This window comes from Ursus arctos, unplaced genomic scaffold, assembly GCF_023065955.2.
Source record: "Ursus arctos isolate Adak ecotype North America unplaced genomic scaffold, UrsArc2.0 scaffold_25, whole genome shotgun sequence".
Lineage (NCBI taxonomy): Eukaryota > Metazoa > Chordata > Mammalia > Carnivora > Ursidae > Ursus > Ursus arctos.
This window is the reverse complement of record NW_026622930.1, coordinates 27,859,222-28,750,583: the sequence shown is the minus strand read 5'-3', so window position 1 is coordinate 28,750,583 and position 891,362 is coordinate 27,859,222. Positions and strand designations below refer to the sequence as shown.

Sequence of the window (891,362 nt, the reverse complement as noted above, 5' to 3'; positions counted from 1 at the left end):
CCTAGGTTTAGGAAAACCCATAACTCCTGTTAATTCAGACCCAGGTCTGTACAATCTGTTGCCCCTAGCGCTGAGGAGGTGACACTGAGGTACCCATACCCAAGACATATTAAGACATACCCAAGATAACTCAGTAGCATCGTCATCCAGACCTTCAGGAATTACCTTTGGTTGCTGTTATGTTCCCAGTTTGCTGTGGAATAATCATGTTCCTTATAAATGAGGAGAGTTGTGATGTCAACAGCATGGGAAAGGTGAAGATGGAAGGAAAAGCCCCACACTGAAGCACGGTAGGGGGGAGGCTGATGAGGAGGGCTGATGGCTGAGTGTGCATGATGGAGTGGAGGTCTACTGCAGAGAACGAGGGAGGAAGTAAAGACTTACTCAGGAAAAGCGGTCAGAATGGAGAGAAATAGGAATAAGAAGGCATTTTGAGTTAATGGAAAAGAACCCAAAGACCTTTCTTATAATTCTTTCTTGCAAATGGAGAGAAGATCAACTTGGGGCACGCCCCTCCCTTAGAATAGCATTTCTGGTCAGGGTATTTTAGATGCTAACTACTTGCTTGTGTGTATATTAAATCTAATGGACACACTTATATCTTGCTGAGATGCAGGTTAAAATCCATTAGTTGCTGATGTTCCAGCTGGAAGCCTCATAAGAAGGACTGGAATAGTGATTTTCAGTGGGAGGGGATGGTCCATGGGCTTGTGCCAGGATATGTGTGTGCGTGTATGAGTATGTGTAATTAACACAAATTATATCCTTGAAGGAGTCTCCCGATTTTGAACCTGTTCTGCTGTCTGCAGACACTGTCACTGCTACAGAAAACTCTCTAAGTTCCATGGCTTTACTTCCACCTACTTCACGTCTCTAGCCCTGATACCCCAGAGTATTGCAGAAGCCCCCAGCATATTTTCCATCAAGTCTCATTGGTCGTAACTCTACAACATGGTCACAGAAACGAACTACCATGAGTAGTTCAGTCTAACGAAGATCCACTCTGGTGGGAGTGGGATTCAGTCCTCTTATGGCTGCCAGAAGTGGAGGAAGTCAGCAAAGAAGGAGAGAGTAGAGAAGGGTTGGGAACGGGGATGGCAGGGGGAATGGGTTTGGTAGACAATAAACAGTGTCTGTTACAGAGTCTATTTGTATGTTCTATAGACAGTAAATTTCAAATGGGTCATGGCCTCCTGGGAGAAGAGCATATCAGAAGTGTGATACTTATCAAAAGGCAGCCGGTATGGATAAACAAAATGTGGTATATCCATACAATGAAAACGCTAGTTGGCAGTAAAAATGAATGGACTGAGGATACATGTACCATTGTGGATGGATCTCAAAGGCATATGTCAAGAAGCCTGACATAAATGACTATGTACTATAAGCTTTTGTTTATATGACTTTATGGGAAAGGCAAACCGTAGGGACAGAAAACAGATCCGTGGCTGCCTAGTGGGGGTGAAGGGAGGTGGCCGGATGCAAAGGAGAAAGAAGGAAGTTTTGGGGGTCATGAAAATGTTCTACAGATTAAAGAGAAAACTGCTACTGGGTCTTGGGTGATGGTATGAAAAGGGACAAAAGGCACTGCAGGAAAGTTTGTTTTGAGCAGACGATACGGTTCTGTTGTCTTGAGAAACAGGGTTATCCACCCAGGCTTTCGTTCGGGCAAATGGCACAAATTTCATTTCTGTGTTCTTCAGAATATCAACAAGGAGTTGGCAAGCACAAGATTCTGAAGAGGGCTGAGTATACCCTGTGAGCTGAGCTCTAGCCTCTAATGGATTAAAATATGGTTCTCTTTAAGAAGAAAGATTTGCTCTGTTTTACAGAGGGTGTTATGTGTTCAACTTCAATGTTTTTGTTTTTTGGGGCTACCTGTGGCCTTTGGGGCTACTTGTGGCCTTAGGTGGCTTTTTATAGAGTTTGTAACTGACAGATTTTGCCTCAACAAAGGATCCTTCTTGTTGAAGTACCTCCCTGACCATTTACCACGGTCCTAAACAAACATGTCTATAACTGAATTTGATAAACTGTGGGAATCCCGGCACCCAGCAGGAGGGTGTTGGGGGGAGGGTGAAGAAAAGATATTTTTGGTTGAGGGGACCTGTCAAACATTTCAAGTCACATCACACAAGCAGCAGCCTATACTGTGACAATTCTGACCACAACATCTAGATGGTGGTATCCGAAATAGTGTCTCTGAGGTGATCTGATGAAGAAGCTTGGCCCAAGCAATTGGTGTCATGGTGATTTTGGGGTTGGTGTAGGTTTTTTAAAATGTTGTTGATGTAAATTTTCTCCCATGTGTATTGGGAGAATACATTCTGCATCCTGATTATGGTATTGGAAGAATACATCCTGTATCCTGAAAATTAAGCACGGGGCTTTGTAAATATGCATTCCATTCTGACCTAACACTACTTCTGAGTTTCAGACATTACCATTCCAGCATCAAGACATAAACACATCCATCCCCAGACACATGATTTTCAAAAACCACAGATTAAGTGCTAAACTATCATCGTGAAATCCACTTCATGTTGTAATCAGCTTGCTTGCCACGGCCCTCTCCTGAGAAAGAGATTATGCAATTAGTAGTAATAAAAATGCGGAGCATTCTAGGAAGGACACATCCCTCAGGTTGTGGGTCAGTCACAAACGGTCAGAGGCAGGTAATTGAGAAGACATGACCCCTGGTTGACCCTCGAGCTGGACGTAGGCATCTAGAGACTTCTTGCCCCCTTCCCTGTCCTCGGAATGTATGTTTTGTCCACTGTTCTGGCACTCAGAGCCATCTCAAGGATGCAGCCTTGTGAGAATAATGTGTTGTTGAGACCATCTGGACTGGATACGTGGGCTGTACCCTGCTGAGGCCTCTACAGAAACGTTAAGATTCTGGCAGGCAGGTGCAGAGATCTACTCATCTTGTGGCTTCTCAAAAACAAACCTCATATGTAAGTTCCCCTGCTTATTAAAATTGTTACCTACCAATCTGGAGTGGCCTGTCTCCTTTCTCAGTCTTGCCCTCCATTTACAGAGGCCAGTTTGCAAACCAATGCAAATTTTTGTTCAAAAGCAGATTCCCTGGTCCCATCACTAGAAATTTCAACTGAGGTCTGATGTGGGGTTCTAGAATCTCTATCGCTAAGTTTTCATAAGTGACCCAGGTGATACAGATACTGTGGCCTTCAAGCCATCCCTTGAGAAAGACCCTTTTCTAAAATACCTAACCAGGAAATGAGTTTTCTCTCAGGACCGAACAGGAGACAACATTTTCCTAGAATCTTTTTTCCTTTTATTGTCGAAGTGCAAAGAAAATAGCCCTTAACTCTCAGGAAAAGAAAAAGACTACACTACAGAGTGAGGAAAAGCAAATGTGGGGGTCTTAAGAAAAGCAGCACCAGCTGTCAATTGTCACAAATTCACCATCCTGGGAAATAGGCCATGTGGTGCCAAAGCCCTTATCCTCCCCAAGGCCATTGCCACGCACACATGCACCAAATGCACTGACACTAACCGTATTTTCCCACCTTTGCCTGCCAATGCAGTCATTGCAACTAAATTGCCAACTTGTTTTCATTCTGTTCAATTTGTCACCCAGTTTGAGAGCTACACCATGATCAATTCTATTACGTACTTCCTTGCAACTCCTCACTTGGTAATGAGGTAATCAAAAGATTTAGGAGTTTATCTATAAATGTATTTCATTTTATACCTTAGAGGAGTTTTGGGAAAGATCCTGTACACAGCATGCCCTTAATAATTTCTGAGTGAATGAATGACATGTCAGGCTAAATCACATTATCGTGTATAGTCACAAAATAATAGATCAAATCATATTTGCAGTACAGCTAACAGTGAGCTGATTCTTAAAACCCATGGCAAACACTTTTGAAAGTGAAGGCAATTGTTGTTGTTGTTGTTATGTTTCTTTGTTTTTGTTTTTTGGTAAGGAGAACAATTATACCTTGATATGTTTTTTTGAACTTTTATTTTGAAATCATTTTAAATTACAAAAAAGTGCAAAAAATAGTTCAAAGAGCTCCCTCATATTCTTCAAGTTGTTAACATTTCTGAATCATCTGAGAGTAAGTTACGGATGTGCTGCCTCTTTACCTTGCTGTACATCAGTGTGTATTTTCTAAAAACAAGGAAACTCCTAAATAACCACAGTACAATCTCACATCAGGAAAATAACATCGATCCAATTTAATCTAATGAAGTCCACTAAAATTTCAATTATGCCATTATTGTCATTTATAGGTCTTGGATCCCATTAAAGATCACCTGTTGCATTTGTCTTGTCTCTGTAGTGACTTTTAACCTGGAACAATCTTTACTTTCATAGCCTTGGCATTTTTGAAGAGTACATGCCAGTTACTTGAATTTCTCTGTTTGTATTTGTCTGATGTTTCGTCATGACATATATTTATGTAGAAGTGCTGCTGTGTTCTTCTCACTGTATTATATCAGGAGGTAACATGAGGTTGTTTTTTTCCATTACGAGTTTTTATTTATGTGAACTTTTGCTGGTTGATTAAGACGGTATCTCCCAAGTATTATAGCTGTCATGTTAATTGGTAAATATGCTGTGCTTATCGATTAATAATTATGGATATGCTGATGAGAATTAGTGAGTATTTTTAGGGATATACATTGAGACTCTGTAAATATCTTGTTCCTCATCAAACTTTTACTCACAAATTTTAACATCCATTCATGGTTCTGGCTTGAATCAATTATAATGGTGGTTGCAAAATGGTGATTTTGTAATTCTATCTTTCTTTCTTCATCTATTAGTTGTATTCTACTAGTAGAGATTTCCTCTCTCCTTTTTCTCTTTCTACCAGCGTGGACTCATTGATTTCTATTTAACTCGAAGGTTACAACAGGTTGCTGTCATTATTTATTTTGATACTTAAATTGTCCTAGATTTGGCCAGTGGAGACACTTTCAGGCTTCTATGTTCTTTGAACATATCTCCATAATTCTTTAAGTACTTCTTATTTTCTTGCACAACAAATTATCCCAGTTTCACCCACTATATCATGGAGCCATAGTTCCTTTTGGTGGAGAATGGTATTTAAAAAACAAAGTCTGAGTGTTAGGTGTGTTCATAGCTACTGGGGTACTGCTGCATTTAGACTCTCTCAGTGGACAGAACCAGGAAACATATCAACATATACACACACATATATACCTATACTTATATTTTTCTTTTTATCTATTTAAATTAAAAATCATTTCATACCATCTCCTCTAATTTCAAGCCACATCACTGGGTTTACTCTAATCTTTCTTCTTTTTATACTTGTAATTCCCTTCTCCAACAGTGAGAAAACTGCCTACCTATATCCTTGATATATTTATTTGTTTGCTCAATTCCTGGTATGTAAACCAATCTGTTGGACATGGTAGCAGAAAGTATGGTCTTCTCTATGACATTAGTTATTTTTATCATTATATATAAAAATTATATTTATAATATAAATTATGTTATATTAAAATTATATATAAATTATATACATTATAAAAATATATAGTATATATGTCTATGTGTATGTTTATATATACATATATGTATATATGTATAATTAAATATTTCTTATGAAATCAAATATAATGAAATAAAATATTTTCCATATGTATATAAGAAATTATATATCACACATTAGAAAACTCATACATAAAATATATCAACATAAGTAAAAACATATAAGATATCTGATCTTATATATATGTCTTTCCCCTAGCTTTACTGAGATATTACAGATATATAACATGATGTTCAAGGTGTACTATGTGATTATTTGATACATGCATATATTGCAAAATGATTACCATAATGTTAGTTAACACTTCCATCCCCTCACATAACTGTGGTAACAGAAAGTTACCACTTTCTGTGTGGATAACAATTAAAATTTACTCTGTTAACAACTTTCAAGTATAATAATACAGTATTGTTAATTGTAGTCACCATGCTGTCCATTAGATCCCTAGAACTTATGCATCTAATAACTAGGTTTGTACCCTTTGATCAACATCTCCTCATTTCTCCCATCCCCTGGCAACTACCATTCTAGTCTGTATGTTTGTGAGTCTGTGAGTTTGTGAGTTTGTTAGATTCCACAGTGAGTTCATACAGTATGTGTGTTTCTTTGATTTATCTTACTTAGAATAGTGCCCTGAAGGTTCATCCACGTTGTTGCAAGTAGCAGGGTTTCCTCCTTTTTTGTATGGCTAATAATGGCTATTTCTGTTAAAAATGCCATTGGAATTTTGATAATAATAATGTGTGTGTGTGCATGTATGCGTGTGTGCACGCACGTGTGTGTGTGTGTGTGTGTGTGTGTTTGTGTGATTCATTCATGTGTCCATGGACACTCAGGTTGTTTCCATGTCTTGGCTATTGTAGATAATGTTGCAATGAACATGGGGATGCACATATCTTTTGAGTTAGTATTTTCACTTTTTGGGGATATATATCCAGAAGTGGAATTACTGGATTATGTGATGGTTCTATTTTTAATTTTTTGAGGAAACTCCATACTGTTTTCCATAGTGGCTGTACCAATTTACATTCCCATCAACAGTGTACAAAGGTTCCCTTTTCTCTACTTCCTTGCTAATACTTGTCATTTGCCTCTTTGAAAATACCATTCTAACAGGTGTGAAGTGATATCTCATTGTGGTTTTAATTTGTGATTAGTGATGTTGAAATTTTTTCATGTATCTGTTGTCCGTCTGTATGCCCTTTTTGGAAAAATGTCTATTCAAGTCCTTTGCCCATTTTTAACTGTTTTATATTGAGTTATATGAGTTCTTGTACATTTTGGATATTAACTCCTTATCAGTTAGATGGCTTGAAAATATTTTCTCCCCATTCTGTACGTTGCCTTTTCATTTTGCTGTTTCTTTTGCCATGCAGAAGCTATTTAGTTTGATGTAATCCCACTTGTTTATTTTTACTTTTATTACTTGTGTTTTTGGAGTCATATCCAAAAAATTATTGCCCAGACAAATGTGAAAGAGATTTTCTTCTGTTTTCTTCTAGTAGCTTTACCATATTGTGTCTCACATTTAAGTTTTTAATCCATTTGGAATTAATTTTTGTGAGTTGTATATGATAGGGTCCATTTTCATTCTTTTGCATGTGACTATCCAGCTTTCCTAATATACATTATCGAAGAGACTATCCTTTCCCCACTGAATATTCTTGTCTCCCTTGTCAAATATTCATTGACTGTATATGAGTGGGCTTATTTCTGGGATCTGCATTGGTCTACCTGTTTTTATGCTAATACCATGCTTTTAGTGATGCCTTTAGCTTTACACTTCTTGCTCTATACTGTTTTGGGGTCTTTTATGGTACCATATACATTTTAGGATTCTTTTCTTCTGTGAAAGATGCCATCGGAATTTTGACAGAAATTGTGTTGAATCTATAAATGCCTTTGGGTAGCACGAATATTTTTTACAATATTAATTCTTTCAATCCATGAACGTGGGACATCTTTTCATTTATTTGTGTCTTCAATTTCCTTCATCAATGCCTTGCAATTGTCAGTGTGTGAATCTTTCACCTCCTTGGTTTATTCCAAAGTATTTTATTATACATATCAAGGGAAATACACAGTAAGGTCTTTCTTCAGATGCACTGGAGCTCACTGCTCATACTTCCACATGGTTGTTCCCTCATGTCTGACCCTCAAGAAGCTGCTGGTCTCAGAAATGCAGAGCTCCCCAAAGAGGAAGAGCCCTAATCACCACCCAACTCCTACACACAGCTGCCACCAGCTCCACAAAGATGCTTAAGCTAAATGCTAAACCTGGGGAAGAAAAAAAATTTATATTTCAATTTTAATTAATGAAGTAACTGGGACATCTATTGAAATTATATTTTACTCACTAGTTTAAGTGGGTTTCCTTAGGTTGCAGGTTTTCTTCCAGGTTTCGGTGGCACCACGTTGGTGACTTAGCTCAAGGTAATACACATATCTGCTTGTGTTACTGTCCCCATTAGGCAGAAGGTTCTGAGGGCAAGGACTTTTTCATCAATTTCTAGTGCTTAGCGGAGGGTCTAACACAGGGCAGATGCTAACTGCTGTTTATTGGATAAAGAATGAATATATCCATTAATCAGTATAGAATGGTGGGAAAGGAGCTGTATTTTAGGAAGGAGACTTTAAATTTCAACCTCTGGACCCACGGTGGATGAAGACAGTCCAGGTCATCCATCCTTAGAAACCTTTTACTTCAAGTTTTTGTTTTCCTGGTAACACAATTCAAGAATAAATCTTGAATTTATTTTTGACATTGGTTTCATTGATATTGCACACCAATCCCACGGTTACCATCCAGCACCAACAATCTTGTTCTGTTTTCACCTGCATCTTCCTGAGTTTTTAGCTAAATATCCAATTTCAAAGATCCCACCTTAAAAGGATGTCTTCAGTTCAAATTACCCTTTCTCATTTTCTGCCTTCAACTTCTTTTTTTTCCCCAAGAATATTTGCAGAGTTAATTTTTCTTAAAAATTCTTTTGTGGTGTTCTAGATACGCATGATCACAACATTCCATATACAGCATTATGTGTAAATACTGGATCGATAAAAATGACGAGGTTAGTAACAATATCCCTGACGATCTCGGTGGCCCGTTTTAATTTAGAGGGCGCCAGCCACACGTCAGCGAGTCAAAGCTACCGGGCAAACCACTCCGGACCTGGAATCCCTTAGACAACCCTGACGCCACTGAAGTTTCCAGACGCGGCCAGCCAGCTCTCGGGACTGACAAAGGAGACTCCGCATCGCAGAGCCATTCTACCAGTTTTCTCGGCGGCAGCTAAAGTGCCCGGAATTTCCAGGCTTTCCCTTCCTCGGGCAGGTCACAATCACAGTCGGCACCCTCCGCGGCACTGGGAACAGGTGAGCGCGGCGGCGGCGCCCCGGGGACGCGCGCAGGTGCTTCGGCCTCTCCCGGCCCCGCCCCGGCCCCGCCCCGGCCCCGCCTCGCGCCGTGCGGCTTGGGGCCCAGGTGCCGGCGCCCAGGTGCGCGCGGCGCGGGGCTGCAGCTCTGCTCCATACCCGACAGCGGGCGCCGCTGCGGCGGTTCGCGAGCGGCGGAGCTAAGCGGCTTCGCGAGTTGGGGTAGCTCCTGCGCCCGGCCCTGCTCGCGGCGAGAGCTCCGCCCGGCTGCGGCTTCCCCCAGCTGCGGGAACCCGCGGGCGCCGAGGGGGCGGACCGACCTCCGCGGACCCCGGCGGCCTGGGGCGGGCGAGGCGGGCGAGGGGCGAGCGCCGGAGATCCCGAGCGCCCCGCGCCCAGGCACCATGCGACTCGCCGCGCCTCCTCGCCGGCCCCCGGGTTCGCTCTGCGCTCGCTGAGCCCCGCGCTCGCCACCGCGGCAAGTCGCGAAGACGAGGCGGGTCGCTGGAGAGCAGCGGGGAGACCGCCTTGGACGTCCCCTCCGCCCCACAGAGGCTGCGGGTCCCTCGTTCCCTGGGCTTCTCTAGCTTTACCATGAACCTGGCGCAAGCTTGGCTTTAAGAGAAATTCAGAAGCCGGAGGGGGAGTCAGTGCAATTCTTTGGTTGCTAAGGTAATTGTAGTTGTGACAAAAACGGGCAAGAAACAAATGGGGGAAAAGATGTTTTAAAACGGTAGCCCCCCACCCCCCAAATCATATGTGTTGATTTCATTTCATCTCCTGAGTGTGGATGCTGTCCATTTCAGATGCGTGACAGGTGTCGGGGTGTGTGTGTGTGTGTGTGTGTGTGCAGTTTGGGACTGTAGAGGCACGAGCTTACATAAGTGGTTAGGCAAGCTGGCGTGCGGACTTGTGTGGGATGGGTGCAGGTCTGCATATAAATCATGTTCCTGGGTTTGGGATGTGAAGCGTTCACTGAGTGGGTCCGGCGAGCAGAGGGTACGTGCTCTTCTTAGGTACTTCCAGTCTTCCGATTCTGTGATCGCAGGTGGGGCACCTTTACCCCAGAAGCAGACGTTCATTAACTTTTTCCATGTAGAAGCTTGTCCTTTTGCGGTTTGGAGGAAAAGAAAGCGAGTGGTGAGGTGTGGAGGGCAGGGTGGGTGGGAGGTCTGTTCTTTGGGAACTGCTGCAGGAAACGGACCGGTAAGATACTCGCTCTCAGAGGCGACAACTAAACTGGCTGCGTGAAGAGACCGACACTGTCAGGCTGTAAACGTGGCCGGGTGAGACAGAAAAAAGTGACCCAGAAAATTTAATTTTGTTCAGAATGAAAGCTGTTGTATTTTACTTAATTTTTTTTTTAATTTGATGAAGTTGGAATGTTATTTGTTGATGAGAGGAGTGGTATTTCTGTGTTACAAATTGAAGATATTTTGGGGCTCATTGGCTTGGGATTGTTCCCCTCAGCATTTATCAATGGTTAGAAGCTGGATTGCAGGTAGTTTCTAATCAATACCTTTTAGCAGCCCCAACGTAAAACTGCAAAAATAGGCAATATTAGGCAAAACCCAACACTGGACCCTTTTCTCACCAGAGGGGGATGAGAGATGGAAGAGTAAGAACGAGGCTTCTAAGTGTCTGTAGGGAGTTACAGACTGAGCCACAAGTTTGTGTGTGTTCTGTCAAAAACTGTTTGAAAGGGGACTAGTTTGTAGGGTTAGCTTCATATATTCCCAGCAAGACTTCTGTAGATCAATTTTCATAGGCAGATGGGTAATTATATGGAATGGGAACTGGGGGTTGGAGAAACTTTCTGTGAGTTGTACATTCTTTATATTCTTTATTATTATTTATTAATTTTGCAATGGGTGAGACTGCTCTGTGAAAGAAAGTGAGCAGAGGACTGAGGGAAATTTGAGGCTCTTTGGAGGTGAATGTCTGTAAGTGAAAGCTTGCATGCTAAACAGCCAAACCCAAGATAATAAGTTCTTTCTGAGTTCTCTGATACTACTGTCAAGCCAAATTGTTGCATAAGTCTGGTGATCTTAGATACTATAAATGTTGGAGTATAATATATACCCCCCCATAACTCATTCTTTCCTGAAAGCTTCCATAGATTGTAGAAATGTCAGCTGTTGTGGGGTATCTTGGTAAACAGGTAGCCACTAGAATTTCCTTTTCCGTAGTCATCACCTTGGTTAACTTTACTTCCCTGCCTCATTTAAGAGACTTGAATTAACACTCACTGCATTTATTTTGCTCAGAGTTTCAGTAAAACAATGCTAGCTTTACTTCAAGCAATGAATTTGTCTTATAAAGTGAAACATTACAGCAGTGCTTTTGCGGCAGAAAAGTCTCTTTAAATGAGACGGTCCTTATTTGTTTATCTATTTGTTTATGACTCATTGAATAAGGTAACCAATGTAGATTTTTTTAAAATGAGCAAACATTCTTGAGAAAGAAAAACATTTTTTAAAGGATATTGAGGACAATGAAATTTGCCAGTAATTTTGGATGTCTTTTTGTCCACAGGGACAGAATTTTATGTGAAAGTAGGATCATTCTGTTTCTTGTTTCTCTGATATTCTCCCATGCATTTTATCCCCTGAACTCCTAAGACTTTGCCAGGAAGGGCTGAACATTTTGTTTTGTGCCAGGGGTTAAACATCAGGGTGGTATTGAGTAAGGAGCTATGTGTCACATCAACGGTTTTCAAAAGGGATGCTTTCAGAGATTTCAATAAATGTTTCCTTTAGCTTCACAGTTAGCTTATCTTAATTCATAGTGCTTTGAACCTAGGAAAGCATTTAACCTCTTCATTTTTAGTGCCAGCTGAAAGGACTATATTTACTGAATTTCATCTTCATCGTAACATATGGCATGATATAAATAATTACTACACACACAGTATCCTGCTGTATGGAGAGAAATGGAATTACAAAATAAACCTTCATGTTGAGTGATTTGGAGGTAACATTTCAAAAAACACTTTTACTTTTTTTCTCGATTACCGAAGTAATATATAACCATTGGGAAAAATTCGGAAAAATACAAAGAAAAAAGATCGTTTGTATTTCTCCCATGGAAGGTGAACCACAGTTGACATTTCTGCATACTGTACATTTTTCCAGATTTTATTCTGATCACGTTACTCATTGTATTTTTATACTTCTGTCCCCAAGCCTTCCAAATTTTCAAATCTTGTAAATGGAACTTGAACGTGTTAAAGGTTTGGGAAATTACTGCTAGTTTACTGGATGGTTTTGGTAGATCACATTTAAATTTTTGTTAGTGGTCCTTATTTTCAAAGAGAGTAGTTTCTCTGTTTTCTTTGAAAAATGAAGGTTTTCACTTTGGGTTGGTAAAATCACTTAAGCTTTAGGGATTAAAGCATCAGAAAAGAGAAAGGACACAGGCTGTGTGTAGGGTTGGGTGTGTGTGTGTGGGGAGTGAATACCTGAGTTCTGGGTTTAATTTCTCTACCTCATGTGGCCTTTACCCTCTGGGCCTCTGTTTCCTCAAAAGATAAATGAAACTTTGAGATTTAGTTAATAAACTAACGTATTTGTTGTTTTGACATTTGACGATGATGCTAGTTGTTTGAAGTGGACTTTTTCAAACACGGATGGCTGGGGGTCTACCCCACAATGCACCTGCCAGTAGGACCTCAGTAAGCATTGGCTGAATCGATATTAGTTTTATCTGTGGGGGAAAACTTTCTGAAGTAGTCAAGAAAAAAAAAGACAATCATCCAGAATTTAGAACCATTTAAGTCTATAGTAAGAGTAATATTCAGTCATGAAACCCAGTTCTTCGAACTGCAAGTAAAGCAAAAGTGCTTACAAGTAGGCAGTTAAAATGAGCATTAAACCTAATGAGTTATCTTAAATAACAGTTCAGAGTACCTGCTTGAAATGTTACAAGCTTATGTTTGCTTCACTGTTGCCTTCCTGAGACCTATAAGAGGCAATTCACATTCTACCACATGTACATTCCCAAAAGGGTGTGTGTGTGTGTGTGTGTAAATTCACTATTAATTATCCCAACTACCAAAGCAGAAGGTCAGGGAAGAAATGGCCTAGACTCTAACCCCCAACCCCGTCCAAAAGGTAGAACAATGCTCATTAGAACATCACAAAATGGGGACCTAAGACATTGAGAAAACATTAACCTGCATAGTCCGCAAAACTGATCAGTGGCCACACCAGAAATCAGACCCAGGCTGCTTTCTTTCTGACACCCAAGGTGTTCTTCATTATTTCCCTCTATGGATGACGAGTGAATGCATTTGATGGGCAGGAGATCCCAGCTGGCTGAAATACCCCAGTTACAACTTTTGATCATCCTTGTGTGGCTACTTTGTGACTAGAGAATTAATCCTTTTACCTAGGTGTTAGAAACATAGGGTGCAGACAATCCCCGTTTTTATGGATGGAGACTTAAAAAAACGTGTAAATGTTTGAATAGGAACAAAGTCGATGTTCAAGTAACCAGGCTGTCCAAATGGGTTGTGGAGACCTGCTGTCTTGGGTTATGTCAATCCTTAGTAAAACCATAAAAGGAAAAAGCCACCTTTAAGTTTTTGCATAGTGGAGTTCTCTTCTTCCCTGGCGTTGGCTCTACTCTTGCCTGGGGGGTTGCACACATCAAGCAAAGCCCTCTCGGAGGAGCGCTGCATGAACGGGAACTAGCCGTGGCCACCCTGACAAGTACCCGAGGCATCTGTCCTGCGCTGCGTGACACCTGGCCAGCCCTGAGCCCAGACAGAGAACTGACACTGGTGGCTCTTAAAGTAATACAACAGGCAATTTAAAACCCTGTTGATTATGTTTCTGAACCTCATTTTCCTCATCTGTAAATTAGGAACAACAAAATGCCCCTGGAGTATGAGTGGCTGGGAGGAAAAAAGAACTCAGCATCGTGTGCCGCACGGAGGAGGCACAGTGGTGCCAGGAGGTGGGACCCTGTCACACCAATTGCCTATTTTGTAATAATTTTGATTAGAATTGTTGGTCTGCAGCCCTGGGAGTTTCCCGAGTGTAATCTGAAACCCAGCTGGGTACAGAAGGGCAAGGAGACCCAGGAAGCAGGTCACTCCTGATTGGTAGATGCAGGTTTAATTGGCAAGGAAATTTACATAGGAGCTTTGTCTTGAGCAGCTGCAAGCTAAATCTCCATACTGCCGGAATCTTTAGGTTTTTATAGCGGCCTTAATGGGGTTCAGGTATGTATTCAGTCCAGAGGGAGCTCAACAACCCTCATTCTCCCTGGGCTGCGTCCTTGCAGATGGCTCCCATTGTGGGAATGGTGGGCAGAGGGGAGATTCCAAGGACGGGGGGGGGGGAGCCTCTGAGTGCCCAGGTCCAGCTCCTGGGTCACCTGGTGGTCATGTCCTCTCGATGACCTCTTCCAAAGTGAGTCTGCTGGGATGTAAGTATTTCAGGGTAATGGTTCCCCCTTCTTCTGTTCCTGAGGACTTGCTTGTATCAGCCTAGCACCTGAGGCACTCCCAAGTTCCTTGGAGAATCCTTCTCCATAGTTCTAAGAGTGGATTTGAGAAGGCTCACGGAAAACAAGCGGGCCAGACACTAGGTGGAGAGGACGGAGGGGTAAAGATCTGCCTTTGCAGTAGGCAAGGATGTGTCTGTTTCCTTGAGCCTAAAGGCCATTAATCCCCAGCAGGAAGAGACGTGAAAATGAGGGAGTGCTGCTACCTGGCTGTCTTTTGTGTCAGATCGTGAACCACACTCGAAGCAAGACCGAGTGGTACTTTCCCTCTCTGCCCTTGGTATCTCTTACAGTGTTTGGCTGTAGGAGTTTGGTGAATGTTTGCGGTTATTGACTTGTAGGGTGGCAGCTCTGGGTGGGTGAATGTGGGAGGGAGGATGAACGAGTATGGGTAGAGATGCATAGACCGGTCTGGGTGCGGGTTCATGGGCTGGTACAAGTGTAGATGCAAGGTGCAAATGGTTATTACACCCATTCTTATTGTTTACTTGATTTTTGCCTGGCTAGATCACCTGGATTGTTGATATACTGAGGCCCTCGTCCTTGCTTGTAATTACACACTAATACTTGTCTCTCCCACTGGCTGTGGTCTGTTTTTTGCTTTTTTTAAACCATAATTTTATCCTGCACCCAGCACAAGGCATAGTCAACGCTTGAGAAAGCACTTGTTGGTTTCCTAAAGAAAAAGTTGTCAGGCCTACAAAGCTATGGATCTGTAATAAAGCAGCAGACTGATAATACTCAGCACTTGTAAAGCTTTTTGTAGATCACAGCCTCTTAACAAGAATTAGGTGTTATTATTCCCATTTCATAGATGAGAAGACTGAGGCTGGAGAAGAGGTTCAGCCACGTGCCCTATGTCAGATAGTTATTGAGTAGAGAGAAACTAAGACATTTAAACTCAAATCTTACCTGACCACATAGTCCCGAGTCTCTCTGATACATCACAAAGCAAGGGATAGACAGAGACCCTACCCTTGAGATCACGTCAGTTATCTTGGAGAGATATTAAAAATAAATAGAAAAGTAACAATGATGGATGTTAAATGACAGTTTAGGAAAAAATAGATGGGATTTTAAAAGTCAGTTAAGTAGCAAATAGATAACAACATTATATAATCAGAACTGGTAGAGACAGGCTTTGAGAAATAGGTGGAAATTTCATAGGTGTAGAGAAGGATAACAGCAAGCTTTGCAGGTGGAGGTGTTGATAATTGGTGAGTAAAGCAATTATTGTTTGCTTTCATAGTTAAGAGCCCATTTTTCTGGAAACCTGGGGCCCTCTGACCCATTTTTGATAGAAACAGGGGTACCAAACAACACTTTCCTTTTTTTCTAAAAGCAAAACAGGCCACCTGTGTATGATGAGGAATGGCGTGTGACCCTGAACCCCAGGGCTGGGAAGGCAGTAGGGACAGGTGAGGATTGTGTGAAAGCAAAGGGTATGTGCTGCTCAGAAAGCCCTGTTGTTGTTGTTGTTCATTTTTAATCATTAGCAACTAATTTCAATTAGAAAAATGCTATATAGATGCACATTGCCCAGTCCCAAGCTGAACACTTGTTTGAGCTGGCTTTGTTTTTCATGTTTGTGACCTCTCTAAAAGAAAGACAACAACTTAAAAAAATGTCCGATGTATTTTTCCCTTAAGCTGCTATGTAAGTGCTACTGTGTTGAGATTCCAAACCAAGCAGGAAGATGCCATTATATCATTTTGCTGACCATACATCCTAAAACAAAGACTGATTCAGCAGCTGGTCAAAATAGAAAGGACGCATTCACAAAGAATAAATTTATTGATTATATTTAAATTTTTTTTTTTTTTTTTTTTTAGGGGAAGGCAGATAGAATGGCAGATAGTTCAGGGGCTTGGCTGCTGGCTGGCTTCTGCTGGAACCCTGGGGTCTGTGACATTGGGCAAAGTAACTCAACACTATTGATCCGCATTCTCCCCAAATGCAGAGTAGGGCTGAGAAATTGTGACTGCTCCGAGGGCATTACTGAAAGAGGGATTGTTCCTGGAAATCTCTGGTTTAGGCAGCTCTTAGTTGGGGTGGGGATGGGGTGGGGTTCTTACCCCAGGGCATAGTTTGTCTAAGGTCGCTGCTGTTCTTCCCTGGTTTTTGCCTGGCTTGTCCTCATTGGCAGTAAGTACCTACCAGTACAGAACACCCTTTGCTAGATGGTGATTAATCAGGTATGGCTCCTGTTTTCGAGAAGTTTAAAATTCTGTGGGGGAAGAAAAGAGACACAGAATATGTAAGACAGGCATATATAAATGGGATGGGGAGGGATTACTGGGAGATTTCATTGAAGACACTGGGTGGATGAATTGGGCATTTGATAACCAATGGTTTTGGGGCCTGCAGAGATGGGGGCAGGGGACAGAGGTGGCAAGGATGTACCTGAGGCATTTCAGCGTAAGTAAAAGGACAGAGCTGACCAAGTGTGCAAAGACTATCCCCCTGTTGAGAATCAGGTCTTTAAAAACCTTTCAGGCAGGAGAAGTCCATGTTGGTGAGCTGAAAATTTAAGGGGAAACAGGGACAGGGGAAATCTAGGCGGTAAGCAAAACTGTTTAATAAATATTTATGTTTACCAAAAGTGAAAAGAGAAAAAAAGGAGATTGTGACATTTTCCTCACCCTTTGCTGGTAATAGAGGTCGTGCCACAGTGAATTTCTATTTCTTGCTATATTCCGGGAGATCACTCCTCTGCTGAAATGCTCATAAGTGGTTTTGCTTTATTAGTGTTAGTGCACGATTCCCATGCAAATAAGTGGGTATTTCCCTGCATGGTGTCTGGCTGTCTGTCCAGACATTCAATGCCATTTAGACTCTGACTGAGAGCTTCACCGCTGACTCCCGGATCTTCCTGTGGTTCAAGGGTAAAGTGGATGAATCTGGGATAAACCTTACTTAACTTGCTTGGCAGAACTGATTAGGAAGTTCTCAGATGTCTCACCCCCATGCGTAGGGTATTTAGCTTTGTGCCAAAGCATATGTTGTCAATTCCAGGTTTTCATTTCTTTGGCTTCCTGTAGCTTTCAAAAGCTTCTCTGCAAAAACCGCTTCCCCTGCCTGCCATCTGCCTTACAACCTCCCTCCCCCACTAAAAAATCTGTGTCTAAGCCCCAGTTTCTTGTATTTTCTAATTATCCATAACAGGAATGACCTGTTGGCTATCAAATGTGTATTTGGAAGTAGATTGGCTTAAGCTGAACTTTGCTTAATGGGAATTCTTGGTTGAGATTTAGATATGCTGTTGGTCATAGGAAGATGGACAGTGATTGACAAGACTACAAATTGAAATTGGGTCCAGTCTATTAGGGACTTGAATGCCACATATATATAGTGGTGGGGGGTGAAAATGGATATTCAAGGTTTTCTGGCATATAGAAAGAAAACTAAAAGAACTGAATTAAAGCAAAATTTAAACCAACTCAAGAAAAGGAATTTATGTGACTCCTACAGTTGGGAATTCAGGCATGGCTGGATCCAGCATTCTTAACTTGATACCTGTCCAGCATTCTTAACTTGATTCCTCATTGTCTTCACTTCCTCCTATGGTGACCCTAGAGAAAAAGAAGATGATCACTAATTTCCCTCTCCTCATATCCTTTTCACACTATCCCTCACACAGGAGGGGTCTTCTTTCTTCCAGTGTCCTTATCTCAGTCTCGGGGAAGGACCCTGATTGGTCCTGACTGTCTAAGTTGATCCAATCAGTATGTCCAATGATACAGAATACTCTGGCCAGGACAGTTCCCTATCCGAAGAAGCAAATTTGAGAGCAAAAAATATACTGGGCAATGAGAAACAGTAACCGCTTCAGTCTTCTAACCTGGATGAAGGACTTTGGGTTTCATTTGCTGGACAGTAGAATGAATGCAGAGTATTTCAGGCACTGTTTGAGAATTCTGAGATACTTTATATAAGAATTGGAAAATGTCATTATCCAAAATAAAGCTTTGGGTAATGTGAAACATTCCCTCCATTGTGTGTTTCTATTCTTGCTTCACTTCTATACCAGCTTTTTCATTCAGGGATTACCACTTCTGATTGACAGCTGCTGCACAGATGCCGGGGCGAGTGTGTACAGTGGTGACAGTCATGACCTCGGGCTCCTCCACCATCCCTACAGCCCTGCAGTTCTCTCACTTTTTGCATTGCCATACCTGAGACGGTTCAGGTGCCACCTTGAGAACAAGAGACACTGTATCCTTCTCCCAGAATACTTGCACTATTCTTTTTTAAACATACAGTTTTAGAGGATTAGACATTCACAGAAAAGTACATAAATCATTGCTCAATAAATTTTCAAACAGTAAACTCATCCATATGATCACTCCCAGATCAAGAGATAGAATATTACCATTCCCTTGGAAACTGCCTCATGTACCCTCCTAGTAACTACACCCTCTCTTTCCCCAGTGGTAACTACTAATCTGATTTCTAATACCATGGTGTTCCAATTTATTGGAAAGATTCCAAATATATATGGAACTATATAATACATGTATATACACCCTTTTTGTGGCTTCTTACGCACATTGTTTGAGAGTCCTCCATGTTAAGTGCAGTTTATTTGTTTTTGTTGCTATATAGCAATGCACTTCGTAACGTTTTACAGATTGTTTATTCACCTGCTGTTTGTTGATGGGCATTTAGGACATTTCCTGTTTAGGGCTACTATGAATAACGCTGCTCTAAACTTTTTGTGTATATTTTTCGGTGTACATCCGAATGCATTTCTGTTCGGTATACACCTAACACTGGATTACTGGGACATGGGGTATGTATGTCCAACTTAGTAAGTCCTTACAAAGAGTTTTCCTAAGTGGTTGTACCAGTTTATACTCCTGCTATCAGTTTATGAGTGCTTCAGTTTCTCGACATACTTGTCAATATTTGGGATTGTCAAACTTTTTAATTTTAGACCTTATGGTGGGTGTGTAGTGTCTCATTGTGGTTTCAATGTGCTCTGTTGACTAATGGTGTTGTGTCTTTCTAATATTTTGGGGTTCACTTTTATTTAATCTTTAGTAGTCTCTGTTCAACTTTATTGCTTATTTTTAAATTGGATTGTCTTTTTCTTATTTGTAGGAGTTTTTTTTAAGCAAATCTGAATAAAAGTATTTTCCCCAGTTATATGTATTTAAAATATCTTTTAGTATTCTGTGGCTTCCTTTTGACTCTCTTTGACGAATAGGCGATCTTGCTTTAAGTGTAATTCAACTTGTTAACCTCTTCCTTAATGGTTATTGTTTTCTGTGACTGCTGAGGACATGTTTGCCTACCCTAAGATCATGAAGTTATTTTCCCATTTTGATTTATTTTCCCTATGTTTTGCCTTTTATCTGTAGGTAAAAGATCCACCTGTGGTTGATTTTTTACTTATGACATAAAAAAGAGATCCATATTTATTTTGTTTTCCTTATGTGTATTCAATTAACCTCTATACTACTTACTGAAAAGTCTCTTCCACAGCTCTGAAATGTCACTTGCATTCAAAGTCAGGTGGTCGCTTATATGTAGATCTCTATCTGCTTTCTAGTCCTTTCTACTGTTCTATTTGGCATTCTTATTCTGATACCACACTGTCTTACTATAGCTTAATAATAAGTCCATATCTGATAGCGTATGTCCAGTTTTGTTCTTATTTAAGAATAGCTTGGTTATTCTTAGACATTTGCATTACTGTATAAATTTTAAAATCCTCTTTTGATGGGATTTTGATTGGGACGGCATTAAATTGCTACCTCAATTTAGGAGTAAACTAATGTCTTTAAAATATTGACTCTCAATTCATTAATATGGTGTAGTCCTTCATTTTTTTAAATCTTTCATCTCTGTTAGTGTTTTGTATCTCCCCATGTGGTGAAGGTATGGCACATCTTTCTTCAGATATATTCCTAGTATTTGAAGTCAGTTGATGTTATTATAAATGATAGCATTTTTAAACATATTTTCTGGCTGTTAGTCTGTGGGTATACAGAAGTACAGTTGATTTTTGTTTGTTGACATTGAATCCAGTGACTTTCCTAAATTCACTTATTAATTCAAATTGTTCTATGTTGATTATTATGGAATTTCCATGTACACAATCAAACTACCTTCTTCCTTTGCAGTCTTCCTTTTCTTCCTTTCCTTTCTTTTTCTTGCCTGTTGCTCTGGCTTAGACCTCTACCATAATAGAGAATAGAAGTGGTCATAGCAGGCAGCCTTGTCTCATTCCTAATCTCGGTGGGAAAGTTTTCAAAGTGTGACTATTAAATATTATGGTTGCTATATTTCATAAACACCCTTTATCAGGCTAAGCCAGTTCCTTTATGTTTAAAATTGGCTAAGAGTATTTTCCTGAATAAATGCTGAATTTGACTAGATGTTTACAGAATAGTTGTGTGGAATGTCTGGCCCACCTCTGCACTTCCCTTTTTTTTTTTTTGGTGGGGGGGATCTTGGTCTCACATGTCCTCATTGCCTTGGGAGCTCTCCTTTTTCAAATGTTAGCTGGCTTTTCTAGTCCTTGAGGGTTGTTGGTAACAGGGTAGACCCTCCTTGTAGGAAGTGGTACATGCTAATTGTACCGTTTTTGTCTTCCATCAAGTACAAGTAAAAGTGTAAGAAACCCTCAGAAACCTATTCAGTTGTTGTTTCTTTGACCTATATTGCTTCTGCCCGATGAGCTTCCTGAATAGATCTTTTTGTTTGTTTGTTAAATCTTGCTCTCTCCAGAAGAGGAAAAGCGTATTACTGCTGCTCCAAATGTACGCATAGTATGGAGTCATAGAAGAGAGGCACCTGATGTGTAAATGCCTAGTTTCAGGGTAAAAAGATACTGACTTTACCTGTTCTAAAAAAAAAAAAAAAAAAAAAAAAAGATGAAGAAAGAAAACAAAATCTCAAGGAATATAACTGACGTTCTTAAAAAAAAAAAAAAAAGCCAATGGGAGTGCCTTTCTTCTTGGGTCCCCCGGGAACACGCCCTCCTCTTTATTTCTTAGTCATCCTCTTCTTGTGTATAAAAATTGGCAAAGCTTCTGTGTCACTCCTACTTCTTCCCTGGCAGTGATACAATCTTTATCATGTGAAATCAGAGAATAACAAGAGTTGCTTCTGCAGTCCCTACCGTCAGTAGTATTAGACGCTACGATCTTAGATCTCATACTAATAAAATATAAGTCCTCTCACGTGGGAGGAAAGACATTTGGAACCTGAAGACCTACATTTTCATGCTGGCCCTATTACGAACCAGCAAGATGAGGTTAGAATATAATTTGATCTCTCAGACTTTGGGTTCATCCTCTGAAAAATTAAATGGTTGGGCTTGTTCGCGGAACAGGAGAATTTTTTTATGAAGAGGATCAAATAGTAAATACTTTGAGGTTGGTGGGCCATATGGTCTCTCTTGCAGCTCCTCAACTCTGCTGTTGTAGTGCAAAAGCAGCACAGACGATAAGTAAACACAAGTGTTTATTTATAAAACTTTATTTATGGGCACAGGAATTTGATTTTTGTACAATTTTCATGTGTCATAAAGTATTCTTCTTCTTTTAACTTTTTGCAACCTTCTAAAAATGTAAAAACTAGTTTCAGCCCACAGACCATACAAAAACAGGCAGCAGACCAGATTTGTCCCCTTAGCCTCAGTTTGCCAACCTTTGAACTAGTTGGTTGCAAAGGACGATTCCAGAGCTCCGTGTTAGGTCTTGATATGCTAATTTTTTAAAGATTTGTTTACTTATTTTGAAAGAGAGAAGTGGGAGGAGGGGCAGAGGGAGAGGGAAACTTAAACAGACTCCTTGCTGAGTGAGGAGCCCAATGTGGGGCTTGATCTCACCACCCTGAGATCGTGACCTGGAGCTGAAATCAAGAGCCAGACACTCAACTGACTGTACCACCCAGTTGCCCCAGATATGCTGATCTTTAAGAAAAAAAGTTTTTTTTTTTCTGTCCCATGAACATTGTTCAAGAGAGTCTATTCCTTTCTCCTAAATCAATTAAGAATAAAAAAAATAAAAGATTTTATTTTCCCTTTATTTCTTCCCTGATGTTTGCTCTTTATTTTTGTAGACCCAGGTTTCTGACCTATATAATTTCCTCTGCCTGAAGAACTTCTAACATTTCCTGAAGGGCAAATCTGCTAGTGATAAACTTACTCATTATTAATTTGTCTGAGAAAGTTTATCTTTTCCTTCATTTTGAAGAAGAATCTCACTAGATGCAGAATTCTAATTTGGTGTTTTTTCTTTGAATATTTTGGCTATTTCACTCCACTCTCTTGCTCTTGCATGGTTTCTGATCAGAAACCATCTGTGATTCTTAGGCTTGTTTCTTTTAAGGTAAGGGTTTTGCCTTGTGGTGTCTTTCAAGATCTTCCCTCTGTCTTTGATTTTCTGAAATTTAAATATGATATACCTAGGTGGTGGTGGTGTTTTTTCTCAGCTGGGCCTAAGGTCTGCTACTTTTTAATGTTTTTAATGCACAGTGTTATATTAGTTTCAGGTGTACAATATAGTGATTCAACAATTCTATACATTACACAGTGCTCACCGTAAGTGTACTTTTCTTTCCTTTCACGTATTTCACCCACCCTCCCACCCACTTCCCCTCTGGGTAACCACCAGTTTGTTTTCTGTATTTAAGATTTTTTTGTCTTGTTTTTTTTTTAAATTCTTTTTTTTTTTTTTTTTAAATGATTTTTTATTATATTATGTTAGTCACCATACAGTACATCCCCGGTTTCCGATGTAAGGCTTGATGATTCATTAGTTGTGTATAACACCCAGTGCACCATGCAATACGTGCCCTCCTTACTACCCATCACCGGTCTATCCCATTCCCCCACCCCCCTCCCCTCTGAAGTCCTCAGTTTGTTTCTCATAGTCCATAGTCTCTCATGTTTCATTCCCCCTTCTGATTACCCCCCCTTTCTTTATCCCTTTCTTCCCCTACCGATCAACCTAGTTCTTATGTTCCATAGATGAGAGAAATCATATGATAGTTGTCTTTCTCTGCTTGACTTATTTCACTTAGCATTATCTCCTCCAGTGCTGTCCATGTTGTAGCAAATGTTGAGAACTCGTTCTTTCTGATAGCTGAGTAATATTCCATTGTATATATGGACCACAACTTCTTAATCCAGTCATCTGTTGAAGGGCATCTCGGCTCCTTCCACGATTTAGCTATTGTGGACATTGCTGCTATGAACATTGGGGTGCATATGGCCCTTCTCTTCACTACGTCTGTATCTTTGGGGTATGTCTTGTTTTTTTTTTTAAATCTTGTTTAATAAATTCCAAATATAAGTGAAATCACATGGTATTTGTCTTTCTCTGTCTTATTTCACCTAGCATTAACTTTCTAGATCCATCCATGATGTTGCAAAATGGCAAAATTTCATTCTTTTTCATGGCTGAGTAATATTCCATTGTATATACATATATATCACATCTTCTTTTGGGTGTTGTATTTTTAAAAAAATTTATAGTGAATTTCTAGATTTGTGGTTTGGTTTATATCATTAACTTTGGAATGTTCTCAGTTATTATTCCTTCAGATATTTCTACTCTTTTCTCTTTCTTCTCCTGGTATTCCAATTACACCTATGTTATACCTTTGGATATTGTGCCATAGTTCTTGGATGTTCTGTCTCCATTCTTAAAAATTTCTTTTTTTCTCTTTTTTTCAGTTTGAGAAATTTCTGTTGACCTTCAGGCTCACTGATTTGTTCCTTGACCATTTTGAGTCTGCCAATGAGCCCCTGGAAGGCATTCTTCATTTGTTACAGTGCTTTTGACTTCTAGCATTTACTTTTTTGAGGGTTTTTTTTTTAAGAGTTTCTATTTCTCTGCTTTCATTACTATCTACTTTTTCTATTAGAGCCTATAATATATGTAATCATAGTTATTTAAATTTTCTTGTCTGATAATTTCAACATCTCTGTCCTGAGTCTGGTTCTGATGATTGCTTGTCCTTTCAGACTGTTTTTTCTTGCCTTATATATGCCTTGTAATTTTTTGTCAAAAGCCAAATATGGTACATCCAGTAATGGGATTTAAGGTAACTAGGCCTTTAGTGTGAGGTTTTATTTACCTTGGCCAAGAGTTGAATGTTTGCTATAGCTGTAGGTGCTAGAAAATTCGAATTCCCCTTGTGTTCTTATTTGTGTCTCCTCTCTTGACTTTAGGTTTCCCTAAGAAGTCCTCAGAGAGTTTGCGTCTTGCAGATGTTTGAGCTGTAATCCGCTATTATCATACTGGAGCCCCGTTAGTGTGGTGGTGGGAGTTAAGCAAGGGGGAATGTTCTATCATCTTCCAATTAAGAGCGAAAGTGGAGTGACTTCCTTTTAGTAAATATGGCAGCACTTCCTCTCTTGCAAGAGGAGGGAAGTCAGAGAACACGGTGGTTTAGGTGAGGGTGCCTCAAGATGAGAGACTTGCCTTCTGCTGACTTCCATTTCTTCAGTGAATTTTGAAGTGAGCCTCTCAACTGAGACTGTGTGTGAAGCTTGAGCAAAAAAGAAGATATGAGGTAGCCAGTTCAGATAGGGAGACAGCAAACTGGGTGGGAAAACATCTTAGATTTGATAGGCAGTGTTGACTAAATTAAAGCTTGTGCTCATGCATTTAAAATGCAGCTGGTCAGTCTGGTTGTGGGATTTCTTCCTCGTTCCCACCACAAAGAGCACACCTGCTTGGGCGTGAGCTTGGATATTGAGATATGTGGATATTGTGTGTGGATGTTCTGGTTCCATAGTGTCAGAGTTTTGCCTGGAAATCTGCTGCAGAAAGGGTATATTGAGGCAGCTGAGGATATTTGCAAGGGTATGACTGAATGGCTAAGACGATGGGCCCAGGGACAGAAGGATGTGAAGGCAGAGTGAGGAGTAGGTAGTAATGGAGGGTAAAAAACTTGTGAGTTCCATGGATTGAATGTCTAAGTAAGTTTGAAAAATGTGTGCAGTGAGTGTAGAATAAGTGGACTGGAAAGAACTGGCAAGTGAACTGGAATTTGAGGTGGTACAGTCACCATTGATGATGGGGTTCAGCATGTGGCCATGTGAGACAGTGGCTGAGGAAGAGGGGTGGAGGAAAAGGTTTCAGGTGGGAAAATAAAAGGATGGAGGGACCAGCCTTCGAGATAGGTCTTTGACTCTGATGTTCAAGTCATGGAGAGTGATGAAGGAGTGAGGGATGGAGAAGAAAACCTCGGAGAACTGGAAGCGGGGGTCCTCAGGAAATGAAAAGGCTTCGTAGGAGGGAGGCAGGAAACAGTAGTGAGGATGGGTAGAAAGTGGCATAGCTAGATGGCCTGAGTGTCACAAGAGCAGGGATTTGTGTAGGAAGACAGGAGAGAAATTGTTTGAAGCAGCAACGGGGAGCCAGGAGGATGCTTATCTTACTTTCTGGTTTGAGATATGTGGGGTGAGAACAGCTGGGCTCCAGGGGAGGGGCATGTTTTGGGGGGAAACCAGGTTTCCATGAAGGTCACTGAAGGTCAAAGTTCAGAGAGAAGGTGGAAGGCCATAGCAGGCATGCTGTTTATAGAAGAAGAGTTCAAAAGGCAGGAAGAATGGATGGGGAGTTGGTGGGGTTTGGGGGTGTTCAGAGCAGTGAGGGGTGAAGAGCAATGGTGAGAGAGGATGCCTGGGTGGACCTGAACTTTGAGTGGTAATTGCAGTAATAGAACTGGTAGTCACACCACATGGCTAAGAACACCCCGTTATGTGAAAAACTTTCTGCTTCTCCCAGTTTAATTTTTTAGGACTTTTGTTTCATATGAAGAATGTAAAAATATTTATCTTTATAAGAGCTTTTAACAAAAACTATATTGTTTAGGCTGTAAGGCAGCCGTGGCAACTTAAAAAGAATTGTATTTATGTATATGTCTTAAGGATGGGTTGGTATGGGGAAGTCAGCTTCACCAATACACTAGGAAGTGGAAGGCAGGAATCACACATCTGTTGAGGACCTACTATGTGCCAGTTGTACTATGTACCAGAAGTACCTACTGCTAAGTGCTTTACATGTAGTTTAGAGGTGCTAACTACTTTATATTTAGGCATATACTTAAATTTTGTATATTTACACAATTTTGTTTTGAATACTTCATATAGGTGATGTCACTGGAGACCAAGACTGACAAGTTGGAAAGTATGTGGGCATTGCAGTCAGTCCTGGGTTTGGAGTTTAGTTTCTTGGTTGACAAGCTGCCTTACTTTTGGCAAATTACATATATTCTTTGGCCTCAGTTTTCTCATCTGTAAAGTGGGAATAGTAACAGCCACCTGTTAGGGTCACTGTGGTACCTTCCCCAGGCAATTCTGAGAAGCAGACAAGGCTGAGAACCCCTGATACCAGTGGTCAGTATTTGTTCCATTTTATAGATGAGGAAACCAAGGCTCACAGAGGATAAGTTAGTATAATGCTAAGTTATTCGTGATCACACGGCATGCCAGGATTGAGAGCCTGTTTTTTGAGTCCAGGACCCTTGCTTTTTTCAGTACGGAGAGTCTCTGCCTGAATACAAGGGAAGCTGAAGGAGCTTCACCTCCACATGGTTGCCCAGACAGTAGGCAGCGTGGCCGGGGTGGAGGGGTTAGGCAAAGAGAAGGTGGGCTCATGGAATCTAGGTCAGTGGTTCCCAGACCTGACTGGGCTTCTACATCACCTGGGGACTGTTTAAATTATAAATCTTCAGGGGACACCCTAGCCCTACCAGATCAGAATTTCTGGAGCAGGGGACCCAGGATCATGTATCTTTAGAGTCAAGCCCAGGTGATTCTGCAGCTATTAGTCTGGTTCAGGTACTTGGACCAGCTTCTGGGAACCACCGAATGCTAACCGATGTCCTAAAATGATCAAGCGATTATATCCCAGTAGAATCCTGGGTGCCTGGCATGGGCACCGAAATTGACCCCTAGAACTTGTGCTCTGGCACCTTGCTTTAAGATCTTTGGTGTAGGACCTGAAGCCGACTCTCACTCTGTCACTGAGCATCTGGACTTTGAGGTCATCTCTATAGGAAATGTCACGTTGGCAGACCGCTAAACAGAAAGGCTTATTTGTTCCTCAGAGCTGTTGTTCTTCCTTCTTCCCCCTGGAGGTTCCTGCCCACTCAGTCAGATTAGAGCTATATAAACAAGCTTGTACTACTAAGCTAGCACACGTCTTGTAAATCTTTTTTCCTGAAGTGCTTAACATTGCTGATGTCAGAAAAAAAAAAATCCATTGGGTTTTAATGGGCTGAGGCAAACAATGTGAAGTTGATACAATATGGAGGAGAGGAGATAACATCAACAGAAATTCTTATTTGGCAGCACAAATATTCAGACTATTTTACAGTCAGGCTTTGATTACCTCTCCTGCTAGATATTTCCCTGAATTGGGTTTTGAGAGCTAGACACAACGAGGGGCAGGCATGATGTTTAAGGCTGCATGTGACGGTGATCTCAGTGGCACTGGAGTGTCACTGCAGCGGTCTGCCTCTTAGTTGTGAGTCCGGATCACCAGAGAAACTTGTTAAATCCCTCAGTAGGGGAAGGGTTTCTCCAAAGATTTTGATGCTGGTGGCCTGGGATTTCATGAAACCAGACGGCTGGTCAGTTGCTACATTCATTCTGCACTAGGGAATTTGCATGCTTTATTTTATCTCCTCTTCAAAAGCAACTTTGCAAACTAGAGAGTTCTCATCTTAGGTGAAGAGCTGGAAGTTGGGGGAGTGTGGGGAGGTAGTTAGTTGCCAAAGGCATAGCCAGAGCTGAGATGCTATTTCCTATCTGACTTCAAAGCCCCTTCCTTTTCCACATTATTGAGGTCCTTCCACCTGCTGGGCTCAGCATTGTTATCTGCTGGACCCTAGGCTCTGCTTGCCCCAGAGAGGCTGACATTACAAAGGAAAATAGCTGGCAGTTGTTGTAACCGCAAGCTACAAATGCAACACAAGTTTGGAGTAAATTGCAGTCCTGATTTGCAGGAGCTTTACTAATCAGAGTTTGAGTCATAGGCGCTCAATTGTTCTGTTATTCACAGGGTCTCTCCTCACTCTACTTTCCATCCTCCCACATATTCCTTCTTATCTAAATTGCTCATGGATAGAGCGCCTGGGTGGCTCAGTCGGTTAAGTGTCCGACTCTTTGATTTCAGCCCAGGTCAAGATCTCAGGGTTGTGAGATTGAGCGCCATGTCAGGTTCCATGCTGGGTGTGCAGCCTGCTTAAGATTCTTTCTCTCCCTCTCCCTCTGCCCCCTCCCTGCCGGCTTGTGCTAGCACGCTCTCTCTCTCAAATAAACAGCTCATGGATTTCTGAATTCAGGGTTTACCCATACCGATAAACCCTGCGAAAAAGTGTGATTCTGTACATAGGTCTTTGTCAATAAAGAGGCTTCTTTGTGGAGCAGTTTTAATGGCTTGTTATCCAGATGAATGTTCCAGAAGGAGTACACTGCATCTTGGTAGAATCTTATCAGTTTCATCATTCATTCAAAAATATCTGAGTGTCTACTATGTGCCATGCCCTGTTCTAGGTACTGGGGATAGAGGGGTGAACCCCACCAACAAAGACTCCACCCAAGCAGAACTGCCTTTAGTAGAGATCCCTGATAAATGAGTAAACAGAGACAGGTTCTGTTGTTTCTCACCCCACATTTGACTGTTCCACTTAATCTTCTTGAGATCAGATTGGCTTTATGGCTTTTTGCTCTTGGGTACCTGCCACTTCTGGGGCTTCAGATGGCCATGCCTGTGTTGTCCCCTAGGCTGGAATGGCCTTTCTGCCTCCCCCAGACTCCTATTCATCCTTCCGCTCTGATCTCAGTTGCCAGGTTCTGCCCTGTGCCAGCATAACGAAACACCCGCAGATTACAATGTCCTGCTTCTGTGGACATGTCTGTCCCCACCTTCTGGACTCTGAACACTTTAATGAGAGCATCTGTGTCTGATTTATCTTTATATCTCCAGGGCCTAGCATGCAGCCTTGTGCGTGGATGCTCCGTGTGTTTGCTCCAAGAAATGTTGAGTCCCACCGCCCCTGGTGGTGGGAGTGGTATTACAGAAATTGCTTCAAGGGGAGGGATGCTGAGTCTGGGAGGGGATGGTTTGCTCCAGCAGTTCTGTGATTCTCTGACGAGTTCAGCATGAGCCCTGCCATGACTGGAGGACACGGGCTAGGATAGGGGCAGTGATGATTAAGGAGAGGTGCTATGGAACATTCTGATGAGCATTTGAGGGAAAGTTAGAAATGTGAAGTTCTGAGGTTCTAGGGCAGAGCTGGAAGGAATAGTTGAAGATGTAGGCTTTTACAGCTGTCGTCCAGCTGGGGTCCAGAGAGGCGGTGGCTTGACCTGGTTGTGATGGCTACCTAATTGCAAATCAGGTGGGGGGACCAGGCCACCCGGTTCAGAAGACTTTCCACTACGCTGGGAAGCTAAGGATAGGGAAGCAAAAGCACAGAGAGGGGAAGTAACTTGCCCCAGATCACACTGCTTGTAAGTGGGGGAGCCTAAATTCGGCTGTGGATCTGCCTGATGACAGACGCCAGCTTGTAACCACTGAGCTACCTGTCTCTTCTTGGGGACTTCAAATCTCAAGCTCGTAACACGTTTTCAGTTCTCCCCTTTGTTAGCTGTAAGCCATGATAGGAAAAGAATATCATTCATGTGTTTTCTTTCTGTTGAAGTGTAGCTGTGTGTTTTCAGGAAAACATTTACATTCTTCAAATATTAAAATAAAAGGCTCTGAATTATTTACTCTGTGCATATATATGCAGTACATATAAATAACATGAGGAAGTTTTTGGGTTTTCGCTACTGTGAAATTTAAAACACTCTTATTTCATTTCTATCGTACTTCATTTAAAAATAAATATTTCATCCTGTATTGTAATGAATGAGAATCTAGCCCTTTAATGTCACGAACCCTAGCTTCATAGTCAATGAGTGTAATTATAATCTCCTTACCTGTGTAGGTTTTGCATCCCGTTTCTCTAACATCTGTTGACACATGGGCTGGAAAGTGGTTATATCACTATTTTAGAACTGATTCTTTCTAGACACAGAAAAGTTAAATGACATTGAGTTTCAAAATGAGCTGCTAGAGGAACCAAAAATAGAAGCTTTTCTACTACATACTCGACTCACTGAGATTCCTAACATGGAGACTGTCTGCCAGCCCTTGGTAGTCTGAAGTCCCTGTCCTGGACCATCAGCCTCTTGTAACACCAGAAATATTTCTGTAGGGGACGGCGCGGGGGGTGGGGGGGGCGGGGAGAGGGGAGCCGTCTGGGAAAGACGAAAACAGGGCTGACAGGATTGTTTCTAGGTCATTCCCAACCTTGCTGTTATAACACAGTTTTCTAGGTGGGAGATAATACGCTCATTAAAGTCCGAGTGTTCATTTACAAGTAAAGCCAGAAACCCCAAATGGCTCTATTACATAGATAAATGAGCAGACATAAAATGGACTTAATTTTTGTTTTTCGGGCTCTGCCATATTCTGTATTCAGGCAAAGGAGTAGGCAAATAAGTAGCTATTTAAAAATAAAACAGCATGTTGTTCATTTAACTTTAAAAGCCATTGATTGGAATTAATAATCAGCATTGCCATGTAGCACTATATTCATGGAAACACTGACGTTACAGTGTGTGGAGATAAGAGAATGATGTTCATTATCTCTTCATGTAATCTTACTTTTAAAATGCATCTTAATTCACAAATGATGAAGAAAGCAAGCAACATTCAAAGGGTATACTGTGGGCATTTAAATTCTTAGCACAAATGACAAATTCCTGTCTCTTGCCCATCTTCCACCCAAATTTGTTTTTATGGAATGACCTTTGGTACTAACTTATTTTACAATAAAATATTTCCTGAGTTTTTATTTTGAATTGAAATGGCCTTTTCTGTCAAGTATGGTATTTATAAAAGTTTCTTTGATGAAAAGCCTATGAATTTTGTGCAAATAACCCAGGCAGGCTCTTGGCTTAGGGATAACATTTGTATAGGACTTTTATGGCTTTAGACGATGCGTTTGCCCACTCGGTTTATTGGACCCTTACCTGTGAGTACGCTGTGGAATTCACATTTTACTGATGAGAACCATGTAGAAAGAGGCGCCTTGGCGTGGATCTGGGTCCACAGCAGGCATTCAGCGTTTTGTTTTAAAAGGAAGTTAACAAAGAGAACCCAATAGGTTATTCAACTTGCGCAAAGTAGCGCAGCAAATACAGTGTGATACCAAGAACTGACCTTCTTGTCTCAGAAATTCCATACGCTGTCATTGTTTCCCTGATATCTTTTCAGGCTTTTTAAAAAGGTCAAATTAAAAATATTTGTTTTACTTAATTGAGGTAAAATTCACATAACATAAAATTAACTACTTTAAAGCCTACATTTCAGTGGCATTTAACACATTCACAGTGTTCTGCATCTATTACCCCAATCTCGTTCAAAAATGTTTTCCTTGTCCCAGAGGAGACCCCATACCCATTCAGCAGTAACCCCATTCCATCCTCTGCCCAGCTGTTGGTAGCTACCAGTTTGCTTCCTGTCTCTCTACATTTACCTATTCTAGATAGTTCATGGAAATGGAATCATACAATATGTGACTGTCTTAGTCTGTTTGGGCTGCTATAACAGAATGCCATAGATCGGCTGGCTTATAAACAACAGAAATTTGTTTCTCATATTTCTGGAGGCTGGGAAGTCCAAGATCAAGGCCTGAGCCAATCTGGTGTCTGGTTCATGGTGGCTTTATTCTCACTGTGTCTTCACATGATGGAAGGGAGCTCTCTGGGGTTTCTTTTATAAGGGCACTAATCACCTCCCAAAGGCTGTGCCTCCTCTTGCCATCCCACTGGGGCTTAGAATTTCAACATGTGCATTTTGGTGGGGACATAAACATTGAGTCCATTGCAGTGACCTTTGTGTCTGGCTTCTTTCATTAAGCGTAACGTTTTCAGGATAAATCTATGTTATAGCATGTATCAATACTTTATGACTTTCATGGGTGAATTTTATTCCATTGTAAGGATAGACTATATTTGGTTTATCCATCCATCAGTTGATGGACTTAGAGTTTTTTCCATGGTTTGGCCATTTTGAATAGTGCTGCTGTGAATGTTTGTGTTCAAGTATTTGTTTGAATACTTGTTTTCAGTTCTTTGGGGTATAGTTGAATTTTCAGTTTATATGGTAATTCTATGTTTAACTTTTGAGGCGTTACCAAACTGTTTTTCGTAGTGGTTGAACCATTTTACATTCCTACCAACAAGTTATAGATGTTCCTTGCCAACACTTGTTGTTTGAGGTTTTTCTTTTTTACTATGACCATCCTAGTGGGTATGAAGTGGTATTTCCTTGTGGTTTTTTTTTTTTTTTTTAAGATTTTATTTATTCATTTGACAGAGATAGAGACAGCCAGCGAGAGAGGGAACACAAGCAGGGGGAGTGGGAGAGGAAGAAGCAGGCTCATAGCAGAGGAGCCTGATGTGGGGCTCGATCCCACAACGCCGGGATCACGCCCTGAGCCGAAGGCAGACGCTTAACCGCTGTGCCACCCAGGCGCCCCTCCTTGTGGTTTTGATTTGCATTTCCCTGATAAAATATTCAGATTTTAATGCATAGAATTAATGTGATTAATAGAGTGAGCTTTGGTAAGACAAAATCAACATCAAAATGATTGGCTTCATCTGTCTTCAGAAGATTTTGTAGGACTGGCATAAGCTCACCCCTAAGGTGCATGATTCTGGGCTGAAAATAAAGAACATGTTGCTTTGGGATTAGAATAATATATGTGGATAACAAGACCCCAATTATCCCCTAAACATTTTTTAAAATACTGCTTAAATTAATGAGGAAAAATAAATTCGTCATGTTTTATTTTTGTATCACCTGCCAAAAGATACTTACTTTTTTGCATTGTAGAGCTTTCTTCGTATAATTTTTTCATGTCTTAATGGTCTGTTCATTTATTTTTGCAGCTGAGTGAAGACATCCGGGATGGCTCAGGGATCTGGGGATCAAAGAGCAGTGGGGATTGCTGACCCAGAGGAGAGTTCTCCAAATATGATAGTCTACCGCAAAGTAAGGCCTCTCATTAAATGTTGGGGGTGCTGCCTCTGTGTGTGTGTGTGTGTGTGTGTGTGTGTGTGTGCGCGCGCGTGTGTGTAGGGTTGACTGATGGTTGACAGCTTGACAAATGTTTTCTGCCTAAACTGCCTTGACGGATAAATGAATATCGTTTTCTTCTCATATGCTCTGATTTTCCAATTCTAAAATTCAAGGAACTTAGGTTTGTCATACTTGAAAAATATGATTTGGTTTTCTTTAAAGATTTTATTTTTAAGTAATCTCTACACCTATTGTGGGGCTTGAACTTACAACCCTGAGGTCAAGAGTTGCGCGGTCTACAAACTGAGCCAGCCAGGTGCCCCTGAATTGGTTTTCTTTAAATGCAAAGATTGCCTAAGCAATGCAGGGGGAGCTATATTCTCCTTCGACGTAAAAGCCTTTGTGTAACATTTATCAAGTGATTGTTTTTGAACCCATAGTCGGTACAAGATCTGGTCTAGATGATGTGGGAGATACAGAGGTATGCATGTATTAGATGGTTACAGTGGGTAGGAGACGTAAGATGGACACAAATAACTGTAATAATCTAAGTGTTAATTTCCATAAGAGAAGTGCAAATAGAGTGTTATATGAAATCAGAGGAACAGGTGATTACTTCCAGGCTCAGAGGCCAGGTGTGGACTGGTGGAGGAGTGGTCTTTGAACTCCGTTATAAAGGATGGGTAGGACTGCTTTCTGTGGAAAGCAGAAAGGAAGAACAACATTCCAGGTAGTGAGATGCGTTCAGCAAAGGGAAGGAGCTGAAGAAAGTGAACAGCAACCAGAACCAGTGAGCTTGGGGGCGTAGCAGACTTACATGGAGTAATGGAGGTAAGATTTTGGGAAGAGTTGGGTGGAGCCATATTTTAGAATGTTGAATCATAGGCAATTTCATTATGAAAAACTTTTGTGCTAGGAGTTGTAAAATTAATATCTCTTTGGGATTATGAGTCTTGCCTGTGTGCCACGTGCACTGTTATGGAGGCAGATTCGAGACTCTGGGGGTGTGGGGGGGATTGGTATTTCTGTCTCTGTGAGAAAGGTAAGGAGGACACTAATCTAGCAAGGGAAATGCCTCTCAGAATTGAGTGGAACTGAGCAAAGGGATTAAAGAGTCTGAATTAAAAATGACTAGGAAACTGAATGCATATAGAATTAGGAAGGGAATAGAGAATCAAAGATGACTGTGTTTTGACCTTGGGTTATAGAAAGACATTGATGGTATTAATTCAAATAGGGATATTTGGAAGAATGTCTTAAAGGAAGGAACTACGACACATAAGTTTTATTTGTGCACATGTTGAATTTGAGGGAATAACTGCTTCTTATTAATATACCTTTTTAAGGCTTGCATATTTGTGAAAATTTAACCTAACTATATAACATATTAATAAGGAAAATGAGTTACTGTGCATTCATTTTACAAATATTCGAGTTGTCTGCTGGGTTCTGTGTATTCTGCAAGACTTTGTGTTTGATCTCTGCTAATCACATGAGCAAGGTTGAGCTAGATATTCCTGGATGACTGATATGGTGAATTTTTCTCTTTCCTTATAAAGATAGAACTCAAACTAATCTTGCTTTGAGTATCAAATTCCTTAATCCTTTGCTTTGTAAGAGAATGCTTAGATAACCCTTCTCTAACAGAGATGCCTGTTAAGTTGTAGTAAAGAAAAAAAAGAGATTAACAGGGCGAGCCAATTAGTGAAGCATACAGAATAGAAAGATATTTATTCATCATTACCTTCTTAACCCACCCCATGCTGGGAAACCCTATGCCCAGCTCCTAGGAGCGTGAGCTTTGAAATCAGACCTAGGTTAAAATGATTGCAACTCTACTACTTCCTACTGGTGTGATCTTGAGTTTTTTTTAACTTCTGTGAGCTTCAGTTTCTTCATTTTCAAAAAGAAAAATAAAAGGTGGGAGGAAGGATAGTACCTGGTGGGGTCATTATGAAGATTCATTTAGATAAAGTAAATGAGGCATTTCACATCTTACTTTGCACGGAGTGGTCCATAATGAACGTGTCTTTTCTTTTATCTTAAGGCCTCATAAAGACAGTGTGTCATTTGGAGAGGAAATAAAAATGTATAAATGTTGGTGGCATTAATAAGTTGGCTAAAGTATATTCATACAGTGAGTTGTATTTTAAGACACAGGTAAACAATACAGTTATTCTTTTTTAATTTAAATTCAATTATTTTTATTTTGTTCAGGAGATCGTAAACCCATGGGTTATTAAAGGTTCATAGGAAATGTAAAGGTCATGCAACCCAAACACCTTTCTGGTATTATAAATGTTTGGTATTATGTTGAAAGGAAAACTCCCTTCAGGTTTGCGGGAACTTGATTTTTACTTTTTAGGTGGTAGGAGAGGACTCTTTTTTGGTTTAATTTAGGTACAAAGTTGTCGATTGCTGTAGTTCTTCAGAGATATGACTACTGGCCATTTGGTTTCTATATTGGAAATATATCTTGCTTACTTATGACAAATTTGTGTGTGGGGCATGCATGTGTTCATGTTATTTGCTGTATTAGTTAATTGCTATAAAAGGGATATTGCATCTGTTCGATCTATTAGAAAGAAGGCATTGCTTAGTATGGATCTAGGACCTGGAATCATTTAAACCTAGTTAATTTGACTAAATCATGGTTGTGTTTCAACTGTGGGTTATTTACCTAGTTCTCTACTCGCAGTGCTGTAGACCAGCCATTGGCTACAACCAATACAACCATTATTGCGGGACACTATCCTCAAGGTGTCAGTAAAGATTAAACCTTGAAACCAAGGTCAATTCAAAACATTTACTATGGAAGTCCTCTTCCATAATGGTTTTTTCAAGGTTGTGAACTCTAAAACCAAAACTTTTTTTAGAGGTCTACAATAGAAATTTACATTAAAAATTATGCAAATAGTGTTTTCCTTTTTGTTTTCTTTCTCTTGTTTGTTGTTTCTTACTCATGTAGGATGTTTTTAGCGTGAAGTTTTTGCTTGGATTGTGTTGTGTTGATTCAGATGCTGACATTTAAAAAGCCAAATCTAGGGAAATGGAGCTTTCGGGTAAACCTCCGAGCAGTAAGTGGGATGATCATGTCCGTGATGTTGTTGTGACTTTTAAATGCCATTTAGGATGGTAACCTCCTGACATATGAGTAATGATGGGTGGGTTTCTTAAGCCTACACTCTCAGGATCCTTCTCATTTTCTTTTCATGTTTTCTGTGTCATTAGCTGTGAGAAGTTGTACTTTCCCGAGGCATGATTTATTTATTGAGTTGAATAGACTTTCTAATTTAGTTTTTCATCCTTCACATTCACAGTTTGGATTGGAGGTGTGTATGAAAAATGTATTGGTCACATTAAAAATCTATTTAAGAGAAAACCTTAATTATTCATTAAGTCACCCAGACCCTGTTAACCTTTTTTATATTCTTGGATCCAAAGGATCCTGGGTCACTGAATTGTCCAATGTAGGGATGATATTTGAACGTGGCTGAACATCAGATCATTTACGGCTGTTTTATAAAAATATTGATCCTCAAAGGATCCCCTTCACCAAATTATTTTTGTTTCATAGGTCTGAACTGGGTCCTAGGAATCTGAGTCTTATTTTGTTTTTTAATATTTTAAAAGATTTTATTTCTTTGAGAGAGAGGGAGGGAGGCATGCGCAGGGAGGGGGTGGGGCAGAGGGAGAGGGAGAAGCAGAGTTCCCACTGAACAGGAAGCCTGACACTGGCCAATCCCAGGACCCTGAGATCAGGACCTGAGCCGAAGGCAGACACTTAACCAACTGAGCCACCCAGGCACCCCCTGGGAATATGAGTTTTAAACTCTTCTCAGGAGAATCTGAGTTTGAAACACGCTTATTTAGTATCTTGTACAATATCCAGGTAGAGTACACATGACAAAGTAAAGGGAAAGTTGATGTTTTGAAGTGAGTTTTTGATTTTATAATTATTCATAGATCTTTCAGATGTAGAAGAACCAGTCTCCTGTCATGCAATTACAAGTAAGGGATTTTAGTAACATCCTCATTTTTTAAAAATTTTATTTCTATTTATTTATTCATTTATTTTATTATAATAATATTTTTTTATTATATAATGTTAGTCACCATACAGTACATCCCTTGTTTTTTATGTAAAGTTCCATGATTCATTAGTTGCGTATAACACCCAGTGCACCATGCAATACGTGCCCTCCTTACTACCCATCACCAGTCTATCCCATTCCCCCACCCCCTCCCCTCTGAAGCCCTCAGTTTGTTTCTCAGAGTCCATAGTCTCTCATGCTTCATTCCCCCTTCTGATTACCCCCCTTTCTTTATCCCTTTCTTCTCCTACCAATCTTCCTAGTTCTTACGTTCCATAGATGAGAGAAACCATATGATAATTGTCTTTCTCTGTTTGACTTATTTCACTTAGCATTATCTCCTCCAGTGCCGTCCATGTTGCAGCAAATGTCGAGAAATCGTTCTTTTTGATAGCTGAGTAATATTCCATTGTATATATGGACCACATCTTCTTAATCCAGTCATCTGTTGAAGGGCATCTCGGCTCCTTCCATGATTTAGCTATTGTGGACAGAGCTGCTATGAACATTGGGGTGCATATGGCCCTTCTCTTCACTACGTCTGTATCTTTGGGGTAAATACCCAGTAGTGCAATTGCTGGATCATAGGGTACATCCTCATTTAGATGAGCAAACTGAAGGATGGAGAGAGTGTGTAACTTGCATAGGTAACTCAGCAGTTTCCCCATGAGGCCATGATTATGTCCAGGTAGCCTGACTACCCCTGTTGATGTCCCTTCCACCGCCATGTTATCGACCACAGACTATCACTGCCACATTGTTGGGGCTCAACAGACATTGGATGAATTAAATAAATGAAAATACTGTGCAGCTGATCTTTGCTTTTCATGCTTATTCTCAGAGACTTGACTTGGTTAACTTTGAACATTTGTAATGCCAAAGCTTCCTTCTGCTTGTTGGTGCTCTTGTTTCTTGGGTAAAGATTTTCTAAAATGTTTACTTTCTTTTATAAACTTAGAATTCTTTTGAGTACAAGTAGGTTGCTTTCCAATTTTGTTTAATTCTCTGAGTGGTGTTAATAATGTCTCTTGAGAAATTTCCAACTGGACTGGTAATTTGATTTGGTAGAATTCTGGGCAATTAGATGGTAGTTGGACAGAGTAAATTGTAGCTTAACTTGACCCAGACTTGGGTCATGAGGCAGTACAGTGTGATGGAAGATGCCAGACAGGGAGCAGAGAGTTCGGGATATCTGACCCCAACTCCCACGCTTACTGATTTGGTTCTCTAGATGGGCAACTTCATTTTCCTAGCTCTGCTTCTTATTTTGATTTCCTCCGCTCTCTTTTCTTTTCCTCCTTCCTTGCCAACCACAGAATACTTCTTACACAAAAAGAATATATTCCATGTCCACATAAAGTAGAAAGAAGCATGATAAAATGAACCCTGTGTACCTAGCAACCACTCAGCATAATAAATAAAATATTACTTTGGCTTCATTTCCTTTTCTGTAAAATGAGGGGACTGGACTAAATATTGTAAACATACTTTTCTGCAATAATTTACAAGTTTCATTCTGTAAGTTTTTAATCATTTAGAAGTTAATTAACTTTCCTGATGTCAGAACAATGTTGTGAGACTGTAGACATGCCTAAGGGTCTTTTGAACTTTTCTGGAAATATTTTAAACAGTCCTACATAACCTAAAGTGGATTGAGATAAAACCTAATGTAGTTAGGCATCAAAAGAAAAATTGTACTTGTAATGATTTAACATTCAACAGTTAAAGTATTTTCTTGGTGGCGATGTGTTTCTTTGGCTCACTAGTAACATATAAGACTTTTGTACAGGTATCATTTAGTGGTACTGATTGTAGGTTAGACAGATAGCAGGAACAGTGTTTCAGTAGTAGCACTGGATTCTGTCAGTAATACATAGTGTTAGGGATGAATTAGAAGTCTTAGAGAAAGAAGAGAAAGCCAATGTTCTTGTAAGTCATTGCTGGCTTCCTTCACTTGTTAATTTCCAGTTATTTATTCCTTCTCTGTTGGAATTTGGGTCTTGCCTCTGTGTTGCCCTGATACTCCAAGGTCACTTTCCCTAATGTTCTAGGACCCTTGCAGTTCTGGGTAGAAGTTGCTTTAGGCATATTTCCAAAAAGGAAATGTAGCACTATTTTAGTTACACAAGCAGTGGTATGCAGCAAGAAGGGGAAGAAATCTAGCCTGGAAGAGGCAAGCCTGATGAGCAAGCTGGGAATAGGACATTATTTTGGAATTCATGGAAGGCAGTGGTAGTGGCCAGCACAACTGAGAGTCAGGGAACCTATAGATACTGGTGACCAAGGCACAATGAGGCTTAGCAATAATTTAATCAGCAAATATGCATTGAGTGTCATTTGCATGCCAGATGCTAGGAATCCAAGATGAAGTCTGTGCCCTGATGACACCTGTAGGCTGATGGGCAGAGATGGGTAACTAGGCAACTGCAAGAGGCAGTTGGTAGAGGGGAGCTGAGGAACGTGGAAGGAGGTAGAAGGGTCACGAAGTCCATATCAAGAGAGAGGATGATGATGTCATAGAAGACCAGAGGATTTGGCACCTGCCTTAATTCGTGAAAGATGAATAGGAATTAACCTGGCAGAGAGGGGGGAAAAAGAAGTGTAGGAGGTAGAAGGACTACGACATGGAAAGGGACAGAGTTGTGATGTTATAAACTTTCTGGGAACTTCAAGTGGCTGTTTTCTTGGAGCTATGTATATGTGACGGAGGTGGAGAAATAAAGTTGGCTGGGGAGATTAGCGTTGGATCACAAAAGACCTGACATATCATGCCAAAGATTTAGGACATCATGCAGGTATCTTCTCTTTGCACCTGCACATCCACATTCTACCCACCCCCCACCCCCCATGCTGCTCCCTGCCCCCAGGAGGTAGACTCATTGGCAGGGCTCTTGGGATCTCTGGCTTTGAATCAAGTTTGGTCAGTAGAAGCCTGGGGAGAGATGGGAGGGAGGAAGAAGAGCAAAGCCAGGGCGTTCCTTCCTGTGGCTCCCTCTCTGTAGAGTCTTGCACTGCCTGTGTCCCTTGACTGAGGGTCATTGTTCCTTCCAGGGCAGACTGTTCTCCTCTGGGTCCTGATACCCTTTTCTTCTCCTCATCTTTTTTGGGCATTTGGGTGGCTCCAGTTTGTATAGTCCTCTATTGCTGTATAACCAATTACCCCAAAATGTAATGGGGTTAATTGGCTTAAGCACATTTATTATGTCATAGTTTCCATGGGTCAGTAATCTTAGGTGGGTCCTCTGGGTCAGTGCCGCTCACAAAGACCACAGTCAGGATGTTGGCGGGGATTGCAGTTTAATCTGAAGGCTCACCTGAGGAAAGGCCCACTTAAGCTTACTCATGTGGTTGTTGGCTGGATTCAGTTCGAGTGCTGTGGGAGTGATGGCCTCAGTTCCTCACTAACTATTGACTGGAGCCACTCTGAGTTTCTTGACAGGGTAGCTTACAACAAGGCAGCTTGTCTCATCAGAATGAGCAAGGAAGAAGAGGCAGGAAGGGGGGTGGTAGTGGAGTTTTACTCCTTTGTAACCTAATCTTGGACATAACATTCCATATCCTTTCTGTTAGGAGCAGGTGATCAGGTGAGGGGTTTACGTATAAGTTAGGGGTTCCTGAGCGTTCCTTGTGGTTCTCCTATACTCTGCCACTTCTTTTTACTTTGTCTTTTTTGAAATAAATCTTTCTTCAATTGTCTTACGGGTGCCATCTGTTTCCTGACCAGTCTCTGACTCATGTAGACATTAACCCCAAAGCAAAGGAAAGCTACCGAAACCTTGTTTTTCTTCATAAGGAAAGTCACCACAAAAGAGAACCCGAAGCTGGGAAGTCATATGGTCGGCGTGGCGAATGCACTTGTGCAGAGAGGGTGTGAGAGAAATGGTAAGATTAGTGGGCAGAGTGGTTTGGTGATTTTGCAGGGATTCAGGTGAGGACAAAATGATGTCCCTGTTAATGGCAGTGGTAACGCAGGTGAAGGGATGTGCCTGAGAGCTGTTTAGGAGGTACAACCAACTGGATTTGGTGTCTGATAAGATGTGGGTGGATCTGAGGGGAATAAGGAGATATCTTTTCACCAGGTTACACCTGGGAAATGTCAGAAAGTCTCCTGGAACCAACAAAATTTTGAACCAAATAACTGTAGAGCTGGATTGCCTGCCCTTCTCCTCCTTGTGTGCAGAGAAGTCAAGTGTCGTGGAAGGAGAGTGTAACTAGGCCAGGGTGTCTCTCAATCAACTGTGGCTGCACCACTAGCTGACTTAGGGCCGTGCCCAAGTTGTTTTTGTTTTGAGTCTAGTTCTGCCATTTGTGAAGTGAGGAGTTAGCTAGTCTAGGTGATCTCGAAAGTGCTTTCAGCTCTGACATGCCAGGGCTTTCATAATCTAAAATAAAGACATCCACATTTCTTTGCCTGTTTACTCTTTTTATAGCCGCCTTTGTTTTCTTTAAAATTTTCTTTTTGTTATTATTAGTATTATTATGTTATGTTAGTCACCGTACAGTACATCATTAATTCTTGATGTAGTGTTCCATGATTCATTGTTTGTTAACCCAAGCAAAACTTTAAAAAGTCATGTAAGTCATTATGTTTCAAACAAACGCTTTTTGGTCTTGAACATTTAGGGCTTCTTTTCTTTTTTCCCAAGGACTAACTTCAGAGAGTATTCTGGGTAACTAATTTAATTGTTCAATCTGCATTTTGAATTCCTTTCATTAAGTATTTTGAAGGTTTTTTATTGCCTTGGGAAAAAACTGTTCTGTTTCCCTTTTCCCCTAGGATTGGAATTGCCACAGGAAAAGCTCCCCATCACATTATCTTGGTTGGCAGGAGACAGGAGTGTAGGCAAGTCCCCAACCAGTGGTATCAGTGTCCGCAGATGAAAGGCATGGTATTTTTAGTGTCGAGAACAGCTCAGTGTGGTTTAATATGATGTGTTTCCACGAGTATAGCTTTCTAATTTAGAAAGCCTTTGGTGTGTTCAAGGCTTCATTTCATTTTTTTCCCATTTCTCCCCCCTCATTTCATTTCCAAGAGTCTAAGATTTTACATTTTGACAATTTATTACTCTCACGATTGCCACTCCTTTGCAATATTCCTACATATGGAGAACTTGAATGGCCATAGAGTGAAGTCCTCATTCTCAAGATTTTGAACAAGAAAAACTAAAAGCCTACAGATACCTGTGAAGGGAAAATAAATGTTTCAGTTGTTGTAGGATAGGAGCATTATTTTTAAAAAACACAATTGCCAATAGAAATCAAAACTGAAAATGGACAAGTCTTTTGATCTGCATTCTCATTTCTAAAAATGTATTAGAATAAGGGAATGGAAAAAATATACAAAGATAGACATATAGATATAGACACACATTCATGCCAAAAGAATATTCATACCTCTGTGGTAAATAACATCAAAAGATAGAAATCAATCAAATATTTGTTGAAAAGGAATTAAATAATCATAGGGGGATAGGATTTATATTTGGAATGACCCCCGGGTTAGGTTACTGGGTCCCTGTTCTGGTAGACCTACTAATTGCCTTGAAAGGAAGTTGGTTCTTGACATCCTAGGATATGGTCCAATTGAATATTCTTTACTTTTAAAACCCTACAGGACTTCACCATTTTTGTAAAAGTTTTGTCTTATTTGCTAAATACAATGGTTGTGTAGATTTACTAAAAAATTATTGTTTTTATTGCTTTATTATTTTCTACATCTCTGTGCTTACTTCTGGGATCATTTTTCTTTTGTCTGGAGAACTACCTTTAGTATTTTCTTTAGTGCAGATCTGCTGATGCAAGATTAAGGAAGATAATAGGGATTTATTGCTACCCCCTCTACACTGGATACTGTGCTGGGTACCGCACATACACTGACTCATGTAATCACCAGAATGGCTTGTTAGGCAACTGGCGGATGTCCTATATTACACACAAGGAAACAGGATCAGAAGGAGTAAATGACTGGTATTGAGATTTGAATCTGGGTTTGCTTTATTCTAAGTTTGTAATTTTTTTAAAAGAAATTAAATTACATAGAAAAAACAAAGAAGATCTCAAAGTTGTAGTTAATTATAGGAAGGTTGGTGTTGACAAGATGGGCTTACACAGGGGAAAGGAATTTCAAGAGAAATGACTTGAATTGCGTCTTTAAGAAAGGGGAGGATTTTCTGTAGGAAAAGCCAAGAAATGATTCTAGGTGATGGGAGTTGTGGAAGCAAAGGTATGGTGATAAGAAAACATAGATGTACATAGGAGGTAGTGTATTTTATTACACTAAATCTAGGCGATGTGTCTGGTGTAATAATAGCCTTATATTTCATATGGAGAACCTGAAGCAAGAAAACACTAAGCATTTTTAGTTCTGAAACTCACATGGTAAAATACTGGTAAAGCTGAGCTTTCTGCTGACTGATTTTCTTTCTTTCCTTTTAAAAATTAACTGTTTTCCATTTTAAAAGTAATAGTTCGTTTTTGAAAGAATATATGAACTATAGAAAAAAATATCTCACATATTCCTACCATACAAACATGACCACAGTTAACATTTTGGTCTACTTCCTTCCAGGCTTTTATTTTATATAAGCAGTGTATATATATTATATTAGTGCACATATAATATATAATATTCAGGGCTACCCTGAATAGCCAAAGCAATCTTGAAAAAGAAGAATAAAGCTGGAGGTATCCTAATCCCAGATTTCAAGATACACTATAAAGCCGTAGTAATCGAAACAGTAAGGTACTGGCACAAAAACAGACATGTAGATCAATAGAACAGAATGCAGAACTGAGAAATAAATGCACACGTACGTGGCCAATTAATCTATGACAAAGGAGGCAAGAATATACAACAGGAAAGATGGTGTCTTCAGTAAATGGTGCTGGAAAATGGACAGCTACACGCAGAAGGATGAAACTGGACCACTTTCTTCCACCATACACAAAAATAAACAAAGCGGATTAAAGACCTCAATGTGAGACCTGAAACCATAAAACTCCTAGAAGAAAGCATAGGCAATAATTTCTTTGACAGTTGTAGAAACATTTTTCTAGATATGTCTCCTCAGGCAAGGGAAACAAAAGTAAAACTAAACTATTGGGACTATACCCAAATAAAAAGTTTTTGCACAATGAAGGAAACCATCAACAAAACAAAAAGGCAACTGACTGAATGGAAGAAGATATTTGTAAATGATATATTAGATAAGGGGTTGTTATCCAAAATATATTAGAAGTCATACAACACAACAAAAAAAACCCCCAAATAATCTGATTAAAAAATGGGCAGAAGGCCTAAATAGACATTTTCCAGAGACATACAGATGGCGAACAGACGCATGAAAAGATGATTAACATCACTAATCATCAGGAAAATGCAAATTAAAACCACAATGAGGTATCATTTTACACTTGACAGAATGGCTAGGCTCATAACCAATAAATAACAAGTGTTGACAAGGATGTGGAGAAAAAGGAACCTTCGTGCGCTATTGGTAGGAATACAAATTGGTGCAGCCACCGTGGAAAACAGTATGGAGTTTCCTCAAAAAATTAAAAATAGAATTACCATATGAGGGGCGCCTGGGTGGCACAGCGGTTAAGCGTCTGCCTTCGGCTCAGGGCGTGATCCCGGCGTTATGGGATCGAGCCTCACATCAGGCTCCTCTGCTATGAGCCCGCTTCTTCCTCTCCCACTCCCCCTGCTTGTGTTCCCTCTCTCGCTGGCTGTCTCTATCTCCGTCAAATAAATAAATAAAATATTAAAAAAAAAAGAATTACCATATGATCTGGTAATTCCTCTACTGGGTATTTACCCAAAGAAAATGAAAACACTAGTTTGAAAAGATATATGCACCCCTATGTTTATTGCAGCATTATTTACAATAGCCCAGATATGGAAGCAATCCAAGTGTCCATCCATGGATGAATGGATAAAGAAGGTGTGGTATATGTATCTGTCAATCATATATCTATGATATATCTATGTATCTATCATATGTCTATCATATATGATAGATATATGACAGAATATATCATATATATATATATGACAGAATATATCATATATATATATATGATAGAATATTACTCAGCCATAAAAAGGAATAAAATCTTGCTATTTGCAACATGGATGGACCTAGAAGGTATAATGCTAAGAAAAGAGGTCAGACAAATACCATATGATTTCACTCATACGTGGAATTCAAGGAAAAAACAACAAAGAAAAAAGAGACAGACAAAACAGACTCAAATATAGAGAACAAACTGGTGGTTATCAGAGGGGAAGTGAGAGGATGGGTAAAATAGATAAAGGGGATTAAGAGTACACTTATCTTGTTGAGCATTGAGAAGTGTATAGACTTGTTGAATAACTATATTGTATGGCTGAAACTAATATGCATGTTAATTATACTTCAATTAAAAATTTAAAAATTAAAATATATATTAGCCTAGTGGGTAATCATAGAGTATATACTATTTTATGTTTTCCTACCATATCCTGAGCACTAGTCTGTGCTACAATGTGTTGTCATAATCATAAGTTTTAAAGATTGTATTATATTCCAAGTAGATAATGCACTGTAATTTAGTTATTCAGTTCCTTGTTATTAATAGCAAAATTTAGAATTTCTAGGTCAGAGGGCATGACCTGTGTCATGACTCCTGGTACGTATTGTTTTCTGGAAGGTCAGTATTAGTTTCTGCATGTATAGGCTGGCCTTCCTTGGGTTGCTGTTAGTGTTCATTGTACTTAAATAAGAGGATGAGAGGGATGCCCGGGTGGCTCAGTCGGTTACGCATCTGCCTTCAGCTCAGATCGTTCTCCCAGGGTCCTGGGATCGAGCCCTGCGTCAGGCTCCCTGCTCAGTGCAGAGTCTCCTTCTTCCTCTCTCTCTGCCCTTCCCCCCAACTCATGCTCGCTCTCTTTCCCTAATAAATAAATAAAATAAAAAAAAAGAAAGAAAGAGGGTGAGGGGATCTCTAATAATTAGGGCTAGAGTATTCTTTCCTCTCTACCTCGAAACCAGATTGCCATCCTAATGTCTGACTGGCTTTGCAGCACCACCCTTCTCTGGAGAGCCTCAACGCCTGGGTATTGAGAAATTTTCAACTTGGAACCTTTCCAAGCCTTTTGCTATTTTATTCTCTATTTGTTTTTCTTAAGCAACTAACTAAATAAGAATAACATTTCAACCTCTTTCCACTCCCCACCCCCTGCATTTTTCCTGCCCATACCACCTCTGCCTCCAGTTTAACCATGGGGTTGCTTCTTATATTTTAAAGCTAAATACAAAAGCACAGTTCTGAGATGCAGCCAAGTTCTGCAGCCAAGTTTGAAGAATAAAACTTTAAAACAGCTCTTCTGTCACACACTTGCGAGGGGAGGCAGGCTTTGCTATAAATAAGGCACATTCCATTTCTATCTCATCCTTTGCAGCCCTCTTGGATAATGCTTTTTGTATATGACTGCAGTGTTCTCTTGCTGCCCACTCACCCTTTCAACCTTCCCTTTTATATCGCATTTTATTTAAGCGTTCAGTACTTCTGGAGTTTAGGGACCCGCTTGAGAGAGGAGTAGAAGTTTCCTTTCATTCTCCAGGGTTAAGTGTACTGAGATAAAGTGGCTGACTTGTGAGAAACTACATTTTATCTGGGACACTTTTAGCAGCTGCTGTATTAGTTTCCTATGGCTGCTGTAACAAATTACCATAAAATTAGGGGCTTAAAACAAAACAGATTTATTCTCTTACAGTCCCAGAGGTCAGAAGTCTAAAATGATTTGGCAGGGCTGTGTTCCTTCTGGAGGCTCCGGGGGAAAACCCATTTCCTTCCTTTTTCTAGAGGCTGCCCAGTTTTCTCAACTCACGACTCTGCATCCCTCTGACTTTCTTCGGCCATCGTGTCTCCTTCTCTGACTCTGCCCCTCTTGCATGCCTCTTCTAGGAACCCGTGGTCACATGGAGCCCACCCAGATCATCCAGGGTAACCTCCCCATCTCAAAATCCTTAACTTACTCATACCTGCAAAGTCCTTTTTGCTGCGTGAGGCATCATATTCACAGGTTTTGGGAGTTAAGATGTGGACTTCTTGGGGGGGAGGAGGGCATTATTCTGGCTACTACACTATCTTAGAAAAGGGAAGGAAAAATAATTTTGGAATTTCATCTGTTTTTCATAGCTACAGAGAGGGTGTGCCGAAGGCTTGGTTTTCCTTTCAGTGTTTGGCATGGTAGATGTAGGGCGACCTAAATTAAGTCTAGGATATCTCTTTGTATTTGCTAATGCCCCTTTGAAGACCGCCAAGCAGAGCCGTTCAGTGACTAACAGCAAGGATGGGGGTGGGTGTCTTAGTTAAAGACCTTCCTTCCCTCCTTACTGGGTGCTTATCTTAGGCTCTTCGTAGGGCATCGAGGGGAAATGACCAAGCAGATGCATTTTTTTTTTTTTAAGTAGGCTTCATGCCCAGCATAGAACCCCACATGGGACTCAAACTCACAACTGTGAGATCAAGACCAGAGTGGAGATCACGAGTCAGGCGCTCAACTGGCTGAGTCACCGAGGTGCCCCTGAGCAGATGCATTCTAAATAAATGAAGGAAAACCTCCTTTACTATAGCTTCCTACAGTGTAGCTTTGCGACGAGACTGTTCATCTCTAGTTATTTTATATTTTAGAATATATAAAAACTGTGGTGCTGAACAATGCAGTCAATAGACACTTTCCTCATGGCTGCCCGGAGAGCACAGTAGACCGTGACCTCACATTCTTTTTTCAAGCAGTAAGAGAGCATTGACCAAATTCAATCTGCTTAACTTAGGAATGTGCCAGTCTGCTTTTTGACCCTCCTGAGGCCTCTCTTTTCACCATTTTTCATGTTCTGGTGAGTCACGACACATAACGGCAGCCAAAAGGAGCACAGGTGATAGCGTTGGTTCTAGAGCCACAAAGCAACAGTAGGATCCTGGATGCTAAAAAGACTCAAGGCAAATGAGCCCCTCCAAGGAGCTAGTCAAGGAAACAGACGATAACGCCTAATTGTCAGCAAGGGTTTGGAGTGAGCTTTTTCTTTCTAAAATAAATGATTAATATCACTAACTTCACTGCGTTCTGGGGAAGGAGAGGTCAGTAGTTGAAAACAACATCTACCGTGGCTGATGACACGGTACAATTTTAGGGCAGAGTTCAGCAAACTACTTGTGCTTGGACCTAACTCATCCCCGTATCAGTTCTTATATAGCACTTGAGCTAAGGATGGTTTTTACATTTTGAAGTGGTTGGAAAAAATAAAAAAAGAAGCAATATTCCATGATGTGTGAAAATTATGTAAAATTCAGACTTCAGTGTTCATAAATCATGATTTACAGAAACACAACCATGCTATTCATTTATTAGTTGTCCGTGGCAACCACGGAGGAGTTGAATGGCTGTGGCAGATATTGACCATGTGACTGACAAAGACTAAAAGCCTAAAATATTTACTAACTGGACTTTTACAGAGAATTTTACAGCTTCAGCTTTCGGGGACTTGGGGGGGACTGAAAAAGCCTCCGCAAATGTCCTTCCTGGGACAGTATTTCCATAGGAACCGAGACCCAGTGATTCTGCCCAGTGGGAACTCATTTCTAGGAACTCATAGGGAGTCTAGCTGGAGAACGGGTATGCAAGTTAACCCGGAAACCAGGTATATTCATATGATGCTATAAATAATACACAGATCCTGCTATTCACTCCTCCAAGAGTGTCTCCTTTACTGAGGGGTCACAGAGTTTATTCCAGTACTTTATTGAAGAGATTTTATTTGGTTGGTTGTTTGTTGGTTTTTTTTTTTTTTTTAAATGAAGAAGAGCATATTGAGCTGCTGGAAGTGTTGGGCTGTGTGTCCTGAAATATCCCAGTAGGATAAGCGCCAGCTACCTACGTTTCAGATGCAATGTCCAAATGGCTCTCATTTCTCCAGGACCCACTTCTTCCAGGCATTGGGCCAGTGCTTTGGCACATGATGGCTCACACCGACAGCATCTCTGCAAGATCACTGGTGTTATTCCCGCTCCGCCTGGGCGGAAAGGGGCTCGCAGTGGGAAAGCCTGTGCCTACGGTGCTGCTCTAAGTGTGAGGCCACTTCTTCACAGCCCGTGCTCTCTTCTCAAGACCTGGAAGGAGCAGACCACCACTTGGGGAGCCGCTTCATTCTGGTCTTTTCTCTGTGATAGCAGAGCTGTCACAACCTCATAGCAAAATGCTCTAATCACTGAGTTATCGTACTCAGTGATAACATCAACTTCCATCACTTTGTGCGTTGTGATATCTTGACTACTGGGAATAGCGCCACACCAAAGATGGTGCAGAGATCTTTTTGAGATACTGACTTTGTTTCCTTTGGCTCTACACCCAGAAGTGGGATTGCTGGATCATATGGTAATCCTGTTTTAATTTTCTGAAGCTCCTTACTGTTTTCCGCAGTGGCTGCACCAAGCTACTTCACCACAGTGAATAAGGATTCCCTTTTCTCCTCACCCTCGCCAGCACTTGTTATTTTTTGTCTTTTTGATAAAGGCCATTCTAACAGATGGCATCTCATAGTGGCCTCGATTTACATTCACAGTAGCCAAGATATGGAAACAACCTAAACGTTTGTCAGTGGATGAATGGATAATGAAACTGTGGTATGTATATATAGTGGAATATGACTCAGGCATAAAAAAGAAGAAAACCCTGTCTTCTTAGGGATGACACAGATAAACCTGGAGGACATTACACTGAGTGAAGTAAGCCTGACAGAGAAAGACACGTAGTGTATGAGTTCACTTATATGTGGAACCTATAAAAAAAAGTAAAAATGAACTCATAGAACCAGAGAGGAGATGGTGGTTGCCAGGGGCTAGGGAATGGGGAATTGGGGAGATGTTGGTCAAAGGGTACAAACTTTCTGTTATAAGTTGAGTAAGTTCGGAGGATCTAGTGTACAGCATGGGGACGATAGTCAATAATACTGTATTATGTACTTGAAATTTGCCAAAAGAGCACATCTGAAGTGTTCTCACCACACACACACACACACACACACACACACACACACACGAAGGTAGCTATGCGAGGTGATGGTTGTGTTAATTAACTTTGTGGTGGGAAATATTTTGTAAAGTTATATGTATATCAAATCATGACTTTGTGCACTTTATATATGGACAATTTAATTTGTCAGCTATACCTCAATACATTTGGGAAAAAAAGTTACTTTTCATTTTATATTTCCTTCCAGCACCCCATACCCTTCATATGATGCTTGTGAAAGTCATGAGATATTATTTATCTAAACTTCGTAAATAAGGAAACTGAGGCTTGCGTCGGGTCAACCAGCCCTTAGTGGCAGAGCCAGACCTTCTGACCTTGGGGTCTGGTGTCCTATACACTACTTCCCAGGCCTTCAGCCATAGAGTCATGTCACTTAAACCAATTCTGGCAGAGGACTGTGCTACAGTCTAGGCATATGGTTCTTGGGTTCATCCTCATGGTGGTCACCAACTCATCTCCAAAGACCAGTTTTATATCCTAGGTGTTTTTTTGCCTTACCCTAAAATTGGGACTCTGGTGAGTACGGTGTTCTGCTCAAGCTCTTCTCTTCCTCATTGCCACATCTGTTGTTTGTGTCCAGCCCCAAACCAAACCAAACCAAACCAATAATGGATTCCCATTCATGTTCCTCTTACCACATGGCTCCGCCTGAGGAAAGGTATAATGCATGTGTTCTGCTCAGAAGAAGGCTGAAAAATTGTGGGAAAACACACTTTCAAAGAAGGTTTGTGTTATTTGGGACATAGGAATATAGCATTAATCACAACTGCTGCTTACAGCTGCACAAGTTATTAAAAGAGCTCATTTTCAGCAAATTTTAAATAGTGGAGATGGTTCTTGAGTGCATTTAACAAGCACTCTGTCCTGGTTTTGCCCCAATCCCTACACGTTCCTTCTGTCTTCACCACTGGAGTCGCCCCCTCCGTCCATCGTATGGATCCTTGGCCCCCTTCTCTTCTGCGTGCCGTCCAGGGGCAACGTTGGGCTCTGCATACACTGATTTGGGGATTCCTCAAAATGCTGTCTCCTCTCCAAACTCCAAATGCCTATCTCTAGCTGCGAAAGGACATCTCTGTTTGAATCCCCCTTACCTACCGCAGATTCAGCAGCTAGAACATAACAAAGTGCTCTCCCTCTGGAGTTCAGTGGGTGGTGTCACATCATTCATCCGGTTAGCGTCTGAGTAAAAACCCAAACATGATTCTCCTTGACAGGTTTCACCACTCACCCCTCTTTGCCATGTAAATGTGTTTATTTTTGTATGTGTTGCCTTTTGTGTTCGCCTCCCTATGGTACTGTAAATGCTTACCACCAGATAGGCAATAAAAAAATGTTTGGTGGGCAGACCTATTGATAAGCGTTCCTGAAACATATCCTGTTATCTTTCCCAGATGAGATTTGCTACCACATGACTTCTCCTTATACTGGCTGGATTGTGTAATTCAATCTTTGGTACAAAGATTGGTAGCATCTCTCTGAGCTTTGCAGACTTATTTATCTTAGGAATTATTGAGCTTGGCGGCTGTCCACATCGTGTAACAACTCTGCTGTCACATTTCCCTGCTTGCTTGCTTTCTTTGCTCTCTCCCCACTTTTCACATTCCTATCAGTGAGAGAGAAGGAGAAGAAATGAAGAACACAAACCCATATTTCTCTTACCGATTAAAAATATCTTTCCATCTTGTTTTACTATTAAATGAGTTCCTTGTTTTTTCTCTTTCTTTCTTTCTTTTTCTTTCTTTCTTTCTTTCTTTCTTTTTCTTTCTTTCTTTCTTTCTTTCTTTCTTTCTTTCTTTCTTTCTTTCTTTCTTTCTTTCTTTCTTTCTTTCTTTCCTTCCTTCCTTCCTTCCTTCCTTCCTTCCTTCCTTCCTTCCTTCCTTCCTTTTTTTTAATTAATTTATTTGACAGAGAGAGAGAGAGCGGCAGTGAGAGAGGGAACACAAGCAGGGAGAGTGGGAGAGGAAGAAGCAGGCCTCCCAGCGGAGCAGGGAGCCCAATGCGGGGCTCGGTCCCAGGACCCCGGGACCAGGCCCTGAGCCGAAGGCAGACGCCTAATGACTGAGCCACCCAGGAGCGCCCCTTGTTCTCTTTCTATATCACAATTAAAATAGCTTCTTTCCCTCTTAGTGTCTTTAACATTTTTTATTGCAGAAATGATTCATGTTTGCTATACAAACTTAGAAATTATAGGTAAACTACAAAGAAGGAAATAAACTGTATAACCCCCCTCTCTCAGAGAGCTATAACAACTTTTAATATAATACCTACTTCCATACTTCTTTTTCCTCTACACATTTTTCAACAAAAATTTAGACTTATCATACTTGCTGTTGGAAAACTTCTTTTCACTTAATAGGTTGAGAACATGTTCCCATGATAGCAAATACTCCTCTAAGTCAGATGTCAACCAACTTTCTCTGTAAAGGGCCACAGAGTAAATAGTTGAGGCTACGTGGAACATACAGTTTCTGTTTCAACTACTTAACTCTGCTGTTGTAGTACGATATGTAAATAAATGAGTGTGGCTATGTTGCAATAAAACTTTATTTTCAAAAACAGGCAGTTGGCCAAGTTTGGCTCATGGCTGGGCCATGGTTTGCTTATGTTTGCTCTAGAATGCCATTTGTAATGGCTGAACAGTATTCTACTTTATCAATATATCATGATTTACTTAGCCAATCCAAATAATAGCTGATGTTCTTTGAGAGCTTACACTGTGCTTCGCACATTGAAAAGTTTGTTCTATTTCCTTTTTTACTCTTATCATGATTTACTTAACCAATCCAAATAATAGCTGATGTTCTTTGAGGGCTTACACTGTGCTTTGCACATTGAAAAGTTTGTTCTATTTCCTTTTTTACTCTTCCCACCCATAACTCTGTGAAATATAGGTATCATTCTTTCTGTTTAACAGAGGAGGAAACTTAGATAATGACCACGTAGGTAATTTGCCTGAGGTTAGATGGCTATTAAGTAGAAAAGACAAACTTAATTTGTTTGATGTTTAGAAGCCACGTTTTTAATTACTCATATTTTTATGCACTTTGGTGGTTATTTCCTTGATATAAATCCCTAGAGTTAGAATAACAAGTGTATCTTAAGGCTTTTGATATGTGTTTCCAGGTTGACATGTATAGTCAAGTCCTATTTCTTGGGTGGTATAATCCTTACCAGTAATACTTCATTGTTTTAAATCATATTAAAAATTATAAATACAAAAAAAATAAATGCAAGTGAACATTTATTTTATGCATATTTCTCATCTGTGTTTCTTCTTAGGTAAACTTCTCATTCACGAAGGAAAGGTCATCATTATTCTATAAGAGCAGTTGTCTTTCCTATTGATTTATTGGAGCCTTGATACGGAACTCCTTTGGTGTTTTATTTGATGTTACATGGCTTGTTATGAAAAGGGGCCATCTACTTTAAAAAGCTATTGTCTTTACAGCTAAAGGGAATTAAACAGAAAAGTGTTTGGTTTTAATGTAATAGCACTAATTAAACTTCTGGAATTAAACAAACAAACAAACAAAACAAAACCCTGTCAGGCAAGAGAGATCTTCTGCTGAGGAACTTGTCCCTTTAGTGCCCATCTCTTAAGTCACTGGGATTTGGGTTCTTTAATTGGAACTACTGCTTTGCTGTGGCCATGGCAACGTGTCTTAGCTGCCATGAACAGCATATACCTTGACAAAATATTTTTTAGAGAGTGGGTTTTAGATGAAATTCATTTTCCAGTGTATTCGTGGAGAGTCTAGATGAATTAATGGGTGGTAGGCCAATAATTGTATAATAATAACCGTCATAAAAATAGTGAAATTAACAGTTACTGTCTACTTATCACCTATGGTATTCCAGGCACAATGCTAAATGCTTTGTATTACTTAATTTGATCTTCACCATAATTCTAGGTCATAGATATTGTTATTATCCCTGTTTTATACATGAAGAAACAGACCAAAAACCTAAGTGGCTTACCTGAACTCTACAACTGCTGAGTAGTAGTGGAGCTTGACTTTGACCCTGATGCTCTACTGTCTGAGACTTATAGGCTTATCACAGAAAGCCGTTGGGGTATATGCTTACTTGTATGTACACGTATGGCGGATGTCTTGATTGTCAAATGTGGAGTCAGCACTACTAGACTCTAATAACACTACGATCAATGGGCCAAGAATCTGACCCAGGATTTAGAACCTATGCTTTTATAAAGATCAGAGTTAGGATGCTTTATGAGATTCAAAGAGCCCAAAGGATAGCTCACCCGATATAGTCTATCTTGGGTTTCTCTTGAGGACCATCAAATTGGAAGAGGATATCTGATGGGGAAAGGTAGAGTTGTAAGAAATCCTAGAAAGTAAGACAGAAGAACCTTTTTTCCTTCCAGCTTATTGACAAAATTATGTATGTGTGTGTATGTATGTATGTGTACACACACATACACATAGGGACATAATCATTTGAGAATGCCTGTATTATGAAATATCAGCCATGGTAAAGTTAATGAACACATCTGTCACCTCACATAGTTACTTTTTGTGTGTGATAAGAATGCTTAAAATATACTTTTTTAGCAAATTTTATATACACAACACAATATTATTAACTATAGTCACCATGCTATACAATAGATCCCCAGAACTTATTCATCTTATAACCAAAAGTTTGTACCTTTTGACCAATGTCTCCTCATTTTACCTACTTCCCAAGCCCTGGCAACCACTCTGGTTCTGAGTTCAACTTAAAAAAAAAAAATTTCACATGTGAGTGATATTGTACCGTATTCGTCTTTCTCTGTCTGTCTTATTTCACTTAACATAATGTCCTCCAGGTTCATCCATGCTGTCAATATGGCAGGATTTTCTTCTTTTTATGGCTGAATAATATTCTGGTGTGTGTGTATCACATTTTCTTTATCCATTCTTCCATTGATGGACACTTAGGTTGTTTCCATTCTTCTTTATTGTGAATAGTGCTGCAGTGAACATGGAACTGCGAGTATTTCTTCAAGATACTGATTTCATTTCCTTCAGATATATTCCCAGAAGTGGGATTGCTGGATCATATAGTAGTTCCATTTTAATTTTTTTGAGGAACCTCCTTACTGTTTTCCATAGTGGCTGTACCAATTTACATTCTCACTAACAGTATACAAGGGCTCTCTTTTTTTCCACATCCTCACCAATTCTTGTTATTTCTTGTCTTGTTAATAGCCATTCTAACAGGTGTGCGGGGGCATCTCATTGTGGTTTTGATTTGCATTTCCCTGATGGTTAGTGATGTTGAGCATCTTTTCATGTACCTGTTGGCCATTTGGATGTCTTCTTTGGAAAAATGTTTACTTAGGTCAGTTGCCTATTTTTAGATTGGATTATTATTATTTTTGCTATTGAGTTGTGTAAGTTCCTTATATATTTTAGATATAACCCCTTATGAGATATAGTTTATGAATGAGTTCTCCTATTCTGTAGGTTGCCTTTTCATTTTGTTGATCGTTTCCCTTGCTATGCAGGTTTTTTGGCTTGTTGTAGTCCCACTTGTTTATTTTTGATTTTGTTGATTGTGCTTTGGTGTCATGTCAAAAAATCATTGTCCAGACCAATGTCAAGGAGTTTTTTTCCTATGTTTTCTTTTAGAAGTTTTACAGTTTCATGTTTTACATTTAAGTCTTTAATCCATTTCCAGTTAATTTCTGTGAGAGGTGTAAGATAGGGATCTAGTCTCATTCTTTGGATATAGATTACAGGTTTTCTAACACTGTTTATTGAAGAGATTATCCTTTCTCCATTGTGTGTTCTTGTTTCCCTTATCAAAGATTACTTAACCATATAAGTGTGAGTTTATTTCTGGGCTCTCTATTCGGTTCTATTGGTCTCTGTTTTTAGGACAGTACCATATTGTTTTGATTACTATAGATTTGTAATATAGCTTGAAATCAGGAGTTGTGATGTGCCAGCTTTATTCTTTCTCAAAATTACTTTGAATATTCTGGATCTTTTGTGGTTCCATATGAATTTTAGGATTATTTTTCCTATTTCTGTGAAAAATGCCATTGGACTTTTGCTAGGGATTGAATTGAATCTGTATATTGTTTTGTGTAGTACGGATATTTTAATAATATTAATTCTCCCAATCCATAAACATGGGATATCTTTTCATTTGCGTCTTCTTCAGTTTACTTCATCAGCGTCTTATAATGTTCAGTGTATTGGTCTTTCATGTCCTTGGTTAAATTTATTCCTGAGTATTTTATGTTTTTCATTCTATTGTAAGTGGAATTTTTTTCTTAATTTCTCTTTCAAATAGTTGATTTATAGTGTATAGAAATGGAACTGATTTTTGTATGTTGATTTTATGTTCTGCAACTTTATTGAATTCATTTCTTTTAAGTTTTTTTTGGTGGAGTCTAGAGTTTTCTATATATTAGGATCATGTCATTTGCAAACAGAGACAATTTTATTTCTTTATTTCTAATATGAATGCCTTTATTTCTTTTTCTTGCCTAACTGTTCTGGCAAGGACCACCAGTATTGTGTTGAATAGAAGTGGTAAGATTGGGCATTCTTGTCTTGTTCCTGATCTTAGAAGGAATGCTTTTAGCTTTTCACTATTGAGTATGATGTTAGCTGTGCACTTGTCATATATAGCTTTTCTTATATTGAGGTGAATTCCTTTAATACCTAAATTGTTGTAATTTTTTTTATCACGAATGGATGTTGAATTTTGTCAAGTGTCTTTTTCTGCAGCCAAAGAAATGATCATATGATTTTTATCCTTCATTTTGTTGATGTGTTGTAACATATTTATTGATTTGCATATGTTGAACCTCCTTGCATCCCAGGGATAAATCCCTCTTTATCATGGCCTATGATACTTATAATGTGCTGTTAAATTTGGTTTGCTAGTATTTTGTTAAGGACTTTTGCATCTATATTCAACAGTTATTGGCTTGCAATTTTTCTTTTCTTACAGTATCTTTGTCTGCCTTTGATATCAGAATAATGCTGGCCCCTAAAATGAGTTTGGGAGTGTCCCCTCTTTTTCAACCTTTTGAAAGAGTTTGAGAAGAATTGGTGTTAATTCTTTAAATGTTTGGTTGAATTCACCAGTGAAACCATGTGGTCCTGTGATTTTCTTTGTTGTGAGATTTTTGATTACTGATTTAATCTCTTGACTCAGTGCTGGCCTGTTCAGATTTTCGATTTCTTCATGATTTTGTCTTGGTAGGTTGTATGTGTATATAAATTTACCCATTACTTCTAGGTTATCCAGCTTATTGGTGTATAATTGCTCGTAGTAGTCTTTCATGATCTTTTTATTTTTGTGGTATCAGTTGCTATGTCTCCTATTTCATTGCTTGAGTTCTCTCTTTTTTCTTAGTCTAGCTAAAGCTTTGTCAATTTTGTTTGTCTTTTCAAGAAATCAGCTTTTCATTTTGTTTGTTTTCTATTATTTTTCTAGTCTCTGTTTCATTTATCTCCACCCTAATCTTTATTTCCTTCCTTCTCCCCATTTTGGGCTTAGTTCTTCTTTTTCTATTTCCTTGAGCTGTAAACATAGGTTGTTTGAAATCTTTCTTGTTTTTTTCTATGTGGGTGTTTATTGCTATAAACTTTCCTCTTACAACTGCTTTTGCTGTATCCCTTAGGTTTTTATATGCTGTGTTTCCATTTTTTGTGTGTTTCAAGATATTTTTTGATTTTCCTATTATTTCTTTAGTGATCCATTGGCCATTCAGGAGTGTGTTGTTAATTTTTACATTTATGAATTTTCCAGCTTTCCTCCTGTTATTGATTTCTAGTTTCATACCATTGTGGTTGTAATAGATACTTGATATGATTTTAATCTTACTAAATTTTTAAAAGACTTGTTTGTAGCCTAGCATATGATCTGTCCTGGAGAGAGTTCTATGTACACTTGAGAAGAATGTGTATTCTGCTCTTCGATGGAATGTTCTGTGTATCTGTTAGGTCTGTTTGGTCTAAAGTGTAGTTTAAATCCAATGTTTCCTTATTGATTTTCTCTTTGGGTGATCTATCCATTGTTGAAAGTGGGATATGAAGTCCCTTGCTATTTTGGTATTGTTGTCTGTTACTCCCTTCAGTATTTGCTTAATATATTCATGTGCTCAATGTTGGGTGCATATATATTTATAATTGTTATATCCTCTTGATGAATTAATTGGCCCCTTTGTCATTATATAATAACTTTCTCTTACTATAGTTTTTGACTTAAAATCTATTTTGTCTGATATAAAGGCAGCTACCCCTGCTCCTCTTTGGTTTCCTTTGGCATGGAATATCTTTTCTCATCTCTTCACTTTCAGCAATAGGTGTCCTTAAAGCTGAAGTGAGTCTCTGGTAGGCAGTATATAGTTGGGTCTTAAAAAAAATTTTTTTTTTTAAATCCATTCAGCTGGTCTATGACTTTTGATTAGAGAATTTAATCCATTTACACCCAATATAACTATTGTTAAAGATTTACTTTGCCATCTTGTAATTGTGTCCTAGTTATTATGTAGTTCGTTTGTTCCATTTTTCCTCTCTTGCTATCTTCCTTTGTGATTTGATTATTTTCTATAGTGTAAGCTTAGGTTTCTTTTTCTCTGTTGCATATGTTATATAGTTTTTTGCCTTGAGGTTATTATAAGACTTATGTAAAATATAACAGTCTATTGCAAGAGGATAACTTTGATTGCATACAGAAACTCTTTTTTTTCTGTCCCCTTTTGTGTTTTTGATAGTACAATTTATCTTTTTATATCATGTATCCATTAACAAATTATTATACCTAAGTTATTTTTTAAAGAATTTTTATTTTTTTAAGTACTCTACACCCAGCATGAGGGTTGAACTTACAACCTGAGATCAAGAGTCACATGCTCTATTGACTGAGACAGCCAGATATCCCATACCTGTAGTTATTTTAAGTCTTTTTCTCTTTTAAATTCTTTTTTCTTTATACCACAGTTAAGTGATTTACACACTACCTTTACACTATTAGAGTATTCTGAATTTGACTATATAACTACTTTTACCACTGAATAATATATTTTCATATGTTTTTATGCTATTAATTCATATCCTTTCATTTCTGCTTGAGAACTTTCTTTAATGTTTCTTGTAAGGTATGCTTAGTGGTGATAAACTCCCTCGGCTTTTGTTTGTCTGGAAAAGTCTTTATCCTTTATTTTCAAAGGGTGTCTTTGATGGGTAAAGCATTCTTGGTTGGCAGTTTTTTCTTCCAAGACCTTGAATATATTATCCTATTCTCTCAGAGCCTGCAAGGTTTCTGCCAAGAAATCAGCTGATAGCTTTATGAGGGTTCTCTTGTATGTAACAAATTTCTTTTTCTTGCTTCTTTCAAAATTCTCTCCTTGCCTATGACTTTTGACAGTATTATTATAGTGTGTTTCAGTGAAGTCATCTTTGGGTTGATCTGACTGCGGACCCATGAACTTCATATACCTGGATGTCTATCTCTCCCAAGATTTGGAAAGTGTTCAGCCATTATCAGAGGAACTACTTCTATTGGCTATCCAAACTATGCCCAGGTGCCTACCAATTTACATACAAAACTCCTTTTCCTGCCAATAAAGTGTTCTCCAACTAATTCCAAAGTATAATTTTAGTCTTCTATCACATGACTCCAAAATACATACCCAGTTCTCTGGGCAAACAGACCTGATCCAAACAGCTTGTGCTTTCTCTCTCCTTTGTTTAACCTTCTTTATCTAATTGAAATGTCCTCAGCCTCAAACCCAAGTCTTCATCTGTCAGAATTCTGTGCCTTTCTCAATACTGAGATAAAATTCTACCTAAAGATCCATTCCTGATTTTTATAGACAAAAATGACTACCCCATCCCATTTGATTCTAATGGCCTTTATATTACTTTCAAGTCAACTATAACCTACATATTTGTAAGATAGCTTTTGTGTATGTCTTCTCCCTCTAGCTTCATTGGAAGGCCCTTGAGAATTAGGATCTAATTCATTTTTCTATTCTCTGTAGGACTTGCATGGATCCTTGAACACAGTGATTTTCTAAGAGAACTGTTCTTATGGATCCTGATTCTGTAAGAAAGGAAACCTCCATTTAGAGTTTTGATGTAGATTGAATTGTGTCTGCTCCCCCAACTATACTGAAGTCCCAACTGCCTTTACCTCAAATTGTGACCTAGAAATAGAGTCATTGCAGATATAATTAGCTAAGATGAGATCATACTGGAATAAGGTGGGCCCCTAATCCAATATGACTAATGTCCTTATAAAGAGGGAAATTTGGAAGCGCACACACACACACACACACACACACACACAGAACACCATGTGAAGATTGGAGTTCTGTTACCACAAGCTAAGGACCTACCAGAAACTGGGAGGATAGACTGGAATAGATTTTTTTCCTGGAGCATTAAGAGAGAGCAAGACCCTACTGGCACCTTCATCTCACACTTCTAGCCTTCAGAACTATGAGACAGTACATTTCTGTTGTTTAAGCCACTCAGTTTGTGGCACTTTGTTACAGCAGCCCCAGGAAGCTAATACCAGCTTATATTTTCACCATCCCCAGAACAAACAAAAACAGGGCGTTTAAAATGATCCTTTTCTTGGTAGAACTGAGGGCTTAGGTGAGGTAACCTGATAGCAAAGTAGCCAGACCATTCTCTATTATTTGTACCGCTGGTCCTCTGCTCCAGTGTGAGTTCTTATGGCCCTCAGAGCATCTTTCGCACTGGCAGCTCAGCATGTCAGAACTGGACAATCTTGTATCTTTAACCCTCTTCCTCCCTCATAAGCCTCTCTCAGTTGTTATTACCATATTCCTGTCAGTCCCTCTGGTGAAAACCTTCTGCAATCCTTCCCTTTTCTTATCCCTAATTTTTAAAAAATCTAGATTTCGGGGCACCTGGGTGGCTCAGTTGGTTAAACATCTGATTCTTGGTTTTGGCTGAGGTCATGATCTTAGGGTCATGAGATCGAGCCCCACGTCCATGGTGGGCATGGAGCCTGCTTAGGATTCTCTCTCTTCCTCTTCTTCTGCCCTCCCCACCTCTCCCCCTGGCCTAAGTGTATGCTCTCTCTCTAAAAAAAAAAAAAAAAAAAAAAAAAAAATCAGATCCTCTTTACTGATGGCAGTAATTGGCCAGACTGAGGGGCAGGCCCTTAACACAGAGAATGTGTTCTCAGTCCTGCCTGATGCATGCCCAGGACCTGATGGCACTGGGGACTGGGACTCTGGCAGGATGATGTGAGAACACTGCCCCTCCCTCCCAGGGATGTAAGTGTAGACTTTCTGATCCTGGGTTGAGTCAGACTGAAGGTTTTCATCCTGCTGTGTTACTTACTAGCTGAAGGGCAGCTGTGGAGAGGTTCCTTAAATCCCACTGGGGCTCTGTTTACTAATCTGTAAATGAGATAATAATGGAGCTCACGTCATAGGGGCATTGAGAAAATTAAAGGATTTAGTGCACATCAAGAGGTGAGAACCTGGCACATGGCAGGTGCTTCATAAATGTTACTTGTATTGTTATATATGCGAGAAAACCTCATTGGCATTTATTCAAACAGCCTTATTATTTTTCATAAAGAAGGGCATAGTTAATCCTCAGTTTTTCTTTGCCTTCCCTCCTCCCCCACCAGTTTCACACATGTAAGAAATGCGGTGGTAGTTTATACACGTAGACTCAGGGCTGGCTTAGCAGGGAGTTTGGAGCAAAGCTTCTGAGATCTAACTTGGCCGAGCTCCTGGGCCTCTCCTGGCTGCCGAGTCCCCTGTGCTTACCTGTCTTCTATGTTGTTTAGGTTCCAGTGACACAAGGGCACAGCTTGGTGACTGGCCTCCCGAGGCCTCCGGAGTCACCAGGGGGTGCCTCTAATTAGGTACACTGTTGAACACGCAGGTATTTATCCTGGAGGCAAGAAGGGCTGCGGGGAATAGCTGCTTAACATGAAATGCAGGCAGCAAGTCCAGTGTTAGTTAGAAGTATGTTACTTATGATATGAGGCATTGGGAAAGCCCAGACAAGCAAACAGTGATGACCCCAAACCCAGTTGTTTGCATCGTATTCCCCTTATAGGGCCACTCCTAAGCTGAGCTGATTCATTCAGCTGATATTTACCACTGAATTTTCATAATCAATAGGGATTTATGAGGCAATTCCTGAGTGCCAGATACAGTACTAGGTGTTGAGGATAAATGAAATGATGAGTTAGACACAGTCCTGCCTGTAACGAGTTTATAATCTGGTCATTGGGACAAATGGTGGATTGGACAAATGCCAATAGTGGTGTTGAGATTGGAGCATCACAGATGTGGGTTATGGTATCCCAGAGTGGGGGATCCTGACTCAGCCTGGGGGCCGCTAGGGGACCGTCATACTCGTCATTTTTTTATTTAATGCCCCTGTAAGATTGACTTTGGACAGGACAAAGATTGTGACTGTCCTTTTATTGCTCTATCTCCTGTGCTATCTCAGTGGTCAGCATATGGTAGAGGCTCAATAAACATTTGGTAAATAAGGTAATTAAATGGTATCTAAGCTGAGAACTGAAGAATGGGGTGTTAGCGAGGAGGAAATTGTCTGGGGGGGTTGAAGAGTGGCAGTAGGAAATAAAATGGTGAGGAAGGACATCATGGGGAAGGAGTGGCATGTAGTCCCTGGAAAGGACAAAGACTGGTTCTGGAAACTGCACATACGGTAGGGTGGCATGGAGGCAATTCAGGAGGCATGGTGAAGGCCGATGGTGAGAATAACATGGAATTATTAAAGATTTTAAATAAGAAAGACTGGTTGGATTTGACATGCATGTTTTAAGGTACAGGAAACGGATTAGATTGGAGAGGGTAGAGTTGAAGCAGAGAGGCGAATTTGGGGGCTTCTGTAGCAATCTTGATTGGAGGTGGGGGTGGCTGCACAGATTACTGACGATGGAGATGGGGATGTGGATAGTTTCAAAAGCAGCGAGGGATGTAGAATGACTAAGACCTGGCAACTGTCTCTAGAGAAGGAAGGCAGGGCACTGAATCTTTAAGGGATGCTAGCATCATTTGCTTACTTGATAAACAACAGAGGAAGAGGTGCAGCGGGGAGATAAAACCACATGTGGACACACTGCGCTTGAGTTGCCCACGGGAGGTTTAGTGGGCAGGTGCACACATCAGGCTTAACCTCAGGAGAACAATCTGGTTCTCATTATACAGGTTTTGATGCTCATTAGCATAGAAGCTCAAGATTATATAACCTAGAGATCCACTGATAAAATTCAGAAGGCCCATGAACCTCAGAAATTACACTGAAATTTTAACAATGTGCGTTGTTCTGGAGAGTTAGCTTTGTGTCAGCCTTTTAAAATAAGTGGACCCTTGATCCTTTGGGCTGTTGGAGCTAGAAGAAGAGATGAGATTGCTCAAGTAGATAGAGGAGGAAGAGAGCTGTGGGAGCATCAGCATTTTGGGGATGAGGGCACTGTGCTGAGTTGAGCTAGCGGTGGGGGTCAGTGTATGGGGGATAAGATGAAGATTTGCAGAAAACATTAGCTTTACTGTTTATAAAGTGCATTCGCAGACACTGTCATTTCATATCTCAGTAACTCAACTAGATGTTTATCATTTGGGTCTGTGTCAGAGTTCAGTACAAGACACAGAAACTTGGCTATAAATTTTAAACAAGAAGGGATTTAATACAGAGAATTGGGTGCTTACAAAATCACTGGAAGGGTGAGCCTGAGGGAAAAGATTTCCAGAACAATGTGGAGCCGAGGTCAAAATGCACCCCTGCAGTTTCCATCCTGGCATTGGGAAGCTGGAATCAGAAAGTCCCTGTGGCTGCTACCATTGCTGCAACTGCTTGGGTTCAAAAGTCTCATGTTTCCATGACATTCCTTGACTACAGTGAACAGTCAAGGAACTAGAGGATGGCCACCATCTTATCTACGTTCTACAACTCCTTGCATGAACGCATCTAATTAGTGGAACCTAATTAACGCCTAGATTCAGTGAGGTCTGGAAAATACCTTTATTCTACCTCTCCACCTAAAAAAGAGAGTGAAATGGAGGTAAAGAGGAGGAGGTTTTTTTCCCCCCATGGGACCAGAGAGTAAATATTTTAGTCTTCGTGGGCCATGCAGTCTCTATCATACCTACTCAGCTTTACTATTACAGTGCAAAAACAACCACAGAAAGTACCTAAAAGGATAAGCATGGTTGTGTTCTAATAAAACTTTATTTATAAAAATAGGCAGTGGACTGGATTTGGCCTGTGGGCCATAGTTTGCCCACCCCTGAGGTAAGCAGGTTAATTCACAATAATTACAATGGGTTCATTTTATGAATGAGGGAATTAATCCAGAGAGATTTAGGACCATTTAGCCAATGTAAGTGAAAACGTATCCTCATTATTTTGGTCTCAAAGTTAATGGTCTTTTCAGCAAACCCTGATGCTGAGCCCATCCTTTGGGAGACTTGTGATCTAAAGAGGAGAGAAAATGTGCACCTCGCTGTTACAGACCATGGTAAAAGCCCCGAGAATGGTGCAAAGTGCTCTTGCATACAAGGGCAGAAGAAATCAGAGTAACTTTCACTGGGGAAGTTGTTTGAGCTAGGTGTTAGAGAAATGTATAACTTTAATAGGTGGAGATGGTAGGGGAGAAGGTGGAACGCAAAAGAGCATTTAAAGTGGAGCGGGAAACTTCAAGGCAAGTTTATGGAAACAGCTAGGAATCCAAACTCATCTGAACATTGTGACCTTCTAGGGTTTTAAGAGAGGCAGGCTGGATTATGGAGAACCTTGGATGTTATGATGAAAAATCTGAATTTAGAAAGCAGAAGCCCTGGCAATTTTTGAACTAGGCTGTGATATACATGTTACTATAGGGAGAATTATCTGGTATTGTGGTACAGAATTTTTTGACTCAGAAGCTACGGTCAACAAGAATTCACATAGGAAGTGATTGCAATATTTTTTCATGCAAAGGAAGCAGTAGATCTAAGGGATGTCTTGAGCCATTCATGGCACTTGGAAACTTGTAAATGTAGGTGGGATAGAAGGATGGCTTCGGTAGTGAGAAATGAGAATAACAAAACTTGGAAAGCCACGAGCAGGAGGTTGTTTTTGTGGAAAGATGGTGGGTGGGAGAAATGGACATATGGGGGAGGCAAATGGAAATATGGGCTTGATTTTCAAGAGAGAGAGAGAGGTGGTTGGGGGTTGTTGCATACAGCTGGACAGAGAGCCGCAGAAAAGCTCCTGTCTCTGATGGGTGTGGGTAGTAGAGGAGTCCCAAAACAGAAGCCAGGAGACTTAGTTCATCAAGAAGGAGGAGACGCACAGGGAAAGGGAAATGGAGTAGGGAGGGTAGGTAGGGCGCCAGGGTGAGTGTTATCAGAGAAGTCAGGGGAGGAGCTGTTTCCAGAAAAAGGAATGGCCAATGGCCAGTAGCATTGCATGCCACTGGGAGGACAGTAAGTATTCATGAAAGGCAATGAGACAGTTGTGGTAGGTGAACCCTGAGAGAGCCTTTTAGTGTATGGAGAGTAAGTGGAGGCAGAAGTTGTGGCCTGTTCACTTGAGGAATTTGATATGGAAAGGAAAGAGGAGAGAAGATGGGAGATTGAAATTTGTTTGTTTTAAAGTTGATTACTTCTGTAGTACCTAAAAACCATCAATGGCTTCCCTGGTCAGAATGTGTCCCGATGTCTCCCCCTCCCCCACCAGGCCTTCTTAAAGAAAAGGAGGTTGAAGGAAGAGCTTCATCCCTTTTCTCTTGATTTCAGGATCCTTGTTTTTGGTCAGTTGTTTGTGTCTGACTTGACTTTGCTTTTTGGCTCTGCGGTGGCCTCTCCTGGCAACCTGTGAGGTAATACACAAACGCGTGCAGTTGTTAAGCAACTGCTTCCAGCCGTGGAGGCTCTGCTAAATTTGGAACATGCATGAGTCCCAATCTAAGTCTTCATTCAGCGGCGAGAAAATAAGTCCCTGACTTTGAAATTTCAGAGGTTATACATTTGCGGAATATAAAATCAGTGCGCTGATGATTTTTGTCTTACCTCACAGGATTCCTTTAAAATCCATTAGAGAATTGCTGTGCAGGGAAAATTGCTGTGAAAATTTTGTTCTCTCCCGGGTCTTTTCTAGAAAGAAAGTAGGTATGCCCAAGCTCCAGAAGGAATGGAGTATCTTACACCAGTGCTTTCTCTGCTAATAAACAAAAACAGAACAGACAACAACAACAAAGCAAACCAACTCTAGAGTCTCATTGGAAATGATTTTATCAGTCTAAATTAAGGCTCTTTATTTATTCTAACTCTTGTTTCCTTTCACACCTTGGTCAGTAGCTTCCACCACATCATCAGCTGGGTCTCAAGTGGGTTATGAAATGGATGCACAAAGAGGTAACTTGGATTCATAATTTTCTCTCTGTCAAATTCACTTCCTTACGCTCATGTTTAAACCGCTGTGTTAGTCTCCAAGGCCCTCAGCTGTGTTGCTCTGGAGCTATTTAGAGAGTGGAAGTTTTCTAGGACTCCTTCGCATTTGTATAGAACTTCAGTTTTTGAATGTTTAGACGTCCATTAGTTTCATTGGACCACACAATAATCGGTGGGATATAGGCAATATGATCATTAAGCCCATCTGACAGATAAAGGAACTGAGGTTCAGAGTGGTTAATTCATTAGATCAGGGTCATGTAGGATACCAACCACAGATCCCCCAGCTCCAAATTTATCCCGTTTTTTCCCCATTGGGCTCTGGGTGGCATTTTTTTAAAAATATTTTTTTATTATATTATGTTAGTCACCATACAGTACATCCCTGGTTTTTGATGTAAAGTTCGATGATTCATTAGTTGTGTATAACACCCAGTGCACCATGCAATACGTGCCCTCCTTACTACCCATCACCAGCCTATCCCATTCCCCCACCCCCCTCCCCTCTGAACCCTGCAGTTTGTTTCTCAGAGTCCATAGTTTCTCATGCTTCATTCCCCCTTCTGATTACCCCCCCCTTTCTTTATCCCTTTCTTCTCCTACCGATCTTCCTAGTTCTTACGTTCCATAGATGAGAGAAACCATATGATAATTGTCTTTCTCTGTTTGACTTATTTCACTTAGCATTATCTCCTCCAGTGCTGTCCATGTTGCAGCAAATGTTGAGAAATCGTTCTTTTTGATAGCTGAATAATATTCCATTGTCTATATGGACCACAACTTCTTAATCCAGTCATCTGTTGAAGGGCATCTTGGCTCCTTCCACGATTTAGCTATTGTGGACAGAGCTGCTATGAACATTGGGGTGCATATGGCCCTTCTCTTCACTATGTCTGTATCTTTGGGGTAAATACCCAGTAGTGCAACGGCTGGATCATAGGGTAGCTCAATTTTTAACTTTTTAAGGGACCTCCACACTGTTTTCCAGAGTGGCTGTACCAACTTGCATTCCCACCAACAATGTAGGAGGGATTCCCTCTCTCCACATCCTCTCCAACAATTGCTGTTTCTTGCTTTGTCAATTTTTGCCATTCTGACTGGCGTAAGGTGGTATCTTAGTGTGGTTTTGATTTGAATTTCCCTGATGGCTAATGATTTTGAACATCTGGGTGGCATTTTTGATGTGAGTGTTTTCTTTCCTTCTTAAGCACTTGAGTGAATAAGTTTGCACACCATCAGGTTGGTTTCTGGGAGGACATTGATTGTGGAGGGCCAGGAGCCGAAACCACAGGTTGTAAATGACAGTTACCCTTACTGGAGGTTTGGCCTTTATTGAACGGAGGGCTCTTGTTAGGGAAAGGTATGCGCTGAGATACGAGGCTTGCCAATCTTTCAAAAAAAATGGAAATTTCTGGGCTCCTTGGGGCTGGCTAATGATAGTGATTATGGAGGCGTTTGCAGATGTGAAGTACTTTATAAATCCCGGAGGAGTGTCAGTAGGACTGCGTTTCTGGGGAGATGGATATTTGCGTTTGTTATCTTCTGGACACTGCTGCCTTTGGCACATTCTTGTTTTTATAAACAGGCCTGTTTTGCTTCTCTTTAGAAATGGGACTGTTATCTAGCTTCATGGTGGCTTTCTGTGCACGTGAGCAGGCTCTCCAGTAAAATGGAACATTTGTACTGCTACAAAACTGAATTTAGTGACGTTGCCAATATCTTCGCCCTCAAGTAGTCTTTAAATATTCTTAGCCCTGGGAGCTGGCCCAAGAAATTGCTTATTCTTTTCCCCATACCACTCAGCATATAAATCCTGAATCACTGCTGACCAAAGATACGTAAAGAACAAATCAATAAGCATTTTGTTTCTGTGTTTTAGGGGATGAGAGGATGAGTGAGAGAAAACCCTTTGATGAGGGCTTCAAATCGTTGTCATTGTTCTGTGGATTAACAGAGCTGAGACTATTCATGTACTCATTTGTTGACTTCCGTGTCATTACACTGCACTAAAAGGATTTTTTTAGTAGCATTTTGAAATAGAATTCACACACCAACGATTCACACATTTAAGGTATACCATTCAATGGTTTTTGGTATGTTACAGTATTAATTTTTTACAGTCATGGTCAAAGACATAAAACAAAATTTGCCCTTTTAACCATATTTAATGTACAATTCAGTGGCATTAGCTAGACTCCCAGTGTTGTGCAACCATCACGACTGCTTCCAAAGTTTTTTTATCACCTCCAACAGAAACTCTGTATTCATTGGACAATACCTGCCCCTGAAAGGATGTTTGATTGCTACCTTCAGGTGTACGTAAGGCCTTTGAGGAAGATTTTCTTTATTCTTTTAGGGGAAGTTCCATATGGTACATGACACAGGTTGGGGGCCCTCAGCCTCAGAGATGAGATGGCAGGGTGTTATGGGATCATCCCTCCGGGTCCACACTTGGCGGGGGGGGGGGTAGGAAGAGAAGAGGACAGGCTTAGCGGAAGAAGGTACGCTGCACTGCAGTCAGAAGGCCCCAGCCTCCCCAATGGGGCTCGGGAACTGGGGACTCTGGAGCTGGGCGACAAGGGTGGGTCTTCAGACCTTTCTGCCTCCAGGCATCAGATGCCGGCAGGCTCTGGGAAGTACCTGAGCCCAGGCTAAATAAGTTACCCCTTCAACCAGAGTCAACTGGGGAGGGAGTTGACAGCTGAGGGCTACGAGCCATAAGCATGCCTGGCAGCTGCGGGACGGAATCTTCAGCCAGTGCTTCCCAAATGTTGTTGCCCTTTGGAATCACCTGGGCATCATAAAAAATACTCCGCCTGGTTTAATTGATATGGGCTGAGAAGCAGGCGGCAGGAGTTTTAAGAGCTTCCCAGGTGACTCTAAAGGGCAGCAGTTTGGGAGCACCTGCATCCTGAGGAGGCGGCAGGAAGAACCTGCGTTTTGGAGTCAGGAAGATTTGCATGTGGCTCAGCCATTTACTAGCTCTGTGAATTCTCGTTGATGTCCTGCTGATAAGACTTTGCCGCTGGGCTTAAAAAAAATATGAATGGAGGTGCATTTAGGTGGGTGGGAGGGGACTTACAAATCAATCAAAAACAGTGAACACTTCCAAGAAAATTTGGCAAAAAACAAGAATGCATAATTTACAATGAAGTTCAAATAACTTAAACATTTGAAGATATATTGTCTTAATGTATTAATTGCCTTTCATGTGTGAAGCAATGAAAGTTAAAATTATTTGCTTACAGCACTCAGTAATGGTGAAGGTGGTGGCTGGAGACATTTTGACACTCCTGGTGTGTGTGCACTGGTGTAGCATTTACAGTGAGGTGTGCATGCACATTCTTAAAGGTGAATCAGATCTAATGCCAGGGTTTTATCCTGTGGAAATAACGGATTGGTGGGTCAAGATGTGTGCCTGAAGGTTTAATTACTGAGCCTTGTTGGCAATGGCGGGAAACTGGGAGCAGGACAATGCTCAATAATAGGGTATGGTACATACATATTCTGGAACTATGCAGTCATTTAAAAAAATAATGTAGCATGCACGTATTAACAGAGGAAGATAGCCACCATGTATTTTTAAATGAGAGAAGCAGTAAACAAAACAGCATGAGCCTATTTTTGCACTAAAATCATATTTGCATTGAAAATGCCTGTAAGAAAAATACCAGATGTTAAGAGTAAATAGTGTTCTTCCCGTATCTCTCCATAATGCTTAAGACTTAAAGAAATCATTACCCATATATTAATTTTTGTGTTGATTTTATATTCAGGAAAAACAGAGCCATTTCCAAAAATGACATGGTTCTCAAATTACACACACACATCTCCATCTATACATGCTTGTGTATGTGGGTCCATCCCCGTTTCTCCCCAGCGATCTGAAAGGGAAGAGTCTGTAATCTAATTAGCGGCTATCCCTAGAATTGGGGGTCATGAGTGATTTTTGTTTTCTTCCTTATGCTGATTTATACTTCACAAATTTTTATATGATTGTAATACTCTCTTAATGAGAAATAAAAAGAGGGAGGTTTTAATATTTCAGCGTGCTTGCCTGGCCTAGTTTTCTAGCCACCCTTTAAATAGTGCTTACATCTATTCCTTTGGTTCACATTTCTTTCTCCCTGCCTTCTTATCTAAATAATCACTATTATGTGTTGCATACTTGTGTGCTTTACAAAATTAGGGGCATTTACTCTGACTTGCATATTTGTTATCAAGTGGTACATTTTCACTTTATTCATCTTTTTTTCCCCTAAAGTAAATTTGACCTTTAGATGAGGCATTTCCAAGCGTAGCATCCATCATCTACCATTATACTTCTGCTTCATCTGTTAAATGGTAATGTGTCCTCTAAAAATATTGATATTAAATTAAGTCATTCCATATTTGCTCTTAGGAAGAGCTTTGAGGTTATCAAATTTACCATGCAGGTAAGATATGCAAAAAGAGAAATGCATGGAAAGCATCCTGCAGGCCAGTGCTCTGCCATGTGTCTGACAAATCTCATTCATCCCTCTAGGCCCTAAATTAAACATCAGCTCCCCTGTCCTATTTTCTTGGCTCCCCCAGGGTAAACTGTTGCTGACTTCTCCATATGTTTATTATGGCCCTCATTAAATTTTATTGTAACTAGTTGTTGACGGCTGTCATCCCATTAAGACCTCCAGATAGGAAATGTGGTAGCCACCCACCAAGATGGTCCCCAGTGATCCTTACCTCTTGGTATTCATGTCTTTGACAAATTATAATAGAAGTGATGATATGTCATTTCCCAGATTAAGTTATAAAAGACTGAGGTTTTAGAGTGCCCAGGTGCCTCAGTCAGTTGAGCACCCAACTCTTGATTTTGGCTCAGGTCATGATCTCAGGGTCAGGAGATTGAGCCCCTCAGTGGGCTCCCTGCTCAGCCGGGAGTCTGCTTCTCTCCCTTTCCCTTCCCCCTCCCCCCACTAGCGCTCTCTCCATCTCTTTCTCTCAAATAGGTAAAATAAGTCTTTAAAAAAAAAGACTGAGATTTCTCTCCTGGGTTCTTTCTTTTAAATCACTCACTGTATGGAAATCTAGCCACCATGTTGTGAAGACAGGCAATGTATGGGGAGAAGCTCGTGTGGCCCAGTTAGTAGGAAACAGAGGCTGGCCGACAACCATGTGAGTGAGTTTAGAAGCAGGTCCTCCCCTTGTTGAGCCTTCAGATGCTATGGGCCCTTCCGTCAGCTTGATTGCAACCTCATGAGAGACCCTGAGCCAGAACCATCTAAATGTCTCTCAATTTCTAACCCTCAGAAAATACTGTGAGACAATACTTTTGTTTTAAGTGCTAAGTTTGAGGTAACTTATTATGCAGCAGTAGATAAATAGTAAGAATTTGGTACTAGAAGTGGGGTAGTGAGATAACTAGAGATGAAAATATGGTAGGGGCTTTGAAACTAGGCAGTGCACGGTAGAAAAGCCATAAGGATTTTGAGGAACATGTTAGCAAAGCTTTAAGTGCCATGAGTACACTGTTCACAAAGTTTGGACTCTGAGGAGGCTACCAGTGAAGGGTTAAAAGAAAATGAGAATCATATGGGAAACTGGAAAAGGCAGATTCTTTATTAAGAAGTGGCCAAAAATTTAGTAATACTGTCATCTGCAGTAATGTGAAAAGTAGAAAACGCACCTAATGAACTGGGTGACGCAGTTGAGAGTTTGAAACAATGTTGTGCCTTCCATTTTTTCCCTGTTGCTTATAGTAAAACTGCAAGGACAGAGAAACTGAAGGCAGGACTAGTGAACAAAAAGAGCCAGGACTTGCTGTTTTTGAAGATTCCAGTTTCTGCAGATGACACATGATACTAAAATTAAGAAATGGCTTTTGAGCAAAGATCAAATTTGGGGGCACTTTTAGGAAAACAAGTTCCAAACATGAAGCCAAGGTTGTGACTGGAAAATCTTTTCAAGATCTCAGAAATTAAAGATGGTGTCTCAGAGAACTGTACAGTCAGCCAAAAGTCCCTTTCAAGAGATAAGGGTTTGCCTTCCAGACCCTCTTGGTCAATGGTAGGCCTTCTTGGAAGCTCAAGGACATTGTACCTCAGCAAAAGCCCAAGGTGAGGAAGGACCCATTGCAAAGAGATTTGTGGGTATGGCTTCTATCTAATGGAATGAAGCCTAAAAGGAATCACAGAAGACCTTCAAAGTTTTTAAGACAGTTACACCTGAACAGACACCATCAGGTTAAATGAAAGGGACGTAGCACAAATGAAAAGAGGACTTTGACCCCCAAGTATCACGATTAGGAAGTAGGCAGAAAAAACTACTCAGCTGCAAACACTTGTTACAATTCATGAAAATGGGAGGACCACTGGCAGGCCCAAACCAAGAGTCCAGAGGTTGGAGTTAAGAGCCATAGAGAATTATTACCAGACCTCAGGAAAGAACTCTCATGTGCTTGACAGGATTTCAGAATTGCTAGCCCATACTTCCTATTTCCCCCTCTGTGAGTGGGAGTGTTTATAGTGGTTATCCTCTGCTTGTCCCACTGTTGATTATTGTGTGTGGGGACAGATAACCAGTTGCTTTGGTTGCACATGTCTTAGACATTGAGAGGAACCATAGTTAGTGAGCTGTGTGTCAGGGACTATACCCAATGAACCTCATCCATGCTTGACCTGATTTAGACAATAAGAATCTGGACTGGGAGCTGATGCTGGGGTTTGATGAGACTTTTAGGGACTGTGGGGAAGGTTAGTGTATATTGCATGTAGGACAGATGGGAATCATTGGGAGCCTGAAGGTGACTGTGGTAGCCAGCCTCTAAGATAGCCCCCATTAATCCATGACTCTTGGCATTCAGAGTTGTTAATTCCCTCCCAGACTCACATTGTGCTAAGGTTGGTCTTTGTGACCAATAGCAGAAGCCATGGTGTGTCACTTTGAGATAAATTTATTAGAGATGGTAGCTTCCATTTGGGGGATGCTCTTATTCTCTCGCTGTCTTGGATTGCTCACTGTGGGATATGCTGCATGTTGAGGACATTCAGGCATCCTTGTGGAGAGAACCACCTCGTGAAGAACTTCCAGCCTCTAGCCATGTAAGTGAACTTTTAGGTGTACCCTCCAGCTCCAGGCAAGGCTTCAAATGATGGAGCCTCAGCCAACAGCTTGACTGCAACTTCATGAGACACCGTGTAGAAAGGTATTAACATAGCAGACCCAAGACTGCTATCCTTATGAAGGCCTCCTGGCAAGACTGCTCTCGGCTGGCATCTGGGAACTTGGATTTAGGGAAGGTTCCCACCATCCTCTAATGAGTGGTTGTATTGCCTAAAGTGCGCAAACAATATTATTTATGGTGAACACCTGCTGTTATCTGTGAGTTTGGAATTTTGGTATGTGCTAGGCAGAGGGTGCATGCCTGAGCAGCCCCCAACAAAAGCCCTGGACATTGTGTCTCTAATGAGCTTCCCTGGTAGACAACATTTCACAAATTGTTGTCACACTATGATGCTAGAGGAATTAAGCTTGTCCTGTGTGATTCCATGGGGAGAGGACTCTTGGAAGCTTGTGCCTGGTTTCCTGTGGACTTCATTCCATGCACCTTTTCCCTTTGTTGATTTTTGCTTTATATCCTTTTGCTGTCATTGGAGCCACGAGTAATACCATATGTATGTGAATTCTCCCAGCGATCACTGAACCTGGAGGTGTTCTTGGGGAAGCTCAACACAAAGACCCAGGGCAAGAACCACCTACTCAGAAACTGAGATAACAATCGTTTACTATTTTAAGGCACTGAGTTTTAGAGCAACAGATAACTAATACATGAAGCCAATTATTTCTCTCTCGCCAGCATTTAGCTTAGTGTCTAGAACATAGGTGTTAAATATTTGTTGAGTAAGTTGACATTTCTGCCTTTGAAGAATTTTACAGTCCATCTGGTGCCTTTGCAGGAGAAATCTAAATCCTTGCCTAATATTACGAAGCTGGCTTACCTTCCCTTTTTTGTGTCTGGAAGAACCAGCCCCAGTGTAAGCAGCCTGCCTTGCCATTATCAGAGTCTGCTATCTTCCTTTTTGGATGTGGTTCATGTGTATGAGAATTAGTGTATGACTATGCTTCTCTGTTTCTTCTTAGTTTCCTTGTTTTTCATTTTTTTCTCTTCTAGGCTTGGTGATGACAGCTATTCTTACCATTGGAATAAAACCTTCTTCCTGCTAAAAAATTAATTGCCAAATGTTTCAGGGCCTTATAAGATATTAATATTTGTCTCTTGAGTCTTGCCTCTTATTCTGTCATATGATTGCCTTGACAAATGAACGGTTTTGTTTTACATTGTCCCCTCCTCTGCACACTGTCTTGAAATAGACTTATATACAAAGATAGCAACCATTCAGGCTAAGATAACTTTAATGTGGGAGAAAAACCCAAAATATATACTAGAAGTAGACTTCCTGGAGTTATCTACAGTTTCTGAAAGAAGTATTTTAATCCAAAGGTCTGTGTCTATGCTTGGTACAGATGTGTACACGTGCACACACACACACACACACACACACACACACACTCATCCCAAGTTGATTTCTGTGACCTAGCTTTTGGTACTTCAGCAGAATATTTTCCCTCCCTTCAAGTGTATTCCAGTCATAGCAGATGACCTTGATTCCTATTTTCCTGATAATCTCAAGGTGTTCTAAAGGAGTTCCCTGATTTGATCTCCTTTTCCTTAATTAAAAAAATATTTTCCCTCTTTTATTAAAAGGTCTATCATTCTTTTAAAGGGTCCTATCTATAGTCTTTCCTCCTTTTTCTTGAACATTATTTTATCTTTGATTCTGCCTTATATTTTTGCATTTTCTTTTTTCTTCTTCTTACCAATTTCAATAAGGTTGCTCAGGTTTCTCTAACTCTAAATAGAACAGCCACCCTTTTCTTTGCCTTGCTTTCTCTTGGAACTGTAATTCTATGTACTTCCTTTATTTTGTTGCCAAGCTTCTGAAGATTAGTCATTTCTGCTGGATGCCTCACTTCCTCATCATTCACTCACTGCTTAACACTTAAAACCCACTATGTTACCCTCTCCACTCTGAAATTCTCCTCCAAGGTATTTTTATGACTGTGTCTATTAACCCTCTGCCCCCCACATCCCGAAAACACATTGTTTACCTTACTGAAGCATTTATTTCTGTTTTTGTCACCTTCTTTGAAACTACTCTTCCTTCTTTATTGACGTATGACATTTTTGCTTTGGTTCCCATCCTATGTTTTATAGCTGTATTTCTGTTTATTGACTAATGGACCAATCAATCAAGACTTATCCAAGCTGGAAGAAATTGGTTTATGGAATGAATGGTCCATTTACAAAAGGTCTGTTCCCTCCCCAGAATTTTTAATTCCCAGGGGTTCAGTTGCTTACATAGAGTATGAGACCATTGCATCTGAATGTGCCATCTAGGTACTGTTTTTGGCAGTCTTGTTTATTCCATTCGGATATGACTCCAAAATTCTACATTTTAAGCCTCAGATTTCAACCAGAAGGTACACTAACTGTACCTTGATCTCATCAAATTCTAACTAAAATCCAAGTTTTCATTTTCTTTCCCCTCCAAATAGCTCCTTCTGACCTCTCTATTTTTATCTGATTGTAGGATAGGGATCACCTTAGGTCCTTCTCTTTGGCCCTATGTCCAAACAATCCTCAAGTCCTGTCAGAACCACTTATATAATATTTCCTCTGTTTGATATCTTTCTATTCCCAGTCCCATTATGGCTGTCTCTTAGTTCCTGCCTTTGTCTCCAGTCCTACTTTCAGTCCCATATACCTGGAATCGATGGCCCTTTTGAAAGTGAAATCCTCACCCCATCATGGCACCATCTGGAAACTGTCTGTTTCTGACAGATTAAGGGTAAATGCCTCTCTTTTCTTCCTCCCCTATGCACACTGTGCCCTTATAGCTTCCCAGCCTCTATTTTGCTCATGACGCTCCCTTGAATTAGGTTATGTGAGTAGAATCCGGTTGGCAAGCAATTCTGGAGATCAAACAAAAAAACAGGAGTTTGGAGGAAATGTCTATTTGCTAAGAAACATGGATATGCATGTCATTTTTGCCTGTTGAAGTCATTTTCACCTTTAAGCTTCATCTCAGGTTTGCAGTTTTTCTCATGAAGGCTTTCATGCTTTCCCAGTGATGGCTCCTGCCTTCTTCTGCATCACGTTGTGCTTTATTTCCGGCGCTCCAATGCCACAAAGTGCTTATGCTTTGTTGGCACTCAGGGTTTATGAATGATAATCCATTAGGGTATGAAAAAAAGGATAGTAGAATTGCTATTTATTTTTAATTTTTTTACTACTAATTTTTTTTATCGTGGTAAAATATACATAACATAAAATTTGCCTTTTTAACCGTTTTTAAGTATACATTTCTGTAGCGTTACATACCTATTCACATTGCTGTGTGACCATCACCACCACTCATCTCCAGAACTTTCTCATCTTCTCTGACTGGAACTCTTATCCATTAGATGCTACATTTAAGATTTCTGTTTTGATGGACATTTAAAAACTAAGGCAGCCCACGGAATGGGAGAAGATATTTGCAAATGACACTACAGATGAAAGACTGGTAACCAAGATCTACAAAGAACTTCTCAAACTCAATACACAAGAAACAAATAAACAAATCAAAAAATGGGCAGAAGATATGAAAAGACACTTTTCCAATGAAGACATACAGATGGCTAACAGACACATGAAAAAATGTTCAAAATCATTAGCCATCAGGGAAATTCAAATCAAAACCACATTGAGATACCACCTTACACCAGTTAGAATGGCAAAAATTGACAAGGCAGGAAACAACAAGTGTTGGAGAGGTTGTGGAGAAAGGGGATCCCTCTTACACCGTTGGTGGGAATACAAGTTGGTATAGCCGCTTTGGAAAACAGTGTGGAGGTCCCTTTAAAAGTTAAAAATTGAGCTACCCTATGATCCAGCCATTGCACTACTGGGTATTTACCCCAAAGATACAGACGTAGTGAAGAGAAGGGCCATATGCACCCCAGTGTTCATAGCAGCATTGTCCACAATAGCTAAATCGTGGAAGGAGCCGAGATGCCCTTCAACAGATGACTGGATTAAGAAGTTGTGGTCCATATATACAATGGAATATTACTCAGCCATCAGAAAGAACGATTACCCAACATTTGCTGCAACATGGACTGGACTGGAGAAGATAATGCTAAGTGAAATAAGTCAAGCAGAGAAAGACAATTATCATATGGTTTCACTCATTTATGGAACATAAGAAGTAGGAAGATCAGGAGGAGAAGAAAGGGAAGAAGAAAGCAGGCGGGGGGGGTGGGTACACAGAAGGGGGAATGAACCATGAAAGACTATGGACTCTGGGAAACAAACTGAGGGCTTCAGAGGGGAGGGGGCTGAGGGAATGGGATAGGCTGGTGATGGGTAGTAAGGAGGGCACGTATTGCATGGTGCACTGGGTGTTATACGCAACTAATGAATCATGGAACTTTACATCAAAAACTAGGGATGTACTGTATGGTGAGTAACATAATAAAAAATATTATTTAAAAAAAACCTATATAATGTTAGGGAGTCTGTGTATTTCCAGAATAATGAAATTTTGATGTATTGGAAGTACATGCTCAAATTTTTAAGTGACTGGGGAACACAATCAAAAGATTTAGAAGTCAATAACAGTTATGTGTCACTAGGCATTTTATAAATATTCTCTGATATTAATTTTGGTTGTAAGTTACTGACTGACACCTGTCATTTAATTATTAGATGGGTTTCTGCTTTGTAGAGAAAAAATTTTAAACAGACAAGCAAAAATTAATAAACTAAAATCAACTATAAGAAGACAACTCCTATATAAAATTCTATCGTATATTCCTTTCAGCTGGTTTTCTATGCATACAGATATGATTTTCTTTTAAAAAGGAAGGGTCATATTCTATTATTTTTATAAATTGAGTATACTGCTCTCTACACTTTGAAGATTGTCATGAGTGTTTCTTTTGATATGAAATATTCATTTTCCATATATTTTAATGGCTTTATTTTATGAAAGTATAAAAATAATTTAAATACCCTAATTCCTGTGCTGTTGGATTTTATGCTCTCCTGGTTTTTTTACTCCTCTTTTTGCTATTTAAACAGTTCTATAAAACAGATGGTATTAGCCATGTCTTATATACCTGTGAGATTTTTTTAAGAGAAACCCCTGACATTTGCATGTTTCTTTAGGAGTTGAGGTTGCTTGCTATCTTTTCTGTCTGTGTCTGAGGCAATTTTGTGTAGTGGTGAAGAGCTTGGATGAGAATTTTAATGGTACCTCAGCCACTTACTAGCTGTATGACTTTGGGCAAGTTGTCTTTGCAGTCCTCGTTTTCCCTCATCTGTAAATTGGGGATAAAAATAATACCATATCACTGGGTTGCAGTGAGGATTAAAGGAGTTAATAAGTGGAAAATACTTAATAGTGCTTGGCATAGAGTAAGCAAACAATAAATTTTGGCAATTTTTTCCTAGTGTATGTCCCTTGTCAAGTAAGCCCAGTTACTCATCAAGAAGCTCCTGTAAAATAGAGCGTGGCTGTATTCTTCAGTAAGATGAATTACATATTAATGACTTCATTTTATCAGTTCTACTAAGTAGGGACCATGAATACAGCAATCTCAATGTGTCATAGTTTGTAGGGACAGAGTATAATCTTACAGATTTGAAAGCTTAATAGGAGCCCTTTTGTAGGTAGATTTATATGGAGACAAATGAAGGGGAAATTAAAGTCTTGTTAGAAGAAATTTTTCATTTGTGGGGGGAGCAATGTGGTTAATTTCCAGACACTTGACGAGGGTGGGGGCGTGGCCTCTTTCGGTTCACCATTTGTATACCAGTCTAGCTTGGCCATAGTAGACACTCAATAAATATTTGTGAAACAAATAAATACTTATAAATAAACACGTCCTTGCTTCATCGAACGTATTGCCATGTATGTTGTAAACATAACGCAGTCTTCGTATAATGCACTGACATTTGGCAATGAAACTCTTGTCTGCAGAATGGGCTGGAGGCTCTCAGGCTTTTCTCTTGATTCTTACAGGATTCGAGAGTGAGCAAATTCAGGAATGATGCAGCTGGCTGTTGCTGCTGGTGAATGCCTCACTCTATGCCGGTCAGGTTCTCTGATTCCCGCACTGGTCCCGCGTGGGTGCGCTGTCCTCACTGCCGCTGCTGGATCTGATCGCCCTGTGAAAATAGTGTTTCCTATCTGCCGACCCATGGGGTTCAGTGTTTGATTAACATGTTTCCCATTTTCTGAGCAAAATACATAGGTAAATCCCCCTTGGATGAGGTGTGGATCTGCAATCATTTACAACCACCGTGCAAGCCTTGTGTCGAATCACACGTTTTTTGTAGGGACGTGGTGTCATTTGTAATGTTGTCACCAGCTTCCACGCCGAGGGCATTCTCCGTGCAGAGTGTTGACTCCCACACTGGAGAGCATTGACAGTCATCAGAGGAATGACTTCGTTGCTGCTGAATTAAAAAAAAAAAATCAGACTTACAGTATAAATGGATTTTACTCTCTTCAAAGTAGTGACCTTGGGATAGATGTAATCCTTTGATGCTTCTATTGAGTTTGCTATTGCCCCAAACATTTCTGGAATCCTTTTTAAGTTGCCTTCAGAGCTATGAATATGAAATATTCACATTCTTGTGAATATTTCTGAGTTGGACAAATATTCATTCTTTGTAGGAAGATTTGATTTTTGGAAAAAGGAAAGCACCAGTGGCATTGAGTCCAGCTTCTGAAGTGAAGGCTGAGGGCCAAGAATACTGGTTTTAGATGCCTTGTAATCATGTCATGAGACTTACAGGTGTGTTCTGACATGTCTTCTTTTGTAAAATAGTGTTTGAAATTATAAAATACATCAAGCCTAGAGAACACTATCGGACACCCTATGACAGGCATGCTCCCAGCACTGATGTTAAACAGAGGCTAACGTTTTGCTGTACTTGTTGGCCTGTGTTCTTTCATCTTTGTCCCTTCCACTGTTCTTTCTTTGACAGAAGATATTGCAGGTACTCCTGAAACACTGTCCTTCCCCATGCCCATTGCCCACCCTCCTTCCCTCTACAGTCACCCCCCCTCCCCCGCCGAGTTGCTGTGCTTCATTCCCATGTATGTTCATGCCTTTTGGAGGGAGTGCCTTAAAATTTACACGAATTGTATTTTTCTGCATGTATCCCTCCGACATCATTTTTGAGATGTATCCATGTTGATTTGTTTGAATTGCTTTATATGAATAAGTCAGTTTATTCGTCCACTCACCTCAGAGAAGGTTAAGACGATTCCACCCCTTTGTTGTTGCAGATCGTGCTGCAGTGAACATCTGTGTGCATATCTGCTTAGGAATACGTGCTAGGGATTGTCTAAAGCAAGTACCTGGAGGAGAAATCGCTCGTTCTGGATTATGCACATCTTCAATTCAGGGGATGTTTCCAAGCTGCTCTCCAAAGCAGTTGTAATTATGTTCCCATTTGCAGTTACTGTTTCCCTGAATCCTCTTCCTTTATTAGATTTTGAATTTTTGCCTATTTGATTGTCATGCAATTGTATCTCCTCCTTTTAGCTTGCATTTCTCTGTTCACTGGTGTCGTAGAGCATCTTGTCATCTGTTTGGTGGCCACCTGAGTTTCCTCTTTTGTGAATTGCCCGTTCATACTGTCATTGGCCTTTTTATTAATGATTTATAAGAATCATTTATATTCTAGATATTAATTGTCAGTTTGATGGGCTACAGATATCTTTGCCTAGCCTGTGGTTTATGTTTTCATTTTTAATGATGTCGTTTATTCAACAGCAGTGCTAAATTTTAATAGAGTATATTAATTTCTTCATTATGGTCCATGCTTTTTTGTGTCTTGTTCATGAAATCCTCCTCTACCCTAATCTTATAAAAATATTTCTTATACCTTCTTTTAAAAGTTTTGAAATGTAGTGTTTTACAGTGTTTTAGAATTAATTTTTGGGTATTAGTATGACACTGTACTCTACTTTACTCTTTTTCCATATGGGTGACCAGTTGTCTCAGTTCCATATGCTGCATCTTTCCAAAGTGCTGTCAGATACCACATTCCCATATGTATGTGGATGTGTTCTGTGGCTCTGTGTTCTTTGCGAAGGGTGTGTTTGTCCACTGTGCTCCAGCTTCTCTTTTACGTACTTTGGGCTTAAGTTCCACCTTCAGAATTGCTTTGACTATGCCAGATTCTTTACACCTTCAAATATATTTTCAGACTGTAAAGGCCTCATTTTGCTTTTGTTAGAGTTACTCAGATGTTTTACAGATATATGCTGAGAATTTGTCCTCTTATGATACTAAGTGTTCTCATCCACAAACATGGACTAGTTGTGTTTATTTAGTTCTTTTTTTTTATGTCTTTCAATAGAATTTCATAACTTTTGCCATACTTCTTATGTATCTTTGTTAATGTATTCCCAAGTATCCCATAGTCTGTATTGCTCTTGTTAATGGCATCATTTTATTATCCCTTCTTATTGTTGCTGGTGTACAGGAATGTTGTTTTTGTATACCTTCTGAATTCTCATGAATTTTCATGATTTACTATAGACACTCTTGCATGCCTATATAGACAGATATATAATCTTTTGATAATGACAGACCTTTTCTCCCCCCCTAAGTTGCATGACTAAAGGAAAACTGTCTCTCTACTTGGAACATTTCTGACACCAAATGTGTGGGTTTTCCCATTACATTTTCTAATTTGTTGCAGACACAAACTGGGTGTCCTAAATTTAGTTCAATTCTGGCATTAACTACCTGGAGTTAGCACAGACCGCACATGTTAAAGGACTCAGTCCCATAAGACCACTCCCCACTTTAGACACCAATCACAACTCTGGGTCTCTCATACTTCTAACTGACTGGTGATAAATTGGAGCACCTATTGATGTAGGAAAGATGTTAGGGTTTGAAGCCAATGGCCGAGGAAGCATTCTTGAGACATCTTTGGTGCAAAAAGGTGGTTTTCTTAGAGCATGGGTCAAGGACCCCCCGTAGGCAGAAAGAGCTGCGCTGGGCTTGTGAGGAGTGGCTGATTATATACTTTCAAGTTGGGAGGGGGTTAGAGAGAACTAAAGTCTCTAAGGACTTTGGGAAGCAAGATTTCCAGGAGCTTGAGGGGGCTAGCTCTTGTTAGGAAAAAGTCATTTCTTACTGTCTAGTAAACCCTTCAGTGAGACCTTCCAGGTGTATATCACCGGGTCATATGCTTGGGGTATGATTGCCAACATATATCTTGGGAGCAAGTTTCCAAAGGAATTTTTATGTGTTAAAGTAGATTTGCAGGATCCTGAGGGTCAGACTAAGATTGCCTTTTGCCCTTAGCAGAGTATTAACATCAAGGCAGCTGAGTTCCTAGAGGAATGTCACTCTGCCTATTTCAAGGATTTGCCAATGGGCTGTAAGTAGTAAGGAAATTTAATTTTTCTTTTGCCTTTGTTTCCCACATCACCTATGACCCCTTCCTTAGGTTTGATAATGTGCTAGAATGGCTCACAGAACTCAGGAAAGTGTTTTACTTACTATTACTGGCTTATTTTAAAGGATACAACTCAGGAACAGCCAAATGGAAGAGATGCATAGGGCAAGGTTTGGCGGTGGGGGTGAATGGAGCTTCCATGCCCTGCCCAGATGCACCAACCTCCTGGCACCTCCATGTATTTGCCAACCCAGAAGCTCTTCAAACTCCATCATTTTGGTTTTTTCTGGAGGTTCCATTACATGGGCATGATTGGTTAAATCACTGGCAATTGCTGATTGAACTCGATCTCCAGCCCCTCTCCCCTGCCCACTGGTAACCAGTATCACTCCTCAGGAGTCATTTCATTAGCATAAATTTAGGTATGATTCAAAGGGGCTGGTTATGAATAACAAAAGATACTCCTCTTACAAATTCCAAGGGTTTTAGGAGCTCTGTGCCAGGAACCAAAAACAGTCAAATGCAAATTTTTTTATTACATCACAATATCACGGTGACTTTCACTTATTTTTCTTGTATTAAGGTGCTGGCCTGGATTTTTACTATACCGCTTTTATAAATAAAGTTTTATTGAAACACAGCCACACTCATACTGTCCATGGCTCATTTTGCATTATTGTGGCAGAACTGACGAGTTTGGACAGCAAATTTCCAGTTCGCAAAGTGTAAAGTATTTGCTATCAGACCCTTTACGTAACATTTCCCAAGGAGTGATAGAACCTTCTTATCTTATTCCTGACTTTAAAAGGAGATTGGTTGATGTGTGCCCCTTTTTGGGTTAAGAACATGTCCTTCTGGTCTTAGATTTGTAAGAAGTGTTTTCTTGTTTATTTTGTTTTGTTATTTTAAAAAATCGTGAATGAATGTTGAATTTTATCAAATGTTCTTTTAGCATCTGAGATTAGTTTTTCTCTCCTCTTAAACATACTTAGGTATATTCTCTTTTAGATTATTCTATTTCCAGTTCTTGGAGCTAGAATCCTCTTGTTTAATGTGCTTTTGTAACTTGTAAGCTTAGTGAGCCTGATTTTTCTGTGGGAATTGTCTGGGGCACGGGGCATGGGGCATTTGCTCTAGATTTTCCATGCCTCTCTTGGCCCAGGACCAACTGTTAACATTAATTTCTCAGGTTGGGCATTTCTGGACCATGAAGATAGCCTAAAATTGTACCCCAGAAGCAGAAGGCTGGGGTTTAAATTTTGCAGGGAGCTTTTTGTCTTCCTTTCCTCAAAACGAGATTTACGGGCCATCTGAGTTGGGGGAGAATGCTTTTCAGCCCATTTTCCCTGTAGTTGGAACTCTTTGCGGGGCCTCCTTAGGGCAGCAGCTCGAATTCTACCTTCGGCAGGCCCTTTGGGCTTTGCTTCTGGTCCCTATGTGCTAGTTGATATCTACACTGTTACTTTTCCTGGATCAATACTTGTTCTACTCCATCCTTTTCCCCATGACCTCCCTGACCCCTGGGGGCAGCTGCCCAGTTGATTCTTCTGCTTACTTCTGATTTTCAGTTGCTGCTTCATTTCTGGCACCTGCTAATTTCTCCTTCATTATTGCAGGTTCAATTATGCATTTAAAAAGAAACTGGTATTTCCAAGTGTTTGTTGCAGGAATATGTGACTGTGTCGTCTTAGCTTACCGTCTTGCTGAAATAAGAGACTGCCCTCTAAATGCAATTTCAGCACTCAAAGAACAAAAGCAAAGCAAAATCCAATAAAACAAAAAACGAAACTCAAAAATTGGATCCCTAAAGGAAGTAACTGTGAGCCAGGCAGCATGCAAAGTCCTTTGCCATCAGCTCATGTAATTCTTACAAAGCCCTCATGACTCTTTTTAAATGGAAAAGTTAAGTAACTGGCCCAGCAGTTGGTCAGAGGCAGAGCCAAGCAAGGAGCTCAGCTTTGTCAGACATTCCTTCCTCTTAAATGGCCTGAACAGTGGTAGCACTGGGTATTAAGTGTGCCCCTTCTCAAAGCCAGTACTGTGAAGGGTCAACACTATTTTCTCTCTAACGTTCCTAATACATTGACACAATCGTCTCACCTGGTAATTCTAGAATAGAATCATGACTACCTTTGTGAGAATTTGCAATTCTGGGTAGATTTAAATTAATCTGAAAAGCAGGGGTTTTTTTTAGGGGTTTTCAACAGTTGAAGAGGAACATGGGTACACTTCCTTTTCGGCATAACAGAGCCTCAGGGAATTAATGGTGACCTGTCGTTTCCCATGTTGGTAAGATTTTGGAGAAATGTATCTTACTCCCAGGTCTACTAATACATGTTTTAAGGATATGCTGTCACGTCTGTGGTTTCTGGAAGGCTACAGGGGGTTAGATTTTTATATTCCCTTTCGGTTTGTTTATTCACATTCTGAAATCAAGACTTCTATAAAGATGGAGTCTGTGGTCATTATATTTTGTGATTAGGGGATTGCAGGTGGCTAACACTGTAATCTCACTTAATGGCTTGAGGATGGGCTCCAGAGCACTCCGCCAGCACTTACCCTTGTTCACCATCTAATTTAGTAGCCTCTTAACTTGAATCAAAAGACGACCTTAGAAATTTTTCCTCAGTGCATGTAAGAGCATTCTGGAATATTACATGTTATCTGATACTTCCTGAGAGGAGGTGCTTGAGCGGTCGTGGCTTCTCTGAGCCCTGATCTGTTATGTAGGAGAGGTTGAGAGTGGTGGAACTTCTCTTCCACCAGCAGCATAGACCTGGTTCACTGTGAAGTTGTGTTAATGACTTTGCCAAAAATTTTCTCAATGCATAACAGGCATATTTGCTGGAGGAGCCGATCTTGCAATCTTGTATATCTGGGGCAGTCAATTATGAATCTGCTAATTAGCTTGATGTTTGGTCTCCCAGCTAAGTGAGCTCTTGTGAACTCTGCCAGAATCTGGATTTCCAAATGATTTGACAAGAGAAAAGGGAAAGATTGGGCCAAAGAGGCCATCGCAGGTCAATTTCATACAGTCAGAAATTTGCTCAGCCCACGCTCCTTGCTTTTCTGTCGCCAGAAAATACCCTCTTCCCGTTTCGTAGCTGTTAACCTGTCCCAGGGAAAACTAGTTTTGCCTCCCTTTTCTGTTTTCAGCAGTAGCGTGTGGAAAAGCCTCTGGCTACATGGTCTGTGATGTGGCCTCCCTGGGGCACATCTCACCTCTCTTCCCTACCCTAAAAAAGTCCAACCCTTCTAATCTACAACCCTAGCAGCTCTATTAATTCTTCTTCCTCTTCCTGGTAAGTGTGATTTCTCCAAGGTATAGTAGTTCCCATCTGTCTTTCCTCTTATAATTTTTTTTGAGTTATGCACCAATAAATGCTAATCTTATTGAATGTGTTTTATATGCCAGGCACTTTTGAAAACATGTTAAGAGCAACAACAAATCTATATTGAGCATCTACTGTGTGCCAGGCACTGCTTTAGCCACAAGGGACGTGGAGTAAAAGAAAACAAAGGCCGTCCCTCTTGGAGCGTCTGTTTTATTGAGCAGGCAGCCAGACAGTACAACCCGCCAGGAAACAAGCATACACTGCGTCAGGTAGTTCCAGCTGCTCTGAAGAAGTGGGGGTGGAGAGTGACAGTGCGTGTAGGGGCTGGTTGGGGAAGCTTCCGTGATGGAGGGTTATTTGGGAAGAGCAGAGTCTTCAAGGGATTGAAGGAGCAAACCCAGTTTGCTTCACACCTCTTCCTCCCTACATCTTGCTGACTCAGAACTTATCCCATGTGGAACCCCACTCTCCCCTCCCTGTCTCTGCTGGTGGCACCACTTTCTCCCAGAGCCCAGGTTCTAGGCCTGAACCTGACCCTTCCCTCCTCTTTCCTTATCTAAGTCACTCAGCCTCTTTGACTTTCTTTGAAATATGTGCGGCCACAAACTCTTCATTTCCACTGCCTTTAGGGGAAGGACGCCATTGCTTGGTTGAGCACGCTGCCATTCCTTCTCAGGATTATGGTAACAGCCTCTTAAGTGATCCCTCTGGGCTGCTAAGCTCTTTCCCCCGATCTACTACCACCAATGTGCTCAACACAAGAGCCATTGTTTGAGTGCTGACTCGGTGCCAGTCATGGGATCTTCGCAAGGACTTGATGATGCTGGCATTATTCCCATTCTGCAGATGAGGAAACAGACTCTCTCATAGTCACTCACTGATCCAGTAAGTGGTGAAACCAGGATTTGGACTTCCATCTGACTAAATCCACAGGCCTTTCCCAATCTCGAGCCATGGCTGCCTCTACCCTGCCATTATGTGTGATCAAGACCCCACTTTGATCTCTTACCTCCTTTGGTCAGAATTCTTTCATGCTTCTCAGCATCCATGGGGAAGTGTCCAAATGTTTTGGAATAGTATTCAAAGACTCTCATAACTGGGCCGTACTCTACCTGTCTTCCAGTTTTGCATCTGACTTCCCTCCAGTGACAACCTTTGCTGGGCATACACAACTGTGTCATGTAGGTAAATATACCTGGGCTCACAAACTGAGTATGTTTTCATTCCCTCTGTGTAAACTCACTCTCTCTTCATGCCCCAGCTCGCACTTGCCTCCCGTCAACCTGTATCCATCTTTACCTCCAGCCTCCACTCAGTTAGAAGGAGTGTCCTGCCTGTTGTAGGCCAATCCCAACTTCAGAAGATGTGCTGGGCCATCCCCTGAGCACCTGTAGCTCTCCCAGCCCAGATCACCAACCTGCCATCCCTATTGATTTCCTTAGTACTTTTTCACATGTGATCCTAAAATACTGAGAAAACTTATGCATCCAAAATGAGTATAACTTTTCTAAGTAAGGGCCTCGGGAGAGATATACTTATTTCACTGAAGCTTCTCAGAGCTCAAAATACATTTGGAGGAGCTCCCTTTCTAAATTGCCTTCCAGCTACCCAAGAAAGTCAATTTCCTTCTTTAATAGCTACGACTCATTTTTGGACTCATGATGACATGAACCCAGTTCAGTCACCTGAGTCATCAGTAGGGACTCCATTTAAAATTTGACTATTTCCCTAAATCAAATTTATCCTCAAGGGATTGAAACTCGATATTTACTAGAACGTGCCACAGGAAATTCTGAAATAAGGGTTCTGAAAATGTCTGCTTAAAATGTCAGGGAATGAAACTGGGAGAAAGGCAGGACTGGAATGTTCCTTTTATTTCTTAATCCATTGTCTTTCACTTGTCTGTTTCTTAGCAGAAGGAGAGAGAGAAAGGGATGCGTGGGGATGAAAAGGGAAACATTCCCAGGCAGATTGAGTCATGGGAAGCAGTTAAACCATACAAAAAAGAAAATGAACAACACCCCCCCCCCCAACTCCTTCCTCAGGGGAGGATTGGAACAAGAAATTTCATTTTGAACATGGAATGAGACCTGTTCCTGGTGTAGTTGTAAGGATGGATAACAGAGGCAGGAGGAATGAGGTGGGAAGGCATTGGAGCACCCAAGCAAGGGAGTGCCATTTATTTGCAAATAATTCTCCTGCGGTGGAGGGAGGTTGGGGGGTCAGAGCAAGTTAGAGTGGGATCGTGATCTCTACTGTGCTGGCTACATGCAGCTGCATTACTCAACAGTTGTCTTGACCATGTGCTCATTGAAGGCTGCCACTGAATCTTTTTTTTTTTTTATTTAAATTCAATTAGCCGTATATAATACATCATTAGTTTCAGATGTAGAGTGCAACAATTCATCAGTTGCATGTAACACCCAGTGCTCATCACATCATGTGCCCTCCTTAATGCCCTTCACCCAATTACCCTATCCTACCACCCACCTCCCCTCCAGCAAACCTTAGTTTGTTTTTTATAGTTAAGAGTCTCTTAAGATTTTTCTCCCTCTCTGACAACTTCCCATTCAGTTTCCCCACCTTCCCCTATGATTCTCTGTGCTGTTTCTTATATTCCACATATGAATGAAACCATATGATAATAGTCTTTCTCTGAATGACTTATTTTGCTCAGCATAATGCCTTTCAATTCCATCCATGTTGATGTAAATGGTTAAGTATTAATTCTTTCTGATGGCTGAGTAATATTCCATTGTGTGTGTGTGTGTGTGTGTGTGTGTGTGTACACATATATCTTCTTTATCCATTCATCTATCAAGGGACATCTCAGCTCTTTCTGCAGTTTGGCTATTGTGGACATTGCTGCTATAAACATTGGGGTGCAGGTGCCCCTTCAGATCACTACATTTGTATGTTTGGGGTAAATACCCAGTAGTACAATTGCTGGGTTGTAGGGTAGCTCTATTTTTAACTTCTTGAGGAAACTCCATACTGTTTTCCAGAGTGGCTGTACCAGCTTACATTCCCTCCAACTGTGTAAGAGGGTTCCCCTTTCTCCGCATCCTCGCCAACATGTGTTGTTTCCTGGCTTGTTAATTTTAGCCATTCTGACTGGTGTGAGATGGTATCTCATTGTGGTTTTGATTTGTATTTCCCTGATGCCTAGTGGTGTTCAACATTTTTTCATGTGTCTGTTGGCCATTTGGGTGTCTTCTTTGGAGATATGTCTGTTAATGTCTTCTGCCCATTTCTTGACTGGATTATTTCTTTTTGAGTGTTGAGTTTAAGTTCTTTATAGATCTTGGATACTAGCCCTTTATCTGATATGTCATTTGCAAATATCTTCTCCCATTCCATGGGTTGCCTTTTAGTTTTGTTGACTGTTTTCTTTGCTGTGCAGAAGCTTTTTATCTTGATGAAGACCCAATGGTTCATTTTTGCCTTTGTTTCCCTTGCCTTTAGAGACATGTCTTGCAAGAAGTTGCTGCGGCTGAGGTCACAGAGTTGCTGACTGTGTTCTCCTCTAGGATTTTGATGGATTCCTGTCTCACATTTAGGTCTTTCATCCATTTTGAGTTTATCTTTGTATGGTGTAAGAAAATGGTCTAGTTTCATTCTTCTACATGTGGCTGTCCAACTTTCCCAAAACCATTTGTTGAAGAGACTGTCTTTTTTCCATTGAATATTTTTTCCTGCTTTGTCAAAGATCAGTTGACCATAGAGTTGAGGGTCCATTTCTGGGGTCTCCATTCTGTTCCATTGTTCTACGTGTCTGTTTTTGTGCCAGTAACCATGCTGTCTTGATGATTACAGCTTTGTAATAGAGCTTGAAGTCTGGAAATCCTCCACTGAATCTTATTCTGCTTTGTGCATCCAGCACATAGCACTTGTCTGGTATATAATAAGGACTCAGTAAATATTTTCTGAATGAATAAATAAAAAATAATGAATGGGTTGCTAGAAGAGATCTGGAGGCTAATTTTGCACTGTCATTTCTGGTAGCAGCCACTAGGTGATGCCTTCCTGAAAGCAGGAGTGAATGAAGCCTTCTTTTTTTCTTTTGGAAGGAAAAACCTTATTTTTTTCAACTAACATCTTTCCTTTTTTTAAAAAAAAACTTATTTAAATTCAATTAACCAACATATAGTACATCATTTGTTTTTGATGTAGTGTTCAATGATTCATTAGTTGCGTATAACACCCAGTACTCATCAGATCACGTGCCCTCCTCAATGCCCATCACCCTGTTACCCCATCCACCCACCCACCTCCCTACCACAACCCTCAGTTTGTTTCCCAGAGTCAAGAGTAGGAGTCAATGAAGTCTTGACTTTCAGTGGATAGCTTGAGAGAAGCCTTAGGTCTTTCCCAGAAACCTCACTGGAATGCATGCCCTCCGGCAATTCAATTCACTACACTTTCTTATACCGGATGTTGAACGTGCATACAGAATTCATATATGCGGCTCGCACTGGCGTTCTTTACTCAGGTCAGTTTCACAGGAGACCCATAAGAATCCTTCGGAAGGTTTTAATTTATGGCTCAACTTTGGGAGTTAAGTGGGTTCCCATTGTTCCTGATTATCTCCTGTTCTCCAACAGAACATATACTCCTTTGATCCCGTACTTTCTCTGAAACTCTTTTCCAGAGTCACTGATAGCCTTATAGCAAGCTTTGGCAGCCGGTGGATTGAAGTGTTGGGTACCCCTGTGTATTTTAAGCTGCTACCTGATGAGTACCTGCTCTGTGCCTATGGTTTATATGTTGAAATTCTCAGAACAGTTCCACAAGGTGGGCGTAAATCAGCTCAGCGGGCTTAGGCAGCTTTCCCAGAGTGACACAGCTAGTAAGCGGGAGAGAGAAGATTCAAACCCAGGGCCATCTCCCCACAGGCCTTACTGTGATCTTTATTACATTTCACATAGAGCATGGTTTAATGTATCTGTATTAATGAGATCCAGGGACAATAATGCTATAATACAATTCAGATAATGTGAAACAATGTCTTGTAGAGGGAGTATAGTTCACTATCAGTGTGAGCAGATACATTGGGCTCTTGTCAGTTTTCAGACAGTTACAAAGGAATAGATACTCAGCCTGAGGCTCCTTTGTCACCATAAACATAATTAAAGGGACTAGAGATTCTGATTGGTAAGAGCTGGGGACAATGCTGCTGAGTGAAATGTGTGTGTGTGTGTGTGTGTGTGTGTGTGAGCGGGCGAGCGAGAGAGAATGTTAAGTCTTATGAAGACCTAGAAAACTATCATTTTTGCTGGGACTGGACTTGGGCAAAGTGACAGCATAGATGGACTATACCTTGAACTCAAGACCTGTAGAGTCCTCTGCCCCAACAGGTCCAGTTCAGTGTTTGAGAGTCACTTTAAAACTTACCCTTTGCCTCACTGTGTCAGTTTTCTGTTCCATGACAAGCTGCAGTGAGTTGGACAGGGTTAGTCAAAAAGTAGATCGACATAGTGACTTGCTAAATCGTGTTTCTTTTGGGAGAAAATGATTTAACTCAGTTAACGTATCTGCAGGCTTGGGAGATGTTAATGCTGGGAACATCGGGAGCAGTTGGCCTGTGTGGGGAAGATAAAGGGCGGTGAAACTCCAGGGGGTAATGACTGTGGTTACGGGGGTTAGAGGAGAGGGGATGAGAGGATTTGGGGTCAGGAGGACCTCGTGGAGTCTCTTATTTCAGGCCTTGCTTCGTCCCTTTCTATAGGGCCAGGCCAGAACATCCTAGGCTTTATGATATGAAATGTTTTCTTTGAACCTTTCAGAGACTTTCCAAGAAGTAATATACATGATTCAAATTTTTTTAAAGATTTTTTTTATTTATTTGACAGAGAGAGAGACAGGCAGTGAGAGAGGGAGCACAAGCAGGGGGAGTGGGAGAGGAAGAAGCAGGATCCCAGCAGAGGAGCCTGACGCAGGGCTCGATCCCAGAACGCCGGGATCACGCCCTGAGCCGAAGGCAGACGCTTAACGACTGAGCCACCCAGGCGCCCCCATGATTCATATTTTTGAACACTTAACATGCTAGAAACTAGGCTTTATTTCTATAATCTGCAGAGACCTTGGGAAGTAGATACTGGTGTTCTTTCCTCCCACCCTTCTTTCAAATAATGAAATGGAGTTTCAAGAAGGCCATAAGCTAAGCCAATGGCAGTCCAAGTTTAAAGCCAGGACTGTATGATTACAAAACTATGCTCTTCACTTCTATAGTATGTTCTGAAAATAAAGAGGCGAATCTTAAAAGTGCTTATTATCAGTTATCCTGCCAAAAAAACATTAATTTATTCATTCAACAGCAAAGGTGCCAGGTGCTGTAGTAGGTACTGGGGATATCGGATAAATAAAACAGATAAACCTGACCACATGGAGTGTATTTACTTTTATAGAATAATAAAGTAAGATTTCCCACAAACTGAGGAGAAGCCTGATTGTTCTGTAGCTATGGTGACAGGTAGCCATCAGAACCAATTTTAAATCCATTCATTAGGTCCGTACCAACCTGTCTTGGTGAAAGCTGGTTTTAAAACCAACCAGTGTCAGCTCTTCACTTCTGAAAGTAAGCCAGTCAGGGATGGATATTCTCCAGAAAACCTGCTTCTGAGCTCCAGCCAATGGACAATAGCCCTACCTGGACACCCACCTGATGTTAGCCCACAATTTGCCTCTGAACGTCTGCCAATCACAGAATCCCATGCTTTCCAAAGCCTTCTATGAGACCAACCATCTGTTTTGGTTGGAGGGACCTTTTGGCCAGCATTGCTCATCTGTATTAGAGTGAACAATAAATTCAGTCTTGTAGTTCTATTTCAGATACTGAGAGGTGTTCTCATTGTCCTTCGATAAAACAAACAAGTGTGCCACACCAGGGAGTGTCCGGCTACAGAGAAACAGCACAGGCAAAAGGCTGGAGCATGGCAGGGAGGGAGCCGTTCTAGATAGGAGCTCAGAAGAGCCCGTCTGGTGGCAGAATATTTGTAGAGAGATTACGGAATGACTGGAGAAGAGTCCAGACATATGCAGACCTAGACCCAGAGCTTTCAGAAAGTGGAAAGAGGTCTCGAGGTAGGAGAGGATGCCTGTGCGTGTGGGGACGGATTAGAAGACGAGGCTGCAGGGGAAATGGGTGGAAGCTGATTCTTCGGGGCTGGGGTGGGGTGGGGGTTTGGACTGTCCTCCAGGTGTCCTGGGAAGGCAAGAAACTACCCAGGAATGGACCACGTTCCCTGCTTTAAAAACGATGAGCCCAAGCTTACGTATGTAGATGTGTGTACACGAGCATAGGTGCAAACACATTTTGAAGTCCTGTTCAAAGATCCTTTCAGTCTCTAACAGTGTTTATTGTGCCATCGATCGTGTGAGCTGTGTGCCTTCCACAGCACGCTCCTGAGCCTGCCTACCCTCTCCAGTCGGGAGTCCCATAAACAAGGTGCTTTTACTACCACAGGTGTCGCCCAGTGATGGGCCATCAGTGATGTTAAAAACTGTAGGTCTGAGAGGTTGTTCACTTCATTATAAAGCCGCCGTTTTGTCTTGGGAACAGAGGTGACCTAGGGTTCCAGAATACTATGAAACCTGCCTAAGAATTAGGGTTGGTCTACTCCTAGATATATTAGCCCATTGTTTTCCTGAGTCATTACTTGTAAAGCCCAATGTCTGTATTTTGCCATCATGATTTACTCTGATCACTGTTCTTACGGAAGGGGATAGAGGCCAAAGACTGAAATATGCTCCGTTTTTATTCTTTTCACGCAGTTGTTTCTTCAGCAGGTTCACCTGACCATCTTCTGTGGGGAATGTTTTCGTTAGTTAATTCATGAAACATGGTTGAAACTGCTTTAGGATATAAATCCCGTACGTGCTCGTTGTTCTGGTTTGGGGGTGATGCCGCACTGGGCCACTGCCTGTTTGCGCTGCTGGCTCTTGCTGACATTGACATTGGATTTACACTGTGCGATGGCGAGGCCAACCTTGCAGTTTTGTGTGTGTAGGAAGGCTAATTTCTGATTCCTGGCTGTTTTGCTCTTCCAAAAGGATGAACTCAGATTTGGCTGGAAATCAATCTCCTTTTCATCAGTCACAACTGCTGAACCCATCCCTTCAGCCACACCTCCAAACTACCTTGGACACTTGAGTATGTGTTTTGCTTATTCATATTTGCATTGCAGCCTTGTTTGTGGACACTGCCTCCCCAGATTGGCCGTTGTTTGCTGAATTCCTGAGTACCAATTACACTGAGTAGCAGCAAATAAAAAGACAGGCAAGGAACTAGTAGATGTTCAGAGGGGAGCCGTGTACCATTCTCCCTGCTTAGCTAGTACTGCTTATTGTTATTTCTGAAAAGAGAATTTATTTAAACATATTAAATGCTGTGGATAGTGACTTTTATGTTTGTCATAAAATTATCACTGCTATTGCTTCCCTTCAAAATGCAATGAATAAATCTCTAAAGGAATATCTACATAGTATAGTTCCAAAGGACATGCATCCTTCTGTTATATGTTGCTAATATAGTATTGTTATTGTTTTATTTTTTTAAATTTTTATTAAAAATTTTTTTTTAAGATTTTATTTATTCATTTGACAGACAGCACAAGCAGAGGGAGTGGCAGGCAGAGGAAGAGAGAGAAGCAGGCTCCCCAGCTGAGCAGGGAGCCTGATGTGGGGCTCAATTCCAGGACCCCAGGATCATGACCTGAGCCAAAGGCAGACACTTAACTGACTCTGTTATTGTTTTAATTAGCACAGAGAGATCCCGTTCTGTTATGTCTGTGCTCCACTGTAATGTGTCTGTAATGGGTACAGAAGTCTCAGGGGATTCAGTGCAGGTAGCTGAAGGATCTAGAGAAGGCTTACTTAGTGCTTGTTTGGTTTTGTGGCTCTGGTGAAATTCTCAGAAGATATAGTTGAAAAAGAAGCATGGGCTGACTCTTTGCTTTGTTGCCTTTGGTTGTTTAGTGAATCAAAAAACTGTGGAGTCTTCTTGAAGTCTTTCTGACAGTTCCTCATCTATAGGTCCAGTTGTAATTGAAATATGACCTAAATGGTTAGAATCAAGAAACACAGAATCTCTATGATCCACTAGCTGGTTTCTAGCACAATATGGACTCTTATTATTTGGGTTCCATTGATAAATTAGGCAGGGTTACATTTTATTAAGAATCTCCTATCATTAGGTGTAGTCAACAGTGGGTGGATAACATGTATCAGATGTGGACATCAGTTGAAGTCACAGTGCCACCTGTAGCAGGACCCAGTTTCTCATAACCCCCCTAGCAGTGACCACTAGCTGGGTCTCTGTTATGGAGGCCTCTAGTTTCAAATGCAGCAGCAACTGCATAATCCGTGTCAGCCGAAGACTGAAAGTCTTGCCGGAAGTTGTCTCACAGTAGCCTTGCTGATTATTGACACACATTTATCTTGTCACTTGGCCATGTAAGAAAATTGGAACCATCACTGTATTTTAATGTATCAGGCTCTGCATTCTTTGCATGTGATTCAAGTCCTGGATTTCTTGGTCATGGAGGTATTGAGACCACCTGATGCTCAGTGATGTGGACTACTGTGAAAGTTCTGGGTTCTAAAGTTGTATCCTTACAGAGAGGCTCTTCAGTGGCACAGTCTGCATCCAGCACGCAGAATGCTCTCCTTTGCTGCAGGAGCAGGAACTGAAGCAAACTGCAGATATGGTGGGAACTGTGTTTCCTGGTTCCTTCTCTCTAGTGGCATGATGTGATAAGCTCCAGTGCAATGCCTCATGGAAATGTCCTCTATCTTTATGTGATGACAAGCATCTCTCTCCTTTTCCTTAGAGGGAGGGACATTGGACGAGAAAAGAATGTTCTTAGGTCTTGAGATGGGGAGAAGAAGGTTATACATTTTATTCTTTCAGTGATGAGAACCAGCTCATTATAGAACTGAGAGTGAATGCTGGGTATCATATTTAGACTAGGGGTTTGTGTTGAAGTCTAAGTAGTGATGGAATTTGTTTGTTTTTTTCCTCGAGGAGGCCAGCATTCTGCTCTCAAAGGTTGAAGAGAGTCTGAGTTCCAGGCAAGATGGTCAGCCTTTTCTCTTCCTTTAATTCTTCATCTTGTCTGTTGCTATCTTTTAACCTCTAAGGGAGGTTAAAAGATAAGAAGTCCTAAGGTCTTTGCATTTTCTGGGACAAAGTAGAAGTATCAGTCAATATTAGTCTTTGATAAGCTAATGACACATGTTGTAGTTGTTAGAATGACCCTAAAAGAATAGTAAAAGAGTGTACAATTTCCATGCTAACAGGTTAAAATAAAATAATTAAAAATAAGCCAATGCTAATGAAAGAAGAGGAAAATTTGAACATTGGGACAAAAGCCCTGCACACAATGGTAGATATAAATCCAAATACTTCAGTCATTACATTACATATAAATGGGCTAAATGTTGCAATGAAAAAACAAAGACCATCAGGTGGATTTTAAAAAACTTTCAGGGGACATATTCAGAAGATAAGGAAATAAAAGTTTAAAAAATAAAAAGATGGCAAAATATGTCATGCAAATACCAAAGAGAAGCAGATATCACTTGATATCATTTTTGATCATATGATGGATATGGTTGACTATGGTATGGGTTTATACTTTGTCATATGTTTTCATAATGTGTTTCTTATAGTTAGGAAAAAATTATCAAATTTTATGATTACTAGAAAATATTTCATAATATTAGCTTATTCTTTCATTTGTTCGTTCGTTCGTTCAATAAAAATGTAGGCTTTTTGCTGAATCTGAAGGGGACTTTCAACCATGATGTAAACTACTATACATCATTGTGGAAAATAAGTGAACCATAAATACTTTAAGTCATTGTAAGTTAATTGGAAGTACCTTGTGTTAGCAATATCATTATCTTCATGGTAAAATGGGTGGGGAGATTTCAGTAGAAATCAAGTGCCCTGGGGAATATGCTCTACAGCAAAAAGTAAAGTCATTTTTTTCCTGACCAGTGATGTAGCTTATTTCTGAGTAAAACAGGTCAATGATATTCTTTAAATAAAGCAACATTTAATTGGATTGGTTTGTACCTGATATGGATTCTGAGGCCTGAATAGAACTAGGTATTGAACTGGGAATCTGGAAAGGAGAAGAAATTAGACCTTTAGCAACAAAAAATTTCTAGTGTTTGAGCTTAGTTAACACAGGATACAAGATACACTGTGTTAGGTTGCAAGATTGTGGATAATGATAAATATATAATTAGATGAAAACATTGGCCAAGTAGCTCCCATTTTTGAGGGGAGCATGTTTATATGAAAGGATAATCCCTTCTTTCAGGAAAACTTTTAGTTTGCAAATATTAAATGATAGAGTTCCCTTCTGAACTTTTTTATTGTGAGCTCCATGCTTGATAAGAATTGTTATTTTACCCATTAGGACAATGTATGAATGCATGCGGTAAAGAGATAGAAAAAATCCCCCACATGTTCCTCAAAAGACAATCTTTATTAATATTTGTATGTGTACTTTTAGTTTTTCTAGGAATAGGATGTCTATAAAGTAGAGGTACTCTCATAGAGTAGACAATTTTTATTGTATTCCTTTGTACTATTTAATGTAATCAGCATTTTTTCCCATGGGGTAGACACAATATCAGTCTAGATATGTGGTAATATAACTCCTCAAATCTGAGTGACTTTACACAACAAAGGTTTATTTTTTTGCTCCTGTTCCATATCTAATGTAGACTGACAGGGAAACTGCTCATTCTAATTCAGGGATCCCCAGGCGGACACTGATGAAGGCTTCATTTACACACAAACATTCACAGTCATCAAAGCAGAAGAAACTATGGCCACACTGCACTGGCTTTTAAAAGTCTTCCTAGAAGGGAAACATCATTTGCTTACATTTCTTCGATCAAAGTAAGTCACATGGCCAAGCTAAATTCAAAGAAGGTGGGCAAGTGCAATCTTATTATGTGTCCAGAAGGAAAAGAATTGGAATATTTGGGAAGAGTTCTAATGACTACCCCAGATAGCCATTGAAAATATTTTTTTAAACAATTGGGATAATTTCCCAATGAATATCTATGCTGTAGTTTACAGAATTAGCTCTTCTGTTTATGTTTCCAATTCTAGTACTTTATTAATAATGCTGAAATGAAGATTTTGGTTATAGTCACCATGCCCCCACCCTGCCCCTTCTTTTGGGCACTTCACTAATCCTTATAAATTATCGACTAGATTAAGTTCCCCTCTATATAATTTGTAGCATTTAATTTCTGCCACCACACTCTGAGTTTCATATAGGGACCATGCCTCTTTTTTTTTTTTTAGAGCTGTGTCCTCTAAATGGAACATAATAAATGCTAAGTATACATTGATGAAGGAATGAACAAATTATAAAAGAATGGTAAAGCAATTATTAAGGCTTTTTCTGTGTATTACCAAATTACTTCCCCAAAGATCAATTCACTACCTGTTGCTATCACTGGTTACTTTTTTTCTTTGCTAAAGTGAAAGGCAGAATAAATAGTATCTCACCATTTTTTTTCTCAATTAAATTGGCATGTCTTTGATTACTATTAAAATTAGGTATTTTTCATACATTAAAAAAATTATGGTAAAAAAACACATAAAATTTACCATCTTAATGATTTTAAAGTATACTGTACAGTAGTGTTAACTATATGCACATTATTATGCAACAGACCTCTAGACTTTTTCATTTCAAAAAATTAAAACTCTATACTCATTGAACCCTTATTCCCCTCCCCCAAACCCCTGACAACTCCCATTCTATTTTGTTTCTCAGAGTTGGACTACTTTTGTTACCTCATATAAGTAGAATTATTTGTCTTTTTGTGATTGGCATATTTCACTTAGCATGATGTCCTCAAGACTCATCCATATTGTAGCACATGACAGTTTTTTCTTCCTTCTTAAGGCTGAATACTTTTCCATTCCTATGTAGATCACATTTTATTTATCCATTTATCCATTGATAGACTTTTTTTTTTTTTTTGGGCTTTTACCTCTCATCTATTGTGAATGATTTGTAATGAATATGGGTGTGCAGATCATCTTTAAGATCTTGTTTTCAATTCTTTTGGATACATATCCAAAATATATGGAAGTATGGTTGCTAGATCACATGGTAATTCTATTTTTAAGTTTTTGAGGCACGCCCATACTGTTTTCCAAAGCAGCTGCACCATTTTACATTCCCACTAACAGTGAGCAAGGGTTCCCATTTCTCCACATCTTTGCCAATGCTTGTTCTTCCCTTCCTCCCTCTCCCTCTCTTTTTTTCTCCCTCCTTCCCTCCCTCCCTTCCTTCCTTCTTTCCTTCCTTCCTCCCTCCCTCCCTCTCTCTCTCTCTCTGATAGCTGCCATCCTACTGGGCATGAGGTAATATCTCGTTGCGATTTTGATTTGCATTTCCCTGATATTAGTGATGCAGAGGATCTTTTCATGTTTTTTGGCTGTTTGTATATTTTCTTTGGAGAAATGTCTGTTCAAGTTCCTTGCCCATTTTTAATTAAGTCTATTCGTTTCTTTATTGTTGAGTTTTAGGAGTTCTTTATGTATTGCGGATATTAACCTCTTATCAGATACATAGTTTGCTAATATTTTCTCCCATTTGGTAGGTTACCTTTTGAATCTGTTGATTGTTTTCTTTGCTGCACACTTTTTATCAATGTAAGTTTGGTGTTATATCCAAGAAAGCATTGCCAAATCCAATGGCATGAGGCTTTCCTCTATATTTTCTTCTTGGATTTTTATCGTCTCAGGCTTTACATTTAGATCTTTAATCCACTCTGAGTTAATTATTGTATATGGTGTAAGATAAGGGTCCAACTTCATTCTTTTGTATGCGGATATACAGTTTTTCCCAGTACCATGTGTTGAAGAGACTGTTCTTTCCCGTTTGTGTAGTCATGGAACCCTTGTTTAAAATCATTTGATCATGTACCTGAGGGTTTGTTTCTGGCCTCTCAATTCTGTTATATTGGTCTATATGTCTATCTTTATGCAGTACCATATTGTTTTGATTGTTGTAGCTTTGTAATATCCTTTGAAATCAGGATGTATGAGGCTTCCAGCTTTGTGTTTCTTTCTCAAGATTTTTTTGGCTATTTCAGGTCCTTTGCAATTCCATATGAATTTTAAGATTTTTTTTTAACCTGCAAAAATTGCCATTGGGATTTTGATGGGGATCCCTGTGAATCTATAGATTACTTTGGGTAGTATAGACATTTCAGTAATATTAAGTCTTCCAATCCATGAACATGAGATGTCTTCTTATTTGCATTGCCTTTAATTTGTTTTGGCAATGTTTTATAGATTTCAATGTATAAATTTTCTGCCTCCTTTGTTAAGTTTATTCCTAAGTAGTTTATTGTTTTCTATGCTATTGTAAATGGGATTGTTTTCTTAATTTTATTTTCAGATTGTTTATATATAGAAGCACAACTAATTTTTGCATGTTGATTTTTGTACTCTGCAGCTTTGTTACTTTGTTTATCAGGACAGGGGTTTTTTTTTCATGATATTTTTAGTTTTCTGTATTGTGACATCTGCAGAGAGATCATTTTACTTTTTCCTTACAATTTGGTGTCATAGATTTCGTTTTCTTGCCTAATTGCTCTGGCTAAGACTTCCAGTAATGTGTTAAATAGAAGTTGTGAGAGTGGTCATCCTTGACTTGTTCTTGTACTTAGAGGAAAAGCTTTTACTTTTCACCACTGAGTATGATGTTTGCTGTGAGCTTTTAATATATGACCTTTATTATGTTGAGGTAATTTCCTTCTATTCCTAGTTTGTTGTGTGTGTTTAACATGAAAGTGTGTTGAATTTTGTCAAAAGCTTTCTCTGCTTCAGCTGAGATGACCATGTGGTTTTTATCCTTTATTCTGTTAATGTGGAAATGTTAAACCATCCTTGCATTCCAGGAATAAATCCCACTGTCATGGTGTATAATCCTTTTAACATGGTGTTGGATTCTGTTTGCTAGCATTTTGTTGAGGATTTTTCATCAATATTCATCAGGGATATTGGTCTATAGTTCTTTTTTTCTTGTAGTGTCCTTATCTGGTTTTTGGTATCTGGATAATGGGCCTCATAAAGTGAGTTTGGAATGTTCCCTCTTCAAGTTTGTGGAGGACTTTGGGAAGGATTGGCATAAATTCTTTAAACTTCGGTAGAATCCTTAAGTGAAACCATCCGGACCTGGGCTTTTCTTTGCTGGGAAGTTTTTGATTGCTGATTCAACCTCCTTACTAGTTACATAGGTCTATTCATATTTTTATTTCTTCATGATTCTGTCTTGGCAAGTTGTATTTTTCTAGAAATTTATACATTTCTTCTAGGTTATCCAACTTGTTTGTGTATAATTGTTCACAGTGGTCCCTTATGATTCTTTTTATTTCTGTGGTATCAGTTGTAACATCTTCTCTTTCATTTCTAATTTTTTTGTTGTTTTCTCTTTTTTTCTTATTCTAGCTAGAATTTTGTCAATTTTCTTCAAAAAACCAACTTGTAGTTTTGTCAATTTATTCTATTGGTTTTCTATTCTTTATTTATTTCTGCACTAATCTTTATTTTCTTCCTTTGCTAGCTTTGGGTTTAGTTTGTTCTTTTTCTTGTTCCTTGAAGTATAAAGTTCAGTTGTTGATTTGAGATCTTTCTTCCTTTTTAATGTAGACATTTACTACTATAAAATTCTCTTTTACTACCACTACTATCACTACTACTACTACTACTGCAGCATCCTGTAAGGTTTGGAACATTGTGTTTTCATTTTCATTTGTATCAAGATCTAATTTTTCTTGTGGTTTCTTCTTTGACTCCTTGCTCTTCAAGAGTGTGTTGTTTAATTTCTACATATTTGTTAATTTTCCAGTTTTCCTTTTGCTATTAATTTCCAGCTTCATACTGTTGTGGTCAGAAAAGATACTTGATATGATATCAACCTTCTTAAATTTGAGACTTGTTTCTGACCTAACATGTGATCTATCCTGGAGAATGTTCTGTGTGTGCTTGAGAAGAATGTATATTCTACCATTGTTGGATAGAGTGTTCTGTATATGTTTGATTATGTCCTTTTGGTGTATAGTGTTTTTTGAGTCCTCTATTTCCTTATTTATTTTATGTTTGGGTTCTATATATTACTGAAAGCAGGATACTGCAATCTGCTATTATTGTATTACTGTCTTTTTCCCTTCTAATTCTGTCAACGTTTGCTTCTGTATTTGGGTCCTCTGATGTTAAGTACACATATATAACTATTATACATCCTGGTGAATGGACACTTTTATCATTATATAATATCCTTCTTTGTCTCATGTGACAATTTTTGACTTTTTATTTGATATAAACATGACTACTCCTCTCTTTTGGTTACCCTTTGCACAAAATATCTTTTTGTATCTTTTCACTTTTCAGCCTATGTGTGTCCTTATATCTAAAGTGAATCTCTTATAGAGAGCATATAGTTGGATCTTGTTTTTTAATCCATTCAACCACTCTATGAACTTGAAGGACTCCCTTTAGCATTTCTTGTAAGGCAGGTCTAGTGGTGATGAATTTCCTCAGCTTCTGTTATCTGGGAAAAATCTTTATTTCTCCTTCGTTTAAAAAAAAGGTTTATTTATTTATTTTTGGTGGGGAGGGGGAGGGAGAGAGAGAGAGAGAGAGAATCCTCAAGCAGACTCCTTACAGAGCGTGGAGCCTGACATGAGGCTCGATCCCAGGACCCAGAGATCATGACCTGAGCCAAAATCAAGAGTTGGCCGCCCAACAAACTGAGTCACCAGGCGCCCCTATTTCTCCTTTATTTTTTAAACAACAGTTCTACCAGATACAGTATTCTTGGTTGACATTTTATTTTTTTCCACAGTGCTTTGATTATCCCACTGTCTTTTGTCCTATAATGTTTCTGCAGAGAAATCCACCGACAATCTTATAGGAGCTTCCTTGTATGTGATGTGTTACCTTTCACTATTTTCAAGATTCTCTTTTTGTCTCTGGTGTCTCAGCACAGATTTTTTAGGCCCATCTTAGTAGGAATTCATTGAGCTTCTCAATTTGGTTGTCTGTTTCCTTTCAGTTTAGGAATCTTATGGCCATTATTTCTTCAAATAAGTTATTTTCTCATCTCCTTCTGTGACTCCCATAATGTTGTATCTTGGTTCATTGATAGTGCCCCATAAAGCTCTTAAGCTATCTTCATTTTTCTTTATTTTGTTCTTTTTTACTGGCCTGACTGGATAATTGCAAATGATCTGTCTTCAAATTTACTGATTTTTTAATGCTTTATCAAGTCTGTTGTTGAACTTTCCTAGTGAATTTTTCAATTCAGTTTTATTCTTCAGCTCCAGAATTTGGGTTTTTTTTTTATATAGTTTTTGTCTCTTTGTTGATATTCTCATTATGTTCATTCATCGATTTTCTGATTTTCTTTGGTTAGCTGTGTTCCTTTAGTTTATTGAACTTCTTCAATAAGATAATTTTGAATTCTTTTTTCGGGTAATTAATAGATTTCTATTTCTTTAAGTTCAGTTCTGAAGATTTGTTTTGTCCCTTTGATTGAGCCGTGTTTCCCTTTTTCTTTTTATGCCTTGTTATTTTTGCTGGAATTTGGCCACTTAAAAAAAACAGCCACCTCTCTTAGTCTTTATGGGCTGGCTTCATATAAAAGAAGACCACTGGTCAGCCTGGTGAGAGAATCTGGAGACCTCTCCAGCCTTTTCTGGGAATCATCTTCTCTGGGCTTGTGTGTATAATTTCCCAATCAGAGAGGTTTGCTGATTTCTTTCTTTTTCCGGAGCTCATTATCACGTGCTCTGTCTGGTATCTCTGCAGTACTGTAGGTTCTTTGATGCAGCACAAGCCACAAACCTCTCCTTTTTTCTCAGTGGCCCTCAGGCATCCTAATTATGCCAGTCCCCAACCAGTGCTCTGAATCAGGCCCTCTATGTCAGGGTTCTGTCAGGCAGTCAGAGCGTTGGACATACATTTCACTCTTCTTTTTCCTTCCTAAGGGAGAAGCTGCAAGTTGGGTGTTTTTTCCTGATTTCACTAAGCTATGCCAGGGAAAGCCAGTCAAAGGTGAACTGCAATAGCTCTGTCTTACCCATTTCAATGAGATTGCTCTTGGCTCTGTGCTTGCCTGGGATGCGGTGACTTCTTAAACTGGTTTCTGGGGTTCTCATAAAGGCTTTTTGGACCACTGAAAAATCAGTATCTCTGAGGAGGAACAATATCTGGGGCTTCCTATTCTGCTGTGTTGCTGATGTCAATCTCAGGAAGATCAAATTTTATACCTAATCAGCATAGGGGAGTGAAATGACCATTGTATTGGGAGTCAGGAGATAAGGTTCCATGTCTATTTCTGTAACTAATAGAACTATTGCTATCTTATGAAAAATTAAATGGTGCTAGAATAGAGATTATAACAGCATATTGTTGAAACTGTAAAATTTGAAGGACTTTATTACTTATTTCCTGCCTACTCTCAGAGTTTCAATAGTGAAGAAATTTCCTTTGGTAATTTGGGTATTTTAAAAATTCTGAGCCTAATGAGCGCTTGCATATATGTGCATTCATTAATGTAATATGTATTATATTAATATAAGCATTCATTCCGTTCATAATTTAAAAACTACTCTGTTAAAATCATCTGTAACCCATTTAACTTGAGTAATGACTGTTAAACATTTTGGAATATTTCTTTTACATTTTATATGTACCTGCATAATGTGTTCAAAATTACATGTATTTATTGTACACAGTTCTGTTGCCTCTCTGATCACCAGCCTTTATTTAATGAACTTTTTTCCCATGTTAAGCATTTGGTGATTTTTCAATAGCCACATATTCTAAAATATGACTATATTTTCATTTATAATAAGCATATCTCATATCTATTTGGGGATCTTATTATAAATATGGTCATCTTGGTAGAAATATTTTATAAGCTTTATTTTTTAAATTTTATTTTATTTAAATTCAGTTAAAATGTAGTGTATTATTAATTTCAGAGGTGGAGTTCAGTGATTCATCAGTCTTATATAACACCCCGTGCTCATTACATCACATACATGCCTTAATGCCCATCACCAAGTTACCCCATCCTTCCACCCACCTTCCCTCCAACGACCCTCAGTTCGTTTCCTATAGCTAAGAGTCTCTTATGGTTTGTCTCCCTCTCTGATTTCATTTCATTTTATTTTTCCCTCCCTTTCCCCTCTGTTTTGTTTCTTAAATTCCACATATGAGTCAAATCATATGATAATTATCTTTCTCTGATAGACTCATTTCCACTTAGCAAAATACCCTCTAGTTTCATCCACATCACTGCAAATGTTAAGATTTCATTTTTTGGTGGCTGAGTAATATTCCATTGTATATATATGCCACATCCTCTTTATCCATTCGTCTATCGATGGACTCTGGGTATATGCTTTTTAAAATATGCTATTTCATTCAAGTAGATTGTTGGAAATGAGATTCCTAGGTCAAGGAAGGGTGTAGGCATGAGTGATTTTACACCACTTGCCAACTGCTGTTGAACAAAGTGGACAGTGTTTGTTACATTGCTCTTTTTCCTCATGAGTATTTAAACATTTTTAGGCTAATTTGATAATGAAATTATACTGCATTTTATTTATATTCTTTGATTATTAGCAAGCTTTGATTATTTCTTAATTTTTATGCTTTTGTGGCTGGTTCATTCTTACCCCTTTTTGCCCCTGTTTTTCTACTGAAATATTAGGAATTTGTCTTTCAGTTAGCTTTAGCTCTTTATATGCTAGGGCATTAATATTTTCTTAGCTTTGTGGTAAATATTTTTCCTTGATTTATGGCATATATAGCTTTTCATTTTATCTCATGTTCTGGCATGTTGAACCTTTTATTTAGTCACATTTATACAACTTTTCTTTAGTGACTTTCTTCCTTTGTGATTGTGCCGGCAGTATATCCCAACCAGATGTTAGATAAATCTCCATGTAGATTTTCTTTTAATTTTTAAATATGTACACACATTGCTGACCTTATTCTTGAAGAACTTCTTTTCGAGCAACTTCTTTTGACATTTCTTGCAGGACAGGTCTGCTGGGAATGAGTTCCCTCAATTTCTTTTTGAGAAAGTCTTTATTTTTTCTTCATTTTGAAGGAAACTTTTGTTGGATATAGAATTCTTAGTTGGTAAGGGTTTTTTCCTCCCCTAACACTTTAAAGATTTTACTCCACTCTCTTCTTGCATGGTTTCTGACAAGAAGTCTACTGGAACTCTTACTCTTGTTTTTTTATAGGTAAGATGATTCCTTTTCCCCCGTGGTTTCTTTCTGTTTAACTTTGGTTTTTGGTAGTTTGAAGATGATAGCCTAGATATAGACTTTATGGTATTTATCCTGTTCAGTGTTTTCTAAGCTTCTGAAATAAATGTTTCAGTGTCTGTGATTAATTTTGGAAAATTCCCAGTCATTAATATCTCAAATATTTCTTTATCCTTTCTTCCCTTTCTGGTTTCCCGGTTAAACATATTATACCTTTGAAATTTCTCCACAGCTCTTATATGATTTCCTCTTCTTTCTTCTCCTCTATTCTTCTCATCTACTCCATCCCTTTGTCTTTCTTTTTCCATCTCTGCATTTCCATTTGGGAAATGGCTGTTGATCATTTTGAAGCTCTGATTTCTTCCTCAGCTGTGACTAGTCTCCTTATGAGCCCATCAATGGCATTCTTCATTTCTGTTATAGTGTGTTTGATTTTTCTCATTTCCTTTTGATCTTTCTTAGTTTCCATCTCTCCGCTGATATTACCTATTTGTCCTCGTATATAGTCTACTTTTCCCATTAGTGCCCTTAGCATATTAATCATAGTTATTTTTAAATTCCCTGTTTGAATATTGCAACATCTGTGTTATATTTCAGTCTGGTTCTGATGATTGCTTCATTTTTTTTTCAGACTGTTTTTTCCTTGCCTTTTAGCAGCCATGTAATTTTTATTGAAAACTGAACATAATGCATTGGGTAGTAAGCGTTTAGTGTGATGTTTTATGTCAATCTGGCCAGGAATTGGGCTGTGATTAGTGTTTGCTATAGCTGTGGGTGCTAGTGGCTTAAAATTCCTCTATGGTCCTTGTTCTTGTCTCTCCTTTTGTCTTTAGATTCTCTAAAAAGGCCTCAGATACAGTCTGTATTTGGCAGCTTTTTCAGCTGTAATCTACTGTTACTATGCTGGTAAAGTTTGATGTTAACTTGAAGTTTGTGGGGAAAGGGAAGCATTCTGTGACCTTCACAGGTATGTCTTTTTCCTTGGAGAATATGCCTTTGTTGTTGAGAATGCTTTGGGCATACTTCACAATAGTTACTGTTATGGACTGAATATTGTATCTCTCAAAATTCATGCTTTTTGGTTTGTCTCTTTTTTTCCCCTTTGTTCATTTGTTTCTTAAATTCCAAATACGAGCGAAATCATACAGTGTTTGTCTTTCTCTGACTGGCTTACTTTGCTTAGCATTATAACACTGTATGTTAACTACACTGGAATTAAAATTAAAAAATTCATGTGTTGAAGCCCTACACCCCAATGTCATATTATTTGGAGATGAGGCCTTGGGAACATGATTAAGGTTAAATAAGGTTATGAGGATGGGGCTCTGCTTGGCTAGGATTAGTGCCCTTCCAGGAAGAGACACCAGAGAGCTTGTCCCTGCTCTCTTTCCCTCTCTCTGTCTGTGTTTCTTTCTAAGGGTATACACTGAGGAAAGGCCATGTAAGCACACAACAAGATGGCAGTTATCTGCAAGCCAAGAGGGCCTTATTAGAACCTGACCATGCCAGCATCTGATTTTGAAATTCCAGCCTCCAGAACTGTGAGAAAATAAATTTCTGTTGTTTAAGCCACCCAGTCTATAATGCAGTTCCTCTTCTCTCTCTCTGCTAGAGCCATGAGGGGATCTTTGGAGTTCTTGGAGGGAGGTAAAAACCATGAAAGTGTGAGGGTCCCCTCAGTACTGCAGCCTTTAGGAATTTCTCATTGCCATGTTAGTTCACATTCAGTTTCCAACAACTTTGGAGAACTACCATTTAAGCATTCTTTCCAGTTTATGGCTCTCACAGCTTCTGTTTCAGGTAAGCATATCTTGGATGTGATGCACTGAATTCACCTGTCTCTCCAGATCTGGAGTTGGCAGTTTGCCCGGCAACCTCAGTTCTTTGACAGGTTCAAGAAATGTTGAACACTTCTTGTTGTAACGCTGGGAGTGATGATTCCAGGTTCCTTGTATATCAGAGCTGAGAATGGAAGTCTTTATATTTTAGAGTTTTACTTTTTTCCTTTGAATTTCATAAAATATTTAGTATGTGAGGCAAAGAATTTTTTTGTATTTTCCCACAAATTACCAATTAAGTAATCCATCTCTTTCTCAGTGATTTATGATGCTTTCTTTATCATGTTAAATATGCATACATTTTCTTTCACTTCAGTATGTTTTTCAGTACTATCCAACTTGTGTAGTTTAGTCTTCTTTTACTTTTGTACTTGAGCCATACTATTTTAATCTTTTATTCTTTATGATACATTTTATTATGATGCAGGGCAAATATTCTCTTGTTAACTTTTTTTAAAATCTTCCATTCTCCACTAAATATTAGTCCAGATGAATGTGGTTATTTTTGTCATCTCCCTAAACCCATCTCTCCCCAGAACAATCCCAGTGGGGTTTTGGTCAGAGCTATACTAACTATGCCTATAAATTAATACAGGAATAATTATCATGGCATTAATAAGTCAAGTTATAAAAATCCCTAATGCATTTTTTTAAAAATAAACTTTATTTTAGAACATTTTTAGATATAAAGAAAAATTTTAAAGATAGGACAAAGAATTTTAACATACCCGACACCCAATCTTCTTTATTATTGATATATTAGTATGGTACATTTGTCCCAACTAATGAACCAGTATTGATAAATATTGTTATTAACCAAAGCCCACACTTTATTCAGATTTTCTTAGTTTTTACCTAATACCTTTTTAAGCTCTAGGATCCCATCCAGGATAACACGTTACATTTAGTAAGTTATGTCTCCTTAGGCTCCTCTTGGCTATAAGAGCTTCTCAGAGTTTTTTTCTGAGGAATATTACTCAGATATTTTGTGGAATGCCCCTCACTTGGGCTTTGTCCAATGATTTTCTCATGAGTAGCCTGGAGCTATGGGTTTTTGGAAAGAGGACCACAGAGGTTGAATGTCATTTTCATCACATTATATCAAGTGTACATTCTGTTAACATGATTTATCACTGTTGATGTTAACCTTGATCACCAGGCTGTGATAGCGTGTGTCAGGTTCTCCACTATGAAGTTACTCTTTATCCCCCTTTTCCATATGATCTTGTTTGGATGGAAGTCACTATGTGCAGCCCACGCTTAAGTGAGGAGTTATATTTCCTCTCCTCGAGGGCAGAGTAGCTACATAAGTTAATTGGAATTCTTCTGCATGGAAAATTTGTCTCTTCTCCCCAATTTATTTATTTATTTACTTAATCACTTATTTATGTCAATATGGACTCGTGAATATTTATTTTATACCTTGAGCTTTAATCCTCCACTACTTTATTTTGCTCCAATTATTCCAGCTTTGGTCATTTTTGTAGTTGGCTTCTGTATCCTTTTGATAAACCACTATCGTGTGTGTGTGTGTTGAGTGCTTTCTTACTTTCCTGCATCAGAAGATGCTTATGCTCATCTCATGTATTTTCTGCCCAGCTATAGAGTCTGCCATTTCTCCAAGGAACTGTGGCTCTTTTTATTGGAGAAGAGTATTAGAAACTACCAGCTGGGCACAGGTATCTTATTATCTTTTAAAATCTAAATTTAACAGAAACTTGAATTTTTGGAGAAATTTTCTTTACCAGATGAGTTTATTGCAAATTTGACATATTTATCCAACTTCTCAGGAGGCATGAGAGTCCAGTAGTGGTTTGATATTTATCCTGGTCCAGTCATTATGCCAGCTGCTTGGGAGAGATTGGGAAGTGATACATTGTAGTAGATTTCTGAAGCACGTGTTCTAGTTTGTGTTTGGCTTGGGGGGGGGGGCATGGGTGGGTGGAAGAAATAAACAAATACATGATTTTGATTAAAGATAAGGAGCAAATAAAAAGGTAATGTGATAGGGAATGACTTGGGATTGGTGCTACTTAAGCAATGGTCACTGGGGAAGATCACCCAAAGGAGCTGCTCTGAGTCACTTGGATAATGCAGAGAGTCAACTCAAGATCAGGGGGATGATTGTTCCCAGCAGGAACCAAAAGCAAAGGAAAGAATTTGACATGTTGGAGGGACAGAAAAAAGACCAGGGGAGGATCATTTGGAACATAGTGATTGAACAGGAGGATGGAAGGAGAGGAAGTCAGAGATATAAATAGGACCAGGGTGGTGGTGGTAGTCATTGCCATCCTTGGTGTAGAAAATGGGTAGAGCAAGATATCATGGGAAACCATGCCTGGGATTCTGACCACCTTAATTTCTCTCCAGACTTTGCCTCCCTTCCCCCAAACTCTGATTGTAGTGACTCTCAGGTTCATTGGGGGAATTTTGGCCCTTGTCTGTTACTTTAGTCTTGAACCAAAAGACTTGCTTTGGGAAGTAGCTCAGTGTCAGAGAAAGATTATAGTTTTGGGTTCAGAAAGTTCTGAATTTTAATTTTGTGTTATCTTGAGGAATTTGCTTAACTTCTGGCAACCCCATTTTTTGTTAGAACCTTAGAGGAATGTTGTTTGGATTAGAGATGATATATGTAAAGAGTCTTAGAGGTACACAATGGATGTGGCTTATTATTTGTCATTCAAGTTTAATCATACACCATGAGAAGAAGTCTCTGGTACAAACTGAACAGTTGAATTATAACTAATTAAAACTAACTCAGAGTTATATACACTCACAAACTGTTAAGCAGATAGAGTGATTTGGTTTAGATTTAGGAATTATGCTTTTAGAAGCTGCTGAGCAGTGGTGACTTTCCACGGACCCTCCTCCCCGCTTCCACTGCTCTTTTCTGGTCTTCTGTATAGTGTCTAGACCTGCTTCTAGGTTGTCAGTGTTACACCTGCCTGCCTTCTCTGACCTGCTGCCCACCAGCTGGCACTGAGTCTCAGGCAGGGGCTGCCTGACTCTGGGGCTCTTACAACCACGTGTGCTGTTTGAGATTCTCCATGTGCCCACCAAGCATTTCATGGGTTCCAAGACTTCAGTGGAAGCTGGCAGTGGAGGTCACCCAGGGGGTCATAGTCCTTGCTTCTGGGCTTCCCTCCTTTCCCCTTGTCTCTCTTCTTCCCCCTATGCTTCAGAAGCAAATCAGTTCCTTTCCATCTGAGTCAGTCCTTTGGAGGCTCCATCTGCTACTTCAGACTAGGCTACCACGACATTTCTTCTCAAAAAATAGGTCACATCTCCCTAAGAAGAGATCCTGTGATTAACACTTTTCTCCATATTTTTTTTTTAATTTGTCTCTCCTATTTCTTGAGTGACTGCTCAAATGTCATCTCCTAAGAGAGACCTTTTCTGATCATCCTATCCAAAAGCTTTCTTTCTCCCTATTAACCACCTCTCCCCCATCACTGTCAATCTCCTTGCTTTATTTTGCTGTTTATCACTATTTGATGCTATTTTATGGGTGTGTTTATTGCCCCATAAGGTAAGAAGTTTATTCACACTGCCTCTTCAGGGTGTAGAACAGTGCCAGAACACTGTAGGTTTCAATAAATTGTCAAATACCTATCATTTGATAGTCCATTGTACTGGGCTCATGGCACATAGAGATGAATTAGATGATCAGATAGTTCATGATTTTGTGTAGAGAGACAGACCTACATGTGCAGTAGATGCTGTAGTGAAAGTCTGTACCATGGGCACCCAAAGAATGGCATATTAGTTTGGTATGGGTGAAGGAGATAAGGATGGTCTTACTATAGGAGAAAACTTAGGGACGGAATTGAAAGAAATCCAGGATCAGTAGAGAAAATTCAGTCTATATGGGGAGTGCTACCCGCACAAAGATATGGAAGTGCGGCACCACCTGCATGCTGGGGAAGCTGCAAGTGGAGGAAACAGGGAATGTGCAGGAAGACCAGAGATAAAACTTCTCAGGCTGGTATACTCCGCCCTCTGACTCTAGGAAATTTGGTCTCATTAGGTTTTATCTGGCTGGATGCGTATATTTTAGCCTCTTGATTTTATCTTAAAACACACTGAGATTCTGTTCTTTCACTCTTATGGATTCCATTCAAGGCTGCCATATTGCCTAAGTCTCAGGGGCACTGCTCATGGTAGTTCGGATTCACTTCTATTATTTCTCTCAAATGCAGAACCCCTCCCAGCTTTAGATCGTCTTTTTCTCTTATTTTGTTTTATATTGTGCTTATTTGTGGGATCTTTGCCTTCCCCTTCCACTATTTCATGGTTTCTTTGGTTCCTGCTCTACTATCTCTGGTTGACTTCTGATAACTTTGCACTATCACAGAGCTGAGGGCTATTATATATCATAGTTTCTTGGCATCACCCATGTTTACATATTAACAGGGTCATAGAGATTGAGTTGAGGGAGACTAGATGAACAGAAACCAAGTAAGAAGCAAGTTGGCAGGGGAGGCTCACCTCAGAGTTGAGTAGTACCTCGATGTGTTCTCAGAGGTCTTGCTGCTCTAAGAACTAAAGCAAATGCTGTTGTCTTAACCTATGGTGACTGCAGTTCTAGGGCGTATCCTAGAATGTGTGATGTGTGTGTGTCTGTCTGTGTGTTGGAGGGGTATCAGGGAATTCACACTCTTCCTCAAAGAGTTTGGTAGTCATGAAGCTCTTGGAGGTCTCTCCTTTTGTGCTCTGAAGTCTCACTGAGATTATCCATTCTTGGTTATGGAGGTCAAATGTAACAGTATTTTTCCCTGGATGTATCTTTTTGATTTTTTCTTTTCAAATTGCCAGGCTGGTATTAGGAACAGATTCATTCCTTGAATTTTGTTTTTCATACCTGACCATGGCTGTAGTGTTGAAATTTCAGTTTCAGGCTTTTGGGCATGACACATGTACACATCTCTCATTTTATTTTATTTTAATTGCTTTTAAAATTCCCATGTCCAGTACCTATTTTTAACCTTATATTTGGCAATCTGAAGCATTTATTTCTAAAGGTCATCATCTAATTATATAGCATTTGCATTACTGTGATGAAGAGATCAATTAGGTAGCCTAGGTTCCAAAGCTTAGTGTTTTGTCTTATTTTTAAGAGTAAGTAACTTATTTTCGTCAATGTAGAAGAGGAGATTGAAAGGTTCCAATGTGTGGTGTGGTGTGTGTGTTTGTGTGTGTGTGAGAGAGAGAGAGAGAGAGAGAGAGAGAAATAGTAACTCCTTTCTCCTTCATCCTTCTCTTCTCCCGACCTCTTTTTCTCATCTCATCCCCCACTCAAAGGAGTTATGATGGCATTAGAAATATCCCTTAATGACTATACTTTTCAGATATTATCATCGTTTCAGAATTTGCTGGCTGGTTAGAGGGAAATTTGAGACAAATATCACATGAGAAAGGGCTCTTTGAGTTTGGACGTGGCAAGAAATTTATCTCCCTCAGTTGAAGTCATACTCATTTTCAGCCATACCGAGCAACTCCTGGTCTAATAGTAACAAGTAATTTTTTATAAATGGACTTTACATAATAACACCTATATTCACCTAGTCTTATGGTCCTCTGATTTTGTTAGATAATTCAGAGGCTGAAATATGCACCAGCACTAATGCTCAAACAGTCAGTCCCCATTTTCTTTACAGTGGATGCCTTCCACACAGAATGTCATCTCTAGCAGTGATCTGAGTAGGCAGCTGTCCACACGTGCATAACGTGATGCACACCAAGACCTGGGGCTGCTCCAGATAATACGCTATGCTGGCGAAATGTGGTATCTAGACTTTCTTCCTGGCTGCTTTAGATGGTTAAACCATAGAAGTCCCCGATTAAACTGCGTTGTTTCTGGAAAGAGTAGTGGAATCAACAGAAATGGCTGTTATTTAGTGAGTGCCAGGCCCTGTGCCAGGGGCTTTATGTGCCTTATTTTGTTGAGTACAACAAACTTGGGAGGTATTATCCCCCGTTTTGCACAGGAAGGCACTGAAGGTCAAGCAGCTAATAAGTGGAGCCGGTCACAAGTCCTATTCTAGCCACGAGCACCCATTAGCTCCACCACACAGACAGACGTTATCAGGTTAGTTGGCCAGTCAAGTGGCCACTGGGAACCGGGCAGAGGAGAGGTAGGCACTGACTGAGGTACAGAGTGGGGACAGATTCACCTGCTGCAGGAGCATGAGTCTGGGGTCGCTGGAGATAATGCCGAACAGATGGGGCAGCCACAATGATTAATAGGCTTATTCCAAATGTGACACTTGGCCTTTGCCTTCCCGTCACGTCTGAGTGTGCAAGCTTGAGATAGGGATGTCAGCTTCTGCGGAGGAAGCCCACTGGTGAGTTCCACTGACACGTGGCGCCTGGACAAGGACCTCCTCCAGGCAGAGCAAACCCAACTGAAGAGAATGTTGACTCGGGTGTTTTGGAACAGATCGTACCTGTGTCCAAGGGTGAATGAGAGCAACGTTATCATTACCCATCTTTCCATGTTTTCACTTTAACAGAATTACCAAATGGCGCTTTAACCCCGATTTTCAATCGAGCTTCGGAACTACAGAATTTTTTTTTTTAGTCCATCCCAGGAATATCTGAATCGGTGAGGCCCTTAACCCACTGCATCAGGTGGCACAATTTTGCCAAAGGTGATTGTATAGGACTCCGTGCGCTTTTAGTGGAGAGCACCTATCTTCCTGGGCACCCCGCTGCCTGTCTCCCCTTACAGTGCAACGGACAGAGAAATCATGCAGCAGTAAGAAATGGGGGCCTTTTCTGGGCTGATTGGCCTTTTGAATCAGAATGGAGATTTATGGTCATACCACTTTCCATCAAGTATTTGCAAGTTTTTAGGCAATCAGTGCTCTTCTGAGTGGCTCTCACTGGTAGCACTAGGTTAGCCGGCTCTCAATATAGACTGCCCTTTGTTACACTTCTCCTTTTAGCAGACTTTTTTTTTTCCTTTAAGGCAGAAAAATCGAGATATTGTTTATACCATCTCTTAAATAACAGATGAAACCATCAACATTCCTGTTTTGTTAAACTTTTTAATTTCACCAATACATGGCAATTGTAGAATTTTTTAAAGAAAAACAGAGAAGAGCAAAAGAAAAGAAAAACAACCAAACCCAATTAACTAAAAACCTATAATCCCACCCAGCCAGAGATAAGGTCCAATTCCATCGGTCTCACAAGTTCTGTGCAATGACTGCGTTCTCTGTTGCTGATTCACTGAATATTAAGAGAGAAATATTACTTTTATTATGATGGTGATTTGTGAATAATTGCCTGGAGTTAATTCACAGAGATTTGAAATTATGGCCATAATAGAAAGCCAGGATTTTATTTTCTCAATTGGAAAGTAGAGAGTAAAAAAAAAAAAAAAATTAAGAGTGAAAAATGTTTTTCTAAGTGTTATTTGTTGGTGGTGGTTCTAATTTCAAGACAGAGAAAAAGTTTTAACTCCTGCCTTCCTGATTCATTCTTACAAATAAGTCAAATCATTTTCCCAGCAAAACCTTGGACAACCCCCAAGGAAAGAGGCACATTCAGGGGAATATGGAAATGGGACATGGCAAGGTGAAGGATTTTAATTTGGAAACTGCCACTTTTTGGAACGCAGAAGAGCTGCCTGTGGCATTGGCCCTGGCTTTACTCTTCTTTAATAAGGACATTAGGTTCCAAATGAAAGAGGGGCTTCTAACCACAGGTCAGGGTATTGGGAAAGCTCAGTGAACCATTAAGTCTCTTACGATGTCTACCTTTATGCTTACAGCTTCTCTGTAACAGTAAAAACAGAGCTCATCTTTTGAAAAATGCCCTAAGATCCCACCAGTAGGAAGCAAAGGAGTGGGTGAGTCAGGAGCAGTGAGCCGGAAGCAAACAGATGGGCTTGGACCCGGCACCCCCGCAGCCCACACAGAGTGGCTGGCTACAACACGGGTCCCTGGGATCCCCTTGGTGATCACAAAGAAACAGAATTGGAGCTTTGCCTCTGAGCTTTGTCCTCTTGCAGTCACCTGCCCCATTTGCTAATGTGTTCCTGCTCTTGAAATCCTGAGAGGAAAACCTTCTGTTGACCCATCCCTACTTTTCAGACAGTAAAGGGCTACTGATTTTACCTGCCATCTAGTCTTTCCAGTTGTTTTTTGAAGATTTTCTGTAGCAAAAAAGCAATAAAAAAAAAAGGAATTTAAGAAAATGGAATAAACAAAAATAAACACACAAAAGAGTGACACACACACACGAGAGAGAGAGAGAGAGAGAGAGAATCCAAACATTAGGCCTATGGAAAACTGACCATCATCTGACTTTGGAGTAAAGGGGCATTTATTCTGTCAACAAGAGGAAAGAAATAATTAGAAATTCTTGGAAAAACAAAAATTTGCAAAAGACATCCTAATTCAACAACAAAGTAAACTAGAATATGGCAGAATTCTGAGTAATTGATGTATAAGAACAAAGAATACATCTGAACTTGATACTTGAAACTGGTGTCAGGACAAAGGATTACATCTCCTTCAACTGGTCTGGTCTCACTGTCTGGATCCTCACTGAATACAAATATTTCCCTAATTGTAATATTAGAACGATTCTGTTAGTTTTCAGTTTTCAGAATTAAACTGAACTCATGAAGGATAAGTTACATTTACTGAACAAAATGGAAACACTGTAAAGCTTTGACATTGTGAAATAATGATATGGGTGAAAAAGTATAAGAAATTAGAAGGGGCTGGAAGGTGGAGTGGAACAGAGGGCATACGTTTTCTCCTACTTCATAATGGTGGTTGAATGGTACTCTTTACTCCTGATAAAAAGAGAAACAGAGATTTAGGTATATAACTATGTGATTAACCAATAAAAGGTTTTATATATGGAGACAAAAGGGAAAGGAGACAGTGTATCCTTAAATCTATTTCTCTCAAAATAGGGAATCAATATAAATTACTTAAAGTTTTAGAGGCATATAGGAGCAAGGCAAGTTCATACTTTTCAATTTGTGTTTTTGTTTAATTTCTTTTTTTTAAATATCCATGTGCATCTTTTGAAATTAAAAAAGGTGAACACATCTATAAGAAACTGTGATAAACAGTTACACTGCAAAACTTCCTTATATTTCTCTATTAGAAGACAGAGTCTCAAATGCAACAAAAAAAGCACAATCTGCCTCCACGTTGTTTACAAGAGAAGTACCTGAACAGAATGGCACCAGGTCTGACAATGAATGGATAGGCACAGAGTCTAGACAAGTACAAGCAAAGAGAAAGCAGAGCTGGCAATATTAACCCGGGACAATTTCAAGGAAAAAAGCATTATGTGGACAAGAGGGGATATTTTGTAATGGTGAAAGTTACAGCCCACCGTTAAATTACTACCATGGATCTTTACACATGGAAAACCAGCACTTCGGTTGGTAAAGCAGAAACTATTAGGAGAGGAAAGAGTTAAAGAATAAAGTAAAGAGCACCTGGGTGGCTCAGTCGGTTAAGCATCTGCCTTCAGCTCAGGTCATGCTCACAGGGTCCTGGGATGGAGCCCCACATCAGGCTCCCTGCTCAGCGGGGAGTCTGCTTCTCCCTCTCCCTCTGCCCCACTCTCTCGTTTGCTTTGTCTCTCTCAAGTAAATAAATAAAATCTTTAAAAAAAAACGGTAAGAGAATGTTCGCACATAGAAAATTAGAATAACAATTAAATGGCTTAGTTTAATACACAAAAACAGAATATACTTAAGATAAAGTCTGCATCTCCAAAGAAGTCTTGTAAGGCAGGCCTCTTGGGTGGGGTAAATGGAAAGGCACCGTTTATTCCCATCATAGGTTTTAGGCACTTTCTAGTAGAAGGAATGAAAAGTTTTATTTTTGTGACATTTCCTCATGGTAAAATTCCATAAAATTGAAAACTTAGAGATAAAGGTATTCTCAGGAGATATGGTCATGATTTTTAGTATGTGAGCTGTAAATTCTGTCCTTATCACTAAGTCACTGGGAAGACTGCTGATTTTCCCAACTCAGTAAAAGAGTGACCCGACCAGAAACGATTCTATTGACCTTCATTCTTCTGCATCCAACCCTAATGCCCTTCCTGCTTATATAGAGTCTTAGTCGATACAGAAATTTTAGTGGCATGGCTTATTTCCTCTGATGGAAGCTAAGGTTGAAAGCAAAAGGAGGTCTGCTCGGTACCTGTCAGGCGGAGGGGAAGGAGGAGGGGACAGCCAGGGGACTGAGAAAGACATGCTTTGAGCATCAGGAGAAGATTTTCTAGCATCAGAGACTTGGAAGAGAAATCGACCTCTAGACCAGAAGAGCACATTTTGTTTAAAAAAAAAAAAAAAAGGCTTCCTGGTGTATATATACCTTTTAATCAAACAGCATTATGATCTTATTACGTATTTTGGACAACAGATATTTTTAGTACATTTTGTGCTTAACATGGAACATGTTCATGTGCTGTTGTTTCAAAAATCTTGGGAGGGAGTTATTCATGCACAGCCAGAATGAACATACATGGTGGCATTTCCTTACCTCAATACCCACCCCTTTCATAATGTACTGAATTGAAACACTCATGAAATCAATACAGATGAATTAATTTAGTGAATGACTCCTCCCCAGTGTCTGGCTATCGTGATGAGGAGGCTCGTTCTGGGTGGACTTGGTATCAGGTATATGCACGGCTTATCGGTGTTCTGAGCTTTACCTGTTTAGCTGTCTTCATCTGTTATGATCTCAAGGACCTGGATTCCCTCACACGAGGAATTTTTCTTACAGGACTTTTACATGCCATTATTTGGCAATTATTTATTTGAACGAACACCTCAGGAGAGCCCAGGAAAGTAGCATTTTCAAGTGATTAAAGCCACTTCAACATTGTTGCTTTTGTTTAGTCCTTTAAAAATTGTTGTCAGGCTTTATGGGTAAGAGAGTGGAGACGTTTTTTGAAAGTACATTAATTCTCAAAGCCCACAGGGCGCCTGGGTGGCTCAGCCAGTTAAGCGTCTGCCTTCGGCTCAGGTCATGATCCCAGGGTCTGAGCAGGGAGCCTGCTTTTCCCTCTCCCTCTCCCTCTGCTACTCTCTCTCTCTCTCTCTCTCGTGCTCTCTCTCAACTAAATAAGAAAAATCTTTAAAAAAATTTCTCAAAGGCCAGAAGAGTATCTTTTAAAAACTTACTGTTAGTGTTGAATGGATACAATTTCAGAACCCCAGAGGTTCTTTTCCTGTGCCTGGTGTCCAGGACAGAGCGTCTGTTTGCTCAGATTTTCATTGTCATTATAAAACAGCATTTTCTACAAAGTGTGGTTCAGGGGTCTCTTACATCAGAATGGCCCAGAGGGCTTGTGAAGAATGCAGCTTCCTGGTCTTATCCCTCAGTTTCTGATTCAGTAGCTCTGGGGGGATGCTTAGGAATCTGCTTTTTACCATGGTCTCCAGGAAGTTTGTAGACATCCCCAAATTTGAGAACCACTGCTAAGGGCCACTGAAGAGTCTGCAAACAGACTTCGTTTTCTGTTTTCATTTTATGTCATACAAAGTAGGAGTTTAAGAATTTATTTTTGGTAAAACTGGAACACTGTCTTCAAATTAATAAGACCCTTGTGTAGGAGAAATATGCTCTGCAAAATTCCTCTATGAAATCCATCTGAAAAAGCCCTGCTGACTCAGATGTTAAGCAAATCTGTCCTCTCTCCGACTGCTGCCTGTCAGGATTGCTGACCTTACGCTTAGGTATTCAAGTGCGTCCTGAAGGTCAAAACATATTTTCTGTAGTTTCTAATGGAAAAGAACTGAGCCTGTCATTTGGTTTTAAAAGGAGAAATTGAGATAAGACAAAATGGTTCAGATAGGTTTTACATTACAAGAGTAGGGGGAAGAAGAGAATAAAAATTTCCATAACTGTTGTCAATTATCTTTTGGGTGAGAGTATCATGAAATAAATAATTCCTCCCTCCCTGAATAAAAGTAAATATTAGATATTAGACATCACACCTAATGATTCCTGCTGTGGCAGAGATTAAATTACAGTTAACTTCATATTGAATTATGAGGAGTGTAACCCTTAAGAAACTGATAATTGTTACATTAGAAATTGGATTTTTGCGGGGTTTTTTTTCTTTTCTTTTCTTTTCTTTTCTTTTCTTTCTTTCTTTCTTTCTTTCTTTCTTTCTTTCTTTCTTTCTTTCTCTCTCTCTCTCTCTCTCTCTCTCTCTCTTTCTTTCTTTCTTTCTTTCTTTTGCTATTTGGGAGATTTTTTCCCCTTCTTCCTTCCTAACAGTTTTCAGTTAATTTCACCAGAGCCGCCTCTGGCTGGCAAGGTGCCGGAGCCACTTTGCTCTGAGATGACAGTTCTGTACTTTGGCTGGACAACTTTGAGATTCTTGCTTCTAAAAGGAGATAGAACTAGGAGATGGAATGATCCTAGCTTATTAGTATTTGACTTTAATTAGAATCATCCTAAATCCCTTGAATTTCTCTCTCACTGGTATTGGGTTCTATTGTCTTTATTCAAAGAATTTTCTTTTCCTTCCATTCTTTGGAACTTTAGTGCATGGAATTAGAATAATAATTCTTGGTTTGTGACATACCACCAACTGTCCATGCATGGCCTTCTTTTATTTTACTTATTTTTATTTATTTTAATATTTTACTTATTTATTTGGCAGAGAGAGAGACAGAGAGTACGCACAAGTAAGGGGAGTGGGAGAAGGAGAAGCAGGCTCCCCACCGAGCAGGGAGCCTGATGTGGGGCTCAATCCAGCACTCTGGGATCATGACCTGAGTCGAAGGCAGACGCTTAACCGACTGAGCCACCCAGGTGCCCCTATTTTACTTATTTTTAAACTGAAGACCGGTGAACACATTGTCTAACCCAAGAATCAGAACATTATTTTTTTGTCACATCAATCTCTGTAATTCTTTTATCCCTTAGCCTTTCCACCTCTCTGCCACGGTAGGAAACCACTATTCTGAACATTATTTGTCCTTCTCTTGCTTTAGCCATATTTATCTACATGAATGTTTAAGTGATGCATTATTTCATTTTGCCTGTCTTTGAACTTTATGAAGAGGCATCATCCCTGGTTTACACAATCTCCTAGAACTTGCTTTTCACTCAACCTTCTGTTACTGAGATTCATCGATGCGATAACTGCTGTGTAATATTTTGTTCCGTGATTATAATGCAATTCCTCCGAAAGTTATAGTATAATTTATATTTATATTTAATTTATATTTATTTATATGTGATTTGTCCATGCTCCTGTCATTGGTCATTTAAGATGTCTCCAGTTGGGGCTTTTATGACCAGCCCTGCTATCTGGGAATGTGTGCCGGGGTTTCTCTTGTGTGTATATCTAAAGGTAGGACATTATCCACTGCTGTGCTGCAGGCCATGAGATTGTTCAGCTTTACAAGATAATGTGAAAGCACTTTCCGAAGTGGTTCTATCAGCATACGCTCCCACCAGCAGTGCAAGAAATACCCTGTTAATCTACATCTTCATGAAGCCTTTGTATTTTCAGACTTAAACTTGTTTTTGCCAATTTAGTATAAATCTACTGATACACTTGTAAGTATTTTGTCTATCACTTAAAAAAAAAAAAAGATGGGGAGTAAGATTTGGCTCCCTTCATGTATATCAGCTAGAAAACAAATTATTATGCCTGCTTCATTTAACGGCACCCAACTTTTTCTCCCCATTGTCTCACTGTATGCCGTTGACATTCTTTTCTCATCCTTGCTAAAAATATTAAAACCTTGCTCGTACGATGAAAGCACTTGGGAAATTTTTAAAAATGCTAATGCCTAGACCCTCACCTCCAGAGACTGATTTATTCGTCTGGGGTACAGCTTTGAGCGTGGGGAGTTTGTGAAAGCTTCCCAGGTGATTCTACTGTGCAATCAAGATTGAGACTCACTGTTAAATTAGAGAGATCTTGATAAGCAAGTATTAGCTTGGGGTAGCCTGATACTGTTAATTATTTTTTTCTCTTTTCTAAAGTATATATTTTGTGGTGTTTTGCAGAATTCTCCTGCCTCTAATTAACCTTTGAGGGATTGTGTGTGTGTGTGTGTGTGTGTGTTATTGGTAGAAGTAAATAGGAGGCATCCAGTGAACATTATTATGGGTTCACATTGTGCTTGGCACTTATTTTATGCTTACAACTATGGATCTCAAAGTGTAGTGCACATAATAATCACCTGGGCTCTGTTTTGTTTTTTATAGTGCAGACTTTGATCCAAAAGCCCAGGAATCGACATTCTAACAAAGCATGTCAGGTGATTATGAAGCAGGGGGTTCCAGGGGCATACTTGGAGAAAAACTGCCTGATCGTTGTCTTGCAGCATAGACCGTATTCTCATTTACAGATGAGGGAATGTGAAGCTCAGAGAAGTTAAGAAAACTGCATCAGGTCGCACAGCTATCTAGTGATCAAGCCTTTGCTCTGTCTTCTTAGCCCTTTTCATGGTGAGCTTCCAGCAAGGCCCCCAGAATGGAGGGGAAGTCCACCAGTTCCACATGTGTACTCTCTTCTCTACATTTACGTTCTTTCCTCATCTGGGGACGACTGTCTCTACCAATCCAACAAAAACAACACAAAAGCCTTTCATTCCCACCCACATCCACCTCATTCCTGTGGACCTTTAGGTGGGCTGCATTCTAGACATGGTCCTGGGCTGCCCTGTGTGACTCATTCCAGAGCTTTATAACCAAGAGCAAATGTTTTCCTTTAGACTTGCGTGTGTACGTTTTATTGACTCCTGGGTTTTGATTACTTGGGACACTTTGAGTTGCAAGGGAGAGAATACGAAGGCGAGCAAGCAGAAGGGCATTTAGTGGTTTATGTAACAAAGAGCAGGGCAGGGGCATAGCTGGAGTTCAGGGACCTCTTGGTACTCAGGATCCCAAACCCCTAACCCTCCCTGCTATGGTGTCTTTCTGTACCTGGCTTTTCCACTTAGTAAGTTTTGGTAAGACTACTGCCTTACCCTTCACAGCTTCTCTGGAAAGGGAGTGCTCCAGAATGTACGCCCCGGGAAGGCTCTGGCTTGGTTTTGGTTACACGCCAGACCAAGATCAGTTATCTGTACATAGAAGGTGGTGGAAATGATTGTCAATCTTGTGGTGGGAAAGGAGAAGGGAGAAGTTTTCCTGTAGAAGGAGGGAATGTGTTCCAGATAATGGGCAAGGCGGTTGCTGGGCAGTCAAAGCAATCCATATCTAATTTGGTGTGTCGGTGTCTAATTTTGGAGGGGTGTAAATGACTTTATGTATTTGGCTCTTTGTAGAGTAAAAGTGTTGAGCTTTATTGATGTATAAATAACTTTGTCTAGGACATCCATATCCATAGATAACCAAAGATAAGACTAAAAATGTTTACTTGCCTGCCATTGGCTCAGAACTCTTGATTTTGATTTTGAGGTGAGTAATTTTTCTGAGAAAACTTCATGTAGAGGATTTTTTTAACTAAAACTGACCTTGCAAATAAATCAAATATGCTATACTTTTGTTCTTAATTGGCCCTAAAACAATGGCTTTAGTTGACGATGACTTCTAGACAACTTTAAGAATTATTTCTAAACTCATGTGCAAATGGATGGACGTATTTCTGAGCACATTTTAAAACTTATATTCCGTGCATATTCTCCCCATCTCCCCCAGATTAGGACTTTTACCATGAAATCTGGGCCTCTGGCCTGTGTATTTTAAATTAGGTTCATATTGTACTACACCTGCAACCACCTATAAGACCTGTGTATGTCGGCATGAAACACAATATGCCTTTAAATTTCTGTTCCATTTGTGAGCAGATGGTAGCTTGTCAAGGAAACAACATGAGGATGCTGGTGTCCATATTTTGGCATGAAAACCTCATAGTCACTCTCGAGAATTACGCATCCTTCTTATGTTACCTGCAATAAATACAACGCCAACATGTGTGTTGGAGTTGTGATAGATCTCTTTCATATAGGAAGACAATCCTCTTAAGAATGTTTGCTGCCATGGACCCATCTCTGTCCGCACTGTGCGACATGTCAAAGGTGTATTGCAGTTTGTATCTGCAGCTGCTTCAAGAAGGGTGTGTAGGGTCTGTGGTCACGTTCTTGCTAGTTTCTCATGTGGGTATTTCCCAGTGCATTTGCTCCAGAAGAGCCACGGGGTTTCTTGGCAACGTGCCAAGTGAGTTGGTCCATCCATGCCTTTGCCTGTCACAATAGTTACTGCTGAGTTGCTTTAGAAGTTTTGCTTCACTATCACCCCCTCCTCCCTATGCGTTCTCGTTTTAACTCATAATCAAACTAGCGACTCGCATTGCAATGACTTCTTGAATGACATTCAGAATGCTTCCTTCCAAGGGCCTTTTGAGGGTCATCTTATGCTTCTTAATGCTCAGAGATGGTACAAGGTCAGCTGTTCAAGAAACAGCCCTGTCACCCATGATCTCCAGGTTCTCGGTATGTTCAGAGAGTTTGAATTTTATTCCTTATAGAATTTCCATCTGGATTGGCAATGAAGACTGACCTAGCTCCACACGCTCTCACCAAGTCTCTTGAAGGGTATGCTGACCTCTTCATTGAGTTCTTCTTCAGGATCAGACCTCCTCTGGAAGCCATGAGGCAAGAATGACATCAATGAGTGATGCCATTAAATCCGCCATGATGAAAATGTTTGTTTATCCTGGGATATGATGCTGGTTATCATATTGTCAGTTCATGACTTTTATTTTCGCTTGTGATCTTCCATATGAGTATATCCAGAGCACAGACATTGACTTGCAGAAGGCGTGGCTGTAATCAATCCAGTTTTCTGAGATGTGCTGAGGCTTCAACAAGGGTCTTAAACACTCATGTTAGAATACCCATGATCAGAAAATTTCCTCTGAAGTTGGTGCAATGACACAGCTGCCAGCCGAGCACACATTTTGAGGTAGTTTTCTTTCCATGGGAGTATGCACTCATCCTCATTCTCTTTCTCTCTCTTTTTTTTTTTTAATGATTTTTTATTATATTATGTTAGTCACCATACAGTACATCCCCGGTTTCCGATATAAAGTTCGATGATTCATTAGTTGCGTATAACACCCAGTGCACCATGCAATACGTGCCCTCCTTACTACCCATCACCAGTCTATCCCATTCCCCCACCCGCCTCCCCTCTGAGGCCCTCAGTTTGTTTCTCATAGTCCATAGCATTCATGGCAGCATTGTCCACAATAGCTCATTCTCTTTCTGGTAGTCTTGGTGTTAAATATTTTAAGAGAGCTGGTTAGAATTGGGGAGTGCTTATTTGGTCATGAAACGATGATGAAGAAACTCTAAAAGCACATGGTTATTCATCAAAAGCATTTTTGTTTATCCAGCAACTCATTCATTTTAATAGCCTTTGTGAGGTAGGTTTTTGTAAAAAGATTTTGTTTTTGTTTTTAGTCAAGTGTTCTTTAAAAGTAAACATAACATTTGAGAAAGGAAAACCTAATTAGTGATCACACAGTCTCATTCTTTCCTTGACAGATGAAGAAACGGAATTCCAAAGAGGTTGAAGTCGCTTGCTTGTGGTCCCATAGCTAGTTAGTGGTCCAACAAATTATTTCTCCAAAGATGGTTTCATGGATAAAAGCACAGTCTTTTTTAGACTTGATTTTCATATTTTTGACCGGGTGATGTTTTACAAACTATCTAACATTTCTGGGCCTTAGTTTCTTTATCTGTAAAATGGATTATTGTCCCTATTACATTACACTGCATCTAAAAAAGCAATTACTCCAGTGCCTAGCATCAAGTAAGTACCTAATTATGTTAGCAGTTCACAACTGGATTTATTCTCAATATTCTTTTCTCAGGGACCTTGAGAACCAGAGCCGGATGGCAATTTTTCAGCTTTTATAATGCCTTTGTCTGGAAGCTTTATACGTACGCATCTGTTCCATCATTTAAAATTCTTCTAATGCAATTAGAAGGGCTTACCCTGGAAGAAGAGCAGGGACGTTGTTTGGGAGAGTCTGTTAGAACATGTCATATATTCACTCAAAAACTGAATGAGGTCTTTTTTTCTTACTTGTGTATACTCATTTAACTCGAGGTACCTTGGCACTTAAAACAAGGTGCCATATTGTTTGGTACCTGGAACTGTGTTTTGAACCCATGCTTCCGAAAAGAGCCCATGTTTCATTATCATCCAGTCATGGTGTGTGTTACCTCTTGTTATAGCCTGAATATTTGTGTGTGCCCCTGACCCCACCCCAGTTGATAAGTTGAAACTCTAATCCTCAATGTGATGATATTTGGAAGTAGGGTCTTTGGGAGGTGATTAGGGTTAGATCGGGTCATGAGGGTAGCACCCTACTGGTGGAATCAGTGGCCTCAATAAGAGGAGAGAGAGAAGGAGAAAGAGAGATTGATCTCTGTCTGAGTCCAGAGGAAGGGCCATGTGAGGACTTAGCAAGAAGGTAGCCATCTGCAAGCCAGGAAGAGGGCTTTCACCAGAAACTGAACCGTGTCAGACCTTGACCTTTCCAACCTCCAGAACTGTGAGAAAATAAATTTCTGTTGTTAAGCTGCCCAGGCTGTGGAATTTTGTTATGGCTGCCAGAGCAGACTAAGACACCTCTGCCGGAGTGTGTGTTGTTCAACTGCCTACTTCCTTGGTTGCCTAAATGACACACTTTGGGCAGGTCTCTGTGACGGAAGAGGCACAGAGTTCAGATGCATTGAGAATTTTCTCTTTTCTATCCACCAGCATCCTATGTTGTGAGACAGTACTGGGTCAGGTTCACAAGCGGCATCAGTCAGCAAACCCCTTTTCACTAGGTTTTGAATGATTTAAAATCTCCTCTTGTATGAATCAAGAAGTTGGGCAGGTATTGATGTCATTAGATCTGTGTAGAACATGGAAGCTTTATAATAGTTATTTGGTAAATAAATAATTATTTCCTTAATTGCTTATCATCTTTATATTTAGCATTTCTGCCTCCTCCTACCAAACCTTTTTACCTCGGTGTATGCTTTTACATAACGTAAACTATAGTAGACTGAAATATTGCGGCTATGTCTCCACTTTCATCCATCTCTCATATCTGTCATTGTTTTACAAAGCGTATATAGTCTGTCATATACAAATCTCAGCAGAGACACCAACACTTTTTAGCTATTCATTAATCTTATCTTGTTTCTTTGGCTTCTGGACCATCTTTAGCTGAATTTGAAATCATCTGAGGTCAGAGCTCATTTTTATCCAAATAGATAGGGTGCAGTAAACCTGGATTATAGCCAAGAAAGATCTTAAATCAAGTGCCTACAAAATTAGAAACATCACCAGGGAAGCATCAGCAGAGTTTTGTTTACTGGTGTCTTATTCTCAAATAAAGTTTATGCATTGGTGATGGAAGCTTTTGGTTGCTATTGTGAAATGCCTAGGGAGTATTTAATTTTGCTTTTGTTTAAAGTTAATTAATTTAATTTAATTAAACAGTGTTCAGTATTGTTTAATTTTGCTTTTTATTTTGGAAACATGAGTTCTTTCCTTTCTTCCTTTCTTCTTTCTAGGGGTTTTGCCACCAGGGGTTGGGGCTATCCATCGAGGGCCATTTGTGTGTTCACATGTGTGACCAGGGGGAATGTATGAGGTCAACAGGAATGTCTTTACCTGCTATAATATAAGGTGTTATTCGGGGCTTTGTAAGGGCAAAGTGGCAGTCATGATGTCTGCAAATATTCTAGCAAAATTGTAAGATCTCACCTCCCCTCTTCCTTTGAAGGTAGGGAAGAGCCATGTGACTTGCTTTGGCCACTGAAATCTGAGTAAAGTGTTGGAGGCTTTCAGAACTGGTACATGATCCACCACGTTCCATCCCATTGTCCTAATGATTATGAAAGCAAGCATTGAGATAGAGACTCTATCTTTCTGGGTCCTTAATTGACGATGATAAACTAAATTGTGCCCAACCTGTATTAGATATGTATCTTAAACAATATTCTTTTGTTGCCATTTTTGGGGAGGATAACAAAATATGATTTGGATTACCCAGTGTAACCTAACCTATTCTGGTTATTACAGGGAGTTCCTTATACTCAGGGAGCTTGAGATCTAATTGGGCAGAGAACATGCATTTGTGTGATGAAGAAAGAACTGGGCACTTGACTGTATTCCTTAGGTAGCCATATTTATTACTGAACAATAAAGAAGCCGATTATAATATAAGATTGAGACTTTGAGCATATTTCTGAGACCCTAATTTCAGCTGGGAAAATAAATTTCTTTTTTAATGAGACTTTCAGATCATAATTGATCAAAACACCTATGCAGGGGATTAAAATTTGCTGTTATTACCCAGTGGACCCATGATATCTTTAATCTGAAACTGGGGGTAAGAAGACCAATTATGAGTTAACTCTCCATTGTTCTTTCTACCTTATTATCTACTTAGGAAATGGAATGAAATTCCTTAAAACAATACATATTTGCTCTGATGGCATCTATTAATCAAAATTTTACTTTCTCTTTTTGGTATGTGGGGACAGCCTGCCTGACTACACATAGTCAAGCTAATATTGGTTAAATTGGTAATTCATTCATTGCTTAAATTGGTAATTCACTGAGCAAACATTTATCGGGCATCTGGTATGAACCAGGTTCAGCTCTAGATGCTGTGGGTACAATGAAGAACAAGACAGAGTCTCTAACTTCATGAATCTTACATTTTAGTGAGGGAGTTGGGTAATAAGTAAACAAAGGTGCAACATGACATTAGCGAATGACTGCTGTGAGGACAAAGCAGGGAGATGGGATAGAGAATGGCAAGGTGCACGGTTTTAGATAGGGTGGTCAAGAAAGGCCTTTCTGAGAAGGACGCACTTGAACAAGAATTTGAAGGAAGTGAGGGAAAATAAACCCCTGTGAATACCCTGGAGAAGAATAGTTCAGGCAATAGGAATAGCAATTGTGAAGGCCCCGAGGCAGGAACATCGTGGGGTGTTTGGAGAACAATTAGGAGGCCAGTGTTGCTGGAGAGGAGTGAGCACAGGAGAAACTGGGAGGAGAAAAAGCCAAAGAAGTGGTCAGCAGCCAGATAACGGGGCCTTCTGGATCTTTACCACAACTGATGGGAAGCCATCAGGGTTTTGAATGTGGGAGAGCCATGATCTGCTTTGTTTTAAATGGATGATGACCCCAGAATTGTCTGTAGAGGGCATGAGAACAGACAGGAAGATGGGTTAGGAGTTTTATGCATGAGTCCAGGTGGGAGATGATGTGGTTTGTACGCAGTTGGTAAGTGATGATTTTAAGAAGTGGTTGGATTCAGAATATATTTTGAAAGTATTGCTGTTAGAATTTTCTAACTGGATGTGGACTTTGGCCAGGCCATCTGGCTGAATGATGATACCATTTTCTTAGATGAGAAAAACATTTGAGGGGCTATTAGCTATTCAAGAGCAGGTGGGCCATTGCATGTATGAGCCTGGAGTCCAGGGGAGAGGTTATGCCTGGAGGGGTAAGATTGGGTGTTCAATTGGTAGGTGAGTTTAGATCTATAAGATTGGGTAAGATCCCTAAGGGAGTTAGTATAGTGGGCCAAGAGAGGTTGCCTGAGGATTGAATCCTGGGGTGCTCCCAACATTTAGTGGTTGAGGAGCTGAAGAGGAACCAGTAAAGGGGACTGAGAAGAAACAGCCATTGAGGATAGAAGGACACTCAGGTAAGTGAAATGTCTCAAAGCTTCAAGAAGAGAGTGCGAAGAACGAAGGAGGAATGAAGAACCATGGGAATGAAGAACCATGGGAATACTGCTGAGAGACTGAAAACCTTACCCATGGATGTGAATGTTGGATGTAGCAGCATGAGATCTTGTTGCTATTGCCAATATCAGTGTCACTAGCTGGGTAGAGGCAGTGTTGGATTGGAATTGGTTCAGGTGAGATTGAATGATGGGGAATGGAGACAGATATGTAGTTCTTGAGAGATTCTTGCTATGGGGGGGGAGTGTGAGGAGAAGAGCTATATAGGATGTGAAGTCAGAAATATTTACCTTATTTTTTTAAGTGGGAATGATTATAATATGTTTGAAAACTGATGGGACTTATTAGAGATAAAGGAACTGACAGAGAGTCTCTGTAAGTAGGTAAGAAGGGATGAGATCTCATGTATCAAGTGGTGGCTTGGCCACTTTATCTGGAGCTAAGGCACTCCATGTTCTAGATGGCTACAGACACCGGTAGGTGAGTATACATAGTTATTGGAAGGGGCTCTGTTGTCTTTTGCCTGTTCCTATTTTCTAAGAAAAAATAAGAACCAAGATCATCCAATGAGTATGAAGAAGTATAAAATAGTTTTCTAACAGAGTATAAGTTGGCCAGGGAAGTGTGTGGTAAGATTGTTGAGCAGAGCTGAAAGCCTTGGAGATTAGAGTCCTATCTTTAAAGCAAAGCCAGCCAGGACAGTTGTTTATTTTCTCTAGATTGGGTCAGTTTCTCTGGCATAGGGAGAGAATCCAAGGATAATTATATTTAACCAGGGCTATAGATTTGCCAACTGAATAATATGGAACAGACGAAGACAGGGTGCACTGAGGACAAATGGAAGGGAGTGATTCCTGTGAAGCTCAGTGGGTCAGGCTGGATGACCAGGATGGTGAAACCATGAGGCGGGTGATTGACCATGAAGAGGTGGTCCCGTCAATGGATTCACAAGCCACAGATGTCAAATTGTTGAAGTTGGGGCACTGGGGGGAATGAGCTGGAAATACCTCTGAAAATAAAACTTGGCAGCTTTCCTCGAGGTTAATCTCAAAAAGAGACAGTTGAAAAATCCCTTACTTTGCTGCATGGCTGGGGAAAAAAGGTATTTTTCAAATATGACTTCAACTCATTTTGTACCAGGATGTTCACCCTGATATTCTTGGGCAAGTCATTAAAATTAGGCAACTATTTCTGTGTCTTCACCCATAAAAGGAGATGAGCGAGAACGCAGAACTGAATACTTCGTGATTGTTCGATTCCCCGGGATTTCACTGCTTTGTTGCAGTTTAACTGACAGGCTAGAATTGCAGAGATGTCAGCTCAGCTGGGCTACTGAGCCTCGCATAAGGAGATAAAATTGGAAGATAAGGTCTCGGTTGGCGCAACAAAAGAAGCTTCGGTGCGTCACAAGTGAGAGATCATTGGATAGATGTCATCTATTTGGTTGTTAAATAATAGCACACGAAGAGATCTCCCTCCCATAGATTTGTCCTGTATATTTATCTTGGGAAGCGTCAGTGAGTAAAAAACTTGCTTTGGAAACATAATAATGTCCCCATCAATGATATGGCAATTGTAAAGTATAGTGTATATATATATATGTATACTTAATATCACAGGTGAATCTTGTCATTTCTCTTTACAGTATCTCGGGCGTTATTGGCTATAATATTGCAGTAGTCAGAATTATTTTATATTTACCGAAAATCTACTGTAAGCATTCTCATATATATTGTGTTTTAAGGGGAGGTTTTACCAGTACTTAACATATGTTGTCTGGGAGGAGAGCCTTCTGAATTGAAACTGAAATAGGATAATTGCCACTTTTATTAAATATCCAGCTGGCACACTTTGAAAAATGTTATCTCAGCATCTCGCATTGGTTTTATTTTGGCTTCCAACTTCCTATTTATTTTATTCTACTTTTTTTGGGGGGGGGAGGGGGATTAGAGTCACAGATTTTATTTTTTCCCTGCAGGGCTCGATCCCAGGACCCTGGGATCATGACTCAAGCTGAAGGCAGACGCTTACCGACTGAGCCACCCAGGCACCCTGGCAATAACTATTTTTTGAAGTAATCTCAGAATGATGCTTAACGGTCATATATGTTTGGGGTGAACTGATGGTGCACAAGGTTTTAAGTCTTATTATGAGTGTTGGTTAATTTGGTCGAGTTAGGGTGAGGTTCACTCATTGTTTAACTTACCCATCCTTGACTTCCCAATACAACCTTTCCCTTCTAAAGTGATCTTTCTATTGCCATATTCTTCTTGTCCCTAAGACAACAAACCATCAAAGGTCACTGAGATCCTCAGGATGTCTATTTTCAGACCTTTGACAGAGCCTCTCCACTACGCTGAGGGTTATCAAATGACTACTTGGGAAAGAGCAGAGAGGGCAAGGCATTTGTGCCTCATATGGCTTTTGAAAGCAGCCCCATCATTAAATCATGCCCCTGCCTGTTGACGGATATGGTAACTGGTTACTTTATGGACTGAGGTCAGCACCTACTGTAAATGACTGTGAGTATGTTGTCTTTCTGTGCAGGTGAAGTTTAAAAGTCCTCCATAAAGTGCATAGGGATCTCAAAAGGAACAAATGCAGCAATGCCTGATGTGACCACTTTGTTGCTGCCTTCGAAGTGCTTTTAATCTCCAAAGATGTGTGGCTTGACTGTGGGAGGGGACAAGTCACTGCAGATTTTACCTTTGCTGCCTTTCCAGGTTTTGTGCTTTGAGAATCAAAGGTCGATAACAGTGGGGCAAAATCCTGTATGGGGCCAAAGATTTCTCTAAAGGTTTTTAGGTCTATATACAGACCCATATGTTACTACTTCAAGCTCTGCACTTGGCAGTTTGGATTTCACTGAGATTGTGTTTTCATAAGATAAGACCACTTTCATAGGAATCACATTTTATACAGATATTTTTTATTTAGTCTCATTATAGGGTTTTTTTTTTTTTTCTGCTGCTAATTTGGCATCTATCTCAAAGAGTGGCATATCCAAGGAGATAGCTCTGCCTCTAAAGTACTCAGTGGCCAACCACTGAGAGCTGAAATTAGGTCAGTGTTATTTTGTCTTCAGGTAACAAAAATAAAAATCCTTGTGAGTACTGACTTGGGATTTTTACTTAAGTACTTAACTTCCTGAAAAAAACAGTTTTTGAGACTGAATAATTGTTATATTGCTGAATAACTATATCTTTTTCTGTCCCAGTGTTCTAACTTAGACTTTAGAGACAAATGTTTTGAAAAGACCGCAAAATCTCCAATTAGCTTAAGAATGAAAGGAATGCCCTGTGGACCCCCAGTGGCTTACCCAAAACCTCAAGGACAGATATATTTTGGAATCCAAGATTTTTTTGGGTTTTAGCAGGGTCCAATGTGGCACTTGTTAATTGAACACGCTGGGGACTTCCCCGGCGAAATATGGATATTCGCACAAAGTGGAATAAAGACTAACCTCCCATCAGTTCAGGTAAGGTTTTGCCTCCTATTGAGTCTTGGCAATCAAACTTTAAACATCAACCAACCAAACAAAACTTTGTTTTCAAGCTTTTGAAAGTTGGTTTTGAAGTTAGATTGTGGGCCTATCCTTGCTTTTCTCTGGATTATATCTACCTTATGTATTGTTAGTTTATTTGTAAAGAAATGAAGCCTGTGTTTATCGTCTACTCTAATATTTGGCTACTCAAAATGTGGTCCAGGGCGCCTGGGTGGCTCAGTCGTTAAGCGTCTGCCTTCGGCTCAGGGTGTGATCCCGGCATTCTGGGATCGAGCCCCATGTCGGGCTCCTCTGCTGGGAGCCTGCTTCTTCCTCTCCCACTCCCCCTATTTGTGTTCCCTCTCTTGCTGGCTTTCTCTCTCTCTCTGTGTCGAATGAACAAATAAAATCTTTAAAAAAAAATTAAATAAAATACAGCTAAAAAAAAAAAAAAACGTGGTCCAGAGCCAACAGCTTCCACATCACCTGGGGGCTTGCTGGAAATGCAGAGTCACGGGCCCCTCCCCAGGACGGCTGAATCAGAAGCTGCGTTTTAATAAGCCCTCAGGGGACTTGTGTGTACAGTAAAGATCAAGAAGCGCTGATCTAGTGTTGTATTGAGTTTAGAGTTCAACTTGGCAGGACAGAGGCTCATGTGAGAATATTTTAGCTTTTCAAACCCTGGACAGTAGTTCTCTATGTCTCCCTTCCCTGTCCCATGGCATCCCCTTTCTCTGCTAGCCCCATCCAGAAGACTCTAGCATGACTGGCTTCTTTTCTAAGTATTTCCTCTGTCTTTTATTATTATTTTTTAATCAGCCTGACAACATTTGTCTTTTAATTGGACCATCTAGTTCATCTATTTACGTTTATTGTAATTCTCGACGCATTGGAATTTATTTCTTTCATTTTGTACTTTCTCTTTATTCTGCCTGGTTTTTTCTTTCTTGTATTTTTCTGGATTGATACATTTTTTTTTCCTCTCAATTCCTTCCTCTGCTAGTTTGTTACATATTGCATTTCCGTATTGTAACAGTAACCCTAGGAATTTGACCATACATACTTATAAAAGTCTAAATTTAGCCAGTCTCTTTCCTCCTCCCAAATAATACCTTAGACCATTTAGTTCCTATTACTGTTATGCTGCATGCTGTTGTTATGGTGTACGTGGTCTATTTAAAACATTATTAATCCCATAAGAGTTTGTTATTGTTTTAAGTAGGATGTTTATTTACATTTATCCACATATTTGCCACATTCTCTGCTGACTTATTTTGGCATTTTAGGTCTTCTGACTGGGTTCATTTTTTTTCACCTAAATTCCATACTACTTTCTTCCAATGAAGATCTCTTGATGGAAAGCTCTCAATTTTTGCTTGAAAATGTCTTTATTTTGCCCTTAGTCTAATCTGTTGTTAAATGTATCTAGTTTCTTATTTCAATTTTAATATTTTTCTTTCTAGAATCTATTTAGTTTCTACTTCTTAATATTTGTTCAGTTTTCTAATAACAGTATTTTTTCTGACCATATTTTCAAATTTCCTTTCTTACTGCTTAAACATACGAAAGGGTATTTTGTTCTGAATTTCATAATTCCAGTATTTGAAATCTTTGAGTCTGATTCTGTTGGTTGTTACTTATTGTGTCTTGTTTCCTGACTCTGTACATGTGTATGTGTGGTGTGTGAATTAATTAACCAATTAGTTGATTAAAGTGTGAGCTACTCATTTTTCTCATAACTTGGTGAGGATTTTTCCAGGTCTAGGTTACAGATGAATTCTGCTATGTGCCCGAGGTATTACCAGCTATGACCCTTAAGATTAAATGTTCTGTTTCAGGGTGTTTTGGGACTCTGCTTGTTGTGTGGATTTGTGTGGTAGACTTGCATGAGTTTTGGTTGGTTGCAATGAATCCTTAGGGCTGATTTTCCCTCTTCTTCCATCCAAGATTAGGGATAGGCAAGTTCCCTTGTACTCTTCCAGGAACACAGTTTAATGGGTTTGTTTGTGGTGGTTATGCTGGGGAGGATCTCCTCTATGTGTAGTCATACCATTTGTTAAAGAGAGCATAGGCTCAACTTGGGCAGTTTCCCTGTTTCCTGTGGTCATTCCTGCTGGGCCTTAAGCCAGAGCTCACGTACTTGAGTTAGACAAGTGACCTCAGTGCAAAAGCCAGCTTCAGGGCTTAGCTTACTTTATAGGAATCACACTCAATCTGATCTCTATATATGACTGTATGTGCATATAGGTATATATGTGAGACTGCATGTGCATATAGGTATATATGGAACCATATGTGCACATATATACATATCCGGGTACATATATGTAAAGAGCAGGAGATGTAAGAAGGGTTTTAAAGAGAGAATCACCATTCTTTTTTCCTCTCAATTTCCTCTCAATATCAGGGTGATGGGCAGTGTAACTGGCTCCTTCTAGTGCTATTGGAACCCATCAGCCCCTATTCACACATCTGCTCCTTTAACCCCCAGTTCCCTTTTTTGGGGGAAGTAAACATAGGTCTGGGAAGCTTGATGTGTTTTAAATGAGGAAATGTTCATGAGAAAGCAGTGGTTTGTAGCCCTTTTAGGTAGTAACTAGTCCTCCACTTAATCAGCAACTTAATCTGTGTTTTACAGGTGAAGCTAATGGATGTTAATTTTCATGTCAAAGAGATGAGGCAGCATCCCCTTAGACGTCAAGTTAGCCCGGTACCCATGAGAGCCACGTGGCATCCTGCTGCGGAGCTCCTGTTGGGCTGCACGTCAGCCCTCCCTGGAGAACTTGAAAAATGATGCAGCCTGGAAGTCACCCCAGGAACTGATGCCTCTGGTCTGGGTGCAGCCTGGGACATCAGGAGTTCTTAAAGCTCCCCAAGTGCTTCTACTATGCAGATGAGGTTGAGGTTTACTTGATGGTAGTTAATTTATACCAGTGCCACGTTCAGACTAACTGGGTTCAAATCCTGGCCCTGCCACTCAGTAGATGTATGACCTTAGGCAAATCTCATAATGTGGCTCAATTTCTTCATCTGTAAAATGGGGACGATGATAGCAAGACCTACGTCTCAAAGTGGTGTTGTGAGGATAAAACTAGTACGTAAACGCAAAATGTATAGACTAGTGGCTGCCACAAAGTAAACAGTTATGCTTGCTATTTTATAGATGCTAGTGATACAAAATTATTACTATAATTGGATATTTTCAGTCTCAAAAGCATTTTGGGAAGTTAAAAATTTAATTCCTGTTTTGAATAATACCAGCCTAACTTTGATGTTAGATTGGTTTTGCTTCATTTTTTAATTTAAAAGTCAGTCCTAATCACCCTTTAAATTTAGGCAGTATCTGCTGGAATTATTTAAGATGTTTGTTTCCAAAAGACTGTAAAAATTAAATCAAGGTATTTGCGGAGAAAAGGTTGACAGCTTGTCGGTAGCCTAGAGAAAGTGCCCCCCTCCCTAACAGAGAAGAATGTGCAACAGGGAGCTTTTCCTTAAGCTGGAAATTAGTGCCTTCATATTGATTTAACATATGCCATTACTGGTGAAAGTATTCAGAATTTTAGAATTCAGAAAGCTTAACATAAATATCTGATTTTTCTGAAGTTTTACCAGGGTAGAGCCTGTTTTTCTGAGGATCTGCATGCCCTCTGCGTTTTCTCATTTTCCAGTGTCACCTCAGTGGTTTCTCTGTCATATGGAAGGTGGTTTAAATGTTTTATGCTCTTGGTTTTATATTTTTTACTCTCCCTCAAGTGAATAGTAAGAGAGTCATCAGCAGATATTGCATGTGTAAGTCATATTATTTTCCCATTAAATTACTGGATAATTTCAGAGAAACTTTATTCCTATTTTTGATTCATTTTCAACTGGCAATGCCCCTAATTTCAGGTCCTATATTTAGCTTCTCTTCTTACTGATGTGGAAACAAACTTTTATTTTTTATTTTTTTTTTAAGATTTATTTATTTGAGAGAGAGAGAGACAGAGAGAGAAAGAGGGCACAGGGAGAGGGAGAGAGAGAATCTCATGCAGACTCCACATTGAGTGCGGAGCCTGACGTGGGGCTTGATCTCATGACCCTGAGATCAGACTTGAGCCAAAACCAACAGTTGGATGCTTAACTGGACTTTACCACCCAGGCGCCCCTGGAAACAAACTTTTAAATAAACTACCTTTCTAAAGAAATACTTTAGTAAAGATCTTTTGTAATATAAATCATGTTTTGTTCAGGATTTTCTGGAAAAACCCGCCACGTTCCTTTAAGCCTTTACACTCTAGACTGGATGTGCTTTCATTTATTTTTTTTGGGTAAAGGCATGTGCAGGTATAATTTCTGATTACTTATCTCAGTCTGACCTCTCCAGTTAGGTATCATGATCATTAAGAAAATTAACTGCTTTTCCTACCAAATTTGTTTTTTGTTTTGTGTGTGTGTGTGTGTGTGTGTGTGTGTGTGTGTGTTTGGTTTTTTTTTTTTTTAAATGTCATGTTAGTCACCGTACAGTACATCATTTAAAAGTAGACCAGGACTTGTGACATCATACTAGTCAGAGCATTTATGAAATATTATTTAATTTCTTTGTTCTCATTGTGCGCCCAACAGAATAATATGATTCAATCTTGTACTTCAGGATTTTATAGTCTAGGAAAAAAATATACACACACACACTATGTCTGAAGATATGAACAGACAAAAGCTGAAGGTGGAATCCAAATAAAGCTCTTTTACATTTTGTTTTTCCCATGATCTAGCTGGTCTTTTCTTTCCCACAAAGTAGAATAAATTGCTTTTTATTATAAACATAATACATGTTCACTGTAAAAGGGAGATAAAGGTATCTAAAAGACAGAGCCAATTACCTGTGATCCCCCCACCTAGAAGGAATAACTATTGTTAACATTTTGTTATTTACTCTTACAAATTTTTCGGTGTCTTCACAGGCAGACTTTCCTCTTTCAGGCATTACCGTGTGCATTCCTAGGCCGCTACAATCGTTGCAGTCCCGCACGAATTTATGCAGGTCTCCAGACAGCAGTGCAAGCGGGCTGAAACCTAATTGATTGACTTCATTGGTCTAACCAAAGTCAATGGAAGGAATAGAAGTCAGGAATACACAGGAGGTCTTCCCAACACAGGACTCAAGTTAATTTTGGTGCATTCTTCAAATTTCTTTCTTCGAATTCTAAGTCTTTCTCCTTTCTGAAGGAAAACAGATTCCCAGACTCCTGCCTAGGCCTCTCCAAGAGATCCTGGCCAGAGCATGTGTGAATTTACTTCTGTCTTCACAGCATTGGCATTTTGCTCCTTCCTTTTATAATGCCCTTACTAGAAGGAAAGTAGGCCAGTGCCGGAGCAAGCTGGGGGGTGAAGGTTCGCTGTGCAACCAACCATGGGCACCTTACCCCTGTATGGCTATCTTCCCGTTCTGTTTTTCACTCCTCAGGGTAAAAATGATGAAATATTCTACAGCCATACCTTTCTTCTGTTCTTGTTTTATTGTCCTCACTCTAGACTTTTGCTGATCTTACTAGGTTTTTTTTTTTTTTTTTCTATTTATTAATCTAAGTCCTTTTCATTTCTCCTCTTCTGTATAGTTTTAGTTTGAATTTCTCCACTGATTGGTACTGACCATTCAACAACAGTGGGTCAATTATACTTGATGCTTTGGTCTGTTTACCTCTTCTCCTTTTATGGATACCTTTTTTTTCCCCTACGTCATTGTAACTACGTCAAAATAGTTTTTAATAGTTATGTAACATTCCATTGTATGGACATCCCATTACTTATATAATCAACTGCGTGGCATTAAAATTATTTTCAATTTTTTAATATTCTGATTAACACTGTAATGAATATCCTTTTACTTGGAACTTGTTTCTAGGTGTGGGATTGCTGGATTAAAAAATGTCTAATGTAAAAGATACCCCTGTGTGTGTGTGTGTGTGTGTGTGTGTGTGTGTGTGTATACATATGTGTATCCAGATTATCCTACAGAAGAATTGTACCAATTTACATTCCTGCAAACAAGGCATTACAATTTCCCAGAGCCTTGCCAATACTGGTTATTCACAATCCTTTTAAGCTTTGTAATTAAGATAAAAATATATTGATTTATAATTATTTACTGGTAAAATTGAGGATCTTTCCATATCTTTCTTAGACTTTTGTATATGAATTTCCTCTTTATATTTTTACTTGCTTTTCTGTTGAATTGGTTTTTTTTATTGGTATGTAATGGTTCTGTATATGGTAAGAACCTTAGTCTTTGCCTATATTATGTAGTACAAATTTTCTCCCTAGTTTCCTATTAGTTGTTTAACCTTAGTTTCGTGTTTTTCTTCCTTCTACAGTGTTAAATCTTATGTAATCATTTCTTTCAGTCTTTTTCTTTATTGTTTCTGGCTTTGACGGCATGGATAGAAAGCCCCTTCCCACCCCAAAGTCGTAAAACTATTGGTAAGTGATGCTGAAATGCCATGTTTAGTATTTACCAAGCGCTCCTGCATAATTTGGGCTACCTAGAAGCCCTCTAATTCTTGCTTTATCTGCTCATCTGTTCCTCTGTCTGTTCCTAACTATTGTGGCTACAGCAGGATACATATTTATATCTACACAGAAAGCCATGTAACTATATATGAAGCAAACACACCTGTTATTCTTCCTTAAAATTTTTTCTAGTCTATTCTTGAACACATATTCTCTTAAATGAGTGTTAAACATTTTGTGATGTTCCAAGAAAGATTCCATCGGTGCTTGTGCTTCAGTTATACCAAATTTTTAGCTAATTCATGAGAGAATAGTATCTTTGTAGTATTGTCCTCAGGCATGTGTAAGCTGGCACGTAGGCATTGGCTGTCTTTATCTCCTTCAGCTTTTTCAACTTTTCAGTAATGGTATAAAAATTCTCAAATCCCTCTGCACTGGGATTCTTTCCCCCAGCACCCCCCGATGGCTCGCAGGCGCCCAGTGCCCAGGCTGATGCTATGCTGAGACTTCCCTTCGTTACCCTTCTGGATCCACACTGCCAACTTCCTCTGCTCATCATGGTTGTAGCTTATGTCTTTGATTTTATTTCTTCCATCTTCTACTTCTTATTTTAAATTTTGTTTTCTCTGTTCTCCTTTTATAGTTTTACTGTATTTATGAGAATTTGTAAACCTCCTTTACCTCTAATAATTTGTTAATTCAATATATCTGTTTTGCCAATTCTCTTCTTTCTATTTTTAACAGCCAGATATCAAACTGTATTTCTGCACCAATATACCAAAATTAAAGAGCCCTTTCGATGCTCTCCCTCAACTCAAGTGTTTATTACCATGCTCCAAACCCACACATTCTCTCACCGTTGAAGTAGAGCATTGAGAAGCCTTCTGTGTCCTTATTTTTCTTCTTTTCTCCTTCCTTGGAAATTCTGAGGCTGGTTGAATACATTTAGAATTTTAGTTTTAAGATACTGTAAACATTTGGGGGTAACTGGCTGGCTTAGTGGAGTATGTGACTCTTGATCTTGAGGTTGTGAGTTCAAGCCCCACATGGGGTGTGGAGCCTACTTAAAAAAAAAGATACTGTTAACTTTTTAATTTTTTTTACAGCATGCCTCTGTGGCTTAAAGAATCAGAGCTTTTAAAACACATCACTAGTCACATTTACATTCTCCACTTAACTACATTATCATACATTTAACCTCTTTTTTGCACTCATTCTTCTTCTCCATCTAAATCTTGAGATCTCTTGCTTTTGTGTAATTTTTATTTGATTGGGGTGCTTTCTTTAGAGCCCACTGTTGGTATGCTTTTTTGAGTTTGTTTCTAAAAGTATCTTTTTTCCCTCAGCTGTGTGGCCTTGGATTGCCCTTCTTTTCCCTCCACTCCTGTGTGAACACTGCTTCATTGTTGTCTGCCAGTCACTGTTGCTGACGAGAAGTCTGATGTTCAATGAATTATTTTTCCTTTTCAAGTTATTTGCTCTGTCTTCAGGAAGATTGCAGAATTTTCTCCTTTATCTTTGAAGAAATTTCTCCAGAATATGTCCAGATGTTTTTTTTTTTTATTAAGCCGCACTAGGATTTCTAAGCTTTTTTTTTTTTTTTTTTTCTGAAAAATGCAAGTCTGTCTTCTACTCAGTAAAACTTTTCAATCTGAAAGCTGAAGTTTTAAAATCAGGGAAGCTTTTAGGGTGGCACAGATGGTTGGACATCTGCCTTTGGCTCAGGTCCTGATCTCAGGGTCCTGGGATCGAGTCCCACATCCACGTTGGGCTCCTTGCTCAACGCGGAATCTGCGTCTCCCTCTGCCCCTCCTCCACTGCTCCTGGTCTCTCTCTCTCTCTCTCTCTCTGTCAAATAAACTCTAAAAAAAGAAATAGCTTTAAAAAAATAAAATCAGGGAAGCTTTCTTCTAATTTAAAAAATTACTACCACACCTGCTTTTTTTCCTTATATTTGTTTACATGTTTTTCCAAAACAACAACAACCAAAAATAACCTCCCCCCTCCAAATCAACCTACAACAGTACACAAAATAATGTGGTAAGTTTTCATTTAGCCCAGAACTGTTAACCTTTTGTCATATTTTTTCAAATATTTTTTTAAGTATTTTTTTAAAGTATAGTACATATTTAAATACTATCTAGAAGAGTTAGAGCCATTCGATCATTTCTTTGTTGTACTTAGACTGTTGCTTGTGAATGAGAAGAGATGAGATAGAAGGAATGTCAGAAACAGCAGAAAGAAGTCTTGCGGGGGTCAGGGAAGCATATTTTACAGTTTCAATGAAATGAATCCTGAACTCAGTATTGTTTTGTCAATACTTCTAGTGCACAACATAATAGGGACATTGCATCAGGATGCTTGGGCTGCAGGTTACAGAGAACCCCAATTCCAGTTGGCATAAAGGGAATTGAAACAGTTCTCCAACAACAAGGTTCCTCAGCATTTTTTTTAAGTTCCTGTGTAGTTAACATACAGTGTGTGTGTGTGTGTGTGTGTGTGTGTGTGTGTGTATACCAGATCAACATGGGACTCGATCTCATGACCCTGAGATCATGTTCTGAGCCTAAATCGAGTCAGGTGCTTAACCAACTGAGCCACCCAGGTGCCCCTACAGTGCTATATTAGTTTCAGGTGTACACCATAGGGATCCGACAACTCTCTACATTACTCAGTGCTCGGCACAGTAAGTGTACTCCAGACCCACTCAGCTTTCCCCCAGACCAGGCCCTCATGCGGTCACATTGCGGGTACAACAATTCCAGGTGTACTCACACCTGGGTCCTCAGCTCTGGATGTAACAGTGTCCTCAAGAATGAGAAATGCCATCTGCCTCTTGTTCCTTATTTCAGAGTGAGGAAGTCTACTTGGGGCTGGAGGTAGTCTGGAAAACAGAGGGGAAGTCTTCACACAAGTGAGCAGAGATGTTCGCTAGTACCCATACAAACAAGCGTCAGGATTGAGAATTGGTGGAAATTCTCATTGCCAAAAGTAGCCGTAGTCATGGGATGAAATCTCACGTTGCACAGACCTTTGAGGGTTTTTATTCCTCCTCAAAACAGTGTTTTTGGAATTAGTAATATTATCAGAACTTTCCAGATTAAGCAGTGAAGGGTCTTCTGCAAGACCTAGCTCGTCCTAGCTTGACCTAGGTCTTGTAGAAGACCTAGAGGTTGTTTGACTGCTTTCAGCTTTGGGTCCCTTATCTGTAAAGTTAAAAAGTTGAATTATAAGATCACACAGGTCCTGTAATTCCCCTTGCCTCAGATTAAAAAAAAAAAAAAGATCGTTTTCTCAATTCTCTCAATTTGAGAGAATGCACAATTGTGATGGTAGCTACAGTGAGCATCTGCTTGTGTTTTTATTGTTTTTAGAAATCAATGAGAAGTGTATCAGTTGAAATCAAGCCTGCGTATATCCGGTCAAAGCTCACTTATTGATTTTTCTGCTGAAACTAGCACATATATAAAAAACAGAGACTGAAGTTAATTTTCACCAGCTCAGTGTATAATATTGTGGCTGCTTGACTCCCTGAAGCCTAAGTTGTTCTCAAATAATAAGCGAAGTGGTAAAATATTTAAATATTTGAGCAGGTGGACAGCTTTTCTGGAAGGATCATACATGTGCGCACAAAATGTTTACCTTCAAATATCCCGGCCACCCCCCTGATTTGTTTCTAGGGGATCTGATACGTCAGGAGCCCCCTCCCCTCCTTGGGCCGCATTACCTTCACTGTCAGCATGGATGTGTGCAGATTACCTATAATGTGCTTTATTGTGAGTAACCTTCTTGTTCACAGAACATGGTGGAGACTCCAGATATGTAGAAGGACTTAGAGTAATTCCTGTTGCAAGAGTAGGGCATGAGGCGAGGCTGTCAAGAACGCAGATGGGAAAGGAGTTAACGCTATTTTATTTTAATCCCATGAGGTCACTAGCATTACCTTAATTTGTGTGTGAGGAAATCGTTGGCCAGAGAGATGGAGTAGCTGGCCCAATGTCTGCAGTATCAATTGGTAGAGCAGTGATTCCAACCCAGGGCTCTCTGGCTCTGCACAACTTGGCTTCTGTCTGGAAGCACTGAGCACCGGGCCCACATGTGAGACAGGGTTCCTATCAGGGGGCTCTCCTGGTCCATCATTACTTGAGCAAAGAGGTTGTTTACAAGAGTGCAGACACTGGGGCAATGCTTAATAGGAAGAGAACAAGCATCAGAGGGGTTAAAATGATCCTTGTGAGAAGGAACTTTCCTCACTCAAAGCATGTTATCTTTGCTTCACGGCACAATAAATGAGAAAAGTTTGTCTTCCTTGGGCTCTTAGAAGTTGCCTTTTGTCCCTCCTTGTCTTGCAGAGAATGCCACGACCATGGTGTTTATTTCTGTTCTTTCCTCTTAGAGACATACTGAAGTCATTTTTAGAAAAATCTCAGAAATCAAATACAACGGATGATTACTATCTTAGAAAAGACGCCAGTCTAGCTGTGTGCACCTCCAGAAACGCAGCGGGGCTTTCAGGTTTCTGCCTCCTGCGCTTACTGCTAAGATATGATGGGGGACAAGGCAGTTTTCCCAGAGTGTTCCAGATCTCAGACATGTTGGCAGGACACCTGTGCCCTCCCTTGGCCTAATGGCATCGGAGTTTTTCTCCCCCAGTGTTTGGCTTTCTGATTTTTAACTGATGACAGCCTGGCTGTTGGGCTGCTTCTCTTTGCATTCAGGCCTAGTTCCTGCCCTTCCAAAGGAAGCCGTACGGACGTTTCACTTGAGTCTGGATATTCCCACTCAGTAACTCTGACGGTGACCCAGCAATATTTTGCTTGCTCTTAGGGGCTTCTCCCTTTCTTCTGTGCTCCTACAACTTCTCTCTTCGCCCTACTGCACTTTATCAGTATTAGCATTTAATTCTTCTTCCCCTCAAAAAAAAAAAAAAAAATCCATATCTGAACGTTGACCGGGAGATTTATGGGGCTCGTTTCAGGCATGCTCTGACGTATCTGGAGTTGACCTGTTCCTCTGCAATTAAATGACAGAATGAATTCTTGAAAAACTGCTTCTTAAAAGCATGCAATAATAAATACAAGTTTTCTAACTGGAAGTTAAAAGTTTTCCTCTTGATTCAGTTTCTAGTCAGCTCAATAGTGCCTAGACATTTGTAGCTAATGAGCAAGGCCCCCCAAACGGCTAATGGTCCTGACCAGGGAATCCCTAAACCCCATGTGCCCTGAAGTATTTATTACCATGTATTCTTAGGGCCATACTTATAAAATACTGAATTAGGGAGACTTGGAATATTTTACTGTGAGTATGTTTGCCTCCTTCATCAGGTCAGATGAAATGCATTTTTAAGAAACGGAACTCAACAGAATATCTGTAGTAAAACTCGCATCAGGTATAGGTACACTCAACACAGATAAGTCTTAGTCATGACTGCGTGAAAAAGGAAGTTCCAGAAGAGTACAATGTGTGGGATACCTTTTTCATAAAATTTCAAAATGTGAAAACTTCAACAATACCTCTCCCCCATTTTTTTAAGAAGGAAAGGAACGTGCAAGTCAGGAGAGTGGTTACAGCAGGGGTCGGGTAAGCACCTGAGTAACTCTCGGTTTGTTCTAATTTTTGGATTAAATCATAGGTTCGTGGCTCTTCGTTCTGTTATTAAAACTGATTTTTTTGAAGGCCCCATGTGGACCAAGGAGAATCATTTCTCCTGATTGTAAACAACCAGTTCTGATCATGCGAGATCTTTCCAACTAAGTCACATGGGTGAGTTCATCCCTTTGAGATTTGGGATTTTTTAAAGTTTCTGCTATTCTCTATTTATATTTATGACTCCAGTCCTCAGGGAGCCGTTAAAGAAAAGATTATTGAGTCACTTGTTAAAGATGGTAAGGAGAACTTCATTCAGGGCGGCTCCTATGGCCTCATTCTGCTATAGGGGAGAGCGATCGGGCCCAGCTCTGAATATGGCAAGGCCACGTGGCGATTTATAGCCAAAGAGCAGTGTAGGGTCAGTGGACACAGAATTGGTAAGGGGACGCATCGGGGGTAAGGCGGGTTTTGCTGAAGGCAGGCCGGCACGCTCTGGAAGGTGGGAGATAAAGAATTGGGTCAGATATCAAGGGTGATCAGATGCCAGGCTGGGGGATTGTCCCTAAATGGTCTCCAAAGGATTCTTGCTAAAACTGGAATAAGCAGGCCAAGAACAGAGACCGAGGGCCGGGCCTGGTCCGAAAGAGGGCTCAGAGGAATCGGCCTAAGGTTTGTAAGGAGGGAGTCTCCGTCAGAGCCAACAGGCTGCTAATTACGCATGGCAGAAATAAAGGTCGGAGAAATCTTAGAACCAGGGGCCAGGTGGGAGTGGGCCATCCACGAGGTAATGACCAAGGAGCAAGAGTTAGTGCTGGGGGCTAAGCAAAGAGAAGACCAGAGTCTTTTTGAAGCATCTCTTTCTCTGCCTTGAAGATAACACTTTTTTTTTAAGTTTTATTTTATTTATTTATCTATTTATTTATTTTTATTTAATAATATTTTTTATTATATTATGTTAGACACCATACAGTACATCCCTAGTTTTTGATGTAAAGTTCCATGAATCATTACTTGCGTATAACACCCAGTGCACCATGCAATACGTGCCCATCTTACTACCCATCACCAGCCTATCCCATTCCCCAACCCCCCTCCCCTCTGAAGCCCTCAGTTTGTTTCCCAGAGTCCAGTCTCTCATGGTTCATTCCCCCTTCTGTCTACCCCCCCTTTCCTCTTCCCTTTCTTCTCCCACCGATCTTCCTACTTCTTATATGGTTTCACTCATTTATGGAACACTTTGTTTTTAAAAAGAAAGGCCATTGCCCCCATGCCCCTGTGTTGCCAACTGTGGGGGCGGGGTGTTGATTTGGGGGCATCCTCTGCTCATCAGTGATCTCTGGGACACAGTATGTTCCTAACGTGGGTGCCATTCACCCGAAGCCAGGATGAAGCTTCCAGCTGTGAGGCATTCCTGTTGCCCATTGTCACAGAAACGTGTTACTGAGTGGCGGGCTCCTTGGCCGGCTCCGGGGCTGGCAGATGTCAGCTTAGCATTCACCGCCTAGCCCCATGTTCCCATTAAGGCTTCTGCTGTCTTTGGGGAAACAGAAGCGGGATTTCATTTGAAACAATTCATTAAAATAATTTCACTTACAGTTACTGACACTCTCACCATTATCTTTTGTCTGGATGACGGTGTGGTCTCTCTGCTCCCTTCAGGCCCTCTCCCCCCACCTCCCTGTGCCTTCCTAGCCCATTCTGTCCTCTGCCTGAGTGATCTGTTGAAGGCAGATTAGACCAGATCATTCTCTTGCTTAAAAAAAATTCTCCAGTTTCTCATTTTCCTTAGATTAACGTCTGCATTTTCATCACGTCCCTTGGGCTCACTGCCATCGGCCTCACTGCCGTCAAGCCCCTGCCTGCATCCCTTACCTCGTCTGCTGCCACTTTCCCCTTGTTCTGTGTTCTCAGCACCCTGGCCTCCCTTTCATTCTGCAGTTGCCCCAAGCCCATTCTCTCCTCAGGGCCTTTGCACATGCTGTTCCCTCTGCTAAAATGTTCCTGCTCCAGATCTTTGCACAACTGTCGGATTCTCATCATCTCCAGGTGGGACATCCCTGGCCACCCTGCCTAAAGCAGCCCCAGTCCCACCTCGAAGGATACTATCTCTTTGTACCATTATGTTCTCTGCATGGCATTCGTGGCTCTCTGATATCATTCTGGTCATGTGTGCCCCAGTGAGAATTAATTTCCACGAGGAGAATTGGAATTTTGACAGGTTCACCATTGGGTTCCTGGTGCCTCGAGCACTGCCTGATGCTTAGTAAGCATTCAGGAAATGAAAGCAAGGACTGAAGGTGGAAACCCACTGCTCTGAGTGTCTACCGCGTACATAACCAAATCAGACTGCTCCCAGGGTGAGCAGGGGGAAGCCTTCCCATTTTTCTGGAATAATATTACAAATGATGGAAAATAAGTGCACACAGCTGGAACGACACTAAATAATGCTGTGATCCGTGATATACATTTAGATATTGCGAAAAGAATTAGGCCAGCATCAGATGACCGGAATTTATATTCCTGCACATTGTACATTAGTTTCCTGGTGATCAAAACTGGGTTAATTAGTCTATGCTATGTCTTTCCTGTTAGGGATACGAAGATTATCTGCTCTATCCAATTTGTTTTTTCTTAGAAGAGGAATCACTGTTGAATTTAAAAAGCAACTTGCCTGGCCCTGTTTCCTGATCTTTTGATGGAAATGTTTTAGTGGGGAAAAAAATATTTACTAGAACCAGATAATTAAATCGTTTCATGTGGTTTTTTTTTTTATGCTAATGCTTCTTCATTCCTTTGAGGGACAACTCCATGGCATAAGGCAGCAATGAAGAGGATGATTTTCATCTTTTCTCCTAGCTTCCTCCCTGGTCAGGTCAGGAACCTCCGCCCCCTTTTTTTTTCAAATCAACTCACAGTTCAGCGTGGGTGGGAGCTCCTCCTCGGATATGCATGGGACAGTGCTTCCTTCTCTGCTCACACAACTGAGCTCCAAGTCCCCCGAGGGTCTGATAGAAAGGAGATTGGAAATAGCCTTAGAGTTAACTGGTATTTTGGGAGGCATGCTGTAAGATGTTAGGTAAATGGAACACATCAAATTTTATTAACAACAAAAATGCTTTAAGGAATTTAATTTCTACACCACAACTCTTGGATTCTCATTAAACCAGAGCTGACATAGATTTGAAAATAAGTGAATGAGTAGATGTCCACAGCAGTCCTCTCATTTCTAACTATCGACCTGGGGTCAGATAATCTGAATATAAGTTCTGGGTGGAGAAGAGACGGAAAGAGAGTTTACATATTAGGCTCTGTTATAGATGTTTGTACATCTCAGTCCATCCTCACGTCTGTGTGAGGCAGATCTCATGTGTTCCATTTAACAGTCGTGCAAACAGAGGCTCCTAAGTGACCATGCTGGGGCCGGCAGGTGAATTTGCAGGCAAGAACCATCCTTGGTCCGTTATAGCACACTCCCTGGCTCCGTCACTTAACATGGAATGTGTAATATGTTTGTTTTCTCGTGTGTGGAAGGGAGATGAGAAGCCTGCTTTACCTATATCCCAAGGTGATTTAGAAGTCCAATACCATGTGAAAATAGCTCTGTGGAAACTATCTGGAGCTCTGCAAGAATTAACAGAGTAAACAACTAAGTTTTATTAGCAATTGAAGCCAGATCCATATTCCATCACACTCCCTTCTCCCCTTCTACTCTTTCCTTTTGTTTTTCTAACCCCTCTCCTTGAATTCATCTCTTTCCTGCATAGTGACAATCCTTCTTTCTGTCGGGTTGAAGTTGCCCAAGAAGAGGACTTGGGCTTTGACCCTAGAATGTACCTGCTTTCTCTTTTCCTGTTCAGTCTTCATTTCACTCTGCCAGGGCTTTATCCTCTCCACTCTGCTGAAACATCAGTTATTTTATAAGCACATGTGGTATCTGTGCCCCCAGTTAGGAAAGATGCATCCCTTTCCATGATGTTCTTGTTCAGTCAACAACTTGTGCAACTATATTTTGCCGGTGAACACTGCTTTGGCAAGGTCATCAATGCCTTCCTACTGGAAAAATCTAATAGACGCTTCTCATACTTCATCTTAAGTTCTTTTTTTTTTTTAATATAAGATTTTATTTATTTATTTGACAGAGAGACAGCCAGCCAGAGAGGGAACACAAGCAGGGGGAGTGGGAGAGGAAGAAGCAGGCTCCCAGCGGAGGAGCCTGACGCGGGCCTCAATCCCAGAACACCGGGATCACGCCCTGAGCCGAAGGCAGATGCTTAATGACTGAGCCACCCAGGCGCCCCCATCTTAAGTTCTTTTTGACATTGGCCATGGTTAAGAATTCCCTTCTAGAACCAACCTCCTTTTCTCAGTGAGGCTGATACTAGTGTCTCATGATTCTCCTCCTAAAGACCTGGCAGTTTCTCTTAGTCTCCTTCACAGGCTTTTCTTTCTCTAACTATTCTAGGTTCTGTCTTGAGTCCTCCTTTTCCTCCATTACCACCACACAACAAGAATTCTTTAAAAGCCTTCAGTAGTGGGGGGCCTGGGTGGCTCAGTCGGTTAAACATCTGCCTTTGGCTCAGGTTATGATCCTGGGATCCTGGGATTGATCCTGGGATCGAGCCTGCTTCATGCTCCCTGCTCAGGGGGGAGCCTACTTCTCCCTCTCCATCTGCTCCTCTCCCCGTCTCCCCTGCTTGTGCTCTCTCTCTCTCCTTCTCTCAAATAAAAAAAATAAAATCTGTAAAACAATGCCTTCAGTGGTGGCTAGACATAAAACCTGAATCCCTTTAGATTTACGGTGCCTTCATAGTTCCCGTGTTGGCAAAGTTAAATGATTTTTATAGGCCGCTCTCCTTTCAAATGCTTAGATCTACACGTGGACCAGCAAAAACCTTCCTGGAGAAGGTTAATGGGAAGGTAGGGCAGTTTCCACGAAGTTCTCTTTCTAGAGACTTCCAGGCTAGTGTACTTGGCATGGAGCATTAGCCAGGCCCAGCTCGGCCTTGCTGATGTCCATGCCCTTGAAATCTACGTAGGACTGACCCATGCCTCCGGTGCCGCACTTCATGAGAGTCCTCCATCCTCCCCGGTATTTCTCATTTCCAGGGCCTTATCTCCTCTCCAGCATCTGGGCACACAAGTCGTGCTTCAGTGCTCTCCACAAAGCAGACCCCTCCAAATGAGCGTTTGTGAGTGTGGTGGGCTTCGCTGAGGCCCGAGGAGAGGAGTGACATAAGCGTGTAAATACAATAGGGCAGAAGCATCAAGAGCAGTGTGAACAGGCCACACTGCACAAGAAGGGGACTTTCCACTGGCCGCTTCCCCAGAGACCGGCTCTGCCAGCCCTCACTGTCCTTCGGGCTCCCGGGCTTCTCACCCTGGCTATTCTCACTCAAAGCCTGTGGGCCTTTCCCGTGTCGTATTGGCCTTCCCCTAGCCTGTACCCTCCACTGCTGAGGTCCCATGTTCCCATGTGCTCACAGGAGTAGAGCATTCAGTGCACCCAGCTTCTGAAGGGGCCCAGTGGAGCGAGGGGCCCTTGACCCAGTCACATCAACTCCCCAGACCCTGCTTAACTCATCCTTAAACAAAGAGGCCACAGGCACTAAGCTCCAAGCTTCTTTGTGGGTCTCCATTCCTGTGACTTTCATCTATTCTGAGCTTGGCTTTGTCAATGCAATTCCTTTTCAATGTACTGGAGTCCGGGTGGTGTGCCCGTATCTCCCGCGCAATCTTTTTTACTCTCTTTTCCTTTAAAGAGGATGTGAATAGTTTGGCCTCACTTGACTGTGAAAATGGCCTATACAAGCAGGACAGACACGCTGCCGGGAGAGACGTTGAGAGTGGGAAGTGGCCACGCCAGGTAGGAAGCTGTTTGCCCTGGGCCCCTGTTCTCAGATGGACTTACTTCCTGGGAGCAAGCCCGTGTTTGACAGTTAGCCAGCTCTTACAAAAGGCGGGCTTGAGCCATCTGATATTTGAGGGAAATAACAGCTGTCTAGGGAATGTATTACCCTACTCTTCTTTGCATTCTCTTCTGCAAGTCGGATGATCAAAACCTAGCGCACTGGGACTATGGGAAGGCCGTTGCTAAGCAGAGTGCTTTGTTACAGCGTATGGGGGTTTTTGTTTTTTGTTTTTTTCTGAAGGATTGCTATAAGAAAGGTCCACTTGAATATTTCTGTGGTATTTACTTTTTAAAAAATGTACTTTCTTTGAAAGAGTTTTAGCTTTACAGAAAATTGTAATGGTAGTTCAGAGAGTTCTTACAATACCGGCGTATCCAGTTTTTCCTCTTAATATCTTATATTTGGATAATGAATTTGTTACAGGTAATGAACCTATATTGATATATTTTTATCAACTAAAGTCTATGCTTTTCTCATAGTTTCTCAGTTTTTACCTAACATCCTTTTTCTGTCCCAGGATCCCACCCAAATTACCGTGTTACACTTAGCTGGCATGACTCCGAGTCTCCTTGGAGTCCTCTTGTCTGTGACAGCTTCTCAGACTTCTCTTGTTTTTTTATTTTGAAATACTCCAGGCATTCAGAAAAGTGTGTGTGTGTGTGTGTGTGTGTGTGTCTGTGCGTGTGCACACGGTGCATGTGTATACACATGTATCTGTGGGGAGAGAGGGAAAGAATAGCCATTTAACCACCATTCAGCCTCAGAAGCAGAACAGCACAGATATGATTGAAGCCCCATGTGTAACCCTCTTGATCCCATTCTCCTTCCCTTTCTAAAAACAAACCAACATCTTAAATTTGGTGTGTTTGTCCCATGTATACTTCAAAACAACTATATATAGTGTTCTGTTGCATATTTGAAAACGATATGAATGTTACTCTGTAAGCCTTATTCTCTGTAAGCCTCTTTTACATATAACTTTTTTTTTAATCTACATTGCTCCAATTTATTTAAATTTTTAAATCAGGTTCCATTATATGAAACTACTCCCTTGTTGGAGGACATTTAGGTTTTCTCCTTTTGGTGGTTGCCATGGTTATTGTAGACAGTGCTGGGCAGACAGGCTTTACGTATCACCTTATGCACGTGTACAAGTGTTGTACCTTGTGGTTTGGGAAAGGGATTTCTGAGTTTCATATTTTTGAAAAACAAATTTTTGGTTTTTTTGACAAAGCAATTTATTCATTCATTCAATAAATATTGATTGAAAGTCGAAAATGGGTCAGAAACAGAGCCAGGCTCTGGAAGGAAACAAAGAATCCCTCCCTCCTCATGGGTTTACAGTCTACTTGGGACAAAGGACATTAAAGAAGTCACTAAAGGTATGTATGTACTACACAGACGTACTACATAGATGTTTCCATAAAAATATGGAACGTTAAATTGTGTTGTGTGCCATGAAAAAAGATACAGGTGATTGAGAGGTGATGAACCTTAATATTTCTTGTATCCTAAATGACAAAAGAATTCCCTACCAAGACAAAGCTACTCTGCTATTGAATAGATATTCTTCTTTTTATCTTATAATGGAAACAATGTAAAGCAAAAGCTTTCCCTTTTTGCCTTAGCTACCAGGAATCTCACATCTAAATGTGGTGCCCAGCTGCAGTGCCTGGCTCATCCCAGTTACTTGTACTGTATTTACATTTTGGCTTTATGGATAAAAGGTTCTCTTCTATTTCTATGTGCCATCTTTTGCACATCAAATCACTTTAGAGATAACTAAGGTATAAATCATGGAGACAAGACACACTCTTGATAAGGGGTTAGTCATCCTCACTTTAGCTTTTCAGAGATGAGCAGCCTTCCTTTTCTTGGGGTTTGGGTGTTGGTGTAGGGGTCTTGCTGTACTGACATGCTTATTTGATTTCAATATGAATTCTTCAGATTAATTTATTATCCATCAAGAGGCAATTTGTTCCCTAAATACTTCACTTGGATGATGATTCTTTTTAATCACCACCAACACACACACACACACAGAGCTCCTTAGCAATTCTACTCGGCTCTGCTGCTATCTTTAGGAACATTTGTCTTGCCTTAACTATTCTCCTTTTAAAGACATCTAGTTTTCTGTGACACTGTTTACTTTCATTATGCCTTAATTATGGGATTCTGATAACCATGGAGGAGTAGAGAGACAATAAATAGGGTTTTGTGGGTGATTAAATGCTAAAGCAAAGCTGAGATGTTTGATAACCACAACAGTTGTTTCTGTAAGTATATTCCAAAGGCAGGAATATTATCGCTATTACACAACAATCAAGGGGAGGGGGGGAAGAGGCCTCCTACAAATCACTCCACTCATTACACTGTGCCTTTGAAAGTCTAATGCTCTTTTATCTGATGTTTTTTTTGATTGTCAGTCTGAGTAGTTGGCTCTTCATGGCAAGCTCTTCATAAAGGACAAGTTCTCAGTGCTGAAATGTCATTTATCTAAATGAGTGGTTGAAGTGGGCAAAAGGTACCTCATCAACCATGGGGACCATAGTAGAGTCTGAAGAAAAATTATATTTGAGCAGGTGTAATTGAACTCAATCTTACTTGTTAGGTTTCAATGAATAATCTAGCACTATCAAGCAGAAATGCATTTGGCTGCAGGCAATAAAAACAATCAGTGGTGGTTTTAATAACCACGGTATATTTCTCACATGACAAATCTTGAGATAGGCAGTGTTTAGGCTTTGTTCAGCTGTTTGGCAGTTCTATCAGAAATCCTGATTATTTTGTGTTTTCTGCCTTGCTCTTCCTAACGTTAGCATTCATCCTATGCTTATTGCCTCATGGTGGCAAAATGGCTGCTACTGTGACTGCTGGCATCATGTCCACATTTTAAAGATTTATTTGTTTAATAGAGAGAGGGAGAGAGAGGGCATGAGCGGGGGAAGGGGCAGAGGGACAGGGAGAGAGAGAATCTCCAGCAAACTCCCCATTGAGCATGGAGCTCGATGCAGGGCTTGATCACATGACCCTGAGATCATGACCTGAGCTGAAATCAAGAATCAGATCTTAACCGACTGAGCCACCCAGGTGCCCCACATCATGTTCATACTTTAGAAGGGAGATATGAAGTGGTGGTGCTAGCCATAGCTCTCTCCTTTTATCAGGATAGCAAAAGTTTCATCAGAACTTCCCACAGTCTTGCTCTTAATTCTAAATGGCTGTAATAGTGTCCAGTTTCAAGGATAGCTCTGTATTTTGCTGACCCATAAGGTTTCCAACAAAGGGGAAGTCACTAACAAGGAACACACAGGGAATGGATGCTGATGGGGCAACTAATCGCCAATCACCAGCCTGTCATATATGGCACACAAGAGTTCTGCTACTAAGCATCAAAAATAAATGCCATCACCATGAAAATGGAAAACTGTTACATTTCTAATGTCATGCCAATTTCATAGTTAAAACAGAAAGATAGGAAATGCTGGTACCCTGACCACATCAATGTAATTTGTTGACTTTAATACATGAAGCATGTTGGTGGAGACTAACTAATCTTGCTTTGTTTCTGAAGATTCCGCTTTTGTTTTTCTAGGCTAAAAAGTAAACTTTGAAGATAATTAAGAAAAATACATAGACATGTGAAATGAGGCTTGTTAATTCTGCATCTCTTCCTAGAAAATGCATGCTCTTATGCCTCGATTATCCTCAGGTGATCACTAGGGAAACGGGGTGAGGAATAATAAATAACTACACTCAAATTTAAAAAGCTCAATTAGGCCACAAATCTCAATCTCATTTACCGTGTTGCCACAGGTAGAAAAGCCTGGTTTAATTTCAGGTTTTCTGTTCTCTTCTGGTTCTATCTTGCTGTGTAATAAGTCGCTGTTGTGGGAGTTGGCTGCACTCAGCTCGGTTGTCCTTGCTGGCAGGGGGAGGGGTCTCATGCTCTTGCTCTCAAACAGCAACTAGGGCTGGAGTCATCTGAACACTCGCTGAGCTGAACATGGCCAAGATGGCTCTTCACGTGGCTGGCCGTTGATCTCAACTTGGGTTCTGTCATGTGGCCTCTCCATGTGGCATGGGCTTCTCCTAGTCTAGTGGTTGGGTTCTGAAGCTGAAAGTCCCAGGAGATCAAGGCAGATACTACAAGGCTTCTTCTGTTTTAGCCTTGGAAGTACTGCAGCATTAACCTTCCATTGGTTATGCGGGACAGCCCAAGAAAGTGGGGCAGGAGGCATGGTCCACTGGGGAACATCTTTGGAACAAGCTACCACAGTCTCCTTCCTTTCCCCCCCTGGGGATTCAAGCGCCATCGGAAGCCAGTCAGAAAGAGAAGAAAAGGGTGAAAATACTGTTCCATGAAGCAGGTAATGGAGCCAGGATGCTAAAAGTTATTCCCCTAGTACCCCTAGAGTATCCTTTTCATGGCATTTTGCAACATGACAATGGTGGTCCTAAGTCGAAATCTTTAGCTTTATACCTTTTTAACTTTCCTTTTCTGAGCAAAAATAAGTACTAACTTTTAAAAAAATTCTTTTTAACACTTAGAGTTGTAAACAAAACACAAAACCTACAACAACCCTAAGCTCAAATCAAAACCAACTCTGAGCTTTGTTGTGCAATTTCTATTCTTGATATGTGAACCTCTCCTCATGTATTAGAGGCTAAGCAGAGGATACTCTATCCCCAAATAAACGAGATCAAAGTTGATTTTATAGACAGCATCGTCTTTGCGCCCAGACTGCACAGACACAGTTCAATACATCTGCACGGAACACAGGCACCGTACGACATTCTCTTTACGTTGGTCTTTGGTGGTTTTTCATCTTTGCTGCCTTTTCATGTGAATGAACAGCACACTAGAGCACGTTTTAAGAGTCTTTAAGGATCTTCAGAGATTCCTGTCTTGCTGAGACACAGGAAGGCCGTAATTAGCAAACAGACCAAGAATGAAGAGGTGGAAAAGAGGGCGGGTATCTTTGCCGCTATAAACTACTAGCTTTCACCATTCTACGCCTTGGCCTGTGTTGCTGCCGCTACCTGGAACACCCCTTCTCCCCCTTGTCTGCCGGGCAGACTCCTACTCACCCCCAGATGCAGCCCAGCTGGCGGCTTCTGTATGAAGGCACCTCCACTCCCTGGACACAGCACTCCACAGCCATGGTCCCCGTGCTGGCACCCTGGCTCTGTGTCGTCAGCTCCCTCCCTGGACTGTGGCTTCTTATGGGCAGGGGCCTCCTCACGGCCTGGTGCCACCAGCCAAGCAACGCATAGTGTTCAGAGGCTCGGACATGTTTGGATTTATAGTCAGCTATACCAACATACGGGTTTTTATCGTAACTGGCAGCAGTTGTGTTAGGGGTGGCCTAGACTTTTCCCTGACCAAAACAAAACAAAACAAACACTAAAAACGAACTGGACCATACAGACTTTTCCAATGGTAATAACCTGAGACAGCATGTCACCTCTGTTACCTGGAGCATACCCCTCTGTCTTCTCCAGAGGCTCCCCTGTCCTCGTGGTCTGGTTGGGGCCCGTGTCCCAAATCCCTCTGGTGCCTCAAATGGGCACCACACAATAGGACATGTGATGGGAACATAGTGGGAATTGGTTCTTGGGGAGGTATGGGGCTGGGGGACACTGGTTGAGGGACGTGGTTTTTCTCCAAGCTTCAAGAAGACACACCGTCAGAGTTCAGGCCAAATTTGTCTCATGGATATATTTTGAGAGACCTGCACAGAGTTTTTAGAAACAATTGAAATAGTTGCCAACATCTAATGATCCAGAAACTACATAAGAATACAGGGTTCTAGTTTCTCTTGAAAATTTGGAAGATTTGGTAAAATTGGGCCTTAATTCCTCTTTAGCAGTCATTGCTTTGGACTAACTGGTGACTGCTCCGTTCAGGCAGAAGATGAGCTTCCCTTCCCTTGTCCCCTATAAAATTGTCCCCCACACTCTCCTTTCATTTGTGTTACCTTCTTGCTTCTTAGGTGAATTATTCTAGAAAACGCCTATTATATGTGCTTGTACTGCTACATGCATAGAGCTCTCGTACACACAGGGCTGCCAAAAAAACCTTATATACAAGCCGTTTATATGTGGACCTCTTTCTCATTGTACACACTTGAAAAGAAATAGGACCTCTGCCCATCCCTCAGAATCATGTGTTCTTTCATCAGTTGGCTTATTTAACAATGACCGTAACCACTCCCTTTTATTGGGCACTTGCTGTATACTAGTGACTGTTTTGAGCACGTATTAACTCATAATCTCACAACAACCCTGCCTGTGAGATCAGAGCGCTATTATCCCCATCTTACAGATCCTCCTTCTATCCTCATGTTTTTCAGATGAGAAGCTGAGAGTTTAAGGACCAGATTCACACAGTGAGGAGACCGTCTTGCCAGGCTTTGAACTCAGGCACAGGCGAAGGGAGTTATACACCTTTAAGATTTATTTCCAGGGCAGTAACATAATCTTTATATGGCTGCTTTGTGGGCATTTAAATGCGCTTTCAGATATAGATACCTAGTTTGGGGGGAGGGGATGTTCCTGTTGCTTTCCTGCAGGGCTAGTTCACGACATACATAGAAAAACTTTCTGCTATGAAGAAAGTTCCACGGGTGGTGGGGGCGAGGGGAGGTCCTGATAGTTTTAAAGTATTCAGTATAATTGGCTCTCAGAAGCCACTATCTTTTTTTTGCATGAATATAAAGGAAGATTTCGAGGTGAAATACGTGTAGAGGAGCAGATTTAGTTAAGTCTTTAGTCCTGATCATGTCCTTGAATCTTGTCTCTGAAGCCACCTACTCGTAGTGCAGAGTCCCCAAATGCTCACGACCCTAGTTCTTCATTGTTCTTCCCTTCCCTCTCCTCCCGCTTCTCCTACTTCCTTTGCTCCTTTCTCTTGTCCTTCTTCTCCCCTCTTTTCTTTTCTCTTTTGCCTCCCTTTCGTATCTCTACCAAGATCTTTGAGTGTGAATGCTACAGAGAAAAATATGGTAGTTTCTTCTCTCAGAAGACTAAGTGTAGTGGAGACAGGTAGACTTGTAAAAAAAAAATCACTTTTTAAAAACTTCACATTATAGTGCATATCAGTTTTCATCAATCATATGCTCAAAAATACACACAGAATAAATGATTCCCAGTGTGGGCAGAACTGTACTGAAATGGGTCCTCTTGTACATTATTAGTATTAAAAATATTTCAGCATTAAGGAAATATATGATTTTTACATTATCCAATGTACAAATCGAACTGTTGTGAACTTCAAATATGTTTGCACTTAAAACACATTAGTCTGTTGAGTTATAGGCATATTTTAATATCCCATCTGTGAGAAAGTTCCCTGAAGAGAATAGGGGACCCCCCAAGGAACACGTGAGGGATGACTTTTTTAGGGAGCCCTCGACCAAGGCAGGACATTCAGGGTGTCTGTGGAAATTGGTGTTCCTACAGGATAGATCGTCCACAGGTGGGGCTGCAGACAGCAGGGAGACAAGAGTGGGAAGAGTGAGTGAGGAGGTGTGTAAGTGAGAGTAGACAGAAAGAGTTGCTTGGAAAATGGCTGAGATGCAAATAGGTACTTATGCGTAAGAAGCATCTATATTTTTGTCAAAAACGATCTGACAATATATCTCTAAAGCCATCCCGATGCCCATTTCTTTTGAGCCAGTAATGCAATTTCCGGCCATCTTATTTTAGGAAATATTTCAGAATATGGAAAAATCCATATGCATGGGAATTACTCGTTTTAGTTCTATCTATAATAGCCCAAAACGGGGATGCCCCGCATGTCTCTCAGGAGAGGCGTGCTTCAGCGAATTAAAATCATTCCTTTGGTGGAGTGTTACACAGCAGTTCAGTGATGATCTTGGAAGACTGTGAAGTAATTTGAAAAAATGCTCAGATAATCAAAAAGTACAGCAGCAATTGCACACCTGAAACTACGTAAACCAGGTAACCATGCCTAAGGGGGAGATAGAGATGGGCGGGAAATACAGCTGAATGTTTGTGGTGTGTTGGCTGTGAGGGTGTGGATGCAAAATGATGATTATTATACTCAGCCTGATTGTATGATGGATCTGTAATCTCCTTAACTCTGAACATGCCACAAATTCAAACATGTAACAATAGCTCTGTGGTTAAGTGCACGACAGATGCTGACGCAGGAGCCCCCGCGTGTTATGTGAGCAGAGTTAATGGACATTTTATCTGGAAGACAATGTCATCGTTGAGTTAGTGAGGCGTGTGTCTTGAACCGAGGGCCCGAGAGATGAGCCCAAAGAGCTGCAGAGGTGGGTAAAGGACAGTGGCGGCTGCACTGAGTTGGGAGTATGGGCTTTGATGTGTTATTTGTATCCTACACTTCCGAATCCCATCCGGTCACAGCTGGTGTGCCAAGGGAAACACTGATTTTTTTTTTTTTTTTTCCTTTGGAGGCCCTTTCTTCCAGTTGATTAAGGCTTAGTAGGCTTGGGGTTACTCTCCTTAGGAGCTTTTGAGGCCCTAGTGAAAGGCTGGGCCAGATGTATTAAGACAGCTCTTCCACGGGTCTTGTGAGGACCCTCCACTCTTCCCTTGGGCTCTGGCTAGGATTAATTGGCATTGGATTCATTACTTTTTCTGGAAGCGAGGACAGCGATCATGATTGTAGGAGGCCCGGATGACTGTGTTGAGCACTTAGAGTGTCGGATGTCAGCGTCCGCACTCTCTTCCCGTTTTATGGATGAATGCATGGAGGCTTAGAGAGGTCGAATAATTTACTCAAGATTAGACAACCAAGTCAGTGGCAGAAATACCATTACCTTTTAAAAACAAGCTTATTATTTAAAAAATAACTTCATTGGCTGAAAGTTGGCAATCTCGTGTCCGTCCCTCCGTCACGATTTTCTCCCCCGAAAAGTTTACTTGTTCATGAAGCCACGAAGTCTAGGAAGCCCTCAGCCAAAATCGCAGTGGAGATTGGACAGTGGAACAGAATAGTTAAAATTGGAAATGTTCTAGAAGACCCAGACTACAAGATTGCCGTAAGGTTCAGAAGAACCAAAGATTTGGCTTGCTGCCAGAGTTGTGCGCTGTGTACAAAATACCTTTAGAAATTGGTAGAGCCATTATTTAAGACCTAGAAAATAGCCTGAACGGTCTTACTAGGCTCTCTGTAAATGAGGCCCCCTCACAGCTGCATCCCAGTGGTCCCAGCGCTGTCCGTGGCCTCTAGGAATCATCTTTAAACATGTCTCCAAACTGCAGTATGAGGACATGTGAGTGTCAGATGTGGCATGCGCTGTGTTTAAGTAGGACTTAGGAAAAAAAGCAAAAACCTTAACACTTTGACATGATTTTTAAACTAATGGTTTTCCCGTCTTATCTATGCAACTAAATACCTTTTGTGCAATTTTAGTCAAGTTCTTGAAAACACAGGAGGAAAGCAATACCTTTTCATCGTATTTCCTTTTTCCCCAGCAGCAGCCATTATCACACTAGCTTCCAGCTCCTTCTTGCTTTCTTGAATTTATATATTTCTGTATATGCAACAATTTAGGGAAAGTCATAATAGTAGAAAACAACTTTTCCCTTAAGTAAAAAATTACAGAAGATCATAATTACATTGTGCCCATCAAGGAAAGAAAACCAAACTGTGCATTTTTTTTTCTTAGATTGAATGAATAGGCCTGGGTTTATATGCATAACGGACACAGGGTTCTTAAGAATGTGCTAGAAGCATGCAAGGTCACTTGAAGCCTAGACTCAGAAATGGTACATCATCACTTCTACCACCTTCCATTGGTCAAAGCAAGTCGTTAAGACCAGTCAATTCAAAAGTGTAGAAACAGATTCTAACTGTGAGTGAAAGAGTATGGCCTTTTTTATAATCTACCAAAGGAATGACTTTGTCATAGGTAATTAATAGAGATAAATGAGTTAATGTAAGTAAAGTGCTCAGAAGAGTGCCTGGTAGTAATTGCTATTTTGTTGTTGTTATTATTATTATTATTTCTAGATGTTTCTCCAGGAGAGTATTGAATATCATTTAATCCTACTTTTGTTTAGTTTTTTAAAATGATGTGGGAGGAACATCATTGACTTTTCAGGCCCTGAGAATGCCATTTATGGGCTGATGTCCTCTGCCATCCAAAACAAAGTATGTGGGGTGGGAGAGATGTTTCTTTGGCCTCTCAGAGGCTTCTCTAGATGGTGCTGCTGGGGATTCCCAGATATCCTGTGTTTTCATGGTTTTTCCTTCTGTCAAAACTAATGCCCATTCTTTATTTTTACCATTGCAGTGTTTACTAAATATGAGAGGTATTTCCCTTTAAAGGAAAGCAGTCTTATGAATATAGGTGTGGTGTTCTATTTTTATTATAATGTTATTTAACTATGTGCAAACATAAAGCATTGTATAAATTAATTATAGGCTTGCTTATAACCTTCATGCATCTATGAAGCAAAAAATTGAAAATGAAATTTTAACAGAGCAGACTTAAAAATTAAAGGCAAAAAACCTTCAGAATTTCAAACCAACAGCATTAACCTAATATGACAGATGATGTTATTTTTACTAACATGACATCCTGACTCAAAACCACCATGGCCTTTGACGCCTTCATTTTCCCACAGTTTTTTCTGTTAAGATGACTGTAAACCCTTCCACGTCACAGTGCACTGCGGCTTATTCACCCTTTGTTGGGTATGAAAGCACCATGTGGACATCAATTCCACCTCTGTCCACTTCTCTCTGTGGCCTACAGTAATTAGCGTGGCACTATTTGGTGTCGGCCTGATTATAAACACAAATACGAACACCGAAGTCCCCTGGCACTGCTCGATTATGAGATGGTTACATAACTTGGTGCCTTTTACATTTTAATGTGCAGATGATTCACCTGAGGATCTTGTAAAACGCACCCCAGGGTGGGGCCCAAGGTTCTGCATTTCTAACAAATGTTCAGGTTTATGCTCATGCTGGTGGCCCAGGGACCACTGTGAGTGCCAGGATCTGATTATGCCTCTATGCATGTTTTTTAGATTATTATTTAAACTAAATACATAAACATTTGTCAGTGGAAAATTCCCATGTCTATGGATATGTTCGTGGTCCCCAGTCTAAGAATAACTGTACTAAACCATAAAAGGCAGCTAGGTTATTAGAGGGTTATATGGGCCCTGTAGGGATCAGACCCTGACACTAGGTACAAAGCTGAACACACTGAACGTCAGGCATCAGACAGTAATAGACGAGGAATAAGGATCGTAGGAAGCCCTCTCTGGACATTCCAGATATAACTCATAGATGACTCTTCTGTCAGCGGGACAGGCCGGCTATGGTTTTGCCTCTAATAAGTCAAATCTCTCCCTTTCTGCCCAAGCAAAAACTTTTTGTACCTTACATCACCATACACATTTTTTCCTGATCTTAGAGTTAAAAATGTGTAGAGCTTCCTTTTTCAATTTTAATGTCCGGAGGGCAAGGATTATGTTCTATTCATTTTTGTACTTTCACGCAGCAGGCATATAAACAGTTGTGGAATTGAATTTATTAGCTAGATAAATCTTGTGAGTGCCCTTTGCTATTTGCATAACTAAGGTTTGATTTTCTTAAAATTGTAGGAATTTTGCTCTCTTTTATATCTCAGGACACTTATTACTTTATTTACTACTTCTGCTTTTTTTTTTTTCTTTCTAGGAAATATTCCCCCAACTTAAATGACTGAAGCCCAGTCTCTGATGTTGGAACTCATACCACATTTTTATTCTTGGCTCTGAAGGGCAGCTTTGCTTTTTATTTTGGTCTGAGGGTAAATGTTGAGAAGATAAGAAATAGCTTGTAGATATTCAATTGATAATTTGTAGTGACCAGGATTAATCTTTTCTAAATAGTCCCACAGCTGTCTTCTGGAGAGAAGTCTGTAAGAAAATCCAGTAGAGTGAATTTGTCTTTAATAAGAAAATTCAAGATTGTAGAGAGATACTGAGGTGTTGGCTTTGTGCATAAAATATCTTTCCTACAGGGATAAAACAAAACAGTGCCCAACCTTATCAATAAACCATTAGTAGTTGTCTTTGACCTGGACCCCGAGTACATTCCAGTGTCTCTTTTGGATTGAGAAACTCTCGGATAATGACTGGGAGAGAAAGCTCCAGAGGCTACAGAGGGATACCGAGCAAATGTATGAATATGTTGCATAGCACATCATTGAGCAAGGAGAGACCAGGTATATAACATATGAGTGGTAAAGCAATCTTCCCATGGTTTGATATGATTTTTTCCCCTAGTTGTGTCAGTCTGCCTGTCTTTCCACTCACCCACCAAGCCCACCTGCCCGTCGTCTGCCCGTCCACCCATCCATCCACCCATCCATCTGTCCATTTAACCCTCTTATTGAAAAATAAGACACAGACTCAAAAAAAAAAAAAAAAACCAACCCAAAAAACAGACCAAACAAGGATAGCTTACTGCGAAGTTTCCTGAGGTGTGGTCTTCAGATGAGCAGCACCAGCATTGTCTTAGAACTTGCTAGAAATACACAGGTTTGAGCTTCCGTGTAGACTTTTAACTCATAAACCGTGGTGATGGGGCCTCTGTTTTAACAGACCCTTCAAAGGATTCCCAGGCATGCTGGAGTTTGGGAACCGCTAGCTTAGTGAACTATGGTAAGGTGGACATTTCTGTAACTACCACCTAGGTCAAGAACTAGAACTTTGCCAGTCAAGTCAGAAACCCCATCTGTGTCCCTCTTCCCAAACACAGCTCCTTCCTCCTTCTGAAGAAGCCACCATCTTGAGTTTCACAGTAATTGCTTCCTTGTCTCTTTATAGTTTTATTACTGAATCGCACATCCCCAGATACTTTAGTTCAGTCTTTCCCGTTGGTAGTAACTTTTTGTCTCTCAGTCTACAGCCCCCTCTTCACTGTTGCTTTCTTTTTCACGCAACGTGTCTGTTAAAGAACCTAGATGTTTGACTCGTTGAACTTCCCAGAGTGTAGATTTTGCGATTGCATACTCACGGTGCCGTTCCATGTGACCGTGACCCTTCCTGTATATTGGCAGCTGGATTTGGAGGCTTTATCAAACCCAAGCTCGATCCTTTTGCCACGACTATAGGTGGTATTGGGTTCTTTCATCAGGAGGCATAGGATATCTAGTTTTACAGGTTTTCGATGTTATCAAGCATAGTTGTTCAATACCCGGATCTGTTGGGAGGTGTACGTTGGCAATATTCTGTCATTTCATTTCCACTTCTACTTATTAGCTGGAATAGTTTATGTAGACTAGATGTTTATCAGTACACGGCTCCCCAGTGGTAGGGTCATCGGTGAAAAGCGGATCAAGTGCTCATCTTTCCTCTTACTTACCTGGTTTTCAAGATGGTGAATTATTTCCTTGTCGTGTTCAGAAGATGACCAATTTTTCTTTTTAAATGTCCTTATGAGCCACTAGACTTAAACATACCGGAAGGCTATCAAACATTGGCAAACCTTACACTTATTAAAGCTCACGCTGTCTGATCCTCTGGCCAATGGGAGCTTCTTCGGCTTCCTCCTGATTCCTCTTGCTCTGACTCTGGTTCTCTGACTTCTTCCTTCTTGTTTCATGCTCCTCTGGTACATTCCTTACCCTTGACCAGTAATCAGCCATTTCTCCAAGAAACCTCCCTTTTAATGGGAAAATAATAAGACCACAAACTAGGCACTCATGGCTACTGGCTTTGTCTTTTTTCCGGCATCTTTTCCATGATGGAGCTAGGAAACATTTATATCTACATGTCTTTTTCTATGCCTACGTATAGATGTAGTGATTATATATATATATTATAATTAAATATGTATTTAAATATAAATAAAATTAAAATGCTTCACAAATTTATCCTAATGTTTACAACTCAGGACTACAGAGTTTTTACTTCATCTCCTTTCTTCCACCTTAAGAATCTTGGTTCTCAAGGGCACAGAGGATGCTAGATTTGAATATTTCATAATTACTCATTTGCTCTATTCCACATTATGCACACCCTATTCTTACTACCACCACCAATTATGATCACTAAAAAGATGTTAAAATTTTTCGTGCACATGTTAATTCAGTTTTCCCTTCTTTATGGTTACACCAAATCTGTGTTATCAGATAATAGTTATTTACATGCTATTCTTTCGCTCATTTAGCCCTCATTTAATGTGAACTCTTAGTTTTATATATGTAATGCTCACCACCATCTCTATGTCAGTGATTCTCTAGTTTCTTTGTTGTCTGAAACTCACTCTCTAGTAGATTCCTTAGGGAGGGGTTACGGTTCATTTTTGATGGATAGAAAATGCTTGGCTTTTATTTTCTTTCCTTTGGGTACCTACATGTGTTCCTCAGTTGTTTTCTCGCACGAAACACTGCCATACAGTCTAGTCTCATAATCCAGTGTTCTTTCCCTTGTAAGTCACATTCTCTTTTTGCCTAGAAGCCCAGAGGACGTGTTGTTGTTGTTGTTGTTGTTGTTTTTCTTTCTTTAAAGTCTTCGAATTTTGGTAGTGGAAGTCGTGGTGTTCATAGTTCTGGGTCATTATTCTCTCATGTGTAGTTTCTTTTTTAACTCCATGTTAACACGCAGTTTCTAAATTTTCGTATTTTAGGAAAGTTCCCTTTATCAAAGTATTTTTTCTTTGTATCCATTATGTTCCCTTGTTCTAGGTTTTCTTTCCTGTTTCAGAATCTCCTGTTATTTTATTATGTTACATCTTATTTGCTTGTCTTCAAAGATTTGTCACTTTTCCTTGTAACATTTTCTTCATCATCTCAAGGTATTATTATTATCATTTAAAGTCACTCTTAAGGTCCTTCTAGTTAAGACTTTATTTCGAGAATTTCAAACTCAGGTTCTGTCACCTCATTTCTGAATTTCCTTTAGTTCTTATTTATCCTTGTTTCTTTATGGCTAGTATATTTTTTTCTGTGTCTTTTGGCACATTTAGAAATTGCATATTACTGTTGTGATCTGATTTTTGAGGCTGTTTTCCTCCGTGTGCTTTTATTATCTGTGGAGATGTTATTTTATCCCCTTTCTCTTGTTCTTATGGTAATGTTGGGTAGAATTTGATCTCAGTGCTTTTCGGTTGCTTATTTTCCCAAAGTTTTCCCAAGAGACTTGGTTCAGATAGTTTTTTCAACTTCACAGGACTCTCTCTTCTATTCATGTAGTGTTAACAAACAAAACTTACTGTCTGAAATTTCCTACTATTCTTTTCCTTCCCCACTGTTACCTGGATCTTCTGCTTTTTCATCTTTGTTATTCCTGCTTTGCTCAATTTTGGTTTTTCTCTCAGGAGTTTCTCTCCAGTGGGAGGCTCTGTCCTGGGAGCAGGAGTCGGCTAGTCATGTAGCTGTTGGTAGTTTATCCTTACCCGCTTGGATTTTGCTGTTTGAGTGGGGGAGGGTATCTTATCTCCTAGTTTTGCTGTAAATATTATTTATGTATTTTTTTATCTTCCTATTTAATTACATATGCTTATATGTGGGGATTCCAGGAGACCCCAAAAAACTATGTAGCTACCACCACCACCACCACCATCTCAGACCTTCTCAGTGTTTAAAATGATGATTATAGAACTTTGGATTTTAATCCAGTCATCTGTTGAAGGGCATCTCGGCTCCTTCCACGATTTAGCTATTGTGGACAATGCTGCTATGAACATTGGGGTCATATGGCCCTTCTCTTCACTACGTCTGTATCTTTAGGGAAGATCCCCAATATGCAACTAATGAATCATCGAACTTTACATCAAAAACCAGGGATGTACTGTATGGTGACTAACATAATATAATAAAAAAAAATATTATAAAAAAAAGAACTTTGGATTTTAGAATTTGAGCATTTTTGGAGCTGGAGCAAAATGTTTTTAAATGCAGTTGTGAGAGGGAATGAAAAGAATTGGCTTTTCAGATGTCATGGATTATAATTCAGAGATGGGTAAGCGTGCTCTCTCTGTCTTGCCCAATTACAGGGCAGACTAGGGATAAGGAAGACAGGACAGAAGGGGAAGGTGTGGTCAGGAGCAGCACTAACGTAACCCACAGTTTAGTCCTCCCGTCGGAACATCCACTTTATTTATCTCTTCATAAAGTGAAGGAATTTATATAGTTCCTTGCAATAGACAGATACTGTTAGGTGCTTTAAGACCGTGTTGGCCCTTGCTCATCCGGCCCACCTCACCGTGCTGTTGTCTACTGGCATTGCTCGCAGGGGACCTGAGGTGATGCGGTGAAGGGAAGTGACTGGCCCAATACCACACAGGTGCTTTGTGAGTTAGACCTCTAGCCTGTGTTTGCTTGACTCCGATCCGAGATGCCTTCCGCCACCACATTTTACCTTGTCACCAACTAGTAAGAAGATGGATGTATTAGCCAAAAATAAAACTTGCTGATGTGGAATGAATGCTATTTTTTGAAGAAGATTGTGAATTCTCCTTCCTTAAAGATCAGCGTTACAGCTATCCCTGTGACATTCTTTTGTTCAGGCTCGCACACGCACCTGGCTGTGGCCGTTCAGTGAGTGGCTTGCTGTATTGCAGACCCCACTGGCTGCTCGGAACACATGTTCTTATTTAATGCTCACCACCTGGCCAAGTATTATCATCATCCCTAGTTGACACATGAGGAGTCTTAAAGCAACTTAGAGCACGTTGCCCCAAATTACCCCGCTAATAAACTGTGGCTCTGTGGAAATAGACCCTCTCTTATTCTTGGTGTTCTGGGCAGCAGAGAATAGCCTTTCTTCTGTCGCAGTGGTCACCGTGGTCTGTGTGCCCCAGTACCCTCCCCTCTCTGCCCCACTGCATGCAGACGCATGCAAAGAGGAGGTGAGAGGGTATCCCGACTATCTTGGGAGTGAGTCTGTCCTGTCTAACGGGCTCGTAGGAGCCACCGTTTGTTTTTTTGCCTCTCCCCTCTCCATCTCCCACCGTCCTCAGCAGTCAGTTCATCGGCGACCAGCGTGTGGATCCGGCATATCTTCTCTACTCCTGCCAACCCGTACGTCCCTGTGCCGTTTTCTGTGTAGCATTTCTACCTAAGCTCTTTATAACCTGCTGCTTTGGCTATCTAGGGCTGCAGAATAAGTAACTAAAACCTGAAATGCTGAAGACAAAAGAGCTTTTCACTGATTCTTCATCTCCATTGGCCCAGATCATTGTCACAAGGACTGTGTGAGACTTGGGGGGCAGGAGGCACGGCCCACACTTGGCCAGGCCTTCATCTTTTCAGGGGCTCGTCAAGTCCACTAGCTTCCTCACTTGTCTCCCTGTCTTGACCTTTATCTTTCTCAAATCCACTGAACACACTAACCAACCCAGGCCCGAAGACTCTTCTTTCACCAGGTCACCCTCCCACCTAGCACCATTGATGCCTTTTCATATTTCCCCAAATCCAACCCAAACTCCTGCCTGACTTTGAAGACACTCTAATCTTGCCTTACTAAGCTCTTTGAGAGGGAAGGCTCGGTTGGTAATGGTCTGTGATCCTTGTCTTCCTTCTACCCTGCCTCTCTCTGCCCCCTTTGCTTTTAGTGAATAACATTTTCTTTTCCACAGTTACTGTAAAAAGAAATCAATTCTTTTTAGCTAAAGTAAATTACATCCAACTCTTCTTATGTGGAAAAAAGGTACGGAAATGCTGACAGATACCATCTCGGAAGTGGAGGGATGTTCTTGCTATTATCCTTCCAGGATGACCAGAGACAAATTTAACTGGTGAATGGCTGTGCCATGTGGAAGGAAAGTGGTAATTAACACTAAATTAGTAGACCTCCCGGTAGACTTCACAGTGTTTCTGTATACTTTGCCACTTACACACTACAAATCAAGTAGAATCTGAGCTGGGAAGACGGGGTGGGTCGGCTGCTCTACCCACATTTATCTCTTTAAAATATCGCTTGGGTAACAGAGCCGCATAAACGTGCTAAAATTTCTAGAGCACTGCCATTATATATTATGCATGACACCCCCAACAGGGTTTTGATAAAATGCCTTTTCCTGAGAGACGGTACCACCTCTGCAGATCAAGAGACCTGAGGAGGACCCCATTTGTATGTGTGTGGCCAGCAGCATCCATGAGGGGTATGGAGCTCAAGGGAGTTTCAAATAGCCATTCAGCATGGACTCAAAACGGGAGCCTCAAAGGAGCCCACAGACCATTTGCCTAAATCATTGTATGCCCATGAAAATTGGCAGACTTCAACTGGTGATCTGGTAGGTTGAAATCCACGTCCAGGATGTTTCTTAACTGCAAACGTCGAAGGAGCTGGATGGGTCGCTGTCTATGGGCAGTTTCTCAGTTTTGCCTTCCTCCTTGGCTACGATGCTGTTTGTCCCTTTGGTATAATCACTCTGGGAGGCCAGAATCCACTGGCAGGGCTCTGAGTCTTAGAGAAATATGGCTGTAAAATGCATGAGGTTTATTCTGACGGTACTTGTCACGCTGGGCAGATGGTGGCATTTACCATGTTGATTGGCAAGGAGTGTTTGCGCTCCCAGCCACAGATGGGCCGAGAGGCCACCCCGGCACTGTCACATCCACCCTCTCCAACACGCATCATGGCTGCTCGTTAGCAGTTCCCTCTTTTTGTTCCTATGGCACCTGTGCTTGCATTTCTTTCATGTTGCCTGTTGGTGGTGGTTTTGATCGTCTGTCTTGATGCATAGCCCCCTACAAGGCTGGCTGTCAAGTCTTCCAGGGCAAGGACCTGGCTTCTACTCCAGGGGCTACGAGTTCTGCGCTATGTGCAAGGTCACCAAGCCGCTGAGTGGCAGCAATGCAGGATGCTCAGCTTCATCCATCAATCTCCAAAGCCCAGGCTCTTAATTAGAAGGCCTGTCATGTCATAGCACATCATAATGGCCCTCTGAGGGCAGAATAATGGGTGTCAAATAGTCCCTCACTATTGATAATTACAACGGTCATTGTTTATTGGGTTCTTGGAAACTGCACCAATCATTTTATAGACATTATTTCAGTTAATCCTTCCAATAATCTGAGGCATAGATAATATAATCACCATTTCAGATAAACTGAGGTTGACAGAAATTAAAAGACTTGCCAGCCAGGTTGCACGACTAGTAAGCAGCTCCAGGCCTCACCCAGACTGGTCTGTTTCCAAAGCCCTGGTCTTTGGACCAGGCATCTGCTATGCTTTAGTGCCTGTTAGCACAAATGAGCCCTTGACATCCGAGAACAACTCCAGACAGAGAGTCCCTCATCTGTGTGTGTTTCTCTTGCTTCACCAAAGCCCAAACTCCGTAGATCATTTCTCGTTGCCTTGAGTGTAAGAAAACACACAAAGGGATAGAACACTTTATATCTATAATTTGTCATACACTTGAAACAAATTGTAGAAAATAATTATACGTTGTTCCACTTTTCATCTGAGGTTTGTGGGGTCTTGGGAGGGACTGTTGAAAACTACCAGCCGTATCCTCTGTCAACCCCCAAACACACCCGCTTCTTGCTTCCATCCTGGTGAAGGGCATGGCTCTGGCAAGTCTACCCTACCATGTGGATGATTACGGTGGGACGGGGTGGTGATGACGACAACGATCTTTCTATCAGCGTACCCTGTATTTTACACATGTCCTTATCTAATCAACTTCAGAGATGGTTGATCAAGCATCCTACATTATTATTCCCTTTTTCCTCACAGAGGTAGGAACTGAATCTCAGAGGTGGTTGAGTGACATAGAGTGGACTCAAACTCAGGACTTCTATTTCCTGATCCAGTGCTTTCTGTGAGAGAAATTGCTTTCCAACTATGCCTTAGGTGCTGGCATGATGAGGGGGGCCGAGGGGGCTCAAGGACCTACGTCCTGCCTCAAATAGAGCAGATCCACTTTATCTGATTGATTTATAGGTTTTGTCTATAAAAGGGTTCTGGCATTCTCACAGTTTGCTATTTCTGTGTGACCACTCCCACTCTTGGTGCAGGGACAGGTTGGTGGGGGTCTGGCCAGGCTCTGCCAGGCTGCTGTACTTCCGGCGGCGGCAGCAGTGGGGCACTCCGCATCTTATTGCAGGGGTGTGGTTCGGCTGCGGTGGCTGTCTTCCATTGGCCTCTCCTCCTCCTTGGACCCAAGGACCAGCCAGGGCACGCTCTTCACATCTCCTGGGCTTCAGCTCGCAACTCGCATGCTGTCACTTCCAAAGTCAGTCCCATAGCCAAGCCCAAAGTCAGGGGGTGGGGCGGTTCACTGCTCATTTACAGGGCTGTGGCAAGGTGCGGATGCAGAGAGGTGTGAGAAGTTGGGGCCAATAATACAGTCTATCACAGCTACTTTTAAAAGTTGTCATATCGCTGCACTGTCTGAATTTGAAGGCTGTTAAATTTCTTCAAGCCGCATGTACCCATAAGCCCTGTGGACCGTGGTGGTACAATAAAAGGAGCTTTGAGCGCAGATATGACCAGGTCCAAGGAATGTTGCTTGTGAGTGGTGGCCTGTGTCCTCATCTTTTCATTGCTTGCTCGGGTAGGTTGATGTTTAAGTGTGTGTACGTGTGCACGTGTGTGTGTATAGAAGAGAGCTACAAGATACAGACATGCCCCTCCCTACCAACCTCATCAGCTTCCATCCCCCTTGTAGCTGAAAGCTTGCCTCTGTGCTTCACCTGGCCCTCCGATCGCTGCTGTCCCCAGCATTCCTATTAGATGGCTCTATAGATCCGGCTGTCGTCCACCACCAGCTCCTGGGCTGTTAGTGTCAGCCACACATCTGAGCTCCAAGCCTTTACCTGCTGAAAGCCATTGCTAGGTGGTTTGTACCTTCTGACCCTGGGCTGGCTAATTTGCCTTCATAAACTGTCAGAGTCTGCTAAGGTCATTTAAGTCCGTCATCTTGGTACTGCGGTTCAAGAAAAATGGGTAAGAGGCCAAATGAGGAGAGATCTGTCCTGGAACACATCACACCAGCAGTGTTCTATTTCATCATCGAGAAAATGGTGCAGGAGTTCCCGAGCAGAATGTTTATTAAAAAGGACTCCATGAGGAGGTTATAAAGACGAAGGCAAAAGATTTAAACGCACAGAGCTACAGGCACAGAATAAAGACTGTTTCTGGAGGATTGGGGCACACAGAGCCTCCATCTTACCTCCTGCTCTTGTTTTCAGTGAGTCTAATCACGCGGATGACAGTCATTAACCATTGCAAGCCATGGGTGCCGGTTGATCCGAGGGCTCCTCACCAAACATCTGGGTGGGAGGGCGATTATGTTGTGGCACAAGTGATTTTGATAAAGGGAAATGAAATCATCAGATGCTACAAAAACATGCACCCAGTCTGTTTCATCAAAATTGATTCCGACGACATTTAAAAAGATGGAAAGAATCATAACCATAGGCACTATATAAGTATGACTACTTTATCTGATTTAGTAAGTCATTTTCTAATTATCTGGAGTCAAAGCTGACTATATCCACATGCTAAAATCCGTTTCCTTCTAATAAGATCCCATCTACCTGGACCTCAACTATGTGGCAATCTTGTCAACACAGGGCATGTCTCAGAATACAGAAGATGTGGAAAGGCCACTAAAGCATCATCCCAAGTGTCTCAGTCAGGATTGAATCAGAAACGCAGAGCCACTGGGATTTATTGTCTGGATTTCCCTTATATAGTTGTGGGATCTGGTTAAACTGTCAGTGGAAGGTTGTTGCATCTGTGACTGATCCTGGGGCCTGCGGTTGGAGGGGCAGGCAGTGGGGAGGAAAGATGGATGTGAAGTCGAGAAGGCAAAAATGAAGTGGAACCCCTGAGGATAAGCTGGGGTCCATGTGCATGGACTGGAAGCCATGTTGGTCTCTTGCTGGTGTCAAACATCGTCCATGATGGGGCCGACCTCCCGGAGCAGCTGCCTGACCTTCATCACAGACGTGAGCGTGCACCTGGCCAGGAGTCCGAGGAGGTGAAGGAGGTGTTCCAGAAAGGGCTGGACAGGCCCATTTGCTGACTCTTGACAACGAGGTGGCCAGCCGTAAACAATGACACACAAGCCATTGCTCCACTTGCTTCTTCCTGCCTCACCCAGAACGCCTCCTGGGGTCCCTGCTGCCCCAGAGCATCGCAGTGGGGGCAAGTGTGGGAAACAGAGTTCCCACTTAGCCACATCAGCACGACGTAGACCTACCCCCTTGATCTCACTAAGCCCGTTTTTCACACGTGGCCCACCCAGCCTGGAATAATCCTTGTTGGCTCACCATTTTATAAGGGCCACCATTTACCTTGTTTGCCCAATTCCGGCACTAGGTGCTCAGATACAAACATCAGTTCTGGACATCCTCTTAAGGAGCTGTCTGCCTGATAGGAATCTTTTAACTCTCCAATTTGTAATGACATCAAAAGGATTATTTGAGAACAACCAGTAACCGAGTGTGGCATGCTGTACTTGTATCTGCTGTGGAGATACGTAAACATGAATGGATATGAATATTACACACACATACGTGCTACAAATAATATACAGCTGTTGATAGCATACGGTCCAGCAATGACACACACAGTCCTCATTAGTGAATCCCAGGAAAAGGAGTAGCTTAGTAGGCTCACAAATGTTGATCGAGCACCTACTGTGTGTCAGCAAGTGCTAAAGCCACAGGGATACAATAGTTTATGGAACGGTATGAGCCCTGAAGAGCTTACATTCCATTCCAGGGTCACTCAGCCAAGGCACTGTTGACACTCCTGGCTGGACACTTCTTGGCTGTGGGATTGTTCTGTGCATTGTACAACATCTGACAGCATTGCTGGCCTCTTTCCTCCCTCCTCTCCCAGTGGAGACAACTGAAAATGTCTTTAGACATTGTCGAATGTCTCCCGGAGGGCAAAATACCCCTGGTTGAGAACTACTGTTTTAGAGCAAAGGACAGATAATATGTCCCACTGTGATCCTTTCAGGTGCTAATAGGTGTTACTACCCATGTTCTGGGTAGTTAAGAAAGGCCTTATGGGGGCGCCTGGGTGGCTCAGTCATTAAGCGTCTGCCTTCAGCTCAGGGCGTGATCCCAGAGTCCTGGGATCGAGCCCCGCATCGGACTCCCTGCTCCACTGGGAAGCCTGCTTCTCCCTCTCCCACTCCCCCTGCTTGTGTTCCCTCTCTCACTGGCTGTCTCTCTCTCTTTCAAATAAATAAATAAAATCTTTAAAAAAAGAGAAAGAAAGAAAGAAAGAAAGAAAGAAAGAAAGAAAGAAAGAAAGAAAGAAAGAAAGAAAAAGAAAGAAAGAAAGAAAGAAAGAAAAAGAGAAAGAAAGAAAGGCCTTATGGAGGATTGGCATTTGAGATGCAGGTAATTGAGATCTGAGGTCAACATACTTGTAGCAGTCCCTGGGTGAGGGCAAACTTGGGATGTTGGAGAGCAGAAATGCCACAGGACTTGGAGCACATGGGGCCTTGACTTGGGGGGCTCTGTTACAGGGGTCTTGGTGCAGAGTCTGCATTGAACCCTGGTTACTCTGGGAAGTCGTGGGAGAGATTCGATCAGGAGCATGATAAGAACGATCCCTTAGAAGGACCACGCTGGCTGCTGTATGGTGGGTGGACGGATGCCTTGTCCTGCAGTGCTGGGCACCCTGCTCTCTCTGCCCAGTGAGCTGTAGGGACCCGTAATAACCCCCTGCAGCTGGCTGTCTCCGTCCAGCGGACTGATCAGTTAATGGTAGAGGGTTTTGAATCTCTGTGCCTGCCGGTGATGGAAATTGGACTTGAAAATATGGCCATTTTGATCATCAGCATTTCTTAAATGCTGGTGACTTCTGTTTCTACAAGTGCCAGGCCCCATCCTCAACCCCCTTTTAAAAACATGCCTTCTGCAGCCTTTGGTGAACATCAGCTTCTGACTAAGGCTCTAGTGGAGGGACCTCCGTAGATTTCAGGGTTGGGTGAAATATGAGAGTCTCCTGCCTGATGACTGCCCATAGTATTATTTTCATTTTGATCAGAAAGCCTTTACTCTCTGGGTCATTTCTCTCCCTCTACTCCTGTCCCCTCCCACACACACCCTGTACCTTCATGAGGTTTTACTCTTTACTGGTTTTATGTCCCCATTTATATTTGAATTACATAAGCATGAGTATTCAGGCTCCTTACTCATCGAAGAGACATTCTGTTTTTCCTGGAAAAATGACTTACTTTCGTTTTGGACACCATTTGAATACACCTGGTTGTCTGAGCGGAAGCAGAGAAGTAGAAAGCAAGAAGAGCCTGGCTACGGGCCATGGTGAGATGTGGCATCCGACAGCCCATGATCAGGACGACAGAGCCAGGATTGACAAACATCTTCCTGTGGTCAGCACAGGGCCAATAGCTCCAGAAACTGCCATACCCAAGTCCTCCCCAGGCATTCTTTGTGTGACCAGCCAGCATGCCAATGGATTGCCTAATGAAGATTGTGAGACCCCGAGATAAAATTGATTTCTTTTTAGCACAGCTTACTCAGCAATGCAGGAAGTTGTTATACTTTTTAACTACTCTTTAAGATGATTGGGGGGGGATGGAGTGGTTTTGGTACTTAAAGAGTTACTTGGGAAAAAAATTAATCCTCCAGAATGCTTCTCTACAGCTTAGTCCTTTTCCAAATTTTATTATTTGGCATAGGTTTCCGTTGAATCTTCCAAAAGACATTAATCCATTCTTTTGCTTCGATGCATAGTTTTCTTGATGGATATTATCTATTTTTCTGTTATGTTGTAAGGTTTCCAGGACACATAAAAGTTGGAGGATTTATGGTCGATGCAAACTAATTCTAAAGAGTAATGAGATTGATTTTGAGGGGTAGTTTAAGGAATACAAATGGCTTTCTTTCAGTTTTCCTGAGTAGATGTAAAACGGAAGGGACGCAACAGCATCTGAAGCTAAGGAAGGAAACATTTGAGGTGAAGAATCACTAAATAGGAGTCAGACTGAGCTTTTTAACACAGTGCCAGGTAGCAGTTGCCTTAGACCATGGGGCAGAAATGAGCACTGTAAGCACTTGGGAAGCATTTTTCTTTTTTTTTTTAAGATATTACTGGGCATTGACAGGAAATCACACCCCAGTTTTCCTGAAAGAAAATCAGCAGTAGTTTTCTATGGGCCATTTGTGCCAGTGGTACTTTTGTGGGAGGCAAGATTTACAAAATTGACCATGCATTTGAAAGGTCATTGAGCAAGGTAAGCTTGTGAGTGAAGGTTCCGTGGATGTCCTTTAGGTTTTGCTCTTTCTGTGAACGGCCTGCATTTTCACTTGGCTTAAAGATTTAGGAAAATAACAGTCATACATACTCACAAATCACATTCAGCCGGTATTGATTTTAGCCTTGTATGAAAAAGGACTATTCTTGGTGTTATACGTGAGTCAAAGGAGAGAGGCAGGGAAGGAGATGGTCTCTGGGTCTTGTGATTTAGAAGTGAGCATCCAGGTACATGCACCTGTTGCTATGATAACATATGTGTTCTCGTGGACTCAGAAAAATATCCCAGGTTTGTAGAAAAGTGTAGATTTCAATCTGGTTTAAAAGCAAAGGATGGGGGGCACCTGGGTGGCACTGCGGTTAAGCTCAGGGCGTGATCCCGGCGTTATGAGATCGAGCCCCACATCAGGCTCCTCTGCTATGAGCCTGCTTCTTCCTCTCCCACTCCCCCTGCTTGTGTTCCCTCTCTCGCTGGCTATCTCTATCTCTGTCAAATAAATAAATAAAATCTTAAAAAAAAAAAAAAAAAAAGCAAAGGATGGGACCTTGACAGGTGAGGTCAACAAGAATATTCTGGTAGCCCACATAGCTGGGTGTTATCAGCTCTGCTTTGTGAGGACAACAGAGTCCTGTGATTGGAGCAGTGAGGAAAGTGAAGCATTGGAGATAGTCCTTGAAAAATATCCAAACTGACCGGGAGAGCGATTAGAAAGTTCCTGCTGATGAATTTGCATTGTATTTTGCATGCAAGGCAGGATCCGTCGCGGGAATTTGAATAGGAGATTGTCATGGAAAATTTAGAGGACATAATTTAAGTAAGTTAAACTGTGAAATATTTTCCTTGAAACCATTAAAGAATCATAAATTCTTAGAGCTAGAAGGAACATGAGCAAGTACCTACTGAGGTGGCTTTCAGATATTGTGTGAAACCCTCCCTTCAAATGGCAGCTCGACAAATGCCTTGTCTATGAAGTGATGGAAGGGCGGTTCTGGTGGAAACATGATGGGAAGAGTCTTGCACTTGTTCCATTCTCTTCCCTTTACCCTTGCAGCAATCCCCAGGTACCTGCAGAGAAACCTGTCCCACAATCAGGGTTCGACCTGCTGTTTTAAAGATGAAGTTATTCAAAAGAAATTAAAACATGTTTACAAAAAGACATGTATGACCACCTTACTAGCAGCCTTATTTATAATAGCTGAAAACTGGACCCAACCCAAATGTCTATCGGCAGGAGAATGATAGATAAGCCAACGGTGGTGTACTCACACAATAGGGACTACGACGCAACAGTGAAAGGAGCGCCCTCCGATACACGTAACAACTGAATTGCAGAAACATTAAGTGACATCAAAGAACACACATCCTCTAATTCCATGTATGTGACATCCAAGACCTTGTAAAACTAACCTACGGGCAAAGACTTTAGAAAGTGGTTGCCTGGGTGGCAGGGAGGAGGGTGGATTCAAAAGGGGCACAAGGGAACCTTCTGGAGGGTTGGAAATGTTCTGCAGCTTGTTTTGTGTGATGGTTACATTTGTATGTTCAATTGTCAAAACTCACCAAACAAAACACCAAAGATGTAGGCATTTTGCTGCGTACATTATAGCTTAACTAACAGAAGCTGAGTTACCAAAGTCCGTAGAGGGCAAGTTGCCCAGTCCCCATTGCCAGTTATGAGGAAGACGAGGGGCTGGAGCTTGAGTTTCCTGAATCCGCAGTCCACTACTTTTCACCATATCCCCCTCCCTCAGACCCATGTATGCTCTTGACCAACACAGCATCAACGCTGACTCACTACCACCCCCAACTCCCCACTAGCTCAAAAACTTCACTGTTGCTGAGAAACATTAACTTGACAGCACTGAAGAGCTTCTGACTCAGCTTTGTAAATTTTCCTACAGCGAGACCAGACCTGGCAAACACATTTCACATACCATGCTTCATCTGTTCGTATTGCCAACCAGTTGATAACCGATTGGATTGCTCCAATCCACAGCCATGGGGGGCTTGCGTCACTTAGCCACTTTAACGCTAGATGGAAGTAGGGCAGAGGAGAAGGCTCTGGAGGCTTCCATTGTAAATCTGTCTACGCTGGTAGAATGTCAGCTGTCAAGGCACACGTGTTGTTGGATAGCCTAGAGGCTCACATACACAGATGTGTAGAGTTCCACTCTGTAGTGGTCACCAGTGGAGTGCCACACATGGCTCCCTTAAGAGTGTAATTCCAGGAGAAGCTGGGAGGTAGTGGGAGTTTATTACTACCTTCTTGCTCATGGAAGCATGGGCAGCGGAGCAGCCCCCTTGAGTCGCTGACTGATCTTCAGGAGAATCGAGCTCTTTTATCCTCCTGAGGCTTTGCTCGTGGTCTGTCTGCCTGGAGTGTGCTGGGGACATTGCTCGCCTATAATGTCACATGTATTCATGTCAGGCTTTCTCACACTACCGGAGCTTTTCAAGGACTGGGACTGTATCTTTGTCTTTGTGTTCCCGGTACCCACAACAGTGCCTTAATCTGGAAATATGGATCTTAACTGGGAGCTATTTTTGCCCCCATTACCTCAGGGGACATTTTGCAATGCCTGAACCTGTTTTTCAGTGTCAAAACCTGGGGGCAGGGTGTTACTGACATTTAGTGGGGTAGAAGCCAAGGATGCCACGAATCCTGTAATGCACAGGGTAGCTCTCCACAATAAAAAATTACCCAGCCCAAGATATCAATAGTGCCAAGGTTGAGAAACCCTAATCTAGAATATACTTTATTGTATGGAAGATAAGTGGTCAACAACATCATGAAATCATTGCTTGCTCAGGGCTGGGACCAATACTTTCCAGTATTATGATGGGTCTCTCGGCTTCTGTTAGCCTCTTGATTCTCTAGGCATTGAAGTCGAGCTGCTTGAGTTGGTGGGGGAGGCATCTTGACTGAGTCAGGCAGTCACTAGCCAAATTGGAATAACCTTTGGCTGAGTCTGAACCAGTCCATCTTTTAAGCCAATGTTGCCTTCACTTAGCTTTGGATGTCTCATCCCTTAATCTGTAGCCAAAAACAACAGGGGCCCTTGGCACAAATCGTGGAGATCTGCCTGCTTTGCTCAAGAGAGGTCTGTGGGGGTGGAAAATGAGCTCAGATTCAATTTACTTGTCCAAGGCCACACGGCCACATTCAAATCCAGGATGCTTCCTTTCTAGCTTTCTTGGATTTCATTAAATGTTCCTACCTCTCCCTGGTGAAATTGACTTCCCCTTGTTAGCAATTCTCTAGGAATCTTGGTCCAGGGCTGAGGTTCTTCAATCAGTACAGAGACATCACTGTGTTTGTTATGAACCATAGTTTCACTTTCTCTGTCCTGAAGTTGAATCAGGCCGACACTCTGGATTCTGGTTTATCTTTTTGTTCAACCTGTACACTTCATAAGACTCTTTCTTCAGTTATGGTAGAAATTGACCTGTAGGAAAAAGAAAAGGGGGGGGGGATGGAATGAAAGACCAAACATTTTCTAGTTAGGTGACTATGTGACTGAGGGCACGCCACTTGTAAATCGCTCATCTTTAAAATGATAAACAAGACTTCATTCTAAATCTCAAAATTTATAATCATAGGGCTAGAGTTTTTTTTAATTATAACATATCCATTTTTCTTAGTTTAAATCTGCAGTATTCAACAGCTTAACCTGTAGGAATTAAGAAAGAAATGTTCTAACATAGAAGAGACAAGATTTGATGTAATTCGTAGAAATTGTGAATACAGTTTTAAACTCTGAGTATGGATTGGGAAGCTCTTTCTTATTTCTCTAGGAGGACTCAGTTTCTCAGGTAGTCTCTGCCTCAGTTTCCACAGGTTTTAATGAGTGGACTAAACACAGAGCATAGTCACAAATGACAGGATCATAATGCAAGCTATGACCAGTACTTTGGAAAGCTGCGGCCAAAATCAAACTTAGAATCAGGTAAATTAGGAGCTGCCTGTTGTTCCTGTGATGGAAAGGTATTCATAATGCTAGAAGACTAATGAGAGGGTTCCTTAAAATAACAGACCCAATTTTGAATTTTAAGCAGTGTGATTTTCAAAAATTTGACCTGCACAAAACCTTTCACACAAAATCTTATGTAGAGCAAGGATGGTATAACCTTACTGAGGAATGAATAATCCTCTTTGAACAACATTCAGAAAATGTTAGATGAAAAACATAGAAATGCCTTCTTCTTGACTCCATAACAGATGCCCCCTGTCCCTGGTCTACTCCAGGACTGACTTTATCCCCAACTGGCCAGAGCTTGACTACTCTGGGTAATGACTGAAATGACCCCAAAATATCAGTAAGCAACAATATACAGAGTCACAGTATACAGCAGGCACTTAAAACTTGCCTAAAACTGCTGGCTGAAGCCCCAATTAAGGTGGGACATGGAAGTGAAGTCACACATGCTTTGCAGTGTCCTGTAGCGTGAGTGTGGAACTGGGTTCTTTCACCTCCTACTGTATCATAATAAAACAAACACTTCATGTCTCTACTGATACAGTCTCCTTTGCTTTATTACGTTGTTTATTCCATGAGAGTTCTCAATATGAGTTATAAAAATGTCTCTGTGTCTGCAGCTGCATTTTTCATCTCATAAACTCCCAGGGATCTCATCAATTCAACCTGCTTTGTAAGGTTTGGAGCAAACCATACAGGCAAGGAGAGGCTTCATCAAAGTTTCTTCTTCATAATGAACATGGCACACAGAAAAAGCATAGCAACGAATGAGCCTGTGATTGTAGGTAAAGACTTATTATATGAAAATCTATATTTAAATTAAGAGCTTTGCAACAGGATTCTTCCGTGTACAAGAAAAATCACCACAGGGTGCCTCCAAATAGCAAGTGTGTCCGAGGCATTTGAATAGAATTTAATCTATAAACAGTTTCCCCTAGGTTTTAAGCAATTCGTTGCTGGTGAAAAAACAAATCTGGATTCTTTAAAATAGAAAAGCATTTGCAGTAACTGGGCATTATTATAGCTACAGAAATCCAAAGATAATTTTCTTTTGTATAATTTTTGAATTATAAATTGTTTATCTTTCCTTAATAACTTTCACTATAGAAAAAGCTCTTTTTTTGTTCAGTTTACATAGAAGTGTCTGGAACAGTTCAGTGACACAGATGTTGGAAATTAAGGACTGAATTCAGACTGAAGCTTTTTATCCCCAACCCTCTCCCCCCAATGCTTTTATCCAGTACTAATTAATGTAAAGGCCAAAAGTCAGACAAAATGATGTGAGAAGAGAAGGTGACAGCCCTGGGGACGAGAATGAGGCTGTTTTATATAATGGAGAGACACCAGTTGACATTTTGCAAAGATTTTTAATGGTAATCATTTTCAAAGCTCTTTTACTAGTCAACAAATACAAAATATGTCGACTCCCTCCAGACTTCCAAAAGCTCATAACATAGTTAAGAAGTGTCCCACCTTTTCCTTCCAGATGGCCAGAGAGGACAGTCCTTGCTGGCAGCCTAACGCCCAGTCACTCATAATGCCCAGGGAAGGCTAGCGTCACCTGGCTCCAAAGGGAGGCATCAAAGGGGTTGGTATCACCCATCAGCTACTGAACGGAGCTTTTCCGGAACGCAGTAACCTGGGAGAGCAATAATTGTGCACCTTATGTCTCCTCGGTTGTGCTGTAAAAATGTCAGCTCACCAGTATGATGTATTAGGCTGGGGTTTCCCGAATGGTGAGGATGTGTGCCAAGCCTGTGCTGGTGAGTGGCCTCCTTCCCTTTCCCAGCTCCTCAGGTCCCCTTCCACCAATCTCTAGTTGCCCCAGAGGAAGGCCTATTCTCCTCATGTGTTCATTTGTCTGCTGTTAGTAAAGATTTGTGGCCGGTGGGCCACAGAAGGGCTGCTGGTGGGGTTGGCTGACCTCCTAGCAGGGACCACTGTGCGGTGAAGGGGTCGCCCCCTGGCAACCTGCCAGCAGAGGGAGAAGGCCCCTGTGTGGGTGTGTGGGTGTGTGGGTGGAAGCTACACGGGAGCGTTCCTGTCTCCAGAACAGGGAAGGTTTGCAATCAGATGTGCCAGGTCCAGTCATCGCCGTCTGGTGCCTTCTTCTCGGGGGTGCCCCTGCTCACACAGTGTCTTTGATAAAGGGGTGCTGTTCGTTTTCCACGAAGGAGGCAGGAGGACGGCTGTGTGTCCTACTGGTTAGTCCTCGGGCATCAGGAGCATTTTTGTCTCATTGTGCATCTGGTCAGCTGATACCTTTGAATTCCTTCGGGCCTTTTGGTGGGTGTTGTTTAGGTGATTCTTGCTAAGGAAATAGAAACACCTGAATTCTGTTTTGCATGTGGAGATGTTTTAATCAGGGTGTTGGAAGTGGCTGACTCTATGTAGCCAATTCCATGAAGCTGTTTTGATGAGGACGACCTTTGACTTGGCTGGACTGATGGGGCTGAAATCAGTAAGGAAACCGGTTTCTGCTTGCTTGTCTTTTGAATGACTAAGTAATGCACATGGTGAATTCCCCCATTACTCCATTTAAGCCCCCCACCCCTGTCTCCACACCCCAATTTTTCTCATCCTGTCTCTCGGCTTCAGCCCACCCCCCAGTGGGTGGAGGGGAGTCACGAGGTAGGAATACATATGCGGATTATGCATGACTCAGGAGAGAAAAAGGTGATGCTTGAATTTTTTTTTTTTTTTTTTTTAGGTTTTATTAAAAAGTTCCCAAGTCAAAAGAACAGTGTTAAAATAAAGTCCTATGCTTTTGCATTTTCCTATTTAAGGAGACTGCCACTCATGAACTCTGGGGCCTGCCTAGGTGAGGTCTTGAGAACGTGATGAGAAATTAAAAGTGATAGGGAAAGTAAAAAAAACAGAAAAAAAATACTTTGGATATAAAGTCATCAACCTATTAAGCCACCTTCAGAATGGTGGGTGAAAATAACAGTATTACTACAAAAAGTTATTACCTTTACTTTGAAATCAGCATGTAAAGGAACATTTTGTTTATTACCCTAAAGCTTCATCTTTAATTTTTAAAATTATGAGATTTATTACATCTAAGTATAGCCTGGGTACATTTTAATATTTAATTGTTAATTTTTTTCTTAAACTGCGATTTAAAAGCAAGTCGTAATTTTTTTTAAAAAAGATTTTATTTATTTATTTGAGAGAGAGAGAGAGACGGCACAAGCAGGGGGAGCAGCAGAGGGAGAGCCTGACCCGGGGGTCCCGGACCACAACCAAGTCCAAGGCAGACGCCCAACTGACTGAGCTACCCAGGCACCCCATAAAACAAGTCATAATTTTTTTTAAAGATTTTATTTATTTATTTGAGAGAGTGAGCGAGTGAGAGAGCACAAGCAGTGGGGAGGGGCAGAGGGAGTGGAAGAAGCAGACTCCCCACTGAGCAGGGAGCCACTCAGGGCTTGATCCCAGGACCCCAGGATCATGACCCAAGCCGAAGGCAGACTCTTAACGGACTGAGCCACCCAGGCGCCCCCAAAAATCGTAATTTTTAAGCTGGGTTTCATTACTTGGGGAAACAACGTTTTCTAGTAAAACACATTAATGGTTTAAAAACGTAAGGTAAATAAAAAATAGTATCCACCTGAAAGTTTTAGCAGAGTTCTAGCACAGGATATAATTAGCCAGAACTTTAGAACAACATCTGAATTCTGAGGTCATTATAGATTCACATGCAATTGTAAGAAATAATATAAAGAGATCCTGCATTTCCCTTTACCCTGTTCTTCCCCCCCCCCATAACATTTTACAAAACTAAAGCACAATATCACAACTAGGTTATTGACGTTGATACCGTCAAGATACAGAACAGTTGCGTTAACACGAAGCTCCTGTGAGCTGCTCTTTTGTAGCTTAAATAGGAAAGACTTCAGCTCTCTACCGGTGTTGGGAAAAATCTAGTTTTTCCCTACGATCTGTCTATTCCCTGTGAGTCTCCGTCACTACTCACACAGAACACTTGTGACACTTCTGGTCACCGAATGTTGTGAAGTTTCCCCACACTGGGCATTCTCTGTGACACCAGCTCACTGTCCTAAAACTCAATCTTGGCACTATCTACGTGGAGGCAGTATCAGATTCCACAGGTTAAGGGTTCAATTCTACAAGACTGCTCCCTACCCTCCATGTCAGAAGCCAGTTGCAAGCCCCAGGCTGTTAGTTGTGCTTCTGACCAACCAACCAGCTCCAGATCCGAGGGTCCAGTGACCTCCTCGGGTCTGATCAATTTGCTAGAGTGGCTCACAGAACTCAGGGAAACACTTACCTTCACCAGTTTATTTAAAGGATACAATAAAGAATATGAGTGAATAGCCAGATGAAGAGATGTGTAGGGTGAAGTCCCCAACAAAGGAGCTTCTGTCCTCACGGCGCTGGAAGCCAGGCTCTGTGGCACCGGAACGCATTCTAGTTCCCCAGGCGTGGAACTTCTGAAAAAGGCCGAAAACCTTTCCTCTTGGGTTTTTACGGAGGCTTCACTACATAGTTCTGATTGACTAAGTCACTGATCATTGGCTGATTCAACCTGTAGCCCTTTTCCCCTCCCTGGAGGTTGGGGGAGGGTGGTGATCACATGGTTGGCTTTCCTGGCAGGCAGCCCCTGCCCTGGGGTGGGGTCCAGAAGTCACCTTCATAAATAACAGGACACTCATTCCACCTTTCTGGCTCTGAAGCATTTTCAGGAACTGTGGGCAAAGACCACATATATCTGAGAAATATATTTTAGTCATCTGAATGACTATATATTTCTTCTAAATCATATCACATAGCTACACTCCTTTCTCCTGACCTCTGGCAACTACTAATCTGTTTTCCGTTTCTAGAAGTTGTCATTTCAAGAATGAAATCATACAGTGTATAACCTTGTAAGAGCGTCGTTTTTCCTTGAGCAGTTACCTCACTATTCATCCAGGTTGTACGGATCGATGATTCATTCCTCGTTTATTGCTGAGCTGCATTCCATGGTGTGGATGGACTGTTCAGCCACTGAAGGACATCTGGGCTGTTTCCAGCTTTTGCCTATTATAAAAAAGCAAGGACGACTTTTCAAAGACATAGAGATGCTTATGACACCGTCTTATTACAGAGTATTTATTGGACTGAGGAGAGTAAGATTAAAGGCTTAGCATATGTAGGACTAAAACAAATGTTATGAACTATGACAGTCTAGCTCAGAGTAGCTTGATTTCATTAATGTAGTTTATTTTTGATGTTCAGTCAAACTTAAGTTTATTATTGGCCAATGTCCATCAATAGGATTTACAAATAGTTGTGTTGTGCCCATGTTTTCCACCTAAAGGGCTGCTCAACATATGCTATAAACAATTTGCTTTCATTAAGTGTTGCTCACATGTCTCATTGTGTTTCTGGCACTGTGATAACACATGATTGTGTTTATTTTTTTGCTGCCAACCCCAATTGTTGGATGTTTTAAAAACATTAAATACCGTCATGCACTTGGAGGTCTCCGATGAAGAGGCTTAATTAAACATTCCATTATGAACAGAAGTGTCCGCGCAGGCATAGTCTGCGAAGTGTCCAGCTTTATTGATGGGTGGTGGGCTATCAGCGGTGGGACAGCGAGAAACATGTGGTTATATTGGGAGGGAGTAGAAAGAGCCTATCTGCTTCCCTTTGGACCCCACAAAGTGTATGCATGTATCTGTTCATGCTGCACGTTAGCCCTGGCAGAGATGGAGAAACAGGGTAACTGACATCTCATCTACCCGGCAGGTGCTTCTAGTAATGGTCATTTGTTGATGTTGCTTTTAATATAATTCACAGAATTTCTCTAGGCAAAGCATGTTCGCATTGACAATAAAATGTCATCTGCTTAGTAATTTTTCCTAAAAGGCTGAAGGTTTTAAAAAATGTTCTGCTTTGATCTCATAACAATCTTTTGGAAATACTGTTAGCCTCCTTTGTGGCCTTGTTTTACAGTTACAGAAGCTGAAATATAGAGACCGGGTTGGTCTGGGAAAACTTCACAGAGATAAGGGAATGAGTTGACTCTAAGATTCCCCCGGAAAATGGGGAATCTAAAGAGGGAGATAGTTCTGGAGGATGAAAGTTGACAGCTTTGTTAAAGAAAGACGAAAGGGAATGAGATGATTAGTCTGGACACTCACTGAAGGCAAGGATCCTCTTTCATCTGTGCTCCCAGTACCTCATTCTAGTCGCCCCCAATGGACGAGTTCAATAAATATGTGTTTAATGCATAAACAAACATATGATTGAAGAAACTACAATGATTCCTTTCCAGACTGTTCCCACTCACCTTATCTTGGTGGTGGTGTTTGTATATGGCATCTATGGATGCCTAACAAACTAACCCAAAACTTAGTGGCTTTGGACAGCATTTCTGGAGGTTCACTGGCTGCTTCTGGACAGTTCTTCTGGTTGTCCTTGGCACGTCTCTTGCAGTTGGATAGCAGCTGGGATGGAGTTTCTGGAAGCTCCACCTGGCTACGGGGATGTCAGGGCCGCTCTCTCTCCAGGTGGTCTCAGGGCCTTTCCTCTCTATATGGCCTTTCCAGCCAAGTAGCTGAACTTCTCACTTGATGGCTCAGGGCTCTCAAAGCACAAGGTGGAGGCTTTCAGGTCTTTCAAGGGCTCAGGCCTCAAACTGTCAGTATGCCTCTTCCTCCACCTTCTTGTAGCTAAGCATCACGGGGACCAGCTCAGATTTAAAGGGAGGGGTAATAAACCCCCCCTTTCGATGGGGCTCCTCTGTGGTTTTCCAACAATTCTCTACACCAACTGGGGGTTTTACAGTTCCATTCAATTCCGACACTACCTAGAGTTAGCACAGACCCCACAGGTTAAGGGTTCAGTCCTGTAAAAGTGCCCCCACTTCAGACACCAGCCACAAGTGAGAGTATTTCCAAGGTATCCACATTTCTGCCCAGCCAACTGCAGATTAGGGGGCTCCCCAACCCTACTTCCGGTTTAGTAATTCACCAGAACGACTCAAAGAGCTCAGGAAAATGCTCTATTTAGGATTACAGTTTATTATAAAGGATACAAATGAACAACCAGATGAAGAGGGGGAGGAGGAGGGCCAGAAGGATCCTGAGTGCAGGAGCCTCTATCCCCTTGGAGTCAGGGTGTGCCCCCTTCCTGGTACATAGTATATTCACCCATCAGGAAGCTCCCCAGACCTCATTGTTCAAGAGTGTTTATGGAGGTTTTGGTGACTAGGAACAGTTGATTAAATCATTGGCCATTGGTGCTTGAACTCAATCTCCATCCCTTCTCCCCTCCCCAGAGGTAGGGGGATGGGGTTAAAAGTTCTAACCCTATAATCACATGTGTGGCCAGCCCCTCTTTTGAAACTATCTAATGGCCCACCTTGAGTGACCATGATAGCATAAACTCAGGGATAGTCCAAAGGGGTTCATTATGAATAACAAAAGACACTCCGATTATTCAGGAAATTTCAAGGGTTTTGGAAGCTCTGTGGCAGGAACTGGAAATGTGGACAAAGGTAAAATGTATTTTCTGTTATATGACAGGGTAATGACAAAGAATTTGTGGCGACCTTTAGTTCACCATGCTGGTTCGCCACAGGCCCAAGCTGGCCTGTTACTTTACACAAAATAGACGGCATTTTAAAAGTGACTATTTCCTATCGTTTACTTTATTAAATAACAAAAATTCAACCCATCCATTTTAAAGATCCAAGTGATTTTATTAGGCATGATTCACAGGTTGGCAGCATCCCATCTATCGAGTAGAGGAGAGCTCCCAGGAGGTGTACAAAATTTCTAGGAAGGAGGGTGGGACAAGAAGTTATTAACAAAAATGATTGTTTCAGGCAGGGTCACCTTCCCTTAGGGGGAAGAGCAGGAGTCTTATTAGGTGGGGGGATGGAGAGGGCCCAGGTGACAGATTCCTCATTGATGATGCTCATGAAATTCCTGACTGTCCAGTTAAGACTGCATTTCTGAGGGAGGTTGAACTGCAGTTAAGTTAGATAGTGAGTCCTGGTTTGGTGACCTGGCCTAAGTGACACCATTTTGGGCCTGCGGTTTTCTTTTTAGCAATTGCTTCCTTTTCACAGACTCTCAGCTTAGTTGAGAGATGTGATCAAAATTGAAGGCATTAGCGCCACTCTCAGCTACTGCTCTGAAGTTCTCATAGTTTTTGTTCTTTCTTTGGTATCCAGAGGTCATGATGTTTTTGCTTAACCTCTGGGATCTTCATAGGTCATGGCTTTGGGTTCACATTCTTTAGATTGGTCATTTTCCTTGTTCCTTTCTTGACATTCCAATCTAAGGGAGATCATTTTCTTGGTGGTTGGTGGCTACAAAGATGCATTTAAAGCTTTTGAGAGAATGCAGTGCCCCAGGGAGATTATTAAGATTACTTTAAACAGGATAATTCCCAGTGTTTGGAGTGCACTTTGGAGCCACGGTCCCTAAGACCCAAACCAAAGACAGAAAACTCCTGTCGAAGGAGTCACCCTTTTGTGCTAAGTGGCTTGCTCTATGATTTTATGTAACTGAGTTTCAGCTTCCCCAGATGTGTTGATCCAGGTACAGCAGGTGGTGGTAACCACAGCACAGATAGACACCTCCTCGCTCAGCTAAAAGATACTCAAGGGCTCTCCTGTTACCAAGAACAATTTTTGCCAGAGAATCTAAGGATCTTTGTTGGGCTGCTTTCCCTTTGGCAGTGGACTCTGCAACTATTTCAAGAATTAAGAAGTTCCCAATCATGCCTCATTTACATTTATCCCTAAATAGAGAGATAGAGATATACCAAAAGGGGTGAATGCTGAATTGTGAAAGCCTCCTGGTAGGTGCTTCCTAATTCAACAAAGTAAATTCAGAGGAATTGACCAATGAGATGTCTTGTTTTCCTTGTGAAAAGTTAGAGGCACAATTAGGTTTTCTTCTAGGCTGAAATAAAAGGTTGTTCTAAATTCTAGAGGTGGCCTGGGAGGTACAGATGAGGGTGTTCTCTTTCCAGGCTAATGCCAGAATAAAGGAAAGGAAAAGAAGGAGAAAGGGTTTCATGTTCAGTTAAAGTATGAAGTCTTTCCCCATCATCTTTGGCGGAAGCAATCAACCTTGCCATCAGCTCCTTCCCTTCCTCATCAACTTGATTCAAAGGTCTCCAGCATCTTCTAGTTTTGCGGCAGTGTCAGTGATTAAGAGCACTTGATAAGGTCCTTCCAATGGGCCTCGAACCCTGTCTTCCTCTGATAACATTTCCAGTATACCCAGTCATCAGGCTCTAGATTGTGACCAACAGGAACCTCTGAATTGGGATCTAGAAACGCTTCTTTAACCTGTTGATGACAGGTTTGAGAATAAGACCTTAGAGACTTATAGAGTAGCTGGTCATAATAGCATGAGATAACAAAGGACAAGCAGAAGGTCGTATAACTAATAGACATTGGTCTGCTGATAACTATCTCATGTAGAGTGAGTTTGTTTATCAAAGGCGGAACTGCAAACAGTCAGCAAGACCAAAGGCATTACCTTAGCCCAGGGAAGTCCAGTAGTCCCAGCACATTTAGTAGAAGTTTCACATGGGAGGATCTTATTTATTCTCTCCACCATGTCTGATGATTGAAGTGATAAGGACAGTGATAATCCCAAGAAGTTTGCAAGATTTTCATTAAGGCTTCTGATCTGTTCAGTGAGGTGGTTTTCTCAGTGATTGGAAATCGTGGAAAGTTCCCAGTGGGAAACACATTCTCTAACCACTAGGAGGCATCATCTTTGTGGCAGTGGAAAGCCTCAGACCACCCAGAAAACGTACTATAGATAACAAGAGCACAGTGATAACCCATACCAAGTGGCAGTTGAATGAAGTCCAGTTGCAGGTATGCCAAGGCTCCAGGGGGAGAAGGTCTGAGGCCTCTGGGGACAAAAGTAGTTTTTCCAGAATTATGGACTTGACCGGTCAGACATTGCTAGTAGATTATTTTTGCAATTTTATACAAGTCTCTCCACCAATGTCTGTTCATAATTTGAGCCATCTTAAATGCCCTATGGTGGGTAAAGGAAAATAAAAATCGAAACGTGGGGTTTGTTTGTCTGGGAGCCGGGAAGAACCAAGGGGCCATCTTGGGTTTCCCATAACTATGACTGTTCATTGAATTTGCCATCAGTATTTGTCCATCTTGATTCTTCTCATCTGAGCTGACTGTTGCCATGTTGGAAGGACGTCAGGATAGCAAAAGTCTGGCAACAAGAGGTCATTTCTGTAGAAGCAGAATGAACTTCATCGACATGCGCCATAACTACAGGTTCTGTTGCCACTGCCTTTGCATCAGTCAGCTAATCACATATTACATTTTTTTTCTGGAGATTCCTTTTCCACAATCCTTAGTGGCTTTAATTACACGTATTAGAATTTTTTTAAACCCTTAGAAACCTTACTTTCTAGTGAAAACCAAGTAGTGAGCAATCGTGCACTGTTACACCAGCATTCTGTAGATTGGCAAATTTATGAATATGTTTCACAAAATTTAGAGGCATATTTCTTTTCAATTTTCCAGTGTAACACAAACACAACCAAATATCTTTTACTTTCTCTCTAATAAGAAGCCCAAAGTAGGTAAACCTGTGTTCAGTAATTCATGTTTTAGTATTTTATCTTATTTGGAAATGATCTGGGTGTTAAATGAATTTAATTTATCACTTCACCTAACTCAGCAAAACTTTAAGGTTTTAGGTTACCAGAAAGATTTGGGAGGCTATTTAAAAGTCTGCCTCAAATTTTTAATTTTATTTACGTCTATTCAATTTACTAGTTCTTAACAATTATGCTTGAATTACCCATAAAAATTTAAAGACGCATCAAAGTCAGTCATTCTCCCAAGCTATTTTTAAAAAACATTTTGTAATGGATAACATCAACGTGTTTGACTTCAAATAAACCCAGGCAGAATAAAAGTTTTAATTTTAACGCTGATAACTCTAAAGACATGTCTCTTTTAATTAAACCAACAACCGAATATTTTTCCAGATCACATGAGCTTGAAAAAAATATTTGTGTTAGTTTCTATCTTTCTGAGAGTTCTAGAATGCCCAGTCCTTACAAGTGCTTGCCTTCAACCTAACTAGATAGAGCCCTTTTACAAATTAATTTTAGCAGTACCATCCAGAGGTAGAAAAATATCTCACTCATATACACATATGGGCACATACACAGAGACAGAGGCAAAGAGCCTGTAGTTACCAGTGCTTGTGGAGAAGATTTTTAAGATTTGCATTGGTCCCTGGAATTAATCTTAAGGAGGCTGTGCTATAGAATTCTTCTAGCAGTTTGTACTGTATTTTGTTATTTAAGATTTTTTATTTTTCAGTAATCCCCATAGCCACCGCGGGGCTCAGACTCACAACTCGAGATCAAGAGCCACGTGCTCCACTGACTGAGCCAGCCGGGTGCCCCTAGCAGTTTGTATTTTATAAACACCTCCTTTTTTTTTATAATAATTTTTTATTATGTTATGTTAGTCACCATACAGTACATTCCTAGTTTTTGATGTATAGTTCCATGATTCATTACTTGCATATAACACCCAGTGAACCATGCAATACGTGCCCTCCTTAATACCCATCACCGGCTTATCCCCATTCCCCCACCTCCCTCATCTCTGAAGCCCTCAGTTTGTTTCCCAGAGTCCATAGTCTCTCATGGTTCATTCCCCCTTCTGTTTACCCCCCCCTTCCTTCTTCCCTTTCTTCTCCTACTGATCTTCCTACTTCTTTATGTTCCATAAATGAGTGAAACCATGTGATAATTGTCTTTCTCTGCTTGACTTATCTCGCTTAGCATTATCTCCTCCACGTTGATGCAAATGTTGTGAAATCGTTCTTTTTGACGGCTGAGTAATATTCCATTGTATATATGGGCCACATCTTCTTACTCCATTCATCTGTTGAAGGACATCTTGGCTCCTTCCACAATTTAGCTATTGTGGACAATGCTGCTATGAACATTGGGGTGCATATGGCCCTTCCCTTCACTACGTTTGTATCTTTGGGGTAAATACCCAGTAGTGCAATTGATGGATCATAGGGTAGCTCACTTTTTAACTTTTTAAGGGACCTCCACACTGTTTTCCAAAGTGGCTATACCAACTTGCATTCTCACCAACAGTGTAAGAAGGATCCCCTTTCTCCACATCCTCTCCAACATTTGTTGTTTCCTGCCTTGTCAATTTTTTTTTCTTTCTCCTTCAGTCTCAGGTGACTATGGGCCTACAACATTTCAAAGACGTAAGATTTACAGCTTTAAGGACAAAGAAAGAATGCAAGTTCTGCCCAAAAAGGACTTTGGTTTCCCAGAGCCAATAGTTGATAAGCTTTTCAAGATAAACAACAAGTTTTGGGATCAGTAAAGGAGTAGGTGAATTTTGAATTGCCTCTAGAGCTGTATTTCCAGTTTTGTAAAGATTTGTAAGATAAGGACAGTTATTTTGATTCCTCGAAGAATTGAGTTGTAACATAAATGGTATCATATGTTGGTCCACCCATTCAACTACCTTATCCTCAGTGTGTTTCTTTCCCTCTGGATACATAGTTCTAATTTTAAACATTGCTGACAGTACTGAATAACCTGCCTTGGGTGTAATGGGGGTCCCCAAAGAGGGTTTAAATGATACTCCCTTCCCAAGATCCAGAGTCGTTCCTGAAGATAGATAGCCAAAAGAAAGAACCAACAACGCACTTGTCCCAGGCAGGCAGAAAGTCAAGCCTAGTTATGCACATTGAGAGAAGCAAGAAGGCCATAGGTATCCCTGGGAGAGAGACGATCAGTGACCTTGGGCCTAGACTTGAAAAGGAAGGAACAATGTGAAATTTCATTTTCCTTTCTTGACTGGGCACAACAGACAGAGATATAGAAGAACTGAATCTTCACCCTTCACTGGCTTCTGCCAGTTTTTCCAGGATCCCCTCTGCAGGCCGCTATCCACCCGAGTTTTCCCCCGTGCTGTTTAAAGGAATAGCATAGCACTTTACCAGCGCACTCCTCAGTTTCATCAACTTTGGGAGGGGTCCAGAAGGGGGCCCTCCTCTCAAGGTAGGTGTAGGGGTGTCTGTATGGCCATTAACTTAGCAGACTTTTGTTTAGGGTTATGTTGTCTTTTCAGAGTGGAAAACGGACCCAGACTAGAGGGAGGTCTCAGAGGAGGAAGCGGACACAGTGGGAGTTACGTCAGTCTCACCGTCTGTTGTTTTAGGTATCTCTTACATCTTTCACGTGTCATCGGCCTTCTGCAGTGACTCTTTCAATGAAACTACTTAGAATTTTGAAACCTCTTGCAGGCTGCTGCTTGCCCATTAAAACAGGTATCCCATCCTGTTTAACTCGGGGACCCTCACTTTTAAGCGCACTTCCTAAATGAACAATCTTGCCTGTTTGGAACATTGCCCATACTGGCCATTGTCCTTCTGAGTTGAAATCCCCCTGAGGGCAGCAGTTTGGTAGGACCCTAGCTGCAAATGGAATTAACCCATATTTCTTTACGGCCATAGCTAGCCACAGAGGGGGTGCAACTCACATTTCTGTCTGGCCTTATTTTGGGGCCCCCAACCTGACAGTTACCAAGCCAAATTCTTCAGGACACAAACTAAGCTTAGTAAGATTTGGGTTTTTCTGTTTTTTGTTTTTTGAGATACTTGCGATTACCAGGACTGTAGGCATAAAATACGCAGGTGTGCCTGAAGGTACTGCGCTTGGCTCTTCAGAATTTAAGGATCCCAGGAGCTAAGCCTTTGGGTTTCTCTGAGCCAAACTAAGACCTGGGAGGGATATGCTGCTGGGTTGCGAATTGTTCATGTGTACCTCATCACATGGAAGCTTTCCTGAGGTTGGTGAGTGGCCTAGGATCAATTTAACCTGTTCCATGACCAATGTATCCTATCACGAGAATCGTTTTGAGGTGGTGAGTGCTCTAACAGCCTGTCAATGCTTGGCTTGTGCCCACTGCATTTTGCAGCTTTCTGGCTTCTGAGATTCCCTTAGAAATCACGTTAATTTTATTTAATTTTTAAAAAAGATTTATTTATTTGAGAGAGAGAGGGGAGAGAAGGAGCAGAGGGAGGGACAGAGGCAGAAGGAGAGAGAGAATCTCAAGCAGACTCTCCACTGAGGACAGAGCCCAACGTGGGGCTCGACCTCACGACTCTGAGATCATGGACCTGAGCAGAAACCAAGAGTCCATCGCTTAAGCGACTGAGCCACCTAGGCGCCCCAGCGATAACTTTTACCTGCACAAAACAAGACAGACAAACATGTGCACCTTAATGTATCAGCAGTCGTCAAGAGATGTTACTGAGTCCTGGCCACGAAAAGGCATTGTGGCTACCGCCACCAATTCCTGTGGAACCTTGGACTGGGCAAGGGCTGAAAGCAGCAAACCCCAAGGAATGGGGACTGCGGACCGACTGCAAACAGAATGGAGCACTCCAGTGGCCGCCAGCAGTTCCCAGTGTGGAATCCAGGGGTAGAACCAACGGCTGCAGTTTTTACCTTGGGGAATTGTGATCTGAGAGGCTAGAGGCTTGAGCTCTGGGAACACCCTTCTGCCAGCTCAGTTGGGGCTCCAGGCAAAACTACCAGCTCAACTGGGTTCCTGAGCAGAATTGCCTGCTCAGCTGGGCTCCAGGTGTAACTCTGCCAGTTCAAGCTCATGTGCCCCGTAAAGGAAAGCCAATTCCATGGAGACCTTGAAAACAAAAAGGATGGAGCTCAGAGCTGAGGGGGGCTCACTCAGCCCTCAGGACAGGAGAGACAGGAAATGCAGAGGGTTCACGGGGTATTATACTTGTGTTTCTTGTCCCTGGATGCCACTGAAGTTCGCTTCAGGTCCCAGCACTGCCACCAAATCTGTTAAATAATAAAAATTCAATTAGGTACATTTTACAGGTCTAATTGCTTTATTAATCAATTTACAAAGTGGGCAGCATCCTGTCTAGCAAGTGGAAGGGAGCTCTAAGGAGGGTGTTTACAGGAAGGAGGGTGGGACAATAAGTTGTTAGCAAAAGAAAAGAAAGGATTGTTTCACCTTTGCTTAGAAGGGCAGAGGTCTTATTAAGTGGATTATCTTATCTTCTTTTGGGGGGTGGAGAGGACCAGGATGACCTCACTGATGTCAATCAGAAAATTCCCGACTAGGCAGTTAACACTACATTTCCGGGAGAGGTTGAACTGCAGTTAGGTTGCATATTGAATCCCAGTTTGGTGACTTGGCCTAGGTGGCAACATTTTGGGCCTGCGGTTTTCTTTCTAACAGTTTGGAAAATGACCCCGTGTTTTATCCCCACTGCCACTAGAGCAGACTCCCAGACAGCTGACGCGATGCCTTATGGCACATGCCAGACACATCCATGGATTTACCAGAAAAAGCTACTGAATTGATGTGTGTGGGGGAAGAGGACGGTGAGGGGAAAGCCCCGCCAACAGGCCGCAGTGTTGGATTCTGGTCCTCAGTCCTGGCTTCTTTGGTGACTACTCCCTGACCCCCTCAGCTCTCATGCCTTCTAGGCTCTGCCTGCAGGAGAGCTCAGACTGTGCTGGTTCCCCTAACGGTGACTGTCTCCATCACTTACTTCCCTCCTCACCCTCCTGTTCCTTCCTCCCAAGCCTGACTCAGACCGAGTTTCTGCCTGTTTGTTTTCTTTTGCTCAGAGGCTATTCTCTTGGGCCAGATTCCTCCTCCCGCCCCCCCCCCCCCAATCATCTTACTCTGGCTCCTCAAATGTTTTTTTTCAATCCAATCTTGCTAAAAGCTATATTAGGGTTTGACCGTGGCTTTTTGGCATCATTATCTCACAGGGTCTAGTTTGAAGGTTCCAGTGGGATGTCTTGCTGGGGTCTTTTCTTTTTAGGATTTCCTAGTCTGCATCAGAAACATAAAGAAAATCATCACTTTGTCCTGGGGAGAACTTTATTTTCTCCATTCAGATGTTTAAAAATGTTAATGCGCCACATCTAGAGTTTTCTTTTGTAAGGAACATTTTCTGGTAAGCTGCCAATGACATCCTATAATATGAAGTTCCTTCTGCCCCTTCGGGTTCCACTGTAATCTTTATGCGATAATTTTATCCCCTTCTCTCTTGCTGTGTGACTGAAATCCTCAAGTGCAGAGAAACTTTTGCATCCCTCCCACATGCCAGAGCCAGCTTGGAGTTTGGCCTCAGGCAACTACCAACTAACAGTGCCTTGAAGATAATTCTCTGGGGAGTTAATTAGGCTCGACTGAATAATTTAAGGGGCAGTTTTGGTGAGCGAAATAGAGAAGAGCATTTTGCGTATCAAGGGTTGACGCATCCCCTTTTTCATTATTTCAGCTCTTACCTCTACTTTCTTAGTGAGCATTAAAGAAAAGTAAACCTGTTTTATAGATTTGATACTGTTAATTAATTTTGGTGCTTACTATGGGCTCACCATCGGGCTGGACTCTGTGAAGTTTGAGTTGTGGTTATAAAGTAAGTTTTGAAATTGCGCAATAAAATCTTAGGCGGTCTGCAAGATCCTTCCCAGAGGCCGCCGCCATCTCCTAGAAACCTGATGAAACTCTTCTTTGGGCTTGCTCACTCCCTCATCCATACCCCAGGTAACTTTCTATACAGCTATCTTACAGCTCTTCAGATATTATCTTGTAGCCATTTTTTCACCCACCTTACCTATTGGACACGAGCAACTGGGTGGTGGGAACTGTTGGCTTCATTTGTTTATTCAGTTATTTTTTTAAGATTATTATTTATTTGTTTGTTTGACAGAGAGAGGGGGAGGGAGCACAAACGGGGGGAGCAGGAGAGGGAGAAGCAGTCTCCCCGCTGAGCAAGGAGCCCGATGTGGGACTCGATCCCAGGACCCTGGGATCATGACCCGAGCCAAAGGCAGACGCTTAACTGACTGAGCCACCAGGCATCCCTGTTTATTCAGGTATTTTAATTATGCCTTGGATATGTATTAGTCACTGTATTTGGTCCTAGTGTTTCAGAGAATGAAGACAGTCCTCATTTTGTGTATATTCTCCGTGTTTGTGGCGGGCATCATTCTGGGGCTGCATTTCTGCTTCACACTCTCTTTTTCCTATGGACAATTAAGACATTCAGCCATTTTGAAGAATTATTTGACTATGACTGTGGTTATGTGTTCTCTAAGCTTTGTTAACACATCAGTAGTCAGAGGTATAGAAGCTGGACATATTTTGTTTGTAGTCTTTTCTCTGTGAGACACAATCTGTACCATCAGCTTCTGATGGACTCTTGTAGGCCAGTGACTTGGCTTCATTGATCTTGGTATCTTCGGCAGTGTTTTGCTCATATTTGGTCGAAAGGTGTTTGGCATTGAACTAAAGGAAAGGTGCTCTGCTCGGCATTTATATACCTGTGGTTTATTTTTAATGTCATGTTTACTTTAAAATGAGACTGACTTTAAATGCACTGGGATGGCTTCTTCTTAGAAGGAACCTGGAAGACCAAGGAGATATGCAGAAGGAGAAACAATGTGTTTTTTTTCTTATTGAGTCATGATTGCATCCATTTATCTGTTGCTACATCATGCTGAAGATCCCTTTTCGGCTCCAACACTGGCTGCATTTCTTTTACCTGAATGTCAAGATCTCCATACCCTTTACTTACCTTACTTAGCTTTTCTGTATTTCCAATACTTGCAATTTTTTGTCCTCTCTCGTCTGTTTTATGTTTCACGGATTTAGAGATGTACTCTTCTCAGCTCCAATCCTAGAACTGAATTGCTGAAGGAGTCCAGAATTTCCCACTAGGTACCCTGTGCTGTATGTGGACAGGGGACCCTAAGGCTTCAGCAGGAAGATCAGTGAATGCTGACCATGCTGGACAGTGAAGTCTGTTAATACTTTCTGCTTCTCTCCTTCAGAGAATTTACTAGGCTTCCCCTCTCCCAGGCTCGCAATAACCTCCTTCTCTTTAAAAGCCCATGCCTTGTACATATGCCTTTTCCAGTGTTTCCTCCATTCAGAGCGTGGGAAGATACTATATACTAGGGTACCCCAGTGTGAGAAGTAATAGACATAACCGATACTGCTTATTCTTCCACCATCAAGTAAGTCCCTAAATTTGTGGGCTCCTCTACTCTCTCCGACCACCTTCTGCCATGACCCAAGCTTGCCTATTATGGTAAGCAGTCTACTCATCTCTTAAAGCAAAGGACATACTCTTACATGATGGGTGGACACATCATTTTCTGCTTTAGAGACAACACCATTCATACTCAGTCTGTCTTTCTACACTTACCAGTCATGTTATGGTGTAGACTTCATGGAAGTGGGTTTCTCTCTGACACATCATAATGCTCTTTCTTGGCATAGACTTCTCAATTTCTCAACACAGAACTCTAAGCGATCACTTTCAGCTGGCTGGAGTTGTTACTCAAAATACAGTCCATTTGGTGTCCCTAGCAGCTAGTCTTCTCTTGCCTAGATATCCTTCTACACTGGTTTCCTGACAACTTGCATCAACCTCCTTAAGTATACTGCTGCCATAATCTTTCTTCCATTTCAGCTTTGACTAGATAACTTACTTTTTAAAAAATATTTCATTTATTTATTTGAGAGAAAGAGAGAGAGAGAGAGAAAGCACAGAGGAAGAGTGAGAAGGAGAGGGAGAAGAAGACTCCCTGCTGAGCAAAGAGCCGGGCATGGGGCTTCATCCCAGGACCCTGAGATAATGACCTGAGCCGAAGGTAGACACTTAACTGACTGAGCCACCCAGCTGCCCCGGATTACTTATTTATTGATGCTCTCTGGTGATTTCCTGCTGCACCCAGTTACGTCTGAATGTGTTGGCCATCTTTAGAAAGATGGGTATCACCTGTTTCTACACCCTCCCTTCCACATGCACTCAGGTTTTTGTCTCTACTTGGTCCCTAAGTCTCTCTTCATAGGTGGTGGCCAGTGCCCCATCCATTAGGAATGGTATTAACTCCTTTCCATTAAGACCGCACATAGCTGTTCTAGGATCGCCTGGAATGATATGCTAATATTTCAGTGCTGGAGCTTCAGAGTTAACCCAACAGAGACATTTCAATTTTCTCTGGTTCTTTGTGCATAAACTTAGTCATTAATTAGATCTCTGGGGCCAGAAATTGAAGCAGGACTGTGCCATTTAATATGCTTCCCACATGTTTTTAAAATAGTTTAACTTTTTTGCCTGTGTTTCTTGTACATGGGCAGTAGTTGCGTTACTATCTTATCCCTTGACTTCCAGCCACTAGGATGGGATCGATGTCTTGTAATTCTCTTTATGGCATTTAACACAATGTCACAAAAACCTTGGCCTTCAGTATTTCTTCTTATGGTAAACTTCATGGGATTTTGGTATCTTGGAGAACTTCCTGGCCTGTGGGGCAGGAGATTTGCTTGGTTCTAGACCTGGCACAGACTCCCATTTGATGCTACTGTGTGGTTCACCTAAGGACGTAGGCCTCAGTTTTCTCAGCTGTGAGGTGTGAGGACGGGATTATCAGCAAGCTCCCTTCTGGTTCTAAACTTATCTGAGTCCTCCTTTTCCCCTGTTCTGTATGTACCGCTTTCTGAAATGTCTTTGTATTTAATATAATAAATTTGTCCCCACTTTCAAAGCTGTTTATGACATGAGAAAGAGGTGGGAAATAGTTAACATAAATGCATTTTGAGCAGCCTAATACTTTTTTTTTTTTCCTGCCAAACTTCTCTTTCTTCCTCTTCCCCCGATATTTTTTGGGGGGGTGGGTGGATGGGTAGGTGGCTTTTGCGATATTGATATTCAGAGAAGTGTGGAGAATGCAGGACTGCAAGGGTTCATAACAGATGGTTACATGGTGCCATTTTAGGAGGGTTATTAAAATAACACATCTATTTTCCTGAATAGTAGGATGTCTTAAGGGTTTAGGCTTCACCCTACTGTTGAAATAGAAAGAGGAGGAGGAGGAATCAAGGGAACACCTAGCTAGAACATTTTTGCATGATCTCAACTTTCCTATTGTTCCTGAGTGTCTTAATTTGGGCAGTGGTGTGTGTTTGAGCCTGAATGCAAGGAAATTCATTGCCATTTTTCTGGCATGTATTTCCCTTCCCCAAATCCTGCTGTGCTGGTGCTGCCTCCTTCCCTGCCCCAGTGGGCCTGTCTGCCCATATCACAGCTGCAGTGGAGCGACACAGCCTTTCTCCCGAGGAATTATATTGCACTCTGGGTGGATGTAATTCATGCACCCACTGTCCCCAAAATGAGAGGCAGTCTCTGTACTGAGAACTACAAAGGAGGAACTGACCTCGTATTCCCAATGTAGAGCAAGTATGTGGTTTATGTTAGGTGTTCAATAAAATATTTTTTAACTCTAAGAGAGCTGAGATATGAGGAAGTAGAGACTGGCCAAGCTTCTTTAGGATAGCAGTCTTTGAACAGTTTTTTGCTCTGTTCATTGGGATAGACTGCCCATGAGATTGTCGTTTTAGTGGGTTATCGTGCATTCAGTGACATTAATGTAATTGCTTTCCTTACATGCTGACTTGAGAACCAAGTTCCTTGAAAGACGTTATCCTATGTAATTTCTAAGTGAAATACAAAGAGGTTGCCTTAGACTGTTATGTTTCTTATTTTTACATTCCAACCTTGCTTTAAGACCCTTTCTTTATCCACTCCCGACCCTGCATGCTTTTCAATAAAATAAAAGCCATTTGGATTGCCATAGCTCATGGACATTAGTGAGGGGCATCCTGAAACTTGAGAGGAGCCCCAGATTCACAAGTATTACAAACTGGGTGCAACCACTGGGAGTCAATCCGGATTTCCTCAGTGGTTTTATTCCCATTTGTGCCTGGAGCCTTTCATATTTGTTTTGTATAATCCTTTCTACAGCCCTATATGGTAGGTTTTTGTTGTTGTTTTGTTTTGTTTTTTATTATTATGTTCAATTAGCCAATATGTAGTACATCATTAGTTTTTGATGCAGTGTTCAACGATTCATTAGGTGTGTATAACACCCAGTGCTCAACACCACCCGTGCCCTCCTTAATGCCCATCGCCCGGTTACCCCATCCCCCACCCCCCTCCCTTCTGAAACCCTCAGTTTGGTTCCCAGAGTCCAGAGTCTCTCATGATTTGTCTCCCTCTCTGATTTCTTCCCATTCAGTTTTCCCTCCCTTCCCCTGTGGTCCTCCATGCTATTCCTTATCTTCCACATATGAGTGAAACCTATATGGTAGGTATTTACACTGTTATAAACTTTATACTCTAAGAAGACTGAGATATGGGGGCACCTGGCTGACCAGTCCATTTAAGTGTTTGGCTCAGGTCGTGATCTCAGGGTTGTGAGATGGAGCCCCGTGTCAGGCTCCATGCTCAGCGTGGAGTCTGCTTGAGATTCTCTCCCTCTGCCTCTGCCTCTCCCCCTGCTTGCTCACTACCCCCCATCTCTCAAATAAATAAATTAATTACATATTTTTAAAAAAGAAAACACGTATATGGAATCCTCAGATGCCAGGCCTAGATGCCCTAGATGCCCTGAATGAGAAGACGATCTGTCACCTGTTACGGAAGGACCAGAATGCAATTGCAAAAGGCGTGAAAACCTCCATGGGGTGAAGAACTCTGATGCCTTCTCACACTTCTATCATTTCGCTTCTTCAGTGTTCTTCCAGCACATTCCTTTTCTGCTTAAGGTAGCCAGACAACTTCTGTTGCTCACAACCAATGACCCTGTACAATTCAGTCGCATAGTACAGTGTGGCTTCGCTTAGTCACCTGGCATAACCGATCTTCTGCACGGGCCGCTGACAGACATCCATAGTCCATACGAATCACTGCTAATTTAACTTTTGCAGTGAAAGCTTGTTCCACGTGGGAAAGCATGATTATTTTGGTTTGCGTTTAATAAGCAGAAAACTAAGAAAAAGAAGTACTATGTTGGCCCTGAGCATTAAAATATAAGGAAGTAGGGCTCTTGATAGGTAGAGTTTTAACGAAGGCCAAAGCTTGATTTGTTTATGTTTTCTGCCTATTCATTCAACAAGAGGAACTAGGAAAATTCATGGCAAGGAGAAAAATAAAGCATCAAAGAGGATAAAAATATTGAATAAAGTATTGGAAGCCCAAACACTTAAATCTTTAACATTCATCATGAGAGTATTTCAGATTTCTCAGGCAGATTTGTTTTCTACCACTTGGTATTCTGTGCCTACACTTGCATATTTAAATAATAAATTGAAAAATCACACAAAAAATGGTCAGACTTTTTCTCCCCCCCATTTGACTCTCAGTTATTTCACTTGCACGAGACTTGTTGAGAAACCATTTAGAGCTGTAAATGCCACCAAGTCATTCCAAAGTAAAGATTAGAAATTCTCTTGTCGATTGCTAGTTAAAAAGGTCCTGACATTTCTCGATGGATTTGGCTCATGTGATCATTTACCAGTGACCATTTGACCTCCAGGGTAAGCTGCTCCCCCTGGAACGGGCATGGTCTTCGCACAAGGCAGAGCGACACGTCATGGGTACCAACAGCCATAACAGCTTCTTGAAAAGCAAATCAGGTTCACATTTAGCTTGACTGCTGGGCAAGATCTTTCGTAGGCAGAAAGAGAATTATACCCCTATTACCATTTCAGCTTTTATACTATAGGCTAATCTTTATAGTTGAAAAAGACTTTATAATCATTTTAATTAGTGCTTTCTCACCAAAGCTCTGGGTATGACATGACTGGCACCCTTTTCCAAGAAAACTGTAGTTAATGACATGGAATTGACACAAGATGCTAATTGGTGGTGAGCTGGTGATAGCATCAGAGTGATGGCAGAGGGCTTCGTCCACAGCCTGGTGAGCCAGGCTGTTTCCCCCATTTTTAGAGGCTTAAGGAGGGGGCAGGGAAGGAGCTGATGACTATGGAATTGTTATAGCAGAAAGGGCAGACATGATTTCCAAAAGCATCTTTAGAAATCTTAACAGAAGTCTGTTTCAAAATTAAAACAGGGTTTCTCAAAACTCACACCTGCTGTAAAGCATCCTTGATACATTAGCCAGCATGAACAGCATCTGAGATCACATTTGGATTTGACCCTTTCCAGAATGGCCATTTGTGCTGGCTTCTTGTCTTCACCAGAGAGTTTTCAGCTGGGCTTCTGAGCAGGCTGGACCTTGAGTCTGGGGAGAGGGGTGAGCCAGGCACAGGGTTTTGAGGCTCTTTGCAGTGCGCTGCTGGCAGACTTGCCTTAATCTTTGATTCATAGGCATGGACCAGGCCCCAGCTGCCTTTCCTTTGACTTGAGAGAGGTTATTTGACCATTCTAACCCTCGCTGTGTAAAATGTGCACGTATTCTTGCCAAGACATAACAAACTCTATTTGGACATTGCTTTACCACTTACTGTAACGTGCAGATGGTAAGTACTGTGAGGTCGAGACCTGTCCTTCTCCTTTCACATCATAAGCAAGCATCAGTGTATTCTGAGCCTGTATGATGGATCACTAGCCTCACCCAAAGTTTCCGTAGCCATTCCCTCAGTAGACCATGACATGGCACAGGAAGGGAACGACCCCCAGCTAAAGAGTGTTAACACAGGTCGTTAGTGCTCTGATCCCCGTTTTGATGCCTCACCTGTGACTCAGCAACTCCAGTCTTCAGGAAGAGTCCATCACCCTGAGGACTGGTTTTAGGAACATGGCTCCTCCGCTGCCCCGCGGTTATCTCAGTCCTTGGCATGCAGCACTAAACTGCTGCATCACTCAGCCTCTGATGGCTCTCAACCCTCTCCCTGGTCAGTGGCCAGGCACAGTGCCCCAGTGGGCCTGTTGGGACAAGTCTGAGCTCCCGCCGCTCTTTGCAGGAGTGGATTCTCTAGGCGGTATCTTCAGCTCTCAAAAGCTGCAGAGAGACATACACCTCTCCTGAGTCTCAGCTGTCATCCTTGTGACTTTCCTCGAGCTTGTCCTCCGCTGGGCAGTAAGGAAGGGCACAGGGCCAAAGTTCTGGACTCCAGGTGACTTCTCCCACTCTCCAAAGATGTCCTAAGGTGTACTTCTAGGAGCCCATCATTTCTTCTTGGCTGTGTCCTCACTTGGGTTCCTCCGGCATGTGGCATCAACCCCGAACACATCTTTGTATGCCCTGCAGAGGACCTTGGGATTCAGGGTAAACTTTAGTTCCAGTACTGTGTTCCATAGGATTCCTTATCAAATTACATTCCTAGATTATGTATTTTACACTAACAAAATCCCCCCAAGTATCTCGGACCACACTGGATCCCAAATATAGTTGCTCGTCAACGGTGCGGCACCCATTAAGTACACATCGAGGTAACTTTTTCTCCTCCAGTGTTCCCCTCGTGATCCCCACTATTACCTTCCCTACTTTGAGGAGCCACTCAGCCAGGACCTTCTGAGAGAGAAGAATTGGTATATTTAGCAGTCATCAGAGAGTTACTGTTATGGTGCTGAGTTTTTAAGAACCTGTTAATTGTACTAGCTTAAACCTAAATTGCATGTTCCTCTCTTCACATGGTGATGATGGTGATTTTATAAATGCTGGTTGGATAGCACTGTAATTAGTGGGCACCAGCTTCTATTTCGGTAACAATTTATTCTTATACCACATCTGAGAGGTTTCTCTTTCCTGTGGTCACAAAGAGGTAAAAAAAAAAAAAGGACATCCTTTTTAATAAGGCATCCCAAGCAGGCTGAGTACCTATGAATTATAAATGAAAACTTTTCAGTGATTAAAATAAATATACAGATGCAGTCCCCTTTTCTGCGTCATTGCTTCACTAGGGCCGGTATGAAAACCACTCAGAGGAAGTCCCAGGAGTCTCTGAGATCACCTCCATCTGTTTCATGCATTTCTCTGATGCGAATCAGAGGGAATTAAGGACAATGGCATTTTGGCTGGTTTGAGGAGAGGGGCTCTTTCTTCCAGGGGAGTTATCAGCCAATTGCTGATGGCCAGGTAGGGCCCTGCGGTCCAGCTCTCTATAGACTACTCTTTGTAGCTATGGTCTCATAATGCAACCTGGTCCACATTTTGTTCCCTCAAGAATCAACTTCCATTTAATGTTCAAGGATGATTCCATTCCTTTTTTTCCACACAGGTGAGACTTTATTTAGTAGTGACAGTTGAGAGCAGGTGGTGGGGCAGATGATTTAAGGGGTCCTTTAACTTATGAGCAAGAGAGGCTCATAAACTGAGGAACCTTGAACCCTGTCACTCTAAAATAACAGCCAAATACGATATCAGATGGATACTAATCAACATAAATTAATATCATTTGCAGGAATCCTTCTTTCCCACCTCTCAGAGCAAAGCTCCTGCTGTCATCAGTGGCCATTGGGTAAGAAGTGGGTAGTAGGGAAAGAGCTCTTAAAGACCATAATGAGGTACGGGAGGAAAGAGAGGGAGAATCCTGAATAAAGGAGAAACCTTTCTTTACCTTTGTTTATTCCTCCCTGCCCTCCGTTTGCCTTTTATTTGATCAGTTGTTGATTAAATAACATTAATGTCTGTTACAGAATTGGGCATAAGAGACTACTGGCCTTTTGCTGTTCAAGTTGGAAATGAAGGGTTATGAGCATCGCAGGTCATCAGTCCTGAAATGGCCTATTTGCCAACAATTAATGACTTTTGGGGAGCAATTAATGTCAAGGTGAAAGCAATGAAGCCTTCAGCAAAATGGACAGTGGTTTCTGAGCTAAGAGAAAATTCAGCCTTTCATGGACTTTTCTCTTGTCAAAACATGTCTTTAAGGTCCAATATCTGATATTTTTGACTTTGTATCTCAAATATCTAACTTACTTAGAGTTATTTTGATGGTTTGTTTAGGTTATCAAGTCACACTTTTCTCTCAGCAACATATACATCAAAAAGTAACACAGGAAAGATAATGCTTAATAAAATCTTTGTTTAATGTCAGTAATATTTATTGCCATCAGATTAGAACCAAGCTAATATCAGATTAGTAAGTGGCATCTCAGTCACAGGATTTTTTTTTTTTTTTAAGTAGACTCCATGCCCAGCATGGAACCCAATGTGGGGCTTGAACTCATGACCCTAAAATCAAGACCTGAGCTAAAATCAGGAGTCAGGCACTTAACCAAGTGAGCTACCCAGGGTGCCCCTCAATCACAGGACTTTTAGGGATGTGAGGTAAAGAAGACAAAAGAAATGGAAGAAACACCTGGATTCATCTTTGGAGAATCTCAAAATCATTAGTGAGAGACTGGCAAAACTGAGAAATTACTTCTGAATCTTGAGCCAACGATGCCCCATGACCAGAGCATTTGGCTATTACGTGTTTAGAAAGCCATCATGCTTCTTGGTGTATTTAGTCTAGAAAACCTTTATCCACAAAAATTAGAGTGAAATTACTGATGCCAGTTGGAGAGGGGGGTGATTGGGTGAAATGGGTGAAGAAGAGAGGGAGACCCAGGCTTTCAGTTATGGAATGAAGAGGTCATGAGAATAAAAGGCATAGCATAAGGAATATAGTCAGTGATATTGAAATAGTGATGTGTGCTGACAGATGGCAGCTACACTTGCAGGGAATAAAGCGTAGTGTATAAACTGATCAAATCACTATGTTGTAAACCTGAAACTAATGTAACTTTGTGTGTCAACTACACTCAAATAAAAAAAAATTAGAGAAAAGTTAGAACCATAATAAATTGGTCTCAGTTGCATGGATCATGAGACTACTTTCTTTCCATTTCTTTCTCTTTGGTGTTAGTTTCAATTACTGCCCACTCAGCAAGGCTTGGGAGTCATAACTGACAAAAAACTAAAGCTATTAGGCCCTGAAGGAAAGTTTACAGAGTTACATCTTCTCTTTTTAAGCCCCTTTCTTCCAATGGGCTTTGCCACACCCACAGAACATTCTCTTTCTTGAACTCACAGATTAACAGAAGATGGTTGTATTTTTGAGCCTCGAAGCCTTTTATGATGCAAGAGCCCTTTGGAATGACTTGAAATAGCACTCTTCATTCATTCATAATTTATTGAAAATCTATTTGGAGCAAGGTATTGTGCTGGATTTAAAGATAGAGGAGAAGTGGTTCATTCAGTCACACAGTGAGCTACCCAGGGCGCCCACACTGTGTGGGTAAGAACGAGGAGTGGTGGAGAGCGAAAGAAGACATCGTTCCTGCCCTCTTGGAGTGGAGTTTAGTAGAGGAGACACCTATAAATCAAAAATAACACATGTATGTGCACATACATCTACAGTGTGTGATATGGGATGTAAAATGGAGGAATCACATCGTCTGGGAGCAACGGGCTTCTATGAAGAAGTGATTTCTAAGGGAAGATAACTTGGTAAGGAGTGGGGTGCAGAACCATATTGCAGGTAGAGGCCGCAGCTGCTGCTGAGGCTCGGTGGTGAGGGCGAGCACAGCACAGTTGAAAGAGTGTGTAAGTGTCATGGCAGTGGAACCCAAAGAACAAGGAGGAACTCAGAGGGAGGTGAGTCTGGAGTGGGAGGTGGCGGCCAGACCATGCAGGACCTGATAGCTTTCTTAAGAATTGGGGGTTTTAGCCTAAGAACAGTGGGAGATTATTGAAGGGTTTTAAGCATGAAAAATGGAGGGAACACATCTGTTGTTTGCAAAGATCACTCTAGTACCATTAGAGTGGAGTGGTAGCAAGATCCGTTAGAACACTACTGGGTCCAAGTGAAAGGTGACAGTAACTCAGGTGGACATCATGGAGAAGGGAGCCATGAATGGGTTCTAGAGATGTGGAAGAGGCAGAAAGAATAGAACTTGGTAGTTATTGAATATGGTCTGGGAGAGGGGTGTTGGCATGATCCCTTTGTTTCTAGCTTGCTTAGTAAGGTGAGTGGTGGTACCATTAACTTAGGTAGAAAACTAGAATAAAATAAGATTTGAGGGGCAAGCTGAGTTTTACTTTGGACACGTGGAGTTTGAACTGTTATATTCAGTGGCGTTGTAAACTAAGTTCTTGTTACATAGTCTAAAAAAAGATTTTTTTAGATGTGGAGGAGGGGCAGAAGAAGAGGGAGAAAGAGAATCTTAAGCAAGCTCCATGCCCAGCACAGAGCCTAACCCAGAGATCAATCACACGACCCTGAGAACATGACCTGAGCCAAAACCAAGAGTCGGACACTTAACTGACTGAGCCACCTAGGCACCTCATGAATAGATTTTTTAAAATTCAGGATGGCTAGAGGCAGAATGTTCTAGTTATCTAGTATTGCATAACAAACACCCATCAGTTATGGCTGAAAACAACATTTACTTTGCTCACAAATCTGTAAGTTTGGTAGGCATTGGTGTAAATAGCTGGTCTCTGCTTCACTTGGTGTCAACAGGGGTAGCCTGAATGCGGGAGGCTGGAATCATCAGAAAGCTGGCTCACTTCTATGTATGGCAGTTGGTGCTGGCTGCTGGCTGGAACCTTAGCTGGGGCTGTGGCCAGAACACTTACACATGACCTTTCCACGTGGGTGTTGGGCTTCTTGGCTGAGGTGGGTTGTCTGGGTTCCAACGTGATTGTCACATGAGTAGAGCGAGAGCCAAGCAGAGGTTCCATCATCTTCCATGACCTAGCCTCAGAGGTCGTGCAGTATCACTTCCGCTTTCCATTGCATGCTGTTCGTTAGAACTGCCTCACTACACCAGACCATATTCCAGAGGAGAGGAATTCGTCTACCTTTTGATGGGAGGAGGATTGAAGAGTTTGCAAATACGTTTTAAAACCACCCCATAGGGTAAGAAGTTGAGAGAAGAAAGCCAAGAGCATTCCAGAAGGAGGGAACGGGTTGAAGCAAAAAGTAGAAGTTGTATTCAATAACAGTGCTGCCAACGGAATTAGTGCATGGAGAGTCACAAGTAGTGGGAAATGCAGGTTGAAAGAAAGTTTGGGACCAAATTATGGTACAGCCTACATTTCTGGAAATCCATTGTGTTAAATCCTGAAACAAATTGTCAGAGAAGAATACAAGTTCGTGTTTATAAAGATCAAAAGTAGAGGTAACAGTTCAGTGGCTGACTGGCGTAGGTTACGAATAATTATACTTGATGATAAAATGATTCATGCCAATTAGTTCTAGTCTACAAATTTTGGATCCTGTGTCTCCAAAGTTAAACTGCTTACATCTTCAAATCTTTTTATTTGGGCTTCGTTGTTTGCCTTATGCCAGTTGGAAATGCGAGTCAAACAAAAGCACGGCTGGGGGTTTTATTAGGAGGTGTTTCTCCTTCATCCTTTAGTGGATTCGCTGCAGGAATCTTGGTCTTTCTGTTCCTGGTTGTGGCTTCAAATTTCTCCATGTCACTATCGGACTACCCCAAAAGGCGTGGATCAGGATGGGTAAAATGGGTTGAATCATGTCCCCCCCAAATTCATTTCTACACAGAACATCCACTGAGGATATCACCTTATTTGGAAATAGGATCTTTGTTGATGTAATTAGTTCAGGACCTCAAGGTGAAATCATCATGGGTTTAAAGTGGGCCCTAAGTCCAATGACTGCTGTCCCTCTATGAAGAAGAGAGCACCCAGAGACAGAGGGAAGAAGGCCATGTGAAGATGGAGAGGCAGAGGTGTGAGTTATACTTCTGTAAACCAAGGGTTACCAGCAGCCACCAGACGCTAGAGGAGACAAGGAAGGATTCTCCTCTCAGGCCTATGAATAGCTTGACTTCAGACTTCTGACTTCCAGAACTGAGAGAATCAACTGGGGGGGGGGGGGGGGTGTTGGTGGGGCTTGTGTGTGTGTGTGTGTGTGTGTGTGTGTAGTTTTTGGTTTGCTTTTTTCTTTTTCTTTCTTTTTTCCCCCTTTTTTCTTTTTGTTTTTATTTGTGGGTATGGGTATTTTCTTTTTCTTTTCTTTCTTCCTTCCTTTCTTTTCTTTTCTCTTCTTTTCTTTTCTTTTTTTTGCATTTTCATTTTCTCTTTCTCTTTTTCTTCAGCCACCCAGTTTGTGTGGCAATTTGTAACGGCAGCACTAGGAAACCAACATAAGGCGTTTGAGCTGGGCATAAAAAATATGGGTGTTGGTTTGCCAGATGCCCAACAGAAACAGTTTTGAGTGTGTTGATACTTGGGTATTATTTTTATCGTGTCTACCCTCAGGAAATCAGAGAGTCTAGCACATTTCTTTTCTTAATGTAATGGGTAAGTGTATCAGACTGGGAAAGGGGTAAGAGGAATAAGTAATGGGCTCCACCGACGGGTGCGCACGTGACTCCGGGCTGGCGCGTGCTCTGCCCTGGTGATGGTCACAACAAAGGGAAATGGAGAATGAACACTCGGTTGTGTAACCTGATGGCTAAGGGGGCTCATTCAAGGCCAGAGGTGTCGCTGCTGTGTGCCTAAGGAGGGAGCCTGCTTCCTTATCTCTATTATGGTAAATAGGGAAGAAAGCAAGCCTTCCTATGGCAACAGGGGATTTTTAATGAAGTAAAGGAGACAGAAGAAATGTCCCAATGGAGAATGAAGTGTGTCAAAAACAGATTGTGCACGTAATTACTTTCTCAGACCTTCCTGACATTATCAGCAGGACTGGTGTTTTGATGAAAAAAACTTAATTAAAATTTAATTTTTTTTAAGTGGAAAATATTCAGCATGGTTACAGGAGGATTGAAATCAGGGCACTGTGTAATTTTAATTGCCTTCAAGAGATGCGCTCCACGGAGACTAGCATGGGGGAAAAAGCCACGGGGGCAAAATCAGAAGTGAGTGGCCATGTTGAATCTCCAACATTGGCAGGATAGGTGGGGACTGTGTGCTTGGGTGGGGTTTTTCCCACTCTCACGGGTGATAGGATGTGAACTCAGTTTCCATTGTCGGGCACAACAGCCCAGAGTAAGAAAGGTAGTGGATCGATTTTGGACACACTTGAATAACACATTGTAATCACATGTTGATTTGTAAAAAATTAAGTTTCTTCTCCCAAAAAGGGAAACCAGAAGTTGAGGAGGTTAAATATTACACAAGGCAGAGGTTTTTAAATGCTGATTTCTGAATTCATTCTATCAGAATCATCTAGTTCTGGCTCATTACATCTTTTAGAATCTCTGTGTTTCTATTTTTTTTAAAAAAAGAAGCCTTCCCAGGGTGCTCTGGGGGTCAGGTGTGGGAACCGCAGGTTTGTAGTAAAAGGAGCGTGGCCTTGAAAACAAGTCAATACGGGCTCTGCCCTTTACTCTTGTGTAGATTGGAGCTGACCACTTAGCTTCTTCCATCACATTGGCATAATAAGCTTACCTGATGGGGTTTTGTGATGATCAAAGATCACATCAGGAAAGTGACTGAGACACAGTAAGCGATCTGAAAATGATAAGACTGTCTGAGAAGAGTTGAATCAGGCTGCTTGCTAAATCGGGAGAGATACGGCAGCTTTCTTCAAATATTTAAAGGGCAGCTGTGGGGAAGAGGTAACAAATTCACATTTTGTGGCCTTTCGAGGTCAGACTCAGACCCAGCAGGCAGAAGTCACAGAGAGATGAATTTCAATGCAATATTCAGTGGAACTTCCTTATGAATGGTCTGGGGCTGACATCGCTCATTCCTGAGGGCAGTACATTCCAAAGCACTGGAACGATTGCAGCCGCTGCCATATTGGGGCAGCTGCCGGTGACCACCTGGAATCAGCTCTCTGAGGGGTTTCTGGCTTCCTGTGGAGCGGTGGCCGGCATGCAATCATTTTGTAAACCACCCACACTTGTTTGAAGGAAGCTTTAGCAGAAAGCATAGACAGGTAAGACCTCTAAGAGCAGGGATGTCCTTTCAGGGGTTCTCTATGAGGGACTGGTCACCCTTTCCCCAGGCCTTTCAGAAAAGAATGGGGCATAGTTAGGTATCTCTACTATAACTGGGGAGCTCTACGGGCATTTTAGGGGTGAGGGCTAGAGCTGTAAAATATGCTGACCTGATCAGGACAGTCCCAGATGGTGAGAAATTACCCCAGCCCACCGCCAATAGCGCTCTGTTGAGAAACCTTGAATCTTGTTGAAGGTCAGATGGTCCTCCTGAATCAGCCCCCCGAGGGTTCTTTTTGCAGCCTAGTGGGGAGACCTCAGGTGTGGGATGGGTTACAGGGCTGCTTGGCCTTCCCTCCTGGCCTCTCTGATGACCACGAATTCAAAGCAGAGCCTCAGGAGGGAGGTGGCCTGGGCCAGTCGCGGAAGGCAGAGTGTAAAGACAGGGGCAGAAAGGGAGGAAGTTTCCCTTGTTTTCACAGGGGATCATATTTGGATGACTGCTGACTCAATTTTGAGAAGCATAGTTTACCGTTTTCCCGTTCTACCCATCTTGTTATCAATGGGACTTCGGAGGACCTCCTGATGGGGGTTAGGGGAAGAGTTTGTGTTCACAGAGTTTGATCTCCCTGCATGGTGCTAACCAGGCTGTATGGGGATGAGATGTCTGACTTTGGCCTTGGCATCGGGCTCCAGCCAACTGACACAAAAGTGATTTTTAATTAATTTACTGTTAGTCCCAGCTAATTCAAGTTTCCAGACTTTCCCTTTCTAAATAGGGAAATGATACTAAGTGTTCCTTCTGACTACTCTCTCTCTCTCTCTCTTTTTATTTGTAAGTGCCTCTCTCCAACTGTTACATTGTTTGCTCTGATTTCCTAGTGAGTGGGAAGATCCCACATCCCTTATCTGTGGCTGTTCCCCAGGGAGGCTGGCTGTCACAGGACACCTTGATGAGTTACAAGGCCATGACCATGTTACCAAGCAGCATGTGAAGAAAAACACTTCTTGGCGCTCTGCAAGCCTAGGAGAGGCAATGTACCATCAGGGAGTGGGAAATAACAAAAGCTCTGAGAATGAGGCCCTCTCTATGAAGGTGACCAGAGCGAAGTAACTATTTCTAGTGCTACATGGTTCACTCTTCAGGTTTCATTGTTGGCTTTCTGGGAAGCCAGTAAACAAGGCAGAGAAACGAATTATTCCCTCCAGAGTGCAGGGGCCCCTCTAACCCACACAGTCCTCCTGGCTGTCACTTTGAGTCACACCCCCGGCTTTCTGGAACTGAAATGATTGTCTCTCGTTAGCTCAGGTCTTGCAGCAATGACAAATCCAACCTCTGACATTGTCTGACCAGCAGGACATTCTTTTCCTCCCAGCTTGGTTTAGCTCTGAGGAGCAGATCAGTGGCCCAGGCAAGCAACAGGTCACTTCCTCCCTACCCTTCTCTAGAACCCTCAGGGCTTGTCACCTGGAATCAAAGACTTGCCAGCAGGAAAGAGGATCTTAAAGGTCAGCTAATTCAGCCTCCCACCCAGGATATGCCTTCCAGAACAAACCACCCACGTTGCTGATTAATAATATTCTATGTGGTTACTCAATGCCGCTGTGTCATTTCAGGAGAAAGGGCCCATCCACAGGGGGTCAGGAAACCCGTGGCAGTGGGCCGGGCTCTGGTTACCACCCTGAATTCTTAGTGGTTTGGATTCCTTACATTTATATTTTTAAAGATTTTATTTATTTGAGAGAGAGAATGAGTGACAGAGTACAAGCATAGGGGAAGGGGCAGAGGGAGAAGAAGAAGCAGGCTCCCCGCTGAGCAGGGAGCCTGATGTGGGGCTTGATTCCAGGACCCTGGGATCATGACCTGAGCCAAAGGAGATGCTTAACTGGCTGAGCCACCCACGTGCCCCTGGATGCCTTAAATTTATGATGGGCTTTTTGGTTACCAATTATGATTCACTACAGGCCATTTTTTTGATTGTAACGTGAAGCTCTGACCCATTTTCTACAGCGCAGTGGCAAATGCCTAACAATTGGCCATATCCCCTTCTAGTATCAGCTGTTTGAATCATCCCATCTACTGAGCTGGCTGAAGACCCCTTTGTCTTCATTCTGTCAGTTGGGCACTATGTTGTGGGGCTTTCGTTACCTATTCAGGGGCAGCCCCTGCTCTGTGCCTGTGAGGAAGTGAGATTCAACCAGGGAAGGGGCTGAGGGTAGTTGTTCTCAGACTTGACTGCACAGAGAATCACCTGGGGCCTTTAAAAAATCCTGACGCTTGGATCCCATTTCTGGAAGTTCTGATGTAATTGGTCTGGGATGCAGCCTGGGCTTCCGGAGTTTTATAATCCCCACGATTAATCCCAGTGTGCGGGCAGGGCTGTGAACCAGCGGCTGGGGGGACTGAGCATCAAGAAGAGCGTCCAAAGTGTGGCAGCCATGACAGGGTTAGAAAAGGAGTTGTGATAAGTGATGGCACTTTAAGCCTCAAGATCTAACTTGACCGTAGCAGGAACTTCAGCGGGAATGTTTATTCATTAGGTCGAGGAGTATGCAGGCACAGGATGTGGCTGCACGAACTGGACGGGTGGCAAGGACTGCGCAGATGGACAGTTCCCTAGCAGATAAGATGGGACCTACAGTTCCAGCAGGAGGGAGTCAAATAAGGAATCGGATAAAGGGCCGGCAGTCTGGGCTGTGTCCACAAGCTGTGGTTCAAAGAAAAGGCGGCAGCCAATTGTCATGCTCACACTGGGCTTGCCACTCGCAGCGACAGCAGGACAGCAAGGCTGACTACAGAGCTTGCCTCCTGGCTGGGTGATGGGGCTCCTCATTTATCTCCAGGCTCAAGGCTGAGCATGCAGGAAAACAAAGGCTGGAGTTCTTACGTCAAGAGGCCGTCGGAGGCTGACGGACTCAAACGGGAGGTTCGGATAGAAAGGCTGGCTCTGAGTCTGTTGTAATTACCAGAGCAGTCATTAGGACTGACTGGAAAAGTAAAGATACTCTGCCGTGTCTTCTCGTGAAAAGTAACTTCATCTCCCAACCCACGCTGATAACACCTGTCTCCAAAGATCTCTCTGGGTTCCTCAGAAAGAAAGACCATTTGGGCACTGTGCGCAGGTGGGCAGAAAGGGCAGGTGGACTAAACATTGCACTAGGACATTCAGGATTCACCTCCAAGTGGGCTCCGGGCAGCTGGAGGCAAAGGAGTTGATGTGGGAGAGCTGAGTATCTGGCCACTGGAAATATGCAGCTCAGGACTGGCAGGGCTAGAAGTTCAAGAATGTTTGGATTCCCAGCTACATATGTCTGTTACTCACTTGAAACTGGAGGAAGTCTCTCCTGTAGGAAATCTGGCTTCTTGTCCCTTCGTAGCCCAGGTGGTACGTGTAGGTGCAGACTGTCCCGCTTGCGCTGGGAGGGGAGTCCCAGCTTTCTCTTACCACCGTGCTGTGGATGCATGCTTCTGCACGGGGGTGTTTTCTGTCCTACGGCTTATACATGACAGATATTTCTAGGACTGCTGCGGAAGGATTTGAACTTTCCCCTTGAGGCACCGGGGAGCTACTGGACATGTGTGGACAGGTGGGCAAGATGCTGCAAAGGCTTTAGGAATGTAACTTGGCTGTCGCATGTAGGTGGGGGATAATAATACTTCACTGCTGGCTTGTTGTGAAGAGTAAACGAAACAGGTAAGTGAATGTGAAGATGCCGGACCACCATGCCTTCATCCATTCTCGTGCTTCCTCTGACACCTTGTGCCCCCAAGGACACACTTTTTCCTTGACCGGTGCATTAGTTTCCTAGAGCTGCCATAGCAAAGCACCAAAGACTGGGTGTCTTAAACGACAGAAATTTATCTTCTCACGGTTCTGGAGGCTAGGAGTCCGGATCAAGGAGTTGGCAGTGCTGGTTTCTTCTGAGGGCCATGAGGGAGGATCTGTTCCAGATCTTTCTCCTTGGCATGTGGATGGCTGTCTTTTCATTGTCTTCCCTCTGTGTGTTTCTGTGTCCAAATTTCCTCTTGCTATAAGGACATCAGTCCTATTAGGTTGAGGTCCATCCTAATGACCTCTTTTTAATTTAATTACCTCTATAAATCCCTTATCTCCAAATATGGTCACATCTCGAGGCTCTGGGGATTAGAACCTCAACATATGAATTTCGGAGGAACATGATTCACCCTATAACAACCAGTCTTCTGGGAGGCTTTCTCTTTTAGGGCCTTACACATAGGTAATTACAGGCTATTTTAAGGGGTAATTAAAGACCCAATAACTCTCCCCCCTCAACCTACCATCTGCCCAAAATTATGTTCATTATCTCTTGGTGTTTTGCATGCCATCACTTGAATTGCTCGATTGAATAAAGAAGTTTGCTAAGATAATGTCTGTATGCATACACTCCTTTTGTGTAAGAGTAGTAATATCAGCCAATTTACTGGATGAATTTGTTTACCAAATCGTGGACAAATGCTGATGTCTGAGCACTAGTTAGGGAGTCTAAGAGCCTGCAGTACAGACTACGTAGTCTATCCCTACAGCACTGTGGGACATAGCAAGGACTCAGGACCCGTCTGCCTGGGTCTGAATCCCAGCTCTGCCATTTTCTCTGTGCAACGTTAGGCAAATTATTATTCTCTCTGTGACTTTTGTCTTCATCTGAGCCATGGGCATAATAGTAGCACCAGCCTCATATGGTTGTTTAGAAGAAACGAACAATATATATAAAGCACCTTGTCTCTAGTCAGCTCTTAATTAAAGTTAGCTGCTAGTATGATTGTTGTTGTTGTTATAATGTTTTATGCATTATGAAGCACAGCCCTCTCTGTTTTCTTCTTTGCTCTTGAAACAACGCTGTGGAGTAAGAGTTATTAGTCCCACTTTACAGATGAAGAGACTGAGGCTGTAAGCCATCAAGTGAGCCATCCCAGGGCAGATGGCAGTGTTTCCAAATTCTATCCCACCATTCATGATGCCTTTTGGAAAAGAAGTAGAACTCCAAAATGACAAGCTTTTTCCCAGGAAGGTGAGGCCAGAGTGTGGGCTCCTGCAGGACAATCTTGGGGCAGAGCAGGGGTGTAAGCTCCTCGGGGAGAGACCTCATGAGGAGAAAAGGGATGGAAGGAGCAAACGTCAGGTGAGAAAGAACTCACTTCCCAAGAACCTTGCCTCTTGGCCAGTGCCTCACCGGCTGTGACGCTGGGCAGGTGGTCGTGCTTTGAATCCTTCTTGCCTGTTCGCTGCTAAAGGCAACCTCTGGATGTGATGGTTTCCTTTCTCAGATTTGTGGAACTCAGTGGCCTCAGATTTCCCAGTCCTGTGCCTCTCTGCTAGGTGACGCCCCTGTGTGACTTTTATCGTGCTTCTAAGTGCTCAGCGTACGGCCTGTGATTTTCCCCCCAGGACTCCCAGTGGCATACTCGGTTCCCTGAGCCAAAAAAAGTTCCTCCCTATTCTCTGAAGTGTGGTCCTCACCAGGGTCCATTGCATCCTCAAGCATGGGTACCAGAAATTAATGGGGAGAAGTCACTATTCTCTTGGAGGAGGACACCATTAACATGTCTATGTATTGCCAACTTGAAACTTTGCAGACATTTGCAAAGTTGACCAATCTAATTTAAAAATTTTTAAATTGACATAAAGTGTTCTATGAAATTATTTTTTTTAACGCATTGTAGCTCTTTATGCATGTGTCTTTTATCCTTTAGGTGATGAGCCAACTCATGGGTGAGCGCTAGGACCTAATTAACTTTGCACCAGAGAGCTCAGTAATGCCTGGGAAATAGTACGTTTCAGTAAATGATAAATGTTGTCCAAAGCTTAGAGATCATCTAAACCACCTCCCTGGGCAATGGCAATGTGTATATTGTGCGTTGAAGCACATTGAATTCAGGTGCAAAAATATAAGTGATTTTAACAAACCCAGTGTGCTTTGATAAAGGCAGAATTATCGCTATTTCTTTTTCCCCTCACCATCGAAGCAACATATAAAATTGGAAGCTAATAAATATATAAAACAGTGATCAAATGCCATAGGAGTGAACTACTGTTTGGTTTGCAGATGACTCCTCTTGTTGGATTGCACGTGGCAGGAAGTGGACAGACAGAGGGGGTGTCACGTAGAGAGAGACTCCATTCTGTTGATGAATGATTTACCTAGACCACTATTATGAGCTGGTTTGTGTTCCCCTCCAAATTCATATGTTGAAGCCCTAACTGCCTCCCCCTTAGTACCTTAGAATGTGACTGTATTTGGAGATAGGGCCTTTAAAGAGCTGATTAAATTAGGTTGGGCCCTAATCCAATCTGACTGGTATCCCTCTAAGAGGAAATTTGAGCACATGGAATGACACCAGAGATGTGTGCCCACCAAGGTGAGGCCAAGTGAAGACACAGGGAGAAGGGAGCCATCTGTAAGCCAAGCAGAGGCCTTGGCTTCAAAAGAAACCAAACCTGCCAATGCTCTGATCTTGGATTTCCAGCCTCCAGAACTGAGAAATAAATGTTTATTGTTGAAGCCAGCCAGTCTGTGTAAATTGTCATAGCCGCCCTAGCAAACTAATACAACCACCTACTTTTCAGCATCTGAAGGATCCAAGGAGTAGGGAACGTCAACAATGAAAGGGGAGGTGGTAGGAATGGACACAGACCCTTTCTTGTTTCATGGAATTATTATCTCCGAGCAGACTATGAAAGAATCCACGAGTCTTACAGCTTCTCTCCTTGGCTTACACATGGCTCCCTTCTCACTGTGTCCTCACGTGGCCTTACCTTTGTGCACACACATCCCTAGTGTCATTCTGTGTGCCCAGATTTGCTTGTACCTCTCAATTCTGACACCAGAGCCAGTCTTGGAGGAGGCCAAGTGGGATCTTCCATACAGGTGCTATGATTTAGGGGGTTCAACACGGGCACTATGGTGAAGTCATTAGTGAAACAGTCTATGTCCCCGAAGTTTCTGAACATCTCTGAACATGGGTGCTTCTCCTTCAACCTCAGCAATTAACAAAACTATAGGAATGCCCAGTAATGGTGCCTTCGATGTAGAATTTTGTTTATGGCCAGACGTGCTTGAATTAAACTATTTGACCATATCTACCAACTAGAGTGTTGGATAATAAATGAGAAAATCAAAATGTGAGTCCTTCCTTATACTGTATGATGGTGCTTCTGCTTTCTTTGTTTTCCTCCTGTTCTTTAAGTTCCGTGGGAAACCCATGGGAAGGGAGAGATGCTAGTCAGGGTGTTTGACTTCAAATCCCTTCATCTCCTTTGTTCTTTCTCTCATCTATTCCACTGTGTTTTTATAATATACTCAAGGGCAAGATTAATAGCAGAGCAGAATGCTCCTATGAAAATTTGAGTGACGTGAATTCTTTATCAAGATTTCAAGAATCAAAACTTTGAAAGAGTCCATAATTGGCACTTGCACATACTTGACATTGTTAATGTACATTAACTAGCATAAAATGCCTAATGAGTAGTGGAAAGGGGGGGAACTGCTATATGGGAAAAAAGAAATGATTTCTGTTTCCCATTCGAGGGAATGGTTGGATTTATTCTCAACTCTTTACAGAGGAAAATACCTTTGATGGTCTTTTCAGAGCGGGAGAGCAGTGGAGCCCAGCCTGCCTCCGTTTCCCACAGAACTGTCTGGAGGGAACGCTTCTGAGTAGAGATGATGCAGAATTACTCCCCAAAGTGTAATTGGGGGAAGTTTATGAGTTGTGGGGAGTGGAGAGAAGAGGGGTGAGGTGTGATGGGAATGAGGGTCTGGAGAGGGGGTTACTGAGGAGCTCAGCCCAGCCGGGAGACGGTCACCAAGGTGGGGGCCGGGGCAGCGGGGACTGTGGGACTTGGCTAGGGTGTGACCTCTGCCCGTCAAGGTCCCCAAAACCTTCATAAAAGACTGCTGTGTGACTAGAGACTCATCCCTGGGAAGTGGAAACTCTTATCAGAGTTAGTACGAGGGCAAAAGAGCATCACGACAGGCGGTATAATGCAAACGACACTCAGTGGGGCCAGCAGAGCAAAGTCAACGGGTGACAGAGACTGTACGCCCTCCGGGAGCATACAGAAATTTCGAGGAGGGCATTGGACTCCCAAAAGAACGTGTAATTAGTGAGGGTTTGCTTTGAACCATTATAAATAAATACCTTCGGAGTAACACCTAGAAAGCTGGAGATCTTGGGAGAAGGCTAGGCCCCAGAAGTTGGGTTCTGCCGTTGTAGAAGCTTTGTGATCTCTACGGGAGAGAATGTTTCTGTTCAAATGCCTTTGGATGCAGGGACTCTTCGCCTTTCCCAAGGTGGGGACAGGAGGCAGGTGGGTAACGGGGGAGGTGAATAAGATGGAAATGTCCCATGTGGTGATTCATCACCTAAGAAGGTTTTGGGAAAGAAAAAAAAATGACCTATTCTAGGCAGCACACTGTTCAACTCCTCCTCTCCCAGGGTCCACCACCCGCCCTGTCTACAGCCTGCCTTTCAGTTTGTAGTGTTTTGTATTTTTTTATGCAAGGAGATTTTCTGAGGCAAGTAAACGAGAGCCCAGGAGGGGGATGGGGGGAAGGCGGTGTCCGGTGATCTGTCTTCAGGGCACAGGGTTTCGGAGCCGTGCTGCTCTGGGGAAGTGAAAAGAAACCGGTGTCTGATCTGCAGCTGGCTGGCTTTGCTCTCTGTACCAGGACCACTCAGAGGGACTGTTGCATCTGGCTGCTCCGTGAGGGCGCTCCCGCCCCTGCCTGACCTGCGCGGGGCGGGGGTGCGGGGACCCTGGCACGCGGGGCTGGAGAGCATCTCGGTGTCAGCTACCTCAGGTGGATCCTCTTCCCCAGTCCTCAGCACAAGCCTTTGATACGGGGATGATTTTGTATTTTAGAGATGAGGGGACCGAACCGCAGAAAGCCTGAGCAAGTAGCTCGTGGTTATGTACACGGTGACGTGGTGCAGTGACGTGCTGGGCATCCTTTCCTCAAGACTTAGCCCTCCCTTCCCTCCCCTCCTTTTTGTCTATCTTTTTTTTTTTTTTTTTTAAAGATTTTATTTATTTATTTGACAGAGAGAGACACAGCCAGCAAGAGAGGGAACACAAGCAGGGGGAGTGGGAGAGGAAGAAGCAGGCTCCCAGCGGAGGAGCCTGATGCCGGGATCAATCCCAGAACGCCGGGATCACGCCCTGAGCCGGAGGCAGATGCTTAACGACTGAGCCCCCCAGGCACCCCTCTTTTTTGTCTATCCTGAGATGAAGGGTGATAAATCTTGAGTAGTGCAGGTACATTTTGAATAAATAATGACACATTTTTTTAAAGATTTTATTTATATATTTGAGAGACAGAGAGAGGGCGTGCATAAAAGCACAAGCGGCGGGGGGGGGGGGGGAACAGGCAGAGGGAGAGGGAGAAGCAGGCTCCTCGCTGAGCAGGGAGCCGGATGTGGGGCTTGATCCCAGGACCCTGGGATCACAACCTGAGCCGAAGGCAGACACTTAACCGACTGAGCCACCCAGGCTCCCCATGACACTTAAATTTGTAACCATATTTTATTCTACAATTTTAACAGAGGTAACATGTTTCAGGTTATTTTTCAACAGGCCCGACAAGGTGGTGTTTGACTGTGACTGTTGTCATTTATTTTCTGCTCCGAAATTCCGGGTCAATTTGCAAACCTCTAATCATGACATGGCACCAGCAACCAACTAGGGCTGGGGTGGGACCGGGAAGCGGGGGTACGTTTTAGGTCCATGTCTTTTGTCCAAGGGGCGCTGCTTCAGTGGTCACTCGACTACGACTTTGTGAGTTCCAACAGGGAGCCAAGAACTGTGCCAGGGATAGAAAAGCCAAGAAGCCAGGGCTCAATTTGGGTTGTTCACCAAGCCTAGAGCATGAGTCAGACCCAGGCAAGGAATCACAGCGTGTACGTGTGTCAGCCGGGAGATGTAAGGAAGACTTTCTGGGGGGCGTGGACCAGCAGGTGGATTCACTTGTGGGCAAGGGAGTGTGAAGGAGGACTAAAGCAGTCCGGTGGCTTTGTCATCAGGAGGAAAGGCGGTGGGTGGCAGCAGGGGGTTAATCCCGCCTTACCTGGCATGAGCGGTGTGGTCCCCACCACCCCAGCTGCAGGTAGCTATGCTTTCCATCCGATAGCTTCGCTCAGCTCAAATGTAAAAAAGTACGGCTGGGCTTCCTTTGGGGCCCTGCTTTTGTTTGTTGTGGTCTGGCAAAATGTGCCGCACGGGCTTTTACAGCTTGCTTGGTGCACGGGCATCTTTCCACCCAAGCAGCATGTTTACAAATGCCAGCCCTTCGTTTCTGAAAATACCGCTGAGAAGAGCAACTGTGCTGGGATGTGCCGTGAGCGTGAGGAGACCGGGCAGCCAGCCGCTCCTGGTGAGGTTTTCACTCAGACTCTCTCTTTACAGGGCCTGTGCGCTGTGTGGTTCCCCAGCACCAGCCCAAACAGGGCCTGTTCTCTGTGGACATGCTGTTAGTTTGGAAGTCAAAACCCTTCCGGGAAATCCCTGCTATGCTTCGTGTAAGAATGCACTGATAAAAATTTGTCACAAGTTCTAGAAAACCCCTTTTTATAAAATCCCTGTATTACTGAATATAGCAAAACTATATAGGGAACGTACGTGAAGAGACCCTAGGGTTTCTTTGCAATAACTAATCTGAATGTTGGAAAATTTGCCTTCCCTCTGCAAGTCCCTTTCAACCGCCCCTCCTTTTATCCGCATTTGTGAAAGAGAGAGGGACAGATGGAGAAAGACAGGGACAGACCCCACCATACCTTACTGGTTTTTAACTGATTCATTAGGTAAGTCCCTCTTCTCTGCCACTTGCATTCTCTTCCTGCCATCAAAGTCAGCCCTTCTGTTGTAATTCTGTGTTTCTTTTACTATGTTTCTTACTTTCAAAGATGTGCAGGGAAGTGGAAATTAAAGGGCATTTGTTATATTTGCAAACTTCTCTCTCTATGTACTTATTTTCCCACTGGTAATCCTGAATACAGACCAGCAGATTTTTAGTGTAAGAACAGGGGGTTACGCTGCTTCACGCACTCAGGAATTTCCCATGGGAGGACTTTCCGGGGTGGGAAAGAGCTCATGTCATGGTGACGCTAGCTAGCCGGGTGTCTCCCTGGAGCCCGTCTGTGATAGGTCCCAGAAACAGACCAAAGTTGGAGGGAGGTTTGAAAAACCTAAGGAAGGAAGCAGGGGAGCCATTCTTAAGGCTCGAGGTAAAAAATGATCTGTAAGAGGGGTTCCATCTCATGACTAGAAAAGCTACAGGGCAAGAGTGCTCTTCCTTACAGACCCACTGATTTCGGCGGACAGAGCACAGTGGGGCGAGGGCGGCGGTCATGCCCCAAGCTCCACTTTTCTATTTTCTTCCTTCGCAGATGTTTTCAATTTATTCTGAATGTTTTCTCTACCTAATGTTTGGTGGCAATCTTTGAGGGATGATAGCTGGACTCATTTAATTCTTTTTTTTTTTTTAAAGATTTTATTTATTTGACAGAGAGACAGCCAGCGAGAGAGGGAACACAAGCAGGGGGAGTGGGAGAGGAAGAAGCAGGCTCATAGCGGAGGAGCCTGATGTGGGGCTCGATCCCACAACGCCGGGATCACGCCCTGAGCCGAAGGTAGACGCTTAACCGCTGAGCCACCCAGGCGCCCCGAGTAAGTCATTTTTAAAGGGAGAATATTTTGAAGGGAGGTTTGCTATTTTCTGTTTGTTTGCTTTGTTTTGTTTTTAGTGAGCTCTACGCCCAGTGTAGGGCTTGAACTCAAGATCAAGAGTCACATGCTCTCCAGATGGAGCCAGCCAGGCACCTCCCACCCCTTTTTTATCTTTTTAAAGGGAGAGTTTGTTTATTGGGTATAGTGGCCTAAAGGAGAAGACAGCAATGGACCTACCTGCCCCACTTCGAGTTCCCAGTCCTCAGCTGTCTGCATCCAGCCAGGTGGGCTGGTGACAGGTGCCGTGTCGGTGCCGCCTCTCGGTCTAAGGCTTGATCTGGGGGCACCCAGTTTCTGCTCCTTGTTCTTAAAGGGGAAGTTCAGACGGAGGGGTCAAGTGGGATTAAAAGCATCCTCTGAAAAAGCAAGAGGTGAACCACAGCACCCCTCTCCCCAACACAGTTTGAGATCTTCAATAAGGCACACCCCTGCCCTGCACACCTGAGGTCCCACCTGTGAGGTCAGCAAGGCAAGCCCTTTGACGGTCCCTGTCTTGCAAAGCTAGTGCATCAGAACTAGTGGGCTCATGGTTTATTGACTGAATAATCTTATTCTAGGTAGAAATACAAGATTGAAGTTCTAAAAATAAAAATATTTTCTTGGATAGATTTTTATTATTTGAAACAAAAGGGTTTCAAATCTATTGTACATTTAAGCTAGATTTTTTAAAAATTTATAAACATGTGAACACAGCGACAAAACTAAAATAATACAAAAGGTTATACAAGGAAAGTAAAATCTTCCTTCTGTCCCCTGAATCTGAGTGTAACTGAGCAGGTAACACCGGTTAAGGGTTTATTAGTCCAAGAATTTTGTATTTGTGCACAAATTTATACGTGTATGTATGTGTATATGTGCATATTTGTACATTTCAACCCAAACACATTTGCCAGCTGTGTTAACGATCTATTTCTGTGTAATAAGTAATAAATTACCACAAACATAGATGCTTAACACAACGCATACATGTTATCTGACAGTAGAGGGAGGTCAGGAATCTGGGCCCTGCTTCACTGGATCTTCTGCCTTAGGGGCTCTAATGAGGTAGTTGCAGGACTGGGTCCTATCTGTAAGTTCACTAAGGAAGGGTCCATACTGAAGCTCATTTATGTAGCTGTTAGCAGGATCCTGTTCCCACTGGGCTGTAGGACTGAGGTCCCTCAGGTCCCACCTGGCTGCAGGCCAGAGACCCCCTCAGTTCCTTGCCAAGTGTGCCTCGCCATCACGGCAGCTTGCTTTGTCAAAGCCAGCGAGGAAGGGAGTTTGCCAGCAAGATGGGAGTTACAGTTCTGCATAAAGTAATCACAGAGTGACATTCCCATCACCTTTGTCATGTTCCATTGGCTAGAAGCCAATCACAGGTCCTACCTACACACAAGGGGAGGGGATTACACAAGCACATGAATATTAAGATGTGGGGACCATCAGGGGCCATCCTAGACTCTGTCCTCTACACTATTTGAACAGTGAATATTAATATTGTCTGTACTCCTGCATCACAGTACTCTCCAGAGGAAAATTCACTGTATACCAGATGATAACTTTGATCTTCTTGCTTTAACTCCTTACCTCATCCATGATTATCACTAACGAAACTTTAGGGCATATCAGTGGTAAAACAGAATCCTTATTCTAGAAATTTCATTAATAGCCAACATGAGATAGGACCATTTGTGTATTGTAGGTAAACCAACACGTTATCACCAGGAGAAATGGGTCAGAAGCTAATATTAACCCACTAGGGGTGGTAGCGTAATGAACAGCTCATACAGGGAGGGTGTTGATCAGTGACTCTGACCCTGTTGGAACCCTGCTTGGAAGATCCTGGCTGTGCCTGGTATTAAGCCATCAGCTGCTCAATAGTAGGGAGATATCTGGTGGGAATTCTGGGAAGGAGTCTGAGTGGTAGAGATAGAAGACTCTGGGGGAGCTCAGGGTAATTACATTTACTAACCATTAGAGACATATTTTAATAATAATTGGTGTAACTGCAAGCAATACTGTCTGAATATCAGCTCTTATTAATAGCTAATATATAGTATTGGTAATACATAGAGAAAGAATGCAACCAATATTGCCTATGCCACTGTCTAAGCTCTATCAGAGGGACTAGCAGTCTATGTGATTTGATCTATAGCTTTTCATAGAAAGGCCCAAGTCGAAAGGACAATTTATTCAAAAAAAGTTCACTGAGCACCTGCTATGTGCCAGGTCCTGTTCTAGTTTCTGGGGATGTAGGAGTAAACAAAACAAGGGAAGAAAGGCGTAGTTTGAATTGCAGTGCTTTATTTCCATAATACAAACATGCCCAGCAATCTTCAGGCCTAAACACGGACTCGTCTGAAACCTCAGGGCGTTTACCCGTTGGGGCCTATTACAAACAGTAAAGCACAGGGGCCCGGTTCCGACCGGGACAGTAGGGAGCTGTCCGTCATCACACAGGGATCTAGCTCTCCGGAGCTTCGCAGATCGTCTTAGGGTATCTACTGCCTTGTTCTGAAATTAGAGTAGGAGGTTCTCTTCCTCTGCCCTGGGTGATGGCAGATTTTGTTAGTAGTCCAAGCTGCTACTTCTCCTGTTTTATCAGATTTATAAAAAAATATTTTATTTATTTATTTGAGAGAGAGAGACAGAGATAGAGATAGAGCATGAGTAGGGAGGAGAGGGAGAAGCAGACTCTCCACTGAGCAGGGAGCCCGACGTGGGGCTCGATCCAAGGACCCTGGGACCATGATATGAGCTGAAGGCAGATGCTTAAACAACTGAGCCACCCAGGCGCCCCAAGTTTTATCAATTTTTAAAGCAACTCCTGCTCCCTTAATATTTTGGGGCTGGATCAAAATACAAACAGATGAGCAAATACCAAATGGCTCCGTATTTAAAAGATATAAATCAAGCCAACAAAATAAATGTTTTCTATCTTCCACCCTTGACAAATGTGCCTTTATACGGATCTGCAGGCCAGTTTTGAATTTAGAATTCTTGGACACTTTCAGGGCTTGTGCCCCCCCGCATGGTGGGGTCGGGGGAGAGCAGGCTTCTGACCTGCGTGCTGCTCCCTTCCATTTTCCATCCCTGCCATATCCTTCATTGTGCAGTGCCCAACATACACTCAGGGGACCCAGTGTGTCTGGCGAGGTTCCACCCACATGCCCCTCAAACAGCTGCTCTTTGGTTCCCCTCATCCCCTGGAGCATGGGGCTCAGCCGAGGCTTTCGCAGGCCCTGGGAGTGGACATAGGATCCTGCTGGCAGGGAATTCCAGGATCAGGAGCCCAGAGCATGGTCTAGAACTGTGCTCTGAGACACAGCAGCCACTTTGTGGCCACCGAACACTGGTTGAGATGTGCCGTAGGTGTAAAGCATGTGCTGGACTTTGAAGACTTAATATGAAAGGGGAAGTGAATATTTTATATTCATGATTATATATTGAAATGCTAACATTTTGGATATATTGAGTTAAATAAAATATAGTATTAAAATCAATTTCACTGGTCTCCTTTTTACTTTCTAATGGGACTACTAACAACTTTAAAATTACGTATGGAGCTCCCATTTGTGGCTCCGCTAATATTTCTCTTGGGCTTTGCTGGTCTAGGAGGAGGAAATAGGGGTCTGCGAGGGCACATCCGCTTGGCACCTTGGGCTTCTTGCTTGTGAAGAGGAAGAGCCTCAGCAGAGCCCTCTAAAGCATGGGGTCCCAGGCAGAAGCCCCCTGTGGTTTTGCTTTAAGCTGATGTTCAAAATGAATTTGCTTTTCCATCTCTCCTGGCTAAATGATCTCCAAATCCCGCTTCCCTTTGCTCACAGGTGGTTTTACCTGAGGTGAAAAGATCATCTTCACACCCCCACTCCCCCATCACAACTACTTCTGAATAACCTGTACCAGGCACTGGAAGTAAAATTGTTGTATTTTGACAGTGATCTTTGAGAAGCTGTCATTCTTTGGATAAGACAGGATTCAATCACTGAACAATTTTTTCTGTAGTCCCAGAGCTTCCTCCCTCCCTCCCTTTTTAGTCTGGAGAACACATTTATCTTTCTGAATTGATTCTTCTAGTAGAATGATGACATAAGGATCAGGAATACCTTTTTGGATTCAAGAGGCAAACATTTTACTGTATTTTAGGAGTTAACATAAACTGTTAAATTACAACACAGATACTGTCTAAGAAGAAAATTTACTTATCTAATCTCTAGAGAAAGAAAACTGTAGCTAGTCCCTTATGACTTGCTTAAGAAATTCAAGCTTATGGTATATTGCTTTATGACAGCTTTAAGAATTTACAATGAAGGGGTGCCCGGGTGGCTCAGTGGTTAAGCGCCTGCCTTCGGCTCAGGTCATGATCCCAGCGTTTTGGGATCGAGCCCCGCATTGGGCTCCCTGCTCAGCGGGAAGCCTGCTTCTCCCTCTCCCACTCCCCCTGCTTGTGTTCCCTCTCTCACTGCCTCTGTCAAATAAATAAATAAAATCTTAAAAAAAAAAAAAAGAATTTACAATGAATGCTCTAGACTATGGCTTTAGGGTTTCAACAGAAGCAATGGCTTAGTTAGGAGGGTTGTGCCTTCTGTTCCTGAATAAATCTGATTCAAGTTCACAAGTAGGAAGGATTAATAATTTAGATGTTTGAAATCTCTTTAGTTCATTACCTCTTTTCTTATTGTGGCAGCGGGTGACTAACTCTTAATAAAACTGTTTTTTCCTCCTGAACACATAGCTGGAGCACACTACCCAGCCTCCCTTGCAATTAGGTGTGGCCCTGCAACTGAGACCAGCTCTGAGATGTTAGCCCATGTGATGTATTCCTGCCCACATTGTCACGGACTCTATCCTTTTCTTCCTCTGCGTTCTGGATGCTGGATGCCCAGTATTCAGGGGAGAGATTCAGAATCTGCATTTTAACAAGATCTTCTGGCCAATACCTATGCACATTAACATTTGAAAAACACCGCCCTAGGAGATCACAGAACCACCTACATGGAGAAAGCAAAGGTCCCTTCCTTGTGGTGGAAAGTAGAGCCGCCCAGGAGAGCTGCCCCTCCACATGCTAGAAATAAAAGTTTATTCGTAGTGAGTCGCTGCGATTTGAGGTTAGTTTGTTAACAACAGTTAGCCTTCCCCAGCTAATAAAATCACAAAGTATTTGAAGAACTGTGCACCTGTAACGTATTCCTTTCTTACCAGTACGCTCTGCCCACCAGAATGATCTTATTGTATACCTCCATTATCCAAATTATTTAATAAAGATGAAAGTAGACGTTGTAAGTGATGTTTGTGAAACCTGGTAGATAATTTTTAGAAATCACCAAAATTACAAAACGTTGGCGAATTTGCATTTGCCCTATATATATTTTATAAATTCCCCTCTATCCCCCATCTTTCCACCCTTTTATTTTTTCAGCTGCTTCCTTCACTTCCCAGTAGCACCAAAGGGGTGAAAATTGTCTTTGCTTCCATGATGGGCGAGGAGATCACTCATTTACAAAATCCCCATGGAAGCTCGAGTATAGGGAGATGCGGAGGCAAGCGTATAAATTTTCATTTCTCTTATTTTCACTTGACTATCTTTAATTTCCTTAGGCCACGTTGATTTCTATAACTTCATTATACAAGTTGAAATAAGGTCAATCTTTATTATCACAAGGGATACAATTATTTGTATATTCATCTGTTCATTCGTTCTAGGTATAGAGAATCATCCAATCAAAGATAATCTGTTATACCTATGTCAGGCATAGGACAGCCCTCAAAAATCCGCCTGTAAGGCGTTAATAAGACTTACTGATTTTTTTTCCCCCGTAGATTTGGAGATGCAAGGTATTCACAAGATGGACGAGTTCCTTGGATGTGTATGTGTGTGTCTGGATGACTCCGAGCAGCTGTCTGTGTTGGATTAGGCAGAAACCATATTTTAAAACCTTCTCCCCTGGGGCGCCTGGGTGGCACAGCGGTTAAGCGTCTGCCTTTGGCTCAGGGCGTGATCCCGGCGTTATGGGATCGAGCCCCACATCGGGCTCCTCCGCTAGGAGCCTGCTTCTTCCTCTCCCACTCCCCCTGCTTGTGTTCCCTCTCTCACTGGCTGTCTCTCTCTGTCGAATAAATAAATAAAATCTTTAAAATAAAATAAAACCTTCTCCCTATAGTTATACATCTTAAATTAAGAAATCCAGGTAATTTTTCCTTACTGGCTTACATTATACGTATAACTAAATTATTAAAGCACCAGCATGTCTACATCTCATCATTTTCCTTAGACACATATATGCACGCTGCACTTACATGCATGTATACATGAACACACAGTCCCATGCACACGCACACACCTGCTAAAAAGGAAAGAAAAAGGAGAAGCTGTAAGGATGTGTACACACACGCAGGCACACGGGCTCAAGCACACGTGCCTGCACAAATCCCTTCAGCCTCTCCTTTTTTTGCCAGTCATTGTAGGGAGGAAGAACCACTTCCATTTATTGCAAAAATTCAAGCAGAAAGGTGTAATAATACACAAGAACCAGCAGCCTAGCCGTAGAGAAAAGATTCCTTGAAGCTTTTTGCAACTGGGCTCTACCTGCAGTAGGCACATGTTTCCCAAGACGGGAGCCATCAAGGTGTTGAAGAGATTAAGTGCCACTGCGGTGGGGTTTTACCAAATTTTAGCCTTCCGTCACTTCTCACCTAAAATATTGTGGGGGTTATATGTGCTGAGGTGTTTTTGTGAGTTTTTTTTTTTTTTCTTAAAGATTTATTTATTTATTTAAGAGAGTGAGAGAAAGAGAATGTGAGCAGGGGGAGGAGGTGAGGGGAGAATCTCAAGCAGATTCCCCACAGAGCGCAGAGCCAGATGCGGGGCTGATCCCAGGACCCTGAGATCATGACCTGAGCCAAAATCAAGAGTTGGCTGCCCAACTGACCAAGCCACCCAGATGCCTCCCACCCTTTTTTAAAAGAGGAAGCTGGTTTTTTTGTTTTGTTTTGTTTTGTTTTGTTTTCTGAAGCAGGAGGAGGAAACAACACACGTCCTCTGGTTTATAAGACTTCACAGCCTGATTGTTACTAGTCTTCATGGGCTGATTGTTACTATCCTGATTGGCAAAGAGGGAAACGGTAGCAATCACAAAATGTGAGCCCAATTAGCCTGACTTTTCATACTGAAATCTGAATTATTAACAAGTGCTTTGTGGGCCTTTTTTCATGTAATCCTTACAACAGCCCCGTGAGATCGGTACTGTTTTTCATGTAATCCTTACAACAGCCCCATGAGATGAGTCATATGCTGCAGAGGAGGAAATAGAAACAAGGGAGTTAAGTTACCTGCCCAGCGTCTCCTAGGCTTCCAACCCAGGTCATCCGGCTCCAGGGGCGGGCTTCTTAATCAGCCTTCCGATGCTGTGCAGTCGACCTGCTTGCCCACGCCTCGAGGTCATTCCCTGAGGCTTTGCACCCTGTGATTCTGGCTAACTCACTTAAACTTGGGAGTTTCACAAAGATTCAGATTGCTCAGGGATATGAAAATGGCTCATGGGCAGGGTGGGGCTTCCAAGGAAATCCATTTCATTCCCTTCTTAATGGGCTCTGCTAGTTTGCAAAAATCAAGAACTGTGATGATTTAAGATGTGTTTGAACTCTTTCAGATTTCCATAGAACCTCGCTCAGCAGTCCTTTTGAGATGATGTCATAGTTCTTCTGTGTAAGCCAGCATTGCCTTCCAGGGGAGGAAGCCAATGTATTTCACAAATGTTATCTTATCCTTACAGCACCCTGGAGGCTCAGTGAGTGGTATTTAGTTACCGTTTAGGGGACTATAAAAATTAGTGGTTTTTAAAGTTTATTTTTATACAACTGAGAACTCATACACTTATATGTATAGGCTGTCTATATAATATTGTATATCCTGTATCACATATTATGTATCTACACACGCATATATCTAAAAGTTTCATGAAACACTCTTAGTATATGTGATATGTCTTGATGTGTTGCATTCTGTTCCTTTCTTCTCCACTGAGAATGCTGCTTGTGACCCGCAAAGCTGACTGTATTACCTACAAGTGGGGTCTAACCTACTGTCTGAAAAGCATGGACTCCCCAGCATTTGTGGACATAACTCAGGCAGTGCCCCGCCCACCCCCTTCGGGTATTTTGTAACGACCACCAATTGTGACTTTAAAACTTGAGTTTCAAGTACATGGAAGGTTAGCCGTTTGGTGTTGGAGTAGCACCATGTCCCACAATCCCTTCTACGTGCTCGCTGGATACTTATGAGGGCCACCTGCGGGGTAGGCCCTGGCATGACAGCAGGGACTCACGCTGAGTCAGTCCACTTGAGGACCTGGCCATCTCGTAGGGGGAGCCAGAGAGAAAATAAATGTGTCCTCTATCCGGTGGCAGGAAGTGCTTCTGAAGAACGATGAAATCAGCTAAACCACAGCAACGTTTGGGCAGAGGGCTACTTCCCTTGCTTTTCCCGGATCTCACTTCATCTGAGGCTTTTCTTGCTGTCAAGCACTGGCTCCCAACCAGGGGCAATGTGGGCCTCCGAGAGGCATTTGGCCATTTGTGTTGTCACATCTGGGGGAGGCAGTGCTGCTGATTTCTAGTGGGTAGGGACTGAACATTCTGCTAACATCCTACAATGGGTGCAACAGCCCGTCCCCCAACAAAGAATTATTGACCTCAGAACGTCACTGGTGCCAGAGCAGAGAAATCTTGCTCGAGAATCGCACTCAGGGGTCCAACAGCCTTCCTGCAGTAGGCATGGAAAGGTAAATCCTTTTGTCGGGGATCCCTTTTCCTGGCCCAGGAGAGCCTATGCCAGAGCCTGTCTCGGGGGGCGGAACTGTTTTCTGTTGAGCCCCAGAGTGACTGGTACCAGGATGTGGCCATCATGCTTACACTTGCCAAGAGTATATCCTGATAAAATGCACGTTCAGGAAGAGAGCCATCATGATGAGACGCCTTGCTCTGTTCTTCTCCAGGAAACTCCCACCTCAACCGGGTGCTGGAGGTTCCAGCAGGAGCTGGCCATCAGGGCTTTGGGCCTGTCTCGTGGATTTTATTTAAAAATACTCCATGAACCCAGGTTCTTGGGATTAAAATAACTGAATGGCACCCTCCTGCCCCTTCCCCTCAATAGACAAGTTAGACAGAAGTGTCCGCTTTGTTATGGCTGTGGTTCCAAAGGAAGATGAGAGAGTCACTTCCTTTTCAAAAACATGTCAGACTGCTGTCTTTCGTGTCCTCTTGATCACGGGCCCTCAGCTGCTGGGATTCCCCATCCACGAAGTAGTTTGAGAGGATGCTCAGGCCCCCTGTGCGAGAGACACCCTTCCAGACTTCTAGGGCCGCAGCCTCCTGCTCTGGGTGGAGAACACAGCAGGTGCGTGTCCCGCCTGGGTGTGCAGGAGAGAGGCCCGCACGGTGGCTTCTCCCTGGAGACCGGCTTCAGCCCCGGGCGCCCCTGGCGGAGGCAGCACGTGCAGGACTGCTGAGCCACCCCGTCCGGAGCTGGGTGCCCGGGTCTCCCGTGATGCCTGGGAACAGTGTTTTGAGCCTCCCAGCCACAGGGCCTGGAAATTCCAGGCTGGTTTTAGGAGTAAGCTTGAGAAGAGGGGAGCTCAGAAAAAAACTCCCTAGAAAACCCTTATCATCCAGCTCTTGGGGGTCCCGGGAAATACCACTTTTGGACTCAATATGTGGCCAAGCCTTAAGTGGACTTGGTCGGGGTATACGGACTGCTTGCTAATTACCCTTACGTCTGGGTCCTCACCCCTTCTGAGGGCCAGGAGCCTCTCTGTTTACCCCCAGGTCAGGAGGGACTTGGTGCCCTGTTCTATCTTTGGATAACCCACTGGTGCATGAGAACTGATCAAACACGCAGTGGCACGGCTGTGAGTTTGAGGGTCACAATCATGTCGGGAGGCGGCAGTTTGGGTGGCTGGTAGCCCACACTGAGGTCCTCGTGCAGAATGAACCCATCAAGCATTTTCCTCCCTGGTTATACAATAGAAAAGGAAGCAGGACATACGGTTGTCGCATGGAAAGGAAAGGAGTCAGGTTGGTTTTCTGGGCCTTCAGAGCCCAGGCATGTCTGTTGTCTGGGGCATCCATTAACAGATTGATTGGCCTTGCTTGGGAGCTGTTCCACACGCAGGAGAGGCACTATGCTGTGTGTCATGGAATGGCCATTCGGGAAGCAGGACCTTCTTGTTACTGGAGGCTGGTGTGTACAATTATTCAGTGGTTTTCTGGCAACTTCTCTGTTTTGACCAGGAGTCTTCCCCACCTCAAATCACCTTCTCTACCCTCTCAGAAGCCTGGATGATTCTCTCATTCTCTTTACCATTTTCATACCATGCACCTGGAACTCATATTCTGGTTAAATATTCTAGCACAAGAAAGAGGAAGCAAGAGAAAACAGGAGAGGGTGTGTCTAAACACACTATTACTGCTAGAATTTTCAGTTAGTCATGCCTCATGACCTCTGTGCCATTAATCAACACTCTTTTCCCACTAGAGGCCAAATAGCGTGGTCATAACATCCCGTCTGTATAGTGACTTGCTTCGTTCATGCATACGTGTATTCATTCATTCAACTAAACTTTACCGAGTACATATGGTCTAGGCATGGAGCTGGGCTGGTCCTGGGGGAAATGCAAAGATGAAGACACATTCCCTCTCTCAAGCAAGTTTGAGTGGCATGGAGAAGACTAGATACTGGCTTAGCAAACTGTAAATTCTCCTGGATGACAGTGGTTTGGGATGAAACAGGGCACCGCACGAATGTCAGATGAGTGCACCAGTCAGTAAGGCCGGGTCACAGGTTCCTCAAGGGTGGGGACTGTGCTGAAGGGTCACTGGTTGCCACTGCAGTGCCTGGCGGGTGTGTGCTTCTTATGCATCAACTGAACTGCTGTGGTAGTGCCAAGGGGGAAGCAGAGGAGATGCTTTCTGGAATGATCCATGAAAGATAAGGAGTTGAGGCGACTGGCCTGGAATATGGGCAATGCTGGTCCCCACTCTTCCTTAATCTTGTCATGAATGAGCTCTCAGTGCATGAGGTTTGGATGAATGTGTCTTTATCTCGCTGCCATGAAGCGTCACTAAGAAATGCCCTTCTTTGCTCCCAGGTTACCACTAAGGTGGGTCCTCTTCCCCACCTCAGGAGTAATTGGAAGGATGTGGAATCCTGTGGAGGGAGCTTTCAGTTGCCAACAAAGGCAGTAAATTCCAAGGGACAAATCTCATGTCGAGCCCAAAGTCACCAGGCAGATTCTTCCAGTCCACACCTTAGTTAGAACAAGGTAGAGTTTGTTTGGTCTCACGTATCAGCAAGATAAGTCAGTTGTTTTCAAGCAATTTGGTTTCAAGCAATTTAGAGTGAGGAAACATGCATTATGGAGAACCATAACTGCATAACCCAAGAATGAGATGCACTGTCCCTTCTCCTTGCCCTCACTCCCCCCATGGGGAGAGATGACTTAGGGCATGCCTCCCCATGCACTTTGGATGATTCTGGAAGAAGGGGAGAATGGCCTTCTGCTCCTACACTTAGGTCTGCTGAGGATAGGGCCTGCAGACCTGCTCTTGTGCCCTCAGAGCAAGGGAGGAGAGACCACAGAAACAGATGCCACCAGGAGGGTTGAGGATTCTAGTCAGCACACAGAGCTGGTCGAGGAAGTGGCCGGGAACCAGCTGCTCTGTGTCCTGTTTCCACTGACGTGCCTTTACCCACATAGCAGCCTCTTCTCAGTCTTTGGTGCCAAGGAAGAGCAAAGAGCAAGCCTGAAGCTTTCTGGGAAAGCAGGTGCTAGGAAGTAGGGGAGGAGGCTGGGGAAGAGCCATCTTAGGGCTGTGAACGGTGATGAGTTCAACTGTTTGAATCTGCCTAAAACTTTACTAAGAAAGGGTGTTTTAAAGAGGCTGAAAATATAAGGTGCATTAATTTTATCTGTCTCCATGAACTATGTATATAACCTTCACTTGGGTCAAATATAGAGCATTCCACTGCCCCGGATGGACCTCTGTGCTCCTTTGCAGTCACTGTCTCCCCAGGATAACCATTATTCTAACTTCTATCACCAGTGCTTAATTTTACCTGTTCTTATTTTTTAACTCCACATAAATGAAGTCATATAATACGCCCTCTTGTGTGTCTGGCTTCTTTCCTTCAACATAGTGTTTATGAGATTTTTCCATGTTGTACCTATCGGTAACTTTTTTCCTCATTTTTAAATACCGTGTATCATTTCATAGTATAAATTAACCACATTTTTTTTATTCATTCACTTGTTGGAAATTTGAATTGTTTCTAATTTGGGGTACTTTTCAACGAAACTGCCATGAGCCTGCCTGTATGCACGCCTTTTGGTGGACAAAGGCACTCATTCTCTTAGACACATGTTTGAGATTGGAATTTTGTGTTGCCAGGTAGCTCTAGGGGAAGCTTTACACCTGGTTTGTTCAATTCTTCTGCCCGGGACAAAGGTAGCAAACAGGGTGTCTGAAAGCAGGGAGGTTGAAAAGGCTCTTGGGAGCAGGGTACAGGGATGGCTTGTGTGGGCCGGGGAGCAGGTAGTGGGAAGACCCTAGAGGAAGACTGAGGCCAGTCCAGCCAGAGACTCAGGAAGATCCATTAGGAATCACTTTTCACTATGTCTGGGTTCAGGGAAATCTGAGTAAAGGGCCAGAGGGGTAGATTTAAGAAACGGGAGATTTTTCGTCTTTCTAGCTTTGTCTACTAGCACAACGTAAAGTAATTGACCTGGGACATACCACAGGATCTTTCAGTTCTACTTTCTCATTTATAAAATAAAAAGGCTGTTCAGGGTGATTCCTAAATGATCATTGAGGTCTTGTCATCTCATTTTTTTTTTTTTTAAAGTATTTACTTATTTATTTGAGAGAGAGAGAGAAGAGAGAGAGCACACAAGCAGGGGGAGTAGCAAAGGGAGAAGGAGAAGCAAGCTCCCTGCTGGGCAAGGAGCCAGATTCAGGGCTCGATGCCAGGACCCTGGGATCATGACCTGAGCTGAAGGCAGACGCTTCACCGACTGAGCCACCCAGGTGCCCCTCATCATCTCATTATATGAATAGTAGCTTTGTTATGAATTATCAATTCAAGTATAAGAGAACAATCACATGGAGATTACTAAGAAAAGCCTGAAGTTGCTTCCTTCTGTTGTCTTAACATCCACCACTGGATGGTAAAAGAACATGAGAATCTGTCCTTCCTAGGGTTAGATCAGTCCAGCTGTGTGCCCTTGGTCCTTCACAGGCAGTGCCCGGGCCTCTTCTCGCCCCCCGCCCCACGACTCCATGCCTCGCATCTCACCAGGCAGCACTGTACCCCACAGGGGCCAGTCGTTTCCTCCCCATCTCACATGATTCAGCCACTGCTCCTGGCTAGAGGCTGGCTGTTCTGATGCGCTCACTAAAAACCACGTGTGAGGGTGGACACAGGTAGGCGGACCATTTTCTTTCCACTCATTTATCCATTCGTGAAGTAACTCCAGTTAGGGCCGCTGTAGCCATTTCCGAGCCACGCTGAGCTATGATACCTTTCTTAACATTTGTCTATGGCTATGGCTGCCAGCGCTGGCCTACCCCCAGACATGGCCTAGACCTCACTCTCCTTTCTTTCTACATATATATATATATATAGAGAGAGAGAGAGAGAGAGAGAGGGAGAAATATATATATATTACTCTCCTTTCTATATATAGATATATATGTTATTATATATTATATATATATTATATATTATAATATATATTATTATTGTTATGTTACTCACCACACAGCACATCATTAGTTCTTCGTGTAGTGTTCCACGATTCATTGTTTGGCCATAACACCCAGTGCTCCATTCACTCACCGTTCTTGACTTGGGCCAAATCACCCCCAAAATCAGCAGTCCCCAGAGGATACTTCTGATTCCTACTGCTTCTCCCCCAGCCTTCCAGCTCAGGAACTGGAAAAAACAGTTCAGTCCCTGCTCATCAGGGGCTGTGAAATGACCCTCCCACCAAGACGGGAGGGGGCCCTGGAGAAATAAGATGGGGCTCTTGGGGGCTGCTAATTCACAGCCTACCCACACTGTGATATCTCAGGATGCTTCCACCTAAAGAGCCCAACCTCCTGCAGGAGGGAAACCCCTTTTCTTCTAAAACCACCCTGGTCCTTGGAATGGATGTATCACCGGAGACAATTTATTCCCCTCCCACCCGAGAAGTTCTAGACCTCATCAAGTTCTAGTTTCTTCTTTAAGAGCTGCATTAAAATATCTTTACAACTTGTGTTTATTGTTTGCTGAAGTTTAGCTATTTTTTAAAAAAATAATTATATTTATAGTAAAGTAAGGGCCATATCAATCCATCTTTCCTATTATTGGTTCCTAGTTTGATATCCAGTATATATATACAAACTCTTCACACGGAATGAAGTTTTGTCAAGAGTCCGCCTCAAGGCTGAGAGGGGCTGATGTGTTACTGCCACCTGGTGGCATATTACCTAAATTGCAGGAATATGCAACGAGACAGGACATTGATCATGAACATCTCAGGTAATACCACAGAATATTTTGAAGGGGAAAGGTCTTCATAATTACTATAAATAGTTCCACATGTAAGACTTAGAATATTCTGCACTTGTGGCAGTGCTGTGATAGCTCAAGAAAGAATTGATATCATCTGATCCGGGTGAAAGTCTCTCTCTTAAGTGTAAATATCAGTAAGCATAGTCTCTGAACATTCATAGAGGACATTTTGTCATGTGGAATCCAGCACGTAGTTCTGATCTGGTGAAAGCTCAGGGAAGCTCAGTCATAAAAATAATTAGAAAATTATAAAATAGAAATCTGGCTCAAGACGGTTTCTTGGAAAAATAAGATACTGCTTTGAGAAATGAAAAAAAGACAAATGAGTCCTAGCATTGGAACAGATTTTTCCAAAAACTGCAGGCAAAGATCTTTTTCCCCTGTGATGCAAGTTATCTGCTTTGCAATTCTCCAAGGGCTAAAATATATGCTTAACCGGCATCTGAGGCACATGGTGGGTCCAGTGCTGATTAAACTAGTAGATATTCCCACCGGTATAGGCCGCAGCGCTGGCAATTAGCTGTAACATAGTGCCCTGGAGGGGACAGGAAAGGCAAGCCTTCTCTGAGCCCCTGCTGCACACAAAGCATGTCTCTGGTCATAAAAGGAGCGATTATTCCACCAAGTTATTTGCACCGGCCCCTGCCAGCACCAACTCTGCATGACCTAGATGTCCCCTTCCTCCACTGTTCTGTTAACTGCATCCTTGAAGAGGCTGTTCTTTGTGAATGGAATCCTCTAGTATAACAGCGATTCTTAAAGTTTGGTCCCTGAGCCAGAAGGATGACATCACCTGGGAATTTGTTAGAAATGCAAATTCTCAGGCCCCACCCCAGACGTACTGAATCAAAAATTCTCAGGTCCCACCCCAGACGAACTGAATCAAAAGAGGCAGGCATAGGTGGCAGCCTTTAAGAGGCCCACTATCATTAAAGTTCACGAACCACTGCTATCTAAGGGTGGGTACCAATCCAGCATCATGGTCAGAAGAACACAACTATTTACCTGTTTGTTCTGGTGGGTCAAGAGTTCTCTATGTTGGTACAGCAGATCATCTCTTAATAATTCCTTGGATTTTCAGAGGTGGGAAATGAATGGGAGGTTAAGAAGGAAGTTTAAGCTTTTACTGGTGGGAGAACTGTAAGACAAGTTCATTTCTTCTCCATTATTTATGTGATGACTTAACGTGGCAAGAACTGCTGGAGTCTGTTGAAACCTCAGTGCATTGTACCTATGTGTTACATTTGAGCCACCATGTTGGTTGTAGCTCTGAAGTAACACATGTGTCCCCCAGAATCTTAGCACCAAAACTCTTGAGTTGGACTAGACAAAGGGACTTCCCATATGGCAGCTCTTCTAATGACTGAGTGTGAAAGACGCTCAATGCTTAATTGCATAGAGTGGATGCAGTTGTTGACTGGCTCTCTCCAACCTTTACAAAAGACAGCAGCAACTCAATCTCAGCCTTTATGATACATAACTTCTTCTCTTAAGACAATCTCAACCTTCGGTCATTATGGACTCAGTTGGCTCTCATGGGTGACTGTCTGAGAAATGCCCCAAAGTCTGTTCTTCTGAGGCACATTGAGGTTCATCATCAATTTTAAGAATTGAAAATTCACCCCATGTGTCTTGACAGCCAGACTGTCTTATAATTCTCTACATGTATTTGTATTCAGATGCTCTCCTGATCCTGGAAAGTCTGGTCGGGGGATGGAAACTTGACATTGTAATGCATGTCTTTGGTGTCTCTACAGTGTTGATAGTAAAAATACTCTGCTTTATTTGTCTCCATTTAATAATAATTCACATATTAAAAAGTCATTGTTGGACATTTTGGTTAGTTCAGAAAATGGGGAGTGGGATTTCCCATCCTTGACCTTCGTGACTAGGTGATTCGCAGATGAAGTAACTTGCTTTGCTGGGTAGTTGTTATGCCATCGGGATAGGTAAGACTCTGTTACGAGGCGTTTTGATCCAGGCCTTTGTAATTGCTGTACAGACAGTGTTCAAAGCCAGGTCTCTAACGACCATAAGGTGCTGACAGGACACTCATTTTTGCCATCATTCAGAGCTTTGCGAGAGAGCAAATTGCTTGTTACTTAAATGTGTCTGCCTTTGAAGAATAAAAGCTGAATTGACACCACTGGGATTTGAGCCTCCCCGGTGTAGGAATTCAGGAAATATGCCACAGAACGTGGCTTAGCAGGAGGACCAAGCAGGTTCCCTCAGCGTAATATACTATATACAGTCCGCATTGCGTGGAGGAAGACCTCTTCAACCAGATTTGGAAGATGGGTATTTGCTTGGATATATCTCAACAATGTGGTAAAAGCATCAGGTTCTTGCTAACCTTGAATACAAGAAAGCTGCGTCTTTGATAGTCCTACCAACAGTATGAGGCTCTTTTTTTCTAACCGGCAGTTGAGTGCCTTTTGTGTACCTAATACAAGGTGCAAGAGTAGCTCACGTTACAATTAATTTGAGTTACCAACAATTTGTCTTTATTATGCAAATATTCAGTGACAGCAATAGGAATGATTGTTACTGATGAATGTGTATATACCGGCAGATTACTAAGTGACCAATTTACTACAAAAAAGGGAAAGGAAAATTACTGAGATTTGCTGCTTTCTGCTCCTTGTTTTGCATTATGGTTCAGTTTGGATTTTTGCAACAATTCAGAAATGAAAATTGTTCTTTCCATAATGTTATCAGGGTTGATTTTTTTCCTAATTTTTTTTCTTTTGAAAATGTACAGCTTAATAACTGAAAAAAAAAACAAAAAAAAAACCCCAAGTTTTAAAATGCAAGGTCGGTGCTAGGGGTGCAACCCAGCAGCACTGTGGGCTTTTTAATTCAGTGAGCGAGAGATGGTGGGTGGGCTATTCTGGGAAAATGCTGACAGGAACATCCATCCACACTGAAAGTCGAGTGGAAACCTGGTCCAGATGAGAGCAAATTAAAATATGGATGATGTTTTCAAAGAAGCAGAGAATAAATCGCGGAAGTGCACACACTGTTTTAGATAAGGTCAGCAGCAATTTTGGAGTGTGCAAGAAGGAAAATCCATCCTGGGGAAATCTGCCAATGACTGTTCTTAGTTAAATGTTGGAATGGACAATATTGAGCGGTACTTTACAAAATGCATTCTGAAGCTCTTAGAAAGACATCTAGTGTTGTTGTCATGGATGACTTCCTTTTCATACTGTCTCTTGTATATGGTATATGTGAGAGAAAGAAAGAATAATGTGGGTCGGTCCACTTCCCGTGGCCCACCCTAAGCTAGTACTTTCTTGGACCACATAATAGAGTCCCTACAACATTTGATGGAGACCACGTCGGGCAAAGGTAGACGCTTCTGTGGCTGTGGTTTTGGAAATGTGCTCTTCCTAGCCTTCAGATATGCTATTAATTACAAGTTTAAAAATCCTCTTCTATTTGATCTGATAGGCTAGCCTTACTTTATGTTACTTTAAAATGAGAAGCTAAGTACTACAGGATACCAAATATTCAGTGGCAGTGCTCCGTTTCTGCTGGGACAAAGCAAGCCTGGCTTAGGTAATTGTGCTGTAACGTTTAAACCTGGGTGAATCGCTTCTGTCCCCGCAAACTGCTCTCGTACATTCCACATTCACAACGATCCATCTCTGTTGCAAGTACACCCAAAACCCAGCGTAGCCTCTGGTATAACTTGTGTGATTAATGGACTCTGGGTCCAGCCAATTCCTTATATTGTAGGTCTATGAATTACTGTAATAATATAGGCATAATTGCAGGTACATTTTTACATCTGCCTGGTTCTAAAGCAGTTTGATCATTCATTCACTGAGAACAATTATTAACCTTCAACCCGAAAGCAGTTCCAATTTGGTACATAAATAGTATGTCAATTTACAATAGGGTGAGGGGTGGGGAGACAGTGTAGTTTAAAGGACATAAATAACACACTAACCTAGAAACAGGGAGGGGGGCCTGCAGCAAGAAGAAAAAGAGATTGCAGAAAAGTTTGAAAACAAAGAAGAGAAGAAATACCAGAGCAAAAGTGCTCACATCTCAAATTAGATGTGGAGAGTGCTTTCTCCTTCCTCTGTGAAACTGAGCTGCCTCTGTGTGACCGAGTCTACCTTGGAGACCGGGGGTCTGGGAAGTGTCGGGAGTGAGGGTCTTCATCTCGGAAGGTGTATTTACTTGCGCTGGCTCAGCTCTGGGTAAGCATTGTAGATGAGCAATGTACCAAAACCCAGGAACGTACCGTTTAGGGGACTGTTCATTAGCAGTCCACACAGTTAAAGAATTTCCTGCCAGTTGATACCCTCTGTAGTTTCTGTAACATTAGAGTCAGAGGTTTGCTTCTGATAGGAATTTTCTAATTAAAAGCAAATTTATCGTCCCTACATCTTGTCTCTGTGTATCCCCATCTCACACATTCTTTGAGTCACTGGTCAGATGTTGTTTCATTCTCAAGAAGCTTTCCTTATGGGCAGGAATTAGACCTCACCGATCTTTTTTTTTTTTTTAAAAGATTTTATTTATTTATTTGACAGAGATAGAGACAGCCAGCGAGAGAGGGAACACAATCAGGGGGAGCGGGAGAGGAAGAAGCAGGCTCATAGCAGAGGAGCCTGATGTGGGGCTCGATCCCATAACGCCGGGATCACGCCCTGAGCCGAAGGCAGACGCTTAACTGCTGTGCCACCCAGGCGCCCCTGATCTTTTTATTTATTTATTTTTTAAAGATTTATTTATTTATTTATTTGACAGAGAGACAGCCAGCGAGAGAGGGAACACAAGCAGGGGGAGCGGGAGAGGAAGAAGCAGGCTCATAGCGGAGGAGCCTGATGCGGGGCTCGATCCCACAATGCCGGGATCACGCCCTGAGCCGAAGGCAGATGCTTAACTGCTGTGCCACCCAGGCGCCCCTGATCTTTTTATTCTTTACAGTGCTCTCCACAAATATTTACTGACTAAATAAATGATATAATTTACAAGAAGAGTCTGGGAGGCTTATAAACACCTTTCTTTAATATATTCAAGAAAGCAATAAAAAATACTGGCATTTAGCAATGACCTGTTCATACAACAAAAGTATTTTATATGCATACAAATAGAACAGCCAATCCAACAAACCATTTAAGGGAAACCATTAAAATGGTATCATTGTTGCTAGTTACTGAGTTTATAGTTCATTTATGCTTTCCCTGAATATATTTTGTACACATTATGTAATAGCTTCAAACAAAATCTGACCGTTTCCATGGCTGTCACGCATAGTCCAGGCCCAGAAGTGCTTAGTTTGAAACAGCAGGCAGGAGAGGAGAACTTGCATACATTCCTTTACATGGTTAGTCTTGGAGTGGATGCAAAAATGTCCAATTTGTTTTTCTGTCACTTGGCAAAGCTTATCATTTGCCTAAGCGCAAGAAGATACATACTTCTCTCCTACTGGCACAAAGTATTGTTTGCACAAATGTAAATTTTCTTAAACGTATATATTCCTTTCTGAGTGTTTCTGTAAATGACATGCTTCATTCTGGGCCAGGTCCAATCTTATTAAAATACCCCCATAGAAAATTCTTGATGACCATGATGATTACACCCAAGTCCTCTCAATCACATATTTATTTCAGTCCGTATTTGATGCCACAAAATGACAGTACTACACATAAGGGACAGGACGTAGCTAACTGGCGTACAGTGTGAGTTATTTGGGTGGGATTATAGAGTAGAGATAAATGCTTTATATGAGAGAGATTGCGGTAATTAAAAATCGTGAAAATTAGCATCTGTACCCAATGTTCTGATGTACTGATTACGTTCCAAACATTATGCGGTTGAGCTTCAAAACAATCCTGTCAGTGTCGTTATTATGTCTTCTATCCATGGCAAAAATGAGTCTCTAAGAGGGGACTGGCCTTTAGGCAGCTGGTTAGGTGGGGCCTCATCTGGTGATCTGAGTCTGGTGCTTTGGCCTCCAGAGCCTGTGGCTGGAGATGTTGACCAACCCCCCTGCCCTGTTCTTTCATGGACCAAAGCAGATGCCACTGTCTGATCCCATTTCTCTCTTGCTGAGCCACATGAAGCCCAAGAATTGGCGATTCTGTCCGCTGTCCTGCCCTGTGTTCCCCCAGAGTGCATTTTGCTGGGTGTTCGTGCAGATGAAACACAGCCAGAGTTTGCACAAGAACCATGTGGCACGTCACCAGCGCCTTGATGTGAGCCCGCACATCGCCTGGGTTGAAGGAGGTAGATTGCCTGGAACAGATGTTCATTGGTTTATCTTCTCCAGGACTTTGGCCTCCTTTGGGAGGGTGAGAGGTCTTCCCCTAAACGTCTACTCCCCTTAGGTCTTACTTCCCAAGAACTTTAACTGGGCAGCTTTGCATGTGCTAAGGTGACCTGTTTCTGTCCGGGATAACAAAAACATTCCAGATGACTGACGCCTTTTACTGGGGACAGTTTGACCTGAATCTAACCCTCCTGCTTTACTTGCCAAGGCAGATGATCACTGCTAGGCCTTAGCGCCGACCTCTTTTATTTCTACACTGTTTTTCTATTTTCTTGCAAAAATAGCAAACTTGTCCAAGTGCCTAGCTACTATGGCAATAAGTAATATTTAAATAGACGCTGAATACGTGTGTCCCAGCTTCAGTGAGTCAGTGGAAGCAGTTGTGGGACCTGATTGCATAAATGCATGGGAATAATGTTTGTCTCTAGGGCAACAGAATTCCTTTGAGCCCTAGAGAGGACTGTGTTCAGATGCAGAAAGGCTGATGTAATGATCATACACGTTTCAGGTGGAAGGGTCAGTTTCTCCCTGAATGGAAAATGTCAAGAAATGGCCATTTGGATTTTTCTGCTTTGTAACCACAGCAAATGCCTCAAATAAAAAGAAAATGAATAGAAAAGCCCTCAAAAAGCTCTTAATGGGCCTGGAAAATATAAAGCCATCATGATTGGTTGATGGTCTTTATGTGTCTAAGCAAATGTCCTGGCTTAGTCAAATATGTTGATTTTTTTTTTTTTAACTGTGCGATTGATATTAAGAAACTTGGTCCTAGATAAATGAACTTTGCCTGGCAGAATACTGCTGGACATATCTTGAATACTTTGGGAAACCCTACCACTGCACACCCTTAAGAACACAAACCTTGGGGGGCGCCTGGGTGACACAGCGGTTAAGCGTCTGCCTTCAGCTCAGGGCATGATCCCGGCGTTATGGGATCGAGCCCCACATCAGGCTCCTCTGCTATGAGCCTGTTTCTTCCTCTCCCACTCCCCCTGCTTGTGTTCCCTCTCTCGCTGGCTGTCTCTATCTCTGTCGAATAAATAAAAAATAAAATCTTTAAAAAAAAAAAAACACAAACCTTGGTGGACACAATGATGACATTTCTCAGAGATGTCTCTGTCATTGTGGCTACAAGTGTGTTGTGCTGAGTCTGCCACCCTAAAAAGCTTAGGGCACATGGGTGGTCTATTAGTGCCGGTTCATTATTAATTCTGCCATAAAAATCTAGCTTGGTTCCTTAGACCAGATTCCTTCAAAACTGGCAGTGGACTTGCGAGCCTGTATATGCACAGAGATTAGCAGCCTTTTTCTGTCTTGACAGTAGGCAAAACAAGGAACAGGTTTGAAATTTCAAAGACAAGTTCAATATTAGAAAGGCCTTCCTGATTTTAAACACCCATTAATGTTCCCTCAAAAAAAAAATGGGAATCTTACAAGCCTTCCTTCTCCTTTGCTCCCCTCCCCCACCATCTACTCCTGCTAGCTTTCCTTTCTTTTCTTTCTTCAGAGAGTTCCCATCTATAAGATGGAGAAAATAATAATACATTTGAACCAAATCCTCAGGCTCCTTGCTTCACCCCTTATGCTGTAAACAAGTGTCCTCTTCTCCCTCTATTTGGTGCCACATTTTTTGCATTCTTTGTGCTTTTTGTCAGTGATTTCACTGTTCAAGGTGGCCCCCAATCACAGAGCTGATGTGCTCTCTCTTGCGTTCCTAAGTGCAAGAAGACTGTGACATGACTCAGAGAGAAAACGTGTATGTTAGGTAAACTTTGTCAAGGCACGAGTTACCGTGCTGCTGCCTGCGAGTTCAATGTTAGCAAATCAACAAAATATATTAAATAAGGTGTCCTGAAATAGAACCACGCAAGCCAACTTTTTGGGTTGATTCATTGATGAAAATGTGGCAGGAACCTGTGTTTCTCCTAGGAGCAGTGGTTCAGTATTAACAGGTACTTTGTAGAAAATAATTATCACAAGTAACAAAAGTAGACTGTAGCCTTGCTCTGGGGTTGCTGTGAGGACCATATGAGGTAATGCCTGTCGTTGGCAGGGTGCCTGGCATGGCGGCCATTGGCATCATCGTCCGTGGAGGCTAACGCATGGGAAAAGGAAAAGAAAATGACTGATAATTCCATTATTTTATCCCAACACCTGGTTGCATTTCGAGTCTTTCTTTCAGTCTCTGCTTCTCTGTATTCACATTTTTACACAACTCATTACAATGCATACAATTTCAAATAATTCTTTTAACTTACTGTCCTGTCATGTCTTTTAACTTACTGCCTTCATTTCCCTGGTCTTATTGAAAACGTGGTTCCGGGTTGACTCCAGAGCAGTCTTTTTCTGGTTTGAGGCTGATTAATCCCTCACAATCCCAACAAACCTTAAAATTCTGTTACTAATTATTAAAAAAAAAAAAAAAAAAGAGGTCAGCAATAGAGAGAAGACTCTTACTGAGCAGAGAAATTTACTATGCAATCTTTTTTTTAAAATTTATTTATTTTAGAGAAAAAGAGAGTGAGCACAAATGGGGGGAAGGGCAGAGGGAGGGAATCTCCAGCGACTCCCTGCTGAGTGTGGAGCCAATGTAGGGCTTGATCCCACAACCCTGTGAATCTCCAAGAGTAGGACGCTCAACCGACTGAGCCACCCAGGTGCCCCAACTATGCAATCTTTTTACCTCTAGTGAAAAACTATTTTTTAAGCCCAAGGATCTGGGGCATTATTCAGTAGAAAAAAAGGTGCTGGGAGTTCAAAGGAAGAGTAATTGTAACCTTAGTGAAAGCCATGGTGTAATACAGGGGGTGGCAGACTTTTTCTGTAAATGACCAGATAGTAACCACATCAGATGTTGTGGGCCATATGGTCTCTGTCACAACTATTCAACTCTGCACTGTGGCTAGAAAATAGCTGTGGATGATGCCTCAACAGAAGAGGGTGGCTGCATTCCAACAAAACTCCATTTACAATTAAGGTACAACAGAATGTCTGAAGGCTCAAGCGGGCAGTGCTTTTGTTTCTCTATTACACGCACTTCTAGTATGTGTCAGACCTCACACTGGCTGGCAGAACACCAGCAAGAGTAGCAGAACACGATTGTCCATGTCTTGTGAAGTGTACAGTCTAGAGGGGAAGAGAGAGATCTTAATGAAAAATCATACAAATTAATGTTTAATTACTTATGCTGATGAATGCCGTGAAGGACAGGTTAGTGGCGGTTAGTGGCAGTAAGACGATCGATAAGAGATTCGGGCATTAAGAGAAGGAGCTACACTTTGAGGGTCCCAGCAGAAGCTCACTGAGAAGGTAGGGCTTTGATTATCGTGGAATAAGTGGTTTTCATTACCAAGCACTTGATGTGTGGGCCCAGCAGTAAGGAGTAAGCTCTTCGTCGATGTACAATGCTCAGTTGGTCATTGAACAGGGCAAAATAGGAACTTTCTACCTTGAACTGATAATCCCTCTGATGACCCCTCGACTTTTACCCGTGGTTATAACAACCATGCCATTTGGATTCTTATTCTAAAACGCGGATTTTTTTTTTTGCCCTTTTTATAGAACATCCTTTTTTTCTTATGGTTTTTCTTGCCAGCTCCCCATTTGCTGACCTAGGGCTGGATTTATTAGTGTTGACCACTCCCTTAGTAGTATTTTATGTACGTATATACGTATTATTGTCTTTTCTAGGAAGGAATGAATAGTGTATGGTTGGGACACGCACAAGATTCAGAGTTATCTTTAGCCTTGGTCAACTTTCAGTTAAGTCACACCTCTGTCCCCCTTAGCTAACCAACCTGTGTCTCCTTTCCCTGGTGGCGGGGCACCCAGGAGTCCCTGCGTCTGCCCCTGCCCTCCCATCACCTGGAGTCTATCGAGGCTGCCTGAGCCTAGTAGCCTTGTGGCTCCTCATTGATTGTCTGTCCCAGGGGAGAGCAGCGCATGGAACTCTCTGGGCAGAGCAGTTGTTCTCTCACTCTGGTAAATAAGATACTCTACTCCATTACCCCCTACTGACAATTTCAGTGTTCAATCCCTCTTATTTCTATGTGGGAAAGGACCATCTTTCCATGGTTTGATTCAAGTGGGGAATAAGGAGAGAGACATCTTGGAACTCGTATGTGTGGCCGAGAGCGGGAGACAGCTGTTGCTTGGGCATTACAGCCGCTCACAGGGTTATCCGGGGTGACGGTGGCAGGGGAAGAGGCCCCCAGAACAATTGCTCAACAGCTGCTCAGCCACTAATGCTTCAGGAGCAGTGGAGAGTGACTGGGCTCACGCTCCAGAACCCAACTCTCCACTGGCTGCACTGCGGCAGCGTCCGGGCACCCATAAGGGGTGTCCTGGGATGAGATGTGTTGGTGCGCATACATGGGAAAAACCCAGAGACTTCTAGAAGTATGTGGAGCAGATTCTAGGGGATGAAGTGTGGTCAGCTGAGAATTTGAATTAAACAGTTTTACTGTTTTAAGTTTTTATTCTAGTTTATTCCTGTTAATGTGATCCCAGCTTTCCACCGGGCTATGCAGCCCAGCAAAGCATGGATTACATTGTTAATGAGCAGGAACTCCTGATCGTGTCTGTCTTTTAGCTGTTCAATCCTAAGATTAGTCCTTTTGAAATCTCTGTAAGTCCCTGAGATTAGAAGTGTAGGTTGTCCCAGGCAGTGAACTTGTCGAAGCACTACTGGGTATCAGGTAGAAAGAGATTTCTCCCTCCTCCTTAGCAATATGTTTATTTTCATAATGGGTTTGTTATCCTTTGTTCATTTTCCATGGAAAGGCTTCTTGCTACTCTACTTTTTTTTTTTTTTTTAAGTAGGCTCCAAGCCTAGCTTAGAGCCCAATGCGGGGCTTGACTTGTGACCCTGAGATCAAGACGTGAGCTGAGATTGAGTTGGACACCTAACCAACTGAGCCACCCAGGCACCCCCTTGCTACTCTATTTTATTGTGTTTTATTTTTATTTTTTAAAAAGATTTATTAGAGAGAACACACGCGTGTGTGCGTGAGAGTGGGGAGGGGCAGAGAGAGAGAGGAAGAAAATCCTCAAGCAGACTCCTTGCTGAGCATGGAACCAGACACAGGCTCAGTCCCATGACCCTGAGATCATGACCTAAACCAAAACCATGAGTCCAATGCTTAACCGACTGAGCCACCCAGGTGCTCCTGCTACTCTATTTAAGAAATTATCTCATCACTATTATTCTAAGTGAATTCTGCAGTATCTTTTAAAGGGGGAAGCTAATCATGTGACTCCTTTTCTTAAAACCCTTCATGGTTCTCCAAGGTTGTTAGGGTTAAGGGATGGAGACATGTTGCAAATGAAAGGGAGTGCCAAAGTCAGTAATCAAGATAAAAAATATTTAATGTACTATTTTCTAAAAATCTAATAAGCAAACTATGGCCCACATCTGTATTTATAAGTGAGGTCTTGACCCACACTCTTCATGTCTTTGGACGGCCACCATAAGCCTCATCACACCTCTCTACCTCTCGTGTTAAACTCCATCCACACTGACCTCTGTGGCCACTTTCCTTTCTGGAACCCATAGTGCTTCCTCCTCTCTAACCGCTTGCGTGAGTTGTTCCCTTTCTGCGTCCCTGCCTGGGATGGCCCCTGCTCATCCTTTAGAACTCACTCAGTGTCCCTTCTCAGGGTCAGGTGCCTCTAGTCTATGTCCTCATGGAGGTGAGCGCCCTTCCTTGAGAGCATTGGGGAGGTAGACATGCACTGGGGCATTTTGCTTCTTGACATCTAACTCCTCCGGCTGACCATAAGTCCTCTGAGAGTAAAACTGATTCCTTTCTCCCTCTCTTAGCACAGCAGCTCCCACCTCGACGATTAATAAACAATTCATGGGTGTTTGTCTAATGCGCTTCTGGTGTATCCCCCATGATATCAGATCTGGAGACTTCAAGTGGTTGTTTTCCTGTAGTCGGAGTAACAGCACACTTGTCCACGATTCGTGGAGTTGTTTCTCATCTTCACAGCTGGTGGCAGGTAGGTTAGGAGCCACCCTTATCTCTGCTTATCTCTGTCTCAACTCCTTAGGAGGAGGGAGTCCAATGGTAAAAAGAAGTATGAAGCCATCACTCTATGGATGAGGAGAGTGAATCTCAGAGAAGTTAATCGACTTGCCCGGGAGTTGGTAGTGCAGCCCAGACCTCGCACCTGGGTGTTACGACCCTGGGTGTCCATCCTCGTTCTGCTCTCCTCTGCTTGCTCTGTCAAGAGAAGGTCCTGAAGGAGACTGTCCTTTCACTTTCCAGCAAAAGGACAAAGGAGATTAGGAACATTTTCTTACCATTAATGCCTTACCAATTTCTAGACCTCCTTTTCCTGTTAATCCCTTAAAACATCTAATTTGCACATCTCTGTGCTTAGAGGCTGAGTGTTTGGTATAAGCTCCAGAGCAAATAAAAGGCAATAAAACAAATACATAAAAAGCAATGAAAGATGTCTCCTGGTAGAAGATAATTTGCTTTCTCTTGTCCACTCTCTCAGGTTGGCTTTATCCTCTTCACCGTGAGGGACTTAATTGGATCTGTCTCTCTTATTAGCCCTCAGGTTAAATTGGCTTCCAGAGAGATACTGTCTCCTATTAGACTTGTAAACTTGACAAACCTTCACGGACTGAAGTATTCATCAGTGTAGGGACAGAACACTAGTTCTGAATGGCTCCTTGTGGTCATGGCAGAAGCCATTGGCTGCTGTTTGCACTTCGGCCTGAACCCCACTGCAGTGAAGGGTCAGGCCTGGGACATACTCCGTCAATAGCGACTGCTCCCTCTAACGTGAGGCCACATCCTTTCCCCCATAAACAGTGCACGTCTCAGCGGGGATTGGGTGCTACCTCATGGTTTTCTATTCACTCATTCAGCAAATATTTACAAAGCCTCTGCTATGTACTAGGCATTTCTAGGCTCTGGGCATATGCAGTGAACAACTTAAAGCCCCTGTCCTCTTGACATTCTCATGAAGGAAACAGTCAACGGACAAGTAATCAAATAAGTTTTATTTCCAGTACAAGTGCTATGGAGAAAATTTGATTAGGGATAATAGGGGTAATGTTTGATGATGCTGGAAGGTGGCAGATGGGGTGGTCAAGGAAGGCCTCCCCTGAGAGGGAACATTTGAACAGAAGCCTGAGTCATGGGAAAAAGGAGCCATGTGAAGGTCTGGGCAAAGTTTACCAGGCAAGGTGAGTCCAGAGTAAGGTCGATTGTCCAACAATGGGCAAAAGACCACTGTGGCTGGAGAGCGTGGAGAGAGGGGCAGAGTGGCAGGAAGCAAGACCAGAGATGTGGGCAGGGCCAAAGCAGGAGGAACTTCACGCAGATCGCAATCTGTAATGGAAGGCACGTGATCTCATATATGCTTTAAAGAGACCATTCTGGATGCTCTGTGCACTGAAGAATGGACTCTAGTTGGGCAAGGAGATCCAGTGAGAGTCTACTGGAACAATCCAAGTAAAAGAAGAAGGGGACTTGGAGTGGAGTGTTAGTGGAGGTGGTGAGAAGAGCTCAGGGGCTGGTATGTTTTGAAGGTGGTGCTCATTCACCATTGGAGCTGGACCAGAGGTGGGCTATGAAGGAAAGAGATGAGTCCAGCATCACTCAAGAGTTCATTTGTGTATATTTATTGAACATCTATTATGGACCCTCCGTTGTTCTAGGTGTTTGGATATACCAGTGAGTGAAATAGTCAAAGATTCCTGCCCTTATAGAACCTGCCTTCTAGCAGGAGAAAGCCAGAAACAGCAAATAAAGTAAAAAACACTACATTGTATTGCATATTCAGAAGATGATATATGTTGTGGCAAAAAGAAAAAATAGAGCAGAGGAAGGACACTTGGGAGAAGGATCGTTAAAATTTTTGTTAGAGTGATCCGAGCAGGTCTGCTTAAGAAGTCACCCAAATGTTCGGTCTGAGTAGTTAAATCGATAATGCTGCTCCCTAATGAGGTGTCTAAAAAGATAAGATAAAACTGGAGGAAGGAACAGATTGAAAGGGTGGTGAACAAGCTAGTTAAGTAGTGAGCTTCCTCTTAGTGAAGATATTAAGTAGGTAATTGGATATTCAAGTCTGGGCCTTAGGAAGAGGTCAGAGCTACACATTTCAGTCATCAGAGTCTAGAAGGTCTTTTAAAATGCTACAGCACCAGGGGCGCCTGGCTGGCACCGTTGGTTGAGCATCTGACTCTTGGTTTCAGCTCAGGTCATGATCTCAGCGTGGTGAGGTTGAGCCCCGCATTGGGCTCCATGCTCAGTGTGGAGTCTGCTTAAAGTTCTCTCTCCCTTTACCCCTCCCATTTGTACGCACTCCCTCAATCTCGCTCCCTCTCTGAAATAAATAAATAAATTTTTAAAAAGAAAAAAAAGCTACAGCACTGGATGACATCTCCAAGGGCATGAGTGTAGAGACTGAAAAGAGGGCCAAGGGCTCTTGGGTCCTCCAAGGGGAGGAAAGAAAAGAGGAATTAGCAAAGGAAACCCAGAAGGAGCAGTCAGGAAGGCAGGGGCAAGACAGGGAGCATGGAAGAAGAGAAGTGGAAGGTGGGGTGAAGAGGGAGAGAACAATCAACTACGTCCAAAGCATCGCCAATAAGATGGCGATGAGTCGGGGAAATGAACAAGATCTTTCTTACAGGCTCCTTCTTGGGTGGTGAGTAATCACGTTACCCCACGGTCACCATTTCACTGCAGTGTGTAGAGTCACAGAAGGGTGTGCACTCACTGTGCGCCCACCAGGGCTGAGCCCTTTGTGTCGGCCAGTGTTGATGTGGTTCACTTCAGAGTAAGTGCTTGTTCTCCAAGGCAGCACCACGGGGTTCAGATCACGGAAGACTGAATGCCACACACAAGATCGTGGACTTAATTTTATAGGTAGTGGGGGGGTTAGGCTAAGGTTTTTAAGCAGGGAAGTGACATGTCTTAGCCTGTGTCATGTGGATCTTTTGGGGAACGGAAGGGAGGATGGGGTGGAGTGGGGAGTGGTGGGGGCTAGGAAGGGAGACTTGTTTTCATTGGTGGAGGCAAGAGATGGGAGGTCCCATGCCAGAGGAGAAGCAGGGACAATGCAAAGGGGTGGAGAGGCGAGAGACTTCGAGAAGGCAGATTTGACAGCATTTGGTGGGTGATAGGGGTGAATATTGAGAGAGGGAAGACTGAAGACAACTCTTGGGTTTCTTTCTTGTGTGACTCAGGGATAGGGCCTACTGTGGATTTCTGCCAGGAGATCAAGGGAAGGGGCTGCCAGATTAACCAGTTTATGGATTAATTATTAAGACACAGCAGGGACCTGGGAGCTCCTCTCCTCACGAATTAGTTAGCTGGTAATTAGGCTGTGGCTGATTAATGCTATCGCCTGCCCCCTGTGGGGTGGGAGGAGAGGCTCTGAGCCACCCCCAGAGTTGCTGTGGTGCTGGAAGGAGGGGGACCCAGAGTCCCCACCATTACATGACAGCTCCTCCTCTCCTCCCAGAAACCCAGCTCTGAAGGGGCATCCTGGACATCAGATTCTGTCTCCCCATAATTCTTCACATGTTCTTTGCCTAAAGGCAAAAACAAAACAAAACAAAACACCAGGGAAAGGGGACAATATGTATGCCACGGAATTATTTTTCTCAGTAGCAATGTTTTACAAAAACACCATGGCAACTTTCCTTCTCAAATAATTGGGGTCCGACCTTCACGCATTTGTCAAGTGCATATCAAAGTTCATTTTTCCACTTTGGAACTACGACCTGGGTCCCTCCCCGCTCCGCGGCCCTGCCCCCCACCGGGCTCTGTCCTCCTGAAAACTGCCTATTCTCATATGAAATGAAAATCCCCCAAGGTTGACGCAGCAGCTCAACACTGAGCGTTGGGGAGGAACCCGGAGGTGAATTCAGTAAATGATTTTGAAATTCATAAATTCCCCCAGAGACCTAAGTTGCTTTAATTCATGAAGTTAAGTACATTCCGACCTCCTGTTGGAGCCGCGTGAGAACTAAAGAAAGGGTGGTTGAATTGGAAGGAATGTTCAGGATCCCTCCTCTCTAGTCCTCTAAATTCCAAACATTCTCTAATGGCTGAGTGCAAATACCATGCCAGAGTGCCTACCTCAGACCTCATTAAAGGTATCGAACCCAGGCAAGAGTCTTGCGTCTGCCAGTTTCCCCATCCTGCAATGGATACAGGCACAGAACACTGCAAATGCAGAAGAGCTTAGCAGAACGGTGGGCAAAGAGCAGGAAGTACAGGGGGCAGCGGAAGGGCTGGGCGAGGGCTTTCTTTAACAGTATTTTTTAAAATTAACATTAAGTGCCAAATTTTTTAAATTGGTAATTTTTATTTAACCCAAATAATCCTGCTTCTCTTAAAAAAGTCAGAAGATATGGCACATAAGGGCCCCAATTTCCACTCTGGTTGTAATTTTCTGTACTTGTGTTTTCTTCAAATGAACAGGCATTCATGAGATTCCTTCTACAAGGAAAGTATTCTGTTTGTCTCTTGAGTAAGATGCTCTTCTTTGATTTAGTTCTCTCCCTTTTAGCTCATAGCAGTAGAAGATGTGAGGGATGGAAAGGACCGTAGGGTGTAGCCCCCTACTCCACAGATGGGAAAGCGAGGCTTGGGGAAGAGAAGTGACTTTCTTGAAGTCGTGGAGTCATAACTCAGGTTAGAACCTGAGCTTCCAGAAAATAATAGTCCACCTGCCTAAGGCTCTCGTCTGAAGCAGCCAGTGATCAATGCAGAAGGAAAGAACGAAGTAAATGCCCGGTGGCTCCTGAATGGTAAAAATAGTAAACACTAGAGGGGTTTATAGGAGGACAGAAATGCCTTCTGACACATGACTAGGCTTCAGTAACCCGGTGTCCATAGCAATTGGCTTCAAACTGGGGTGTTCGGGTGCATTCTCAGGGGACTTGGGGTTCCCTGTGAACATGGTGAGTATGGGTATATTTGGATCACCGGCTGCTGAATTTCAGGGCTTTGTTTGTTTCTCTGAGAGGATATGGCACTGTCCTGGCCACGGAGGGGGAGAAGGAGGGAAATGGGTGTAAATGCTGGCATGCGCTAAGTGAAGGCCCAGCGATGGCATATGGTGCTGTTTCACCTGGTGGTTCGGGACGGTCGTGGTTAGTGACGCTTCCTTCTGCAAGCAACAGTTTCATTGCTGCAGGACACCCTTGTCCATTGCATTATTTCAATGTCATTGACCATTACTAGCTTTGTATTTCATTTTTGTATTTGTTTTGGTTTTGGAATTACATGAGAACGACACGCAAAAGCACTTTTGTGTCGAGTTGTGTTAGTTTTATACATATTTAAGCAAGGTTGCCATGAAAGTAATCTAAAACAATGCTGAAGGTAGGGGAGATTTTATCTTGCCTTTAAAAGGAGTCTATACATTATTCAAAGTTGTTGCATACACTGACTTCCTGTCACATTTGTATTGAAGTTATGAGAAACTGTTGGCATGAGAGAGAATTCCAGTGGCATGAGCTCTTCTGCTGTCAGAGTGAATTACTGAGAAGGAACTTGGTGTGGGAGACCTGATAGGCTCTTCCCTCAGTAGGTGGCTGTTCCCACAGGGGATTCTAAAATCTAAGAGGTAATTCTGACTATTGTTTTGCTAGCTTTAGAACCTAATCCATTGTAAGATGTTATATACAAGGTCTGAGTGGTGAAAAGGTGTACCTGCCATTGAACGCGATGTAATGTTTAGCATGAGGTCAGCAGACTGTGTAGCCTGTGGACCAAATTTGGCTCCCAGACTATTTTTGTCAATAACGTTTTATTGAAACTTAACCACACCCATTGTTTACAGATTGCCTGTGGCTGCGTTCGCACTATAATAACACAGTCTGTTAGTTGCGATGGAGACTGATGGTCCCCCAAAGCCTAAACCTTTCTATCTGGCAGAGCCCTGGCATATGCATTCTAGACACAATCATTTCCGCACTGTGCTTTCCGCTTACATACATCTCAGTTGTTTGATTCTCTGAAGGATCTACTCTGTTCGAACAATTAGGAGATTCTAGCTTTGCGTAAGATTCTTTGATTTTTCTATGAGGGAATCTAGTCTGTTCTCAACCTCGATTGTTACTGTCTTAAAATAGTTAGGAAATTGGAGGCTGGTGCAATGCTGCTGTGATCCTGGACCCCTACCTCGTAGAGCTAGCCTGAGCTGAGCTGTGAGTAAGATGCTTGTGTTTTCATCTGTCCGCCCTCCCCCTCCCACCCGTACCCTGACTCTCTCTCACCACCTCTGGGACACAGGGTTCTGACTCCTTCTTGTCTTTCAGCCACATCACTGAAGGCTCTGCTCCCTCATTCCCGGCTCCATTCAAATTCATTTTGTCCACTTCTCATTTCCTCTGAGGGTATTTGCACTTGAAGCTTTTACCCCTACTGGGGAGTAAGCGGCTTTGTCCTCTCTTAATGATTTGACCAACCCAGAGGTGTTGGGGGAGATTGGTAGGATGGGAGTGGCCCAAGGAGAAAGGATGGGGGAGGGATGTCCCTGGGAATGGCACGAGTCCCCCTCCGTGGCTGTGTGGTTCAGTGTGCCTAATCCTGAGTTGTTGGGAACATCACGTCTGTGCCTCTCTTACCTCAAAAGCCCCAAATCCTCAGGAGGATACAAGACTGAAAAAAAATTCCCTCAATGAGGTTGGCATTTTTGTAGAATCACTTAAGGCTAACACAAAAAGCCGAAGACTCTAATGCTATTTGGAACACTTGACTGGGGATGACTTCCTACTTGGACGTGGCTAGAGAAATCTTCAAAGGACTAGCGGAGTATGGTATCGCGTAGGGACAGTTCCTAAAAGGAGATATTTACTGCTAAATTTACACTGCTTAAAAAAATAAACTTTTGTGGGAGTAACCAAAATAATGTAAGACACCAGAGCTATCTTAGCCAAATCGGGTCATTCCTGATCCCACTGGCGTTGCTCGCCCTCTGAGGATTAGGTCAGCTATAGTGAACACCCCTGACTGGTAAGCATCTTAGGAACTGGCACGTTGGTACATTTGAACACTGGTTACAAATCTAGGCAGATTTGGGTTTAAATCAAAATCAAATGTCCACTTCTTCTATGGCAAGCGTTAACACGGATAGCTCCAAGGACCGCTGAGCACATACTTACTCAAGTCTCTATTGTTTCCATGCGTGTGTCTCTTTGTATAAATTAGGGACTACTCCATACTTTATGAAACAAGCCATCTTCACCAGCTGGAGAATACTACCCAAATCTGGTGATGAGCTGAGGAGAGAGACCAGGCAGCGCCCCCACCACACAATTAGAGGAAAAGCCAAATCACTGAGCTGCGGGTACAAAATCTCTTTGGGAAGAGCTGTCTCAGCAGAGTAAGAGCCCATGTAGCCTGTTTCAGCAAAGTTTCCCTTGCCCTCCAGACTCTCCAGCAGGCCTGCACAGAGTCCATCCTGCACGAGGGCCTCTCTCTAGATCTGAGAAGTTCAAGTCTTACCCATTCTACAGTCCTTTATTTCAGAGGCTTTGGGAAGAACTCACACAACGAGTCTGGGCCCTGCTTTTCACAGAACATTTTAATACAATGGACTCTTCCAATTTGTAGCCAAACTCAGGAGGAGCAAGTCTCCTCCCCTGGGAGCAGAAGCAAGACCAGTGCCCAGGTCCCTGCACAGTGTCTTTGCCTCCAGGTTTGCTGCAGGCTGGAGATGCCCGTTCTCCACAGGAACTAGAGAGGCAGAGCCCCGGAAGGAAGGAAGGAAGGAAGGAAGGAAGGAAGGAAGGAAGGGAGGAAGGAATGAGAGAGGGAGGGAGGGAGGGAGGGAGGGGAGCTGGCATGGGGTAACAGGGGTGGTAGATGGAAACAGGCATGGCTGCAACTGCCCACCTCTACTTAGCTGGCAAGTTGGTCCCATGACATGCCGTCAGAGCTTATGCAGAATGGATCCTGTTTGTTTAGAAAAAGTAGACTCTTAGTGCATTACTCCAGGTATTTATTGTCTCTTGCATGGCAGATACCAGGTACATAAGGCACACAAACATATTTGAGTGAATGCGTACATTAATGAATTAATTAAGATCTCAGACTGTGGAGGCAGGCAGAATTGGGTGGAAATGCAGCTTTGTCTGTTCATAGCTGTTAGTTCTCTATGGCCACATAACAAATTACCTTCAAATTGAGCAGCTTCAGTTCTCTCACAGTTTCTGTGGGCAAGCAAGCTGGTAATGGCTTTGCTGGGTCCCTCTGCTTCAGGTCTCTCCCAAGGCCACAGTCATCTAAGGCTTGACTGAAGGAGGACCCATTTCCATCTTGACTTACATGGCTGTTGGCAGGCCTCAGATCCTTAATGGCTGTTGGCCAGAGGCATCCCTCCCTTGCCACCTGGGCCTCTCCAAAGGGCTGCTCACAACATGGCAGCCAGTTCCCCCCAGAGAGACGAATCTCAGAGGGAGTCCTGAAGAGAAGCTATGTGTTTCTGTTTTGTTTTATTTTTTGAAAAGTCGTTTATTGTGGCTACACACACATATTGGACATAAAATTTTCTATTGTAGCCATTTTTAAACATACAATTCAGCAGCACTTAGTACATTCACAATGCTGTGCTGTCACCACCACTAGTTCCAAAACTTTTCCTTCACCCCAAGCAGAATTTGAAGCTGCAGTGTTTTTACAACCTAATCTCTAAAGTGACATACTGGCACTTCTGTTCTCTTTCTTGGAGGCAACGCACTAAATCCAGCCCATACTCATGGGAAGAGGATTGCACAGGGTGAGAATACCAGGGGGTGGGCGTCCTGGAGGTGACTACCATAGAAGCCAGGTGATCTCAGGTGGGTAACTTACCTCGCTGAGCCTCGGTTACATCCTTCGTAAAACAGGAGTGGTATCTACCTGCAGAGCTATGCTCATATCCAAGCGGAGCACCACCTGACCTTCTGCTCACCAGCAGGAGATAAAAGGCATGGTCCTGAGCTGCGAGGGTCAAGCACCTTGGACCCTAGACCATATCTTCCTGCACAGCCTCTTGGGTTCTCCATGATGGTTCAGTAACCATCACATCTTTGGAGCCCCTGACAGCATGAACGGATAGGGCAGAAGAAGAGGCAGAACCACGCAGATCCAGACTACAATCCCTAAATACTCACTGTGTCATCTTTATATGAAGCGGAGTTCCCTCTAACAAAGAAGCCCGTATTGGACGATGCTTAGCTCCTATGGTCTCATCATACCACCTCTAGGGATCCATCTCCAACCCCTCCCTCAGTTGCTCATACTCACCACCACGGTGCCATTCTCGTTCCATCATGGTTTACTCTCTTCTTCCATGAGAATTTCCAAACATTGCTTTAATGCATCTCCTCTCTTCCCTGACGAGCTGTCCTATGCAATGAATAAGAAACAGTTCCCCGGGAGCTCTGTACATGGGATTATGTAAGGAACAAGCAGACTGCTTTTAAAACCATTCTTTAAAAATTTCCGAAATGGCAATACATGTATCTGTTCTTGTCCCGTCTCACAGGTCAGTCCTACCCAGGTCAGGGTTTCTTTCCAAACCCAAGCATACAGATGTGTTCCGGGGTCCCCAAACATTCCAGCCGTGTCTTTATACTTCCCCTTCCATAGTCCTATAAGGGACTACCAGTTTGGATCCATAACTAATCAGCTGAAAATTAATTCAGACTTTAAGTCAAAGAAGTGAATTAATATTCTGTACAAACGTTGCCAGTGATGAGTATTTTGGAAAGATTATTGATGACATTTGAAATAAAAATAGTTTCCTGGCTAATGCTCAAAAACCAAAAATAATTACTGAACAGTGTTTCCCGAAGTGTTTCTGTGGAATGAAATGCTATTTGTTTGCCCACTGACCAAACTGAAATTGGTAATCTCTAGGGTTGATGAGAATATGGTGAAACGGTCATAGATGGTTTGCTGCTGGGGGTATAAATTGGACTCTTCTCTGGGGAGGAAACCTGTAATTTCAGGATTTAAAATATATGTACTCTTAGAACCACAAATTCTACTTTTAGAAATTAAATCATCCTTGCACACCTACAAAAAGGGACATACACAAGGAGTTTCACTGCAGTATTGTTTATGATAAGAAAAAATTAGAAACAACTCAAATGGTCATCAGTAATAGACTAGGTAATCAGTCCCGTGTGCCTCTCTGTTTTGGAGCACCATGCAACAGTTAAGGTAGTGAGGCAGATTGATATGCCCGCACCTGGGAAGAAGGGCATAGTATTTTGTTACGTGGATGAAGCAAGTTATAGAATGGTATTTCAGTATGACCCCTTCTGTAAGAAATTTTATGCATACATATAATATATATGAAATATATACAATATTAATTATATATATCTCATATGTTTTTATATATATGTATAATATTACATGTACACTCACATAGATTTATTTGGAAGGATACACACCAAACTGTTGATAGTGGTTACTCTTCTTCTTGGGAAAAGAATAGAATTTTCTAAGGGATGGAGTGTTGCTTTCCACTCTATTACACTTGCATAGCATTTGAATTGTTTACAATTACATACATTGCCTTTTAAACTAACTGTGGAAGTAACATGTGTTTATTTTTAAGCAATGGAAGCAAAAAACCCTACAATCCTTCACTCAGATGCAATTATCATAAATTAATCATCCATACCTTTTTCTACACATGAATTGTTTTTTAATGTAATTATTTCATATAGACTATTTTTAAGCTATTTATTTTTAGTTTAAAAATATATGATAGAAAATGTGATAAATGCAATTATTCCCTAAAGAGTTACATAATAAATATATTTATATGTTAGTGGGTACTCAGTTATGTCTAATGGTTATTATATTGTGGTTTTTAGGTACATGAGATTGCTGGAAACTTGGAATTAGAAATGGGGCAAGGTAAACTTTTAATGCAAAAGCCTGTTACCTGGTTCCTTGCAGTCAGTCTTGTCCATCCCTAAGTCCACACTGTCCAACCTCAGCTCTGTCAGTGTCTTAACTAAAGTCCTCCATGGCCACCGATCACCCTTGAGATCAAATTCTACCTTCCTCATATGGATTACAAGGTCTATCATTTTCTGGCTCATGTTTATGCTCCAGCATATCTCCGGTCAACACCTTTATCTCCAATTCCTGTCGACCTCCCACCTCACCCTGGCTTCCTCTCACTTCTTCATGCTTCTGCTTCCTTTCCTCTGTTGCAGATTCAACCGCTTCTCTGACTCCCAGAGTATCCTGGAGCTTTACCCTGAGCCCTGGGTGGCTCTTACTTTTCCAACTCAACAGGCACTCTGCCTTTTCCTGACAAAATCGTTCATTGTGTGTAGAGACCCAGAGCAAGGTTATTAAGCAGTCTCTGCTTCAAGCTCATCTGTGAACAGGATGATAATAGTATCACCTCCTGAGATTGCGGATTGGACCAAGTGAATGAGTGCATCTTGGTAGCTTGAAAGTGCCGGTGCATAGTAAGTGTTCTGCATGCTTGTGGCTGCAGTGGCTATTTTACTTATTTGGTTTGGTTGAGATTGATTTTGCCTTCTGCTCTAGAGGTAGTCTATGGATTAGCTAAAGTGATCAGTTCATCTCCTTTTACATTGTACGATTGGTCCAGAAAAGAACATGCAACCCAATCTGAGCCCATGAGAGTCACTATGAAAACTTTGAATTTCGAGGGAGAGAAACTCTCTTCTTTCTCTAGACTTGAGCAGAAGTATGCCAGGCTCATTGCTGCTACAGCCAAGAAACTACAAGCAGGAGCCCCTCTGAGCATGGGGCCAACCCAGAAGCAAATGGAGCAGACCAAAGAGAAGGAAAGAATGTCCTGGTGACTCTGTGTGGGGCCTTTTCATGAAGCTGTGCTTGACCAGCTCTTCCCTCCACTCTTCATTCATTCGAGCCAGAATGTTCCTTTTTTTGCTAAATCACTTAGGATTGTGTTTTCTATCACTTGTGAACCAGAGTTTCAAGACATGTATCCCATGTCTAACCAACATCGTCCCTTAGTTTAATACTCTGTCTTTTGGTCTTTCCTCCTCATTGGGTTTAAGCTCTGTGAGGAAAGGACCTGGGTCATTATTACCTTTGTACCTCCAGTTCCCAAGACAGTACTAGAGCATATTAGATGCTATTTCTTCAGTGAATAAAATACACTAGAGGCTATTTCAACACATCGTTTGAGTGTTTCAACATAGCCTGTTCAGAGCTGCTGATTTATCCAGGCCTGAAATTCCACTGGAAGACATAATAGGATAGGGGGAAGGAATTAACATTATTGAATGCCGGTTAGGAGCTAGGTAATGTATACAGTGGTCCCCTCTTATCCATGGGGGATACCTTCTAAGACCCTTAGTGGATGCCTGAAACCACAGATAGTACTGAACAACCCTATACAGACTATGATTTTTCTTATATATAAATACTTATGATAAAGTTTAATTTATAAATTAGGCACAGTAAGAGATTAGCAACAATAACATAAAATAGAAGAATTATAACAATATACTGTAATAGAAGTTACATGAAGTAGTCTCTCTCTCTCAAAATATCTTACTGTACTATACTTACCCTACTTCTTCTCGTGATGATGTGAGATGATAGATGCCTCCGTGATGAAGAGAGGGGACGGGAATGACACAGCCTTAGACTACTATTCCCTTCTGACAGTACATCAGAAGGAGGATCATCTGCTTCTGGACCATAGTTGACCACGGGTAAGCGAAGCCACAGAAAGTGGAACTGGGGGTACGGGGAGAGTATTGTATAATACTTTATATTACATTATATCATTTAGCCAAGAAGCCGAATTGCTCTTCTTCCCTACCTGCTCTCCCGTGATAGGAGAGTGATTTTATTTATCAATGAAATAATATGAAATAATAAACTAAGCACTGTGCAAGTGAATGATGAAATTAGAACAAAATAGGAGCTATCTTCAGGCATCTAACGAGAAAAATGAAAAGCAGATAAAAAAGCCCCCAAGTGCAGTACTTTAAAAGGAAGCAATCATTTGAGTCTTTTGAGTTTAAGATGCTAAGTTTTATAAATTATTACCATTGTTTTTGAAAGGAGTAATTTCATTAAAGTGTGTCGTTTCAATTATGAAACATTTCAATTCAGAAGTCCCTTAAGATACAGAAAATGAGGGGCTTGTACTCAACTCCTTAATTAGCTAAGGGATGTGATGTGGTTGCCTACGTACAGGTGCCTAATTTGCAAGTTACAGGAAACCCTCTTCCCTCTCCATGCTGCCAGTTTGTTGTCCTCTACTTGGTGACATTCAGTTTGGGGACAGGTGACCAGGAGAGAAATACTGAACAGCATCACGCCAGGTTTTTTTGTGTTGACTTTGTCCCTAATGTCTTCTGTTCAAGGAGCAGGCAGTAATAAGAACACCTAAATTATAATGCTTGTCTTCCATCTATAGGCCACGTGTGTGTATTGGCATACAATATCCTGTTGGTTTCAGGTGTACATCGTAGTGATCCGATATTTTTTTACATTATGAAATGATCCCCATGATAAAAATAGTTACCATCTGTAATCATATGAAGTTATTACAATATTATTGACTATATTCCTTATGCTGTACATTATATATTGTTTTGGGTTAGTTTTTCAGAGTATAAGAAAGAAGATTGTAGTATGGCCCAGCTCTTTCTTGTGTATTTACTCTTTATAAAGCAATCTATAGAAGTATATTGATGAAGTAAATAGAGTTATTAGTCATCCAGTTATCTGTAAAATGTTACTTAAGATTATTGCTGTATTTATTCAGTAAATGACTTACAGAGCATCCCTCTGTGGACCAGATTCTGTGGAATGCAATGACACCTAGGATACAGTGGGTCTCTTATCTACAAGGAGCTGATCATCAGGCTGAGCTGTCCTTGAATCACTTTATTTGCTTTGTGATGCGAATTTTGTGGATGGAGAAATTCATTTAGAAAAGTGTTGAAGAATGTGGTTGGCCTGCATGAGGGTTAAAGGATTTCTATGTTAGTGAGACCCATAGGCAGACCAAGCACACTGTTCTTAGGCCAAAAGAAGCAACTTATTCAGAAAAGAATGGGAAAAGGCAAACAGCATCTAGTGCCTTTTTGCTCATTGTCAGAAAGGTGAGAGTCTAGAGTCTAGATCAGGTTGCTGTACCTTTCTCACATAGTTTTGGGTCCCACAAATCTTCATTTTATCCTCAAATTTGTCCTAAGTTTAATATCTATTTGTGCCTAATCAGGGAAGAACATGATACCATGTTATGTGTACTTTGACGTGGAAAATCTTTGAGGAAATAATTTTTATGTCATTAGAAGGAAAGAAGAATTTGAGTTTTGTGTCCTTGACAATTCAGGTCTTTGTCCTAAGAATAGATTCAATGTTATTTAAACTCTGCCTCAGTGAGAATAATCTTGGGGGGAAAAGCACTTTCAAGTCATTGCATCCTATAGTCTAGAAAATGCTGCTGACATTAGCAGTAAAATACCCCTTTAGGATTGATCTACTTGGTCGTCTTCTTTTTCCTTTCTCCATCTTGTCTTGAATCCCCAAGTACCCCATCTTAGAACTTTCCTAAAGCTGCTGACTCGCCTTCCCTACTGTCCTTTCCCTGACAGTTTGTTTTATAATTTTTCACCATCTTATAAAAGGATAGCTTCCAAACAAGTCTTTAAGTGAGTGATAAAGGATAAAGAATAATAAACCTTTATGTGTATGTATTCATATTACCAATCAATGTTTTTAATAACAAAATACCAATCAAAAAGTGACCAATGTCACATTTTTCATCCTTGGTCAAAATCAGAGCTCTATCTTTTATTTTTTGCTTTTGAATATGGGAGAGCCTAAATTCCTAAGAAAATGCCTAACATAGCCAAGAAATTGAAATAGCTGGATGTGAGCAGAGGAGGCCACTGACACTAATCTTGGCCACAGCCTGGAGTTATTCAGAGAGGATATCAAGAGACAAATCTTGCAGGTTTTCAAGGGCTAGAAAGATAAGAGGAAACCCTGGATTGAGATGCCACAAAAGCTAAGGGTAGTGTTTCAAGGAGGAAGAAATGGACAAAAATGTCAAGTGCTACTAAAATATCAAGAATAAAAAGGACGGAAAAGTATAGTTTGGATTTATGACTTGAACATTATTAGTGACCTTTATAAGCATTGTTTTAGAGAAGTTCTGGGTCTTGAAGTCAAATTGGAAGGTGGAGAGGTGAGTGGAAGAGAAGGAAATTCGGATGTAAATATAGACACATCGTTCAAATGAACTGTGAAGGGAGTAATAAAACAGTAGCTAGAGGAATACGGAGATATGAGAACTAGAAAGTATTTATTTTAGATGGGAGGTATTTGAACAGGTTAAAAGCTGATGGGAAGAATTCAGCTAAAAGGGAGAGGCTGAATAGCCAAGAGAGATAATACGGTATAATAGATGATGTTAAGTTCCTGAGATCCACAATGACCCTGATCCCAAGAATCATCTTAGAATAGACTTGATATACCAGGTTAACCTGGAAAAGACCCTATTTGAAGATGGCCTCTGGATTTAGAAAACCCAAGGTTCACCAAATTAGCCTGAGTTTGAAAGGAAGAGAGGGGTGAGTTTCCATTTGCTCCTTCTTTAAGGAATTCAAAGTTATATTAGACATTTCATCAAGCCTTGACAAATAAGGAAAGGGGCAGGTGGTGAGGATGTCTAAGACTAAAATGAAAAACTAGACATGGCCACGAAATTTGTTACTGGTGAATCTAGCTAGCTTTGCCATAAGTTGAGAGAGGTGAGTGGTCAGGCAGCTAGGTTCTACTTCAAGCTGGACTCTCAAACATTGAAAGCTGTCACCAACAAAATTAATATAGAACACGTTAGCTGGGGAAGAATACCTAGAGCCATAGATCTTGGTGTGCCTGGAAAAAGCCAGAATTTTAATAATAAAATAAAAATAGCTGTGACCAATGAACAGCACCTTCCTGACACCTCAAGTGCACACCCCTCCTTTTATGTCCATTTTGAGGGCTCTCCACCAAGACGTCTAAGACATGACTCCCTGGGCAATGCTTTGGGAAGATGACGAGGCTAATTATGCCGAGTACCCATGATTAGCTGTCTGGTCTGATTCATATCAATAACTTAATCAAAGACTCAGTTCAGCCAAGCTGACCTCACTGATGGCATGTGTTGGCTGCCAACAATTTCATCAGCCAGGAGGGAAATGGGGAAACGGGAGGCAGATTGTGTTGTGATTTATATGGAGCCGTGAAGGTAGTGTTTTTGTCAGTGGGAGCTGTGAATAGATGCTGTGGGTAGCTGGATATGGTTGAGATTTTTCAAAAATTGGCAGGCACGTTACATTTGGAAATTCTCCAGGGAAACATCGGAGATTTAATAAATTATTACAGTTTTGTGTTCTTGCTTTCTGCGACATCTCTTCTCTTTATGCTTTATCAATGTTTGTTTCTCAGTATGTGTTTGTCACTGTTCTTAATTTTGGGAAAGACAAGAAAAACCTCCAAATTAGTACATGGCATCTACAAGTGATTCTCTAGTCCTTTTGTTGGACACAAACCCACAGTATAACCCCTTTGTAGGCTTGTGCAAAGGTACTCGTGCATCATAGGTACTTGACCATTTATTTCTTTTGAAAGCCCCCCCCCAAGTCAGGTGTATAACTTCATTGTATTCCATTACCTGGGTAAAGGAGTAAAGTGGGTGGCGGTGGACAGGAAGCCAGAGCTAGTGAGACCAGGATTCGCCTGGGTTATTTTAAAATTTCTTGTGTTAACATTAAGGACTTACTTGTTAGCTCTGTAGTTAAGTAGGCTTCTTCCTAGGGGAGGAATAGTCTTACAGGCATCTTTCCCTATTCTTACCACTACTCCTGTATATCTTCCTTTGGAAGTTATGAAATAGGCAGGATGGCTACTTGAGACTTTCTGTGAGGGCCTCTTTGAGGTTACTCCCAGGAGCTTCTGGAATAGGTCAAGAGGGGTGCCCTAAAAAGCCACACTATTCGTGAGAGTAAGTCACATACTCTTCTCTCTCCCATCTCAGATTTGCGCTCTGTTGTGCCATCCACCCAAGCTGGCTGGAGGGTCCTGTGAGACCCCCCAGGAAACAGCACCATCTAAGGGAAACGTACGCTCTTCTTCCCAAAGACATTTGCATCATCATCAAATTCTCACTAACAGCATCTTGAGTCACAGTGTGTGAGGGCAGACTTGAGATTAGTATCAGAACCATAATACCTTGGCAGCCGCCATTGTCTCGAATATAGAAAGCAAATGGTTCCAGGTTAAACATTAGCAATTTGGGGGTTAAATGGAAATTTTTCTTTAACGATTGACAGTGTTGAATTTCACCTGAGTCCTATGCTTCTGGAAAACAGCGATGATTAAGAAATGTCCTACATCCATTTGTGTACCAGGAAACAGCCTATTGCAGAGTCACCTCCCCCGTTTGACTCATGTAAGACTCATGAATGACCTCGGTGTTTACCTACGACAAGGTCAGATGCAGACACTCCAAAATCCCCTTCTTTGTCTCATAAATGATGAGTGAATGTGCCCCACTGATCAGTCTGGACAAAATGCCTGCTAATTTGACTTGAGCAATTTTAATTAAGCCCAGAGGCCTCTGCTCATCCCTGAGAGTCAGCAAGCATTGGCATAAGGAACAATCCCTTCTTAATGGTGCTTCCTGAGAATCTGCTGGCTGCAAAGAAAACCTTTGCTGCTCAACTGTTAGGTCATGCCCCTGCTTACCCCCCTACACCCGCTCCTCCTAGCCTTATTTATTCCTCCCTATTAGAAGAGAAGCCCTTTCTGCCTCACCTTTGATGAGGCAGAGGCCTAGAGATCTTATGATCAGAGCATTGCCCCTATTGCACTAATGCCCCTCCCCTTCTGAAATAATCTTTTTAAATAAAGTCTGAGACTGGAATGATTAACTCGGCAGGCATGTGAGCAATATTGCTCCCTCTGGTTCAGAGGCTAGCTGAGTGGTGGGGAGACCCCGAAGAAGCAAGATAGAGCTTGGCCAGCAAGGAGCTCCGCCTGGACTTACCACCAGCAGTGAGGGAACCACATGCCGAACCCTCGTCACAACGGCACAGGCTCCCCCATGCAGCAGCTGGGCCCATCTCGGGCGGAACACTGGACCAGTGCCACCTGGGTGGGGATCCTGGTCACCAGCCCCTGGAGCAGCACCACCTGTAGGGAAGGTGCCTTCCTGACCACACTGGCTCCGGCCCAGCAGCTGGGATGACTTTGCACTGTTTGCTGCAGTCACTACCTCCATGAATTTCTTCACTATTCAAAAGTCACACAGCCAAACCACAGCTAGGCCACGCAGAAATGCAATTATGGGAGGCAAAAAGTACTCAACTCCAGCAACACATCTATAAAACTCTACCTTAAAATATCTGTATATGAAACTACCAAGGACAGTTAAGCTTTCAAAGGGAGAAGATCAAAGTGCTGCCATCTTGTAATTCAATCCTTTCGTTGCATCAATGGTCTTAAGAGGGACGAGAAAGATCAAGATAAAAATGGAAACAAACTATAAAAAATAAAGTCTCTCCTTATCTAAGTCTGAATTTGTTTTAATTTGACACTATTTTATTATTTAACACTGAGGATATTGAACATGACTTTTTACTGGTGACTTGGCTTCCTCCTTGAGACTGTAAGTCATGGTGTTGTGCTTAAGAGGTGGCTGCTGATGGTAAAGTGAATTCTGGGTGGAATATTGGCTCATCTGGCACTAATACTGGAGCCAGTTTATTGGGGGGGATGGAGCAGCTACTTTCCTTTCATGTGTTTTTGAGTTAACACTGAGGTCCTTTGGGTAGGGTATAAGGGAGACCTTTCACTTAGCTGGAAACAAAACAAAACACTGTTTAAAAAACAATCATAGAGGGGCACCTGGGTGGCTCAGTTGGTTGAGCGTCTGCCTTCGGCTCGGGTCATGATCCCGGGGCATAGGATCAAGCCGCGTGTAGGGCTCCTTGCTCAGCGGGAGCTCTCCCTCTGCCATTCCCCTCCTTGGGCTCTCTGGCTCTCTCTATCACTCTGTCAAATTAATAAATAAATAAAATTCTTTAAAAAAATGATAAGAGTTCACATATACATATACACGTATATATCTATATCTATCTTGTGGCTACTTTCTAAATAGGTGTTTGTATTTTATATATACACACACCTATAAATAAATATGTGTATGTGTTTATATATATTATATACATATATCAAACTGTTATATTTAGAAATTAGCCATAAGAATCAGATGTGAGCTAACTTTCTAAAAGGCTGCTGAGATATAACACAGGCATCTGGCTGCCATCTCATTATTACGCCTGACACATGCAAATGTTAGCAGAAAAAAAAAATTAAGTAGCAACTGATAGCATAATCATTTAATTATACCTATAGTATCCAGAAACCATGTAGGTGCGGTCCTTTTTCAGAAAGCAGGTAGGGAAAGAAACAGGTAAGGGTAGAAGGAAACCATCCTGCTGTGAGGCATGAAGAGCATATGATCATGTGATATCAAAATTATTCCCATTTTACAGAAAGGAAAAAATGAGGTTTGAGAAATGATGATTTGCGAGGTGTCACCTGACTCGTAAGAGGTAGAGCCACAACTGAGCTAAGTTATTCTATCTTCTAGTCTGGGGCTCTCACCACTAGACCATGAAGCCCTCCCTCTAATGAGTTCCAGGTCACAATGACCAGAGGAGAGTTCCAGGTTTACTCTTTGTTACTTATTTCACCGTCAGACTCTCTGTAACTTGTCACCTCCATTGCTGCTCTTAGCTCCAGAGGCCGCTAAACTTCTCTTCTTCCTTCTCTAACCAGCCTTCTTATTCAAGCTGTATGAGCGTGTTCCTGACATGCAGCCAATCAGAGGCATCGTCTCTGTTCTGTCCATTGTCTCTTTGGGGTACTTCTGAGTACCTGAGGGGCTACCGCTTCCCTGACAGAAATGGGGATAGAAAGAGCGGGAATGCTGTGTTCCTCTCTCAACTTCCGAGCTCTTCTGGAGTTCTTCCTTAGCTTCTGAAGGTCAGAAAGCATCTTAGATATTGAAATAGTATTGTATTCCACTCACTATCCATTCTATCTTCAAAAGATCTTATGATAAACAGTGTGGATAAGCATGCATTTTACCTTATGCAGTGTAGCCAAATTCTCTTTTGAGAATTACATGGACTACAAATCTGGTGTGTTCCGTGGAGGTGGCATTTTCATTTCAGAGAGATTGAGCGATGACCTCAGAGCCTCACTTGGTAAGGCGCATGCCTGACTCAGAGCAAACCACGTTTAGTTTAGCTAACCTCGCTGGGTGCTGTCCAGTATTTTAGTTGTCAGATCATGCTCTCTGTAAATGCAAAGATGTCATGTATATTGTGAGGAGACCACAGATGTATTCAAAGCATGCAGGCTTTGCCATTTATCCTAACTCCTCCTAATAGCTACTGCGGGGACAACAAAACAAATGCAAGACATAGCCCCAACACAAGGAGTTATCAATCTCGTCATTGAGGGGAGAGCAGAATTCTTCCATATAGGGTAAATTTCTTCCCAAGCTCTTTAAATGTGAAATGTAATAAGATATTTAAAGATCATTTCACTAACACATAAAGGAAAATACGAACACATGCACATTAAATTGCAGGTCTCACAATTTTGTACTCAGGAAACAGTAATTAAAGTAAGTTCAAAATGATACTTGCTGACTGGGAACAGATGAATTGAAACAGTGAACTTGTAAAAATAATATTGAAGAGCTAATCAGCCTTAAACACCCCCTCCTCTCTCTCCCTTTCTGGTTGTTGCTCATCTCTTGCTGTTTCTCTTTACTTCCTTCTTTCCATGCCTTTCATGAAACACACAATTTTTATATTGGGCAACAAGGTCACAATTCCCTTTAGTAATTACACAGACTGAGAATATATTTGTTTTTGGAGGGAAGAAACATTCACTTGGCAAATGTAGAAAAGAAAGAAAGAACTTTGACTTTGTGGCAAAGATAGCCAAGTCCTTCCTTCAGCAAAGGAAAATAGGCACACAGGGGATATGGGTTTCACTGTATAGAGATGGCTTCTCCTAATAAGGATCTTGTGAGAAAAATGACAAAGTTATTGGTTCAGGGGCTGGTAGCAGACCCCTCCCCTAACATCTTGAAGATAAGGAAAATCAGGGTGCTCCTTGAGGGTTAAATGAGGTAAGCGTACACCCAACAGATGCCTTTAGCCATCTGTGGTGGGAAAGAAACAGAGTTTCCGGCAATGCGTGGTTGAAGAGCTTGAGAACACACAAAGCCCCCATCAAGGTGGTGTGGCAGCTACCTCACGAAATGGGATGGTGCTTGTAACAAACTCATCAGTGGTCTTCCCTTGGGAAGACTGGATGGAAAGGGCAGAGTTAGCCAGAGCTGGGTTTCTCAGTGTGGCAAGAAGACCACCAGCCCATCTAGGAATCTTCTGAGGTGCCTGTGAAAACGCAGATTCTGGAGCTTCATTGCACAAACACTGGAAATTTGGGGGCAGGGTCAAAGAATCTGCACTTTGTTTATTCATACCCAAGTGAATTTTTTTTTATATTTTCTCTTCAGATTTTTTAAAAATAAAAATGTGTGGGGCACCTAGGTGGCTCGGTTGGTTGAGTATCCAACTCTTGGTTTCAGCTCAGGTCATGATCTGAGGGTCAAGGGGGTATCGAGCCCCAGGTCAGGCTTTGCACTTAGTGGGGAGTCTGCTTGGGGATTCTCTCTCTCCCTTTCTCTCTGCCCTTCCCCCCACTCACGGACATGTATGCCCTCTCTCTCTCTCAAGTAAATAAATAAATTCTAAAAAATGTGTTAATTATAACCAAGAATGCAAATATGATTGAAAAAAGTAAACCTTACCTGACTCCTCTGTTTCTTCTGCCCTGAGGTAACAATGTTAGTTGCTGGGCGAGCACCCTTCTACCCCATTCTCCACATTACCCATTGAAACATATATATAGTCATTAGAGGGTTTTTATTTTTGCTTCTGTTGTTTATTTTTATGAACTGGGTCCTATTACACATATTGTTTTGAAATTTATATTTCTCAAGTCATAATAGAAAACTCTCCAGGTTTTAAAAAAAGTATGTATCTATATGTTTGTATGTCTACACACACACATAGACACAAATATATATGCGTCAGTTTGCTTGAAAATGCAGCTCAATGCAGCTCAAATGCAGCTCCATCTAAGGCCAAATACTGCTACAATAGTTAATCAGTACCATAAGGAAAGTAGAAAAAAAAAAACTCTGAAGATAGATATAGACACAGATATAGATATAGATTTATAGATTTTTTAAAAACATTGTTTTTATTTTGGGGGAATAGATTTGCAGAATTGGTATTTCTGGGTCAAAAGCTATATTCATCATTAATATTATTAGTATTATAATATTAATTTCTTAAAACTTGAGGCAAATTACAGTTGATTAGGATTCCACTTAATTATATCCTATAAAGTCATCGTGAACACTACAGTAGTGAACGCTAAATCATTAGAGGAAATACAAGGTTAGGTTCCTGTGAGCTTCTGGTTCCAACCTTTTTATCAACCAATCAATACATAACCTTGTTTTATGTGTGTTTCTGTTTAAAGACAGCATATTTTTTATATGTTATCCATTCATTGACATTGAACTCACAACCAACAGCACTCTAATTCAAGCCTGGACAAAGTTTATCTAACAAACATTTTTTCCCTGAAAGCACATCACATCCTTCTTGTGCTTAAGAACATTGGACAACACTTCAGCATAATGCTTGGAGGCCATTTAAAACAAATAAATCACTAAAAAAAAATGCAGAAAACATGCACTAAATAGATGGCGAAAAGGACACTTGTTTACGGTATGAGAGCTGAAACGAGAAAGTGGAAGATTACCTTGTTTGACCTCAGCTGGAAATGTGCACAGCGAATGACTCAAATTTTTCACCATTCTGCGCATATCCATGAATGACCACAAATGACTGAAAAATCACTGCAAGTATTGATTTTGAGGTTACAAATAAACTTCAGGGAGTAGGTGAATTTGTAAATACAAAATCCACAAATAATGATTGACTGTATTCCCACCAGTAGTGTGTTTGGCTTGCTCATTATCTTTCATCTTCACTGAATATTCTCATTTTTTAAATATTTGTGAAATTTTGGTGAAAAATAATTTCTTGTTGCTAACTGCTAGTGAGGTTGAGAGTGTTCTCTTGCATTTATGGTACATTTGAGTGCAGTCTTTGACATGTACTTTGCCTTTTTTACTAGTAAGCAGCTTATTTATTTTATTTTAATCAGTTTGTAGAAACATTGCATCTTAGGGATGTCAACCCTTTGTCATATGTTATGCAGATGTTTTTTCACTCTATTGCTTGTCTTATTTTTGGTTTGAGGATCTTTGTCATGCTTTAATAACCAAGTATGTCTCTCCGTGTTGCGATTTAAGGTCTTTTATCTTCTTATATTTCCAAGATCATCTAGACTTCAAATTTTCATTTCATATTTTTAGGATATAATTTATATTTAAATCTGGAATTAACATTGCATCATTGAGATCAGCCAGCCCATGGAAGAGAAAATAGAAACCTGGTAAGCTACAAGTTAGAAGTGTCCATTCAATCACTAAGCAGGAAAAAGAACACCCTAGCTCAAAGACATGCTCTTTGTCTCTGCATGGTAAGCGTACCTCTTAAATCAATTAGGACCCCATGTTAGACAGCCAAGTTAAAATGGCATAACTAATAACAAATCCACTCACTCACCTCCCTGGAAAATCCAAGGGTTTTCAGGTTTCTTTGATCTAATAGCTCCATGATATTTCAAAGACCCAATTTCTTTCTGTTTGTCCTCAGCCTTCTTCAGTATCAGCTTTAACCTAACGTTGGCTTTTTTCATGTTCAGAAGGTGTTTACCAACAGCAATAATGAGGGCTATATGTTCTTTCTCATGCATCGTGGCTAGGGTGGACATACTTCTACATGGGTATGACTCTTCTATGGTGGTTGACAGAGTTCCGAGGATCTAGAACCAAGTCGTGTTTAATGAGGATTATTGTCAGTCTGTGATGTGGTCAAGTGTTTTTTCCTAGCTGGGATGTTTCTGGATCTGCAGCATTCAAGCCTAATTCCAGGCTCTCAAGCAATTCTGTGAGCTACTATATCTTTTATTAATTTCTTTCTACTTCACTTGGTTACAGTAGATTCTGTTTTTGCAACTAAGTGTAGTAATTGCTGCCTGAAATGTTTTCATATAACAGACTGTCAAGGAAATAGGAATCTGGGATTACTTATTTAATCTAGTTGGGTCTGAAGGCACAGGCAGTAAAATATTTTCTTAAACATTGGCTATGGTTAACTGAAGTGAAGTGCCTTTCGAAGGCAAGACTGGTGGGCTCAAGTGGCTGCTTCTATATAATATTTCAAAGAAATGTGGTTGCACTAGCTATGTGTAATTGTGCTAGGAACTTAAAGAAATAAAAAGAAAACAGGCTCAAGGTTTTCAATTCTTGCTTCAATGTAGCTTCAGAAGACAAGGGAATTTTTTTTTTCTTTTTTAAAGATTTTATTTATTTTTTTATTTGAGAGAGAGAGAGAGAGCATGAGCAGGGTGGGGGGCAGAGGGAGAGGGAGAAACAGACTCCCTGCTGAGCAGGGATCCCGATGTGGGACTTGATCCCCGGACCCTGGGATCATGACCTAAGCCGAAGGCAGACACTTAACTGACTGAGCCACCGAGGTGCCCAATAAGGGAATTTGTTATGCCTGGCCTAAAAGAATATCATCTCTTATAAGCACAGAATTGATGAAGCTTAGCATTAAACATGTGTTCTGATCCTATGCCTTGTTGAGTTACAGTATAGGATGAATTCACAGACTTGCTAGGTCCCATGAGTGAAAGTTAGGGCATTGAGAGGAGAAGATGGAAACTTGAGAATTGAAATGGAGACATTTGGGAGGATTCAGATGACTCATAGCTCACTCATACCTGAAGATCTTGTAAGAGGATGCTGATTCTTCATTACGCACTCCTATGACCCCCCACATTGCTTCCATTCCTCTATCTGAAATCAGATCCCAGTGTATCACACAAAGCTAATCATAATGTCTTATTGGAAGAAAAATATTTCTTCTATTATTATTCCTATTGTAATTTTTTACATGTCAAAAGAATTTACAAGATTTTTCAATCTTTATTCACAAAGATATGCATGATGTTATCCATTACACCCTTTAATTAACTTCCTAACATGAACATCTGTTTTTGCAATGACTCAACTACAATCCTACATTTTCCAAACTTCATAGCGTCTATGGATGGCTATGTGACATAGCCAATGAGACACAAGTGTAAATCTACTGATTATTTCTTTAAAAGTTTTGCTGCTTTCCAAAGTGCTGTTCTTCCTTCTTTTACCTTCTTCCATCCTACTGAGAATGGTCATAATTTCTAAAACTATAGAAGTCATCTTGTGCTCATAAGGAAAGACCAGGACAACTGATAAGACCTTAGTTCTGACTTTTTTAAGACTCTGAACAAATGACAGTGGTTATCTACTACTACTTTTCTTTTTATTACTTAATGGAGGGACAAAGACAGGAAGAAGAAACCTTATTTATCTAAATCATTGTTTAGTTGAATTTACTTTTATATTCAACCACACACCATCATGAACAGGTGACATGGCAGATGGAGAGCATCTATTTCCCCCATAAAAAAGTAAAAAATTCCTGAGCTTCACTGATTGGGTCAGTTTTGATTCCATACCAAACTCATGTCCAATTACATTAGCAAGAGGAATGCTGTCTGCTAATTGGTTTAAGCCAGTAAGAACCCTCCCTTGGAGCTGGGGTCAGTCCCATTAAACATATTTGTGTGCAGCTCCACAGGGTAGAAGTGCTGACAAGAAGAAGAGAGGGAGGTTGAATGTGAAGTAGGCAGGTAGCATGTCCACTCCATCTCTATTGTGGACATGCCATTAAAGTGTATTGCTAATTACTCTTACTCTGCTTTCATGATCACTGAGCAATGTGCTGGTTAGATTTGACTCCCATAGAATTTATAATAGAGTGATAGGCACTACTGATACAAGCCTTGTAGTCTGATTGCCATTTCAGTTAAAATATTTATACACAAGATTTCATGACTCAGCAGCTCTGAACTTAGTTAATAGAAGTCCTTTATCCCCACCTTCAAGATATGGATCTGGTCAGCCTGTAATAAACCAGGTTTTGAGTCTGGGTGGCTGAGGACCACATTCCAGACCAGGGAATACTCCAGATAAATGGCACCTTATGAGCCATCCTGGCATCCAGCCCACTTGCCTTCTGGGGAATGCCCTTTGCTACACTTCTTTTTTTTTTTTTTTTTTTTTTTTAAGATTTTATTTATTTATGTGACAGAGAGACAGCCAGCGAGAGAGGGAAAACAGCAGGGGAGTGGGAGAGGAAGAAGCAGGCTCCCAGCGGAGGAGCCCAATGTGGGACTCGATCCTGGAACGCCGGGATCACGCCCTGAGCCGAAGGCAGACGCTTAACGACTGCGCTACCCAGGTGCCCCCCTCTGCTACACTTCTTTTTTTTTTTTTTTTTAGCATTGTAATTTGTGATTTTATTTTTTATTTTTTTGTTGTTATGTTAGTCACTCTACAGAACATCATTAGTTTTTGATGTAGTGTTCCATGGTTCATTATTTGCATATAACACCCAGTGCTCATCACAACACGTGTCTTCCTTAATACCCACCACTGGGCTAACCCATCCCCCCACCCCCCTCCCCTCTGAAATCCTCAGTTTGTTTCCAGGAGTCCATAGTCTCTCGTGGTTCGTCTCCCTCTCTGATCCCCCCCTTCAGTTTTCCCTTCCTTCCCCTAATGTCCTCTGTGCTGTTCCTCTGGGGCACTTCTTCGCATCTCCTTGAACCCTTGAAACTGTCGTGAGTGCCACGAGTGTTACATTTTCCTTATGAAAGACTTCAGCAGTAACATTTACAGAAGAACCCAAGATACGGTGCAGGGTGTGACACATCCAATTCTTATCTTCATAGAGTCAGCATGATTCAAGAACCTTCACTACTATAAAATGGAACTGCTTTGATGAGCTGCAGCTAAGTTGAGGGTTGTATGATCAACGAGACCAGGATTATTTCCTGTATTGTAGACAGGGAGGAGGAATGTGCAAAAAAGAAAAGTCAGATTGATTCTGTCACCCTTAGGCCACCAGTTACTCCAGGAAAGAAATCTGGGTTCTAGGTAATCTGGCTAATATTTATTCAGTATAACAAGATATACATCTAATAGAAATATTATCAATAATAATCACGAAGATGACGAGACTGCTGGGCTGCAAGAGAGGAGCCCTAAGTGCTGATTTTGTTTTCTGTGGGTGCAACTGAGAATCAGTCACCTCGGTTGGAGGATCTTCAAGTTTTCTCTCAGCTCCAAAACAGTAATCGTGCTGATTAAATGTTTCCTGAGCAGTTATATTTATCTCACTAATTTACTTAAAAAGGCCTCTCTTCATATCACAAAGACCAACTTTATTGTGGGTTTTTTGAACAAATTATAACAAATGTTGTGTTTGTGGAATCCAAATTAATGAGGTTTAACTGCATGCTAATTAAAACTCCTTAGAATTCTATACAGACTTTCCCTTCAAGAGTTCATATTTGTTGATGACATTTTCTCATTAGTCTTCACTGTGGGCCTGGGAAACAAATGATCAGACTATCAACCACAGAAAGAAACATTCTGAGCTATTCTTCCCAGTTTTCACTAGGGAAGGCAGTAATAGAACAAGAGAGAAACCTAACCTTCTGGTTTTTACATCTTACACATAACTCACTCTCTTCAGGAGATTCTTGTAATGATTTAAAACCAAACTGAAATGTAGCAGTGAAGCTCCAGGCGTAGATTCATTAGTCGGGTCTTGATCACGCCTCTGATCGTCACCTCTATTAGACTGAATTAAAGTGTTCGTTAGAGTCATCAGTCCCTGTCCCTGATAAGAAGAAATCTGTGTTCAACTTCTAATGAGTGTGTGAAGTAACGTCTCGGATGAGAGCACATATTGGCTGTGGTTCAGGTGGTGTAGCCCGTTGAAAAATCGTTTGCGCGGATACAGCCTGCGAAGTCTAGAATGTCTGGGACAGGTGACAGCACCCAGTCTAGTAATGGAAAAGGACAGTTTAGAAGGCCAAACCTTCCAGAGTCAGGGTGGAAGGTGGTTTACACCTGAGGGAAAGGGTAATTGCTTCAGCCCATCCAGAAGGAACTTTTGCAGTGGAAGGAAGGTTTTCATTAGGCGGGTTCTATGCCACCTACGGTGGGAAGACCTCCTGCATCAGAATCATTTAGGAAGCTTGTAACAACAACAACAACAACAACAACAAAATGTCACTCCTTGGGCCACACTCCAGACCTCTGTGAGGATAGGGCCCAGGAATCTGTGTGGTTAATAAGCCTTGTAGATTATTCTGGGCAAACTAAAGTTTGAGAAATACCCCAGAATATGTCTGCAAGAAGAGATGGAAAAGCAAATTAGCTGTGGCAGAGACATCAGAGCACTTTGTAACAAAGTTTTGAGGAGCTGTTCGACTTGTCTTTATTATTGAGAGTTTTGCCCTGAACAACTGAGGTAAGTTACTGAGAGGGCAGGTGTCCAATTTGCAATAGATAGCAAGAGAATGGATTTTTTGTCCTTTAAAGATTTTGGTTTTTCTTTTCCTGTTCTATGTTCTCTTGTTTAGTTATGTGTGTTTGACTTGGTGACATAAGATAATTTTTGTGTTTCTTATTATTCATATCAGAAACATGGATGTGCTGAAACTTTGTTTTCCTGCTTGTGAAAAGTTGCACATCCGTAATTCATGATACTTTTTAAGGTACTTTATACTTCAGGAATGTGATGAAGAACATGGATTCTGATTTCTACAAATCATAAGTGTATATAGATGTATAAAGTTGTATATTTAATTTCTGATGCAATTCATAGACCCCCCCCCCACACCTGATCCATGGAGCCCAGATTAAGAACCTCTGACCTATAAATCACCCATCAGCTGCTCTATAAACCCCGGTAATCACACCTAACACACCACTAGCGTTAGGAGGAAAAGAGTGTGGTTTGTGTGGAACAAATGGGTGATAGCAAGCCTGAGGAATTCAGTATCCCTTGACCCAGACCTTCAAATCTGTCAGAATTGTCACAAAAGTATTTGCTTCCCCATAACATTAGAGGTTTGCCTAGCTCAGGTGGCAAGTCTCAGATTTCCCCCTACTTGCTCATGAGGACCTGACAAGAATCATAATTAAAGACAGGTTCAATATTGGGGTGTCTGAGTGGCTCAGTCGGTTAAGCAACCAGCTCTTGATTTTGGCTCAGGTCATGATCTCAGGGTCCTGGGATTGAGCCCCGCATCTGGCTCCCTGCTCATCAGGAAGTCTGCTTGAGGATTCCCTCTCTCCCTCTGCCCTGCCCCCCCAAATAAATAAATAAAATCTTTGAAAATTTTTATTTAAATTCAATTAATTAACGTCTAGTGTATTATTAATTGCAGAGGTAGAGTTCAGTGAATCATCAGTCGTACACCCAGTGCTGGTTACATCCCGTGCCCTCCTTAATGCCCATCACCCAGTTACCATCTCCCCAGCCACCTCCCCTCCAGCAACCCTCAGTTTGTTTCCTATAGTTAAGAGTCTTTTATGGTTTGTCTCCCTCTCTGATTTTGTCTTATTTTATTTTTCCCTCCCTTCCCCATGATCCTCTATTTTGTTTCTTAAATTCCACATATGAGTGAAATCATATGATAATTGTATTTCTCTGATGGACTTATTTCACTTAGCATAATACCCTCTAGTATTGCAAATGGTAAGATTTCAATTTTTGATTGCTGAGTAATATTTCATTGTATATATATATATACCACACCTTCTTTATCCATTCATCATGTGTTGATGGACATCTGGGCTCTTTCCATATTTGGGCTATTGTGGACATTGCTGCTATAAACATTGGGGTGCAGGTGCCCCTTAGAATCACTGTTTGTATCCTTTGGGTAAATAATTAATAGTGCAATTGCTAAGTTGTAGGGTGGCTCTATTTTTAATTTTTTGAGGAACCCCCCCCATACTGTTTTCCAGAGCGGCTGCACCAGCTTGCATTCCCACCAACAGCGTAAGAAGGTTCCCCTTTCTCCACGTCCTCGCCAACATGTGTTGTTTCCTGAGCTGTTGATTTCAGCCAGTCTGACTGGTGGGAGGTGGTGTCTCATTGTGGTTTTGATCTGTATTCCCTGATGCCGAGTGATGTCGAGCGTTTACTACTCTCCACTAACACATTGAACCCCTGGTCAGCTTTAGGGTCTATATTTATATTTTTCCACAATAAACAAAGATGCTGTTTTCTAGCATCTGAACTTTGCATTCTTGTTTGGTCTAGGGATATGTGAAAGTAGGCTCATTATAAATTAGATTTTTTTTTAAAAAACCTGTTGACTTTGGAAAAAAGAAACATATTCTATAATACCATTACCAAAAATACCTAATATCATAATTTAGGGTGTTACTCTAGCATACATTTTATACTTTTTCCCAGAAATAGGATCATAGTAAATGTAATCAAATCTGATTTCTTCATTTAATATATCTTCAATATCTATATCAGTAAATACATCTAGTTGTCATATTTACTGGTGGCTGGTATGTGTTTACTTTATTGAACTAAGTGCCCATGAATGGATGCTTAGGCTCCTTCGTAACTTTGATTTTCTAATATCTTTCTGTGCTTGCAGCCGTTAACATTTCGGATTCTTGCCGCTGTTAGGACTAATGTTAAAGTCTCTGAAAAAAACAAGTGCTTTGTAGAGTTCCGCTTTCTTGATTAAAAGCAAATTCCTCAGAGTCAAGGGTGTTTAGATGTAATTTTCACTTCATTCTGGAAAACTCAGAATAAATAAAAATCCAAATCTATAGCTGATGCCCACCCACCTCGAGAAAGTAATCAACCTCAGTCTCTGAAATTTCAAAGAGAAACAGCTGAAAATGCCACTCAAATCATTGTTAATTAGGCATTTAGCAGTTCCTAAAGCAAGTTATAAGCTGGCCTTCAGAACCAGTATTTTTTTTAATAATAACTTTTTATTATGTTAGTCACCATAAAGTACATCCTTAGTTTTTGATGTAAAGTTCCATGATTCATTATTTGCGTATAACACACAGTGCACCATGCAATACATGCCCTCCTTACTACCCATCACCGGCCCAGCCCAATCCCCCACCCCACTCCCCTCTGAAGCCCTCAGTTTGTTTCCCAGAGTCCATAGTCTCTCGTGGTTCATTCCCCCTTCTGTTTACCCCCCCTTCATTCTTCCCTTCCTTCTCCTACTGATCTCCCTGCTATTTCTTATGTTCCATAAATGAGTGAAACCATATGATAATTGTCTTTCTCTGTTTGACTTATTTCACTTAGCATAATCTCTTCCAGTCCCATCCATGTTGCTGCAAATGTTGGGTAATCGTTCTTTCTGATGGCTGAGTATATTCCACTGTATATATGGACCACATCTTCTTAATCCATTCATCTGTTGAAGGGCATCTTGACTCCTTCCACAATTAAGCTATTGTGGACAATGCTGCTATGAACATTGGGTGCATATGGCCCTTCTCTTCACTATGTCTATATCTTTGGGGTAAATACCCAGTAGTGCAATTGCTGGGTCATAGTGTAGCTCTATTTTTAACTTTTTAAGGGACCTCCACACTTTTTTCCAAAGTGGCTGTACCAACTTGCATTCCCACCAATGGTGTAAGAGGGATCCCCTTTGTCCACATCCTCTCCAACATTTGTTGTTTCTTGCCTTGTCCATTTTTGCCATTCTAACTGGTGTAAGGTGGTATCTCAGTGTGGTTTTGATTTGGATTTCCTGATGGCTAATGATTTTGAACATTTTTTCATGTGTCTGTTAGCCATTTGTATGTTTTCATTGGAAAAATGTCTGTTCGTATCTTCTGCCCATTTTTTGATTTGATTATTTGTTTCTCGTGTATTGAGTTTGAGAAGTTCTTTGTAGATCTTGGATACTAGTCTTTTATCTGTAGTGTCATTTGAAAATATCTTCTTCCATTCTGTGGGCTGCTTCTTAGTTTTTTTGACTGTTTCCTTGGTTGTGCAGAAGCTTTTTATCTTGTTGAAGTCCCACAAGTTCATTTTTTCTTTTGTTTCTCTTGCCTTTGGAGATGTGTCATGAAAAAAGTTGCTGTGGCTGATGTCAAAGAGGTTACAGCCTATGTTCTCCTCTATGATTTTGATGGATTCCTGTCTCACATCGAGGTCTTTCATCCATTTGGAGTTTATCTTTGTGTATGATGTGAGAGAGTGGTCAAGTTTCATTCTTTTGCATGTAGCTGTCCAATTTTCCCAGCACCATTTATTGAAGAGACTTTTTTCCACCAGATGTTTTTTCCTGCTTTGTCAAAGATTAGTTGCCCAAAGAGCTGAGGGTCCATTTCTGCATTCTCTATTCTGTTCCATTGGTCTATGTGTCTGTTTTTGTGCCAGTACCATGCTGTCTTTGTGATCACAGCTTTGTAGTACAGCTTAAAATCAGGCAACGTGATGCCCCCAGCTTTGTTTTTCCTTTTCAACAATTCCTTGACGATTTGGCGCCTTTTCTGGTTCCACACAAATTTAAGGGCTGTTTGTTCCAGCTCTTTGAAAAATATCATTGGTATTTTGATCGGGATGGCATTGAAAGTGTAGATTGCTCTGGGCAGCATAGACATTTTAACTATGTTTATTCTTCCGATCCATGAGCATGGAATGTTTTTCCATCTTTTTGTGTCTTTTTCAGTGTCTTTCAAGAGTGATTTGTAGTTTCTAGAATATAGATCCTTTACCTCTCTGGTTAAGTTAATTCCGAGATAACGTTTGATTTTTGGTGCTATTGTAAATGGAATGGATTCCCTAATTTCTCTTTTTTCAGTCTTATTGTTCGTGTATAGAAATGCAACTGATTTCTGAGCATTGATTTTGTATCCCACCACATTACTGAATTGCTCTATAAGTTCTAGTAATTTGGGGGTGGAGTCTATATGGGTTTTCCATATAGAGTATCATGTCGTCTGAGAAGAGAGACAGTTTGACTTCTTCTTTGCAGAACCAGTATTTTTAAAGAAAGGGCCCTTTTAATTGGTATATTCTTGTTTAGCATTTTATATCAGCTGCTGAAGTTTTAGAATTTAGAGCATATCAAAGTGTACCAGACTAAGAATATGATCTCTTCTGTCTTCTAACTAGCTAAATGATGGCATATAACTGGATATAGCTGTGTGGGTCTCTGGGCGAACAGAGAAACTTTTCTACGAGCTATGGCTTGATATCATGTATGGGGGTCCTGGAGCTGCCACTTTTATCATTTATGCCCCTGTAAAGCTTCACTACTCACAAGCATGGTTCATGGGCCCATGGTATCTGCATCACTTGGGAGCTGGTTAGATGAGTAGAACCATGGGGTTCTACCCCATACCTCCTGAATCAGAATCATCCTATTAGCAAGATTTCCTAGTTAATTTTTATACACTTTAATGTTTGAGAAGCACTGCTGGACAGGACACCCAATAAATCAGACCAACTAAATATATACGCACCCTCCATCACTCTCCATCTATGGCTCCCCACTAGATGCACAGCATTTCTTTTAAAGGAATTGACTCTTGCAGTAGTGTTTATAAAGGGACTTAAAGTATGAAGATGTTGCCTGTGCCTTAATGTTAAAATGCATGTGTTCAATCAAATCGACATAAAAGAAAATTTATAAATAGTGAATCTTATTTCTCATTTTTTATAATAAAATTAAATGCTTGAAGATTAGAAAGCTATCCCAGTGTGTAATATTAGAATTTAAAAACAAAACAAAACAAAACAAAACAAAAAAACAAGTGAAGGTGCTCAGCAAACCCTTGGTATTTTGGTTGGCGCTTCTTCCCAACACCAGCCATTCAACAAACTATTCATGAGCACCTTCTGTGTTCCAGGTACTTCACTGGGGACAGGGGGGAAAGCAATTCATGCACCAATAATCATAAAAACATAAGCGTCCAGACATTAGTGAGGTCAACTAATTTTGCGTGAGGGTGCCAGGAAGGCTTAACAGTGCGAGGGGTGTTTAAACTGACTCTTGCTGGATAATCTTTCCCAGGAGGAAAGAACACATCAAACACCAGTAAGAATAAACATAAATATACAAAGCTAGGCTGCCGTGTTAGTAAATGTGTTGGTCATCTTGGTAGTAGAGAGCCACTATTGCAACAATGTGAATGGTAGAAGATGAGCTTGAAGGAAGGCGATGAATGCGGCAGTAGCGGCCAGAGGACTGAGTTCGGAGAGATGTTAGAAGTGGAATTGACAGGATAAGGGACAGACTGAAGATTCTAACTAACTGTGCCATTAAATGAAGATAGAAATAGAAGATGTTTTCCTGCTTTTCCACTACTGTTCTATTATAATTAGTTCTTGTTTGTATGTCCCCTTCTACGTGAGATCATCGTAGATACATTGCTAGGAAATAATATAGAGATCTATATACTCCTAACCTGATATCCCCCAGTGATAACATCTTGCAAAACTATAGTAAAACATACTTTTCTAAAAATTGTATGATCTGGGGGTGCCTGGGTGGCTCAGTCCAGTAGGCATCTGACTCTTGGTTTCAGCTCAGGTCCTGATCTCATTGGTCACTCGCGCGCTCTCTCTCTCTCTCAAATAAATAAGTAAATCTTTAAAAAATAAACAAAAATAAGAATTGTATGATCTATCAACAATTTTGAGTTAAAATATCCATATACTTTAAGGCTGATTTTTATTTTTTATTTTATTTTTTTAATATTTTATTTATTTAGAGAGAGCATGTGTACACATGCCCAAGTGAGTCAGGGGGGAGCTGGGCAGAGGGGGAGAGAGAATCTCAAGCAGGCTCCATGACTGGCATGGAGCCCAACGCAGGGCTCAATCCCATGACCCTGAGATCATGACCTGAGCCAAAATCAAGAGTCCGATGCTTAACTGACTGAGCCACCCAGCTGCCCCAAATGCTGATTTTTAAATAATTAGTTCCCTGATCCATCACTCCCATTCCCATCCCATCCAATGGCCCTAAGTAGCATCTCCTGTTCTCTTTCTCCCCTGGTAGCGCAAATCTTGACTTTGGTGTGGAAAATCATGTCCCTGGTGGTCAGTAGATACCTGGTGTCCATCTGACCCCCTCAGAGCTGGAGTTGTTCACTGCGTGCTGGTGGTCCCACAGAGCCAGCCTCCAGGGTCTGCTTATAGGGACTGCAGACTCAGCAAGTGCTCTTTACCATAAACATGTGACGTGTCATTGATTCTGGCTCCAGCTCTCCCCAGATGACTGAGAGAGTCTTTCAGGGTTCTTGTTCCACATTTCTGAAAAGTCTGTTCCTATAGTATTCAAGACTTTGGTATGCAAGCGACAGATGCACAGATTAAATTAAGAATCGTAAGTGTATTGGCTCACTGAACTGGGAAGCCCAGGGATAGAGCTCCCCTTAGGGATTTCTGAGACTCAGCCAATATGGTCAAGACTCTCTTTCCTTCCTCCCTTTTGCCCATCTGTTTACCTTATGCTCTTCATGGTGTGGTTTGTATAGCCACTGGTAGATCTAAACTCATGTCCTTAGAGCTCAGAGTGATGCCCGAGGAATGAGACTTGCGGCCCCTCCACCGTTCAGTATAAAAGCCTACTGAGAAGGGCTCTGTTTGGCCCAGTTTACATCCTATACCAATGTCATAGACCACTCACTTGCTCGGGGGCATGTAGTCCATTATGAAGGACTCAACCTGAGCTGCTTTTCATCTGATGGTCCTGGGATTGAGGTTATCAAGTTAGCAACCGCGACAGACCCAAATAGAAAGGGAGAAGCGATTCTTCCAGAGGAGGGAAAATGCTGTGCTGGGAAAAACAACTCACGTCTAGTTTAGTTTCACTTGGATTGGGCATTCCTTCCCGTGGGGAGGAGAGAAGTAATGTCACACAGGACCTGTGGATGTGCCTTCTGGGAACTATGGTCAGTGTTGGGAGAAAAAGGCAAGGGTAACCAGAGGTGAGACTTTTATAAGTGTGCGGTTGGAATTTGAAGTTCAGACCTCATAGCCTTCATTGTCTTCACAAAGTAAAAAATAAAGTGGCCTGCTAAAAAAGAGTAGGGCAGAGTGGGGAGCTTGAGGAAATAGTTGAGGGTTTGAAGAATGAGAGGTGTAGGTGACTAGGGATGATAAAAAGAACTGCTAAAAGATATTGGAGGCCCAACTAAGATTGGAAACTCTATCAGCCAGGGTTCTCCGGAGAAACAGAACCAATAGGGTGGATGTGTGCGTGTGTGTGTGTGTGTGTGTGTGTGTATGTGTGTATATGTACACACACGGATTTAGTTCAAGGAGCTGGCTTACGCAGCTGTGGAGAGGGGCACGTCTGAAATCTGGAGGGTGGGCCTGTGGAAGGAAAACTCTCAGACAGGAATAGATGCTATCTTGAGGCGGAATTTCTTCTTCCTCAGGGAAACCTCAGTTTTGCTTTTAAAGCCTTCCCCCTGTTTGGATGAGGCTCACCCACATTACTGATAAAAACCTCCTTTACTTAAAGTCAACTGATTACAGATGTTAAACACGTCTGCAAAATACCTTTATAGCTACACCTAGGTTAGTATTCGATTACGTACCTAGTTACCTGTAGCCTAACCAAGCCGCCACGTAAAATTATATGTCACACAGAGAACATAAGCTCTAGGGACCAATCTGCGTTTTTCTCCCCTCTTCAGCTTAGCAGAGCTCAGTAGACAAATGAGCTGTTAAACTGGTACAAGATTGAGGCAATGTTCAGGGTGGGGACCCTGGAGGCTGAGGGAAATGATAGGAAGTCGCTGCTAAAGAATGGGTAAGTGTAGGGGCGCATGGGTGGTACAGTCGGTCAAGCATCAGACTCTTGGTTTCAGCTCAGGTCCTGATCTCAGAGTCGTGGGATCGAGCCCCACATCAGGCTCTGTGCTCAGGGTGGAGTCTGCCTAGGGACTCTCTCTCTTTCTCCATCTGCCCTTCCCCCCCGACTCTCCCTCACGAGTGTGCTCTCTCTCCCTTTCTTTCTCTCAAATAAATAAATCTTTTTTTTTTAAGATTTTATTTATTTATTTGACAGAGAGAGAGAGAGACAGCCAGCGAGAGAGGGAACACAAGCAGGGGGAGTGGGAGAGGAAGAAGCAGGCTCCCAGCGGAGGAGCCTGATGTGGGGCTCGATCCCAGAACGCCGGGATCACACCCTGAGCCGAAGGCAGAGGCTTAATGACTGAGCCTCCCAGGCACCCCAATAAATAAATCTTAAAAAAAAAAAAAAAGAAAAGAATAGGTAAGTATTGTCCCTCAGGTGGAGACTGGACTGAGAAGCTAATTCCCAAACTGTACAGTGGAAGTAATGAGAATATCAACCACATAGGTTGAAATAAATAATGCATGAAGAAGACTTCTGTTGAGCACCGAACTAAGCACCACATTAATTTTCCCTTGTTATCATTGTTGTGGTTTCATTTAACTTCCAAGGAAGGGACACTGCCCATAAAGCCAAAGAGTAGGTTTAGTGGAAGTAAGAGTAGGAGGCAGGTGTGGTACATTGGAGTTTATTTACTTCTCCAACAATTCGTGAGGGAGTGTTGTTCATGAGCCAGGCACTGTCTGAGGTGCTATTGATGGAGCGGTGGATAGAACAGAAGTCCGTGCCCTCATGTGGCTTATGTTCTATTGGTGGCAGGAGGCATCAGCTAACGAGCAAGTAACTTCAACAAACCAGGCAACAATCGATCCCATGGTAAAAGTACTGGGAAGAAAACTAAAGTTGAGTTAAGCAATAAAGATGATGTGGCCAGGGGGTCTGGGGCAGGATGATAGAGTTGCAAGAAAAACCTTCCTGACAAAGTGGCATTTACATAGGAACCTGAAAGAATGAAGGGAGAGAGTGTTCCAGGGAAAGAGAGTGGTACATGCAAAGGGCCTGAGGCAGGAGCCTGTTCCTTCCTGTAAGGAGGGGAGAGGTAGGAGGTGAACTCAGGTTGGCAGCAAGAGGCCAGATGAGGTTGGGTGTGATCAGTCATTATAAATTCTCCGGAGTTTATTCTCAGCAATCCAATGAAGAGTTTTGAGCAGAGTAGTGACACAATCTGAGTTACTTCTCATAAGAGTCATTTTGGAGGCTGTGTAAGGAATGCATAAAAGGAGGACAAGAGTAGAAAAAGAAGATCAGTTAGAAAGATCCTCCCATAATCTAGTCAAGAATTTGTGATTTGAAAGCTTTACTAGGCATTAACAAGGCCAGGATATGGCCAGGGGAATGCATCACTAGAGTGGCCTGTTGACAAAGATCAAGGTGGTCCAGGACCTACGAACAGCATTTCTGAAGACATCTTCTGCATTGCCATAGAACCTGTTCAAGATGGGGCAGGACAGGTAGGGCTAGAAAGATGGACGGTGATCTAGGCTCTGACGTCCTTCATGAGTGAGGGGATGTGACTAAGAAGGTGGTGCAGACAGCTGTAAAAGGGTATAAAAAGGATTTAGATTGATGTCAGGCTCCTGCCTCAGGTCCTTTGCACTCACTGCAATCTTTCCCTGGGAAAGGAACATTCTCTTCCTTTCTCAATTCAGATTTCTATCTAAATAGACTGGAAGACTGCTGGTCAGGAAGTAGTAGACTAAGAATTAAGACAAGAACTAAGAACTAAGGCTCTGCCCCTACATCACCTGGAATGCAAGAGAATGGTCAGCTCCCACCTGACAGGTCTGATGTGGAAGTGGTGTCCACAGGGAAGAGGCAGGTCTGGGCTGAGGGCCGAAGGTGGATGGACTGTTCTGTGAAAAGGGTAAGAATGCCGGGGACTTGACTGACCATGAACCCAGAGTCTGGGCAGGCACAGTGGGATTAATTGTGTCTGAGGGAGGTCAGGAGAGGAGGAGAGAACCAAATGGGGAGGAAGTGCTGAGAGGCCTGGAGGGAACGAGAGTGGAGATGACCAGACAGTGGTAAGTGAAGTTAGGAGGTCCTGGCAAGCCTAAAGCCAGACACTTCCTGGGGCACCGAACAGAGCATAAGTATCCACGACGTGTGAGTGGCTGGTGTGAGGAAGAACTGGGTAGCTCGCACAATGCTTAACTCTGGAATGGGCTGTAGCCTGGAAGGGGGTGAAAGTTCGAATCCAAACCAGATAGAACAGGCAGAGAGAGATCATCTCGAAGAGATCTCTGTCCACAGATGTCAAATTCTTCAGACCGTCACACTTTGGGGGCCAGACCGCTCCACTTTCAATGTAGGCATCTTTGCCCTGGTTTTGTACAGGGATGAGTTCCCTCTCATTGACGATGTCTAAGCAATCCCACGGACAACTACTTGGAAGAAATGTAGGGAATGGGGGCTCCAGCATTTCTTGGGGGCTTAACTGGATAACCTTTATTTTCCACTTGACCTTGAGCATATGGGATTCTCTGGCTCTCAAATGCCACCTTGGTATGTTCTTCCTATGGAATAGAGCATGATCATTTCACAGGTGGGTACATTGTTTATGGAGTGCTGGGCTTGTAAGCCTTTCACACCTGTTTATAAACGTGGAAACTATTAAAAATAAATTGAGATCAGCAACGTTCACAACTTCTGCATATGACACATCATTTAAATTTACACCCACATCAAAGGATCCAAGTTGACTCTTGTGCACTTGCAATGAGCACAATGCTTCTAAGACCATTTTCTGTAAGTCGGCTTTTTTCTAGTGCGTGTTTGGCAGAGCTGGTTATATGTGAACCTTCAGCGGAAGTGGAGGAACAGCATGGCGTCTGCCTCTGTGGTTTCAGTTAGCTAAGAGTAGAAGGTTTGCATGAGACAGACCAGAGCTAAAGGCATAGACATCCAAGCGGTGGGGCTGAGTCCTTGTAGTGCTAAATGGCTTGTGTCTTTTATCGAGGATCTACTGTGCTCCATATTCTGATAAGCACCCAGCACACCTTGCCTTTAGTTTTGCCAGTCATTCCCTTCCAGTCCTTCCACTTTAAGGAAGGCAAACAGTTGAGACAGGCTGGCTCCCGACAAGACCCCACACAGTGATTGGATTTCAGAAGCGTAACCATTTTCCAAGGTCTGGATCTCAGCTGTATAGATTCAAATTCTGATTTGTATAACCAGGATGAATGGGTGCTTAGGAGACACACTATCCTGACTCACAAGGGACCGATGTATAAAAACAGGAATGCCAGCTGTTATTTTGCAGTTATCATCCTGTGGACCAGATACATGTGTTCTTCGATCAGGGCACTCTTTTTGAGCGCACGTTCATATGAGAAGATACTTTAGGACCCTCAGTTTACTTATGTGTTGAAGCAGAGCAGGCTGGATCGGTCACGGATCCTACTGGCTGGGTCACAGGCCTGAGAGAGTCTAGCCTGCAGTGGCCCTGCCTGCCGCAAGCCTGGATGCCACAGGCAGAGAGACACCATCCATCCCCGCCTCTCTCTGTCTCTGCTTGCAGTGACTCCAGCACTGACAGTCACCTGATTGGGCTGATATGTTCTTTCTTTAGAGGTTTTAATGCTAGGCCTTCAGTGAAGTTGTAGTCTTACTTTGAGAGTAAGCTTCCTCTTTGTAGGGTTTTTGCATATCACTGTTTCAATCCATGATTTCCGTCTTATGGCTGTAAGTCTTCAGGGAAATCTTATCATTCCATTTCCAAATTTGGGGAGAAGGGTAGGAAAAGATGGGAAAAGTGGGGAGACGCTGTATTGTCAACCCCATCTCCCAGCAAGGGAGGATATTAATGTCCCCATTTTACAGATGAGTAAATAAGGTTACACTGCTGTTTTTTGTTTTGTTTTACTTGCTTTTTCCGAGCTCCCATTGCCACCCAGCACAGTAGTCACTTAGGTGTTTGTTGTTGACTTCTCCATTAGGATGTCAGCTTTGGGAGAGCAGGGTCTTTATTTTATTCACTACCATATCCCCAGGCCCTGGACCAGTACGTGGCACCACGTAGGAGCAGGAAGAATGTATATACATCTGGTGGACGGGTGATCAGACACTAGGTCTGTCTGGCTGTAAAGACGCTATGCCACACCCCAGACTCAGTTTGGTGAGGCAAGAGAAGGACCAGAACTCTGACAGCATCTGAGCCTGCATGAAAATCAAGTGAAGATCCAGGGCGTGTTCTGGGGAGACTTGCATCCCTCCCTCTTCCTTTTTTTTTTTAATAAAATTTTTTTATTATGTTATGTTAGTCACCATACAGTACATCCTAAGTTTTTGATGTAAAGTTCCATGATTCATTACTTGTGTATAACACCCAGTGCACCATGCAATACGTGCCCTCCTTAATACCCATCACCAGCCTATCCCATCCCCCCACTCCCCTCCCCTCTGAAGCCCTCAGTTTGTTTCCCAGAGTCCATAGTCTCTCATGGTTCATTCCCCCTTCTGTTTACACCGCCCCCTTTCTTCTTCCCTTTCTTCTCCTACCGATCTTCCTACTTCTTATGTTCCATAAATGAGTGAAACGATATGATAGTTGTCTTTCTCTGCTTGACTTATTTCGCTTAGCATAATCTCCTCCAGTCCCTTCCATGTTGCCTGGCCTAGTCGGGGGACCGGAGCTGGTGACGTAGTGACACAAGAATGTCAAAGGCCTTTCTCCCCCTAATTGAAATAATCTTGATGCTAAAGAAGGAAGCAATTTGTCCTGCTTTTAATATTTTTATAAATGGTACCTGAATCCAGATGAATCATCTATAATTTTTCCTTTATCAATTTTATTTCATATATTTTTATCTATTGTGTCACGGCCAAAGGAGACACTGTTTACCTGGTAGCAGCCTCCAGCATGTCAGACATTAATATCTAAGACAAAATGAATTGGCTTGGCGTTGCCTTTTTGCAACCCCAAACCCAAAATGTGATTATATGGCCCCACTATAGTCTGCTGATTTCTTCACGGTTAATAGATGGTTGATGGATACGCATATTATTCCGCATATTTTAATCTGTAAATAACCAACAAATTTTAACTTATGTGTCCAGTATTGCATATCAGATGCACCTTTGGTACAGAGATACATAAATTCTAGAAACTGTCCTATATTTATCGTGTTAGAAAGTGGAGTTTATTTCTCTGAGTTTTCTAAAAGGCCATTAAAAAAATATCTTGTTCCAAATCAAATGGAGCTACTTATGTGAGAGAGTTCTGTACCTTCTTCAATAATTAAAGAAAGCAAGCAAGATTTATTGACAATGCAATTTACATGATGCATTGAAAAATGTGTTCTCACAGCAACTGTGTTTATCACACACTTTCATTTTCTTAATATCTTAAAATTACATGGCAAAATGAAAGGGAGGGGAGAGTGGTCAGGGGACTTTCCAACATTTTATTAGTATAATTTTCAAACAAATAGAAAATCTGAAGGAATGATACAGGAGGTACCCACATCCCTGCCAACTATACCTTACAATTAACATTTTGCTATATTTACTTTATCACTGTCTATATATCTATCCCTCTCTCCATCTTATTTTTGATGCTTTTTTTTAAAGATGTTATTTATTTTTAGAGAGAGAGAGAATGCAAGCAGGGGTGGAGCAGAGGGGGTGAGTGAGGGAAGGGAAAGACTCTCGGGCAAACTCTGAGCTGAGCACAGAGCCTGACACAGGGCTCAATCTCACGACCCTGAGATCATGACCTGAGCCGAAACCAAGAATTGGACGTTTAACCAACTGAGCCGCCCAGGTGCCCCTGTTTTTGTTGTCCTTAAAAGTAAGTTGCAGAAATCAGTACACTTTACCACTAAATAATAAATACCACTAAATACTAAATACAATACTGCTTATGGGCTTTTCAAGATAAAATTTTTTTTAATTTTATTTCATTAGTTTATAAAATTTATTTGGTGACATACACAAAGTTTAAATTTTCTATTCAGTGAGTTTTGACAAGTGCATATAGCTATGTAATGCCAATTGCACAGAGGTAACCACTGTTTTGATTTTTCTCTTCTAGATTAAGTTAGCCTCTTCTAGAACTTCATACAGTTCTAGAATTCTGTAGTACATATTACTGTTTGGGGTAAGTAGATACATAGATACTATTTTGCATAAGCTTTTCATTCAGCCTATTTTTGAGATTCATCTTTTTTTTTTTTCCAATATATCAGTAATCAGTGCCTTTTTCAGTACTGACTGGTATTCCTTTGCATGGACATGGCAAAATCTGTTTATCCATTTCCCGGTTGAAGTTCCCCTAGGCTGTTTCTAGTTTGGGGGCTATTATGAACAAAGTTGCTATGAACATTCTTATCCAGGTCTTTTTGTAGGTATATGACTTTTGTTTACTTTTGAAACCCTGGACGCTGTTAGCTTGGCACAGGATCTATACACAGTTGATAATTAATTAACATTTATTGACCTGGCACAAAACTTACATGACATATTGGGTTTTACAGTGTAACCAAAATTTTCTTCCTCTTCTGTTCTCGTATAAGTTTCCCAACTACCTGGTAAAGAGGCAAAGGAGGTCCACAAAAAGGCGTCTGAGAAGTTAAGGTGCTTGCTAACTGTCATGGTAACCTAGAACCAAGATTCCTGACTCCTAATCCAGTGCTTTTTGACAACTATCATGGTGCCAAATTGGAGGTGTTCCCACCTCACATCCTACCCTTCCTTCTCCGAAGCATTTGCCGCACCATGGTTACAACCTTAAACAGTTCTGGTTTATACTTTGGCAAAACAGAAGATTAATGGCTATTGCCACTTAAGCTTCTGCTCACCAGAATTTATGGAATTTTTTCTCTTCTCCATCATCTTGTTTACCTACTGCTAGGTCTTCACTATGCGAGGAGGGCGGGCGTTGCTGTGGAGGCAGGGTGTGGAGAAGTGGCCTAAGCCAGTCTGGTGGCTCACGTTGGGGACGGTCAGTTACCTCCAGTGAGAGAATTCAGCCGCGAGTACCCAGTCTCTCTCTACCATCTCTCTGTGACCACGAAAACCAGCCTCAGACCTGATTCGACAAAACACAGCAAACATTTATTAGCAAGCAGATTCAAAAGCGCTCATACACCCTGTTCTGGAACCTCAAGGATTCTTCCATCTGTCCTTTTAGGCACCCCCGTGAGCATCTCTCTCGGGCAATGATCCGACTGCGGGGTCAGGCAGCTTCTTATTCAGGACAGAGGACCGGCTGTACTTCTAGTCTGCCCTCCTCTGAAAGCGGGAGGTTGTGAGGGTAGCCAGGCTTGACACCCTCTTCATGCAAACCTCGAAGTTTCTAGCCAATTCACACATCACTCATATCCCTCATTGGAACTTTCTGGTGCAGCATCAGAGGGGTGTTGGAAGCTTTTGTGAAAGCTGCCTCGAGGGGCATGAACTCCAGCTGGGATCTTTCTAACACTTGCTAACACCACTGTCTGTCTATTCCTACTTAGGATACTTCACATGTTCACTAATAAACTCTCAGGCGTGGCTTAAACATGAATCCTCACACACAAAGCTCAATATTGATGTTAAAGTATTTCAATACAAAATACAGATCATGCTGGGAGATCTGAGAGTCCATGCATACCCCCTAACCCTCGACCTCTCTCTCCTCCAACCTCACTGGACACCTGTAATACCAGTGTTTCTGTAGGATCTTGATTTTTTTTTTTTTTCCATTTGAAGTGTTGAAAAATAAAATTCAACTGTGTAAATTAAAAAAAAAACTTCTTGGCTTTATTCAGTGATTCATAAACAGGGCAGCATCCTGTCTAGCAGATAGAAAGGAGCTGTATAAAATGGAAGACTTTCATAGACAGAAGGCAGCAGGACAGGGAAGTTATCAGCAAAAAGTGAATTGCTCAGGCAAGGGAATGACAGGGGGTCTACCAGGCAAATAACCTCTCTAGTGCTGACCAGGTAATTCCAGACTAACTAGTTAAGATTACATCCCTGGAAGAGGCTGAAACTGCAATTAGGTTAGGTAGTAAATCTCAGGTTTGGTGACATAGGCTTAGCACAGGTGACTCCATTTTGGGTCTGTTGTCTTCTTTTCAAACAGAGGGAATCCTTCATATTAGCATGAGTTTCTGCCTCTAGACTTATTGTGATTTTAGAGCTCCAGCCCTGAGGCCGACTCCCTCATCCCCTCCCACCCCCATTGACGGCAAACCCGTGTGAGTTAAGGATTTACTGAAATTCATTCCTGGGGGATTTTTAGATGCAAGTCTAATGTTTAAATGCAGCTCTGATTATGGCTCTTGGCTATCGGAAGTGACTTTCATTTGGATAGAGAGCTGTTTCACTCAGGGCAAACGGCACAGAAACCGAGCAGCAGAGCAATGCTTTCAAGTCACTCTTCAGGCTATTACAGTACCCACGTTTGGTAACTATTGCTGTTAATTAAATTTACAGCCTCGTTATTAGTTCCTGGCTCTGCTATTGTTATTAATTATGTCACTATCAATTTATAGTGGAAGGCATTTCCTCAGGGGATTTTTTTTAAGTTGTAGGTTAATATTAAAAATAAATATGTAAGTTTCCTTATCAAGATATTAAGAGTTTGGGGATTTTATTTCCAGAACTTTCTACATTTGAGAGATTGTGGGATGGCCTGAGAGTTATGTTTTGAATGTTATCTTTGTGGTTTGTAGCAGAAATTTCTACAACATTTAACTGTGTGATTTAGCATTGCAGTGCTCACCCATTCAATGATACCTTGTAGCTAATTCCAACAATTAAAATTATGCCTTTTTAAGGAAGGAAAAGAAAGCGTCTGGTATGGGATTTTGTGTACTGTAGGAACTCAAATCAGGTTGGACAAATGGAAACAAGTCTGTGTGTATGTTGACAAGGACCACCCTCCTCCCTTTAGTTAACAGTACTATGTGCAATTATTGTTTTATTTTTGAAAGCTTTAATCCTTCCCTCTCCCTTGATCCAACTCTCCAGACCCGTAGGTAATCATGGTCCATATTGGTTCCTTTACCTACAGCTTGGTTTTGATTTTTGTTTTTTGCTCTTATATCAAGAAAAAAAAATCACACATAGTTCTCTAGATAATAGAAAACAACTATTGGCGTTTTGATCTATTTCCTTCTAAGATATCTTTCTAAGCATATTCACCAAGCGTACTTTAGATCACACAGTTTTATGACTTTATCTTACCCCCTTTGTTTAACTGTTCTTTGTTACTGAGCATTTAAGTTGTTTGTAATTTTTGCTCTTAGGAAAATAAATATATATTATGTTGAGCAGCCCTTTAAATAGATATTTGAGAGAATCTCCAATTATTTCCTTAGATGCCTAGAAATGAAATTTTTTCCTAAAGATATGAGCATTAATGATACATATTTATATTTTTTTAAAGATTTTGTTTATTTATTTGAGAGACAGAGAGTGAGCGAGTGAGAGAGCATGAGGAAGCCGACTCCCTGTTGAGTAGGGAGCCCGATGCAGGGCTCGATCCAGGGACTCCACCATCATGACCTGAGCCAGGGACTCCATGATCATGACCTGAGCCAAAGGTAGATGCTTAACCAACTGAGCCACCCAGGTGCCCCTAACGATACATATTTAAAAATTGCTTTCCAAGGAACTATACCAATTTCAAGTCCACTAGAAGCATTTCAGAGTGCCTGGCCCACTGTAGCCATGCCACTTACTATATCTAAAAAGCTAATAATAATATTCACTTGCTCATTTAATAATTTTTGATTTTAGAAACTTGATGAAGGAAATATGCTGGAATATCAAATAATGACCTGTTTCTTTTCAAAGCTTCATTTTGTTATTGTTGGGGAAAAAGAAAATCTTTTCTTTTTCAAATTGAATCCGTTGGCTGGCATCCTGCAAATTAACAATACAAAGATTGACAAGAGAAAATACAAAGATTATTTCCACAAGCATGTGAGAACTGCTCAGTAATTAGTTACTTTAGCCAGAGGTAAAGTTGTATATATCAATTTAACTACGGGCAGGGGAGTGGGGGTGGCGGGTGTTAGGGCTTCCTGGGAAAATATGGAAGATTCTGTCGGTGTTTTGATGCTAATGGCAGTGGACAGTCAGTCTCCATAAGAATTGAATTTACAGCGAACCTTGGAGGGAGGTCAATGGCAGTTCTATGTTTGGAAGGCTCTGCTTTAGTCAGATAAAGGAAGTTCAGATAAGATTTCTTTCTGTATCTCTGTACCTCAAAAGTTTTCACTTCAAAATAATCTTTATACCAACACTGAGGGGTCTGAGTGAATCCCTACACTCCATTTTTTTTAATATCATAAATAAACGTGCTGAATGATAAATACATTTTCTATCATGAATTATGCTGAGGATTAGTAGTAATGGTGTTTTCTGCCATTTTTAACTGGTAAAAATTGCCAGTGAGGGATGATACAGGAGAATAAAAGAGGACAAGAAAGAGGTTCCAAGGATAGTTGTCATCACAGATATGAAGATATTTGCTTGGAACTGACCATTACTTTTAGAAGAAAATCAGGCAGAAATTGACTTTAGTGTGTTGGAGGAGGGGAAGAGATAGTAGTTGTGGCTTTCAAAGAATTTTTAACATACTCTTTGATATAGTGTTATCTGGAGTTCATTTATTTTAGGTTATAGTCATGGGATATGTTTAAAACTTCTGAACTATCCTCTGGCATAGTCACAAATATCAGAAATGGAAAATTAGATTAATTTCTCCTCGTGTTGCTATTCCCTTAGGAAATAGTTTGTTCTACAGATATTGTTCAAGCAAATCTCAGTTCCTTGAATCTTGACTTTCGCAGCCACCGTTGATTTGAATATCCCCTAGCAGCTTTGTGGATAATGCAGTGTGAGAGACATAATTAAAAGGCATGAGAAGTAACAAAATGGGTTATATACACCTCAAAACAAAGGCTCATTATACACGACAATGCGATTCATTTCGGACTCCCCATTGCATACTTGTCATCTCTATTCATTGCCTTCCAATTCTTCCCAGATCCTTTGGCACATCCTACAAGGCATAAATCACATGAGTTGAAGCATGTTTCCATTCCAACCAGATAGACCCCTTCCCCTTCTTTTAGATTTAATATGAAAGTTAAATGTGTTGTTTACACTGAACCACCTTGCTTCCTTTGATTTTTTCTGGGGAGGGGGCATTTAAACATTTCCTCTAGGAAATGTACAATTTTTTCTCTACCTTCATAACCCTGGCATCTGGTGTGACTGACTCAGCTCTTCAGTCTGGGACAAAGAGACTTTTAAGTTTCTAGAGCTATGGGGAAGCTATAAAAGGAATGCAATTCACTCTGTTAGAGAAATAACAGCCTGGGAGTTCAGGGACTGGAAATGTGGCTCTCCAAAGGTTTGTTAGAGCTTTACTTTGAATTTTATTCCTCAATATTTTTTTTGGCCTGAATCAGGGACTCTAATTATATATAGAAGATAGAAATAGCAGATATATTTAGCAAGTTGGAAAAGTCCCTGCAGTCTACCCTAGGAGCAGCTAAACATATGGAGCCAACCTGAGACTCTGAAGACCTTGTGTATTCCCTAAGAGAGATTGATGACTTAACAGCCAGAGCCCAGAGAGCACAGCAGAGCTAGAACACTGGGCAGGGAAGGTTATCAGTAAGACCTCCCGGAGAATTCTCAGTCCCCACTCCATGCTTTTGTTTACTATTTGTCTAAATTTTTTTTAATTTTGGAGATTTTCTTTTTCAGACTTTTATTACTTTCCTCAAGTGTCAATCCTACCTACCTCTCTCTAAGCAAACAACCCACACTTACTACTTCACTGAGAAAACTGCTACCAGGGGGATAATAGCTCCTACTGCTTTGGGGTCCTGTCTGTTCTTTAGCCTGTGCTTCCACATTTCCCTTTCTCCCAGGGAGAAGTGACTGGCTCTATGTGATCTCATAGTGTCATCCCTTGAACCTCCACCGGGAAGTTGCTCCAAGAATAGTCAAACTCCCTCCACCAGCCACTGGCTCCCTCTGAAGGGAAAAAAAAATGATGTCTACCCAGGCCCATGGGTGCCAGAGCACCTGGCTCTGAGGTCCCAAACACATCAGGCTTGGCCACTCGCCCTTGACAAAATCCAAAGGCAGAGAGATGAGTGGTGGTAAAAGAAGACAGGGATTTTTTTTTTTCAGTGAGGTTGACACAGGGAAGATGGCGGACTAGCATCTCAAAGATGGTCCCCGAAGTGCTGAAGATGCTTCTGGGTTTATAGAAGGAAAATGTGGGACAAAGGATGATGGGTACGTCCAGATGGGCAGTAAAGGTCAGGTCAGTCATTGTCTTGGAGTCAGTTATACAGGATCTTGCTGGTGTCAGGGCAGTCCTTATTACTCAAGGGAGTAGTTTTGATTCCCATCATAGGGTGCTTTGCCCACCAGATCTTTTGCCTGAGTTAAAAACGTAAGCTGGGAAGAACTTAATCAGCATGAAAGTATAGACTGAGGTCAAAATGGAGGTAGATGAAGTCCTGTGTTCAGATGGAGGGAGAGTTAGTGTGGAGCCTAAAGCAAGCTCCCCCATCCCTGCCTCCCACACTGCTACACCACCCTCCCCTGCCCAGGGTGAACCAAGGCGAGGCCATGAGTGCCATCAGCCCCAGGTACAGGCAATAAGGGGTGCGTTGTCTGTGGAAAATGCTCAAACAATACTAAAACGGACTAAAAGTAGGTCTGCTTTTTATTATTACTAGGTTCTAGCAATTCTACATTATGTCAGTGATACAGTAGTCCTCCCCAGAAGATTCTTTTGTTGGTCTAAGTTCTAAACAATTGGTACAATGATTGTTTAGTCTTAATAATAATAATAATAATAATAATGTATCAATGTATGCTAACTGGAATTTAAATGAAAAGTTAAAAGAAAAAAGAAAAAATAACCAAGAAGCATCTTTGTAATTTATTCTTTAAGAAATATTGTATTCTATTTGGAAGTTAATTTAGAGAACTCTTAGATATGCATTTTGACTTCCTATACACATGGACTTAGTTACACACAATCAAATGTGTGATGGTTAGTTTTATGAGGCAACTTGACTGGCCATGGGGTGCCCAGTTTAAACATTATTTCTGAAAAATAAAATTAAAAAAAAATAAAACAAATATTATTTCTGGGTATACCTGTGTGTGTGTTTCCAGGTATGAGTAGCATTTGAATCAGTAGACTCAATAAAGGAGTTTGCCCTTCCAAAATGTGGGTAGGCATCATCCAGTTCATTGAGGGCCTGAATAGAAAAAGAGGCAGAGGAAGAAGGAATTCACTCTTTTTCCTGCCTTGCTGCCCTAGCTGGGACATCTCATCTCATCCCCTGCCCTCAGATTGGCATTTACATCACTGGCTCCCCTATTTCTCAGGCCTTCAGACTTGGACTCAACTACACCTCTGGTTTTTCTGGGCCTCCAGCTTATAGATGGCAGATCAGAGGACTTCTTAGCCCCTGTAATTCCTCTATCTATCCATCAACCCATCCATCCTTCCATCCATCCATCAATCCATCCATCATGTCTCCAATTGGCTCTGTTTCTCTAGAGAACCCTGATTAATACAAAGTGTAAATTCATGAGGAATTATTTGAGGTTGCTTCCAGCACGGTTTCTGTCTCTAAGCCTTGGGATACTATATATTCCTGCGTTTAAAAGTAGATTCAAAATAAACACTGACAGCACAAGGATTGTAAGGCTAAAAAAGCAAGGCTTGTCTGACGGCAGTGTTATGTATACATCTTTCTCTGAACCTTACCAAGTTGACTCCTTTGGAAGTGCTTCTTTTATGTGCCTTCAAAAAATACGTCATTAGAATTAAAAATTATTAATCCATTACTTTCCCCCTCTTTTTTGTATTACAATCATTAATTACTGGCCTAATTATATATACACAAAATTTAATAGAAGACAATTTTTTTGTATTTTCTTTTCTGCCTTTATTATTATTTGTTTTACTTTAAGATCATTTCTGAAGACAATTTTGTTGTACAGAGGAGGAAGGTCTTTAATGAACCACTCTGCTCTCCCACTCTTTGCTTCCCCATTCCTGTGCCTCTGGAAACACCTAGAAGAACTTTACTTCTGTATAGACTTGTCCTGATTAATCCACCTCCTTCCTTTCTTCTCTGAATTTCTCTAACATGTTATAGTATCCCACAGGATGTCGCATGTGGCTGTATGCTAGCTTAGATTTCTTTCTAATATATTCTTTTCTGAAATAGAATGTGAGCTGCCTGAAAGCCTGGGTTATGCCTGAGGTCTACTCGTTTGTGTCCCCCAAGCACACTTACTAGAAGTATTTGATTGATGGAGATATGCACTCTGTAGCCCCAACAGATCCTTCCAGAGTAACTCCTCCATCCTTGAGAACGTCATTGTAAGAGCTCTTACAACTTTATATGATCATTGTCTGTCATCTTTTTCTGAAACTTTGATCTGGGCAACCAAAGGCAACTGCTTATCTTCAAGGAAACAGAGCTTGCTTCAGACATTCGTTCTAAAGTCACGTGCCCCAGAAAGGGGAATCAATAGCGGGAGTTAATTTCTGGCTTTACCCCCCAAGTAGGTACTTCTACAGCACTGAAGGGGAACTGATTGAAGAGATGCTAGCAGGCTCTCAGCTAGGTCAATGAAAACCATCTTATTTGCATCCCCTATCTTGGGCCAGCAGTTCTCAAAGTATGATCCAGGGATCCTAGGAGTCCCAGAGACCTTTACAGGGGTTGCATGAGGTCAAATGCTTTTCAGAACATCACCTGGACATCATTTGCCTCTTTCATTCCCTGCCCACAAGGACATACTGGAGTTTTCCAGATGCCCCATGACATACAATAGCTTAATAGATTCAGTGTGGAAGCAGATATGAAAATCTAGTGTGGTCCATTAAAGCAGGTAGTAAAGAGATTTGCAAAGAAGTAAAACAGTGCCAGTCTTCTCACTAAATTGTTTGGGGAAACATTATTCATGAAAATATTCTACTTGTTAATATCTAATGGTTTGTTGTTAACTTTTTAGTATACTTTTAAGTAAGTATACTTTTAATTCTTTGAATTGAATCTAGCAAGTAGCACTAAATGTAACCCACACAAACAAAAGCAATTTGGGGTCCTCAATAAGAATATGAAGACCAAAAAGCTTGAGAATTGCTGTTTTAGGCCAGCTGTGCTCAACTATGCCTTCCTGAACTTGCGAGGCCCTTCTTCTACCTTCTACCCATCATGCTGATCAATCTCTCTTTCTTTCCCTCCTAAGCCAGGTTTTCAGCTCTAACTTGGAAATTTTATCCTCATAAAACTTATCTCCTAATGAAACCTGATGAGGGGCTGACCTGTCTGACATTTATATTCACTCCGCAACATGAATGGAACGAAGGATCAGTTTGCAGTTGCTTTTGATGGCCTTTTGGATTTATGGAGCACGGAAGGCTGGGGCTCTCATGTTACATCAAGTGCAAGGGATAAGCAACTGCCAAAAACAACTGTGTTTTCTTGTTTCAACATCCTTGCAACTTCTCCCATAAATTCTCCTTGTGGATATTCTCCTGGAATCCCCCTACCCTGAATTTATAGGGAAGTGGACTTTGTAAATTGGGTGACCAAAAAATCCCAAGCAATATGAAAACATTGACAAGATTCTCCAAAGAAAAAATAGCCTCATTTGTCTGATGTAACTATGATAATAAGAGAAATTCCCAGGGTCTAAGAAGGTACGGGAAAATATTCTGGCACTCAAAATTAAGCTCATTTCTTTAATCTTGGTGAAGTAATAATTGTGTATGTAAGGTTTTGAACACGGACACACATTAGAATCACCTACTAGCTTGTGAAACAAAATGTTCATGTCTGGTCAGTTGAATCAGAATTTTGTAGGGGTCAGGTACCTCTCCTATATTTTTAAAATTTTGATGAGGTGATTCTGATGCATAAGGAGGATTAAGAATTGATGACACAGCCCAATGTGTCAGCAGACACCAAACAAAGACCATAATTTTCCAGTGCGTGGATTCAATCATTCATTCATTTAACCTTTATTTAGGGCTAGGACGTACCTGGAAATTTGAACTGAAGTCCTGTTTAACATGTATTTTCTGACCTCATAGGCCCATTGTTAGCCCCAATGGGAAACGTGTTGAGGGTAGAGAGAATTTGGCTCAATGAGTCCATTGTAGTTTACACCCTGGCTAAGCCATGCCATTGGAATGAAGACCCTGAATTAAACTGGAACGAATGTGTTAGGCTAGTTTTTACACTACAGGATGAACTTACCTGTGTTTCTTTGGTCCAGTGATCCCGGCTCATGGGGCAGAGACCCCTGGAGGGCTAAGGAGGTATTGCAAGGAATGCAAATCTAAATAAACATCAAGCATTATCTGTAAACTAAACATGGACTATGATTTATTCGCACATATGTCAGACATTCTTTTCCTAATGGATGCATGCGCTTGAGTGACAGAAAGGATAAAAATTATTAGAAAGCATATGGAACACATGCTTCTTTTTATCAATTAGTTCAAAAATACTTAAAGAGTACAACTATGTACTAGGTCCCGGGTTTTGAACAAGATAGCCCCAAGCCCCAGAGACCCACAGATTAAGCGATAATTGTCATCTAGTGAATTGAGTACCAGTCCTATTGTATTTATCCATGGGATAAATTTAGGTGTCTGTAATTCTAGAATAATTGCCTTTAAAGCCAGCATGTCTGCTGTCATCTCCCTGTTAGCCTGTACAGATCCACTCAAGTGGTAATTAGCCATCCAGGAGAGAAGTACTGTCATTCACAATTGTCTCAACGTTACCTTTAGATATAGTAAGCAATGGTGGTGATTGATGAATATGATGGCTTTAGCCAAATTCATTTTCTCAGTCTATAGTTACTCAAAGTAGAGCAATAGTCATGCGGAGTGGGGGGAGGGGGTGTGCCCGGGGTTGATCCTCAAAATGTGTTGACATGAAAAGGTTTGAAGACGCCGATGCCCTCTGATCACCTCCTTTTACAGAGGAGGACTCTGAGGTTCAGAGAAAGACAATGACTTATTCTAGATAAACAGCTCATTAATCTTGGTCCTGGGTTTGTTCACAGTACTGAGCTGACTGTAGCACACCAGGGTGACTCCTTACTGTCTTGTGCCAGCTGTTGCTGCTTTCTCCCCAAACTCTCACCCGTAGGGATGGTCAATTGTGTTATTACTCCTAATTATCGTTCCTTCTTTGTTAGTACTACATACCCCTGTAAGTCGTCAGGTAACTGACAGTGCCTCCTTGTGGTGAGTACACTTCTCCGTCCAGTGAAGTCAGGCTGTATCATGTGACTTTCTTTGGCCAATAAAATGTGAGCCAAACTGATACACCATGCACATTGCGCTTAAGCTTTAAGTGCCATCGTGGGATTAAGCCATGCTGTTTTATCTCTGTCATGAAAATGGCATATTGTAGTAGGGAATACTCTACCAGCTTGTGAGGAAGACCCAGATCAGAGCCACAGCCTGCCCATAACTGACATGTAATGTGAATGACAGATAAATCTTTGTTTTGGTAAAGCCCTGTGATTGGTTTGTAGTTTGTTACTATAACATAACCTAGTGAAAGCTAACTACTACAGTGGGCCAAAGAGCCACAACTTTGTTCTGAAAGGACCAGATAGTAACTATTTTAGGCTGTGGAGCACATCCAGTTTCTGTCATAGCTACTTAACTCTATGGCAAAAGTAGCCATAGACATATGTAAACAAATGGGTGTGGCTGTGTTCTAATAAAACTTTATTTACAAACATGGGTGGCTATAGTTTCCCTGCCTCCTTGAAGTTGGATATGGCCAGTGGAGTTGGATGCGACACTGGCTTTGGCTAGTAGAACAAAAGCCATTTTAAGAACTACCGCAAGTGGTCGCTTCTCTGTCAGCCTGAATCTTGAGAAAGAATATTAGAAAGCTGAGCGCCAGCCAACCCAGGGTAGATACATAGCATGACTAAGAAACAAACCTCATTGTTTTAAACCACTAAGATTTGTGGGCTGTTTGTTACCACAGCATAACCTAGCCTGTATTTACAGATATAGGTCTATCTGACATTATGTTTTAGAGGACCTCTGCTAGTCCCATCCCAGTGGATCCTATGTGGCATTCTACGTTACTGACTTCTTTATAGTGTTTGGGTTGTTGATCATAATGACAGAATTTACTTAGATGATGTTTCAATTGTGGTAGCACTGTGTGGGGAGGATTGTTCTATTGAACCAACACAACCACACATATTTTACTAATAGTCCAACGGCCTTAATGAGCTCTTGAATTTTTTTAAAGTATGAATTCATCTGAAATAATTTTTAAGTCGTATTTGCGGTAGATAAAATCTGCCAGCAGTTTGATTCACAAGGCTGGTCTGTGGAAAACACAAATCAGAGACTGTCAAATTAGCCATATTTTCCCTGGCGTGTAAAGGTTAATTATCAAACTTGGTGCTTGGTGACAAAAACATGAGTTCACAGAAGTCATCACATTATATAACCAGAAGCATCTTCCTTCAACACTGTCAAGTCTAGGCTGGTTGTGTGATGGTCTGCTCGGACCCGTGGCTTCCTTTGTATTATGCCTTCCCTTGTAGAGCTGTGTCTGCTTCTTGGCGGTGAATAGAGGACAGCTGTCCTTTCCACAGTCTCCCAGGTCTGGTTCATTGCTTCTCTGTGTAACATGTCAACCAGCAGCCTTAAATTGTTACCCAATTTGAGCTTGCCAGAAACCCCTTTGCACCTACGCTGTGATCTCCACTGTTACTTCTGGAAAACTCCCGATTCACAAGGGGCTCTTTGCTTCCCTTCATTATGCCTAGGGGAGAACAAATCAGAGAGAAGCAGCCAATCTCTGTGTGTCTCAAACTGCAAGCCCTGGATGGAGGAACAGAATGGAAGGTAGAATCCCTTTGTTGCCCAGAGAACACTCAGTCCCTGTGCAGCACTCACTCCCAGTGGGTGTGGGCTCGTGGGCACCATGGCAGTGGTTCATGCTTTTCAGACATTCCCGATGGCGTCACCTACAATTAGTCTTAGAGTTTTTGCTTTTAGTGAAAGGTGACAGTGTTTTAATCATGTTAACTTGGGTGAGGTATGATGAGGCCAGATGCAGGTCAAGAGAGAGAAACAGGAGATTTACAGTTTTGTTACAGCTCCCTGGGGAGAACACAGTGTGCCACACAGGGCCACTCAGGGGAAGCTCCGGGGTCCGTTGCCAAGCACAGTGGGGTGGGGAAGAGTGGGCAGGTGTGTTTCCTGTGGTTTCCACAGGAAGGAAAGGATGAAGCAGAGCAAACAGGTTTAGGATACGCCAATTTAAATAATTTCAGCAGACTCTGGGACACAGGGGCTAGTCCTGTTGTCTGGTACCTGGCCCAGGGTGATTAGGGTGGGTGCACAGTGGCCCATGGTATGAGAGCCCCATAGAAGAAGTGACTGGGGGTGTGAACTTCATTGGCCGCTCAAGAAGGGGAACTGACTGGTTGTTAGCTAGGGCCTCCAAACTGGGTCAAATCAGCACACACACAAAAACTAATACAAGTAGGAGAGACACCATAATGCTGGGGTCCTGGTACCTGCCAGTTATTCTATAAACTGTGTTTTGTTGTGTCCAGGAAGAGAGCCATTAGTGGCTGTTGGACTGAAGTCTGTGTTTGCTTAGATAGAGGTTCTGAACTGATTTCCTCATTGGTTCCCGGAGATGGACCAAGACATGTGGACACCTTAGCAGGTGAGGAAGGGGGCACTCATGTTCTTTATCGAGCTGATAATTTTTGGGGAAGCCTCGAAGAAGCTGATTTGCTATCACTTAAAATTCCATACTTCTTTCTTTATGTTCAGAATAACTATTTACCATATCCACTATATAAAAAAGAGAATTTTTGCTTATTTGTAAAACTTTTATTCCCATTTCACATTTTCTGCCATTCCTTATTAAATAGAATTAGTTGCTCACATTTACTAGGGATAGAAATAAGTAATCATTTACAAGGAGCATCTCACTCAAACATGTATCTTCATTCCTGGTTTTTATGTCAGTAAAATGTTTCCCCTTTTTGGTAGCTTTTCTCTGCAATTTCTTTTATGATTTTGGAAACATACATCTTTTGACCCATATTAAATGTTCTCAAATTTAAATAGTAAGCCACTTGTTCGTTGTAAACAATGTTATACTATGCTTTGTTCAGTTTTAGAATCTCATTTGAACATCACTAATAACTCCAGGAAGCCATCAACTTACTTGTCTTGGGATTGGGCGAGGTCTGTAATAATACTCTGTAATATAAACGTGCACCCCCAAAACATGTCATAGAGATGAGTTGACACCAGCAGAGAGGAGGACTTTTTAAAAATGTTCATAGGATGATTCTTCCTATTTCAGTGGGAGTTTTGCCAGTGTTGTTAGAAGTTGCTGTGGAAACCAGAATTCGCTGGCACCATATTTTTGATTTGTTCTAGTGATGTCGTCGTGCCCCTCGTGGATTATCACCCAGGCAATTGCTAGATTGACAATATGTCCTGAAAAGGTGTGGTTTTCGAACTAGGTTCTGTGGAGCCCTAGGATTTTTCGAAATTACTTTAGAGGTTCCACTAAGCATCTGGATCACATTAAAGCAGGCTCATTAATAAGACTATAGCTCAGGAACCCTGAGGGTGGGCCACCCTGGAGGAGAGAGTGGAGAGGTCAGGCTGTCCTTACAACAGCTCTGGTCCAAAAAGGGCAGCCCACCCAGGGCCAGCCCACAAGCCTCGCTCCCAGTAATCATGCAGCTGCAATGTATTAGAGGTGCATGGGGGTATTTGGAAAAAAGAGGTTTGCTGCTTAAGAGGTTGAAAAACCACTGCTCCCGCATTGTTTATGAGGAAAGAAACAAGAGTAAGAACAATACTGAATTTGAACAACTAATGTCTTAAGACCTGGGAACATCCTGTGCTCTTATATAGTTATAATTTAATCGAAATACATTGGAACCACACTATAATTCAATTCTAGGCAAAGAACAAAGTTTTGTACACAGCTGATTCATTTTGGAACACACTCTGGGGATTTGGTTACGGAGGACTGCAAAGGACTCCTTTGTGTGCTTTCACCCATAAAGCTGCCCCATGGCCCCGATTTTAGAGGCAGCCTTGCCCCAAGGGCACTGGGTGGACATGCCACTTTATTTCCACAAGGCTATTTGAGCGATGTATCCACATGTTATATTTGGCCAGATTCTACAGCCTGGTTCTCAAACTGGGGTTCCATATCAGCTCATTAATTTAGTGTGGTCATTAGCACAGTGGGTTTTAACGCCTTCCAAAGGGGCCTGCTGCATACACTGTGCAACTTCAGAGAGCACCATTGGTATCGTGATCACATGGTGTTCTAGGGAACTGTTTCCCTTCACGATGTAGTGGCTCTGGGCGAGGCCTTCTCCAGCTCCCACGGTATCCAAGTGTGGGTTCCATCTGAGTTTGAGCCCCTTCCTATGTGACTACCTTGTTTTGAATAGTCGTTTGACCCGGAGCCAGAACAGATGGGTGGGGTCTTCACGCTTCACACTTCCTGACTGAAGGGTCGATGATCAAGTCAGTTAACCTTGGGCAGGCTCAGTTTACGCACTTGTCAAATGGGACCGGTGATGTCTATTTCACAGAAATAATGTCTATTTCATTGAATGTCTATTTCAATGTTGTGAAGTTCATTTATACCCTGCTTTGTTCCAAAGAGGATTTAAAATAGACCTACACATTTTATATGAAATACAGCAAGGTGACAAATTAAAATAGATGAGGAAGAAAAGGGGGGGAAAGTGTGTAAAATGGGGCCAAGGCGTTCTACCTTCTGTCTGGATCTATACGCTTGCTAGGATTGGGCCACAAATTTGCTTCTGTGCTCTCTGGCAGTCAAGGAGAAAGTGGGAGCTTGGTCATTTTCTTTCATCACAGTGTCCACAAGATCCACAACAAACTAGGAACTTAGGAGAAATAGTCCTCTTCCAAATACCTTAACTGAAGGAGACTGGTCTCAAGGATCTGCATTGAGAAGATACTCCCTAATGGAACCGACAATATTCGCTACAAAGAAAGGTCACAAACTAGCAACCTGCAGATATCAGCACTTGTGGAGTTTTGTTTTGTTTTGGCTTGATATTTAAAAATTTTGATTCAGTATCAGTTTGATTCAATAAAATATCAGTAGATTTCACAACTCACATTTTAAATTGTCTCTAAAAAAAAAAATTAAACAATCATATAACATCTGAACTGCACATCCAAGTTCCTTGGCCCTGAATAGCAGCTACTTATTTTTATAAAGATTTTATGTATGTATGTATGTATGTATGTATGTATGTATGTATGTATTTAGAGATCAGGGGGAGGTGCAGAGGCAGAGGGAGAGACAGAATCTCAAGAAGACTCCATGCTGAGTGTGGAGCCCTATTCGGGGCTTGATCTCACGACCCTGAGATCATGACATTAGCCAAAATCAAGAGTTGGACGCTCAACCGACTGAGCCACCCAGGTGCCCCTAGAAGCTATGATTTCAAGTTTGCCACAGTCCCCACTCTTCCCTACTCTTGCTTTCTGCTTTATATTATCTGTTTGGTAACTTAGGCATCTGATTTAGGGACTCTTATTTTATAATGTCTTTATTGTAGGTGCAGCAGTTATGTTTTATCCCTGAGAGGACTGGTTAAGAAAAGATATGGGGAGATGCCGCATACCGTGCGACACTGTGCTACCATACAAGTGTACTCTATTGTCATTGTTGTCCTCTGAGATCAGGCCACTGAGGGCTAAAGAAAAACACCTAGTGAACAAGAATTTGAAATACCTAATTAAAACAACTTCAACAAAGTCATAAATTCCCCCAAAGTACTTTGCTTCTAGCAAGGAGCTCACGCCGGGCATCTGCTCCATTTGTTTTCAAACAAAAATGTAAGACTATTTCATTTAAATATTTCCATAGCTGTATATTTTAATCAGAAAACAGTATTATAGCAAAGGCATGGTTTATGTAGGCCTCCACACGTATGCAGTATGATTATTGTGCTCTATTACATGGTTATAATGGTCCTCTCTGTTAGAGCGGAATCCCGGTGAGGTTGGTGTTTCTGTCAAGGTGCGCTTCTGGCTCACTGAATTTGGTAAGATGTTTTCAGCACTGATTTGCTAATTTTCCAGCAACATAATTTGAAGTGAGGATGTTGAATGGGGCATATTTAATTATCAGAAGGAATTAATACTCCAAAGTTGAAAATGAGTGATAATTATCTCATGTTCTAAAATGGGGTGCCAGACATGGCTATGGAGTGTTTAATAAAAGATGTCAAAACCAGTCTAGTGACCACCAGCCCCATCACAGCTCTAGCCTACATTAGAGATGACTAGTGACTCATAAGGAGATTGGAGGCAGTCATCTCTGTAAGGAGCTGTGGAGTCCCTAAAGAGGGCTGGGGCACTTCCCTCCCAATGCCGTGGAAAGAGGAGTGGAGTGCTAGGGGGAGGTTCTCTAATCTGAAGACTAGGACGACAGTTCTACTCCCCAGGCAGCTGCAGGCTGAGCTGCCTCCAGCCAGTCAGAGTGGACACAGTGAAGACACAGTGGCCGGGGAGGGGGGGTTGTAAAAATATAGGCAAGTGTCTGTTGTGGCAAGCTCAGCTTCTACCATTTGGCGCAGAAAAATGTATACGTTCTCCTTGAGTTAAGCAACACTGGAAAGGTAGAGAGATTGAGCAGTTATTGCTAGTTCCTAGGCAGGGAGGTAGAACTTTTGGGGTGAGTTAGCCCAGGCAGTGACCCAGACTGTAATGTGCATGCTGAGGTAGGAGAGGGTGTGTGTGTGTGTGTGTGTGTGTGTGTGTGCACGCCCGCACGCGCACTCGAGTGCGTGTATGCTTGTGCACAAACAGGGGTGGGGAGGTGGATCATAGAAGACGAGTCAAATGGTTGTTCAACCACAACGGGGAACTAGCCATGGGCAGTTCCATATGGGGCCCTGAAGAACCTACAAATGAAAGTTTCCCAGGAAAGTTCCAACATGTGACTGCTTGCTTCACACAGCTGACTTTAATAGCCAAGAGAGAATTGCCAGCAGCACAAACTGATGATGTACAGAGACAGTCGGGCCCCACTCCACCCATGTCTCTCTTCTTGTGTTGACCCTAGAGGAGCTACAAGCAGCCAGGTGATGGTGGGGAGCAGTGAGCAAAAGGAAAGGTCACTGCAGGGTCACAGAAGATGGGGTGGGAGGAGAGAAACATTGCATTGGCTGAGATGGAAGTTTTGATATGAGACCACTAGAACTTTAACAAATGAATGAATCTCAGTTTCCACAAATAAGACTGTTCCTACAAGGGAAAGTGATTCAAAATCTGTAAGGTCTTTCTGAGATGCTGTCTGGCCACAGACAAGGGAGAGCCAACAAAATATGCCACAGGTAGTGATGAGAGAAAAATGAAACCATACCCTCAACTCCCTACCATTCAATAAACCAGCTACCAACCCCCTAGAACCCTGACGAGAACACCCCATAGAAAACTTGATGACATTCTAATATGAATCTTTCCAAATAAGGGGGCCTCTTCTCTTACCATCTTATATATCTTGTAACAAGTTTTGGGGGAATTCTCTTGTCTAAAACTCAAGTCTTCTAGCCAAAAAAATCAAAATCATCCTCTTCTAAGCGTTACTTGAAAATATTTTCTCTTACAGTTGAATTAGAGCAAATTATCTTCATTAATTAGTGTCAAAGGTGAATTTATTCTAGAGATTTTTTTGAGTCATGATACATAATAAATGTAAAACAATATTTTGATTTCGATCTTCAGTCATGGTGATTTCAAGTGAGATTATTAAATTACTGTAACTTTTGAAGAAAATATGAAAAAATTAACCCAAAGCCTCTTGGATTTCTTCCTTTATTATGTTAGAGTCACTAGTGCCTTCTAGCATTTCCAAATTTTGGAAGGCAGGTTCTAGTTTCCTGCTTATCCTCAACATGACTTTTCCTTTTGAGGGGTGTTGGTGGCGGAGAACGTGGGACTGAGGGTGACCCTCACAATGGGACAAGCTGTCAGTTGCCTCCCTCGGAAACTTCACAGGGAGTGTGTAGCAGGGAGCCTGCTCAGGTGGCCGTAACAAAATACCACGGACCAGATGGCTTGAACAACAGACATTTGTTTTCTCACAGTTCTGCAGGCTGCAAGTCCAAGATCAAGGTGTCATCAGGGTTGGTGTCTGGTGAGGTATCCCTTCTTGGCTTGTGTATGGCCACCTTCTTGCTGTGTCCTCACATGGCCTCTTATCTGTGCAAGGAGAGAGTGAGAGTGCATGAGAGCTCTGGTCTCTCTTCCTCTTCTTCTAAGGACACAGGTATTACTGGACCAGGGCTCCACCCTGTGACCTCAAATAACCTTCATTACCTCCCTAAAGGACCTGTCACCAAATACAGTCACATTGAGGATTAGGACTTCAACATATGAATTTGGGGGAAGATATAATTCATCCCTAAAGGGGAGGAAGAAAGAAATTCTTTTAAAGTTTTCTCAAAGTCGACACTTCTGAAAAAAAAAATATATTTAATCTCCAAATTTAGAAGACTTTTAGAGCCAATTGCTTGTGGAATTTTCTTCACAAGTGACTGAAACCCAGCTCGAATTAGCCGAAGCAAAACTGGACATTTTTTGGCTCACATAGCAGATGGCAGAGGGTCCAATATGTTAGCCACAGCTGGATCCGGGGGTTCAGGTCATCAGGGCTCTGTCCACTCCCCCAACCCTATTTTCCACAGTGTTGGCTTCTTCTTCAGGTGGGTCCTCTCCCACGGTGGCGTTGATGACTTGGGGCTCTAGGTTGGCCCAGTCCTTAGCATTTACAACTCTAACAGGAGAGACACTCTCTCCCAAGGGTCAACTAACTCTGACTGCCCCTGCGTGGGATGGGATACTTGCTGGCAGCCTGGACCCCTGCAATTATGAGCTGGCAGACTCAGCAGGTGGGAAAGGACCAGCTCTCATACAGAGAAGATTCTGAGCAGATTAAACTATAAAATATGCCATAATCTTACTCTTCCTGAGATAAGACTATTGATTTGTACTTTGTAACTTCTATAATTTTATAATTAATAGTTCAGAGAAGGTTCAAGTTCATCTTTATCCTACTCTAAGAGATTCCATTTTAAGGTCATTAGACTCTTTTGGAAAGCCAATTGGTATCATGTTGACCTTGGCAAGTGTCTCTCCCTGTAGAACCCTCAGACTGCCTAGCTTTGTCAGCGTTGGCAGATTTGGCTTTGGCTTCTTTGCTATTTGTGGGCTCTCTACAGACAGCCTTCATCTCTGGCCTGCTCCTTAACCTTTCCTCTCTCTGCAGCCTTCCACATACCCAGTTAACCCCTCTCATGTGGGTTCAGGTGTCTGATGCCTTGCCTGAAATTCTTGGACTGAGATATATTTCTAATTTTAGAAAGGTCACACTGTACATATACTGTATACTGACACCCCTAGCAGGGTCTGGGGCAGCAGCCAGTAATCCAGCTCATTAACACTTCCACAGGCAACATACGAACGTTTACACTCGCTGGGAACAAAGGAAGGCTATCGTAGCCTTACATCATTCAGTTCAGGTCAGGCATGGCCACCAAAAACGTTATAAGAGATTTGTTTTTAGGGCTCTTTGTGTTTCAGATTTGTAAACAAGGGACCCCGGACCTGTATTTGCTCGCCGATGGTAGCTGCTCATGAATGCTTTGTCGGAGTCTTACTCACTCTGACTAGTATCTGTCAGATTTAAAACTTAAGAAACGTTTTAACTTAAAGCACTCAAAGCAGCATTTTCCAGCGTTTAAAGTCTGTAAGTGTATCTGTGTGGGTAGAGAAGTATAAAGAAGAACAGACTTTATGCCAGGGTCTTCACTTTGAGAGGTTCCTGGTGGGCAAAGAGTTAGAAAGCCACAAAACCTGCAATTAAAAGTTTTTACTTATTCATTTCTTTAAAGTTCAGCCTGCTATCCAGAAGAGAGGAAAGCACTCTCACCAAAAATGTTATTACCAAGTGAAATGAGGTCAACATGAAATGAGTTCCTAACTCTCTCTTTCAACCCTTCTGGGGTTTTCACAAAAAGATTTTCCAAATCTTTTGTCTTGGAGCAGAGAAATTAGAGAGCACTCTTACCAAGAGTGAAAGCAATTCAAGCATCCAAAAATAAATTAGTTTACCACTTAGAACCATGAAGTTCAAGAGAATTTTCAAGTTTACAACATTTGGTCTCTACCAGGGAGATGCAAAGGGCAGAATCAATTCTACTTTTGCTAGTGTTCCTGCCAGCTTGTGTCAACCATTTACCATCACGATATCTCAGTTGTCCCATCTGTCAGCGCAAAGAGCCTTCGATGTATTTCAACATATCATGTTTTTAAGAACTCTCTACACTACATTCTGGTTCTTGGCAACTGTCATGGATGGATTTGACGCACCTCTCCTTGATGCCTGCCAGGAGGGAGCTGGAGGAAGGGCTTAGAGAATCTTCTCATAAATCTGCATAATGATCACATACATGTTGCCATCAATGTGGGAGAATGGAATTAGGGGTGGCTGTCTTACTAGAATTGTGGGAATTTACTTTTCAAGTACTCCATGTGAGGACTTTGGGGTTGGCCAAGAGCATGTGAAATGTCCTTATCTGGAAAACACTCTGGGGTTGGTAAAATTGGTGGTGTTTTAAAAACATGCCTGGTTAGGATGGTGATGTAAGAGTTGGCATCCTTGCATAAATGAGGGCATCATCAGAAACCTGGCAAGCCAAGGAACTCTCAGTGGAGCAGCATTTCTGGTCCGAGTGCACTGGCCCTGTGTCTTGGTCCCCACTTCATGGGGAACCTGCCCCCTGGTTCAGCCACAGGCCTGGTGGTACAAATGAAGCATTGCCAGCTGGGTGCTGGTCCGGCACTAGTGGGCAGAGAAGACCTCTTGGGAATTACCTGCCTATACAAAGCCTCTCTTTTCCGTTTGATCCAGCCTCCAGTTTCTTTCCTTCCTATACCTATCCTTAATGAGTCAAGCCTACATTGACCTTTTGCTTAACTGAATTTTAGTCATACTGCTTTTTTGGGGGTTGAGAGGAGTACATCTCTTATACTTACCCTTCTGCTTATCTATGCTATGCAACAAACTAGCCCCACATTTAATGGCTCGAAACAGTTAACATTTCATCATATCCTATCTCATGGTTTTGTGGATGAGGGATTCTTGCAGAGCGCATCTAGAAGATTGTTTTGTACCTTGTGGCAGCAATTGAGGTCAATCAGTGGTTTCAGTTGGCAGTGGGTGATCTGAAGTGTTCTAAACAACTTCACACATATGCCTCGTGCCCTGGTGGGGGTGGCTGGAAGGTGAGCTCAGGAGGAATATCCATTCGAACAACTACACCTACACTTGCCAGTCTCAGACTATTTGCATGGCAACTGGCTTTCCCAAGAGTGACCATTTCAAGAGAAAGGAAGTGGACATTACAGGTCTCCTAAGCCTAGGCCCAGAGTCGCTACTGCCATATTCTAATGGTCAAGCAGTTACAACGTCCTCCAGTTATAAGAGAAGAGCACCTAGACCCCACCTCTTACTGGCGGATATAGCAGAGGTGGCCGCCATCTTTAATCTACCACACTTGCCTTCCATGTTATCCAACCTGCTTCAGTATTATGCTGCTTTCTCCAAATCAGATTGCCTCATAAGCTTTTGGTATGTAGGGCAGGACTCAAGAAATATTAATTGAAATGAAAAGAGTTAGAGGAGAGAAAACTTCTGCCTCTAACCACTTTCTCAAAGAGATATCAGGGCTTTTTGGAGCAATTTAAGCATACTTCTTTTAATCTCATAGCTTAGGGCTCAGAACAAAGCTGACAGTCACTTCTGGATTTCTTCCCAGGTATAGCCGGTTGGGGATATGAAGCATTACTCTTTCTACCCAAGACTTAACCACGTCCAGGCTGAGCCAGAGTGCAGTTCTCACTGTCTGGCTGCATGAAGGCTCATTTACCACCACCTCCACCACGTCCACCTCCCGTCCATCACAGTACTTTCGATCAGGGGCCAGCAACCTGTGGCCCACAGGCCAGATCCAGTGTGCTTCCTATTTTTAGGAATAGGAATAGTCAGCCCACCCATGAGCTGACTAGGTGATGATGTGACAAGGGAGAAAGATGCAAACTGTGGTGACAAATATATTTTTTGTCATTCTAACTGCCTGGTAAAATGATGAACTAAAAGTCAGAGAAGAAACTAATTACTTGGACTGGGAGAAGAATGGAAGCCTTCTGTTGTTAGAATATTCCTAACACTTGAATCTCTTCTTTCAGCCCACTTAGATTAGTGATTCTTAATATAAGGGAAAAAAAAGTGTTTTTCTCCCCATAGCCAATTAATTTCTACCCTGAAGCATAGAATATGATTATTTCTGTCGTTGTCTTAGTTTCCAGAGCCACTGATGATTCAGTGACATACATGTCCACACGCTCACATACACACACACAACCATTTATCAGAAGGATCTGACTTAACTTTCAGGGGTGATAATTTCCCCCTGATTATTTTACAGATGGTTATTAAAGCATTTATGTGGTATATACTGAAAGTTGCTAGCATTTAGGCTTGCCTTGTAGACTGTTTTTCTTGGACCCAAGACATCGAGACACTCACCGGAAATTGCCCACCCCAGTTCCCAGTGAGCACACCTTTCTGGAACTCTACCAGTCCCTAGGGAGGCCCTCTCTTGCTAACACAAGAATGACAAGCTGGTACCTGAAAGTGAGTTTTTTTCCAAAGGTATGGTATTGGGAGTTCTCTGTGCTCCTCTTTCCTTTTATATGCTATTTTTTTTCTTTTAAATTCCATAGCAATCTTTAACAACCTCCCCGCCGGTTTGATAGGCAATGAGCTTTCTCTCATGGGTGGTTTCCACCTGAGGGAAATGGGATAGCATCCCCCATGATATTGTTCTTACTTCCTCCCACTCTCCATTACAAATCAAGGAGAACGAGGCTGCATCCGCGTGCTCAGCGCGGGCTCTGCAGCACATGATTTTTCAGTCACCCTCACCTGAAATAGGATTTCATTCACCAGTTCCTGTAAGTTACTTGCGACTTCTAATAGACTTTGCAACAGTTATTCGTTTACCCTTGGCTCAGAAAGAGAAAGATTTGGGGTGAGGAAAGATGGTAGGGGGAGGGGCGACGGGGAGGCAGCACAGCTGTGGTAAAATCCCTCCCCACAGGCTGTAACTGCCTTTGGTGTTACATGCTTTATGCCAAGAAAGATGGCACCTTGCATGTTTCCTGGTGGACTCTTACAATTCTGAAAAGTAAATGGACATTACTGAATACAGAGGGGAAATTGAGGTTCAGAGAGGTTAAGTGACTTGCCCGGTGATATTCAGCTGGGAAGTAGACCAGTCTTCCTGCCAAAATAGGCTTCTTCAGAGCCTTCTCCTTTTCAGTGAATGGCAGTGCCATCTTTCCAGATGCTCACGTTAAACACCTTGCTGTGATTCTGTCCTGTATTTCTCTTGCATCCTTCTTTTCGTGCAGTACTGAATCTCTGTGGACCCAGCATCTATCACCTCTGCCGGGCCTGCCCTCTTCTAAGCCACTGAGACCAATGCCTTTCCATCTGGTCTCCCTGCTTCTGCCTGGGCTTCCCTAGAGTCAGTTCCCAACACACAGGCAGATAAATCAGACCGAACTCTTAACTGGAAATTCCATTTCATTCCTAATAAAAGCAGAAGTGTGTACAGGGGCTACAAGCTGGCCCTAACCCCCATTATTCCTCTGGCCTTCTCTGCCGTTATTGCCCACACTTGCTCCCTCTGCTTCAGTTACACTGGTTTCCTTGCTGTCTCTTGAATAGTCAGGGCCTTTGCACTTGCTATGCCCTCGGCCTGGAACACTCTTATCCTGGGGAACTGCATGATTTATTCTCTAACCTTCTTTGTGTCCTTGCTGAAATGATACCGTTTCAAAGCCTATCCCATGAAAAACCTTTCCCACTTCCTCCCCACACAGGATTCCTGGTTTCTGTACCTGCTTGCATTTTCTTCATAGCACTATTCACAATCTGACATGCTGCATATTTTACTCATGTATTTGTTTATTGTCTGTCTCCTACTAGAATGTAAGCTGCATGAGGATATGACTTCTGTCTGTGTCATTCAGTACTGGGTCCCTAGTAACTCTCCCAGCACCTGCCACATAGTAGATGGTCAATAAACCTCAGTGAGTGAATGAAGGGATTATTCAGTCTTAGGACTTGAAATCCACGCACGTCTGCTCTTTCCAGAGGCCCACCATGCTGCCGGTTAATATGTCTATGATTATATTGATAGAAAACACCTCACTTCAGGAAATAGCTGAAGAATGCATGTACAGGAGAGGACATTGGCCCTGATTTCTGAAATCCACTGGATTTGGATAGCCTATGATGACAAAGCTAATTTTGTGATATAAAATTTTATCTGAATTCTAGAGGATGGGTTTCCCAGACATAGGGTGTCCTTGGGCTCTGGATGGCATATCTTTGGTCCTCAGCTTTCCTGTCTATAAAACATGCGAGTTGAGTAGACAATCATTACTCCTTTCACATCAAAAATGATATCCTTTGATCCGTTGAGTTAAATAAAACAACCTGATGCTTGTTTGTGTTGCCTGTTTCTGAATGTGTACCAAAGGCTCAAACTCTAGTAACCAGAACTAAGTTTTCTTTCTCTGGATTTTTTTATTTCCTCATATTCCTAGAAGTCATGTCCTGTACTCAGTTGCATTCAATATCCTTTGTTGACACAACTGAAGACAAAACTGCACTGAGTGCTAAGCTCTCCCTCAGTTTGAGTTCTGTTGTTTGATAAATTAGTTCTAAGAGAATAGTCCCTGTTGCCAATATTGGAGGTCACTACGCTTCTGTGCACAGATGGTCACATCCACAGTCACCCTAACCAACAGACATTCCTGTTTGGCCGAGTTAATTTCACACAGAGGTCAATATTACAGGCTATCGAGAAATATCAGAAATCTACTGAAAATCTTCAGGCCGGAAATCTTAGGATCTGTGGGTTGCGTGAGGTTCTAAGTTCAAAACTACCTGAAATGAAGGGATGAGTGTTAAGATACCAGTGTGGCTTGATCAACATTGGTGGGCTATTGCTTGTGATAGGAGATCAGAGGAAAGTGTATATGGGAAAAGAAATAGCTTTCAGCGTCCCACGTCTGCAGCCGCAAAGAGATTAAGGTATTTGAAATACTGAAAAATGTTTTAAATCTTGATGGACCTCTAATGGCTGTGATCCTGCTGCTTAAGATTTTTAATGATAAGAAACTCAGGTGTGTTTTAATGTCACAGTCACCACATTTTAGTAAGAACTGGTTGATTTCCCTTTATGTATGAGATGTGAAATTACTGTATGTTATTTTAATATGATTTTATAGATGGTCTTATAGGATAGGACAGAATACCGAGAAGAGCTTATGCTTGAGCACCAACTCTCTTTCCCTCTCCACCCCCCCCAACATTTTATCTCAATGAAGTGCTACATACTTTTCATTTTATGCATTGATATGGGCTTAGTCTCTACTGAGTAAACTATCCTATAGGGATAGTAAAGGGTAAAAAAATGAAACACATATATGTCCTGTCCTCAGGAAGTTTACATTTTGTAGGCAGGAGAAAACAAAAAGCTAGAATTTATAGCAGCATGACACATATGCCAAAAACGTTGCAAGGGAGGTGCTGTGCACGGGGAACATTCTGGAGAGATTTCCTGGAGGAGGGGCTAGAAGAGGAGACAGAGGAATGCAGACGATTTAGATCAGGTCCCCTTATGCTGCGTGCTCCTCATTCCAAATGCACTTATGTGCAAGATGTCAGCTCACATGCAACTTTTCTGCACTCAGCCATCCTCTGTAACCAGGTTCATGCCCACAGTGTTAGTCCGTGGAAAAGAATGAGACTGGGTGACAGCCAGAACAAATGGAATCCTCTCGGGCAGGAAGCAAAATAGAGAGAGGAAATGAAGTGGCATAATCCCAGGAACTGCCAATGGGAAGGGGTGGGAGAGGACAACTGGCAGAGACGATGACGCGGTGTTCATTGTCAACTGGCCAGCCTTTCAGATGTCACCAGAGGACACCGCCACAATTAGCATGCAGCCAGACGCGCAGAGTGACTACACATTTTGGCTTGGTTGGCGGCAATAGTTGAGGCTTCAACAAAAGCAGTTTCAGTTGCAGATCTTGTGCCAGGCTTTCAGAGAAAGAATAAATTAGGCTGCTGTGACAAGCTGTTCCACTGCAGCGACAATAGTTTGGACTTCCAACACTGCCTGTCAACCAGGCCTCGAAATACATCTTCATTTGTTGCCGGGCAGTTGGGGAAGATGAGTCATTCCAGAACTTTATGACAGAGCAGAGGCCATGATTTTCGCCTTTCATGCAGGCACACCTGACCCCCAGCCCGCGTGCACCACAAGAAACTATTAGGTTACCTAAGGTGTGGTAGAATCCTTTCGTTCATGTGCTGTGTGCATATTGTTTTGAGAACTGCAAAAAGACACAGGGCGTCCCCTTCAGACACGCATGTCCGTCCTACAAGTGTTTACCGACCACCTCCTGGATGCCACACATTATGCCAGGTGATGGCTGAAAATGAGTGGCCAGGAGACCTGTGACTTTCATTCGGGTTGTTAACAGTGCAAGAGAAGGAGCATCAGCGATGCGTTCAGAAGGTCAGGAAAAGGAGGGGTGGTGCTTCTGAGAGAGTGAGAAACTACTGTGCCCATCCCCCTTGTTTCCATTGTAGGCACCGCCAGGTTCACAGCTGGTCAACAGTCAAGGAGCTGGTGGGAGACAGACGCCACTCCTTCCACATAAGAGCACAGCATTTTACCAGGTGATGGATTTGGGTGGTGTCATTCCAGCTTTGTACTGGGTTTTCAGGGCGGCTATAACCAATTACCACATCAGCTGTCTGGCGCGGGTCTCATTGGGTTAAGATCCACGTGTTGCTGACAAGGTGTGTTCCTTCTGGAGGCTCTCGGGGGAATCTGTTTTCTTGCCTTTTCCAGATTCTAGAGGCTGCCCACATTCCTTGCTTCATGGTCCCCTTCCCTCTTCAAAGCCGAGAGCAGCGAGTTGAGTTCTCATCACATGACATCACTCTGACCTTTTTCTGCCTCCTTCCACGTTTAAGGACTCTTGTAATTGCACTGGGCTCACCTGGATAATCCAGGCTAATCTTCCTAATTTAAAGACAGCTGATTAGCAATCTTAATTCCATCTGCAACCTTAATTCCCTTTTGCCATGTGACCTAACATAGTCACAGGTTCTAGAGATTAGGATGTGGACCTTTGGCAGGCGTGGGGCATTATTCTGTCTACCACAAAAAAACTCATTCAGCTTCCAAAACCAATTGTGATCAGTTGGATAACAGCTAGGCATATGCACTCTGGGCTCAGGAGAGAGGAGAGTTAGCTGGTCTTTGCCAAGAGTGGCCTCATCTCACCATACCCAATGCATTTGAGGTTATTCCTTCAAGGAAAAAAGGATGAACAGCACGTTATAAGGGAGCAGTGCTTGCCTTATCATCAAAAGACTTGGAATTTGGTTTCTCTTCTGAAAACAAACTGCCTAGTCCTGTAGGCAAGTCATTGGACTTCTCTGGGCTTCCATTTTGTCCTCTATAAAACGAAGGTAGTGGATCAGCTGTTCTCAAGTCCTCTTTCAGTTTCTCACTCTCCATAGCTCTTCATTAGGAAATGTCCTGAAAACGAGAAAGGCTGGCCTGTTGGAAATGCCCTGCCATCATGACAGCATCAAAATGCTAGAACAGTGTGCAAAAGGTTGTCTATATGGAACCCGGTGTCCGTACCCCTCCTGGGCCCAGCCCATCATCCTGCCCCTGATGACTGTAATGCATGGTAGCCACCCACAGTCTTTTTTCCCTAAACTGGGAATTATGCCGAAAGAGTAATGCCAGCAAATTAGGTGAGTTAGAGATAAAATCATGGCTCTACAGTTGAGACACGGCATTAAGAAAATCGACTTGGAGATATATGAGGTCACATATAATTGAAAGTGAGCATTCTAGAGTGACTTGAGAAGGTTGAGTCAGCCTTTCAAAGTCTGTATTATGGGCAAGAAACCTGAGCCTAAAGAAATAATATGTATGTGGGTCATTAGACAGCCTCCTCCCTCAGACAAACTCCTCCCTCACTACCTTTTTTCCTTTAATCAAAGAGCCATGCATATGCAAGTAACCAGATCACCTCTTCTTCTCTCCTTTTTTCCCTTTAATCACAACAGAGAGGAAAGTTTCCAGCCTAGCATTAAATTAGGTCAACAGCTAACACAGCATGAGAAGAGACAGCAAGGACAGCAAGGGGTCTAGACACAGGAAGTAAACGACCCTGTGCAGGCAGCATCGATAAGCTGTTGAAGAGTGCACGGGCCCTATTAGGATTTAAAGTAATAAAAGACGAGAGGAACTACGGTTACCAGCAACTGATCCACATTCCTGCCTTAGAAAGGCGTTCGCTTCATTACTGGCTTCTAGTGCCTCGGTTGCTAGTGCCTCAAGTGAAATCCCTCGCGGTGACCTTTATCCCCCAGGGCTGCCCTAAAGAACACCTAGAATGTCACCTCTGTAGTTGCTCAAAGAGTACCTGTGGGTGGCCGCAGGCAGACCTGAGAGCATCACGTGTGACAGGTGCACGCAGCTGCATCCATTTGTGGAAAGCTATCGTTGATTCAGCTTGCAGAGAACCTTGAAAGGATTTTAGAAAAGGATCCTAGGAGAGCTGCCTTGGCCCCGGTATGTGCAGATAGATGTGGGATTTCATCAGGAGGGTGTATGGAAATGTGCCTGGCTGCAAAAGTGCAGGCATTCTCTGCTCAAGTATGGAGACGATTTGGAAACATTTACTGCTGCCGAACAGTGGCGTTTCCTCAGAATGAAACAGTGCTAATACTGGACTCGGACCATCCACATAGTTGCTGGCAATGTCTGGATTGTTCCTGGACATCTGGGGGAGGGGGTCATGGCTTCCCATGCCACACCCAGTTAGGAGTGTATCATAGAGTCATTTCCCTCAGGCAAACCTGCAGTAGTCAAGACGATGGGGTAGGAGTGGTTCCAGCACCAGTCCACGCTGGGTCCAGAAACATCTTTACCCATTGACCTAGGAAGTAGGATCATGCTCTGCTTGAGTCTATTAGTCTCACTTATCTCACCACCCACCAGTGTGATTGGAACTCAGGTGGGTGTCCGTGAACCCTCAAACCAAGACCTCCTCAGTGTTGCATTCAATGCTTGGGGGTTCTGCTCCCTGCATTGGTGACCATGTGATTAGGGCAGCTCAGCCTCCACCACTGGTACCACTCCACACTTCCACTGCCTCCAAGACTGAACCCAAAGGCCACCATCTGGTCTCTTCAGGCCCGAGGCTTACCTGATGTGATGGGCAAAATAATGGTCCTCCACCATGTCCGTGTCTGAATGCCCAGAACCTGTGTATATGTTACCTTACATGGCAAAAAGGCCCTTGCACATGTAAGTTCAGCTCTTCAGGTAGGAAAATTACCCCAGATATCTGCCTGGGCCTCATGTCATCAATGGGGGGATAACAGGGGGTCAGAGGTCAGAGCAATGCTACCGCTGGCTTTGAAGAAGGAAGGAAGGAGTCACAAGCCAAGGAATGCAGACAGCCTTTAGAAGCTTAGAGAAGGAAGGAAATGAATTTTTGTCTAGAACCTCCAGAACGGACACAGTCTTGCCACCCATGTTAGACTTCTGACCTCCAGACCTGAACGAGAATAAACTTAGGCAACTTGAAGCCACTGAGTTTGTGCGGATTTATTACAGCAGCAAGAGAAGACTGTCTGCCTTGTTCTCTGTCTCAGAATTAACCACTTTATGGGTTCATTAAGGGAGCACATTCATTTCCTTCAGCAGAAGACTTACCCTCACCCACCACCATGGTTCCAACCATGGGCAGGTCAGCTTCTCTGCTATAGTATTTTGCTTTCATAATACAATTAACAAAATGTTTGTTTCTCTTGTGTGATGGTCAGATTTAGAGGGTCAGATTACTATTTCTACTATTCTAATTTTCTAAGTGTGTCTGTAGTGAGCATACATTTAATTTTCTGATGAAATGATGTAAAATTAAAAATGCTGAAGGAAAAGAGAAAGCCTTCCTTTCTATAGTGCCTTCATCTGTGTTACCTCATCACGAATGAGAATGTGAGAGTCATCTGCCCAGATAGAAGGTAGAAGAAGGATGGGAGATCAATCTTCTAAGTGAAAGCAGTTAATTACCTCCTAGACCAGGAACAATGCACAAGAGGGAGTGTAGCCTGTAGATGTCCAGATTCTTATGAGTTTAATAAGGGCCCTGTGGTCGGCAGAATTCTAAGGGGCCCCCAAGGGCGTACCTGCCCTGCATAATCTCTGGGTCTATGAATATGATGGGTTGTACTTCTAAGATTAAGTATGTCATATGGCACAGACTTTATGACGGGGAGATTCCCTGGGTGGGCCTGATTTAATCACACGGAGCTTTAAAGGAGGAGAGTTTTCTCTGGCTAATAGCAAAAGAGGAAATCAGCCTAGAAGCACGAGGAAGAATTTTACTCCCATTGATGGATACATAGCGTATATTCGTGAAGTGCTGCTTCACTTCTTCTCTCTAAATTCCACACATGAAGGTCTCTTGTACGTGTGTGTGTGTGTGTGTGTGTGTGTGTGTGTAGACAGAGTGAGAATGAGAGGCAGAGAGAGAGGGAGGGAGAGGTTATAAGGAATTGGCTCATGCAGTTACGGAGTCTGACAGGGCCCAAGATCTGCAGTATGAGTCAGCAAGCAAGAGACTCAGGAGAGCCAATGGTGTAGTTTCAGGCCAATGACTGGCAGGCCTAGGACCCAGGAAGAGCCAATGTTTCAGTTCAAGTCTGAAGGCAGGAAAAAAAAAAAAGAAAAAAAGAAAGAAAAAAAATGTCCTATTTCAAAGGCAGTCAGGCAGGAGGAACTACTTCTCATTTAGGGGACCATCGGCCTTTTTGTGCTAGTCAAGCCTTCAACTGTTTAAACAAGGCCCACCCACATTAGAGAGAGTGAAGGACTCTACTAGATCTGGCAATTTAAATATTAATCTCATCCAAAAATACCCTCACAGAAATACCCAAGTAACGTTTGACCAAACGTCTGGGTACCCCATAGCCCAGTCAACTTGATCCATAGAATAAACTGTCACGTCACGGTACCAAGAATGTGCACATGGGAGTCAAGTCTCAGCTTTGCCACACAGGCCAGCCATTTGTAACCTCAGGCTTCCCACATGTGAAGTGGGGATGATATATTTATCTCCCAGGACAGTTGTGAAAGCCAGCCGCTAATGCGGTTACTCCACAGATGCAGTGAGCACCAGCTTTAGGCCAGGTGCCGTTCCCCACACTGCAGTCAGAGTAATGGAGAGAGAGACCATGGCCTTGTGCTCATGGAGCTCACAGTGTAGTGAGAAGAGACAGATAAAAGCAAATCAATAATAATTGATTTAATCACTCAATGCCCATTATCAGATTATACATTCACTTGCATCCTGGGAAGGAGTTCTTATTTTCCTTTTAGAGATGCTGACACAGAAGTCACTTGCCTGAGACTTCTCTAGGACCAGGTGAGACTCAGCCCAGGTCTTCCGACTCTACGTCCTGTGCTCTTCATATAGTCAAATCCCCCCTCCGACAGAAAGCATAAGCCTGCAGTTCTCACATGCTTGCAAAACTCAAGTCAAGTACGTTATCTCGTGTGGACAAACAGTTATGGCTTTATATACTAAGAGTGTCTACTTGGGCAGATGTTTAGTTGATGACAATAAGTATGAGCATGACCCTAGTGGATTTGCTGAAAGTGATTGGTTACTATGAATACAGAGATAGTCCATTGGTGTATTAATGCAGAGAGTAAGTTATAGGTAGCAAGCTAGAAGTGGGAAGTTAAACAGGAGTCTTAGGACAAGAGAAACCACTGGGAACTAGTCACATTTCTTTTATGAGTTCCAATGATATTGAGATTCTACAACTAGAGTGATCAATGCAATAAAGAAAATAAGAGGAAGAGGTAGGATCAAGTGACTGAGGGAGGGGGCCTCTTTGTACAGGTTGGTCAGGCAGAGCTCCTGCCAAGAGGCAGATATGCACAAATCCGCAGGAAGCCCGTTGTAGGAGAGAGAATGCGAGGGGGGGGGGGGGGGGGCGAAGGCCCTGAGGCGGAGAGTGGGCTTGGTGTGCTTGAGAAACAGGATGAAGAAGGCCTGGAGGCTGACGAGCAAGAGGACCGTGGTAACCCATGTGTCTAGAAAGGTAGAGAAGAGCCAGATCCTGCAGGGCCTTGTAGCCCACACTGAAGGACTTGAATTTTATGCGGAGCATGGGGGAGGCCATTGGAAAAAAATTTTTTTTATTATGATATGTTAGTCACCATATAATATATCATTAGCTTTTGAAAATTTTAAGCAGGACTGAAATGATCTCGTTTGTGTGGTTTGGATTTTTTTTTTTTTTAATCACTGTGGCTGCTATAAAGGTATCATGACTATAGGGCACTTCTAGACCTTGAACTCTTCAGACATTACTGTGTGCGGGTTCATTCACGTATTCCAGACTTGAGATGGACAAGGAAGGGAACATCAGTAAGAGGAAAAAACTTCTAGGATCCTGGCTACAGTGTAGATCTTTGTGTTGTGGCATCCACAGAGGAGACTGTGATGACAGTACAGTCCCCTGATTGTCACTTCTCCCTGTCAAGCATATTTGACCTTCATATGACCCTTTCCACCGCTTGATGACAGGGTAGCAGTAGGTTGGCACTGATTACTTTTCAGGTCACTGTGACAGATAGTCAATGTGCTACCCTTTTCAGGTAACAGGGTTCCTTAAACCATTGGAAATGCCCAAATTTCCAAAAAGCCCTTAATATGTGGGATTTCTAAGTCTGCAGCACATTTCTAGGAGAAGAGGCTGGAAGACAGGATGGTAAAAATGGGCCTTGATGGCTACCTGCTCTGCAAGTGCCTCTGCTCCCCTCGGTTTAAGACATGAGCCAAAATCCCCCTTTAGCTTGTAGAATAACAGGTATATTATATATGTGTAATTTTATAAGTCAAAAATTGTCCTTCAAAAGACACTAGAGGACTCAGTTCTTGCAAGACTCTTCTTTTATTCTCGTGTCTTTGCTTCTTAAGTTTGCCATATACTGAGAGTTATTCTATAATACTACGGGACGAAAGGAATCTACTGCCAAAAATAGACTTTATAGTCACCCAGGTGCAGCCTCTAATACTAGGAGAAGTTGGCGAGGGGGCTGCCTCCCCCCCCCGGGGGTGATAAGCAGGGAAGAAGGTCGTAGTGGTCTGGTTGGCGTGGAAGTGGAATCACCCCAGAGGTCTGCCAGAGTCTGCCAAGTCAACGCACATAGGTGACATTGCAAGCTGGGGAGACGTCAGAGTCATAATCCGGGGAGACTGGCTCGTGTGGGGAGCTGAAGGCACAAGGCCAGTATGTAATGGTGGATGGCGGTAGGGTTGCTGGCCGAGGAGATTTCGAGAATGGAGTGAGGCTTGAGGGAAAGAAGTCCAGGCACTCTTGAAGGCTGGGGGTTTGAAGAAGTGTGGGCAAGAGAGTTTGGCAGGAGGACAGCTCCTTGAAGGGGCTGCATCAGTCATAGTGTCTGACCCTGCCAACAATGTCTGGAGAAGACAGCATTTTAAAGGGAGATGGTTTCCCTGGTTTTTCTTACTCTGGGCACCTGAATCTTGATTCTAAAACTAAGCTAAGGTCCAGTTGGCCTAAGTATTTATAAATGCCAATATCTAGGGGAGCCCTTGAAATGGCAATTACTATGAAGATGGCAAAGGGCTTGGATGAGCCACTGAACCCACGTTTGACACGAGGATTATAACCAATGTATACACAACAAATTAGAAAGGATTATACAGCGGGGTTTTCTGATATCAGTCTTTAAACTCTCCCTACCAGGGAATTGGTATGGTACCGCATAACCCTCAATCAGCAGCTCTGGGAATCAAGTGTGGATCTCCATGTTTGTCTCTCCTTCACTGTCTGGTGATTGCTTTCCACCGGCTTGATCTGGAAAGTGATGGCTGATTCCAGATCTCTTAACCTGTATGCTCTCCCTCTGTATTTTCTTTGGCTCCCACATTCTCCCTGTGGGCTTAGCATTTTTCTGTTTTGTCGCTGTGGTGTTGAAAGGCTGTTGTCAGGAGGAGTGCTTTCCTGCTTAGGACCCAATCTGTTGATGAACTGCCCATTTCACAGAAGCATGAATGCTGTGCGGCTTCCCGGGCAACCCAGCTAAGTAGTATCCCCGTCCCCCCGCTGCCTTCCCCCTCTTGGCAAAAACTCCTCAGGACACCATGGTTTAATTGCTCAGTGCCCAATACATAGAAGTTATACACTTACTTGCAACCTGGGAAGTAGTTACTACTCCCCTTTTACAAATGCTAAAGCAGAGGTCACTTGCCCGAGACCTCGCTGCTACTAAGGGTCAAAGGTGAGACTCAGTCCAGGTGGTCTGACTCCATGTCCAGCATCCTTCATGCAGCCAGGGCCCCCTCCCGACAGAAGACATAAGCCCGCCGTTGTCACATACTTACAAAACTGAAGGAGAGTGCACTCTCTCCCGTGGACAGATGGCTGTGACTTTATATACTAAGCAAACCTATTCAGGCAGATGTTTAGGTGATGACAGGAAGTGTAAACATGACCCTCATTAATGGATCTGCTGAAAGTTTTTGGTTACTCCTTGTCAGAACTGTTGTTTTGCCTGTCACTCCTCAGATTGGAGACAAAAAGAGAAAAATAAGCATGAAGAAAACTGGCGTTTAAAATGTGTTCGTTCTTCACCATTCAGCCCAATGGAAACTTTTCATTCAAAAAAGAACGAACTTTTCATTTTGGTGTGGGGAACCACGAATAAGGAAGAAGGAATAGAGACATGCGAGGAAGGTCAAGCTCTCGTGAAAGCAAAAGGACAAAGAGGAAGTGACTCCTTGCTAGGACTTGGGCTGCCGTGTGAAGGCTGCTTGGACTGACCTCGGGGTAGTCACACCCAGTCTGCCAGAGGCACCCCCCCTCCCCTGTTTGGGCTCGTTCTCACAAAGACAGCATCACCGCCCCCCCCCCCCATGCACCCACAAGGGGTTCAGGCCGCTCTCAGGCTGCCCTCTGCCTTCCCAGAGCCTCCCTGTGCCTTTCTTCCTGCCAGGGCGGCTGGTGGTCAGGTTTCCTTCCGACCTTCCGCAGACCGGCTTCCTCCCCAGCTCCAGGCCTTTCTACAGCTTCCGTGTGAGGTGTTTCAGAAGCCCCTTTAAACTGATCCTTGATCAAGTCTCAGACTTCAAAAAGTTCTAGGACTGGCAGGACCCCCTCTTCTAGCTGGCAGCTGGATGGGGGTTGATTTGCAGATTGCCACATCAGTGTCGCTTATGTAGCTGCCGGAGCCAGGGGGACACCAGGCGGGTAGTGGGAGAAAATCTGCCTGGTTAGAAACGGGGCTTCATCGGGGTCTCACGGGAACCTTCAGTTTGCCCCGATCTCAGCAGGTCCTCCCACTAGTTAATGAAAGCAACTACTCCCACCAGCGAAACCTTCAGGGCTGGGTTCAACCATTGGCAGCTGCCAAAGGGGAGGAAGGTTTAAATCTGGGTTCTTTCAAATTCAGACTCTGGGGAGCAGGCACCCTCAAGGCGGAAGACAGAGAAAAGCAGTTGGGGTGAATTTTGCTCCCTATTTTTCCTCTCCCCGGATGGCCACCACCCTGCCTGTCGGCTCTACCCCTCTGCTCTCCTGCGGGCGCTCCAGCTCTCACTCTCCCTGTCCTGGTCTGCCCTGGCCAGGCTGCAGCCAGATCCTTCTCACTCATCTCCCAGCCTCCAATTTTCAATTCCTCATTCCCTGCATCCCTAAATCCAAGCCCTTTGCGTGGTGCTCTCCCTGACCCCTCGGTGTCACTCTCCACTCTGTGTCCTTCCACGAGCCTGGTAGGTGAGCCACAGCGGACAGATGCCTGTCTCTCATGTACTCTGTCAACTTGGCTCAAGTCCGCCTCCGACAGGCCTTGGTAAGAGTTCATTGTTCTCTTCCAATGCCACTGAAGCACTGTATGGCTTTTCTTTCCGCCCGATTTAAAGTTCTTAAGATCTGCATTGTGTCCTAGCTCCTCTCTGAAACCTCACAGTACCTGACGGAATTCTCGGAATACACTGAGAAAAGTGTTTGTTGAATTGAGAACGGCAGAGCAACCTTCCTGATGAGCTAGAGAGAGAGAGCTAGAAAGGAGGAGCAGATGCTCTGTCCTACAGATGTGACGGGCAAGGCTGACCGAAACCCTGCTGTAAGCAATACCCTTTTAGGACTCATCCCTTCTGCGTGGCAGGTGTGTGGCCGAGGGGAGTCCTCGCCGAGTCCTCGCTGAGTTCATCAGCAGTACTGACTGAGTGCCGTGTGTAGGGGCCGGGCATGCGCACCATAGAAAGCTGCCAAAGGAAGAGTAGGTGCTTTTTGTTTATTTAACCCTCGGAGCTGGTCCTTTTTTCAATGATTTTCATCTAAGGCCCCAAAGTGCCTTCTATTGTTAACTCTGAACTAGTTGTACATGAATGTCCAGCCGTGTAACACACACACACACACACACACACACACGCTGGTATATGTGCATATATGTATGCATGTGTGTGCACATATTATGCCCCAGTGTGTGTTTCGAAATCCAGCGCAAAGTAGTGCATTCCAGAGGAAGCCGGGTCTAAGAGACGTGAGCACAGGAACGTGATCGAACCCACTGCTTCGGAGCAGCAGGAGTCAGTCTTGGGCCAAAGAGGCGATGGCTGGAGATCCTCCCACCCGATGTGGGGCCTGCTCTCCCCAGTTTATTGGTTCTTCCTGACAGTGTGGAATAAAGTTAATCCCTACCAGGGCCTCAAGCGTTGGAGTTAGTGAATTTATATTCGAGTCGCAAGCACAGATTTGACCTCTGCTCCTCCCTCTTCTGGCACAGTGGCTGCAACCTGCATCTCAGCTGTCACCTCGGCTGTCACAACACTTCACTTTCCCTGACCACAGGCACAGAGGAGGAGGGACACCTGCATCGTCCGCAGCCAGGGAAAGGGGAGAAGTGGAGACTCTAGGCCCACAGAAGGAAGGCTGACACAGGGCAAGTAGGACGGTGGAATTAAAAATGACTGAGGAATCCCATGTACTTAGAATTATCCATATCTATGGACCAGACAGGAAGGAGCTGGCCCTGGTCATGGAACAAACCGTTCTTTTCCTGTGTTGGGTTTACTTACATTTCCTATCAGACTGTTTTAACAGTGCCCTCTACAGGCTATTTCTAAAACTACAGTGCCCTGCTGGCCTGCCTTCCCTCCATCCTCCCCTTGTTTAGGATTTCCCGGGCAGGATGGGCAATATGTTACGGATTTGTAGCTTCTTAAAAGCTTAGGAGTGAGCCCTCCCATTCCACTGGACGGAGGGACTATCACCCTCACAAGAGATATCTTTGTAAAGATCTCACTTCAAATCCTGACTTGGGAAGAGAGGCCCAGACCTGTCCTGGAAGACATCATTCAGGAACCTTGACATGGGCTGTTGAACTGAGAACAGTGTAGCGTTTTCTGAACACGTTCTTTTGCTGACAGCTTTCAGTCTTCTATGAAATGCTCTCTCTCGTATCCTTAGAGCACACTGGTTTTTCTCCGGTGATATTTTTATTGTGGTTATTCTGCATCTGTCAGAATTTCATCCCTTTTAAACTCATCTTTTGCAGAAGAAAAAAAAAATCATTCTGGGCTTGTGAGTTTCTTTTACTCCTCTTAAAGGGACCCTAAACAAAGACCTGCATAGAGTTACACTAAACAGGTGTTTTCTTACTAGATATTTCCATCAGAACCCCCATCCTCCCATTCATCTATTTTGGTTCATTCTGAGCCACGATCATGTAACAAGTTTGAGAAAATTGTGTTTTTACCCCCTATTATTATTCCCGATCCCTCTGCATGTTGCAGATTACTGAGGCAGCACAGAAAAGCAGTCAAGCGACAGATGAGGCCTATTTACAGAAACTCTGGAGCTGGTGTATGCGTTCCTCACATTGTGATTGGGGGAAGGCTTTGAACGTTTCTTCTGATGGGCTAGAGTTTGGCTTTTATTCTCTCTCCCTGCCCCTTCCATAGAAACAGAATCACATGGATTCTCGTAATCAACAGACCTGATTTACCCTGCCAGAGAACGCACTGCTCAATCTTTTGGGGTGTAAATGAACTCCTCGGGGATCCCAGCATTGCGCTGCGTGGATAAGCCAATGTGAACCAAGTGGTCCAAGTCCTCATTCAATTCCAACAGTTGAGGTGTATATGCTGTACCCAGTAGTGGGTTCATTTCATTATTTGGGAGTACAGACCCAAAGAAAATGAAGATCAGACACGCACTAATTAGCCAAGGGTCTGTGAACTTCTTCTGTAAAGGGCCAGGCAAGGATTTTCAGCTCGTGACCCATATGCCGTCTCTGCCGCAACCACTCAGCTCTGGTGTTGTGCGGCAAAAGCAGCCACAGACAATAGCAAACACATGGGCACGGCTGAATGCCACTAAACCTACTGGTGAAAACAGGGGGCAGCCTGGATTTGACCTGGAAGCCCTTGTTTGCCAGCCACCTGCTCAGCAGGGCCCCTAGTGGCAGATAGGCAGGGGGGCCCCCCAGCGTGACAGTGCCCGGCTGAGGGAGCCAGTGGGACCTGAAATCCAACCCAAGCCCTGCCTCTCCCTACCTCCTACCGCAAGGGGCACTTGTAATTCGCACGACGGTCCTGTCTGCTTCTAGGCTGCGTCCAACCAGGAGCACCTTCCCTAATGTATTAGTCAGGACTACAGAAAAACAAAACTGATAAAACGTGTATACGCAGAAAGAGATCTACTGTAAGGAATTGGCTTGCACAATTATAGAGGTAGGCAAGTCCCAGGATCTGCAATGTGAGGCAGCAAGCTAGAGACCCAGGATAGTTGATGTGTAGCTCCCATCCAAGTCCAAAAGCCCAAGAACCAGGAGAGCTGATGTTTCCATTCCAGTCTGAAGGCTGGCAGACTTGAGACCCAGGAGGAGCCGGTGTTTTGTTTTGAGTTTGAAAGGAGGAAAAATCCCCTCTTACTCGCAGGGGTAATTCTCGTAATCAACAGACCTGATTTACCCTGCCAGAGAACGCACTGCTCAATCTTTTGGGGTGTAAATGAACTCCTCTGGGATATCAGTCTTTCTGTTCTATCAGGCCTTCAGCCGATTGGAAGAGGCCCACCTACCTTGGGGAGGGCAATCTGCTTTGCTCAATTTACTGAGTCAAGTGTTAATCTCATCCAGAAACACCCTCCCAGAATAACGTTTCTCCAGATTTCTAGGCACTTCAGGGCCTTGTCAAGTTGACCCATAAAATTACCCATCATACCTAATTAGCAAAAAAGATGCCAAAGGCACTAACAGTGGTGCTGAGTACTTTGCATTCTTTGGCGGGCTTTATTCTCAGAAGTAGGATCTTACTACATCTGTTTTAGTATCCACGTTACTCTTTGTAGACACAAATACTGTCCAAAGAGTAAAGGAACAGGTGCCATTGTTAAACCCATTCATTCCCTCACCCTGATGGAGGGTCTAAAGAGAATGGAGGGACAGAAGATTAAGCACAGCAGACTCTGGGCTCAGGAAGCAGGAGCTGTTCCCTCTCATAGTACCACACATGGTCCCCCTTATCCTTGCCTCTGTTTCTTCATTTTCTCACCCATTTCTTTTCTTTTTTTTTTAAGATTTTATTTATTTGTCAGAGAGAGCGAGAGGGTGCAGAAGCAGAGGGAGCGGCAGGCAGAGCAAGAAGCAGGCTCCCTGCTGAGCTCAGGGAGCCCGATGCGGGGATTGATCCCAGGACCCCAGGATCATGACCCGAGCCAAAGGCAGACGCTGAACCAACTGAGACACCCAAGCTCCCCTTATCACCCATTTCTGTGTAGACACGGTCTGTCTCAGCCCTGGTTCCATGGTTCCTTTCATTTTAGGCATTTGCATTGTGCCTCCAGCCATCCAACTGGTCTCTTGCCTGTTGTCCCAACCCCAGACTGGAGGGAGAGGACTTCATTCTCCTGGATTAGGATTGGAGTCAACCTTTGATCTAGTTGACCTACTGAAATGAACAGAGTCATGTGGTTCAAACATGGCTTCCTTGGCCCAGACCTCAGGCCTGGCAGGAGGTGATGTGAGTAATTCCAAAGGAGCTGCAGACTGGGCAGGTTCCCCAGGCAAGGGAAACTCAGATGGTGATTCATTTGGTTAGGGAGTGCTATGATCTGAATATTTGTCTCCCCCCCTCTCCAGATTTGTATGTTGAAACCTTAGGGGGTGGACCCTTTGGGAGATGATTAGGTCAGGAGAGTGGATCCCTCATCAGTGGGACTAGCTCCCTCGCCCGTTCTGCCACGTGAGATCATAGTGAAAAGATGGCCATCAGTGAACCAGGAAGTGAGCTCTTACCTGACACCAAGTCTGCCAGCACCTCGATCCTGGACTTCCAGCCTCTAGAATGGTGCAAAATAAATGTCTCCTGTTTATGAGCCACCCAGTTTATGGCATTTGGTTATGGCAGCCTGAACGGACGAAGACAGGGATCTTGTAAAGGGGGCATGGTCAAAAACACAGTCCCTTTAAAAAGTTTGTTCTTGTTCAAAAATGATGTTCCAGGCCACCAATCTCCATCTTAGAATAGTAGAATTTTTAAAGTAGGAGAAAACAAGGCAGGGTTTTTTGAATTTTAGTGCCAGAATTCTTTTCTCAAATAAGCTATCTCTTTTATGGAACTCTAGTACACACGACTGAGAAGGGAGAGAGCGAGAGCCTCGGTGCAATTGGAGAAGAAAGACAAACAGCCCCTCGCTGTTCATTTCCCTGCTCGGCCTCCTGCCTGCCCCGGGGCAGCTGCTGAAGCTCGTCCAGTGTGCAAGCTGCTGCTGTCACAAAGAAACGAAATAATTTGGGTTAAAAACGTGTTCTCCCAGCTTCTATTTGTAGAAAACACCTTTTCCTTTCAGACTCCCCCTCTGTAAACTTCTGTGTTGCATAGATATTTAGAATATTTTATGGAGATTCATATATAATTGTAGGGCTTAATACTGGCATTTGACATTCTGTTGGGTCTGAGCAGCCACTGAGGAGGGAGTTAGTAAAAGTAACTGCCTTACTGTTAGAAACTGCCGTCAGTGTTAGTTCACACGTGAATGGAACCGTGCATCAGCTGTGCGTATAAACATCTGGAGAGAAATGTTTTCAGTTATTTGTATTGAAGTATATTTACATACAGTGAAATGCGTAGCTTTCAAGTGCGTGGTTCGAGCTGTGGCGACAAATGCATATACTGGGGTAACCCACAGCTCTGTCAAAATCTACAAAATGTCTATCACCCAAGAAAGTTCTCTCATCCGCTTCCCCCTCCCCAAATCCCTCCCCACTTAGAAGCAACCACAAATGTGATTTCTATCATTATAATCCATTTTTCTATTCTAGAACTTCATGTAAATGAAATCACACTGTATGTTCTCTTTTGTGTCTGGCTTCTTTCTCTTAGCATAACATTTTTGAGATTTGGGGCACCTGGCAGGCTCAGTCAGTAGAGCATGCGACTCTTGATCTCGGGGTCGTGAGTTCAAGCCCCATATTGGGTGTAGAGATTTCTTTAAAATAAAATCTTTGAAAGAAAACATTTTTGAGTCATTCATGTTGTGGAATATGTCCATATTCATTCCTTTTTATATTGGAGCAGTGTTCCATCTTATGATTGAATATGCCATAGTTTATCCGTTCTCCTGTTGATGGATGCCTGGAATGTTCCTGGTATTTGGTTAGTACGCAAAAGCTACTGTAAAAATTCTTGTTCAAGGCCTTTTGCAGGCATATGTTTTCATTTCTGTTGGATAATACCTAGGAGTAGAATTGCTGAGTCACAAAAGAAATGTATGTTCTCTTTTGTAAAAAACTGTCCAAGAAGATGGTAGCTACACTCACAGTGAGCATAGCGTGACCTACAGAGAAGGTGAAGTCAGCTACGCGGTACACCTGAAGCTGAGGTAACACTGTGTGTCAACTATACTCAAATTGAAAAAATTAATTAAAAAATCGAAATAAAAACCTAACAGTTTTCCAAAATGGTTGTCTATTTTACACACTCCGTGGCAATATGTGGGTACTCGGATTGCTACACATCCTTGTCCATGCTTGATACTATCTGCCTTTTCAATTGTAGCCATTTTAATGGGTAGATAGTAGTTGCTCATTATACTTTTCATTTGTATTTCTCTGTAACTCATGATGTTGATTGCCTTTTCAAGTATATTGATTGGCTATTTATTTGTCTTTTGTGAAATTCCTGTCCAATTTCTTGGTCTTCAAAAAATTGTGTTGTCTTTTTATTATTAAACTGTAGGGATTCTGGATACAAGTTCTTTGTCAGATGTATATGTGGCAAATATTTCTCCCAATCTGTGGTTTGCCTATTTTATTGAGGGTGCCTTTTGGTGAGCAGTTTTACATTTTGAAGTTCAGTTTATAAATATTTTTTCTTTTATGGTTATTGCTCTCTCTGTGTTTTAAGAAATCTTGCCTTTCCCAAAGTCACAAAGATATTCTCTCATATCTTCCTCTAGAAGATTTACAGTTTTAACTTACACGCTTAGGTCTATAATCCATCTTGAGTTAATTTTTATGTATGATATGAGGTAAGATTCAAAGGTCTTTATTTTGCTTTCCTTACGCCAGTTTCTTTCTTTTTTTTTTTTAAGATTTTATTTCTTTATTAGAGAGAGAGGTAAGCGTGTGTGCGCACATGAGTGGGGGAAGGGGCAGAGGGAGAGAGAGGAGCAGACTCCCTGCTGAGCAGGGAGCCCAATGCGGGACTCGAGCCCAGAACCCTATGATCATGACCTGAGCCAAAGGCAGGCACTTAACCAACTGAGCCACCCAGGTGTCCCTCCTTATACCAGTTTCATACTCTTGATTTCTGTAGCTTTCATAGTAAATTTTGGAATCCAGTAGAGTAAGTCCTCCATTTCTACAATGTTTTGTCTATTCTGGGTCCTTTTCTGTATAAGTTCCAGAATAAGCTTATCAAGCCAATCACATCCTTCCCCTAGAAACAAGAGGATACCTCATCCTTTTGCTACTACAGAGTCTGTCTCCTATAGCCTACTGGTTCACTCCACTCTACAGTGTGGCCCCTATGTGGCCCAGCGTGACATGCAGTATCTTCCTCCCCCAGGCTGAGAGTATATATGACTAATAAATTGCCATCTATCTCATTTGTCTGGTGTCAGGCATTGTGTCTTTCAGCCATCTCCTACCATTTAGGCCAGGAGATCCCTCCCTCACCGACTGGGTGAATAAGAGACAATTAGAACAATCCCATATTAGCATGCATAGCAGTAACTTATTCTTTTGGACAGCTGTAAAGAATTTCCAGTACAAATACAAACTAATTTACTGATGCTGTTCTCTACTGGTGGACATTTAGTTTCCACTCTCTGGTCTCACAGCAATACTATAGTAAATTTTCTTAAACGAAGGTCATCTCACATCTAAAGGAGTAAATTCTAAGAAGTTGAAGTATGGATCAAAGACTATGCATATTTAAATTTTTTATAAACATTGCCAAATTGCTGTCCATAGAATATATACTGATTTAGACTCCCATAGGCCATGTCTGAGAACCTAGTCCCCACAACCTTGTCAACCTGGGGGGTTAAACTTGCTGATCTTGGCCAAGGTCACCCATCAAGATGATGGGTGAAAAATGTCAAGTCTCTGTGCTTTAGTTACCTTCTCCTATTAGAAGTGAGGGTGTCTTTTCATGTATTAAAGAGTCATTTGTATTTCTGGTCTTTTTCTTATTGACTTGAGGAAGTTTTCCTATTTAAGTAATTAAGAGTAGAAAACTTGTCATTTATCATTTGACTTAATTTATAGTAGGTTTTGCTGTGCAGATTTTTATTTCATTTTACATTGTCAACATTATCTTCTTTTGTGGATTCTGGTTTTGGGGTCATACACATAGAAGTTTTCCGATTCTGTAGTTATATAAGAAATTCTCTGGATATTTTTGTCTGGATTGTAATGGTTTGGTGATTACATTTAAATCTTTGATTCATCTAGAATCTATACTGATGTAAGGTGTAAGATAAAGATCCAAAACTCCTCTTTTTTCAGTTGACTACCTATTTGAGAATAATTTGTCTTTTCTCCACTAACATGCAATGTCACCTTTATCAAATAATAAGAGATTGCTTTTGGTATGTGATCTGTTCCATGGATCTATTTCTTCCTATAATAATAGAAGAAAGTTTTAATTATTATGTATCTAAAATATATTTTAATATCTGTTATAATTTGCATTTTCCTTCTTTTTCTTATTCTTAATTTTGTTTTCCATATGAACTTTAGAATCATCTTGTCTACAACTCCATAAAAAATTCTGTTGCTATTTTTGTTGGGATTATTTGAAATTTATATACTAAATTAAAGAGAATTAAATCTTTAAGTTGTTGAGTGTTCCAGCCAAAAGATGTGATATGCCTTTTATTTCTTTAATGGTCTTTATGTCCCTGAACAGTGTTTTAAAAGTTTATACAGATCTTGCCCATTTCTCATACATTTATTTCTAGGTATTTATATAGTAGTCTTTACTTCCTTTGAGATTTTCTTTTTTTTTTTTAAGATTTTATTTATTTATTTGACAGAGATAGAGCCAGCCAGCAAGAGAGGGAACACAAGCAGGGGGAGTGGGAGAGGAAGAAGCAGGCTCATAGCAGAGGAGCCTGATGTGGGGCTCGATCCTGTAACGCCGGGATCACGCCCTGAGCCAAAGGCAGACGCTTAACCGCTGTGCCACCCAGGCGCCCCCCTTTGAGATTTTCTAAGTAGTTACAATTTATAAATATTAAGGCTGCTGACTTCTAGATATAAACCTCCCCCATCTAATTGAATTTTTTAGTATTTATAATAGTTTATAATAGTCATATCTCTAAACAGTTTAGTTTAAATAGTTTAAATAATTTAAAATAGTCATATCTCTAAACAATAATGATTTTAGTTCTTCATGCTGTTTTTATAGTTCTTATTTCTTTCTCTTGTCTGCTTTGGGTTGGCCTTCAGAACAGCACTGAATAAAAGAAAAAGGGTGTCTTTATCTTATTTTTGTCTTCAACTTCTGTGGTTTTTCCCGCAGCAGATATGAGCCAAGTACCCTCTATAGTCCAGACCCCAGGACGTAGCGAATCCAGCTGTCATTCAAGACTCAACTCAAACCCTCCTTCTTCCAAAGCCCCTGCCGATCAATTCAAGCAGAAATTGTCTTTTCCTCCTCTAAACTTCCTCTTTTCCTCCCTCGTGGCCTTCCTACTTTTTATCCGGTTTTAGAGTTTCTTGTGTCTTTGTTATTTTAGTCCCCTAAAATTCCATACGCTCAGGGAAGGCAGGGTCTTTGACGGACCATCCAGTCGCGCCCAGAATTCTGCCTTGCATACAGCAAATGTTCAACGCCATGCTGCTCAGTTAATTCTTAACTCATTAGTGCGACGCTCCAGTACACTTTAGGTAAACATCTGCTCAAATTAAATGCAGGATTCTCATACAGAGCACTTAGCCATGAGTAAGAAATAGCAAGCCAGCTGACAAAATACACACATATGCACATTCATAGTCAGCACTAGCTAAAAAGGGGGTACAATATTTCCCTTTCAATTGTTAGAGAGGGAACAGAACAGAAAGAACTAGAACTAGCCGCTTGCAGCCAGAACGCTTGGAACCTTTGGACGTTGGTCAGTTTTCTAAATCTAGACAAAATGATACAAATCATCGAGTTACTTCATGCCTTTTAGGTTTATCCTCAGAATCTTTTCCTCTAAAAGCCTCTCTCGATAGGGATGATAGAGTGAGTGACCTTGCTATCAGTGCCTGGATGTTCTGTGATGTGCAGTTGGTTTTATCTGGTATGGAATGTCCTCTGGATTTTAAATTCCTATTTTTAGCTTCTCCATATATTACGTTGTGTTCACTTCCCTGTTTCTCTCACACCAGTGATCTACCCACACAGCCCTTGCAAGTCTACGTAAAAACCTTTAATGCAGAGCCGAAACTGTTTTTGGGGGGACCTGTTACCAGCCCACTGGCACCTCCCTACCAATGTGCTCAGAGGCCTGAGGGAGGGGGAGCCCAGGGAAGTGGCTGTGGGAGCCCGAATTTCCTGACTCCTCAGGCTAGAACCCATAATAGGAAGAAAGTGTATGTCATCTAAGAACCTGTGATTAGGCCCTAAAGTCTAGCATACTGCTGGCACACAGCAGCTCAATGTCTGTTCCATGAATGACTGGCGGAACGGGTAAGTGAATGTGTGAACACACTTGAGTCTGCACAGGAGCTAGACCGTGGACTGACTTTCACTAGACGCTCTTCTGATTTTCCAGTATGGTCGAAGCCGGCAGCTGGTATGTTCGCACTTGGTTTAGAAGAGTTCCTGTATACTGGTCCTCACGCGTTACTGTGAAGTTCAGGTTGCTTACTTGATAAATACGGTTTTATTATTAATTCATGCATTGAAAGAACACATGCCTTGAAAGCAGCAGCACATCTTCCTAAGCTCTGTGCTCTGTGGAAGAGGTTCTTCTTTTCAAGCTCAGGGGAAAGCACCGTGGTAGCGGCGACCTGCCCGGTCCGCCCGTCTGGGCAGAGCCCGCGGAGGAGAGCGCCCACAGCTACGCGCCGCCCGCATCGTCATTTCTGCGCCTGACCGAATTGCATGATCAGGATTTAATTCAAAGAATGGCTTGTGATTGGAGACATGTTTTGGGTCCTGTGACCTGTAGTTGGTTCCAACCTTTATTCTAAGGACTCTCATCATTTCTTTCTCCCCCTCCCACCATTGGTAGAAACTGAGTTTTGGGGGTGCACACTGCCTGTGTGGGTGCTTTCAGAAGACAGCTTCTCTCCTGCTTCTGCCTCCCCATCCTTCCCTCTCCGCCAACTCTTCCCGGCACGGCGGCCATGCATTATTGATGACCTTCGGCCCCTTCTCCTCCCCAGTGTTCCCGAAGCCCTTGTGCACCGCTGAGTGGAGGCAGGTGCAAGCCCTATGGGGGGCCAGGCCTGCTGCTCCAAGGCTGCTGGGGCTCTTTTCTCTTCCTGGCCTCCGGAGCGGACCCCTGGCCCTGGAGACAGGGCAGCGGCCAGGGCCCAGCCAGTATTAGGGAGGGTTTGTTTCTCTCCCCTGTTCTCTAGGAAGTAAAAGGCTAAACTCATTTTAAGAGACCCCCCGGTATAAAGTACTGACCTTTGTCTTTCTGGAATGGGCTGATTCCTAGCCTCTTGACCTTTACTCCAACACATCAGCTGCCCATTCCTTATAGTGGTTCTTTTACTTCCGGTTTGGTCAAGACGAAGGAGGCTAGTGTGTGTCGTTAGCTTAGTTACCGGGGACAAGCACTGCAGGAAAGGAAACATTCTCTTTGCTCCCCACTTCCTAGTCAACCAAGTTTTGACAAGAGACACCTGGGTGAATAATTTCCACAGAGTGCCCTTTCTGAAGATTCTGCTTGAGGGTTCGGCACAGGAACCTGGAGCCCCACCGCTGGGACCTGTCCTCCTTCACATATGCACGCATAATTTACACACACTGAGCTCCGTCCACAGGTCCACAGCCAGCCGCTCCCGAGGCTTCACCTGACACAGGCTACGGCTTCAGGGAATATTAGCAAGCCAGACCCTTCCAGGGACTCCTCTGACTTTGGCTTTTTCCATGATGGTCAGATTTCATATTTGAGCATTCAGAATTCACAGGGACCAGGGGAATGTTGGCCAGAGACAGTCAGAGGTCTACTTCCCAGTTCCAAAAAGTTAAACCAAGTATTCTTCTTGAGAGAAGCTCTGCTTTGTCCCAGGCACTGGGCAACCTTATTTTAGGATTATTCTAGAAAGTAAGGGAGTGATTTGTGTGATCACTCTAGCTAAGGAGTGAGGAGAGAAGGGGAGACCATCTTTTGAGTCTTAAACTCCTACAAGGGACAATGGACATAAAGCTTTCCGAGCCTTGCTCAGAAAAAGAACAGTCCTTTGCTCCATGAAATATTTTAATGAAAGCCAAACAGAGATTAAGAGCCTCATGTATTACTCATCCTGCCTAGTTCACATCTTCAAAGGCCTTTAATAATCTCCATTATGTGGCTATGTGATTTTTATCACACAACCTCGACTCTTACAATTTTTAAATAATTCACCACCAAGAACCAATGTCAGAACTAAATGCTAATAAGATTTGGTCTGGAAGACTAGCATGGTGAGATCATTAATGTTTAATGCACTCACATCAAAGTGGGATAATCCTGCTACTGAAGGTCAAGAAAGCCTTTAAAAAAAAAATAGAAGGGGCGCCTGGGTGGCACAGCGGTTAAGCGTCTGCCTTCGGCTCAGGGCGTGATCCCAGCGTTGTGGGATCGAGCCCCACATCAGGCTCCTCCGCTATGAGCCTGCTTCTTCCTCTCCCACTCCCCCTGCTTGTGTTCCCTCTCTCGCTGGCTGTCTCTATCTCTGTCAAATAAATAAATAAAATCTTTTAAAAAAAAATAGAAGAGAAAACACTGTAGATGTTCCTTTTATTTCCCTACCCAAATGAATGTGGCATAAACTTATTACAGCCAAACCCAGAATAGACATTTCCTGGGGAACTGGCAATTCCCCTTGTATCGTTCATGTGGTCTGTCTCTTTCCTCTTCCTCTTTGTTTCTAATGATGATGATGAAAAGCATCTCTGGGATATACCACATCTTCCAAGTGCTCTGTCATTGTCCCTCCGAAAGACCGCTGTTGAGTTTTATAACAATCACTGATATACGCAGCCAATTTGCATACCGAACTGTGGTTTGGTTTTAGAGCCGTGGTAATAGACGTTATCACTTCTGACGGGAAAGGGAAGAATGACCTTCAGCAATGCAGTAGGAATTGCAAAGAGTTGTGCTCCCAGTTCCCTTGCTAAATCAAAAGATTACAAGGGTCAAGATCAATTTCTTCATTTTCTTCAGGCAGAATTCTGAAGAGGCCCCAACAGAAAACTCCAGCCCTAGGATTTCTGGTAGTTGAAAAAAGAAGCAACTGTTCTTGGGTACCATGTGATGCCCGTAAAAGGGCCCCAGCTGCTGGGGGCAGCCTGGAGTTTTGGGTTCGGTTGGCTCGTGCTGTGCAAGGATGGCCCCTGCGACTCTGCAGGCGGTGTGTGCTCCAGTGTTCATTACTAAGCGTTTACACAAGCTTATGGAGTTGCCTAGTTGCCTGGCGGGTTGGTTTTTTGTTGTTTTTGTTGTTGTTTTTGTACCCACCCTCAATTTTCCTTGGCAAATTGTTCCACAGCTTTGAGATCAATACACCCATTGAAAACTCTGGAATAAATTTCTCTGTGGTTCTACTATCACTCATCATTTTGCCAAGAAACATTAGGGAAGAAAGCTTTGAAGTGGCCAATGGAGTTTTTGTGGGTTTCGTTTGCTTTCCGTTGTTCCTGCCTTTTCATCTTACTGTGTTTTAGTAGGAAAAGAATCCATCAGAGATGAGAGGGGCAGGTTCAGTTCTGCCCACCGACAATGTGTTTCTTCATTCAAAGGTCTGAATCTTCCCAGGAATTGATTTCTTTATTTGTCAAGTGATGCTAATAATACTTGTCCCAGCCATCCTATACCATGATGGTAAGGGTAAAGTGAAATCACAGATGGGAAAGTGTTTGCAAAATTCTAAAATGTTTAGATAGTGTTTCCTCGTGTGTCAAGGGAGTAATGAATTACACCCCTGCTGCAAAAAAGCAGTTAGGATTGAGCGTCAAAGGGCTTAGCAGAGACCCTGGCACATAAATAGCGCCCTATAGATGGCAGCTGAGGACCAAGCAGCGGGGAGTTACCCGCAAATCTCTTCTGTAACCCTTCTCCCATATGAAGCAAAGGAACTAACTACCCCCAAAGGCCACTTCAGTGCTAATATTTTTTGGCTTTGGAGACTCTGCTCTTCTGGAGGCTCACATTCCTGCTTCCCAGACATTTGCAGAGTTTAGCTGTTCTTTGGAAGGGAATGAGGCATTGAAAAGGAATGACCTTGGAGCTGGAATGACCTTGGAGCGATAGCAACTTGAGTTAGAGTTCTAGCTCTGCTTCTTGCTTGCTGGGTGTAATTTGTGCTTCTCTTTCTTTATCTGGGGAGGGTGCTATCCTGTCTACCTCCCAGGGAAGCTATGAGTTAAAATGACACAGTACCAGAGTCAGGAGACACCACTTTTCTTGCAGGGTGCAGTACAAAATGAAAATGCAGGGTTCCTTGTTCAAACATTATTAAGAATGTCAAGGTGGCAACAGCAGAGCATTAAAACCAGCACAAGGCCCTTCCAAGGTCAAGGTCCTGGGCAAGTGTGCAGGGCGCACCATGAAGCCAGACGTGGCCACCGTTCCTGCCACCTACTAGGCACTCTGTAAAGACTGGCTGCTTTTCTTTCTTTTCCTCTCTCTTTTTCTCGCTTTTCTTTCCTTCATAGCTTTATATCCCTAGTTTATATCCTACTGTAGCTTCTCTTACAAGTCTCTTAGGATGAGGCTCTCTCTGATAATTAAACTGCTTCTTCCCTTTTGCCCTGAAATCAGGGAGCCACATGGTAAGATCAAGAGAGGACAGTTTATCTCTAGAACCCTCCCATCTCTGTGTCTATATTTCCCAAGCTCCTTCAAAGACAGTCCAAGAAAACGAGGAACTAACAGCATCATGATGCAGAACATGGTGTTCTTTAAAGATTTTTTTATTTATTTATTTATTCAACAGAAATAGAGACAGCCAGCGAGAGAGGGAACAGAAGCAGGGGGAGCGGGAGAGGAAGAAGCAGGCTCATAGCAGAGGAGCCTGATGTGGGGCTCGATCCCATGACGCCGGGATCACGCCCTGAGCCAAAGGCAGACGCTTAACCACTGTGCCACCCAGGCGCCCCAGAACATGGTGTTCTTTTTTTTTTTTTTTTTTTTTTTATTCGACAGAGATAGAGACAGCCAGCGAGAGAGGGAACACAAGCAGGGGGAGTGGGAGAGGAAGAAGCAGGCTCATAGCGGAAGAGCCTGATGTGGGGCTCGATCCCGGATCGCCGGGATCACGCCCTGAGCCGAAGGCAGACGCTTAACCGCTGTGCCACCCAGGCGCCCCAGAACATGGTGTTCTTAACTCTAGAAAAAAGGGCAGATTGCTGGAGGGGCGGTGGGTGGGGGAGGGGCGAGATGGGTGATGGGCACTAAGGAGGGCACTTGTGATGATCCCTGGTGTATGATGCACAGGTGATGAATCCCTAATTTCTACTCCTGCAACCAATATTACATTGTATGTTAACGAACTAAAACAACAAAAAAACCAAAGAACGGGCTAGACTGTATGTATATGGGACAGGGGGAGGGGAGAAAGGATGGAGAAGGCAAACTAAGGCAAGGAAAACAGAACACAGAAAAATGAAGGTCTTAGAAGAAGGTAAAACCTGCATTTACCAAGGGATATCTCATTTTGCTACCATACATCCAAACACAACTAAGGCCGATTATACAATAGCCTTCTATGCTTTCTTCCCCAGCTCTCAGCCATTCCATTAAGTCAAAACAACCAAACATTTTCTGAGGTCTTGGCACTCTTGTCTCTGAACTTGATCATTACAGTATTTTGTTAGGCATTACTCTACAGAATTCACAGTACCTGTGAGTTTGGGTGTGCTACTTGTATCTTCATGTTATAGAAGAAGAGAGAAAGTAACTTTCCATAGTTACTGTGTCTGTTGGGAATGCTTGGCTCCAAGTAGCAGAAAACCTGAATTACTGTGTCTGTGTTTGGGGAGGAGAGGTCCTCCTAAAAAAGAGGCTTGGAGGCAAGCTGCTGCCTCAGGGGTGGAGCAGCACACAGACATCATGGTTCCTTTCTGCTGTTCTCTTGACCTTTCCTTCAAGGTCACAAGATGGCTGCTTTGGCTCCTGGCATCACGTCACAAACCTGGTCAAGAGAAGATATGTGAGAAGGAGTACTATCAGCCACACTGATGTCTTTCTCATGAACGTTAAACTTTCTTGGGCAACCCCTGGCTTGCAGACTTTGCTCAGGTCTCATTGGCCAGAACCATGTCCCATGGAAGTCTTGGCTGCATAAAAAGCCTGAGAGAGTGTTTAGCTTTTGCAGCTTTTATACTGATGGTGAAGAAAAGGGTGTTGAGACACCTCTTGGGTGAAGCACACAACAGCGTAGGCCACAGTGACACAGATCCTGTGTGTCAGGAACAGGGACTGAACCCAAATTCTCCATCCCTGAGTTTCGTGATTTTACCATTGCCACATGGCTCTTCTTTTGAAAATGTATTCAGCACCATCCAGCTTGGCCACTTCCTGCTGAGATAAGCAGACAGAAGTCACTCCCTCCACATTATGGAAATTTGAAAACAGGGAATACATTTACTATGCCCTGCCTTAAGGCTCCTCAGAGAACGTCTTCCAAATTATGTAAAAGTGAGAGATAGATGGTTTATAGAGAATTTTTTCCTTACGTGAGAAATTCTGTACATTTGAAGTTTCACAAAACTAGTTGTAGTATATTTGGAACACATAACAGAAATCGTGTGAAACGTTACTTTAGGCTCTGTGCCCTGGAATTCCCAGGCTTAAGCTGCCCCTCCTCCCACTGTGCTTCAAATCACAACTAACTTGTTTTTTGGTAGGAACTATTTACATATGAAGATGATATTTAGATGCCCTTGGTAAATTGTTAGACTCACTTTCCTAAACAAGACCAGAGTCATGAACATACATAAATTTCAGCTTGAGAGATTAGAAACAAGAGCCAAGATGGAATTTCTCCGCTGTCATCACCACATGCAGTTACCACAGCAGAAAAGCTGAGCTGAGTGATTCAGTCCAAGGTAGAGAAATAACAGAGTCTGGAGATGTAAATATGTTCCTGTTGGAGATATTTGAAATAGCATTATCAACAGCTTCTTCCTTTCTGGCTGGGGAATGTTGTTTGAGGGATTTTTGTTGTGTTTTCTTTAAATGCTTCCAGCAGTAAATTGGAAATATAGCACCTGCTAAATGTTTAGCTGTCGCTGAAGCATTGAATAAACCGTGAAATCTGTGTAGGGTGAACTGAATGATAGCTGCCCTGGAGAGAACTGTAATTCAATGTTGACAAAATAAATCACCTTGTATTTTCCAGAGAATCTTTTCCTTTTAGCAAGAGTGTTTGATACTCCTAAGTTAATGAAGAGTTTTGACAGATTAGAATGTTTCAGACCTAGCGGTAATGTTTAAAAACTACCATTTATGTGCTAGGCACCAGGTCAGGCAGTTTTATAAGCGTTAGGTCATTATATTCTCACCCAGCCCTGTCCAGTTCTTAGCCATGTTTTTCCAGATGAACAAGGAAGACTCTGAGAGGCCATGTATGTAGTCCAAGACCGCAGCTAGGAAGGAGTCAAGTTCTTCCACCACTGATTCATAAAAGTAAGTTTTTCCCGGGCAGTGTAGCAGACCCAACAGACTGGCCTGTTTAACCCTTGTTACAACTCCTTCTATCTTGTCTACTTCTGCCACCGAGGTGAGAAGCCTCAAACTCTCAGCCTTCCTATGGCTTGGCTTGGGGTAGTCAGTAGACGTAATTCTGTCCGATGATGTGCAAGCAGAATGCCCTGGGGGAAAGCATTCCTTCGCTCAGATTGATAAAGTTTCTTTCAGCCGCTCCTGACCATGAGAAGGAAAGTTGCACAGTTAAGGTTAGCATAGCAGGAAGTCCAGTTCCTTGATGGTACTGACCAGTTGCACTAGCCCTAGGCTGCCTGATAGAAGATTCCTCGCTAAACAAGAAAAGCAATAATCTTGTATTCAAGAGGCCATGTATTGGTATTCTGTCTCCCTGCTTGCCTCCTCATTCCCCTTAGCCAGATCAGTCAACCTGCTTCCTCCAAGTGGCCATCTGGTAGCTCCTAGTATATAAGTTATTCCCTAGGTATTGATAATTGAGATATGTGATTACACACACACACATACACACACACACACATACACACACACACAAAAAATGTTGCTCTAAGAATTCGAATGCAATTCCATTAAAATGATAGTATGAATTAGATGACTGATGACTTATGCCGTTTCGAGTAAAAGATGTAATAGCACTTACTGATTATGTGGTCTTGAGCTAGTTAGTTAAGCTTGTCAGTCCCTGTTGTCTCATGAATGATTGGGGCTAATAGTAGTTCTGCCTCATAGGGATTTGGGGGGCATTTGACACTGTAATAAGCACTTAGTAGGTGGTATTATTGTTACTATTATTACTACTAGAATTATTCAAGACTTGCAGATTGAGGGGCGCCTGGGTGGCACAGCGGTTAAGCATCTGCCTTCGGCTCAGGGCGTGATCCCGGCGTTCTGGGATCGAGCCCCACATCAGGCTCTTACGCTATGAGCCTGCTTCTTCCTCTCCCACTCCCCCTGCTTGTGTTCCCTCTCTCGCTGGCTGTCTCTATCTCTGTTGAATAAATAAATAAAATCTTAAAAAAAAAAAAAGACTTGCAGATTGAGGGAACATTTATAACATATACAATCAAAGTAAAACTGCTCTAATTCTCTCTCTCTCTGGATTCATCTGTATGGTTCCTTTTTAAATTAATCTAACATTGCTATCCTTCTAGAATTAAATCAATTATTTCTTAAAGGTCAATGATTTCTCATCCTAGAGAAGCTTCTTTGAGGCCTTTTGAATGGTGATAATGTGTGCGTTTGCCCCTTCTCTCTATTTCCATTGTCATAGGCCATAGTTGCTTTACCTAATTATCCTAGCCAACTGCTTCCTGACACACCTAGGGCCTCAAGGTTCAATAATTGATTTGGTTTCTTTTGACTGCAGTGACCTGTGTTGTGTTGATTTGTAACACGCTATTGTAAACGCTAACCTGAAAAGAAGACCTATATGAGTCTGCTATAAACTTTGGAGTAGTAAAAACAGCATGGTAACACTTTAAATTTTAATGTGTCGTTAGAAGGAAAGCTCTTCCCATTTTCCTATTGAAAATCATAAAACAGAAAAACAAGATGGGGCGCCTGGGTGGCTCAGTCGGTTAAGCATCTGCCTTCAGCTCAGGTCATGATCCTAGGGTCCTGGGATTGAGCCCTGCATTGAGCTCCCTACTCAGCGGGGAGTCTGCTGCTTCCTCTCCCTGCTGCCCCTCCCCCTGATTCGTATTCTCTCTCTCTCCCTCCCTCTCAAACAAATAAATAAAATCTTTAAAAAGAAAAAGAAAAACAAGAGTGAAAAGTGTAAATTCCATTTTCAAAAAAGCTGGGAGATTCCGTACCCATGAAACACAATATATGACATGGGCTTAGCCAAATGCAGTGGAACAGAAATTCAGGAAGAGCTAAGAGATGACTGTGACCAGGCTGTAGCTTTTGACAAACCAAACAGAAAATACATCCCCGAAACTGGCACTCCAGAGTAGACATAGCCTAAATAATCAAACCAGCAACCTTTTGACAAATGGCAAGAGTATTACAAACCTGGAAGCACAAGCATTTTTGGACTTTACCTGCCACCATGTGGGAGCCAACGAAGCTGAAAAGGGAAATGCAGTTATGCTATGTATCGAGAAAAGAGTCTGTTGGTAAGGCATTGCTGCACCCTGTTGGCTGAGAAGAAGCAATGGCAAAAATAACTCATACACAAGTGTTTGTAATAAGATTTAATAGTGAATCAAGGCAAATTTTTACCAACTCACAACATCCTGCCTCCGCCTCACATTAACTTTTTCCAAATATCTGGATCAAGAAGAATTCTCTACATTCAAGGCAATAAAAAAACAAACTGTAACATCCTACATGCTGATACAAAGATACTGCAATAGAAGAGGAGAAAAAGAAGGGGAAAACAAATGGTAGCTACAGAACGCTCTGTAGTGATTCTAACAGCCAAATGAAAAAAATAAGATGACCATGAGCTTAAAAATTTGAAGAAACCATCAAAGAGCTCAAAACAGAGATGAAGTGGTCAGCAATGATACAGCGAAATGAAAGGAAAAGAAGCATAAATGATACAGCTCACCAAAGAAGCGAAGATGATTTTAAAGCCGCAGAAAGTAAAATAGACACTACTGAAAATAGAATAGGGGATCTGAAGGATGGCATTTTCAAAGCAAATAAAATAAAAGGGAAATAACAGATTAACAAAGGGGGTTAGAGATAAAATGGTAGATCTGGGTGACACAGACGACCCCACAGAGACATAGTGAAATATCTCTGAGGAAGAGGACGAAACAAATAGAACACAAACAATCAGATATAATGTGACCCAACTGTCAAAAAATAAAAGACGATTTGAATTTATAGATTGAAAGGATCTACCATGTTCCAGAAAATTTTGCCAAAGAGCCATTAACACTGTGCTATATTTTAGATTTAGGAGCATTAATAAACTTTAGAGATGAGGCGCCTGGGTGGCACAGCGGTTGGGCATCTGCCTTCGGCTCAGGGCGTGATCCCGGCGTTCTGGGATTGAGCCCCACATCAGGCTCTTCCGCTATGAGCCTGCTTCTTCCTCTCCCACTCCCCCTGCTTGTGTTCCCTCTCTCGCTGGCTGTCTCTCTCTCTGTCGAATAAATAAATAAAATAAAAAAAATTATAAAAAAATAAACTTTAGAGATAAGAATAATCATTTAGTCAACCCGGCAGAAATATCAAGGAGCCTATATAAAACCACAAATTTTTAAAAGTCAGTTTAGCCCAAGGGTTCCTTATAGAAACATCAACAGATAACAGAGATAATACCTATGAAGCCCTCAATGAAAGGGGAAAAAATAGCACGTAGCCTAATAAGAGTTCCATGCACAGCCAAACTGTCATTAAAAATAAAGGCAACAGATAAAACTTGTCCAACATTTAAGAGCCCAGAGTAGATAGCTCCCATTGAATCATGCTTTAAAAAACTATGAAAAGGAAGCTATTAAAGGAAAGACTTCAACCAAGAGATGACTGGAGACTTCCTGGCAAAAGAACTGGTGAACACTGAACCCATTTAGCATTTAGACTCAGTAAAAAATAAATATGGAAATTTTTTTTACAGAAAAAAGTATAAGCTCTGAATGCATATAAATATTAGGACTAATGTAATATTAAGAATAGGGCAGAAGATAGTGTATATTAATTTTTTTCATCGTTTTTAGCCAAAGATCAAAGGATCTCATTTAAATGTGATAAATCAAGGACTTGGTATGTAAGTAGAGTTAAATATACAAAGGTAAAAATTGTAAGAGTATATATGTACATTAGTTTCATGTGTATATATAATTACACATGCACTACATATTTATGTTTTTAAATGAAATTCAGGTGATCGAAGGAAGAGAAAATGCAGAACAGTTTTTATTATTCATAGCGAATGTCATCAGTGTTTCAAGAAATAGAGGATTTAAATAAAGTTTAGTTATAAAAGAAAATCAGTGAAAGAATTACTCACAATACAAACCTTCCCAAATAGTACAAGGACCACTCGCAAAAACAAAGAAACTATAGACCGAAGAGTATAAGATTTAAAAAAATAAAGCAATAGAAATGTGAAACATGACAAAATATTGTGAATTAAGAACAAACATGTCTGTCATAGCAATAAATATAAGTAGACTAAACCCCCATATTAGAAGGAAAAGATTCTAAAATTGAGTAATAAAGTAAAACTTAATGCTGTGCTATATTCCAGATATAAACCTAAAGCCAAGTGACTCAGAAACTTGAAGCCAGAGGATTAACAAAGGAATAACACAAATGCCAACAAAAAGAAAAGCAGAGGCCATGATCTTAAGTATAAAACAAGATTGAATTTAGAGCAAAAAGCATTAAGCAAGAAAAACAAAGACACTTTGTATGATGAAGTGTGTCTTCCACAGCGATCTAATAATTTTTTTAAAGATTTTATTTATTCATTTGAGAGAGAGAGAGAGAGCACAAGCAGGGGGGGAGGCAGAGGGAGAGGGAGAAGCAGGCTCCCTGCTGAGCTGGGAGCCCAACACGGGGCTCAATCCCAGGACCTGGAGATCATAACCTAAGCAAAAGGAAGACACGTAATCATCTGAGCCACCCAGGCACCCCCACAATAATCTAATAGTTATAGGTGTTTCTGTACTGTACCAACTAATATAGCGTGAAAAGCCATTAAGCAAGAACGATAGAAAATACAAGGAGAAATAGAAATACTTTAGTTATAGGAGGCTTAACGGATAAAGTGGACCAGAGAATGTAATGATATTGATAGCCTAAATAACATAGTGAAGCCATATATATAGAGAGATATATATAACTTTGATATATATGTATATATCAAACTCTATCCCTAAAAACTGAGAGTAGATCTTTTTTTTTAGGTGTCCATAACACATTTCCAAAACTGACTGTACTTTTAGACCACACAGAAAACCCAAATGAACTTTCCAAATAAGAAGTGGTAGAGATATTATCCTTTAATCACTATGAGTCAAAAAGAATCAATCTGAAATTACATACTGTTTAAAATGACTAATAGTAGACTGGGTATTTACCCAAAGACAATGAAAACACTCACTTGAAAAGGTGTATGCACCCCTATGTTGATTGCAGCCTCAGTTACAGTAGCCAAGGTATGGAAGCAGCCTAAGTGTTCATTGACAGATGAATGTGTAAAGAAGATGTGGTATATAGCTACAGTGGAATATTACTCAGCCATACAAAAGAAAGAGATTTTTACTATTTGCAAAAGCATGGATGGACCTAGAAGGTATTATACTAAGTGAAATAAGTCAAAAAGAAAGACAAATACCATATGATTGCACTTATATGTGAAATCTAAAAAAACAAAACAAATGAACAAAAACTTAAAAAAAAAAAAAAGCAGAAACAGACCCATAAATACAGAGAACAAACTGATGAGGGGGCAGGGAGGATGCATAAAATAGGCGATGAGGAGTGGGACGTACAGGCTTCCAGTCAGGGAATGACTAATTCGCATGGATGAAAGGTACAGCATAGGGAATGCAGTCAGTGGTATTGTAATAGTGTTGTATGATGACAGGTGGTAGCTGCAATTCTGGTAAGCACAGCATAGTGTATAGGCTTGTCAAATCACAATGCTGGGGATGCCTGGATGGCTCAGTCAGTTAAGCATCTGCCTTCAGCTCAGGTCATGATCCCAGGGTCCTGGGGTCGAGTCCCGCATCAGGCTCCTTGCTCAGCGGGGAGCCTGCTTCTCCCTCCACCGGCCACTCTCCCTGCTTGTGCTCTCTCTCTCTCTCTGATGAATAAATAAATAAAATCTTTTAAAAAATCACAATGCTGTATACCTGAAACTAATGTAAACATTATGTGTCAACTACACTCCAACTAAAAAAAGGACTGGATAATGGTTATAACCACATTGCGTATCCTCTGGGATTAGCTAAAGCAGTTGCTCAAAGAAAAATTCATAGACAGAAGTACTTAAATTAATGAACAAAAAGGAAGGGAAGTGAATGCATTGTCTTATATTCATGAAGCTAAAAATAAGAAAAAATTAAACTAAGAAAAATATAAAGAAAGATAGTAATATTAATAAAGTCAGAAAACAGTAACAGTAAAAAAAGAACAAATAACTGGTTGGTTTATTAATCAACAAGTAAGTGGGTTCTTTAGGAAAAAAAACGATCATTAGTAGGGGCACCTGGGTGGCACAGCGGTTAAGCGTCTGCCTTCGGCTCAGGGCATGATCCCAGCGTTCTGGGATCGAGCCCCACATCAGGCTCCTCTGCTATGAGCCTGCTTCTTCCTCTCCCACTCCCCCTGCTTGTGTTCCCTCTCTCGCTGGCTGTCTCTCTCTCTGTCGAATAAATAAATAAAATCTTAAAAAAAAAAAAAAACAATCATTAGTAAACTAACCAAGATGGATACAAGTAAATCATTTACTAGGAAAATATAAATACCAACCATGACCCCAAAAGAAAAAAAAAAACCTAAACTAATTAACATAGAAAAAACACAAAACATGGACAAAAAACAAAAACAAACCTCTCCAAAGAAAGCACTAGGCCCAGAATGTTTCACAGGTTAGTTCTACCAAACTTCTAAGGAAAAGGTAGGCCCAAAATTAAACTCTTTCAGAGCACATAGAAAAATAAGACTTTTTTCTTTTTTCTAAAGCTAGCAAATATCAACCACATCCTGATAAAAAGAGTACAAAAAAGCAAAATAAAAAACCAATATTGTTTATGAATATGAATGTAAGAAGTCCTAATTAAAATATTACCAAATAAATCCAAGCATTCACAAAGACAGAATTCACTACAACCAAGTGGATTTATTCTTTTAAAGTGTAAGAATGTTTCAAAATCCAGAACCATATTAATTTAATTCATATCATATGTCAAAATTAAGAATCATTTTTATCATCTCTATAGATAACTGAAGAGGCATTTGATAAAATTTATGCTTCATTCTTGATGAAAAACTCATAATAAAATACTTCATTACACACACACACACACACACGCACGCACACACACACACACACACACACACACACGCACTTAGTAGCATATGTTCCCCAGAGCTACTCATATACTTACAGGAGAAAGAGTAGAAGCAATTCTGTTAATGTCAGCTACAAGAACGTATACCTTAGTTAACAGTATTTGTTAACGTTACTCCAGAGATCCTAGCCAGCCCAAGTAGAAGAAAAATAGAAATAAGCACAGATATTAGAACGAATAATTAAATTATTGTGATATGCAGGTTATATTATTATATGTTGTAAAGCACAAAAAAATCAAATGGAAATAGATAGATATACAGACATAGATATGTAGATAATAGATACATAGATAGAGAGATACACGATACCTTATCTGAACAGCCAGGAAGCTCAATGGAAGAGTGTTTAGAAGTAGACTAGACTACGTATGATAAATATAGTGTTACGTATCAGTGGGAAAAAGGTGTATTCAAAATGCTATTGAAATAATTGGATACGTCTTTGGGAAGAAAAAGGATTCCATCCTCAAAAGAACCCTGGATTTCATCCTCAAAACTTACACCAAAATAAATGCCACTCAAAGATTTAAATACAAAAAATAAAACCACAAAGGCGCTGGGGGAAAAAAATGGAAAATTTTTATGAGCCTGATGTGAGGAAGACCTTTCTATTTTTTATTCAAAATGCAAAAACTATAAATTAAAATAGTAACAAATTCCATTTGCTATAAATAATACATCTACATTGCAAAAAAGCACCATAAACAAAATAAAAAGAAAAATAACATGCTGATTAAAATAATTTGCAAACAAAGGACTTCTTAGCATATTCAAAATGATAGTTAACTATTCAGTATTATAGGCTTAAACACTTGTAAAGAGATCTCACATTAGGGGCTCCTGGCTGGCTCAGTTGGTAGAGCATGTAACTCTGAATCTCTGGTTTATGAGATTGAGCCCCACATTGGGCGCGAGATTACCTAAATAAATAAATATCTTTTAAAAACAAGATCTCACATTAAAGTGTTCTTACAACACACACACACAAAAGACAAAGTGGAGCAGGAGGAAAATTTTGGATGTTTTACCTTGATTATGATCATGATGATGATTTCACGGATGTATGCATATCTCCAAAATCCACCAAGTTGTATACGTTAAATATGTCTAGTTTTTTGTATGTCCATTATACCTCAATAAAACTGCTTTTTAAAAATAATGGAAATTAAAAAGGACAATGAACGCAAGTAGGTAGTTCCTGAAAGAAATACTCATGATGTAAACAATGGGAAAAATGCCTATTCTCACTCAAAATGAGAATTGTACATTAAGACTACTGAGAATTACTGATTTTCAAAAACTTACCAGATTTCACATTGAAGGGATCAAAAAGTTTATTTATGGCTGGCAACATTTTAGGGAGATCAAGCATTCTCATAGGTTTTTGGTGAGACCATGAATTTTTACAATATTTATTCAGAACAAATAGCCAATATTTATCAAAATATAACTTGCTGAGTCTTCTGACTCAGAAATACTGTAGAAATTTATCCTACATTGTGTTTGTGTGCAATTGTGTGGATGTGCAATTGTGTGAAATAATGTATGTATAGGCATATTCGTTGCCACGTCGTTTGTAAGAACAAAAGATTATAAACTGAATGGTGGTCCATATAGACTCATAATTGCAAAAGATCTGGTCAATTTATATGAAGGAATACTGTGTCCTTTAAAGATATGACCTCTGAGAAAACAAAGTGCTGAGAGTACTGTAGGGTATGCTACCATAACTGTAAAGTGATGGTGACTGTAATCATGACTGTTATATGTAAAGTGCATGCTTACATGAATAGAATATCACTGACAGTATACTCACGAACTGATAACAGCAGATGCCTCTTGAGAGGGGAGTCAAGAGCCTGGGGTGAGCATTGAGAGGTAGACCTACTTTCAATGAGCCCCTTTACTAGCTGTTAAATTTTTTATCATGTGTATGTGTTACCCAAGCAAAAATTTAATCAGTCTTAAATTAATTTAGATCCCAGTTCAAATCCTACATCTGCTCTTTCCAGCTTTGTGACCTTGAGCAAACTGCACCCCCGTCTCCCTCCCTGTGAAACGGGGACGATCATAATGGCCCCTCACAGGCTGTGATCAGGGCTACAGGAGGTAATCACGAAAAAGCACCCTGCCCAGCACCCAGCGGTGACATGTAATTGCTTAGTAAATGCCATCCACCTCTTTTACCCAAGAATTAAATAAGTTTCATCTAACTATCACAGCTTAGTAAGGTGCATAATTGTGCTTTGCTGTGTTTTTAATTTTCTTTGTGATACACGAATGACTTAAACATCTGGCTTCCTTAGGCATAATTAAGCAAGAGCGGGAGCAGTCTACATCATCAGTCAGCCATACCTCTTTCCCCGGTGGAAAATAGCACTTTTTATTTCAAGAGCCAGATCTAGGTGTTAACTAGTCCTTGGCACAACTAGAATAAGATGAAAAGGACTAAAGCTGCCAAAGCAGTATTATGTCCTGGCCTTGGATCTCAGATACCTGGGTTCAAACCCGGCTTCCGTCACTCCTGACTGCCACTCAACGGTCCCGTGTTGTACTTCTCTGCCCTCCCGTAGCATCACTTTAAAAGAGAAGACCCTACAGAGGTGCTATCCGGCTTAAATAAAGTCAGTGTAGACAAGCATGCAATCCATGCCAGGCACTCCACACGTATTTTTGGAAGAGTATTCCACATTTACTTGTGCAAGGAGCAAGAGACGGTCCCTACGTTCAAAGTCCTTACGAATTGATAGATGAAACACTGACTGATAACTCAGGCAGAAGCCCCTTAGTGGTAGGAAGTGAAACGAGGAAGGTAAGCATGATTAATACGGAGTAATCACCAGTGAACGGGTAGCTACGCTGACTGCCTGTGGCCGGAATACCAAAGAGGAGAAAAAGCAGCCTTGTTAGGGCCATTCCCCTGCACTTCAAACCAGCGGAGTGCTCAGGAAGGCTGAGAGGCTGCTGGGAGCAAGACAATGGGTGAGATGTAAGAAGTCACAAAACGCAGAGACACTTGAAACTTTTCTACTTGCCCGCAACACATGAAAATCTGACTTGACAGAGGAAAATGTGAGCTATCCACCCCACTCACCCACAAACACGTCTTCGTTATTTTAGGTGTCAGAAGGCTTTAGTGAAAATTCTCTTGCTCACTCACTCTCTTATATACACACACAGGTGTGCACAGGCATGCACAAACACATACAGTCACATGGGCACGTGCACGCACGCACACACACTGCAAGGTGCTTCCTACCACTCGTGGGAATTTGGTGAGGAGTAGTAAGCCAGGTGAGACCTGCAACCCCTCCCCCACGCCCGTGTCCCGAGGCTGTGGCCGTGGCACTGCAGATACTCAAGGCCATACGCCCGCGGACACAGCACTGCCTGCTCAGAGGAAGTGTTTGTGGGCACACGGGACCAAGCCCCAAGCAGATGCTCTCCTGAGTAGGCTTAAACGGGTGTTAGAAAGTTCTCGTTGGAATCCTTTTATAAGGAAGGCAAATATCCGCTAATTAGCAACACACGATTTTTTCCATTTAAGGACAAAGAAGGCAGTCCTGGAATTATGAAGCCAGGACAGGTTCATTTAAATGTCACTAGCAGGTTGGCAAAATCTGTGGGGTGCAAGTGCCTTTTTGGAAAGTGGAGGCCAAGTGGGGCATCTGAGTGAGGAATCTTATGGGGCAGGTAGGGACGACCGTGAGGGGGAGGGGCACCTGTAGTACAAAGGAGGAGGGAACTTGCCAAGCTGAGGAGGAAGGGGCATGCAGGACCGTCCTTGAAATGGGGTCTTAAGAACTGTTCTGGGAGGACACCACGGGGCAGCCTTTCTCCTCACCACTTCTGACCACAACTTACTGCCCATCTCTATGTGATGAATTTTGAGGTCAGATGTCACCACTTGAAACTTCTAAGTGAAGTAAAGTCTCCCGTGTGGGGGCACCTGGGTGGCTCAGTCGGTTAAGCAGCGGCCTTTAGCTCAGGGTCCTGGCACCCAGCCCCGTGTCCGCCAGGCTCTCGTGGGCTCAGCAGAGGGTCTGCCTCTCCCTTTGCCCTTCCCCCTGCTCCTGCTGTCTATCTCTCAAATAAATAAAATCTTAAAAAAAAAAAAAAAAGACTCCCACGTGGTGAACTATGAACTCCTCGACGGTGCGTGCACATTTTGTGTTCTCCGTGGTGCTGGGCTCAGCAGGTGCGGTGTCAGTGAGGGACTGACGTTGTAGGTACAAATGTTTCTTCAACATCAGGAGCCTTGCTAGGATCTGCTACTAGAACTCCAGCCTGGGATGATGGCTTTAAACTTTCCGTCCACTTCTCCCCCTACTTACGGGGCTTTGTCCATGACAATGAATACATTACACGCATGTATTAAAACCCACCATGTGTGTGTGACACACAGCCAGTGGGTGTTAGGGAGGCCCCAGGGAAGGAGCAACACTTCTACAAAGGAGATTTTCCTGGCTCTTGCTGTCTTTCATTGGCATGTCTGTGATTTGGGTGGACCCGGCTGCACCCCTCCGCTGTGGAGGGTGGACTGTCACTAAGGGAGGAGTGCTTGAGAACCTGCGTGAGTGCCTTAGGGCCGCAGCACCCTGAACACTCACGAATGGGGGAAATGGGGCGCTCAACAAGGATGAATGTCCCCTCTGTGTGTTCTCCCCCACCCATGCCAAGGGAGGTTGTTGGCAGGTTGAAAAATCAAGGCTCTTGCCTTGTCTGTCCCTGAGTTTGACTCATCTGCAAGGGCAATACCTTTCCCATATCTCTGCTAAGCAGGATTTTTCTGTGCTAGTGAATGTCTATTTCATTTCAAATCCACTGGGCCCACATCTAAGCTTAATATTGCATGCTCGTCAGAACGAATTCCAAACCCTCTCGCGACAGCCTTGTGTGGGACCTAGAGACTCCTGGCCAGATGGAGGTGACATTTGAAAAGTTTTTGGTGTGTCCCATCTTCCCAGACAAGATGTGAGCCTCTGTCAGTCTGCCGTCTTTCCAGAGCCCAGTGGTCTGCAGGGTGCCTTGGAGCAGAGATCCGCCTGCCCCCAATTAATCCGTTTATCAGAGATGATGCAGACAGTGCCGCCAGCCCAGGCAAGCAAGGGCTTTCAACAGAGCCCATCTGGAGGGGTCAGTCTGCAGAGAGACGTGATCAAGGCAAGCGGCAGGCCTGGGATTGTGCTAGGCACAGAAGGCTCCCTGGCTGGAAGCCGTGGTCAGGAAGACTCAGGAAGCTTCTCCCACGGCACCTGCACTGGCTCACTGCCGTGAAGCACTCCCACACCTAAAATCGCCCTGTTGTTCAGGAAGATGGAGCTGTTTGCCCACAGAGTTTGAAAACTTTCCTTCCCATGGGTAGCAGTTTGTCAGAGAGGTGGCCAGGCATTCTGATTATATTTGCAATCTGGGAATCGATATGAGGCTGTATGTTCTTGCCAGATTTGTGCACGTGTTCTGCTCTGCAAGAGGGGACTGCCCAGCTAACTTGTCATTTTAGAGGGTTGACTAGGATGAAATATTGTTGGAGATGATTGTCCAGAGCTGCATTTCCACTTGGTGTCAGGCAAGGGCTGCCTGGCTTAGGGCTGCAGTGTTCCTTTAGACCAAAGCTCCAAGGTCAAGGATGTATTGCCTTTTTCTCTTGTTCCTATTCTTTCTCTGTCTCTGTCTCTCTCTCTCTCTTTCTGTCTCTCTCTCTGTCTTGCTCTTCCCCCCTCCCCCACTACCCTTCCCTCCCTCCCTCTCTCCTTCTCTCTTTTCCACTCTCTCTTTTCTTTCACTGCACTTTCTTTAGAACCAAGCGCAAGCAGTATCTCCCTCTGCCCTTGAGAACCTCTCTTCCAGACTCCTCTTGATAGAGGAGAGAAAGGGGTTTGTCCAATTTATTATTGTAACAAACACCCAATTTTGTTTTTCTCCATGGCTTCTCCAGATGGATGCTTCTTTCACAGTTCATGTTTGCAGTATTTTGTCCCTTGGAGAAAAAAGCTGTTTACAAAGGTGAAATTATTCCGGTGATCTAATCTGTTGCATTCCTCTGCAATGCAAAGAGCTAAATGATGCATGAAATCACCTGTCGGCCCACATTAGACAGGGCTGTGGTTACAGACCCAGGGGTGGCTTGTGAATTATTTAACCAAGAGGACTCCTGGCTCAGTGTCCGGCTAGACACGGTTCAGCCCCGAGTTACTTTGGAGGTGCCGTTTGCAGTGCCTGAGCTTCCACTTGGCTGCGGAAACTGTCTGCCAGACACCGTGGGCCCTTGCCAACACCAGGTCTCCTTGAGAACAACTTGAACTTAGCTCCTACAGGCTCCAGATGGCTCATAAACTAGAGTGGAGTTTTGCAAAACCCTTAAAAGCTTTGCCAAAAAAGAGAGAGTCGGCAGTGTTTCCACCCCGGTGGTAGGTTTGCCCTCACACTGTGAACCTGAGGGTTATTGCTGGGGTGTGGAGAATCCGTTTAATAACACCCCCCCCTCCCCAGCCCCATCCAAGTTTGGATGCAATGAGAGCGAGGGAAGAATGGGGCATAGGAAGATCAAAATATCACCTTTACTACTGATTGGTCTACTGGAGAACGTGGGGGGTGTCCTGATTTGGGATCCCGAATGGAGGCATGCTTCCTCGCCCAGTGCTGGAAACCAGCCTCTCCTGTGGAGGAAGGGGAGAGGCTGCCGCAAGAGCCAGGGGGAGAGGGGGTCAGGGGCCTTCCTCAGGGAAAGCAGCATCTCCTGTCTGTCCTGAGAAGCCACGGGGAGTTATATCTCCAGCTGACAGAATCGCAGACAGAGCTGGTGCAGATTTTAGGGGCCACTGAAACCCTTCTGTTTGCTAACGGAAACTGAGGCACAGAGGTTGGGGAATCGCCCATAGTAATGCGGCTTGTTAGAGGCAAGGCCGAGCTCTGTGTGCCTCTTGGTCCACAGCGGGCACCACCCCATTGCGGGTCTCAGGCTCCAGTCCAACCCCCACCTCCTCTGTCCCCTTTGGGAACGGGACAAGCTTAGAGGACACACAGGAATCTGACTGCTGTTTGCAGCAAATGGTAATTTAGGAAAAAAATGACTATTATGAAATCAAGTCAAGTCAAGGTCTTTGTTGACGTTTTGTCTGAGCTTTTTCAACTCTGAACACGCACTTGGGAATGCAGTCAGCTCCTGCCTGAGCCATAGGGCAGGACAGCCCGCGTGGGGAGAGACAAGGGAGGGGAGGGGACCGAATTGGTATGTCACTGGGAGGATGCTGTTGCCTGCCGGTCAGATGGTGATCACTGTCACGCCTGCTTCTGCAAATGCTCAGAACCCTAGGCAGCTTCTTGGCTTCTTTCTGTCCTTTGGACACAGTCCCCACTGCTGTATTTTGGCCTGTCCACAATTTACACTGTCAAAATCCTGTTTCTCCCAGAAACTCACCATGGTGCTAGATTTGTGCAGTATTTCCAGCAGCTGGTGTTTGGGGCTCAAACCCCAAGTGCTTTGGTCTGGGCCCCAGTGGAGCACCGACCCTGGGAAAGGGCCCTTCCCGACGCACCCAGAGATGTGGGGAAGGCGTGCACCTTAGCCACTGCCTTCCCCAAGGGCTCTCCTTCCCTCACTGCCTGCAGAGCCACTGGACCCTAAATGCCCACTGGCTAAGTTTTATTTCCAGCCCTGCAAGGTAACAAGTTCACACACACACTCACGTGTACGTGCGCGCGCGCGCACACACACACACACACACACACACACACACATCAAATTTCTATTCCCATCAAATCTCTGCATCCCAAAATGACCTACATGTTGGCAAAGGCTTTTTATTTGTCAGAAGTTATTATCCAATGGAAGTTTCCTCTCTCCATGACACACACATTATCGCAAATGCAGGTTGTGCTGTTTCCCTCCATCTCACCAATCCCCCCGCCACCCCGTCCTGAACCCTCTGCCTCCCAACTCCCCAGGCTCCTGAACACCAAGGAGAATGTCTGAGCCAGCAAGTAATTGGTCCGAAAGGAGGCCCCTTGGGGACAAAAAGGACATTTTGAGGGAGCCCACTTAAATTTTGGATGGTGCTGTCCTTCCCCCTAAGGCTCAGTGCTGGAAAGCCCCCAACTATACCAGAGCCCAACCCCCACTCCCTCCATTCCCCCCTCCACACCCCCACCCCACTCCAGGCTCCTGCCAAGCCCCACCTCTCTCCAGGGGCAGTTGGGCCTGGGGGTGGGCCAAGTGGGCCCCCCCCCCAGCTCCTGAAGGAGCTTCCATGTGTATCTCATTTGAACCCTACACTGACCTGGGGAAGAGGCAGGGCAGGTGGCTCAGAGGTTAAGTCCCCAGGGTAGGCAAGTCAGGGAGCACTTCTTTTTCACTTCTCCATCATTACCTTGAAGGCTGGAGGGTCTAGGCAAGTTGGTCTGGATGGGCCTGGAAATACAGAAACCCAAATAACACCCACACCGGCACTGGGATTTCAGGGAAATGAGGGAACTTATCTGTCTTAAAACATTTTCTACAAAAACGTGTTCCATGATGCCACTGGTCCAGTTCATTCACGAGGAGACTGAGACCCTCAGAGGGGAAGTGATTCCCTCGTGACAAAGCAAGGGTAAGGCCCACATGCAGAAAAGCCACTCTGAGGGTTTATGGAGATGAGACTCACCCCATTCAGCATCTCCCCTCCCCCCAGGACATTTTGCCCATCTCCCCACCACCAATCAGGGCTCTAGAAGGCCCTTCTGTCCCACCTCTTCCCACACCCCTTCTGCCTGCAGCCCTTCACCTGGGCCTTCCCCACCTTAGAATTCAAGTCTCAGACTCCCCTCTCCTCCCACCTTCCCACTTCCCACTGTCCCCTGCCTCTCCCTGGTCCTCTTCTCTGAGCTCCCTGGTGAGCGTTAGCTCATTGGACGGACTGACTCACCCCAGGGAGGACTGAGCTAGTGGGCTAGCAAGTTTCTCATCCAAGCTGACTAGGTGCATTTTAAGTTGCAAAAGTGACTCCTCGGGGCCAGGTCTTGGTTCAAGAAGTGCTTCGAGAGCTGGGCAGTGGCAGGTCCGGAGTCTCTACATAGAAGGGGCTTCGGTTCTTGCTTGGAAGCTGCATTTGCAGAGCAAGCACACGTTTTATTTGGACTACGGTTTTATCTACGTTGATAAATATTTGGGATAAGGGAGGAACCGCTGCCCTGACAACTGCTCTCCCTGCCGTTGAGTGTTTCATGAAGATCTAGTCACTTGCCTTTATGTTCACTGCAGCTCATGGCTGTCCTCTTAAGTCGGGGCCGGAAGGGAACTCGGCATTTTGAAGTGTAGCCTCATCAGTGCGGACGAGGGCCCCATCGCCCTCCTCGTTAAGGGCAGTATGTCTCTGTGCGTGCATCCTAAGATCCAATTAACCTTTTGGCTTCTGTTTGTTTGTTTGCTGCCACATTGTATTTTAAGTTTTCGGTCGATTCAGTGGCAGAATATCTCCCACTTGGGCTGCTAAGTCATGTATCTCTCATACTGTTTGTGTGGTGTTTTATCTATCAGTGTCCTAAGTGTAGAAGTTTCTATATATTCCTTATCATGGATAGTTTTAGAACAAACCAAAGACCGACTCTAATCATGATACTTCTCACTCCTGACTCTGGGAAAGTGTCTTCCTGACCTCCTAGTTGTGAATCTGGTCTGTGAATCTGGCATTCATTCCCAGCCCGAACGTTAGACGTAGTCTTGCCTTTCAGAAACCAGTGCTTCCAAGTAGTATGCCGTGGGGCTTCCTGAGGACCAGACAATGCACGAGATGTCAAATTAGTTAACTTCGCACATGGAGCAGTGGCTAATCTGAAAATAATTAATCACCATCTCCTGGGAGAATGTGTGTGTGTGTGTGTCTGTGTTTGGTAAGGGGAGCCTGGGAAGGGAAGGGAGGGGAGAGGAAAAGAGCATTAGAGGAAATCATTTTCATTGCATGCTGAACAGAAATAGCTGGAAAACACTAAGGTCTGTGGTCTGTAGGCAGGAGGAGTGTATCCGTTTGCTGGGGTCGCTGTAACCAAGTATTGCAGGCTGAGCGGCCTAAACTACATGGATCGTTGTTTTGTTTTGTTTTTTTTTTAATCTCCACGTCTGGGAATAAGGTGCCTGACAGGACCGGTTCCTTCCAAGGGCTGTGAGGGACGGATGTGTCCCAGGGCTCTCCTCGGCTTGCGGATGCTGTCTTCTCCCTGTGTCTTCACATCTTGCCTTTGCAAGATCTCGGGGTCCAAATATCCCCTTTTTATAAGTCATATTGGATTAGGACCCAGCTTAATGACCTCATTTTAATGTGATTAGCTCTACAAAGACCCTATCGCCAAACAAGGTCCCATTCCGAGGCACTGGGGGACTCCGTGAACCTGGGGCAGACACCATTCAGCCATAACCAGGGGTCCACAATGAGGCGTACTAGGAATGTCACCGACGCAGCAGGGAGCTCCTGCGAAGTAAGATCCATCCTGTGGAAATCACACCTGAGACTTGGTCTTTCTGCTCTCAGTCTGCGCTGACATTGGCCCCTCCCCCACCGGCCCTTTACCTAGTCGACACCCCTCCGCAGGTATTTTTTCTTAAAGATTTTATTTATTTATTTGACAGAGAGAGAGGGAGAAAGCACAAGCATCGGGCTCCCTGCTCAGAGGGGAGCCTGCTTCTCCCTCTCCCTCTGCCGCCTGCTCCCCTGCAGGGATTTTAGTCCCTATGAAAGCCCTCCTCCTCAGGTGGGGGACAAAACCCACTGCATCCCAAATTGTTGTGGGCAATGTGTCAAATCCAGTAGTTTCTTGATAGGTGTTCCTCCTCTCCACCTCTCGGATCCCCACACCTCCTTAACCCAAGAGTACAGGAAGGAGTTCCTTTTCATTCTACGTATGATCTTTTTCTCCACCGTCCCTCATGGTGACTGTGAGGGGGAGGCGGGGTGGCCTAATGACGGGCAAGCAGCAGGACCACGTTCACCCCAGCCCGCCTGTCTCCCCCATAGGAGGGGGCTGGGCACCCAGGGCTCCTAGGGCCTGCCTCCAGCTGACACCTGCCCTCCTGTTGCAGAAGAGATGCAGGGAGACTGAAAAAAAAAAAAAGTGACTGTGAAAGCCACTTCATCTGGGCGTTGAACAGAAGTCACTGGCAAAGGACCCTGCCATTCTCCCAAGGGGGCTTGCCCAGTTTATTTTCAGATATGGGTATTTGTCTCCAGGTTTTCAGTGTGCAGCTAACCGTCCATCAGCTGCTTCCCAAAGTTGCTCCGGCTCCTGAGAATAAAATCACAATTAAATCAGAGAGATACATACTGTCTTAAATCTCCTTTTCTTGGAGATGAAAAAAAGTTTTCCTTTCGGTCTGTGCTTTCAGGAGCAGTAGGCAAAGGACTTGGAAATTAAAAAGAACACCCTCTCCTGGGTTTGCAAAGCTTGTCCTTCCTCTAGGCGGGTGTGGGCCTCCCTTGCGTAAGTTCTGCTGTTCATCTTGCCTTGTGGTGGGACTTAGGAACTGAGGCCAAGATAAGGCTGCCCTGGCGAGCTCGGGCTAACGCAGAGTTGGGTGATGAAATCGTGATTTTCTCTGGAGTTGGAAACCTGTGCACAGTGGGTCCCATTCAGTGAGAAGTGACTTCGGTGACACCTGTTTGGAAAGCGTGGCTCTCTGGGAGCAACTGCCGGCCTCGGAGGCAACAACACAAAAGAGGGGCCCGTCCCTTGCACTCTGAAGGGAGCAGCAGAATCTTCTGTGGTTACTCCCTTGCCTCCGATGAAAGAAGAAATTAAAATCTGTTATGAAGGGGAACTGATGGACATTTCTCGGGAGCAGCTCTCTGTGTGCCCGGCGCTGTGCTGGGAGCTTTTGCCGGCATACGCAGCTACATTTTAGAAATAAATTGCTGTTCTTTGAAATAAAGTTAATTCCTGGATTTTAAAGAAAGTTGGGGAAATAATCAAGCCTAAGAAGGAGATAAAATGACCCATCATTCCTGATCTATTCTGTTTCATCCCTTGGTAGCTGGAATGAAAGGGAGAGACCAGCCAGTTCAGAAAGACCAGGGGCGCCGCGTTCTGCCTCTGTGTAAGGAGTGGGAAGAGGCGGGACATTCTGTGGCACAGGAATGTGATGAGGGAAAAGACCCAAACTCTGCAAGGGGGACCACACCTTTTGGGCCGTCAGTTACAGCCCAGGAAGGGGAGTCCGGCATCACTATGTATGTGTTCCAGAAAACATCAGTCCCCCAGGGCTGCATGTTCAGAAATAGCATTCAATAGCAGCAGGAGAGGCTGGAGACATGAAACCCCAAATGGAAGCCTTGCCACTGTCCCACCGGCGACACCAGTCAGGCTTGTCCAGGGCCCGGCCCCACAGCAGCCCGACAAGACTCCAGGGTGACACGCGCATTGGCTCAGGGGCTTCCTCGGCCAAAGAGGCGGGAATCGCCTGAAGGCAGTGGTGTCACTGCACCGTCTTCTTCTGCACGGCCCCCTGCAGGACTGTACCCCTTCTTCCTGAGGCTCATGAAACATTCCAGAGGGGCTACCGCCCTAAAAGGTGAGCCAAAGGAAGGACCTGCCTGTCTGGTTTCCCAGTGAGTGTTCAAATATATTTGGAACAAGGAATGATTGACCTCCTGTTTCTCCTTTAGGACTGCTTTGCCTGATTTCGCCCCTATGGAAGGGAGGGTCCCCCACACTGTAATTTGTCTCAGTCTCCTCCCTCAGGGGTGACTCTTGCACTCACTGGAGCAGTTCAGGGCATCAGACATGAAGAATGGTGTAATCAAAGAAAATGCCCTGGGAAGGGAAAATGACACAATTGGGTGCAATGGGGCTGTGATCTGGGGAAATGAAGAGCCAGCCCCTCGGGACAGGTCGGGGTGGTGTGGGGGGATACAGATGAAACCACAACACAAAATCACAGTCACTGAGCTGAGGAGAGGTGGGCAGGACCAGCCCCCAAAGGCCAGGGTGGTACCATGGCCAACTTCCATGAGATGTTTAGCGCCAAGAAGTGGTGTCCCCTCGGGTTCTTCTGAGCATGAGCAACAGATGGTCCTGAGCTAAGCAGACAGGCTCTGGTTCTTGCTTCACATCCTTGGAATAGAAAAAGGGAGCAAAAAATATGCACAATTTATAATACGTATGTGTGCCTGGACTGGCAATGTCAGGGCCATTTCCTGGAGGAGGGGCTTTTGAGCAGGGCCTGGAAGCACGACTGGCGTCCAGGGGGCTTGCAGGGAGTGGATGAAGCATGGTGTGAGCCAGGAGAGAGTGCTGGGAGTTGTTTGCCGATGGGTGTGTCCAGAAACAATAAGCATTCTGGGAGCTGGTGCTGGAAAGGTCACTGGACACTACATACTAGAGGACCCTGAACTCCCCAGTAGGAAACCAGCATTTATTCTGTAGCAGGAGGGAGGCAAAACAGGTTTTTGAGGAGGGGGATAATTTGCATAAATTATTTCAAGCCCTAAAATTTGCTCGAGTTACCATTTCAGTTGTTCAGTTTGGAGAAGGGCAGAGTGCTGAGGTAGAATCAGAAAGGAAGTGAGCCAGAAAGAACGAGTGGTTTCAGAGTCCAGGATGTCCTTGGGGTCAGAGGGATGGGTCTTAGGTTCCTTGCTTCTTTCCAGGAAGAAAAAAATTGTAGCAATGTTCCAGGACACCGGATGGACTGGTTTTTCTTTGGAAACAAAGATATTGTTAGGCTCTCTCAAGCAGTGAAGGGAAGGTGATATACATGTTAAAACTAGAATTTTCCAACTTAGTATGAAAAGATGCATATTCAAACTTAGAGCATTTTATCCTGCTTACCTAATTATTTGGGCTGTGTTGTCATGTGAGCCAGTTCTCCCTTGGTAGGCCAGGTTGAAGAATGTGGCAAGATAAAATTTGAGATGGAAATAAAAAAGGATATTTGTTTTTCCATGTATAGAATGTGGTGTTGGCATTAATTAATGGGCTACTGTGACCCACTTAAGAGGCCCTTGGAAGTAACCTCTGAGCCACCCACCTAATTGGTCCCAGGTAGACCAGAAACTGAAGCGTTTAAAATGTCATGGAAGCAATTACTTCAAGTTATAGACAGATGTTTTCACTGTCCTCAGTCCTGACATCTTCCCCCAAGCAGACTACCACAATTCCTTGGTTTGACTGTGAAGCCGTTCAAGAGGAACAGAGAGCAGTGGAATGTGGGGAAATTCAACCACTTCCCCTCCAGGAGGACAAAATTCTAACCCGGTTTGGAAACAATGCAGAATACTGATTTTCCAAACATTTATTCAGGAGTAAGGGTCACTGTATGTATTAGTCTTCTATTGCTGCTGTAACAAATTACCCCAAGTTTAATGGTTTAACACAAGATAAATTTGGTATTGCACAGTTCTGATTGTCGGAAGTCTGAAATGGGTGTCTCTGGGCGAAAATCAAGATTTTGGCGGGACTGCACACCTTTGGAAGGCTCTAGGGGACAATCTGTTTCCTTGCTTTTTCTAGCTTCTAGAGGTCACTGTATTCCTTACCTTGTAGTCACTCCCTTCATCTTTAAGGTCAGCAGAGTCTCATCTCTCTGACATTTTTTCTATGGTCACGCCTCTCTCTAAGTGACTATAGCTGGGAAGAGTCCTCATCTTTCAAGGACACGTGTCATTAGACTGGGCCCACCTTCATAACCCAGGAAAATCATGCACCCATTTCAAGGTCCTTAACTTGAATCACACCTGCAAAGTCTCTTTTGCCATAAAGTAACAGATTCATAGGTTTCCAGCAAGTAGGATGTGGACAACTTTTGAGGGGATCATTTCTTCTGCCTTCCACACTGTGTACTAAACTTTCAAGCTTAGAATGTGGCCCCATCTTCTGCCTTTTCTTCCACTCTGCTAAAGCCTTAGGTGAACTGGGTTCTGCTCGGGAGCTGCCCTGGCAGCTGGTATAGGGATCCAGAGAGCCAGATCTGGGGCAAGACTGCCTAGGTTCGGTACCAGTAATCTCATTATTCAACAGCCTTATTTGGCCTTGGACAAGTTCCTTGCCCTAAGTATCAGTGTGTTTCTCTATAAAGGGAGGAGAATAAGAAGCAGATGGCACATAAATTTGGGCAATTTGAGATTATAATAGAGATTTTAGGTCCTCTCACATTGCTAGAATGTTTTATTGATCAGTGTCCATTTTCCTCATTTTCATTGTAGCTGGCCTTCTGCAGTCTGAGATTCCTTATTCCATTGCTCACCCAAAGGACCTGCTCCACTCATATTTCCAAGCAAGCAATAGATTCTTATACAAGAGACACTATGCCTTCTAAAGCTTTGCTGTTCCAGCCAAGCTGAGGGGAAAGTCATTTGCCTTAAAATATCATCAACAAGCCATTTGTTCACTGACCTAGAACGTCGTTCTTGTCTGTCTATCTCTTCAATTAAGTGGGGGGGAATGTTTTCCATAAAAGTAATTTATGAAGCACTACATATAGTAATATTAAGACCATAAAACTGAGCCTCCAGGAGACAAAACAAGTAACACTACTTTACCCTTCTACCCTGGCATTGCCCCTGGGTGACGTCAGGCATGGTACACTGGGGAGCTGCTCTAAGCTTACCTGATTCTTGGGTCCCAATGGAGCAATTCTTTGAACATTGTTGCTAAGGTTCATGGAATCTCAAGATTTCTGTTTATTTAATCCATTTCCAAAGCAGAATGATCTTTAAAAATGTAAATACCAAGTCCACTTTAAAGTGCAGCTATCATCACCCCTAAGACCCTAATATATTAAGCATCCCATTTATTCTGGACTCCAAGATAAAGTTCTTTAAGAATATAATACTCATGAGGGTGCCTGGGTGGCTCAGTCATTAAGTGTCCGACTCTTGATTTCAGCTCAAGTCATGATCTCAGGGTCCTGAGATCAAGTCCCACATCAGGCTCTGCGCTGGGCATGAAAGCTGCTTAAGATTGTCTTTCTCCCTCTCCCTCTGCCCCTCCCCCATACCCTCTCTCTCTAAAAAAAAAAAAAAATAGTACTCATGATATGTAAGCAATTTCAATGTCCATCAAGAGGTGAATGGATAAAGATGAGATCTATATCTATATATATCTGTATATATCACAATGGAATATTACTCAGCCATAAAAACAGAATGAAATCTTGCCATCTGCAACAACATGGGTAGACCTTGAGGCTATTGTGAAGTGAAATAAGACAGAGAAAGACATATGACTTCACTTATATGTGGAAAACAAAGCCAATGAACAAACAAGACAAATGGAAACAAACTCATTGATACAGAGAACAAACTGGAGGTTGCCAGAGGGGAGGGAGGGAGGGGAATGAGCAAAATAGATGAAGGGAATTAAGAGGTACAATCTTCCAGTTAAAAAATAAATAAAACAAGGGGATATAGTGTACAGCATAGGGAATATAGTCAATAATATTTTAACAACTTGGTCAGGTGACAGATGGTAGCTAGGCTTACACTGGTGACCATTTTGTAATGTATATAAATATTGAATCACTATGTTGTACACCTGAAACTAGTGTAATATTGTATGTCGATTATTCTTCAATTAAAAAAGAATATAGCACTCATGTCATTCATTCAATTATTCATCAATAAATATTTACTGGTCACCTAATATTAAGATTAATAAAATGATGAGAAAAATAATCTAATGGGAAATGCAAGTATAAGTTAAAGTAATAATTGATATAGAGAAAAGATAGAGGGTCCTATTAGAGCTTATAACAGAATAAACACTGAGAACCACAGACAGATTTTAAGCAGGGGAATTAAATGATGAATTTTTTCCTTCAAGGGTATCATACAGGTTGTCGATCAGAAAGGAATCAGGTCTGCCCAACCATCTTTTCTGACTGTTCTTTCCTACAGGATGTAGTAATGTTATTTGGTTAACACAACCCCATTTCCAGTCCCCTCTTTCCAAGCTTCCACGTGGTATGGAGGTTGATAAGCAGACTACCCTTTGCCCATCCCCCTTTCCCACGTGAGCCCGCTCTGGCCAATGCGACTAGAGCAGCGATCTGTTGGCATCTTCTGGGAAGGCATGTGCTTTCTGGATAAAAGGAACAAGTATGAGTGTACCAACACTCGCCCTTCCTCCCGCCTTCTTCGTACTGTTTCATGTAGGTGTGATGCCTAGAGCTGGGGCCGCTGTCTGGCAAGCGTGAGGGAAAGGCCACGACGGTGATTCACATAGAACTGTCTAACTGCAGTAATGCTATCAGTCACCCAGGTACACATGGCTTGTTATGTAGGAAAAATAACCCCCCATGTTTAGAGGTTGATTTTTTTTTTCTTTTCTTTTTTTTTCTTACTTTCTATCAAAAGCATTTCAGACTGATACAATGATTCAAAAGTAAGTTTAACTGAAAACAAATGAACAAGCATTTCAATCATTGTCATAGCTGGCACAAGGACTCTCAGAATTCCCCTCCTGCCTTTGAAATAATCGTCTTTTGAACGGAATGGTGAAAAAGAGAGGGGGGGTTCCCCTTGTGATGACCCCTGAAAGCAGTGTTCCTTAGTGTTTCACTGTCAAGCTTCTTTAGAGCCCTTACTTGGCTCTGCTGCCACGTCCTCAACTTTGAGCCTCAATGCCTGAGTCTTTCTGAAATGTATTAGTCCGTGATGAAAGGAAACAGACTGTCTTTTACCCACTTCTGTAAGAGTAGAAACTAAAACTATGCCTGGCACTTCATAGGCGCTCAATAAATGTCCACTAACCCAGTAAGTGAAGATGAGTACATTTATAAGTTGAGAATAGCAGTGTGCTATGTTTTTAAAACTAGAAATGAGAAATAGCCTGATCTTACGGAACACATATGGGACAGAGCATGCTCAGTGAGGCGTACACATTTTGGATTAAGAAATATGATTATCATTTGCCAACTCTGATTCCTGCCTCTGGGCTGATAAGATGTGTCCAAAGAGTCATTTTCACTCATTCACAGACACCAAAACAGAAGGGGTCTTTAATGAAATGCAGGAGCTGGGGTGACAGGCATTAGTAGCGAGAAATAGGCAATTGATTGCAAAGTCAAGATGAAACGCTTCAATAAAAAAGACCTTCATGCCTGAGGCATACTTTTCTCCCTAATGTGGGGGTGGATATATATATATTTTTTAATAATGGCAATATAGTTTGCCTATTCTTGAAGTTTTTTCATCTTCCACTGAGGAAAAATTGGACAAGCTAAATAAATTAGTTCACTGGATAATTAATTTACGCAAACAAAACTAATATTGGCCCTTTGTCATTTCTGTTAGGAGTGCCATCTGTATCCGCAGAGATGAGTAGGCATGGACTGGTCAATAAGGAACAGTGTCAGGGCCTCTTTGGATCATGTCTCTGTCTGGCTTCTAAGGCCATTCGTCCAAAATGATTTCTGAAAACATCCGAACCCCTCGGTCCTGCTCAACACACCACCTTGCACCTCGGCCCAGGGAAGGGTTCTGCGTGGAGCCACCTGGCAGATGGGCAGTGTGGAGAATGAGACCCAAAGAACTGATTGCCTGTCCTGTCCTTTCCTTGCAGACACGGCTTTGCATTAGTCAAGTCAGAGAAGCCTCTCATGTTCTAGAACTAGAAATCTTAGTTTAGCGACAGGCCTCTCACTCTAGAGATGAGGGCAGTAAAGTCTGGGGAGGTGAATTCACTTGTCCAGGGTCGACACAGCAAATCAGGGAAGCTGAGACTAGCATTTCTCCTGGGCCTCAGACCAGTGTTCTTCCTGCGGTCCTGCTGCGGCCTCACTTTGTGGAGAGAGGGTTGCTTCTCCTCGCTCCTCTCTTACACCCCACAGCTATATCAATGAATTCGGTCTACTGTCCCATGACATTCCTCAGTTCAGAGGAAACCCACCCTATGGTGTAATGGTTTCCATTTTTTCTGCTGTTTGGAAGAATGTGCTACCTGCATGTCAGTGCTGAGTTTTGAGCTCCTTTGTAGGAAGGTGTCCTGGTTGTTGGAAGCAGGCAGAACCTTCTGAGCTGGCCAAGGAGGTTTTCTGCATCACTCACTGTCAAATAAGGGCCACCTCCTATTGACTGGCCCAGGGAAACTTAGGTCCAACATTCTCCCTAACAACACAGAGCTTCATATTAGAGGGTGTCGGGGAATTGATGTTGCTCTTCTCCAGAAACAAAAGGCGTCAGAAGTTGGATGGGACTGAATAGCCAAGAAAATATAAGTAGAGACCTTCCCATCTCCCCAGCCCCCACCCAGGAGCTATGACCTACCAGTAGAAGATAAATCTCGCCAAGTCTCCAGGACAAAGGGAGAAAAAACACAGAGCAGCTAGGCATCAGTAGTCATCGGACCAAAATAAATCCTGAGATGGTTGATTATCTGATTATTTGGATCGATTTCTCGGTTTCCCTCTCCACCCCCGTAGGACTGAGCTGAACTTCCGCTTCAGTGCAAACGGTATTAAGTGCCTTATATCTGCAGAGCACGTCAGCGGACACTGGTTGAAAATAAGGTGAATCTTGTGTTTGGTGGAGCCTGGGCGTTAGAGTCAGGAAGACCTGGACAAGAATTTGGGCTTTGCCTTTTATGAGCCGTTTGTCCGTGGATAAATCTAACCTTTCGCAGCCTAAATGTCAATATCTTCACTAAGTAACTTTTAAGACTGAGAAATAAATTAGATCAATTATTTAAAACAATACTAAGGACAGCATTGATTATAGGTAAGTGTTCTGAAAATGTTTGCCATTATAATTTATATAAGCCCCTAGGAGCCCACGTTGGATTTTTTGGTAGGTCTGGACTCTTAGCATTTCACCAGAAACCATGACCAAAAAAAAATCCAGAAGTAGTATTAGCTGATGTCGCAGAGGACCATGCTCCAGAATCGAACTCGGCTATCACAAATTTTCCTAACATGACAACAGAATGGGCTGCAGAAGAGTATAGGTCCTAAGAATTTTTAAGTGAATGGTGGGTGATATAATTGCAATTTCTGTATTCTTAAAAAGCATTGGATTTTAGGATGCCCCACCTCTAGGACTAATTGATTCTTATTACTAAGAATTTGTGTGGCTTCAGCAATTTCTAATAGGTGCATTTATTTTAGAGCCCTGTTGTATCAGTAAGCTATAACCACAGTTTTTCTGCATAGCAAACCACCCAAACTCAGGGGCATACAATAATAAGCTCCTGAGTGTGCAGGTCAACTGAGGTTTGACCTATCTAGCTGCAGGTTGGGCCCCTTCTGCTCCAGATGTCTCTCACCCTCCTTGGAACAACAACTATCTGATACAGGAGGGCAAGAGAAGGGGGTGAGCATGACCATGCAGGTACATTGAAAGCCTCTGCTCGCGTCATGGTCAGTACCCTCCCATTACCCAGGCAGGTCACAAGGCCACGCCCAAAAGTCAAGGGGCAGACTCTCTGCCCACCGTGAGGCCAGGGCATGGAATTGGGTAAATATTAATACTATGGAGGAGTCAAGAGCTGGGGACCAATGAACATTCTTCAACACCTCTGGCGTTGTAAACTATTGCTGCAATGTAATTCCCTTTCTGGTAAGGGGGTTGTCCTTCTGATCTGGCTATAACCTCTGATTAATAAAATACCTCTTGGCACATTGTGACCCCACATGAGAAAATAGGTCTTCCTTAATAAATATGTCCTTATAAGATTCAGTGGTGTGATGAAATGACTACACAGATCATGGAAGGAAAGAACTGTGGAACATTCCTCTGCACAGCCAGTCCTTAAATCCAGCCCACATCAGCAGAGACTGGAAATTATTATCATCTAATGGCAAGTCAGGAGTCTAACAGAATTGAAATTGGCTTCCCTCCAATTCCCAGTGGTTTTTAGTCCATTCTATAAAAAGCATCAATGTAATTGATATATGTGGTTTCAGATAGCACACCAGATCAAAAGTATAGATTACTTTGAATATATGACCATTTTTTCTAGGAATAACTCTCCTTGACTATCAGAAAGGAATACTTGCGCTACTCCGAATCATTGGGTTAAGTTTAGGGGCAGTAGGCAGGCCACTAGCTGAGACAACTAACATGAATGTGGATGAAAAGTCTTCTTATCCTGTCTTTTAACGGAATGCAGGTCTTTGGAGAATAACCTTTATTCTTAGCATGATATATTCATCCACTCCCTAAAGGGCCAGGAACTTAAGATTCTTTCTCATTATCACTACTTCTCAGGAAAACCTAGAAATAACCAGAGGAAAGTGGTCTTCCTGCTTGGCTGCTTCTCTGGGAATCTTATTGAGTGGTAGGACAGCCCAGCGGTTAGAAACCTGAGCTCTGAGGTCTGTGACTGTGTTTAAACTCAACTGGGTAACTGTGTGACTATGAGAAGGTTATTTAACTTCTGTGGTGGTCATTGGTGCTGCTCACAGATGGTCAGTTCCCCTTTCCTCCTGGCATCCAGAAGACTGGACCCCCAGCTCCTTTGTGGTTGGGTGGTGCCATGTAACTAGTTCTGGCTAAAGAATTGTGAGCAAAGGTGTTATGTATAACTTCTTGGCTATAACATTTAATAATCAATGCAAGATTCTCCAGAATTCTCCATTGTTCCTCTAGCACAATGATGAGCAACATTCAAGATGGTGGCTGTTCCCAGAGTAACTGCAATGAGCAGAGTCCCCCCTGGTATGACTTGGAGCATGAGAGAGAAATAAACTTGGTTGTACTCAGCCATTGTGATTTTGAGGGTTATTTGTTAGAATAACTTGACCTGATCTATCCTGGTCTGATATCTGAAAAATGAGGATAACAATGGAATCTAGCTCATGAAGTAATCACGAAGATTAAATAGGGTAATATGTGTATATACTATAATAATACCTAGCACATAGTAAATTCTTAATATATTTTAGCTATTGTATCTTATTATTAAGTTATTCTTTCTCCTAACCTAGTCTCTCTCGAGTTATTCATATCTATCAAACAGGTTGCCATGCGACTTTGAGAAATTCAACTTCAAATTGCAATACTAATATGTTAGACTAGATGGGCTAGAGTTTTAAATCTCTAGACTTAAAGGTTTGTGCATCTTTTATGGAAGTACTCGGAGGATCATCCTGGTGTTTCACAGATATTCTGTTGCTTAGGGGGACAAGATGTGTGATAAAACCAAACATCATCTTCTCCCCTTTTCCAGTTGCTCCCTACACCCAACTCCCCAAACAACAAGATCTATGTCCTTTTCACAGATTGTTCTATATCCTATTCTGAAGCTTTCTGCCCAGGACGTTACATCTGGCTTGTAAATTCTGAGCTACACATTGGTTTCCCAATTTATGCACCCACGTCTTTAGTAGTCCATCTTCTCTCTTAGTTCTGTGTTCACCATATATACAAAATGTCTTGTTTTATTAATAAAATCTCACTGGCTTCAAGCCACAGCCCACCATGGTCTTTCTTTTAGCAGTGTGGTCTTCTTTAGTCCAAAAGGAGAAGATTCTGTCCTTGTTCCACTTTAATCCTGGCGTAAGGTGACCACCCGCACATCACCACAACCAACCACTGAAATCTGTCTTCCAATTTCTCTGGATCAGAACTTTCCATGTCTTAATTTACAGTATTTATTTTTCTCCTGTGTGACTCTGCCTGGATCCTGCACTGGTCCCAAAGGCCAGATGGTTCCTATTGTTCAGTCTAGATATAAACCAAATTTGGGGAAAAAGAGGAATTTCATTGCATACATGTTGAATTACAAGTTGGATTTCATTAGGAATCCTAATATTTCTCCCTCCTTATCTTCTTGATCTAGGAGTCTGTTCTTATAGACTATGTTTTATGCTCTTGTTTATAACCTCATGGCCTCCCCATCCACCCCCAGTGCTTGGTTTATTGCAGATCCTGCTGCTATGTTTATTGGCTCTCTAGTTAGAGGCTTTTTTTTATATCTATTGTTCATACATGTTCATTTTGGCTATTAATAAACTATTACTTTATGGAAGGAAGTGACACGTCTTTATCCTCTTTCAGATTGAAGACATCATTACAAAGATGCAAGATGACAAGACAGGTGGTGTGCCCATCAGAACAGTCAAGAGCTTTCTCTCCAAAATTCCCAGTGTTGTCACAGGTAAACATTCTCCTTACAACTGTTGGTGGCAAGAGGAAAAGGCTGCTGAAGAGTTGTATAGCCTTGATTGTGCCTTGGGGGTGTATCTAAGACTTTGTGAAGAGTAAAGATGATACATTCAATGTGCTTCTTAAACAAAGTCGAGTTCTGTTCATGGTTTCCGGAAGCTACCCTTTGCCAGTGATTCAGAATTGTCTTACTGTGACCAGCCCTTCTATATGCAGGTTGAGGTTTCTGGAAAGAAACAAGCTCATTAATGAACTGGATAGCCCATCAGCATTTGGCCTATGAGATGTACACAAGCACAGATATATTAAAGAAAGAATTTCAGTTTTAAAACAAGCTTTAAGAAAGTCTTATGTTCAGGGGCACCTGGGTGGCGCAGTCGTTAAAGCGTCTGCCTTCGGCTCAGGGCGTGAACCCGGCGTGCCGGGATCGAGTCCCACATCGGGCTCCTCCGCTGGGAGCCTGCTTCTTCCTCTCCCACTTCCCCTGCTGTGTTCCCTCTCTCGCTGGCTGTCTCTCTGTCACATAAATAAATAAATAAAATCTTTAAAAAAAAAAAAAAAAGAAAGAAAGTCTTATGTTCAAGTTCTACAAAATGCTTTCAAGTTTTTAACTCACTGTACTTGAACTCTTGAAAGAAGTGGTTTTAGAATATTTTTCTGCATTACTTTGAGGATTTTATGTGTTTCATATGCTCAGACATTTTTTAAAAAATTAATTATGGGGCGCCTGGGTGGCACAGCGGTTAAGCGTCTGCCTCCGGCTCAGGGCGTGATCCCGGCGTTCTGGGATCGAGCCCCACATCAGGCTCCTCCACTATGAGCCTGCTTCTTCCTCTCCCACTCCCCCTGCTTGTGTTCCCTCTCTCGCTGGCTGTCTCTATCTCTGTCGAATACATAAATAAAATCTTTAAAAAAAATTAAAAAATTAATTATGAAGTGTATCAAACACATAGGCATAGTTTCAGATATAATACTAAAACAAACCACCCATGCCCACTGCCCTGCTTCCTAAATAACACGTCATCAGTATCTTAGAGCCCGTTGTGAGCCTAATGGATATCATCTGCCTCTCTTTCCCCCACAAGTAACCACTATCTACTTTTATCCTAATCAGTATGTTGCTTTTTGTCATGAGTTTACCACATAGGCATGTGTCCCTTATATCTAAACAAATAATGAAATGAAGATAAAATTTAGGTAGTTCTGTCATTATCAAAATATAGCCATTTGCTTTCCAAATTATAGGTAATAAAAATAAAAATAAAAAAAGATAAAATAAAAAATACTGACAATACCAAGTGCTGGTGATTCTATGGAGCAACTGGAACTCTCATACTCTGCTGGTGGGAAGGTAAAAATGCAGCTACTCTGGAACGTTTCATATAACGTTAGACAAATGCTTACCATATAACCCAGAAATCCCACCCCTTGGTATTTACCCAAGAGACATGAAACTGTGCATTCAGACAAAAACTTGTGAGTATTTATAACAACTTTATTTATAATCTCAAATCCTGTACGCAACCCCAGTGCCCTTCAGTGGGTGAATGAATAAACGAACTGTGGTAGACGCATACTCATCAATCAAAAGGAGTGAACTACTGATACGAGTACCAACTTAGAGGAACCTCAAAGTTATTTTTCTGAGTGAAAGAAGCCAGTTTCAAAAGATTGCATGCTATGTGATTCCATTTATATGACATTCTAAGCAAACCCAATACTATAGTGATGGAGAACTGATCGGTGTTTGCCAAAGATTGAGAGCTGGGGGGGCGTATGACTATAAAGGGATCACACGGAGGAATTTTATAAGGTTACAGTGGAACTATTCTGTATCCTGATTGTGGTGGTGGTGGTGACATTAATCTACACGTAGGGCAAAATTCATAGAAAAGCACACACACACACACACACACACACACACACACACACAAAAGAGTCAATATTAGTATGTCACATTAAAAAATAAATACATTCAACTGAGTATCCTAACTCATTATTTAGACTGTCACTGTTTGAACTCAGATACCAAATAGATCTGGATAATGAAGGATGATTGTATTGTTAGTATGCTCTAATTTTGAAATTTATATAAATGGAATTATAATATTGGCTATGCTATATTTTTCTTACATTTCTGGATGTTGCTTGCTAAAATGTTGTTTAGGATTTTTAAATCTATTTTCGTGGGAAGATTAGTTTGTTGTTTCTCGTACTTATCCTCCTTGCTGGTTTGGGTATCAAATTTATGCAAGACTTCTAAGGTGAATCGTGGAGTATATTTCTTTTGTTGATATTGTGTTGTTCTCTGAAAAATGTTTTTCTCTTTAATCTAGATTCTAGGTATTTCGTTTCAATTGTTATATTTTTTTTAATTCTAGAAGGTCCATCTGGTCTTTTTCCAGTATACTTGGTCATCCATTCAACACATATTTATTGGGTGTTTACTATTTTCTAAACATTGCTGGGCAGTGGGGATTCAGAAATGAATGAAACAAATCAAAATTTCTGTTCATGGAATTTTAGATTCTAATGGAGGAGACAACAAAATAAACAAGGAAAAATTGCATAATTTGTGGTAGTGATAAAAGCCAAAGAGAAAAATAAAGTGTGAAAGGGGGATAGTAGTGTTGCAACTTTGGAATGGGTGGCCAAAAAATTCTCTGAGAAGGTCATTTGAGTAAAGATGGAAGGGAGATAAAAGATTGAGTCATGTGGATATTGAGGGAAAGAGCATTCCAGAAAGCAAGTGCTAAGTCTCCAAGGCAGGCGTGTTCTGGCGAACAAAAGTCAGCAAAAGAAACAGAAGGAGCTGCTGGAGATGAAGAGGAAAATCAGGAGAACATGGTTTCTTGGAAGCCAAATTCTCTAGAAAGGGTTTCAAGGAAGAATGGAGTAATTTACTGTGTCAAAAGCTGCTGATAATCAAGTGGAATAAGCACTGAGCATCAGCCATTGAACTTAGCAACAATTGAACTCAGCTGCTGACCTTGATAAGTGCACATTTCATGTAGCATTTGGGAAAAGGAATGGCAAAATCCTTATTGGAGTGGGTTCAAGTCAGAATGGGAGGAGAGTGATTCGAGGTAGTGAGTATAATTAATCTTTGAAGGAATTTTCCTTAAAAGGAAGAAATGCAGTAGAATCTAGAGGGGTATATGGAGTCAGGACATGTAGGTTTCTAAGTAATATGAAAGTGACAATATGCTTGTATGATGATGGCAATGACTCACTAGGGAGGGGGAAATGCTGCAGGAGGAAAAATTTAAGAAGTGGTATCAATGAGTAGGTAAGAGATCGAATCTAATGCATATGAGTTGGGTGGTTCTAGCTAGAAACATGTACAGTTGATTCATAGGAAGAGGAGTAGAGGCACAGCAGATGCACACCATTGCAAATAAGCATGGTGGGGTGGTAGGAACTTGTAAGGGTCTCCTAATTGTTTATGTTTTCTTAGTAATATGGAATGGAAAGAAGGTGGAAATGTTAGGCTTGAGAAGAGATTAGAAGCTGTGAAATAGTCATCTAGGGGTGTAAAGAGGTTGTCTGGACTAAGGAAATAGAGTTTGACTGTGAGGTAGCATTAAGGACCCTCTTGAGATTATTAATATTTATGAATTTAAAGAGAAGCAATTCTTTCTCCAGCCACATTTAGCTCTCTGGATTTGGACATGTATCAGGTAGAGAGCCGGACTTAATTAAGGCTATAGCAAGTTTGAGAGCATAATAAATCAAGAGAGAGGCGAGAGAGTAACTGAAATGATTGACCATTAAATTTTAACTGAGTAAGGATGGAAGTAAAACATGAGATGGGTGAGAAATCGTGAAGAGTAGTGATGACCATAAACTTTACCATCTGGTGGAAAAGAAGTTTTGGAGTTGGAGGCCAAAGTAAGAGCTAGAAATGTAGGGAGTGGTGATTGGATCGTGGAATATTTGAAATTGGGATTATGGAGGGATTGCAATGTATTGGTGGTCACAAGATATGAGGTATGACCATGGGAATAAATGACTGAGATAGGATGGAGGGCAAGACCATTAGAAGAGAGGAGCTAAGGGGTCATGATTTGGGAAGACTGAGCTATGTGGATGTTGAAATCACTACTGGGGGATAGTTAGAGAGGGTGATTTTGAGTCTGTGGTTAAAATCTTCGGGGAATGAGAGACAGAGGCCTAGGCATCAGTAGGTGACTTTCACAACAAGAGGTATAGGTGCTTTAATCTGATGTTATGAAAGTCAGAGCTAATTGTTTTTGGGAGAAGAGGCAGGGAATGAAGACAGTCTAAAAGAAGACATGAGGATCTAGGGTGTCACTTCAAACCTATGGTGTGTAAGGCATGGGAGGGAGAATAGGCATCGCCTCAGAGAGCTGCCGGAAACCACTGAGGAAGAACTAGAAGATGAAGGGAATATTAACTGAAAAGGATGAGGATATGAACAATCTTACTTACGATTGAGCATGAGTTCCAGAAGGCAAGTGAAAGTATTTCAGAAAATGGTGTGTATAGAACCTGGGTAATAAATGTCCATGGCCGTTATGTACCGGTCACTTGAGTAGTCACAGGTGATGTAAAGATAAATAAAAACCTGATCCCTGCTTTTAAAAAACTGTTAATCTAATGACAGAAACAGGCACAGGTAGACCAATAATTATATGAGCTATGTGTTATGATAGAAAAAATGAACAAAGCCCAGAAAAAAGAATCCTGAGTATTTCTTGAGTAGATCTAGAACATTTCTCTGAGGTTGTGTATCAGTTTTCTATTGCTGCATACCCAGCCACCATAAATCATAACGATTTTTGATTTCTCGTGATCATGATTCCCTGAATTGGTAATCCAGGCAGTTCTTCTATTGGCCTTATCCCTGAGGCCCTAGTCATCTGATGGTTCAGTGGAGACTAGAGGTCTATGATGGCCCTACTCATTTGATTGGCAATGATGCTTAATCTTAGTTGGAGCTTCAGTTCTCCTCCGTGTCACCTTGTATCACCCAGCATGTTAGACTGGGCTTCCTCACAGCCTGATGATCTCAGAGTTCTAAGGGGGAAAGAGAGAAACCTGCAAGGCTTCTCAAGGCCTAACCTACAGAACTCATGCAGTGTTAAGTACATGCAGTCTGTTCTTCAAAGCAAATCCCAGGACCAGCCTAGATTGAAGAGGATGGAGAAACTAACTCTACCTTCTGATGTACGAATAGAATGTCACATTGACATGGGGAGACATGATTCTTTAGAGGCCATTATTACAATGATCTACCCACATGAAATAATTTTAGAACTGGATCCTAAACATAAGTTGAAAACTGGTGAAGGTCATTCCAGGCAGAGAAAATAGAATTTTCATGGGTCCAAATGCATGAAAAGTATGACAAGTTGCAGCAGAGGTGAGCTCGTTTATATGGTTATAATTTAAACACCTGTATGTGTGTATGTATTTGAAAAGAGGAGCACATTGGCAGAACACCCAGAGGAATTAAAAGGCTATGAGTCTTAACCTTAATAACAGATTATAGGGGCACCTGGGTGGCTCAGTCAGTTAAGCAACTGCCTTCTGCTCAGGTCATGATCTTAGAGTCCTGGGATTGAGCCCCGCATCAGGCTCCCTGTTCAGTGAGGAGCCTGCTTCTCCCTCTCCCTCTGCTGCTCCTTCTGCTTGTGCTCCCTCATGCTCTCTCTGTCAAATAATAAACAAAATAAATAAAATCTTTTTAAAAATAGCAGATTATACAGGAACTTGACTTACAGACTTTATCCCAAAGGTAATGGTTTTAAATAGGAGGGACATCATATCCATGTGTTAGAAGCACCCCAATGTTCATAGCAGCAATGTCCACAATAGCCGAACTGTGGAAGGAGCTGAGATGCCCTTCAACAGATGAGTGAACAAAGAAGATGTGGTTTATATATGCAGTGGAATATTACTCAGCCATCAGAAAGGATGAATACCTACCATTTACATTGACATGGATGGAACTGGAGGGTATGACGCTAAGTGAAACAAGTCAGTCAGAGAAAGACAATTATCATATGGTTTCACTCATATGTGGACTATAAGAAATAGTGCAGAGGATCATGGGGAAGGGAGCGAAAATTGAATGGGAAGTCATCAGAGAGGGAGACAAACCATGAGAGACTCTTGACTCTGGGAAACAAGATGAGGATTGCTGAAGGGGAGGTGGGTGGGGGACGGGGTAACAGGGTGATGCATATTAAGGAGGGCACATGCTGTGATGAGCACTGGGTGTTATACACAACTGATGAATCATTGAACACTAAATCTGAAACTAATGATGTACTATATGTTGTCTAATTGAATTTAAATTGTTTTAAAAAGTAGCAGGAAGAGACAGGGAGCATGAAAACTGGTTAAGAAATCTTTAGATGAGGACGTCTAAGCAGGAAATAAGGAGTCATGGTATCAACAGGACCCACAGTTTTAGAGCGGTTCCTCATTTAATCTTCACAAAAATCCTGTAAGGTAAGACGTGTTCTTATCTCCATTGTACAGGTGAGGAACCCACTAATTCAAGAGCATAAGTTACTTTTCCAAGGTCACAGAGTTAGTCAATCCCAGGACCTCTGCCTCCAGTGCCCCCGCCCCGTGAAAGAATAGTGACTGTAAGATTTGGAGGGCAAGATAGAATAAAAGATAAAATAAAAGATAGGACTTGGTGACTAGCTGTGGGGCTAAGGGGGAGTCATTCAAAATAGGATCCCAGTTAACATAATGGATTGAATACGTTCATCTTTTTCTCTTTTGACACCCCACAAAAATGATAATAAGGGATTTTTTAAAGATGTAATCCCAAAGTTGGAGGCCATTACTATAACAATACAATGTAAAAAGTAAACATCCTTAGATTAAATATCCTTGAAAAGATAGTCCAATACAAAAGACAATCAACGCCTCACTCTCACGATGTGCAGATATGTAAGATACTCACGCAGAAATATTTCCCAACACAGGAGACAGTAACAACAAAATTTAGAGATCCAAAAAGCAAATGGACACATGGTAACTGGCACAGTTCTCAGGCAACCTAACCATCACTAGTCAGTGGAAAAGGTAAAAAACAACTCTATCTTATATGATAGTCCTCAAAAGGCTCAGATAGCAGCAGTTCTATCTAGTTAGAATGCATTTTGCCAACATTCTCACCATCTACTTAACCACCACTGCATGGACCGATCACTAACTCAGTGTCTACGGTTGAGTGCTGTCAGGTCCCACACTGCCAGCACAGCTCAGGCTGGAGTTGAGATTGCCCCTAACACCAATCAACAAAAGATAAATCTCATGCTCAACCTGTTCAAGGGAGGCAGCAAACATGACCTTCAGCCAGAACCTGCTGTGACACAGGGAAGAGTTAGCAATTGGAATACAGGAACCTCACTTGGCTATGCCAACAAGCACAGAAGGACTGAAGTCTGCACCAGTGGGTACTCAGCAGCCACAGACTGAAACAGAATTTAGCTGTAATGTTGTTGGATGGAGCCACAGTTGTAGCCAATCCCATGAGCATTATGTTTAAACCTATAGCCAGAATACTAGCACCAACCCAGCAGCCCCAAGCTCTTCACCTCCACCAACCTCCTCTAGAGAAAAATCTGGGGTGATATTTCAGGAAAACATTATACCTCTTCAATCTCCTAAAGTTGCTGATACGAGAGTAGAGAGCTAGAGCCAGGGAAAATCTAGATCGCTGAGACCTTCTGATACCACACCCTAGGTGGAAATCCATGAATATATGGCCACTCTGTTACTGTGCCAATGGAGATTGTGTGTACAGAATGGTCATCAGCCCACATTGAAGCCTTTTCTCCCACTCAGCGCCTCCATCCATCTTTCTAACCTTTCGTGAAAAGGCCAATCACCCATCACAAACCAGCAGATACCCTCTCACACATTTTGGGAGTCTTGTCACCAATATTGGAGTTTCCCCTCCATGGACAACAGCTAGGAGTAGCTTTCTCTTTTCTGTATCAGGACTCCATTTCCTCAGTAAAGATTAAAAGGTAAAGATTAAAAATAATGGGTGAAACGAGGCTGGTGTGACCAACACAGTGTTTCTATTGCTTGTATTGGTGGATAACAAACTGTCCATACCTACATGTGACAGACCACCTGAATAAAACAGAAAGTGACTTCCATGGTAAAAGGGGATGGAGACAGCACAATGAGTGTCTTGTGGTGAAAGCTGAGAAGTATGAGATTCTTCCCAAAGATCGTATTGATGAGGGCCATGTAAGGTGTGTCCCAGTGCATCCAAGACACCATCACTAAGATATGCTCTAGAAAGTTACTGATCACCACTTTTTCAGAATGGTAAAAACCAAAGATGAGAATAACATTAATCTGAATGTATCCCTGCTGGAATGCCCATCTGTGTGCTGTCCAGCAACTACCCTGAGTTGAGAATCTTACCAATTTATCCAAATCATCCCAAATATAAAGAAGAAACAGCTGTTAGTGACCTACACCAAATAAATAAACTAATACATGGGAATATGCAGATCTATATGTTTTTAATAGATTGAATGAGTGTGTCTGGGTCAGAGACTCCAAAGTGAAGGTTCTAATGTATAAGGAAAAGGTCCCATACAAAGAACACATTTGCAAAAAAAAAAAAAAAAAAAATCAACATTGAAATAAAGAAAAATATATAGATCTAGTAAATAGACTGAAAAAAAAAAGAATTTGTGAGGAATAAGGGTATAGGTGACGGGAAGAGCTGAACATTGAAATAAAGAAAGCTTTCTAGAATTCACAGGTGACATTAAAAGGATCTATGACACCCAGTGACACAAAAAGATCATAGTTGAGTGGATGTTATTTCTTTCAGATGAGTCCCTTTGAAGCAGGCTTTATGGTACATTTGTTTATAACTTTACTAATGTTTTGGTGCCTATCAGTTGGAATTAATGACACAAGAGGTGGTAGGCATTTCTTGGCCTTCCATCTCACAAATTAAATTTATCTTGTTAATTCATGCAGGACCCATAGAGAGCCTGGACAGAAAGTACCTTTATGCTGAAAATAAAACTTTTTCCTATCATGTTATTCTGTCCTTTTTCTTCTGGCCTTTAAATATCTGACCTAACCTTATTGGTCAGATCTTTATTAATAATAATTATTTAATAAAAATAAATATAATAATTTTTAAAATTTAATTCCAATACAGTTAACATACTGTGTTATATTAATTTCAGGTATACAACAGTGATTCAACAACTCTATGCATTAAGATAAGTGTACTCTTAATCCCCTTCATCTATTTCACCCATTCTCCTCCCTCCTCCCCCTGGTAATCATCTGTTTGTCCTCTACAGTTAAGAGTCTGTTTTGGGGTTTGTCTCTTTTTTTTCCCTTGTTCATTTGTTTCTTAAATTCCACGTGTGAGTGAAATCATATGGGATTTGTCTTACTCTGACTTATTTTGCTTAGCATTATACTCTTTAGATCTGCATCCATGTCATTGCAAATGGCAAGGTTTCATTCTCTTTTATGGCTGAGTAACATTCCATTATGTATGTATGTACGCGTGTGTATACACACACATATATATTTATATACATACCACCTCTTCTTTACCCATTTATCTATCAATGAGCTACTTCTTTAATTTGGCTATTGTAAATAATGTTGCAATAAACATGGGACTGCATATATCCTTTTAAATTAGTGTTTTTGTATTCTTTGGGTAAATACCCAGTAGTGTGATTACTGGATCATATTTTAATTCTATTTTTAATTTTTTGAGGAACTTCCATGCTGTTTTCCACAGTGGCTGTACTAGTTTTCATTCCCACCAAGAGTGCAAGAGGGTTCTTTTTTCTCCACATCCTTGCCAGCATTGGTTGTTTCTCGTGTATTTTTATTTTAACCATCCTGACAAGAGTGAGGTGCTGTCTCATTGTGGTTTTAATTTGCATCTCGATGATTAATGATGTTAAGCATCTTTTCATGTGTCATGTCTTCTTTGGGGAAATGTCTGTTCACATCTTCTGCCTACTTTTAATTGGATTATTTGTTGTTTTGGTGTTGAGTCGTATCAGTTCTTGGTGTACTTTGGATATTAACCCTTTATTGGATATGTCATTTGCAAATATCTCCTCCCTTTCAGTAGGTTGTCTTTTAGTTTTGTTGATTTTTTTTCTGTGAAGAAGCTTTTTATTTTGATGTAGTCCCAATAGTTTATTTTTGCTTTTGTTTCCCTCACCTCAGGAGACCTATCTAGAAAAATGTTGTTATGGCTGATGTCAAAGACCTTACTGCCTGTGCTCTCTTCTAGGATTTTTACAGTTTTGGGTTCACATTTAGGTCTTTAATCCATTCTGAGTTTATTTTTATGTATGGTGTAAGAAAGTGGTCCAGTTTCATTCTTTTGCTGTCCACAGTTTTCCCAATACCATTTGTTGAAGGGACTGTCTTTCTCCCATTGCATATTCTTGCCTCCTTTATTGAAGATTAATTGACCATATAATTGTGGGTTTATTTCTGGGCTCTCTATTCTGTTCTATTTATCTATGAGTCTATTGTTGTGCCAGTACCATACTGTTTTTATTACTACAGCTTTGTAGTATAACTTGAAATCTGGTATTGTTCTACCTCCAGCTTTTTCTTTTTCTTTTCCCTTTTTTTGAAAGATTTTATTTATTTATTTGACAGAGAGAAAGACAGCCAGCGAGAGAGGGAACACAGCAGGGGGAGTGGGAGAGGAAGAAGCAGGCTCCCAGCGGAGGAGCCTGATGTGGGGCTCGATCCCAGGACTCTGGGATCACGCCCTGAGCCGAAGGCAGACACTTAACGACTGAGCCACCCAGGCGCCCCATCCAGCTTTTTCTTTTTCAAGATTGCTTTGACTATTCAGGGTCTCTTGTGCTTCCATAGGCATTTTAGGATTGTTTGTTCCAGTTCTGTGAAAAATGCTGTTGGTATTTTGATAGTGATTGCATTAAATCTGTAGATTGCTATGGGTAGTATGGACATTTTAACAATATTTGTTCTTCCAATCCATGAGCATGGAATATCTTTCCATTTGTTTGTGTCATCTTCACTTCTTTCATCAATGTTTTATAGTTTTCAGAGTACAGGTTTTTCACCTCCTTGATTAACTTTATTTCTAGGTATTTTATTATTTTTGGTGCAATTGTAAGTGGGATTGTTTTTCTTAATCACTCTTTCTGCTGCTTCATTATTAGTGTATAGAAATGCAAAGGACTTCTGTATATTGATTTTGTATCCTGAGACCTTACATAATTCATTTATCCGTTCTAATAGTTTTTTGGCAGAGCCTTTAGGGTTCTCTATATGCAGTATCATGTCATCTGCAAATAGTGAAAGTTTTACTTCTTCCTTATATTTGGATGCCTTTTATTCCTTTTTCTTGTCCAATTGCTGTGGCGAGGACTTCCAGTACTATGTTGAATAAAAATGTTGAGAGTGGACATCCTTGCTTTGTTCCTGCTCTTAGGGGAAAAGCTCTCAGTTTTTCACCATTGAGCATGATGTTAGCTATGGGTTTTCCATTTATGGCTTTTATTATGTTGAGATGTGCTCCCTCTAAAATAAATAAATTTAATAAAAATAAAAGACTTTTATTGCTCTAACCCTATTAGACTTTACCCAGTATAAAGACTTGAGGAGGTTTCGGGTTTGGAAGAGAAGACACAGGATCAGTCTTAGTCATGTTGAGTTAGAAGTTTTGAAGGGATATTTAGGTGGTGTTATCCAGGAGAGAGTTGGAAATGAGGAACTGAGGTTCTGGGGAACATTATTTATAAGAGATATGGATTTAGAAATCATCAGATCCTAAGTGGCAGGGGATTTTAGGGACATGATGGGGCCCTAAAATTTGTATATCTTCATGTATAAGCTATATACCAGTCTATCCCCTATCTAGCCTGAGATAACCCACCACCATATTCTATGATTTTGAGTTTGAAATTTTCCTGCTGATGTGAGAAAATTATCTTCACCTCTCAGATAAAAACTCATGGGCAAATTCATAGATGTTGCTAGGATGAAGAGAGTGAAGGGATGACCATTGGTTCACCTGTGGATTAGACATCTTTTTTTTTTTTTTAAGAGAAAGAGAGTGTGAGCATGGAAGGGCAGAGGGAGAGAGAGAATCTTAAGCAGCCTCCACGCCCAGTGCACAGAGCACGATGTGGGCTTGATCTCACTACCCCAAGATCATGACCTGAGCTGAAATCAAGAGTTGGACGCTTAACCAACTGAGTTACCCAGGTGCCTCTGTGAGTTAGATATCTTGGGTTTGGGACAGTCAGCCCAGAGAGTAAATGTCCTGAGAAAGGGAATGAATATGTTTAGGAGCAAAAGAGTAAGCATAAGATATAGCCATTAGAATACAACCCCCCACAAAGTGAAAAAATGAAGAGCTATAAGAGATGAGCCTTAGAAATAAATGACCCTCAGGGAACACAGATAGAGAAGTAGTGAAGAAAGGAGAAAAGAGAACTGAAGATCAAAAGCCAAGGCTCGTTGGCTTTTGGGGGCTAGGTTCATTCATAAGAAACGAAAATCAATGCCAACCTATCTCACCTTCCAGGGCTTGGTATTTCTAAGTAAGGTGCACACAGAAAGGGCACCTCGTGGTCAGTTTAACCACTCCCTCTTCAGGACAGCAGATCAGCCTCCTTGGGTCCTCCTTTTTGAATAATAAGTGGGTAATAAAGATGGTTGGAGCTAACATGGTAAGGTTTCTGAGTTTCCAACTTCTAGCCTGCCAGTCCTATCTATTCCCCACTTGCCCTGCATGTGACAGACACATCCTGGGCCGAATGCCTGCCAACTCCAGGAAACCAGCCAGATTGCACGGCCTTGCCCAGCTGTCATAGACAGTCATTCCAGGATAATTCTCTGTCACCTAAATGTCATGAGGAATTTTCCAGGGACTTTGAAGATTAGTTTCTCCTAGTCCACCCTCAGAAACACAATTTCCTAGCATGTAAGAGCCATAAGATTCATCTAATCTCACTTATTCTTGCAGACAGGAAAATTGAGTCCCAGAGACATGATGTAATGTGCCCAGAAATCACATAGCTTGTTAGGGACTGAACCAAGATAGGACCTGGATTTCATGCTACCTTTGCGATGCTGTTTCCATTACTTCCTGCAAAAAATTATAGACTCTTGAATTGGAATAGTTCGGATGAATGATGCATTCCCCCTGAATATGAGAATCACTTGGGTAACTTATTAAAAATAACATATCCCAGGGCTCCCCAGGGGCCTGGGGTCTATTTTTACCATCTGCCCAGATTATCTAATACAACCTGTCCGAATTTGGAAATCAGTACAACCACCGCATTCCTACCAAGTGCTCTCCAGCCTCTGCTTTAATAACTGCCAGTGATGAATGTTATCATCTCTCATTCCATCTTTGGACAACTTCGACCTTTAGAAACTTCTTTCTTATAATGGATGGAAACTTACCCACTTCCCTATAGCTTCAATCCATTAGCCCTAATTTTTACCCCTTTATCACAATCAAAGAATAGAGGGATAAATTTGATTAAAAGTACGTCCACCTAGCTCTTCCTTATGAATTTTCATTACACAAATAATTTTCAGATTATATGCTAGGTATATACATGTAATTTTATTCTGCTTATCTCAACACATTTCTTCATGTGTACCTTTCTGTCTCTTTTTGTAGTCCACAAATTTGTTTTTAATGTCTTAATGTTGACATAAACATTTTAAAGTGTTTTTCTTATGGCTTCTTGGCAGTACAGTTTGTGAAGGATGAAAGAGTGTGGGGCTATAAACTGCTTCAGTGACTTCAGCTGGTAAATGTGTGACCTTTGACCCTCTTCGGGGCTCAGTTTCCTCATCTGTTAATTGATAAATTTGGATTAAGCAGCATCTGTGGTCCATGTTGGCTCTACCCTTCTGTGATTCTTCACTGGATGCATATGAAGGCCTGTCTGAAGTTACTGCTTTCCACTTAGTGCTTTTGATGTTCTGACTGAGTCTACCCCTGGGTTAATCTAGGCCATCAGTTTTCTTTTAAACTGATACTTCCAGATGAGAAAGTAAGAGAATCTGGTTAGGAAGCCTGAGAGTTACTCCAAAATTAATCAACATTCCTGGTCTTTGTTACTGTCCTTCTGCTCCTATATCATTGAGAGGAAGAGGGACTAAAAAAATGACTCAAGATAGAGATAATTTGTTGGGTGCCCTAGCAGGCTGAATAGTAGCTTCCAAAGATATCAGGCCCTACCTAATTCTTGAAACCTGTAAATGTTATCTTATGATGATAAAGAGTCTTTACATATGTGATTACGGTAAGGACCCTGAGATGGGGAGATTATCTCAGATTATGTGCGTGAGCCCTGAATACACTCAGAGGTATCCTTGCAGAAGAGTCAGAGAAAGACTTGACAAAGACAAAAAAGAAGGTCACATGACCACAGAGTCAGAGGTAGGAGTGATGTGACCACAAGCCAAGGAATGAGCCAGTCACCAGAAGCCCCCCTAGAGCCTCCAGAGGTGGTGTGACTCTACCAACGGTGGTTTTGGCCCAGTAAAACTAGTTTCACACTTTTGACCTCCAGATGTGATAGAATACATCTGGGCAGAATTGGTGGTGAGTTGTTACAGCAGCCATAAAAACTAACACAGTGCCAACATTGCACTAACACACTGTAGCATGAAGGAAGTGACAGAGTAGGTGATGTCTTAGAAGACTAGGATGTTATTAACTGGAAAAAAGTCACAAGTTTATAAATAATTTTCTTTATATAAATTAGTACAGTTTGTGAAAGATGAAAGAGTGTGGGGCTATAAACTGCTTCAGTGACTTCAGCTGGTAAATGTGTGACCTTTGACCCTCTTCGGGGCTCAGTTTCCTCATCTGTTAATTGATAAATTTGGATTAAGCAGCATCTGTGGTCCGTGTTGGCTCTACCCTTCTGTGATTCTTCACTGGATGCATATGAAGGCCTGTCTGAAGTATAAATTATAATATTAATCCTGAAAGCAAATTGCACTGACATGTACATATATTGTATAATAACTCAATAAGTAGTTAGCTTAAATTACTTCATAATGTTATAATACAAATTTTGTTTGCTCAAGTCTCAATCTAGATACCTTTTATATATCCTAAGTATTCCTATTATTCCTGCATTTGTGATTAATTGTATTAAATCAATTAGTAGTATATACATATAATTTACTTTTAATTAACATGCCAGAATTTATACATATGCATGTATTATTCCCTTTAAATCGTCATCTTGAGAAGTGGCATACTTATTTTAAGAATGCTGCCATTGCTTTATTTCCAGAATTTCTTTCTGATAAGAGGTTTTAAAGCTTCTAGAATTTGTTGAAATCTCCTCAACAGAAGCAAAGCCATAAATCCATATCCATATACATACGAACACATGTACATATATATTTTCAAAATAGATTTTCAGTTTTCTGCTTTGGGGAATGGGGAACTAGTCTACTCAGACCAACTGGCTGAGAGCAACTCTAAAATCTGAGGGAAAAAAATAAACTTGATGTTATTAGAAAGTTAATGAGAGAATGAAAAAATTACTGGGCCAAGATTCATGATAATATGAAAATATGTAGATGTAATCCTGGCTTGGGGGACTATTTTTGCCAGGGGAAATTTGACAATCCAAAGAGGCAATGGCAAAGCTGAGCAGTGCTTTTAAGAATGTAATGGGATGAAGATAACTAAAATTAGAGCCTAAAGACCACTGAAGATGGGCATCCCGGTAAATTCACCACTCTTTGGATCGAGACTCTGGAAGGCTAAAAGTGTATTCACTCTCCACACAGACCCAAGGCCAGCTCCCAGTAATTGACACAGACCACAAAAATCTAACCTCTTGATGAAAAGTGGTTCCAGGTTGTTTGTGCCCCTTGGCACTTGGAAGAAGCAGATAACTTTATTCTAGTCCTCCAATTATTTCTACCAGTGACTTTCCAAATATAAAGTTGGTATGCAATCAAAGATAACCAGGCACATAAGGAGACAAGTTAACATGAATGAGAGCTAGTAGAAACAACAGATGACGGAAACAAACTCGAAGGAGCTCCAGACTGAAATTATCAGGCACTAACTTTAAAATAATTGTCATGACTATGTTCAAGGAGATGGAGAGCAAAAAGGAAAATTTCAGCAAAGAACTGCAAACCATGAAAAACAAACAAAAAAATTCATAGAACATTTTTTAACGGAAATTCTAGGACTAGATAAACTTCATAACCAGGATTAAGAATAGAATGTGTGGGTTTAGTAGCCTATTAAATGTGGCTGAAAAGAGAATCATTGGACTAGAAAGTCATTCAGAAAGAAGAAGAAGAAGGAGATAGAGGAGAAGGAGGAGGAGGAGAGGAAGGAGAAGAATGAGAAGAAGGAGAAGAAGGAGAAGAAGGCGACAACAGAACGTGAACAGGATTAAAAATTGAGAAGAAAAATGATTATCTTCACTCTAACTCAATTTACTCTTTACTTGAAATGCATTGTTGTATTCATACCTACACCATCTTACTATATATATCCATTTGCAATAAAAAACAATTTATTAAAAATTCCACTGTGAACATAAAAAACACCTAGCACATATCAAATCAAGAATCAAAATGCTGATGGTCAGTAGTAAGAATCATTTTTCCATTGTGATTTAAAACTCCTAGTCTTCTGGAACTTGTCCAGATAGGAATATTTTTAAATGGCTTTTTTTTTTTTTCATTTTTCATTTTCATATATTCTCCTTATCTTACTTACAGTGAGGACCAAAACCAAAGCTTTTATTAACCATAAGGTAACTGTATTTTCCATCACCTTGTCATGGGATTATATTTTAGTTTTGTAATTGTATTATTTAAGTTTAGTCCATTTTAGTGAGAATATTGTTGTCTAAGAGAGGAAGCTCATAAAGATCTATGTATGGCAATTTCTCTGACGTTTGCCATCTAAAGCAGAAGTTGGTGAACTTTGGGGCGCCTGGGTGGCGCAGTCGTTAAGCGTCTGCCTTCGGCTCAGGGCGCCATCCCAGCATTCTGGGATCGAGCCCCACATCAGGCTCCTCCGCTAAGAGCCTGCTTCTTCCTCTCCCACTCCCCCTGCTTGTGTTCCCTCTCTCGCTGGCTGTCTCTCTCTGTCAAATAAATAAATAAAATCTTTAAAAAAAAATTGAGAAGAAAGGGTAAAAGGTATAAAATATGTGAGAAAGTGAAACATGTTTAATGAAGTCTTATGTATAGAAGAGGGAATGAGGCAGAAGCAATATTTGAAGAGAAATTAACTGAGAATCTTTCCAAAACTAAAAAAAAATAAAATAAAAACCAGTCCACAAATTCAGAAAGCCAAATAATCCTAAAAAAATAAATAACTAAAATCTAGACCTAGATAAATTATAGGAAAATTACAGAAAACCAAAGACAAAGATACAAATTGTAAAGACAGCAAGAGGAAAAAAAAGACATGTCTAACTTCAAAAAAGCAACAATTGGAACAACAGCTAGTTTTTCTTGAGAAATAGTAGATGCTGAAAGACAATAAACTGAAAGCAAATAATTGTCAATCTAAAATGCTGTATATAGCAAAATTACCTTTATGCCAACAAATTTAACAGCTTAGAAAAAAGGTAAAAATTCCTTGACACACAAATTACCAAAACTGACAAATGGAGAATCTTAAAATTGTATAGACCATTACCCGTTTAGAGGAATTGAATTCATAGTTGAAAATGTCCCCACAAACAAAACTATCAGGCTAATTGACTTCCTAGGGAAATTGAATTAAAGATTTAAAGGAAGAAATGCCAATTCTACATTGAGAAGGTGAGAGCACTTCCCAGCTCATTTCCTGAAGCCAAGATTATCCTGGTACCAAAAATAGACCAAGACATTGCAAGAAAACTACAGTCCAATGTCTCTCATGAAAATAAATGCAAGATCTTAAAACAAAATATTAGCAAATTTGAATCAAGCAAAATATCTAAGTCAGGGGTTGGCAAACTTTTCCTGTAAATACCAGGTGGCAAATACTTCAGGCTTTGTGAGCCATACAGTCTTTGTTGAAATTATTCCACTCTGCCATTGTGATGCAAAAGCAGCCATAGATAATATGCAAATTAGTAGGCATGACTGAATTCCTATGCAACTGTATTTACAAAAATAGATGGCAGGCTACAGTTTGCCTATGCTTGCCTTAGGTGTATCTCATAAGCAAGATATTGAGCGAAAGAAGGCAGTTGCAAAAGGATATATGCTGTACAATTTCACTCACATAAAATTTAAGAAACAAATCATGGAATGATAGTATTGAGGGATATAGAATAGGTAGTAAAAGTGCCAAGAAAAGTATGGAAGTGACCACCATTTACCTCGAAGGGGAAGGGAATGTATTGTGATTGAGACAATACATCTGGAGTGTTAGAAATTTTTTTAAACCTCTGTTATGATAACAGGAATGTTTTCTTTACATGTAAACTGCTGTGTGTGTGTAGCGTTTCACAATAAAAAAATAGTTTCTTTTTTCTTTTTTTTATTATAAGAAGTAATTTGAAGTCAGTTTGGTGACGAAGGTCTGGGAAATTCTAATTGCCAATGTAATTTTGGCTTAAATAAGGTGTGACTCTGAATAAATGAAGCCGGTTTTCTTGTTGTCCTTATAAACTTGTTCATGAGTTTATTTCCAAAGGGGATTTCAAAAAACATTTGTAGCACAGTCAATACTGATTGAAATAAGGGTGTAGCCTCTGAGGGGCCAACTCTGAAAAGGACAATGCTTAATTAAATATTGACTAGGCTGTGTTTGCCTTAACAAATATAACTCTACTAACACATTTTCTTTAAATGTGTGCATTTTAACTTTCTTCTGATGAAGTTCATTTTAGTAACAACATCCTGAAATCCTGTCAAGTTATAATTGCGAAAGCAAAAGGCATAACTCTGGTATTCTTGGCTTTTGTGCCATTAAAATCTTACTCTAAATGTCACATTAATTCATCTTTTTCACATTTTTCCTTGTTTGATTTTTTTTCCTTTGAGAAGAAATGCTAAGTGAAATGAAAGCAGAAAAAGACAGCTCATTTATTAGAAGTGAAACTATACCACACAACCCTCTAATTTGTTCACGAAAAAGATTTTTTAAACACTTCTATTAAAAAGTCTATTTCAGAATGAGATAGAACTCAAGAAGAGAATAAGTCCAGATTTATTGTAACTGATCCAGGATCACTGGTTTCTTTTTTAAAGAAAGAATCGTGAAGACTGTGCCAAGTAACTAAGGGTGTTAGGTTAGCTACAACGACTGTTGATTTCATTGAATCAACTGTCCTAGCACAGAATTCTAGACACTGAGCTGGCTAGATGTGTTGCTGGTAGGAAGAGTAGCAAAATCATGTTACTGGTAAGACATCTATGCAAAGATGATGAACGTGGAAACCATTAGTTTTCAGCTTAGCAACTTATGTAATTGATTTTGTCATTCTGTTCTATGGAGAATAATGGCAGCAAATAAAGCTTTAATTTATGGACACACAGAACATTTTTAAAGGCATATTAAAATAATTATGGCATGTGTTATATATAAAAAATTTTAAAGCCAAATTTAGAAGTTGTCATTGTGTCATCTATGAAGGCTATTTTCCCGCCTTAACCATATTGACTTTAATATGTTCTGCACAGATAAAGTCTAATTCTTCCCTCCGTTGCAGCCAGAGGAAATTTGAAGTTATTTTTATATAAAATTGGATTATAATACTTTACCTAGTTTATGGTTCAAAGACATCATTTTCTAGATCTAAGAACAGTATCATTGGCTCAGAATCTTCTACAGAGTTCTACCTTATATATTCTTCAGGTAATATGCCACTAGAGCATTATTTTCCTGAGAATTAATAATGACAGCAATATTTATTGAGCTCACCATAGCTAACTAACATTGTTGACTATCAGTATTGTCTAAAACACTCCCACCTTTATCCTGATACATATGAGTAAACTGCTGTGGTGGAGGGTGAGTTGAGAAGTCTCAAGAGGGGACTCTCCAGAGTCACCATTTATAGATTTTTCCTAAACAACACTTCCTAAATCCATGTATCCAAGAATTCAACACTTCTCTAAATCAAGAGAGGAGACCTCCAAAAAAATCACTGGTGATGTTAAGAGGCACCACAAGAAGGGACACATTGAATTCTCTCCCTAACTAGATTCTTGCTGAGCTGTTCAACCCCTAGTTCTTTCCTGCTTCTGCCACCAAGAAGAAAAATATGGAAAACTTCATGGCTTTGTGGCTGTATGTGAACCAAGAGTGTCTGCTTCTTGAAGCTGAGAGGCTGCCTGGGGCAGCCCATCACACCAATAGGCAAGTGAGGACCGTAGTGTGGTATGATGCTCAAGGAGAAAAATATGGAACTCTGACCTCCAGGATCCCTGTGACCCTTGGAGCCTCAAGGAAGGATCTCCATGGAAACTGAAGAAGGATAAAGAGAGAAGAAACAGAGGAGCAGAACTTACCCTGTTTCACTACAAGACCCTCTGGGTGGGGCTTGTAGAAAAGAAAGAAGTGAGAGTCAGTTGGGATTTAAATTTTAAATAGAACTGATTGCAAGTAGCCAGAAAGCTAAAAACTCGACCAAGAAGTTATTAAACAAAAGCAGTGGAGATTTAACTTTTCATGTTCCGGGACAGTGATCAGGGAAAAGCAAAATCATTTCATGTTTGTACCTCATTTAGTTCATATTGTTCAATAAACTGGATATATAATACTAGTGACAAAAGGAATCTGGAACTTCTGTCTCTGGTCATACAGCCAATCCGATGTCAGAAGAATACTCTTTGGTGCAGAACACAGACCTGGTAAGAACATAAAGGAAATCTTTAAAGACCATAAACTAGAAAGTGGGAATCCAGACAAGTTAATGAGTATTAGATTAGCCTTTTCTTTAGAGGACATCTGTTAATACCAGGTAGTCCAGAGCCTAGATTTTAAGAGCCATGCTTGTGAGTGTCAAGAAGCAAAACTGAGTAGGGAGACAGGCTCTTCATAGATTCCTGAGGGGCCATGCTATCATTGGGTGAACCAGGAGGAAAAGAGCTTCAGAAAGGGACATGATGGGAATAATCATTTTAGCCTGAGTTATTATTAGAGTGAAAGAAGGGGGAAAAATATCTTCCTAGATAATTCCTAATTCCAGATTCTAAGTTTCCTCTTGCTGGTGTGTTTCACCAAACTCCATGTGACCAAAAAGAGCCAAGCAAAAAATATGCAGTTTCTCCTTTTCGGTACTTCCCCCAGTCACTGGGCAAACACATCTCCTCTCTGGAGGAACATACTTCAAATATGGACCTCAAAAATTCCCTGGGGGTTGGGGGCACAGAAACCCACAAAGATCACTAGAAATATGAGAAAACAAACCAACATGAGTGAAGGTCAGCAGAAAAGACCAAGCAGCAGAATAAATATCATGGTTGCTGGAATTATTATATACAAATATAGAATAATTTTTAGGTCAGACCACATGAAATTGCCATTTTTGTAGCTCGAAACTGGTTGATATCTGCAATCTCATATGTTTAACCTAATATTTTTAAAGAAATAAGATGGTATTGGAAGTATTTTGAAGGACCGAGGATCATGTACTCTCAAAAAATACTAGAAGCTTTGATAAAGAGCCAAGTAGAATCTCTAGAAACAAAATATTTAATAGTTGAAATTAGTAACTTAATAGAAGTGTTAAGCAGCAGATTTCACAAGGCTAAAAAGAAAAATGGCAAGCTAGAAGGTAGAGCGAGCGGATGGAGGTGTTCAGAACGCAGTACAGGAAGACAAAAACATAAATAATATGAAAGAGAAGTTTGAAGACTTATCAAAAAGAGTGAGAAATTCTAACATATCAAATTTTGAGCAGGAAATAATAGAGCAACTGGAAAGAGTAATTCATCCCCGTTTTCTTTATTACTTCCTTTTTCATTTAAAGGTATAATGGCTAACAGTTTACCAGAGTTGATTAAAAGCATCAGCCCTCAGATTCCAAAAGTCAAACAAATTCCAAGCAAAATAAATGAAAACAAATCTGTATCAAGCTACATTGACATCAAGTTGCAGAAACACACACCAAAAAAACGGATCTTCAAAACAACTAGAGAGAAAGGACAGATTGCTTTATCTAAAAGATGACTTCTCATACAGTGACTTCTCATGTGTCAAAATAGGAACTTCAGGGCAATGAAAGAAAAATCTTCAAAATGCTTAGGGAAAGTAATAGTCAACTTAAAGTTCTGCATGCAGTAAAACTATTTTTCAATAAGAACAGAACTAACATATAAAACTAAAGGGAATGTATTATTAACATACATTTACCAAAGGAATTTCTATAGAACATATCTCAGGAAGAAGGAAAATTACCCCAAGGAAAGTCTGAGGATGGTAAGGAACATGATATGTATGGGTTAATCTAAGCTAACATGGACTACATAAAGCAAAACCAATAATCTCTAGTGTAAAGAGTGAATAAAAAATACTTCTAAATACTGAAAAATAAAAGCACGCAAATTGGGAAGGAGTTGATCAGGTAACATGTACAACGGTCCTGTATTGCTTGGGAGCAGGATAAAGATACTTAGTAGTTCTAGACTGGCACTGTCCAGTGTGTTAGCCACGAGCCACATCGGTCTTTTCAAATCAAAATTAAAGTTAAACAAAATATAAAAATTCAGTTCCTTAGTTGTACTAGTTTCATTCTAAGGACTCAATAGCCACCTGTGGCCAGTGGCTACCATATTGGTTAGGACAAAAATAGAACATTCCCATAATTGCAGAAATGTCTATTAGATAGCTCTGCTCTAGACTTTAAGATTTATGTATGTATGTATTAGTTTCCGATTGCTGCTATAACAGATTATCTACCACTAAGAGTGGCTAACCAACACAAATTTATTATCTTGCAGTTCCAAGTGTCAGAAGTCTGAAATGGGTCTTATGGGGCTAAAATTAAGATATTGGCGTGGCTGTGTTCCTTCTAGAGGCTCTAAGGGAGAATGTGTTTCTTGTCTTTTCCAGCTTCTAGAGACTGCCCACATTCCTTGCCTCATGACCAACACTGCCTAGCTGAGCCTTTCTTAGGCTGTATGTCTCTAGCACTGAGTCTTCTGCCTTTCTCCTATACATTAAAGAACCCCTGTTCTTTAATTACGTTGGGCCCACCCAGATAATCCAAGATAATCTCACCCATCTCAAGCTCCCTAATTACATGTACCAAGTCACTTTTGTCACATAAAGTAATATATTCACAGTTTCCAGGAAAAGTATGTAGATATCTTCGGGGGCCATTATTCTACCTAGCACAACGTGTACTAAAATTTCTAGGGACTATAAAGCCACTCTCAACAAATTTTAAAGATTTGGTGTCATATAGACCATATTCTCTTACAGCAATGCAATTAACCTGGTAATAATAATAATAATAATAATAATAATAGAGTAATAATAATATAAGTAACAAATAAGACTAGAAAGTTAAAGCATACTTCTCAGTGCTTCAGATCAGAGAAAATTATGATAGAACTAAAGAAAGACTCAAAACTAAACAAAAATGAAAACACTTCATTTCAAAACTTGTAGAATCTGGATAAAGTGGTACTTAGAGGGAAATTAATTGCTGAAAACAAAGGAAATATGATTCTAATTTCAGAAGTATAAAAACAAGAGAAAAAACCATAGAAAATAGACACAGAAATTAAATATAATACATTGGTAGAACAGAAAAATCTATCTAAAAGGCCCAAATCATCTTTGAACAGATTGACCAAGTTGACAAACTTTAGGCAAGATCAATCTGAGAAAGACAGAAAGATGTATATCAAAACAAATAAATATCAGAATGAAAAGCACATATAACCACAGATATAAAAGATATCAAAAGATGTTCAGAGTATATATTAAACAACTTTATGCCCCAAACTGAGAATTTACGTGAAATGGGCAAATTTTTAGAAAAATATAAATTACCATTTTTTGAAACAGCTTCAGGAGAATAGGTATTATTTCTTCTTTGAATGTTTGGTAGAATTCCCTGGGGAATCCATCAGGCCCTGGACTCTTGTATTTTAGGAGGTTTTTGATCACTGCTTCAATCTCTTCATAATTAATCGGTCTCTTTAAAAAAATCAATTTCTTCCTGTTTCCGTCTTGGTAGTTTATAGGTTTTCAGGAAGGCATCCATTTCTTCCAGGTTGTTTAATTTATTGGCATATAGTTGTTGATAAAAGTTTCTAATTATCCTTCCTATTTCATTGGTGTTGGTTGTGACCTCTCCCTTTTCATTCATAATTTTCTTAATTTGGGTCCTTCCTCTATTCTTTTGAATAAGTCTTGCCAGTGGCTTATCGATCTTATTTATTCTTTCAAAGAACCAGCTTCTAGTTCTGTTGATCTGCTCTGCTGTGCTCCTGGTTTCTAATTCATTGATCTCTGCTCTAATCTTGATCAACTGCTTTCTCGTGCGTGGGTTAGGCCTGTTCTTCTTTTCCAGCTCCAGCTTCTTGAGGTGAGAATATAAAAACTGCATTTTAGATTTTTCTATTCTTTTGAGTGAGGCTTGGATGGCTATGTATTTTCCGCTTAGGACCACCTTTGCAGTGTCCCATAGGTTTTGGACCGATGTGTTTTCATTCTCATTGGTCTCCATAAATTGTTTAAATTGATTTTTAATTTCCTGGTTTATCTAATCATTCTTGAGCAGGATGGTTCTTAGTTTCCAAGTGTTTGAGTTTCTTCCAAATTATTCCTTGTGACTGAGTTCCAATTTCAAAGCATTGTGGTCTGAGAATATGCAGGGAATAATTTAAGTCTTTTGGTATCGGTTGAGACCTGTTTTGTGACCCAGTATATGGTCTATTCTGGAGAAGGTTCCCTGTGCATTCAAAAAGAATGAGTATTCTGTTGTTCTGGGGTGTAGTGTTCTATATATATCTATGAGGTCCATCTGGTCTAGTATATCATTCAAAGCTCTTGTTTCTTTGTTGATTTTCTACTTAGGTGATCTGTCTATTGCTGATAGTGGAGTGTTAAGATCCCCTACTATTAACATATTTTTATCTATATGTCTCTTTATTCTGGTTAAGAGTTGGCTTGTGTATCTTGCTGCTCCCCCGTTGGGGGCATAGATATTTATAATTGTCATATCCACTTGTTGGATACATCCTTTAAGAATAATATAGTGTCCTTCTGTATCTCTAACTACAGTCTTTAGTTTAAAATCTAACCTGTCTGATATGATAATTGCTACCCCAGCTTTCTTTTGAGGTCCATTGGCATGAAAAATGGTTTTCCATCCTTTTACTTTCAGTCTGGATGTATCTTTAGTTTCGAGATGAGTCTCTTTTAGACAAAAATGACTCAAAGATTTTTTATGATTATTTCTATAGTTTTTAAGGAATGTTTTAAAATATCCCTACAAATATAATACTAGTTCTTACATATAGGTTCTGCAGACATTCAAGAAACACGTAAGTTCAATCATACACAGCTCATAGAAACAATAGAAAAAAGATAGATCATTCCTCACCTCGTTATATAACATTATTCAACCTTGATATCCAAACTAGACAGGGCCAGTATAGGAAAGGGAAATTACAACCCAATTTCTTTCATGAACATAGAGGGGGAAAATCATAAATAAAATAATAGACACTAAATCTAGAAAACTGAAAAAGGAAAAAGTGATTCTAGCTTTTGTGCAGTAAAGAAAATAGAACTCGAAGAGAGAGAGAGTAGCTCTTGTAGAAAGCGTGAAATACTGGGGATGGAGGTACGTGGGATCACAAAGGGACTGCTTGCTTTTACTGGGTTGTGGGTACATAAGTGGTTGTTTTATTATCATCATGTATTTAACCCCAGCATTGTTTAGAATTGAATGGTGAAATCTGTAATTATATCTATACTTTATACCGTGTGTGTGTGTGTGTGTGTGTGTGTGCATGAGTTGTGATATATAACATTATATTAGTTTCAGGTGGACAACATAATGATTTGATTTTTGCACATATTGTGAAATGATCACCACAATAAGTCTAGTTAATATCTATTGCCACACATCATTACAAATGCTTTTTTTCTTGTGATGAGAGCTTTGAAGACCTATTCTCTCAACAACTTTTCAAATATATAATGCAGTATTATTAATTATAATCACTTTGCTATACATGATATCCCATGACTTATTTATTTATGACTGGAAATTTGTACCTTTTGACCCCCTTCACCCATTTTCCCAACCCCCTACCCACCACCTCTGGCAACCATACCAATCAGTTGTCTGCATCTATGAGTTCAGTTTTGTTTGTTTTTTTTATTGTTTGCTTTTCAGAATCCACCTGTAAGAGAGATCGTATGGTATTTGTCATCTCTGTTTTACTTTTTGACTTAGTATAATGCCTTGTAGGCCCACCCATGTGGTTACAAATGACAAGATTTCCTTCTTTTTTATGGCCAAATAATATTCCATTGTGTATATCTACCGTATCTTTATTCATTTTATCCACCAATTGACACTCCCTTTATGTATATATTGGTGATGTATTTTTCAGGAGTTTACAACTGTTTATATGTATACACTACAATTACAACCATGTAAAAATCATGTATACATATGCACTGGTATGTGTGGATGGGTGAGAAAGAGAGATTGAGGTTGAGATTTTAAAGAAATATAAAATAAAAGCATATCATAAGATGGAAATAAACCAACACATTAGCTTTTAGAAGATGAACTTGACCCTGTGTGCTTTGGATTATATCCAGCCTCATAATCTAACTTCGGGCTGTTAGCAGACAGGAAACCATTGAAAACCATTCAAGCTTGCGTATATTCAAACAGGCTGTTTTACTTTGGGTGTTGTATGTTTAACCCACACTGTCAAGTTTCTGTAAACAAGTCTGCAACATGATCCATCTGACTGCTCCCTGGTTATTATCCAATTATCACCTATTCTGCTCATTAACAGCCTTAAGCAGGCGATATTCCTACATGAAACTGACACCCTCCCTTGATGGGTCACATGCCCAGCTCTATTCAAAATTGTGAAGGGAAAAAGCAGAGAACTTCATCTTCAGTACAGAGTTCTGTCTCCTAATTCCTTCTGGTTTACCCTTTCCCAAGGATGGTCACCTGTCCTCCAGGGCAGAACCCAGAGCAGGGCTGTGAGGGCCTCCACTCCAAATGCAGACATTAAGGACTAGGAGTAGGGGAGACATTATCTGTAGAGAATTTTAAAATAATAATTAAAGGGAATGAAAGTCATTCTTTATGTTATCACCATACGAGTCTAAATAATGTTGGTATTAAAATATTCCTCTCCCTGGGACACCTGGGTGGCTCAGTTGGGTGAGTGTCTAACTCTTGGTTTCAGCTCAGGTGGTGATCTCAGGGTCATGAGATCAAGCCCCATGTCAGGCTCTATGCTAAGTGTAGAGTCTGCTTCAAATTCTCTCTCCCTCTCCCTCTCCCCCCACTTGCACTCTCTCTCTAAAATAAATAAATAAATAAATAAATAAATAAATAAATAAATAAAATCTTTTAAAAAATACTCCTCCCCCTAAAATTATTTTGTTGGTCTAAGAGTTCTTAATTGCTGCAGTTACTATTGAGATGTAATGTTATATATGTATGCTTCAAATTAGCCCAGTGTAATTACCTGTCCTTAATAACCTCCTATTCTACACGGAAGCTAACTCAGAGAACCAATAGGTATCGGGGACTCCCAATGCAATTAGCAGGGCATGCACTCATTTTGAGACCAAGTGCATAACAATTTGGCATTAGGCACAGTTCATGTCTCAAACCTCGATGGCACTATTTAAATAGTCTTAATTGATTAAAATAAACACCGATAGCACAATGAAACAGATATGAGCTATTTCGATTCTGTCATTCTGTGTGACTACTTGGAGTTTATACTTGACTTTAAATTTTGTATTTGAAATTGAAAACAGTGAAAAATGCAAGGGGTAATATTTTTGTTTGGTAAACATGAGTTTCGGTGTGCATGAAACATTTAGTGAATTTTAGAAATAGCTTTAAAAGTGAAACTTATTCTTTTTAGTCATTTTGGGGATTTAAAAGTAAAAAAAAGTCAAGAAGGTGACATATTATGTTAATGAGTGGTATGGTTTAGTAGCTACCGAAATTGTGCTTTTTGCAAATATTTCTGTTTTATTAAAACTCACTTGTTGGTTATTGTCAGTAAGGAGAGGGTGTCCCAGGTGTCAGACACATAGGTGCACCCTGGAATCCTCTTTTCCTTTTAGTTCCCTAGAGTGTCAGTGGGAAATCTAGAGCTAAGGGCAAGTGGAAGAGGAGTCTTCTAACTGGAGGGGACACGGTTTGGATGTTTCTAAGGGAATCTTCCACTTCCACATATTTTCCTGAACTTGGTCTGCCCAAGAACAAGCCAGGCTTGCCATTTTGGTTATATGGGAGTCCTTTCTCATAAACTGAATGATTCGAGTCTCTGAGGTTTTGTCAAAAATATATTTAGAGCTTGGGTGTCATGGACATTGCACCTGAAATTACATCCTTGCAGCCATTTTAACATCCTTTTAAGTGTTTAGACGTTATGTTAAAATATGTAAGAGGGTTCCTAGTTTTTCAGTATTCTTTTGGGGATAACATGAGGAAGAAAAGTGTCTGAGGACTGCGATTGTACAATAGTGTTAGCAGGCAGTTAGCTCATGTAGGGGGATTTCAACAGCCAGCAGCCAAGGGTCCTCAGTGTTGCTTCCAGAGAATTCTTAAGACAGAAGGTTCAGGCAATTGGGATGTATTCCTTAAGTCACGTAGCAAGGAGCTGTGCTATTGGACGTTTGTTTGCTACTGGTTAACCAGTATTTAAGATATGTTTTCTTATTAAATACTCCAAACAATGAAGTGAGGCACCGCTACATAGGGCTCTTGTGATGAATGTGAAGCTGACTCACCCTGCTGGGGGACCCTGGGGTTGGTTAGCAATGGGGCTGGGATTTTCACCCAGCTCACCATGGGCGTCCCCCCACCTTCTCTGTCTTGTGTTTAGAGCTGGCTTTGATCTTCAGTGTAATGCCGAACTAAGAATTCCAAAGGGACAAGTGGGGAAGGTGGCATGTTTCCTGAGCTGTGCTTTAATTGGTAAACATGGCCAAAATCTGTTTTCAGTCTGGAACACTTTTAGTCATGAATGAGGGTAGAGAAAAGCTCTCCCACGTTGACTTTTCATTTTGCCTCTGAGGAGCTCCCCTTGAATGTTGTCAGAGAGAATTCGCTCTTGCCGGGGGCCTTGGCAAAGCTGAGGAACTTCATGCTGTTGGGTTGGCATTTCTCCTTCTCAGAGAGTGGCCTGGGGCTTTCTTACTCAGGCAAGTGCAGGATGTGGACCAAAGGGAGAGGACTGGCATCTTGGGCAGCACAGCTTTCCTGCCTTCTCTCCCTAGTCCTGGCACTTACGGCATCCCTCATCTTTTTTCTCCCACTTCTTCCCATCTAAATATGCTTGCAGAATCCTATCTGATGGTAGCCTACCTTTATCGTAAGTAGTATCTGGGGGATTTTCTCAGAGTGTTGGGAAGCATTTGTACCTGAGTGAAATCAGTGAGCAGAGAGCCGACACCGTATAAATCAGAACAGGAGCTCAGATTCCAGCTGCACTGATGCAGTTCTGCCTGCCATTGACTATCTCACTACGTGCCCTATTTCCTCTCCCGCAAAAGGGAGGCAGGGGAACCTACTGTGTAGTATTGTTACAAAGAGTGAATGAGAAAATGTCCACAGGTGTTTACTGAGGGCTGCTTCCTTGGTCATTGACATCAAGATCACCATCATTATGGGGGCACCTGGGTGGCTCAGTCGGATAAGTGTCTGCCTTCTGCTCAGGTCATGATCTCGGGGTCCTGGGATTGAGCCCCACATTGGGCTCCCTGCTCCGTGGCGAGCCTGCTTCTCCCTCTCCTCCCTGCTTGTGCTCTCTATCTCTGTCTTTGTCTCTTGCTCTCAAATAAATAAATAAAATTAAAAAAAAAAAGATCGCCGTCATTATGAAAGGAGCTGGAGCCAATTTCTCTTTACAGGAAATGGAATGACCCCCACCAGGGTCTACCTCTAGGACAGAGTCATGAGAAGCCGCCCTCACAGCCCAGAAACCCAACATCTGGGTCACTCCTGACCCAAACTAAGACATTTTTCCAACACTGAGCTCTTCCCCTGCTGCCCCCCTCCCCCTAAAGTGTCTAATGAGAAAAAAAAAAAAAACCTTCATTTTTGTCTCATAATTGGCCGACTTTAAAATCCTAAACTGTAGAGCAACTCTTCATTTGTGACATCACTTTCGAATCCCAGTATGTCCTGGCCTCTCGAGGCCATGTCTTTGTGAACAGCAAAAACTAGGCACCGTTCGCGACGTCCAACAAAGTCAGAGGAAAAGGAACCGGTTTCAGTCCCTGGGGCATCATGAATGTGAAGAGGAGCGACCTACCGTTTACTGAGCCAACTGCGGATGCACGTCAAGTAGTACCTACTCCCGGGGGGCGGGGGGAGGATTACATGAGCTCATACATAAAAATATTAAAATACTCTCTGCCCTACAGCAAGAGCTATAGTCCATGTAGGTTTCTCAATATCATAAAAGCCAGCTACGAAAAGCCCACAATGAATATCATTCTCAATGGGGAGAAACTGAGAGCTTTTCCCTTAAGGTCAGGAACACAACAGGGATGCCCACTCTCACCACTGTTGTTCAACATGGTACTAGAAGTCCTAGCCTCAGCAAACAAACAACAAAAAGAAATCAAAGGCACTCAGACTGGCAAAGAAGAAGTCAAACTCTCTTCGCAGATACTTTATGTGAAAAACCCAAAAGACTCCATCCCCAAATTACTAGAACTCATACAGCAATTCAGCAACATGGCAGGATACAAAAATCAACGCACAGAAATCATTGCATTTCTATAAACTGACAATGTAACTGAAGAAAGAAATTAAGGAATCGATTCCATTTACAATAGCACCAAAACCCCTAAGATACCTAGGAGTAAACCTAACCAAAGAGGTAATATAACTCTAAAAACTACAGAACACTTATGAAAGAAATCGAGGAAGACACAAAGAGATGGAAAACATTCCGTGCTCATGGATTAGAAGAATAAACATTGTTAAAATGTCTATGCTGCCAGAGAAATCTACACTTTTGATGCCATCCCGATCAAAATACCAATGGCGTTTTTTACAGAGCTGGAACAAACAATCCTAAAATTTGTATGGATCCAGAAAAGACCCCGAATCACCAGGAGAATGTTGAAAAAGAAAACCAAAGCTGGAGGCATCATGATGTCTCACTTCAAGCCATATCACAAAGCTGTGATCATCAAGACAGCATGGTACTGGCACAAAAACAGACACATAGATCAATGGAACAGAATGGAGACCCCAGAAATGGACCCTCAATTCTATGGTCAACCAATCTTTGACAAAGCAGGAAAAAATATCCAATGGAAAAAAGACAGTCTCTTCCATAAATGGTGCTGGGAAAACTGGACAGCTACATACAGAAGAATGAAACTGGACCACTCTCTTACACCATATACAAAGATAAACTCAAAATGGATGAAAGACCTAAATGTGAGACAGGAATCCATCAATATCCTCTAGGAGAACATAGGCAGTAACCTCTTCAACGTTGGTCACAGCAATTTATTTCAAGACACGTCTTGAAGGGAAACAAAAGCAAAAATGAACTTTTGGGACTTCATCAAGATAAAAAGCTTCTGCACAGCAACAAAACTAAGATGCGATCCAGAGAATGGGAGAAGATATTTGCAATGACGTTACAGGTAAAGGGCTGGCATGTTTCTTATTAGTAGTATTAGTTGTAGTTTCTTCTCTTTCATGTGCTTCATCAGTGCTTTTTTTGGAAGCACATAAAATACTCAACTTACCCCTCTTAGCTGTGGGAAATTCTGCTGGGCATCTCAGGCCCATCTGCTAGACACGTTATTTCTGCTCCTACATCATACTGGGAATATCAGGTACCAAATGTGGGGCTGACGTGCAGAGATGTAGGACCTTGCAAACTCCCTCTATTTCCCTTGGGAAATGGAGGGGTGCAGATCGTCTGTATCCCAGGTGCCCAAATCTTTGTTCTATCAACTGTGCGACTGAGTAGCCAGGCCCCTCAGGGGTGCCTAGCCCCTGAACTTCCTTTCCTTCTCTCCTTTGCCACATTCAACCCATAGACTGCTTTTTCTGGAAGGCCCTAAAAGCTTAGGTGGGCTTTCTGGACTCAGATACAGAGGACTGACTCCTGGTCTGCCTGGTCACTCCCTCCCAAGACAGGGAGATCTCCCTGGCTGCTGCCTAGGACAAAAAGCAGGACACAAGTGGCTGATGAAAGTGTGGTGGAGGGAAATCATTTGAATTAACTTATTGAAGTATACCCCAACAATGCCAGAGAAACTTTAGAAAGGCCCCTCCAACATCCAAGAGTGAGACTATGTCACCCGTTTCATCACTGGTCCCCAGGACCTGACGCATGGTCTAGGAAATATTTGGAAACTAATTGTCATGAGAAAGAACATCCTCAGTAGTATAATTATTTACTTCCCAAAATCCACCAATAATTATGGCTGGTTAGTTTGTTTTTTCATCATTTAGACACAAGCTGTTTTTGAAAACTCAGAGGAAGAAAAAAATCACACAATAAAATTGTTGGGATAGCTTATATTCAAGTTTGAATACTTTGTGTAAATTAACAAAGTTGAAGTCTATCCTATGTGAATAAATATCTTGGAATCACATTAATTAAATGAGTCTATTGAATTAATTTTCATAGATTTTTCTGATTCCATTGCACATCCTCAAATTAGCAATAAAAGTCAAACTAGAATTTAAAGTTGAGGTCCAAGGAGAGCACATGTTAAATAAACAGACTTGTATAGTTAAAGATTCAACAACAGATGGTAGGAACAGCAAAGTGGAGGAAAACTGCAAAAAAAAATCTTCAAAAAAATAAATGGGTCCTTAAAATAGATGAATGCCAAATAAAACAGAAGGGTGTAAAGAGCCATGGTTTTAGTTGAAAGTGAAGCCTTTCACATCAGCTATTGTGGTGGCCTGGAAAATTCCTAAGTATGGATGCTAGAGAAGGTCTAATGGGGGGGGGGGGGGAGGAAAACATTGGGACAGTTATGCAAGATTTTAATTATAAACCGTAATTTTCATGTGAAATAAAATTATGGGATACTTTTCATGCAAAAAAAATGTTATACTTAGATTTAAAATGTTTATGTGAGAAGCATTCAGAGGTAAAATGTTTTAACAGAAAAACAGAGCAAAGTTTGTGGTTAAGTAATTTCATAAATTTAGCCAGTACACCGTCTCCCCAAAAGTCATTGTACCTGTCTAATAAGAGCCATTTACCATGATTGCTGCCAGAAAGGGTAAACCTTAGAATTATAATATACCAGAGTTTAAAGGTCCTTTGTGATCCTCTGGTCCGACTACTCATTTTACAGGCAAGGAAGTAGAGAGTCAGAGATGCTGTTAAATGAGCTCTCTCATGGCTAGTTAGTGGTGGAATCAAAAACTAAAACCAGGTTTCCTGACTGTTATTCCAGGTCTGAGATCTAGAGACATGACCCTCCCAGATTGCTGGCTACTTCCTTTTGGGGCCACAGATAAGCACCGATCTTCTAGAACCTTCCATTCAGACTTCATGCTCCAGGGTTGTGTCCAGAGTTAAGGAGGATGTTGTGCTTGGCTGGAAGCAGAAATTGTGAAATTCAAACATGTTGGCAAGTGCAAGCATGTGGCTAAATCCACTGAAATCGGGGCAGAAAGCTTTTCTTATATAAATTACTGTTGGAAAGAATGGTAAAAACTTACCCATAATCCATGAGTGTGTTAATTGTTTTCTTTCTTCCGCAGACACTCACTAATTTATTCTGAAGGGAATGATACATTTCCAAATTCTACTTTTACTTTAAAGAAATTCAAACTTCAAGAAAAAAAAGAGTTGAACACTGTATTGTGATTGCTTCAATAGTTAAGAATATCAGCTGTCATGACTTTGAAAAATCATTAGCAAAAATTGGCCATGGAAAAGGGTAATCTGTCTAGTTCACAACAAGCATTCATCTTATACGAGTAAGTAATTCCTAATCTCTTGTTGGAGAGAAACGCAGCACTTAACTGTGGGCTGTCAGGATCGGCTCCCCCCAACCCCCCCAGTGGCTGGCCCCGACAGACCCCCAAGCCTGGCTGGGCTCCAAGCCTTGGCTGCCTTCACACCTCATTCCCTTGGTGTTTTCCTTCTGCTCCTCCTCCGTCTCCTTCATCTGTCTAGCATCTTTTATTTATTCATTTATTCCACTGATACTTCTTGTGCCAAGAAGAAAAGCTAATTGTGTGCCAAGCAAGGTACTGGGTATGTAGGGAAAATACAATGGAAGGCAAAAATAGCCAGCCCTCTCTGCCCTCCCGGAGCTTAGAAACCAAGGGAGGACAGAAACGTTAGGCAAGACATCCCTAGAATAAATGAACAAGCATAAGTGAGGACCCTCAGAGGAGAGGTACACAGCAACGTAGGAGATGGGCACAGAATTTGAGGAGGCTGATGTCAAGCTGCAGTATGACAGATAGGTTGGTGTGAGCCAGGTAGAGATGGCTAGAAAGAGAGCAGTGGGCAGAGGCAACAGTGTGTGCAAAGCCCCTGTCATGGTGAGAGCACATCAAGTGCAGGAAAGACGATCAGGTGGCAGGAGCACAGAGAGGGCCGAGGGGCATGGCGCGGAGTGAGGCTGGAAGGCCAGACAGGGACTTGGTCTCCAGAGCAGTGGGAGCCTCTAAAGGTTTCAAATAGAGGTAGCATTGGCTATGAAGACTGAGAAGGTCACTTGGTTCAATCAGAGAAGCAGAACCACTAAGAAAAAGTAGCACTGAATGTCATTACAAGGATAGATATGAATGCATGTATTTGTTACAGCGGTTGGACGTTATACAGTTGTGGTTGTTTGTACAGTCTCTGTAAGGCTGCTGTCTTCACCTCGGGTCCACTGATGTTGGAGCTCAGAGTCCAAAGGACAGGCAGTCAGCAAGGGAAGATGGATGTAAAGCAGGGACCCATACTGGCACACATAAAGACTGAGACCCATGTCGGTTCTCATTGCCTCCCTTGATGACGTCGTTGTCCTGCAACACATGCTGGCTCCCGGCATCACAGAGATAAACAGGCACCTGGCCCAGGAGTCAGAGAAGCTAAAGGAAAAATCCAGGGGAAGGCAGGGCAGTTGCAGGGCTGGCTGCTGCCCCACCCCAAGGAGGTGAGCCCGCTGATAAGGGACAAGGTGTGAGTTGTGCTCCCTTCCGCTCTCCATTCCCACAAGAAATGTCCCTTGTGGCCCACCCTAACTGGAAACACTGGGGAAAGAGAACCTGGGGAAGGTGGTTGCGCCTAGCCGAGTTGATGCTTTACAAAGCTACCCAGGCAGCCTGGACACAATGGGCGTGCAAACCCTTCCACATTCCTCTCTGGCCGCTCCCACCCTGGTCTCCTGGGTCAATGTGCGTGTTCAGGGACATAGCCACTCCACTCTGCAGGAAGTCGTACTGGGGAAAGATTTGGAATTCCCGGATGAGCCACCAACAGACGAAGGTAGGGAAGCAGCAGCTAATCACAGTATACGTCCACTCGGCAGTGATGCAAACCTCCACCCTCCCAAGCAGGATGAGTCGAGGGAAAAGAGGCTCTCTTAATGGCCAAATCAAACAGAGAGTGGCAGGCTTCTGGAGATAATGCTGAACCCTGCATGATGTGTCAGTGGAACGAAGTGTCTGATGTCATTACATCTTTGGTATGTCTACTTAGACTGAGGGTGTTTTTCTGTCTCCTCCTACCTGAGGATCTCTAAGCCATACACAAGAGGGTCCGATACAATTTGGCCACCACTTTTCTCCGCGTTGGGGAACCAGAACCATGCCTGTAATAAGACATTCTGTGATGTAAGATCAGATTTGAGAAAAAGGGTATTTGGTGCTCAGTAGTCCTTCAGATTGGCCGTACCTTAGAATCACCTGCAGAACTTTATAGTCTGTCCAAATCCAAGTCCCCCACAGCTTGGGGTGAGGATGAGGCATCACTAGTTCCTAAAGGTCCCAAGGTGACTCTGATGCGGAGCCAGTGTTGAGAACCAGGGATCCCGTCTAAGCGTCTTGTTTCTAGGTAATGAAGCTAAGCCATAGAGAAGTTAGGTGTGTTGCCCAGCAGTGCCTACAAGGAATGGGATCCCAGTGTCCTCACTCTTAAACTGGGGCACTTTCCCCTGTGTATCCTACAATATCCCCTGTTGAAACGAAGAAACATAAATTAAAACTGCATTCTCTACTGTGTTCTGAGTAGAAAATATGTTATTTATAGAAGACAGCAAGGCTGACAACTCGGTCATTCACTCAAACTCCTGAAGCCCGTAGACAAACACATGCGACCCTACAGTTTTCACGCTTCCCAGCAGTCTGCCGTAGGTTACCTTGTCCATAGCATGAGAAAGAGAAAGGAAAGTAGGTGAGTCTAGGAATGTATTGTTCCATGGAATACATTTTAGAATGAAATGACGGGAGAGCTTAATAGCCAATAACTAGGTCTCCTAAAAATGGAACCCCTCTTAGCTAGCATCCAGTCACATGCTCAGTCTAGAATAGAGCCAGGAGCCTCTGAGACAGTCTGCTTTAAAAAGAAAAACAATAGAGAGAAGGAAATGGTGAATTGGATTAAAAAAACTTTTGTAAATAAGTAAAGCAACATTCAACCTATAGTCTGTCCTCAAAATTACCATTAATTATTTTTTAATAGAAACAAAATTGAATGATCAGACATTTTCAATCTGGTGATCACATAACATACCAATATCTACTTTTGCTATCTTCTTCCTTTATTTTTTTAAGTATATTTTTAAGTATCAATTACATTTTAATGTCATAGCAAAATATCTAGTGGTAGGGAATATTTATGACATTCACATTTATGATGTAAATATCTGCAGGGTTTTTTTGATTCAAGTATAATTGACATGCCATTGTTGTATCAGTTTCAGGTGTACAACATGGTGATTTGACAAGTCTATATATTACTCAGTGCTCACCACCAGATGTTTATGGTGACAGATGGTGACTTTTTATAAAATTATAAACACAAAATTGCAACATTATTTCTATTAAAATCATACATTCTCATTTCAAAGAACTCAAGAGTTGAGGACAAGTGCAAAGAAAAAAAAGGAAAATAATCTTCCAGATTGCACCATCCAAAATAACAATGTTGACTATCAGGTAGACATCAGTTTAGATTCTTTCAAAGAATATGTGTCTGAGAGAGAGTCTGGCTGGCTAGATAGACCAACTGTAAAATGGGGATCATACCCCAATGCCTTTTTTTTTTTATTAAAACACGTATATTTAGGTCAGTTTTACTTATATACAGAAGTAAGAGAAATTGAGGTAACAGTGGAGGAATTCTGAACCTCATGTAAATGTTTCCTGTGCGACATATTGTTTCTTTAAAGATGCCTCAACAGTTTAGAAAGAGATTGGAAAAGGGATTGGAGTCGTAATATTTGTGTTGACCACGTGGTTCAGTTTTGTGTCCTACCAATCCACTCCCTGCTGTGAAAAACACGTATTAAAACTTCTTCCCATTGCTCTTTTCTCCACCTCCCCATGTTAGCAGTTCATTCTGATTCTTTCCCTCAACAAGTGTTAACTGAAGGTCAGCTTTGTGCAAAGCACGTTCAGGGTGCCGGGCCCACTGCTACGGGCTGTAGACAGAGCACAAAGTTCTCACCTGTCATGGGTCTTGCATTTTAACAGAGAGGAAACGTAAACGACAACATGGCCATTGTGCTGATTCTGTTCACTAAGGCTGACAACTCCTCAGTGTTGTCTTTTAATTAAATTCGTTCCGTGCATATATCGAAGTCGAGGTCTAGGCAGACTAGAGAGAGAGCCAGACACCCTTTATGAAAACAGGAGGATGCTTGAAATTCCCCTCCATCATTGAAAGTCAGCCCGTCCTTGACTTACCTTCTTACCTTCCTTTGTCCCCACACCCCTCGCCATTCTGCCTCTTTAAAAGAAGGGAAAGCTCTCTCCTGCCAGACTCACAGGCCAAGTTTCCCTATCCTGCTTCCTCCTGTGTTTGCTTTTGAGGAGCAAGGACCAGGACGAGGGCTGCAGTTACAGGCTGAGCCTTTCTCCCCTGCTTCTCTGCAGAATTTCTGTGACTACAGCTTTGCACATGAGTGGTGTTAGGTTATGAGGTCTCTCTCCCTTTTTGGTTGCTGCTCATAATATTTTGATTTGGTTTTCACTATTTTGATGTTGTCATTGTTCATTTGATTATGTATCGCTAAGTTAGAAAAATGTTACGATCAGAATTTGCTATCTTATTTTCTTTTTGAAAATACCATTATGAACACGAATCCCTGATAGAAAATCAAGCCATCATGTGCTCCCTGGAGTAGGGGGTAGAGATGTATGTGAACTAGATTTTCCTTGTCTGCCTCCTTGTATGGGATCGTTTTCTAAAGAATAATGTCTACTCTGTCTCTTTTAAGCCTTCCCAGCCCTGGCTTGTTCTCCTAAAGGGCTTCAAAGCTGATGGGAGAATCTTTGATAATTGGCTGGGTTCACAAGACTCATTGTTGCAACACATTCCATCACTTGTGAGGGTACCACAACTATGTTGTTACTGGAAATAAAGAGCAAAATTCACAAATGATTTTATATCTATGAGATGTTGCTCAAGTGAGGGGATGCTCGATGGGTAGAGTTGGACGACATGACCTCCCGGGTCCCTTGCAACCTGGCAATGCTGTGGCAGTTTGGGATTTCCAAGTGATTCCAATGAGAAAGAAAAGGGAATTGTCTAAATAAATTTTAAAAAGCTACATGGGAAAGCTTTCTGTAGGGCTTAAATTATAAAAGGTTGCATGTGACAAAGCAAGGAAACTAAGTAGAAAAACATAAAGTATCCAAAGCTGAAAGAATAATATTCGGATAGGCTAACAGGGAGAAAGGTCGGAGTCTTGTGAAAGATCTGGAAGTCAACAACAACAACAAGACAGATTTGGAGACACAAGAAGGATGAGGGGAGATCTCAGAGGAAATAGATGGCTCAGTGATCATATTTGAGGGTATTTTAATAAAAAGACTTTGAAAGGTATGGGTAGAGTACAGAAAGTAACAAGAGATGAAGCAAATCAGACGCTGAGGAGAGTAATTATTTGGGAAGGCTGACAAGACAGAAGCAGTGGCTCTCAGTGATGGACCCCAGCCAACCCAAGAAATCACACAGGAGTGAACTGACCCCACTGTCTTTCTCTTCTCCCCTGCCTGCTGCTACCTTCCATTGACTGAACCCAACAGAAACCAGAGGGCAAGGGGAGCCATCTATATGGTCCATCCAGGGCCCAGAGCACAATGGAGAAAGGTGGTGTTTCTTAAGGGACAAACAGGACATGTCCAGCAAGAAGGACAAAGAGGGGCCAGAACTACTTAGTATTTAAAGAGGTTGAGTTGTTACAGTACTTGACGATTAGAAAGCAGATGAATTCAGTATCAACTCCATGTTTATCCTTCCTATCAAAAGTTGTGAGGGAAATAAGCAAACAGGATTGGAGTCCAAATAGTCCGGACCGTAAACCAATACTTAATGACTTTAAACCAGTTCAGTCTGTGGGCCTATATGACTCTTATCTGAGAGTGCTGAAAAAAAATAATGTTCAAGTTCCAGAAAGGGTCAAAATAGTACATTATTGAATCTGTAATAAAACTACTGAAATTAAAAGGAATGGGAAAGGTCTCAGGTATCTTAACGTCAGGAAGATAGTGATGGCACCCCTCACAGTTGGGGATATTGCTGGAGCAATGCTGGTATAGAATAAGGTTGCCTTTACCCCAGCCAAGCAGTTCCACACAGTGAGGGTTAATCAGCAGTGACGCTTCCATGGCATGGAGGAGAGAGAGCACAGGACCCTCTGTGACCCACTCCTGTTCAAGTTTTTGTGAAGGACTTGAATGGAGACAGGAGGTATATTCATATCAAAGTTATGACTGATTCAAACCTGGGAAGGAAAAGCTATTCTGAGGCACTCTCTCAAGACGCCTCAGGGCACAAGGCCACGGGAGGGGTGGAAATTCCAGAGGACTGGAATCGTAGGGACGGAAGGTGGAGCGGAGGTGTTTGAGGAAGTCTGTCTGATAGGCTCTGGATGGAACCAGAGCTGGGTGGTCCATCTATCTTGGACTAGCGCTGCCTCTGAACTTCAGACTTCAGCTCCTACGAATGCCCCTCACCCCTCAAGGAAACCGCTGTCGCCAGCCCCCTGCTGCCAACCAGCATGCTGTGTGAGCTGTCCCCAGGCACACGGAGACACCGCATGCCTCAGGACGCTGTGTGGCCCCATGGAGCCAGCATGACCAATAGGCTAAACAACAGTGTTTTAAAAGATCTCAACTGATGGACCAAATGAAATGAAATGTTATGTAAGGGGGGAAAAATTCCTTGACAATTAGAAGTGTTTCAAACAGAATCAGCCACATTTTGAGAAGTGGTCCCTGGAGCAAGAATGTGAGGAGAGGGCTTGGGAGGCACCTGTCAGAGAGGCTGGACTTTATCCCGGCAAGCTCTTTCCTGCCATCCCAATCTCTCGTTCATGAGACTGAACGTCAGGCAGGACGGTGGAAGGCAGCGTGGAAAGGAGGGGGAAGAGGACCTTTTCACAATATTTTGTATGGAGGCTGAGTGACAGGACCACCACAGCAGTCATTGCCACAGCTGGAATTGTAGGGTCTGAATTAGGAGACGTGACACAGCGAGAGCACATCGGAGGTGCTATCTACACAGTGAAACACGCATTTTAAGAGAACGATGACAAATCTCAGCTTCTCATTAGGAGAGCGACCCGCACGGTGTTGTGGCTGGGAAATTCATCAGCAGGAAGGACGGTGCAAGTGGGGATCCTGGAGAACCGAAACACACAAAGGGATTCACAAGAAGTTGAAGAAGACAATCTCTCCCCCTTGCTCTCTCTGACAAAGAAATAAATAAAATCTTAAAAAAAGAGTCAACACCTATTTTGTACGTCATATGTATCACACACTGTGTGCTTACAATAAAGTAAGCTAGAGAAAAGAAGATGTTGAGAAAATACCTGTACAATACTGAATTGTGTTTATTGAAAAAAATCTGCATATAGGTGGACCAGTGCAGTACAGACCCGTGTTATTCAAGGGCCAACTGTACGATTTTCCTTAGTTACCTTGACACTGTTACATACCATTCATAATTAATTATATTGACTTGTATTGTATCATGTCATATTGGTTTTTTTTTTTTTTAAAGATTTTTATTTATTTATTTGACAGAGATAGAGACAGCCAGCGAGAGAGGGAACACAAGTAGGGGGAGTGGGAGAGGAAGAAGCAGGCTCATAGAGGAGGAGCCTGACGTGGGGCTCGATCCCGGAACGCCGGGATCACGCCCTGAGCCGAAGGCAGACGCTTTAACCGCTGTGCCACCCAGGCGCCCCATGTCATATTGGTTTTTTAAAAGATTTTATTTGTTTGTCAGAGAGAGAGAGAGAACAAGCAGGGGAAGCAGCAGGCAGAGGGAGAAGCAGGCTTCCAGCTGAGCAAGGAGCCTGTTAAGGGACTCGATCCCAGGACCCTGAGATCATGACCTGAGCTGAAGGCAGACGCTTACCTGACTGAGCCACCAGGCGCCCCTGTATCATGTCATACTGTATTGTATGATCTAATACCAAGTCCCAAGGTCGTCTTCTTTTAAAAACTGCTAACTATCATGGGGCACCTGGCTGGCTCAGTTGGTAGAGCATGTGACCCTCGATCTCTGGTTTGTGAGTTCAAGCCCCACCTTGGGTGTAGAGATTACTTAAAAATAAAGTCTTAAAAAAAAAAAAAACTGGTAACCATCCATAACCCCTGTGGCAGAGCATAGATCATTCTGGAAGGCTCTGGGTTCTCTCCTGTATATCCCATGCAGCATCACCCCAAGCTTCCTGTGTTGGGGTGTCTACTTTTTTTTCCTTCAAAACCCTTAGTCTTTGCTTGTGTGCTTGTTCAGAGAACCATCTTGCAGTAATGAGTCTGTACTGGCTAATTCCACGGAAAGCTTTGCTTCCCTCCAGGACTCTGGTACTGCTCTTCCCTGTCCCTCAGATACGTGCTGTCCTCCTTCGCTGTCACTTTCACCCCGGCAAGGTCAGTGTTAGTCCAGGCAGTGAGCTGGAACAGCCCCCTTTTAAAGCCCCTTGGTCAGGAAACATTTCCTCCTTCTGGAATCCAACCTTGGATGAAACACAGATGCCATGACCTTTCCGATGCATTGACATTAAAACCCCTCCTCCTCCCATCATGGAAGCTCTGGGGAAATGGCTCATTGCTGTGATGGAGGGACCATCCCATGGCCCCCCAACAGATCAAGAGCCACCATCACCATCTTGTTTTCTTAACTCATGCTTTATTCTTTTTTTTTTTAAGATTTCATTTATTTATTTATTTAGAGAGCTAGCACGGGAGCAAGCAGAGGGAGGGGCAGAGGGAGAGGGAGAATTTGGGGGAGACTCCCTGCTGAGCACCAGCAAGACAGGGGCCTGGATCCCATGACCCTGAGCTTATGACCTGAGCTGAAACCAAGAGTCGGGCACTTAACCAACTGAGCCACCCAGGCGCCCCTCGTGCTCTACTTTTATCACTTTTGTTGTGATCTGCGTGACATGGGGAAGGTGACCAGCGTAGTAGGAGAAGCAGCCCTACACTTGAAACAGCGCGGCCAGAGATTAAACCTCAGGGTTTGCTTTGCCTTCTGTTCGCAGGCAGTCTTCCTCTCTACTCCGCTGGAGTGGAGTCACTGGAATACTTGGCTCCTGCTTTCTGCCTAAGATGCGCTCCCCAAAAAGTTGTATTTCAATCAAGTTGCATACTAAAGCTGACTCTGCTCATTAATGCACGGATGACTCTTACTCTTTAAAGGAAATGTTGAGGGTCCTTCTCGTTGTGCAAGACAGACTTGCACCAAGATCTGTACTCCTAATGAATCTCAGATGACTTGAGGATTTGCAAATTCTGACATTATCTATAATTTTGTCATTTGATTTTTAAATGATCATTGCTTTCAATGTTTATGGTAATCTTTTCAATGCTGATGATAGTTATTACGTATATACCATGTAAACAATCACCTTATGACTAAACACTGCCAAGAGGTATCAGTGCCTATCACCTGGGCATTATCTCAAATAACATCATTTAACTTTAAATGTTTGCAAAGCATAGCTGGCTGTCATTTGGTTGACAACATCTGTCTTGTACTCATTTTGTCCTGTGTTGAAATCTATCACCAGGTGCAAAATCAAAACTTCTCTTTTGCCATGAGAGTTCACAGTGGAATGACATTTTTCTAGACCGGGAATTTAGTTTCTTGGAGTAGTTAATAAATCAACCTGGCATCATACAATTGGCATAGTACGTCAAAGGCACACACTACTTGAAGTGTCACGGTCTAATGATAAAGGACAGAAAAGGGCATATTAGGTAGTTGATATGTTTCTGCTAAATGAAGTTGTGGCCGTCTGTACAAACTGAAGTTTCACAGTAATTTGGAAAAATTAAAATGATGGAGGAATAGATCATCACAGGGGGCCTGCCCCGTTGCACCATACCTGGTTTACTGTGGTAGCAGATTATTCTTTGTGTTCCATTTTGTTATAAGCAACTCAGCGGAAAATATAAAATGACTCTTATTTTGATGAAACAAAGTGTTTTTATTATTTTTTAAGTTTTTAAGTCATGTATCTCAAGGTACAGTTGGATTGGTTCTGTAAAAGCAAGTACAGTATTTTAAAAATAGTGATGATAACAAGAATAATAATAGAGACTCCAGTGAGGGGGTCCACTTTGTTCATTGTCCAAGGCTGAAGTTAACAAAACACGCAACATGTAAATTACTCTTTTTGCCGCCGGTATTCCCAGCCTACAGCAATGGCAAGTGCATATTATTTGCCCTAAGAAGCACAAGAGTGGTAATTTAGGGTCAGTAAAGCGACATCCATCACAAGGATTAACGCTTCTGAATTAATGCTTCTGTCCCTCTATATTTATTTGTGCATTCATTGGCCGTATGACTTATGTAAGAACTAAAAGCATAAAAAGTTTATTCCTCGTTTTATGTTTATAACACTGAAATCAAAAGAATGTAAATACTGGAGCACCACGAAAACGTGCTCTTTACAGAGCTCTGTATCATCACTCACTTTTGAGAAACGTTGATCTGAATATTCCTACCCCTGGCAGACGCCAAGCCCTGGCCACAAACGTTCAGGCTGATTTTCTTTTCTTTTTTTTTCTTTTTTTTTTTTAATGATTTTTTATTATATTATGTTAGTCACCATACAGTACATCCCCGGTTTCCGATGTAAGGCTCGATGATTCATTAGTTGTGTATAACACCCAGTGCACCATGCAATACGTGCCCTCCTTACTACCCATCACCGGTCTATCCCATTCCCCCACCCCCCTCCCCTCTGAAGTCCTCAGTTTGTTTCTCATAGTCCATAGTCTCCCATGGTTCATTCCCCCTTCTGATTACCCCCCCTTTCTTTATCCCTTTCTTCCCCTACCGATCATCCTAGTTCTTATGTTCCATAGATGAGAGAAATCATATGATAGTTGTCTTTCTCTGCTTGACTTATGTCACTTAGCATTATCTCCTCCAGTGCCGTCCATGTTGTAGCAAATGTTGAGAACTCGTTCTTTCTGATAGCTGAGTAATATTCCATTGTATATATGGACCACAACTTCTTAATCCAGTCATCTGTTGAAGGGCATCTCGGCTCCTTCCACGATTTAGCTATTGTGGACATTGCTGCTATGAACATTGGGGTGCATATGGCCCTTCTTTTCACTACGTCTGTATCTTTGGGGTAAACACCCAGTAGTGCAATGGCTGGATCATAGGGTAGCTCAATTTTTAACTTTTTAAGGGACCTCCACACTGTTTTCCAGAGTGGCTGTACCAACTTGCATTCCCACCAACAATGTAGGAGGGATCCCCTTTCTCCACATCCTCTCCAACAATTGTTGTTTCTTGCCTTGTCTATTTTTGCTATTCTAACTGGCGTAAGGTGGTATCTCAGTGTGGTTTTGATTTGAATTTCCTTGATGGCTAATGATTTTGAACATTTTTTCATGTGTCTGTTAGCCATTTGTATGTCTTCATTGGAAAAGTGTCTGTTCATATCTTCTGCCCATTTTTTGATTTGTTTATTTGTTTCTCGTGTATTGAGTTTGAGACGTTCTTTGTAGATCTTGGATACCAGTCCTTTATCTGTAGTGTCATTTGCAAATATCTTCTCCCATTCCGTGGGCTGCCTCTTAGTTTTTCTGACTGTTTCCTTGGATGTGCAGAAACTTTTAATCTTGATGAAGTCCCATAAATTCATTTTATCTTTTGTTTCTCTTGCCTTTGGGGATGTGTCATGAAAAAGGTTGCTTTGGCCGATGTCGTAGAGGTTGTTCAGGCTGATTTTCTTTTCTTTTTGTTACCCACTCTGAGCTCTGAATGGGAATATTTTGCAAATATTCCAGAACTGCCTATTAAGCCTCAAATTCATAAAGTACCATATTTATAACTGAGGTTGATTTTCTTAATTTAAATTCCTCAACGTGTTTCCAGTTCAAGTTAGCCCCGATACATAAAGGGACAACCCCCCCCCCCCAAAAAAAAAAAGTCAAGCGAAGTCATTCTGTTTAGGCCTTTTAGTGGACCTCCGTGAGTGCTGGAAGGAAGTAGCATTTGACGCCTGACCTTCGGCTCTGCGCCAACATAACCAGAGTCAGTAGCTGCCCACCACTCACAGGGAGCTGATCCTCCCGAATCAGGCTCAGGATGAAGCAAGCATTTCTCTCCTTGAGCTTTCTGAGCCAGCGAGAGAGTATGGTTTGACAGCGGACTGCCTGGATTCACATCCCACCTCTTTCACCAGCTCTGTGGATGTTTAATTTCTCAGTGCTTCCACCACAAAATGGGTCTGATACTAGTGTCAGGACCCCCGTGGTGGTGGTGTGAGGGTCAGACAGCTGAAAGGGTACATAGGAAATGCCTAGAACAGTGCCTGGCCCATGGTAAGCATGTAATGAATGTTAGCCGCCAGCATCATTCCTTTTACAGTTACTGTTGTTACTACTGCGGCCGCCTGGGAGGGCCCAGGGACCTTACCCTTGAGGGATGACAGTGTTGCACCCTGATTGCGACATCTGCATAAAGACAAGACACAGACTGTGGGCAGCCAGTGTTCTGGTCTCAGGAATGCTCCTGGCCAGCCGAACTGCAGGATCAGCACCAGGCTCCGAAAGAACTGGAAACATCTACTGAGAGGCTGATGATGTCGTTGTCAAACATTCGCAGTCTCCTGGGAGGGTTTGGTGCTTCATTTATCCTCTCTCATCCATGCCTTCCCCTGGCCAGCAGTTGACAGGAGCTGACACACTGGGGAAAAGGTGGCAGGGGCGCCTGGGTGGCACAGCGGTTAAGCGTCTGCCTTCGGCTCAGGGAGTGATCCCGGCGTTATGGGATCGAGCCCCACGTCAGGGTCCTCCGCTAGGAGCCTGCTTCTTCCTCTCCCACTCCCCCTGCTTGTGTTCCGTCTCTTGCTGGCTGTCTCTCTCTCTGTCAAATAAATAAATTAAATCTTTAAAAAAAAAAAAAAAAGAAAAGAAAAGGTGGCAGCTAAGTGGAAAAGGTGCTTTGGCAGTAAGCCGGCAAGGGGCAGAAAGCCAGGCTGAAGATCTTGGGTGTGGTGGTGTGGTTTCTTCCCCAGACAATAGGGAACCTGGATGTGGAGACAAGAAGTGCTTCTAGACCCTGTGGCACTCTACATGGGCAATGATAACTATTAATCTGTAAATCACAATGATCCTGCTGGGGAGGCGGGATCATTGGACACGTGAAGAACATGGACGTTGGGGCTGGTCCTGGGTGTGATCTCGGTGCTGTCATGCACTGGCTGGATGATCTTGGATAAATTACTTAGCAAATCTGTACCTCCGTTTGCTCACCCACAAAACAGACATGAAATACACATAAAACAGTAAACCGCAGAGAGGCAAAGCACTTGGAACAGCCCCTGGCACATCCTCAGACCAAATGCGTGCTCATCATTGCTTCCTGCCTCTTTGGGCCGTAGTTTCTGCATCTGAGACAAGAAGCAATTGGACCGCATGACATCACATCCCTCCCTCCATACTCAGGGTTTTGATGGGCAGGTCGAGGGCTGTGCTTTTGGCCTCGCGTGGCAGTGGTTTATAGTGTAGCGCAGGGGACGTGCGGGATCTTGGAGACGGGAAGACAGGTTAGGCTATGCCTGTTTCCACTAACCTCCCTCCTTCCCTCCCCCCTCCACGCCCCACCCCAGCCGCACATTCAAGCAGGAGCCACGGCCCTAGTTCACTGAGTCCAGGCAGTGTGAGAGAAGTCAAGGGAGCAGCTATAACCTCGTCTTTTGCTGCCAGGGTCTACATTCAAAATAATCTTCTTTGCCAGGAAATGGAATTGGAAGTAGGTAGAAAAAAATTAGAACAGTATCAGGAAGATAGGAAAATGTGTTTGGGTCTTTTCAGATGTTGTTGTTGTTGTTGTTGTTTCAGTCTTTGGTTTTTGCTTTTGTCTTTCTCTGAAATCATGGTGCAGCCGGGATATAGACCGAGCGGGCCCACAGATAGGAAGGCACACCCATGGCTGAGTTCTAAGCCCAAGAGAATGTTCCAGACCTCCCTTCATGGAAGGTGACTCGAAGCACACGTATTCTGCTGGGTTGTCCTTTCTCACCTCTCTTATCCCCTTTCCTGTCTTCCTCTATCCTCGAATCCCAGCAGATAAAAGCTCAATTCTGCTGAGAGGATGCAAGTCACAAGTGGTCAGGTGAATTACAACCAGAGCACCGCGGAGATAAGAAACAAGACTGGCGCCCGGGCAGGCCTGGGAGGGGGACGCGGGACACTCACCATTATCAAATTGTGCAATTTAGCAAGTGGCCGGTGGTAGGCTGGGATGATAGCCAGTTAATCTGTTTTGCATGCACTCTGAAGATGTGAAGCTGGAGCCCACCCAGGGAGCAGACTGTCTTAGATGGCTTTTCCCAGCTCGCTGCAGAGGACACCAGTAAAATTAACCAGAGACGTGAGCGGGCATCAGGATAAACACAAGAACCTGGGGGGGCGGGGGGCTGTAAACCATGAAAGAAAGTACTGCTAACTGGCAAGAAGTCCTAGATGTTAGTATTATAATCAGTAATAATAAAAACCTAGCATTTATGGAGAGCTTGCTTTGGGTACTTTTTCAAGTGCACTTTTTTTCCCTCCTTGCTGCCCAGGTAGGTGACCCTGGTAGGGACAAGGGGATCAGCCAGTTTTGGTTACTGGGTGAGGGATAGGGTGGGAGGCCAGGGCTGGGGGTCACTAAAGTGTTATCTTGCAAAGGGCAGCCCATGAACTGTAACTAGGGGCTCCGTTATCTGGTGGGTTTGGGAAGCTGGAAATGAGGTTCCCACACGTTAAATACCTTCTCACATTAGAACACAGAAGTGTGCCATGGATTTTCCCTGACCTGGATTTAAGTCACTCTGAAAGGCATTTTTATCCTCCCAGCACCCATGGGAAGTGGCTGCTCTCGTGACCTTCACTGTCTAGGTGAGGCAGCAGAGGCACAGAGAAACTCCAGAGCTTGCCCCTGTTGACCCAGTCTGCAAGTGGCAGAGCCAGGCTAGGGACTTGGGCGGTCTGGCTCCGGAGTCCCAGCACGGACCTCCTCCAAGCTGCCTATGCTGCAGGAGTGAGACAGTGTGAGGACACCAGGGACCGCATCCCGTCAGGTGAACATCAGAGTGTTTAAGTCAAACTCAGATCCATTACCCAAAATACCGTGTGTGTGCACGTGACTGTTAATTCCTTCAGCCATCCCCGAGGTCCCCGTGTGTGCCAGCCCCTGGGCTGGATCCTGTGGGGTAGACGAATCATGCAAAATACGGCACTCAACCCCCAGTGGGTACAAAAAGTTTCCAGAAAGCATTATAACACAAGAGGAAAATGGTAGATGCTAAAAGCGAAGTATGGACAAAGTGCAGCAAATTCATAAAGGACAGGGATACTCTCTGTACCTGTGGAGTCCAGGAAGACTTCTCAGAGGAGGTGGCCTTTGTGCTAGGACTTGAAATAGGAGTAAAACTTGAGAATGGAGCAGAGGGTAGGAAGGACAAATAGGTAAGGGGGGTTGGTTCGGGGTACGGTAAAAGGGGCGATTTGGCCACCTGAAGGTATGAGAGAGAGAGAGATGGCCTGAAGGACCAGGAGGGCTGTCACCGGTGAGCAGGGTCGGGGAGAAGTCAGAACAGACTCAGAAGGCAGCTCGGCCAACCCCCTCAATTTACAGATGACAGACCCAAAACTTAGGATTAAGTGGCTGGCACAGGGCAATCATTAGTTCATGGCAACAGCATGTCTCAGACCTGGGCTTTCCCCCAGTTTCCGTGGTACTCCTCCCCAGGTGCAAACAGGTGAGTGTCAAGGATGTCAAAATGCCAGGAAAGCTTCACTTTTTAGCCTGCATGTAGAGTTAGTATCAGCTCAAGACTGCCCCTGTCTGCGGGCAAGGCTAAGCACCCTCTGTATGCCAGGAGAAACTGAGGATTTGAGGAATCAAAGCGGCAGCAGACACTTGGGAGAAGAGAGGCCTCCAATTCACCATCTCCTAAATTCTGGAACTGCTGGCTTAATGACACTTCTGTCCTAAGCAGCCATCCCTGCAGCATAATTTACAAGGCTAACTCCACGCCACTCTGCTTCCCCCCTACCATCCTTAGATTAATCTAAAACTCTTCTTGCCCCACCTACTCATTTGTTCCCCTTGTTATCTCTTGGACCGCAGCAATTCACAAGGTCATCTGATCCGTACAACCCGAGGGTCCGGAACACTTTTCAAACTCGTAAACAACCTTCAAAGTAACTTCAGCTAGAAGCACGTTTCCCCTGGCCTTCATTATTTGCCTCTGGAAAACGCTGCGGCATCACAGACTTCACATACCACCTCTAGAACTAAGAAATTAAGCAATCATTCCGAGTACCCATGATTATCAATTTAGAAGAAATAAGAAATCAATATCGCGATCATGGATCCTGGCATTTTTTCCCCTAACCGGAGACGCTGCCGGTGGAAGCGTCGCGGCTTTCAAGAGCAACAGCGCTCCCGTGTGGTGATCATGCGCATTGCACCGCTGGAAGGAATCCCGGCCTCCGGCAAGGACATCTATTCACCCCAAAATAATATCCGTCTTAAACCGACAGGCTGTCTCTGCCAAAAAAAGGAGCACAGTTACGTTTTATTGTACTGATTTCTGTCTTATAATTTAGCGAGGATCTCTTTTTCCCTGTGAAACGAGGAAAAGGGCAGCAAGCAGCATGGGTTGGTTGAATCATTTCCAGGGTTTGCAAGTGTGGGGTGAGTGGAAGGCATGGCATTGGAGAGATGGAGAGAATATCAGGCGCGAGGAAGAGTGGCAGAATGGCTGGGAGCCAGGGAGTAGAGGGAAGTGGGCTAAGACTTGTCTGGTAATAAAAATGATGGCAAATGTAATAGCTTGTATTTTCAGCGAAACCAAAGGCTGCATAGAAGGGTCTTGCATACAGAACAGAGAAGTAAATTGGTGTCACCAAAATTCAGAATTTCTAGCTATGATATCATGCCTTCAGTGGTTGCCTCCTACCTCAAGCTGACCCTCCATGCTCTCTTGAGAAAGAGGAATCTAGTTTCTCCTGTGAGCCAAGTGTCTGGGATACTCCCTCTCCAGGAGCCTCGGAAACCACCACGCCCTGACCTCTGAAGAGCCATGCTAGAGGGCAAGCACTGGACTCAAAACCCCGAGACTGGATTCTTTTCCCAGCGTCAGGGGCTGCTGGGGTGGGACGGTATTCATCACTGATGCCTTGATTGTTCTTAAGTTCTCTGTGGACTCCCCACCCCTGACACCCACACCCTGCCTGCAGCTCCCACCTCCTCCTCTCTTGGAGGCCGCTGCACCCTTGACCTGTGGTGTGCGGCCCGCGCTCCCAGTGTCCTCATCTGAGAAGTGGGAATAATGCCACCTGCCGACCTCACAGACTTGTCTCAGGGGTTAAACTGGATTTGAGGATGGAATTCTTGAATCATCATAACTATAACGTGCAGCTTTATATCTGCAATATAATATAAATCAATATATAATAACATATGTAAATTTACATAGTATCTTTATTATTTATTATAATAAAGGGGTGGGATAACCTAGTAATTCTTGTTAGTGTCTACATCCTTGGGGAAACCAAATCTAGAACGATGAGATGGAGAGGTGGCCCTGGCTGGAATTGAATGGAAGGAGAAAGGAGTCTTCTCAGTGAGCCAGCCCAAGAGACAGGGAGTGGGTGCCCGTATAGGGTGGGGCGGGGTCAAATCTGAGGAGTATCAAAGGAACAAGTACACTGGTGTCACAGGTGGAGGGAATCGCCAGGTAAGCAGATATAGGACTGACACGCCTACCAGCCAAGGGAAGCCAGGAACCACCAGAAGCTGGGAGAGAGGTACCAAGCAGTTTCTCCCTCGAAGCCTCCAGGAAGAACCATCTCTGCTGACACGTTGATTTTGAATTTCTGGCCCTCAGAAGATGGTCCTTCAGCAATGTTTTGAATGAGGAACACAACTTTGGGTAGATTCATTTAGGAATCATCAGTGTCAGAGCTGGCTTTAGACAAGATCATGAAATAGCCAGAAAGGGTCTGATAGGGCCCTTTCTTCTCCCACCCATATTTCCTCCATGTAATCTCCATCTGTCCCTCCTGCATGTGCTGGACGGCCTCAGGCTGGCTTTCTCCCCTCAAAGCCAAACGGCTGGTGCCTAATTCCAAGATATAAGATGAGATAGAAATAACTATTAGCAATGTACTCATTACAAAATCATTTATCACAATCAAGTCATAAGTCAGGGCACCCGCCCACCCTCCCATCATTCCTTCAGTGCTGGGTTAGAGTTATGATCAACAAAAGCAGACTTATTCCTCTCCTCATGTGGCTTCCAGTCTCCTGGGGACATTTACTCAGGTGGTGAAGCCGTACAGGTGGCATTTCGGGCCTGAGTTGGTTCCAGTAAATGTAGGGGGCAGGGTCTCCTAGGGCGGCCACCAGCTTGGGGGTTTTCTTGGTAAGGCCTGGTGCTCTGCCTAGACCTAGACAAACCCACGTCTCCTCTCCCAGGGTAAGGAGAACTGGCCAAGTAGCCTGTCCTGTTCCAGTCTTTGCTAGAATGTCCTCTGTGTTATGGCCTGAGCCTTTGTGCCTCTTGCAGAACACTTCATTTGAGGGTGAGTTTTCTGGGGATTTATTGTTTCACCTCAAAAGAAAAATGTGGGATAAAAAGTGTAACAAATGAATAAGCAGGGGTTTGTTCAGGTTGGGGTTGGCAACCTGAGGACATTGTGACTTCCCCTGAGTTGACGAGGTCCAGCCAAGGGACAGTAACCCCGAGATGCTCTTTCCTCGCTCACTGGGCCTTTCTCAGTGAAAACCCACAAAGGCGAGGTAGTTCTTCCCTTACTGGAATTCTGTGATTCAGGAAGATTCTAAAAGGAGTCTTGGGGGATGGATAATATCTGCATTTAGCTAATGAAATGAAACATGTCATTGATGACAGTTCCTTTGGGGCTGATGTGGAACAAAGTCTATTCAACTTCTTTCTCCAGCATCATTTCAGGCCTTCCCATCCATGGCCGTTCTGCCGCCCTTTCCTGAGCATCATCATGACCATATAGATTTTAGTCATTGTAAAATGCCCCGAGAGCCCAGAACTCACTATAATGTCCACAAGGGGCCGAAGGCTTCTGTGCAGCTGGTCCCTCAATAGACTGGAATGTTTGGGGGTTTGTGCTCATTTCAGTTTTGTTTTGTTTTTAAGATTTTATTTATTTATTCGACAGAGAGAGAGAGACAGCCAGCAAGAGAGGGAACACAAGCAGGGGGAGTGGGAGAGGAAGAAGCAGGCTCATAGCGGAGGAGCCCGATGCGGGGCTCGATCCCATAACGCCGGGATCACGCCCTGAGCCGAAGGCAGACGCCCAACCGCTGTGCCACCCAGGCGCCCCTCATTTCAGTTTTTAAACCCTTCAGGGATAAATGTTCTCATTCTGAGCTCAGCTCTATGCTTTAGATAATACCCCAGTGCTAAGAATAGGACCCGGCACACAGGAAGCGGGCAGTAAGTATTTGTCGAATGAATGAATACATGAATTCAACAAAAACTCGTAAGAGCCTGTCCCTTAAAGAGCCTTGACAATATTGCAGGCACAGCGACAAAGGCAGAAGCCATAGAAGAAAGAGTTGGATTAGAACATAAAATATTTAAAAACTCTACCTCTGACGGCATCTTCCGTGTGAATCACAAATTGAAAGGGGGACCTTCTTTAGCACAAATTTCAGACGAAGGGTTATACCCTTAATCTTCGTAAGTCCCTATTAGCCAGTATACAAAGATGGATACTCCAGTAGAAGTAAATACAAATATGCAATAAATGTATCAGAAACACTGACATCTCCCTGATGAAAACAGAGTTCTTTTCCGAAGTGGCTGCCATTTTCTCCCGGTCGAATTGACAAGATAAGCAAGGTATCCAGCGCCGTATCGGACGCAGGGAGACAAGCGTGAGCCTGCACTTCCGGACGAAGGAGAATTTGGTGTAGCGGGTTCTGAAGCCTTGAAAGTCAGCCAGGAATTTCACTTACAGAGACTTATCTTAAGGAAATCAGAAGAGATACAAAAAAAGTGTCGATTGCTGTGGTATCCTTGCAAACACAAAGTGGAAAACTGCTTTTTAACCACAGGGAGCTACATATAAAAATATAAACATTTGTGTTTATTAAAAGAGGAGAAAGAGAGAGGGAGAATCTCAGGGGGAAATTATGTGTTTTTTTTAAAATTCAAGTTAGGTAACATATAGTGTATTATTAGTTTCAGAGCTAGAATTTAGTGATTCATCCGCTGCATACAACACCCAGTGCTCATTCCATCAAGTGCCCTCCTCACTGCCCACCACCCACTTCCCCCATCTCCCCACCCACCTCCCCTCCAGCAACCCTGTTTGTTTCCTAGAGTTAAAAATCTCTTATAGTTTGCTTCCCTCTGTTTTCATCTTATTTTATTTTTCCTTCCCTTCCCCTATGTTCATCTGTTTTGTTTCTTAAATTCCACATATGAATGAAATTATATGATATTTGTCTTTCTCTGACTGACTTATTTTGCTTAGCCTAATACCCTCTAGTTCCATCCATGTTGTTGAAAATGGCAAGATTTTATTCTTTTGATGGCTGAGTAATATTCCATCGTGTGTGTGTGTGTGTCTGTGTGTGTGTGTGTGTGTGTCTGTGTGTCTGTGTGTGTGTATGCCACATCTTCTTTATCCATTCATCTGTCGATGAAAGTTTGGGCTCTTTCCATAGTTTGGCTATTGTGGACATTGCTGGACAATAAACATTGGGGGGGCAGGTGCCCCTTCGGATCACTATTTTTGTATCCTTAGATAAATACCTAGTAGTGCAATTGCTGGGTCATAGGGTAGTTCTACTTTTAGCTTTTTGAGGACCTTCCATACTGTTTTCAGAGTGGCTACACCAGACGTGATTTTTAATGTCTTCTTTTCGCTTTGCTGTATTTTCTCAAGTTTGTATGAAAATAAAAAATTTGGTATTGACAAAAAATTAATTCTTCAGGAATAGAAAATCATGGGTGCTGAGGTAATAATATAATTATTATCAAGTGACCTATCCCATATTATTAAGTCTTTACTATATGCCTCTGAGTTCATCTATATTAAATCCTCACCGTAATTCTGAGTTAAGCAGGGAGGTGGCATTCTCCCTCCACGTCGTGACAAAACTGAAGCTCAGAGAACGTGATGACTTGTTCGGTATCTCACAGTTAATCGCTAGCAAGCCTGGTCATAAAGTCGGGGGCACCGCCCCCGCGGCTCAGGAGCTGCTCCTTCTCCTGTGGCCTGCTGCTTCAGAATAATACTCCTAATGCCTGTTAGACCATGACTGGCCTGCAAAGGTATAGAGCAAACTGCTCTGTGGTTTGGGGAACGCTTACCCAGGCATAATCCTATTAGACTATTAGTGTCAAGCAGGCAAGAGAACTTTATTATTCCCATTTTACAGGCGGGGAAGCTGAGGCTCAGAGACGTTAAGTGACTTTTTCAAGGTTGTACACAGTAAGTGAAGTTGGGGTTTGTTTAAACACACTGCTTCTCCCTCTGCCTGCTGCTCCCCTGCTTGTGCGCTCTCTCTCTCTGACAAATAAATAATCTTAAAAAATAAGGTGTCTAGTATGTGAAAGGAGATAAGTGCCTTTGAAATTTTAACAAGTAGAACAGGGAAAGGAGTCGGGAGCGCAGTGTGGGGCAGTTTGCTGGGCTGCTGGTGGGGTCAGAGCAGCCCCTGCGAGGGGGTGACTGGGAATTTGCCCTGTGGGCTCTGGGGAAGAAGCTGAGTGGGGCGTGTGCTCGGAGGCTGGAGAAGCTGGGGGACTTGTGAGGCCTTGGGGCACTTCGGGGTTCTGAGCAGATCTGACCCGACTGGCACGTGTAGCGGCTCTTTCTGCCACGTGGGGAGGCAGCCACGGGAAGGAAGGGCGGCTGCAGGGAGACCCGTGAGAGACCCAGGCAGAGGACAGTGGTTGGTCCTGGACAGAACGTGGTCAGAAGCACTGTGTTCTGAGACACACTCCACGTTTGGCAGGTGAAGCCGAACGGATTCCGTGAGACATTGGCTATGAGGTGTGGGAGAAAGAGAGGACTCTGGGGTCACGGTGCAGGGTGGGGCTGAGCTGCCATCAGCCTCGATGAGGAGGACAGGAGCGGGGTGGCTGCTGTCGGGCAGTTGGACTCATGGGTTGTAAAGGACCATTGTTCCACAGGAACAAGTGAGTGGCTATTGAATAGTGGGCATGGGCCCGTCTCTAAATCCTCTAAATGGGGACTTAGAGACGGAGGAGATGCCATGCGTTTCTGCAGGTGGCTTACATACAGTGAGAGGAACAGATCCCTGGACCCCAGCAACGCAGTGTGGCCGGCAGTTTGATGGAAATGCGTGGGTGTGGGCTGTGGGAGCCCACGGAGTATGGAGTGGGGGAGGCCGCAGCCTCTGAGTGGGGCCCCGAAGAGGACCTGGTGATAGGCCAGGTGTGGTGAGCAAAGGAACATACAAAAGACCCCGGAGTGCGCAGGGAGAGGCTGGGGGATGGGCTCAATTGGCCTTTTATACGTCCTGCTGAGAGGCCTGAACTTTACCATTCAAAATAGGACTCGGCTGGAGAGCTGCAATGTGTTTGGAGAACTGAAACGTTTAAGTATTTGCATAACCTTTGAAAATCATCCTGTGGTGCTTTCTAAATTCTGGTGCCCTGGAGCAGAGCCCTGGTCACTCTTACTGAGCCCTGACTCCAGAATCTCACAGGGTTTATAGACAGGGAGAGGGATACGGTTTGAATTTGAAGGTCATTGGAGTGAAGAGCAGGGAACTGCGAAGCCAACATAGTAAATGGGTCCCCCACGTGCATAACGTGATCACCGAGGATAACAGCAGGATTTGGGGTGGAGAATAAAATCGTGTCACGGTCTTTCACGAATGAGGAGGAATGACCAAAAATAGAGATGACAGGCTAGAGGAGGAGTTGAGAGGGACCCCGTGGCATTTATGCAAGCCTCAAATCATCAGGAATTTTTACACAAGAAAGAGAAGAAATGTCATAAAGGGCATCAGAGAGCAAGGAAGATGCCTACTTTCCCTCCTCACCCCAAATGAGGTGGTGGGGCGGGGGAAGGGGGCCCAAGAACGAAGACACTGAAGGGGCGCTTGGGGGGCTCAGTCAGTGAAGCATTAAGCCTCTGACTCCTGGTTTCAGCTCAGGTCATGATCTCAGGGTGGTGGGATCGAGCCCTGTGTCAGGCTCCGAACTCAGCGGGGAATCTGCCTGAGATTCTCTCCTTCTCCCCCTCCCCCTCCCCACTGTTCTCTCTCTCTCTTTCCCTCCAAGAAAAGAAAGAAAGAAGAAAGAAAAAAAGAAAGAAAGAAAGAAAAGGAAAGGAAGGAAGAAGGGAGGGAGGGAGGGAGGAAGGAAGAAGAGAAGGAGAGAAGGAAAAGAACAAAGGCCCTGAAAACAACTGCAGGGGAGTGAGCCTTGAAGACTAGGGGGTCGGGGGTCCTTCTGTGCTAGGTGAAGGCTTTGCCGCCAATGGAGCTAGAGAACAGAGGTTCCAGATGTGTGCATGGGGGAGGGGGAGCAGCTGATTCAGGGAAGAAGAAGCTCAAAGCAGTAAGAAATGAGACAGAAATAATGCGGCACCAGAGGCGCTTGGGTTTTCCTCACTGACTAAGGATGAGGGAGAATAAACTGGTCCCAACATTTCTTCTAGCTCAGGTTACAGGTCATCTAATACGTATCTGAGGGTTATTTGGATAAAAGGATGGATGGATGGATGGATGGATGGATGGATGGATGGATGGACGGACAGATGGGAGGATTTACTTCTCTCTGGAAGATTCAGCCTCTGTTGGAGTGGTGCTGTTTCTGAGAGAACCCTAGCAGGATTTGTGAGCTCCCAGCCCTCACCTCATGTTGAAAGCAACGGATGGCAAAGGGGAGGCCCCCTAAGCATTCTTGGCTCTCTCTGGACCAGTCTCTTACTGAAGCCTGCAGGCATTCCCTGCAGAATTCCCTCTGTCACTGGCCAGATACCTCCCATTGCCCACCTGCGATGGCTCCTGGAGCCACTTATTAAAAGCCATGTGACAGTTGAAGAGCCCTCTTGCTGCAGCAAGATCTCATCTCCGACTCAAAAGTGGAAAACCCAGTGGGCACAACATGTATCACTTTCAACCCTTTAGAAATAGGATAGTCATGGTGTTGGTAAAAAGAGTCCACTCTTTTTACTCTTGCCAAACTTCTTCCAAGATCAGTGGTTGTCAGCTTACTGAGGGCTTATTCAAATACACATGGTTGGAGTTCGTGACTCCATGAGACAGCTGTGGTCCCAAGAATATGCATGTCTAGCAAACTCCCAGGCAAGACTCATTCTGGGACCACATGTTGAGAAACACCGTCCATGGTTAGGTCGAAGGTGTGATTCCTGTGTGTGCAGGGCGACACTGAATGGGGCCGGGTAAGGGGACGTAGAAGGTGCCAGATGTATGCTTGGGAAACCAAAGGGAGTCAGTGATGACTTAACCAATCCCTGCCTTCTGTGGCGGCTGTTGTCTGGCTTTGGAGAGCCAGGCTATTCGCCAGCTGGGGGGTTTGGAGAAGTCTATGAAGGAGAGCACTGGAAAGACTTGGGTCGACAGGTTGAAGCTGGCCCTGAAAGAGAAATTGGGGGATGGGCAGGGATGGGAGTTGGAGGGGAAACATCGCCAATCACACATCAGAACTTAGGTATGTGTTTTTAGGGAAGGCAGGACAATGCGCTCGTCTGGCCCCAGGCGTGCACCAGGGCACAAGGCAGAGGTAGCCCCGGGGGACGCCCTGTCACATTAGGCTAACACAACCCGTGATACAAAATAAAAAAGATCAGAGCAGTGTTGAAAGGCAATCATCGACGTAACCTAAAGGAAATGCAAAGCACGGGTCATTCCCAAACTTCGTGAAGGCGATCCATGGACCCAGACAACATCTCTCAGAGCCCTTTCTTTTCTCCCTTTGCTTCTCTCACCCGAGGGAGCCTTTCCAAGCTCTCTCTTCTCCATCACCTCCACCCTAAACAGAGCCAAACAGGAAAGCCTTCCAGTAGGTACTTAACCTGGCCTCCTTGTGTTTCCCTCCCACTTTCCTCCCCCTGCATAGTGGCCAAAGCCCACCTTTTCAAGGACCCTCCTCTGAGGGTCAAGGTCGGGGGGAAGGACAGAGGGGCCAAGCTGGAATCCTCCTCGGCAGGCAGGCTAGGCAGAGACAGGAAAGGCACACTCTCACTTGGGTTTTCGGCACAGATCTTGGCTTGTGCCCCCCCCCCCCCCCAAAACCAAGATCTCCAGCTGAGATGCCCTCAACCTTACTCAGCAAAATTGCCACCTTCTCTGAATCACTTGGTCCTCTCTGAGAGCCCCAGCCTGTGTCTGGCACCTGCAAAACCTCCCTCACTACTTTCTCAAATTACTCTGAAGGCTAGCAGCTTTTTTTTTTTTTTCTTTCCCGGACCAGGGATCGGCGTGCAGTTAGGCATATTATATATAGTCACTTACTTTGTGGTCTTGTTGTTGTTGTTGTTGTTATTCATTTTTTAAATTATAATAATATTTTTTTATTATATTATGTTAGTCACCATACAGTACTTCCCTGGTTTTTGATGTAAAGTTCAATGATTCATTAGTTGCGTATAACACCCAGTGCACCATGCAACACGTGCCCTCCTTACTATCCATCACGGGCCTATCCCATTCCCCCACCCCCCTCCCCTCTGAAGCCCGCAGTTTGTTTCCCAGAGTCCATAGTCTCTCGTGCTTCATTCCCCCTTCTGTGTACCCCTCCGCCCGCTTTCTTCTTCCCTTTCTTCTCCTACTGATCTTCCTACTTCTTATGTTCCATAAATGAGTGAAACCATATGATAATTGTCTTTCTCTGCTTGACTTATTTCACTTAGCATTATCTCCTCCAGTGCCGTCCATGTTGCAGCAAATGTTGAGAAATCGTTCTTTCTGATAGCTGAGTAATATTCCATTGTATATATGGACCACAGCTTCTTAATCCAGTCACCTGTTGAAGGGCATCTCGGCTCCTTCCACGATTTAGCTATTGTGGACAATGCTGCTATGAACACTGGGGTGCATATGGCCCTTCTCTTCACTACGTCTGTATCTTTGGGGTAAATACCCAGTAGTGCAATGGCTGGATCATAGTGTAACTCAATTTTTAACTTTTTAAGGGACCTCCACACTGTTTTCCAGAGTGGCTGTATCAACTTGCATTCCCACCAACAATGTAGGAGGGATCCCCTTTCTCCACATCCGCTCCAACAATTGTTTCTTGCCTTGTCAATTTTTGCCATTCTAACTGGCATAAGGTGGTATCTTAGTGTGGTTTTGATTTGAATTTCCCTGATGGCTAATGATGTTGAACATTTTTTCATGTGTCTGTTAGCCATTTGTATGTCTTCATTGGAAAAGTGTCTGTTCATATCTTCTGCCCATTTTATGATTTATTTGTTTCTTGTGTATTGAGTTTGAGAAGTTCTTTGTAGATCTTGGATACCAGTCTTTTATCTGTAGTGTCATTTGCAAATATATTCTCCCATTCCGTGGGCTGCCTCTTAGTTTTTTAGACTGTTTCCTTGGCTGTGCAGAAGCTTTTTATCTTGATGAAGCCCACAAGTTCATTTTATCTTTTGTTTCTCTTGCCTTTGGAGATGTGTCATGAAAAAGGTTGCTGTGGCCGATGTAGAGGTTGCTGCCTATGCTCTCCTCTAGGATTTTGATGGATTCCTGTCTCACATCGAGGTCTTTCATCCATTTAGAGTCTATCTTTGTGTATGGTGTGAGAGAGTGGTCAAGTTTCATTCTTTTGCATGTAGCTGACCAATTTTCCCAGCACCATTTATTGAAGAGACTGTCTTTTTTCCACTGGATATTTTTTCCTGCTTTATCAAAGATTAGTTGCCCAAAGAGCCGAGGGTCCGTTTCTGGGTTCTCTATTCTGTTCCATTGGTCTTATGTGTCTGTTTTCGTGCCAGTACCATGCTGTCTTTGTGATCACAGCTTTGTAGTACAGCTTGAAATCCGTCATTGTGATGCCCCCAACTTTGTTTTTCCTTTCCAACAGTTCCTTGGCGATTCGGGGCCTTTTCTGGTTCCACACAAATTTAAGGGATGTTTGTTCTGGTTCTTTGAAAAATGTTATTGGTATTTTGATCGGGATGGCATTGAAAGTATAGATTGCTCTGGGTAGCATGGACATTTTAACTATGTTAATTCTTCCGATCCATGAGCATGGAATATTTTTCCATCTTTTTGTGTCTTCTTCAATGTCTTTCAAGGGTGATTTGTAGTTTCTAGAATATAGATCCTTTACGTCTCTGGTTAAGTTAATTCCAAGGTAACGTATGGTTTTTGGTGCTATTGTAAATGGGATGGATTCCTTAATTTCTCTTTCTTCAGTCTCATTGTTCGTGTGTAGAAATGCAACTGATTTCTGAGCATTGAGTTTGCATCCCGCCACATTACTGAATTGCTCTATAACTTCTAGTAATTTGGGAGTGGATTCTTTTGGATTTTCCATATAGAGTATCATGTCATCTGCGAAGAGAGACAGTTTGACTTCTTCTTTGCCGATTTGAATACCTTTTATTCCTTTTTGTTGTCTGATTGCTGTTGCAAGGACTTCTAGTACTATGTTGAATAATAGTGGCGAGAGTGGGCATCCTTGTCGTGTTCCTGATCTTAAGGGAAAGGCTTCCAGCTTTTCCCCATTGAGAATGATATTTGCTGTAGGCTTTTCATAGATGGTTTTTATGAGATTGAGGAATGTACCCTCTTTTAATCACTGTTTCAATCTCTTCATAATTAATTGGTCTGTTTAAAAAATCAATTTCTTCCTGTTTCAGTCTTGGTAGTTTATAGGTTTCCAGGAAGGCCTCCATGTCTTCCAGGTTGCTTAATTTATTGGCATAAAGCTGTTGATCAAAGTTTCTAATAATCCTTCCTATTTCATTGGTGTTGGTTGTGACCTCTCCCTTTTCATTCATAATTTTCTTAATTTGGGTCCTTTCTCTATTCTTTTGGATAAGTCTTGCCAGTGGTTTGTCTATTTTATTTATTCTTTCAAAGAACCATCTTCTGTTCTGTCGATATGCTCTACTGTGCTCCTGGTTTCTAATTCATTGATCTCTGCTCTAATCTTGATCAACTGCTTTCTTGTGCATGGATTAGGCCTGTTCTTCTGTTGCTATTCTAGCTTCTTGAGGTGAGAATATAAAAACTGCATTTTAGATTTTTCTTTTTTTTTTTTAAAGAATTTATTTATTTATTTGACAGAGAGAGAGAGACAGCCAGCGAGAGAGGGAACACAAGCAGGGGGAGTGGGAGAGGAAGAAGCAGGCTCATAGTGGAGGAGCCTGATGTGGGGCTCGATCCCATAACGCCAGGATCACGCCCTGAGCTGAAGGCAGAAGCTTAACCACTGTGCCACCCAGGCGCCCCTGCATTTTAGATTTTTCTATTATTTTGAGTGAGGCTTGGATGGCTATGTATTTTCCCCTTAGGACTGCCTTTGCTGTGTCCCATAGGTTTTGGACCGTTGTGTTTTCATTCTCGTTGGTCTCCATAAATTGTTTAAATTGATTTTTGATTCTTCTGCATCTTTCGTTTTGTCTCCCCAGGTGCTGGTTACCCCTGGGTATGCTTCTTAAGGGAACCATGGCTTTAGGGGCACCTGGGTGGCTCAGTCGTTAAGCGTCTGCCTTCGGCTCAGGGCGTTCTGGGATCGAGCCCCACATCAGGCTCCTCCACTGGGAGCCTGCTTCTTCCTCTCCCACTCCCCCTGCCTGTGTTCCCTCTCTCACTGGCTGTCTCTCTCTCTCTGTCAAATGAATAAATAAATTCTTTTAAAAAAAAGGGGGGGGAAACCATGGCTTTAAACCCCTACAACACTTAGTGTCAGTGGTCTGCAGTTCCCAGAAAATAGTATTTAATCAAAAGACACATTCCTTTGTACTGCTCCACTTAATTCTTGCCCTGCTGGCTGTCCTGTTTCATCTGATTGGAGGCGAGATGTTCAGAAGGCCCGGTAACAGCCTGAGTGATGTATATGCAAGTGTTGCATCATGCGTGCAGCAAACATTTATTAAGCACTTACACGATACATTGCTCCTGGGTACTGTAGACGGGAATTAGAGGGAAAAGTCCCTATGTGTTAGGATCTTGCAATCTAGTTGGAAAACATGGAAACAAGGATCTTTCATGTAGAGAAGTTGCCTGATTTTTTCAACAGCCAGAGTCCTCAGAGTGGACCCTCTGTTCCCCAATCACCTCAGGGAATTTTTAAAATGCAGATTTCAGGGTTCACCACATGCTTTTTTGGGGATAGGCCCCCCCAAATCTGCAATGTTAATAATCGCCCAGTTGTTTCTGCTCTTTATAAGCGAGGCTATTGCTTCTCTAGTGGGAGAGGGGGTACAGGGAGGGGGTAGGCTTGGAAGGATTCTTGTTGCCGTGCTTCTGAATTTTTAATTCACATCTTCAGCACCCTCTGCTGTGTCTCTGGCATCTCTGCTCCCCTGAATCCTTGCTGGACTTCCCGCTGTATCTGGGCCCCCCATTTCTCTGTGATCCTTGACTCCCTAATGCTGGCTTGTCTACAACATCCACTTGGTTTTTATCACTGTTTTCTGTGTTTCCCCATTTGCTATGGTTTCACATTATCTGTTCTTTCTGCCTCTGGTTCGCTCTTGAACTTGGCCTTGGTAATCCTGGTGGACGTTATCCACTGGCCTTGTCTCAAGTCTGGTTTCCTAGTTCATCAATGGCAGGTTCTGTTCTGGCAACTACATGGTCCAAGGGAGTGACAGGTGTCATTTCAAGAGAGAAGGAGAGCCTCTGCCCTCATCTCTCACCTTCTGGGGGTAAAGACATGTCATAAGCAATGGGCCCTGTGAGCTGGCTTCCTGGCTACAACATAGAAGAGAAAAGGTCATGAGGAAGGTAAGACATCCAAGAGTAAAGATCCTGGGAGAGACCTGGCATCATTGCCTTAACCAGATCTATTTATAATCTCCAGTCTGCATCAGAAAACACCATTCCTCCCTCAAGACTGTAGCCTCAGCACACATCCCTGAGGATCCCACCTGGTCCTTGCTCCTGTCCACCCCTCCTTCTCTAGGTGGGCAGAACAGAAGAATTCATCTCACCCTGGTTAAAGTAAAGGGATAAAGAAAGGGGGGGGTAATCAGAAGGGGGAATGAAGCATGAGAGACTATGGACTCTGAGAAACAAACTGAGGGCTTCAGAGGGGAGGGGGGTGGGGGAATGGGATAGGCTGGTGATGGGTAGTAAGGAGGGCACGTATTGCATGGTGCACTGGGTGTTACACACAACTAACGAATCATCGAACTTTACATCAGAAACCAGGGATGTACTGTATGGTGACTAACATAATATAATAAAAAAAATTTTTTTTAATAAAAAAAAATAAAGTACTTCTGCTTCTGAAGTAGGATTTAGAAGGAGCTCATCCTTAATGGTGTCTGTAGCTTTCTGAGGTCTGGGTTTGCTTGCTTCCTTATTCACACCCTCCACTACTCTTCGACCCTTCTCTGGAGCCATACAAATGATTGACTTGAGCATGGGTCCTAGAGCCAACGTGCCTAGATTCAAATCCCAACTTCACAGACCATGTGACCTCAGGCAAGGTACCTAACCTCTCTGCCTCACTTTCTCCACCTGTAAAATGGGAATAATGACAGGACCTGCTTCATCAGGTTTCTGTGCATATAAATGAGTTAATTTGTGTAGTGTTTGGAACAGGGCCTGACATAGAGTAAGCACTTTATCAGTGTTTGCTGATTCTGCGGCTTTGCACACGTTGCTCTCTCTGCTGGAATGCCATCCCCCTACTAGCTAATTCCAATTTGTCCTTTAAGATTCAACTCAAGCATCACCTCCTCCAGCAAAGTGCTCCTGGCAACTAGGGCTGATGTAGGTGTCCTTTCCATGTTCTTAGTGTCCTGCAAATAGAGCTATCAACGCATTCAATGCATTGAAGAACAATCATCTGTTTACTTGCCCATCATCCTCCTGGAATTATGAGCCCCTGAGCATAGGAACAGCATCTTATCAGGCTTTGAACCCAGCAGTTCACTTAATCCTAAGACATAGGAGGCTCTCCTGTTGACTGAGAGGATGAAACCATCCTGAAATCCATTAAGTGTATATGTTTGTTCACCTGCTCACCTACTCCTTCATCCATTCAAGAAAGAAATCTACTGAGCATCTGTGATGTACCAACTATATTTTCCATGTACTTTTTGCTGACCTACCTATAATTTTTGTGTCAGCCCTTGCAACTAGCTGGAACAAGAGAGAAAGTAGATTTCGAGCTATAGTTACTCATGGCCTGACTTTAACAAGAGAAATTTTGGAGACCAAAAGTCTTACTGATAACCGAATGAGCTATTTCTCTCAAATTCAAAGCCCAGTTGTCGGCTACAGACTTCGCAGCTGGGCTCAGACAATCCTATAGGCCACGGTGTATCTGATTATTTCAGCTAAAATAGGCATGATAGAAAATATTCTGCCAAAAGAATTACTTAAAACCCTTTTTTAAGTCAGTTGCCACAATACTTCTCAAGTTTTTATGCTACCTTTTTAGGTATATTTCCTCACTATAGATTCAAAGTGTGGCCAGTTCTGTTTTGAGAAGAATGCTTTTCTTCCTTCCTAAATATAGAGACCCTTCTGTTTGCGTAACAGCCCCACCTGGAAGTCTGACCCCAGCACTTATTTCTCCTTCCCTCTTTGGTAAGAAAGCCCCATTTTTGGCTGAGCACAGTGTTGCCCAGAGTAAAAGACTATTTCCCGGCTTCCCTTAAAGGGAGATGTGGTCAGTAACTGAGTTCTGGCCAAAGACGTGTATGGTTTGCTATCGCAGCTGCAACAAATTACAGCAAATTCAGGGGCTTAATACAATACATATGTATTATCTTGCCGTCCTGGAGGTTAGAAGTCTGACATGGGTCTTCGAGGGCTAAAACCTAGCTGTTGGCAGAACAACGTTCCTTCTGGAAGTTCTGGGGGTAAGTGTGTTTCCTTGCCTTTCCCAGCTTCCAGGGGCTGCCTGCATTCCTTCATCCATAGGCTTCCGCTATCCTCAAAGCCGGCAGCTAGCTAGCATTTCTCTCTCTCCCTCTCTCTCTCTCTCTCTCTCTTTCTCTCTTTCTCTCTCTCGCTCTCTCATGCACACCCCCCCCCCGGCTCTGTCATCATATATCCTCTCTCTGACACCCCTACCTCTCTTATAAAGATCCTTGTGATTACATTGGTCCCACCTGGAGAGTCCAGGAATCTCTCCATCTTGAGTGCCTTAATCATATCTGCAAAGTCCTTTTTGCCATGTAAGGTAGATAGTCACAAGGATTAGGACATGGGCATCTTTGGGGAGCCATTGTTCTGTGTTTCACAATGCGTAAATAGAGTAAGGGACTCTAGGAAAATGTGCTTGCAGGGAGGTATGTTCACTGGGAAAGGCACTCTGTAGCTCTTGTGCCTTTCCTTCTTCCTCCTGCCTGAAGCTGGGAGGTGATGCCTGGTGCTTTGGCAGACTTTCTGAACCATCAAGTGACCTTGGGGATGGACGCCAAGCACCAGGAGGGTAGAAGAGAAACATCAAGGCATAGATTCCTGAGGACCTATGGAACCACCACCTCTAGACTTCTTTTACCAAATACAGTTCTGTCTTGGTTAAGTCACTGTCATTTTGTTTGGTTGGTTTTTTGCTTGTTTGTTTGTTTGTTTTTTGTTCTTCTGGAATGTGCAGCTGAACCTAGTCTCAATCCCTCAAAATGATACACAATCCTCTACTTAATAAACCCCAAGTCTGGCTCTCTCAGTTCATGACCGTCCCATCAGCATGGGTATGACCACCGCTGAGAAAATGTAGAAAAATGGACAGGGTTTTTATCACATATTGATCAGACACCAGCCTTTAGTTCTGCCCATAGGCTGAGCTGCACAACCTCAGTATTAATCTCGGCTTTAACAATTCTTTCAGAGCTTCGACCATATTTTACTCTAATAGCACCAGGAGAATTCAGGGTGGGCAAGAATGGGCTAGTCCTAAATAACTGAAAAATAAGACCTTGGGCTGGCCCCTCATCTTTAACACACACACAAATCATCTGCAATAGTAAACAGCAAAGTGTAACTTTCCATACGAAGATCTATCTGGCCTGCCTTACTATCGAGATGCAGTAGTGGCCCTAAGAAGTAACCAACCATATCAAAACCAACATCTGGAAGAAAAAATGGCGTCGTTATTAGCTACACCACAAGCAAATCATCGATTTTGGGCAACACTCTGTAATATATTCATCAGATATCTATTGAAAACCTATGATGTGCTCTGTGCAATGAGTCAGGGAGGCAGGGCTGGGGAGACAGGGATCTCTCTCCTTTGGGATTGTCATATGCCCCAATGGAGAAGACAGACCAAGAAATGAGTGCGTTGACTTTATCATTTTCTTATTTCCAGGAATCATAAACTAAATTCTTTGATCATTTATAGCAGCTCTCCTTGGCTCGGGTTCCTCATGCAGATCTCCCTGTTCACCCTGTTGTATTCTCTTTATTAATTCTAGCAATATCTTTAATTATTGACCACCTCAAACCTATTCCATTTTGGCAATATCCAGCATGTGGGGCAGGGGCGGTGATGAGTCAATGGGGCCAGAAAGAAGAAACTCATGTTGGGTTTTATACTTATTCTTTCCTAGTTATCGCAGGGTTTCTTCATTTGGGAATTTTCTCAGCATCTTCCCTAGACAAAAGCCAGCTTCTGTCTGGAGTTGATTGGTATGAAATGAAGCTTCACATCAGAAAGACACCTGGCTCTTGACCCCTTTCCACCCCAAAGTCTTCTAATATGGGTGGGATCTGGACCTTGAAGTCACCTCCCAGGCTGAGTGACTGTGGCCGCTCAGAAGCAGCGTTCACACAGCAGTGCTTGGCCACAGGCCGCCTCCAGAGTCAGATGCTTTCAGGGAGTCAGCTATAATTTAGTGTTAGAAAAGCCAGAAAACATGGTTCAACTTGTCATAAATCAGAGGAGAACACCCGAATCCTAACTGTCTCTTTGGCTTGGTCACTGGACAGAGCTGTCAGGGGCCGTAAATGGGGGTAGTATGGATTCCCTCCGGATGGAGACCTGGGCAGGAGTTCTAACACCTCTCACGGCAGGTTCCGGTGGAGCCCGGCAGAGAGGATCCAGTGTGGGAGCTCCTTTTCCTGCTGTCTCCCGAGGAAGGCAGTGAAGTGCCATGATCACAGGAGAAGTCGCAGAAGAGAGAGGCCCGGGCATTCAGAGTAATGGAAGGCATTTCAGATTGAGGAAGGACAGCCTTGTGTCCCCTGTCGGCTGCACCATTTACGAGCCAAGGGCTTCACTCCAATGTGCTTCTCTTCTCGTCTACATTTTCTCCATGGTTGACCTTATCCAGCACCCCTGCTAGAGGTGCATTCCTACACACCAATCACTCCTAAATGGCATCCCCAGCCTGTTCTCCCCCCTAAAAAATCCAGACTCATTTGTCCAATGGCCAACATGACATCTCCACGCAGATGGCCACTCTGTATCAATCTCAGACAAGACATGGCCAACAAAGGATCAGTCAGGCTTCCTCCCCAGCCTGCTGCTGTATCTCAGGCAGTCTGAGTTCCACTGGGCATGCAATTAGTTAAGCTAGAAACCTGGGAGTCAATCTTGACTCCTCTTGTTCTGAGACTCCATGTTCCATCCATTAGAGAGGACCAGGAGCCCTGCCTCCAAGGTAGACTGGACTCCACTTGCTTCTCTCAACCCACTGCCACCACGGAGCCCAGCCAGCACCAGATTCCCCCAGCCCGCTGAAAACGACTGCTAGCCCATCTCCCAGCTTCTGCTCCTGTCCTTTTATTATAATCCCTCCTCCCAGCAGCCAAAACCATCTTTGAAAAACATGCCCCATGGCAAGAGCTCATCCCTTTTTACAGCTGTGTAACAGTCCGTTGTGTAGACATACCACATCTTCCTTACCTGTTTGTTTATGGACAGGCACCTCCATATCTTGGCTGTTGTAAATAACACTGCAGGAAACATAGGGGTGCAGATAACTTTTCAAATTAATGTTTTCATTTTCTTTGGGTAAATACCCAGTAGTAGAATTATCGGATCATATGGTATTTCTATTTTTAATTTTTTGAGGAAGCTCCGTCCTGTTCGTGGGAGATGCAGGCTTATGGTTATGGATGAGGAGGTCACAGGGACATAGGGCACAGCTCAGGGAATGTAGTCGATGGTATTGTCACAGTGCTGTATGACGGCAGCAGCTGTCACGCTTGTCATGAGCACAGCGTCAAGATAGACTTGTGGAATCACCACGTTATACACCTGCAACTAATGTAACATGCTGTAGCAACTTCACTCAAATAAAAAACTTTAAAATTAATACATAAATACCTAAAAGAAATGAAAACCCACCTCAGATCCCTCCCCTTCTCAGAGCCCTCCAGAGGCTTCCCTGGGTGCTGTGGCCCATCCCTCTTCGGTCTCAGCTCCAGCCTGCCCTCTGCTCCGTCCCACTCGGGGGCTTGGCATCCCTGCTGCTCCTCCAAACACTCACACCACCCGTCCTTCCTGCTGCTCAGGCCCGCGGGCAAACGGCATCCGCTCACCTCCCAGCCTCCACAGCCCACAGTCTGCCTCTCTCCCGTCACCCGCTTTCGTCTTCACTATTGCACTGGTTGGTAGTGGTTGCTGTCTTTGCCTGGCTTGCTCCTTAACTGTCTGACTTCTCCGTGAAGGTGTGAGCTTGGAGAGGCAGTCACACCGCCAGATGAGAACAGCAGGGGGCAGAGCAGGAGCTCAACAGAATGAAAAAACAAAGAAGCCATGAGGCTCTGAGCCTCCATTTCCCCAGCTGTAAAATGGGAGCATCTGAGTGAAGGCTCAGGTGTCTTGTGGCGGTGACTTAGGGCTGGTGTGTGTGCAGCCCCTTTGTGCCTTCTGGCTACGACGGATTCAACCCCTGGGTGGCACCCACGGGACATCAGTGTAGGGAAGGAGAGGTCACAGCATGTGTTCCTCGTAGACCTCGGTCCAATCTTGACTGTGTTCTCCCAGACGCCGCGGCTCCCGTCCAGCCACCCTCTCCTACAGTAGCCTCTCGTCCGGGTTTCCATAACTGCTCTATCTTCCTGTCCTGCTGGACCTAGTGGTAGAAACTTCTCCAGCTGACGCTCTGGCTCCAGACTGCTTCACCATCCCTTAACCTGACCACCCCTTTGTCTACAGCGCCGTCGTTGCATGCTCCCCAACTCTGGTGTTTACGAGGGTCCCCCGCTCCCGTCCAGGACCTCACTGACACAGCGTCCGCATGACCATACTTTCTACTCTCAGCCTGCCTGCTTGCGGTCGTGGCTCTTATGCTTTTCTTTCTGGCCTTCCTTTTCCCATCTAATACCCCAACCCCTGCCCCCAGCGCCAAGACCACCCCTTAACCAAAATCATCTAGAAGCTTAAAAGAGAAAATGTGTTCGACATCTTGGAGAGGAATGCAGTGATTTCTCCCTTCTGCAGGCTGGGTTCGGCCCCTCTGTTTTCCTCTGCAGCCGCTGCACGGGGACAGTCAGGATGACTCCCAGCAAGGGGGCTCACGGCACCTGTGACCATATGAGGCCTACTGACCTTGGCCTATACTCCGTATTACTTAGGTTTCTATAGATAAAAACTGCTCTTTCTTCAAAATTTGTTCTGAACCTAAACTTCTTTTTGTCATTTGTCAGGATTTTAGGGATGGGGACGTATTACAGGAGCAATGAGAGGACTATGAAATATGAGAGTGTGTGTGTGAGCATGTGAGCGTGTGTGAGCGTGTGTGAGTGTGTGAGCATGTGAGTGTATGAGCGTGTGTGTGACAGTGTGTGACCATGTGTGAGTGTGTGAGCATGTGAGTCTATGAGCGTATGTGTGACAGTGCGTGAGCGTGTGTGAGCGTGTGTGAGTGTGTGAGCATGTGAGTGTATGAGCGTGTGTGTGACAGTGTGTGACCATGTGTGAGTGTGTGAGCATGTGAGTCTATGAGCGTATGTGTGACAGTGCGTGAGCGTGTGTGAACGTGTGTGAGTGTGTGAGCATGTGAGTGTATGAGCATGAGTGTGTGTGACGGTGTGTGACCATGTGTGAGTGTGTGAGATGTGAATGTATGAGCATGAGTGTGTGACAGTGTATGAGCGTGTGAGTGTGTGTGAGCATGAGGGCATGTGTGACTGAGTGCGTGTCAGCTCTGTGAGTGGGGACAGTGTGGGTGGGTGTGCATGGGCGTGCACGTACAGCGTAAGTGCTAATGGGGCATGTGCAATCACTGGGAGGGGATGGGGGCAGGGAAAGCTGGAATGGGACTCTGACGGAGCCCTGCAAGCCTCAGGGACCTCCGTCCCCTCCCTCGGTGTCCTTCCCTGTCCCCACATGTGGGTGTGTGACTGATCTAAGAACCCGGCCTGCTGAAACCAGAAAAGGCGGGGAAGACATGTCTGAATGATAGACTTTCAAAACTCCCCTTCATTCAGTGGCCACTTCACTTTTCCCTCAAATCCTCCAAAGCCAGGCCCAGCCCCTTGCGTCTCTGGCTGAAGAAGAACAGGAGTGAGGGATGTCAGGAGCCAGAGTGGGGTGGCAAAGGCGGGGGGTGTGGCTTGGCTGCTGCCTGCTCCCCTCGGGGCCCAGCCATTGTGTCTTACTAATGACCACGCGGAGAGTGCCATCCCGCCTCCTGGTTACCCAGGGCCCAGGCCTGTCCCCAGCAAGGGCAGGACACACAGGCCTGACCAGCTCCTGTCGCTCCGGCCCCTGCTTGTGTTTGGTACCAACACCTCCCCACCGTCAGATAGCCCAGCTCTCTGCCTTCGGCACTCAAGGCCATCAGTCTTGGTGGAGTCGAGGGAGAGGGCTCCTGGGGAGGCAAGATGGCAGCAGACCCCAGAGAAGCCAGAGCCTCCCGCCCCCCCTGAAAGGTGGGGAGGCAGGGAAACAATGGGGGGTGCCGCTCTCCTTCTGGGTTCCGGGGGGCCTCTCTGGCAGCGGAGGTATAGGGGCTGTGGGCTGGCCCAGCAGGGCTCACGGCAATGCTGGCAGAGGCCATGAGGCTCAGGTTGAGAGCAGAACGGAGGGCAAGGCCAGCATCCTTATGCTGGGAAAACATGAGCTCATTCCTCAACAACTCTGAGATCATTTCCCTTTAGCTCTTAAGCCTGCTGCTTGCTCGTATCCACACTTGACTGTCAGCCTTTGGTGTCGAGCTACAGTGCTCTGCGCGCGAGTGAGACCAGCACATGCTGCTGCCTCCTGGCCCTCCTGGGACTCTTCCCTTTCGCGGAGACTTGCTGTTAATCCACCTTGACCTCGATATAAATGTTAGGTGTCCCAGATGGCATCCGTGTGCTTGCTTCAGGCTGCTCGCATAGAGCCCTTGGCTCCGCGTCCTCCACTCCCCCTCAGCCAGTCTTTTCTCAGCATTTCCCACTGATCCCAAGCACCTGCTTCCTGACACTGGGTCCGCTGGACCGACACGCTCCCTGCCTGTGGCCCCAGAGCACCCCACAGACACTCCAGGCAGAGTCTCTGCGGCCCACTGTGCACCTTTGTTTAAGGACAGCAATGTAATATTCATCACTGCAGGTGGACGAATGGAACGTGCCCGTCGAAGCAACAGCAACAACAATCATAAAGTCGGCACGTACGCATCATTTGCTGTGTACTGAAGGACACATCGGCGCATGTCTACCCTCTTAGACTGTGCTTTTTTCATATCTTATAGGAACTGAAGCTTTCAAAGGGCAAGACACATCCCCAAGGTCACAGAGCAGATGGAAGGGGGCACCTGGATTCGCACCCCGACCACTGGCCTCCGAGCCGCTCCTGTGGGAGAAGCCAGTCTAGGGCTGGGCTGTAGCTGGGGTAGGGGTCTTGGAGGGCTTCTCCTGGTGTTTTGCCTCAAGAACTGGAAGTGGATCTGGGAGTAAATCTCTCGCTGATAGAGAAGACCCCAGACCAAGTTTGAAAGGATGGGCTCGGGGCGCCTGGGTGGCTCAGTCGGTTAAGCATCTTGCCTTCAGTTCGGGTCATGATCCCAGGGTCCTGGGATCGAGTCAGCTCATCCCTCTCCCTCTGCCTCTCCTCCCTTCCCCTGCTGTGCTCTCCCGCTCTCATGCTCTCTCTATCTCAAATAAATAAATAAATAATATTAAAAATAAAAAACAAAGGCGGGCTCATCCATCTGAATGAAAGGAGACAGAGAAGCTCAGAAGAGCCACATTAGAACCAGTGGCGAGCTCCCCGGAGGGCCTGTAACATGGGCCTGGGGAGAAGCGGTGAAAGAGGCTTGATTCCAGATTGGGGATCTTTCCCTGGGAGATCAGCTCCAGATTCCAGTCTGCGCAGATGGAGGGGTCCACACTGGTTGTAGGTGAAAAGTAGACTTGGGTCGTATCTGTTCTATTACCTCATTTTAAGAGCCATAACAGAATGTGAGGTCAGTTCTGTGGTTGACCCCATTTTGCAGGTGGGTAAACTGGGGCTCCGTATGGTAGGGTAACTCATCCAAGGTGATGCTCTAAAAAGGGGCGGAGCCAGGCCTTGAACCCAGGTCTGTCTGATTGCAAAAATTTGCTCCACTACACGGGAGCTGTTCTCTGACAAAGCTCAGGAGCCAGCTCCCGGGGACTGGGGTAGAATTAGTGCAAAACCGATAAAATCTTTGCTCACGAGCCTGTGTGTCCCAGACTCTGCTTGAAGTCAGGCTTGCTCACACGCCCTGCTGTGCACACCTCGCCAATCCCACGGTGGTGGCAGATGTCCAGTGCACTTTGCAGACTTGAAACTTCAAAGCCTGCAGTGGAACTGGATCAGGGTAATTGCTGAAATAATGCAGACGGCTGGCTCACATTCTGGAGAAGTGACAGCAGCCTGCAGACCTGGGCATCATAAAGGCTCTTCCTTCCTGCTCCCCTCAAGAGAGACTTAGCCCCACAGATCAGCTTAAATATAAATTCATGTGTTCATGAACCACATTTCAGATCCAGAATTTGCACAAAGGAGACAACCATTACACAATGCTGGGAAGCCATGCAGCCTGCCAGTCCCCTCCGGCCCTCCCCGGATCCTCCCCGCAACACTCGGCCGCCCTCGGAACATTCGTAATGCTCTCTGATGGGTGCTGCTGGAGGGCCTGGCATTAGCTCACGGCTCCCCAGGAGCCCCCAGTCTGCTTGCCCATCACTCCTGCCTTTGGATTGAGCGGAAGGCGGGCCTCCGCGGCCACCACCCTCAGGGAACAGAGCCTACAACTCCCAGTGGCCGGGTCCTCCCTCTCCCCGCACTGAGGCCCAATCAGTGTAACTATGTTCAGCCTTCTCTTTAATAAGCTGATTGTGAAGCTAAATCCTGAGTGCTCCCCAACCTCCCCTGGATGCTTTTGATTGACAAAACTAATCTCTCCTCCACCCCCACGCCTGCCTCCACCGCTTCCTCTTGCAAATCATGTACTCGGCTGCTGACAATTAGAAATAAGGCCTGGGATTGGGACGCAGGAGGGTTATGAGGTTATGAATCAATCGTGGGGGCTTGGGTGAGATAACAAACCGGGGGGCCCATCTCAGACACCTCGCCACAACCCTCAGAGCCTCCTGGTTGATTTATGAGTTGGTAATAACCTCGCCTGGTCTCCTGCCCCCTATTATTTTTCATAATGCACAGGGAAGCTTTAAATTTCAGAGAACGGGGAAACACAGAATCTGAGCAGGGAGGCTGGGCTTGGGGGGAGACTCACCAGGGGGTTCCCAGCTGCTGGTCCTCCCTCCTGCTGTGTGGGCCCTGGGTCACTGAGGGGTGCAGTGGCCACACGCCCAATGAGGTCAGCAAGCTGATTGGCCTGGCCTGGAAGAAAACCTCAGGGAGGTGGCCCTGCCAGGCCCTGGTTTAGGAGTGGATACGGTGGCAATGCATGGGTCCCACTGGGTTCAAAATTATATTTGGCGTGTCTGGATTTCATTCCTCCAACCTGTTCAAAACCAAGTCAGTCTCTGCGGAAGCCTGTGAAGAAGGGAGAAACACGCAGTGGATCAAAGCCAGTCAAAGGCAGTTTGAACTCTGGGGTGGGGAAGCCAGTGGAGTGAGCAGAGGGACAGGCAGAGAGCTGGGAGGGGGACGGTGGCCGTCAGTCCCAAGGTAGAGAGTCAAAGACTGCCTTTCCTGTGCTCACCGTCCTCCTCAGCTGACAGCCAGGGTTGCATAAAGAAAAGAAGGAGGCCTGGATTGCTGCCTAATATTTTTTCAAGCGTTCATTTGTTAAGCTTTCTTTATACAAGGAAAGAGGTGACTTTTGAAACAGAACCCTATCAATGGGTGAGAACCCCCGACACTGTCCTTGAAAGCAGTGGTTGCAAAATGCCCGCCCACATCGGTGCTGGTTTGTGATGAGGTTTTCGGGGGTCACAAAAATTGAGAGGAATTGTTTAAATATAGTGAATATGTGCATATGGATGGATACATGTTATATGATGTCTATTTGAATATAACTGCTGCTCAGTGAGCATTTATGAAACCCCAACTCCATGCCCGCTTTTCGCACGGTGCCAGAGAGAGGACAGTGTGACAGAGTCCTGCTGTCCCAGAGTGATAGTTCAGCGAGTGCTGGCATTGAATTATGTCTTCCCAAAAGTTCATATGTTGAAGTCCTAACCTCCAATATCTCAGAGTGTGACCTCGTTTGCACAGAGGTGATGAGTTAATATGAACTAGTGAGGGTGGGCCCTGATCCCTTACTCTGGTGCCCCCCTGAAAAGGACAAGTTGGACGCCGAGGCACCCGTGCAGGGAGAGGGCCATGCGAAGATGAAGGGAGAGATCAGGTGATGCGTGTGCAAGGCAGCAAACGCCAAGGCTGCCGGCAACCTGCAGAAGCAAGGAGAGAGGCCTGGAACAGGATAGATTCTCCCTCCCCGCCCTCAGATGAACCAACCCAGCCAACACCCTGATTGCAGGGGCTGGCCTCCAGAGCGGTGAACCAATCCATTTCTGCCCTTTGAGCCCCTCCCTTGGTGGTACTTTGTTACAGAAGCCCCAGGAAGCTAGTACAGAGGGGAAGGCAGACGTTGATCAAATACTCACATTGCCGATGTCAAATTCCAGATGGAGAAGGAACCCCATTCTCTGCGAGTGAAAGCCAAAGGACTGGACCTGGTTTGGAGAGTGAAGGCTTTCCTCAGGCAGTCAGGGCCAAAGGACATGCAGGAGTCAGCTCGAGGCAGAAGTGGAGAAAGGGAAGAGTGTCACTGGCCCAGGGAATCGCTGATGCAAAGGCCCTGCAGCTGGATGGACCGTGGTGCCTTCTGGGAGTGGAAAGGTGGTCCATGAGGCAGAAAAGGAGAGAAGGGAGAGGAAGCGGGTGTGGGGATGTCTGGGACCAGCACACACAGAACAAGAATGAGGTTCAGTACATTATATTGGACTGAATTGCAGCGGGGTGAGGGCACCTGCCCCGCCTTCTGCCCTCAGAAGTTCCTAGTTGCTGCTGCTTCCTGGGGGCCTGCAGATGACTTGATTAGACACTTGGCTCCAATACGAGGTCCCTAACACACAGCTGCTCCCCGTAGCGAACGTGTGCTAACCCTCCGTCCCCGGCGCTGCGCTGGCATGGCACATAGGGCACTTCCTTGGATATGCAATCTTACTTTACCCCCTGAGTAGCCAGTATTTCCCCCATCGACCCACGAAGGAATGCAGGTTGGGGTGGAGGGTGGTTCAGAGACCTGCCCAGGGTCACACAGTTTGTGACACAGCATGAATTGAACTCCAGTCTGCCTTTATAAACACTGTGCTTTCCTGCTTCGTATGCTTGGTAAACAAGCATGTATCTGTGAAATTTGTCGTGCTTTTCCTTGGAAAAACTCAAGCCCCTTGACCAAATACTAGTCTTCAAAATGCCACTAGACTTGTCAGGGCACACAGTTCTGCCTCCTGACTCTCCCGTCTCCCTGCCAGATATTCACTGTGCCCACCCTCCCAAGTCCTAAAGTTTAACATCTCTTAAGTAAGTTCAACTTTCCCTGCTAGCTAATTGTTGCATTGTGTGTGTGTGTGTGTGTATGTGTGTGTGTGTGTGTGTGTTAAAGATTTGTTTATTTATTTGAGGGGGGAGGGACAGAGGGAGAGGGAAAGGGAGATTCTCAAGCAGACTCCCTGCTGAGCATGGAGCCCGACATGAGGCTCGATCCCAGGAACCTGAGATCGTGACCTGAGCTGAAATCAAGAGTCGGACTCTTAACTGACTGAGCCACCCAGGCGCCCCTGTGTGTGTGTGTTTTAACTAAGGTATAAAAAGAAAGGTCTAAAACTATAAAGGCTGCCTTACTTAGAGTGTGCTTCCACTCATCTGCAAAATGGAGATGGTAATAATCTATTTACACCATGCGATTATTATAGTAAGGTCATGCCAAAGCCTGGAATATAGAAAGTGCTCAATGAATTATTAGCTCAATAGCTAACATTAGTAGTAATCATTATTACCCCTAAATGAATGTCTCTGCTTCAGGAAAGAAAATGAGTACAGAGTATCCCTTTTCCAGTTACTCTTCTGAGTACTGTTTGGAAAGTTATTCAGAAGTAAGAGAGGCAGAATGTGTAGCGGACATGGTATCTGACATGAGTGTTTCCTGGATTCCAGACTTGACTCTTATAGGTATGTGGCCTTGGACCTCTCTGGGCCTCGTCTGTGAAATGGGTACGGTAGTTATTCTATTTTGCACAATTATTGTCCAGATGATATGTGATTACAGCGTCAGGTGCCCGGCTCTGGCCTGGAACACAATGGGCACTCGGGAATGTCTCCTTCCTTTGTGAGTGTTGGCCTGCACGTGGCACTTACACAATAAGGTGGCACAAAGCTGCCCTCTTCACTCACAGGTACAGCAGAGATCTTGACCAGTATGTGAGAATCCCAGGGTGAACTGACTCATAACCTTGACTGAGAAGTACTGGGAGGTCACTCACGGCAGGACCTTATTATCTTCAGTTGGCCTCCAGAAAGTTTACTCAAGTGAAGGTGTCTTTCCCCAATGATGAGAATTGATAAGTAAGTTCTTGATTGCTTCAGTTATCAGGACTATGATTTATAAGCTACCAAGATTCAGATGACTTGACATTTGCAGGTGCCTGGAACCAGTCTTTTCTCAAGCTTGCAGAATCGAATCTGGGCTCCGGTTGATACAATACTTTGGGGAGAATGGGGGAAGTGTTCAGAGGTTTTGACTTATTCGGGAGGCAGTTCCAGGTATCCCTTAATCTTTGGGGGTGCTTAAAACACCTGAGGACAAAGTTCAGTGAAGAACCTTTTTATAGTAAGGATCTCCACCAAACCAGAAAGAGAACTCCCTAAAATATTGGAAGATCTTACCGGCTTACTCAAATCCAGTTTATATTGAGGGGTACAGACGGTCACCCTTAGTCCAGGACTACAGTGAGCAGCCCCTTTAGCGTCTACACGAGGCTCCGGAGTTGGCCTAATGGCCAGAGAGCGTGACAACTTGAGGGTTAGGAGTGAGCCTCCCATTCTCTACTCCTCAGGCAAAAGACAGCTTTGCGAGTCACGCCTTCGTTCCTCTCTGCCCTATCCCCGGGGAGCAGGACATGCTCAGGGCCCACGGGCAACAGCTCAGAGTTCCCCTCACCCTCTCCACATTGTGTCTGCAGCCTGATTCCCACAGCCTGTCCACGGCGGTGTCAGAGGCCGGCACCTCCCTCTCTGCTCTTGAGAGTGGAAAGTATTTTTCTTGGTGTGCAAGCAATATGAGCTCCAAATAAAAAGGACATGTGAAGCATAGAAATTTCCCATAATTTGACCCTCCCCTCTCTCCAGGATCACCTAAACACTTTAAATATTCTTCCAGACCTTTTCCTCTCAGTACCTGTATATATCTATACATACGTAATTAATAGGTCACAAATGTAAATATGTATTTTCTGTCGTAAAAATGTCATTTAAAAAAATTTTAAATGTCATCTTACCATACGCACTGTTCTTGATCTGCTCTTTCATTTAATACAACAGGTGTTCAATAAATATGTATTGTACGGATGAGCCATAATTTATTATTCAATCTCTTACTTGAGAACTTTTGAGTTGTGTCCAAACACCCTTCCAATACACATATGTAAAAGACATAATTGAGATACGTACATACAACACATATAGAGACAGGAAGCGTACCTGCATATCAATGTACACTTAAATGTACTAACAAACCATATTAGCCTCAAAAAGAAAACTTTCAGCCAAGTGTTTTAGAACCTTCGTGGATAAAGGGTAGCTATTCTGCATTTGTCCCTAATGTTTCTATAGTGGTTTTAAGTCTTTGATAGGACAGCTTGACTAAGATAGGAACCCAAGCCAACAGCGGTAACAAAGGGCAACAATTCATTTGAGAGAGAATAGAAAAATAATCTGCTTCAAATTGTTTTTAGAATAGGAGGGAAAGAATGATTGGGGGCCAGAGGGAAAAAAAGAAAGGAAAGAGAAAAAAGAAGAAAAATGCTTTCTCCTGACGGTTGTTTGCACTATTCTCGTCAGATTCTGCAGGGTAATAATTGTAGGTCTTTTAAAGGACATAATATTATGACAGATTTCCCTCCCTTACTTGTTCCCCGGGGCTGAACACGCAACATTTACTTCCTGCCATGAGGCCGGAGGCTGGCCCCTCCTGGGTTAGTCCGAGAAAGCCTAACACACCTCACACCCAAGAGAACGACAATGTCCCCCACTCGAGGCATTGCTGTGTTCGCTGAAGTCCACCGCGCAGGCCGGCAGTGGGTGAGGGACAGCGGGGAGGTGGCTCCTGCTGCAGACTGGGGGCAGGGACCCAGGACAGCCAGGGGGCCCAGCTCACCCCTCACTAGGGCTCGAGACATTCACACCAGTCCCCAGATGAAGACCCTGACTGTTACGGTGGCCGCATCAGGGACAAGAGATCCAGGTCTGTGGTCCCCACATGGCTAGGTTAAAAGGAGAGAGGCTTTTGTGACTTTCCCTTCTTGACCAAAAAAAAAAAAAAAAAAAGGGCTTAAATGTGATCCTTCAGCTCTGTGAATGCAAACCAGGGCCTGGTGGACTGGGGAGCACAATTAGGCCAGACACGGAGTGCAGAAAACCAAAAAGGGGTAGAAATCTAGACAATGGTGCTGAAGTCTCGGGTGGGGTGGAGGGGGGAACGGATATGATAGCAAGGAAGGAGTTTCAATGTGAATGAATACTAATTAGTGACATGGATATTAATGATGACAGTAATTAACAGGGGAAAGGAAGGGCTGTCATTGTCCCAGGGTGAGTAATCAATCTTGGCAGGTGATAAATAATGGTTCAGCAAGCTCAGCAGAAAGATAATCCGGCTGCCCGGGGGAGAGCTGTTGCTGATGCTGGAAACCTATCCGTTTCCAGGCAACCCACAAAAAAGAACTATTTTTCTTTTGAGGAAAAAACAGGTTAGAGTCTCTCCCCCACCCCCAACTTGGGATTACAGTTCTTATTTGATTTCTGCTTTGTTCTTCATTTCCTAGGACAAATGTTGAACTTGTATAATTTGGAGGAGATGCACACACACACACACACACACACACACACACACACAAGCACACATAGACATACTCTCCTTTCGCTCAAAGAATGTGAATGAACAGGAGGGGTTTTGATCCAAAGTTTAGCTCATACATGCCATCCGGGAGCGAGAGTGGGGGAAAGCTTAGAAGTTCCGCTTTGGAGGTTGACATGGGGGGAACTTGCAGGGCTGTGTCAATGGAGGCTGGGCCTGGGGGAGCACAGAAATAGTAGGATGGGGCCCTGGTTGTCTACTACACAGGGTTCATTCTCCCTCCAGAGAGCCAGACAGAAACGGGCCTGTGCTGCTCTCACCTCTGGACACCAGTCATATGTCTGGGAAACTTTATTTTGGGGAAAAGGACAATGCTCGCTAAAGACTTCTGCTAGCTCTTCCAGTTTTCAGCTAGGACTCTGTTCCAGGAGAGCTATGGGCAGATCCTCTCTCTCACACCAAGCCTCAGACCCACGCATGACAGGACTCAGACATCTAGAAATGTTGCCCTTTTCAGGCTGCTTTCCATCAAACATCCCATCCTGAGGTGACAAAGCCACCTTTGAAGATCTGCATTGGTTTCAAGTGACGTGGTTGAGGGACAAAGGTGAATTGACAGGAAGTTCAGAACCTTCCAGAAATTTGGACTCCTCTACTCCTACATTGGCTCTAGGTGCGACGTCTTCAAAGGGAGGCAAAAAAAAAGGAAACATATTCAGAGAATTGTGACCAAAATAGAAAAGAGCTCTAGGTCATGTCATGGGAGGAAATAGCTGAGGGAAGCAGGTATGTTTCACCTTGAGGGGAGAAAACTCAGGAAGAATGTTGATAGTATATCAGACAGACTCTCTCCAGAGCAAGAAGGTCTGGGTTTGTTTTTCTATCAACAGAGGGCGAAATTAAGTCCAAAGACAGGAATTTAGAAGGGGTCAAATTTCTGTTCAGAGAAATCAAAGATGATTTCACTAGGACAGGCTGCCTAGGGGGGAATCTGTGATTCCCAGGTACTAGGGTTTTTCCCAGTGGAGATTATGGCACCTCCTGTCCAAGGTATTATAGATGCGGGTCCTATATTGGCTAGGGTTGGAGTAGAAAAGCCTTAAAAGTCCCTCTGACTCTTACAATTTTATATTAGTTAAGGTAGTACTCAATGTCAAAACAGATAAATCCCAACTTCTGGGACTTAACACAACAAAGTTTATTTTTTAATCAAGTCAGAGCCCAAGATGGGCATCAATTTTTATGGTTGTTCAGGAGCCCAGGCTCCTTCCACATTGTGGCTCTGTCCTCCCTGGGTTCTTGGGGTTCTCTCCATTCAGCCAGCAGATAGGGAATGAAGGGTGTGTAGGGTCACATGGGAGTTTTTATGGTCCAGGCCTAGAAGTGGTATATGTCATTTCCAGCCATATTCCATTGTAAGAACTCAATCTATACCCAACTGCAGAAGAGTCTAGAAATATAATCTAGTGACCCAAGGAATGGAGGAAAGAGGTTCTGGTAAACACATAGAAGTTTCTCCCCAGAAACAGGGGTATTTTCATTTAAAATAGGTCCATACCAGAAAAAATTGGAGTTTTTTTTTTTTTTTTAAGGTTTTGTTGGTTGTTGTTGTTGTTGTTGTTGTTTAGGGAACTTAAGGTTACCTGTGTTGGTCAGGCCTTGTCAGTTACGGTAGGGAGCTAAAGAGGCCTCCTCCCTCAGGAAATATCCTGGGGGCCAGGTGTGGTAAAATTTCACCTAGCCTGTTTTGGGGAAGTCATCAAAATCTGTATTTGCAGGGAGTCTCCTGTAGATACTCCCTAGAGGTGTGGACGCAAGATCATCCTGAGTCATCAGAAGTGGGTTTTTTGGAAACAAATAGAACCATGACTACAGAAGTGTCCCAATGGATAGATGTGGTTAGTTAGGATGGAAAATCGTCAATATTACCCAGCTCTCTGGGCATATGCTAGTTGGAATTAGGACTTTCTTAAGTAAACATGTTTCTTCTGCCACAGGGTAAGCATCCATGACGTCTTCAGTTTAACTGGCTTTATCATTTCAGGTACTGACATTGTGCAGTGGCTTATGAAGAACCTTTCCATCGAGGACCCAGGTACTTGACCCTGACTTTATCCTCCATGGTATTGAGAAACATCCCATAAACAAGTTCCAGACTAGATTCTCCTATTCTCCTGAGAACTGGACTTATAAATGTGAATCCCAGGATGTGGAATCGCTCTATTTACAAATAAAATTAATTTATTTTCTCGACTGAATATCTATCTTTAAGTCTAAATCACCCTTTGAGGAAATGAGCAATTATTTAGAGTGCCAAAGAGCCCGATACAATAACGTGTGAAATGAGGTGAATTCTTGTTAGCCACAGCAATTAAAGATAAGTTGTAGAACTATCATGGAACAGCCTTCTAGAGCCAGCTCTTAAAATTAGATTGCCTGATCCACAATTAAGATGTTTAATTATTTGCTAAGACTCCTTCTGTTTTCTGCTTCTGCAAGAAGTGAATGATTTTTTTTTCCAACCTTAATTGTGCATTCCAATTAGGAAAACCTTACCAGAAAAACAACAACAAAACTCTGGCCAATAAAACAGTTTCCAAATCTGTCCTCCCACCAGAAAATAAGTAGTAAAATTTATTTTCACAGCATAATTTGAAAATGAGGAGTTTCAGAAAAATAAAAATTGCAGCTAAGTAAAGCTTACTATTATGTGTTAGTTAATACTTTTCAGGGTTTCTTATATACTTCCTGTTTTAACTGAGTATCTCGATGCCTGAAGGTCATATTTATAAATATCCATTAATGTGGATATTTATGTCCTTGGGGATTAGACCTATCTGCCCCAAATTAAATGGCTTCCAATGGCTGCTTTCTAAAGATTTTTTTAAAATTCCCTTTCTAGGTGTCTGTGATTCCTTGCTGGGGGTCACTATGGCAGCTCAGGAATTCCTCCATTTTAATCTGATGCTCCCAATATGCTATTGACTATGAAACAGTACAATTTACATGGCATTCAATGAAATATAGTTGCCAGAAATCTGAATGCCACAAAAGCAGGGCATTCGTGGAAGTGACACTAGCCTTGTTCACCATCATGATTAATGGCCACTTCCATGACTAGTGAAAATTCTTAATTCTAGTCAAGCTCTTCTTAATCCACAGGGGGAAACTGTGAATTCACATCCTCTTAAGGAAAGAATCCAAATTAACCACGCCGCATGTTTCCCTCATGCAGCCTGGACTTGCCATTGTCCACTTGTAAAAACGGGACCGAATACATTTCTACCGGTTTAGTTCCATGTATTTAAAGTCAATGTTCCTTTGGTTACAATGCTACGCCTAAGGAGTACCTTTCTTCATGGCGGTCTTTTCTCTTCCAGTAGCACTATGTTCTTTGCCCTTCTACAATAATCCTTGTATTTCTGTCACACATTTATTACGGTCGTTAGTCGCACGAGCAGTATTGTGAGAGCCCTGAGCCAGCCGGTGGCAGGGGAAGAGGCTTCAGGAAGCCTCCGACCCTCATGTGAGAAGTTTCCCTGAAAGGTCATATCTATGAAGGTCTCTTAGACTCGAATGGCCTTGGGAGGACATCCAAGTATTGGGAACTGTTTGGGCTTCCGAGAAATGGATGAGGAGGAGTTTAGAACAGTTCGCCAGCTGGGGCTAGAAGGGTGGAAATGAGGCACATCAAGGCCCCAGGAAGCCAGGCTCTTCCAGCGTCTGCCACTCCCTCCCACCTCACCCCCCATCTGCCTACAGCTAAGCAAAACCACAGAGGGTGAAGTGAGAGTTCTAGCTCCTACGTGGGTGACGTGAAAGTCACCTTCTTACTGGATGTTGTTCATTCACTCTTCCCTGGGGAAGGAGAAGCTGCCAGTGATGAAACTCTTCTTTTTTTTTGCTGGACCCATGATTCTTGAAGCATATAGACACGGATCATCACTAAGTAAATAAGCTACAACTTCATTCATTCTGATTGCACCGGTTATTCCCGAAGGATAGGTGATTCTAAATAAGCAAAATGCTTGGATTATATACGACCTCTTGAGAAGTTTGCAAGTAAAGACAAAGCAAGTTGCTTTAAAAAAGTCAGAGCTTATGAAATTAATAATTCCTGGAGACTCCTTAAGCATATCAATAATTTCCGCATCCCAAAATTCATTTTTTACCAGTAAGAGTACTTTCATATTTGTGAAAGATTATCATGCATGGTAGAACCATGTAGATTTGTTCCTTTTTTTCTTAGCTCTGCTCAGAATAAATATAAATTCTTAACTACATGAATCTATTTATGGCTGGTACTAAGTCACAAAACAATGGGTTGAGTGTGGCAAAAATGTACATATTTCTGTCAGGCCGGTCTCCCTTTGCCACTCCCCACTGCAGTGCCCTTCCTCCAATTTTGTAAGAAAGGGAGGTTTTACTCTGTGTGCGTAAGAGAAGGGAAATGCTCTCCTCATCTCCGGTGGGACTGTCATATAGGGGAATGCCATGGGAGTCCAGAGCCTCTCTGGGCAGTGAAGCTGCATGCTCATTGCTGGGGATGATAAATGGGTGAAACTAGCAACATGAATCAGGGCTGCCCGCACCTACTGAGCACCGGCACTGTAAGCACTTACATGAAACATCCAACTTGATTCGGTACAGGTGGGTATGTGCCAGAGCCCTTGCTCTTAACCATGAAGCCACTTTCTTCTGGAAGTCTTGGGGAAGTTAAGCAATGTCACGCTCTCAGAGCTGGGGCCCTGGTGAGTCCCAGACACATGCTGGCCCTTCCCAACCCCTGACACCTGCCCCCTCCAGCCCAGTGCATTGATATCAAAGGGTATCAATCAATCAGTCAATCAATCATGCAGTTATCTGAGAGTGAGGACAATCGGCTTCTGGATGCCTTTCTGCCCTTCTGCCTTACAGGTAAGGAGCCCTGCACTCTGACAGCCTGCTAAATACTCCTCTCTCTCTCCTGCCCTGTCCATGCAGTTGAAGCAATACACTTGGGAAGCCTTATAGCTGCCCAGGGCTACATCTTTCCCATCTCAGACCACGTTCTCACCATGAAGGATGATGGCACCTTTTACCGTTTCCAGGTAGGCCCGCCAGCTCCTCCCCCTGAAGAACCTTCTCTTATCATCTGATCGCAGATTGGAACTTCCTACAAAACCGAGGGTATTTAAGGAGCAACACTTACCTCTCACCAGCCCTGGGAAGGCTAAACAAGCTTTTATTTGGGCCATTTATTGTTGGGGGCAGAGGGGGGATTTTCCACGTATTTCCTCATTCATTCTGAAGAACAAACTTTTGGGAGATAACTATCACCCATTTGACAGATGAGAACACTGAGGTGCTCTGAGCATAGGTGAGCCCAATGGCAAAGTCCTTGATCTTTCTTCCTCTATCATGCTGCCTTCCTGGTGTGAAGTTTCTATCCACTGCCTCACCCCTCCCACCCATTGTCCTCTCCTTTTCACAGATCCTGTCCTAGGGGGAAATGGGGCAGAGGATAAGGGGCTGTGCCAAAGTCAACACCAAGGGATTTGGAGTGGAGTTTTTCAGACAGTGTCAAAGGGTATCTCAGTCTGTTCTGGCTACCATAGCAAAATACCACAGACTGAGGGGCTTAAACCACAGACATTTATTTCTCACCGTTCCGCAGGCTAGAAGTCCAGGATCCAGGTTCCAGTGGGTTAGGTTTCTGGTGAGAGCTCTCATCTGGGCTTCCCGACAGCCACTTCTCACTGTATCCTCCTCATATGCAGAGACAGAGATAAAGCGAGCTCTCTGGCGGCTCCTCTTCTAAGGACACTAATCCTATGGGCTCAGGGCCCCACCCTTGTGACCTCATTTAACCTTAACTACTCCCTTACTCTAACGACAGCCAGACTGCAGGCTAGGGCTTCCATGAGTCAGTTTTAGGGGGACACAGTTCAAAGGGAGAAAAGGGATTTGGAGCTTGTGTGCCCAGTACATTGTGCCAGTCTGAATTCTATTGTCTTGGGATAAGAAATGTTTGCCCTATAAACTGAGTTTCTCATTTTTGCATTTATTTTGCTCACCTTGGATTTCATTTCTCAATACCTAGGTTAAACTGTTGACAGCTTCAGCTGCATTAAGGATGGGAGAAGGTTGGGGGGGAGTGTCAGCACGAAAGAGACGGGACAGAGCCTCCCGTCACCAGGAGGGGTCCTCACTGGGTGCTGGAGAGGGTGGACCCTGGCTCCGGGCAGAGGGGGGCAGGTGCCGGCCTTCCTCTGAGTCCTGACACCTGTGCTCTTTTGCAGGCCCCATACTTTTGGCCTTCGAACTGCTGGGAGCCTGAAAACACCGATTACGGTGAGCAGTGAAGAAGTGTCACTCCCGGGAGTGGGGAAGACAGATGCCAGTGTCTGGGTGACTGCCGCGCAGGGAGGAGGGGTCGTTCTCCTGCTTAATGCTTCTCATTCTGTTGACATGTAATAAGCTCCCTGTTCCACATAATGAAGAAAGGCAGAGCACACTGAAAGATGCAGCCTTTGGAAGGGACTGGGGGAAGGGAAGAAGGCTCCATCAAGCTGGCCAATGTGCTCATTCCGTGGAGCCATGGAGAGCCAAGACAGTGGTTGCTGACCAGTCCTTTCTGGGGCAGGGTTTCGGGGAGGGCCAGATCCAGGGGCCACCTCCCCCTAGTTCTTTCTATTCTCACAGCCTTGTTAAGACTTATTAATAATTCATTGGTGGTTTTGATAGTTAGAAGTTAGGGGGGAAGGGAGACAGACCAGGGAGGAGTGTACAGAAGTTACCCTGGAGGAGGAAAATTAAGAGTGGGTGAAGTTGGGGGCTTGGCAAAAAGGGAGTTAGCTCTGTCCAGGCAGGGATCTATTAGACTCTGGCCATATACCCTCCATGACACCGTTCAATACTTCCACGTGCCAATCCTCTAGAGAAGTTATATGGTCCCCATACTCCAGATAAAGAAGCTGAGGCTCAGAGAGGCCACATCCTCACACTTCTCACCTTGCTTTCTGTGTATCTGGATGCCCAGGCAGTCGCAGGTTCCAGGAGGGCCGGGACTGGTCCTACCTGCTCACTCTCGTGTTCCCCAGTGCACTGTGCACGGCCCAGGCACAGCTGGCACGCAGTAAATAGTTACTGACAGTTCTGATTTTTTATTAAAGGTGATTAACAGACACTCAGTAGAAACATCAGAATTGGAACTCAGATCTAAGTGCCTTCCAGGCCCATGCTTCTTTCACGGTCTGGCCCTTTGCATAGCATCCTTGTCACTGACTTGGCTGCTAAGGCAGTCCACAGTGGCTCTCCTTGGGACTGGGGCGCTCGGGGAGACCCACAGCTTCTCCCTAGGCTCTTTGCAGGATTGCTGCTCAGGGAGGCAGAGGCAGCTGCAGAGAATGGAGGGAGAAGTGCAGCCGGGTAGCGTTCAGGGAAGCCTGTCCTGCAGACCTTGCGATGAGCTAGCTTGGCTCACTCCCAGAGCCAGCAGGTGGGAGCGATGCCGAGAGTGGGGCGCGGACAAGCCATTGCCTACTAAGGCTACAGTTGTTCTGTTTTCGGGTCTGAAGACGGCCCTTAGGCAAGGGGCAGGCCTTCTGATGGTCTCCGCAGCTGTCTGCAGGCATCACGGGGGGTCCCTCTGGAGCTGGGCTGTGCTCTACACGGTGTGATAAGTGGATAAGCAGGCTTCCAACTCAAAATCAGAGCTACATTGGCCGTTCTCAAAACAAGTTCTTCTGGGGCTGAAATACTGCTCACGAAAGCCCAACTGGAAATTTGAGTAATTGTAGCTCGGATCCATGTAGCAGCCATGTGCCCTTGTGAGTGTGAAAACTGATATTCTTACAGGCAGCGAAGGGGCGGGGGCGGGGGTGGCAGGGCCAGGTAACTAGACCCTCGTCAGATGAAAATACCTACCTGACTATGAACCCATAAAGCTTCCGCAGTCGGGCACTGTGTACACCAGAGCCTTAGTTCCCTTTCTCTGCAGAGCAACTCCACATCGTGATTTTACGTGCAGCGTGAACAAGGACAGAAGTAACTATTTATATCAGGCTCTCGTTAAAACAAGATTATTTTCGAATTCCTGTGCCACGACTTTGGCAAATCAGGTGGCAAAGTCAAGGTATGGGACGCAGAAGTACTCACCAGCATTTACAAAGCAGTTCAGCTGAAAAATCAAAGTATTTACCGAGAGAGAATTTAGCACAGCAGCTCCAAGATCAACGGGCTCCACGGGCTGTGTGATCTTGGCAAGCTGTTTAGCCTCTCTGTGCCTCAGAAACTTCATGTGCAAATTAGAACAATAGTAGTACTCCTATTAGTGTTGCTGTGTTAGATGAAATGCAGTGGCTGTAAGGCTTGGTGTGTGACCCATAGTAAGGATTCAGTAGAAACCGTGGTGGTGGTTAGTCTTAGTACGACTAAGGTAATGTTGGACAGTATTAGGGCTGTGGTGGCCCTCTTACAGACAGGATGTGAAAGCAAAGCTAGGAACTCAGAATAGGTATGATTTGGAATGATGAAGAACCAAAAACTTTCATTCATTCATTCAACAAACCTGTACTGATCACCTACTCTGTGTCAGTTGCTAGGGCACAGCTTTAAATAAATCACAGTCTTACCATCCAAGCATTCCAGGCCGGGGGAGGCAGCGTGATGGGGAGCAAGAGGGTGGTGAGGGGTCTGATCTGAGTATTCAGAGGTTTCATGTTGATGAAGAATGACTGAGAAGGTTGAATCGTTTGGGAGGGACAGGTTTATCAAAAAGCCATCGGAGTCAAGGAGAGACATTTAGAAAGGATGGAGCAGCTGTAGGGCATCTCAACAATGGGAATGACCTGAAAAAGTTTCCTCACCTGTAAAATGAGGATAATCACAGAACCCACCTCAGAGGGTTACTGTGCGGATGGAGTAGGTGAAATCTGGAAAGTCTCTAGAATGGTGCCTGACAGTCAATGAGCTTCGTGCAAGGGGTAGGGGCTGTTATGGTGATGCCTCAACACGCAAAAAGTGCTTGGCACAGAAGAGGCCCTCAGTAAATGTTTAAATGGATGAACGAATGAATAAATGAAAGAGTATATGGGGCAGAGGATGTCATTATGGAAAAAGCTCTGAACTAGGTACCCATTCTAAGTCCACCTCCACCACTAACGGGCCTGTGGGTAAATCACTTCACCTCCCTGGGCCTTTGTTTTTGCCATCTGGCAATGAGGGGCCTGAGCTTGATGGTGACCAAGGTTACTTCCAATGCTAAAATCCCATTATACTAAAACATAATTCGAAGGTATGAGGAGGACAGAGAAATACACATTATACAGGTTCCCTGGTTTAGGAGATTGAGGTGAATGATGTCACTCATGAAGACAAAGTTTGAGAAGGGAGTCAGTCCTTTCAGTACATCGAAATAAGACGGGGTCAGTATTTTCTTTTTTTTTTTTTTAAGATTTTATTTGTTTATTTGAGAGAGAGAGAGAGCACAAGCCAAGGGGGAGGGAGAAGCAGACTCCCCACCGAGCAGGGAGCCCAATGTGGGACACGATCCCAGGACCCTGGGATCATGACCTGAGCTGAAGGCAGATGCTTAACTGACTGAGCCACCCAGGCGCCCCTCAATATTTTCTTATTGTTTAATTGCACATGTAATATATGAATCCATTCATTTCATAAAATTGTGAATGTTTTCTATTTTTATCACAGTAAGATGCAGTGAGCTTGAGATGCCAGGAGGTAGGATTGCCAGGCGTGAGGGTGAGGAGACAAAGATTTTCCAATGAGAAATAAAATATCTAAGAAAAACTAGCATCTGAGCTTAAAGCAGGTGCCCCAGATGCCCTGTAATAGGACTGGCTGTCACTGCCAATGGTCACTTGATTGGTTAGCACTGGTGAAGGCTACAGTAGAACAGACGAGCCCCAAGTTCCATACCAAGGAAAGGTCGGCTCAGCAGCTACATCCTACCTCCCTAGTAGTGGCGAACAGACTCCCTAACATGGGACCTTCGCCACAGGGGAAGCAAGCTGAAAGCACGTGACCATGAAGCTCACGGTCGTCAGGAATGGTACCAGCTTTGCTTTACAACCCAGCTGGCCCATTCTGACCCAGATGGGTTAGAAATTTCTCAGGATGATTCTACTTAAATAAAGCCCACAGCCCAACCTGGGTTGGACTTTCCTGCATCCTGTGTTTATCCAGTACAAAACACTGCTTGGGATAGCATTGTCAAAGCAGCTTTCACCTCCACTGAGCTGCTCGGCCCCTGGGTCAACGAGACGAGCGTGGTGGGGCTGGTGACAGCTTCCTCTTTAGGTAGCTCCCAATTCCACAGGCTGCCAAGACAGTGGTCCAAGAGAGTGAAGGACGTACCTTGTAATAGAGCAGATGCCCCTTTGTCAGACGTTATGGAGAGCTATGGCTGCCTGGTTCTCTGGAAAAGCTGGTAGGTGGAGGATTATGAAAAAAAGATGCATACATACCGTCATCACTTCATATCAACATAAACTATACAAAGAAACAATCGTTTGACAGCTTTTTGAGATAGGACCAAAGACTCTCTTTGATTATGGGCCCCAATAATTTGACTTTCTTTCTTAACTAAACCACACTCAAGATAAACCATCCAGTTTTGGCATCATTAAAGTGCATTAAGAATTTAAAAACAGGGAGCCTGGGTGGCTCGGTTGGTTAGGCATCTGCCTTCAGCTCAGGTCATGATCCCGGGGTCCTGGGATCAAGTCCCACATCGGGCTCCCTGCTCGGCGGGGAGTCTTCTTCCCCCTCTGCCTCTGCTGCTTCCCCTGCTTGTGCTCTCTCACTCTCTTTCTCTCTCTGTCAAATAAATAAATAAAATCTTTTTTAAAAAGAGAATTTAAAAACACTTCATTTTTAGGGGCGCCTGGGTGGCTCAGTCATTAAGTGTCTGCCTTCGGCTCAGGGCCTGATCCCAGGGTCCTGGGATCAAGCCCTGCATCAGGCTCCCTGCTCTGCTGGGAGCCTGCTTCTTCCTCTCCCACTCCCTCTGCTTGTGTTCCCTCTCTCGCTGGCTGTCTCTCTCTCTGTCAAATAAATAAATAAATAAAATCTAAAAACAAAACAAAACAAAAAAAACCTTCATTTTTTTTAAAGATTTTATTTATTTATTTGACAGAAAGAGGCAGCGAGAGAGGGAACACAAGCAAGGGGAGTATGAGAAGGAGAAGCAGACTTCCTGCTGAGCAAGGAGCCCGATGTGGGGCTCGATCCCAGGACCCTGGGATCATGACCTGAGCTGAAGGCAGACGCTTAATGGCTGAGACACCCAGGCACCCCATAAAAACACTTTAGAAACAACCTGTATGTGGACCCCTTTCAGATATTTGTTATTTTTTTCCTCCATTTTCAGTTATTTCACCTCTACCAAACTCATGAGCAATTGTCTTAGCCAACTCTTCTATCAAGTTGTTCTGAACCATTCACCTGGGTCTTCATAGAAACAACAATTCTCTCTTTTCACATTAATTTCATTTGTGAAATGCAATATTTAGGGAACATACATTATTAAAATACGAGGTATGAGGGACATAAACAGATTTGAGAACAAACACAACTGACTCTGACTCTCACGTATGACTTGACGGGCATGAGCGGAAGCGTGAGCACACCAGAGCAGGCTGCCCGCCACGAGGTTGCAGCATACTGTAAGCTGCCAGGAGCACATCGTTCAGACCACATGGAGGAGCTTGATTGATCCAGCAAGGAGATGACTAGATCTCCTAGTATAACTAAGTCGTCAAACCACGGGTCAGCCACAGGTCCTCTCTGCCCTTCTCTCCTGGTCATCCTATTGGTCATTCATACAGCTCATCTGTTGTCTTCCCTGGATCGTTCTTCTTGGCACTGGAGAAGGAGGGAGATACTGAAGAAGCAGAAGTAGGGAGAGGAAGTGATGAAGGCAGGTCTCAGAAAGAATCCTCTGGCAACAGAGGGCCAAGAACTCTTCTTTAGCTTGGGAGGAGGGACCCAAATTGTCCACGCTTTCTTTCCACTGTCCATACACTCCACCTGGCAGGCTGGCACTGGTGGGAGGTGCAGGAATTCAAGCTGAGTAGGACGCAGCCTCTGTCCTTGAAGAGCCCTCAGCCTAGAGCAAGTAAACCTATGATTACAGTGCACTGGAATTAAGTTTCTTGGGTTCGGCAGATGCTCTGGAACACAGAGCTGGGTCTTCCAAGATTAGGAGGAGGTTGCCAGAGAGAGGAAAAGAAGAGGGAAATGGAAAGACCTTCCGTACGGGCAGAAGCATGGAACTGAGAAGGATTTGGTAGCCTGACATGCCCGAGGGAGACTAAGAAGGAAGAGGTTGACAAGGTAAGCAGACTGGATCTTAAAGAACCAAGTATTCCACCTTAAAGAGCCCAACCATTCTTCTGAGGTCGCTGAGGAAGCAGCGCAGGGGGTGTAGGCAGGAAGGTAACATGATCATACTTGTAAAAGCTGCCCCTGGTGGGGGATGCTTGGGGTGAAACAGAGTGAGGAGGATGAAAGGGAGCAGTCAAGACTTGGGAGATGAAGTCCTCATCCGATTCTGACCTTCAGGAAGATTCCGGCAGGTTAGGTGCCATGGCTTCCACACAGAAGCATATTCTGCACAGCGCAGGGCTGGGCATGCAGGGAAGGCTGGATGGATGGCTGGACAAGTGCATGGACAGACAGATGGATGGATTTGTGACACCACCACACTGCTGGTTTTGCACATGTCATTTCTCTTCTTCCCCCAGCCATCTATCTCTGTAAGAGGACAATGCAGAATAAAGCAAGGCTGGAACTGGCGGATTATGAAGCAGTAAGTACGGTTATTTTTCAGCTCAGGTGTGGGAGGAGAGTTGAACTGTGACTGCGGCTCTGTTTCTCCTTCTATTTTCCCTTTTTTCTCTCCCTAGTCCCTTTCAGACAATGGAAAAGAAGTCCCTTGTATTTCCCCTCCTTTGTTCTCACCTCTTCTTACCATCCAATAAAATTACATCTTTATACAAAGAGCTCTCAAAACTCAGCAATAAGAAAACAAACAGCTCAAAAATGGCCAAAAGACTTGAACAGATACTTCACCAAAGAGGACATTAAGGACGACAAATAAACACCTTAAGAGATGTTCAACATCAGCAGCCGTTAGGGGAGTAAAGATTATATGCATGTGGAGATGCCACTACAGACCTGTTAGAGTGGCCAAAATAAAAAGTCCTGGGAGTGCCAAGTGGGAGCGCAAAATGGCACAGCCAGTCCGGAAACTGGTTTGGCAGCTTCTTATGAAGTTAAGCATACACTTCCTATATAACCAAGCAGTCCCGCTCCTAGGCACATACCCCAGAGAAATCAGAACTTCTGTTCACACAAAAACCTGGGTATAGCAGCTCTGTTTGTGATAAACAGAAGCTGAAAGCAACCCAAATGTGCTTTAGGAGGTAAAGGGTGAAATGAACGTTGGTATGTCCATTCAGAGGAATACTCCTCTGTGGTGAAAAGGAGTAAACTATTGGTCCACACGACCCCTTGGATGAGTATTCAAGACATTATGTGGAATGAAAGAAGCCAGTCTCAGAAGATTACAAACTGTCTGATTCCATTTATATGACATCCTTGTAAATACAGAACTATCATGAGGGAGAACAGATCCCTGGTTGCTGGGAGTTACAGATGGGGGTATAATGTGGCTATAAAGAGACAGCACGGGGCATTTTTTGGAGGTGATGGAACTATTCTGTATCCTGATTGTGGTGTATGTATGTATGGATGGATTCATACATGTGTTAAAATGCATACAGGGGGCAATATGAGAATTTTTAAAACTTAATATTTGATCATTTTTAACGGCATCTTTAAATCCAACTCCCCCATTCTTGGCAGTAGGTTCTAAGGACCAAATCCAATCCAGAAGATCAGATATGTGTCAGACAAAGTATATACATTCCCAGTTCTGCTCCTGCACCACCTTCTTTCACAAAATGTGATTCCTGCAAAAATCGGAGGCCCGGCCACACTCACACTCATTCCCATTTAACAGAACCAAGGCACAGAGGATTTGAAGACTCAGATCATTTTTTAAATATTTCAAATTTATGGTTGCAAACTCTTTCCCCCAAACCAAACTTTATATGGGTCACAGAGAATCTGGGAAACTGACCCGATTTTCTCGTACCCTCCAGAAGGCACGGAAGCTGCTGAGCCATGAAATGACTGAAGAGCTGGCAGTGAGGGGGAGGGGCGGCTCTGGGCGCAGTGAGGAGTCCTTCCCCGGTAATCCAACATTCACAGGACTTACAGCTCCTTCCTTCCAGACATCCCTCTCGTGCTGCCTCAGTTTCCCACGATAAGTGTGAGGCCCACTGCATCAGACTTTGTCGTTCTCGGGGACCTGTCACAAGCTAGTGGGGAAACGTGGTGCAGTTGACCCAGGGCCTCAGGACCTGGCCGAAGTGTGCTTATCAGTGCGAGCCATTACATATAAAGATGTTGGAACATGATGACCTTCCCAAGCAAACCCTAGCATGGTCGTTCTGTGGACCTGAGCATCCTGGGCACCCAGTTCCTATCCCCATCAGCCCTCCTGTGCCAGCTGTCACCGCTCCTTCAGAATCCACTCTCCTACTTCTGCACACCCAGTGCGAGGTGCCACATCCCCTCCTAACGTGACCTGTCAGAAAGACCCGGCCTGCAGAAGCATGTGCCCATCCCCGCTGTGTCTCTCTTCCCCATATTTTCCATGTTTTCGAAAAGGTCCTAAACAGAAACAAGATAGCATCAACTCCAGATATATTTTATTCAGTTGTCTCCTCTCTTGCCATATAATGTTCTGCTTTGGTATTTGTAAAGAATATGGCATTAAGATGTTCTTTCAGGTTGAAGTTCTGCCTAAAAGTGGGTTAGAAAATGTAAAAAGTATTTTGTTTTCAAAATTCAGTAATTTTATTAATTTTTTTCTGATGACATAGTCTCTTTGTAAAACCAAAAATTCAAACAGCAAAGAAAGAACCTGCAATCCTTCTCCCCTACCCTTTCTTCTGTACATACATTTTTTCCTCTGCAAAAAGAGAAAAAAAAAAAAACCTTGACTCATACCCGGAACATTATTCTGTAAGCTGCTTCTTTCCCCAGTCTTATGCTGTAAGTATATTGAGAATCTTTCCACATCAATAATAATAATCTACATTATTGGTTTTGATGGCTGCCTAGTATTCCATGGTATGACTGTTCATAATTTATATAACTGCCCCCTAATTGACTGATGTGTAGGCATCACTGGCTTTGCTTCCTATGAACAGTGGAAGAATCGAAAGAACAGGGTTTTTTTGAGGTGCTCGTACACTGAGCCTTGGTAATGACTGAGTTTACGTGGGTTGATCTTGAACTGAAGCTCCTTTTATATTAATAACCCACTAATGAGAGTAATCAATTAGTGTTGGCATGAGCTCTATGAAAATCCATAGCATAATGTGGGATCTGTGCTTGCATTCCATCAGAATTAGGTGGATCATTAGGGGACCTGTCAAACACCCCCCTCACTGTCCTATCATGCCACCAGGGAAGCCTACAGACTTAGAGAAAAGGCATCTCCCCTCTTCCTCTAAATACAGCCCTGGACACCTTTTCTTTCTTTCTGTTTTTGGGTTTCCCTTTTCATGAACATCACAAATATAGACACTCCTTTTTCTCCTGCTTTTGAATCCAAACTTTCAAAGGCATGGTTGCCAGGTCATCAGCATTTCCCTTTCCTGCCACCTTCCTGGGTCCCTGCTTGCTGGAAGATGAGTCTTGAGAAATCCCTTCTTGCTTTTGCTCTCGGAGATGTCTGATAGACTTCAAAGAGCCCCCTCGTCCCTTCCCCAAATCCGGCATGAATAGCCACAAACCCTTCTCCCAATCTTCGGTGGCGGTGATGACAAGGGCTATGTGAGTTGTGTTTGTACAAAACACACAAGAGAAGAGGAATCAGGTGAACCACAAAGACTTCCGATTTAATGGGTGTGTAAATGAATATTAATCGTTCTACTCTGTATAGCAGGGTCTGGTGCAGAATCACATTGGGTTCACATACAGTGGATTTAAAGTGGGGCGCTGCTATTCTGTGGGGAGTAACCAAAATAGATGACTGCCTTGTAATAAAGCATAGGTGTCGATGTGCAAACTTACAAAGATTAATGTCTTCTCGTTGGTTTTCATTTCTCATTAGGAAAACTTAGCAAGACTCCAGAGGGCCTTTGCAAGGAAGTGGGAGTTCATCTTTATGCAAGCAGAAGCACAAGTGAAGTAGGTGAACTTAACGGAGACCCTGGAAAAGAGAGAAAGACTCTCTGGAATGTGGAGGTGGTGTGAGAGTGGTTTCCTTCCACAGCCGGCCAGCCATAGATGGTCAAATGCTATCATCTTGCATGAGAGCCGCAGAGTAGAAATCAAGGTCAAGATGGAGAAGTTTCATCTTTGTAATCAGTGGCACTCTGAAATAACTTCAAAACATGGGTTCTAGCAGGAAATGGGCTTGTTCCCCAATGTAGAAATCTGGTTAGAAGATGTTCCTATTTCCTAAAGAGATTTCCAAGAATTCTTCAGTGCTTGGGGGCTGAAAAACATCAGACCCACTTTTCTGGAGAGTCTCTCTTCATAGGAAAACATGTTGGGGCTTTCGGGAAGCCAGCCCTTCTCCCTTTCCCCCCAGGGTAGGGGTTCAGAACCAATCAAAAATAAGGCACAGAAGTCAGACGTTGGAGTCCAGTGTGTTAAGATTATTACTGATAAAAGCCAAGTTCTAGGTCATGACTTTGGATCTGTGACCACAGATCCTTACCCTGGAATTCAACTCGCCCATGCTGAGCAGAGCCCCTCACCCCAGGGCAGAGTTGACCCCTGTGAGTTCACTGCATGAAGACGACAGGCATCCTGAGAACAGGCTGGCCCACACGGGGCCCAGAGAGCGCCGACCTGAGCTTTCTCAATTTCATCTTTCAGATCCACCAACAAAGTGAAGGCCCTCTTTCTCCCCTGGATACAGTAGACGAAAGACTAGCTGGAGTGTTTCTCCCATACTTTTCCCTCCCAGGGAGTAGAGTGGAAATTCCTACCTCCCTAAGGAAACATGAGAAGTGGCCAATACATAGCCCCCCACCCACAAGCATGGTTGTCAACGAGGTCCTTTCAATTCTGGGAAATGAACTTGCTTGGGTTGGGTTCTGTCTTGCCCTCTCCAGCAAGGATCTCTGATTTAGCTGGGAGTGTTAATAGAAAAAGTGGGATAGAGGAAGGAATGAGAAAGGGACGCTGAGCTAGGCAAAGGCAAGAACCTTTTCTCTGGACACCACTTGTCCCTGAGCCGTGCCCCTCTGCACTCCGTGGGCAGCATTGCAGCCCATCACCCAGGGCTGGGTCTCAGGCTGTGTGCTGAGCATCGATCACAGGTGTGGTCGTAGTTGGAAATGACCCAAGGACTTTGGGTACGGTGGCTGGCATGGTGCCATGGCTCTCCCCCTCCCTCTGCAGTCTCTGCCTTTCCCCCTCTGCCCACAATTCCACATGCCTGCAGACCACCCCCAGTGCTGCCAGCAGCCCGGGAGGGAGGTGGGCACTGGGCACTGGATGCTGAGCTGAGCTGGAGGAGCCATGGCCCCTGAGGAGAGAGAAAGTGGGAGGGGGGCTGAGAGGAGAGAAGGAGGCAGAATGGAGCCTGTGTACTCAGAGGCCACTGCGAAGCAAAGAGGAGAGATAATTTGCACTTCCAGGATCTCCCAGCATCGCACGTTGAAAAAGGAGGGGAAATTGTCACTTTGTACATATATGGTATTTCTCGATTAACTTTTATGATTAACTCCGTGATTACATTATAATTGTGGGCCGTTGAAGTACACAGTAATTATCACAAAAATCACAGGATGATTATGTTTTATTTCAGGCCAGTAAACTAAAGTGTTCCCAAGAGAGCCAAGAACCAGAAGTTACACAATTACTCTGTTACTTTTTACTTAGGTAATATGAAGTAATACAGGCTTTAAAAAAAAAACAAAAAACAAAAAACCAACAACCTCTTATCTATTTACTGATCAGAACATGAAGAATTTGTCTTTGTCACCTGTAATTTCCCTCCTGCAATTTGTGCCTTCCCCAGCTGAGGCCAGTAATATTTGCCTTCTGGATCTTGTCCATGCTAGGGCTGTTTCTCTGCGTTTAGAAAGCCAGATGCTTTAAGTGACTTTTAGATGCAATTGCAGTATTTTGAAGACATTTCTGTGGATTCTGAATCTAAAGCAAACTTTCGAATTGGAGGCTGAAACACTGCAAGCCTATGGTTATTTTCTTTCCTATAATTTGAATACGTAGAATCCACTTTGATGGGGGGCGCGCCCATGGATAATTCAGTTCTGAATAATCTCAATCGTAATTGTTCACATGGACAGTTGGATTCTGGTTCTCTCCTTAGGCCCACCACGTTCAGTCCACATCTCTGATGACTTGCAGTCCAGCCTAAACCAAGAACTCTTCCCACATGTGGACTTGCTGAGATTTCCCTGGGGGAATGGCCCGCCCCTGTGTTACAGCTCTGCAGAGAGCAGGGACCACACAGCTGCCAATAGCCCTGTGTGCTCTAAGCTCCTAGGAGGAGGGGCCTCTCATTTCCCTTTTTTGCTCTTTCAGGATAGATCGGAAGAAGGACAAGACAGAAAGGAAAATTTTGGATAGTCAAGAACGGGCCTTTTGGGATGTGCACAGGCCAGTGGTGAGAAAGCACTGCTTGCTTCTCTGTGTTTTTGTTTTGTTTTTTCTTTCCCTCTTGCTTCACTTGAAAGAAAAGACTATCTTTAGCCACCAGGTGTCTCATTCTTAAAATTAAAGAGCATTGCTAAACTTTGTGAAATCGGTTTTGCTGTCCCAGATTGTCTGGAATGTATGTCAGTTTCAGCGTTTAAGAATTATTCATCCATGAAAATATGGACTTGGAAAAGGAGAACCGTGGGAATTCCCCCTGGGATCTCTGGGCCCTGGAAGTTTACAGCCCCCAAATAAGCAGTTTCTGGGTTTTCTTTTGTTTTGTTTTTTTAATATATTTGGATGTTCCCAAATTGGGTGCATGAATATTTACAGTTGTTAGAACTGCTTGTTGGATTGTCCCCTTTATTATGACATAGTGCCCTTCTTCACCTCTCGTTTGTCTTTGGTTTTAAGTCTAGTTGTCTGATAGAAGTATGGCTAACTCCAGCTTTCTTTTGACATCCATTTGCATGATAGATGTTTCTCCATCCCCTCACTTTCAATAAGCAATTTCCGTTTATACCATCATTTGACTCTAAATCGTAGAATAATCTTCCTCAAATGCGGCCCGTTGTCAGTATCCACAGTAGTTATTCTGCAAAGTAGCCATGCACACGGAATTAGCCAATGCTGAGCCATTATCCTGGGGACATACAGGGTTAGGTTCCCGTGAGCCCCTGGTCACAATCTTTTCTTCATCTGATCGATAGGTAACCATGTCTAAAGCCTGTTTCTGTTTAAAGACATCTTATTTAAAGTATGCTGTTGATTCATGGCCACCATGCCTGACACACCTGTGTTCTCTGTCACGCGCCCCACGGCCCTCTTGCACGTAGGAACACTGGACGGCACATCACACTATGCTTGGGGGCCATGTTAAACAGCAAAAGCACAACAAAAAGCACAGAAATGTGGAAACGGTGGTCCTAAATAGACCGTCACAAGGATGTTTGTTTACAGTACGAGATGAAACAAGAAGGCAGAGCCTCGACTTAGTCAGCCTCCCTGGGAACACACACATCAGGCCGCTCATAGTCTTTGCTGCTCTGCACGCGTCCACGAATGATCACGAATGCACCACTAATAGGGACTTGGAGGTTATGAATAAAGTTTAGCTCGTAGGTGAATTCACAAATACAAACCCATGCATAATGACGTTCGACTGTATTTCTAATTTCCTATGTGTAAAACAAATCTTGCCTTTTCCTCATGGAATGGAACTAGAATGAGGAAACTGTCAGCCCTTCCTAAAAGCTGGTTAAAAGCAAAACCCAAAAACTAATTCCCCATCATAATATTGGATTGTTGTTAGATGGTCAGATAATGTGTAGTAACAAAGGCTGGGGCTGAACCTATCTGGCCATTCTGAATAAGAAGTTTACTCTAGGGGCGCCTGGGTGGCTCAGTCAGTTAAGCGTCTGCCTTTGGCTCAGGTCGTGATCCTAGGGTCCTGGGATCGAGTCCCACATTGTGGTCTTTGCTTAGCACGGATCCTGCTTCTCCTTCTGCTCCTTCCCCCCACTTGTGCTCACTCTCTCACTCTCTCTCTCTGACAAATAAATAAAAATCTTAAAAAAAAAAAAAGAAGCTTGCCTTATAAACTGTACACTCTACCCTCTACATGTCACCCCTGGATAGTGGGAGGTAGGCTTTGATATTTCATGTGGGGACTCTATGCAGGAACACATACTGAAGACGAAACTCTTTGTAAAAGGAATTGTAAATGGCCAAGTGGAGATAATCATGTAATATCTGTAATGGGAAAGACAAAGACTGGGTCTGATGGTGTCACTTGGGTTACAGTCGAAGGTGTGATTTTCATTTAGTAATTTATATGATGATTTTTTTTTTTCTCAGCCAGGCTGTGTGAACACAACAGAAATGGATATCAGAAAATGCCGGCGCCTGAAGAACCCACAAAAGGTTAAAAAGGTTCGCTAGTTTAGCTGAATTAAAAATTCTTGATGCAAATAGCCCTTCTGTTTCTGGTACTGTTCAAACAGTCATTTGCTATTTGTTAATTCTACCCCGTTTTGTCCTTTGAAACCATTTCATTCATTCATTCTACAAATATTTGTGGAGGGGCTGATGTGTACTTGGCACCGTTCTTGCTGCTGAAATACAGTGAGGAGTCATCACAAAGCCCACAGGTTGAGGGGGCGGTGGAGGGGTTGAACCCCCAGGCAGTCAGGAGGGCTGTGTCAGGAAAGTGCTGGATGGTACTGGGGGGGGGGGCAAGGGACCCCGGACGGGGGCTTCCTGAGAGCTTCCAAAGCAGGCTCAGGTGTGCTGAGGTGTGCGGGGTAGGTAGCAGTTGGCTCTGGGGAGGAAAAGAAACTAAAAGAACAAAAACTTTCCAGGTCCCACAGGGGAAGGTGAGCTTAGTACTTTGAAAGTCTTTTATGTAGCTAGATCATCCAAATTCGAATCACCACGGTACCCAGCTGTCAGTGGGCCAACAATCATTGATTTGTGTTTCACTCTCTTGCAAGGGGCCATGGTCATGGCATACTCAAGGGTGCCACACTCAGCCTGCCCCACGGCTGGTATATCCCAACTTCACCGCGGCACCAAGGACCATATTGTGGGAGAATACGTCTGTCCCCATAATATTAATTTCAAAAGGTTAGAGATGTGCCCCCCCCAGACATTCCTATTTCTTGTAATGACCAATGCTCTCATTTTCTCAAACACACACACACATACACACACACAATATGACATAAATATCAACTTCTTGAATCTTATTCTTTACTGAGATAGCTATGCCCTAGTGGGTATTAGCCTTTATGACGTTAGTCTTAAAACATCCTCATTTAATCTTTAAGGGCCCCCTAATTCTAATACTCCAGAATTTCGTGGACCTCACACCCACTCTATCTGAGCTCTTCTTGATTTTATAGATCTCAGCTACACATTGCATAGTTGTCAGGGTTTCATTTCATTCCCAAAGCAAAGATTGTCTTTCATCTGTCTCCAGCACAAGGGAATGCTTAAGAAGCAGCCATAACATGGGGAGAAACTGAGGCCAGAAAGCTGTTTGGCTGAAAAAGAAAGAATCCGAAACCCTGCCATCTCAAATCTGTACCAGATGAGCATGTCATCTGCCAGGGAACAGAAAATCTAGAGAGGATCTTTCATGCATAACTTTTAACAGTTGTTCTTGAACTTTCTTGTGCCTCAGAATCACCTGGGCCATTTGATAAAAGTACGGGTCCCCAAGCCCCACCCACAAAGACTCTGATTCGGTAGGTCCGAGGTGGGGCTCAGCAATGTGCACCTTTACCGAGTACCCCCAGATGATTCTTTGCAGATGGTCTATGGACCATATTTGGAGACACACTGATATTCAAGGGACTGTTGCTGCTTAGTGAGAGGAAAGATCTTCTAACAGTGGTGGCCCAAAGACGGGCCAAGCTGCCTCGAGAGGAAGAGGTCCCCTCACTGTAGAAGTTTGCACAGAGGCTGATCCTTTATTGTCAGGATGTCACAGAGGGGACTGGAAGCATCAAAAGAGCTCTTGCAGTACCTGCCCCTAAGGCTCCCTGCAACTCTGAGGGTGCGTGATTCTATCTTCTTGCTTCTCCTCTAGTCAGTGTATGGCGTGACTGAAGAGTCCCAGTCGCAAAGCCCCGTGCACATACCCAGTCAGCCAATCAGGAAAACTACAAAAGAGGACATCCGGAAACAGGTGAATGAATTGACTACTACACTCCTGGGAGGAGACATGACCAGTTTGAAAACCCTTTGAATGCTCACCTCTGAAGGCTGAGTGAGCTTTGAGTTCCTGGAAACCACAGTGGAACCCAGCTGTGGATGACTTGAACCTCTGAGTGCTGTGTGCGAACAACCCACGGAAGCTTGAGAGGAAAAAATCTCCACCGAGTTCCCCCCGCAGTTAGTAGAGAAGGACGTAAAGGAGTTATCCCAATGGCTCGGGGTGCCCACAGAATGCTGTGGGGGCTGAAGGGGGGAGGGACAGATGTCATGGAGTCCTTAAAATTGTAATGCACTTACAGAGTAAGCCAGCCCAGAACCAACGACTTTATTGCTGTGATTCAAAAGGCAAGTTTACAAATAAAGAAAGCCCCACTCTCAGTGCCACGTCAGCATTATCTGGTTCAATGTTGTCTTCCTTCATGATGAGAAGCTAACTGGTCAACCCAGGTCAGCAGACAATGGCGAATTACATTACTCCTTTCTAGGGTTCACTGGCAATGAAGTAACTTTAGGGTCTTTCCATTATGTTTCACTGGCTTCTAGAGGGAAACCCAAAGGTGCCTGCCCTTGACACGTTTATTTGGGGCGGGGAAGAGGAAAGAAATGTATGTGAAGTCGCTATTTGAGGATCTAGTTGCGTCCACCAAGCGCATGGTGGGTGAGACGTAGGTGTGCAGCGGGAAATCACTGGAAATTAGTACAACCAGTTATTTACGGTGCCTGTAAAGTGTTGCTAGTCTTTGTAGGATATACACCACTGCCTTTAAGTTTGCAATCACTTTTGGGAGTCGAGACTCGGGCTACAGCACAGTACAGGAGAATATTAGCACAGGCTAAATTGTGGAGTGTGATTCCTGAGTGTGGTGGGAATTTCCAAAAGGGCCAGTGATTGTTGGAATGCAAAGCTGGAGGGTTGGCAAAGCCTGGCCAGAGATGCTGTTTGAATATTGATGGAAATACAAGGTTTGGGTTCATGGGGTAAAAGGGGGGGGGGGAGTCAAGTTTGGTCTTAACACTTCTGTTCTCTCTTTCCCCAGATAACATTTTTGAATGCACAGATTGACAGACATTGTTTAAAAATGTCCAAAGTGGCTGAAAGGTATGTTTCCCCCTCAATAATATTGCTGCTTTCTTCTAATTGAACGGAGGAGAAATGTTACGGGGTCATGGCTAACAAGTACGCACCCCACCGAGAGGCAGACCAGAGTCATTTCTTAAACTGATGAGTGAAAAAACCACAGGCCCCATGTGAGTACAGCTAAGACAGCAGACCTCCCTTGAGTGATGTCAAGAAATGTTTTGCTGCTGAAGGTTTTCAGGGGGTGGCCACGGGGCCTTGTCAATCCAGGAAGAATGTCCTTAAAAGCTACATAATGCACTTTTGCCTTCAGCCTCTTGATTAATTCAAATGGAATTGCTCCCTTTTCAGCTATAAAACGCCCAGATTCACTTTATAGGGGGGTGGAAATGATGTGTGCCCTTCGAGGTGCTGGCCGCACACATAGGAGGGGGCCGGGCCATCAGGAGGCATTCCACCTCCACACGCCATCAACCACAGAACTGCAGCAAATCAACTGTAAAGAAAATATTTGGCACCTCCAGTCTGGCTTCCTCGGGAGCGTTTGTGCGACAGTCTGCACCCGTAGCTGCTTCCCTCCCACCCCGTTAATGCAGGGGAAACTCCATTTTGTCAACTAAATGGTCTGCTTTTTGAATCCTCAGTGAAAGGAAGAGACCACCTGGGGAATCCGTGATGGAATACATCTGATCGGACAGTCCCACGCTGAACGTTTGTTCATCCATATGCTACTGTTTAAGCGACGACCAATATCGGAGGGATCAAGGGCTTAAGCTGGGTCTTAGCATCTGCTGGATATCAGTGTAAAGTGGGTCCTTTAAACCCAGCTCACACAGAGGGCCTTTCCCTGCCGGCCCCCAGGTTGATCTGTAAACTCTTTCTAGATAAATAACAACAAATCGAGGCAAAGAAAATCCCACTCCCAAACCCAAAGTCCTAAATGAACACCCTGTGTTCAGGGGGGCCAAGGACAGCCCTGGATGTGGGCTGGCATCTCTGTCTATTCCGGGACTCGCTGGTAATGTCCCTATTGACATTCTGGGCAGTCCTGTGCATTTTAGCAGCATTCCCGACTTCTACCTACCAGATGCCAAAACTCACCTCACAATCATGACAGTCAAAAATGTCTTCAGACATCATCAAACATTTCCGGGCAGGGCCATGAGGGAGGCAAAATCGCCCCAAGTAAGAATCACCGAGATTCCCATTTTCCCCAACACCAGCGCTCCGGAAGGTGGCCGGTGGCTGGAGCTCAGCTCACACTTTGACACAAATTACTGTGGAGTCGGGGCCACCGCTCACTCTGCCAGCCCCGGGGCTGCCTCCCCCGACTGTCATGATGTGGGGCTTCCCAAGTACCAGGCTCTAAAGTTGCTTTTCCGATCTCGCTGTGGTTGCCTTTGTCCCAGAGAATGCCCATAAGTGAGGTAGCAGGATGACCTTGCCTGCGTTGGTACCGTAGCCTGTAAGGGACTCCGGGCTTCTTTGTCTGCGCAAGGGGGCCAGGAATGGCTGTCCTCGTGTGCTGGGAGAATCAGTGCTCGTGACACCTTGCCTTCGAAGGGCACGTGAGAGTTTGCAGTCCTAGGAGAGCATGTGGGGGGAGAGGGGAGAGGGACGGGAGCATCTTTCCTTGGGTCAAGTCGTTCAGGTCCAGTGGTTTTGAGCAGACAGTCCAGGCAGGGATGGCTTCAGAGTGGGGTTTCCCAAACCCTAGCTCTGGGGGTTTGGATCCGGTGACTCCACATGATCCAGAGGAGCCGGCATTTTGCAAGTGGACTGAGCAGGGCTCCGAGGATTCGGGGAAACCACTGACCTGAGAGCTCACAGGAGAAGGGGCACCCAGCTTGGTCTGACCTCTGCGGCTATGGGGCAAGAGCCTGAACCAGTCAGCCCAAGGAAGCCCACTGACCCCTGGCTGGTGTGCTGGGGCCTGAGGCCAGGCAGGGAGACAGTCCAGTGGGGTGGGGAGCCTGGCAGGGCCTGGTGTGTGTTTGTTTGTTTTCCGCTGTCAGGGAGGGTCCCCCCCCCCCCCCCCCCCCGGCACCATCTCATTATGCCCGAGAGGCTGCTCCACTGGCACCGGAGGGACTATTCCAGCCCGCCACTCCTCACTCCCAGCTCGAAGCTTCGGGAGTCTCCGCCCAGCAGAGACTGGATTTTATTCCCAGCAGCAGTAACTGGCAACTTTTCAATGTGACACAAGGGTTTTTCATTAGAAGCGCAAGGAAACTCCCAGATAGAGAGCAGGAGGGAGAGGAGACGGGTGTGAGCTGGAGATAAAGCCGCCTGGAGCCTCTGCCTGTCAGCGGCTCGGCGTGGGCGGGGACGGGGAGGTGGTGCTGGCAGCCGGCCTTGGGTGCACTGCTCTGCTCACCGGAGCTGAAAGCTGCGCTGTCTCAGGTGGGCGCACACACCCCCGTGCCGGGGCTGCTGTCCCTGGGCCCGCGGCAGGTGACGGGTGTAATTAGCCGTCAGATGAAGGACCTCATCCCCCTGAGAACAGGCACCTGTCATTCAGTTCCCCACGAGCTGATGCTGGGAAGAGGCGTCAGGACTGGTGATGGGCTCAGGGTTGTGGTCAAAGGTTGTGGCCACACCCAGCCAGCAAGGGAATAAGGACACTTGCCTACGGAAGGAGCAGAGCAGAACGATTTAGGGGATGGGTGTGGAGCCATCCCTCCGGGCTGGGATCCTGCCTCTGCTATTGTCTAACTGTGTGACCTTGGGCAGGTAGCTTTATCTCTCTGTGCCTCTGTTCTACTCCTTTAAAGGAGAGAGTGCAGTACAGTTAATGAGTTCATCCAGGACCCGAGCTTCACCCAGTCCTTGGCACTTACTACATATGCAGTGAATATGAACCATTATTTTTATCACTTTCCCCTGTGGTGCTTAATGGTGTCTTGGAAAGGAGCAGACTTCAGGTACATGGAACAGAATGAACGGGATGTACGGTGTTCAGAGGAAGCAGCAAAGGGCAAGCCTAGGAGTGAAGCTGGTCCTGAAGAAGGCAGCTTTGTGCGGTTGCAGTTCCCCCGCCCTGTCTCTTTTCAGTCCGCTGCAGAGAGCCCTGCGGGCCACCCACGAAGGCTGGCCCTGCCGTCCACGTCTGTGTGTCTGCCCCTGGCTGCCTCCCGTGGCACCACTAGTCTGGCACCTCTGAGGAAGGAAGGGCCAGATGGGAAGAGTTTGGTTATTCTGTGCAGATCTTCTCCGGTCATCCCGGTTTCAATCTCACTGTCCCATTGTCACCATGAGTGGCTGAAGGCCAACATCATGGCCACAAAACTCCATTTCCCAGCATACGCTGCCTTTTGGCCCTGGAAGAGTCCTATCAAAGATGTTGCCCGATTTTTGCTTCAGATAGTGGGGTCCCTGCACACACAAGTGAATTTCCCAGATAAATAACGTTTCACACCTTAAGCTTTTTATGTTAACTATTTTAAATAAGAATATTTTTCTTTTTTTTTTTTTAAGGTTGATTTATTTAGTAGAGAGAGACAGAAAGGGGGGTAGTGAGAAAGGGGGAGAGAAACTCCAAGCAGACTCTGTGCTAAGCACGGAGCCTGACGCAGGGCTCGATCCCATGACCCTGAGATCATGACCTGAGCCAAAACCAAGAATCACGTGCCCAAGTGACTGCACCACCCAGGTGTCCCCAAACGAGAATCTTTCTTAAGTACGGCTCATGCGCTTGCCTTCTTAAAGAAAGGACACTGTTTATTTCAGTTAATTATACTGCGCTTCGAAACCACCAGTGATCAGGGTCTTACGAAGGCCACAGACTGCTTCCCTTTCCCCAAACAGCCCCAGACCATTCCAACCTTGGAGTCTCTGTTTCTGCGTTTTTCGTTGTTTGGTTGGTGGCTTGTTTTCTTGTTCCCCGTCAACAAGCTGTAGCAGACCAGGTGTTTCAGTTAGATATCGCTGAGTAATAACCGACCTCAAAACCTAGTGGCTTCCAACAGTGGGCCTTTGCTCACGATTGGGTGCCAACCGGCTCCGCTGGGCTCGGGCTTGTGTCTGTGTGCAGCCAGGGACTGGGGAGGCAGCTCTGTGACCTTGGCCGGGCTCTCTCACACGCTTGGCTCCAGCCGGGGTCCGGTGCTCTCCCTCACACAGTCTCTCTTCCTCCGGCGTGTTTGACCTCGCTCACGTGGGAATCGCAGAATTCCAGGAGAGAGAGTAGAAGCAGGCAAAGCCTCTTAAGGACTTGGAACGGACTCTCTGTCACTTCTGCTGTATTTTATTGGCTAACACATGTACAAGCCCAGACCATATTCAAGGGCTGGAGAAATAGACTCGTTTCTAAATTGATCTACCATACCAGGAGATCAAATGACCAAGTCCCTTAGCCTTGGTCCTAAAGCAAGAGTCAAGAGTCTTTTCCAAGGGGTGTGCTCTTCTGAATGCCTCAAGGCAGAGGGTTTATGTCATCGTAGCCTCGGCTCAGAGGCCCTTTAAGTCATATATCTCACCTGTGTTCCCGCAATAGTGGAGATTGCCAAATAATTGAGGTCTTACCGTCCTTGGCCAGGGTCCTCAACAGAGCCCCTTTTTTATTCACTCAAGCCGTACAGCACTTGACAAACCAATTTGGGAATGCAAAACTGTATACATTTTAGTTCCAAGTGGTCTGAAAAGTCTCTACGTTTTGCAGGGTTTCTGCAGAGATTTCCCCCCACTCCCAGTGCACTGAGCTATGCCCAGTCACTGCAGGAGTCACACCGCACTGCCCCACCCAGAGAGATCGAGTTGTCTCAGTCCCTATCCGCCTGTGTACTTGGCTGTCCTTACCCTCTCCCTGGGAGCCATTTGTGCCTCACAGCTGACTGCTGAATTGATTTTTTACGTCGTCTGGCTTGCCCATCTCGGGATCACGGCTGCTCTCTGAAATTGGATGCTGGTTCCTTCTCTGCCTCCCAACCCTGCATGATGGTGAAATGTAATTAACGAAATGAGATAAGACAGCAAGGGGCTGGATACCCTAAGGGTTATTAAAAACCTGCAAGGGTGATGGAAGTCCATGAACTTAATGTTTAATGATAGTTTCAGGGAAGGAAAAAAGGGGCCAAAGAGATCATTACAATTTTGCTTTTACACCGTGGGATCCTTGCTTCTTTCTCCCGGCCTACCTTAGATGCCAGAGAAGGAAAGATCAGAGGCAATGGGACAGCCAGGGCGATTGTATCCAGACCCAAACCTAGAAGGGCTGAGATACCTGGCCTGTCATATACTCTTCTTTCAGAGGGGGCTAAATTCACCCTCACATCCCTTCACTCATCCCGCGTTTCTCCATGGAATGTATTTTCTCTTGGTGACCCACAGTTTAGGAGTTCTTTATATTCTCTTTTCCTCACCTTCTCCAACGTGAAAAAATTGGATCAATGAATGAACAAACAAACGAACGAATGGGAGCCAAAAGTTCCTCTTCCCTCCCCGCAGTCTGCTTGCTTTTCCTTTCCCTCTCTCACCAGAGCCTCTTCCTGTCCTGGTTCCCTTTAGGCATCGATTCTAGAAAACCACACCTACAGAGAAAGGGGCTGCAAATACACTCTCCTAGTAACCTTTCCCACACTCCGTTTCCAGGTTCCCTCCCCATTCAAAGGCCCCGATTTCCTGAGCGCTGTAGCGCATTTGCATTCTATCTCTAAAGTGGGAATGACGGTCACTGTCACACTTTACACTCCATGCTTTGCTGTCCCACAGCTGTGAGCCATCCCTCACTGTCCATCTCCCTGGACTCTGTGTCTCCATCTTCTCCCACACCTGCTCTGTGGACCACACTCCATATGTGTGTGTCGCTCTAGGGGTCCCCTCCAGGACCCCTTGACCCATCACTTTTTCCTCCAACGCACCTGTCTTGCTTTTTTTTGTCATATTCTGTACAATTTATAGGAAAACTGTGTCTTTATTTTTTGTTAAGGGAGAGGGGATGAATTCTAAAACTTTTCTCTCAGATTTTTTTAAGTGCTTGGACTAAAAGTTTTCTAAATTCACTTTTTTTTTATTACGTTATGTTAATCACCATACAGTAATTCGTTAGTTTTTGATGTAGTGTTCCACGATTCATTATTTGCATATAATACCCAGTGCTCATTGCTATTAATACGTGCCCTCCTTCATACCCATTACCAGGCTAACGCATCCCGCCCTCCCCTCTGAAACCCTCAGTTTGTTTTCTGGAGTTGATGGTTTCTCATGGTTCGTCTCCTCCTCTGATTCCCCCGCCATTATTTTCCCTTCCTTCTCCTAATGTCCTCCATGCTATTCCTTATGTTCCACATATGAGTGAAACCATATGGTAATTGTCTTTCTCTGCTCGACTTACTTCACTTAGCATAATTCCCTCCAGTTCTGTCCATGTTGATTCACATGGTGGGTATTCATCTTTCTGATGGCTGAGTAATATTCCATTGTATATATGGACCACATCTTCTTTATCCATTCATCTGTTGAAGGGCATCTGGCTCCTTCCGTAGTTTGGCTATTGTGGACAATGCTGCTATGAACACTGGGGTACATGTGCCCCTTCTTTTCACTACATCTGTATCTTTGGGGTAAATACCCAGTAGTGCAATTGCTGGGTCATAGGGTAACTCTATTTTTAATGTTTTAAGGAACCTTATACCAGTTAGAATGGCAAAAATTAACAAGGCAGGAAACAACAAATGTTGGAGAGGATGTGGAGAAAGGGGATCCCTCTTACACTGTTGGTGGGAATGCAAGTTGGTAAATACACTTTTGTTATTTCTCTCCTCTCTAGGTTTATCAAAGGTAGAACCTAATTAACAATCTATATTAATAACCCCCTATTATATATATCCAGTTAGTTGACCCTTGAACAACATGAGTTTGAACTCCATTATACACGGATTTTTTTCAATAAATATAATATAGTACTACAAGTGTTTTTTCTCTTATGATTTTCTTAATAACATTTTCTTTTCTCTGCTTACCTTATTGTAAGAATACAACACATCAGACATATAACATACAAAATATGCATTGTTTATATTATCAGTAAGGCTTTGGTCAACAGTAGGCTATTGGCAGTTAAGTTTTGGGGGAGTCAAAAATTGCACGGATTTTTGACTGCACGGGGGTTCAGTGCCCCAACCCCCATGTTGTTTGTGTTGTTCAAGGGTCAACTGTAATATATATAACATATATATGTCATATATATGAGCTTCCATATATAAAATGTGTGTGTGTGCGTGTGTGTGAGTGAGTGTGTGTGTATAATAACTCACGACTACTGGTCGAAGTTGTCAGAAGCCCTGGCTTTGCTATTACCTCCATGTGAGCCTCGTCTGGTGATCCAGAGAGCTGTTCACTATTTCATGGCACAAGTAGGTACTGAATAATGTTGACTGAATGACTGACCATGGGCTCTACCCTTGGCAGCCAGGTGGTGAATTTCTGCCCCTTTCTGCAAGGAAATGCAAAGGACTATGGGGATAGATTGGCCAGCTCCATACTCACCCAAGAACCAGCTCAAAGCACCTGATGATGGTGGGTAGAGCATTTGTTAATGGTTGGTGTGTCAACATCTTCTAATGATGTGAGAATTTGGCCTTTGATAATAACAACACCATATACTAATCAGAAGGAGGCAGAGATAAGGGAACAAGGAATGTTCAATCTGCTCAATGAGAGATCATGCTCCTAATGGACTTCCTCCAGATTTCCTGTATTTATTTTATCTTTTCCACTTCCTCCTGTGTTAGTCAGCTCAGGTGGTCGTAACAAAATACCACAGACTGGGTGACCTAAACAACAGACATTTATTTTCTCACAGTTCCCGAGGTTGGAAGTCTATGATTGAAGTGCCGGCAGGGCTGGTTTCTGGTGGGGCCTCTCTTCCTGGCTTGCAGATGACCTCCTGCTTGCTGTGTCCTCACATGGCCTTTCCCCTGTGCACACGCGCACACACACACACACACACACACACACACACACACACACACAGATCTGGTGTCTCTTCCTCTCTTTATGACTGAAGTCCTATCCAATCAGAGCCCCATCCCATGACCTCGCTTAACCTTAAGGACCTCCTTAAAGGCCCTATTTTCAAAACAGTCACATTGCAAGGTTAGAGCTTCAACATATGAAATTGGGGGGGGGCACAATTCAGTCTGTCACACCTCCCAACTCTGCTTTGGTGCCACCCACACCCAGCGATCTGTGGACATTGTTGCTTGTGTGCTGTTATGTGCCATCTGTCTGCAAAGCTCTTGCCATGCCTCTCTGCCTCTCTGTTTTCTCTGTGCTTTTCCTGTCCTCTCTCAAGTCTTCCTGCAGTCATTGATGTTGACTTTGGACTCCAGCGGTACTGCTACCTCCCTCATTGCCTGCTGGCCCGTTTCTTTGTCTTTGTATGTCTCCAGGAGACTCTGATATCTTGTCTGTGCACTGCAAGGAAGTGCATGCTCTGGGGGAGAGGAAACCTCTCTGGCTAGTGCTACAAAGGGCTGCCTCCATGAAATCCCCTTCACATTCCCACCACTGTCATTCTTTTTTCAATTCTATTGCTTTGTGGCCAGGCAATAGAACCCCAGTTTGAACCTAGTTCTGCAAAAAGGGGCATCTGCAGACCCACAGAATGCAAGGAGAAGCTGCAGAGTTAAGCTCAGGGAAGGCCAGCAATACCACTAGGCTCAAGAACAGCTGAAGCCAGGGGGGTGCCTGGGTGGCTCAGTCGGTTGAGTGTCCATCTGACTCTTGATCTGGGCTCGGGTCTTGATCTCAGAGTCATGAGTTTGAGCCCCACATTGGGCTCCGCACTGGGTATGGAGCCTACTTAAAAAAAAAAAAATCGCTGGAGCCAGGGCCCCAAACACTTCCGAGGCTCCTTCTTCACCTCTTGTCCTGCTCCACTTTCCACATTGGCCTCATCCTCTTTCATCACAAACAGATGTTAGGAAACAGGACTGCCTCCAGCCCCTGAACTCTGTAACCGCAGTTTCTACACTTGAAGCTAGAGAAAAAGGGTAGTAACCCAGCTTGGGTCAGTAAGGTATCTGTTCCTGGACAGATCAACTGTGGCCAGGTGCAGGGCTTATAAGCACTTGGCCACCCTTAAAGTAGCCCTGGGTACATGTTGGGGTGCAATTTCCAGGAGACGGGTAAGATTGAGCAAGAGCCAGAGACATCTTCTGGGCTAGTTCACCCATTCTGGAGGGCTTCTCCCCACCCAAGAACCTAGCTGCTTCACTCGGACCCCAAGAGACACAGCACGAAGGTCAACCCAACCAAGTACACTCACTGTATTCATCAATGACATTTCTGTCTCCATTTGTACCTCTTTTCACACGTAAGAAATGGCATTGCACAGCCCAGATTCAGACCCAAAGGCCTTGTACTCTCTCTGCATGAAGCTTAGGTCTTATCCCAGGTAACCAACCCTGTGTTCCTTTCCTCTATATGGGGAAGTGTTTGCAAGTGTTAGCTCCTAAGCATAAGACACCTTCAGCCCAGATGAGCAGGGGCAAGGTGAGCCATGCTTGCTCTCACTCCATGCCTTGTGCTGTTTCTGGCCAGGCGCATGGTGTTGAGAAGATTAGGGAAGAGGAGATCTTCTTCCATCTCTTCCTGGGGTGGGGTCTTCTTTCACCTTCTCTCAGTCCTCTGCCACCCCAACTATGGAGTTAACCTTCTCTGCCCTCTCTCTGAGAAGGATCAACCCCGCAAAGCTAGGACAGGATTAAGGCAACAGACTACTAAGAGCCAAAGCCACTCATAGGAAGCTCCAGAAGAAGGCACTTTGCTGTTCCCTGTCTTTTCCATGCAGTGATGGCAAACAGGACACAGGCGAGCATAGCTTCACGAGCACTGAGTTTATTTGATAGGTTGTAACAATGACAATGCAATAAAACATGTTGGTGCCATTCTCAAAAGTCCACGCAGGCCTGGTATAGACATTTTACCTACCACCACACCCTCCGGCAAGTGACTTCACTCCCTACCTTCTGCACAAATGCCTCTCAAATTACCTGTGGAAGACAGAATCATAGTCGCTCAAAGCCCAGATCCTAATCCCCACAATCTGTAAATGTGTTAGGCATTTGGGGGGATTAGGCAAAGGGGGGTTTGCAGATGGAACTAAGGTTGCTAGTTAGTTAACCTAACATAGGGGATTACCCTGGATTATCCAGTGGGCCCAGTGTAACCAGGAGAGTCCTTGTGTAGACAAGGGAGGCAGAAGGATCAGTGTCAGAGTGACGCAGTGTAGGCCAGCCTTGGCCAGGCATTGCTGGATTTGAAGAGGGAAGAGGGCCAGGAGCCAAGGAATGTGGGACACCACTACCAGGGGGAAAAGGCAAGGAAATGGATTCTCCTCTTGAGCCTCCAGAAGGAACTCGGTCCTGCTGACACCTTGATTTTAGCCCCACAAGGTCCATTTCAGACTTCTGACCCTTAGAACTATAAGGTCATACATTTAACACTTTTTTAAGCCACTAAGTATGTAGCAGTTAGTTATAGCGGCTGTAAAAAACTAATACACCATTCAATCTCTCTCTTCCTCTTGGAAACTCAAGATCTTCCTTTCTAAATTACCTTTAAAATTTTCCCAGTTTCAGGGCCTCTGGGTGGCTCAGTTGGTTAAGCATCCAACTCTTGATTTCGGCTCAGGTCATGATCTCAGGGTCGTGAGATCGAGCCCTCCATCGGGCTCTTTGCTCAGTGGGGAGTCTGCTTGAGATTCTCTCTCTCCCTTCCCCTCTGCACCTGCCTCCCTCCCTGTCTTAAAAAAAAAATTCCAAGTCTCTTGCTTGATCAGAAGGTCCTGGTGTAAGCCCTGTCTAATTCTGATGGTTCAGTCAGTACATCCCACTTCTACCACTAAAATATTACATTCACAATGCACATGCCCATACAATTTTACTGTTTTCTTTACAAAGCCTCTAACCAACTTGATTTATGTAGCTGTACCTCTTCCAATACAACAAATTCCCCTGCTGACCAAGGCTGCCCATCACTGGCGCTGGGTGACTGATTAGTGATCATTCTGATTTGAGCTCTGTTGCTTCGGTACAGATTGTCGTGCATTTCTGTAGGGAGTTCTTGCCCCTCTCTTCACATGTTCTTCCACGCATATCTAGGGTTCTGTCTGAACGCTGCACTGAGAAGGCATGATGTGGGGCGAAGCCATAGCAACAACTTCAGTCACACTTAATGCCGGTTGCATAGTCCTATCTTGGGCTCTTAACTTCAATGGTTACAAAATCTGTCCTTGGGCTCTCGACCACTTCTCTTGAACCAACATTACCGTTAATCTCACCACCTCTCCTCCACCCTCTGAAGGCATCCCCAAATTTCTCTAAAAGAGACCTGGCTGTGAGCCCGTGTTTCATTACAGCTTACATCCTCCTAGCTGCTCCCTGGCCCTGTAAGGTGCTGCTGCCTCGGGCTGGTCAGCACGGCCGCTATCTTCACTGGCAATGAATAACAGGCCACCAACCGGCAGGCTCCCCGAGTGCCCAAGTACTCAGAATTCTCACCCAGCCTTTCCTGAGCCTCCCCTGCCTCCTCTCATCCCAGGCACTCCTGATGGGCTCCATCCAGGAACCTAGGTGTGGCATGGCCGGTCAGACCTGCCTTCACCAGATAAGGTGTGGCCACGTGGCAGATCTCATAAAACAACCTGGGGAGGCAGCTGGTAAAACCTCCAGCCTGTCTCGTGGAAATCTGAGGAGGGGTAAGGAAGGCAGGGGAGGAAGTTTTGTTTTTCCATCCCTATGTATTATTTGTGGGAAATCCATTTCTGGTTGAAAAAAAAAATCCCCCATAGCTTGAAATTAACTAGTTAGAAGACCACCCCCCTCACAGACACACACACCCTTTGCCTGGGGCTGCTCCGGTAGAAGTCTTTGATTGGAGATTGGGGCCACTGGAGGCTGAGGTCATTGGAATGGCCAGGGGCAGACATTCTGGGAGACAAAGGTGTCACCGCTAAGGAGAGCCCCATGGACTACACCCACCATCTGAAATTCTGAGAATTACGTGGATGCCCAAGTACAGCATAATCAGGAAAGCCCCAGCACCTCATCAGGACTCAGACACCTCGCACGTGGCCCATCGTCCCGGAAACAGGATTGAGGTTACCAGTGGCTGGTTAGTTTTTGTGCCGATCTGAGTGAAGGAGTCCGGGGGTCAAGTGTGCCCTCTCCGGCCTCATGCCTGGATTGTTCCACATTTCCTATAGGGGGTTGAATAGTGGCCCCCAAAAGGGTATGTGCAAGTCCTAATCCACGGGACCCACGAATGTGACTTTATCTGGGAAAAGAGTCTTTGCAAATGTAAATTCGAACAGTAAAAATGAACTCATCCTGGATTATCCCAGTGGACCCTAAATCCAATAACAAGCAAGAGAGAGATGGGAAGAAGGCCCAGATCCAGAGGAGAAGTCCTGTGAGGACAGAGGCGGAGACTGGAGTTACACATCCACGAGCCAAGGACCTCCTGGAGCCACGAGAAGCTGGAGAAGGTGAGGAGGGATTCTTCCCCTCAAGTCCCCAGAGGGAGCAGAGGCCTGCTGACACCTTGATTTCAGAAATTCTAGCCTTCAGAAGTAAGAGAGAGTAGACTTCCGTCATTTAAAGTCACCAAATTAGTGGTCATGTGTTACAGCAGCCCTGAGAAACTATTACGTACCTTAATGCACGACCCATTTCCTTCAGAAAGAATGGAAGTATCCCAAGCGGCAAAGGCACAGCTCCCTGTGGCGCTGTCACAGCGCCCTTCTTGCCATGGTGCTGCCCCAGAGCCTGAAGAGGTTCCAAAGCTCTTAGGGACAAAGGCCCATCTGGGCACACTGCCTGCCTTGTGCTCCTACAAGGACAACGTGCCTCCACTACACGTGGTGGTTGCAATCGCATATCTTGCATGTATAGAAGATTTGGAAGATTCTTCCAAAATACTTTTCCATTTTTTCACAAATGGTCCCGAGTGGTCAACGAGGCCATTATGTAACATGGCGAACTTGACAAAGATCACTTAAATGGTTCACCCAAGAACAAGAACCAAGGTTTTCCAACTTGGGCCAGTGCTCCTTCTACACTCCCTCTGGGCAACAGCCCACACCCGGGACAGCGAGGAGGCTGTGAGGGGTTGGGAAGTCTGCAGCCATGTTGAAAACTGAAAGTATCCCAGGCTCCTTCATTTTGATTGTGTGTCCTGAGCCCCTCAGAAACTCGAAGAAGAAGATGCGGTGCTTCTCAAACTTCGCTGTGCCTATGAGTCCCCTGGGGAATCTGGTTGAAATGCAGTTCTGAGCCTGGAGGTCTGGGGTGGGACTGGGCTTCTGCATTTCTTAGCAGTGCTCAGGTGCTGACTGCGCTGCGGGTTTGTGGACCACACTTCTGGAGTGGCAGCGAGGTGTAGCTGCTGGCTAACTTCTTCACACTTTCAGCAGTAGTTGACCATGCTTGCCCTCTGCAATTCAGTAGTAAGAACTGTGGCTCTGGATTTCTCATTTCAGGAGAGACTGGTGACAGTCAAGTTGGCCGCGCTTAGAGAAAAGTTTTATTGTGGATCAATAAGCATACAAATATTCATACCTTTTGGCCCAATAATTCCACATTGGGTGTTAATTCTAAATAAATAACCCGAAAGATGGAAAAACCTATGTGAACAACAGTGTTCTACAGCACTATGTATACTAAAAAATGTGAAATCTGTATCTACTACAAAGGAAATGATGACATTAATCATAATAAATTCACTCATGATAGTATTGTGGACTGACGCATATCTTCTCTCCCACCTCAAAAGCCACATGTAAGTAAAGGAATAAAAATGATATGAATGACACGGTCAACAAATTAATGGTTTAACAGTTTCAACAAAGTTCTCCAAGATTGAGAGTCTATGGAATTAGGGCATAACCGTGGGCCCTTGTCTCTACTGTATTTTTTTAAATTGGGTGGTGAGTACAAAGGTGATGTCCTTACAATTCTTATGCCTTTCTGTATTCCTGAAATATTTCAAAATTTAATTAAAAAAGAAAAAGACAAGATGGTTGGGGACAGAATGAAGAACTTTATAACCTACATGTTCAGAGTGTCAGTATTCTAACAAAGTGAGCCAGATTGCCCCAAAATTTGGTCTTGGCTCTTGAAGGTACCAGAGACCATGGAGAGCAAGAATAAAGTGTGGGGCCAACTCAGAGGAATGGGTAAAGTCTGTCTCTGGATCTTTGGATCCCTAGATACCTGCCCCACTAGGAAACTATCTCTCCCCAGTTTCTACCACCATAGAAGATGGGCAGTTTATTCTCCAGAGAAATTGAGTCACATCAGTTCAGAATTCGGGCACCTCACATCATAAACGGCCAGGTAAAAACAGCGAACTAATGGAAGATCTACATACTGAACCGTGGGACCCTCCATCCCGTCTCTGCCTGGCTCTCAGCCCTCCAGGAGCTAGTTGTACATGCCCACGGGCAAGACACTAGGAAACTACAACCTGTGGGCCAAGTCTACTCCACCCTATTTGTTTTTGCAAATAAAGTTTTATTGGAACCCAGTCACACACATTCATTCATGAATTATCTATGACTGCTTTTTGCTGCAACAGAAGAGCCGAGTAGTTGCAGCAGACAGCATCTGGCCTGTAAACCCTGAAATATTTACTGAGTCTTGCAGAAAATGTTTACTTACACTTGCTCTAGAGAAAAACAAATGTCCCATGAGGAAAGTCCCCAGATCCTTCATTTGGAGCTCTAGTGAAAATCTGGTGAGCTATCCCTGACCTGACAACGAAGCACTGTCCACATACACACTGAGTCTCCAAGCAGGTTTTAGTATTTTACTCTTAGGCACAAGTGGATGTCCAGAGATTTTCCAGACACTCAAGGGAAACCCCAATGTGATGGAGTATGATGCAAACAAGAGCAAAAGGGACTTGGAGGAACCAAAACCTATTAAAAAAAAACAGAAAATAGAAATATGGAATTAATATCCTCAGAAATATTAATTTCAGGGGTACCTGGGTGGTTCAGCCTGTTGAGTGTCCAACTCTTGATTTCAACTCAGGTCATGATCTCAGGGTCGTGGGACTGAGCCCCACCTTGGGCTCTGTCCTCAACAAGGAGTCTGCTTGAGATTCTCTCTCCCTCTCCCTCTGCCCCTCCCCCTCCCCTCGCACTCTCTGTCTCCAAAATAAATAAATAAATAAATCTTTTTTTAAAAAAGAAGAAATATAATATCAGGTGTCAGAAGATATTTCATCCATGCATCAGGAACTAGATCCTATGATAAGCAAGAGTGAGCGCTGGAAACTTAAGAAAGTGATAGCCCAAATTTTAAAAAAAAAGAAAGAAAAATAACAAGATGGAAAGGACTGTCAAGCAAAAAGACAAAAAGATGAAAAATGGCAGAGCGAATTTGAGAAAATTAGATTACCATTCCAGAATGTCCAACGTTCAACTAGAAAGAATTATAGCAAGAGAACACCAAGGAAACGAAGGGTATGAAATGAGCAAAGAAATAATACTTCTGGGAAATTTTTTTTTTAATCTCTTGCACCTTATACCCAGCACAGTAAATAGAAACAACCAGCAAGGGCCAGCGTGAAATCTCAGGGCACTGCAACAATAAAGAGAAGGCTCTGTTTCCAGAGAGGAAAGACACCAAGGAAAAGAACAAGAATCAAACTGGATCCAGACTTCTCAGCAGTAACTGGATGCTAAAAAGCACAGCAGAACGTCGCCCTCAGAACTCTGAAGGTTTTTTAACCTGGGGTTCTGTGTCCAGCACTGTCAGCCAAGTATAAAGATAAAATAACAACATGTTGAGACCCGCAAGGACTTGAAATAGTTAGCCTTTATGCTTCCTTTCTTAGGGAACTACTCAAGGAGTATTTCAACACAACCAGGGAGTAAAACCAGTAAACAGACTCAAAGTCCAGAAAAGCCAGGGCTCCACACGGAAGGGAAGGACGTCCCATTGCGGGGATTTTACATCAAGCGTGTAGAGCCAATAGTCCAGACCGAAGCAAGAGGACTCAAGACTTTGAGGAGAGGGTCTCTGGGAGACAGGGAGACAGAACTGACCAACGATTATGTAATGTGTTTAAGATGTGGAAAAATTATTGCTAGATGCTTTACAGATTTGTTAGAACAAAGAGGCTAGTGTGCTACTTAGCGCAGCAGAAAGCAATTTGAAATCAACTTGTATCTAGTTTAATAATGTGGACAATAATACTGATTGAACAAAAATTTTTATATGTCTCTTAGGAGGATCGTGGGAGGAGGTGGGGGGTGGGGGAGTTGGGGACCGGTGAAGGGAAAGTTAAATCCTCATCTAAAATTGATAATCAACAACTAAAAAACCAAAATTTAGAAATACACAGGTAAGTGGTAAAGGAAGCAGACAGGTAGAAAGTATAAGTCTGTGAAAAGGGATAAGAGAAAAAAAATCCGTATTTTTTTTTCTAAAATTGCTCTTTTTGTGTGTGTGAAATCATTTAGTACTATTTTATTGTTTTAAAAAGATTATGTGGCCGTTTAAATTATAACTGGAAAAATTAAGTCGTTCTGTGGAATAATGCTTATAATACATTACCTCCCTTTGTTCTATCAGGATTTTAGTCTTTGTAATAAGGAAGTCTCCCAGCTGGGAACACTTGGCTGGCCGCCTGGTGTGACCCAGATGCCCTGAGACCCGCAGTCTCTGTGAGAGAGTGGTACACAAGCAGGTTTGGACCTGTGTATCAGTCAGGCTAGTGCAGCCAGGGAGGGATGCACCAGGGTCCAGGTAAAGAGTCAAGTGCGGAAAAGATGTAAAACACCTACGTACGCTATGACTGCATCCTGCAAAGATGATACATTCAGCATGAGAAGGGAACAAAGACAAATGGAAACAGTTCGATTTGTCAGAAGTAGGAGTAAAGGTGTTTCCCTTTAACTTAGAATTACACAAAGACAGTTACAATGTTTGTGTAAAAGAGAATACGGTTTTTTACAGGAAATCAGTGGCCTTCTTTGCTTCCCTCCTGCAGCTTAATTGCTTACACGGAACAGTACGTGGAGTATGATCCTTTGATCATGCCGGCTGAGCCGTCCAACCCCTGGATCAGCGACGATATCACTTTATGGGACATAGAGATGAGGTAAAAAAGAAAAAAAAAAGTTTTAATGTTTGGGAGGAAAGAGAGGTGGGGAAAAAATCATGAGATAGTGAGATTATATTATTTCCTATCTTGATTTGACTATTTTTATGGCTAGAACAGAAACCCCTCATGTTACCTCCTAACTAAGTTCTGCTCACACGTGGTCTACCTCCCCATAGCTTCGGTTTGTACATGGATCCTTAGTGGCTTCCTCTGACCCCTTGATATCGTGACAATAGGGACAGTCCTTCACATTTCCTAGTTCTTTTTTTTTTTTAAGATTTTATTTATTTATTTTGGGGGGCGGTGCAGAAGCAGAGGGACAGAATCAGACTTTTTGCTGACTGCAGAGCCTGACAGATGCGGGGCTCTATCCCACGACCCTGAGATCGGGACCCCAGCCGAAACTAAGAGTCGTGCGCTCAGCCGACCACCACCCAGGCGCCCCCACACCTCCCCGTTCTGACTGCTGGAGGGAGCAAAATCTGTAGGCCAATTGGTTTGTGTGTAACAGCACAGACTTGGCACCAGCCACATGGTATAAGTGTCTTGCCTCGAGTCCCCACGACAGGTAAACCGTGTTCTCGTCATTGAACCAATGAGGAAACTGAGGCACAGAGGAGTTCATGAACTTCTGCGAGGTCACACAGTGAGTGGGTAGCAGAGTTAGGGTCAGAACCCAGACGGCAGGCTCCCGAGCTGCGGTTCTCATCAATCTGCTGATGGAGAGTAACTGCCACTGGCTCTTTGCCTGTGAGGGAAGGTAATGCGTTCACTTATCAGCCGAGGAGCCAAAGCCCAGAGGGACGTGGGCCAGAGTCACAGTCACAGAGGGAAGCCCACAGATACAGCTGATGTGGTGTGTCTTGGGACCCTCGGCCCCGCGGCTAGAAGACTTTTTATTTCATTTTTCATTTCTTTATATCTCCCTCGTTCACTTTCACTCTTGCTCTTTTTCTGCTTTCTTTTCTGGAAATGAAGAAAACCTTATAAAAACTAATAAAAGCCTGGAGCGCCTGGGTGGCTCAGTCAGTTAAGCATCTGCCTTTGGCTCAGGTCATGATCCCAGGGTCCTGGGATGGAGCCTCGGGAGTCAGGAGCAGGGAGCCTGCTTCTCCCTCTTCCTCTGCCCCTCTCCCCCACTTGTACTCTTGCATGCTCTCTCTCTCTCCCACCCTCAAATAAATAAATTGAATCTTTAAAAAAAATTAAAAATCTTTGTAAAAAAGTAATGAAAGTCTTTTATTACTTTTATATTTTGCTTATTATAAAGTTCAAACTATTCAGACGTGCGTACCAAAGAAAAGTCTCTCTCCCTCCCATCCAATCTCACTTTCCAGAAAGGATCTTTGTTTATAGTCAAATGCCGTGGTCCCCACCCTGAGCCCGGGCACCCTGGGCCGCTGCAGGGAAGTCACAGTGTCACCCCAGGATATCCCGCATCCTTGAGGGAAGCACCGCGACATCTGACGTGTGACCAATACTGCATAAAGTACGAGCTTAACGTACTTCCCCACGTTCAGTGTTTCACATTATATTCGTTTCTTTGCAAATCTGGGTTTTCAGGGCAGTTGCTATGATAAAAGGCAGTATTGTGCAAAAATCAAAATGGAATGGAAAATGAGTATGTTGGGGTCCAGTCCGATTCCAAAGTTTGGGAAGATGTAGAGTGCTCGGCAGGCACACACTGTGGTTATTTAGGAATGCAGTAAACATTGTTTTTTCTTTCAGTTTATATGTACTTTATAGCTACTAAGTTTTTAGGGCATAGATATATATTAAGTCCTTTGGACCTGACTATTTAAAAAACAAAGCCGTTACGTGGTTTCTTTGGCCCAGGGGCACCATGAAAAAGTTACTGAGACGCTAAGGGTGCCGTGAACTCAGGAAGTTTGGGAACCTTTGATTTTTATGTATATACAGTATCATATTCTTTTGCATAAATGGTTTCATTATATATACATGGTCCCATAATTTTTTAATTAACATATCATGGGAATCTTTGTCTGTAAACACATATAAATCCACCTAATCTTTTCCAATAACTACGTAGTGTCCCCTTGCATGAGGGTAGTATAATGTATTTAACCAGTCCCCAGCTCATCAATATTGAAGTTATATCCTTTTTTTTTTTTTTTTTTTTGCTAGTATAAACAATGATGCAAAGAACATCCTTATACACAAGTCCAGTTATCACTTTAGGATAAACTTCCGGGAGTGGAATTGCAAGGACTGGCATGTTTATTCCGATTTTAGTTCATATGGCCGGATTCCTGTTAAGCAAAATTATGTATTTTTTTCATGCCTACAACTTAAAAGTGTCCATTTCCGCACATTCCTCACCAACTCAAGCATTATCCTCAAGCGTTACCAACCTTTGTCGTCTTTGCGTGTGTGATAAGTTAAAATAAAAAATCTCATTTTTTTCACTTTGTTAAAAGACTTGAGGATCTTTTCTCATGGTTGGCATTCACTTTTCTCTTGTGACCGTCACTGTTTTGTGTTCTTCACACACTTTTCTAGTGGCGTGTTTTGCTTTGGACATTGGGATAGAAGACAGTTACATCTGCTTGGGTTATATGTTTTATCTTTTTCCTGATATTTCATGTTTTCCAGATCTTGTTCTTTTTGTTTCTTTTCCTCTTTCCTGATTTTTGCTTTATTAATCAAGTTTTGTTTTGGCTTTCCTTACTCTAGTTTCTATTCTAGTCATATTTACTATTAAATGTTTTAATTTTTAATTCATGTCATCAATTCATACAGATAATAATAAAGTATGTAAAATAAAAAATAGAAATTTCCCTTTGCCTCCTCCAAATCCCGTTTTTCTTGATAGGTATGTTAACCTGATATATTTTAAACCAACATTTTGGGACTTAAACTTCTCCGTCAACATTAAAAGAAAAATTGTTTGTAGATGAGTGTCTTCTTTCTAATAGTTCTGACGTGCCCTACATCAGCCCTTCTAATCTGATCCAAGAATGTAAATCTTTCGTTAGCTCAAGGTATTTTCTCTCTCTCTCTTTTTTTAACCACTAATACTCTTTTCTGTTTTATCCTCTCTTTTCAGGAAATCCTTTTGTAGAAACCACGGGCCTCTGGGATGGAGCAGCCATATCTCTTTACCTTTTCTCTTTTATAATTCCCATCTCTTAGTCTTTTTATTCCATATTCAAGGATAGAATTCCTCGAATTACTCTTCAGAGCCTCCGGCTTGGTGTTCAGTAACGCCCATTCTGTGATTTTATACTTTATGAGTTTTCCTTTTCCTACCGAGTTTTGGGAGGGCTGGTTGACAATTATGCTTTTCATTTCTGAGAATTCTTAATATTTCTTGGACTCCTTTTTCTTAGTAGCCTGCTCCGTTCTTTTGTTATTTATCCTCTTAATCCCCCTGAGGGTGTGATTCAGTTTTTGTTTTGTTTTGTCTTCATACTCCCCTCTATTTCTGACATAGTCTGTTTCATTGGCGGTCATCTATCACAGACTCTATCACTGTGACTAATCACCATTCGGAGCAGATCAGTCCATCTTTTCGGATACCCAGCAATTTGAGGGACTGTTGGTTTTCGTAAGTGAAGCTCTTGGCTATCAACTCCGGCCATATATTAGAACCCTCTAGAGAGTTTATTAAAAAACAAACAACAACAACAAAACCAATGCCCAGTCCCCTCCCTAGGTTAATTAAATCAGAATTTCTGGCAGTGGGATATTGGTCTGTCTGTTTGTCTGTTTTTCATCTGTCCAGGTGATTCTAAAGGGCAGCCCTGATCCAGACAGACTAGATTGTAGCTGGTGAGGACTCGCTCGGTAACTGGGGGGGTCCGTGATTCTCAAAGCACAGGGTGTATCAGAATCACCTGGGATGCGCATTAGGAAGAGAGATGCCCCAGGGTGGTTCTGGGTGGCTGTATTTTAGCAAGAGTTCTACGTGAGTCTGAAGCACGGCAGTATGAGAAGTCCTTGTGTGGTTCTCAGACGCCCCACCATCCACGCCAACGCAAGCTCTCCTCTGAGCAGTCCACGTGGCTGTAGGGCCTCACCTGGGAGTGTTATGGGGAGCCATAGGTCAGTCAGCAGGGTTCCCCTCTGGGTCCTGGCCATGTGGTCCAAGAGCAGACTGAAAGACTGGGTCCCCTCTCAGACAGGAAGAGCCCGAGTACTGCGGGGTCCAAGGACTTTGCAAAAGCAGGAAGGTCAAGTATGTGATTTTTCAAATGTCTGTTGCTGGCTCATGCACTAGGTACCCCCTTCTCAAGACCTTTGAGTCCCAGTAAAGTCTTCCACCCCTCAAATACTTCATGGGAAGGAGAATTGGGGGGAAGATGGGTAGAGGCTTGGGGGAGGCTTATGAAAGAGTGGAGGCAGCAGGTAAGAAAGCAGGACTCCCCTTGAGAACTCATGTTAGTCAGAGGTGTGCTTTGCTTTCTACTGGGCCTGGGCAAAGGGCTCCAGGCAGACTCACAACGATGTCCAGCGTGGGGCCTCACACACCATGTCTGCATTCTACAGAGCTCATCATACTGTCTCTGCCACGTGAAGGTTGCAGCCAGCCAGGTGTGAGACAGCAGCAGCACTTAACGGGATAACTGGCCAAATGATACAGGATACAGCATAAATAATAGAAAATTGTGCTTTCATTCTTTCTCCTTCCCAGATAAACTATGAGATCTAGAAATCCAAGGATGAGAAAGCATCCGTTCAGAGAGCAATAAAAGGCTACCCTTTTAAGGATGGGCAAACTACAGCTCAAGTCTATCTGATGAAAATTCTGAGAAATACAGTTTTAAAAACAAGAGTGATAGCCAGGTCTCACCGTGGAGGAAAAATCAGCCAAAAGTTGCCAGGTTGCAGGTGGAGAGAACTCTGTAGTCTAAATACCACCAGGAGAGTATCTCAGGGAGGTCTCTGGGACGTATTCCTGATCGTGCCACTAACCAGATAGTGGATCTAACAAAAATGTGGCATTGCCAGAATTGTGGTTCATAATTTGCTCTCTCCATAATGTGCTCTGATTTAGGTTTAGCTTTCTTTCCCCACTGGATATCAGGTGCATGAGCCAAGAGCCACAAGGAATCTGGTTTATCCTATTTGGCCCTATGTATCCACTACCAGCCAGTCTGACCTGCTAAGAGGCAGGAACTGTCCCCAGACTGCCTGTGCCCAGCAAGTCTGATAGAACTATTAGTCCAGCATATTAGTCAAGCTCCTTCCCTGTGGCGGTCAGTCTCCAAATATGGCCCCACCTGTGACTTCCCTCTTTGTACGCACGGGCTACTTCTTACATCAGGAGAGGACACCTCCCTACCTTTTCACCTGGGCTGGCCGAGGTACCTAATTTGACCAATAGAGTGTGGCAGAACTACCATTCTGAGAACAGGTCATAAAGCAGCTCTATGTCTTCAACCTCAGTCATTTAAAAACGTTTGCTCCTGAGCTATTCCTTCTTGGAACCCACTGACCATGCTGTGAGAATCCCAGGCCATTGATGTGGCCATGTCATCAACAGTCCCAGCTGAACTCCTGGCAAACAACCAGTATCAAGTGCCATGTGGGGAGCCATCTTGGGTGTGCAACCCAGTTGACCCTTCCGATGATCCCACCCCCAGCTTCTAGCTACAACTATTTGAGACCCCACATGAGAACCACCCAGCTGAGTCCAATCAACCCAGGGGACAGTGAGAGAGGATAATAAATAACCCTTTTAAACCAGAGTTTGGGGATGATTTGTTACAGAGCAATACATACCTGGGCCACATCCCGTTGGAGGAGTAAGGACCCTCAGGCTGTTCTTGGGACATCAAATAAAATTTCCATTGTTCCTTCAATAGCCTTGACCCTAAAAAGGGCATGATTGGATATTTCCTGTTTAAGAAATTGTCTCTTGTTTCATAATTTTTCTAAAGACTGAAAGGTCTTTTCAAGATGAATTACGTCTTTCTCCAAATCCTAGTTTGGACATCAAATGAGGGAAATGTAATGGAAGACAAGGTCATGGGAAAAAAAGAAAAGGCTTTAGAGACAGGCACACCCAGGTACCAATTCCAGACTGCCTTTTATCAACTGTGTGGCTTTGGGCAATCTGACCTGTCTTGAGCTCTGGACATCTGAATACAAATCGCTGGCTTCTATTGAGATTCAAAAGGACTACTGTAAGAAAAGCTCCTTGCACCAAGCCTAGCACTACACTGGCCCTGCAGAAATGAATGTTTCATAGAGACCCCATAGATGGTTGCTTCCTCTGAATCTGGCTTTCTTATTCCCAATGTGAGAGATTTCTACCATGCTTTTAGGTTGGGAGATCAGGTGGAATGAAAGCTGGACTCCCTTGGAGAGCCACCTGTCTTTGCTTTGTGTTAGTTGGGGCTGCCCAGTGGTGCATAGGAATTTGGTAAGAATCAGTGGACACAGAAGACAAATTAGAGTAAAGGAAAGGCATCCAGCTAGCAATTAGAAAATCCTGTCAAGATAAGGACATATCACCCACATCACTATACCCATTTTCTTAGTGATTTCCTCTCAGTGCTGAACACTCGCTGTGTGAAAACGCTAAGGTGAATACAAAGATGCATGGGACATGGTCTCTGCCTTCAAAGAGCTCAGAAGATAGCTGGAGAGACAGTGACACACCTTTGAAAGGCTAAATGATGGTGCAAACTGTAAGCAAATATACGTCATAAGGAAGCATTTCTATGCAATGGTTGGAAACAAAGGGGCTGTGAGTTCCATGAATTATGTGTTTCAGTTAGGCCAAGGGAAATTTATTGCACCAGTCACCTGGTGATGAATTTCCAGAGATGTTTCAATTTGGGGAATTGTTTTATAACCACACAGACCAGTCAGCGGTTGCGGCATGTTCAAATCTGATCTTGAAGCTTAAAGAGAACGAGGCTTGAAATACCCAAGTGATGCAGGAAACACACGTCTAGAGAAATTGTGTCCAAGGAGCCTTTCATAGAATAGATTCCAATGGCCAAGTGCACTAGGGGAAAAGGAACAACGTGGAGCCCCCACGTGCAGAAGTAGGATTGTGAATAATGAATAGTTGAGGGACTCAGATGTACTAGGTTGAATAGTGTCACCCAAAAATTCATATCCTTCCCAGAACCTCTGAATATGATTTTCTTTGGAAATAAGACTGTTTCAGATACAGTCGGTTAAGATGAGGTCAAACTGGAGTAAGCGGGCTCCTAACCCAATATGACTGGTATCTTTACAGAAAGAGACAACAGACACACGCACGTGCAGAGCGCACGCGAGTTGAAGATAGACACACAGGGAGAACAGCATGTGAAGATGGAGGTAGAGACTGTTATGATGTATTGTAGGCCAAGAAGTATCGCTGACATCAGAAACTAAGAGAAAGGCATGAAACAATTTCTCCTCTAGAGCTTTCAGAGAGAGCATGGCCCTGCCAACACCCTGATTTTAGATTTCTAGCCTCCCAAATTATGAGATTAATTTCTGCTATTTTAAGCCACCCAGTTGGTTGGCACTTTATTATGGCCACCTTAAGAAACTGCTGCATCTGGGGTCCTGTCTCTCCAGAAGCACCTCATTTCTGCTGAAGGCCAACCTTGCAGCTTTCTGGATGTCCTGATCTCTGTCCTACACCTCTGATTCTGCAGCTAACATGATACCCCAAGCTTTCTGGCCTGCCCCCAAAATGAGCTTTCTCCCACCCATGACACCACCAAGTAAGCTGGGAGGATGAGTGTGGACCCACCACTTGAGGAGCAGAAAGTGGTGGCGCTAGTGGTGAGCGTGCATCCATGAGGCAGTCCCGACAAAAATGGAGCAACTGCCCACTCCTGGCTCACGGAGCACAGCTTTTAATCAGGGTGCACCTGCCACCAGCACCATCCGTGCAGAGCCCTTCAGGCTTTGCTTGGCTGGCAAAGAACAAGTGGTGGAGCCCGTTCCAGGCCACAGCGTGACTGTCAGAAAGAGACAGTTTCCTGCCGTTCTCTGGGATTTACATTTGCTGCTATCCTCAACCCCAGGGGGACTTCTCCATACACAACACTTTCCATCCCCTGGAAAGCTATCAAGTGTGACGGGTGCTGTGGCTTGAGTTTGAGAGAATCCAGGATCTGTCTTTCTGCCTTGTTCTAAAAGGCCCAGCCTGGAACTTTGGAAGAGATCTTTCACAGAAGTCCCCAGGTTTGACCTGATGGGCTTGGTCTTCCACGGTGGCCCTGCTGGGCTAACCCTGGAGATGCAGAGTTGTGCGCAGGATTCTCCTGAGCCCCACGCACACGATCTCAGAACCAGAAGATTCTGCCTCACAGTGCAGAAGTAGAAGGGTTGGGTTTGAGTCTCTTAAATCCAGAGCTATGCCTTCCAACAGAGCAGACAGAGCTACATGGGCCACTTCCGTGTCAACCTTAATGATTAAAAATGAAATAAAATTTAAAATTCAGCTCCTCAGTCACACTAGCCATAGTTCTTGTGCTCAAGAGCCACATGGGTCTAGTGGCTTCCATAGAGAGGGAGCAGATACAGAATACTCTTATCATAGCAGAAACTTCTATTGGGCAACGCTCGGCGGGAGCTATTTGTTTTTCCAAACCTTCGAACACATACATCCTCTTCCCCCTTCTCACTAAGTGTTATTTTCTAAGATAAATATTGAGAAATATCAATGCCATGATTTTATTCACTGAATGCCTGGTAGAGATCATAAGAAATGCGTGTCAGTTTTTAAAAAGAGGGAAAATAAGTATTGCCAGACCAATGCCCCTCAAAGTTTAATGAGCACTTAACTCACCCCGGGATCTCGCTGGGCTGTGGATTCTGATTCCCCATGTCTGAGGTGGAGTCTAAGAATTCCCCGCCGGGCCCCAGACCACTTCCTTGCATATGGCGGTAATGGCGTGTGGCTTGTGACCTAGGACCCTGTTGCTACTTGAACGGTCAGGGGAATAAACACGCAAGTGAACTGCAAATGGAAAGACAGAGCTGAAGGAACTAGTCTCATCTTCCCACAGCCAAAGCATAAGACCAACGCATGCTTAGGTCTGAGGAGGGTCACGTGGCTGTGGGACAGCACAGCCGGGCTAAGAGCTGTACTCTGGAGCCACATTTGTCTGGACTTGCCTTGTATCCATCACTTCCTAGTGTGTCTCTGGACACACAAATGATCACAAGGCCTCAGTTTCCCTATCTGTAAAATAAGGCCAATGCTAGTACATTTTTTAAAGAACGGTTGTGAAGACCTAGTGAGTTAGCTGAGTTAAGATGCTCAGAAACAACGCCCGGAACGTGGGAAACGCTGACCAGGTTGTTGTTCAATGAACACAACGTTGTGCCTCTAAGCAAGCGGTAGGACTCATCCTGGATGAGCCGATGCGTTCTGACCACTCGTATGTCACTTGGACCTGGATAAGACGAGGGGTGGTAGAGTCGAGAGTTGGGCTCTAACGGACAGACAGGGTCCAGGGAAGCCAAAGAAATGGGATTGTTTCATTTCCTGTAGACGGCGGCCACTTGGTGGGTCTCCTGGCGACCCTCACCTAAATGTGACCGCTTTGCACTGCCTTCTCTAAAGAGATGTTTTCCTGTTGCCTGGTGTTGTGCCAAGTCTGCCTCTGGAGTCGTGCAGGTTTTATACAATCTATCACTTAATTTGAGACGTTGCCCTTCGGCGTCTGGCAGCAAACAGATTTGAATTGGTGGAGGGAATAGGACACACGTTTTTGCCCGGCATTGACAATGTTTTAAATCTTTGTTCCCCCCAAAAGCAAAGAGCCCAGCCAGCAGCGAGTCAAGAGATGGGGCTTCTCTTTCGACGAGGTATTAAAGGACCAGGTGGGGCGGGACCAGTTCCGGAGATTTCTGGAGTCCGAGTTCAGCTCCGAAAACCTCAGGTAACTCTCTCGAAGGCTGCAGCCACGGGCAGCATGTGTGGGGGGGGGTTTGCATATCCAGTCTCCCTTTCCGCCTCCCTTTCTCAACTCCACGTGATGGTGCGGACTCACATCCCCGGTCTTCTGGCTAAGGGGGAAGCGGAGAAGGACAAACCTGCTGGGCAGCTCTCACATCCCCGTGTCGGCCCTTCCCCAGACCAGCATTTTCTGTTCTGTAAACGTCCAGATGACATTTTGTTCAAGTTGTTGGAAACATGTCTCCCATGATAAGTAAATGATCAAATGGGTCTGATGACTGAGCATTAACTAAAACCAGAGAGCCATGGAGCTGCGGAGTGGAAAGGCAGCTCAGAGACCCTCTCCTTCAAAACTTCTCAGTCGGGGGTCCTGAATACTTGACAAGCTAACCAGAAAAAAAGAGGGATCCCTGAGCTCATTTCAGAATTTCAAAAAGCCGAAGTATATACGGTTCAATACCTGGAGACATATCTGTAAAAGCTAATTAAAACATGCTTTTCCTTTTGGGGGGGATTCCATCAGCTCCGCGTAACGGTCGCTCTGGTCACCTGCTACCAGTGAGAACACCTGATCGTTGATGTCGGTCTCCAGCTAATCAGGATGAGGGGAAATGTAGTGATGCATTAATAATTACTGTTCGGTAAGAGGGAAAAAACAAAACTTTCAAAACATGAGGTCCGCTGAGAGAGAGAGGAAAGGGAGAGGATTCAGAAGGAAAGGATCCGTTGTCGTGAAAAGTTGGGGAACTTGTGGTTTATTCAGGTTTCCATTGTATTAGAATCAACGTGAGACCTATGGACCTGAGCCCCCTTAGTGATCTTAGAAAAATGGCGGCTTCACAGATGGAAAGCTCAGAGGTTTTCTTGGCACCAGGTTCTTTTTTTTGCATGCTAGATTAATTCCCATCTTCCAATGGTACTTTTTTCAGAAAGGGTGGTTTCTTCATTTTTCAAATGTTTTTTAACTTTAAAAAGTCAGAGCAGGTACTGTGGGTGAAGGACCGTCCTCTCCGATGTTAATGTGCAAAGGCCATGTTATTTATTTGGCAGTAGAGACCATATCGGTCCCATACATCAATCAAGCGCTATTTATCACACACCTATGCTGTATCAAGCCCCCAAGAGTCTGCTGAGGGATGCAGAAAAGTCAAGATGCATGATCTTTGCCTACAGTGATCTTGCAGGCCCTTGAGGAAAAAACACAAGAAACTATTAAATCATTAAATGAATATAAATGAGTATAAACTGTAAGAACGGTTTGGGAAACGCTTTTAAAAGGAAGGGATGAATGTAAGCCAGAAGAGGCAAAGCATAAGCTGGACTTTGAAGAACACACGGGATACCCATGGACAAGCAAGAAGGAGGGAGAGTATTCTAAGCGAGAAGGCCCTGTGAGCGAAGGTGTGGCTGTGGGGCTCTCCCTCATCCCCCAGCGCCAGGAGGACGTGCAGATGCAGGTTCACGATACGTATCGATGCCTCTCTAGGCAACCCCGTGTCTACTGTACAACAGATAAGGCTGCATGTCTGACGCCAGGTCAGGACACAAGAGTTCTTTCCTTATGCGGAGGCATGGAAAGCTTCACTTCAGTTCCTAGGCAAGCATTTGTAACAGAAGGCTTGACGTCTAGAAGTCTTCATGAGGGTGGTGTTCAGACCAGCCTCACGGGCTGTGCATGGAGCAGGTGGGTCCTGGTCAGGAAGCTACGCCCTCTGCGGCCAGCGTGATGCGCTCAGAGAGCCTCTCTGTGCGCTGGCTCAGCCCCAGGACCCAGCCGGAGCTCAGTCTCCGTGAGCCGCCCCTGGGGAGTCGTTCCCATTTCTCCTTCTCATCTCTGTCCCCTGCAGGACCCCAAAATAAAGTGGTATAGACGCATCCTTTACCTGTCTCTCAGCCCACGCATGGCCTTACGACCCTCTGCCACCTGCACCATTACAGTGACTTGGAAAACCAACCTCGGGGTCCTGGTCATCTGGAGGGTCATTTGGAGCGGAAGCGTCTGCTGGCTCAGCACCTCCGTGCCCAGTCTGAGCACAGCCAGAGCCGCACATCGGTTCCGACTAGTGCAAGGAAAATGCATCGCATTGAAGTCTCCGAGGGCAGGGAGAGTTGTGTCCCTGGCAGGTGCGCAGCTCCTCGTCCTGCCATTACTTCCTGTGCCTCCGCAGCTCCTTCCTCCTGTGGCAGGAGGCTACACTCAGTCTGCGGTGAAGGGGGGGCACTTGTGAATGTGCCAGTGACTAATCGACACCCCCAGCATGAATGCATAAATCCACACTTAAAGAGGGACCCCTCTGATCCATGACAGGAAAGAGGATAAAGAAAATAGAGCAGCTGCAGATAAAAAGTACAGCCCAAGAGCTTATAAAATCCTCTCTGGAGGCCCAAGTTCCACTTTTATGATATTCAGCATAATTGGATATATGCGGGAAAGTTCGGTTTGAAATCACACAACTACTTAGGACTTTTCAGGTGGTTCCTCCCCTCCCCTTTGCACTCACTCCTCCAACCACAGAGAGTGGCTTAGTGGCCACCCTGACCCAGGGCCCAAGGACTCAGCTGTGCAGGGCAGCCGTGGGCGCCCCGGAGATGCGCCTCCACCACGGTCCCTGTGAATGGTGCCCCTGGAGCTGTAGACTGTGGCATTACCCAGGGATCCCGCCCGTCTGTTGCGTCGGCCACGCTGGGGATCATCTCTTCTCCCCAGGATTGATCAACAGCCCAGGCAACCGGCATCAGGGGATGGGAGAAAAAAGAGACCGACCAGAACTCAACTGGATCCATTGCAAAGGGTATCTCCATTTCCGGACGCCCTCGCACCTCTCTGGCAAAAGGCGTACTTACATGGTAACATTTTTGCATGGCCCCGGTGACGTAGCCAAGCGGTTGAATCTGTACCAGAGCTTTAGAGGGCTGCACAGAGGAGCTCCAAAGAGACATAGAAATCACTCTCACAACAGCAAAGTGTCACCCTAGATCCTTTAAGGAAAGATGTCTGTGGTAATACGACGTGAGTTGAAGTCCCCCTTTCATGGTGAGGTGAGATGAGGGAGGGGCGGAGTCTTCTGGGCCCAGAGGGGGCGTGGCCAGTGCATTTTGCTACGGCCCCGCACAGCGTGAGAATGTGCACTCTCTGTGGCACCCTGAGCTGAGCCCAGGGCTCCGTTCAGATGGACTGGGCCCCTGAGACAGCTGTTTGCTGGGGGCCTGTAAAGTGCACGCGGGCTGTCATCCATAAGGCGAGAAGCAGGACGTCGAGTGCATTATCTGACTTGGTCCTCCTTTCTCTGTGCGTCTTCCCAGAACGGTGATGGGAGTCCCTTGTCCACCTTTGCCCCCTCCCCATCGCTCCTCTACCCATCTTGGACTCTCCCCGGCTCGAGACCCCCTGCTGCCCGGCAGGGCACGAGTTAACATCAGAACCCACAGCCAAGAGTGTTGCCCGTACGTTTTTTATGAGCTGTAACGTCTCCTGAGAGAACGTGGTTGTTCTTCTAACCTGCAGATTGATTATCCCGGTTCCACACAGTGTCAGCTGAAGGGAGAGGCAATTAAAGAGAGCACGGGGGAGTTGCCAGGTTTGCCTGGAGAGCTCCCGGCATCGAGAGTTGCCCCCGGTCCTGGGAGGACCTGGAAGGTTCACGAGGCCCAGCGGGACTCACCACTAACCAAACACATGATTAATCGGCACAGAGGTGGCTCACGCGTGGCACTTCAGCCAGTGCCCGGGGGGAGCGTAACTCAGCGGCCGCGGGGCTGGTGCTGGTGGCCGCTGGAGGCCGGGGAGGATTTCTGCCCAACTGGGGACCCAGTCAGGTTGCCTCCGTCCTTCCTGAGTCTCTGTTGACCAGCAGAGGGCACAGAAAGCCTTCCTTTAGCATCGAGTTTGCTTTTTCTCTGGGAATGAACTAAAAGCTAGATTTTTCTAAGCCATGAAAATCCTAGTTTATGAAAAAAATAGGGAAACTAAGAACTGAGGGGCTGCCCAGAACCCCCGGCAAGAGGGAGAGGGACAACGGCTGCGTGGTTTTCCTGCTTCCAGCCAGCCTCCAGGAGAAAAATCCCACTCCCCGTCAGCACCACAGTCCTGGGGACAGAGAAGGCCACCTGGGGCAGCCCTGGGACTACCCCCCAGGGTCCCACCACCAAGGGCCCTGGGGTGTCGGAGCCCTCGCGGCCTGCCCGCCCGGGGCCAGTGCCTGCCTGCATTCCTGAGCCATCACCACACATCACATGCCTGCGCACGGGCTGCCTCCCCACGCTCTGACGACTGCAGCGAAGCAGGACAGATGGTCTCCCTGATACCAGCAAGTCCTCATGGCCTGCCAGTCATGACAGCCCTTCTGCTGCAAGCCATGGAGGCTCCGTGCAGGATGGGCGGATCTGACGGCCACTGCTGGCATCTTCCCCCCTGCCGGCATCCTCAAGGAAGAGCCATACCTGCAGGCTTTCGATAAGGCAGAAACTGTCCAAGCCTCATCGGGCCTCGCCTCCGCCCTGGGTGTGTGGCCGGGAGCTCCGCGGCCCCGGTGAGGGGAGTGTGGCCAGGCCACCGTGGCCCAGGGGGCTCCGGGCTCCCTGCTCCCGCCTCGGGCCTGTGCGCTCACAGATGGCAAACGCAAACCAGAGCCTGTTCTGAATTTCAAATTGACACAAAGGTTCTTCGAAGCCGGTGATGGTAAACACATATGGGATGTCAGGATGCTGTTGTGACAGCATTTTTGCTGTCACCTGAGAAGGATAAGGCAGGTCACCTCCAAGGCAGACAGAAGGCTGAGAGGGTCCCTTTGAGGGCAGGGAGGAAAGACGGCTGTCTCAGGAATGTCATCTCCTCCTCGTCTTCTAACAGGCCTGTGGTTTCTTCTTGTACTTTTATTTTTAAAAATTCTTGGTTTGTGACAAAGGGAACCTTTTGATTTTTATGTAGAAGTTTGTTACACTTGATTCTGAACTCTCCATTTACATCCACTCGAGACCTTCTCTGTACCCTGCTGAGCGATGTGCATTACTGGGGCTCCCAATCATTCCGCCAAGGGACTCTGCAGCCTCGGAAACCATAGGAGCCAGCCGAACTCCAGGGCTGCTGGGTCCTCAGGGCCCTCCCGGAGCTTGAGAGCTCCTTCTCGGAGCAGCCTGGGACAAGGGACAGAAAGGGACGCCCCACATGACATTGATTGAGGGAGCAGGAAATTGCCCGGGAACCACCCCTGTGTGTGAGAACCTGCAGGGTCTGGAAGGCCTGGGAAGGATGCTGGCCCAGAGAAGCTCCTTCCAGCCAGGAGACCCAGCCCAGAGGCGACTCCCTGAGGGAGGACCCTTCTCCCGTCAGCCCCAGCACGTGGCTGCAGAAGACCCAGCACGTGGCTGCAGAAGACTCACCGACTCAGTCTTTGCTGAGCTGCCCACTAGCACTCCTTCCAGTCCTTTGAAAAACCCACACCAGCTTCCTTCTTTACAGCCGGGTTTCCTAAATCTCACCTGCCCGTCAAACCCTGCCATCCTGACAAAGAAAGCCTACAGGCACTGTCATCGCTAGATGACCATTCTCATCTTTGCGTTCCGGCCACCTTCTTCATTCCACGGCAGGCCTTGAGGGTGGACGGAGAGATCTAAGGACCCCGAGACACAGGGTTGGGAGGTGGAAGAGCCCCACTCCCCAGCTGAATCTCAGGGGCCCCCTGAACAACCATGAAAGCTCACAGTTCCTTTCGAACTCTCCCTCCACCCCTTTGCACTTTGCTCAGAGAACCCTTGCTGTACCCTCCCCAGTAGCAGAGGACAGACCAGACCTGCGGAAGCAAGAAAGCAGGCTGATGTTGAGGGGCAGGTGACGACAGACGGCAGCAGCAAGAGCCACTGGCAGCTTCTGCCCAGCCACCCGAGGAGAAATCCCGGCACTGAACCTGTGACCGTCACCTTGACCCCTCCACGGCTCCCACCCACGGGACCGAAAGCATTTCCGTTACACCTGGATGGGAGCTTCTTCAGACCCATGTCACATATCCCACCACCCACTTCATACCCGTTTTACAGATGAGGAAAGAGATGCCCAAAAAGGCACCATTCCAAGATAGCAGCATAGTCAAGATGAGGACAGAACTGTGTTTCCTGATCTTGTCAAGTGAGGTCATTAAATCTCCTTCCCTGCCTCTCGCTTTTCAGGACCAACAAGGGAACCATGAAGATTTTCTTTAAAGAGAGTATTAGAATCCCAGATGGCAAAGCGTGGGAAGAGTTGGGAGTCCAGAAGCCCCTGCACGCGCCCCTCTCTCCCTTGTAGAAATGGAGCTGTAGTACCGCAGTTGTCCACTGAGTGGCGCCTTTGGGCCACACACTTGGCTCCAAAGACAATTCTAAGAACAGCAACAGAAAAACATGCTTAACCTTTCAAAAAAAAAAAAAAAAAAGGAAAAGGGAAAAGGAAAAACAAGTACATCTTACTTTGGGTGCAATTCGATGACAGATTGAATGCACTTTCCACTGTGTCGTAGTCCAGCTTCTCTTGTCCCTGCCCTTTCATTGACTTGAGTATGTGTGAACCCTATGGCTGCAGGAACCGCATAGCCTGGGGCCTGTCCTCATGTCTCATTGATGGGGACACTGGCCTGTCTTGTTCACGAGGCACAAAGTGTGCTACTCAGATCTGGGTCCTGCTGCAAGCCCTCCCCAGGGCTGCCTCACGACCAGGGAGCTGTTGTCCAAGCTTAGCCCTGTTTGCACTGCTCTCAGCAGAAAAGAGCTCACACCCAGCTCTGCCAGCAGCCGCTGCCATGCTGATGCTGAGGAATTCGTGAAAGGCACATATGGAAGTGAGCAAGAGGTTTTCCTCTGCAGTGCTTCCTGGAGTATCTTTGGGCCTGGAGGTTCCCCATGTGCGCTTCTTCAGCTTTGCTCCTCCTCGGTCCATCTTCGTGCCAATAGTCATTTATTGAGCACCTACCACATGGCTAAGCATCGTGCTGGACACCGACCTAGCAAACTGGCTGCTTTTCCATCTGCAACAAGAATAGCTGGGTCCTTCCAGCTCAGATATTCTCTACGATCCCGAGATTCTACTGCCTCTGTGATTTCCTTAATTTTAATGCTGCAAACTGATCCGACCAGATAGGACAGAGGAATTCATATTGTCTGCGTCAGGGCACCTGTAGAGAACACTAGCTCTCAACCGGGGGGGGGGGTGTCAACCTCCTAGGGGACATTTGGTAATATCTGGAAATGTTTTTGGTTGTCACAACTTGGGGAGGGGTCGCCAGCTGGCATCCGGTGGGTAGAGGTCGAGGCTGCGGCTCTACATTCTACAATGCACAGTGCAGCCCTCACAACAGAGAATTATTGAGCCCCAAATGGAGATAGTGCTGAGGTGGAGAAACCTTGATGTAAGGGAAAGAAACCTCTTGTTGGTAACCAGAAGCACAATGATTTCCCTACCGGGCACTTCCTTTCGGTTCTCCACAATAGTGGAGCACGCTATGAATTTCCAGCAGTCCCTACCGCCTTTGCCACGTAGGTAGTGGCAGCAGGGAAGGCTGGGGGATGCGGCAGAATGAGTTTCGTGGGAGTGTGTTCTGGAACCACATCCAGCAGAGTCCAGAGGCTGAGCCCCTGGAACTGACTTTCCTCATGCCTTCCACTTCAGGTTTTGGTTGGCTGTCCAAGACCTCAAGAAACAGCCCCTCCAGGATGTGGCCAAGAGGGTAGAAGAAATCTGGCAAGAGTTTCTGGCTCCGGGGGCCCCAAGTGCAATCAACCTGGATTCTCACAGCTACGAGATAACCAGTCAAAATGTCAAAGACGGAGGGAGATACACGTTCGAAGATGCCCAGGTTTGCTTATCTACTTGAGCCATTCTTACCTACTCAAAAGGTGTTCACTCGTCCACCCCACCACCCCTCATGCTTTCATACAGGTCCAAGGCCTTGTGCGTAGCTAGAATTTCAGGGGTTACTATTCGTAAGGCCATGAGGGGAAACCATCCCAGGTAGGTGCGTAGTGAAAGTCTTCCCAGGATTGTCTTCCTAGATTAGTCACATTGTTACAGAGAGATAGACATTTAGTGATATGTGTTACCTTTTCCAGGAGAATCTCAAAGTGTTTTACAAATCTGAAGTCCTGTAATAAGTCAGTAGTAGAATCCGGAAACCATAACACCGTGTCGGCAAAGTGGGTACAGCGAGCAGGCAGGGCTGTGAGTCAAGCCCACATCGCACCGTGAAGCCCACGCTTGTTGTCACCCCCTACACTGTTTCCACAGTGATCTCCAACTCTGCAGTTACTGTTTGGGGAGCACCTCTATATCCCAGGCCCTGGGCTCTGTGATGAGATACCACCAAGACGGACAGAGCCCCTGCCCTCAAGGAGGTGAAGGGCTACTTGGGGAGAGAGACAAGAACATGGGCAATGTTACCAGTGGGAGAACTAGGGTGAGTCCCAGGTTTAAGGTTTAAGGAGGCCCACGGGAGGGACTCCTAAGCCTGGATGGCATAACTGGGCACAGATGCTGGAGAAGCTGGCAAAAGAAACAGAAGCCACGGAAGCCGCTCTAAACAGCACACTTTACCTTGAGGGCTGCGAGGTACCATTTCTAAAGATAAACATCCGGTCAGTTGTCCACTTCCTGGCCCCTGACCGTGATTTCCCCTCACCCATCCTACACCTGGTGATGGGACTCAAAGGGCTCCTTCTTGTCTCCTCAGCCCTCTTCATTTCTCTCACCTGTGGGGTCCCCAAATAGAGACTTTGTGTAGTTTTCTTTCCTATAGACATTATTATCCAATTTTGGAAAATCAGTGGCACTGAGGCAAATAATAGCATGGGAAGAGAACCAGTGTCCCTTGTCACCCGGATCTGCCTGGTTATTTGCTCAGAACTTCAGAATGGAAGCACCTCCCAAGCTCAACACCATAACTGTCTTTCCCTTCCCCTGGCCGTGAGCTCCACTGCATGCCGGTGCCAGACAGATCTGGTTCTATAGAGTTCCGTGTTGCCGCTTTATGGAAGCTCAACTCTCTCACACCCTTCGCAGCTTCAAAGCAAAATATTTAAGTCATGAGAAATCTTTTTTTGTATGTGTCTGTGTCTATGCTCCCAAGCACATATTGTTGTATCCTGGTGAGGAAAGTGATAGAGGAGCTCCTTGGGTGATGGAGAAGCTCCTTGGGTGATGGAGAAGCTCCTTGGGTGATGGAGAAGCTCCCTGGATGATGGAGGAGCTCTTTGGGTGATAGGCCCCTCAGATGACTGATCTGAAACACACAGCTCAACTCTCCATTATTCATAAAATATAAGACCAGGGATACTGGTCAGAACCATGACACACTCCATCTACTAGTATCACTCTGAGCCTGATGTTAGGAAGGATTTATTTTCATCTTTTATTATGGAAACATGTAAACATGTGGCACAGTGGAAAGAGCACATCAACAGAAGGTTATGGGCCCTCCTCCAGCCTGAGCAATCATCAATACAGGACTGATCTCATTTTATCGGTGTCCGCACCTACTTTTTAAAGCAAATCTGAGACATTACATCATTTCATCTCTGAATACCTAGTAGGTAGCATTACTAACACCACTATTACACCTTAAAAATTAGCAATATTCTCTTTATATCATCAGATGTCACGCAAGTGTTCAAATGTATGGCGGTGGTATAAATGCCATTTTTTAACCTTTAATTTAAAATCAGAATCCAGGGGCACCTGGGTGGCTCAGTTGGTTAAGTGTCTGCCTTTGGGTCCTGGGATCAAGTCCCACATCAGGTTCCCTGCTCAGTGGGGAGTCTGCTTCTCCCTCTCCCTCTGTCTGCTGCTACCCCTGCTTGTGCTTGCTCTCTCTCTCTCTCTCTCAAACAAACAAATAAAATCTTTAAATAAATGAATAAAATAAAATCAGAATCCAAATCAGGCCCACACATTGCAATATGTTGACATGTCTTTCACATGCCTTTTAATCTATAGATTTCTTTTATATGCCTCTACTCCCCTCCCTGCCCCCTTGCAGTATATTTCATGAAGAAATTATATTCCTTGTCCTGTAGAGATTCCCACAGCCTGGATTTTTTTTTCTTTTATTGCAGCCCTATGGTGCTATTTAACATGTTCTTCTACCCTCTGTATTTCCTACAAATTAGTGGTTTGATTTAGATATTTAATTGGATTTACATTTGATGTCTGTGGGCAAAACTACTTCATAAATCATGTTGTGCTCTCTTGTCAGAAGGCACATAAGGTCTAGTTTTCTCTGTTTTTGTGATTTTAGCGTCTATTGATGTTTATTACTTAGATCCATTAGTTAATTACTTCATTTATTAGCTGAAATATGAATAATCAAATATATATCCTATTAGATCATCTAATAATACCATTTATATAGAAAAGATAGGTTAAGTGTTTGTTTCTTTCCCTTTATTTTTTAGTTTTCAAAATAATGAGTGGTTTACTATCATCTTCTAATGGTGGCCAATTAGGGTTTTCTGTTTTGTTTTTAGTGTCTTTGAAAACTCATAGGTTTGGACATTTTTGATGTGTTTCAGTCCATTTTGTTTGTTATTTTTATTGTTGCTTGGATTGTGCCATCTCTGTCTGTGGCTTCTTTTTACATGATCCTGGTAGTCTTTGATGTCATCCAAATAGCAAGAAAGCTAAGATTTTCCAGGCCTCGCCCCAGGCCTGGAATCAGCCATTTCTCCAAGGATCCCTGTTTCTCTTAGTGGGAAGTGGTTCTTAGAGACCACAATCTAGACCCTTGGAGGTGCTCATTGTCCCTGGGTTGGTCATCCTTTCTAGACCTTTTCAATAGACAGAGCTAAGAAATGAGTGGTTGTTGGTGGTGATTAAAAAGACATCATAAGTTCATATTGATACTTTCTGTTCAAATTGAAAACTACAGGGGATTTTATGTAACCTCTTTTTTTTTTTTAAATATTTGTGCCTCCTTTGTCTATGCTGAGAATCTTGGTTCTCAAGGATGCCACAGGCGATGGCACTAGTACTTCACACCGTTACTCATTCACTTTCTCCTGCCTCACCACAGCCTCGGAGCCACAGGGCCCACACTAGCAGCAGTGATATGATTATAAGCTGGCTCTCGAATTGCTGTGTAGTAATGCTTCCATTGTGAGGAAGCATCATAGTTTAGCTAACCAGTCCTCTCTTCTTGACATTTACGGTGTTTCTAATTTGAGAAAGACTGGACAGGAAATCTTAGGAAGTCAGCAGGTTGTGCCTTGACAAGTTTCTGGATACACAGCCTTCGTTGGCACAGTGCTTTGCCGTTTTTCAGGTACCTCCACAAGTAAGATGCCTCATCGTTGAGGCAGGGTGGACTCTTAGGCTACTCAGAGCCTCTCTAAGTTCCTCATTACCTGTTAGGATTGGTCTCCTGTGAATTCAAATAAAACACTCTTCCTAAACGTACTTGTTTCAGCCTGTTCCCTTTTGTTTCTTAAGTGTGTTTCCACTGTAAACATACCATGTGCTTCTAACTAGCAGTGTGACCTTGGGCAAGTCACTTAAACTCCCTGAGTCTGCCTTTGCTCATCTGTATGACAGAGGTACAGGGGTCGTACGCATGGGGGCAGAAAGGGGACCAGGTGAAATGAAGCCCATCAACAACTCAAATGATCTGGCCCAGAGTAAGATAGGATAAATGCTTACTATTTTATTCTCCTAATGTGATTAATATTTTTATACCTTTATGTTTAACATGTTTGGTGAAAAAATTCGAATAATTGCATGTAATTTTAGCACCCAGAGATAATCCCCATTTTAGTGGGGGATTTATGTATACAAGGTGATTATGCAAATAGGGTGACTCCGTAGCCTGCCTTTTACACTAAACCAGGGTTCGATTAAAAAAAACTAAACTTTTTCTGTAAAGAGCCAGACAGTATAAATTTGAGGCTTTGTGGGTCATATGGTCTGTGTCACCACTACTCAATTCTGCGATGCGAAAACAGCTACACTGTAACAACATTACAGTGTAAACAGCATAGAAGAGTGGATATGGCTGTGTTCCAAAAAATCTGTATTTATGGATACTGAAAGCTCAATTTCTTATAATTTTTCATGAACTATTCTTTTTATTTTTTCCAGCCATTTAAAAATGTAAAAACCATTCTTAGCTCACAGCACATAAAGAAATAAACAGGAGGCCAGATGTGAGTTTGAGGCTTGTCGTTTGAGACCCCGTGCGAAACAGTATAGCATGAAAATCACTGAAATGCTTCAAGAAACCCAGAAAGGTAGAAGGTAGCAGGTTGGGAGGGTTAATTTTCCGTTTCTTTGAGAGAGGAGGTCCGAGGGGGTCTGTCTTGGTGCGGTAGCATGACAAACTCAATCTGCAAATGCGTCCGAGTGGGGGTCAATATCACAGAGCAGCCTGAGGAGCAGTCAGCCAGTCGCACGGTGCTCACCCTGGTTACCAGGCCTGGTTAGCACTGCCTCTTGCAACAGCTACAAGGTGTGATTCAGAAGCTGCCAGGTAAGGAGAAAAGAGCTTCAAATCCTTAGCAGCCCATGACCAGCCTAGATTTGCACTCAGATCTCCTGACCTGCTGGCCAAGCGTCTACTGCTCAGATCACACTGCCCCCGGATTGTTAGTTGTTGAGGGCTCGGTTGTCGTGCTGAGACCTGGGGAAACTCCTCTCTCTGCAGAAGGGCCCGGCCGGGAAGCAGGCTCTGATAGTGCCTCTGCCATCTGCTTTGTCGAGGACTGCACAGTTAAGTCTTCAGCTTGTTTTCCTCATCTTGCCCATCTGCAAAGTGGGAATGATGACACCCAAGCCCTTTGGAATCCTTCCCCATGGAATCAGGAGCTGTGAGTGGCTTCTTCAGCTGGTCACAAGGGTTCTCAGAAGCCCCCCACAGGGGTCAGAGTGCCATCGAGCTGTGAGTCTATGCCCTACTATTAGGGTCAGTAGCCAGAATGGATCAGCCAGATTTATGGGTTCCTTTGAAATGGGGAATGGGGGGTGAGGTGCCAGCTGTCTCCGAGGATTTTGTTTTTTATCTGACCGCATGCATTGTTATAGCAAAGTTAATTGCCTGTGTTTGCTTCCTGTGGAAATATTTCACAAGACACCCCGTCAGCATGGGACCCCACGTTTGCAGCTTGTGCTTTGCTGATCCATTTGGCTTTTTTGAAAATTTGGGCCAAGACCAAATCTTCCATAAAGGTCTGTGGGCTGTGACCATAGCCCTCAGCTGTTTGCTGTGTTGTTCCAATTTCATAGATTTAGCTTTGTAAGGGGAGTAAAAAAGAAAATGGGCCATGATTTTTTTTTTTAAAGGACTCAGCTCTTTACGCTAGGGATTGAATTCTGTTCTCAACCATGGGGCATCAGAGGACCCACACTGGCACTTACTTGCTGTGTAGTCCCTGGCAAGAATCTTGACCTTTCATGCCTTAGTCTTCTTATCTAGAGAATGGGGATGATGTCTTCTCTATAGCCCTCTAAAGATTTTTGTGAAACCAATGAGCAAATGGCCCTGAACATTTTTTTGAATACACAAGAAGTGCTGCGTATTTCTGTGTGAACTCACAAAAAGGCAGGGCTCTAGTACTCCCGAGGTCTTCTAATTCCAAGCTAGACCAAAAGAATTCTCCCAAGATGTCTGCTCATCTAAGGAGCTCTGAGGGGAAATACGCAGAAAAAGTACGTAGGAGCCAAACGCTGGGTCCTCACGTGTCATCCTGAGGAATTCAAACTTTCTCCCCCTGAAGATAGTAGGAAAGAGTGGAAGGCTTTGGGCCAAGAGAGGGTATCAGAGGGTGGCGGGCAGGGTGAGCTGGAGCAAGAGAGGTCTGAATCTTGGAGCATGTAATCTGAAGCTCTGCTGGTGGTTTTTGGAGGAGAGAATGAACCCACAGGAATTGTTGAAAACCTAAGGCTTCCTCTTGGGGCGTTCACCTCTTTCCAGAGCCTCCGCAGGCTGCAGGAGGGAGACGGAAGTCAGCTGGCGGTCACAGTGGCTGCCTGGCTTCAATTTAAAGTCTTGGAGGTTCCCAGGATTGTGTCACTGGACCCGTTCAATCATTCGTCCATCTCCCCATCCATCCATTTCCCGAACAGTCATGCTCCCATTCCAGTTGGGAGACCTTGAGCTGTGAGCTGTGAAGTTCTATAGTGAGGGCCATGGCAAGGGAAGCAGGGGGCCTGGATGACTCTTTGCCCCATCAGGCAGAGCTTGTCTAAGAGCGCACCGTTCTTTACAAATGAAACAAAAGGGGCCTGAGAAAACACTTCACTGAGATTGGATTGGATTGGAAATCCGTCCATCAAATGGACTGACGGTTGAACTGCGCAAACCAACCCAGCCTTTGGCTCCAGTTCCTGCGGGACCCTGTGTTGGTTTCCCAGCTCTCTGCGCCCTGCTGTTTTCCTGCCCTGCAGGAGCTGTTGAAACGCCCCCACTGAGGCCTCTCTGGACCTTCCAGCACCTCTGGACTTGAAAGTCCTTTGATGAGAATTTGGTCTTCTTTACCTTTCCTAAGTCCCCACAGTACTAAAGTAAAGCTCTGCCTGCAGTTGAAGTTTTAAAAAAATTTCCTTGACTACTCAGTCCAGAATTGTAATACTCTCAGCTGCACCTGTCATTAGAAAAAAGACGGACAATTTGTCCCTTGGCTTTCCAATTTAAAAAATCTTGCAACAACCTTGGGGAACACATATAGTAGGTGATCAATAAATACCAGTTAAATTAAATTTCTACAATATGCCAATTCAGCAAAACTTGGAATACCCACTAAGCGTCAGGTGCTCTACGCTCTGGGAATATACAGATACATAGGCGGGCCCCTTCCCTTAAGTAGACCTGAATCCAAGTTCCTGAAACTCTACTCGGCCATCATTCATGCATGGCATGATCAAAGGGCCACCTCAAGGCCAAAATGAGGGTGGGTGATGAAAGAGATAAGAAATAGACCAGCCAGTCTACACCGACTTTAAACAGACAAGAAGCCTCCAGTCAAAAGTTTCTATTATTATTTCAACTAAGATGTTTAAAAGCAGCTTGATTAAGGAACGCAAGGCTTCTAACATATGCCTTGTTTAAAAGGCAAAGCTTTTAGTGGAGTATACATTTATGTGTGTCCCAGATTACTCAGAAGAAGTCTTCACAGCCTGCTGAAGGTTGGTCACCTTTGCTCTGGCGGTGGAAGTGGTGGCACTGTGTGCCCGTATCACAAGACGGCACCAAGTTTCCTGATATGAATCCTCGACTGGAGGGCCTTTCCTGGTAGACGTCCCATGCCAGACATAGTTTAATAAAGAACGCCATAGCCCGGCTTGCTCCAGGAGTTACTCATTTCATTCTGTGGGTGGCTTTATTTTAGGGAGACGAACAGCAGAGGGAGGGATGCATTCTCCAAAAGAACAGATCCGTTGTTTGTGATCGGGTTCTGTTTATTACCACACAGACTAGCAGTTCCTAGAGAGAAGGCGCCAGAGAGCTGAATTCCAAAATTTCTTTGTTGATGCAGCTTGCCTGCACCAAACCCCATGACCTTGAAGAGGACAAGGAAAACACTAGTCTGAGTTAATGCCCATGGCATTTGGGTAGGTAAAAGGCAATACACAAAGCTGTCTTCAAAGCTACTGTTATCTACAGAATAGGGATTGAACAGCATCAAATGACTGCACCTTTGGGCAGTTAAATTGAACATGTTGAGACGCTTCACAGGGTAAAGGCAAAGGAGAACATATTCTTACACTCTTATGATTTGAATGCTGCATTACATGGAAACAAGGGTCCCCGTGTTCTGCTTAGAAGGACAAAGAGATCCAAATGGGGTTTCTCATTTAAGATCCACGTGATCCTGGGAGGGTCATCCAAAGCTGCTCCATGAGGACAAGCTACCATCTTTCCCGCAAGTGGGTGTCCATACTGCCGGACATCTTTTCTGTTGCCTCGCCTACATCTAGTCGGCAGATAGTGATTTAGGACCCACATCAATCCTTACCACTGTGCAATCCCATCTTGTGTCCTCCTGCAGGACCCATGTTGAAACACATGCTAACTTTCCCCATGTCTAGGGTCTAAAGACCTTTGGTTTACGGTATTCAAGATTCTCTTGAAAGGGATCTCCTGAGTGACTTGCTTTGATACAGACCTGCTGCTTATGGCTTCCCAAGAGCCCAGTCAGCCCCCCGAGCTTTGCCAGGTCAGGACATTCCTTCTGGTATGGGAGGCAAGTTGTACACGGCCTGTGAGGTAAGGAACCCGACCCTGTTGCCCTGAGTGACCCAGCCATCACCATCACCGATGGCAAAAGTAGTAAATGGCTCCCAAAGGGCAGCTCGTCTACTAGCAGGATGACTCAGATCAGGACTTGAGAGGAGACCCTCACATTTCTACCAACCACACGTTGAGGACCTCTCTTGTCCCAGTCACGCAACACTGACTCCCCTCAAAGCTCCAACTCAATGACAATGAAAAGTAACATGCTGCCAGGGAAGAGCATGAGCTTTGGGGTCACACAGTTCTGGGTTCAAATCCTACCTCCGTACTTGGACCAGTCACGACCTTTTCGAGTTTCAGAATCCTCATCTATAAAGTGGGGTTGTTTAAACCTACACACTGATTCAGAGCAAACAAGGACAATGAAAATAATGTAGCTGGGCTCTGCTTCACCTTTCCTCCCACCCCAGGGATCTTGCAGTCTTGGGGCTCACCCCCATGTCATCCCTAGCAAGGACAGTCGCAGCGTGAAGGCCAATGATTATTATTACTTTACATGTATATGGTTTTTATAGTGCTTTCGCTTCTATTCCCTCACTTAATTGTGTGATAGGCAGGGCCAGAGAGAGGCCGGGTCAGGACCTGAATCCAAGCCTTTGGCTCCCAGCCCAGTCTTGCTTCTGCCTCCCTGCCCAGCAACACCACACTCTACCCCACAACCTCATCTTCTTCCAAGGGATTGCAATGCACCCAGCAGCCCCCAAAGTCTGGATGTTGTTCCAGGAAGTCTGGGTGTGGAGGGCAGAGATGAGGCCCATATCTCTGCAAAAAGAAAAATAGGACACTTAAAAATCACAAGAAGGGCTCTTGGCAGCTGTGCAATGCTCCAGCTGAGTGGTTTCCCACTCCAGGAGGATGTTCGAAAGCTGGGAAATTAGATCGTAGCTGTTTTAGGGACCCACAGCAAAGAGAAGGACATGAGGGTGCTCTTAAGTAATTCAGCTGCTCCGGCATGCTTGCGGCCCAAGGCCCCAGGCATTTGTCTGATAACCTTTCCCAGAGCTTGTGAGGGTCACTGTGTTTTGCCTAAAAATAAAAGAGATTTCCGAATGAGGATTATCATCGCAAAACAGTGATTTGAAGCAGGTGTGGTTTTGAGACAGCTCACACTCCTTGCTCCTTCCAGCGCCCACATGTGTCTCGCACCCTCCTGGTTCCAGTTGTTGTTGCTTCCACCTTAGCACCATCCCAGGCGAGCAGAGTTCCCCGTTCCAGGCCCGGCCCAGAAAGGGAGATGCGGGAGGAGTGTCTCGTCAGGGTGACATCCCTGTGCTGTAACTGTGGCCGCTATAGCGGTGTGATTCCTTCCCCACGCTGAGAATCGTGGCTAAGATGTTCAGTAGGCGTTAGGGCCCGAGAGCCTCAGGTGCTCGGCCTACGGAGAGCCGTCCTCACCTTTCCCACGTGGCCCGTGCTAGGGCTGCTCGTTCATAGTCAACTCAGCTATCTTTTTTGGAGGGGGAGAAGGAATAAGAAGGAGGAGGGAGGGAGGGAGGAAAGAAAGAAATGAATAAGGAGAGAAGGGAAGAAAGGAGAGGAAAAGGACGGAGAGGATGGGAAGGGAAGAAAAGACAAGAAAAGAGAAGACCAAACTTCTTTTTCTCTAGCCCCTGAGGAATTCTGTCAGTGGGGGCTTTCTAGTTTTGCCAGTGGCTCTTTGATGATTCTGGATATACATTTCCCTTAGACTGGTTGTCTTCAGAGCAGGGGAAACAAACCAGAACCTCCCATAAATCAGTAGAGGTCACTGCCAAGAGCTTTGTACACTTGCTGTCCCTGGCAGTGATAAACTCGTTGCATTTGGGAACTGGCCAAAGACCCTGAGTCCCATCCTAATTCTCATTCCCAGAAAAACCTCAGCGCTCTGTTCACCCACCCCCTGTTTACTGTCTTTGTGCTTCTTAGACAAAGCTGGCAAGGAGGAAGGAACAGAGTTCCATAACTGGGTATATCAAAGGCCCCATTTCTTGGCTTGGGGGAGCAGAGGAGGGTGGGGGGCAGTCATGGATCTCTAGACAGTGGGAAAGGGAGGCCCCGAGGGGGCGGGGGGACATAGCCTACTCTGGCAGAGTGGGTCATCCCATATACACCCACCCCAGCCTCCTGTGCTTACACTTTGTCTTTGGAGCCCTAAGCTCAAATACACCCCCAAATCTACAAAAGTTACTGATGGGAGTGAGCAAGGAGTCATGCGAAATTCCCTAGCGGCTGGAAGCTGAGACTGCTTTGGGAGTTGTAGTCTCACTTTGTGCATCAATCTGGCCTCAGCATCTGAGCTTTGTGACAGCAGGGACTTCGCCTGTCTCGGTCAGGCTATCACCTCAATGCCGGACAGAGCCCTCGTACCTAGTAGATGCTCATTAAATATCTGCTGACTATTTCTGTGCCTAAATGTTAGACACCTGCTGTATCCTGCTCTTTTTAAACTGACAAGTTCATTCTTTTAATGGACCAGGCTTTTCTGTCCTACAGTGGGACCAGAGGAGTTAGCTAGATCGAGGGCAAAATTTGTCGCCAGGGCCAGAAGTGCTAGATGAGGAGAGATCTCCTTACTTCTCTTGGGGCAGCAGGGGGCTATTTTGTGAAATATTCCTGGGATTTAGAGTCCTCTGAGAAGCCAGGATAAGAAGCAGGGACCTGTTACCTTGGGAAGGGTTTGGAGAGGGTCCAGGCATGAGTGGCCGGTCTCTCCAGATGACTCAGGAGTCACCTAACTCTGTCAGCCAGACCCAAGCGATGCCTGAGACAAGAAGAAAGAGACAGTGAGTCATTCACATTTGTACCTATGATTTAAATGGTGAAACAATTTAAGGAGACAACGCATGAAAACAAAGACCAGAGCAGCGCCTCAGCCTGGGCTCCGAGGCCATTGGAGTTGACCCAGGATGCTCACATGTGGAATCCCTTCGAGCTATGAGCCCCACTGCCCTTCCACAGAGAGGGCAGGAGGTGATGTGAGCAGAAACCCCAAGGATGGCACCTGTAAAATCGCTGGGTGTGACTCACACAAGCACTTCCCTGAACCTGGAAACAATGTCACGAGCATTGAACCCTGTGCTGGATACTGTACATACATAAGAGATAAAGACATACTGTTCCTACGCTCAAGGAACTTACACTAAAAGCGGACGGGATTTTTGTCTGGAAATTGCAGGAAAACGCTCGGTGTTTTCACTAAGCTTATGAAACGCACCACATCTGGGTTATCAAAGGCAGTTCAGACCCAAGCCGCTGTTGAATTTTGCTTGGCTTCTTGCAGCGGGCCATCCCGTTAGCCAGCTTGCACCCTGCTTTTGTAAATACGGGGGCGTCACGGGAAGAATGACGCTGGTGCCCAGACTGAAGATGAGTTGGAGAAGGATCCACACGAGGCCAAGAACTTGCTTGCTTTCTGTTCTCACTTTCTTTTGAGGTGGGACAGGAGAGGCTCCCGGCAAGCCCTCGCCATTGCCCCAGGTTCCTCTGTCCCAGCCTGGCCAGGCACCTCTAACATGTGCCCCTAGCCGAGGGGAGGCCGCCCTTCCTCTACCCTCCCCTGGAAGGCAAGTACCCGAGGAAGAGGTCCTTAATGACCAGTCCTGCCTCTCAACTGAGCTCTCTCTCCTCACTGACCAGCTCTTCATTCCCCCGAGCCCTGGCGCCCTTGTCCATCAGGGGACGCACAATGTGTGTGTATAAGAGAAGAGGCTTTCTCTACCAGGCCAGCCTCTGCCAGCAATCCCGCCCTCCCTAGGGAAAGCCCACCATTCCTCTTAGCAGGTCCTCTCTTGGGACAGCCAGGCTTTCTTGGACAGCTGAGCTGCATTCATTCCATCACGACTGATAAATACCATTTTTCAATTAACAAACGCCTCTTTTAAGGTGCCAGGCTTTCCCTGCCCCGGGTGAGGACAGATCTGTGAGGAAGGGCCCGTAGACTATAGGAATTAGCTGGAAGTCGAGGGTGAAATTCATCCCCAAGGCCAGAATGCAAATACTTCTAGATGCCCGGGCGAAGAGAGGGCACCACGCCACTGCATCTGCCCCTCCTGGATGTAAGCCTTAGGCCTGGCGTATTTGCTCACATGCCCCGTAAACGGTTGCCCAGGGCACCCTTCCAGGACAGGGTGGTGGCCCTACCATGCACAACTGACCTAATTGCACCATTGCCTATGGAGCTGCTTTTTTTTAAATTAAGCTTTTTAATTTGAGATACCTCTAAATTCACGTGCAGCTGTAAGACATAATACAGAAACTTACCAGTTACCCTGTTTCCCATAATGGCAACATGTGCAAAACCGTAGTATGATATCACAACCATGATGTTACTATTGCCACATCCACCAAGTATCGGATTTCCCAATTTTGCTTGTACGTCTGTGTGTGTATGTGTGTGTGTGTGTGTTTAGCTCTGCACAACTCCATCACCCCAAGAATCCTTCCTGTTGTCTTTTGTAACCACACCCTTCCCTACCCCTCCCATCCTTAGCCCCTGGCAACCACTCATCTGTTGTCTATTCTTATAATTTGTCATTTTAAGAATGTTATACAAATGGAATCATACAGTATGGAACCTTCTGGGGATTAGCTCTTTCACTCACCATGATTCCCTCGAGATTCATCCGAGTGGTTGGGTGTATCAGTAGTCTGTTCCTTCTCACTGCTGTGCCTGTGGTTTTTTGTTTGTTTGTTTTTTTGTTTTTTAGATTTTATTTATTTATTTATTTGACAGAAAGAGAGAGAGAGACAGCCAGCGAGAGAGGGAACACAAGCAGGGGGAGTGGGAGAGGAAGAAGCAGGCTCCCAGCGGAGGACCCTGATGTGGGGCTCGATCCCAGGACTCCGGGATCACGCCCTGAGCCGAAGGCAGACGCTTAACGACTGCGCCACCCCGGCGCCCCTGAGCCTGTGGTTTTAATCATTGAGCAATATTGCCTCTCAGCGTGGCACCAAGGCCCAATTACAAAGCCTTTGTGATACGATCCTCCAGGAGATTTTATTCTAAGGAGAAAATATATTTTGTTTGGTGTTCCTGAGTGGGAAAAAAACCAAAACAAACATATCACAAGTGTTTCTAGATACATGCAAGCATACCCCAGTTTGTTTCTTTCTTAAAACAGTGGCCAGGTGGGTTGTGAGTCCCCTTCCTTAGCAGTGGCTGACAGTTCTCTCTTGTGTCTTCCCGCCCCCTCCTTCCCAGGAACACATCTACAAGTTGATGAAGAGTGACAGCTATGCCCGCTTCCTCCGGTCAAACGCTTACCAGGACTTGCTGCTGGCCAAGAAGAAGGTATCTTTGGGAAGGGCAGGCCTGCCTTTCTTAGCACTGTTGACCCTTGCCTGCTGCTTGCTGCTGGAGTCAAATGAGAATATCATCCCTTGGGTTTTATTTATTTTCTCTTTTCTTCCTTCCCTTCTCTATCTGCTTCCACTCCACGGGAAGACAAGTAGAATCGTCACCACCCCAGCGCACCCCCAAGGTCCAGGGTGTAGCATCCTGTCTCCATGTCCCCATAACCTTGATCTACGCGTTCTGCCCACAGCAGGGAGTGTGACCAAATACTAAGGCCACAGTGGCTCAGCACAAGGGTTCAGGACTGGTGGTGAAGCCCGCGAATCCCTTAGGAAACCAGAAAGAGCCCCCCACTGCGAAGTCCAGCCCCCTTACACAGACTTTAGATAAAGTCTGACCGGCTCAGTGAAGAGGATGAGGCAAGGATCAGGGCAGCCCCCTCACTGGGTAGAAAACCTTACAGGTTTCAAGCCCTCCCCCCAAACCCCAATCTGGACCCAGAAGTCACTTCTGGGATTGTCCCCTCCCTAATGCCCCACAGTGTTTGCCTTTTCTTTCAGCCCTGAAGAAACTGCACACCCTAGCTTCGTATTCCTCCTCCCCTTGGAATCAAGTCATGGTTCCCTGCAGCCCTTGGTTTCTGGGTTGGGGGGCCCAGGGATTCTCAGCATGTAGATGACAAGGGGCGACTAAAGCAGGAAGAACTCAGCTGGATTTCTGGGAGGAGGGAAGGAAGAGCCGGGAGGCGCCTGGGGTCTGGGAAAGGGGAGGCAGGAGAGATGGCTCGGGATTCCTGTATGCCTGCAAACCCTCTGTGCTTTGCAGCTCTGCTCCGAGGCCCACGTGTGGTTGAGTGTGGCTCTCCTTGCACCCAAATCCACAACTTCCATGCCACGCCACTTAGGAATATGGGCATCCCCTCTGCTCCCGTCGCAGCCTGCCAACCCCAGTCCCTAAGCTTGCGGTTGTCCCCCCACACGCCCTCTGTCAGGCTGCCTCTCCCGGCCACACGACCCTCCTCTCTGTGTACTGTCTGTCTCTCTTGTGTGCCAGGATCCTGTCTGCGTATCTCGTTGGTACCGTTCAACTCCAGAGTCTAGAAGAGTGTTTGTATCCCATTCTCCTGCCCTTAAGTAGCCCTGAGAATATCCCTGATAGTCTGAGGAAGGACAAGGGACTTCTGGAATGCCCGGACTGTCAGAAACCCAGCTTTCCTGGTTGCCTTCACCCCTTCTGTCAAGTGTCACTACTTGATGGAAAATGTGAAGCCTGGCCCCTTGCCAGGTCCCTGGCAGGAGGGTGCAGGTAGAGGAGCGCTGAGGGAGGGGACCAGCAGATGCCCATTTCTGCAAGAAAAGTTATGGACACTTCTGGTATCTCCAGCCCAGTTCTCATGGGAGAAGGTCAAAATGAATGTTCCTATTTCTCGTGGCTCAAGACCCCGAACTGACCACAGTTGGGAGAAATTCTAAGGTCCTAGCTGTCTGGCTCACCTGGGTCATGTACATGCCCAGGAGAAGCCAGAGGCCACTCAGTCCTCTGCGGGTCTGAACACAAAGGGGAAACCCACTCCAGCTCAGGGAGCAGAGCTGATAGCCTGCCCCCGCAGGTCCTCCCATAAAAGGAGAACTTCTCAAAGGAGATCCATCACGTGAGAACGGGACCCACGGCTTGCCTGTGAAATGTTACACGTGAAACGGATTAGAATGACCCTCCCAGGCCCCAAAGGAAGGGATGTTCTTTGGCAGAAAAGCTCTTGCAGATGCCAACACCCTTGCAACATCCGGGGGTTGTTTCCAAAAACAGTGACGAAACCTACTTTTTCTTCCATTTCTCCCTGAGAGTCTCCAGGTGTGGATTGGAGTTGTAACTCGGCATTTTCAGGTAGGCCTAGACGTACCCTGATGTCAGAGATGGGCCTTACCGTGTGACATAAATGCCCAGGTCATAAAGGTATGTGGGAGTCCCGCTCTCCAGCTACGAGAGGGGCCCTGGATCCGACCTCACTTTTCTGCTTTTCCATCTCGAGATGGAGTCTGCAGCCACAGCCTCCTGAGCCCTCATCCCTAGTTCGTCTTCTATCCTAATATTGTCAAAGATAAGGTTAGCCGCTCTGGCAAACCAGGCTCTCGAGGGGCAGGTGAGCTGGGTTTCGAGCGCTCCTCCAGGACATGCAAGGCAGGAACCTGAATGAGTCAGGCCGATGGCGACCCTCTGTGAGCAGCAACCCAGTAGCCAGAGGACAGAAATGACAGGCACACCATGCTAGCTGCAGGGCCCAGGACCAGCGTGACCCCGGCCGAGTGCGTGCTGCCCGGGCCGTGCACGGGATTAAAGCTGAGTCCCGCCGTCCCCAGAGCCGAGACTTGGCGCAGTACCATTCGTCTCCTGGTGTGAGGAGAAAGACCAGACTGGCTCTGCCGTGGTGTGTCGTGTGTGTGTGTGCGTGTGCGTGTGTTTTCCTTCTGCGACGTCCTGTCTCCTGGCAGCCAGCGGAGGGGACAGGGGCGTGACAGCCACTAAAGAAGCCCTCTGACCTTGACCGCACAGACAGAGGGCTGCCCTTTGCCTGCCCCTCTGCTTTCAGCACCTGCAGACCCACAGGCACCTGGCTGCTTCTTCAGCTCTCCGGTTTCCAGTTTTGCTGTGTGTGTGTGTGTGTGTGTGTGTGTGTCCATGTGAATGACTGTACTCTCCAAATTTCCCAGGCTCAGGCTCAGCACCCTGGAACAGGGCTCTAAGATCAACTAGCCAGTATTGGGGATGTAATTCTCTCCCAAACCTCTTGGCAAAGCAGGAAACTTAGGGAGAGGGTCAGGTGCCACACCACATCCTCCTCTCCTCCCGCGGTAGTGTGTGGTAGTGAGCGACTAGGCCTGGGGAGAGGATTCAAGGGCTTTGCCTCTTCTTGCCCCCCTGGCAGGAGCTCCTTAGCTAAGAGTTCTCCATAGAGGCCTCTGACGCTCCTGTAGCCTGGTCTGCATAAACCTCGGAAGGGGACATCTGCCTACATACCTAGAGAGCACTTTCTGTCCGAAACATTCCCAAGACACTTTGTCAACAGAGACGATGTGGGTAGACCCTCCCTGGTCTAAGGACACAGAATGAAAGTCAACAGGGGGGGCCACTAGGGGAGCCACTAGGGGACCACTAGGAAGTCCCTGAAGTTAGCAAACTTCTGGCTACTTCTGGGTGGGGAAAAATCTCAGAGCCCTAAGCCAGACTCCCGGAGGTGTTGACGACCTCACCTTGCCCACGGCCACTTCCTGATGTCCCATCAGGATCTCCTGCCTACACCCAGCCATCAGAGGTAGTCTGTTCTGGGTCCCCACTTGGGGCCCCCAGGTGTCTGCCTGCAGCCTCAGGGACACAAACCGGGGGCGCCAGCCCGCGAGCACAGCCAGTGGGACGCAGGGAGCAGGCGGCTCCCAATGGCGGTGGGTGGCCTGTGGCCCGTGCAAAGGCACCGAGGCTCCGACTCCGAGCCCTGCAGCACCACCGACGGCCCCCTTAGAAGCAAACACCCCTCTCTCCTAGCTGTGCCATCGAGGCAGCCCTGTTTCTGGCGGGCTTCTGTTTGCTGTCTCTCCCGCTGAGCCACCTGCAGTGCTGGCTGCTTCTCTTCTCCCATTTTTTCGCCCTGTTTTGCTGTTGTTTCTGTTCATTAGCTGCCACTGCTGCTGTTTGGAAACCACATGTAAGCTGAAGAGTTTTTTTTTTCTGTATTTTTCTCCCTACCTTTTTTTTTTTTCCCCTAAAGCCAGAAAGTGAGCAAGGTCGTAGAACTTCCTTAGAAAAGTTCACTCGCAGTGTGGTAAGTTCAGCTGGTTTTCTTCCCTCAACGTTTCTTCTGGTTTTTCTTTGTTTCTTCAATTTTTTGTTGTCGGTTGTCGTTTCCTTCGGCGGGGGGAGGGAGTCCAGGGCTTTCCGCACTCGATACACCCTTTTTCTTTTGCGAGCGTCTGCAGCTTCTCTTCTAGGGATGGGTTTGCAAACCCCAAGCAGCTCCCCTGTGCACACACAGCCGCCCAGCCTCGGGCCTGGCGTTCGATCTTCCGTTCGGGGCTTTGAGGAGGAAGGACCCTGCTGCCCTTGGGGCTGCACGGCGTGTGTGTCTTCTGCAGCAGCCCAGGGAGAAGGCCATCGAACTGCACCATGACATAAATTGGCTCAGAACCAAGTCATCTAAAAAAATTAAAAATAAAAAACAAATTCCAAATTCCCGTCTGTGAGCTCTAGCAGCCCCGCAGGTGCAGGCCGTGAGCTGACGCTGCTCCGGAGCGGCTCGGGCGGGTGCAGAAGGTGGCCGTGCTGCATGGGTCCTGGCGATGCGGTCTAGCTGGCGTGCGTGTTAGTGGCCTCTGCATGAGTCCCGACGTCCCTTACAGTCCCTGTCAGCCCCGTCCGCAGAGCGGGACAGGGAGCAGAGGGCAGTAGCCATGGGGTGGAGGAAGGAACAAGTCCCTGCGCTGCCCCTGTGCTCCCAGGGGCAAGGCCTTATCAAGCTCCCCAGGCCTTGACTGTGATCGAGGGAGTAAAGGTGGGCAACAGGTTCACTCTTGTTGTAGGGAAGTGGCCTGCTTCTCATGCACGTCCAGCTTCAAGGGGGTAGAGAGCAACACAGTGGCAGATAGGAGACCCTGTGGTAAGAGGCGGGAGCGCTGAATGAGTAGGGCTTCCCCGTGGTGCGTGGCGGAGGCTCTGTCCTGTGGTCTGTAGAACAGCACAGACCCATGTCTCCTCTTCATGCCATTCTCTCCCAGATTGGAGCATAGGGCTTAGTGTACAGGAAGGACTCAGTCTCACTCATTCACTCACTCATCAAAAACCAATTGCTGAGTTCATGGGGCCCAACCTGCACCGTTAATACGAACCAGAGGGAACCAAAATGGCAGCCAGGGAACAGGACTCCCATGCGTGGAACTGGCCGCATTTCCCTTCCCGAAGGACAGCAACCCACTAATGCTGACTTGCCTTTTTCTTCCCCCTCTGTTGAAGAGGACAGTCCTTATAAACCTGACTACTGTGTGATCCATATCTTTATTTCATCTTTTTAACTTAAATTCTAAGAATTCTGGGTTGAAAGCAACCGGTCATAGCTAGATTCATTTTAAAGGAATTTAAACATGACTTTGAATTTGCTAGGTGTAAACATCACAATAGCTGTAGTAGGGGGCGATTAAAATATGAGTGCTCGTCCCTTCTCTTCTTTGGTCCTCTCTCTCTATGGCCTTTCCTCATGAGAAATCAGAACTTGCAGAATGGAAGGCCTTCTGGTCCCTGGTGTGTGTTCGTGGCTGGTTTGCCATGGCTATGTGGCTTCACACACCAAGAAGATGTCACAGGCCGTCAGAGGCAAGGCCTGCGGGCGTTTCTCCACCCCTGAGGCCCTATAGAGAGGAGTGGGAACCCATCCTTCCCTATTGCTTTTGAGGTGCTCCTGTGGGTAGAGGACGTGTAAGGATTTTGTTGACAAACCCAGAGTGTACTGTGAGGCAAAGTGGACCACTGAGTGCAAACTGCAGGGGAGGAGAACTCCCGCAGCCCTGTGGAGGCCCTTCATGTTGACCGCGTAGGCAGAGGGAGTGAGAGAGGAAGGCTGGTACCCAGACACGATGTTCAAACATCTCCAGGCTCCCGATACCCACAAGAAGTGGGTATCGGGAAAGGCATGAATGGTCTCAGTGAAGCTCTGTGAAGCGTTTTTAATGATGTCTCTTCATCCCAGAAGTAGTGTTGGGTCAGTGGTTCGGCAGTCTGTTAACAAAGCATTTGGAACGAGAAAATAGCAGACACTTCTAAGCGTCTCAAGTGTGCCTGTGGGACAAATTACAGAGATATTTTCAGGGCTAGCTGAAGGAGAAAAACCTTCCAAGCTCCTGAGATTTTTAGCATCTATGTGATAAAAGGTCCAAACTTCAAAAAAAGTTTATAAAGTCCCTACTGTTCTTTTGTGAAGACTCTAATAGGTGCTGCATTCCAATCTTTTGGTTGCAGTGGTGGAAACAGGTTTTCATTGATGCGGCCATGCTCCCTCTGCTCTGGGGGCAACACCACATACCCACAAGATGTGACCATGTCTGAGGAACCGTTCTATGACTATAGAATAGTGGCAACTCTCAGGGTCCTTGAGGCTGGAACCCAAGAACTTGGTCTAAAACAGCCCAGTGTTCTAATCAAATGAAATTAACCAACCAACCAATATGCTTTGCAATCTGGTAGCCATTTTCTGGATATGCTATCCATAAAGTGCCAGATCTCTCTAAAGGCATAGCTATATGAATATGTCATCTGCTACCTCCTGCAAACTATAAAACTCAACAAAAGACTAGTTGAATAGCATTCCCATGTTGCTGGGAAAGATGTATAAAAAAACCATCCATGTCATGGGACTAACAATGGAAAAATTAAGGAGTGAAGCTATGCAGTTCATGGACCAAGGCTGTAGGCGAGCTGCCATTTAGGACTAATTGGTGGCAAGAGGCCTGGATCCAGGTGGTTGGATAGCTCAGTTGGCTATTCTCCCATGCCAATGTCTTTTCTTTTCTTAGTAAAAGAGAACCTTTGGCGAAAGCAAATTGTTCTTTCCAAGTCTTAAGATGTATTATGACATAGAGGGATTATCTGTTAAAGGCCAGAGATGGCCCCTTTTACAGGAGATGCGAAGGAGTAGTTTAATATGGTTCACTGAAGGTGCTGGGGCCATGCTGGTGTGGGTGCAGAAGGAGCCTTGCAATCCCCAGGAAGGGCAGTGCTGTGTGAGCTTCTCCTTCCAATGGAAACTGCATTCGGAGTCACCCAGAACTTGAGTGTCATTGGGGGTGCTGGACCCCGGGGCCTGCAAAAAGCCCTGCTGAATTGACAGGAAGGCTCAGGTCTAAGACCAAAGGTCACTGAAACTCTACGGCATGGGGCAACTAGTCCGTGTTGTACCTTCATTCAAAACAGAAGACAAGACTCCTCTGCTGGGCCCAAGCCCCACAGATGGCCAGCTGGCCAAGCATGGTGCAGGCTAGATATCAGCCCCTACTTGACCTTCAGCTGCCCTTGGGCAGTGAATGACCTGCACCACTGCATGTGGCGGGGGCCTGGTCCGAGGAGGCCCAGTCCAAGAACCCTAACCTACAGCAGCCTCACAGGGGGACAGGGGGGACACAGGGTTTCAGGTTACATGAACCCAGCCTATCTCCCCCTAGTCCTGTGCGCTGGGATGCTTCCTTCACCACGGCTGTAAAACCTGAAAGCCACCTTTGCATCCTCCCCCTCCTCCTCCGATTCCTCGGTGGGGGTCCTGGTGTGACCACCTGGTGGAGCAGGGAACTTCTCGAACTCAAGACCCCTCCCTACCATTCAGCGCCCAGCAGCCTGCCGTTCTCTGCCACCCTCCTGGCTCTGCTGTGGACAGTGATGAGGCGGGTGCGAGGGTGGCCAGAGGGGAAAGGCTTGCTGCCCCCTTGCTCTCTCTTAGGCACACTCATTCCCTCGGGGCCTCCCAAGAGCAGGGAGGGCCCCGCTGTGGGCTGACTCTGACACAGAGGACCCGGGAGGCAGAGGAGGAGGGCGAGAGGAAGCAAAGGTCCTTCGCCCAAGGCTCAGCAGTGGCCATTTGGTCGTCCCTTTCTGGCTGGTGGCCGAAGCTACCTGGGGAGGAGAAGCTAGAGAATGTCCTCCTGCTTGTGTACAGTTCTGTGGAGGGGGCCGCAGGGGGCAATGCACTCGAGGGGGGCAGCAGCTGGCAGCAGCCTCCCGTGGCCCCCTTGAGAGCGTCATCAGCGTCAGGCTGCAGAGGTGGCAAATGGGGTTGCTGGTGCTAGGTGCCCCAGAGGAGAGTGGAGAGGAGGACCAGTATTCACCCACCTAAGAGAACTCGGCCGTGGAGCTTCGTCAAGGGGCTCCTTGGAATTGACACCACAGGGCCGGAAGCTGAGGGTGCCTGGCATGCTCCCAGGGGCATCTCCACAACAGGCGTTTCCATCCTGCCTGCCAAGGAATGCAGCGGGAAAGTCAGGCAGACCAGGAAGCTCTGGGAGCCAGCTGTCACCCACCCTCCCGCAGCCGGCCCTCCCTCCCTCTCCCTTTCCTCCCTCCCTGGCCAAAAGAAAAGCTAATGAGGGAGGAAAAGTCAGCAGCTCACCTCCCCTCCTTTCCAGGCAGCTCTGCAGGAAGAAAGCCCAGCTCCAGGCCCAGACAGCACAGGAAGTGGAAGGCTGGGGCTCCAGGCAAGGGAGGCAGGAGGGCGCTCCATCCCCCCACCCTACCCCCCATCCCCAGTAGCAGCTCCTTCCCCCAGGAGGCTGTTTCCCCTCCCCCTCCACGTGTCATGGCCAACAACCACCCACTCTGGTGGAATGAGTTCTCAAATGCTTAGACTTAGCAGAGCCCCCAAAAGGCTTTGACCTCAGTTCAAAAAAAAAAAAAAAAAAAGTCCTTTTGGGTCTCCAGCAGAGGACTCTTGGCTAAAATCTTTATATAGGGTTGGTTTTGATTGCAAACCGTCCTTGGGCCCCTCTGGAACCACTGGATCAGACTGTCGTTCTTGGCTCTCCCCTGTCAGAGCCCTGAGGCCCAGCAATAGTGAATCCGTGGCCTGCCTGGAGACGGAGGTGAATTTCCGTGGTAGTATTTGGGAAGGAAAGCATAGAATCCTGCCTCTCTTGAGCAGTGAGGACTTCCGGGACCCTGTGGACCTTGTCAGCAGCCCCATGGGGAGTGGCTTCTGCTTCCAACCGCAGCTTGCTAGCTGTGCAACTTCAGGCAAATCGATAGCCCTCTCTGAGCCCTGGTTTCCTCCTCAGTACAATGGCTTGGACTAAATAATCTCTACAGACTTTTCCAGCTGGGAGTGTCCATAGGGCTGTGCTTCTTTCTAGGCTAAGATTCCTGAATTGTGCTAATCATCTCTCAGAATGAGCAAAGAGCTAGCTGCCTTCCTGATTGGAAAGTGGCTGCCAGCCTTGCAGATGGGGACAGAAAGCAGAGATAGTGCTGAGTTGGAACTGTATTTAAAAGCCCTGGGCAAGGCTGTGAGGATAAAGCACCAGCAGAACTAAGAGCGCCATGGGCTCCCTAAGCCGTAGGCCTGCTCGGATCCCCAGGACTGACTCACACTCTGTGACCGCTGGAAGGCAGGGAGGGAGGGGTCACCAAAGCGGGGTAAGCAACACACGCCGGTCACCCCTGCCAGTTCTGCAGCCCTTGCCCTTCCGGCTGGATGCCCAGCTGGGTGTGTGGTGGGAGCTGAGGAGTGAGGTCCGCTGGGCAGAAGGGTAGGCTCCAGAGTGGGCGCCGTGGCATCACCCGTGCCTTGTGGGGCTCGGGAAAGAATGCAAGGTGAGCATCTGGGGACCTCAGTCTCTCTCTGCTGCTCACTTGCTCCCACACTTTCTGGTTCCCCGGAGAACTCTGGGCCAGCTTGCCGCGGTCCTCTCTCAGAGATGGGCAAGAGGAAGTTACCAGAGTCTGTGCTATCCTGGTTACAGTCAGTGGTCAGTGAAGCCTCCTCTGTCCCTCTCTCTCCATCGTGGCTCCAAGTAAAGCTTCACCAAGCATACGTAATAGTACAGTGGGCAGCTGGCAAATGCCAGTGTAAAAGTCTATTTTTTATCCACTATCTACAACATGTAAGACAACCAAATCGGCTTGGCTGCCGGGATGCAGACAAGGAAAAGTGATCAAGTGATTCCTGATGGCAGGGGACCGGCTTGAGTCCTCCGAAACCCGGGGAGGAGTGAGATTTTTGTGTATGACAAAGGGTCAGACGTTGCCAGTTTGCAGAAACTCAGCCCTGCATCCTGCCACTCCTTTCAGAAGGAGGAACCCCCAGCTGTTGCAGCTGATGACTCAACCTGTCAACCCACAGCAGCCAAAACCCCCTCCCCACGGAGTGCCCCCCCCAGCGGAGAGAAAACCCCGCGGTGACTCCGCCCCGCCACACAGGGAGCACGTGGGGCGCACGGAGCCAGGCTCCCCGAAGCAGCTCCGCTTCCTCTCGCCAGCCCTCCCCCCCCCACGCAGGCCCTCTTTCGCCTTGCCCAGACCCCAGTGTGACGAGCAGTCAAGTGAAAATCGAACTCCTCTGAGGCAGAAAGGCACAGCTGTGTGTTTACAGCCACTGATTCCGATCCAAATCGCATTCCCTGCCAGTCTCCCGCAAGGCAGGCTGGGGGCAAACTGTGTCTGTATGGGCAAGGCAGGAGTCTATTTCAGGAAGTGACCTGCAGCCCTTTGCCATAACAGAGCCTTCCTCTCACCCCCCACTCAGGAAAGACGTCCTTCTAGAAGGAGCTCTCACTTGAACAGTGGCTGATGGGGTTGTGGGATTTCAGCCTGTTCCTTGTCACTTATACAGTCCGACTTCTGGCACCTGTCCCCAGGCAGCCGCATGGGAACAGCCGTGGGCTCCCATCTGTCCAGTGAGAAGGCAGAGGGCGAAGGTGACCGCAGGGCCCTCAGTGGGATGCAGAGAGGGGAGTGCAGACCGCTCAGCAGGACAGAACATCCACTTCTGCAAAGGATGGAACCCAGCTCTGTCCTGCCAGGGGGGCCCAGGGGCCAAAGAGAGAAGCCCCCAGATGTTAGTCAGGCTTTGGAATAGCGGAACCTAGGAAGGGGACAAAGCTGCCAATGTCAAGGTCAAGGAGAAGAGACCCAAGTCAACCTGTGTCCAAACTGGAAAGCTAGAAGTCAGAGAGCTCAAGGTCTAAGGACCTTGAAGGCTAAGAAGTAAAACCAGCAATGGAGTTCCCCCTAAATGAGCTCCTGGTGAAAATGACTCGGGGGTCTCCCCTTTTGTACAGCAGAAAGTGAGTGTCTTTGGTTCGAGTCAAGTTTGGGAATCTCAGCATTCTGGAAGGAGGGCAGGATGTCGAATCTTACACAGGACCGATCTGTGAACGGTTGCCGTGTAGCAGAATGCTAACTGGAACACTGTTGGGTGGGGGTGGGGTGCTGAGAAGGGCTCAGAGCGGGGGGAGTGTCAGTTGGGCGATGTTACCTGAAGGCCCACAAGAGAAGGACCCTTCGGTGGGTCCCCAACAGATAGAAGGCGAGGCAGGGTTGGGAGCGTGGACTCTCCCCAGGAGTGGCAGGGCCTTGCTGCCGGTGATCCTTCCGCTCTCCCTAATCACGGCCGAATCCTTTTGACCTGAGCACCGCGGCCCCCACGGGAATGGTTCCTATTGGCATTATATTTGGCAGGAACTTTCCACAACCCCCTTGTCAGCCTGGCTGATGGTAGAAGGATGAGTGTCGGCACTACATCCCCCTGCTCCAGAGAATATTTATTCGTGAGCTGCTGTTAGTGCAGGAAGGTTGAAACCAATAGCCATTCCTCCCCCGCCCCCCACTCTCCCTGTGTTTGCCCAGAACTGGGGAAAGCACGTGTATTCGTGGCATCTCAAGGGCTGGTAAGAGGGCGAGTTCATAGATCCGTGTCAACCAGAGAGGCAGTTTCGGGTGGTAGGCCACGTGGCCCTGTCCTGTCAACATCCTTTATGAGGACTCAGCTGAAGAGAAAACACATCCGTCATAGTCACAGATCCGCACCTGCAAGGTGTAGACAATGGAATTCTATTTGAAGAGTATCTCCTTCAGGTGGGAGGGTGGGTCAAAAACAACTGCAGAAAAGTTAACAAGATATAACTGATGTTGAAGAAATCCAGCCTCCTAACTATAGGATGGCATTCATAGCCTTTGCTGTAATTCAAGTACAAAAATTCTGGGGTTGTAGCTGGCTACAAGCTTCATATCAGCATAAACAAAAAGAAATTGCCTTAAAAAAAAAAGGCTACTTTAGTCTAATACCCAAAGTGGAGTGACCAAAAGAGATTAAGTGTCTCACTGCTTTCGTGCTGTTCTAGGCTGTGTTGAGTCTTGGTCTAAGCCCCCACAATTTGTCAGAACCTTGAACAATCTAGGGAAAATTCAGAAGAGAGTAACTGGGGAAGCCATGCCAGGAGGAATAGAGATGTCTAGCCCCTCAGGAGACTAGATAACCATCGTGAGATATATTTGTGTTTGTCTTCCACAGTGACCGGACCTTTCTGGGTAGTTTCAGACAAAGCTAGAAGAAACGGGTAGAAGATACAGGGAGGGCCACCCTACTGGAGGTCAACAGTAGCAACTTCCCAACAGTGGGGTGTGTCACCTTGAGGACCACTGAGCTCCCTGGAAATGTGCAGAAGCTGAATGGCCAAGGGTATTGTAGAGCAGGCTTCAGCATCGGATTCTCTCTCTCTCTCTCTCTCTTTTTTTTTTAGAGAGAGAGAGAGGGAGAAATGTGGGGGAGGAGCAGAAGGAGAGGGAGAGAGAGAATCTTAAACAGCCTCCACGCCCAGTGCGGCGGAGCCCAACGCGGGGCTCGATCTCACGACCCTGGGATCACGACCTGAGCCTCAATCAACAGTCAGCTTCAGCCAACTGAGCCACCCAGGTACCCCATCATCTCTTTCACCTGGGATCCTTGGATGCATTAAATATTTGTTAAGTGGATCCTCCTGTATTTTATTCTATGGTTTATAAATAAGCCTTAGAAAAGGGGAGTGGATCATAGGGAGGGAGTTTGCTGAGATTGGAGGAGAGGAATCCAAGAGTCAGATTAGCCTCTGCCTTGAGGGAGAAAAAGCCAGATGATGACACAGGCCAAGCAAGGGAAACTGTCAAGGAGTGGAATTACTGCCCTTCACATGTCATCCTCGCCTTTTGTTTTGTTGGGTTGGTTTTTTTAAGCCAGTCACTGCTGCCGCAGCCGAGCTCCAGCAAGAGGGCTCTCTCCGCTGAATGCCTGAAAGGAGGTCAGTGAGCAGAGGACACAGGCGCCCGCTGGCACAGGGCAGCCGAGCGGCGGTCGTGCAGTCCAGTCGAGTGCAGCCAGGGTGGGCTTGTGCGTGGGGCACCCTGGCTCTGAGTTGGAGAAAGCTTGGCCTGTCCTCCTTCCCATGCAGAAAGGGTGCTTTTTGGAAAGCAGCACAGATGAGAAAGCCGGTTGCCTTTTACCCAACACTGGTGGCAGATTTCAGGTGGGCAAGCTGACGCCAGCACCATCGCCACGTGGCCAGGAGCAGAACGCGCTCCCAGAGGCCTTAGACCGGGGGAAGCTGCCCTTCTGGGGCCCCCTTCTCCTGGGCTCTGCCCTGAGGACTTATCTTCAGCCCAACTCAGGGGAAGGAAGGGCTCTCATGTCACATTCTTTCCAGCTGTCCTGAAGACCAGCACGATTGCAAATGACACTCCCTCTTCTCTCAGGCTTTACCAGGGCTGCTTTCAACTCATCATGGGATTGTATAATTATGGTGATTACAGCTTATGGCTTTTTTCCTCTCCTCATCTCTTGCTTTCAGATTCTTTGAGGCCTCTCATTAAACATGGCGATCCCCGTAAAGTCAGCAAAGTTTTAATAAGACATTTTTTAAAGCTAAAGAAAACCCAGTTAGAGTTGATTGGTACTATGTTCCCTCAGACAGTCCTTTAAAACTCTGTCAGGCACCATTGCGGCCTGGATATAGGAAGTGGGGAGGGAAAGAAATGGGGATACGGAAGGCACCCACGCTTTTTCACAGGGGTGGAGAACCCTTCCATGCCACACCCCTGGCCTTTCTCATTTGCCAAGAGCAGGGTGCATTTGAACCCCCACGCCTAATGAGAAAAGACAGACCATCAAGCAAGGTTAGAGGGCCTGGCCTTTACATCATAACAGATTAAGTTGGAACATGAAGATAGGGCAGCCAATACAAAACTCAATCCAACCTTGTAATCTACAGCAAAAGTAGAGAGGAAATTCTGATGCATTTTCTGTCCTGGATGATACTGGAAGGTTCTGGGGCATCCATTTTTCTAAATATGTAAAGGAGTCAACCATTAGCATTTGTGAGTGATCGCAAAGCAGCGATTGTATTCTTGATGGTGGTTTCCTTGGTAATGACCCAGCTCCAGAGCCCGTCATTTGCTAGCTCTCAATGATAGCTTTCCTGAATTTTTCTAGATCTGGAGGATGGTATGGGAAGGATCACCAGGAAGGAGCGCAGGCGGGGTGGTGGCCACCGGAACCCCCAACCTGCCCTTCAGCAGCTTTGGTCAGGTTTAGTGTCAGGGTCCTCTTCCTCCCCCCCTCCCCCAGGACCGCGTGCATAAGCACAGTGAGGTGCACCTTGCCCCCGCGGGACCGCACTCTGAGAAGCTCCTCGTGGCTGACTGCCCAGAGCTGTCTGGGGTGTGCTGAGCAGGACCAGCCACCAGAGCCAAATGTTGTTGAAACTTGGCAGTGACATTTCCAACTGCATTCTTATCCCTTACTAAAGACCACCTGCTCACTTTGCCCTGAGAACAATGTCCCCTTGGTGCCCCCCAGAATGCACAGGAGCAGGCTAGGTTAGAGATGGACAGCCCCGGCTGACTCCTGTCTGTCCGCTGGAGATTGGCACGAGACCCCAGGGGAGCCGCTCACTTGGCCGACGGGTATAACGCAGCCCCAGCCTCCTGCTCAGGGTGGACGCTGGCACTGAATGGGGCATAAAAATAGTTACTGCCATTCTTGGGGGCTCACAGTGTTATACTGTGGGGGTCTGCACCATGCTGAGCTTGGCCAGCAAGGGACTTTGGTTCTACTTCCTCTCTACCGCTTAGCAGGTCCCCTAAGCCTTGGTTTCCTCCTCTGCAAAGGGGAGATAAGAGTAAATGGTTAAGTGGGGAAAAAAATATACCAGGTGCTTAGCAGAGTGTAGCCCATGTGCTCAAGTGGAACTCTTTGTATTTCTATTTTCATTATTACATTGTTGTTTGCCCCCCATGCTTAGCTCATAGTACCTTAATTTCCAAGAATATTCTCTGAGGTAGGTATCGTTATGTTTATTTTGCAGTCAAGGATGGCTACGTGCGTATCTCATACATGACAATGTGTGCAAGGCGCATCCAATTATCACAGTGACCAGCTTGTAGAACGACTTGATATATGTAGCTATTATTATTGGCTTATTTTTAAAGTCCAGAGCCAGTTTCTCTGATTTTTCTGGGAACGGAGGGACCGAGGTGACTGGCAGGCCAGCTTCTGCCCTGTGGTCAGGTTCTTGGGGCCCCAAGCATGTCCCAGGAGGCCGTGAGAGCTGCGTGGTGCTGGGAGTGGGGAGAGCCACCTAGAAAAAGTTGCATACGTTGTCAGGATCTGGCATTTGCCGCCCCCCTCCCCCACCACCAAGGTGCACAACCCTGAGACACCGCCTGCTTCCAGACACAGATCAGAAGTGGTTCTCCCCATGATAAGAGCGTGAAATGCAGTCCTTCAGAGGCAACACTCTGCTCGACAGAAGCCTCTTTCCCAGAAACCCTCACCTCTCAGCTGTCTGCCTGCCTGCAGCCACCCGGAGCGATACAACCTCACCGAGTCTGGCTGCTCCATCTGCCAGATAAACAAAGGCTTGTATTTTTTTTAGCCACACACTACAAAGTGGGGTTGTCGGAGGAGTCAGAAGCAAGTGGCAGGGGATGCTTGGAAATCCCTCCTAAAGCAGATCCCTGGGGTACATGCTTCTCTTGCTTGTAGCATTGACGGAAACAGAAGCAGGGAGGCCATTTCCACTGACACGAATGGCTTCTTCTGGAGGAGAATTCAGGTTTTCTATACGTATCTTAAAGTAAATGCTTTAAGTTTGCAGTATTGGTCAACGATTGGCATTTGAGGGGCCTGATATAAAGCTCTGCAGCCAATCACATGGTTGCTCGTGCAGCTTGCATGAGATGCTTCTGTGAGCTCCTGCGCCGCAAACGCGCACACGGACGCGTGCACGGCTGTCCGGACAGGTGCATGCGCTGCCGGCCTGGCCTGCGCCTCTGTGTTCGGTGCATGGGACGTGAGTAACATACGCTGCAGACTTGCATGGGCCTCTGCGCATGCGTTGCATACCCGCGGCAGCTGGGCGCATGTTTGGGCAGGGGCACCCCGAAAGCCGCAGGTATTCATGGTTTCAGCTGGATAAGTTATTCTTCACTTCCCTTCCTAAAAACACAATTGCCTAGTGCTGCTGGCGCAGAGTCAGAATGGCCGCTGCGTTTCACCCCCGAGGTGGCTTCCTTCCAGCAGTGGGTGAGTGATCCCGGCGTCCGCACTCTCTAACCTTTTTTGGGATCCTTCTGCACAGAAGGTGCTCCAAAATCCGGAAGAGGTGATCTGTTTGTCCGTGGCCTTGTCTCTGCCTATCACTCTCATTCCCACAGCCTCGTTCCAGGAACAGTCAGCAGCACCTAGTTTTTGGTGTCTCCATTTTTCTGCCCATTTTTTGTACCCGTAGTTTTTTTCTTCCTAAGAGGCAAGGAGCCAGGGGTCCAGAAACGATGCTAAGATACAAGTCCCTTGTCCCAGAGGCAATGTGCAAATAATGTCTTTAGGTACCGATCGCTTCTCCTGGGGCCCTAGGAGAACAGGACAGAAATGCTCACTACATTTGGTGATTCTTTTAAATCCAAAAGCAGCATCCTTAGGCTTATAGTTCTATAACCCTTCCTCTGTGGCCCAGGGCCAAGTCCTGCAGGAAACTTGGAAATCTCACATTTCTATGTACCAGACCATCAGGGGAGAAGAAGGCTGGGCAAGCACATATCCTCTGTTCCCTGGGCACCAAAAGCATTGCAGCAACATGTAAAAAGGGTCTGTAGGGAAGAAATTTCCAGTGGATGGGAGTTCCATCAACCCAAGTTTCTATTGAGAGATCTTTGAAAATGCTGCTTGACCCGTCCCCTGCTGCACTGTTTCAGGTAGAAATACACATGTGACGAATGCCCACTGCAGTGTGTTCCTGGTGGTAGGAAAGAAAGAGAAATAAGCCGGCTTCCTTCGCATTTGTGTCCAAATGGACATGGACATTGATGGAAAAATTACGCTTTGGGGCGGTGGGGGGCAGTCCCCATGTTGACTGCCTGTGCCTTCTAGGCTCTGCTTTGGCAGCTGGCTTAACCACGGACCCCAACTTATGGATGAGTTTTGGGTAAACGTGTGTAGGAGATGAGAGGTGCCCTTGGGAGGCGGAGTTAGTGTCCCCATGTTTGTGCAGGAGTGTCACACACTGCCAAGCAAATGATTCCTCCTGCTGTGTCTTCCACTAAACTTCAGTGGCACTCTCCTCTGGAGCCATGGCCAAGGGTCACTTGAACATCCTACTTGGAGAAAAGCATCACGTTGTTGCTAGTAGCAACCCAGCCATGTCCCTGTTTCCTTGAGTCTTTTGACCTTTGCCAATTTAGAGTGACCCAGAGCTAAGATTCTAAAGTACACCTGGGGAGGAGAAGGAGGAACAGGGGAAGAGGAAGGCATTGCATGGGCTACAGGAAGGCCTGCTACCGACGGGCCTCGCGAGTGAAAGGCCCACCTCCACTCCACTCCTGAACCCACCAAGAGCTTCCCTGCAAGCTGAGTATACAGAGAGCACCGGGTTGTTCGGTCAGAACCAGAGGAAGGAGAGATGGAGATCCGATATGAAAGGGGGACCATTTCCCCCGCACAGGAAGAACACAGGCAAGGTGGAAAGGCACAGCTTGGGAAGGAAGCTGGGGACTCTGTGCCTGGGCATCGTGCCACCAGCATAGGGCACAGCTGCTCTCCCCTTGTCACTCCTAGCATGCCTGCCTGGTTCCAGATTTGTCCTTGCATAGCTGGGGGACCATGGAGGAAGCTCTCCCCCCACCCACCAAAATGAACAGGCAGAGGCTGGCCGTTGCAAAGAGCCCCATAAGTGATGAGCCTGATGGAAGGCAGGAGTCAGAAGGCCAGGAACACCGCCACAGAGGCCACAGAGGGCTTCCCCAGCCTGGCTGGGACACCCTGATTTAAGCACTTGGTTCTAATTGGAATTGGTTCTAGTTAGAGTAAGGCAGCTCTGCCTGCCCCTCCTTAGAAAGGTAAACATTACACCTGCTTCTCTCCTCCCTGGGACAGTTGCTATGGAGACCCTAGAGGCATCAGCACCAATAACATGAGAGCACAAACAGAAGTGGTAGCTTCACCTGGCCTGTCCAGCAGGTGCAACTTAAAGCCCTGTGCCCCAAGCCGTGGTGACAGGTGCCCCGGTTCGGTGCAGTAGCCAGTCTCACTTTGCCAGGCTTGCCAGCCAGAAGGTGGTGCCTTCTCTCTCAAGAGAACAAAATGTGTGGAGGGGAAGAACGTCAGGCAGAGCAGAAATGCTCGAGATGGTCTCAGGCACATCCAGGGGTGGAAGCTTCCTTCTCAGTGAGGTTGAGAAGATCTCCCTGGGATACCCAAAGAGGTTGCCTAGTGGAGATGGGCATGGAGGAGTCATTAGTCTCTGAGCATCTCCTCTGCCTCCTTCCTTGAGAGTGACGGCCACATACAAAGTAGAAAGCGTATGGCTCATGAAGGCTGACCCACTTAGCTCTGCCATTGACTAGCTGTGTGCTCACAGGCAAGGGACTCACGCTTTATTTGAGCCTGTTTCTTCATCTATCCTGACATAATATATCCTAAGACTTTAACCTAAGATGTCCTAAGATTTTAAACTGGCAAGGAGGGTGTGGACATTAACACAAGTGTCTGTAAAATGCCTGGTGTGTTTGACACACGAGAGTTGTTCAATGTTCAATTGACAGGTGGCTATTAGGAACTGTCCTCAGTAGCTAACCTGCACGTCTGATAATGGGCCCATCCCCACCCTGTCACCATCAAGGTCTGTGCTAACTGAAGAGGAAGGCACTTGAGAAGGGATAAGAAATTCAAAGAGAAAGTCCCTTGGAGATAGATCATGAGGTAGGTTGGTCCTTTCACATTTAGTATAGTTAGGAGTGCTGGCAACTCACCTTTTCTAAATTTAAAAAAAAAAAAAAATTTTTTTTTTTAAGAAAAAAACAAAAGCACTGGTAGCTGCTAATATAAGCTAGAGTAAGGTTTCTGAAACTGGTAAGAGTCCCAGTGACCATTTATGGGAATTGCTTTCAGAAAATATGACTACTGGTAGATTCCATAGACCCACCATTTACATGGCAAAATCCAGTTGTTTAAACCTGTTTCAAAAGAATCCATTATTTTTATTATCATATTCCTTATTTTTAACAAATTTAAATGTACATGAATGAATATTAATTCTTCGGCCAGTGAATTTTTTTTACTATTAATTCAATTTTCACCAATTTCTTGATTTTTTTTTTTTTTACTTGAGCGTTGTTTTATGTTCGTGGCATCTTATTTTTAAAAGTCAAATAGAATATTTTAAAGCCAAATAAAATGGCCTTCAGCTCCTGAGAGAGATAAGAAAGCTCTGTAAGGACCCAGGAATAATACAGACCCCAGGAATGGGTCTCGCCCCAGGCTCCAGCCCCAGACTGCGGAGGAGTGAGGAAGCTGGAAGCCCCCTCCCCTCCTCCCTTTGCAGCTCCGGCCTAGCCCTGCTGTGGATTCGCAACGTGTGATCTTTGGCTAGTCCCAAGACCGGATTTTCCCCTTTCATCTGCCCCACCTTGCCATGAAGTTCAACAGAAGGCGAGCTGATGAGAGATGGAGAGTTGAGAAGTTTTTTGAAACTCTTCTGTATTAAGTATGGACATGCCTGCCAATCCTCGGCCGACTTCGGAAACCCCTACACCACCCCAAGCAAGTGGCACTCTCTCCCCAGTTTGAAACATCATTGAGAAAGGAGATGTCACAGAATCCCTTATACGCCCTTTTGAAATCATTCCTTTTGTTGTGCTCAGTGGAGAAGGGGCGCCAGGGGGCACCAACCTCCAGAGAAGTCACCGATGAAGTCAGGCAGGTTCTTGACTTCTCCCCTCCTGCCAAACCAAAGCCACGACCCTTACCTTTCCACCTGGCTCTTAGGCTCCCGAGTGCTGTCCTCAGCAAGGCCCCCCAGGCCTGTGATCGCATGCCCACTCATCATTTATGAACCTGAGCATCGCCTACCCATGGGTGACCTTCAGTCTCCTTGAGAGGACAGCTCGTCTCTGGAGCCTCCCACTTCTTGCCTCCTGAGATCATTTGGTGAGCCGCATTCAGCAGAACATTATGCTCATTAGCAAGGATGAAAACACCTGTATCATGACGAGGTGGTCAGTTTGGATCAGAGCACTAGACACAGTGCTCCAAATTGGGGCCACGGCAAGCTCCCGTTCCTCTAGCAGAGGAACCGGGTCTCTCCTACACTGAAGTAGGAAGCACCAGATTGAGCCAAAAGGCAGAGTCATGGACCGGCAACTGAAAAAGGGTATGGAGTGGCAAATTTCAAAGCAGAGATGTGATAGCTGGATTTTTTCCCCCAATCTTCTTTTTTTCTTTTGAGGTGTAATTACGCATAGCAAAATGAACAGATCTAAAATGTGTGGTTCGATGAATTTAACAAATCTATGCACCAGTGTCCCCTACACCCCATGATCCTGGAAAGTTCCCTCATGCCACTTTCCAATCAAGTCCATCCTTCTCCTCCAGAGGCAACCACAGTTGATTTCTATCCCCATAGTAACATGGATTTAGACTTGATGGACCTGAGATCTGTAACTTTGGTCTTAGGTGATCTGGGCAAATCAGCTTGAGAGTCTCATCAACAGGTCAGATGTCTTTACTCCCTAAGCAGTGAAAAGGGTCCTGCCTGACTCCCTAGTGCTTGGCTCTGCTGCCCCCAATATGCCACCTAACCCCCAGGGTTACTTTCTGAGAAACAGCCCTCCTCCCTGCCAAAGAGTGTAGCACCAGTGTCCCAGGTAAGTAAGTGGTGAAAGCTCTTGGTAACCCGGATTGTGCATGCTTTGTTGATTAATATCTGAAAGTGCAATGCACAGGGCCACAGCATGTCAAGCAGCATGTTGATTTTTCTTAAAGCACTGCACAAAAGGGAGCCATTCCTTTTGTGCATTTCCTTTTAGAAACAAAGGATTCCATGACCACCTTCTTCCAGGCTTCTAGCCATCAAGATGGCCACAGAGCTGAAATGATTAGTCAGGGTGGAGGGTGGACGTTTGTGAACCCAGTCCATGAAATAGAAGGATCCCGATTCTCTTGGATTAAGTTTGCCAAATGTCTCAAAGGTGAAAAGCACTTTGTCTGTATGCAAAGCTTTGGTGTCTCTGGAATGTACCTTCTGCAGTTCAGTTCTTAATCACTGTGTGTTTTTTCACTTGGACAAAGGCTGCCTGCTAATAGCATTTTCAACCACCTTCAGCTGCTTTGCTCAGCTACGCCAAGGCCTCAGGCTGAGCTGGCTGCAGTTTCCTGGCACCATGATCCATTCCCAACTGACCGGCACTGGGGAACATCACACATTCACACCCGGACAAAATGGCTTCCCCTGTAACTATGTAAGATGCCGGGCAGAAGTAGAATTACCACTCCCCTATAAGTGTTTCCTACAGGATCGTCCGATTGAGGCAGGGAAGGGGGTGAAGAAGAGGGAGGAAAGAGCCCGAGAGGGTGCCGGGCAGGAGCTCTCCTCTCTCTGGACAGAGCAGATAGCTCAGGGGCTCCCAGCAAGCCCCTAGCAGCATAGACCTTGGGGCAGCTCATCTCTGAACACAGGTAGCCTCTGCTGTCAGATTTCACTTTGATCCCTGAAAATTACAGGAGCCTCAGCTCTTCAGAAGAGAGGCAGCTGCTGAGCCAGTGTGATTGCAGGATTTCTTCCCCAAAGCCCGAGGCCAGGCATCTCGCCATGCCTGTGTCCCGCATGAATAACCGCCTTCCAACCCCACCCGGGAGGTCACTGAGTAGCGGACAGATTGCAGTTGGACTGAGCTGCCCCCTAAGCGGACCTGAAACCTCACGACCTCCTTTAGCAGCAGAACTGGCATTTGAAAAATGTGTGTGTGCAGGGGTGGGGGGAGGGAGAGAAAAATGCCAAGGAACACCACCTGGATTGCTGAGAGACTGGGAACAATCTCAGGGCAAGTTCTCTAGGCTGGCCTCTGAAGTCCTGAGACATGCAAGCGGCTGGGGGGGAAGGGGAGGGGAAGGCATTGACGGCTGGCCACAGGTCCTTGGAGTCAGAGCTATGAGGCGAGCTCCAGGACTCATGAAGGAAAAGATTAATTAGCGCCTCCAAGCCCAGCCCAGCCCCTTTTACAGAACAGGGAGGGGTGGAGGGTGGGGGACCTCGGGGCGAAAGGCACCTAAAACAGATAGACAGTCCCATAATAATCCAGATATAGAATCTTCAACCTCCCTCAACCTACAGCCTCCTCTCCAGCCAAAATGACCTCACTAATGAGGAAGAAGCCATAATGAGGGTTTGGATGCCTGGTAAACCTCACCTTCTTTGTTTCTGGGCTCTTAACATAGACTATTATTCAGGAGCTTTAGTGATTTTTTTTCACATCTGCCAGCTCAGTCAGAGCCCGAATACCACGTATGGCAAAACCAAAACATATATATTTGGTGACACAAGATGTAATTTGTTGCCTTGGTGGAAAAGAGACAGAAGGAGAAGGGGAGGAGCCAGTATTTTTTGTGTGGTTACTGCAACAATAAGGGGCACCGAGAGGCAAGCAAAATCCCACAGTGCCTTTCGCATGAGCAGGGATGGACATGGATGAAGGAGCTGGGGGAGGTTTGTTAGAACTCTTGGACCAGGAGGCCCCTAGACTCATCAGCTCCACATTTCCCCCGAGAGGGCCTCACACACATCCCCATGCTTCCTGCCTTCAGGCCTGCATCAAGAAGGCATGATCCCAGGTGAACCGACAGGATGACAAATGCCTCAAGCTCCATCTAAGAAAGGGCAGTCAAGGAGAGCACCAGCCATGTGTGTGCCTTAGAATCCAGGGCTGGAGAAAGTCCTTGAAGGGCAGCCTCTGCCAGCTGCGAGCTTTTGTCCTACCTAACCCACTCTCACAGAGGAGTAGCCACCTTGCTTTTAGTGATTTGCAAAGACTGGCACTGTAACCCCCTAGGATTAAAAAAATTCTGATTAAAAAATCCTTACCCTGGTATAAATGTATCCTGCGGCAGGCTAAGCTTAGTGGATGTGAAGATTCAGATAAGGTTGCTGATGGGGAGATTGTGTGTGTGTGTGTGTGTGTGTGTGTGTGTGTGTGTGTAAAACGGGAGAAAAAATGAAGTTTTGTCTCGCTAGTGAAATGAGGAGTGAAATAAAAGGGAAAAAGAGCAGGGGGATGTCAGATGCAGACTTTCCAATAGCTCCCGAGGGCAGTTCCGTTTCTGGACAAGCTCCCATGCATGCCACTGGAATTCTCAAAGTCAAGCTGGCATGTCCCTCTACGGAGAGCTAAGGCAGATGACACATTGTCTTTCATCCAGCAAACTCACAGCCCTTGTTCATTTACTAGATCTACCCATTATCCATCAATTCATCTATCAGCCGGTTTATTGAGTACTCTACCAGGCTTCACAAACCTGATCAATTTTTTTTAATTACATCCAGCTTGCACGCAGCCAAGCCCAGTAAACAAGATGAGCCCCCACACCTGTGCTACTTGGAAATGAACATGAGGGGCCGCTGGCCCTCGCCGTCCCTCACTCCCAAACACCGCAGCCCATGCCGATGAGGACCACGTGCTCCCCTTTGCAGATGGCGATGGTGGTGTTGACCGGCTGTCAACAATAGCATGGGTTTTGAGTATTTTCTCAGACACAATGATCAATCTGCTCAGGTCCAGCCACACTCTCCTCTAGACCCCTGTCCGATGCTCTGGATTTCTTTAGAGGGTGAGCAGAGAATGGGCACAGACTGCGTCAAGGGAAATCAGCAAAACAACGGCGCCTCGGTCATCCTCCTCCTCCCCCCTTGAGGTGCCCGATCCCACATCGGAGGCTCTTCAGCCACCTCCTCCCAGGCTCAGGAGTCACTGGCCTCTCCCGGGATCTCGGTGCCTCATGCGCCAGGCCTCACGGTCCAGTTCAGTTCTTTTCATTCTCAAGACCTGCTTCACGGGTGGCAAGTGAAGGGTTTGTTCATGTCCCGATGTGGAGTCATCAGACTCAGCCCCTGGGTACCACACGCGGGGAGCCAGGAACACAGGACGGGATGTGACAGGAGCGCCCTGCCCTGGGGCCTGCGGTGGCACCCGCTCACCAGCCCAGGCTCCGAGCCTTGACGCAGGTCCCTGTATTTCCACTGTCTCAGGCCCGCTCATCGACACTTCGCCAAGCCTGTGTGTCTCTCCCAAGGAGGGTTCAATCCTGCCTTTCAGACAGGATCCTAGTCTTCTGCATGCCCACATCTCCTGCCCTCTTAGGGCTAGTTCATCCATTCGCTTCTAGTCACCCAGATCTTCAGCCGTCACCTGTGCGGGTCAACCCACCCTCCCTGATCTTACTACTCCCCAGTCCACCTTTTCCTTCCTCGCTTGAATAAAATCAAGCTCAGGGGCAGCCCACAAGCAGTAAGAGACATTCTACCTAAGAGTGAAAATGCCTGGCTTGGGGGTAAGTAAAATTCCCACACCCCAAAGAGAGGACCAGCCACACACCTTCACTCCCCCCACCCCCTGCCCCAGAGCCCTGGTTGTTCCAACCGTCTGCAGTCAAGGCTCCCGAACCCAGGGATCAGCAGGGTCAGCTAGCGAAGTCGTTTGGCCTCTGTGGTTCATGCAGCAGTGATTCACCTGTCTGGCTCTGGCTCTGTCTCTGTCGCTGTGTGTGTGTGTGTGTGCGCGCACCCCCGTGTGCGCACCTGTGCGTGCCAACTCTGTCGCCTGTCTCTGCAGGGAAAGTCGCTGGCGGGCAAGCGCCTCACCGGCCTGATGCAGTCCTCCTGACGGTTCCCCCCGCAGGGCCCGAGCCCGACGACCCCACGGGCAGGCGGCGGCGTTCCACCTCCACGGACAGAGTCTCCCTACGGGGAGACCTGGTCACTGTGAAAGAGAAGGAGTGAGGGCGAGGACGGGCAGCAGAGGGGAGACTCGGTGGGTGACCGGGGACACCATAGAGAGCAAGTCCACAGCGCCTGGGGTCGGCCCTGCAGAGGCCCTGTTTACAGCCCTCTCTTCCTTGTACAGTCGTGCGTCGACACCCTGTTCTCGAGGAGGCCCCAGGCCCTAGCTCGTTCGGGGCACACCACCTCGTGGAGCTCCTGTCGTGACCATCACTTGAGATTATAATCTGATTCCCGCCACTCTTCCCTCTGTCTGGGGGATCACGCGAGAGGGACCGCCTGGCCCTGAGCACATCCAGTATTATACCCCGCCTCCCCACCGGCTCTGGTGCACCCACCGCACCCCCCATAGTGACAGCCACTGTGTCCCGACGGCCCCCTGCCTCGCCCGTGTCTGTGTAAGGCACGACATGTCCCTGTCGTGGCGACAGTGCTGAGCAACCTCGCCAATTGCGAGACCACCCGTTCTTTTAGCCTGCTGGAGGCCAGCTTTCCAAGAGGTCCCCATGGGCGTGGGGCTGCCCTGGGGTCCTGTCACATGCCTCAAGGGTCCCCCACCAGAGGAAGCACCGGTGTCCATGAACGAGCTTATAGCTTGACAGCCGTGGAGGTTCTGACCATCTTTTTAAACATATATTATTTCCTAACTTACTCTGTTTTTGCCCCTTCTCCTTGGCTTGTTCCCTCGTGTTTTACTCAAAATAAACATGGCCATGAACTCAGGGGCCACTGGGATCCTCCCCTCCGGCAGCCCCCGTGGAAGCTGGGAGCACTCCCGGCCCCCGGGGTGGGGGGAGGTGGCTGGGTCACACAGCTGGTGGCTGTGGCCCACATTGTGCATCCTGACGGGCTTGGCCGGGCCCCTGCTGGGCCAGGTCTCAGGTGCGTCTGAAGTGGGGGCTGACCCTGCTACAGAGGGCCTAGGCCAGGGCCAGATGCTTCTCTGACAGCCCAGCAAAGGCACCCGCTAAACAGAGTTGGTCCAAAGGGAAAAAGCAGACACAAAGCAAAACCTGCAAAAAATCCGCTTGTGCTCCATGTGTGAGTCAAAATGACTATCTGCCAATCGGCCGTGAGGTAATGTATGTAAAGCACCGAGTCAGGTGCCTGGCGCGTAGTAGGGGCTCTGCAAACGGTAGCTGTTACTCTCCTCATTGTCACTGTCACCATCGTGACCCCCGTGAGCCCACAGGCGGAGCGGTATTAAGCAACATGCTTTTGAATTCAGACACTCACTCCACCTGCTAGAACTAGCCTCCTTCGATCTATTTTTGGCCATAGGTGAAAATTTTCCCTGGGGAGTGTATAAACAGCAAACATAGAAGCAAAAAAAAAAAAAAAGTGATCACTGGTATTTCTTTACTCATGTAGGCAAATTCACCAGCTGGTGACCAAAGGCTCATAAGCTTGTTTGCAGACCCTGCCTCCTGGGTGCCTCTGTGACCATCTTTGCAGCCCCACGTCCGTGCCGTCGTAGGTCTGATTCCCCAGGGCCCTGTTCCCAGGGCACCAGCCTTCTATCCCTCACAGCAGGGCCACCGGGGGCATTAGGAGACTTGGCTACAGTAGTACCCCTGTGGGCTCTTGACCACTATGCCTCAGTTTCCCCCACTGGCGGTAGCTGCTCCGTCTGCCAGGTACAGTAGAGAGTAGAGAGATGACATGCACTGGGTCCTCAGGTTGTCTCCAGCAGTGGCAATATAGACCCGAATTCTCATCAGGCACTTCCACACCCCGGTTCCACACCCCGGTTCCACACCACCTCAGCACGGGTCCTGGCCCTTGTAGATACTTGGTGACTACTTGATGATTAAGTGAATGAAAAGAAGCCCTATCCCATGTTTATGGGGTCTTTGGTTTCCTTTCCTTGTTTCACCCATTTTTATCTCCTTGCTTTCAGAACCAAAACACAGCCCAAGTTTTTCTGCACCCAACATTCACCCCAAAGAAGCTCCTCCCTGTCAAGGGTCCCTAAGCTGTGTTGACATCGAGGCACAGGGTATGTGGGCAGAGGAAGTTCTAGAACCGCAGGTGCCTCGGTGCCCTCAGTTACCCAGGGCAAAGGCCTGGCTGCCTCCTGCCCCTCCCCATGGGCTGTGGACAGGGCAGGGTTGGCTTCCCCAGTCCTCCTGGCTGCTGCTCCTTGGCCAGCCTCTGGAGGTCCCCAGAGGGCCCACCCAGAGCCAAGTGGGCTGTACCCCTGAGACGGCATAGGCTGAAGGTTTCCAAACAGGCCTGGGGACATCCAGAGGGAAGGGTGGGCCAGCAGGCTCAATAGAGGTAAGGGTGCTCCAGATTCATTCAGACTCAGAGCAATAAACCCCATCATCACCCCGTCTCCCAACCAGGTATGCTTGGTCTTGTGACCACCATGCGCTCCCCAGTAGATCAAGCCAAGTAATGCGAGGGGTGGGGGGTGGCATTGGTCTGCCCAGCTGGCCGGTCCAAGGTCAGTGTACTGTGCAGACCTGAGAATGCAAGCACACGTGGAAAATATGGTCTTGGCCAGTTCCCCATCGGCCTGGTCTACACCGCCAAAACTTCAAACCAGATTAGACTTTTGAAGGCAGTTTCATAGCAAAGCAGTTTTCCCTGTCTCTGGAAGCTTCCTTAGCTCTCCTGACTGGGCACAGTCTCTGGACCCGGGACTCTTCCCACTGAGAGCTCCCAGGACACAGATCATGTTGGCAGCCCCACAGCCAAAGCTTCAGGGCAGCCGCAGAAGCGACCACCCAGCCAGCAAGTCAGATGCGCGGGGGCCAGGCACTGGACATTGGACTGAGATCACCTGTGCCTCAGGGGAAGAAGAAAACTTGGAGGCCGGCAACAGCCAGAGGGCTCCGCCCAAGCAACAGGCACTCCCTCGCTGGGGAGAGGGCTCCATCCCTTCCAGAAAGTGATACTTTGTTCTACCGTCAGGTGTGGCTGTCCCCCAGGAGCACAGCGGGGCCCAGCCCACAAACGCAGTCAGCTGAGCGGTGCCCCGGGCCCACCAAGGCCAAGGGGTCAGGTACAGGCCAGAACCCCAGGGCCCCGCTCACCACTCCGAGTTGTTGCTGAGACCAGTGAACGTGTGGGGACGTGCTCCAGGCGCGCTTTTCCTGGCAGGATTGCCGGTGTGATCAAACTACCTCACCAACACGACCCTGAACCCGGAGCCTGCCACCCAGCCGGCCTTTCGGCTATTGGTGGAAGTTGATGTTTCTCCTAAAATGCACCCTTCCCATTGTGCTCCAAACGCATGGGCTTCAAAAGCCACCAGTAAGAAGCCTTGCCCCACGCTGGAAAGAATAACAGGCTGTTGGTCTTTGGACCTTGCAGAATATGTTGGAGGGAGGTGTTCCCACAAGGTCCAGAAGCTGGAAAGCCCTGGGGTTGGGGGGACATAACGGGCCACCGGCCTCCAGCTGTGTTGGCCAAGCTGAGTATGTAGCAAGGACCCTATGTGGCATAGTTAAATAGTAGCCAAATGAATCCCCCGTAACTCATCCCGAGACCCTCTGAAAAGAGTTCTGTGCTATAGTCACAGTGGCAAGGACAAATGCCAGCAGCCTCCTCATTAGTACCACCCAGTGATAAGTCCTCCCCTGGGCACGACCCAGGGGCCATCAAGTAGCAAAGTAGCAAATGTAGCAATAAGGGGCTCCGGGCCTTAAAGGGACAGGGTCCAAATGATCCAGTCTTGGCCCTCTCCCCAGTCCCAAGGAGGGCTCAGAGCCAGCTGCTGTCAGCTGTCCAGGGAGGGCTCCTGGTCTATATACTATGCCCACTCACAGCATGATCACGGACAAGTCGGAATGGCCTTCTCATAGTGCATGTGGTTCTCATTAGTTTATTTTTCTGGAATTTGGGGATTGGACCCCAGAACCAAACATGCTGGTACAGTCTAAAAATAAATGACTTGAACCCACTCTAATCCAGCTAACTCTGTGTGGCTCCTTGGTTTGGGGGTTTATTGGGCAGGATTTATTGCTAGAAAAAAAAGATGTACCACCTCTCTTCCTTCCCCACTCCCCACCCAGCCCCGTTAATCTCACACACACACACACACACACACACACACACACACACACACACAGTCTGTTTCCCCCCTCACTCCCTAGTAGAAAGCTGAGGAAAGCCAGATCTCTGGGGTGTGGGACTCATCCTGGTAGGTTGGGACAATTGTGTCACTGGTAGGCTAGAGCCCCCAACTCTCAAGTTCTCCTTGGCTGCATGGCCTCTCTGCCCCCTTGTTTGTGCTCAGCCACAAAATCCAGTGGCCTGATGAACACCAGCAGTGACCAGACACCACTCTGATGCCCTTACATAAAGTCCCAAGATTGAAGTCTGCTACATACAGATGGTGCTCCTTACAGGGAGCCTCGGTTTCCTAAGCGACAGACAATCCCATCTCCCACTAATACTGAAGCAGCAGGGTTCTGAGAGCCTGGAAGTCAGGTTGACAAGAGCAGGACAAGAATGAGGGGAAAAGGAGCCACACACTGCTGCGATCTCTCCATTAATAACAAGGCTGGTACCTAGCAGCTCGCTCCAGTGGCAGAAACTTCGCTCCTGAAAATAGCAGTGATCTTAGAGGCATGGGAATGGGTCCTCAGTCACACCTGCATAGGAACCAACTCATCTCCCACCGCCTGGGCCACCTCCCAGAGCAGGGCTTCCTGCCCCACACAGTCAAGACCAAGTCCACACCAGCCACAGCACCTGAATTGTCAAGTCTGTAGTGTATCCCACTGTTAGGTCTTGGCCCACCCCAAAAAAGCCTTGCTTCCCTGTCCTCCTGGATCAAGTCCACCACCTCCAGGGAACCCAGAACTCCTCCTACCCAGCAGAGCCAGCTGGCTTATTTCCAGAATCTTCCTTTAACCATCTGTGTATCCTGCTGACCACCAAGAGCAGAGATCTGCTCAGGGCCAGGGTGGAGGGGGACTTGGGCTGCCAGTTTTAACACTAAGAGCTGTGCCCACCTAGGAATGTCTGTGATCCACACTGCAATCCTCTCCTCTCCGCCCCCTTTTGGGGACTTCTGACGCAAAGGGCATGTGGCTATCCCTTCCCTTGGTGCCAATTGCTCATTAGTCCCAGCTTCCAGGGGACCAACAGGCCATCTCTTAGGACCTTTTCTGGAATGTGGCAGCCTCCAAACTCTGTGGCTTGAAGAAGCAACCAGGAGGCCCTCTGAGGGGCATATCCCCCACTGGGCCACAGAGTTCTGATGGCGTGCTTTCCCTCAGTCTGTCGTCCTGAGCAGAAGTGCCCACATGATCTCCTGGCTTCCCTTTCTGGGACTTCCAGCGCATGCGGCTGGACCCCTTTCCCTGTAGCCAGCCCTTCAGCATCGCAGTGGGGTTACACGGTCTGTCTCTGACCCCGTACACCGAGGGGCAGGACTCCCTGGCCAAGGAGAAGCTACAGGGTGTGGCTTGTTCTAAAGGGGCTCAGAGTGGGGGATGTAGCTGGCATGAGCCCCCTCGGGAACAGAGCTCTCTGTTATGCTCCCGCCCCCTTTAAGCGTGGGCTCTGTCCCCCCAGGGCCCTGGAGCTAGCCTGGCCAGGTCTGGTGTATTTCAGCAGACAAAAGAGAGAAACAGCCCCTGATTGCAGAGGCCGAGCCACACATCCTCGGTTCGAGTGTTAGTTCCCTCATTTGTAAAACAGGGATAAGAATTTTAAAATCTTATGGCTGCCGTGAATGAGATGTGCCTGGCACGTAGGAAGCGCCCATGAAATGGGAGCTGGTATTAGCGATTGCTGCAACTGAGAGAGGGGCTGAGAGGCGGTGAAGGGGGAACACGGTTGCAAATCCCTTCTGGGCAGCTTTCCCTGCAGCCTGGCCCTGGACAGACAGACAGATGGTTGGCTCTTCCTGCCAGCGGGGAGGCTGTGGCTTATTGGCCAGTGCAGGTAGCAGGGAAGTCCTACCTGTATCAGGCCCCTTGCCCTCCTCTTCCTAGCTAGGACCTGGTTCCCTCGCCGTGTGTCACTGGATGGTCTCAGCGATCCCGTTAGGCCTCAGTAAGTAGCAGAGCAGAGGGCTGGGGGGGCTCTTCCTTCAGATCTTGCATGGAAAATGGAAGCGGAAGCCCACCTCCTCCATCTAGATTCCCACCTGCCTGACAGGCCTCCGTGGCTGCTTCATTGGGATTTAGATTCTGAGCTCTTGTTCGTAAATATTCCATTTCAGGCCAATGATTCAGACCTCAGACCTAGGACGCGCAGCTGGGCAAGACCTGTCCTCCGAGAATGTTCGGCATGCACACAGACACACATGTGTCTGTGGAGGGACAGGCCTTGTTCCTAAATGGCCAACCGAATGAATGAAGCCGTGTTTCCTCTTTTGCCCATTACATCACAGAAAGACTGTTTGGTGTTGGGGAAGGGTAGGAGTTGAGGCCCGGGGCATCTCTTCCTGCTTCCCTGTCCGGGACCACCCTGCCCATGAGAGTGCCTTCAGTGCAGAACCAGTGAATCATGGCACCGAGAGGGACCTTAGAGATTTTCAAGTTCCATAGTGTCTGTGTGTGTGTATGTGTTTGTGTGTGGGTGTGCACGGTTCACATTTTTGCGGGGTTTTTTTAAGATTATTATTTGAGAGAAAGAGAGAGAATGCACAAGAGGGAACGGGAACGGGGGCAGAGGGAGAAGGAGAAGCCGACTCCCCACTGAGCAGGGAGACTGACGCCAGGCTCCATCCCAGGACCCTGCGATCACGACCTGAGCCGAAGGCAGACGCTTAACCGACTGAGCCACCCAGGCGCCCCGCATTTTTGTGTTTATTGAAGTATAATTTACCTACAGTAAAATTCACTTTTTAGATACAGCATTATAAATTTTGACCAACTTACACAGTGATGTAACCACCATCAAAAATCAAGATAGAGAGTAATTCTATCACCCTCAAAAGTTCCCTTGTGACTCTTTATAATTAATCCCGTCTCCTCACTCACCTGCTCCTGGCCACTATTGATCTGTTTTCTGACCCCATAGTTCTGCCTTTTTCAGAAAGCCACATAATGGGAATCATACAGTATGTGGCCTTTTGAGTCTAGCTTCTCACTTAGCACAATGCACATTGTTGCATGTATCTGCAGAACATTCCTTGATGTTCTGTTTTTAAACGTAAGGAAACAGGCACAGAGGGGGAAGGCGGAGAGGTCAGGTAGCGGAGCAGGGCCTGGAGTCCAGGCCCCCACTCCCAGCCACCCCAAGGCTCGTTGGCCACAACTTCTTGAGTAAAAAGTCCTTTTTAAGCCCCCCAAATCCATGAGCTCCTGTCTGAGAAAGCAGATGAGGGCAGAACCTACACGCTGAGAATGCATGATTATTCATCTTCCAGAAGCTACTTCTTTGAAAGCAAAGGGAAGCAATGGTGCATATCAGAGTGAATCTTTTTTTATTCAGTTAGCAAGTAGTGCTTTGTAAACCACTACCAATAACTCTGGGGCTTTCCCAGTCCTTTTCCAAATAGATTAACACAGAATAATGAAGTGGTAAGCTATACCTGGAAGCAAAGTGCGTACACTGACCCCAGGGACATAGGGATCTAGGGTAGAGTGGTACAGCCATGAAACCCAGGCCACAAGGAAGAGATGACCTGGGGTTCTCGTGGTGAGAGACCTCAAAATCCAAAAGTTCCAAATAGTTGAAGGTTTATAAACATCATTATGAATTCATGAATTTAAATATATTTGATGTATTTCAGTCTATCACATTTATTATCTTTATTGATATCCAAAGTGTCCCATTTGGGGCAAGTAAGAGCCTCTTCAAGTTGGCTCCTGAGTCCTTTAGACATGACCTTGGAGGTCTTTGATAGCTTTGTTAACTATCTGATATGGCAAGATAATCCAGAATCATCTTGTACATTTCCTGTCTCATACCTAAGTTCCACGAGAATGAATGTCTAATGAATGCTTGGTCATAACGTCAGGGGGTCCTGTGATAGACTTTGCCTAGGGAAACTGAGTCCCGTGCCTCAAGACTATTAGAATTAAAAATTCCTTTAATAATTAACTGGCCCAGAGTCTTCATTCTACAGAAAAGGAAACAGAGGCCCAGAAATATGAGATGATTTACATAAGGTTACATGGGGCTATGGATTAAAAAACCAGGCCTCCAGAATCTTGATCCCTTATGCTTCCCACAGACCTACCTCTCCTTACATGTCCTCAACCCATCAACTCAGGCCCTTCCACTTTGCTGTGCGTGCTGGAAAGTAGACATAGAAAGTCAATGTGCCCAATTTCAAAATTTACTCTAAAGCTACAGTAATCAATACACTGTGGTACTAGTATAAGGGTAGACATATAGGTCAATGGAATAGAATTAAGAGTCTAAAAATAGATCCATACAATTATGGTCAATTGATCCTGAACAAGAGCACCAAAACAGTTTGGTGGGACAAAGAATTGTCTCTTCAACAAATGGTGCTGGAACAACTAAATAAAGTTGAAGAATGAAGTTGGACCCTGCATCACACCATATAAAAATGAATTCAAAATGGATCAAAGATACTAATACTGCAAAAGTCTTAGAGGAAAATATAGAGACAAATCTTCACGACCTTGGAACAGGCAATAGTTTCTTATATATAACACCAAAAATACAAACAATAACAACTAGGAAATTGGGCTTCATCAAAATAAAAACTTTTGTGCATCAAAGTAAGTGAAAAGATAATCCCTAGATCGGGAGAAAATATATGAGAATTACACAACTGATAGGTACTTATATCTATAGTATATATCTCTTAAAACTCAATAATAAGAAGACAACACAATTAAAAGATGGGCAAAGGATTTATATAGACATTTCTTTAAAGAAAATATGCTCAACAAACACATGAAAAGACGCTCAACACCGTAAGTCGTCAGGGAAACGCGAATCAAAACCACAATGAGATACCACTTCACACGCGCTAGGTAGGCCGTAACCAAAGACACAGATAATAGCAAGTGTTGGGGAGGATGCGAGGAAACTAGAGTTCTCATACACTGCTGGTGGGGGCGTAAAATGGTGCAGCCACTTTGGAAAGCAGTTTGGCATTTCTTCGAAAGGTCAAACATGGGATTGCCATATGACCCAGCTATTCTACTCCTGAGTATACACCCAGAAAAAATAAGAACATATGGCCATACAAAAACTTGGACATTAATACTTATAGCGCTATTCATAATAACCAAAAATGGAAATAATCCAAATGTCTGTCAACTGATAAATGCGTAAGCAAAATACGATACATCCATACAATGGACTATTATCTAGCCATAAAGAGGAATGAAGCACGGATACATAGAACAACACAGATGAGCCTTGAAAACATACTAAGCGAAAGAAGCCAGTTACAAAACACCATATATTGTATGATTCCATTTATTAGCAATGTGCAGAAAAAGCCAATCTATAGATACAGGAAGTGGGTTAGTGATTGCCTAGGGCTGGGTGGGGTAGGCCAGAAGAGGGGGCAGAAAAGTCATTGCTAATGGCTATGAGATTTCTTTCAGGGGTGATGAAAATGTTCTAAAACTGATTGTGGTGATGTTGCACTAGTCTATGAAAATACTAAAACACATTGACTTGTATACTTTAAATGAGTAAATTGTATAGTATCTGAATCACGTTACAGTAGAGGAGAGAGGGAGAATGGGAGAGGAGGAGGAGGGAGGGGAGGAGGGATGGGAGAAGGAGGCCAAAGAGGAGGAGGAAAGGAAGGAGAGAGGGTGGAAGGGAGGGAGATGAGACAGCTACAGACCAGAAAGAAATCCAAGCCTGTTTTTCTCGGTCACCAAGAGAGCAGGGCTGGTCCCCAGGGAGCGTGGGTGGAGGTAGACACAGAGGACTTTGAAATCCTACCTAGTTGCAAAGACAGGGTCAGCAGTTACCAGGTCATCCCAGAGCAAGTGGTCTGTTTCAACTGTCTCTGCCTGCTCTGGGGATTCAAGCCCTTGAGCCCCGCCTTGTAAGGAGCTAATTAAATTAGATGGATTAGTGGTCCGTGGGATAAGAGATCCACTCAATGCACTCTCCTGCTTCTAATATGAGCCTTGTTTCCCAAAGCGTTAAGCCCTAGGGACATTCAAGCTGTAAGAGAAAATGCCCTTGATGGGGTCAGAAGACTCGGGTTCTAGTCTTGGATGTGCCACCATTAGCTGTGTGGCCTTAGGCAGCTCATGGTACCTCAGGCCCCCTGAGGCAAATGTTGAAAATAAAGAATGCCAAGCCCTATGTCCAGAGGCTCCAAATCAGGAGGTTTGAGGAGGACCCCAGGAATCTCCATTTTTAGTAAGTAATCCTATCTGCACAGCAATGGAAACCATCAACAAAATAAAAAGGCAACCTACTGGGGCGCCTGGGTGGCACAGTCGTTAAGCGTCTGCCTTCGGCTCAGGGCGTGATCCCGGCGTTCTGGGATCGAGCCCCACATCAGGCTCCTCCGCTGGGAGCCTGCTTCTTCCTCTCCCACTCCCCCTGCTTGTGTTCCCTCTCTCGCTGGCTGTCTCTATCTCTGTCAAATAAATAAATAAGATCTTTAAAAAAAAAAAGCAACCTACTAAATGGGAGAAGATATTTGCAAACCATAACAGGTTAGTATCCAAAATATATGAAGAACTCACACAACTCAATAACAAAAAAAACAAACAATTTAAAAATGGACAGAGGAGCTGAACAGACATTTTTCCAATGAAGATGCACAAATGGCCAAAAGGTACGTGAAAAAGTGCTCGACATCACTCATCATAGGGCAATGCAAATCAAAACCACAATGAGATGTCCGCTCACACCTGCTAGAATGGCTATTATCCAAAAGATAAGAGATAACAAATGTTGATGAGGAGGTAGAGAAAAAGGCACCCCTGTGCACTGTTGGTGGGAATGTAAATTGGTGCAGCCACCACGAAAAACAGTATAGGTCTACCTCAAGAAATTGAAGCTAGAACTCCAAGATGATCCAGGACTTCCATGTCAGGGTGTATAGCCAAAGGAAATGAAATCATGGTCTTGAAGAGACATCTGCACGCCCATGCTCACTGCAGCATTATTCACAATAGCCAAGACATGGAAACAACTTATGTGTTCATTAATGGATGAACAGATGAAGAAAATGTGGGAGAAAAGGAGATATATAAAATAAATAATAATATAATAAAGAAAATATATATAAAATATTATTCAGCCATAAAAAAGAAGAAAATCTTGCCATTTGAGACAACATGGATGGACCTTGAGGATATTATGATAAGAGGAATAAGTTGACCAAAAAGACAAATACTGTGTGATCTCACTTATACGTGGAATCTATAAAAACCAAACTCACAGAAACAGAGAACAGATTGGTGATTGCCAGAGGCAGGGATGGGAGACGGGGGAAATGGATAAAGGTGGTCAAAAGGTACAAACTTCCAGTTATAGGAAAAATAAATTCTGGGGATTTACTGTACAGCATGGAGACTATAGTTAACAATATTGTACTGTATATTTGAAATTTGCTAAGACAGCAACTAAACTTACTGTGGTGGTCATTTTACAATATATACGTATATCAAATCATTCTGTTGTACACCTAAAGCTAATACAAGGTGATATGTTAATTAAATCTTAATAAAACTGGAGAAAATGTAATCTTAGGTGATTCTGATAACACAGTCAGATGTGATCCCTGGACTAGAGCTTCCTATGGGTCTTTCAGCCTGAGAACTGTATGGGAAGAGAGTTTGATTGAAGTTCAGAAAAGACATGTAACTCCTATCTACTTCTCTAACCAAAGATGGAGGGTAAAAGCCTGTGTGTTGCAGTCTGGCTACACCCAGAATTTCTTTAAACCAATTCCAATCCCCTCCACTGGTTCTCTGCTTGTCACCCTCACAAAACAACCAGTCCTGGGTTCCCCTTCTGGAAGACAGGTCCCTGACTTAGGGCTTAAGGATGCTTCATGTATGTGCACACACACACACACACACACACACACACACACACACACACACAGACACACACACGCAGATGTGTGTGTATGAGCCAATCTATTGTTTTTTGTTTTTTAAAGATGTTATTTATTTATTCGACAGAGATAGAGACAGCCAGCGAGAGAGGGAACACAAGCAGGGGGAGTGGGAGAGGAAGAAGCAGGCTCATAACGGAGGAGCCTGATGTGGGGCTTGATCCCATAACGCCGGGATCACGCTCCGAGCCGAAGGCAGGCGCTTAACCGCTGTGCCACCCAGGCACCCCGAGCCAATCTATTGTTAAATGCTTCTATGCATGCACGACTTTGCCAACAGGAACCCACTGAGCCTGCAGAGGAATCCATCAGGTCAGAAACGAGGGGAAGACATTGGGGTCAAACCAAACAATAAATTACAAACTGGATCAGTGGCTCTTCCTCTAGTTCCACTGTGGAAGCATATTATTAGCTCTCTGGACATGCCCAGTGGCTGGCAACATCCACACACATGAACACACACACAACATTCACAAGGCCCCTCTGCGGTCAGCCATTAAGCAGAGGTGACCTTGATACTTCTCACTCCTAAGCCTTTAGCACTAAGGCTCGTGACTGCGCTCGGGAGTCTGAGCTTTGGGCTGGAGAAAACCAACTTTCCCTTTGGCTCTCCTACATGGTGCCAGCTGGCAAGCCCACAGAACTTATGCCAGTTCACTCGCGCAGTGTTCCGGGCCATTCCCCAGTTCCCTGCTGCCCCTCCCACCCCCTCCACAACCCAGCCTCATGTTATCAGAACAGGAAAGACCACCCAGCAGCTGGCCCCCCAGAGGAAGGAGGAACTGGCAGAAGGCAGGAGTGCCTCTCCCCCAAAGAAGCTAGATCGAATGAGGCAGGATTTGGTAGCTGACCTGACAAATGACCCAGGGGGGCAGTTCTAATGGAAGGCACATCCGGGGACAATTATGTCTATAAATATTTATTGACATTGGTCATGTGACAGGCATTGTGCTAGCTGCTTAGATTATGGGTAAAAGTGGTCCTTGTCCTCAAAGACCACACCTTCTAGAAGATAAAGACATGTAACCAACCACCTGGGACACAGGGCAGAGAGGCACAACTACACATAAAATGCAACTATTCCTACGTAGGAGGAAGACAGGACGAGGGTGGCATGAAAACTTCTGGCCTGTTTAGGGAGCAGTGAGTGGAGCCCATGACTGGAGCGTGCAGAATATGGAGGCCTGCAATGAGGGTGAAGGAAGAAGAAATGTCAGAGCTACAGACCAAAGAGAGGCATCACGATGACTCAAACCAGGGCGAGGCCTGGCAGTGAAGGAGAGAGGGGACAGACTCACGAGATGCTGGGGGAGAGTATAAAGCCCCACGGTAACCCAATGAATATGGGGGTTGGACAGGGCGAGATGAGTGAAGGATGTTTCAGAGGACTCAGGTCAGGATGGAAGAAGGCTGTGGGGTCAGTAGACCTCAAACCTGGTCCAAGGGGGCATGTGGAAAAGGCTGGCAGGCTGGGAGCAGGCCTCCTGAGAACAAAGGCAGTGAGGGAGAGGAGGTGGTGTTTGAAAGGGCGTTTCAGACTGTATTATTTCAGAGGTGGAGCAATTTGGGGTCTGGCCATGGGGGTAGTGGAACTGGAGAGGAGGAGGCCGGCCAAAGTGGAGGAGGTGAAGGTCGTCCCAGTGGATGTTGAGGCCATTGGGATGACAGCAGGAGGCGGAACGGGGGAACAGCATAGAAGGTGGGGACTAGAGTCCTATCCTAGGGGACTATGGAGAGGTGACCTGGAGGTGCATAGATGGGGCACTGAGGATGAGGAGAGGACAGACTACCAGCTGATGTTCCTCCCGATGGAGAAGGGCTCCTGAGCAGAGTTCACCGGTCAGTGGTCTAGAGACAGCAGTGAGAGGAGATGGGCCTGTGTGCCTCCAGCTTCATCCAGATTGCCCTCAGAAGTGCAGCTGGGATGAAACATCCTCCCCCGTCCCCATCACTTCTAGAAAGAAAAGCCAATCCCATTTGGAAGCCGATGCTGCGTGCGGTGCTCTGCATAGAGTGAACCCCAGGCTGGATGACTTCTGCTCTCACACCTCATTTCCATCTGCCCTGTATCACTGTGGGAAGGGGTGTAGAATGGCTGGGAGCTCCCCGTCCTGGTCTTCAAGGGCCATCTGGTGGGACTGCCTCTCCAGAAAGCAGTCTGATAACAGTATTCCTTTAATTTTTTAATCATCAGAGCCCTCTGTGGGGCTCAAGGTAAACTGGCTCTTACCAAATTCCAGTCTCCATTGAATATGGCTAAGGAAAGACTCTCCTTTGTTTGTGGCTCTCCTGTCACCTTTTTGCTTTCCTTTTCACAGAAGCAATAGATTTTATTCTCCCAGTTTTCCTATTTAGGGCATTTCCTCCAAGTCCTATAAAACCAGTTTAGATATGTCTCTGTTTGGCCACATAAAGGTGGGCGCCTACACACACAGGCCTGTCACATACGGAGTTCCCAAGAACAAAGAGAGATCCTGTTGTTCTCTTCCCCCAAAAGTGCATACAGAGTCTTCATCCAACAGCATCATCCTGGAACCCATAATAGAAATAAAATAAAAGATAATGATTTATAGCAGAAGGATCCAGGTCTCCAACACAGTAAGGCCATTCCTTTAGTGCACCATTAAAGCGCCAGATGGGTTAGGATAGATCTGTAATTTCATAGAATGTTTTCTGCACCTTGAAGCATAAGCCCTTTTGTTGGTTTTAACCATTTGGAACAGAACTGTTTGCAGAAATGTCATCAAAACAAGTATCCGTGATGACACAGCTCTGTGAGACGGCACAGCCACGAGAGCCGTGCTGTGGTCCCAGGACACACACAGCCTTGCAGAGTAGGAATCTGTCAATCTGGGGTTCTCAGCATGATGCATCCAAGGCTGCCCTCTTCCGGGCCCTCAGCGCTCCTAACCTGCTCCACTGTCCCTTGGGAAGAATGAGTGATCTTCAGAGGAACTCTGAAATCATGCAACTTTCATTAGTAATATTAATTTACACCAAATTCTACATCCACGGCCTGGTTTGAGAGCCCAAGGCCCTGAAATGCCTTCTGTATGTCTTTCAGGTGAATAAATACAAAGGCTTGTGACAGCATTGACCTCTGTTGCAGAGACCTCTTCCCTCTTCTTTCTGGAACTTTTAGTGCCATCTGAAGAGTCAGGCTGCTGGTGGAGGGCGCCCAGGCTCACGAGGCTGAACCCCTCATTTTGTTTATTAAAGTCATCTTCATGCACACCTGCACTGATGTCCCCAAAGGGGGGCTGTAACAGGCAGGGGTATTATTGATACCAACGACGGGGGCCCTACGCTGTCTCTAACTCGGGGTGATACCAAAGCTATGAATAATTTTCTCTTGCCCAGAATTCTAAATTCAGATCCATATGAAATTCATACCTCTATGGAATATTTCTGAACAAATACATTGAAAATTTGCAATGTTATCTGTTAAGGGTGGTCTACGGTGCCTCGATGCTGGATATCTGAGCAAATCTCTCAAAGAAGAAACAGTTCTCTACGAGGAAACATGGCCCGGGTTCTACATTCCTGTAGCATTCACCAGCTCTCAGCACTTACTTCTTCCCTCGCTCTCCCACCTCTCCTACCTCCACCGTTGACCGCTTTTGACCCTGCCTCTGAAAAGCACACACATTTACCACAGCTCCGTTTCTTATCATGTCAAGGCAATCGTTGAAATGTCACCAGGAAACATCATTATAATTTGAAGAAAGCTGAGTTAGTTTGCCCACGAACGTAATAACAACACACCCAAGGAGATGTGTTTCCATGCCACACACCTGTCTGAACCGTGACACTAGATCTCCAGGTACACAGGCCAACCCCAAGCACCGCCTCCCACTCAAGTCTGAAAGGTGACTTAAGTCTCCCAGTGTCCTTGGAAGAAGCCCAGTGCAGCCCCCAGCGCAGAAAGCCGCTTCCTCTTGTCACTGCTATTTCCAGATCTGAGGGACAGGGGAACAGCTCAGATTAGTGGCTATCTAACCCAGGCCATCAGCCCCAGGAATAGATAGGCATTGCTTTCAAAACCTGAATCACGTCTCACTTGAAATAGAGGAAGAAGTTGGAGTGTGTCACCTTCAAGGCACGCACGGAGGCTTTCTGAGCGGTCTGGGCGTTGGCACGGGCTGGACGCCTCTCCTGTCCCTCCAGGGGTTGGAGCCCTTGCACTCCGCACTGCCTCGGCTCTCACAGCAAGCAGCTGAAATGAGCTACACCTTACACCTGGAAGCTGACTCAGGGCTTGTGTACGTCTCCCTTCGACCCTGGAAGCCAATAGCCAAGCTACCTGCTCTAACCATTACAGCTTCATTCTGCTCATTTGAGAGATCCTCATTTTACTTATTTGGGAAAAAAAAAAAAACCACTCTGAGTGTTTCTTTGGCTTGGGAAGACCTTCACGGGCTTCTGACAGCCCTGTCCTCCTCTTCCCAGATGACTGCCTCTCTTAGTGATACTCCGCCACCCCACCTCCCAACAGCCCGCAGCCAACCTTGACTGCCCCTCCTGCAGCCTCCAGCCCCACTGGACATCGAGTCCTGCCAGTTCTGCTGCGCTCCATCCTTACCGCCTCTGCCTGAGCTGAGGGGCAGAGCTTGACCTTGACTGTTTGCGGGAACATCCTGGTCTCCGGTCAATAGCCAGCAGCACTATCAACATACACCCATTTCCTGCTTAAAACATCTCAGTGTCTCCATTGCCATCAGAGTTCACTGAGCCCCATCGCGTGGTGCGTATTACGCGCTCATGACATGTCAGGCTAGTGTCAAGGATGGAAAGGTGTCCAAGGCGGAGTCTGTGCCCTTGAAGAGTTCCCAGGAGTCTGCCGGGGGGCACAGGCACATAAATGAATACGGCTTCATGTGAAAAACACTAAAGTGAAAGGAAGTATAAAATATTTTGGAATACTGGGGGCCAGAGGTTGGAAGAAACTACAGAAGATGGGTGATACTTGGCCTGAGGCATAAGGGGTAAGTAGGCATCTGCCAAGGGGGACCCTGATGAAAGGGTTGCTGAGGGATCTTTCAGGAAAGGAAATGACGTGGCCAAAAGTGCCGGATTACAGAAACCCCTGAGTGGGCTTCTGAACAGGTAATCACTGTCCCTGGCTATCACTGTCATGTGCCATATATACCGTGTCTAGCAGACCATCAATATTAGGCCAGAGGGCAGCACTCTGGTTGGCCGCTACACCAGGCAGGGAGCCCGTCATCCAAGTAACAAACCCAATTCAGAATGCACCCTACAGACGTACTGAGAGGCTGAGGACTTGTCTAGCCCCGATGCCCAGAGACACTACGGGGAAGCATATGGACCCGCCTTCAGTGACATCTCTTGGGTAGGCTTTCCTATAGCCCCAGGATAACGACAGCCAGTGACAATGACCAGCCCCACTGATGTCCTAGAGACTCATCCCTTAGAATGCTGGTTGCTCGGCCCTAACCGAGGGCCACCCGAGACCAACAATGTACAGTCAGGACCGCTGTCTCTGACTACAGAGCGCTCATGGTCTCAGGGCCAGATGAGACCCATCAGAGCCAGGAGCCAGCAAGCAGGCTGCAGTGGCGTGCCCAGCTGCAGCTCGGAGCAGTGATGCAGCCCCTCAGAGAGCAAGTCAGCTCGTGTGGACCAGAGTCACCAGAGACGGGTTCAAGGAGCCGGTGGGTGGGGCATGAGCTGCACCACGGAGCTTGGGGGGGATCTGGACTAGAAGAGAAGGGGCAAAGAGCAAGCTGGGGGAACACTATCAGCCACCCCCCGAACCTGGACACCTAGGTCCTTAGAACAGGAAAATGACAACTTGCCACTCCTGCGTCCAGATTCTTAACCATCACAAAAACCCTCTCACGACCGCAGCCATCCGGGCTCACCGCTAACTGGGTGCTGTCAGGGCAAGAGAAAAGCGCTGAATGGAAAGACTGTCCGGCAGACACAAATCCCTCTCTGTGCTGCCTCTGGCAGTAACACCTTTCTCTGAGAGGCCAGTATCCTAAATCTTAAAACATTTTGTCTTTGGGACTCAGGAGACAACCCTTCCCCTGACCCTGTATCTCAGCAAAAATGTCATCCCCACCCAGGGTGACGGTTTTGCCCTGCAGGACAGAAGCAATCAGTCTCCATCGTCGGCATCCATATTCATGGCCATGGTTCACGTTCTGACCTGTAGCCCTGTGTGGGATGTCAGCCTGGGAGCCGGCACTGATGGTCCCCAGAAGTGTACTTCAGGAATTAGCCCACAGCCATCTGCCTCTCCTCCCAGTAACTCGGGCCCTGGGAGAAATAAACAGCTGTTGTCACTGCGGTCCCAGAGAAGCATGAAATAGGGCAAGGAGGAAGGGAGGCGGGAACTTGCAGAGCCAAGGCCGCTCCTGAGAGTGTTTGAAGGTTATTAGTGTGGCTATAATCAGGCCATTAGCCAAATGCAGGTGGAAAATGAAGTGGTTTTGAAATTGCTTTCCAGAGAAAGAAGGGTCTGTGTTCGTATAATCTATGCATGCGATCTCTTTCAAGTAGCTCTTCTGCTGCCTACATGACCAAGGAGCTAGGACTCGGGTCTCCAGCTAACCACAGGCAGAACTAGCCACCCCTCTGGCCCTCAGAAGAGATCCCGGCATGTCAGGGCGTGCCCGCTAACACCCTGCCCTCGACCTCTTCCACCTGCCCCATGTGAGTGAGTGCAAGCTGTGAGTCCCCTCCTCAGACTCCCAGTGCAGGTCCAGAGCAGAAATACTTCCTCTGAGTTCGCAGGCAGCGGCCTCCTTCTGCCTCCCCCAGGGCAGGCAGTGTCTAGTGGCCAGTGCCCAGTGTGGCCATCCCATCCCCTTCGGGCTTCCCAAGGAGAAGCAGCCTCATTTCTAAGAGCGGCTTCTTGATGACAGAAGGGTCCTCCGAGTCCCTGTAGCTGAAGCCTCTTGCCCAGATCCTTCTTCGACACTGAGCAGACCCAGGCCTCCTTCCGAGGCTGAAGAAGAGGAAAGGGTGTTCCCACCTGCTCCTCCCTGAGGTGCCTTGGCAATGTTCGTGACATCCCCAGCCATCCATTTCCTCGAGCCTAAAGCAGGAGTCCTATTCTTTCCTTCTGCCCTGTACAACCCATCGGCGACAAAGTCTGTTTTTGGATCTCGTCAGCCACCATCCTCCTTCCCATTCCATTCCAGTTGTTTCCCACCGCCACAGCCTAACCAGGCCCTCTGCATGCAATTCAGCTGCAATCATGTCCCACGGATTTCAGGTCTGACCCTCTGACGCCTCCAATCCATCCTTTCAGAGCTCTCCGTGTGCTTCGGGTGGTGTCCCAAAGCCTCATCTGCGCCTGTGCGGCGGCCAGACGGAGACCGCTCCCGGCAGGCTGGGAGTTCTGCTTTCTCTCACCAGCAGGCTTCACACACGCTGCCGCCTGTGCCTGGAATGCTTTCCCTTCTCCTCCCTCCTCACTAAATCGGATTTCTCTCTCGGAGCTTGGCTCAGGTTCCACCCCACTCCAGAAGCCTCCTCTGATCCCCCTTTCCCCCAAGTTTGGGATAAGGGCCCCCTTTTTATGAGTGCAGTATATTATCCGTACATCTATCTCCCTTGCCCATCTGGGCTCCTTCCAGGCAAGGATGCTGTTGTAGTCAACTTTGGACCCCCTACGCCTCTACAGCATGTAACAGTTAAAAAGCATTTCAAAAGCATCAAATGGTTGAATTCATGAAAGAACAAATAAAATAATGGAGGAGGTTGCAAAGCGCCCAATGACCCAATGGGACACTATCTTGTTGAGTATGTGGGGGGGTTGCGATAGCAGAACCACGTGTGCAAATCCCACACGCGGAACTAAGGAATGTTTTCAAATGGAGTCCCTTCAGCTTCACCTGGAGACTTCCCTGCACTTTGGACCGGTGTAATCCCCCAGCCCCATCCAATGAAACGTGCTGGCTCTTGGTTCTGTGAGTCTTATCACTGACCCAAGGAACAACGTTTGTGATTGTCCCATAGCATAGCCTGACCAGGTGTTGGATGAATGACTTGGCTACAATGCAAGCACTAGGAGCCTACCATGGGAAAGTTCCCCTACCATGGGAAATCTGATGCACCAGGATGTGCTTTTTCACCCCAGGTTAGGTAAAATAACCTTGACCTTGACCTTAGCTGCTCTCTTCAGAGTGGGTTGATGGGAGCAATGAAAGAACACAACCTTCTGGGCTGACGTTTGTTGGTTTCATGAATAAGGGAGAGGAGGCCAATTGAATCACAGTCTGATTCACAAAGTGGAAACTGCTCTGTCTGGCTCAGCCTTCTTCTTGGGCCAGTTTTTCTGTCAATCCTCCTTGGTGCCCCAGCCCTCCTCTGGTCTCTTTCACAAGCCGGCAGATGTATTTGATGCAATGCTGGCAAAATGACATACAGATGGTTACCCATATGGTGCCAGTTTGGACCTGACTCCTGGAGAAAATTCTGGAAGCCCACTCAGCTATGAAGGACACCCACCAGCTTCCTGCCCTAGGTCCAAAGCTGACTGCTCACGGGGACACAGGTGGGAAGCAGGTGTTTCACATAAATGGACTACCCTCTGCTCATCACCACCAATCAAGCCAGTGGTGCAGGGGAAAGCAAAATGAGAAAGAATCATCATCCAAGAGGTGAAATGACTGGTGGCCAATGAAGAGATGGTCTGGATTCACACAGCATAAATGGCCATATTTCAGGCAGGCTTTGTTTCAGAGAATGCCAGAAACTTGGAGACAAAGGCTTCGAGGACTTCAGATTTAATTCCAGCTGATACAATATCTGGGGGTGCTCGGTCTAACAAATTCCATCTAAGAAATGTCCACAGCAGACAAAGAACAGATTCATTCAGTCAATTGTTCGGAGTTACCTACCATGTGCCAGGCACTGTTCTGGATGCTAGGGACAGAAAGGCGAGCAATTTCCATAAGGACCCTCCATTTTAGAGACTTACATTCCCTTTGGGGGAGGACAGAGATACAAATAAGAATATGTCAGATCGCACTAAGTGCTGTGCAGAAAGGCAAATAGAGTGATGTGATAACAAAGAAGTGGGTGGTACTTTAGACTGGGTGACTAAGAGGTCCTTTTGGAAAAGCTGACATTTGAAGGTACAGTCTGAATGACAAGGAGGAACCAGCTACCACACAGGCATCAAGGGAATGACAAATGCAGAAGCCCAAGGTGAGACAGACATGCTCAGCTAACCCCAGAGCACTAATGACTCCCAAATTTACACTTGCAGCCTACACACTGATTTTGAAATTGAGTCTCAGCCCCTGAAGTCTCAGGAGGTTCAAGCTCAACTTTTCCAAAGGTGAACTCATGGTCTCCCTCCCGAACCACCTCCACTTTCTGTAGTCTACATATCAGTGAATGATGTCACCATCCACGCTGCTCACAAGCCAAGGGGTTGGATGTCATCCGCTGCAGGTTTGGGTTTCCCATGAAACAGCCTCTTAGATGAAGATTAGCATAAGGAAATGTGCTATAAAGTGCTTTTGGGATGCCCACCTGTGGAAAGGAAGGGAGGAAAGCAGGATTGGAAAAAGAAGATGTTGAGCTGCAGTGAAGTGTAAACCTAGGCTTCAGCCAACCCCAAGGGGGCTCTGAATCTGTGACGGCCCTCAGAGTTGTGTCAGGGTGGGACAAAGGGCCTCAGAGTTGTGTCAGGGTGGGACAAAGGGCCTCAGAGTTGTGTCAGGGTGGGACAAAGGGCCTCAGAGTTGTGTCAGGGTGGGACAAAGGGCCTCAGAGTTGTGTCAGGGTGGGACAAAGGGCCTCAGAGTTGTGTCAAGGTGGGACAAAGGACCTGGGATGTGGATTTTGTACCCTGATGTCAACCCAGCACTTAATGTAGGCTGTCCATGTGGCCCTGGACAAGATAACTGTCCACAGCTGAGGGCAATTCTTCCAGGGGCTGGAGGTGTAAGTCCATCAGTCTTGAGAGATTCAGGTAACACCTCAAAACATCTACTTCTCAAAACATCTACTTCTCCCTTTGCTTCATTCCCACCATCCTATAGAGATGAGACCTGTCCTGGGTCTGGGGGGGTGGAGTCTAAATTGTATACATCTCTCCCACCTAGCCCATCCTCCCTTTCCGCCTTGCACTAGTTCAAGTCTCAAAATTTCTTATCTGGACTAGCTCTTCAACCTGCTCTCCTTGGCCGCCTCCAGTCTAAGTCCACATGGTTTCCATGTGGCCATCTTATTTTTCTAAGACATAAATCTAAGCCCACTATTCTACCATTTAAAACTCTTCAAAAGCAATCTTCAGAATAAAATCTGAATTCTCTTCAGGATGAAATCCAAATTTCAGATCACAGATTTTCAGATCCTTCATGATCTGACCCTACTGACGCCTCTGTCCTTATCTCTCCCCACCCCCACCCCAGACTCTATGCTTCAGCCTTTCTGCATGAGTCTTGTATTCTCCAAGTTTTCCTTTGCACATGTGGCTCTTTGGCCAGGAAGGTCTTTCCAATCTCCACCCTCTCTGACTTTTGGGACTCACTGCAGTGCTCAATCCTAAAACAATAACCACCATGATCCATCCCACTACCCCAACACTGCCAGGTCATCTTAGCCTTCCCTCTATCCCAGGATTCACAGCTCTCTCATAATAACCTGATGCCTTGTCCCCCTTCCCTGTGATTCAGCAAGATCCCTAAGAATAGAGACTATATCATGTTGTTTATAGTATCCCAAATACTATCACAGTGCATGGCACATAATAGACACTCAGTAATCAATTAGTCAATCAATGAGAATAAGAGAAGTTAGTAAAGTTGTCTGGGTTTTTTTTTAAGATTTTATTTATTCATTTGAGAGAGACAGACAGAGATAGCGAGAGAGAGCATGAGCGAGGAGAAGAGGGAGAAGCAAGCTCCCCCCCTGAGTGGGGAACCTGACTTGGGACCCAATCCCAGGACCCCGGGATCATGGCCTGATCTGAAGGCAGATGCTTAACCTACTGAGCCACCCAGGCGCCCTGTCTAACTATTTAATACCAAAACGAGGTACGCTAAGGAGTTCATCTACCCAAGAGGGATGTAATAGCTACAAGGATGGAGAGAGTGAATCCTCACACCCCGGCAACAGCCTCCACAGAGCGTAAGGATGGTGTGCAGCCATGAGAGCCCTTTATCCCTGAGCATGGTTCTCACATAAGCTGAGGGTCAGCCATGTCTATGTATTTCTGGTAAGCTGGTGGACATGTCCATAAGAAGCCCACCATGACTCACCTCATAGTCATGCCAAACCCCTTCTCACATGCCTTCCTGCACTACAGAGACTGAGAACAGAAAACCACATCCATTTCCAGACTTCATGTGACCTACTTTCTACCAAGCAGACACACCCATCAGATAGTCAGAAAGTGGAAATGAGTAACATGAGGTGACAGCCACGTGCCGCAAGACCAGAACTGGGGACACAGGTGTTTGGTTCTTTGTAGAAGCTGTGGTAGAAATTCTGCTGCTGGGGCCCTGTCTCAGAACTAATGAAATGGATGCAGTTGGGCCCAGCAGTGGGCTTCTGCTCCAACAGTCAGGCATTTCTCCTGGCTGGTCTCCTGACCTTTGGCAACCTCAACCCCATACCTTATAATAAATCCATTTATCCTTGAGCTAGGACATGAACAATACATTCATTTACAAGGAGGCCTGTGGATTCTCCTTGGAAACGGTTCATTCTAGGGGGAGAAGCAGCCAGATGTGATGAACTTAACTCAGCAGCAGAGTCTCTGTCATCAGAAGGATAATTCTGTCATTCACATGCCTCTCCTGGCCCAGTGCATAAAGACTTCTATCGGAATTCCCTTAAGTACAGGAGAACTGTCAGCAAAAATAGAACCGTGGACTAATAATATGGAAAACACTGAGTCACAGCCAGCCCTGCTTGGCCACTCCCTCTCTAACAGAGTAAAAAGATGGATTCTGCTCCGCTTGCCTTCAAATTATTTTGCAACTAAGGCATCCCGAAGGCTTCAATGAGAGGGGGACATCATCACCACCAAGGGCTAGTAGTGCCTGGTCAGATGACCAGTGGGAGGCCCCCAGCTGGAGCAGTGGTTATGCTAGAAAGGGGAGGCCTTGTTTGTGAACTCCAATACAACTCTCCCTGGGTTCTCCCAGAATATCTGGGCAGAGGAACATGTTGAGGTGCAGGCGTAAGACGCTATTTTGGACCCCGATAATACTGGAGGAGCTCTCATCTGTGAGCCCCTGGGAGTTCCCAGAGATACGTGGGGAGGACTCGTTGGTGGGCTTATGTACGGGGCTTCTCAGGGACTCCCGTGAGTGTTGTCAGGAACACATGGGGGACCTGTCCTTGGAACTCCCAGAAGGACCAGGCAAGGACGATGGTTGGTGAACACATAAGAGACACCTCAGTGTCTCCCACCTCTATACTGGAATACTTATCGAGAGAATGAATGAGACACTCCTGGGCTCAAAATATTCCTGGGAGCATTCTGCATGACCAGATTGACGCAAAACCCAGTGAAATTTAAGGATTACAACTCATGTGATGTTCTTTTTCCCCACAGGCCTGGGGGCATTTTCACATTCATTTTGGTTACTGAGCATTGCACCCCATCCCCCCTCCTGAGAGACAAACTTATTATTTAGGTCTGGCAAATCTTTTGTTGTGGTCACTATCAAAACTTGTGGGCCTGGGAGCCATTTTGACCCTGTCTGGTGACCTTGCAGAGTACTGCTGTGCTCCATCAGGCAACAAAGTTACAATTTAACTCCCAGAAAGCTTTTGTCCCTCCTTCTTGGGACCCCCTCAGTGTTGCCCTCTTGCTATTCACAGAAAGAAATGGGAGCTTTCCGGAACCAGTTGGCCTGTGTGAAGAAAAGAGCGTGCAGGGTCTCTGGATTTCCCAGGGTGCCCCACTTAGTCAGCTGCCAGCCCAATTCCCTCCTTCCCTACCTCCAACACTGAACACTTCCGCCCACTGCAACTTCTTTGCAGAGTTGGGAAACGTGCCCCGAAAGGCATCTGAGAACGAAAGATATGAATAAACAGTTCGCAGAGGAGGAGAAACAAATGACTACTGAACACTTGGAAAGGTGTCCAACCACACTAATAATTTAAGAAATGTTGCTTAAAACCAGCTACCATTTCCACCCATTAAATTAGCAGACTTTTTTTTTTTTTCAAATAAGGATACCTAGAGCTGGCAACAGTGGTGTAAAGTGGGGGTTTTATCTTCTCCTGGTGACACTTGAAATTGGCACAAACTTTTGGGGAAGCCATCTGGCAGTACATATCAAAAGCCCTTCATATGTTCTACGCTTTGACCTTGTTACTCTGCTCCTATAAATCTATCTTCAGGAACAAACCAGATTTCTGCAAGAGGACACGCACTGAGCAATCACAAAACAAAAGTGGAAACATAAATGTTCAACAGCAAAAACTGTTAAATAAATAATGGTACGTGTGGTGGCAGAATCTTAAGAAATATTAAATATCATGTTTTCAAACAAAGTAATCACATGAAGAACTTCTTATGATACAATAATAAGTGGGGGAAACACAGCGTTTAAAGACACATAGGGACTGTCTGACCAAAGACCAGACTCTAAAACATAAAACAACTTCCCAACAAAATAAGATGATCACCCAGTTAAAACGTGAGCTTAAGGTTTAAAGACATGTCACCAAAAAAAGGCATGCAGATGACCAAAGCACATGAAGAACTGACCCCCATCAGTAGTCATCAGAGAAATCCAAATAGAACCAATAAGCTAACACTACGCACTCACCAGAATGTCTACAATCAAAAGGGGGAGTAAGCACTAGGTATTGCAAAGACTTGGAGCAAATGGAACTCTTGCGCACTGCTGGTGAGAGTTGAAAATAGTTCAACGACTTCAGAGAATGGTTTGGCAGGTTCTCATAAAGTTAAACATGCTCTTACCCCATCATCCGGCAACCCCACTCCTAGGTATGGAACCAAGAAAAATAAAAATATATGTGCACAAAACTTGGATATGAACATTCATCATCACTTCATCAACATGGGCAACGATCCAAACGCTCTCCTACGGGAGGATGAGTAAGCAAACCGTGGCTCCTGTAAATAACAGAATATTACTTAGCAACAAAAAGAACAAACTGGTGATTTGTACAACAATCTGGAAGAATCTCAAAAACATGATTCCAGGAAAAAGAAGCCAGACACAAAGTGAACATACTGTGTGCTCCATGTATATAAAATCCCAGAACAGACAAAACTAGTAGTTTCTTGGGACTGGGTGAGGAAGGGGACGCAGGGATTGACAGGAGACGAACAAAGGAACATTTCGGGGATGGAAATGTACTACATCTTAACTGTGCTGCGCTTTTTCAAACTCTGTGAGCTATACACGTAAAAGGGGGGCATTTTATTTTATTTTGTCTCAATAAAATTTCTTTTGTTTAAAAATATGTTATAGAGACTTCTGGTATAAAACAGCACATTAACTATATGCATCTCTTTGAGACCCCACTACATGAGAGTAAAGAAAAAAAGAGCAAGTAGGGGGCTCCACTTCAAAAGACTTGGCCAGGTTGGAAATTGGCTGGACAGGTGGTAACTGACCCAGTGGGGTGATGAGTCCCTCAGCCTAGAGCACATTCACTGGGTGATTTGGCCAAAGGAAGAAGGCTGGCACTCAGAAATGTCCATGTGAATCAGGGCAGGAGCGAGACCAGGGAGGGACTGCGGAAGGTATCACTGAATATCTGTAGATGGGACAGTCTTCCTATACTGTGCTGTGGCACAGAAAGCAGTCAAGTGCCCCTACACCACCTGCAATAAGACACCAGTATGTTCCATTCTTAAACACACACACACACACACACACACACACACAGATGTATCAGTATAGAAGACCCAGATTATAGGAACCCTCCAAGAAAGTAAATCAAAATTATAGAGGACAGAAAAAATAAGGAAATCAAGACTCAATCCGGAAACTCCAGGTAGTAGTATTCCAGGGAGAACAGAGAAAATACAGGGAAGACATTATCAAAGAAATAATACAACAAAACTTCCCAGAGCTGAAGGACATGAGCCTCTGGAATAAAAAGACCCCTCAAATGCCTAGCACAATGACTGGAAAACCACCTGTACTTGGTACATGATTGAAAATTTTGGAATCCTAGGGATGAGGAGAAAATCCTGAAAGTTTCCAGGGTGTAAAAAAAAAAAAATACATCTGTAAGGGACTCAGAACCAGGCTGGCCTTAGGTTTCTCATAAGCAATGAGGGTGATGATTTCAAAGTTCTGAGAGCACATTGTCTTGAATCTAGAATCCCATACCCAACAAAAGCACCAATCAAGTGTTACAGTGGAATACTGGAGGACTCAAAAAATTTACCTGCTTCACACCAAATTTCTGAAAGTTACCTAATGGACTGCTACCAAACAGAAACCTAGAAGATACTGATCCACAGACAGTGTCAATCACAGCAAGACAGAGAACCCGGGAGCAGAGCCTCTGGAGAGCAACATACTTACTGGCTTACCTGATTGGATGAAAAATTGGGGGTAAAATGGCAAATTCAATAAAGATAAAGCAAAGGGACAAGGAAAACCTAGGCAAAAACAGCTGTTCAAACAGCAAATGCACCGTCAGGGTACTGCTCGGCCCTGCAGGAGCCACGGTGACACAGCCACAGTGACATAAACACTTTTTATCGATTCTTAGCTTTCCAGAAGAATCTTTAGAAAAGATGGAAAACTTAATGGTTGCATGTGGAACACTATGGAAAAGCTAACATACTGCAGACCATGCAGTCGATCCTTGGGTTCCGGGAAAGGGACCTGAGAAAGGGCGGGCTGCTGGGGAGTGTTACTATCCTCCCTGTAGAACATGAAGGGTCAAAGTAACTGTAGAGTTGATAGAACAAGATTAAAAAGATGTGAGTTTGTTGCTTGTAATGAAAAGTAACCAGTAGGGGAATTATCACCATGGAGGAGATGGGGACAGAGAAGCCACATCATGAGAGCAGGAAGTCTAGGGGATAATGTCTAACACTGATAAGCAGGAAACCGTGGTAGACCCATGTCAACTGGAGACACAGGCTGACATAACCACCAGAAGAAAATACCAGAAGGGCTCAAAGCAGCTGCCTCTGAGGATCGGGACTAGGGATGGAAGGAGGTCAACAGCAGGACTGCTCTCCATCCTAAATTCTTCTTTTCTTGCCATTTTTATTTAATCCTGTGTACATATTACTTCCCTGATTTTAAAAAAACACATAAAAGACCTGTAAACAGCATACAGTTGCCAATATTCTAAAACATGCACAAATAAGTTCATAGAAAAAAGACTTGAAGGAAATACAGTAGCTGTGTCTGGGCGGAAGCTGTGTTACGCTATTTAGCTGCTTCTTTCTACTCTTCCACTTTCCCAAATTTCCTATAATGAGCATCCATTGTATTTTTAGAAACAGAAAAAAAGTTATATAAAAAATCGTAACAATGTTTAGAAACCAGTTTTACATGATACTGGAAACGAAGTGAAGGAAACAAAATTGAATATAAAAATAAATTTAATTATTTAAAACAATGAAAGTAGAGAGATTTAAGAAAATATTGACAGTAATTACCTTGGTAGTAGTGCTATGGGTGATTTTTCTCATCTTATCTTTCCTTTTTGTCCCCAGTATATATTTTTCGTAATAGCGTATTAAACCAGGTTTGGCTGGAGAACTAAATTTCATCTTTCCATTGCCTTCAGACCAAATTAATTATGTAACGCCTCTGTGTGGCGCTAACACCCAGAAGGCCCCGGATGAGCACCTGCGGCATTAACGGAACTAAATGTAGAGGAGGTTCTCTGGTTTCTGCTTCTAACTAAGCCAGTGGGCCTCAGCAACTCAGCATTTACCTGGTGCCTGCTGTGTCCAGTGACCTGAGGGAGAGGCTGCGTGGGTGCGGGATGTGAAGAGTGCTGGCCATGTGGCAGACCAGTCTGCAGAAGAGAAGAAACACTCACATGTAAAACAGATGGAAAGCTTGCCCATAGCTACAGCGAATGGTACATCGAGGCTGAAGGGGTGGGTATCCTTGGAAATCCTCGGTGGTGGCATCGTCAATGGCAGCCTCTCCTCTCCCCTCCTGCTTCTCCTCCCCCCTCCTGCTTCTCCTCCCAATGCCCGCTTCCCCTTCTGCCACCTAAAACCAACACAGGCCCTGGGAAGCCAGTTCTCCCCCTCCTCCACAGCCCCAGGAGGTTAAGAGTCCTCCAAATGTCTGAGACAAGAATGGAAAGCAACAAAAACACCTGGGCAGCTAGGTGTTGACTCCAGGGGAGCTAGGCTTAATCCGTCTTCCTATGGAGAAGCGAAGAAGCCAATAAGAAGAATAAGTAATAAAGAGTACACCGAGCTGTCTCTGAAAATGGTCCACAAGGGAAGGCTGAGAAGTACCGAGTGTGTTCTCTGGCCGAGTGCATCCACAAGACTCTCGGGTGATCCCAGCCAGATTTGCTGGTTCCCAAGAGACTGTCAACAACAAGACGACAAGAAACGCATGGCATGGGCGTGGACGCACAGTGATCGCTATTTCGAGCAGGAGAACTTCCTTGGCTGCCCCATCTTCACCTGCAATGGCATCAAGACCAAAGTAAATATAACAAGATGTCAAATTGAAAGTTTTGCTCGAGGCATCATGACAGACATAACATTCTAATGTGGTGCCGGAAGAAGATGCAAATCTTTGAGGTAAGATGGAAAAATGGGTTACCGAACTCAAACTTCTCACTGACATTCACACTGAGGGCATGAAATGATCTGGCTTGTAGAGATTAAGGGAGAGGATCTGTAGAGAAGATTTATTTGGAAAAAACGTATTGATGTGTTGTAAGCCTTAACCCTTCCAAGAGGGAGGGTGCGACTATTTCTCTTCTCAAATCTCAAGAAAGGGACTTCAGAAAGCTTGGTACATGTCCCCTGGGACTGGAGGGACACCGTGAACCCATGATGGATTCCAGGCTATGAATCTAAAAGGCAGGAAGAGACGGGCTGGCTGGCTTCTCCTATCATGGATGCATGGAGATACTTCTGCAGCCTGGAGACTGACCTACAAATCCCAGTGTCTGTCTGGGCAGGGACACCTGGGTGTTTCACCTGAACGGGATGTGAGCCAATGATGCGAGAGGGAACAGTTGTGGTCAGGTTGGGCACTGTCCAACAATCCTATAAGGAGAAGCTGAAATGATCTCCAGTTCCTAGGAGCGTGGGAAGTGTTGTAATGAGCTCGAGGAGAATAACTGCCCAGGAGGAGGAACTGAGAGAGAAAAAAGAAACCTACTGTCCCCACCCCTTCACCAACCACAGGCTTCCTGCCTGCAAGTAGCCATTCTGATGAGTTGTAGAGCTGGTATTGCACGGGCCTGGGCATTCTGATTTCTGGGTTGAGACAGTGTCTGGTGACTTAGCATGACTGAAGGACTTTTATTATCTAAGAGGGAGCTGAAAAGGCATGAAATGGCATGTTTCCAACCAATGGAAAGGAAGAACTTGCCTCCATGAATACATTTGAAAAAGACAATGGAAATGAAAATAGCATTGCTGGGGCACCTGGGCGGCTCAGTGTGTTGAGCAGCTGAATCTTGGTTTTGGCTCAGGTCATGATCTCATGGGTTGTGAGAGAAGCCCCACAGTGGGCCCCAGGCTCAGCGGGGAGTCTGCTCCAAGATTCTCTCCCTCTGCCCCTACCCCCTACTCCTGTGCATGTGTTCACTCACTCTCTCTCTCTAAAATAAATAAATAAATCTTTAAAAAATAAAAGGAAGAAAAGAAGACCGCATTGTTTTATACTTACCTCTCAAGGGTTCTGATTGCTCAAAGTCCACACCATTCCCTCTGCCATGGAATTCACTGCTCCCCAAAACCAAAGACTGCTCTCTCCCCACAGCTGAACTCGGTTCCAGTCCTTTAGATGGAGCCATAGGTTGGCTAATGAAAATATTCAAAAAGATGGAAGAGGCGATGTTAAGTAAAGCGAGGAGCTTCGTGAATGCAGGAAACCCTACAGAGGAAGGGGTAAGGCTGCTCAAGCCACCATTACTGCTCTCGGAACCTGGATATTCTGCAGTACCAAAACAGGAGGTCCAGAAAGTTCTACCACCAGCATCACCGAAAGGAAATAACCATGGATAGAATTATGATTCAGGGCGGGGGGTTGGGGAGGAGAAGTAAAAAAGGAAACTAACATCTTGGTGAGCGCTTCACACGTGCCAGTAACTTTCACACATGTCATGTCATTTAATTTTTGCCACTGCCATGCAAGGAAACACCATTATCCCCATTGTGCAGAGGAAACATAGGACTTGTGGAAGTTAAGCTAATTGCTCTTGGTCGTAGTCTGTAGAGCCCATCCGCCTTCCACTGTACCAGGCTGCCTCTCCATATTGTACATATTAGGTTGGGACTCTAAGGGGCAATGTAATGCCAAGAGCTATGGGGTGCCTGGCTGATAGCTCTATGAGTGACACCAAAAAAACCAGTACAGGAAGACAGTGTGGTAGGTAGGCCAAGCCCCAGAGTTCAGGCCCTTCCAAGGGACAGCCTCCCATAGCGTTTTGCTAAGAGAAGCAGATCCTAGACACCTAGGGCCTCATCCCCAACCACTGTGCTGACTGACCCAAGGCCTCCAGCCTGTATACGGCCACAGACCAGGAAGGGGTCTTGTTCAGTCACAATTCCCCCAGAGACAGAACCAATAGGAGATTTTATATATATGTATGGAGAGAGAGAGAGATTTATTTAAGAAATTGACTCACACAATTATGAAGGGACTCACAGGAACTAGAGAGCCTCCTGGCTCCTGAACTCTATTCTAATGTCTAGGAGGCCGGGTGATTTAGCTGTTCTTGCCTACCTATCTTCCTTTAACACAAGCATCAACAAAGTATGGCCCATGGGGCAATCTAGCCTGCCACTAGTTATTGTAAATAAAGTTTCATTGCAACACAGCCACGCCCATTCCTTACAATATTATCTCTGGCTGCTTTCACATCGCAGAGACAACGTTGAGTAGTTGTGACAGAGACCACATAACCCATTAGGCCTAGAATATTTACTGTCTGGCTCTTTACAGGACAAGATTGCCTTCAGGTAACGTTTATTATTGAGCTCTTTCTATATGCGGGACGCCGTTCTCAACGCTTTGCTTGCAAAATCTCCCTTAGCTCTCACAAAGCCCCTGTAAGATTAATCCAGGCCTCTCATTACTCAAATTTTACAGATGAGGAAACAGACGCCTAGAAAGGCTAAGTAACAATTTGCTCCAGGTCCTAAGTGCTAAAGGAGGATTCAAACCCGGCAGCCTGACTCTTGGAGTCTGTTTTTTAACGTCTGAAGCTCTCCGGCCATCCTGCCATCATGTACTCCATGCACCCTCACGATAAACCCCTCGTTAGAATACAAGCATTTTTATGCCCGAGACTTTTTTTTATTTAAGATAGTTCTAAAAGGATTTTTGTTAACATTTTTACCCAGAGTAACATCCAAGAAGCATTTGCGGTGGGGCGGCATGCATGTGATGTGCCGGACCTCCAGGCTGTGACTGCAGTGACACTCCAGTCCCCAAGACGTGGGCAGAGCCAAGCAGAGGGCAGTCGATAGTCCCGAGGACTTCTCAGAGGCTGGGGTCACTGGCAGGAATATCATTGCCAGTAAGCGATCTTCTGCCATATTGAGATGAGCTGAGGAGGGCCGCTCCTGCCATCAAGGGTCTACCACAGACATTCCCGGAAGGAGAAAGAAGCACCACCACCAGAAGAAGGGCTAGCTACTAAAGCCAAACCAAAGCTGGAAGAAAGGTAGGAAACCCATGAGTTGTTCTTGGTTTCTGCCTCCTCCCACAACGTTCAGCAGCCTGGGATTGATGACCGCCTTAACGAGGGTAAGCAGGAGGGACACTGAAATATTTCACAGCTGTTGCAGCCCAGGGAGCCATCGGGAGAAGGGATGCCGGCCCCCAGCAATGAGACCCACCCTGTGTCCGGTGTTTACCCGTTAGTGACTCGGTTGTGCGGAGGTGGGAGAGGGTCCTCCGAGAAGAGGGTCCTGGGTCAGGACATGAGGGAGAGGTGGGGGCAGCGGCCATTTACCAACTGGAAGGAAGAACTCCCCGTTTTGACACACAATATGGCCAGACCTGTGCACCTTGCTGACCATCGGCTCAGAGCGAACAGTCACAGACTTCGACCCTAAAGATCGTTTCCATTCGCTTCGCCAAATATTCCTGTTCATATGAGTCACCTGACATGCTGGTTAAAAAGGCAACTTTCTGGGGTGCCTGGGTGGTGCCGTCAGTTAAGTAGCCGGCTCTTGGTTTCTGCTCAGGTCATGATCTCAGGGTCCTCGGATCGAGCCCTGCGTTGGGCTCCATGCTTAGCACAAAGTCTGCTTTAGGATTTTCTCTCTCCTTCTACCCCTTCCCCAGCTCGCTTGTGCACGTGCTCTCTCTCTCTGTCTCTAAAACCAGTCAATCAAAAAAAAAAAAAAAAAAGGCAACTTTCCAGGGGAGCCTGGGTGGCTCAGTCAGTTGGCTGTCCAACTCTTGGTTTTGACTCTGGTCATGATCTCAGGGTCATGAGATGGAGCCCTGCATCTGGCTCCGCACTCAGAGAGGAGTCTACAAGGGATTCTTTCCCCCTCCCTCTCCCTCTGCTCTTCCTCTCCTCCTCATGATCGCTCTTGTGTGCTCTCGCTCTCTCAAATAAATAAATAAATAAAATATTTTTAAAACCAAAAATGCAACTTTCTAGCCCTCCTTGCTAGAGATGCTGGCAGTCTGCATTTTCACCTCTACCCTATAACGCTTACGGTCTGAGATGCTCACAGAAGAAAATAATCCAATCCAGGTTTCTCAAATATCTCCAGTGCTGAGAAACAAATTCCTAGGCCCAACCTACCTCTTCTGACCCAGAACTTCCAGGAGAGGGGCCAGGGAGGTTAAGTCACCCAGAGAGTCCCAAGGCACCTGGCGTGCCCCCTTGTTCTATGAGAAGGGAACTGGCTGGTGGTGGAGGTTAGAAGAACCAAAATCGGGGCACCTGGGTGGCACAGCAGTTGGGCTTCTGCCTTCGGCTCAGGGCGTGATCCCAGCGTTATGGGATCGAGCCCCACATCAGGCTCTTCAGCTATGAGCCTGCTTCTTCCTCTCCCACTCCCCCTGCTTGTGTTCCCTCTCTCGCTGGCTGTCTCTATCTCTGTCAAATAAATAAATAAAATCTTTAAAAAAAAAAAAAAAAAGAAGAACTAAAATCTCCTAACCACCTGGTCAGTAGTCTGTCTCCCTGCAGGCCTAGAAAGTGCTGCATGTTTATTAACCATCAATTAATCCTCATAACAGGGCAGGATTCTGTAAGGTGAGCATTTTGACCCCGGCTTTACAGAGGAGTCCAGCACAGGTTCAGTGACTTACTGAGGGTCCAACAACTCAAACACGGTGGAGCCAAGATTCAAAGCCGGGTCCTCCTGCCCCCACGTGCAGCCTCCACTTCCTCTCCAGCAGGAGGCCTGCTGTGATTCAGACACACCTGCAAGAAGCAAAGACATTTCCCCTCACTTACCGACTGTAAAGGAAACAAAAAGCCTAGGTCAAACTGCACCCTTGGGCAAACTCCTGCACAGTTCTTTAGTTAGCTGATTGCTTCCCCCAGCCTTCTAGAAAGATCTTAAGTTCTATTTATAGTTGACCCACAGAGCCCCGATTCTTTCCTTCTTCGGTTCCTGAGGCCCCCATCAGTTAGGCTATCATGGCTCTGATATTCTGAGTGTGGGCAGAGTGGGGATTAAAACACTTCTGCTGGTTACCCAAAAGCCTTGATAACATCACACCATCTTTCACCAGCTGTGCTAGGAGGAAACCACTTCCTCCCTCTCCCAAACTGCTTGCATATTTAAAAGTTAATTGCCCAAACCTCAGTCCTGTTGAATTAATTGCCTCATCAGTTGACCACTCCTCCTCTGGCCTATAGTGGGAACAGGAAGGAGAGTAAGGCCAGGGGCACTTTCTCCTGCGAGGGACCCCTCGCAGGATGGGTATCACCATGTGGTGGCTCTTGAAGGCCGCCCCCTTGAGCTCACCTCTGTCTGCACATCTTCCCTTCCACCTGAAAGCTTAGATCTTTCCAGTGTGTCCAGGCCCATTTCTCTGGTCCGTAGTCACACTTGAAAGCCAGCCAGAAATAGTGACTGAGTTGCCCTTAACAGCCATATTTTCATGGTCTATGGAAGCATGGTATCTTCCATAAATGATTCATTGGGAGACTCTAAGTGCATTTTATTTTCTAATAACCATCTCTCTCTGCCAGTCCATTACAGATGAACTAAGATACCGAAGAGTGGTGAACCCTCATAAAAGATTACCCACCGTGTGCCCAAAATGACCACACTGACCTTAGCAATATTAATCCCTGGCCCAATTTTGCTGAATATGTCATACACATCCTCAGGTCACCAGAACTATGGTTCAGTGTGTTTTTCCAGCTATATTAAGTAACCTGTGTGTATGGTTTAATCATGAGTGTGAACGTGCAGGCACAAATCACAATCTCTGGATGCTGGAATTAAAAGGCGGTATGAACCATCCAAAAGTCATCTCCACCACCCTCCTGCATCTCCAAAGGCATCTCCTGAATCGTTCCAGACAAACTCATATGCAACCCCTTGTTTTAAAAAAAAAATCTTAACCCCAAGAAGAAGACGTCAAAGCTTTCTCTGTAATCTGTTTTGTTGGTTAGCGGGTCTCATGAAGGTCCTTGCCCTGGTCTGATGGATTTCCTCCTTTTTCTTTCATGCGGATGGAGAACAGCCCACCGAGAGAAGAAGGCTGATTTACCATCAGTAAATTATGAAATGGTGCCTGTGTTTACACTTCTATTCTCCATCAAGGCATCTGTTTATTTAATTGATGGTCTCTGCCTTCTTTAAAGGTTACTCTGATATTTAGCAGGGTGTTGAGAGGGGCCGAGACGTGATAAATTATGCCTGCATTCACTCTTCTCCATCACCAGGGCCATCGCCGCAAAGCCTGGTGGCCTACACTCCACCCGTTCTGTGCCACCTGGCGGCTCGGATCTATGCAAAGTCATCAGCGAGCCGATAACTGCTAAACGTAAGACACTCTTCTTGGTTCTGATATGGTTTGCCCACTTTGAAACATGCATGTGAGGAACACTCGAAGGACCAGGGTTTACAGTCTGGAGGAGAAGACACTCAAACAAAGAGGATTCTGGTTTGAAGGATCTGGTTTGCTTGGAATGCCCCTGCATTCGTTTTGTTCTTTGTTTTGTTTTGTTTTGTTTTATCATTGCTCTCATAAGCATAGTGCCTTAAAATAACACAAATGGATTATCTTTTGGTTCTGAGATTCAGAGGTCCTAAAATCAAGGTGTCAGCAAGGCTGGATTCTTTCTGGAAGCTTTAGGGGAGGAGCCGCTGTCTCACTTTTTCCAGTTTCTAGAAGCCGCCCACATTCCTTGACTCAAGGCCCATTTGTCCATCCTGAAAGCCGGCAATGGCCGGTCTAGTCTTTCTTACGTTGCCTGACTCTGAAGCTGACTCTTCTGTCTCCTTCCTCTATCTTTAAAAGCCCCTTTTATGCTGGACCCATCTGTATAATCCAGATGAATCTCCCTAGTTTAAGGTCAGCTGATGAGCAAACTTGATTCCACCTGCAACCTTAATGCCCCCTTGTGCAACATGACATATGCTGAGGACAAGGACGTGGACATCTTGGAGACGCCATGGTTCTGCCTACTGCAGCCCCTACCTGGCAGGGTTAGGATCAGTAGATAGAAGTTATCGAGAGTCCAATTTCGGTCCAGTCTAAAAGTTCAGGAAATAAAGACCTTTTCAAAAGTCAGAAGTGCCTAGAAGTCGAACTATCTTCCACTGAATTCCCAGTTCCTACAGGGCTTTAAGTATAGGCCAAAGGGCCCCTTCATCTTATGTAAGTGGTTCCTACATACCAGGCACTCTGCTAAACCCTAGTCATACTTTACATAGCTTATTCCTTACAAGAGTCCTACCAAATAGAAGTTACTAGTTTAGAGAAGATAAATCTGATGCCTGGTATTAGCTGCTTGACCTTAAGCAAGTAACTTGACCTCATCAATCCTCAGGTTCCCCGTCTATAAAGTGGGTAGAATAACCCACCTCAAGGGATAGTGATAAGGATTAAATGGGATAATAGTAGCATCTCATTCATTGGTTTGTTGAATCTTGTATGAAATATGGTTAGCCCAGTGTCTGCGTCATTGTGAAGGCTCAGTACTTCACACCATAATTCAGCAGCTTACGCTACACCGGATATAGTAGACACTCCTTGGGTGTCTGCCCAGCACCTAGAAACCTTCTCCCAGCATCCGCCCACGGCCCTCAGGCAGTCCTGTTTCTCCTCTGTGTCCCTGACCTCCTGGCCACGGCTGATTGGTCCAGTGGTGATCACCTGACTCAAGCCAAGCCAATAGGTGTTCTCTGTGGGGAATCAGCCATCAGACCACCACCAGACATTTGACTCGGTCTCTGGGGGTCACTTACCCTGGACCTGGTTTTGGAGGACATTCATTTTTGACCATGTGCACTGAAGAACAGGGATATGTCAGTCTTGAGAGAGGAAGGGGATTAGAGGGGCCTGGGTGGCTCGGTTGGTTAGGTGTGGACTCTTGATTTCCGCTCAGGTCGTGATCTCAGTGAGACTGAGATCTGCGTGGGCTCCATGCTGGTGTGGAGCCAGCTTAGGGCTCTCTCTCTCCCTCACCCTCTGCCCCAACCCTGCCTTCTCTCTCTCTCTCTCTCTCTCTCGCTCGCTCTCTCTCTCGCTAAGGGAGAGAGAAAGGGGATTAAAGTAGTTGCCAAGAAAGGAGCTGAGAAAAGAGATGGACGGGCCAGACAGCTCTCCCCTTCTGAATCCACCTCATTGCCCCTCTTGAGATACCCTTGTGTCCTCCTCTCTCTGCTTCAACTTGGTGGCCTTGAATTGGTATCTGTCATTTACCACCACAGGGCTTCCACGCACAGGTGTTCACAAACATTTGCAGACTGCTGGAGCTGGAAGGGACCTTCAGCCCCTCTCTTTGTTTACCCATCGGGGCCATTGTGGTGCACAGAGCTGAGGCGGTTCACCGCGGGTAACACCGACACAGTGGCAGAGCCAGGACCAGCACCCAGAACCTCTTGACTGCCCTGCCCTCTGCCCCGTCTGTCTCCAAATCTTTTTCTTCGGCTCGAATTCCTAGGGCTTGAGGAGCTAATGTGACTGGAAGGCAGGCAGAGTTGGGGACTGGGAAGGTTCCCAGAGTTTGGGAAGGAGTTCAAAGGAAATTTCACATTGGGAGACCAAAAACCCATTCGAGAGGCTAATTTTGATGCAGGATCTGGGACTCTTCCAACAGCACCTGGGTCTGCCTGGATGATGCTGGGAAAGAAAGGAGCCAGGCACTCATTTGCATATATGCAAATGAGGCCTTCCACAGCTGTCCAGAAGCCACCTCTGCTTGGAGCACCCCCCGCTCAGCGGCTGGGGCCTGCTTTCATCTGTCTACTCAGCCTTGGAAGAAAGAGAGAGACGGGCTTGCCAGTGCTTCCCACCAAGCTGACAGACACAGAGTCATCCCAACACCCCTGCACTGGAGGCGTAAACAGCTTAAGCCTCTGGAGTATGAAATTGGGGTCTCTCTCCCCCTCCCACGGCCCACCCCTCACCCCCACCCTGCAGCTGTTTCCCTCCTGGGCAGGAACAGAAGGCCCGGCCCAAGATCCAGGACTCTAGCCAGGGCACTGCGGGGAAGACTTCCCTATGCATTAGCGGCAGGAGAGCTGCACCTTTCTGGGGTTCCCACATCCCCTTTCCCTGGCCTCAACACCACTCAGGACCCCCTCTCTGCAAGGCCTTCCCCTCCCTTGCTGAGCCCAGGGAGAAAGAAGAGACCAGGCAATTGGCCTGGGGGTGGGGAGGCCTGACCTGAAACCCAGCTCGTCTACTGTCACCCCCGGCAAGTCTTAGCCTCAATTTCCCCTTCCATAAATTTGAGGGTGGGGCAGGGAGCTTGGAATCATGTTTTTAACTAAGGGACTCCTTCCCCCAACAAAATCTTAGAGGGACCACCAATCAGTAGAGCTGTGCTGCCTGGTTGCCCCAGGCTGGGAGAGAAAGGAGGTCAGTCGGCCTCTCCCCCACCCGTTCAGCTCATGGAGCCCCTGAGGCCCATCAGAGCACATTGTGGAAACCACTGGGCTCGCTGGTCCCTCAGATCGCTTCCTGCTGCCAGAGTCTGTGATTTCAACGCCAGTAACGGTGGCCTGAGAAGTGGGTAAAGTGGCGCTGAGGAGGAATGAAAAAGGATTTTAAACTAATGGCAAGACTTAAGCACAACCGGCAAACCGTGGGTTGATACACATTGAGCTCTTAAATTCGTGTTTGTGGAACTGCCCTCCAGAACACGTCCAGCCTGGCCCCAAGGCCTTGGGGAGGACCGCCGGAGCCTAGTGAACTCCCCTCTGAGGGCAGCTGAGGAGGGCTTGCCTACCTTCTAAGTCCTCAAGCATGTGCTCCCTTTCTCTCTTCCTCTCTCTCACTCTCTCCCGCCTCAGCTTGCTACTGCCTTCAATCTCTCCCTCTGCCCTCCCCCTTCTGCCCCACCCCCACTTGCCAGCCCAGCCCAGTCCATCCCTGGGAAAGTATTTGAACAATACCTGGAGAAGGGGATCAGATATCCTAGGGGGACTGGTCCCTACAAAACACACAGATGGTTAATCCCTGGGCAATTCTGGGCGTTCCTTCCCCCCCTCCCCCAGTCCCTCTCTCCTCTCTGTTTCCACTGCTGGTCCAGCTCCCAGCACCCCTGCTCTCCTGACAGACATCCTTTCCGGAAGAAAAGATAGTTTGCCCTGGATGTCGGTTCACTGGCTGTGGGACTCAGGGAGTCACTCTTCTTCTCCGGGCCTTAGTTTCTTCATTTGGAAAAAGAAGGGATTTACACTGACAGGGGGTGTTTCAACTTTGGGGATGTCACAGACCCCTTTGAGAATCTGAGGAAAACCAGGCACACACACACACACACAAACAAACCCCACATAAAATTTTACAGACAACTTGGAAGCCCATCCACAAACTAGAGAACGGCTATCCAGGGGTCTTGTCCACACTCGAGTTCTGAGTCTAGGACCCTGGGCCCAGCTCCTCCACACCATGCTCACTGGACCTTCCCGTGCCCTGGACCGGAAATGCCCGAGGACTCCCAGGAGGGCGGGGCCCCTGCACAGCTTCCCCCTCCCAGCTTTAGCCCACCTCCAGACCCCTGGGAAAGAGGTGGAGAGGGGAGTGGGCCCCTCGGTGGACAGGGCAGAGAGCAAAGGCGCTGCAGCCTCTGGTCCCTCCTTCTCAGCCCCCAGAACCCTGGCCTGGGAACTACAGTCCGCAGCACACCTGCCCCCACTTGGCATCTGGCCTTGGCCCTGCCCGTCTGTCCTCCTGCAATCATCGGCAGGCTCTGCATGACAGGGCCCTGGTCCTCAAATCGGCCTGCTCTGCACGGTTCACCACACCTCCCCTACTCAGGAACTGTTAGCAGCTCTCCATTGGAAGCTCCCAACTCCATTCCCTCGTTGAAGGCTTTCCAGGTCAGACCCCATCCCCAGGCATTCCTGCCCCAGCTCCGGAAACTCTGTCCACACTGACCAGCCCGAACTACTTGCCACATTTTCTTGCCTCCACACATGTGTCTGGAGTAATCTCTCTCTCTCTCTGCTCCTCCCATCACCTAATGTCCAAATGAGCTAAAGTGCCACCTCCTCTCTGAAGCCTTCCTAGCTTTCTCTCTAGTTGGAACTCCCCTCCCTGCTGAACTCTCATTATCCGACAGCTCTTGTGACCTTTGCCATGTTCCCCCCATTTCTAAGGGTAAACTCCACAATCTAAGACCATATAACAATTTAGTGGGCACCTATCGTGTGCCAGGTACAGGGCCGAGAACTTTACCTGAGTTGTCCCATTTCGTCTTCCGACAAATGCAAGATAGAAGGTAGATGCGATTATCTCTATTAAGAGACAAAGAGGCAAAGCCACCCCTCTCTGATTCCAAACTCATGCACGTTCCTTGGCCCTTTTGTGCCCATGTCCTGAGGAAACACCTCCTGTCTTGAGGGCAAGATCTTATTCGCCTTTTCTTCTAGATCGAAGCTGTTGCCACATCTGTCATTAAATGGTGGGAGAGAGGGTGGAAGAAGAGCGAGGGATGACCATGTGTGCCAGGCCCTATACGCGTGTGACTGTCTTTCATCTTTACGGCTACTCTACGAAATGGGCGTCCTTATCCCCGTGTGACAGATGAGACAGCTGAGGCTCCTGGACGGCTGGTAACACTGCTCACCAGTGGTCACCACGAGGGGCAGCACTGGCCTTCCCTCCGAGCCTTCTCGGGCCCCCAAGCCCCGTCCACCGGCAGCTTCTCAGGGTGCACTGAAGCAGGGATGTGCTTTCCCGGTGCCTCCTTCCAGTCAACAAATGGGTCCCCAAGTGTGAGAGTCCAGTGACTTTTGTAATGGAAATGTATTTTTTTGCTGCCTTCCATGATTGGAACTGTATTCCCAGGGGCAATAATTTTGGCCTCAAGACATAATTAAAAGCATCCAGGAGTACAGTGTATATTCTTTAAATGGTGTAACTAGAGGAAAGCTAATGATTTGATGGCACGACAACCACTAAAAGATCACCCCAGAGGCTGCATTTCACCCCCTCCAGAGTTAGATCCTGGTTGGAGGAGGTTGGGCTCCAGATAGTTATAAACCCCCGGTTTTAAACCCTGTGCTCTTTACGAATGGTTTTAGCCTCTGGTTGTCCGTTTAGGGACTAATCTAATAATGTATTTTTTCAGGGTCCTTTCTGAGCCCTTTAAGGAGAACACTGGTCTTTTTACCCCTGGAGAGGCATAGAAATCATTTTCATTTCCTCTGACTTGCTCGCTCATTTACTCACTCATTCATGAATCCATCCATCCAATCATCCATCCATCCATCCATCCATCCATCCATCCATCCATTTACTGAACATGTGTCAAGGAAGCTGGGATTCAACAGTAAACAAGATACAGTCTGTGCCCCCGAAGAGCTCAGTCTGATGGGAGATGCCAGCAAGAAAGCTGACAAGTAGATCAGGGAGTGCCAGGTGCTATAAAAAGAGGTATGTACCAAACCTAGTGGGGACTCCACAGAAGGAGCAGCTCCTCCCTGGGCAAGTCAGAAAAGCTCCATGAGGAGAGAGGGCTGAGTTGAGCCTTAAAGGTATATATAGGTGGAGAGAGTAGAAGTGCAAAATGGTGGGGGCCTAGAGCACAGTCTTCTAGACAGAACACAACTCAGACACATTGACAAAAGACAGAATGGAAGGTTGGAGAAGTTCTGAGTAGTTGTGGGAAATGAGTATTGTGAAAACCCACCTAAAAGGGATCCAGACAAAGGTTCAAGAACTGAGAATAGCTGAAGGAGCTATCCTTGGGGAGGATGTGCAGAGGGCGGGGAGAGGGAGTAAGAGATGCAAGGATCCAAGCCCATACATCAAACAAAATGGCAGGAGAATTGCTCATCTCCCGGAGATTAAGGGCTCCGAGAGCCTCCAGCACCAGCTCTCAGCTTCAGAAAACGCCCTCTGTGCAGTCCTGTTGGCAACTAGGCCTCCATGGAAGAATTTCCCCCAGATCTGGGAGGCAGCCTGGGTCCCGGGGCCTAAGACACAGGTCCCAGGCTAGCCCATTGCCCCTAGGTAAAAGGAGGCCTTTGTTCTCATTTCCGTCTTCACTTGGAAAGCCCACTTCCAAGTTCCAAGTCTCTGCTACGGAAGTCCCACATGTCCCTCAGTGTCCAGCTCCAAGATGCCTGGCCCTTCTGAGTATGTTCATTCAGGACCCCCCCGCCATGTCCATTCAGGACCATACCTCTGTCGTCTCATCCTGAATTCAAGTCACTTGTGTGTTAGTCCCCGCGGTTGAGGGGTTGTTCCCACTGAAAGGTTCTCATGTTGAGACGGAGCTCTGTGTCCTCCAAGTCTGTAGCTCATAGAAAAGTCAAGTTATGCTCATGAAAAATGTCTGAGCATCTCTGTGGACACGGAGGACCCAGGGCTGTAAGGCGAGCAGAGAGGGGGAGACCACTGGGCCCTCCTCAGCACCCCCAGACTCCAGGGAGGCTCTCTGGAATTGTGTTTTCCTCTGTTTGGGGTTCAGCCTGTCTGTATTCCCTGGTGGGTCGCCATTATTTTCCTCAAGGTTTCAAGGGGGTTGAAGAGCGTTTCATATTTCTCTGTTTGGCAAATAGTCTGTCCCCTCCCTCCCTTCCCAGGCATCAGGAATCCCAGAAATTAAAACCAGAGGGACTCTGGTTTCTTTCTGAGGAGGGGCCTCAGCAGCAGATGCGAGTCGAGCAGGGAAATCCAGCCAGGAGTTGGGGTGGGGGCACCAGGCCCTGGGTTTTCTCTGCGGAGGGGGCGGGAAGAGAAGGAGGGAACAGCCCCAGATAAAAAGCCCCAGTGCTCCGAGGACAGGCTCCATTCCCTGCCAGGGCGAGAACCCTTTCTCTCAAAGCTGAGTTGGGGCTTCAGGGACAGCAGCAGCCCTCCTGGTGGAAGGGAGAGGCCTTTCTGCAGGAGAGAGGCGGGAGGAGCCAGGCCCAGCTGAGAGAGGCGGGGGGCCCAGATGCCAGCAGACAGGGAGCGGGAGCCCAGGCGGGCTGGGAATGAAGGGCCTCGGAACAGAGGCTTGGAGATGGCAGGCGGGCGCTGTGCGAAGAGCAGAGCTGACACCCGAATGTCGGCTCGCCTCCCCCTGGAGAGCACTTTAATGAGGCTCACAGCTGTGATATCACAGAACGAGCATTAACAATGCTAATTACCTCAAGTTTAGCCCGAACGTTCTCAACCCACCGCCTCGGGAGCACACTGTTGTTCCAGCCCTGCGAGAGCTCTGATGGGCTGGGGCTTAGGACAGGGAGGTGACAGCAGACGGCAAGAGCACCAGGTAGGCCAGAGCAGGGTGGGAAGTGGCGTGGGGGAGGGAGGGTAAAGCGAGGGCTGCAGGCTACAGGGGCCCCAAGAGAGGAGGAAGGGAAGCCTCTGAGTCATGACACCCACGATCCTCTGCTCTGCTTAAGAGGAACCCAAGGGAGAAGCCCCTGGTGGAGGTCAGGCCCCCTTTGGAGAAAGCTGGGAGCAGAGACCGTATCTATTTGTACTCGGCAAAGGGTCACCGGCCCATGATGGCCTCCCGTCATTACACTGCCTTCTGCAGCCTCAGGGGACAAACACTCGGACCCCTACCATGTAGCCCCAAAAACGCTTTCCAACTGTAGGGTTTTTTAAGCAGCGGAACCAGCAACATAGGAACTAGATGACATCAGAGTGGTGCTGGTCAGTGGCTTGAGTGGAAGGTTAGGGCTCAGGAACGTTTTTCCCACCCCTGCCCTCCAAGGGCCCTGGACACCCCCCAGAGACCCTTCCAGAAGCCCAGGCCTCTGCAGAATTCACGTGGAAGTCCAGTGTCGTAGAACAGGCTAAATCCCTGGCTTCGTTGTGTCTGGCCTTCACCCTGCCCCTCCGTGGGCCTGCGTGGAGACAGGCTGTGTCAGCCGCCCCAGAGGGCCTGTGACGCAGGCGGGGGAGCTGGGCTTCCCGGCTGCGGGATGAATATGGGTGCCTGTGTCGTATCTCCCTGATCCGCTAGCTCCTTACCCAAACCTGCTGAGCTGATGGAAGTCCGTGCCTATGGCCACAAAAGTTAAACATCACCCGGCTAGATAACACAGGACCTAGAGCTTCTGACTCCTCTCCCGGTGTCTCCTCTGCTCCAAGACGGGGCAACCACACTGTATCTCTCTCACAAGTCTGCAGCCTTGGGCTCTAACATGGGGTGCTATCCCCTTAGTCCCTTCTTCTTAGTCCCCTGCCCCTCCCCCACCCTGTGCTTTTTCCTCTCTCCAAGGAAAGAACAAAGGAGATCCATTCTGCTCTGACTTTGCTTGAACAATAACGTGGGTCCCTCCAGTTTCCCCCTCCCTCCACCATCCCTGCGACTCCCGAGAGCAACGTCGGTTTCTGGCCTGTGTCAGAGAGCTTTCCCAGGCCGGGCTGACCACATGCATCTCTCAGCAATAGGTGGAATGAGCCTGGGATTCGAAGCTGGGTTCCCTGGGGTCCGAGTGGAAACCTCACCACCGTCCGCGCAGACGAGAGGCCTGTGCGTGGATGTCTGGGCCTTCTCTTGCTGCCTGGACTCTGCCCTGAGCCGTAGGCCCCCACGGCCAGCATCAGTGGCTCCTGAGATCACTCTGGGTGGAGGCCCTGCTTTCTGCTCCCACCCCTGGGTGGGGAGGAACATCAGTCCCTCTGTAGAGCTCCGCAAGCTGCTGGACGGCACATGTCTGCAGCAACAGCCCTGGCTCCTGTGTTCGGAAGATGCAGCTTGGAAAGGAAGGGCTGAAGGCACGCCGGGGCTTCTCAAAGAGCAGGAGAGCGCCCCCAGCAGAGGGACTAAGAGTGACCTGCTAGTCCCCACTGCCACATCCACCCGTGTCTTTCTGGAAAGCCCACGCAGACTCCAACCAAAAGCCCACAGATGGGCTGAGACAGAAGTCCCTGCTCGGGTTCTAGCTCCCCCATTTCCCACTTGACCCCAGTCGTCCTCTGTCGTATTATGACCTGTGAGGGGTAGGGCCTGGTCTTCTCTGCTGGAGCCCCAGTGCCTGCTACACGGGAGAGGCTTTATTTGCTGATTTATCTTAAATGTGGTTTTGGAAGACTGACTCCTAGCTCGCGGCCCCAGGACCCCCTGGCCACGCGGTCCCCGAGTCCCACTCTTTCTTTAAGGCGGTTGTTCAGCAGGCTCGGGGAACCTCAGGGCAGTGGTGTCTTCTGCAAAGCCTCATGCTCCTTGCTCAGGGCAGCCATCCCACTGCCTTTTATGGAAGGCGGTTTCTGACCTGCGAGGGGAGGAGCAATGACTCAGCTGGCTTCTAGATGGGTCCTGAGCCTGAGGTCTCTCTTTCCCCCACCACGTTCCCCCACCTCAGCCGTGAGTCATCCCTGAATCATCCACCTCCCCTCCCCCAGAAGTTCTAGGGGGTCCTCTTCAGAATGCCCTGGCCTCTCACAGGGGTCTCCTCCTCCGTGACGCTCTAAGTGGGGCCGCCTGCTGTGCCCACGGAAGGCTCAGGGATGGAGGCTTCCCCAGAGCTTGTGGCGGCCAGAAGTCCAGCACCAGCAGCAACTGAGACCTGGACCGGGAGTCTCCTTGCAAACATGAAAGCACCAGGGTGTCTCTGGAGCCTGACACACACCACACATGCATGTGCAACATGGAGTCCCACTGTATACCCCAATGTGAAAGGGCCCTACTCCCACAGGATCTGTATGTTTCCAGTTGATTTTTTGAAGACGGGGGTGGGGTGGGAGGGAAATAACCAAAAGTTCCCAAGCGTTTTAAAGCCTTTTATTTGTTTACACATTCTCTAAATTGCAGACAAAAAAGATTTGCTACATAGGTCATCAACACTGCTAACCAACCACAGAACAAGATACTAACCACAGCAAACAAGGGACGGGGCCTGTGACTCAGTCTTCGTGAGCGTGCAAGGGCTCCACAGAGGGGCTGGGACGTCCAGGGGTCCCCAAGATAAAGACTGCTTGATGCCCACGTTATGTCAGCTCCAGGTCTTGACCTCTCCAAGGCCCTCCTCCCAGAACCCGGTCAGGACGGGAGCCAAGGCAGGGAGAGAGGAAGGGGTCCTGGGTCCTGGGCAGCCCCTCCAGGCAGCCTTCCTGAACAATGCAGTTGCCTCGGCCTCTGGGTGAGCCTGAGTCAGGATGTGGGCTGTTTCCAACCTGGAGATCCTCCTGGAGACTTTCACAGCACACCAGCTCTCTGGGAAGTCACAGAACCTGCGTGGCCCCTTGGACAGTGGGAGATGTGGCACGGCCTCACCTCCAATACTGAAACACGAGAGCGCGTGAAACATCCCTTAGAGAGGGCAGAAACATCACATCACTCTCCACTTCGGGAGCCACGGAAGAGGGGGGACTTGACACAGGAGAAAGGAGCACCCCAGAAGACGGGAGCAGAGCGGCGCGCACACACCTACACGCTGAGACTACATCACATCACACCTGGAAGAGTCAGGGGGAGGGCTGGGGGCTTCCGTTTGGTCGCCTGTTGTTATGGTTGCTTTTGGGAGGAGCCAATAGGGATCTCTTCTTCAGACCATTCAGTACCACTTCCTAAGCCTGGAGCCGTTCTCTCTAGTCTCATGAAAACTGTGCCAGCCTCCGTCCTGGACACTGTCCAATGTCCTCGAGCAGCTCAAGGCAAAAACCCGAAGTTGTCCAGTCAGCAGGAGGTAATGTGGTGTTGGAACCCAAGGTCCAATGGGGAGGGAGTCCGAGGGGGCATCAAAGGAAGACCCTCAGTGGCAGGCATGTCGATCGTCGAGGCCAGCTCTCTCAGCCATTCCTTCATGACTTAGAGTTTCAGAAAGAGCTGGGGCGGGGTGGGGGTGGGGGGTGAGAGAGCACAAGAGACAAGAAAGCACTTTGGAAAGATGGGGGTGTACTGTTGAACGGCTTCCCTCTCTTGTGCCCACCCCTGGAAGAAAGTGACCCCGAGCTTGCATCGCGTCTGCAGGTCTAGATATGATGGACCGAGCAGTAGGAGGTCACTGGAACATCTCCAGGGCTACCCTTTCCAAACACAGCCAAAGCCATCAGGGGGCAGTAAATTCCTGAGGCTGCAAGGTACCCAGGGTCTATCACCAGCTGAGACAGAGCCGTGAAGCCTAAGCCCTTCCCAGACTTCTCCAACCCTGAGCCGGCCCGAGGGCTTCCATGCCCTTCCCGGAACTTACACAGCCATGAGCTTCCTCACACGGCACCTGGGTAGGTACCTCCTTCTAAAGGACCCCTTCGTCCTTTCTACTCTAGCCCACCGACAACTCCGGGCTTCACATGCGGTGGCAGCCCTCACCGAAGCCCCCAGAACCAGCCTCCTCCTGAGGAGAAACACAGTGGGGCATCAGGCAGCTAGAAGAAGAAAAGCAATTTCTTTCAGCTTCTGGGCAGAGATGCTCCATTTCTTGGCTCTCAAAAGGGAATGTTCTCCAAACCAGGCTTTAAAATTGCCTTCAGCCTAAACAAAGGGGGGTGGGGAGCAGACCTACCTGAGGACCGGCTTTTGCCCCAATCCACTGGGTCACATGAACAGGCCAGTCTCTCCTTCCGGTGTGGCTTTCCTGATTGGTCTAGTGGGTCAGCATCAGGCTGGGAGGGGGTCTGAGCAGGCTGTGCTCTCAGCCGGAGAGTCTACTCAGGTGGTGGTGGGAGGGAGACTGTCTCAGGGCTCAGAGCTGTCTTGCTCCCGGGTCCACCCCTCATGGAGCTTAGGGAACCAGTGGGCTCAGAGTCTGCAGCCGGCTGCTGGGCATGGTGCTGCCAGTCTGGTCTGGACGGCATCCAAGTCAGATGACTCTCCCCTCTGCCCTGCCACCAGCACAAGAGACCGGGTGAATCGGGGTCATTCAAAGGAGGCTCAGTTCAAAAGAACCGAAGGCTTTCATATGGGTGGTGGGTCAAACCCCAGAATGCATTTCAGGTTCTCAGGCCCTGAGAACCAGCCTGGCAGCCAAGCATCATGAAAGCCTTATGTCCCCGAGTCTCTCACAGAGATCACCACAATTCTGCCTTGCTCAGAGCCATGTGCTGTCCAGGGACCCCAAAGAGCCTTCTTGGCGCCTCCCAGCAGAGAAACCAAAGGCTGCTTTAGGCCAGCTCTGCACTAACACCCACACCGGGGCAGAGCCGCGCCTTCCCCCGAGCCCCGGCATCAAGCTTGAAAGCAAGCTCCGTCTGGCCGCTTCAGGGAGTAGTGAGAGGCGGAAATCTGGCTGTCACATGTGCAGAGAAAAGATGGAACAAATGGCTTATCCCTGATGCTGTCAATTCAGATAACAGGACATCTACTGAAGCATGAAGTCAGGATCCGATGAGCACCTGGCCAAAGGTGGGCATAGGAGGGTTACTGGAAACACCTCCAGCGTTGAGCCTCTCCCCCACGCCTGCCTCCCAAGGCCGTTGCCAGAACCACACAGGAGGCCAAGACAGGCTGGTGGGGTCTCCATGGGAGTCCACCCAGTCTGGGCATGAGGCCCCTGTCCCACCATTCCCCTCTGCTCTTTCTAGTGGGGATGGGACAAGACTGTTGGATGAGTCACTTTCCAGCTCTGGTCAGGCCCTGCCAATTGCACCTCCCCACCCACCACCCCAGGAGCCCAAACCAGCATTTGGAGGCACAGCCTCTGTTCTCTTCGGCCCCGTGGTGCCCTCCAACCCAGGTGCCTTCATGATTGCTGAAGTTCGTGGTAAAGACGGTCACCTTCCAAGGGCAGCCAGTGCTCGGGCAGATGGTTACAAGCAACTAGGCTGAGGTCAACTGTGTTCTTCCCCCGACCTCCAGAGGGTGGAAACCACCAGACTCTTGAGCCTGCCTGTCTTCTATCCGTGAGCATGCATGAACACAAAAGGAGAGGCCTGGCTACACATGCACCTTCCCTGACGGTGTGCCTCCTGCCACGTGGTCAGAATGCCATGGGAGAGTAGGATTTTGGAACTGCAAAGCAGGTCAAAGCCTGGGCCAGGATATGGTTTCTTTTTCCAGCCCCAGAGGACCTAGTGTGTTGCCCTACACATAGTGGGTGCCCTGCCAAGCGTTCTAGCCAGTACCAGCCTGCCCAGCCCCCCTCATGGTATGCAAGAAATATGCTCATTTTCCTTCAGGGCAAAAGTGCCCCGTGGGCAAACATGGCAGATAAACGGTGAGCAACTCAGATGGACGTCTCTCGTTTTCCCAGCCAAAGGCACAAATGCTCCCTAAGCATCTGACCGTTTCCTGCCACAGCATGATTCCTCTGCTTTCCCAAATGTCACAGGGACCAGATGCATCTGGAAGCTAGGGCTCTCTGCCTCCCTAGCCCCGTCTCCAGCCACCTGCTCCCACCTCCTCTGCTCTGAGCTAACCATTCTACAGTTTCATTCTCTCATTCACGTATTATCTAGCAATGTTTCCTTCCTTTTTTTCTAGTACCTAATTTAGGCCTCTTCAACTACATGTTGAAAATGTTGCAGGGGGTATATTTTCTTTTTCTTTTGTGCCTCTGCATGTTCCCACCAGCACCCCACCCTTCGGCGTCTAGCGTGGCAGGAGGGAAGGGAGGGGCGGGCAAGAAAGAAGGAGACGGGTCCTCGGACCAAGCAGAGGAGAACCAAGGTCTCGGGTGGGGAGTAAACACGAAAGGGCGAAGTCAATAAGAACCACAATCCCGATTCCAGCCATAAAATCTGCGTGTCCCTTTGACAGCAGAATTGAGACTTTTGTTTCCAAGTCCACAACGATTGCCAAACACATGCCCCCAAAGAAGCAGAAGTGAGGGAAGAGGGGAGGGAGTCCGTGTGCCAGTGGTCCTCCAAGCATAAGGCTCCCCGTACAAGTCCCCGAGGTGTGCAGGGGCTGGAACCTGGGGTGGGCCTGGCTGGACCGCAGGGAAAGACCCCCTGTGACAAGCAGGTTCTCCCTCTCAGCCTGGAGCAATACAGAAGGTTCACTCTTGTTTGTTAAGCGAGGGGCGCGTGTGTAATTCCCTGTTTTCATCATCAGTATCGATAACATTGATAGAAATAATAGAGATGCAAAGAGGCAGGCAAACAGGATGCGGTGGGCGTAAATTCAACCTGGAGAGGTTTCTGAGGGGCAATATCAGGGCTCAGGGGCCTCCCCCAAGTTCTGAAAGGACCGCTTCCCCACCCTCCGTTTCCCACCACGGAAGCGTGTGTGTGCCAGACTGGGTCGGTGCCGCCCTGAATGGCCACTTTGCTCACTGCCTGGGCTAGAGGTCATTATTAGTATTTATATCTCTGTCGAAGAGGGTTCTGGCTGCCCGCCAGTCCCGGTTCCTGCCTTCCTCTGGCCTGCCCTGGGAAATGTCACCATCAGCACAAATGCTTCCTTCTCTTGGTGGGGCCAAAGAGGGGGAAACTCTGGAGTGACCCCCTTTCAAGGCACTGGAGCAAAGAAAGGAAGGGAGTTGGGAACAAAGAGACTGACCAAGGGGCATTCCTGTACCCTCTGACCCCTGTTATCATGCCCCCGCCCCAACAGCCGCATAGGATCCTGGGGAGTTACCTCAGGTCTCAGCCATCTGTGGGGACACAGCCAAGCCTCACTCAGAGCCCAGACAGAGCCTTCGCTGGAAATCCACCCACTTCCAGATCTTTCCCCTCACACAGGGAGCCCCCTGTTCATTCTAAGAAACCAACTGGAGGAGGACCGGGCAAGGCCCACACCCCTCCCTATCACCATTTCCTGGAGGTGCTTCCTTTGGGCCTCTCTTCCCAGCAGCCCGGGCTGGAAGCATGGAGAGGGGGCCACGCAGCCAGGCCTTCCTAGGAGCAGCTGCTGAGATGCTCAAAGGAAGCCCCAGTCCGTCTGTCTGGGGGCTCTGTTCGTCCTCCCACATTCAAGACACCCGAGCAGTTGGCAGCGCTCTCCCTCCCCACCCCACACCCTCTAGTTATTTAGCTCTAGGACTTCTAAGTGCAAGTCAGGTTTCTGGGCCCTCCTCAAGTGCCCTCCCCTCCCTTCTCTTCATTTTGCTTTGCCTGACATGAAAGACCTTTGACCCTCCCCATCTCCTTCCTTTGGACCCCCCTTCATCCCTTCCTCTTGCAAAATAATGAACCCGCTACAGGTGACACCAGGGCACAGCTCGGAAAAGGAGACAGCTGCGGCCTGTTGGGCGTCTCCGCTGGGAGTGTGAGCGCGGCTCTGGTGCAAGGAGCCAGCATCTCCTAGGGGTGGGACATAGACACGTCCTGAGGAAGACCCTGCACTGGGGGGTGAGGGAGTGAGAGAGGAAGGGCGGCTGCTGTACCCCCACTTGTAGCAGGCTGAGAACCAGCCTAGAGACAGGGAAGGTGGTCCAGGGGGCTCCCGGCCCTCCCCCCCGCCCACAGACTCAGTGAGCAAACCAGGGGCCCCTCTTCTCTGAGTCCGAAGCCTGAAGTTGCCAGTAATCTGTCTTCAAGAGCACAGGTCTGTCTCCTAAACTTGCCCCAATAGGAAAAGTAATAATAATCTTCTCATTTTTCTTCCTTAAAATATCTGAACTCTTCAAGGGGAGGGCCAAAAGAAATCGTGCTGTGTTCAAAGCACAAAGCCCAAAACGCATCACAAGTGTAGCTCTCTGGGGTATCATGAAACCATCACTGTGAAATCCAAACCCTCCCCCAACCTTAAAACCTGTTATCTTCTCCAGCTCTAGAGGAATCTGGCCTCCCTCCCACCCACCCACGGCTCACCACCCTCGTTCCAGTCTCACGTCTGAGTAGGGCCCCGGGAAGCAGCCGCTCTTCGCGGCCTGCCTGGACTTCCCACCGGCCCGGGGGTGATGACAGAAGCAGGGACGCCGTGGGACCCACGGGCTCCTGCTCCAGGTGCTCTGCACCAGTGGGGGTTGAGAAGGAAATCAGAATGCCAGTCTCCTAGCAGAGGCCTGTCTGGATAGCCTCACAGTGTTGCCTGCCCTGGATTTGCTGCAGGCCCAAAAAGCAGGGTTTCGAAAACAGAGGGTTTCCACTTCCGGCGTGGATCCTGCATCCTTGCCTCCTCTCTGGCCAGGTGGAGACACAATATCGGGGTGAAGTGGAGCAAAGGCACTCTGGCTGCTCCAGCGATTCGAGCTGGCAGGCGAGAGCATCATTATCTCCACTTGGTGGCCTCTATACCCAGTGACAAGAGGTACCCCAGTGTGGGGGGGCCTCCATCAGGCCAGGCCCCATGCCAGGACCTTCACCAGCACTAGCGCTCATCCCTGCAACAACCCCGCTCGATAGGCCACACGTCCCTACCCCACAGATGTGGAAAATGAGCCCCAGAGGGGTTAAGTCATTTGCCCAAGGTCAACCAGCTAAAAAGTAGCAGAGCTGGGCTTTACACCAACGTTTCTAAGTGAATGTTACACTGAACTGAATTACAGGCCTTTTCAGAAGTTGGCTCCCCAATCTAGGTGGCGATGATCTTGTAGAAGGGAGTATCCCAAGTGTCTTCATTCTGAAATCCCTAACCCCAAGGTAAATCCCTCACCTCCCACCAACAGGAAACCCATGCATGGGTCGTCACAGGTTTGGCCTACTGGCTCTGACCATAGGCAGCCTAGCCCCTAAAACATAAACCCATTTAGGTCAAAAGGGAGATTCTGAGAAGGCATCTAACATTGACTAATTCACACATGAACTGGGCATAGAAATCATTGAGGATCCCTCCCCGGAAAGCCCTGCTTTCCAGTAGTTACTTATATAACATGCTTTTTCCATCTCCCAATGTCACTGTGGAATAGGCAGAGCAAGTATTTTTAGCTCTATATCATAGGTGGGCAAACTGAGGTTCAGGGATGTTAAGTGACTTGCCCAAGGTCACACAGCTACTGAACAGCAAAGGCAAAAACCAAAACCCTGATCACCCACTGCACCCCATGATTCTAGCTCATTCTCTGGGGCTCAGAGAAAGACCAATTTGAAGTTTACCATCACTTTCTTTGGTTCAATACAGAAAGTGATCAATGTGGCTCTAGAGATTTTGTCTGCTTGCAGTACCCTGACAGGGCTGTCCCGTAAGCTGGCTTTGCTAGCCCCACTTTCCAGATGGGGAAACTGAGATCTCCAAAGAGGAAGAGGTTGGACCCATCCTACAGGGAATGAAACTGGAACGGGAACTCTGGACCTGCTTAACATCCATTCTAGAGCCCTGGGTACCCCTCCCCGCCCCCACTGCAGGATTACAGCACCCTCCCTTGCAAGACTCAATCCCTCCTCACAGCTTCCGCAGGCAGCAGGTGTGATGGAGGCAGAACAGGGCCACCCCATCATCTGTGCTGAGGTGGGGAATGAATTTGCACATACTCCAAAGAGGCTTTGTCAAGTAGGAGGGCCCCGGTTTGGGGTTTCAGACTTCCTTTTTTAACCTTTAAGTCATTGTGGCATTTGGGAACATTTTGGTAACTTTTTCTCTAAAATTAAGTCAAAGTGATTTTCAAAACCAATAATCAGTCTTGAGGACACCCCACTTTGGGTTTAGTGGGAGGACAGAGAGACAGAGAAGTGAGGAGAGGAAATCTCCTCTGATGTGACACTTCTGGGTAACAGATGACAAGATGGCACAGCAGCTTTCCACACCCTCCCTGGACCTCCAGAATCCAAAACAGGCTCCCCAACCAGCAGGGGGGAGGAAGTTATCGTATGAGGAAGACGAAAATCCCATCTGGACCCGGCTCTTTAGACCAGATCGTTACGTATGCACGCAGCTCACTCGGAGGCCACAGGCCCCTACAGGAGAGTGACCCCCGTCTCTTGCCACAGGTCACTCTGCGAGGGCCTGGGGGAGACCAGCACAGCTCGGCTCCACGCCAGGCTGCCCTGGGTCCACCGGCCAAGAGCAATTAGCCCAGGAGGGAGGCTCTTGCCAAGTCGTGGTGCTAACACTGCAGCTCGGCAGAAGTGGCCCAACTAGCCCGAGTCTCCAGGGGCTTCTTCAAGAGCTGAAGGACTAAAAATAACCTCGGCCTTTGTTGTAAGCAGGCGGACCACAGAGATGGAGCTGATTTCAGGGAAGCCGAGCATGCGCGAGGGTCCCGCTCACCGAGACCTGCCCTTCGGGCAAATGATTTTTCCAGAAATGTGTCAGTTATTGTGTGCTGCTGCCGTGGCCACCGCCACCAAGATTCAAAGACAGCCCGAGCGGCTCCGGCCCTCAGGGCTGACTTCCGACACAGACTTCTCGGAAGCTCAGACTCCCACCTCTTTCTTCTCAAAACATTTTTTTGGAAAACAAGAGTCCAGCACGTACTGGGGAGCTTAGGAGACAAGAGCAGCCCTCAAGCTGCGGTTTCTGCATCGTTACCACGATGATCATAAGTAATCCCTTCACCCGGTTATTTGTTGAGAGACAATCATCTCTTCCCCATCCTAGAATCTCCAGAGTCGGGTGTCAGCAGACAGTGGCAAACACACGCCGTGTAGAAGGAAGAAATTACTCGGGGAAAGGAATCTGTGGTGTCACATCAACACTGAAGGGTTTCGCAGAGCTGCAGTCCTTTGTACCAGCGTCTGAATTCTGGACTGGGCAGCCTTCACCCGCTCCCCTGGTTCTTGAGTGCCACCAGGGAAAGCTCCAGACCCAGGCTGGTGGGGAGGCAGAGCCTTAGTTAGCATCTTGCCTGGCCATAGGCTGTGGCTTGTCTCACCTCAAGGACATCCCAGCTTTGAAGGTCAAGGAACCACAAAGCCTGATCCCTTGCAAAGCCACTCCCGATGGATAACAAATACTGATTGGCTGTGGCAGGGCCTCCGAATTTTCTTCCCAACACTTCTGCCCACCCCTCAGCGCTTCTACTTCCCTCTCCCGCCCCATCAAGAGACCACCTTGACCATACACACCACTAGGTATCCGTGGGGGTGTCGGGGGTGGGGGCAGAAAACCGCTTTTCTTCTTCACAAGGACCAAGGAACAAAGAGGGATTTTCATCATCAAGATGGCCTCCCGACTCCAAGTCTAGAAGTTTCCAGGGAGGCTTGTAATAAATAACAACTTCTCCACAGCCTTTTGTTCCTCTGCTGAGTTCAGGATAAAGAGCCGAAGCAGGAGGCGGGAGGCTGTGTGAAGATTTCTTGGAACACAATAGATAGAAAACACCAAACTACACATGAGCGACTGATCGGTGGTCACGAAACAGCTTCCCTTAAAATGGGAACCAGTGAGAGGGCTGCGGGGCCGGGGTCAATGTGAGGGGTTCCACAGGGCTGGGGCTAGGGGTGTTCTTCGAAAGTGCGAGATCCTTCTGGTGGAAACGAGGAGGGGCTGGCCGCAGTGCTGGAACCTGTGTGTGGGAGGTAAGCAGACACCTCACCCTCTCGGTTTCACGTGTCCAGGCCCTCTGGGACCGCAGCTTTTCCTTACAGTTGGTCTGTCTGGATATATGGGGGTGGGGGCTTGATCGGGTTGGAAATGGGCTCCGCCTCCACCTCTCCAGCAGCAGGTCACGCTCTGTGACCTGGGGCCCTAGGCTTGGCAGCCAAAGGCTGAGGCTTTTTCTTTGAGCAGTTCCCAGCACAGGTGGCAACTCCAGCTTCCTACGAGAAACAAGATGCCCTGGTGACCAGCAGCCCCTTCCCCACCCTCAAGCCCCGCCCCTTGGCCCTAACTCCTACAGGCCAGACCCCGGCCCATCCGAGCATGGGCTGTGGTCTGTAACTCGGCAGAGGGTCAGTGCTGCTCAGAAAACAAGTGCTCCGAGGCTATCAGCTGAACTGTTGTAAAGACCCTCGTTCCTGGACGGTGTGTCACCAGTAGCACCACCAGGCCTGGGCCGGTTCCCCTGGCAGCTTACACCTCCCCACCACTTTAGCCACACACCCGGGGAAACATCTCCTTGGGCCCCCCAGGCTGAAGTTTCAGGGGGTTGAACCGTGCCTCCGTTTCCTCATCTGTAAAATGGTAGCGGTCTTACCTACCTCATAGGATTGGGATGATTGAATGAGACAAGACATGTAAAGGCCTTCGCACAAGGCCTGCACCATAGTGGGGGCTCCCTAAGTGGCAGGAGTAGCTGTTGTTGCTACTGTCGGCCTCATCATCATTACCTTCTGGGGGCTCAGCCACTGGGGGATTTAAACAGTACATGTGATAGCCACGGTCACAGTCGTCACAGAAGAGTAGCTGGTCCTGGTGGAAGACAGAGTAGGTGGAGAGGAGGAGAGACAGAGTGAATTGTTTAGGGCCAGTGTCCGGCCCCACCTACTCCTCCAGCCTATTCTGTGCAGACCCACCTCTCTGAATGCCCCTTTCCAGGACCCATTTGAAGTCTTCACTGTGCCCTGAATATGCTTGGTTCTTCTCCTACACCTGGAAATTCCCCCTCTGCTTCCCCAACTATGCCAACTCTACCCCCATTTTAGGGTTCTGCTCAAATCATACCTCCTCCAAGAAGCCTTCCTTGACTACCACCTCACATTCAAGTTTAAAGAGATTCCTTATTCTTTGGAACTCCTGTAGCCAATAACTCTGTTTCCATAAGAAGGAGAACCACTTTTATGCATTTCTGTGTTCCCCATAATGATTGCCTAGTGCACAGAAAGTACTTTAAATGTTTGCAAATTTTAAGTGAATTCCTCTTAACCTCACCCTTTCCATGTGTAAAAAGGGCAACAGTCATACTTGATGGTAACATCTAGGACACCTCAGAGCCTTCTCAGGGTTTCATTACACGAATACAGAGAAACGCATGTGATGCGATGCCACCTTTTCAGATCCCCAAAGCCACCTCAGGGGCTGGAGCCTGGAGCCCAGGTAAGAACAGGACCATTTAGCATGGTGTTTAACTTCAAAGCATGCAGTCTGCCCCTTCGCTCCCCCAGTTCCCTCTGCCTGGATGCTCTCCCAGCCCCTGACCCCTGCTCTTCTAGACCATTCCCTACCCACACTTCAAGTCTTCCAGCTCTTCCATCCCACAGAGATGTCACTAATCTAGCTCAAATGGAAGTTCCCTCTCCCCTCCTGCATCACCATAGTCCCCTCTCTTTCTTATGACTCTTAATAGTATTTTCCTTCATGCCACAAAGCCTGGCATGTGGTAGACATCTACGCACAATTGTTTTCTTGACTAGTTCCTTTGGAATATGCCTCCTTTGTCTCCTCCTTTACAGACTGTAAGGCCCTTGGGGCAGAACCTTTTCTTAACTCATCTCCACATCTCCTTCAGAACTTGCTACGCATCTGTGATCTGCTCCCCATTATCCAGGTTCAGCTCTGCTCCATTCTTTGCACCTGCTTGGATGGCTTATAAGACATTTGCAAAACTAAGTATTTTGCATCACATCTCACCCTGGCTCCCCTCAGCACAGAGATCCTGGAAAAAGTAGATATTGAAGTTGGAAACCCCAGCAAGCAAGCAATAAGGCAGGAGATATCATGAAAGACTTTTTTTTTTTTAATCACACTAATACCTTTCAACAGGGCAATGGAAAGCTTTTGAAGAGTTAGCAACAGAGGAGTGACGGGTCGCACAGGGAATTTAGAAAGATCTCCCTAGCTGCTGCGTAAGAATAGATACCTGGGCAGGGGAAGGTTGGTTCTAGAGGCTGGAAGACCACTTAGGATGCTACTACCACCATCCAGGTGAGAGGTGATAGTGGCCTGAACTAGGGTTGTGGCATGGGGGAAAGGCAAGGGTCTTGTTCTCATTTCAAAGTTATTGATTAGATGTGGAAATGATAGCGAAGAAATCACGAATGTCTCCCAGGTTGTGGCTTGGTCAGCAAGCCAGATGATACAGCTATCCCTTGAGACATGGGCAGAAGAGTAGATCCACGGCTCAGCTGGAGACGTGTTCTACACACCTACAGATCACGCAGTGGGGGTGCAAGGCCCTGGGGCAGCTGGACATCAGGAGAGGTGCCTATCATGAGATACGCATTTGTGAGTCATTGGGGATTAGATGGTAATGGAGGTCCTAAGAGAGAAAGCCCAGAGTATGTCACAGATGTCCTTTAACTGGAGCTCACGGAGGGATGTCCATGACCTTTGTGAAATTATATGCACAACTTTGTGTGTAGGTACAAACGTACATTTTTCTGAGAAAAGAGTAAGTCCACAGCTTCCACTGAATTTTCTGAAAAATCAAGGACTCAAAAAACGTTACTGAGATAAAGACCAGACAGAGAAAAAAGAGACTAAGACACACAGAGAGGTAGGATGAAAACCAGGACAGTGTGGTTAACTCCAAAAAGAGTTACACCATTGTCTTGGAGCTGAAGTAAGCTATATTACTATATGACTTAGGAATAATACAGGGAGGAACGAGTTAGGATGGGAACAGAAAATAGGGAGAGACTTTTCAGAAAGAGTATTACTAAAGTCTTAAAGACACATAACTCCTGCTATAATGCTGACACAAGAAATACAAGAAGGGAGAATACCCTGGATTAGACTTTCCCAAAGGGAAACCAGGCATCTGTGGATTTAAATACATTTTTCACAGGCTGATTGTTATCCAGCTCCACATTCTCTTCCTTCTCGTGTACTTTTCAGGATAACTGCCTGTCAAAACCACCCAGATCGGCCAGCTCATGCTAAGCCCAGTGAAAAATAGAATTTATGTACCTCTTACTCCTAAGTACCCAAGAACCAGTTTCAGTAGAATGGGAACCTCATTGTGAGATGTGCAGGTTAAATCTCTGTGTGAGAGGAACCCTACTGCCCACGCAGGCTCACTCCTCGATTCCTCCCCTACAGCTCTGCCAAGTCGATGAGAAACCTCTGGATTAACACTGTTTGTAAAGCCAAAGACCAGAACTAACCCAAATGACCATCGATAAGACACTAGTTAAATAAACTAATGAGGAACTATGCAGCTGAAGGAAGAAGTTAAGATTATGTCTATATATTGTGGTGGAGTGAGTAATCTCAAGGATATCCAATGAAAAAGCAAGGTGAGGAAAACAGGCGTGTCTGTTGCTATTGTTTAAGAAAATGCATTCCTTGTTTTGGATTCAAACACATGATTTCTTATGAATTCATATACTTATACATGTAATATGTTATATTTAAATGGAATGAAAAGATAAGCCATAATTTTTTTAAATGGTCACCTATGAGCAGAGTGAGGGAATCGTGTGAAAGGGTAGGGGTAGAAGCCAGATTTCTTTGAATATCTGTTTGTTTTAATAGACTCGATTCTGGAACCAGTAAATATTTTTCATAGTAATAAACAAAATTCACACTATTGCCCCCCCCAAAAGACAAATGAAACAAGTGAATCTAATTATGTATTGGTTGATGGATGACCACGTAGAAAGTAACTATTCCAAGTGACTTTAAAACAAGTAGTTTGACTATACATCCTGAGTCAAACACACCTTAAGAACAAAAATGTGTGTGTGTGTGTGTGTGTGTGTGTGTGTGTGTGTGTGTTTCCAGCAACCAAATTGTTGGCAGTAATAGTGGAATTAATATTCTGAGACAGGTATGTATCAAATGAGAGATTATATTGTTACTGAGAAGAATTTTGACATACTTGAAAGAAAATACAGATGTAAGATCAATGAAGTTAAGTAAAAACCCTCCAGTTAGTCCTGGGTATGAATTAGAAGTACCAGTATAAATTCAAGTATCCATACAAATTCAGTATTTTATCTTCAAAACGAACAAAACATATTTTCTAGTTCTGTCCATTTAAAATGCCCCAAAACAATGACTAATTCAGTAAAAATTAGCACCCCTAGCACTCCTATTATGTTCTCTAAAGATCATTGCCCACTAAAAGGAACCAGGAGTCCTTGAAGAAATGGCTGTTCCAGGTCCAGGGCATGAAATGTATAAATATTTTCACATATTGGAAAGCATAGAGACCATCAAATACTATTGGGGTCATGTCAAAAGGACTCAGGATCCAAACTGATTACATTCTTACTGGCCAAATATGGGACAATTTTAACTGTAATGGATTGAAACAAATCAAATATATTTAAATCCTTGAGTTCATAAAGATACTATTTTTAAAAAATGTTGTCACCTTTGGAAGATGCTAGGGAAACATCCCATTATTCTTTTATTTATTATCTTGATATAATTTTTATCTCAGAGAAAGTTGTGAAATGGTACAGAGAGCTTCTGTACACACACTTTACTCAGCTTCTCTTAATGTTACCATCTTACATTACAATAGTACAATCATGAAAAGCGGAATATTACATTATATTACTGACTAATCTGCAGACCTCATTTGAAATTCACCAGTTTTCCCACTTCTGTCTCTTTTCCCAGCATCCAATCCAGGATCTCACACTGTATTTAGTCATCATGTTTTCTTAGTGTCCTTGACTCTATGACAGTTTTTCAGTTTCTTTATCTTTCACGACCTTGATGCTTTTGAAGAATCTAGGCCAGTGATTTTTGTAGAATGTCACTCACTTTGAGTTTGTCTGATCTTTTCTCATGAAAAGATTGAGGTTATGCACTTTTGGCAAGAATGCTACAAAAGAGATGTGCCCTTCTCAGTGCATCATATGGGGACATATTGATACCAATATGTCTTGTTGCAAGTCATGTTACTCTGATCATATAATTAAGGTAGCGTCTGTCGGTTTTTCCGCTATAATGTTATAATTATTCCCTTTGTAATGTATTAAAAAGTAATCTGGTGAGGGAGATACTTTGAGATTATGCAAATATTCTGTTTCTGACCATACTTTTGCTCACTAATTTTGGCATCAACTGATTGTCTTGCTTACAACAACCAGAACGGTGATGCTTGCCTATTGGTGATTTCCTTCTTCCCTCTACATTTATTAATTGTAATTCTGCTCTGAGGAAGAGTTTTATTTATTTATTCAAAATTTTAAAATATCAGTATGGATTTTGTTCTTTGAGTTATAATTCAATACTATCATTATTTATTTTGTTGTTCAACTTGTCCCAGACTTGCCATTAGGAGTTCCTTCAAGTTAGTTCCTGGGTCCTTTAGACATGCCTTATCAATTTTTGAGCATTTCTGTACTTTCTAGTACCACAGGATGCTCCAGGCTCCTCTTGTATTTTCCAGCCCTAGCATCAGCCATTTATCCAAGGGTTCCTAGTTCTTTTTACTGGAGAATGGTATTTAGAAACCAATATCTGGGTACCATGGATCCTCATTGCCTCTGGGTTGTCATTGCTTCTAGGGTCTCCCAGCCAATAGAATTAGGAAGTAAGTGTATGTGCAGTACACATGCTCACACCTGTATTTATTTCTGTGTCTAGCCATATGTATGCATGCATGTATATAGCTATAGATATATATAAGCATGTATATGTATACATACATGTATGTATGTATATATATACAATATGTTATATCAAAAAATCCCCTGATACCCCCATTCCACCCCAACACCATAGGATTCAGCCTAGCCTTCCCTCTATTTGATTATTCTTTCTCTGACATTGAGAAACCTGGCTCTCATCACCACAATGTATAGTTATTAGTTCAGACCTGGACACACATAAAGTAGTTGCAGAATGACTAATTTACATGTCTGTAAGAAACACATTTACTAACTAAAGTATAATATGTATGTAGTCCTTTCTGCCTTTAGCCTTAAAATACACAGTCATATACTTCTTTCTTAAAGTTACGAAAGTTAGTTCTTTCCTTCCCCACCCCTCAGCGTGGTTGCTCTATCTGTTTACATTATGTTAGGTTCATTTGCGACTGTTCATATTCCAGTTTCGGCCCCCAGCCCCCACATCCTGGTTGATTTGGGTATTTAACTGTAATAGAAAATGTGCAACAATACCTTGGTCCTAAGCACCAGAACGGTACAAAAAGGCATTCTCAGAGAAGTGCCATCTCCCCTTATCCCTACTATCCCACACCTGTTTCCCCATTCTTTCTACCCCATTCCCACCCACTGCTGTAGGTAATCAGTCTCTTTAGTTTCTTGTTTATCCTTCCTGTATTTCTTTAACACAAGTAACAGATACATGTATATTTTCTTACGCTTTTCCTACAAGAATGGCAGCATACTATATAGATACTGTCTTTACTTAGCTTTCTTCATTTAACAATATTAAATTTAGAAATACCTGGAAATTATCCTATATCAATGTATGGAATCTGCCTCATGTTTTTTTATGTTGCAAGCATTCCATTGTGTGGCTGTGCCATCATTTATCCAACCTCTGCATGACATTTAAGTCATTTCCAATATTTTACAACTATAAAGAGTTGCACCCATGAATAACCTTATGCACATGTATTTTTATAGTGTTACATCTTTATGGTAGATTCCTATAGATGAGATTGCTAAGTCAAGAGGTAAATGCATAGTAGTTGTGCTAGGTATTGCTAAATGTCCCCACAGAAGAGGGGTACCTCTTTGTATTCCCACTGACAGTGTATGAGGATGCCAGTTTTCCCACAGCTTCATCAATAGAATGTATTCTCATCCTTTTTTTTCCCCCAGTATTATGGGTAAGAAATAGTATCCCACTTTTGTTTCAGTTTGAGATCTTTAATTATGAGTGTGTTCAAACTATTTTTTCCCCAAATGTTTAGGAGCTATTTTTATAACTTTTGTGAATTATCTTTCATGTCTTTTCCCCATTTTCTATCAGGTTTCTGGGTCCCTTGTCCCTCAAATTTTAAGAGTTCTTTATATATTAGGGATATTAGCTCTTCATCTCCGGTATATGCTGTAAATATTTTCTCCCAGTTTGTTAGTTGTCTTTTTACTTTATCTGTTTTTTACTATGCAAATTTTTATGTGGCCAAAGTTGTCAATAGTTTCTTTTATTGCTTCTGAATTCTGAGTCATGGAAAATCTTTCCTTATATATTTTTTAAAGACTTACTTATTTTGAGAGGGAGAGAGAGCGCGTGCACACGTGCGTGAACAGGAGGGGCAGAGAGAGAGGGAGAGAGAATCTCACGCAGACTCCCTGCTGAGTGCAGAGCCTGACAGGGCTCAATCCCATGACCCTGAGATCATGACCTGTGCCGAAACCAACAGTCGGACACTTAACCGACTGCACCACCCAGGCGCCCCAATCTTCCCTTATACTTGAAGAAGAATTCACCCATGTTTTCTTTTAACACTAATATGGTTTTATTTTTTATATTTAGATCCCCAGTTCATTTGGAGACTATTCTTATGTATTATGTGAGATAGGGACCTAATTTTATCTTTTTCCAATGGTTACCCTATTATCTCAGCACCATTCATGAAAATGTAATTTTAGAGGCAACCTTTAACCTAATACTAAAGGTCCATCTATAGCTGGGTCAATTTATGGGTTTCTTTTCTATTCCATTGTTCTATTTGTCTATACTGTTTTAATTAGAGGCTTTATAGTATGTTTTAATATCTGGTAGGGCTAGTCTCCCCTCATAATCTGTTGTTTTCAGTGTTTTCTTGACTATTCTCGCATGTTTATTTTTCCATATGAACTTTACTATCAATTTGTCTAATTGTTTGGTGTTTTTATTGGGTTTGAATTAAATTTGTAAATTAACTCAGGAAGAACTGACATCTTTATAATGTTGAATTATTCTATCCAAGATCACACGATGTCTTTCCATTTGCTCAGGTCTACCTCTGTGTTTTTTTCAAGTGCTTTAAAATTTTCGTCAAATTTTTTTCATATACGTTTTACACATTATTGTTAAACTTATTTCTAAGTATTTCTTTTTGTTGCTATTATGAGTGGGATTTCTCTACTATTGTATCTTCTGACTGGTTGCTATTTGTACACATGAAGCCTATTAATTTTTGTATGATAATTTTATATCCTGCTACCTTTAATGTTTGAGTTGGCTCTATGATTGATTCTCTAGGGTTTCCCAGATCTACTATTATAGTTTGTGAAATAGAGTTTTGCTACTTTGTTACTATTCTTGTACCTCTAGTTGATTTCTCTTTTCTAATCACATTAGCTAATATCTCTATAATAATGATAAATAATAATGAAAATAGCGGGCATCCTTATTTGGTTCCTGGTCTTAGTAGAAATGCTTCTAGTGTTTCCTCATTAAATAAAATCACCGCTTTAGTTCTAACATATAAAAAGTTTATCATATTAAGAAAGTTTCCCACAATTCCTATTTTCTTGAGTGTTTTTTTTTTTTCATGAATAGGTGTTGAAACTACCTTGTGATTTTGAAAACTGATAAAGGGAAAGAATCAAGCATTTAGCCTATCTTTTCTATATAATCTAAACCTGACAGTAACCAAATATGAGATTGGAAAAGTTTCACTTTGCAGAATTACTCCAGCTAGTAAACAAAGAAGAAATTATAAAATAAGAATATCACTATTTTGCAACCTCTAATGATATAGTCTATCTGCTACCTTCACAAAAAAGAGACATACCAGGCATTACATACTTCCTGATAAAGAAAAATATACCACGATGAAGTAGTCTTGATATATATACATATATATAATTTTATATATGTATATATATAAAATCAAATCAAGGCCCATATATAATATATTATAATACATATTGTTTTTATATTGGAAACAGAGAGAGAGAGAGAGAGAAAGAGCCTGAATTTGATCAGGATTCTAATTCTAAACGCCAATGTACAAGAAATATAAGAGACGGAGGGAAATGTCAAACACCACTACAGGCATGCAGTCAGTAAAAACAGTCCTGGGAAACTCTATTGAACAAATTAACTGATTTTTTTTAAGATTTTATTTTTTATTTGAAAGAGAGAGTGGCAGAGGGAGACGGAGAAGCAGTCTCCCCGCTGAGCAGGGAGCCTGATGGGGGGCTTACTCCCAGGACCCCGGGACCAGGACCCAAGCTGAAGGCAGACGCCTAACCAGCTGAGCCACCCAGGAGCCCCTAACTTATTTCTTCAACAAAAATTCAAAGGGAAAAAAAGAGAGCAAAATGGAAGGGAAACTACATATTAAAAGAAACTTTAAAATAGGGGTGCCCTCATGGCTCAGCCGGTTAAGCATCTGCCTTCTGCTCAGGTCATGATCCTGGAGTCCCAGGATCGAGCCCTGCATCGGGCTCCCTGCTCAGCTGGGAGACTGCTTCTCCCTCTGACCCTCCCCCTACCTCATGCTCTCTCTCTCTCTCTCTCTCAAAAACATAAATAAAATCTTAAAAAAAATAAAAATCGGGGCACCTGGGTGGCTCAGTTGGTTAAGCATCTAACTCTTGATTTTGGCTCAGGTCACGAGCTCAGGGTTGTGAGATGGAGCCCGGCTTCAGGCTCCGTGCTGGGTGTGCAGCCTGCTTAAGATTCTCTCTCTCTCTTTGCCCCACTGTCCCCCCCCCCAAAAAAAAAAAAACACCAACTAGTCACAATGTATGGGCCTTATGAGGATCCCAATTCAAATACATAAGCTATAATAAAAAGTATTTAAGATAAGGCAACATTTAAGACAATTGCAGCAATTAGAATGTTAACTGGATGTTTGATTATATTTAGGAATTTTTTTTAGCTGCGTTAACATTTTCATCATTTTTGTTAAAAAGTAAGTCCTTTTCTTTTTGATAAACCAGTGAAATATTTGCAGGTAAAGTGATATTATGACCGGAATCATGTGGGAGGAGGTAGGAGTATTTATAAAACAAGACTGGACATGTATTGATCAGAGCTGAAGCTGATGTTAGGCTACATCGGTTTCATTACTCCTGCACCTTTGCATAAGTTTGAAATTGTCTATAACGAAAGTATTTTTTTAATTCTGCATTTATTATGGTTAATATTTAGACCCAGTAAGATCACATGCTCTGAAACATGGTATAAATGGTCAAGCACATCCCAACCAGAAGCAGCAGGCACCACTGTCTATCACTGAACCCTCGAGGGCAAAAGTCCAGTGAGGCAGCCTCAGGCCATCACCTCCTGCACCCCTCTCCGCAGGCACAAAGAGTACCCAGGGTCCCTGTTGTGCAAGGATCCCAAAGGTCCTGGAGGCAAAGGGGCAGGGGGAGCTTCCAACTGACATTTCCCCCAGGAGCCCATTGACAAGAGTCCTGCCCTCCTCTCCACCCCTCAAAGGACTCGTAAATCCTTGGATTGCTCCCTCCTGCCAGGGAAGTCCCAAACTCACGTCATTCTCCGACGTTCCACAGAGAATGCAGGATTTGCACTCTATGCACTGCCACTTGTAGGTCTTGACGGCCTCGGTCATGTTCAGGGTGAACTGCAGGCAGGTCGGGTGACCTGCAAGAAGCAGAAATGGCGGCATGAGGGGCAGTGGACCTGACCTGTCACCCCTTGACACCGCTTTAACCAAAAACACACTGATGCCCAACTTGGAGGGAGGGCAGGGTAGCACAGGCCGGGGAAAAAACGGTGGCCCTACCCACGCCCCTCCCAACCACCTGCAGTTACATCAGATCGAGGCCCAAGAGAGAAATGGCATTAACACTTTTACCAGGGCTAGATGCCATCCAAGTCCTCTTGCCCTAAGAGACACGTCCCCCTGAAGGTGTAACCAGTTGATGAGGACAGAGAGTGGGGATCGGAGAGGAAGAGAAACTGAGTGGTGCACTGCGCCCGGCAGCACTGTGAAAGGCACCAGCATTTCTTCCCAAGCCCCAGCACCAACCATGGCAGGAGCAACCATCAGAGCTGTTCGGAGCTGGCCCTGCCCACCTGCACAGCTGTTCACACTGCCTCCGGGCACAGGGGAGGAGGTCAGAGGGAGCATGTGAGGTTTCCCAGGGCAGAGCTCAGGGGCACTGGGAGGCACTACGCTGCCATCTAAAGAATCCATGCCCGTGCCCAGGAGACTCGCACAAGTCCACGCCCTGCACAGTAACAGGAACTACAGGGGAGAGTGGCCTGGCAGGCAGGGCAAAGAAGTACGGCACCATAGCACCACTGGCCCTTACTCTTCTCCATCCCAAGTATCATGGTAGCCGAACCAACAGCAAATCAGGGAAGGACATTAAGCTGTGACCTTAGAGCCCACAGCCCCGGTGGCCCATCACCCAAGGGTTGGCCTGAAGGGCTGGACTCTGTTTGCAGCCACAGCCCACCCAAAAGAGAGATGCCAGCACTGAGACGACAGCTATGAGCCAGAGAATGTGAAGACCCTTGACCTTCTATTTGGCAGGGAAGAGAAACTTGATGATGTTCCCAGGTTTTGCAGGAATCTGCCCAGAGCTCCCGGGGCAAAGCCCATAACTGAGTCTGTCACAAAAGAACCGAGAGCTTTGCCTACTGCTGGGGGCTCACCCTTCTCCGGAGCTCCCAGCTCTGCCCAACCAACCACATAGCGCACTGCATTGTTTTTTGCACGTAAGGAAACACGCTTCTAAAGAAGGATGGTACAGAGAGGGGACACCAGTTAGGGTTAGTCCCACCCACCACTACCCTCCACAGGGACCCCACATGGTACGGGACCCCACATGGTACGGGACCCCACATGGTACGACCCCACATGGTACGACCCCACATGGTATGACCATCGTTTGGCAAAGCCACATCCCAGCAAGAGGCCCCCCTTTCCTCCCTTCCAAATATTCAGACCTCTGGTTACATTGTGGTCATTTGGGGACATACTGTCTATTCAGCCAACATAAGGATCCTTCTGCTTTGAGGCTTCACAAATGCAAACCCCACTGACTTGCCTCTGAGAGTTAAGAGTGGGGGTGCACATGACTCATCAGTGGGGAGCAGGGGGGACACTTAGCAAGGAACACATGGAAGCATCGAGAGAGGGCAGATCTAAAAGCCTGTCAAGGACCCACCAGGTGCCATCCAACTTAGGAACTCCCATAGCTCTGAACTAATAACCCTCTCAAAGTGGCACCGAGGCAATGACCCCAAGAGAAACGAACCTAGATAAATAACCAGCTGATATCCTTGAAAGCATCTCAAAGATCTGTCTAAGAAGAACACTGGCCAGGGCTGTTCTCTATTCCAATCTCTCAGAGACAATACTGGGGTGGGATTAAGAGAGAAAACACCAGCTTGAGGTTCTGAGTGGTGTGGGCCCTGATGCCCAGGTTCTCACACGGGGCACCCTTGGGAAGGCTGAAGGTGAATCCACAGAACAGATACCCATACATGCAAGTCGACTTTGTCCAGGTCTGTGGCCTCAGGCCACATCCCAGCCACAGCCAGCTGGCTTGCGAGAATTGTTCATGAACTTAACAGGCATCCACGGAGCACCTGCTAGCCCAGCCAATTCAGTAGACAGAAAGGATACAGTGGTGAGCAAGGCACCCAAGCTCTTCCAGTCCAGCCAGAGAGAACTCAAATTAATAAGCCACATGCGTATCTATTTACTTACAAACACATCATAGGTTCCATGAAGGAAAATCATAATGAAAACAAACCACAGGGGAACCTCACCTAGTCGGAGATGTCAAGGAAACCTTCGGAGAAAGATCTTGAAAGCTGATACCTGACAGATGAAGAGGGCTTAGCCGGGCTGGTGGGGGTGGGTGGGGGAGGTGCAGCCGCAGAGGTAGCTGGGGCCAGATTACAAGGCATCTATAGCACTTCTTTAAGGATTTGGGACTTTCAAACCATTAAAGGGTGTTTTGTGTGTTTTTTTAAGATTTTATTTATTTGAGAGAGCAAGAGCGAGAGCACAAGCAGGGGGAGCAGCAGAGGGAGAGGGAGAAGCAGACTCCCCGCCGAGCAGGGAGCCCTACACAGGGCTCAATCCCAGGCCTCCGGGATCATGACCTGAGCAGAAGGCAGATGCTTAACCGACCGAGCCACCCAGGCACCCCTCATTAGAGGGTTTTAAGCAAGGCAATGACTGGATCACACTGTGCTTTAAAGGAGCATTCTTTAGCACGAGAGATATTTGGGGTGATGAAGCAGTCTGTCCCTTGATGGTGGTGGTGGCTACATATGTGGTAAGATTGCACAGAGCCATACATACACACACACAAGCACCATGTACGTGTGCTGGATATAAAACTGGTAAACTATGAATAATTGCATCAATGTCAATTGCCTGGTTTTGAGCGCGTACCACAGTTACATAAGCTGTTACCATTGGGGGAAACTGAGTGAAGGGCCCATGGGACCTGTCTATAATATATTTTTGTAATTTTCTTTTTTTTTTATTTTATTTATTTTTTTTTAAAGATTTTATTTATTTATGTGACAGAGAGACAGCCAGCGAGAGAGGGAACACAAGCAGGGGGAGTGGGAGAGGAAGAAGCAGGCTCCCAGTGGAGGAGCCCGATGTGGGACTCGATCCCGGGACGCCGGGATCACGCCCTGAGCCGAAGGCAGACGCTTAACGACTGCGCTACCCAGGCGCCCCTTTTTTTTTTTTTTTAAAGATTTTATTTATTTATGTGACAGAGAGACAGCCAGCGAGAGAGGGAACACAAGCAGGGGGAGTGGGAGAGGAAGAAGCAGGCTCCCAGTGGAGGAGCCCGATGTGGGACTCGATCCTGGAACGCCGGGATCACGCCCTTAAAGATTTTATTTATTTATTCGACAGAGATAGAGACAGCCAGTGAGAGAGGGAACACAGCAGGGGGAGTGGGAGAGGAAGAAGCAGGCTCATAGCGGAGGAGCCTGATGTGGGGCTCGATCCCGCAACGCCGGGATCACGCCCTGAGCCGAAGGCAGACGCTTAACCGCTGTGCCACCCAGGCGCCCCTATTTTTGTAATTTTCTATGAAGCTATCATCATTTCAAAATAGAAAGTTGAAAAGATATTTTTAAATAAGGAAAGCACAAATAAAGATTTAAATCATCAAAAAGGAAGGTAAGAAGGAAGGAAGAAGTTTCTGTCTAAGAAAAGAATTTGCGGGGGGCAGAGGAAAGGAGAGGTGCAGGAATTGCTGCCAGGAAGCCAGTTAGGCTGGTGCAGCTACCGGGAGAGAGACAAGGATCATTAGGCCAAGGTGGAAATTTCAGACTGGTAAAGAAATTATTGATAGGACTTGACCACTGTTTGAAGGTTGAGAGTGCAGGGATAACGAGACATAATCTCAAGTTTCTGACCTAAGAAACTGGGTGGGTTACAGAGAAACTTCCTCAGTTGAGAAGGAGTATAAAACGCATAGAGGAAGCAGATGTGGTGGGGGAGAGGGGGTCACTCTGTTTGGGGCATATTGAACTTGTGGAGTTTGGGAGACAGCTGGTGGAAATGTCAAGTGGAGAGTCAAACACAGGGATTTCTAACTCAAAAGAGAAATGTGGGTTGGCCATATAAATTTAGGAGCCGTTGCTAAATAGGTGGTCATCGAAACCATGAGAACGAATGAAGTTATCTAAGAAAAGGGAAAAGAGAAGAGAAGGACGAGGAGAGAAGAAAAGAGAGAGAAAGAGATCTAGGACTGCGCGTAGAGGAGTTCTAGACTCAACTACCTAACAATGAAAGGAAAGAACCAAGAGAGGAAACTGGGAAGGACGGCCAGAGAGGGAGACACAGACTGTGCAAGCATGGGGTCACAGCACCAAAAGAAGAGATTTCAAGGAAGGGTGGTCAGTTGTGTTGACTGCCACAGGTTCTTGAGTTTGTCATTGCTTAATCAAGACCCGGAGTGAGGGAGTGTTGACAGATCAGAGCACAAGCTGCCCTACTAATAATAACACTCCAGAGTGTCATCTTCCCTAGGAAGGAAGGTCAGCACATTCCAGAGCATGACATGGAATTCAGTAGTCAACTGTGCCTGTGGAGCTGCCTCTGTGGGTAGGGATGAAGAGTGGTATGTGTGCTTTGTGCCAACAACATTCCACAAATATTTATTAAGAGCTAATTCTATGTTCAAGTTCTCTTAGACCACTGTGCCAAGTTCTGAAGACATTTTCTGGGATAGCTTTAGACCAATGAACAGTAGCAAATGGATTCTGGAAACTCCTGTTGGAAGTCTCTGAAAAAAAATCCCATGGGCTTTTTCTGTGTTCCCATCTTGAGAAAGTCATCGGCCTCCGGGAAAGACCTTCAAACCCAAAGGAAGGGAACAAAGTTCACACAGCCTCCTCCCAACACCCCCACGTAGAAATAAGATCCGCCTCAGTGCTGGCTGTAGAGCTCCTTCAGCTCAGAACTCAGGCATCACTGAAGTTCAAGAGCAAAGTAGGGGACGCAACTTCTTAGCTGGGGAGGATGAGGCACAAGAAGTTAAGTCACCCAGGCAGCCATTAGCAGGTGCAAAAATTATGTCCAGAACTATACCCTCTGTGTTGCCATGACAGGTTGGCTGCCTATTGCCCATCTCCAATAGCTGGAAAGGTCATTTGACAGATAAAACTGTAAGAATACAAATTCTTATCTACCATGGAAATGACTGAAATAATGCACACTGTGGGACAAAGGGAAAAGTTTCTAAGGAAAGTGCTAGTAGCCCATTTCTAAGTTTGACTGCTAGAACACCTTATTTTTGCCCAGAACTACTTCCTAAAATCCTTGGAAGTAAGACAGTAGGTATAGTCTTCCCAATTCGAGGGTAGAAAAAAAGAGACACACTGCTGTAAAACAATTTATTTATAGTCACTCACTACTTAAAGATTCCTAGCTTAACTCTTTTGTAAAGTTAACTATCAGTCTCTAATGCGGATTTTTTTTCTTATCTCCAGTTTTCTTGAAGCAAGGCATACCTGTATTGCTATTCAACTAGCCCAGTAGAGTGAGGGGGAAACAACCCTTCCCAGGTCCCCCTGGGTGAGATGATTCAACAGGACATTTATAAGATTCCAATTACCAAAATGAATTTAGAAAGTGGTGCAGTGTGCATGATTCATCCCAGCCAGATCATTAGAAACCAAGTCCTTCCTGAGTGTTCCGCCAAATTCGTTCTATCAGGAGGCTTCAGTAAATCTTCTGCCTGCTTGTTTAGTCGGCCCTATAGAGACTTGGTGTGAAGATGCATTCCTAATCCAATGCTAACTCCTTCCAAAATTGACCTCAGTCCTCCGTAAACGTTGGGGGGGAAAAATTGAACTCACGGCCACCATGTACAGGAAATGTAACTTCTGAATAAGACAATAGGAATTTGGCTTCAGGGTGCTCTTTCCAAAGATGGGAAGAAAGAGGAAGCCAGCAGGTGTAAGAAGCCTCTCAGAAAGAAGCCCATCCATGAGGCTGGGGTGAATGATGCTAGAGTCTGCTGAGCTCGGTGAAAGAGAGAAGGCCAGCATCTGAAAGCAGCGACTACTCCCTCGCCACCCAAAGAACACATCTCCTATCTTTTCAGAACCCCTGGACCAGAGATGGAGAAGTGCCAGGGACAGCAAACAGGATTTCATGGTATTTGACTGAGAAGGCACATGGATAAATACCCAGGCAAAAACCAGTTTCACACTCAGAGCTGCCTATTCTTACACATGCTCGTGTACAACTGCCCACACACGTGGATATTTCCAACCTTTCGGGGACAAAAATATCTAAACAGGCCTTGTTGATTAAGCTCATGTTACAGTTGTGACTTAGAAGCTAACAGAAGTCATTAACCGGTCAATGTCACTCTATAGATACTCAGCACAGTGAGAAAAACACAGTTCATTGTCAACAACCCCTGGGCAAAACTGGACACGCTGCTGTGACATGCGTCTCCTAGATTACGGTCCTTATTAAAAGAGTTTTTTATTTCATCATCACCAATATTTAATTTGGACTAGGCTAAGCCACGTTGCTGATTAAATTACAGCTCCAGGAAAAAAAAAAACCCACAACATTATCTTGCTAGGTATGCGCTGAAAATATAAATAAAACAGATACAAATAACTGTGGAGCTAGCAGTCTATTATTTATTCATTGTGAAATTATAAACACCTAATTATGTTTTATTACCTTACTTATCAATGTTGATCTCTTAAAAACTAATTTCTCAGGAAAGAAAAACCTAAATATCCATGATTCCCAGGCAAGTAAGTGCAAAACTCAAATTGTGCTCCTTGGTCTGTTGCTTGGTTTATAGAAATTACATTATATAAAATACATAGGATCAATTCCAGTTCAAAATAGCACCAAAAACAAGTCTCCATGGGCATTCATTAAAAAATAATTTGGTTCAAATTTCTAACAGTTCTCTAGATTCATACGCACATAAAATTTCTAATATTTACATATTGCAAAACTATATAAGAAACTTTAGCTGAAGAATTATGCCAAGTGCAGTCAAATTGGAGTCATCCATGCCGAAGAGTAATTTGAGGAGAAAAAAATATTAGTTGCTCACTTCGGGAAGCCTCTCATTCCATCAGATCCATTCGTTCTCATTTATTCTCTCTCTCCCTCACTCCTCTCTCTCTGTGTCTCTGTCTCTCCCTCCCTCTATCCCTCTCCCTCAGTCCTTCTTTCCACCCCTCTCCACTTTGAGACCCAGCTTGTCAGGTGGAGGGAATGGGGCTCTGAGTCATTATACTTCATCTGTAAAGGCGTGAACCAATTCTGAGCAATCAAGAATTCAACCTCTGCACACATATATTATGGCAAGTGTGTTAACCAGGCACTGCTTCTTCACATAGACTCGTTCCCAAGCCCTGCTTTGTAAACCTTCTGCAGTGGTCTGCAGATTCAACTCTCATCTGCCCCAGCGTTACTTCTAACGCTAAGACATCCACAAATCGATGATCACAATAGCATCCAGAGGCCCCTGCGTGGCTCCCTTTCTTCCTTAACATTTTTAATGTACTTCAAAGAGGACAGAGAAGAGAAAGAGAGTAGAAAGGGTAAAGACCAAACAAACAAAAATGCATTAAAAATAAATGATGGTGTGAGCCCTCGCTGCCTTCTCCTTGAGCAAACACTTCACTGTGCAGCAAATTCAACTCGTCTTCAAGGTCTGCTTATCCTCCTCAAAGCTGCCACACTCTAGGGCACCCAAGTGCCACGTGGGAGGCAAACCACAGAGACTGTTGCGCTGGTCATTATTATCAATAACTATAGGAAGCACATTTGTGCAAAAGCATTAGGGACACATTTAATGGGCTAAACAGCTAAGGGCTCATGACACCATTCTCAAAGGGTCCTAGAAATCCACCTCCCCCCACTCCCCAAAGTTATCATGGTCAAGAATGGTCCAAGATAGGGTCTCATCTATAAACTTGAAGGCACGTGGTTGATCCTCTTAAAGTGAAATAATGGAATGAGGCAGACTTGACCTGGATTTATATAACTTACCTGACTGGCCCAGCTTAAGGCCGAGGCACAGCACTATAAAGATGTCAAGAACCACAGTAATAATACCAGCATCCCTAATTCATCACGGCAGCTGAGGACCAACGATAATTTATCCATTTACTCATTCCCTTAATAGTATTTGTTGAATAGATAAATGTGGTATGCACTTTTCTGGGCATTGGGGATACAACAATGAGAAAAACCAAACCCTATCCTCATAAGGTAAGTACCACAATTTGAGATCTGCAGTATCTGAGTCCCTTGGACAAGTCATTTTGCCTCTTTGAACATTAGTTTTCCAATATATTAAATGAAAGGAAAAGAATCTGCTATCCACAAAACTGTCGCCCTGCCTATGCCACTCATAAACAGTATTTTTAGAGATACCATTAATCCCAAATTGCCCATCTGGTTGGTGGGATAAACAAATCTTCTAAAGTTTGCCAGCTAAAATTTAAAGTGAAAAAAAACTAAGAAGGAAATTAAAATAAGCAGTTAGTACTGCTAGAATTCATGTCAACTTTTCTACTGGACTAGTCCAGTACTAGTCCAATACCATGAAAGAAGGCAAAAGAAATCTAGAAGCCTAAAGCACTTCTCATCAAATTCACCATCTACACCCTTGCAATAGGTTGGACCTATTCAGATGTGTTGTCAATGAATCTGCAAGCAGAGGCCTTGGGAAAGTTTTCATCTGTGAAGAATATTCGATCTGGGTTGAGCAGGTCACGTAGTGGGCAGGTATTGCCTGGCAGGCAGTGGAAGAAGAGGGTCACCAACATATATTTGGGAGACAGGACAGGTTGGAGATGTAGATTCAGAAATCATCAGGCGTGGGCGGTAGATGAAGCCTTGGCACTTGGTGAGATACTCAGGGAAAGACCCAGAGTAAAAAATAAAAAGGACCTCGTTGGGAGGAGGGGAAAGGGTAACCACTGGAATGAAGCAACTCAGGTTGACTCGCCTTTCAAGTCTTTAACTGGAATTGAGATTGTAGGCAACCATCTGCTGGTGATGCTTGCTCCACAAGTGTGTGGAGACCAGACTGAATCACTGTCCAGAGCCCAACATCAATATCAGATATGAATCCCTGACATTGGCTGTGCATTTCAGTCCTCTCTGGACATCAGGAACATCCAGGCATGGGCCTTGGCTAAAGGCTCTGAGTTTTCCTTGGAAAAGTGTGCCTGAAGAAGAACCTGTTGCTCAGATTGGAGACCCCGTAATCCCTGTGCTTCCTTCTTGAGGGTTTTGTGGTGTAACTGATGGATAGCTGGTGGAAAAGAGCAGTGATTCATCAACACGTGATTACCTGTATCTTCCAGCTGCCAATCTTCCATGAATTGGAAGATGGACTCGTGAGTAGTCTAAGTTCTTGAGTTCTCTGATGACCTTTGAGATGGTATTCTAATTTATTTCTTTCAGAAATATTTCAGAGTTGTACCAAGCCAAAAGGAAAAAGATACTTTCTTGCTTTTTTGTCTTTTCCATGTGAAACTGGGAAGCAATCAGAGAAGTGCCTAGAAGCAGAGGACTGACATTATACCTGTGACCCTTTCTTTTACATTTAATTTTAAAATCATTTTTAGTCTATTTTTTAGGGTTCTTCTGGCTGCAGTTTACTTGACTGTGATCAGGTTCTTACCAAAAAATAATTCTATTTAATTTAACCAAACTCACTGAGCACCTAGTAACTGCTAGGAACTGTACTAAATGATGAAGTTTCAAAGACAAATGAGACATGGATTCTGCCTTGAGGAGCTCAAGTTTAGGAGGTGTGATAGGCAGCCTATAAAATAGCCACCAAAATTTCCCTTCTCCTGGTATTTATAAGCTTGTATAATTCTCTCTCCTTGAGGGTGGGCCGGACTTATGGACTCACCTCTATCAAGTAGAATATGAGAAGTGATGGGATTCCCTCCTAATATGGAGTAATAACAAAACTGTGGCTTGCATCATTGACATCCTCTCATCTTTTCTCACAAACTGCTCTAAGGGAAGCCAGCTGCTGTGTTGTGAGATGCTCTATGAGAGGTCCATATGGCGACAAATAAATGGCGTTCTCAGTCCAATAGCCTGGGAGGAAATGAATCCTGCCACAACCATGTGAGTGAGCTTGGAATTGGATCCCCTCCCATCAAGTCTTCAGATGAGACCATGGCCCTAAATGACAAGCTGACTGCCACTTCGTGGGAGACCTTGATCCAGAGGCACTCAGCTAAACCACCTAGATTCCTGCCCACAGGAACTATGAGAAAATAAATGTTTATTGTTTTAAGCTGTTAGGTTTTGGGGTAATTTGTTATACAGCAACAGATAAATATTATAGGTCATATTTTTTTAAATGACTATAATACAATATACTAAGTGTTATAATGGGGAAAAAATAAAGTGCTTACAGATGGAGAAGCAATAAATAATGGGGGGGCTTGGGGAAAACCATAGAGAGAAGGTAACATTTGATCCAGGCCTTGGAGGATGAAGATGAGTTTTCTAAGTGGAAAAAAAGAGAGAAAAGAACATTACAAGGAGAAGAAATATCAGGAAATTTAAGGTGCATAGTCCACTTAAGCAAAACAGAGTGGCTCAAGGAGAGCAGGAGAAAAGGCAAGTGCAAAAGATGATGCTAAAAAGGTTAGGAGAAAGACCATCACAGGTCCCTTATGCAGGCATGAAGATCTGAATTTGATTCTGTAGGCACTGAGGAAACTTCAGAGATTTTTTTAAAAAAGATTTTATTTATTTATTTGACAGAGAAAGGGAGAGATAGCGAGAGAGGGAACACAAGCAAGGGGAGTGGGAGAGGGAGAAGCAGTCTTCCCGCTAAGCAGGGAGCCCAAAGCAGGGCTCAACCCCAGGACCCTGGGATCATGACCTGAGCAGAAGGCAGATGCTTAACGACTGAGCTACCCAGGTGCCCCAAATCCTCGGAGATTTTTAAACAAGGACCTGATTTGCTTGTACACATGCTTTGGAGAGAGGACTGGTGGTAGGGCAGAGGGTAGATGTAGTAGAGATGGCTAGGGCAGGATGACCAGTTACGATATCCATTTATTCTACAAATTTTAATTGAGCACTTATGATGTGCCAGGCACTATGGGAAGTGCTAAGCAATGAGTTACACAAACAAAAGCTCCTATTAATGTGGAGCTTAGGTTCCAGAGTGGGGACACTAGTCCAGAACCAGTCCTATAACTGTGGGGATAGATGTGGGAAACATTGAGAGGTAGAATTGGTCAACAGGACATGATGCCTGCTAGACACAGGCATGAGCAAGAGGGAGGAGTCAAAGATGACACCAAGATTCTCAGATTGGGCCACAGAGTTGGTGAGCCACATCATTAGCTGAGATGGGGATGGTGGGCTTGCAGAGAGTAATATAGATTCAGTTTCAGCACATGGCGTCTGTTGTGCAGATGAAATGTTTGGTGAAGATGTCCAGGTGACAGTAAGAAAATATGGGTCGATGTTCAGGAGAGAGGACAGGCTGGAGATGTCATTTAGATATCATCAGGTGTGGGTAGTAGACAGAGCCTTGGTACTTGGTGAGATACTTTGGGAGACAGCACAGAGGGAAAAGTAAAAAGGATCTCTTTGGGAGGAGGGGGGAGGGTAACCACTGGAACTGAAGGCATCACAGGGTGTCAAGAAGAGAACCCAGTGAGAAAGACAGAGACAATGTGGTCACTAAAGGGCCAGGAGAGCCTGGAGAGAGCCCTTCATGGCATCCAACAAAAGGGAAGGTAGGGCCGCACCATCAAGTGAGAGACAAAGTCACATAAGACCTGAAGAGAACATGTTGCCTCGAGCAAGCCATTGGTCATTGAAACTGGATAAAGTGGTCTCTGAGAATAGTGCACCCTGGCGCCTCTCTGGGTGACTGGATGGTTTCAGCATTACAGAGGGAAGAATTCACAAGAAGATTCTCTCGAACATGCTTCTCCTTCTACAGGCTTTGTCCTTCACTCTCAAGCTTGGAAACACCATATGAAGTAGTCTCAGGAATATCTGATTCCATTCACTGATAGCAGGAGTCATTTTTTGATGGAGGTTCCATGGCCAAAGCTAGGCCCTACCAAGATCAGTTTCCATCTTTGTCCCAGGAGACACATCAAGTCTCTGGAAGTCGGTTCTTTCTCTCTGACCTTGGATTGAAGCTCTTCAGTCCCTGGTTTCAGAGCCCTGCCTGCAAGGCTGGGTCATGTCCTGATGGAGGCTTCTCTCACAGCCCAGAGTCTGGTCAAGTGCACCTTTATATTCTCTGGAAATGCCCAGATCCAGGAGGGAAGTTGGTGTCACCGGCAGGAGAGAAGCACTGAGTCAGAATGAATGGTGAGGAGAGAGGAGGATGGAAATGATCACCAGGCAGCAATGTTGGTGACTGTGGTGCTTTTTTAAATTACCCACAAATTCTTTGATCCTCCTCTTCTCAAGAGGTGGAGGCTATTCCACAACCATTGAACGTGGGCCGGACTTGACTTATTTTAACAAATAACAGTAAAAGAGGAAGTAACAATATGCTACTTTGGAGTTATAAAAAGACAACTCAGGTTTCCGTTTTGGTCCCTCCCTCCATCTCCCCAACCTTCCCTACCTCCCTCCCCCCACCTCACTCTGGATAAAGTCAGCAGCTGCATTAAAGGTGCCCAATGGAAAGGCCCACGTGGCAAAGAACTGAGAGTGGCCTCTGGCCAACAACCAGCAGAGAACTGAGGCCCTCAGTCTAACAGCCTGAGATGAATGGAGATGAATGGGGGCCTATCAACGACACATGAGCAAGCCTAGAAGTGACTCTTTCAGCCCCAGTCAAGCCTCGAAATGACTGCAGCCCCATCCAACATCTTGACTCCCACATCATGAAGGAACATGTGCCAAAACCACCCGCTAAGCCATTCCCATATTCCTGACCCTCAGAAACTATGAGCTAATGTTTGTTGCTCTAAGCTGCTGAGTTTAGGAGTAATTTGTTAAACAGCAAGAGATAAGAAATACACTGGCAAAGGAGGAACAGTGAGGGGTCGGGTAGAAAGGCTCTAGAAAGCCAGACATTTGATTGAACTACTGCTTAGGCAGAATCCCAGGCACTGTGAGGCCCAGCACTGAATAATGAAGGCAGAAGTGGGGTTTGGGATTTTATCTCATTTCCTCTCCTCCATGGAGGGCTGTTATTTTTTAAATAAATCTTCTTTAAAAGAGCTAAGAGCGGGAACGAAGATAATTTAGAGGATGATGTAGGGATGACTAAAAAAAGAAGTGAATAGGTGTGAAAACTCACAATGCAATGGGAGCACATCCACAGCTTCCTGGGCCCAACCTGTTGGCACAATGCGGGGCCAGAGACCCCTTCTCCACCATACAAGCTGCTGCCTTTGGCCTCTTACCTTGTCCTCTACTCCCTTGTCTCCCCCTCACCCTGCTCCACCCTCCTTCCACCTTCCTGAGTCTACCTCTCACCTCCAACAACCTTTCTATTTAGGTTCTCTGGAACAAGTCCCCCATTTTAGAAAGTCAGGGACTTCCTGGAAGTTCAACAAACTGATATGACCAAAGCAACAACCTACAGCCAGCATTTTGGCCTAAAGAAAGCAGTGCTTGCATAGCTAAATGATCATTATTCCTAATGTTTTCAAGTCATGGTTTCATTTGATGAAATTATTGATTTCATTGTTGTGGGGACAGCCATCCTGTGAGGTAGACAGGATAGATATAAATATTTCTGACTTACAGGTGAGGAAACTGCAGCTCAGAATGGCTTGGGCAGGCAGCAACCAGTGGAGACCAGGGCTAGTCTAGCATCCACGTCTTCACACGCTAGTCCTCTGGACCCTTTACTTCACCCCAAGGTGTCTCACTATGTGGTGTTCCAAGATGGCTGACCCAAATGCAGCTGACCAACTCCACTTCAGCTTCTTACTTTGAGCTGTTACATGTAACAGCATTTTCCCTTTTTATTCACAAGAAGCTTGCTAAGGCACAGTCATGTCGGTTACTGAATTTCTCTGCACCTTGGTTTCCTCCGTTTGTACCACCCAAGGGTGGACTAGCTCTCCCCTAAGGCCTTTTTGGGCCTCAGCGTTCCATATCTCGAGCAAAATCTCTCAGAAAGCCAGGCTTGCTCGCATGAGGCAGTGTCAAGTCCTTACCATCTCGCAGTGACAAATCCCGGAAATCCCTGGGGAAGAATGGCCCAGGAGTAAGCCAGTCCAGCCCACACAAAGGGGCCCTCCAGGCTGCCAGAAGTAGGCCAGCAGCCTCTGGTGGCATTACTGGGCTTTGGCTCCTAAGAATCTCAACAGAGGTCCCTGACCTCACTAGCTACAGCTCCTCTGCCAGAGGCTAGAGAGGGAAGGAATCATTGCCCTCTTCCGTCCTCCCCATCCCACTCAGTCCTGCTGGCCGGTTATTTCCACATGGAGCCGGTTGTCCAAGTCCTCCCTAGAGCTACCCTGAGTGGACTGCCCATCATCAGCTCTCCCAGTGGAGCCTCTGAGAGAAGCACAAAAAGACATCTGGCAACTCGAGCCAATTTCACAACAGGCCCAGACACCTCCATTACACTGTCAAGTCCAGAAAGGACAGGAGTGTTCCTTTTTCACTTTATTTAGGAGAGGCACAAAAGAGCAGACAGAAAGGGCCCCCCTTCTTGCATTCGCCTGACTCTATGGCAGTCACGACGCCTCTAGCCTTTATCCTCCACCCTGAAGCCCCAAAAGAGACTCACCGACTCCTCCCAATCCTCTTCCCTCTTCACCCTCCAATTTCCCTGAGTCACTAGTTCACTTTCCAAATCGAGATGGCAGGAGAATGGAAAGTGAAGATGGTGATGGTGACAGCCAGCCTCCCCTGAAGCCTCCTACCCAAGCCCCTGGAGCCCCCAAGTCCCCTTCAACACTCTAAGCAAGGGGGAAACAAAAATCACACTGAACCAACACTGCTCAAAGGAGAAATATCATTGGGTTCCATGGGATTACATTAAAACCCAGCACAGTCTGGCCTTGTATTAACTCCACATTTGCTTCCAGGCTCCAGCACAAAGGCACCACCAGCTCCGCACTGATCCTGCATCTTGGGTCACTCAGTCCAGCTCACAGATCATTTTCCACCAGCCAAATTCTCATTCAAGATTAATCTGCCTTTCCTTATATTCAAACAAACATTTATCCAACAAATTCATAAATAAGATTGATCTTGCTGTTTACTTAGAAAGCTGGAAGAGTTGATTTTACATGGGCTTTATTTTTTCCTCCGGATAAATTAGGGAGTTGAGATAGTACATGAGAAAGCAAATCAATGGCTATTTCCAGTTACCAGCATCTGTCTTCAGATTTAATAGGAATGATGCCCTAAGACAAGTAGTTTATCCAGTACAGTAACACCCATCGCCGTTAGCGCACCGCAGGAGAGCTTTGCCTGGTTTGTAAATGTAGACCAGAGCCTCACAACTGTTTGAAGACTCACAAAGCCCTTCTGGGTAAGCGGTGGTCAATTCCATTCCATAACCAGGGCAATGAAATGAGTATCTCTGAAATGGCCCTGGTTCACCTGCAGGATAGGTATGAGAGAATTAGGAATACATCAACCAGAAACCTAACCTCCCTTCACAGATAGCTAAATATGTGGCGATGCCACTTTTCCAACCCATACTCACGGCAGACATCACTAATTAATTCAACATTCTCTTCCAGTCCTCACAGCTGAGACCTTCGGATCCTTCTTAACCCAGCACTCCAAGCAACCGTTACCAGTCTGAGTTTTCATATAAAAAGAAAAGAGTTGCTACCTCTGAGCTGGAGGCTGATAAGCTTAATAGGTTAGAAGCCTCCTGTGAGAATTAAGGACTCAAGCCTTAAGAAGTTCACCAGTCAAATATTTAACTCCTGTTTCCCTTTCTATGAGTCAGAGACCCTATCCAAACAACTAGGACCACTAACCCAGCAGTGGCCTTGTCTTGTGGTTGGACTAACAGGCGATATTCCCACAGTCACATACCTGTTTTCACAGAAAATGTTCTGAAAGACCCTTTCTAAGAGATTTTTTTTTAAATAGTGGTTAATATATTTTTTAAAACTACTCCAGCAGTTATGAGGCATCAACCCACCCCTCCTTAAGTAATTCCTCTGTCTCTCATTGCCTGCGGCGAGAACTAAGCTCCTTAGCATTACAAGCCTCTTTGCTGTCTGGTCACAACCGCCTTTTTTAGATTCATCTTCTTTCATGACCACTGACCCAACTACCCCTACGCCCCATGCAACAGCCACACAGAAAAGCACTTGCTGAATTCCTCCCTCTCCCCGACCCTCCCCCCCAAAACCTGCTCTTTTTACACTTCACCCTTTTGCACACAAAGGTCTCTCTGTCCTATCCCTCAGGTCCCATTCACAGCCAAACCTGTCAAGCAGATGGTCTACACTCCAGCTACATGAAGCGTGGTGCATGAGCCAGCAGCCTGCGCGTCACCTGGGAGCTTGTTAGAAACGCCCACTCCTGACCTATGAACCGAAATCTGCATGTTAACAAGATCCCCAGGTGACTCCTGTGCACAGTGAATTTTGAGATACACTGCCCTAAATCTACTGCTTCTCCTTCCGGGATACCCACTCAGTCTTCATTCTCTCTAATCTGACTTCCCTCCCCCGCTCTCCACCAAAACAACCCTCATCAAATGAGGGAAACTGTCAATTCATCTATGAATAAAAGCATCAATGAAATGCCACTTCCACCTTTTGCCTGCCCTTAGAACTTCTATTCATCCTTCAAGGCCAGCCTCACTTCTGTAAAGACCAACGCAGACAAGGAAACCCAAGTGCCAAGAGGCCGGGGGCACCGCCGGACCACAGTCAGTGCATCCTCTCAGCAAACACACTGCCACCTCTGAGTGACATCAGGAAGGATGCCCATGATCTCCCTCAGAAGGCCCTTGCAGCCACGGTCAGAGGCAGAGCCCCAAGGCTACAACAGGAATGGCAAGTCTAACGTTCCTTTGTGGCCGAGGCCCCACGTGGGCTGATCAAATCAGGTTCCCTTGTTCCGGTTCCTATTTACTGCCGTGTAAGCTACCCAACCTCCCAACCCCTTCCCAAGCAGCCCCACCTCCCTCACTCTCCTTGCCTTGAGGAGGGAAGCTCTCCCTTTCCTTTGGAGCACAAGGACCTCAGAGAGTAAATAGTCGCTGGTCTCCCCAGTTCCCCACGCCAAAGCAATGCCACTGGGGTGATCCTGCAGCGTTCCCACTTTAGAGCCCATAAGAAGCACCAGGGGAGATGCAGATCCTGATGGGGGGGAGTCCCGGGGCCGCACTTGGGGACCCCCTGCCTCCTAGACTCTCCTCAAGGCTCCTGTGCATGAGCAAACTGTGCCTCGATGCTGGTATGTGGGACCACGGGCAAGTCCACCAGCTACTCCGATCCTGATCAAATGAGGCTCCAGAACCTTTCCTGCCCACCTCATCCTTCTATTGTGAGGATCACAGCAATACGGTATGTGCTTCTGCTTTGTTAAACTGGAACACACTTAAAAAAAAAAAAAAAGCAAGGTTTTACCACTCTTCTGCTTTGTTTTGGCAGCAACCAACAGCCTCTATTCTCATTCCCAGAAATTCTGCATTTCTCTCAACCTCATAGCCTACTGTCGACATACTCTTAAGTGTTTCAGACAGTCCTGTGATTGTTGGATGCAAAAGACATCAATTCATACTGGCCAGTGTCCAGACGTAAGCTACATCTTCCTGATAGCAGTTCTGTGTGCCAGAGACCCATGGGTCCCGCACATAAACAGGAGGCCTTCGCTTCCTCTCGGGGGCCTCAGACAGGCAACATACACTCTCTTCCCAGGATAAAGCCCTTTAGACAACAAAGCCCTCAGAATATTTCCTTTGTGTCAATAAGAACAAACCCAAGTGGCCACCCTAGTGTTAGGAAAGAGTTAAGGCGGTATTTCCATTGTGTTGTTACGAACCACTGAATATCTTTGCAGCCTAATTAAATTGCCCTCTTGCAATGATGAATGAATTAGCCCCAGAACAAGCATCACTTTCCACCATTTTCTAGTTTAGTGTCTATTTAACCAACTTAAGAGGAGAACATGGGACCCCATGTCAGAAGGGGACAGCCCGTGAGAGCCAGGTTGGCCATTACTGACTGAGTGTGCCAGCGCTTCTCCCCCCTCGTCGGGAGCTCCGACCGCTCCTCCTTACCACGCACCACCCTCCCGCACTGCTTCTCGCACGCCCATCCTTGAAGTCACACCTCTGCACATACCCACGGACCCCCTCTCTCTTTCCTACTCCCCCCAACCCCAGTGAAGCCCAACCCTTGCTTGCTCGGTGCCTGTACCCCAGCTACGGTGCTGACCAGCCTCCGTTGAAATAGTGACCACAAATCTTGGCAGTACCCCCCTGTCTCCCTGGGCAAACCACTCTCCCACACCTCTCCATTTTCTCCAGTCTCCCATAGCTTGTATCCCTTCCTCACACCCTCCTTATTTCATTGAAAAAAATATTTCGTGATCAGAATAAAACGATCTCATCTTCTCCATACACATCCCCCCAGGCCCTGCACCTGTGCCCCTCCTATTACCAGAAACAAACTCTCCCAGCTCCTCCACAAGGCTAATCCCCCAACGGTTTCTGGATCCCAACCTCTCACACCTCCCTGAGAACTCTGTTCCTGCTGTTCTTTCCTTGGACAGCAATTTCTCTCTGCTGGCATACAAACACGTTGTAAGAGCTCCCATCTTTCAAAGAGACCTTTCCTGACTGAGCAACCCCTCCATCAAGGCCCCAATTTCTGCTCCTCTTTTCAGCCCGATTCCTTGAAAGGGCCAGCACCCTCCCTTCCCTTTCTGCACTCTCCTGTCCTCCTTCCACTTCCCCAGCTGCCCCTTGTCAAACTCCTTTGCTGGAATCCCCTCTTCTCTCTAACTCTAGACCCTTCTTTTTAACTACTTAAACTCACTTCCCCCAAATATCATCCATACACTTGTAACTCCCAAACTGATCTCTCCAGCACGGACCTGTGCCCTGAGTACCAGACTCGTATATCCACCTGCCATGGTGGCTGGGAACTCAGACTAAGATCCAAGATGCTGAAGGATCACTGGAAAAATCCACCACATCTCAAGGAGTGGTAGGGACCCTGAAGCCAGGAGGGGAGCCTGCAATTGGGGGACCACGGTATCTTCATGGAGCTGGGAGGTAGAACTCATAGCAAGCAGAAAAACTGATGGCACCAGCTTTCAGAACTCCCAGGATGCACTGGGGATCATGAATAAGTAAAGAGGTGATCACAGGTTCCAGAAATCGTGAGAACAGAGAGGAGAGATGAAGAGAGAAGAGGAGGAATTAGTAAATCTGGGGGAAGGACATGGGGTAGAGAGGGAGATGGGAGACAAAGAAGGAAGCTGGAAGGAATGGGTAAGAGAATGAAAATAAGAACCCAGAAAAGAGGTTTGGGTTCTTACGTATTCAGGAGACACAACCAGAATTCTGGCTGAATTCTTAAACAGGTGTGGAAAGTCAGTTCTCTGAGTCTGCCCTCGAAGAGCATTCAGCACTACTACTACGAACAGTTCCCATTTATCGAGGTGCTTCCTGAGTGCTAGACACTATGAACACACGTCCTCATTGAATGCTTGAAACAACCTGTGACCCAGGTGTCCCTGTCCCCATTTTATAGAAGCTGAAGCTCAGAGTAGGGAAGCATCTACTCCAGACGCCCTAGCAAAGGGTTGGCAGAGGCGCAATGCACGGCCACATCTTATCCCAACATCCGGGCAGGCAACTGCCATACCGCTGAGCCACAGGAGACAGACCGCGGAGAGACCCTTCTCCTGACACAAGGAGGCCAACCGGCCAATGGGCCACCCTCCAGGGAGCACTGGGCCTTCTGGCCATCCAGTGGCTTCCCCAGTCGGAGGGCTGCCCTCCTGCGCTAAGGTCCTGCTTTCCTCTCCACGCCCCATCCCCTGCTCACACTGCAGGCTGGGGAGTGTGAGGGGAATCCGAGGAGGCAGCATGGTGGTATGAGGATTTGGTCACCCGAGCCCCCACAGCTAATCCAGGATCCTGGATTAAAGGCGCTCCTGAATTGTCCCGGAGCACAATCAGGTCAAGGCCTCCTCCAAACCTGACCCTCACAGAGTTCAAGGTGAGGAACTGGGAGAGCTTCGAGGCAAAGAAGCTAATCAGCTCCCTAAAACCAAAAGGGGAAAGAACAGAGCCTGGATAGAGGGGGTAGCCGGAGGAGGAAGCCCAAGGAAGAGAGCACTCAATTGGGAGTCCAGAACCTCAGGCCTACATGGCCCCGAGGGAGCTCTGAAATCTCAACAGTGACCCTGCTATGTCTGTTCCCTCCTCTGTTGGATCTGCTCTGAGGCCTCTTCTCTGCACCCAACAGCCGTGGCCGTCGGGGCCAATGCAGCCTCATATGAAACAGGCCCAGCGTGTGGGACAATGGAGCCTGACCTCTGGAAAGCCAGAGCTTCTCCGCAGGGGCCCAGGAGCCACAGGAAGATGCCCGGTCTAACCCAACCCAGTCGGTTCTCCATCTGCCTCTCCAAGCAGGGGAAGAGGTGGATGGATCTGGGCGGGCGGAGATTCAGAGAGGACAGGGGAGGCCTCGGCTCCCACAACGGAACCAGTAATGGGGGACAGGGTAAGATACAGACTGCCATCTCTCTTTCACAAACCCCTGGAACGCTGCCTGGAACTTCCACCACTGAAATGACCCCCGTGGCTCAAAAACTTAACTTCCAAAAGGCCGCAGTTAAAATGCAAAGCGGTTTCTAAGACAAGCTAGCTCTATCATAGGTTCCTTACTCAGTCTCCTCAGAGCCTCTGATGGTCAGCACCACAGCGAGCCTGGGACCACCTGGTCCAACCCCTTATCTAAATACCTGAGGACACTGAGACCCCAAAAGGTGAAGTTACCAGCCCAGGGCTACAGGGCAAGGTGGCAGCAAGGCTGGAAGGTCGACCCAGGTCTCCTAGGTCTTTCTACGGCATGGACTGGCTCCTGGGAGTGTAACTCAGGTGGTCTGGAATGGCCCTGCTCCTGGGGCTGCCCCTGCTCCTGTTCCGCTACCACAGCAAAAAAAGAGCCCCTGGGGCCTCACCGGCCAACTCCTCCCCGACCCTGCCTTCCGAAAGGATGAATGCACATCAAAACCCTGGGACCAAAATATTCCTGGTTACTGTCCATTCTGCACCCAGCTCCCTTTTCCACGGCCTCCTGGGTAAGAGAAGCTTCCAGAAGGGGATAACTTTAAAGGCTTTCACAGAAAAAGGACCCTTCTAAGAAACTTTCCTCTGGACAATAGGAATAAAGGCAAGCAAACAGGGAGATGGAAGAAAAAGGTAGGTTTGTTCATTTGGTTAATGTCACATTCTTGCCAAAATGATATCCTGGAACTTGGGAGTTCATCTGACTAATATACCAGGTTGGATTCCTTATTTACAAAAATGGAGAATGAATTTCTTTCAAAGCAGATCAACCAAATAATGCCTGGAGCCTTAAAAATGAGGTAATGAGAGGCAAAGAAGTCCGAGGAGAGGAAAAGTACCATGTCTGGGATTGAGGGGAAGCTCTTTGCTCCCCTCCCGACAGGCTCACAGACACCTAAAGCGGTCCCACAGAGCTGCCTGGCACAGGGGAGCCTGGCCAGGGCAGCTGGCTCTTTGCAATGACCCAGTCAGCCCTTGCTGGGAAACGTAGATTCATTAGCATACTGGCTAAACCTACAATGCTGACCGGACAGTGGGTAACAGGACTCCCGGCCAGGACGGATTCTCCCAGGAGCCAGCAGGACTCTTGTCACCACAAAAAAAGTAAAGTTTCACAGACGACGTTGGGGGAGAGGACACAAGAATGAACAGAAGCCCAGAGCTCTTGGTGTAAGAAATGAGGGGAGAGAAGGCAGAAGGGTCCCCCTCCCTGGCCAATGGTTAGAAAGGAAGGAAAGAGCACCGGCTTTTGAAGTCAAATAGACACGTGCATTTGCCTGGTTTCAGGCAGTTCACTACTTGCCATTTCTCCTCCTCTTTCCCTCAGCTGTAAAATGGGCCCAATATTTCCCGGGGTTGTTAGAGGAGGTGATGAGACTAGAGAACATGTGATGGCGTGTGACTGCTCAGGGAGCCTGGCGCCCGTTCTCTCCCTTACAATACAAAACCCCATCTGGTCCAGAGGAAAAGCCCCAGGGAAACTCTCTCCCAGTAAACCCGGGAACGAGGCACAGGGACCTTCCTGGGGAGGGGGAGGGCCGTCCCAGTGCGGAGGGGCTGACTCATTTGGCCAACCGTCCTTAATTTCCCTCTTCACATTTTGGGAGCCCTGGAGTGCTCTTCCCCCAAATGAGGCATGCAGCAGAAATGAGCTGTGATTAGCACAGCACAGAGACCAGAGGATGGGGGCAGGGGAGAGCGAGCTGCAGACTTTCCTGGAATTAATGGAGAGGGAGCAGGAAGGGCAAGTTGCTGTCTCGGAAGATCTCTCTCTGCGCCAATCACCAGGCAGGGACTTCTTTTTTAAAGCCAACCTTCTCAACCTCTGTAGGGCAAAATCAACTCTGAGAGCTGCCTGTGATAGACCTAATGTGCCATTAGAGGCAGGCCTGGGGTGTTTTCTGCAGGGCACACGGGGAAATCGCAAGCCAGTGTGGGGGTGACGTAGGTGGATGCATGAAACAGACACAGAACATTGCACCGCCGCAGTTAACACTCGGCCCCAGCGCGTCGGCTGTATCCGATCCGCACCGACGTTACAGTCAAAAGGCAGATGAAGCAAAGAGAGAATCCGAGAGGGTTTGGTGAGACGGCGCCGGTGCCGTACGAGACCCAGGTGCTGCATAAATGTCAGCGGGGGCGGAGTGTGGAGGTGGCAGGGGGAAAGAGGAGAGGATCCAGAAGCTGGCATCCGAGTGTTTTTGCTTTTCTCAGAGGGAAGATGGATAGTCCTCTATCGTGGGTTTCAATTCTGTGCTGGCAGACGACCTTTTCAGTCCAGGGCTCTGCCACTTCGGGGCACGCCCACACCAACACAAGTGCCATTGAGTATTACAGGCAAAAAATAAGCAAAGACAAATGCACTAAAAACCTAGAGTCTAGCCCAGACCCTGCCCCTTCCATGCAGCTCTGACCACGTCACCTAACCCTGCTGAGTTTTGGCCCACGCCTCTGCTCAGTGGGACAGGAACCCGACCATGCTGCTAGGAAACTAACCCGGAGAGCCCGGTGGAAGTGCCAACCATTCTTGGCCACCTAGAGAAAATGGCCCTCCTCTTCAGACTCACAATCCATGTTCCCCACACATGGTTACACCTCTTTCAGCCCTGGGGGTCAGCGAAGAACCCACCGACGAGATGAAGTGGGGAGACGTGAGCACAGGAGGTAGAAATGGAAGGGAGGACTCAGGAACCGCAATCTCGGGACTTGACTCCTTCACATGGAAGGCGGCTAAGCGCAAACAGGCAGTGGGGCCAGGAGGAGCTTTGCACACCCAAACCAAGGCAATGGCCAGAATCTGAGGCTCCTCTCCTTGATTTTCCTCAACTACATTCAGTGACCTGTAGGTCTAAAGGGCACTTTTTCAAATAAACTCTCTCCAACTTGACGAAAAAGACAATCATCGGTTTGATCCCAAACTTTAATGGATCTCAGAGACAAAGCTCTCTGGGGCCACCAGCCTCTCAGGATATCCCATACTCCTCCTCAAACGTGTTACAAACCAGAAGATACTAGAAGATGGTTTCAGAATAATACTTGGTAGAAAAAGCCCACAGAATCATTTGATACTCAGAAGACAAACATTTCATCAGTTGGCCACGCACCACACAGAAGACAGGACACACTGAGGTTCTGTCACAGGTCATTTAGAAGGAATCCTGACTGCTTCTTTCCCCCATAAGGGCTAGGATCCCATAGTCAAGACAGAGTCAGAGGCCACCTGGTAGGGAAGAGAATATAAACCCAAACTTCTTGACATGTGTAGTTTGGCTGTCCTCACACAGCCGTCCCAAACATCCCATTCATCCTGCTCAGGAACCCAGGATGCACTCACTTCCTCCCGTTCCTGTTTCCTGCATTGTGGTTCAGGCCCCACCATGACGTGGATGGTGTGGACATTCCTCCGACTTCTCTCCACAGCCTAGGACCTTCCCCCACTCCATTCAGGCTCATCTCACTCTGGCTGCAACCCCACCGTGCTGCCCACGCCTCTGTCCTTTTGCTCAGGTAGTTCCCACTTTCAGTGGCCTGTCTTCTCTTTGCTCACCCCAATGGTACTCATCACCCCATGAAGACCTCCCTCGCTACTTCCGCCTGCTCTGGAAACTCCCTTTGCTCAGCCCACGTGGCACTCACATTTTGTACCAACTTGGCACTTAATTATAAACGGTCTTGTCTTGAATAATATGCTAACCGCCTGTCTCCTCTCTTTGTGAACAGAAAAGATGACTTACACAGTGGAGAGGGTCAGAGCCAGAAAACCCTCGACTGGAAAAACCAGACACCACCAGCCATGACTACTACCGTTGTCAACTCAATCTCCCTGAGCCTCAACTTCCGCATCTGTGAAATAGGAGTAGTAATCCGAACCTGAAAAGACTGATAGACAGCGTTAACAAGCTAACATCTATAAGGAGCCTATCGGTGACTAGCACAGAGAAAGTACCCCCAGAAGTTTGTTTCGACTTCCCTTTGCTTCTCTTTTATGCCCTGCAAAACTGAACACAGTATTGCAACATAGAAGACATTCAATAAATGTTTGATTAATTGACCAGGAGCATAAAGCAAGCCAATAACTAGAGGGTCATTATACAAAGTAACAGCATGCGGTCAAAACGTATGGATCTATTTTTCAATTACGGACAAAAGGTTGGTCTCTACAGAGCGAAAACAATCTATTTCAACTAAAGAACTTTTCAGGACTACAAACTGCCAGTTTCTTTGAACCCATAACTCAGCCAAAGAGAAATTTCAGCATAAGCGTTCGTGCCAGCAACTCATGACGCCCCTCCTTCACCCATTCTTACACAAGCTCTCCCCGTTCCCAACCTCTGTTGTATTTCGGGTCCTCAGAAAGTTGACTTCCCACACCAAAAAATACAGTAAATCCCTCCTACTTCAAATCAAACACAAAGCGAAAGGATAGGAGTTCTATGTTAATGTAGAAAGAAGCCTGACCGCAGCCTTTCCCAAGCAGAATTTTTGTTTTCTACGGATAAATATAAAATTAACTTAATATTTTAATAAGATCTTTCTTCCCCTACCTACTAAGCTGGGGAGAGGCGAGTAGACAACCATGAATATTAGTGAAGTTGTTCAACCAAAATCAAGGTGAGAATCATATCCGGGTCCTAGCACCAAGGACGAACTCTGTGCCCCGAGGATGATGCTCGACATGGTGGGGCCCAATGAGATGAGGACCAGCGTGGAACTCTGAACTCACATGGAGTAGTCAGCAGAACTATTTTCCCTTGTGGCCTTTTGGCCTTATGGTCTTTTCCAGTTGCTTCTCACTGTTCGTTTTTTACATATTTAACATTTCTCTGGAGGAAAATGTCTCTTGCCACTGCGTTCACTTTCCAGCTGGTGTCTCACATTACCCAAACAATGCAAGTCCCCACACAGCCTTGGGACATTGCTTCAGTATGAATAGGAACAAGCCTAGAAATGTAATTTTGGTTAATGATCATAATATACATTCACAAGACCAGTTCTCCCCATGCCTCCCCACTCCCTGGTGGTGAGTCAGACACTGACTCTTGCAGGTTCCCCAGCTACAATTCAAAGCACCGCCAAACTTGACAAGACCCTGAGAGGTCATCTAGCCCATACCCCTAACTCCTATTCAGACTCCTATCAGTGAGGTCCTCTCAGCTTCCAAAGTCAAAAATTCTTGATGTCAAAAGAACTGTTTATCAGTGCGTTCTAAGCCCCTACTTCTCTTGCTCTCTCCAGAGACCAAAAAAATCGGTGTCTTTTTTCTCAATGATGCACATAATGATAGTTGTTAAGAGACCCCAATCCTCTTCCCCAAGTTAACCCCAAATCCTTTCCCCTTTTCTTTAAGGGTTTTATTGTTCATCCCTTTAATTATTGCTAATATTCTTTTCTGCACTTTTTGGTTTTCCCGGTTATTTTCAGCTAATTCAAACACAGTGGTGTCAAATATTAAACGGAAGTGGAGAAATACTTGCCAGCCCTTGCACATTATACCCAATATAACACAGCCTGGCAGCATGCTTACTTAAAAATAAACAGCACGCTACTTCTTCAGCTAGTTCCACTAGAACTTCCAGGTCCACCTCAGTGATGACAGTGTCTTGCCAGGCGATCCCTAACAGCACAGTCACTAGAATCCCATCAGTCAAGTGGGTACTAAACCACTGATGCCCACTGTTACCACCTCACACCGAAGTAGTTCCTATCCTGGTGGAAGGAAAGATCAGGTAACCAAGGGGTTGTGCTACTGACAATATTTACGTAAAATACAAAACATACTGCTTTCTAACTAGAATCTTCCTCCTTCTAGCCAATGCCTAAAAGCGAACATCTGGGTGACCTCACGTATGATCTCAGGGTGGAGCCTGGAGCAAATGGAACGACATACAACATACTGATTCCAAAGCTGAATCCTATTAAGAAAACTTGGAGGTAACTCAGGGAACTTAGCTATAAGCACCACTGACACACACCCTGAAATCTGAAAAGTTCCTCATTCTCTCAAAACAATGGAGTAACCTCTCACACCATCTCAAGAGCCTCTCTTTGACAAATGTGGCAAGGCAGCTGCCACCTCGCATGACTAGCTCACAGGCCTCCCGTCAGGATCACCCCACACTAACTTGTAAGAGGGTTTGAAGTCAGTAGTCGGTCTGGTATCAGGAATCTTCATTACCATCTCAGGAAGACAATCACTCGTCGGTTCTTTGCGGATGTAAAGTACTGAGTGGGAGAAGTGTTCTGATTCTGAACATGACCACAAGCATCTGAGCTCTCAAGAAGAAACACACCTCAGCAACACGCACAGCACCTCGTCACGGACAATTTCAGGGAGCCACAGCCATGGGAGAATCAGAGAGACGCCATTTCTTTACATGCGGCAGCCCCACGCGTCCCACCCTGGGCTTTACTAAATGTCCTTTATCATTTACCTCATACACAAACCACGGTCTATGTGCACTTAGCTCCTAGGAGCCATTTGCCTGAATTCAGCTATTTTAAATTTGGCCTTTTTTCCTACTGAATTTGGTAGAGATGAATGGCATTAGTCATCATGCCTCCAAGAGCCGCCATTATGTATGGCTAGCATGTCTACTGGCTGGATTATTTATAAGTACTTTCGGTAAGCACTGTACTATTGTAGTTTGGACACGGCACCCAAACTAGAAGACCTAATGGCTTTCTAACATCTTGCGATGGAATTTTTTTGGCTCAAAAACATTTTCGGGTATAGGCCTCCACAACGGCTTACATTACTGATCATGAAATGCACCTCTTGCCCTTCACCTGGTGATGTGAAATCCTTCTCTTAGTCCTGACGCTTAGAAAAGGCCTTAAATATCACCACCATCACCCCCCAATTTAACAGTATAATACTCTCTATTTCTGAGTCCGGATCAGCAAACAGGCCCACGGGCCAAATCTGACCAGCAAGCTGCCTATTTCTGTAAGTAAAGTTTTATAGGAACATGGCCATGCCCATTCTTTGACGTAGTGTCTGTGACTGCTTTCACGCTGCAAGCGCGGAGCTGACTAGGAGAGGCAGACATCTGGCCTGCAAAGCCTGAACTATTTACTATCTGGACCTTTACAAGGAAAGTTTACAGAGCCCCTGTTAGAAAGCGTAAGGAAAACAAGCTGCTTCTTCAGAATAGCCTTCTCCTCATCTGGACCAAAGGAAATAAAGCAAGAAAACAACCCTGACCCAGGCAACTAGTTTTTGCATATATTACTTCACATGAAATCTGTTCTCCGTCGTAGTGTCTTCTGGAATAAGATGCATATAAGATGTGAAATACTTAAGACAAAATAACAAAAATTCAGGAGTGACATATATATTTTTATATACAATATAAATTTACCTAGGGGCACCTGGGTGGCTCAGTCCATCTCTTGGTTTGGGCTCAGCTCATGATCTCAGGATCCTGGGGTCAAGACCCGTGTTGGGCTCTGTGCTCTGTGTAGAGTCTGCTTGTCCCTCTCCCTCCCCCTCTGCCCCTCCCCATGCTCCCTCCCTCTCTCCCTCTCTCTCAAGTAAACAAATAAAATCTTTAAAATACATATAAATATATATATATAATATATAAATGTCTATTCCTCCAGAATTTTTATTTAAATTTCTTTTCAGTATTTTACATCTTCTATGTATCTCATTTCAGAGAACATTTTGTAAAATATATATTTATTTAGAGGTGCCTGAGTGGCTCAGTCAGTTAAGTGTCTGACACTTGATTTCGACTCAAGGTCATAAGATCAATTCCATGTCAGGCTATGCACTGGTCATGGAGCCTGCTTAAGATTCTCTCTCTCGGGGCTACTGGGTGGCACAGCGGTTAAGCGTCTGCCTTCGGCTCAGGGCGTGATCCCGGCGTTGTGGGATCGAGCCCCACATCAGGCTCCTCCGCTATGAGCCTGCTTCTTCCTCTCCCACTCCCCCTGCCTATGTTCCCTCTCTCGCTGGCTGTCTCTATCCCTGTCAAATAAATAAATAAAGAAAGAAAGATTCTCTCTCTCCCTCTCCCTTTGCCCCTCCCCACCCTCTCTTTCTCTCTCTCAAAAAAAAAAAAATATATATATACTTTTTAAATATACTTTTAAATATATATATATTTCTTTTAATCAAAGGAAGTTCTAAATTTGCTCTTTTGGGGATATAATAAAACTTGAATTGAGTTCTGGTCACGTGGAGTAATTTGGAAATCTTAGAAAAGAAGGGTAAAAGGAATGTGATATAACAGATGACTGGTCAGCAATAAGAATAAAGTGAAATAAAGAATAAAAAAATTTTCTTTAGGGCGCCTGGGTGGCTCAGTCAGTTAAGCATCTGCCTTCAGCTCAGGTCATGATCCCGGGGTCCTGGGATGGAGCCCTGAGTTGGACTCCCTGCTCATTGGGGGTCTGCTTCTCCCTCTGCCCCCCTTCCATGCTTACATGCTCTCTCTTGCACAAGCTCTCTCTCTCTGAAGTAAATATATAAAATCTTAAAAAAAAATCATATCTTTAAGCTGTATAGCCCCACCCAGGGTTTTAAAGAGAAACTCTTTCATTTACATGCAGAGGGAAGGGGACTGGATGGGGTAATGTCTTCCACTAGAATTTCATTCTGAATCCCTAACGTGCTCAATAAAGACGTAGCTCCATCCAGAGACCAACCCAGGGGCCCATTCCCAGCACATAACACTTCTAAATCAAGCTACCATTAGACACATCCGTAGGTGAAGTGAAGGAGTTTGGTCAAGGCATTCCATCCTCAACTTCAACCTTACCTAGACTGGAGCCCTTGGGGAAGGCTGCCCAAAGTCATCAAAGGGCGTCTGGTACACACTCATATTTGGTTTAGTCCACACGAAATTGATTTCTGTGTTCTCAATGTACTACCAACATTTTGGGGAGATCTCACCAAAATTTCTGAATTTGGGGCCCCTCTTGAAAAACCTGGGACCTGAGAACCCTAAGCCCACATGCCTGCAGGTAGCATCCCTTGAGCTGGTCCCATTCAGAGCACAGGTGCTGCCTGGCTCTACACACTCCCTACCACTGCCCGGTGTCTCCCCGCATCCCAAGGTTGAGTACGAAGAGCTGTCCCCCTCCCTGGCACTGCTAATCTTCTCACGCCTGGCCTGCTTCACTCACTGAAGATACCTGCTCTGTAGGCATCTGAATTTTACCCCCAGAGCTAACCTTTGATATGAGCTAATATATTTCCAAATGGATGCGGAAAGTGATTGTTCTCTTCCTCATTCTTTGGCTCACATCTATACGTCCCCCTCCCTCTTGATAGTGACCACCTCCAGACACAGAGCACGTGCATGCTTTGCCAGCAACTCACTTTCGTTTGAATAAGGCCCTCCCTACCCTCATGGGCCAGCATTAAAGACAATTGAATCTGCTGGGTCCCCTCTAATCCTTAGTTATTTACGCTAATACTACAGCTGCATGCTAGATATCTTATCCCTATAAGCAGTCCAAAGACCATACCTACAAAGAAAGTCTTAATCATGAATTAAGACACACTTTACATAGAGAATCTATGCCCATCAGAATCAAGGTACCCTTTTCTAGGGCATAAATTAGAAGGAAGACTTCAACTGCAACACTTCCCTCCTAAGAATATATTTAATCCCCTTGGTGACCTCCGAATTGGGTCTAGTGTTTCAAATTCAGGTCACTATAGAAAGTGGGTGATATGTAATAAATGTGCAAAACCGTCTATTTACAGCAAGTATCTACCAACAGATGAATGGATAAATAAAATGTGGTATATGCATACAATGGAATATCAGCCTCAAGGAAGGAAATTCTGACACCTGCTACAATAGAGATAAACCTTGAAGATATTCTGCTAAGAGAAATAAGGCAGTCGCAAAAGGACGAATACTGTATGATTCCACTTATATGAGATACCTAGAGTAGTCTAATTCACAGAGACAAAAAGTAGAATAGTAGTAGCCAGGGACTAAGGAGAGGAGAGAATGAGGAGTTGTGTTGAATAGGCACAGAGTTTCAATTGGAGATGAAAAGTTCTGGAGGTGGATGGACGTGATGGTTGTACAACAGTCCTGAACGTACTTAATGCCACTGAACATTAAAATGGTACATTTTATGTAATGCATATTTTATGACAATAAAAAGAAAACGAAAGCTTAAGGAGGGTATAGCAGAGGGGAACTCTTTACTGCTAGGGAAGCTTATAAGCCCATAATAACTGTCACAATGTAACAAGGCTCAGAGGGCAAGACATGGCCTGAAAGGCTGGTCTGCTTCCACCTGACCTAGAAAAGAGTATTCACTTCCAGAAGAAACTTCATCATAGGGTCTGGTTGACAGCTGTACCAGCTGGCAGCTTGGGGACACATACCAAGAGCACCTCTCAGGCAATGAAAACATTAACTTCCCAGGTTTTTCCAAGCACACACTAAATCTTGCGCTCTTATGCCAAACTATTCTTGGCACAGAAATAACGGCAACATTCGACAGGTGTATCAAGTCTGGACACGTAAAGAGGCTCTCCATGGAGAGGGTGACAATGGCTGTGATGATAATGGGCGGATGACAGCAACTCTGGACTCAGAGAGCAGGTACTGGCACCAACGCTGGGCACCGTTCCCTTTCCAAGCCAACCACCTGTCAGCCGAGCCCGCGGCAACCGCGGGTCTGCACTGCGCTTCTAAATAAAACAATAAGGTTCAACACACCTTGGGCACACAAGTGGGCAGAGTCCTTTCAAGACGGCATGAAAGTCAAACTCAAGGAGAATGAGGTCGGTAAAGCAAAATTTACAGAGATGCTATGGGAGCATTGGAAATAGGATTTTATTTAATAGAAACTTACACAAATTTGATACAAACCCTACATTTTGCAAAGCTTTATCACAATTCTACACATTATAACTTGCCGGAGTTGGTAGGAGAGTGGGTTATGATTATAATTATTAGCATTTTGAAAAAGGACCTTTTCTATCAGAAAATGTCACCGAAAAGGGCTACAGAAGGATACAAAGACACTCTCGGTGAGCTCCCCCGGGACTGGCCTTGAGTGAGAAGGCTGAAGGGGCTAGCAGACATCTGTGCCATCCAATCTCCCCTTTCGAAGGCAAGAGAGATTCTCAAGCTCAGACCCATTTCAGTAACACTGACACTCAAGGACTCACTGAGGAGAATATCTGGCATTAGGCTGTACGTTCCTGATCATGACTCTGCTTGCAAGTGAGGGAAGGTCAAGAGCATGGACACACAGAAGACCTGGAATAGAACAGGTGGCCCGGCCGGTCAACCCAGCTCCGTTGCTAGGCCACAGACACAGAGCTGAATTACATTTCATAGGCCATCAAGTTCACTGCCACCCTCATGGCCACAAAGGAACATGTTAAAACACGCGCCTTTCTCCTTTACCGCCATGAGCAACTGATTTTGAGGCTTCTGTCGTTCACGTTGGCCTTCCTCGCCCTTGGGGACACTCTAGAACCTTAGGCCCCCAAAGCCAGCTCAGCAGAATGCTCCCTTTCAAGTCTCCTCTGGAAGTTGTTAGGTGACCAAATGAATGTCATCTCAGCTGATGCATATTTTGTCGTCCTTTTTTTTCTTCTCTTTCTTCACTGCATTATTTTAAACAAAGCTGTGTTCGAAAATGTTGCACTCGCAGAGATACGGTTAATCACTAGATGGGATTCCTTTCTGAACTAGGCCTCCTCAGACGTGACGACCAGAAGGCGAGCTGCTTCTTGACATCCAGATAAATGGGGATTGCCTACGGGGAGTGGGGGGAGAGGGATTTTTTTTGGGGGGGGGCGGGGGTGGAGAGACTGCTGATAGCCTTTGTGCCTAATTTATTTCGGTCACGTCTTAACACATAACCATGTAACATCACCAACACTTTCAATAGAATTTTGAAGAAGAAAAATAAAAAACCAATCACTCCTCACTTACCACATCCAGCTCGCGGAAATAAAAATACCTAAAGCACATACATGAATGGCTTTTTTAAAAGCCTGAGAGAGCAGAGTTGATCTTTATTTTCTTATTAAAAATGTGGGGTATTTTTCCTTAGAGTTAATATGCAGTCTTTATTTTACATTAAGTACTCTTTCGATTTCGTGTCTTCACAAAATTGCTTTTAACTTTCGAAGTAGAAGGTACTTTAAACAAAAATACTGTGCCACGTCAGCACTTTTTTCTTTTAAATATTGAAATAAATAAAATAGTTAATCTTTTTTTTTTTCATCAGTTTGTTCGTGTTCAGTTATTTCTACTGTAGAGCAATTCCAGTCTGACCTGGGTACTTTCTCACAGACACTTAAAGAAAATGTAATGAAGAATTTGAAAAAGGAAAAAAAAATCTTCTTATTGCACAAACTTAGGCCATTCCCGAGACTTGTCTGAGCTGAGCTGAGTCATGCTGGAGGCTTTTCCACAATCCAGGCTCCTGTGTTGGCTGAAACACACGCGCAGGAGGGGGCCAGGCAAGGGAAGAGGAAGAGGAGGAGGAGGAGAAGGAGGAGGCGCAAATCGACGTGGCTTCTTGTCACCTTCTTCGGAAATGGCTTGCTTGGAGGATGCCGGAGTCCCCAGGTCATAGAGTTGACTGCAGAGGGAAAGGCAAGGAAAGATAAAACAAAAAGAACAGTACAGGACAACTACCTACAAAAGGAAAGATTAAAATCAAGGGGGTGGTGGAAATGAAATGAATTGAAAAGAAAAACAAAAGAAGGAAGGAAGTGAACGTACTACCTACAGCCATGCTAATGAGACCACGGCTATGTGCATGGAGAGCCAGGCTGGTGCCTCCTGCGCCGTGAACGCCAGCAGCACGAGATCAGCCAGCAATCGGGCAGGTCAGCTGCGCCTGGGCAACCGATGACACAAGAAACACCGAGGACGCAGCTGGAGTTGCAGTCCCTAGGTGGTGGAGTGGGCAAAACTGGGTGCTGGCAAAATCTATTGTTCTTTCTCCTCTACTTGGAAGCTGAAGCTTTCCACTATTAAAACACCCCAGAAGGACCATTACGATGTAATCTGTCTGCCTGTCACCTAAGTGGAAATGTGTAGTTCTAGGGGGTAGGACCAGTGGCGGTTACAAAAACCCTAACGGATGCCCCACTGGGCCCTAAGGCTCCATGCACACACCCTCAGCCCCAACCCCAAGTGATTCCAGGCTGTCAGAATTACTCAGGGAGAGAACCAAGCCCAAGGAGCCATTCGAGTCCTCAACTAGCCCAGTGATCCCAACTGTCAGCCTTGGAACCTGGTGGCAGTTCAAGCGCGATGGGTCTTTTAGCCAGGAGGACCAAAACAGGAGTGGATCTTACTTCTAGCCGAAATGAAATCTGCTAAGTTATTTCAGTCTTTGGAATGGAGTGTTTCGCACAAAGGAGGAAGCAATACAACCAAGTACTAACCCATTTTGCCCCAGGAGCAGTTCCTGAGGGCAGAGATGGACAACCATAAGCAGTGCTCAGGCCATGTTGGGCTGGGTGATGAGGGAGGGAGGAAAGGAAGGAGGTGCCCAACTTGGAAACGGCCAAGGCAGCAGAGACCAAAATTCAAAACCAAATGAGCAGCTCAATTGAATCCCTCCATCTTCCATCTTTCTTTCTAATACCCAAGGCATTACTCACTGCCCAGGTACAGGACTGGTATAGATGCTTCCAAAACTTAGACTCTATCTGTCTACTTAATGTTTTCAAAGGGAGGCTGAGAAAAGCCTCGCTTTTACCCACCACCAAGCCCTCTCCCTCCATCTGCTCCTATTTCCTTCCCCTCCAGCCCATCCCGCACCCTCCCGCTGTCTCACCTCTCAGCTCTGCTTTCCTGGTGCCCTTCCCCAGACTCTGGTCCTCTTCCCCAGTGCTCATCTCTTCACTCTCCCTCCTGCCTTTAGCCCCTTCACTCCACGGATGAAACTGGCTGGCGTTCAGACCTCCCACAGGTGCCTGCCAAGTGTTCCCTTAATGGGCACCCAAACTTTCACTCCCTTCCGGAGTCTTTCTGTGCCTCTCCCAGTGACCCTGACCCCTCCAGTCAGATATCATCTGCTGCTCTTTTAGTGAGTCTGTCTCATACCATAACTTCGTGCCTTTTCAATTTCCTCAAATTTCCATCCTTGACCCCCCAACACACACACACACACACACACACACACACACACACACACACACATATTCTTCTTTTGTCCCATTTAAGCCACCTAGAAAATAGCTGGTTAGTTCCCAACCTTGTGCTCCTAACATTCATTTTCTCCTTCATTTCCTCTGGCTGGGCCAAATGCAGGCCATTGAAAATGTCCCACTGCCTCTCAGTCTTCTGCTTTCAGTCCCTTTCCAGGAGGCTACCTTTCCTTCCCTACATACATCTTCAACTTTCCCCTTACCCCTGTCCTCACACCCTCATTCTCCCTCCTGACCCGCCATCACTACTCCACTGGCTCCTGGAGAACCAGCCCCCCTCTGACTTGACCAATGGATGCTGTGTCCAGCTATGTCCTCTCCAACCTCTCTGTCCACAGTAGTTATTGAGCGCCCACGATGTAAGGAACGAGACACTAAATCCTGCCACTAATTAGCTCAGAAACATTGCTCAGTTCTCAGTTTATTTCAACAAAGAATTATGGCACAATGGTGTCAGGCACTGTCCAAGGGACATGAATGACATCATCTTTGCCCTCAAGGAACACACCATCTGTTTGATGAGAAAGACTACAGTCATGTTATAATAAGCACCAAACTAGTGGCATGAACAAAACATGACAGAACAATACTTAAGCATGTTTTTGACTTGTGATTTTTGCCATTTTACATGGTTCAGGTTGTGATCCCCAGTGCCGCCTTTTGTTCAGCTCCATCTCCATCCTCTCTGACAACAGACATTCTTGCCTACAGATTAAACAGCAATAGCCAGTCTAGAGCTCTTAGTTGATCTGCATGGCTTCCTCTAAGAAAATCTCCCTGACAACTGTGATCCCCAGCAAAAACAATCACATACCACCCCATGACGCTCTCACACATTTTTAACTACTTGTGAATATCTGGTCTGCCCACCTAGATTGCCAAAAATCCAGTGGACACCAAATCCATTGCTCCCATGTTCAATTTCATCCTATCCTTCACAGGGCTGAGCAGTCATATGCCTACCGCTGTTACTCAGCCTCTAGTCGCCGAATAAACAAAGGCATATCGGAATGAAAATATTATCATCCAAAGTGTATAAACATACTAGCCTGAACCTGAGCTGAAAGGACAAATGTCTGAGTCACCAATCATGGGATAAATCAATCATGCGCCCCCTGATATGAGGCCCTGAGAAGGATGCAACATCATTTCTCTGGTACTCTTACCCAAATTCGTAACCTGACTGTAGCCCTTAGGAAACGGTACACAAATCCAAAGAGAAGGGCTTTCTAGGAATCGACTAGCATCAAGGCATGAAAGACAAAGACAACGGAACTAACTACTCCAGATTAAAGGGGTTTAAGAGGACGTGACAGCTAACTACAACTGTGATCCTACATGAATCCTGGACCAGGAAAAGGACATATTAGTGACACGCTTGGCACAATGTGAATAAGGTCTGTAGAGTGGAAAGTATGCATCAATATTAATTTCCTGATTGTGATCATTTTATTGAGATTATTTGAAGATTCTAAGTGAAGAATACATAGGAATTCTTTGTATTATTTGTGTGAGTTTTTTGTAAATCTGAAATTATTTCAAAATTAACAATTTTTAAGCCTTAGTCATTGGTTGAGAGCCAGTATGGAGATACTTTGAAAACCTAACTTCCAATGCTTTTTAGCTAATAATTCCATTCTGACAGCGTTCTTCCATCATTCTCAGCTATTTTGTAAATCAATCAAACAGAATGGTTTTTCCTCTACTGTTATTTTGAGAAAATGGTCAGAAATCACTTTTATTGAGCACAAGAGTATCACATAATTCAATTCTTCAGTGTTAGAAGCACTTGGGCATGTGAAGTGTTCCTTCCCTGCCACCTCTCCCCTCCCACCGCCACCCCCGCCCTGATGTCACCGCCAAAACACTGCCCTTGTAAGAAGCTCAACCTTAGCTCCTCGGGAAAGTTCACGGGACTTCGCCATCGCGGCTTCTCAGCAGGATTCGAATGTGATTTTGTTTTTGTTTTGTTTTGACAGCGTCAAATACCGCCTCTCAATCCAATGAGGTCTTGAATGAAAGACCTCAAAAACTTTACTCGTTTTACTCAATAAATCTCAAAATATGATCGATGAAGTCAGTATAGACTGAGGAAAGAGTATTAGAAGACCTAAACACCACTTACGGCGCCTGGAACTTCAGTCACCTAATGTGATCAATCAGTTTCCTCATCAGTAAAATGGGAATGAATGGCATCTATCCTACCCCACACGGCTGCTTTAAGAATCATCATGAGATCATCTTGGTTACATATTATGATAGGGTAAGAACCGTCCACATGCTAAGGATAGAGAAACTGAGGCAGAGGTTCATGGCAACAAATTCGCACGGGGACTGAGTCCAGAACCCAGAACTTTTTATTTCTACTCTAGGTTTCTACTCACTAGATCAAAAATGCCTCACTCCAAAAATTTACAGCACAATTAACTTCACTTCCAAAGGCTAAACCAAACCTCCTGCGGAAAAATCCCTAATACGTGAGGCCGCTCAGACTTTGAGTACAAGTTTAAGATCATATCCATCAGATGTAACGGGAGGCATATTGGGATAATATTAATTAATTCTATTCCACCATGAAGGGAGTACCTCCAAACGGCTTTCAGTTCTCTCCCCGAGTAACGATCTTGTGTTCCCTCAAGGGCTATCTAAAGGCAACAGCACGCTGCAGCCCATTAGGTGCATAGAGAGACGCGAAGTAAGAAGGAAGGTTTAAGGGGTACAACTGATGTGAACATCATATTTTCATTAAATCCTTCTCTCTAAAATACCAGTAGCAAATTGCGTTAGTGACTTGAAAGTACCTTTAAAAAATGAAATGCGTATTTCTCATTCCCAGTGTTACAGAATAGAGGACCTGATCTCAACACAGTCTCAACAGAAATAAAGGATTAGATTGTTCTAGGTGGGAAAAAACATCAGAGAGACAACAACGGTCATCACTTTTACATCAACAGTTCTCCCCAGGGGATTGGAAGGTTGTAACAAATTTAGAAAGTTCTGTATCTTTGGTTGTCCTATCTTTGGGCTAAGACTCAGAAAATTTGGTGACACGTTTGAGGCATTTTGGAGGGTGCTTTCCTGAGCTGAGGACAAAGGAGACTAGTCAGATCTTTTTCATCTTGATGACTCTAATTTCTTTTCTATTGAATTTGAGTAGTGATACTTAGAGCAACAACAAAATGACAGATGCGTTGACTGCTGGCACAGCTCTTACAACTCCTGAGGTCACAAAAAAAAAAAAAAAAAGACTTCATTCCTAATAGACGTTAAGTCGGGAGGGAATGTCTAGAAATGATGGTTTAGAAGATGAGCTCTCTGCAATAATCTGCACAGAATTTTAATCGGAATTGTCTTTTTGGGGATCTAGTTGTTTACTCGTCAGTTTTAAAATTGCTCTCTTTTAAAGCTATATTCATTACAACACCCCTTTCTTTGATTGGACTTGAGAAAAAGCGAGAGATATCTATCTACCTATCTTTATCTTCCCCTCTTTGACCAAGTATTAGTTGGAAAAGGAGTATTAGTTGCAAGAAGTGCATCTGAAACCATAACCAAAGGAGGCATTATGATTCCAGAAAAATCTCAAGGAAAAGTATTACAAACAACTGTAGTAGTTTGTTGGATCTAAAGGAAAGGGTGCAGAGATTCAACCAGTTAGCATGAAAGTTGGAAATAAAAGTTCTTCTCCCAGAATACAAAGGCACCAAAGTAGTTCTAGATGACAAGGATGACTGTTTATTTAGAGACGATGGGTGACATTGTGGGGAAGTACGTAGATTGAAAAAAAACCACTATTAAAATGACATCACGGGAAGCTGCCCATTCCACTGAAGTTCTGAAAGCTTTCATCATGTAGGAATTTCCATGTCTCTCTTTTATAATAAATTAATGATATCCAATCCTTAAAAAAATTATAAATAAAAAAAAATATATATATATATATATTCCACATACAGGACCATGCAAGTGGCAGCACAGAACAAGAGTAAAGGAATACAGGTCCTGGAGTCAGGTTGCCAGGGATCAAAATCTGGCTCCTTACTAACTGTGGGGCCTTAGGTACATCCCTTAACCTTATTACTAAGCCTCAGATTCCGTATCTGTAAACTGGGGCTGATACAAGCACAGCCTCCCGGGGTAATCATGAGGATTAAACGAACTGTCCTAGGGAAAGCACTCAGGACAACGCCTGCTCCATAAACGTTGGTGGCTGCTACAGAGAGAAAGGGGGATAAAGGCATAACATCAGCCACGCAGGCACCTGGAAACCCATGACAGCCACCTTTCTCCTCCTGCACCTCCCGCGTCTCCTTCCTTCACCTGAGACGTTTGTCTTCAAAGCCACGTTCATTGCACTCCCTCAAACCTCACTCAACTTCTCTGGATTGATCTTTCTCCACTGAAAAGTGGAAAATTTGAACTTGATCATCTTCAAAGTCCCCTCCAGTTCGTTTTTGCTTTTTTAAAGGATGTAAATTCTGACCGAGTCTGTTGGAGGATACTATGAGCAAGGTGAGACGAGGTGCTCAGGCCATGCTAGGATACAGTACTACGCTTGGTTGGCTACACCAACTGAGAGAGATGAGGACACCTGTTACCCCCAAAAGGAGAAACTGAGATCAAGCTCTGCTCGTAAAATTAAAATAGAGAAGCAACAGCCACCCTAGGATAAATCTCTCCATGGGAGGCTGCCTTGTTTACACAGGTCTTCATTTTGGTTCTCCTTCAGAACCCCCTGCTAGACTCTGAAATTAGGTGGCTTTTTATAATTTAAATTAAGTAGATTTTGCTTAAGTTCAAGTTCAAAGGCAAGCTGTCATTGAAAAATGTTAGGACTACGAACAACTACACAGATGTCGAATGATCCTACGGATTGGTTGGACATATTTTTATTACATAGAAGCTCACACTTCATCAAGGAGGGCAAGTCACAATGCTATGAATCCAGCATCTAAGCCCAAGCAACAGACAAGTGACGAGGAGGAGAAGGACAGCAAGAGCAGGTTGTATCCCCTTAGCAGAAATCAACCGGAACCAACTCTAGGGGCTTTTCCACACGTGTGAGCATGCAGGACTGGTACCACATGGCAGGGTTATTCCGTATGTGGCCAGGAGCAGGGCCCACGTACAGATTAGGAAGAACATCCCATTCTCTCACAACCGAGAGTAAATGCCCAGGCCGGCACTTACACATTTCAAGCCGGAGAAAAGTAGAAGTTCTTTCTGTCTCAGGCTACCAGGGAGGCACAAAGAGTCCATTTGTGGGTTTCTTTGCTTAGTCTTTGCTTTTGTTCGGTGGGCTTGTTATTTTAATGAGAGGTCTCATTCATGAAGATTTGCAAAGCCTGGATTGTCCAAGTAGATCTTCCCAGACCCTTACAAGTGGCCTGTTGCCTGGGTGGCTACTTGGCTCTCCCAACCCAAGCCAAATGGCAGTGCCCTTGTCTCTGGACCTGTGCTCTCATGGAGGCCAGAGACCCTGATCACACTTAGTGGAAGTTTAGAATCTTCAGATCAGCGCAGTTGAGTGTTTTCCTAATCAGAGATCCTCTTTAATTTGGACTCATCCCCTTGGCAGTTAAGTTGGCCCGTGGAGCACGGAATACCACCCTAGACATGCAGACCCCCGTGTGGCCGCACTCTCTCATTCTGCCGAGTACAGCAGCCAGCTCCGACCTCAGATCCCTGGACTCCACCCACCAGGGGCAGCCAAGGGACGCAGAGTGAGCCAAGCACTTTCCCAGCCATTTTCTCGTATGGTTGAAGCCAGAAGCCAGAAGCCCACCATTCTCTGCACAGGGCCCCTCCCACAGTCCAAGCAAGCCTCGGCTGCCACACGAGCCCCAGGCCCATGTGGGGAAGCATGCACACACAGAAAGCAGAGGGCCGGGGAGAAGACACTCCACGCCGGTAGCCAGGCCCACACTAATAAGGTGGTGTGAACCCAGGAAAACAAAAGACAAGCTGGGGGAGGAAAAGGAAAGAAAGAAAGAAAGAAAAAACAAACAAACAAATAAAAACAACAATAACAAAAAATAACTATGATGGTTTTGCCCTCACTGTAAGACAGGCCAGCCAACACATACCTTTTGACTAGGGCTGCACGGCTGTTCATTCTTGGGACTGCCAACAAGGTGGATGGTCTTCTCCATCGCCCCAGGGACCTTGAGCAAGTGTTGCTTTGGTTTATTTCAGGAAGTGCTATTGGAAACATAAAACAAAGTGCCTGGAGGGCACTATAAAAAAAAAATAGAAGAAGAAACACGGGAGACTTGATCATCCAATGGGAATTTATGTTTGTAAACAGGGGCCAGGGGAGAGGGGCATATACTGTGAGGTATCATTCTTCCTTCCGTGAGCGCGGCCTCAGGTTGCTTTGTCACTGCTGAGTCCATGACTTTCTGTTTATATTCCGTTCCTGCATTTGGAAATTGCTCTTCGCCAGGAGGAAAGTGAGGAGAAACCCAGTGACACCACCACAGCGGCTATGCTGGCGGAGGGGAGGAGCCCAGGAGGTGCCCGGCAGCCAGGGCCCAGGCGCTGGAGGGGGGCCACACGCGGAGGCCCAGACTTCCCAGGAGCTGCTGACATTTTCTCGCAAGCAGGGAGGAAGTTGGAAAGGTCAGGGAGCAGAAATGGGGAGGGGGTCTGCCGTAGGGAGCCACACACTCCGTGGGGTACAGAAAGTGCCATCATCTCCCAGCGAGGAAATCCTCCCGACTAGGTGTCCTTGAATCAATCCCTCCCCCAGCGGCTCTCTCCCAAGCAGGATATCACTTCAATTGCTTTGATTTCCCTTCTCTCTCTCTCTCTCTCAAAAAAAGGTCCATTTCTAATAATAGCTAGAATACATAAATAATCATTTTTAATGTTATTCGTTCTTTGTTTCCAAACCCAATGTTCCTCCTCTCTTCATTTTGCCAATAAATAGGAAAACTGAGGAAATCGACTCTGCTCATGTCAAAAAGACCCCCGCCACCCCCCCAAAGAGAGACAATCCGCCTAACTTCCCATTTCTACAGAAAATAAACAGTACATCACGATGCCATCTCTCTGAAGGACCGTCATCCTCCTCTTGTGTTCTGCTTTGTTTCAGTAGTTTGTGCTTCTGTTGTACAAACCCAGAACAGGGGGGGGGGGATGCGTGTGGAAGGAGAGAGGAAAAAGCAAGGATGAAGGGAAAACCTCAAGTTGACTTTCATTTAAAAAAAAAAATATATCAGACCCAGAATAATGACCAAAGTCAGAGGGTGACGGCTAGTCGCCCGGAGAGTCTGTTCCGTGGGTTTAGCAACTGCCCTTTTTATCTGCTGTGGGCGAACCCCGGCCACTGCGGCGTCCTCGGCAGGAGCGAGGCTCTTCCAAATCGTCCTCATCAAAGCCGTGGAAAGTTGACGTGTCACTTTCTGACGTGGAACCGAATAAGTCCTCCGTGGTGCGTGCTGCGGCCGCCGCCTCCTCCTTCCTGCCTTCTCCTCCCAAATGAGCTGACATGTATGATGAATATATCAGCACATGGGTTAAGCAACAGACAGCATTATTAATATTCTTATTACATTCTTACAACGTTACTTTTAATAGCAAGACCAAAAACCGTTTCACACCAAAAGGGATTAGCTGGGTGCATCACCTGGCGACAGGGATTCAGGGTAACGGGACAAAGCCAATATTTCCAGGGAAAAGGATTCCTCCCTCCCCAGAAAGACATCATCTCTACCACAGTGCGTATGTCCACAGCTCTGACAGCGACAGAGTCAACCATGGTCTGTCTTTCTCCTCTTCCATCTGCACGCACACGCATGCACGCCCGCTCACCCCCGCCCCAGACAATGAGTTGCCTTGGTGGTTTTTAAGCCCAGTTGGTATTTCTCTGGTGTTTTCGGTTGGTGTTTCTTTGAACACTGTCTGTCCTTCACTTTGACAGTCAGCTTTACAAAGGTATTACTGTCAGATAACCCATTCAAGGTGGTTAAGCCTCCACCATTTTATTTTTATTTTTACCCGTTTCTAATCCCACTCTCATGGTACCCTTTCAATTCTGCCCTTACGCCATGTAGTTCATTTGTACTGAAAGCGAGAAGTTGGAAAGTCTGATAAGCGGTAGGCAGTAAAAGAGTCTCTTGTTTTCTTTAAAGACTGGAGGAAATTTCGGTGATCTGCACCCGCATATATGGGCGCGCACACACACACACACTCCAGCCACTAAACACGCCCAGGTCTCAGTTACTCCAGAAAGTCCAGAGTTGTCAGATCTAACTCAGAGCACTAAAAAAGCAGGATTTAGGGGTTTCAAAAGCCTAATAAAATACAGTATCCTGAAATCTAGAAAACTCAGGTTTAAACTTATTCACACTGTAAATGGGCCCCAGGACCGCCCCCGAATGAGGTCACAATGTTTCACATATAGTGTCAATTTCAGGAATCTCATTTTCTCCCCAGGAAACAGAGGTAGCAGGGAAGACGGGAAGGGAAAGACAGTTTTTCTGAGCTTCGCATTCTTCCTTGGAAGGACTCCAAGGAGGCCCTAGAGAAGTATTCGCCCACCTGCCTTGGCAAGCATGTCTCATGGGCTAATGCCACCTGCTTATTCCCAAGGTAGTGACTATTTCAGGAGCATTCGAGTCAGACCTTGACTAAACCATCCACCAAAATTGGCAAATGCAATGAGAACACCTAGGCTGGTATCAAATAGCCCCTGGGTCACATAGCAGACAGATCCTCGGGTGGGGGAAGAATGCTGAAGCTTTTATAGACAACACCAACTTCCCATTTCTGGTCCCCCGTGGATCAGATCCAAGTACCCCACCTTTGTAGGGAACGAAAGGGGAAGATTCAAGCAGCTTGCAGGGAGCATTCTGAAGCTGCCCTCTCTAATGCACCCCAAACCCATAACAGTCCATCACGTTCTGCCTAGAAAATCACTCCACCAGGTGACTTTGCTTCTGGCAATAGAGATTTTGTCTGATCGTTTGCTTTTTAAAAAAACACTGAATTGAATTTCATTTGTTTCGTTTTCTCTAATTATTTCTAAAACTATTCATTTTCTTTTAAGTATTTAAAACACAGAGTGCACGCTCACGTGAGCCCTCTCCTCTAAGCTAGCACCAGCAGGGTGAAGAGGCCAACGTGAGGTATCATGTTTGGAAAACAAATGAACATGGACGGGCCACCCGGTCAGGTCCTTAAGAGCTCACTGCTGAGGGTATGTGCGCTGGAGACCACAGTCGTTTTCCAATTACTGATATGTTACTCAAGTCAGTCTGGAACCCTGAACAACCCCAAAACCAAATATAAAAGGACTGAAGTTCAGTTTTGCAAGCAAAGCAAGGGAAGAACTGAGTTGTTACAGTAAACCCAGGTGCAGTCACCTCGGTCCGTCTCCTGGGCCTCGGAGCAGAAAAGACCCTGGAGAGAAATAGAGGAAGGAGCAATGGCTTCCCACTGCTACACCAACCCCCCAGCTGAACAGCATCTTGCCCACTAGCAGCGCTGGGTCAGACTAGAGATGAAGCTGAGATCTTTGCTCCTCCCTGCCTGTGCTTTGGCTTCGCAGGCACATCAAACAGTATGAAAAACAGGTCGCACCAACCAACCACGACCAACCAAAGATAATGGTTTGGTTAGAATTGCAAAATGAAACATCTTGAACAAAACTTGAAGGCCTGAATTCCGTTTAAGAAAGAGATAAAAAGACCCAAATCTGTTTTTGTCATTTTAGTCTTTGGAGAGGTCAAAGATGAAAATTTCAAAGCATGCTAAGTCGACTTCAGATCAGCCCTGAGAACACCTGCCCTTTGGCCCCCTTGATCTATCAGGGTCTCTTTTGTCTGTTTTATATGAGACAATGGGATGAGCGGCCAATGGAGGTGGTCTTTATGCAGCTGCCCATGAGCCCGGGGTCTCAGACTCCCACAGTTCAAGATGTGGCTACTCTCCCTATATTCATGTTTCCATACTCTTCCAGTATGCCCCAGGCACTTCCATACAACACACATCTCTTTGGTAGGTGCACACCATCTGATACAAGGAAGCATGTTGTCCGTGTCTCCAGGTGTTTCTTAAGACACTACCTCACTACTGTCCGCAACAATACACACAAAGAAATAGCCACCTCATGGAGACGCCAGACAGGAGCCAAAAGCTCCTTTCCCTCTTCCTACATCCCAGGGCACAACTTCTTGTTCTTAAGACTCAGAGAAGAAAAATATCAAAATGACCTGAAAACTCCTCTCCACTCAAAATCACCACCATGTCTTCTCCACTCCACCCTTCAGCCCCCATACAAGATGGCGGAGGAATGCAAGTGGAACAGCTCCTGGTCTATGGGCACAGATGCAAGAAGGGGCCACACTCACCAGAGCGTCCACAGTCTGCACAGGACACCAGCTCTTCAGGTCGCCCACTCTTCTTGTTCATGTTAGAGCCCCCCAAGCAGAAGTCACAGTAGTTGTTGGGAATGACTGTCCCATCCGGTCCTTTCTGAGCTATAGAAACAGTAAAAAAAAAAAAAATCTGATTTTAGGCTAACGTGAGTTTCTACTAGCCCCTTTTCTCCCATGGTGTGGCAGAATCTGTTCTGGAAAAAATATCAAGTTAGAATGCAAGGTTTCATTACAATCAAGTTGCTACATTGGGCTAAGTTTTCTTTTTGATCCTCTTCAGCTCAATAGCTCTAATCCCTTGCAAGCCGTCCAGAGTTTAGTTTAATTTCTGCAATATTTGCAAAACCCATCTCTGTGTTTTTACAGAAACTACCTTGCTCCTCGGGTTGCGTTCCTGAATGAGCCAAGCATCCAGAAGGCCTACCAGTCAAGTAAACTTCCCTCATCCCTGAACAACCAGCCCTCAAGCCTTAGGCCTCAAACAACAGGTGGCAACCATAACCAGTGGTGGGATGAGAGGAAGAAAGAACGGGGAAGACGCTCTTGTTCGGGAGATAGTCCTTTGTCCCTGAAAATGAAACAAAGAAGCACTGATGGGAGTCATTTCCAGGAAGGACACTGAAGACGCTTCTGGGGACGCTGATGAACATCTCGGCAGGTCAACAAGTGTCCACTCTTGTTCAGCCTTATATCCCTAAAGTCCATACTCATTTGCATGGAGAGAACCCAGGATGAGTTAATCAGCAGACCTCAAGGGCACTCAGCTCAGCCTCAGGCCAAACATAAGTTGAATGGTGAGTTAGTGAGCATGCCTTGAGGCTTAAGACCTTCATAAGTCACCCCCGCTGAAGGTCCTTATCCAAAGGCAAAGAAAAATCTTGGGACATGATCTCAAAAACAAAGCTTATGAGAACGGCACATATTCTCAAGCACTGAAATCATTCGCCATTCCTCGGGGAGCTGGAAAAGCTTGGACAGGTTTCTCTGCATGGGGAGAAATGCCTCCATTCTCTTGTTTTTCGGTCCCTATTGTGGAGACTTCTTCACGTGAACACTCCCTGTTTGCAACTAAGAAGGAAAGTCTGTCTGTTTACGGGATCAGCCTAAACCACAGGGGTATCTTCCTCCTCGCTATACCCAATGTCTGCTGCTATCTTTCATTATTTACCGGCTAACATTAATCAGGGTCCCGTAGGGTACAAATCTGTAAAAGGAAGCAGATATGTGAGCAGAAATACCATCCAGACAGTAAGTGATAAACGGATTCACCCACTTTAATATGATTCCCTCTGGCCTTCACTTCCTCCATGCCTCTGCTTTGCCTCCAGGAATAGAAAAACTTACCTGGGGAAGGCAGAAGACAAAAGCTGGCAGAATTACATTATAGAGAGTTAATCCATTTATCAGTTGCTATTTGGATTGTTTAATCAGTTTCTAAGTCATTGATTTTCATCTTCAGGGAGGCAGACAATTCTCTGCAAAAAAGGTGTTGGCTGTTGGGGGCGGACGGAGGAGCTGGTCACACCCTGTGGCCTCTTGAGTGTGGGCTTTTTCTTCACCACTCACTGCCTCTCAAAGACTTCACAGGTCATAAAGAACGGTTTTGCAAATCATCCCCAAAATCAGTATGCCTGCAAAAATCGTACTCTGAAATTTTCATTGCCCAAATCCAGAAGAAAACTCCTTTCGTCCTTCTCTCTCAGTTGCCATCTTCAACATTTCCAGAACTCTCTTAAGAAAATCCAAGCATGTCTATGAAGCAAATAAACTCAAGGTTTTCTTGTTAACAGACTATTCTAGAAATCAATCAAAAGGTGAACAGGAAGAAGTGGGGTATATGAAATTTCGGGGCTGAGTGTAAACCAGAGCTAACTTTCATGAGTGATAGGAACTAGAAAGAAAATATGGAGATACCAATCACAACTCAGGTAGCTTCCCGCATGGAAAGCGATCAAAGACGTCCACGTATATAATCCCACTAAGAGTCTCAGGAGCCCCAGCCTACACCATCTGTCTCTCCTGTTCTTTTAGGGACTTCCTATTATGTCATATTTTTCTCTCTTTTCACAAACTCTTTAAGCAACCAAAGAATCTGGTTTTCTCCAACACGGTGTATGCGTTGTGATTTATGAGGATGAAAGAGAATAGAGTATAAGAACTCCCAGGTAATTCTTTACAGTCTTTCCCACCAATGGATCGTTGGTAGAATGCCCTCATTGAATCGGGACGCCAATACTACAAGAAGTTAAAAATTCAGAAATGATCTAGTAGGGCAAAGCAGATAGTGATAGAGAGATTGGTCTTGTGTAAAAAGACCGAAGGAACAGAATTTAATTCATCTAATAGAGAGAAGTTTCTGAGAAGACTGAATTAGAGCAGGATCCCCACATGTATCTGTGTTGGTTGCTGGCCATACAAAGTGCCTGGCCAAGGAGGTGAAGAAGGTGCTAAGACCCTAGTTGTAGGCCCTGCTCTGTGGAGCTGTGACATGTCAGGGCTGGGGAGAGGAGAGGGGTACCATTTTAGTCTAGCAAGGACCCAGTAGAGAAAGTGACAGTGAACAGTTACGGTTCATTTTTGGCAAAATCCTACACCCTTCTAATAATAGTGAGCTCAGAGCTTCCTTTCATCTTGTTCAAATGGTGTGGGATAGACTAATCAAAAGTTTCTTCATCTGGTTCTCTTATACTTTTTGGTATTTAGGGTTGGTTTCCGGGTGAGAGTTTTCCCATAGAGCTCTCCCAATTCCCCAGGTGAAAGGACCAGTCAGGCCTTGGGGAGGGCACTCTGTTGACATCACTTTCATGACTCTTCTCCTGTTAACGCATGTGTACACCTGCCTCAAATGCCTGTACTGAATGATCTCCTCCTTCAGGTCGGGCACCTCGTCTAACTCATCACCTGTATGCCCTGCACACAGGAAATTGTTAACCACAATGTGGAGGATGAATGGCTTAGAAAAGGATGGCGGAGATGAGAGTAGACAGCCCAGTGACACCCCTGGGACATCCTCCTAGTGGGGACAGAGCACTGTGTTTGCTTTCCCTGCGGTAGAGTTAGCTGTCGCTCTGAATATCATTCACTACATGGTTTCCTTCCCAAGTCCTCAGAGAGAAGTGCTGGTCCGTGTCCAGAGGGACCGGTCAGTGATCTGGCCTGGTGTCATGTCTAGCTCCCAGAGTAAATAAGAGTGGATGGCTGAGGGCCCTGTGTTTCTGGAAGAATAAGGCCGCACCCCTACTGCGGTAGGAGAAACATCATCTTGTACACAAACATACAAGAAAGCATAAGACTATGATTCACTGTCCTTGAGAAGGGGACGCCAGGTGGCTCCTACCCATTCAGCCTCCCTCTTGTTCAACAGTTTCTCGAAACGAAAAAGAAGTGGACATTTATTACACTACAAAACTGTGATAGATATTCCGCTGGGTGTTTTACATACATTGTTTCATTGATTCTCACAAAAACTTCGTAAAGTGAGGATTATCTGAAGATGACGTAACTGAAACCCAAAGAGATTATGGGGCTGGCTTCACCCCTGGGTCATCTATGTCCCCAGAGACTCTCTGCCTCCTGGACAGTCCAGGGGCACACACTTCCTGGCCGTATCTTGCATATAAAATATTTCATAAATCTCTTTAGAGTCAACTTGATTCATCCAATACGTCATTTAGGAAGCCCAAAGGGATAAAAATGATTGAGATTGGCCTGATAAAAGCAGAAATTCCCTTTGAACTTAAATTTCATGTCCCTACCACAGTAATCCATACTGGGTGATCCTGTTTATCGTCACATACTCTGTGAAAATACTTCTCCAAAGAATTCCGGAGGCTCTGGAAGGAATTTTTTTTTAAGTAAAGCTTACACCACAGCTATACTGGCCTATGGCCTGACCCAGCCATGAGCAATTTCCTGGTACCGTGTATGAGGTCATTATAAAAAGGATTTTACTATAAATAGGAGGCTCACACAGACCTTGCAAGAGGGATTTAAATAGAGATTCTGCTTCTGCTTATGGGAAATTGAGTCCCACTTTATAGAATAAGACAACAGGAGGGCAAAGACCCGAGTGGTATCTCGATGGCGGCGTCCATAATGATGGATTTGGTTTTCTGTTGATTAATGTTCATAGGCTGGGATCATATAAGAGATACAAGGAAGCTGCCGAGAAAATAAAGTGAGCCTTAAGAGTTTAGGAATTTACCCGGGGAGATAACTCTACAAAGCGCAAAGTGGGAGGAGGAGAACGGAAATCAAGAACAAAGTTCATGAGGAAACACACACACACACACACACACACACACACACACACAAATAAACAGAAGATGGGAGGGAGCATTCAAATCAAACCAGAGAAAGGAAAAGCCAAGGCCCAAACAGTCCCACCACCACACTCAGTAAAAGGTGAGCGGTCATTCTGGAAAGGTATTACTGTACACTTCAATCAGGCCACGTGTCTTTGGCAAACAAGGCCCCAAATCTTCCATAACACTACCACCCAGACAGGGCTGTCTTTCCCCCTTTCCGTCTGATCTCCGCGGCGATATGCCTGCCACTCGGGAAACGAAGGAGTGGCGAGGACAGTGTGGCCACCAGCAGCAGCCCCTCATCTGGTCCTGCCAAGACCGAAGCTGTGTCCCAAGTGTCCTCGGGAAATCGGAAACAAGCCAGAAGGGGAGGCCCCCCCCCCCCCATGGCACATCCACAAAAGCATGACTTCACATCCTGAGCAGACGCTCAGCCCGCCTGCCAGGGCCCGGGGCGCACAAGCACGCGGCCATGCTCCGTGCCTACCACCCAGCCGCGCGGCCCAGCAGCTCTTTCTTCCCGGGCCTGCGAGTTGGGGTGTGTGGCCCTTGGGGAACTGGAGGGCAGTGAGAAGAGCCCTCCAGGAGGAGCCGTGCCTCTCCTCACCCCTCTCACTGGCTCCCCCACCACCCTCCACGGCTGACAGTTCCCATCCCTCCACAGGGCTGACCTGTTTCCATGGCAACCGGAATCCTGGGCTCCGGCAGCCTCTGGTCTTGCCACCTGTTATTACTTCATCTCTCAAGTGTAAAGCATCCTAGCCGTTGCCACTTGGCTGTGCAGAGCGCATCTTCAGAGGATGGAGGAAAGGAAAGGGGAGAGGAAAGAGGGAACGCAGAAAGGCAGCCCCAGGCTGACCACACAGGACACACACACACACAGGCCAGGCCGGGCGAGAGGAGAGAGGGTGGAAGCCAACGTGCCTTCCCTTCAGAATCAGCGAGCAGGCCTCAGCTGGAGGCCACCACCACAGCCCGCTACCTTGTACCCAGGCTTTAATGAGGGCCGTGGGAGGGGCGGGGAGCAGGAGGCCGCTGGGGCAGCCGCACAGAGCTCTGCGTGGGCCCACGAGGAGCAGGGCAAGGAGAGGGTTAAAGGAGCAAGATAAAGACTGTGGGGAAGGCTGGACCAGAGGGCAAACAGAGCCTCAAAGCCTGGATAAATGGCCTTAATTCTCATGCTCTTGCTCACCCTCCTCCTTACGTGTTTACTCATATAAATTATCCCCAAGGCCCGACACCTTTTTTCACTGCTTCCCTAGAACTGATGAAAAAACAAATCCTACAGATCCAAGGAATAAAAACGTTGGGATTCCATTCAGGCCCGTTCCACTTGGCCACTAACAGCAGCTCAGGCCCCACCCCAGGGTTCCAGAAAGAAGACAAATGATGCCTACCTCCCCGCATGTGGAGAGGCCAGGGGACCGCGGAGCCCAGCAGGGAAACAGATGTCTGGGGCCACTCCTGCACCCCGCCCATTGGGCCCCCAGAGTCCTCAGAGGCAGAGAACTCGCTCAGGCTCACCAGCCATCATGCCATCGTGCCACCCAGCACTGGGGACAAAGAGAATGTAGACGAGGAGGAAGGAGGCCGGGCTGCTCATGCAGGGTGATTCCAGGCCCTGAGATGAGTCTCCCGGGAGAAACAAAGGCCAAGGGCTGACTCAATAAGTCTTCAAGTTTATGGATGGGCCTAAATTCACCACAGCCCGTGGTGTTTAGGACAACACGAGAAAGAATGAGCTGAAATGGCAGGGCATGCTGCGGGAAAGCGGGGAGCCGAGCCGGTCAAACAAAGGCACGGTAGGAGGAGTGGGCTTCTCTGAAGAGGCCTTGGGCCCCGGGGAGGATCACGTGCCTAGCTAGAGGCAAGAGAATACACTAGATGACATCGCAAGGTCCCTTTCCGGCCTATGATCTGATGATTACAATAGGGTGAAAGGAGAATCAGAAAGGTGAGGTCTTCCAAAGCCAGAAGACCTCGGCCTCTCATCGCTGTGTCGTGTGCGCAGTCGGTCTCTCTGCCTGGCCGCCGCAAGCTCCCTAAGGGCGGGAGCAGTGTCTTGAAGGGTGGGCTCCCAGCATCCGGCACCGTGACTGACCCAGTGCTGGCAATAAATACTTCATGAAAGGATGGACGATCTTCACAGACGCTTCTTTAGAGAAAGAAAAAAAGTCAGGCAAAGGGAAGTCAAAGGCTAGGAGTCGAGTGGGTGTGAAGCGTCCCCGAGGACGAAGTGACCATTCTAAGGCACTGAGCATCAGTCCTGTTCATAGCAAGGACAGAAAGAGGGAGCCGCTGAAGTAACTGGGGACCCGCTGGAGAGAATAAGCCTGCAGTGGAGAAAGCCAATGGGCCTTCCCTCCCTCTGGAATCCTCTCCCTGAGGCATTTCTTGGAAAACCGGGATGGAAGGAGCTAAGAACGCCCAGACTCAGTTGACTCCAGAGCCCCTTGAACCCCATGTTCAAGGGCCTCTCGCCAGGGGCCCCACAGCAGCTGAACAGAAAACAGGCTTACTATGTGTTTGAGTGACTGCGGAATCTTTATAAAAGTTTGAAATGTGGTGTCGGTCACCCCACCCTTCCTTGCATCTATTTTCTTTTCCTCCATCTTTAGGGAGTACAAAACTCACACTGTTAGACACACACCTTGAGAATATTTACTCCTAAACACAGTGCCATAAAAACAGAAGACACGTCTGCTCACATCGATGTCTCCATCCTGATGGACGTATTTGGTTAGAGTTGCAATTTGCCTGGAGTTTGGATAGCACATCCCCGATGCTGGGGCTGGGTGGTCACGTGACCCATCAGTAATGTCCTTTGTGCTCCAGACTCAGGCTGGCAACTTCGGGTCTGTCATTGATGTTGGAAAAGCAAGGTAAAGACCAAGCAAAGCTGATGACTTTTCACAGGGCTGATTAGGGAAAGCACAAGAAGATATTTCAATTTTCCAGTGGAAGGTCATGTGGGTCAGTCCATGCCCTGGCATAGCAACTCGCTCTTGCCACCAAATGAGTCAGTGGAAGGGAAAAACATTTAATCTGAGAGTAACTATGTCAACAGGGCTCCGAATGAAGTGGTGTCATTCCCCTTAGAGAATTGCAGGACATCGCTGTGCTTTAGAGAGGGATAAGCTTCGTCTGTTTAAGTTGTCAGGATATTATTATTGTGATATGAGAATTCAACAAGCCCCCTTCGTCTCTTGTTCAGCCTTGCCTCTCCCCACCCCTCCTCACCACCACCTCCAGGGGACCCGGCTATGTCAACCCCAGCAGCCCACAATGGACCAGCATTTTCTAGGTCCTTCAGACTGAAAAGCAGTACTCAAGAAAGGGAAAAGGAAGTGTCTCTAGCGACAGACCTGAGGATTAGGACAGAGTCAGGAGATCACAGAGCAGAAGGATAGCCGGCCCAGGGATGAGGGCCCAGATGGGAGGCACCCCCAGAAAGCAAGCCAGGGAGCAGGTGCTGAGAGCCACAGACACATTTGCCACAGTAGGACAGAGCCGGAGGAAAAGAGTGAAAACCAAGTCCAACCCCCTGGATTTAATAGCGCGACCTGGTTCCTGGCCAGTCGTCTTAAGTCGGTGAATCCAAAAGAAAAAAGAAAAACTGAACGTCAGTCTCCAAAAGAGTGGATTTCTCTGAGGTAGTGGTTCACTTGGGAACTTGTAAAAAATGCAAATTCTAGGCCCCTACGCCAGACCTCCTGAATCTAAACTTCTGCGGTAGGACCCAGCAGGCTCTGTTTTAAGGAACAGCTGATTCTGCGGCGCGCAAGCCGGAGAATCACCGCTCTACGGCCACACGTGTGTCACACACATTTTCCGTTAATGCTGTGCTTTCTAAGAACTGACTTGTTGAATCTCTACATAACCCTAGGAGAGAGATGCATTCATGTTCTGACTTTACATAGATGATATGGCACAGTGCAGCAAGGTAGACGTCTCAGGTCATATGCCAGTAAGCGGCTACACGGGCCCTCAGGCCCACCAGCTAGTACCCTACCACGGGCACAGAAGCCACACGCCTGAGGGAAGTCAAGTCAGAGTGGGTGGCAGGCCCCAGGGCTTCTCAAATTTGAGTGCTGCGCAAACGAACCATTTAGGCCTCTCACCAAAATTCAGATTAGGATTCACAGGTCTGGCTTAGAGCCTAAGATTTCACATTTCTTACAAGCTCCCCCACTGGGTGGCCAACCATCTGGATTTGCCTGGCGCTGAGGGGTTCCCAGGGCACAGGATTTTCCGTCTACAACAGGAATCCTAGGCAAACCTGGATGAGTTGGTCACCCAGTCTCAGCTGATGGTGAGGCTGTTGATCACACCTTGAGAAGAAAAAAATGCAGGCCCTTAAGGTGAGAAGTGTGGACCGCATTCACGTGCGATGGAAGGTTTGGGAGTGGAATATGGCATAATCTATTTTCTACTTTAAAAAGACCTGAGAAACAAACTGAGGGCTTCAGAGGGGAGGGGGGTGGGGGACTGGGATAGGCTGGTGTTGGGTAGTAAGGAGGGCACGTATTGCATGGTGCACTGGGTGCTATACGCAAGTAATGAATCATCGAACTTTACATCAGAAACCAGGGATGTGCTGTATGGTGACTAACATAATATAATAAAAAAATATTATTATAAAAAAAAAGAAAATCATAAGAAAGGGACGCCTGGGTGGTGCAGTCATTAAGCGTCTGCCTTCAGCTCAGGGCGTGATCCCGGCGTTATGGGATCGAGCCCCACATCAGGCTCCTCCGCTATGGGCCTGCTTCTTCCTCTCCCACTCCCCCTGCTTGTGTTCCCTCTCTCGCTGGCTGTCTCTCTCTCTGTCAAATAAATAAATAAATAAATAAAATCTTTAAAAAAAAAAAAAAAAGAAGTTGCAGTGATCAAGCAGGAGCTGGTGGAGGCCAGGAGATGAAGAAAAGAAGACAGATTTGAAGTATATTTGGGAGGGGAAGCTGATACCGGTGGTGACAGAAAACAAAGCCCAGGATGAATCCTAGGGTTTTCGCTCTTGGCACAGCATTATCATTTTTAAAGAACAAGGTCAGAAAGAGATGTATATAAGAGCTAGGACAGGAAAGACAGTGAAACACAAATGAGGGAAAGATACAGGAAAATTATTGAACTAAGTGATGTGTGATATTGTTTTCAAGAGTAAGACTCACTTACGAATTAAAATCTTGGGCAGAATTTGTAATGGGGAGTTCATATAACACCACAAACAGCTAAAGTTAGTTTTGAAGATTAAATGTGCCTACTAGGGATTTGATTGTGTCTCCCCCAAAATGTATATGTTGAAACCCTGCCCCTCAATGTGATGGCATTTGGAGGTGGGGCCTCGGGGCGGGGTGGGGGGATTAGGTTTAGATGGAGTCAGGAGGATGGCAGGATTAGTGCCCTTATATGAAGAGACACCAGAGAGCTTGCTTCTCTCTACCACCATGTATCAAGGAAAAGCCATGTGAGGACACAGCAAGAAGACGGCCATCTCCAACCCAAAAGGAGAGTCCTCATCAAACACCAACATGGCCGCACTTTTATATTGGACTTCCAGTCTCCAAGACTGTGAGAAATAAATCCTTATTGTTTAAGCCCCCTAGTCTATGGTATTTTGTTAGGCAGTCCAAGATAAGTGCCCATTAATATGTTAGTTTCTTTTGAAAAGTCACTGTGCACTATGATGCAATTCACAATTGGCCTACAGGTGAAAATTGAGAGATACCACTTGGGCAAAGATCCCGATGTTGAAATAAGGATCCATCACTTGGGGTTCCAATGTCCCGACTTAACTGAATGGTGTCTAACTCAAGCACATTCACATCTCAGCTTCCCATTTTGCTAACCAGGTGACTTTCCAAGCCTCAGTCTCCTCCTCTGCAAAATGAGAGTCCCAGCATGTGCCTCACGGTCTATGAACTTAAATGAAACAATATCTGCGAAGTGCCTGGCACCTAGTAGGCCTTCTGTCATTTCTTCCCCTCTTGATTCTCCTATGTAAAATAATTTCATTTCTGATAAAGGCGGGGGGGGAATCTAAGGCCTAAATAAGCTTCCCAAGAAGTGACACATGATGGGAGAATTCACATTCACGCTCCATGTCTGTGAGCACATGGGTCGGAGTCAGTGTGCCTTGGTGTCCTCTAGGGGACACAGCACCACCCTACTTAAGGGCTGCTGTGAGGAGTGAATGAGAGAAATGAATGAATGAGAGAAATGAAGCCCGCCTAGCACAGTGTCTGTCTGACACATTCAAGGGATGTCAGCAAGTATTACTGTCATTGTCATTACACAGGACGTGGAACTCTTCAATCCAGAACCTTCTAGGTAATTAGGCCCAAAATGTGAGAGAAATGAAAGAGGCTCACAGAAAGGCAAGGGGTGGGTGGATGTCCCATCCTGGGGAAATGGGACGGTAAATACAGGGATGCTACACTGGTTCGACTCTGCTCCACAGCTTTCTCCTGTTGGGTTTCCTGCATCCATCTTATTTCCCCAATTAAACCAGAAATTGTCAGGGCTAAGACCACATGGCATGCTTTTTTAGAGGCCCAATTATACTTAGTCCCACAAGTGGGACATGCACAGTAAGTGCTCAATAAATACTCAGGTTTAGCCTGTACAGAAGGATTGCTGTCCTATATCTAAGGTTTAGCAAAGGATGCACCAGGGCCAGGCCAGGCTCTGATAGCTACGCCTGATGCCAGTGAGACCCCCATAGGCAGTTAGCTTCCCGGTATCACACAGCCACAGATGGGCCCTGACTCAGATTAGCCATCTGTGGTCATAGACATGCTCTGTTGGTCCGAATGGCACGGAGATGGGATATCAGCACTTGCAATGTGCAGGCACGGTGCCAAACACCCACATCGTCTCGCTGACGACTGGCAGCAACCCCAGGAGGTCAGTACCGTTACCCTCTCCATTTTACAGATGAGGCAACAAAGGAGGAAAGAGTACAAGTGACTGACCCACGGTCACACAGGCACAAGATGGCCGAGTGACAGGGTCATGACTCACACTCTAGCCTGGCCAATTCCATTGCCATTCGCCCAGCCAAAAGGTCTGAAAAATTAACTCCAACTCTATCCTCAAGGCCAGAGGGACCCCTCAGGTTTCTCTTCACTTGTTTCATAATCTGTAAACTGTTTAGTTAAATAATAATTCACCTGAAGAACACCTGTTGTTAGTTTCCAAATTTCCTCTTTAGGAAGTGAGAAGCAGCACACTTTTCCAGACAGAGCCCTGTATCTGAATTTTCCTCTCTCTCCCCTGGAACAAAGCCTGAATTTCCTGCGTCAAGGTTGGTAAGTGGTGGATGGTGTGCACTTTATGGTTTTTCAGGCACCTTCAGAGTGATCCAGAATCCTTAAGCTTGTGTCAAAGGCAATTTTCACTCTCTCTGCTAAGGCTCTAGCCGTTGCCCCCGGGCCGTATGCTAGAGGACAGGGATGTCAGGAGACTAACGTCTGTTAGATCTTTCCCATCAGTGTAGCAATGACATCATATGCTTCTTTTAGGTAATTTGCACATTATCAGACTAATTTTCAGATTATCTAATCAGCCGACATTACCCTTAATCAACTCAGCTCTCCTCTTCCCGTTCTGCAGAGTACAACGTGCCCTCCAAAGGCGCGCTAGGGTGCGGCCTTTCTTTCTCTCGGCAGATACCGAAACCTAGCTGTGTGCCAGGCACACTATCATTACGCAGAAGACGGCGACCTCCCGGGACCCAGGACAACCCAACTTCCATTCCATGGACCTGAGAAACTGGCTTGAAATAAATTTTATAGATCCATATTTTAGAAAGCACTTCCCTCTTAGGAGCTCGGAGTGTGTTATAGAGAACATTTTATACTCATTTATGCTATTAGGTAAAAGAGATACACCATGTGACAATTAATAATACGTCAAGCAACTTTCTTTGTAAATCATTTGTCCTTGCCTTCTAGCATTGCTATTGTGGCTGTCCTTTTCATACAGGACACCAGCTGCACAGCCTGGCATAGACGATGCTTCCAGCGGTGGCTCCCACTCCCTTTCCCACCGTTCTTCCAAAGCTACCGTCAGACCCAACTACAATCACTTGTCTGGGGCATTGTGCTATGTCATACCTCCCTGCCTTTGCCTCCACCTGGGAAGCCTTCTCCCTCCTGGGAAGCTCCTCTTTGTTCTTCCAGAGCTAACTCGAATGGCCCCTCCTCAGCGAAGTCTTTGCAAATCCCCTAAGGTAGTGGTTCTCCAGCTTTCGTGCACCAAAATGCCCTGTAAAATACAGATTGCCATCCCCACCCTCACGGTCTCTGTTTCAGGTCTGGTGGAGTCAAGAATCTGCGTTTCCAACAAGTTCCCAGGTGATTCTGACGCCACGCTGGGAGCACCACTGCCCTAAGGGGTACAAAGTGTGTTGTGCCCTTGAGCCCTTTGCCCTTCACTAGTCTATACATACACCCTTACACACTCCCTCTCAGGACAGGGATCGAGACAGTATTTAGCACACGGATACTAAACCAATGGATGGATGGACAGGCTGATGGACGGACAGATGAATAGTATTAGACTGAATCTATTTACACTGCTCTTCCACTCAGGTCCAGGACCTCACCAACGCCCACACCCAGCCCACCTCCCAGAAAAGTACCTGTAAAACATCATCTTTAGTAGATTGGCACTCTGCATAGAAGATAAAAGGAAATTCAAGAAGAGTTTGGCACGGCGAGCATGGGTCAGTTCTTTCTGCTACCCTGGCCCCACCAGGACTGTTTACCGAGGTGGCATTTCAGAAGTCACAAGAGAATGCTCCTGCGTGGGGCACCTGGGTGACTCAGCCAGTCTGACTCTTGATTTCAGCTCAGGTCATGATCTCAGGGTCGTGCCACTGAGCCCCATAACAGGCTCTGTGCTCAGTGGGGAGTCTGCTTGAGATTCTCTCCCTTCCCTTCTTCCTCACCCCCTGCCCCTCCCCCTGCTCGCTTGTGCTCTCTCTCTCTCTCTAAAATAAATAAATAGGGGCGCCTGGGTGGTTCAGTTGGCTGTTGGTTAAACATCTGCCTTAGGCTCAGGTCATGATCCCAGGGTCCTGGGATCAAGCCCCACGGTCCCTGCTTAGCAGGGAGTCTGCTTCTCCCTCTCCCTCTGCCCCTCCCCCCACTGGTGCACGCCCCTGCTCTCTCTCTCCCTCAAATAAATAAATAAATAAAATCTTTTACAGGTAAATAAATAAATCTTTATCAAAAAAAGAGAAAGAGAGAGAATGCTTCTGCGTGGCACCACACAGAGTTCTAACCTGCCCAGGCCTCCCTCCATTTATTCATATACAGGTAGTCTGTGTGTGTGTGAACCCGTATGTACACGCATACACAGGCACACACACACACACACACACACACACACACACACGGCAATTTCACTTGTAGAAAGCAGACAGAGGTGGTCAGAGAAACGCAAGGAGGAAGAGGAAGCCAGCTTCGTGCGGGGAGGGAGGGGGAGGGTGGCGGCTTAGGTGGAGAAGACCCCATCAGAAAAGGACCACCCCCCAAGGTGCATGCCCGAGCGCCAAGCCTCCCCGGGCTGCCTATAGTTCAGGCGGACAGGCAAGGGCCTGAAGGAAAGGGGATGAACCCACGGAAGAGACAAGAAGTGTATATTCAGGAGAAAATGAGCGGCGAGGAGAGGAACAAAGGCGAGAGAGCCCGGGGTTGGAGGGGCCGCGGACTGCTGAGCTGGCGCCCAGGGTGGCCTGGGGCTGGGGGGCGCGGGGAGGGCAGCGCTGGCTCCAGCACTCCGCTCTGCGCGAAGGCAGCAGCAGCAGGCGCAGGCGTGAGCAGCGGCTTGGCTGGAGACCCAGTCGTCGGGGGGGGTGCGGCAAGGGACAGCAGGCGGACCAAAGTCAAAAGGTCTCCACTGCGGCGGGCGGTGCGAGCGCAGATGCCCACGCCACAGAAAACGCCTGAGTCTGTAGGGCTGTTTCTCCCCCAGGCCTGCGTGTGCGCACCAGCAGCTGGGCCACCCTGCAGCTCTGCTGAAGAGGGAAAAGTCAGCATCCCCACTTTGCTGGCGTCCAGAACTTTTCCTGGGGGAACTGCAGATTAGCCTCTCGGATGAAGCTCTCCTGCCTCCCTCCCCCAGTCCAAAAGCCTTGCCAAGGAAGGATCACAAAGCTGGGACCTTCGATGCTGCAGAGCTGTCACGTTCAATTCGCCACACAGCCCCAGTGGCATTTAGGGGCAGGATGGATGGGAGCCCACCCCCACCCCAAACAGTGGGAGCAGCTAATGACTGGGTATTAACGATGCTGGCAATTAGCACTCACGAGAAAATGGTTGGGGGGCTGCTCACCAGGGGAATGTGGGAGGGAACAGAGCAGACATTCGGAGCAGCAGACAGATTGGTGGCATGCGTGGTGCAGAGAACCTGGGAAGAGCTGCTGTCTCTCCGATTTGTTCAGAGAAATTGGGGAAGAGGGAAGGAATGGCTTCTGTGGACCCGGGGGCCTTCCTGCCACACCCTCCTCGCTAGCAAAATTAGAGTTAATCACAGAGTTCTCAGAGGCATTGTGAGCAGATGTTGTTAAAAAGGTGTTTGGGAAGGTTCTGGAACTTTCCTCTTGTAAGGAGGCCCCAGATGAACCCAGGGACAGCTATTCTTTTCTGTGCAGCTTAAAATCCTTGGGTAGCCAGAGGAGGCTTTTTGAAGAACTCGGTTTGTCCTCAGCAGGTGAGAGGGGAAGGGGAGAGGCCTCGCCGCCAATTGGGGACATATCTCCATCCAGGAGGAGGAGAGACACCGCTTCCTGACTAAGCAAGGCCATCTGGCCTCACGGTGAAGACATGAGGAGACAGAAGATGCTGACTCACGAGAGTACATGAGGAGATCCTGGCAGACAGAGGGAAATAGGCCAGTACGCACCCCAGAAGTCAACAGCCAGCAGGTGCGGGGGTGGGGGAGCTGGCAGGGATGCCTATGGAGGAGATCTCCTTGATCCACTTCGGGCCTGCAGTGTACCTGGGGGACCACGAAGAACCTTCCTCTGCTGTGGCCATCACCGTGCACACACACAAAAGAGACACAGACAAAAGAGAAGCATTCCAAACCCTATTGCGTGAGTAAAGCACCGCAACACAGGGACCAAATGGCTTGACATTTGAGAAGAGATGTAAAGAAGATAAGCCAGCACTGGGGGGAGTGGGAAATAATACCAAGTTAACAAATACTTCAGAGACAGCAACCGTGGCTAATAAATACTTTCCAGATAGCAACCCAAATCAAAAGAGATCATTCTCGGCCTCCTTTGCCGGAAAAAACAATAGGTACGCCTAGGCCACTTAGATCAGAGAAGGGATAAGAGGAGAAACAAGGAGACGCAAATGTCGGCTACCCCGTACATTTTCCTTTCTGAAAGACTGGACCAAGGGAACCTCTCCCCAGGGAGGAGAGAGAGAGAGTGAGCTTGGTATGACTCAGAAGCTGGCAAGGGGAGGCGGGCTAGCTCTGTCAGATACTCCTGCCCTGCTTCTCAGGTTCTGTCCGCATGACAAGAGCAGGTAAGGAAATAAGGGCCTGTCACATGAAAGGCTTGAACCCTGCAAGTGAGTAGGAATTAAAGAAGGTATATGGGATGACTTGGGTCCCCCCAAAAATGTGTTTTCTGAGGCCCCAACCCCCAGTGCCTCCGAACGTGACTCTCCGGGGACAGGGCCTTGAAAGAGGTGATTAAGTTACGGTGGGCCTAATTCAATCTGACTGGTATCCTTCTAAGAGGAAACCTGGACACACAGAGAGCCAGCAGGGGTACGTGATCACAGGGGGACCACCATGTGAAGAGGCAGCGAGAGGGGACACCGGCAAGTCAACGACAGAGGCCTCTGAGGGAACCCACCCGATGACACATTGGTCTGGGACTTGTGGCCTCCAGAAGAGCGAGAAAAGTAACTTCTGTCCTTGAAGCCACCCAGTCTGTGGCATTTTGTTACGGCAGTCTGAGCAGACCAGTACAGAAGGCAATGTTACAAGCAGAAAGGAGGGTGGGGTTAGGCAACACTGACACTAATCCCAAGGAAGGTCGGGGCCAAAGTATGTTAATTATTTCAAATATTTGATGAGTAGCCGATGGACATCTGTGGACTAAGCTGATGGGCTAAAATGCACAGGAGTCACCCTCAGATCCGAGAGTCTGGAAACTTCGAAAGGTCTGACCCCTTTAATTACATTGCATTGTTCACCTTCAGAACTCCTACCACAAAATCTTGTAACAAAATAAAAAATACATGGCCAGTCCACAATTATTCTTCACCTAATGATCTTAGAATGACCCACATCTTGAAACAAGCTCTGAAGACTCCATCATGCACCCAGATCATGCTTGCTGATGGAGTGTTCAAGTGAAAAGCATGGAGGCTCAAGGGCAGTATTTCTAAGGCAGGAGAGCCCTGAACCAAAATTGTGATCCCTGTAAGAGCCAAGGCAATAGCTCAAGAATATTCTACATCTCTTGGTGGCCACAGCGACATGTGAAATGTCCATGTGAATTGACATGCGCAAGGGCTATGCCCAAGTCAGGTTAGTACCTGTGAATGGAACTTCTGGAGCTGAGGGAAAAGAGGAACAGGTCCGGGCATTTGACAATAGCCAGGTAAGCATGTTTCCCTTCTGCCTTAACACTCACCTCCCTTCCTCTGGAAACAGAACTGGGGATGCCACCTGGCCCAGCTCACTCTAAGCCTGGGGTTCAGATGAGCCATGGGGCAGCTGGGACTGCGTTAAAAGTCCCAAGTCACCACGGGATGCTGAAACCAATCAGTGGGTTCCACCAAAGATGCCAGAGGTGAAAAGATCACTCTATCGCCCTGCCCACCCACTTCATCACTGCCCCAACCCAACAACTGGGAACTCACGTCTGTGGTTCTCATTTCTGTGGTTAGGCGGGGACCGGGTCTCCTGGTCTTGAGCCTCATCCCCCTCCTCGCTGGCCAGGTGAGTGTGAGCGTAGTGGTAGCTAAGTCCGGGCCGGTTCTTGTAGCGCTTGCCGCAGACTAGACAGGAACAGAGAAGAGGGGGAAAGGCAAAGATTAGCAACCTCTGCAGTCACTGCCCCCATTCTCCCGGGCAGTGACTCCCGTCCATCTGCCCCGGAGCTGTGTCTCCCACCCTCAGCACCCTTTACTCCACTGGACAGAACCAACACCACAGTAACAACACGGGCCCAGGTAAAGAAAAACCAGAAGAGTAAAGGATGGAAGTTGAACTATGTAAGAGCGCCATCATTTCCTATCTGTGAGACCATGGGCAAGTCATTTACCCTCTCTGTGCCTCAGTTTCTTCAGAGGGAAAATGGGAATGATGATAGTACTTAACTCATAGAGTTGCTGGGATGAGTTCATCGCTATGCAGAATACTTATAACAGTGCCGGGCACATGGTAAGGGTGCTGATTATTACAACTCTGAGGTCGAACAGCACTGCTGGTGCATCCAGTCCATCATCCCATGGCAGAGATGAGGCAAGTGAGGCCCCGCAAGCCTAAGTGATTCGCCTAGGAGCACACAGCTAGTTGAGGCAGAGCCCCTGGAACCCAGACCCCCTGGATTCCCATGCAATGCTCCCTCCACCACGCAGTGGGTAACTCTGCATAAGCTGCACAAGCTTGATGCAGATAATATTTTTTGGATCACGCAGTGATTTCGTGCCAGAAAAACACATCCCACGTCTGCCATGAAAACCATGAAGCCAAGCCATCATTGGTAGATGTGGCAACCAAGAGCTTGTGCCTTGATGCCCCAAGAAGCCTCTGATACCTGAAATCTAGGAAGGTGTCCTCTCAAGCACGACCTCTCACACGGACAGTGTAAGACAAGGGCACCCAGTAACATAAATACGGCTTTGTTGGGGCACAGAAGAAGAAAGGGGCAGTTCCATTGGTTGCCTAGTACCTCAGAAGCAGAAGCCCAGCTAAATGGCTTAAGACTAGATCACTCCCACTTTTAATGAAGTTGGATTTAGTGGTTCACTGTTCAGAATGATACATGTGGCTAATTTTTCATCTTTATCAAACTTCCCTGTGTTAGAGTTTTATTACAGGAAAATCTGATCAGCCTTTCAGCATCTACTCGTATATGACTCCCCTTCAGTTTGTTGATATGGTGAATTATGTTGATTTCCTAATGTTTCTCCTTATTGAGCCATTCTTATATTCCCAGAATGCTCTCCGTTCGGTGAGAGCGCGTTATCCACTTGATAAACTTCTGCGTTCTATTTTCTAATCTTGCATTTTGGATCTATACCCAGACCTGAGATAGATCTAGAGTTTTTTACCTGTCTTTCACCATGTTTCGATTTTATGGTTATGCTGACTTCCAAAAATGAATTCAGGCGTTTTGCTGTGTGTAACTGGACAAGATACATAGTCTCTCTGTGCCTGTTTTCTTATCCGGAAATGATGATAGTACTACTCACCTTGAAGGATTCTAGATAATATTTGTAAAGTATCTCACTCAGTACCCCCACGTAACAGATACTCAATAAACAACAGCGAGGGGCGAGGGCCTTCAGCTTCGCCTGCCACATCTTAAGTGCTGGGCCCTCCTGAAAGAGGGACTTTGACCCTGGCCTCAAACAATGAAATTTAGCAATTGGTTGGACTTTCTTAATAAGGTGAGAGTCTGAAATTCAAGCTGGTGACCTAGTGACTATAAATTCAAGTCCTGCAATTGGCTACTTACATTCTCTCTCTTTCTCTCTGTTGTAAATATTTCAAAAAACAAAACGGCACTACACATCTCAATTCCATTTGACTCGGGAAATGGGACCTAAAGAGGCCCCAGAGGCGCACTCTGGGCCTGCTTGTGGCTTCTTCTATTTAACCTTTTCAATGATCTGAGGTCAAAAAACAGCAAATTGTGGGGTCATCGGCTATAAATCCACTTAGTAACCAAGTGTACTGTTGGTGAGGAATAAATGTTTATTAAAAATAAGGACAATAATATCAGCATTTCCATGAGGACGCCTCGGATGACTCTGGAGACTTCCCTACTACCAACTTCACAGTATTCCACTCGTGCCATTTTGTTGTGTCAATTACCACTGTCTTCCTTAATCACAGAATTTCAGGATCTTAATAGTCATGTGGTCTCACTTATCAAATTCTTTTATTCCTGTTCATGGGACATTTCTGTGAATCGGGGAATCCCGACCCATCCGAGCAGGCATTTCTTTGATCTCCTTGCATCATGTTACATCCATACTGGAGGACTTCTCTTAAGGACAGTTTCATACCAACTTCATCTTAATAACAACAATTCCACCCCTTCTGTTGTCGTGCACACATTACACCTTCAAAACATATTCATTGAAAAGCTGATGAATGAACACGGAAACACTTTGTGGGAAAGCCAGGAGACAGGGGAGGAGGGAAGCGTGGAGAATCTGATCCATCTATCCACATTAATCTCATACCAATAGGTCTTTAAACCTACAAAACCAAACCCAAGCAAAAAGCTTCCCGTATCTCCCTCCCCAACACCATAGAAAGTAATTATTTTTAGAGCAAATCCTTTTGCTAGAAAAGAGATTCTCGAAGAGTGGTCCCCAGACCAGCACCATCAGCATCGCCCGGGAAGTTGTTAGAGATGCACATTCTTGGTCTCCATCTCAGCTCTACTGAATCGGAAACTCTGGAGGTGGGGCCAGAACCCTCTGTTTTAACAAACCCTCCAGGTGATTCTCCTGCACACTACGGTCTAAGAACCATTCTGCCAGAAGAATGAATATATTTAGGCTTGACTCGGCCCACCCTGGTGCACCTGCTCTTTGGGATGGATGGAAGTGGCAGGTGGGGACAGCAAGACTTGTGATTGGTCATTAGAGGAAACAGACCAGACAGTACATGGAGGTCATGGAAACCAGACCTCTTAACCATCATCCCTATACACAGAACTACAGAGCTCTCCTGATGGAGCTGCATTTTTCACCACCTGTTTATACCATGTTACTCCTTCATCACCAGGTCTTCAAGAAAACACGTATTAAGCACCTCATATGTGCCCAGCCCTGTGGCATCGGAAGGACAAAGACAAGGGAGCCCCGTGCCCTCCCTCCAGGATCTCACATTCTGGCAGAGAAGACGTATGAGTCAACAAGCAAAGGGAGAGATGGAACAAACACACCAGTGCTCACATGCACCCAGGAAAGAGGAAGGGCTGACACACCCGCTTGAATGTGGAGGGAGGGCTTCCTGGAGGAGGTGGGTGAGCTGTGGCTTGCAGGGTAGCAGAACATCACCAAACAGACAAAGGAGGCAAAGGCATTCAGGCAGCAAAGCACATTGCGCCCAACTTTGGGGAACTGTAGGTGGGGGTGTGGCGCGAGGGAGCTAACAAGCAAGGAAGCCAGGCAGGACTTTGTCCTGGAAATGGGGAGCCGGGCGAGGACTGTAGCCTGAGGACCGACTTCATCAGATTTACATTTTAGAAAGCCCATTTAAGACTACAGCAAAGAAGATGGATTTGAAGGTGGCAAGTGGCTATTTTAATTTTCTATGTGTGAACAATGAGGATTTCAGGATGGGAAGGGGGTTACAGGAATCCGGTGGAAAGGGGCGTGTATAAGCAGCAAAGCGGAGCCTAGGAGGACAGTAACTTGACTCTCCTGGCCGTGCACCATCCAGCCCCTGTCTAGCTCCCCAGCCGCACCTGACACCACATTCTAGCACCTTCTCTGCCCTTCCGCCCCATGGCCTTTCCACTCCATAAACATTTTTTTTTCTACCACAGAGACTTTGCACAAGCTCTTCCCTTGGCCTACAATTGTCCCCAGCCCCAGTTTGCCTAATTAATGCTTCATCATTCTTCATATGTCAGTTCAAATGTCCTTCCCCAGGGAAGTCTCTCCAATCAAAATTAGGACCCCAGTTTGCTACCTTCCTACAACAAATCATGGATCACTACACGTGCCCCCCACCAGCAGCAAGCTCGGCAGGCCCTGTATGTTTGCACACTGCTGCATCCCCAGTGACCAGCACGGAGCAGATCACGGCCGGCGCTCAATGTCAGTTAAGGGAAGCAACAAAAACACCCAGGTTCCTACGGGGCAATAGGTCAAAGGATGAGGAAGAAAACCAGATTTAAAGAAGGAAGAGAATGATCGGTCTGGGGCTGCCCAGCACACCCCGAGCTTAGGAAAGAGATGTGGATATGGGAGGTAGGCAGGGTGGCAGGGGGAGTTAGGGATATGGAGAGGAGGAGAGATTATGAAGAGAGAGAAGAAAGATGGACAGAGGATAGAACTCAGAGAACACCAGTATCTCAAGAATCTGGTGAAAAAAGAGAAACTGGTCTGTTTTTTTAAAGTTTTTCAAGAAAGACTCATCTGGGAATGAGCAACATAAGCCAAAGAGGTAGGGTTTCCAAGTGTCCATCCCTAGATGAATGGATAAAGAAGATGTGGCATATATGAACAACAGACTATTACTCAGATATAAAAAAAAGAATGAAATCTTATCATTTGCAACAACATGGATGGATTTAGAGGGCATAATAAATGAAATAAGTCAGTCAGAGAAAGACAAATACCATACAATTTCACTCATATGTGGAATTTAAGAAACAAAACAGAAAGAACAAATTTAAAAAGAGACCAAAAAAACAAAAAAAAACAAAAAAAAAAACAAAAACAAAAAACCAAACCAGACTCAAACACAGAGAACAACCTGATGGTTACCAGAGGGGAGGTGGATGGGGGGAATGGAGATCAAGAGGACACATCGTGATGAGCACTGCGTAACATATAGAATTGTGAAATCACTACATTGTACACCTGAAACTAATATTAAAGATATGTAAATTATGCTGGGATGTGACCGATACTGGAATTTTTTTTTTTTTGAAGAGGTAGGGTTTCCAGATGACAGGACCAAGGATACCGCCACTCACGGCCACTGTGAACAGTTATTGACCGTACCGAGTGCCAGACCTGTTCTCGTGCTTCAGGTCAATTTGCTCACAGCAACCCAAGTCCCCGTTTCACAGATGAGAGGCCGGCAGAGCCAGGAGAATGTCAGATGCCTAAGAAGGGTCGAGAAAGATGGGGATGGGAAAGAGATCACTGGATTTGACAACCAGGAGACCACCTTCGTCAGAAGGCATCCACAACCTCATGGAGGACGAGACAAGACTTCAGAGGCCTAGGGTGCTCCCGGAAATGAGGAAGTGGTGAGGGGGCTGACAGACCACTCCTTCCTCCAGTGAGGCTGGGGGGCGGGTGGGAGTGGGGGTCAGGCGGGCCGAGTGGGGCTGGTTCTTTAACGAGGTACATCCCAGAGCAGGCTCACAGGCGAAAGGGAAGGAGGCGGGAGGGAGGGGAGTTTAAAAGGCACGGTTAGGAGGGATTGAAGATAATACAGCAAGATGCCTGACCCCAAAACGAAGCTTCTAACCCAAGTACCAGGCCTTTGAATGACTTCATCCCAGGGACAAAAGATTTCTAAGATTTATCTTGGTGGAATTGTATCTGGATCAGACTGCTACATTTTGATGGAAAGAAATGCCTTGGAAATCCTACTTGGACTGGATTGGAAGAAAAGGAAAACCCAGCACTACTTAATGATATCTCCCTGCCACGCCGAACGCCGACGGACCAGCTTCATGGGCATGGGAGCCGTGCATTCAGACAGGGTCTGTGCTCAGAAGGGCCCCACACTTGGCTTAACGCTGTGCTGTCACCATCCTGAAATTCCTAATACATATTGAACAAAGGGCCCCTCGTTTTCATTTTGCACTGGGCCCCATAAATTGTGAATCTGGTCCTGGAGACCTGTTGGGGCTGGGGTCAGAGATCAGGGACTAAGTTACTCCACACAAACCACCTGACAGCCCCGACGGGACACGAACACAGGACCCAAGAAGCCCCGAGCTGGGGGTAAAATGGTGCTCTGCGGTAACCCTGGACGCCTGGCCAGGGCATTTCAGTGCCACGCTTCCGAGAGACAGTTTCTCTGCAGCAGGCGAGTGGGTAGCTGGATCTGAACCGCTTGGACTCAATTCCCTGCCTAGTCTGCTACCGACTGCCTATGTGATCTGGGCTGAGTTGCTAAACCTCTCTGTGCCTCCACATCCCCTGTGGCAAATGGGGATAATCACAACAGCACATCTGCCTCTCGGTGTTGTGAAGACTCCTTGAAAGCAACATATTTTAAAAAGTGCCTGGCTGGTCGGAGGGGCAGCCATTGTCGGCCCCTATCAGCACCACAGCCATCAAAGCTCTTGGCAAAGGGAATACACCCAAAAGGGCAGGGGGGTAGCTTGTCACTTCTCCTCTGCAGTCGGGGGTGATGGAGTTGCAAGAAAGAGAGGGTGGGGAAAGTACACTCTGAAAATAAAGTCTTAGAACCATCTGCTATCCCTTTATCACGTCAGCAACCTCACTCTGGAATTATCTGTCGTGCAGAATCAGACCGAGCCCCAAGACTGCTGAAGCATTCAGAGAGGGCTGTGCCCCCATCCTGCCACCCCGGTCTCCGTCCCCGGGGGCCCGCTCCTCTGCGTCCCGGCCCTGGGAAGCCATCACCCCGGGGACCGGTCAGCCCTGCCTCGGCATAGCCCGAGGCCCTTCTTTTCACCTTGGCCAGCATGCACCTGGATCTGTGTTGCTGGCACGGCGCTCGGAGGGGACCGGCTGTGACAGTGAGGAAGGTCCAGCTTGCCTTCCTCTCGCTCCTTCCCTGGGGCGGATCCATCTGTCAAGCTGCAGAAACCGTGCTTGCCCACTTCCCAACCCGGAGCAGGAGGCTCCAGGTAGCACCTCCTGCCTGGAGCTACGAATACCTTCAGTGTGGCCCCAGAGTATTGACAGCACCCCCTCCCCGCTCCAACCCTACCCCACTCGCTCCTTATCTGGGGGAGCAGGGGGGGCGGCGGAGGAGGGCGGAGAATCCGGGGCAGTTTGTGTGAACAAAAGCGCCTGGAGCAGACAGCAGAATCCTTCCTGCAGGGGAGAAGCAGCCGCCTTCCCCACTGATAACTTAATGACTCTGGCACATTTTCATCAGCCCAACTTGGAGCACGCAGTGGGTATCCGAGCCAGTGGTTTCCGAGAGACTGAAAGCAATTACGGGATGAACGTCCAACGACAAAGCCTGGGCCTTGGGAGTCACCGGGCCGCATCTCATTCCCAGTTCTGCCCTGTGGCACTTTCATACAACCCGAGGACGCTACTTCCCTCTCTCTGCAGCCCCACTTCCTCATCTGTAAAATCGACCCAGCAGTGCCTGTCGTCTACCGAGGCCTCCAAAGCATCACACGTACAGACCGTGAGGCAGGCACACAGTCCTATGCTGATTTTCACAGCAGCTCGTGAGATAAGGACTGTCATCCCCACTTGACAGATGAGGAAACTGAGTCTGAGGGCATTGAAGCGACTCCCTCCATGGCAGAGCCAGGATCTGAACTCAGGTCTGCCTGACTTTGAAGCACGGGACTGAAAGATGCATTATTCTCCACCTGACGCCCCTCCCAGTACCTGGGGCTGACCTCTATGGCCCCTCACCCTCTGCCTCTGGTGGCGTTGGGCCAGTGGGAGGCACGGACAAGAGAATGGAGGGTGAGAAGAGGAGGATGGGGATTTGTGCCCTGCCCTCCCTGCTTGGGCAGCATGCTGGTGCAGGTACCACCCCACCCCCCGTCCTGGGCACCATGTATCCTACCCCTGCCCCTTGGCACTCGAGACAGAAGGACTCCCCCTCTCCCTATCAGCACTTCTATCCTGCCCACATCTCCTTACTCATCCTGTCATCCAATTCTCTTCCCTTCAGCCCTTCTCAGTAGAATCCTCTGTCCCAGTGGGCCCAGGGCAGATACAAAAGGAGGCCATTTTGACAAGGGAATCATACCCTACCAGACTGGGTCATAGACGTTTGGGGCTCCCACACCTTCCTGACTTCTCTCTGCAGAACCATGTGGGGGATGGAGGAACACCTACAACGAGTCGCCCAGGTAGGGAGAAGCCCCAAGTGAGAAAAGCCCTGCGTGACTCAGCATGGGATAAAACTCAGGGGATACCTCAAAAAGCCACCAGGTCAGACTTGCAAATTCATGGTGCAGTATTAATCCCTACAACTATTTTAAATGCCAAGGCCTTACTCAAAGAACCAATGATGGCTCCACTGAGCTCCAATGATGAGAGAAGTCCAGGTCCTACACTATATAGGCACCAAGAAGCTCCTCTCAGGTAAGTCTAGGTGGGCTCCTCCCCCCGGCCTGGAAGTCCAGAAGCCAAACACGTGGGTGGCCTTTGGGAGACCTGGGGTCTGGCCCTGGCTCTCCTACTAACCGGCTATGCACCCTTGGACAAATCCCATAATTTTGGGGGCCTTGGTTTCCACATCTGTAAAATAGGACAGTTGAATCAGATGATCTCGAAGTCCTTTGATTCTAGCACTTCGTCATTCTCTGTTTCCTCTGGGCTTTCTGAGGCCCATATGCCTCTTGAAACAGTTAGTCCCTGGACTCTGACAGAAAACCAGTGTAGGCTCCCAGCGTTAGGATCCACCCAGGGCTGCCTACGTCCCTCTCCCCTCCCCCCCACCAAGCCAGGTCTGCAGCTGCCTTCCTGTGGCTTCATTTCTTCTCCCAGGACACACTTGGTGCTTATTTTAAACTGAATTCCTCCGGATAGAAGGACAGGGGGATGGAATAAGGGTGGGATGTAACATCCTGATTTTTCAAAGCCACATTCCTTGGGGCCTGGCACTGACCCATGTATTAGGAATGAGCCCAGAGACAGGATCTATCAAATGCCAGCAATCCACAAGTCCTGTGTCTTCATTGAGGGAGGGCATTCTGCTTATTTTAGGAATTTGCTGTATATGAATATGACTCCGGTTTTTAAAAAAACAGGAAGAACAGAGATAAGCAACAAGCCTTTCATTTCTAAATACTATATAACCCGATTTCGGATCCCCAGCAGAGAATGCAGAAACTCCGAAAACCAAAGCATTAAATGTGTTAGTGGGACTCTTTCTTGCCCTGCTGAGAAGCAGGGTAGCAGAACTCTGTTCAACTCTGGGATCTGCCTTCTTGGGTCAGCTCATTGGCTGTGTGACCTTGGGCAAGTTACTTAGTCGCTCCAAACCTCGGTTTCCTGGTCTGGAAAATGGGGCTGATAATAGTTCACAGCTCACACGGGTGTTAGGAGAACTGAATGAGCTCGTCCTTGTCCAGTGCTCAGCACAGTGACAGGCACACAGCAGACACTCAACATCGGCTGTGCTTGCCAGCTTCTCTGCTTCCTGACGACTCCAGCAGCCCACGCACAGAATAGAACCAGGGACCCAACTCAGGTGCGAAATACATACTTTCCTGACTTGGCATAGAAAAAAATAAATATTTATTGAGCGCAACTATGAACCCAGACAGTGAGCTAATTGTTCTGCACATGGTCTCATTTAACCCTCTTGGAAACCCTCTAAGGTTAATCTTATTGTCCTCACTTGACACAAAAAGAAAGCAAAGCTCAGAAAGGTTTGGGGATCTGCCCAAGGTCACAGCCAGGAAGTGATGTAGCAAAGATTCAAATCCTGGACTTCTGACTTGAGAACCGTCTTCTGGAGTCCCCTTGCAGAGACCGTTATCTTCATCTGGTGTGTCCTACGCTAACAAACACGGCCTTAATCTACTTCAGGGGCAAAACAGAATTCTTTTTTTAATCATACATTAAAAATTATTTAAATAATAAATATAGATGTCAATATTTCTGGGGAAAATGAACCAAAAAAAGGTAAAAAAAAAAAAAAATTAGACATATTACCGTAAAGTATGGCAGCCCCCAGACCTGGAAATCCGGCTAGAGTGCTCTCCCTCAGGATCTCCGGGCGAGTATCTGCCATAAATGCTGCCTCAGATGCAGACCGGGCTTTATTCCTGAGTCCCGACCGACCCGGGAAGTCTCACTGGCCTTTCCCTGAGGTAAACCCCCATCTACCTACAGCATCCGCGTAAGTGCCTCACTTCCTTTGGGAAACCAGATGTCCATTAGTAGGTGGTAAACATTCCTGCTTGGATGTCCTGCTAGTTGCACACACTCCTATGTCAAAGTTTCATCATTCTCCAAAATTACCTCCTCCTCTAGAATATTCCAGTTAAGCCTCCCTCATGTCTCCACAACCCAAGCTCAAGACTTCAAGAGTCATCGCCGCTCCTCCCTCTCGCTTGGACCCCATATCCTGTTCTGCAGGGTTTTCACTCATAAAGTCTCTCCTGTCGGCCCCGTCTACTTTGTCCTTGCTGTCATCACCATCCAGACTTCACGTCTTCTCCTACCTCCTTCTCAGCCTTTGGGCTGCAGGCTCTCTGCCCTGAACACACCTTTCCAGAATGTGTCTGAGATCATCATTTCACCACTGACGTTGCGGGCCAACCGCTAAGCAAATCAGCCCGGCATTCCCAGTACCCTTGTCCAACTCTGTACCCCCCAATCTTCCTACCTCAATGCTCTTCTCTGGCCGAGCTGGTCTCTCTCTTGTCCTGCTACGTGCAGCCCACACTCATCCACATTTTGGGAGCAAGCTCTGTGCTGGGGCTGGGATGCAGGGTGAATGTAGCATACTTCCTGCCCTCACAGTCCGGCCTGATGAACAGACAGACTGCTGTCTTCCAATGTGACAGGTGGTGGCCTACACAAAGGTATATGCAAGGTAAGGCAGATTCCAGGTAAAGGTGAGTGACAGGAGAGGTGGTGCAGGGGAGGGAGGGGGGCACTGCTGACTGGGATCAAATCCTGGCTCCGCCATTTTTTTTGCTGTGTGACTTCAGGAAAGCTAATTAACCCCTCTTCTCCCAGTTTCTTTATCTGTAGGATGGAGATGATCATACCATCTGTCTTATGGCACTTCTGTGAGGGTTAAAGAATTAATATAGATAAAGCCCATAGAACATTCCAAGCCCATAAGATAAGTGAATGAACTTCTGCTATTACTACTATTACCCCACTTACCCGCCACCACCAACTCCCTCACATACCCCTCCACCCCTGGAGAATGAAGTCAATTCAATACATACTGAAGGTCTGCTTGGCCTCCTAGGGAAGCACCCTCTGACCCACCAGCTCCTACCCCCCCTGACCACTCCCTCCCCTGAATCAGGACCGTGCTCTCTATCTACTCAATGAAATATGCCTGGCGGGGTGTTATCTCTGTGATATTGGCCTTATCTTTCCAACTCTATTGGAGATAGAGGAAATCCGGGACAGGTGAAGGAGGAAGAAACATTCATTAAGCACGTCCCAGGTGCACATGTTTTTATATACATTATCGCACGCGCCTTTCCCAACCATGCATCATCCCTGCTCCATACCTGAGGACATGGAGCAACCCAGCAGCAAAATGATTTTTTCAAAAATGGCCGAGATAACAAGCTAACAAGCGGCAGAACCACAATCTGACCTCAGCTTTTTCTCACTCCAAAGTCAGCACACGTCCCTCTTCACCCAGCTGGCTCTCTCACCTGGGCGGCACTGACCTTGCTGCCTACTTCCCTTACCCCCCACGGCGACTTGAAGTAAGAGACATCAAAGGCTGTGCACCAGGCCCTTTGACCTCGCAATTCCACTCCTAGGAAATCATGCACGCAGTATGCAAAGATACAGCCGCAATATTGTTTGCAATAGTGAACAAACTTTAAACTGCCAAAACGTCCAACAAGTGGAACACAGCTTGAGCAAACTGGGGCGTGCCCACGTGATGGAACACCACAGAGCCCTCAAATGTCAGAAACATGTCTTTACTGACCTGGAATGATGCTTCCCATGTGCTGCTGAGGGGGGGGGTTAAAATGGTCTATGCCATGGTATGCATACGTGCGTGTCTCTCTGTGTGTGTGTGTGTGTGTGTGTGTGCGCGTGTGCGTGTGTGTGTAGAGAGAGAGACAGAGACAGAGCAGAGACAGAATCCTCAAATGCTATTCAAAACCAAAACGGAAGCTATCTCTCAGGAGTAAGACTATGGGTGATTTTTCTTTTTTCCTTTATGCTTATCTGTAATTTCTGATTTTTCTGCAATGAATATGTTACTATTTCCATAGAAATTAAAAAAAAAAAAAAACCGCTACACATGTTCATATCTACCCTGTTATCGGTCATCCACATCTTGGGAGGAATTATTTGCCACGAAGTTTACGTTAAGGAACAGCTAGCTGAGAACCAGCTCTGACTGGAGGACAAAATAAGTCAAGAGGGCACGGGTTACAGCTCAGAAAAGGCAAACCAAGTCCTTGAGAGCACCAGAGGTGAGGGCCAGCCAGGGGAGAGGGGAGGGCAGGCAGCAGGAGCAGAGGAAGGAGAGAGATGGAGGTGTGAGGGGAGCAGGGAGAGACTGCAGCTTCTCTTCAGCCCTGCCTGTGGCCAGCCCTGCTGGGATGCTGTGCAACCTGTGTCCGCGACAGGATGGCATTTAAATATTTAAACAGACCCAGCTTTGCCGTAACAAATGCACTCAATCTCCAGGGATCAATCCCATGCCACAGGCCCTGCTCCACAAATCAAGTTTCTGGGGCATGGAGCCTTTCCCACCCTCCCCCGCCGCACCCCATGCAAGGACCTGCAAGATAATAGCGCGGACAACTGAGTGATGAGCCCGGCTTCCCTTCAGTGACAAGGGCAGCCAGCCTGAAGGCCGCGTTATTGGCTTTTCCACTGCAGCTCGAAGCTAAAGGCACATGAGCCTTAGAGAATGCGGGGCCTTAATGCCCTCAAAAAAAAATATTTTTTAATAAGACCGCAATAGTCATCTGATTCTCCCTGTACACTCAGGTATGGGGGAATCCAGAGTAATTTTAGGAAGTTGAGGTAAAGCAGATTTTCTGAGACTAGCTTGGGTGCGAGCAGTGTCTGTCCCGTACGCCAGTCTGCCCACGGCCCCCCTCGGCCTGCAACAAGGCTGTCCGACATCTTGTCTCCACAGAGAAGAGCCTCATTGTTAAGCCACTGCCCAGGAAGAAAGGAGCCCATGGTGTGAGGAAGGGGTGCTGACGGGGGAGGTCGAGACACTCAAGAAAGGAGCCCCCTCCTTGACGAATCAGGAAAGTGACATCATAGCCCCTGAAGGGTAGAGCCAGGACCAGACCCCCAGACTCTTTGCGTTTCGTGCCGTGCCCTTCCCCCTCCAGGACTCCACCATCAAGAAGAGCAGGAAGGAGCCCCAAACCCTATTCTGACACTGCCCCAATCGGACATAGTTATACCCCCCACTGAATTTCTAGAAGGGAGGCAACAATGAAGTGGCCGGGTTTTCAGTCACGGGCTACACAAAAATACATGCCTGTGGGGTGAGGGTGGGGGAGAACAGAGTCTTACTGATGTGGAGGCTGAGTTGAGAGCACCCACTCCTGATGTGTGAATACCCGACATGACTCAGAGGTGAGTCATGCTCCCGGGAGGGCTTTGATCATGTCTATTTGCCTTTTGTCACTAATCCACCCTAATGCCCCAGTTTGGGGGGGGGGAGGTAATTTTAATAGATTTAAATTTAAAAGGCTTAAAAGTATATAATCTATTCCATCCCACTGACTCCAGCTTGGCAGCCTGACGCCTAGAAGCCATCTGTTAACAGTGGACATGGCTTCAGCTCATAAATGAGATGTATGTGATCGTTAATTCTCTTCTGGTTTTTTTAGAGACAGGGAGAGGGGTTGGGTGGAGGGGCAGAGGGACAGGAGAGAGAGAATCCTAAGCAGGCTCCATGCCCAGCACAGGGCCGACTCGGGGCTCGATCTCATGATCCTGAGATCATGACCTGAGCCAAAATCAAGAGTCGGACACTCAACCAACTGAGTCGTTCAGGCACCCCATTAATTCACTTTTAAAGATTTATTTATATATTTGGGGCGGGGGACGGGCAAGGGAGAGAGAGAGAATCTTAAGCAGGCCCCATGCTGAGTGCAGAGCCCGACGCGGGGCTCCATCTCATGACCCTGAGATCATGACCTGAGCCAAAACTAAGAGTCAGACGCTCAACCAGCTGCGCCACCCAGGTGCCCCTAATTCACTTTAAAAACATGTTTTTTCTTCAACTCGCAGGTGAGCCAACTCCAGGGTAGGAGGGCATATTTCACCTGCAGAATGTGTGGACAAGTCCCTTCACCTCTCTGCACCTCAGTTTCTTCATATTAAAGAGAGGTCAATCGTCCCTGCCTCTCAAGGTGGTTGTGAGGAGTTAGAGAGACGACGTGCGTAACGGGCTGAGCACTGGGCTCTGCACACTGGAGGCACCACGAGCAGCATCATCACCGTGATCAGAAAACACTGGGAACAAAAGACAAGCGTTGGCAAGGCTGTGGAGAAGCACAACCCTTGTATACCGCTGGTGAGAATGCAAAACGGTGCAGCTGCTCTGCAAAATAGTATGAAGGTTCCTCAAAAAACCAAACATAGAACTACCACAGGATCCAGCCATCTCACTTCTGGGTATTTGTCCAAAAGAATCGAAGTCAGGATCTCAAAGAAACATTAGCACTCCCATGTTCATTGCAGCACTATTCACAATCGCCAAGATGGGGAAACAACCTAACTGTCCGTTAACAGATGAACTGATAACCCAAATTTGGTAGATACATACAATGGAATATTCTGAAACTTTTAAAAAGGAATCCTTCAACATGCAACAACACGAATGAATCTCAAGGACGTTATGCTGGGTGAAATAAGCCAGTCCCAGCAAAACAAACACTGCCTGATTCCACTTCCATGAGGTATCCCAAATAGTCTACTTCATGGCATCGGAGAGTGGAATGGTGGTTGCCGGAGGCTGGTGGAGAAGGGGAGTGAGGAAATCGTTAGCCAGTGGGCATAAAGTTTCAGTCGAGCGAGATGAATAAGCCTTACAGACCTTCTGCACAACACTGTGCCTATATTCAGCAATACGGATCGTACACTAAAACATTTATTAAGAAGGTGGATGTTATATATTCTTTCCAGAGCAAAATAAACTTAAAGTTAATTTTTTTTTTTTTAAATTTTAAAGAAAACACTGGGAATGGGCACCTGGGTGGCTCCATCGGTTAAATGTCTGCCCTCGGCTCAGGTCATGATCCTGGGGTCCCTGGATTGAGCCCTACTCAGCGGGGAGCCTGCTTCTCCCTCTCCCTCTGCCCCTCTCCCCTGTTCGCACTCTCTCACTCTCTGTCTCAATTAAATTTTTAAAAAATCTTTAAAAAAAAAAAAAAAAAGAAAAGGAAAAAACTGGGAAGGGAAAAAAAAACTTCACGACTCACTTTCATTGTGCTCAGCGAAGGGGTACGTGGGGGCTTTGCTTCTCCCTGAATGGCTGCTGCTTAGAGACACAATGTTCTCCCTTTCTCCCCCCTGAATATCACCCCATCACCACCATCTTCTCTCCTATGACACTTCTTGAGCAAAGACAAAGGCAAAGTGGGTCTCATCCAGAGTCAGTCCCAGGGACGCTAATAGACAATTCAGGGTTGGAAACAGTTGGAAAGAGAAGAGATAAACATTTAGAATGATTTTTGAAACATCCCAGTAGCCCGACCCAAGGACTGCTTTCATATGTCTGTCTCCAGTTATCATCGCACCTCTACAAGGGGGCTAATGATACTGTTAGGATTTAAAGCTATCAAGTAAATTAAGGCCAAGTGCTGGATTGCTGAGCTTTATACGGGACTCCTGAGTTTTAGAACAATCCTGGAAAAAAAAAAAAACAGAAAAGGAAAGACTCTAAAGAGACCAACTAAAACAGTGAAGCAAGCCTATGGCAGTTGGCGTGGAGAATTCCTGAAGACTCTAGAACTTCCAGATGCCAAGGCAAGGAATAATAAAATAAAACAGTCAGAGGCCAGAAGCCTTCGAATTTGAATGTAGACCAGTCACTCTCAAAAGTATTCAGAAGTGTTCCCTGAGGAGCTCTCAAAAAATGCAGGCTCCTGGGCCTGCTCCTCATGGTTCTGATGCAGGAGGTCTGGTGTGAGGTCCAGGAATCACATTTTCATAAGCACCTCAGCTCCCTCTGTGCACACAGCCCAGGTCCACATTTTGACAAACACTGACGAACTTCCGCACAAAGTCATACTCAGTTGCTCTGTTTGTGGGTAACGAACACTTTTCTTTGGCAAAAGATTGAAACGGAAGAAACAGAACTTTTATCCTTAAGTTTGGTAAATGTTCAGGACAGTTAATAGGGATTGGTTCCTTGCTGGAAAATGAAGTATTCATGTACACACCCACCACAGATTGGGTAAAAAAATAATGTTCAGATGATTGAGTATTTCTCTGAGATGGAATAAATTCGGTGGCTGAGTGAAACTATCTATCACCTGAAGTTAGCAGCTAAGATAATATTTCAACCACCCATCTTGAAAGGGATGCTTGGACCAAGAACACAATAGGACTACTACAACAGGAACATAAACCTCTGAAAGATAGCTGTTACTACTCCACATATAAACCCAGAAAGGGGGGGGGGGCGTACAAGGTGGCCTAACATTTTCATCGATAACTCGAAAGATGGAGTGGGGATTATGCAAATCAAACCACAGACAACACAAAAACGGCCGGGATTGCAAATCTGCAGAGGATGAAATTCAACTACGGGGTACTGTCTTTAAATTTGCCTTTATTGAATCTTGTATATTGAAGTCACATATTATTGTATCTCTTTATTGAGACTCAATAGGGCTAAATGCAGAGTGATTTATGGAAGAAGGAATAATCAAATGCATTAAGTAGAAAAGAGCACGCACCTGGCGAGGCATGGGGTCAGGACAGGCACTGCATGGGAAGTCGTGGGCATGGGGCACAGTGCAATGGGCGGGCCAAGTACTTCTGTTCTCTACAGATACAGGCTGTTATTAAGAGCCAATGTGTAAAATAAACAAGGAAATGTGTCTGTTACTCTCAGAGCTACTTGGCCTTGGTGTTACTTCCAGTGGGAGTGCTGAGCTGAAATGTAAACCTGGAAGGGAATTTAGAGGTTATGGGATGTGGCCCTAGATAAACCAAGAATACAAGGGGATGTGACAAGGGCTTCCAGAATAGACAAAATGCTCAATGTGCCTATTTGTTGGGAAAAGATATGCAAAAGATAAGGGGGCCTGTAGGAGAAAAAAAAATTTAGCTCCTATTAAGGAAAAACAATCATTCAGAGCACAGTTGGAATCATGGAAGAAAGGGTAGCTTATGGTAACACCATCCCTGGGGACACTCAAGGAGGTGACCAGACACCTCCCTACTTAGGATACATTAGAGATTATTAAAAGCATTCCTTGCTCAGTTCGAGGGTGGAGGGTGGGCCTCATGACCTCTCCAAAGGTCATCCCTATCCCAAAGGATCACATGTCTGAAGGGCACCAGATAAAAATAAAATCTATTAATCACCAAGCTGCCACACAATTTCTTTCGAGAGCCAGAAGACAGAAGGGCAATCTATGGTGGACCTTGGTCCCCTGAGGGAGGAGAAGGGAGGCAGCGGTTGCGTGGGCAGAGCCAAGGAATCAGCCGCCGAGACTTCCAGAAAGCCAACATCAGACCTTCGTGCAGGCCTCCCGAGCATCACAGGATAAACAGAAGGAGGAAGAGACCATGGGGACAGGAACAGGAAAAGAGCGAATGGTCTTGAGAGCCCCTAATCACAGCCACAGGAGCGGAGGGAGGGGGGGCAAGCGTGATGCAAGCACTTGGCACAGAAAGAGGGCAGCCAGGCAAGAGAGGGACACCCACAGAGGATGCTCCATGGAGGTGACGGGTGAGGAGGCAGACGGCAGACAAAGGAGTGAAGAGAGGAACTGAGAGGTGGGTGAAGATGGGCACGTGGGGTGTGTCTGGGAATATATGGGATTATTGGCTGCGAATCCCATGAAAACTGAAGAGATGGTGCAAAAAGTAATCCTACTAGCTATGGGAGCAGAAAACCACATCACAAAAATAAAGCTTTTTAAAAGAGGAATCGAATGGCAATGCCCTAGTCCCAAAGCAGCTATTGGCATTCTTGAGGGGTGGGCTTTTCCAGCCCAACACAGCTGGAAAGTCTGCTCCTTGGGGGTCATAAGGACCCTTCCCAGCCCAGAACCAGTCCCCAGAGGGCTCGCATGCTAGGGCTTCTGTGCCTCCAAACAAAACAGACACCCTTCCGGGACGCAAGACCCAGGCCAAAGCAGGCAAGGCCTGACGTCACCAGGAGACACCGGACCCCATGCCCTGCTCCCTCCTCATCCTGGGACAGAACCACTGTGGGATGGAGATGTTACCTGCAAGAGTTGTCTCAGGAATGCCGTCTGCACGGTGTATTAAACAGCCAAATGGGGGTCATGGAGTTTGAGTTCTTCTAGCAAAATGTTCTCCAACCAGCTGTCACCCCACGGGGCACAGAACAACTTTTTGAAATCAAAAGAGGCCAGTGAAGAGGGAGGAAAAGGGCACCACCCCGATGTGCTCCCTGAACCCCATCTCCCCCACTTGCCCTCTACTTCCACAGACACTGCAGACACTGCCAGATGCTAGTGGAAGGAACCACCGTGCCAGGGCCCTGCCTGAGCCACCTCGAGGCCCTCCTGCCTGGCCCAGCTCTGCGTCCTCGGAGGGGAGAAGACACAAGGGGAAGACGGTCGGGGAGTGTGGTTTCTCAGGTGGTCCCTGCTGTGGAATGAGCAGATGGCGCCCCACACAGTGAGAGGTCACTAGGGCAAGGATTTTAAACCCACCACCCAACACTCTGGTAGGTGAGAAAGACAACAGTGTTTGAGAGCTGATAGCAATCCTCTGAAAGCTGAAGGTTTCGGGAGGCACACCCCTTGGCCCTGCTCCCTGCCCCACTCTCCAGCTCCTCCCCTCCCCAGCTCTGTCTGCACCCCCTACACCCAGGAGCCAGGCAGTCCTTGTCAAGAGAGGCCTGTGAAGCAAGCAAGAAGCCTGGCAATGGATCGAGGGCCATTTATTGAGCTAAGTCGTCGTCAGGGAAAGATTCATAACTTGCCCTACCTGGGACAGGAGAGAGAGATAAGGAAATGAAAGGGAAACATGAAAAGCCAAAGGAGCCAAGTACCTTTGTCGGCGGATTTTGAGTTATGCATTTGTTTGTAACTCTCTGAAACAGAGAAAGAAATAGAGGATGAATCTTCAGGAGACAGAGAAAGAGAGAGAGAACGAGCGTCAGAAGAAAGCCACCGAGCAGGCGCTGCCAGAGACAGGAGCCGGGCACCAAAGGCAGGAGGCCTCCTGGGTGGGCGAGTGGCGGCGGCGGCAGCCAAAGGAGGTGGTGCCTTCGTGGAGGGGGCAGGCGTGCAAGCTGGGATGCAGGCCCAAGAGGAGGAGCCAGGGAGCCTGAGGCTGGGGGTGCCACAGCCAGGGAAGCATCGGGACGGGGCTGCTGAGCAGGGGGCGGGGCAGGAAGGTGGCACCTGCTGTACTTACTGTCACAGACGTAAGGTTTGTCATGGTCTTCCTGAGAGGCAGCGTCATGCCTCCTCCTGCCGCCTGCGGAGCCACGGGCCTGGGGAGACAAGGAACGAGGACGCTTGTCATGGTGGTGGTCATGGCTCCTGAGCACTACTCTGTGAGGCCCCGAGCACTTCACCGACATCTCTTCATCCGGTCTTCCTCACAGCCTTGGAACCAATACCAACCCCATTTCACAGGCCAGGAAACCGAGGCCCAGAGAGGTCAGGTAACTTGCCCCAGAGCACTCAGCTACTCACCCACATCACCTCATTAAACGTTCACAACTCCAAGAGAGCTACTACTATTATCTCCATTTTACAGATCAGGAGACTGAGGCAACCGCAGGTTAAGTAGCTTGCCCAGGGTCACTCTGCTACTAAGTGCGGAGCCAGGGCGTAAACACACAGCAGTCGGACTGCAAAGCCTGCATCTCCCCAATCCCTGCACTCTGTGGTTGCCCACGGGGACCTCCTCCTCTGGCTGCTTAGCCTTCCGGCTTCATTGACCCCACGTGGAGATGCCCACCCCGCTCCCCTCAGCTGACCGGATGATGGCAGACCAGAGCAGGTAGTGTGCCTGCAGTCATCAGCCCGGGCTCTCGCCCCAGGCTCACACTGTCCCCTTCAAGTCTCTCAAGGGCCAGCCAGGCCTGGCATCCGGTCTAGGGCATGAGCCCGGGCATGGCAGGGAGCCCCCCTCACCCCTCTCCCCGGCTCCTCCTGGGGGCGAGCTTCAGCGGGGGCCTCCCTGTGTGACCTGCCTCAAGTCAGTGACAAAGGCCTTCACACCTCACGGTGTCCTGGGGCCGACTCCTGATCCCACCACCCCGCATGCATCTCCAGAAAGGGCTGGCATAACCGGGGTGGGGTTGGGGTGAATTCTACCTCCAAGGATGAGGAGAGCAGCCAGAGAGGGGGCTGGCAGCTCTGCAGCCCCGGGACAGTGGCTACAAGAACGCAGCAAGGTTTATTTTTAAACCTTCGTAAGTCCCACATGGTCACGTGTCTAGCACCCTGGCCTCCTCCAGGTCATTCTCTGGTAATGAGTAGCAGTAAACTCCCAGCCAGGGAAAGGGCCTGCTGCGGTGTTTGGGGACAGAGAAGGAGCCACAGCAGATGAGAAATAAAACATGGCAGCCACCGGGGTGTTGGGGAAACGCGGCAGTCCCAGGGGCTGGGCCTGGACAAGTGGCCCTGGGGACCTGCGATACACACACACACACACACACACACGCACACATACACGCACACCCACACCTACTGGGGATTTCACAGCGGAAAGGCCTGTACCCCAGGCCTGCGATGCTCACACGCTCTCACAAAACACGCACTCTTCACAATCAACACCACCTGCCAAGCTACCACCTCCTCAGCTTGTCTCTCTCCAAAACAAGTTACAAAATTCCACCTCCCTCCTTCCCTCCCGCCCACCTTTGCCTCTCTGCCCCCCCCCCCCCCCCGCCGCCCTCATCACTCAGAGTTGGCCCGAAGGGGGAGCTGTGAGGTGCTGCGGCCACCCGCAGGCACTGACAGGCCTTCCCACCTGCCCCACGACGGGAGGGGGGTCACCCTCAGCTGCCCTCGCCCCCACGCCCCCATGGTGAAGCCAGGGACAGCGTGACGTGTGCAGCCCGCAGCCCTGTCACAGCAGCCTGCAGCAGGTGAAAGCAAGTCAAGCAGAATGACAGCCAACGGCAGACACGGGGAAGGGGCTCTGAGAGACTAAAAATACCGCCTGGGATAAGAGGAGACGCAGGCCCTGGAAGCACGCACTCCTGGGGGAGCCGCCAGCGGAAGGGGGAGGGCCCCCCTGAGAGCCAGGGTTGGATTTCACCCTGCAGGGCTGACCAGCACCGGCACTTCCACACTCTCCCTGCACCTTGGTTTCCTCAACTGCAGAATGGGCACACGCAAGGGCCTCTTCCTGCGGCAGTAGCACTCCTGAAGTCTCCGGGAATCGCTCAGACTTGCAAACTCAGAATCCCGCTAGTTTGCTCAGATGTCCCCTCCTCAGGGAAGCCCTCCTTCACCAACCTAGATCCACGCATAGCCTCTCCATCATTCTCTTTCCCCTGCCCAGCTTTATTTTGGTCCCCGCTCTCAGCATGGTCTGACATTACGTTATACATGTTGCTGGTGTACTTGTCGAACTTCTGTCTCCCCAACAAGCGGTGGAGAACGGCTACTTGGCCCACACTATATTCAGAACCTGGTACAGGGCCTGCCACTTAATTAAGATACACTTAATAAACCTCGGCTGAATCTATTGGTCCGTCAGTCGGTCAGCAAGTCAGTCATCTTTGGTTCTTCTCCTTCATTCTTTATATCCAAGTGCTGTTGTTTCTTCCTTCAAAGGCCATCTTAGGCTTTGCATTTCCCTTCTGTTCCGCATTTTAATCCAGGAGCTCATCCGTTGACCCTGAGCTGCTCGAAGAACCCACCAGCTGGGGGTCTACCTCCGCACTGCCCTTCCCAATCCACCCTGCATGACTCCCAGATCAATTAGACAAATGGAGTGAAGGATAGAACCCATGGTCATTCACTCATTCAGTCATTGCCGTCTAAAACCCACTGACACATCCAACAGCAACCTAGTGCCAATCCCATCACTTTCCCCTCATGCTCATGCCATGACCCCTGTCATGGACCAGCCTCTCCTCGGCCAACCACACTGGTCCATGCTTTAGCCCCACGAACATCCCACTCCTCCAGGAACTTTCCTCTTGCCAGATTGAGGAGTAAAAAGATGATCAGCTTTAAAGTCGGACAGGCATAGGTTTAAACACCAGCCACGTGTCTGTAGACAAATTACTTGTCTGAGTTTTCATTTTCTCAACTGTAAAATGGGCACAGCAACACCTTTAGTGCAGAGTTGCTGAGAGGGTCTGTGCTAAGTGTGTGAAACCACAGGGGACAGCGCCACATCCACAGGAAGTGCTCAATAAATTACTTCCCTTTCTTGCCCAAGCTGATCTCTTCTCTCTCCTCTGAACTTTTATTGCATTTGGTTAGTGCACAGGCAGAAGCCTGCTGTTTTCTAATTGTATCATGGCCATTCGCATTTTCTCCTCAATTTAATCCCAAGGTCCTTAAGAGCAAAGATGGTGTTTCATACTTTATTATACGCCCAACACTTAGATCTATGTTGGGCACATAGCATCCAAGGCTCTTTCACACGTGTTAGTTCAGTTCATTTCTACCATACACCATGAGTTACAGAAAGTAATACGACTCCCATTTGGCACTTGATGAGACCAGCTCTAAGGAGGTTTGTGACTTGTCCACAGTCACAGAGTCAATAGAAGGAGCAGGACCTAGGTTTCCAGACTCTATTCTGTAAAACTTGGAAGCTGACTGTCCAAAAGAAACCAGTCCCCCTCTCTGAGAATTGCCCACCCCACTCCACTCCTCCCCACCCCACCTCCTATTCAGGCACTGATGCGCCGGGACAGCCTTGATCGAACCATGTGGCCCAGCCCCACTGGCCACAGTTGATTGGCTGGCTCAAAAGTGGTCACATGACCTAGGCTGACCCAATCAGATTCTACCTCCAAAGCACTTGGAGTTGGGGCAATGACTCCAGGGAGTATAGGCCCTTGAACTGGGAACCCATCAATACGGGAGTTATGGAGCCAAGAGCACAGAGAAGCAGGAAACATGGTCTTTTGATAGAAAAATAAAGAAGGAAGAAGTAGAGGCCACGAGCTGCCTAGGTTCCTTATTCTTTCCCAGTCCTAAGTCCCTGCCATTTTTCTTGTCCTTCCTGAGGGTCGAATCTTCAAAGATTGTACATATTTGGGGCAATGACCCAGCAGCTTTTCAAATACTCCCCATTTTTGCTGAAGTGTTTAGTTTCTTGCAATTAAAAGACCCTTGACTCGGACAGGCTCAGAGAGCTAGTTCCTCCATAGGAGTTGTTCTCAAGTAATGGTTCAGGGATCCCTGGGGATCCTTGAGACTGGTTCAGGGTGTCTGCAAAACAGTACCAAATAGTTCTAGAATGTTACTCGAAAATTTACAATCTCATTCTCCCACAAGTGCACAGTGGAGTTTTCCAGAGGCTACCTGACATAATGATGTCATCATCACTCTGTGTGCTGGTGTATTACGAAGATTAACATTTTTTTTCTGCTTTAATTTCTAATATGGTAAGTATCACTAGTTATAACCCACTAGAACTATTGCTTTGGGGAGGGAGGGCTCTCAGTAATTTTTAGTAGAGAATTCCTGAGATCAAAAAAAAGCCCCTGAGAGCCATAGCTCACCATCCTTGCTATTTAAAATATGGCCCTCAGACCAGCAGCGCCGGCATCCCGTGGGAGCTAGTTAACCAGACAAACTCTCAGTACCCCCCACCCCCCAGACCCACTGCACCAGAATCTGCACGTTAACAAGACCGCTGCATGCTTCGTGGGCACGTTACAGTTTGCATCACAGGCCATCAATAAATAGCTACTGATTGATTGATTGATTGATAATGCTCACATGGGTGACTTTCAGGAATTTCATGAATTTTAAAGAGCTTGGACTTCTTGGGCTGAAGTTAGCATAGACACAATTATTAATTGTTGGGTGTGAATTGCCCTCACCCCTCAGGGTACGACCATCGTCAAAACTCCAAGAGTTGTTCCCTTTGCACCCTCCGAATGATGTCTAGCCTTTATTAAGCACCCAGAACCGGCTGGGTATTATTACTCCCATTTTCATGATGAAAAACTGAGGCCCAGGGTACTTCTATAATTTGATCAAGATGATGAGGTTACGTAATTCACCCAAAGTCTAGTAAATAGTGGAGCTGGGATTTGAATTCACGGTTCAAACAAGGCAGAGGCTGTTCTTGGATTCACTACCTTACCCCTGGCCTCCTCAATGAGTGCACAAAGCACCTGGGGGTCTTGTCAAAGCGCAGACTCTAATTTGGTCCATCGAGGGTGGAGTCCAGGGTCCTGCATGTCTGACAAGCTCCCAGGTGATCCTAATCCCCGGTCCAGGGGCCACACATGGAGGTGCCACCTGTCAGTCCTGACAACAGAAATGCTCTCTGGGAACTAGCAGCAGCCTGAACACACCCCTTAAAAGGGTAGCTCCATTGAGGCTGTGGGTGAAGCAGCTTCACACTTGTATTCCAGCACAGGCAGGCTCACTCACACCCTTCTAGGTCATCCCATGGTTCCCACCATGGCTGACATGTCCACAGTGGCACTACACAACATAAAGCCCTTGGCCAGCATCGGGTAGGCCCTGAGCTAGTCTAAGCCCCATCCAGCTCCCTCACTGTGTTCAGACCTTCTCTCAACTCCTACAAAGTTGAAATGTATTTTCTTTCTTTCCCAAGACTCAGTCATTCATTCAACAAGCTGGTCTCTAGCCACATGATGGGCACTGGGCCAGGCATGACTCCAGGACAAAAGCACAGACCTGTGTTCGAATCCTGACTTCTTCTTTACTAGGTTAGGTGACCTTGAGCAAATTACATAATCTCTCTGGGAGTAATAATACCAAAGTATGGGAATGAAACCAGAAGTGCTGGCCAATAGGAATATAATGGGAGCCACACACATCATTTTAAATTTTCTGGTAACCACAGTTTTCAAAAAGAGTAAAAAGAGAAACGGGTACAATGAATGTTAATAATATAGTTTATTCGACCCAATGTATTCAAACTATTATCATTTCAATACATAATCAATATAAAAAATATTAATGAGATGCTTTGCATTCTTGTCATGCTAAGTCTTCGAAATCTGGTGTGTATTTTACCTTTACGGCACATTGTAGTTTGAACTGGCAACACTTTAAGTGCTCGGTCGCCACCTGTGGCTAGTGGCCGCCGTAAGGAACAGGGCAGAAATCGAGAGTACAGGACAAAGTGCACAGTCGTCACCCTCGACATGTAGCTTTTGTTGTGCGTGGCCTGGTGTCCAGTAAGCACACAGTGAGTGTGCAGCGGCTGCTGCCACCACTGCCGTGTCCTTACAGAGGAGACACCCAGCTCACATCCGTGCACTGCCAAGTTTAATCATCTAGATTTAGGTTGGGAGCGGAGAAGATGTGAAGAGGACCGTTCTTTGCCATCTACCTGAGTAACTTTGGTTTGGGCTGAGGGACGGGATGGAAGCAGGCCTGGAGGCACACAGCTCTTAGAGTTCATAAAAGGCCCAGAAAATCTAAAGCTTCCTCTACTGGTGGAATTAGATGTTCATTATTTTGTGGCCCTCAATGAAGTCATGAGTCCAGGCATTATCGACGGCTGCTGAAACAGCTAGATGAAACCTTGATGGGGAACCTTCTAAGGAGAGATCAGGCTGACAACGCCTGAATCCACTGATCCATCCCCCCCCCGCCACCCCGAGAGCAGACAGCTAGACAATGTGTACCTCCCGACGGCCTCCTTATGTGATGCAGCAAGAGACAGGCCCTTGCCCCCCAAAAAAATATTTACACACATACACAAATAACCTGAGTCTAATCAAGTCTCTAATCAAACTACCAGTTTCCAGAAAATAAAGAGGATACATTAAATACCACCCATCCACCAAATCTCCAACGTGGGGAATTCTTCAAGACAAACCACCCAAGTTCTTTAACAAATAAATAGCATGGAGAAAAAAATATGTGTGTGCATGGTGGGGTAGAGCAGGGAAGACGTATGTCTAGAATAAAAGAGGCTTAAGTTTCAAATAAGCCAACTGTAAAAAGGCATTTTTAAGAAAATCCAGGGAGATCATCAGGGACTGGAGAGTAGATATTACAATAGTTGTTGTTTTTATTGGGTATGAGAACGCTATTTTTAGAGATCTACATTGAGGTATGTGCAGGTTAAATGATAAAATGTCTAGGACTTCCTTTCAGATATTCTCCCAAAAATTAAATACACACACCAACAAAAAGTGGGAGTCAAGAACAAATAAAACGATCTCGTTGCTGAAGCTGGCTGGCCATATAGAAGGCGTACAAGATCAGAGGGCTGCCCTGCCCAGTCTGAGAAATGCCAGCCCCTGCCAACAAGTCAGAGCATCCGAGCTCAATGCGGGCAGCACTGGACCGCTTACACCCGTCACCTGGGAATTTGCTCCTATTACAGCTTTCTGGACCCTACCCTAGACCTCCTAAATCAGAACTTCTGGGAGTGGAATCTGCATTTGGATAGGCTCTCCTGGTGCCTCTGATGGGTACTAAAGCACAAGAAACATAGGAACAGAGAGGCGTGCTGCAATTAGCCCCAGACCCAAACCCACAGGGCACCCGTGGCTGAGAGGGGTAAGGGTCCGGCCTAGAACCTGAGGGAGCCAGAAGGCCTCATCCTAATTCTCTAGGCAGCAAGCAAGCTGACCTCTGGAGGTCCCTCTCCACCTCATTATCATTGTCAGATGCCCTTGCAGATCCCTGAGGGTGTCCACCAAAACTCTGGAGGAGCAACCTGCACGCCTGAGAGCACTGCCCAGGCTTGGGTCCTTCCCCTCAAGGACTGCTGCCATAAGTCGTATACCTTCCACCATGGCTTTCCCCTCAGCCACGCCCCAGGTTTCTGGCCTCCTCTTGCCACATCCGGGGCGCACACCAAAAGCCCATGCCCCCACTTGGAAACCATTAGCCGTGGGCCCCACACTTTCCCAGAGTGATCCTACACTCCGCCTAGTGAAGCGCACCCCAAAGCAGGTGCCCTGACCCTGTCATTCTGCGGCAGCCCCAGGGACAGGAAAACGCAGCCTTCTTGTAAGACCAAGCAATGGGCACAACAGTCACATTCTCCTCCTCCTCCACCCTCCCGGGACCCCACCCCAATCCTCCCAGGACCCTCACTGTCCCCTCAGGGCACCCTCTCCCTCCTCCTCTCCCTCTGGCCAGCTCTGAACTCTTACAGGCTATCACCTGGGATCAGGGCTCTTCTGGAGTGCTTCCTCTCTGAGTACTCTTCAAGGGAGACCATGGACGTGAGAGACTATGTGGTGGGACTTTGGGTCTAGGGCCCAGCTGTTCTCCCGGTCTCAGCCTCCCTTAACTCTTCCCCCCCCTCATGGCGTCCCCGGCTTACCCGTCCTCTGGTCCTATTCTTGCGCTTGGGAATATCCTCTTCTAAATCTTCTTCTTCGTTTCCTTCTTCCACATTTTCATCATTTTCCAAAACCCTCTGAAATGACAAGAAAATACACAGAAGGGCTGAGAAAAAAAATGCAAAGGAGGAAGCCATCAGAGGGTAATTTGAGGGAGGGGCGGGAGGTCTGTTCTGTTGTGTTCTAGCAGTGAAGACGCTGCCATTGCTGGGGAAGCAGGGCCTCGGAAAGGCTGCCCAGAGTCTGAGCTCTTGGCGGTAACAACTCTCTCAAACCCCTGGGCCCCGTCCAGCCTAATCCTCCCAGAACACTGACTTTTTTCAACTCTTTTTACCCAAAAAACATTTTCTAAAAAGAGAATATTCTGGAAGGGGCGCTTTTCTATGTGGACCCAAGATGTTTTTCAAAACTTACTTTTTTAATGTAATTTTTCTTTTGTTCCTAAATATGAAAATACGTTCCTCCTTTCTCTGCCATTCTGGAACCCTGCCCTGTTTGATGAAAACGAGTAACTTCCTGTTCATCTGACCAGAATTTGACATTAATGTGTTGTTCTTAATCATCCATTGTTTTTTTTAAAGAAAAATGGATTTTCATTACAGCACATTAGTTGTAATGAAGCTTAAAGATCATGAATTTAATCATCTCTCTCCAACAGGTCTGTGATTCACACAGCAGCCGAGAATCCAATTTCCATTTTACAGGTGAATAAACTGAGGCGAAAAACAGTCTTAATTGCCTGAGGTCATACGGTGACTCCATGGCCAAAGTCAAGTCAGGTTCATCAGGTCAGAGTTTCCTGGTCGTTTCTCAGCCATGTGTCTGAAGATTGTAAGCTAGACCCTTCCTGCAGGGACCTGTACACTTCACTCCCTTTGCGGGGAGGGCAGGGCAGGTAAACTGTGTACCTTTAGGTTTAAGGGGGAAATGAAAGGTTGTGGCAGAGGACCCAGCTCCCCAGACTGAAAGTGGGATAAGGAGAAGGGCCATGGAGCTCACGGGACTCGATGTCAGGAGCCGTAGGAGCTTCTTTATGGCCTCACTGGGCAACCTCGGGGGAGTCATCCTCTCTTCATGCTTCCGTTTCCCCAATTATAAAATAGGAATTCATGTATTCATTCAATCAACAAACATTGGGTCAGTGAAGACTATATGGCAGGCACTGTGCTAGACAAGCCCCAGAACGACTACAGTCCTTGCCCTACAGGACTCTACAGTATAGTGAAGGGAGGACAGATTCAAATAACACCCAAGTCCATATAGTTACAACTGCCATAAACAGTGACAGCCAAGTGCAAGCTGCTCCGAGAGGCTATTAGAGGGCATTTTACCTAATCTGAGGGTTAGGAAAGGCTTCCCTGAGGATGTGACCTAAGTGAGTTGAGATGTGAAGGATGAGCAAAGATTAGCCTTGGGAATGGGGACCAAGGGCAGGCAGGGAGTATTCTAGGCAGAGGGAACAGCATGAGCAAGGAGGGAAACGAACATGGCTTGTCCGTATTGCCGAAAGAGGCCAGGGTGACTAGAGCTCAGTGACTCAGTGAGAGACCTGCATAAGAAGAGGCTAGAAAGGAGGGCAGGCACTGTATTATACAGGATAACAGCATCAGCATCCACCCACACTTGTGACAGGGTGACAATGACACAAGCTATGAAAAGGCTTAGAAGCAGCACACGCTGTACTGACATGTGGTATCATCATCACTGTTCAAGTGGCCTCCCAGACAACACCTCTGGCCTGTCCTCCAAGCAGAAAGCCCAGGGGTGAGTTTCCAGGGACCATCTCCCATGCCTTCTTGTCAGAGTTCTCTCCTAATCACGGGAGTCAGGACACTGCTGATTACAAGTCCTTCCCCTCCAGCTTCTCTACTAGGCTTCCTTGGGAAGCCATCAGCTGACAGCACTCGGGGGTCTCTGCGCTGACCACAACCATCTAACAGATTAGTGCTGTCTTCTAAACATGCCCTCTGGCCCATAGCGAGGAAACGTTGGCCCAGATCCCCATCAAGCCACCTAGGCTCTCTGCATCTTGGCTTCCTGAACCATAGGTGGGGACACAAGTGAAAGTCAGGCAAGATAATGACAAGTCAAACACCTGCAGACTTCATTGAAAAGATGCAGTATAAAGATGAGGTGTTGTTGTTATGACTGTTGTCGCTGTTCAAACAGCTGTCTCGCCAACTTCTGGGTCTTGAAGTCATTTAATCACGGTGAGTTCCAAGGGCCTTGAATTTAAAGGTCCTGGCTTCTGGCATGTCGTACAATCTGACTCCACTCTCATTTTTATCATGCAGGTATTTATGACCTGCAACATGGACCCCGGGTTGGGAGGGAAAACCTGGTGAAGGCAGCTGAGCTGGTCTCCAGCAGTGCCCGCCACATGGCCTCAATGTCCGGAAGTAAACAGACTTCTCCTTCCCTTTCCCATTGGTCTCCCTGCATCTTGAGAACCCCTAGTCTGTGCCCCGATGTGACAGCAGCCTCCCCAGTGTGTTTGTATTTCCTGCGACAACGTGGCTCTGACACCCAGAAGCCTCTCTACATAACCAGGGAGGAGCCAGGAGCTCCTAACAAACAAAGCACGCCTTCAGGACTCAGGAAGCAGAGGGGGCGTCCTGTGCAGAGGAGTCAAGGGCAGGGGTCCAACTAAGATGCAGCTGACCCCCACTAACATACTTGCATTCCCTGTCCAAGGACATTATCTGGAAAATAAACACATTTTAAAATAACTTTTCTCCCTGTTACTCTAAACAGTCTTTACAGTGATGATAACAATTGTTTGTGGTTGTGTTTAAAAAAGAAGAAGGAATGCCTTTAAAAGACTCCATTATCTCTAGCCTGGAACGCTGTAAAAACCTTCTGATTTCCCTCCTTCTTCCGTCGGCCCTGCATCCAGTCTCTTTTCCAGGCAGCAGCCAGAGGGATCTTGAGGAAACATGAATTCGCTGCCCTAGTTAAAATGGCTTCCTTCTTCATCACCATGAAATCAAGTGCCTCCTCCATGTCCTGAGAGGCTGGAGCGGTTGGACGCAGCCCAACCCTCCCACTCCATCCTAGGCCCTTCTCTCCCTGGCACTCTGCTCTAGCCTTCTTTCTTTTTTCCCTTTTTTTCTTTTTCTTTTTATTTATTGATGTATAATTGACATGCAATATTACATTAGTTTCAGGTGAATGACACAGTGATTTGACATTTATAGGCATTGCGAAATGGTCACCACAGTGAGTCTAGTTACCATCTGTCACCCTACAAAATTAATACAATGTTATTGACTACATTCCACATGCTGTACATTACACCCCCTGACTTACTTTATAACCAGAAGTTTGTACTTCTTAGTCCCCTTCATCCACTTCACACCCTCCCAACCCCCCCTCCTCTCCGGCAACATCAATCTGTTCTCTGTATCTATAAGTCTGGGTTTGGTTTGGTTTTTTAGATTCTATATATAAGCTAAACCATGTGGTTTTTTACTTTTTCCGATTTATTTCACTTAACATAATGTCCTCAAGGGCCATCCATGTTGTCGCAAATGGTAAGACTCCATTCTTTTTAATGGCTAAGTAGTATTCCATTGCGTGTATGTACCACATCTTCTTCATCCATCCACCCATCCAGATGGACATTTAGATTGTTTCCATGCCTTAGCTATTGGAAATAATGCTGCAGCAAACATAAGGGTGCGTATCTTTTTGAACTAGTGTTTTCATTTTCTTCAGATAGATACCTGGAAGTAGACTTGTAGGTCATATGATGGTTCCATTTTAATTTTCTGAGGAACCTCCATACATTTTCCAAAGTCACTGCACCAGTTTACATTCTCACCACCCGTGCACGAGGGTTTCTTTCCTCCACATGCTCACCAACACTCGCTATTTCTTGTCTTTTGATAACAGCCACCCTGACAGGTGTGGGGTGACCTCGCTGTGGTTTGATTCGCATCTCCTTGATGATGAGTGATGTTGAGCATCTTTTCACGTGCCTGTTGGCCATCTGCGTGTCTTCTTTGGAAAAATGTCTGTTCGGGTCCTCTGCCCATTTTGTAATTGAATCGTTTGATGTTTTGTTAATTGAGTTGTATGAGTTCTGCATCTTCTGTCTGTTCTTTCAAAACCACAAGCTCAGACCTATCTCAAGGCCTTCAAGCACACTGTTCCTCTGCTCAGAAAGCTCTTCCCCACATCCTCACTTTGCTTGCTCCTTCTCATCTCTTAGGACTGAGGTTAAATCCCTTACCTCCCTTAGGACACTCCCTAGAATCTGTCCCTCCTCTTATACTGAATCCTCATACTCTGTTCTTTTCATGGTCATTTATCCTGAAATGCAATTATTTCCTTTGTGTACTTGTTTTCTGTCTGTATGTCATACCAGAATACAAGTATCAACAGATGGGACTGCTCTCTCTTGGTTTCTCTGTCTCCCCAGAAACTAGCACAGTACGTGCTCAGAGGAGACACTCTAATAAACTGTGGTTGAATGAGTGAATGAAAAAATGAACAAATATAATCCATTTACTACATATGTACTTTAATAACCAAAGCTGATAAGAACACGTGAACTCGTTTGGCTTATAGCCCTGGTTTCAGTTTCTAGCACGGAAGATGGCAGACCCATGCTCTGCACGTAGTAGATGTTCTGTTTTACGTCAGGGGTGATGGTGATGGTGATGATTCCATAGTGATGGCCCGTACATTGGCCCAATGCTGCTTGAGAGGACCTCGAACCCACCACCAGCTTGAAAGGGTAAGAGGTTACCTGTCACTAGAGTGTCAGGGCTTCTGGGCAATGGTTCTGTCCCATCCACTGATTCAGTGAAATGACACTAACTACACAGTACAGATGTGACACACCTTAACTTCAAAGACCTGAAAAGTCCAAAAACTGGGGGGAAGGAGGGGAAGGGACATGAACAGAAAAAAATAAAGAACGAAAGAAGAAAGGATGAGGCAGCCTAAATGCCGGTGACAAAAAGGATCCCTCTGGCTGTGGGATGATCAAGAAAGGCTTCCTGGGGAGGGTGGCATTGGGGCTGAGCCTGACGATGGGGGAATTTGTGCACGTAGAGTAGAAGAAAAGTTCCGCAGGTAGAGGACATGGCACGACCACAGGCACAGAGGAGAGAAGACTGAAGAACAGAGGGAGCACAGAAGTGGGAGAAAAGAAGCCCGAAAACTAGGTTAGGAGCAGAGAGGAGGCCCAAGAAGATCGCTCTCGCCATTTTGGATTTACCAAGTAGGATACAAGTGTTCCAGCTAAGTTTTTTCAACAGGGATCTGGCACAAGCAGAGCTCTCTTTCAGGACGAAAGATCAGCTAGCACAGTGGGACATGTCGGAGCAGGAACGGACTGCCATACGCGGCAACTCCCAGGAATCTGGTCACTCGTACATCCCTTCAACAGACACTTACTGTGCACCTACTGTGCGCTGGGCACTGTTGGCCTGCTTCAGATATGTTAGTGAGCAAGGCAAAGCATCCCACCCTTGAGTTTACATCCCATTGGAAGAAAACAGAAAATACACAGTAACATAATAAATCAGCAAATTACGAAGTCTGTTAGCGATCAAAGCCATGGGAAAAAAGAAAAAGCAAAGGAAAGCAGAGTAAGGGAATCAGGGGATCTGGAGGGCGGGGAGGGCACAGGAAGCGGTGGTACACACAGGGTCAGGGTCAGGGTCAACGTCATAGAGAGGAAGAGACACAAATTGAAGAAGATGAGGGTGAGGGCCCAGCTGATGTCTGGGGCAAGGACCCTGCAGGCAGAGGAAACAGGCCGAGCAAAACCCCGAGGCAACAGAGCACCTGGTGTGTTCAAGAAGGAACAAAATGAGGTCAGTGGGCCTGCAGCAAGATGAGCAAGGGAGAGGCCCAGCAACGGGGTCAGAGAGGTAACAGGGCCTTGACTTTTATTCTAGGGGAACAAGACCTATGTCGGGTTTGGCGCACAGGAAAAACAGGATCCGACTTAGGTCTAAAGGGCCCCCTCTCAGCCATCGGCAGGGACACCGTTTAGAAAGCAATTGCAGCCATTCAGATAAGAGATGACAGTGGCCGGGACCGGGGCAGTCGCGGGGGGACACGGTAAGAGGAGCCTGTGCTCTGGATTTGGGTTGTGGGCACAGTTGGCGGGAGGAACCAGACGCTGGGTGCGACAGAAAGACGGGAGTGGCAGATGACTCCAAGGTGCACCCGGCACATGGAGGTCACAGCAATTAAGGACCTTCGCGAGGGCCGTAGCTCTGGGGAGTGGAGACAACCGATATTAGCCATGTTGTGACACGGAAAGGACCTGAGCGCTCGTCTGCACACAGTGATGGCGGAGAAGGAGGCCAGTTCGCGGCTTCATCCTACATCTTTATTGAGACTCCGCTCTGCCAGGCACGTGCAAGGCCCCAAGGGGACAACGGGAGCACAACCGCATGGCCCCTGACTCAATGGAATGCACCGATGGCACTCATGAAGCAAACCAGAAACGTAACTGTTATTACTTTAATTATACTGTCAATAAATGAATATGCAAATACTAAACATTACGTTGGATATGCAATTAATAAATATGTAATATGTGATATGTATCACATAAAATATAAAGTGTAATAAAATATACAGTTACTATCAATGTAATTTGATTTTAATAATTGAATCGTATTTAATTATTACTATTGTTTAATATTTATATTAATTAATATTACTACAGTACGCCATGCCAACCATTGTATTCGACAACAGAGATTCAAGACGAATCAATCCAAACCCGTCAGAGCGCACCCTTACGCTTGTGAGTAGCGAGAGCCTCAGTAGTGCCGGGAACAGAGGGCAGGAAACCAGCGGGGACCAGAGCCACCAGCCCCGCCTGGAGAGTGACTCCTACACTGGCCTTGGAGGAGGAGAGGGCAGCGCTGAGGACAGGGTGTGAGGACGGGGTGTGAGGAAGGGGTGTGAGGAAGGCAGTGGCTCGCTGGGCTCAAGCTGGTGTAGACGACCCCGAGGTTTCAAGCCTGAACTATGGACTGTCCTCTCCCCCGGGGTGAGGACTCCGTCGGTTTTGCTCCCCATCGTGTCCCCAGGACCTAGCCTGGCACCTGGCACACAGCAGGCCAGAAAAATATATTTTGAATGGCTACATGGGACCCCGAGAAAGAGGGGTGAGAACTTGTTCTGGAGGACCAGTCACAGCAGAAAGGAACCCACAAAGCTCCCAGCCGCAGCTGTGTACAGGGGTCTGGGGGGAGAAGACAAGCCCACGTGGGACTCTCGGAAGCACAGGGCTCACATTCCAGACGCACCCCCCATGGCAGGCATGTTAATACCTGTATTTCCTGCATGCTTTCCTCTTCTCTGGCATCTGCCTTCTTCTCCACACCCTCTCCACGGAGCAAGGCTTCCAGGGTGGTGCTTTCTGAGGTGAAGCCATCCTTCTTCAGGGGCAGCTCCACTTCTGCAAAGTAAGGACAGAGAAGCAGGGTCAGGCCATTAGAAGCCGGGGGGACAGGAGGACCAGGGGGGACAGGGGGTGGCCCTTGAGGACACGCAGGAACCGGAGCTCCAGGTAGGGCTAGAGGCAGCCTGCGCTGTCTCCTCTGGGAGGAACAGGAACCCTGGAGTTGGGTCTGGCTTGCCTGTCTCCTGCTCGCAGGCCCAGAGACAGAGCCCAACCCTGCCCAGAGCCTCACAGACGGCAGCGCACAAGGGCACCAGACAGACAGCGACAGTGAGCAAGGCACTCAACGACCCCAGAGCCCTGTTCTGCATCTACAAAGTGAGGATAACAATGCCCGTACCCCCACAGAGCCGTTTTGTGGGGCATAAATATGTCTCTTCACGTGAAAATACTTTGAAAATTCTACAGCAATACAGCAATGTTAGCTCAAATCTTAGTATTCTCTCCCTTTACCCCAAGCCTCGCCTGGCAACTCCATGACCTCCCCTCAGCCATGCTGGCTGCCCCAGGCTGTTCCATGAGAAGCTATTTCAACCCCAAAGAGGCCGTTCTCATCAAGGGACACAAAGACCACTAAAGCCAAGGGAAGAGAAGAGGGAGCACGGATGCCTAATGGGCCCCAGCTCAGTAGCTGGGAGCCGACTGCCTGCACAGCAGGGCACTTTTTCTGGAAATGTCAGAGTTTGGTCGGTTACCTGGGGCTTGAGGTCATGGGGCCAGCCGAGAAGTGGCAGCCAGAGTCAGCCCTGTCTGAAAGAGACCTGAGAAAGAAGCTGAACTCCTTTCTCAAGATTCCCCCTAAACTCTCAACCCAAAGGAAGATTGTTTTTGTTTTTGTTAAATTAAAAGCAGAAACCTCAGGTATAGGTGATCCTACTTGGATTTGCTATGAAACATTCCTCCGATCTCTCCTTTGATCCTGTACCTCATACCCCCCCCCCCAGCAATTAGATGCATGGCCCCTATCCTGTTATCAGGTAAGATGAATACAAGAATACGAGCAACTGGTCCCCTAGAAAACAGCCAGGGGAAGGGAATGGCCCACGTGTATGGGGGAATTGACAGTTGAGTGTAGGGACAATTTACAGTGGTGTGGGCACGAATAAGAGAACTACATGGAAAGGCGAAGCACCCCCGAGAGTTAAGAGTGGGGAATCACTACCACTGCTATTCCTGGAGGGCCAGAGGGAGAGTGTTTGTAAGACTCCAGAAAGATCTGTGGCTTGCAGCCTCAATGAGCTCATGAAAGAGAGAACCAAGGTAAAGAGACACATGGCCCAAACTCTCTTTCCATCCTCGTCTTCCTGCTCTCCCTCCCATCAGCCAACCTCAACTAGACACCAGAGGGCAAGGGAGTCTCATTGACACAGCACAGCAAGGTCAGCTTCCTGCCACAGGATGAAGAGTGGATGGGGTGGAGGGTGGGGGGACAGGGCAGAAATGGAAATCACCAGCACAGTCCAGCCTGCTCTGCTGGGCTTTATTCTGACTCACACAGAAATCTACCGACCCCTTCCATCTCCTCAGAACCAGATGAAGGCTGGCCAGTCCACAAGAAAGAGACACTAGGGTATCTCGTTAAAACTGAAGAAATCCACACCTGCAAGTGACCAGTCCCCAGAAGAAGATGGCGGGAGGGAGAAACAGTATCTAAAGTCCCTGGAGAGACAACAACGTCTGGGATTTCTCTTACCGAAGAAGGCAAGCAGAAGATCCACCTCCATCGAGAAATACTATCACCAAATCAACCACCCTGAAACTCATCCACACACCAATTCATTCGAGAAATATTTACAGAGAACCACTCTGCTACAGCTAGGCACCCAGGAAGTGCACCAGGTAAACACAGTCCTGGCCCGCAGGTGGCTTAAAATCCGGAGAGTCAGACATTAAACACTGCATACAACATAAAATAACGACAAATTGTCCTAAGGGCGATGGAGGAAAACAACAGAGTGCAAGGTGAACGGAGACTACAGTGGGGGTTTGCCTTAGATCAGGGGGTCAGGGAAGGCCTAGGCGATGAAGTTACATGGAAGCTGAGTGTCAGGAAAACAGTCCACTGCCTGCTTTAATGAGTTCAGAGCGTGCAACTCCAGAGCCTGCTCTGATGACATATTACTCCTTCTCCCAAGTCAAAAAAAAGGCTTCCAAACGTCTAATATAAAACAATTAAAGCGTGTTGCCTCATGTCCCATCCTCAGTCAGGAGAGAACAGCTGGTCACCATCCTTTAAACTTCACGATAATCACATATATACATTTGAAGTTGATATCTTAGTATTCCCTTTAGCCTCTCAACACTACCTAAATCCTATTTCCAGAATCACACAGCATTTTAGAGCTGAAAAAAGCCCTACAGATCATCTGCTTTAATCATGTCATTTTATAAAAGTGGGACCTGAGGCTCAGAGAAGTTCAGTAACTTCACAGGAAGCCACACAGCAGCACAAGAATGCAGCCCAACGATCTTTCCTGGATGCCATTAAGATCAGCATCACCCTTCTTAGCAGCGTGCGGGCCGGGCTGAGCCCCAGGGGGCCCTGCGGTGCTGGCGTACCTGCGGGGTGCTCGGCACACACTGAACGTTCAAAATGCGGCGGCTGCTATTTCTGCGGGCTGCTTAATCCCACCGCCCCCCAAGAGGCGAGCACAGTTACTATCCCATTTCACAGAGAAGGACGATGCCCTTGGTGAAGTGTAGAACTTGCTTAATATCACATAGCTGTCTGGGGGCGAAGCCCAGCCCTGACCCCAATCTGCCCCCACCACCCATTGACATACTTTCGAGCTTGTACAGACGTCGCTTTTTTTCTCTTTGGTTTTTCCTCGAAAAGTCCTTTTCCAAACCTTTGTGCATTTCCACGGCATCCCCACGCTCTCTCCACAGTTTTCATATTTCAAGATAAAAGACAGCTCTTTGCTGCGGCTGAGGGCAGGTTGGTGTCATGGCTCTGGGCTCTGCTGTGTATGAACGTCCCCACGTAGTGTTCACCCCTTCTGCCACAGTGTTGACCCCACATGGAACTTTCCCTCCACTGTGAACTTCCTCCTCCTCCTCCTCCTACTTCTCCTTCCTCCCCCGCTAAATAGTCCTCCATCCTGTTTTCCCATAATTCAGTCTACTCTCTTGGTCCTCTGGTCATTTACCAAACGGGCACAGTTGAAGCACCAAGAGAGATAAAAGAACCAAACCGGGAACAGTGAGATGGACTCCCCATGCACAAAGAGCCAGAAGGGACTTCCAGTAGCATCTAGAGTCCAGTCCCCCGGGGAGGAAAGTGTAGCACAGAAAGATAAGGAGCCCTTCCCAGGGTCATGGAGAAACTCCGTGGCATTTTCCTTGCCTAATTACCACAGCATTTGATTGGCTCCTAGAAGTGCTGCCCAGACAGCCCTGGAGTCATGCTCTAGCCCGGCCATGTATTAATGAAAGGACCACGGGCTAGTGCCTTAGACCTCTGAGTCTCTGTTCCCTTACATGTTAAGTGAGGATGATCACAATATTCCGTAGTGTTGGTGTGAAACTAAAACAAGGTAATAAAGAAACCCTGAAAGATTCCCCAAAAAGTCAGCATGGAAGCACGGAAACGGAGTGGAAAATGAAGCATATCAATTTTTGTTTGGGTTTTGGTTTTTCTCTTCAAAACTTGTAATTCAAAATTAGATCATATATGTAAAGAGTCTGGGATGGTCCAAGTGCCCTATAAATGCTACAATTTATTAGTGCCGAAGTTAGAATGATCCTAATTTTAATGGGACAGCAGCCCTGTCCAATAGAAATATCATGCAAGCCACATAATTTACATAATTTTAAGCTTTCCAGCAGCCACATTTTAAAAAAGAGCAACAGGTGCGATTAATTTTAATATATTTTTTCTAACCCACTATATCCAAAACATTATCATCTCCACATGTAACGAATATAAGAAAATTAATTCAATATTTTGCATTCTTTGATTTGCATTGAGTCTTCAAAAATCTGGTGTTTATTTTATACTTACAGCACCTCTCAATTCAGATTAGCCGTATTTCAAGTGTTCCACGGCCACATGTGGTTACGGCTACCATATTAGTGCAGGTTTCTACCCTTAAGTAACGTGTACTATGATTTTGTTTCCCCAAAAAAATGGAAGGACATTAAATATGGTTCTTAATGTTGCCTTCTTCATACCCAGCGGAGCACCCTTCCGGGACAGCGTTCTAGCTGACCACTGGCAAACCCTGGTTTCAGAGCACTCTGGGTAAGGCTTGCAAGGTCAGAATGACAGGCTAACCGGTGCCCTCCCAACAAACCAGCAGAGGGTACATTCCCTGGCCCCTGACCACAGGAGGTCCCCGAGTGAAGGGAAAAACAGGGTACCAAGTCCAAGCTCTTGCACAACGTACATCCTAGGCACGCTCCCTGTTGAGCCCTTAGGGACTGCACTGATTGTTTTATTCTAATACAGTCCATCTAGACGTAGGATTTAGTCATTCTTTCTAAGTGTACTCATTTTGACCCTCACACAAATTTGGGGACCACATCACCTGACAAGAGCCATCAGACATTTAGCATTAAAAGAAAATGGTCCAAAACCCACACATAATTCATCTTTAAATTAGCCTGATTTTATACACAAGGATACAAACCCACGGATCGTTATTCTCTCCAGAGCGGCAGCAGCTGTCACCCAAGCCAGCCGCCTCCCTGGGCCCCCGTAAGCAGCTCTACCTCCACTTCTAATTGGGAACAGAGATACTCCTTGGGTGACTTCCAGCACGATCCATCACACCAGAGACAGCTTCTGTGCAAACCGAAGCAAATCAGTTTCCAAATAAGAAAAAACCTCTTAGACAAACAAGGATTGAAGCATAGAAAGTCTTTTTAAAAAAAAGAAGAAGGAAGGAAGGAAAGAAATGTATGAATTAAAGAAAAAAAATGTCAGAGAAGAGCAGTGGCTTCTATCTAGGGCTGTGGACAGGGCAGCCATCGTCTCGGGTGGAAACCAAAGCCACAGGCTTCTGACACAGGTGCCCCAAGCCTGCCACCCAACACACTGCAAGCAAAGCTTCCACTGGGTTGTTGGAGCCACTGAGCTCATTAACAGGATGCAGGCGAGATGAGCCCGAAAGTGCAATATGGGAACGCAGTGAGTAATTAAATCCCAGGCCATTTAAAAATGCAAACGCCTGGATGTCACAGGCTCACGGAGCCTCTGACTCTTCATGCGTTTTTTGGCTCAGGGTGGAGGACTGGGAACCTGCAAGTCATATATGGATTATAATAAAATATGCCATATAAAAAACAGATTAAGACAGCTCTTCTTTGGGGAAATATACAAAGAGAGGAGCTGTTAGCTGTCGAGTTTGCAAGAGATACCATCTTTCGGGAGGCTGTGCTCTGAAACAGACAGTCTGCCCCAAGGGAAATAGTGGTGAAACACCCCGACAAGGCACAGCCATCCGTCCATCCATCACAGGCTCTCTTGACGCAGGGGGTCTGGAGACAGAAACGGTGCGAAAGGGAGGGAGAGACCCCACAGACAATGGCAGACAATCCTCCTGCTACCTCAGGAGTGCTCAGATTTTTTTTTTCACCTGCCTCTAGTTTTTCTTTAAAAATACAAATGTGCAGTTTCCTCTTCTGAGTGCTGATTATTGTAAGGAGTTAAGCTCATCCTATTTCCTTGGATTTATACATCAACTTACACCAAGAAGCAAGGAGCTTAAGAATCGTTAATTCATTTATCCCCATCAGACTCTCAGACTCATGGGGAGAAAGAATGGGGGATGGATGTTGTTATCTCTCACCCCACGGGGGAAGAGGTTGGGGTGGGGGACAGACCAAAGCCCTGATTTCCTGAGATGGGGGCAGGCCCAGGAATCCATCTGCTCATTCCTCAGGGGTGCCATTTTCTTGGCTGCATTTGACTCCCTGTTTTGTGATTCACGAAGCTCAAAATAGATGAGGTTCACGTTGAGGACCCATCACCCAGGCTGCACCCTGCAGGCCCTTGTTACCACCTGTTTTAGAATCCCGGGATATCCACACAACAGGAGGGCTGGTTGTTTCCCCATACGGCCTCGGCCCCCCACTCCCTGCTGTGCCTATCCACTCACAGCCAAGCCAACATGCAAGGATGGGTCTTCATGCACAGCGCCCAGGGGTGAGCCCCTCAGAGAAGTGGCTCCCGACCTCTGAGACCCGGAAAAACACCCACACGGACAAAGAAAGCTCACCACTGGGCTGGGTAGCAGACCAGGTCAATGCAGCTTAGCAGGGTGGTGGGGGGAGGGAAGGATGGCGGCGGCGCATGGAGGGGTGATATCTCCCTTGTGTTCAAGGGAGTACAGATTACCAGAAAGTGCAAGAGCCGCTCTGGAGTGAAAGCTCAACTCTAGGTCCTACACCACCCACTGGGCCTTGATCGCTCTATCTGCAAAACTAAGGGATCGAAGTCCACTTCCCAGCGCTGCTGTGGGGCCAATGGAGACAAGGGACACAGAGCGTCTGCACAGGGGCCTGATGTTCAAGCAATGTGAGCCGCCTCCCTTCTACCTCCAAAGTGGTGCCTCTTCCCAGCAAACTCCTCACCCTCGGATCCTCTCAACCATGGGAAGCGGCGTGGCCCGGCTTCCCCCAGCCGGGTCGCGGGCCCGGGGAGAGCGGCAGCAAAGAGGCCGAGTCCAGACCTGTGCTGAGGACAGAAGAGGCCGAGGACGAGACCCAGCTCGAAGGCCACAGGCCGGCCCTGCTTCAGGTCCAGGGTAGGCGCTGTCCTGCCGATTTGGAAATCATGGCAGAACCACGTGGAAAATGCTCTGCCTTATTCATGCGTTGGACAAATCATTACTGAGCACGTACTGTGTACCAGGTTGTAATCTAGGTGCTGAGGATACAGCTGTGAACAAGAGAGGAAAGGTCCTGCCCTCATAGAAACTGTATTCTAGTGTGGGTGCGGGGACAATACCTAAAATAAATGAGTGAGACCTATAGCACAACAGATGATAATCAGTACGTTGGGGGAAAACAGAGCAGAGGAGGGGATGCTGGGTATCGGGGGAAGTGGGAAGGTGGCTGCACCTTGAAATGTGGCCAGTGAAACACAAACCTGAGGAGGGGGGAGGGGGGCACGCTGACATCTAAGAAAGGATGTTCTGGGCCAAGGAGCCATCAGCACAATGGCCCGAAGCCGGGGCCCATCTGCCTGGAACACAGTGAGCCGGGGGGAGAGTAGGAGACCAATCCAGAGTCACAGGGGCCTTGAAGGGCCATGCAGGCCACTGAAAGGAGGTGGTCTGCTACTGTGAGTGTGATCAGAAGCCACCGGAAGTTTCGAGCAAAGAGTGACATGATGCTGCCTGTATTTTAAGACGATCACTCTGAAAATAACTGAAGGAGGAAAGGCAGAGTGGGGAGAGCAGTTGGGAGTTACCGCAATCTGTGTGGGGCCCCACCAGTGAGCTGAGTACCTAGGACAGGGCTGTGCGTGACCCACATGAGGCCTGTCTTCATGGCACTCACACCCTGGTTTCCAGATACATCCAGGGAGCAGTATGTATTGGGAGCAGTCCCCTGGCCCCTGAGCAGGGGGCATCCCCACACCGTGAACCAGGATAGAGGGCAGGTGTGGAGGTCGGGTGCCCAGCAATGAGGGGCAGAGGTATGGGGCCACACCAGAGCAAGTCCACAGAGGAAGGGCTTTCCAGAAGAAAGTAGACCAGCCTAGGCCATGGGCAGGAGAAAAGAGCCAGTCACACAGGCCTGGCCTAGCACACCATGGGATGACAGGTGTTGGTAAAAGTGGGGAGGAAGCCTTCCAAGTTGACCTCTGTGCCCTGGGCAACGGATGCCAGAGTTCTGGGACACAAGGGGTGACTTCTGCAAGCTGTGGGTCTGGTAGAAGTGGATCCCACAGCCAAATGCCAGGTCTTTTCTCCTCGGTGTAGAAGGTTCCAGACTTGGGGTTTTAAAGACTCAGAGGAAGAACGCAGTGCCATTCCAGGCCAGACAGCACGCGCTCCTCAAGCAACAGGCACATCACTGGGCAGGGGACAGACGCAGCGTTAGCCGAGACCCCCGCCACCCACCCAGCAGCGCAGCACAGAGACAGTGTCGCCGTGGAAGCCCTCCAGATGCACCCTCCCTCAGGACTCTCAAAACGGCCCTAGGATGTGAACAAAGCAGCTGCCAGGGTCCGCCTTTCACAGACGAAGAACCAAGGCCAGAGTTCTTATGTAACTGCCCCAAATCGCACAGCCAGTGGGTGGAGGGGTCTGGACTTGAACCCAGGCCTTGGGACCCTTTGGTGCAATTTCTTCTGCGGAGCACAGCTGTAGGGCACAGCGAAGGCCCCTACGACCTAAAATCGGAGAGAGGCAAGATGGCAAACCTGGCACAGGCCCCACAGGCCAGGCTGGGAACCGGACAGGAAGCCCAGGTCAACTGCCGTGGGCTTCTCTCGGCTCAGTCTCCCTCATCTGTGAAACGGGCATGCTGAGAGATACACCGTGTTCTCCAAGGCTGAGACCAAAACCTGGGCACCCTTTCTCTCCTCCATCCCTTTCATAAATCGTTACCCTTCACCTGCTGTGTGCCAAGCCTGTTGTTGGGCACTGGGGAGACAGACCAGGGAGCGGGCAATGCGCAACAGGACGGTTCCTCGGGCTGATGACCCATGCTCTAAACGTGGTGCCGCCGGGTGGGACAGCGGCCGTGACCATGGAGACTCGCTGCCCTGCCCATTCCCACCTGCCACCTGTGTCCTCGTCCAGCCCCAGCTCCCGGAGCCCTGCAGGCTGCAAGCAGGGCTGAGACAGCCCCGGCTCGGTCCCCCAGACTGCCAGGAAGGCAAAGGGGGCACGAACAGTCGCGGCATGAAGCGGGGGGCTGGCGGGGCCTGCCCACCTCTCCCCGGCTCTGCTGCTCCCGAGGCCAACAAGAACTGAAGAAGCTGCTGTTGCAAGCCTCCAGGATGGATGGCTGCGGGCTCTGACACTGCAGGAACGAGATAAATGACTGGTCATTTCCCCCTGATGCACTTGAAGGCATCCATTCTCCCAGCTGTACCAAGCTCAGGCAGCCCCCCGCACAGAGCCAGATAAGCACTGACAGATGCGGGTGGGAGCCAGACTGTCCTTCCCCCTCAGAAGGACACAGCCACACTCCTCTGCAGGCCGGGGGAAGGTCACGGTGTCCACTGGCTCACACCTGGCTGGGGGCTCCACGGGTCCCTTCCTTCGCCTCCCATCTCGCGCACCCCCGTCTGGCTCATCCCTGCGAGGAGCACCCGGGAGAGGGGGAGGGCGAGGGGCAGAGGGAGCCCGCTGACAGGCTCATCCATCTCGGGCTACATGCTTGGCACATTGGCGTTCCTTAAGTTGTTCCCGGACTGGGAGGGTGCTGGAGGAGTCAGGGGGACTGTCTTGAGGAGAAGAGAAATCGCGCTGACCATCAGAGAGCAAATGGTGGAAGAAGCCTGGAGACTATTAAAATGTGGGCCATGTACAAAAGCAGGAGGGAACTAATTAAGAGGCAGGATTTGCAGAAGCTGGGGAAGTTGGCCGCAGCCTGCTCCCATCTGTGGAGTTCTGGCAGTTCAGCGCGGCACGGACAGTACCCTAGGCAGGAGAATCGGGCCTCTCCACCCCTGCCCGAGCAGGCAGGATGCAAGCCTCTCTGCCTGGGCTGCCCCCTTGGTCCCTGTGACTTGCCTGTTGGTCTGCTGGGGCACCCTCTGCTGTGGGGCATCCTAGGCTACCGTCTCCTCAGGGGTACTGCCCTTCTGCTTATGTTCCCCCAACGACATGTGGTGGGTGGTGACCATCCTGGTCATTCATCCCCAGTCATTGAGTGGCTGCCAAAGGGGGGGAAAAAAAAAACCCTAGAGAAAGGACCAGAACCCTATTATTCCTGGCTGCCTTCCCTCCCATCACCCTTGGAATTTGGCAAGGGTGGCAAAGAGTCGTGTTGCTCCCCAAGTATCCTGGAGCAGAAGGGATTTACAAGGCCTCAGGTACATTCCAGGAGCAGAAAGAACATCTGTTGTAAAGGCCCTGCTGGACTGAGAACACCCCCGTGAATGTGTGTGTCGGGTCCTGGAGCAAGATGGCGCCAGTTCCAACTGGCTTTCCCTGAGGGTTCTCTCCTTGGCCTCACCACTGATCTCCCCTGGGAAATTAACTTCCTAATTCAGTGCCACAGTTCCCCAACCTCGAAAACGAAGATAAAATCTCCCCTAGACCAGGGATATCAAAAGGTCTGGGGTTGGAAGATGCTAAACTGATCTAAGCAGATCATCCAAGCATTTAATCCAAAGAGACACAAGTAAAAGTTTGTTCCCGGCCTTTTTCTTTTCTTCATTCAAACACACACACGTGCGCACGCGCGCACACACACACACACACACACACACAAAGTGAAGTTAAAGGCCTCTTTTTAAATCAGCTGGCTTTTGCCCAGCATCTGCCCTGCTTCGGGGCCTTCTGTTGGATACTTGCTATCCACCTTTCTCTCCCGCCAGCTAGGCTCCCCCTTCGCAAGGACAGAGCTCCATTCTTGGGGAAATGGTCCAGGGGAGGCCCGTCTCTGGCACCAGGCCTCTGCCCCAGTCTTCATGTTGCATGAATTGTGATGGTTGCGCCTTGAAACACCTTGTGTTCGCCTCTGCAGCCAAGTGCAAGCTGCGAGAACACTGAACTCCATTGTCAGTCAGCAGAGAGAAATAACGTTGTATGTGCTGTCCTTCAGACGCCCAGGCAAGCAGGAGGTTGCAAGATATTTATTCAAGACGGATTGGAGGGGTGATGTTAGGCGTGAGAAACACATAGGTCCAGGGACACAGAATGTTTTCAGGTCCCAAAGAGCTCTCCCCAGCTCTCAGCCCCATCCCACCCACACACAGACACATTTTTATTTTCCGCAAGTAGTAAAGAAACACAGGCAGGATGTCCTATTCACAGTGAGGGAGATGGGAGGAGGACAGCAGGATGGGGGGCAATCCATCCGTGTGTGATCTTAGCCCTGAACAATGAACGGCAGCCAGGGTCCGCCTCCCCTCTCCCCGCCCTGAGATGGATCCTTAGCCCAGACGAGCTCTGCGCGCTTCCGGGGGCTGACCCAGAGGTAGACGGTTCTGCAGCCCTATCCTCAGACCTGCCCCAAGCTTCCTCGAGATTCTTCTATCTACACCTCCCTCCCCTTGCCTTGACCTGGTTTCCTGATAGAGCCCTCAGCTCGGCAGACCTGAGGTCAAGGACAACTCTTACCTGATTGGCCTCTGTTGCTGAAAGCTGCCCACCACTGGCAGGATTCAGGCAGGGACACAAAGACAGGAGGTACAAACTGGGTGTTGGCATGATAAATCGCTTGTGGCATCTCCTCATTATCCATAGAGGGCCCTGACATGGAAGGAAACTCATGCCTGAGACAATTCTGCTCCGGGCCAGTGCCCCCGTCTCTCACAAATCAGGGGAACTCCTCTCCCTCTCCCCCGAGGAAATGAGGGTGCAGACGGCAGAGCCCAGGGGAGGCTCCGAGCGTCACAGACATAACTACATTCCTGGAGCTTGTCAAGGGACCTCAGGAGACTCACAGCGGGAGGCTGGGAGGGAAGAGAGCAGACAGGATGGTATCATAGGCACTGGGTGGTGGAAGGGTGCCAAGGATTGATCGGTTCATTCATTGGTTTTCTTTCAACATAAACTTAGTCTTCTAGTTTCCATAAATTTAAAGAGATTCAGCTCAGGTTGGACAAATTGATTATCGATTTTCAGCAAGGTTCGCCCAAAAAGGATTATACATAATGTTGTGCAATTTGCTTTTCTTTTTCCACTTAATATATCTTAGACGTCTTTCCGTTTTTTTCTACTCATTTCTTTAAAAGACAAAACAGTATTCCATTTTATGAATATGCTATATATTTAACTAGTCCCCAAACCAATGGACCTTTTGGTTGTTCCCGTTCTTTGTTGTTGTTGTTGTTGTTGTTGCTGTTGTTGAACAATGTCACAATGGATGACCTTACACATTGGGAGTGTATATTTATGTATAGGATAAATTCTAGCAGCAGAATTTCTAGGGCAAAGGTCATGTGCTTTTTAAATACTGATAGGTACGAAGCATCGACCTTCAAAAAGTTACACCCAATTCCACTGCAGTGTGTAAAGGAGAGAGGAGATCCCTAGCCTCCCCCCTGCCTCTGTTTCCTTCAACTGCTCCTCTACCCCTGGGAAGGCGGGCCTTCGTTCACCCAACTGTCTGTCTCCACCTCCGAGGAGTTTATAGCAAATGCTCCAGGGACTCTCGCCATGACTCGACCCTGAGTCACACTCAAAAGTGGGCGGAGCCACGGGAAGGGGGGGACCTGCCAAGGGGACAGAGAGTGGCTGAGAGCCAGCTTGTGCCCAGCAGTAGGGACATCATTTTGCAAACGTGCAGCCAGAGGGGGCGCCTTCTACTCTCACACAAGGTGCCTTTCCTGCGAGGAGGCCCTGGGTGAAGGCCCTGTTCTGACATTGTGGCTCGTGTGAAAAATTCACCTTCACACGTGTGGCGCCTCTAGGAAGAGAGTGATCCGTGCTGCCTGGCCTTCTCTAGACGGGCCCTGATGCTCCGAGGTCCGAGGCTGAGCTTCCTTATCACAGACTCTCAGGCAGTCCCCCGGCATCTTCATTCAGAGGCTGCGGTGGCCGACTGGTGCGAGGGGCAGCCCGAGGGCGCGGCCCCCGTAGCACAGACTCAGACGGTATATGGAAATGACAGGCATTGGGCCCACAGCTTGGGGATTTTTGTTTTCGCAGGCTTAGCAGAAGATCTGATCCCCCAAGAGGGGAAACGAGTTCACCTGAGAAAGAGCTCAGTTATTTCTTCCCGGCCTGGCAGTTGTTGCTTCTGAGTGTCTGGATGCGGCAAGGAGGAAAGAGCCTGCCGTGGGTGAGCCCAACAAACTCAGGATCTTCCCCAGGCTGGGACATGGTTACACCTCTGAGAGCCCATCCTCAACAAGCTGGCACTCACTCCTCCCAGGCAGGGTCCTCCCACAGGACCCTTGCCATCTCAGGGGCTGGCTGGGCCTTTACCAGCCCAAGACTCGGAACAGCCTTCACAGCCTCTGCCCCAAGCACCAGCGCAGAGGCCAAGGAAACCTTTCAAAGCATCACAGACAGAGACATGATGTGCTAGTGGGCACTTGGCTCCAGCGAACCCCCAGCCCCGGGGCTCTTCCCCTTCCCACCGCTCACAGGTCATGACAGGCCCAAAGGATGGGGCAAGTCCAAAGCCAGCTGTGAAGCCAACTGCTCCACATTCAGCCACAGGGAGGCCAGTGTGCTCAGAGCACATGTCTGTAGACAAAAGGGCCAGACACTCACAAAATAACTTCTTCCTCAGCCTCACCAACAATGAGACTGTCAGTTCCCAGATATGTGAGCAGCACGGTAAACCTTGCTTGGCTTGACTTTGTCCGCAGCCTGATTTCCCTAACATATAAAGCGGGTTTATTCCACTTTGATCCCCTCCTTCCTGCTCTACCTCCCAGGGCTCTGGTAAGGACCAAAGGAAATGCTATAAATGAAAATGCTTTGTAAAGGGCTTTGTAAATTACAGTGTGCTGTTCAGACACTGGTTATGATGATGACGATGATGATTCAATCAGAGTTCCCCATCCCCTGGGTGGCAGTGATTGGTAGGGCCGACATAAACCCAAGCCAGCTAATCAGTCCTTCCCAGGACTTCTCTGCCACAGTTATCGAAGGGGACTGCTGCTTTCTGCTGAGTCTGGGGAGTGCTGAGTCTGGGGCCGCAGACGGCCACCTTGCCTGCCCCACAAGGAGAAGAGAGTTAGAGGTGGAAAGAGGCTCAAAGCCCTCACTACATGTTGGAACCCCTGGACGCAGCTATGCCTGAAACCAGGGCAATGCTGAGATCTACCATTACATGAACCAACTTCCCTTCGGTTTTCCTTAGGCTGGTTTGATTGTGTGTCTGACACTCATGACTAAAGGAATTCCAACTATCTCTTGGGTGCGTTTTAATCATTTATATATTAGTTTTTTCATCATAAAATAAAGTTTTTAAGGGAAAAGTTTTGCTAAATTTGTTTGTTTGGTTTTTTTTTTTTTTTTAAGTTAGTGTACCTATAAGCAGCCCGAAGAAGCAGAAAAAGCACTGAACGGAGAAATCAAGCAATGGAGATTCTCTGCTTTTCCCACAGAAATTGCTGTGTGACTTTGAGTATGTCTCCTAACCTGCCTGAACCTCATAAAGTAAGCAATGGGAGTTAATGATGTCTGAGGTATTTCACAGCACAAAATGTCTTCAATTCCGTAAAAGACAATCCAATTAGTCTAATACAAAGTGTTCTTAAGAAAGACTTTCTAGGGGCACCTGGACGGTGTGGTCGGTTAAGCGTCTGACTCTTGCTTTTGGCTCAGGTCATGACCTCAGGGTCATGGGATCGTGGGAGCAAGCCCCATGTCAGGCTCTGAGCTCAGCGTGGGGTCTGCTTGAGATTCTCTCTCCCTGTCCCTCTGCCCCTCCCGTTCCTGCTCTATCTCTTTAAAATAAATAAACAAATCTTAAAAAAAAAGACTTTCTATATAAACATTAAGGATAAAGACTAACAATTTAAAATTAGCATCAAGTACTTATAATAAAATCTTTTAAACTGACAAGTTGCATATGAGATGTCTTCCCACATGAAATTTAATATGAAAATATTTGCTGCATTTCCAGTTAAATTGGAGAGATTAGAGACAAAAATTGGGAACAACCTGGTTAAAAGAATTGAGGCACATTCATACAATGGAATATTGTGTAACTGTAAAAAAGGGACGAGGAAATCCTTTATATATTGAGAGGGCCGACGCCTGAGGCACACTTTTCAATGGAATGGGCAAAACACAAGGTGGCCGTGCTTTGTCAAAAGATGAGAAAGAGGTCACATGGATGTAATTCTCGGTGTGTGCATGGACTATCTCTTGAAGAATCTCAAGAAACTGGTGCCGCTGATTGCCTCTTTGGAGACTAGGTCTTATTTTTCACTATGCATACAATATATGCTTTTTATCCTTGGAATGTCAAAACATGGGACTATGTTGCTTACTCAAAAATTTTTTTAAATTTTAATTAAAAGAGTAAGGGGGGGGAAAGGGTAAAAAAAAAGGGGGGGGCAAATACTATTACATATGACTTAGGTGATCCTCATGATTAAACTGAAGCCCAACCAGGAATCCCAAGCACCACTGCGCCTGTGTAGAGATGGGAAGATATATCCAGAGGGTCCACATACTTCACCATGGAGACACGTCCAGCTAGTGGCAGACGGTTCCATAATACCCTGCCTTCAAAATCCACACAGACTACCCCACGTGTAGTCAGCCTCCCGCTACAGCCCCTCCTGCCAAGCTCTGGATGGGGTAGAGTGAAACTGGTCCGGGCAAGGACGGAGCCGGGGGTTACCTCCTCACTCATCCGTGGCCCTTCCAAAAAAACAGGAGCGATGATTCCGGAACAAAGAAGGAGGAAGTCCCCGCCTCCAAAATAAACTGTTCATATCAATAATTGCTCATGTTTAATGAAGACACATAGGCGATGTGGAGTCCTGCCATGCGGACTTCTGATCTGGCCACCTGTAAGTCTTTAAAACCAGTGTTTCCCCAACTTCCATGTGCATCATGGGGAATGCGGTCCTCGGACGTGGTCAAATGCAGACTCTGACTTCGCAGGTCTGGGGTGAGGCCCAAGATTCTGCATCTCTGCCAAGCTCCCTGGGGCTGCCCAAGCTGCCGGTCAAGACCGCACTTTTAGTGTAGTTCTAGAACCACTCCGACCAGTGTGGGCTCCACTAGCCACGTGTGCACCTGCAATGTGGCCGGTCTGCAATGAGCTGTGCTAAAAGTGTAAAATACACACTGGAATCAAAAAAACAATACAGGGGCGCCTAGGTGGCACAGCGGTTAAGCGTCTGCCTTCGGCTCAGGGCGTGATCCTGGCGTTGTGGGATCGAGCCCCACATCAGGCTCCTCTGCTATGAGCCTGCTTCTCCCTCTCCCACTCCCCCTGCTTGTGTTCCCTCTCTCGCTGGATGTCTCTCTCTCTCTGTCAAATAAAATCTTTAAAAAAAAAAAAACAATACAAATAAAGAATGTACAATACCTCACTCCTCATTTCCGTATTGATTACATGCTAAGATGATAATATTACTGCTGTGTTTGGTTAAATACAATCTATAATTATAATTAATTTCACCTGTTTTTTTCCTTTGTTTAATGTGGCTGCCAGAAAGTAAAAAATGACACATGTGGCCGGCATTATATTTCTATTAGCTTATACTGCTCAGGAGACTTGGCTGTCCTACAACCTGCGTCTTGGCAAGTTTGAAACAATCTCGGTCGCCACCTGGAAGTGTTTGCAAGAATCTGTAAATTCCGCAGGGGTTAAAATAAACAATCGAAACAGGCTTAACCGCAGAACCGTGAGTGAAAGCATCCCAAGCTATTGTCAATAGACATTTTTGCAAAGAAAACGCAGTCTGAGAAGCAGCGTGGAAAAAGGCAGGCGTGAGGTAACCTGGCCGGGCAGCCAGCCTCAGTCAGGTCTGCGTTGTTTGGTGACAGTGGGAGGGGACACGTCAGCCCTGCCTTTGTTCCACTTAAACAGCACTGTTCCCACCACCTGAAGCACCTCCCAGCCCTAGTAGCACCCCCCGAAACCAGACGCTCCCTTAAAGCTGAAGACTCAGGCTGATCCCTTGGCCCTACTACAACCCAGTCACGGGTCTGAGGGTGGCCACGTCAGAAGTGTTCCAACAGGTCAGTAGTCTAGAAAACTAACCAGTTCCTTCCGCGCGGCCACAAAGCGCTCGGCATCACCCAGAGGCAAATTCTGAAGTCAGACTCTTCCACTGCCATGCCCAAGATGGGTTCTATGTTTTACAGCGCCTCGGGCCCTGTTGGGAAAGGCATTCCTCCTGGGCCTGTTCCCACCCTTGCCTGCTTGCTTTACTCCACAGGGCAGCACGAGGGAGACAAGAGGAAAGGGAAGGCACAAGACACCAGAGGGAAGAGATGCTCAGGTGACTACGTGGACGTGTTTACACAGGAGAACAGGCACAGAGGGCCATCTTTGAGCCCCATGGGCCAGGTTCATTCTCCCACAGAACTCAGCTCTACAGACAAAGGAGCAAAGCAACCTTGTCCTGGGCCAGCCCAGACCCCCCCACCTCTCCCAGCAGCTCCAGCGGGCACTGACCGGGTTTTATTTCCAGCAGCCGAAGCTTTGGATCCTCAGGCGGGTGCAATCGTCTCTTCTTACGCCAGCAGCGGGCAGGGTAGGTGTATAGCTGGCCCGGGGCAAGGCCTGTGGACAGAGACAGCGTAAAGGTTAAAGGCTCCAGGCTAGAAGGGGCCTTGGAAACCTCCCTGTCCAAGCTTCTCACCCACAGTGAGAGGAAACTGAAGTCCAGAAAGGCAACGTGACTTGTCAAGGTTGCAGTATCTAGGTCATCAGACCCCAGGACCCTTGCCCTGTCTGCACCACCGTGCTGTCTCCGTAAGCCCCTAACCATCATGGGTGACTCCATCACCAGGACCAAGATAGTTCTGCACTCCTGGTCTGGAGAGATCAGAGGGACCTTTCCAAATTCAACCTCACTACAGTGTTTCCAAGGCAGTGGACCTCCAGCAATACCCATCAACTGCCCCCTGTACAGGTCCAGGTTAAGCAGGTTCTCTTCAAGGCAAAGCAGCAGCATTCAGTCTGCCTACCTACAGATAGCCTGGATTGGGAAGTATTTCAAGGAAATAGGATCAAGGAGCCAGACCTCCTACCTACTGACTTCCTCCACCCACTGTTAGCTGCTGGCAGCTCAATGAAGCCAATGGAAGCCACGAGAACCTCCAACAGAATATAAGCCTACTCTGGTGACCAGGCCCCTCGGCCTGCAGAGCCAGCATATTTCCACATCCCTGCCCACTTGCCCAGCCTTGCAGAAAGAAATGGGCAAGAGTCCAGTGGCTGGGCTTATATACCAACCATACTGTCTCTCAAGAGTCTCCATTGAGATTTGGCCTTTGACACCAAAGTTCCACACCAGCTTCATCTGTCATAACCACCAGCCTGTGAGGAGCCTTCTTGCTTATTAGACAAAACTCTTATGACTCCTGGGGCACATAGTGTGGCAGCCAGAGGCCTTGAAGGAATGTGGACTTTTCACACTAGACCACAGTCTATTCTGAAAAAAAAAAAAAAAAAGGGCAGGAGGTAGAGGCTAAGTGGAGAGGGAGAGGGGCTTAAGACTGGTTAGGTGATGTGCAGACTGAAAAGACTTGCCTGGTGCACCCCGAAAGAAACGAGTGCAAGCCAAGCGATCCACTCCTGCTAGAGTCAAAAGCCTGGTGAGGACAGAGACTTGGTCTCATGCTCATCAGAAATCTCCAGAACCAGAACTGTGCATGACATCTAGAGGAATCGAACTAAACATTCGCTGAATGAACGAGTAAGCGAATACATTCCCGCTTCACTGTAGTCAGCCACAACTCAGTCTTTTGTAGATACATGGGGCGTGTGACAACCGTTAGACCCATGTGGGAAGGTCACTTCCTAGACCTAGGACCACAGGGATAGAAAATATCAGGACCTTATTTCCATCTGCTGTCTGCCGTTTGGGGACCTTTTGCAGAGACAATCTACAAGTTTCACTATTTATATATCATTTATTCATTTTTCATTTTTACTAGTCATCTCTACCCATTTATTGGTTTGGGTCCAAAGCAGAGGCAACTATTCCAGTACTAAAGGAAGCAAAATTTTTAAATTCTCTTTATGTGCTAAGCCTCATTTTTAATCACATAGTTGCTCCCACAGGTTGCAAGGCTATGAAGAAACTGTAGGTCTCTACCCCTCCCCATTTGGGTTCTTAGAAACCATTAAGGGTCATGGAGCCTAGAGGCTCCAGAAAAATCTCTGATATCATGAGCTAACACCTTTTCATGCCCCAGGATCATCCTAATACTTAATTTTGTTGATAGCTTCATAGCTTCTGCCAGTAGGAGGATCCCAAAGCTCTGAGCTCCCTGTGCTCTGAGGACCAGCCTTGTGGTTGATTTGGAGAAGACCAAATGAATCAAAGTAAGATTGCTCTCCCTTCCATTGAAGGTCTAGTTTTGACCTCTCTTTGAGGGAAGGCATCATTGGGAATAGTCTGATGTTTCTGATAAATGATCAATGATCAAAATAGTTTGATGTTTCACTCCAGGACCATGTCATCTCTGACCCTAGAATTACTGAATGGCTGCATTGATTCTGGTCCCTTGAGCCACCTCTGAGGCTGGTATGTCCCAGGACCCCAACAGAGGCTAAGTACAAGGACTGACCCAGTATTCTACAACCCAGAACAGGTCCCACAAATCCCCACTCATCTTGAGTTAGTGATTCTTAATCCAGACTGATCCCAAAAATCCAGAATGAACCTGGAGAACCTCTCAATAACATCAAAGCTGAAAATTCATGCCAGAACTATCCAATCTGAATATAAATGGGTGGAGGAATTAGGCCAACTATTTTTTAAAGAACCTTATAGATTGTTCCAATGTCTGGCCAAGAACCTCTGGATGTCTAAGCATCATCTAGTTACTGCCTGGATATTCTCTCTGATGTACCAAGGCCAGTTTCATGGCCTTCCCAAAAGCATCTCAAGGTTCCAGTGTTTCCCCCAATGTATTGTCATTAATTTCCTGCTTACTGGACTGTCTCCCCTACTGGTTTTATAAGACCCAGGATAATGGAACTATGTCCACCTCTAGTATCCCTAATACTTGGCACAGTGCCTGATAGGTATATCAAAAAGTACTTATCAAATGAATTCAAACAGAACTGAATCAGATTCAGAAATGCAGGAAGTGAATGTCCTGCTAATCCAGAAAACTCATCCACCCACATCCAAACCATCCAAGAGGGACCCCATAGGTGGCCCCAGGAGTGAGTACAAAACCCACCCCAAGATGGCAGTCTCTGTGCCTTAAGCTCCTTCTTGCCCCACAGACTGCTTCATAGTATTTCCAACCAGGTGAGTCAGAAGGGACTGGTCCAGAAAGCACTCTCAAAAGATCTAAATGACAAGAGGTCAAAATTATCAATACTTGCCCAAAGGCCTATGCCCTCCCTGAGACCATGGTCACTGCACTGTCAGTCAGCAGCATCAAGACAGCCCCAGGCCAGTCAGTTTAGAGCTGCGGACCCACTCACTCTCTTGGTAGCAGGTAGTTTGAATGGCCAGAAGAGGGGACTGTTTTTATACCATTCTTTAACTTTCTCTGATGGATTACAGAAGGCCCGCGGTGCAGAGGAAGAGCACATGAGTCCTCATACCACCACTCCTACAACCTTGGAAGTATCACCACACATTTCTGAGCCTGTCTCCTTTCCCATAAGATAAGAATATTAATAATACCTACCTTCCGGGGGCTGTTGTGGGATTAGCTTATATTCAAGAAGAAGCTCTTTACAACCATGAAGCCTTGTGCAAATGTCAGTTATTAATTATCATGAGTTAGCTGACTTAGATGAGGCTGGACTCGATGGCCATGTGGCATGACAAGGCCCCCACCCCGCATGCCCATGCTGCTCTTCGCTCCTTTAGCCACGAGGGTAGAAACAGGCCTCTCTTTGATGTCGGCCTTGACTCCACCTCATCTCAACAAGCCAATGGCCCCAAGAACTCTCTCGGCGCTCCAGCCCCCCTTCCTTGCCCTCCTCCCTAGGCTGACAAGCACCAGGGTGCCTTTATAGGGCCAACGCATTCAGCCCTGGAGTTCCACTTATAGAGGGACGAGCAGAGCCCCGTGAGAGTTATGTTGTTTATCTCATTAGAACAGGAGGCACATAACTCAAAGGCTGTGTGTGTGGTAGATGGAGGAGGGAGGGAAGGGGGAGGAGGAGGGAGTCACAGCTGCAGCCAGGGAAATTAACCTGAAGGAGTGAGCCTGGGGCTAGGGGGACTACGGAGGAGGGGGGAAAGGAGGCAGGACACAACAGGAGGGACTAGTCTTCCCTGGTAACCAAGGCCACAGCTACCCCTCCATTCACATACCTCACTAAGCAAACTGCTTTTCTGTCACTTTGAGCTGCAACTCCAGCTACACCACTCGTACTCGTGTGCCAGCACAGGCATCTCACACACACACACACACACACACACACACACAGAGGAACTCACACACTTGCTGGGGGGAGCACGGTCTCCATAGAAAAAATCAGCAGGATGGGCTTTGATGCCTGGACGGTCAGCAGACTCCAGACAAGTCGCTTATTACCAGCATTGACCAAATCACCAGGTGGGTCCTAAGTGTCACGATTATCTCTGACAGACACAGCATACGGTATTAAGAATTCAGAAGAGGTGGGATAGACAGAGAAGGAAGGATGATAGGAATAGGAGCAGGGTTTGAAAAGAAGAAAAGAACTGGAGTCATTTCCTCTTCCCCCAGCCAGAGTGGAGCGGTGGCAGTTCAAGCCCACCCTGCCGCATCTCAGAGAGGTGGGCCAGCAGCCGCCACTGAGCACTCCCTGCAATGGAAACCTCACTCCTTCACAGGACAGACTTCCTGTGGTTGGTCAACTCTTATTGTGACAAACAGTTTCACTTCACCCTTATTTTGAATCAAAATATACCTTCCTGTAACTTAGGCCAATTTGTCCCCTCTCAGTCCCCAGGTTGGATAGGTGTCACCTGTATCCCAACCATCCATCCCATCCACCCACTTGGGTTTAAAGGACAGCCAACTGAGAGGCCAAGGAACTAGAGGGGATGGGAGTTACTGGAAAGAGGCAGTGACCACAACTGCCCAGAACTGGGGTAACAGATTCAAGGTCCCAAATTAAGAATCCAAACACTGCTTCCCTTTCATCCTCTCCCCCTTGCCCACCCCCTACTGGACAGGAAAGGGATGGAACAGCAGGCTGCTCTTCAGACCATCACTGCCATTAAAGAGCTCCTCTGCACGTTGCTCCTACCACGTGCCTTCACAATGGGTCACCAACAGCCTCCTTACTTATAAACAGATAATGACACAAGCCAGGGGTTCTTCACCAAGACTGGGCATCAGAACTGCATAAGTAGTTATTGAAAAGGGCAGATGCTTGGACTCCAGCCCCATCCTACTAAACCAGAACATCAGAGATAACCAAGGCAATTGTTGTGTGAAAAACTCCTACATAAGAATTTTACTACATCAACTCACTCATATTTATATTCCCAGAGCCCAGGACATAACAGGTGCTCCATTAATGTTTGTGGTTGAAAACACCAATTTGGACCAACTCTACAGAGCTGGAGGGATGAGCAATAAGTCCGTAGGAAGGGCTTGCGGCGTGGGCAAGATGTATTTCACAAGCACTTACACCCATGATATTTCCTGGTTCTCTGCCCTTCCCTCTTCTCTTGGCTTATTTAAAAGTTGTCCTGACTTTGTGGACCATCTGTTCAGTGAAGCACCTCCACCGCCCCCCACCCCCGAAACATTCCAGGCCACAGTGCCTTTCTTTTCCCTGAAAGCCTGAAGTCCTGGGCACTAGGCACCACACCCCCGCCCTCGGCACAGCCCTCTATCCAGCTCACCAACCATCCCCTCCAACCACCCTTCCCATTCTTCTCCATAAGCTTCTCTCTCTCTGATTCAATTATAATGTTCCATGTATCAAGACTATTGTGGCAAGGTAGGCCTCAAATCCAGTATGCTGCCTGCCCCTTCTGACCCAGGGCTTCTCAAGCCCCTAGCTGGTCCCATCACGCTCAAAACCTGACACAGTAACTACAGCTAACATTTACTGAGCTCTTATTCTGTCCTAGGCTAGCACCTCACACTCACTGTTATCTCACCACGAGAACAACCCTATGAGACATTTAAAGGACAAGGGCGGTGAGGCTAATGATGATTAAGTAACTGGCACAGGGTCATACAACTCAAAGTATAATCTAGTCCACAGCCCACACTCAAAACCTCTCCACCACCCTAGCTCCCCACCAAGGCATCCCATTACTGGTCCACACACAGCATGCTTGAACCCCAGAGTCCTTCCCTTGGGAAAGTAGCTCCCCACACCAAAACTATCAAGAAAATATCCCCCAGCCCTCCCACCCACCCCCATCAAGCCATTTCTTGTGGAATTTTTTTTTCCTTTCCTTCCACATCACCAACTAAAAGTGCTCATGGGGAAACGCATCCTGATAATATAAAAGCATTGTTGAGAGGCACATAAAATGTGTGGGGAATCAGAAAAACAACCACTACATACCTTCTCAATTCATCAGATAAAGGAAGTTTAGAATAATAGCATTATAATGTGAGGAGGGAGCTTAAACATTATCGGGTCTGACTCTTACCTAATACAAGAATCACCTCTCCAAAATCCCTGACAAGAGCCTCCACCCTGGCCTTTGTTTCAATAATTCTAGTCCTTACCCTTTCATGAAGCAGTCTACTGCACTACTGAAATACTGTGTTAGAAATATGCCTACCAATCCGATCCACTACTGGTAAGAATGCAAAGGGGCACAACCCTATGAAGGGAAATTTAGCATGTCTAACAAAACTGCATATGTATTTGCCCTTTGACCCTGCAATTCCACCTCTAGGAATCTATATCACAGATTCATATGCAAAAAATGCAAAAATACAAAAATATGTATTCATTGTATCATTTTTAATACTAGAAAAAGACTGGAAATAATCCAATGTCCATCTATAGGGAACTGGTTGAATAAACAATAGGATATACACACAATGGACGATTATGAAGCTGTTGAGACATGGAGGGAAGTATCACTGTAATGGAGTGAAAAAAGCAAGGTGGAGAATAGTATGTATAACATACTATTATTTATCTAACAAATGGGTATATACACACATATATATGTACATAAATATATATGTCATATGTTCACATAGTTTTTTTAAACCAAAAGCTTAGAAAAAAGTTACTTAGAAAAAGAACAAAAACAAAATAATAATAACAAGGAGAAGAGAAAGTTGTTTATAGAAACAGGAAAGGGACAGAGTAAAACGACAGAGACAGAACAAGACTTTCTCTGACTACACCATGCTTTATTGATATGACTTTAGAACCATGTGAATATTTTATACAGTTAAATTAAAAAAGCAAACATCTGCTTCTGGCTAGATGGGAATATCAAGGATCGTATTTACTCTCCTACATGAAACCAAAAGAGAGAGAAAATACAAAACGAAAGTTCTCAAGACCCTGAACATCAGGAAATGAAGGACACTGATGTCTGAAACACTGGAAATGAATAAGATAAGCCCTATGATTGCCCCAGCTTACTACCTCAAGAGAGCTTCCAGATTGCAGCATGGGGAAGAGGAACACAGGTGGAAACCAACAGACTCTCTGAGTCTGAGTGAAAAGAAAGAGCTGAGAGCCCGGGGAGACCAAGGTGACGAGAATTCAAGAAACAGAATAGTAAACAGAAGAGAGCTGCACAGAGAAAGAACTCTGGAGGTCACAGAGAGTCCCCTTTGAGTATTCAGTTCAGTACTAATCAGTGCATGCTTGTGAGAAAACTACTCAATGCTGAAGAAAGAACCACCCAGTAAGAATAGAAATAAGAGTGCCTGATGTGCAAAGGGACTGCAAATGGTCCGTTTGCAGCAGCATGTTAGAAAGGCCTCATAATTCGTGAAATACTGGGTAGAGTCAGAGAAGGGTCTTACCTCTCTGATAGGGAATATTTAGCCCTAGACTGAGCACTGCTCCAGTATCACCTGAAGATCAAGCTGTTTCCAAGTAACTTGACTGTCCCAAAACAAGACTCCAGAATATTAATAGAATAAATGATATAGACAGCACCTACAAGGTAAAATTCATGATGTTTGGCATCCAATCCAAAATTACAGGGCCTATATAAAGAAGCAGAAACATATGACCTATAATGAGGGAGGAAAGACTCAACTAAAACCAACCCAGAATCGATACTGACAATAAAATTAGCAGCAAGAACATTAAAACAGTTATCATTCATATTCCATATGTTCAAAAGTTAAGTAAAACATGAATTTTTTAAAGACTCAAATATAATTTCTAGAAATGAAAAGTACAATGTGTGAGATAAAAAAAAGACTTGAATGGGATTAATGTTAGATTAGACATTGCAGAAGAAAAAAATTGGTGCACTTGAAAATGCAACAATAGAAACTATCCAAAATGAAACCCATGGAAAAAAGAGAATTTTTCTAGAAGAACAGCATAGTGAGCTGTGGGACAACTTCAAACAGCCTAATATATGTGTAATTGGAGTCCCCAAAGAGGAGAAGGGGAAGAAAAAATATTTGTAGAAATAATGGCTAGAAATTTTCAAAAATTGATGAAAACTACAAGCATGCAAATCCAAGAAGTTCAATAAAACTAAGCACAAGAAACATGAAGAAAACTGTAACAAGGCACATCATAATCAAAATTGCTCAAAAATAGCAATAGTCTATATAGCTCTTTCATATAGACACGTGAATAGTTAGATGCCAACATTTTAAATAATCTGATAAAGTCTTCGCAGCCGCTCAGCCAAAAAACAAAAAAACAAGCAAACAAAAAACCCAATACAAGTGTTAAGGAGAAAATATAAAAAGCAGCCAGAGAAAGGTGTCATATTATACAGAGAGGCTCAAAGATAAGGGTGATTTCTCATTAGAAACACTGCAAAGCAAGAAAACTTAGTGGTTTGACATCATTACAGTATGGAAAGGGGGGGGGGGGACTTGTCAACCTAAATTCTATACTCCATAAAAATATCTCTCAAAAAACAAAAGCAAACTAAAGATATTTCAAGACATACAGAAGTTGGAAAAAATAATCATCGGCAGACCCAAACTACAAGAACTATTAAAGGAAGTCATTCAAGCAGAAGGAAAGTGATACCAGATCTAAATATGGATGTACACAATGAAATGAAAAGCATCAGGAATGGTTTAGTACATAAGTAATTATGTAAGGTGTTTTTTTCTTATTTTTTAAAACTCTTTAAAAGATTATTAACTAAACAAAGATAATGACAGTGTAGTAAAAAGGTTTATATCATATGTAAAACTAAAATATATGGCAACAATTGCACAAAGGCCAGTAGGGAAAAGATAAACATGCACTTGTATTAGTTTCCTGCTGCTGCCATAATTAAGTGCCACAAACTCAGAGGCTTAACATATGAGGCTTAACATATAAATTTGTTGTCTCACAGTTCTGGAGGTCAGAAGTCTAAAATCAGTCTCACTGAGCTAAAACCAAGGTTTCAGCAGGGATTCAGTCCTTTTGGAAACGCTGGATCAGAATCTACTTCCTTGCTTTCTCTGGCTTCTTCTAGAGGCCACCCACATCCTTTGGCTTGTGACCGCTTCCTCAATGGCATCACTTCAACCTCTGCATCTGTTGTCACATCTCCTTCTCTGACTCTGCCCTGCTGCCTCCCCCTTATAAAGACTCTTATGATTACATGGAGGCCATTGGATAATAATAATAATTTCCCCATCTAACGTCCTTAATCACATCCGCAAAGTTTCTTTTGCCACATCAGGTAGCATTTCCATGAGTTCCAGCTGTGGACATCTTTGTGGACAGTATTATTCTGTTTACTGTAATACTATTATAGAGTTTTTATACTATTCATGAAGTAGTAAAGTATCACCTGAAGGCAAACTTTAATTAAAGATGGAGACTACAAACATTAAGCAATCATTAAAATAACAAAACAAGGAGTTATTAAGCCAACAAAGGAAATAAAATAGAATCATAAAAAACTTAATTAATCCCCAAAAAGGAAGAAAATGAGGGAAAAGGGAACAAAGAGATGGATAAATAGAAAACAAATAGCAAAATGATGGCTTTAAACCTAACTATAGCAATAATCACATTAAATGTAAATAGTCTAAATATCCCAATTTTAAAAACACAGATTGTCAGCTTGTATTTATTTTTTTTTTTTCCTAGAGAGAGTGCATGTGTGTGCACACGAGTGGGGGACGAGGGAGAGAGGGGGAGGGAGAGTGAGAATCTTCAGCAGGCTCCATGCCCAGCATGGAACCCAAAATGGGGCTCCACCCCACAACCCTGAGATCATGACCCGAGCCAAAATCAAAAGTTAGACACTTAACTGACTGGGCCACCAAGGCGCCCCTGTCAGATGGCATTTAAAAAGCAAGACATATACAATGGAATATTATGCAGCCATCCAAAAAAACGAAATCTTGCCATTTGCCACAATGTGGATGAAACTAAAGGGTATTATGCTAAGTGAAATAAGTCAATCAGAGAAAGACAATTATCATATGATCTCACTGATATGTGGAATTTGAGAAACAAGGCAGAGGATCATAGGGGAAGAGAAGAAAAAATGAAACAAGACAAAACCAGAGAGGGAGATAAACCATAAGAGACTCTTAATCTCAGGAAACAAACTGAGGGTTGCTGGAGTGGAGGGGGGTGGGAAGGATGGGGTGGCTGGGTGATGAACACTGGGGACCATATGTGCTGTGGTGAGCGCTGTGTATTGTGTAAGACTGGTGAATCACAGACCTGTACCTCTGAAACGAATAAAAGGTTATATGTTAATAATGAAAAAAAGCAAGACACAGCAATATATGCCTACAAAAAAATATATACTTATAAAGATCCAAATATACTAAAAGTAAAGGAATGGAAAAATATACACCATGCTAACATTAATCAAAAGAAAGCTGGAATGGCTATATTAATATCATGGGAAGCAGATTTCATAGTAAAGAATATTAGTAGAGATAAAAAAGGTCCTCACATAATGATAATGGACCAATTTATCAAGAGGACATAACAACCCTAAATATGTATTCCCTTAATAACAGAGCTTCAAAACATATGAAGCAAAAACTGATAAAATTGTAAGGATAAATAGACAAACTCACAACTATAGTCAGAAATTTCAATACTCTCTCTCAATACTTCATAGAACAAATCAACAGAAAAATCAGTAAGGATGTAGAATTGAGCAATACTATCAACCAACTTGACTCAATTAATATTTATAGAACATTCCAACCACCAACAAGAAAATACACACTCTTTTCCAGACCAAAGAGAAAATTTATCCAAGATAAGCCATATTCTGAACCATAAAACAAGTCTCAGTAAATTTTAAAGGATTCAAGTCATACAAAGTATTCTCTGACCATATGGAATGAAATTAGGAATAAGTAAGAGGCATATATTTGGAAAATCCCCCAAAGGTCTGGAAACCTAAATAACACACTTCTAAATAATCCATAGGTAAAAGAACTTGAAAGGCGAAATAGGAAACATTTTTAATTGAATGACAATGAAAATACAGTATCGACATTTGTGAAATGAGGCTAAAGCAGTATTTATATTTGGGAATAAACTATGTTAGAAAACACCTATAGTAGAAAAGAAGAATAGTCTCAAATCAATGACCTCAGTTTCTACCTGAAGAAATAACAGAAGAAATAGAAGAGTAATTTAAATTCAACGTAAGTAGAAGAAAGGAAAAAATAAATATCAGAGTAGAAATCATGAAATAGAAAACAGAAAAAAAAGGAAAAATCTATTATATCAAAAACTATTTCTTTGAAAAGATCAATAAAATTGATAAACCTCCAGTTAGACTGATTAGGTGAAAAAGAAAATTCAAATTACCAACATAAGGAATAAGAGAGAATCACAAGTTTCAACAGATATTAAAAGAATAATACACTAATGGTATGAACAGCGTTGCACAACCAATTTTGACAACTTAGATGAAATGGACAAATTCCTTGAAGTCACAAACTACCAAAACTCACTCGATATAAAATGAAAAACCTAAATATCTATTAAAGAAATTAAATTTGTAGTTTTAAAAACATTCCTACAAAGAAATTGCCAGGCCCAGATGAATTCACTGGAAAATGCTACAAAACAAAACATTTTAAGGAAAAAATACAAATTCTACATAAACTCTCCCAGAAAACTGAAAAGGAAGAAATATTTCCCAACTCATTAAATGAGGCAAACATCATCCTGATACCCAAGCCAGACACAGACATAAGTAAAGAAAACTATGGAGAAATACCTCTCATAAACATAGATGCAAACCTCTAATAAAACTTCAGCAAAGTGAATCTGATGATATATCAAACAGATAATACATCATGACAAAGCGGGGTTTATCCTAGGAATGCAATGTTCGCTTAACATTCCAATGTCAATCAAAGTAACTCATCATATTAACAAACCACAAAAGAAAAATCACATGATCATCCAGACTCAGAAAAATCAGCTAATAAAATCCAACATCAGTTCCTGATTTAAAATTCTCAATATCCTCAGTAAGGGTAAGTATGAGTATATCCTCAGTCTAATAAAAAAGCAACTACAAAATGCCCACTGCTAGCATCATATTTAATAATGAAAAAATGAATGTTTTTCCCTTAAGATCAGGAACAACATAAGGATGTCCACTCTAAACACTTTTTCTTAATATTATACTAGACATTCTAGCCAGCGCAACTGACAAGTAAAATAAATAAAAGTCATCCATATTCAAAAGAAAAGTTTTCTTTTTTACTACCAACAATCAACTGTGTAGAAAATGCTGTGGAATCTGCAGAAAGATGTTAGAATAAATGAGGATAGCAGGTTGCAGGATACAGAATGAATATACAAAATCCACTGTATTTCTGTAAACTAACAAAGAATAATCAGAAATTGAAATTTTTTAAAATCCATTTTACAATAGTAACAAAAATATTAAGTACTTAGAAATAAATCTGACAACATGTGAAATATCTGTACACAAAAAACTAAACACCATCAATGGGAAAAATTAAAGAAGACAACAAATGGAGAGCCATGTTATATTCAGGGATTAGAAGACTCAGTATTGAAAATTGTTCATTTTCTCCAAAACTAATCTATAGATTCCACATAATCCCTATCAAAATCCCAGCAGAGTTTTTGTAAAAATGGACAAACTGACTGTAAAACTCATGTAGCAATGCAAAGGACTAGAATAGCCAAAATAACTTAGAAAAAGAAAAACAAATTTAGAGGACTAACACTACCTGATTTCAAAAAGCATTACAAAAATATAATAATCAAGACAGTATGATATTAGTGTGAGGAAAGACAAATAGACCGATGAAACAAAACTGAATGTCCAGAAATAGACCCACATACATATGAACATTTAATTTTTGACAAAGGCACAAAGGCAATTCAGTGGAGAAAGGCTAGTCTTTTCAACAAATCATGATGGAACAATTAGATATCTATCTGCAAAAAGATAAACTTTAATCTGTACCTCAAATTATTTTTTTTTTAAAGATTTTATTTATTTATTTAACACAGATAGAGACAGCCAGTGAGAGAGGGAACACAAGCAGGGGGAGTGGGAGAGGAAGAAGCAGGCTCATAGCGGAGGAGCCTGATGTGGGGCTCGATCCCATAACGCCGGGACCACGCCCTGAGCCGAAGGCAGACGCTCAACCGCTGTGCCACCCAGGTGCCCCTCAAATTATATTTTAAAATTCAAAATGGATCATAGACCTAAGTATAAAACCCACAATTATAAAACTTCTAGGAAAAAAAAAAAACAAATATTGCTTAACCTTGGATTAAGCAACAATTTCTTACATACAACAACAAAATCTCAATTCATAAAATAACAAATTGATAAACTTCTACTTAATCCAAATTTAAAATATCTGCTCTTTGAAAGACACTGTTAAGATAATGAAAATATAACCCATAGACTGGGAAAAATATTTGCAAAGCATATATCAGATAAAAGTCTTGAATCCAGAATATAGAAAGGACTATCAAATTTTAATAATAAGAAAACTAATGATCCCCCCCCAGAGATCTAATACAGAGAACAGAGAACATAGACAACAATATTATATTATATCACCAAACTTGCTAAGAGATTAGAACTCAAGTATTCCAACCACTAAAAAAAGGATCATTATGTAATGTGATAGAGTCGATAATTATCAGTACAATGGCAATCATATTATAATATATAAATATATAAATTTAACATGGTGTATACCTTAAATTGACACAATGTCTTGTGTCAAATAAGTTTCAATTTTTTAAAAAATCCAATTTTTAAATGGATTAAAGATTTGCATACTTTACCAAAGAATATATAGAGTCTTACAACATCATGGCCAAAATGTCCAGGATTCAATCAAAATCACTCATGTGAAGAACCAGGAAAATCTCAACTTGAATGAGATAAAAGATAACATATCAACGCCGATATTAGAATTATCTGACAATATTCTGATAGAATTACTAGAAATATCAATCCTGAATCCTAATTATCTTAATTAAAATTTCAAAGGAGGCATCATAAACACGTTACAACAAATAATCATGAACGTTTGAAACAAATGAAAACAAAGTCTAAGCAAAGAAATGGAAGATATAAAAAAGAACAAAATGGAAATTGTAAAACTGAAAAACACATTAAAACAACAATAACAAATGTAGAGAATAGAAGAAAGAAGCAGTGAACTTGAAGAGAGAAAAATAAAAATAACCCTGAGCAACAGAGAGAAAACAGACTAAAAACAAAAACAAACAAACAAACAAAAAGAAACAGAGCCTGGGGGATTCGTGAGGTATAACAAAAAAAATCTAAAAATTTTGTTAGTAGAATCCCAGAAGGGTGAGGGAAAAAGAGTGGGACTAAACATATAGTCAAAAAAACAATAGCTGAAATTTTCCTAAATTTGGCAAAAGATATAAACCTACAGATTCCAGAAGCTCAGTGAATTCCAAAAAGGGTAAACTCAAACAAATCCACACCAAAACATATCAAAATCAAATTTTTGAGAACTAAAGACAAAGTCTTGAAAGCAGTGACAGAGAAATGACACCTCACTTATAAAGGAAAAGAATTTGAATAACAGCAAATGTCTCATCACAAACCTTATCACATGCCAAAAGGAAATGCAAAACATGTTTCAAATGCTAAAATAAAAGGACTAGCAACCCTGAATTTTATATCCAGCAAAAATATCCTTCAGGAATGAAGGAAAAAATCAAGACATTCTCAGAAGAAAGAAAAGGTAAGATAAGTTGTTACCAGAAGATTTACTTTAAAATAACAGCTAAAGAAAGTACTTAATCAGAAAGGAATTATGCAAGAAGGCATTTTGGAACATCAGGAAGGAAGAAGGAACAATGAAAGAGTAAAAATATGAGTAAATACAATAGACACTTTCTTACATTTTCTAAGTTAACAGTTTGATAATGGAAGCAAAAATTTCAATACTGTCTGATGTTTTCAGTGTGTGTAGAGGAAATGTTTAAGACACTGTAAAGGTATTGAAAGTATGAGAGGGGCAGGTGAGTATCATTATAAAGGGGTAGTATAAGGGAGATCTTTGCAGTGATGGAATAGTTCTGTATCTTGATTATAGACGCGGTTCCACATACTTACATGTGTGATAAAATGGCATTGAACTATGCACACACATTTTATCAATGTCAATTTTCTGGTTTCCAGATTGTGCTACGATTACATAAGATGTATCCATTGGGGGAAATTGGGTGGAGGATATGGGGGATCTCTCTCTACCATATTTGCAACTTCCTGTGGATCTACAACTATTTCAAAATTAAAAAAAAATTTAAAAAGACAAAGAAATTATATGAAATTCAAGAAAAAAAAAGAATACCTAAGAAGTGAACGCAAAATGAAACAAATCCACCCGTGTATTCAGTTAGTGGAACAACCACTCGGAGGAACTCTTTCAAGTGACCTTAAAACACAGTAATTGGACTCTACATCCTTCATGGGCAGTACCCTAAGGACAAAAAGAAGGAGGAGGAGGAAGAGGAGGAGGAGAGAAGAAGGAGAAGGAGAAGAAATCACGTTCAGTAATTTTATTGTTGGAAGTCTCATTTTCTTCTGATACTCTGATGTGTATGTTGTGGCATAAAGCAAATAAGTAATTATGTCAGCATCGTTAAGAGCCAGGAATTTTTTGGTGTGGGAGAAAGGAGACAGACAATTAGGACAGTTAAATAAAAACTGTGTAAAACTGAATTGAATGGTAAATATAAGTGTAATTTCATAATGTATTTTCTCTTTTCAGAAAAGAAATCATATTTCTTAGATCTGCTCTCTAAGAAGTCCTAGAAACAGCAACCAACCCAGGAACAATGAGTACCACCAGATTATGGTCTTTAAATAACATTTCTTACAAAAAGGCAACAGGATTTCTTAGAGAAATAGCTGACTCCAGTCTGGGCAAGGTGTACAAGATGAGCCTAAAACATGTGTCTTAACATTATGATAGCAAGGTAGTTATCAGAATCTACTGGGGTTCTTTCAAAACACCAACACCAGCCCAAACCCCCTCTAGCCAAAGATGGGACAATAGAAGCATCAATAAGAGTAATAGTTACAATGGGTTAAAATGTATCCAGTGTGTTTAAATCTGTGAATCCATGGTGGTATGCAACAAAATAATAACTTTACTGATCATCTTTGGTACATACTAGGGAACCAACTCATTATTCTGAAAACTGATAAATACATTATTTACAATAGCCAAATTATAGAAGGAGCCCAAATGCCCATTGATAGATGAATGGATACAGAAGAAGTGGTATATATACACAATGGAATATTATTCAGCCATAAAAAGAATGAAATCTTGCCATTTGTAACAACACAGATGGAGCTAGAGAGTACAATACTAAATTAAAATAAGTCAGAGAAAGACAAAGGATGATCTCACTCCTGTGTGGAATTTAAGAAACAAAACAAATAAGCAAAGAAAAAAAGAGAGAGAGAGAAAAAGACAAACCAAGAAACAGACTCTTCACTACAGAGAACAAACTGATGGTTAGCAGAGGGGAAGGGAGGGGGGTGGTGAAATAGGGGATGGGGATTAAAAAGTACGTTTATTATGATGAAAAATAAAATAAAATAAACTGGCAAATAAAGGGGCAAAATTATTTATCCCACCTCCTAGGGGAACTATCCTCACAATAATCAAAATTTTAAAGAGGAGATGTTTCTCTTTATAGAAGTTCTAGAGCTCATGAATGAAAAAATAGTGACAGACCTTGAATTGAATGCCACCTTTTTGCAGCCCTTAATTGAATAAAGGATCTAGGCAACTCTCATGGAAGCTGCTAACATCAGTAAAAGAGAGATAGCCGGGCAACATGAGCCTCGTGATGGAAGTACACTGCCACTTAGGAGTTGTTCTTGCCCCCAAAAAAACTGAACTTGAATTTGCTCAAGTCTCTAGTTCTAACTATCAATTCATAGGGATGCTATCAGAAAATCCAGACTCTGGGAAACCCTACAGTGCAAACAACCCAGTTTCTTCCACAAATAAAACGCAATGGGGAGAGATACAGATACAGACACACACACACACACACACACACACACACACACACACACACGACCCAAGACCTACAGATTTAGGGGCGCCTGGGTGGCACAGCGGTTAAGCGTCTGCCTTCGGCTCAGGGCGTGATCCCGGCGATCTGGGATCGAGCCCCACATCAGGCTCTTCTGCTATGAGCCTGCTTCTTCCTCTCCCACTCCCCCTGCTTGTGTTCCCTCTCTCGCTGGCTGTCTCTATCTCTGTCGAATAAATAAATAAAATCTTTAAAAAAAAAAAAAAAGACCTACAGATTTAAAATGATTTAAGAAACACATCAGCCAGGGGCGCCTGGGTGGCTCAGCCATTAAGCGTCTGCCTTCGGCTAGGGTCAGGATCCCAGGATGCTGGGATCGAGCCCCGCATCGGGCTCCCTGCTCGGCAGGAAGCCTCTTCTCCCTCTCCCACTCCCCTTGCTTGTGGTCCGTCTCTCGCTGTCTCTCTCTATTAAATAAATAAAATCTAAGAAAAAGAACCCACATCAGCCAATTATAATGTAGGGATCCTATTTGGATTCTGATTTCAACTACAGGGGGAAACAAATGTCGAACAAATATTTGGTTCTATTAATGTCTTAACTTGGAGCTTTGATAGCTGTTGTGGATGTGTGTGTCCTTACCATTTAGAGATACATACTGAAAAATTTACAGATGAAATAATATGTTGCCTTCGATTTACCTCAAAATAACCAAGGGTTAAGGAGGGAAGTGGGAGGTGAGTATAAATGAAACAAGACTGGCCATGAGTTGATCATTGTTGACACTGGCTGATTAATACATGGACACTCATTTTACTATTCTCCCCACTTTTGTATGGGTTTGAAATTTTTCATAATAAAAATTTTTTTTAAAAATACCCATATGGAGTCAGAAAACTGCATTTTTTTTTTTTTGGTTGCCTCCCTAATCTTCACCCTTTGGTCTTTCTTTATTCTGTTCTCTGGCGCCTAGAAGGCTAATGTCATAGTAATAATAATAGTAATAGCAACAATAGTAGCCAGCATTTGGGAGCACATGCTTACTATGAGCTAACTCATAAGCCTTTTATGACTATTTCCATTTAATCCTGACAAAGTCCTACAGTAAATACTACTATTATTCCCATTTTACAAATGAGAAACCTGAGGGGAGAGGTTCGATGAAGAAGCCGAGCCTCAAACCCATATCTGACTGCAGATTTCCAGTTTATAATCCCTAAGCTACAAAATGGCAAAGGACGAACATGGCTGTCGCGTCCTCCCTTTTTTGGGCTAAATCCTGAGTTCTCTCACTCTGCCGCCCCCCTCCCCCCAAGGTGGCTTCATTGCCCCACACCATCCTTGGAACATGTGCCAAGAGCTAGAAAAGGGGTTGGGTTTCTTGAGAGCATCCCAGGCCTGCTGCACAGCCTGCCCTTCCCCAGCCGCGCTGCCGAGATGCCCGGATGATGTCTGGTCCTCCTGCATCCAGCCTGGAAGCCAGACATGCGCATGTGCGGGGGGCGCGGGCATGGCTCACCTGGGCCGCGGTGCCTCTTCTCCATCCAGATGTAGCAGTTGTTTTGGGCCACCCCGGTCTGCGAGTCCAGGAAGGGGAGGCGCACGCTGCGCTCTGCGCAGAGCCGCGAGTTGTAGCTGCGGCAGTGCTCAATGGCTTCCTTGTAGAACTGGTCCCCGAGCCTGCCCGGGAGAGGGAGAGAGGAGGAATGAGGCCACGGGGAAATGGAAACACAGCCAGAGGGAAACTGATGTTACCCACCTCCCTCCCTGGGAATATTATGGAGTTATGAAGACCCAGGCAACAAGGACCAAGAGCCTTGCCAAGGGGCAGAATCCAACTTGGTGTCAGGTCTCAACCAGGTTCTATTTCCCAGAGACTTTAGAATTCCCTTTAACAGAGAGCCTAGGGGGGCACCTGGGTGGCTCAGTCGTTAAGCGTCTGCCTTCGGCTCAGGGCGTGATCCCAGAGTCCTGGGATCGAGCCCCACATCAGGCTCCTCTACTGGGAGCCTGCTTCTTCCTCTCCCACTCCCCCTGCTTGTGTTCCCTCTCTCGCTGGCTGTCTCTTTAAAAAAAAAAAAAAAAAAACAGAGACCCTAGGGCCCCTACATAAACCACCAGTAAAAATGACAAGTCCCTGTTCTGGGAAGCATGAGGTCCCGCACCAGAACAGAGGTGGTTCTGGAACAATCTTCCATGGGTTCTCCCAGGAACTCAGCCTTCTAGAGCCCCCTCGTTAACATCCTCTGTTAGCCACACTTTGTTCTCAGTAATTGCCAGGAAAGGCACTCTAGAATGAACCCAAAACACCAGTATAGATGCACAGCTTTCCATTACGATAGAAGAGAAGCACCCCATATAAACACAGACTAGGACAGAGGAAATAGCCCATAAAACTGGAGCTATCATGGTGAAAGGAGGTGAAGAGGGGCATGCACCAATCTTTTAAAACCACACAAAGAAAAATAACTTTCTAACTGTATACAAAGGAAGCATTTGTAATAGTAGTTGAATTTTGAATTCAAGATAATGTAATCCCTGGCGTCTAAAACACAATAGAAAGACCTTTCTGGTTTGTTGGAGGGGTTTGTCTAATGAAGCACAGTAAATTCTATGTTCCTGAATCTTTGGTATCCTTGGACATGTGGTGATGCTACTAATTTTAAGCTGTTATCCTTTTCAAAGACCAAAAATGTAACATTGGTAAAACTGATCAAATGTAAAGAAAAAAAAAATCAGTGCGATCAAATACATAACAAATAAAAGACAGGCACATGTTGAAGTTTAATAAATGTCTCAAGGAAATACAAATGTGATAACATAACCTCTGCCAGGTAGACTTGCACTTCTCTGTGGGGAGGTGGGGGAAAGGCAGGAAGGGGAGGAGCCACAGGGATTGCTGGGCCAGAAGGGAGAATCAAGTAGCTCATTTTGAAGCAACATTATGAATGTCCCCTTGTTTTGGTTCTGTGTAGATTTGAAGAAGCCAAAATCAGGGTGAGAACGTCTCTAAGTTAAAAATAATATATTTCTTAACCAAAATATCTAGAGGACTAAAGAAAGCAAAATTTTAGAGGGATTTTTCTATACTCTTAAAAAAAAAAAAAATCAGTGGGTCAGGGTCTACCAAAGAGTTTAAAGCAAATTTCTTATTCTGGGAGGATACAACCATTGAAGCTTCTGAGGCATTTTTGGAAATTACTTATTGACATACCTCCTAAAAAAAAAAAAAAAAAAAAAAAAAAAAACCTTGCTCCTTTTCCCCCTCGGAACATCTTCAGCCTCACAAGGAAGGCATAACGTGCTCAGAAAGCGTCCTAGCAGTTGCAAAACCAAACTGTAATCAAATTATAATAGCCACACAGCTGGAAATGAATTGGGGGGATGGAAGCCCATTAAAATGCTATAAAACGGAACATGAGCTGATGTAATCAAAGATGGTAACAAGGATCATGAGATTGATCAAAAATAAAGAACCATTTCCTACAAAGCGCTCACATCTGTGTCCCACCAGCTTCAATGCCTCCACTGCTAAGGCGACATAGCTCAGCGCACAGAACGTTCCCAGACAGCTCGGCCCAGCCAAGATGACACACAGCCCCATCCAGGCTGTCCTGGGTGCTCCAGCTCCTTCATGAAACAGCGACCAGCCACGCCACATTGATGGGAACTGACAAGAACACATAACAGAGAGGTGTCCGATGTGAGAAACAGTCATCTGGTTTCCCACGATCTTTTGGCAGATGGCCAAAATAGACGTGAACTCTTCCAACCCCAGAAATTCTGCTGAAAGAGAGTCCATAGACCAAGCCAACGGCACACGGGAACTCATGGACTGGAGAGACGGTTTCCATTTTTGAAACAAACTCTGGACGCCGGGATAATAGAAAACGACGGCAGGATCTCACATTAGACTTTCCCTGATATGCTCCTAACTTGCTTCCAACAGTCCCAAAGAGAGGAACAAGAAAGGGAAGTTGCTGAAAATAAAAAGTGAGTTTGGCCAAGTCCATGCCCCACACCGAATGGAACAAGAAAGTCAAACAAAGTGGTGCGCTGGGCGAAAATTAATTTCATCTTAAATACTTTCCACTTTCCATAACATGCGATGTTATTAGTAACAGGCGTGCTGGGGGGGACATGTGTATTTTTAAATGCAATCTTTGTGTGAACGATACCTCTCTTACGTAAACAGAGAAACCCTTCTTCGGACCGGAATGACCGTATTAAAGATTGAACCTGCAAAAATGTGACGTCCAACACCCTCTCTGCCCGTCTCCAGGGAAGTCACTTTTAAACAGACTAGGCGTTGACAGCGACTCGGAAACAAAAGTTTAAAGCCTTTTTCAAGATACGGGAGGAGAAAAGAGACTTCAGCCTTTTTGATAAATTCAAGCAGCACCTCTCCAAAAGTTAATTAGCCAAAATCTTCACAGGGCTTGTTCTGCTCTCTAGAAGAAAATCAATGGCCAGGTCTCCCTAACCCGTGGAAAGCAATTTAAACAGGAGAGAGGACAAATGTCCTTTTCAATATGGGATTTCTTAAAAAAAAAAAAAAAAAAAAAATCCCACAATGATAGGATCCCAGGGGTGACATTTGCATTCAAGTTGCAAGGGGTGAGGGTGGGGGAGGCTGGCAGTGAATGACTCATTTCGTGGAGCAGTGACCAGCATGCCCCAGGCTGGGTCAGACACAGCCCAGCCTCAGCCATCACCTGTCTGCATCAAACCAAGGGGGCTGGATGACCACGGGGTGATAGATGTCTTGGGCTGGAAGAAGCTGGCACAAGGCAGAGTAGAATGACGTTCTCATCAACAGCCCAGTTCAGGCTACCCAAGGCTGCAATCAGGAACAGGAAAGGCACAGGGGAACAAACTACAGGGCTCTCTGCCAGAGCAGGGCCCCCCCACAACCTGCAGCTTGGAGCAGCGCTGGCTGCCCTGTTCTGGGGGCACCGTGAGGGGTGAGATCCCTCAGCGATCAAATCAGAAGTAAGGGAGCCATAGTTCTTAGAGTTTTCCAGTGACCCTCCTTGAGCTCATCTGCGGAAAAATGGATTCCAGGGAACCAAAAAGAATTTGGAGGGGTGCAAATAAGACTTCTCCAGGGCCGCCTGGGTGGCACAGCGGTTAGACGTCTGCCTTCGGCTCAGGGCGTGATCCCGGCGTTGTGGGATCGAGCCCCACATCAGGCTCCTCTGCTATGAGCCTGCTTCTTCCTCTCCCACTCCCCCTGCTTGTGTTCCCTCTCTTGCTGGCTGTCTCTATCTCTGTCAAATGAATAAATAAATAAAACCTTTAAAAAAAAAAAAAAGACTTCTCCAAAATGATTGCCAACTAGGCTCCAAATGTGCTTTTCAGAGCCCATCACAGCCTCTCCAAGACCCTCTGCTCCTCTTCTTCCTCATGCTTCCACCTCTCTCAACACCTTGCCTGTTCTCTTCGATTCCATATCCACTGTCCTGAGCTGACTCTCAGGTCCAACCCTCCAACCCAGACACCTGGGGCTGCTCCCTCTTCACTGTCCCTCTGGTCCTGTGTTCTGACCCAAGAACAGGTGTCCTGCCATACCCCAACCACGTGTCCAAAAGCAAATTCCTCATCTGCCAGAAGCCTGCTTCCTCCCCAGAGTCTCCATTCTTCTGGGGTTTGAGGGGGGGGGGGAGGGAAGACCTGAGAGAACATTGCTCTGGTATCTCCCCAGCAAGGCGTCCTTGACCCTCCCCTTTCCTTCATCCCATCTGGCATTGGATTCTTTCATTTCTCAGGAAGTTGCCTCTTCTTTCCATTCTCGCTGCATGGCCACCAGTCCCCTTTGACTGTAAAAACAGGACCTTGTCCCATCATTGCTATTTGTGCACATAAACAGAGATAAGCGGAGATAACAAGAAGCCCTAGCCTGTGGCAGGATCTCTGGCCCCTCCTTCCCCGCCATGGGCTCCTCCTCTTCTCTGTGGGCACCTGGATTTCCTGCTGTCTCACCCAGCTGCCCACACTTCCACCACCGCCCACAAACACACATTAAGAATCATCACACCAATATGCTAACTTCCTCCTGTTTGCATTTAAATATATTTAACTCTAACTGCGCTGTGGAAAGCCATCTCCCATTGATGTAGCATTTTATAGTAACTAGCAAGCAGGGGGCAATATTTGGCAAGGTGGAAGAACCTTCCCGTTTTCCTCACAGTGACATTGTTCCTAGAGCTGCTCTTCAAAGAAAGCCAGGGGGAGTACTGGCTGTGGACTGAATTGTTTCGCCTGAAATTCACGCACTGAAGCCCTAACCCCCCTAATGTTCTAGAATTTGGAGATGGGGTCTTTGGGAGGTAATTAGTTCATGAGGATGGAGCCCTCATGATGGGATTGGTGCCCGTATAAGAAGAGACAGGAGAATGACCTCTCCCTCTCTCTCTCTCTCTCTCCCCCCCTCTGTCTCTCGCTCTCTCTCTCTCTCTGTCATGTGAGATCATAGCAAGAAGGCAGCCATCTACAAGCCAAGAAGTTTCTCACCAGAACAAGACCATGCTGGCACCCTAATCTCGGACTTCCCAGCCTCCAGACCTGGAGGAAATAAATATCTGTTGTTTAAGCTGCTCAGTCTCTGGTATTCTGCCATAGCAGCCAAGCTAAGGCAGTGTTTCTGATATTTAAAAGAGGGAAGGCCTATAGAGGATGGTGGAGCAAGATTCCAGTCCCCTTCTTCCCTCGTTCTGTCCCCTTCCCACAAAGATGGCACTAGTAATACTATTCATAATGTCAATTTCAATTCCATGCCATGCTTAATGTTTATCTTCTTTACAAGACTCTAAACCCTATGAGGGCAGAGACCACATCTGCAGGGCCACTGTACACAGCCACCAGGCTTTGCGCTAAACAGCTGCCCAGGGGCACCAGTAACGCAGTACGCCTGGCCTTTTTCCTGACTTATCCGCAGCCTCCAGTACAGAGCCCAGCACAGCTGCATTCAACAACAGCTCATACCTACCGTAGGTGCTTCCATTTGGACAGTCTTCAGTTGGCCGCACATATAGGTTGGTGATTTAGATTGCATGGATGTCTAGGCCCAACTTGCAAAAAAAAAAAAAAAAAAAAAAAAAAAAAATCGAGAGAACGAGAGAATGCCTGCAAACACTCCCGTTCAGTCCTCCACACCCAGCTCCCGGGTTACTGCAGCAGGGCCGTGACTATAATCACTATAGCTCTTCTACCCATCCTGACAAAAAGAAATCTCCCTGGAGCCCAGTTTTTAGTCTTTCACTCCCAGGATGGAAGCCAAGATGGCTCCCACTGGTGCCCAATTTCCTCTGGAGGCTGACAGGGCCCTTGGAGAGCCGAGGGATTGGGGTGGAACAGAAAGAAGAGACTTGGATCAGCAGATCTCAGTCCAGCTCCAAGGCTGACTGGCTACACAACCCCGGGGCCGCTTACTTTCCCTCCCCAAGCCTCAGCTCGACGTTCCGCAACCGCTACTTCAGGTCTGTGAGAGAATTAAATGACAAGGAACCTCTGGCACACAGAGGGAAATGCCTTTTCATCAACAGTGGTTCCTTTCTCCTGCCCCCAAAGAGCAGCGTTTTCTGCCACTTTGCGGCACGCCACCTGCTTCAGCTGGCCGATGCCCTCTGCACGAGACACACACACACCACACTCACTGACGCAGTGTCTTTGAGGCTGGTGGACGCCAACCCAAACCTCTGTCCCAAGACCTTAGGCAGCAGGGAGAGTTGGAGAGCTGTTGCATGACGATCCCGAGTCCAAAGCCTGCCCAATACAGAAACAGCACCTGGCTTGCTCGCCGCTCTAGCCCCAAGCCCAGCACAGAGCTTGCCATGTTGGGCTGAATGATGAATGAATGACTGAAGGAATGAATGACTCTTCATCTGACCCTGCTGTATATATGAATCAGACAGCCCTACCCCTGGCCCCCAACAATATACTTTACTTAGGTTCTTCCTCCCACCTGAAATTCTTGCCTCTTGCCCCAGGACTGGCTAATCTTAATCTGTTCAAGGGCTGGCTGAAGGCCTGCCCCTTCCAGGACACCTCCCCAGTGATCCGGCCAATAGTGTTTGCTCTCTGCCCTCTTGGAGCTCCCCAATTATCTCAGTTGTGTTTGGCCAGTCTCTACCATCCTCCTTATCTCTCCCCACCCAACCAGAATATAGGAATCTTGAAGACAGGAGTTCTATATTTCCATGTTACCCAACCAAGCCCAGGGCTGGGACTATAGGAGCATGTGATAAATACTGATTACTTGGTTGAAATGTCAGGCCTTCCTAATGGAAGCTTCCCAGCTGAGAGAAGCTTGGGACACTCTTTCTCTATATGCAGATGAAGTGAGCCTGAAATTATCTGGCTTCTCCAGAGCACAAGCTTGGCCAACTGAAAACAGATATCCTGCAAGCTCACATCTCAAGGAAGTTTCCCTATCATCTTTAAAAAAAAAAAATCCCTTCAGATCCCTCCTACATTGTTGGTGGGAATGCAAGTTGGTACAGCCACTCTGGAAAACAGTGGGGAGGTCCCTTAAAAAGTTAAAAATTGAGCTACCCTATGATCCAGCAATTGCACTACTGGGTATTTACCCCAAAGATACAGACGTAGTGAAGAGAAGGGCCATATGCACCCCAATGTTCATAGCAGCATTGTCCACAATAGCTAAATCGTGGAAGGAGCCAAGATGCCCTTCAACAGATGACTGGATTAAGAAGATGTGGTCCATATATACAATGGAATATTACTCAGCCATCAAAAAGAACGATTTCTCAACATTTGCTGCAACATGGACAGCACTGGAGGAGATAATGCTAAGTGAAATAAGTCAAGCAGAGAAAGACAATTATCATACGGTTTCTCTCATCTATGGAACATAAGAACTAGGAAGATCAGTAGGAGAAAAAAGGGATAAAGAAAGGGGGGGTAATCAGAAGGGGGAATGAAGCATGAGAGACTATGGACTCTGAGAAACAAACTGAGGGCCTCAGAGGGGAGGGGGGTGGGGGAATGGGATAGACTGGTGATGGGTAGTAAGGAGGGCACGTATTGCACGGCGCACTGGGTGTTATACGCAACTAATGAATCATCGAACTTTACATCAAAAACCGGGGATGTACTGTATGGTGACTAACATAATATAATAAAAAATATTATTATAATAAAAAAATCCCTTCAGCTCTGCAGATTTTCATTTCTCCATCCACAAAATTCATGCCACTCTTCAAGACACAGAACTAACATTCCCCTTCTCTGAACTTTACAAGAAGCTCACTGAATACGGTGCTGTCATCAGACCACCTCGGGAGGACTAGCTCTTCCTCTCTGACGCAGGAAATGAGCCCTTGCGGCTTATCAAGAATGCCATCACACCACTCTCCAGGAGAAGGGTCTAGAGACTGACTCGCCAATTTTGGTTTGTGTCAGAATCAGTGGGGGTAGGGGAGGCTGTGAAATTCTGATTCCGGTGGTCTGGCATGTGATCCAGACATCTGTATTTTTGACAGATTCCCCCACTATTTTTGACAGATTCCCCCACAGATGAGACTCACTGACCTAAAGATGTCTCCCCAACTTCCAAAGCAAGGGGAAGAACAAGAGGGCCTGTGATGCTCTTTGGGCCACGTAACGGCAGAGCAGGAAAGCCCAGGAAACTGACTTTAACTCGCTGGGTTTGTTCCTGAATTTTTTTTTTTTTTTCTGGCAGCTGGCATGCACTGAGCAGCACTAACCTGTAGCAGACTAGTCCCACAGAAAGCCTCATCCCTCTCACGAAACATCCAAGAGGCCTGGTTAAGGCGAATTTACGGAGAAGACCGTGACATTCTTGGGGTCACTCTGGCAGTAACTCTGACCTTCATAATATCGCAGAAAAGGCACCTTGGGGACAAGGGTATTGCCTTGCGAAAGCCAAGTCCGATGAAGAATTTGAACCCTAAAACGCCTAACATGACTTAAATGCCATGCAGCCTGATGTTCAGGCCTGCTAGACCCAATAAATCCCTTTCCCAGCATCTACTCTGGTGAAGACTTTTCAGGGACTTATTATGCAAAGCTGCCTGAGCAAGACGGAATTTATGTTGAACCTGGCCATGATTTCCGAGCTGCCACTGGGTGTTCTGATGACATATGCAACTCAGGGTTGAAGTCAAGGGGCTGCCAAGGACAAGAGACTGGAGGCAGGAGGGAAAAAGGATGATTCCTTCCAGTAAATAATGGGGGGATGGGGGGGTCAGGAAAGGGGGATGCTCCGGGGAGGAAGAAGACTGTAGCTTTTCTTGTATCCAAGGTTTGCCTTTCAAATGGCATCCAGACGTGACAAAATAAATCTCTCTTCTGGAGACTGAAGAATGTGTAGAATGCAACCAACTTTCGAAAGTGAAAAAAAAAAAAAAGACTGCTTTATCTTAGGGTGATGCATACCTAGAAAGAAAACACACACCCATCACAGAAACTTCATTGATTGAGGAAGTATTTTTACTTTCCCTGGTTCATAGACTGAGTTCTCTCTGAAACCCCAGCGATGAGCTGGGCACCAGTATGCTATCCCCTGGGTGTGCTTTGCCAGGAGAAGCGGACCATTGATTAGAGACAATTCTTGGACAAACATATCCTCAGACCCCATCGCTGCTGGAATACAAGGGCTTCAAGGCTGCCCTCCCCGATAAAGAGAATATTGGCCTGGCATTTAAAACACAGCCACAAAGAACACATCCTCTGTAGTCAATTCTCAACGCAGCAGTCCAAGTGATCTTTTTAAAATGGAAATCAGATCATGACATTCTCCTCCTTAAATCCCTCCAACAGCTTTCACTGCACTCAAAATAAAATCTGAACTCCTCTCCATCGCTATGGGCCCCCAGACTATCTGGCCATGCCCACCTTTTCTACTTCCTTTTGTCCTTGCCCACTCAGCTCCATTCTCACCGCACTTCTCTCCGCCCTTCAAATATACCAACATCATCCCAACCTCAGGACTCTTGCATGTGCTATTCCCTCTTCTTGGTGTACAGTTCCCCCAGCTCTTCTCATGGCTGGGCTCTTCTCGGAAGAGTCTTCTTTGACCCACCCTAAGGCAGCCCACCCTACTCCACTCCTGCCCAAGTCCTTGCTATGTCCCATTCTACTTCATTTTTTTCATTATACTTACCACCATCAAACTTTTCTGTTTTTTCTTTGCCTGCTGATTGTCTCTACGTAACAAAATTATGAACTCCATGAAAGCAGGTCTTTATTTCTCTTGTCTACCACTCTCTGAACCCAACACAGGATTTGGCACAAAGGAAATCGCTTGACAGAAAACACTGAACAAAGGAGTGAAAGACCCAGGCTACCTGCAAGAGACAGCTCGAAAGGTATGGGAGCCTGGCTTTCCAGAGGGCAAGAAAGTCATCACTAAAGGGAGGCCCCCAGCACAGGGAATGAGAATGACACCACTGCCTTCTCACTTCTGATCCTCCCTGCCCGACACACTCATCAGGGGGTTGGGAGCCCATTCCACTGTCCATACTTGAACCTTGCTCATGAGCCAACAATGCCACCCGCACACTGCAAAACCTGCAGAGAAGTGGGGCCAAGAGGATAAATGATGCCCTTCATGACATCAGCTCTTCTTTTTTTATGCCCCAAAAGAACATTCCAGGCCTGATACTGGCACTGTAAACTAGCAGTGCCAAAAGACGGTCCCCAATGTCCCTACTCCAGTTTCCTGAAAGGACCTGTCTGTGAATTAACCTCCTTGGCATGTTCTTTCCCGAAGAGCTGATCCATGTCCTCTTCCGGAGCCCCGAGCCTATGGGTAGTAGCAGGGGCAGGAGCAGGATGGGGGTGGGGAAGCACTGCTTGACGGGAAATCAATGGGAACTTGAAGGTCATCGGGAGGGCGCTGTCTCCCCATCATGCACCTGCTGGGATGGGATTTGTGGTCCTGACCTCGCTTGGGGGCCTCTGCCCTCCTGTCAGAGTTGGTTAAAATCAGCCGGTAGAAGCAAACGCCCTGCAGACCAAATGATCTCCAGGCCGCGCTTCTAAGGGACATCACGCCAAACAAAGAAGCACTGAGTCTCATTTAACCTGCCACAAGGTTGCGAGTCACCCCCATTTCTCTTGGCAGCCCTCTGAGAAAACTGCCTCAGGCCTGCTGCTTTTTGAGGCACATGCTTGTAAACCTTTTAATAAGAACAGAACAAAGCCAGGCTGACCAAGAGGCTACCAAGCTCTCTGGTAGAAAAGATAGAAACATTCCGGGAAACTAAGAAGACCAAAACCAAAAGGTAAGTCACCCTAGAAATACCTAAATCCGCCCTCATAACCTCTACATCCTGGGATGAGGACAAAAGATACCAGAACTTCCCAACCACTGAAGAGAACCTATTTCCCGAGTTCCCTCCTTCCCTCCCTCCCCTCAGTCTTTTCACCTCATCAAGAGTCACTTGATATGCAGGTCAGCCCACATCTCCAGTCCAAAAGTTGAAGATGAGTCGGGTATAAAACTGAGGAAGAGACATCCTCAACGTAGCTAAGGAAAGGCAACAAGATGGTGGGAATAGAAACTGTGGCCTGGCCGCCATTTACTGAGAGCTTACTGTGGGTGCCAGGCACTGTTCTAAGAACTCGACTGGATGATCTCATTTCACCCTCACACAGCCCCATCCCATTCTTTCCCCCGATTCCACAGATTAGGAAACTGAGGCACACAGAGTTTTCAGTGATCTGCCTCGAGTGTCAAGTGGTGCTGTGAAGCGATAAGCCCAGGCAGTCTCAGTCCAGAACCTTGTTCTTGGCCACTATATTACCAGCCCCTCACGGGGGCCCTGCTGTCCCCTCACTGAGAGTTGAGCCTCTGGAACTGACATAACCCGAACAACACTTTTTTTTTTTTTTTTTTTTTTTTTGGTGTGTGGAGGCACCAGGTTTCTCTAAGGCATCCCCAATGTGCTGGGCAATCTTAGCCATTTCTCTTTTTTGTGCCTCAGTTTCCCAAACTGCCAAATAGTTCCAGAGATACTGTTAGTCACGGAGCCCGTCACAGAGTCCCCTCTTAGTAACTCAAGAAGTAGGTTGGTGATGGAGCTGCCTGGAAAGATACCAAAAGAGAAATACAAAACGTTATTATGTGGTTTAGCAACCAAATCCATCCCGAAGGTGAACAAGGGGTAAAGGGCTTTGAGAGGCCCTGTGGCTCCCTGAAGGTTGACTGAGGGGACAAAAAGGAAAATGCCAGATTACCATAAGAATCCCAGGTGTTGGAGATTGTCTGATGCGCACTGCTTGTTGTACAGCAAGGAAAACCAATAACTAGAGAGGGGAAGTAATTTCCTCCAGTCACGCCAGAGCAGGGCTGACATCAGATCCTCAGTGTCCAGGCTCCTCGTCCCAGGATTTCTCCATTGTTTACAGCAGGGGGAGGCAAATGACTGCCCCCGGGCCAAATCTGGCCCCCACAAGTTCCTATAAATAAAGTTTTATTGGAAGACAGCCACGCACATTCTTTTACATATGGTCCAGGTGCTGTCACGCCACAACAGTAGCGTTGAGGGGTTCCAACAGTGACTGCGTGGCCGGCAAGGCCTTCTGGACCTTTACAGAAAAAGTTTGCCAACTCCTGGTTTATAACCTAAGTCTCGAATGATGAAAAGACTCCGCCCTCGGAATGAAAGAAAATAGCACGGGAGGCCGAGAGTCACACAGCTCAAGCAGAGCATTTTACAATTATCCCAGCTTGGTACAACTTAATAAAAACCCATAAATACAGTTAATAATAAGGAAAACAAGCACTAGCTCACTCTACCTATTTAATAATTATTGTTAACTACAGCATGCAAAACTCATCACTGGAAATTACTTTTTTCTAGCCTCTCTCGAAAGCCCTTTTTCATTAGAAAACGCTGTTGGCCAATGGGCAAAGCATGCTTCCCACAGTTGCAGAGCCCTCGTCTCCTCCTGTGGAGTGAAAATGGGGGCATTGAGATCATTGTCCCCTCCTGGGGTGCTCCCTGTCAAACAGGGTGGTGCCGAAACCCTGCTTAGCCCCTTTCCCAATAACATTATTAGGAACCACCAGGCACAGGAGAGACTCTTGTTCAGGCTTCTCCTGCCTGCAGTGCCTCCCTGCCTCCCTCACCCCCTCTCTGCTCTCCAGAATGTGACCAGAGGCAGCATTTGGCTCCCACAAGCATGCCAGCCCTTGGCAGTTTGGGTGAGGACACTCTATCATGCCCCAGAGTGGAGGGATAGGGCTTGGCCCCTGGACCTCGGGTCCAGGTCGAAGTTGGACTTTGGTCACTGGGGATCGTCAGCAAGTCTCTCAACCCCACTGAGCCCCAGGCTCCCATCTATGAAGTGGAGAGGGCCATCATCACATATTCCAAATGATGGAACATGCACAGAGTCGGAACGCAGGGGAGAGGCGAGGCAAGCCAGCCAGGCGGCAGCCAGGGTCCAATCTCACCAGGATTAGAACATCATCAGAACCGTGGAAGTTGGAAAGGCATATATTTACAGCATTATCTCGGGCAGAGAGCTTTGATACATAGGACCCATTTTGCACGGAACAGTCCCAGTTCACACAGAGGTGCAGGCAATCATTATTAGTAACTCCCACTTTCCCTCTCAAACGTGCCCTCGCTTGGCTGATAAACGATAAGCTCACTCTAATGATAAGCTGTTTGGGGTCAGAGAGAGGTAAGGGCCCCTCCGCCCTCAACATGGTCAGTGATGGCAGTAAATGGGCTTCTAAGGAGGTCATGTCCGGGTTGGTGAAGACTTGGGGTACAGGTCTGTGGCCAGAACTGAACGACTCAGGACAAGACAGGAATGACTGCCTGCAGCAGTCCTGCTTCTCCAGCTGCCCCTCATCAGGCCCTCGCCTCTTTTAAGAGTTCTTAAACAAATACTCTGAGAATGTGAGCCAAAGTGTGAGCTCCCTAGGAGGCCCACAGGCTTGGAGAGAAGAGGGGGCTTCGGAAAGTGCTAGGAGCAGGAGATGTACCAACAGGTGCCTGCTACCTGCCCACTGTGCTAAGCACCTGCCCGACCTCTTCTTCATCCCTGGGACCAGGTAGGGTCCCGGCCCTTCACAGAGCCTGACACTGACCCAGCAGCACTCGGTAAGTGCATTTCTGGGGATGCGGACCCAGGGGAAGCTCGGGGCTTCCGTGTGTTCTTCGAAACTCTCCCCCACAGGGGCTGCACCTCTTCCACCAGACCTGCTGAACTACAGGGGTGCGGGTGGGCGCGCTGTGTTCTGGGACCTCCATCATGAAGAGGGCCCAGAGGCAAGCAAAAAGAAGGGCCCAGAAGAGCCGACTTGAGCTGTAGGCTGAGGTCTGTAGGGGAGGAGGGCCGGATGGGCCACTGATTAGAGGAAAGGCAACAAAGAAGGAAGAGGAGGGGGACAGAGGAGGTGGGGGACAGGAGTCAATATTTGTGGAGGGAGGGCGGCGTCCAGCTCATGCCCCACAGCCATCAATATCTCTTCTGAGGACAGCTTATCTGGGGAATTTATGCTCTCTAATAATTACCTTGCAGAGGGTTCCACTTATCTTACCACAAGAATCTGCCGGTTGCCAGACACACAGGGTTCTGGTTAATTCCATCCACACTGCCATCCACCTCCACCTCGTCCCCCAAGGTCCCCAGCTCCCGTCCTCTGACCTCTAACCTCCCCTGCTCTCTCTGACCTGGGGCAAGTTGAGGGTAGAAGAGTCTCAACATCTATCAGATTTAAGGGCCCCAGGAACTGACGCACGGGGTGGGGGGATCTCCCTCACTGCCAGATACAAGAGGTAAGTAGAGGCCCAGCCTGGGGATGGGCACACGGCTGCTGAAGGCTACCTGGGAAGGGCAGAAGCACTGGGTTGGTCATATTCGTCTTCGCCTGATGCCATCAGGTCTGGTCAGTATTTTTATTTTCTTGTCTCCACAACCCTCCGGAGAGCCTTCCCTTCCCTCCTCCAGCCCTTTGATGATGCCCCCTCCAGTAACGGTGGGGCCGCTTATTCAGTCATCAGCATTTACTGCCCTGCGTGGCCAAGATCTCCTCAAATACATGCCTCAGACCTGCCCTTGGCCCACCGCTCTGGCCCCAAGCCCACTCCTGAGCCTCAGCAGTGACAGTATCACCAGGTAACCCTTACCGCGGGCCAGGTTCCAGAACATTCTAAGTGCATTAGAAAGAATAATGCATTTCATCTTTGCAGTAACCCCCATGAGAGAGACACTATTCCTCTTTCCCCATGACACAGGTGAGGACACTCTGACAGCTGCCCAGGGCCACCTACGGGGCAGCCAAGTCAGGATTTGAACCAGGCGTTCCCAGCTCAAGTCTGGACTCCTCAACACTCAGCACTGCCTGGCAGTAAATGTCTGCTGACCCACTGGAACATTTTATACCATATCTACCCACTTATTTATGCCCTCCTGCTCTAAAAGAATAATTTTCGTTAAAGTAATCATAATACCAGCCAACAACTAAGGGTCCTCGAGCACATACGGGTGCTCTCCACCTTGTCCTCATGTCCGCCCAAGGGGCCGCTGTGATTACCAGCTGGAGGAGGCACTCCCCAAGCCAGCTCTCTGCCCCAGAAACACCAGCCTCCCCCTCCTCCGGGCCTTGGCACCTGCTGGGTCCCGCCACGCACACTATCCTCATCTCCACAGGGTGGCTGCTGCTGCTCCGTGGGCCCTGCTCACTCCTGCCTCCTCGAGGCCTTCCGAACTCCTTCTGCACAGCACTCACTCTTCTCTCCCCGCCCCCCTGGTTTCTGGTCTTTTTAGCACTTTGCCAACTATAAAAAATGATCGTATTACCATTTACTTACTACCGGTCTATCCATACTAGATACGCAAGCTCCCTGGGAGAAAGACTGGCCTCGTTTGTTCACCTCTGCCTTCCCGGTGACCCAAACTAGGTACCTAGCCTTCGGCAGCTGCATAAATAATACCCACACTGGGCCTTACACAATCCTCGCGGCCTGCCCAGCGGGACGCTGCGTTTCATGGAAAGCCCTCTGTCTGTCCTGTCTTCGCTTCCCCGGTTCCAGCGTCCCAGGCATCCTGCAGGGTACTTTAGTATCTCCTTGTACCCCACTATGAGGCAGAAAATACTGTCTTCATCTTTCCCACTTCACAGATGAGGAAACAGGCTTCAAGAGGTTCCACGGCTGGCCCAAGACCGCAAAGAAGTAGGGTAAAATCAGTCCCCATTCTGTCTGCCTCCCTGAGTCCGTGATATTAATCATTCTGCCACAGAGCCTCTGGCTGGGTCCCCTGGGTAACTCAACTCTCTTCACCCATGTATCCCTAAATGTCCCCTGCCTTCCTTTCCCCCGAGCCCTTGCTTCTCCGTGCCAACTCTCTTCCACTGGCCCTTCCAGGTTCTCTCTCCACCATTCTTCTCCCTGCTCTGTGCCTCCAGGAGTATGTCCTACATGGCCAGCCACCTGCCATCTTCCCTCTGCCTCTGGCAGCCTGGCCAACGGCGAATGCCAACAGCAGGTCAGAGGGATGGAAGAGAGCAAGATGGGGCATTTACTCCCCCAGCTGCCTCCTTTCTGGATCTACTGAAGGTCACAGCTCCTGTCAGGCAGCCCTCTCCATATAAGCTACGCTCTCCCCTTGACCTAGCCCCCAGGGTACTGCGTGCTATCTTACCTCGGACGTTTCCCTGCCCACACTTTTATAAATAGCCATCTTATTAAACACACCTTAGTCTACTCTGTTGGAATCTGCAGCTTTCTGCTGGAACCCTGGCTCTCCAAATGCCACCCGGCCTCTCTCTCTCCTCCAGCCGTGCCCCCATCGTCACGGCCCTTGCCCCCTGCCCCCTGCCCCCTGCCCCCCGCAGCGGCCTCTGCCAGGCCCTCCTCCACTGCCTGGGGTGTTGAATCCCTCCAAGACCTATAAATAAACGTTGACTTGCTGGCTTGAAGGTTTGCCCTGGCAGCCTCCGCTCTCTGCCCGGGCCCCACCAGCCCCTTTGCTGACCACCGAAGCAACACCGGGGAGGGAGGGATGCGCCAGGCAGCCCCGCAAGTAGCCCGCAAGCTGTCTACCCGTGACCAGCATGAACACAGAAGTAATCGGGCCCAATGCGGGGTCCCCTTTGCTCGGATCAGGCTCGTCCTGTGCAGTGTGTTGGAGGACTTTATAGGTGATGTACTGTTAGCCCAAATGAAGCCAACATCACAGCTTCGACCATCTTAGCACAGTCTGTCGAGCAACGGCTCGGTGGCAGGTCACGTATTCAACTGCCATCAGCATTCCTTCGTCATTATATTAATAGATAAGGAAACTAAAGCTCAAAGAGGACGCAGAATTCAACCAAAGCCACAGAGCTGCTCAGCAGAACTGGGATTAGAGCACAGCTCAGCCCAAATCCACAGGCATATTTTCCCACCAGGCCACGCTGCCTGACAGCCAACCCCACCCATCTGCAGGAGGCCTACACACTCACACCCAGGCAGGCAGCTCAGAGACACTGGCCACCCATGACAGCAAGACGGGCAGGTGGCCAGGGGTATGGGTTAGGGAGAAGAGTGCGGCGTGCCCCATGCCACCTGGACTCACTCTGTCCAAGGGCCATGGCACCGCTTGGCCACGGCAGGCGCAGCCCAGCCCAGAACACTAGAACATGCCCCCACGGCTCCTTCCCGCAGAGCAGCCGGGAGCCAAGGGCTTGTCCTTGGGCACACACCAGCAAGTCAACAAAACATGCCCGCCGGCATGGGCCCTCCCGCCCTCGCCTGGGACAGTCACAAGGAAACTCTGAAGGGCAGGGCAGAGGGACCAGGCGGCAACAGAAAGGGAGGAAGGCTTCCTGCTCTGGGACCTGGAGCCAAACTGTGCTTCCTCCCGTCCTCCCTACAGCCACAATTTATGTTCCCCTTAACACAATTCAAGGACTAAAGGGTTTTGTTTTGTCTTTTTTGGAAGGCAATGGCAGAAAAAAAACACCCACATTTCTAGTGTTAGGAGTGTTCTTGAAGGCCAACACCATGACTTGTAAGGACACATACACACACACATACACACATATACACACACACACATACACACATACACACACATACACACACATACACACACACACACATACACACACACACCCCAGCTCCGGCCCCACATAGCCCCACAGCCCTGACGTCAGCACTGGCCCACCAGGCTCCTGGAGAAGCCGGCTCTGCACAGCCTCCCGACCTCAGTCTGCAGGACTGCTGGCCGGCTCTCGCGCCCCAGAGTCACAAAGCCCCCAGGACCCAGCAGCAGAGACACCTGCTTCTGCCGACCGTCCAACCCCCACCAAGCTCAGGGAGGGGGGTGCCGTGGCCCTGTCTGATGTATCCTGACAGGACAAGGTCCAATTAGCAGAGGCCGTTTCCAGTGACCCAGCGTGAGATGGGGGCCAAACCTCCAGAGCTGGCCTGAATGTCCTCTCCCCCAACCCCTCCAAATCTTCCATCACTGATGTGACATCTCTAGGCAAATGGCTCTTACAGCATTGGATGGACTGGAAAACATCCAGAACAGAGACTGTTCTTCGAAATGAAATAAAACAAAGACAAAAACGAAACACTGCTGAAATACAAACTGAGTTCTATCTTAAAATCTGTGCAGGAGTAGACTTGAAGTAACCTCCATCCGGTCAGAAACACTCTCCATCCCTCCCGTTAAACACCAAATCTCCCCTAAAGATAGGAGGATGGCAAACATGATTAGACCCAATTAATATATGGAGAAACTGAGAACAAAGGAAGGAAAATCAATAGAATTTCCTTGCTCTGACCACTGCTACAAATGAACTAATAACTTGAGAGAGATTTGAAGAAGGAGGAAACCAAAAGCGTCAGCAGCCACGAGGCCCTTTAACAAAACAGCAGCAGCCTGTCTGAACTGGCTGGGCAAAGACCACTAAGGCTGACAAGACATTCCTGGGGATGACGGGAGGGGGAGACAGCTGGGGTCACTTGCCTTCTATTCATTACATAGCACAAGGCTCACCAGTGGTAAATTCTCATCTCGCTCACAAAAGCAAGACATAAAAGAAAGCAAAAGGGAAGAAGCATCCGCACGGGCTGTCATATATTAGGGACACTGGTAATTTCTAGACAGACGAAGGCCATAGGGGCCCCCTGCAGCTTCACACCAAGTTTATGTCCATCATTATTGCCCCCTTCCCATCTCTCTCGTCCATATTCAGCGAGGAAGAAATGAAATTAACAAGCCTACCCCCAACGTCCACCCTGCATCACCAGCTGAGCCATTTGGAGCATCCGAAGATGGGGGTGTGGGAAGCCCCAGGGGAAAGGGAGATCTTCAGAGATCACCATCCCTGCCTCCCGCTCGGTGCCTGCGGCTCTGCTGGATAGAAGATGCCGACAAATTCGACAAGAATTTAGCTGGGCCTCCCCATGAGTCCAGATGCGAGATGCGGAGTAAGATAGCCAGGTCCGTGCTATCTTTGCACCTGCAGGAGTAAATTCCTTGCTGTCCAGCTGGGTTTTCTGGCAGCCCTTCAGTCTACCCTGCTGCCTCTGGATGGGGTTCATAAAGGTGCTCCTGGCCTCAGTGGTTGTCATTCATTCATTTCACCAGTAAGCATTTAAGGAGCGCCTAGTCCGTGCTACAGCACACGTGTGAGAGGCAGCACACCATTTAAGTGAGCAGCGAGGGTGCTGGGTTTGAGTCCTGGCTCCTCATTACTTCCTCTCTGACCCACTGACCTCCTGAGCTTCACTTTCCTCATCTGTAAAGTGGGGATGATTATAGCACCATCCTCCTCAGATCACTGAGAACCAATGATAGAGCCTCACCGTGAATGATGAGTAAACATTAGCTGTTGTTACTCTGATGCAGGGTCCCACCTGCTACTCGCTGCCATCATCAGTGGTGGAAAAAGCTCATGAGTTAACCCCCAAACAGTATCATCCATTCCCCTGGCTTCTCCGTCCACAAAGAGGAGAGGTAGCAGAATGTATTAAAAAATAAAACAGCTCAATGCCATTGGCTCGGATTGCCCCCCCACCAGTCAGCTGTCTAGCCAGTAGGGTCAGTGGTCAGAAACACAATCACAAGTGTGCGAATGATTCAGTACAAAAACACCCCCACCCACAAAAACCTGACTCTAGTACAGGTCCTCCTCTCGGTGGGTGGAGGGCACTATCCCCTTTGATTAAAGGGCACTGGGACACAAGGAAGAGGAGTCTTAGTTGGCTGGGACTTTAGAATATCCGACAGGATGTGTGGAAAGGCAGTGTGTTGGTCTCCCATTGCTGCTGTAACATATTACCACAAACATAGTGGCTTAAGACAACCTGAATGCATTAGCTTACAGTTCTGGAGGTCAGAAGTCCGCAAGGAGTTGCATAGGGCTGAAATCAAGGTTTGGGCGGGGCTGCTTAGCTTCTGGAAGCTCTCGAGGAGAATGTGCCTCCTTGCCTTTTCCCGTTTCTAGAGGCTGCCTGCATTCTCTGCTTTGTGGCTCCTTACCTCCCATTGTCGTATTGCTGGCTCTGACCCTCCTGCCTCCCTCTTATAGGGACCCCTGTGATGACATTGGGCCCACCCACACAACCCAGGAGAATCTCCCCATCTCAAAACCCGTAATGTAATCATATCTGCAAAGTCCCTTTTACCTTATAAGGTAACCTTTTTACAGGTTCCAGAGATTAGGACACAGACCTCATTGAGGGGCCTCTATTCTGTCTAGCAAAGGTATGTAACAGTTCTTGAGAACTGTTACAGCAACAGTGAGGGGTTGTAGGAAATAAGGTTGTGCCCGCAGCTTGAGAATACTGAAAACATCCTACTTTGCAGCAAAAATCTAACTGAAGTATAAAGTGTATGGTGCCTAAGAGACATGTCTGTGTGCACTTCTATTTCCCCAACTGAAGTACTAACTTTGAAGGGTCCTTGCATCACGAGGAATAAAGACAAAAATGCACCCGGAATCCATCACTCCATGCCAGGCACACAGTAAGTGCTCAGTAAACAGCAGCTAACGAGCTGCCCCCGAGTTCTGTTAGCCCATCCCTTTGGGGTCTATCAGCCCCAGTGACTAAATAAACCAGCTTGACATGAGCTACTTGTCAGTCAGCAAATACCCGCAAAGCCCCGTCAGGTCCCAGGAATCAGAGGGGCCACTCAGCCCAATGCAGAGCACCCCCTCCCTCCAGAGGCACCCAAAGTTCTGGATTTATGATCAGAATTTCCCAGATCAGACATGGGCTGGATCTGAGTTTACTTCCTGCAAGAAGACAAGTGTGGGACCCCGGTAATCTTCCACAAACCCACGCTCCATTCCCCTACATATCTTTCTCCTGCAAACAATGGTGCTATTTTAAATTGTCTTGTGGTCACTTCGGGCTACGTGCCGCAGTCGACAATTCCCAACAGGAATCTTTCCACCCTCCCATTTCATAGATGGGCGAACTGAGGCAGGCGCCCAAGGAACGAGGATCGTATCTTACAACAACATGGTGCGTCACTTGCTTTCATCACTGAAGTATCTCGGGCGAGGTTAAAAAAAGAGAGAGAGGGAGTTTTAGAATTTGAAGCTCAGATCTCCTGCTAATTAGCTGTGTGACTGTGGGAAAATTGCACAACTTATCTGAGCAATCCCTTTCTTTATCTGTAAAAGGAGACAGGAAAATCGGCCTCTCTCAACTGTTGCATGAATTAAACATCACATAAAACCCTTGGCATGTTGGATTTATGAAGCACTTACTGTGTCTCAGGCACTATGCTAAACACTGTGTGTATATTAATTCATTTACTCATAACAACAACTCCGTGAAATAGGTCTTATTATTGCCATTTTCCTAGAATGCGGGCCTCTGGAGGGCAGGGATGTTTTTTGTATCTTCAGCCCCTAACTCATATAAGCTGTGAGTGATAAATGCAATCTACTAGCACTGTTGCTGATAAAAAAGAATGGAGAGATCAGTTGAGTCTGGAATCATTCTGGAAGGTTTTATAAAGGTAGAATCTGGAAGGTAGGAGAATGAGAGAAAAGGAGGACAGAGACTGGGCAGATCTTCCCCCCAGGGTAAGGTGAGGTATTAAAATGACAGGAGAAGGAAGGCATGTAGGAGATAGGACTACACTTGGTACATGGATAGGAGACAGCAAAACTTAATCTTCTTCTGAACACCCTTAATGGGGACACCTGGGTGGCTCCGTCAGTTGAGCGTCTGCCTTCGGCTCAGGTCATGATCCCACGGTCCTGGGATGGAGACCCTGCTTGGTGGGAAGCCTGCTTCTCCCTCTGCCTCCCCCTGCTCGTGATCTTTCTCACTCTGCTCGCTCTCTCTCTCTCAAATAAATAAAATCTTTTTTTTAAAAAAAAAAAGCTTTAAAATATGCTCTTAATTACCATGTCTACATCTGTGAGATACGTACGAAAAGAAAATGGCGCTTCCCTACCAACCTCACTGGGGCGTTGTAGCAAGTGAGATAGGGTGTGAAGGTTCTTGGATGCTTTCCACCGTGAGTGGTTCTACTTCCGCTAGAAGCAGGTTTTATGTATTGATAGCTTCTAGTGTTTTTACAAACACGTCCATTTATGAGCTCCATTTACCCTTCTTCCATCTTCCCTTTAACATTCTGCTCTCTGGTAGCTATTTTCAACAGTAACAAAACTCCAAGGTAGGAAACAGTTAAAACCATCCTTGATGGTGAGGCGAAAACTGTTGCTCAACCCTAAGAGAGCTGGTATTTCTGGCACTAAGGATGACACGTGACTGAGGTCAGACCTGATCTGCCCGATTTACTCTCTGGGACCAAAGTTCCAATGGAGGAGTCTGGGTCCCCACTAAGGCCACACCAGGGGCTGCCAGCTGCAGAGAATGAAGCCTGGTCCCCGTCTCCTTCAGGCAGCTTCAGCCTGGGGTGGGAAGTCAGAGGCTCCAAATTTGCAAGTATGGCTCTTCCACCGCCTCAGTTCTTGTCTTAGGCCAAGTCATGGGATCCGTGCGGCTGAGTTCCGGGCCCGAGTCAGCCCTGCTAAAAGGGAGCCCTGTATCCTGGCAATTCCTCCTGCAGTGGCAGAACCTGGGTAGGGGTTCCCGGAGCATTCTGAGCCCTTCGGGATCCTCTTGGGTTACTGTCCTTCCCCCAAACAACAAAAACTTTGGAAGTCACGGTTCTGGAGTAAACATCCATTTTCACAGGGGCAAGCATCTCGGGAGTGTGCAGGAGGCAGTGCAAGGCCCACCCTTGGCCCACCTAGCACCATGCTTTCCTCATCCTGTGCACCATGGGAGCCGGACAGACGTCAAACTGGGATACAGGACAGAAAGGGGGGCAGGGCAACCCCAGTCAGGCTCAGCGTCCCGGGTCTTGCCTTACGATGCAAATGCAAGAGTCCAGTCCTTCCACCAGCCCATCCCCCTGTGGACGTGACAGGGGTGTCTGCCCACTGAGCTGCCCCTCCACCACCTTGCCATCACAATCCCTCTATTTTCCTCCAGGGAACCACCTCCCCCCACCACCAGTTGAGTAAAACCAGTCCCATTCCATCCCACAACTTTAGAGACAGGCTTATGACCCAGGAGAAAACCACCTCCCCTGGCCTGAGTGATTGGTTCAAGGGTGAACACGTGGTTAGAAGGCAGGCAAACTCAGGTCAACCCTTGGGTTTCTGTGGGAAAGAGGTGCTTTCTTTCTCTTTCCTGTAGAAAAGCTGATAAAAAATGTTTACCTGAAGCTGCTGGGAGACACCCAGGAAGCCAGCCTGTCTGCAAAGAGGCCAGTGTAAAGGAAAGCAGAACCGCTAGGGAGGGGGAGGGGGAGGGGGAGGAGGAGGGAGAGGGAGTTCAGCTGACCTTGTTGAACCCCTAGACCCAGGCCCAAGTGAAGCAGATGCTCTCCTGAACTTCCAGGTACACGAGCCCCTATATTCCTCTTTGGGCCCCAGCAGTTTGAGTTGGGTTTCTTACCATTTGCAACCTTAAAAAGCCCTGACGGGTACACATTCCAGAGTCTGATTTTACCAACGAATTCTACACAAGGCTGAAGAAGAGCCTGGCCCGTCCCCACCCCAACAGCTCCAGGCTGTTCAAATGCTACCCAAAAGTTTTTCTATAAAGACGGGTCACTGTGGTCATCAGGTGCCACCTATCAAACCTGAGAGGCGGTCAGTCGGGAATGTGGCAGATGGCAGCTCAGTGAACTAACTGTCCCCTGAGGCTCACCACAGTCCCTACCACTCCCTCTTGTCCTCATCTGGCACATTTTCTTCATTTGCTTTACCCGCCTGGTCCCTTGAAGTACATAAATGGATGGATGAAAGAGGGTGGGTGGATAGATGGATCTGGTGACCCACGATGGATACCAGTGGATGGATGAGTGGATGGGCAGACGGGCAGGTGGTTATGGATTCGCACAATGAGCCTGCCTATAAACAGGCACAACACAATTAAACTTGGGCTGCTGTCATCAGGGGACCATTTGATAATGTGGGAAAGGAAATAGCCACAGACTTACTTGCCTGCGGCTCTGGAATAATGGGAGAGGCCTCTCTGGGCAGCACGCATCCCACAGGTGTTCCCCTCCCTCCCGAGCCTAGGTGGTTAACACGATCCTCCCAGCCGTGCAGCACGAGGAGAAAGCACTCGTGCATTCGCAGGCAGCTAGCTCAGAAGGAAACTGGCCTGAGGAAGTGGCCTCCCCTCAGTCCCCAGCATCTCCTTGGATCTGGACACCAGCCACATAAACAGAAAGAACTCCAGGGAATGCGCGTAGTGTTCTGGTGCCTGGACCTGGGGTAATCGTTGGCAGTGTCCACAAATGGATCCATGAGCCTCTTGCCTTGAAACAAGGATCTGAGGGGTCTCGGGTGACCAACGAGGGGCACCAGGGGGGCTCAAAGAACTGAGATAAAAAAAAGAAAGACAGTGACGATGGAGCTCAGAGCCAAGACAAGGCCTCGCCCTTGGACACCTGGCTGGAGGCATCGGCACGACGCCAGGGAGGCAGCCGGTGATCCCCACAGAGCCACACCGTGAACTTCACCGTGGTTGTGTATGCTCGCCGTTCAGGCACGTGCTTGCCTCGGAAACCACAGAGGGTTCCCTCCACTGTGGAGCGTATTCCCCCTTCATTGCCTCTGTGAAGTCATCACGAAGTTCGGAGTGAAAGAATCCCTCTTTTCCCGGGACAGACCAGGAAAGCAGCACTCGTGCTCGGTGGCACCTGGACAAGGCCTGTTCGTGCTGGCCATGTCACCCCAAATGCGAGGAACAAAACACCAAATGTGCGGGCTCTGCCCCTCGTCTGTCCTTACAGCCAGGAAATGAGCGCACGCAACAGTGGGAGAAAGTAGAGCTGCACACGTCAAGACTCCTGAGGGCAGAGAAGAAGGGTAGCTGCTGAGGGGTGACGAGTCCTAGCTTCCTCGGGAATCATCCTTCGCGGTGGATGTCATCCCTGCCAGCCATCCACTTTCCAAGTGACCCAGACCCAGAGCTGAGGAAACACAAGTGTGGGCTGAGTCATGGGAAGTAGACTCCCCCTGAGAAGCAAAGGGGGCACCCACAAACATTTGTACCGCCAACAAGCCGAAGCTCCCTCGCCCTTGCTAACAGGAAGTGCTGGTGTGCGGGACTGTCCGCAGCCCTCTGAACACTACAGAAGACCGACACGTTGTCTCTACCCTCCACATGCTTATATTTGAGACAGGAAACAAGACCCGTGAGCGTACAGCCGAGGCAAACTGTGTCCGACCTGGAGTCAAGAGACCTGGGTTCTCATCCTGCTTCATGGCGTGGGGCTTGAAGCCCACCACAGAGTTTTCTGGGCTTAGTTTCCTCATCTGGGCTCAAAAGTTGGGTGAGTTCCGGGTTGTCAGATTAGCTGATCTTCAAGGGGCCGCCCAGTGTTCAGACGCAATGCATTTGAACAGTCACACGGATCCTAAGGCTGGGAATTCACTCCTGGGAGAAAGAGCAAAGATGCTGAGCCCTCAGCCTCTCAGGGCAGCACACACCTCGAGGTACCTGCCCCCAAGCAGCCCAAGGCTGAGACACCCTTTCAATTGTCCCTGTATACATGTATTTTCAGCCCTGGGTGTTTAACTTACCAGGAGGAAAGAATTTGGATTCTTGTAAAGTATATACAAAGGGAATGCATCTGTTTACTTTGCAAAATGTATTTTCAGATACGACTGGGGAAGAGCAAGGCTACAGACCATCCTTTTCTCTTGGCTCGTGTGAGGGCCATGTCTCCACAGTGATTTTGCCAAAGACCACAAATGGCCAGGTTCTCCGATCTCTCATCTCCTGACCTGTCTCAGTTTGATACCTGGTCAGAGACAACTGTCACATTATCCTTCAGGACCTCCGTGCTTCAGTGACCACATCCTGCCATCATCACCCCCATGGAGGTGCAGGGTCCCAGCCACTCCCCACCTTTCCATCTGCCCCACACAGTAAGGTCGCCAGGTAAAATAAGGAATCCCAGTGAAATCTGAGTGTTAGATTAAGGACATACATTTTTAGTATAACATTCGCCTTTCCAGGCAGCAAAACTGAGGCAGGTTCCTTCCAAGGATAGAAAAGTCCTCTCCCTCTAAGCCTGTGGTCACAGAACCTCAGCCCAGGGGCCCTTGTGTCCCCTGGCTTCACTGAAGCCTGCCTTTGCCTCTTTCAGGGTGAGCTGTAAAGGCCACGGCTTCCAAGGCTCATGGTAACACTAAGGTCATTCCCATTCGGATGCCAACGGTGCTTGGTCAAAACCGCTTATGGCTGGAGTCAAAAACATTTCTACCCAGAGCTACCAGCCCCATGCAGAAGGGGCTGGCGAGAGGGGGAACGGGGATGGAAGAAAATGTGAGATGGGTACTGCCATAAAAGTCTCTAGGGGAGGGGCGCCTGTGTGGCGCAGTCGTTAAGCGTCTGCCTTCGGTTCAGGGTATGATCCCGGAGTCCTGGGATCGAGCCCCACGTCAGGCTCCCTGCTCCACTGGGAAGCCTGCTTCTTCCACTGCCACTCCCCCTGCTTGTGTTCCCTCTCTCGCTGGCTGTCTCTCTGTCAAATAAATAAAATCTTTTTAAAAATTAAAAAAAAAAAAACAGTCTCTAGGGGAGATCTCCATCTGAGAGATCTCACTTAAAAAAAAAATGGGGCACCTGAGTGCCTCAGTGGGTTGAGCGTCTGCCTGCGGCTCAGGTCATGATCCCAGGGTCCTGGGATCGAGCTCCTTGTCAGTCTCCGCGCTCAGTGGAGAGCCTGCCTCTCTCTCTCCCCCGTCCCTCCCCCAGCTTGTGCGCGCACACACTCTCTCTCAAATAAGTAAATAAAATCTTTAAAAAAAAAAAAAAGTGTCACCTGGCAATGGCTGCCACATGGGCCATGAACTCCTAGTTCTAATTTCTGGCTATAAGAGATAAGCCCAGGATGTCAGCTCTGGATTCCATAACGGTCAAGCGGGTTTAACAGCAGCCGCAGAGCTGGGCCGCTGGAGTGGAAGCACCACGAGGCTAGAGCTGCTTGCCTTCTTCCTCCCATCACCGCACACCCACCCTCCCGTCGGGGACCTAGCCTCGCGGCGAGCACCCTGTGAGCTGCTGTCGAATGCGTGAACCAACGTCTGCATTATCCAACATGTCCCAAAAAGTATCATGAGATTTGTAGTGCAAAGGGCTCTGAACAACTCAGATGAGAAACGCAAACATGTCCAGTCGATAAGGGCCGGCCTGAACGACCTCCGAGGTCATCTGCAATACCCGGGGCCCGTGAGCCTGTCCTCTTCGGGCAAGTCACTTCACCGAAAGAATGGTGAACACTTTCTTCCACACCTCAGCTCAGCAGCCATCGCCGAAGTCCTCAGACTGTGCCCAGCGCTGGGTGACGCCCCAGGAGGCAAGTGTGCAGAGAAGCCAAAACCGGGAAAGTGGGGAGGAACGTGAGAGACAAACAACTAGGGGAATGGCACCTAGGTGGGTAGGGACCCAAGGAAGGAACAAGAGAAATAACTTGAGATGCAGCCCGGCCGCCCAGGACACACACACTCACACAAACACAAAGATCCTCCTTCCAGATCCACACTACGCCCCTCCCACCCCATCCCATCGTCTGTAACAGTGTGGCTTTGTGGAAGGGAACAATAGGTACATTATGCCAACCTATCATTATCCTAGGAGAAGCGATAGTGAAGTCAAGGCATTACACGGACATTGGGATACTGGATACCATCCCACCACAACAACAACACAACAACAATCCACAAAATCCCTAATTTAAATAAAGACTGAAAGCTGCCCGGAGCCAGTAGCCTTTCACATTTCTATGAGGGTGGGATTTTTTTTCTTTTTCACATGATTATTTAAACACAAGGCCTTCTTTGACTGGAATTGGGAGAGTATTGGGGGCAGGGGTTGGGAAGTTGTATTTTTTTTTCAATAAGGAGGCAGAGAGTAAAGGAAGTGGAGGGCATGAGACAGTGCCAAGGCCAGGCTGTGACCCACAGGCCGCCCTCAAAGGTAGCCGGGGCTGGGCCCACTCAGCAAGTCCATTCCATTCAGAGTTTCCTTTCCGCCATGCCAACAGAACCAGTGTCCACGGACGTGGGTGTAAAACACACAGAAAGGACAGTGACCAGAAAATCATCTGAATCTCTGAGTGTCCATCTCCCTGCTGTAACTAGCTGCTTCTGTGGTTTACTCAGTAACCGTGCATTCCATCTCCACCACACGCGAGGCACGGAGCCAGCCACTGAGGAAAACAACAAAGACAGTCCCTTTCCCCGCCGAGCCTCAGTTTCCTCAGCTGCAAACTGAGAGTCCCTACCAGCCCTGGAGTCACACACACACTCACACATGCACACTCGTGCACACACACATGTACACACACACACACACACACACACACGCACACGCTCGCACGTCCTCACGCACGCATACTTTTGAACTCAAGGTGCGGCCCCAGCCTGGCATGGGCCCACACTGACTGAGGTCGTCTCCACAGGCCGCCACTGAGGAAGGAGGGAGCCTGCTGCTTCTAAAACGGAGATGAAGCTGGAACGCTCCGAGCAAAGGAGCAGAGGCCGCCTGCCAGGGGCACACAGGGTCATCTTTGTGTGTCCTGGTAAAAAGCAAGGGTGTGGAAAATCGATGGTTTATTTTTCAAACACATCTCTAGTTTCTAAGCAAAGGTCTCCCTACTCTTTCAAGCGAAGCCCTCCTCCTGCACCACAGCCCCATGCGCTCTGCCTCTTCTGGACCCAGTCAGCGCTCCTTCCCTCAAAGGCCTCCCTTTCTCTCACCCTCACACACTAACTAGGAACTGCACAAGAATGCCATTAATTGTCAAAGGGCCCTTCTAGCAAGGATCCCACCTCATTCCTTACATTCACTGAAAAGCTCCTCAAATATATAATATTCTCGGGGCACCTGGGTGGCGCAGCGGTTAAGCGTCTGCCTTCGGCTCAGGGCGTGATCCCGGCGTTATGGGATCGAGCCCCACGTCAGGCTCTTCTGCTATGAGCCTGCTTCTTTCTCTCCCACTTCCCCTGCTTGTGTTCCTCCTCTCGCTGGCTGTCTGTCTCTCTGTCGAATAAATAAATAAAATCTTAAAAAAAAAAAAAAAAATATATATATATATATATATATATAATATTCTCATCTGTCCATTCCCTTTAGAAGCCATTAACCAGGGGCACCTCGGTGGCTCCGTTGGTTAAGCGTCTGACTCTTGATTTCGGCTCAGGTCGTGATTTCAGGGTTGTGAGATCAAGCCCCGCATTGGGCTGCATTGGGCTCCACGCTGAGCATGGAAGCTGCTTAGGATTCTCTCTCCCTCTCTCTCTGCCCCTTCCCCCACTCGTGTGCTCACGATCTCTCTCTCTCTCTAAAATAAATAAATCTTTTAAAAAACAAAAAAAGAAACCACTCACCATCCTTCCTCAGAAGCCACTACTTCACACTAACTAATTTCCTCCTCTTCTTGCCAAACCCAAAAGCCACTTCTTGGTCATCATACTGTTTGACCAACATTTGATGGTATTAGCCATGTAGTCCCTGAAACTCTCATAACCTTGGTTCTACTCATTCATTTAGTTCCCTCAATGAACGTTCGCTCCATCCTGTGCTGAGAGGTGGGATCAGGCAATGTCAAGAGCCAGTCCTCAGTCCTCGCCTTCTGCTCATCTCTGCACATCTACGACTGTGGCTTGCCCGACATCAGCCAAAGGGCTTTCAAGGACTCAGAGCACGTCCACACTCATTACCTCTTGTGATAACAAAGTCCAGCTCAGCAAACTTTGGGAAAACATTTTACACTATAATAATTTTTCGCCTGGAAAAGAAGAGAGCCTATTCTTACAACCAACACTATTCTGGAAGTGTGGGAAACCTGTGATGGAAGTACCACCAAATGACTCCTGAAATGTGACATGATTTTGTGTGTCAGTCCTTCCCCAAGTGCTCTGCTCGCTGCCCCCTCTCCCTGAGTGCTCTGCCGTGTGTACCAGATCACAGAGGTAATCGCATCCGTCTCTAAGCTCTGAGCGCCGGGAGGGCATGGTCTCTAGACTGGTCTCTTTCTCGTCCCCATAACTGCCCAGTGCTTAAATATTTGTTGAGATGCAGCAAGAGCAGGGAGAAGTTCAGCATCGAAGCTCAGCTCTCCACCATTCCTCGGGCTGCTCTGCACCTTTGGGAAGCTATCCCCCGGTTTATTTCTGGCACGGCCTAGGGAGGGCTTGCCTACCTAGAGGGTCAAGGGGGTGAGTTTTCTCTGACCGTGGGCATTCCGGAGGCCACCATCACACCACAGTAAAACGTCCGAGCAGGACCCTGAAGCCAACACTTCACCTACTCAGGGTGCAAACTTAATGAGATTGTGTCACTTAGCAGTTCGGTAATTGCCTTCTTTACTTACTGCGTGTCCTCGGGCAAGCTCCTTAAGATATTTGTCCCTGCTTTCCCATCAATAAAATACAGATTAAAGTACGGGTCTCCTAGGATTGTTATGAGGATCTGACAAACACACTAGGGGAAGTGCCTAGGCTGTGCTTGCTACGAAGCAGAGGGTCGATAAACACTTCATTATCGTCATCATTATTATTATCGACAGGTTAGAAAGGGTGTGTGACGTTGACTCCCACGTAACTTCAACTTCGATACTGCCCTTTTGAATTGGCTGGTTTTGACAGAATGGCCTTTTGACAATGCGTCAAAGACAAACCACTAAACTTTCAGCTGTTAAAAAATACGAGGTAATGTGAGAAACAAATCCTTCTCCCTCCCTCCCTGAGGTCACCCCACCCTCACCTGGGATGGGATGGGTAAAGATAAGCTCAGAGGTGGGGTTAGGGATAAGATGGGAGTTAGGCCTGGGTGAAGTCCGGGAAGGAGGAGGACCCAAGTTGGATGAAGGGTCTTAAGGCGGGGAGGTGAGAAATGGAGGAAAGGTCAACGTTGGAGGGTGGCACAAGTGAGGCGAAATTTAGGCCTGTCTGGTGCTCACACTAATCATTTTAATTTTTCACCCGTATCCCCCACGGCGTCAAAATGCCCCACTTTGTGAAGGGGGGAGGGGGAGGGAAGGAGGGAAAGAAAGCAGAAATCTGAACAGAGTGAACATTTTTAAACCAACAGGACATTTTGACTCAAAGAGTAAGTCACTACACTGGTCAAATCCCCCGGTCCTTTTCCACAAGTAGGGCTCACAAGCAGGACTGGCAAGAAGGTTCTAGTAACTAGCTCAGACTGCAGGATATAAAATGCCTGGTGAATTTTGCATTCCAAAGACAGGAGTTTTCCAAATTAAAATTTTAAGAGTGTATGAAAATAGTTCACCATTTACTTTTAGGATGAGGTAGTGTTTAGAATGTCAGCCTGAAAATCCAAGCTAGCATTGTCAGGGATGCTGTCTCTTCTGAGAGGGGGGAAAAAACAGCTTGTTGATTCTGTCCAGATCCCTGAGCTCTTGGACCCAGAAAGAGAGCAGGGTCTGAACAGCTTCTCCCACCAAAAAAACCAGCCAGGGGTCTCTGGGCTTATAGGATGTACATTTCAAAAGCCATGACTTTGGTTTTAATATTCTTGGGAGTTCAGGACTAATCCTGTCGATTTGGGTTCCAGCCCCAGCCACACCACCTACTTGCTGTGTAAACTCAGGCAAGTGATTTCACCTCTCTGAGCCTCTGTTCACTCCCCTGGTCTTTCTGGACAAGCTTAACTTAGCACTGCCTTTCAGCTCTGATGTTAATTCAGTCAAGAAATGTTCACGGAGCACCTACTACACGTCGAACACCCTTCTAGACAGTGGGCATACAGCAGACTCCTGCCTCCGTGGGGCTGACATTCTAGCCCCAATATCCTATGACCCCTAAGAGGCTGTGAAGACCACAGTCCGCACGATGCGCTTGCACATCTCGGGAAAAGAGACGCGGCAGGGGCTCTGTAAAAGCTGACTTAAAGCTTACGGGTGAGCAAGTCCTTGCTGCCCATCAGTAAATAAGACAACAGAACTTCTTCCTTCGGATTTTTTATTTTACGTTGCTGGAATGTACAGGAAAGTGAAGAACGTGAGGTAGGCAGAACGAGCACAGAGGAAGACAAAGCAGGGACAGGAAGTGCGGTTCTAAACGGAGGCCCCATATTCCGCCAGGCTCACGCTAAGATTTCACCTGGAAACGCCGGCTCCCTTTCGGTCACGGGGAATCTGAACATCACCACCAGACGGGGCTCAGTCCTGCCCAGCCCGGCCCTGGCTGCTGCCTGATGACCCCAGTCCTCGTTCCTCCCGCAAGGACCTTGGGCAGAGTGCAGCAAGGGAAGGACGCGGGAACCACAGAAAGGGTTAGAAGCCACAGGTCAACGCAGTCCACACAAGCCACCCTCACCCAACTCATGTGCAGCCCAGTTACATTACCTCCCCCAGAGCTTTTGGAACCGCTCTACACCAGGGAGAAAAGGAGGGCATGGGGAGGCTGTCTACAGGTGGGCTGCCCCACATTGCAGAACCCCATGTGGGGGAACAGCAGGTTCTCAGCCTGCCTGGGAACCAGGGGAGGAGGCACTGGGGCGGGGGGGAGTGTGCAGGAGTCAGGGAGGGGTGCTCCTTTGGAGTGCAGATTCCCGGCCGCACCCCGCTCTCTCCTGGCTCAGTAGAGCGGGGCGGAGAGCGGGAGCCTGACTTCGCCCTCCGCTGTCCCGGGACCACTGATGCAAGCAGCCTCCCACCCCCGCTCTGAGGCGTGCACTGCGAGGAGAGAAAAGAGTTTGAGGTCCCAGCGAGGGGTGTAAAGTCCCTCACTAGCTGAGCCACTTCGAGCATTTACATTTCCTTTATTTCCTTTCAAAACCTCAACTGTCCATCTAGAAAATGAGGATAATGTAATGAATACCTGCTTCTTCGGATTAGCGGGAGCACCAAGGGAGAAGTGGAAAGCACCTACCGCTGGGCCTGCCGTGCGGCAGAATTCAGTGGGTTCCTTCTCGTTATTCAGGGGGTGGCTTTTGTAAATGTCTTCTTCCACATCGGCCCCTTCCTAAATTGCAGCGGGCCCTGGGGGGGGGATGCAAACAACGCCGATCTAGAAGGCAGGGCCACCAAGGTCTCCCCGCGCCGCGCGTGACCAGTGCCAACGCTGTGGTCCAGGAGCACACTCGGTCGGGATCCCGCCAACTCAGAACACGCTGGCTGATGTGCGAGCACCCAGGGCGAAGACGGGTGCATGCGGCATGGGGGGGGTCCTCCGTCAGGGATGTGCTCTGGAAGGAGACCGTGGTACAGCAAAAAGGACGGCAAAGGGGAGGGAAGACGAAGAGAAGGCGAACCACATTCACCCCAGGGGTGTCCTGAATTGGCAACTGTGTCCTCAGGCTTCAGAGTTATAAAGGAAGGGGGTCACACGTGTATGGGGTTAGTGGCTTGAAGGGAGATAGGGCCATGAAAAGGAAGGGGGTATGGAGAGTAAGAATGGGTACCACACTGGGGACTAAAACACAGAGAATGACTGCTTAACAGGAGCTACTCCAGAAGGGAAAAAACAAAATTCACTCGGGAACAAAGATCCACACCCACCCACCCCAACCCCCGCCAAAGTCCAGGAGCGATAGTAGAAAATGGGGCCCCTCACCCAGCCATCTACCTCTACATCAGAAGAACTCTCTTTTCCCAGCCAGGCATGCCCTACGGCTTGGACTTCCCTACCCTGGAGCCGGCCCCCGGGGCTCAGAAGACCCCCACACACAATACCTGCAAATAGGGCCACTGCACATGTGATTAGTTCCGGTCAGGTAATTCTGGTGGGCCCTGACTGAGCAAGACTGGTGCCCTTATGAGAAGAGAAACCGGGACACAGAGGCAGCCACATGCTGAGAAAACCGCGGGGCAATGAAGGGAGAGCTCAGGGAGATGCTTCTAAAAGCCAGGAAACACCAAAAACTGCCAGCAAACCACCGGAAGCTAAGAAGAGGCCTAGCACAAATTCCCCCTCCCAGCCCTCGGAAAGCCGCAACCCTGCAGACACCTTGACCTTGACCTCCAGCCTCCAGAACAGAGACAACAAATTTCTGTTATTTAAACCACCCAGTCCCTACTTTGTTACAGCATCCCTAACAACCCAATACACCCACAGCCTTACTTGTCTTCACCACACGATCACCAGTGAGGAAAAGCAGAAACGTCCAGAAAGTCACCATATTTACTTTTCTAGTCACCATATTTACTTTTCTATCCAACAACCCAGACCTCATGGGGGAACTCAAAGTTATCAACTAAACATAGTCCCCCGGTGCACAGGTACACAAATGTTTGTCACTTTACAGTTTACAAAACACTTCCATGTGCCTCGTCTCTTGTCGGTCCCCTAACCTGGCCTGGAGGTAGGGTGTGGGTCATGGATTCCCGGTCCGCAGATGAGGACGGTGAGTTCTGGAGAGGCAGCGACTTGCCTCGGAGCGCTCGGCCGCTAAGCGGCAGGGAAGCACGAGCCGCAAGCTCTTCGGGTCTGGGAAGCTGTTTGGTGGGCCTGCTTGCTTTTCTTTGTCTTGCTGCCTCTCTGGCCGCCTTGGAGCCTCTCGCCTCTCTTGCGAGTAGAAGTCCCTGCACTGAGGCGACTGGAAAGAAGTGGTGAGTATCCAAGATCTGTTCCAAGAAAGCTCCGGAAGGCAAGAAGGGAGGCCAGCCAGGGAGAACAGAGACCAGTGCCCTCCACCCTCCTTTCTCACGGCGGCTGCTGTCCCCACCACCCTCCTGGCCTCCTCCTCACCTCCGCCCCCAACCGCTGCTATCTCACAGGCAGGCCAGGTTCCTGGTGATGATGCCACCCAGTGCTGTCAAAATAGCGAGCAGCTGGAAAGGATTCCAGAACGAAATCTCTGTGTCTCTGCCGCCTTCTAAATGACTACAACCGCGGCAGCTAAACTTGCTAATGTGCTAAGCATTTTCTGGCAGGGCCAGGAGGCAGGGCTGGTGGTGTGGTAGCTGGGAGGGGCTTGCGGGCCTCATCCTCCTGGGCAAGGAAGTCCCTGAAGGAGGTGGAGGCAAGGAGAACCAACCCAGAACCCTTCTGCAAAGTCACCAAGAGCCACCCGAGCTGCACTTCAGGATTCCTGGAGCGCCGCTGGCCAGGTGGGCAGGGCTGCCCGGGCGCAGAGGACTTGCAGGCCGGGGAAGGGGACTCCCGGGCGGTGGGGGAGACGGCCCTCTAGAACGCAAGTTATGGTGGATACTTTTTCTGCTGACACAGAGTAGTGTAGAATGCTGCCCACGAGGCTGGGCAGCCGGGGCCTGGCCCTGTCTGTTTGCCTCTGAGTTGGCAGGGGCAGGGCCCATGGTGACCAAACAAAGGACAAGATGCCAAATACCCAGAGGCAAGCAGGCAAGACTGCCCGAGAGGGGTCTGAGGACAAGGGCATTCCGAGTGTTCCGGGAGACTGGAATCAGTAGGCTGGGGGGCGGGGAAGGGAACTTTCCTACAGGGTGCCCCTGATTTCCCAAACACACTCACACCACGAGCTTCTCCACAGTATTCTTGTTTTTCAAGGGCTCTTTTGAAAATGGTTCAAAATAGGAGACCAGGAAGGGGAACAAACCCCCAAATCTGAGATCAAAAGGAGGTCCTGCTGTTCCTTTCTCCCTGAAGTACTTCACTCTACACTTCCTAGAGAAACCAGGGGGCGTTGAGAGAGTCAAGAGGGGAGGTTGGGGGCCAAAACTTAGCGCTGGGGAAGAATTCTTTCCAGAGCCATTTGGTGACAGGAAATGGTGCGGGCGACAAAGCAGGTGCTGCTCAGGTGAGGGAGACGTGGGGTCGTTCCGGGAACACATAAGCCAGTAAAACCCTGACAGGATTCAATCTGGAGGGGGAAAAAATCCCAGCTGATCGAAACTGCTGAGAGCTTGCAGCTTTTAAAGCCCTTCTAGCAAAAGGATCTTTGGAAGCTTTGCAAACCCTGACCACGCAGCGAGTCAGCCACAGCCCAGCCCAGAGCGCTGAGAGTGTTTTTGCTAAATCAGAACTAACCCACTCACAAATATCTAGTCCTGACCTCCCCCTGGCTCCCATTTCTTTCTAGGCGCTTCTTTCCTCAGAAATTACGGTTCTCCCAGAACAGAGGGGAGAATGCCGCAGGGGCGCCAGCAAGCCAGCCAACAGCTCCACAGCTCACCCGCGGCTGACCCTGGGCAAGGGATTTCACCTTTATGAGTCTCATTTTTTCATCTGAGGAAGTGGCAAGAAGGAAGCTGATGGAGAGTTGGTGGGAAGATTAATGAGCTCATGTATTCAGGGTGCCAAGCACAGGGAGCGAGGGAGGGGCAGCTCCCTGAGGGCTGGCCCCCTTCCTTCCCACCTGCCTCTCTGGGCCCTCTGGCCTCACATTCAGTGCAAGGAGGATACAGATCAGTGGGAGCTTAAGTTAAAAGATGGGGAGACAAAGGCTTGCTTATATAAAATAAGCCAGGAGTTTAATACAACCTCCTTCGCCCCAGACTCTGGTCCTTGCCCCCCACCCCTGCCGCTACCTTCCCCCACCTCCACCAGCTGATAGTCTCTTAGTCGCTAGACTTCTTTTAGCAGGGTTTCTATGTCGTACAACTCTAGGGGGGTGCCATCTGTGTCTATTCCCTTTGCCCTGAAGGGAGCCGCATTCAAGAGACCAGCATTTGAATGGTGCCCCCAGAGTCAGGCAATTTTGCAGCCCTACTAAAGCCCTTCTTTAGTGTCCTTGCCTTCAGGAAACCTTTTCTAAGGCTTCCCTTGCCTCTTCTTTCTTTGAATGCCAATAGCAGTTCGTCTGTACTTCTCTTCTGGAGCTCATGAAACTGCCTTTATCCTCCTGGGGGGGTTGTATGTGTGTGATTCCGGCAGAGGTTGGATCTCACCCTTTATATTCCCGCAGCACCTAGCACAATGCTAGCTCATTTTGTGAGGCCAGCATTACCCTGATACCAAAACCAGTCAAAGACATCATCCCAAAAAAAAAAAAAAAATTTAATTTTAAAAATCTTAACCCTTACCTCACACCCTATAAAAAAATTAACTCCAAATGGATCACACAGCTAAATGTAAGAGCTAAAACTGTAAAACTTCTATGAGAACAGTGGAAGAAAATCGTTATGAACTTAGGGTAGGCAAAGTCTTCTTAGATAGGCCAGAGAGAGCTCAAACCGTAAAACCAAAAATTGATACATTGGACTTGATCAAAATTTAAAATGTCTGCTCTTGGAAAGACACTAATATGAAATCAAAACACAAGCCACAGACTGGAAGAAAATATTTGCAAAACATATATCTGATAAAGGACATGTAGTCAGAATATATAAAGAACTCTTAAAACTCAATAATAAGAAGACAAATGACCCAATTTTTTTTAATGGCTAAAAGCACTGAACAGACATTTCACAAAAGAAGTAATACGGATGGGCCAAAACGCCTGTGAAAAAAAGGTTCAACATCATTAGTCATCAGGAAAATGCAATTAAAATCACAATGAGATACCACTAAACATCTATTATGATGGCTAAAATTAAAAAGACTGACAATGCCAAGCACTGGCAAGGATATAGAATAACTGGAACTCTCATGCACTGCTGGTGGAAATGTTAAATGGTACACCCACTTTGGAAAGCAGTTTGGCAGTTTCCTACAAAGTCAAATATACGCTTATGACCTAGCAATCCTACTCCTAGGCATTTGCCCAAGAGAAATGAAAACATATGTCCACACAAAGACCTGTATACATGAATTTCAGAGCAGCTTTTTTCATAATGGCCAAAACTTGGAGACCTCCCAAGTGTCCGTCAATTGGTAAATGAATAACCAAGTTGAAATACATCCATGCAGTGGAATGCACGCATACAGACGACAACGTGAGTGAATCGTAAGTGCATTGCATTCGTGTCCTATTGCTGCTATAACAATTGACCACCAACTTAGCGGCTTAAGACACCACAAGTGTATCTTATCGTTCCGGAGATCAGAAGTCCAAAATCAGTTTCACTAGGCCCATGTCAAGGTGTCGGCAAGACTGGTTCCTCTGCAGGCTTTGAGGAGTAAACCTGTTTCCGTATCATTTTCAGTTTCTAGAGACCACCTGCCTTCCTTGGCTCTTGTCCCTTCCTCAAAGCCAACTCTGCTCGAAGGAGTTGTTTGACCAAAGGCACAGAGGTATAGCAAGTTTGAACTTCTAAACAGTTCCATATTTCCAGGGTGTATAATGTGACATTTCGAAGCTAAGGAAACTGAGATTCAAAGAGTTGAAGTGTCTCACCCCAGGTTTGGGACATGGTAAAAGTCACATTCTGAATCTAAATACAGACTTTTTCCTAGTACATGTGAGCCCTTGGACTTTCCCACCTTGCCCTTAAAGACCCCCAGCCTTAGAGGTTGGATGGGCATCCTTCCCATGTCTCAGAGGCCCTGCGCTCCCTCCCCACTCCACCAGAGACAGCCCCGGCCTCTGTACGCCTCTTCGGCAGCTCAACCTGTGGAGGTGGCATGACCCTGGGTCTCCCCGTCTCCCCACCCTGGGACCAGCCAATGCCCACCCCCAGTCTGATGAAATTACGGTCTTAAGAAGATTGATGTTTGCACCCTGCTTTATACTTGTCAGCGCCCTTTCACTTAGGTTATTTTATCTGGCCTTCCCCGCTGTGCGAGGCTAAGGTTACAGATACTACCAAGCCCATTTAGCAGATGAGAAAGCTGAGGTACTGAAGGGTGGGCACCGGCTGGCCACATCACATAGCAAGGGAGGCAAAGCCAAGATCGAAATCCTCTCCGGGCTTCCCCCTCCTCACACCACAAGTGCCTATTAATTCAGAGAATGGAACTGAGACAAGCCTCCTGTGTAAGCTGAGCCTCACCTTCCTCATCTATAAGATGGAAAACGGGGGAATATCTGCCTTGCCTATCACACCAGGCAAAAAAGGAAGTAATAGGATGTAAAAGCACTTTGGAAAGTTTAACATTTACAAAATGTAAGGAACTATTCTAATGATACTCTCAAGGAAAGTCACAATTTTTCTCTAAAAGTTTCTTTTAATCCCTCTGAAAGCAGGTTCTCCTCCTGCTTTCTTTATGTCCTGGTAAAGTACAGAAGTTCTAGCCAGCCCCTCAACATCAGCCTCAAGCTCAATCTTTAATTTCTCCTTCCAGCTTCCCTCTTTCTGAAATCAAGAACCGGCCGTTCCCCACCCCACCCCCGGCCCCCATCGATCCTCTCTGGCACAATCAGTCCCTCTTTAAAGCTAGAAATGGCCAGCACCCACTTTCAGTCCTCATGCCTCTGGTTCTCCCCAATCAGAACCAACCTACACAATGCTAATGTGGCTCGGGACCCCCAAGTGCAGAGTCTAGGGGTCCCCCCTGGGCTGGCCCAGCCAGCCTCTCGGGCTAGTCTCCCACAAATGCTCCTCCCCAGGCTCCCCCCAAGTTCAAGTGGCCGCCATTTCCCGAAAGCTCTACCCTCTTTCCCCCTTACGTCCCCAGTAAGAACTCCCTTTCCCACTATTCACTTAGCTGGGGGAGGGGAGTGAGAAGAAAATCAAATTAGTCCCTCAACTCTTAAACCCAAACGTATTTTAAGTGAATCAAAGAACTGAAAGGAAAAACAAAGAAAAAAAAGGAGAATCCGGCAGACTATATAGGTGAATATCCACATGATAGCTGAATTAGGGGTGAAATTTCTAAGCTAAATAACAATGGGATAAATCAGAGGACAATAAAAAGGAATATAGTCAACCCTTGAACAATGCAGGGGTTGGTATCTGACTACTATTAGCCTGCTGTTGACCTGAAGGAAGCCTTACTAATAACATAAAAAGTCAATTGACACATATTTTGTATACGTATTACATACTATCTTCTTACAAAAAGTAAGCTAGAGAAAAGAAAATGTTATTAAGAAAATCACAGAGAAGACAAAATACATGTATAATACTGTATATATATATATTTATTGAAAAAAATCCGCATGTAAGTGGACACGAACAGTTCAAACCCAATGGTGTTCGAAGGTCAACTATAATAGTTAATATCTATTTATTTTTACTCGTACTTATTTTAACTGGATAGCAGTATTAGAAATAAATAAATAAACCTCAAGCTTGACCTCATATAATACACACACATGCACAAAAACTCCAAATGGAGCACAGAATTAAAGCAAAAGCTAAAACTTCCAAAAGCAAACATAAGGGAAAATCTTCATGACCTTGGTGTAGGCAAAGACTCTGAGGATACAGAAAGCAAGAACCACAAAAGGAAAAAAAATAATTTAGACTTTATCAAAATTAAAACTTTCTGCTCTTCAAAAGACACTGCTAAAGACAGGCTTAACGGTTATGCAACAATGTGAATGTAATGAATGCCACTGAATTGTATGCTTAACATGATTAAAATGACAACTTTTACATATATTTTATCACAATTTTTGTTTCATTTATTTGACAGAGAGAGTACAAGCAGGGGGAGCGGGAGGCAGAGGGAGAGGGAGAAGTGGGCTCCCCACTGAGCAAGAAGCCCAATGCGGGGCTCGATCCCAGGACTCTGGGATCATGACCTGAGCCGAAGGCGGACGCTTAACTGACTGAGCCACCCAGGCGCCCCTATTTTATCCCAACTTAAAAACAAAACAAAACACTGTGTTTGTTTTAAAAACATAACAAAACATGAATAGGCAAGCCACAGCTGAAAGTGTTCATAGTACATATATATGACAAAAGACCTGTATCCAGACTATACAAAGAACCCTAGCAACTTAGTAATAAGAAGACAATCCTTCTTTCAATTGAGCAAAGATTCGAACAGACTTTTCACAAACACAGAAGTCAAGAAGCACATGAAAATATGCTCAATATCATTAGTCATCAGGAAAATGCACATTAAAACTTCAATGAGATACCACTCACACCCACTAAAATGGCTGAAGTTGAAAAGATTAATAATACCGAATGCTGGTAAAGATACGTAGCAACCAAAATGTTCATACGTTGCGGATGGAAATGTAAAGTGGTGCAGCCACTTTGGGAAAGAGTATGGCAGCTGCTTTTAAAAAACAAAACAAAACAAAATGTGCTTGCGATATGCCTGAGCAGTTTCATTTCTAAGCATCTACCCAAGAGAAATGGGGGGGGGGAAATATGTGCACAAAAAGACATATACACAAATGCTCATAGCAGCTTCATTCATAATAGCCAAAAACTGGAAGCAACCCAAATGTCCATCAACTGGGAATGGATAAAAATTGTGGTATTGTTCATATAATGGCATATTCTCATAAAGATTGGTATTGTTCATATAAATGGCATATTCTCAGCAATAAAAAGGAACTACTACTATATGCAATAACATGAATAAATGTTTTTTAAAAAGTATATATTATTATATGATTCTATTTACATGAAATTTTAGAACCAGCAAAACTAATCTATAGTGACAAAGGGCAATCAATGCACTTGATTGTGTGTAAATTATACCACAATAAAGTTGGTTTAAAAAGAACTTTTTAAAAGTCAAACCACAAACTGGTGAAAACATTTGCCAAACATATAACAGATACAACATATCAATATCCTTAATATATAAAGTGCACACACAAACAAATATAAGACGTTAATAGATTAAAGGCCAAAGGACACAAATAAGCCACAAAAGAGGAAATAAGAGTAACTTAAAAGCAAATAAAAAATTACATCAATGAAATGCCATATTCCACATACCAAATTAGCAAAGTTTTTTGTTTTAGTAATAAGGCCAGTAGGGCAAGATGGGCACTCTGCTAGCAAAAATGTAAACTGATACATTTCTGGAACACAATTTGGCAATAAGGATTCAGAGCCTTAACAATTTCCAGATTATTTGACCCACTTTTAGAAACCTATGTTAAAGAATAATCAAAGATGAGTAATCAAAATTAGAGATCTACATGTGAAAATTTTCATTACTGACTTAGAAAAAGCCATTGGGCTGAGTAAATATGGATACATCAATATAATGAAATACCAAATATTTGTTGATGATAGAAACTTAACAAATATTTCTTAAGTGTACTCAGTTTATATACCATATAAGAACTTTAAGGAGATGTATAGATGACCTACACTGATGGGTAGAGAAACACATAAAAAAATGTTTTCATTCGGCAAAGACTGGAAATCACCTAACTGTCCATCAAAAGAGGTGAAGTCAAAAAAATCATGGTGGGGCACACAGTCAAGTTGAGCGTCCCACTCTTGGTTTCGGCTCAGGTTATAATCTCATGGGTCACGGGATCGAGTTCCACATGGAGCCCCCCAGTAGTGCTCCGCACTAAGTGGGGAGTCTGCTTGAAGATTCTTTCCCTCTGCCCGTCCCACCCCACTTGTACATGCTCGCTCACTCTCTCTCTCTCAAATGAATAAATAAATCTTAAAATAAAATAAAATAAATCATGGTGAATCCACACAATGAAATACTATGCATCTCTTAAAAAAAGAGACATACAGCTATTGATATGGAATAATCTCAAGATGTATCATTAAATTTAAAAAGCAAGTTGCAGAACAGGGCATTTGGAATACAACTATTTGAAGGGGGGGGGGAGAAGGAGAGAGATAAATTCATGCTCATAGACATCTCCAGAAAGACAGAGGGGAAAAAGCAAGATGATAACAACGGTTGGCTCTGAATTGGAGAACTAGGGTCTAAGGATGGGGAATAGGGATGGGAGGGAGGCTTAGATTTACTTTTCTCTTCTGGTTTACTCTGCTGTAATTTTTTAATTTTTTATTATACAGAGGTCTTTTTCAAAAGAGAGAAAACACACACACATGCTTTATTTAAAAGAAGGAAGCGGAGTGTTATGGGTTGACTTGTTTCCCCCAAAATGCATATGTTGAATTCCCAACCCCCAGGATCTCATGTCTCACAATGTGATCTTAGTTGGAAACAGGGTCACTGCAGATGTAATTAGTTAAGATGAGGTAATTAGGATGGGCTCTAATCCAATATGTCTGGTGTTCTCATAAAAAGAGGAAATTTGGACACAGAAGCGTGTACACAGAGAGAACACCATGTGAAGATGAAGCCAGAGATTGCAGTGCTGCTTCTAAAAGCCAAGGGACACCAAACACTGCCAGCAAGCCACCAGAAGCTAAGAAGCTCTCCCTCCCGGCCTCAGAAGGAGCCAACCCTGCCAACACCTTGATCTTGGACTTCCGGCCTTCAGAACGGTGAGGCAATACATTTTTGCTGCTGAAAACACTCAGTCTGTGGTACCGTACCATGGCGACCCGAGCGGACTGATACAGGGCTGAATACTAACAGAAATCAAACCAAAAAATGATAAGGTTCACAAAAATCAAACCAAACATCCTAGAAACAAACATCACCAGCGTCTGCGCCCATAACCAAACCATCCCATAACCCCACTCCCACCCCATAGCTCTGGAGTAAATGCTTCTCTCGCTCTCTCGTGCTCACTCTCTTTCTCTCTCTCTCTCTCTCTCTCTCTCTCTCTCTCACACACACACACACACACATTTAATTTAAAAGTATAAAACAACAGAGGCATCTGACTTTATTATAATCCCATGCATCAATACTGTACCACTCACCTAAGGAAAACGGACCATTGCCCAGAATAGTGCTGAATTAAAGACACTGGAAGAAAAGAATATACCAGAAAACCCCCTGATAACTCTAGTTTGTCTGTGGAATGTAAACTATCCATCCTGTCAGTGCCCAGGACATCTTCAAAAAGGAAGCAATAGCTTTCACAACTGTCCCGTAGTTCTAGCGGCACTCAGGGATTCAAGGGGCACCCAGCTGTGCACCCAAAATAGAGGCTCTCCCAGAGCAGGAGCATTACAGCAGGACGGGGTACCACATGGGTGCAGGGCACTGCACCTCCAGGGTAGGCTCCAGATTCCCACCAAGACCTCACCAAAGTTCCTGGCAGCCCTTGCTCCTATCAGGCTAGACTCCTTTCCAGAGGCCTTTCTCGTCTTCATCCCTATTTCTGCCAGAAAGCAGAACAGAAGGAACAAAATCTTTGGTCATAAAAACCAAGTGAGCTCAGGAGGTGGAGGTGGAGGGAAGGGTTATAGGGAAGGTTTTAAGCTCCTAAGACCCTTTAGCTGAGGTTTCAAAATGGCAGCTAGCTAAACTCCATTTGGTCTCAATCTGCTCACCCAAACCTCCCCCAGCCCGTTCCCCAAGGGGTGTCCATAATCACTACAACAGCCACCTGCAGACGTGGAATCTGGCTCTCCCTTCTTTCAAACACTAGGGAAGTGAGACCACAAAGATTAGTTCCTGATGCCAGAGAAGAGGCTAGAAGGGGGGAAAGAAGGGGAGAAGGAAGACCTTCACGGCGGCATGCAAGGACATGGCGGGCTCGCCCCATCCCATATCTCAGCTATTATGCATTCCCAACTGGCTTGGCCAACATCCAGAGAGACTCCAGGCTGGTGAGTCTGTGAATGTGAGGCAGAGATAAGCGACGTGGAGAGGGGGAGCTCGCCCACGGTTATATATGGGCTGTAGCGCTGCCGAAGCAAGGAGCCAAGGGACTCTTCCATTTCCAAGACATTTCTGCACTCAGTCCTCTCCCCAAGATTAAGAATTCTCCTTCTTGGCTGCCTCCCTCTCCCTGGAACGTAACTAAGCAGCTTGAGAACATGAAAAATTGGGGGTTTGGGTGTGAGTTTTTAATGTTTTAAAATCACATTGACCCTGGATACTTACTGGCAATAAAACGAGGAGAGTAGGAAGCGCCTTTCTTTTCCCTGGGAGGGGCCGATCTCAGGCCCTGCCCTCAGCCAGGGGTCGGGGGTCTGTTTTGGGAGCTCAGAAAAGGTGTGCTTCCTTCCGGGAGGAAGCTGGACCTCTGGGGCAGGGTGGACACACGTGGACAACAGATACGGGAGCAAGGCCTCTGAGGGGAGGGAAGAGCATGAGCAAAGCCTCAGGAGCAGCGGCTCTTGTCCCAGCAGTGAGGACGGCTGGGGGAGGGGCAACGAAAAGTCTCAGGGAAACTGAGGGATCTGGTACTAGGAGCTTATCCACCCTCACCAAACTCCAGGCCATCTCTGAGTGTGTCCTATGCACCCTCCGAAGAGCAAAATCCAGCAACACAGGGCCCGCACAAAGTCTGGAGGAAAGGAATGTCTCCCCCAAGCCTTGCCCCAGGGTCAGACGCCTGGAAAAAATTCCTGGGATTATTCGGTGTTGTCTAAGATGAATTTGGAGCCACTGGCTGACGAGAAATGTGGCTTTGGACTGGGGCTGCCAGGACTGGTCTGTGGCACGCTGAGGACGATTTCACGTCTCACAGCGTTTGCCCTAGCTGTTCACCAGTCTGAATCCGCCTTCCATCCTTCCTCTCTCTTCCCCGTTCATTGAAATCCTTAAAAACCATCTCCTTCCCGAAAGCTCCCCTGAGCCCCTCGTTCAGAATTAAGCCACTGTCCTTTATGCTCCTTCAACAAGAGCTTGTATCTCGATTTCCAGGTATGCTTACCTGCCTTCGTCTTATCATTAGTCTCACTCCCCTCTAGGCATACGCTCCCCAATGCCAAGAACCGGGTTCTACATATCTCTTTGACTCCTAGCACCCGCTTCTCTGAGCAGCCACTCAGGAGACACTTACTGAACTGGATACACAGAGCCCTAAGGAGTGACCGGGCAGTGACTGCCATGTCTTGTCCCTACATCCATCCATCCGTTTGTTCAGCCAAAGGGTGAGTGCCCGCTATCTGCCAAGCCAGTTAACACTCTTGCAGAGCGCCCTGGAACTCTTGCATCAAGCAGCTAAAAAGTGAGTTTCAGTATCTAGGCTCCAGTTTAATGCTTCTTTGCAGATCTGGGACATAGAAAATTCCACAGGATCCCCGAATAAAAACCTGACCACGACAGGTGGTTGCAGCCTCCATCCCAATGCCCGTATCTGTTCAGATGGAAAGTCACGCCCTCCAGAAGGCCTCGGGAGGGGGAGACAGATGGTCTGGGATGTGGGTGAGGACCCTCAAGGACTTTGCCCAGCCCATCCAGGAGAAACCTGGATGTGCCTATCACAGAAGATGGCAGAGCCAAGAGAGCCCATTTGTCTATGTACACAGTACTCGGGATGCTCGGGGGAGCAGCTGGGAACTTGGGGTTGGGGGAGAGCTCTAGAAAGTCGTCTCCGTACAGCAGATGTGGTCCTGGCTGGGGAAGGATCTGCTGAAGGTCATGAGAAAAGTCTGCCCTGCTCAGGGATCAATAAGGGCAAATTACCCAGGAAGCTGGTGTGCCCAGGCACTGCTCTGCTATGGGGGAGACCAGGAGTGTGGGAAGAGACAGGGGATAGGTTAGGGACAGTCACTTACCCCAGGTCTCTTTCAACTCCAAAATTATAGGAGTCTAATCTGAACCTCCCCTGCCAACAACTTGAAAAAGTTGTCTGAGACCAGGGACATTTGGAGAGCAAGTTGAATGGTGAGTCAAACAATAAACCAAAAAGAAATCCTGAAGTCAAAACAAGGGGTAAATTTTCCTTATCTCTCTAAGACATGCATCAAAGCAGCCAGCTGCTGTCTGCCCTGCCTGGGAAGATGATCACGGTTTTTAATGGCCTGTAAACAACAGGACCAGCCTTTGTAATAAAGTTGAACCAATTAATCCTTTCGGCTTCCTCCCCGCAGCCTGCCGACTCCCCGCTGCCCCTGCTCTGAGACTGGGCAGCCTTCAGGAGTCCGAAGTGGAGGGATCCTACCCCGAGACTCAAAGCCTCTGAGAACTCAGGTGGTTTGTGGAAGAGAATCAAACCCGTGGGAGAGAGGGACGGCTCCCAGAAGGAGAGTCAAAGGAAACTGCTTCTAACCTGATCTGGGTAAAAGAAGCCACCTTTTAGAAAAAAGGAAAAACCAGAGACCTGCTGCATTAAGGAATTGGCACAAGAGGCAAACTTGGTTCCTACTCGGTGAACTCATTCACTCATTCATTCGGCGAACATTCACGTACTCCTACTACGGGGCAAGACACCAGCACAGGGTGCAAGAGCGTACAAAGAAAATACGTCCCCTCGATGGAATTACAGTCTGGGAAGTGGTGCTGGGAATAAGGCGTAGCCACAGATATGGATAATAAAAGTTAGTACAATAGTATTTGCAAAGAGCTACACAAATCCAGACCTTTGTTTTCATTTCTTTGTTGTACCATGGTCAATCTGGGTGGTTGGGGCAGACATTATTGAAAAAAAAAAAAAAACAGGGGAATCAAAAAGAGGAGAAAGAAAAATGGGACAGAAAAGAAAAAGGAAACTGAGCCCCTCCTTCCTGCCCCTGCTCTAAGCTCAGCCTCAGTTCCGGGAAAGCAAAGGACCAGTTGTCACTAGAGGTCTCCAGGCAGGTCCAGGCCACCAAGTCACGATTCGAGGCACGTATGCTCCTGTACCAACAAGGCATATTTTTGCTGAATTGCACAAAATTCTGGCCATCTGGAGTTTGCTATTTGATATACCAATTCCCAGTACCCGACAACCGTGTGCCGTTTACTCTTAGCAATACCACGTACGTGTTCCTAAGCACACGCATGCGTGCCAAAGGTGATATAATGGAGGAAATTCGAAGATGTTTTTTTTCATCCGTGGTTCAAAAGTTAACACGCTCTCCCTTTGAAAACAATGACAACGCACGTGCTGCACGCGTGTGTCCTCTCATTTTTCAGTTCCTCAATAAATATTACGTTATGTTCACGCTACTAGCAACCTTGGGTGGTAAACTAAAGAAAAAACATCATTTTCGCTTTAAATTTTCCTTCGGTATCCGTTTGGTTTCTACTCAAGAACAGTTGAACAGCGACCATGTGCCACGACCGTGCTGGGTATGAAGTTTGCTAGACGGAACCAGACAAAGGCCAGCCCTGCCTTCAACAGGGTCACAGTCCAGCGTGGGAGCCGACCGGAAATGAGCTCCGCCTCCAGGACCTGGAGCAGCTTCCAGAGGAAATGATGGAGACAAACCTTAAAAGGCGACTGTGATTTTACCAGGTGGAAAAGAGATTGCAGGGAGATGGGTCAGCAATTTGTGCTCAGGAAGAATGAGGCGTCTGGCGCATCCAGACTGTGGGGTGAGTGGCGGTGAAGGGCAAAGGATGAGAAAGGAGACTGAAGAGGTTGGCTGGGCCCAGACCACAGAGCCAAGAAAGCCTTGCCAAGGAGTTTGGACTTTATCCCATGGGCAATGAGGAAACCACTGAGGGTTTTAAGCAGAGGCAGGTGACACGATCAGATTTATGTTTTAGCAAGATTATTCCGGCTGCTGGGTGGAGAAGCACTGAAATAGGAAGAGACTGGGCAGACTCAAGAGACATTTCCAGAATAGAATCAACAGGACCGGGTGCCTCACTGGAGGTAGGAAGGAAAGGAGGTATCAACCCTCAGGCTCAAGGGGCCCTCATCCAAGACAGGAAACCAATAGGAAAGCAAGAGATGGAGAAATTAAGTGCCTCGTCTAAGGTCCCATAAATTACTGGATGGCAGACTGAAGCCAGGAACCTAAAATTCTTTCCAGTAGAAACCCCTTGGTTTGCCACGTTAGCATCAACCTGTGACTAAACTGAGCCCTCGATTGCCAGGCTCTTTCCTCGTTCCCTTCTTATTTTATGCACGTACACTTTTTGTCCTAGGAAGATTATGAACTCGTCAAGGCAAAATTTCTTTTGACCTTTCATAGGGCCTGGCACATACTAGGCACTAAGTGGTCAACAAATGTTTGTTTTTAAATCAAACCCCAAGAGCCCAAGGGTACCCTAGGCATTGTCCTTACGTGCAACACAAGCCACTTTCTTTTGTCAATCCTTAACAAACAGTATTTGTAAAACATAATTCCTGGATCAAATAATTCCTAGAGGTTTGGATTTCATAGTCCAGGAAATTTATAACAACAATAAAAATTAGAGGGATCAACAGAGTCTTGCCCATTTTTTTATTTTGCCAAATAAGGACAAGCTTAAACCCAGCTGCCATCTACTAACTGCCATCTACTACTTTGTTTCTGAAAAGAAAAAAAAAAAACAAAAAAAAAACATTTAATACATATCCCCAAAGTCAGAATACTATAAGATTAAGGATAATCCTTCAAATTAAATCAGAGTTCCTCAACCTTACCACTATCAACACTTGAGGCTAGTAAGTCTGCTATGGGGATGAAGGGAGGACAATGGGGGGGCTGTCCTGTGCGCCATGGGGGACCTCACGGCAGCCCTGGCCACTACTCATTACATACCAGTAGGCCCTCCTAAGTTGTGACCACCAAAAACTGTCTCCAGGCATTGACAAACATCCCCTGGGGGCAAAATCATCTCAGTTGAGAACCACTGAATTAAATAAAGCCTTATTAAAAATCTAGCTCTATTGTCCCTATCTTTTAGACCAGCGAAAACTTAAGCACAGACATCAGTCCATAAACCAAAGGCACAGAAGCTAAGAGGATGGGATTTAAAATCAGACTTGAACTCGAACCCCTCGTCTTCCTCCTTCCCGTTGCCTGACCTCGAGCAAGGGACTGCTCTAAACCTCCCTCTCCTCCCCTTCGGAAGGAGGCCAGCATCTACCTTGTCAGTGGTTGAGAGGATTGAATGGAGTAGATGTTACCCACTTAGCCACATGCCTGGCACATGATTGTCGGGTTAGGAAGTGTGACCATTATTAATAGTATTTCTAACACTTCTAAACACGTAGCACATTAACAATGGCTACCCAGATTTAAGACTTTCTGAGTAAAGGGACCTCGCATGCAACATAGTAGGTCTTCAATAAACATTTATTGAATGAATACACGAACCCTAAATCACCTGCTCCCACCAGTGCCTTTCTTCAACCCTGCCACATCTAAGTCCTCTTCTCTTTTACCAGAACTTTCTCAAATCCTACCCATGGGGATTAAATGATAAAAGAAGCCTGGCCAGGCCAGACCTCTGCCTGGGGCCCTGTAGGTGGGAAACTCGTGGACCCGTCCAGCGCACCATATCAATCCGCCACCCACTCCCTGGACTTCAAACGACACTGACGCCACCAGTGAGCCCGCACCACCCCCCGCCACCATCATCCCCTTCACCACGTCTTCAGGTGGCTGCTGTCCTCCCTAGATATTCAACCTGGAGGTAGGCCAGGGACAGGAAAACGAGATGGCAATATCCTTGAACAAAAGTAGCTATAAAAGGGCGGGGGAAGCAAGGCATACGACACATTAAACAAGCAGACAACCTCAAAGGAAAGGAGGTGGGGAGCCTCCACCGAAGGGGTCAGAGTTCCCACTGCTTCCTCCGGCCCCACCAAGCCCACCTCCCGCCTCAGCAGGCAGAGAGCGCACTGGTGGCTCTTACAAGGGGAGACACTCGTCATAAAGCAGACACGCCCCTGGCTGAAGCCCAGCCTCCCATCAGTTCTGGAATTCACCTCACAAGCACAATGAGTATCTGTGGCAGTTTCCAGAAGGACTGAATTTTTCTGGCCATCCCAGAGTCACAGGGCATGAGCACGGGGAGGGGACTTAGAGAGCAGGGAATCCAAACTCTCATTCCATAGATGGGGAAACTGAGGCTCAGCACGAGAAAGGAACTTGCTAGGACCATCCAAGGGTGCTCTGGTCAGCGGCAGCGCTGGGCCAAGAGCTCAAGGCTTCGGTTCTGGCACTCAGCTTTGCCGGGAGCTCAGAAACATCCCCAGAAGAGGATGGCTGTTACAAACTAAATCTTACTCTTCCTGAAAAAAAATGGATGATCACGTTTGCAGCTTCATATGAAGAGAGGATTAACAGATTCTCAGAAGGGGCCATTGATCTAGTCCCATGGCGGCTCCATCCGTTCGGAAACTGTGAGAGAAAAAAGTACCTTCCATAGGAGGATCCAGCAACTAACTTCTCGGCCCCATCAAGCATCATCCGTCTTCTTCAGACTATTTGATACTATAACCAAAATACAAAGAGGACGGTAAGACCATTTAGGGAAAGTGTGGGGCGTGCACACATGTGCATAAAAGGGAGGAAAAACGGGACAGAGAGGTGGGAAAATACTAGAAAATGGCGAATCTGAGCAGAGTACAGGGGTGTTCATTGTACCTTTCTTGCAAATTTTCAGAAGACTTCACATTTTTCCAAGTAAAAAAATTTGAGGGAGAGTAAGAAAGCACTACATAGTAATCCAAGCTAAATTGAATCGTTTTTTAAAGTATTTGGAAAGGGGCACTGGCGTGGCTCAGTCAGTTGGGCATCTGGCTCTTGGTTTCAGCTCAGGTCATGATCTCGGGGTCCTGGGATCGAGCCCCAAGTTGGGCTCCATGCTCAGCAGGGAGTCTGCTTGGGATTCTCTCTCTCCCTGTCCCTCTGCCTCTCCCCTGGCTCACACTCTCTTTCTAAAAATAAATAAATCTTTTAAATAAATAAATAAATTATAAATAAATAAATAATAAATTAATAAATTAATAAATAAATAAATAAATAAATAATTTTTAAAAAAATAACAGTATTTGGGAAGGGCCAGGAATCATTCCTTCAGTTTCACTAAGTTTCTTTATCTAAGGACTAACGTCCTCAGACCAAGAAGACACGGCAGAGGTTAGAGGTGTAGCACTCCAAACAAATGTATGATGCTGGTGTTCACACTAGTTAGTAGCTATGGCAACCTTGGAATCCACATCTGATTTCAAATACTTTGTCCCATTCGCTCCCAAAATACATATATACTTGTCACATCATGTATCCTGTGCTCTTGATTCAGAACATAACTAAAGTCACAACAGGCTATGGATGGGGCAGATGTCAGAATTTTTCCCAAAAGTCCATCCCCTTTGCAATGCAGGTGGCTGATAAATACAATAAAATGAAGTTTAATTTCTATTCAGTTTGGAAATCCTTTCACGTAAATAAATTATTAAATCAAAATCCGTATCGAAGCCACAGTCACCATGTTCTCTATCCGTAGTGGTATTTAATTGGGGCCATATTGGGTCCATAATCCAGCCCTGAAAATCTATCCTTGACCACAGAGATAAAATTCACTGGAGATCTGAGGGAACACAAGCCATCCAAGAAACCTGAAAGCACTCCTTATGGTTAAAACAAGGGCTGAGAATGAGCAGAGGAATATGAAGTTGGAGAGATAGAGGTCAGATCCAAGAGGGCCTGTACACTCAACAAAGAACTAGAAAGTTTCTCCTTCAGGTAACAAGGCACCACTTTAAGATGGGAAGAATATAACTGGATCATTCTGGCAGAGGATGGATAGATGGAAGTAACTCAAAACTAGGGAATCTAGTTAGAATGACAAAGACCTGAACTAAGGTAGTCAGCATGGAGTGAAGAACTAAAGATAAGTTAGAGAGAGCTACTAAAGAGAGCCAATGCACAGTACTTGACAGGAAGACGGCAGATGTGCCCTAGAGAGAGAGGAAGTAGTCCAAGATGACTTGCAGCTTTTTTGACTTGCTAGAGGATGCTACCAGTCATCCAGATGGGGAACCCAGGAGAAGGTTTGGCAGAGGAATGTAGTAGGTTTTGAACATGTTGACGTTCCACGTGGACATGTAAATATGGAGCCCCAGAGAGAAGTAGGAGCTGGATATATGCATTTGGGAGTAATCAGCATATATATGGTGGTGGGTGCCATGGGTATAGAGGAGGTCAACTGGGAAGGAACTGAGAGCAAAATAAGAATTGGCTCAAGAACAGAAACTCTGGGGAAGAAAACTGTTAAGGACAGGCAATAAAGAGGAGATTCCCCCAAGAACACCGAGGAGTGGCCTAAGAAGCAGAGACCTCAGGCTGCTTTTAAGTTACCCACTACACCCCTCCATCTCCACGGGCTGGTAAACCACGTTAGAGTAGAGCAAGGAACAATGATGTATTAAAACAAACTCACTTCTGGGGCGCCTGGGCGGCACAGCGGTTAAGCGTCTGCCTTCAGCTCAGGGCGTGATCCCGGCATTATGGGATCGAGCCCCGCATCGGGCTCTTCTGCTATGAGCCTGCTTCTTTCTCTCCCACTCCCCCTGCTTGTGTTCCCTCTCTCTGGCTGTCTCTATCTCTGTCGAATAAATAAATAAAATCTTTAAAAAAATAAAAATAAAAAATAAAAAAAATAAAACAAACTCACTTCTTAACAACAAAAAGACAAATGACTCAATGAAAACATGGGCAAAGGATCTGAACAGACATTTCTCCAGAGAAAATAAGCACATGAAAAGATGCTCAGCATCATTAACCATCAGAGAAATGCAAATCAAAACCACAACGAGACACCACTTTGCACCCACTAGGATGGCTAGAATCAGAAAGGCAGATAATCACAAGTGTCAGCAAGGAAGTGGAGAAACCGGACCCTCACACGTTGCTGGTGAGAATGTAAAACAGTGCAGCCACTGTGGGAAACAGTGGCAGTTCCTCAAAAAATTAAACGTACAGTTATCATATGACCCAGCAGTTTCAATCCTAGGTATAGAGTCCAAAAAACTAAAAACATATGTCCACCCAAAGACTTGTATTTGAATGTTCATGTTAGCCTTACTCGTAATAGACAAAAAGTAGAAAGAACCCAAATGTCCATCAACAGATGAATGGATAAATAAAATGTGGTATGCCACATAATGGAATATTATTCTGCCATTTTTTAAAAGGCAATATCGATATATACTACAATATTGTTGGACACTGAAAACATGCTAAGTTGAAGAATCCAGACACAAAAGGCCACATATATTGTCCGATTCCATTTATACGACATATTCAAAATAGAGAAGTCCATAGAGCCTGAAAGTAGACTGGTGGGTGCCAGGGGCTGGGGAGAAGGGGGGAATGAAGAGTGATACTTAATGGGTGCAAGATTTCTTTTTGGGGTGATGCAAATGTTCTGGAATTAGGTAGTAGTGATGGTTGCTCAATTTAGGTTTACTAAAACCATTGAATCGTACACTTTTAACCTAAAAACCAATGAGTTACGCACAGTTAAAATGCTGAACTTTATGTTATATGAATCTTATCTCAATAAAAAAATTCAAAAAGTAGGCTCACTTTACAAAGTTACCCATAGCCAAGAGCAACTGTGTAAGTAATTTCTCCAGCTTGTCCAGATATTCTGCATAAAGAAGACAAAAATTCCAGATATTCTCACTAAAGAAGCCAAAGAGCATGCTTCCCAAAAGACTCTTAAATATCTTTAAATTTCCATAGGTTGGGGGTGAGCAGCTCTGCTGAGAGTAGAGACGGTGCATTCAGCCTCATGATAGCTACTCATGGGTTGGTCAGGCTGCCACACCCACTTTAAAGATTTCAAAATGCCAGGGTGACAAGGAGACAAAGAGGCAACCATGATTTGACCTGCAAGAAACAGCAAGCAGGCATGACCTGTTATAGTCATCCCACAATGACAGGAAAGGAGAAATGGTTTCTGGATGCAGAGTACCCAAAAGCCCCAGAATAGCAGTCTCCCGGTCATGCCCCTTAATCAACTCTTCGACACTTAACAACCCTTGCACTGTGTTCGAGATGACCTCCTGAGACAACACTGCAAGCTGTCCTGGAGAGTCAGCACTCACCATATATATATATATGGCTGCTCTAGCCACATGGGGTCTCAGGAAGTTGTTCTGAATCACTTTGGGCTTTAGGCACAGTGACTTTGAAATTAGCACAACTTATAGGGTTTGCACCCAACTCAACACCATCTGCTGCAGAAGTCAAGGCCCAAAGAAGCAAGTAAGGGACAGGAGATGGACCGTGTGTGCATTTGTCAGAGGAAACACACGCCTCTGGGCAGGAAAACCTGAGGACTGCGTTCCAGGGTTCCATGACACTTCCTGATGATAATTTCATCCCTCTACTTTCCTCTCCATTGACATGCTTCCCTCTGCTTTTGTTCTCCCTCTCTAGCCAGATTCGGAGGGCAACCCTAAATAATAAAGTAACAGAATTAAACGCTGCAAGGTGGCACACCACCACCCCCAGAGAGACTGCCAGAGTGGGGAGGCAGGTCTAGAGAGAGAAGCAAACCTCTGGCCTGGTCTAGCCATTGGATAAGCAACCCCTCCTCCATGCCTCCCTGCTCGTGCCTGCTCCGATGGGAAAAGGAACACAATGAAACTCGGCCTTCCCCTGGGGTTCTGACCACCTTGAGCAGAGACTATGATTACCTGCCGTTGCTATGCCTACTGTGATGTCATTCCTTTACCATTCCATTGGGTGGATTTTTTTTTCCCCCTTTTCTCTAAAGGATACCCTACTATCCAGTGCCTGGGAGCCCACTGGGAACTTCAGCCCTCATCCTATGTAGACCCAGGTAAGCCACTCTGTCTGGGGACCTCAGGAGACTCTGTAGTCCCAATGGGAAAAGGGAAGAGTCAGGAGTAGCTTCCAGGATGCAGGAAAGCTCGCCTCCCAAACTGCTCAAGCTACCCCTATATTTAAGCAGAATCAAGCAGAACAAGATTTTACCTTATCTGTTCAAAACTGCAAACAGAAGAGGGATATAGAATTAGGTCCTATCAGTTTTATTTAATTGTCAGAAAGAAATTTTTTTTAAATGTATTTATTTCTTTGAGAGAGTGAGAGCGGGTGAGCAAGAGTAGGGGGAGGGGCAGATGGAGACAGAGAATCCCAATTCCAAACAGACTCCCTGCCACCGAGCGCAACGCACCACGCCACAACCCTGAGATCGACCCCACAACCCTGAGATCATGACCTGAGCCAAAATCAAGAGTCGGACACTCACCCCACTGAGCCACACAGCACCCCGGAAATCACTTTTTAAGTAAAATAAATGCAAAGAAGAATAAGGATAGAGGAAAAGGTGTCCAAATCCCACACTTTATCATGCGTAGAGGAATGCAAAGGAAGAAAAATATTCCCCGAACGGTTACTTCTGGCGCTGTCCAGCTATACACGGCCAGGGGTTCCATGTCAATGAAAAGCATTTCTCCGGGTTCCTCCAGTGCACCAGGCACTATGCTGAGTACTGGAGTCCTCGTCCCCATCTTTAAGGAACTCATGACAAGGTCACTGTTCAGCATCACGACATCTACACAGGCTCATTCAAAGGATTTTGCTCCACTAAAAAGAGAAACAGAGACTCTGAAAGACCAGGCAATTTATCCTCAGCCATGAGGCGCAGTCTACAACCTGCGGCAGGAGGGGAAGTGTGGGCAACAGCCCGCCACAAGCTCTCTCCTCATTTTGTCTCGCCCTCCCGGGCCCCGGGTGCTTCCTTGGGCTGTGCAGGAAGGCAGCGGGCAGTGAATGCAGTTCCAGCGGCTGCAACCGCACCAGGGGAACGACAGCCATCTGCCTCAGACAGAGGGCAGGAGGGCCCAGGGAAGGCCACCCCTGTGGCCAGCTTACCCTCTGCAGCCACGTTCACCTTTAGGTAATGGCCCTGTTCCTGTGAAGTCGCCAATGTCCCTGTGGATGAGACACGGATCCCTGTAGAAAACAGTGGTCCAGCCACCCTGGAAACATCCAGACTTGTTCCATAAAAATGGCACTGACCATGGGTATCAGCAGCGCTAACACGCAGAACCGGCCTTGCCTTTCTAAACAGACAGCATGCTTCTTATCGTTTAACAAAATATATTCTAGATCACCTCTTCTTGTCATCATAAGCAAGAGAAAAATCTGTCCCCATTTTGTGAGTGAGAAGAGCAAGGCCAAGAAAAGAGAAGGGGGTCACAGATCTGAGATTTTTATCTTAAATACTCACTTTGGGGCACCCTTGGTGACAGCACAAGCACTCGGCGCTTTGGGTGGAAGTCACACTCCCAGGCCACCAAACAAGCCATGACTGTTCGCTCTTTTGTGTTTAGTGGGGCTGGGTGGGGGAGCGTGGATGGCAAGGAGAGGTGGGAGAGAGATCCCCACGAAACCCAAGCACTTACTCCCAAAGTGGTTGCTGGGACAGTGCAGGGGCCAGGTGTCAGATGTGGTCAAACCGTCCTCCTTTTTAACAAGCCAGTCTGTCGCTCACCTGTCCTAAGGTAGGTGTCCACGTGCCCTACTTTTCCATGAAACCCTGCTCCCTCAGGAAGAGGCCCAAACAGGTTGCCCTCCCTCACCCAGGTAAGAAGCTCAGGCCAACTGGAACACACAGGAAACATTCCCTTGGTGGTGGCATGGTTGGTTTTAACAACAAAACCTACACGTTAGGACCCTGTGAGAGGGGACCTCACAGAAATCTCAATGTGGATCAAAGCGGGCCAGCCCTGGTCACCCCCACTAAATCTCTAAAATGCAGGAGTTCTAGAATCAGATGGATCTGGGCTTCAACCTCAGCACCACTCACTCACTACGTGGCCTTGAGTTGCTTGCTCCTCGGCTTTCCTCATCGTGAAATGGAGATAAAAATATCTAACTTCTAGAAAGTATGAACATGCCAGCACGTGGTAGGCACATTAGGACGGTAGTTCCGATTACTGGTTTGCCAAACGCACCCTGTGCTCAGACACCCACACTTCTTCCCATTCCACTTCTGACCAATGTCCTTCACACACAACATAACTGACCCGGGGGTAAAGCCTTCAGCCACAGAACTGACCTCTCGCCCTTGCCAAGCTAACTGACCCATGTAGGGTTCACAGTCTTGTTCTTACTGGAACAACTCATTTGCCTTTCAAATGTATGCATGTACTTTTTATGCATTTCCTGATGCATATGTATACATATATATGCATATATATAATTTATGGCATTTTGTCACATGCTATTTTGCTCTACCTTGTTCTCCCACAGCAGTACTCCCATCTTCAGCCCTGCTTTCCCCAGGTAGCCCATGTTAACATTTTAGTTTGTGTCCATCCACATTTTTGTAATTTCAGACACACACACACACACACACACACACACATACTAATTGTGGTTTGGGGCAGGGGGAGGATGGTTATTTTTTGTTTAAAAAATAGAATTATATATCATATATACTCTTCTCCCTCTTATTTATTCTGCCATACTTTGCCAAAATCCTTTTAACGGCTCTGTAACAATCCAAGGTATGAAGGTAGCGTAGCTACTGGGCCTTTTCCCTACTGACATAGGTACCCACTGAGTTTCCACTCTTAGCCACTACATACAAACCAGCAATCAATTCCTTGCACATGTCCTTACGGAAGATGACTTTCTAACCAGATAAAGTGCCAAGCTCTGGGAAGTGAAGGTCACCCATCAAAAGGACCTCCTGATGAGCTCCTGATATAGCCACGCATCCTTAAAACTGCTCTTAGAAAAGACGCCCTGTGCCTAGAAGGGCAAATCCCAGGCATGCGCCTGGCTTCCAACCACCAGCTCTTCCAGGATCGTATAGTGTCAAATCAACTCCATGGGTCTTAATTTTCCCATCTGTAAAATAAAAGAATAACTCACCAGTGCTGCAGGATTTGAGAGTGCTTTTGTGAGTAATTTTTATGAGAAGCAGTATGTGAAATAATATTTTTGCTGTTATCCTCTGGGATGTTGTTTCTAGTTTGTTGTTTGGGGTCCAGGGAAGGGAGGGCAAGCCAAAATGAACAGATTCGATTAAAGTCCCTCTAGCACTCAGAGGTCCCCATTTGTAAGGTCTCTGGGGTTGGACGGGAAGGTTTCTGTCTCTGCACCACGGAAGCACCGTGCACCACGGTTGCTGACATCCGAAAATCAGGACCAGACCAGGGGCCTTTTGACTCTCCGTTTGCCCAGCTTTGTCAAATTCCAGAGAAGGGCACCTGTAACTGAAGTCACGAGTGGAATGATCCAGCAAGCACATTTTGGAAAATCCGTAATCTCATCAATATTCAATTTTCACTCAAAACTTCCCCACGCTCTAAATTTCATTCAATACAAGGTGTAAGCAATGTTGGAAGGGTGGGAGAGGATTTTTTTTTTTTTCAGAGGATGTGGTGATTAGTGTTTTCTGTTCTTGAAAATAAAGCAGACATTTTAGGGGAAAAAAACGAATCCTAAACCTTCCATTTCAGGTAGCAGGTCTAAAAGTCAAGAGCCTCCCGAAAGGAAGCAGTTACAGCAACTTGAGAGGATTTGCCTGGTTACCATATGGCTCAGGCACACGAGAGGGGAGAAATAGGAATGGCAAAATCAACAGAATCAGTGCAGTGTTATTCTGCTTTAAAACTCAAATCAGATCTGAATATGGAATAATTTTCTTCATCAAAATCAGGCGGATGATTGGCACCCCTACTCTGAAAGAGCGTTTGGCAGCACTGACTGAATAGACACCGTTCCTGTGACCCAGCTATCCCACTTGGCGGGTCTGTGCACGTCATTCCCAAAAGACGTACCAGCATGGTCCCGGTAGTGAGATGCACAGAAGTTTCCAACCAGAAACTGCCACAAGCCCATCGAGAGTGGAATGGCAAAGAACTCATGGTACACTCACACGACGGAATATTATACAGCACTAAGTATGAACAGCCTACAACGACAGTTGTATGAATGCCTCTCACAGTGTTGAAGGGGGAAATCCAGACACGGAAGTGCAAATACGAGAAGATTCCATCTCATGGGGTGAGAGCCAGGATAATCTCCCTTGGCGGGGTTGCATAGGGGGTGAGGTAGGAACTGTGCCCAGCTGTGCCTTCTGTCCTGCTGTTTCTTAACCTGGGTGTTGATGACACAAATAAGTTCGACTTGTCAAAATGTATTGAGCCAAACGCATGTGCACCTTTCTCTGTGTATGCTGTATTTCAGTACTTAAAACCTTAAAGAATAAGTCAATGAACGAAAATAAAAGTCATGACAAATAAAATCATCAGGTAGACAAGGCTCCTGGAGTCAGATCGTATCTGGCATGTGTCGTTCCCGGGGGCTCTCCTGTCGATGCAAAGACCAGACCAAGTGGCTGAGCATACACGGAGGGCGTTCTGTGAGAAGAGATGGAAGGGGAACAGAGAACCTGGCACTTTCTTGGGAAAAGAGCAGTTTCGCCAAATCGAGTTTTACGGTCTCCACACAGATTATTAATCCAATGCACTATTACAGACAGACCCACGTTTGCTTCAAACACATTTGGGATTTCTAGGTTTTGCTTTTCTTGCCTTAAAAAAAAGTTTGGAGAGGCGCCTGGGTGGCTCAGTCGGTTGAGTGTCTGCCTTCAGCTCAGGTCATGATCTCAGGGTCCTGGGATTGAGCCCTGCATTGGGCTGCCTGCTCAGTGGGGAGCCTTCTGGGAACCCAGAAGTCTGATTTATTTCCCTCTCTCCCTGCCCCTCCCTCTGCTCGTGTTCATGCCCTCTCTCTCTCTCTGTCAAATAAATAAATACAATTATTTTTAAAAGTTTGGAATGAGGGAAAAGGCATAGTTATTTCATGTGGAAATCAAATGTATTTTCACGGACAAGAGACAAGAGAGAAAATCTGACCAATGGTAACGAAGCAGAAGCCAGGGATAGAAAGAGATTCTCCATGAGGCTCTAGCACCTTATAGAGGTTGGGTTTCCACTCAGCTCAGCAGCAATATTTACACAGCAGCTAACACTTACGCAGGTTTGTATCTGCTAGGCATTGCTCTAAATGCGCACGTGTATTCACTCATTCAGTCCCCACCTATGAGGTAGGGATTGATACCATCCCCACTTGACAGACTATCACCGAGACCCAGAGAGGTTAAGAAACTTGCCAAAGTCACACAGCTAGCTAGTAAGTGACAGAAGGAGGCAGTTTGGTAAAGTCTGTTCTTATCCATTCTACCATATTGCTTCTGAATAGGCATTTATTAAGTGCCTACTCTGTACTGGGCTCTCTGCTGGGTGAGAGACACGCTGAGCCACAGAAAGCATGAATCCAAGGGTTCTGGGGTGAGTCCTTGCAGCGACAAGGATCACACGGGCATCCCCACGTCTAATTTCAGAATGAAAAGCTGGAAAACTGTCTCCAAACACCTGGATATTAAGTTTTCAATGACTAAAAAAAGCAGTGCCCCTTTTCTCTCAAGCATTCCTTGACGCCCCACCCACCGCTCGGTCATGAGATTCCATAAAGCTCTCTTCTGGTTGATTAAGGGGCAAAGATGACCCTTTGATTTTTGTTTGTTGATTTTTCCTGGATTGCCCTCTTGTATAAAAAGGGTTGTTCACCCCTGATAGAGCAGGCCTGCATACCCAGTCCCTCAGAGGGGGAGAGACCCCCCCAGGTGCCCAGATGATTAAAAAGGAGGAAATTCAAAGCAGGATTATAACATGTATGGCACATTTGAAATGTTCACACTTAATAAATTCACAAACCCAAATACAATGTAAAATTCTTATGTTTTCAAGGGGAGCCTGGGTAGCTCAGTCGGTTAAGCCTGTGACTCTTGGTTTCAGCTCAGGTCATGATCTCAGGGTCATGAGGTCAAGCCCCGCTTCGGGCTCCAGGCTCACTGGGGAGTCTGCTCGAGATTCTCTCTCTCTACTTCTGCCCCTCACCCCCACGCCACGCTCTCATTGTCGTTCACTCTCTCTCTCTCTCTCTTTAAAATAAATAAATAAATCTTTTTAAAAAAATATTTTGATCTCAAGAGAATTACAGGATTTACTTTTCTTAATATTACTTCATAGTGCCTATGGATGGTGTGGTCTAGACACAGACCATACTTTGATGCCTTGTGAGGCACATCCTGGAGACTACACGTGGAATCTCACACATAGATAACAACCCAGTTTCATCTGAGGCCTCCAGGACTCAAGACCCTGGTTTAATCAGCTCTTACTATTGTCCCCACCCCCTTGATAAGCTTTCCTTAAGAGAAAGTGAATAAAGGATTGATCCCAGTGGTAAGGAAGAGTGAAGGCCCAGTTGGGAACCAGTGAGAGAGAAGACATGAGGCTCACAAAGCTGGAGAAAATGTGGGTAAAAACCCCTGGCCAGGGCCACCTCCAGACTCAGGCTAGCCAGGCACAGGATCTTCATGACACCCAGAGGTCAAGCTCAGGTTACGAGAGGCGGGCAGGAGGGATGCGACCACCTGCCTACTTGCCCAGGAGCTAGCTCCTACCCAAGGCTTCAGCTGCTCCACCCTCAGCCCCGGCCCACCTCTGCCAGCCTCTCCATAGGCACAGGTGGGCTCCTGACCACATACGAGTCTTCCAACATGTGCTTCCTTCTCTACGTCCACCCCACTTCCTGGGAGTCAATTAGAGCTCTTTAGGGTGTTAAAAATGGTGCCCATTGTGAGACAGCATCCAATGCTACTGTTTTCCAGAGTAGTGTGTGGTCTGATTCCAAAATCTGGGGATAAAAAGGGTATGAAAGCTGCTCAAACCTCTGAAAATGAGTACAGAAAACTGGTAGAAAATCATTTTCCAATGTCTGTTTATTTTTCTGCTAAAATCTACCCACTGTGTGAGTTGCCAAGGAAAGTTAAGTCTCTTATTCTGAAGCTAGGGAGGTTCTCTTTCCACATGACACCTGCAGAGATGGAAAACATGACACCCTCCGCATATCACAGAACAGCAGCTCCCAGTAAGAGGACACCCCAACTCCTGCCAGTGCAGCACCCGGCAGGAGCAGCTTTCCCACTTTTCTCCTCTTGCTGGAGGGGCCCCAGACAGGTCACCAGGGTCTTCCCCACAGGAAAAGTTTTCCCCAGCCTCTGTGAGGCCTCACTGTTCACTATCCCTTTTAGCTAAGTAGCAGAGTTTTTAAATAATTTCTCGAGCTCTTTACCTGGAGACACACCCAACGAGAAGGGCTCTTACTTTGCCCACAGAGACTTACAGACCATGTGCTAAATTCACTGGCTCCTACTCAAGCTATAGAAATCTGACCTTGATTATACGCAACTAATGAATCGTTAACAGGACATCAAAAACTAATGATGTTCTATATGTTGGCTAATAGAGCATAATAAAAATAAGCAAACAAACAAACAAATAAATAAAATACACAAAAAAGAAATCTGACCTTGAAATATCCTCTCTAAATTCATCCCCTAAATCCAGTCCAGGCAAACACACACTGATTCTATCTTTTCAAAACACTGGCCCTTCAGATGGCCTTGTTTGTCTTCATTAACATCTCTCTGTGATGAGAGGGGCCAAGGGTTCAAGGCCCAATGTCTGCATCCAGAGAGCCAAGGCCTATGGGAAGCTATAAAACCGTGGGAGGTGGCCAATCCATGAGCAATTCCCCAGATCCTGTGTCATTGACTTTCTTGACACATCCCACCCTCCAGCAGTAATAGCTTACATTTACTGAGCATTGACTCTGGATCGGACCATACATATCCTAAAAGCGTCATATGGGTTGACTTATTTAATTCTTATACCAACCCTGTGGTAAGTGATAGAACTGGGATTTGAACCCAGAAGTCTGATTCCAAATCCCAAACTCCCATGAGAGCCACAACATATTTCTGGACTCAAGGATTACAGCTGGTGCTATTGAGCATTTGCCTGTTAGAGCATTCATTTACTTCCCTATCTCCCTGAATCATAAACTGCTAGCTTCCCTCCAGGATTCATTCTCCCTTCTTCCTTCTTATAATAACCTCCACGCCCAAGTTTTGCATAAGCACCTGGCCATCTGCTCCAGACTACATTTCCCAGCATCCCTTGCAGCTAGCTGTGGCCACATGACCAAGCTCCAACCATTGGGGTGTGAGTGGCAGCTCCTTAATTATTAGCTGCTTGCCTTGGATTTCATCACCTCCTACTTTCCACATCCTGAAACACAGACTTAGAGATACAAAATAATAAGATACCTGGGTCCATGAACTCATTCATGGACCTACTTTGCCAGCTTGGTCTGCTTGCCCTAGGGCTTACATAAGACAGAAATAAACCTCTATCTTATTTAGCCGTTCTATTTGGAGATCTGTGTTATAGCAGCTTACCCTACATGTTAGATTCTTCTTCTAGTCAGTATCCCCAAAACCCTTTCTTAGTGCGTGGAACATAGTTGTTCCTCAGCAAATATTTGTTAGATGAATGAAAACACCATTATATAAACCAGGTGGTACTGGAGTCAAACAGACTTACCTAAGCTCTGTAGATGACCCTTATCCAGGTGAGTACAATGTCTCCTGCTTTTCTGGCAAACAGGAGCTCAGGCCAGAGAGTCTGTGTCTAGGGAAGCACTTGCAGTAGGGGAGGAGTCAAATTTTACTACATCTGTTGTCGACTCTCTGCTGAGATGAAGGAGTTTTGCTTAACTGCAAGGTAGCTGAGGTTATTGCTTGTCTTACAATAATAATGAGCACAATTTGAGCACTTACTTTGTGCCAGGTCCTGTACTAAGCACTTCACACACATTAAGGCATTTGTTTTTATTCAATCCTCATGACAGCCCTACGAGGTAGGAACTGCTGTTATTGCCAGATGAGTGAACCGGGCTCAAAAAGAAGTTAACTTGCCCCAACCACAGGGCTACCAAATGACAAAGGTCAGATTCAAACCCAAGTTGTATGAGCCCTAAACATATTCTCTTCTCATCCAGCATGCTACACTGCCTCTTTGTGTATGACAGACTTATATTCCCAACTACAATTACAAGTTTGAGAAGCTGGACCGAGTTTCCTGCTTTTCTGAATAGATGCACAACGAACAGAGCTTTCTGTTTGGCCGTGACACTTTTCCATTGGGCGTCGTGGTGAGGGGCTGCACTCACCCACCAGGCTACAGCAGGGGAGAGGGCAAACTACCTCAGCCCCACAGTCCACCTAGTTCCTTCTTGCTTTCTCCCGGGCTGCCTTCGCTGCCCGTACCGCTGCCACCCACAGCCTCTGCCCTTTCCCTCAGCCGCCTCCCTTGGATTTGCCCTCCTGCCTGCTTCCATGCATAATTCTTGCCTGGCCTTGCAACTATCCTCACTGAAGCCAACACGTCCAGATCTACCTGTCTAACCTGGTAATGGTATGGTCTAAGTTTCACTTCTCACCCCCACCCCAACTTTGTCCTCACAGCCATTCTCCATCTACAACTGTTCCTTCCTCCTCATGCCATAAGCACAGCAAAGTAGAGTTGGCACCCAGCAGAGTTGGTAGAGAGACACTAAGCAGGCTTTATCCCAGAGGTTGCAAACCTAGGACTTACAGGCCAAACATGGCTCCCAAGTATGTTTTGTTTGGCTGCACTATGCTTTTTGAAAAGTGAATTCATTGCATCAAAGGCTGTTAGAGTTCACATACAAATTCAGATTTCAAGCCTCTCTTAAAAAGTCAGGAGTCTTGGACACACCGGGCTCACCTTCCCATGTGACAAATGGCTGGAGTTGAATTTGGACATCCCACCGGATGGGCATGAACTTCCAGCTTACCACCAGCTTCTCCACTCCTTACTCTGCTTTTCCCATCCAAGCATCCCTTCACTCACTCACACGCCCAGCCCGGCCCCCGTAGGCCCTAGAGTTCACAATGCCTGCTGTAGTGATGAGCACACCGAGAACAGGAGAAGAGAAATTATTCTTCCAGGTCTCAAAGTTGCATTCATCCGCAAACCCATGGCTGGCTCTCATTAACCAGCACTGATCAAGCCCCTGGGGCCCCAGGCCCTGCCCAGAACATCACAGAGGTTCAAATACAGGCCACTGCCCCTGCTTCCGCCTAGGCCCTACACTCTTCCACACCGCTGCTCCAAACACACGGGTGCCAGAGAAAGGCACTTGCTTTAAGCAACGCACATGACACAGCATCTCTTCTACTGTGTGCCTGGATAATCTGATTCTTCACATCTCACCCTAAGACTCACTTTTCTCAAATCTGTCGTCTGGATTACACACCCTGGATCTGCGAAGAGGTGACCTTTCTATACGGTAATCCCCTCTGGGCCTGAATCCTGGTGACGGGCGTGTGCGTATGTGTGCACATGTCTGTGCTCATGAGTACGCATCTGGACGAACACTCTATCGGCCCACTAACTTCCCAGACAGGTGAGAAGTCAGCATGTGCCCTGGGCAGTGAACCAGACAGTGTCTGTCTCACTGCCCCATCAAAAGGGGCTGCAGCTGCTGACGCTTGCCTTGATGGGATGAGGCTCAGGGTTGCCAGACCCTGGATTTTGCAAGACACCAGGAAGATCATCTAGAAAAGTGAAACAGTGATTTCTATTCATAAGCGCAGTGCTGAAAACAAGCCCCCAAGCGCTTGAGACACTTTGTGAGGATCAGTTGCTGGCGGGCTGATAGGAACGACAGGATTTGAAGGCTCGCCTTGAAATGCCCCACTGGAACCATCAGCAGCGGGTCCTCAATCCCCTGCCCTGTCCTGATGCCCATCTGAGGACACAGAAGCGGACCCTAGCGTGCTCAGCTGGCTTTGCCCTCCAGCCTTGTCCTCCCTGATGACAACAAAGACGTCTTTGACTTACATTGTTTTAATTCCCTGCTTCGTCTGTCCTTAAAACAAACCTCCTTTTTTTCTTTTTCTCAACCATCTTCTCCCTAGGACCCTCAGGTCCTTAACTCACACTGCATTATCTAGATCTTTCCAGTAAGTAGGTTGCAGCTTCCATTTCTTTGATTAAACAAGTCTAACAAAGAATTCACTGATATGAAAGTGCTTATCATGAAACAGGTAACATCCTGTTCCTCCCCAAACCACACGCAATTACCATATAAATGGCCCGGCGAAGGGACTTCTTTGAGAGGTGGCAGAGTCAAACTTCTCTTACACTCACAAAGCTTTAAAAAAGAGACAGAACAATGTCCAAATGAGAACATGTCCCAGAAAGTCACAAACTAACTTCCCGTGACATCTTGAGGCAAATACTCCTTCTCCAAGTAAAAAACGTGCAATGTACAAAATGTCCACGGGAGGGTCTGTGCCTCCTATTTGGGCAGTCGCCCTTCTACTGCGGGGCCACGAGCAGGGGGCGGATATGCCCCAGAAAGGCGGCCAATGAGAGGCCGGCTCACCCTGCATCCGGATTGGCCAGGCCTGGCACCGGCTGGAACCGCGGCCAGCTTTGAGGACGGCAGAGAGACTTGATAGGATTCTCTCTTCAAAGCATAGAGCAAACATCAATTAATCCTCAAAAGACGCTTTCAAGGAGAACATTATCCCTTTTGAGCATGGGGAAGCTAAGAGGTGCGGCAGGTAGTTGAAGGGAGGGCAGGGGAGAAAACAGCGCTGGGCCCCGAGCCCCAGATCCGGTTCTCCAGAGAGAGTCAAGTTGCACGAGAAGAATGGACCCACAGAATTGGGGCAAAGGAGGCGACGGAGATGCTGCTGCTTTTAGAGGGTGCTCCTCAAGGCTCCCACTGCTCCATCCCGGAGCAGACTGCAGGTGAAAACACAGCCGGAGACCTATGTGTGCCCAGGCCAGGAACCGGACAAGAGTTCAAATGAGACAAGAGTTCAACTGACGGGACCTTTTTCAGCCTGATGACCACTAAGTCTGTGGAAGAGGAAAAACAGAAATCTAGATCTAGTTTACCATATGGAGACTGTTTTTGGTAACCCAATTCCCCCTTCTTGAAAGGGGGAGAGGGGCCTTGTATGTGTAAACCAAGGGGATGCCCTGCCTGGCCCTGGCAGGTCTTTCCATCTTAAGAGAACCCATCCACAGCTTCCTACACTCACACTGTAAGGACCACCCACCCCGTCACTGTGTTTGGTAATAAATGTCACACATTCTCACATGACACATTTATTCAACCTTTAATATCTTGCTCTGAGATACCTGGAGAAATTGTATGTCACTGATCAAATGTTATAAAAAAAAACCCAAGATCTCTTCTCTACACACAGGCAGTGTTACTACCTTACACACTGATTTCTATGGCCAGCCTGCACTTTGTTAAAAACTTAGATTAGGGGCGCCTGGGTAGCGCAGTCATTAAAAAGCGTCTGCCTTCGGCTCAGGGCGTGATCCCGGTGTACCGGGTTCGAGTCCCGCATCGGGCTCCTCTGCTATGAGCCTGCTTCTTCCTCTCCCACTCCCCCTGCTGTGTTCCCTCTCTCGCTGGCTGTCTCTCTGTCACATAAATGGATAAAATCTTAAAAAAAAAAAAAAAACTTAGATTAACCTTCTTTACTACACATGACATATTGTTTCCCTAAAGAGAGCCCAGGCCATGTGCAAAGTATAGGCTGATTGGAGATATTTAAGTGTTTGTCAAAAGGATTTTCCTAAAGGGTCTGAATGAGTTTTCTCTCAATTCACCATAGTCAAAGAAATAAAGGAAATTACCCTACAACTGACTTTTTCTTTTTTTAATTCAAATACCCAACAGCTATTCTAACATAGCCTGGCATATACATATGTAGGCTTTCAGAATAGAAAATACCTGGAAGGATACACCAAAAAACTGTCCTTAACAGTGGAGAGCGTAATGGGTAATTAGGGAAGAAGTCTTTCTTTTTTCTGTTCTTTTTTTGCTTGTTTTATGCCCTTTACTGCTATGCATTTTGTTACAGTCAGCACGTTACTTTTTAAATGTTTAAAATTATAAAATGAAAAAGTTACACTAAGATCCTTTACTTTTCCCATGTGTGGCGTTTTGTCCCAATGCCTACACAAAATAAGTCAGTAGGTTTTGGAAATATCTTGCCATCTGTTACCAAAAAAGTCACAAACTTCATCATGATATTGTCGATCCTCAGGTCCTTTCACCCAGAATGTACCAAGCTAAGAAAGGACACTACTTGGAAACCCACTTCACAGAGGGGTTTGAAGCTGCATCAGGCAGACACGAAGTCAGAAACATAGTTCCAAGACCAGGGGAATGACTCAGTCTCCTTGACTTGACTGGCTTACGGATAAGCTGAGAAACACGGCTGAAACGCTGTCATTCTGCATCAGTGGGACACAGCTCCTGCTCCCACTCCCGCTCCCGCATCCCTATCAATGGCCAGAACACACAAGCTCACAAAATCAGCCAACAGGCTGGAATCCCTCCAAATCTTAAGATCATCTTCTTCTCTTAAAAAATGGACTTATCAAGTGACACCAACCTCTTCCAACATTTAAGTGTTCATTTAGAGAATATTTCCATTGGAAGCTTGAGAAATGGAGGGCTAACCTCAACGGGCCCTTACCAGTTGCAAAGTAATTAGAAAAAAAAAAAAAAAAAAAAAAACAGTGTTGGCGTGATGAGACCAATAGGAAAATCCAATTCATTTACAGGATTTTTCCTTAACAGCTGCTTTTTGCCTGAATAAAACTAGATACTGTTGTTATCAGCAAATCAGTGACTAGGGATCTGAAACGAGGGAAAATGCACATTCTGGGTCTCTCGGACTCCCGGTATTTGGCGGAGCTAGGCAGCAGGATCAAATTGTCAATTCCAGCCTGACCCTGAAACCAAAGCTCGTTAATAGTCACGGAAGTTCCGCAGCTAATCAGTTACCATTTACACGTGGTTCCTCACAATCCTTCAAGTCACCAGAGGGAACCCAAATTTGCAATGAACCAGGATGCCTTCCTTCTGGAGCGTAGATGTCCTTCCAATTCCACTTTTCCCTCTCCTTTCCGAGAAGGCAAGCGGGCTAAGAAAACCCTTCCCTTTAATATTAATAAGAATTGTGCAGTCCCCGGATGATCAGAGCCCGGGCTACATAGGACTTGAAAGAATGACTGAGACTTTGATATGGAATATGAAAAAGTAAGAGGCAGGAGGGGCGGGGGACACCAAACCGGGAGGCCCAGGGCCCAGCCTCTGCCACAGCTCCAGTACTAACTCGCCAGTGACAGCCACTCTGACTTACGAAGCAAAGAGGGCGTATACTTACCTCTCTACCTTTTTATCTGTGAGATGAATGAAATGAACTTCAAATGGTTTCTCTGCCAGGACCAAAAAATAATAATAATAATAATACAAATTCCTGAAGTAAGAACTGAGCCCACCCGTTGCCTTCTTTCTAAAGAGATTTCATACATGCCATCTCCTCATCACCCCTGGTGAAATAACAGATCATTATTATTAGCTCCATTTTACAGAAGAAGCAACTGAGGCACAGACTGGTGAGCCGACCAGGGGAGTGTGGTTTGTAGAGGAAGCATAGCTCAGTTCGACACACTGAAATGCATTCCAGTGTTATTGGTCTGTGAAGACCTCTCTAGGTTGTGCCTACGAGACTTGGCCACCTGGGAGACACAAAACTCAGGCCTCCCTCAGATCAGCCTGGACCCTTCTCCTCGGGCTCACCCTGCTTCTACACAGCTTAGTTCACAGGGAGCCTTTTAACTAAGACACTCTCAAGAGTCCCGCTGGTCAAGGCATGGGTGGGGAAGGCGAAGGACGCTATTTAACCCAGGTGTAAATGTGGTCCAGAGCACGCATGTGCCATTCTAGGTCCCCGGGTGAAGAGAGAAGGCAGCACCTAGGACTGAACCCCTGGGTGCTGTTTGCAGGGACTTCATACGTCAGGGGTTTTAATGGTTGAAGACGTGGTGACCAGTAAGAGCCCAAATCAGGATACCTGTACTCAGGTGTAATTTCTAGTCTTAGGCAGGGAATGTCAGGTAACTTGTGTTCTAGAACCTAGATTACCTGCTGCTCTCAGAGAGCCGGGTGAATTGAAAGGAAAGACAGAAACAAGTGTGTCATGAGTGTCTCCTAGGGCCCGGCCTATTCACCGGGCTTCACATAGTTCATCTCAACACAACGGCTTCGGGTACGGCATGACTCCCCTTAATGTTCTCCACCTGTGGCGTGGGGAGAGGATGTCTACACTCCTTCCATCCCAGACACATCATCAGTTACCACCACACCCCCGTTCCACTTCTCAGTTTCTCTGCTGCGGGCACCAGAGGATGCTGCTGGTGGTTCTCTGGCCCCACGAAACCCTCCCCCCTGGACTCCCTGTCTCTGAGGCAGAAGGAGAGCATCCTTCCCTTTTCTCGTATCACTCCTGTTACAACCAGCAGGACACACACACACACACACACACACACACACCCTAGAACACCATCAATTTACTCAGGAATCCATGAGACAACTTTGGGAGAGCCAAGAGGGGTGAGGAAAGAGGAAGAAGAAGGTCACAGTGGCAGCCTGGCACTTCCAGCCTGCTTTGTGAAGGCCCCCAAACTCTGCAGGTGGCCAGGGAGGGAAGCTGCATTTGAGAAATGCAGGGGGATGGGCAGACCCATGTGGAGCTTGGATCTCACACCACAGGGGACCATATTTTTAAAAGAACACACATTTGGCCAGGGAAGAAGAGAGCATGCCCAGGCTTAAGAGCAGAGCTGTTTTCTCCCCTACCTGCCCCTCCTCCCCCGCCTTTTCCCAGCCTCGACTTGGAGCAAATGGTTAAGCCAACCCAAACCCAGAAGTGTGAACAATACATGGAGCCAGCTCGCAGGCCTCCCACACAGGAGGGCACGCCGGGCTGCGCAGATGGCCCTCGCACGTGCACAGGCCACAGCTCTGCTGTCAGGGGCTGGGATTCCAGGGCAGCCTCCCTGCCTCTCAGGAACTATGCAAGAGAAAGTGGGGCTCCCCAAGAGAGGGATGACATGTGGGGTGAAGACTTATGACCAGACGGGGAAGTGCCAGCCATCCTGGGGCAGACACCAACAGTCGGAGTGATTTGTTAGCCCTTTTTTTTTCCATGAGTTAATTTGCTTCCAGCAGATTCCATTAGTGACCCAACAGACCCAGGGCCTGGAGGAGGGCCCTGGACGAGCTGCTAACTCAGCAGACCGAAGGCCAGACGTCTTGCACCCAGCCCTTTGCCCGGGATTTCTATTTGAAGAGCTTAGAATAATTATTTGCAAAGCTCTCATTGAGGCAGCACCGCCGAACGACACACCGCCGAACCATGTATAGACAGGAGACACATGAACCTTGACCCCTAAACGTAAACGGCCAGCCAGAAGCTGACGCAATCCAGGAAAAGGATTCCCACACGCGGTAATCTTTTCTTCCCAGTGGCAGGAGTACAGCAAAAGTCACAGTTATAAACCTGTTTCCCCTGAACCTGAGTGGAGGCGGAAGGGAAGAGGGGGAGGGTTGCACTTTCTTTGAGTTCCACTTGACATTTCCAGCGGAATAAGAATGGTCCTGTTACTACCGCAGCTGCTGGTACTGCACAGAACGGTAACGATCACAGCCCGCGTGGATGCAGGCCTGCAACTGTGCCCGGAGCTCCTCGAGCATGACCTCATCGACTCTTCCCACCAGCCCTCTGAGGTAGGTACGCTGTGCGTGCAAGAGACGTCACACCGCTGCTAAGTCATGGGAAGAGATTCAGAGCAGAATGAAGCCCAGGGGTGTCTGACTGCAAGCTCGCGCGCTGCGCCACAGCTCCATGCCCGGCTGGGGGAAGAGCGAGGAACCAGGGCTCGCCGCCCCACCAGCACGGCTAGCTGGCGGATCTCAGCACGGGATCTCACCTCGTGGGCCATCCGATTCCACAAGACGGCTGAGGGGCTTCTTAAGCACCCCTTCCATTCAGAGCACAGTAACGGACCCCCTGGGTGCCAGGCTCGAGGAGGCGGAGGCGGCTAACACAACTGAGGCGCAGCCCGGCCCTCCAGGGCTCTGCAGTCCTGCCCTGCCTTAGGCAAAAGGCTTAGGTGCCTTTCAGTTCTAAAATGGTACTTAGCGAGACAGCTGGGTGGCCCAGTCGGTTGAGCGCCCCGCTCTTGGTTTCAGCTCAGGTCGTGATCATAGGGTCCTGAGATGGGGCCCCACGTTGGGCTCCAGTGCAGAGCCTGCTTGAGATTCTTGCCCCCCATCTCCTTCCCCCTCTGTTCCTCCTCCCCGTTCACATGTTCTCTCTCTCTCTAAAATAACTAAATAAAATCTTTAAAATAATACTTAGCAATTTTTTTAACATAAAAAGGTATCTCTGACAGTATTATACCCATCTACTATTTGTTCTCCTGTGCGAACTGTCGCATGGAGAGCTATCTGAAATGAAGTCCATCTAATGGGTTTGCTCCATTTTTGCTCTCACCTTTTTACATTTTTGTGTTGCTTGAATTTTTAGTAACAAATATACATTTCCATAAAACCAATGAAATCATTTTTCAAATACTGCTAGAACACTAATATATATGTATGTGTATATGTGTGTGTGTGTGTGTGTGTGTGTGTGTGTGTACAGACACGTATTTCATCACTAGCTGGATATTTTATAATATTAAGAAATTACTATTCACTTGGATAACTATGTTTTTTAAAAGAACCCTTATTTTTACAGATACATACTAAAGTTTTTACAGATAAAATAAAGGATGTCTGGGATTTATCTCAAAATAACCCCTGGTGTGGGAGGGTAAGGGTATTTCCCAGAAGCTAAACTAAACCCCCGGCTGGCAACCTCTTTTGCCTGAGCATTTCACCATCCTTGGCTAACTCTTCCTTTGACTGTCACAGTTTAACTTCATTTGTCCTCTGTGACTTCCTTCCACCCCCACACCATTCCCCCAAACCTTCTGGAATCATCCATCAAGTCTGTTGGTATATTCTGGCGCCCAGGACACTCTATCTGACCTTGCCCTTGCCCAGGGGACAGAGGGTATGGACCTTACCAATACTTCTACACACCTCTGTTCAAAGTCAGCTTCTCTCAGACTCTGTTTGCTCTAGAGACAGAACAGCTTGACCAGTGGGGGGTCGGAGGCCCCTTTCATTTATTCATTCAGCAAATACTTGTCACTCACCTACTTTGTGCCAGGCACTGAGTCATGTGCTGGGGATCAGTGGTGAACAAGACAAAATTGTCACCTTCACAGAGTTTTCAGGCTAGACAAGGAGCTACTCTAGATGTCATCTCCCCAACCCTCCAAGACATAGGGTCAGGGCTATATTGCCCAAGACGTCCCTGAGTCACCTGGGATCTTGTCCAAAATAAGGAAAGGCATGATCTGATGCCAAGAGAGAGAATACCACCCAACTCCCTACCCTAATCCAACCCCCAGTTCATGGGACACAAAGACCAAAATGATGAAGACCACCAGGTAAGTAAATCATGGCAGACAATAGGGCAGCCAGGCCGGAATGTTCCAGGCCCACGGGTGTCATATTCATATCAGAATTTTTGTAACTTTTGTTGCCACTTTGACAGAAGTTTCTCATCCATTTTTGAGGTTAAACTAAGTAAAACTTTAATGGCATTCATGATTGTAGCAGTTTTTATTTATTTTTTTTATTTTAATGTTTTTTTATTATATTATGTTAGTCACCATACAGTACATCCCTGGTTTCTGATGCAAAGTTAGATGATTCATTAGTTGCGTATAACACCCAGTGCACCATGCAATACGTGCCCTCCTTACTACCCATCGCCAGTCTATACCCCCTCCCCTCTGAAGCCCTCAGTAGCAGTTTTTAAAAACAAAACTTCCCTGCCTGGGATGACTTACATAATCTCTATAACCACGGGCCTCCTCCGTAAATGCTTGGTCATGGGAAAGCATCTTAGCATTGCTCAGCATTCATTTCTACCTGCACATGGTCACAAGGACTTCCAAATCAAATTTCTCAGCAAAAAAAGTTCTATTTGGAAAACCAAAAACATTTTCAAATTTTCTTGCTTTATCACGATAATGGAAATAGAGTGTCATGAGTAAAGGTTTTAATTTACTCATCAAGGTATAGGGTGTATTCTCATTAGTTGTGGATTTACCATTGTTCTAATAAAAATGCATGCTTTGCAGGCTTTTCTCCATTGCCTATAAGCTCCAAGAGCCAAAATCCATTTTAGTCCTAGTGTTATATACCCTTGTGTTATATTCTCAGCACCTACCACAATGCCTGGCACGTAGTTGATGCTAGTAAATATTTCTTGAATTGAATCCCACTATGCTTTTTTTTTTTTTAAGATTTTATTTATTTATTTGACAGAGATAGAGACAGACAGCGAGAGAGGGAACACAGCAGGGGGAGTGGGAGAGGAAGAAGCAGGCTCCCAGCGGAGGAGCCTGATGCAGGGCTCGATCCCAGGACTCCAGGATCACGCCCTGAGCCGAAGGCAGAGGCTTAACAACTGAGCCACCCAGGCGCCCCCACTATGCTTTTTTTAAATGATTCTTTTTTCATTCTAAGTTCAATGGCACATGCCCAGAGATAGTTCCCTGTGTCTTTGGATCAATCAGTTTGCCACCCACGTCCCAACAAGACCCACAAGACCCACTGGAATGTTTCCTAATCTCTTCCCCGATGGAGGTCCAACAAGGGCAAGCCCAGTAATGTCCCAGCCTACTGGACATTTCCACCCAGATGTCAAATCACCATCTCAAGCCTACCAAGGGCGAAGCTGAGCCCACACACAGCCACTGTCCCCATGGTCCTCACCATTTTAACAATCTGATTCTTCTACTTGCTTGAGCCAAAAACCTTGGAGTCACCCATGATGCCTCTCTTGTCAGACCCCACTTCCAATTCCTTTGCAAATGCTGTCATCCCTATGTATGAAATGTATTCAAAATCCAGCCACTTCTCACAACCTTTACAATTTCCACCCTGCTCCCACCCACTGCCTCCTTACTGGTCTCCCTATTTGGCCTCTGCTTTCCTCCATATACTCTCAACTCAGCAGCCAGAGTGACACTGTAAAAATCTTCCAGTGGGTTCCCAATGCCAAAGATAAGCCAAAGTTCTCCTACCACTCTCCCTCTCTCTCACCCTGCTCCAGCCACACAGGCCTTCCTGCTGCTCTTCCAACATCAGCCATGCTTCTACCTCAGGACCTTGGCACTTGCTGTTCCCTCTGCCTTGAATCTGCTTCTCCCAGATGACCCTCAAATGACACTTTTCAGGGAGGTCATCCATGGCCACCTTATTTTAAACTGTCCTCCCCCAACACTCCCTGTCTCAACTCCCTGCTTTTTGTGTTTATACGTTTATCACTCCCACCTTCATACGCTATTACCATCTCATTTATTTATTTACTTAGGTCATCACCTGTCTGCCCTACTAGAATATAAGCTCTGGGAAGGCAAGGATTTCACCCATGTTGTTCACTGCTTTATGTCCACACCCAGAATAGTGACAGGTGCTCCATAAATACTTGAATTAACAAATTAATCTCAGGACACTTGGCAATATTCTTATTTCTCCATCATGGACAGAAGATCACAGAATCCTCTGAAAAACATATGATTCAGTGCATAGCAAAATATATATATATATTTCAGGGATTTCTCAAACAAATATGATCTAATGCATTTTGAGAGGGAAGGAGAACTCATTTCATTTTTACTCCCTCCCACCCTTCTCGAATCAGGGCCCACCTGCCCTCTTCCCAGCCCAACGCTGGAAAGCATCCGTTTGGAAGATGCTGGAGGACATTCAGGGGCCACCAGCCCCGAAGGTAGTTACCCCCCACAAATCTGAGGGGAAGAGAAATGACCGAGAAGGAAAAGAGAAATTAGCACATGGATGAGAAACACATGTTTAAAAATCCCAACCCAGGCCATGAGTCAGCTGAGCGAAGCTGGCACCAGAGTGACAAATTAACTTCATGACCCTGTTGCTTTCATTAGGAACTGCAGGACTCTTTAAGAAAGGGGAAAAAAAAAAACAACTAATATGTAGAAAAAGGGCATGTATGTCTGTCTACGTGTCTATATAGAGTGCTCTGGTAATAAAATGGGATGTTTTCCAACGAAATTTGCTTTGGATGTACATTAAACCACCTACTGTGTGCCTCACACAGTGCAAAGTGCTGGAGACAGTGCCTTCTTGCAAGGAGCTCTGGCAGGTGGAGGGGACTGGCACAGACAAGCTCACCAGAAGGCACCACGCTACACGCTCTGCTAGCGGGAACAAAGGGCAATGGTTCTGCCCGAAGGAGGCTCAGAGCTTGAAGGCTGAGTGGAAACTGGAGAGGATCATCAGGCAGAGGCGTAGGGGTCAGAGGGGAAGTCCTGGCAGAGAATGTCAGAGAAGCAAAGGCCTGGAGGTGGGAAGTCCATAGTCTGGCATGATTCAAGCTGAGTCGGTGGGCCCATGGTGGAATGGGCTGAATTGTGAATATCAGGCTAGAAGGTGTGGCAGCTTCCTCTGAGAGGTGTCCCCAGTCCCTCCAGGCAGAACAGATTCCTCCCCTCCTTTGTACCCCACCATGCCTCAAAACGCTCTTCAAAGCGCATTCCCAGCCCAGGACATCAGCTCAGGGCGTTGACAGTTCTCTCTGCTTAGAATGCTTTTCTTTTCCCCCAGACATCTGTGAGTGCCACTCCCTCCAGTTCGGCAGGTCTCTGCTCAATGGTCACCTTCTCTGGGAAGGCATCTCTGAACAGGCTTGCAAGGGGGCAAATCCACACACATATACCCCTTACCTCACTTTATTCTCTCCATAGCATTTATACCTGTGCATTTGTCCAGTAGAATGTGAGGTCCACAAAGGTAAGGACTTTGTTTTATTAACTGCTGTGTCCCCAACACCCGCAGTGTGTGGCACACAGTGGGAGCTCAATAAATATTTGATGAATGAATCAAAGCACCTGTAACACTTGAATGATTTTGGCTATTTATATCTGTCCCCACCTACAAGACAGAAAAATGATATGAAAGCAAAGACTGTGCTCTCTGTTCTCTATCCCAGCACCTCACAGAGAGCTGCACAGGGTTGGCACTCAGTAAATAGTGGATGGATGGATGGATGGATGGATGGATGGATGGATGAATGGATGGATGGGGGGGGGGTGAGATGGGTGGGTGGGTGGATGGATGGATGGGTGGATGGATGAGTGGATGGGTGGATGGATAGGTGGATGGATGGATGGATGGATGTGTTGATGGGGATGGATGGATGGATGGATGGATGGATGGATGGATGGATGAATGGATGGGTGGATGGGTGGGTGGATGGATGGATGGATGGATGGGTGGATCGGTGGGTGGATGGATGAATGGGGTGAATGGGTGGGTGGGGGGTAGATGGATGGATGGGGGTGGCTAGGTGGGTGGGTGGAAGAATGGATGGACAGATGGATGGGTGGATGGGTGGGTGGATGGATGGATGGATGGATGGATTCTATAATCATTTGGAGCCATTGACAGTATAAAGGAACTGAATTGTGCAAAACTCTCCCTGTGAGTAGGGATACCCTGATATGGGGAGAGACTACAGCTGAGAAGTCAATTCAGAAGCTTCTGCCAGTGTCCCTACGAGCACTACTGTTGCCTACGTAAACGGAGGACGAGACAGAGTCCAGGGACATTGCCAAGGTTAAGTCAACAGAACTCGGGGACTAGGTGTATGTGGGGGCAAAAAGAGAGAGGAACCAAAGATGATCCTGAGATTTTTGCTTAAATAATAGTGAACCCCCGGGGGGAATAAGCAGCTTTAGGGAAAGAAGAAGAATCCATTTAGGATATTAGTTTGAAGGGGAACACCCAGGAGAAATGGAGTAGACAATAGGATAGTCAAGAGTAGAGAAGATTGAATTGTGAGCACTGGCTGAAGCTAAAGGAATTTACTCATTCACTTCTATTTTAAGCACCTCCCATGTCCGGAGCACTTCCTATGTACTAGGAGCTATGCATGCTGCAGTGCCCAAGACAGGCAAGGCCTGTGCTCTCAGAGAACTTACATTCCAAGGGCAAAGGCCGACTAAAAACAGGTGAACAAACGGATACATCGTTTCTGATGGTTGTCTGCGCTATGGAAAAAATACAGCAGGGTAATACACCAGGGCGACTGTTGCATTAAGTGTGGTGGTCAGCGGAGGCCCCTCTGAAGACGTGGCTTTGGCCACAATGAGGTGGAGGGCAGGAGTGACAAGGAAGTTCCTCGCTTCGTGCCTCCGATTTTCTTACACAAGTCTGTGGTGAAATCATCTGCTCAGAGCAAGAGGATGGAGTGGGTTTTCAGGTCAATGGAAAATCCTGGAACAAGTGCTGAAGGGGAGAAATGAAAAAGGCTCAGAAAAGAGGTTACAATTGGGCACTGAGGACCTAGCTGAGCGCCGAAACCATAAATGTGTAAGGGAGCCTATCGATGAGGAGCACACACGTATTTTACAGATATTATATGTCGATGAAGCTTTACGTCCCAGCAGCTCTACTGAACCCAGCAGTAATGCCCTAGGAGTGATCTGGAATCTCTACCCCTACTTGGTGTGAGATGGGTTTGCTGCAGTGTTTATTTGATTTTAATTAAGTTTGATGGGCTGTGAGGGTTTTCATTACTTGCTTTGACCGGGCACATTCCCACCACCACCACCACCACCCCCCCATAGACTCCAGTCCCTTCCATCTGTATTCCTGCCACAGCCTCCCCACTCAAGCCATCCTGCAAATTAATCGCCCTCAACGTCCATCCTGCCATACCTTAAATAACTCCCCGGCACCTACAGCAACACCGCCGAAGTTTTCACACTGATGCTTATAACCAGAGGCTTCATTACCGATCCAGCCTTCTCTCTCCCAACTACCCCGTCTGGCTGCTATTCCCTTTTGAACCCAACCGTGTTTGCATGAACGGACCCAGGTCTGTGCCTCAGCATCTTGGGCAAGTTGCTTAAACTCTTTCGAGTTTTCTCCTCTATAAAATAGTTAATATTATCTGCTTCTCAGAAGGATTGAATGGGTTAATGTGTGTAAAGCACACAGCACAGGACTGCTGAGGGGAGCGTAGGTGTCTAAGAAACAGTCGCTGGAACTAGTATAGCATTTTTTTTAAAGGTTGCTGTGTAACAATGTGGTTATTGTGGCGACCAGCACACGGGGGCCACACGCACAGAAGACATTGGGTCCACAGCCATGAACATTGCTCTGTCTTCTGCTTTGGGACTCATCTGTGGCTTTCCAGTGCACTCCTCTTTGGGCTTATCTTAAAAGTCAACTTGCTCCTTAGAGTCTTAGAGTCTTCAACTTACATTAATATTCAACAGACGTCTTGTCCCTCGGCTAGACAGAAAGTTCCTGGAGAACAGAAATTGCATCCCCCTCAGTGTGAAGCACAGAGCCTGCCACTTCAGGAGGTGCTAAATAATTCCTGGTTGATGCGCCATGCTAAGAGATTGATTCCCCTCTTCAAGGGAAGGCTTCTCTCGCCCCCGCTCCCTAACTTCTGCCCATCCATCAAGGCCCCCTTCGGCCCTGCCTCCTCCATGAAGCTGGCCGGTGAAATTGATTTCTTCCTTCCCTGAAAGTCTATGGCTCCCACTATCTTGTCATGTTTGCCTTAGAACTTCTAGACTTTTAGGACAGGCAGAGCTAAGGGAGAGTGCACATGCAGTCCACCTCGCTTTCACCAGTACTCATTTTATAGGTATATGTTTTTCTAACCAGACTGGGAGACCCCTGGGCTATACCAAAAGTCTTTTTCACAAGGAAGAAGCAAAGGTTGAGGTGGCCAAATCCTGGTGTTTCCACCACTGGGACTCTGGACAGCTTTTCATAGGGGTTCTGTCTCCTGTGGCTTCGTGCTAGAAAAACGTCAGAGCCAAAAACAAAAACAAACACTAGAGCACAATGAGCTACCACCTCATGCCTGCTCGAACGGCTGTTATCAAAAAGACAAGAGTGAACCAGTGTTGGCCAGGGTGTGGAGAAAAGGAAACCCTGTGCACTGTTGATGGGAATGTAAATTGGTGCAGCCACTGTGGAAAACAGCATGGAGGTTCCTCAGAAAATTAAAACTAGAACTACCTTATGATCCAGCAATCCCACTTCTGGGTATTTATCCGAAGCAAATGAAAACACTAACTCAAAAAGATATCTACACCCCCATGTTCACTGCAGCGTTATTTACAATAGCCGAGACATGGGAACAACCTGAGTGTTTACCAATGGATGAATGGATAACAAAAATGTGGTATATATATATATACAATGGAGTATTATTCGTCCATAAAAAAGAAGGAAATCCTGCCATTTGCAACATGGATGGACCTCAAGGGCATTTTGCTAAGTGAAGTAAGTCAGACAGAGAAAGACAAATACTATATGATCTCACTTATATGTGGAATGAGAGAACAGAGGCAGGGGTAGGGGAGGGGTGAAATGGGTGAAGGTGTTTAAACGATACAAACTTCCAGTTATAACATAAATAAGTCCTGGGGATATAAGGTACGACATGGTGACTATAGTTAATAATGGTATATTTGAAAATTACTAAGAGTAGATTTTAGGGGCACCTGGCTGGCTCAGTCGGAAGAGCATGCAACTGTTGATCTCGGGGTCTTGAGCTCGAGGCCCACGTGGGGTGTAAAGATTACTCATATAAATAAAAAACTTCTAAAAATATATTTTTGAAAAGTTCGCAGGGCACCTGGGTGGCTCAGTCGGTTGAGCATCTGCCTTTTGGCTCAGGTCATGATCCCGGGGTCCTGGGATCGAGCTCCACATTGGGCTCCCTGCTCGGTGGGGAATCGGTTTTACTCTCTCCCTCCCACAGCTCCTTCTCTCTCTCTCTCTCTCATTTACTCTCACTCAAATAAATAAATAAATAATCTTTTTTAAGAATAAAAAATTAAAAAGGTTCTCATCACAAGAAAAAAGTTGCAAGTATGTGTGGCGATGTTAATTGGACTTCTTTTGGTGATTGTTTTGCAATACTTATAAATATCGAATCATTATGTTGTACACCTGAAATTTATATAATGGTAGATGCTAAATAAACCTATATTTTAAAAGTAGAAAAGTAAACGAGAGGAAGAAAAAAAAAAAAATGCTGAGACTCTCCGTGGTGTGTAAGGGAGGCAGCGCTGGAGGAACTGGGTCCCAAGCCCAGTTCTGTGCCTTTACGAACTGGGTGAGGCCTGAGCACCATCCCAGACATTGCCAGGCCTCTGCTGCCATGCCCAGACAGGAAGGGAGACCACTGGCGTTCTCGAAGGTATTCCCTAGATCTGCAGGTGCAGGCACTAGCTATGCCTATGAGGGATACTGTTAAGGGACAAACTGGGTCCAAAGAGCTTTCTCCCTCTCTGGTCATTAGCTGGTAGGGGTACTTTAAAAGCTTGTCTGATCCTTCTGCCCATTCTCCTATCAGGCATTTCATTCAATGGACATAAAAATGAGGGCATCCCAGGGCAAAGTCTGAACCATTGAAAAGAAGCCCGCCCCCCACCCCCATTATGACTGTTGAACCTGGGTGATGGATTTAGGGAGGTTCTTTATGCTATTCTGTCTACTTTCATACAGGTTTGCTATCTTCCATACTAAAAAAAAGAGTTAAAATAATGATAAACCCACCTCATGCCACCCTTTCATGTGCTAGATACTCACTTTCTAGATGTATCTCATGAAACCACCCCCCCAAAAAAAGTACTGAATCTTTTTTTTTTTTAAGAACTACATCTAGAAATTGTAAGAATTCACTCCTTTTTCACCTTGCACACTAGAGAACAGAGGTGTGAAACACGAAAGATACAGTGGGGTGTCCGGGGGCAGCCATGAAGATCTGAGCCCCGTCCTCCCACGGGCTCCATCACTTTGTTACAGTGTCAGATAGGATACTACAGTCACCACATCCTTGTCCGCTTCCATGCAGGGTGCCAGGCCTAAAGAAGACCATCTGTGCCTCGAAAGCCCTTGGTCCACATGTAACCCCCCCACAGTTAAAGCATCGTTACATTTGTTGTTGCAGGTGCAGGACTAGAGGGCGGTGGCTCTTAAGCTTTAGAAGGCAGAAGACTCAGACTGCACAGCCTCACCCCCGAGATTCTGGTTCAGTGGGTCTAAGGGAAGGCCCAGCAGCCTACCTTTGCATCAGTCACACGGTGCACCTCGTGCAGCTGGTCCACACCTTGACAAGCTCAAAGGAACAGTTTGGAACAAGCCGCAGGGACAGCAGAGAGAGGCAAGTGCTCCAGACTCTACTTGGGAAGAAAATCCATCAAGCCACAGATTCAAAAACTTCCAAGGTTGGGGATGGGGTGTCAGTTGCTTTCCACTACCAGACGGGGACTAGGAATGACAGGAAGGAGGAAAGCAGGTACAGGGAAAACTCTACTCTCACAGCCTTCTCCAGCTAATACCCTGTCCTTCGCGTACATGCCCGTAGTGTATTTCCGTTTTCTACATTTTACCCAGAAAAGTCTCCTCAGAACTCACTTGTCCTGCCCTTCCCAGTGCCTATCGCTAAATCTCCCTGTATTTCCAGGGGAAAATTTTTAGAATGTGGATTGGATCAAGCCACTTCCTAACTTGAAACCTCTACAACTTCTCACTGCTCTTAGGGGAAAAGTACACATCTCTAAAATTCCCATCAAGGCCTGTGTGTTCTGGTCCCTCTGACCTCTCTTACCATATCATTTTCCCTCCTTCTCTGGTGCTCCAGCCCCAACAGCCTTCCCTGGTTCCTCCAATATGCCACAGGACCTTTGCATGTGCCATTCCTCTGCGTGGGATAAAATGTCACCTCTTCCAGGAAACTTCCCCTCAACACACTACACCAGAAGAGTGTTCCCTACACTCTCTTACATCCTCCTGGTCTTTCCAACATAACACAGATCCAACTTTTATTTATATATTTATATGATTAGTGCCTGTCTCCCCAAATGGACTATAAGCTCTGTAAAGATAAGGTCCAAATCACTTTTGCTTGCCATTGTATATCCAGGGCCATAATAACTGGTATATTATATTTGTTCTACTACTATAAGAAAAATGCCAAGTGCACCATGGTCTGGAGAGACTTGTGAATGAAAAAGAGAAACAAGACACAAGCTGGAGAAATTCATGATGTACATGACAGGCCAGAGTGAAATGGTACGCTTTCTCCTGGACGTGGGGCAACTGAGAAACTTCTCCATTATCACAAGAGCAGTGGTCACCGGACACCACAAGATCTCAGAATCTTTAAAAAAAAAAAAAAAGGCATCTGTCCAGGACTGTGCCCAGAGGACAATGAGAATGTGACTTACCCCTCAGGGAATGTGGGGGCTGAAAAGAGGCCAGTGAAGACTGAGGACCAGCCTCCTCAGTGCCCTTCCTGTCGTCTCTCTGGAAATGTAGCTTTGTCCCTCAGTAGCGAGACTCACAGAGAGCAGGGAGGAGAAGGTCACAGACAGAACCGATTTTCTTCCCTCCTATCTGGAGCCCCAGGAACAGGCGAGCTCAGGTTATCCTCCGGCAAGCTTCTCTTCCCCAGAGACAAGCTGGGGGGTGGGGCGGGCGGGAAGATTTAGAACAGTCAATTCAGAAAACAGGGTGGCTTTTCCGCTGGGTCATCAGACACATGCCCATTCAAGGGATGCAAAACGAGCTGAAGTTGAGGTTCTCTGACTCGGCTACTGAGTCCCATCAATTACACCACATGGAAAAAACTTTGGACAGTTAAAAATAACATAGGGGTCTGGTGTTTGGAAGATCTGGAGTGTGGAATGCCAGCTTGTCAAGTAAAGAGCACTGCCGACCAAAAGCGTGTGCTGGGAACACGTATACACATGCCCACCGGGACAGGAGGGCCACGGACAAGCAGGGTACCCACCCGGGCGCGAGAGCGCAGCCCAACTCTCAACCGCCACCCACTTGGCTCTGAAGGGCTTTCAAGCCCTCTTCTCACCTAGAAAAGGCAGGACTCATCCGGGAAGGAAGCACTTTCCTCCCCCTTGGAGGAGGCAGCAATGGATGGAAGCGTGAGCCAGGAGTTCAATCGCGTCGGAGTCAGTTCACCTCCGCGGGCTGTGCTTCTGCATCTGTGACATTCTCGTTCTTTCTCAGAAGGACCCGATATCAGCACTTATTAAGTAGCACGCAATAATCGAAACTCCTGGACAAAATATTCCGCAGATAAATCTTTCCCAAAGTCTCCTCGCACATTTCTTCTAAGAGTCAACAACAGATTAATAATAATAATGCCACAGAGTTCTAGAACTTCTTTCTTCTAAGGAAATCAGAGGCTCTCTTACTTATGATCCCATTTTCCCTAAGATGACAATGTGGGGGAAAATCAGCCAGTCCATCTTTCTATCTTACGGATAGAAAAACAGGGTCCCTGTGAACATCTAGAAAGAGGTACTATGTGCCAACTGTCTAAGCACTTAACATATATTAACTTCTTTAATTCTCCCAACAACCCTCGGAAGACAGAAACTATCCTTCCTACTTTACAGTGAGGCAACCAAAGCACAGAGGAGCTAGGAATCCTGCCCACCGTCAGGAGCCTTGGATTTGAACCCACACTCTCAAGCTCTAGAGCCTGCATCCGAGCTCTAGGCCACACAGCCCCTGCCTGCCACACTGCTGCTCCCTGGAACAGTGTTGGTGCTTCCAGAGCACAAGGCTTCAAGGAAGGCTGAGGACTGGTGAAATGCCCAGCCTCCCCCTGAAAGCTAGCTCCCTGGGCCCCGGGCCTTCCTGCAGGAGGGAGTGGGCAACATGCTGGTGGACAGCCTGAATGGGTCCCAGGGGTGCCCATGTGCCTGGGGGGCTGTGAGGAAGCACTACCTGCAGAATAAACCAGCTCAGTCCTCCCAGAAGGAAACACCGTCTTAGAGACAGGCAGCCCCCTCCCCCTATGTGAACCCAGAAACTAATCCTCAGGGCACCAGGCTTTGATTGAGCTAAGAGGGTCAGCATTTATGCTTTCCTCCCTTGACCAGATCTGTATATTTTATTTATACTATTTATGGGTTATTGCTGTTGTTTTGAAAGAAAAGGTGGGGTGACTGAAGGATAGAAAGGGGGAAAGACTTTTAGATCCACTGCTTGGACAGGCTTCACCCTACAACCCTGCCCTACTAGGCAAATCTGCCCATGCATGGGCCAGGGCTGTACTATACCTGACGGGACGGGAGGCTCACACCAGCTCAGGCCCCCCAGTGTGTCCCCTGCACCTCACCCCTCTGGGAGGAGCCCTGAAAAGGATCCAGCACATATTACCAAGGAAACCAAGAATGAGGATTCCATTCAACCTTAGTGAGGGAGGCGATCCTCCCTGTTGGGGGACACAGGGTGACAACCCAGCCTCCCCCTGGAGGCTCTCTGGGCCTCTGAGGTGTTCAAGTACTTCCCAGGAATTGACTGCCAAACTGGGGCTCCACTCAGAGCAACCTGGCGCCAGGTATGGCCCATTTTTACCTTCTGTTCATGGACCACCTTTCCCCTCCCATCCAGCCAAAGAAATCCATTTGCTCCCCTCCCTACATTCCTTCCCACCTGGCCTTTCCTCCCCCCAGAAAGGAAGGGGATTCTAGAAGGAATTACTCAAATGCTTCCCAAATCTCTGTTCACTTCCCTGTCATGCCTGCCTTTCCCCATCCTCACCTTCCACTGCTCCTCTGAGCCTGACCGGATCCCATTGTTCTTCCAAACTCAGCTCAAAGCCACCTCCTCCCCGAAACCTTCTCTGACACCCCAAACACAGGACACGCTTTTCTCTTTTCTGATTTCACAGACCGCTCGGGGGCTGGCCTGCTCATTTAGTGCAGTGTAACCTCAGACACCATGTTTCTTCTCACCTGGTTTGCTGTGTGCAAGCTTTGACCTTTTCCTCCTTCCCTCTCCCCACTCCCACAGGCATGAGATTGAGTGTGCCCTCCCGGGGACAAAGCAAATACTCTTCCCTTCTTCTTGTGCTCCTTCCGTGCTTTTTGATCAAGGTGTGATACACGAGGAAAAGGAGAAAGATGTCAACAGGGCAAGGACGAAGGGGACGAGGGGTCAGAAGGAAACCGAGGCTGGAGATCCAAACCTTGATATTAGGCATTAAGTGGATTATTCCTCTATCTAGGGCTCAGAGAACGCTGGGGAGGCTTAGGTCTGAGTCAAGAAATGAAATAAGAAGCAGAAAGCAAAAGAAAAATAAAAGGGTAGTCAGTGGGCTTTTCTTTCCTGGAGATTTCTAAAGCTACAACACAGCCTGAAGGAGAGATGCCAAGAAGTGGTCCGAGGCCGCCCAATCCGTCCTGAAGAAAGGTGGGAATGTGTCAGAACTTTCATATTGTCCGGAGTGGTTCATCTGGATCGAAAAGGAAACAGGAACTCCGGGCAACCCAGGGCAATAATAAAGATTGTTCCATCAATCAGAGCATCTTTTGTTCTGTACTTCTCAGGAAACTGATCCCATTCCAGGCAGGTAACGGGTGAGAACGAATGACGGCCAGAAGAGGGACCTATACTATTGGGTCCGCTCGGTTTAACAGGTCATCAAATAATAAAACAAGAATCCTACTGCTCAAAGGAGAGCAAGGGCTAGCTTGGTCTCAGAAGGTTCAGCCTCACGAACCAGTCGGGCTCCATCCCTGCTCTAATGCTGACTGGGATCCCCAGCCCCTGTGATGGCAAACAATGCCCCCTGGTGTGCTCTGGACCAGGGAACTATGGGAACTTCCCGAATTTCACAGAACTCTATAGATTAGCGTTCATCTCCGCTACCCTGTGCATAACTGACCTAAAATTGAATGATCCAAACCTGTTTCCCATCCCCCAGAGATGTGTGTAATTAGATAAAATGAGGACAGAATATGTATAAGGATGTGTGATACTGGGATGGCTGCCCAGAAAGGAAATGAGCACCAGGAACCGGACGGCCCTGTGTGAGCCCTCTGCACCGAAGGGCTACACGCTGGGACTGAGGCACAGTCACTTTGACAGAGAGAGCTAGTGCGGCATGACCTTTCTGAGCTGACAAACACTCTTGTACAATTCTGCTCCTACAACCTACGTGTGATGCACCATCAGCGTGTTCCCTGGCTTCCTGCATTGAAGGCTGTCCAGTGGCCCAGAATCGGAATTAAAACTTGACTCGAGTAGCCCATCACCAACTCTGGTCTTCACCTTACTCCTGACCCAGAACCAGGCCTCTCCTGGGTGGTGCCTTCTTCGGAACAGCCCCACTGCGGAATGACTTGGAGCGTGGAAAAGCAGTAAGGGGACATACAAAAGTTACGGTGATGTTTTTCTCTCTCTCGATATGAAAAATGAAGGCCCCCACGTGATCTCCAGGACGTCATTTTCTGTTTCACTGTCCAGCGAATTTGTCTGAATTGAACGTAGTCGGGACAAAGAGTCCTAGGGAAAGTTATATCCATGTAGGTGTTGGTACTATGAAAGTACACAAAAGGCTTTGTCTCAAAGAATATATACCTGAAAACAGTGACTGGGCCATCGTTACCTTCAAAACTCCATAGGTCAGGTCCCAGCATTGGGTTAAACCATTATAGTATTCTCACCTTCTGGTCCCCTCCATCTTAAAAACTCATAAAAGTCCTCAGGTATAAATAAGGCAAAAGGAAATCCCATACATACATAGCTGAGCACATAGCAGACATTCGAGAAAAATGTGGCTGATTTATCAGTGGCTGTTCAAAGCCCCGGGTTACTTCCTTTGTCCCTGAAGGAGAGCAAAGTAGAGAAGACTTGTCTTGGCTTCCCAAGACCAAAGCGGGTCTTAGCGCCACAAAAATGAAGTGATGAAGAGACAGTGGGCTAGAATACGTGATGCCAACATTCATCACAGCCAAACACGCCACCTGCGAGTGAGGCTAAGCTGGTGCCTGTTTCCCAACTCCTGAAATCGAAGAATTTGCAGAAAGGAATTCTGCTATCTTTTCCACACTCCTGCAGTCAAGGAGGGAATGAGAAACACGTCAACCCTAAAGGGCTGGAAGCAAAGTACGTAGGAAGAGCAGGATGTCTGCTTGTGGACTTCATTTGCTCGATTATTCCACACCTAGTTATTCAGTGCCTGCTAGGATAGATCCTGGGAGTAGACAGGCACAGGCAACCACCATCCCAGCCTTCCAGGGCCTTATTCCAACTAACCAGAGTTAAGTAGTGCGGTGGCCAAGAATGAAGAGTATGCATGGGACGATGGGGCTGAGGCAGGTGTGGCCGATTCTAGCTGAGGGTCCACAAGGACTTCGCTGGAGAAAGGGGGCCTCCGAAGTGCCTGGAAGTTGAGCAGGTAGGTGCTTCTCCAGGATGCCTGGAGCAGGGTAGGGCTGACGGAGCCACAGTAGTTTGGCAAGACGATAGGGGAGGGTGGGGGCGCAGTCCTCTGAGCAGGGATACAGAAGCATCGTTTTAAGATCACCAGTTCAGCCACACCCCACATTCTGAGGTCCTTAACCTGGAGCCTGTGGACCTCTAGGGCATCCACGGATGGGCTCCTCAAGGTCTGTGAACCCCATATGCAGATGTTCACATCTATATGCATTTTTTCCTGGAAAGACAATCCACCATTTTCATAGGATTCTCAAAAGGGTCTACAGTTGCCAAGGAAAGATGGGGAAGAGACATTCCATAGGACATCAAGTAGCCTGAACACCACAGCTTGGAGCGGAAGCCATGGTTTTCTGTCATGGCATCTCACATAGAGTTTGGTCTCTGACATATCCGAGGTTTTCAGAAGTAGCAGAACTAAAAGGATGAGGGCAAGGAGATGGGAAGAAATCACCCTTCTCATCACCAAAGCCAACATCTGCGTGTCCTGACTGTGTGCCAGGCACTAGGCCAGATTTTAAAAACCAATACATCTTTCCGTAGACACGTGGAAATATGTCTTCTCGGCCTCCTACGCCCAGAGCGAGGATTGCAAAGCCAGCTTCCTAAGTGTGAATACGAGTCACCCAGGGCAATTCACTGCAAGCCCCAGATCAGGTTCAAACTTTAGTTGGCAGTTGCCTAGCAACAGGTAACCCCAAAGACACATCACCAAACCGAGACACCAAAAAGGCATTTTGTGGACAAGCTGGTGCTGAAAAGAGCCCCCACCCCCACCCCCGCAAGTCTGCCTGCCAGGTCTCTCTGGGATGCTGGGGGAAGCTGTTGTCTTTGCAGCCAAAAGGAGGCTGGAAGGTGGAGCTGGGAAGGTGTGCGAGTGATGATGTGTTCCCCCCCCACCCACCCACCTGCCCCCACATTGGGAAATAGGCCAGGAACATGGAACTGAGGGTTGAGGGAGAAGGCAGCCTGAGTAGAGAAAGCAACTGGCGCCTCCACACGAGCTCTTCCAGACCAGACCACACCTACTCTTGCCAGCCATATCTAAAGCCACATCAAGCAGCAAAGATCTAACTTGCACCTCCATCCAGCACTCCCCTAAAGTCATCACCAGACCCCCACCTGCAATGAACTGAGGACCCAGGAAGCAGCTTTTATCCAACTCTGGGAGCATATTTATCCTCCCTTCCAGAGGCAGCAAGCCCCAAAGAGGCAAAGAGATCTTACTTTCTAAAATTCTGATTTTTTTTTTTAATGAAAAGCTCAGAAATTCCTGCAACTGAGTCAGGTGAGCCTGGGATTCCTAAGACAAAGGCTCTCACCCAAACCACCACACAGGCCAACATCAGCAACACTCCCTGTGCAGGTGGTAGAAAACTTGGGTAGACGGGGCCTTCTTAGAACCCGTCATCTCTTCTCCAGAAAGGTCCTGAGGGCTGTAGGGAAGGGGCAAATAAATACATCAGTCTGGAAGAGATTCAGGAAGAACAAATGCGGAAGTCAAACAACAACAAATAAGGTGGATATAAATCCAGATAAAATATTAAAATCATTAAAGGGCTGCTGCTCCCTGAAGATCGGGGAAAATGAAGAGAGTTAATTACAAGCAATCTCCATGCACTGCTGAGCCAGCCGGCCCTGATAAATCAACAGCTGGGGCTGCTGTGGAGGGCAGTCAAGGGGTTGGGGGGGGTCACCATCCGGGGAGGGGGGCTGCTGCAAAAACAGCAGTGACGTCAAATTGAACCCAGCGACTTAAGTTTCGTGTCTATTAAATATTTTATGGCCACTGAATTAAGTTGTTCTTCGACGGGAAGAAAATGAGCAGTGAACAAAGAGGGAAGAAGATATGGATGAAGAGGTATTGTTTGTTTGATTCAAAACATACTTGCAACTGTGATGTCAGTATTTCTGATCTTACCCCAAATGCAGAGGCTTTTGCCTTTTTTCTCTCTCTACCTGATCTGCACAACAGCTGCATCTCCTCCGATCTCTCTACAAAACCCTGGGTGATGTTTGTTTAGGGGGGCTGAGGGAGGTAGCACGAAGTCAGGGAAAGCAACAGAGAGAGGGCAGATAGGAAAGACCTTAAGAATTCTCATCACTGACTTTTAGCACCAAAAAAAAAAAAAAAAAGCCCAAAAAACAAAAAGAAAAACCAAAATAAACCCAAAAAAACAAAAAACAGAAAAAACAGACTTTTAGCACAAAACAAAAAGGTCTGCAAAAATAGTGGGAACTTTTTTTTTCTTGCTTGCTTTCTCTCTTTTTTCCCTTCTTTCTTTCTCCACATCCTTCCTTCCCCCTTTTCTCTGCAATCCGATAAAGTTTTTGTTTTTCATTTTAAACAAAAACAGCTCAGAATTTTCGGGCTCAATCTAAGTAAAAAAACAGTGATTTTCAAAGTGTTACAAGAACAGTCCTTCTCTATTCTAAGGGAACCCTCCAGCTCTTCCTTGATGGAAATATAATCAAGAGAAATGATTGGGGGAAAGTGTTTTTTCTCCTCCATAGAATTGGGATTGGAAGGGGAGTGTGTGCATGGGGAAACATAAGGAATTATGCATTTGGATATGCATTTTAATTAGGTGGACAGAAGCAGCCGCCTGTTAATTTTTCTTGCTTGTTTCCACTTAGCATTCATCACAGGCAGAACCACCATAGAGCGCTCCCACGATAATAGATGGTTCTGCATTGGCTAAGTCCTCAGGGAAAATAATTAGCAGGAGAGAATATATTCTCTCCACTCCCACTACCCCATCCACCCTGCCCTCCCCCAGCACCACATTGCCTCCCCTCCCCGCCCCCCAATCCACAGTGGTTTCCCTAGGAGAAGCCTAGGGGAGCAGTCAGCCTCCTGGTTTACAAGCACTTACTTTGCCCTGCCAAAGAACCAGGGTCTGGACGGAGAAACAGACAGACTGGAGGCCTTCCTTGGAGGGGAAACTCCTAGATGCAGGGAGGGAGGCTACTCTGCTGAGTTCTGAGGGGCAGGCTGGCCACCAGTGTTGGCCAGGACAGGAAGAAGAAAGCCCCAAAGAGGGTGCGACCGTTCTCACTGACCTCAACCGGCAGCAAACAAAGACATGTAAAGAGTTGTTAGTTGAGGATAATGGGGGCCCTGATGACATTTTTTACTTAATTTGCTTTTATAAAGTAAAGGAATGTTGTATTGTTACAGCAATCTTGAATGTGAAGGCTGGCGATCAAGATGGAACTCTCTAGAATTTTGACCCCACCACAACGCGCTCCACAGTCTACTTTGATATAAAGAATCAATTCAGGCAGCTGATCTCCTGTGTCAATAGCACACCCTCCTCGTTGACCAGCAGGTTGAAGCTCCAGCCCCGCCTCCACCACTCCTCCCGTCCTCTCTTCCTTAAAGTCCTCTTGAGAGGAGTCAGAGACTGCCAGACGACCCAAGCCCAAGTCCCAGGAAAGCTCTCCCCTCTGCCCTCCGAGCTTCTGTTTCCTCTGAGTTTGCAGACGGACTCCTGTTCAGAACTGACAACGGGAAATGAAATGAGGGCTTCCCCTGAGCTCATATTCTCACCTATTTCAAACCCAGACAATGGGGAAAATCCCAATGAGATCCTAGGGCTATTTACACACAGCGGGATGAGTGAGGCTTTGCACTTCCTGAGAAACAATGATAAGGCTCCATGTGTAAGGCCATACTCATCTCATTTATTTGAGTTTTAATATATTAAAATACTGTTTAATATATGGGTATGGTTGACGCTGAGAAGGCCTCAATCCGCTACCTGAAACTGCCATTCTCCCAGTAACACCTCCCATGTGCACTTTACACCTTTAGAAATGTTTTCACAACCATTATTTCATTCGGACACCTTGGGGGCCAAGCAGGGCTGGGTGCAGGGGGAAGGGAGGAGAAAGGAGACCTCACAAGCTCTTCTCGGTGAGGAAGACGATAGGTCTGATTTACTAAGTCTTGCCTTTTAAGCTGTCCCATCCTCCCCAGTGCTCCCTCAGCCCTCTGTTGCCAAATGAAACTTCCGCCCTGCCCGGAAAACAAACCAAACCTTGACTCCAGGGCTCACCAGGTAAGTACTACTGCTACAGCTCCTGGAGCCTTCCAGAACCCAAACCCTGACACCACACATGCCCTCCAGAGGAGGTGGAGGCGAGGGGAAGGCAATCCGCCTGGCTGGGGATGAAAGAAGTGAGTCATTGGGTTCTCAAAGGATTTAGCCCTCAACAAATAATGGTATTCCTACAGGGGAGAGGGGATAAGGAGGTTGCATATTACAATACTATTAGTATTTTTCCCTAAGTTTTTAAGGTGGGGATTGCCTCTACTATTTAGAAATGTAGCCCCTGGGGTGCCTGGGTGGCTCAGTCGTTAAGCCTCTGCCTTCTGCTCAGGGCGTGATCCCAGGGTCCTGGGATCGAGCCCCGCATCGGGCTCCTCCACTGGGAGTCTGCTTCTTCCTCTCCCACTCCCCTTGCTTGTGTTCCCTCTTTCGCTGGCTGTCTCTCTCTCTGTCAAATAAATAAATAAAATCTTAAAAAAAAATAGAAATGTAGTCCCTGAATTTTAAAGAGTGTAAAAATGAGGGGCTCTAGGCATATACCCAAGAGAATTGGAAGCAGGGACTCAGCTACTTCTATACCCACCTTCATAACAGCATTATTCACAATAGATAAAAGACACAAGTAAGCCAAGTGTCCCTCATCAGGTGAGTAGGTAAACAAAATGTGGTATGTACACACAATGGAACATTATTCAGCCGTTAAAAGGAAGGAAATTCTTGGCGCGCCTGGCTGGCACAGTCAGTTAAGTGTCCAGCTCGGTTTCAGCTCAGGTCCTGATCTCAAGGTTGTGAGATGGAGCCCCACTTCAGGCTCCCTGCTAAGTGCAGAGTCTGCTTACGTTTCTCTCTCCCTCACCCTCTGCCCCTCCCCCCCTTTCACACTCGCGCATGTGCTTTCTCTCTCTCCCTCTCTAAAATAAATAAATAAATCTTTTTTTAAAAAAGGAAGGAAATTCTGGCACATGCTACAACACAGATGAACCTTGAGGACATGATGTTAAGTGAAATAAACTATCACAAAAGGACAAAAAATTGTGTGATTCCACTTACAAGAAGTGCTTAGAAGAGGCGAATTCATAAAGACAGAAAGCAGAATGGCTGTTTCCAAGGACCAGGGGGCGGGGGAGATGGGGAGTTATTGTTTAATAGGTACTGAGTTTCTGCTTGGGATGATAGAAAAATTCTGGAGATGGATTTTATCAACGGTTGCACAACATTATGAACGTACTTAATGCCACTGAATTGTACACTTTAGAATGGCTACAATGGCCCATTTACATGTTACAAATGTTAAATATACATGTTATGTATATTTTACCACAATGAGAAACAAATTAAGGGGCTGCCTCTGTCTGCTGGAGGTCAGGGTAACCATTTTGGTTTCTCTTTTATTTTGCCTGAGAATCACAATTTGGGCTTCTCTGAATTCTCTGATTGGTTTTGCAACCACCCCTTCCTCCTTTAGGCTTGTAGAAAATTGCCGAGGGAGCTTTCAACCAAAGGAAAGCCAGATAATAACACCCCCAGAGGAATCTGGGATATTCTGGAGGCATGTCACTAGAGGAGGAAGAGGAGAGGCAGTGAATTCCAGTTTAGATAACTGCTAATACCCACCAGGATACAGCCAGCCTCTGTATGGCTGCTAGTCACCTCCATTCCCTCAGCAGTAAGAGGAAGCACAGTGAGACATCAGTACAGGTCCACCTACTTCAGCTAACTAAACAGACGGGTATCTACAGCTGCCCAAATGGAAGTGAAGCAAGCACTTTATTTCCATGTTAATGGGATGGGTGCTATAGGGGAGGAAAAGCCAGGTCCAGGGAGATTTTGGATAAATGAAATCCAAACGAGAAAATTCTTTTTGCTTGCTTCCCCCTCTCCCACCACACATTTAAAGAAAAGAAGTGGGGGAGGGGAGGAGACAGGTGTTCTCAGTAATTTCAGTCTTTTCCACAACCAAAAACTTTATCTGAGTGCTAATGAACAGCAAGATAGGCCAGAAAGTCTTCCCACCTCTCTCTCTTCTTTTCATCCTCTGGTCAGGGTGCTAATGAGAAGAAAAGTGTTCACAAAGGAGAATCGGAAGAAAAGTCCATGTTCTAAGTGGCCCGCCACCTAGTCCTCAGCCTTAGACCCTGAGAAGGGAAAGGAGTGCCATCCCAGTTAGAACTCCAACGGGTAGCACGATGTGGCAGGACTGGACACAAGAAGATGAAACTAATGAGTCCCCCATACGCAATCCCCTTCAGAAACACACTTTAAAAACAAGAAAGAATTTGAACTTTGGCCCCGAACTGTCCCCCCTATCCTAATCGACCATAGTAAGAGCCACCAAGCTTTTGACCTGAAAGGAATTTGGGCAATCAAGGTGCATCACCTTCATCTTAAAGACGAGGGATTTGCAGCTCAGAGAAGCTCTGTGTCCAATATTCCATAGCAAGTTGGTGGCACACGGGGAGCAGGTGCTCAAGTCTCTGGATTTCTCTCTCAGAGCTTTTTCTCCTGCATTACTCTGGAGTCATAGCTACAAAGACTAGCGAGTGGTGAGAAATGAACGTGGAAGAGGGACACAGTTCACAATAGGGCCACACTGATTGCAGGTGGAAGGTTGGAGACTGCAAAACGTCTTCTGCTAGAGCTTCCAGTGGCAATTAATACAAACAGCAGGTTTTCAAAGTGAATAACGACAAAAACACGCTCATTTCACAGCAACCTGAGATGACCACAGTCTCTGGATTCAGCGGGGGAGGAGAGGGGGCAAAAGGGGGATTAGACATGTGTCATCATTGTTTCCCAGACTCCTATCCAAGACTGGGGTGGAGGAGGACTCACTGTGGGCTATTTGAACCCCATTATTAGGCACTCTGAGTCTAATCCCCTCAACCCTCCCTGCTTCCAAACATAGCCCCTAACTCTTAGCCCTCGAGGCTTCTCTCTTCCCCTCCCACCCCCCACACCACTACCATTCACAAACGCAACCTAGAAATTCCCAACACAACCTGCTCCTCTTTTCCCACCCACCCCCACCCAACACCTTCTAACCACTGCTTTTAAAACTCTGATGCAAATCACAGGCTTCAAAAACCTTCCTTGGGTGACAGTTTTACGATGCTAAGCTCCATTCATCCATATGGTCTGACAGACTGTGAAACACTAGTAACCGGACCAATAAGAAAAACAAATTAGAAAAACACCACAACACCTCATCTCGTCCCAGTCACTCACACAACTAAAGAAAACTTTGGAACTTGCAATAGATCATAATATCAGGCTCTCTCCCTGTTAAACAATCATCTTTTCAGAGTTCCAGACCGCACAGAGGTTTTATCCACTCACCTACTCCCTTCCCGCCACCCCACCTCTTCCCATCCCACCCCACCCCCAGGCCACGCTTTATCTTTCCTTGTTAAATAGCTACGTATTTAAAGACTATCTCAAGCTAGGATCATGCTTACATGGGCCCCTGCTGGAAAAACGGTTGCTGCCCAGAAACTATTTCAGTGGTGTGGCATTTCTTTGGCCGGGGGCTTGCCACATTTGGCTACATTTCTGTCTTCCACTGACTTTCAGAACACTCAAAAACCACAGAAGTTACTTTGCAGAGGTTGGGATAATAAACAGACCTGGATTCCCTTGCCTTTTTATGACCCAGCCCCCACTGCCACTACAATCAGTGGAGGCTGCCCTTTGAAAACAGAGAAGTCAGCCTCAGTTTCCTTTCTGTTTCTGGAGCTAAACAAAGCCTGCTGACCGTAGCATTTTATTTATTTTTTTGCATTGATCTGAGCAGATGGCTCTGAAACAGCTTTAGACGTTATGGTCTTTCTCAGAGGTATCCAAATTCCAGCTACCTGCATGATTGCATAAAGACAGAGGAAGATGAGAAATCTCCGATTAAGCGGCCTCTGAATGCCAGCCCACCTTAGGGATCTCAGCAGCTCCCATTCTCCCAATCATCTCTGGATGTCTCCCAGGTGGTCTGTAAGGCTGGCTATTTTCAGAGGTTTACCCTGTGACAATGCCTCCACTTGGGTTCTGGCAGAAATTAATATCCTTTATGGGTATCTCATCAAAACCAGACATTCTTCCTTCTGAAAAATAATGTGTGCTAATGAAGTTTGGGAAATTCAGGGCTTCTTTTTTTTTTTTCTTTTTTTTTTTTTTGAGTGGCAACCAGAAGCAGATGGAGAAGGTGCATCTTAGGCCTCTGTTGGCTTAAAATATCTGAGGGTCCTTTTTCATAAGGGGCTAAAATAATGTCCATAAAAGGCTACAAGTTCACAAAGTCCCAATCTCCATATTCCCCACTTAGTACCTACCCAAGTTCCCCCACTCTGACAGAAAGAGCTAAGTGGAGATTAGAACCAGGAATGCGGTTCCCCCCCACCCCCTCTACTCTGATATCTAAACTGAGTGCCACAGCAAGAGTGAGGTCTGGCTTATAAGTGGCCACAATTGCACAACTGTCACAGGCACTGAAACCACTTTAGATTACAATACAGTGTATCCAGATCGTAGGATGTATAGAGATGAAGATTTAAAGTCCATCTACACACATGACCTGCTGTTTCTCCCAGAATTGTGTCCTTAATAACAAAACAGAGATATAGACACGTACCTCCGAGCAAGGGAAAGTCCTTACAAAAGAAAGTTTTGATACAACTATGTATGTTCGCAGTTATAAGCATGACAAAATAGTTTGCTGGTCTCATTCTTTTTAAACAAATAGTTACTTGAGGAAAAGCCCTGTTGGTTTATATAGAATAATTAAATAATAATAACAGTTATTCTTTTCTAAGCAGGCAGTTATAATAATAGATACATATGTGCATAATCAAGTCTGGCAGAAGGTGGCAGACATTCCCAGTTAAGTGCATACAAACCAGGGTTTTGATAACTTAATAAAAGAGTAAGTTGTTTAAAGTGTTGATAGCAGATTTGGGGGAGAGCAGTTTACCTGAACTAGAATAGCAAACGAGATGAGAATTTATATTAAATGCATCATGTTTCCTAGGTATGCAGAAATCAACCAGAATATGTTATGTGACTTACTTCTGCACGGACTTTGCCATATTTATGTTACCTGCATGGTTAACCTCACTACATGGCCCTTCTCTTGCTTGTCCAAAAGCCAAGAAATGAGGGTTACTCACAGGTCTAGGCTCAGACAATGTAGCTGCTAAATTAAATAATGTGTAATAGCCATTTACACATCATACAAGCCTATCAATGCTTTTAAATTCTATTTGTCCAGATGTGACTGCTTGGTTGTGGGGTCACCCGCCGCGTCCTCTTTGTGATCTGATCAGTCCAGGCGGCTCCTGTTTCTGCCTCTAACACCCTATTGGGCAGTAATAAGATGTTAAAGGCGCCAACAGAGAGAAGCCAGGCTGTCAGCTTCAGAGAGGAAGGGGGTGAAGGGTACAAGGAGGAGGAATAAGAAAGGGAGTTGAGGGGAGATCAAAGACAGGCAGGAAGAAAGCCAAACTGCTAGGAGAGGAGATGTGGTTCCAGGAGCTTGGGACCCTAAGGAAGACCCCAAAGCAATGAGATTCAAATTGTACTATCCAGTCACCCGAGCTATTGAATTATTAAATGTCCCACATGGAAAAGCCAGTATAATGAAAAATGGTCCGTACTCAGGATAGGCAGAGCCCTACAGAGGTGTTGTATGAAACCTGAGCTTGTTTCTCTACAGTATATTAACCTACTACCACTTTATTCCCCAATCCTAGAGGAAACCTTTGTGTGACTGGTTTCTGTAGGGGGCGTCCGTGTTGTTGGCTTTTTTTAGGAAAGGGAGAGAGAGACTCACACAGAGAAAATGCTAATGTCGTTCAGCTCCGTTTCATTGTCAGGAAGGACACAAGAGGATAAAAACCTAGCTCACCAAACCATTCTCCCTGCTCCCCTCCTCCCAACACCACCATCCACCCCTTTAGCTGGATGTGTCTCTGCGCTTTGTTCTAATTTATCCCATGCATAATTTATTTACGTGTGTATTGTTTCCCCGATCAGCAACTTTTAAAAACAAATGAAATCTATAAGATGTTTTATTAAACAAGTTGTTTTCAAAAACGAAGGCAGATGGTGTAGGTCTCCCAATAACAACGTGTGTGCTTCTGCATTAGGAGTTTTAAAACCGTCCGGAGTGCAAGAGGCCGGCTAGTCGGGGAGAGGGGGTAGGTATTGTTTATGCCTCCCTGACCTCCAGGGGAAGGGTTTGGGATGCAAAAAGAAGGGGCTAATTAAAAATGACCACTCAACTCCCATCTAGAAAAAGCAGGCAGGGGTGTTGTGTATATGCTAGCGCGTGTGGGTGTGTGTGTGTGTGGCGACACAGAATTACAAAACATCTCCTTGTAACTGTCTCTAATTATACAAAGTACAAGTATAATAATTCAGCACTAATTCCACTAAACCAGCCCGCTTCTCTGTCCCTTCCTCCACCTCTAACCCCACCCCACTCAGACACCCTCGCCAAACACGCACCCTTCTGCAGTTCAAAAAACAAACAAACAAAAAACTGGAGCGAGCTGGGAAACCCTGGAGCGTAGAGATACTGCGCCTGCCCGCGCGTGAGCGGGCTCCAGGGTAACGATGGTACCGCTTTCCCAGTAGGAAACAAACCTGGCGCACATGTGAAATAGATTTCTCTAACTTGAGTTTACCAGGTGGCATCAGCCCGCCTATGTGATTTCGGCTGGAAATGGGGAAACTGCAAATCAGCTGTAGGTTCCGTAGAAACTCACAGCACCAGCGGTGTGGCTGCGCGAGCGACCGGGAGCGAGGATGCGTCGAAGTTACGCCCATTTATTCTGCCATAAAACATTTTCTTTCTTGGGTGAAACGCTGTGGCGTTCAAGTGCAGCGTATCCGAGCTTCCGAGCGAGAACTAAAGCCGGGAGCTGCTCTGTGATCAACATCAGCTTCCAGTACCCTCGGCAGCTTTAACAGATATGTATATTTAAAACTCCGATACCGGGAACATTACTACCTTTTTCCCTATTACTGATGGGAGATTAGCTGGTGCAAATACTTCCGATTACCCTCGCGCGTTCCTTTGCGCTAGGAACTCCCCCACCCTTCCCCCCCTCCCCCCGCCCCCCGCCGGTGCGAACCTGGTTTTCAACTCCAGGAGGAGCCTGGGGTGCCAACGCGGTGCGCTGAGTTGAAAGAACCTGCACCGAACCTGCACCACACACCCGGGAGAATTCTGCATGAAACGCCCCCCACCCGCACCTACCCCTCCCTTCGCCCTCGGCTTCCAGCCCAGCTGGGAAGTCCTGGTCCCAGAGGCGCGGACCCCGACCCACGTCGCGCGGCGATCGGGAGGGGAGCTCTCTCTGCCAACATCATTGCCAATAGCACCCCTTGTAGAGCGACGCTAGTTTTCCGAAGCTCCGCGATCGCGATCGGACTTGGCGGCTTAACAGTTCCACCGACTGGAAGGAAGGAAGGAAGCCAGGATGAAAAGGAGGAGGAAGGAAGGCAGGCAGGAATTGGCTGTCGGACCCGGGGACTGGTCCCCGCATGTCCTCGCCCAGCTCGCCCCCCTGCGTCCGGGATCTGGGCGTCCGCTCAAAGTCTCCCGGCGGCGGCCAGAGGCACCTGCCCCTCGCTCTGGCCGGGGGGCAGAAGCTGCCCGCTCAGGCGGGGAGCCCGGAGCTGCCTCTCCGCCCGCCTCGGCTTTTCACCCAGAGGAGACGAAAACACCATTCATAAGACCTGCAGCTTCCCTCCCTCCAAACCAACCCCAAGTTAACCCGAGTCGTTAATATACTACAGCCAGTTCGTCCACAAACACACACAGACACACCGGTGACCGCCCGGAGCGCCGTCACGCTCCGGGGGCTGCCCCGGCAGGAAAGCCCCGGGCAGCCACCTGGGCCCCAGGGCTCCCGGGACCCACTGCTCCCCCTGCGGTCCTCCCAACTCCGGAAGGTTTGCACAAACTCCCCGCAAGCGATCGGAAGACGTAAAGCGCCCTGCAAACTCCGGAGCTGCCACGGTCCGCTCGCCCCGGCGGACCCAGCAGCCCGACAGGGGCTGCGGACTCAGGAGGCGCGGGGCTCAGCCAAGTGCACCAAGGCGGCCCCTGCCCGGCGCTCGCCCCCAGCTCGGCCGCCCCCCGCGCCGCGCTTGCCGCCCCGCGAGGCCGGGCACTCGGGGGACCGCGCCGTCCCCGAGCTGCCCACGACCCCCCTGTAGAGCGCTCGAGCGCCTGGCTCCCCTGCCGAAAACCCCTCTCCGTGCGTCCTCCAATTAAGCAGAACACAAATGTAACAATTTTCTTCTTCTTAATTGCATCTCTTGACATTTCTGCGCGTTGGGGGAAAAAAAAGAAGATGAAGAAGTAAGAGCTGAAAGAAAAAAGAAGCCCCGCCGCGGCTGCAGGCGCCTGCAAGCGCAGTGCATTGGCAGCGCTCCGCACGCGGAAGGCGCCTTTTTTTTCATATTGAAACCAGGCGGAATATGTACATTTTTTAGTCTTACTTACGCTTTCAGGGGGTTGTGAATGACAGTCGCCATTTTGCTACAATGTAACAGAATATTGTCTGTCTCAGAGTTCTAAAGGTTCGCTCAGGGGAAGCGGCGAGCCAATCAGAGCACGGGATACCGGCCCGCTGGCCAATTGGCGCTGCTGGTCGCCAGATGGGCGGGGCCTGCACGGTGGTAGTTATTAGGGGAGCTGTCAAAGCCCAGAGGTCACTCCCTTTTGTAGAGCCCGAGAGCAAGCAGGTCTTAAAGGGGCAGTACCTCGCGAGCAGCTCCGTTTCGGATTTGGGAAAGTGGAGACGCACGGGAGAGTACTCCAGTTTGGTTTGAGTCCCTACTTTCTGAATAATTGCAAAGAGTTTGCGCTCCTGGACAGAAATATTTAAGTATTGCCAACAAACCACTGAACCCCATTCATTAGCTTTTGGCTTTGCTGTTACGTTTCTAATCCCCCAAAGGGCAAATCCCCTTGTTCCCGTGCAAAAGTTGGAAGGCTGCCGTTTCGTCTAACAAATTACTACACGTGCCCAGCCGTTTTCTAATGCTCCGGGTCCCAAGGCTTTTTTTAACATTCTCATTCCCGTAGTGTTTTCTTTATCTCGGCCTCTCTCTCTCTCTCTCTCTCTGTTTCTTGGAACTGCTGCCGCCGTTCCTGACGACTCCAGGACAGCAACTCCCCTCCCCCTGGAATGTCTCAATGTCAGGCTCACTCCCTCCTGCAGCCAGGGCTTTCGTTACGTAATGCGCGGTGGTCACTCGGCGAGGTTCCCCACTACCACCTCTTCTAATCTACACACACTCCAGAAACTTCTAAAACGATCAGATTCAGGCCGGCTGGGGAGCCAAGTGGGACCTGGCGTTCTGACCTTTAGGCTTAGGGACAGAGGAGGTTTAAGAAAACTTTTGGAAACGCTTTCTGCTACTAGGAAAGTGAGTAACTAGACAGAAGGTGATGCCAGAATCTCTTTCGGGGAGTAGCACACGCGATTCTGGCGTCACTTTTCACTACTTAGATACAAGGTGGAAAAATTTGCTACTGAATAATCCGGTATGACCCGAGGCGTTCCGAGTCTGTGCCTGCTCCAAGTCTGCGTGAACTCCTCACTGGCGAACCCCTGACAAAATTGGGAGACTTCTGTGAAGCCAGGTTTCCACAGGGCAGCGGGGAAGCTCCTGGTGGATGAAATCGCACTAAATCATGAATAGGGGCCTCGTTAGCATACAGAAATCTGGCTAACATCCCAAAGTTGTTTAATCAGGTCAAATAGCTAAAATAGCGGAGGAGGGGTGAAAGGGGGAGAGGAGATGCCAAATTGCCAGTTCTTAACAGCTATGCCCTCTCACTTCCTTTCTCAGGGCTCCTCTCAAGGCAATGAATTTTTAAATAATAATAATAATAATAATAGTAGTAGTAGTAGTAATAATAATAATAAAATAAAGTTCCAGAACTTTCAGGTTCAATTCCATACACTGTTAGAGTTACAGAAAAACAGAACAGGGCTGAATGGGTATGTTTGTTAGGCTTGAAATTTTAACTCCTTCTTTCTGCCTAGTTAATAGCATAGACAAGTCCTATAGATTGTAACTCTGCACAACATCTTGCCATTTGAAAAAAGTTATCCATTTTTCTAAAACTAAAGTTTGAAAAACCCCTTTCTTACAAATTTGTCAAGGGAATGGTTCAGAAGCTAGTTCTTGGCCTGGGATGGTGTTTGAGAACATTAAAAAGCAAGCATTGTATTCAGACCCAAGAACTATGATGAGTTTGAAGTATCAGCCAGAACTCCCACCAACCTCTTTGAGATATCAAAACCACAGCAATTCAGACTGGAAGACAACAACATATTTTAATATACGCAGCTTGATAAAGGAAGCAGGAAATGTGGAGCCTACCCGGAATGAGGCTTACGATTTAATAGGAGAGGGAAGACAAACTTATATTACAAATTGAAAAAATAGATAGACTCTCAGCATGTATAATCATTTATGTGTTAAGGCCCAAATGCAGAAGCCAGCATAATTCCTAACTACCTGATACACTTGAAAATGGCAGCTCAGATCTGTCTTCACTTTGAGAAATTTTAATCCAGAACTCAAACACTTAAGTTGCATTTTATAATGATTGAACTGAAAAAAATAACAAAGAGAGAATTTTTTAAAGTAGGATACGCTTGTTTTTTATAATCTAATGGAATGTCATGTAAGTCTATCAGTGGTATGACTTTTGAGTAAACAGAATTGTTGTGAATCCACCTTGTATAATTCTAAGACATATAAGAGTTATTGTCTTAACTTTGGTTTTTATATCATAGATCAAGTTTTGTTTTTTGTTTTTTGTTTTTTCCCAATGGTAAGGCAGATTCTGTCAGTTTGCAAATGGCCAGATCCCCCTGCAGTGAGGCCAGATTTTCCAAATAGGTCTTAAAATGTACTGATTCCACCCCAGAAAAGACATATATTTTTTGCCAGAACACTCAAAAGCAAGGATGTTTAGAGTGGACATGTTTAAAGGAAACTGGAATCTTGAACAGTTTTGGAGAATGTTAAGTTTTCCATTAATTTTGCAAAGAAGTCGTATATATGGTTAGAAGTGTGGGCCTTGAAATACACTTGCCTGAGTTCACCACTTACCGGCTGGATTATCTTGGGCAAGTTTACTTAGCAACTTGAATGTTTCCGTTTCCTCATCTGAAAAAAATGACAATAATGATGGAACTTCCTTCATATGGCTCTTTTTCAGGTCATGCATCAAGTGTCTGGCACATAGCAAACTCTCAATACATGTTGATTATCATTTTTTATTGAGATATTGAATGCTTTCCTGATGGCATAAGGAATGCGGGGGATCTGAACAAAAAGACATGACAAAAAGTAAAATTGTCTATCAAGTTTAGTTTTGCAACTCATGAATTCGAGAAGATGGAACAAAGAACAACTTTCATGAGAGCAAAATAATAAATTGGACTACTTCAGTTAGGAGCCATATAACTACTTAAACCCAAAAAATGTCTTCTTGCTGATTATGATATCAAGATGCTTTTAAAATCTCATCTCTAAAGCTCTATAGATATTCTGTAGTTACATATAGATATAGATTTAAGCACACTCCATCCCTCCCCATCTCTTTCAATTTCCTTTTTTTTTTTTTTTTTTTTTTTTTTTTGAGTATAGTTGCCCATCTCTTTCATCTTGATTTAGCTGGTTGGGTAGCTTAATTTGGAGGCCAGAGTGGGCCCAGAATAACCACTCTCCATCCCACCTGGAAAGTCTAGGGCTGTGCTATCCAACATGGGAGCCGGGAGTCACATGTAGCTACTAGGCACTTGAAATGTGGCTAGTCCAAATGGAGGTGGGCTGTAACAGTTAAGTACACACCAGATTTCACAGACTCAGTACCGAAAAAAGAATGTAAAATAGCTTATTAATGATTTTCATATTGATTACACGTTAAAATGACAATATTTTGGACTTACTAGATTAAGTAAAAAATGTTATTAAAGCTCATTTCCCCTGTTTTGAAATGTGGCTACTAGGAAATTTTAAACTACTCATGTGGCTGGTGTTGTATTTGCATTATACAGGATTGCTCCAGACAATGTGTGTGACCAGGGGAGGGAGGGTGAGGCCTTTCTCAATCATGTTAATCCATCTTGTGGACCCTTCTCAAATTCAGCCTTAATATCAGTTAGCAAAACTCCCTGGCCCAGCTCAAGTAGGTGTCCAACGCCGCCATCCAAAGGAAGATTTGGGGTGTGACCACAGACCCAAGCACCCAAACCACTAGGGGCACCCAAATCTGTTTTCTTTGAAAAAGTTTGAGGGCAGTTTCAGCAGACCATGAGTCAAAGTTGGGAAGAGATGCCCGTGCAGAAGCAGGGAAGAAGGGCATTTCTGTAGCAAGTGTTGGCCTTTGTGGCTGACTTTTTTTAAGGCATAATCAAAATAAGAGAGAGGGCGGAAGGAGGTGCAGAAATCACCAACAGCCAAAGAGTTCATTTGAAAGAGGAAGTGTGCCACAAAAGCCATCCAAAATAAATGTGCTGCCCAGCAGTCTCTGGGACCTGAAGGAGTTTTAAGTCCTATGGGGGTTTAAAAAATAAGAACGAGCTCACCATCGATCCCTCTATTCATCCACAGACCCATCAGTCATAGCCTTGGCAGCTGATTGGCCATGCTGGTTCCCTGAGATCCAGAACGAGCTCTGGAATGTTCTAGACACTAAGCCAAAAAGGGGGCATCAAAACTATAATCTGGTTTTCTCTCCTCTTGGGGATGTGGGTGGAGAGGGTCTTACTCCCCTTACAATATCTCAAAGCACAGAAGAAATAAAAAAAGTTAAAATCTGAGTATGTGAGATGCTCCTCGGGCCAGACTCTGAAACCTCTTATTTCAAGGTAAAGCCAAACAGAAACCAATGCTTGCTGCTTCCCACTAACTCAGTTCATTCATTCACTCATCCATGGGGGGCTCTCTTTGAGGGAGGCATTGTGCTAGGCACAGGTGGCAAAACAAAAATAAACCAGACAGGGAAAAAACCCACAAAAAGCAATTCCCATCCATCTGGAGACAGAATAAAGATAGTAGGCCCAACCCTACAAGCAAGCAGAGAGTAATTACTTGAGCGACTTAAAGGGGAAAAGCAGCCTGCCCAGCCGGGCTCTCCTTTTCCTGGCACGGTGCCCATAATCCCAGTGGATGCATCCTTGGGTGTTTAGGGAGTGCATTCACTCCTTTGGGTTTTCAAGGTTTCATGGTATTGAGATTTTCACAAATTGGTCTCAAACAGGGGAGAAGTGATATATGTCAAGGAACCTTCGTGGAGGGAGCAAGTACTTCCAAAGTTGGGAGAAGGGAAAGGCTTCCTGGAGATGGTCACATTTAATTTGGGCCTTGGTTGGATAGACTTCAGAAATGAGCCAAGGAATGACAGGCCTTCCAGACGCAAACCATAACCTAAGAACAGCTATTCATCCAGCAAATATTTGTAGGTTCCCTACTCTGTGCCACCATGCCTCCTTTATGCTGGGCCTTGGGATACAGAGAGACCTAAGACAGTTCCCACCTTAAAGGGGGGGGGGGCGGGGAAGCTTGCAGTGACAACGCAGAGCTGTGAAGCAGAGGAACAGGGGGCACTGTGGGGCTGGAAGAGGCACAAGAACGAGACAGGAAGGTCAGGGTTGCCTTCATAGAAGTGACGCCTGAGCTGGTCCTGAATACCCCGTAGGAGGAAAGATGTCCCCACGGAAGTGGCAGCACGTAGAAAAGCCCCCAGGGAAGTGAGAGAGAGCACTGTGATTTCGGGGATCCCTCTGGTAGAAAGGGAGAAGCAGAGGTCTGAGGGAGACCGAAGAAGCTGGAGAGACGCGGAGGGGGTGCCAACACTAAGAGAGGAAGACTTTTATCGGGAAGGCAAGCAGGCGACACTGAAAGATTTTTAAGCTGGGGGTGAAAATGAAGAGGTTGCCTTTTTAGAAAGCCCTTTCCATCAGCAGCGTGACCACGAATTGGCGGGAGGGCGAACTGAAGGCCTCGGAGCCTGCTGGAAGGCTGTGGCATCAGGGAGAAGTTGAGGGGCAGAATCGGTGATTTCTAAGGAGGGAGAAGGTGCAGGCCGTAGGGGCAGGCCTGCCACGGGCCGCGGGAGGTGGGAAGGCCCAGGATGCTGCCAGGTTTCGGGCTTCTGGGAATGACATCGGACAGCTCCACTTGCCTGGAGAAACATGACGTCCAAGCCAAGGCCTGAAGGCTGGAGGTCAAGGAAGCACTGAGACCTTCTGTTGCGGGAGAGGGGCTTGCCTCACTAGAATACCTTAGCCCCCATGCCTCCATCGCCCCCTGAAATTGGTATAAGCCGCTTCCCCTGGCAGGATAGTGACCTAGGCTGGGATTCTCTTAAGCCCCCATCCTCTTCCTTGCTGTACGGATTCCACCTTGTGTCCAGGGCCTCTTCCAAATCCCTTCCTGCTAATCCCCACCCTTTCTTTCAGGGCATGCTCTGAATCGGCTTAAAGGACTCTCCCTCCTGGGTAGTTGCATCTTAATAGGGGATTGTAGGGCACCCCAAAACCTTCACAAGGAGGGGCTCAAGACTTCATGAGACACACGGTATACACATAACACATGCACGCACGCAAACAGGCACGTAGAAGCAATGGCTTGATTAGAATCTCAGGCACCAGGAAAGACAGAGAATGGGATATATTTCTACAGGAGCTTTCTCCACTCACATCACACAGAGTCATCACAGGCTACTCTGAGGACTGGCCCAAGTCCCTCTTCTCCCTCACTAATGCTAGACATCCACCAGCGGGCCTTGGGTCTTCTTCCTGGTAAAGCCACTGCTTATAGAGGGCCTGCTGTGTCTATTTGTCTACGAGAGCTCATTCTTCTCTCTTATCCCCTCCTCTACCTGCCCATCTACGTTTTCCAAGTCCCCACCTTGGCCCATCTACATGGACACCAGATCTGAAATACTGGCACCAACCAGACAGGAAGGTCAGGGCTGCCCTCGTAGCTGCTTCGTTGCCTGGCAGCCCCTGCATCCTAAATCAAAGCAACTGGCAAAGTCCTCCTGCAAAATGGGACAGGATGGAGCAAAGGAAAAAAAAAAGAACTCCACCATTACCACCATGGGAAGAGACTAGAACCATGTTTGGACCAAGACAAGCATGAACCAAATTCTCTTAAGCCTGAGTCCCTGTATAAAGCAATAAATTTACTCTTTGCCATTTCCAAGGGAAAGACTTCTTTTCATCCGCAAAAGTGGCTATCCCAAGGGGCCCCCAGAGAGGCCTTTCTGTGGCGTATTGCTTTAAGTATGGTGACACTTCCGAGACACCTGTTTGTCTCACTCACACCATTTCTGTGACCTCAGGCTTCTCCTCTGCCATGAGCCAGGGCTCGTCCAGGAGAAGTCTGAAAGCCAAGCACAGGAGAACACGTGAAGTCTAGTTGTTCTGCAGATATTTACGCCACCCCATAAAAATAGGTGTCCACCATCAGGAGAGATGGATGCAAGCCACGGGACCTAAATGTCCCACACTCCAGCAAAGAGAGGGACCCAGCCCTGCCCAATCGCAGCAGGTGCTTTCTGCTCTCTGACAGCTCTAGGCAGTGAACGCTGGTCTGCAGAGCGGCAAAAGGACAACTCCGTGTTTATTCTACTTAAGAGGGCAGAGGGAGGTGGTAAGAAAATGTTCCTGAAGCCCACAGAGGGCCCAGTGCGTTTTAAATGCATGGAAGCCAACAGGGGCAGACACCCTGATGAGCACTCTGTGATGCAGCTTTGGATTCCAGGACAGAGGCTCGGTGGCCTAAAACCCCCAAAAAACTAATGGCAGAGGAACCGGGCAGGGAAATGAGTGAGGGGAGACTTTCTGGGAGAGGAGACAAAATGGAAGCAACTGGTTCTGGTGAAGGAGAAAAGCACAAATCCAATGAGATGGGATTATTAAGGTCTAGGCAAGAAATGAAATTTATTTTGGTACCTGGATTCCCAAAGTCACCATATGTTCTTGTCCTCTGTTCTCACCAATCAACTTATTTTATCCCCATTCAAACAGGCAAAAATTTGTATCATTGCCGTATTGTAATAGTTGGAACTCAGCGACAATTCTGAAAATGAGGGCTATTTTCTAGACATGAGTGGGTTCAATGATGGTGACTCTGAAAACCAGCATGTTTCTAGAATGGCTTTTCATACAGCTGATAAATACTTTTATCTATTTCATAGCTTGAATGTAAACCTATGCAGATTAAATGGATCTCAAATTAGTCACTTGCTACTTTTGGCTTTCACGGAGTTTTATCCATAGCTATATTAAAATACATGGTTCCTCAAAAAATTAAAAATAGTAATACCATATGATCTAGTAATTCCATTACTGGATATTTACCCGAAGAAAATGAAAACACGAATTTGAAAAGATATATGCCCCCCTGTTTATTGCAGCATTGACAACAGGCACGATATGGAAGTAACCCAAGTGTCCATTAAGAGATGAACAGATAAGAAAGATGTGGTTGTATACACACACACACACACACACACACACACACACGGGAATATTACTGAGCCATAAAAAAAGAACGAGATCTTGCTATTCATGACACATGGATGGACCTGGTGGATATTATGCTAAGTGAAATAAGTCAGACAGAGAAAGACAAATTCCATATGATTCCACTCCTATGTGGAATCTTAAAAAACAAAACAAATGAATAATCAGAAATTGGTAACTCCAGAGAACACACTGGTGTTTGCCAGAGGGGAAGGGGCTGGGGAGATGAATAAAACAGATAAGAGGGGGAGAAATACTTATATTTTCATGTGTCCCATTTTCTGTCTCCCTGTCCCATGAGATGTGGAGGCCAGGTGTGGCACCTTTAAATCTCCCGAGCCTGGCCCAAGGCCTAGCAGATGGTTAATAATTGCTAGTGGAAAGAATAAATAAAAACCTAAATAACTACATAGGGATATAAATCCCACCCCAATAAAAAAAAAAAGAAAGAAAGAAAATTCTACTTCACACCCACCAGGATGGCTAGAATCAAAAAGTCAAATGACAGCAAGTGTTGACAAGGATGGAGAGAAGTCAGAACCCTCACCCATTGCCGGTGGGACTGTAAAATTGTCCAGCTGCTTTGCAAAATAATCTGGCAGGTCTGCAAACAATTAAGCATAAGTTACCCTGTGATCCAGCGATTCCGCTCCCAGGTGTATATCCAAGAGAAGGGAAAACATATGTCTACTCAGAAATGTGTACACGAATGTTCACATCAGCCTTATTCCTAATCATCAAAGGGTGGAAACACCTCAATGCCCGTCGACAGATGACCGGATAAAGGAAAGGTTGTGCATCATTCAACAGAATATTAGTCAGCCGTAAAAAAGGAATGAAGCACTGATCCATGCCACAACGTGGATGACCCTTGAAAACATTATGCGAAGCAAAGGAAGTCAGGTACAAAAGGTCACATACTAGATGATTCCATGCCTGTGAAAATCCAGAGTAGGGCAATCCACAGAGACAGAAAGTAGATTAATGGTTGCTTAGGGCTGGACATGGGGGTAGGTACAGGGGAAAGGAGGGTGCCAGCTAAAGGATACAGGATTTGTTCTGCGGGTGATGAAAATATTCCAAAACCAACAGTGGTGATAGCTGCACAGAGCTGGAATGTCCTAAAACCCATTCAGCCACACACTTTAAATGGGTGAATTGTATGGTATGTAAATTATATCTCAATAAAGCTGTGTTTTTAAAAATCTCTACTCATAATAAATGCTAAACACTCGCTAACCCAGACATTTCTGTGGTCATTTTCTCCTTTAGAACCACATTAGACATGTAGAAAACGTACACTATTGGAGGGAATTCAATTTCCAACTCTATATTCATGTTAGCCTCTTGTTTCATACTAAGTAACACAGAAACTCCCTGCCCTGAAAAACTCAAAATATTGAGGCTATAACTATGACCCAACAAATGAGCTCATCGACAGAGATCTTGAAAGCCTTTGTGTTTCTAGGAAGAGTTCCTAGAAAGTCAAATACAAATGTTTCAATCTTGCGTATTAGCCACTCTGGGGTGAGTCCTAAGGTGAAATCTCATCATAGAAAGGCTGAACCAAGAATCCGTTTTACCTAAGGACCAAAGTGACTCGTGTCTCAAGTTTGGCTTCTTTTTAATTCTGAAATATAATGGGGCTAGGAGAGGCAATTTCACCCAAATTGAGGTCCATTTTCATTTTTATATTGTCTTTTGCTAGTTTTTCAACTTTCACCTGGTAAAACCCAGGGATCATGACAAGGAACAATACAAGTGGAAACACTGATGACAGTGCTAAACAGTGTGAAAGTCTGAGGAAGGAGGGCAGCGCAGAACAAGCGAACCAGAAAATCTTAGAACTGGATCCTGGCTTGACTACTTACAAGGTACACAAACTCTGGCAGGTGACTTAATCCTGACGCTCAGTTTATTCATCTGTCAAATGGGGAGCTTGATCCCAGCTTCTACGGGTGGTTGTGAGGCACGCATGTGATAGTGTAAGGGACATAACGGAAAAGCCACGGAAGTACTCCTCCGTTCTCCTTGGAGGACTGAATACTGGTTGGTGCTGAAGAGGTACAGAACAGAACAGAAGATACGCGATGGGGGAGTTAGGTGGAGTCCAGAGTTAACAGAATGTGTTCGGTTAAATGGGCTGAAGCCAGAAAATCCCGGGCCAACATGGGAGGCCAGACTCCCCTGTGCTCCGGGGGAAAGGGCATTGGACGAACAGCAAAATGAGAGCGGAATTGGCCTGTGTGTAAATTCTCTGAGCTCGTAAAGGAGTCAGTCCTTTCAAGAATTTCCTTTTGGCGTACCATGGGACTCGAGGTGGATGTGGTGGACGGTAGTAGCATGCGATTCAATGTCACGTGCAGGGCAAGTCTGGATTATAAGGGAGAAAGCCTGCATGGAAACGAACGTGTAGCGCACGTGAGACTGTCCCCTCTTTTGACATCCCATTAGGAGAATGGAGTTGTCTAAATTTGTTACTGGCGATTGAGCGCCCTCTAGTGTCAGCCAAGGGGGAAGGCACCCTTCGAAAGTCAAAATTGGGAAACCCTGCAGGGTTCCAACTCTGGAAGAAACTGCCAAACACAGCAATGGTCACATGGATACCTCGAAGGCCAAAAAAAAAAAAAGATTGAAAATACATCAGTATGACACAACTGAGTCTTTTTTTCATGATGTTCTGGAACACAGCAGTATTCACAAGATATTTGCTGAATGAGTGAATGGCATTCAGTCCATGGCAAACAGTCCTGGATTAATGCCACATCAGGGCATTGACATGCAATGAATACACCACCTGTCAAACTGATGCAGCAATGGAAAACTTGACTGTTTGGATTTTAGGATACTTTCTGAGTGATGCAGTTGAGTATGAACTACGGCTGGGTCACCTGGTTGAAATTAAGGAAACGGCTCCACTGAGTCAACCAAAATGTGCATGTCATAAAAGCAAGTCGTCTTTTCCTCTCTAAGCTCTGGCGAGTCCATCTACAAAGTTGGGGGGAGTGGGGAACATGGTTGGCCTCTGAGAAAAGATTACCCATGATCCTATGCACTGTTAGAGCAGTAAAACATACTTGATTTATTTATCACCCATGCTGAGTCAGGTGGAAAAAACATGCTCAGTTCTATAGCCAAAGCTGTTTTGGCATCAGATCTGTTACTACATTGAGAGGGGAATAAAAATTAACCACACCGCCTTACCTCAAATTGCTTGCCAATCCAGTTTCTTTTGTTGTCAGAAACTTAGATTCAGTAGGTTCGACATAATATGGAACAACTGTTCCCTGGCTATCCCAATTTTGCCAAGAAGGATCGCAAGTCTTAAGGCCGGGGCGGGGGGGGGGGGGGGGGGCAGAAGCCCTAGCATGCAATGATCCACGTTGATCAGAGGGCCTGGATTTCTGGGAAAGCCAGGAATGTATTGGGACCTGCATTATTCTCTTTTGGAGAGAACTTCGAAAGACATGCCCTGTACAACTGCAATGCAAATGAGGACATGCACCTTGCTACTTTCTTAGCTTACAAAACCTGCAACACCTCCCATTCCTTCCTATGCGAATGGCAGCCTGTTGTACCTATGTATTGTATCTCTAGCCTGTATCTATGTCCCCCAAATGGTCAATTAGCTGAAATTGAACAACCAAGCAGAACTGCCTAAGATGATATCTTACAGACCAGGTCTGCCCTGCCTTTTGGAAAATCCCCAAAAGCCATACCTACTGACTGTTGATGCTTCCGATGACTATTCACTTGGCCTAGATGTCACAGACAGATTTGTGCCTCAGACACTCTGGCGAGAGGTGCCCAGAGCGCAGACTATGAAAACGCAAATGATCATTCCCAATCTTCTCTCCAGGACCGAGAGGACAAAGGGAGACCAGATGCCTTAAATGCATCAAGGGCACAGGGTGTCACTGGGAAGGGGGTATAAATCTGTTCCCCAGATAAAATCCCTTAGGAGAGGGTGCCAAACAGGTTGGCGCTTACTCGTCATTTCCAAAAGTAAGGCAGGCAGGTGAGCATTAGGAGTAAAAATTCAGGCTACCACTGGCCACCACATGTAACTGGTTACTATTTTAAGTAAGGACTACAAGGAATGAGGTCAGAGAGGGGCAGAGTCCTCCCGCATTTGCTCTGCACTCGCACGATTGTCATTGGGCACCAGGGTACTTTTCAAACGTGGGAGCGCTGTAGGGGGTTGCTTTTTCTGGGTCACAGCTAACACAGAGGAATGAGGCCTTCTCTTCTTCAGCCTTCTCGTCTGGGCTCCTGACCTTCCCACACCAGGAGAGCTCTCCCAGTGGGTGGGTCAAAATAGCTTCTCCAGAACCCAGGGAAGGTAAAGGAGGTAGAAAGAGTATGGCATTCGAAGACTCTGCTCTCAGAACTATAGAGGTCATAGAGGTGGTGGGACATTGTAACAGGATGAAACAAAACACCAAACGCAAAAGCAAAACTCCTTAACTCATCCCCATCACATGATGTTTTCAAAGGTTCGTCTTTTAATTATTAGAAAAAGACATCCTTGGTGAAAACTGCTGGATATCCCAATAAGGCTATACTTTCCCTGTGTCCCATCCCAAACTGAGAATGAGCAACACCTCGTTTTATTGAAAAACACATTTATCTTTAAAAATCAAAAGTATTGGGGCACCTGGGTGGCTCAGTCAGGTAAGCGTCTGCCTTTGGCTCAGTGGGATCGAGCCCTGCATGGGGCTCCCTGCTCAGCGGGAGAGTCTGCTTCTTCCTCTTCCCCTCCCTCTGCCCCTGCTCATATCTCTCTCTCTCTCTCTCTCTCTCTCTCTCTCTCTCACTCTCTCTCTGAGATAAATAAATAAAATATTTTTTAAAAATCAGAAGTATTTTTAATATCCTATTAAATCACTCAGTGTCATTATGAGGTGACTGATTTAATTCTGCCGTCAAATAGAATAGAGTGCCCTCAAGTTCACAGCGTTGGGTGAAGTATCATACACAAAGTAATTCAGACAGCATGTCAGAATCTTAAACTACATCAATGCCTTACATTATAAGACATTCCCAAAACAAAATAAGTGCTTCCTATGCAAGCGGTCGAGCCCAACCAACAAGACAAGATTAATAACAGGAGTAGTAATAATAATCAGAGCTATACAAACATAGTGCTTCCCAAGTGCAGGCACCGTTCTAAAGCACTTTCTTCATTTTAGCTCATTTAAATGTACATACTCTTAGGATCCTCGTTCTACAGTCAGGAAAGATTTCCCTTGTTTTCTTGGTTTGTAAAGGGGTAATTGGGTAAAAGCAAACACACACTAACTAGCAGCCTTGACTTAAACTAGGTCAACACCTTTCCCACTCTCTAAACCCCAGCGCCAAAACGCAAAATGAATTTCTCCCCCAAATCTAAAATTTGCAATGCTGAGTTTGTAATGTCACACGGCACTATTTTCAGTAGCCATCTGAAAAGTAAGGAGGAATCCTCCCACTCTAATAGCTAAAACCATACACCTTCAAGGCAGCAGGCAACACTGAGCTAGCTCCCCCAGCAGCTGGAGAGGCCTCCCACCTTTTACTGACACTGCTCTCGGCCCCCCTGGCCCTCGCACCCCCTCCACGTCCTCACATAATGAAAAACCAAACACCAAACTATCAAACTTCTACTAAAAGTTTTTAAAAGTTTACAAAAGGCAGCACATAATTCTGCTGACACAGTGAAACCATCAAGAAGATGTGCTGTAACAAAATATACGTGCAAATTTAAACATTTTCCCAACTGCCCCATAATTTGTGATGAAGGTAATACTTCAGAGCAACAGACATTTGCTTTGTTCATTCTTTTGCATTGCCTTTTCAAGTTGAGCCCCCTCGAGCCAACTATAAATAAGAATGTGTGTATTACGGAGTCATATTAGTTTTTGGAGTTTGGGGTTTATTCGGTTTTTGTTGTTATTTCATTTTCAAAATGAAAATAAGTTCATCTTCTTCCTGGATATAAAAATAATGCATGTCCCTTATAAAGAATCAGAACAATACACAAGAAACGATCGTGAAAATAAAAGTCCCCTGAAATCTCACCATCCTAGCCAGTCACACTGAGGGGTGCATCCTTCGATACATTTATGGACACACGTGGTCACACACACCTGTGCACGGATACTTCCACAATCTTCCATGAATGGGATTATATCACACCGACTGTTTTTTATTGTGGACAACTCTTCTCTCCCCCTAACATTAACTAGAGTGTGTCCATGTAGATTTCTCTTTGTTATCACACACACATAAGCATTCATATACACCCACATATATAGGGAAATTTTTTTATTCTGCTTTTTACCATAATGGAATCATATTACACTCATTTTGCATCTTGCTTTTCTGACTCACCGGTATCTCATGGAAATCTCTCTCAAACATCTGGTAAGGCTATAATTCATTTCATTTAATGGCCATGTAACATTCTATGGAGTAATATATTTTAATTTTTCAGCCATTCCCTGATTAATGGCCATTCACCATGTTTCCAGTTCTTGGCAGCTACAAACAATCCTGCAATAAACATTCTTGCACACGTGTCCTTACAAATTAGCACTTTTATTTTTATGGAATAGATTCCTAGGAGTAGGATTCTAGGGTCAAGGGGAATATGTATTTTTAATTCTAATAGGGCATGCCAGATTGCCTTCCAAAAAAGGCTGGAACGCTTTACAACCTCAACATATGAGAGCACAGTTTCCCCCCCCACATCCCTGTTGGCAACAGGTATTACAGCTCTTTTTGAGTTTTTGCCAGTTTGACGGATATAAAGCAGCATTTCATTATGAACTTGCATTTCTCTGAATCTGGACTACTACACGCATTGTGCCATGTGAGCATAGTTTGTTGGGGCTGAAATCCAGCCCACAAATGGCTTGCAAAACCAAGCATCCTGGCTGAGTTCAGTGCAGAGGAAGGATCTTTTCTAGTTGATAGGAAGGTGCGGCCAATGGCTCTGTCCTGACCTCAAGAAATTGGAGCATCTTCTTACACAGCAGTTATATGGCAAGATATTTGAACTTGATCTTCTGTGAATTTTCTCTTTATAATCAGTTGCCCATTTTCCTATGGCGTTATTTAATATTTTTCGTGTCGATTTACAAGAACTGAAATTTGTAAGATTAAGTTTATAGAAATTAATTCTTTGACTACCATCTCCAATATATAGATGCTAGCTAGCATTTGCCCCTCAACTTTGCTTATGGTACCATTTATAATATGAATTTTTTCCATCTTTTTTTTAAAACCCCTTCCCCTTTTTTTTTAAACCCCTGATCTTCTTATCAAATATGTTTATCTTTTCTTTTATAACTTCTGGGCCTCCAGTCTTAGTTAAAAAAACCTCTTCAATCCTTAGAAAACACATGTAGTCTCCTCAATTATCTTGCGAAATATTTATTCTATTTTTTACAGTTACCGTTTTTTCCATCTGGAATTTATTTGTGCGTATGAAGTAAGATGGAGGTCCAAATTTACTTACTTCCAGCAGGATACCAGTTGAACCCACATCATTTTATCTGTTTATTTATTTTTAAATTTTTTTAAAAGTAAGCTCTACGCCCAGTGGGGGTGGGGCTCAAACTCAGAACCAAGAGTCACATGCTCCACCAACTGAGTCAGCCAGGCACCCCAAACCCACATTGTTTTAAAAAGCGTTTCATCCTTGGGCTGCCTGGATGGCTCAGTTGGTTAAGTGGCCAGCTCTTGATTTTGGTTCAGATCATAATCTTAGGCTTAGGTCATGATCTCAGGATCATGAGATCAAGCCCTGCATCAGCTCTGTGCTCAGCACTGAGTCTGCTTGTGGATTCTCTCTCTACTTCTCCCTCTAAGCACTGCCCCCACCCCACCACCCCCAGCTCACGCTCACTGCACATTTTCTATCTCTAAAATAAATAAATAAATAAATAAATAAATAAATAAATAAATAAGACTTTTTATAAAAGTATTTCATCCTCTAGCTGCTGAATTCAAATGCCTCCTTTGCAGATACTAATCTCTAATGTGCCAGCTCGGGATTCTCAACTTTCCACTGCTCTATCTAATGAATCCTAGACCAACACCAGTGCCTATACCAATAAGTTCTGATAGCTAGTATTTTTTTCCCATGGCATATCAGTTATTCTTTGTATAAAGCTGGAGATTATTTTATCTGATTCAGAAAAAAACCTCTGAGCATCCTAACTGGCATTGCATTAAATGTATACATTATTTTGTGGAGAAATGACATTTTAAATATTGTCTTCGTATCCAAGGACAGGATAGGCCTTTGCATTTATTCAGATCTTCATTTGTGTTTTTATCATAATATTTTGTAGCTTTCTTTATAAGTCCTGTGTTTTGTTAGATTTATATCTAAGTATTTCGTTATTTTTGTTGTTGTTGTAAATGTAATACTTTTTTCCAGTTCTGCTTCTTTTTTAAAGATCTTATTTTTAAGTGATTTCTACACCCAACGTGGGACTCAAACTCACGACCCTGAGATCAAGAGTCACGTGCTCTACCTAATGAGCCAGCCAGGTGCCCTGATCTTTACATGTATTTAAATTCCATCCCCATGAATAAATAATTTATTAATTCTTGTACCTTCTTCTTCTTCTTTTCTTTTTTTAGCTAGAATCTGTCAGTTTTTCTAGGTATGTAATCATATCATCAGGGGGAAAAAAGATATAGTTTTTCTGTTGTTTTCCAATTTGCCAGTCAAATTATAATAATGATTTTAATGGAAATTATTTTCATGTTTCACCCCATAGGACATTATTTGCTTTTAGTTTTTGGTAAATAGCTTTTGACATATTTGTTTCATTCTGTTACTATTTCCTTCGAGTTTTTATTAGGAATGAGATGAACTTTATCAAATGCCCTTTTACCATCTATTATATGATCATATAGTTTTTCTTATTATGAATTTTATCGAAAAGTTTCCTGATAATTGAATCATCTCAAGAAAGCCTTCCTGGTCCTGGTATATGGGGGGGGGGCGTATTTTTGCTGTTTTATTGTTTTGTTTTGTTTTGTTTCGTATGTGTTTGATAAACTTCTAGGCTCTTTTTGCTAGATTCGATTTACTGATATTTTGAGTTTCTGCAAATACACATTCATTAGTGAGACTGTTCTAGAATTCTCTTTTGTACTACCTTCATCCAGTTTGGGTTGTAAAATTACGCTGGCTTTGTAAAACAAGTTGGGGGGTCAATTTTTTCCCGTAGTTTGGAATACATTAAATAACTTCGGAATTATCCATTCTTTAAAGATTAGACAAAACTCAGCGTTGAATCTACCTGTTCCCCGTTTTTAATGGTGGATTTTGAATCATCTTTCTGATTTCATCTATGGTCAGTAATCTCTTCTACTTTTTCATTTCTGCTTGGGTCAGATTTGATAGTTTGTATTTTTGATAAGATATAACCCATTTTCTCTGGGACTTCAGATTTGCTGCCATAGAGTTGTATGTTGCAGTCTATCAAAAGACCTTTAATCTTTTTCTGTTTTGTACTATGATTATGTCTCCCCTCTCATTCCTAAATGAGAGTCTGTTTTTGCTCTTTTTCTTTTTCTTTTTCTTTTTCCTTTCTAAGCCCCTCAAACGAAATGTATACAAGAAACGGATGCATTATAAGCCAAATTCAATGCTGTATTTTCCTAAAGATAAATAAGTGCATATGACATGAAACTTAAAAGGTAAAAAAAAAAAAAAAAAAAAAAAAAGACAGTGGAAAGTAATTCTTTCTGCTCATGTCCTCCAGCCACTCAGCACCCTCCTGTAGGGTGGGTAGGGTGCTGTAGGTGGCTCTTTTTCTCACTTCTGGAGATGAATGCTTATCCCACTAATCGTCCGTCTTTCTTCATTTTTAAGATATGCAACTAAGTATAAATTTTCCTCCAAAAACTGCTTTAACTGCATCCTAGGATTGTAATGTGTTGGGATTTTTTCATTATTAATTCATTTTTTTAATCTATTGTCCACTGTAATTTCTTCCTCAACCCATGGGTTATTTAGAAATATATTTCTTCATTTAAGTTATAGATATATTATTTTTTCTCAATTATTTACTCCTTCCTCACCCGTAGTAGGATAATACATGCCCACTGAGTTTAGATTTGACCATGTGGCTTTCTTGGGCCAATGGACTACGGAACAGATGGTACAGATGGTCCCTGACCTATGATGGTTAGACTTATAACTTTTTTACCTTACGATGGTGCAAAAGTCAAATGCATTCAGTAGAAACTGTACTTCGAATTTTGAATTTTTATCTTTTCCCAGGTTAGTGATATGTGTGGGATCCTCTCTCACAGTGTGGGGCAGTGGCAGCCAGCAGCAGCTTCCAGCCATCATCAGGCAGGTAAACAACCCATACACCAACAACCATTCTGCACCCGTATGACCATTCTGTTCGTCACCCTCAGCATCCAGTAAATTACATGAGACCGTCAACCCTTAATTGTAGAATTGGTTTCGTGTTGGATGATTTTGCCCAACTGTAAGCTAAGTAAGTGTTCTGAGCACGTTTAAGGTAGGCAAGGCTGAGCTCTGATGTTCGGTAGGTTAGGTGTATTAAATGTGATTTCATCTTAACAATGTTTTCAACGTACAAAGGGCTTATAGGGACATAAGCCCACCGTAAGTCCAGGGACATCTGTAAGCTATATTACAGCAGAGTTTTAAGTTTGCTTGTGTGGCTTGGCTAGGCCTTCTGCACTCCAGTGACTTCTGCCACGAGAAAGGCATGTGCCATGTGGTTGGTTGCTCCTTCTTTCCTGGACCCCAGAACAAAAAGATGCAGAAAAGGGACCTGAAGCTAGCCTAGGGCTTGGAGCAGAGCTGCAATGGGGGCAACATGAACATGAATGAGAAATAAATGTGTTGTAAGTCAAGGACAGACTGAGGTTGTCTGTTTGCACGATAACCTAACTAAAGCTAACTAATACAATTTGCAGACGCAAGGGGATTTATTTTCTATTATCTCTTTGTTATTGATTTCTGGTATAATTGCATTGTGGTCACAAAACACACACCCCATTATTCTAATCACTTGAAGTTTGTCAAGAATTCCTTTATAGCCAAATATATGTCCAGATTTTACAAATATTATCTGGCCTTAAAAACAACATGTATTCTGCAGTCATTAGGTCTAGTTTTATCTACTAATATGTCCATTAAATTAAGTTTGCTCATCGTATTGTTCAAATCTCCCATGTGCTTACTAATGTTTGTCCACTTATCCTATGAGTTATGGAGAGCCATAAGCTAAAACAGCCCGGTTATTAAGATTTTGCCCATTTCTCTTTGTAGTTCTGTCAATTTTTGTTTTATACATTGTAAGCCTTCATTACTAGGTGATTCAAAGGTAAATTCGTGGCGCTCCTGGGTGGCTCAGTTGGTTAAGCTCCTGACTCTTGATTTGGGCTCAGGTCATGATCTCAGGGTCATAGGATGGAGTCTTGTGTTGGGCTCCGTGCTCAGCAGGGAGTCTGCTTGAGCTTCTCTCTCTCCCTCTGCCCTTCCCCCTGCTCACACCCACACTCTCTCTCTCTCTCAAATAAATAAACCTTTTAAAAAAGAACAAAGGTAGAGTCTTCACATCACTCCGGTAAATCGAACATGCAATCATCACAAAGTGACTGTTTTATTTCTAGTTAAGGTTTTTGCCTTAAAATCCATGCTGTTTAATACAAACACAGCCACACAACTGTTTCTACTAGTTCATATGGAGTTTTTACTCTCCTTTGACTCTCAAAATTTTTGTATCCTTATGTTTTAGATGCATCTCTTATAAGTAACAGATAGTTAGCTTTTGTTTGATTTTTTATCCACTTTACTAGTCATTGTTTTTAACTGAAGCACTTAGTCCAGATACAGTTAATATAAATTCTGATTTATTTGGATTAAAATCAATTATATTAATAATATGTGCTTTGTTCTTTTTTTATTTTAACTCCAGTACGTTAGGCATAAAATATAGTGATTTGACAATTCTATACATTAGTCAGTGCTCATCATAAGAAGTGCACTCCTCATTCCCAGCATTTATTTCATCCATCTCCCCACCCACCTCCCCTCTGGTAACCACCAGTTCTCTACAATTAAGAGTCTGTTTTTTGGTTTGTCTTTTATTTTTCCTTTCTTTTTCATTTTGTTTCTTAAACTCCACCTATAAGTGAAATCACATGGTATTTGTCTTTCTCTCACTTATTTCGCTTAGCATGATACTCCCAAGGTCCATCCATGCTGTTGCAAATGGCAAGATTTCATTCTTTTTCATGGCTGAATAATATTCCATCGCTTACATATACCACATCTTTGGTATCCATTCATCTATCGATGGACACTCGGGCGCCTTCTATAATTAGGCTATTGTAAATAATGCTGCAATAAACATAGGAGTGGGGGCACCTGGGTGGCTCAGTCGGTTAAGCATCTGCCTTCAGCTCAAGTCATGATCCGGGAGTCCCAGGATGGAGCCCCCCATCAGGCTCCCTGCTCAGCGGAGAGTCTGTTTCTCCCTCTCCCTCTGATCCTCCCGCCACTCGTGCACACCCTCACTCTCACTCACTCTCTCTCTCAAATAAATAAAATCTTTAAAAAATAATAAATAAACAAACATAGTGATGCATGTATCCCTTTTAATTAGTGTTTTTGTGTATTTTTACTAAATAACCAGTAGTGCAATTCTTGAATTGTATGGTAGTTCTATTTTTAAATTTTTGAGGAACCTCTATATTGTTTTCCATAATGGCTGCACCAGTTTGCATTTTCACCAACATTTATGTGCTTTACTTTTTTTTTTTTTAAAGATTTTATTTATTTATTTGACAGAGAGAGAGACAGCCGGCGAGAGAGGGAACACAAGCAGGGAGAGTGGGAGAGGAAGAAGCAGGCTCCCAGCGGAGCAGGGAGCCCGATGCAGGGCTCGATCCCAGGACCCTGGGATCACGCCCTGAGCCGAAGGCAGACGCTTAACAACTGAGCCACCCGGGAGCCCCTATGTGCTATACTCTTGTTCCATATGTTTTATGTTCCTTTTTCTCTCATTTTTGCCGCCTTCCAGATTGACTGAGCATTTTTTATCATTCTATTTTCTTACATTCCTTGAAGTTATATTATCCTATTCTTTTACTCTAAGCGTGCTGCACATTAAAAATTACAACATGCATCTTTGACTTACCAAAATCTAATTCAATCAGTACATCTACATTCTTCCCAGATAATTCAATATATCCCCATCCCAACTTAGGTGTCATTATTGACATATATTTTATTTTAAAACTCTACAGGTTCCGTTCTTCTAGATTACTGATTTATTCGCCCCTTTTTTTTATTCCCTCCTTTATTTTTTTGTTGTTGTTTTTTGGGGGACTTTGTTTTTGTTTTTTTTTTAAGATTTTATTTATTTATTTGATAGAGAGAGAGCACAAGCAGCTGAAGGCAGATGCCCAACCGACTGAGCCACCCAGGCACCCCAATTCCTTCCTTTATTTCTAACCTTTCATATGAGATCATTTTTATTTTGCCTTAAAAAAAAATGTGCTTTAGAATTTCCTTTAGTGGGTCTACTGATAATAAACTCTCTGTTCTTGTTTGTCAAAAAAAAAAAAAGATTTAATTTTATCCCCATTTTTTTGTCTAGATAATTTTGTAACTTAGAAATAATTTTAGGGTCCCCTGGGTGGCTCAGTCAGAAATAATTTTAGGGGCCCCTGGGTGGCTCAGTCAGTTAAGTTCTGACTTTGGCTCAGGTCATGATCTCAGGGTCCTGGGGTCAAGCCCCACAGGGGCTCTACACCCAGCAATGAGTCTCCTTGTCCTGCTGCCTCTCCCCCTGCTCATGCTCTCTCTCTCTCTCTCAAATAAATAAAATCTGAAAGAAAGAAAGAAAGAAAGAAAGAAAGAAAGAAAGAAAGAAAGAAAGAAAGAAAGAAAGAAAGGAAGGAAGAAAGAAAAACATAACCTCGTTTTTTCCTGAACCGTTTGGAAATAAGTAGCCAACGTGATGCCCCATGACATTTAAAAACTTTAATGTATAATCCTTACCAACAAGGACATTCTCCTATATAATCAAAATACAAACATCAAAATCAGAAAATTAACATTATACACTACCACTGTCAAATCTAGAAACCCACTCAAGTTTTGTGAATTGTTCCAGTAAAATTCTCTGGAAAACTAGAAGATCCAAATCAGATGACATGTTACATTAAATTGTCATGTCTCTTTACTCTTCTTTCTGGAATAGCTCCTCAGACTTTCCTTGCCTTTCATGGCCCTGAAATTTTTGAAGATTACAGGACAGTTATTTTGGAGAATGTCCCTCGATATGGGTTTGCCTAATGTTCCCTCATTGTTAGATTCAGGTTCTGTGTTTTGGGCAAGAATACGACGAAAAGGATGCCGTGTTCTTCTCGTTGCATCTATCAGGTGGTATCCAATCAAGATTTGTGCCATTACTGGTGATACTAACTTTGATCACTTGATCAAGGTGGTATTTGCCAGATTTCTCCACTGTGCAATTACTCTTTCCCTCCTTGTCATTATTAAGCATTTTTAGGAACTATTTTGAAAGTGTGTCTATGTCCTTACTTCATCAAACACTTGTCCCCTAGTTTCATCATCCATTGGCGTTTCTTTGCTGAATTAATTATGATGATGAAGGTTGCCAAATCATGATTTTCTAACTCCATCATCTCTATTCATTAGCATTCTGCTGGAAGAAAAACTTTTCTTCTCTCTTCATTTGTTTATTCATTTAGTTCATTATATCATTATGGACGCGACTCCTACTTATTCAGTGAGCTAGAATCCATTAATACCAGCATTCATTTCCGTGCTCAGAGAGTCCCAGATTGAGCCAACAAGAGTCCCTTCAAACTGGATATTCCAGACTCATCTTGGACTTTCTCTACCCTAACCCTAGAGTCAGCCGTTTCTTTAAAAAAATTAATTTTTTAAGAAAATTGGTTCCTTTTACTAGAAAACAGTATTTAGGGGCCAAAATCTGAACATTAGGTATGCTTATTGTCATTACGGTGTTGCTGCTCCTGGGCCCTCTCAGGGGCCAAAGGGCAGGAATACGTGCATGTGGAAATACACACATTCACATCTGTATTTGTTTTCTTTTTTTTTTTTTTTAAGATTTTATTTATTCATTTGACAGAGAGAGACAGCCAGCAAGAGAGGGAACACGAGCAGGGGGAGTGGGAGAGGAAGAAGCAGGCTCCCAGTGGAGGAGCCTGATGTGGGGCTCGATCCCAGGACTCCGAGATCACGCCCTGAGCCGAAGGCAGACGCCCAACGACTGAGCCACCCAGGAGCCCCTGTATTTGTTTTCTTTCTATTGAAAAATCATAATTCACTTCAGTACCTCAATTCCAATCTAGCTTTCCATCTTTCTGTGTTACTAGCTCCCTTCTTTGGCAGTGAGAACCCTGTCTCCTATTATTCTCAATATATTATTTATTGGATCATGTTATGAACTGAATTATCTCCCCAGAATCCATAAGTTAAAGCTCTAAGCACCCCCCACCATCACAGCTCAGAATGTGGCTGTATTTGGAGACGGAAAACCTTTAAAGAAGTGATTAAGTTAAAATGAGGCCATTAGAGTGGGCCCCAATCCAATCTGACTGGGGTTCCTATAAGAAGAGGAAATTTGGACACATGGAGAAACCCCAGGAATGTGCGCACAGAGGAAAGACCATGTGAGCACACAGTCAGACAGCGGCCATCTGCAAGCTAAGGAGAGAGGCCTTAGGAGAAACTAACCCTGCCGACACTTTGATCTTGGACTTCTAGACCCTGGAACTGTGAGAAATAAATTTCTGTTGTTTAAAGCCACCTTGTCTATAGCATTTGTCATGGCAGCCATAGTAAGCTAGTACAAATCAATCTCCCTTCCTCCCTCCCTCCCCCACCCAATATGTAACCAGTCTCCTATCACGGTCTCTCACATCCCCCCAGCCCACCCCTCAGCTGAGTGAGTACTCTCCTTACCCCATTCAGGCTCCAACGCCCCGTACTGGCCTTACCCTGCTGCTACTAACATCACTAATATCACTCCTCCATGTATGTGCCTGCCTCACCCTACCTAGGCTCTGATTCCCCAGAATGGACCACTACAGACCCTGATGCGCTCCCTCCCCTGTGCCAGCGCCCCCTTTGCCCCACTCAGGCCTTGACACCTGGTGCCAGGCCACAGACATCATCACAGGGATGTTTACCTTGCTTAGTCTTACTCACTGATTTTGGACTAAATCTCACCTTCATTCTTCCAAGATATTTTCACCTTTCCCAGGCCAGCTTTCTCTGGTCATCAATGTCAACTAGAAGAACAGATGAGGCTGTAGGGATCTGTCCAATTTATTACACATATTGCTTAGACCTGAGTCAGCAGGACTGACCTGCAGAAATCAAAAAGTTCTCAAGCACACAGACCGGTGTGATATTTATATAATATAAAAGCCTCTCTTCCTTCTGTTCTGTCTCCTGACTTAACCCAGGCTTCTACCTGGTACCTCACTCAGGGTGGTCTCACAGTCCTGGTTCCCTTCACTGTGGTGTTACTATAATCAGGGGACCTGGATGTTTCCTCTCTCTTAGGTGCTGGTGATGCCAACTGGCGTTGAGGAGATCTGAATCTTTTTTCATTTTCCTTAAACTCTGGGGTCTACTTTTTTGGGCAGAGGCCTCTTTTCCTTCGATTTGTTTTAGTTTATCCACTCATTTCTAAAACATTATTATACCTTTTCTATTTTATTTTACAGCCCATTAGTGTGGGCATGTAAAACTATCAGATTGCAGGGGCGCCTGGGTGGCTCAGTGGGTTGGGCGACCAACTCCTGATTTCGGCTGGGGTCATCTTGGGGTCATGGGATCGAGCCCCACATTGGGCTCCACACTCAGCAGGGAGTCTGCTTGAGATTCTCTCTCTCCCTCTCCCTCTGGCCCTCCCCACCGCGCACGCTCTCTCTCTCTCTCAATAAGATAAATAAATCAATCTCTGGAGAAAAAAAGAACAAGAACAATCAGATTGCAGAGAGCAGCAGAACTAAGAGATGACGCAGCTCTCAGGGGGGCAGAGGAAAAAACCACCTGGGTTCCTGACATTCCAGTTTCTAATTCCAGTGCCTCCTCCCCCTCGATACGACATACCCCCAGAATCCTCCTACTAAACTCTCCTTTGGCTTGTGCTAGCCTGATTGGGATTCCGGAGCTTTGCACAGAGAGGTGCGTCTCAGACATTCATTTATCTGCAAATCTCAGTCCATCCAGCCAAAAACATCGTCATCTAAAACCAGTGCCTACAAATGCTTCGTGCTGGATGGTCCAGACTGCCCTCGGGGAATTCTGAGAAGCACCTATTTCTGTAGCGCTCTCTCGTTCATACAAGTTCAGTATTCTCTGCCAACCAACTAGCCGTGCACAACCTCGGTGCTCGTTGAGGCTGGTTTAGTGAAGGAACTGATGGATTTTGTCACAACATATATTCTGTGCATATTGCACTGTGATGGACCCTATTCATTCTGAAGATCTCCCCGATGGCTCAGCCAATCCGCAGCACCTACAATGCATATTTATTGAGCACCGGAGAGTGCAATCTCTGACAAGGAAACCAACTCAGAGCTTGTACCTTAATAGGCCATTGCTCAGATTGCCACCCCTTTAGGCAGTGTGCTTTCATTTGCACTCTCATATTACCTTAACGGACTCAAAATTTCGGAAACCTGAAAAATGACTCTAAATCACAGACCCCAGTTCCCTTATCTCACTCATTTTTATTCCTCTTGGAATTTATGTCCTGACTTCACAAGTCTAAGAATGATTGCCCTGGCTGCCTGCACCGCACGACCTGCTGGGGGCTGGAAGCCCCAGCTGTGCTTTCTCTGCCTCCGACACCTCCCCTGGCAATAAACAGAACTCTATTAGGGCTTCCCTAATGGCTCCTGAAGCAATGGGCAGCCCTGCAGCTCATTAATAGTGGCGCTACCACCGTGGGGCTAGAGGGAACAAATGTTTATTTGGTTCCAGAAAATGAGCCAACCCCACCATTAGACAATGCCCACGGAGGTGAGGTGGGAAGAAGCCATTTATAGAAAGAGAAGCTTTTCTTGCTGAACCCTCCACTGCAGGATGAAGAGTTAGTTAAAGCCGTTGCAGCAAAAGCCCAACGTGGCAGACACTGAGCCTTGTAGGAAGGAGCGGTCTCTGCAGGCGGAGGTAGGAAATCACACCCATGCCTCGGATTGGAAAGACAGATGCCTGGAAAACCTCCCTCTGCAATTCTCCCTTGCCTTCCCAGCTCCTCCTCAAGGAGGTCCAGCGAAGCGGCTGGGACTCCCATTATGTAGAAGAACTGTTCATTTTTTGGTTTGGAGGGGGAGGGTTTGCATTCAGTGTCACTGAGTTCTCACCAGCTCACTGTGGGTCAGGCACTGTTCTTTCTAAGTGCTTTGTAGGATCCAAGCTCGTTTAACTCTCACACTGAAGTAGATATCCTTGGTAGCCTCATTTTTCAGCTGGGGAAACTGAGGCTCAGAGAGGCCAATTAACATGCCTGGGGGCCCACAGCTAAACTGTAAAGAACAGGAATTTGGACACAGACCGACTGGTTTCGTAGCACACAGTCTTAACCTCGAGGCTGTATTTTAAGTGATGACCAACAATAATAAGCAACATAAAGTGTCTTCCTTCCAATACACAAACACCTTCAAATATGTCGTCACACTTACCCATAGCGTGGGATCTGGAAAGGTGGGGTCTAGGTCATCAAATTTGGGACAGAACAAGGAAGAAATTAATTTTGTGACAGGATCTGGCTTTCGGTATGGATTCATCTGAGAAATGGGGGCTAAAGAGGTCCCTTATTTTAGCCTTCTTGGGTTATCTGATTTTCTACATATGTGATCCCAGAAAACAACAGAAAGGCTTAATCCAGTCCCTTATGTCCTCTCCTGAGATCAGGAACAACATGCCCATCTGATTTTTTTTTCCTAAAGCCTCCCCAGGCACATGCTTGCACAGGTTCCTTGATAAAGCGGGTTCTGCTTCAAGTCTTTCTGTCTCCTAAGGCTAAGCTGAAGCCACTTTTTCCCTACTCCCTTCCTCCTGTCCCCTAAAGACAATCCCCTCCCCCATCAGTGTTAAATACAAATTCAAATGCAGAACAAAGCAGGGATGCAATCAGATTTGGAACAATTACATGCTTCAATTATTTTTTCCTGCTCTTAATCTGCGGGATTTTTTTCCCCTTCTCTCAATCTATACCTTCTTATGTCTATAAAGCTGTTGTCACTGATAAAGCCACTCACGGGAAACAGGGCACATCCTTGTAACATTCTTCTAGCTTGCCGAGGAAATGAGTGATGCTAATTGAAGCTATGACAGAAGACTCTTCCTGCAGGCCCCTTCTCATTCTCAAATCCAGGCCACCCTGGGAAGACCCCAGGCTTGCAAATGCTTAGCAGAGGGGGGGGAAAGTTTTAGAAATTATTTGAAGAATCCCCCAAATGGAAGCACAATTCTCAGCACCAAGTAGACAGGGTAATAAAAGCAGGTGGAAAAAGTAGGCTTCTGCAATGACCTGTGTTTCCAAGAAAGGCCTCCATTGACTCCTAATGACTGAGATCCCTCCCAAGGGGGTAGAGAGAGGAGAAATGCACAGCTGAGGATGAAGCCTGATAAGGAATTACAGTCTGCATCATAAAGAAGCTCAAAATGGAATTATTTAGATAAACTGGATGGGGGGGTGCGTTTTTAGAGTCACAACAGCAGCATACCTCCCGCGATAAAGCAAAGTGTAAGCCACTTAGCCCTCAGGTCAGGGGCAGGAGAAGAAGAAAATCTATTCTGCACTCAATTCCTGAAAGACAAACCGGCTAATGTTTTCCTTTTTTAACTGATCAGACTGAGTTTTTGAAAATCCTATTGGGTAAGAAATTATATATTGACCTGAAAAAAAAAATGGTTCACAAAAATTGTTTAAACAAAAAGAGTCATTTCCTCAAAGAGCCCTTTCCTGAAATAAAACCCATCTCAGATAGTTCAAGAGACTTTAATGATGGAACGGTTAACAAAGGTGGAAGCAGGGTAAAGAGAAACAAGATCATTGGGGCACCCATAGGCTAGCGACAGTGGGAAGCTATTACTACCAGGGGGCTTGATGGGACAAGGGGAGGAAATGGAATTTCTGGAGCCTGGTGAGAGCTGGAGCCCAGGGAAGGCCCACCGCCAGAAAACACATCCCAGAGCAGCAAAGGATTTCTCTCTCCTCTTACCCATCTGTCTCCTCCTGGTTGAACTCAATTGGAAAGCAGGCAGCAAAGGGGCTAAAGTAATGCATGTGGGTATACATGGAACAGGGCAAAGAAGGATGGAGAGTGGGGCATGAAGACAATAATCCACACATCACCAATCCACAGTAGTATCTCAGTGCCTTCTTATCACATCATCCTGTTTTTTCACTGCACTTATCATTACCTGATGTCTTATTTTTATCTTCTTTGTTCCCCCTACCTCACAATTAGAATGTAAGCTCTTTGAAAGCAAGGATTTTTGTCTGTCCAAAACTATATCCTCACATGGAGTGTTGGAACCTGAGAATGAGGAAGGCATCCGCTTTGGAGGGGCATGGACAGCATGGCCCAGCACAGGTTCTCAGAGCAGGTGTGGAGTTAGGACAGCATCTGTGCTGGGAAAGGAATGGTGGTGGAGACTCCTGTATGCCTGGCTACCTCCAGACGGATTGATCAAATAAGGAAATACATTAAAGATAACTCACTGTTGGCATTCCTGGGTGACTCAGTCAGTTAGGCAGCTGATTTCGGCTCAGGTCATGAACTTGGGGTCCTGGGATTGAGCCCCGCTCAGTAGGGAGTTTGCCTCTCCCTCTCCTCCTCCCCCTACTTGTGCTCGCTCTCTCTCTCTCTCAAATAAATAAACAAAATCTTACCAAAAAAAAAAAAAGAAGAAGAAGAAGAAGATAATTCACTGTTAGGGAAGATACAAATATGGAAAGGGAGAAAACATGCATGAGCCCTATGGTGATGGATTGGAATTAGAGGTACTGGTGTGAATTCATGGTTTTCAAGACAGATAATCGCTTCTCAGTGTTTTGGCTAAGACCAAGTGAAGATAGATAGATAGATAGATAGATAGATAGATAGATAGATAGATATAGATAGATAGATGTACAAGTAAATAGATGTAAATGTGTGTGTGTGTGTTTGTGTGTACATAGTGTGTGGAAGTGTGTGGGTGTATATTCCCAACTGTGACCCTGAGTGGGCCTTGCAAGAGGGATGCCCTAATAGCAATGAATATGCTTAGCACTCAGATCTTGGCTTCTAAATACCACTGTCCATTAAACGATACTGGGACTCCTGAGAGAAATAACTCATTCAAGCCCAGGGCAGGGGGAAGTACAAGATGAGCCTACAATATCTTTTGCCAGAAAAGAATGATCAAAGAATGAGGACACGTCAAAAGAACACAGAAGTTAGTATGAAGAGCTTCTACTAGCCAAACTGGGACTATTTTAGCGTAAAAATAAATAATGATGAGACTGGATTTAACCCACCAAATAACGTAGGAAACTCTGAGCACATTAATCAATTGATCAATTGAATGCTTGGTAAAGAAGAGGATATTTACATAGACTCACACTTACAAATTACCCAAAAAAAGGTAATGTTGTACTATGTATGTAAGATGTTACCATGGGGAAATTGTATAAAGAGTACAGGGACTTCTTTATAGTATTTTTGCAACTTCCTGTGAGTCTATAATTATTTCAAAATTTAAAATAAATTTTAATTTTAAAAAAAGAGTAACTTTACATTAGAGAAGCCTATCTGACCATTACCTTAATCAAGAAATGGAAGTTAATATCATCCATAATGGGACAAATCAAAATTATGTGCCTCCTGATAGGATGCAACGAGAAGAATGCAGTGTCACCTGAATGACTTCCCTGTTGAAGATACAGTCTGAATCTGATCCTGGAAAATAGCAGACAAACCTAAAACGAGGGCCCAAATTGAGGGACATTCTACAAATTAACTGGCTTATAATCTTCAAAAGTGTCAAGGTCATGAAAATTAAAGGAAGACTGAGGAACTGTTCTATACTGAAGGAGATTTGAGACATAACTAAATACAGTAGGTAATTCTGATTCTTTTACCATAAAGAAAATTACTGGGACAATGGGTGATTCTTGAGTGGGGCCAAGGACTGGGTTGTAGAAAAATGCTGATTTCCTGATTTTGATGGTTATATATATATATATATATATATATATATATATATATATATAGTGATTATACTGTGGAAAATTTTGATGGTTATATATATATATATATATATATATAGTGATTATACTGTGGAAAATACAAACTAAGAGTATTCCAGTGTGAAATTCCTCTGTATTACAGTTGGAATTTTCTATTAGTTTGTGATTGTTTCAAAAAGAAGTTTTTAATTATTAAAAAAAAAAATACAACTAATCCCCAGCACCTAGAACAGGCATGGCGTTCCGAGTGCTCAATAAATATTTGAACAAACTAATGAACTATATAAACAGGTACAACAAACACATGCTTAGAAATAAAGGCATCCAAATATTAACAGTGGTTTTTTCAAGGAATGGATTTATCATAGGTAATTTGGGTGGTTTTTTTTTTTTACTTTGTGCTTTTCTGTTTCATAAATTTTTGCATCAACCGTGTATTATTAATTGTTAAATTGGTCAAGCTGCTCACTAGCTAAGGTTCAGAGGCACCACAAGTCTTGTCCTTGAGTTTGGGGGTTCCAACATTTGATGTCATCAATTACTTGGACCAGATCCTTAGAAAGAGCTTCAGGCCAGGGACACCTGGGTGGCTCAGTCAGTTGAGTTTGGGGGTTCCAACAGTTGATGTCATCAGTTACTTGGACCAGATCCGTAGGAAGGGCTTCAGTCCAGGGACACCTGGATGGCTCAGTCGGTTAAGTGTCAGACTCTTGACCTTAGCTGAGGTCTTGATCTCAAAGTTGTCAGTTCAAGCCCCACACTGGACTCCATGCTAGACATAGAGCCTACAAGAAAGAATGTTTACTTCCTTTTCTGTATTGTTGGTAGAGACAATTCATTTTTCTACCATGTTTATTTGTACTACTTTATATATTAAGAAAATCGCTTTTCTGTAATAGGAGTTAAAGATATTTTATACCAAAGAGTATCTTTTAACTTTCAATAGTTTTTGCCTTGAGAGCACAAGCTCTGGAACCAGACTGCTTGATTTTAAATCCTGGCTCTGCCATTCACCAACTGTGTGACCCTGAGCAAGCTACTTAACCTATGACTCAACAGATCAGTGAAGTCGTGATATTAGTAGTACCTACCTCACACGGTCGTTGTCATTAAAAGAATGAATATATGGAAAGAGTTTAGAAAATATGTGGCACATGTCAAGGACTATATATCTTTTTCTTTTTAATGTAGTCAATTTTAATGTTATTCATTTTAGATAAAACTTTTATTTGCCTTGGCTTCAAATTCTGGAGATGAATTTTTTTTTAAAAAAGGAATTAGTTTTTTCATTAAAGATTTTTTTTTTTAAAGATTTTATTTATTTATTTGACAGACAGAGACAGCTAGAGAGGGAACACAAGCAAGGGGAGTGTGAGAGGGAGAAGCAGGCTTCCCGCAGAGCAGGGAGTCCAATGTGGGGCTCAATCCCAGGACCCTGGCATCATGACCTGAGCCAAAGGCAGACACTTAACGGCTGAGCCACCCAGGCGCCCCTTTTTATTTATTTTAAAGAGAGAGCATGAGCAGGGGAAGGGGCAGAGGAAAAGGGAGAGAGAGAATCTCAAGCAGACTCCACACCAAGCGTGGAGCCAAGGCGGGGCTCGATCTCATGACCGAGATCATGATCTCAGTCAAAATCAAGAGTCTGACCCTCACCTGACTGAACCACCCAGGTGCCCCTATTTTTACTTTTTTTTTAAGATTGTGTTTATTGATTTGTCAGAAAGAAAGAGCACAAGTGGAGGGAGCAGCAGGCAGAGAGAGAAGCAGGCTCCCCATTGAGCACGGAGCCAGATTCGGGACTTGATCCTAGGACCCTGGGATCATGACCTGAGCCAAAGGCAGTTGCTTAACCGACTGAGCCACCCAGGTGTCACCCTATTTTTACTTTTGATGGTAATATGCACCATCCAGATATCCAGCCTTCCTCATCATGGAGGGTGCTCCATCCATGCGCATGCAGACCAAGCAGTGAGGGGCTCTATAGTCACCACATCTACTGCTCACAATAACCCTCTTCAGTACATACCATCATCCTCATTTTATCTATGAGGAAGCAGAGGTTCACAGACACCAAATGACTCTCGCTTGAGACCAAGCTCCCCTTGTGCCTTGATTTGCAAGCGTTCTGTAACCTTTTTTCTCTGGTGTGCCTATTCCAGATCACTAAGGCATCCCCTGCGTCTGAGCCCTCTGCCTGGCTGGCGACCATTCACTCAGCACTCCCCAGACCAACTCCTTCCTGACTTTCGCCTGCGACCCGAGCTCTTCAGCTTGCAATCCCCTTTGACTCATCCCACAGGGTTCATCAAACCTTGCAGATCCTCCCTCCTCTGAAGTGTGTCCCCCATCTACCCCCCTTCCATCCCAGCGACCACCACTCTGCTTCAGCCCTCACTAACTTCCACGGACTGTGGCTGCAATAAGCTCCTCAGGAGGCCCCAGCGACTTCCACAGTCTGTCCTCTCCAGTGGCTCCCACTGTGCTGCCTGGGTGATCTCTCCAAAGCGCAGC

At 45.0% G+C, this 891,362-nt stretch overlaps 2 protein-coding genes and 2 long non-coding RNA genes across 29 annotated transcripts; 2 read left to right on the top strand and 2 right to left on the bottom strand.

Moving 5' to 3' along the window:
- Positions 1–8,669: 8,669 nt before the first annotated feature.
- Positions 8,670–589,816, top strand: RGS6 (regulator of G protein signaling 6). Of its 19 annotated transcripts, XM_057318708.1 has the most exons (19): positions 9,150–9,605; positions 33,424–33,526; positions 379,665–379,764; positions 462,342–462,392; positions 465,281–465,387; positions 466,579–466,630; positions 473,044–473,108; positions 476,490–476,566; positions 478,940–479,021; positions 480,911–480,985; positions 482,646–482,744; positions 483,811–483,872; positions 500,856–500,966; positions 510,710–510,835; positions 518,489–518,675; positions 532,270–532,359; positions 536,123–536,176; positions 548,368–548,434; positions 557,005–561,091. In XM_057318708.1, the coding sequence occupies exons 2-19, from the start codon at positions 33,443–33,445 to the stop codon at positions 557,169–557,171; spliced, it is 1,656 nt and encodes a 551-aa protein (XP_057174691.1). In that variant the 5' UTR covers positions 9,150–9,605; positions 33,424–33,442; the 3' UTR covers positions 557,172–561,091. The 19 variants fall into 19 exon arrangements, with proteins under 19 accessions (XP_048076037.1, XP_048076031.1, XP_048076033.1 ...); XM_048220080.2 differs by lacking the exons at positions 9,150–9,605; positions 548,368–548,434 and adding an exon at positions 8,670–8,933; XM_048220078.2 differs by lacking the exons at positions 9,150–9,605; positions 548,368–548,434; positions 557,005–561,091 and adding exons at positions 8,731–8,933; positions 536,387–536,581.
- Positions 167,928–186,153, bottom strand: LOC113270375 (uncharacterized). Of its 4 annotated transcripts, XR_006411746.3 has the most exons (3): positions 185,845–186,108; positions 183,024–183,189; positions 167,928–181,019 (listed from the first exon to the last, which is right to left on the bottom strand). It is a non-coding gene; the product is annotated as an uncharacterized LOC113270375 (long non-coding RNA). The 4 variants fall into 4 exon arrangements; XR_008961477.1 differs by lacking the exon at positions 183,024–183,189 and having other exon boundaries at positions 185,845–186,153; XR_008961479.1 differs by lacking the exon at positions 167,928–181,019 and having other exon boundaries at positions 182,904–184,002; positions 185,845–186,153.
- Positions 589,817–611,271: 21,455 nt separating the features above from the next.
- Positions 611,272–858,526, bottom strand: DPF3 (double PHD fingers 3). 5 transcript variants are annotated; one of them, XM_048219959.2, is made up of 12 exons: positions 858,486–858,516; positions 808,081–808,154; positions 757,297–757,457; positions 738,600–738,707; positions 721,237–721,364; positions 713,911–714,006; positions 705,850–705,928; positions 686,347–686,484; positions 669,117–669,245; positions 623,882–623,994; positions 613,908–613,989; positions 611,272–613,397 (listed from the first exon to the last, which is right to left on the bottom strand). In XM_048219959.2, exons 2-12 carry the CDS (start codon positions 808,128–808,130, stop codon positions 613,327–613,329), a joined length of 1,155 nt encoding a protein of 384 aa, XP_048075916.1. In that variant the 5' UTR covers positions 808,131–808,154; positions 858,486–858,516; the 3' UTR covers positions 611,272–613,326. The 5 variants fall into 5 exon arrangements, with proteins under 5 accessions (XP_048075916.1, XP_048075917.1, XP_044247299.1 ...); XM_048219960.2 differs by lacking the exon at positions 808,081–808,154 and having other exon boundaries at positions 858,486–858,526; XM_044391364.3 differs by lacking the exons at positions 611,272–613,397; positions 613,908–613,989; positions 623,882–623,994 and adding exons at positions 655,395–657,179; positions 664,848–664,962.
- LOC130544804 (uncharacterized) lies at positions 792,235–807,208 on the top strand. Its single transcript, XR_008961421.1, has 3 exons — positions 792,235–792,353; positions 800,239–800,438; positions 803,892–807,208. It is a non-coding gene; the product is annotated as an uncharacterized LOC130544804 (long non-coding RNA).
- Positions 858,527–891,362: the final 32,836 nt, after the last annotated feature.

Bases quoted from the DNA above. Each gene is read 5' to 3' on its own strand.
- RGS6 (XM_048220074.2), top strand. From the start codon at position 33,443: ATGGCTCAGGGATCTGGGGATCAAAGAGCAGTGGGGATTGCTGACCCA. The intron at 466,631-473,043 runs GTGAGCAGTGAA...TTCTTCCCCCAG, and splicing joins GCCTGAAAACACCGATTACG to CCATCTATCTCTGTAAGAGG. The intron at 518,676-532,269 runs GTTTGCTTATCT...CCTCCTTCCCAG, and splicing joins ACACGTTCGAAGATGCCCAG to GAACACATCTACAAGTTGAT.
- DPF3 (XM_044391364.3), bottom strand. From the start codon at position 808,130: ATGATGCTTGATGGGGCCGAGAAGTTAGTTGCTGGATCCTCCTATGGA. The intron at 664,963-669,116 runs GTGAGTGTGGCC...TGTTTCCAATAG, and splicing joins TGCAGACTGTGGACGCTCTG to CACTTCCTGAAATAAACCAA. The intron at 657,180-664,847 runs GTATGTGTTGGC...TTCCCTCTGCAG, and splicing joins CGTGCAGCCCTAGTCAAAAG to TCAACTCTATGACCTGGGGA.